Source organism: Aythya marila, assembly GCF_965140915.1.
Source record: "Aythya marila genome assembly, chromosome: 2".
In the NCBI taxonomy this organism is placed as follows: domain Eukaryota; kingdom Metazoa; phylum Chordata; class Aves; order Anseriformes; family Anatidae; genus Aythya; species Aythya marila.
In genome coordinates, this window is record NC_139043.1 from 7889292 (window position 1) to 8746242 (window position 856951).

The window sequence follows — 856951 nt, forward strand, 5'->3', positions numbered from 1 at the left end:
TTCTTTCTTTCTTTTTTTTTTTTTTTTCTTTAGACATAAAATATGTAGAGAACAAAAATAGGTGTATCAAATCATTTTTCCTAGTGATACACAACATTTTTTTGAAGCTGACTGGACACAAAGTAGTCAAATACTTACACCTTTGGCTTCTTTAGAGGGCATATGGGCAAATAAAAATCCCATTCAAAGACTTGTCTATAATTTCAAGTTTACCATTATCTTACAAAGATCTTATTGATTTCCCAATTCAGAAAGTAACTATTACAGCAGAATGCCCAGGCCAGGTCCTCACTCCAACAACCTGATGACTGAATCACTCTTTTCTTATGAAAAACCAACAGGATTTAAATTTGATTCAAGAAATAATACTCTGTTTTACTGACAGTTCCAGCAGCCTTGTAATATGTTAATCCACCTTTAATTTAACCTCAGTGGTCTTCAGACTTGACCATACTTAGTTGGGGAGCAGGTGGAGCAATGATACAGGGCAAGAAATGCAATGGTTTACTCTCCAGAGGTGGGCTATGAAAAAAGCTCCTCGAAAATACCTCTAACAAAATTTACAGCTGGAGACAGCAGTGCTACCTGAAGAGCAGGCTGTCCTTGTAAAATTATAAACACCTTTCTTAGCCTGGTATGTGCAGCATTTGCAAGTTCATTGAGCAGTTGTTAAATAATATATTCAGTATCTAATTATTCTCTGAGACGGGAACAGTCAACAGGTTGTCCAGCTCTGCTTTGGTTATGAGCATTGATATTTGCTTAGCAGGTAAACCAGCTGGATGCTTCATTTTCCTTGTTTTGTTTGCAATGAGCATGAACCTGGAAGATCTTATGATCCTTCTGCAAACTGTCAGCTTCTCTGCATCCCAACTAGTTTCTGGAGAGAGCAGAGAGGACTGAGAGAGCACCTTACAAGGCCAGATCTGCACATGAGTGGAATACTTTAGCATGAAAAATGTAGTTGCAGTCAGCAAAATATTTCCCTCTAGGTTTAGCAAATGTAACAGGAAAGCAAAGGAAGTTAATGTTTGCCAGAAGGGAAATGAGTAAGCTCCCCAGTATGGTTCTCAACCGCGCAATCAATCTTGAATATGGAGCCCAGCATGCCCAGAGGCAAACACCCTACTCCTTCTCCCCAGCAGGAATTTATTAGCTTGAGACACTTTCCACAGCTTTCTCTCTGTACTCTGTTTTCATAGTATAGAAATGCTCCTTGGGGGACAGACACTCTGCAAGTGTTATTCAAGTAATTGTTGCATTGCCCTTTGAGAAAAAAAAAAAAAAAAAAAAAAAAAAAAAAAAAAAAAAAAAAAGGGGAGCAGCCACACACATTCCCTTCTTTGACCAGGATGGCTGATGCACCAGAGCATGTATTTTCAATTACAGACAGATGTGGCAGTTGAGATACTTTTGGTGGGGCTGTCACACACAGCCCTGAGGCTGGTTTCCCCTGCAGGACTTTATCCTGGGGCATTGCTGAGTGCAGTGGGGGGCTTTCCACCTACAGCCATGATGAGTTTTAAGCAGCACTGCTGGCTGAGTGCAGATTTTGAGACTAATTCTCCCTTGTTCCCATTCAGAACCATCTGAGAAAATATCTTATGGCCATTCAGAAAATATCTTAATCTTCCTGGACAGCATGGCAGAGATAGCAATGGTATTTAACTGTAATCATTACTTTCTTTAGGAACTGCTGCAGTGGTGATCAAGGGAACTGACAGTCTCTGTCTCTGACGTGCTGGGGTCATGACCAGTAAGACTTGCAGTCATCTCGGTGAATCCCTTGAGCTGGCATCTGCCTTGGGATCATCTTGCTTGTCTTGGGGTGTCTGCAGGGTAAAAGTTACCATCTGAGCCAGTCATGCTTACTGGCAATAGATAGGCACAGTCAGGTTGTCACTCACTGAATCTGTCAGACCTCTCTTCTGGATAATTCTCCCTTTAAAATTCACACTTGTTTCACCAGTGACTGTAATGGATATCACTGCCTCTACTGCTTCAGACATCTGCATTTGGTCAGAGCCAACCCCTTCTCTGGACTTTTGCTACCTGTGAAATGTCTCTGGCACAAAGACTTCTGTCTGAGAATGTAAGGAACCGTATTCTGTACCAAGACCAACAGGTTTGAGAAAAAACCTATTCTGAAGGTTCAGTGATTAATATGCTGCTGCTATCAACTTGCATTTAATAATTAACGTGCTGTTGGTGTCGACTTGTTTTTAGCTTCTTTTCTGAAGAGGGATTCCCAAGGCAGTAATAAACTGACCAGGGGTCAGATCAGAGGCATCATCAACCTTTGTTTGCTGGTGCCACTACTAAATCTTAAACACCCATTACAAAGAGACCATGGCATTGTTTCAAACAGTCACTACCTAGTTTGAATAATGCTGTTATTTTTAAACCTCTGTTAGTAATGAATGCTCTCAGTCTGAGAAATCTTTATTTTGTGGACTTGGTTAAAGATTTTGAAGAACATTTTTCAGAAGGGGATTGCTTTGATGATACACTTTAACCATAATAATTGAACAATCCCTATCTGAAAGCTGTGTTGTTGAGATATCATTTTACTTCTGGTGGAAGGTTGGAAATGCTGATGGTTTGTCTATAAGATGCATGAGCAGAGGAGGCAAATTAAAAAACAGGGTCTAGATGAATAATTATTTTGCACACTTACCAGATGAAATTGATTATCAGACAGTCCTCATCAATTCATTTTCCCTGCATCTGTTTTTTTTACAAGAATGAACATATTTCACTCTATTAAAATTTCATGATCTAAGGGAGCTTTTAACACTATTAACCAATAATGCCAATAAACTTTTAGAGCAAAGAGTTGAGCCTCATAGAGATGTGCAAAATCTTCACATGTGGAATGAAGTAAAGAAGGTAGAAAAAAGAGAGGAAAGAGGAAGAACTAAATGAAAAGAAAGAAAGATTTAATAAGTGGTAACTTATCTTTTGTCTCTTCCTCCTTGTGTTACTTCCTGATTAGAGTTTTCCTATTATATTTCTATCTGAAATTGTCTCCTTGCTCTATAAAGCATAGTGAACACATCAGGTGAAGAAAAATTGTTTATCACAATGATTTTTGAGACTGTTTTTTGCAAAATTCATGACATCTACTCAACACTGTTACCAAACATCCATGCTTTGAAATTTGTAAGCTCAGCCCAATACAAGAACATGTCCTTAGCCCATATTTATGTTGAGGGCCTTTGCAGTTACCTGATGCAGGGTATGCATGCCTTGGGGTATTCAGTGTGAGAATCCTGAATTCTGCTTTTGATAGGGATACTGTGGTTTTTCCTGTCTGGAGTAGTTACATGGCTGCATGAAACTTCAGAATTGATATTTGATATAACGTTTTACTTTCTTCCTGGCACTTCTTGCTATCTTGTCAGCCGTGAAAAGGCACATAGAGTCTCTGCATGGACTACCTGCCTTTGTATTTGCCAGCATACAAGAAACAGCCACAAATGTGACCCTGGGAATACCTTTTGCTCCTGTTTAGAAACTCCCAGGGGTGTGAGAGGATTTTCTGTGTAATTATTTAATGGTTGTGGTTGTTTTATGGTGTAACTGAATGTTGAGCAGCCAGCATTTCTGCTTTGATTTTATTTTTTAATATTTGTTATTATTTTTTACAGGGTATGTTTTAGTTCAAATGTGTTACTGCCCAGCATGGGAATGGGCTGTCAGGGAGTTGGCAGAGTTTGGAATTTGGCAGGGTATGTTTCCATGATGTACCTGACCACCTGTGACTACTGTGTGTCTGCTTCTGCAGGAGTTGCTGTGTTAATTTGGGACTGACCATTCATAGGTGATGAAAGAACTGAAACTTGGATTTACTCAACCTAGCCTTAGTATCTACTCAGAAGACTGGAGAAAAGCTGGAGAAAGCCTACTAGCTAGTCATTGGAAAGAGATAGCACTGCCAAGCAGTGGCTTGGATTATAGTTGGATTATTTTGGCTTGTCTGCTAGAGAGAAGGCCTGGGAATACACATTTGGGTGAGAGCTATGGAATTCAGTTCATCCTGCAGTAATAGCTGAGGTGCAGTGGGGAATCAAGGCTGTACCTGTGTGCACACCGTGCACTTAATGTTCCCGGCTGCACAGATGACTCAATGGCCAAAGTTCAAGAAATAGACCAGTTTGAGATGAGGGGACTGACTGAACTCCTTGCCACCACATTTCACACAATGCATTTCACTACTCAGTGTAGGAGCTCACCAGCTGGCAATTTTGGACTGTCCCAAAGACTTCCTGAGGCAGTTCCTGCTGTGTCTAGAGCAATTTTTGTGTTTCAAAACAATTTATACATTTTGACATGTTGATTAATACCCTGGGTGGAGAATCTGGACTCCCTGAGGTAGTTCCCTCTGCAAGATTGATCAAATTGTTCATAGATAAGATATGCATAAATGTACAGTAGAAACATCTCTTGTAGATGCAGAAAGAGTTGCAAAGGACAGGCTTTTGTTCTTCTGTACTGTTGTACATTTCTACTAAGACAAGAGAAGTTTGTCTGTAGTTTAAGAACACCAATATATACATGTATGTATTGTTCACTTGCTGTTGTGGTCCTGTAGGACCAGGAACCACCTGAGTATAAGAACTGTTCATTGGGGGTTCTCACATGATCCAGATAGAGATGTTCTTGCAAGGGTGTTTGTAACTCAGACTCCTGTCACCAACCAGGCAGTGACCAGCCACTGTTCAAAAGATTTAATTCACCATATGAGCGTCACCTTTGGCAAAAATTCCAATAAATCGTTTTTTATCAAACACTATGTGTTGACTGAGTTTCTGTGCAACATGTAGCTGCTGAAAGGTGAGATTCGTGCCTATCTGAACCCATAAAATCAATTTCTACTATAGCAAATTGTCTAATCAAGGAGCGAGGTATGTCATACAGTGTTTAAGAAAATTTGTCATGAGTCTGCAAATGGCTCTTTGCTATTGCACATTCTCCTCTATCAGCTCAGAGTTCTGTTTATAATATTGTGTCCTCCTCCAGAAAATAATTTCTGCATCAATCTCAAAAATAGGAAAGTTTTCTTAATCAGCTGCATCCCAGTTGGGAAAGAGGGAATAGCAGCAAGGACAAAAGTGATGTCCTTGAATCCTTCTTACAAATAATTTAGATTCAATCTGTTTACAGAGGTTAGATACCAGTATGTAATTCAAATCCCATTGGACTGTAACATCAAGGGTGAAGTGGTATTTAGATAGATCATGCAAACACAAATCTTCATTTTCTTAATGAAGTTAACTAACACATTTCACCTTACAGTGCAGAGTAAGCTGTTTCTAAAGAAACAGCAAGGAAACATAAAACAAATTCTGAGTTTCTTGATTAATCTTACAAGCAGCATTGCTGTTTGCATGGTTACAAAGTTATTAATAGGTCAAGACACATCTGTATTTCCAGGCTAAAACCACAACATTAAAATAAAAGGAAATATTTCCACCATGCATTATGAAGGAAAGAAGGACAATCAAAAACTTAATTTAAGGGCTTCGGTTCATTGTGATATTGGCTCACTGTGGAATTAATATAACAGAATTTAGATGCATAAAATATAGACTTCTGCATAGGAATTTGTAATCTCCTTGAGCTTCCTGTGTCATTATTGGAAACTCAGCTAGAGAATTTTCATGGACTTTGAGATGCAGCTGATCTCAAAGTTGACTTTAAAATGTTTATTCCTCTCTGTGAACAGAAGAAGCAGCCTTGGTAGGTTCATTCATTTGTAGATTGCAAAGGTGCAATGTTAGCTTAGCTAAGCCTACACTACTTTCTATAGCAGAGAATCCACAGAAGCACTTGAACATTTTAGCTGAATATAAGAGTATGTAACTGGATGCTTTTATTGTTCTGAAGAGAGAAGACACACCACAGGTCCATGAAACCTCCAAAGAAACCCCTGGGAATGAAATCAGGAACAAGTTCTTGTCTCAGACACATCTTATAAAAAGTTGGTCTTGCTTCACAGAGTAGGACCATAGGGATGGGAACTGTCATGCTCATTTTCAGGATGCTAGAAACAGCAAAACTGTAGAAATTATAGGAGAAAATTGAAAGGCACTGAATCTATGCTCCTTACAACCAGTGTATCAAAACTTCCCTGTCTCTGCACAAGCACTGCTGCTGCCAAGAGAAGGATATTTTGCACTAAACTCAAAATCTCAACTTGCTGCAGCAGCTAGACTCACTTAAAAACGGATGGCTCAGCCAATGACCACTCTACTAATTTGCTGAAGAGATTATTTCTGCCAAAATGCAGAAAGAAAACAAAGATCATCTGGGCTTTTTCATCACTGCTAACACAAAAGTGAAAGTGATGAGACAAACTGTGTGTACAGAAAATTGAACCTCTGTGACAAAAAAAGCTAGTTAGCTAAAAGGGGAGCCAAACAACCAGGAGACAGTGACACTGCAAATATAAAACATCCCCATCTTTGGCTACCAGGTTCTTAATAAATTCTGCTTTTGCTTCAATGTTTTGCTCACCACCTAATGGCTCTATATTTCCTTGCCCTGGAATAAAGGTTCTCACTTCATTTCTGCTTATCAGTTTTGAATTACATCTTTCGCAGAGATATTCCACATTGGGATGTGCTGTCTGTTGAACACAGAAGCATAGAATCATTTAGGTTGGAGAAAACTTCTAAGATCATTTAGTCCAACCTTTAACCTAGTACTGACGTCCACCACTGAACCATTCTAATAAGTTCTAAATCTGCACGTTTCTTGAAGACCTCCAGGGATGGTGACTCAACCACTTCCCTGGGCAGCCTGTTCCAATGTCACACAACTCTTTCACTAAAGAAATTTCTCCTAATATCCAACCTACATACACCTACATACAACCTATATACACCCCCCATCCCCCTGCCCCCCCCGGCACAACTTGAGGCCATTTCCCTTCATCTTATCACTTGGGTGCCAAAGTTTTCAGGTAACTAATAAAGAAATTTACAAATGACAACAGCTTCTTTTTCTAGGAGTTTTCCCAGCACTCAGCACAAGGTGTTTTGGTCCACGACTGAGCTCCTAGGCTTTTCTGTATACAGTTCATGTCTGTTCTCACTGCCAGCTTAAATCATTACAGGATCTTGACTGTAACAGAGCAGTGACTTACAAATATTGATAGCTTACATTAAAAATGTAGAAACAAACTCTTATTGAAAAGGAAAGCCATCTTAATCACAAGAACAGTGTTCGTTTAGACTTGTTGGTACATTTGCCCTTCTTCCTTGAAGACTACCTTCAGAAAGAGGAAGGAGAGCCCTTAAAGCTTCTTTTCATAAAGTGTGTCTTAACACTGACAGGTATGGTCTGAGATGTGAGAAACAATTCCAAAGCAGCAGTCTGTCATCATGACTTCTAAGAAATCCTGTATTACACAATGTGCACATATGTAATTATGGATAAAAACCTTCCAGAATAACTACATGTTGGCCAAACCTCATCTTCTGAGCATTCTGCTAGACTGCCACAAGATTCTATTTCTAAAAAAAAAACAAATATTCACAAGTAGTTTGAAGACTGGTTGCTTCTGGGTGCTTAAAATCTCCTAGCTTTGCTATAATTATTTTTAATTATAGAGCTTGTCATGGTGAAGTGTTTATGCGATTCCCAGCTTTTGTTGACTGTCAAAGGGAAGTGGAGAGCTTACTCCCTTCATACTATTGGAAAAAAACTAGCACTGTATAAACCTGTTGAGTGGAAATGAGAAATTTAAAATGTGTTTTGCTAGGGCTTTGGTGACAGCTGTCTTCTCCCCTTTCATCGCCATGCTAACAGGTGATAGATGAACAAGAAAGGCAACTATCTCCCTTCTTGCCTTTGTCTCCCTTCAAAAGGAGAAAAAAATGAATCACTTCAGAATAAACATAATTCCTCACCCATGAAGGGCAATTAAACTTATTTTACTAGTGAAAAGGGAAGCTTAATAAAGTTATGAGTGTTTTAAAACTCGTAAAAGAAATTTTTACATTCCCCCTTCACGGATGAGCTCACACAAGTCACAAGCTTGTGAGCACGTTATCAGCTGCATTCAGAGAATAGCAGGCTGTTAAAAGTACTTTGTTAACTCTCTCTGTTTCCAACCTTTTTCCCATTAATTCAAGAATCCTTTTTTTTTTTTTTTTTCTTTTTCCCCCCATCCAAAGGATTCAAGCCCAATAACAAATATGATCAAAACAAGACAAGTAATATATTCAGAATTTCATCTCCTCTTTTTATGCCATGTCAGTAAGTCATCAGCGAAAGAAGTGGTAGATTTTCTTTCTTTCTTTCTTTCTTACTTTTTTTTTGTTGTTGTTGTTGTTTCCTCCGTTTCCTCCAAAATAGCTATTGAAAACTGAACAGGTTAAAATATGTGACTTAGGCCCCAAACACATGACCAGAGAAGCAAAGCTCAAAGCAGTGTGATGGAGCAAATCCTGAAAGGCAGCAGTAATGTGCAAGTAAATAGGTTAAAGATAGGCATTTGAAAGCCTAAGAGGTTTAACTCTGGTTCATCCATGAACAGAATTGGCTCTCTCTGAGCACATGCATATTGCTTTGGATGTTTGCATCATGTCTGGTGTTTTCTGCATTATTTGGTCTTTTCTTCCCCAAGTCTGGATAATATGACTTGCCGCAAGCTGACTTATTTTAGTGGTTCTGGCCTCAAATTGATTTGTATTTGCAGACAGAAATTGTCTTTCTTTTTAGTGCTTATACAATCATACATACAACAAGGGAGTGGAGTGAGAAGGGAAGAGAGGTCTTGATCTGTTTCTGGTTTCCAGGAGCTCACGTACAATAGAAAGCAACTTAATTTGTGACCTGCTGCACTGAAGATTCCTGTATATGCCAGTGCTACAGGAATTTAATGTAATTTCTGTGATAAAAGTTACTGAGAATTGTATACTAAAAACAAAACAAAACAAAACAAAATAAAATAAAATAAAATAAAATAAAATAAAATAAACTTGTCTTTTGAGAACATCTTGTATCTAGCAACATAGTATGAATATTGGGCTGAAATGCAGTGTTTTGGTCACACCTCCCATTTCTGGGGTGAGCCTCACAGAAGGTAACATTTAAGATAAAATTTCAGACACCTAAAACAAGTGCACAATAAAGATGCACCCCAGGTGGCATTTCCAAAGCGGTCAGTATAAAAACAGTTGAAAAAGATTGCTAAAAAGCTGGGTGTCACTGGTGTCACTCAAACCCTCCATAAGTGGTTGCCTCTTAAAAGTGATCTGTTCTGTTCCTCTTTTCTTGTAGAAAGACCATGCTGCTCTTTCTGCTCTTTTATTTACTCCCCCTCCTCAAAAGAACAGGGATAGAAATTATGTTAAAAAGAGCTCATTGGTTAAGGACATGAAAATCATTCACCTGTCAAGGGCAGAACACACTCAGCTCAGGAATAGGTTTCATTGCCCTTTTTCCTTCCCATGGGAAATAAACTCCTGGCCTCTGGAAATAGGGACACCTAGGTGAGATAAGATGTCACCTGTGGGTGGCTCATGATACAGGCCCTTCAATGGGCCTGAACGTGGAGTGAGCACTAGAGAAGCAATTCTGGTATGACCAACTCAAAGTACAGTCAAGGAAGGAAAGTCAAGTGACATGATACTGCGGGCCCCCAGAACAAAGCACCCACAATCTGCATTTTGAAACAGGCAGAAAAGAGCTGTGGGAAAGTTCTAAACATGAAATATTTTGTCCAAATCTAAAGAAAAGTGCTAATTAGTATTACAGTGTCAGTAAAGCTTGCCAATGAAGCAATCATATATTTTTCTTTCCTTTCTGCATCCTGTATTTGCTACCCTTGCTTTTGAGAGCCTGTTGCTCTTTGTGTGGTACCTGAAGCATCCTGCACAGCTTTCAGATGCCTTAATTGTGAGGCTGGTGAAAAAAATCAGACAGTGTCAGACAAGAGCAGCAAAAAATATTTTCCAGTGGTTGTCACAGAGAGCAGGGAGAACAAGAAACGCAAGGAAAGCTGCAGATAGACATACCTTGATGATTCATTTCTGATTCTGTTGATGCCTGAAAATTGACAGGACTCCCCTCTCAAGAGTAAGCAGGGGAAAAGGAGACAGAGATAAAATCAGGTGGAGAAAGCTCACTTGCTATTCATTGCAATAATTTTCATCTCCTAGCATTAAGCTTTTGTATCTGTTCTTCTAGTGACAATTGATGAAGATGTAAGAGCATGGAAACCTAAGCTTTATCATCCCATATCTTCCTAATAATACTCAGGCAAAAGAGTAACATCCTTTATCAGGCAGAATGACAATGTATAAAGCTGGGATAAGCGATTTCCTAGGACACCATAGTGGTGGTTTCACTCTGCTGGGCAGCTGAACTCCACTACAACCATTTTCTCATTCCCCCTCCTTGAAGGGAAAGAGGGGGAAAATACAATGAAAAAGGCTCAGAGTTTGAGATAAGGACAGGGAAATCACTCACCAATTATTTTCATGGGCAAAACAGACCCAGCATAGAGAGATTAATCTATTTATTACCCATTACTAAGAAGCTAGATTGGTAAGAAACTAAAAACAAACATCTTCCCCTCATCTACCCTCTTCCACCTCCTCCCATTAAGAGGCACAGGGGAATGGGGAATGGGGGCTGCGGTCAGTCCCTGAGGCTTCGTCCGTGTCACTCCTTCACAGTCCCTCTCTGTCCCTGCTCCACGCAGGGTCCCTCCCATGGATGCCATCCTTCCTGAACTGAGCCCGCGGGGGCTTCCCACAGGCAGCAGGTCTTCAAGTGCTGCTCCCACACCACTCTGTACCACGGGGTCCATCCCCCAGGAGCAAACTGCTCCAGCACTGGTCCCCCATGGGTGGCAGCTCCCCCCAGACCCTCTGCTCCTGTGTGCTCTTAGCTTTACTGCAACAATATAATTACATCTACGCCTACCAACACCAACATCTTCTGCAACTTCCAGTAACATACACAGGCCAAAGTAGAATCACGTCTCAATATTCAACCCTTGACATGGTCATTGCAGAGTGATGGATCAGCATCACTTACAGCATAGAAGTCAGAAAGGTTACAATAACACCAACTGTATGTTAGCACAACAGCTTCTGAAAATAATACACATTTTTCCCACTTACAATGGTGATACATTTAACAAATGTCCCCTTCAGACACAAATTCAATAAGCCTTTGGTATTCTGTGTGGGGCCCAAATATAATATCGTTATGTGATACACACCATTTTACTGCTTTCTAATATAACAACTCTCCAGTGTGAAATATGGTTTACGATCAGCATAAAATACCGATCACTTTAGTACAGTAGTAAATCAAAATTTATTTTGTACCTGGGCTGCCATGAGGGTATGATTAACTTTTATAAAATGGGCAGGATTTTGGGAGCCATTTGATTGGTCAATATTAGCTCTAAACCACAGGTATAAATCTTTATGACTAAACAGGTCGAAATTCATTAGCCCTGTGCCCCTCCCTCCTATCACGTTGCCGTAAAATGGTAAAAAAAGAGTTCCAGTGGAAAAAAAATAATCCTTGTATTCATTCCTTTTTTCATCCCAGAGAATACAAATATACTGCAGGATTTGGGTTTGCACTTACTGAATGATGATCACTGAAGGTCTGACAGCCATGGGCTGGCTGTGTTTGCAAGGTTGCACAGCATGGAGGATTTCACAGGAGCCAACATCCTGCAAAAGGTGCTCACCCTTCTCAGCCAAGGCCTGAAGCCATCAGTGCTCCTTTTCCACATCCCAGGCCAAGCCTGAGAAACGAAGCCACCTGGTGCTGCTTGGAGAGCCAAGATGAGGAAGAAAACTTGGCACAGACTGACCAGAAGTCTCCAATGTTATTGAGTCCCAGTCATTGCTTCCTCTATGTCTTGGGGCAATCCTCTGGCCACATGATCATCTCCATCTCCTCTCAAAATCAAAGGCGCCTAATTTTGTGCATTTTTTCATTTTGGTATTTTGTCCTTGCTTCCCAGTGCACGAATGTCCATGGGAGATGGGGGATTCCTCCAAGCCCATGCAGCAGGTGAGTCCGTAGAGTTCATGTGCATGATGGAGACAGTTGTTTTTCTTTTTTAAATTCTACATGAAGAAACAAGATGGCAAATGGTTTGGCACCTTGTGTTTCTAACCAGATTTTTTCAACATTTACCCTCTTTCAGTGTTAGCCAAGGGTCCTGCATTTTCACCTCCTGTAGGCCCCTAGTTAGGTGGGGTTTTTGTGTGAAACTCATGAAATGCCATACTGCCATGGTGTTGACACCTCCATGGTTTTAACCCCACTGATGACCTGCTTTGCAGCCAACAAACTGTCCATCAGCTATCTAACCAGCAAAGGGACATTGGCTGGAACAGCAACCATGGGCCACGGGAACACGTTCCCAAGGGACTAACACCTCAGCACCCCTATGGAGTTCACCTTCAATTGATGGTGACAAGGACACATGGAGAGGCTGTGTCACAGCAGGAGTCTGGCCAGGACCTTTGTCTCTCCTCTGTGCCACCTCTCTGGCAATAAAGCTGTAATAATTGTCTCCAGACAGTTTATGATGTGTTCATGTACCAGAGTTTCTAACACCATATAAATGATTCGTAACATCCTTTAAACATCTTCCTTCATCCATATTAGATTGCTGTTCCCATGAGATCTATAAATGGATATTATTCATCAGAGAACAATGTTATTGAAGAAATCAAAACGGAATCTATTGCTTTATGCTTGGGAATTAGGTGGCTTTATTATGGAAACTCAGGGTATAACTAATGTAAAGTTAGGATTAGGATAATAATAAATCACCTATTGGATGGGAAATAGCTTTCTTTGCTCAAACGAAGCCTAAGGAAATTTCCCCCATCTGAACAACAAATTTAGTAGAAAGTTCAGTTAAAACTGGAAGGAGTATGCATACAGAACTTGTTAAGCAAAGAGGACTCATTTCTCATCTGAGTGGCCAGAGATTAATCCTGTGAAGGAAGTATCCTCTGCAACAGATTTTAGCATCTTTCTGACCCAGTGGCCAAAAAGCACAGCCGAGCAGGTGAAATCTTGCTCATCACTTCCCGAACACTCACTGCTTATTGTTTAAATAAGAAATGAGTCATCAGCAATTTTAACTAGAGGCATTGCTGGCTTCATTGAGCAGATTTTTTTGACTTCAGAGAGCACATCCCTGCCTCAAACCATTCCTTTACAGGGAGGATTCACTGCTTTTTGTCTGGAGCAGTGTCAAGCATGGCACAGCACTGATGCATCTGGGGTTCTTCAGAGTGATTTGCTCCTGTTTGATTTGATTTCTTTTAAAGGAAAACAAACAGACTAATAGCTATGCTGAAATAGAAGATGCATCCCTTATGGACTACTATTTCTGGAACTGGAGAGCCTCTTCTTTCTGAGCAGCACGGGATGGGATATGTTTAGATTCTCAGGCAGAAGGAGAAGCCCCACTTAAATGTGGCTCATATAATTACACTCTTCTCCATTAACATGGAGTTTAGGCTGGGCAGACCTTTAAATGTTCTTGTTTGACTTGTGCCCTCCACATCCAGGGTTGATTCGCAATCTTTAATGCCTTTGCATGGCCATCTGGTCACCTGGCCTTCTGCCTGGGGACAGCCTGCTCCTACCCTTGCCCTTGGACATACGGCTGTAGTGATGAGAGAAGGGGAGTCTCCACCACAGGGCAAGAGATAGCGAGGGCATGGAACTGGGAAATTCAGCGGAATTCTCCTCTGTGCTCCCCTCTGCTCTCAGTCTCTGCTCTGGCAAGGAAGGGGAAAAGACCAGGATGAAAAAATACAGAGAGTGAGCCTGGCATCTGCAAGGTCCCTGATTGCTCACACTGATCCCATGGGACTTGTAGACAGGCAGAGGGGATCCAAGGCAGGTGACCCCCTTTGAGCAGTTTACCCTGAGGTCCCCTGATGGTCTGCAGAGCAATTTGAGTTATCAGCCGTCTAACTTCAGACTGTCTCCTGCTGAACACACCCAGCTCTATAGAGAGCTGGAGAGAGCTGATTCCCATCAGACATCCTGCCTGCAGACATCTACCCGTGGGCAGGTAAAGCCCTCATTTCCCACCGGCTTCACCCAGTATCAGTTCCCTGTGGGAGCACAGCCCCAGGACACCCACCTTGTAAAGCTGGATTTGCATTTTGCACAGATGGGTGGGTGTCATTTTAAGGTCTGGGTATGAGAGCATCAATACCATGAGTGCAGTTCTCAAGGGTGAAGCCCACGGAAAGCTGATGTTCCCCCCTCCTTTTAACAGCAATTGCTAAAAAGCATTCCCCTAGGAGTTTCATTTGTGTACAGTCTGGCAGAAAGCAGCAGGTCTAAAATATACCTGGACAGAGATAATGAGCTCCAGACTTTCATGCTCAGGAATGATTAGAGCAATAGAGTTGTTTGAAGGGAGGAGATATCTCCAGGGGCTAGCAGGCAGCAGGTCCAAACCCAGAGGGAATTAAGTCAGTACTTATTACAGAAGATAGTTGATTTACCAAGATTTGTCACATATGTATAATTCAAAAATTAGTGTGCAGGTCTTTTCCTTCAACGGTGTATTCTAACAGGTTTTGGAAGGATTTATTTACAAAGGCTTCTTGCAATATTTTGTCCATTTCATTTTCACTTTTTATTACAGGTAACAGAAGCTGGGAAAATACTTTGAAGAATTGCTTCCTGTTACTATACTCATAAACTGCCCTTGATTAGACAATGAAGTACTGGCTATTTTACAGAAAAGTGAAATGAAATTCTTGCTTCATGGTTCACCACATTTTTGGAAGATTTTTACACCAAAACCACTCTTTACAGCTGCAAAGTTGGAAAAAAAAAATCTCAAAATGAAGTGCCAGCAGAGGAGATTTAGGAGTAAATTAATAGAATAAAAAGACATAAATTGCTAGAGCTAGATGATACTAATCCAAGTGCTCAAATAGTACTCAAATATGAAATTGAGGAATCATTAAGAATTGGTTAACTGAGCCTTCCTATCTGAGAAATACAGGACAATGAATACAATTTCAATGGCAAACATGACATTTAAAAATGTTTTAGGCATAGTGTAAGGATCCTGAGATTAGTGATCTTCTCTTTTGCATCAGACAAAATGTATAAGCCCTAATAAAGAAAAGGATTATAAAGCAATGATATGAAAAAATGATATATTGTGAAAAATTAATGGGATATTTGTCAAAAAGAAATTACATCTTACATATCACTTTTAGGATTATTTGCAAAGAGCCCATGAACATGAAGATAAGTAAGGTTTTGTTGGTGCAGAGGACCTGGAGTTTAAAAAACCTTAAATGTCTCACCAAAGACTTGTAAGGATGCTAAGTTCTTATAGGTTAAGAAGGAAAGTCCTACTTCAGGTTAATTATTGAAAGCAATTAAACTAGCAATTGCTTAATTAATTAAGCAGTTAGGTAGAAATAAACAGTTTGTTTTTACACTGAAGAGTAAGAAGATGTGGGGTTCTACATTAAGGATCTCCATTAAGTTCTGTGCTGTGTGTGCTTTCACAAAAGACGGTGGAAAAAGGGAATATACTTAACCAAAGCTACACCTGACTGATGAACTGTGAAAGAGTCTTGTGATATTCAGCAACTTGGAGATAAAAAGGCATGTATCATTCATTCTGGACCCCTTGTTGAGGTCTCACCAGCAGATATATTACATGGGTGTGGCTTATCTGTTCTATCATCTGCACACAGGATGCCTGATGGTATCTTTAATGGAGTGCTACATGATGTGTGGATGCTTTCTGAAGCCATACAAGATATTTCGTTGGAAAATTCCATCCTTCAACACAAGACCTCTGGCCAGTGCACGATGTGCTTGTGGTTTTCTTACATGCTCAGAGCCAGACTAGTGACAGAGACAGCAGACACACCTGGAAAACATCAGGCTGTGGAGAGAGGTGCCCACACCCCCCAAAGAAGCCAAAGGATCATGAGCTTTGTGCACAAGCAGAAACCCAGTACAGATGTTATGAACAACCTTTAAAGGCAATTTGCTGAACTAAAGGCAATTTGCTGAACATCTTGCAATGCTCACTTAACTCTACATATAAAAGCAAACTGATAAACAGGCAGACAACACATCACTATTTAAATAAGTCAAACTGGAAAGAAATGTTGAAGCAATGTCACTGTGGCAAAAGTAAAGTCCAATAAAAAAAAGATATGAGTGATATGAATGTATAGGAAAGAATATTTATGAACATAGATACTGTAAATCCTTTTAAGTCTATCCCTGTTCTTGAAAAAATGGAGAGCTTTCCTTTCTGTGGCTCACTGTCCTGGTGTGGCACATAAATCCTCCCAGGCAAAAAAAAAAAAAAAAAAAAAGCTTTTTTTTTTTTTTTTTTACCTTTGCTCCTAAACAAAAGTGTCTCCCCATGGTCAATCTGTAAGCAGTCAGTGTTTAAATTTTGAGCTGAAAATTGCATCACTGAAGAGCACACACCACATTATGCCCAAACAGAAGAACTTTCATCTCAAAAGAAGAGGGGGAGGAAGGAGACATCTTCTGTACAGTCCTTCACCACCCCATGTCCATTCAATTTTCCCTCAGTGCTGAACTAGTTTCTTTTTCTAATATTTCCTGTATTTCCTTTATGTAGGTTGAATCAGGCCCATCCAGTATTTATGGCAGCCCTTATTTCATATTGATTACTTTTAGCTCTTAGTATTCAGCAGCAGCAGAATTCTCTATTGAAGTTCAATGTGAAATCTAACTAGAACAGCACTCTTGTGATAATTATTTTATGAATTAATTACAGGTAAGTGGCTGTGCATAAGGGCAATTGTAATTATCTGTATCATACAGTGAACTCCTGTAAATTGTCATGCACTTGGGCCTATATATTCTTTCCCTGCCTCTTGAAAACCAGCATATTGAAGCTGACAGAACTGCTTGCACCAGAATTTGGCTCAGTGTTGACTGAATGCAATCCTTCTGTTCTGGGCTTTTTTTTTTTTTTTTTTTTTTTTCCCCAAAAGATCCTGTTAGTGGCTTTTTCCTCTCTTCCATACTGTTACTCAGTTGCTATGTGAAACAAGTTTCAAGGTCAGGCAATAACTCTGTTAACCTTCCTGATAACACCCCTTCTTTGGGCAAAAAATCAAAGTGAATCAGGAATGAGTATGGAAGCATCTTCTAATAATGCCTGCTTGTCTTGGGGATCTGGTTGAGCCCTGCTTAGTTACGTGATATCCCATCTCTGCTGCTTCACTCCTACTTTTGATTTTTTTCTAAAGAGAGTATTAAGCCTGAAGCCAAACAATCATGAAATAGTACAGACCATAAATTCAAGGCTTATGCACATCTCCCCTCACACATGCTGAATTGCAGCTTCATGTCTGAGAAACCCTTACAGTCTGTAGCGGCCAGGAGCAGCTGACCTGGATGTCACTGGCGCATCCTGATGGAGAAAGTTTATTTCTCCATATCTCCATAGCACCAGTGCCAGAACCTGACCAGAGTACCCCCACAGGAGCTTCTCCAGTGAGGGCTGAGCTGGGGGTACCTGCTCTACCTGTGGCCTCACACTAAAACTGGAATTTTTTTGTAACTATTTCTCATTGTCACAAGTGTTCCCCACATCCCGTGTCCTTCTTTAGCCAGTATTCTTCTGGGTGGGTCTGTAGACACACAAAGGTGTTTGGGCACCTAATTCCAGTGTGGAATGGAGAGATTTAGGCACCACTGCAGATCTGAGTTAAGGAAATACATCTAAGCTAGTTCAGTGTACACTGGGGCAGAAACTGCAAAGGCTGGCCAGGGTTTAATGAAGCTTTTGTAGGTATTCAGAAACTATAAATATCTGGCACAAATAGCATGGAATGTGTGTAGGGGTACATCAAAATTTCTGCTGATCAGGTAGGCACGTCCAGAACACTTAGGAGATGGGAAAAATCATATCTCAGTCCTGATCTGAGGGTTTAAGGGTCCCTTTGCTCCCCCTGTCTCCCATGGGGATGTCTGCACACATTCTGTGTAGCTCCCTAAGATGAGCTCCAAAAGGAAAACTAGTGTTTGAAATCAGAGAAGATGATTTGTGTGGGAAGAAGAAAAGATCAAAGACTAATTAACCTAGATCTTAGGAAATGAACTACAGATCAAGCAAGAAAGAAATGAGGAAAATGAGAGAAAGATTTCTCAGGCTGCAGAATTTGGATCTGGAGAGTTGAAGTACTCTGCAAGTCTGCAGTGAGACCAAGGGGCTCCGTAGCCATGCAGTAACAAAGCTGAGAGAGGATAGAAGTAGAAACACTTTTCTCCAAAACTGTTTACAAAACACTCAAGGAATGCTAGAGAAATGTATAACCTGTGCTGTGTGTAGACTGAAATGTATCATTTTTTGCAAATGTCAAAATCAATATTATAAAGAATAGGAGTCATTTCCCCAAAATGTAGACTTGGAGAACATTTTCATTACAGTGATAGAAGGCACTGCATATTAATTGCTCTTCAACATTTATTCAAGAAGCTCTGAGGATTTAAACCACTGGTGGAAGTTAGGAGAACTGCAGCTTCTAAACAACTCCGAAAATCAGTCATTTAATATTTTCCTCTTTGGGTTGTTGTGAGGCATTTTGATTTTCTGACCATCCACAAGGTGGAAGCTAGTGGCCTTCTCTTTACAGAGGACAACCTGCTTGTTGGACTTTCACTTGGCCCTGAGCAGTGCTAAATAAGAGAACCTAGATGAGTAAAATGTGTGGGATAGGGTTAAAACAGAGCAAAGGGCAAAACCTGCCCCTTTTGAAACCTATCTAAAAATCCCATTGACGTGCAAGAGGGCAGAACATCACGTCTGCTTTGGAGAGGATGACTTTAATTATATAATATGGTACTCAGCAAAGATATAATTCTCACAGCGTCTTCTGCCCTTACTGTAGACTCAAAAGAGCTACTGAGCCCAGAAAGGAGGCAGTTCTGTCCTCACACTCCACACTGCTCTGATGAATGGTGGTCTCCTGAAGATGCTCAGATGGAAGCTGAGGGCCTTGTCACTTCCCAGTGCTATCAGAAAATCTTGCAATTGTCAGGGAATAGAATGTAGCTGCACTCACTCTTCTATGTTTCTTTCTTGTGGCTGCCCATGACATCATTTTTTCTACCATCCAAAATAAGTGGCAGGACATAGCCTCCAGAAATATATTTCAGGCTGCGTGCATGATAAATCACCTTTCACTGCAAAAGGTGAAGAACTGACAGCCCTGTGTCTATGCTTCTTAGCCATGTCCTTTAGAAAGAAAATTGCCTCCATCTGTTTTGAAATGTTTGTTTAAGTTCTGGAAATAAGAAAGATCTATTTACATGGAAGTATTTTTTTTTTTTATTTTTTTTTCCCTGGAGGCATCCATAATCTTGTCTTCTACAGTGGTTGAAGCAAAGTTCAAGAGATGTGTGGCCAGAGACAGGTTTATGATTATTTCTTTAGAATTGCCTATTTATTTATGAGCTAGGTTAGCCTGGCTTAAGTAATGTATTCAGCAGTCTCAGTTCTTTTGTCAGGAATATAAAATACCTTGAGTGTTTGAGAAGTTGATTTTTATTAATTCTCAGCCCTTTCAAAATTCAGTTTTACTGCTGTCCTTTCAAGTGTTCCTGTCTAAGACCAAGTGCTGACTACAGCAGCTCATCTTGGGAAGTTACTGAAACCTCTGAAATAGAATAGTCAGGCTGGGAGAGAGTCGGGCTGGAAGAAAGCACAGCTCACAGCCAGGCTGGCTCATCTGCTTAGATGTAGGCAAAGAGACACCTGTGTCTTCCAACTTCTTGGGTTTCTGTGGCTCCCATATCTCACCTTAGATCCTTCTTTTCTTCAGGGCACAAATGTGGGCTTCTGCTTGGTGGCCTGATATGACCTATGGGAAGACAACTAGCCATTTATGTCTATAAAGTAGTGTAAAACTGAATTCTGCAATATGAGCTAGGGGATCAAGAGACGCAGAGTAAGTCTCCAACATGAGATTTTACTTTGCCCTTTCAAGATTTTACACTCTCCGGTTAAGTAAAATATTTTATACTCTAAATATTTTAGACTTTAAAATATTTTAGACACCAGGCTTTCTTTACAGAGTTGCAAACTAATGTTTCTCCAAGTTGCCTGTTCCCATTCTGTTATTTCACCTTCCCCTCCACACAGGTGAGCCCTGGGGGCTGAAGAATCAATTCTCATCTTCAAAGATGTTAAAGCAGCTAATAAGATTGATAGGGTTACCTTCATCTCCAGATAAAGCTGGCCAGCTTTTACTTGCTGCTCTGTATATCAAAAATTTCTACCCCTCCTTTAGAAAAAGAAAAATAAAGGTTAATATTCATTCTTGATTGATATCTGATAAACATTTGCAGGCACAAAGTACAGTGGGATATAACTGGTGATGGAACAGAATTTTTCATTTTTGTTTTTAGATGTTTTATGAAAAGGACATCACAAGTTGTAACTGTTTAGGGATTTAAAGTTCCTACATGCGTCTCAGTTACAGTAAGTGTTTATAGCAATGTGAAATCCCTGTTGTCAATCTGCATCTTCTAACGTGACTGCTTTGTAGTCTCTGTTAAGAACTGCTAATGAAAGTTTTGTTTAGCATGAAGTCTTCTCTATCTTTTAAAAGTCTGAAAAGAATCTCCTCCCCTACACAGAAAAAAATAACCCAACATACAGCCTCGTACAGATTAGTCTACCCAACGCAATGGAGTAACAGCATGGTCCATGGTCCTGGGCACTTGGACTGACAAAGGAGAACAGTGGTACTTCACTGTTCCCAGTGCAGACTGGCACTGAAAGAAGACAGGACACATAGCTAGCCAGAAGATTTCACACCTTTTTCTTGGCATAAATTCTGATGAAGGTCTGAATCTCTTTCTCATCCATGGTGGTCAAAAGTTTTTATGCACGCCTTGTATCACTAATGCACTATGTTTGTCTCCCTCCCCTTCTCTCCAGCTTGGTCACAGTCTTAGTCTCCTTTCCTTGGCTCCTCTTCTACTTCCTAGTGCTAATCAATTTGTCCAGACACTGTTTCTATCTTAATCTCTGCCTAATTTATAGGCAGAGATCTACATATCTCAAGATCTCAGAAGTGTCTACTGATCTAGTAAAAAGGGTAAAGTCCAAAAACTTCAGCCTGAATGATAATATATGATTTGCACAATTATTTTAGGCGTAAAGGTAACTCTTCTTTCATATTTTCAAATGGTGGAAGTGGTACTAAATCTGCTAAGAAATGTTTCAAGGGTTGCATGGCATGAGTAGCGGAGCATATTTTTCTCTGTCCTCTCCTCAAAACAGTTGTGGTTCCTCTTGTGAGGGTTTCTGGTTAAGTTCAGCCTGTGGTAGATATATGATGATGAGTTTTATTTGTATAACTGATGTTTGGCAAAGTCATAAGCAACTCAAAGCAGGTTGTTAGATGAGGACCTTAGTAATCATGCCCCACTGCCATGTGCATGCAGTTTTGTGCCCTTGTGCATGTGTGGTTCTGTGCATCAGGCAAGAAACATAAAAGAGGTTGTTTTCCACCAAGTAAGTAGTTGTAATACTTTGGCAGAGCCCTCAAATCAAAAGGTCACGGAAAAGTCAAAGCACACAAAATCCACCTTGCTCCACAGGTCTCAAAGTCAGCTGAATAAGAATTGCTTCAAGGATTAGGATTAATTCAGGACAGAACTGTGCTCCTGTCTTGGTATGTATGCCCTCACGGATAGGATTCGGGAAAGAGAGAATGAAAAACAGTGGAAACAAAGTCTCATCTTGAAAATGTTTGTGCAGAAAAGCAGTTCCAGTGAGCAGCCATGCTAATAAAAAAAAAGAGAAGGCAATTTCAGCTATTGCCAGGACTTTCATGCTCTGCTTAGGCTGCACCTTTGATCCTGTATGAAATCCCCAAAGCTTCGTGCCACCTGACAACGATGTCCCATCTCCTGTGAATTGGTTTAAAGGACGAATCTGTTTCTAAAGGACAGAAAATGCATGATACAGGCTCTACTTAGGAAAACCCATGTGATTTCATAAAAACAGGGTTATGCTTCACTGGCTTGTTAGAACATGTTGAGTTTTACTGTCAGTGTAAAGGCTTCCGTAATGAAACAGCACTACACTGGATAGGATATTCATAAAGCTTTTAAGCCAATTCCTTGGTTTCCAATTAAAATAACATCTAAAAGGCAGAGTTATAGAGCCATGAGATATTAGTGCAGTGCTTAAAATTAGGCTAATTCTAGAAACCATCTCTTAAAAAAAAATTTAAAAAAATTAATGACCATGAGAGACTGCAGAAGCCAGCTGTGGGACATGAGCTTTGTTACTGTTTATATTAACGAGTATAATGACACTGAAATCAAGGTTTTCTGGTTTGTAAATTACGCTAAATACCAACAAATGATATGGGCTTTGAAATTGGACTCTGAAGCAATATCAAATAGTGAATGTGATTAAATATAGATAAACAGAGAACAATCAGTCATGGAACTAGAAACCAAAAAAGCAATTACAAAAAATGGAAATTTGCTGCTATAAACTGACAAGAAAAGAAATTTGTCAAAGAAAGAGAAAATGTATCAGAAGATGTCCTGAATTCAGACAGCAGTTTCAATAATGAATGCAAAAAGGACATTGTCTGCAATGCTGGGGAATATAATCATCTGAAAATCAAAGGGAGAGGTAGAGCAGTGTTTCTGTACAACGTATTAGTTAAAGACCTTCTATAGTAATTGTCATTATGCTTTTGAAAAAAAACACCACACACACACACACAAAAATAATAATTTATCTTAATGGGACAAAATAGAGATGAAGTCTATTATTATGCATTTCAAAGATTTGAATGATAGAGAAATTGTATAAAAGAGACTTGTTCCTCATTGTCTGGGGAAGAAGGCCATACATGTAAACATTCTTACAATGAACCATCAACATTGCTCCTGAGGAAAAAGTACACATAGGTAGGAATAACAGAAAAGAAATATATTCCCCCCTGGTAATTCTTACCCAAATGCCCTGGTGCCTTCTCCTCTCCCTACAAGGTGAGGACAGCACTGTTAAGAGGGGTAAATGGCAATGAAATATTAAGGAGGCATGTGCTGGGAAGAGTACTTCACATGAGGTGTCTTTGGTGCAGTAATGGACATGCAAGAGATGTCCTGAAGAACCAACAGCTATTGTTACACACCATTTATGAAGAGATGTGTTCTGCTCTTTAGAGCTTTCAATGCAGATGAGCAAAAGCAACCAGGGAGAGCAAGACATTTGCAGTGCAGTGACTTAGATGGGGAGTGGAACCACAGTTTTGTAGTGTTAGAAGTACAACACTATTTCTGAGGTGTAGAACATATGTATAGCGAAGATTAATTCTGTTCATAGCTTTCCCATGGGCTTTTTCGGCAGCTGCAGTTCTCTTCATTTCTGACCCTCAATTTCCAGATCTGCTGTGTGCCCCTTTCCTTTATTGCTGCTGCAGTAGAGCTAAGCTCTCTAACACATTTAATACATTTATCCTGTACAGCACAAGCTGTTCAGCATGAATGTATTGCTCTTTGCTCATCCCTCTTGTGTTCCCATGGCACTATTGTTGACAGGTTTTGAACACATCACAGACAGAGAGGAGGAGAAGAAGAAATGAATCAAGCTAAAATCACAGGCAATGAAATTTCTTTCTTCTGAAACCTCTTTTTGCTTTATGTTTCATCAGAAAGTTCATTTATTACCCTGTTTTTAAGTGAGTTGCCTATTCTACCTTCAGGATCCTAATTGCTTTTCAGATTGTGTATATCATTAATACGCTATATCTTCATTTTCTAGCCTAGGTAGTAATCAAGCGCTCAGTCATTGTTATACTCACCATTCTGCCAACATTTATTAAAATGAGGCAATTAACTATTGTCTTAAATGGAGTTTAGAGGTAAGGCTCATTAGTTTTAGACTCATTACAATTAAGTGGGATGATAAATGTAAAATTATTTCACTGCAGCTTTGTACAGAAAACTTGTTTGATTATGTACTGTCAGTGTTCACTTTGTGTTGCGATTTTGCAGTTCTTCTGGGCCCATTTTATGAAAATCCAAGCCATTACATAGGCACTGTTATAAATGGTAAATTGCATTCCATTCACAGTCCCTGTGTTTGACATTGGAGTTATCCTGCCTCTCATCTTCTGTAAGGCAAAGCTGCCCCATGAGAACTAGATCTGCTGTCTTCTGAAAGTAGTTACACCGTTCAGTCCTAGGGGCCATTTTATTCTTAATCTTGGTCCCTTGGCATCTGATTTTCTATCTAAATACTTATGAATAAAGTATTTCTAAAAGATCCATGCAATAGCATGAGGAGGCTATTATTCCTCCATTGCCTCTGTAAGTGTCTCCATGTTACTGTAAATGGTGCTGTAAGTGCTGTAAGTTAGCTGGTTGTGATGTACAAAGTCCTATTATGAGGTCCACAAAATCTTCAAGGTACAGCCCTCAAAGCGCATTGAGAGAAATTGTTCAGCATGAGCACTCAGGAACACTCTCAGGGCAGAAAGTGCCACCCTTCTAGCTGAGACCTCCAAATTTGACCATCTAACCTTAAGATCTATCACACAGAGTGACCTGGTTTCAGAGGCTGATTCCCCCTACTAAGCTCAACTCCCCTACTTGGAGCTTTCAAATGAAGTCCTTTTCTAATTAGGGTCTTTGAACAGAAAAAGGTCATCAGGATCTAAACATACCCAGCCAGGCTTGCAGGTGCTGTCATTGGTCTCCTCAGAGGGAAGCCTCTGATGTGTGGGACATACCATGCCACCACTCAAACCTGACACTTGCTTCACTTTTTGGAAGTTTAAACATCCTTTAACTTCCAGGCTGGTATTTAACCAAGTTGCCCAGTTTGGCTTGTTCATTGTCTAGAGACACAAGAGTGAGGAATATTATTAATATCTAAAATAAGAGAGACTGAGGGAAAAGGTAAATAATAATCTTGGTCACTAAATGATCCCTTAGGGCATAACTATGCAGTACCACATTTCTGTGCCTTTGAACTAGCAGCTGAACAGGGCACTGTGAAAATGTTTCCAGAGGTGGGGTATGTGTTCTCAGAGATGGGGTATTCTTATGCAGAGACCCAAACATACTCTCCCTTGTAGGACATATTGCAGCTTTCATATCACTGGAGATGTAAATTGCATCGACACTTTGCCTATACTCATTTTAGAAAATTAAGGAAATCCATCAAAGTAAGGAGTAACCTAGATCTGCCCAGCTCCACACCTCAGTAGCTTCCTCACGCATCTCCACGATGAGATAAAAGGGACAGAGCTGGTTAATGGCTCTTTGAAATCTGCCAGGCTTTCCTCTCGGTTTGTGACAGCTTTGAGAATCCCTGGGCTGGCTGCAAAAATGCTGCTGCTGTAGTCCTTGCTCCAAGCTGTTCTTGTCTTTGAAACCAGACCAGTCGGGGGGAATCTGGCCTCTATCTGCAGGGAGGTCATGATCAAATGCCTAAGAAAATTGCGCTGAGTCACAAATGGTCTTGCTCATCAGAGAGATACCACTGGCAGATAAAGAGGACTCTGTTCAGTCACAAATGTGTCAGTGAGTCCCCAAGTACAGGGGAGCTGTGTCAGGTCCTCAGCATATGCCAGGGTTGGACATATTTGCACTGGGGTGTCACATTAGTCATGTCATCTCCTTGAGAAAAAAAAAAAAAAAAAAAAAAGTAAGCTTGAAGAATTCAGTCTCTTTTTGGAGTCTCTTCTGGATGCTCACTAACATAACTGTGCAAAAGACCTGTTTTTTCACTTCATTAGCCAAAAAGAAAAATGGGACAGGGAGCAGTGGGAAAGAGGAAAGGATTTCTCTCAGTTGAAAGCCAAAGCCTTTGCGAACAGGAAACTAACAAATAATTCATGTCACATTGAATAAAACCTTGTACTTGATCCAAAACAAAATGCTTATATGAGGAGTCTCTTTTATGTTTGAAAGTTTAATAAAAGCAGTCAAACTAAATTAAATCAAACCTGACTTTGAGTGAAGGCCTCTTCTTTTAAAAAATGTCAGAGCAACAGGTGACAAGACAAGCAAGAAACCTGTGAAGTGCAAACAGAATGATAGAATAATTTAGCCTGGAAGGGACCTCTGGATCTGCTTGCTAAAGGCAGTGTTCAGCTGAGTTTGAGCATCTCCTGGTTTGTAGATTTCACTTTCCCTCTTGGAAACTTTTAAACAGGATGGCCATGGAGCACCACTAGATGGGCTTCTGCAGGAGGGGAAATCATCAATGCAGAGTCATGGTGCCTCAGCTATCTGCTACTCCTCAGCAGCAAGGCAGCAGTCACTCTGCCCAGCATCCACCCAACTTAATGTCATCTGAACAGCTCTGTAGATGAGGGATATAAACAGCTTTTTTTTTTTTTTTTTTTTTTTTTTTTTTTAACTTCATTTTTATTATTGTTATTGTTGTTATTGTTGTTATTGTTGTTGTTGTTGTTATTATTATTCAGAGACTCTGAGATCAGGTTTCTAACCCAGAAAAATATCACACTGAGTTAGTGACTAAGGTTGACCCTGAAGTGTACACAGATCACATCACTCTAACACCTGGGCATCATAGTGGTGTTAGCTCAGCCTTCCTCTTAACAGCCTGTGGGGAAAGATATGTTACTGTCTTCTTTCCATGGGATGGGGAATAACGCATGGAGAGACTGTGGCTTGAATCTTCAAAGGCACCTAGTATGCATGGATGACATGGAAGAGGAGCAGTGTCTAATTCCTTTTAAATAATGACTCCCTATGAAATTTCACAGAATCACAGAATTTCTAGGTTGGAAGAGACCTCAAGGTCATCGAGTCCAACCTTCAACCTAACGCTAACAGCCCTCCACTAAACCATATCCCTAAGCTCTACATCTAAACGTCTTTTGAAGACTTCCAGGGATGGTGACTCCACCACTTCCCTGGGCAGCCTGTTCCAGTGCCTCACAACCCTTTCAGTGAAGAAGTTCTTCCTAACATCTAGCCTAAAACTCCCCTGGCTCAACTTAAACCCATTCCCCCTCGTCCTGTCACCAGGCACGTGGGAGAACAGGCCAACCCCCACCTCGCTACAGCCTCCCTTGAGGTACCTAAAAAGAGCGATAAGGTCGCCCCTGAGCCTCCTCTTCTCCAGGCTGAACAAGCCCAGCTCCCTCAGCCGCTCCTCGTAGGACTTGTTCTCCAGGCCCCTCACCAGCTTCGTCGCCCTTCTCTGGACCCGCTCAAGCACCTCGATGTCCTTCTTGTAGCGAGGGGCCCAAAACTGAACACAGTACTCGAGGTGCGGCCTCACCAGAGCTGAGTACAGGGGGACGATCACCTCCCTAGCCCTGCTGGTCACGCTGTTCCTGATACAAGCCAGGATGCCGTTGGCCTTCTTGGCCACCTGAGCACACTGCTGGCTCATATTCAGCCGACTGTCCACCATCACTCCCAGGTCCTTCTCTGCCTGGCAGCTTTCCAACCATTCCTCTCCCAGCCTGTAGCTCTGCTTGGGGTTATTGCGCCCCAGGTGCAGGACCCGGCACTTGGCCTTGTTGAACTTCATGCAGTTGACCTCAGCCCATCGGTGCAGCCTATCCAGATCCTCCTGCAGAGCTTTCCTACCCTCAAGCAGATCGACACACGCACCTAACTTGGTGTCATCTGCAAACTTACTGAGGGTGCACTCGATGCCCTCGTCCAGATCATCGATGAAGATATTAAAGAGGACCGGCCCCAGCACCGAGCCCTGGGGGACGCCACTAGTGACTGGCCTCCAACTGGACTTGGCTCCATTCACCACGACTCTTTGGGCCCGGCTATCCAGCCAGTTTCTAACCCAACGAAGCGTGCGCCAGTCCAAGCCAAGAGCAGCCAGTTTCTTGAGGAGAATGCTGTGGGAGACGGTGTCAAAAGCCTTGCAGAAGTCAAGGTAGACCACATCCACAGCCTTTCCCTCATCCACCCAGCGCGTCACTCTGTCATAGAAGGAGATCAGGTTCGTCAGGCATGACCTGCCTTTCATAAAGCCATGCTGACTGGGCCTGATCGCCTGCTTGCCCTGCAAGTGCTGCATGATGACTCTCAGGAGGATCTGCTCCATGAGCTTCCCTGGCACTGAGGTCAAACTGACAGGCCTGTAGTTTCCCGGGTCTGCCCTCCGGCCCTTCTTGTAGATGGGCGTCACGTTTGCTAGCCGCCAGTCGATTGGGACCTCCCCCGATAGCCAGGACTGTTGATAAATGATGGACAGTGGCTTGGCCAGCTCCTCTGCGAGTTCCCTCAGTACCCTTGGGTGGATCCCATCCGGCCCCATCGACTTGTGCACATCTAAGTGCCGTAGCAGGTCACCAACCAGTTCTTCATGGATAATGAGGGCCACTTCCTGCTCCTCATCCCCTTCCACCAGCTCAGGGTACTGAGTATCCAGAGAACAACCAGTATTGCCGCTAAAGACTGAGGCAAAGAAGGCATTGAGCACCTCCGCCTTTTCCTCATCTCTTGTAACTAAGTTTCCCCCCGCATCCAGTAAAGGATGGAGATTCTCCTTAGTCCTCCTTTTTGTGTTGATGTATTTATAGAAACGTTTTTTGTTATCTTTAACAGCAGTAGCCAGATTGAGCTCCAGATGAGCTTTGGCCTTCCTAATTTTGTCCCTGCACAGCCTCGCTACTTCTTTAAAGTCCTCCTTAGTGGCATGCCCACTTTTCCAAAGCTTATAAACCCTCTTTTTCCTCCTAAGATCAAGCCACAATTCTCTGTTGAGCCAGGCCGGTCTTCTTCCCCGCCAGCTCGTCTTTGGGCACGTGGGAACAGACCGTTCCTGCGCCATTAAGACTTCCCTCTTGAAGAGCGCCCAGCCTTCCTGGACCCCTCTGCCCTTCAGAACCGCCTCCCAAGGGACTCCACCAACCAGTGTCCTGAGCATTTGTTCAATGCTTTCCAACCAGGCTGCAGTAGAGCAAAAACCGAACCTTTTCTCCATGGTCTGAGCACCTTGAGTGCTGGAGCAGGCTCTCATTAATGGTGGCTGTTCTCAACAAATGAGTTTTTTTGTGAAATGTTGCCTATAGAAACCTGCAGAAGGATTCGTGATTCTTACATTTGATCTGCAGATAGAGCTTTTAAATTGTCAAATGTGGCCCCAGGTGAGGCCAAAAATGCTGTTTTGGAGCTGGCTAGCAACACACTTGAGAATCAAGTATTCTGCCATGATATGATACTTATATTATCACTCTGGTTTGTAAAAAAAATAAAAATAATTCCTTACGAATCCATCATCCTAACCAGTTTGCAGTGACAACTTTCTTTATGCGCATAGAAGAATCTTTCCCATAACTTCAGACACTTCACTTTGATTGGTTCCTTGGCTTTTAAACTGTAATGTGTAATATAACATACAATATAAAATAACAAAATGAAAACAAGTAATTTGTGATTAATCAAAATGACTTGACCTTTTTCAGAAAAAAAAATAAATCAGTTCAGACTAGTACATTATTTCAAACTGTTCTGTGTTAAAGGGAGAATAAAACAAACCAAACAACAAAACAAAACAAGCAAACAAAACAGTAAGCTTGTGTTTTCAACGTGGTACCAGATTAAATTTCATATCTGACAATACTTCTTGGGTCAGAAATTTTGTTTTTCAGCTTGTTCTCATTACGGATTTCCTGGGAGAGCTCAAGAGGTAACAAAACATAATACAGAGAGGCTACAGAAAGCCTAAAACCCTGTAACAAATATTTCAGGGAATGTACTTTGTGCTTTCAGTTGTGCAGTATTGCATCCATGTAACCAAGAAAAGAATTTGTGCCTTTCTGAGGAACCTACACAGAATCAGGCACTGCCATTTTTCTGCATCAAATCCTCAGGAGCCTGTATATTCATACTTCCAGCAAATAAATAAGATCAACACTGAATTATTGGTTTCAACAGTAAAATTCCAGGCAGCAAGCCTCATTACACTTGTTTGGGAAGGGAATTTAAATGAACGAAATTCAAAGTGTCTGACTTACAGTGTCACACTGCAAACGGCCTATCACTCCTGTAAATCACTCTCAACTGCCTCAACACCAGTTTACCAGAGAGTTTCTGCTCACAATACACTACCTCTAATTTAAGAAAACCTGCTAGCAGCAAGGGTAGGAAGCCCAGGTGCCTTTACTCACACATCGTGTGTTTGCCCAGAGAAGAAGGGGAGTGGATGGACTGATTTGCCAGATTAGATGTGACCCCACTTCCTATCTCGCTCAGAACAGAGTGCCTGTGATTAGTAGCTATCTGTGAAATCTTCAAAGTGAATTGAGACTTAGTGGTCTCATCTGACTCCCTAATGGTATGTAATCCCTGCGCACAGGGGTTGAGATGAGTTGATGTGACGTAATTTGTAATTAGGCTGCTTGAAAAGCTGAGGGCTGTCAGCTAGCTGGGTAAATCCTGCTTTCTCCAGGGAGTGTATTTTACAGTGTAAGATAAAAAAGCAGCAAAGCAACCACACAGCTTTCAACAGAGCTGAGAAACACCACTCACGCTGTTCATAGCCCCTCACTTTTCTCTCTCCTTGCCTCCTGCAAATAGCTTCTTCTTTCCTGGGATGTTCCCTATTCTTGGTAATGTGGCTTACTTCCAGAAACTGGGGTTGCTTCCTGTATCACTGATGTGAATATCCTAGCTGTGGCTCTAAAGAAAAGGAAAGTAAATACTACATTCATTCAGATCCTCACTTCATGCCTATTTAGATCACCGCTGACTTCAGTAACCCTGAAATAATTCTATTTCTGTTTGTAGGAGATTTAATGGCCGGTTGTCACTCTATTTTAAACATCAATATCACATTGTGTTTCTCTAAATGGATGATCCAGGTGTTTTCTCAGGATTAATAAGGCCTATTTCTTGTCCTTCTCTTATTTCCTGTTCTAATTCAGAAGGAGCTGGTTCCTATGGCATCTTACTTAAATCCTTGTTAGAGTACAGGGGGCTGTGTGAGGGACCCTGGGGATCTCAGTGTTTCTCTGCAAGGGACTGCTTCATATTGAAAGTTCATTTTATGTCACTCCACTGCATTTTCATTGTTCATCCTCCAATCCAAGATTATCTTTGCCCATCTGTCATTTATCCTACCAGTTACATGACCTGTGAATCACCCAGCTTTTCTTTTAAAATCTCTCTCTTTTTTTTTTTTTTTTTTTTTCTGTGTTCATTCATTACTGGAAGTTTGTTTGTCAAAAAAGAATTACCAGCATATAGTTTAACCTGAAATAGCAGCAAGCTCCACAATGTGCAGCAGAACTATTCGTGCATGCATCTGTAGCTATGTGTGCTACTGCAGCCTCAGCCCCTGCCCTGAATATGTGATCCCCCATATAACACAGGGGCAGCAGAAGTCTGGAGAACCACATGTGTACATGTTGCAGCCCTCGAGGAAGTCCAGATGGCCATAATGTCAGATTTTGCATTTGTGATGTTTCTTGAACAAATGCAGACCTGGTAGTATACACTAAAAAATTGATATTGGAATTTGTCACTTTTTTTTTTTTTTCTTTTTTTTTTTCCCACTCACTGTTGTAGTTTGCACTCACACTCCCCTAATATTGCCCTTGCAAAAGTGCTCTTTGGCAACTGGTTTATGTAGGAAGTAGGTCTGTCATCATTCCTAACTTGCTGGTCTTCTGCCTTTCTGGATCGCAGAAGGGTTTTGCTTATGCTCCTCCTTGCTAACCCATGCAGTAGCCATATGTGGGTCTTAGCACAAAGAGGCAACCTTTGACCGAAAGAAAATCTGTGCCCCCAGAATAGCTGTGGTCCAACCAAAGCTATTGCACCTGAAACAAATTAATACAAAGCTATCTGCTGGACTTATGCTATACAGAGATCTAATAAGATGTTCACGTAGAGTCCCTTCTGGCTTTAAAGCCATTCTTCCTGTCTTTTTTCTTACTGAGTAATTACTCAAGAGGGAGACTGAAAATGTGATATTGCTGCTACTGATATGCACTTTGCATTATATGGCATCTTTAAAGCTTCATTTGGGGCTGTGTCCCATTATGCTGGGAGCCATAAAGGCAGAGGGGAAGTCACTGTTGACCTCAGGGAAATCAGCATTTAATTTAATAGCATAAAACAGGTGGCTGTGAAACTTGGAGGTTGGCAAGGCCTGGGAGTGTGGACAAATGGAGGGAAAAGGCTAATGGGAGCAGTTCAGACAGGAGGAGAATATATGGCAAGTTAAACTGACATTTTCCATTCTAACTCCTCTCCACTGCAATTCTGTGTTTAGGCTGCTGTAAAAGCAGAATAAGTCCCAGCTGTTTTGTCTCAGTTCCCACGTACAATATCATAATTTTTTACTAGATTTTAAATGTTTTAAATTCTTTGTCCTTGCAAAATTGTTGCTGTTACCTGGTGCTATAACCACCTTGCTGGTGGTAAAAGAACAGTGTCTTAATGTTTGCAGAGGGCTGCTGTAACCAGAACTTGGAGCAGTCTCCTACACCCAAACAGCATAGCACACTCTCCTGTACCTCCCTCTTGCTTCCCCTTTAGTACATGGACAAGCTTTTGCTACCTCAATGACAAGTAAATGGTAGCCCAGGGGAAAACACAGAGGTGCTGGACAACAGCTGCATCCTTCAGCGTTGAAGGATTGGTTGATAGGGGTAGAAAACCTAGAAAATAGTGTTAGGCAATATTATTTATGTTCCAGGTGGGCTCTAACCACTGAGCTCAAGGGCACATATTTCTCTCTTGCACATGATACTGAGCTTCTTCTATGGTCAGGAAGGAAGCAGGGGGCAAGACAAGCTGCTGGCTTCAGGATCCAGGCTTAGTTCCCTCCATGTCTCTAGTCTTTGCAAAATCTGTGGATTTTCATGGGAATTGCATTAGATTAGATTGCATGCCAAACATCTGTTCTCATCTCCCTGCTCATGGAGGTGCTGGAGAAGTCAAAAGAACATTTCTCCCCCACCTCTGTTAGGTACCTACAATTGAAAATACCATCCTAAATGGCTAAAAACAGGTACGATTTTAATGGGCCACCCATTGAAAAGAAAGTGCCGCTGACCCTGCCTGGTACATGGTACAAAAAGAACAAAGGCACTTTCCTGTTGTCAGAAACCTCAGTTTACCAGTGACAGGAAGAAAGGAGCCATGACTTCAGCCTCATAGCTGCAGGACGATCTAGAGCAGGCAACTGTCCTCCTGCTACCTAAATCCTCAGAGATCTGAATCCAAATGCTGTCTGTTGCTCATGGAAAGGAAAGGGAGCTCCCACATCCCCTTCCCTTGGTATTGCTTGTGTCTGTGCAGAGGCAGATGGGTTCTAGCAGCCGTGTGTTAAGACATGTCTGTGTGGAAGAAAAATGTCTTTTCCACAATACCAAACTTAGGCAACATTTCTTTTTTTTTTTTTTCTTTTTTTTTTTTTTTTTTTTTTTTTTGAAGTAGAATTTACAAGCCATTACCCGTCACATCCAGAGTATTACTGGAGCTGTCAAGAGAAAGGAATCAGTGTAGAAACCTCATTCCACTGAGAAATGTAAAATGGCAACAAGTTGGTCCCTCTACAGTATGTCCAATGCTTAATATAAAATGATGTACAACTAACCTGCAATGAGTTCTGTGCATGAACTCTCTTCTGGGATGCTTTTTTGTGATATCCTTTCTTGTTCAGAAAAATAGCTCCTTTTTAAAACATTCTTCTTCTTTTTTTTTTTTTTTTTTCCTTCATTTTTATTTATTTATTTTTTTTCCAGCACAAATTAATGAAGAAGCTGAGTGATTCAGCTGCTAATGTGATCATAGGAGGGACATGTTTTATCATTTATGATTCTATGGTGATTATAACTCCCTCTCAGTTACTTTCCATGCCACACACTCTGCATTAGTAACAAGTGGCTTCAGGCACATTCCTTCTCTGTAGGACAAAGTGCTGGCTCAGTGACCAAGTCTTCTCCTTGCTCATCTGCAATCTGTACTCGTTGCTTAGTGCCCTTCTCTCTTCCATTTACTTCCTTCCAAAACTTAATTTTACATTCCAACTTCAATTAACCTCTACTGATACATTGTTTCTTCTGGCAAGGGCTCAAGGACCTTGGAGGAATCCCCTGCAAACATCTTCCCCATGCTCTTTCAGGTCTGATTTCAGCTCCTGGATTGAATCTCACACTGGCAAATGGTGGCAAAGTGGCTAAGAGCTCCAACCTCCTCCGTCTTTTCCTCTTCATCATTTTTTTGTCTTTTTCCCATCCACTCTCCCTTGTTTTTTTCATAGCTTCCTTTTCAGACACAGTCCCATGGTCCTCTCCTTCAGTATTCAAATACTTCAGAGGAAAAAAACAAAACAAAACAACAACAACAACAAAAAAAGTGTCTGTACCACTCCACTAAAAATATTTGATTTTTTCTCAGCAAATTGTACAAGCCATTACCCATCACACCCAGCACATTGTTGGGGCTGTACTCACCTGCTTCCCTAATAAACTTCCCACCTCCTTGGTTTCCTTCTCCTTTCAACTCTCTAAAAATGCTGATGACAACAATGAATTCAAGTTTATATTATGCCAGCCATTTTTTTCAGGCTTACTCTTCACCCAGTTTTATGGACGATCTGAGTACTCTCTGACAACTCTTTTTTACTGGCTGTTTAGATCTTTGTTCCCTCCCTGTCCTCCTTGACACTTCGGCTGTTTCTGATGTTGTTTCTGTCTTTTTCAACACTTTGTGGCTTGTGGTGTCCTACAGCAAAAACTCTCTTCTAAGAGTTCTTTTCTCCCTGATTTTTTTTTTCTTTTCTACTTTTTTTTTTTTTTTTTTTTTTTTTTTTCTGGTCACTTCTGTAAGTAATGTCAACTCCATTTCTCCCTTCGTGGTCCTGGTAATCACTCGTGTTTTGCCCTGAAATCATCTTTCTCTGCCACCTCTCCTTCTTGTGTCTAAGCATCCCAGATGCCTAATGGTCACCTTGATTCTCCATACAGACAAACCAAACAGGATGGTGGCTGAGGGAACACTTTCCAGGAGAGTTTTGGTGTTGAGCAGGTTTCTGTACATTTGACACTTCTGTGCAAATTCAGATGAGGTAGTTGTAGATAAATACTGCACAAAAGGCATATTATGGGTGACCCAAGCAGTTGTAAAAGTTAGGACATAGGCAAGCATATCTTCACAGTATAATAGTAGTTTTACAACAGGAATTTTCCAGGGCCTGCTAGATATTATGTCCTATTAAGATGATCTGTTGCAACCACTGTTCCTTCCCTAGGATGCAATAAAGAGCCATTCCTTATATATTATTTACACTTTGCTCTGGACTAGGTAAATATATATGGTAATGCTGAGTGGGTCATTTTACACCTCGCTGTGCTCTCTCTATTTTATTTGCTGTGTTAATACACTTGTTTGCAGTGGTCATTTCATCAGAGTATCCTTCAGAGTAGCAAGTACCATTTCTCAGGTTATGGTGCATACATTTTCTGAGGGATATGGAGAAAATTGAAATAGAAGAGATTATTTTTTAAACCCCAAGATGTTTGTCACTCATACAGTAAATCAACTGTGCATTACACAGCTACATTACTGCTTTTTAAAGTGTTTGTATTTGAAAACCAACTATGGAGGAAGCTGCAAATTCCCTCTGGACTTCATGCCATTAGACTACTTTAATCATGCAACAACTTCACGCTCTTATTGAATAGAAAGGGCCTGATTTTCATTTTTGTTAAAGGCAGTTTCTACCGAGAGCAGAGGTGCATTACCAAGAGCAGCTCTCACCTCTTAAGGCTGACAGGGCTCATATTTGGTGCCACCAAGCTGCCAAGGTTTCAAGTAGCTGAAGATGAAGAGATGGCTCCTGTGACAGGACACCATCAAGCAATGACAGACCAGATAGATACCAAGCCACTGCAGTGTTGCAGATGGAAGTGGTGGCTGGGATCTCCTGGGAGCACAACCCTTTGGAGGAGTTCAGGATCCCTACGGATAGAAGCAGACTGTGGTGACAGCATCACTGAGTGAACATCACAGGGCTTGGTGAGTATGATAGGCTGTGGAGTGGCTTCTCCAACAGGAGGAGGTGTCACAGGGCTGAGCCTCTGCTCTGGTTTTGCTGAGGTGTGCAAGCTGTCTTTTCTATAGAGCTTTCTTGGAAAAAAACTGTCTCTCTGAGCTACGCTATATCTGTAAAACCTTTCTTCTTTTCCAGTGGTGTGAAGAACAAGTTGTCCCTCATCTTTTTGCCTCTCCAAGCTATAGAGAAAAAAATACTATTTGCCATTCTTGAGCACACTCACACAAGTAGGTAGAAGAGTGTGAGCAATGCGAGTGTCCTGCTGTGCTCTTGCAGCCTCCCACCATGCTTAGGACTGGGGTGGCACTTTTCTGTGCAACAGCACTTTGTAGGGTTTTTCCCCCTGAACTTATGTGAATGTTTCTTTAAGTGTATGAAAACAATTAGCATTTACAAATCCATCTGTCAAAACTTCCACAGCTTAAAAATTTATTGGGCAAAAAGAACTCACTCTATTGAATGTTTGTTTGCTTGTTTTTTAAACTTGCCATTTTACAACATCTTATGATGACCTCTAATTATTGTATTTTGTGTGCTATGTGCAATTATCACCTTGTCAACTCCATTGTGATGTTCACATCTTGTACCTTTGCTTAGTGGTTCTACTCAGACTAGTCACTTCTTGTATGGAAATAATTTCACACCTCTACTTACCCTTGTGACTTCCTCTGAGCATTCTCCAATTGTCTAAACCCTTTTGGAGAAGAGCTATTAAAATCACAAGCATTACTTCAGATTTGGGATCATTTAATGGATATAAGTAATGGCATAATGATGTTTTCTATTCTGATAGTGTTATGAAAGAAACTTTAGTAACTAACTAACAGGTTATGCATATGGTTTAGTAGAATGTCAACTAAAATGAAAGATCTCTGAGATAGATTGTTCAGCTGTCAACTGATATTGTTGAGAGGTTCACTCTTCTGCCATTTCAATGTATAATCAAGTCTCTGCAGAAGTAGGTAAGAAATATCACTCTGTGATCTCAAAACAGTCACCCGTTCTCTGGACCATTTAGTAACTTTGCAATGCAAAATCCATGTTAGAAATGAAAAGCTTGTATAGCTCGACACTGCTGAACCACAAAATTACTGACTGTCCCAAAATAGTTATGCCCTGCTAAGATAAGACAGTTAAGTGCTTCACCACAAGTAAATTATCATCTAGAAAGTATAACCTTTGCTTAGTAAATCTCCAGAAGAAGTGGAATCTCTGTAGATAATAGCTCAGATAAACTAATGAATGACAGTCAGGAAAACTTTACTGTATAATCTTGTACATACATGGGCTGCTTAGCAGGTGTTATGGAATGAACTCTTATTATCTAGTACAAAGTCTTTAAAATAAGGCTACATCTAAAGGTCTCCACTGGTGCAGGGCCACACTGAGCTCAGGACTTTGAATATAAAACCGGTGTAATAATGGAGCACCGGGAATTAGTAAGTATTATAAAATCAGTTATGCAGTTACTTAGCTTAAGCCTTCTTTGAAGTGAGAAGGATTTTTAATGCAGTGATGCCTTGAGTTTAAATTCACTCATTTCAGGGCTTACTACTCACTTCTAAGAGTTTCTATAGACTATTGGATCAGGTAGCTTTATTTCTTACTTATCAAAGACAAAAGGCTTTCATTGAGCTGTTCACATGGAGTCCACACAGGGAGTCTAAATGCTGGATAAGCTTTAAGCATCTGTGCAGGGTGCCTCTCCTCCAGTGCTGATGGTGAATGTCTTCTGTGTAAGAGAGTTGTAGGCCGTAAACTTGCAGCATCAAGTTTCAGTCTCCTCCTTTTAATCTTAATTCAGCAACACTCTTTCTTTTGTGATGATGACAATTTTGTGACTATACTTTGAATTTCCAGAAAACTAGGATTGAAGACAATTAGTTTAATTTCTTTCCAGTAGCAAGAATGACTTACTTAATTAATCTGCACTACAAAGGGATGAGCCATATTGATTCATGAGCTACCATAGCATCCATGTACAGAGTGCAGACACCTATGTGCTTGCTATATTGCAGAGGACTGAGATGGTCCCAGTCTAAGTGGAGAAGGAGGAGTTTCATCTTCAACTGAAGGAAAGGAAGGGAGGAAGGGAGGAAGGGAGGAAGGGAGGAAGGGAGGAAGGGAGGAAGGGAGGAAGGAAGGAAGGAAGGAAGGAAGGAAGGAAGGAAGGAAGGAAGGAAGGAAGGAAGGAAGGAAGGAAGGAAGGAAGGAAGGAAGAAAAAGAATTTGAAAACAGCAATGTTTCATATTAGTGTGGTGATATAACTGCTGAGGGAAAAAAAAATCCCAAAGGAAATTATGGACAGCTTTCTTGAATAAACGTTTTAGTCAAACACAAATTTCTGGGCTAAACAAGAGTATGTGTAAACTGAAATGATGAGGGACACCACAGAGGTCAAAACAAGGGATCTAATGATCCATTCAGTATTTAAAGTTGTCTGAGTTCATGAAGCTTATCTTGTACCTGGCTTCATTAGGGCTGTAGGGATGCATGGGTTACCCCAGCTGTGTGACCAGGCCTTATTATTTATTCACAATTAGAGAGATTGTCATTGTCACTTCATATGATGCTCTGTAGCCTATTGCATTTTTAGGAAACAGGGCATTACCAATATGTTCTCAGTGGAGTTGCATTTGACCAGGTAGGGACACCACCATAAAAAGGGAGTTCAGTTTAAGCTTCCTCAAATCTCAGAAGAAAAGGGTATTGATGAAGAATTTCATTTCCAGTTTGAACTGAGATTGAGTCCACTTCTGATATGTTTTCTTTCTTTTCCTAAAGAACATAACATCCTCTAACTTTAAGGCATTCTTAAACATTAAAGCATCCTCTAACATACTCTGCATTGAGTCAGTGATACCATTAATGCAACTTTACCTGGACATTTTCTTCACTTCATCTATATTTACTTTAACAAGATGCAATAAGATGTATCTTGGTGTTGCAGGATTTTACTATCTAACCCTTTGAATATTGTCCATTCCTCAAATGCATGTCCTGATTTTCTGAAAGAAAAAAGTGTATCTCCTGGGAATCATACAACTTCAGAGACAGTAATGAGCACCATTGACATTTATTTGCATTTTTAGTCCTACTAGAAAATCAAAGCAGGATTTTTGTGAGCAGTTCTCAGATCTTCTAATATGTTTATTAAGAAAAATATTGTCTTGCTCTTTTCCTCTGGGTTGTTAGAGAAAAAAAATAATCTGCTATTGAGAGAGAAACTTGGCCCTAACTCAACACTAGCTAAACAACTGCTTATGGTGCACTCTCTGAACAATTAAGTATGTTCTTAAATGTGTAGTTGAATCAGGACTTTTCTCAGTCCCAAGATAGATTATTGTGGTCAGCCTTCTCTTCTCAAGCACCACCAGAGTCTGAAACAAGAGGATGTTTAGGCTTATTTTTACCCCCTCCCTCCATTTGAAATAATTAACCAAGGCTCCTAAGTACATTTTTTTATTTTTATTTTTTTATTATTATTTTTTTTTTCTCTAAAACTGGTGAAAATACCTTACTCCTCTTGACATGGGCAACAAAAGGCTATAAATCTCTGGAGCCTGCCCCACACCACTGTCTTCAAGCTCCTTCGTAGCATCACCGCATGTTTTCCAGCACTAGAAAAAGGAGGTATGAACCATACTGGGGTCAGCTTCCTGAGCACCAGCAAGACCACACATCCGTGGAGACCAGCAAATGCATACAGGGCCATTGGACCCCAAGGGAGGGTGGAAAGAGCTGGTGCTCTTCCTAGCACTCTCTTTGCCAAGATGCAGTGCAAAGTGTGCCTACACTCAAAGATGATTGTATTGGGTTTATGTAGCAAGGTATTGGTAGCAGGGGGGCTGCAGGGGTGGACTCTGTGAGAAGAGCCCAGCAGCTGCTCCATGTCAGTTCAGAGCCAGCTCCAGTTGGCTCCAAAAAGACACGCCACTGACCAGACCCAATAGCAATAAACAATGTTGTTTGTGTTTCTGTGAGAGCAGATTTAAGAAAAGGAAGAAAAAAACTGCTGCGTAACAGCATCTGGGTGAGAGGATTGAGAAGCAGCCGTGCAGCCCCCAAGGTGAGTGCAGTAGAAGGGTAGGAGGTGCTCCAGGCATGCAGCAGCAGTTCCCCTGCAGCATGTGGAGAAGCCTTTGGTGGAGCAGCCTGTCCCCCTGCAGCCCATGGGTCCCACATGGAGCAGATCTCCACGCTGCAGCCCGTGGAGGAGCCCCTGGTGGAGCAGGTGGATGTGGCCTGGAGGAGGCTACAGCCCATGGAGAGCCGCCGCAGGAGCAGGCCCTGGGACGGAGCTGCAGCCTGTGGAGAGGAGCCCACGCAGGAGCAGGGGGGCTGGGGGAAGCTGCCGCCCGTGGAGGACCTGTGCTGGAGCAGTTTGCTCCTGGGGGATGGACCCCATGGGACGGAGCCGTGTGGGAGTAGTTCAGCCCCGCATGCTCAGTTTGGGAAGGACAGCATCCTGTGGGAGGGACCCCGCATGGAGCAGGGACAGAGAGGGACTGTGAGGGAGTGGCGGGGATGAAGTGTCAGGGACTGACCACAGCCCCCAGTCCCAAAAGGAGGTCAAAGAGGGTGGATGGGTGGAAGGTGTTTTTAGTTTCTTACTGGTCTAGCTTGTTAGGTAAAAAAATAGATTAATCTCTCTATGCTGGGTCTGTTTTGCCCATGAAAATAATTGGTGAGTGATTTCCCTGTCCTTATCTCAAACTCTGAGCCCTTTTTCATCGCATTTTCTCCCCCTTTCCCTTCAAGGAGGGGGAATGAGAAAATGGTTGTAATGGAGTTCAGCTGCCCAGCAGAGTGAAATCACCACTATGGTGTCCTAGGAAATCGCTTATCCCAGCTTTATACATTGTCATTCTGCCTGATAAAGGATGTTACTCTTTTGCCTGAGTATTATTAGGAAGATATGGGATGATAAAGCTTAGGTTTCCATGCTCTTACATCTTCATCAATTGTCACTAGAAGAACAGATACAAAAGCTTAATGCTAGGAGATGAAAATTATTGCAATGAATAGCAAGTGAGCTTTCTCCACCTGATTTTATCTCTGTCTCCTTTTCCCCTGCTTACTCTTGAGAGGGGAGTCCTGTCAATTTTCAGGCATCAACAGAATCAGAAATGAATCATCAAGGTATGTCTATCTGCAGCTTTCCTTGCGTTTCTTGTTCTCCCTGCTCTCTGTGACAACCACTGGAAAATATTTTTTGCTGCTCTTGTCTGACACTGTCTGATTTTTTTTTTTCACCAGCCTCACAATTAAGGCATCTGAAAGCTGTGCAGGATGCTTCAGGTACCATACAAAGAGCAACAGGCTCTCAGAAGCAAGGGTAGCAAATACAGGATGCAGAAAAGAAAGAAAAATATATGATTGCTTCATTGGCAAGCTTTACTGACACTGTAATACTAATTAGCACTTTTCTTTAGCTTTGGACAAAATATTTCATGTTTAGATCTTTCCCACAGCTCTTTTCTGCATGCTTCAAAATGCAGATTATGGGTGTTTTGTTCTGGGGGCCTACAGTGTCATGTCACTTGACTTCCTTTCCTTGACTGTACTTTGAGTTGGTCACACCAGAATTGCTTCTCTAGTGCTCACTCCACGTTCAGGCCCAGTGAAGGGCCTGTATCATGAGTATCATGAGCCACCCACAGGCGACATCTTATCTCACTTAGGTGTCCCTACTTCCAGAGGCCAGGAGTCTATTTCCCATGGGAAGGAAAAAGGGCAATGAAACCTATTCCTTTTCCCCTTCCAGCATCATCAAGGAGGAGACAGGATGGTCTCATTTATCCTTTCATCACACCCCCGTGAAGGATACTTTATCTGTTCTGGGAAGTGCTGCTTTCTGCCTTGGCACAGAACCCAATGGCAGGCCAGGCAGTGGTGATGCCCAGTTAGACAGCATCTGTGTCTCTGTAGGAAGGAAACAGCACACAAATTCCCCTGCCAGCTGCTACAGGGGTGAGCAAGGAGTGTTGTGCCCCATCTGCACCTGGGTCTGAATTTATCGTATTTAATTTGGGCGTTCAGAGGTGCTGGGAGACCAACCATTTCTGCAGTCAGTGCAGGAATCGTTAGATCTTACTGCTCTACTAACCACAGCAGGATCATTGGCTTAGTTTTACAGCTTAGGGTACTTCAGGTAAGTGCCTATAATTTGGGGAGAGGGAAAAAAGAGGACTCTGGCCCTTCATTCCTGAAGAGGAGGACATATATTTATTTTTTTTAAGTAAAGTAGGCTATGTAACTTTAAGGTTATATATCCCATAAGTGAGGGAAATTGCCAAAGAAATACTCCTTTAACTTTTTCCTCTAACCTGTATATGATAAAGGGAGTAAGATGTGAATACAGACCATACTCCAGGTAAGAGTATAAAGTAAATCAATTTGTTCTAAGTAAGAAGGCCTGAGAGTGGATACGTATCAAAGAAGCTTGGCTAATGTTGCCGCTGTAACATGTAGGAGGGGATGGGTCATAAATCAACTTCATTGGAGCTGTAGGAAAACTGCCTGGAAAAACAGATTCTAATGCAGCTTCATGATGGCAAAATTGCATGAGAAACCTCAAGCAGCTCAGCTGTAACTTCGTAAGAAAATTAGATGTCTGTTTTCCCTAGACCTTGCTTGTTCTCCAAAACAAAATTCACTCTACTTAAATTATTTCCTTCAACATATATTCCATGCATAAAGTGGATACATCAGTTTTGACATGGACTGAACAAGGCCATCTTACTTCAGTGCTGCTGGTGTGTGGTTAAAGATCTGTTACTGAAGATATTATTAATTGAAAATTAATTAGTACATTGTACTTTCAGTGACCTCTACTCTGTGGTGTACTCCACTGTACTTAGAAAAATGCAGTAAGTAAAAAGAACATTGCAATTTTATTTTTAGAGACTTTTAAATGAACTCATTTTCCTAATCGTCTTAATTTAGAAGATGAAGAGAATACAACGGGTGGTATACTTGTTGGAAAAAAACAAATTCCTAATCCTTTGTCTGATACATACAGTATATTCTAGTAATACCTCTTGCACGAATTGTTGAGTGTCTGGTTGAAGAAGAATTTACATATTACTTAGCCCATGCTTATTGTTAACGGTGGAGTTTTTTTGTGGTTATAACTGTTACTTCTCATTAACCTCTGTGTGACTACAGCACTGTAGTCACCTCTCCATCATCTGGGGTCTTGGTAAGTTGGAATACTCTGAATAACAGCAAAACCCTGGTAGCACTAATGTACTGGAATGGATGGAGTAACAGTAAAAACATTCAGCCTTATGAGGCTTATGAGTTTTGCTCCGTGCTAACCCCAGGCCAAAGCAGGCTGCTGTGGATTCAGTGGGATGTCATTGCACTGCACTCTTCAGTGTTCTGTGCTTCTGGAGGACTACAAAGTGCAAATGTATGGCAATAATTCAAATCTGGCCTCATAACTGAGCTAACAAAGCAGAACCTGTTCGGATTCAGAAGGACTTTTCTGATCCAAACCCAACAATGTGGGACCCAGGCGCACTGCTGTAAAGATGCTCAGGTTACACTGGTACCAAGGGATTCATGAATACTTTCCCCGTCTCTGTCCCACATCCTGACTGCATGCTGGGGCACCACCTGGCACAAAACATCCTTCTCTCCTCCCTTGTTCCCCATGATCTTAGGAATCAGTGCACTCAGGCCAGTGTCCAGATGACAGTCTGGTTATCCTGAGACATGTCTTCATCTCAGTGCCCTGTAGTTACTTTGAAGGTAATTCTGGCAGAGGATCTGTTATCTTGGTTGCGACTCCTAGCAGGAGTTAGGAATGTGCTTTTTTGTCTTGCTCCATCAAGGCTGGAGCTAATGAGCCCAGCATAATCCAAGCTGATTGAACATGGAACCACCACAGTGTGGGGGTTCAGACCTTGGTCTAAGAAATACACTAGAGAGGTACCTGTGGCAGTCTAGATAGAGCCACAGAGCCACTTTTATTCCCACTTTTATTTATTTATTATTTTATTTATTTATTATTTTATTTTACTTTTACTTCAAGTTGGCACAGCCCAAAAGTGAGTGGACTTACCTCTGGCTCTAGAAATAATACGGCCATATCTCTACGTGTTTCCTCAAACATCACAGTCAGAGGTGAGACAGTTCTGAAGCTCTGGCATGGATAACTGACGGCCAAGGTAATGAAAGTCAACTACACTCGGTACCCAGAGTGCATTAGCTTAGGCATGCATTTTTCAGAAGGAAGGGAATTCAGTTAAGTGTTGGCATTGCAGACTTCAGTATTTAAAAACTCCTTAGTTTTAGAAGAGCTTTGATGTCAGCTAAGTAGCTAACCAAATGATATCCTTTGGGAGAGCAGATGATGTAGTTAAAAGAAACGAAGACATCATGTGAAACCCAGAGCAATAATCTTTGCGTTAGTAATACAGATATTTAACAGGTACAGCTTTTCATCTCTCCACCTGTACAACTCCCCCTGATATCACCGACAGGATGTTTGTGCAAGGGTGGTGGGATCATACCTGCAGTGATCTGAGAATCAGTAGATGGGAGTTGATGGCTTTTTTGAAGGGAAGAGGGTAATGCACAAGTCACCAGCTGTAATTTAAAATGTTCAGCCTTACAGAATACCAAGAGAAAGAAAAAAAAAAAAAAAAAGTCTTTTCATTAGAAAAGGGCTAGTCAATACCAGCTCCCCAGTCTAGGAATGTTGACTCTTAAAGAGAAGGGGTAGATTATATTCCTTTGTTTGTAAAAGACAATACCCTAATGGCCAAAGCTCCTTTGCAGACAGGGCAGAAATCAAGGGAGAAAAGTAAAGTGACTGAAAGAGGAATAAGGGTCAGCAATGTCCCAGGTTTTGAGCTAATCTGAGGTTGCTGTATCGAATTTTTCAGTGTAAGACCTCATCTTTTATTCCAACTCTGAACAAAACCTTCAAAACCTCTCTTTGTGTGTGTACATTGTTTTGTTTTTCCGGCCAGGCCAGGCTGTCAGTTCCTTTGAGGAGCGGAAAGAGGGAACCCACACAGCATATGGTAATACTTGGCTGCATTGCTGTTCCCAGACAAAGCTGTTTGGCTCTCCTGAAATACAGACAGCCAAAGCATGTAAGGAAAAGTACTGCGGGTTAGCACTCATACGCTGTGTTATCTCAGACACAACAGTGTTTTTTTTGTTTTTTTTTTTTCTTTCCCTCTGAATACAGCATAAATAGGACAAGTAACTTATACTATGTATGTTATATAGTAAATAGTTAGTATTTTGGAGTAAATCACTGAAATTACTCAGTCCAGTAACCTACCAGATTTGGTTTATACCAGTACACTGAAATTAAAGTCTAACTATGGCCTCTCAGGGTTCACAGAAATTGATAAATAGTCCACATAATTGGTGTCAGCAATGGACCTCTGATTTTCCACTGTAGTTTGTCATTAGCTGGCTCCTTGGCTTTACTCTGGGCCTCCTTAACTGTCACTCTCTGACACAAAATTTAGCACAATTCTAGCACCGTGCTCTTCAGGGACAGTGCCTTAGAGGCTGCATGGGCAAGGCTGTTTGCTCTCTTCTCCACAAAGCATTTTCCAATAATCCCAGAGCCAGGTCCTACACAGTGTGGATGTGGTCAGTCTTCTCCAGGAGAAGCAAGACCCCAGGAGGGTGCACATAGTCCAGTCTGTGCCATGTGGACTAGGGTACAGGGCTTGGTGACTGACCTGTCTTTATTATATGTTCTAAATAGTACATTTATAGTACATATGGTAGTTCACAGCCTTGGGGTGCATGCTAAACCTGCATCATAGCCCTCAGCCTGAGTCCTACTCTGGTTACTGTTCATGAACCACCTTGAATAGTGGCTCACCTAGCCTCTAAAGCCTATTGCCTCCTTAGGATCATTGTAAGGAGAAGAGATCTTACATCAGATTTATCTGTAGTGTAAATGTACTTGAACAGGCTTGCTTCAGGCAATCTCTTTCAGATATGCGCCTTTAAAAGTTGGGCTGAACTGTGTTGGTTACAAATGTTCCCTGTCAAGTATATTTACCAGCAGCACTTGTTCCCAGCTTTGCTGCTGGTCAAATGTCTGTTGAAACATCAAGAAAACAAGGGCTCTGGAGTTTTAATTCAAATACTTGTATATCACTGACAATTATCAGCAGCCTTCCTATTGTATAACCTCCCTAGGTTATCAAAAACCCTTGGGAGTAAATACTTTAGTGAAAGACTGAAAAAGCTATCTAAAAGACTTTCCCCCCTTCCCTTTTTCTTCATCATGACTAGCCTGGTGACCACCGACTCTCTGATTTCAGTGTGCAAGTTGTTAACCTAGCAATTAATTGGAGAGCTTGGATCAGGGCAGGGACTTTGCCTAACAGCATGGATAAAGTACTTGTGGCTTTTGCTAATCATTTAAGTGGATTTACTATGTGCCTGGTTTTCTTAGTTCTCAGGCAACCTGAACTGCAAGAGCAGCTTTAGATAAGTTGAAGGGAAATACACGCTTTTAAAGATGAATCATCCAATATATTTTGAGTGCCTATTCTGCAATGAGATGATCATGTCATAGAGTCCATTGAATAATAGATGAGATCTGCATTGACTAGAAATCCTTAGTGTAACTCAGAGGTACTCCACTGTAACTCCACTCCACTGTAGCTACCTACTGCTAGGCAGATGAGTCCCATACTAAATGCCTGTCTAGCAAATTCAGTCAGTTTGAACCCCAGGTTTTTTAACTCAAGGCACATGTAAAAGGTGAATGTACATGAAATTGACAGTTTAGGATCCCTCTCTTTACACGTCTATAATATCACTGTCTATAGAAGAATGGCTATTTCATTTCACTCTGGTGTAGCTGCTGTGCAGATCTTATTTGGGGGATAAAAACAGCTGGGTATCCCAGCAATATAAATCAGTTTAATCACACTACTTATCTGGGTGTATGGTGTGGCTACAACAGTGAAATCAGCTGACTTTCTTCAGCTGTTGGCTGCTCTGGAGCAATGGAGAGATTTCTATCCTTTAGAAAGGACTCTACAACTACTGAATATCTAAAGTAATTCAGGGACCTGTCACAGGCTTTCCCTGTGACAGCAGTGAGTGAAGTTTCACCACAGAGGGAAAGGAAGAGAAACTGAGAAACTACTTTGCTCTTTTAGTATGGATGTAATCAGCATCATTACCCAAGGGAATTAAGCTGTAAATCTAATGTCAACTTCAAGGTTAGTATCATCCCAAGCACGTCCCAGGAAGGTCTGGGTTCACTGCAGTGAAGTACTTTGACTTACTGTTGTTATGGTACTCTTGATTATGTAGTCCTGTGACTACATGAGCTGTTACCTTGGAGGCCATTTCCTACCTGTGTCCCTTGTGAAGGTGATTTTGAGGGCTAGGACACTGGGAATTGAAAATCCACAAAAAGTAAGAGGAACAGTTCAAGTGTGGTGTTTGGGGCTGAAGTGTTCAACTGCAATGTTCCCTACCCATCACAATCCCAAATCCAAAGAAGAGGGTGGGTTTTGTGAATCAGCAGTTTTGGGATGAATTTCAGTCCCAAACCCTTCTTCCTTTGCAATACCAACTTCCATCCTCCTGCACACTGTGCTGTGGGCCTTTCTGCATAGACAAGGGGTCTTTCTTTCACACATGTCCATGACGAGATTTAACCAGTAACATCCAGAGCTGTGACCAATGCCAGAGTAATCTGAGCCATGGAATTCCTTCATTCCATCTCCTTTGCTCTGCCAACTCTTCTGGGGAATGACCTTCTCCTTTTAGAGCTCCTTAGTTTTTTTTAATTTATTTATTTTTTTTTTTTTTCTGGGGAGTCTGAGATCACAGAAATGCCTTTCTTTCTCTTCTTTACATGTCTGTCTGTGAATGCATCTCTGTCTTTTCATCTACCTGTTCTTTTCTCTTCCTGCAGTTCTTCAGGGAAAGTTGTGGTCCCATCTTAGCTACCCCAGCCTGTCCACACCACCATGGAAAAGCAAGCTGTTCCAGAAGAACCTCATGATTACTGAAGTAATGCAAACTCACATTGGCAGACTATAGGTTTTGCAAGCTCATTTATTCTGCTACCACATCTCCATCCCAAACTGGCAAAAAGGCTCCAAACATTCTTGCCCCTTTCTGTCACCTTCAACATCCATGTTCCCTTCTCTTTTTTTTTTTTTTCCCCCTGTTTGATTAACTTTAAAGTGAATACTCATGCCTAAACACCTGTGACTGAATCTTCTTCTGTCCTAATTTGAATGAATCAGTTCATTATTTTATGAACTCCCTTCAAATCTGAATACCCACTAATGTTACATGATCATTACAAAATCCCCCAGCGGAATTTGACTGCACTTTCCAAATTCTCAGAACAAATTGGCCATCAATTCCTTCTAATATGACTGCAATGGTAGCAATGACACCAGGAAGATAGGACAAATTTTCCTCTTGTTTTATCCCCCTGAAAACCCCCAGGCAAATTTTCAGTCAAAATACTTTAAAGCAACATCTGAGTAACAAAAGTTTTCAATTTTGCAGAGCTCAGTAAGACCTTGCAGGATCAAATTTCTCTAACTGAAGCCTGGCCCTAATGCATATTTATGAACACGGAGGCTCACTATGCAGCCAAATCCTGTAAACTATTATTTGTATATGATAAGATTTACACATGAAAGGGCAATTGTTGTTCTTGTAAATAAATAGCTTGTAAAGGCATTTGCAATTATGCAGGCCTCTTTTCAGGACTGCTGGCTTTTGCTACCAAATTTGGGTGAGAAATAGACTTCAGCAAGGTTTTTTTATAACTCTTTTTATTATAACTGCATGACTTCTTCCACTGTATTCAGCTGAGACACCAACTGTGCACCTCAAGATCTTGGAATATTAGTTCTGCTCTCTTTAAAGGAGGCTTAAAGTTCCTTCAGTTAGGCTGTAAAATGGATAGTCTGCTATGTAAGGAAAGCTAATAAACCTAGATTATTTATTTATTTATTTATTTATTTATTTATTTATTTTTAGGAAGCCAGATAATAGCTTTTCCCTAGATTGCTTCTTGCCATAATGAATTTGTTTGGTGACATCTCATCACAAGACTGATGAGGTGCAATGCCTCTTTGCAAATGGATAACAAAGCACTGCAAAGAAGCCTTGCCGTTGTTTAATTATGAATAACATATATTAGATGCTAACTCATAACATGCAGAGCAGGAACAAGATTTGCAATGTAACATTTCCTGCTTTCCCTGCTGTTACTTTTAGCATACCAACTAATAACCTGTAACATATAATTATAATCCTTGTATATAATGGACATGAATACCACTTTAACCAAGAAGAGCTGCACTGTGAAGGAAAGAAGACAACAAAGTGGTGATACTAACTTTCATGACAAATGTAGTTATAGAAGTCATCATGCACATATGTTTGTGTGAGTCCTAAGGAAGGATTAAGATCATATATTACTGGAGTCAGCTCTGTGTCAGGTTCTGTATGTTTAAACTAATTATTGACGATATAGTGCTAAACAAATATGGCCCTGTGTTGATGGATATGTCAAAATCACTGTCTTAGGACAATGTCTATTAACTCCTACATTGATTCCTTTTGATGGAAGAAATGGTCTAGTGGTGGAGAGAGCAGACCCAGGTCCAATTTCTTGTTTTACCAAGAATGTCTTGAGAAGTGGGAGCAGCCTTTTATCCTCCTTGGGCCACTAGGCCCATGAAGGGTTTGAATATTTGACTATTGGACTTCTTTCTAATGGGACATCAACTTGTCGTCCCATGCAATGCCTGGAGAAAAGGAATGTTTCAAAAGGATTTTCACAACCAGACAAGGAAAGTGTATGTACTGTCAGAGGAGATGCAGCAGACAGATGTGTTTCTTAAATCCTGCTCTCTCCACAGTTCAAGCACTTAATGCATCACCACCTTCTATTTGGGATTGAGTTCTGAGCTCTATTCTTTCCTTGAGAAATACAGCAGAGATCAATACTGTCTTATGAAGGATATACTGCTGTAGTGGCAAAGCTTATGTATCACACGTACTCTGTGTCGGATCATTCAGTAGTCACAAGGCACCAGCATTGCCTCTGAGCACATTAAAAACTTTACTACCCACCAAGCAAGAAAGCTAATGGCCTCTTCTTCTGCAAGCAAGTGCCTAAACCAACAGGCTCAAAAAGGCCATGATATTTGTCTGGAGGATCTTTATTCAAAATGCAATAGAGAAGCTGCAACAAGAGCAAATGAGAATGACTTCCTTGCTATCCAGGCCTTGCTGCTGCCCCTCAGAAAACCTGTGCACACCCCAGGTTGACCTCTAGCATTGGGATAGGGGATGTGCCCATAATCATCTGTGGTAAAAGAGAACCAAACTCAGGTCCACCAGGTCCCGGTGGGGTGCTTTAAGAAGCTGGTTATTTCTGAAACATGGAAACCACACTCCCAGCTCAAGCTGATGTTGAAGGAACCAGCTTCTGATGCATGTTTTTTTTTTGCAAGCCAGCCTCAGCAAGATGCCCATCAGCCCAGAGGGTGAGGTGGATGGACAAAACAACTTTTTCCATATTCCCCAGGCAGTTCTCTTGATTGCCCACAGAGAACTTGAGGTACCTCGGGATTTTTAACATTCAGAGATAGCCTGCCTTTCACTAACTCCAGAGTTGGGTGAGAGGACAACAGTGAGTGTTGCAGCTTTCTTTGGATCAAGTCCTCAGTGTCTCCATTACCCCTCTCTAACAGGGGAAAATAGCATATTTGAGGGTAAATACACAGACAATTGCAAGGAGAGAGGTTAGGTGCAGTGGTGATTGAAGTGTTCTCTTAGCTGGGCAGAATCAGATGTCAGGCAAATCTATCTGCCAGAGAAAATCAATCTTCAGGTAAAACCAGATCAAAACCATGAGGAAAACAGAATTAGAGGGGAGAAAATTCTAGTCTGCCACTTCCCAGACCTTATAAAAAACAAGTCAATTCAACACTCCACTAAAGCCTTCTTATCAATCAGACTGAAAAAAAAAAAAAAAAAAAGTGTAAAGCCAGTGTTTTTATACATACATACTGCAATTGTACCTACATCTTTTTAAGAAAAGGGTGCTAATCCAGCAAGAAAAATCTGTTGAATTTCAATCTACACCTGACACAAATATAAGAAGTGACTGAAGCCTCTCTTCATTCTTTTTATTTTTCTATTCATAGACCCTTTAAAATCCTATTTTCTGACTACATGATTTGACCCCAAGTCAGATTGCTCTGTAAGTTTAACCTTCTTTTTCTGTACCCTAATAAACCTTTACATTATGAACATCTTTCTGTTCAGTTGCCACCTTTTGCCTCATTCAGTTTACTGTGTTCACAGAAATGCCAGACATTGCACTTGATCAGCAACAGCTAAAAACTGCTTAATTTTAATGCCTGAATAATAATCCTTTTTTTTTTTTTTTTTTTGTAATGAAACTCAAGAAGAATCAGAGGATGAACTGCAGTTTACATTTCTTCCACTCCACAACTCCAATTGTAAGACTGAGTAAGAATACAGGCTTTGATTGTCCACTAGATATCAAATTGGGTTGGACTTCATCATATGTATAAAAAACTTATAAAGTATAAGAAACTATTGTATTACGAGGCTGGAATTAAAATCACCTACTGAAACTCACAATAAATCTGTATCATTGTTCATCAGGAATTAACATCTTGAGAATAAATGAGATAGTTACCAGCAGACACATGGCTGATCCTTCAACTCAGTTGTATATATTTATAAACGTCCATACTGTGCACGTCTCTGCTTTTACATATGCATTGATCTGTTCCTCCCTAAAACCTTTTCAATGGACTGGCCATTTTAAACCCAATTAGATGGAGAGTTAAGAGTCTCAGAGTTATTACAAGATTCCTGAAAATAGCCTAGAAGAGGAGGGATTGAGACCACAGTAATTCCTCACTGAGGAAAGGGCTGCTGTATGAAGTCAGCCCCTGCTGGAGAACCTAAATGGAGGACAGCTGTTACAAGCATCCCAGCTGGAACAAATGTTTCAGCTGAGCCTTGTCCTGTTTCGAAGACCAGAAAGCTCCATTCTTAAGAACCTAGTCTTTGTTTCTTTTATGTTTGTGAGGCTCTCTCTTGTGATTTCCTTCATGCTTGTCCTTCACTAATTCCCACAATTTTTTTTTATGTTGACTCTGCTGCCTGCTGTGTGAGGAAATATGAAGATCTTTAATTAGACTGGAAGATGTGTATTGTTTTCTTCAAGGACAAAAAATCAACTGTGGGGAGAAAAATGAATGTAGGGGGGTGGGAGAAGGAATCTGGAGAAAGGCTCATGTGGTAGCTTTTGTTTGGTGGGGTTCAGTTTTTTTTTTGTTTGTTTGTTTTGTTTGTTTATTTGTGGTGACTTTTGTGGATGATTTCTAGAATGCAGTTGAAGATCTCTGTTTTTAAGAACTTGGTGTGGCCTACAGCAGTTGCATTACTGCTTACAACATTAAAGAAATATGTGTGCTGAGTCATTTTTGGTAGTCTTTGACCCTAAAACTTAGGTTGTTTGTGCATATGACCTATATTTTTAAGATCTTAACTGCATTGTATACAACATATGTAGAAATTCTGATCTCTTTTTTATTTTACCATTCTATACACTTATTCTTGAGATGGCCTTACCAGAAACTTTTCCTGAATAGGATGTAAGGCTGGCTATGGTGACTTTAAAGCAACAACTTGAATCTAGTTATACAATTAAGTGTGCACTTGCAATGATCGCTAATGCTGGGTGTTGTTTCTGCCTAACTTTTAATGAGGAAAAGGAGTTTTATATTTGTAACAACTTTCTTAATAACATACCTCCCAATCAGTCCTGCACTGATTAATTTTAAATGTAACATGTCAGCAAGTGCACCCCAGTGGCTTAATTTATTTGTCAAATTAAGGATATGTGTGCGTTGCTATAGAACCACCAATGTGTAGGGCTTGACTCTAATGCTGCAGTCAATTGTTTTTATTTTTTCATTTTGAATAATTCATCACTAAAAGAATCAACTTAATTTCCCCCATTCCCTTCCCAGAAGACTGTAATTAACAAAGACCACATTCCTTATGAGGTTTTACAACTTTAAGTACACAAACTACACTTAGTTTTTGGTTTAAAAGACTAGATAACACCCCCTTAATATTAATTAGAATTAGGTGTTGTCTGTATTGCAAGCTTTTTCATCTTATTGTGATGAATTCTTTTGAGTTCCTATAATGTGTTAGAGTACAAATTATTCCTCATTGATCTCTTACATGGAAGTAAGGTGGGGAGAGCCTAGAGTCTATGGTTCAAAGTAGCTGGCTGTTAAGTATTGATCTGTTTAAGTTAACAAGAGCATTCTTGTCAAGTTCTCCCTGTGTTCCTATATGTTTTGCTCTTTTATATAAAAGTCCATATAAAAGAACTTTGTTGTTTTCTGTAGACATTTTGATAAAGACATCAGAAAGCACCCAGGAAAGGGAAAAAAATAAATTAGAAACGCTGCTAACACTTGCACAACAACACAATTAATTCTTCTGGTAACTGATTTAGCAATGTTTGCTTCATTTGCTGCTCTTGATGCAGGGAAAATCTGTTGTTTCAAAGGTTTTCTCTCACTGCTTGTGAACTCACCTGAATGTATGTGCTGTGAGCTACATCGCTTGTCTGCTCAGACAACTAAAAGTTGTTCCCACACAGCAATACCACAGGTAACAACTATACCTGCAGAGATAACATAGCCTGCTTTAAAAACGCACAAACAAATCCACAACACACAAAGCCACTAAACAAGACCAACGATAGACTTGGAGGCTGAAATGCCCTGTTAAATAGGGTACGTTGTAGGTTGTGTTTTTGGTTTTTGCCCTGTAAGCATACATTTAGGTATAACTGCTTTTATTGATGTCTGACAGCCTTAGGCAGCAGGCTGTATAGAAACTACTAACTCTTAGATGGTACTGGGGTTCCTGAAGGTCTTACCTCACTGTATCAGCAGTTATCATAGTATCATAAAGGTTGGAAAATACCTTCGAGATCATCTGGTCCAACCATTACCCTACCACCAATGTCACCCACTAAACCATGTCCCTAAGCACCAGGTCCAGCCTTTCCTTAAACACCCACAGGGATGGTGATGCCACCATCTCCCTGGGCAACCTGTTCCAATTGACCTGAAGCAGAAAGAATCCAAGGACTGATTGCAGCCTCATTTATTTATTTATTTATTTATTTATTTATTTATATTTTGGAAGGCCATAGGCTTGACACAACTAACACACCTGTCCCTGATACTGGTTGGGTTAGATGTTCCATGGTGGGAAGGAGTAGGGTGATTGCAGCTAAAGAGCAGAGGGAGGCAGGGAGCCAGGTGCAGACCCAATCAGGTTAGTCTGAGGGATGGGAGCTGAGGATGAGATGACAGAATATGCTTACAGCTCCATTTTAAACATCAGACGGTGACTTATGAGGAAGAGTAGTGATAGGTCAAGGAGTAATGGCTTTAAACTAAAAGAAGGTAAATTTACATTAGATATAAGGAAGAAATTTTGCACTGTGAGATGGTGAGGCACTGGCACAGGTATCTCAAAGGAGTTGTAGATACCTCATACCTGGAAATGTTCAAAGCCAGGTTAGACAGGGCTTTGGGCAACCTGGGCTGGTGGGAGGTGTCTATGCTCGTGGCAGGGGTTTGATGATCTTTAAGGTCACTCCCAACCCAAACCATTCTGTGACATGGCTAAAGCCAGGCTTCAGTAAGAACATACAGACCCTAAGATACATAGATTGTTACATTCAGTGGATGAACAGCTAAATCTTGCCACAATAAGCTGTGTTTGAACTCTTCTGAGATCATCCCTGAAACTCCAGAGCTCCAGAAAGTCTTATAAGTATTGAACTATATAGCACAAAAAGATCATAACTAGAGAAACTGAGCTCATCTTTGGGTACATTTCAGGGTCTGTCTTAAAGCTCAGATTTGGCACTGCAATATAGAGCATGAGCTGCATCCCGATCGGTGTTAGAGTATCCCCAAATCCATTTTCTTGTACAGCACAGCAGCACATCCAATGCAGGAGGTAAGCAAAACTTTCCCCCAGATGTGTATTCAAGGCCAAATCATGCCCTCTAGTGCACTGTTGCTGAAGGGGGAAGGAAGACCTGACTAAGGTTTGACTTCTGTACAAAATTAATACACCTCATTTACTCCTGATTTTTCTGCCCATTAGGCTGCAGTAGTCATCACTATTTTTCAGCAGATGGACTTGTTTTGCAAAGTAGAACATTGTTCATTGGTGTTAGCAAGGCCTTTAGTGTTTCAGTAATGGTTGCCAATGTGTATCTTGTGTCTGAGTTCTTCCTGTTATTTTGTTTGCATTGTTTTGTTTTGTTTTTCAAGTGCCAGTGGTAAGCAATAACTTTTACTGCTATCTTACTGATGATGTGCATGGGGGCTTCAACAACATCTCGTGTAATAGTAAGGTAAATTATTTGCAAGCCAATGAAATTTATACTGAAAGTGCAAGGTAAAATGCTTAAGAAATGATAGATGGAAGAGAGAGTGGATTCCCAGGCAATCATTGCAAACGTTATGTGGTAGTTTGATAATTTCAGTTCCATATTGTTTCAGGGGGCTCCTACAGTGTTCTCTAGAAATACGTTTTTAGGCTCTTTGTCTTTAGAGCTTATAGTAGCCACAGTGGGGGTAGGACCTTAACTTAAGGCTCTATCACAAGGCTCAGGCCACTGAGCTGGGTTATCTCACAGTATTGAAATGAGGCACAATGGATATTCCACTCTGGCTTACCTCACATTAATCACAGCTGTATCAAACTGACCTGGTAAATCCTTCATCCCTATGGATAATGTGAGATTTACCAGGTTATATGTGTTTCTGTGCACCTGAGTATGGTTTTCAAATACCAGAATTTAAAATACTTGAACTTCTAATTGTTTCCCTCCCCTGCCTTCCTGTAAAATTGCGAGCTTTTAACAGCATGCCTTGGAAGACAATGAGGTGTTCCCAGCCAGATTTTACACAGAGTTAAAGAAGGGGTTCTGCCACTGACTAGCAAATGCACAAATGTTCATGTGGCAATTTTACAGCAAATTGTATGAGTTTTGAGTTGAATCATTTTGAATCATTTAATTTTTGAGCTTTCTCTTCTAAGTCAAGTTAAGGAGGATAAGGGGAAGGGCAAGTCCTTTCTCAACAGATGGGTCTGCCCAGGTGGAGGTATGCTGTCTGCTGGGGGCTGTCGTATAGGCCTCCACAAACTGGAGGTACATGCTGTAAGCTGGTAGGTCTTATCTTGCTCATCATCAACCTTGATTTCCACTGCATGTTGCCCAAATAAACAGTTAAAATGCAATGAATTCAGAAGCAGCTATTCTACAGGAGCCTAATGCAACTTGTCTTAAAAGCACCTGATTTTAGGGAGTGGAAGCTCGTGGCTAGCACTTTGTGAAAATGAGGAAGGTAACTGAAGCATTCAAAGTAACTCATCTGTTTTCAAGAATCTTGGCTTAAAACATTTTTTTTTTTTTGCTATTCTTTTTCCATTTAAGTAAATGCTTTACTTGCCCTGGGGATACTGTGTGTTGCATATCCTTCATGCTAAAAAGTAGTTCACACAGAACAAAAATGAAAACTAAGGCTGCTTCGGAATTTTCCATCAAAACTGACCCGTGATAAATACTGTGTTTTCAACTCAATAAGGGCAAAATGGATATTCTCCCACTCCAGACCACTTTTACTGGGGGGTGAGCAAGACTTATTATTATTATTTTTTTCTGGAAAGTCTTAATGTTCTTAGTTGAAAAGACTGTTAAGTCTTAAAATAAAATAAAATAAAATAAAATAAAATAAAATAAAATAAAATAAAATAAAATAAAATAAAAATCTGGTTTTGTGGATACAAGGGATACAAGTCCCTTTATCCTTCTCTGATGTTCAGGATTCATGGACAGCAGACCTTGGTCTGGGTTGACTGCTTCATTTCCAAAAGAGGACTGATAAACATCACAAGAGATGAAATGAAACTGAGAAGTCCAGCAAAATGGGTTTGAATTACTTCCCCTGTGAAAATCTGAAGAAATCTTTCCAACTGCTTTTCCACTTATTATGACATATTTTGAATTGATGAAGATATTTCCCTGAAAACCTAGATTATTTTTTTCTTCCCTATTTTTTTTTTTTTTTAATGAGGAAAAAATTCCTTTGACTTGCTCTAATGAAAAAATGTCTCCAGAGAATTTTAAAATAGAGCTTTTATTATTTTATTTTATTTTTATGGATTTTGTACATATTAGCTGTCAAAACTGACCTGAAGTTTCAAAATATCTAACTGGTGATTGGTGAAGGGTCAGCAAGGCTCTTTGAACTTGTCACCCAATTTATGCATGGCCAAATGTTGCACCATCTTGTGGAGAGCACGATTATGACATCGTTATAGAATTCTCTCATCCATTTGTAGAAAGTGGTACCAGAGTTTTAGTTAGATACAGATACTCATTTTCAATGCACATATACTACTCTTTTATCTGTTTTAAAGAGCTTGTTTCTTTTGCAAAGGTGAAATTTGAATGTAATTTTCTTATTGATTTATTAAATTAAAAGGCCTCAGGTAGCCTTAATCTAGCCTCAAGAACACTTCATGGCAGGTTTCATTGGATGATTTTTCTTATGTTTATAATTTGTATAAATTATGCAATATTTTTGTAACACCCTGTATTATGATATGATTTAATATCTCATATATATTCTTGAGCCTGAAAGTAATGTGGAGAGATGTCTTTGAAAGACCATTAAGTATAAATAAATTAGAGTGAGAGCTAGAGTAGTACTGATGAATAACATTCCTCAATAAGGAGACCTAGTAGACTAAATTAGATGAGTAAATTATTACTTAATAATGCCATGCTTAAAACATTCCTAATAGTTAGGGCATTCACCTGGGAGCGTTAACTTATCTGGCCAAAGCACTGCTTACCCAGCAGCTATGTAATGTAAAATACAGTGCAGTTCCAGAAGCAGGCACAAATGAAGAAATGCCAAGAAAACGCCCCTAATGGCACTCTGTAGATGCGGGTCACCTTGGGCATGTGCTTTTTAGCCTTATGAAACCTGATTTCTTTGCTGGACAAGTTCATTGGTTTCAAGGAATGTGGGCTGGGTGCTGCAGATGGGGCTTTCTGGCTGTCCCTGGTGCCCACTGAATTTAGGAGCCTGTTGGAGGTACAGAACACCAAAGTGAGACTGGCTGTTTTCTAACTTATTTTGGTTCCACTGAGGTCTTTTATCAAATCTAGCCTGCTGCCCTTCCTCCAAAGTCTTAGAGCCCTGGTACAGCCCAGAACCTAGATGCCATGCAAGTGCTCAAGCATTTGAGCTCCTACTTCCTCCTGAATTACTACAGCAGGCTGAGATAAGTGGGCAGGGAAAGGTGGGGTGATATTTGGGCAAGCTGAGGGGTCCAGCATCTGTGTTATTAATTGCTGCTAGCTTTTTAAGCTCCCTTTTTCCTGCTTGTCTTGGGTGAACAACAAGCAAAAGAAGAGCTGGAAAATGTAACTGAGGAGACAGGAGAGGCTTGGTGACCACATGAGCTGTTTTCAGAATGCTAGGAGAACGACACCAAAAACTTGTGTCTCTCATGCTTCTGAGGTTCTCACAGGATTGACTTCTTTCAGAAACAGATTTACAACCTGTCATCACTGCAGCCTGCAAGGGACTGCAGAGACACTGTGAACTAGCTCTAAATGCCCTCATGTAAGCACTGAAGTCTGAGCTTTGAGGGGGAAGATTTTCAGACCAAGTTGGGCTCTGAGCTGGCAGCATTGGCTTGATGTTTTACCCTAAGTTAGAGTCAGCATGGGTAAGTCCTGGTTGAATCTCTGCTCATGCTCAAACTTTTGGGGAACTTTGGACACCTCTTTCCTTGCCTGTTCATAAAGCCTGGAAGTCCACATAGATAGCTCTGTTCAGGGAAGATTTAAAGCTAATTTTTCCAATCACTACACTAGCTTTGATTAACCCCCACTTCTGGTAGTGTTAAGAAGTGAGTTTGGAGAGCAGCTGTATGCAATTTCACTGCAGAGCCACTGAATGCAGTGTGGACAGAACAGGTCCAAGTGCTGCTCTCCAGCATTTTGCTTAGTCCATGTCAGTGGTCCCAGCAATACAACTGCAGCAGGAGACGCTCAGCCTCATCCACATGCAGAATTTTTCTGTATTTTTTTTTTTAACATGTGTTGCCTTAACAGAGACTAAAGGATGTTGTGAGCCTCCCTGTGTTGCTGTCATGAGAACTGTAATGATCAAGCCAAACTCTGCATTAACTGTGTCCACTTCAGTGGATTCAAAAAGCTCAGTCAGGCTTCTGGCTATGACTAAATCATCTAATTATAGCCTTCCCGTGCTGTGCTTTTTGCATTCGTTCCTGATCCATCATTGCATTGATTTTTAGAATTGTGTTCTTTAGCACTCTGTGGTCTCAGTTTTCACATCCTCCTTGTCTCCTCTGCTCTCAACTTCTCTGTGCTTGCTGCATGTTGACTTCTTATCTTTCTAAGCATTTTCCTTAAACCATGGTTTTAATCACGTTTCTCTCCCTAGGTGACTCTTCACCATTTCTGCAAAGCTTTGACTTTTGTGCGAATTCATATTAGACTCTCTGTAGCTCTGCTTTTTGACCTGTACAAAATAGATGTTCCCTCCTGGTTACATCACAAGTGACGTCAAAAATTGCAGAGTGGTAAAATATTGAGTTTTAGACTACCTTGGGCAGCTTTCTACTGTAAATATCAAAAAAAGGAAAATGAAAGTGTTATGTCTTTGCCATATTATTGCAAAAACTTGGAAGCCCATGGAGTTCATAGAGCAGTGATACTATGCCCTATTCAACTCAAATTTAGATCAAAACAGGCTCCCAGAAATAACTTATAAATGTGGGGGCATATTTCATCTAATTCTGAGCTTGAACTTGAAACTAGTTGAATTTAATGGTTTGTGGTCCTGCTGTTTAATATTGAGATTTGTGATACTGGATGTTTCTCCAAAAGCCTCAAATTGTAGAGACAGAATAAATATGGAAATCTCTTATTTTTATTTTGTTTTAGTTTTACAGAGTTTTTCTGTGAAGTATAAATTTGAAGAACTCATAAAAAAACACTCAACATTTTATTAAAATTCTATGATATAGTTTTAGCTTTTTTTTTTTTTAAAAAAAAAAATCTTATGTCATGATTGTGTGAATTTTCCTGTATCCATTTTGCATAGCTGTAGCTCAGCTCCAAAGACAGATTAGCTGTCTTGCTAAATGTTCCCAAAAAGTATGACTGAGATTCCTTCTTAATACCCTTCTCAGCTGAGCTTATGTATAATCCTTTTCAAAGTGTAAAATGCTGAGGGATGTTTATATGCTGTAGCTTATATGACAGTATATTGTTGTTCCTTCACACTTCACTGAACTGTCTTCGAATACTAATCTATAAATCACTTACAATTCTCATATGCACTTTAAAACTTTGTGCAGCTCGTGGCATTGTATGTTCTTTTCTAGATATATAAGACACTTTAGTGTAAAAAACAACAGACTAATGATTTCACATTTGTTTTTCTGCAGTACTTAGGGGCCTTTGCTGAAACAAGGGACAAATTATGCTGGACCATGTAGGACTGCATGGGTATGTCCTGCTTTAAGCGAGCTGTAAGTGGGTGGGCAGAGGTGGGATCTTCCCATCTCATTCATGGCAGAAGACTTTTTTATTTTTATTTTTTTAATTTATCATTTTATTCTATTTTTGTTTTTATTTTTCCCCTGAGATCATATAGGATTGGACAGAGTTTGCAATTGAATCGATATCTCCTGAATTTCAAAGGCTGCACTTCCACTATTCATTAGTCTTTTTTTTTTTTTTTTTTTTTCAAGGGTTAATAAATATCAACAAGCTAACTCATATTTCTGGAAGCAAGTACCTTCTCCCCACTATACTAATTACAAGCTGTTCTTTCCCATGTATAAATGAGGTCCAATGCTGTAAGGTTTTTATCAGTTTCAGGGGAGAATGGGGATTCCTGCAAGTGGGGCTCTGGGCAAGCATTAAGTGCAGAAAGGAGAGGAAGTAGGAGACTCTTCAGCTCTTCCTTGCCAGGGCAGAAGAAAAACTTTGCCCTGTGGTGAAAATAGGATCCCTGACTGCTCTAGTGGGCTGGCTGTGGATGGAAGAGGAAGTTACACCTCAGAAAGGGTAGTAGAGTGGTGTCTCTCCTATACTGCTTTCCTTCAGGACAAATCTGTGCTGAACAAGCATGGGATGACACCCCCATGATCAGTCTGTGTGATGCAAAGGGTTTATTGTTTAAGGAAGAGAATACGTAGGCAGGAAGTTTTTTTTTTTTTTTTTTTTTTTTTTTCCTGAAGAATTTGGCTTGAGAGGCAGAATAGGAGAACAGATTTTTTTTTCCCCTGTTCCCTGTAGTGGTCAGAAGGGTTTTCCATGCATCTCCTTGGGCAGTTTTGCTTGCCTAGGTCTTCCTATGAAAACTGTTCAGCCTGGATTATTTGCAGTTGTATGAACATGGACATCTGTGTGCTCAGCACAACAAACTCCCGTGAGACTATAATGCCACCAGGGCATATCAAACATGCAACTATCTGCTACAGAGGGAAGTCTGATGTCTGACAACATGCTAAGGCTTTGGGACCTCTCTCCTACATCAGAGCTTAAAGGCTTATGGCTCTAATTAAATTTACCTTTTAACTACACTTCTGCTATCAGCTTTCATAACAGTCTCTCTAAGCCTGTTCTAGCCATGCAGCTAGAAGATTTAGCCAGTTAATCATGTGATGAGATGTGTACTGTTCAGAACTGGCGGAGCTGTGATTCTCCAAAGCAGTGTTGGCTCTGGTGCTCGGTGAGCAAACCGGGCACTTCTGCTTGCCATAAAGCATCATGGCCCACACTTGCTTCCCTGAAGAAAGAAGCAACACTCAGGAAGGATTTTATTTATTTAAAGGTTTCTAACTATGAAGTAGAAATGCACTAAAAATGCCTTCATTAATCTGATTGGATAGCTGAACCACCAGGAAAACAAAACAATTTCATAAGATGCAGCATGCATGCTTTTAGCCTTGGTTAAGCAGATCTTACTCAGAGGTAGGGCGTTTGTTTGTTTATTTATTTAATGCTCTTTTCCCTATTTTGCAAACTAGATTTTACAAGTTTTTGTTGCGAGAACAGAAGGGGCAGCATCTGGCTTCATGGGCTGAACTGGAGGGATGGAACAGGGCTAGCAGAATGTGTCTGGATCATGACTTGTGGTGTAGATTATTTACTTTATTTTTAGTGTTTTTATTTTATTTTATTTTATTTTATTTTATTTTATTTTATTTTATTATTTTATTTTATTTTATTTTTAAACCTAAACACCAAATTTTTATCAGCAAAGCAGAGTTGGCTGTACAGTCCCCACTTCCCCTGAACTCCAACACCTTTGGAAGAAGAATTCTACCAAAAGCAAACAAATAAAGTAAGATGCAAAGTTCATCGCTTATTAGAAAGTAAACATCTCTCCAGCAAAACACAACGCACCTTTTCTTCCACTGCAAACAGCTGGCTTAACCCCCCCTGAGCACCGAAAGGGGGGAGGATAAATAAATAAATAATCTTCAAGCTTAGTGGAAGCCTTGAGGTTTTTAACGCGATTTCTCAGTGTCCATGCTGGGGTAGGGGGGAAGATCGGGATAAACCCGGAGCAGGGGAGCTGTGCGGGGCGAGGGGCGCGGAGCTGAGCGTTCCCCCCCCCCACGCCGCGGCGGCCCCGGAGTGCTGGGGGCGGGCAGAGCCGCGCTCGCCTCGCCTCTGCTTTTGGAGGGCGGGGGAAAGAAGCGGCCGGGTGGGGAAGTGGGGGGGTTGCTTTGGGTTTGGGTTTGGAGCTGGGAAGCCGGGAAGCCAGCTCGCCAAACCCTGCGGCCGGGGGCGAAGTCCCGGTGCGGGGGCAGCCCGCCCTGTCCATCTGCCCGGCGGGGCGCAGAGCCCCCCCAGCCCAACTTTCCCGGCCGGCCCCAGCATGAACCAGACGGCCGGGGTGACCAACAACGTTCGCTGCTCCGGCGGCAAAGGGCCCAAGGTAAGACCGATAAACTGCCCTGTTCTCCCTCGGCTGCTCCCGGGCAGCAGCCCCAACCCTAAACCTGTGGCGTTGGAGCAGCTCTCCCCGCCCCGGGGCAGCATCCCTCCGGTCCTGCACTTCGCCAACTTAAGCATCCATCCTTCTCTGGCTACCCCCAGCTCTGGGCTCACGGCCGGGTTCACGCCCTTTAGGCTGCGGCTCCGGGAGGTGCCGAAGCGGGGTTGTAGGGAGCGAGGATGCTGCGGCCTCGTAGCATCAGTGCTGGACCGGTCCCGGCCGGCGCTCCTGCTTCTAAGGGGTTAAAATGATGTGAAAGTAAAGATTAGTGCCGGTGTGCTGTGTGCGGTCAGGTGCGTCTGTAGCTGCTGCTTTGCTTCTTGCCACGGTGTGTTTGCATAGCCAGCATCTGGAGAAAAAAAAATAATAGCTGGGATAAAACACCTGATTGTGCGCTCTGCTGAATCCAACAGAAATGGAATGGGGTTCTTGCACCTGATTCAGATCAAATTTGCACTAGCCTTTTCTGGTATTAATGAGCATGGCCCTTGCATTTGTCTTTACAACACTGGTACGCTGTAATGTTAAATGAGAGTTGGGTAAATTAATGTGCCTCTTGTAAGCAATTCTGTTGATGCTTCTTCTACAACTCTTCAAAGTGTATTTCAATGTTTGTATTTCTATCGGGAGAAAGGGGGGGGGGGGGGGGGGTGGAGGGGAGGAGGGAAGGGGTTTTTGCTTGATTTTTCTCCCTAAAGATTTCAAATGTCTTTGTAAGGCTAGCATTTTGTAGAGAGACATGTTTCCGTGTTAGTTAATGGGGTGCACCATAAAGAAATGCAAAATTTATGTTTCACCAGAAATGGTGCTGTTAGCTTCTTTTTTATTTCTTATTTTACCTCTTAATACTGGCTTTGCTTTCCGTCTTCTAGACTTGACATAGTGGTGCTGTTTAAAATGCTGGTTCTGCTGCTCACCTGGTTGGCAACGTCCCGTTTAATCAGTACAGCCCTGCTTGTAAGAGTTTGCCAACTCTTAGGCACACTGATGTACCCTGTACCTCTCCTGAAAAATGAATTCTGTTAGTCCTTTTTTTCTCATATGATGTTTTAAGGATTAAACCCACTTGCCCTGCATCTATGTGAGTATTAAAAGACGCTACATGATGAGGGCTGTGGAAGTACACAAACAGATTAGATGAGTCTGCTGAAGTTATTTACTTAGCTCCATGACTAATCATATATTTGAAGTGAAACCCATTCATAAGCAATTTGCATAATTCAAGGGCCTTAAACTGAAGGTCCTCCATGGATCTTGCCTGTAATTTCAAAGTTGGGCCTCCTTTCTTTGGACTTTCTGGTTTTCTGTGAGTTTTGGGTTTAGCAGGTAAGGTTATTGCATGTCAGTAATAATTTTTTTTATCAAGCTGCTGACCTAACGCTTTAGTGCAGAAGGAAGAGACGAGGCTCAAATGTGTATGTTCTTAGCACATGGTAACTGATACCTTTGTATTCGTCTTGAAGGCAACCTCATCTTATTTTCAGACATTGTAATAAATGGATATTTTTTTCCATTGGAAATAAATAAATATATATTTTTTTCAAATCAGAAGATTGACATGATTGATGGTTTCTAGTTTTTAATTAAAACACAGTGAGCTCCATGGATGACTGATTTATTAGCAAGAAAACCTTGCAGAGCTCAGAAATGTGAGCATATAAAATAGAACCAAAAAACAACCATCTGAAAAATGTCTGTGGTGGACTAGACAAGAGGCAAAATAACTAAGTGTTTTGTGACACTGACTTCTGAAGCATGGAAATGCTTGTGAGATGTTTAATGTCTTTTTTTTTTTTTTTTTTTTCTGGGGAAAAAAAAAAAAGACAAAAAAAAAAAGCAAACCAAACTTCTCTAGTTTACCCATCTCCTAACTTTTGAACTCACTGGCTAACTTTAATCAAAATAGACAGAACTATGGAAGTGTTGCAAACATCAACTTTCTACAAGTGGCATGGAAATCAATTGCTTCATAGAGAATTACTAACCTGAACAAGGGAAGAAATAGGGAGAAATCATCCCTTATCTCCACTTGCCCTGTCTCATCAACCCAGTCAGCATGTGGATATAAGTACAACACGGGCTGTCCACAGACCATCCCGGGCTGCGTAGAGGTTGGGACAGAATGGGGGAAAGGAAGAAGTGTTGAATAAACTCCCAAAAGAACCGGATGGTTTTGGTAGGAAAGCAGCAGCAATGTGTGAGAGCTGGGGTATTTGCAAGAGGGGATGGGTTGTGCAAACAGCATGGGGTGGAAATCCATTGCAAATCAAGCACCATTATTTCCACAGCTCATGAAATAAATTGTTCTTTTTCCTTCCCCCAAAATATGTTAGCACATTGTGTCATCTTAAGAGCTGCAATTGCCAAGTCACTGGGGCAAGGTCACTCTTCTTCCTGTCTTCACTTGATTTTTCCTCTTGCTAGACAATAAGCACTCAGGCTCCAACTTTCCTCTGACAGATTTACAGCTATGCACAGTTGTGATGAGCAGTGGAGACAACGTTTTAGAGAGGGATACTGTTAAAGGCCTTAAGTGACTGCTTTTGTTGTAATTTCAAAGTGTAGTAATGCATGCCCACTAAAACATGTAAGGTTTACAGACATTTCCATGTAACACCTTTTACCTGTTTTAACCAAGATCTATCTGTAAGACACGAGTGGTTTCTACTGAAAGGCTGCAATTTGTTTGTTAGAGAGAACTATTTTTGAGAAATTGTTGGTGTACATATGGTTTTTAATGCTCTTTTTTTTTTTTTTTTTTTCCTGCCTATGACTAATCCCATTGCCTTTCTTAAGAGAATTTGTGGGAGGAAGGAGAGTGGATTCACCCCAACACTGCAATGAAAATCTTCATTGTAGGAACATTTCTGACATGTTTGGGTGCTTGGGGTAGTGAGCCCTAAACTGCTGAGAGTCTGCACAAAACCAGCCAGCCCTCTTGTGTGGGCTGAGAGCAGGCTTCAGCTCTAAGGAAGTGAGCATTTTTGGAGAGATGGTTCAATTATTCAGATACTGGCATAAGAATTTGGGGGTCAGTTCCCAGCTGTCTCATTTTGACAGATTTCTTGAACGAATTAACGAGGGCTAGCTCCATATGGGGACTCAGACACTTCAGCACTGCACATTGCAGCTCCTGGCTCTTGGCTTCTGTTAGCAGTCCAGAGCCCTGTGCCAACCAACACAAGGCACAGAAGTTGTCTTAAATCTTGCTTCTTTTCTGAAATTATTACCAAAGTAGATGTTGTGAGAAGTCACTATTTGATATTGACACTCCCAATTTCATCCATCTCAAGGGAGGAAAGTCTACAGAAAAACATTGGGAGTCATTTCTTTCTTTGGAAACAGTTCTGGTTGGGGTCTTCTATCTGTGTACAGAGAGCAAGGAGGTATCGCAGGGATCAGGATTTGTGGATCTGGTGTACTTTTAAGCACTGATGGTGATTCAGAGTCTGACCAGCTCCTGTACTCCAGGGAGTTGCTGTAGCTAAAGGAGGACAGGCTGCTGCACAGCAGGAGCACTCCTGTATTCCCCTCTTGGAGAAGGGCCAGCGCCTGTTCTTTGGAGTGGGGAAGGAGATGGAAAGCCTCAATGTCTCCAGGGGAGAGAGGGATGCACTTTCTCTTTACTTTGTGTGAAAATACATTTAGCCAAACCGTTGGCTCATACACACATCTGGAGGGTATGGTTTGAATCCCACAGTTTTGTACAGCAGCCTCATGTGAAGATTAGTGCATAATGGTTGGCACAACACTCCTGCTGATTCAGTCTCTTCTGATTTCTCTCTGGCCATCTCTTTGAATTAATATATCTGTGGTAGCTCTTTAGTGTGGAGCTCAGTCTTAGACACAGTCAATGTGCATCTTTTGGGTCAGGTTTCCTACCTCTGAGACATGTTGTCCCATCAGATACCGGTACAGCTTTGTTGGTGTACACGAGTACACAATGTATGACCCCAGTAGCACATCAGTGATGAGATCCCAAATAGCCTGCATTTGTTCTGATGGTAATGCTTTTATTTTGATACCTAAATTGCAATGTTTTGTTAGACATTTAAATCTATTTGTTCATCTGGGCTTTAACCTCTTCTTCATTCAGATCCCAATGAGTGGGTTGGAGGTGAGTGTTTTCTTCTCATAGCAGGAGTGATAGGAATCACTCAAGCTTTATGGCAAAAGGAAACAACACAGGGATAAAATTGAGTAAATGGTGTGTGTTCCCATCGTGGTTTTCCTACGTGTGGCTTACAGGACACATTTTAGGCTACAGGAGATACTGAGCAACCACCCTTCCTCTCTTGGCTTTATGTACGTCTGCATATTAAGAAAAGCTCATTGAATCAAACTCTTGAGGTTGGGACATCTGCCTGAATAACTGTAACTTGATTTTTAATCAGCACTAATGAATGCCTGAGGATAGCAGCAAATCATTTGGACAGTCTTCTTCTTCTTCTTCTTCTTTTTTTTTTTTCTTCTCATTTTAAAGAAGAGACAATTGTACTAATTATCAATATCAGTATGCAAGAAAGTGGGTATGAAAACAACTCAGTGGAGTAATTTAAAGTCTTTGTAAAAGTAAAGTACACTGAATTATGATGAACTGGAGATAGAGTTTTGATTGTACCCTTGGTTGCACTGCCATTATTTTGAAAATCACAAAATTAACCTATAAGAGAAATAATTTGTAGTTTTGGGGTGTCCATACAGAACAGAATATTTGCAAGGAGTTCAAGGGGTTGATCTAAATGGGCAGTGCAGTGCTCATGCATCTGTGGTCAACAGCTCAATAATGACCTTTAAACAGGATATGAAAGATTTTTTTTTTTTTTTTGTTAATGTTGCTTTATTCTTTAAACCGTCCTATAATAAAAGATTGTTTCATCTTTACTGGGTGAATCTAATTCTCTTCTTTTCTACATGAACTATTACCCCATGTGAATTTCACTGTTTTCAGTTGAATTACTACTTATTTATGTTGGTTTAATTGCAGACAGATTCAATACCTCTAAATTTATGAAAGCAATAGAGCTGCAGCATTTCTAGCACTCCTGGATGCAGAAAATGAAGATAAAGAAGCTATAGTAGTTCCTGTGTATTATTGCTAAAGTGGAAACAAGTTCAATTTTACTTGCACATTGCATTTTACTGTGTGGGGGAAGCTGCCATGTATGGGCACAACTAAAGAGTATATTTATGAGTTGTCCATTTTTAATACCCTATTGGGAACGGAAGGTTGAATTCTGCACCCTATAAGTATTAAAGTAGGACCTGCTGTGGCTGCTAGGGTTTTAAAGCATGATCAGTTAGCCATCTTCAAAATCCAGCCCTGCTCAATGGGCAGACCCTTAAATCACACTTCCATCTCAAGACATCAACCTTTCAGAATAGTCTAATATAGCACTGCATGAGAGACCCTGCCACGTTTGAGGCCCAGCCCTGCTGGATGCTGTTACTCCTTATAGACAGAAATGGCTTTGCCTCAGAGAGTTTACACTTGAAGTTGACAATAGGGGCAAAAATCTGGGATAATAGGAGAATTGCCTTGTTTATACAGACAGTGAAGTAAGGTGCTGAATATAAACTACCAAACATAACAAACCTAATAATTAACTGAATACTTAACTGAATTTCTCTATCATAGACAAAGAAGGCAAAACTAGCTATTGTCCATTTAAGATCCAGTTGGCACATATGCTCTCAACATCCCACCAACATATCCCTCTCTAAAAAATGTGTTATCTCTTGCCCAGTATAGGTGTCAGCAGGAGAAAGTTGGGGTCAATGAAAAGGAAAACATTTATTGGCTTGGGAAACCTATACACTTCCTTTGTCCTTTAGGAAGCCAGGATTTAGTCTGGCTACTCATGGAGAAACATTTATTTTGTACACGGGGTGGAATTGTGTAGTGTTGATTTAACTCTTTCCCCTATATCAATTTTTACAGATCCTCTATCTACTGTATCCTCTGTGGGGGATTGTTCACAAATCAGCAGAGGAAGGCAAAACCTGCCAAAACTGGGAAAGATGAACTGTAAATCAAGAAAAAATGCTAGGGAACTTCAGGGGAAGTGTTTGAAACTGTTTTTGTCACATTCTCACTCTTTCTTGTAAACTGTAAGTTCTCAGTTGGCAGTATCTGGTGGAAGCGCTGAATTAGTGAGAGATGTTTTGCTTCTGTTGATGTAAATGGAAAGACTTAAGAAATTTCTAAAACCTTAAGCAACCCAGTCTTGAGAATTTTAGGAGTATTGATTGTGTATTATCTCAGACAGTGAAATCTGATTTCTCTGTGGTTCTCCCTGTATACCTGATGGCTTTTGCCAGTTAATTCCAGCCATATTCCCTTGAGTGCTTCCTTGCACCTGTCCTGGTGCCAGCTGTTCTGTAAGGTTTCCATCAACTGAAAATTTTGCAAGGAGCATGATGGCAGGTTCAACACTAGAAATTTTGGTGGAAGATGCAAAGATCCCCTTTGAAGTATGGGAAGACAAAGGGAGATGGCCAGGCTGACTTTATAGATGCCCAATGGATCAAGAACCTCCTGGTAGGTGTCATGCTTTCCCCAGATGGAGAGAATCTAATTGCAAAATGCAACCTGGGGAAGAGCTCCCACAGTGCTTGTTGATGCCACTCTTTTGTGACATAACAAATGTGTTCTGGGCGATGGGGAGTAAAAGGAGTGGGGTTGATTGTAGGGTTGTGCAGGTATGCACCCACAAGGGTGTATTTTGCCTAGAGCAGATGTTATTTCAAGGTTTTTGAGGGAACATAAGAAAGCAGTGACCTCAGGTGAGGGCAGCCCCAAGCCCTGAATCTAAATGAGCTCTGGGGATCTGCAACATCAGAGCCATCCTGCTCTTGGTTTATTTGTGGGTGCTGCTCTCTGCTGCTGTTTTTCATCTTTAATGAGAGCTGAACACACCATAAAATTTTATTGAGTGTTTATGCTAACAAAATTAACTAACAGTTGGTGCTTTAAAAACGCAGCCGGAGCTATGAGTGCTATAACTGGAATCTGCAATGGCTTTTTAACTGGTGTAGGACAGGGCAAATATGTGAGCATCAATGTCATTTAACTGCAAACCTCTTTATATTAACTTGTTATTGACCAGAGTAGTTTAATAGAAATTTCAAAAAAATCTTAGTGTGATATGTGCTGATACATGCTCAACCCTGCCCCCGCCCCTCTCCCCCCCCCCCAAAAAAAAAAAAAAAAAAAAAAAGGCAGCCATAGCTGGAAGCTACATCAAAAATGTTGGGCTAATTTATAATACCAAGACCAGTGGGCTGATAATCAAAATAAATTAGCTTAGCAACTTCAGTACTTAAGTGCTTAAGTCAAATAATAGGAAGAAGATTTATTTTAGCATTTTGACTATTGTGTTTCCCAATAAAATAGATATAATATCATGCTGTGAATGCGGTATGGATCACTTGAGGCCATTGACTTCAGCAAGAGTACAAAGAACCTCTAGGCTATAGAAAAATAAGAAAAGGGATTAACTTCAGATGCAATTTCTTGTTCACTGGAACTCATTTGGGTTATTTCTATATTGGTGCTGTTAAGTAAACAGGAGAGACATTTGCCTTATTTATTTATTTTTCTCATTTGTTTATTTTCATGCATCTTACCTACACCTATTCTGGACAGAATTCAATATTTATGATTCTTATATTATGCTGGGGATTCTTATGCCCATTTTAAACAAAAATAGCTAGATTGTCATGCTGGGACATTTCTTTTGTAGATGAAATGGTTTGGTTATCAGTCAGAATTGAGAAAAATGTATTGACCTAGGTATTGGTAGGGCTAATCTGCATTTCATGGTGTTTCCAGAAATAAAGTTTGGTGTATAGACTTGCATAACGCTAAAGGGGAAGATCTTGATTCACAGACTAAGTCCCATGTTACACTGGGATGTTGGCCAAGTGATTTAGGCTTTATGTTTTTGCATTGTCACTTAAAAATCAGCTGGGATTTATGATAAAGGCCAGACACTGCTGCCAGCAAGAAAAAAATGCCCTAGCCTGCTTTTAGTCTCCCAGTATAGGCATGGTCTTGAGGGTCTACTGTGAAATCACTGCAGTCAGTAGTAATTGTTCCATACTGGGGCAAATATTCTGTCCATGCTTTAGTTTTTTCTGTTGCTAAGAATATGTATGAGCACTTCTTTTGCATGGTCTACCAGCTCTTTCATGAAGGATAACAACTTTGTAACCCACTAAGTGGGGTTTCCCTTCTTACCGTTCATCTTATATTACTGTGTTTAAAATCAGAGATTTTAGGAAATGTTAACATTGTTATGAACATATTCTCCTTTGTGTTCAGGCATAGGACGGACAGCAAGACAGAAGGATGCTTGGTCCCTGTACTGTGAAATGCAAACCTTGCTCTGGAAAATGTCCCCAGGGGAACCTTATGCAAAGGAGCAAGTTGAGCTTGGAAGCAACATGCATGTGGCGAGAGCAGGAACATGTCAAATTTTCAGCTTGTTTGAAGGGGAGATTCTTAATATTAGGAAATGGTGGGGTAGCAAGAAAGAGAGCATGTACACTAATTTCTAGGTGTTGTGCCTTAGAGTAGGAAAAATGAAAGATGCTGTGGCAAACCAAAGGCTTTTCCACATTGAGAGTCCCAGGGAGAGTGTTGGGAGGTGACGGAGGTGGCTGGTGCTGGGCCCCTGCCAGCTAGGCCTGCAAACTGAAAAGGGGCAGAACAGCAATGTTTCGAGGTGAGTTAACTTGCTTATTTGCAGATGGCATCTCAAACTGGAATGCTAGGAAGAGGTTTAAATTATGGCAGACAGATGTGTGCTGCTACTAATTTACTGCTACTCAGGGCAGGAGATACACCATATACTTTTTTTTTTTTTTTTTTTTTTTTTTTTTTGTAATGTTTCTTTATGCATTAGTTTATGCTTCTAGGTTTTTGACTCTTGGACTTCCTCTTAGCATCCCAACACCATTGTGTTTGCAGCTCTTCAGTGCAGTATTTCTTTATCCAAGTAAGATTTTACAGGATAATGACCTCACACAGAGCCTTTGTTGCTGCTTTAACTGTTCTCCGAAGTGGAGGATCAGATAGTTTTTCAAAAGAAACAAGTCCAGGAAAGGTGCAGCAGCAGGGACTCGCTTCAATGTTATTTCTATTGCAGCACTCCCTAGGAACACTGGTTGCATATTGGGATCCAATTGTACAAGAGGCTGTGCAGCCAGAGAGCACAATACTACTTCTTATCAAAGCACAATACTGTTCCATCAAAGAGCTTACATTTTAAATTTGTTCACTGGTTTAGGGATATCCCTCAAACTAAGGACTTTATTCTTCACATTTTATTCTTGCTCTTCAGCACTGATTTCAGTGTGCGATCCCATTGATTGCCATGGGGCTTCTTGTAGGTTGCTTAACGTGAACCAGGTTTATATCTGGGGCCCAATGAAAGCACACAGTGTAATGCATTTTTCTCGACATGATGTGTTGCTGCACTGCCAGTCCTTTTCTGACCACCTGTGGCACAGTTAATCTGCCATCAGAGAGGCTGCCAATGTCTTTCAGTCATTTACGGGGAGTGTAGCCACTTGTTATTGTTATGGATCTCTTTTCCACCAGATCAGGACTAATGTTGGATTTCCCAGGTTATCTTCTGTGCGTTCTCTATCTCCATATTTTCTGATTTGTTCCCACCTCAGTCATTTGAATTATACTGAGTCATTTGAATTATACATTCCTAAACTCCCTAAGGCTGCAGATATGTTACAGAGCATATCTGCATCTGTCCTGTGTCTTTCACTCCTTTATTCTTGGTTCATTCTTGCTTCCTTCCTCTACCTCATATGCTCCTGCTGGTTTTCATGGCAGGGAGGACACTGAATATTCCACTTTAAAAATAAGTTAATTTAGTTCTTGTGAATAAAACCAGATAGTTTTCCTTTAAGTAGTAAGGAAAACTCAAGACCGTTTGTTAACCATTTGTGTGAAAAGTTGCCCATGAAGGATATCTAAAGTGTTAATAGACCCAAATACACTGCCATTGTGATTTAACCAGCTCATGGACTGACTCAGGTTGAAACACAGATATCTTCACGTGAGCTACTGAAAAGTTAATGATGTTTTTTGATTGCTACAACACAGGCTTTTAAGAAGGTTTTTAAAGCTGCTGCTCAGAATCTGCACCTAAAATTTGGAGCCACATGTGATCATTATAGAACTGATGAGATATATAGCCAAGGATGAAGAGAGGAAAGAAACTGTTTTTGGACCCTCAAACTCTGTATGCATAGCAATATTTCAAGTATTTTTTTTCCTTGCCTCTTTCCTTTCCCTCAAAAAACAGTAGAAAACTTCAATTTTTATTACATAATGGAAAGTAATCAATGTTCTGCACCATCATAATATTATGGTAAAAATACTCAGTTACAGTATTTTGCTGTCAAAGATAGATTTAAGTGACTCCAATGGTTAGCCTTCCTCTGGTACTCTCCTTTGCTAGCTTCATTGCATTTTACAGCTTATCTTTTGCATCAGAAAAAAAAAAATGATTTCTATTTGATGTGGACTAACTTAAAGAGCTGAAGATTATTCCGTTTGTTGTTGGTTTTGTTTATTTATTTTTGTAATAAGAAGAAGGAGGTACATGTCTAAATTTCAGTGTTGCCAGAAGAGGCAATATATCTAAATTTCTTGTGTACTACTGGAAGAGTTCCCACTAAAGCTTTTTCAGAGTGTAAAGCATGAAGTTTATTGAAGAACATAGTAATGAAAAACTGTGGCTCCTGGTGCTTAAAAATTTAGTGGTTGTACAAAATGAAGCTTTCGGCACTTCAAATTATAGTTTGTAGAGACATTAGTACAGATGACTTATTCTTTCTGAAAAAGCTCCCCTCTTCTAACTTCCTTGTAAGCATTTATTAGATTTGGGTTTTAATATGGAGATCATCCAGAAGATAAAAATATCAATATTTTAGCTAGAAGCTGTCACTTATATATACTCTTCTACTATAGAAACAGAAATTGAGGAGTTAGGGGAAAGCTAGCAAAGTAAAAAGTGGTCCTACCACCTTTGCCCTCGTCTTAGCAAGTTAACCAAGACTGTAACCCTCTTTGTGTAAGCAATGACTGCGTCCAGCTGAGAAATTTGCAGAGGCTGAAGCAGTCAGATGCACCCAAATACTAAAATAAGATGACAAAATGTAAATGTTGTCAAAACGAAGGCAATAAAATGTCCCTTGTTTTGTACAAAAGGTACTTACTGTCCCATGAGGTGCTTGGAAGCCAGTTTGTATGTGCTTGTCAGTGGTTCCACTGAGTTCAAGTCACAGTGCTTGCCCAAAAAAGGTTTATTTGGTGACTTGGAAGGTTATATTGGTGCATCACTGAAAAGACAGCTTCTTTCTGATGTATAAATGTGAAGGAATTTTCACATTTTGGCTACATGCTTAGCTATGCTGTAACAGCTCTCCTAAGCATCACTATAATAGCATTGCCAAGCATGAAATTTCACTTATTTTCCAAGGTTTCCAATTTCTTTTAATAAAAAAGAAAATCAAATAATGTTCAAGCTTATAGCCAGTATTGCTGCAGAGATGTTCCATTAAAAGGTGAAAAAATACCATCAAGATGATACAAGGATGTTTACTTGAGTCCTCAGGAACTTTCACTCTAACTGGGTAATCAAGGTAAAGTGGTCCTTGAAGGATAGGACTCAATTTAAGGATTACAACACCAATGTTTAGGTGTGTGATTTCATCTCACATGTAATTTAGGGGTAGAGTTTCTCTCCATTATCACTATGTGAGATGTGCCAGGTATCCTTCCAGCTGCTGTACCATGGGAATACAAATTTCCTGCAGCTCTTGTGTTGTGTTTACCATCATCAACAATACATCTTGAAGGTCCTGGGACATCTCAAATGATCCTGGCCACTTTCACTTAGGTAGCTGTATTGGATTGGCCATACCTAAAATCCAGTTATAGTTACTGGGATACATTCAGTGCAATTAAGCTAACTGTAAGGTCCCTGTGGGCCTGCTGATCCCTAACTTTGACTTTTTTTTTGGACTAGATTCTTGTTGATTATAACAGGAGTTTAGACACATGGTATTTTATAAGCACCTAAATTTAGGAATCCTAATCTCAAATTGCAACCCCCTTGCAGTTGCAGCCTTGTACACTGTGTTACTCGCTGTCTGTATGGATGAGAAAAGATGGGAAGAATTTTGGTTTTGAATTCTTGCCTGCCATTTCCCAAGGGCCAGGACATTTCTTTTGGGTCAGGCTGGAGAGCTGAGTACTACAGTGTGATTAGCATACCTCTGATCAGTTTATCTATAATAAGATCTTGGGGAAAAATGACTTTTTATTTTCCTAGAATTTGTGGCTTGGAAAAGAATGGGTTATTCTGATCAGAGTAATTGTGATCAGAGTAATTGTGGCAGGAAACTTAGATTGATGTTTGCACTTCAATCCTGATAAATCTTTGGAGAGAGAACCTCTTGTCTGGAGCAGGAGAGAAATGATTCTTATGTGAATTGTGAAGTAGTGTTTTTTGTTGTTGTTGTTACTGTTTACTTTTTTTTTTTTTTTTTTTTTTTTTGAAAGGTTAGACCAGACAAGCCAATCCTTTTTTTATACAGGGAAATAAGGGTTGCAAAAATGCTGATATCAGTGAACAGGAGACTTATGAATCTCTATGTGGAGATGAAGGCAGATAAAAGAGGCAAGATTAAATCCTGCTTTGCCTGTAATTATGAATGTGATATCAACATTTGCAAGGTCCTTTGGGAGCCCTGCAGGGCACGTTGAAACATTAGCTGGTCAACTACTAGCCAGGCCATGGTTTCTTTGGCACAGCTGCTCTCTCCTCAATTGCTCTAAGAACCAAAGATGGGGTAATTACTGGGTGTTCATAATTAAGACTAGGTCTCATTCTCCACTACATTAACATGGTTTTAATGCCAGCATGGTGACATTTTCTTTAGTCCTATTGCCATGACCTCACTGGACTTAATTCAGCACATGGCTAATGGTAAGGAAGAGCCAGGCTGTGCCAGTATTGCTAACATCTCTTGCTGTATTAATGATATTATTATGGCATCCTACCCTAGTTCATTCGTATTTAGGAAATCAATCCTAAATCATTCTGACATTTGAGATAAGCGAATATTTGGAAGATTTTGTTTGTTTGTTTGTTTGTTTGTTTTTTAAGGGAAATATAGCTGCCTTTATTCTCATTTTCTGTTCGGTAGCTTTGGATTGTTACAATGGAGTTTTCTTCTTCAGTTGTACTTTTTAAAGATATGCTTTCCCATTAAAAATAACTCTACAGCTAAGTGACAATATAATATGTAAAAATCAGTAGGAAAACATCATTTCCTATGGAAATATGGAAGCTCATTGGAAAGTTACTTTCAAAACTCTCCCAGAATTTAGAGACATTATCCTTAGAAGGGAGGGGATTAGGAGTGAAGGAAGAGGAAGTTATCTGCTAGGATATTTCTGTGGACTCCATTGGTGTAGTGTTTCAGCTTCTCAAAATCTCTAATGAGATTTTCTTCAGATCACTACTGATTACTGTTAAATTGGATTGGATTACATTAGATTAACGTTACTCCAGTTTTACAGACAGTGGAACTGAGAAATGATGACAATGGATTTTTGAAGATAGTTTTATATTATATATAAAGATGACATTTTGTGATCTTTGCACAAGCATCTGCCATTACATGGGAGATGGGAACTACTTGCGGGATTTCTCTTTTTTGCTTTTGAGAATCTCAGGGGTGCTTTCCTGAAACTTAGGCCACATAACTCTGAAGCCCTTCTGGGATGCCCTCTGCTGCAATCTGTGGAAGAGCAAAAGAAATGAGTCCAGACTTCAGCATTGTATAATAATAAACCAACCACTCATTTATTTGCCCTCTGGCTGGCAGAAGGAAGGTATTTGCACTCAAGTGGTTTAGTGACATCACTGGACACTACCAGCCTTTGCTGTTTTTATCCAATGCCCAGGCATCTCTGGAAATATAAGTATTCAATTTCCTGGATTTCATTAGGGTTAGGTGTCTAGATACTTCAAGAACTGTTACCCTATAAAACTGCTCCTGAGTAGTTTAGACTTGGGAGTATTCACTGACATCAGAAATAACATGGTTTCAGGTACTTGCTATTGTCCTGATAGTTAATTATTTTCAAATAAATTCAGATAAATGAGTGGCACTTGTAAATATTATTTTTATGTACTGAGTAATATGCTGAAGTGAAATTTTACATGCCAAGTCCACAGGTGCTATCAGCTTCACTGCCTCTGGAAATAATCAAGGTTTGCCATGAATGAGCTGCATGATGTCAGTAATCCTCAGATACTTACAGGAACTAAGTCTGATAGGACTGAGTTACTCAGGGGCCTCTATATGTCCAAGAACAATGGGGATCTGAGAAAAAAAAAAATATTTCCAAGTGTCCATCTAAATCATTGAGGGATTGAAGTGGAGAAGAGGTTAAGATGCCTACAACACAGATGAGATTCAGTTTCTCCTGTTGCAGTCTTTGCAGACATACTTTAAAAGAAAGGCATCTTATAGGGAAGAAGTGAGGCCTGTCTTTAGTGAAGTTCTGAGATCTCTGTGTTCAAGGCCAGGCTTTTTTTTTTACTTGGACTCATACAAGCTGCACTAATCACCAGAATACTCTACTACTCCTTAAGAAATTTGAGAATGAGATTTTGGCATTTTTTCCTCCTTGTAACATCCCTTTTTAAAAATTTCCTTCATTATTTAAAGGAGAAAGGGCAGTACAAGTTTTCAGATGCATGCTTAGTATTTTGTAAGCTGAATTGTATCCTCCTTCCTTCTTGTGGCTTGAAATGAATTTTAGATTTTTTGAACAGTGATGTAAGCCATTAAAGTCTTTCTGTTTAAACAGCCACAGTGCTCCTGTAAAGCTTCCTCTTCCTTCAGACAAAGATCAGAAAGATAGCATACTGAGAAATCCTCAGTGGTTTGGAATAAATATCATGTTTTATTTAACAACCAGAACAAGAGGGTTACAGTGGTATATTGGTGTGCATCATCTTATGCATTGGCTACATTCATGAGTTAATAGCCAGCAAGAGTTTACTGCTATTTATCTGCCTATCCAAACTCAACTCTGGCATGTCATTCCCAGCACAAAGCCATCACTTCTCCTTCCCTCTGGGATGACCTTTGTGTGGGAAGCCAAAGAGAAGTTGCTGTATTTTTGCAGCCAACATGGCTCTTCTCAGCAGGGCCCTACTTATTCACTGGGCAGCTTCCAGACTTTGCAGCCCCTTGCCAAAGCAGCTTATCAAGCAATGCATGCCCATGTTTCCACCTCAGTGAGCTCTCTATGTTCATCACTCTTCATAGAGCACCAGAGATGGAGATCCTGATCTCCAAGGGATCAAGTCAAGAAGTTCTCAGTGCCAATGACAAGTAGAGGCTGATGCCTGAAGTGCAATATCAAGAACTCCACCTACCACTTTTCTTCCTATACTACTTTTAAGGCTCTTTCTCTCCACCTGCAGTGGGCCAAAGGTCTCAAGCCTGGCTGAAAATCAGGACTGTTCTGTCAAATTTTGGTTTTATCTTTTTTTGCATCAGCAAATGGGGTATTTTCTAACAAGACCCAGATGTAATCATAAGCTGCATGCTGAACTCTGTGCCTTCCTTTTCTTCAACCAAGTTGCAGATTTTGTTTTTTCTTCTAAGGAAAATGAACGCTGTTGGTTCCGGCTATCAGAGATCTATTTTTTTTTTTCCTGCTCTGTGGTTTCAGTTCAGTTTGTGCTAGTATGCTTAACATTTTTTTGTGGGAGGTTTGTTTATTTTTGAGATGAGAACCTATGTCAAGCTATCCTGTATTTATTCTGTTTAGCTTGTCAACTCAGATACTTGAGGTCACTCATTGGTAGTTTTAATAGTCAATATTTGCATTCATTAACTTCTGTCTTGGCATCAGAGGGGTTTGCATTCCCAACCTGAGATGCTCCCTGTGAGGGACTTGTTTCCAGAAAAGCTGTAGGAGAAGAATTAGGTCATTTATTTAGCAAAGTTAGGTAGTTGCATATCACTTTTCAAAAATCCTAACTATCTATACATATATTTAATTGTGGAATTCATTTATTTAGATATTAAAGTCTTTGAAATCTCTCTTTCATAAGAGGAAAGCATTTACCATGACATCCATTTCATGCTGCCCCTTTGCATCTGAAAAGGCTCAAGTTGTAACCCGCTTGGTCACAAACTATCAATTACTTCTGTAATTCTCTTTCACAGTGCACTGCAGGAAAAAAAAAAAAAAAAAAGAGGGAAAAAAATAAGAAAAAGAAAAGACAGATTTTATATGCTAAGGAGACTACTTCAGACAGAAGCAATTAACTGGCGTTGTACAGCTTGTACAAGAAAATCGGGAGATGTGAAGTGAGGATTGGTCTTTGAAAATGTAGGTAACAGGCAGGGCTTGAAAGACTCCTGTTGTAGCAGAGTGGGTAGAGGGCATAGCATAGTGATTTAATTCTAGGTCCTGAGCAGCTTCCTTACTGCAAACTGAGATGAAGACCTTGTTTCTCCCTGTAATCACATTCACAGGGATGGGGCAGTTTTGCTCTATGCTGGAGGCAGCCCAGAAGTCTCTAACATAAAGGTAGTGCCCATCTGTATCATCTCTGTTTGTCCAAGAATTATATGTGACCAAATTCTTTGCTGGAATCAGTGTTGCTGGGGTCAGTGGAAATGTGCCTGCTCACACTAGCAGAAATTTTGCACAGCTCCATCATAAGCAGACAGACACCCCCAAACAAGGCTTATGTATGTGCTAAGAGCTGAAACTGATTGACACCAAGAGGGAGCATGTCTGGGGGGGGAAAGGGCTGCTTGGATCTGCCTCAAAGTCCAGTCATTCAACACATGAAATGATACGATGGAGAAAAGCATCTAATGCCTCTGAAGATTAAATTAGTGGAAAGAATCCTACTCAAGGAGTAGCAGGGTATATAGATTGACCTCACTGGGACTCAGGGGCTCAAATTATCTTTGAGCATCTGGGCATCAGTCCAGTAAAAGCCAGATTTGTGTCCTATACAACAGATTTTCCCCGGTTCTTCCTGAAATAATGCATTTCTGAGGCACATTTTGTTCATATGAAATGTTGCTAGGAAAGCCAAGATGGAAAATTCATAGATACCTTTTCAGACTGAAGCAGCTGGGAGATCTCTGTCTACATGTGACTTTGCTAGCATTTTTTTATTATTTTTTTTTTCAGATTCAGAAACCCACACGTAAACAGAAAAGCTCAGGAATGTCATGTAAATTAGTGACACTACCTTACAGAATAGCCAGACCATAAAGCAATAGGTGATTTACTTTTTTTTTTTTTTTTTTTTTTTTTTTTTTACTTCAGCACAATTTTTCACCGTGAAAGGAATTATGTGTGTCCTTTGTTTAATACATAAAGTAATTCAGCATGCTACTGTATACTAGAAACCAAGTATTAGTTCAGGCTGTAAAATTCATTTTTGCATTCCTGTTTTTTCCTGTCTGATTTTATTTTTTTATTTTTTCCCCTGTGTGGCTAGTGGCTAGTGATACCCATGGAGTGGGCAGGGTTCAAGCACTGTCTGGCTCAAAATCTGATGGGCAATTGGAGGACTTCCTTGCCCCAGAGAAGTTTTGGGCTTCTCTGTCATTTGTCCTGTTTTATATCCTCTCTTGAAAATAAATCACTAGTGTTCAAAATACTCTCTTCTTTTCATTTTGTTGAGTTAGTATATTTTTGAAAGTTATTCACAGAGATTTGTGGTGTTTAATTGTGCAGGTTACTTGCTAAGGAGTGGCTGACCTGGAGACATTACTTTATCTGCGGAGTATGAACTCGTTTTGTTGTTGTTTTAATTGCTCCCTCTTAACTTTTAATCTATTCTATATTAAGTGTGGACTGCTGACAGGTTCAGGTTGGGTGATCTCAAGGGCTATTTGTATTAACCAAACCTGTGCTCTTTTTTATTAGAGATGGAGCTTTGCATTTTGGGAGGTAAAGTCTGCAGGCTCTGTGCCATTCTTGTAGGAATTTCTTTAACTTCTGACACCTATTTTATTTGGGGACTTAGGTTTTAGGTAGATGTCATTCAGCAGTTGCCACTCATATGGGAAAATTTCAGCACCTGTTTGAAAAATGATAAATAAAATCAGGCATCGTAGCATTTGAACCCATAATACAGGCTTTCCATGCATTAATACAGCTAACGGAAGAGCAGAGACTTTTCATCTCTCACTAATAATGCTGTGCATTAACCAGTGGTTCAGTGCTGAATAAAATGGCACAGCTTTAGCAAAAATATGTGAAGGCAGTACTCTGCTGACCAGTCTTGAAGTTTTTCTCCAGCACTGCTCTTGCTCTAAGCATGCAGATGTGGATAGAAGTGACCCATACCCCTGCCACACGCATAAATCTAATGCAGTAGTAACGGAGATTTTTCTGCCCTCATAATATGGAGAGAGACCCACTTCAAGTCTCCCAGAAGCAGAGTGCAGGAGTGATGAAAGATGTTGAATCTGGCCCTTTTTTCACAATTTTTACACAAGGAGCCAGAATATGTAAAAAATAAATAAACAAATAAAAAATCTGTAAAGGATGAAGATTCAATTCTGCATTTTGTGTGTGTGTGTGTATAAGTAAATCAGCTGGAGCTGATTAAAACTCAGAATTTATCTTTCCTCCAAAAATTTTGTCAAAATCGATATCATTTTGTAAACAGAGCCGGTTTTCTCAATCTGGCTTTTCCTGACGGAAATCTGTTCCAGTGGAAATCTTCTGCCAGACCTTGTTGAAGAACATATGGATCCTAAAACTGCTGTGACTGAGGAATGAGGCAGTTGTCTGTTTGTGAATTTAAAAAATAAAAATAATAACAATGAAAAAAAAACCAACACAACAATAAGAGGAGCTGCTGATTTGGGACTTATTTCCCTATCCATCTCCAGTTTTGTTTCTTGGTCTGAGCAGAATTCCTGAGCACTGATCTTCATTTCTGAGAAAACAGGTTCAGCATGTATATGACCACATACAAAAAAGGATCACACAAAAACAGGTTCAAAAAACATTAAAATAATAATAATAATAATTAAAAAAATCATTTACTGCTTGTGGTGGAAAGCTGTAAGCTTGTAATGAGGGTATATTTGAACTGAAGATGAAAAGCCTACTGCTATCAGGGAGCTGAGTGTACTGTCAGATAAACAAAAGCAAACAAACAAACAAAAAAGAAACAACCAACCAATCAAAACAATCAAAAAACAAAACAAACAAACAAAAAACCACAACTATATCAGGCAGCATATTTGTAGCAATGGTAAGAGGATATATTCTAGGTAAAAGATAATCATCCTAATACATATGCCTCCAGTGCATGTGCTGAATTAAATAATGGAAGTATACTTTCTTACAGTAAATATATGTATCATCAACAGCAATGTTGAATTTGGCTCACTGGCTCTATTCTGTTCTCTTAATTGTTCATATGAACAGTAGCTCTAACAGTTAATAAAGCAGGTTACAGTTCCTGGGGTTTTGCCAACTTCTCTAGTGTATCTCTCAGCAAAAGCGGTCAGCAAAAAATCCTCTGGGGAAGATAGAGTGTTGGCAGCAAGAAGTAGCAGTTCCCCAGGGGTCTTGGCAGGGGTCTTGAGTTAATATAGAAATGTCACTGCTGCAGTAATAAAGCAAAGATGCTTCTTTCCCAGTACTGGCATCCCAGATGTGGTTCCTACATTATCTAAAATTCATGGAAATTAGATATTTTTAGCACTGTGCTCATTAATTCAAACAGAAATGGAGTCCCAAATAGTAAGCAAATATTTTTCAGCTTTCATGGGCTCAGTTGCATCAGTCTATTCTTAGTTTATTCATTCCTGGTTGTGATCAAACTGGATTAAGATGTGCATTCATACGTGGTGACAAGTTTGACTCAGTGCCTTGAAAGGTAGGAGGATAGTTAACTGATTTCTATAGCTATCAAAGTATTTGATTGTGACTAGCAATCAGAAGCATGAAAGGAATTTGCTGCAGCAGGGCTGAATCTTTAAATACCGCCAGTACATTTCCCAAAGCTCACCAAACTGGCCTCTGTGGTTAAGGCAAACGCAGAGTTAGAGATGAACCAAAGGGGAAGGTGGTATTGGAGACAAAAGGGCAAATATATTTTGAATTCAATCAGAGAATTGCTTTGCATCACAGTGAGTTTTTCATTAGAGGTGTGTGTTAGATGACTTTTAAACTGTTCTGAGAGAACATTCCTGCTGTTTATCATCCCCCAAAATAAACAACAAATAATGTCCAAAACATGGAATCAGAGAGGCACAGTGTTTTGCTCACTATCCCATTGCAGGTCAGGGGCAGAAGGGTGAGAAAGGCTTGTAAATCCCAAATTCTCTTTGCATAGACACTGCAGGCTCTTCTTAGTAGCTGCTGTTTGGCAGAGAGCAGTAGGAGCACCACCTTGCTTTCTTAGGATATTTTCGATCCTGAGAGCTGTTCCTGGTGGGTGGCAGGGATGACCTGGGTGCGTCTGGCTGCTGCTGCTGAACTCAGAAATAGCCTGAAGATGTAGCTTGGAGCAATTAAGCTGTCTGTTTTGCAGGTGTGCACATGTTTGTACCTTGAGCAGAAGCTAGAAATAGGTTGTTAGGGGAGGTCTTGTACAGCTGACTGCTAATCGTGGTAAGAGATTTTTATATGCCTAGTGGGGATTTTCTCCATTCAGTGTGGGAAAAATGTCCAGCTGAGAGTGCAGAACATATTTCAGCTCAGCTCTGGGGAAACGTGAATGCTGGTCTCATCCTTCATACAGCTGATGGCTCTACTTAAAATCTCTAGATAAGAAAGTGGCCATCACCTTAAATGTTCTCTGATCTCTTCTGGACCATGTCCATTAGCTTTCTGTTAACAGAACTAGGGACTGAGGCATCTGGCATGGCCTGAAACCTGGACACCAGGCAGCTGGCTAGAAGTCCTGTGCCAATGCAGTACGACTTGTTTCTTTCTCTAGTGCACTCTTCTTGTCAGAGCACTTCTTAGTTCCCTGTAATCTGCCAGCAAATGCATTTGGATCAAGTGTTAGTGGGGTTGAATTAATTGTCCCTGCTATTCCCAAGTGAGGAAGTACAAGCAATGCCGTGTTTGAGGAAGCACAGCATGCCCTTCTCTATCACTACATCCCTATGTATTCTCTTCTGGTCCTTCTGGAGAGGCAGCAGAATTAGGGTACGTGATGTCCCTGTGCATAATAGCCTGCATACTTCTGTTTCTGTATGCTGCTGGACTGCCTTGACTCCAGTAGATTAAATATGTCTGGGACAGTTCTCAGATGCTAAGGCCATCTGGCATAAATGGCCGTCCTCTATATCCTAACCTCTTGGAGCCTCCCCAAAAGGGTGCAAATTGCTTTTTGTAAAGGGACAGCACCTGTGTTAATTCCCAACCTGCACCAAGGAGTTGCTTGGGAGACTGCTAGCATGCAAAGACCAAAAATCTGCCTGTAACTTTGTTAACAGTTTAATGTCATAAAGCTCTCAGGGCTTGTGTCCATGAATGGTCTTTGAGACCAGTCATTTGTTAGCACGGGGACACAAGCCCCACAGTCCTGGGTGCACAAGGATCAGGAAGGTGCCAATATCTGTGAGGCCTTAGTGAAGAGAACTGTTTTCTTAAAAGCATGCATAGATTTCTCATTTCTCCATATGGCTTTAAGATAGGACTGAAATCCAGAGGTAAAAACTCTCCTGAGGTGTTTCACTTGCTTTCACAAGTCAGTATGTAGTTTGTTGGCATCTTTAGAGAATGGCAGAATGAAAGGATTAAAAAGGAACACAGGCATCCCATAGGCACCATGGCTGGTGTTCTAGGTTGCCATTCTCTTACTTAGATACGGGAGGCACTTGGGCAGAGCTTCTTCCTTAAAGACCCATAGATGGATAGTCTATGTGTCAAGATGCAATTTAAGAATAAAAAAAGCCCATAGTAAAAACATTTCATTCCATAGCTCTTAGTGCCATTAAACCAGTCAGCACAGGATGTAGAAGTAACCCAGGAAAGAAAAAGCATGATAATTTTTAAAAGAACATAGGCTGCTAAATTAGTTTGCAGCTTCCAACCATCTGGGGAGAAAAACAAAGTATGCTCTTCCCTGCTTGAACTGATGAATTAAAAGTGAAGAAGCAACTGGGTTTTGTATTGCTGGTCTGCATGTTAATTCAGAGCCCAGAGCTGGTGGATTCTGCATTGACTGAGCAGAGTTAGCAGAGCATATATGTTGAGAACTTGCCTCTCTGATACCATTTGAATTATTTCATCCAGATAGAAATGGTTGCCTAATGGCACGCACAAATGGCAACATCTCTTGTCTGGTTTCCCTGGGGAAAGGGGGCATTATGTGATCACAGTGTGTGTGAGTGTGCACTCTGCTTCCCAGTAGTTTTTGAATTCAGTGGGCCAACATCAACCAGCTCTGATGAATGGCCCAAAAAGCTTCATGAAAATCAGTGGCTTCATAGAGGAGAGAAACTCTTTTTGTGCCTCCACCATATAAAAGGCTGCAGTACGTGTTTGTTCACTATTCACGGGACACTGGAAGCACTGTATGAAGGAGGATTAATAGGAATAATCAAGGGGTAAGTGTCATCTGGAGATGACACCTGGTTAGACGGCAGAGAACTTAACTGTGAGTTACGGAGCTATGGAAAACCAGGCTTTAGTACCTCTGTTGTACAGGGAAAGCCATGTTGTTTTAAGGGCTCTGGACCACTGAGAAATAAAGAAGACACAGCATCCTGTTTAAGACTTCCAGAATGTAGCCCATCAAAGAAATAACTAGCAAATAACTAGCCTTCTAGATTGTGCTGCCTTTCTGAGGCAACAATACTATGGTGAAAGTACCAGGTCTTTATATCTTCCTTTGAATTTGTGGACATTCCTCTTGTAAGGAATGGTTGGGTCCTTTCTGGATAAAGAACAGCTATTTATGTGAGGATTGTCTGTGCCATGATGAGATTATGGACCTTTTGTAACACAGACTAGGTTCCTTTATCTTTTTGCACACATGAGAAGATAAGAGCTGTGTCCTGGCATCTTTGCATGAAGCTGTGTTTTTTTTCTTTGCAACATCCTTTGCATATTTGGCATCCCATATTCCTGAAACTCATCAGAGTACGCCTGGGTGCAAGGGAGGTAGAATCTGCCAATTAGTCAAATGTCAAACAGAAGTAATGTTTCATTTAAGTTATTGTGTTGTTTAAAGCATTCATCTTCACATTACTCCTGAAAGGTAGGGAAGTCCTCATAGCCCTCTTCTGCAGTTGGAAACGGTGACACAAAGGTCTTTTTTCAAAGTATTTCAAGAGGTCTCTGCAGGAAGGCAGATTAGACTGAGGCTTCTAGGCTTATTTCCAAATCTGTGTAAGATCAGCTTTCACTTGAGGTCTTTACTGATGGGCTGTGACTACCTCCAGAGATGGGTTAATTTGACCAGGGCAGATGTGGGATTTTGAAACAGCTTCTATTGTAACCTTGGAGAGATGATGGATAAAACACGGAGATGGGTAGGAGCTGTTCATGTAGTCCATTGATATTTGAGAAGAGGCACTACTTTAATAAATAACCAAACCTTTGGGCTGACAAACCTCAATAGAATTTTTTTGATGAATAATACCCAACTTTCAGACTTAGGTCTGTCAGCTGTTGTCTTTTGCTGTTTGTGGATTTTTCATCCAAAATCTTTTTGTAGTTAATAATTCAAATTTTGCAGGCTTTATATTCACTTTGTTCTCATCTTCAACGCATTCTTTGAAAAAGCATGGGAGCTTTCCTCGATATGATAACCATGGCTAGGTATAATATACCCGGAGAGGTCTTATCAGTTCCTTCCAGTGTATAGCAATTATAGTAGTGCTTTTGATTTATGTTATATTCTCCTAGCAACCACGCATTCTGTTTGCCACCTTCATTTCAGCTGCATATTGGACTAACAGCTTTAGGGATTTTTTTTTTTTTTATTATTATTATTTATTTTTTCTCACAGTAAAAAACCTTAATCTCTCAAACAGCTCCAAATCACTTTCCTGGTCAATGTGCTAAATCTTCTCATTTTTTTATCACAGTTTTTCTTTTCTTAGTATTATTACCATTTTATTTTTTTCAAGATCTTTTACTTTCTCCATTTTTGCATAAGCTTTAAGCTTAACCACTTCATTTATTTAATACCTGGCTGTATCTTTTTTTAGATTTGAGAGGCCGATAAAGACACAACAGGTTTACTCCCTATTAGTATTGCAGTCTTACTGACCCTATCCAAGTCCTTCATTCAGAGTGAATGGTGACACTCAGAAGTTGCCAAGGAAGCCTTTACTCCATCCACAATACTTCCACTGTTTGTGTTGCTGTTGAATTTCTGCTGTGAATGCCTCAAAGGGAAAATAGCATTTCCCCCCTCTTGCTTTCCAATGGGAGGAAAAGAACCACTCAGAAGAGTGCATTTCTCTTGGGAGGTTGTTAATTTATTATGGTGTTCTAAATTTATGTATAAACAAATGCTAATTTGAGAGCAGGCAGCTTTTATAGTGACAGAGCCATCTGTAGGGGACCGATTCTAATTTAATTTTATTATTTCTCTTTCTATTTCTAGAACACAACTATCACTCACATCTCCAGACCTCTGTGTCATTAAAGAAAAAAAAAAAAAAAAAAGCAAAAACCAACAGCAGACACCAGGCTCATGACTATATCACTGGGGCAGGTCAGGGCTTGTATAGCTAAGCATCCATCATATGGCATACTGGGCAAATGGGGCTTTTGGTGACACAGTCTGAGCCTGGTTTGGGCTTTGACTGGTTTGACTCAAAGGGAAGCTGGATCTGTTTCTGCATCTCTGTTGTCTGTCTCCATCTCTTCAGCATCATACAGCCTTGGGGCCAGATCCTGCACATATGCTTGTGATTGCTTTGGGTACACGTTCACTCCATAGTCAGCATGAAGGCAGGTGGGGCAGGACCGAGCAGGCACCAGGACATACACTGGTGTTAACATGGGAGCATTTTTCTCGTGTGAATGGCTCCAAAGACATTTCTGCCTGTCCTGACCTCTCCATGCCATTGCTCACATCCTCTAAGGTTCACAAACTCTAAGGTTCCATCCTGACAAACATTATCATGGAAGGCAATAGCATTAGGAGAGAAATGTGAGCAAGTTCTAGAGAGTGAGTTAAACCTGAGCTTTGTCCTCTTGTTGCCTTTAATAACCTGACTACATCTTGTGGACAGGCTGGCCCAGGAGCCTCTTGTGAGCTCCTACTGATCATGAACTGGGGGCTCCTCACTCCCATTTAATTCACTGGGAGACAAACTCTTTGAACTTTTTTGAACATTGAAGCAGGTGGCAGCCTTGGTTCAGGTGCAGATCTGAGCATCAGTGGTGCTGAACACAGATGGGTGTGTATGTGTTTTTGTTTGTCTGTTTTGTTTTTGTTTTTTGAAAAGTGGAGACAAGAAAACAAGATTTTCTTTCATGATCTATCCAAAGCAATTATGATGGCTGGTAACCTTCCAGAGATTATGTAAATATAATATCAGCTCCTCTAGAAAATGCATATTAAACATGAAAAGCTACAGAGTGTGTAACAAATGGGAGGAACTGGGTGTTTTAACATAGTTCCCAGTTCAGAAACCTACATCAATCAAGTTAAAGGCTTTGAAAACCTGTCTTACTTCTGGGGAGCTTTCAAGTAATGGGATTTATCACTTTAAAATCCCGTTTGTAGGACCTAGCATACACACACACACACATGTGCACGTGCACACACCCACCGTTTTTTTTTCAAGAATAGTAAATCACATGTAGCATTAGCACAAGATTTTGGAGTGTGTTAACACAGCATATTTCAGTCAGTGGCAATCTTACTTTTCACAAATTCTTTGGGTGGTTATGAATACATGATGTAAGAAAGTACAAGGAAATCTTCAGGTAAATTGTAATGTTATATTAGGAAAATGCTGAGATAAGTTTATGCAATTTTTTAAGAAAACCAATAGTTTCTAAACTGTACCCCCACATGAGTATGTGGCATAATGGCTATATATGAGCTAGGCAGGCTGTTCCCCCTTTCTCCTCTTTGAATGTCTCTGGAAAAAAATATTTTTCTTTTCATACTGCTCATCTGTGTGTATAATTGGTGGCAGCTATGCTATCAGGAACAAGAGCAATTTAGCAATAATTCTGCTGATTTTCAATTAAAATTGAATCTACATTACCCTAAATTCCAAAGATTGACTCTTAGCTTTATTGTTCATGGGGAACACATTTCTTCATGTGACCTATGAACTGCTTGTTTCAAGCAAGATGATTGCTGGTGGGGAATTTTCATTTTCCTTTATTGTTGTATAAATCAGAAACCTCTATAAAAACTTTGGGCAATCTCTGGCGTAATCCTAAATTACTACATGATATCAAATGTATTAGCAGAGAATGTATTTGTGAAAGATGTGCATATGAGATGTTTCACCACAGCTGGAGATGGTACTATGCAGCCCAGCTCAACAATTTATAGAAGAAATCTCAGATGCCTTTGAAATGTATTTGGAAATGTTTCCCATGCTTTTGCCCAGAATAAGCTTTGAAGCCTTTATATAAAAAATTTTGAATCAGGTGCTACAAATTTGAAGTAATCAGCAGTACCAGAGTCTTTAAGAGACATTGCAACAACTGACCAGAGTGAATGGTCTTGAAAATCTCACAGCTGTAATTTGTACATTATTTCTTTGGACAAATACCCTTTCCAGTGGGTGTTTGACTTATTCATGTTATCTGATGACAGACTTCTTTCAGTCTACACCATTTCAGCATTGGTTAGGAGCAAGTCCTAACACCGCTTTAGTATCAGTGGACTCCTAAGTGAACATCTATCCTACCATCGTGGTCATTTCCAATTAACTACTGATCTGGAAATTTCCAGCTCAAATTAGAGAGATTAAAAATTAGGATGAAGAGGAACAAGGGGTATGTGCAAAGGTGTTTTTTGATGTTTTGCCTCATTCCGTCCTACTTGGCCATTTCTCTTGCCCTTTTCTTCACTAAGCAGGAGAAAGGAAAAAAAAAAAAAAAACAAAACAAAAAACCACAACATTTGTAAAACTTTTTGTATTCATCTCCAGGGTAATTGTATCTTTCAATGCCCAGAAGTCCTTAGGGCTTTGTAACTCATGCTGTGTCCTGATACAGTGGAAGGATGATAACTCAAGGTGACGTATTTGAGAGGCGGTGACCGTTAGTTCACTGAAATGAGTTTGCCTTTGGCGAGAACTAGGTCAAGTCAACGTACTTATGAAAATCCCACCCTCCCTCTGTACCAGACATAGCCTTCAGGTGTAGCTGTTGTAGGCAGATAACAAAATCCTAAGTGTTATAGAACACTGATAATTTATAGTAGCATATACTTTTCATTTCCATCTTTATAATCCTTGGAGAAAATCTGGATTTGTCCACATTGACTTTATAAGTTCCCTGAATTCAAGCCAGGAGGCAGACTGGAAGGAGCAGTGATGAATGCACCCTCATACTTCTCTGGAAAGAAGCAGGCTCTTATTCCCAGTTCTGGACCTTCTACTACACTCAGCATAGCTGGTTATGCTGTTTTGCCATCCTACCGAAGGATGGTGGCAGCACTCCAGAAAACTATTTTGTAACGATTGACACTTTTCTTTGAGGACTTCACTAGCAGAGGGCACAGACCCTCCCTGAGTCCTCCCTGGATTTCTACAGTGCTGTAGCCTGTGCTCTAGTGACAGTCTAGACATCCCCTCTGACCTCTGTCCCCTCAGTCTGAGAGCTGGCTGAACCCAAGTACCAGCTCTACATGTAAGTTGTATCTGTGGGAAGCTTCTTGTTTTTCTTGGGAACTCTTCCATGCTGTACTGATGATAAATTACCTGCCTTCCTCTCCATTTCCCATAGGAAAAAACACCTTATAACCCCAACCTCTGCAAAAACTTCCCCTCCTGCTGCACAGATGCAAGCTGCCTTTTCTCTCAGGTTCTCTAACTGATTAAGATATTTTCTTAAATTCTGAACAGCTGTTCTTAGCTTGCGTGTATTTCTGAAGAGTCATGTTTCTGTGTCAGGCCTGGAGGAGGTCATTGTGTGTCCAAAAACTTGTCGTTTTTTCCAACTTTATGAGCTGGTCTACTAAAAAATGTTTTCTCTCTTCACAGACAGAGGTATAAAGGAAAAAAAATCATGGGTTGCGTGGTATGTGTGTTTGTGGTTGTCAGCAAAGTGTAGTCTGTTGGCAGTTTGCTATGGACAGAAGAGTGCAGTTTTGAGTTTTCCATCCTAAATATTACTTTAACTCTGAATGGTGCATAGCAATCTCTGAGACACATTAAAGAAAGAAAAAAGAAAAAAAAGATGACAGTCCTATCTCTGGGGTGCTGTGTGCCATCTTTACCGGAAATAATGCAGGCTTGGTGGCCTGATAGTACATTAAATGCCTTTATTGTTTCTCACCTTTAGTATTGAAGCATTATTTCATCTGACCTTGAAAAGAATTATGTTTTTATGTCCAGAAAAAGAAACAAACCCCCCACAAAACAAATCTAGCTGAGAATGTAACTCTAAGCCTCCTCAGCAACATGGATTACTAAAATCACATCACCTCTGTGCTGTGCTCACTCCACTGACTGCCTATATAGAGCAGCAAAAGGATTATGCAACCATCTAAGAGATTGGCTGTCATAACAAGATCCAAAATCAGGTGAGTCTGATCTAAATTTGGGTTGTTGTGAATGCTTTTCAGATAGCTCTCTGTACACAACTCCAGGTGTCTCAGTCTGAGAAAAGGGTAGATTCATTAGATTCATTAAAACTCAGAGTCAAGCTCTCTCAACTTTTTTTTTTTTTTTTTTTTTTTTTTTTTTTTTTTTTTTAAGTTATAGTACACATAATTACATTTAGGCTTTAAATCCCTAACAATGTCTCTTTGGTAGTTAGTCTTAATTAGCATTGGTCTGTATATGCTGAGCAAAAGCTAAAATTTTAGCTTTGCCTTGTTCCACTCTTCCTTTTACTGGAGTAGTTTAAAGGATCAACTTGTCAGGAAGAATAAAAGACTCTCTCATGTTGAGAGTTCTCATAAAAGGCCCTAAGAGCTTCGATAGAGCCATTACTGTCTATTGTGCACAGCCAGTTTGTAACATACAGACATAAGCCTATATTTAATGCACTGAACTCTGTTAACGTGATTGGGAATCAGCATGTTTTCCTGCTGAATTGGGCACCTTTAGCCCCTGTCTCCAAGAAAGCCCTGCTATTGTGTGCTTTCCATCACTAACTTTATTGCTTTGAAATGGTTGTATCGTGGAGGAAGAAAAAAATGAAAAAATATGGAGGAAGAGAGGAGACGTTGACATTAAAAGTGTGAGCATGCTTTGTGCTGTGACAGTCTATGTATTAAAAAGACAGCTTAAGGAAAATTCATTTCTATTAGGAGTGGGAGAATTGAATGTGTAGAGACCTGAATGAGATGCATAAAATTACAAGAGATGGAGGAAATACTGAGTGTCAAAAAAAAAAATGAATCAGGCTGCAAAACAATGCACTGTAAAGGGTACTAAAACTTTGAAGAAAGATTGATGTAACAACAGCTGCAGTTAAATATTGAAGGAAAAAAGTTCTTTCTATACAGTACCACAAATCTTTAAATCAGTTTTAAATGGGATGAATACATCAAAATGTATAGGGGAAAAAAAAAGACACTGGATTTGTGTAAGGATAATTAAGAGATTTTTTTTTTTTTTTTGACAGTTTTGATCACTGAAAACTTTGTTATAGGAGAAAATTTGGAATTATTTTTGCAACTTTGTGCTTACAGTCTGTGGGACCCAGAATTCCACATGGAAGATATAACAAAGCAGTCTCATACACTGATATCTTGGCAGTTGCGTCAAACAGCTCCCTCAGCATCCCACCTCCATAGCTACCAAAAGGAAAAGGATATTAATGTTATCAGAAAGAAAAATTCTGCATCAAAAAAAAAGAAAATTTCTGCATCAAAAAGACATTTTGTCAGCAAAGATAGAAATGGATAAAAGGCTTCAGAGTCCATTTAGAATTTAGCTATCAGTGACATTTTTTTTTTTAAATTGATGGTCCAGTGCTGTCCAATACTGCATGGAACTAAGGAATGCAAAAATAATGAAGTAGACCTAGTCAAGCTTTAAAGAAGAGTTAGTTTTTTTATGAGATTAACAGATTAACAGAAATATCCATTTTTAATATACTACAAACATTTTTTTAATTTATTTTTATTTATTTTTTTCCCTCCCGATTCCTTTGCTTGTCGGGGGCCCAATTCATTTTTCCTAACTGAGAAATCCAGAAAATCTTCCATTAGAGTTAATTTCTGTTGGTGAACAAGTCACTGAAGGGACTATATTCTGGATGAGAGAGACATCTCTCCAGGGCTTCTCATCACCAGCAGAGACAAAAACTGCTGGAAATGCCTGTTTCTCTCAATTGAGAATATCTGACGCTGATGCCGAGGTAAGGGTGTTGGAGGAAATGAGATAAATACCAACATCAGCCTTCATAATTAATGTTAGCCATCACAGTACAGATTGCAGGCTATAGTTTATGCTCCTTTCTGTGGACTTCATGCAAGTGAGGTTCGTTTTTTACAAGGACACTGGCTAGGTTTGAGTAGCTTAGTGAACCTTGCCATTCATCCCTACAGCTTTTCTAATACCTTTCTGTTTCCTTTTTATGTGCTTGGATGCTATAGTACTGCTGTGCTGGTGGTGGGGAACCTCCTTCCAAAGATGCACTTCATTTATGGGAGGGATATGCCTTGCAGGCAAAGGACATGCTAGCCACCCTGCAGCCAACCTAGCCAAAGAGGAATCCTGGTTTAGAAAAGGTGGAAGTACCAGGCAAATATAGATGCAGGAATCTAGGCACACGCTGACAAGTGTGTCTCCAGTGTCCAGAAGCAAGCATAGAAAAGAATGAGAGATTACAGCATGGTCCTAATGAAAACAAAAGCCTGATTCTTTCACAAAGTTTTTTTTTTTTTTTTTTTTTTCCCTTGCAAAAAAAAGAAGGTTCAGTATTGTCAGCAGGAAAATCCACTTTTGGATTGTATTCCAGGTTATAAGCTTCCAATAATGTTTCAGGAGGAAAAAAATAAATAAATGTGAATAAGCAGATTTACATCAGGGAAATATCTGACTGTCATCCAACAAAACTTCAAAGATTGTCTAAGCAGTTGGATCAAAAAGAAGTTTTAATTTGTTTGGTTTTGACTTCAAAATTTCCATGCTTGCTTTTTGATGTTTTTGCTAGTTCTTTTCTAAATTTCAATCTTCAATATTACTGTCTTTTGTTTCTTGGTGTTGTTGAACTTGTAAATCAGGTGATAACTCCTAGTGTAACAACTCCACTTCATTTATTTTGTGCACCAATCACTGTGTTAGTTGAAAAATAGTTTATGCTTTTTGCATTATCTAAATGAAGCTGTTTCAAGGTGCATTCACCTACAGCATCAAGAATTTATTCCTTACACCTCTTTTGCTAATTATTCAGTGTATATGTGCGTATTTGAAATAGTTGCTGCTCCATTCAGGAAAATTTGTCTCTAGTAATTTTGTGCATCTAAAAGTTGTGTCCTCAGTATAACCTGTCTATCTTACAGTGATAGAGTGGAGCCATATCAGAATTTTTATATTTTATAGCATTTGGTCAGAATCCATGCAGATTCAGGAATTTTACCTATTTGCAGAACCATAACATACAGTGTTACTCTGTTAATTCATTTCTCAGGCAGTAGGATATACAAATATCATATGATTTTTCATAGATAGACTATTGATTATTCTTCTCTGTGGAGTAGTGATAGGACAAGAGGTAATGGCTTTAAACTGAAAGAGGGCAGGTTTAGCCTAGAAATTAGAAAAAAATTCTTCACTCAGAGGGTGGTGAGGCCCTGGCCCAGGCTGCCCAGAGGAGCTGTGGCTGCCCCATCCCTGGCAGTGCCCAAGACCAGGCTGGATGGGGCTGGGGGCAACTTGGGCTGGTGAGAGTGGTTGCTGCCCATGGCAGGGGAGGTGAAACTAGGTCCTTAAGATCCTTTCCAACTCAAACAATTATTTGATTCTATGTTTTGTCAGAGTGCTTTTGTAGTACCAGAAATTGAATTCCTCCATGATTGCTTTTGGATTTTTTTTTGGCATCGCTAATGTCCCAACACTGTAGCCAAACTAATCTAAATTAATTTAGGTGTACTGATTTTATGGGCAATTTGTATTAACTGGTGATCTGTCCTTTATGGTTAACGTTTTTTACATGAGCTTATTTTTACCTGCTGCATTAGCCTGGCATCCAAATTGAAATTTGTCAAACTTTGCCTCATATACACTGGGCATTTGACAAAATAAAAGATTTCAACTCATCATCTTCTCATTTGCCTTGTTAATGCATAAATACAGTCTATTTTAGTATTTTCTAGACCGACTACACCTAAATAATTTTCTCTCCTTTTCAAGTGTTGTCGCTTCTAAGAAAGTGGTGTTATCCCCAAGATCTACAGAGAACTTACCAAAGCCCTCTGCTTATCCTCACCATGTTGAAACCTGTCATGTATTCTTAGTGTTTTATTTTTAACCAGCTTCTAACCCATGACATTTCTTTCTCAGCCTATGAGCCTGGAGATCCTAACACAAATCCACTGAAGCTGGTGTGAATCTCTTTCGATTGTCTTCAAAGGGCTTTGGATTAAAACCGTTTCCCCCATAGTGTCTTCGGAGGGATTCTCCAATAAAATAAGATTGCTGTAATATCATTGTCAATCTTACCCATTCTGTTACCAGAGCGCTGTATGACTACAGAGGTCTCACTTTATCCCTCATAAAAGTCTAATGAATTGAGGGTATCTGTGCTAGGGATCTGAACAGGGGCAGGCCAGAGGCTGATAACTGCATGTGGTTGTCTGTGCTGTTAGGTTGTTAACACAGTTGTTGGCACAATTTTCGTCTGTCACTGTCCTCAGAAGTGTTCAGGCACAGCTCCAGCTGTAGCAGAGGCTAAAGACCTTCCCAGTGGGCTGTCAGCATATGCTCCCTGTTTCAGAGAAGTGAGGGACTTCAGCTGGATGGATGCAACCATGTTGCTTGGCCTCAGGAGGTGAGATCGTCCAGTGGGTTATTTTGTCTGCTTACATAGATATAACCATTCAAACTGGTAATAAACAAAATTTTCCTAAGCTGCATATTTTGCATAGCTTTGTGCACCACTTTGTTTTGATGCAGAAGACAAGGTTGCACTTGATGTGTGAACTGGAAGCCAGGGCATTGAGTGCCTGAGGAGAGATTGACAGGATTGGGACTGGCCTCTAAGAGGCACAGAAGAGGATGGGAATGAGTTTTGATGTTCTGTCCTTCAGTCTTTTCTTCTAGACCACCTTCCTACTTATAGTTTGGTAGGTGCAAAATGTCCTGGTCTGAGATTGTGACGTGGTTGTCCTCCAAATGATCCATGCAGGATGTTCAATGGTGCTTTTAAAACTGTTTTTTTTTTTTTTTTTTTTTTTTTTTTTTTTTTTTTTTTGTTTTGTTTTGTTTTGTTTTGTTTTGTTTTGTTTGTTTGTTTGTTTTTGTTAGTTGGATATTTTGTGTAAGCAGTTGGCTGAGAGAAAGATGATATCCTTCACATGCATACTTTAAGGTAAAAACCTGCTTTTTGCACTTTAACTGGAAACAATGAAGTTCACTGTCAAGTGATCTACATCCTAAATAATCTGTGTAAAAACATTAGAGAACACAATGTTGCAGGGATTTTTCAATTACTTGATTTCATCTTTCAAAGACAAAATGACATACCACAGTGACTCTTGGACAATAGACCATCCTTGCCCCAGATTAACCTTGTGTTTATTGAGTGCAATTGTCTTCTGCTCTTAAATGCCATGATGCCATGTCTGTTGAAATATTTTTTTTTATTATTCCCTTGAAACACACAAAGTGTTTTTTCAAGTCCCTCTAAAAGGGACTTGACTTAAAAACCAAACCAAAACAAAAGACAATACCAACACAATCTGAAACAAGAGACAGACTGTGCCCTTAGGGAAGGACTGTGCTGGGCATTTTTGAGCATGTGAAAGAACAGAGTTTTTCTTTCCAGCATGTGTCAGCAGACCTGCATGACATTTAAAATGCTTTGGGTTGGAAAGCAGACTAGGAAAAGAGACATTTCAGTTCATCAGTCTTATATTTTTTAAAGTAGTATTTCAATTGACCAAAGTATGCTTCTGTTCCTTAAAATAGAAAATGTATAAGAAAATCTATTAACAGGTGGGATAAGAAGTTCATGGAATAGATGTAATACTTTTCTACATTCCTCTCTACAAAGCATCAATGTTCATCAAGGCAGTGCAGCCAGTGGTATGACTGGGCACCAACGGAAGATCCTACCAAAATGCGAAACAGGAGGGGATCTGTCTCCTCAGCTAGCTGTAAGTGATGACCAGCCAGAAATGAGTAATCAAGAACACCTCTTGTCCTCCAAATTGCCACTTATCTCCATCTTCTTCACTAAGAAACTTATGAACCACCTTCCTTCATAAATTTCCATAAATCTTATCCACTCATATCTCAGTGTGTAAAAAATATGAAATAAGAAGGAAATGTAGAGATTAAGAGTGGAAAATGTCATGGTTTTCTTCCCTCAATAAAGGCCGTGTGCTTTCACAGGGATGGTGCTCTTGTCTATGCTTGTCTTTGTCTTTCCCCTCCATTTCATTTACTCTAAGCATCTGAGCACCACACCACTGTCTGCTGATGAGCTTTGTTGTATGTGTCTTAAAATGTAATTTCTCCATACAAAGACTTTTTCCTGGTGTTTGGAAAGTAACATGCATTTCAGTGTCAATGTTTAATGGAATTACTCAGAAGAAAAATTATTCTGGGTTTAAAAATCATCATGATAAACCATTCAATAAGACATCAAATCAACACTTTAAATTACCTAGAAACATGAATCTGTACAGGACATTTGGGTTTGAGGCCATCCCTCTGCCATGGCCAGTCTCTGTCAGATAAATCCTTTCATAAACTAATTAACTGATCCTTCTTAGAATAAATTAGGTTATTTGCTACCATTACTCCCACTGGAAAATTGTTTAAGAGCCTTACTTCTCTATTGCTTTGAAACGTTCTTCTAATTTTCAGCCTCAATTTATTCATGACCAGTTTATCTCCATTTGTTCTTGTGCCAGTGTTGTCCTTTAGTGCTTAAATAGCTCTCCTTCCTCTCTTGTTTGATTCCTTGATGTATTTATAGACAACAGTCATATTCCCTCAGAGCTTTTGTTTTACTAGGCTTAAAAAGCCAAGCTTGTCTCTTCCCATAACACTGGCATCATGTTAGTGTGATTTTCTTCATCCTTCCACTGAGCACCTGGTCTTGTCTGAATTTGTTTCACCTATACTTGCATGGTAACCTACAAATACCTGAAAATAATAGTGGCCAGCTCTATTCAAGGTTCAATAAAGGAGAAATAATGGGAAATGATACTTGAAGTAGATGAAGTGGAAATTTTTCATGTTTGGTAGCATTTATAAAAAGCTGAGCTTATTTCAAACACAAAAGCAAACCCACTTCATGCTGTAAAATGTTTACACTTTGCTTTCCCCCACTGCATCTAGCAGCATGTTAATTTTGCTGTTTGAAGCTGGTGTTTTGTTCTCCCAGGATCTTTTTCAGGCCACTGTTTTCATTTTAGTGTGTCTGGGATAGATACAAAAGGGAGAGTGGGGGAGGCTGTGCATTTGTGAGGTCACACATCTCTTTGGCAGGTTATTTCCCTTTTTTTTACCCCATCTTCATGTGCAATTGTGCCCTGCAGGAGCTGCTGTGTAGGTTTGCAGCACACTGTCTCATTATTACTAACACCACAAGTTTCCTCTAGCTCTAGTTCACACATGGTGGCCTGAGCACTGCCCTTTGCTTGGCAGGGTTGAGAAGCTGGGACATGTGATGTGCCAACAATGGGTCAAGCAGCTCATTGGGGTCACTTTCATACCTTGAGCAAAACCAAGCCTGGAAACTGGTCTAGTTTTCTTTCATGCTTTCCCAGGCTCCCTGAAACATGTTGTGAAAACTTCATTATTTATTGTTGTAGTCATCACATTGTGTTTGTTTTTGGGCAAGAACCAAAGATGTTGGCAGCAGTTTTGAGTAGTATATGAAAACAGTTTCAAGGAGTTTGTATTCTGATGTTTCAGTACTGCATAGATTTAGGCATCTATTTAACTTTTAAACAAAAATATCTTTTAAAAATACATGTAACTTTTAGAAATGTATGTTCATCTGCTTCAGGTTAAGCAACTGTGAAAGCCTTTGAAGAGTTGGAGCCTATAAAGATGCACTCAGCTAAGACAAGATGCTTTGGGAAATGCAGAAGAGGTGTTAACACACTTATTAATTCAGTTTCTCTCTTGTATACACAAACTCTCATGTGCTCTTCTCTTTAGAATAAGAAATGTGACATTTATGGGCCTCAATGGTGGAGTAAGTCTGTAGAAGAGACTTAAAACCTGGTGTTCAGGTGTGTGCTTCATTTTATGTGTCAAAGTCAGTTTAGAAGACATATACAATATTTTTTTTTTCCCCACAAAAATTCCTGAAATCATCTGTTATTCCTTTTTCTCTTCATATTCCTGACACATGCTATCATCAAATGGCCACTTCACATACTTAGCTTCTATTCGCATCTCTGTTTCTCATCTAAAATACTTCCCTTTGGTTTCAACCAATTTCTAGGCTTTAGGAGGGCTCTTAATTAGAGATGATCAAAAACATTTTAAATTTAACAACTATCAGGAAATGCAGCTTAATCAAAGTAGAAACATTTTGAAGGGACAAATTGGTTTCAGTTTTGATACAGTTTTAAATAGAGAATAAATGTAAATGAATCATGTCAGCTGTTTCATTTAAAAGTATGAAATATTTCATTTTTACTTTCCTGGTTTGATTAGTTTTGTTTTACCTGTCATAGTATCAGTCAAAACATTGTTCACATTGCCATTCATTGTGTATATTTTTTGTATTTAATATTTAATTAAAATGCATTGGCATTAGTGGAACTTTTCTGTATTGTGATGGGATTATTTTTTTCCTCCAGAGTTTTGTGTTAGTGAGAAATATGGATTGTTAATTTTGCTTTCTGATTCGGGATTTCCTAATTCCAACAATAAATTTGTGGTGAGCCTCTCCTCCGTATTTTATTTTTTTTTTTATGCTGCATGGGGAGTAATGCTTCCCCAGACTTTCATTTTTTACAAAATGATCCAGATCAGACCCATTAAAACAACCTTTGGCACCAGAGGGTTCACCCAGATGTCTCTGAGTACTGAAGCTGGCTTGGCAGATACAGCTCTAAATTTCTCCAGAAGATGCAGAGAATGGCAGAGGTTTCAGGACAGGTGGTTTGAAGTCTGTCTCTAAGAGTCACACTGGGGGAATGTGTGTTGAAGGAGTTTTCATGAATCATAGGCTCACAGTGCCTTTAATGAACAAACAAATAAATAAGTTATTGTGACACACAAGTTTTGTAGCTGAGACCACAGCATGGAAGGCTGGGAAGGCACTACCCAAGTCTGGGTATTTATAATGTTGATTTAGCTTTCTTTGCCATTCAATGCCCCGTAAGCAGTTTATTTTCTGGAAAGTTTGAGAGCCCTGTATTTCATTGATGGTTATGCATCAAGTGTTTCCTTGGTTCCCAGGCTGTGCTCAGGCATCTTTCCAAATTATGGTAAATATTGATTTAGTGCCCTGCTTAAACATGCATCTCTGGCGCAAACTCTTCAGTGAGTGTGACTGAGTCAAGCAAGAATTAAATTCACAGCCAGAGTTCACTATAATAGCTGTCTTATTCTTGCCTTCTTGCAAAGCATCATGCTGTCATGTGTGGCTCTGAGGTACATAAATGAAATAAATGTATTAAAATGCTAAGATCCTTGACAGTGAAATATCCCCAGACTCTTAATTCTGCAAAAGTCACCTCTGAAGAGTGACTGTAAAAAAGGCGTGTTAAGGCTGTGCCTTGGGCTCCTAAGAGAGCTTCCCATCAACGCTTCCTCCATCTTCAAGTTAAACCTTCCATGGTTGCTACTGTAGCACTTTGAGCTTGAGCAGTTGGTGTTGTTCCACACAACATCAGAAGTAAAAAAAACATCCCTAAGAAAAAATGTATTCTTGGGTTTGTAAGTGAAACTATAGCATCTAGAGGGGATATGGTAAAACGTTTGGATAGTCTTTGGTGCATGGTGCATGATGTGGAGTCCTCTTCCCCATTGATGGGCCAATTTAACATCTGTTGGTAGGTAAGCTTTTCTGACAAGATTTATGTAATTGGCAATCTTCACAGAGAGCTTTCACATGATCCCCTGAGGCGTTCTCTGATATTACTAAATTGGGGTCTTTGCTACCTGAGGCTAATATTAAATGAGTTCCTAACTCCTCAGGATTAGCTCCTTTGACCAGAGTTTTTACAAGAACACCGACTATGTATGTATTTAAAATAATGCAGCAAAATAGAAAATGATTGAAATGGTTGACTTGAATGGTTTGAGGGATGGGGAGGGTTAAGCAAGCTCAACTGAAAGGAAAAAAAAAAAAAATACTAACTTCTGCCTGCTCCATAAGAAGCTATTTTAAACTGTGCAAGTTCCATCTAAGATTTTTTTTTTTTTTGCGCTTATATGAAACCAAAAATATATTCTCTTTGATGTTGTATAAAGCCTAGCCACTAGCACTATTTAATAGCTTGTGTCTCTAAGAATCCACATTTCTAGCAGAATCTAGTTTTCTTCATGAGAAACATACTGTTGGCTGTACTGGATAAAACTGTATTGGATAAGAGGACTTTGACTTCTTACCAGTGTTGCCTCTACTCTTAACTGAAAAGTTTCATCCCCATCCTGCAGGAGTGACACAGCCCTCAGCAGACCTGGGAGGATGTTTGCTTAACAGTGTCCACTGCTTGCACAAGACCTTTTCTTGGTCCTTTCCTTTTCAGATGCCACCTGGGACCTGCATGCACCAGTGGCTTAGTACCTAATGCTGCATTTCTCCTACAGCCACATATTTTGCAATCTGCCTACAAGCAGTGAAACATGAGTGAAGCATTATTTCTTTTTATTTCTACATCTAAAACCTGTAACCTGAAACACAAGTTTTTGAGAGCTCTCTTACACAGAAAACTTACCCATGGTAAAGGGAGGCACTTGGAAAAGGGAGGCAAGGCATTAGAGGCCATAACTGAGCTTTATTATTATTACTACTACTATTATTATTATTAAATATGTTTTATTATTATCTTTTATTATTATTGAGAAAAGGCAGATTTCAGCCTTAACTTGTATATCAACAGAGGCTTCAAGAAGTGGTAAAAAAGGGAAAAATAGACCCAGGTTACCACTATATGTGTGACACATTTCTTTGTGTCTTATTCCCTTGTGGCCTCTTTTCTTTCTTTAATGCCCATACCAGCCATTGTCAGAAGGGAGTGTGTGTTTTGTGGTAGGTATGAGGCAGGGCACTGTGTGCAGGCAGCTGATAATGGCTCTGAGAAAGGAAGAGGACATAACTCTTGGTGGTGTCAGTTTAAGGTGCTGATGGATTGAATGGCAGATTCAGAGAGACAGGTTGGTGTCCCTGACAAGATCAATGATGTGAGAGGTTAATTAATGGCACATGGCTCATTTAGTGTTAGGAGGGGCACCAGCTGGACAGACCATGAGATAGATTTGTTGAAAGAGCATTACAGCTGCAACTAGATGTGTTGGATTTTTTCTCACAGAAATGGGCTCTTCATGTGTACTTTCCTATACCAGCTTGGTTAAAGGTGCCCTAGGGAAATTTGCCCAAATATAAACAGTGTGTTTGTACATGTTTGTATATACGGTACACATATGTTTGTGCATCCCATCTTTGGCTCCCTAAAGGTCTTAAAGAAGCTAAGGGTCTTCTGAGAGAGGAAAGCTTTGATGGTTCTCAAAGAGTCATCATAAAGTTGGGTTCTACTGAGCACACTGACTCCGGCCCAGGCATTTATTTAATAATGTGCTGAACTTCTAGCATGGGAATAGTCCTAGTAGGTCAAAGCATGCACATTAACGCTTTGCTGGGCTGAGTCATGTTGCTCAGCTTTTTGCAAGGTAGAGGCTGTAATAAGCAAGGCTGTTCAGTGTAATTGTGATATTTCACAGTATTCAGACACAATGGTGCTCTTCATTTAAGCACTTTAAAAAGGCCATGGTTTTTGCCTCATTTTAGCAATGGAAAAGGACTTTTGCTCAGGCCAATGGCAGATTTGTAAGCAAAATTCAAATCTCTTGAGACATGGCCCTACTTCTGGAGTAAGTTCAGCTGAGTCTCCCTGAGGATCCACTGTCACACAGGTACGGTGCCTGCTGCAGTGCAGCTCTGGTTCTTTTGGCTCTACCGTCATAGAAAGTCACTGTGTAAGGACTAGTTGTCACTTGGCTTCCATATCTAGGTCTATGGGGTGATGGGCAGAGTGAGCAGGACTCCTTCTTCCTCCAGTCACTGGGAATGACAGTTAGTTCCTGTGAGCATAAGCTTACGTGGTGGGGAAGAGGTGTTGCTCAGCAGTCTCCTTCAGGTTTCCCATAGGAACAAGCAACACTTGGAGCTAATTTTACTAATCATGTGGAAAGAACTGTTTGATCTGAATCCACACGTCTTGCACCTCTACCAGCAGGGCTCCACAGAGCCCTCAGTTCTGTGAGAGGAGCAGAACACATAAGTGAAACATTATTTTAAAAGCAAAAAATTGGCCTATTCAATTCATCTGTCCAGGACCATGTAAGTAATTGCTGGAAAAGTTGTGCCTGCTGTGCATGGCCATTAACAGCAATATGATTTTGTAGAGGCTTTTTTATACTAGATAAAAACATTTTTATACTATTTTATACTAGATTTTCTACTAGGATTTTATACTAGAAGCAAGAGGGTCTTTCAGAAAACAATCTCAAAAAAACCTTTGCATTCCTTAATACATCCCAGAACCCAATGTTTCAAGCAGATGCTTCATTTCTAGACAGCAGCTGAAAAAACACTCCTTGAAGCAGGTGTACTGATGTGTATTTAGTAAGAGTAGGGAGGCATGCTTTTCATTTCTTTGTTATAAAAGCAGCTGATCTCCAGAAAATAGGTGGGTAATTGCTGATTAATCAAGTATTGGAATTAATGGTATAAAACAGTACAGTAATGGAAAATATTCAAAAATGTATATTGTTCTTCACTGGTTTGTTGATTTTGTAATAAATACTGATTCAGCTGAAGACCCACTGAATGATAGGTACAACTGATGCTATTTCATCTTATAAGTTCTGGTGCTGTTGGTTGCTACGGGTTTTTATAGATTATCAAAAGAAAGATAAACATGTCTGAATACCTGCCGTTGACTGTCTTAGGAGCATTTCGAGAAAATACAGACTAAGTTTGCCCTCTACTGGATTGCAAAATTACATCACTGACTTTATGACCAGCTAGAGATATTATGTGCTTGTTATTCCCATGGAAGTTTTCCATTATGTGATATAACACATACATATTTTTACCTCAAGAATGTATAATTTTCTATGTCATCTTTCCAGGCAGCCACCTTTGTGTGAATAGTTCCCTGAATTATTTTATTAATAGCAGTTTCTCTTCAAAATGACTGCATACAGTGCAACCTTTGAATACTGTTTCTTTTTCTGCAGTGGGAATAATTCTGAACATCAGGAATAAACTAACAACTGATTGACAGAAGCCATCTGCTTGAACAGGATCTTCATTTTTCCCTCTGACATCTTGTTTTCAGCTACGGCTGGGGTCTCCAGCAAGCTGTACTTGCAGCCAGGGAATGGGACTAGAGGGGCTGCAGCTCCTGCTCTTTCTCTGCCAGTCCGGCTGCCTGCCATGTATTTACCGCATGCTTTTAGTGTGGATGGAGCCACTTTGCAGTCAAGGCATGAAACTACGCTGCATCCTATTTCTAATTGCGTAGTGGGACTTTGTGTCCCATTTGGCTTTTAGTTTTTAAAAATAGTGGCACACATATATCTGTGATGCACTGTATTTTGACATCAGCTCCAGAAGGATGACCCCAGAGTTATGAGGTCATACCCATGAAAGCTGATTCTGCCTATAATGAATCACAAGGTATATGAGGCCAGATCCTCATCTAATGTAAATCAGCAAAAGTTCTCTGACCTGAATGTAGTTGTGCTGGCCTGTGCTGGCTGAGGATTTTTCTCATTTTTAATATCACTTCTCATTTGTTATTTTCTTATTTTGGATGAGCTTGTAATGAATGTTTTTGGCCTCGTCACACCACTTCAAATTTCTGTCCTTGTTTGCCATTTTTTGGTCTGCTGGGTTCTGTTTTACTACCAAAAATGCTATGTCACACATATATTTGTACCAAAAAGAAAATCAATAACTGACTGGACAGTGCTCAGTAGATCTTTGTTCTGACCTTTTGTCCAGATTTGTTCTAAACTGCTGGTAATGTGTTACAAGCAGTTTGTGACAATTTGTAGGGCTCCTTTCACAGCCCTCCTGTGGTCTGTGGAGCACCCAGCAGGAGTGTGAACCAGAAAGCCATACTGAGAACTGTTGTGCTGGCAAAGCTCTAGTATTTTGGTATAAATTGTGTTTCCACACCCTGGTGAAAGGTTATGGTGAAAAGTCCTGAAACCAAGACCAAGCCAGAGAGCCCAGTGGTTCCCTTGATTTCCCCACAGCTCCCAGAAAGTCAGAACTTTTATTCTCTGTGAGGTAGGAAGACCACAACCTGAAAAGGTGATAAGGCACAGAGTTTGCTCTTCTGAGAGCTCTCTTCCATCCTTATTGATGAACAACAGACTCCAGGGCTCCTGAGTGCAGCTGTGCAAAGCTCAGGGGAATCATACAAATCCATGGCAAATAACTGCAAAGCAACCGTGTTTCCCCTTCACCACTGTACCACACTAAAAGTAGAGCATCTTGGGCTCCCCACAAGTAGGGAAATTCACCTTTTCCAGACACATAAAGTTCCTTCCAGTAACATGATGGTTTTCCAGAGCCAACAGGTTGTGCTTTTTTTTTTTTTCTTTCTTTCTTTTTTTTTTTTTTTTTTTTTTCTCCATTGTAGTGTTGTATATGACTAACCTGAAAGAGGCATGGAGATTGAATATTATCTATGCTGCCCACCAGTCAAGACTAAATTTGGAGGGCAGGAGGAAACCAACATATCTTACAGCATCAGGTAATAGAAGAGGAGATATTTCTGGCTGGCTGATTTATTTGTCTATTTATTTCACCATCAATTTTGGAGCTAAAGTCCCTAGGAAAATGGAGTAAGCAACAAATGATCAGTGGAGAAAGGTGCATGATAAATTAACATGCCCATGGCTTTACAGTTTGTCTCAGAGACAAGCACCTCTGCGGCAGGCAGAAGAGAGTGCAGCTGCTTATGCTTGGGAAGAAATCTTTTAATATTTGAATGCTGGATAGGTGGAAAAGGAGGTCCACTGCAGTAGTGGAGAGACCACTGATTGCTCTGACCAGGGAAGCTTCTCTCAAAGTATGTAGGTGGGCAACATCATCAGCCTTTGGTTTCTGAATTACTTTAGATGTCAAAGCTTGGTATTTGTCCCAGAGGTTCGTGTCTCACAGGTTCCAGACACTCTCTCAGTCCCTGTGGGAACAACTACGTGCTGTGGTTTCTCATGCTGGACAAAGTTTGTTTGCACTGGGGAATGTGATGGCAGAAACCAGCCCAAAAAACTCAAATCAGGAGGTGTAACTTGGCAGAGAATAGCTCTGCTGAGTAAGGAGTTTCTGTGGTTGTGCTTTTTGTTTCGTTTTGTCTTGTTTTGTTTTTAATAGTTCCCAACTAGCCCTTCTGTGCTAAAGTAGCACTGCAAGGAACACAAGCTAAATGTCCTGAATCCCACATTTTCCGAAATGTGACATTCTTTGGGATCTCTGAGATTTGGGGACCGTCTGGGTCAGAGCAAGGAAGGTGATACAGCTCTGTGTTGTGAACAGGGCTGGATATGGAAGCAGCACACAGGGTATTCACCCTCCTGCATGCACCCTGCCCAGTGCCAGAAGGAGCTGTAAGGAGTCTGTTGGCTGCAAGTTTCCTATCATTCCTGTAAATTCTCTCATTCAATGTGATTTATTTTCTCTTTCTCAGTGAGCAATCAAGAACAGAGTATGTCAGTAACAGCTGAACAGTTGCATTTTTGTGGTGCCAATTCATTTCTTGACAATAATGACTTCACTTTTGTCCTGTAACTGATATTATTGGGATAAATCCCAAACACTGGTATGTTTGATTGTGCATGGCTTGAAAGGCAGTGGCTTCATCACTGGGGCAGGGAAAGCAGTCTTCTGAACTTTGTGTGGCTTCAGCATGGGTTTCTGCCCTGAGGCTGGCAGAGTGTGGGCCAGGAGTAGTGCTGATGCTGTGTAGCAGAGAGGAGAGCAGGTCACAGGGGGAGCTTTCAAGCTTTTACGTTAACACCTTTGATTTATATCTTTCCACCTGTGAGCCCAAGCTGTTCTAGCACCATCAGACCAGCTGTCTTTCTAAGGTAGTCAGAAGGTCCCCTGTTATCATGGTGTCATATAAATTTTTATGATATTTTTCTAAGGATAATTCTGTAATAGAACTAATAGTGCCTTATTTTTCCATGGAGTGACATTCAGAGAAGCTAAGATCTGGGTCCTCAAAGTTTTTTGGCCTTATTAGGCTATATTAGGGTTGTCAGTATGCTAATGAGCCTTGATTGCCCTGAACAGCTTCCTCTTGGAACTCTGCCCACACCTTCTGCCCATGGTCCAGGAGCTCCATTTAAGGTTGAGCTCAGAAGTCCAAGGCTCACCTGAGCTACGCCGTAGCTCAGCCCTGAGCCCAGTCCTGTCTCCTGCTGTCCTGGCACTGACTGCACTCCCTGGATATACCCATGGATCTACAGTGTCAGTAGCATATCTCCAGACCTGTCTTCTGCTGGAGCTCTTGGAATGGCCCTGGCCCTGACCCACCATTTCACCTTAGGACTTCACCCATCACCACCCTGGCCCTGCTCAGGTGCCCTATCACCCTTAGCTCCTGACTTATTCTCCCTTGTAGAGCAGCCCTGTTTTTCCTACTCCCTGGCACTCAGCCCTGTTGAAGTCATTGGGCCATTTATAGACGTTTCAAAAACTAGCCTGTGTCTTGCCTGAGGCTGTGGAGTGATAGCACAGACAAGAGAAGTCTTCATTGAACCATTGTTTTTTATGCTGCATTAATCCCCAGTAATTAATAAGATTTACAAACTTACATCCATTACTTAATTGCTTCAGTATTCATAAAAATGTCACAGCGTTTTAGTTCCTTTAGCTTGAGAGGCTGGAACTATGCAATCTGTGGGGCAACATGCAGATGTTGCCTTTGTTATAATGTCCCTTTGTTATAACATTTACTTGGTAGATAAATACATGTAGGTCTTTATTGTTAGCTCTGGCCTGACAGCTGCCTACTAAACATATTTTTGATAGAGAAAACAGAGAAAAGTGATGGAAAAGAATTTTGAAAAATGAAAGAAAATCTAAAGGGTAGCTTGATAATTTTAATTTCTCAAAAGCCATTTTAAACATCTTGGGAGTAGATGGGCAGAGAGAAGAGAAAGGGACCTGGATTGTGAAGACATTACATAGAAATGGTCAGGGGGTTGTGTAGAGCAACTCATTTAGGATATAGAAAGACTCCTTTTCCTGTAATGCACATGAAAGGAGAAGAAACACCTGTGTCCATTTTCCTTGCATTGGAGCCTGGCTCTGAACTCAGTTCTCTAGGTATTACAGAGCTAGTGTGTTACCTCATTTGGTAGTCTTCCATTTTTATTTTCACAAACAATAGCCATGGCATTAGAATGCAGCTGTGGGATTTATAAAGGAAAGGAAATAATTTTTCTTGCGTTCCATCATATCAGCTCACATCTAATTTATTCAATTCATAGATGCATAAATCCACACAGAAGTCAGATTCAGCTGAAAACAAAGTAGATGGAGTATTTATTGTATAGGCAAGAGCAGCCCAGGGGATGCCAGAAAAGGAAAAAAGAACACCAAAGTACATATTCTGATCCCAAACTTAAAAGAACCTCCATCTCATAAACAACTCTGATTTCACATTCTTTACAGAAAGGAAAATAGTATCAGGGCAACTGCTTAAACAGGCTTGATATTACAGCTGACTGGGGAGTAGTTTCATCTCTTGTACCAAAAAGTGCTTATTTTTTATTTAATTAAAGAAAATTGCAATGATTTTAATAGGAAGTATGGCATAACAGCTGTAATTGCCAATCTCATCCAGCATTGGAGTTACATGAAATCATTCTCCTCTGACTTTGGACCAGATTGGTAAGACCTGTTTTTATTTCAGAACTTGTTTTCTCTGCATTTTGTAAAAACAGTGAACACTTGAATTTCAAAGAGGTAGCAAGCATTTGTGTGGAAGTGAATGGGAGACAGAAGAGATAGTGGCTGCCTAAGGTTAGGATTTCAAACCACTTCTAACTGCAGCAACAGATGTAGGAGGATGTATTTTGTGCCTTAGTAAAGTGATGAGAAAATAAGGTAATTTTCTTCCTATCAACTGTTTGCAAGTTCTTCTTCTCCTTGGCTTTTCAGGATATCTGCATGTATCTGGTAGCTCTTGACCACAGAAGACTTTGGGGCCCTGATTTTCTGGGTTGGAAAGGCTAAGGGGAGGACACCTTGCTACAGAGCTGTAGGGTGGTTGCTGGATGGTGGTTTGTAGGGAACCCCAGCACACAGGCAAGCTTTGGAGCACCGTAGCTATGCATGTATGAGAATGAGCATGTATGAATACTCATGTGTGTGTATGAGCCCAGGACAACCTTGCATGTCACAAAACCCAGTGCTGAGGGAGATGAAGATACCACAGCAAGGTGAGGGCTGAGCAGTAATTTTCATGGTTTTGGCTTTAGATTCAAACATGAAGAGAACCATGAACATACTGGAAAAAGTTCATTGTGCGTTCACAAAAAGAGGACTGGAGCCACCTCTTCTATGAGGTGAGGCTCAGAGAGCTGACACTGTTCGGCCTGGAGAAGAGGAGGCTCAGGGGGGACCTTATCAATATCTATGAATACCTGAAGGGGGGATGTAATGTGGACAGAGACAGGCTCTTTTGACGGTGCTCAGTGCCAGGACAGGATGCAGTGAGCACAGCCTGGAGCCCAGGAGATTCCCCTGACCCCCAGGCTGTGCTGGGCAGGTGGTGGAGCCCTGGCCCAGGCTGCCCAGAGGCTGTGGGGTCTCCTCCTTGGAGAGCTCTGAAAGCCACGTGGCCATGGGCCTGGGCACCCTGCTCGGGGTGGCCCTGCTAGGGCAGCAGCTGGGCCTGCAGGACTCTGAGGTGCTGCCAACCCAGCCCAGTCTGTGATTCTGTCTATTCCACTCATGTCCTGCTTTAGGCTTCTAAATCTTCCTCTGGCCTTAATTCCTTTTGCCCCTTGTGTTTCCATTGAAGAATTACTGTGGTAATGCTTCTTCTGTCCATTCTGCCATGTATTTGATCTTTGTGTCCTTTCACAGCATGGATTTATTAAAATGTGCTGTTTACATTTATAATTTGCTGTTAATTCATCCTTGGAACAAGCAATTGCACTTCTATGAGACATTTTGTTTGACTTTGTAAAAGATAATTGAGATAAGTTCACTTTGCATAACATCTTGCAGATAGCTATCACAGGAGTCAAAAGCTTTTCTTACATAAAATATTTCAAAACCAGAGTTTCTGCTTACAGAAAATGTTAGCATAAAATATATTATTATCTGTAGGAGAAAGTATTAATCAGCTCTACTTCAAAATGTTTTCCATAGCAAAACTTCATAGTGTCACTTATACTGTGTGCTGATATTTAATAAATTGCTTTTGTTTTTCAGCCATGACAAGGCAAGATGAATTTTGTGGAAAAGGACTGTCTAATGGAGATGTGCTGTATAATTTGGATGATGAATTACTGGAAAACCAGAGTAGTCTGTGTTGTGGTCTTTTTATTGTTCAGTGCACTAATGGAGTTAAGTTATATTTACATTTTCTAATTATATTGTGTTACGCAAAAAAAAATATACGTAAATATCCTCTTGCCAAACCAACCACTGAGCTCCATTCCTCTCTTAGAGAGAGAGAAAAAAAAAGAGAGAGAGGAAAAAAAAAAAAAAAAAAAAAACCACAAACAACTAAGCCTGAAATAGAAAACAAAATAGATAATGAAAGCCCACTGCAATCACAAAGAGTCTCCACATGGTATGCCAGGCAAGCCTCCTGCTTTTCATCACAGCCATGCCATGGTGTTTGCTTGTCCATCGAGCACACAGTTTGAAGTCTTCTCCTGCCAACAGCCTTGGCCAAGATCCCTTGCTCAACGATGCTTTGGGAAACTGTCTTTACAGCCCTCTTGATTTTAGATTCAGCCAGGGAATGTGCTTGCTAGGGGTTGTAGTGCTCAAAAGGCTGTTTGAAATCATGCTCTCCTGTGCCAGATGCAAAAGAGCTATAAGGGCAAGGGTAGATGATCAGATCCCAGCACTTGCCACTTTTTCCCACCAGAGCCCAGGCACAAAATCTTTTACTCTGAAGGGATGGTTCAAACTTTGGTGCTCCTCTGTGTGGTGTGTTCTGGAAGGCAGGTGAGCTGCATGAGTCATTAGTCCTCTGGGGTAATTACAGAAAGGGAGGGACAAACCATTCAATGAGGCACCTTTTTTTCTCATATCTTTGTCTAGAATGCCAAAGTGAGTTACAGAGTGCATCACTATAGTACAACAAAACATTATCATTTTAAAGCTGGTTATTTCTTTAAACATGCTCTATCTGCCTCAGTCAACTGAGAGAGCCTACAAAACTCCCCCTTACCTCCTCTAAATGTGTTGCTAATAACTGAATTTCCTGAGACTTGTTAGAGTCAGTGGATTTGGTTTATTGCTTCATATCTATGTATCTTTGGAAGAGAAAAATGATATAATACTTATTCTTTTTGATGAGACTTCCAGGGCTTGTTCTTTGCTGCTTTCCAGGCATTAATTTCAATTATCTCTGTTTTCTTACTTAGCTGTTTGCCCATGTTTAAATGCCTGTGTCTAGATTATACGCTACAGGATACATTAGAACGCAAATTGAGAAAATGTATTCATTTATGATGCCCAATAAAATAGAGCTTTGAACCATATCTTTTAATGAGAAAGATGTCCAAGGCAGGTTTAAACTTTGGTGCTACTTCCCCAAAGCTATCAACCTAATCTGATGTCTAGGAAAAAAAAAAAAAAAAAAAAAAAGCAATCAGATCCTTTACTGTCTTTCTAAACAGTTTGGGTATTCAGAGACGACAAACCGATATTATTCTAATGTCATGTTTTATGTTATTGTAAAGAAGTCGCTGTCCTGTTTGCTCCAGCATTTTAGAAACATGATAAAAAGTAGGCCCTACCCAAAACAGTTCACACCTTTATAAACTCAAATAATGCAAGTTAAGTGATTGGCCCAACCGATTAAGTAAATCCTTGACTTTGATGACCTCAGTAACACCAGCCTGGCAACTGGTGCACACCAATACACAATACAGATTACTTGTAGACATGATATCCACTGTTCAAAAGGATTTACATGCCTTATATCAAAGAAATGAGAATTTGAGCCTTGCTCACCACTTACACCTAGAATAAATAGTATGTTACAATGCCTATGTTGCAAGATTTGGTCATCCACTGTACTGAAAATCCATTGAAAGTCCATTGAAAAGTGAAGCAAAAATTATCTGCGGGTGTTGTAGGAACATCATCTGACAGTAAGAAGCATTAACATCGCCTTCAAAGTGAGAACTCAAAGTGAATTGACAGGCTTATATCAACCTCTCATCATATAAAAGGAGTAATGCAATTAAATGTAGTCTTATTTTGTTGAAATATTTTTGTCAGGCACAGGGTGTTCTGAGGTGATACAGATAATTAGCAAAGAAATTTAATCATCCGTATCACAATGAAAGAAAAAAAATTGGCTCCTTAATCAAAACATAGACCCACATGATCTGAAATTAGAATGTTTCAGCATGTCTTCCAGGCTAGAAAGTCTAGCTCAAAATTAATGGGAGTTGGCAAGCATTAAATTATCTACCTAAAAGAACCCATACAGTTTCATGAAAGAAACAGAAATATACTGATACTCACAAAATAAAAGTTATCTGCAGGACTACAATACTGAAATAGTGTCTTTCCTAACATATAGCAGAGACAGAATGCTTTCTGAGCAATATACTGTCACTAGGGCATTTATTAAAAAGAATGTTCATTCTTGGGTAGAGTGGGAACTGTACTATTTTTACCAATAGTGACCTTGACTTACAGTGTTGCACATTGAAGGAAACTTTATGGCTAGACCCTAGCCATAGCTGTGGGATTCAACAACTGGGCTTTTGTTTGTTTCAATGGGATGAGCTTGCTTGGGTCCTAAAGCTCGGCATTTTCCTGGCAATATATGTGAGATTCTACTTGTGGTTTTGATATCTTTCCAATTTGTCTGGAATCACTGTCAGGAGTGAGCACTTGAGTGAAGGGGACTTTGATGCTTTTTGCCTTTTCAAAGTACCTGTCATTAAAAAAAAGTAACTGTCAGAATGGCATTGACTTAAAAATATTTTAGAGAGTGAAATCCAGTGCATAACAAAATTTCAATGTTTAACACAAGTCTGCCAATATTTTCAATTCAGTGTTAATGAAAAAACTTAACGCATATGTTGCTTTTAGCATACCATGTTTTAGTTATTCTTTTATGAATTTAGTATGTGTTTGTTTTTTAAAACTCCGAAGCACCCACTTCAGCTGGAAGAACCAAGTAGCACAAGATACTCTTAATTTAGGAAAGACACTGTGATCTGTTGTTTATGCACTAGATTTGGTGAAGTCCATATGGAAATCCAAAACACGTTCAATAGTGAGAATACTTGCTTAAAGATGTGTGTATGTCATTTCTACTACAGAACATGTAGTTTTTAAAGTTTTAGAAATTTTAGCTGTGTTTAACCAGAAGTGGTACCTACCTGAAAAGCAAGGTCTCAGAATGCTTCATATGCTTCATATTAGTGTTTTTCTGTTGTCACTAGTGCATCTAATGATTTTGACCAGATTTTCCTACCGTTCCCATATATTTACATTTTATAGGCCATTCCATTTTGCAGAAAATGTATTCTGAATGCTTTTCCTCCAACTCTGAATCCCTTGGCAACTTCAACAATCAATTTCATTCATGAAAAAGTAATTATTTGAATTCTGCATATTTTTAGCTTTTATTCATGGGGTTTAGAAGCTGGAAGTGTGAAGAAACAGAAGATTCAAAGGGGAATCAGTAGTTTTTTTGAGCAGTCCTCTGGATCCTACTGTCCTAGCCTGCAGCTGTCTACGTTGCCTCACACTCAGGCTGTGTAATGGAGTGTATACACTGCCTGTCTTAGCAAGTAAACTCACACACTCTATATGGGCACGTACATCCATATGGACTCACCTAAGCCTCTCTTCCTATATGCTGTATGAGTGCTGTAAGTGTACTTCAAGTGTCTGAGGCATTTAGAGGTTAGACAATACCAGAGCATAGCTCTTGGTTCAAAATTTGAAAAACAGCCACAAGTGCTTCTATCTAATAAAGTAGAAATGCAGGACATGTGGGCTGGGAGCTCTATACACCCATTAGTGCTACAGATCTCAATATGAGATCTCTCATCAGATATGCTTTTATGAAGCATACTGTGAGTGTGTAAGCTAGTTGAGGTGGCAGCACAACATGAAGGCAGTGCCCTGTGTGAGCCTGTAAGCTCTGTGGTTTGTCATGGACTACATGAAAACACGCTGTACCAGTGTTATGGTCTATTTGCAGCTGAATAATTCACTTGCAGATAATGGGGAGTTGACTGCATTCCAGGTAGCTGTCTAGAGGTGATGTGTCTCAAGACAAGTCCCTGGTGAATCTAATAAATTACCATGTTTTCTAAGAGCTAGATGTCAAAGCACATACATGTACATGGTCATTTAGTGTCTGAATAGTGTCAGAAGGAATCAGCTGTATTGAGCCCCCCACAGTTTTGCCCAGCATGGAGTAGATACATGACAAATAAACTGTCCAGTTGCACCTTAGGGAACACACGTTCCTATTACTGCAACAGAAACATGCTGGTAAGTCTTTTCTCAAAAGGAACAGTTTTCAGCTATGTGGTTTTGAATTCCGTGGGCATGTAACATCGCTTAGTCTGGTGTCTCACAGAGTGAGGTTGTGCCTATGAAGGAGGATGAGAAATAAATGGCCAGGCTAGCAGAGAAATAAGGTCAAGAATATGAAGAGGGGGGGAATGTCCTTACATGGTGACAATGTTGGCAGTACCCCCACCAAAATGTAGGTGTGGGTTTTAAAAATAAATAAATAAACAAATCATTAATGGCCCAAAGATAAATCATTCTGAAATTCATATCATACTCCTTATCCTCAGCATATCTGAGATAACATTATTTCCCTCCTTTCAGCCACTTCTCTCCTATTTGGGTTAACAAAGACGTCTTAAGTACCCTCATGCAGTAAGAGCTAGCAAATGTTAGCTTTTTAGCAGCAGCCGCACTGTCAGTACTCTAATTTCTTGAAGAATTAGGGATTCTCAGAAGTCAATTTTTAATTTATTTAACAGTTCATTTACTTTATCTGTCCCTACAATGTCTTCTCTTTACTAGAATGAATTATCACTACAGTTGTCTCCATGTTTTTGTTTAAATACATAGGCAAGGTTCCAGCATAGTTTGAGTAAGGGTTTTTCAGAATAGAGATGTATCATGGCTTGACTAACAAAAGTCTCAAAATTGGTCCACTTAGGTTGAAAAAAATTTCTAGTTTGTAACTCTCTCTCTCTCTCTCTTTTTTTTTTTTTTTTTTTTTTTTTTTCCTGTGTTGTACTACTAAATATCATTATGGAATTTATTTACTACTACTAAAGTTCTATTCTTGTCTTCCATTAGGTTTGCACAATGTAACAGTCAACCATTCTATTTGGGATATCATCAATCCCATCTCTCTTGCATGCTATAACTTAATAGCAAAGCAAGTACTACAGGTGATCTTTCCCTTGGTAATTATCTACTTTACTTGGCACTTATTAGACCACATATTAGAATAGATTGCACAGTAAGGCTGTAGAGTCACCATGCCTGAAGGATTTCAAGACGTATCTTGATAAAGCCCCAAGAAACCTGGGCTAATGTCAGAGATGACACTACTTGGGAAGGAGATTAGTGTAGGGATCTCATGAACTCCTTCCAGCCTGAATGATACTCTGATTCTGAGTTTTTGAGTTGGGTTCCTCCTCAGGGTTTCTACAACAAAACACTAGCACACAGGTAGTAAGTCTCAATAGGAGAGGAAATGTTGTATTTTTTTTATTTTTTTTTTTGAGACTCCTGATTTATTTTAGATTTAAGGCTAAGTATTTTCAAGTTCTGCAAGTTATGCTCCCTTGGCAAACTGATGTGTGATAGAAAATGCAAATCAAACCCACCCCAGTGCTCAGTTCAACCCACTGGCCTCATAAAAGGAAGAAGATGTGGGTCTCACCACAACACACTGTGCTGTGGATCTGGGTCTGCCAGGAAGTAAGAGTGTGAGGTGTAGTATGACTTGGTTTTAGAGAGCACAGTCTTGAAATTAGGGTGGAGAGAAGCCTGAGCACAGGCTTGTGGGTTGAGGCTGACAGGAGATGGGATTCTCACAGAAGTGTTTGACTTGGAAAAAAAAAGTTGTTTAATATATTTTGAAATTACACAAATTATTTTACAGGGGAGAATAAAAAGTGACCTTAAATTAAGGAGAGGAAGTAAATTGCTGATACTCTCAGAAGTGACATTTTTTTTTTTTAGTTCAACAGCTGTTGTATTTGTCTGTGGTCTTACATACTTAAAACATTTTTCTTTAAAAATACTGAATAAATGAAAGTCAGTGCTCTGCAGCCAGCTAATACTGCGTGAGATTAATTCTTCCCTTCTGTTCAGAAGGACTGTTCCCAGGCTTGTTTTGGCTAGTGAGAAGGAGAGCTAGCATCAAATGCAGTGAATGGGTTTTATTTGATAAAATAAATTCTCCCACTCTCTTATCATCATAGCTTTAAATAAAGTATTGTGAATAGGATGTAAGCATTGTAGCCTGTGTTCCCTTTCAGATAAAGAAAGTCTGCATCAGAGTACTGAATCCCACAAAGAATAAAATTTCTATAAGGCAGTTTTTTCTTTTTTTCCCCATATATTGCATACTGTGATAGAAGTGAAAAAAACACATTTCTTCAAAATAGCCTATAAAAATAATGGCAGATAAAGATGCCATATTGTTTTTGTCATAATACCTGAGATATAGAGAAAATATCTGGATCAAGTTTAAAAAGCCCAAGTTCCCAGGGTTTTTCTTCAGGTATGTACCTTAGATACAAATGGATGGATATTTATATATAACTATACTATACATATATGTGTTTATAGTTATAAAGAGGTTTCACTTAAAATCATGGTGTTAAGAGTCAACTGAGTCTAGGCTGAACTTTCCCATGTTTAAACAGTCAGTGACTCTGCTGACAAAGGAGGTACATTGGGACTAAAATGACCAATGCAAGAAGTCACGAATTCTAACAATTTTTCTCTAATAAAACACCTGACTTGGTTAACAAACATTTTTATTTTTGAATTGAAGTTTTCTGGACTAGATCTTTAAATTCAGAATAGCCACCAGCAAGCTTTTTAACAGCTTAAATCTTGTTACTGTCTTTGGTTGTAGGGTGATTGGTTATCTTTCCACATCATTCAAAGTCAAAAATGTTCCCTACAGAAATGTGGAATTTCAAGTCATTTCTACATTTCACTTCCTAGGCATGGAAATTTGATCCTTGTTCAGTGAGAATAAGTATTGTTGCATCTCTAGTGAATTTCCACTAAAATTACCTGGAGAAAATCCATGAAGAAGAAAAGCTCAATAGTGAATGCCAGATGAAAAGAAGTCCAATGGGGTTAACATACTTGAGAGATTAATGTGGTAATATCATTTGTAGCTGCCTAAAACTTACCAAACTGCTTCACTGACCATTTTTAGTGCAATCACCTGGCCACAGCTCAAGGTACAAGTCTGGAGCATGACTTAGTTTCACACTTCAACATCCCAGTGCAAGTCCTAGCTGTTTCATCAGCCAAACAGAAGTGATTCAGATAGGGAAAATAGCAGCCAAAGTCATGATAGGCAGAAGCCAAAGTCCTTGTGACCATGAGGGTTGCAGTTTTGGAATCATCTTAGAAAGTGACGCAAGTCCTTTCCTTAAGAGACATTCTGTTTTCTTATATAGATCAAGTATCCTGCTGTCTGGATGGCAACTGAGTACAGCCAGTAACAAAAAATGTCATTCAGTTTGGAGTTTTCTGATCTTATGGGTCACAGGCTAATTTAGGCTTGTCTCTAGCCCAACCTCCAGCTCAGAGCCAGGTTGCTCAGGGCTTTATCCAGTAGGATCTTGGAAACCTCCAAGGGTGGACACTGGCCATAAAGCTTTCAGAGATAAAGTGATTACTGCCTCTTTTCTCAAAGTGTTAAATGGTTCAAAAACCCGAGAACTAAAAGTGGTAAATCAAGAATTTGTCACATAATAGATTTTGGTTTTTCTCCAACATCAGCAGTGTTATCGCCTTGCACTGTGTTGCAGACACTGACTGTTGGTTCCTATTTCTTTTGAAATCTCTGGATTATGAAAATGTGAGTATAATTTGTGGTAGGTGTAGAAGCACACTAATGCACATATGCTGGCCAAATGAGCACTGGTTGGTGTCAAAAAATTTTTAAAAAACTCAAGAACTGGATAATGTCAAAGGTGAAACTAAGCATTTTCCCCTTAGTTCAACTTCAAACAAAGCTGTTTTAATCAAAGCAATTGCTATGGTTATTCCAATTGCATGTAAATTAAAAATTAAATGAAAATAGGCAAGCAAACCCAGTAGCTGCATTATGCCGAAGCTGAGGGAAATATATCCAAAAAAACACTATTTCCAGAGTGCAATATACGGTAAGTAATTCTATTGGTATATAAAGTAAAGCAAGAGGCAAATGGGACTACTAACTGTGAAGTAGATAACAAATATTCTGCATTCATACATAATTAAAACACCTGAGGGTAAAATACTGAGATGCAACAGGAACTGTTTGATAAAATATAAAAATTGAAGTAAAGAAAACAAGAGACAAAAATTCGAGAAACATTATGAAGAACTTCCTGCTCAAGAGGCACCATGTATCAGGTGTATGCGGTTCCCAAACAAAGACAAGGGAGAAGATAACCAAGACCTATAAGCGAAGTTTCAAGTTCTAGTGAGTGGCATTTTTGTAGTATGTCAGCTCACACAGGTGGACCTCATGTACACCAGCATCACCTGCCATCGGTATTTCCCACGAGTGGCTTTGGGTCTCAGCCTGGGCAGAGGTTAGGCAAGAATTAACCATAGCTAAAGCACTTCACAGGTGTTCACTTCCTCATTACCATTGCTTTCTAGACATGTTTAACATTGTAGGTGAGAGATTTTATATTTGAGTATCTTTCAAGTCGTATCATGGCTGAAAGAAAAATAGTGTGAGCACCACTATGGGATTGCACACTTTTTCTCCTGTTTCTAATGAATGGCCATTGCCTATGAGATGAAGATGCTACAAGCTGTGAAGGACTGGAGTTTGAGGTGCTACAGATCAGCACAGCAAAAGGACTTGTGGAAGGGTCTGCAACTCCCCCAGTGTAAAAACAGGGAGCTTCTACTCTAGCCATCACTTCGGTTAAACCTTGGGTGGCAAGAAGAGAGTTTCCACCTATGCCTTTTTCTTCTTGGTTTTCCTTCTCAGCTATTAAGCAAATCACTTCCTTTCTTCTCAGAGTTTCTTCTTTGGAGTGGGCAAGACCATCCCAAATGAAATCAATGGGCATCTAATCCTGGAGATGGCTGTGATTACTCCTGGTGCATCACTGGACAAGTGACACACATGCAATCCAGGAAGAGAGAAAAAGACGCAGCTCTTCTGGAAGGAGTTTTTCACGTGGGCAGGCTGAGGTGTAAGCCTTTGGGATGCGTGGCAGGGCTGTTTCTGGAAATCCACCTACCTGCAAGGGCAGCTGGAGAGGAGCATCTTCCAACGGCCGCTGAAGGAGCGGCTTGGCTGGGGGTAGAGAGGTTCCCCCGGGCTCACAGCGGTTAAAAAACCAACCAAACAAACAAAAAAAACAGAAGTGGGGATGCTGCTGGAAGGGCGCAAAGGGATGCCCGGGGGCTGGCTGTAGGCACAGGGGTTCATTTCCCCACGGTGGGGCCGAGCTCCGGCTGCATGGAGGGAGGCACCCTGCACCCCGTACCCCACACTAGGGGCGCCCCCCAGGACTAAGATGGGCGTTTCCAGGGGGCTCCTGGCGAGCAGGGGGCGGCGGGGGTGGGGTACAGCCATAGAAACGGCGGCGCGCATCCCCCGCTGACCCCCGCCGGTGGGATTCCTCATCCCCACCCTCCCTGCAGCAGCCGTGGCCTGTCAGGGGCCGCGCAGGCTCTAGGCGGTGAACAGTTAACGCCGGGAGAGGCGGCTCCTCTCCCCCCCCTCCCTTTCCTCTGATCCTGTTTGAAGAAAAAAAAAAAAAGAAAAAAAAAAAAAAAGAAAAACGTGTACATCCCCCCCCCGGGAGAGCAACGAGTCGGGCACGGCCAAGGCAAGGGACCATCACCCCACCGCCCTTCTCCATCTCTCTCTTTTATTTGCTATCCAGCCCCCCAATTTGCAAACGGTCTCCTGGGGTGGCCTCGGCTCGCCGGGACCTCCCGGGCCCGGGGCGGTGGCCGAGGATGGCCGGGGCGGGGGAGGGCGGGCGGCTCCCTCCCGCTCCCCCCGGCGGCTCCCCAGGGCAAAAGCTGCAGCTGGGAGGGGACTGAGCCCGGCTGCACCCCTCTTCTGCAAGCTCCTACCTCCCCTCCGGCAGGGCTTGCTTTATTTTGCTTGCTTTATTATTATTATTTTTTTTGGCAAAAGGGAAAATATATCTCGAAAGGGTGGGGAAGAAAAAAAAAAAAAAGAAAAGCAAGCAGGCAGCCTCCTCCTCCGCTGCTCGTAGTCCCCTCCACTCCACACCAAAAAGCCATCGCAAGTGCATGCCAGTTCTTCACTAAAGTGCTCCAGCCGCTGGATTAAGTAACTCCGGGAGAGCAGCACACGCACGCACGCACAGAGCAAAAAACATGAAGGAAAAGGCGATGTTTCAAACCGCTAAAATGCAAGGAAACATGATGGTAAGTGGCTGCGGCTGGCGCCACCAATGCTTGTAAGTAAGTGTCGGGGCTCCCTGTTCGGGTTCGGCGCTGCCCGGAGCCCTGACACCCTCCTCCACGGGCTCCCCTTGGGTGCTGGGGCACCCAGGGAGGATGCTCCTGGTCCCCTCCCGAAGGATGCTTCTGGAGGTGCGGAGGCTGCAGCGCTGCCCCTCACTAGGAGGGGGTCGGGGGCGCAGCGAGGGGTGGGGGGCGCCCGGCTGGGGGTCGGCAGAACCGGGCTCTCTCCGGTCATCGCTCTCTGGTACGGGCAACTTCGTCAAGTTGATGTTGGGGTGCTGGTGGGGGGGATACCTGGCATGCTGTTGAGTATTACTAGTGCAAGCATTTGCCTCGATGCCTTAAAAAAAAAAAAAAAAAATCCTACTCGGGTACTCGGGATGCCTTTCTAATCAGCTCCCCCTCCATTAGGGAAAGAGGAAAAAAAAATAAAGAAAAAGCCAGCTGCTCTCCCGGAAGAAGCGCTGGTTGCCATCTTGTGCTGATGGAAACATATTGGTGTGTTTTGCCCGCTGGTTTGACCCGCTGGGGATGCGTGGTGCCCCGGGGGTTGCTGATGGGATGGAGGGGTGGTGATGGAGCAACGGGATGTCTGTGGGGCACTTCGCTGGGAGAATAACTTCCTGTGCCTGACCTGGAGCTCGCAAAGGGTACCTGTTGGTCTCCTGTCCCCTCCCTGCTCCCCAGCAAAGTGCTCATAGCTGGCTTTTGGCCACCCTTGGGGGGGGGTGGTGGTGATGTTGGGGTGTGGTACAATTAGTACCATGAGTCTCTTTTGTGCCTTATGTCAGCGTGTTCAAGAGGCAGCCAAAGTGTTCTCCATCCTTTAATTAAGTTTTGTAGTAAAAGGCTTTGCTGGCTTTTTAAGGCAATGCCTCCTTCTCCAAGTCTGGCAATGTTGCTTTTTTTTCCAGCAGTAGTTTTTAAGAGGAAGGTGCAATGCTATGTGACCTGTGAATTCAACTAAGGGAACTGAACAGGAACTTCTGCAAACAATTCCCCAGCAGAATTGCACAGCCAGTGTGACTGCATCGTACTCCTTTCATTGTGCCTTTTAAATGCCTGGGAAATATCTGGTGCTGGAACTTTTTTAACATGGGGAAATGTAGATTATTATTTGCTCAAGCTACTGATCCTAGAGGTCGTTATAGTCTGTGATGAGGATGTGCTCTACCACTAAGAAAAAATAATTAACCACCTGAGATGACATTGTTCGATTAAAGTGCAGGATTAACCTAATTTACATAGGCAATGTCACAGAACTAATAAAAGCCTCACACACATTTTCCTTGCTGGTGTATGAAGTCAGGAACTGAGGAATGGGCAGGAATTCCCCCACTGCCGCTCAGCTGAGGGCTGGGGCTTCTGCTGGGATTTTTGGCTGGTACTTCTGAGTGTGGCAAAATGGATCCGCATCTGTACACCTCTGCGAGATGAGCAAAGGCTGGAGTGATCGATCTACACAGAGAGCTTTGTAGCCAGGGCTGTCCACAATTCAAACCCTGCCAGAGACAACAGCAGTTGCCTTTGATTCAAACGGGAGGGGAGCAGGATCCAGTCTCCAGGCTGCTAAGTCACAGTTACCGCTTTCTTACTGTCACTCAGGGGGGGTCCCCCCTGACTTGATGCCAGGTTTCCCTTTGACAGCATCTTGGGAAAGAGTTCTTCAATGAAATTCAGAGACAAGGAAACTGTTCCACTGACACAGCTGATTTCTTTAATTAATGCTTGTGTTTTTATGGGCCACCTAAAACACACAGCTGGTTTCTGTGCTAAGCTGGTCTGTGTTTGCAACTGAATCTGCAGTTCATTTAAGCAAGAATTAAATTTAGGTGAATATTTGAGCTTTAAAATCTTTGGAGGGATTTCCCATTTCTTCAAGTTAATAGCTAGTGGACCTAATCCTGAAATCTCAGCTACACTTTCAGTAGAAGCTCTAGCAAGTTAAGACTAGTAGTTTTGTTACTTTTTTTTTTTTTTTTAATATATTTTTCTTTTTATCTATTTACCACTTTTGTTACAACTAGTATCAGAGTCCTGAACTAATCATGTCAAACCCTCCTGCTCTGAGTATCTTCTCACACACCTGGCAGTCACTGAGATGAGGAGAGGGCTGTGTGTGGAGTTGCAGGGGATTGCATTAAACCCTGCACTACTTTAATTGCCTTAAAGAATTTGAAAAGTCATTGAAAATTCAAAGTCTGCAGTGTTTCCTTGTTTGTTTGTTTTCTAGCACTTTTGCTGTTGCTTAGAATCTGGACAAGCTTCTAACTATATATTGATTTATTTATTTTTTTTCTTAAAAAAATCTTTCTTAAACTGAGCTATTTCATTCTTAAAATGATGTGGCAGCAAGTGATAATACTGGCATGATGGCCATGCAGTGGGCCTTTTTTAAGTATGGTGATAGCTCACAGAGTTACTGCACCTGTGATTTCTTTATTACCTAATTAGACCAGCAAAAACAAAGCCATTCTTGTGACACCAAGATAAATGTTTTTATCCTTGTGATTGTATTTCACCAGGGCTTTCTTTTGGCTTTTTTAAACAACAACATTTACCTGGAAAGGTGCCTATTTTTTATTTTACTGCACTATTTCCCATTCATCATTTGAGCCAGGGGAATGTAACTTTGAGAAATAGTTCATGCTCTTACAATGGGATTTCTCTTAATTCTACATAAATACCGTAGGGAGTGATTAACACACAGTGGTTTCCTCTAGTAACAACTGACATATCCCACGAGTTTTTCACAGTCTCTTTCAAGTTAATATGCAACAATAGGGCTTGGAGATAAATGTGCATCACTTCTGGAGATTAATTTAATGCACCTACGTTTGATCCTAACTGTAGGTGCAGCTATATGGTTTATTTCATTGAAGTATTTATTTATTTTTTTTATTCCCCTACACATTCAGTTGTCAGGTCAAGGACGATAATACCAACTTCAATTGCAGTTGTTTTATTCTGCCCATGCCTTCATTTCCCCCAGGACTGATCTATCAAGCACACACAGGCTTGCTTTTTTCATCTTCCCATCTTCCTTCTTTTTTGTATTTTTTTTTTTTGGATTTGCTTGCAACCACATAGGGGAAAAAAAATGTTTTAAAGAGGACCTTTAGTGCAGTGCCAGGTTCTCATTTTATGTACACCCGTGTATATTTTGAGAACCAAAATGGGTAGGGGTGCAACTGCAATGAAGATAAAGAGGAGCTGCTACCTTTGGAAGTAGACACTTAGGCAAGTGGAGAAAATGGGCTTAGTGAAAGAACATAGGGGTCTGTGAGGCAAAATTCAATCTTCTGTACAAGAGCATGCTTTATTAGGTGTGTTCAGTTGGCAGTGACAGCAGTGAGCACCCTGCTGTAGCCAGCTCTCCCTGTTAGAAGGATGTGTTCTGAGTTAGAACTCTTGTTCTGAGTTCCAGCCTAGCCAGAATCTGCCCTAATGTTTGGAAACTACCAAGAGAAACTCCAATGAATGTGCTGATTTTCTGCTTTATTCTCTTGAAAAAGAATTATGGCTGGGGCAGAAGAGGCTGTCCTGGTTCACTGGGAGGACTTATAGAAGAGTCTGGAGATTTAGATGTTTTCTTTGACAGTCTGAATCTTTACTCTGGTAGCTGCAGCTTGGATGCATATATAAAAACAAATAAAAATAAGCCCAGTGGCAAGTGTTATCCTCAGAAACTCTGTTGGCATCTCTGAGGCCTTGTAGGCCTCAAGGGTACAAGTGGCATGAGGATGAAGCTACCTTGTCAGTCTTGGTGAGCTCTTTCTGTGTCTTCCTAGAGACACACTGGTGCAGCCAAACAGAAAATCTGGCTTTGATCCTGCCCATTTTGTTTTCTAGTGCCTCTCAGGAGCAGTAAATTCATATTAAAACCCATAAATAACAGGCATTGAAGTTCCATTGTAATTTCCCTTATTTGCTGTATTTTATCTACAGGTTTATTGCTTGCAGTGATCAATTACATTACACTGAACGTGGGGTAATGTTCCTCAGCCAAGAATACAGCTGGCCTACCATGGGGTAAAGAAGCTGCGTAGAGATTAATCTTTTCTTGAAACTTCCACACTGGAGTAGGTGGTTGTGTTTCTGTTCCAGCTCAGTCTCCCTGCTACTTTTTCCTTCCCTCTGCCTCAACTCCCACTTAATTTAGAAGCCTAACCCTGTCCATAGTTTGTGTACTACCCATCAGCTGACCACTACCTCGGCTGAAACACAGGGGCTCCAGAGCTACAAGCAGGGGAGCTATGGCAGCAGTTCCCAGGTGAGCTATCATGGCTCCAACTGAAGTTTAAGTCAGGCAGAAATGAAATTGCCAAACAGCAAGAATTGCAGCAGAAGATCTTTGGCTCTACTGCTGCTTATTGAGAGGTGGGTTGTATTCGGAGGACTGTAGCAGTCCAGTATCCTTTCTGGGTCAAACGTAACGGAGAACAAGTTTTTCCTTTTGTCAGGATAACACATGCAGCAGAGGGTACAATCCACAGGAGGTACTGGAATTCCTGTATTTTGCCCAGTGGAAGAGCTGTGAGAGGTGCTGGGCATGTTCTGATATTGTGTTAGTAGTTGATGGGAAATTACGGGTGTTTGCACATTTAAGGTGGGATGGTTGAGAGCTCCACAAGGAAATATCCAGTAGGATCACAATGTTGTCTACTTTGTCTAAAGGGACACCTTTATCCTTATGGTGTAGAGGGGCTGAGTCTACCCACGGCATGTTGGGAAGTGGTAAGGGATCTGCTGGAGCTGCAAATTCCATGAGAAATATATGGGGCCAGGCTGTGTCTCAGAACGGCTTTGGGACTCATGTAGTAGTCTGTGCTGCTGGTCAGTATTTAGCAATAGGAAAGAAAAATTGGGAACTTGTGGTGAACCTAATTTTCATAATTGGGAAGGTTCAACATCTTGAATTTTGATGCAGGAATCACTCCTGCATCACTCTGTCTTGGGTATTAACCAGCAGCTCCTCTTCTTCCTCCTGTTAGCAAGGAGAAAGGAACACTTTAATGTTCTGTTTTCTGTCCCTCCTTTGGGTCTTGACTGTTCACAGTATAGTCTAAGCCCACTCTTTCTGAACCTTTTCTCTGCTTTCCTGAATGGTAGGCGCCCTAACTGAGGCGCCTGTTGTGATTTTACTGCTACCCACTCAGATGTCATTCACTAGCACCCTGAACAGTAACTGAGACTGCAGAGCTGGCTGTGCAGTCAGGACAGCAGCACGATAGTCATCCATATCTGAGGGGTTACTTTTGTTTGGTAATCAAGTGTGGAAGTGCAACTTCTTTCACAACCTAAGATCACAACATAAAGTGAAAGTTTTGGAGAGGTTGATGGCCTGAGATGACGAGGAAAGTTCCCCTCTACATTGTGCAATGTGTCTTTCAACTACTAGAAGATAATTCATAGTATGCTCCTTTGCACCAAGTGTCACTCCTGTGCATCCCACTGGTTGAATTTCTTGGCAGAGCCTTGCGCTCACTTAGTATTCATTTAACTGTCTATATAAAGAGGAAGGCAGTAACAAGTCATGCACAAGTATACCTCTGGTTGGTACAGAACTTCTAATAGGAACAGGATCTTTAATGTAACTGACAAAGGCAGAGCAAGATTCAAAAGCTTGAAGTTGGAACATTTTGGACTAGAAAAATAAGATGCACAGTTTTTACAGAGAAAGTATTTATCTACTGGAATAGTCTCTGAGGGAAGCGTTATAGTTTCTCTGGCTCTTATAGTTCTTCATTAGAACAAGGTAGGAATAGGATTCCTCTGACTAAACATTGGCTTCTTCAATGGAGACATCTATATCTAATACCATCAGCCTTGGCTCTCTTTACAATCATTTTAGTTGATGGAGTCTGGGGCATGATTCATCCCAACTTCATGTAGGTGTACAAAATGGACCAGAGGAACTGCACTCTTAAGTGCCGATTTCCTTTCATTGACTTAAAGAAATAAGGAGTACTGGCTGAGCCATAAACATCTACACTGCAGATATCTATGGCTTGAGTCCGTTGCTTAAACATAGCCATAGACATTCCAGAGTATCTCAGATGACACTAAACACCTCACCAGGTCTTTGCCATTATCAGGACAAGTACTGCTCTGCAGGGCTTGCCAACCATCTTCAGTGGGACTGGGGATACACGAGCTGCATGGTTAGGATTTTACTCTGGCCAGGTCCCAGCATACGCGTGCAGAAGCAGGTTGGGTTTTCCACTGCTGCAGTCTACCTGTAGCAAGAGAGGAGCTGCATCTCAGTTAGATGCCATCTTGCTGAAGAAATTGCTTGGTCCATGGTTTGCGTGTATACAGAGCTGCCCTAGAACATTATAATGCACCTCTAGCTATAAAAGGACTCAATCTAAGTGGTTTTATGTCATCACAAACTCAGTGCATGCATTTATCTTCTAGGTCTGTGTGTTTGCATGTGTGTTGTCTGTGCATTGTTGTACTAAACAGTGACTCACGTGAGGTTAACAAGCAAAACCTATTTATTAGATTGTTTTATGTCCCGTAAATCCTGTGTAATCCACTAATGCATAATTCTGTCACTTAGGAAGCCAGGCATTCTTTCCCAATGGAGCATCGCATTTAGCAGATTCCCATGGTTCATTTTAGAAAGGTTTCAGAAGGGAATATTTTTTTAAAAAATAAAACTAATCTACAGAATAAATACATGTATAAACCATTAGGGTCCAAGTGCTGACAATACATCAGTAATTGGGTCCCAGATGTAGCATGCATATATACATAGATGTTGTAGATTTGCTACCGTCTTAAGGAAATATTATTGTAGAAAGGAAAGCTTGCATTTGTCATGTCCTCGTTGCCCTTGAAGTGGATTATCAAGGTTATGTTAAAACTCTGCTTTTGCAGTGGCTGTCTTTGTGGTGGTATCAGTAAAATCCTGGGATTTTGTGGAGCACCTGCATTGTAATGCTTATTCTGTGCATTGGGAAGAAAAGCATGTCTTGCAGGTAGTTTCCAAGCACAAAACTTTTGCTGTGAGATTGGTATGTCCAATGGTATCTTCTCCATCACTATCAAATTAAAGGCTGGGAACAGCAACAATAGAATCACCAGTGGTATTTTGACCAGAGGAGAGAAATACTATTTGTGCAGCTGAGTCTGAGTTCAACCCTGAATCATACAAAGAAAGGTATGTACAGTCCGTACATACCAATCTGAACAATTACAAAGCACAAGGTAGGAGAATTTTAAACTTACTGAATGGCCAGCAACCAGGCCAGGATTTTGTTTGTAATAGGAGCCTTTCTGATGGTGTGTCTCGATATTTATTGTCTTTATTAAAAAATATGAAGTATTTCCACCATCTCATCCCAAATCTCTCTAGAGATCACCCTGAGATGCACCCAAAAGCCCAGCCAAAAGCCCACATGAGACAACTAACCACTCAAGACAGTGGGATTAGCTGCACTGCTGGCTGTTGCGTGCCCAAGTGAAGCACTGGACAGTGAGCAGGCTGCTGAACCCTGTGAAAAATCACTCTCAAGTTACTGAGAATACTGGCCAGAAGATTTCATCAACTCAGGTGTGTGTGGAGATGGTTAGACTTGGCAGGAATTCCAGTCACACATTAGATGGCCTCATTCTGTAGTCATTATTCAGCACTTACTCAAGCAAAACTTTCGCTGAACTTAATGGGTTTACTACCTCTGCTGAGCTGAATAAGGAATTTGTCTGAGACTCAGGTGCCTTCAGACCTGAATCTCAACACAAAACCCCACCACGTGATGTGTCACAAAGGATTTTCAATTATTATCTTTTTAAGATTGCAAACAGAAATATACTGGAGATAAATAAAAGAAAAACAACAAAGGTAAGGGGCATGATAAAGAAGTAAAGCAGAAAGGGAGAGTAAGGTGGTTATCCGAGAAGATGCTGCAGGTTGAGGGAAGCTCCATAAAGTTTTTACTTTATCCCATTTTGTGTGTTGTCCCCCCATAAAGAACCTCAAACGCTCCATCAGATGCTTCATAGAGCATGCTGTGTGCCTGCACTTTTGTTAGGATATTCTCTGATAATGATGAACTGGGAAACATGCTGGAAATGAAACATTTTTATTTGTTTACAATTTGGGACTGATATTAAAACCATGGAGAAAAATTGGAATGATAGTTTGGCATGTTTTCTGTAAATACTGAGTATTTCTTCTGTAGTATACGATATAACCAAAACAACCTAGAAATAAGCTTGTATTGCTCTTTTCTTGCATCTAATTATGAGGATGTGAAAAATATGTTCATATGAATGCCTTCTCATGCTGCTGTGAGGGGGCTGAAAGTACCTTTTATGAACATCTCGTTTGTAAAGCAAATGATTTTAATGCAGGAATATTATTATTCATGAGCTCTGAGTTTATTGACTCCATTAAAAAACAGATCTATGGTCCACACGAAGGATATGTGAATTGCTGTGAGAAGAGCAGAAATTAATTGTACTTCATATCAGTATGACAGTACCTTTGCTGGTCTTGCTATTTGAGAGTTTGTTGTTATTGTCTTTATTTTTCAGGAAAGGAATGCTTATGCTATGGTCCCTGATGTTTTCATATTATTCTCCATGCATTTTATTTTATTAGCATTAATCATGAACATTTTGATTTGTAATTTGTCAAAAACTTTGTTAAGAAAGGTACTATTAGTTTGGATTTGCACATTCCTGGAGGAATCAAAATCTATTAAAGATTACAGCAAACTTAAAAATAAAAGTTAGTTACTTCTTCTTTTGGTTCCTTGGCTTTTATGGATAGGCTTCCATAATACAAAGAGAGCATCCCCACAACTTACTTATTCATTTTCTAACAGAACTGGGGTCCTACTGGAGAAAGGAGGCTGTTGGTAATATCGAAGGGCAACCAAATAAATTAAAACAGCATGTATGCAATAGAAATGAATGCAAAACTGACATTCTCCAGAGGCATGCTCCTTGTTATGTTCCCTGTTCAGCAGTGTGCTTAAGCACCTGTTTAACATTAATGGTAAACATGCATATGCTTAAATGTTTCTGCTGACTGGGGAGTTATGAGAAGTCTGCCTTGCACACACATAGTTAAACAGCCCGTTTTCCATCTGTGTGCAAGACTAGAGCACGGTGCTAGCTGAGCATTTTCCAGGTTAATTAGATTGGCATAACAAGATCCCCAGTGGACTCTGTGCAGTCATCAGCTCTTCTGCACTCTCCAGTTATCAGGAGGTCTGCTGGAAGTAGCGTATCTTTTGCTAGTAACTGAAACAGAATATTGCACTGTATTTCACCAGCGTGTTCAAATGGAAACAGAATTGAATGGATTGTGAGTACACCATAAATATCAATTTGGCTCCATATTGCTAGCGTGAATATGGTGCATCCTTCAAACGCACAGTGTCTACCAAGGACTATTTATTCTATGGAGCTACCAGTAATGGCTGTGCTTTCATGAATTATGCATGTATTTGTCCCTAAACTTCACCTAACCATGATTTGGAGTGTTTAAATTTGATGCTGGCTGTAAGTACAAATTGCAGACATTTTTCATAAAATGTAATGTCTTTTCAGATTTCTCTGCAGTACTAGTAAGAGTCTGTCATGCCTGCATCAGCAACAAAAGAAAAAAAAAAAAAAAGGAATCAAAACTTTTCTAATTCAGTATAGGGGGAAAAAAAGTATCTTGATGCTACAAAGCCTTGCGAGGCAAGGCAAAATTATGTGAAGTCAAGGGTACTCTGTTCATCTTTTCACTAAAGCTAGTGAAACAGGATGTAATCCCATTGTAGATATAAAGCAGTTATTATTTATCAAATGAAGAAAAGAAAATGATCCCACTATATGCCTAGAAGCAGCTTGCCACAGTGTAACGTTGTAGCAGCGAGAATCATATTAGCCCTTGAGGCCTCTTGATGGGTTAAAATGAGGGAGAAAAAGCACATGCTTTTAGGGAGAGATTAAATACGTGAGAAGGAATGTGACTATTTTAGCTGAATTCAGTGGCACAAAATTTGGCTTTCCAGTATTTTCATGGAGTGACTGCTTTGGTTTCCTCTGAAGAGTCCCTGTTTTCTGTATTTATACAGTTCTATCTGTACATTTGAATATCTGTTTTCTGGAGATTTCTCTAGAATGGGCTTGTTGCTGTTTCTTAACCTATCCTCTTATGTTTTTAAGGAGTTATATCCTCATGAAGCATTGCGTATTAACAGTGACATGATGGAAAACATTGAGACAAAGCGGGCTAATCCACAGAATGGTGACAAATGGCTGTAGCGCTGTCCTGAGCTCTGTTTCCTCCTATATTGAAGAAGACACATCATGAATAGATGCAACTAAAGAAAGGCAGAACAATGAAAAGACCGGAAGGCTTTGGGCAATTTGCATTTGGGTATGGTGAAGCTTTCAATCTTCAGTCACAGTTTGAATCTATCCTAAATTGATAGTTATTGATGCTTGCTAACGTCCATTGCCTGCTTGCTAATCTTGGTGTGCTGTAAGAGGAAGAGAGCCCAAGCTGCATGAGGAATTGCTGTGAACCAGCTTGTGACCACACCACTTGGGTGCTCTCTGAGGTGGCTGATGGAGCCCACGTAGCACATCGTGTAGCAGGAACCCCACTTGTGCCCAAGTGGCCTTGGTAATCTTGTCACAGGAATTAAAATAATTTGTGTGGAATGTTTTATTTTTTTATTTTTTATTTTTTTTTCAGCTCAGAAATACCAGAGGGTAGAATTCACTCCTTCCGAATGATGTTTTTGTTGTTTAACATAGACGTATGTGTGTTGCATGTAGGAGTTGAAAGTACAAGACCAGCTGATATAAGACTGGGGGATGAGATGGGTCCTAAGAGCTCTTCATCTCTGTGGGGCAGGCTCTGGAGTGGACTCTTTGTGCACTGTGCCTTTTGCAGGGAGCTAGCGGCATTGCTTGGAAAGCAGCTTGAAGGTAAATTGCCATGTATGAGACGCAGACGCTCAAGTCGCTGTTCCTGGAGTGAAATAAAGAGCGAGCTAAATTTGTAGTCAGGACACACGCAGTCTCCACTTATGGGCAGAGTCCATATGTCAAAGAATACTGCAGTTGGTGAATTCATGCACGGGCACATCAAGAACTTGCAACACATAGGAAATATTGGAATGGAGGATACTGAGCCTAGTTCCCAGCTATCTGAAGCAATCACAGTGTAGCAGTTTTGTCATCGGTGTATGCAGGAGAATTTTTTGCTTGAGGCTAGTAGAGTCCATCAGATCACAGAAGCTGAGCCCAATAAACGCTTTTATTGTCTGAAAAGTGAATGCAATTATTTCTCTTGTGCCTTGTAAATGTGTCAGACTGGTACACCTACTGTGCTCGTTTCTATCTTGTGCTTTCTCTTTTGGAGATTCTCATAGGAAGACACTTTTCATCTCATGTAACTAAACATACAGAAATTCATAACAGAAATATTAAGATTGGTATTAATGAAATACAAATAATTTTGGCCAGGCTACTTCAACACACAGCTCTTGGTGCACAGGGCAGTGTGATGAATGAGCTCTATGTGAGAATGAGAGTAGAAAGGTGTTTATTAACAAAATCTGAGCATGCTGGCTTTATGATTTTCTTCCATAAGGTCTTGCCCTGGAGCTTGTGACACTAATTTCCTACATATTTAGGAGTTCATAGAACCATAGAAAGGCTTGGGTTGGAAGGGACCTTAAAGACCATCTAGTTCCAACCACCTGCCATGAGATGGGGTGGCAGGGATGCCAAGCACTAGGTCAGGTTGCTCAGGACTTCGTCCGACCTGGTCTTGAACACTTCTGGGCTGGGGCATCCACACCTTCTCTAGGCACCCTGTGCCAGTACCTCATGGCTCTCTGAGTGAAAAATTTCCTCCTAACATCTCATCTAAACCTCCCCTCTTTTTAGTTTAAAACCATTTTCTCTTGTCCTGTCATTGTCTACCCAAGCAAAAAATTGCTCTCAATCTTTTTTGTAAGCCCCCTTTAAGTACTGAAAGGCTGCAATGAGGTTTCCCTAGAGCCTTCTCTTCTTCAGACTGAACATCCCCAGCTCTCTCAGCCTTTCTTCATAGGAAAATGTCTTCATAGGATTTGTTGTCTTTCATTCTCTGCATGTTACCAGCAAGGCTGCACTTGATTTGAGGATGGGGGAAAGTCAAGTGACCTGACCTCCCCAGCTATGTGATGGCAATGAAGCCTGGAAAAGATGGTAGAAGGGGGGCTGGAGAATGTCAGATTCCAGTCATGGGGTGTCTTAAAATAACAAAGCTTCATACATTTCATACATTTGTGGATGTCTAAGTCTATTACACCCACAGCATTACCTTTATCAATCAAATCTAATCTCATCAAGAAATGAAATCAGGTTTATTTGACAAGACCTATTTTCCAGAAACCCATATAGGCTAACCTTAATTATACTCCTGTCCTTTAGTTCTTAATTAATTGACTCCCATGTCATTTTTACTACTTTTCCATTCTTAGAAGGAGTCCCTCTGAAGGGAGACACCAGCAAACTATCGCTTCCATGGGTAAATGGGACATTAGTTTTGAAGAGTCTGGTTGTAAATTCTGTAAGTCATGAGAGTAAAGTCAACAAGGGTGAGGGGGAAATGCAGGGAGCTGCTTTGTGATACAAGGTAAGACAAAGAGCTGTGAGCAAGAACGTCCATTCAGGATCCTATGGCGTCAGTGAAATGATGGAGTGTGTGTGTCCATGAGAGGACAGGAGAGTGTGAGGCAGAGTGAATTGATGTTAGTGAAAGTCCTAAGGTGATGGTATTGTTTGTTATAAATTTTGTTTGCAAGCTGAAGGAGTGTATGCTGAAGGTGTGAGGAGAGGCAAAAATGATATTGATGATTCAGTAGAGAAACAACTTTATGATGAGAAGAAAGTCACTAACAATTCTCAGCTATAACGAGGACAGACTGGGGTGAGAAGCAAAAGAATACTGATGCAGGTCTGTGTATGCTGTGCTGGAGTGGAAGGATGTGTTGCACAATCTAACTGAAAAGCCTACACCACATTGCTATGATGTGGAGCAACTTAAGAAGTTGTTAATGCAAATGTGTCCTGCCATGGGGAGAAAAGCAAGTCTAGAGATTTGACTATAAACGAGAGGAAGGACTAACCTATGGTAATGAAATGCAAAGTGTCTGATCAAAATTCAGCATGTTAATCTGAATAGTAAATCTTTTATATGAATGTGTCACTTGAGCCCCATAGTCTACAAGGTTTTCTTCTTTCAGTATATGTTGCCCTTGATGTCCATTTTGATTGCAGAGTGTGGTAACGTTTCACTGTTGCCACTTCGTTTGCCTGCCAGGGCTGCTTGAAATCAAACAGCTTTAAAGATTTCCAGCTACTGGAGGCTACAGTGCGTGTAAGGCAACTGTGATGTGTTGAAATTGAAAGCATAGGGCCTTTGCCTGTGATTGAGAGAGTGTGATATTTAACCAAAGGGCACTCCATCTGATCTAGTCATATACAAATTAAAATTAAAAGAAAAACTGTATTTAAGTACCAATGAGGGTAATGCTCCCAGGAAACCGTGCTGAGCAGTGGCTGTTGTGTCCTCAGCTTCATGGAGGCTTTGACGTGTCACGCTTTCTGAGAAGAAACAGTGTCCAGCAGTGAAGACACCTGGCTTAGCATGCAGCAAATTTGAATTTGTGGGGAATACAACCCTGATATCTTGTGTGACCTTGGGTAAATCTCTCAGTGTGGCTTTGTCATCGGGGGGCAGCTGTATCACCTCCAATTGAGGTTGCTGCAGCCTACGTGGAGCTTCCCACTGGTCTTTTCCTCTGTTCCCCAGGTGTGAAATAGAGAAATTAATTTCTTCCTTTGCCTTTGTATGTTTTGACTAGTATTTTAAGTTCCTATAATATTCATGTGTATTGTTACAGTACATAAACTGTCTTACTCTTCTAAGTTGGAATATTGTCTATACTTAAGATTATATTAAATGTCATGGATCTACTGAAGGTAAGTTATGCAGTAGGAGGTAATAGGGACATGTAAATCTCTACAGTTGAGCTGCACTTGCAGAGCAGGTTTATTCTAAATTACAAAGAAAACAAGATAGTTTCTTCCATTCTTGTCTTTGTTTTTGTCCGAATCAAGGTTTTATTATGAATCTAAGCAGTATTTGTTACTATAGGTGCTCTGTAATTATTATTTTTTTTCCAATGGTATTCGATGTATTACTAAATAGATGATATTTCAATTGATGAGAAAATTCTGACTGACAGTGGAATCTAGTAAAAGAATTGAGATCAAGTATTTATTTTTAAGCTTCTGGATTTGTGTCATTAATCTTATACAAGAATTGCATGATTTTGATAATACTTTGTTTAGAAAAAGAGGAATTAAAGCACTCTGCCAAAGTCAGATGTATGGAAAAAGAAAAACAAACAAAAACAACTTTAGCATATAATCTTTGATTGTTGTTTGCTTTTATGTAATATAAATATGTAGAAAATTAATTTCAGTTTTAATAAGATGAGGCAATCTGATTGATGGGAACTGAAATTTTGTTTACCGGGAAGTTTCAATGGTCCTTGTTTTCATCCTGCTTAGGAAGAAAAACAAACATTGAATTTTTTTTATTATTTTTTTATGCTAAATTGAGATTTAATTTTCTTTCCTCATCTTAGTTTTACTTTTTAACACATAACTTTTCCAACAGTCTAAAACCTACCAATACCATCAGAAGTATGCTGTAAATTGGGGTGACAGAAGAAAGCATACTCGGACACTAGCTATTAGTGCTTAATTCATCCTTTGCTGTTGTAGCTATCATGTTATGCAAAACCACACTCCTCATACACAACTCCTTTAATACCCAGCATGGTATTTCAAGCATGAATTGACTTAGGTTTGCATAAATAAAGAGTGGTATTGGATCTGGAACTGTCTACAGGATAGAAACATTTTATATTGAAGAGTATTTTGTTTCTCTGTCTTCAGAAAGAAAGACATCTGCTGTCTGAGTATGCAATGGGTATGTGTAGCTTGCTTTGTCTTGATGCCCTGTTGGATGAGAGATAATTCCAGAGGAGTATTTACAGCTTTCCCAGGAATGAAGCAATAGTTCCTTTGCAGCTGTGAATATCCATGTAAAAATGTACTTTCAAAGTCATTCATTATTTAGAGTGCAGTAACAAATACTGAGGGCTTCCTTAAAGTCCTTGGCATACACTATGGGATGGTTTCAAGCTGATTGTTATAGAACTTACATATGGACAAAATTTTAAAACATACCTAGCTGAATGTGGCATCCAAACCCCACACTGGAAATTGAAATTCACTCCAGTTTTGGTGCCACCCATTTAGATCTTGATTCTCCATGCATCTCGTGCAGTTGTGTTGTTCAAGAGGAGTAAAGAGATGAAAACGATGCCCAGGGAGAAACTGCAGCACATATAGACAATATTCATCCTATTTTCCTGTAGTCAGCCACTGACAGTGAATCTGGGTCAGGCAGCTGCTCTGAGTGCCACATTCCCATGACTAGACTAATATCATCCCAAACCTGCTTGTGTGAAAATATCAGAGCTGCTGTCACACTCGACTGCATTTAAACTTGCCCTTGATCACAGTCCCACCTCTGTTCCTTTGTTCTAAGTACAGGGTATTCTGCTCTTGTTAGCTTTGCCAAATTTGCTGAGATTTGTGTGTTGACTTTAGACAAACAGCTCCCAAGGAAATGTTATCACTTAAGGTAATCCTTATTACATAGCAGGTTTACATGGCAAGTGGAGCGTGGGGTGTGTTCTCAGGAGGGTGACTTTGTGGTACGAGGTCCCAGAGTAGCTGGTAGCTATCTACAAGAATGGACCCAACTGACTCAGAAAAGAGCTGTGCTCAGAAGCTGGCCCAGAGGTTTGCTGTTTTTATTTCCCAAAACAGAGACCTCAAAGTTTACACTGTTTTTCATATGAGCTTTTTTAGAAGGTAACAAAAGAAAAAACAAGCTGAAGAATAGAGTTCAATGAGCTCTTTGGAGCTAATTTGCAAAGCACTATTCATTTAAATAGTTGCTCAGTGTTGTATGGACTTGTATGCTCCTTGTATGGACTGCATGCTTCTGTACTGTCTAAAATAACTGTGTGAAAACATCAATAAAAAAGTTAGCTGTGGTCCTAACCTGGTTGATTTTCTTCCTGTATGGAAGATGTAGCTTTCACCTTCTCCTTCCTTCAGGACTTTCCTATGATTGCAAGTGTACTATGGGATAAAAATCATCCGCTCCTCTTGGTTTGTCTCCCTCTACCTTTACAGTGTTGTGGCATATATCTAGGTCATAATGTTACTCTGCTTGATGAACAGGAGAGGCAGGCAGTCTTTTTGCTTTCCCAGTAGAGAACTCAGATGTTACACTGAGGCTTTCCTACTTCTTACTGTGTTTTTTTCAGTCAGCAATGTTGCAAGGAGTGTTTCATTATATATTGTTGTAAAACATAATTTATAAATGTTGAATCCAAGGCACTGAATTTAGCAGTTAGTGAGATGGTTGCATATTTATGTAGACAAAAGCTATCATGGAGTTTGGGCGCCAAATTCTATTCCAAATGATATGTTAAGGCTTTTTTTAAAGCAAAAGCAATATTTCATCTCAAAGCTGCAGTGCATAAGGGCCATGTCATGCTAGCTGTGCTAACTGCAGTCTTTTCTGTTGTAATGGCAAAAATTCAGGGCTATTAGCAAACTGATCCAGACAGAGAGGGATGTTTTTGATGCAAAGGAACTGTTTCCTTTCCACCTCGGCTGCTCCAGTGCTGCACAGCAGAGACTTGTGGAGCTGCAAGTAGGATGGAGTGATCCTATAAATGACCCTGATTATCACTCTCATAAATGACTTTGCATTTTCTAACCAAATGACCAATGAAGCAAGAGACATTGAACAAGATTTTTAATTATAACAAATGGAATCTGTGCTCTCTAATCAGATTGCTGTATAGGTGGCTATTATTTATTGCTAAAAGTTAAAGCAATTAAGCTTCAAGCAGTCATTGGGCAGCTTATACCAAAGAATTACTTCATTTGAGTGTTTTTTTTTTTTTTTTTTTTTTTTGTTTGTTTGTTTCTTTGTTTCTCTGGTACTAATACTGCTGCCAAAATAACAGCTGCAGGTGTTACTGTTACAGACTTGCAAATGTGAACAAACTTAATATTTGGATTACATAGAATATAATGTGGAGTTTTTCTATTTCTTTTCTTCTTCTTAGCATGTCTTTCTTTATCTGCGTTTTCCATCTATCTCTGAGCAGATTCAACAATGTTCTTTCTCCTTTACTTTTCACCTGCATCACAGCTGTCTGCTTGCCTGTCAGCCAAGCATGGTGGGGTATCTGTTTCAGCTGTTTTAGGGCAACACCAAGAGTAGATGTGATGTCTTAGTTCAGAACGCAGTTAGTTGCTGATGCAGCATGATGACGTTTTGAAGAGTAAGGCTCACTCCTCCTTTGTAACATATTTGTACCAGGGATTTGCACTGATACAGCTACTCTGGTGGAAAAAAAAAAAAAAAATCTGTTTCAGAAAACTCTAATTCACCTCATTGTATCTGTGTTCACCTGTTTGTTAAGTGGGCAACTTAACATCTGTCTATCATGTTGGGGTGCTGTAAGGCTTGCTCGAGAGCTGCTTTTAAAGCATTTGGAGATGCTTAGATGATAGACATAATAGAAAACCACTGATTCTGTGCTCTACTTTATTTCTCCCTTTTACCATATTAAGTCCAGCTCAGCAATTACACAAAAATATCAGCACAGTGCTGTTACACAAAAACACGTTTGCTCATTGTTTTTATTGAGAAGTGATGTTTGTATTCCCCATGCATGCACACATAATACCTTTAGAAATTAGAGCAAAGCCACCTAAGTCAAAGTAGATTTAACTCACAGCAGGTCACACTGAGAAGGTCCAAGACAAATGTTGCCAGAGCTCCTCAGACAGCATAAATAGCAGAAACAAGAAATCAAATGAAGTCTGTAGTTGGATTGCTCTTCTCTCACGGCATAGTCATCTGGAAGCAGAGGCAACTGGTTACTTAAGGGAGCTTCGAGCAAGGATCTGAGCATTCCTCTAAGAGGATAAAAGTTGCTGCTTATTCATATGTTTTCCAAAGCTTTCATGGGATTCAAATGCCTGGTTCTTTAGAAATAGAATAATCCTCTGAGTGGCCTGGAGGAGCCCAGCCTGAATGTTACGCTATCAGAAAGGCATGTGTGTTGGTACGCTACTGTTTGGATGTCAATGTGAAGGCAACTTTTTTGACCTCTTCGTGCCACTCAGCACAAAGGGATTCATTTGGAACTACGTAGTGATTGTAACAGAAACCTGTGTGCAAAGTACTGCACGGAGGCTCGCTCCAGAGGTACCAGGAGAATGGTGTCTTCTTAAAATGTGGCCAGGATTAGCCATTCAGGAGCCAGACTGAAAACACATTATTAATACTTGCTGCCTTCCCCCATACTGGTGTGTTACAGAGCAGGCCAGCATTTATACCCACAGCCCCCCACTTATTTCTGTTCGGACACTGTCAGAGCTCATCTGTCTGGGGGTGCTCATAAAGGTCTATCAGAATTAATTAAATAGTTGTCAGTTGGCTATTTACACCACACTGAACTCTCATTCAGAATTAAAGTATCCTTCATTTCCTTTTATTTATTTTACTTGTGAAGTGGATTAAGCTAAATTAAATTAGAGCTATTTTAATTCCATGTGGGACTATCCTCCCAGGAATTTAATGTGGCATAACTCATCCATTTGCAAAGTAAATTTATATATGTCTTCACTGAGAATCTCAATATAAATAGATCCTTAGGCCATATCAAGAAAACTGTTTGCTGTTAGGCAATGCACTTGGGAAGTGTGTAAAGTTATACTGCAAAGTTATACTGCACCAAGTGTACACCTGGGCAATTGTTATGGAACAGTAATGGAGTATATATTAACATCCTGGATTAATTTGTAGTATTCTATCCCCTTTATAGACAAAACAGGTTCTGTTGAGGTCTCTAAGAATTTTCCTGGGAACTTATGACCCTAGATTCTGTTTAGAAACATGATAATCACAGATTCATAAAGCGAAGCTGGAATCTGAGACCTGATTCAGGAAGGAACACCATGAAAATGCTTAGCTTTAAATACAGAAATAGTTTGATTGACTGGTTAAGAATTGTTCTGAATCAGAGCCAAAGTGCTGTGGCTTTTTGTGACATTTATATGGCCTCAGGATATGGATGTTCAGAGAAAACTTCAATGACAGTCTTCCTTAATAATTCAGAAGTCCCGATTTTTCTTCAGAATTAATATCAGTCACGATGATACAATCATTCTGTTCACTTGAGGCCAGACTATATGAGGACCTGTTTGCAGAAAGTAGCTTACTGATTACAGCTTTCTAACAGGCAGCGGGAGCACTGGGCTGTAACCCCTTCTTTTAATTAAAGTTGTTTGTCACTTATTAAGGCTATTTTTAAACTTTTTTTTTTTTCTTAGTTTCTTGGGGAAAACAGTGTCATGCTTTTCATCAACTTTAATTTTTGTTTAAATTTTGTTTAAATTTTAATTAATTAATGCTAGATTTCTATATGTGTGACTCTTGCTACAGGAGGTCTCTCTTCATCATTAGGAGGTGAAAAACATTGATAGCAACACTATTGTGAAGTAACACAGAGCTGTTGATGTACTTTACTGCAGTTAAAGATTAATATTTCCTGAGGAATTAATGATAGAAAAGGGATCAGTAGGGAAACCTGTGGGAAATCATGCAGCACCTTACAATTGCTATGAAATTTACACATTTCTACCATTGTAAGTAAACTCTCTGCAACATATGATGAATGAAATTGGAGATGGGCCACAAAAGCTTTTTTAAAAATTAAATTAAACAAAACATTAAAAAAGAAACGTTTAAATTAAAAAAGATCATCTGTAAAGATGAAAAATTAACAACTGTGAGAATTTACCTAGGGACTTGAAAATTTCTAATCTGAATCTGAAAAAAATCTTTTTTTTTTTTTTTTTCTCCTACAGTCATCTTCAGTATCATTGGAATAGTACAGAAAACACCTGCTTTGTACCACTATCTTTCTTTCAAAATACTGCAAAGCTGAATGAGCAATATTCTTGTAAAGTTTGGTTACCTGAGATATGAATGATCTGTCAGTGGTGCCTTAGGAAACATGAAGAATGTTTCAAGAAAGAACAGTTTTGTTTATTGCAAATCTATTATTCACAGCTGAGTATATGTATTCTTTTTTTTTTTTTTTTTTTTTTTTTTTTTTTTTTTACAAGTGTGTAGACTGATATTACAGATACATTTGAATATGCAGTGAAATCTTAAAAACCTTAAAGTTAATAACCTAAAATAAACTTATTTTAGTATTTCAGTAAGCAGGGGGAAGAAAATTCACAAAATCAAATGTATTCTCCCAAGAGCTTCAAAGGAATAAAATCCCTTTCATTTAAAAAGTCATCTCTTGATTGTAATTGCAAACTTGCAATGGATTTCTTCACAAATGTATAAAGAACATTTTAGAAAGGAGTAAAGCATTGAAAAAAAATCTATTCTGTAAGAAACACTTAAATATGAAATTCAGTTGGGCCCCACCCAGACAATTTTCCTCATCTGAGGCCTAGGCCAAAGCCAAGGCTTTGGATCTGTAAGTGCTCAATTACCTGGGCAACCTGATTCTGGAACCCATGGGAAGATGTAGCATGCATGGTTGAGCATCTGCAGAGCACCAGAGTGGGTCTTACCCAAGCCTGATGCAGTTCACGTGGAGAGCTACACTGGCCTGCCCTCCCTTTTTCACACCTTCAGGAATTGTGGCTCTGACAAAACTGCTTGTTGATAATTCTTGTTGATAAGAGTTGATAAGTCTTATCCCAAAGCTTGTATTGAATAATTTCCAATTGCTTGCAGTCTGGTGAAATAGGAGCTAATGTGAAACTGGGACACAGGCAAATTTGGGAATCACATACATCTGTGCCTCTAAATCTCATTCAAGACCCTGTATTGTGTAAGGTCAACCCTACCCTACAAATTGGTCCCATATTTCATTGCTAAGCAAATTGATGTCACAGTCATGTCCTTCCTATAAAGAAAATTATATCATGGGAACTATTAAAGCTTTCCCTTTAAACTACTTTATTTTGTGTTTTAGTACAGGACCATTTTAAATTAATTATCCTCTAATTTGTAGTTGAGGCACTCAGTGGCTGTAAGTGATAACATCTCCACAGTGCAGTTAATGTTATGCTTCTTTGTGTATATAAATACTTCACAAAAGCATTTTTCTGTGATGTAAATTGAATTCTAATACGTTAGACAGGATCATTTCTGTATAGTGCTTAGCAATGCATTCCAGGTGCTTGAAAGCAATTTTAGAGAGGGTGAAAAATTCTCTACAAATTGTTCAGATCTTAGAATTTCTGTCTGTATTCTACTAGAATAGAGTAGACCTAGTATTCAGTTAATAAGAAACATTTTTTCTGTATGAATTTAGCTACTTGACTGCAAAGAGAGTGAAGTGATTTGGATTTTCAGGATTTTTGAGTTTTTAATGCAGGTTCAGTTGTGAATTTTTGATGAAAAATATATTAAAAGTTAAAAAAAAAATAAATAAATGAGAGAATTCCTTTTATGTTCTGATATACTTCTATACTTTTTTTTTTTTTTTTTTTTTTTTTTTTTTTTTTTTTTAATAGTGAGGTTGAGAGCAGGAATTCCAGCAGTGATTTTTGTAGGAGGCTTTGTTTTTTCCAGTGTTCAAGGTGACATTTTAAAGACTCTTAGAAAAGGATCTCACTGCTTTTGGGAAATAAGGCCCAGTTAGGGATGAGTTGAAGTGAAGGGGAAAAAAAAAAAAAAAAAAGAGCTGTCTTCAAAGTCTTGGTCTATGGATTTAAAATCTTTGATTAAAAAGAAAAAAAAAAAAAAAAAGAAAAAAAAATAGCAAAAGATCTAGCATTCAATTGGGTTTCAAAAAGCTGAGTGATAAATGAATACTAGAGAGTAAACTTTTTATTTGTGCTGTTAATATATTGTTGATCTTATTAACCCATCCACAGGGGAGGGGAAATAGACATGGTTACTAGATGGATTTTTGCTCTTTTAGATAAAGCCCTAAACTTTGAAAGCACTCTCTGAGACATTTTTATGCATGTCTTGATTGTTATCCCTCCGTCATTTATGCTGTAATGCATTACTGGAAGATCTTGAGTAAATTTAATTTCCTTACCAGCTGCAGCCTTTTCCTTTTGGCAAAGAGTGATTATGTTTGGCTGTGTTCAGAATGAGAATAGAAAAAGCTTTTCACAGGGTTTCTCAGATCTGTGGTGCTGTGTGAAGTACTGAAGTAGGAACTGGTAATGGCAGAGACCCTGTGAGATGGGAGATGAGACATTCTGCTACAGCAGCAGAGTCCCTGCTCTCCAGTGGCATTGCAGGAGCTCTGAAGGAAATAACTGCTTTCTGCCAATACTTAGAACACAAAGCATACTAGTACCGCAGACAACATCACAGACTCTCTTAACCGTGAGAACAATCTGGGATACTTTTTTTTTTTTTTTTTCCTTTTTATTAAGTCTCCATCCAGTGTGATGTAGTTAAAAGACACCAAAGAGCTTAATCAGCAGCTCAGCATTACAGACGTGATTTCCAAAGTGCCAGGCTTAGCAGTGCTCTCATTGAAGTCAGTGGGCATTTTCTCAATGACATTATGGCTATGGGGAGCTTACATGTTTTAAAAAAGCAGTTTGTAAATTCATGTCTCATGGGTGCATTTCAAACAGTCTTAATACAAGAGCTTCATCATTTTGCCCTGATCACAAATTCATTTGATTGTACCACATTAACACTGGCTGTTCAGATATGTGGGGTAGATACAATCTAATGTTACTACTAAATCTGTTTTGTTATTAGTAAGTTTTTCTATGAACCCAATAAGGCTGCATTTTCAGGTGTGGCTTTGCACCAGAATGTTTGTTCCCCTGACCTTTATGTACTGTAAAAGAGCAAACAAACAAAAACCTTGGAAGACAGAGGAAAAGAGAAGCACAGCATGATAACAGCAACAACTCAGCAAGCTTCAGTCTTACCTAAATGCAAATCAGCACAAACTTAGACTAATTAAGTTCTGCAGTTAATGACAGACTATACAAGCCTGATTTAGCAGATCCTCTAATGAGACCCTTGGGACTTGGAAAGCAGAAGCACAGTGCCCTCTGAGGTTATTAAGGCATTGCATCCTCACTAAAGATTACAGAACTGCTACTGTGAATGGGAGGCCAGGGCACTCAAGATAGTCAATCCAGGTTTCCTAGAGCAAATAAGAGTCAACGAAAGAGCAGGAAGGAAACATATCACCCTGACATTGCTCTCCTAGTTATTGTTTGTGTACTCAGTATGAGAGAAAGAAGATTCTCCAGGGAACAAAAAGAAGGGTGTTTGGGCCTCTTCCAATATATTATGCAGCAAAAGATCTGTTTATTTAATTATTTGTTTATTTATCTTTTCGTTTGTAATCAGAGGATTAATAACATATATAATTTCATTTGTGTTTTCAAGCTTGCTTTGGATGTTACTTGTGTGCTGCAGAGAGATAGATGCTTTTCATTTGCTTTATTTCACCATCATGGTATTTGCTGTGAATTACCAGAGATCTGCAACTAGTGCCATTTGTTGGCACTGTACTTCAAAGTTTGTCACCAAAGAATGCCAAGGAAGTTAAATGTGGGAAAATAACTTTTAATTAATTAATTAATTTATTTATTTATTTATTTATTTTTGGTATGTGTGTGTTTGTGTTAGAAATGATTCAACACACATGAGCAAAGGCCTTTGAATGATCACTCTGAAGTCAGAGTTCTGACACTAAATATCTCTGGGCTGTGAAATAGATATGAAAAAAAAAAAGCATTCTAAGGATTAACATGCAAATAAGGGCACAAGTCTGGTGGTTTGTTTTCAAATTCCCACATTCAGTACTGCTCCAACAGCCTTTTTAAAGTGGAGCAGTTTGCCCACAGGATAGGTTTATAGGATCACAGTGGAGCCTGTTCACTCTGGTAGGTCTCACCACTCCAATGCACTGATTTGACGTCCATGCTAGGATCCAAATTCTTGTTCAGCACAACTCCAGTTTAACTGCAAAGATATGTCAGAGGTCTGTGGAGTGAGGTGCAAAGTCTGGGCAAAATAAATTTCTGTTTTTCTCAAGGCAACCTGTGTTCACTTAGAAAAACAGCAACAACAACAACAACAAAATCCTCAAACTTAACAATTGGCTGATTTACTTCTCAGAGAAAAAAAAAAAGCTTTTCCGACCACATGGGTACACCTTATGGTAGACTACCATGTCATATGATCCCTTCATGAATCTGCACTGGGAGCCTAAAATAGGCATTTGCTGTGACATTCCATTGCTTGATTTGTGCTAAGTGGCCCCGAAGGCTCAAAGGGAGTATTTGCTCCTATAGACAGTTGTTTGTAGAGCATCTAGCACAGTAGGGCCCAGACCTAAGTAGGGCCCTTGTCACAGCCCAGCTGTGGCTGCCATAACCTTCTTCCTGCTGCCACATCTTCTGAGAGATGCCTGGAAATACACATTCACAGTGGTTCAAAAATACACTTCATTTTCAAAGATAGTTGCAAGCAAAGGAAGAAAACATTGAGGGTGGAAGACAAAGCAGATATTTCAGGGTTGCTCAACATCATACATTTTCACAGAACTATTTAAGTTGAAAACCAGCTTTGCAGGAAAGGAAATTAAATTGGTGAAAATTTATATAGTGGCAGCTTCTCTTGAGTTGCAGATTTTACCAGAAGAAAGGAGTAGAAATAAGGAGAGGCACTCAAAGATGTTTAAGGATAAATATCAGGAAAGAGCTCCTTGTTGATAAAGAATTAACTTGTCTTTGTCTGACTTTTCCCAAGAACTGCATACTATTTCTGTTAAAACAGCAGGAAACATGTCTCTGGTTATTGTCTGGGAAAAGGCATGGGACTGGGTGGTACAAATGCATTTTTCCTCGTTCTCAAGCCCACTTCCATGTAAATCTTAATTCACTTGATGGCTGCCCACTGGAATTCCTTGGGCTGTTTCCTCATCTCTCTCCTCTTTCCCCAGTGCTATGGATAAAGTTCTTGAGTCCAGCTACTTTCTCCAATTTTCTCTGGTGTGTTTTCTTTGTGGGATTTGGTCTTCAACCACAAGTCCTTACTCATATTCCCTGATTGTTCTTGAGGGACTAGCTGCTCTGTTCTCCAGCGTGGTGGTGAAAGATGTGCACCACGACACAGCATGAGATGCCAGAGGCTACAGAGTCCTGGGGAGATACCATGCTCTTGTTTTGAATCCAGTAAAGTTCTCTTAGCTGGTGAGCCTGGCTGAACAGCTAAAGCAAGGATGCTTTAATTCCAAATGACTGTGTATGACTTCAGTGCCTGGGAAGTCTAGGTTACAGACCAGGACTCCCTGTGGCTCTTAAAGCAGAAGAAAACCATGGAAACTGCCCCAAAGAACTCATAACTTAAGATTTACAATCCAACTGGTAGCAAAAATAAGTCTCCAAAATGACTGTGGTGTCAGAAAAAAAGATTCACACAGAAATAGGAAATCATCACTCTAAAGGCAGACGAGAGCTGAACAAAATCAAGTCTAACAGGAAATCTACCAGTTTCGAAGTAGTCACCTTGAGATATATTGTTTTTAAAAGCGTGTTTCATTAATGCAGAGGTTGATTAACTATTTCCTGTGTCTGGTCCTAATTTGTTAAAAGTACTTTTTTTTTTTTTTTTTTTTTCTTTAAAGAAGTTCTTTTCCAAAGTTAAAATTTATCAAAATTTGTGTAAGTTTAAAAAAAAAAAAAGTTGTCATTGTGACCATTATTAAAATTAGTAAGAGTAATTACTTATATCCAGCATGTTAGTATCTAGATCTGCTTTCATAAATGGAAAATATCGAGAATGGCTTTCTCACATATCGATTGCTAAGTGTGAGTATACATATATATTAAAATGTGTGAGCATATATACACATATTTTGAGTCCATTGCAAACATCTCAAAATGAAGCCATTTCAGTATTTCAAAAACATCTTTTCATTTTTCAGCCAACTGACTGATAATAACATCTGATGTACATACAATGCTAAAGAAATACATCATTTCTCTAACACAGCGTCAATGCCTAATTTTCTGCATTTTCAAATGACAGTTGAACATTTTTCAGCATAATCTGTTTTACAAGGTTGGACCTCCTGCTGGGGAGTAAAGTGCTGTATCAGTGAAGGTAGATGTCAAAGCAAAGTGCTTTTTTTTTTTTTCTCGCTTTTTTTTTTTTTTTTCTCCCCACTTCCTTCCTGATAAGGTATAAAGCAGCCTTAAGGGCCTAGCTTCCACTGAAAAATCTAAAAGTGTACCACTTGTTCATCTACAGATGATGAGCTATCAGCTGGCAATAGTGTTTTAATCCACAATCTTGAGTAACCCTGCTGAGAGCAGGTCTAATCGGCACAGCAGTGATGGCCCAGAGGTGATGGAATTTCCCAGGTGTAGTCAAAACTAAAGGTTAAGTGCTGTTCTCTCATTGTTTTTTATTTATTTATATATATATTTTAGGACTATCAGAGCTTTATCTTTTCTTTCTTTGGGCTCAAGGGCTTTGTTTATAGCTTCAGCATTAGCTTTACTCAATGCTGCAATGTTGGTCCTCTAAAAATGCTCACAGCCTTATGTTGTAAAAAGAGGTGGGGGGATGAGGATTGGATTGCTCCAGCTTAATATGTTCAGCAAACCAGCACTGGCTTTGAAGATGCCCCTGCTAACTGGGAAATGTCAGTTGTACTGTTTCCTGGCTTACTGAAATTATAAATTGATGTGGAGTAATTTGCCAAACAGTTTGATGGAAAAGAGACACCTGGAACAAAACAAACAATTCTAAAGCGCTGAATGACAAATTTCTCAGGCCCAGTCCTAGCACACAATAACTGCTTAGGCAATGTTGAGAACTGGTAATGAAGGAGAAAACATGATTCTTATTTATAAACAGAAGTTACTACAGAGTTGCTACAGGATAAATATAAAGCTTACTTGCTGTTCTGCAGTAATGTTGTATGGAGAAAATTCTATTACATAATCAAAATGCCATTGTGTGGCTTTTAGAAATTATTGCTATGGTCCTCTAGAATGAGGAAGAAAGGGTGTTTCAGTGTAGTAATAGAGAGGCTGGGACAGATTTATGTGAACAAATTCATAAGAATGATGTTCAGAGGGCATGTTGGAAGCAGGACAGTCTGCTTCTTCATGCTGCAATTAGTCAAACAAAGAGGAACATTAAAAAAAACAACAACAATGCACTAAACAAAGAGAATAAAGGTGAGTAAGGCTTGGGAATTTTTTACTACTTCCCTTGTTTGCTCTATGCACTTTGTTTCTTTCAGAGGTCTGATTAAAGAATGCTTTGTGCTGACGATGCTGTCCTAGAGTCATTTTAATCAGCTCGCTGTTCAAATATCCCTTGAGTGAAAGAGCTTAGAGATGTCAAATGCACTTCCTCTTGTTGCATTAAGAGTGCTGGAAGATGGAGGAGCAGAGAGAGCTGCTGTATGATCCAAACGTGCTTGAAGCAGGTGGTGCTGCTCAGTGTGGTGTAGAAATCCCAGCCTGTCATCTCAAATATGAATTAGAGAAATATTCCTGGGGTTCTTTGGCACATGTCTCCTGGGGGCATGACACTGTCTTTGTCTAATAAAAGCCTGGCCTCAGCAGGGTGAGTGACAACTTATTTCCATATTTTTATTGAACTAGACTCCTCAAACCTTGTACCAATGTTCATTAAAAGCTGCACAGTTTAGGGAAGAAACATAAATCCGGACTTCCATTTTACATCAGAAGCAACTAAAAGGTCATCAGACTTCCCTTTGTGACTTCAGCAATGTAGATTTCTCTTTGAACTTTGTTCCTTTTTAATATGAGTTACTCAGGTCTTACAGTATGCTGATTACATGTTGGAAACAACTTTGAAATGTGCTGTTGGCAAAAGGTCACCACACTAACAATTTATAAAAATCTTTTAAATCCTTTCTGTGAGGAATTCAGTTTAGATTTTAAGAAATGAATTTCTTTTAACTGATTATAATTAATTTTAGCCCATTTAGTAAAACAGAAAGGACCATTTTTTAAAGGCATTTAACTTCAGTGATATTTCTTGTCCATGGAGATAAAACTGCTTTTAAAATTAGAATAAATAACTTCATCCTGATTATTCTAAAGTCACCAAACAAAGAGGTGACCTGACCATGATATAAATCAAGTATCTGACAAAACCAGTCCCTTAATCCAGGGCCTTAAATCCAGGATGTGCTCTTCTGGATTTAATGTTACAAACCATGATGTATGTTCAGTTTGAAGTCTGTGGATGATCTGAAATGAGTTCACTGGGATTATGAAGCTTGAAGCAAAGCTTATGGGCAAATCTTCTAGCCTATGCAAAGTCAACACAGTCAGTCTCCAGTTAGGAGCAATTTGCTCGAATGGTGATCTGCCAACTAAGGTAGTGTAGAGGGGCTGTAGAGGGTACAAAACAGGCTGTTGGCTGTCAAGGGAGCTGAGGATGGCCAACTTGGAAGTTTACAGTATCTACATTTGATCAGATAAATCCTATCCTTAATAAGTATTTCATTCTCTAGAGTTGTTTGTTGCATTTTCTTAGTTTTCATTTATGGATAGTGAGCGTGTAGCCAAGGACCATTTAAATCTTGTGAGGAGGAAGGCTAGAAATAAAATGAGGTAAACAGATACCTACCAAGTACCTCTTAAGTATCTATTAAGTATATATCTATTAAGTATCTCCAAGTATCTATTGGGGAATGGCTCTTTTGTCTTTCTTTGCAACCCTCCACTTTTCAATGCCCAGAGGAGAAAGTGTGATTTATTACAAGTTATATGCAGAACTGATCACTGTGTGAGCCTCAGGGTGCCTCTTCACCAGGAGGTCTGTACTGAGAATGTTAAACAGTAGCTGGTTTATTGATTATCTTTCTTATATGTCATTACCATTTTTGATACTCTTTTAAAAGGTTCCCACTCCCTGCAGAAGAACCTGACAGCTTTTGTTTCAGACTGCTGCCTGAAGTTTTGATTCAGCGTTTTCCATGACACAGAGAATGGGGACAGGAATGGGGAGGGTGAAAGTGACTGACTCAAGTGATCAGCTGCATTCTTCATTAGTGGCCTGTCTAAGTGTTTTCCCGTCCTTGTTGCATCTTCCATCCTCCATCCCACATGTGGAGTTTCCTACCCACAAGGAGCAGTTTGAATGGCTGCACTCTCTGTGGAGTTTTGCAGTCCAAGTGAGTGTAAAACTATCTCCCATGCTCGCCCTCTTGCTCCCACAGCTGCATGTTGTTTTCCCTTCCTTTGCACATCAGTAGCATTCATGCCCTGTGTGATCTGCTCACTGATGAGCAGAAACCGAATCTTACTTTATTTTGATGGGTTTGGCTGGCTGAATGCGCTGAAGTGATTCACCAAGAGCACGACATCTAAGTCAACAAGGAGCACATGGTAAAGAGGCTGAGAAAGAACCTCTCCATTCAGTGTTGGCATGGTGTTAGATGAGCTTAATCACAGCTTTGGGGGAGGAGAACCTTCTGAGTTAAAAGATAATCAGATTTGGTTTTAACTGGATATATTTAACAGACTACTTATTTTGCTTACAAGGCAAATTTAACACTGGTGATATAAACAGGCCGAACTGGCTCAATTCATGCCGTATATATGGTGAAAAGTGAGTGTGGGAACAGCCTGAAGAGTTGTGTGTGCTACCTGTGCATACATCATAATTTCCTGAGCATATCACAGCTAAAGGGGGATCAGAAGAAGAAGGGAAAAAGCAGGAGCTGCATGATTTGTGAGCAGTAGGGGTACCTTGTAACCAGCCAGGGTGAATGCTGAGATGCATCAATCGTTAATTGGTCACTGTAGCAATACTGTAATAGAGCTACAAGAACTTTGATTTTCTGCAAATGAACAGTGATATAAATATAAAAGTTTAATTATACTTCTGTTGCTATGTGGGTCTCCATTTCAGAATAAATATTTTTTTTTCTGGAATAAAAATGATTTTATTCCAGATTAGAGTGTATGCACTGGGAGGGTATTAACTTATCTATAGCCATATATTTTTTCTGTTTTGTAGCCACATCATCTAATTTCCCCATGTAGCTGAATACAGAACTGGGTGGGTTTTGAAGCCCAAATGCAGTAATAAGTGAGATGTGATACAGTGAGAAAATTGATCTGAATGTCACAGCTTGTAATGTAGAGGACACAGGTACCTGTTAGTACCTGTAATGCCATACTCCTCAGCCTCAGGCATGATGGAGTAATCACTTTGAAAATTACCCAGAGTGGAGGGCCATCTCAAACAATTTGCTGAAAATCAGTTTCTGCGTAGGTGTTCCTGCTAAGCGAGTACCTCATTTAAGCTTCATGCTGATTAAGAAGGTCTTTCTATACACAGGGAGATATTAAAAAGAGGTTGCTCAATTTTTTCCTAGTAGATTTAGCAGATATTTTTTCTCTGGGGAAGAACACAATTATTATCAGTTTCATTTGTTAGCAAGTAATAATGTTGCATTTATTACTGAGTAACCAAGGAGAGAGCCTTGGTTTCTTAGATGCTATAGACAGAGAGAACAAACAGCTCTTACCCCAAAACCACGTGGTCTGTGTGAGATAGATTTGTAGGGAATAGGTCAGGAGTCTACAGTTTATACTTAAGACAGTCTTAATGTTTGTATTATGTGCACAGAGCAGGGCAGTGCACTTTCGTAATAGCTTCTGGGACATTTTACAGTGGTTCTGCTTGTTCAGCTGGGAATTAGCTAAAAGGAAAGCAGTGGAGCAGGTGTGAAGTGAAACCTAGGACAGAAGATGTGAGAGACAGAGTTGGAGAGAGCTGAAGTGCAGAGAATATCAGCACTCAATGGAGGATGCCTGGGCAGCACTGCAAATGTTCCTGCGAACAAAGATTCCTGATGTATTTGCTTCCACAATTGTTTCTGTTTTCTGGGATGTCTGGAAGACTATCTTTTCCTGGTGCCATTTACTGTGGAAGAGACACTGTGAGCACTGTACAGTGGATAAGCCTTCTTCTGATCAATTTTTGGATCAGAGGAAAGAGAAGTTATTCTTAATGGAGTTCACTTTACTGACCCTCTCTTTCTCTGATCCAGATCCTCATTTGATTATAAGAAAACCTCTACTAGGATTGCTACTGGTTTACTTGTAAAACAGTGGTTTGCTTCTTTTTCCCTACAACTTGTATTTCTAACATTTCAGCTTTCATCAGTTCTTGCAGGGATTTTGTGGAAGCTGAAGATATTGGTAATGTTGACAGTGTTAGTTTTGTGTAGTATAAGAGGTAGCATTCTCTTTTTAAGGACAGAAGACAAAAGAAGGACCTGGGAAAATAAACCTGTAGGTGTTAAGTTAATCAAGGCAATCACTGCGGTGTCCCAATCAAAAATGACAGCATTCTTCTTTTTTAATTCAGACCAACACATGACACCTTCTGCAGTCCTGCTGACAACACGTGCCACAGCACGTACAGCAAGATCAGAGCTGATGCTAGACTGACTGAAAAGCAAGAAACTTAGAGCCTGAATCCCAGTTCTGACAGCTACTCCCAGTGACCTGCAGGATAATGTCTGGCCTGCCACGTTTGCCTCATTCTAGGGCAGTGAGTGAATCCCAGCAGCCAAACACTTACATAGAACTTACTGCTGTGAGCTCTAAATAATAAACTCTTGTACTGTAAGGGAGGGGTCATAAAATTGACATTTGGTCATCAGCTCTGGAAAGGTTGGTCCACCCCAATTTAAATTATCCCTTCGGGGAAAAAAAAAAAAAGAAAAAAAAAAGACGATCATTAACCTCTATATCTCTGTTCCCACACAGTGGCAGAGGAATAAAAATGGAGTTTATTACATAAGTCTGTAGCAATAGTATTTATTGCCTCAGGACTTCACATCAATGCAGATAAAATGCATATCGATATTGGCCCACATATAGCTGTGCATGAGAAAACTCTAGTCTGGAAGAAAGCGCAGTTTTTCATTCTTTTCTATAAAACTTCAATGAAATCATCAGCTTGATAAGACCTCATAGGCATAGCAGTGGTAAAAATTATAAATGCTAACAATTATGGCTGTGTTTAATTGGGCATGGATTCTCTTGCAGCTTAAACACAAAGTTGTTTCTTGCCAGTGACTGTCAGCACAAAGGATTAATCTCATTTGGGGATATGGTTTTGAAATGATGTTCCCTTATCAAGAAGAAAAACTACAAGGATCACTTTAAATCTCTGAAACATTGAGGCAAACCTTAGCTGATGCAAGCTTTCATTCCTCCTCATATTGCAATCCAGTCAGCAAGCTGATAATAGTGCTACTTATGTGTCACCTTATTGTTTAAAGCAGCTTCTGATAGGTATGTAGCAGAAGCCCTTTTTATTCTCTAGAGTATATGATATAGAAGAGATGTTCAGTGCTAATCTGTACAGATGATTTTCTGAAATATATTGGTCTGGGGTTGGATTTCAGCATCTCTATGTGAGAAAGAATATCTGAAAAAAGCAGTGGTTATATGTTTAGTCTTTTAATGGAATGGATTTATCAGTGTTAAACCTCTTTGCTATTATGAAGGATATCTTCTAGAAGAGTATATTAAGAAAGAAGCAAACATTTGATTTGCACAATCTTATACCAGCACCTTAAAATCTCTTCTTAAACTATATCATTTCTCTATTCAAATTCAGGGACATTGTACATGTAAATGCATTGTTAATTATGGAAGTTTGGGCTTTGGATAAGCATTAGAATGTAGTCACAAGGGATTGTAACTGAATATGAAAATTACTTTTACAGCTATATTTTACTTCAAGAACATGCTTAAGCAAGGCCTATCCTGAGGAGGCTGCACAAAGAGTAATTTTTCAGTTTTATTGGTGATCTATTATAGTGCAGATTGGCCAAATTATGATTGTCTTAGTTTTACCCCTACAACTATAAAATAATTGTGCCAATAAAAAAGAAGTTGGGACTATTGACTCCATGACTTTTTAGGTAAGCTGAGAAAAGAGGCTATCCACATTCCCCCAAATTAGCACTACTATAAAGATCTATTAATTCATCTGCTTCACTCATTAATCAGCTATAGCTAATAGGGTAAAACTGAGCAAAGGTTTCTGTAACAGAGTGCAGAGCTTATTAGCACACAGATACCCTGGTCCAGCATGCCTGGGGTGTTATAACAAAAACATTCTGAACTTGGTTTACTGAATAGTTGTATGAGATTATCCTATCCTTTGCATTACATGTGCTGAATGGAATAATGAGGTCAGTAATCAAGAGCTAAAACTTTGCTGATGGATAATAATCCACTTTCTGGTAATGGTTGACCCCTGTGAACAGTCAGCATGAGTTGCATTGATTAACAAGATGAGAGACTGCAGCTTGATAGGAACAACCCACTTATTAGTGTAAAACAATAGACTTATTGTAAATTGCACAGACCAACAAATGAGCAGGAATAAATTGATGCTTGGGCATTTTGAGATCTCTTGGTGGAAAATTCCTCTATAGCATGAACATTAAGCTATGCTCCTGCACTTTAAACTGCCCTTAAGAGAAAGTAATACAGACCAGTATGGCAGAGAAAAGGCCATGGATGTTCACAAAGTGGATGTTCATGGTACATGTTGATACCTAATTTATTAATGTACACAAATGATCTATGGTAAAGATCAGGACCATGACACCATATATAAATAATGCACTTGGTAAGCAGTTGACCTGACCTCCTAGAAGCAGAACATCAACAAACTGTACTCAATAAAATCACATATATGCTTAGCTTATGAAAATTACATCCAAGACCTCCTTTGAGTAAGGTCTGAGAAGCTCCATGATAGGCTTTATGCTCCCACTGTTCTCAGGAGTATGCAATGCATGTGTTACTGTGTAATGTAACTACTAGCAAAAAGCATCCAAAAAGCTTGAGAGGGACTCAGCTTTTCCTAGGTAAGAGTGGGATGACATCTCTGTGTAGGTTAAATGCTGGAGGAGACACAACACCTTCATAATCTGTTGCAGAGAGTTCTTTGGTGCGACATGTTGGGTAGGAACCTCATGTTTATAATGATTTTTTGAAAGAAAAAAAAAAAAGAAAAAGATTTGGTCAATTTTTTTTTTCAGGCTCCATTTCTTGACTATCATCATCTAAGGTAAAAAATAATTAAATATTGATTATAGGGGGGAAAAAAAAATACATTACCCCATTACCCAAACATGTTCTGTTGTAATTGGGACAAACCGATTCCAGAAAGGAAAACTGCATTATAAAAGTAAAACAACAGCAGCAATTATAAGTGAAGGCAAATAGGAATTAAAAATTATAGCAGAAAAATCCCTAGCAAAGCAAAATATTTCTAGTTGTGATATTAATTTCCTGCTGACTTCAGGGAAAGAGGGCTAGCAACAAAGGTGCAAAGTTAGACAAAAGATGTTACTTGATCTGTCAAGACAATTCAAACAAAATCTGTTGGCATTGTGCAGATACCTAATCTCACAGGTGATGCCATAAAGTTGAACTAATTTATTCGTGAAGAGTTAATCTTCCAGTGACAAATCTTTAACCTGAAAGCTTATTTACTGATATATGGCCTTAGTGCAAAACACAGAAATTTACTCAGTGAAAATATTCTTAACACAATTTGGCAGGAAATGCCTTCATTCAATCAGATCCCTAAAAATATCCTCTTAGTGCTGTTGTGAATGCTTACTATTTAACAGCAATGCTTCTTCAAAGATATGAAATTCAGGTTCACTGGAGGTGAGCGTTCTTGTTGCTTAACACGTCCTGTGTAAAGTATGTTACTGAAAAGTTCTTGTTACTCTGTGATCCTGTGCACAGTAAGCTGCTGCTGGCACTTAGGGCAACATGAAGGTTGAAGGACTTCTACTCTACATACCGTGCTATTATATATTGTGTTTTAGACAAGATGAAGGCACTCAAGTGGTAAACTTTTGCAACTGTGTATTTTTAGGTCAGCAAAAAGTTTTTCTTAAATTTGGTCTGAATTTGTTGAATCAGATTGAACACCAAAAGGAAAAAGGAAGATTTGTAAGTAAAAATTCTCTGCTTTAGAATTTTCCATTTGAGATATTTTGTCTTTTTCTCTTATAGCAGTGCATTTCTTTATTATTAGACCACATGTACTTTCTCCAAGGGACAAAGATGATGCATGTTTAGTGAAAACAAAATGAATGTTTTGTTTGTTGTTAAATTATTGTTTAATTGGAAGATACCATATCCAACTTTTCACCTAAAACTTTACCCATATTTCCTTTACTTTTCTAATCAGTCACTAACAAAAAATTAGTCATTCAGGTTTTATTTCTCATGACCCCTTCTGTTCCCACTGAAGTTGATGCATAACATTTCAGGACAACAGTAAACCATAATATGATACTGGTTCTGCCTGCCTTCATTTTGTCTGAGCTTCTGGTTCCTTTCAAAACTGACTGGCCTAAACTCAATTTTAAATTAAAATTTACCTTCATAGTAGATGAGGAAAATATAATAGCAACAAACTGTTGCTTTTAATAGGTTTATGAGTTTATGTTAGTGGTTCCTGAAACTTGAAAGACTCACGGATCTCAGTGGGTAGGTTCAAGAGATGAGTTTCATTCAGAACAGGATGCTGAAAACTTGTATCCATTAAAAGACTTTTAGAGATGTAAGTGAGAAGAATTTAAGATGGTGAAGTGGCTAAATGCATTTCCTGAACACTCAGAACGTGATTCTTCTTGTCATTAATGATGTTGCTCACATTGTTTAAACAAAATATCATGGTCCACTTCAAATATTGAGTACAGAACCAAATCTAAACAAAAAAAAAGTAAAATTGCTTCTGCTTTTAAGAAGGTGAAGAAAAAAAAGCAAAAAAACATTTTTAGTATTGGGTCTTTAATTTCTCTGACTTTGGGTGTACTTTTCTTTGTCCACATTCATTTTGTATGTTCTTACCTAATCTATAATGATTTGAAATCTAGCATCGCTCCCTCTTTGACGAGTCTGCAGAGAGTATGTGTATTTTTTAATGCACATTTTTTTTATGTTTTGGGAGATGCATGTTTTTATGCTTTTTTGTTTTTGTTTGCTTGTTTTGGCCTTTAATTTGGATATCACTTTCACCAGCAGTCTATCATTAAAAATACCAGAGTAATATTTCTTTAATCAGAAAATGGGCAGTGTGTTCAGATGACTTTTTTTTTTTTTTTTTTTTTTTTTTCACTTCATGAGCATCTTTTTCTCCTGTTTCTCCAAATTTCTATTCTGGGAGAAAAGCTAAAGACTTTTTCAATTCTCCCTCCCTCCCTATTCTCTGTATAGCATTGATTAGTTGTCTCATTTAAATACAGAGCTCAATAGTGAGGTGTATAAGTGTGACATAAATAAAACAGCACACTCTGCTGAGCCAAAGGGGCTATTTTGCTTGGAACTGGGATAATTTATGGTAGGCTTGGCACCAGCACAAATACATAGTTGGTTTGTTATCACAACCACTTTGGATTTGTGGGAAACAGGTGGTCTTGGACAACGGAGTGGAGAATAGGAAAGCTGAGGGCTGCTGCTGCACTTGTTAGGATGATGCTTTGAGGCAGCTGTGCCTTGGTATGGCTGTGGCTGGACCAGCCCTGACTACTGCCACATGCAGCTGCAGGAGGAAGGATGGTTGCCCTGAATGGGGGAAATAGTGATTTTTATTTAGGTGATTTATTAAACCATGATGAGCGCAATGAGAAGATCCAGGGTGTGGAGGCAAGATTGTTTGGAAACTTGAGCTGGGGAAGGGGTCTGGAGCCTTGAACTGACTGGGAAGGGGGATTTTCCTTCCCTCTGTCACTATTTTTACCATGATGTTGGTGATGATTTTGGCTCAGCAGAATGAGACCTCCTACATCTCAGCCTCCACACCTCTCAGCCTACCCTATGCGTATCCCATCCAGCCATGAGCCTCCTTGGCTGTGCATTCCCCCACTTTGCAGCCCTCCCAGGACAAGAGACTGCTGAGGCTCCCTCCAGTTTGCCCACCCAGGAGAAAACCCTCGCTGTGCTTTTCCTATGGAGAAGCTTTCCCCCCTGTTCCACTGCCTGGGGCAGCCGGAGCTGCTGTGCTGTGTGAGTCGACACCTCAGGTGAGGTGTGGGGATCGGGTGAATGCTGCCAGGTGGTGTCAATTTAAATAAAGCTGCCAAGAGAGTGCATCATAAAAAGGAGGGATAAATGAATCTCCAGGATGCAGCTTCACCATTTCAGCGACCCACAAATTACTATGGAAATTGCACTGCTCGTCACCCCCCCTCCACTTCTCCTCAGGCAGGAAAGCAGAGTCAGCGGAAAGCATCGTCGTCCAGAGCACAGCCCCAGTGCCCATTAAAAGCAGCCTGAGGAAGGACAGGGAGAGTGCAAACAGAGAGGAAAATGCCTGTTGAGCAGGGCTTGGCCTAGGGGAGCTGCCGTGTGTTCACATGTGCTGAGGGAGAGGGGCTTAGGCGGACCTTGTCGTGGCCACAGCGTGGCAGAAAGCAGGCTGTGGGCTGAAGTGTACTGGGGGCCCTCACCTCAATTGTCTGGCAGAGTGTGGGGCTGTGCCTATCTCTGAGGAGAAAAAGGCTTAAATCACTTAGAGCATGCTGCTCTAAGCCTCTAGCGGGAGGGGGAAGGTGGGTTTATTCCCAGACCATGATTTGGAGCTATGCATGGTGCTGAACAGGGTGACGTGAAGTCAGTAGGTCATTTATTTGCTTGATGGATCCTCTGCTTGGATCTTCCTCCCCTTCACCCTTCAGATACTCTCACCAGATACTGGCTTAATGCATTGCAATTAGTGTATGTGCACAGTTTTTTAGTATTAACGGAAGGAATGCTGTGCAGCATTCCTCATATTTCTTGCTGATGCTTTTCTGTGCAAGGTCTGAAGACCACTGAACCAGAAGTCATAAGATTTAATCTATCACCTGCATATCTATAAGATCGATCACCTGAATACCCTTAGGAGAAAGGCAAATCCTTTTCTAGGATTAAGCTGAAAGTAGGGGGAAGCCATTCCCCAGGATAATGTCTCAATAATGCTTCACTCCAGTTAAAATGCTGGTGTTTTTCATCCCTTTAAGCACTTGGCTAATAGAAGGTAATAATTGGGTTGATTATAATGTTTAGTTTTTGTTGTTGGTTTATGCTATTTCCTACTGTGAGGAATATATGTAAGATGGCTTTAAACTATTTCATTCTGTGGCTTGAAATCAAAATTAATCATAAGGCTCTCTTTTCTTTTTAATATAATCAAGTGTTTCAAGTTGTAAGATTCAGCTTGCGCTGTACACCACCTCATACAAACTGCATGCTTCACGGAGTTAAATAACAGAGTCAGGGCTTTTAATCATAAGTAATGGCAAAGGCAGAAACAAATTAAGAGCTGCAGGCAAGAGAAGAATAATATGTCCTGGTGAGCTTTGAGAACTGATGGTTTATGTGATTATTCATACTCCAGGAGCACTGGTGGGCTTTGTCCTGGGAAGAAGGGCTCAGTGCGGTGCACACGAATTGCACAGGAGATTCCTGACTGACAGTGAAAGGCAAAAGGTGAATGAAATACGCAGATGGAGCAGAGGATGATGGAACGGGAACGTGTCCATTTAGGTTTTCAGTAAAGTAGCTGCTGGCACAATAAAGTCCCATGGATGTTATAGACATTTGGCAGCAGTGGGAAAGGGGGAGAGGAAGGGGCCCAGCCATGGCTCTTTGGGGGAATTTGGTTAGTGTGTATAAACACAAAGAGTCAGTGGCGCTCAAAAAAATGGTTTCTGGGCACAAGAACTGCAGAAAAGGCATTTTAACTTGCAACTTCCAGTTGATATGAAGACATGGCAAATAATTTCCAGGGAAGAAAAACTCAGGGTGAATGTGATGTCATACTTGCAGTTGTATATTTTTTAAAGTAACTTTTAATAATTTTGCAGAAAATTCCAGTTCTTGGCTGGAAACCGAGTATACAGTTCTGAAGCCCAGAGAAGAAAGTGTTGCCAACTGAACCTTGCTGGTATTTTCAGATTTCTGGAAAATTCAATGCATGCAACCAGACTGATGGAACTTAAAGTATTAAGAGCTTATGTTAATATTGAATAATGTACATGTCTATCAAAATATGTTCTTTCATTGCAACTGCAGTATGTTAGTATTTAATATGTTCAGCTGATCACTTAACTCGATATAGTTTCCAGCCTGCCTCTCCAATGCCTTGTGCTTGAGGCAGTCATTCACACCCTGGGCAAGGAGGAGTAACCCTCTGCCACAACAGAATGGTTGTGATTTAGTCTCACTTCGCATGAGTGAAAATCATTTTACATGCTGGGAAATAATATGAGAGGAGTTGGGAGTCCTGCAAGCAGCCATAGGTTAAGGGAGTTTTTGTTTATTTTTTTACCTTGATGGAACAATTTCAGCTGATACTCAGTCCATGGACGAACAGACAAAATTTGTGCTGCCCCTCAAGCTTTTCCTACTGCTGCCTGTGCACCACCCTGCAATCCCATGCAGTGACCTGTGCAATTCTTGTGGCTCCCATGGCACCATTTGCTGACTAACTGGGGCTGGTGGTTGCCGGTTTGTAGCATAGTTTTCAGACATGGCAGTTAGAAACAAACCATCTGGATGTTCTGGATGTTCTGTGCCTTGTGCTCTAGTAAATGATGAATAGTAATTTCCTGTTGTTATTGGTGTTGTAGAGAACTTTTTTGCTGTTGTTGTCTGACACTGAAGTGATCCTTAAGCTTGAGTTCTGCCCCTTCAACATGCAATCAGCAGAAAACTCTCTTCTCCTGTCCTGATCACTCTTGGTCCAATTCTCTGGATTTACTCTAAAATTACCTTTCCAACCACATTTCCTTTCTGCCTTCACCCCACACCCTGAATGCAACTGTCTAGTTTGGTGCGTTTTCTACTGCAGCTTAGTTCGTTTCCTCTGTGTGTCTGTTTCAGAGCTGGAAGCAGTCCAAGTCACCTGTTTGCAACGGCTCTTAGGTTCTTGGCTTCTTTGCTTCAATAGGAGGCCACCCTGGTTTGGACTTTTTATCTGTGTGTTTTTGTGGTGTTTTTTGCTTGTTTGTTGTTTGCCTGTTTGGAGTTTTTTGTTTGTTTTTCTTAGTGGTCACTTCTCTGTTAGGCTGCAGTTGTGTATTCTAAAGAAAGCAGAGAGAGTCCTGACTTTCTGTCAGTGGAAGGGATGATTGTTTCTGCCTTCCTCCATAGGTAAACAGGGAAAAACTGGCATCACAACACTTCTGTGTTTCACCACAGTTTGGATGGTATCTTCTTTAGTCCGCGATCTGAACCCAGCACAACAGATGTGCCACCGATGGCAAAATTTCTTTTAGTTTCAACAGTCCATGGTTGAACATCTTCAGATCTCCCACATTAGAGAAACTGCAGCAGAAACCTCTGAGTGGATAGTTCCCCACCCAGTGCTGTAGAAAGGGGATTCAAGTCAAAGAATCAGTGCTCATAATATTTATTTATTTATTACTGTTGCTCATCAGCTCTCTGCTCATTTCAGTGGATGCAGAAAGAAAAGCTCTTAATTTCCACGATCTTTTTCAATGACTCTCATGAATGCTGTGTTTCACTGGCCTCCTGGGCTGTATGGGATGGTCTGTTTCTAGCTCTAGTTTGCCAGTTTTTATTCACTTACCTTGAAATATGTTGTTTGATTGTGATACAATGCTGTATAAAGCCTCTGGTGACCTTCTCCTTCCTCTGTCACCTTAGGATTTCCTGTGATTAATCCATTGCTCATGTTTCCCTGCAGTGGCTGATCCTCTCACATTCCAGCTACTGTGAGCTTTATGTGGTACTTGCTCTTGTTTTTGTGGTCCTCTTATCGACATCCTGCATTTGCCCGCTGGCCTTAAAATGTCTTTGTCTTTCATCAGCTCTTGCTCACAAGTATTATGGTCTGCTGTTACTGCCTCGTCAGTGTTGTAGGGATAGCACTGCAGCTGGCTACTCAGTCCTGCTGGAACAGAATTGGTCATTGACCTAATGGTGTACCTGCCAACATGGTGATTGAATTCTTGGCAGTTTTTTCCTATACTGTGTACACATTGATAGCCCTTGGATTTGCTGAAGTCATGTTGTGGAGCTCTGTTTAATTGGAAATCACTGCATCTTCAATCACTGCATGCATCACTTTCTTTCTTCTGAGAATGGTTGTGGCTTTTAAAATTAAAAGAATGGTGATTTCCAACATGTTACATGCCAAAGACTGCTTGTCTATTTTTCTTTCTACCTTTTTCTTTTTTCCTACCATATATATTCCAGACTCAAATGTCTATGTATGTGTTCTGCTTTATGTTTTCTTTTTACCTTGGCTTTCAGTACTTATTCTCTTTTAACCTTTTCCCTGTCAGATCACTTGCCTTTGCTGTTTGCAACCATTTCTCTAAGATCAGCTGCAATTCAAACATTTCTCCAGTATGACAGAATCAAACATCCCAAACAGTTACTTTCTGATTGGGCATCTCTAATGACTACAGTGTTACATGCTGACTGCAGTAAGGTCCTACCTACTGCGAGACACCGACCTCTCAGCACTGTGTTGTTCAGCAATGGCTGTTCAGCAGCAGCCAACAATTCTGCTCCATTTCTCAGTTCTTGCTACATGAAGAAAGGTATTTCTCTACAAGCTGTTTCTTTTCCTTGAATGTCAATACTTACCAGAAAGTCTTATTAGATGTTATGGGGTTTGAAGCAGTATTATTCCTGACAAGTCTCTCCCAGGAGGATTTCACTTTTTCTACAGTGAGATAGCAAAAGTTCTCATTTTTGTTCCTTGTAGGTGGCTGTTAATACTGATTGCTCTTTCTTTTACTTTTTCCATATTTTCACAAAGGTTTTGTGTAGAAAACTTCTTTCCTCCAGCTGCCAATCAGAAATCTGAATCCCCATCTGTATGCCTTAGTTTCTAGTAAATTGTCTTCTGTTCTGTTTCTCCCTTTAGTATATTTCTGTATTTTTGTATCAATTGTAAGGGCATAAAAATCCCCATTTTAAAAACCAAACTCACCTTTTATTAAGAGAATTATGAAAATGCTGTATGTAATATGGAAGTACAAACATGATGATTGCCTTGTACCTTCAAAAAACTTTTTTCAAGATATGATTTGTTCCCTCCAGGTTTCGTGGTGTTTGCCCAACATTGTGTACAAATGTTTCGGCAATATGCGAGGCAATGGAAAACTTTATTTAATTTCTAGAGTGAAAGCAAATTCATTAAGATTGTTATGCACTATTACACATCTGTGTTTTCTGGGTGTTCATCTTTCTCATCTTCTGTGATAGGCCATTTCAAAAGTTTTCACAATGTCTGTATGTTTTCCTTTTCACACATGGCTCTTGGCTAATAATTGTGTTATACCTGCGTCTCTGGTTCTCCTCAGTCCACATCAGTCCTGCTTTGTGCACAGATTATGGGATAAAGTGTGATACTGACATGTTTATTCTGGATAGTGAGAGCTGAATCCAGAACCAGGATTCAGTTGATTAATGCTGAAACTTACATGCCTAAACTCTTGAAAGTCTAGAATTACAGTCCTGACAACCTTGGCTCAGCTACAGACTAAAATTCTGGATGCCTACATCTAATATCTTGCTTTTTAATCTTACTCTGCCAAATGCCTTGGACAGACTCTCTTTGCATTCTGAGGTTTGTGTCTGTTTTTTCAAGGTGTCACAGTCTCCTGCCTGTGCCTTGTCAGGAGAAAGAGTGTTCAGCTCTCAGCAAGGTTGTTCTAGTAGGTGCTGCCATTGTGTGCTAACCAGGCATCCATCAAGTTTACTGAAAAAATACGTCTGCTGCTTCAGATAAATGGTAGAGGAGTATACAAGAGGGATCCTCAATCTTTTTCTTTTTCCCCATAGGACATTTTGGGGGTTGAGTTTTCACCTACATAAAGCATTAGACTCTTCCTCTGCCTGAAAAGGATTCACACCCATGTGTACTTCCCCAGATGTAGCAAAACCTTTTCCCTTTATCCTTTAAAATGCTAGCGTGCAAGCAATTTGGGATTCATGGGCCAAGGGACACCACATGACCAACTCACCAGCTTATTAAAGTACTTATCTTTGAATGAGAAGTCTTGGGTTCACATTCTTGCTTCTAGGCCTTTTTATGTATTTTGAATTAAATAGTTATTGGTTATAGCTCTGAGTCCTTCAAACTGACATTGGATGGCTTGTTTCATTATATAGAGCCAGGTGATAAACTGTGTCTGTCAGATCAAAAACTAAATAAATATAAATATCCCTTAGGCCAGGGAAATTCTCAGTTTACCTTGCAATTTTTTGTGGTAATGAAAACGCTTGGAAAAATCAGCACCTCAACTTCAAGAGTTTTATACAGGAGAAAAATGAACACAGGAGAAAAGTGCGCAAAAGCAATTTACTCCTTTCAGCAGCTCTCTAAAATCCATCGTCTTTCAGTCCTTATCCACAACATATATTTAAAAAACATTCTCTTCACACCTGATCTCACTAAGAATCCTTAATCAGATCTTTGTCATTTTAACCTGTTGCAAGTAGAAATTGAAGAGAAATCACAAATTCAGCATTTTTTAAACACAGTGAATAACCTCGGGTGAGGAGTCTTGCTTTGTCTGTGCTGCCACTGGTCTCTGGGACCTTGGACAAAAACTGGAAGCTTTGTTTGTCTCTCTCTACTAGTAAAGTAAAAGGAACCTCCTTCGTAAAGGAGGGTAAAGGGTGTTGGGAGGTATGGAGTAACATAATCAAATACTTCACTTTTCTTCAAATTATTATTATTATTATTATTATTATGTAGTCCCATATATTTCTGAAAGGCTATCCAGTACCAAACCTAAGCTAGAAACAGGTGATACATCTGAGAAGCAGCAGATCTGGTCCCTCCTTATGTGTTTTAGGAGCCCCAGGAAGTTCTCATATAGCTGCACCAAACAGCTGACATCCCCTATGCATAGTCATTGTTAACTCTTTTCTATTAGGGATCCTCTGTTTTTACAGTAAAAATCCAATGAATACCTTTTGTAGCCCTTAGGATATGTGTTGGTGATTAGTGGGAATTCCTCCAGGAGTATATATTGGGACTGGTCTGTAATCAGACCTAGGAAGGACATTCACAAGAGCAACTGAATTAAGTCTGGACTTCACCTCAGTTTAGCATCGGAGTGTGGACATGCTTTCTCCCCTGTGCTTGGATAGCAATCCCCTATCCTTATAAATAAAGGAGAAACATCCATTGTTACCAAACATTAAAAAAAAACCTCCAGAGTGCTGCTTATTTGTCTGTTATCTGTACACATGCAGGTACAAGTAGTATCAGCGAGAAGAAATATAATAGGGGGGTCAGAGTCTAACTGCTGAAATGGATGCTCCGTCACTGTATGCTTACTGCCCCAGTCAGTTTGGACATAGAGACTTCAACTGCCTTCCAGCAGACTTCTTATTTAATTAAATTTATTGGGATGTGAGAAGAGTTCTATGCTCTTAGTGATATTTTATATTAATACCTTGCAAAAACACTGGACTAAGCTACTTTTGTGGTTTATGCATAGCTGTCTGGACTGAACTAATATTCACTTAAACACAGATGTATTTTTTAGTTTACACTATGTCTGTTTTGTAATTGCATTATGTTCCTCTCCTGTCTTTGTTGTATTTGGCTACAGTACTCAGATGTTAAGGCAGCAATTTCCTTTGTATTTTACATGCTGGGGAGCCTGTCTGTGCTGCTTAACATTTTATGGTGAACTTTCTCCCATTTTACAGTCACAATCTTGGATTTGTGTTTATCAGAAAATCTTATATTCAGTAACGGTATTCTTAAAGGCAGTTTTTGACCATGGTGCTTATGAAGGAACTTGCAAACAGAAAGTGAAGAGAAAATAAAAGCAGTATAAGTAAATTATTTTAAACTTCATGATTTTTAGGCTAGTTGCAGTATTTGGAGAAGTATAGCACTGGACTTATTCATACCTTTTCAAAACTTGCATTGCTGACTTTTTGGTATATTTTTTATTACGTGTTCAGTGATGCTACTGTGTACTACTTGGAAATAAAATGAATAATAATAACTTAGTAAATTGGACAGAGTAAAGTATAAAGAAAATATAAGCATGCATATATAGAGAGAAGAAAACCTTTTACTTTATAATATTTTCAAAGTTCTTCTCCAGTATGAAAATCCCCATATGAAAACTATATAGAAACATAATAAATCTTCAGTAGAGTTCTAAAATATAATTTCTGCAGATGCTACCAAAAAGACAAAAGATCCTCGAATATCTCCTCAGGAACTCCAGGTTATTATATACCTTACTAGACATAAGGCACAGCATTAGCAGAATTTTAAAAAGTACAATTAGGAAGAAAGTGATATTTTGTCTACCTTTTCCTTTATTTGCAAGGAAATGTTCACTCAGATTAAATAGATATTAATTCAGGTTGAGTAGTACTTAACAGGTCCATTCACAAACCAAAAATGTGACTGTGTCTGGTGCTATATAAACTCTGAAAAAAAATTCTAATGCAGGCACTTAGAAGTATGCATATCAATTTTCTTCTCTGCTAAGATAACCACCTGTAGAGGAGACTCTGTACAATGATTTTATTTATTAATTTATTTATGTTTATCTGGAAACAAGCCTTGGTGGAGATACTGAAAATATTTAACAATATACTTGTATGTCCCATTTTTATCCCCCCCCTCCCTTTTTTCCCCCCATGTCTCCCTGGTAGTCAGGTGCCAATGGATGTTTGACTTTGACCTCTTAAAACCAGTTTTCAACTGCTGTCCATTTAAAAAAACTAACAGTGTGGTAATGAATAGCATTTCAAAAGTATTTCCCAAGTACTTTGTAACGGATGGAGTACTTGGCCCTCTGATCATGTTAGTGAGATGTAGTGTTTCTTCCAATACTCTGCTCGATGTAGGACTAAGGATCAATTTTGGTTTTAGCTAATTGCCAAGGCCCAAATAGTGCACAAATTACATTTTATGTCAATTCAGACATCACAAACCCTTAACACAGAGTAAAGAGCTACAAACACTCCTCTGTTTCCTGCTTGTGAAAGTAATATTGGAAAAATACAATCCTAACAAGTCATGTCAGGTTAAGGACATTTCTATTTCAACACATCGGTCTAAAGTGACTAGTGCATTGCATGTTTTCTGACAATGATCAAGTTATTAAATAGTTTATTATTTGGTATGTTATTTTCAATGTTTTATTTCCTCTCTCAATAAATAAATAAATTAATTAATAAAGAGTGCAGCCGCACAACATTTAGTGCTGTGCATCTTTGACTAAGTAAAAATGCTCCAAATGTTACTGGTAACATTCTGATCTGCATCAGGCTATGGAGAACTTGGTTCAAGTCTATATTTAACCTCAGTGAATTTAAAAAACAAAACAAAACAAAACAAAACAAAAAAAACTGTCTCTGTCTCATGAACTTTCAGAACATCTTGCAGGAGTGAACAAAAGTGTCCCAAGCCAGTCTCACTGGCATCTTGGTAATGGAGAAGTTCTGTTCCTTCCAGAAGAGGCCTGATATTAGACTGCATGTAGCAATATGTGTCTTGCACTAGAATTTAATGTATGCATCACCAAGAAACAATATGATTTTTCAATTTAAAAACTCATTTTTCTTGTGAAGTTTGCATGTGGAAAGAGAGAACTTTTCTTTTTTTTTTTTTGTTTGTTTGTTTGTTTTTTGTTTGTTTGTTTGTTTGTTTGTTTCCTTATTAGAAAATCAGACTCCAAGACTTTTCACAGATAGAACCCTTGCCAGAAACAGTGGTTTCCTGTTTGTACTCTTTTACGCTTTGTAGACCCTCAGCACTTACTGAACTACATAAGAACTCAGCCATTTGAAAGCTGAAATAGAAGGTTGATAATTTCTTCTTTTTCTCTTTTGATTTTTTTTTTGAGTTTCTGTTAGAATTGGTGAATTGCCCAGAATTGCAGAAACACTGTAAACAAATCTATTTTTGCTATTTTGTGCTCTGCTGTGGTCCAGTCTTCCTCATGTCTTCCTCTCTTTGTTGTCCAAGCTTTTCAAACTGTATTAAAGCTTGAGGGTGACACAGCTCTGTGGGAACAGACAGGCCTATCTGTGTTCCCTGGAGAATAAAGAAGCTATTGCTCCAAAATAATTTGTGCTCATCTATGGACAACCAGATCACCCAGCAAGACAAATTGGATCTAATTTGGGTTTTGGCACATGCCCACATTTCTGTCAGCTTCCCTTGCACATATGCAGGCTTTCAGGGCTGCTGTGGAAGACCAACAGGACCTGATCTCACCAATGAAATTGTCCATACTTCTGTACTGAAGTCAGACCAGCTGAATGAGTTGCCATTGGGCCACATTTTGTGTCACTTAGCTAGGAGGTTTTTGTTCTGGTTTTGTAAGCCTTCAAGCCAGATTTACTGTATTACTGAGCAATGGTCTGAGCAAGAAAATGTGAGGTTCTTACCTGTGCTTGTTAACAATTAGAAAGCAAAGACACATTTGTGCAGTGTATTTTAATAAGACAAGGTTTATTTAAAAATTTTTGTGAAAATGGATTTGCATTAAAATATATCTAGTTTATACTCCTTGTAAAATAAGTTACATATAACACAGTTACAGCTTGCTACAGAGGCCAATGGCAAAAAACTCCCCGGAAACAGTCCACTGCCTAATCCCACTTCTGAGGCTGTCAGCAATGTATGAAGATACATGGAAGACTTTAACATGTTTTAATTATTTTTTTTTCCTAGATATTGACCACAAAGACTATTTGCAGAAGTTAAGCAGTTACTTTCTTAAGGCTTTGACATCTGTTGACTTTGTTAAACTTTCACAAAACATTTTATTTGATTGTAATAATTCAAGTCAAGCTTCTTACTAAACTTTCTAAGTGTGTGTATATATATATATATATATATATATATATATATATATATATATGTTTTTTTGGATGACAACTATGAATGATGGTTTGACACTGCTTGTCAGAGTAGCTGAGACTAATATATGCTAAAGACAATGTCCCTCTTCAACTTGACAACTTGACTAGACTTTTGAAGCTGAGTGGTTGAATGAGTAGTAAATATTTTAATTCTGCTGGTCTACGTTTGAGTAATGGATTCATGTAGTAGATGTCGGATTGCTGAGAATCTGCTTTATCATTAGACAAGTTTTAATAATAACAAAACCAAAGAACTAGTGTGTAGTAAAGAAATAAAGAAGCAAGAGATACAATGTCAAAACACATCCCCAGTATTATGCTTAACTATAGGGATTTTGCTTATCTGTTCCAAGTAAGTCAGCTACTTAACTTCTAAAGCCCTTCACAACTGTTGTGTCCTGGAGACTTCTTAAAGTTGCATCTTCTCCTTTCCTTTTGTTTTTTAAAAAAGCAACTTCTTTCTATTTATTTCTTTATTTATTTATCAATGTAAGATAGAATGATCTAGCTTTGATCAGTCGCTCCTTTCCAAGACCTCATTTTGTTACTTGTGATCTACCACCGGAACATCACAGGTATTATGACTGTATTAAATGTGTTTTTCCCCTGTCCTTCCCAAGGTTTATTAATTAACAGTCCTATGACACATAGTGATGGATTATGCACCTGACTTTAGGCTTTAAGTTGCCTTCCTATTTGTAAAATTAGCAATTTTAAAAGATGATGATATAGCTGCTAATATATTAAGAGAAATATCAGCATACAGTCGTTTTGAAATTTGTGTTATATTGCTCACCACATGATTTTCTCAAGAATATGTGAATATATGTATATATGAAGATAAAAATCAGTCTTTTAGTGAATGAGTAAGGATGGAAAATTAAAACTGCTTAGCTCTTCACTTCCTTTCACTAATGCTGTTAGGTTTGAAGGGATTTGGCCAACTTTACATTGCAGAAGTCTAGTTTTGCACTGTGGGCTCTGAAAAGTATTTTAGGAAGCACTGAGACTATTTTCTTACACAATACCCAACTTCAAATGCAATAGCTGTGCATCTGTTGCCTTGTGTTGGCTGTATCCATCATCCAATACCACTTGCTATTGCCCAGAAGAGATACAATTTTTATGAGATACTCCTGGTTTGCCTCCCAGGATGCCTTAGAACTGACATCTCTGTCAGATTGGGTCAAAAAAAAAAAAAAAAAAAAAAAAAGTGTTCTATAGTCCATTAGTGAAAAAAGAAAGCATAAATATACACATCTTAAAAGAACTCTATAAATTTTGGAAGCTGTGCTTGTGGGCTAAAAGAAGACTCCTCATGTTCTCTCTCTCATTTGTTTTCTAGACACCAAAACAACTAATCATACCTTTCTAGGACATTGATTTATCTTATGTGTACATATTTCCAGCAGCTGGGATGGACTTCCAAAGTATAAAAGAAAATACTTAGAAGTACTGATGTGGTGCAGAAAGAAACTGGGTATTTTTGATGTGGCTGTTTCTCATTGTTATTCTTTTCCATGGAAAGTCCCCCCCCCCAAAAAAAACAAACACCTCAAGTTTTGGTTTGACCTGTTTTAAATACAGTATTTTTAAAAATATTTTTGCTGACTTCAGAATTTTGACCTGATTCTGCAATAATCTCACATGTTTTGGTTAAATAGTTTCAGGCAAGATGCTCAGGAGAATGTGTGGAAATTACTTTTTTTTTTTTTTTTTTTTCCCAAAATTATCAAAAGGGATCCAGAAAAACATGTGCTATTTTGTAAACTGAGGTTGGTTTTACTGTCTCCATGACATGGACTCCACTCTCTGAGTGAAGAATTTCATCCTAATCTCTAATCTAAATCTCCCATCTTTTGGTTTTAACCATCCCTTCTTGTTCTGTCATTATCTGACTGAGCAAAAAGTTGCTCTCTATCCTTTTTATAATCCCACTTTAAGTACTGAAAAGTTGCAGTAAGGTCACCCCCGAGTCTTCTCTTTCTCAGACTGAACAGCCCCAGCTCTCTCAGGCTGTCTTCATAGAAAAGGTGCTCCAGCCCTCTGACTGGCTTCGTGGCTTTCTTCTGGACCACCTCTAACAGCTCCACATCCTTCTTGTGCTGGGGAACACAGACCTGGACACAGGACTCCCAAGTGGGGCCTCACAAGGGCAGAGCAGAGGGGCACAATCATCTCCCTCTGCCTTCTGGCCAATCCTCTGTTGATGAAGCCCAGGATGCAGTTGGCCTTCTGGGCTACAAGTGCACACTACAATAGCTTGTGTCAAGCTTTTGATTCACCAGAACCCCCAAGTCCTTCTGTTCAGGGCTGCTCTAAATGAGTTCTTCTCCCAGTCTGGATTCCTGTCTGAGATTTCCCCAACCCAGGTGCAGCACCCTGCACTTGGACTTGTTAAACCTCATTAGGTTCACATGAGCCCACTTGTCAAGCTCATCCAGGTAAACTCTTCCATTTTTCTCTTGTGTATGTTAGCTCTGCACTCAGCAGCTTGTCTCTCCTAACTTTTATTGCTTTCACTAGAAACAACACTATGCAGTGCCTCACCTGTGTTTCACTTTCAAGCCCGGTGTGATGTGGTGAGTCAAATGAGATTATCTGAGCTGTTTGTCCATAGTAAGAATCCTCATATATGAATGTCTACAGTTAGGATCTTCAAACTGAGAACAGAGTTGAATGTTAAAATATACTATTAAATTAACTCATTATGAGTGGAATTAGGAATGTGTCAAGAAAACTGGTGTCTTGCCAACTGCAATTTCTACTTTACATATCATAATGCCAGTCATTTCCAAATGACTTTCTAGTTCTTTGAAAAGTTATTGAAAAATCTACTCCTACACACGAAGAGGTTAAGGAAGGTTGGTCCTGAGGTTTTTCCTTGGATTCATTTATGAAAGCAGTAAGACTTTTAAATGCAACTGTTAGCTAACTTCAATTAGGCCAGAGAAACTCATCAGGAATTCAGCAAAGTCTTGTTGTTTGGTGAAGCAAATAGACTTGATACTTTCTCTCAGTTTTGCAAATACTACAGTCTGTTAGTGATGCAGTAGATACACACACGGACTCTTAGGAATTTGTTTTAATGCTGAGAGTATTGATCGAACAGTAATCTGAGTTTCTGAAATGTCAACATCAGTTTACAAAATTATCTCTGATAATGTGCTGGCTCAGATTATGGAAAGAATTGTAGATTTTGTAGCCTGAAATGGGTAATTTTGATAACCAAATCAGAGCTTTTGTGTAACACAGCTCTGTAGGGGACCAGGTAGAGCTTCTGTGCTAGTTTGGCTAGTGGGCTTTACCTGCAGAGTATATTGTCTCTTACCTTACATAAGACTGGGACACTTTCTGGGAAGAGATCAGTTTTCTGCTATCTGTCCCCATTATCTGACAGATTTTTGGTCCCTACTAATGACTCAAAGAATCTACTGAGGAAGAAGAAATCTGGAAGGAGTCTTTATTTATTTATTTGTTTTTGTATGAGCTTGTTCCTGTTTGTTGGTTATACTGGAAAGTTCTTTTGACCACCTAGAGAAACCAAGTCAATAACCCTTGAGAGCCCTGAGATAAGCAATACAAGCAAGACCTTAAAGTTTTATTCTGGTACTGATTAGACACAACTTCAACCAAAGTCTTGGAGTCAGGACTGAGGTTTCTTAGTCAGGAAATTTTGAACAGGCAATTTGGAAAAGATAGAAAGAACAGTCTTGATGAGGAGGAAAGAGGAAGAAACTTCAGAAAAACAGGTAGAAACTTTGGCTCTTGTAATTGGGGCACATAGAAGAAAACATTAGGTTCATTTAAAACCTCTTGCTAAGAGAGAGTGCATATAATCCTTCTTGTGTGCTAATCTATAGCTCCCTTAGGTAAGTGCTTTGTTTCAGAGAAACTGCCTGGAGTCACCGTGTCTTTCTGTGGATGGGTCTCAAACCTGTCCAGCCCTGAATGAAGTATGGCCTGATGAGGAAGCACAGTTGCTCTCAGAGAAACTCTCACAGTTAGGATTATGTGAGAGCAATACCCTGTTAAAAAGCTGCACAGACTGTAATATTTTGCCTTAAAATGCTAACACACTCTGGGTCTGCTGGTTGGAAAGGTTTGTGCATATCCTGAACCCTGTATTCAGGACACAATTTTATTAATGCTAGTAATTGGTGAACTCCTACATAAAGCAAAGGGTGCAGTGATATTAAGGGGAAGTCTAGTTCCCACACCTAGCCAATGGGAAATTTTAATTAATCAGTTGATTTGTCCATGGTTTTGCTCTCCTAATTTTAATTCTGTACATTTTTTTCCCCCCAGTTTTTCATGCACTGGAAGGCATATGAACTTCTGATCGATGCCACTAAACCTGATTTTTTTTTTTTTTTTTACTTTTATGAATAGCTTCTTGCACCTCTGACTTTGAAATAGTTTCAAAGATGTAGTTTTACTGTACACACAGATCCAGTTATGCTGCTTAAGGCTACATACTGTTCTCGCATACCAAACAGCTTTACCTGATGACCATGTGTCACCAGCATTCTCTTGCTTCAGGTTACTTTGTGTAGGATCCGTCATTCAAAACCAAGTCATTCTAGCTATGTGATCACGTGTATATCTTTAGTCATGCTTGCAGAACACCTCCCCATTAATTAGGTACTTGTTCCTCCAAGGTGATTAACAAACTCATTTATTCTGCTAATTGCCAGAGGATTTGACACCTAACCTCAAGAATTACTGTAGATTTGAGACAGGATAATGCTCAAGATTTCTTCTTTGACTAGCTGATTCAATGTCCTCTCAGTTGTTGACAGCCTGCACAATCAGCAGAACAGTTCTCTTGAAATGGCTTCCCATCAGTGGTGCACTAGGTGAGGAACAGCAGGAGCTCTTTTATAGGGAAGAGAGGCAAAGCATTTCCTTTAGAGTACTTATCTTGATTGATGATCCCCAGAAGTGTCCATGGCATCCTCAGTTAACCTCAGCTCTGGAGCTGAGATTGGTTTCCAATCACTAGGTTTTATAGGTTTACCTTTGTTTTAGGCACTTCCTTTTTACCTCTTATCTAGGAGTCTAGAGTCTTTTGCTTATATCTTGGACAGAAATAACAAATTATTTTTTCAAAAATTTTTTTTAGTTTAATTTTATTTTTTATGGAGAGTCAAAATAATGACTTCTCTTATGAGTAAGGCATTAGAGTTGTAGTTAAGCAGGGAGAGTTCCCTTGCAGTGATTGGAATGAAACTTCTTTCCAATTGAAAAGCATTTCTGCTATATCTATTTGTGCATGCAAGGGAGGATGATGTTAGTGACAATTTGCACTGTGGATTTTATCAGTTTCAATCTTCATGAAAAAATTTAGCAATCAAAAAAAAAAAAAAAAAGACAAGACATAACATGATGTTTCACTGCTCCCTAAAAGCATAAAGTTTGCCAGTGTCAGTCAGTCATTTTCTGTGGCAAAGCAATACTTTTGTAGGGAACCTAAACTAGCTTTTACTTGATTGAGAATTAGACACTTTACCCTTTCTGAGTTCATTCTTTAAAAGACAAATAGGGGAAATAACTTACAAATGCATTTGGAAGAAAACAGTAAAACAAAAATTATCTGCTATGAATTTTCTTGAGCCTTTTGAGGTGAAGCATCCTTTTTGATACGGGACTATTTCACTCTTGGAGGAGTTCCAGGAAAAATATTCTCAGCAATGCTGTCTCTGGCAGTACAATATTCTTGGTATTGAATAGATATGTCCTTGTTTTGGGTGTAGGCTTCTTCAGGGAGTTGTCTGAAATATAGACAGGCCAGTTCTCATTCTTGAATTTTCTGTTCAAATCTTACAAGTCCTGGTTTAACATCTGGGAGAAGCTTTATGTCTGTAAAAAATGAATCCTGGCCACTGGAGATGCCACTTGAGTGATGATGTGACAGTGCTGGAGATTTCTCATATTTTAATACTAAAAGTAATTTTAATAGAATGCAGTTTGGGGGCATTTTCAGTTTAGTTTAATTCGTAGGTTGATTGATGGGGTAATAGTCCTGTGGATATTTCCTCGGATCCAGCCCATCTGTAGAGTACTGAAAGTCATTAAAGCTTTTGTCCAGAGGTGGAATGAGGTCTAGAAAGAGCACCAGACTCTCCAATATTCCTTAGGTTTTTTGCTGCTACATGCATGAGCTCACTAGTGCAACTCACCAGGAGATGTGATCACAGCAACTTACTGCTAAACCTGACCTTTTGAGGGAGCTTGTCTCATTCTGTGAGAGTTTTCTTATGAGTTTAATCTACTCAGTCGTTTCTATTGTTTTTAAGCAGACGGCTGTATTCAGTAGCTTGCTGAAGAGTTTTTCACGTTACTTATATTTGAGAACTTTTGGATTGAGTTACTGGTAAATCTAGCCCCATCTGTAGGGTTCTGCACGGGGGTTCATCTGTCTTTCTGTGCTTGTGCAAGCAAGCAGTCTTAAACAAATACATTCATGCCACTGCCATGAAAGGAAAACCTGGAGGACAGAAGTAAATTGCAAAAAAAAAGCTTCAGAACATTAAGATCTTGTAATCCCACAGCCATTTTACTACTTCAGGGCTGAGTCTATTCTCATTTAACGTAGTGGAAAAATGGGAGGATTAATGCCATTGAAGTCAGCAGGAGTGATGCCTGCTGAAGTGAGAGTAGAATCAGAGTATAATCAAGTGACAAATGGGTAGTGTAATTATGAACATCTTAAAGATACCTGCTATAGTCCATGATGGTGTTAATGATCAGCTTATTATTATGATTATTATTATTATTACAGAACTGTATCATTGTAAATATGCACAGTTCCCATGGAATAGAGAGACTTTTCGGTACATTTCAGCCTTGCAGTTTCCCAAGAGAACTTGGAAGACAGACCATGGACATTCTTTCCTGATCATTCACAAGAAAACCAAACAAAACCAAACCAGAGCTATCTGCTCTGCCCACCACAGACAATACCACAGATACATATACAGTTTTTGCCATGTCCTTTATAACTGGCTGTTAAAAAGTGTTTGGTCATTTTTTTGTTTTGTTCTGTTTTTTAAATCCCTCTCAGTTTAACAGTTATTTTTCTTCTGTATGTTTCTCCTTGTTTTTCTCCACGCTCTCTCCAAAACTATTTACATTTTGTCTCTTCAAATGGGCACAGAATCCCAAACGTAGTCAAGTAAATATCTAACTGGAATTACATTGAAAACTCTTTTCTCCTTCACCAGTCCCAGCATAGTATTTGCACTTCTCAAAAGCATGATGTAGTTTTCTCATACTTGGTTTAAGATTCACTTTAATATCAGATCCTTCCCCGCAGAGCTTCCATTTATGCAAAAATTCTCTAACCCATGTTTGTGTATTTCCTTATTTTCACTGAACTGTAGTTTCTGTTCCTTATTGCATTTTTCTATTTCTCCAGTTTAAGGTCTGTCTGAATTCTAATATACAACAGTGTGTTGGTCAGCGTATTCTAAAATCAGGCATACCTGTGAACTGTAATGAGCCAGAGAGAATGATGTTACAGATGATACCCTCACATTTGTTGACTTTGGAGGAGTGGAGGAGTAAAACTATACTTTTGGCATGACAAAGTAGGTGCTGATGGCATAATGAGCATAGATCTGTCTGGTCTGTGATGTTTACATCACTTTTCTAAGCCAAAACTTAGAGGTGCATTTATATAAACTGCAGAGTAAGACAAGGAATCAGCTCAGCTCCTGACATAGAGATATTCATCTCTTTGCAGAATTATACCCTGTTATATTTTATAAATAATGAGATACTACATTTTCCAAATATCTATTAATATCCAGGAGATACAAGTGCTAGTGATAAAAATCACTGTAGCATTACCAGTTTCTTCAGAGGGAGAATGTTGCTGTCATTCTCAGGCTGAGGGCAAAGCAGAGGAAATGTATTTTTTTTTTTTTCTGTAACACTTTTACCCTCTAAAGAAATCAAGGTGAAATTAAACCCATCATAGCTGTGCTGAAAAATAAAATTTACACGAGGAGAATATGAATGCAGTTTGTGGGCAGACTGTTTTCTGCCTCTAGGAAATACAATGAAAATTCAAACTGGCTGGCTGAGTATTGGTTTGTGAGTGTTTTTGCAAGGTTGTAGACAGGCCTGACGAGTCTCACACACAAAGTATAACATCACACATTTGGCTTCCACCTCACACTCCCTGCTTGGATTCTTGGCTTATGCATCTTGCATTTGAAGTATGCATGGTTTCTCTCCTGCTCAGTGACCCCTTAGGGTGTATGATCTCCCACTGCAGCCTGGTTTCGTGGCTTTCTTTTTTATCAGGGCATGATGTACAGGGACACATCCACATCTGATGGAAGAGAGACTCCACATCTGAATATTTCTGTAAATTTAATCTTGGCTTCTCCTCTCACTTGATTCTGAGTAGAACAGACACTGTCAAACACTGTTTTTTAGTGGCCTACCAGTGGAAGTTTAAGTACGTTGATGTTTGTGTATGCATGGACGTGTTTTAGGCTATGTATGCAGACACTCTTCGTTGCTTTTTCCATATTAGTTTAATCCTCTGTGAAAAAGGATTAAACTAGAAAACAGTACTCTTTCTGTGAAAGAAGTTGATTGTGGTATTATCCTGTCCTCTCCATCACCTTTGTAGCTGGGGACAGCTCTGTTTGCTTTTCCTTCTGCATTCATTGATGAGTGACTTCACACGTACATAAAATCATAGGTATTCTTTCAGGATCCATGCAATTTTCAGAACCCTCAAATCAATAGACATACCATTTTCAAAAGTGAGTTAATGGGAGATGATCAAAGGCATTTATGCTCTCAAGTCAGATATGGGGCTGAGACCAGATATCCTAGGTAACTCAGAGATATGCAGACATTGAAAGTTATTTTTTCACATTTCTTATTGTGTTTTTGGTGCCTTTAGATCTTGTCTCTGTATGAAATAGGTTCTGAAATAGATTGATTGCCTCTTAAACTAAAGGGGTTGTTCATTATACAGGGAGCATATGTAACTAGAGCTTAGCTATAAATACATACATTGTAGGTTCTTAAAGGTATAAAAAAAAAAAAACCTCACCTTCATAAAGTGAGGGCATATCATGGCTAACAGTTCAGGTGATAAGAAAACAGTGAGTTATCTGTGACTGTAGCTGGTTTCTAGAGAAAGTCTGGCATACACTGTTGGCTTGAGATCCCTTTCTGCTATGTTGTTGTGTTGTTTTTTTTTTTTTTTTTTTGTGTGTGTGTGTGTATGACATTGCAGAAATCACTGAGGCTGCAGGTTGAAAATGGGCAACTGTGGTGTATTGGAGCTTTATAACCGTGCATTCATCTAAATATCGCAAAAGAGGAGTCTCATTGTGCAGAAGCAAATCCATAGATAGATAACATACTTTATAATGGCCTATCCATCCTGTTTCCACAGTAGAAGACAATCTGGAAGGGGGAAATCTGTGCTGTTGTATTGAAATACAGGGTTTTTGTGCCTGTCGAATGTTTTATTGCATGTTGTTAGTGAACTTATATGAAGAAGGAAGACTTACCGTGTTGCTATCTGGAAACTCTGAGGCTGGTGCTCAGTATTGATTTAGTCATTGTCCACAAGAACACTGAAAATTATGCCTTCTGTGGTTGTTATGCTTTCATCGTAAAGCCTTTATTGAACAGCCTTGGCCAGTAATACTAATGGATGGAGCACTATTAAGCTCACTCCTCATGTGGGTCAAATGAAGTCTTCTCAAAATTTAGAAGTTCAGCGTGTCCTTTCTTTGTCAGTGATTCTGCTATCAGTTTTCCTGGCCAGGTGGAATGAACATTGCAAAAACTGTATTGTGTGAAAAATTTGATTCCTAAAATAATTTGGCTCCAAAGTCTCTAGACAAATGAGAAACCTGAAGTGTCAGTTACTGAAGACATTAGGGAGCTCTCACATTCCCTGAGACAGACAAGGTTTTGTGTTATTTGACTTCAGTTTTCTACTGTGTCTGCATCAGTCAGCAAGGAAAGATGGACTGATGTCATTTACTTGGACTTCTGTAAGGCTTTTGACACAGTCCCACATGACATCCCAATCTCTGAATTGGAGAGAGATGGATTTGAAGGGTGGACCATCTGGTGGATAAGGAATTGGCTCAATGACCACACCCAGGGAGTGTTGGTCAATGGTTCTTTGTCTTGGTGGAGGTTGGTGATGAGCGGTGTCCCTCAGGGATCTGTCCTGTGACCAGTGCTTTTCAATATCTTCATCAATGACACAGATGATGGGAATGAGTGCACCCTTAGCAAGTTTGCACATGAAACCAAGCTGAGTGGTACAGTTGATACCAAAGAAGTAAGAGATGCCAGGACAGTAGATCCTGGCAATAGATCCAGAGATGCCTGGACAGGCTGGAGAAGTGGGCCTATTTGAGCCTAATGAGGTTCAACAAGTCCAAGTGCAAGGTGCTGCACCTGGGTCAGGGAAATCTCAGACAGGAATCCAGACTGGGAGAAGAACTCATTTAGAGCAGCCCTGAACAGAAGGACTTGGGGGTTCTGGTGAATCAAAAGCTTGACACAAGCTATTGTAGTGTGCACTTGTAGCCCAGAAGGCCATCTGCATCCTGGGCTTCATCAACAGAGGATTGGCCAGAAGGCAGAGGGAGATGATTGTGCCCCTCTGCTCTGCCCTTGTGAGGCCCCACTTGGGAGTCCTGTGTCCAGGTCTGTGTTCCCCAGCACAAGAAGGATGTGGAGCTGTTAGAGGTGGTCCAGAAGAAAGCCACGAAGCCAGTCAGAGGGCTGGAGCACCTTTTCTATGAAGACAGCCTGAGAGAGCTGGGGCTGTTCAGTCTGAGAAAGAGAAGACTCGGGGGTGACCTTACTGCAACTTTTCAGTACTTAAAGGGTACGTGTAACTCGATGTTCTTGCCTCAATGATCTTGAGGTGTCTTCCAACGTAGACAATTCTGTGATTCTGTAATTATAAAAAGGATGGAGAAGGACCCTTTACTTGGGTAGATAATGATAGGAAAAGGGGGAATGGTCTTAAACTGAAAGAGGGGAGATGCCCCAACCCTAGATGTGTTTCAAGGCCAGATTGGACAAGGCCTTGGGACTGATCTAGTTGGTGGCATCCCTTCCCATGGCAGGCGGGTTGGAACTAGAAGGTCTTTAAGATCCCATCCAACCCAAGCCATGCTATGATTCCATGACTCTATTACAGTGTAGATATCTGCAGGTAGAGGTGGGAAGCCTGGGCTCCCTTGATAGTGGAAGGATCAATGTGCTTTTAGGGAGTGATTTATCCAGCCTTTTTAGATCTCTGCTTAGCAGGATATGGTGTTAACATCATTGTGATAACATCCTTGATGTTATTAACTATGTTCAGTTGCTCTCCACTGACTGTGAAGGGACTTTGTTATGACTTGTTCAGATGTACACCTTTATATTTAATCAGATTAATCCCAACTGAAATCTTAACACCTTCTCTATCCTGAGACAAGACCTCTGTTCTAGTCCTTCTTATAATTTTAGTAGGGACTTGAACAGGATTTCTGGTATCAGCACTGTTATCAGCTATGCTCTATTGTAAACACTGTTTTTCATCAAAGTTTTCAGAGTGGTTGTAAACTTGCTAGTGGTTCTAAACTACCGAACTAAAGGACTAGATAATTACACTTGCATGTCTGTTTCATCTGGCATTATTCACCAAAAAAAAAAAAAAAAATTGAGTGTAACATTTCTTGAGGATCTAATGAAAGCTCCACATCAGCAGACCCCACAGTAGTATAGTGGCCGTGACTGTTTACCTTTGTCTTCATTGGACTCAGACCTCAGTTTAGCTAGATACTTAACTCATCTTGAAGATGTCATTGATTTATTATCTCATGAAAGCTTTCTTGTTTTGCATATGTAGTTCTTTGCTTTGTCAAAAGTAAGGAAGATTTGATAAAGAATGCCCTGGAAACAGGACTGGTTTGGGTTGAAAAAAGTATCCATCTGAAAGAGTGGGTAGATAAGTGGAATGTAGAAGGTATTTCTAGTGATGGCATTGTCCATGGGATTGTAGTTAAATCCTAGGAAAGGTATTGGATCCTAACAATTCTTGACCCTTACGTTAGGGTAAGTAGTAGGCTTTTAATGTTAGCAAAACTTTCAATTAGGAATATATTAGAACATATGGGTTCTTAATGTGTTTATCTTTTCTGCTTTAACTTCCAAAGGAAATCTTCCTATTTCACAGCACTTTATTTCTTATTTAGAAAACTGCTCTTGTTATGACTACTTGTGTCAGAGAATTCTAGAGTACGGAATTATATAATTAATTTCTTAAGGACATAGATTACTAGTCTATTGTCAGAAACAACTTGCATAACATTTCAACGCCAATATTACATTCTAGATTTATATAAAGGTCCCCTTGTGAATTTGGTCCTTTGTGACTCTGTTGAGCATGCATTCAGTGTTTATCTGCAAATGTGAGCATGTGTGTGCTGTCTGATATATTCACAAATAATCCTGGGATTATAGCATCAGTATCCATCTTTTAATAAACTAGCTATGGGCTTTTCTTTCACTTAAAATGCTATGTAGACAACCTGAATGCAAGAAGCCCTGCCTTACTCTGTGAGGTTCTTTAATCTTGCCTTGTATTACATGGAGAAATTTACTAAGAACAAGCATCTATTTTGAATAGCATCATTTTTGGTGGTGTGAACTGAGACCCTTGTAATTAGTACAAAGAGAAAAGAAGAAGAAGAAGAAGAAATGAGCTTGATTTTATTCTGCCAAGACTGTATTTTAGGAATGTGCAGAGTTCAAATTTCTGTCAGCCTCACATGTAGGGAATTTTGTTTTCTCAAGAACAACTTCTTGTAATGTAATTAAACATCATATGTGAAGTATTGTAGTGATTAAGAGCCTTTTAAGAGGTTAGCAAAGGGCAGTCTATTGTGATGCTTATAAATCACAAACTAAATATAAATATGTATCTAAGAGCAGGGAGAGGTCTGAGATGGGGAAAAAGAATAAACATTGATGTCTCTATGTTAAGTTTAGTGAATTAAAATTCTCAAGTGAAATTAGTCTCTAACCTTTCACCACCTTTTGATCAGGCTCAAGTGTTTTAGTAGATAATTTAATGGCAAGTGTTCTTTTGTGTCTGTTGTGGGTTTCATCCTGCCTGGGTCTGAGATATGCCACAGAAGCATAACAAAAGCATTTGTCTATTCTTGGAAGTTGATGATGAGCCTTGTAGTCATTCCCATACTTCTTTCAGTGGAGAAGATCACACTCACACAGAGAAATAAATCTCCTTAATGCTTTCATAGTCTTATGGCTTCATACTTCAGGAGATGAGGTGACCTACTTAGGGGAAAAAAAGATGGTTAAAGAGAAGTAAAGGACAAAGGAGCAATGTAGATTCATGAAGAATCATAGCAGAACAAATTGATCATTTTGGTTTCTGGAGAAATGAATCGGCTTGCTTTCTGCTTGAGGCTCCTCTGTTCAGCTTGCAGAGATCCTATGGAAACGGTAACGTGTTCAAAGTATCAGGCTGCTTTGGGTAACAGGCAATATGACCAACTGGACAGGGGACTTTGGTATCTGGAGGGAGAGACTTTTACCTTTGTGACTAATTTTGCTGCGAACATGTTAGTTCTCTCTGTTGCTTTCTCACCTTCTGCCTTGCCTCTGAAAACTGTAAGCTCTTCAGAGAGCTATTTGGCTTACACTGTACATTTATATGTAGGCTGGCACACTGAGCCTGACCACACTGACCATGGCTGGGGTTCCTATGCACTGCTGGAGGAAAACAAACAAACAAAAAAACTCCTTTTTTTCTTTAATTAGTTCTAATTCCACGTATATCTGTTGATATTTCCCTAGTTGTGCTCAGATATTTGAGATTTTTGAGGCATTTCAGGAAATGCCCACAGTCCTTGCTTACCAGTTATCCTACTGCCTGTCCTATCTATTATTCAGACAGAACTCCACTGACTGCAGCTGAGTCTGGGATGAAGCATTGCCGCAAATAAAGTTGAAGGTATGATCCCAAATGGCCTTCCAGTAGTGACAGGTGCAGGAATGGTATTGACTTTTCTGTACATATGGTTCCATTTGTTTTATGTATGTTGAAATGATGTGAAGAACAAATGCTTTGTCCAAATTTATCATCCGTCTTTTGCTGAAACAGTACCCACATCACATGGCATCTTAATATTCTCATATATCCCAGAGGGTGTGTCAGATCTATGCCAAAAAATTCCCACAAAAGCCCTGTGCCTTTGAAATCTTGCCACTTCTCAGGTTTGTGCCAGCTCTGCTTCAATAGTCCAGTTGCTTCTCTCCCTAGAAGTCCTTCAGAAATTGCTTTGCCTCACAGCTCTTGTGGGGCAGGTCATAGAATGTCTCAGACCCAGAGAGCATCAAACCTTTGAAATCATTCTTCAAAAGAAACTTGCTGGTTCCGTGGAAGGGAGTGTTTGGAGGGAAGGGGGAGCACTAGATCCACAGAGCTTTTTCTTTCTGAATGTGTCAATTTAAAGTATATTCAGATCATTTCATTCTAGGTATTCGGTTCAAGTGGATTAGGGAGGAATCTGGGCTTGCTGTAGTCAGTGGAAAGAAGGATGCCCTTCCAGAGTGTCATTTGAGAGTCCATAAGTTTTAAGCATGCTTACTTCCACTGACTGAAAATCCCAACTGTAGGTAGTAAGTATATTTTTTTCTAATGCATTCTCTTGTGTTTGTTGTTGTTGTTTTTCTTCCCAGATTTCCAAAGAAAGTGACACATTTGCAGTCATGCTTGTGTGTCTCTTATTTCCCCTATCAAAGAAATTTTAAAATCAACTGACCTTCACCAGAGCTATCTTAAGGTAGAAGTCCGTATTGCTACAATTTTCTTTAGAAATAGGTAGTCTGATAAGTAAAGACAATTCATAGCCCCTTGAAGGGAGGCTGAAGTGTAATTTTTTGTCTTATCAAGCACTAGAAACAGGAGGAATTGTTATGAGATGCCCCACCTTCAGGACACACTTCAGGTCAGAGCTAATACCTCATTAGACACTACAGAATCTTACTATTAGAAATTTCTCAGTAGAAAAACTGTGCTTTCTGAGTTCTGCTATTCTGCAAAACTGCATGATCTTTCTTCCCTACCTTCCTGCCTTTACTGTCTGGTTTTAGGACAGTAGTTTGTTGTGTGATGCCGTATACAAGTGCCACAGTCTGGGAGCAGCAGTGCAAAATACCCTCTGTATTAGCTGTAAATAACTCTCCTTGCTGTGCACCTGTTAGAGCATCACAAAAGATATTTGTCAAGATGCAGGAGGCTGAACTTCAGCTGAAACTACATTATGCCACATACATGATCCAGTCGATGCCAGTAAGATTGTCTGAAGTTTAAATTAGCACATAGCCTGACCTCTGCTGTTTACTATTAAGCAAAGGGGACAAATCTGTTTCCATTAATCATGGCAATGGTGGATGTAAAAAGCTGTATTAAGTCATAGTGTTAATCTCAGAAATAGGAAGGAAATCTGAAGTAAGGAATTGAGCAAAGTGGGTGGTATTAAAAGTTACTTCTATGCAACTCTTTCTGTGCCACTTTAGTTCTGCATATTGCTCTGCTACAAGGAAACCAGTGTAATTCCAGCTGGAAAAGAAGAATGCCCACCTAATACAAGTTTGTAGTATTGATAATTTATGAATAGGCCACCGACCCTAAGGATCCTTCCGCCCTTTTGGCGTATACAGAAGGCTATTACTTTTCATGTGCATATTTGCTTTTCAAATAGTAGGAAGAAACTTGCCTATTGCAGATGATCAGTTCATTCGGACTCATTTCTCCACTTTTAACATAAGAGGCTTGGGCAGGGAAGCTAAGTAATGAAATAGCTTAGCTGAGCTTCTCCCTTTTGTGGGTCATCAACAGGATGCAGGTTTCTGAAAGATTAAAATGTATTTTGTAGCTGCAATTTGTTGTATATTCTATTGCATTGTGGTACACTAGTGAAATAACTGTTGGTGCTTTGAAATGTACTCATTTGTGCTGGAATCATGAAAGACATGTACAGACAAGAGTGTCAGGTAAAATTCAGAGTGCCTGAGGAGAGTGAAATACAGCCCTATTGTATAAAGAGCAAAGCTTACTGAAATATCAAGACTGCTTATTTAAACATCATGATGTGGCTGTTTGTGTTTGTTTGTTTGTTTGTTTGTTTTTTCTGTACAAATAAACTGGAAATCTGATTTCTCACATATAAATAATGACATAAATGAATGTAGTGTCTCATAAATGTTCTACTCCTCTAGCTAGCACCTATCTGGGGTTAATTTTCCGGTTTAGGGAGTATTCACTTCTTTCACAACCTGGAGGCCTAATACCCTATGAAACTTTCCTTCTTGTGGAAAGACCTCCTTCATCTTTAGCAGATATTGGATCAAGCTTGAGTTCCAGCTTCAGACTGTCACAAATAATAGTTTGGAAGCCTTGTATTTTTGCTGTCTGGATTGAGATTCCAAACTTTGCCATGCCATGTCAGAGTTTTGTGTATGTGTGTGTATGTGTGTGTGTACATGTACATAAACACTGACATACTTGCTGGCATTTTCAAAAGTGAATCTAGAGTGCTGGCAGTCAGTTTCACTCTCCACTCAAGTTTGGATATGGATGCAATTGAGAAGCTGAACTTCATATTTGGCAATACTGAGATCACGAAGGTAGGATAAGGAAACAGATGAATAAGATCGTGCTTTGGGAAGGAGGAAATTACATTTAATCGTGACTTGGAAAGGAGGAAATTGCATTCATTGCCCTTTGGACAATGCCTACGGACATTTCTTTTCAGTTGCCTTTTCCATGCCTCGTCATCTGTGGGCAGATTATTGTCACTTTGTCACAAGGCAGCTAGGGACATGCACAGATTTTCTTTCTGAGGGAAACATTTTGGTTGGCATGGCCAGCTCAGGATCTCTGCTGGCCATTTTTAGGTCACGGGTGGTGCATTAGATGCCAGTTATGATCTATGTGCCTGGGGCTGGTTTAGCACAAGAATCATGCTTGCATCACGGAGCTGAGATCAGAAGGGTGTCTGACCTGTATGCTGATTAAAAGCTAAGTCAATTAGCAGACTGTTCTCCAGGACTCTTGATTGTGTTCCTAATCACAGATCTGAAACAGCGCATATTTCAAGAATTTGAGTATGCTTCAAAAAGCAGTGAGGACTTAAGGTTTTCTTCTTCCACCACTGAAGCAAGTGTTAGCTGTGAAAGTGGCTGGCTGACTGGGTTTCTGTAAAACTGATTACTTTAAAGCTGTTGAAATTTGTTTGAGTGGTTAATGATGTTAGGGCACTGAGAGCCATGGAGAGGCAAATTTGTTAATCATTTTGTATCTAAATAAACAAATAAATTGTCACAACACATGCAGTGTTTCCATTCTCATCTATAAATAACCCTTTCTTCCGCTACTCCCCTTTGCTCAGTGCTGCAGACACAGAGCATCTCATTGATTTGGTTTGATGATTTTAAGAAATGGATGCGAATCATTCCATACTTCCTCAGCTCACCGGTGAACCTAGAAACAGGAAAGTAGCCAGGCACAGAAACACTGCTTCTGTAATGCTGCCTTCCTGAGCTGCCCCTGCCCTTTGGCCATTCCTGTGTGAGGAGGCAGTCTGTATGCAGGAACATGTGGTGCTTCTTGTAGGATGGAAGTGAGGGAGGTATGTAGCATGCCATCAGCTCCACAACCTCCTCATCTGCTGCCTAAAAACACAGGATCCTAGGGGGAAGAAAGGGGAAACCTACCTCTTCTCTGTCCTTGCCCAGGTAAATGGTAAGTCAGAATTGCTGTGTTGGGTGAAACACATATATCATGGGCTTAAAAAGCAAGGAGCCTTGTGTAGTGACAAGCTTGAGAAGAACTGCCTGTGTTCCAGGGAAGAGTAGCATGGAGAACATCCCCACAGAGCATGGAAAGATGCCTTCTAGAGAGAAATGAGGTAGGGCACCTCGCTACCTGAGGCAGCAAGAAAGGAAGGATGAGTTAGTTTCAGCTGCTTTTTCAAGGCATCCTGATTAAAAACCCAGGGCTGCTGATAAGCATTAATTCTCCTTTGCATGTTTCTCACTGCTCTTGAGGAGCAAAAGAAGTTCCTACATGGTGAGAAGCAGTCAAGCATTATCCTTTCTGGAAAGAGGCTGAAAAAGGTGGAAAATGCAAGGGGTGAAAGAGGCAGGACTGTAGCCCTCCACAAAGCAGAGGGTGCTGGCTGGTGATGAAGCCAGCTGGCTGGCTGGTGATGTGAGCATCCAGGCTGTTCTCACCATAGTATAAAATTGAAGTCCTGAAGACTCCTGTGACAACTGAACACTGCAACATTTCTTATGGGTCTTATGGCCTATTTCTTATGGGCCATATGGTCATCACCCATTTATGTGGATGAGCATTTCCAACTGCAGGTGTATCCTGCTGTCATTGAATTCGGCAGAGAATTTTGCAGGGGCTTTGCTGATACAGGACAGATACTTGAATAATGAATATCATGTGAAAACACACATTTGCTTGAAGAAACTGGATAGCTGGCTGCAGGTCTGGAGTGTGTGCCTTCTGACTTTTTGCTTCTCCTCCAGCTGTTAATTATTCTTCTGGTTTAGATCTTAAGGGAGGAATTATTTATCTTTTGCTATTTGTGTTTCAGTGAAACATTAACAATCTCTTACTAATTGCCTCTACTAATTAGCTCAACAGTAGCAGTATTCCTGCTCATCTAGTGAAGCCATGGATGGAGAATATGGAACAGGAAGGAACAGGAATAATGCAATCTCTTTGTTGTCCTTGTTTTTTTTTGTTGTTTGTTTGTTTGTTTGTTTGTTTTTTTATTATTATTATTATTTTTATTTATTTATTTATTTATTTTTATTTTTATTTTTTTATTTTTTTATGAAAACTGCACAGAAGTAGAGAAAAAGCATAGTAAATCCTGTTATGCAGCAAGTGCACTGCTCAGGACATGCCTGTAGGAGTGCAGATGTTTTGAAATGATTCTGTTATCCTATGAAGAAATTTGAGGGTTTGCAGGAGGCTGTAATTCGGTGTTTACACATCTGTCACTCTCTCCTGTGTACATTGACACAAAGCAACCACAGGCTCCTTTAAATGAAATATTTCAGCCCTAAGATCTGAATGTTTAAAAAACATTTGTGCATAGCAAACCACGTTGATTTAATATGTGACAAGCATTCCTCATTTGAAATGAGTGCTTACAGGCATCTGCTATGATACCAGTTATTTACAGAAGGAAAATTAGAAATGTTATCCAGCAAGTTACAGTATAATTAAACTGAATGAAATATAAGGTTGGAGTGTGCAATAAATAACAAACTTATTTATTGAAAAAATTAAGTGCTGCTACCACTTATCTAATACAAAAGATTCTGCAATGGCAGACTTAATAAATATGCCTTTTCTGTGGTGCTATTTTCCACACAACATAAATCCTTCTTACTAAATAAGATGACTGAAAGAAAGCAGAGTTATGGAAATACATGACTGATGAGAAAGTGGTACAAGTTATTCTAACATAAAAAGATGTCTCACACTTCTAATGCTGACCTTTTTCCCAAGGAAAAATATTTACAGTGTTATATGTTACTTAATAATTTCAACTATTCTGGTCTTCCGGTTCTCAACTCTTTATCTTGAATATGTATATTAAAGTAACTGTGACCATTTTCTGGGATTCAAAAGAGCCTGATCATTCTTCATATGTAGACATAACTAGGACAAATGCCTGTCCTTGGCATCCAGGTGCCTTCCTACCATTAATCTTCACAGCCCACCTGGGTAAGTGGAGATTATTCTGCACACATTTTATTCCTGGGGTAAGTTAAACAGAATCAAACAGCTTGCCCAAAATTTAATCTTGGTCTGACTGAAGTTAATAGGAGGTAAATGCATCGTTATGCTGGAGGCATAATTTCACACGTCATGAAGATGCGAGTCAGTAATCAGGAGTTTCTGTCTATGCATCCGACAGCCAAATCACTTCTCTGTGGCCTGTTTGCTGACTCTTCCTATACATGTCGGCCAGGCTGGAGCTCCATATAAAGCAGTGTGAGACTGACTTTTGTTCTAAATGAGGCCAAGATAGTGTTCTACCTTCTTCTGCTTTTTGTCTTTAAAATGTCCCCACAGCAGTTCTCTAACCTGTAAAAATAAAATAAAATAAAATACATATACATTTTCTTTTACTCATTGGAAATGCTCACCTGGTATCTGTGACCTTGGTATAGGCGAGGAGGTAAGCCTTGTACTAATGTTAATTATGTGTAAAGGCATTTATAGAGATATTTAAAAGGTTACCCTTCTCAGAGGAATAATCAGGGCACTGTCTGCAAAATAATGAAAATTTAAAAATAACTAGTTGAACAATGCCTTGTAGAAATGAATAGGCTATACAAAAACCCACATAATGTCAAATTGCCTGCCTATTTCTAACACACTTTTTATAAAGAAGGGGAATATTGACATATTGGCTCTAATTTTAGATGCCCTAGTGAAACAATGTGTTGCTATATAGGTTCACTTACTCCCGTCCCCATAAAGATTATACTGTAGCTTTTGGTCTCTTTTTCTGATGCTGACTATAACAATATAGGGGCCAAATGACTCCAGTCTATTAGAGGACTAAGGCCAACGGAGTGTGTAGCTAAGCATATCATTTGCAGAATGAAATTCTGGCTCTGGCTCTCCTTGACTCACTCACTTGCATCTCATTGCATTTTCTTTGTTTTCCTTTAATATGAAAAGAAATCACAACTATTTTTTGAGCTTTGCACATGCAATGCATAAAGATGTTAACTGGGGTTAAATCATATCTCCATTTTCTTTTAAAATGGAGACAGGTCTATTTCTGTGTGGGTACAGCTTTGGGAGAGGCATGCTGTGGATCAGGGAAGCAGACAGCATTGACTTCAGCAGCAACTTGTTGAATCTAAAGGAAAGGACATGGGAGGCTGAGACGCTCCATCTCTTATTGCACAGGACTATTCCTAGTATTTACCTGTTCACAGACTATCTTCACTCTTGCACCAGGGCAGTGTTACTTCTTTAGTTAACTGCAGTGCTTTAATTTCAAGACCAGGTAATTTTCCCTTTCAACTTAACATGTTCTCTCTGGCACCCAACAAAGAGAATAGAGTTGAACAGAACTCAGGTTTCAAGGGTTCAAAAACTTTGCTGCTCTGTATTGGGATGGGTAATCAGTCAAGGAAATACCTGCTCTGTGGCAAACCAAAGAATAAAATTAGTTGGAGATGATTTATTTATTTTATTTGTTTGTTTGTTTTTCCAATTTAGCCTTTTTGTTTTACTGTTTTTCATTGATATTTCAAAAACACTTAATTTCTGGAAATAAATCATAGTTATTTTCAGTTTGAAATCAGTGCGTGTATATCTTCTATCCCTAAGCAATAAATCCCCCTCCACAACTGTCTTTGAACTGGGCATTTTGTTTTAAACCAACCTTTTTTCTACCAGCAGTTTTAACTTCAATGGATCAGCATTTTTCAAGGGTATCATCAAATACTTCCTGACCAGCTCTCTGGAGTGTCTAATAAGACTCAGATGAAGGAACATGCTTTCCAAACCAGAGCACGTTTCATGTGCAGTCACTATGCTTTCACATATTTCACAAATATAGGGATTCCTTTTAACTTCATTCTAATCTGTTCTTTTTTTTTTTCTTTTTTTTTTTTTCTTTTTTTTTTTTTTCATGTTTATATATCCTTATGAACAAATATTGTCCATTATGATAAAAAGGAAGTGATACAAAATAGGAGAATCCTAAATAGTGTTTGACTCATTCTGCATTTAGGTTGCTGTGGCTTCTTTTGAATCATTATCTATTGTATTTTGGTATTGCTTTGTGTTTTACTGACTATACAATATATTTCCCACAGAGACTAGTTCTATGCATTTCCTGTAGTGAAGACTATTCAAATGGCCCATAATCCTGTAATAGTTTATAACAAAATCAATTTGGTATGCATTGGAAAACATTCTCCACTACTACATTCAAAGGGAATGTGTGCAAAGAGCAGAGAATTCATATTTGTAATGATTTTTTTTTTAAGTTGGAAATACGTGTTCTTGTGTAATTGAGGGTTTTCTTTTGTTCTGTTTTATTTTGCTTTTTCTATTTCTTTTTAAGGAGAATCCCATTTTATCACCTTAGCTGGAAAGGTTTTAGGATTTAAATCTTTATTGCAGACTAAGATCTCCTGTTCAGACCTTGTATTTTGTGTGAATTTAGCTCAAATTTCCTAAGTACCTCCATGGAAATAATTAAGTGAATTATTGTGCGTCGCTTTGTGTACAATACCTGCCTGGCAGCACATCTTTGAGTTAAAAGTTAAGAACTGCTGCAGCACCCTCAAGTGGTGATGCGGATCTGTATTTACAATGTTTTTCAAATGTTTATTTCTAGGGCAATGAATCATTTTAATGTTTTGGGCTGACCTGCTCAGATATTGTCAGATCCTGCACTCCTTCCTCAGGTAAAGCTCCCGCTGAATCCAATTAATCACACTGGAATCTGAGCAAGGGACTCAGGAAAGTTTTTTTTGATTGTCAAATGATTAGAGCATAAAGCATTCACTCTGACTGCAGTAACTTTGGCTTTTCTGCCAGTTGTGCAGGACTAAATAATGTGAGGACCCTACAGAAAGAGAAACCAGCACATTAGGGTTTTTCTCAAGACTATAGTTGCAAGCGTACTAGACCTGTGGCATGAGCAACAGTAGGATTACAAACCCGAATTGCTTGAGTACCCCTTCTTCCCCCCCATTAGTGACATCGCTTGTAATGCCTGAGGAGGAAAGTTTTACTAGCTTTGTCATGAGGGTCTCTGATTACAGTTTTATTATTATTATTTAGTTATTTATTTATTCCTGTTAGCTGCCAATTTTAAGCAGCCAAGTGAGAACTGGAACGGATGAGTGGCCCTGGGTTGGAGCCTGTTGCTTCCAAACTTTGCAATTGGCATCTCTGCTGATGCTCCACCTCCTTTTCATTCTGCTGAGCTCTCTCAATGCTCGCAGAAAAGAAAAAGAGTCATTACACCATCAAATAAATGGTCCTAGCATGATGTCTGTGAACAATTCTGCCCCCCGTACAGAGTTGTGAGAGCAAATCACCTACCTATGCTGGTCCTCATCTGTAAAACACCAATGAGGGGTTTTATTTCAGAAGTTTACTGTAAGTCTTAATGGATGTTGTCTCCACTTTAAGGGCCTTAAGTGAAAATAGATATCAAAACGCCTTCTCTCTTGTCACTTGTAATAGTGTGTGCTGGGCAGAGGGCACAAGCTGATGGGAGTGGAAGAGCTTCCTCCACACTGGCACTGCATTGTGCGGTCACTGCTAATGCTGCAGGTTAGCAGAACAGCACAGCTGCTTGTTTGCCACTGCAACTTCTGCCAGGTCTGACATGTTTTCTGCATCAAACTCAGAACAGGCTTGACAGACTCTGTAAACAAAACAATATTGTTTCTTAAGGTCACAAAGTGATCCAGACTCTTATTTATAAAATTATATTGTGCCCAGTTTGAGCCCAATTATTTATCTTCTGATAATTATTAAGAAAATTTTAATTTAAATGTTAAATATCATTAATTTTTCCCCTTTCTCACAGTTATTCTATATAGGAAATAGAACTTGCTAATATTTTAGCTCTATTCTGTCCTCACTTCATTCTTTTTTTGTCCTCTCTTCCCATGAAAGACTCATCTCATTTAAAATGTACCATCTAGGCTGTCATGTACATAACAGACTGCATTGTGTTCACAAGAGAAACATGTCAGCAGAGGGCAGGGTCTAAGAGTAGTGAGTTTCCAAAGGGATCTGATAAAGAAATAACAGCTATTTCTAATACAAAGTAGATAACAGACAAAAATTATGTGTGATGGAGCATATTTGATATAATATCTCTGCTTTCACCTTAAAGGCCCACTGTCAGCTTAGAAATCACATTGTGAGCATTGTGATCCTTTGTATTTTATTATTTTCTATATAAAGGCACTACCAGTGACACAAAGGAGCATGAGAGAGATTACTTTGTAAACTTGCCTTAGGCTGCTCCTAAAATAAGCAGAAAGGTGCAATCAGACCTCTCCCACCTTGGCTGCAGTACTAAGTTGGGATGTGCTGGCAGCCCGCATTGCAGCTGACCCACAAACCTACTTTGAAACATTTCGGGGCACATGTGGGGCTTGTGAGGTGGAAGGACATGTGGCTCCTGCTGCCTCTTAAACTAGGTAGCCTGGCTAGAGAATAGTCAAAGTGCTTGTGGCAGAGCGGGGAGCTGGAGCTCAGAGCCAGCATCCCAGTTAACTCAGCCACAAGAACAAGGAGCAACTCAGCACTGGATCATAAACCCAAAACACAGGTGCATTAAAAAAAAGAGGAGTGCTTCTCTACAGCTCCCTAGAAAAAGCATGCCAAAGCTGAAATCACAGCCAGTTTGTTTATGTAGAAATAGGTCTTGCTGAGTGTTCTGAAAGAAACACTATTTTGGGCTTAATAGACCAGCAAAATCCAAAGATTTGAGCTCAATGTGACTGTTTTCTTTCATTTTAAATACAAAGAAAGCTCAGAGGGTTTCAAGATGAAGAAAATGCCTTTGATGGGAAAATCCTAGGTCATTTAAATTCTTACAAATTCAATATGACATCCCAAATTCTGGCCAAAATGCAGGTTTACTCCTCTTTGGGGTGACTGTCCCACTTTCTGGTTGTGTTGTCTCTGTTATCCAGCAAATATTTCCACCTCTGACAAGTTGTTGCCCGCATTTGTCATAATGTGCCGCAACTGTCAGGGCCATGTGTGCTTTATGTTGAAGGACCCGTATGTGTGCAGATGACACAAGTAGGCCATGCTAATTGTTGTGAGGTGTCATCCACTTACAAAAATACCAAGCAATACCAATACAAGAATGTGTTCTTTTGGATGAGGATGCTTGCTTCTCAGTAAAAGATATTTTCAAGGAATTTATTATCCCCAGAATCAGTGCTGAATTCTGTTTTACTGAGTTACTAGGTAGGAAAAATATATTTTAAATGGTGAATAATATCTAGAATAAACAATTCACAGAAAAATTGTAAACTTTGCCCAGTCTCATGAAATGGAAGAAGGTTTTAGTGCAGTTATTTATATGATATCATTGAAGATGCAGTGTTGAGAAACAATTTCATCATTATCAAGAACCTTAAATTTCAGATAAACAGTGCTGTCATTTCTGTCTGCTTGTTGCTGGTAGCGGTTCCTGGAGGGGCGGAATCAGCTAGTGTAACAAGTGGAGTTTCAACAGAAATTGTTATGGCCTTAAATCATGGTGCCTTCGTTTTCTCAGCCATTGCTTTCAGTGTTGGTGCATTTACAAAATGCAGCACTGTCTGTGCTGCTGAAGTTTTGTTGATGTCATTGCTGCGGAAACTGTGATGGACTCAATGGTTGTTTCTTGGAGCTCTGTTGTGACATTTTTAGCTGCCTAGTTGCTGCTTGTCTGCTTTGTGGAGAGGAACAAGAGGATCTGAATGCTGCTGGGTGCTTGCATAACTTGGAGGGAGTTAGATTTTTTTCCACTGGAAAAGCAAATTAGACTTCTTTCAGAGTTTTGAAATTACCACTAGCAGTCAAAATTTCACAGGATTGCCTTTGTCACAGTCACATTCAGATCATTATGAAGCAGCTTGTATTTTCGTGATTAGCAGAGTCCTGGGTTGCTTCTGTCTTTGCGGTGAAATTATTGAATATCCTTGAAGTTAGTCTTCATTTGGCGTGAAAACTAACTTTTATTTGGTTCACTTGGCGTACTTTTATGATTCCCTGGCATATGCAAATAAATATACACGTAGATTTACTTCTAAGTCAGGAGGGACTAGACGTGTGTGTGCATTGATTCACAAAGCTTAGGGTTTACCTATTTTTTGAAGATGTTACTTAGCAAGACAATAAGATCTACTTTCACTTAACTGGCAGCCAAAAATCAAATACTCCTAAATGTAGGTACATGCCAAAAATATGCAAAGATACATGGGAATATCCACTGGAATTTTCTGAAGCAGTGGCCCATATTGATTACAACATCATTGATCTGATTTCGATAATTCCAGTGCCTCACATTACTAAACACCTTTGCAAAGCTGACCTCAGTGTCTCTGACATACTCTAAAAGACAGCATTAAAGTAGGAAGGAAGCACATATATTGATGAGTTAAATCAAAGCACATCCTAAGAGGTATTTAAAATGAAAATCTCTCTTTGGGTAGCTTGTCTGTTGATACTAGATAAGTGTGTTCATAAACCTGTGTTAAATCTGTAAGGATGTAATTTATTGATCTCCTAGCAGTATTCCATTCTTGTCCTTGTGTCTCCCACCTCTTGAAAAATGAATACACTGTTTGGACAGCCATTGATAATCCAGTATATTTGCAGTTACACAATGGCAGTTGACTGAAAGCATTAACAAATGTTTAAAATAGCCTCTGAGAGCCTCAGTTGTTTTATACTTTATATTACTTAGACAGATGAATTGGATGAATGGAGTACTTTGTACTTAGAAAACTATTAGTGAACTGGTAAGCTTTTTTTTTTTTTTTTTTTTTTTTTTTTTTTTTAATCAATTTATGAAGACAAATGGGCAGGATATGCTTGAAGACAAATATGGATATGCTTATAAAGACAAATGGGCAGGACAAGCATATGCTTGTTTCTTTGCATATTCATATTTCTATCTAGGTTCTCCTTTTAGCTCTGTGAGTCCAAATCCTAAAATTGTGTCATTACATCCCATGGGTCCTTTATTCAGTCTAGGTTTTAGTTCTTTTCCAACCAAAAAGAAAGCTGTCAGTTTAGTGACAGATAGTCCAAAGAGTCACAAATCTGTTTAAAGGAAATCTCTATGTTGTAAAGAAGAGGTCTTTAAATGAAGAGGTCTTTAAATGAAACCATTTTGTCTTGTCTATTCCCTTAGAAGTCCTTGGCATGCATCTGAAATGCTGACTGATTAAATCCCTTCTGCTTCTCTATGATTTTGCATGCACGAGTTCTCTTTGGCAAGTGGAAATTCAGAATTTCCGCTACCATTTTTATAGTGCTGAATTGGAATGGCATCAGCTCCTCCCAGCATGGGCAATTAAGGATGTGCATATGTGGCTCACAGACATAAGAGGGAGCAGGAACCTTGTGTATCTCCTTCATGTACAGAGCTGAACATAATCTCTGGCCTCGAGACAGAGCCAGTCTGAAGAAGCTGACTGAAGTGTCAATGGATACTTATGCAAAATGGTTACTGTTACTGGCTTTCAACAATTTTTGTTGCCTTTCAGAAGCTAAATTTATTTCCTTTTCTTACTGGTGAACTCCCCTGAGAGACTGTTTTAATCAAACAAACTGATTGTTGTCATTGGCATATCTAACTTAAGCATCAAATAGTAACACATTGCAAAGCAGAGAATAATATGCATAGAGACCAGTTCAGCAACATTAGTTGGGTCTTGCATGGCTGCCAACAGCTCTTGGCATCCAAAGAAAAATTTATCTGTAACTTTAATGCTTAACTTCCTTGCTTGTATTGAAGACATGGCATTGGGATCTCATTCTAGCTTTTCCCAGACAAAGCTTCCAAAGACAGAATATTAATTAAGGCAAGAAAGACAGACTTCAATACAAATTACTATTTGTATGTATTACAGTACTTGGTCCAGTGGTAGACCAGGACCCCATTGTGCTGTGCAGCTTCACAAACACATGTGCATCGGTACCGTCTTTTACTTAGGCTTTGCTGTTACCTTTTCTGGCAGCAAAGTGGTGCAACCGTTGTTCTAGGCACTGCCTTCTATCTTTTTTTTCTGCCTTTTATCTCCCCTGTACCACTTGCAAAATCATAAAAACTAGGGATGGGAAAGACCTTCCCTGTCATGTGGTCTATCCTTTTGCCAGCCGGCAGAATTATTCCTTACAGCACATTTTCTAGTGCCTCATACAGGCTATTTATAAATGTCCTCGGCATTAAGACTTTCACCTATTTCCTTTAGAAACAGTAACGCACATACTACCGGGAAGAGCTTGCTGATACTCAGCAACATGTTCTTAGTTTCATTCAGTGAGACCTAGCTGTGTATCAAGACTTCTGGTAGATAAAATCTCCATTCTACTGAGCACAGAGCAAACAGTTATACATCAGGTATTGGCAGCACCCTATGGAGTGGCTGATCCCTCTATTTGAAAATCCTCTCATTGTATGGCTCCAATTAACTTTGTAGTACTCCAGTGCATCTCCCAGCTCTCCAGAGGTGCCGGTGGTTTCCATCTCTGCCAGCTTTGGTCCATTTCTTCTTTGCTTCTTTGACCCGAGTTGTCCACCTCCTCCCTCTCTCAGCCCTCCTGGTACTTCACTGCATGTTTGCCTATTCTATGTGCTTCCATTTTTCTTTCTTCACTGCTCACCCTGGGTCCATCTCTTCCCTTGAACAGCCTTTTCTTCCAGCCTACTTTGGTTTCTTCCCCCAGACTTGTATCCTGTAAGGCCATCTTCCCTACTCTTCCCAGTATGTGAGTAACATTTTCCCTTGAAAAAGCCTCCATCTAATCATTAAATTATTCTTAATGTGACCAGAAACTATTTTTTTTTTCCAATACTGCTCTGCTATTATTCCACCCTTGCTTATGGAAAGCTTGCTTTTTTTTTTTTTCTTTTTTTTTTTTTTTCTTTTTTTTTGAATTAATTAATTAATTTATATTTGTAAGGCCTGGAGGATTATTTTTTAGAGTAATCTCTGTGATGACAGAAAGAAATGTGCCTTTTTATGTACCAGGTTCCCTCAATGCTGCGTTTCTACAGAATTTGCTTTGAGATGCTACTTGCACAAATAATAGTAAAAGAAAGTGAACGTCGTAAGTCAGGATAGTCACTCCACAGTATATAATGCCCCTCAGTATTATGCAGCCCTACTGTCACCTATCTTGACAAAATTTTATGTTCCCCCCAGCATATGCATTAGATAAGAAAGAGTGATCAATTGTTTCTTCAGGGACTGCTGTATCAGTGCATCTGACATAAGAAAGAGACTTTCTGTTCTCGTTTGGCTTGGTTTTTAGATGACAGCAGACCTATAGATGACATAAGCCTGAGGGCAGTAGAGATTCATGAGTTAGAAGTGTTTATCTTGTCTAACAATAGTAATAGGAGTTAAACTAGTGTATCTTTGCTTTTGTAGTGCCTGGAAAATTGCTATTATAAGAACTCAGAAGGATATTACACTTGTGTTAATAAATACCTGTCAACTGTCAACTAATAAATGCAGTCATTTCAAAACAAATAGTAATCTGGGGTTTTGTGGGATGATATGAAAAGTTAACCAGGATATTCTAAAATTGCCTTAGAAGTTCAGTCAAAAAGGAAAATCTCATATTTTAAATAATAAAAAAGAAAACTGTACATGAACAATTAAAAACATAATTTTTGTTACTATTTTCCCACTAAGCTGCTGCTCATAACAATAATCACATATAAACTAGAAATATGCTTAGCTCCATTTGCAACAATTTCCCTATTATTTAGATGACAAGTTCAAAGTTTAAGCAAACATTAATTGCTTAGTCAAAGCAAAAGAATGTAACATGAATAATTGTTCACAAGGCTTGAATCACCTGTCAGACATAAGTAATATATATTTTTAAAATATATCCAAGAGAAGTATTGTTGGATTGCCTCTTTGCCAGTGTCATTCTGAGAAGTCTTGTCCAAAAATAAGTCTTTTATGTCTGGTTTTAAAGGCAGGAGGGCTTGGGCTTGACCTGCTTTTGAAAGTGTTACATTAACAGTGCTCAAATGTGGGGATGCTGTTTATTTATACAACATGGAAAAACAAAGTGTCATTTTTATCTGTGTGCTTTAAAAATGCCAGTAAAACTTAGTTACTTGGTAGCTGCAGGGAAAATATCTTAAGCTAACACTTTATTTTGATGGAAATGTCACTAGTTGGGAATCAAGCCTCCTTGCAGAACTTTGGATACTGAATTAAATATACAACTAAGAGGCACTTGAGAACACTGTTGGTTTTGAAATGCCTTGATTTGTACCTTGGGGTCCGTTTTTAGGAGTTGAGGGAAGGATTCTTTCTTACATATAAGATGTGTGTTTAAAGATGTTAATCTTATGGTTGCACTTCTGAAATATGTTGCCTCTTTAAATGTGTTGAACTATACAATTTACTTTCTTCTCAAATCTCACCGTAGGCTAAGCAGGTCTTTTGTTGTAAGAAAACCACTGTTAATACACTGATCATTTATTGCCATTTACTGTCTTATCTCAATGCTTCCTGTGCTCTTTTTTTTTTTTTACTCCATCCTATTTGCTATGCCCTGTTGCTGTGCACATTGTATGAGAGAATCTGATCACATAACCAGGACATTGTAAAGGACTCTGGGCTCCAAGTCATGCACAGGTGAACAGCAAATTAACCGTGGAATTTCAAGCAGAGTAGAGGACTTCCAGGCAGAGCTGTAACTCAGGAGTGCTGCGTTGTGTCCCTCCCCAAGAGGCGGACAAGACTCCCATAATGTGTGCTTGTGGGGGACAAGCTACATCCTGAGACGGCTTGCGCACAGGCAGAGTGAAGTGCTCTCCAGAGTCCCTAATGAAATCATCTGGGTCCCCTATGACTCAGAGAAATCTTTCTGCTTTCAGTAATGGCCCTGACAGACTTGATTCTGGTAGAATCCTGTTGCAGGGAGGGGTTATTCAAGAGATTTCTGCCTCCAGCTGCCTGCTCATCCCTTCTGCACAAGGTCACTCACTGCAACAGGGTTACAGAAGTGTGTGGTGCAGTTTCCAGTGGTGCAAATGGTCTTCCTTCACCCACTGCAACACCTGGCTCATGCCAGGACTTTGTTTCTGCTGCCCGTGGTCTGTCATGGAGTAGTGAGCTGGAATCAGGAAGGCCTTTAAATAGCTGTGATTATTTATTTCAGGGCAAATGAATCACAGCCCGAAGCTGCATGATCAGGAGTTTTGGTGGATGAGGACCATTTGGCTGGTTGTTTTTCACTGAGCTTTTAAAGTATTTGACATTGCAATTTTGTGTTCTCTTAATATAATTTTTCCGTGAATTGTGTACACACATACATGCACAATGTGTGCATGCATGACTAGACAAACTTGATTATGTGAAATCTTGATTCTTAAGAATTAAAAGCACAAGCTGAATGTATTTGGAGCTAAATTGATCCTTAGTGGCTCTTTCAGTTTTGAACTGTGCTGTGAGGCAGAATGTTTTTTTTTTTTTTTTTTTTTTTTTTTTTTTCTATTCTTTGTTTGAGACTTTTGAATTCAGACATTTAATCTTTGGTGGTTTTTCTGCTTGGTGGTTTAGTCTTGCCTTTCTGTGGCTTTCTTTGATTATTCCTTTGTGTCCTAGTTTTCTTTAGAAGTAAAAAATGTATTATTGCTTTTAATTTGTTTCTCTTGTTCCTTTTTTTTTTTTTTTTTTTTTTTTTCTCCTCAGTTTTGGCTGTTGCCAGTTCCAAATAGTCATAAAATCACCATTAATGCAGTTCAAGATGAAATTTAGTGGAGCTAACTGTACAGACTTCTGGTAATGTGTAGTCAATTTGTGGCAGAAATATAATTTAAGAGGGGGGCAAGCAGCTTCTGGAGTTACCTCTGGTGAGATATGTGTTGCTATGACTTAGAAGCTAGACCTTCACTTTAGATCTTTGTGCGTTCATCTCATTTTTTAATTAAATGTCAGGATCTTAGTTCTGAAGATCAAAATGATTCCTTCTTTCAAGTTCTATCAGGAAGGAGGCAGAGAGGTTGTTTGTTTTCTCTCTCCATGAGATAAGGTTCCCTTTTCATCTAAATGTTAAGACTTTTCATCCCTGACTTTGAAGACACAAATAAAAAGGAGCGGATGAAACTGTTTAGATGTAAAGAGATTTTTTGATCAGGCAGTTGTTGAAATCATTGGGGGGGGGGAAGGAGAGTGTCAGGGACAGCTGCACGTTAGAGTATTGTATGTATATGATTGACTCAGTTGTGGGTTTTGTTTTGTTTTTAGACTGAGGCAATTGAATCTTTCAAAGATGGTATTTTCTTAACGGCTAAAACTTTAAGTAAGAATAGCGTTTAGAAACATCTCAGCCTTTCAAGTCCACTTACTGAAGTGTAACCAAGTTTGTGAGCTGTCCAGCAGTGAGTCTGTGGCTGGGAATGGCCAAGATCTGGCTCCTGCTCTGTGTGCTTCCCATGAGAGAATGGCAATAGCGCTGGCCAACTTGGAGGTCAAAGAGGCAGCTTTTGCCATGGGAGGAGAAGAGGGGACAGCAACTCTGGCACTTCCCTCTCTCCTTTCAACCTGAGCATCTGTTGCCATGGAAACCCCGGCGCCTGATGCTGGAGCAACAGGACCTGTCACCCCGCGTCCCGGTACGGCCGTGCTGCGAGCGGCTGGACACCCCCGGGCAGGTCCCCCGCTGCCCGCCGGAGCCTCTTTGCTCCTCCGGGAGCCTTCATTCACGGCTGCCGTTATTTCTCCGCGCCGAGCGTGCGGGGACCGGCACCGCCGCGCAAGGATCGCGGCTGCGGGCGGCCCCCGGCCCACACCCGGTCCCGGTCCCGGTCCCATTCCCGGTCTCATTCTAACCCATCCCGGCTGCCCCCGGTGCCGACACCACGCTTGTTTATTCCCTGCCGCTCCTGCCGAGAGCCACTTTGGGTGGATTTCCACTGAGGGGCGCTGAAGCACGTTTTAATGCAGCAAAAAAAAATGAATTAATATAAAAATAGTAAGTGAGGCGATTAACCGGATTTTTTTAAAAAACGACAAACAACAACGTCCAAAAACCCGCAACCTCCTTCTTCCCTTCATCCCCAGCCGGGAAGAGGCGGGGGAACGAGAAGGACGGAACGGAGGGGATGGGGACCGGGCAGTTGCGGGTGCCAAAAACCTCGGGGCGGACCCAGGACTGGGCTGGGTTGGCAGCAGAGAGGCTTCGCCCTCTTTTCCCCTGCCCCTTTCCTGCGAACCGCTCCGGGCACCCCAGCCTCTGGTGCCGGTCCCGCCTCCCTCCTACCTGCCTCGCCTTTCCCCTCCCCATCTCCCCTTCTCCCTCACGAGCAGGTGTCTGTTGTTGCTGTCTCTCTCTCTCTCCTTTTTTTTTTTTTTTTTTTTTTTTAAGTTGTTTCCCCGGAAAAAAAAAAAAAAAAAAAATTGAAGAAGAAAAAGAAGACGCCGAAAAGGAGATGATTGTAGAAAAGCCCTCCCTCCCCAGAAGAGCAACGTGCTTTGAATGAGGCTTCCCAGCCTCTTCCACTCCGTCTCACACACGCTGTCACTCTGCCTCTCGCTTGTGCACACTGTTGGTATGCGACCTCGGAGGCGACTGCTCTGCCACCTCAGCCTGGGGAGTCGCTGACAGCCAGCGATTGAGCCAGCCCCCCTTCTATTCCCCCCCCCCTCTTTTTGCAAACACACACGCACACCCCCAAAGCACATTTAATGCTGATCCACTCAGGCGCCATTATCGGGGGTACGTCTTCGTGGAGTGTTTTGGTTCTTTTTTTTTCTCTCTTTTTTTTTTTTTTTTTTCTTCCCAACACTGGATGGTGCAGCATTCCCGGGGCCTGTGGTGTTTCGGCTCGATTGCGTTCTATTATTTATTTATCTCCTGTCGCCCCATCGCTCCCCCCTCCCTCCTCTCTCGATCCCCCCGCTGCTCTCCGGGTGCCGAGGACCGGGGAGCAGGAGCCCCTTACTCTACCTGCCGCTGATGTGGGACCGAGCCTCCCCAGCGTGTAGCATGCTGTAGCCAAAAAAGAAGAGAGGAGGGGGAAAAGAAGAGACACAGAGGGGGAGAAGAGGATCTTTTTCCCTCCCTCCCCCTCGTTTCCCGCGGATTGACTTCATGGCTTCACTGTACCAGCGGTTCAGCGGGAAGATCAACACCTCCCGCTCTTTCCCCGTCCCTCCCGAAGCCAGTCACCTCCTGGGCGCCCAGTGCAGCGAGGAGGACGGAGCTGCCGGCAAGACCCCGCGTCCATTGCAACAGGAAAGCAGCCGGCCCCGCTTCCAGTACCAGCCGCGAAGTGACTGCGAGGAGGAGGATGTAAGCGCCGGGCTCGCTCGCGTTTGGGTTGGCTCGGTTTCGGGTGCCCCCCAGGGTGTGCGTGTGTGCTCCCCTCCAGGCTTGCGGCGGTGTTACGAGCGGTCGTGGCGGTTTCCCTCTCTCCTGAGTGTGTGTTTGAGCTCCTCTTCTTCCCCCGAAGTGCTGGGGACGGTACGGGACGGAGCCCGAGCCGAGCCGAGCCGGGCTTGACCTCCCCGGTGCTTCCCCGCACCTCTCACCTCGCTCCTTGCGCGGCTCTCCAGTGCCGCGGAACAGGGCTGGGGGGCACGGGGTCAGCACGTTTGGGAACAGCGAGGGCAAGCTCCGAGAATCTCCCTCCGAGCGAGCCGACACAGCTTTTTTTTTTTTTTTGTTTTTTTTTCCCTTCTTCTTTCTTAATTATTCAATTTTTACCTTTTATCACTCTCCCGGGGCACAAGTCTTCACCTTGTTCCTCCCTCCTTCCTTTCCCGTCAGCCTTCCCCAGCCTGACCGAGGAGAAAGTTTTTAACCCCTGCGGAGCCATTGCTGGGGCTCTCTCCCTTTCCTCCCTGCCGCCCCCGGGCGAGCCCCCGCGGGGAAGGGGCTAAATCGGCCGCGCACCTTCCGCTCCCACTCTGCCTCCGGGACTAGCGACTTCAAAGGGTGCATCTGCATATCGCCTTAGTAACGAGTGACTCATCCAGGCCGCTGCTGTGCCTGATGGAGTTAAACTGGCTTGGGTCGATAGCGCTTAGTTCTTTCGGGGGGAGGAAAGTGGGGATTTAGGAAGCGGGGAAGTACTCAGCGGTAGTTCCCCACCGCTGGTGTAGCCTGCGTGGTGTTTGGTTTACAGATAGGTCTGGGGTGTTTTGCTCCTGTGGAAGCACGCATAAGGGGGAGCGAAGGGCTGCAGTTGAGAATGATGTTTGTGTGGGTTAAAAATACTTCTTGCCTGAGTGGGACGCGCTGTTGGCTTTGCGGCAGGGTCCAGCCCTGGCGCTCCTTCCTGGGAAAGGCACGGCTTCAAGCTGAGGTAGCACAACTGGCTCACTCGGAGGAGAGAGTTGTGCTTGCAGGGAAACTTCCACGGTTTGTCCTTTAATTCTCCATCTCTTTCCCCACCCCTTGATTAAAAACTTTTGCAGTCGGTGGAGCAGGTGCACTTTTGCCAGTGAAAAGCCAAATTGGTCTGAACCACCCCGAGGTGTTTTCCATGCTGATAGTGCCAGGAACCTGAATTTACGTTTCCTTGTGAGCCACTGATTAGCGACGATCTTGGCGATGCTGCTCCTTGGTATCACTGCAGGGTATCTATCCCAGTGTCTGGGCCCACGCATCCACCCGTGACCCTTGCCGGGGTGGCTGGGGACACGGGGCCCTCCCGGCGACGAGCTGGGCTCTAGGTGTCGCTGCGAGCCAGCGGAGTGCCGCCGCCGGGGCTGGGCTCAGGCACATTTTCCTCATTATTTGACCGTTTTAATTTCGCTTTCCTGGGCTTGGAGACGACAGATGTCTGGAGCCGCTTCTCTGATCACCAGAAGCGCTGAGCCGAGAAGCAAAGGACGCGGTTTAGCATTTGCGAGTGATTTGTGCTGACAGGCTCTAAAATAATATTAATAACAATAATAATACGCTGCTAAAAGAAGAATTGCTTTTTTTTTTTTTTTTCTGTCTTTGTTTTTTTTTTTTTCCTTGCCCCCTCCTGGTTTGTGTGTTGGTGGGGGCAATGTTGTACAGTGTGATCAATAGAGGGAAAGGTGCCTTCCTAGAGGTCCCCCACGATGAAGTGCAAAAAATCCATAACCAAATACAGAGGGTTGGAGAGGCTTGTAAACACACGTGGGAACCTCGTGTGGACTATTTTTAAAGGGGGCAACATATCTGAGAAAGTTCAATTGACCGGGTCAGGCTGTTCAAAGGTACTCCTGTCCGGCAGAGCCTGGGCTGGCGAGTCGTTCAGGTCGGAAAGGTGCTGAGGCGATGAAGGCGGTGAACATGTCCTTCAGCTGGGCTGCAGGCAGGGGGCTGCCCTCAGCGGGAGAGGAGGCAGGGGCAGGCAAGAGCAGAAGGGTATGGTGCTGGGCCAGCCGGATAGGACCCGGAGGCGCTGTCCGTGGTGCCGAACGCGGGCGGTCCGGGGAAGGAGCTGTCCATGGTGTTGAACAGAGCCCGCCCAGGTCTGGGGAGCTGTCCATGGTGCTGAACGTGTTCGTCCCGTGTCCAGGGAGCTGTCTGTGGTGTTGAACCCTCCTGTCCGTCTCCGAATAGAACCAGTGGCGGGCTCCTGCCCTTGACCCTGGTGAGGTCACGGGGGAGAGAACGAGTTTCTCACCTTCCTCGGCAGCTGCAGGCAGGACGAGCTAATGTGACTCTGAGCATGAAATCCCTGTGGATTTGTGTGAAATCTAAAAGGAAATGTGAGGCAAGCAACAGGGAAGGACAGTGGGAGAAGTGAAAAGAGAGCGGTCTGTTTGTGCAGGGCGCCAGGAGCATGTGCTGTTGTTTATTGTGAGGGAGGGCTTAACAAGACATCATTGGAAACTTCTGATATCAATTTGACACAAAAACTGTAGTGGCACATTCACATCATCTTTCATCCTTCAGGACTGATCTAGTAGAAAAAGACAGAGCTCAAAAATACGGGGGGGGGGGGGGGGGGGGGAAGTTTTGTTTTGTGGCCACACTTGAAAATATCAAAACAAACCCGAGAATTAGACTGTTCTGTTCCTAACTTTGTCATATGACTAATACTCAGAAGAGGCCTGAGATTATTTGATGGGTTACTAATGATGACTTTCCACATTGAAATGTGCACGCTGCATTCAGTATTATGTTTTTAAGCATGGATACAGACTTCAGTGCTGTAAAAAACAGAGGGAAAGACAGGATCATGCCTTTGAAGGTCACGGTATTGTTAGTAAATGTTTTGTCTACTGAAAGTAGTACTGGTTGGAAAATACTAAATGAAACCTATATGTAGTTGAAGAGGAAGCAGGATTTTTATATTAAACAAAAAGAAATATTAAATAAAGACAATCGTGGCAATAGTTGTAGCATAGCATAGTAATAGCATAGCAGCTACTCAATTCACTTTACAGCCACTATTAAGATGGACATGAAAACACAGCTTTTGTAGTATGAAGGTATAGAGAAGCAGAAGTCACAGCATTCTTTAGTTAAATATTGCACTTTTAAAGTGTTAAGTATTAGTCTGATAAGAGATCATTTTTTTTGGGGGGGTGAGAAGGGGATGGGTTGGGGAGTGATGATCCATACAGGCCAGCTATGAATAACCCCAGAAAAAAAACTTCCACCTTGGCTTTGTGGCAGTATTGATACTGAAATTAATTATCACAAGAACTGTAAACAGAATTATGACTTTTTTTTTTTTTTTTTTTTTTTTTTTTTTTTTCTGTAGAATTATGTTTTCACTACATTCATTAAGGTATGAGAAATATCTGTGAAGACAAAGTGAAATCTATTGTGGTGGTATCTTCTTTTTAGATTGATTAGATTAATACTTTTCATACTGTACCATGGAAGGGATTTTATCCTAGATGTTGATTTGAGATTACTTTTTTTTTTTTTTTTCTTTTCTCTGTAAAATAGAGCTTTTTATTTTTTCCAAGCTTATCCTTCTTTGGTATTACAGTGATTAATGAGTTTAATTTTTGCAGGCAACTGCCAGGAGGTGCTGAGTAAGATGTATCATGCTGATTGTGTATAACCCTGCTCCTTTTAATTACTGGGATGATAACAATGCATTAATCAAGAGCATAAGAAATTCAGCACTTTTCTGTAACACAGAATATTGATCTATTTTATAGGGCATCGACTATAAAGTGATGATCACAGAACTCCTTTTTGTATTAAATTCTGTATGATAAGTTATGTGTTAAAAAATATTGAACTCTTCACTAGAAAATTATAAAACTTTTTATATAAAGACCCCTATGCTGCATTCTTGTAGGTTCTGTTACTTGGCCAAAACTCCTACTGGGTTTAATGGGAGACTTAACCATATAAAAACAGCTAAACCCAAAGAATAAAAGATACAATTAATGTGAATACTTTTTCATTTACTGAATTCTTAATAATTCTGTATTTCTTGCATTGCTTAAAACTACATTTGGTCATATATTATACTTTAAATATTTTAAGATTGGTTACTCAGGCTGATTTACATTTTGTGATTTTTTTTTTTTCATTCAGATATAAATAGTAATAAATTTGAAATGCCACAATAAAACTGCATTTCCTTATTGCATAAATTTAGGATTAAGTAATTAAAATATCAGTTGTTAATAGAGAGAGTCTGAGAAAGTAAGTATCAAAGCGTTAGTGTAAAAAAAATTGTAAGTTGTTACATCAGACTTGCTGTTGCATGTAATCGTAAGTGTTAATTTTCAGTTCATTATTTGTCTAATGGAAAGAGGTATTGCTTTCTGAAAATGTATGTCAAGGACAGTGTTTCAGAAAGGTTGAGGGCTGAACTGCAACAGACCTTTCAGAAATGGTGTAGTCTTTTCCCCAAGAGATGAGAGATTTGGTTTGATAGAAGGTATGGCTGGATTGCAGGAATCATAATATTACAGGAAGATTGAGTGGTTTGAATGATAACCAGAAATCTTGTCTGCAGACCTGAGCTACCATGTTTATTTACAGAAACTACTGTTGTTTAATTCTGTAAGAGTCTCTTCTTCTGCCTTTTCTTGGTGGGTTTTTGGATGCTCAACTCAGTTATCCAGCAGCCACTAAGATTTAAAGGGCTGGGACTAGTATTTTCAAGAGAAATAGAGTTAGGCCCTACTAAAATTCTGTAAACCCAGCTTTTTAAATTAATAAAAATTACAGCGTATCTCCCCAGAGGCAAACCATTATTATTATTATTATTACTATTATTATCATCATCATCATCATCATCATGCAGCTTCACCATATATTTTCAGTAATTAATAATGGACACTGGAGGTGATACATTTTTTATACTTTGTATAAAAATTATAAAAGGATTTAATTCTAAAAGAATTAAACCACCTCATGATGTTTGTTGCCAGATCAAAATCAGCTGTTTTTTCTGCAAGCTTTACTAGCCATGGTGATGATGCATGCACTAAAAAAAAGTCTGCCAGATAGAATGTATTTTTAAGTATTCATGAATAACTGTGTGAACAGGCTGAATCATCTCTCTAATAGTAGTGAACAGTGAAATAAGTTGAAATACCTTATTTAGAATCTTTAGCTCACGTTACTTGTCTTGAGTTAGTAGAAACTGGGACAAGTGCAGAATGAAGACACTGAGAGCAGAGTCAGAGAAGTTTGTGTGGTTTTCCAAAGGACTTTCCAAGATATGGGGAAAAAAATGACATGGAACTGTGATTCTTTCCATTTATCTGTATATTTTGGTTTTAGGAAAGGCTAGAAAGATGGTAGTTCTCAGGATGTCCATCCCACCATCGCAACTTTGAAAATGCTCTTTGGGTCAGAATAATTTGTCCCTTAAAAAATAATAATATAATAATAATAATAATAATAAACTCTTGTGAGCTAATAATTTTATGCTTGTGGTGATTCACGTAAATCTTCCTTTAAAATTCAGTAACTTCAAATTGATTTTGCCGGGATTTTTGCCTAATATGCTGGACAATTCCGAGCACGTTGCCGTGATGTACGTGCATTTTCATTCAGTGACCAATGGGTGGCAGTGTCTCTTGCTTACGCTCTGTTACGCTGAGCTCTTGGCATTTCATTGATTTTGTAGTAAAGCACCAACCAACCATTTGTTTACATACCCATTCGTACACGTGAGGGTTATTTTCAGTTCCTTATTGCTTTCTCTAGGCATGATTGACTTGCTGAAAATTTAGTAACTCTCTCTTTCGCCATCAGGGAGCAATGCTTGTTTTCAAAGCTCATCAAAAAATGGTTTAACAACAGTTTTGAATGGTCCCATATTCAAACATGGAGGAAGGAAGGGAAAAACAAATCTTTTTTTTTTTTTTTTCCTAAGGAAATTTTGTCTCTTTTCTCCCAAAGGAAAATAAAATAAATCCTTCTCCAAAACTCTCTTGTGTTCATATTTGCATTTGATACAGTGTAAATTTTCCAAAGTACATACAGATAATATAGGTTAGTAAATCCCATTTCTTTAAAAAAAAGTTCTTGTTGAAATCCAAATATATGTTTTGGAATCTGATTCCTAAGTAGGTGCCTAAATGCTTATTTTGGATCAGGTTCTTACTTATTCACCTTTGAAAATATCATCTATATTTTTTAAATTCTGTGTGTTTCTATTCATGTATTTGGTAATGATAAAATTCAGCAAATATGAATTCTCTGAGTTAAACTATATTTTGAATCTGTGCATAAGATTATATGAAGAGATCTAGTCTCCCGCAGGATTTTCTGTCAATACCTACCTAAAAATGAGAGTAAGAACAGGTCTGACATGGGTACTGTGCACATGCATATTTTGCAGAGCAGAGCAGTGTAGAAGGGAACAGAGGAAGGGTAGAGTGGTACAATCCCATAAGGTGTTTTGAAGGATGAGTGGGTTGTGGTTTTTGCATAGTGGAAACATTTGCTCTTCACAACTTTTCCACCCATAGAGTGTTTAGGAACATTCAACCAATGTTTTAGTTATTTCTCAACTTCTAAGCACTTCAGATTAGAGATCTTTCATACTTTGTTCTGTTAAAATAGCCTTTGAAAGTTTTTCCAAGATTACAGAAAAGATTAACACAGTTTTTAAGCTCCAGGGAATTGGCAATGTGGATCCAGGGAGAGAGGGTAAATATTTGTCCATGTTGCAAGTAGCAAGTTTAACTAAAGCAAATGGAGTGTGTGGGGTAATGTGGAAAAGGCCAGTATTGTGAATCTCTGTTGATGAGATCTTAATAGATTTCTGTAGAGCATATTTTCTAATTGCGTATCACTTGTATAGCGTAAATTATTTTCCTCTAAACAGAGTACTTGACAATAGAGCTGTGGTATTATGTAGACTCTTCTACCAGTTGTTGTCTCTGTGACTTTTAAAACTGGATTTAACATTACTATCTTCACTTTGCAGATGGAAAATCAGAGGCTGAGTTGACACATTGCCTCAGAGACAGGGCGTCTCAGTTCTACAGCAGTGACAGTTTGCTGTGGCTCAGCCCTGTGAGCTGTTGCAGTTTCTGGTTCTGGCCTACAGGGTCTTTAAGACCAAAAATATTTCCAGTTATCACCGAGGATGTTCTTACAGGTGTAACATTAATTGTGAAGTCCGGCACATCTAAGTCTTTGATGTATCTAGCACTCATTAGGGCAACTTTCACATGGCATTTCAGATCTCTGATGTTTTCCTCTGGCTGTTCTAGGTATTGGATCTTTCTTTGGCAGAAGGAGATTTAAAGCATCCAAAAGGAAGGATAGGAGTATCTTAATACTTTCATTATATAATATTTGGGCATGGGGGTGGGGGTGTTCCTTCTGTATTTGTCAAAAGCATCTGCTCCAGAATTTCAAGTAGAATTTCACTCTAGGTAGACCTCAAAAGCAAATGCAAATTTCTTCCCTAGCTTGCTATCTTAGACATACAGAGCCACATGAAATGGAAAAGCTGCAATGGGAAATGCCTGGTAACCTTAGCTCTAGTTATACCACAGTCATTAATTTTAAAGTGTTTATGACAAGCATATGTATGTGTTCCTTCTTTTCCATTAAAATGAGCTCCGACTCTCTATAAAAGAAAATAGCAGTGGTATTTTGGTCAGAGGAGAAATGAAACCCACAGAGACTAAGCAATTGCAGATGTTACAGCAGTCTCCAAGCTGTAGATCTGAAGACACTTGGTGAGTGGAGCCAGCAGTTGCTTTAAACAGGATCCCTGTGCCTGCTGCTTTCCTACCATTCTGGCAGAGGAATAATGATGTCCAGCATCTGGGCAGCAGCAGGAGGCCTGTTACTGCCTGGTTGTCCTTCTCAAGGGTATAAGCAGTGGTCTGCAGAACATTGTCATGTAAAGCTGGTGTCTGTGGAGATGTGCTCAGATGTTCTGCAGTGCCTCTTGCTACTGCAGAGTGAACAAAAAAATGCCTGTGTCTGCAAGGTCAGCTTTGGGAAAAATAAATAGTATGTACTGGTGACAGTAGCAAAACAGACACTGATGTCTGTGCCAGGGTAGAAAAGCAATCTGGTGGTGGCTGCTGCCACTGCTGAAAAGGTAGGATGGTATGAGAGGTGTCTCTAGGATGGATGGCTCTTCCCGCTTGCTTCTGAGCCTCACCAGTGCCTTAACGGCAAAAGAAGTTGCAAGCACAGCTCAGTTTTTCCTCTCTCCTCTTCCCCAATCATCCCTCAGCTCTTCATCGTCACAGGAGCGAAACTCAGTTTTGTTTGCAATGCCAGGAAACTGTGAGTCAGTTCTTCCTCCCTATCTAACAGGTGGCTGCTGACAACCTGTTAGATAGTCTTATCTCTCTCTGCCCTGGCGCCTACAGATGGATCTCCCAGCAAAAACTCAGATGGCTCCTCTCCAGAAGCTTCACAGTGACCTGCCCTCTGGCACTGTAAAATGCAAGTTGTAGCTGCTGCCTGCCTCCCCTGCCTTCCTGCTGGGGCAGGTGGGTCAGGGTATGTCGTATTCCACAGCAACATGAGGGACCTTGAGCAGAGAGGTTATTGGGATCTGCTTTAAATACTGCTTGACCCCTTGCATAAGAGACTGATTGTCCCAAGATAAGTTTATTGCATATACAGCTCTTAGATTTGCACAGATTGCTCCTGGGATTATGTTTCATGTGACTGTAGAATCCTGTCTTTATTTGTCATTTATTGCTAAATCCTTCCTCATGTTTCTGGATAATCTATATAAAATATGGCATGTCTTTGTTTTTGTTTTTCTATTTCCTTTAAAGGCCAGGAAAAGAAAGGTAATACTCAAAAGACCAAATATCTATCACATTGTTGATAGTAATGCTGTAGGAATCAACAATGATGTTGCCATAGAGACATAAATGGTTTATAGTGAACCAAAGATTTCCACTTTTACTGGTCTTGCTGCTGTTAGGCATAGTGAATGCAAGTATTTTATTGACACAAATCACCTACCTGTTTTATATAAACTTTTTTTTTTTTTTTTTTTTTTTTTTTTTAATTTGAGCATTTATAATCCCATATAGAAGAGGAGGCACCTGCAGAAAGCACTGAATGAAGGTATTACAGCGTCTCACAATGGTGTCTCTAATAGTGGGTGCTGTTGAAGCAGCTGCTTCATTGTACTGTGAACTGCACAAACAGCACTTGTCAAAACAGTTACAGTGATTCATTGCAAACAAGAGTAATTAATAAAGACTGACATAACTAAGGTTTAAGATCACAGTAACCCAATCTATTTTACTTGCCTTGTTTATACTCTCTGTGTTTGGGTTCTGTGCACTTGGAAACAGATTGTTTAAGGAATAGATTTCACCAATTTCTGGGCACATTTCTATACCTGCTGTTTGAGGTAGCACAGATCTGTGGTAGCACATTGGAATGGCTATTTGGGAGGTCTTGCTGTTCTTGGGTTTACCAGTGACCTGCTGTATGAACTTCAGCTAGTTATTTATCCCTGTGGGGGAGGATCTGCATCTGCTGGATACCATAAAGGAATCAAGGCTGTGACTTCATTCATGGCTTCACTGCAGAGGTACAGAATTAAACCATTTCTGCTTCTGGTCTAAAGTTTTGGCCTAAACGAAATCCATAGAAACACAAGATTATTAATAATTAGCAGTGTGGTCATTGATTCTGACAGTGGCAACGTTTTGGGGAGCATTGCTAATAACCAAAACAGACCTGATTGTGCTTGTTTATGGTGGGCTAAAGGTCTCTCTCATTACAATGTTTCACAGGCAGTGCCAGGAGCTCATAATCACTATAATGCACATTTTTATTTTAGCTAAGAAAAGCTAATAAGCATCTGTAGTTTTGAAAATGTCAGATTGAGCCAAAGTGCATGCAATTAGATAAGGATAATGTAGCAGATAATAAGAAGATACATGATACTGGATGAACAGTTATCAGACTATTATTCTTTGGCTGCTAAACTGCTATAAGTCATATAAAAGAGAGTGGTTGTTAGTTGAGGGAAAACATGCCACAAGTTGTCAGAGAAGGAAACATGAGCTAATGTGATGAAGTGACAAGGTTACCCCTGGGGGAATATCAACATGCATGTCAGTCTCTTGGAAGCTGGAAGGGTTATCTGGGATAAAAGTCATGTACTTGGGAAGGTGGAAAGGCCACTGAGGATAAAAAAGGAAGCCAATATGGAAAGCAAGGTGGGTAAAATGAAGTTATTTATTGTCATCATCTCTAGGGCTTCATTTTCTCCTGTTGTCAAAGATTCTCTGTCTTACATGGTGATATCTGGGCTATTCTGAGTGCTTTAGGAGGCTAAAACATTACTGAGACATCATCGTCACCAAAAAGTAGATACAGCCATGATATACTGGATATGAATTTTCAAGCAGTGTCCTTAGTCTAATTTGCCACTGGGGGAAACAATGAGGCAGACTCCAAAAGCAAGAGAAAAGAATAAGAAGATGAAAGACAGACAAGGGACAACGGAGGGAAAGAAGAAAAAGGAAAGCTGTGATGCACAGGACTTGATGCTAGCTCTGTGATCCTGGAAGCATCTTGGTGGGAAACAAAGGGATTTTTATTTTATTTTATTTTATTTTATTTTATTTTATTTTATTTTATTTTATTTTATTTTATTTTATTTTATTTTATTTTATTTTATTTTATTTTATTTTATTTTATTTTATTTTTATTATTATTATTTTTTTTTCCAATAGGGCTGCTCTGTATGTAATGGGCTGCTATGGCTGCTATGTAATATTATAGCTGCAATCTCAGAAGAAAAACTTATTTTCATTATGAAGTATTTGCATTGTGGATAACAAACTCAAGGCATATTGTAGCACTTACAAAACACTGCCCCTTACCACTTCCATTCTACATCAGAATATATCCCTTTTTGGTGCAACTACTACCTAAATTAACAGTGTTTGTAGTACAATATTTTGAGAAATGTTAAGTATGTGTTTGATACATACATTTAGGGAATACGTCTCCTTATATCCTCAGGCCTTCACATATGTATGGGAGTTTCCTATGCTATCACCATCCAGTGCAGTCTGCATTCCTACATTGTATGACATGATTGCAGATATGTGGCTTTTCAAACTGAGTTTTCATCTTTCCTGACCATTCACCATTATGCATGGCTGCTTAGCAGTAACTGAAAAACATGTTTTCTATACCCCTTTCATCTTGCATTTATTTTCATAGACTCCATCCAGGTCTAACAGTGTGGGTTTGCAAGAATTGAATTCATGGTGTAAGCTTGGATCAGGTTTCTGGTAAGAAAGTTTACAGAAAGCATCACTAAAACATTCACTGTCTATAAACACTTAAGCTCAGTGTGGGTTGAAATTCTCTTCCTGTGAATATTCAAGGAGGGTCATTCTGTGCATTCTCTGGACACAAAACTCAGTGTAATCGTGTTCAAAAGGACTTTTTTTTTTTTTTTTGGGTGGGGGGAGGGGGTTGTTTTGTTTTAACAGTTCACTTAATAGAAAATTATATGTCTGTCATTAAGCTGTCCCTCTCCAGGTATAGGGGCAAACTTGTTATTCAATAAGGAGGGGAGGGGAGGGGAGGGGAGGGGAGGGGAGGGGAGGGGAGGGGAGGGGAGGGGAGGGGAGGGGAGGGGAGGGGAGGGGAGGGGAGGGGAGGGGAGGGGAGGGGAGGGGAGGGGAGGGGAGGGGAGGGGAGGGGAGGGGAGGGGAGGGGAGGGGAGGGGAGGGGAGGGGAGGGGAGGAAAGCTCTCTTCTCTCATGTTGAGTCGGGAGAGACTACAGTCTTTCACAGATACAAGAATGTTTATAGCAACTCTGCAACTCTGTAGTGGCTCTCCTCTTTGGAGGAGCAAGAAAGAAATTCTTCATGGCACTGGAGAGAGAAGGTGAAGGTTAAGAGCAAGGTTAAACCAGTTTAATCTCACCCTGTAAATCTGCATGTGAAATCCCTTGTGTTACAACCATGTCACTTCACTGTTTCTTTCTGTCTGTGCTAAGCTGAAGCTGTTCTGGATCTGGGCTTTTGGCAGATAGCACAGTGCTAGTGGACTGGAAAGATACATGAGAATGCCATAGTCAGCTTTTTAACTGTGCAATTTAGTATAAAATGCAGGGAGCAGCAGTGTGAATCAGAGGAACAAATTTGCTCTGAAAGTTCCACAAAAGGCACTTCTTTTCCTAAAGACAGATTGTGCCAGTCAAACCCAAAAAAAATGTAATTTAATTTGAAAGTACTGTTCTGCATTCCTTTCACCCGATTTCAATTGTTGATGAGCCATAAAATTTTTCTGTGGTCCACTGGAGTTCAACAGATGAGAATTTCCTAACTTCATAAAATGATTAAAAGCACTCCAAATGTATATTATTAGAAAGGCTTCTGTGAGACAACTCAATCAGCAGGCTTCAGGTGCCTTTATGAAAGGTTTGGTAAGCATTGTTTGAATGGGAGCTTGCTGAGATGTAAAAGAACTGAGCAGGATGCATAATAAAATACAAGACTTTAAATATAAAGTAACTTAAAGAACAAACGGTAACACACGTGTGTGACAGAGGTTTTCCCAGGTTGCCACAATGCCATGGAGATGAATTGTACAAGGATCAATGTCTCTAGCAGTGATAAGTGAGATCTGTGTGACTGATTTTGGCAGCAGCCTGCTCCTGTGTTTTACTTTAACACAATGCCTTGGACATAGCACTAGAAAATAAGTAGATTGGTTTTATGTGTAATGCCTATATCTCTTCTAGGAAACTCATCTCTTCTAGCATGATGTATCATAAACCAAAAACTGAATCCACTTTCATCAAATGTTTGTGAGTGATGAACCGTTACAAGACCATTCTGTTCTGTTCAAGGCATTTCTACAAAAAGAAGAGGAATGATTGATGGACTTACCGCAAAATAAATGTTGAACATTAGGGACTGCCTTTCCTCTTCCCCCTTTCATGCAGGCTGTGACCTTCCAAACAGACATGACAATGTTGCTACTTCTATTTTATTTTTCTGTTGCAGTTGTTTTCATGAATAACCAGCAGAGGCTTATTAAAGTGTAAATAGTCAATAAGACTTCTGAAAACTCAGCTTTTTAACATTGGTTTGGATACCCCAATTTTTTAAGATAGGGTGAAGAAACCTGGCTGCTACTTTTAGCTGAATGAGTTATTCAGGGCTGACAGTTTGGCTATTGACATTGCTGAACCTTCTGATGAAAACTTATAAAGAATATCTACCATAGTTAGTCTTCTCTTGTTCCCAAGGAAATCAGAATGCTTCAGCAAGGTATGGCACCAAGACCTGTTCCTTACAGTAACATAACCTTCAGAGCTCCTAAGTGGAAAAGTTTATGCTTGCTAAGAAGCAAAGAAAGGGATCCTCTTATCAAAGCAGAGTATTACAATTTTCTATGACTTGATCTCTCCCCTTTGCTGCTAATGGTGGAAATGAAGAACCTGTCCATCTTTGGGATATCTATCTAGGAGAAACTTTTATTGTCAGACCCAAACATTCCCAACATTTTTCTTGTTCAGCTTCAATAATCACTGCTTCTCATTTATTCAGGTCAATGGGCCCTTTCCCAGGAGGAGAGTACAGTTTTTTAAGATGAAAGATAGTGTTGGAATAAGAACAGATGGCTGTAATCTGGCCATAAATTGGTTTAGGCTAGAAATTATGAGATTTTTAAGATCTTGAGCATTGAAGTATTGGAAGAGCCTTCCAGTAAGAGTACGCAAAGATAAGTCATATCTGGCTTTAAGATGGATCTCAATAACTCTATTTTTTATGGGATTATATACTTGGCCTTGGAAACAGAGAAACCACAGTGTCCCTGTTTACAACTAAATCCACTAAAGTTTTGCTTGGAATCAGTGAAGAGATCTTTTCCTCCAGCTGGGTGACAGGGACTTCAGTTTTAATTATGCAGGCTAAATGTCTTTTAGAAAAATCTTCTGAAGAGTTAAAGGTTCTTACTATACTAAATATATATGAAAAAAAAAATACAGTAAAATGGGTTAAACAAGGTTGAATCCATCCTTTGAATACATATATAAGGTTACTTGGTCAAGTTTGATCAAGAGTCCCTGGATTGCTTCATTTTAATCAAATTGCATGAGGTGTAACAGGTATATTTGCCTATGGATTTCTAGCTACCTCCCCCATAGGCCAAACAATTTTCCACTTCAAGGGACAATGTGTTTAAAGGTCTGTCACTATAAAGGCAGCATCATCTACATAGCTTTTAGTTGCTGATGATCTGTGTAGGCAAATTAATTCCTCTTATTATTGTAGATTTGTATGTTGTTTTTTTTTGTTTGTTTGTTTTTCACCAAAGTACTTTGCTCTAGCTTTTCTACACAGAGTACTGAAGTCCTTTTCTACATGCAGTAACTTTACCTATCTTAGTAATTAAGACAGGAGCCTCAAAAGGGTTTTCCTCTGTCTTGTCCTTCATGAACAGAGGAGAGACAGCTGAGTTGGAAGGGAAACTGAGGGAAAACAAACATGTTCATGTGGCTCAGTAGGAAGAACTCTCAGATGTAGGGCTCTGCTCCTGATGTAAAAAGTGTCCAAGAAGTGATACCACGTGTCAGGCAATTCCTGTTAGCTTCTTCCCCTAACGTTGTTTTTCCAAGCTCACCATGGGCTCAAAATGTTGGCAATATAGGAATGGCTGTGCCTGACTTGTAAGCAGCTGTGCCATTCATTGAATCTGGCCCTGAGCACTTTTTAAACTTGACCTGTGACATAGACTTGTTTAAAACTAATGCAGCCACTTCTTCAAATAAAGTGATGAGAGGCATACGTGTGAAGATATTTACCGTAGCAAGACTGCTCTAACACAGCAGCTTTCCTGCCAATTATTCCAGCACTGACAGAGGAGAAGAGCTCACTCCCATTCTGGACCATGCAGGAGGAAAATAGCAGAAGCACAGTTTTCTGAAATGGGTGGTGAGGGAGAGGTAGGGATGCTATATAGTTGTGGTTAGAGGCTGGGGATGCTGATGATGGCTTCTTATAGGGTGAAGAAGTGGTTTGGGTATGTAGAACAGTGTGTGTGTTGATGTGGAAATGGGTAAAGTAATCTCCAGTTATCTTATCCCAGCAGCAGAGGGAAAGCATGGTGCATGTGAGCAGTAAGTCAGCAAATACCAGAGCTGTAGCACCTGATCGGGAGTTAGACATCTGGCTTCTATTGCTGTGCCATGTAGTTTTTCAGGAGATTTTAAATCTCTGTGTGGTATTAGACAGATTTTCCAGAAGATTTTGGTTATGCAATAAAAGTCATCTAGTATTGTTTCTACTCTGCTGTGAAGATGAAACATTCTTATTATATCCTGTAATCTCACTTGTACTCTCTATTCTTGATGTTTTTTCTAAGCCCTGGGCTAAAAGGCGTTGTGATAGAAATGATTAAGCCAACAAAACACCCAAACTATGAAGCCCTAAAAACGACTGTCTTTTTTGTACTTTTCAAGACAGTAAAAAAAGATGAAGCAGTGCAGGTTACATTGCTTGAAAGTGCTAATATGGGTTGAACACTCAGGATTTCCATGCTTGTATGAGCTGGAATTTCACATGCCATGAAACACACAGTATATCTAAATCCTGGCCTCCCCAGGGCCATGTGCTCCCAAGAGATGAGCTTGCCTTGCATCAAGGGTACATGTACGTGGCCCAACGAGGTACTTTTGTGGAAGAACTGCGAGCACTATAGTGCAGTGCAGTGCCAGCTTTTATCTGCTATTCATTTGTATTAATCAGAACTCATTTATCTACTGAATACTCACATGGCTGTGAACTTTCAGTCCCTGGTATAGGTGGTTCAGAGCTCCTTTAGATATCTCTGCATGGTATTACAATGGACATTAGAGAAATCATCACCATGTCAGGCACTCGAAAAATGTAGGCAATACCAGCCTTAAAGTTTCCAGTGAATCCCTTCATTCAACCTGTTCTTGTATTCATTACTCTAGTTTTCCTGCTTATGTCTTTAACTAAATGTTAAAGACATGTAATGTAAAGACATGCTTTAAAGCATGTAATTTTTTTTTTTTTTTTTTTGAACAGGACCCCCTCTTCCCATCCATGCTTACAGTTATTTAATGCAAAGCTCTTCAAGATTTCATTTCCCCTCCTCCCCCATTGTTTAATGTATGGCCTAAAGCATTAATCTGTGTGCTTTCTTAAGATGCTGTTTAATTTCCTCATGGGCTCTTCTCTAGCATTTACTGTCACGGTTTTTGAATGTGCCTCATAACCTATTGAATTTGTCTTCACAGGACAGCTGCTGAGTGTGAGGAGGGGTTTATTGCAGTTCTATAGACAGAAAACCGAGGAAGAAATGATAATGAATAGAGAATATCTTGAAGTGGGGACTATTTTAATGGGAGACCATTGCACAAGTCTTTGACCTCAGTGACAATGCTGACTCAGCATTTCTACAAATAGTATCAGAAGTCCCCAAGGTAGCCATTTGTAAAGCAAGAAATACTGTAATGTTTACTTAGCGGAACTCAACTTAAATGTTTTGCCCAGCATCAGAGAATCTGGCTGTATGAGAGACAGGGGAATCACTGTGTCTTCAGGGTGTCAGTCCACTTGCTTAGTCATGAAACTGTCCTTGCTCTTTCTTTCCAGCTCAGTGCTTCATTTACTGCACACTATTTCTTTTGGGTCATATATGTCAGTGTGGGCCCTACAGATGGCTTTCTTCAGCTTTCAAATCCCCTCATGAGGCAAGGTTGGAAGTCTGTGTATGCTTATAGACAAGAAGGCTAGGTTAAGTTTAACTTAGGCCATATGAGTTCTGTATAGATCCCTGATATTTTGCTATACTTGGTTTTAAAGTAAGACTTATGGGGAGAATTGTTGTCTTTTATTACACTAACTAATAGATCCTGTGGGTAGGCAAACTTAAGTGCATGAGTCCTTCAGATTTGAAGCCTTCCCTCTCACATCAGTTAATTTAATGATGCTTGTTCTTACACAACCCATCTCTGTTACGTCCTCAGATCACTGAGTCTACAAAAGCAGCCCCATCTTAAAAAAGTAAGCAGAAAAATGAGAGATGACATTATATGACAGCAAATGAAATCCCCAGATTAGAAATAGGAGAATGTTACCATAGCCCATTGAGTCAATGGGTAAACTGAGAGTAGTTTGGTTTCATCAGACACTGTGGGGAAAGGGGTCTACCTCTTGTCTGTAGTTTCATAGCTGTCAGGGCACCTTGAAAACACAGAGTGACTTGGGAATTCTGAATTCTTCTCTGATAGAAAAGGGCATAGTATTGTAATTTCTACCTGACTCATTAGGAAATTAGGTCAACTGTCTCTGACACATTTCCATTAACTTTTCCCTGTTTGTATGTGTTTGCCTACCTTTGTATTGTGCTTTAACAACAGATTATCTTTGATAGAACCTAATTTTCTGTGGTATTTGTACAGGGCCTGGCACAGAGAGAACATAGTTCTCTCTGTGGGGTAGTTAGGTAAACTTAGCTGATTTATTTTGTTATCTAGCAAACAAACCTTTTTTTTTTTTTTTTTTTTTTTTTTTTTTTTTTAAACAATATAATTATATATATATATTTTTTTTATGAAACTGACAAGGTTGTTCTGACTTTATGGTCAGGTTTGATAACAACAAATAATAATAATAATAAAGTAATCTAGGCTAAATTCAAGAAATGAAAGAAGGAAGTTACAATAATCATTCAGATGGAGTAAATTATCTTTCAGAAAGTTTTCTAATCAATAGGACATGGTATTTTATGTGACTCTGTCTTATAGTGCCTTGTAGAGATAATAAAATATTACCAGTAACAAAGGTTTAAACCCAGATATCCAGTTTCCCAAGGAGTGTATTAAACACCATGGTAGAGTTATGGTAGAGAGGTAGAGAGGCCCTCTAGCCTACATAATATTTTAAGTATTCAATTGAAAGTGGATCAGTTTGTGTAATAAAAAATGTGAGTGTCTTCTCACAGAATATTTGCAAAATCTGCAGCCAGAGATATTCCAGGATGAAATTCCAGGAGGTACAGCAGTAAAACAAAACCAACTGAGCTGAAAAGTAGTGTCCCCAAAAACATAAAGTGCAACTATTTTTTCATCCTTCTTATTCTCATGCATGCTCTGCCAGAATTTTATATTATTTTAGTTATTGCAGAGAGTTTATTTCTACCATAGCATTTTGAGAAATGTTTATCTTTTGTATTTTCAGTGCTTTTATTCCTGAGAAAGACTAATTGAAATCTGTATTCGATTTATCTTGCTGCTCTGTAGGATATCACATTTGAGTTAAGTATAAGCAGAACTTTAGAGCTGATGTAAACTTAGAGGATTTTCTGACTTCTAATAAAACAGAGAATCCTTAGGGTTTTAGAATAGCTCCTGGTGGAGGCAATAGGAAGAAATGTTCATCAGTGCTTAATGGAAAACTGTAGTCCTCCTGCTAAGAGAGAAATGCAGAACCACAGGACTTTTTTATTGGTCTATATGACAAAAGATCTGCTTCCAAGTTCTCAGAGGCAGATGAAACTTCATGTACCTGGAAAGTAGAGATTTTCCTGTGTCTTGAGTGACTCAAAGGACTAGATTTGAAGAGGAAAATTAAAAGAAACAAATGCAGGTTTATGGATGAATGCAGAAGAAATTATCCCTTTGTGTACTCAGAGACATAAATGTCTTCTGGGAAAAATTTTTGAATAGAGATGGCTACAAAGAGGAAAACAAGTTTGAAATGTGGTCTGTTTAGAAGAAAGCTCCCTAAGGGTGATATTCCTGAGGCTGACATGAAGTCTTTCTGGAAAGAAATTTCAATTTCAGTTTTTGGCCTGTAGATATTTAGTAGTTGTCAATCAGGAACAATAAGTTAAAGAATTGAGGTCAAATAGCAAAATTTGGTGCTGTGTTGTTTGCTAAAATGAGTAGTTCTGGGCTACTATAAAGTAGATCTGTTTGTTGATTTCTATAATTACATTCAGTGTATCTGATCCTCTGGTCACAAGACCTTGTTGCATTGAAACTGGGGGTTTGGGTGTGGATTCTGAACCAGCAAAGGACTTGCTCTGAAAGCACCAGACAATGTTCAGCATTCCCCAAACACCCTTAGGTTTGGTGTCAGAGGAACAGGAGTTTGCTGCATTAGCTGAGAAGTGCTGACATATTTAATGTAGACAACAGCAGCTTGAGTGCCTGATGTATCCAATAAGCTTACAACTACCCGGTAAACCATAAATCAGAGTTCTGTCACATGAGCTGCTCACAAGTGGCAGCTTGCAGGCAATAAGTGCCTTCTAAATGCTAAGCTAATCCAAATCGCCTCACTGTTCCCAAGGACTAAGAGCATGCACAAAGAAAGTGACTTCAAATCAGCTGCCAAGTGATAGTTATATTGCCTGCTGTAGCTTGCCTCTTTGTACCTAAGCCTGAAGGAACAATCTATCCTTTTGAGACAGCCTGTTTCTGCCTTGTCCAGTGGAGTCCTGATCTGTGAGTGGCACGGTGACAATACAGTGATGGACTGATCAGTATGGATAAGAGCCACCTGCAGTGCGGCTTCAAATCTCAGATTAAATTTGTGATCTTCACCTGAATTTTTAGTGCATAATGTATTGGTATACCTGTCCTTTCCTATCCATCTCATTCTGTGCTTCCTAACTATTGATGAGGAATTACTTTAATAATCTGTTAATTTGGGAACCGTATTTCTCATTTTTATACAATCAGAATCATAAAATGCTTTGAGTTGGAAAGGGCCTTTACAGATCATCTAGTCCAACCCCTCTGCTATGGGCGGGAACATCTTGAACTAGATTAGGTTTTCTCTGAGATTTGTAGGGATCTCTCATCTCTTCTACCATATAACCAACTCATATTCTTTCCACATTTTCTCAGAAAAAAAAAAAAAAAAAAGAAAAAGTCTGGGTATCCATGTGCAAATTATTTCTGCAAGATTTCTTCTTCACCCCAAACTCATACAGATACTTTTCTGGTGTGGCAATTCATTGAGTCAGTCTAGACTGGACTGTGATAAATTAAGACATGGTGCACTTAAATACAGATGTCTCTGTATAGAGGAAAGTTAAATTTCTTACAATCATCATCTGTTGAGTTCCTTCCGGTGGGTCACATGCCAGATATGTTCCATGGAATGTATCCACCCACCCACCCACCCACCCACCCATCCATCCATCCATCCATTTCTTTTAACCTAACGAAGAGAAGAGGAGATGTTTGCTCACAAAATGCTGCATTTGTTTTGCGTGTGGAAAAAGTGGAGCTGTTGCTACCAGGATGGTGTAACAGGTGGGGAAGGAGCCAGAGCCCTGTCTCATCCTGTCCAGACATAGACCAACAAGGCATGGAGTAGTGGTGTTGGTTTTAGCTAAAGGCAACTCCAACACTGCAATGTTGTACTGAGCTTCCATGAATTGCCACTGCTTTGAGCTGAGTAACAGTTTCAGGTAAATGTAATCCTAGAAGAATATCCAGTCTTGATCAGAGTATGCCCCAGTGACAGAGAATCCATCAAGTTGTTTAAGTCTTGCCATAAGTCAGCAGAGTTAATCACTGTGCTCCTAGATGAATGCCTCATTTTTCACGTGAATTTGTCTGTATTTGTTTGACTTCAGATTTCAAGCATTGATCTCTGCTGGGAGGCTGAAAAGCTTTCTGTCATTCAAAATGTATGGTAGAAGAAACCTGTGCTTGATAAACACAGCTCTGTGCTAATGTCACTTCCATTTTTTCACTCTTTTCCTACCTTTGCCATTTAATGTCACAAAAACAAACAACAACAAAAAAAACTGTCTTACTTCTTCAAAGGTTCATAATGGAATTACTGCAACTCTGAAGGTTGAGTTGCAACTCCTGTAGTCGTAGTCATGTCTAGTAAAGGTTATTGTGACCGGCAATCTATTATGAGTTTAGGCCTGGCAGCACAAACCTCACTGTGGGTTCCTCACGGCTGCACAATAAAGGAAGTTTGTATTTGTATGGCTGAACTTGCTGAACTTGCTGCTGGGACTTCACTGCTCCAGGGACCAGAACTTGCTAGAACAGAGACTGTATGCTGCTGTCTCCTATCACGGGGTATGGAAATACATTGAGGTTTTTAATTTATTTCTCCCTGATCTATATCTCTTGTCATGGAATTCAAATTAATTCTTACCACTTAGGAGTCAGCAAATTGCCTGTTTATTGTCTATGGGAATGATCAGAATGGAAACTCTGTGGAATATTACTGAAGTATGAATAAACAAGCTCCCTGCTGGCAGTGTCTGTCTGTCATAGTTTTAACTGAAAACAAAAGTTTTAGAATGGATTGCTCTTTAAAATCATGATAAAACATGTTACAAATAATAAGAATGTTTTGCTTAAACTGAGTCTGGTTACATGAGAGAGTTTTGATCTGCAGGGCTTTGACAGCCTGCACTTTGGGCACCAAAATAATGAACTCATGGCTTCTGCGTGCAAATCCCAAATGAAATTCAAGGATAAAAGAAAGAAAAAGGGGGAGAAGAATGAGTAAGGAGGGAACAACCTGTTCTCTTGCCCAAAATATACGCTAGGTGTATGATAAAACTTAACAGCCTGATGAGAGAAAAGAAAGGAGAAGCAAAATACAATTCTGGTGGCAGAGGGACTAAGAGAATAGGCTGGGAATATGTGCAGATAAAATGTCACCAGGAGCCACTGCTGAAGCAGATGGAAAAATTAATTTCTTCTTCTGTTTAGAGAATATGAGGGTAGATGAGAATATAGCCTGGATAACTTTGGGTTTAGTTAAACTGAAATTTGTGGATTCTTGACAGTAGCTGCTTGAGAAGCTAATTTGTAGAGAACTGACATTTCACCAGAGATACCTGAAGGTCCTCTGCACTGCAGCTGTATATGGTTTTCTTGGATTGCTTAGATGCTTTTGAAATGGGTGTGCTTAGGTCTTCAACAGGATGGCCTTAAGTTTACTTCCCCAGGCACAATGGTTTACAGCTTAAGTTCTTAACACAGCTGTAGTGCTGAGGAGAGAGATGAGACCAAGGAGGTTATCTCCTAGCCTCTGAGAGCAGGCTTTTTGTCACAACACATTCTTGTATTTGTCCAGCTTGACTTTAAATTATTCAAACAATTTACATCCCTGCATTAGTCCATTTCATAAATAGAATCTCAATGAGCCCCTCTGTTCACAGAACAAATCATGCTGCATGCCTCCAAGAGCTGTGTGCACTGATTTGGGATGGGCTATGGACCATGGAATATGAACCAGTCACACAGGTTGAGCATGACCCTGTGATTAAAACTGTGGATTGGAGCTTAAAACAAACCAGCCAAACGTGTGCATCTCTCTCTGTAGGCATTTTAAAATCCCGTTCTGTGAGGCCACAGGGGAGATTGGTTTCAGTGGAGCCTAGACTGAGGCTGATGTATTTAGACACCATTGATGGCATTAATGCCATTAATGGCATTACACACTATCTGTGTTTTGATGTTATTCTGCTATTCTCAACTGCTGGCTTCCAGACCAATTTACATAGTAGTGAAGTCCTTCCTTTTAAGGAGTTAAGTCAATTAAAATCCCCAAAGAAGGAGTCGAGCATTGATCAGTTGATGGTGGCAGGGCAGCAGGGCTTGTTCTGCAGCTTCACCAGTGCATGTCAGTTTTGTCATCTGGAGAAGTCCTGCACAGCTTTCTTCCCCTCCTGGGAGTGGGCATTAAGCATGGCTGAGCTTTGCCAATACTTCACATTTCTGTTTGTGTGTTGCTGCTGGAGACATGAACAGGATATGGAGGCACTTGGAACAGTCACATCATGATCCCTATGGCATCACAAAGCCAGGCAGTATGTCACATGGCAGGACAAACATGTGCTGTCCTATTGCACGTATCCCAAACACATAGGCTGAAAGGAGGGACCAGAGCAAAGCATAGCCCCTCTCCTCTATTGCTGCTGCCTTCAAATTTCTTCCTGGGCATTGGACAGCTGGAGAAAACATCTTTATGAGTAGAACAGTGCACTACCATGGAGAAATGCAGCAGGTAAACACTGAAATGAAAGATGTACAGCATCAGTACTGATGATGTCCAGCACCTGTAAACTTAAGCCTCTGTAATTTGAGATTTGCTGAAGAAAACCAGGAGACAATTGTCAGTAGTGGTTGCCTAGTGAAGGGATATTAGACTAGAGTAAGCTCACTCTGTAGCTCCCCTGGCGTGTCCTCCTGTCAGCCTGTGGCTTGGATTGTTCCTGTGCACTATGTTGTGTCACCAGGTTTTTCGTATAAACACATATAAACTTCTGGCATACATAACATTCTCAGGCAATGAGCTTCACAGTTTAGCTATCTGCTGCTGGGAAGGGAAAAGAAAGAAAGCAAGACTTTTTGTAAGAAGAGGAGAAAACGATAATTTCCTTACTGTTCCTGCACACCCAAGCTTTTCACTGTCCATCCTGCAATGAAGCCATCAGTCCCGTGTTTCCAGGTATGACTTGGTCTGCCCCTGTCCCCTTCCTTCCTGAGACATCACTAGGGTAATCCTTATTTTTGGGACACAGTGGGGTGATTTCCTTACATGCTATCTCAGAATATCTAGAAACATTGTAATTTAAGTTCTTGCCTAACAAACAGAAAAAAGCTGTGACTGGCAGAGGCTGACCTTGTGTCCAGCCAGAGCAGTGCGCTGGCACAATGCAATAAATTTGCCAAATTATTCTAAACAAGAAGTGTATTATTTTTTTTACCACTGAAATGAAGAGCTCTGTTCTTTTTTCTAATGAGGTTAAGCAGTAAAATCTGGATTTTCTGTAAATCTCTGGATTGTGTTAGTAGCGTGTTTGAAATACATAGCATGGGGAGCAGAGATGGGGAGGGCAGATGATATTGCTGTGAAGTTAGCATGCTGCTTCCTGAGCAGGTGTGTGTGAGCCCAGCTTTGCTGTCTAGCTTTCTCTCATGCTGCGAGTTTGTGCTGGAGTGAGGAGAGAGATCCCCAGTCTCTCTCCTAAGCAGTGTGATGCAGAACAGACTTTGATTTTGGGCTCCCAGGTGAGAATTGTGTAAAATTTGTGTGGATTTCAAACTGATACTGAAGTTCTCCACATTTCTGGGAAAAGAGGGGAAGATGAAAGACATGGAAGACCAACCAAGAAAGAAAGAGTAAAGGACTGCACACAGAAAAAGGGGAAATGAATAGACGTGTGTCATTGCTTTGTATCCGAATGGCTTTGCCACCAGGTTGGCATGCTTATGCATTGTAATGCATTTTTCAAGCTATATGGTGATTTAAAGCCATGACTGGTATCAGAGACTGTAAGGAAAGTAAAAAGCTGCCTGCTTTCTGCCCTGAAATTTCTTCGTTGCCTTGGCTGTATGCCACTAAAGCACAATTAAACTAGCACGAACAGGATGTGTCACTGGATTGAAGATCACAGAGTTCCACCAAACCCTCTGGTTGTGCCCCCCGGAGACCTGCAACAGAAGGTAAACCCTGCGTACTGCTTACATCCCCCGGGCACTGATGTACAGGTAAAAGGCCTCACAAGCACAGCCAGAAATTTATAGCAGAAGCAGATGATGAGACAAAAACAAGAATATAAAACAAGTGACAGAACAGGAGATAAGAGAGTTGCAAGTAAACTCTTAGTTTTTCCTCCTCCTTTCCTGGTACTGTAGAACAAAGAACAAGGCTCTACATTGCCAGCAGTATAGAAACATGCTCTGGGTCTCCAAGCCACTCAGCATGCCTTCAGTAAATCAGCAATTTGTTGATCCTTGTGGCAACAGAAACTCTTCTTCGAGTTGACAGTGCTGTCCTCAATAGCAGATTACATGGACGGATGAGTCCATGCTGCCTCTGATGGTTGCAATCTCAGGGCCTAAGCTTCTGTCCACATTAGTTCTTTTGGCCCTTTTACTGTACATTTTGGGCCCTAAAAGAAGACTGGTGCCACACATGAAATATTTTAGAAAATAATTTTTGAATTGCTTCCTGATGTTTCCTTATTGACAAGGCATTTGACAGTGACAGAGCCCATCTCCTGAGCTAGGCAAGGTGATTTATGCTCTTGCTATGACATCTTTATGTAGAAAACTACACTAAACTCAAATGCCCAAGCTTGTACTAAAGGCTACAATGTGTTCTTGCTGCTCCCACTGCTGCGTATTATTTATAATGCTTACCCCACATTTGCTAATTCTCTGGCACCTGTTACTTGATGACACCTCTTCAGTCCCATAGCAGATCCAAGCACCTTCAGTGTCGCAATGACTTATTTTGAGACCATGGGTGCCCACGTCTACCTCAAACATGTATCCATTGTATCCACAACCCTAGAAAATTAAATGACCCTTGTGTGGTCTTGGTGCTGTTGGAAGGGGCATGGAGGGGCCCTTTGAGCATGTGTGGCCTCCCAGTTTGGGGCAAGAGCTCTGGTCATTCTCCATGGGGCTGTAGTGGGAAAACAACCCTTCATTTCTAGCTCTTCCCACCAAAATATATCCATCTACTGGATGGGAAGCAATTTAATTCCTGCAATTTCTATAATGGCCATTTTTTCCCCAGAGCTGGAGAGAGAGGAAGAAACCAACCAGGTCTAATATAATACCTAAACCTCTGGCATACAGGTCAAAATTACTTTGTTTCTGAGAGCTACTGATAATGGTCCTTATTTGGAGGAGCACCTAAGGGCACAATTAAGCTTTGAGTCTGACATTGCACCCTCTTGGCCCACCAGAAAACCCATGTTCTCACAACATGCTGGTTTAAGCATGTGCTTGGAACAGCACGTGTAAGAGCTTTGCTGAGTCAGGGTAAGTGAGAGCAAACTGCCATACCGTGAATAACAATGAGAGCCAGAAAAGCTTTCTTAAGGACACCATCAGCTTGAAAATCACACACAGCCTGAAAATTGTATCTGTTCTAATTAGCAGTAGCCCCGTGACTGCGAGAAAGTAGCAAGGCATAAAACGTCTCTCCTCTTGGGTTGATAATTATTCTCCTGATTGTGCTTCAAGCTCTGTTGTTCTTGCTGCTTTATTTGTTTTTCGTGCCTGCTTTGCGTTCACCTCGTGCATTAGCACGATGGCCTTGCTCTGGCATGTTGCATGCTCTTTGCCTTAGGCTGTGCAGACGGGCACATCCCCAGAGCAGCAGTAGGAGGGCTCACAATGCTGTGGTGGAAGTGGGTCTCCCCAAGTGTCCCCATTTCTCAGTGAATCCCCTGTGGGCAGAGGAGCAGCCTTGCTGACTTGCATGGTGGAGCTGGGGAGCGAGGAGGCAGCTTTCTGTGCTGAGCAATAGCACCTTTTTCTCCCTAGCCCACATTCTGGGGTAGGGGACTGAGAGTTAAGAGTCCTTCATTTTGGGGGGATGACTCTGTCATGGTGATGAGGGGGAGACAAAATGAAAAGTAAACTTTCAGCCCTAGTGCTGAGCTGGCAGCAGAGGGGATTTGTGGGGCAGGGTAAAATTTGTCTTCCTTTTCCTGGGTGAGTTTTAGTATTGCAGCTGTGTGGCATCGTGTGGCCATGTCAGCATTTGTGCCCATGTCAGAGGAAGGTGATGGCAGGATTTTGGCCATTACACAAGTTTAACACCTTCTCAAGCTATCCTTGTAGTTACACTGTTTGTGCTATGGGACAAATAGGTCCTGCTGAAATAATAAAAATGCATTTAACCTGCTGAAATAATAGAAATGCATTTAACCATTATTCCCAGATGTTTCCAGGCTTTCAGCCACCTCCCCGTCCCAGCTCAGTGCTCTGTGGTCAGCTGGAGCCTGTACTCAGAAATTCTCCACAAGCTGGCAGCCACTGCCTCCTCTACATGTGTGGCTCCCAACCAGTTGCCAGCAGGACATAGCATGGAGAGAAGCTGGGATTTATGTGCCTCTCCTCAACCTTTCTGCTTGTCCATCCAGATATGTCCCAGCATGACAAGCCCTGTGCAAGGCCTTGCTGCTTCATAGCAATCTGCAGGAAAAATAAAATAAAAATAAAATAAAATAAAATAAAATAAAATAAAATAAAATAAAATAAAATAAAATAAAATAAAATAAACAAATAATAACAATAATGATAATAACAGTGAAAATTCTGGCAGCTCCTCAGTTTTCAAAGAAAAATGCAGCACATTCACCAGCTGTTAGCAGCCCAGCAGTAAACTCTGGCCACCTTTCTAAAAAATCCAGTGACCTGCTGATCTCTGCCCCTCAAGTGCTGTTTAGGTTCGGGTGACTGGTCACATGCTGGAATTTCTATTTCTGGTAATCATAAAGGTATATTTGTTGCAACTAGGTACATTTTTACATGATGGGAAGGAGGCATGTATTGTTCATATGGTTCAAAGAGAAACATATTTTTATGCTAACCTGGTGCTTGCTTGGAAAAGTAATTTAGCAAATAGCTTTAAGTATAGCTGTCAAATATGAAGTTTGAAAAAGGGCTTTTGCCAAGTATCATGTACATACCCTAATTTCACAATTTTCCTCTTGTATGGGAATGGCTTAGATTTCTGATTGTACCAACATGCCAAGTTTAAGAGCATGATGATGCCAATCATTTATTGCAGCTTAATTCACTAAGACTTTTGCTCTTTCAGTGGCAGAAGGATGAGGCTGGAAGCTAATTTGGTAGTGTTGTGTGACCTTGTGACCAGTCTGTAAAAAAGTGGTTCTTTGTTTTCATAGAGGAGAAGAGGGGTGAATATGATCTGAATTGTTAAGGTACATAATGCACAGTGCTCCTTAGGGTGGCTAACATGAACATTTCTCTGAAACAGAACTTTAAAAATACATGCTATTGATGGAGCTCTTTAAGAGAGAATTAATAAAATCCATAGTATGCTACTGAATGGATTTTTTTCCCTCACATTTTTCATTGTAATCTACGTACAAACAGAAAAAGAAGAAAAAAGAAAAAGAAAAAGAAAAAAAAGTGCACATACGTGGCAGTACTGACATTTAGTCAGCAGAGGGCAGGGTTTGCTGAGTAGAAATTCTGCTGAGAGGAATAAGGCACAAGAAAGAGTTACAGAACCCAGGAAGGAGAAATTTTGAAGATGATGCACCAATTCCTATTGCCTCCCCTCTGCCCCGTTCAGCTGTTCTCAGTTGCAGCTTAGGTTTTGTTACTTATATCTCTGTTTTTTATTTTTATTTATTTATTTATTAATATTTTAAATAATTATTTATTGGTTTTAACCCATAACATACAACTAATCCTTCAATTTAGTTAAGCTATTTAGGATACATTTATGAGCTCTGCAGGTTCAGGGATCACGTTTTAATTTTCATAAACGTATTTTTTGAAAATTGTTGCTGGCCATATTGTCTCTTTTTGGAAACATTAAAACGGTAGCAGAGTTCAACAAAGTAAAATTGAAAAGCAGAAAGAGTCATGGGGAATTTTTTCTAACCTGAGGTCAGAAAAAGGTGAAAAACTCTTGCAGGAATGAGTTTCATTTACAGAGAACAGGAATAAATTCTGGACTTCTTTGTGCTAACATGGTTAAGTACGAGACCAAAAGGTTGGGGAAATTGTTAAAGTCTGTTGGCTGTCTTACCTGAATGGCTAATAAAGGCATTTGAGGTTTTACACCTTTCAGAGTGTGGCAGCAAACTACTGAACTATTTATGTTTTCTAATATTGATATATAATGCCTGCGATCTGTGTACTAATAGTTTTTTTATTTGTTTGTTTTTTTATACTATAAAAAAAACAACAGCAATGTTTACTCTTCTTTGTTAAAATTAGAGTAAATGGCAGAGTGTATGAGCTCATAGGACATGAATAATAAAAGTGATTCTTTTTAAAATGCCAGAAGGAAAATTCTTTATGTATAGGAAGACTGAGATCTGGATCTGCAAGCTTTAGAAGTGTCCCTATAGCTGCTCTCATCTGTGACTGAATTTAGATCAGGTTTACATGTGATTGTACATATGAAATGTATGCAAAGATATTTAGAGGAAAATGTCACTGTGGGGAAAAAAAAAAAAAAAAAAAAGGATTCACAGTGACAATAAAGAAAATGTTATATTATATTATATATCTGAATAATATAAAATGTTATATTATATTATATATCTGAAATACTTGAGATGATAGTCATTTTTTTGTTAGCCCAATTCCACTTTCATTAAACTGCAAAGAATTCCTGTATGTTATTAGTCCAGTTTCGTCACTGACTTTGTCAAAGCAGTTAAATTCTGCGATAACCTAAGGAGGTGCTATAGATGCTTCAGACATAACTAAAAGAGAAAGGATGAGAGAAGTAGCTATTTCCACTATTTTGTTTTTCCTTATTGTTCTGGCAAGATATGCTCCACTGAGGTGCAACTGCTCTGCTTGGAATAAATAGTGACAAAAGTGAGAATACTTAAATCCTCAAGGGAAAATATGAATATTTTAGAGTAGTCAGATCCTTCAGAGAAATGATTATTTTGGCTGGGAGAGGTTAGTCCTGTTTAGGAGCACAAGCTGATGATTTTAAACTTCAGCAAACAACATTCTTGCACATCAAGTTCATCTAATAATATAGAATTATGAGGGTAGGAAGAGGCTAACTGGTTCATAACTAATAGATAATTTACTTATTTCTTTAAAGAAAAGAAAAAGTGGAGGGACAGTGGATTGTTTAAGCAGAGAAATAGTAAGAAGTGCCACATGGTGACAGTCTGGAGTTCTGGAAATTCCCATAACTTCCACGACCAACTACACTGATGTGGTTCATTACCTTAACACTTGAGAGGATCACTGGTGCCTTTCCTCTGTCAAATACAGTCTGCTTGAGGCGTCTTTTTGTAGGTGGAAAACTGACAGAAGACGAGACCAAGAGTTGGCCAGGGACGCCTGTGGTCCCAGGAGGAATTAACCCCAAATTCCAGTCTTACACTTCTGACTACTGTCCATCCTCTCTTCCTGCAGCTCTTGTCATTAATACAGATAAAAGGTTATTTATTTATTTATTTCTATGTCTGACTCAGTAAGCGGTAAGATTTGTGCAGAGATCTGCTTCTTGTTTCGCTGTTTATATGTACAGTCTTTTAGAGAAATATAAACAAAGAAAAGCAAAGCAATTTTTTTTATATTATTATATATATATTTTTTAGAACCAAACTTTGCTGGAAAGTTGATTTCAGAAGTAAGTTGTGGATTTGTTAGACATGTTCAGATTAATGCACACTGCAGTGCAGTGAATATTAAAGGAACTGTCAAGAAGGAAAGTCTGTGTATGGGATAAATTAGGACTCTCCAGGGATTAAAAAGATGTAGGATTTTTTTTAAGTAGCTAGTCTGCTATTGAAAAATAATGAGTAGTTTCCATAGCAACCTGACTTTCACATGGTGCACACATACCGTAGCAACATAAAAAAGAACAGTATCAAAGAAGGAATAAAATTGAGCTGTGCTATTTAGATTTTTAAAAAAATGTTCCTCCATCATAAACTCTCTGTTTACAATGCAAAGATCAGTAAATCGCAGAGGATTTTTTTTTTTTTTTTCCAGAATAAATAATTATAAGAACTTTCATCCAAATATTTGGAAAAAGGAAGCAAAGTAAGAAGTAATACTGTAAAGAGGACTGGAAAAGGTTATATTTTTTTCCTGTCCACCCTGTAGCTTGAACAAAGCCAAGAGTATTGCAAGTTATTAACATCTTCTCATGGCCTTGTATCTAATAGAGTTCAGTATAATAAAGAGCCTACTGCTATTATTTCCTGAATGTATATTGAGGTGTTTGACACTGTGAGATGCACACAGGTTGGTCATCATTTCACCTGTGCAGAATATTTGTAAGAGAGATGACAGGAAAGTCAAACTCTTCAGACTATAAGTTCTCAAAATTAAGACTAGGTTTCTCTGAAGGTCGGCCACATGTTGCAATTTCTTCAAGCCAGGCTGGAGTTGCTTATTATTTCACAGGGAAATGAAATAGAAAAGATGTAAAGACAAAACAGAAAGACAACCAACAACTTTGACGGAGGTTTGTTGTGGTTGTGGCATGTCAGTTTGAGTACAGAATTCACAACAATGGCTGAAGGCTGTGAACTACAAGGAAGTGAAGCTCAGGAAACTTTCAGACACACTAACTTTGACAAGTTGAACTCTCACTCTGCGTTCTACTCAGGAATATTACTCTCCTGACTCCATAGTCTAGAAAGAAAACTACTATTTTACTTTTCAAACCTGCTTATCTTAGAGAAAAACTGACTGGAGAATTTTAAATGCAAAGAGGGGAAGGGATTATAAATATAAAAATATTAAGTTAGGGTGAGAGGAAGGAGAAAATTATTAATAGTAATCATTATAATAAATTAGAAGATGGAGTTTCTAGATCTTTGGTAAGGAAAGACAAAGATGATGAGATCCTAAAAATCACGTTTCTTCAGACATAACCTTTCTTCCTTCAACAACATTTTTAGTTTGGTAATGGATATAATATCTGAGAGTTGCCTGGCTCTGTACCACAGCCCTAATCACACTCGAGAAACTGCAGGTGGACTTAGTTCAGCATGTGCATCCTTATTAGGCTAACATCTGGCCAATGACTGTATCATGGTATAATTTTAAAAGGAGAATCTGCACAGAGCAAATGTGGTTTTCAGTCCTGCAAGGATTGATTCTTGGTCCTACACCATCTCAATCCATGTGTAAATCACTCATAAGAATTCATGAAGTGATGGCAAAGTTCTGTGATTATGCTGTACTGATCTTTGTGTCAATGTTAAAGATGATGGAACAGCTACAGGACAGATAGGATCTGTTGGTAAGCTGAAAGAACACAAAACCCACCTATTTTGAGAAAGTCAAATCTGCAGCAAAAAATATAGGTCAGAGTTGAAAGGTAAGATGAAGTAATGTACCTGAAAAAAATACTCAGTGTCATTGAGAAATGACAAGTGAAGGACAAGCTCCATGTGCATTAATATGTACAAAATGTTCATGTGTATGTGACCCTTCAGTAAGAATAAGGATGGTGTAGTAGGTCTTTGGACTTGCAGGAATCATTAACAAAACCTACGCAAGGGACTAGTATCCGTGCTTTAAGAAAAACATTTAAAGCAGTGAAGAGGATCCAGATAAAAGCTTTGGTGTTTAATAAGGAAAGGAAAAATATGCCTTGCTGGGAGCTGGGTGAATTTGATGTGTTTAGTTTGCCAAAGAGAAAGTTCGTGGCTCTATCATATCACTCTTATCTACTTGGGGCAGGCAGAGTATGTTGAAGGAAAATGAAGGTAGAAAAAGATTTCAAAATGAGGCAGGAAGATGTAGCCTGCTGGTGGAAAAACTTGTGAAGAGTTATCTGTAAGGAACTGTGTCTTGGGGAATTTTTTAGTAACAACTAATCAGTTGTCTACAAAACACTCTAATTCAAATGGAATTCAAATTTGAGCAAGATCTATAGCCATTGGGATTTCTTAATAAGTAACTATAAATGTTCTTTACAGTCGATGAGTATATTAATTGTTGATTTTTGAGAGCTTTGTCATGATTTATTGCACTACAGGCATTGCTTCAGGACAGCTGCTTTGGGATTATTGTTATACATTTGTCTTACTTCAACATCAGCTCCTCAAGGTAGCTTGTCCCCCTTTCACGGAAGGTGTTGTTCAATCAATCCAAGCTTGATAAATTCAGCTTACCTTACACTTACCACTGAGTGCCAGGTCACAAATGTGGATGTGTGCATAGTCATTGCAGAGAGACTGATATATAGTAATTTCCTGTGCTGAAGTCTTTTAGAAATGCCAGCAAGTGGTGCACTATAAATTCTTCTGTTTTGTTTTGTTTTGTTTTGTTTTGTTTTGTTTTGTTTTCTCTCCCAGCTTTCAAAAATAGAAAGGAATTATTTATTAATTGCAAACAGGTGAAAAAGCCATAACAATCATGTGATTTTGTTTTTTCAGGAAAAAAAAATAATTCACAGATTATAAAATGTGATGATTTTTCCTTTAAAATGAAGAGATTCTGAACCATCAAGGTTCATAAATACCAGAAGGATTGTATCCTTGAAATTAAGAATTTCCTTATGTGATTTTCTCAAATGAGCTATGTATTTACAGGGAAAAGTGCCATTTTCAAGTCAGACTGTTACAAGTAGTTGTTTTTCTTGGTGATATTTTCCATCTGTTTTTCTTATTCCTAGTACAGGACTTTTCATATGGCTTCAGTCTTATTAATATTAACACAAAAATTGACAATAACAAAAATGTTCTGATTTTAACTCTATGAAGGCAAATTAATAAGTAAGACTCACCCTAACCTTTTCATTAGTACCATCCAACACTTGTAGTTAAGCTACTTAGAGCTATGGCAGCTTTTTTTGATATAATACTTCTTAATGCCAAATGCTAATTATTCATGGGAATGTGCTTTCCTGTAGCCCCAGGTTGTTGCAGAAAATGACAGCTTTTAATATTTCTAAAATAAAATAACATATTTTTTTCTCCTGTGGCATTTTAGTGCATATCACATTTAATGAAATGTAGACTTTTAAGGTCATTTCATTAGTAATGAACTCAACAGGATTCTTTCTTTCTTTTTTTTTTTTTTTTTTTTTTTTTTGGTGTCTGATTAAACTGTCATAGTTTTAATAAGAAGTTCCTGAGTAATTTTATTTTTGTAGGGAGTTCACTAGGGTTTCCTAACTTTGAAAGTCTCTTTCCTCTATTATATATATATATATAAATAATCTTATATGATTGCTAAAATGAAAACTGTGTGTGATAAATTGAAAAAGATTCCAACTCTTTTTTTTTTTCTTTTTTTTTTTTTTTTTTTTTCTGTGAAGATCTGAAGTACATTCCCTTTTCTTCAGTTATATGACTCTCCATCCCACCTCACTTACTTTTCAATTAATCTTTTTTTTTTTTTTTTTTTTCCCCAAGTCCTTCTCTTTGGGGAACATAGTTTTATTACTTCAGAAATCCTCTTCTGCTTTCTACAACTATTTAGATTATTTTAAATACTTGCCACGAGAATTATGAAAACCCCTAACAACTACTGCAAGGCCTGATGTGCACCAGAGAGTTATTTTAACCCATGTCTGCAGGCCTGATCCTGACCTGTATGAATCAGCAGAGAATTTTGGACGCCATGGAGTGGAAGATGCATCCCAGCCACATGGCTGCGGCCTGCTGTGTGTTTGCAGATGAAGACAAAGCAGTGCCTGATTCGTTGTCTTATTGGAAATTTGCTGTCTTTGGAGTTACTCAAAAACATGCAGTCTGTGAGAGGCCAGAACTGATAGCACAAGATCATGCTTTGCAGAGCCTGTCCCCATGCAGTGTACCCTAGCAGGATGCCTCTCTCCTGCTTTTCCTATCTCCATTGCTTCACAAGGACATTTACACTCACAAAACTCCTCTAAAGCCCATAGTAGTACTGAAATGGTTAAAAAACGGCACCTTTTTAGGTACCATCACTGCTAGAAAGTGCTTTCTGGGGTCATTTGAGCTTCATGCTGAGGCATGTTGCTAACTGCTGGTGGTGTGTCTTCTTCAAAGGATGGCTTCCATCCTAGCTTGCTCCTCTGCAGAGAGCAAAAAGCCTTTGAAAGTACCTTCTGCCTCATCAGAGTAATGAGTGTTTAGGAAAAAAAAAAAAAAAAAAAAAAAGGAAAGAAAAGAAAAAGAGAGTCAGCTCAGTGGTTCAGAATTTTGCTGGATTCTGTGTAATTAATTAAGATTTTTTTAAACGTTGGTTGCTCTGCCAGTCTGTGTATCTAGGTTGTGCCAGTTTCCAGGATTCCCCTCCACCCCCATCCCCGCCCCTCGCCCCGGTTCCTCGCACAGACGTGAGCAGCTGCAGCAATGGAAGACTTCTTTGTAGAGGAGGCAGCTCCAGTGGAACAGGTAGGCGGGCTGGGGTGGGCGCTCACACCCTGAGTGGGCCACGATAGCCACTAATTTTTAAAGCCAATGGTCCTAGGCTCCAACCAGCTTACAGCCCTTACAAAGGAGCAGGGCTGGCAGTGTCTCTGAAGACACCAGCTGTAGCTCAGAGCAGCCTCTAACGTTGAGTAAAGATGCCCTCATGTCTGCAAGGAGAAGGTTAAAAACTTCCCCAGGTGACCAGAAACCTCCGTGTTTTGCTCGCCAAGCAGGTATTGCCATGAGCAGAGAGCTCTCTCTTCCTGGGAAGATGTAATTCAGCGGGAACGAAGGCAAGAAGGGAAGGTCTAAGGCCTTGTGGGGAGCAGGGAGGAAGCAAGGCGGGCTGGAAGTTGGGCGAGCAGGCCTGGGTGTGATGGATCTTTCACAGCTCCCCACTCGGCTGTTTTTTTTCAGGACTATTTCTTCACTGTCTTTGCTGTTCCACGTGGCAGTGGAGCTGGATAACTGAGGACATTGCTGTAGTGCAGGTTACATCAAGATCAACTTTACGCTTACTCCATATGTTGATAAACAACATTTTCTTCTTATGGGATTTTTGTTTGTTTTTGTTTTGTTTTTCTTATTATTTTTATTTTATTTTATTTTATTTTATTTTATTTTATTTTATTTTATTTTATTTTATTTTATTTTATTTTATTTTGTTGTTGTTGTTGTTGTTTTATTTCATTTTAATTTATTTTATTTTTTATGTTGGTTACTTTGCAGTCATTTACACCTCCTGCCTCAGCCATACCGTAGATAACATATTTCTGGACAAGCAGAGCCCTTGGACGAAAGGTCTTACAGTGATCATTGAGTGTGGAAGAAATTTGAAGCTGATTAATGCCATGGAGTTTGACCAAAAGGATATAAAGCAGGGGGTGACTTGTTAATGTTGCAGGTATTTTAGGCCAAGCCTGGTTTAGGGAACTTTTCCTACATTAGGGCAAATGACAACTACAGAAATTACCTGTTAGATTTCTGTCTTTCCACCATGCTGATGCTGTAGTGTTTGAAGAGAAGTTTTGCATTAGGATTGATTTGGGTTGCCTAAGGTGAAATGCTATACATATTGAAATTTTCAAGGTGGAAAATGATGTGTAAGTGCTAGTTATTCAAACCTGCATTTTGACTAATAGATGAACTCTAAAATGAGCTATTCTCTTTCACCACATCAGGAATGTAGACTGAGTTTTGCTGCTATTTCAAAAACATCAGGTGCATTAGCAGTATCAGAACCTGCTGCACTTTTCCAGTGATCTTAATCCAGAGATAGCATTCAGGAAATAACAGCTGAGAGCTGGGAGGAAATAGATGCCAATAAATAAAGCTGTGGATGCAAGAGAAACCTATACAATGAATGGGAGTTCCTGGGTCTGATGTTGCCGGTGATGCTCCAGGGTGCTGTGGCAATGCGAGGTCTGATCGCTGAAGCAGGATGCTGTGTTCATGTGATGGTTCCCCAAAAATGCATTTATCATCTGGCACCCAGGCAGACCTAAGATGCGTCAGCTCAGGGACTCTCTGTCCTGAGCCATACTGCATGGATGGGCAGGTTTTCATCTATTGGGCTTTTAGTCAATCATTGTGAAAGGACGGGAGATAATAGCTCTTCCTTACTTCCTGGGATAGTGTGTGAATAAATACTTCATGAATCTTCCAGAGACTACAGGACCATAGATATTTTAAAGAGACTTAAAGTTAGTAGATTGTGTGCACTTCATGCCTGATACAGTGTCTCATCCAGTGATGAGATCAGTGTCTCTGGTTAGAGAATCTGAAGACAAATTCGAGCCTGCTCAGTAGCTTTGGAAGAAATGTTCAGGACATTCATCTGATAGCATTTCAAAGTGAAAGATTAACATTTTGCAAAGTCACATCATGTTTCCTGACTCTTCTTTGAAACAAAAGCCTGTTGTTTCTAAACTAACTTTGTTAGTAAATGTATGTTGCAGTTGGTGATTTTTCTTTATGGACAGCTGACAATATCTGTGAGAAGAGTGAGGAGTTACGGTCTTGCGTTAAATAACAAAGTAGGCACATCAGTAATAAGGTACCACTTCTTTAAGCAGATTTATTTGAATGATTGTGATATAAGCTCATAATTCAATCTATGTGGGCAATTCTCTTTTGCTGCAGCCTCATTTCCATCTGCATTGATGCAGATGTTTGGCTACCAAGCAGAACAGGACTCCAGCTTAATGTTGGTGCTAGTCTGGAATTTATGACTTTGAAAGTGCCCTGTTTAATTGCCTGTTTCCCCTGGGAGTGGTGTGCCAGAGTGTAGAGAGCACTGTAGGACTTCTACAAAGGTTTACGTTCAGCTGTTTCTTTCAGAAGTACTCCTGGAAGAAAGTGTTGGAGAAGAGTGCCTTTGAATTGGTCAAATTCTGAACTGAGGAATTTCCTGTTTCTGTTTCTTTTAATAGGAAGGCTTACTTGCAATGATTATATTTTACTATAGATTTCCATGTGCTTGCACTGTTTTTACAAAAGCTGATGTTTTAATGTGAGGAGGAGACAGTATTCTATAGCTACATAATTGTTATACAAGCATTTTGGGTAATGGCAGAAGGAACACAATTAAAGTTCATAAAATTTACAATTGCAAGCACTTAAAGAGGGTAGGCTTAGAATTTCAAATGTCCATGATAAATTTGAGTGATAGTGTGAAATCAATAAAATAAAATTCAATAAAAACAAATACTAAGTATTGTAATTAGGAAGGGAAATCATATGACACCAGGACAAAAAGGGGAGTAATTTGGTAAGCATCTCTCTGCAGAAAATGGGGTTTGTGGCTTATATATATAGTGGATGACAAGTTAAATAAGAATCCAAAATGTGTGTAATTGCGGAAGTGGTAGAGTTCATTCCAGAATATATTGATGAATATGTGGTTTTCAAGTTATGGGAAGTAATTATTCTACCGTATTTGGTTTTGGATCGGTTTGAAATTGAGTACTGGTCCTAACACTTGGAGGAAAATATGAGGAAGCTGGAAAAAGCCCATATGAATTCAGAAGGGATGAGAAATGTTCAGAACTTAGAAAAACTGTGTTCAGTTGGGGAAAAAAAAAAAAAAAAAGAAAAAAAAAAGAAAAAAAAATGAGAAAAATAATTCTAACAGTCAAAAAAGCTTAAAAGCTTGCCTTTTTTGTTGTTGTTGTTTGTTTTTTTTTTTTTTTAATAAGTTTTCTTCTGGGAAATCTTATTTTACAACAGAGAGCTTTTGATTAGATTTTAGGAGAAATTTTATCATAATAGATGACATTACGAAAGATTATAGAATACTTTTTTCTGATGAGAAGGATTCAGAACAGAGTAGACAAACATCTGTCAGGGTACTTGGGAAACTGTACTGGGACGGACTCAGAATTCTGCTGGGATTTCTTCAGCAGCATGTCTCTGTTGATTTTGCTGCTATGCAGAATAAATGCTATGTGTTGGGAGGAAAAAAATAAAACAAAATAGAGAGAATCCTTGTTGTGTGCTTCAGAGTAGTTTTGTGCTGGCACAGAAGAGAGATGCAGAAACAAGACCTATATAAGTGCTACCAAGTCACCATATATAGCATCCTTAGTGGTCATGGCTATTTCTCATAAACAGAAAAGTGCTGCTGTTGCTCTCCTTTGGATTAAGTGCTGAGTGAGTATTCAACATAACTTCTGCAGGTGAACAGCTTACAAACAAAACATAAATTTATAAACGCCCATTTGGAAGAATGCTGGTTCTTTAAATTATACAAGTGATTGATCCTACATTTATCAACACCATCTTTTATCATAAAATCACAAACCATCTCTACCCCAAAATTACCTACTGAAAGATGTGATTGCAGAAATTATAATTATTTTAGAGCTTTCCCATTTTTTGATTAAAATCAGGATATTTCACTGTGTTTGATGTCAAGGTCGGGGAGACAGGAGTAAGGGGATAAGTCAGAAAAAGCTTTGGTGTAACTGTTATGATTCCTTTGCTGGAAAAGGTCCCATTTTACTGCTTGGCTAGCAGAGTAGGAGATAAACAGAAAATGTTTCCTGTGTGGGTTCCAGTAAACAAAATCAAAGATCCAGAGCTGTCATCTGCCCTGCCAATTCTAGGAGGATACCTCTAACTATTGTGTAGCAGGCAAAGGATTTTTCTGGTTAGTCAGTATCTAGCAAAATCCTAAAATAAAAATAAGTAAATGAGGGTGCTGCTGATTTAGAATTCTTGTATTTCTAAGTCTAGTGGCAGTTACCACAGTTATATTGCAAGACATAAACAACTGTTAATGCTTTCTGCTGAAAAGGGAGTTTCTTACAGCTTAAGCGTGATTTAACAGAGCAAACAGACATTTTTAGAAGCACATTGATATATCATGCATATTTGGATCATTTTGGTGGAGTTCTTCTGGGTTACCTATGGTTGTGACAATCCAAAACTGTAGTGTGAAGCATAAAAGGGGTTAAAACCTTTAGAATATAACTAACAAACATTTCTCCTGTAGGGGAAAAAACAAACAGACAACAACAACAACAAAAACAACTACCAACAACTTGTCTGTTGGCTCATCAAGACTGTACATCAGCCTGTTTCAGCCTGTTTCAGTTTCCACAATAAAGTAAGAGGAAATAGCAAATGCTATTTCTATGGTATTGTTAGAACTGGTTCAATGAACAATTCAAGCAAATGTATCCAATTAACTTGGCCCTTTCATGTATCCTCAAACCATTTGCAGATCAGTCTTGTCTGCAGTGTATTAATCTTTGCAGTCAGAGTACAAAACACACTGCAGCACCTAGATCTTCCACAAGCTAAGTCCTCGGTGTATTTTCTGTTCTGCGGCAGAATAATTAAACTTTTTTTAAAAGATATTGGAAACTTAACATAGATCTTATCTTATCTTATCTTATCTTATCTTATCTTATCTTATCTTATCTTATCTTATCTTATCTTATCTTATTTGTCTGGTTTGGCTGTTTAGATAACTAATCACTTTGAAATTTATGAATTTTCAGGATTCAGAAACAGGTATTCCCTAGAACACCTTTGTACCCTCCAGCAATTTCATAAGCCAGAGTTCTCCATGTATTTAGTAGTTCTAAATGAATTTTTCTTCTGTGAATTTGTCTGATACCTTTTGAATCAATGTAACCTTCTAGGCCATCTGCTGATTTTATCTGATATTGTGTAGTTATTATATTGGAAGATAGAGTGAACAAGTACTCCCTGCTGACCTCCTTTCCACTTGTTTTTATATAACCCTATCCTCTTGTCCCTTTTTAGGCTGATGAGTCTGAGATTATATATCTATTCCTCATATGGAAACCACTCTCCATCTTCAGTCTTGTTTGCATGTTTCTGTTTCTATTAAATCATTTTAGGGACAGGGAGCAGCTTGGAGCTGCACACTCTTGAAGGTGAGGATAATCCATGGAGTTATATAGTGGTAATTTTTTATTATTTTTTTTTCCTGTTTTGTTTGTTACTTCTTTTCTAACAATTCTCAGCATTTGGTTTGCATCTTTAACTGCTCCTGAGCACTAAGCTGACATTTTCTTAGGTCTACTTATTATAACCCAAGCTGTCCATCCTGAGTGCTGATTGCTCAAAATCCATTGTTGTCCATGTAAACTTTAGGGCTGGTTTCCTTTTGTGCATCACTTTACATGTACTTAGATTATACTTTTGTTGGCTATTTTTTCATTAAGTCACCCAGGAGGGCCTGGTCTTAAGATACTTGACAGTCACTTGGGCAAATCTCTATGTCACTCCTTTACTATCCCACTCACTGTCCTTAACTTGTTGGCTCTTCTGTCTTTATCTGCTATTAGAGCCAGTATTGGCATTAATCTTAGTTCTACTGATGGATATGTTCACAAGGATGTCATTGGAAGAAATGTGCACTACATGTGCCATGTTAAATTCCCTTTCCACATGGTGTCTACTGTACTGGTTTGATTTGATACTTGCTAGTATTTTTTTATTATTTTTTTTTCCTGGCATTATAATCAGAAATGCAGTCATTCTGTTCAAACTGATAATAATTTTCTTATAAACTGTATAATAAAACATAAAATAAACTCGTGTTTTGGGGTTCTTCTTATGATTCTTCCAGTTTCACCACTAGACCTTGGGCAATTATACTGTCTGAGAAATTTAGTTACTTTATGGAGACAATTTGTCAGTTTGAAAATTGGACATGCTAGATTTATGGCTCTGGCAAACTAATGATCTCTTTCTTTGGTGCTTTGTCAAAGCCTGGAGTGCTGCCCATCAGACAGTCTAAGCTTGGTGTCTTTAGGGGAATGTGTTTTGGTGATTAATAAGGTGTTGTCTTCATCATAAAATTATTGCACTGAATCTTGACAGAATGCTTCTGATTCAAGCACATTTATTAGACAGTATCCATTCATGACATTGATGCCACTGTATTAGTTTCCTGCGTTAGTTTGTAATAAAATTAAAAAAAATGTATATTGAAAAAGCAATGTATATATTTGCATAGATTGCTGAAAAAGATATCAGATAAAATATTGCTATGTTTTTATGTTCTGAGAATGTCTCGAACTGCAGCACTCCACCAGCTGATAAATTCCTAGGATCAGGTATGGTTGAATAAGTTTTTACCTTGGTAAGTCAAAATAAAGATGTGAGAGCAGTTGTTTGGAGAACTCAGAAGGTGAAAGGAATATGAAAGTTAATGGCTCTAGGAAACGCAATGAAGGTGGGAGAGTGCATATGCTTTCAACTGTAACTGACTCACACTTGTTTAGGTTGCATCTATGATGTGATATAAACACGTATTATTTCTTGATAAGAAGAAACCAAGAAAACTTCTATTTTTCAAACACTCAATATCTTACCAGACAGGGAATATCTGTATCCCATTTCCTATGTATTTAATGTGAGTTGCATTAACACTGTCACTCACTAAATTTTGCTGTTAATAGATACTGTAACCCTGCTGAATACCTTACTGTGAGTTAAAAATACTTTATGGGAGATTTTTCAGAAGCACAACAGCCATTCAGGTGTCTAATGCTCTTTGAAAGTCTGCAAAAAGAGTAGTAATTTTTGCCCCATATGAGCCAAACCCAGAAAAAACAACGACAACAACAACAACAACCTTATGGTGCTATGTCTTTTATTGGGGTTGCTCCTTTGTGCTTTGGCAGTAGCACAATGTCACTGTACAGTGACATGTGAAACCAAGTTTCTCCTGACTGCAAAGGAAAGCTTCATTTCCTCCTTTGAGCATTAGTGTCCCATATTGCCTTTGAGCATTAGTGTCCCATATTGTGCTTTATCTGCTAGGACATTGATTCATAAGCACGTGACACTGCTTGTTTCTAAGTTAGTAGGATAGTATTGTAGTGGGTAAGAGCCACAATGAAATAAGGCTACTGAGGAGGAGAGAGTATTTATAATGTCAAGGGGATATTCTTCCCTTCCCTTCCCTTCCCTTCCCTTCCCTTCCCTTCCCTTCCCTTCCCTTCCCTTCCCTTCCCTTCCCTTCCCTTCCCTTCCCTTCCCTTCCCTTCCCTTCCCTTCCCTTCCCTTCCCTTCCCTTCCCTTCCCTTCCCTTCCCTTCCCTTCCCTTCCCTTCCCTTCCCTTCCCTTCCCTTCCCTTCCCTTCCCTTCCCTTCCCTTCCCTTCCCTTCCCTTCCCTTCCATTTCCCTTATTTTCTTCTTGATGTAGACTGGATTTGGAGCTGTTAAATTGCTGATAATTTTCTCCCCAAATGTTTTACAATTGATGTTTCACATAATTACAAAGATTTTTATTTTTTTTTTTTCTGTTATACACTGTACTCTGTCAATTAATGCCAGTAAAATGAGTTTCCAAAGTCTAGTTAACATCTGCACTTCTGTATCATATCCTGATCAGCCTTTTTGCTAGACAGAATTTCTTCTTGTTGTTTGGTGCATCTGATGAATGTGTCATACATGCTTTTGTCCTTTCAGGTCTCCAGTTACTTTCAGACTGCAGGTTTATTTAGCTATTAAATAATGTTATTGTTAATCAGGGTGTGTGATACCTGGCAGCCATTTCCTGAGTCCTTAAAAGCATAGAACAGAGAAGCACAGAGTGTATGAAAGGACATGGTGGTATCTTAGAGCACAATGCTTTTAACAAAGGTCTCCTCAAAGAACCCTCTAGCATAAGACACAGTTTAAAATGCAGCAAAAGCTTTTTTGCCCATGTAGCTAGATGACCTTTTCACTAGCAGAGGATACACCGAGTCCTGACAGAAGGCACATGGACCTGTTGGCACAGGTATGTCTACCTGTGTGGGAGGGCTGAGAAAGTCAGGGCTGGGGGGAAGTCATTAACTCCCTCATCTCACCTTGCTGTGCAATTGACATTTTGCAGTGTACACCTTTGCCTTAGCAAATGATTGCAGTGTGACCTCTGAAGCAGAAGACACAAGAGTGACTGTGCGATTTATGTAAAGCTTTCTTCCAAGCATGTGAAGGATTGTGGGAATGTTTGAGGCACAAAGCAGGTTTCTGCGTGTTGGGAGGCTGCAGAAGCATGAGTTTCATCCAGGGCTGGTACACCTGCTGTAGTCAAATTCAGGCACCTAACATCAGTGCTCCCAGCCGTTTCATGCTGTCCCTCATGTGACACCCCTTCCCTTTCAAGTCTCAGGGTAATCCTAAGAACTGGTGCTCATTAATATTCCTCAAACCAAAGGTTTCCTTTGAAGAGACTTTTCCTTAAAGAGTTTGGAAGACTAATGCAGTCTTCAAACATTTCTCCTACAGTCAGCTCCTTACCAGTGACCTCCCCTGTCTGTTCTTCTCAGGAAAGGCTTTATGTCCTCCCCTGCCTTGCACAGACTGCAGCACATCGCCTGACTGAATCCCGGATCTGCCGCATGGGAGGACTGAGCTGGGTATTGTGTACCTGGAGCAGTGAATACTGAACAATTGGAGAGGCATTTCAGGAGATAACATATACATAACATATACAGGCAGCTTAAAGAGGTGTGATTCATGCAATCAAGATTCATTTGGGAATGAGGTAAATGGGAGTTTTAGGCACACAGCAAATTCTGATCTGATGTGTTTATTCATGGTATGTTTTTGAGCTATTAGATAGCTGTACAACATTTCAAATAATCTCTGGTCCTTATCAAACATCAGAGACCAAGCAAGCCTTTGAGCTGGGTAGGTGTCTCTGTTTCAGTAGGGTTCAGTTTTTCCTGTAGAGAAAGAGTTGTGACTCTAGATATCAAGACAGACTTTGTAGTTTTAAAAGTACAGCTACATTTATTTATTCATTCAGCCTTGCAAAACTGTCATGGAAATTTATCAGTTCAGCCACAAAGACTAATCTTCTAGTTTTAGCAGGATGGAAATACTAATGACATTTTACTCGTCCATCAAAAATAATTACTTGTCCCAGCTGAGTGGGCAAGAGGAATTTGCAAGACTCAATTAAATACCTACATTTAGGAGAGTTTATTTCATGTTCTTGTTGTAAAGCACTTTGATTTTTATCAGGGCTGTATAAATTAACCACTTCAGTGCTTTCCAAGAAACCTCCTATGGGGCAGAACTTAGATTCATTGGTAGTCTTTGTGCTGTTAAATATGGCTTACACTGAGAAGCAGGTAATAGAAAATATCTACAGTAGCAAAGTGATTGCCACCAAATTCACTAGTGGTATATATATAATACTAAATGAGGCATAATAATTAATGAAACAACTCAGGAAAAAAGGACCAAAAAGGACGAGTACTTTCTCAAGATTTTATCTATCTATCTATCTATCTATTTATTTATTTTGAGACTTCAGTGTTTATTTAGCTAATAAGGAGCTAGACATCAAACTGAGACCCACTGAAATGAAGCACAGCACTGTAGATTGGTGTGGAGGCAATCTAGAGATGCTTGAAAAGAGTTTTATTTAATGGAGAAATTGGGCTTCTCACACCTTGCTGCTGTGCCTCAGGTGTGCACATCCTAGTCATCCCTGCCGTCCTCCAGAGGCCAGCCTGGGGAAGATGGTGACAGTCCCTGTGCTTTGTGCATTCATGTTACATATCCCTGAGGATATGTAGCTGATGAGGAGGCACTATGCTGTCCTGAGCACTGCTGCAGTGAGATGCAGCTGGGTTTTGGAGTACCTCTTACCTTCACAACGTGCTCTTATCTTTGTCAGGGCTGTGATAGCAGAAGTGTTTGGGTTCCAAAAAAAAAACACGTTTCCGATGAATAAAGCATGAGGTAATAAGTTTATTCATATGCCATGAGCCTTCCTTATAGCTTCTGTGAGTCAGCTGGTCATGCTTCTGAGAAACAAGACCAGCGATCTTCAAGGACACTACATCAGATTCATTTGTGCCATCCTTTTTTTTTAAAGATTTGTTAAGCTGGTTTCCTACAACCTTCCACATACCTTAGCAGCTAAAAGATGTCTTCCAAATAGTTGGTTTCTGCTGCTACAAAGTCAAGTGTTCTCCTGGTGGGTAGTTCCAGGTCTAATTTCTGAAAAAGAGGGGATTAGTTCAGGATTTATGTAATGAAGTCCTGGATGTAGGATAAATTAAATAGCTCCTTTTATTCTGACATAAATCACAAAGCACCTGCAGTCTGAGTGACTGTCCCTTAAATGTCACAGGGACATGGGTCATTGTGGAAATATTACAGGTTTGAGTCACACACTTAAATAGAAACATGGAAATCGGAAATCAAAGAGAGTTGTCAACCCATCAAGCTCGTCAACTCACTTGTACTCAATATGCCCTAGGAGCCATCCAGAGCAGTTTGTTGGCTGGACTAATACTCCACTGTCAAATCATTTCAGTGTGAATCTTGAATGATACCATCTAAATATAAATGGTAAAAGGCTCTGATGACATAAATGTATTCAAAATCATAATTTTTAGCGTATGCCTAGGCAGGGCTTTGGATGAAATATTTCTGAATAGTTAAAGAAAATAAAATGACCACTAATTAAAAAAGGACCATGACAAGAAGGTTTCAGTGTGTATTGTAACATGTTTTATTGTCACTATGGAGACAGTATTAAAAAAAAAAAGGCAAATAATAAACCATCTTCTTTTGAAAACACTAAAAAGCTTCCATCTATATTAAAACCATTAAAACTATAGACCACCCACCACCTAATTAAACCTATGGCAACATAATGACCATTTAGTGGTATTGAGCACTCAGAATTAGGTAACAAATTTGCTCAGCCAGCCAGTGGCATTAAATAATCATACACACATAACCTCAACAAGTCAATAAATCAACGCTATGCAAAATCATTACTCCTTTGCATGTCTTTTCTTCTCCAAGATTTCTGCTTCCTTCCAATAATTTTGCACATTAAAGGCTTTTCCAGGATGCCTCTTGGAAGGACATCCAGTTGAGATGGACAAGAAGAGGGAACAAATGCCAAGCCTGGAAGGAATGCTCTACTAAGGATTCCGTACTGCAAGAAGGGGCTTACAGCTGCTGAAATGCCTTTCCTTTGTACAGATGAGGAAAGGTACTCCCAAAGGATAGACAACTACTAATGAAATCTTTTATGAGTAGATTAGTTCTTGTGCTCAAATTCTTCTTTTTTTATGATTGTTAGTCAGTACAATATGCTTTGTTTCTTGATGTCTTGCTTTCCATACTGTAAAGAATAAATAATCTTGGTTCCTTCTGTAAGAGGGAGAATAAATATGCTACAAACTGTGAAACAAATAACAGAGAATTAGAGAAAAATAACTGCCTTAAATTATAGGCCATACCAGATCAAGACTTGTTTGTTACAATCTACCCAAAGGCCAGTCCATGGAAAACCTGAGCTCACCTGTCATTCACCATGAAAAGTTCTGCATTTAGTGTGTCACCCATGAGCAGATATGAAGTGAAATTTTCTGGAGAGTGTGTCACATTGAGCTCATCTTAAAGTTGCACATTCTTCTATGTGAAAAAGTCTAGAAGTTGTCTGGTGCTGTCAGAAATTCTATGATTTAAATCTCTTGTTTGAACGCAGTTGTCAGGATGTGCCTAGGTGAGTAATCCCATTAGACTGGGGAGTGAAGTTCCCACCATGGGAGATTAGGTTACTGGTTAGATAGCTACTGGGAGACAAGCCATGGCCTGCAGCATTGCCCATACCATCAGGTTTTTAATTCTTCATAAAGCCAACATTTATTCCTAAGCCCTTTCTTAAGCAGATGTCACCGGAGTTTTATGTCAATATGTGAAGGGCAGGGTGACAGTGAATTAGGATTTTCTCAGGAAAAAATATCTAAGCATTTCCAAATAGCTCTGTTGACACTCTGAAATAAGCTTCTAGAGCTTCATCTGCTTTCTGTGTGACTCTAGGATGCTAAGAAATACAAAGAAATGGGTTTTAAAGGTTACATGTAAAGAATGAAAGCAATAAAGAAATATAGACAGGATTGAAAGGTAGGTAGGAACCAAGTGAATGTGCAAAAGGAAGGATGAAAGCTGAAAAAAAAAAAAAGAAAGAAAGAAAAAAGAAAAAGAAAATTATCTATCTGTAACAGACAGGGAAACTAATATCAAGTGTGGAAATATTTAGAGATAAACTCTTTATGAATATTGATCCATATTATTCATGGTTTCCAAAAAAAAGTGTATGAAAAAAAAAAAAAAGGAGAGAGAGGATATCCTCCTTATGAAACTAACTGTTTAAAGAGAAAAAAATAAGACTGAGAAAAAGTGTTTCTGTAGATACAGTTGCATTTTCTGTATTCTATTAGGGAAAACAAACTCATCTCAAATTATTTCTCCCCCTTACAATTATCCATTTGCAATCATGATGCTGCTTGGTTTAGAGAAAAGTGAGATTTCATGAAGAAGAATCTAAATTCAAAATCAGGCATCTGTACAACCAAACACTCCAGAAAGCCAGAATTCATGATTCCTGTAAAACTTTCTATAGTAGTTCCTGCAAATTAGACAAAATGTAACAGTTCAAGATCAGCAGTGTATCAGGTCAATCAAAAAGTACATCACTCACCCAAGCTCCAGCCAGTGCTATCTGGATTTGAGTCTCTAGCAAATCTATTTAGACAGGAGTGCTATGTGAACAAACCCCCAGCTGATCAGGTTTGCAGCACAAACCCCAAATGAGTTTGTCACTCTTTTAAATTCCCCCATACACTGGTGGAAAATTGCTGGAAAATGAAATGAAGAAATGGCAGAAGCAGTTTAGTTTCCTGTCAGCTACCAGGTGCAGACAACCTTGCATGAATATGATACATCAGCAAGCTCATGTCAGTGTAATCTGGGCTGGCATGTCAGCATGAAAGAGAAGGTGTTCAGATATTAATGGTCTGTGGCTGGACTTCTGTTCCTGGGTCTCTGTGGTTTAATCACAGCTGTGGGCTTCACCGTTGGCCTTCGTACCCTTTGCTTTGTAGAGATGTTGGACAAAAGCTGCTCGTCCTACAGCTGATCTTATATGTATGAAAATCGTGGGAATCTGTGCAGGTTCCTGGCAAGCTATGCGTACAGCTTTCATTGCAAGGCTGGAGCGCCAGCTTTCTCTCTCTGCACCGTAGCTGGTAAGTCTAATTTTGTTTAAATGTGTGGCCCTGCACAATGTGCATGGGCTTTTTCTGGGCCTCAGGACACACTCTAGGCTTTACTTTGTGGCTTAAAAGTAAAAATCAGTAAGTTTTGTGTGTGCAGAGAGAACAACAAAACTAGGGAGGGACTAGAAAACAAGGCAAGAGGAGTGGCTGAGGGAACTGGGGCTGTTTAATCTGGAGAAAAGGAGGCTCAGGGGAGACCTCATTGCTCTCTACAACAACCTGGAAGGAGAGTGCAGCGAGGTATATGTTGGTCTCTTTTCTCAGGTGACAAGTGGTAGGACATGAGTATTACCAGGAGAGGTTTAGGTTGGGTATCAGGAATAATTTTTTTCACGGAAAAGGTGGTTAGGCTCTTGAACAGGCTGCCCAGGGAGGTTATGTAGTCACCATCCCTGGAGGTGTTTAAGAGATGTGTGGACATGATGCTTAGGGATGTGGTTTAGTGTTGGGCTTGGTAGTTATGTGGTTGGTTGGACTTGGTGATCTTAATGATCTTTTCCAACTTTTTTTTCTTTATTTATTTTTCTGCCTATTATAGGGATAAGGAAAGGAATAGGGAAAATAAGTTGATTGACTCTAAAGGTGTTACCTTACTGGGGAAGAGACAGCCATTAAAAGTTCCTATGTCAGTCAATGTGCCCAGACCTTCTTTACTTTCAAAGTGAGAACCTCACATTGAGGCACACTTTGTATGTAATAAGAATGTGTACACAGATTATTTGGAATATCTGATCTTGAATAGCCATTTCTGGAATAATTTCTTTTACTTTATAATTTTCATTTTGCCAAGCCCAAAGCTAGCTCTGTTCTTCTAACCTTCTTCTAGCAGCCAGTTACAACCGGAGATGTTGCGTGGGATGTGGAGTCCAAAGGACTGGCATTACAAATACTTAGTTTTAGGTGAGAAACGATATAATATTAACTTGTGCTCCAGCTGTTCTCTCTCAGCTTCATGCCCAGGTCTTGGGTACTAGAAAGAAATAGGGTAGCAGAAAGAATGTGTTCTGTGTCTGCACAGCAAACGATTTCCCCTCAGAAGTGCTGAATGTTTAAATATTTATTATTTGACTCCAGTAAATGCACTGAGAATTGAAGATGTAGTCTCACCAGTGATCAAGCTCTTAATGAGAACAAGTAGTGGTAACCCCAGTGTAATGTGCAAACTAGAACAGTGCATGGGGTCACGTCTGTCTTACGGCAATGAGTGACTTACATATGGAAACCCCTGTGATTACAAACAGGTGTCACATTATTTTTTCTATTAACCTGATCAAATAGGTTGAAATCCCCAGTGACTTCAATATTGAGGCTTGTGCTGTGGGCTCTGTGGCACAATTGACTGTAATCTCAGGGGTGGGAGAGCCTTGCATGGGATATGAACTCTGGTGGGCTGAATTTTCTTTAATAATTACCTCAAAGTTTATTCCCTTTAGCTAGGACTGTTTAGTTTGAAAAATCAAACTCATCTATTGTTTCTCATCTATAAATACTGATCTATATATATTGATTCTCATCTATAAACTCATCTATTGTATCAGGGATTTATCATTGGGCTGAGTAAAATCCTGTGAAGGAAAAGCAGTCTTGAAAGTATAGAGATATGTGAACTGGCTGAGCAAGCCAAAAAGTGCTGTTGTTTCGTGCTATGTTACTGAGGAATGTGATTAACCAATTTTTGGTGTCCACAGTTATTACAAACTCTTCCTTTGAACCATTCAATTGAATAGGGCAATTTTTATTTTTATTTTATTTTTTCAAACAAAGCGATTTATTTCACAGTGGTGAGTTGTCTGACAGTGAGTTTGTCCTGTGTCCAGAGGACATTTGCAACCCTTGGGAGCTCTCTTTCACCAATTCGTGCTGCTCTCCCAGACTTCTCAATTAATAGGATTCCATCTCTCTTCTTGTAAGTGAAGGTCCAGAGTATGTGGTTATTTCTTATTATTCTTCAAACCCTAGTGGAACCCTAATCCATTTTAAAGGGAGAAGATACCCTCCCCCCTGTAAGATGCTAGTGCCCTTGACCACATTGGGTTGTTCAAGAGCCCAGATAAAAAGGAAATACCTACCCTGAACATGACCCTAGGCAACAGCTTACATTATGTGGTGGGTAGTAAATTCACTGATTCATGGACTTCTTGGTGCCCTCATAACAAAGTGAGTGAAATAAGGCAGGGCACAAGCACAGACTTCTTCCTTGCAATCAAATACTTTCTGATTTCTGATTCTGGCTCTGATGAGTATCTGCAGGTGCACTGAAGCACACAGGTGCATGGGAGTGGGGAGGAAGAAGGGGAGCTTAGAATTTAAATTTCTGTTCCAGGCTGTTTTCTGTGGTTGCAGTGTATAATAAAGTTGGTGCGATACCATAAAAACCACGAACAGGTTGAGAGGTTGGAATGATTTCTTCACATCTGAAATGGCTGCATTCATCCTTTTGTGTCAGTTGACATCCCCAATCCCAGCTCCCTTGTAATTAAGCTGTTCAACCTCAGCCATAAATACCACATCGAAATATGGTATTTTTTAGCACTGCAGCCAAGCGACTGCAGTCCTTCTGCAGGTGTGCTGCAGTAAGCCATGAAATGCAGCTGCCACAAAAGTGTCTGGGAGAGCAGGGCCCAAATTACTCCAGCTGCATAGCAATCAGGCTAAATTGCTGTTAGTTTGATCAAAAGGACAAATAGGTTGACAATAATACATGACCGTATTGACAGACAGCCTTTCACAACAGCTATAGAAGCTGAATAGAAAAGAGGTAGGACAAGACTTCAGTGACTTCAGCCTAACAATTAGATTGCCTGTTTCTGTTTTATTTCTCCACTAAATGCTATTATACTTGACATTTATGTGTGTTCACTGCTATAATTTTAAATTGTATTATTGAAATAAAGAATGGTATTTGAAAACCACAAATGATAGCTCATTTAGTGCTTTCCTTGTGGCTTTTGCTCATCATGCTTTGGACATGCAAAGGATTTGGCAGTTGCACAAGTGGGCACATGCAGTATCTCCATTGGGAAAAAAATGCATGTTTTGGACCAGATTTATAGATGAGTTGAATCTTTTTTGCTGTGTTTGTGTGGTCTGGTAGGGCAGACACATGGGGCATTTCTGTGGTCATGGTTTCATGTGTAGCCAAGCAGATGGCTACCAACATACTGGGAGGGAAACCACGTGAGATGATGATTTTCTGATATTTTCAAGTGTGGGCAGCAAGTTACATATGTTTCAGCTCTCAGAGTTTGGGCCATTTCAGAAAGCAACTTAGAAAGGTATTAAATAATAGCAGAAGGATTTCATAAAAGAGGAAATTGAGTGGAAGCACAGTTTAACTTGCAAGAGGTAAGAGTCCTAAAAGACAACAAGAAAGGTACTATAAATTTATTAAGAACATGTGGAAGGCAAAAGAAAGTGAAAACCAATTACTTAATGTGGAAAGAAAACAAATGCAAGATGACTCAGAAAAGGCTGAAAATTTTAATGCCCTCTGCTCCATTCTTCTAAAAGAAATTTACTTGTGACTCTATATTTAAAGTGATTAGTCTTAACAAGGAGATGGGTGACAAGGTGAAACAAGAGAGGAGAAAAGGCTGCAAAATATGCAGATAAGGCAAATGCATTTAGTCCAGTAGCACCTGATTAAAATTGCCAGTGAATACTTGGGGAATGAACCACAGGGAGGGAAAAAAGAAGTCTGAGAGAATGATAGACCAGTCAACTTGACTCTGATAGCCCAAAGGAAAAAGGACCTGTCCATTAATAAACCTGTAGAGGATAATAAGGTGATAAAAATAGACCATGTGGATTTGTCAAGTATAAATTGTGTCATTCCTGTAACAGGGTAAGAACTGCCAAGTGGATAAAAAGTGGTAGATGTGATATATTGTGAATTTGGTAAGGCTTTTGACACCTCCCCAAACGGCATTTCCCAAGCAGTCTAGAAGGAGATTCTTTATAGTAAAATCATCTTGAAATGGGTGTAGATCTGCTTGAAAATGAATACATATTAATGGTTTGCTATTGAGCTGGGAGAGCATGTTACTGGAATTTACCCAGGAATTTAGCCCTGGGTCTTCTAATGGATATTTTCAGTGATTTGGATGCTGGAAGGTAGTCTACTCTTCTACAATTTCCTATTGATGTCAGGCTGAGATGGGTTACAGACACTTCAAAGTACAGGATTAGAATCCAGAATGACTTGGATACACAGAAGGAGCCCTGAATATGTTTTTCAAATAGTTTAAAAACAGTAAAAGTTAAATTAAAAAAGTAATAATTACAAGACTAAAGGAAGAGAAAGCAAATGCAGAGATGCAAAATGCAGAATATTTGGCAACAGCAGTGCACATAGCTACCTGCTATTAGAGTAGATCATAAGCTAGATAGGCATTGTTGATATTGTTGTAAAGATATAAGGGAATGTCATATAGGCTTGCATTAACTGGTATAATATGAGCAGGATGTGGGAAATATTTACTCCTCTATATAGACTTTTTTGTGCTTTTAGACAAGCTTTAAGAATGATATACACAAATCTGAGGAAGTCCAAGAGAAAGCAACAATATTTGAAAAAATCAAATAGTTTCTGTTGGAAGGCTGAGTTTATTTGAATTTAAATGGGAGGATTTTGAGGCATCTCCAGTGCAGAAGAGCATCTCAGAAAAGGGACAGCAGTGAGTGAGAAACAGTAAGAGTGAATGGACTCAATTTTCAGTAAGAAATATTTAGGTTTGTTAGCAGGAAAATATTTGTGATTCTAACAATAATTAAGCATTGGAACAAGCCTGAAATGGTTGATGAAAGAACTAGGAAATATGACCTTGTCTGATTAAGGATATTATGCCCAAACTGGTGACACTTTTCAACAGCACTGGAGAAACAGTAATTGCTTTTACTATCTACCACTCAGGAATCCTTGCAGTCATCAGGGCTGTGATATAAGGGCAAGTCATTGTCCAAGGTAGCTTCCAGTTTCTGTGAGTCACTTTTTGCCAGCCTCAAATCTAGAAAACTGAAAGATTGCAATTATTCAGGTGCACCCTTGCAAAGAAGTCAGGTTTTTCCTCACTCTTTGGTGCTTCCCATAAGTCTCATCCAGCAAACTTTCAGTTCTTGATTTCTGATGCTCAGTGATAGTTTGCTGACAGATTACTAAAAACAAACAAAAATTAATTGTAATGCAACCATATATACTATATTGCATATAGTATACATATATACTATTATAGTTTAGTGCAAAATATTACACCCAACAATAAAATTGACTTGAAAATATTTAATGATGACAGTTTGTAGTGTAGATTTTCAGATGATAATTTGCTATCTATTCAGTGCCATTTACCTGTGAGCATCAGAATATATACATGAATGGAATTGTGCAGTGCCAGAGATGATGAATGAAAACCTGGTCCTACTGAAAACAGTGATAATACTTCTGGTAACTTTAATGAAGTGAGGATTACACGAAAAAGAATAGAAAAAATAAAGGAAATGTAGCTAGTCTGAAACTTAGAAATAACAGTAAGTCACAAAAACTATATTTGAAAATCCCAAGATAGATGCTCAGATCTGAGCACCCATGATTGTCAAGTCTGGATGCAGCGATGTATCGTGTTTTTTTTTTTTTTTTTTTTTTTTTAAGTAATTTATTTATTTTCATATTTTACTCATTATGACAGAGGTTAACTGTCCTTCAAAGTAGGACTTGTGAAGGGTGTTGGAGAATGATCAGCACTTGCAGTTCTTACCTGCTGAAAAGTGTATAGGTCACAAACAATATTTCAGTGAAGCTAGAGCTCTAGTCTCATGGTCCCAGCAGAGACAGAAGACTTTATTTCTCCCTAAATATATAACAAAGGCATGGGGATAAATCTAAAGAACTTTATAGTATATTTTTGCTCTTTGTAGATAACATACTATTAATAATTATCTGGGACAAATATCATTGACAAACTATTGATAAAACATCTTACAGATATATTGTAGAGACAAGTTTTCTAGAAAAGGTGAATCACTGTTCAATGTTGAGTCTAGTGTACAGTGAAAAAACAAATTGTTCTTAATTTTTAAAAAAATGTTTTGGATCAAAAATATTTCATTTGGTCAGTAAATAAGACCAAATTAAAAAAAAATAAAAAAAAAAAAAAAAAAAAAAAAAAAGCAAACAAAACATATACACACACAAAAAGAAAAAAACAGTTCTGTCCTTCTTTTGGTCCAAGCTGCAGGCTACTCTATAGACTAAAATTTGAGAAAGTGGGCCTTTTTTTTAATTTATTTTATTATTTTTTTTAATATTTCAGAGAAAAAAAAACTAATTCGATTTGTGGAATGTCCATTTTTAACATTCCTGTTTATATTAAAAAAAAAAAAATAATGCATAATGCAACATGTATGGTGAAAATTCTGTTTCAAATGGAAATACATTCCGTTTCAGGAATTGTATTTTGTTCTACAAAGTTAACTATGAACTCGAAAATGCGGAAATAAATTAGGTCCTTTTGTTCCCTCACTAGTAAACTTTAACAAATAAAATTTAATATCCTTGAAGGACAAATGATTCAGAGCACTGAAAACAGAAAGTCTCTATGGATTTGGGTCATGCACTCAATCATTTCTTCTGAACTTAAACATAGCTATGAGAAACAACCTTAGTTCTTTATACATTAAAGCTAGGGTCTTAACTTGATACTTTTGTCACAATTTGATTTTGAGATATAAATCATTAAACCAAAATCTCTATAAAACCTCATTATACAAGGGGCTTCTGTTAGTATCATTGATTGATTTGCTGATTTGCTGTGTGCTCATCATTGATCAGGTGAGGTTTTCAGCTTGCTAAATATGTTCCATATGCATCAAGTGAAGTTGGTATGAAAACAAATACACTGAAACTCTGACACTTGTGCCTTTCCCAAGCCTAGTTTGAGCTTGGTACATCACAGAATTGCAACACACCTTTGTAACCATAAGCCCAGTTAAGGAAATTACTTATTTCTGAAAATGGGCTCTCATCCCATTGAAATCTACAGAATTTAAGCTGATGCTTTATTCTGTTAATTTTGCACTTTAATTTTGCTGAATTCTAGCCATGATTTGGTATTTGTATTTTGGTATCTAAACAAAAGATGCTTGGCTGTGTTCAGCACACACAGCTTTTTAATTCCTTTAAATTCCTGTATCTGAAAACAAACAAACCAACTGAAACATACCAAACCAACCGACAAACAAACCCAAACAAGCAACCAAAAGGTGTTTTTCATTTTGATTTTTTTTTTAATGCAGCTTTTGAGCCTGATAGATATTTAAAGACAAAGTCTTCATGACCTATTAGTGATTATGTAGGCTGAAGTGTCCAAAATGGCCTCTGAGACACAGAGATCACAATCCCCTTTGGTTGAACAAGTAATAAAGAACATTATTTGATGGCTTTTTCAAAGAAGGAAGCATTTCCTCTTTTATTACATTTTCTTTGTTCAAGGGCATGCTCAGATTAAAGAGGGTGTTAATAAGGTATCTAAAGGTTATTGATCAAAATAAATGCAGGCAGTGGCATTTTTTCCCAATCTGCAACTAGTCAGAAAAATGATCCCATCAAACTGGAGACACTTTGCTCACAGTGACATATTTATTTCTGCTCATACTGCCATACCTCACATCTTCCAGAAAAAAAAAAAAAAAAGGAGAAATTTTAAACTTAAGGTAGAGGGGGAAAAATGTTCCTTTGTTCACACTTACAAGTTCTTAGTTCCAACAGAAATTTATTGTGGTTTAGACAAGTTGAGTAGTTTGTGTCTCCTCTAAAATAGGGAAAGTGATTTATTTATCTTTATCCTGTTTGTAATCTCTTTGATTACTTAAGACTGCAACAACAAACCACATCAGATACCATTTCAAAGAATCTGGCATTTGGAAAAAAACTTTTAAAACTCATACAACAGATATTTCTATGGGTAAAAATGTGATAGAACACTGTGTGGTAGGCTCATCTTCATGCACTACACACCTATCAGCTCAGTTAGCCTCCCTCTGTCTGATGAAATAATTAAATTGAGAGCATGATGATGCACTGTTTTAATTCTGCCATTGCTGATGGCTTATTATTTTTTCTACTTCAACTTTAAAAGGTGCAAAGAATGTGAAACCAGGATGCACAAACCTCCAGGCCCACCAGCAGAAAGTATGATTTACCAGATTTCCTCTAACTGGAATATCTGAAGAGGAAGAACGAGCATGTCCTGGAGGCAAAAAACAAACACCTAGCACCCTGTGCAGACAGCTCGTTTGAAGCACAGAGTACTTTTTTAATTGTGTGTACCAGAAGAACCTGGGTTGTCCCTGGGCAGCTGCTCAGAGGAGGATTTGACCCCTCCTGCTCTGTACCCACTCTTCTGACAAATTTGCTGAATGCTGGACCTTTGAACATTTGTATCTGCTTTTCCTAGGCTGCTCCACTGTCCTGCAGCATGACAAGCAGAGCTCTACAATACAACTTTTGAGCTGCCTGAGCAAAGGTCAAGCATCTTAAATTGACTTATCTAACAGACTGGATTTATTCCATTTGAATTCGTCTGGCCCCTTCTGTTAGACTTGTTTGTCCATAAACCTGTAAATGCATTTCTAAAAGTAAATTTCATGAGACTATTTAGTATCTTTCAACATAATTGTGCTGTCTATTACGGGAACAGTGGTAAGACAAATTCACCCTGGTTAAATTGCTGGTCAATAATATTTTCCACTTCATGAATTCCAAAGTTCTGAAGGTGCTTGATCATATTCAAAACCTCATAAAAATTGTCCATTTAACAGCAAAAAGATGAATTCTTCCTTATTTGGAAATGTTAATTTTATTTGAACTCTAAGATAGTACATATCATTGTACTTTTATGTCTTTGAATATTCTGGTCAGGTTCTACTACTGTGGGTGGAGTATAAGACAAACTTTACAGCATTTCTTACAGTTATAAGCTATAGAAGAGCAATGTCTCAAATTCAGATTGGGACAGTGGGAGTTTTTTTCTTTCTTCTCTCCTCTTCTAATGATGAACATATCCCTCATAGCACAGTGCACAAGTGGGTAATGCCTGTTTGAACTGTACTGAGAAAGGTCTTAACGTTAGTGGAGGGGATGTTTAAGAACCAAAAGCCTCAGTCCCAGTTCTGTGTAAATGCTCTGAGTGAGCTCATCAAAGCAGCTGGCAGTTAGGTAAAGGTATCTTAAGCTATACAACCTTTTAGGTATTTCTTTTCTGTTGTTCACACATCAGGTCTTGTCTCTTTGATGATTTTCTTCTAGTTCCCTACATCTCAAGTAGTAATCACTGACAAGTATGAAATCTGTAATTTATTCCTAGGTAAGCAACAAAATTAGGGAGTGGATGTTTAATTAGAATTAGAAAATAAAATAGCATGAATTTGCTTGGTTATTCTTTAGAGCATTAAAACCCTAGGAAATATCATGTCCTTTAGTTAAATGCAGATGTTGCCAGAACACAAAAACCTTGGCTGCCAGAACTGTTAGTGCATGGACATGCTAACTTAATGACATTCCCAAAATACATTTTCTACGTTTCCTTCAAACAAAATGTCAATGTTATTTTTATTTTATTTATGTATTTATTTTTTACATAGAGCTCATCAGGCTTGGTTCTGTACAAGCACAGAGCAGACAGCTGGTACCAGCCTGAGAGAGTTGGACTCTGAGACCTTGTATTTCTCCTGGCAACTTTCTATGTTTTTGCAAATTTGGACATAAACACTGGCAGGCCAGAACACCTTGATAGGTCCTCCTTTCCCCAACTTCTTTTATATGCATGCTGCATTCAGCAGTGATTTGCACTTTTGATTTATTTTTCTGTTCTTTCACAACCAAGCGCTACTTTATAAACTCAGAGTCTGGATGCCGAGTCACTGCAATCCTTCCTTATTATTCCATCCCCTAAAAGCTCTATCAATCTGGTAATTGTCTGCTGTGTTACTCCTCATCAGCAAGCAGACTGGCCTTCTGGATGGAGGTAGAAACATTCAATACCTTATCCACTATGAAAAATTACTCTTTGATGTCAAGTAAATTGTAAGAATTACAGTCAAACTGCTTCACATTAGTAAAATACAAATGTAATATTAGCAGAGTACTAATCTTTTGTTAATAAAATAATCTATATTTTTGCCTCTAAAGATAAAGATAGTTAATAGAGGATGAAAACATATAAATGAAGAAACTTGCATTTTGTTGGAATTTTTCTTTCCTTCCCTTTCCCAATATTTTTGCTTGATTTTCCATGAAGTATTATGGCTTTTCAAAACTTACCACAAATTTTTTTGTTCCACTCTTCTGATCTTTCCTTCCTGCCTGCCCTCACCTCTCCAGAGGTAAGAAAAGAAGAGTGCTTTGGTGTCTTTTTCCTTTCTTTCAGATTTACTAGGAAAGAGGAAAGAAACTAGGAGAAGCAGGGAGGATAGAAGGGAAGAGAGTAGGAAAGAAGACTTTTTAGTTGTCACTATGTATAAACTATAAAATATTAAAACATAAACTAGTAGTTTATATGTTTCTGTCCAGCAAACACCACCGAAAGTCCTAGTTCCCTACACGTTCCTGTTAGGCCGTAGAGCACCAAACTACAGAAGGTACTTTCTATACTGATTTCCAACGTGCTTGTGTCTGAATCAAACACCGACTGTAGTTTCATTTGGATAAGGACTGCATCATCTGCTTTAGATGCTTGTGCTGCACTCAAGCCAGTGCAATTTGTTAAAGCCAAGATTGTTAAAGCCTTCAGATTTTTATTTATTTATTTAATGTCATCTTGTTGCTCTTAACTTCCAGATCTCTATCTTTCTCTAGTTTCTCCCTGTTTCTCCAACACTGCTGAGTTTACTATGTGCTGTCTTCCTCTGTATCTGCTGCTCTCCTCCACTCTTCTTGTGTCTGTTACCTCCTTTGGTTCAACTGTCCCCAGAAACCAAGTTCCTTCCCTGATTCACCTTCACATCACATCTCTCCCTTCAGATTCTCCAAGTCACAGATTTCCCTTTCTCCATTTGCAGCTTTGCCGGGAGCTGCATGACACATGGCCATGGTGTTCAAGTCATCAGCACTTGTACACACTGATAATTAAAGGGTTATTAAAATAGTGCAGTGTGAGTCTAAAGGATGTCAGATTAAAGGTTATGCAATGAATTCAATTAAATTGACAGTAGAGAGCTGGGGAGGCAGGGGTTCAATTTCTTATCCCAATTGGTGGTTATTTTACTTCCCTAGCACTCATTAAAGAGAAAAAAAAAAAAAAAGTTAAGCCCTAGAGACATCTCTGACTGCCAGTGCAAACATTCTCATGAAAATACCGTAAAATCCTTAGCTCATAGATAGGATTTATACCTTCTAAGCAATGCGCTTGACAGTCCTTAATCCTGTTGACTTTAAGAATTCTCTGAATATTCTTTATACATTTCTATAAGAATGTCTGAAAAGTGGGACAGGAGATTTTCCATCAAAAATGGTATGTAAGCATCAAATCCATTTCACAGCTTGTGGATGTAGATTGTCCTTGAAGTAAACAGAGGTTTCTTTCAAAGATAAGAAGAAACACCTTAGATTCAATTACAAATAAGTAACCTCAAAGTCAACCCGTTTTGTAAGTCCCAAGCAGTATGGCAACTTTTGGCTTCCTCGTACTGGAGCTGAATGTCATGACATAAGGACATTGATAGGCCTTAAGGTCAAAAAGGACTATCCCATCTGAATTTCTGTATGCAAAAATCTTTACAACTTTCCCCAGCATAATGGTACTCACCTAGATATCTTCCAATAAGTTGCAATGAAGACAGGGATTTAAAAACATACTTGTGAGAGCAAAACCAAGGAAGAAAAATACAGACACAGGACAGGTCCTTTGCAGTGGTCTAAGTGTTAATAATATTTTAGAAAAATAAACTCTAAGTAGATATTTCTGTTTTGTATTTGGACTAAACGTGACTGTGTATCATTTCAATGTGACGATATGTATGGAGCAAAAGATATACTGTCTTTTATTGTCTTTTACCGTCATTTTATACAGAGGTACAGAGGTACTTTAGACACACTTCCTTTTTTTATTATTTAATTATTTTTTATTTATTTTTTCCTTCCTGCAGAATTTTAACAGGAATTGGGAAATAAGGTAGAAATAACATAATTGTCTGGTCATTACAGCCTTCCTGGCTCAGCCTGCTCTGAACAACCAATGTATAGTATGTATACATTAGCTTGTTGGTGGTGTAAAAAGCACTTAAAGTAACTACTGAAATTCACAGAATAGGACCTAAATATTACTACCTGCATGACTGTCTAAAGTCCCATTACAGCCTGTGCAGATCTAGCCAATACAGTCAATCATGGCCAGAGACCTAAATGTTTTTTCAAGCTAATACAGATCCTTAATTGTAGGTACTTTAATTTACAAGTTGAATCCCATCCACAGTGTCCCGCTGCTCATCTGGTTACAGTCCCTAATAACCAGACACATATTTCCTGGAGGAGCTGTGGGATTTTTGGCCTTGTCTGCACCATTGTGTACCCACCTGTGGGTCTGGGCATTTTTCCCTGTCTGTGACACCAGATGGGAGGTACAGAGAAACTATGGCTCTGGGAACAGCTTCCCAATCACATAGGGTTAAAGGAGGTGTGGAGAGCAAGTCTCCCTTTGCTTCTTTGTCAGCTGCTGATTTGTTTCTGATATTGCAGATCATCAATTATCTCTGTCTTAACCCATGAATCTGACACACTGGACACTTCGTTCTAGCCTGTTCCTGTTTAGAAGTGTACTAAAATCAAATTAACTGTACGCCCCACCCCAGAGGAGTAGAACAAGTGAGACATTGCCATGAGATCAGGGACAGTGCCCTCTTAGTAACACAATAACTCCCTGTTCATGCAGTAGAAGAAAGGAAACAAAGAAACATGTTGTCCTTGCAGCAGTATCACCATTGTTTTACAGCTCCCCAGGGTGTGCAAGACGTTTTCCAGATGTGAAGGACTCATTCTTCACTTTCAACAGCTGCACACATGCTTCTAACTAAACATCACTGCAGCACATATTTTGGCAGGTTGGAGAACATTTCCTTGTGATTGAAGACCAGGGAATCAGAAAGTCCTTGTTGTGTCACAGCCTCTGGTCCTCAGCCTGGTCCTCAGCCTGCCTGCCTGCCCACAATAAACTTGAAGACCAAAAAAGAATTTTAAAATTGCTGTTCATCAGTGCTCACACCAGAGGGAAGTAGCTCTTCAGTTGCCCACTCTAAGGAGTTGTCAACTCAGTCAAACCCATAGGGAAAAAAAATATCCTACTAAGGCTTATATTTGGACATAATATATTTTAATTCATCTGTTTTTAGGCTAGTAGACTTGGCTTTATTCTTTTCTCATGTGAATTGAGTTTTCTTTATAGAAAAATCACCAATGTTACTAATTACTTTATTTTAAAAGTATTTTACATATCTGAGAGTTGGCTTTTTTTTTTTTTTTTTTTTTTTTTAATATAAAAGCCAATATATTTCACATACTATCTGGAACTAGACAGCTACTTTTTTTCAATTATGTTAAGCATATGATTAATCTGGATGGAAATAATAGTTTTATAAAATACAGTATTTTATAAAGTTAACAGTTAAAGTTTACAGTTCTGGCACTTTACTAAGCATAAAAAATCTTGTAGAAAGTGGAAGTTATTTGCCATACTTTTGACTGCTTTCAGGCGATGCAATCCTTAATATAAATACTAAGTTAGGAGATGCCACCATCTTCCATATTCCTGTCCTGGTTTTGGCTGGCATAACGTCAGTTTTCTGCATAGTGGCTGCTATGGTGCTGTGTTTAGAAAGCAGCAGAATAATGCAAAACACATTGAAGTTAATGTGAACCCTACCAGTTACTAGTGGCTTGAGTTTGCTGCCTGCTTCCACCCGCGTAGTAACTTCTCATCCTGGAAGTCCCACGGAAGAAATAAGACACTGCTCAGAAGAAGAAAATAATGTAGAGTCAGCAGCCACTGACAGCAGGACTGTAAACAGAAATCAACCTGTTTGCTGGGAAATTTACTTTTTCTTTCTCTTTTTGTCAAGTGTTCACTTTTTCTTCCTGTATTACTAGAAAGAGGTAGATATGCCTTTCTATTCATCAATGTACTTGATCTCAAAAAGCTTGATTAAGCCAACAAATGAAGGTATGGAGTCTCCTGTTCTATGGCAAGATAAGAACAAATGGCTTTTAAAATAAGGTTTGATTTTGAGGCTCAATGGGAAATAGTGAAGATCAGCTTTTCAGAAGTAACAAACTCCATTGAAGCAATGGGGTAACCAATTAAAAATGCTCATTTTTCTAAAACATGGTAACTGACTATGCTGTTTCTTCTAGGAGTTTTTAATGGCTGCATATATTATTGTAAAGAATATGCGTCAGGACACTGGAGTTTATGTGACTCATGTATCATTGCAAATGATGTAGTGACATGTCTTAGGCATATCTCCAGACAAAGCAGAGAGACAAAGCAGCAATGTCATTTCAACCAGATATAATGTGTTTGATCTACAGATGTTTCAAGAACAGATTCTGACCAAAACATTACCTAAAGTTAAAATAACAGAACAGTTAAAATAAGAGAACAGAGAATAATCTCACTATTCTGTGGGCAGAAACTTTTCCTCATAGTGTTTCAGTAGGACTTGCCTGTCTTTATCTCTGCAAAATCAGTGACCTTTTATTGTTCAGATTCTCCTTGACCATTGAGGTTACTGTATTGCCTAATTCTGATGTAGACCAGTATTTATAGATACCCACATCTTTAAGAAAGCTTAGTTCTTTTCCTCAGTTGCTGGAAAAAAGTAGTAATGACTTTTGATGAGTTTGCTTTTCTGTAAGGATTTAAAAAGCGAAAGAGTTTCCAAAGCTAAAGATCACTGACAAAATATACCCCTCTGACAGATCCCTATCAACAAACAGTAATCTGACAGATTCACAGATTTTACTGTGAACCAGGTAGCATTGCTTGGCAGAAGACTTACATGCTTCAAGTGAGAGTTTGAAAGTCACTTACAAAACACTTTATATAATAAATAGTAATTCTGTAACTTGGATAAATAAAACAACAGAGATGATACCCAAAATATGAACAGTTCAATGCAGTATAAAAATACAAAACCAGTGCAACACAAAATAGCACTATTGCATGCCTTGCTTGTACCTTGGTTAGTAAATCCTGCCTTTGACCTCTGGAATCAGTCTCACAGCTAGCTAGACTGAAAATTTCAGGCAGAAGTTTTGGTTTTACTCTACTGGGTGAAGAACATTTGTCCACAGCTCCAAGAGCACTATTCTATTCTATTACAAATAATAATAATAACAAACAAAGAAGTTTTATACTAACACCAGGAATGTCATGGGATATTTAAAGAATATCAGTGAAAAAGAAAAGGACCACCTGCAGGAAAAACAAGGCCTTCAGAAGAGACGTCTGGAGCCCTGCTGGTACCTTATGGTTTTTTTTTGGATGGCACCATTACCTGTGTTGTGGCAACTGAAACAGACCCTAGGATGGTATCTAAACTATAGGTATCTCAATATGAGCCAGCCAGCTGAGCTCCTGTGATAGTCAGTAGAGGCAGTCAGTAGAGGGAGTCAATTAAATTAATGGAGTCAGAAGAGTTCAGATCATACTGAGACAGAAACCTATGTCTCATCAATAGAACTGTGCCCGAAACTCCATTAGCTGCATTGACTGAATCTCCATGGTCTGCAGTAGGACCTCAGAGATGTGGTTCACGTGGCCACACTCAGGCATCAGTCTGAAAGCCCAACCCCACCTTAAACGTTATGTAATGATCTCTACCTTTTTAATTTTTAGTATTGAATGAGAATCTGCATTCAGAGTTCTTTATAGCCTTGTGGAGGTTGTCATGATGGAATCTGTGACTTTTTAACAGAAAATAAACAGAACTTTTGGTAATAATAATAATAATAATAATAATAATAATAATAATAATAAAGCCTGGGAGGGATTTGGGTACTAAGTGATTATCATGCTTGCTGCTTTCATGTAAAAATAATCAAAAGGGAAACAGTTAATGAGTGATTGTCCCAGCTCAGGGTTTATTTAAAGTTCATGGCAGAAAAGCTGTTGAGACTAGAAGAAATGTGGCTCTTCCCCTTGCTCCTCTCCTGTTTCAGTCATCTATACATTGAGGAGGAATTCAGTGCTTTTGCTTAGCTTGCACATTTCATGTTTTCTTCATAGCTCTTGCAGCAAGAAACATCACTTCCAAATGAAAGATGGAATGGCATTTCATGTTAATGAAATGAATGTGATGGCAACCTGAAAGCATTGGTAATCACAACTCTGTCTGTGGATATGAGACAGGAAAGCATTTTTCCTGCCCTGTTAGAGTATTAAATACTGATTAGACTCCAGTGAAAGTAACAGGTGTAAGAGTGTAAATAAGCTATCCATGTTTCAAACAGTGCTTTGTTTTGTCACAGTGGGTATTTTAACCTGTTTAGAATTTATTTTTTTTGGCTATAAAAATGTCTTCAGATGATTCAGAATTACTGACACCACAGCACAACTCAGCCTTTGCTCCTTGCTAGATCTCATAGTTTCCATCACTCACATGTCTGCTTCTCCTCAGTAACCTGTTTCTTCTTCTTTTTTTCCTCCTTTTATGCCAAGCATTGCCATCCCACTGCTCAGTGCACAGCAGTGCTACGGCTGTCTCAGCTTTGCCTCTGTAAGGCCTGGTTGGCTCTTGGGGAGGGGGCAATTTCTGTTCATCCTTAAGTTGCCCTGGGAAGTGGCAGCTGGTTTTCTGCATTGTCCTACACTGTCCACCACCTTTCTGGCAAGCGCAGCTCAGCCTGAAGAGTAAATGAATGAGGAACTCAAAGGTGCAAGGAAATAAGTTTTTCAAGCCATGGTTAATTAAAAAATGAAGAAAAACAGGGAAGAATGAACCTTCCTGTCTTTCTCAGACCCTTTCTAATAGCTCTGATAAAATTTAAGTTGAACCTCTTTGAAACACATTCCCCTCTCTCATTTTTACTGACACTTTTAGCAATCCATTCAGACTACAATGAGTGGCAATTAAAGAAAGTTCAGTAGGAACAGAGTGGGCTCTGGGCTCACCAAGCAGTTGTCAAGAATGATATTAGAGTGAAAGAAATGCTGAAAATCCTGTCTTTTTTTTTCCTCCCCTTTTTCTTGTTTCCTAAGAAAGGGTACAAGGAACTTGATGAAGTTTGAGCTGCAGGAGGCTGTCCTCCGCAGCTACCCTTGGGAAGTCAATGAATTATTCCCCCTTTAGTTTTCTTGTAGTCCTCTGTATGGATTTTATTTATTTATTTATTTGGAATGGTAAAACTTAATGGCAAGGAGTACCTCCTGTTAGATGTTTATGACAGTTAGTCCACGGACTCTAATTTCAGAAAGAGCTGTGACCAAAATTGTAAGGATCATTAATTATTCCTTCTGTAAGTAATTGCATTTCTTTGGATGAGTAGCTTTTCTGCAGAACTATATAATAATATCTTTGCCTATTAAAAATAAAAGAAACAAGAAATGACTCTGTCCTGGAACATCTGAAGAATACAGGAGATAATGAAAGATCCTAATAATTCTGTATTACTAATTCTACCTTTTTTGGCACTGTTGACTTGAGTGAAAACACAATAACATATCTTGAACTCAGCTCAGTTCAAAACCTGTGGCTTTTTCAATGATACTCATGAAGATACTGAACACCCACACCCCAAATTAATTGCAAATTTGCACTGATGTAGTCACTGAATCTAGCAGGCTGTAAGGATATCAGATACTCTGAGCTGATCCTGAATACTTTTTAACATTTCCCACTCAGGGAACCTGAAATCTTATTGCCAAAATGCTCAAGTGAATTTAAGCATTAATATATGTATCAAAGACTTCTGAGTCACATGTGACTATTATGAAAAAAAAAGTTTGATTTTACAATTTCTAGGTTCTTTATTGTTCATCAGTTTGGTCTGCTTTCAGGTCTGTGATTGTTCTCTTCAGCCTTTGAGTGTGGAGGTCAGTGAGTGACCAAGCTGTTTCTAGTTGTCCTTGAAATGCAGGCAAGAGGAGCCAACATGATGCCACATTGGCATGCTTATTCCTCTGGCATTTTTTTGTTTCTTTTGAAAGGGTACTTGAAGCAAAAAGTCCAGTTTAAATACAACATTTAAACCTGAGGGATTGTTTTCATTGAATCTGAGGTAGGCCAGTGAATTTCTAAAGCCTCTGAGGTAGTTTTGAATGCAGGAAACAAATGTAAGTGGCTTTATGTCATGCTACCATCTAGCATTTCACTAAATGGCTGCTTGAACTGCTAGGTGCTGGGAATTCTAGAAATGGATTTCTGACGTACAGAAGTTATTTTTATACATTGCTAAGTAATTCCTGCATACAGGGATGCCTTCTTTGATTTAAGCAGAGGATTGCTGTGGGATCCTGATAGAGGAGGTATATTGGGGAACAACCAGAGTGGGGCTCCTTGGAGAGGGAAGGCCAGCCAGGAGGGTGTCACTGAGCAGGGAGCAGTCCCACAGTGCCTGAGCAAGGTGAGCTGAGCTGGTTCAGAAATGTCAGCCAGTGTCAAACAACAGGTCAGGTTTCCGGTCACCTCTGTAGGATAAGATATGTTCACAGACAAGCCAGAAAGTCGAATCAGCAGGTCAGGACCTGCAGACACATGGCCAGGCCCAGCAGCCAGACCCAGGGGGGGAAATAAGATTTTGCAAAGCCTGCATAGAGTCTGGACCCACTGGCACCTGACATTGACTGTTCCAGCTCCCAAGAGGACTGGGGATGGGGACTTGGCTTTCCTTGCTGCATTTACCCCCACACATCCCACATCTGACTGAGTGGTGGCCCCACTGCACAATGCTAGATTTTACAGCCACTCTTGAGGGACATGCTGTGAGTACCCCTCGCAGTGACCCTTCCCAGCTAAGGCATCCAGGTGTCGCATTAAACTCTTGTCTTGGCCCCTCTGAATACATCCCACAGACAGATAAATAATGGTAGAGATGGGCCCTACTCTGTTCTCACCTGCTTTCAGTGTGAAGAATTTAAGCAAAGAGAAACAAATCACTCCCCTACTTTTTATGCAGAAGGTAATCTTTTCAATATCTTCATCCTGCTGCTGTAATGGATGAGTCAGAGATGATAATGTGACCTCCTCTGTGGCCAAGCCATCCTCTTGAGCTTGCTGAATAATTCTCTTATGTGGAGAGCATTCATTAACTCAAGCAAATTTTTCAGGTCTGGGATTTTACAGGTCAGTCTCCAGTGTCAGCCCAAATGGCCTTTGCTTTCTTCTATGTATGTGCTGAAGTCCATTTGACTAAAAGTCAGACTGGTCTTTGTGCTGTGCTAGTCTGGAAATGCAACCTTTTGTTCCAAATGCAGACACTTAGTAAGAGAAAAAATAACCATGAAGAAATAAGATATAAATTATGCTCCTTATTTTTATTAGCCACTACACAATATTATTTTTATGTCTCAGAAAATATTTAGGTGAACTCTGTTTTACATCCAACTTCTGCAAAACCACTGTGCAGTTATGAAGAACAGGTGAAAATATACCACAGCAGTTTCTTTGAATGCTTTGTTACATCTTCACGAGACACTCAGAGAAATATCTAGCAGAACAGATGGTACAAAACACCATATAACATCCTTATTCTGATGTAACAGCAGAGTAGATCTTCTCTCTCTCTCCAGGGCTGCTCTAGTATCTCTTGAGAGCCAAACGGATGGGCTCACAGCAGGACATGGAAGCGTTGCGAATGGCACTGCTGTGATTCTAGAGATATTCTGGAGAGTCTGGCTGCACCATCTAATATTACTTGATGTTCTCTGGCAAACAAAATTTAATTGCTTTCCATTTACATAAGAACACACAAATTTCAGTAACTCCATCTCATTGTTTTGAGTATTGAGAGCAAGCTATTGAAAGCAGGCTGCTTTACGGTATAGAAAATTCCAGGGTTCAAAGCGGCTAAATGCTCATGTGTTTGGGGATGGAAAGAAAAGTGGAGTTTTTTTGTTTGTTTGTTTGTTTGTTTGTTTGTTTTTTCATAAATCCAGGCTTATTTTCTGATCATTCTATTATAAAAAACTATTTTTTTCACCATAAATTGAAAACCTTTTCTTCTTTGACTGAAGTTGAAATATAAGCCTCTTTTTTGAAATGTTTTTGAATTCACAAAGACTCTGTGATGACCATTTTTATTCAAAACAGAACTTTGTATCTGTGGAGCAGAGAAAAGTAAATGGAAATGGTTAAACACTCTAGGAAAGTTAGGCTTCTAAGTAAACTGCTGAAAACTATAGCAAATAGTAGCAGAAAGTTCCTTTCTTGTAAATGTTTTTGTTATAAGAAAGAGGAGAAACTTTGTGTCACTTTATTTGCATATGAAGCTGACAGGAAAATGTTACCTGTTAGGGAGGCAGAGCTTGCACAAGGGAAAGACAAGCAAGGCAGTGTGCAGATTCTGCAATAGGCTGTGAATGGAATCACAAGAATCTAGAGGTCAGTGAACTGTTATTAAGAAATGAAGAGACCATGCTGTGCTATAATGACAGAACAATTCTAATCCACTACTTTGCCCAATAATTTTTAAAATTTAAATTTGGGTTTGGATAGTTTGGTATGGATATAGTAAGTAGTCTAATAAGCCAGGTACTACAGAAGGTAAGCTATCTGGCTGGAAGGTCTAAGGTTTATGACCAAAGGTTGGAAGTCTTGTCACTGTGTCTGCAACATGTCACCTTGGAAAAGCCACAATAATATTGTAAACTTAATTTTAAAAATCATCAAGAGTGTTTTATTTCTAGGTTATTTGCGTTTCACTGGTTGTGTTTATTTCATATGCATAGTGTTTTTCAAGTACCTATTTTTTGGTATCATTTAAATTCACAAAAGACTGTGGGGCCATGCAATCTTTTTTTAAATTTCACTCCAACTCTGCAATTTGTGCAATTTGTCATCCAGGAAGACATCTTGTCTTATCTAGAGATATAAACACTGGAAAATCTTCTCATTCTCTCATTTTCACACCTGGCTGGAAAAATCAGTATCTCTGTTATCTCTAATTTGACATGCAAGACATTTTGTTTGGCTGAAAGAAAATATTTCACTGTCCTCAAGCCAGTTTTGGTTCAGATTGCTTTAGTGAATTATAATGGCTGCATTGATTTCTTTCAAATGTGTTAGTGAAGATACTGTTCAGAGACCCTAAATGTTTCATTCTTTGCCTGGGCCCTTCCTTGGTGTATAGAGGCTATGTGACTCTAGAGGAGTGTTATGAACATATCAACCATAGCCAAGACCATGACACCTGAGAACCAGGTCTGTAACAAAAATGGGGACTACCAGGCATCAGATGGATGATAACATGAGTTTCCCAGCCACTTGAGATGGGCACATACCAGGGTATAGTTAATCCGGATGAAAATGTTTTTCATTTTGGCAAACCAAAATTTAGTCTTTCAGTAGTGCAGATACTAAAAACTGAAATATGTCACCAGAAATCTACCATAGAAAATGCAGATTTTTTTCTGGAAATAGTTTCTCCTATTGCAAAGAAAAAGTTATTTGAATGGTATATTCCCAGCCCACTCTAACACAGTCTGTCTAAATCTTAGTATTGCCATCTGGCACCCAGTTGGAGATCCGCAACAGCATATGTCTCTTTTACATTACTATTTGATATTTATGAGTAAGACAACTTGACAATATATTTAGCTAATTACTTTTTTTTTTTTTTTTTTTTTTTTTTTTTTTTTTTAATTTAATGTCCAGAAAATTCATGGCAAATTTGGTCCAAAACTTTGTTTTGCTCCAGTGAAGAGCAAACAGCTTTCAGCCTGAAAAAAAAAATAATAAATAAATAAAAAAATAAGGAAAGCTAAAGCAAATATGTTACACACAGAGAATAAAAGAAAAATTGCTACAACATGATGGGTTGGTCACACAAAGCTTCAGTTCCACATGGAAAGTAAAAAGCAATCAGGTAGTTAAAATCCTCATCCCCCCCAAATAAGAAAATTTTATGATCATGTTTTAGTTGAAAATTATTACTTTTAAATGGAATTGGTATTGCTATCCTTGGGTTGGCCAGCCCTTCTCCATGGCCCTGAAATATATATCTGCTTTTTAAAGGACATTGAAATACATAACTCTGAAAACCAGTCATAATCATTTTGTTTTAGAAAAGGTACCATTGTGTTCCATCAAATTCAGGTGACTCATTTCCTGCAAGGAGTGTGGCTCCTTGGAAGATGGCAGCTAAGGCTAATCAACACGTAGTACAGCTCAGTAGAACCAGAGCAGTAGGGCAAAGCAGTTGGTTTAGAGGGTCCTCCCATGCCCTTTTCAGAGTTACTTCAGTTTGGATTAGTTTGATGAGGCTAACAATACGTGATGTCTAAGCCTGTCTGGAGAAAAGCTGTCCTACTAATTGTTGCTTCTGTCCTTCTTTTGCCTCTCAACCTATCATAGTCAGGAGCAGCACACTATCATGTTTCATACAGTATATATAGTATTGCACTGCCCTGCCCCCTCGCCCATATGAAACTTTATTTCTGTTGCTGTCCATATCCCTGTCTTCATTCTGTTTCTGCTTCTTTACGGATGGCACTATGGCACCGTGGAACCTTATCCCAGCTCAGTGCTTGGTCACAACAAAACAAAGGCCCATTATGGGGAAAAGTGGTGTGCTTGGTCTTGCAGAGCAAAACATTGATTTTCGGAGGACATCCTGGACACACTGAAAAGCCACCCTCCTAGACATTCCTTTGTCTGAGGCCCCTGGGAACATCAGTGCTGCAGCTGTTTTTCCTCTAGTGGACTGGAGGTTTGGATCTGGCAGAGAAGCTCAGGGTGATGGGACAACATTACACTTAGGAAATAAGATGACAAGAAGTAGGTACAAAATATTTTGAATCTGAAAGTGCACAGTAAAGAACCTTTTATGTGAGTTGCTGGTAATGTTTCTTCACTGGATGAAGTTCTGGGAACCTCTTTTGTATTCATGTATCATGTAACATCTGCCTCCTTCCAACTGAAGGCTGAAAAGTTTGGGGTGACATAGTTCTTTTGGGGTTAAAAAAAAAAAAAAAAAAAAAAGTGAGTTGTTCAAGGCAAATCCTCCAAACTCTCTATTCTTGATAAGGTATTTGTGATACACTGATAAAACTATCTGGGCATCTATTCTGCATGGGTTCAAAAACTGTGTAGGACATATTGAAGGGATGTATATTGCCAACTCAGTCCATGTTGGCCATGATATAAACAGTTGTTTTCAACTGTAACGTGGGTCATGGTGGTCCGTGGCAGCTGATCTATGGACTTCTCAGAAAGATTTTTCTAGGAGGACCCAAGAGATCCACATTTCTCACAATTCGTCTCATATTCAAAATGGATGTTGGCACCTTTCCACTCAAAGATTGTGTCATCCATGGTCTTTGTGTCCCTACCTTGTTGGCAGAGCAGCTGTATTCTCCCCATACAAATAAGTCTTAAGCCTGGATAATGATGGAGCTTGTGTCACATTCAATCATGTCCTCACCATACACCACAGACCACCTTGACTCAATCCCTGTGTCATCTGCTTAACCCCACATAAACACAAAGGCAAACACATGCTCACCCTCCCTGGTAGCACTCAGTTTTTCATCCCTTTCATGCAAACATGGTTACCCCAAATACATCTCCCTGTGACTGTTTTGGCATTCCCTGTGCCTTGGGGTGGGCCTGCAACTGATGTTTCAACACCCCTCAGGAAATCATGCAGACCAAAGCCTGAGTTGTTTACAAAAGAAAAATGCATCTGACAAGCAACAGCTTCAGGACTGGGGGCAAGAGGCATTTGGTGCAAAGAGGCTTTGCTTGGAAATGGCAGGGAGGGGAGAACATGGGGCAGGGAAAAATGACCACCAGATAATCCAGCTTGGGTGAATAACAGTTGCAGAAGTGTGGGGAGACAGAGCCAGCTGATCCCTACACTCTGTGGGACAGTGGGGCATGTTCTTCACAGTGCAGCCTCACTTCCCTGCCTCCCACCCCAGCAAGGTGTGAGCTTTTGTCTTGGTTCTGTCTCCTCCAGTCTTTCAAGAAAATGATTAGTAAATGGTCCATCTCTCCTATCAGTAACTGAAACACTTAGTCAGGACATCATCAGGTTGTCTGGGTTTGTGATGGGCATGCTGAGCCCCATGAAGCCTGGTGGCTGACTAATTTTGAAGTAGAGGGAGGCATTCAGTCCTTTAATTTGTACAAGAGGCTCTTCTGGGTGTTGCTTGAGTTCATAGTGTTTTAACCCCATGATACTGGGGCATGAGTGTTCAATACATGCTGGAGGACTTCACAGTCTAATTCTTTGAACATCTGTGCTGTCATTAAGTGTTGTAACACATTACATGTGTATCTGGAAAGGATATGCCAATTTGGTTTCAACTAAAAAGGATCAATCCATTATGCCAGATGCACTTCCTAGTCCACACAAAGACATGCTGAGTACTCATGGGACAAGGATCCACATAATCCAGTACAAGGGATCCACCTGAGAAGTGCCCTACTACTTCACCTTGAGTGCTGATGTCAGCCAGCATCATGCCCTCTCCTCTTGAGGAGCCAAGGCCATGCGAACTTGTTGTTGCTGTATGTATGGGATAACCCAGAACATGTATGTCATGAGATAATGCAGAACATCTGGGATGGGAGGCAACTGAATAGCAAATCTGCACTGGCTACTTGGTAGTATTGCCAAATACAGTAGTTCAACAAAAATGATGGATTTTTACATTTTTGCCATACAAAGTTGACATTCTTTTGAAATATTTACCAAAACAAAAGTAGTCACTTGAAAATTGGTTCTGAACATATATAATTTATTTATTTATTTTAAAAATAATAATATATTCTGACTAAGAAAATACACAGTGGAGTAATGAGAGCTGTGGAGGGCATTACTACATGGAAACTTCAGCTGAGTTCACTGGGTTATTACTGGAATCCTGCAATAAGTTATTATTAATTAAAGACAGTTTTATTTATTTTTTTTCCTTTTTTACTATGGGCAACAAACAAATGAAATATCAAAATCTCATTCTTTAGATGAAATCCATAGGTATTAAAGAAAGGACAGTCATCTACCTTACTTGAAGTTGGCTTGGATTTTTAGAGACTGCATGAAGCTATATATTACTTTAATAGAGCCACATTTCATAATGCAGCATAATTTAACACATTTAAATTGCACAACAAAGAATGTCCTATTTTCTAAGAGCAGTATAAAAACTAAAGCTACCTTTGGATGAATGTGTGCAGAGCAAATGAGAACAGAACAGATGGGAAAGCATTTACATAGGAGATGGCAGGCAATTTCATTTTTTCTATTGGCATGCTAATTAATGATCTTTCCAAAGAAGGAATGCTGCATAAATCTCCTAAAGGAAGGATAATAGCAAGGTCAGATATATCTGCTAAACTATGCAGGAATTTGAATGCACAAGTATTGCAAAATGGTGTGTCAGATTAATAACCTGTTTCAAAGAGAAACTTGAAGCACTTGGTAAATACAATTTGAAATGCAGATATGAGATAGAAGAGCAATGCACTGGAATTTCAAGTTGCAAAACTTAAACTCTTGAGTTGTCCTGGATCCTGGAGCAGTGATTTGTTAGTGCTATTGCACCGAGTGAATGCTGAAAAGTGGGCTGGGGTGAGGGAACATGGCTTTGTCATTTTCTTCCCTTTCCTGACTTCATGGACATCCATGAAGGTCTGCATAGTTTAGCTGAGAAACAGTGATTCAGAAACTTCAAAGCGTTTAGTTTAGTTGAGATAAAATTTGAAGAGAGGTTTTTCTACAGCTTAGAGCAATAGCTAAAACAGTTACAATGCTTGATGTAAAGAAAACCCAGGTGATGCTGCTAGCTCTGCATCAGTCATTCAGTCTGGTCCAGATGGGGTACAGCTCACAGCTGTAGTCTGAACCGCAGTGGCTGGGGGTCTTCTCAGCTGAGGAGTGTCAAAAATCCTTGCATAACAAGACCATGGCAGTGTATTTCTGTCTTTTTGTAAAGTAAATGATGAAATTGCCTCAGGTCATCCTGATGGGCTATGCCACAGAACAGTAACCTGGGACTCTCCATTCTCAGCTTTGTCTGCCTGCAAAGCTGCACTGCCTGAGAGTGTCTACAGGCTCTCCAGCCTCAGCTCTCTCCTTCTCTCATACTCTCTCTTTTATTTGGTCCCTCTTTCTCTATCCTCTCTGCTGACTTTCTGTCCCTGCAGCCAGCTCCCTGAGAATTCAGGGTTTTGGCATCACTGGGTGTGCTGAATTTCATTTTTTAATGCATGGAGATTATAAACTGAAAATATACTGTCAGCTGGAAACCACTTGGAAAACATTTTGAATAGGAAGATTGCAAGGAGAGGAAGTATTAAAAGATGTGTTTCAGGGAAAGACCACAGGACCACACTGTGAGTAACAGGTTGGCTCAGGACTGAAATTCTGGGAAGAGTTTGATCTGTAATGTCTGTAGGAAATCTCTGTGCTCACTCAGCACCAAAATTGCTGACTGTTCAAGTGGGGAAGGAACTGGTTGTTCAGAGCAGGTATTTGATCCTCACTTTGGATCAGTTCCATTTGTGAATAGCTCCAAGCTATATTCATAAGGAAGACTCAGAAAAGTTCTAGAGTCGAAAATGTAAAGTGTCATAACCTCCAGCTAATGGAGGAGCAGCCATCTGAGAAGGTCCTCTCAGGCCCCACTGTTGGGTTTGAGCACAGCAAGAGGAGCCTTGGATAAAGGGAGCTATGTGGCTTATGTATCTCACTCATGGGCTCTATCTAGTCTTAAGGACCCAGTTGTCTACCATTCAAAACTAGGGATGTTGCTGTTGCCTTCCTTTCCTCCCTTCTTTCCTCCCTAGCTTTTGTAACCACTTTTTGTCTAACCTTAGGGGACATGATACACTGGGATCTTAATCCCCTTTCTTCTTTGATCAGAGCACAGATGTGAATGAAGTCACATCTTAATACTTGCTCTTACTGTCTTATCATCTACGGGTTAAGATACCTGGGAGGTGAGTGAAGCAGATCCCAGTCCCTGCTCTGGTCAGCATGTTAAATACGTGCCTCAGATGGAACAGCTTGAGTAGAGAAGACATGATATATCCCTGTTACCAGTGCAGGCAGGGAGGGAACAGGTAATAGTTTTCCTCTTCAGATGAAGAAATTAACTTTGTGCACCTAGCTATATGTGCCACTGTAAGCCCAATGTCTAGGCTCCTGTATAGGGCTTATATTCTGTGGAGATCTAGCCAAGAATGTGGGGATTAGAAGCAATGTTGTTGAGTGCTGTAAACTCCTACTTCAGGGTAAATTAATTTATTTTGCAGTTTACACTCCCCCTCTTGTTATTTTCCATAGTAGCTAAAGCTTTTCTGCATAGAGAAGGCATTTTTTGTGACTTTTCATCAGCCTTTAGTGGAAAGCTACGGGCTTGAATTCATATCTAGAAACTACCTTTGCAGCACTAGGGCAAAGCTCCATGTGTGTCTGGAAGTAAAACTTAAGGGAAAAAAAAAAAAAATAACGAGAGAGAAAAAATAAGAGGTACAGGGATGGCAATCAAAAGCCTGAACACCAGTAGGAAGAAAGGAAGAAGCAGTTGACAGGCTATTGCAGTAAAGCCTACTAACGGTTACTCATACTTCATCAAATGAGAAACTGTCTCAATCCCAACATTAAAAAAAAAAAAGAAAAAAAAAAAAAGAAAAAAAAAAAACAACAAAGAAAATAAATTTAGGTGGAAAAAAAATAACGTGATGATTTTATCTATATTTTCAGTAATATATGAGATTCGTTAACAAAATTTAGATTTAGATTTAGAGGACTTGATAAGCAAGTAGGATTCAGAAATGTAAATATACACTGAAAGAAATGAATAAATATAACTAGAAATATAAAGAAAGACTTAAAAATTACTTTTAACCTTGAATGTGCAAAAAATTTTGTGCGTGTACTGTAATATGTATGTGAAAAGGTTCAAATTCTAAGGATTCCATGAACAAAAGAGGATAATATAGCCAACAACAAAGTTTCTAAAGGATTATTATATATATATTTTTTAATACAGAGGTATGGATGGCTGTTAACATGGCTGGCTTAACATCTAATTTAATAGAAAATGAGACAGTGGCAATAAAATAAATAATGTTGTTTAATTACAGTTGTGACCTTTAGTAATTGCTACATTATTACTTGGTATTGTAAGAGATTTATTGAATTTACTGAAATAATTGTTTTTTCCTCTGGCAAAACCATCAAGCACTGGAATTGGAAAATATCTATTGGATGATCTGGTTTGTATATCCTCTGCTGCACAATGTCTTGTCCAGTTCTGCTGTAAATATCTTCAAGTGTTGTTTTGTGCAAAACTCACTGGAAGGTTATTCTACAACTTCACTGAAATTACCCTGGAAACATTTCTGCTTCTGTTCAGATGACATATAGGGTTACTTCCATCTCATTTCTGCTAGTTGGATATTATTATTATTACTGTGCTTCTTTTCATATACCGCGTTCTTATCAATCTATATGCTTCACTGATTTCACCCTTTTCCAAGAGTTAAACCCTTATCAAAAGGGGATGGTTTTCATTGGTTTATATAAGTGCTTCTCCGATTTTGAAGAAAATGTGAGAATTTGTATTATTGCATCAAGAGCATACAACTTTGTGCAATTATTAAAGAAAAAAAAAGGCAAATAATGACTACCAAATAAGGTACCCACTGTGAAGTTTGCATTTTAGAAACTACAAACTCAGATTCCCTGCTGCCCCTAATTCCATAGTATCCTAAAAACAAAGGAAAAATTCCTAGGGCAAAAGATATTAGTTTAAAAACAAAAAAGCAGTCAAATTAAAAACAGACCTCTTATCTTCTTTTACATGACCAGGCATAGCAAGTAGCATTGGAAATGCCTTATATTAATCACACTACATGGGAGGAAAATAAACTCAAAGAATTAGAGCTAATATTTAAGATGCATAGCCAGAAAATGATGGTTTGGCAGGTGTAATGAGCATTCAAATTATTTTCATAGGTTAACATTTAAAGAAATATCAGAAATCTGTAAAGATCTGTCATTGTGTCACCAGTTCAAAATAGTTAACTTTATTGGGTGGTTGGGTGAAATATGTAAGTAACTGACAGGATGGGGCTACAAGGTGTAGCTGGGTAAAGAGCAGTGAGCTGGCTGACATGGGTTAACACCTCCCAAAAGTAAATGTAAAAGTCATTTAATGTATATCGAACTCATACATCAGTTATACACTTGGATCATTTCTATGGGATCTCTCTAATTTTCTCTAATGGAGAACCTCAAGAAACAAAAAAAAAAAAAAAAAAAAAAAAAAAAAAGAAAGAATAAATCCACAAATTTAGGAAAAATAATAGCTGGTTTTAGATTAAATGTGTCCTCAAAGTGTCCATGCTGAAATGACATGAATTGGTTATGCTGCATCCTCTGCTGTCACAATTTCTCTGTAGTCTTCTGTGCCTCAGTTTCCCTTGATCCCCCCTTCTCACTGGGGTCTTTCTGAGGCAGCTGTAAATGAGTGAAGACAAGAGACACTTCCATGGAAGAAGGCAAATCCCAGACTTGCTGGAAGCTGAACATCATAAATGGACTTGAAATTAAGTAATTTACCCATATGAATAAAACATAGAGTGCTATTTTTAGCAGCTTGACTGTTCTGACAAACCCAGTAATTTTTCAGCTAATCTCACAGCTGGTCCTCCTGAGCCACGGGCTATCCCCTGTTCTCCAGAATTTGGAAAGTAACATCATTAATGATAATAGTATGATTTTGATGGAATTTTCTACCTTTTAACCAAGCCCAATCCACTGAGGCCTGGAGGCTCATTTCAGAGGCAACCTCCCTCAGATAAGCTACCTCAGCCAACTTTCAGAAACTCATTCAGATTATTAAATTGAACCTCTCACTCTCACAAGAAGATATTGCTTATACTCAAAGACTTAATAAGTCTCCTGGTCTAGATAGCTCCCTCTCTGATCATTACAAGAGGCAGGGCCATTAATATCAGCTTATCAAGCTTTGCCGCCCTGTCATATTTTCCCTTCTTTTAATTTTACTGAAAGTGTTACATTAGCACAGTGCTTCTGAAGAAATATGGAGATTTTTTTTGGTCTGATTTTCCTCCTGACTGTCCTTATTTTCAAGAGGCAGGTTGTTTGTCAAGCTATTGTTGTGGCAAGCCTTTTATTTTCTTCTCAACAGAAAAGAAACACAGTTTTGATAGCTGCTACAGGGCTTCCTCATCAGGGATTGATGGATGCAGCCAGCCATAGAAAGTCTTCCTGGATCTCCATTTCCCAAATCTAGGGCTGGCCATGACTCCTGCCACTGTACTGGGCTGAGCTTTGGAAATTTCAGCTCCCCATCTCCAGGCTTCATAAAGCCACACTGCAACAAGAGAAATGGCTACAACTCAGCCATCCACAAATCTCTGGTGTTGGGCCCTTCTACATAGGGAGTCACCCTGCTTATCAGTCTCACACTGCTATCTGACCTTACCTCCAGGCATCAGGGGCTGAGTGGGAAGGATTTTCTGCAGGTACGAAAGCTCTTTGGAGAAGTTTATGCTTGCTTTCTCCTACCAAGCTCCAGAAATTACCTCATTGAGTCCAACCTTAGCACATATTTTCTTGTTCAGACATTCATATGCAGGATAAATATGTGTTTAAACAGAGCATCTGTGCCCTGTGTCATCATGAGCTATTCCCAGAGCTCATCACTTAGGGGCAGAGCAGTGTGGGCTGTAGTTTCCAATGACAAACTGATCTCTTTTAGTGCACTCTTTCTCATGGATGGTTGCCTGGATTGTTGATAATGCTTCAACCTTATAATGTGATAGACACACAAGAGGCTCCCAAAATGTTGTACTAGCTCACTAAATGACAGTGGCAATAGAATAGTGTCAAATTCAGAAAAAAACTGGTCAAGACATCCAATAAAAAAACCTTTTTTAATCATCCCACTTATATAACAAATAGATTGCATCCATCTCTTGACATTTGCAAAAATCAACAAAAGTGGGAAAAGTTGGCCGCTAACAGTTATTATCTTATAAGAAAAAAAAGAAATCTATACCTTTTCAGACAGTTCATCAGGACATTGTCTTTTCTTTGTTCCCCTTATTGTTCATCATATTCAAGATGGAATTAACTATTTTCTCAAAGGTTTATTCCTTTCAGAAATTAATTCAGAAAAATCACCTGTCTTGGTAAATCAGACAGAATTCTTCCCAAACAGACCTTTCAAACTAATGGATTGTTCCTTGAACTCAGATGACCTTCACATGCACTTCAACTCAGAGGACACAGCTCTCATCCCATGGAAAGCCTGGCCCCAATGTGTGGGTGATAGCAATCTTATAAATGTGCGTTGTCCCTCACACAAATTATGAGGTTTTTTTGTTTGTTTGTTTGTTTGTTTTTTTTTCTGTGTGAATACTAGCATAGTCTTTAATTTGTTTAATCTGACTTCAAACAGTTGAAAGTTTTGATGGAGGCAGCTGGGGGAGGGGTGATGTGGAAGGAAAAATTGTGGAAGTTTTTAAAAGATAGCTATAGATAGGAATTACCATTTCCTACTCTAAATAGGGAGAAGATTATGTTCTATTTTTGGAGCTACTCTGTCCCAGATAACAACATTTCTTCTGTCTGTCCTCACTTTGTCAGGACTAGGTATCTTTCCTCTTGGCAACTCTCTTTGCCTTTCAGCAGCCTCCCCCTCCCACAACCCCCATTTATTCATATCCTTCTCACCAGGCTGCTTTATCACTGTTTCCTTGAGATTCACTCTTTCTTTCTTCTCTGGCCTTCAATCTCCTCAGATGTGCTCTAAGAGGATCTTTCTTATCCCATATCTTTCAGCTCCAGGCTTGCCTTCGTATGCCTCCTTATAAATTTCTCCTCTCTCAGCCTCCTCTTCTAGGACTGAGCCTCCCATAGCTCTCCACTTGATTTTTTTTAATTTTTATTTTTTCCAAATACAGGCTCTGTGTGTGTGCACTGTCTGTCCCCTCCCTTGAAATGGGTGCAGACACTTTCACTGATAGAATCACTGATTTGGGGGCTTGTTATGGAGACTCTGAACCTGCTGCATGAGACTGTATTGATCTAGGCATATATCTCCTGCTACTTTAATTCTTTGTGTGAAAAATGCAGTCAAAATATTCAATTAAGTACAAATTAGACACTTTGCTATTCAGGTAACACCAAAAAAATTCTACAAGTGACATTTGTGAGATAAACAGTCTCTTGGATGCCATTCCCTTGCTCAGGACTGCCTGCACAGATGCACTCTCACAAGACTGTGTTCAGGCCAAACAGTTTCTATTGTAAGGCAGAAAAACAAGTCTGGAAAATGCCTCTTCCAGAAGAGAGGCCACACAGATGTGCAGGATGAGCTGAAAAAGAGCTCTTTCAGCAGGATGGTATGTTCTGCCTGAGCTCTCTGAGCTATGAACTCCTCTTTCTTAAGGTGTACAGAGGTGTCAGGAGTCTTTTGCCCATAAAGCTTAGCTTCTCTGGGCTGCTTGTGTCAGATGTGAGGCTGGCATTGGCCTTGGGTTGCTCCAAAGTGCTCTGCTGTTCTGCGACCTCCAATGGGAGGGATGGCTTCGTGTCTGATATCACTGATATCAAAGCATCTTGGTGTCCTCTCCACTCAGTGCATTGCCTCACTGGTCCAAACCCACCCCTGAGAATGTCCATGCAGGAAATGCCATCAGTGGCAAGTATGTCCCCACTGGTGGAACCCTATGAAACTCATAGGCACAGTCACCACTTTGATATTCCATCACTGCAACTTAAGGGAACAGAAACAGCCCAAAGAAAAAAAAATAAATATATATATATATATATATAAATATATATATATGTTTTCCTATCCACCTCTGAGCGCCATCATTGTATATATTTTAAAAGGCCATACAAGAACAAGGAATCCTGCAGTAATTTAACTGACAAAACAGCAAATATATGTCTATTGGATGTTTTCTGGCTTTATTCAGTTTATAACAATTAACAGGGGAAAATTATCTACTTTCCTATGTTATTTAAAAAAAAAAAAATCATTCAATTTATCAAATTGTACCAGCCTGTTCTAACAGAAACTGAGGCAGTTTGCCAGAGACTAATGATTCAGTTTTATATGATTATGTTCTTTAGCCAGATCCAGATATTTAGAGGAACTAATAATTAGTTATACTGCTAATCTCTAAAATGCCTGCAAGGACTCACATCTAAGTACTGTACTTCAGTCACGACATATTTGTGTTTCATGTCATTTAGTATCAGTATGTTAATGTAAGAACTGAACAATGAAAAGATTATATGACCCGTACAATTTTACACAGCTTGGCATCATAAGGATGTATAAGCAAAAACCAGCATAACACCTAAATAGAAGCTGGAGGTTTAATTAGAGAAAATGATGTGGCTATAAAATTTTCTGCCTGGTATTGTATATAGCTGACCTTGATATTCAATCAAACTGTCCTTCAGTGGGGGCAAAGCCTAACCTTCTGGCTATGTTCTGCAGTTCAGAGCAGACTGGGACTGCAGAGTGACGTTTCAGTGACGCCTGATAGTTTAGGATGTCTTTATTCATAAGGTCAACATGGAAAGAAGCCTGATCTTCAGAAACATAGCAAAAATTGGTTCCCTCTATGATCATTTGTATTGGACCTTGGGAATTTTTTCTATGCTTAGAATTACCAATTGTTTCAAAAAATAAAATAAAATAAAAATGTAGCTTTATTGCTTGTTATATTATAGTCTTCTTTTTTTCTGTATCCCTCTGTGTACCAGCCAGTGCAACTGGGATTCATCAGGGAACCTTCAGGCATCTGTACGACGTTGACTGTAATACTACTAAACACTGCATTTACTGTTACATAACATTCAGTACTTAAGTTCATAAAGAGTTTAAAAGACATCTGCCAAATCTGCAGATAACAACCCTGGAAAATATTCCCCTTTTCACTGTGTCTCTGAAGGAGCAGTGGGTGCCAGCTCTTCACTCATGAAATGTGCAATGCTCCTTCTTTCTTTCCAGGTACCGTGTTCTGAAAATCTCCCTTTATTAAAAACAAAAACAAAAACTTTCCCAGTCATAAGGGAAGGGGGAGATGGGTGTCCATTTCCTACAATAGAAGAGGCTCAGTTTGGGCTCTGTGACCAATGCCCATCTAAACTGTCATAAAAATTAACATCGGAATTACCAGATCCAAATGTCATAGAATAATGTTCCATCTGGTCCAGAGCTCTGTTTCCAGAAGTGACTTACACCAGATGCTTCAAGGGAGGAATGAAATATTAAACATTTAGAGAGTACCACTAATGCCCTTACCAACTACCAACTTGGTCATTGGGCAGCTGCTAAGAAGTCTAGTGACAGAGGGAGCCTGCCAGCATCTCTGCTTTTCTAGCAAACAGAGCAAGGAAAAGCACTTCCCAGGGGAATATCAGTATCTGTTATATCCATCCATGTGCACATTTATCATTTCTCCTGAGCTCACATGCACACGTGAATCCAGATGCACACACAACTCCTGTTTTCTTAAGTGCAAAAAATATGCGATGCTTGCAACACATCAAATTTATGAGAGGTGAAAAATTGCTCAGGAGACCCTTGAAGGTAGAATTAGTTTTAATCAGGCTAAGACAGATGAAAACCTAATTTAGTCACCCTAGGCTTTATTTATAATCAAAAGAGCAATACCATCACTTGTTCGTCATGAATCTTGACTGGCACAGGTCATGACTCTTCTGACTGGGTTTAGATGTCTGGTTTAGGATATAGTCCACTAACTTGCTCTCTATCAACTGCAAAAGGAGTTCAGGGCGACTAGCTCAGATGGAGATCTCTAGAGGGCAGATGTCTGTGTTTTGCTAAATGAGTCCAATCTTTGGTGGCAAAGCTAATATTTTTAGAATGATAAGAGGGTTTAAAGAATTAAGATCTAAAATAGTTAAGGCACTTGGGGCCATATTTCAGTCTGCCCCTCTCTTTAGTCTGCCTTATGACCTGGGCAGAAATTACTTCTAACAGAGTCTAGATGATTATGGGAGTGGGATAAGGAGCTTTTTACTTCTAACTAGCAGCTCAGAATGATCCATCTTCATAATGATCAAAATGTGTTAGCAGTAGTTGGCCATGAAATGGGTTGATTGCATCACTAATGGTGGATCACACAAAATGCCCTCTGGATTGACATTAATTTGTCGCGTTGGTGGAGACTTCAGATAAAAACTCTGAACAGAGACAGTGACTGGGCTGCTATTTCCCTTGTAGAGTTTGTTCTTTAAGCAAGAGGGGATGGTTGTACAACTTCTGGCTGTACCTAATGTTTCCTGCCTTCAAGTCTAGTGTCTCCCAAAGTCACTACATCTATGTTTGTCCTAATTGCTTTATATTTCTGTATTTTTTTTTAATTTATTTTTGTCATTATTTAAACCACAGGTTATTTTATTAGAGGTAGGAACTAGATAGTTTTACACATGTATTTACACATGTATTTTCTTTAAGTTTATTTTGTTGATTATCTTTCATTTTATAAATCTTTGTCTCTTGTGGTCAGGGACGAATTGACGTCAGGTGTTTCAGCAAATCTGATAGAAGTAAAACCAGAACTGGAAGACCATTACTGTTCCTAACATTCCAAGTCTACACTGGGTGTATAAACAAAAGCTGAAAGCTGCAAGGCACAATGTTGTATCACTAATCAATGTCAGACAACAACATAAAGTAGAAAGACAAAATACACTCCCACAAAGAGCAGCATACCATACACATTTCTACATACTATGTAGAAAGCTTTACCCGATAAGGGAAAGAAATTGAAACTGCCTTTATAAGAACATATGATTAGTTCTGAGAATTAGTTTTCCACCATGGATGGAAAACTAATTGATGAAGTGTAAAAACAGGTATTGTTTAATTCCTTTCCCTCAGAAGGACACAGTGGCAGTTTTTATTTATCAAAAGAGTAATTGCAAAGAGGAAAAAAACTATCTCTAGTCTTGAGTAGGTATGGCACAGAGTAACAAGATTGAAAAATTAGCTTTCTAGCTGTAAAGCCTAGACTAGATTGCCTAGGACAGTTATCAGGTCTCCATCAGTGGAGTTCTCTAAAGTAGAGTTGACAAATATCCAACAGGAATAGTTACTCTCTCTACTCCTACTTGGTAAGATTTTATTTTATTTTTAATTTGAGAGAGCCAGAACTTTCTTATAACAAGATGGAAGGTAATACATTGTATTTTGTTATATGTCGAACTATTTTGGTACATATAACTTTTGTTATATAATTTCTTTTTTATATATAACTTATATAACTATATAGTTATATATAACATATATAAGTTATATATAATATAATAAAATAATATAATATATAACTTATATAAGTTATATATTATATTATTTTAAATAAGTTATATATTATATTATTATGTTATATATTATATTATTATGTTATATATAATATATATAAGTTATATATAACTATATAGTTATAAAAGTTATATAACGTGGTGTTGTTGTTGTTGTTACATATAACTTTTGTCACATGTAGAACAGGTATACAGTGTCCTGATTCCCGCTCTTAACTGAGCAATGAACACTCAGTGAAGCACAGCCCTGGAACTCCTTGTTTTGGAAACTACTGCTCACCTGGGCAGTCCCAAATGGTGGGTACCTGGAAATATGAGATGCCCAGAGAGCTCTGTTAACTCAGACAACAAATGCATCTCCCCCTAGGCCCCAGGTTTGTTGCTTATACATATTTGATAATACGTACTCAATTTGGTGTCTTGATGTAGTTTCAGGGTAGTTGAGGCTTGCCCTCCTTTGTGTTTCTGTCCATCCACTTGTCTCTCCTGCTCAGTTTCCTAGATCTCTTGCTCCCAAGCAAGAAGAATTTAGCCATCTGTCTCTCAAAGCAGGAGGTAGGGCCCAGAGTCCTCATTCTCTGTAGCTCCTCCTGGTCCTTTCTGCAGTCCAGAAGTTCAAGACATTGGGGTACTGAATGGAACAGTGTCACATAGCACTTCTGCTGCTGATGCTGGTGATAGAGCTGGGACTAACTCTTCAGTGAACCCAGTGGCACAAATCAGGAGTAGCTATTGCTGTAAAATGATCACAAGGAAGATGTTGGAAGTTTTCAGGTGGTTCATTTAGAAAACAAAGACAAAAACCTAATTAGTGACTAATTACCTTAAATATGAACTTTTGATGCTTGGGACTAAATCTCATAAAGGCAGTGGGTATATTGGATATTGTGGTCTAAGTGCACTGGTGGAGTTGTGAGAATATTGCTTTTTCCTCTCAAACCTGTTGAGTTCAAGAGCTTTTAGATAAGCTGAAATGCAGAACATATGTAATGCAGGGAAGGAGACCTTATTAAATGCCTCATACTGGAGAAAATCTTTGTAGCTGAGTTTAATTAAGGCACAGTTTGCAAAAAAAAATAAATTCTGTAAGAAATAGGCTATTTCACAACAGATATCAGTGATGCCAGGCTGCCATGGAATACTTTGTTCCACCTGTGCTGCTTTCAAGGCTTCTCTTCCACATCTCCTGCATACTGGAAATCATCCACTGAGTGCAGCTTTGAATAACTAAGCCATATGTGCTACTTTTTGCAACGGCTCTTTGCCTGCCTCTCTGCACATTTATACACGAGGAAGGACTTTTTTTTTCCCTTTCATATTTCTCTAGCACAATGAACAGTTGTGGCTGAAGCACTCATTTCAGTTAATATATATGCAAATAGTAGTGACCATTAAATATGTATTGTCTCCTCCCAGTAATGATTTCAGTACATTCACGTTGTTGCAGTGTGGCTTCTCCTGAGTGCTTTTTTGCTGCAAAGCACTGATTCTCACTCAGTGATGGTTGGTGTTTTCAGGGAGCAGGGGGCAGGTTCAGGGGTTGGCCATGGCTCCCAGCATGAAGGGCTGGAGGGTATTGCCAGTGAAGGGGGCTGCTTGTCCTCAGCCTGCCAACATAACCATGCTCTGAACCAGATCAATGTGCTGAGAAGCAAACTGAGCTGCCTCGAAAATAACCTGGTAAAAAACAAGAATTTTCAGAGCCATGTCACACCATGACCCCATAAGGAATTGTGTTGACACAACCAGGGAGGCACCATGTTGCAGCATGCTTCATGTATGAAGTAGTAACATTAATAAAAGTGTCTTCTGGTTTTGTCTCTTAAGCAAAGTGAACATGAGTTCAGCCATCTTTGTAGTTCATGTGGCACCATCCCACTTGGAAAAAGCAAGTATAAGACGGGTAGGCAATGGGCATGTTGTTCTTCTCACTGCTGCAAAGAAGTGTATGTTGCCATGCAAAGTCCTGTTTCATGTAATGAAATCAGCATGTAATAAAACCAGAGCTGTCGGTGACAAACAGGACAATCTGTCCTGGTAAGAGGGGAAGGATAGAGCAAATCAGTTTTCTGTGTTTGGACCAAAAGCTCTTGTCTTTGGGGACAACATTGAGCTTCTCAAGCTGGAGGGATAAAGGAGGATGTCCAGGTGGGAAAAAAAAATCTCTCCAGACTTCTGTCCATGAGCCACAACTCTTTCTGGGCAGAGCTGAGTCCAGCATTTTCTTGTCACTGTAGCATTGTGTCTGCACCCTTTTTCATCACAGTGTTGAGCTATAATAAGACACTTCCAAGTCTCATCCTTTACAGGTCCTTCATGAAATAAAATGAACCGTTGGGTGTTTTGTTTCCTCCTTTCACCTCTGGAAGATGCTCCTCTTGTTGCAACGATTCATTATTTTTAAATTATTATTATTGTTGTTATTGTTATTGTTATTGTTATTATTATTATTATTATTTCTTTTTCTCCACAGTTTCAGCTTCTCACTTCTCTGCTCTCTGGTTTGGGCTGTGGCTCTAGTTAACGTGCTCATTTCCAGAGTCAGTTCATGTTCTGAGTGGTGTTAGTGTGTGATTCTGCTCTTTGAACCCATGCAAATTTCATGAGAAAACAGGACTGCAGGTTTCCATCCTTTCCTCTCTGAGGCCTTTTTAAGTTTTTTAATGGTTACTTTACTTTGCTTGTCAGAATATTCTTCATCTCCTACTGTTGGTGTCATCATGGTCTTGTGCAGATATTGATTCTGTCAGCTGACAGAGAAATAATGTTGTTCCCCCAAATCCTCTTGTTAATAATGATGGGATATTTTCAAAAACCATGGAATCCATGAAAAGATTTAAAGGCTGATAGAGAGCCTTAAAATGAAAGTGTAGTTATTATTATAACCCCTCAGATAGGAAAGGTATATTTCAGCTTGATAATGGACAAGCTTTGTGTGTTGCCACATCTGTGAACTAAGAGTGCCTTGAGCTTTGGAGCCAACTAGCTGAAAAGTGAGCTGAGTTAACTTTGAAGGCAAAGTTCAAACTCAGACGTATGTTGCAGTTTAAATGCTTTGTGGACATCTAGTATACTTGTGAGGAAATGTCTAATTTTGGAGGAAGGTAAGGTTTCAGCAGTGTTGTCCTTTAGTACAGCCCTGAAATAGGGCAGCTCTGAACTTGCACTTGGCTGCTCTGGTTGATGCCCAGAGTAGGCATATGGTCAGATCGTGACCTGATGAGCAGGTAACACTCTGGTGCCATGAGGACCCATGGGCTTCCATAGGTAGGTAACAAATGTTAGAGCAGGCCTGAAGCCACTTCACAGGGCAGTGTAAGCTTGTCAGAGAAGCAGAGGGTCATAGCTCATGCTCACAGCACAGCTGAGCATCAGCTCCAGCTTGTAAAGAGATGTGCTCACATCTCCTAGAGAGCCCTGTGGCCAGGGTATCTCTCTGTCAGGTGAGAGTGTAAAGTGGGAGATCATGAGCTTTTTAGAAATAAGACTTTTGTGGATCTTTTGCTTGTGCTGTGATAGTCTGCTAGTACTTTGCCATACACTTTGCCACCAGCATTTCTTTCGAGAAATTTCCCCAGTGGTAGAAATAAACTATCCTGAACCAGCTGCCACAACTTCATATTTGTCAGCTACTTAGAGGAGTAGGAAATTATTAGCAGCATTTCTAGGTAGTTTGTTCCCCTCGTATTGCAGGCACTCTGTTGTCCAGTCCCACTGATAAGCTACCCAACAATGGTCTTAGAATCATGTAACATTTTTCCTTTCTATTCTGATTAGGAAGGTACTCTAGAGTTAGTTAGTTAAAAACCATCTTATGAATTTTAGCTTACATTTGTTCTTTCTTGTTTATATGCATCTGTCCTGAATTGGTGTTGACCTTGGGTTTAAATAGCTCTTCTTCCCCATTCCTGCTTCCTTCCCCAGTGTATTTATAGATGGCAGTCATATCCCTTCTTAGCCTTACATTAATTATCCTCCTCTAGTTATTCTCATATTACAGGTTATCCATTCTTTCAGTCATCCTCCAGCCATTATTTTCATCTGTTATGATTTTGTTTTCTCTTGAATACAAGTGACCAAAATTGTACCCCTTATCCTAAATGAGGTGTCAGCAGTGCTTTGCAGTTTCCTACTAATACTTCTCAGTCTTTACTAGAAAGTAAAGACTTTCCCAATAACTCCTTGCATTTCAGATTTCTTTTTTGACTGCCTTCCACAGTGGTGGTTCATAATCCTGTGATTGATTGGTACAATCAAACCTTTTTCCTCTTCTGTTAATTTGAGATCTGTTGTAGGAACCTGATTATACTTACAGGAACACCCATGCAGTGCTATATCTCTCAGTAAATGCACCTGAGGTGAGAATTTGAGGTTGCAGTAAATATTCTGGGATGATTTTACTCCATTATGTTTAACTAAATTACTGGATAAAAGCTCAGCATCTTTCCTTACTGGAAGCAAAGCAGCAAAACCCAAAGAAGCAATTATTCCTAAATAGCACAAAGAGTATATTAATGTGTAACCCACCAAGGTAGTCAAATAGAGAAAATTAATACTGAAGAAAGATCTGTGAGAATTTGAGAAGAATTTATAGTGAGGCACAGTTTTCATATCAGAAGTATTCTATTGTCTTTTTACAAAAGGTCAATATGACTTTTTGGTTACCCATAGTCTCTGTCTTCTGTCTGTCCTTTTCTTCATCTGACTGCTTTTTACAAAGTGACAGTCAGGCAGGAAAAGTTCTCTACTTGAATGAAGAGACGACAGTGATTAGATTGATGCTTTATACTTGCTCTAAGGAGGCTTATTTTGAAGTCAGAGTTTATGCAAAGGAGAGGGGAGACTGAGAGTGATGTGGTAAGCAAGATCTGGGCTCTATTCTGACCTCTTCCACTTCACTTACCTTTGTGGAGATACCTTGAAAATGTCAGTGATTTGATATTTGTGGGTTTCAGGCTTTTTAGATCTAGGGAAAAGATGTGAGCGTAAAGAGTGTAGAGAGTGAAATACTCTAGTTTATTTATGATTTAGGATTTTATCCTGAAATCGTGGTAAGAATGTGCTGAAAGCCACTTTTCAGCAAATTACAATGTGAGAAGACCATAAATTGGTGAAAGCGTTTTGAATGATTCTGAAATGGATTTAATTTAGAAATAATTATTTTCCTGTCTTCCAACCATAACATTAAACCACAAGGTAGAGTCACATTTAGCTTGATCCTGGCCTGGACATACAATGTTATTTATATGCCCTGAGCACACCAAGCATGCCTGAACAATTTCACTCATTAGAGTGTGTAAAAACCAGAAGTTTCTGTCAGTCTTTTGAGGACAAAGAAATATGAGGCCAAATCTCCTAGATCTTAGAGGAATCAGTTAAAGGAATAATTCAATTTATTTGAGGTATATATTATTTTGATATCATGCTAGAGTCTAATATGATACTTCTGCTCCAGGTGTCTAGTGGTACAGAAGCAAGACAGGGAAGAAGAGAAAGGCACTGATACTGACCCAGCTCTTACTGTGCATCCACATGTTAGCTAGCATTGAGCTGCCAGTCGATTTGTTCAGAGACATAGATACAAGCAGAAGTCATACAACTGCACCTTAACTTCACCTACAATTACTATGTTGTTTTGTTGTTGTTGTTGTTGTTTTTTTCCTATATCATCACTTGTCTTCATTTAGCTTAACTGAAAGTGCTGTTGCCTCAGTGCTTATACCACACAAGATCAAGAAGAGTTTCTAGTTGTTTTCTTAGGTCTAACTAATCATAAACAAATTTAACTAATAATAAACATTAAGGGATTTGGAGTATTCTTACCTCTATTTTCAATAATAGGCAGATTAAGAGGCCTGTCAGAATGCCTGAAAATTAGTTCTGAAAACTTAAAATTTAGAATAATGTTAAATAATTAAAAAAAAATCAAATTACTAAGGGGGAATGAGGTGCTTATAGAAAATCTAAGGAGGTGTAATTAGTTCTTTTCTATAAAAAAGACTAGGCTCACTTTTATTCTTTATTAAACAGGTCAGATTCTACCTCCATTAAAATCAGTGAGAATGCTCCTTATGAAAAAATGTTAGGACTTTGACATCAAATATGAGAACAAAATGATCAAATAGATACCTTGGGCCAGTTTGTCACCTCTGAAAATTGCATGGAACTGCTCTTGGTTTGCTCTCACGACCACTAGAAAGCAAGTCAAGTCTTGAATTTGCTGGTCAATGCGCATCTCCATAAGGATTCTATGATTTTCCTCTACAACGTAAGTAATCAGACATTGCACAAGTAAAAGCTTGTAGCTTCAGACCTGCAGCACTTCTGTCTATATCTTTTCTTGTAGAGAAAGAAAGGGCAAGTTTCATAAGGGCTGCATCAATACTGACCGGTAATATCAAACGTGGCCTTCTATGAAGTGTAATTTGATCAAGAGCACATCACAAGATGGGAAGATAAGATTTCAGCAATGCTAGCACGATAAAGATCTACAAATCAAGATAAGAATCTAGGGAAGCATAATGTGATAAGAAAAGTAACAAAAATCACATGGGAAAGTGGTGGTGACCCCTTTACTCATGTGGAGAAAGCCACCGTGTATTCTGACTCTCAGAAACAAAATCCTTTTACAGTATCTATATTGTATGACTTCCTTCCAGACACCTGGCTTCCAGACACTACCTGGCTTTCCATTAGAGGGGACACATAATGTGTCCTCTGCATAGTCACATCTGGAAAGATGTCTCATTGCTCACCACAGCAATGAGCCGGTGGGGAAGTCAGCTCTGAAGCAGTAACCACCCATAGGAAATCATAGTTTGTCTAACAATGTTATTTTCTCATTCCACAAATGGACTTAAAATATATATTTATTTTTTTTCTGTTTTACCGGAGATATATTTCACACACTTTCTGCTTTCTTTTCCCTTTTCTAATATTATAAAAGGGAATGAAAGAAGACTATACGTATGAACAATAAAACCAAATGGCTCCTTTCAGCAGCCTGTGGGGTGGATAACATGAACTGTGATTAATTTTTTCCATAGTTAGGACTTGCTGTGGATTCTCTCACAGCTTCCTTTCCCTTAAGAGATAGTACAATCTCCTGAATCATCCATTGATTTTCAATAAATTTGAAAATAATAAGTATATAGCATCCTTGTACCTCCTATCATACATAGTTGGTGTTTTGTTGTGTTTTGTTTGTTTGTTTGTTTTATTTTGTTTTGAAAAAGGAATAAATAGTTAAAAATAATTTGTGAAGAATGACAAATATGCACTTTCACATCATTATATAAATTTCATATCCTTAGGAAACCACAAAAATAAAGTAGAAAACACTACATGAGACATTTCTCATCACCATTACCTTGCAGCATATTGCAGACAACTTTGTAATATCATGTGATTTCCATATATTTTAAATAGCTTTTTTTTTTTTTTTTTTTTTTTTTTTTTTTTTTTTTAATAGGATTAAAACAATCCCTTTGTAAAGACTCATCATAACAGTTCTTTAAAGTGTCATGGCTGTCAGCTCACAAGTCTTCTTAAAGTCAGAAGGCTGACATAATAATTTTATTTTTTTTATTTTTTTTCACTGACCCAAATCAAGTATTGGATGGATCAAACCTTCTTGCTCTATGATCTCAAAGGAGTTTTTTTTTTTTTTTTTTTTTTTTTTTTTTTTTTTTTTATGTCGTGTTCAGCTATTGGTTACTTTATGCTGAGCTGTGAACTGTGTGGTTATTGGAAGCAGCATTAAAAGCCAGGAAGTGACTCTGTTTTCAAGAATATCTATCACTCTACTGTTTTAGGCACCCGACTGGTTGTAGAAATATTTACAGCCACATAGGATAAATATTTGACCTGCAGGCATCAGAGATGAACAAATCCAAATTGTCCAGAGTGAAGAGATTAAAAAAATTATGGAGGGTGAGTGAACAATGCATTAGTCTATTAGAAAGATTACAATACTAAAACATAAATTGCAAGCAGATAATTTTGGTGTTTGCGGAAAAAATGTCCTGCTGCATGCATGTTATTTGATCAGACTTGTCATTGCAGCTTTTGATTGTGTGTCTATTATTTTGCAGATAAGGTGCATCTTTGCAAATTTTTTTCATTAAGCATTCAGCATTCAGGCTAATTTGATATTTGAGAAAAATTTCAGAGAATTTGAAACAACACATGCAATAAAAACCCTTGAGGAAGCTAAGTTAAACTGATTTCCTCAATGGCCTTTAAAAATGTCATTTAAAGGTGGATGAATATATATATATATATAAAAGTAGAAGAAAAAACAAATAAATAAATAAATAAAAATAATTTAAAAAATATATATTTTCCCCTGAGGCTTTATTTTAGAGCTGAGATAAATTGCAGAGCTGATATATGTGGAATGTGCTTAAAAAACATGTTACATCAGAGTCTAGCATGATGGTCAAATGAATTAAATAATAATAGATAGGTATATTTACTTGTTATTGCATATGTTATAAGTTAGAAATCAGACCACAGAGAAATTGAACAGATTGTTCTTTACCAAACATGAAATTAATCTGGTGCAACAAGTGAAATGAGCATCTCTCTGGTGTTTCATGAACTGTTCTTTGAAGATTTCCTTGAGAAGTTTGGGGTTTGTTCTTTTCACAGGAAAGAGTAGTCACTTTAAGAGCCTTAAATAAATTTGTTTGGATGCTTTCAGGATATGGGACTCTGATATCAGTTAATGGAGTTACATAAATTGTCTTGCATATAGTCATTAAATAGTGTGTATTTCTCTGTTGAATTGCTTCCTGGTAATATCGATTTGAGTATTTAAAAGTAGATTATATGATATTGCATTAATGATGAAAAACAGATGATTTCCATGATATAGAGCAATTTGTCATCAAGACATAGAGTAGTAGAGGTTTTCCGCACTTTAAAGACTGTCTTGAAATAGAAGCAATATCTCTATTTATGGTTTTGTGTATTGAAAAGTATTATTGCCTGAGTGAAAATTATATTTTAATCATCAAATAAGTCACATTTGTGCAAACAGGCAGTTTTCTTAGAAATTAAAGCATATCTATTAAGCATAAGTAGATATTATATCATATTAAGTGACACAAGATAATTACTACAAAGCATGGTACTTAAATGGGCTCAGGGAGGAATTTAGTTTTAAGAGGCAAAATGTCCTTCTTGGATAGAAATATTTTATTTGCATATGGCTGTGTATAGCTGTGTAAAGTGTGCAGCTGAACACTTTGTCTTTTACCTCGTATTTGGTAAAGTTATTAAAGTGCAGGCTATTAAACTTCTTTTAATTGACGGATTTTCTGCTCCTCTCCCTAAAGCATTTGTCCTAGTCCATCATTTTGGTACCTGATATTTCAGGGTAATACAGTTCAAAATTAAATTTCTGCAGAGGCAAATGTCAGTTTTAAATATTACTATTTCTTCTTTCTTACTTCAAACTATTCAACGTAGAAATATTTCAAAATCTTGAAGAGGGCTTTTATGGTTGGGATTAAAATAAAAGGGTAGACCTTTTTATTTTTATTGTGCGGCATGTACATTTTTAATAAGCCATAATATATTTATGCAGGAGATTATATGCCTATGATATGATGCACGCTCTCTTCTTCCACTTAACTCTTGGCATTAACTTGCTCAATATTTATGGATATATCAAAATTATGATTTACACTGTACTTATCATTAACATCCCTTGCAATAGCTTTCCATAGTTCTTGCCATCCTTCAGAATACAGTCATAAAATGAAGAGATTAACAGATAATTAAATTAAATCCTTAATTATTTGGGGATGATGAATTCACTCTGTGATTCCAGAAAGGTATAGAGAGCCTTTTTCACAGGCAGTATAAATTGAAACCAATGGAGATATGAAGATTTATGCCTGCTTGAAGATCTGACTCATGCTGTTAATTATCTACGCCCCTTTTAAAAACATATTAATAAAAATTGGATGTAGGTACAGTTTATTATAATATGAAGCTTTCAAGGTATTTTTTGAAATATTATATACATTCAAAGACAGCATTGCTTGAAAAGTATCAGTCATTTTTCACACAACGTAGAATGTTCTTCAGCTAGAAGCAGAAAAATGTTGCTGTTTCTCCAGAAATTTTTGACATCCGTGAGAAAACTCTCCTTGTTTTCAGTTAATTCTTGATCTGGCCTATGTTTCACATGGATCTCCAAAGCCCTGACATACATCACTGACAGTTAAATCTTCTGAAGTTTTCATCAACTAGCCACTCCTGCTGGTGAAGTAGCTGGGAGCAAAACACTTCTGATAGTACAGTCAACTCATCTAATTAAGGACAGAAAGCCAAATGTATTAGAAAAATGAGAAAAAATAATTATAGGGTCAAAACCAGCAGAAAAAATAAATAGTCTTTCTGTATTCAAGATTGAGTTCATTTGCTTAAAAAAAATATATATTCTCCCCACAGTCATTATAGAAAAGATTACATATTACAACATTTAATGGTCATTCTAGGCTATCATGAGGATTGGAGATTATAATATTTAACTTACATGCTGAGCAGTCTTGAGAGCTCATTAGTGGTGGTAGATAATGATAGAAATATTTGGTTAATACTTGTGCCATATTTCAGGGGATCACTGTTCAAGTTTTTTTTAGTAATAAAAAACTAAAATAATTGTCATGGAAACATGAAAATTAATATGAAAGCATACACTAGCTACTTCAAAGCCACTGAGCCTTTTGCAGAAACCCTTATTTAGAAAATGTTTAGACTACACATTATTTACTCAATAGTACACCTCATTGTGATCCATCTTACCTGTAAGTATTTAAGCTCAATTTTGTAAACTTTTTTTGACCCAGTAGACTGTGACGGTTATAAAAACCTATTACGATCTTTCATCCCAAGTGTTTGAAGAGCATGTTTGGAGAAAATATGCCTTTGAAAAATCCCTGTAATTTGCTCTGAAAAGTACTTATGGTGGTGGGCTGATACTATTCGTAATCTTCAGGAACAGTTCCTGGAACTAACTGATTCCATCAGGAAGCTGTACTTCCTTGCTTCTTAATTTATTTTAGGCTGCAAAATGGTATAAAAAGCATTGATTTTATAGTAATTTATCTGTCTCACTGCTTCTTAAAAACATATATTGATAAATATTATTTAGGTGGTTTGCATTAGTATGCGTAGAGGCTGGATTATAAAAAGAAAACAGTATCTAAGAGGTTTTAAAATACATTAACATTTTTTTCAAGAATTACAGCCTGACCACCCCCAGCCCCAAAAAACAATAAGATTGACATGCTTAAGCCTATTAACAGAATACCTGTCCAGTCTCATAATCCTGACTTTTCGATAAATATGTTTTCCCCTTTGTTGAATTGGCAGTGACCTGCAGGTTCATTGCTGAGGAATAGGGTCTGAGTGCAAGTTCCAGCTAATGTGGCCTCAAATATTCTGTTTGTTCTCCATAATGTGTTCATTAGTGAGCAGTATAGTCAGCTTTAAACCTTATTGGAGACTGACGTTGCCTCCTTGCCATTCCTTCCTGATACTTCTGGGTTGTGTTTTGTCAGAGCAATCTACAGGGGCTCTGCCTGTTGTGTCCCAGAAGACACATGCAAATAGTAAAAGCTGATGGAACAAGAACTGAGTGAGCAAAGATGGATTTAAGAAGGGAACACACTACTCAGGAAATTTCTTGATGTCTCCTTCTCTACCTCTCCCTAAAGCAGCTTTTAGACGGAGACTAATGGGTGTGCAAGTCCATCAATTAGCCCCCACCTCCTCCAATGTCAAGGGTATATCCCTCATCCTCCACTCCTTCAGCAAGCGCTAATGCGAGAAGAACAACTGGGAGAAGAGTGGGAAAGAGTGAGGAGGCATCTGAATGTCTTCAGTTGACCCTCGGTGTGGGTGGGGAGCGAGCCTTTGGGTTTCTGCCCAGGCACAGCCAGAGCAGCCCTCCGGCACCATGAGCAACGGGGACCTGCCTGATGCTGACCTGGTTAGTGCTGGCAGGTAGGAATGGGGGGCCAAGAAGCTCAAGGATGACAGAGACCCCCCAGAAATTCAAGATATAGTGGTGGGAGGTGGGTTAGGGGAACTGTTTACCGTCTTGTCACAAGGCAGCAGAAGGGTCAAGATTTCTGGTTTTGTGTTTTTGTGGTCCTCCCTTTTCTTTCTCCTCTCCTCCCTTTTAAAGTCTTTGTGGTTAGTCAAGAGAGGAAAGGAAGAGAAAGGAGTCATTTGGATGCAGCAGGTCCCATCTTTACTGTTTCTGCTGGGGCCAATTCCCATCACTGGGAGTCCTTCATCCTTGGGTAAATAACCACCCAGGAGGAGCAACAGCAATTTATGTGGCTCCTAGTCCTTTTGCTTGGGGACAGATTTTGCAAAGGATCCACTCCATGTCCCCTTCTAGTTAACTACTTTCAAAGACTTGCCATGGCTGTGTCAGGAAGCTCCACCACCACCACTCCAGACCAGTGGATCTATTACAAAGATCTGCTTGGAAAGAGTTTAGAGGAGTGAACCAGGAAAACAGTTAAATGTCAAAAAAATGCACATAAATGTGAATCAATCATTTTTATTTTCTGTTTATGAGGCTGAAAATGTCCAATCATTCTTTTTAGGGGGACCATTGGCACGGCTGCTTGGTGTGTAATGTGTTTCGCTGATGAGGGTGATTACAAAGTGCATTGATTTAAAATAGTAATGGATCATTTTTATTTTTTTTGTAAGGATATTCTTACGCATGGCAATTAGCACTGTGGAGGTGTTCCTTGCAAAGATAGGTGTTGCAGTCCTTTAACAGGTCTTAGTTATTTGAAATCTGATCTTTGTGTTGCAAAAACAGTGAAACAAACTATAAATCATTAGAAATATAGATTACTGCACACAGTATTACTGTGTATTGCTCCTTTCATAATTCTTATAGTGTTACCTATTACACTTAACTATTAATATCTGGTGTTTGTTTCAAAATGGAAACTATTAAATTCACTGTATATGTAATTGATTTATCTTTGCTTGTTCCCCAGGGTCAGCAGAGAACTCCCAAGTATAGTAGAGCTAAGTGTAAACTAGATTATAGAATTTACCCATTCTTACAAGTCTCAGTGACCAGGATTTAAATTAATTGATTTAATTTTTTTAACGGACTTTGTAAAGCACTCTGCAAATATATCCCATCACAACTTTATATGAAAAGGCAGAATGAGTGAACTTGCAAATGTTATTTATGAAGCTACTTCTGCTTTTCCATTTGGATTTTGCAAACCTCTATGGCTAAAAAAAAAAACACCACCACCACCATCAAAAAACACAATATTGAAACAACAGGTTAATCCCACAAAGTCTTATCCCTCTAAGTGATTTTATTCACTACAGCAGTTATTTATTTTCTGTGGGTTCTGCCCATAAAATTAAACACACCTATAAAAGTTTATTACATCATCAGACAAAATTAGTGAAAACTTTTTCACTTACATGAAAGTGTTGCATTGTTCAAAAATTAATATAGTCAGATATTCACTGGTGTAATTGTGAGGTTTTTTTTTTTTTTTATAGAGAGAGAGAGAGACAGCTGATTGAGATGTAAGTTGTGGATACACAGATTTGGAACCTAAATGTCATGTGGTGGGATTTATATCCACCTCATTCACCTTTGGGATGTAGGACCCCATGAAAGACCTGCCAAGGAAATGTCCTCAGTTGAACAGGGCAGCTCAGAAAGTTTCAACTGTCTTTGCAAGTTCAGACATTTGGAGGTTGCCTGAAGATATAGGAGAGGTTACTTATTTGTTAACTTTCTGTTTCAGCTTGAGTTACATTCCTACCAGGGATGACATCAGAACTTCTTTTAGCACAGGGTCAGCATTTTAAAAGAAAACTTACAGAAGAAATAATTCTCTCAAAATATCACACTGCAGCTCAAGCACTTTAGCAATGTAAAATTGAAAAGCCAGAAAGCTAATGAAAATATGTATTTAAAACTTTTTTAGAAGTCTTCATTTTTTTAATTTATTTTTTTTATTATTTTTTTGAAATCACTTTCTATCTGTGATTCTTATTTCACAGCAAAACATTATAAGATGTTAATAACTGCATATCTATTTGGAAGTCAGTCTTGCTGATGCTGTGCTAATGGCCATTTCTAATCACTGTTAGCAGCAACAGCATGCTGTAGAAAATTTACGTTAGCATTTCCAGTCAGCATTTTCATTATGAATTACGAGATCCAAGGTTTCTAAAGTGAAATCCTGGTCTGCTTGAAGTCGTTGGCAAACTTCCATCAGCTTTGGTAGGTCAAGAATTAGATGCTGAGGGTCTTCTGGGTGAATGCATCTAATTTAACAAGCCATGTGGCACAGGGTCTTTGCTAAATTGCTTGCACAATTAGGTAGTTTCAAATGTTCTGCTTATTTAAATGAGATGAAACATTCTTAATTGGCTTAATTTATTTTTAAATTATGAAGAGAAAGAAAGGAGGAAGGACAGCACCGGAATTCATCTCTCCTCTTCAGGACAGCACCAGAATTCAGCTCTCCTCTTCAGCTTCTTTGATCTGGCATTATTTACAAGCACATCTCCATCTCCTGTTGCTCTTTCTGAAAGTACCCATACCCATACAGGCTGCATCAGCACGTGTTTAGCTACTATGGACTGAGCTTCTCGGCACTAGCAAAACAACGATGGGGAGCCAGTACTTGGCCTTTAATTCATTTTAAGTAACAATTATGACCTTGGTAGAGTACTGGGATTTGTTAAGTTTAAGTTATGGTTTATTAGACAGCCTGTTCACTTTTGCAGCCAGTGATATCTCTCTATCAAGAAACACTTAGATAAGTGTATATGCACAGAGGCATTCTTACTCAACTCAGTTACAAATTGCCTTCTCCAAGTGGAGGGCAAACATTTATTACCCAACGGTTCATGCGTCTTTGATAGAAGTATTTTACATAATCAAAGGAACATGTGAGCCTGCTTCAAGCTGGCACCTGAGGAATACCACTGCTGGTTAGTTTTGCATACACTCTGTGCTAAATTAAATATTTAATCTGAAAGTTTCATACGTTATACAAAATAATGCATAGAACGTAATGGCAAATAACACAGTCAATGAGAGCCTGACTATAAATGTTGAGCTTGTCCCAGGAACTCCTCTCGGGTCTGTCTCTTTACAGGGTAATGGTGACTTCTCCTTCTTTGCCCAGCAACAGCACTGGAGGATGGAAAGGTGAAAGCATCCTTTAAGAAGTGTGGTGCAGAATATCTGCTTGGTATATAATTACTACATTTAGAGAGGATATACAGTTCCCTGGTGACAAAAAAAAAAAAAAAAAAAAAAAAATTGCACATATTAGAAAAATGGTGTTAATAGCTCAAAATGTCTCTGCAAATGCAGAAGTTTGCGTAATTACACAAATTTGGAGAGTGTAAAAGCCATATAAAAGTAACCATTTCTGATGGTAAATGAAATTGACAACTTCTTCAGTTCTTAAGGAATTCATTTATGCAAACGCTAGACTTTACTGAACTTTAAGGACTTGCTTTTAAGTGTTTTGTTAATTGCTCTGGGATAAGATCATTTTTTGTCTGAACTTGTTGGTTCATGTCTTTAGGCAGGATGACAACCTCCTGCCCACCCCTCACACCATACGATGAATATCAAAGTGGCCTCCAGCCTAGACTGAGGACCTCATTAAGAGGGAAGGCTTCTCAGGAAGCCTTTATTTTGGACAGTTTCACCACATGCTGATAAACAGAGAAGAATGTAACTTTTCATCTCACTAACAGCAACTTCTGCATCCATTTGTCCTTGCCTCAGACATGCTATGGTCCTATTTTTGGCAATTCTTCTCTGTTACATTTTCTTTTATTACTATTGGCTTCCAAATAAATCATGTGAGATTTCTGTTCTGCTCTAATACCTACAAGGGGGAAGAAGAGGGTCTCTTGTACCCTTCTGAGGTCAATATTAATTTTGGCACTCTTTTTTATTGCTGAAAAGGAAATTCCCTTCCTGTTTTCTGTATAAAGGAAAGGACAACAGCTGTATCTGAGGGATGACAGCAGTGATTCTACTTGTGTGGTAAAAAGCCCAAGAGGGCATTTTGGTAAGCAGAAGAATTGATGGAGACCTGAAAGGACACCTTTGGGAGTATGTAGCTTAAATCAGTCAGCCTCAGAGACTGAAAAGAGGAGAAAAAAGGTCTTTCTTAATATGTTGACTCTTAGTCTCATCCATCTGGGAAAGCTGTTTTTGTAATCAAAAGTTCTCTGTCGTTCAAAGTATCCATTTCTGAATGTCTCTATTGAGTGAATGTATTAGAATAGCTGAGTTGTGGTAAGTACAGTAAAGCTGCATCCTGTAGATACCAGCTCTCAGGGAATAACGAGGGCAGTGAGTCATAGGGGGATTTATCCCAAGGTTGTATTGACATCTAGACTTGGCCTTGTGCAAAGCTGAGCCCTCTCAAGCGAGGAAGCCTAGAGCTGACTTGGTTGGCCCTTTGGAAATATGGCCAGACTCCTATCAGGAAGGACATCAGTCTGACAGAATTGATGATCATCTTATTTAAAACTGGGATCTGGTCTGTACAAAAAAAAAAAAAAAAACAAACAACAACAACAACAACAACAAAAACAACCAACCAACCAACCAAACAAACAACAACAACAAAAGTGAGGTGCATTTCTTGCATTTCCTTCTCTTATCCAGTTGTTTTTTTCCCCTTAACACGTGGAGAAACACTAGCTAGATCACCTGAATGAAACAGCTTTGTGGCTGCTTACCGCATTTCACTGCTTTTACAGCTTCTACAGAACTTTTCTTGAGAACTAAGAATTTCTCAAGTAATAGCTTGATTGACAACAAGTATATAGTTTATTACTTTTCTCAACATTTTCTGTAGTTTCAGGCTATGTATAGACAGTGGATAGGACAAAAAGTCCTCTCGCAGAAGGACACATATCTCACTGTCTTTCTTCATTTGCAGAAGAGCAGACCCTCTTGGATCTGTAAGGAGGCTGGTAGATGACTGTGACTAAGAGCCACACTAGAGTGCAATGAATTTTTTTGGCACTTTGTTCTTAACAGCAGTGCTGCAAAGAGATGTGACACAGAGAGTTCCAATGTTCACTTCAGTCATGTTCCCTGTCAGCTCTGCTAGAATCACTTGTTTGCTCAGAAAATGCAGCAGTAACAGCACATACTACTTTAAATAAATTCAGCTTATTTTTAAAGCAATAAAATAATAAAATGAAGCTGAGATAGTTTTTGAAAGACACATGGATGTCTTCCTTCATATCATGGGATTTGTGGTGACTCATAAATTCTTTATGGATCCTTCTTCAACAACTTTGTGCCTGTAAAATATCAACTAGCTTTTGTGGATTTATAACTAATTGGTACAGTCATCTTGGTATTGCACAATCTGTTATATGAAAAACATAGATACTAAGTATGATGAAGGCTTTTGCTTTCCCAGTCCATCCCTCTCAGGTTTCATGATTGCCTCAGAATGTGCTTTTTAGGTATATATACACATTAATTTTGACCTTTGCAGATTATGGACTTGGTTTTGCAATAGGCTTGCACATGAGGAATCCACTTAGCACATCCATGATTTCCTGTATGTTCAAAGCCTGTGTGGTCTGCTCTAGCTCTTCTACACATAGCACTGCTCTGGGCAATGAACTACATGTAAATTAGACCTTGGTATCTGAGTACTAGGTACAACTCTGGCAGAAGCCATTCCCTGCTGACAACTACCCCGCAAAAAAAAGAGGGCATCGAGCTGTTTTGACAAACTCAGCCTCTTGCTTTGGGTGCATTAAGATCAGCCCTTAGCTTCTGTGGTAAACCTTCCTCCTGTGTTTGTTTTTCTCCGCTATTTCTATTGTGTCTCTGTGTAAACCTTTCTACCTGTGAGAGTCTGTGGGGCTGTGGGGGTCTCCTCCTTGGAGAGCTCCAAAAGCTGCCTGGTCATGGGCCTGGGCACCCTGCTCTAGGTGGCTCTGCTGGAGCAGATGTTGAGACTGATATCTTCCACAGGTGCCTTCCAACCTCAGCCATTCTGTTATCTGTGATTTTGTAGAGTGATACTATTTATATTATTTCTTCTGGTAAGCAGTCTAAAACCACTGCTCTGTTCTGATGTCTAGCTTGGGGACTGTGTCTGAGTAGCCAGACAGAGCTCCTGGGGTGTTTGCACAGAGAAAGGAACTCTATGCAGTTCATTATGCTCTCAAGCTCTCCCATTCATGATTGGTACTGTTCCTGGCACTGTTTGCTCCCACTTCCCCATCATTGAGCATTCAGGGACCCACAGAGATACCCCAAGTTTCTAGCTCCTTGCCATGGATGCTGCTGGGGTGGGTGCAGCCAGTAGGTATGTATCCTCTAATATGTGCAAACAGTGCCCATATTCCTTCATCAGCAGCTCTGCACATAATTTCTTATCAGCTCCTTTTACACCAGGACAAGGTGAAAAGGACTCTGCCTTCCTGGTCTCTGATAAAATGCTTCTAAGAGTATCTTGAAGAGAACCCCTTTGCTTTTTTTTTTTTTTTTCCTACATTATCAAATTCAGAAATCATATTTTCCTTACCCCATCTGTCTTGCTTTCTGCTCAACATGCATTTGTCTCCTTCAGCATTCTTTCAGAGGATTACATGTGGAGTAAGAGGAAATGATCAAAGGATTGGAACAATTAGTGTTTGAAAGCACATTCAAATATGTATAAAATGCTTTGATTTAATGATGAGTAATGTGGAGACAGGTTGATGGCAGTCTACATATTTATGAAAGATGTAAACATGAGGAAAAAGAGAAAATATTTGTCATAACAAGACAGGGTTTAATTTACATTTAAGGAATTAAATTTTAAATGGAAAAATGCATGCTGAATACAAAGCAAAGCTTCCTGCTTGTAAAATCTCTTCAGCTATGGAATAGTTCCCAAGGGATGTAGCTAAATCCCTTTAACATTATATGAAAATTTTCTACTGACCTAGAGGAAACACTGAAGTATTGATTTAGGAGAACCGTCTTGCATCAGTAAAGATGTGGTCTGAATGATCTAATTGTTTGGGGTTATTTTCCATCACTAACTCCCAGGATCCAGCAGTCTTTGAATTTCTCAGGATTTGCGGAGGGTAAACAATCTCAGACAAGCAGTTTCTAGTTTTAGTGCTATGTAGTGAGGATGAACAGCAACTGCTGCAACGAGTGTTAGCCTTCATAAGGCTATGATTCTATCTCATCTAATTGCTCTGCAGGCTGAATTATATTTTGGCTTGGTGGAAAAAAAAAAACAAACACACACACACACAAGCACACAAAACAAACCAAAAAGCCAAAAAACAACTCGTCTCCTGTTTGCACCAGCAGTGCTTTAACAGACAAGTGCTAAAAATTTACTAGCAGGAGGAGCAGTGTTTGTGTAGTGCAGCTGATATGAGTCCAGAGAAGGCAATCGTGTTCAGACTGCCTATAGCAAAGTTTATTGCTCAGATATATAGAAATTTCATAGGACAGCATAAACAGAAATTAATTCTCAAACAGCCCTCAGAGGCAGGCAAGCATCAGTATCCTCGTTTTATGGGCTCAGCTCCTTGGAAAGACTTCAAAACTTTGCCAGTATTGGAGGCATGGCATGAGCATCAGCTGTCTTGCTTGCTGGAGTTGCTCAGCACCTTTCAAAGCCAGCTTACTTGTGAGCATCTACAAATGGGCTTAGATGGCCAGCATTAGTCTCCTAGATTAGAAAAAATATGTCTTTACACATTAGCCAAAAGGAACTGATGCCAAAGTTGGAGTTGGAATGTAAGGTACTAGATTTTCCTCTATAGCAAGCTTTATGTCTGTCTGCTCTTAGACAGGCATTCCCCATTCTATTCTAGCAGTTTCTTTAAAGCTTTTTCAACAGCACCTGCCTGTCTCAAAGCCTGGGTGATGCTTGATGATATCTTTTCCAAGCTCGCTTAAGTCAAAACACCACTGTGCCCACCAGTGCAGAGCTCCCCCAACCTATCACGCAGGGGGAGCTGGCACAGCAGCTCCCTAAAGCTCAGGTGCATCTCTCCCCAGAGGTCTGGCACTGAGAGCAATCTGGGGCAGCACTGCACCTCCTGGAGAGATGTACCACAGTGGAAGCAATGAGATGCAATGCCTGTGCAAGAGCTTTCAGCAACTACTACTATTCTGCACTATTAAAGCGCTTCTAGCATTCAACGTAACAAAGTCGTGTTCAGTGTGCTGTGTTGACTCCAGACATGAGCTGGGAATAAAGAGATTCAAAGTAAGAGTTCTTCCCAAAGAAACTGAGCTTTGCAGTGCTAAATACAAACAATTTTACTTTGAGTTTTCTGTACCTGATTAAAGAAAATACAGAAATGAAGTGGCAAATTTGTGTGTTACAGTTACACAGAATATATGTGTGTAGTTATGTGGATAAAAAGAGATAAAGAAAGTAAGTGTAAGTGTAAGACAATAAGAGAATTTATTAAAATCCAAACAAAAAGATTACTTCAGAGATCAGTAACTGGTAGCTAACCTAACTGGGGAGAAAACCTTACCTGGCTTATGTTAGATCAGAGGTGTATGTTATTGTTCATGAGAGGTTTCAGTCCTCCTGCTAATGTAAAGCAGGTTCAAGTGCCAAGGAACACCATCTTGATACAGAACCAATCCATTTTTTATTATCCAATAACTTACAAAGAATTTTCTTAATTTCTCTAAGGCAACTCAATAAGGTATTTTTAAATTTTCTTAATACAGCCGTGGTAAACAAATATCCATACTGCTGCTCTGAAGTGATTTTGTTCCCTATAAGGTAATCAATACATTTATTCTCTGATTTAGAACTAGGCTGGCTTTCTGACTTCTGCCCATAGAAAGCTCCAGGCCACTTCTGCTGAATCTCTTTACTTCCAATATTTTCTGGAAATCTTTATTTCCTATTAGCATAACTAAACAGCACAGAGAAGCCTACACTTATTACTTGTCTATGCTAAGCTCCTTCATGTATTGTTACATGATTCTGGATATCTCATTTTTGTTTCTTGCATTATCTTTCCCTAAGTAATACATATAGGACTACAGAAAGACTTAAGATTACACGATAGAACTGCATTTAGCTCAGTCTTTCTGCCATTCATCAGCATTACTTAGGATTTAGGTCAGTCATCTAAGGATTCATCTCCTAACTAGCAGATAGGTTTTCTTTGAATTGTTAAGTCTCACAGGTCTCTTCTTCCCACATCTCTGAAGTGGTTTATGAGAGGCTTTTTCATTTATAAGCTCCTGGCATGCTCAGATAACTTTCTTACATGGCTCGACACAGTATCAAAGTCCGTTATTTGCTTACCAACTGTAATCCCTCCTCTGGCCTCCCTGCAGAGGAAGACAGCTGAAGTACCAGCCTGCTTGGGACTCAGCCGAGCCCTGGCTGAGGGAGGCTTCATGCAGAAGAGCTTTTCATAAATGTCAAAATCCCTTCATTTGTGAGCCCAGTGCTGGTGATAAGAATTAAATATGGGAGAAGAAATAGGAGGAAAGGCAAAGGAATTGCATACTCAAAAGCAAAATAGCAGTTTTTACACATAAATACAGAGTTCTTGGTATCTAGTGTAATTCAAAAGAATTCAGAAACAGATTCCCCACATCTTGGTATTCTGTGTTTTTATATATATGTATTTAAATATACACAGACAGACACACTCCATGTATGCCACAGCCACAGCATGCATGGCTCTGTGTCGGATGTACACGTACAATAGTCATTCTCAGGGAGAAGAGCGATATTGCTTCAGAAAGAGGTGTTTGGAGAGAACTTTGAACACTGTTGAGGTAAAGCCATTCCGGCAGTACAAACTTGGGGAATATGAACCTCTCTTAACTTAAATGAACTCTATGTAGGTTGAAAAACCTTTCTTTAATACTACTGAATCTTTGAAGTGGAAATCTGCACGTTGTGAGGGAATGACTGAAGTATGGAAGCCACCTGCCCACGAGAAGCCTGTAAAGGATACTCACCTGCACTGAGCAGTGCAACTGTGTAACAGGAGCTATTGCTCTATGCAGCTCTCTCTTTACACTGCCTATTTCCCAGCCCCAATATCAACACACAGACAGTGCACTGTAACAGTATGGAATGACCTATCAAATCCGATGTCACATAACCATCCCAGAAATGTACAGGGCCCCAGGACGGAGACCTGGGACAGACAGCATTGACAGTGGGCTGTCAATGGTAATGGTAGGTAAGAGGACATAAAGTTTCTTAACTCAGGGACACAAAGAGAAACCTTGCAATAAACAGAGACCCGATCTCAAACAGTGTTGTTTGGGTTTCATGCGCACAGCAGAATTCGTGGGGAACTTTACGGGGAAGATAATTTGATTCAGGTGAAGGTCTTCTCTGTTTCTCACTTACAGGAGAGAAATCCTCTTGTTCTGGTTATGCAAAACTCCTCTCAGAAGAGCTGGGCCCTTGCACTCCCTCTGTTCAAGGATCAGCACCTTCCTGCTCCTGTCTCATAGGCACAAGGTGCTTACAAAACTCCCACTCTAAAGCACCAAGACTGTATTTGCATTTACCAGGGATCTGCTAGCCCAGTCTTATGACTAGGGTCAAAAAAATACCAGCTTTTCTCCATCATGGTCACAAGCCAAGTTCAAGGGAAATCTAATCAAGATGAAAAAATAACAGGAAGCTGCTTGGTTTCCAAGATGCCTGAGCAGAAAAAAAATAAATAATAATAACACTTGGGTAAAGGTGCGATTAAGCACTTCTGGTAGATATACATTTCTCCTGCAGGGAGAAAATAACTCATTATTATTATTATTACTACTTTTACAGTACCCTCATGCCTCAGCTGTTTCCATAAAACAACTGCTGTGTATATGTAAAATGGAAGGCACACTGTGATGGCTGTTCAGAGAGTTTGACAATGAGATTGGCTGAATGTCCTATAACTTGTGAATTGTGAACATCCTATAAATATTTTAAAACTTCTGCTTCAGTTACAGCCTCACAGAAATCCATATTGAGGCCTCATTTTTCTGACAGCTGCCTTCAGAGTTGCAATTCTGACTGGTTTTGCTGCTGTGAAACTTAATCAAGAAAAACAGGTCATTGCCAGTTTGAGCCTACCCTCAACATATTTGGTTTAGGCTTGTATTACAGTAATCACCACTTGCTTGCATAGGTTTATAATCTCAGACTGTTTCCCAGACCAATGGCCTCTAGGTCCCTTTACAAACACCTGTACAGTATTGTCAGGGATTAGTTCCACCAAGCATTTATTCTGTGGCTGTAGGGCTACGTGGAGTTTGCAGCCCTCTGATATGAAAGATGACTATTCCACCCGCAGGGATATTTTGTGTACAGTGTCCTGCATGCCTCAAACTTAAGGCTTTGTGGGAAGTGGGTGAGAAAGACAGTCCCCTGGACAAGATGCAACTGGAGAACCAGGTCCAGCTCCGTCCTTTGTCACTGGTGCTCTGAGAAGGGTTTGGTTTAACTTGAAAACTGATTTTCTCTCTCTCTCTCTCTCTTTATTTTTTCCTTCATATACATACATATATATATATATATATATATATATATATATATATAATGGTTACAATAACATTTTCACACCTCACAAACATTCTGGGCAGATGATACCTACTGTGGAGGGAGAAGTATTCAGACACCGCAGTAATTAGGATTGGGTTCGTGCATATATCAATGACAGTGAAACACCCTTGAATAATCTCTGCCTCAAAGCAAAATTTGACTTGCTTAATGATCTCATTTTGTCTTGTTGGGTGACTAAAAGGTTACAATAATCTCAGGAGATCCTGTAAATCCTCTGTTGAATCATTATGTGCAGTGGGGCTACTTTTTCTATAAAAACTTGAAGGAAATCAGCATTTCAGGATCTGTGGCGAGAGGAATTTCCATTACAACTTAGATATGAAAGGAATAGGCCTTCTGCTTTGCAGTCATTTTGCACTAGTATCACTGATAGAGAGGTGTAAGTTAACCCCAGAAAGTGTATAGTAATCCAGTAAGAGCAGGGATAACAAAAAGAAAAGAAGTACAGCTTTAAAAACAAAACAAAACAAAACAAAACAAAACAAACAAACAAACAAACAAACAAACAAAAAAACACATACCCTCCATGACTGAACATAATTTTCTGACTTGCTTTCATATCATATTTATTCCTACCAATACTATCAAATATCCATAAATACTATCTGGGAAACTCCTAGCCTAACCAATGATTTGAAAATTTGTTTTCCTGTTAACAGATATCCTGCAGGAAGTACACTGCTTTCATTTCTGCAGATCTAGAGTCATCCACCATCTTCCAAGTCCTGCACTTTCCAAAAACAAACAAACAAACAAACAAACCAAAAAAAAAAAAGCATTCAGCTAACCATCTCACTGAAATATATTAGAGAGTTACTCCAGTCGTGTCTTGTTTTCTGCACTCTATAATAAGTACCAAGCAATTACTCTGTGGTTATGCAATTTGTAAAATTGATCTGCTAACTAAAAGTCTGATTCACTGACAAAGAAAAAGAAAAAGCAAAGGCAAATGAAATGTCTTCTGTAAAGGTTAAGTGCATATTTTATTTGTAACAGAGTATTATGAATCTCCCCAGTGCAGTTTTGTGTATTTGAGCAGCAGTGTGCAGATGAAGTTTCTTAAAAGTTGCAGTTTTGTAGTTAGTGAAATTTCTGAATCCTGACTGCTGTGGATGGTCTCTGGGGCAGATTCTCCAGTGCCAACTAACATGACTGTGCTCATCTTTGATCATTTCCTTCTGTATGGATGTTAGTTCTTGTCTGTCTTCCCTACCAGACTGACCATTTCCACAGAGATTGTGTGATCTCTAATGTATTTGTTAAATTTTACTTCTTTGTCAACTTTTGTTAAGAGCAACCACAAACTCCTGTCAGGGCAGACATATGTACAGCATAGTCAGATCTGTTTTGTTTCGTTAGAAAACCAGATTTTAGAATCAGATTGAAAATAAGTGCCTAGTGAGGAGTTCTGAGTCTTATTTCCTATGTTTTTGAGAACGTGATGGTATTCTGACAGGTCCACAGTCAGAAGCAAAAACAGTAATAGTAGGTTTTTGGTAATAATTCATAAATTGTTTGGGATCCTCAGCAGCAGATTCTGTGCCAGAAGAGTGGGAGATATGTTACAGAAAAATGTAGAGAAAAACCTGTTGTCTGTACAGAGAGACTGTAATATGGGGTAAAGCTGGAGACAGCACAAAGTCTTCACCCCTTCATTCTGGGACTTCGATTTTCTGAAGGTTACATCCAGACAGTGAAAGAAGCTCTTCCTTCAGCCTTTGCCACTAACAGAATTTGTCACATCATGAATTCTGAGGACAGGTGGGGCAGAATCAATTTGTACCCTGTTTCATCCAATAAATTACAGCAAAAATAAAAAAACAGATTTGACTGTTGCACATAGCAAATCTTGCTCAAATATTTAGTGTGGAAATCATTTTTGTAGCTTCTTTTGTAGCCTTTACCTGTCTTCGATGTGCAATTTGTTACACCTTTTCAGTAGATGTGCAGTTTCTCATACCCTTGCAGTAGAACAAATACCACTCCCAAAAGACCGCAGATTGGAAGAGGAGGCATAGATTTCCAATCTTTGCAGTCTAAAGAAATGTGCTTCATATCAAGTGAGACTTGGCTAAACAGAGAGATATGGATCCAGTTTTTAGCAGCTTTCAATCTGTGAGCCAACCTGTGAGCCAATGTCACTAAATTAAGCAGAACAGAACCTTTTCTGGAGCAAGAAGAAATGATGTTTGAGCACCCTGCCAGTTCATCGGTGATTAGCATATGCCTTTGCTCATTACTTCATCAAGAAACTTGCTCCCAGTCAAATGACAAGAAATGAGAAATGCTTTAACTAATCCAAAATTATTTTGCTGTAATTAGTGCAATCTTGAGGAAGAGAAGTTGAGGTTACTGGCAATATTTCCTAAAGAACTATTTGTACCAACAGTGATTACCTAGAAGTACTGTAGTATTTTGCAGTCCTGTATACCTGTGGGGGGATGTGTTCCATACTGTGGTCCCTGGCTTTTGCTGTATGCTGCCTGAGTGATCATCAGCTAAGCACAAATGCCAAAATTCTGTCCCCATGCAGGTCTTCGATCAAGCTATCTACTTCTCCAAGAGCTAATAACTATATAAACATAACTAGGGACAGTTTATACATATTTTTAGGGTATGTGTGACCTCCAGTGTAAGGTTAAAACCATATAACCATAGTTGTCCACCCCATTGCACTTCATTTACATTGATGGCTTGATATGTCTGTCATTACTCAGCTGTTAACTGTTACAGCACAGCTGCAACAAGCTCTTGCTTCAAAGTTTCTTGGCAAAATTCAAAACCCACAGAAACAATTCTATGAATTGTGGCCACCGCATCTTAGTTTATCTAGTGGTAATGCAATAACAGGTTTCACTGTGGAAGTGAAAGCCACCTCTAAAATTGAATAATTGAATGCATACAGCCGATTCTGTGAATGCATGAAACTTTTTGGTTTTGCATACTTGAAAACTTGTACTTGTAGTTTAATATTATTTCATTAATAATAATGGAACAAAATATAGGTTAAGTCATGAATCAGTGCATTATTTAGAATCGGCATATTCTATAATTTCCTTGATAACTTTTAGATTTCTGAATGTGAAATATAAAAAATCTGCTCTAGTGATAATTGTAAAATAATCCCAAACGTTCTGCATTACGTTAATCCAACAAATGTGTGTTTAGGTTGTCTAGTACTAAATACTCTGTCAGTCAAAAATATACATTTTTTTTTCCTGAGTACAGTTACCAATAAAATAGCGTCTATTCTGGACAAGTAATTGAAAAGCTGGCACTGTTCCTGTGAATGAGTACAAAAAGTACCACAAAAGGTAGCCCAGTAGCTTTTCTTCTATAGTTGTAATTTGCACAATGCATCCTTTTTTTTCCTTTTTTTTTTTTTCTTTTTTTTTTTTTCCTTCTGTCTATATAAGGCAGCTGTACAACAATTACTGTCAGCATAAAATGAGCAAGCTTGCAAATTGTCTTCAAAGTCATCCAAGAAAGCAACTTTATCCTTCAAAGTTACTAAAATATTATATTGATATTATATACAAGTATTCAGATAATTTATACGTTTTCTTTGGGATAAGTTAAGTGCACTTTACGTGTTTTATCTGGATGACTCCTAATGCATGGAAATGTGAATTATTCATAAGTTGCCTCTTGGTTCTAGGAGTCTTTATAAAGCTTTTGTTTGCTAATGCATTTGATAGGCTATTTTGTGCACTAACACATTATATAGATAATTCTAGCAATAAAATAAATGCTAAATTATGCATTCTGTAGTTCTGCATTAAGAGCTAGTACAGTGTGCTTCATCATTTTTCCTCTGTTCTACTTCACAAATCTAAAGATAATTGATACTGTGAAACTATCATCTAAATCATTGAAAATACACTGCTGTTGAACTATTGCTGTACATGTTGATGTAAAATTGGTGTTGTTGACAAATTTATTAAAGCAATGAAAGCCTAAATACCTAACCTGGATGCTTCAATATATTACCCAGATTACATTTTCAGCTTCTTAAATTTGTAATAGGAACAAACAGAATTTATAGTCATTATCCAAGCAAAACAACAGATAATAATCTTGAGTGCTTGTGTGTGAATGATGGGCTTTAGTTAAACTGATGACCTAACACCCCCTCCCACCAAAAAAAAAAAAAGAAAAAGACAGAACAACCTCTCCAATTTTCCACCCAAAAAGATATAGGATCTAAGGGGCTACAAACAACCACTTCTTCTTTTTGAATCACAAGAGGTTATGGATGAAAGTATTGCTGAAGAAACATCCATGAAGTTTTCTCATTGCAAAATAGTGAATCCTACTGGGGAAGGGAGGACTCTGCACACATGAAGAGCCCTGATGGATGTGAAGGTGATGTGATGACTGGCTCCAACTACCTCCTGACAGATCCTCTGTGACAGCAGCTCCTCTCACATTTCCCCAGTCAAGAATAGTTGTGATAATAGTTAACTAACAACATTAATAAAATACGGAGTTTCAAGTGCTTATCACTAGTTAGTAACTGAGTTAATTCTTTACTTATGCTCTGGGGTATCTTTCACCATTGGATGTCCTCAGAGACATCAGCATCAATGCTGTCAGGCAGGGCAAAGCCCTTTGCTTCTGGTTGGTCATGCTGTCCTTGGAGACAATTGCCAATGAGTTAGCATGCTTATGGTCATATTTCATGATCAGGGTCTTAATAGTTTTCTGCAATCTCTCAAACTCTTTATTAAGATTATTATCTGCTATCTACTGGCCATTTTGATACAGGATCTCTCTACAGCTATGACTTGCACTGCTAGATTGGTCATATCTTTCCCCACATATGTTAGCATTCAAAGAAACTTTTGTATTCCATCCATGCCCATGAGACATGGCTTTGGATTATGACTTAAACCTTGATGTGGTCTTCCTGTATGCTTGCCAGTGCTAACTCAGCCGCAGGCATATACAGTGGACTCTTGCGAGTTTGAATACGTTGGCACCACAGCATCCTTTTGCTTAGTAAAAGTTCTTATTATCAGCATGTGTATACTGTGGTAAATACATATCCCTCAGGTACACTGATAAGCTTTTTTCACTGGAAAATGGTATTTCAGCAAAAGTATCAAAAGAAACAGTAACCCTAGAAACAAGTACAAAGCACAAAAAACACCTGAGGCAAAAACAGAGGCAGAAACAAAACTGCCTTCTGATTTAATGAGATTACCTTTTATGAGGAATTTGTAATTATGAATTTAGCTTAGTGTCTTGAATGCTGTTTGGCCCCTTAGGTCTTGCTCTTCTTCAACCAGATCCTGAATTTTATATAAGCTACCTGAGCACCTTCTAGTGCTAGGACTGTATACCACTTTTACACCATCACTGATAAGTACTGAAGGGATTAGATGTCCTGTTGCTTATGTAGAAATTGAACTATAGGGGAAAACAATCCGCCATGGAATTTTGTACTGAGCCTAGCACCAAATCCATGCTCTGGAGAACAGACTGAGCCCTGCTCAGTGTCTGGCTTGCTAGGTCCTGTCAGGAAGCTGTTTGTCTATTAGGTTCGTATCTTGCCTCTGGCAATGAGTAATATGTAATGTTTTAAAAAAGGGGGGAAAAAAGAAACCCAAAACATAGTGCACTTAACCAGTGCTATTAATTCATTCTCAATGCCCTACAGGCATCTTTGTACATTCTCCAACCTGATCTCCTATAAGTCTTGCCTCAGGTTGTATAAATTAAAAATAATTGCTGCCAATTAAAATTTTTAAAATCTGGATTCAAACTAAACTATCTTAATTAACTTAGAGCTGCTTTTCCTTAGTTTTTGAAAAAGGAGCAGTCTTAAATACAACACCTAACAGAGAAAGAGGGTTGCACTGCACATTTTTCCAAATGCAGACCACCAGAATTCTACCAGAATTCTTATTTCATTTACATGGTTCAGGTGGATTTATTAAACATTTCCCATTCCTTTTTTTTTTTTTTTTTTTTTTTCTTGAGTCATATACCTCCCACTTTGCTATAACACCAAAGGATACTTTTAATAGCATTACACTATTCTTAAGAATCACTGGTTACCCCATCTATGAATTTAGCTTTTAAGTGGTTGAAAAGCACAGCACATGTGTAAATGTTTCATGAGTTAGATTTACATTTACTACTGGAAAAAAAAATCTGCCATAGTATTTTTTTTTATTTATTTATTTTGCTAATGTTTTCTTAGAGACATGCTGAAAATATTCTCTTTTCCTGCTGCATTATCTTTCCTTTCTTTCTGTATTTTTATTGCTTCTGGTAATTTGGTTGATAATCACTTGAGTGTATGAGTTATGGGAAGGCATACTTACCAGAACGAATTACAATATTTTTATTTTTTTTAATTTTGAAAAAGTTATAAAAATCGTGATTATATATTTATTTATTTTAAGATTGTTTCATCTTTGTCTTGGAACTTCAGAGCTTTTCTGAATTTCCAGGGCATCCATTGGTTAAAAGTCATCAGAGTGTAGTTATTCATCATTCTTGAATTTAGCGTGTGGATGGATGAACAAATTTGGAGGGAGTCCAGATCTTCATAAACTTTGTGAATTAGGATACAGGCACTTAATAAAACATATAATGATTTAATTGATCCTTAATATAATGGGAAACATTTATATATTACTTGATCTTTATGCTTATTAGTTTACAAAATATTTGTTTGCAAGTGCAGCAGATTATTCAAATAAGGATCTCTGTTTTAATTTAAGCGTTCTTTTCACACTAGGGAAAATTTAGCATGACGTACTCCTGAACTAGAATTCTCCATTCTCATCACTTGCAGTCTGATGTTACCCTGTACTTTTCTCATGGAAATGTAGTTATAGGGCAAGAGCTTCAGGCTCTTGTGTTGCACTGCTACCTGGGATTGAAAAGAGTGGAGGATCTATAGTAGATAATGTGATTGAGTACCACAGTCATGTAGAATGTAACCATGGCACAATTCCTAACAAAAATTTAACGTGTTCCTAACAGAGAGGGGTCAGTATAGTGTCTCATGGAAGAGCTTTGCTTCTTCTGTTCCCTTTTGGTCCTGTTACAGTATGCTATGGATGTTGGTGTATCAACAGAAAAGGAGAAGGGAGCTGTCTAAGCTAGTCTGGAAGCATGAGGACCCAGGTCTGCTTACAAAGGCACAAGTTGGATATAAGATTTTTATTTACCTGGTTGCATTCTGGATTTCAGCTGCCATCATCTTATGGAAATGACTGATGTGGACTTGTCCTAATCACATAATAGGTTTGAAAAGTCATTTTTCATGGGACAGGGTATGGAATAAAATGTTGGACACTTCAGAGATCTACTGTTTTACATATTACTTGGCTTGATCTATTACTAAGACTGATTTGAAATAAGATAATTTGCAGAATCAATTGCAACAGTCCATCCACTTTTTAAAGTAAAACTTCAGGTATGTCAACTGTGGAATGACTATAGAAGGACCAATGATGGAGAGGGCTCTGCAGCTCTGGAAAGTCAAGACCAGTGAGGAAAGTGTGGTTAGCAAAGCATTTTCCTAAGCATTCCTATTGCTTAAAGAAGTAAGGGAACTGTGTGCTTCCCCATTTAATAACTTAACAGAGGTTACAGTCTTTTTTTCTTGTCCCTCACACTTTCCATATTGAAGCCAAAATTGGTTTTGTTTTGTTTTGTTTTGTTTTATTTTATTTTATTTTATTATTTTATTTTATTTTATTTTAATTTTCCATTTTCTGTTTCTTTCTTTTCTGCTTTCTTTCTTGGGGAAAAAAAACAACAATACAGAGAAGAATTGTGGACTTCAACTATCCAATTTATTTTTAAGCATGAGACAGTGCTTTCAAAGAGAACAAATCTAATCTCTTCAGAAATGCTCTCCTGTCAAGATTTAAATTGCAGAATCTCCCAAGTATAACATGTAGAGTCATTGTTAAGGAGATTAGGCCAATTTGTACAATTGGTTCTAGAATCGCAAAATTAACATGAAGTTAGTGTGGTCATCCTGAGAAGTGAGAATATTAATGAGACAATCATAAGATTTGATCTTCAAAAATAATTTGATTTTTTTTTTTTTTTAGTAGTAGTATTTTAACAGGGTAATTAGGAAAAAAACAATTCACATTTTACTGATTTAATTTCCCATAGTCCATATAAGGACATAAAAGTATTAATAAAAGTCTATGTGGAAGGCTAATTTATCATATCTTCTTACATGCTCTACTTAAATTTTGTGTTCGTCGTTATTCTTTGTGCATTGCCATACTTTACAGCTGAGATTTCTGAGATACATACTTCCTAGTGACATTAATGGGAATGGTACATCAAAATCCACTAGGTGGCTTTGAAATTCTCTGATATATTTTCAGTGTACTGTGGAAATACTACTGAATTTATCCTTACACCACCCCTCAGAGACAGGTAAATATCCTTTAAATATATTTTATTGAAGATGAACTCTGCAGAACAGAAACATGAGAGACATAATGGGTCTAATTCTATTGACTTAATCTGGCATTGGAAGCATAATTTTGAGCCAAAACCATTAAGCATTCATCAGCAAAACTACTCTGATAACATATTTGCCTAATACTATTAAAAAATAAGAGATAGAAAAAATATTTTATTTCTTTTTTTTTTGGTGTGTGAAGTAGGAGAGTATATTTTCATATATTCAGAAGTGAAAACCAAAATATGTATTTATAATTAGCGCTATAATACCTCATGGGAGAAGTAGCTCTTGAGCTCCATATTATCTTGTCTTCCTTGGCAGAACTACATGATGCTGTATTGTATTCTCACTTGGACGCAACAGCACCTCTGGTTACAAAACAAACTGCCAGTGTATTGTGCGTAGTCTGATATCATTGATAGATAAAGTAACCAATTTGCCATTAGGCAAACTAGATTTTTATTATTAATATAATCATATGATATTAAAATTCATATTTCCTGAAGGAAAAAAAAAAAAAAAAAAGGCAGGGGGGTGAAAGAAAGAAAGAAAGAAAGAAATCTGGATATCTGTCAAGAACATTTTCATTGTGTTGAAAACACAGTTTCTCATCAAAACAATGTTGACCAGCTAATTATTTATCTAACAGACTCAGTTAACAAGGATGGACAGTTGTTGTTTTTTTTTGCTTGTTTGGTTGGTTTTTGTTTGTTTGTTTGTTTTTTCCCCATAGCCTTTAATTTCTGTGTAATTCTTCTACACTTTATAAGTGGCCTTTCCTCTCTGTTCACCACTTGTAAGACCTCATGTGAAGTACTGCATCTGGTTTGGGGACCCTTCTAAAAGCTTCTTTAATGTGTGATTGAAATCAGATATTAGGAAATAATTATAAAGTTAAGCAAATGGGATAACGTTATCTTTCAGCATGGTGGAAATCCTGTTATTGGAAGTGTATCAGGATATCCTGGACAAACACCTTTCAGAAATGGCCTGGGGCAGTTATTTCTTCTGGAAGGATAGTCAGATGAAACCACCCCTTGCAGGTTCTTCCACACTGGATTTCTATGATTTTTCAGTAATACATAAGATAAAGTGCAGGGTCGGTGCCTTGGCTCAGCTGCAGTCTTCTTGTGTGACCTTGGGTACATCAGTTAATTTGAGCCGTGTTTCAACTCTTCATCTCCAAAATGGAGATTATTATTAGTGTTTAGTATTAAAGGTGCAGTTAAGGTATAGTCCTTTAATGCTTTTAAAGCTCTGGCATATTACATTAATGATAAAGATAAAGAAATGTCCTCGCCCTGCAGAATTTATAATCTAAAAAGGTCAAACGAAGAATGTGAGAGGAAGCATCAATATCTTTGTCTTACAGACGAACAACAGAGCCAAATAGAGAAGTGATTTGTTAAATGTGTTAAAGCAGAACTGAAACAAACCCCCCAGATTCGTGGTGTATTCCTTTCTCTCTTATCATAAACACCACAAATGTTGTGATTTTCTTTCTTGAAGCTCCTCCTTCAGAGTTTCTGTATGGGAGTCATTTTTCCTGGCAGCTTTAGTAGGAGCAGTACAACCTGCAGACGTTCAAGTTTATTTCTAGACTGCAGCAAGTATTTCCAAATCAACAGGGCTAACCCTCTGGCTTAGTGCATCTTCCCTTCTTCTGCCCAGCCACAACATGTTCACACTGATGTCTATTTCAAAGGGTGACTTTTTTTATTTTTATTTTTTTTTGTCCATTGGACGGGCATTTCTATTAATAATGCATGTTTACTTTCTTTCATGGCTTCCTGGCATTGCTTTGTGCTTTTTGACTTCAAGATCATTGGACCAGAAACCCCAGCAGCTGCCAGTCAGCTTGATCCAACACTCCCTCACGTTCAAAGCTTGTTTCCTTCAGCCAGCTGTGAGTGCTGCAGCACTCCTCCTATTTTTGCATAAGTAAAAATGATCTCTACAGCTTTGCTGTGCTTTGTAGAATTTACCGAGGCCTGAGGCAAACCCCACTAAATAACTTATTTATTTTTAAAAATACATTCATCTGAGAAAACACATGAAAGGGCTGGAATTACTATGGGAAGCACTTCACCTTGGGGTGGGAGCTGCTTCCTCCGTGTCCAGCGATGGTACACGCAGCACAACCGGTGACTCACCAGATTACTGCTCGGGTGGAACAGGCTGTCACGGGCTGATGCGTGATGCCACCGGCAGGACATCGTCTCCTAGCAACTACTGAGAGTTGCTGTCTTCACATTTAACCCTTCCAAATTTTCCCCATGTGCCAGGACGCCACCAGGATGTGTTTGCACAGCAGCTTCTGCTGCAGTTTAATCAATACTTCTCTTTGAACAACGTGGGGCAGGCCAGAGGGCTCCAGCAAATTGACTTGCCTGAATCAAATGGATCAATCCGTGATGCTGATGTGATGGCATGAAACTTTTTTCCCTTCTCTCACCTTCCCATTTCTTTTCCCCATGCCTTTTAGAAGGCAAAATTGTTTCTGCTTTGCTTTCATTGAAGTCTACCTTAAAACACGCTATTCTGCAAAGCCCTTATTTCGGGATATCCAAAAGGAATATTTTAAAATATTCAACTAGTTTAAATATGGTGCAGGAAGATTAATTAGCAGTGTGACCTCTGAACTTTATTATATATCACTTTATTATATATCAATAGATAGATGATGCATCAGCATGACCCAGCAGTTCCCCTCCAGTTCCTGCTTCCCACCACATGCAATACATCTTCAATGTGACAGCAGAAAAGAAGTTTCTGTATGAAGAAGAAAATTAATTAAAATAACAAAACAAAAACTGTTTGTAAGGTCTTTCACTACACTTAAAAAAAAAAAAAAAGATAAAAAAAAAAAAAGAAAAAAAGAAAAAAATATAGAGGTGGATTTTATGGAACAAATTCAATCTCAGCAACCTAAGTACAAGAAATCATGGTGTCATTGATTTAGAGGTACATAAGCATTAAAGTGGCAACAGCAGGTGCTTATCAGTTCTGGGCTGGTAAGGGATGGCTCATGCCCAAGTCACTGTCTTTAGTAAACTGTCTTTTGTCTCCAGTCATCACAGAAATGAACTTGGGTCTTTGTTTAACCCTTTTCATATATCTGTGCATTTGAGTCCAAGTGCACTTATCTGAATGGAAAAAAAAAAAATCATTTCATGCTTTTCTTTAAGTATCATTAAAAGCATTTGATGATGGAAGTATGTTGTGCACACTAGGCGGGCAGGCGTATGAACCAAAAGTTTTATCCCTGTGCTTTGGCCTGAAGTGCTAGCCTGCTTGTTGGCTGTCCCATCTGGATATGAGCCAGCAGTGTGCCCCGGTAGCCAAGAAAGCTGACAGCATCCAGGCCCGCATCAGCAATAGTGTGGCCAGCAGGACTAGGGAAATGATTGTCCCCTTGTACACAACACTGGTGAGACCACACCTTAAATATTGTGTTCAGTTTTTGGCCCCTCACCCCAGGAAGGACAATGAGCTGCTCAAGCATGTGCAGAGAAGAGCAATGAAGCTGAAGGGACTGGAGAACGAGCTATGAGGAGCAGCTGAAGGAACTGGTGTGGTTTGTTTGAGAGAAGAGGAGGCTGAGGACCTTGTTGCTCTCTACAACTACCTGGAAGGAGGTTGCAGCAAAGTGCATGTTGGTCTCATTTCTTGGGTGACAAGCAATAGGACTCGGGTAACAAATGACAGGACGGGAGGAAATGGTCTCAAGCCCACTGGGCGATGTTTAGGTTGGACATTGGGAAGAATTTCTTCATGGAGAGGGTGCTCAGGCATGGGAAGGGGCTGCCCAGGGAAGTGGTGTATTCCCCACCCCTGGAGGTATTTAAGAGATGTGTGGATGTGGTAGTGAGGGGCAAGGTTTACTGATAGGACTTGGTAGGTCAGGTTGATGGTTGGACTTGATGATTCAGAAGTTTTTTTCCAACCTAGATGATTCTAATTGAAAATGGCTCCTGAGAGCATACAAATGTTTCATTCGTACCCCACATCACTGGGAGCTGAGCAGCTGGCACTTGCTGTGCATGAGCAATTTAGAAAACTGTTATTTGAAAATGAAGACCAAGAAGAGTTCCTCCTGATGTTTCACCATTTTTAGTTTGAACTGTGAATGACCAAGAGGGTGGTAAATATGCAGAAACAGGTTGCTGACACTGCATTCCCAACATACCTTGCAGAGGTTCCACAGTCAAAGGTCTTTTTTTTTACCACACATTACGAGAACTAAAATCTCTATTGCAAATCAGTAGTAGCCGTCATCCATTATTTTTTTTGACTCATCTCATTGCAACAGCTCCACTACTGAGCAGTGCTTTGCTATAGTGCAATCTGTGTTCATTTAAAAAAAAAAAAAAAAAAAAAAGGTTTCAGATTCTGCACAGGTTTGTGTAATATTGCAAATCTTTCAATATCTATTAGAGCTGAAACTTAATGGTACTGAAATTTAACACTGTGATGATCCGATGAAGCTGCCTAAGGAGGTTTTTGTAAACCTTTTGTACAATATCTCTGCTTCTTTGCCAGTGAAAATTAACCTCTGCTTGCACAAAAATGAAACTTCACCTAATTCATTTAGAGATAGCAGGGAAAAGAGAAAATCAATTCCTAATGAACAATATCACATTAAAAAGATCTAATTAGGAATGGCTTTTTTTTTCTTTTTTTTTTTTTTATTGCACTGATAATGGTAAGCTTTAAGAATGACATCATGACAAAATCCAATAGCTTACAACTGAGTGAATTTTTTAAGAAGGTGTTTTAACTACCGGATCAATAACTTCATACAGCACATAATTAAATTGTACAGAAATTCTCAATAAGCAGTAATGTCAGAAAAGTGGTGCTCTATTTTGAAATAAATTATAGGTAATTTTGTGCTGTATGTACTTCTAAAAGTTTTGTGAATGTTTCTGAGAAGTGGGAATTTTTCTGTACACATCACACTGAGGACAAAGACTTCTCTATTTTGTCTTACTCATGATCAGCTGGAATTGGGTGGAAGAGTTTTCTGAATTTATGTAACAAACTTTCCCTGGAAATGTTGTTTGGATTTCCATGCATCTTTCTTTTAAGGCTGGAACTTGTAGAAATATTAGAGACATACAAAACCATTCAATGTAGCTCCCATTATTTTCTTTTCAAATTATTATTATTATTATTATTATTATTATTATTATTATTATTATTATTATTATTATTACTACTACTACTACTACTACTACCGTTACTTTATTATTTCAGAGAGAAGCAACTAAGAACAATTCTACTAACCAGAGATAGGCTTAATTTTAACTTTTCATCCAGGGTTAACACAGTCTTCAAATCAACTTCAGTTTTACAGAAATGAAACACTCTCTAATGGGTTTTATTCAGCTACTGCATGGTTTAATACTTAGGATAATCCATCAAGGCTTGGATATAGCTCAGATACAATAATGTGCTGCATATCCATTACATCCAATGGCCCAAAGTATAATTTGCCAGTGGCAAAATTATTTTTTCTAAATGCGCACAGCTAATCTGCACTCACATATTTTGCCCACTGAGGGAACAGCATATCTAATGTGTAATCTTTTTGTAATGAGCCTATTACTCTGGTTTCTAGGTAGAGCTCCACCAGGCATATCTGTGGGCAGTTTTGTTCATACTCTCATTAAAAATTGTCTTAGTAAGATTAGCTGCTGTTTGGCAATTTGCATGGCTAGATATATTTGTTTATAACAAGAGCAGGAGATAATTAATACACTTTATACCGCAAGTTTCAGCCATGGAACTAAAGAGGCACTAGATAAAATCATTTCTGTTTTTTTCTTTAACCAGTGAAGTGTAGCAAGAGTTTCAAAAAATGTAGGAAAAGAATTCAAGGTTACACAACAAAAGAATTTCTGTAGCACGGAACTTAGAGATAAGAAACAATGTGCTGCACATAATACTTCTGAGATTTGAATTAAAACTGCCAGGGATATTGGCAGTGGAGATGAGCACTGTAAGGCAGTGTTCTGCAAAAAGAGTTCATCACTGGTAACAGAATTTGAATTATGCTTTACTAGATTTCCTGCATATGTCAAAAATAAGTAATTGCCAATTATCCTGCTCAAAAGAGCTGGTGGGATACAATCATTTCACTTAAGCATAAGTGCAGAGCTGCAGAGCTGAGGAAAGAGCTCTGCAGAGGGAAAACTTCAAGAAATAGTTTCTGATAAATCAAGATAACTTCAAGTAAAGCAAAGACTAATTTTAGCTTGGTTCTGACATTTAGTTGTTCAACAGTACTTAATAATCTTCAGCAATATACCAGCTATAGGAATGGGTTAATTCAACAATACATATGCTGAACAAGGCAGTACCATTAACTTTATAGTTTGGGAAAGAAACTGAGCCACAGAGGCTGTGGCTCTCTCGGACTAATTATGGAAAACCAAGAATGAATCTGGGTACTGTAAGCTTATCCACTGGAGTCTTCTTTCTCTGGATGGGCAGAAGAGAACTAATTAGAAAATACAATTCCTTATGTTCTGTGCTTATTTTTCCCTCCTGTCTGCATGAAAAAAAAAAAAATGTTGAAACTGTACGGAAGCCGTTATATTTAGTTAGTTAGTTTAGTTAGTGTTCAGAACCAAAGCTCCAAATTTTTATTCCAGGTTCTGTTGTTACTTCATCCTAGGCATGTCACTTATTAGCTTGTCCAGTGACTAAAATGGAAATAATTAAACGGAGCAGTGGTGTTATGAGATGTACTTGTTTTAGATTGCTTTAGTATCTTTACAAGACTTATAAAGAAAGGCCAAATATTGTAGCACTGCAGTCTTTTCAATGTACAAAAAGGTATGCCTAGGAACTGCATAGAAAACTTAAGAAAAAAAAAAAATAAAGAACAAAAAAATGACATAACCATATCATAATTGTATAGGCTTGCATATAAATACACTCACCTTATTCAATACTTAGTATGACTAAACCCCCACTGGCACTGGTAGAACTGAGAACCGAGTTTGGCTCTAAATGTCAAGCAATTGTAGGTTTTTCAAATTTCTGGTTTTGTGTATATGTTTGTGTGATAAATATTTGGTTAGGAAGAGGTTTTGTAAACAGACTTCTGTCAGTTCAGACTTGATTGCAGATTAGAGGTGTCAACAGTTCTCTGAAACACCCACTCCCCCGATCCTAAGTGCCTACACACAAATTCCCAAAACTTGAGAACTGCAAATGGGGCCCATAATAAGTGCACGTGGGACAGCCAGAGAATTTCCCCAGGCACAAAGGAAGTCCAATAGTCTCCTGCATTAGCAGAGGGAGCACGCTCAGCTGCACTGAATAGGGAAGTTATCATCTAAGCCTCCTCAATCACAGCCTGCTGTGGTATAATAGAGCTTGTGCTAAATACTGTAACTTCTACACCTGTGTAGGGGATTGTGTAGGTCTGTCCTGATCTGTCCCTGCTGTCCCAGGATGTCTGTTCCCTGAGTGCAGAACAGCTGCCAGCAAGTTATGAGGGTGCCTCCAGGCACACAAGATACTGAAGTGGGATCTGGAAGATGGTTCCTGCATCCTCTGGGATTTGATCAGCAAAGGGTTTTTGGGGACTGTAAGTGGAAGACTAAGAACACAGAGAGGATGAGGGATGCTTTTGCTCCATTGCAGTATTCATGTTGCATATCCTGGAGTCCCAGCTGAGCTCTTGATCTCAGTGACCTAATCTAGGGTTCCAAAATGGAGGGACTGAGATTTCTGAAAGCAGCACAGCAAGTGGTGAATTTGACTCTGGAAGTTAAATAGGACTTGGATTACCATTTAAATTAATCTAAGTTTTGGCTTGACCCCTTCAAGCTATTTAGCTGATCTGATAAATTTGTCAGGAAGCACCCAAACGAATGCAAGTATTGTTTGCTTAGAAATTTAGGAGAAATGCTATGGGAGGTGATTGTCTCTCAAATTCTCATTGCATTCTTGGTTTGGCTGAATCCCAAATGTGGAGAAGGAGAGTTGAGGAGGAAGAGACTGATAAATTTAGATATCTATGAAAATCCAACAAGATCTGAGATAGTTGCTGTGATTGTGCTCTCTGCTTTGGGGCTTGACAGTGGAACACATGGCTTGGATTCTGCAGGTTGAACCTGTCCCTGGGGTTTCCTCTGTCAACTAAAATAGCCTCATTACATACCATGAGGTCACCGTATCATCTATTGTGTTGTGAGGATTATGTCTATCTAAGAAAACAGTGTCAAAAAAAAATGATTTTTCAGAGGAAAGCAAGAATAAATCAAGTAAAATCCTATTTATTTTTGTTTATATATATATATATTTACTTTAAATAAATAACATGCTTGTAGGGTGTTGATCAATTTGCTTGGAAGCTTGATAATTCATGAGTGAGGCTGTTCTCTGAAAGAGAAACCAATCCCTTCCCCCTGCATGGGAGCCTCAGCAGGATTCAGCTGTGGAGTGAAAAGCCAGCCGTGCTCACAGCACTGCCTTCTATGGGGAAACAGCAGCTGAATTTTAATTTCTGACTGGAGAGAAATGTAGGTTAGAAGGTTCTGCTTCCCTACCTTCCTCCCCTAGAGTTTCATATCCCTGGCTGAGAGGATTATAGCTCTCTAGGAAAGCACTTCAGTGGTCTGGCATTTTTGGTCCTTCTTCCCTGAAAAGCCTGCTTGCTGCTCTTCCGTAAGGGGCTGGGGGGAGGTGGGTAAACTTCTGCAATTAGCTGATCCTGCACTGATGAGCTTGGTAACACTTTGTTCTCATCTTGGGTATGGGGTGCCTTTACAGAACTGGTCCATAATCATCACTTGACATCCCTCAATACTAGGGAGCGGCCAGCCAGCTGCAGGCTGGACCCTGGTGTGCTGCCAATCTGGTCTGCAAGGTCAGCATTGTCTGAATGGGTTCAATACATAGTTGAAGAGGAAAAACAAATAAGTGCCTTAAAAGCAATTGTGTCAGTCTGTGTGGGATTTCCCTCTCTGAAGCATAAATGCCAGCAAAATTCCTGTCTGTGCGTAAATTTGAGCTAGTCGCTCCAGGCTCTCTTTGTAGTCCTAGAGGAGAAAATGGCACTTTAGTGGTGTGATTGCTGACCTGGGTTACCCCAGGCTTCCCACTGACTGTTTTGGCAGATAGCTGGTCAGCAGAAAGGCATCAGTCTCTCAGGGAGCTCAGGTGTTGATATCTCCAGCCAGGTGAGCCCTACACCCAGCACCCCTCTTTTTGGGGCTCATTTCCATCATCCTGCAGTGTGCCAAGAAAAAATCCCCATCTAACATTGTGGTTTCTATTCTAGGCTGTGACAGAAGCCTAATCCTCCTCCACCCCTGGGTTATTACCCAAATATCATCTTGAGGACAGTGTGCTTGGAAGGGCCTTTTGGAAGCCTGCAATTGCTTCTTCAGCTTTTTTGTTACATCTGTTCAGAGACAGAGTAACATGCTTAGTGGCTTGACCCCAGCTTCCCCTTCTCATCTTATTTGGCTCAGTTGCTCTGGAAAATACTACAGTGGTTTGTGGGTTTGGCCGTATCTACCTCTCTCTTGTAATAAGGACTGAATTGCTTTTTACTATCCTTTTCTCTCATTCAGTGTCCTCTCTGTCCTTCCCTGTTGTTGGGGCAAGACTGTATAACATGTAATTCATCCCTCTCTCACCCTACAGCATCCTTTTTAATAAACAGACCTTGCTTTGGCCATGCCCTGCCACTCTGAAGCTATGATTCAAATGCTTTAATACTAAAGTATACAATTACATAGGTCTCTCACCTTCATTTCTTCTACGCTCTTGGAGTGATACCAACCAGCCTGAGTGATTTATTGCATTTTAATATATTGAACTGTTCTTTCACATCTCTTCTCCATTCACCCTCCTCTGCGAGCGCCTTGGCTTCATTGCCTGTAAAGTGTCACCTTGGGATGGATATTTCCCCTTCACCTTCTGAAGGGAAAGAAAAATGAAAAGAAATCTGTTTAGCTACTCTGCTCTCTGAGTGAGCCGTTTAGCTTCTCATTCTCTTTGATTGCTCCTCTTGCACCATGGTAGTGTTGTTAACTAACTTTCCTCTGGGCTTCCTGCTGCCGACGCACCAGGACCTGGGTTATTGCTCACCTTTGTAGTTCTGGTTAATTCATCCTCACCTCTCCACCAGCCCTTCTTCAGCAGTATCTTTGCAGTAGAACTGGAAATTACAGGTATGCATACATGTGAGTGACTTCTTTATTCACTTTGTTTTGCCCGAATGTTTTTTCTGTCCTGATCTCATACATTCTGATGGTAGGGGAAAGGAGAGGAGCTGTATGGTAGCTTTGCTCATTTGATTGTGTGAGCTTTCCCACTGCGCACAGAAATAAATATTAATTTATTTATTTTAAGAGTTGTCTTGGGGGAGAAAAAGATTTAAAATTTATTTACTGTGAGTTTTCTTGTTATTCAGAAACTTTCTGAAAGGAAAATTTAAGAGAATAACAAAGAGTATCTTGGATCAGCATGACAGTAGGTAAAGAATACCTTTCTAAAGTCCCTGGAGGGCTGGCGAATCAGTAAACAAAATACAACAAGATATTGAATGCATCCAGAGGAGGGCAACAAAGCTGGTAAAGGGATTGGAAGGTGTGAGTTGTGAGGAGAAGCTGAGGGCACTTGAGTTGTCCAGTCTAGAGAAAAGGAGGCTGAGAGGCGACCTCATTGCTCTCTACAACTTCCTGAGCAGGGAAAACAGGAAAGAAAGGGCTGGTCTCTTCTCCTGGTAACTGATGACAGGATGCATGGAAACTGCACACAGCTGCACCAGGGGAGGCTCAGATGGGATATCAGGAAAAATTTATTTGCTCTGAGGGTTGTCAGACACTAGAAGAGACTTCCTAGAGAGGTGGTTGATTAGCCTCACTAGTATGTTTTGTCTCTTGGTTAGCCCTGAAGTACTCAGGTATCTCAGCTGGACTAGATGATCTTTGTAGGCCCTTTCCAACTGCTGGATGGTAGGCTTTGATGTTCCTCACCCATCTCTGGGACTGCTTTTTTACCCTCTTACTTACCTAAACACAAGTAAGGATTATGTCGAGAGTACTATTTCTGCTGCTTCTAGCAGAATCTGACTTCAAGGTTAATCTGTTTAAAATGTGGCTGCTCTGACTTGTTGACACAGTCACCTCTAATTACAGAGTCAGAGCTTGTATAATACTAAGGTTTATGTAATTCTTTCCTCACTTTTCCTTTGCTATTTTTGTTCATTCTCATTCTACAGTTTATTCTTGGCATTGAAATCCCTGTTTTGTTTTTGTGGTTTTTTTTTTTTTTTTTTTTTAATTTAACAATAAAGGGAATTTATAGACAAAAGGCAGATTCTGATCTCAGTTAGACATCTAATTTGCTCTGAGATTTGGACAACAAGATTGACTACATTGTATAAAACAACACTGAGGTTAAGTTCTCCTATCAGATCTCTTGGATTTTTTCTTGTTAGCCTCTCCTTGCTTAGCCTTACTTGTCAACATCTAAATCACCATTATTTGATTCCTATAAAGACATCTTCTCCTTGTAGAATTAATCATTTGACATGATTCTTACAAAGCACCTTTTGTTTTTCTTTCCCCTGTTTTCCAAATTTCTTTTGCTGGATGCTCAGATAGGTAGCATAGTAAAGAAAATAAATACTTTTCTTTCTGTCTGTCTGTCTTTCTTCTCCCTCTCAGGTAAATTAAAACATCTTAATAAGCATATATAAAATTTCTCACTGGTGAAGTTAGCCACACAAGGAGAGAATGCAATCCAGTAGGCATCTGAATGAGTGGACTAACTGTGGGAAGAGACCTACAGTAGCTGGCAGATGTCGTATATATAGCAAATTAAATTGATGGGGCTTACAAGATTTGGCAGTGTGAATTTTGTCAAGTTGCCTTGTGTTTGTCCTCCTGGAGGCTAACAGTTAGTATGGATGCTCACCTTCCCTTCAATGTACAGGCATTTGGCATGGGAATTGTGCTTGTATAATTTCTGTGACCAATTTGAAACTTACTATCAAGACTGTGGCCTTGTCTGAATACATAAGTTGTTTCATTTTACCCTTAGGAGCACAGCTAATGCAGCACTCCTACTGTGGAGGCAGTGTTCTTAACATAAAGATACCTTAAAATAGTACATGCTATACATTATAATAAATACCTTATAACATTTTAGTTGTTTCTCTGTAGGAAGCAGTGCATCTATGGGATGCCTCTATGTTGATAGAACTGCATCTGCACTAGGTGTTATGCCAGAATATTTATTTTAGTAGCATGACATCCCATCCTTACCTACCACATCTTTACCTACCACAACTACATCAGTATAAACCCTGCACTTAGGTCATGCCAAAAATATTATATGCTTCTTGGAGAGCTGTCTTGACCTGGGGTGAGAAAATGAACATCACAAGACTGGTAAAACACACCACTGTGTTTGAAGAAAATTTCTCTGGAGTTACTGTGTGTATTCAGGTGCAGGTGTACATAACCATGGGGTGGCTTACCTCCAGCAGCAAGAAAAATGCTCAGCTCAACATAAGCACATGGGGGATCTAATCCCTGCAACAGAACAAGGCTACAAGGTGGAGGCTGTTGCATCTGGAAACCAGATGCAGGCAGGAAAGAATGCTTTTACTCGGTGATGATAATTTTCAAAGCTTTGTATTGGTTTTGCCTTGCTTTGCTTTGTTTCAGAGGCTTGTTTAGAAGACTCCTGCAGAAGATAAAAAGTTTTCAATAAAAATATTCCTGCTTTTCTCCCATTGTCTTCCTTCTCCAACTGATTCTCATTAAGAAAAAATATAGATACATATATACTCCTGAATCATCTACCTGTCCCAGATTTCTTGGATGTAAATGGAGCATAATGAACAGAACTTGCTTCCAAAAAGTTACCGTTTTGTAAAGAGTGTGAGAAAGGAAATGTCAAGTCTAGGTTTACATAGAAGTTCTTCTGCAAAGCTGTGATTAATACAAACATTTCCTGAGTCATTCTCTAATGCCTCCTCTTTTTCTAAGTACTGTAATCTAAATGAGAAAGTAAACAGATAGAACAAGGCCAATTGTTGCAACTCCCAGAAATTCACAATGGAGAATTAAACCCTAGTGGTGGGGTTGAAGGGAGGTAATTAAAACAGTTTGGAAATCTTAATAGATAGAAGGAAAAATGGGGGCTTTTCTGTCAATAGATAATCTCAATTGCCAAAGTACTTGCAGATGGCTTTCAGCCTAGATATTTTCAGCTGGGAGGATCTTCAGCAGCACAATGAGCTCTGTGAATGCTGACCCTTAGTAAGTATCTAAACTAATCTTCATTTAAAATATCTGGGGAATCAGGAAACAACTGACTCTTACCCGAGCTTTTCTCAGATGCGTTTTGCAAAAGGCTCCCAGCAGACAGAGTAGAGCTGCTCACAAAGACGTCAGTAATCTTTCCAACCTCATCTGTTCTTGTACAGATTTGTATTAAAAATGAAAGAGCCCTGGTGAAATTAATGCAAAATACAGTTGGGAAGATAATGAAAACTCTTTTCTGACAGACTTTAGACTGCTGCAAGCATCCCTCACTTCCCTATTCCAAAAAGAGTATAACAGTACTTTTTAGTGTTTTGTTATATTTGAAGGAGAAACACACACATTTTCTACTTTTTTTTTTTTTTTTTTTTTTTCCCTCCATTTTTTAGTAAACTAAAATGCAAATTGGATGAGGACAACATATAATGTCCTCGCTTATGATTTTTTTTTTCTTCTGCAGAAAAGATGTGTTCCGTATTTTAATAGCACCATCTGTCACAGTAGCAAGTGCCAAGCTGCAATATTGATCTTGTCACTTTGGGGAATAGTATGATATTTAGGATTATAAATAACATTTTTCTTTGCTCTGTTCATGTGTTTAGTTTTTATGTAGAACCCAAACTCAAGAAACTACTCTTATCACCTAATAAGTACTTTCTTAGAATCCATAACAGAGGTCTCATTAGAACCTGAAGAGCGGTATTTGTGTTGTTAGCTGTCATGCCTTAGTAATGTGAATAATTTAATCGGTCTATGCAATTTATGTAGTGACAACTATAGCCACAACTACGCAAATTTAATAGTTTCTAGTGCCCATAAGTCATCACTGGGCACGAGTTTTCTCTCTTTAAAAGAGAGGTGATTATGCTGATGAGATTTTAAATGAAGAGCACTCAAACTGAAGTTACAAAGAAAGCAAGTGCTGCATTTCTTGCTATTTTCCATGTTAAACAGCAGCTCCCTGGGTGTTTAAAGGCTCTGTCCCCTTTGTATAAACTGGATATTGTGTTAAGTCTTTATTTAGGCTGCCTTGGAAAAGAGAAGATGCAGTGTGTGACTCATTTGTGTTCCAGGCTCTCTGGAGAGACCAGAGTGTTAAGATCAGGTAGAAGTTATCATGAACTTGGAAAGGTTTCAGTGTGTTGCACTGCTATATTCAGAGACTTCTGCCAGCACATTGCTGCTGAGGAGGAGACAGTTATCCCAATAATGTAAAAAAATTTGTGTCTTTCTTTCCGTTTGCATTTCTTCACCTAGATGTATTTTTCAGCACAATGGGCAAAACTGATGCTCTTAGGTGGTTGATGGCAAAGCTGCTGGACAGGTGAAAGAAGTAATGAAATTTTTTAAGTGACAATGATATTTTACAAGATTTTCAGGGTTGAATACTTCTCTGTTGGACGTGATTGGCATTTTAGTGACATGGCAGCATATTATTTTTTTTTTCTTCTTCTACTCCACAGTCTCCTTTGGTTTGGATATTACTTAAATTTTATGCCTGTTAAAGTAAGTTTTTGCCTGGGATTTGTTGCATTAAAGTGTTAGAATAGAAATACTTTAATACTGTTTCTTCTGTTAAGAGTTCTGCTGAGCTCTGTATATTTATCCTCTGCATGTAATTTCACTCACAACTTCAAGGCAGCACATGGAGCTCATAAGTACTGCATTTTACAGATTTTCAGCAGTTGTCATTAAACGTCTCTCTTGAAAAAAAATAAAGCTCTTACACAAAACATCAAAAGCATGTACTAAAATAATCCATTATAATCCTATTCTTCATTTCTGAAAGGCTGTGCAAATTGATTTCATCTAAGATATTGCTGAACTATATTCAAGGTTGGGGTTGGTTCTTTTATTTGTTTCATTTCCTTTAACTTACAGAGATTTACAAAGTGAAGTATTTTTACTGTGGAAAAATGAAATCTAGTAAGTAGGTTTCTGGATGCTGAATGATGGAGTTTGGATAATCCTTTCTCTAACTCACTGTTTTTGCTGCCTGCTTGCTCAGACCATTGATCGCCAGCATTTCATTAAAGTAGCACCTGGTGAGAGGAGAGCCAGGTATGTAGCCATGTAGAAATACATAGAGATGGCACACTTTCCTTCTTAGAGAGATTGTTGTATATAGATTTACAAGCAGTCTGTAATAGGAATCAGCCAACTACTTCAGAAAATTTTACATATAAGTCACACTTACACACATAGGTTACACATACATATAAGTTGGGATAAGTTCAGCTACCAAAGTGCTAGCATTGCCTTTGGATACCAAATGTGATTCTTATGCAGCTGGACTCTGACAGGGGCTGATTTTCAGCTTTGATATCCATGGGCATCTAGGTCAAACAGTGTCCAGCCTGGGTTTTGTGGGACCTGGCCCCTGCTCTCCTTGGACCTCAGCATTGTGGTGGATGGGCAGGGCTGCTCAGTCCTTGTATCTCCAGAGGGGACCAAGGAGAGTCAGAATAGGAACAGGCATTATTTTATATACTGTTAGGTGTAGAAAAAGAAGCAATTACCTCTTTTTCTATTTTTTTATGTTTTAATATTTATTTATTTGTTTGATTGATTATTTTTACCAGCAAAAGGAAACATCCACCTCTCCTTCCTGCTCTCTGGCAAAACTGGCACTAAGTACTCTTGCAGAGATGTAATGAATACAGATATAGAATGCTGTTGTTTTCTTATATGTCAATCACTTTGTGCAATTGCAAATCCAGTCTTCTTTGCTGATGGTCTCAGAGCCAGTAATGCCCTGTTTCAAGTGGGAAAGAAGACAGCAAGAGACATTGCTCTGTGTGACAGTTATTGCATATATATATATAGAGAGAGATATAGATATATATACATATATATATATATATATTCCACTCATCTGACTTTTGGTGGTGGCAGGGAGCTATGCCATCATTAGCAGCCAAAAGGATGTGGCAGGGGATGTATTTGTACAGTGAGCTCAAGCCCCCTGGTGCCTTTCCAGGGGAAGAAAGTGGAGGAAGCACTGGGCTATCTCAGTGGCCAGGAGTCGGGCTGCTGGGGAGGAAAGTGAACTGGAAATGACACCAGAGAGCAAGGGCAGGAGAGCTGTGAGGAGCTAAAAGGCTGATGCAGGGAGCGGGAGGATGGGGAGAGAGCATGATTTGTAGGTAAATGAGCAGGTGGGAAAAGATTACATGAAACTCTGTGATCAAAGACAAGATTCTGTGTGCTTTTTTCACCAAGAGCTTCATCTCTTCCTTTGGCTGAATAACAAGATTTGTCTCGAGCAGAGATCTCTAAAGCAAACATGGATATTTCCTCCCTTTGGATGATCAAACAGAAGAGCTGCATGAAGTTACTGGAAGTGCCTGATTAAAACCAAATCCCCCCAAATGACTATGGTGACAGTTGTTTCCAAATGCAAGAAGTTCAGTATAGCTGCAAGCAGGCCACTCAGACAAGGCTATACCTCAGAAAAAGGAGTGATGAACATCCTTGGGGAAGCAGAGAAAGAAGTAAAGGGTGTAACAAAGATCACAAAACAGAGTAGAAACATTGCTCCAATGAAAGTAGAGATTTGTGCTGAGTGTAAATTAATTAAGCAGCAGATTTAATCTGAGGTTTATGGGCATTACTGGGAAAGAAAACATGTCAGACCTATTATAGCTAAAGTATTTGTATCTGTAAATAGACTGTGCAAATTCATAAATCCAAGAGAACATAAAAAGCAGCTGTTTTGGAGATAAGAATAGATGTAGCATGGTAGATATTTGGTCTTCAGTGTACCAGGAGTGTTGCTAGGAAGGGTGTGTGGAGACTAGAGCCCAGTGTGATAGCAGAGCAGGGTGAGTGGAGAACGATGCATGGCTTTGTGAAGGAAAAAAATAATAATTAGGGAAAATATTTGTCTCTAAATATTAGCAGAAACAGAGGATAGAAACAAGTGCTTTGAGGTGAATGACTTCAGGCAGTAAATTGTGCCAAGAATGGTGCTTTCTCCATTAGAAAGGCCAAAGGAATGGCTGCCGATAGCATTTTTTACATGAGGAACATCCTGTTTCATCGCTGGGCAGGCAGAGCTGGGCAGAAGATAGGGCTGCCAGCAGCTCCCCTCTCCTCAGTGGGTCACCCAGATCTGCACTTCCAGACATTATTTCCAGAAGTTTCTCCCTTCCTTGATGTGGGTGTCCCAGCTGAGCATCCCAACCAGAGGGGCTCTCTGGTGCCCATGATGTGGACTTTTATCTGTGAACCAGGCGTCCCGGGGTGCAGGTATTTCAGCTCTTGCCTTTGTTATGACACTTGCTGAAGTTCTTACCCTTGAAATGCAGGTTGGGAAAGGAGTGAGCATCCTCTGCCTGGACAAGAGGATTTGAGGGGACAAGCATGGATGCATTTTGGGGCAGAAACACAAAGCTTAGGACTTCAGGGTTTTTGCCTGTAATGGCAGCTGTCTATAAGAGTCATTTGGACAGGCGACCTATGCAATCAAAACATCAGAGAAAATAGGAATGAAAAAGATCTCCGAAGGTCATCTAGCTCACCCTTTTGTCCAAAAGCAAGTTTAATTATACCCATGCCATTCCCAAGAGATATTACATCTTCTCTGCCTCTGTAAATTAAACGATCCAAGTTCTTTCAGGTTTTTCTTCAGATACAATGTATTTTTAGAAACCTGTGATCCTCTCCTGGACTCTTTCCAACTGATTCACATCCTCCAATCACCCAGGGCTGGTACCCTACACATAACCTCCCCAATTCTGAAGAGAGCTGAGAATCACTAATGCCCTTGTGGACTTTGTAGAAGTTTTGAGATTTTTCTATCAATTTGGAGGGAGCATATGGAGATAACAGTTTAATATCTTAAAGAACTCTTTGGTTTATGGTATGGGACCCTTTTACTAACTTTTGTCAGGATGAAATAATGAGCTAAATTTGAAAACTTGTAGAAAATGCATCAATGTAAACACTTTGGAGAAGACTGAAAATTACAACAAAGTTTTTGATAAATGGAAAAGATTCTTTTTACAAGGAATTGCTTATTGCAGCTGTCCATGTTAGGTCAGGTCTCATTTAGCATCTTCATTTAATGATCCTGAAGAGGGAGTAAACAGCCTGTTAATGAATCTGTGTGTGATGCTATATAGGGAGTAACTGTGAGTAATAGGCAGGAAAGGAAAGACTACAAAGGGACATAGAGACGATAAACACAGATAATGGAGTTAATTTCATCTCTGCATAATACAAATTAATGCATTTGAGTAAAGTGGAAGAAGGGAATATGCTTAAAAAAAAAAAAAACTGGGGAAAACAGGCATAGTCAAAAGCCTGTTACAGGAAAAGCAGACTTAGGTTTGCAATGTGATATTGCAAACCTGAAAAGCTGAGCAGCACTTTGGATTGTTCAGGAAAAGGTTGCACACGTGTAGGATGTGGGAATGTCTCCTCTCTGTTGGCTTGCTTCTGTCATGTGTGCTTCCTATTTGAATACAGACCCCCCCCAAAACAAACAAACAAACAAACAAACAAAATAACACTTAAGTTGAAGGGGGAATGCTTAATGAGACAAGATTCAAAGAGTTTGGATTTGCTGGTCAACCCAAGGGATAAAACAACATATGGATATAGGTTTCAACTAGTAAAAATAAATAAATAAATAAATAAATAAAAGAAAATAAAAAGGTTAGAATTATGAAGAAATACTGTTAAGAATAGGGAAACTGGCACTAGCCATAGGGCATTTAAGCTGATCACTTGTGATCTAGCCTGGGGCTTAGAAAATTCTACATAGTGCATGGGAAATACTTGGACTCAAAGGGTTATAGTAAATGGGGTTACATCAAGCTGGAGGCCCATCACTAGTGTGGTTCCATTTCAGGGCCAATTCTCTTTTTCATAAATGACTTGGATGCAGGACTTTGAGGTATGCTGTTTATAGATGACACTACACTGTGAGGAGCTGTTGACTCCATTTTGGGCAGAGAGACCTTGCAGAGAGATCACAAATTAGAGGGCTAGGCAATCACCAACAATATGATTATTAAGAGCAAATGCCAGATTCTGCACCTGGGAACAGGCAACTCTGGTTATAATGTATAGACTGAAGGAAGAGAGGCTGGGGAGCAGCCCCATGGAAAGGGATGTGGGGGTTCTGGCTGATGAATATGAGCTAACAGTGTGCCCTGGCAGCCAGAAAGGGTGGCTGTACCCTGGGGTTCATCAGGCACAGCATAGCTAGCTGGTGGAGAGGAGGGATTGTCCTGTTCTGCTCTGTGCTGGTACAGTCTCACCTCAAGTACTGTGTGCAGTTTTACATGCCACAATATAAAAAGGACATAAAACTATTAAAGAGTGTCCAAAGGAGGGCTACAATTGTGAAAGGTCTGGAGGGGAAGATGTATGAGTGTCTGAGGCCAATTGGTTTGTTCAGCCTGGACAAGAGGAGACTGAGGGGAGAAAAGTTCTGACCCAGAGGTGGTCGGGCACTGAAACAGGCTCCTCAGGGCAGTTGTCATGGCACTGAACCAGCTGGGGTTCAACAAGTGTTTGGACAATGCTCTCAGACATAGGGTCTGATTTTGGGGTGGTCATTTGTGGAGCAGGGAGCTGTACTTGATGATCCTTGTGGGTCCCTTCAAAGTCAGGTTATTCTATGATTCCATGAAACATATAGCAGGGAAAAGCTGATTTGTGGGAAGATGGCATAGAAGATAAGGGATGTCATCCTCATCTTTATTGCCATTTATTTTAGTTCTCCCTCACATCACTCTGACAAGAGTAGCACAGGAGGAAGCTTAAAGTAAATGACAACCTGGCCCTAAGAGTTGCTGTTGAGAGCAGGTTCCCTCCAGTGTTTCAGCCCTTCAGTCTCTTCTGCAAACAGACAAATATAGTGATAGTTATATCAGAAACTCAAAGATTTGGATGTAAAAACTCATGGGTTTTTACTTCAAATGATTTCATCTCTTCCCTCTGTGAGCATTCTGATGTGCTGGAGGCTTGAATAAATAAAATTACCTATGTAAACTGCAACACTTCCAAAAACAGTTCCCTAAATGCATGTGTGCATGCAGTTATATAAAGAGAATGAGGGAATCTGTAATTATTGCTTTTGTTTAAAAAAAAAAAAAAAAAAAAAAAGAAAAGAAAAGAAAAAGGCAGCTTAGTCCTTTTGTCCAATACAGCGGTCAGTCTTGTCATTGTTGTGAGTAAAATAAATAAATGATCTGCAAAGAGAAAAGAAAAAAGACATCCAAAAATTAAGCTGGGATACTTATATAGTCATGGGAACATGAATAAAGACCTGCAATGTCCTAAAATATCACAGAAACAAGGTAGCAATGCAGAGGTGAACAAGGTTTTTAAGAGACATGAGTAGGGCATGACAGATGAGGTTGTCATTGCAAATAGCTGCCGCAAAGTGTTTGCCATTGGTATTAAGAGAAAAAGCTGAAGGTCATATCAGAGACTAGAATACTTATTCCTCGGACACTACAAAATGCTAAAAAGTTTTATGATTATGCCGGAGAACATAGTTAGGCAATCAGAAGTGTTGGAAGTTGACAAGGCACCAGGTCCAGATGAGTTACATTCCAGCACTGAGATGGAAACAGCATGTGGAATTGCAAACTTTTACAGGTATTTTTTTGGTCCATCTCCTAGGATAGGGTTGTTCAAGAGGACTGGAGAAAGAGGAGCTAACACAGTCCTTGTTCACAAGTGATGCTCAAGAAAAAATCCAGTGTTTATGCCATTCATTGATATGAGTATAACTGATAAGGGAAAAATATGTTTTGCTTCTGCAAGCACATGATAGAAGATTGTTTACTTGGACTCAGGAAAAGGGAGTTCTGGCTTATAAATTTGCTTGCACTTCTGAGACACATTATTGCACCAGGAGACAAATGTCAAGCAAAGTCTATAATTTATCTGACTTTCCTGAAAGCATAGCATGCAAAATATTGATCTACTTAATAAACACACATTATCTCCTGAAAATGATTAAAAAATAGCTCAGTAAGAATAAATACTATCAGTAACAATGCAGAGAGATAAGACAGCTGAGAGCAAATGTATTAAATAGAATCTAGTAGCATTAGGGTGGGATCTTACAGATTCTTATGCTACATATGCATTGTTTTGAGTCTTAGACTTAAAATATTGTGGAGGAAAAGTGAAAATCTCATACTTTGTGTGCCTTGTGTTACAGGTCAGATTCAGCAAGGGGCAGGACAGTGACAAGCCATTCAAGGCCATGTGTTGTAATCTTTAATCTGTGCAAAATCTTATGTCTGATGTTGGCAGAAGTTGTCCTTGAGGGACGATTCCATATTTGAAGGAGCTCAGCTCTGTCTGGGGTGATGATTGGCCTCATACCTATTAATGATGGCAAACCAGATTGTTTAAAGCAGTGCTGAATTTGATGTCACAAAATACTTAACAGAAGATGAAGAATGGGGTGTGATGGTTTCAACCTTTCTCTGTGCTGAGTTCCTTCCCAAGGAAGGGCTCCCATACTGGTTTGGAGATGAGAGTACCTAGAAGCAAAGGGTAGCTGCCCATCTCTGTCCTGGGTGTGATGTTTTTCATGTCTGCTAATTGTTCAAGCTTTTAGAGGTGTTGCATCAACCCTGCCATGTCCCAAGGCAGCAGACATTAACAGGAGGGATTTCCTCTTTATTTTGCTGCTCTTTGGCTATGAGCCAAATTCCTCAGGCATTTTCTCATCTTTTGCAGAAAGATAAAGCTGTAATATGTTTCTTGCTGATGAAGTTTTCAGTCAAAGTATTGGTCAGACAATGGCACTGTAGGATCTGTCCCACAGTTTAGAGGCAGCATACTTTCCATGCATGCCTCCATTGCAGTTCTGTGCGTTGTTACTCTATCATGCCAGAACAGCCCTCTTGCACTCACTCTGCAGGAATGCAAATAGGAATTGCAAGAGCTCAGCACCTTCAGGGATCTGGTTATGATAATCTCCTTCTCTAGCATAATCTTCATAGCTGAACTGCTGCTAATGTGTTTGCAATTCTCTATTTTAGCATTTAAATAGTAATTATTAGTGGCATGTTCTTTTGGGTGATCAGCCCAAAGCTGCAGTGGAAGTGTGACCTTGAGTTTTTCTATAGACAATGGAAATTAGTTGATAATGGACAACAGTAATTGCTTGGATGACAGTGCACCTCTGGAGCTACATCACCACAATACATCACTGAGGCCAGGAGCTTAGCAGGATTCAGAAAAAAATGAATTAACAGAATGCAAACAAGATGTTAAAAAGAATAAAAAATGGGATAGAGGATAATACAGAGGGTAATTATAATGTAATTATATAAATATAATTATATAAGTAAGCACACTAGCTTCATTGGGAATACTGCATGCAGGGCTGTGCTCAGAGATGCCTAGTGAGGATGTTTTGAGGCTTGAACACTTCTAAAACAGAGAAATTGATTAAATACTTGTGTTATTTACTTTTGGAAGGGAGTCCACAAAGAGTATATCAAACTGCCACATAGGACTCTTCAGGTGTCAGCCTGTGGGCCAGATCTAGCTCATGGAAACCAAGTGTCCTGCCAAGAATCAGTAACTCCATCTTTATCCTAGATCTGCTTCCCTGGGGAGGCACGAGGCAGTGGAGTGTCCTGCTGGGATTTGTCTGGCAGAACAGGAGACAGGATGCTCTGCTCTCCGCTGCTTCAGTGCTGGTGGGAAATCTCAGCAGCAAGGAGGTGTGCCAGAGGGGATAGGATGATGGGGGATTTGGGTGAGCGGTTGGGAGGTGCTGAGATCTGAGGGAGTTGGGCAGAGATGAAGGGTATCCCGTGGGAGGTGATGAAAAGTTGTTGTACAAATAAAACTAAACAGTCATGCAGCAGCCAGAAGGCAAGATGTGTGTTTCTGATGGGGATGTGCAAAATAACCATAGGGTAAGAGAAGAAAGGGATGTGTAGGGCATATACACATGTATGTAGGGTGCAGGGTAAAGGAACCTGAGAGTTTGGAGCCCTTTTCTCTCATGGCAGGGGAAGGCAAAGGAAGGGGATGGGACTAACCAGATCATTGGGATGTCTTTTCCTCTTCTTCACACACAGACAGACAAATGGCCATGGTCATTGTTGAACAGATACACAATAATCTGCAAGGAGAAAAGAACCATGATAGAAGAAAGCAGAGCAATGAAATTTCCCACCCAGGCTCCTATTAAATAGGTTTCCTTTTCACCCATTTCCCAGTAGCAGTTCAAGTTCTGCTGCAAGGCATGATCACAAGAAGAGAAACCAAAAGCAGGTGGAAGGTGGAAAACCTCATGTTTACAATGTTTGAGTTCAAATCAAATACCAGAATGTTGTTATCATACATGAAGCTCACTGTCATGGATTGGTCTGAGAGAAGAGTTCTTCCACTTTTGGGAAGAATATGGGCACTTGTATCAAACTAAGAATACCACTGTTGCTCTCATTATCAATAACATGCTTAAGGAGAGATAGTCAGACTCCATGATTTAAGTCAAATTTTATTTTATTTTTTTTTTTAATGAAGATAAAAGCTAAGCTGGAAGCACAGCATCATTCCTGTGTCTTATATTTTCTGAAATTCATTATACTGTCTACCCAATTAATCTGACCACTTGTACTTTCTAGTCAGTTCTCTTCTGCACTACTGTGTTTGCAGGAACAAAAAGCATTCACGATTATAAGGACAAATTTTATAAGCACATTAAATAATAATAATAATAAAAAAAAAGGCATTTGGAAAAAAAAATGTAATGTTTCTTAACAGCAGAAAATGTATGCCTTGAAGCAAATTTGTGAACCTTTACTCTGTGGCTGATTCTGGCTGTCATTACTGTGAGCTGTGCTCTGCTGATCATCAGTCTGATCCAATGTAATGCGTCCTCTGTTTTTATCTTGCCTTCTGGTACAAAGATATCCTTCTTTCAGAAATGGTTTCGCTGGTAAAGTGGCTGCACTTACAGGCTTCTTATTAGGCAATTTTATTATAATGTTTGACAGATTGACGCACTCATACAATTTAGTATTATTGTATCACAGATAACAATAGCAAAACTAACTATGAAAATAGGAAAAAAAAATCTTTAAATATTACATGGTGAAGAGTAGCTTAATTTCATTTTTGGCCAGGGGGCCTTCTTCAAGCTGAGGGAAAAAATATATAATTCCATTATCCTGTGTTAAATTGCTATCTTATTTTTTTCTTTAGAGTTTCTCCAGTGAAAGCAGCATGACCAAAATCTTGCTCGCTTTTGATATACATATATATATATATATATATATATATTTTAATGAAATTTGAAAATGGGTAATATATCTATGATTTTTCCATTCTGTGGTTTTATTGCTGGGACAATATTGTCTCTGTTATGGCTTGTGAGCAGTGCTTTGTATGTGTTCTTAAATAGATCTGATGCATGAAATGATGATGTTCCTGTGCTTTCTCAGGCTTTGAAGTCATTAGAGATAAGTATTACCAAGTTTGCTAAATGTTTGGGTGGACAAGCTGCTGTACTGTCAGACCTGAATGTTCAAGAAGTAATAATCCGTACTAAAGAGAAAAGAAAAAGAGTATCAGCATTTTTAAAATGAATGTGTTTTCAGGCCTTTTTATCTCTCTTCTGGGTTTTGTGTCTTGTGTTAATGAAGTCAAGCTTTTTCTTTCTTCAAGAAGAGCAGAAATTATTTTTTTTTTTCCTTTTTAATGAAATTTGGGTTTTTCACGTGGCTCACTGAGTGAGGAGGCTCAGGGAAGCTCTGTACATCTTTATTTCCTCAAGATTCAGTTACTAAGGTCAATGCAAGGGAAGCTGGGCTGTGTGGTGACTGTAGGATGAGTGCTTGCATGGGGCCCTTGTGTGGGGTTGGAGCTCTCCCAGATATATGGAGTCTCCATTGCCTCATGGGTTACCTTGGATTTTGATGGAGATTTTCTTAAAGGTTTGGGATCTTTCTCCTCTCCTTAGCACTGACTCTGCTGTCTCTATATGAGGATGGAGCCATAGCTCTGCTTCTGTCTGTCCATCCTTCCTTTCTCCTGCTTGGAGGGAGTTGCACCTTGTAACAACCTCTCCAAACATGTGTGCACACTAACTTTTTTTTTTTTTTTATTGTATTTTATTAATATTTTCACTCTTAAATTTGCTTAGGTTTGCATTCTTAGGAAATAATAAAATATTATTTCTTAATGTTTTGAATATTTTGAACTTGAGTAAAAAGTCAATGGCTCAAGAAAATCCTGGGGAGGGGGGGGGGGGGGGAAGCTGGTTGGTGCTATTCCTTAGTTGCTGGCTCTTTTGTCATTAGGGGTTGCTGTGATTTTTGAAGAGCTGCCATGCGTCAGCACAGCACTGACTGTGTTTCCGTAGTGAATAAAGCAATTATTGCTGATATGCCTTGAAAATGGGGAAAGGCATCTGTTGTTCCTCTGAGGTGAATGGTGAAATGGAAATCGATGCTAATAATAAACATAATTATAAAGATGGCTGCTGGAAAGACTCCTGGTCTGTAAGGGAAAAGTGATGCTTTAAGAGCTGTGCTGTGGATCTAATGAGAATTGGTATTGCATTTTAAACCATTGTACTGAGGCTGGAATGACAGGTCTGATCAAGTCACACCTATTATGTCACATTACTTTGCAAAAAATTCTCTTTTTATCAAAAATACATGATGGCACAAAGAATTAGCTTGGAATTTCTATCTCCACATATCTCATTTTCAAAACTATTTTTCTGAGCTTTTTTTTTTTTTTTTTTTTTTTTTTTTTTTGTGTGTGTGTGTGTGTAAGGATTGTGGGTTGGAGTTATTTTGTTTGCTTTCTAATACAGAAGGGACAGAATTCAAACAGATTTCCTGAGTTCAGTAAAGCTTAAACTGGCCAATTACAGGCCATCATCAGAGGAGTGTAGGGCTGCAAAATGCAAAGAAATGTGAAAGTCTGTGTTTGGTGCAAGCCTTCAGCTTGCAACCACTAATGTCATAATGTCCAGTCATTGGACATTATAATCATAATGTCCAGTCTTTGCAACCACTAATGTCAAAGAGGTAGATGATGAGAACATGTATTATTTTGGAAGATTCATGCTGCCTGGTAGTTTATGTGCCAGGTGTCTAGATCTGGGTCACAAAATATCAGCCTTTAAATTAGAGATGGCTTTGTGCAAATGTCAATGGCAAAGGAGTTGAGTTGAAAATATCTTTAAATAATTGCTGTGAAATTAAGGAACAATTTTGAAGTTGTAATTGAGTTTGATGCATCATGATTATGTTATTGGTAGCAGTCCCTGGCTCATCCAGTGTTATTATTGCAGAATCAATGTTTTTCATTTAATATTTTCTGAATCATTGTAATCTTCAGTGGTACTTAATTGAATAAAACATAAGATTCACTTGAAATAGCCGCAGATACAAAGTACTGCATTTCTCAGAGGAAGAATGTTTTCACTTTGTTTAACCCAAAGCATCAGTTTATTTGCAAACATAATTGATACTGGCTTGCAGAGTATTCCTAGAGTACATTAAATGCAATAGCCATCAAAACAATATTAGATTTAAGGCAGATGAGTGTAAATAGTACAATATTAACTGAAATGGATCTTGGACTGTAAATACACCGTCACGTCCCACTGTGGATGGATCAGGAGTCTCATTCATGAATAACTCTACAGATAAGTGGTGTTCAAAAGGAGAAAACAAAAACAAAAACAAAAACAAACAAACAAACAAAAAAGCCTTGGGTTTTGAATTACTTCCCGATACTTTACAAGAAAAACAGCTGTGGATTTCCAGAATGCTGAGCTGCAGGGTCACACACAGGCAAGGGGAAAACCCAGCTCCTGGACCCAGCAAGGCTGTTAATGCCCAGCACCACAGGTAGAAACACATCCCTGGGTTCAGTGGAGGGTGAATCAAACCCCGGCTAGCAATGATGGGCTGGCAGAGGCTGGAAACCTGCATGAGGAACTGTACCTTTCAAATCCTTGCTCAACCCAAATGGAAAGGTAACAGAAACAAAAGTTACTGAATGATGATGTCAATCTTTCAAGCCTTTTGGAAAAGGTACTTTGAAATAGTCTATGAAAGGAGGGGAGAAGTGTGATGCTGCACACACTGAAAGAGTTTTAGTACAGGGTGCCTCAGAAGTGAGTACCAGAGAAAGAAATGTCAGTTCTTCGTGGGCTTAGTCAGAAAAACTTTGTAACAGCAAAAAAATGGTCACTTTAGGAATAGACAGCCATGTTCTGGGCAGGTGTCAGGCAAAATATTCTTCTTGGGACTGTAAATTATTTTCAGCAGAGTCTGTTCTGTTGGAAACCTCTTGAGCCCAAAGCACAGGAAAACCCTGGGCAGTTCAGCTCCTGGGTACTGACATAATACAAATACAAGAAAATAAATAAATAAATAAGCAAGAGATTATTTTTCTTTTAGCCTCCTTTCAATCGCTTTCCAATATGTTGACTATATTGGTTGCACGCACCTGTGTCACAGGATTATTTTATGAATAGATGCTTTTCAGTTGTGACTTCAGCTCACAAAAATGGATTTTCATTTATACTGTGTCTGCATTGCACTTCTCTGACTGTGTAAGGAGGCTTTAAAATTGATGTGTGTTGCACTTAGAGCCACTTATAGCCACTTTACAGAGCCAGAGTAATGTCAAGGAGCTTTAGTGCCTGGGAGAAGAAGATGCACAGGCCTGTGCCAAGATGGAAGCTCTACCAGCCTTTTAAAGCAATCAAGTATCTTTGATTATAGAAATTTAAACTTCATTTACAGTGCAAAATCTGTTGAAGATACTTAAGTTTCTGTTTCCCGAAAAAAAATTCCTCCCCGATAAATTAACTACCGCTTCTTCCTCATGGAAAGAAAGACAAAGTGAAGAAGAGTTCTGGCACCATGCTCTGCAGTGCAGTGTGGGCTCCACTATTTCAGCAAAGGTCTTTGTGTATCGGAAGGGTTTGTTTTACTATCTCTTTTTGTCTTAACATTGGTTAAGTTTAACAAGGCAAATTCATATTAGGGAGAAAATAAAATATTTTTTGAAAAGGTTTCTTTAACAGAACTGCTTGGAATCCTCTAACAGTGTTGCTAAAGATTGTATCTTTACTATAGAAAATTATATTGCAGATTTTATTTAGCAAAGAGATATGAAAAAGTTTTTTTTTATTATTATTATAAACAGAGTCATCCTAATGGTTCAGTTGATTAAAAAAAAAAAAAATGTAATGCTGGATGGACTATGAATGAATACATTATTTTCTTGCTAACACTACCACAAGAGTAAACCAGCAATCTCAGACTACTGTCTAGCAGGTAACATTAACTATTAAATAATGACCATGCCATTCTGCTGTCAATACAATCTGAATTGAAATCAGCTTCAAGAAAATACCAAATTAAAACATCCTTTCAAGACCACTATTGAGTATAGTGCTATTTGTGTAATTTTGAATCACTTGCAGCCTGTTCCTGGCAAATATAAAGAGAATAAAGTCTGTTGAAAATAGATTAATCTGTTCTGGAAAGCTTGTCTCTTGACTTCATTTCTGTAGTTAATTAAAAGCTTGATATGTTGCTTAGTATTTTCCCATTTACCCTGATTTTCTTTGACCACTGGAAGGGACAGAATGATCAGGTGAAGTGCTGCTGAGGAATCCTGTTCGTTAAAGCTTTGTACAACAGTCTTCTTTTCATGCTGAGCTCAGATTTACTGGCAAGCATGAACGTGTGTCCTTTTCCCATCAATCTATTATGCTTTCTTCTCATATCACTCCTTTCAGAGAAGCTGTTGCTTGATCTGATATCACCAAACTACAGCACAAGGTGAAAAGTATTTAACCAACTATTCCCGCTCTGGTTTGCTTTATAAGGCAGATGGAATTGATTTTTTTTTTTTTTTTTCCTGCTGGTCAGCTTCTATTTCCACTATTCTAGGCTCTTGAAGTTTAAACCTCTAAATGTCCCATTCAGCAGCCATTTCCCACACCAGCAGATGTCTTGATCTGTGGAGGAGAACAAGAGAAATTGAAAGGCTGCTGATTAAATGAGTAAATATATGACCTATGCCTATTATCCCTGGAAAATATGTCCAAAAGGTTGTCTTTGGGTAATATTTGCAATAAAAGGCTAGTAGTTTTCTCAGGTGTGATAAAATCTGACCCTTCTTGCTTTAAAAGGTCTGATCTGCCCTACAGAGCGTGCAGGGATGGGTGTTGCAATTTCTTTCTTCCAGTGTGAGTTCATGTATGAAGGTGAGACTTCATAAGCTCTCCTAAAGCAATTGCAATTGTGGATATTTTACTGGCAGAGCTAAATGGAGACCCAAGTGTTTTCCAGAACGTATCGTTTACAGCAAAGCCTGATCTCAGCACATGCTATTGATTCGCTTTTGTTTCCTACTGCTGGCATTTAGCCAACAGGTTTTAATTCCTTCTGCACCTCTTCCTGCAACTAATCCATAGTTGGGATAGTGAAAAACTTGGGTGGTGACTGAAAGTTGGAGTGGTCTCAGCTTTTGTGTCTTTTTGGACACTGTTGTACTAGAGAATATTTAGGTAATCGCTTGTGCCAATGCGATGTACACATGGTCTGATTTTTATATACATATATGTGACGGGTATGCGTAATTGCAGAGATCTGTGAGGTCTGGGAATGAGACATGCATTACTTATATGTGACAGGTACATGGTTCTGTCTGTGACACAGCACTGTCAAGCTCAAATTTCATACTTGCATGGTTTGTTAAGGGATATATCTTCAGGGGAAAAAATACACATTCTTCCATAGCCTTTTTTTTCTAGCTCCTAGGTTTTGCAAGAGCTGTGTAGCAATGTTAGGGAACTTTCTATCAGTCTCCAGATATCACAAATTCCCATCCTTGTGCTATTTTCTCAACTGAAGGAAATCAGAGAAATATATATATATTTCATGGAATAATTCAGAGATGTGTTCAATTATTCAGCTGTAGGTTACTTTGAAATGCTTGTGCCATTATTTCTTGTTATTTTCGTACAGCATTATGTGTTATAATGAGAGTGCTATAGAAAGGATGTATTTGTTGATTTGGATTATGTGGAGGAAAGTACAATTAAGTGTACCTTTCTGGTAAAACTGCTGTGTATTTTATTCATATTCACAAAAAGTAACAGTGGAACAAACTGTAACAGAACAATCTCAAAGTCATATTGAATCACCACAGTGTTAAGCAGAGGTCCTCAGGTCCCTTAAAGAATGCTGCTTACCTGTCCTGGGGCCCTACCGCAGCACTTGGACATCCAGAGCAATTACCTGTGCCCAAATCACTGCTGCTTACTCTCACTACTTCACCCTTCACCTGCCTGGCTCTTAGACCTCAAAGAAACAAGCATGTGGGCTGGGGAGACACAGAGTATATTTGAGCCCCAGGAAAGGACTTTTTATGCCCCCTGTACATTTTGGGCATCCAACCTCAGCTTTCTCTTCTCTTCTGTCAATGGCAGTCATAGGGACACTGTAACCATGAGCATGAGAAGGACAAAAAGAATGCACTTGCATTTTAAAGCCTTATTCTACTTCCAGTAGGGACAGGTGGGGTAAAATGTGAGGCAGTCTGTCATTTCAAGTAGAGATGGGAAGGATTTAACAACACTGTTTTCAGCCTGCCCAGTGTTGCGCTCACTGCCCTCTCTCCAGCTCTGCCTGAGCACCCAAGGGGCTGTTGCTGAATTCCTGCTCTAATTAATGAACGTTATCAATGATAAATAAAGGATGTCTTATCTCCTTTTAGAGGTCTTATGCAGTGCTCTGAGCTCAGCTGTTCTGAAGACCCCAGTAAGATGAATGGGACATAGAGATCTATGCATCCTTTGTGTACCCATTCTCTTGTGTTACTTGCAGATCAAATAAATGGATGGGAACAGGATGTTGCCACTACATTACTTGATTTACTTACACTATTCAAGGTTGTGTTCAGGCAGTGGTGTATGTGTGAATTGTACATCATGCAGTAAGTTTTCTACTTTACTGCATCATCCGGTTTTGTGTGAGCTGGGAGCCAGGTTTGGTGCAGCTTTCTCAGTACCAAAGAGTACCACTCCCCACTGAGGCAGTTAAAGCAGAGGGACAGTGCTACCCAATTTCAAAAACCAACTCTCACTCACTGAAAGCTAAACCTCTCAAAGGTGCTCCAAGTGGCACATCAAAACTGCTGGTCAATTTTTAAAAAGGAGAGCATGGATTGATCTGGTTTCTGTTTGCTTTATCACATGGAAAGTGGACTACTGAGGCTGTACCAGTATTAAGTCAACGCTGCTCATCCTATTCCTTCTCTTTTTTTTCTTCTTTTTTTTTTTTTCTCACTTTTTTTTTCTTATTATTATTATTTTCCCCAGCCTTGGAAAAAAAGACAAACCTTACCTCTGTGTTGAGGATTCTGGGTAGGCATTTCCAGCTGGCCTGTTTTCCATAAATATCATTTTTACTTGCACTACATTTTTACTTCAATATACTGGTAATAGGTTTTATCCATCCTTTGCTTTAGCCCACACACCTTGTGAGACATGCAGTGCAGAAAGGTGAATGCAGGGTGGGTATTGAGGCACAGCAAGGGAAAGCAAGTGAAGAAACATAAATCTGCACACAGTTTATTTCATCCACCTGCTGAAGCAGAGCGATGCCCAAGTGTTGTTTTCTGCCTCTTCCTTACACCTCTGAAGGTTTACAATTCTTGTGTAGAAGAATTGGAAAATATTTTAGGGTTTTGCCTTCTAAGTAAATAAATAAAAATTAGACAGATTGTGTGTTGGATTCCTGTATGCTTCTTTTAGAGAACACAAGTGTCTGGAGTGTTTTTATTGTTCAGGCTCTTGAAAAGGCTATTTTGGGCTGGTGGAAAAGCTTATCTAGCACAGAGCCAGAAGGAATACAGCAACATATGTTTACCACAACAAGTTTCATCCCAAGAGATCTAGAAACAGTTGAAGAATGATCACACCAGTATACAAATCCTTGCAGCCATCCAAGCTCCCACCACTAACTGGGGCACCACCAGTCCCCCAGCTCCAGGGAGCATTCCAAAGAGGCAGTCAACACCCAAGTGCAAATAGTGGTGTAGGTGCCAGAGCTGATGCTTTTGCCCCTCTTGGTGCTGTTTGGGAACATTTGGGAGAAGTTACCATGAGGGTCCCCTGCATGCTCAATGGGTCATCACCAACCCTGGAGGTGTTGAAGGTCAGGCTGGATGGGCCCTTGGCCAACCTGATCTAGTGGGTGGTATCCTTGACTATGGCAGAGGGGTTTTATTTAGATGATCTTTAAGGTCCCTCCCAACCTGAGCCATTTTATGATTCTATGATGATTCTACAATTGCTCATCAGGGTCTGGTGGCAGTCCCCAGGTGTCTTCCCTCTTCAAAAAGCCAGGCTCAGCCCTCCCAGCCTAGGGGGTCTGATGCAGCCAGCCATCGGGCTGCCCCTGCAGAAACTGAGGGCACTTGGTCCTTACACCTGTGTCACTTGCAGGACTTCATCTGTTGTGGTGGTATAACTTCTGATTAAATACAACACCTTTAAATGGATGGATGTTATAAAAATCCTTCTATGTAACAGCATCAGTATTTTGCACAACCCTGCTATTGAATGGAGTATGTTGTAAGTTCAAGTTTATTTTTTTCTTTCTTTTTTTTTTTTTTTTTTTTTTTGTTTAAAGCTGATATAAAAGTAAATGAAAAATAACAACCATTGCAGTGAAAAGTGTGCTTCATAAAACAAATGTTTAAAAAGCCACTTGCTCCAGCTGTGGCTTTTATGTACGAGGATCTCTCAGGCAATTGTATGTGCTTACATAAGATGTCTTTCACAACATTTACATTTAAACCAGTCATCATCTCATATGCAGATCATTTATTCATCCTATAAATCACTGTTGTAGCTAAAAATGAAGATGGGGCTCTCCCTTTACCAAGCAGTAGGCTTCTAAATAGCCTAATATGTTTGCAGCTGTTTTAGAGATGTGGATTCTCTGTTTGAGGGTAATCTGGGGAGGTTGTTTTGCTTTCTCTTTGCTTTCTCTATTTTCTCATCCCTGGTGGCCTCTTTTACATTTTCTCACTTAGATATTTGAGCTATGAAAAAGGTATTACTCTATTCTATACAGCTTTTTTATATATATATAAAGCAAATAAATATATATATATTATAAAGGAACAAAGAATTAAATCCTTTCACTCCCAAATTAACCATCAAAGAGCGCCCATGCTGAAGCAATGAGGAAGGGACTCAGCTGCTCCCTAGAAATAACCAGAGAGGGGAAAAAATGTCAGGGAAAATTGGTCCCTATGATCATGGGGAGCAGAAAGACTATGCCAGACTGCAAGGAGGCAAACTTTGAAAAACTAATTTGCAGACAATTCACAGCTGGCACTGGAGCTGGGGCCTCAGAAGTCTCTCTCGCACAGATAAACATGTGAGGAAGAGGCATCTGTTGCATTTCAGCTGCCAAGGTCACACCAGCAGGAACAGACAGAGGGGAAGGGAAAAGCCAGTGGTACGGTCCGTATTCCTCGCAGCAACAACACAATGCCAAACGACTATGGCACTGCTAATCATGTGCCTTTGGAGCTGTAATGAGGTATTAAAATACATGTGCTGGCTCAAAAAAATAACCCTATTGTGGATCAAAAGTAATATTTTGGAGAAGTTTAGTCCACTTAAGTAGGGAAGTTTGACTATCTGTACACATTTGATTTTTAGGGTAAGCAAATCAGAGAGGATACATAAACCCAGGCTAGGTTGGGCTTGATGATCTTAGAGGTCTTTTCTAAACAAAAAGATTCTATGGTTCTATGATTCTATAACCCAAAAGTGAGTAGGGTTGAGATATCTATCATGTTCCCCAGAGTCATGCTCCAATTTGAGTAGGAAAGCGTTATGTGAAATAGCTCCAAGTTGCACACAAGTAAGCAGAGTTCACAGCTTGCATCCCAGCGTTGTCTCATTTGTTTACCTTGAACTGTGGGATCCTGCAACTAGGAGCAGCAATGAGAAACAGAAAACAGCTGAAAAGTGTTTCAAGTAAACCTATTATAATCACTTTAAACCTCATTCCCATGATCAAGTTAAAAATAGATGCACCTTAGCAAATCTTCTTGTGATGCACAAATAGTAATAACACCATAAGACTGGGACATCGACCGAGAAGTTTTTCTTGCCATGTCTGTTGTCTTTGTGTCTCCACTGCTTGTAGAGGAATATTGTCTCAAATAGTAAGAGTTTTCAAGCTTGTAGAAACATTTTTGTGTACCCCTTTAAGGAACTGATATTCACTGAAGTACATAATTAATAGCATTGACTAAATAAACTGGTTTTGATCTGTTAAACGAAAATACCACACTAAATTATGTTCTTAATGATCTTGGTCATGGGTAATAGAAATATGATGTATTTTTATCTGTAACTACATTCATAATTATTATTGCCTCTAGCACGTTCAGAGAACATTTGAAATCCTGAAAATCATCCAAGTGGATCCCCAAATCACAGAGATCCTCAGTGGAGACTCTAAAAGTTCACCTGGGCACAGAGGTGACAGCTCCTGTGAGGATGGAGCCTCATGACTAACACTTGGCAGACCCAACATGCTGTAGACCCTAGGGGAGAGGTGGCATTAGCAGGGCTGGTACAAGATAAAGCTAATTAATACATATATTTTTAAGCCAAAACTTTTTTTTTCCCTTCTATAAAAATATCTTTTGGAATATGGTCCTTGAGAAGAGATAGGTTTTGCTGAAAGATAGGGACTGCTTTGGAACCAGATGAAATATTTGTATAGTCTTCTACTAGAAACAAGGTTGAGAAGCAGCTCTGGGAATGGTGTGTATACAACAGAGATGCTCTGCCTTTGAAGAAATAGCTGATCTACCATCTCAGTGTTTCCAGTTCCCAATCCCAGCTGGGACCATTGCTGTTCAATAATGTGATATTACTGTTGTCACATTTCTGGAGAGGGGCAGGGCACAAACTGTTTTCAAAACTACAAAATTAAATTTTCCCTCTTCAAAGCTTATTCAGACAAGCACATAGCAGAGACCTCCAGAGCAAACAGACAGTATGCCTTGCTGCTTCGGTTGCCTATAAAAGCATAAACTCCTGCACAGGGAGTTTCTAACCATGAAACTCTTATGGTTTTACTGTGATCTGTGATAGGATCTGTAGTGGTGGAGCTACTTGGGGCTCTGACCACAGAGACCAGAATGAAGGGGGACTATGTGGATTTATTATGGATGAGACATTGGCATTGGGGCTGCAGAGAGTGAATTGGTCACCAGCACAGCTTGGCACATCTGCAGTACCATAATGATGCTGTGGACAGCCTGTTTTGTACAAACCTTTCCCTCTAATTACCTACTCTTTGAAATCCTCTAGGAAAGCTGAAATGGTGGGGGAATAAGGCAGCTGGAAATGTATTAAATCAGACTTGGAGATTAATTGGATTTCCCATTCCATGTTAGAAGAGCAGGGGCCAGGTGGACCTTCCTCTCCAGATAGTTACTGCAGGAGCTGCCAGGAGCTTGTGTCCCCTTCCTGCTGTCTCCCCCTGGGAAAGCAGCACAGATACCTACTGAGCACCTCTCACCTTGTGCTCTGTGGATCTGTTATGACAGATTCAGCAGTCACCTTTTAAATGCTAAAATCCATGGCTAAAACACTTTCACAAACTCCTCTCATAGTAGGTGTCTGTGCTGGCAGTCTGTCTCTCTTACAGAGTTGCCTTACTAACATCTCCTTCCTCTATAACACTGTATCCTAAAAACTGTAGTTTTAGCACTTTTCCTTTGTAACCTACTTATAAGTAGGTTTTTATATTGCCACGGATTGCCAGAGTATGCGTGTTCCTGGGCCACGTGTCCTCCCAGAAATTAAAGTAAACCAGGCAAACCAATGGGACCTGGTATGTTATGGTGTGAAGCTCAGAGAGACTGTCTGTACAAAACCAGACTATGTGCTGTGCTCTGCTGCAGGTAGCACGTTGCAGCACCTCAGGCACTGATGGTTTAGTTCCACAAAGAATTTCAAATATGTAGCTCTCCACAGGATATGATTTTCATCTGGGGGGGGGGGGGGGGGGGAGAGAGGAACATTAGCAGGCTGTACAAAAATTTAGCTAATCGAGTAGGAGTAATTTCTACTCATTTTGTCCACTGTTTTCAAATTCCTTGATGTGGTGATGAGGGGGGGATAAATAGCCCAGTGTGGTATAGCCAGAAGCCCAGGTTTCAAAAGAGCAGAAGGACTCTGCATCCACTAACTGTACCTGCTGCAGCTGCAGGCTTGCTCCTGTCCTTGCCTAGTCCCTTCTACAGATGTGTGTAGTTGGGGAGCTCCCTGTAAGCACAGACTGCTGTTGGATCTGGCCTCTGTAACATGCAGGGGATGGCAGAGCTCTGCACTGACTCCTGAGAGCTTCCATAATGGGACTGCTCCACCTTCATGGGCAGCAGAGACCTGCACCTACATGGGGGGCAGGGTCAAAGATAGCCTCAGTAAGCTGATCTGCCCTAAATTTGGGGGAGCAATAACAAACTGCTGTTTCTTCATGGTAATATGTGTGGTCATACACAATTGTTATTGTGTTTTAGCTAAAAATACTGCATAGGTATACTTTTCTTACAGAACCATTGCAGCATTATTTCCCATTTGCACCATAGAAAGCTTGCAGCAGTCTTTGAGCATGGGGGAGTGTGGTGGTGGAGGTGAAGATGCTCTCCAAGAACCCCTGGGAGCATTTTGAGACTGATCCCAGAGCACAATTCTGTTCCTGCCAGTCTCAGGGGAACAAGGCATTTCCCTTCCAGCAGGAAAGATTCTCTGACACACGTGACTAACTTGGTACAGGGTAATTGCAAGTTGTCTGCCTTACTGCAGCACTGTGAGATTTTTTTAAAACAAGCACTCTGGGTGAAGACGAGTTGAGAAGCTGGGGGCAGGTCCTGTCACCTGTCACTGGATCCTCTTCAGGTGGGATGGAAATGACTGTCCTGCTGCCGTGCTGAATGAGCCAATTGATGTTGAGTGGGGATGTCATTTGGGTGAATGTAGCTGGCACCTTGGTTAACTGAGAGCTGCCTGTGCTCACAGTGACGCTCCTGAGCTGTCCCAATGGTGGCACCGTGTGGGAAATGCAGATTCAATGAGGCTGTTCAGGGTTGGCAGGGCATGAGAAGGGCTTCCTGCAGCACACTAAATGGTCTCTGTGTAAATCCTGTCCGCATGGCTGCTGGGGTAGGCAAATCCTAATTCTTGTCCTGTGATAGGGAAGGATTAATCTGGCATACATGATGATGAAGACAAGCAGTAAAGTTGGTTGGTACCCTAGCACAACACAGAGGTCAGGATGGATGTCCTTGGTCCTGATAATGTGTGAGCAGATTATTCTGTGCCTGTAACGACTGAGTAGCAGTGTTCACTGCTTCCTCTTCTAGCATTGCCCCAGGAGGCATTTGGCAACCTCTGGTCCCTTCTGATCAAAGAAGGTTGGTGGCAGAGAGCTAGAGGACATAGCTGTCCTCTTCCTCCACATCCAGCAGCAACTGATGGCCATCTGGGGGTGTGAAACCCCCTGCACAGGCAGTGGACACGGAGAAGTACCACCAGACAGAGACCAGGGAATTTCAGTAACACTGGGATAAGGGTACCAAAACACTGGGATGTGCTGGGGGAACACTTGGAGTCATAACACACCTACGTAACGAGGCTAAGACGTATGAGTTTGCATAGCTAACTGCTGGACTAATTAGCACAATTAACTTCCTATGTGTCTAACAATAAGCTTATTGGAAAGAAACCTACAATGTAAGGAAGAGTGGACATTTCCAAAGCTAAAGAAAACTGCGTGTCTCAAATTGCTAACTGCAAAGGAATACACATTGGAAGGGCATGCAAGGGTTAATAGAGAGGAACAAATATATTTATTTCCAATAAAAGTGCCATTAAGTTCAGTGACTGACAGGACTGAGGGGTCAGGGACACTGTGGATGGTCTATGCAGTGAGAGGATCCATTTTGCAGAAATTTCTAGGACACACTGTGAGGAAGTGTAAAACCAAAACAGTTTTGTTTAGTTTGAATTCCTTCTGGGAAGAAAAATAGCAAAAGTGTGGAGTAAAGCAAGACTTCATTACTACATACAACAGGTGGGGAAATAGACCAAGCCGATTGGAAAATTCAAACCGATCCACTTGTACAAGCCCTTGAAAGTAATTCTGTTCTGATGGCTGGGGAAAAATGTCTGAGTGAGAATAACCTCACTATAAACATCTAGAAAATATTGTGACTTAAACTATTGGGACTAAAGAGATGAAATTGCAGTGTAAGCTGGGACTGTGTCATAGAATAACCCAGCAAGAGGTTGACACAGGCTATTAGATTTAAATGTAAATTATTGCTTCTTGTTAGAGAGGTGCTATTCACTTCTTTAATGAGCTGTTCTTAGCTTCTGGAGGCTGGGACCAGGCAAGGTTGTCCAGTTTCCTACCAGCACAATTACACGTTGCAAATTTTTTATGTTGTAGTTTCCATGAGCTGATGTGCTCTGTAATGGTGGAAATGCAGAAATACCTTCTGGTGCTGAGGGGCTAACCTCCAGGAAAGCTTGGCTTGCTGTTGGTGTGACCCTGAGCTGAGAATTAAATTCATCCCGGAGGGAAGGAGTGATTGCCTCCAGCAGAGCCATGTTCCTGGTGAACGCCACCTCGTATCCTAAACCCATGATGTAAAACTGAGGGACAAATGGGGCACAATCGCTTGCCAGGTAAATGCCCTGCTATTCCCTTTCCTTAGCAAGTGATCTGCTGGCTCAGCAGAGATCACAGCATTGTGACAGAGGATATTTAGCTTCACACAATGCTACAGCACGGAGCCAGGCTCTGGGCTGGATGCAGCCCAGCACAGTGGGTATGCTGGGCAGGAGGCGAGGAGGTGGAAAACAGAAACATATCAATTTTAGTAATCACCTAAAGTGAAGGTGTGCAATCCCAAATTGTGCTAGTCCTGAGCCCATTTAGAGCAGCCTTTGTGTTATGTCCAAGGACATGGGATCCCCTGGGGGCTAGCAGTACATGGTTTATGCTTCAGACTCAGCACACCCCACTTCTCCTTACCCCATACTGACAGCCACGTGGGCAAGTGGGCTAGGAAGGCTTATTTGTAGGAGAGATCTCTGCTGTGGCATGGAGTCTGCAGGGAAAGGGGTTGGGCAGTGTGGAGCAGGGCAGGCAGGGCAGTTCCTGTGTCACCCTGCATGAGATCGGCAGGGGCAGGAGGAAACAATATAGGGGACTTACAAAGTGCACCCATCACAATAGGGATTTGCAGAGGGCCAGAGGAGTTCCTTTTACCCTAATAAGCACGCCAGCCTCCCCGGGATGCATTTGCACTCTCAGCACCCCACCGGTGGGAACCTGCACCCACAGTGCATCATCCTCCAAGCCTGCCTCGTGGCACCGCTTTCCTTCTGCGAGAAACATTAAATCCTCAGTGATGGGAGGTGAGGGGAGTGCATCCTCCTCCTCCACCACCATCACCATCACGACCTCTACCACCACCACCACCACCATGACCATGACCATCACCATCATCACTACCATCACCATCACCACCACCACCACCACCACCACCCACTCCCCCTCCACCACCACAGCCCTGGGACTCCCAGCGTGGCCACAGTGGGGTTCCAGTAGCCTAGGGCTGAGCAGAGGGCGAGCGGGCGGCACAGGGCGAGGGGGCGGCCGGGGCATGCGCAGCGCGGGGGCTGCCGCCGCGGAGGTGGGGAGCGAGGACCACGGCGCTGCCTCCCAGCTCCCGGCTGCCAGTTGCTGGTTGCCAAGCAGTTATCATTGTTTCTGTGACGATTGCAGAGGCTGTTGCTAATTGAAGAAGCCCCCACAGCATCCTTTTCTCTCTCTGCTCCTGCTTCTGCTTTTATTTTAGAGGCTCAAGGGGGAAGCCAGCTAGACTAGTGATTTTTTTTTTCCTTTTTGACGTGGCGTTTTTATTTATTTCTTTTCGTGGGGGTGGGAAATTTCTCAGCTGGTGATTAAGTGATGGACTAGTTACTCATCCCTTTAGTCTTTGTGTGTGTGTGCGTGCGTGTATGTCTGAACACACACAGACAAGCTTACACACACACAGAGTAAAATCCTGTTTGCCACTGCAGTGGGCACAAATAGGTGAGCATGACTACAGCCAAGGAACAAAATGCATCAGGGAAACAAGCCCAACAACAAGAACAGGTAATGCTTATTTTCCTCGATTTAAAACAGACATAGATTTGCATTGTATAGCTGTGTTTCTTGTATGATTTATGATTTCTTGTGTGTGTGTGTGTCTTTTTGGTGTGCATTCCTAAAATTGCCAACTGAGTCACCAGTCAGTGGCAGGAGGAAAGTACTGTGTAGCTGGGCTCAAGGTCTGCTCTCTCGGTGTGCCTGGAAGCTGGGGGGGGGGGGGAGAGGCTGAAACTGTGCTATTTTTAACAGACTGCACCTCTCCCTCCAGGCTCAGGGGTTTGCTCTGTAACTTGTTCCCTACATGCATGTGTGGGGCAGCTTGCTGGGACAGAGGCCCCCTTTTGCTGCAGGTGGGCAGCAAGGCTCAGTGACAGCCACCCTACAGATGGACATAAAATTGCAGAAGTGGGTTTTGTCCTCTTACTTTGTCTGTCACTTTCAGGGTTGTTTTTTATTTTTTATTTTTTGGCTGATATTTCCTTGGAGGGATACCTCAGGGTACAGCTTGTGCTCAGCTGCACAGGTGCCATCAGTGTCATGGGGAGCAAAAGCTGCCATAAGGAGGGAGTTGGGGGAAATCGCAGTGCTTACACCTTATCTGAACTTGATTAATTTTTCTGTCTCTTGGTAGGCTCTTTATGTATTTCTGTAGAGGTAGAAAGTTAAAGACTTCATTCTCTGCCATGCCTCTTGGTTTTTAAGAAAGCATTCCTATTTGACTGCACTTACCCGGACAGGATGAGGTAGAAACTTTCCCTTTAAAAAAAAAAAAATCAGCGGGTGGCTTTAAAAAAAAAAAAAAAAAAAAAAAAAAAAAAAAAAAAAGAAAGAAAAGAAAAAAAAAGAGAAGGGGAGGAGGTGGGGGACATCCTCAGCTGTAAATGACAGGCACTACTAAAGGTGGTGACACTGGGGACAGCCTGGTGGCGATCCCCCAGCACAGGCGCAGCGGCTGCAGCCCGCCCGGCCCCGGGCGCATCCCGGCCGCTCCAGTTCCTCCCCTTCATCCCTCCTTAAACGCCGCAAGTTCTCTGCTTTAATCCTCCGTCAGGACAGCACGGGAGGATAATTTAAACAGAGCTCTCAGGGCACAAATTAATCCTTAAAATAGTTCTCCTCGGCTTGATAGGTTCTCGGCTGAGAACCTTGCACGGTTTTTTTTTATGTATTTGTTTTGTGAGTTGGTGCTTTTTTAACAAGATAAGGAAGGGAGAAGCATGGGGAGATGCTGGGCACCCTCACACCACAAATAGCACCATAAATTCTGCATTTCCAGGGTGACATTTTACTAGTGGCTAAAACGGGCTGAAGAGACCAGTTAAAACAAAAGAAAACAACTTTGATGCTGAGGGTAAAGAAACTGTGCCTCCATCTAATCTTACCTCTGTCATGCTTCTCTGTTTCTCTCCATTGCTTTTGGAATACGTATTTTTGTCACTGCTTGCTGCAGCCTAGCATCACCAGGCTGTGTTTCTGGGAGGAAGGGGTGCACACTGGCCTTCTCTAAACACAGAGGGCTGCGGGGCTGCCCCTTGCCTTCTTAGAGCTGTGTGAAAACATCGGGTGGGTAACTTGAGGAGTACAAGTCGGTTGCCCTTTATAAAGGAGCGCTGCTTTTATTTCAAGTGGTTTCACCTGTCAAATACCATTTAGCTACTGACTTGCCATGTCTTTGCTACTTCTCTCTTTCCCAGTGAAGTACAAAATGTTCAGAATAGGTCTTTAGTATTATGCAGAAACTTGTCTGAATACGTTCTATAACTGATTGAGTTGCATTTATATCCATATGGTACACTTAAATATTTTAAAGGTACACACTGTTTGAGCTCTGCCCCAGTGTAAGCATGAAATAAAAATATCAGGAATATATAAATATCAATGATATTGATGAATATTAATGTTTGAGTCTGCAAACAACTTTGCTCACTCCCATAATTTTTTTTGTTGTTTCCATAATACGATATTAGTCAAATGGCATTAGTGGGGATTTGAAGCTAGCCTGTGTCCTTTGATTACTGTGCACTTTTATCTTTTAACACCAGACACAGATCTAAACCTTCATTTTATTTAAAATAGTTCAAACAGAAAAAAGACTCCATACAAATTCTATTTCCAGCTGAAAATTGGCTTGTGTATTTCAAGAATTGCTGAGGTTCTTTTCTTGCATAAAAATAATCAAGAAACTGAAAATTGTAGCTGGGATAAAATTGAAAGTAAAGTGCTAGTCTGTGGAGGACTGAATCTTCTTCTAAAGCAGCTGCTGCTGTCGTAAAGAGGTTGTGACTCCCTTTTCTGTATTCATCGCTGTGACATCCCTGGGATCCAGAGGCAGGCAAGTGACACAGTTGGCTGTGTCCTACCCTCCTAACCCAAACAGAAACTGGGCACTAAAAGACATTGCAGGAACAGGGTGGGGAAAGCCTGCAGAAGCTTTGTGGGCATAAGTTAAAAATCTAATTTAGACCCACGTGTTTATACAGAAATCAAGGCAAGTTCTGCCTTGAGAGTTGCAAAAATTGTAATAGTTAGCAAATGATTAAGATACGGAGTTAAACAATGCACTATCTAACCTGCTTGAAGCCATGGAATAAACATCCCTTTCTTCCCTTTGTTAATTAAAAATGTTTCTATAGTTTCCTCTTGATAAGCAACATCGCTCACCTGCAAACTGGTTAAACTATTCAGAATTTTAATCATTTATCTCCTTGCTGATCTATTTAATGGGGCTGAACTTTAAGTCTTTTGGGCATCATGAACAGAAAACATCCTGTAAGTGGTATGTAACAATTTCTCCTACAGTCAAGTTGTGATTGCTTGATGAAGATGTAAGTCAGAAGTAGTTGCCTCTGTATGCTTTGAAGGTTCTGCCACAAATATATATATATATATATTTGTTTTTTAAATGGTTGTAGGTAGATACAGTGTACATGTATTGTGCAATTATTACAGTCATGTTTCTGCTATCTCTAGTGCTCAGAAGTCCATAGAAAGCCCTGCAGACACTAATAGGCTTTGGATCTGGCAGAAGAGAACTAGTGAATCTAGGTCTCTTTCTTGGAGATTGTTAGCTGGATATGAATATTCTATTAAAACCACTTTTCCATTAAAAAGAAAAAGAAGAAAAAGAGAGACAGAAAGGAAAAGAGAAAGAAGAAAATAGCAACAGCGGGTCAATTAAAGGGTAAATGTGCTGTGGTAGTTTATGCCTGCTGAAGCTGTTTGTATTTTAACATGACTCTGAAAATTTGTTAGGGTCTAATATATTTCATATCTGAGTTTAGCCTAATTCTTGTTACTTTTAATGGCCTTTGGGAATGCAAGTATCTCTACAGTCATACATAAAAATAAGGAGGCTGGTGGCTTGTTATTGTTGTTCTTTTTATGAAAGAGGCAAAATGAGGTAAAAGGCATAATGCTACTATGAGACTTTAAGTATTTTGAAAAATGAGTCAGCATACTAAAGATAACAGGATCACAGATTATCAAAGAACAACTTTTATAAAATGTATTCAAAGGTGTGATTGGTTAATTTCATACTTGAACACTCAGGATAAATGATTGTTCTTATTTTTTTCCTGCATAAAGAAGAACTGTCATAGACCTGCAGGGATTGAGATCCTGCTCCAAAATGTGCACATGTCCTAGAAGAGGTAGTTAATGATTGCTTACATGCAGCTCCATGTACAAGGCCAAAAATTAAGTGGGGAAGCAAAATAACTCGAGGGCTGCCTCTTATTGAAGTAAACTCTATGAAGGAGTGGCATTAGATCAATAAAACAGTTCTGCTTATTAACTGCCATTAAGATAATAAATTTTGAATTTTACAGAACAGATGAAATTCCAAATGATAGGTGTATTCAAATGGAGAGAGAGCACATTTACCTTGGAAAACCTAGGCTAGGCTCGGGAATAAGAGGATGAAAGATGAATATTTCATGTTCCTAATGTTCCCCTGCCACTCTGTACTTCACAGAAATAGCCTGCAGTGTGTTGCAAAGTGAGTACAGTTGGAGTATCTAATATACTATGCTAAAATGTGACTCTGTTTGAGTAAATTTGTCTAAAGAGGTGGAGGGAAGTATGTTATGCAGACTTCTTCCCTACACGTTTATAATTCAGGTCACTCTGGAATTTCTGTAGCAAGGGGAGTCAATCCCTGTGTGTTTTGTTGTCTTCCTTCAAGGTCATAAATAACCTTATTAAGATCTGAGTCCAGTGCTGACACTTAATTCTCAGAGTAGATTTAACTAAAAAATATGGCTGACCTTACATTAGGAAGTTGTGTGGACCCTTGAGGGTGAGAGGGATGGTATTGGTGTCCCAAATTATTATACACATATTATACACATTTTAAAGAGGCGGGTTATTTCAAGCTAGTTCTAGACTGGTGTGAATGTACATTAATGGATGAACAGCATCTGCTCATTTAGTTTCAACCACAGGGAAGCCAGTTTATATGCTCTGAGGCCACTCAGAAATGTGAGTTAAAGCTTGGTAATTGTGTACAATTGTGAGATTTGTTTCAGTAGTGCTCCTCTGATCTGAACAAAAATATTAGATGCATTCCACATCTTCAGCAGGGTTGGGGGGGATGTAGTTAAATAAATGTAAATTCATGTGATCTATGTTCCTGGGTCTGAAGATAATCTTAAGTGTTCATTTTTTTTTAATCTGAGGTGTGAATTAAAATCTTTCCAGATCTGCTCTGTTCACTTCAGGTCTGCCCAGCAAAAAGTTGTACCTGGGTGCCAAGTATCTTGGTTAATTGAAGCTTCATCTGAAAGACTACTAGTGTAGAGCAGTTTAAGGCATATATTATAAGTTGTGAATTTTATCTGTTGAAGTAGGGAATGGACTTTGCCCTTCTATTTGTAAATAGCATTCCAAGTGTATGTTAGACCAAGAAGAGCCACTAGTGAATCCTCTGTGCTTGGGGGGTTGAAATAAAACATTGTAATTTTGTGTTTGGAAGCAGACAAAAGTTGACTGGATCACAAGAAGGCTCTGATTTACAGTGCCATTAGCTTACATAGTCAGACTCCCCACTGCAGCACCCCAGTGGCATAAAATCCATTGAGAGTAATTGAGGAGCACTGTGACATACCTCTGCACTACCCAGATTCGACAGTGGGCTGGAAAGAGCTTGGCCTGGGGCTGTTGAACAGGTGGGAGTGAGTCTCCCAGGAGATGAGCTAATTTAGCATATTATCTCAGTGACTTGTGATAGCAAAGCTCCTACATTCTTGGCTGGAATTGAAAATTGTCATATCCCAAAGGTGAGTCCCTGCTTGTGAGAATCCCTCATTCTCACTGATTCGCTGCAGCATTCTGTCTCTAATTATTACAACTGTGTAGAAATCAGGGAGCAGTGTCTGCTTGTGGAAAGTGTCTGGCAAACAGAAGAAAGTAGAGAATTATGAACTTGTATAGAAAACAAAGTTGTTGGTTCTTGTATGTTTGTTTTAATGAAAGGGTTTAATATTAGGTGTTTAAGTGCCTAATTTATTTTAAAATATATATATTTTTTGATATGAGACAATACCATTCCTTGTTGATAACAACCCTGTAAATTACATACCTTATTGTAGACCCAACACAGGCTTTCTCCAGGAAGTCACAGAGAACATTTGTGTTTCATTCTGTTAGTGGTATCTGATCTTTTTCTCAAGAGATTAAATTTCCTTAATTGTGCTCCTGAGAACACTGTATTCAAGAACATGAAATTGCATCAAACTGGCAGTCTTTTCAAGCTGTTAATTTGCTGTGAGGAATGCAGGCAGCTGAGCAATGAGGAGGGGGAGACAGAGATGGAAAGGAACATGTTTGGCATAACACTGACATCTCAAAGGGAGAAGGCTGTAGAAGAGCTTTTCTGGTGTTCAGTATGGAAATGCAAGTGCTTCTGGAAGGCCTCAGGTGTGCCAACACTGTAGATCTAAGTGCACAACTTCTAAGGGGTTGTGTAATTGCATAGGATGACATTAGAGATTGTGTAAACTTTAGACTGTGCCTATAGCTTGACAGGTCAAGTGGTGATTACTCATGGTATGTGTTCTACCTCTGGTCCTTGGGACAGTATTGGTTGAGTGCTACTCTCTTCATGCCTGACATAGATACCTTATACTTCAGTCCTTCTCATTAAATCTTTCTTTTGTTGATAGGTCAGAATAATTTTTCAGTAACTTGTCCCTGAAGTTAACCAGTTACCTAGGTCTTGGGATAATTGGTTTGAACTCAGTAAGAAAAAAATATATATATTTAAAATTTTTATTTTATTTTATTTTATTACCTCTTAACAAAGAACATTCAATTCTTCACTCCAGTTGTGGTCCATTAGCAGTGCTATGCATTGCTACAGTCATTTCATGAACAATGTTTTTAGCTGCTTTCAGTTCTTATGCCTTTAATGATGCTTCTTTGTGATCTTTATAAAGCATTACATTGCCATGAATCGTGATCGCTTTGGACGATGTGAGAAAAGGTATTACTTTTAAATGATGTCGAGTACAATATTATTTATTATTTATGTATTTTTTTGTTTTGCATTAAAGACTTTTTTTTTCCTCCTTTCCTTCTTCCTGTCTTTTGTCCTTCCATCCTTCCTTCTCTAATTCTGAAGTGTGGTTTAAGTAGGTGAAATAGATTCAGAGAAGAGAGAGTACTGGCAGCAGCAGAACAACAAAGCTGAGCTTACCCCTTCTCCAAAGGGCAGCTGTGATTGTGGAGTAACACTGACTGCAGAAGTGAGAGGATGGAGTGGAGTGGGTTGAGCAAGCTTTCAAAACAATTCCTGAACATAAATTTGAAGAGAGAATTATATTTGAAATCAGTGAAGGTGTTCAAGAATAGAAGGATGAGTTAATATTATTTTCTGATCAAAGAGCAAAGTCTGAGTGGGATTTCAGGGATGGTCCAGTGGTTTGAGTATGGGATTTAGTGCTTCCTGTGTCACAGACTTCCCTTGTGGCTTTAAGCAACTATGTTAGACATAGTTCCCTGGCTGCAGTCAGCTTCTTGTAAGTATCACCTTATGTTGATTAAAAAAAAAAAAAAAAAAAAAAAAAAAAAAAAAAAACAAGAACAATGAGATCTCCTGAGGATAAGTACATGAAATATTATGAGCTTCTGAGATACTGTAGGAACTCAGGCTGTATGAGTAAGTACTCAAGATATTAGAGCGATGTACTCCTTGACATTTAGAGAATGTATGGCAAGAGTCATAGGAGAAAGTCTGAAAGTTAACACTCATTCTGAAGCATTAGATATGAATAAGAACTTCACTAGAAAATGATCAAGATAACGTTAAATTCTGGGAGGATTTTGGATAGTTATAAGCTGACTTGCAAATGAGAGAGAGAAAAATAAATATATAAATAAATCAAATTTGGGGACTGGATCAGATTCTAAGATTCTGGGAACCTGAAGCAATTTTAAACTTTGAGGTAAGATACAGATACATCTTTCAGCACTCTCTTGCATAGTGCAGAAAGACCTTTTCCGAGAAGGAGTAATTCAATTTTTATTTTTTGTTATATTTTTTTCAGTAGGAATACTGTGGTGTAATTAGAAGCCCACACAGATTAAATGGGAAAGTAGATAAAGGGATGATGAGCCAAGGATATGTGCAGTCAAGGGTAAAAACAAAACCTTTCAGAAGTGGAAGCCAGATGGGCAAGAGAAGCAGGCTGAAGTTCAGGGTCCAGGAGGCTGATGGAGAAGAGTTTCCTGAAAGTCAGGATGAGGTTATGAGCCAATGCTGAAGACCACAAGCCAAGTGTGAAGATCAGAGCCCGCTGCTTGCAGACAAAAATCCATTTACAAAAGCTGTGGATGTTGTGGAGGGAGCTATTAAGCATAATGGAAATGAAAATGGCTACCTCCCACCTCCTTGCCCAAACTATGCAGGGCAGGAAAATCCTCCATAGATCAAGCAAAATGAGAGAAGAGATGAGTGAGCTAAAGAATAACTGCTGTCTGGAGGAGTTATGGGAGCTACAGCAGAAGCACAGCAGGATTTGGTGTTTAAAGAGGCTTATGGAAGAAGAGGAAGCTTCCTGTAGGCAGTTGGTCTGTAAGGAATTAGTGAGCACATGGCAGCACCCTTTTGTATCCCACATGGAGATGATGGCAGAAGCAGGGAGGTAAATTATCTGTGATCATGTTGCATAGGGTTAGGGTGATGGCCCTGCTCTACGGAGCAGCAATGACACACACCATTCCCAGGAACACAGTCATTGAAGGGTCTCAGCAGGCTTTGCAACCTTCCCAAGGGCTCACAGTGAAGAAAAGAAGCTGCTGTCCATGTGGGTGATGTGATGGCACCAACAGAGGAAGGGGTTTCAAGGTGAGAACTAGCCACAGGCTTTGTATGATAAAGGGAGTTCAGAGCATTGCTTCTTCTCTTGCCTTTACTGGGCAATCTTGATGTATCCTTGAGCAGTGCCTTGTCTCAGTTTCTCCATCCTGTAACACACTGCTAACTGCTTATTTACTTGCTTTGAGGGAATCAGGGAAGACAGCTATATTTTACCACCTCTCAGACTCCCTCTGTCTCCTCATAAATACCCTGCCTTCAAAATAAATACTTAATAATGCATTAAATGAAGTCTCTGCCTTATATTCTGTCATATGGGAGGGCATGGTGGGAAAAAAAGCAGCAACTGGCTTTGCCAGTTGAGATGATCCCTGGAAGAACAGGAGGGGGAAAAAAAAAGTTAAGCTTCTCTTCTTGCACAGGGAAACAGTTCTGCTTTTCTCCTTCTCCCTCATATAACTCATCCCTGGGTTATATGATTACCTGTGCCCTTACTGTTGCTGGAGTAAAACCTTCTTTTGAGAGAGAATGTGTGCTAGATGCATGATGTATGATGCATGGTGTATGATGGTAACTGGCTAGAAATGTATGGCTACTAATATTATGAGATATGATTTTGTGATCAAAACTGCAGGTGGCAACATCAGATGGACTATTTCTCAGAGTGGGATTTTACCTACCCTGCTGGACAACATCTGGTCACAGATGAACAACAGGGACTCTTTTGGGATCTTCTCTTGTTAAATAGCCCCATAGTGCCAGCATCATGACCAGTAGCCTTTGTGAGAGAGGCTGGAGATAGGACAGGGAAATCTCTACGGTCCTTGTGGAAGGAGGGGTGACCTGGGGAGAGATTTCCCCATCTCCATGACCACCTTGAAAAAGTCAAGTTGTAAATGAACATGTGCAGGAGGACAGGCTAATTTTATTAAATTGGCATGTGCTGGGATGGAGAGAGTTAGTCAACAGGGTTTCGCAGTGAGTCACTGAGAGAGCACAAGCATCTAGACATCATCCTAGACATCATGTGTTGCTGCCTGAAACTTCACATGTCCTTTGCAGCTCTTCAGTGGTCATAGGAAGAGACAACCTCTTTGTGTGGGAAAGCCTCGTGCCCTTGTTGCATCTGTTCTCATGGATGGGAGTACATGGGAGTACACAAGTCCTGGCTGGGTAGGGAATCAAACCCTGAGTGTGTCTCTTGGTGAAGGAGGATGAGACAGGAAGAAGTACTTAAGAAGATTTAAATTGAGCTTACACATGAAAAGTTTATGAAGAAAAAAAAAATAGAAAGGAGAAGGGCGAGAGTTTCTGTGAAACTATAAAAACAGGCAAGTCTCAAGGCTGCACTGTTGTTGGGTTATTGTTGGTTGTTTTTAACCCTTCAATTACATCCTTTGTCAGTCTGAAAATAAATAGCTGTTGTTTTTATTGTTTATAAAAACTAACCAAGATACAAATAAGTGGGAATTTTATATAAGGGTTCATAATGCCAAAGTAGTTTATATTACTGCTTAACTGCTGCTGAGCTTGAAATTGGGAAGATAATAAGCCTTCAACTGAAGCAATTAGTCTGCAGTTTTTGACTCCATTACCTTTGCTTATGTTTGTAGCCAAATAGTTACATGCAGATATTTAAAGCTTAGTTGTAGTATAGTATTGTCAGAACTGAATTCACAACTTAGACATTAATTTATTGTTAATTTAGCTTGTCAGAAATATAATAATAAATATGTAATTGATTGGAGGTAAACACATACAGTGATATATTATGTAGAATGTATTTCAGGTCTTTAATTTACCTTAATTATATGATGTGACCAACCTCTTAACTTTTTTTTTTTTTTTTTGTGTGCGTGCAGGGCTTTAAGGGATGTGATATTTAATCTTCATATGGCTGTAGTATTTAAAGAATGTTACATTAAGTTGTAACCAGCCTTGAGTACACTGACAACCTCACACTTTTATCTTTCCATTTTCATGGACAGGAGCAAACAGGTTATTTTTAAATGCTTGTGCAACATTTTGTGACTCTTAGTAGAGAGGAACACAAGGATGTACAGGGAAAACATGTGGCAACACAACCCATATTAAAATGAGAGAGGAAAGATACACAGTCATTGTTTACTAGTTGTACAAAACCATCTACTGCAAAGTAGATGATATAGCTTGAGGGAGGTAATTACCAAAAACTTCATGCTCTTTATGTTTTTGAGGCACTGTGGTAATAGATAAAGGAATTGCTCAAGGTAGGAGGAATTTTTTAATTTTTTCCTAAAGTTATGTTGCTGTAGATGTCACTGTGCTGAGTGTAGCAAGTAATGACTGTTCCTTGTGACGTGGGAAATTTGGTCCCAGACTTGTATCTAAATTGCATTTCTACTTCGTAAGCAATCTTGACACTTCACAGTTTAGTAGAATCTAACAATACTAGTAGTCTTCTTTTTTATATTTTTAATGCCCCAGTATGTCTGCTGTAAAAGTTAATTTACAAACATTGCTGAGAATGCTGATCCATTGAATCTAATGAGTATTTGAACTAATCTTGGTGAACTTAATCAGTGGAGGCTTCAGTTGCATTAAATTGAATTCTTTGTGGTCTTTTCCTTGTAAGGTGTAATACATATTTTTACATGAATTATATTGATGCTTGGCATTGCTGTTGCAAGTCATGATATAATTAGAAGTCCTATTCTCACACTGCAAGCTAAACCAAACAGGTAAAACAAAGAACAGTTTGTGAATGTAAGGGACGGGAAAATCCAAGGAGAAATTGATTGAAATAGCCCTGGAAATTATTTAGCTCATAAGGCTGATCCATTTGTAAAATTTCTAGTGATCAGTGAACCTTTTGACTTTCCTTGCTGGAGGCTTTTCATTTTTTTCTTGTTTATTTGAATAGATATCTCTTGGTAGGACTAGCCAACTTCAGTTACTATTCATGTACTTGATGAATGTTACCTTCCTACTCATTACATATGTAAGGTTTATAGTAAGTAAATAGATGATGTCATCTTTTCTCTTTGTTCTCTCTCTCTCTTTTTTTTTTTTTTCTCTTACTTTTTTTTCTCTCTTTTTTTTTGTTTGTTTGTTTGTTTGTTTGTTTGTCTGTTTGTTTTTCTTTGGGGGGCCTGTTAATATTTTTACCCCTTGTCCCCTTGTATATACTGGGCTTGTTAGTTTCCTTCTGTTCTCAGCTCCTAGCTGTGGTGACGCAATGAGCCTGAGTGTGCCCTTCTTACTCAGTCTGTGTTTCTCCCTCCACCTGACATACTTGGCAAGAGAAGGAGGCTGACCAGAAAAGGAATAACATATATTAAGCAGATGGTCTCCAGTCCAAGTACAACTCTGTTGTCTTGGCCCTGGCATTTCATGCAGAGAAGGCTGTGTGAAGGGATGTTAAAAGTATTAAGACTGGACATAACCCTAAGTACTTTGCCCAGTTGCCTGTAGAAAACTGAGACTTTAAACCTGCAAAACCAAAAAAGTTGTAATTGCCAGTTTTATTCCAGCTAACATATTCTATTTTCATCTGTATTTTATGATAGAAAGAGCTGAATATTTTAAGTGGCTCTTCTTTGTACTAGTCTGTCAGAAATGGGAGAAAAGTTAATCTGAGAAGTTAAACTTCTCTTCGGTCATCTGCTTTGTGAAGTCTGATGGAGCTCTGGCATGAAATGGACTTCAGACTTAGGACCACTACAAAAATCAAGCCAAGTTTACATTCTGGAACAAGTTTGCAGGCCTGGTCTCCTGATCAGTTTTTTTTGTTGTTGTTGTTGTTTTGTTTTGTTTGTTTTTTTTTTTTTTCAGAAGATTTATTGGGTAAACCATTAGCTAACATCCTCTAGTATCTGGGAAAACATTGTTCACACAGATCTCCTCCTGATCTGGAGTTGGGGAATGACTAGAATGCACATGGGGACCAAAACTCTGTCTCCACTGCCTCTACAATGTCTGGTATTCTTCCAAGAAATTCCTATAGGTTCCTAGAAATGCCTGGAGGGTCCTATAAACTTCACAACTTCTTTGTCCACTTATAATGCTCTTAGCATCTGTGTGGGTCAGTAGATAACTTGTCATCCTGTACTTCATGCCAGGAAAAAAAATATATTTTTTTAAAATCTTTATTTATTTATTTATTTATTTGGCTTTTAAGCAGCCTGAGGTGAATTACAGAAAGCCTACAGGGATCAATGAGCACAAGGCCACTGTCACAGGCGGCTGAGCCAAGATTTTAAGTCTTCAGTGTTTACCTTGCTGTAAATTAGAGATACTTGAAATTATGTTTGTTTGTTTGTTTGTTTGCTTGTTTTTTCTCTCCATAGAATGCAGTTCATCCATGCAGGGCTGCTTCCACTAAATCTCCTAACTCAAAATATTTTGGGAGACCTTTCAAATCTCCACATTGAACACATTTGGATCACAATCCTAATTTCATTTAAGAATATAAATATATCTACACTAAAGTGGACGATCAGAAAGTTTTACATTGAGATTTGAGAGGATGGGGCATTACCAAACCCAAGAAAATGGGTTCTGAAAACTGTTTTCTGCAGCCTAAAAGAAGTTAGAAGTTTATGGTTTTGTTCGTGTGGGTTTTAAATACCTAATAACTCAAACTTTAAAAGAAACTGAAAAAATAGATGTGCCAGAGGTTTGGGGAAACAGTTAATGAGAGATCACAATGAAGCAACATGTGTCTGTTCTTTCTCTGTTTTTTCTGTGTGTAGGGGACAATGATACACATTCTTCAAACTATGTTCCATATCATGTTTCTCCTGTTCTATCCAGGTTCTTATATTTTTAGTTGCAAATACCTATGGGTTGCCATAAACATGAGCTCTAATATCCACTGAATGTCTTTTTTGTTTGTTTGTTGTGTTTTTGTTTTTGTTTTTTTTTTTTTCCATTTTTTTTTCTTGGCCCATTTCTTGACCAAATGCTTTATGTCAGCCAAGGAGAAACTGTTTTTGTGAGGGAAAAAAAGAATTAATTTGTTTCAAGCCATTCACCAAATACTCTTTGTTCTTTTACATGTGGTTTGCTGCTCATCAGGTGTAATGCATAACTTGTATTTATTTTCATTGTTGAAACTGCTGATAAAACAAGAGATGACAATTCCTCTAAGGAGATGGAATTTAGGTGACATTCAGATATTTATACTTCATTACTTTTCATTGACTTGACAGTTTCCATAAAGTTTCCTTCCATCATATAAACCTTCAATTACCAAATGAAGATTAGTCCATGGCCCCAAGCCAACAGACTGTTGAACGACATTTTTATATTCTTTATCAGCATGGATAATATGACTAACTCAAGAATAGATCAAAGTCAGTTCAGAGTTTCTTCAGGATGGATTGTGCTGGTAGTGCATATAAGTGAAGACCTAAGTTTGTCTGAAAAAGGTGTAGCATTCACATGCACATTTGCTCCAATTGTCTTTGCAAATATTAACCATTGTTACATTCCATTGTCTTTCATATCCTGGGAGGGAGGAGAGAATACACGAAAATGCATGTTAAGCCGTACTATTAGCTTAAGCAAACAAACCTATAAAATCATTTATGTTTGTTTTGAAAAATCGGAATGACCAAGAGAAGGCTATGAGCTTTCTTTAAACAAGAAAATTCACTTGTGACTCTTGCTTGCAGGAATTATGGCTTTTAGGAAAGAAAGATTTTTGCAGAAGTAGCTGCTGCTATGGCTAGCTCTCTGAACTCCCTCCTTTCCACCTGGAAGGGGGCTTGTAGAGGCATCAGGTGACCAAAAACATTTGCTTCCCACTGCTTAGCTTCAGTGTGTACCATCAGTGTCTCTGTTGCAGTGCTCACTGACACCACAGAAGGGGCACATGGCTGAGGATGGCACTGAAGACTCCTGTCCATTTTTAGCAGCAGATTTCGGTGCCTGCAAGCCATTTACTCCTATTGTTTCATTTTTATTTTATTTGTTGTTGTTGTTCAGTTCAATAATACTTAAGCTTCGGCCACACTTGAAAAAAGCTGAGGTAGTTCCTAATTTTTTTATTTTTTTTTTTTAAGAACATTTGTGACAAATATCCTCCTGTATTTTATCTTGGTAATACTACTGAAATATACAATCCTGTTTGTTGTGAAGTGAAGGCACTCTGTATGGATGAAACACAGTTATAACCACTGAGCAAGCTGCAGAGTCTTATTTAGATAGCTGGGATCTGGCAGGAGATGACCAGTTAAGACAAAAAGCCAGAAAAAAAATCAAATAGCTGTAGGAGATGTTGAAAGTAACAGATGAGAAGAAGTTGCTTGCAGAATTTTGATTCTACACAATAAATTATTGTTGGCAAATTGAACTGCTGCCTACTTTTCAGTGATATTACAGAGCTGGAAATAATGCATATTTTGGCCAGACAGTCATCTAATGTCTTTTATTGACAGGCAAATAAAACCTGAATGAAGAAAAAGACTAATTAATCATTACTTCATGTAACCTTTACCAGCATGATACAGTCTTGACATTTGAATCTTAGCGTGCAGTATTCATTTAAATTAGGCCTGTTTCTTGCAGTAAGATCCAGAGGAGAAAAAAAAAAAAAAAGACATGGAAATACTTCGGGAGGTTTCAGGGGAGCCTAATAGAGTTAGGTGTTCGAGTCCAACCAAAAATGACAGTTTCAAATGTTTTAGCTTTCTGTTTACCACATAGTTGTAAATAATGCCCAGGGGGGAAATTGTTGAGTTGTGATAAATTGTTGAGCATCCAAAAGCTATTGCTGGTCTCACTGGGGACTGCTGCAAGCTCAGTGCTCTTGAAAATCCAGCCAATTATGTAGGTGCTTATGCATGAGCTTTGAAGGCTCACTTTTCTTGTGTATTAAAAAACATGTTTTTAAAAAGCTTTCCACTGTTACTAGCCATTTATTTTTCCCTATGTTTTCTTCTGAAAACAACTAAAAAGGTAACACACTTGAAACAAACACATTTGAAGTGCCGTGTAGTCAAATGATGGCATTTAATTTTAGGAAACCAAGGGAGGTCTGCTGGTTAGTATTAAGAATGCAAAGGTAACAGTTTCTCAGACTTTAGGGCACTATACAATCCTGTTGTGTTTTGTCCTTTTCTTTGCACCTAAGACATAAAAGTAAAACTGCATTGTCATTTCAGAGAATATATATATATATTATATATTTATTTATTTATTTATTTTTTAAATTGAAATATGACAGGCAATGAAAGGCCTCAGGACATAAGATGCTCTAAAATAACTATTTATTATTAACAATCATTATATTATATTATTATATTACCAGTAACTATTAACAATAAAGAAATATAATTATAGGCTTACAATGTTTAAATATAGCCTCCTTAAAGAAAGGTGTATGTTGCTGAATTAGCTCTTTCAACATATAAGGAGTTGCATAACAACGCTTTATGCTTTCTTTGTGCTTTATATCTTCAAATTACTTTTAAAAACATTTTTCCTGACATCTCGGTGATGTAGGTAATCTGTATTACCCACACTTGGTGGAAAGGGAAATTTTATATGCTCATGAAGTGACTTGCCAAGGGCTAAATGCCTCTTGTGTTTCAGCCTCCAATCCCATGCAGTACAATGTTGTTCTGTGCAGTGGGGAATATTGGTTTGTGTCAGTGCTGGCTCCAGGTAGTTTGTTGCAAGATGCAGATATGTACTCCATTGTGTAAGCATTTTGAAAAAGTTAACAACGATTTCTTCCTCTGTTCCTCCCTTCCTCAGGTTTCTGCTCTTTTAAATAAAATCAGACACTCTTGGGTTTTTCAATTTTTGTGGGCACCTCTTGAGATTTGACAACCATTTCAAGTAAGCTCTCCTGCATGCTAACACTCCATCAATAACACTTGTGCACACAATGGTTATAAAAGTTCATGTGTACATACAACACCACCATGAAAATCATCAAACAAATCCATGTGCATGTCAGCACCCATTGAACTCAGGGCCTGAGAGCAAGAAATCACTGCCTTAAGGCCAAGATGTTTCCAGAAAGGTTCTGGACAGAATCTCTCTTATTTGAGACCCAGCATTTTCCAATTTCCACTGGATTTCTACTGGCCTAAGTAATAATTGAATTTTGAAAGGAAAAGCAGAGTTGTACAGCACTCTTGAACAATGGCTTATCTCTAGAGTAGTGAATGTAGTGCTTCCACTGCAGATGGTTTTAACTTTGAAGTGTTTTGTTATTTGTTCCTGAAAGAAGAAGTAATTCATGACATGTGCTGATTTGTGTCAAAAAAAATAAAATAAATAAATAAAAATAAAAAAAATAAAAAGTAAGTGCCATGGGTGAATGCTTTGCAGTGACAGGAGAAAATGGGCCCTGGTACTGCCTATTGGATGCACTAACATAACCTTTTCTGGTATCTGAGTGCCTGATGATTCCTAACAAATTTATTGCCACTGGTAGGGATGCTGCTGTAGATTATGAAGCCTGAACAGAATATTTTGGTTATATGCTTAGCCTTAACTATGTCAGGCTGCATGCTTACCTTTAAGTTGTGCTCCTCCTTCTCACAGAGAGAGGACAGAGGCACCAATATTTTACCCATTTTATCTCACACCTGTCTCCCAGGACTTCAGTACTTTCAATGCCAAATTGGCCTTTTGCCTAGAAAATTCTGTATCTCCTGTCCTTACCTGACGGTGACTGCAGTATTTTATAACCTGCAAACGTGCGGGCTTCCCTTAAGGGGCAAAATATATATAATTTAGTGGGCAAATAGGATTGGCATGTGAGAAGTGTTAATAGTGTTGTTTTTAGCTCTCCTACTGGACAGCTATGCAGCCATGGGTCACTGAGATGGAATGAAGAAACATGATGAGGCTTTCAGGAAGATCCCAGTTTTTGTGTTTCTGGTTTTCATAGCAATTTCTTTTTCAGTAATCCACAACTAATGAGAACAAGAAGGGTCTAGAGAATGTGTGGAGGCTAGAGGAAAAGGAGCCGTACCTTGAAAACATTAAATATAACACGATAAAAATCTGTGTGGGGAAGAGGAAAAATGTTAATAAAATATATAATTATTACCCTCTGTTTTGTTGAGTTCTTTCTGGCAATTCTGCAGCTACAACTAAACACAGTTTCTTTCCTGAAGTACTTTAGGTGGGCTTTCCCCTTCCTCATGGCTATTTCAGAGTAAGTGTTGCAGAGCTGTCTGGACACTCCTGCATTTTCCAAAAGACAAGGATTCTGGCATTTGGTTGACTGTAATTATGGGTGTTTTCAAGGTAGCCCTTTGTCTCTAATAATTCTAAATGACTTTCCTTTCTTGGTTTAACAGTTCAGTTCTAAATGTATTTATAATACCTACACTCTTGGTTGTTTGATTAATTTAAAATCCTCTGTAAAGGTACACAATATGGAACGATAATCACAATATTCCTTTATTTTTCATTCAATCCATGTAATATCAAGCAATGCGTACAGACATGCACATGTAAATGGGTATACTAACCCACCCAAAAGAAATTTCTCCTATCCAAGGAAACAACCAAATAAGACTTGAGCCAAATAGTAGGAAACCTGAAAAAAAAAAAAAGCCCAAATATATAATTTAACAGTTTTCAAGTAAAGATGTCATTACTGGTGAATTATTTATTTATTTATTATTATGGGTAAATTATTTGTAAGCATAATTTGGGAATGATGAGTTTACTATCTTGCTATTCGGGGCTCTAGCTGTTAAAGGAATCAGAAGGTATGTAGAGACTGAAAGAGAAAGACAGATGGAGGTTGAGGAGATTAAAATGTTACCATAGAGTCACAGACTCCCTTGTGCTCTCACTGGTCCTTGTGTTTCTTTGTGATGGTGGTGGATGATTTGTGATATTTTTGATTTGTGATATTATGTGATTTGTGGATGATCCACAAATTTTTTACAAGTTATATAGTTCACTTTTTTTTTTTTTCCCCTGAATTTCAGAAGTGCTAACATTTCTAGCTGAAATTGAACTAGATAAGAGTTGTACTTAACTATATGAACTTTTGAAAATTAGTCTGAAAAAAAAAAAAATCAAATCTCAGGCATCTGAAATTGGACACCCTAAATTAGCAAAACATTTGTCCTTGATCTTTGTCTGACTCATCTCCCCATCTGTGCAATGGGATAATATCCTCTCTTCACCGCATAGAGGTGCTGTGGAAAAGAAGTGATGAATATCTAAACCACTCACATATTGTACTAATGAGCTCCACAGAAAGTGCTGTGAGAATATTGGTAACATTGCTTTTAAAGCAAGTTGGAATTGCATGCTGCAAATAAGGCCATGCACACAATGGTGAGGATCAAGTGAAATATTGAAGAGACCTCGTTATGTGTGAGCACCAGGCACTTGGTGCAATGAGTGAGGCAGTTGAAAGCATGTAGGATGCATAATTATACACTAGCACAACACAGGTGAACAAGAGGATAAATTGTTGCTTGTGAACCTTGAAGCTTAAATCTGACATTTCCCAACTTAATGCTTGCATGTGAACTTTAACCATCTTTTAGGGTAGATGTTGTCTGTTATTGTTGAACAAGGGTGAGATTGTCAAAAGCACTTGGCTCTCTCCTGCCTCTGCTGCCAGCAAAGATAACAGGACTTTATGGATTGCTTTAGTGGGAGCAGAGTTAGGCCAGTTCTGAGTGTTTTTCGAGTCACAAACTATGATTTATGTAGCAAACTGTCTCAAAAAATACACTCAGAAAAATGCAGTACTTAATGCTTGAACTCTGTGAAGCTCTTGTCATTTGTAAGGGCTGTTAGCTTTGTCTATTAAGAACATCCTTGTACGTGATATGCTAAAATTAGGAATTGGCAGTGTTTATTGTTGTTTGCTAGTGCATAACATGAGTATGCACATTTTCTCTTATTAACCTTGAATGCAGAATTTCATTGACCTGATTCTAAACATCAGAAACCAGGAACCTTGAGGTAACCTACAAAGGTTTTTATCTGACATGCTCCAAATTGTATTTAAATGACCCAGAGCCAAGTTTTAGTATTATTTATACTACCGCAAGTGTCAGAGATCAAAACCTTATTGTGTTAGTTTCTTATCAGACACTGCCATGAAGATTTGGTAGTTTAAATTGAAAAATAGTAAACATCAGGTTTCTTATACTTGTTTTACACACAGAGAAGGCAAAATGCGGCCAGCAGGAAGATGAGTTTGTTTTTCATTTGCTTACGATGAGAAGAGATTTCCTCAAAGTCAGACATGAAATCTTTAGCAGAATCACAAACAGAATCCAGAGCTGTTAAACCAGAACTATAACTTTAGCAGTGTTAATTCATTTCTATTCTCCTTTGCAGAGGTACTCTTCTAGTCTGTATGGTGAGGTTTTGCTTTATTATTTTTTTTTTATTATTATTATTTTTGCCATCCTTTTAAGATTTCGTACGTCCTTTCCACATTTGAGATCTATTGTTATTGGCAAATAATTATTTTCCTCTGCAAAAGAGATTTTTTTTTCATTGTTGTTTTCCTCACACCACATGCCATGTTTCTTCTAGACTTTGGAAACAGAAGTGTTCTGAATGCAGTGCTACAGGATATTCCTCCCAGCCCCAGCATAATTTTGTAGCATACCCTTGGCATAGACTCCCTGATTCTGCATATTTTCGTAACAGTAAAGAAAAAATATCTTAACTGCTACAGTTTATTGGGCCTTGTGAGGAAAATATTTATTCCATAGAAATTAAAGAAGCAAATATTCCTCAAGTTGAGAACCTGAAGCAAGCTAGCAACTGAATAGAAATAGCTGTCTTAATTCCAGGAAGCTGTCCACTTTCACTAACTAAAGTGCTTTGGAAAACTTCTGTCAACTCTCTGTCATGGAAGCATGTTTGTCTAGCATACTATCTTTTTTCCATTGCTTCATGGGTTCCATCCTACCATGGTGAGTTGTGCAATTATAATTATCTTTTAGTAGCACAGATATAGCCAGGTACAAACTGAGATATCTTTTAGTAGCACAGATATAGCCAGGTACAAACTGAGATATACATCATAGAAATGTCTGTTTGCCATACTAGAGAGGGTTTATCATGCTGAATTCTCTTTCTGAGACTACCACATCTAGAGATAGGTAGAGAGATGAAGATACTATCTTTTCTAGGAAATCATTGTCTACATCTAATTTAATTGACTTTCCAACATCCTTTACTCTCTTTTAGCCATCAACTTTAACTCGTAGTTTTAACTTATCATATATGTATTCATATTACAATAATATCTGGTAGTTCTGACCATGTGTGTAAAGCCATTATGACAGTCACTGTTTCCAAAGAAAAGATCTATGTATAAAACAAAAGAGTATGCATAAAAATAAAAAACAAAGAAATAGGAAGACAATAGAAAGGTCTTTTTTTTTTTTTTTTTTTTTTTTTTTTTTTTTTTTTCCCTAGGATTTGTTAAGGATACTAAAATACAGGGTTATATATCAAGCATATTATAATATCTAGGATCCTCATTCAACAGAAATGAATGATGAACTCATCTAAAAACTGTGCGACTTTTTAAAAATCTGTATTTTCTTCAGTGAGACTGAAAGGGAAGGAACATACATTTTCAAGCAGAATCTTTTCTCCCATTTTTGTATTCAGGAGGTTTAAGTTCTACGTGCAGTTCAACAAGCCTGGCTGGATGGTGGCACAAAAGACTCTGCATTGCTTGTTGCCTGCAGTGGTTCTGGCACCACAATTCAAAGGGGAAATTGAACAAAGTGATTTAATTATTTCTTCTCTCCCAGTATCTCTTCCCTCTGTGCTTTATGAGTACTGAACTCTCTATTTTAAATTTGTTTTAAATCACATTTCTGTATTGTTTCATTTTTTATTGTGGTTATTATCCCTCCCCCAAAATATCTAACAACACCAATGAGATCGTAGGAATCCTTATGATGAGATTTTAAATGTTAGATATAAATTAGTCTTAGGAATAAAAATGATTCATTCCCATGCACAAAAGGAGTATATCAATAAATCTCTAATATTATGTGTTAAATGTGTTCTTAAGTGCATTTGGAATTTCACATGGTGTGCACTTATATAAGCCCATCTCAAAGAGATTAGCAAAATTCCAGATGTCTCTGTGATTTGGTAGTTTGAAACCTTACTCCTTTATCTACCACACTTCAAGATTTATTCCTAAAAGGAACAAAATTTCTATTGCTGAAAGACTGGGAGTAAATCCCATGTACTGGTGCACACCTGTTGGTTTTGTGGGCATCTGTGAGATTGCTGTTTGTTCTTTGGAAAAAATAAAAATCAGCCACTTATCCCAAGTTAGCTGATTTAGAAAGGGAGAAAGTAAATACTTTCATCTTGGTACATTTTTATAAGATAAAGAAAATTTATGAAAATGAGATTTCACCAGAAATTGAATTATTGCATGCACTACAAAAGTCCATTTATTAGTGAAGTTAATGACTAATGTATTTCCATATTCCATTTCCTTTGAGATTACAGCTTTTTTTCTAGGGCTGAATGGAGAAACTATTCTTCTGCTGAATAGGAACAGCATTCGTCATGATTGTGGTAGGACGACTCTTGGGAGAACTTTATAGAAAATAACTTCAGGCAGCAGTTAGAAACATCCAAGTTTTTTACCTCTTCAGTGATAAAATTTGTGCAGTTTGGCCCACTGAAGGACCCAGACCATCCTGCTCTTTGTGAATTACCCATTCATCTGCACAAACCATTGTTCCCCTGTACAAGTGACTAAAGCTTAAACATGGTTCCATTATTATATTATGTTTTGTTAATGTGAGTAAGATATGGGTTGCTGTAACTATATGTTCCTGTTGTAACCTTCTCAAAATTATAGCAGAAAACACTTAAAACCAAACTATAAAAATATATATTATTTTAATTCTGTGAATTAAGTTTATTATTTATTAATAGGAAGTTAATATATTGTAATTAGTAACTGCACATCAGGTTACCTGAAACGCTAGAGTTATTCAAAAAGTACATAGAAGGAAAGCGCTATTTGGAGCTACTAAATCCTACTACCTGAAACACCATTATCCTTTTAGTTAAAATGATTTCCTTTGTTACTCTTGGTTTCTTTGCTAGAAACTTACAATACTTGCTAAAAGCTCATGTTATTTATCTTCCATGAACTCTTGTAGATCCATGATATTTTAGCAAATTCAGATATTTAATAGCAATATACTCTAGATTACTTTTTTTTCTTCCCAGAATTTAGCCACAGGTTAGGTTGTTTTTCATCCAGCATCCAAATTATTCAAAGATATATATCTGAGAAATACAGTGAAGATAAATATTAAAAAGTGAGGATTATGGAATCTGAGGACGCAAAAATAGTCAAAACCAAGATCTCTGTGAACCGTAATTCAGCACAAATCTGATCTGAATGTCACTCCATGCTTTCATCCCTCCTTGCTACATTCTTCAGTACAGAATGTCAGTTGTATCTGTATGGAAAAACGTTTGCAATTTACTTACAAATGTCTACTAGAATGCAATTCTGAGCTCAGTTTTGACTGAACTATGACTGAATTATAGGAAATATTCAAAAAATCTTAAGTTACATGTCTACTATTACTACATACACTACTGTCTGTCCTGTTTGTAGCTGCATTGCCTTCATCTGTTGTGCTCCTCAAATGCCTGTCTGAGAATGAATTTAGGAGGCATTCTGTGTCCACAGGGTAATGTCTGCTCCTGAGAATAAGATAAATTCTTGGTTTCTGCAAATTTCCATGTCTGCATTTATTGTATATATATCCCTATTGGCAAATGTTCAGGAATGAGGGCCTTGGAAGCATTTTCTCTTGTGTACACAGTGAGTCTTTCTCTATGTAGTTCTAAGGAAATACTTCTTAGCATCCCACTTTTAGCTTAGATACATCAAAGACATTATTGATGTCTCTTGATAAGCAGACTTCTGGTTATGCTTAGTGACTGCCTTTTATTATAATGATATTTCACAATTTTTTGTGTGTATGATTTATGAATAGTTCAGTGCCTTTTAATGAACTAATTATGTCTGTTTGGTTTTATTACTAATACTAGAAAATATCTGCTATTTAATATTTTTATTTGATACCTGTAAACAGAAAAATGGTTCTTGGGCTCTTGGGTGATAGATATGTTTGGCTATCATCAAAGCCATTGTTACACAAAGCTTAGATTTGCTTGAATTAATAACAGGAAGTTGGAAGATCCTATAGGAATAGTCTCACAGTGAATTCTACAAGTTCTTTGAAGTGCTGTGCTAGGAAAAATGCTGTATTTCAAAAAAAGCAGCAATAGTATTCTATTTGAAATGGTATGAAAGAATCATTACTCACTTCAGTCCCTTTGGCCAATGAACTTGACAATATCCTCATGCATTAAACTTGCATTCGTCTTAACAGCTCAACCATACCAAGCGAAGCATAATGTGAGAAGTTTCATTGTTGGTTATAAGCAGGGCTATCATTAGTCATCAGAGCCCTTATTAAATTATATGATTTGTTTAATGGACCTACTGTATATTTAAATTGCAGAAAAATCAATTACATATTTTTTTCCTAGGGAGTTAGAAGAGAGGACCTGCAAACATACATAAATATAAATTTATGTGAGAATGTTCTAATAGGAACTAGACTGGAGATAGAATTGCTGTGATAATTAATAATTCTATGAAGTCTTTCTTATTTATAAGAGCTGGAACTTAGTCACATTGAAAGATAGCGTTTATGTTAGACATGTTTATACTTTGACCTTATGTCAAAGCTTGAAGTGAGACCAAAATGACATTTCATATAAGCAGTCATTACCTCAAGTTATTCATTGTCACTGCAAATTTCAGATATGATTCTTTTTCTCCAGCATTAGAAATGATATTTAATTATTTAAACCTAACTACCTCGAGCTATTTTCCTGCCCTTCATTGTCCAAGACACTTGCAGAGGATTGACATCTGCCATATACAGAGAACTTAAGATCTGCATCTTTCCAGAGTGGCAGAGAGAATCCAGTAGAATGCTCTATGGCATCTAACATAATCTGTGATGTGGGAATAGAATCCTATTGATATATTCATAGAATCATTTTAGTTATATTCATTATTTAGTGGACTTCCATTTCTTTCTAGTTTCTTGTAATGCTCTCCAACAACTGATGTTATTGCCTTCTAAGCAATCCCTCATATCCACAACACTTCAGATATGTTTACTTTCTTAGCAGACTGTTCCATCTAATACTTTTAAGATTTTGCATAGCTTCTTTCCTATATTTCCTGTGGTCTCTTCTGCACCCCTCTACAGTGCTGTTTCATACCAACTTCTGTACACCTTATCTTTTCTAACAATTCTATACATTTATGAATGACTTAAAATTTAAAGGTAACAAGAATCTTGGCATAATATTTGCAGACATTATTGCAGCTTCCGGGGTGGTGGGTGGTGGCAGGTGATGGAGTGAAGGCTGCTTGGTATTTACAGATTTTTTTTTTTTTTTTTTGTGTACTTGAAAGAATTACAGCTAAGATTGCCTCCTATATTCAAGTTTCTAGCATGCAAAAGTGATTTTTATCTTCTGTATTTGTCATGAAGTAAACATCGTATGTATGAACTGATTATCTGAGATGTATTGGTTCAAGAGAATGTAGGCAGAAAAGACTAAATGATTATGAACTAAGTTAAGAGCTATGTGCTATTTATGCAGTGCTCTGGAAAGCAGAATTTTCACATTTTGTAAGAATGATAGGAGAAATTATTTTGTATGGCTCAGCAAAGGAGAGCGATAATTTCCAAAAGATTATGTACCTGTTTGCTGTAATTTATATAGAAGAGATTTTTCAATTGCTCACATTGAAACTAGATGTAAGACAGTTTGCAACTAGAAAGTATCATAAAAATAATTCTAGTGTAATTTCAAAGACCCAAATTCCAGAACTACTTTTAATTCAAAAATACACCAGGAAATACAAAAAAAAACAGTGCAGTAGTTGCTGAAGAATGAGAAAACATATGCCAGAGTCATTTGAATAGACAGCTTGGAATATGACAAAAAATGAAATAAAGCTATTTGCAAGATTAGTTCATTCTTAAGATTATGCATTATGTCAGGACAAAGTATTTGCATATTGATACAAATAACTCTAAAGTTAAATGAAAAAAAAGAAAAAAAAAAAAACACTTCTAGACTTGATTTCAAAGGATAGTTAGAGTCTTGCTTTTTGTCCATGCTTCCACCTTTTCATACACCTCTGCTGGTAACTGTGGAGTCTGGTACGTGGTTTCAGCCAAATGTGATAGTGTGGGCAGTGATTTCAGTAGTATTGAGTTCCAATATGGTAGGAAAAAAGGCATAGGAAAAAAGAAGCTCAAATTAGTGTCTTCTCAAGGGGAAAGGACAGAGAATTAACTTGGCAGTTGTGTGGTCTGGTTGGCCTGCCAGCTGACTAGGCAGCACATGGGGTAGTTTCCTTTTCCCTTGCCAATTTTCTTAGGTTGTGGCTCTGCCCAGTCCAGAAGTTGTAAAGTTTTCTCACAATTTTCATTTGCATTGGAAGAGATTTGTTGATCCCTTTTCAGCAAAAGTAACTTTCAGATCAACCAGAATCTATGAACTGTACAGTCAGACATAGAGGAATAGCAGTTAATGTATAAGTGTCTAGAAGATTAAGTTTGAAGTTCTGAGCAAAAAAAGGTGGAAGTTGTTGAGTTTGGCCAGTCCTAATCAATCCTGTGGGAATACTTCTAGCACTCGCCACCCAAGTTTTCTTCAACCAAAGAAATACAGATTTCATTGTACTCAGTGACAGGAATATCGCAAGTAGGCTCTCAATCCTGGGTGCCTGCAGTAATTCCCGGGAGAATAGCATCTGTTGGCACAAATGGACTGTGAAGCTGATTGCTTTTCTGTCTCAGATACATCAGAGAGAAGACTCATGTAGTGAGGCCTCGACAGCTTTGTAAATCTGAACCTGAAAAAATGCAATTTGCTTGCAGGACTCCAGGCAGGCTAATGCCTTCCAGCTGGAATTTCGTGTATGTGTGTTTGGTAATGTTGTATTAGCATAAGTAATGGCTTTATTTCCTGTGAAGGTCTAAACAAGGAAACAGCTTTAAAGACTGACAAATCAAGAGTCCCCAAACAGATAATAGCCACTTGAGCTTCACAGGGGTAACATTTAGCTTTCTTTCATTTCCGTAATTTTCTTTGTTTCTTGCTCATCAATCTACTCACTTCTCCATATTCTTGTAGCAGCCATTTGTTTTGTTTTCTTGCTTTAAAGGCTTGTTGTTTGGGTTTATTTATTTATTTATTTATTGTCATAAACTCCTGATTACTTTTTAGTTGTCTTTTTTTTTTTTTTTAATAGAAAAAAGTATTGTTTATATAATGAATCTTTGGTTTAGTGCCTTTTCCTTTTCCTTTTCCTTTTCCTTTTCCTTTTATTTTATCTTTTAATAAATTACAGGCTTTTGTTTCTCTTAATACGTAGTTTGGGTTAGATATCATATTTGGTTATATCACTCATGTGATGGTTACAACTTGTGGCCAAGGTTTGCAGCCAAAATGAGAGAAACTTTCACCTTCAAATGAGTGTGCAGAAGTCAGTGTGTCATTCTCTCTGTTTCTGAAGATTCAGGAGTTCCCTGAAGCCCAGAGTCAGCAGCTGATTGATAGTCTCCCATCAGGAGAGTTCGCTGTCCCAGACCTTTTTCCTGTAGCTTGCTGCTGTCAGACTGGATGTTTGTGCTCACGAAGCACTGCATGGTCTTCAGTTGGACTCTGCATGGAAGAAAACATGTCTCTGAGCAAAGACTATTGCAAATGTCACTAATCCTCTTCTATGATTCATGTATACCCACAGGATATACCCACGGAGACATGGATGCCATACTGTAATTCAAAGTCATATGCGGTTCAGAAGAGGATCTGTATTTCTATTGGTTTCTATAAAACACCCATCCTACACATATGTTTTATTCTTGCCTATTAATATGCATACCACCCAAAGGCCAGAAACAATTTGAGCTGTATTGTGTTCTGCATGGATAAAAGTAATAGCAAACAACAATCCTGATTCCTAAGAGGACTGTTGTGTGAAAGACAACATGGACCTGTGGTTGAGATGGGCAGAAGCAGCAGGTACTGAGGGGAAAGTGGAGCAAGACTAATGAGATAAACACAAGCACAATAAAAACTAATATCATAGAATCATAGAATAGCTCAGGTTGGAAGGGACTTTAAAGACCATCTATTTCCATCCCCCTGCCATGTGCAAGGACACCAAGCACTAGATCAGGTTTACCAGGGCCCCATCCAACACCTTCAAGGATGGGGCAACCACATCTTCTCTGGGCAACCCATGCCTGAGCCTCACCACACTCATTGGGAAGAATTTTCAGCTAACATCTCAACTAAATCTCCCCTATTTTAGTTTAAAACCATTCTCCCTTTTCCTATCATTATTTGCCTGAGCAAAAAGTTGCTCTCCATCTTTTTATAAGCCCCCTTTAAGTGTTGAAAAAAAAAATACAATAAAGTCACCCCAGAGCCTTCACCTCTTCAGGCTGAATATCAGCTCTCTCAACCTTTCTTCACAGAAGAATATCAGGTGTGGAATAATTCCAATTAAAGACAGAATTTACTTCAACAGCAAATATGGTTATCATGATGAATTGCTATCTCTAAGAAGACAAGCTTTTGGAATGAGGATATGCATTTTAATACACATTACTATGGTTCTGTATGCATGTCAATACTTCTGATTTCTGTCAAATTGAGCTGAGACAAAGAACTTACAGCTACTTCAGACTCAGATAAAAGTGTCACCAGGAAGTTTAATTTTTCAAGATGTGTAAAAAATATACAAAATTTAAGCAGTAGACCAATACATTTACTAAATACAAAGCTCCTCTTTGTCCCCCTCTTCACACATATCTTTTGGACTTCTTTCCATTTCTAGTTACATAAACATACTAATTATGTATATGTAATGAATAAAGTGTAAGTTGCTACTGCTCTTACTACTTCCTCAAGCCTTTATGTTACAGGTTGTGTCAAATTTATGGACAAATCCTGCACACTTGACTCATGCAAGTAGATCTGTTAAGTTTAAAGAAGATATCTCTTAATTAAGAATTGCTCATGTAATAATGACACATAAGACAATGACATATAGCTGGGTATTCGTCTGTCAATGCTATAAGTACTCATGAAAATATATTTTGTTTTCTCTGACTCTCCTCCCTGTGTGAAGTGTTGATGAGAGAACCATAAAATTCTCATCAGCAAAGCTTTAAAATCACACTTTTCTTTTGGGATATCAGGATCTGTATTCTTACATACAAGATTTCCCTGTTGTCTGCAACCCAAAGGAAACAATTCACTGCAGGAAAAGCAAACAGTATTTTAAATGGTCACATAAACTCAGCATAAAAGACTATTTATTTTATGCATAAGTACATTGATAATGGCGTTTTCTGCATTATTTTAATATTTGAACACTAAGAATTCCAGGTTTTGATTTCTCAGTTTGGAGGGCTGCAGGAAGTCTATTTTGCTGTCCCTTATTGCAGTTACAGAGGGTTCAGGCTATATTCAAATCTTCATTTACTGAAAATTGTAGTTAATCATTGAAAGGCATTATAATAATAAATAATGTAGCTATATAAAGCATAATCTTTTCATGGATTGTCTATTCAGCATAACTACCATGCAACAGAAGGATAAGAGTATAAGAAAGGGTAATGGAAAAGGAAGCAACCATTTTCAGCCTTTATTTTTCAGAAGGAAGTATAAAAGAAGTGAGGAAGTAAAAATAAAAAAATGTGTGAAAAGGTCCAGCATTGTTTGTGTGTGTCTGGGGATGGGGTGGCATTGATATACATACTTTATTTTTATTTTTATTTTTCTACATGGAACAGTATAGAAATATTACATATAATTTCATGTTGCTTATCTATTACACACAAGATTTTATTTTTTTTTTATGCATAGAGAATTTTCAGTCTTAGTAATGTAGTTTTTTACTTAAAGTTCTCAGTACCTTGATATATCTTTCACATCTTTTGGACATCTATTTTAAATATTCTACTGCTTATTTATTCCATTTTTAATAGGTTTGTCCAGGTGTAAAGCCCCTTTACTAGCTGTACTTTGATTCAAGAGGGAAGCTCTTACTATGGTAGGATGGGTTTCTTTCACTGATGCAGCAGGTGTTGGCCTCAGGGCACTCATTGAGCTGGCAGTAGCAAACCGGCTGTGATTACGTGCATGTGAGAATGATACTTTGCATCTCTGTGTGCAGAATTTAGTTGAAGATTATTTCTTTCCCCCCCAGCACATTTTAGATAAGAGACTTTTTTTTTTCTTTTTTTTTTTTTTTTTTTTCACCCCATTGGTGATGCTCCTAGTTTTACCTGCTGGCATTTTATTCCCTTCTGCAAAATAAATGACTAGCCTATGTCACCTAAATTTACTTTTCTAAATCTACTAAATCTACTTTTTGTTGCCACTGTCATTTGCTGAATTCTCTCTTGATCAAGCAAATCAGCATTCTGAAGGATCAATTTTTTTCCTCGTTTACTAAGAGCAAACAAGGGACACTTCATAATCTTACTGTTAGCCTTAATATAAGAAGATAAATACGCATAGCCTCCTTTTCCAGAAAGCAGATTAATAAGGACACATCTCTGACCTGATGTTAGTCCTTAGCTTTCATTATAAAATCAGAACCAAAATGTTGGAGATGGTCTAAGAACCTAAATATCATGAAATACTCCTTTGGTGAGCCTGCAGTATCTACTTTTTTGTTGAAGTAAATAATGTAACTAAATTATTTGAAGTATTCACTCAATTTAAAAGATTTGAACTAGCCCACACAGGGCCAGGATTTCTGCTTATCTAACATTGCCTGCACTCTAGGGTATAACTTTTTATACTGAAATGTTCTGTTATCAAAGAGTTCCACTTGTTCTGGGTTTATGGTAGTTGTGTATGGGGCACATATGCATCTCTCTGAGGTTAAAAGTGTTAGTGACACTTGGAAATAGGGTACTCACCCAGCTAGAACATCGTTCTGATCCTCAATATAGAATCTAAGGTTCACTTTGTTGTTTTGTTCAGTTTGATTTTACTTGACTGGAGTTTTAAAGTACTAGGAGAATTTTGTCAGTGTCCTATTTCAAGGAAGTCTTATTAAACACTTTCAGTCATACTGCACAGAGTTTCCTGCTGAGTATTGTTGCTGAGGAAGGAAATTCCAGCTTGATATTTTCAGTAATGATTTCAGAAAGTTGGACTGGCACTACTTCCAAATGTTGAATCGAGAGGGGTTATAAGAAGACTTTTCATAATGTGAACTACATTGTAAGAGAAAAGTTGTACAATGGTCATATTCTGTCTCCATTAAGGATTATACTACATGAAATCAGCAGGGAAAGCAATTACCTTCAGAGAATAGTAACCTTAAGAAAACACTGTAGGTATTTCTAGCTGCCTCTTGATATGTTGGAAACTTGCAAAAATATAGGGAGTCAAGTGTTGGTGATATCCCCCCCCCCCCCCTCTCTCTCTCTCTTTTGTCATAAGTATTTGTTCCACTAAATTCTAAGTTAGAGGATGAGACCCCTCAAAATCTTCCAGAAATGTAGCTCAGAATTAGATTCCTGCAGTTACTAAGGATAGATAGCTTACATTTCTACTCATCTAGTTTACCTGCTGGATCAGGATTTTGCTTTAACTTACAGATAGCTATATGTTTGCAGACTCCTGATTCATTCCTCATCTTGATATATGACATGAGCTGATTGTTCAAATGTATTTCAAATCCCTTTATATTTACATCATATTCTAAGTATAGAGCTTAATGCAGTGTTTTATAGTGATTCAGAATAGGTGACTCAGAATCAGGGAGAAGTGACTAAATTATTTTGACTGCTCCTGAAGGCATTTCTGTCATAAGGAGATACTGGAGAAGAATTTGAATATTGCATCAGGACACAAATTAAGTTGGCAAAAGAAAATGAAATGTGGCTATGGAGAGTATTGACACGCTGGATTGGGAGGAAGATAAGAAGTGTGTAGGACAGATAAAAGCCAGACTTGGTATGCTCCATCATGCAGTTTGGAGAAATAAAAACTTCAGCCTCAGAGATTTTACAGAGCAGTAGTTATGGAGGGATAATGAAATGAAAAAGAACTAAAAGTTCCTCTGTGAAGAAATATATAACTTGCTTGATATGAATTTTACCTCATATTAATGCTTATATAGTATGTGTTAATGAGTAAGTGTTTGATGTAAAGTAGGTGCTGTATCCTTACTTAGCATTTGAAGTACTGCATAACCTGCAACAATACTTTTAAATACTTTATCATATATAAGTACTGAAAGTTGTCTCACTTTTTTTTTATTTCCTCGTGATAAATGATTTGCTTAACTTGTTGAAGCAAGACTGTTTTATTGAATTCTGGTGGAAGCCTCCATGAATGATGTATAAGGTCTCATTTAATTGGTCTTTTGGTCTTTCCATTGTCTCCTGAACTCACTTTGCTTCCCGAGTGAGTTTAATGAACTTGCTGTCTGTGGGGAACATTGATATTAATGGTGCGGTAATGTTCAAAGGCCCTGGGCAGGACTGGTGCAAGGTGCTGTGCAAACCCACTGATTTGATCACAGGCCCTAGTTTCATTTTGCCAATCTTGTTACTTGGTTTCATACATGCAGCAACTTCAGCGAAAAAATAGTTCCTTTGAAGCTACACTGTGGTAGCATAATTGCTGCTCAGCAGCAGCAAGGGCATTGGAATCTGGCCTGTGGAGTACGATTCGAGGGACCGAATAATTGGGGCCATTAAAAACATTATGTCAGGTCTGTCCATGTCCTCAAGGGGAAATCATGCAGGAATAATGGCAATAGGTCCTCCTATATTGGCCCCAGCTGCTCAGCTTTCTTGAGTGGGGTGGTAGGTTTACTTTTTCTGCATCACCTGGTTCAATCCTATATCATTGCGTGGATCAATGTTTTGTGTGATGAAGGGGACGGTAAAACATATTCTCTTAATATTAAAAAGATATTAAGAACTTGCTAGAATTCTTATTCTTCCATTTAATAGAAGAGTAGTTTGGAGCACAGGGGAGCTGGAAAGGAAAAATATTTACTCTATGCACATTTTAATGAGACAAGAGTAATTTTACTCCAAGGTGGACACAGATCTGTTTAGCACTTGTCCTGGAATCACACCATCTGGGCACATCTGACCTAGCCTTGTTGGACCCTGCCTGGTGTGGTAGCACAGTGCTGGGACCACAGACCTCATAGTCAGATGGTTACTGAGTCCTTTAGCGTGGAGTTGGACAATTGTTCTGGCACCCGATGGTGATGGGAATATTCTGTCTTTACTTCTCTGGAAGTGTGATTGGTAAACAAAAAAGCTTGTGGGCTCTAATTAGGAAAATGAAAAGATGAAACACTGTCCAGACAGAATTAATTTTCATTAATTCCAATTAATTTTCCAAATTTAAAATTGATTAATTTTAATAGTTTTTTTCCCAGTTAGGAGATCTGACTGGTAGTCATTGTGATCACCTCTGCAACACAGCTGCAGAGAGAGAATATTCTTCCAAGATTAATGTATGAAAATTGGACTGTCAGATTCCTATTCCTGTTTCCAATTTTATCTCTGACTATTAGTGTAACCCTGCTCAAATCACTTATTGACCCTGGACCTTCATTCAGTTTATTCCTCTGAGAACTCCATCCAGTAGCTTTTAGTTCACAGGGTGCTGCAGATTAAACTTTGCCAAGTATTACAAAGTGTATTGAAATTGCTAGATGAAAACAGTTTATCAGTGAAGGGCACTGTTAAATTATTTCACCCTAAACTGACTCATCCCGAGAAGTTAAAAATAGCCTGCCGATGGGTTTTGTCTTTCAATTGTGTTGTGACTTTGGAATTTCATTATTGCACTTGCATGGCCAGCCCAAAACCCATGTCACCCTACTGGGAGTGACTTGCTAAGCAGCCTCCCTGCTCTGTGGGGCTGCAGGCACTTCAGTTATCTGTATCTGGGGCACATATTTGCAAGAGACTTTCCACTTGAGCAAAGGAGAACTGATATAATGAAAAAGATTTTTCCAGGCTGTCATGATGGAGCCCCTACAATTCCTCAGACTCTGCTTTTTCACTCAGCAAAGCACTTTGTGATTTCTGTAACTGCAGAGAGCACACCTTATGTGTGTTTCTGCTTCCCTGGCTCAAGTGAGTTTGATGAAATACTGCCAGTTATTCACCTCTCTATCAGATTTATTTCCTCATTCAGGCTAAGCTGTTTCCGTGTGCTCCACAGTTAGATGTTTAAAAGTCACGGTAGATTTATGTTCACTTTTTTCATTTTTGGCTGATATACTTCTGGTTGTTTCTTGTTTTGCTTTTGTTGAGGTATGTGAGAAGAGGTTAATGGGAAAAAGAAAGATTTCTCACACTGATTTCTGACACTTTCTTTTTTCTTATTTGAGGTAAGATTAAAACATTTAAGCCTTTTAGGTTTAGGGAGGAATATTAACAGGGAGGTGCATCAAATTTACACAAGTTGCATAAGTCAGGGGAGAGACCAGTTCAGTGTTTCCCTGCCCCTGCCTCCCCTGTCTAACCATCGCATGGTGTCCCCAGTTTAACAGTCTTGGTTCCACCCAAATCCTAAGGCTTTCCACACCTACAAAGGCTTAGGGGCAGCTAAAAAAGAAACTCCTGATCTGAACAAGATCAGGACACCAAGAAACTGAGCCAGTAGTGCTCTATGAGGGATCTGCCCTTTTCAGAAATCTCTTACCAGGGAGCATTGCTCAGGGGCACCCTTTTCATTTACACAGAGGCAGTGTGGCTCTCGTGGGAGCTGTTTATTGATGCTATCTATCTTTCAGCTTCTGTTATGTCTTTTATTTGAGAGACCTTTTCTCAGTTCTGAACGGGTGAGGTAAACCCCAAATACTGTGTTCAGATGTTTCCAGGAGGAGGGAGGCTTAGAATTAAGCCCCAATGCCTTCTGAGGTGCAGAAGCCCATGAGCCTCCCATGAACTTTGTGTTTGACCTTTATGACTCACTTTCTGAACAGATTTTCAGAAGAAGTGATTTTTTTGTACTTTCTTTCTGGTTTCAGTAGCAGTTTTAATTGCTGACTATTCATGATGGGGCCCAAAAACTCTGTTCCTTTACTCTAAATTTTCACATTTCTGGATGATGTCATGTCAGGAGGTCCTTTGGTTCTGTATATAATATCAGTAATGTGATCTCAATTATTTGGTACAGTAGGGCATGAAGTAAGTTCATTCATATGTTACATGAAGTAAATTCATTCATCTCTATAAAATGGGCTTGGAGAGGACAGAAATAGGTGGCTGTATTAATTTGAGTATGTATGAATTTTGGATAAGCAGATTGGCTCAGCCAGGGAGGACTAGGCCTTCATTCAGTGAGTCTCGTGTTTGATAGAGCTACAGAACATGGATTATGACTATAGAGAGAAGGAAAACAGAATGATGGATCCATCTAAGTAGCAAATAAGGTGAGAACATCTCAGCATGGTGCAGCCTTGCTCCCTGATAACAGTTACAGCCTTCTCTAGGTCTTACTTTATTTATTTGCAAAGTAATTACACTTTCAGTTTTCTGTGATTTTCCAAGAGTTACATAAGGCCACGAATCCCCAAGATTTCTTTGTTATTCTTGTTTTTATAAGATCCCCAGACTCCCCTGGAGGCAGCTCCCAGGAACTGCCCCCAGGCTTGCATGTCTTTCAAAATCCTGTTTCTCCATGATGTGAGATGCTTTGGGTGCATGGAGTTGCTTGACTGGAAGGACTGTAATACTAAGCTGTTATTGGAGAGCCCACCAGCTAGCTGGCCTCCTCTGAAAGTGTGGCATATCCTATTCTTGTGATTCAGTCCTGCTCATCAACAGCTGAAGAACTCATCAGTGCTGGGGGAAGAAGTGAAAGAACTGCACAAATCTAGCTACAGGAAAGCATATGTATGAAAACAAAAGTGCGACCTTACACTGAATATACACGATTTAATGGGTCCGATAAATCCTTTTGACTACAACTGAATAATGCAGAAGTCTGTTTGGGCAGAACCTTTTGCAGCTTTATGAGAGTTTTGGATGGCCTTCTGGAGATCTTGTATGACTCTTTGGAGACCCAACAGGTATCTCATGCAAAAACGTGTTTCTAAGACAAAACGTGTTTCTAAGACAAATAAGAGTTGTGTATAAAAAAATGTATTTGCATAACCTTGATGTGTCTGTGTAAGAATTAGCTTTTACATCTGGCAAATAAAATACTGTGTAAACTTTCTGTGACCAAAAGATGACATTAACACAAAATGAATTGTAATTAATCTTAGTTGACTGCTAATTACCTGTAAAATCTGATTAAAGAGAAAACTAAATTTGCCTGCAGTAATTAGTGTTTCGATATGAAGTCTATGTCCGTGTAAATATGTCTAGCTCTCTCTGCTAATTTATCACCAATGATATTTATGAGCTTTTTTTTTTATTTCTTTCTGCAAAGGTTACAGAGAGTGAAGGACAAAATTAGAATAATGATTCTTTGTTTATTAACACAGCAACAGAACAGATATTATATAGATATTTTATAGACACCAACATCTTGATATTGTCAGAGAAACATAGCATTTCAAACATATTAGCATAGAAATAGGTTTGTTTCTTATTACTTCAAATAGTTCTGCTTGCACTGGTTTGTCATTCAGCTGTCAGCAGAAAGGCAACAAACATTCAGTGTGAATTGACCCCCAAGAAAAGTCTGGCGATTCTTCTCTTCATTGACAAATGGATTTTGAAATATTCACATAATGAAATCCCCAGAGCAAATGGACTTTAATAGCTCATAGGGTTTTGTAAAGCAACATAAAACTGCAGCTAGACACCTGGGGTGAATTTTGAGTAGGGATAGCAGGCAAGTATATACGCACTTCCTAGTGTGATTGAAAAGTGTAGGACATGTAATTCTCCATTCTGACAGGTTGTAAGTCCTCTTCCCTGTCTTCTTAGCACAAATTCATTAGCTGTCTTGTCCTCCATCAAAATGTTTTAAGAATATTTCTACACCAGGAAAACTTTGTAGGTATCATGTCCAACACCAAAAGGGCAATCTATAAAGTATTCTGCATGGAAAAATCACAAAACTACACTCAGCACCGGTACCATTCAAAATGCACCCCATCACCATTGTATCTGCACTAAGGAGAGGATGGACATAGCCTATCTCAGCCACCTAAGTACAACCTTCATGCAGCAAGATATTTTTCTATGGAAATAATCACATCTTTGATTAAACCACCTGAATACTACACTTAAACTCATTGCTAGAATATATTTAGGGGCTTTTTGCTATTACTTCCTCTGGGATTCTATACAGAAAATCACTTCATGATTATGTTCTGAATTGGAAAAATAGCATAGCCTGATTCTCTCCTTTCTGTCCTTTAAATGATTCTCCCAAACCTCACCAAACTGCTTGTCTGAAGCTTTATGGAATCAGGTTGTGTAAGCTCAACAAATAATACGAAAACTACCAAAATATCTCCAAAGCCACCTCAAAAAAAAAAAAAATGTTCTTAACGAACAAATAACTGGTGAGCTCTAAACATGAGAGCCTTAGAGTGCAATATACTTTCTCTAATGCACCAAATACACTCCTGCAGTTATGCAAGTGAAAACAAACTGTGACTTTGCATCAAAATACTTCTGTGCTATTAATTGGAAATGAATGGAAAAACCAGTCCTCAGAGAAGAACATTTCTTGCAAAGAACTACTTTATCTCTGACTTGCTGAGCCTAGTTCTCAAGGGAGATGTGCAAAATACCTTTGAGGCAGTTTGGGTTTAAATGCATAATGTTGCTGGATATTAGAAATATAAGAACAGAGTCATTTTTATTTTGTATTACATTTTTTTCTAAGCCTTGCTTCTTGATAAACCCTTTCTGTTCCACCCTCTGTCCAACTGATAAGGAAATGAGCCTTATCACCTCTCTCTTTGGTTACTCTTCGAGATGTTTTTCTCCAAAGTTGTTCAGCTGATTAACATAACTAAACAAAGCTCAGAATATCATGTCCCAGATTGTACTGAGACTGAAGTTTGCTGCTTCCATTTCAGCCAAAACTGTATCAGTTGTTCTATAAAAGATATTCTGATCTTCCAGTCTTATATGATCTTCCAATCTTGCCAGTCTTATATGGATAAAACATGGCATTTAGGTGTTTACAACAGGACTGCTGGTATTTCTCTCCTGAATTCTGTCTCCCATGAGAGCAAGGAGCAAAAGTTGAGGAAGGTTTCATTTTTCAAAGAGGAATTTGAAGGATATCTAGGCAACTTTCTAGATGTGATTCCCTCTCTTTTTCTCCTTGGAGTAAGGATGTGTAGATGTTCTCCTGGTGGATCAGGAGAAATAAGAGAAATACCATCACGCTCTGCTTACCCAAAGTCAAGTAGGAAGACTGCAGAAGCTTTCAGCTAGATCTCCGAAGACACAGAGTTCTGAATTAGGCCCTTAATTCTTCCCTAAGGTATTAAAAGATTATAGTGTTAATGGGTAATTACCAAATAAACAAATAACATTAACTATTACATCATCTGTGTATATCCCTTTGAAATTTTGTATTGTCACATATATCAAGGTGGAGAAGAATTTGTCCCTGTACAGATAAATTAAGAAAACATTTATGTATTTTAAGATTGATTAGATCCTTGATTATTTTTATGTTATTTTTAAGGTCTAACCAATTGTTACTGAAAATGAAATGTATTCCAAAATACCAATAGACCATATATTAAAAAAATAAAATAATAAAAAAAAATCAAAACTAGTTTATTTACTACTTGTACTCTACTTTTTTTTTTTTTTTTTTTTTTTTTTTTTTTTTTACACTATTTACTCTACTTTTTGATATTTTGTCTATATTCCATTGTTATTAGATTAACTGGAAAATCTACAATAACCAGAGTTTTTGTGTTTGAGTACTCGCTTGGGCCAAAGTCCTGAAGAAAAGTTCAAGTGTCTGAAATAACTGTGCTATTTTTCACCTCTGAATAATTTCATCATGTGTCATGATTTTGATTATGAAACCTAAACTTCCTAGTCTTTGAGTGGACATTTCCATGTTCAGAGCTTGGTCAAATTCCCAAATAGATATACAAGAGTGTATTTAACTAAGTTAACATTACTAACTATTAACATTAATTTAGCCAAAGAGAAGCAATACTGGCCTACAAACTATGACTTGACTACTTAATTATGTAATAAAACTGACGTTGAATTTGGAAATGCTCAGGTTCTGTACTTGTGGAACTGTGCTATTCTATTCCCGTTACTTTCATTCTTCTTGCCTTTCTTTCCCATATTCAGTCATTTTATGTAGTTAAAATAAAACTCTACTTTCCTTTAAACCAGGGTTATGCATCAATTGCATTGCCTGAAACAGTGAAGTCAGTTTTGACTAGAACCTTTTGCAGAAGCAATAGTGATGCAATGGAAACCTGTCTAATATGTACAAAACATTGCCATTGCATTGTAGTGGATCCTTAGTGGCAGATTTTCAGGCAGTTTGTTCTCATTTTAGGATGAGAAGGCACCTCTCATTCATTTTATGGTGGAGAGCAGGAGGTGAGCTCAACATCCTTTAAAAAAATGTTTTGATTTTTCCCAGTTGTATTTTTCTTCAGTGTTTTCCTTTGTTACTTGATAATATTTAAAATCCACGATTATGCTTGCATAATTCAAGAACTGTTGGGTCACTTGCTCATATTCAGCAGACAGAAGCGCAAATAGTTTTAGCCATTAGGTATCTAAGAATCTCTTCTGTTTACTCTTCCCTAACACTTACTTGTGTCTTACACAGAAACAGTTATAAAATTGTAGCTTTGCTTTATGCATTGTACAGATAATAGTTGGAGTAATTCTGAATAGCTGAAATATTGATGTTTCCTTTGGCAATTTAGCCCCACGGGAAGTCTACTGAGTCTTTTGACTATTTAGAGGACAGGGAGTGTATCTGTATGTTAGTCCTGCAGTGGAATTCTGTTGCTCTCTAGAACTCTATGAAGAAGAATATCTGAATCAATACTCTCTTGCCAGCTTGACTCTGTGTCAATACTGCTAATGTAACCTTACTTCTGTATATATGGGACTGGAGTTAGCTTTCTACTTAGTTCAACTCCAACTACTAGGAATTTTCACTAATTATTCTTGAAATACAGTGAAATTTCTGTAGCAGATCCAAACTTCTTCCAGTCAAAATTATTTAGAAATCTGAAACTGAGAAAAAGGAAAAAAAAAAATCCATTACTTGCATAACACCTTTTTTTTTTTATTTATTTATTTTTGTTCAAAGCTTTTAATCTTTTTGTCCTCAAATGCTCCAGTCTGCCAGGTGATTTCATCTGGTAGACAACCGCTATATCCTGAAGCAACAAATGCTTATTTTCTTAGAAAAGCATCTTCCAGCAGGCCTGAGTCAATGGGAGTTGTAGGAAGCCCTCTGTCCATTGTGCCATGGTCCTGAGCTGGACCACTGGCTATAATTTGGCCTCAATTCTCCATTGCTTACAGCCAAAGCTTGAGTATTGGCTGTTTCTCCTTAAGGTTTTATGACAATTGTCTGTGTTAAAAATACTTAAAAGACCCCCAGGATGAGAGCAGAACTTAGTGCGTCTTCATGAACACCAATAATTTGCCTTGCCAGGAACAGCTGAGTTTTTCACATCTGGAACAAAGTTCTGCTAACATTATCCCTATCTCTAACATCAACATTTTTGAAACAGTCTGCTTTCACTTCTCTTCTTTTTTTTGAATGCTGTGTGTAACAATGATTTCAGAAACTAGTGAGCCAGGTCTCAGAGAATACATGCCTTCATTAAAAGCTAGCTGTCCCAATGAGTGATGAAGTGATGATGCTTTCTGTCCTAAGCCAGCCTGGCTTCGTGTCCTTACCCATGCCCTGTTGCTGAATTCTGGGGTGTCACGTAGTAGGGTGATACTTGGGAATGTACATGAGGAATATAGGCATGAACCTTTCTCCACTGCAGAATATTGTGCACCAGGCTGATAATGCAAATTGACATTTCTGCTTGTCATTTGGAAGTGAGTAGTGTAATGCTAAAGTAACTGAAATGCAACTGAACTGTCATTTAGAGGTAAAACTTAATATGAGTGAAGAAAAAGGGTAGATTTGAGAGCAAGGTAGAACTGCCATTTTTGGACATTTCCAACAGTTACAAAAGGAAGCTGTTGAAATCAGATGAGAAAAATATCTTTTGTCTCATGGGTGACCTGGACATTAATTTTTTTAGATTGGAAAAGGTACAACATGCAGATTGACAGAAGATGCTAGGTTAATTTTCCTATGATGTTTTAGAAACAATTCAACAGTAAACAAATAGGGGAATAGTATTCCTTTCTTCTGATGATCAGTATCAAAGAGCTAGTAAAATAATGAATCAGACTAGATATTGGTTTGGGTACTGGCTTGGGTGAATTTGGTTATTGAGTACTGGCTACAGGGATTTAACAGTGCTTTCTTTATGCAGCAGGCACGTGATTTTTGGCACCAGGAAGGGAAGGAGAGGGTTGTTTTTGTTATTTTTGTTATTTTTTAATTTTTTTTCTTTCCTCCTAGTGTGGTGACAGCTCTGATTACTGAGGCTGATTCTTCTTTTATGTAAGAGACAAAAGCAGCCAATGATTCAGTCTATTAAAGCTGAACTGTATCAAAATGACTGGTGATTCTGTGCTGGAAATCAGCAACGGGCTATTGCTTGGAATAAAAACCAAGCCTGATAACATCATTGTTTCAAGACTGTCCAGTCTACATCTTTAAAATTCACAAGAAAAACAAAAGAAGACTTAACTGCTGAATTAATCAAAACAGCCTGAATTTCTCTTCAGCAAGCAGATTATCTTCAGAACAAACAAACAAACAAACAAACAAACAAAACACCAAAGAAAAAATGAGCAAGCAGATAAGAAAGATGTATGACAGGACTGTAAAATGGAAGCTACAGAAACCAACAGACCTTGAGCAAGCTTTATACACTTCTGATGCAAAAAGCCAGGTAAGATAAAATCCTTTAGCTTTGCAAGAAAAAGGTAGAACAATCTGCCCCTGGCTGTTGCAACAGAAAAAGGAGGTACAAGGGTCTGAGACATGCTTGCTTATCTTTCAGTGCTCATATCCAAGCGACTTTTTTTGCTCCTAATTCCTCTAGGCTTCTCATTTGCTTGTTCCTTTGACTCAGATTACCTGCAGGATAATCATGTGCTTGAACCACCTGTTAAAAAATAAATGGCACGGCAAGAGAACCCAGCAAGATATGTTGAATGAATGCTAGCAGAAATAATGGTAACACACACAAATCCAAAGGAGATGATAGGTGAAACCTTGCAGCCCTTGCAGCAACAGCACGTTCAGTCGGTGCCAGCTGGTTCTCCTCCACCGCCCACTCCCTGCAGGAGCCAGAGCCCCAAAAGGACTGATGCTGGTTTTCACTGCTGGAGGTTTCTGGAAGTCTGTTCAGCATAAACTGTTCCTCTCAGCTGTTTTACGTCTCTAAAGGAGGTGTGATCAATGACAAGTCACGGTGAATGACAGGTTTCCTAATTCAAATCATGTCTGGTGTTGGGTTTTGTATCACAAGGCAGCTGTATATAAACTTCCTGATCTCTGCCAGGTTTTTCTTTCCTTTGAAATATGCAGATAGTGTTTAAAGTAGAGAAAACATCTGAAAGTAAAAGTTAATAATATTGGGCTAGATTCTCAACTGATGTAAAAGAGCTCATACTTCTGTGGTGATGTTCTGAGTTACCCCAGACAGGAACCAGACGCAGAAAGGCTGGCAGTTTTCTTAGTGTGCTCTTTCAATGTTCTGGGATTATCAAATTGCCTAGGGGCATTAAGCAACTTCATCAATTGTTAATTTCCTTTTGGTGCTTTGAAAATACCATGTGAAATTAGTGATTTTTCTTCCACTGAGGACTATATGCTCTTTTCTTTTCCCTTGATGTCTGTCCATATGCATCTGCAAGGTTTGGGGAAGGACATGGATCTGCTCCTGCTCCTTCCCACTCCCCAGGCAGTGACATCCAGAGAGCTGTGCAAATTATTATTTAATTTCTTCAGCAGTTCTAAAGTAAAAGTGAAAAATGGCTCTACCCTAGGGGCTGGGAAGAAGTTAATATCTTTGAACCAAGTTAAAAATGTTGTTGACTGTATTGGTTTCTGGTTAGTTTACCTCTAAAAAGAGACAAGAGCAGACTTATTTTGGAAACATCATAAGGCAAAAATACATATATATATATACTTCTATTCATCAAATATTTTGTCAGAAGTCCTTTTGTTTTTGCTGTTATTGAAATAGTGTCCTGCCTCTCATTTGGGCTGGCTCTGGGCTCACTTGCTCCTGCCCTTGGGCACTGGACTCCTGGCCAATTCAAGTCAGTACTGAGGCTGCTTTACAGCCTCCAATCTTCACTGGGGCCACGCAGTGTTTTTTCTATGCCTACCCTGTGTAAAAGTACAAGAGGCAAGGAAAGGCTGCCTAATTTGTATTCCCACCACAACTTACAATTTAAAGGTATTTAGGTTGTCCGTCATTAGCAAAGGTTTCCTGCAGTCCTGCATATCATTATTCCGGCTGCAGCTTCATAACCTGATGGTCTAGGTTAGAAAAAGAATGTATTGCAGAGTCTGCTGTCTCAGATTAATGCTAAAATAGTGTTTAAATGCTTCTGTGTGATGTCTTGAATGTGGATCAGTTGAAACACTACATCTACCTATCTGCCTAATCATATAGCTACTGCTTGAATCAATAACATTAAGTAGATGGAGATCTATTTGAAATACAAATCCGGAAAAAAAAAAAAAAAAAAAAGAAAAAAAGAAAAAAAAGTCACTTGTTTTCTTTAATCTTTGGACCAATACTGTTATAGAGGCTGTTTCATTAATATATTATCTCTGAAAGGTAACTGGGCCTGTTGGAGTTGAAATAAGATTAAATGAATCAGCTACTGTAGTTCATCTGTTAAATCGGAGCACTTTGTTCTCAGTTTGTAAAATGATCTTCAGACTAATGATGTAGGGTCAATCACATGCATTTTTGCTGGAACCAAATTGCTGTTAATTGTGTCATAGCTATGGTGAAGTCAGTAAATGTTGTCATTGTATGTTGACTATTGTGATGCCAGAAGATAAGACATTTTTTTCATTACATGGTACAGATTTGGTGTCTGTACAATGTCTAATTTCTTCCGTGTAGAAACTCTCCACATAGCTCACATTTCTTGCAGAAATATCTCTGGCTACTTCATCCAAATACATCCCATTGCTGAAATGGATGACTTAGCAATGGACAACTGGTATTTAGCACTGTGGTAAACCTGGGAATCATTTAACTTCCATAGACCCCTTTGTAAATTCAGAGTATTGAACAACTCCTGAAAACCACATATTATCCCCAGTTATGCTGTTTCAACTAGTGGCTCACTGGTGGAGGAAAATGACAGGAGAAACATTTGTAATAATAATGTATGCAATGTGTTGATTAGGTATTGCAGTGATTTCATCAAGACATGTATTGAGTATTTAATATACTAATGAAAAAATACTGAAAATAAGAAGGAGGGAGGGAGGGAAGACTGTGTTAACTGGTAGTATCACACCTTCTGGTTGATGTTTCAAGGGATATCAGACAATGTAGAGCCATCTGCTTTGATACACACCTCTGACACTCTGCAGAGGAGGTTTAGCCAGGCTGGGAAGACACTGACAAGAATAGTGACCTTGGTCTAGATTTGAAAAAGGCTGGTGAGATGAGGTGAAATGGAGAGGAGAAAAATCTGCCCCATCTAAAAGGGGATGGGGTAGGAGTGACCTACATAAAAGGCTAGGGGAAAACAGACCTCATCACATATCTTTTCTGCATTAAAACTTTTAAATTTAGTCTTTAAGTTTCATTTTGTTAAAATTTAATAATCTTTGACTTGTCACTTATACTAGCCCCAGGTTGCAGTCTTTGGAATGGCAACTGTGCTGGTGCCAAACCCAGCTGGCTCTGTGTGCCCAATGTGGAGCCTACTGTGAGATGTCTTCACTACGGAGGGACCAGATGGGTCTTTTCCTGAAAAGCAGAAATGGGGAGCATCTCACCAACTCAGAGGGACCACAGTGGGACAAAAGTAGCACCACACACTTGATTTGTGGTTATGCAGGGGGAGACACATTTCTGTCTGACAAAAAGTCTTTTTTTTTTTTTTTGTTATATTCTTTTCCTATGAGAGAAAACACAAGCACTGATGAAGTTCCTGGTGAAAAATTACAGCCTAGAAGAGCAAAATGCACAGAAATTAGGTTATTCGCCATTCTCCCACCTCCCCAGGGAATGCACCAACCATTCAGCAGCTAGCTGCTCTGGGCTGGATTTGTCTCAGTCTTTCTTGTTGCAGCTGTATAAACAATTAAATATTAATTGGACTAGAAAAACAGATTGGCCAAGTGGAGAAAAAAAGGGACTCACCTGGGACATGAGCGGCCAAGTTCAGCTCTCAGCTCTGAACCTGCTGAAGTAAATTTTTCTGACCTACTTCGGAGCTAATGGTCTTGGTCAAAGGATTGTATTTTATCTCTATTGCTATTACCCAGGGTCTCTTTCATGTTCAGACCATACTAAACATAAAACAACTTTGTTAATGATTTCATGAAAATTAGCACAATCCCACCAGAAGTGTTGATTTCAGTGACCCTCACCATGATCTTTTCCCTACATGAACATTGAAAGCTGAAACATGAAAATAGATACCTGTTAACTTATTCTGCTTTTTTTTTTTATTATTTTTTATTTTTTTTTCCTGCCAATGAGAGGATGGTCAGTTGCCTTTTGCAAGTTGCTAGCTGCTTTCTTAGCATAAGACATATCATATTCCAGATATATTAAAGTTGCTATTGGGCATCAAATACCTACTTTGTTGCCTCAGCAGAGCTCCCAAACCCTTGCATTTTGTCAGTACCTGTAGTGCAAAAAGACCAAGGAAAGAAATGTGGAGTGATGAAGATATTGTATCTAACTTAGAAAGCAAACAAGAAGGACCAGGTGTCCAAAAATGACCACATGGATATTTGTATGGATGTTCATTCAGGAAGCAATGAAGCTCTGTTTTTTGGATTTTGAGCACAGAATTTTTTCATATACAAAAGCACTATTATGAAATAATTTCTCACTTCTAAAAGCACAATTATGAAATAGTTTCTTACTTATGTTCAGGCTTACCTGTGCTTGACATTCCCAGTTGAGTGGAAACTAAATTAAAAATATGGCTTGGAGAAGACTAATACCCTCATCTTTTACTTGTTTCCAGCTTTTAAGTTGATCCCTTTTAGTCTCAGAAATGTTAATAATCAAATGCGATATCTAAGACTCCCTCTACCCCTAGTTTTCTTCTCACTATTCCCTCAACATTTCTGTATAACTGAGCATAAATCAGCCACTGGACAAAATTTAACAGTGATGCTCTGCATTGAGATGGCATGTTTTGAAAACTGGGCTTATTTGTTTTCTGTTTCCTGTGCATCCTCCTTGAGGTTCGCAGGGCTGGCATGGGAAGAATGGCATTTGCCTACTGCTGTTGCTGCCTGCTGCAGCTCATCTTAAAATTTCAAAGCAGATAAGGCACAAGGGAGATCTTAGCTATGAAAAGGGCATGAGATTCCCAGTAATTCTCGGAGTAGAGCTTGGGTTCTTGTTGTCATCATTTTTAACACTGTCATAACAAGTATGCTCTGTATTTGTCAGTATTGTTGCAACTTAGTGTTCTGTTAAATTCAGCTAGGTTGCAGCAGCATTTGCCAAAAATTATCCTTTGAGGCAAACCAACAGTGGTGGTGTTTTTTTTTGTGTGTTTTTTTTTTTTTTTTTTTTTTGTCATTTTGCCTTTCTTTCTTATTAAATGAAATGATTAAAAGCCAAGTCACATAGACTTTTATTTGAGCTGTTTTAATGAGTAACCTGCAGAAGCAAATGTGTTGCAGGGGCATCTGTTATGGGAGGATGGAAATGATCACAGAGCAGTCTGAGCCATGCAAACAGGAATTTCAGGGGAAGGGGGAATCTGTTGCTTAATGCAGTCCAGTTTCACAACAGCTCCCCAAAGCCAGTCTCACATTTGGCTGTTGTCACTGGAGATATAGCAAAGGACGATGAAGTAAACTGGATTAATCAGGGACCTGTTCAGATTTTGTCACCCCTGCTGGTCTTTTGCATTAGGAGAGTGTGACTTTGCCAGCAGCACAACATTAAGGACAAAGCCTCCAAAATCTGCAAGTCATTCAGATGCACACTTGTTCTCACTTGTCCTCCTTGTGCTTCTGGGCAATGCATTGCCATTTCCAGAGGGCTCCTGAGAAAAACAGCTGCTGGGTCAGTGATTGGAGTGGGGATTGGAGAAATGCCTTCTGGAGAGAGACAGATTTAACCTGGTCCCTTGCACCATGTTTAGCACACCAGCAGCTCTCAGTTGCCCTGCTGCAAACTAATACTGTTGTGTGGGCACTTTTTTTTATTTGTTAAAAGTCTTTTAGGATCCCCAGCTGACAGGGAAGTGCTGTTCCCACTGTGGATGCTTCAGGTACCAATATGTAGCTGCTGTGGGCTGAAGAAATGAAAGAGAAGAGTTTTAATCATTGCAGGGGTGTTGACCTCAGACCTCAGGGTTTCACAGAGTGTGGCTTGAGTTCTGTACAAAGTCAGGATTGTCCTAAAAAAAAATCAGGAAATTTAAACAGTTATGCTGTCTTGAATTACATTAGTTTTTTCTGGATCTCTAAGGACTCATTCAAAACATGTTAACAAAGTTTTCTTTCATGGTGAAAGCATAAAATCTTGCTTTTTTTTTTTTTTTTCCTAAGAAATACTTTTTAATAATCACATGGCTAAAGAAATGGGATCATTAAGGAAATATCAGGAGTTTGCCAATACTGGTGAGTAAATCTGCACACTCACAGCTTTTATTAAACTAAATGAGAGTAGTGGGAATTGCAAGGCTCTGAAAAGGAAGTTTTAAATCATTAAATCCTTCTGATCTCTCCATGGGGGCATACAGTTTCTAACTATTTTATTTACAGCCTCTGGCCTCTTTCTTTATCACTGATCCTCACTTATGTTTTGGCTGGCATCACACCCAACCAAGGGACCAGTGACCTGGCTGAGCGCTGGACCCTGCTGAGCTCTCAGAGGAGAGGTGGGGAGCAACCTTTTCCAGCCTGTCCTGCTTCCCATTTCACAGCAAAGGTCCCGTGGAACAGGAAAACAATTCTGCTAAGAGGGAAACAAACACAAGTGTTTCTTTGGAAAGCATTCTAAAAAACAATGAGCTGTAACATGTTTGGATTGATCATTACAGGGAATTGAAGGTTTGCTGGAGTAGCCCTCTGCTGCAGAAGGAGTTCACTTCTGTAGCAATTAGTCTTGCTGTGATATGGGGTGCATTTGGGAGCTCTCAGCCATGTCTCTTCCCTCTGGTCACACATCTGGTTGACCAGTAATTGGGAAAAGCTATTCAATGTGAGCAAGATTTCTGATGACCCTTCAGCTTTTGGGTCATTAGTGGGCAACAGAGTTACGGGGTTGGAGACTGCCTGTTTTTCTAGCAGGCTTGCTGCCCTTGCTATCGTGTAAAATACTCACTGCATTTAAATCTGAGAAGGTTTTTTCTCCATAAGCATGAGGGAGGTTATGTCTGGTGACAGTGATGCCTGCTGGATATGTGGGTGACCAGTGCTGTGGTACTGGAGAAGGCTGACAGGTGGGACCCTTCTTTCACTGAGGCCAGTGGTAATGTGATGTTTCTCCTGTTAGTCTCTGTACCCTGAGCTTCCTTCAAGCACAGTGAGCACAGGAGTGTTTCAATATCCCACAGGAACAGAAAGAGGACAAGTCCTCATGATTTACCTGAAGCAACGCTTAGCTGCACTAATAAGTTTAAAATCCAGTCAGACACTAGATCAGATGAATCTTTTGAATATATATATGTATGTATGTATGTATGTATGTATTTATTTATTTATTTATTTTATTATTTTTGACATGAATTGCTTCTACAGTGCATTTCTTGAAGCAAGGATCCTTTCTGCTGATCAATCTTACTTAGCAGGAGCAAGCAAAGCTAAAGTCCCAGTGTTTCACACAATCCTACAGGGCTGAAATGATACAAGCTATTTTGTCCTGCCATTTCAAAAGATGGACAAAGTAGGGAATTAATTATAATATTGATTCCAAAGTAACCATGTTAGATTAAATGGTTTGTTCAATACCAGGTGATTTTTAAAATGTATTAAACAGTGCATTATTTATAATCTCCACTGAAACAAGAGGACACGAATATTTCATGTAATTAAAGAAATGGATTCTGAGACCTAACTTTGCAGGCTGAATAAGTAGGTTAGGTGCACTTCTGGGGATTTTTGCTTTACAAAAGGACATGCAAAGGACCTTACGAGGGCAGGCAGAAGCTCCATCTGGTCTAGTGCCTTGTCTTGGACAGTGCTCGGTAGTAGATATCTGCAGAAGAGCATAAAAAAGGGCAAATGCACAGCTGTACTTTCTCAGATCACCCTCCCTGTTTCCAGCTATCTGTGGAGAAGGGCTTGCACTGCCAAGGATACACATCTCCAGATGTAATCACACATAACATCACTGAAATCAGTGCTATTCCAATAGATTTACACTGCTGAAATAAATGTAAGGTCTAGTTTTTAGCTTTCCGTTAAGGCAATGTCACTGAATCCTGTACTGACTCCAGAAGGAATAAACAGGAAAAGGTGATTTTATTGCATTATACCTCAACAAGGCCAGATGGACACCTTTAACAGGAATCGGAATATAATAAAAGCCAGGAGTGCAGTAGTATGTCAGTGATAAAAATCACACATCAGGATTATGAAGATGAATTATACAGCAGTTTGCTGCTTCTTTGAGCCTGAAGATTTCTCTAGAGAATTCAAGGTTTAGATATAAAATGTTTCTGGCTGATAGAGCTGCTCACGTTGTTGCTATGACTTGCTCGTGTTTTCCCCTAAACTGATATAGTTTAGTAACACCTAAGGTTTGTGTCCTGCAGTCCTATTAGCTCCAACACTACTTAAGCTACAGAAAATGGAAGGAGATGGGCATCTCCTTGCTGAAAAGACTGATTTTGACTGCAATATTTCTGGGGGAAGCCAGTGGCTCAAGATTGTCACTGTAACTGTGTTCAGTATGTGGAGATCATGATCTGAAATTCTGTTGTTGATGATGAGGAGTCAAGGGCCTGCTGCATTGCTAGGCTGGGATACGCTCATGAAAATGTTATTTTTTTCAGCCGTGGTGGAAAAACAGTAAAATCTTTTATTCTTACCAGTCCCTGTGTAGCCTTCTTCTCATCAACTCCCTGTTGCTTGTGTTCCTGACCCTTTGCATCCAGATACAGACCACTCACAGCTCCTACAAATACCTTCTCTCTCACTAACAAGGACATTGTATATCCACCAGCATCTCCACAAGCTTCAAGTGGGATCTGGCAAGCAGTTAATCTGTGGCTAACCTGGCCTCCTCCTGAATGGCATAGGTGGAGGAAGGAAGGTTAGCTGTTAGCCACAGTTTTTGCCTCCGTTCTCTCAGTAGTTGGTATTTCTCTTAATGCCAGGAAGCACATGACTATAAGTAGACCTCAAAGCAAGCAAACAAGTGAGAAAAAAGGCCCTGGAGATGAATGTGCTGGGAAGATCAAATCCAGAAAGTTAATGATACATTTTAGGTTTTCCATTTGAAAATATTCATGGCTTTTCAAGTAATCTCATCATTTGGTGTATGTGTGAGTCTGACTCATGATCTTTGATTACGGAGGGACTGGCAATGCTCAGTTATCAAAAAATGTGGAGAATTTTGCTTTTGCTCTGTTTTTGATGTTGTTTTTTTTTGTTGTTGTTGTTTTGTTTTGTTTTGTTTTGGCCATGGTATCCAGACATTTGAGTCTTCTGTGCAGAACAGAGGAGCTCTGTATATGAGATTTACAAGCAAGAGCCTTTGCAACATATTTTCCTTGGGTTTGGGGGAATTGCCTAATGAAAAAAATGTCATAAGAGTGCTTTAGAGAGGGTTTATGTGCAGCAAGGCAGTGAAAACAGCCACAGTCATATGAGGTTGCTCTATTACAAAGGGAAGCTAGAATCCTGGAACACACGGAGCTTCTCCCCTACCTCTATTTTGCTATTTTCTTAGCTGTTTTCTGGATGAAATCCCAGCCAGATCTCTTCTCTGTGGTGGTGAATCAGTGGGAACGCTCTATGCATACTCATTAGACTTCAAAATCCTCATGCATAAAGAAGAGCTCACAGTCAGGACAAGTGATGCTGTTCAACCAACTGCTTTCTTATTGAATTACTTTTATGTCCAGTGCTGAGAAATGTTGCACTTTAAATTGTGTTTTAGTTGTTGAGTTACTTTTTCTTTCTTTCATTTTTTCTTCTTTAACCTCTTAGTTTTCCCACATGGGAAATATTCTGCTCTTTGGTAGATGTTAAACAATTAATAAAATGGCATATTTTGCATCCTTTTGTCTGGACAGAGCAACAGAGCTCTTGTGTGCACAGATACAGGCAGTGACAACAAATTCCCACTCTGCTACTAAAACACATCTGTTCTGTGCTAGAGTTTCGCCGTACTGGTGTTGTAAGATTATTATTTTTTTATGTTATGTATACCAGAATATTTTACGCTGTGTGCTATTTAGAAAGAACATTTTGTTTAATTGTTTTAAACTAGCAGCAAAGGATACATAATTTCTCTTAGCCTTCCTTTCAGTATAAGAAAAATTCTATATGGATTTTTTATATATATATTTGGATTTTCTGGGACACAAGACGTCTGAGAAATTTTCCTTTCCCAGATAAGTCCTGTGCAGAGCAAAACAAAACAAAGCAAATTAAAAATTAAAATAAAATTCTGTAGTCATTAATTTAGGGGCACAGCAGCATCACAGAAGCCTACGAAGGACAGTTGTCGAGTTTGGTGAGTGAGTCTGGGTTGGGAGCCTCCATGCAGTTCTCAGCCGATGGCAGGGCCAGATCCTCTCCTGAAATCTTCTGCCCAGGACTAACAATCAAGGAAACATACGCTGCATTTGATAGTTAAACTGAAATAGCCTTCATTTCCACTGATAAGAGTTGTTGGAATAATGTAATATTTTGCATTTAATTAGAAAAAATGAGTTGAGAGAGTATGTCATTTTCTTTTATATGACAATTAGAAATGTGCCGACCATCGCAGTCTGGAATTTATGTGCAACTATCCTTTGCAATTAGTCATTTTATTTACTGTCAAATAAATGTGTTTTTAGCAGGATTTCTGTGAAACTGCAATTACATCTAGGGAATGGGTAGATTAATCCCATCTGCATATGCTGGATGGATCTTTCCACAGATACCCCGCATCCCAGCCCCACATGCTTTGTTCTTGTGTGCCTTGCTAAATCAAATAAGGCCAGGAGAAGAAAATTCTCTGCTTTCTTCAAATGAAAAACTGAAGCAATATAACTTAACCTTATTTACCAAAGAAATATTACATTTCCCTATGCCACCTACTAACATGGCAATTCTGAGGAGGAGGAATGCGTCATTCCGCATTGAGGAGAATATTGGTTGGAGGTCAGCACCTAATCCTGCAGCCTTTCTTCCCCTTGCTAAAAACTCCATGACTTAGAAGAGAAAGGACTCTGGGATCAGGCCATAACACACAGAACAATTGAATTATTTCATGAGATGAAGGGGATAATAAATCATGCTAGAATTAACTTTTACTTTTTTTTTTTTTTTTTTTTTTTCCCCTCTCTTTTTGAGGCAGTATGTATTTCCAGAAACTCATTTCCTTTGAAATGAGTATAGTACAGATTTCCTGCTTTGAACTCTAATTGTAATTATTTGTTGCAAGAGATGTTAGTTCATAAATTCAGGTAATGCTTGAAGATAGTTAAGAATCATATCTACCTTTGTATACACAACACAAAACCTTAATACATGCATACCTATACATGAGTGAGGTCAATGTTGTTACTGTAAAACAGGAAAATGTGTCTCCCAGTCATGTTCATCTACATCCGTGTTGCAGCACATGCTGTTAAACTGATGTTAAATCAGCTAATTATAGTCATGCTAAAGTCTTTTGTTAAACTACTTTTTGAAACTAAAGAATATCTGTAGGAAATGTAATCTGAAATTTTACCAAAGTATTTCACTAAACCTACCCAATCAGAAGGATTCATTCACATTTGTAAGTTGATATTTCTCCAAATATTGATGTTTTTACATGTCTTAGGAACTAAACTGTAGCCATATGATGATTGCAACTATTTGCTAGACCATCTGTCTTTCAGGACTACCAGAAAGTCTAGATGGATGGAACTAGGTATTTAATTTGAAACTAGGTATTTAATTCCCTTGAATTTACTTATGTCAGACAGAATATAGCTCACTGGTATTTCCAATAATGATAACTAATTGCCTCAGCCAAACTGTGACATCTCAGTAGGAATATGCATTTGTGAGATGCTTACTTGGTCAAGGGGTGATTGAAAAGAGATTGCACATAAATAGCCTATCATATACACCAGTGTAACCAGTATCTTTGAGATGAAGTGTATGGGGAAAGTGCTCCATATCATTTCCTTATAATTTTAAGGGATAAACCTGTCCATGGTGTGGTGGGGAGAAGTCTCTGCACCTCCCTGAGCAGCATAAACTCTGTGGAAACATCACAGAAGAACAGTTACAGAAAAGCTTATGCTGAAGGGACCACTGCAATTTCCTAGCCCAAAACTGCTCCAGGCAGGGCTAGGTCAGTTACATTAGTTTGCTCAGGTCCCTGTCCAGTCCAGCTTTAAAACTCTCCAAAGACAGAGTTTATACAGTCTCTCTAGCTCTTATTTCAATGCTTTACCATTCTTATTGTGAAGATTTTTTTTTTCCTTATGTCTAATCAGAATGTCCTATGTTGAAACGTGATCATTGCACTTGGCCTTTGCTGTACATGAAAGATCTACCAAGAAATCTTCCTCAGGTCACCAAAGGTCTACAGAAGAAGAATCAGGAACGTGAGAGACATTCTCATTCATCACTATTGTTCACTTACAAGACACCTGTAAATGGATCAGTAGAGTCAAGCACCATACAAATACAATGTCTCTCCTGTGTACATGCAGCTATCCTTACATAGTCTTTAATTACACTATCACCCACATTTTTATTTTTATCTTTTGCACTAGACCCTCTATCCTATTCAGTTTCCAGGTTTGATGACTTCAGAGTTTAAGCCAAGACTGTATAAAGAAATGAGTTGCTGTCTTCAATATTTGTTGAAGAACCTGAAAAGGATATAGTGAATTTTACATTAGGCATCCTAAATTAGAAACAAATTTGGACTTTCAGCTGTCTAGGTGTTGTTTCTGAGTTTGTAAAGAGAGGATAGTAATTCTCACTTTCTTAAAAAAAAGTGTTAGTAAGACAAGGTTTTTAAGTGAATAAATCTGTGGGCTTTGAGACTGATGAATACCATAGACTATGTCCATATTGGTAAGTGAAAAGCAGGCTCATGAGTGTGTTAATCACACCCACCTCCACAGCCAATATGTGGCCTGTCAACTTGAACACTAAATAGCTTAAACTGCATGATTCAGAAGAGGTGGTATCCAGAAATCTGGTGCTATCCAGGGATGGGATGCCATTCTCTCTGACACAGCCATGCCGAGTCCATCTAGACAGAAACAAGAGCTTGAAGTGATAATAACATATTAAGCTTTGTCCTGCAGGCTGCATGGTGCATAATATGTGCTGGCAAATAAACCATGTGAACACTGGGAGAGTCGAGACTTCTCCATGTGCTCAAACCTTTGAGGGCTCATGGAAATTTTTCAAGTGAGTTAATAATCTTATAAATATACCAAGATTTGATTATGAGGAAGTAAAAAAGTGTAAGATAAAAAAGGGGTCAAATAAATTATTGGAAGAGATGTACTGAGCATATTTACAGTGTGAAATAAACTTACTGAAATAAATGAGATATGGTCTTAGCAAAACAATCCGGGGGCATGGTTTTGCTTCCAAATGCTTACAGTTTGAAAAGGCATCATAAGTCTTGACTTCTAATTCTTGAGATCTGACTTTGCAACCTCGGTGATTTAGTATAGTTTTTTTTTTGTTGTTTGTTTTTTGTTTGTTGTTGTTGTTGTTGTTGTTGTTTTTAAGCAATTAATATTAGTAGCATCCAAAACTGGGCCAGCAATTTTAGAGGCCAAATACATTAGCACACTCATCTGTAACAAACGTTGCATATTCAGATGATTCATATGGTTCTTTGGAGAATCAGCTGGTAATGGGTATTTTGCTGGACATGTGGAGATTTGTGATTTGTGGTGAAGGACAGACTAGCCATGGATTTGAGCAGATGGTGGTCATTACTTGTGCCAACATGTAACTGTGTTTAATTATAACAGAAGTGTTGAGGCAGATTATTTTTCTGGGCCCTTTACATATATCTTCATCACAAAGTGAGTAAGTATGCAAGGAAGCAATGCATATGAAATATCAGAACTGCAACAAATTCATTATAATCATTGTTGACTGACACAATGTATAATATTTGGAAGTTCATGGTCTCACATATATATTTCCAGGTAGATCTTTCACTTGAGAGCAATAGACTCAGTTTTTCTCAAAGTGTGGAGCCACATAGTGCAATTCAATTTGATGGAAACTACATTTTTCCTTGAATTCATGAAGAAATACAGTAAACTCTGCCTATACATAATAAATATGTCTGCACACCTTCAACTACAAATACAGCTTGCCATTTTAAACCATATTATGTGGAATTATCTGTAATGTAATGTGATTCTATCTTGGGGACCACACTGCTTTATGTTTATATGCTCTCAATGGGTCATATTTTCAATGTTTATGAGCTATTTTGTTATTGTTTTGCTAATGACACTCAAACCTCTTTCTTTCTCTTGTCCTCATAATGCATCTTCAGTGACAGATAGTGTGGTCTCTTGACTGTGGGTTTGTGGCTGTGGAATAGTTTTTAGCAATTAAACACATTATTGATTAAACAGTTCCTTCTGTTCCATGATTCATCCCACTGCACAGTGCCCAGGGAGCAAAAAACAGCTGCAAAGTGGGCAAAATGTAGAGAAGACAAGCTGTGTAAGATTATTCCTCCCCAACCCCACATTTCACAGCTAACTTTCAGCCCCAGCAACATCTTGCAATCAACAGCCCATGACAAAATGCTCCAGTAGAAAGCCACATATCACATGCAGAAGTAGTACATAAACTGAGTGCAGCTGAAAGCAGGGCTGATGTTTCCTACTTGCTTTGAGGAATATACAGCTGAAAGCATTATGACATGTTTGTTTATGAATGTAAAAGCAATGATAATAAACTTCCTTCAGTAGTACATTTTTTTTTTGGCCATATGGCTTGTTTTGCTCCCTACAATTGCTGGACCATCACCTACACCCAGCTCCTACTTGCCTGCTGGGGTTACTGGTGAAACCAATGTTGTAGGTACCATTCTGTGTTTTTCAGCTCTTTGCATGTATCTTTTGATGTGCTTTTGAATTAGCAGATTTAAGCTTGTGTGTATCAACACCTTATTTTTCACCATTTATTTATTATCATTTCTTGTAATAGGAATTTCTGCCTCATCCATTGAATGATGCTAAGGCTTTTTGATGTTGGTTGTTGGTCATCCTCAAGTGGTGCTGTTTCTCTATATTTAGGGAATTTCAGTTTGAGATTTGGGCCTAAGACACTTGTAATGTATCTGGGCCGGACACAGAGTGAAGAACTTTGGTACCCAATAGGTCTCAGTTTGTAGCTAGGTTTAAGAAGCTGGGGAGGAGGAACAGGTCAGGCATGTCTGTATAGGAGTCCTTGGCTCCCTCTGCGTGGAAGAACAGGGTGAGATGTATGGGGCAAGGCTGGGGCTGGCCCAGGGGCAGGGCAAACCATGCTCTCCTGCTGAGAGCACCACAAGAGGCAAAATTTTCCTTTCACTCTTCTTTTAAATACACATTTTGTATAGAACTTTGTCTGAACTGCCACTGAAAAAAACTACTTTGATTTATGAAGTTCTCTGTTGTGTTTTTTTCCTCTCTCTTTTTTTTTTTTTTTTTTTTTTTTTTTTTATTTAAGAGCTCCAAACGTTTTCATTGCAGTGGATTTCAGTGAATAAGTGCTTGAACTGTCAACACATAATCATGCAAGTAAAAAAAAAAAAAAACAACACGGGTACTTGGGGTACTTGGGGCATCTTGTGTTTTTTTCTGTACTGTGTTTTTTTGAGAGATGTGTTTGTTTTAGCTGTAGCTGTGATATACTGCATTCTGTTGGATCTTATCACAGTTTGCAATTTCTTCATTAAACTGAAATAACAAAATTTACTTAGAAATAACAGGAGGCCATTTTGTTCTTTGAAGCTTTGTGTGCAACTGACCTTCACTTAAGCATTTGTACTATATAAATATTTCAAGTGAGCCATGAATCAAGATTAATGCATTAGGTGACTACCAAATCATTAGTAGTGCAGGATGTAATAAAGTTGATGCCAGGGCGTTATTAAAGAGGGCGTGTTAGTCATTAAGATAAAGTAATGGTGTTGTGTAAATGTGAAAGCAGAACCTCATTTCCTCTGGGTGTCTCATCTTAAACAGGTGGCAGTGTTAGGAATGGCAAGTAGCGAAGTAGGAAGTCAGGCATGGTTTAAATCTCTATGGTGACTGAATTCTGATTAACTAATTTACCGCATCTCTTCTCACAAGGAAGATGACGCTTTACCTTATTTTCCATTTGGCCTCAAAACTGTAATCTGGATAGTGTCGAGAGCTGATTTGTCACAGTCAGAAACAAATACTGAAAAGAAGAGAGCAAGGCAAAACTCATAGTTTGCAGCAAGCACACAAATGTCTAATCCTATCCCTTTTTTTCTGGCAATACCTGCAGAGGAATGGGCAATAAGACATTTTTAATCCATTTTCAAGGAAGATATTTTGAGGATAAATAGGAAAAAAAAAATGGAATTCACAAATTCTGCTTACATATAAAAATTCCCTGGTTTTATTGATTGACGTCCATTTATTTTGTTAATTTTGTTTGAGCTGCCACATATTCTGAGTTTTAGCTATGAAAAGATCAGAAAGACACCTTTTTTTTTGGTGGGGAGGGGGGAAGGGAGGGAGGAGGATAATTAAAAAAAAAAAAGTTCACTTTGTCATCATTTTCTTTAGTTACCATCCCAGTGAATCCCCACTGATGAGGACATCAGACAGTTTAATAAATGTGAACAAAAATTTGTAGAATTTTTGCAGCAGAAATTCTGTGCACTTACACCTACTGGGAGGGTTGAGAACTCTTTCCCATCTCCTGTAGGCTGTGGTTAGTCACCCAGAGACAGAGAAGAAAAAATAACCTTCATTGATGCTCACTTGTTATCTGTGGCACCAGCAGCTTCCTTCCCCTTTCATTTGCTGGAACTCAGGCTTTCCATAACTTTTAGGCCATCAGGGTGGATTTCATAACTGAGGAAATGGATTTCATAACTGATGAGCTGTTGATGATTTTTTTTTTTGTCTGTTCCTACTCTTTTTAAATTAATCCCTTAAGATATTGGTGGTGATTGTCCTGCTTTTCTCCATTTTTAGTCTTGTTCTATTTTGATCTCTTCTGTCTCAAGTAACAATTCTACCACTCCTACTCTCATGAGTTCTGGTGAAAATGCTGCTTTTGTCTTCTTTCCATTGCCTTTAGCACCTCATTTATCACTAGCTTTCCTCACCCCCTTATATTAATGTATTTCTGGGACCATCTGAACAATGGATCCAGCTTAACAGCAGCCACACAACCCAGGCTGCAATGATTCTGAAGCCAGGACTGTAGCCTTTCCTGATAATTTATTTTTTCTCTTTCATCTCAAAACAAATTTTGGAGATTGAAGATTTTGCTCTGCTCATTGCTAGTACAGTGGGGTTTCTTCACAGGTTTCCCATCCTCGGCTTCCTTCTTGAAATATCATTTATCTTCAGATTGTTTCCATCTTACCTGTCAGGGCAACTTTACAAGTATATTAGTTACAGGGTAAAATACCAACAGAACATTTCCCAGTGGCCAAGCCCTGCAAACCAGTCATCTGCTATTATATAGTATTTGAAAAAAAAAAGCCCATGGTGGCTTTAGAAACTGATAGGTGGGGAAAAAAAAAAAAAAAAAAAAAGTGTATTACTGAAGAATTTAAACTTTATGTGGATAAGTGTTGTAGTTGATGGCTCTACCTTGTAAACTGCCCTGTCTTTTATAATAAATTTTCCTTAGCTGAAGTAAACGTTTACTTTTTTTTTTTTTTTTTCCAATGTTCATTTTTGTAAGCAGTAACTAACATGTGATGTAAATGATCAATTTATAACTATCTGGGGTTTATACCTTATTTCATGGTGATTTATTTTTGTGTAGAATGTGCTTTTACTACAAGTGACATTTCAATAGCGTATTGCAGTCTCAGGAGTCCTTGAACTATTTCCAAGCAGTGAGCCTTCTGGGGTTTAAGCCAGTTGGAAATCTGTCTGTTGTGTTGATGGATTATGGTCCATGTAGTGAGCACTCAGCCTCCACAAGGTTCATGGCATCTTCACCTTTAAGTATCTAATTTATGTAGAAATGCCAATAAATTATTTAGAAGGGCATGCTTGCTGATATCAGCAGTTCTGGAGCAAGTAAAAATGGTATGACTTTGAAAATCATTGGAAATGTTGGCAGATCTTCAACATTTTTTATAGGTTCTGGCTATTAAATATTTGAGAAGTAAAAAGCTTGCTTTTCTTCTTTTCTCCAAGATTTTATTGTCACTTCCTTAAGAATTTAACAGACAGTTCTTGGAATAAGGTCCATATCAATTCTAGAAAAGCATCTATCCCAGAAACGTGCAAGAGGGCATTGAGCATTCAGTGTGATGTAGATATGAATAGCTTTTGTCTTTCCTCCTGGATCATTAAGAATTTGTTCCTGAGTCTGCAGAAACCTCATCTCTATGCCAATAAACCAGGCACTGCAATGGCCCATTCACTGACTGCAGGGTATGCTCTGAGCACCTACATGCTGCTCAGCTCTTTTTCGCTTCAGATCGGGTGATGCCCATATAATGCTCCTGTATCGAACTCAAAACTTTCCCTTGGGGCTGGTTTGTATTGCTTGTGGAAAAGTCAAAGTTGTGCCAGGGATTTGATATGGGATGGACAGGAGTCCCACTGCCTGGGCCAGGCCACATTTAGTTTCTTACCATAGGTACGTCTTCAGGGGCTAGGCAAATATCCAGGTTAGTACAACATGCAGCACATCTGACGGCATAGGAGCTTGCCCTGGAAGCCTAGGTAATCCTGATGGAGAACTGCAAATGTTGACTCTTCAGGTTAAACACCTAAATCTGCCTGAAGGTGTCTATCTAAATGGCAGTGTTTTTGCAAGTGCTTAACACCTAAGTTCTTTATTAAATCAACAGGAATTTGAAAATGACCTTGTGGGCACAGTGGGATAAAATTAACATATATTAATGTACAGGCTTGCTAGAACTTGCTTTAGAAGAGAGAGCAAAATCCAGCAGTGCTATTTCTACACTTAGGGTTTGCAAGGTACCACCAGGCAAAAGAACCTTTGCAAACACTAACCTCCTTTCCACTCCTTCACCCAGAGCCTCCTCAGATAATAAATAAATTATTCAAAAAAACTTGGATTTTTATTTGATTGCAAGGCAACTTTATCATAGCACTGCTGTGTTAAGATGTCTGCCTTTTCCAGAAAGATTAGGTAGAACTTCAATTAGTGTTTGTGTAAATGAAAGCAAGAGAAAATACTGATATTTGTACTAAAAGACTGGAGACCTAGATTTTTTATTGAATCATCTACTGAACTATTTTGCCTATTTTATTTCAGCTTCTTTAAGTGTCTGGGGTATGCTCAGCCAGTGCATATAACACTGGGCAGAAGTCACTAAGCTCCTACATACAGCACAAGGCTGTTCAGAAATACTGAGCATTAACAGCTCATTTTGTTAGTGCAGGGCTGATCACATAAAAGGCAGAGGCTGCTCCACCCCAGCTGGGCTGTCTCCACCTGGAGCCAGGGATGCTGCCTCTGGAGCTCCACAAATGGTCAGTTCAGTGCTTGGCCACCTGTTGTAAAAAGAAAGTATGGCAGGATAATGTATTTTACTGCTTGATTTAATGTTTATATCATAATATTGGCATTAAAAATTAGAATTAAATTTAAACTTTGTGTAGAAATGAGAAATCAAGTTATATTTCAGATAAAGTTTTGCAGAAATATGACACAGTATATTGATTTCCTTTAATCCTGAAATTCATTGAAGTAGCAGTGGAGCTTTATTCTTATTCTTTATTCTTAACTTATATCTGTTTATCTAATACTTAAAAGCTTATTTTTTGTTGTTTTGGGAAGTGTATTTTAATTTTGCAGACAGGATTAGGTCTTTAGCTAGGATTGATAACAGAAGACCAGGCTACAACAGTTTTCTTCTATTCACAGTGACAGCACATGGCAAGTCACTTTCTAAAGGCGTCGTGTGAAAACAGAAGTTATCTTAGCATGAAGTTGCCATATGACCTCATGAGTTGCCCAGCAATTTGGAAATTGAATAGTTTTTCAACACCAAGAGTAACTTAAGGCCCCAGAGATGGATTTGTGTGTGTGAACACAGACCACTAAGCTGATAAACCACAAGCATCACTTACTACAACAGGCAGAGATTGTGCCACCTGAATGGGCTTTGGTGCTGCACTGGTTGCTCCTAACTTCTGCACCCACATGGTAGCTCATTGTCTGCTTCAAAGTAGATATCCATCGCACCTAAACAACAATCTTGTTTTAGACAGGAACATTATGGTGAGAATAGACTTTTTTTTTTTTTTTTTCACTGTGGTTGGAGTACTGCAATTTTAGGTATGGATCTGCTTCAGGGCATTGTTGTGAGATGGGAATTGGTTGTAGGGACAGCATTTATTGAAATACATCCTAATTCACCTGAATTTGATTCATATAAACAAATTAGTTCTCTGACACTGTGTCAATATATAGAGGTAGAGAGGCTCTGGATGCACTTCCTTATGACAGGGTTGGGAAAAGAGCTTTAACAATGTTAGGGAACATCAGGGTTTTCAGCTGCTGGCTGTCTCAGAGGTACACTAATGATGTTAAAACATTTCAGGTTGTCAACAGTGATTTGCTTAGCAGAGGCTTTAGGGTCAACATTGCTTCTTATAATTAAGCTCTCTTCGTGTAATGTTTGGACAGTCTCTATCACAAGGAGGTCACAGTTTTGATAGGAACTTTTAGCATCCACTGTCAAGACTGCTGACAAATTGAAAATCTAGCTATTAGCACAATGATGGACACTCTTTTATTTGTTGTGGACATACGAGTGCATCAGCGCCCGCAGCTCATCTCTCCCCTCCCCAGCTCAATGACAAACTAAACATGATCTTTAGAAGCTGCAGCATTTCTTCTGGTAATTGCCAATTTATGCAATCATCCCTTTACCTCTCTAGTTGAATTTAGAGGATTCCATAAATGAGCTATTCTTCTGTGAAGGAATGATATCTGAGTGGAGCAAAGTGATGTTTGTATATAGAGGGTTTTTTTTTTAATAGTTAGGTCAATTGTGGTCATTAAATTTTGTTCCTCCATATGTTTATTGGCTGCTGCAAGAATACTTTGTTTTATATTTGTCTCCAAGCATTTAAAAATTATTTGATTTGTCCTGGGCTTTCCTATTTAGTTCTATCTGGGAGCGTTCCTTAGATACAAGGACCTGGCTGGTCATTTCAGGGACTGTTTCTCTGATCAGAGCAGCTATCAGTAAGTAATCACCTCTGTCTTGCAGTAGTTGGAGTTCTCACAGGGTGAAAGACAACTTAGAGCTACAAAACAATATCAAACTAATGGTTGTAAACTGTGATGTGTTACAGCATGGTCCAGAAGAATCTTGTTAGCTGAGCTGCTTGTAGAAATATTTAAACCTCTCAGTGAACTCCTAGTCTGAAAAGTGAAAGCAATACATCGCGTTTTCTTCTCTATATAGGTGTGTGTTTGCGGGCTGCAGGTATGTCAAACTATGTATATGTAAACTATGCATATGGTATAGTTTATGCATATGTATATGCAGGTATGTAAACTACGTATATGGCATAGTTTAGAAAGAAGAAAAGTAGGGTATGAAAAATGTGATGAAAAAAAAGAGTTGGTACGAAGACAGAAGTGTAAGATCCATATTTCAGGTTTAATTTTTAATCACTATCCAAGTCCACTGAGACATGAAAATAGAGTATGATCAATTGATATAAGGAGTGTTTCTTCCAAAAATTTTAATGTCATTATTATGAAGTAACACCTGTTACTGCATAGAAAGTTATTAGACTACATGTGCATGAAGTAATACCCATAGAAGAAGTTAGATGAATAGCCCATAATAAATCATAGACCACAAGGGTATGCAGTTAATATCAAGATTAATTATACACTGATTTGTAAGTCATTATATCACAGATAGCAATGTTGAAGTTTAATTTTTCTCAAAAAAAAAAAAATGGTGAATTCTGATATAACTGCTTAACTATTTATAGGCACCCTTGAGATGCAGGCTAAAGCAAGACAAGAAAACATATTACTATTTCATTGGTTTGCCTTGTATAATGGAGTGGCTAAATCTACAGTATCAATCACACCAAGACTTAATTAGAGATTCTGTTTTCTGACCCAACCTTGTAAACACCTCTGTTTTTTTTTTTTTGTCTTTTGAAGTGTGCAGTAGCAGGCTGTTTTTTTCTTATATGTCACTCCTGATAATCTTCTCTCGTAATGGTTATACAGTGGCATCATTTTTACCTGATTTATTAAAATGACTAAAAGGCAGAAAAACACAAGATATACTCAGCCATGTTGATGAAGTGCTATATTTAACAAAAACAACATATTGAGCATCTCATAATTTATATTCTTGAGCCATCATCATGTGAAGCCCCATAAAATCCTTTCTATCCCTTCTCTGATTAAGGACCAGATCCATTTAGAGACCAAGACACCCATAACGTGGGTTCAGCTCCCTGCACTATGCACAGAGAGGGTAGGATGTTATTGAGAGGTGACACAGCAACTTGTGCACAGGGCAGGCATCCTCCTGGCAGGGAAAGTGCCCATGTTATAAAAGGCTATGCTGTGTCTTGAGCCTTTTCCTGTAGGGCAAGTGCTTGGGAAATCATACATCAAAAGGGCGACGAAGCTGGTGAGGGGCCTGGAGAACAAGTCCTACGAGGAGCGGCTGAGGGAGCTGGGCTTGTTCAGCCTGGAGAAAAGGAGGCTCAGGGGTGACCTTATCGCTCTTTTTAGGTACCTCAAGGGAGGCTGTAGCGAGGTGGGGGTTGGCCTGTTCTCCCACGTGCCTGGTGACAGGACGAGGGGGAATGGGTTTAAGTTGAGCCAGGGGAGTTTTAGGCTAGATGTTAGGAAGAACTTCTTCACTGAAAGGGTTGTGAGGCATTGGAACAGGCTGCCCAGGGAAGTGGTGGAGTCACCATCCTTGGAAGTCTTCAAAAGACGTTTAGATGTAGAGCTTAGGGATATGGTTTAGTGGAGGGCTGTTAGCGTTAGGTTGGAGGTTGGACTCGATGACCTTGAGGTCTCTTCCAACCTAGAAAATTCTGTGATTCTGTGAAATTCTGTGATCTAGGAAGTGCTTGAACTCTGCATCTCACTGAAGTCCATGGGACTTGAGCACAAGTTTAAATTGTTTCCCAAATAGAGAAAGGCATCCCATTAAATGCTTTCCTGAGTTCATCGGCAGCTGAGCAGTCCCCAGGGGCATGAGGGTATGAAGGAAACCATTGCACTTTCCCAGCAATTTTTTCCCCGTGGATAGAGGAGAACATTCTACCTGAAAGGAGGCAGAAAAGCCATAGAGTAGTATTGTGCGTTAACTGGTAGCATCATTTCTTAATTGGTACCAAAAGGATTTAGTGAAGTAATAAATACAGTTACTGATTTGAGGAGCTACACATATTATGCTGTGTGAAAATGATATTTAGATGAAGAAATCAACAATACTCTAAGGTACACTGTGTGGTTACTTAATAAAACAAAGGCAGACAAACAACAAACAATTGTAATAGTCATGTTCTACTTTTTTAGAAGTTACCAATTTTCTCTGTCTTTGCTTAATTGTTCTCATTTCCTTTAAACTATATTAAAAAAATAATACCAGTCCCTGTATGCCCACTAGCATAACACTTGTAGTTATAAAGAGCTGCACATGTCATCCCCACACATTAGCAACATTCTGAACTCATAGCTTAAATGTTGCACATGGGGGTGATGCATGCCATCTGGACTAAGGTAAATGTCATCCCTAATGGACATGGGAAGCATTTTTCCAGAGACTGATTCCAAGCACAGCCCCATTATTGGACAGGTCAAGCATTGCCACCTCTGATCCCTCGTCCACCCGTGGCAGTGATCTGTGCCAAATCAGGCTCAGTGAAAGATGCTCAGGCAGTTTGCCGTGACTGCTGTGATCATCCCATCTGCAGCAGAGGGAAATGGGATTCCTCTTCCCTCCGCAACAAATGTTTTAACAATGGATAATGAAAGTGGTAAGCTAGAACTAAACGTGATATCCACTCATGCACATAACAGGAGCTAATAAAATACACAGAGAATTCATTTTCCAGTGCAGAACAGCAGCAAATGAATAACATGCCTAATGACATTCTTCAAGCCCAGTCAAATGCTCCTGTCCTGACTGGGCAATGAAGAAGTGCTGATTTCTGGCTAAAATACATGGAGCTCCACCGTTTCTTTGTGCCCTGGCCAGCCAACCCTTACATGGCTCTGCTTCGAAGACTACTCCCTCTAAACCTCTCTAAACCTGCCTCTAAACCTCATGGGAGATTATATTTTTCTGGACGTGATCAAGGAACCCATGGAAATATAACTCTTACAGGTTATCTCAAACAGAGAGGTGTTTAGGAAGAGGGACATCAATTCTTAAAGGTGTTTGGGAACCTTGCCTACAGTGAAACTGAGGGCATTTGAGTGTCTAAATGGTCTCTAACAAACTACTCTTGGTATTGTTGTAATAAAGCCCGTCCAGTGCCACCCCCTGCTATGGGCAGGGCCCCTTCACACCAACCCAGGCTGCTCCTAGCCCTGTCCAGCCTGGCCTTGGGCACTGCCAGGGATGGGGCAGAAACAGCTCCTCTGGGCAGCCTGGGACAGGACCTCACTTCAATCTGAGTGAAGGACTAATAGCTAACCTAAATCTGCACTCTTTTAGTTACCTTTGTATAGATCTGCTGTTTTTCCCACAAATCTCTACTACTAGAGTGAATGAGTCAATGCCAAATAGTGGGGTCAGCATCGCTACCAAGTTGAGTTAAAAAATTGTCACTTACTGGATAAAAAACTAGATTGGTAATGAGGGCTCCCACCATGCATGGTTAGTCACTTCTGCCTGGAGGAGAAGCCATGGAGGGGGTGACTGATGGGGAGAGGGAATACTGGAATACTTCAGAATAAGAAAATTGAACTAGTACAAGCATGGAAGAGTCTATATACATAAAGCTTTTTCATCCATTTCTCTCATTTGGGCTTTCCATGTAGGTCTTTTAGCATCAGATGCACCTTCTGTTTTAGGAATTTGAGTTTTTAATATAAGTGAGAAATTATTTAAGATATAATTATGATGTATATAAAGCATGGATGGTATATAATATAGGAGACTCTTGGGAAGTTCATGCTCAGCATGAACCCAAGTGCAGAGGTTTCTTGGACTTGTCTCCAGCGGGCACCTTGGTTCAGATGCTGTGTTGTCAAAGGATCAGGATGTCAAGACATCTTTTATTCCCATGGGGGATAATGACTTCCTGCCTGAATGGCAAATGTTCTCATTCCTCATGAAAAGTTATAGGACAAAGGTTAAGTTGCCTCCTGTAATTTCACAAAGATATTTGACACACGCCTCAAGCTGTCTTTTCTATCTGTGCCAGACATTTTTTATTGTTCTAGAAGCTGACTGAGTAGTGCAGCCTGGTACACCAGGGCTTGTTAAGACCTTGCAAGATTTATTGTTTTCCACTTTATGTCTCCAGCCTGCGAAGGAGATATGTTGTGTGACCATGTAGCTTATGCCGAGAGCACTCCCTCAGGTGGCACTTGCATCTGGACTTCCAGAATCACTGGAATTATGTTACCAGACCCCCAGGGAAGAAGTAGAACTCTGCTTATTCCCTGAAATTTTATATATATGTATTTTAATATATTTGTTATTGAAGCAGGCAGATTCCGGTTCTTTGTCCTATTCCCCAGAAGAGTTTTTCTCCCTCTCAGGTGGGGAAAAAAAATACTGAAATCACAAATAGTGATGAAGCCATTAAGAAAATGGAAATTAAGATGGAAATTAAGGGAGAAGTGGGATATACTTTTTCTGTGAATTCTTACATCTGTCACAAAGTGTTGTGTAGGAGAATGAACAAGATTCTGATTTTTTGTTGTTAAATTAATGCAAAAAAAAAAAATGGAAAAAAAATCCAAGGTTTGTAACGCCCCATTAGTTTGCTGTGACATCTCCTGAAAATAATATGACTTTTCTATTTGACATTATGAGGCTATGATAGCAACATTTTATAAAGGCAAAATATGTAGAGAAAAGCAATGCTTTTTCTTCTCTAATTCTAAGATGGCACAAAAGTGTCAGGCACTAAGGCACAGCCTAAAGATATTTCTTGCTAACAAGGAGAGGTCATAAAACATATAGCTTTTTCCTCCTCCATCCTCCTCCTACTAAAAAGTAAATGAGAGCATGTCTGCTTCGCAGTCACTGCCACGAGCCCTGGCTTTAAATGAGTTCACCTGGGTCCTGAGCCCATGCATCTGGCTGCACCAGCCTGCAGCTTAGCCCAGGCAGCCTGCCTCAGTGTTTGTCCCAGCTTCTCAGGCAGGTTTGCAACACTAGTCTCCACGTTTCAAGAACAACATGTCTTCAGGTGCCCTGTGAGCTACTGGGGATGTGGGGCACATGTATCACAGTGCTAACTGCCAATCTGAAATGCTGTCAGAAGCACACATGGCATCAGGGTGTGCTGTCAGATTTAAGGGTCTCTTTCCACTGTGAGCACAAATTGAGGGAAAAAAAAAAAAAAAAAAAAGGCTTTTACTTCTGCAGTTCCTCTGATGTTTTGCTCTCCAAATCAGACACGTTTTTCATTAATTATTCACTCCAGACGTATTCTCTCACCATATGGGAGGGGGTTAGCTGCAGAGATGAGGTTCCACTGCAGCTCACTGCTGCCTCTGGGGCTGCCCGTGAGGGCTGCAACCATCCACCTGGCAAGGCATTGCTGCAAGGTCCAGCTCCATCCAGCTCACTAAAGGATGGTTTGTTTCTCATTTCCTCGGAAATGAAAACTAATGGACAAAAGACAACTCACTTCTGGTACAGAGCTAAGTAGGAACATCTGTAGGGTGTGAGGGTCTGCTTCCCCATGCCAAGAAATTGAAAGAAAATAAACTACCTACATGTGCATATATATTTCTCTGCTGTACCAACAAAATGTAGTGAATGAATCTGTGGAAGTCTTAATTAATTAATTAATTTATTTATTTATTTTTTTTTGATCCTGCTTCCCTCACTCCCTTAGTTCAAATGAATGACAAAAGTGACTTGAAATATTTTAGTACCTTTGTGTGTGTGTGTGTGTGAAGCAGTGGAATTTGACATTGTATTTTATCTTGACAACCAAAAGACTAGCACTTGACACTCTCTTCTTTAGTAGCTCAGACCAATTGCGAGAGGATAAATGTTATACAGTAGGCTGATCTGACAAAGAGACTGTAGTCATTGTTTTATATGGTAACAGGTGAAGGATTCCTGGAGAGAGGTAGAAAATCCCCTGCCACCATGAAAGGACAGGCAGGGCAGACTGGGACCTGGTCAGCAGTGTGGGTGGCACTGGGGGAGTTAAAAATGCCAGCAGCAGAGCAGCCTTGTCCTCTCTTCCTCGAGGCAGCTTTTGGCAATGGCTGAGTACTCATCCCTCATCATTCAATAACTGAGATCTTTCACATCAGTTATCTGCTGTCTATAGAGGCAGGGAGCGATGGACCAAAGGAACAGCTGTTAAACGCACAAGTGTTTATGTCAATGCAGTAGAAGGAAAATAAGGCAGTGGACTTATCTTGACCAGCTCATACACCTGTCTGTCCCTTCGCGGCGTCACTGCTATTTGTTGGCAGCCAGCATGATGGCTGGCATATAGAGCACAGATCCGTTGTGCCATATCCTTTCTTCTTTGACACAGAGCATTTCACAAAGTCTTACTGTCCTCAGTGCCGCATTTCTGTTCTGAGTTTGGTGACAGCAAATGTTGCTTGAGAAGAGCACAAAGGCTGTGACTGATGGTAGGTTGGGGAGACACTGTTTGGAGCTGTGTAACCTGGAGGACTTGCTCTTACTGTAACTAACTATAAAGGTCACCATATTGCTGGGTATTCTCTACTCTCCAGGGAAAGAGGGCACTGGGTGCATAGCCATCATGAGTGGAAGAGGATTCCACAGTCTGCAAGTGAAAGAATGGAGAATCAAGAGCCCACACATATAATTTCTGGGGCCCCATTTTCCTGAACTACAATTATGGAGGCATTGCCATGAATTTAGGGGTTCTGGTTCAGCCATCTTGAAAAAATTAGGTTTCAACTAAGGTTTTCTGTTCTAAATGTTAGTCAAGATTAGTGTATACCTGAAACTTTTGTTGAGATCTTTTGTGCAGGTACCATGAGTCCAATAGCTTCATTATGATTCTGTGATTCTGTGATTATTTTTGCCCTTTAGTATCTTTCTGTCTGTACCTAGGCCAACATAAGGTTCTGTCAAGTAGGAAGCTTGGAGTTCAGAAGCCAAATCCTGCTTTTTCTGAGTATACAGAAGTGTGTGCAACTGGAGGTAGAGGGGTCATGATCTGGTGAATGTGAAGGGAGATGACAGATGGGATTTCTAACCAAAATGACTTTATATTTTATTACAGAAAACGTTGAGCAGTGCAAGCTGGTAGTATTGAGAGTCCTGCTTCTAATTATGATTCAACATTATATTTCACTGCTAATAACCTTTTTTATAATCACAAAATATAAAAATGAAATGCACGTTGCTGATTTTTGTGTGTGCACCAATGAGTAATACAATCATGATGTAGTTTTAAATTAAATTCTTTTGTTCCTTTTGTTAATTTCAGTTTTATGGTTTTCCCCAGCCAGGGCCTAATTTACAGTAGAGAAAATTCCCTTAAATTGATTTTTTTAAAATACACTCACATACACTACATTAACCTTTTCATTCCCTTATGGTATGTGTCAAAGAAAAATGATCCCTGTAACATCTAGTTACTGGAGAGATGCATATGTAGAGTATATAAATTAGTAGACTTCTCATTCTGCTCTGGACAGATTTTTCACACAGTAAGTAATAACCTGGCTGTGCTAATGTTCATCCCTCTTTAAAAATACCAATGCCTCAGCTCACAGCATTTGCATTCTCCTGCTGCTACATATCTGATCACTTCTGAGCTCAAAAGTAGTGATGGAAGAGTTTTATCTTTGAAGGCAGAGAAGAAGAATGAATGCACCAAGGCTCATGCCCTCAGAAGCACCTCTGTGCCTGACTCCTGGTGAAGCCACAGAGAATTAGGGATCTCAACATCACTGAGGACATTAGTTTATGTGTGGTGCAATGAGGGATTTCACGCAGACAACCCCCTGGCCAGTTCTGGGGGAATGAGGTACTTGGTAAGGAATTCCATACCGGAAGGGGTTTTGCACCATTGTTTGGGTTCAGGATGTCTTTAAGTCTCACAAGGTGAGTATGATGGGCAGAGATATGAAGATATGATGAAGATGAAGACACCTTCTTAGGTGTGTTTAATCTTAAGTTGATCTGAAGATCCTCAGCAATCTAGGGAAATTAGATTGCCCTCTCTCCTTGCTGGGCCTGTTTGGATCTCTGAAGTTTAGAAGCCAAACCCCACTTCTGGAGAGTAAGAGGTCAGTGGGGTGAGGAATGAACCTCCTTGTTTCTTGGTCACTCACCTTCCTCCTTTCCTCTTTCTGAAGCACTTTTTCATGGGATGCAGTGAAACTGCCACATAAATGTCACTGTGTCTACTTGGGAGATTTCTCTCTCTTCAAGCCCTTACAGCATGTTCAAACCAAGGTGATATTCATACACTTAACTTCTGTTTCAAATACAAGGGGAACCTCTTTAACCCACTCTTTCTCACTTTTGACATCACAAGTGAGAATGTAACAAAATGAAAGAGATAAATTTAATTACAGAGGCAACTTTAGAGTTTGAAGCCAGTGGAAAACACACAGGTAAACCATCAGCATGATTTAGGAGAAGAGACACTTTTGTCAGTGCTGTTAAGATGCTAACATTAATTGTGCAGGGAGATTAAAAATCATTGAAGTGATGCAGTGGCTATGCTGCTGGATGGCAGTGACCCTTGTGAAATAGATCTTCGGGGACAAAAAAAATTGAAATAAAAATAAAAATAAATACAGTCTCTGTCCTTCAGATTTTTTGTTGTTGTTTTGTTTTGTTTTTGAGTAGGAAAATGGATGTCTCATTTCTATTATGTATTTCACTTGCCTAGTCTCAGAATTGTATTGAATTAAGGATATTTCTTTCAAATGAAAAATGAGCAAGAAAATAATTCTTTCAATACAAGAAGTCTTGCTCCTGTGGTGTTGTGCCATAGCTAATACAGCACAGTATGGGAAAGAATGTTGGCATTTTGCTTTCCCAAGGAAAAATGACTTGCTGTTTGTTGGTTGTGTTTACTATTGCCCAGAAAGTTTTGAAAATGAAAATAAATGACTTTGTGAAGCTTTCTGTAATGCGCAGTGAGAACCCTGGTAAAAATAGAAATCAATTAAACCAGACCAAGCATAAGACTCGTAAACCTTTGGAGACCTTGGAGTCACTTTGCCTGTCAGCAGCACTCGGTACTGAGCCAGTCTGCTTGCATTTCATGCCGAAAGCCTGAGCCACTCTCAAAGAGCTGTAATTCGTCAAACTGCGGTTTTCCTAAGCTGGGGCTCGACAAGGGCCGGGGGAATTAAGACTTTTTTTAAAAAAAAGTCATGTCCATCAAATCAGGATATGCATGAAGTGGTTTCAGGTTTGAGAAAGATATCTGAAAAAAGCCTGAGAAAATCCATTAGGAAAGCTGAGATGTTACATGGGGCTCATAACTATTTTTGAGGAAGAAGCACAGTGGGGTCTGCTCTGCCTCAGCATCCAAGACAGGCTCATCAAAGTCAGCTAGGAGGGAAAAAATAAAAGGGGGGAGGGGTGGAAGTATAAAATAAAATAATAATAATAATAAAAAAGAATAAAACAGATGTCCTTTGCCTGTTATGTGAACAAAGGAGACAAAATAATCCTGAACAATAAGTATTGCAGAATTAGGCATGAGCTGGGAGCCGTAGCTTAGAATCATAGAATCATAGAATATCCTGAGTTGGAAGGGACCCTTAAGGATCATCAAGTCCAACTCTCGACACCGCACAGGTCTACCCAAAAGTTCAGACCATGTGCCTAAGTTCACAGTCCAATCTCTTCTTAAATTCAGACAGGCTCGGTGCAGTGACCACTTCCCTGGGGAGCCTGTTCCAGTGTGCAACCACCCTCTCTGTGAAGAACCCCCTCCTGACGTCCAGCCTAAATTTCCCCTGCCTCAGCTTAACCCCGTTCCCGCGGGTCCTGTCACTAGTGTTAATGGAGAAAAGGTCTCCTGCCTCTTGACAACCCCTTACGAGGAAGTTGTAGACTGCGATGAGGTCTCCCCTCAGCCTCCTCTTCTCCAGGCTGAACAGGCCCAGTGACCTCAGCCGTTCCTCGTACGTCTTCCCCTCCAGGCCTTTCACCATCTTCGTAGCCCTCCTCTGGACACTTTCCAACAGTTTCATGTCCTTTTTATACTGTGGTGCCCAGAACTGCACACAGTACTCGAGGTGAGGCCGCACCAGCGCAGAGTAGAGCGGGACAATCACCTCCCTTGACCTACTAGCGATGCCGTTCTTGATGCACCCCAGGATACGATTGGCCCTCCTGGCTGCCAGGGCACACTGCTGGCTCATATTCAACTTGCTGTCTACCACGACCCCCAGATCCCTCTCTTCTAGGCTGCTCTCCAGCGTCTCATCGCCCAGTCTGTACATGCAGCCAGGGTTTCCCCGTCCCAGGTGCAGGACCCGGCACTTGCTCTTATTGAACTTCATGCGGTTGGTGATCGCCCAGCTCTCCAACCTGTCCAGATCCCTCTGCAAGGCCTTTACGCCCTCATTTGATTTAGGGTTTGAGATTTAGGTGGAGTATAGGTCTGACTTTATATTATAAGTTAACCTGAAGGGACACAGAGGCCAAACAATCGTCCATAATCATTTATGTGTTTTGTTAGGATGCTCCCAGGCACGTTTATGGCTCACAGCATGTTCCCAGGACTGACACATCAAAGCTGGTGTTTCAGAATGAGCCAGGGACTATGCTGGGAAGGAGGATGTGATGTAGTTATCTTGTACAATGCGTAAAAGGGTTTGGCTTGAAATAAAAATTCTCTAAAAATATAAATATAATCTGTGAATTTTAGCATCCAGAATAACTCCAGAGTTGGCAGTTTACATGCCTCCTACACTATAATTTTAATAGGATGCTCAGACAGTTGAGAAATACAGCATCATAATCTGATTAATTTATGCTATGTAGAAAAGACTGAAGGACTCAAGCATGCTACTAAAAATATTATTATTGACTTCAGTAGGGACAGATTCTGGTTTAAAATGGGAAGAACTTTTTATCTCTTGTGAGAATACTACTGACTTATTTAAGGGAAATATATATATATATATTTCTGCTAAACTTGACTTTTATGCAGAATGCACATCTCACAAATCCTGTGGAGGACAGAAATATGTGATATTTTTACTAAAGTTTGAGAATTTTTTAGTGTGCACCCATCAGATTTTATCATCTCCTGCCTGGACATTTTTCTTTGTTCAGTAAGTAAAAACATTTTACATTGTATCTCACCAGAGAGGCTCAGTTAGTTTTCATTACTTTTGAATTCTCATTATTATGGGTTTTGGTCAAACGTTCTTTCCCCGGAAAAGTTATGAACTGGCACTGCAGTGTCACCCCATGTCATCTTTTATTCTGGGTCTGTCCCTATTGTTCACCTACATGGGACATGGGAGGTTGGTTCTGACTCTGACCTGCTTTGGCCAAATGCTCCCACAGCCACAGGATGTTTGGAAGCCGTCACCTTGCAGCACCCTTGTTGTCCATCCACCATCATCCAGTAGGAAATGGTGAGAAAAAGACATTTTGAGCAAAAAGCAGCTGAATTATCTAAATTTGCACTGACAGACAATGGTTGGTGTAGTGTGGTTGGTTGTATTGAAGGTGCTTCTTCTTTCTGTTTTATTTTCATTTTATTTCAATTACCACAAACATGCATGAATATTTGAGTACTAATAAGAGTTATGCAAGGTTTGACCAAACAGGAATCTACCCTCTTCCAGTCCCTACCTATTTTAATTCACGCATATATTCACATAATAGTCACTGTATCACAGGTTTATTTCCAAGTAACCTGACAAGATAACTTTTATTTTCTTAGCACACAGACCAATTTCTGCATCCTGAGTTTAATGGACACCCAAGGAGAGTGCAAAATGAAATGATAAAACCATTCTCCCTCCCCGCCTCCATCCTTGTACCCACTGGTTTGGTATTTCCCAGCTGTCTCTGCAGCTTGGTGACCTCAAAACTCTGCTGTTTTCATGGCTGTTTCTCACATCGTTCCAAAATAAATTATTTAGGAATTAAACTTTGTTCACTTCATGTTTTACTTCCAGTACCATTCAGAAACAAGTTATTTACAAATTAAATTACTGGAAAAAAAAAAAAAAGAAAAAGCCTAGAAGTTAGTAAAATATAATACTAAACAGAATTTCTAATGCAATGCTGTATTTCTACCCAGGGAGATTAAACACTTCACCACTTCTCTTATCACAAATTCTTCCTTGGTGTTCAGAGTCATAAATTGAATGGCATTTTCTGTTTTTCCTGAAATTTAGTTTCTCTAAAACTGTAATTGCCTTTTTACAAATGTAAGCAGAATAGCATTTGGTTGGAATTGAGGGATGTGACATATGAGCAGAGGTTTCTCCAAGCTCTCAAACCTTGCCAAGAAGCTTCTTTTCCTTTTTCCTGAGACTATAATTCCTAAAGAAGTGGAGAGATGACATTCTAGCATGCCTTGGCAATGTCACCTTTTGCAGTTCATTTCTGCATGGGTATGAACTGTTTCAAGGCTTCTATGTGTGTTGCTGCTTTGTTTGGATGAATCCAGGCTTTCAGTGCATTATAGTGGGAAAACTGGAGCAAAGATTACACTGCAATACACAGGGGTCCTGGGATCAGTGATATTATCTGCAACATTTGGGCTTGCCAAGTCTTTTCAGGGATCTGATGGAAACATAGACTCTTATGGAATAAAATCCTAAACATCAAACCTAGTTTTACTGGTGCCATGGCAGATGTTTCACCCTAGCAGACAGTTTGTTTTAGTTTTAGTGGGCGAATATATGTGCTTATATCAAACACTGAAATAAAATCAAAGAAATGCTATTGATTTTATGGGCTTTGTCCCTATTGGGAATAGATCTTTAATTATTAATTGAATTATAGCTAAGGGCCCCTGAGAGGACTGGTTGTCCCACTGTGCCAAGAACTATAAAAACATCTAGGTTATGGTGGATGAATGAAGCTGAAGGTAGGAAAATGAAGATTAATAAGATATTAAAACAGGACCATCACAAGTCTTTACTAAATGTATCTCAAATCACATACATTCTGCTATACGCATGCACAATTATTACAACCTCCTTTCTCCTAGGCTTGAGATAGAAGATGGCCATGTCCTTGTCTGGAGCCATACTTCGTGCAACCAGCCCAGCTGGTGTTCACAGCTTGAAATTTTATCACCTTGAGAACATGCTCCTGGCAGAATTTCAGACTCCATGTTCCCCATTTGTAACCGACTTTGGAAATGCCTCTTTGTCTCACTGTCCGTAAGCACTAGGCATAACTGGAGAATATTTAAGTAGTAATGTTGCTTATTCATGCGTGGTAAGGTGTTAAGAGAATGTTGCAGCAGGGTTACTATTCCTGGGTACCAAAGTCATGTGAGATGCCAGTTCAAGATACAGAGATGCTAAATTAATCTTCTAGTGCTGTTAGGTTTGGAGGGGTTCCAAAACCATTTCATCACAGCGCTCATAAAAATGATAGGAAGTTGTTAAATATCCATTTCTGCAGTACAAAGCAAATAGGAATTCCAGATATTACTGTATTTAGATCTTTTTACAGATTTTTTTTCTCTCTTAATTTAGAAGTAGCACTGGGTTGCACTTGTAGCTGACACAGGCTGGCTTTGCTCCAGTGGAGCCGATGATCTGCATCAGTCAATGCTAGCTGAGGATCTGGTGCCTTCTGCTTTAAAACTGTGGAAGACCCGTCATCTGTTAGAGCTAACAGTTAGGCGTGATGTGCAGATGGCATTCATTTTCTCCTATTGCCTTTGTAATATAAACATGCAAGACTGAAAGCTCTATCAAAGCATAAAACATGCAGGGTTTATTTTTACAAAGGGCTGAGTGTTACAGACACAGCCTTTTCCTTGCTCACCCTCAAACACTCCATTAGTGCCCAGCCTCAGAGTATTTTCTGACGTGCACTTTGCAGCAAATTGTGAGGAGAAGTAGCTACAGGGCCAAAATGAATGGCTTCAGGTAAAAGAGCCTCACATAAATGCAGGGTGGGATAGCATGTTGCATGGGTATAGGGTAGAAGATTTTTCTCGTGGTGCTGTGGAGTAGAGAGCAACAATGTTAACTGTTACAAAGTCATTGTTCCCTATCAATAAAAACATTTTTTTAGCCAGTTCTTCTGGCTGAAGAAAAACGTAATATAGCTGTCTTTCAACACAGCAACACACAGGATGTTTTTATCCCTCTAAATTGTTCTGTTGGACTTTTCTGTGAAAGTCCAGGTGTATCCCATGCCTTGTTTGTAAAAGCAGGCCAAGTTCTTCCTCTTGTTGAGGTCTTTCAAGTGACAACTTTAGCATTTCAACAACTGAGTTTGCTGTAGCCTCAGGTTCTCTGAGCCTATCTGCAAACCGCTTGCTCTTTGGCATCCAGCTTCAACTGGAGTACAGCTCGGGGTGGTCAACAGCAGAAGCTGAGAAGGCAACTGGAGGGGAGAAGGATAAGAAAGAAAACAAAAGTCCAGTAGAGGTACCTCCGTTTGAATTCAGAGATGAGAAAGATGCGGTTACTTGCTTATTATTGTTTACCTGTCTTATGATACTGCCTAAACACTTTAGTGATTGAGGTCTGCACTCTGCCAGGCAGGATACCAAGAATGAGTCCTGCACACAAACAGCTTCCCTCATAAGTTTAAGACATTTAAAATTTAAGCAGAGGATACAGACAGGTGGAGGGGTGTGAGGAGACATAGGGCAGTATCGATCATCAATAATAACCAGTGGTCTCAGCAAACCTCCTATTGTAAACACTGCTACACTGAGTTTGCTGCTGTTATAATTGCAATTAGTATTTCCTTTATGCAACACAAGGTTAATAATCAGTCAGTATGGGGTACTGGCTACTCATCTCATTTTTAATACTATTTAGCTGTTATAATCTGCAGCAATTTTGTATTATAAAGAACTGATTAACAGCAAGATTATTTTTCTGCTGAAGGTCACGGGGACACCAGTGGTCCTGTACCTTAACTGCTGAGCAATGTGTTTATCCTGAGCCATGGCTGGAAATTGGTGAGCTGACTTGCCAGATATATTACATTCATCATGCTCTGTCATCAGGCACAAGGTTTAATTTAGAATAAAGTAGAACAAGATGAAGTAGAATACATATTCCTCAATTAACTATGTGCTGAAAGTCTTGCTGGAAGATTTTTTTGTTTACTGAGTCTCAGTGTAGCACTTCAGGTCATACCCATGTTATTTAGCTCAAAATTAGAAGAAAATCAAAAATTCAGGAAGCAGAGTTTGCAAGAATGGCAGATATAGAAACCATATAAAGGCACTCCTGTAAACCCCTCTTCTGAAGCCAATCAAAGATCTCACACCTGTTTTTGTTTCATACCATTTGTATTTTATTTATTTATTTTTCTTTCTGATTTACACTGTCATAACTGAGAGGAGAGCTCATTTTCCTGTCTGCATGAGTAGCAATGCCACTGGGAGATTTCCAGCAGATGTAGATTGTTTTATGCATCCTGTATAGTCTGTAAGTGTATAATACCAGATAGGATATACACTCAGTCTCCTTTCTTGAAATGTAGAAGTGACGTCTCTGTGTTGAAAAGGACTAAGAGGTGAACCATGGCCTGCCCACTGTTGGTACTTCAGAAATATTGATCTAAGATATATAACTTTTATTAAATAATACCAATGATTGACGATTGATATGTGTATTGTTTTCCTTCCATTTAACTATGTTGACATAACATTAAAAATAAATAAATGACAAACAAAAAAACAGTTTTGAATGAGCTTTTGTTTCAAAAAACTGTTATATTATTGTAATATGGTCACCATGCAGACAGACTTTTTGGCAGGTTTCAAATAAATATGCCAGAAATAAGGTTGTTGACAGCATCTTGGATTGGAGTGTATCCAGCTTTCATCCATAACATGTCAGTGCAGTGATTCTTTCACAGGCAGGAAAATATGTCACCATAGATCCATATTTTAGAGTCTTAAAATACCATAGATGTCTGGATTTATGGCTTCAAAGTCAACTTCACAGGTGGGTAGCGTTATTTTTCAATCATCAATGAAGATGAAAGCGATAACATTTACAGTTTGTAATATGCAACATCAATGAAGGGTGCTTGTTTTAAAACCTGTGGTAACATCTGTTTTACTTTCCTAATCCAGAAACAATTAAGGTTTTATGTAAGAAAGAGAAGGGGGTTGAAAAAAAAATGCAAAAGGAAAAAGGAGAAAAAGGAGGCTGAAGGTCTTTAGCTCCCTTGCAGATATTGTGCAGGCTTTGCGCTAGCTCTTCATGAGAAGCAGAGGGCTTGTGACTCTCACAAACAACTGACTTAATTTTAATGTTCTCTTCTACACTTTTTTTAGTAGAATCATCTCATCAGAGCAGAAACTGTGCATGCTTAGTTTATTTTCATATGTGAAATATGCTCAGATTTTGGTATTAAAGACAAAATAGTATCTTTAGAATTAACAGCCGTGGTTCACAAGGGGTATCTGCTGTTTGGTTCAAATCTCTGTATTTACATCTGCACACTAGGATCTTTCAGGAATGAGCAAATTATGCCTTTGTACTGCACACTGGAAACAAACTCTTTGAGGTGCCACTTCAAGAGTGTTATTTATGTACTTGAATCCGTATCTGACAAGGGCTTAATTAAACACCTTCCTGACTTCTAGAGCCAGCTTTCCTGAGCAATGTGAACAGGCAGCTGACGTCTGTGTGGAGGAATTTATTTTTAAGGGGTGGGAGCTGGGAGCTTGCTGCCAAGGTTATCAGGGATCAGTGACGAGTCTGTAATCTCCTGGAGATGAAGGCTGGTCATAGTGGTGCAGCAGCATCCCTCCGGAATTAACAGAAATACAGGTAGGAAAGACTTAAGCCATGAGTGCTAGTGTATATGATACTGTGTGCATGTGGATTTCCTGCAAGTGATTTCATCAAAAGAGACTTCAAATGACTGAGAACAAAAAAGCTGCTGTCCAAGCCTGTGCTGAATAAAGATGTTTACCTTTCTTTGAAATGCCATTTATCTCTCCTTGCTTTTTATCAAGGAAAACTTTCTGACAGAATTTTGAAAGCAAAATGAATCTTTCCTTTCTGCTTTCTTGCAATGCATTAAAACCCAAAGTATTGTTTTTAAAACTTTTCCTCCTCTTGACATATTAGAAATCCCCAGTCTTTGTTATTGTGAGTTTGTTCCAGTATTGATTGAATGACTAAAGAATTAATGGGGTTATTATACGATAGCAGATTCAATGGAAATATTGATGCACTGAAAGCTTAAGCACATGTGAGCATGGGAAATCTCGCAGAATACAAGGTTTTATTTTTGAACTGGATCTGAAATTGTTGATTCAATTCAAGCTTATTGAAAACCTCCTGAATTATTTTTGTCAATTTTAAAACTTCTGGTTGCATGGGGGGAAGTTTATTTTCAGGAATATGGGTGTTTCCATGAGCCCTGCAGTGCTGCCTGCATCTTACCTCTGCCTGTTTGTCCTTCAGACACTGTCAAGGTTTGGCAGTGGCTGGGCAGATGTACTGTGGCTTTTCAGCTGCTTCTCCCCATTTCTCCTGTCATCCCGTTAGGTCCCTCTGTGCCCTGCTGTGGAAGGAAACATATTTCTGCCACTTACTAACAAGACCTGGATTCTTTTCCTGGCTTTATTTCTGATTTGCATGTGATTCTGGGAAAGCCACATACTTTCTTTTGAGCCTGATTTGCACCACCTGAAAAATAGGGACTGTAATACTTTCCTAATAAAGGTGTCTAAGACTACATTAATTAATATTTGTAAAAGTGTCTAAGTTGAAGATGCTATAAAAATGCAAGTATTTATATTGTTTTCTTGATGGAAAAATTATATTTCTCAAGGCTCCTGACCTACTTTTCATATTTGTTTATAGATTCATTCCTTCTAATTATTTTGCATTTCAAATACAATGCCAAGTACAACTGTGGGGAAAACAAAGATGATGGGATGCTAACCTCTGCATCTCTTTGCTAGAAAGAATGGGCACCATTGTGCTCATTCCAGAACTATAATTATTAATGAACACAAGTACCACCTCAGATGTCTAATGGTTCAAGCCCAGCTCTCCATTGCAGGTTTATAAACTTTGTAATGGATAGATCCCCAAATGCATAGGAAGAGGATTTCAGCATTATATTTTTTTTTCTGTAAAATGGATTCTTAATATTAAAAAAGTTGGAAAATGTCTTCCTGCATCTTCTGAAATCAAACATATGAGGTTTGCCTGACCTCTGTTCAGGTAATTTTGCCACACTACAGAAAATAATAAATAAATAAACATACATTACAGCGAGTTAAATAGTTTCATTGTAATACAGAAGCACTTCCTCTATTATAAGGCTTTATGTCTTCCTAGTTTGTTTGTTTGTTTTTAAAGAAAAAAGGAACAACAACAACAACAAAAAAAAAAAAAAAACACTTTAAAGAAGTATCAGCAGGTCTGCATTAGACCCGCCATCCCTAATAATTTAGTAAATGAAGCAAACCTCCTAAATCAGTGAGGTTAATGTGGAGGAAAAGCATCGATGGCTGTTCTGGCTGTGAGGTTTGATCTCTGGAGGGACGTCATCCTTCCAGGAAAGTGGAGAGCACGGATAATTCATACAGTTCCTGTGTCTGCTTCAATTCATGCATAAATTCACATTTAGTGTACAGTGATAAGGGAAATCCAGAAAAAAAAAAAAAAAAAAAAAAAACATGAAAGGGATAAAATGCAATAAATATTTAAGATCTTGTGAATGTGAACACAGCACTTCATAAAAATCTCTGTCTCAAGAACAGAAGTGCTGTCTACATCCTAGACAGAACGTATGGTTTAAGCATAGTGAAGTCAAAGCTCGTCAATGAGTAGTGATGGAACTTTTATTGTAAAGATTAAAGGCCATGATTAAATATAATGGATATGCTAGACATTAAATCCATCTTCATGTCCTTAGACTTACCAACATGGGAATGAATGCAAGGTGTATTGAGTGGATATGATGTTTTCTGGGAAGGCAAAAAAGGTCACCATGGGAATATCTTCTCTGATATTTTATCTCTTTATATGCCCCTGTGAATTATTTATCTTCCTGTATTCCTCTCTGGTATCTTATTATAAAAGTATCTTGAAAGTTACTGGAAAGCTCTTTAGTCAAACTTAATGAGGGGAGGTAGGAAATTAGCCTTTAAGTGAGCTAAGTGTTGGTGTGGACAGCCAGTGCCAGTATGCAAGGAGGCAGTGGGAAATGCGGGTTACACTGCTGAGCATCCAAGGGGTGCACTGCATTTATCAGTTAATCTAATTTAGGAGGAATTTAATACCATAATGTATTAGAGTGGCATAACTGTACTTGGCTTACCTGCCTGCCCCAACACGGCTGCATGGTGTGATTCTGTAGGAATACTTTGCTGTTTAGATTCTGTTGTTTTTCTCCTTGTCTCAGTGCCTTTTCTAAATGTACGCTTTCCTTTGATATTTCTAGGAGCTGGTGGGGAGTAATCCTCCACAAAGAAACTGGAAAGGAATTGCGATTGCATTACTTGTTATTCTCGTTATCTGCTCCTTGATTGTCACCTCTGTTATACTCCTGACACCAGGTATTTATAACCTTTAAGTCACTTTCATTCTGTTTTTCTTCTGTAATTTTACACTTCCAAGGATAAAGGAATTGCAAGCTGACTGCAAAGTCAGCATCAAAAGAATCATCCTTCCTGCTCTTTAGCTTGATGAGTTGGAGACCATTCTTAAGCAGACTGCTTTAAAGTGTTACATTTTGATTCAAAGGTCAAGATCACTGAGCTGAAGGTACCAGGGTGAAACTTGGTTTCATAAACATAGATGGCAAGTATAATTTTAGATGGACAGGGTAACTGAGACCTGTCCAACCTGCCCATATGGGGCAGCAATCAGGTCATGGGACTTCCTGAAGTCCATGTCCATGTGGAGCTGCAGCTGTTACCTGTTGGGTAATCCTGGAGCATCTATAGTGGTATTAAATGTCTGTGTTTAGGCAACTAAATACCTTCCCATTCAACTATATTGATTTTTATGTCAGACTGCAGTGGTCCAGCTTTACAAAGCAATTCCAGATCGGTATGTGCTGGATAGCACTTAACTACATCAAATGATTAGTCACTTCCTAATAAGAGATTCTTCCAGATAGTCCTGTTTTCAAGCTTCAGCAAAGTTCTGCACATGTAACTTTTGTAATTTACTTCTCTTACAGTAGCTACTGTAGTTCTAGGCTTGAATTTTTGTGTGAGATTACTGTGATTATTGATTATTACATATTTATACAGCCCTCTAAATTTCCATGACTATTTAAACAGAAGAAATAATCTACTTTTGTGGCTCCAAGAAGCTTGTTATTTGAATATGAAAAGACAAGTGAATGAGAGAAAAGACATAGAATTCAATGTCAGAAAGGGTTAGGAGCTACAAAACAGAGAAGGCAGAAGGTCTCCTGTAGGGATGTAAAGAAGAAAAGGGCTTCATTCTTGGATGAGTACATGGAAGCACAGAGAAGAAGAGGGAAGAGGCAATAAGGGAGAAATAAAACCATAGGAAATGGAAGACCACAAGGTGGTGAAGTAGAAAAATGAGATTAGAGTTGTGGGGCAGAAATTTCTAGGAGCTCATAGCATGTGAACTGACATGTAGTTCAGCAGATTTAGCCCATCTTCCCTGACACAATTCTTATTCAACAGTCCTGCTGTAAAATAGACTGAAGAGAGCGATAAATCAAGAAATACAGGACTTCACAAAGTTAACTGGAAAATAAGTGAAACAATCTCTGTGATGTCCTTTTGGTTATTTAAAGTCATGCCATGTTTGGTTTATTTCATGCTATCCTGAATTTTTCAATGCAAATGCAAGTAGTACATGGTCATGCCAGCGTAATTAAGTAATTAAATTAATTAAGGTTAAACTTAATTAAGGCTCATTCTTTAAATTACTTTTGCTAGGGTTCAGATTAACACCTTTGGACATAGCAGTTCATCTCTGAGACATTTTTGGCCATGGTCTGTGGTCTGTATTCATATTAAGCAACACTTATTTGCAGTGATGAAATTGTCCCTTATCCATGAGACATTGAAATGTTACCTCTTTTTTTTTTGAAGTGTATTTACAGTCTTTTCATAAATGAATGCCGAAGCATGAATTCCTAAGCCCATACTTGTGGGTTTCAATAAGTTAACAATGACTCTTATTGCATAGATAAGACTAGGTGTACAGCTTTCACTGAAGAGCAGGAATAGATAAAGGTGGATACATGGGGTGGAGCATGAACATACCTGTGCAGTACTAAAGACAGTCTGAGTCACAAGTTTTTCCTTTTACAAGACCACCTGTAATAAGGATATCATTGTAAGGTTGGTCAGAATATCTGATGAGGATTTAGCATCTCTGGTTTCAGTTCCAAGCTCTTCTACAGACTTCATTTATGACTTCTCCTGAACCTTACTCTCCTTTCTATGTAAAGACACACAAAATCCACTAATGACTGTTATGACTACAGATACTACAATGCTATTGTACAAGTAAAAGCTGAGCCAGAAAAGGTATACTGAACATTGATTCCTTGTAGATAATGTTCTCTTAGGAAAACACAAGTAAATATGTGTTATTATGACATTCTATGTTATGTAGTACAAAATGGGAATGGGAAATGTATGCATTCAGCATTAAGTAAAATTCATATTTGTATTTGTGTGTTTATTTTATTTGTACGTACATACAAAAAATAACATTCTGTGTTTGTGTATGTATTCATAACACATGTATACACATAAATCATCCAGTTATTAGTAAGATTTTAGCAAGAGCTCCAAATAGCACTTTTGAAAGTGTCTCTGTGTTTCTGTGTTTAAAACTTAGGAAAATGCAAAGTCATTTTCTATGCTCAAATTTTATTATATATATTTTTATTTTTTTTATAAATTATTAAAGTGGAATTTGTTTTGTTTTTCTCCCTTAACGGTGTTTCAGAACTGTCCTCTGCATGTAAATACAAAACCTCTGAGCTCAGTACCGTTTTTTTTTTTGTTGTTGTTGTTGTTGTTGTTTTTTCTTTTGTATATATATATATATATATATTATTATGGATCTAGACTGCTTCATGGTGAGACTCGGCCAAGGGTAAAATCAGATAGCTTAGGTTGCTGCTGTGGCTTGGCAGCAGCTGAGCTCAGTCTTCTCTTGGGCCACTGACCCTGGAGCTTGTTACAAGCACATGCAATGGCACAGGGTAATGGAAGGCTCATTTCACAGGCATTGCCCAGCAGTCAGTGCTGAGTGAGACACTGAGAATGACTTGGCAAACATAACATTTTAAATTGCTAATCCTGAATGGGGATAGCACTTCCCAGAGAGGTAGGAGAGGAGTCTGTCCAAAAGGAGAAGCAGAATGTGAACTTACTTGTCATAAAAGAGCTCACTGGAAGAATAAATATTTATCCTTTGGTAATCAAACTGAGAATACAGTGATGGATATTTGAAGCAAGAGCAAAGGAAGGGATAGGAGGACAGAGAAGGAAAGAGGCAAAGCAGTTTTTTGGATGTTTGTGGGGAGCTTCTGCCAAGTATGAGAGTGGTATTGGAAAAAAAATCCTCTACTGAATCTCTCAAGCAGGATGATGTGGTTTGGCATGGTCAGAGCAGAAAGCTGGAGGCTACTTCACATGTTTGTCTTTCTTCTGATGATAAGACTGGAGTGCAACCTGACACTCATGCTAGCACAAATATATATTTGCATTTCATCTCTGCATTTCTCATTTGTAGTTATCTTGTCCCTCTCCCTGGCTGAGAAACCATTCTTCTTTTGGTATTTTTCCAATGATTTGAAGGACTGTTTTACAATGCAACACTAAGGCATGCAATGAAGAGGTGCTGTAAAACCAATGCTGACCATCATGAAATTACTACAGAGAGCAATTTGGGGAATTCCTGGGATATAGTGCAGTATGCACAGACATGCTCAGACATTAATAATGATGATGATGATGATGATGATGATGATAATAATAATAAATAATTATAATAAAGTGGGTATTAGCTAACTGGATCCATAACGTGAATCATCAGAATGACATTTCCCCCATAAACTGAAACTCGGGACAGTCTTTGGAAAATGCAAGAGTGAGTGGTAGAATGGGGAATGGGAATGGCTTGTTTCACAGACCAGATGCTGATTAAGGTTTTTAATGATAAGGAAAAAAGGATTTATGTACCTCTCCAAGATATTTGCAAATCAGTCCAGAGCTTTAAAGAAGGTTTAAACTCTGAATTCAGCTTGAGAAATGCTGAAATTCTGGCTGGTTTGGGTTTCTGAGAAGCAGGTCACTCACCCTGCTGTAAGAGCAGCTTGTAAATTTGGAACAGCATTTACATTCAGTAAACATTGTACTTCCAATAGCAACGTGTTATTGATAGAAAATGCTTAGGTCTTATTTTATAAAATTCTAATAAAACAATATTACTATGATTTATATATCTCTTGATATTCTAGAAAATAATTCTTAAAAGAAGCTGTAGCTGGTGGAAGCTTGCATTTAATTACACTGTAGTACACTACATGCCCACAATTGCCTACGCTGAAGGAGTCTGTTTGTGTGTGTGTGTGTGTGAGTCCTGCCATTCCACCCACCTTTGAAAAATATGAAGCTATTCACTTAAATGATAAAAGCGTGAGACTGAGACTTTCTTAATTGACAGTTGCTCACTTGTTGCAGCATATGGCATCTATATGGGTCTTGTCTTATCAGAGGTGTGTGTGTATTTTTATAAACATGTGCAAATGTTTGTAGGTTTGCATGTGTGCACACATATACATATCAAAGCTGAAAAGAGGACACAATTCTGCAGAAGTTTTGCGTTAAAAAAAAAAAAAAAAATCCCTCCCAAAATGCCATTAGACAATTTGCTTAGGAAAAAGGTGTTTTCTGGGCCCCTCTATTTGGAAAGTGAGATTAAGAAGGACTTTTTGCATATCTGTTCCTGATGTTTAAAGCTTTGTGAATGTGTACATCAAGTTTGTTCCTTTCAAATATAACCTTTTGGTTAAAAAAATGTACACTCAATCCTATGTAAAAATCTTTACAAATTTCATGCGATTTTTTTTTTGGACAGAGATAGTACTGAAGATAGTCATTGTATAGCATCAATTCACAGCACTCTGTCAGACAGCCAAATACATCACCTTGTATACTTAATATGGCTTTTGCTACTCAGCAAGAGCAAAGAAATATCCACTGACCAGTTGTGCAATGCTGTAATTTGTTTGCTTACAACTGTTACATATGAATGTGCATTATTAGTCAATAAAAAAGTAGGATTTTACAAAAGGGAGAGAGACTGCCTGTTTTTCTTGCCTTGGCCACTTGCCTTTTGGGGATGGGAAGCTCTGCTGAGGTAGAACAGGGCTCAGGTCTTCTCAGTGACTGAGCTGGCATGCCAAGGTGGGATGGGAACTTCTAGTATGTTGGATCAGGCCTGCCAAGAGGTGGATATTTAAAAAATAAAAATAAAAATAAAATAAATAAAAATTAAAATTAAAATTAAAAAATCCATGACTTAGCAGCACACAGTAGCCCAAGAGACATGTGAGAAAAGCATCTGACACTGACCTATAGCTGAGTACCAGGGATACTGGAAAGAAAGATGGGCATCCAAAGGTATCTGAGGCTTCCTGACCTGTCAAGCAGCCTCTGAGCATTACTGGAGTTGAGAAGCTTGAAAGAAAGGATTGGTACCACAGAAACAAAACAGGCAAGGAGGTTGGCCAGTCTATAATGGGGCTAGAGGAATGGAGCAGACATTCTTAATGAATGTTCTGACTTGCCTATGTGTTAGATGAGAGGCAGTAAATCTGAATTTTTCACCAAAATGTTATTTACTGATAGCTTATTAATTAATTATTTTTCTCCTCTGCTCTATGACTGAGATTAGCATTATCCACAGTATACTGGAGGAACTATTGCAGCTAATATTATAATATGGTGTTGGACAGTATAAGGGAATCTTATCAAGACATGTCTTATAGAGGCTGATGTGTGTGCATGCTTTATTCACTCCTTCTCCCTTTTACCCTTTTGTCCCTTTTTCCCTTACGAGGAGTTTGAAGGGCTGTGAAGGTGCAGAGGTCACGCAGCCCCTGGACTGGCCATTTGCATCCTCTTCAGAAAGAGGGAATGAGAAGGGCTTCCTGCCCTGCCCCTTCCCAAAGCTCCAGCACGTTTGTGTGTGCCTTTCCTTATGCCTTCATGACGGGGAACAGTGTGTCCTCATTCCCTGAGGTGGCTTTTGGAAAGCAGTGCCTGAACCAGCTACAATATCCCACTCTGCAGTGCCTGATCTCTGCACATGCCTAGTGCTAAGCCCTTGCTCCATGGTAGGAACTAACTGGAACAGTTTCCTGGAGCTCTTCTGACCTATATTTTCCAGGTTAGTAAATAAAATTATGCAGAAAAACTTGGCATAGTGCTGTCACATAGAAGGATTTGGCAGAGGACTTGTATTAATATGTCTTGGCACTTTGAAAGCCAAACTAAACAGTGTGATTGAAATCAATTAGATTTAAAAACAAAAGAAAACAAAAAATGAAAATTGAAGAATTTCTTTTAATTTGGTTAAAAAAAAAAAAAAAAAACACCTTCTGGTGGAACAAAACATTGTTCAGAATTAATTTTCAGTAGTCTCTGGTAACTCAGGAGTTTCAATTTAGTGTAGTAGAGAAGAACTTTTTCTCTCTAACAAATGGCTTCTAAGAGTCTGTTTCCACTGCTTGCAATCACCAGTGCATTCAGTCAAAGTAACAGCTTTAGTTCTAGCCAAAGGTACCAATGGCTGCGTGATATCAACAGACCCCAGGCATCTGGATACTGTAGCGAGGAACAATATTGCTGTGGAAATACTCAGGATGTGGCCTTATGTTTTACTTTTACAAGCAGATGTGCTTAAGGCTGATTGAAAAGTTTGCATTAAAATACTTTTTTCAGGAAAAAAACTTAAGTGTTGGGAACAAACTACTCAAAGTCATTTTTAAATATCTTTAGAAAATGATTGCTTGTCAAACAACAAAAACAACAAAAATCAACAAGAAAACAACAACAACAAAAACAACTGTTGATGGAAAACAAAAATCGAAAAGAAAATTGTGGATTTCAGGTTTTCTCTAAAAAAAAAAAAAAAAATTTGAGGAAATGAAAATCCATTTTCATACTAGGCATACTAAGCACTTCTATTGTTCCGTAAGCTCAATAATCCATCAATTCAACATAAACACTTCAGTCATAGGCCCAAGTGCCTCTGCATTATTTTTATGAGAACTGTTACACAGTGGAGAGGTGCTGGTGGAAATGAGAAGGCACAATTTTTGTAGAGAAGAAGAGGCTACCTGTGGCAAACTTCTTAAATGTATGTCTTAGTTTTACTCAATTCTACTCATATGTGATCAGTCTTGGTGGCATCCTAGATGAGAAAGATTTCCTTGTGATAAGACAAAAATCTGTTTGCAGTCACTGGCTGAAACTTTAGAAGTGGGGTGAGGGAGCACATTACGCCGTATGCTGTGGGAGTAAAATTTCCAGCAGTGCCTAAGAGCACCACTTCTGTGGTGCTCAGGAAAGCAGGACTTGGTGAATTCCATCACATACTCTATCTCAGATCCCTATTGGATGTTATTTATTTAATTACTTGTTCAAGAAAGTTGTCAACCCATATCCTAATTTCCAGTACTGGAGTGTTGTTTTTTTTTGCAATGACACCACACATTTGGTCTTGAAGTTGACATGGAATTGTTCTCTGCAGGTTGGTAGGGGCTCTTGCTGTAATACACAATACTTTATTTTCCTGTATGAAGGACAGGGGGGGAAGCATACAGCAAGGTTTTCTTTTTTGGAAAATTAAATTTGCTACAAAGTAGATCTAGGAAGAGTGAAATAAACAAACAGTGCTGCTCATTAAAGAGGATCTTCCAGAATCTTCAATTGGCAGTCTGGTTCTTCAATTTAAAAGTTGACCACAGTTCCATGTTACAATTGTGTTTGCAAATGAAACCAAATCCTTTCAGTAAAAATGAAAATCAGTATCATCCAGACATGCACCACCAAAGGATTTAGAGGTATTTCTCATAGATTTTTCAAAAATATCTCTTCAGTTAGGTGTTTTATGAATTCTTAAAAATATTCTGTCTAAATCCTTACAAGGCTAAATACATTTGCAAGTGTTGTTCTGCATGACAGTTTTTAAGGAAACAAAAATATCAGTTTTAAGTAAGTCAATTTACATTTTATTTTATTTTACTAAAAAAAAAAAAAAGAAAAAAAAGAAAAAAAAATGGTTTTGGAATAGTGAATGTTGAAAAGTTTTAATATTCTTGAGAGTAGTCAGAATTCTATAGTGCTCTGATATCTGCGTGTTTGCATGCCTTTTTATATCTTTTTTGATCTGTTTCTGTCAAAAAGGTGTGTTTTGGATCATTGGTCCTTTTGTAGTTGTTGAATCTAGGCATAAATAACCAGGAGGTTTCTCTTTGTGAACTATTAGATGGTCCTTTTCTACTGTTGACAATGTGAAGGAGCTTATGAGTGACAGAAGGCTTAATATGGACCATTCCTGAATGAGATATGATATGGCACTACTCAGAGTTGCTGTAGTTTCAGGTACAGTTCAAAGTAGAAGTAATGGCAATTTGTTTTTGTATGCTTCACAGTTGAAGATAACAGCTTGTCTCAGAAGAAGAAGATAACAGTGGAAGATCTATTTAGTGCTGATTTCAAAATCCATGACCCAGAGGCTAAATGGATAACTGGTAAGTGAGGCATGAATGGGCGTCGGCATCTTTCCTTCAATGGCTCACTCCCGGGATACCTGTTTTTATTTTCTTCTTTATTCCCCCTGTTCTTTTCTTTACTCTTCAAATTACAGAATCATGCAGCGGTTGCGCTTGGAAGGGGCCTCAGGAGATTATCTTGTACCAACCCTTGCTTAAGCGGGAGCAGCTAAAAGAGGTTTCCCAAAAATTAAATCCTCGAATTCCTATTCCAGTTTTCCTCCCGATTAATAAGTATGCAAACACCACTGCTCTGTTATTGCCATTTTTTATTTAAGTACCTCCAGTGAGAGAGATCCCATAGAGATATCCCACAGCTAGGCATAATCAAATCTTCTGGTTTATTTTTGTTCATCAGAACACTTTTTTTTTTTTTTTTTTTTTTTTTTTTTTTTTCCAACAGAGAGGTGAAGTGTTGCTAAGCAACTGGCAAACAGTGGTCCAGCAGCAGCTGGGCTGGTGCTTGCACATACCCCATTTGCTCTTTTTGTCCTACCCTGCCGTGCATTTTCTAGTCAGGGGAAAACCAAATAATACTGGAATTAATGCACGTAGTGTTTGCTGGAGTGGAACTGTTTGGGGGACGTAGATTCTAGCTCCCGCTGGAAATTGCTGCAGTCTGAACAATCTTTGGCGGGAATAAAATGATCCGTGGTATGCCATTCATGTAGGTTCCAGTCCAACTCCGATTATCGCTAAAGTTATTAGTCTTTCTTCTGAATTTAATGGGGAACTGGATCAAATCCTTCCTCTTGTTTGGCTTTCATTGTCTGCTGTGCCCATTGGGAACAATTCTAATACCTGTAATGAAAAGAGAGAGAGCTAAAGGGTTGTGCTGAAAGAACGTGCTCCCCAGCCACCCTCAGCACAGCTGTGTCTGCCTTCTTCCTCCAGCTATGGAATTGCAGGAAAGCAATTGCAGACAATACACCTTCACAAACACACCTGCAGTGGGCAGGAACTCTTTTTCAGGCTGCGTACTCTGGTGGAGCAGTGCTCCCCATAGCCACTCTTTGGGAAGAATGTAAATGGAAATGTTAGGAGTGCTCCAGTTCAGAGTTATTTGTCTACTATTCCTTTTTAGCATTGATATCCCTAATGGTCTTAATGAAAGAAGAGTTGTTTTATTGTGACCTTTGCAGCTACTTTTTTTTTCATTATTATTTGCTAGACTATGAAGGAATGATGATGAATTAAACAAACTTTTACAGGAACGGAGAATGGAGTATTGCCATGGAGCTGTGTATAACCTCTCCTGTCTGAGTATATCTTTTCACAGAAATAAGTTTTTTTTGTTTGTTTTGTGTTTTGTTGTTGTTGTTGTTGTTTGTTTGTTTGTTTGTTTGTTTGTTTGTTCCCACAAAACTACAGTCTTCTGTGCAAAAACAGTATTCCCTGTGCTTTTCTGGTTACAATTACATCCTGGTGCCATATGCACTTTAATTGAGAGTCCAATTCTAGCATGTTTTTAACTTTATTTCCCTCTTCCCATGTGCTTTCACTGACTCCAGTGCAATTTAACATAGATCTTGCCTGATCTAAAATTGCTAAAATATCATTTTATACAAGAGAATTATGAAGTTGTATTGTGCAAACCTGCCTGAATATTTTAGAAGGACTTGTTTTGTCGCTGTGTTTCTAATATTGCTGATATTGATTTTAATACAGCTAGAGGCATTTTTTTAAGCCAATAGATATTCTGTAGATTTACCCAAGTAACTTGAGGGTTGAGAGCAGGTTTGCAATCTGCAATGTCATTCATGCAAGTACCCATAGCCATTTTACATTAATTACCTTTCTGAGTTATAGTTTCTTTTCATAGCTCTCTCTACCTGGCTAAATGGCAAAATCTTGGTCAAGGTCCTTCATAAGCAAGATGAAAGACCAATAGTCTGACATCCAAGCACACATTCCTATTGGTTTCATGTTCTCAGTTTAAGAGCAATGAAAATCTGTCTGAAAACACCCAAGCCAAACTAATAAAACCTAGTACAGCAAGAGTGTCGAAATGGCTTTGCAGAAAAATTGCCTATTTAACAGTCACAAAATGAGTGACTTTAGCATAGTTTAGTGGATAATCTGCACAAAACATAAATACCTGTGGTCTATCCTTGCTTCCTTTCTCATCCTGTTAGTTATGTAGCAAAATACCGCAATCATTCAGAGATCTGCAAAATTCAGTCCTCTCAGCTCTTCAAATCTATATTTCCTTCCTTTCCCTTTCCAAAGCAGATAAGTATTTCTCTCCAGGGTGACAATTTAAAATATTCTGAAAACTCACTGGAATTGACGGGATGAACTGATGTTTAAGCATTTTTTTTGATTCACGGTGGGCAAGTGGAAATAACATATTTCAGATCGATAGCTCTGTCATTCCATTGATTTCAAAGGAGCTAGAAAAGTAAAAAGAGAACCAGTTTCAAAGCTGACATAACTACACATCCAATGCAAAGACCACACGCTTTCCCTCAGCTTCCAATTGCAACTTAAGGCTGATTTGCGGATATGGCTGCATCTTTTTTATTAGAATTTCAATTAAATTTACTGGCATGAAGTGAGAGATATGCCAAAGATGGGACTTTGAAACTCTTAGCATTTTTGTGATGCTGCAGTAATTTTTAATTCCAATTTACATCTCTATCCAATGGTTTATGGAGAGGAAAGAATATTTTGTTTAATCAGCTGCTGCATTCACTGTCGTCCACAGCCCCGGACATTGCTCTTACTGAGTCACAAAAAAAAAATCTATAGGGGACCAACCTAATACATAGACCAGAGTCAACTGCTCAAGAGTATATTTCTAGTTCCACATCTTCCATGGATTATTATTGCTTAGATATGTTTTGTAGCATAAGTTAACACTGGCATCATTGTGAAGGTTTCTCTTTTCACAATAACACTGTACATACAGTACAGTATATGGTATATATGGTATAGTACAGTAGATATATGGTATTATAATATAAGAAGTTTGAGATTGTTCTAGTGACCAAATTGCATTCCCATGCCCAGCAATTTAAGTGCAAAGAATCCAAAAAGCATCTCCCTGCCAGACTCATCCATCCCTTTCCTCCCAGTGTGCTCTGGTTGTTGCTCTCCGCATGGCACCCTGCGCCTTTCCATTCTCTTCCTGTAGTGTAAACTTCCCTTAACTGTACAACTATAATTATGTTGTCCATATGCTAAGCATGCATGCGAGCCCCAATTAGCAGCTCATTTCATACTGCGTATCTTAAACACTGTATTTGGACACTTTCTCGTTTGCATATCCTCCTCCGTACAGTGCCACAAGTGTCCCGTGCAGCCTTTTGTTAGCCCACTTGTGGATGACAGATGGCCTAATCGTTAGGCAAGTCTCTAACTGCTTAGCAGTTCTGCTTTCAAGCTCCACATTACTTTGTAATTAGGTTTCACAATTGCTAGGCTTTTTCTGTATTCCCCTTGACATGGGATTTTAGCTCAGGTTTCTGAGAAGCTTGCTGGGATGCTGCAGTGTTCCTGTAATAGTAGACCAAAACTGGGATAAAGGTATTTCATCATGCAGAACTCCTCAGCCACCTGGACAATAACTGATAGTCATTGCCTGGACCCAGCCTGAGAAACTGGTTGGGTTATGAGTGCTGCCACTGTGGTCCAAGGGTGCTGCAGTGATTCCCACCAGCTGTGAATCTGCCCCTGTGTGTCCCAGGAGCTCTCCTCCCTTCTCACAGGAGGCAGAATCATGCCCAATGCCTAAGAAAACAGTAGAAACAGAAGTGTTACACCACTCATGGAGGCTTATGCTCATCTTTTCTTCTTTGTGTGTAATAACAAATAGATTTTGCACACACTGAAAGTACTTGGCTGCTGCTGCTAGGAAAACATAATAGCAGCCTATAATATACAACCCCTGCTTATTGCGATTGATTGGGTGCGGCCTGCCATCGTTACTTATTTCTTGGAAGATGTTTTTCCAGCCTAGCTGTTGGCATTTTGCAAGACAGAGTGTGTATTGTGGTGGCTGTTGTCAGGATTTGGGGCTGAACATTAATGACTGGAAACTCCAACCTGGAGCACATCTCCTTTGTGCCAGACACGGCGAGACAGTCCTTGCGGAGAGGCTGTAACCAAACAAAAAGAATAGAGGATGAGATGAAAAGTGCAATGTACTCAAGCAGCGAGGAGCACAGGAAACCAAAGAATGCCTTCAGGGTTGGAAGAAGTTGACTAATCCAAAAACCTGAAAATTAAGCCCTGCTGTCCAAGTTCCTTGCCCACTTGCTGCAGTTGAAACACTGTCAAAATATTATTTATTCTTATCCGAAGGGGAATAGTGGGTAACTTAGCAAAAGACTCTGAATGGCATTTTCAGAAATGGCTTCGTTATTTGGAAACCTGCCCCTCAGCAAGAGCCAGAAAGGCTGTGTGCCTAGCTTGTATCTGAGAATGGCAGCTGGGCATTTACATCACAGTCCTGAAAAATGCACTAATAACTAATATCTAAATATAATAGAGCAGTTCTTTTATCTTTAATACTGAGTCACATATGTTTTATCGCATGTTTTACTAATAACATTATAGACTCTCTAGGCTCTTTTTAAGTCTAATATTGAATTTAATGACCTAGAACTAATAAGTTTTATTTCCCATGCTGAAAAAAAATTGTCTTGCAGTAACTGAGGTAATTTATTTCAGTTTACCTTTAATAATAATGCTCAGATCAACAATACTTGGATAGCCCAAATGCCTCCAACTCTATTCTGTGCAGTGTAAATTCATTGCACTGTATTGATAAAAGCACTGATGCATTTCAAATGATGCAGATGCACGTGGAGTGAATGAATTATTTATCATTTGCTTTACATAGATATGGAGAACTTTGTAAGTGCTAATACTTTTCATTGTGAAAAAAGGGTTGTGTTAAGATGCTGCTTTGACAGCCCTGGAGACTAAAATAGCATTGTTAGAGAGCTGTAACATGGCTAGCTGGAGTTCAGGCTTCTCTGGCTAGCTCCTCCATGGGCTTGACCACATCAGAGAGACCAAATGAACTGCATGTGAGAAGGAGCCTTGTTCTTAACAGGGTTAGGCTGCTGGCATGAAAGGATAGCTTGTCTTTGTCTTTCTCATCAGAGGAACAGGTTCTGGTCTTGTGTGTGTTCTGCAGGTGCTACAAGATGAGGGCTACATACCCGCCCCAACTCTCATCCTAAATAAATGCAAACTGCCCACAGATGTTTTTGTTAGTGTAAATTTGGTGAAGGCATAAAGAAAATTGGGTTACTCTATTAGAATTTTTGCTTCATTGCCTGCTGTGTTAAACAGAGATATTAGTAAGTTAATTTTAATGTATTTTAATTTTGTGTTAAAATCACTTGAGAGAATGTGTTTGCTGAACATAGTGGTTCAATGAAAACTTGTCACACTCCCAGTTCTGGTGTGCCAAACCTCATATCCTGCCTCACGGCAGTTTGTTTTTGCAATGTTTTTGTGAGCATTCTGGCTTTCTGGTCACTCTTGAAATATTTTCTGAGATGCATAGCAAGCCACATGGAGCACAACACAGCAGTTTGTGGTAAAGTTTTCAGGGAATTTTGAGCCTCACAGCTCTGAGATACATGAATGGTGATCTATGAACATATGTATGCTAGTTAAGTAAGCACACGGTGAACTTTGAGATAGTGTTGGTGTCAGTGGAAGTGTCCACATGCTTTAGTGATGGTTGATTGCTTTTTTTAATCTAAATGTCCTTACAAAATGCTATCTTATATTGCCAAAGAAGAAGAAATAAAGGCTCACACTCTGTCAAGACTGCTACAAGAAGAGAGGAATGTATTAAACATTTTGGACCATAATTTTGATTTTAAGACTCATCCTGGATTATCATCTCCAGGGATTTCATAGAATAAAATATCTACTCTGAGAGCACTGAAAGGAGTTTGCCTTGCTCCCTGCCTTGCAGCTGCTGTGCACTTGCTTAAGTTCAGCAATGACAGTAACCTATTCACTAAAGACAGGAAACCATGGAATTAATGGCTTTTTAACATACTATAATAGGCTGTGGAGGAGAGCATTTCAGCCATGTAGCTATTTTGTTCATTGCTGCTAGAGAGAGTGAAATGAGAAATCAATTTAGTTCTTTTAAAAATTAATACAGTCTGCAGAAGCAGACTGGGGAGCAGCTTTGTAGCTTGGCTATAGAAGTGTCTCTGAGTTCAGCATCTCTGTAGTGCTGGGGTGGTGGTGGGGCACGTGTGGCTGGTAGTAGGGTGAGAAAATCATCCTTTGGCTTCTGAATCTGGAGGGAGAAATATACTGGAGAAAGTCTTGTTTGTGAAAAATATCCCACACTAGAAAAACAGAAGCAACACTGTAATGGCCTTTATTTATTTATTTATTTATTTATTTATTTATTGAGTAGTTTGATATCTTGAAGTGGTCAAGATTTTCATGTAGCTAACCCTGCATTTAGGAGCCTCCATAGGTAACCTAATTGCCCCAACATCTGCTGAATGCTAACCATTCCCCAGGGTGTCATCAACTGCTTTTGTGCATCAGCACCTCTGAGCCACAAGTCCTCTTGAGGTATCAAAATATGTCTCTAGCTAATGAATACCCAAACACCCACGTGAAAAAGCCATATGTGATCTCAGACATTCAGTGCAGTAGCTTTGTGTTTGTGTCCCTGCATTAAGCCAAGTTGAGTGAAGAGGCCAGCATGGGGCCAGGACTGGTGGTGTGAAGGTCACCTTTGAGAAGTGAGATTAAAGGAGGTGAGTGATGGAGAGGGTTTGGCGGGGTGGTGTAGTGGGGAGCACAGGCTGCAAAGTTAATGGGGGTGAATGCATGAGGGGAGGGTCCTGGGGTTATGCAGAGGAGCAGGGGCTGGAGTTGAGGAAACGATGAAAATGAGCCTGCAAGTCAGTAATGTGATCTTGTGTCTTAGGCCATTAAGGCATTCTCACAAAGAGCTGCAGAAGACACTCAGTTGTTTGGGTAACCTTACAGGGACCAATTAAAGAGTAAAAGATGGCTGGAAGATGCCAGGGAAGTCCCTGGATTTTTCCTTCTTGTTTGAGCTCTGCTAACATCCACTCCAGGTAACTGCCTAATTCTGTTCCTATTGACATTATTTTTAAAAGAGCAGGAAAAACAGATTTCTCCCCCACATACAGCTTGATGGTCACACTCTTGCATGTTAGATGAGCAAACATTTCCTAGACTTCTTACATCCATTCACAAAAAGAGATTCCCCATTTTGCATTCATGCCTGGCTCCACTAAAATTAACGTTTTTCTCTCCAAGTAACTCAGAAGCGAGGTGGTGCCTCCTGCCACGACGATGTCTGCCAGCGAGGAGCATCTGTGGGGAACAATCTGAAACTACAACAGGTGTGAAAGCAAGGAGCACCTGGGCTCTTGTGTGTGTTAAATTTCTCTGCAGATTTGAGGTTAAAATCTGTGGAGATTGGATAGAAGCTGCCATGCTTTGTGCCTCCCTGTCATCATTTTTTGTGCTTCACCGAGGTGCATGGCAGCTTTATATGGCTGGGGGTTGAGACAAAACTGTGAAATTCAGTGCTGGCTTTCTCTACCCCTCTAGGCTTCCTGCAGCTGCACTCAGTTCACAGGGGGTAGGCTTTTGATTAAAAAAAAAAAAAAAAAAAAAAGGAGGGAGAGAGAGAACAGCAGGAATGGAAATGGGGAAGAAACAGCACTCTGCCATGGGGAGCTGCTGCACCTGTGGGGGACTTTAGAAGATGCAGCTCACATCAGCAGTGTTTCTGCTGCTGAAAGAAAAGAAATGCATTCGCCAGCTCTGCCTACGTGTTTAACGGTTTGAATCCTGTTAAAAAGGGACCCGGTTTTTCATCTTGTTTAAAGTGGCTCAAAATCAAAACCCACTGCTTTCAGAGATGAGGGAGATGTGCTGGTTTTACAGGGATTTAACTGGGAGAGGGATTAGGTGTTCTCTTGGTGTGTGTTAGTTAAAGCTCCAGGTGAAGAGCCGCAGGTTCAGTGTGACACTAATAAAATACTCTTCCCCAGCTTTTACACCTGCAAAGCGAGCAACCATGAGCTCCCAGTTGTCCCTAGCCCCTGGGGAAAAGGGAACTGCTGTGATGGAAATTGCATTTGATAATCCTGTAAAAGGATGGTCACAACTGCAGCCGGCATAGTTGAATTTGTACCAAAATAAAATTGTTGTGCTGGATTCTTGTTTGTTCATTTTCCTTTGTCTCATCAGATGTGTATAGCACAGAAGGGAAAGAGGAGGGAGAAGAGAAAAGTAGCATGTACCCAGCTCCCAGGTGATAGTGAGATGCAACGAAGGGTGATGGTCTTCTCCCTTGCCCGGACATCTGGCCACGGGTAGGGTTGCCTTGGGAGGAAGTAAGAAATGTATTTCAGTTAGATCTCTCACTACTGAGAAAACCTGGACAGATGGATAGGGAATTCAATTCTGAACCTCAGTTAAGGAAGATTAAGAATGAAGGTTTGCATGGACCTGCTGAAGATTTTCCTAACAATCAGGTGGGTGTAAGGACAGAATGTTTTGGGAAAGGAAAATCTAGGAGAGGAGAATCTAGGAAGAGGGAAAAAAAAAAAAAAAAAAGGTAGAAATGTGTTGTGTAATTGCAGGATATGCTGAGCAAGAAGTACATGAGAGGGAGGGCTGATGAGAAAGGAGAGCTCTTCAAGGTACTTGGGGTCTCTTGTTAATCAGCCCATACTGATTACAACAACACTGCTGGTACCTTCAATAGTGATTTCCAGAGATCTGGAATCCATCCACACAGTTCATCTTAAAAGCTCTCCATTCTGTAGGATGCAACTTGGTGCCAAGAAAAGGCAATTTTCCATTTTTCACACTGCTGTGCCTGACTTTGCTTAGTGCGAAGCATGTTTTCTTAACTCAGGAGCTTTCCCTGAGCTTGCTCCACTGCTCTTGGACACTTGTTGAACATGGAGTGCTCACCAAAAATAGAGTGGTATGTATTTTTCCACTCACCCCTTTTTAATGAACATTAAATGAATATATACCCTGATACAGTAATATCATAAATCAGAGATTAAACTTTACATCAGATATTTGTAATTGAAATTTTAATAGGCAAAGATTTACTTATCTAAGAAAGAAATCCTCTGGTGAGTTTGGATCTCCTGAGTGTATTAAGCTGATGAACATATAAGAAGCAGTATTTTTTTATTATCATTACAAGAAATAGTACTAGGCTTATATATATAATTCATTAAAAGAAATTTAGAGTAAAATAATTATTGTTGATCAAGGGAATATAATTATACTTTAAAATGTAGATATACAAATCTCACATCAGTGAAAATTCAATTAAGAATGGAAGAGACCAAAGGTTTGCCCATCCCCAAATATTGTTTCCATCAGTGGCAATATGTTCATGTGCAGGGGTAAGAAAATGCAGCAAGCTTCACACACTTTTTAGGTCAGGGGAATACCAGTTCCTCTTGTGGTTTGTTTATTTAGTAACTCTAAGTATATTTCTTGTCCGACTAACTTGCCAACTGTCCTCTAGAGACTTCTGCATCCTTCATGTCCTTCATCAAGGAGTTTCACAAGCCTATGACCTACTGCACATGGAACTGCCTCCTTTTGCTCACTTGGGAATTTGCTCCCGTTTGCTTTGTTTGATGGTCCTTATGCTGGTAGTTTGGATCATCTTCATTGTGTCTTGAATGGTTTCCATCCCTAGAGTGTCATTTTTGAGATAATAGGATCGTCACTACACTGAAATATCAGGGGTTGGCTTCTTAAATATGTTCAAATTATTTTAGTTTCATGACATTTTAAGCCAAGTTCATTGGTGTAGCACAACTTGTTTGACCCCAAAGAAAAGGTGGAAACTTTTGTACTGAACTAGGGATAAACTCTACATGACCCGGTGCTGAATTGTACCATGCTGGATGATCACAGTACTGTAAAACTTGGGATATATGTCCCCAGCATGACTTTCACAGGTTTACATGAAGCCAATGCTGTTCCATACACATACCCCAGGGTTTAAAACTGGTTGCTTTGCTGATATCTCTTTCTACTGCCAGCAATGAGGAATAATCTCTGGTAGAAAATGCAGTGATCCTGTAAGTGATGCTGAGGCAGAAGTTGTGCATGCTGTGAAATAATCTCTGATTATAAGAGTGTACCGCCTCTAAAAAGCCACATCTAATATCATGCTTAGCAGGGAAAGAACTCAAGGTAAGACATCAAAGGTGAAGAAATGAACAAAAGAAAGAAAAGAAAATGCAAGGAAAAGGAGACTGGGGAAAAAACTTCTTACAATATATTTCTTTCATAGAGAGAAAGAGGTGATAATGTAATCAGATTTGTGTATGGCCAGACAGGGAGTTTGACTCATAACCCTGCCAGCTTGGTATGGTGCCAAGCTTTCCTGTTGATACTTCACCTGAAGTCCCTCTTTACCTAAAGCTTCTGGGCAATTACAATAATATTTATTTTAGAAGAATATTTACTGGTCAAACAGAAAATATTTTATTTTATTATATATATATATATATAATAGTTTTCAAATATACTATTACAACTGTGCGTGAATGGCCCTCCAAGGCAAAGAATATTTGGAAAGTAAAGGAAAATAATCCAACATTTAATTTCATTTAAAAAGACTTCTGAAAAATATTGGGTTCTTTTGAAGACCTATAACTGATTTGTCAATGTTTAAGGTTTTCAGTAACTCACAAAATCTAGACAGTAAGCTTTAAAGCTTACTTGGTGTGGATGTTAAAAGGAAATGAAGTCTAGTAAAATGACAGTGGGGAATTTCAAAAGCTCAAATCAAGAAGGGAAAACAGTAGTTTCAGCCCAAAACCAATTTGTCCATAAAGGAAAATATTTTGGATTTACTGCTTAAATGATGCTTATTTTGGCATGCAGTGGACCAGCTAAAAAAACAACTTTATGTTACAAGGGTGTTAATTCTGGCAATTCAGAGAGACTTTGAGCTCACTGCAATTATGCAGAGGCAATCAGTCCAGGTGCTGCTGGAAAGTATTGGCCTTATGCACTTTCTGCAGGAATATCTGAACACCATGGTACCTACCAGTGAGATGAGGAGAAACTTGGGTTTGTCCAAGTTTTATTGACTTGGAAAAAAAAAACAAAAACAAAAGTTTTTTTTTGCACCCAGAAATCCTTCCAGTAGTCACATTTATTATCACCCTAATAAATGCTTATTCTCAGCTTATCAGTCTCATTTTCCTATTTCCTAGTGAAATTCCCCAAACCATTCCCTGAACTGGTGGTTCTCCCTGTGACAGTCCCTGCTGTGATGGCATTCGCGTATGTGAGTAGGGACACAAAAAGCTGCTGCTGCTGATGTTTTTTATTGCTTTGGCTGATGGACTGGCTCATTTTACAAGATGTATTTCTTGGAGGACATGCATAAGCCATGGTCCTTATTAATAATTTGGAAGGTTCTTTTACTTTCTTATTCTCCTTCCCAGTGGAGTATGAACTCTGTGACACTAAAAAAAATAATAATAAAAAAAAAGTTCATGCACTCTCAAAACCACTTTTTTTTGCTTTTTTTTTTTTTTTTTTTTAATATTACAAAGAATATATATGTAAATATATATAATTTATTGAGCATTTTCCTTCTTCCAGGTTTTAATTTCATAGGCAGAATTTGAGAGAGTTTACTATTGCCTTTTGCCTTGAAACATTTAGCTGTGTGGTGGTTTTGCACTGGTGGGTAGCTCAGCTTTACCACCCTCCTCTCTCACTCCCTGTCCTAAAAAGGCAGAGAAGGGGAAGGGGAGAGAGAAGTGAGCAGGCCTATACATTAACAGCCCACTTACATATTATGGATATTTACCTTAATGTTAGTTTTGCTAATGATATTGCCAAAGGTCAGGAGCAGGGGTTACCAGTCACACACTTTTATTTTTTTATTTCTTTTATATTTTTTTAACGTCTTACCTAGTGAGATATTTTTATAAGTAGATTTATATACCTATAATTGTAGTATTTCCGACTTTTTCTTAGTGGGCGCAGAATGGCCAGCATGGCTAAATTATCAATTGAAAATAGATCTGAGTATGAAAAATAGGGGACAGTTTGTTAGAATTCCACATTTGGCATTTATTTTTCTTCTTTCCAGGACAGGAAGCTGAGAACATATAATCAATTTTTTTTGTTGTTGCAATCGTTTTTTAAGGGAAATGATATAGGACTATAGTCAGGAGAAAACAGTACTGAAAATAGCCTTTTTTTTGCCAGTTTGAAGGACCTTAATCAACACAGTGAATTTTGGTAGCTCCATCAAGAAATGATAGATTGTAGTGGGAATAGACATTTTCCACAGTAGGATAAAGACCATGAGAGGCTCATGGATATTCAGGATAAAGAGAAGGATTTCCCTGAGTGACAAAGAAATGATGTATTAATAAGGGAAATAAAGGAAAATATGAAGAAGTAAAGACATATTCATTAAATAAGAACAAACAGCATCCTTTGGTTTTGAAGCTGTTGGCTGAAAGTTTTTAACACATTGAGAAACCATTAAGAAGATACTTTTGGACCAAAGATTTTGTAGGATTCAAGAAAGGACCAATCATTATTTTGGTGTAATCTCATTTACTTCATTGCATTTAAATTGGGTGTTTATATCTGCTCTTCTGCTTTGGTATCTGCATCAGCATGTTTGCTCTCTTAGCAGCAAACCACCACTGATTCAAAACTAATATTGGGCAGGGCAGCAGATGATGCATGATACTGGTACCATGGTGAGAATGGGAATAAGAACAAGATGGAATAAGAAATTCAGTGAATCACTTTTGTGATTCACCTTTGTGATTCACTGTGAGGCTGTCTGTGGGAGCTGGACTGGTCACTGCAGGCAAACAGATTTGAGGTGTTCCAGGAAAACTGTATACTTAGCTAAAATTAATTTTATTTCTTCATTGACAGTTAATTTAAAGCTGATTCATTTGGATGTCTAATTGGAAACTGCTACTCCTGGTAGCTGTTCCCTTGCATTTGGAAGTCCATTCAGCTTCAGGTTGTGCTCCTTGCTAGGTTCTCTGCCAATATCACATCCAGAGGTTCATTAACGGCCCGTCACATCTATTCAAGGTGTTTCCATGGGCTCTGTAACACAGTGCCCTCTTGTGACCAGCCCAAATTCCGTAACCGCACACCGGTAACCGGCGTGGGTAGGATGTTGTATTTAATGTCTTTCGTCGACTTTCAAAGGTCTGGCGTGAGTGTGACAGCTGCAGCTCTGTCGCACTCTTTTTGCTCTTGGACTTCCGCATAGTTATAGCATGCTAGACACGTCTGAAATAAGGTGATGTAAAAGGGATCCTGCAATATTGCACGCAAGGAAAATTAAACATTTATCCAGAAATGTGCGCATAGTAAATTTGCTTGTTAATGCACAAAGATCTCCTTCAGCTGGTACTGAAATTTCAAATTTCAGCACTCTGTCTACAATAAAAACAATAATAATAATAATAATAATAATAATAATAATAATAATAAAAAAGGTGTTCTCTCTCTGTCATGGCCACTAACAAGTGTAATTGGGTTGGGTGCAAAGAGAAGGAGCCAAGGAAACGCATGGAGGAATTAAGAAAGCAAGCTGTGGGGTCACATTTTAATGAAAATATATTCATGAATTCTTTTTTTTTTTTTTTTTTTTTTTCTCAGTGTCAAATGCATTATTACATTTATGTGTAACACTCATGGTTATATGCTCCCCTGTGTGAAGGCGACCTAAATGAAGCAGATAAGAGGTGGTGCTTTTGGCAGAGAAGAGAGGGGGTCACCAAGTGATGCTGCAGCTCCAAGGGGTGCATGGAGAAAGGCTGCCTGCACCCTGCTGGCAAGGTGGGGACAGTGGCTGTCACATCAGCTGGTAGCTATAGTGGCAATAGCTCTTGAGGTTTTATATTCCTGATAAAGTCAGTGCCTCAGCATCCCTCACATCACACAAGCTGGGATGAATTGCTATGTTTTATCCATTATTTGCACTTTGTTTTGCTGTTTAGATGCACAGTGAGATTATGAAAAATAGATAATAGATAAATGTGTTCTGGGACTATTTCCTTGGAAATTAGCTCTTTAGGGTTAAATGGCTTCTGGCCTGTACTGAAAGTGGGAAGTTTCAGGCAGGAAATCGAAGTGATGGGTATAATCTGGAATCTCCAGCTGTCCAGTCTCAGTAACCTGGGGTCATTCTCATTTTTCCTGCTGTAACTCCTAGGGTTTGAAGAGCACTTAGTATGAGCACAACTGAACTGAAACAGAAAATGGCAGAGAATTTTTTAGGAAGATTCCTCTACTTTGGAATAGGCCAAAGCCAGTTCAGGGCACTGCAAAGTCCCCATGCTGTTGCCAGTGAAACAGGGCCAGCAGCAATAAGCTGCATATTTTTGCTGTTGTTGGTTTGTTGGTAGGATTTTATTTATTTATTTAAGAGGAATGATTTGCCCTGAATGGAGTCAAAATGGATTTACTTAGAGGATTTCTCTTTTTTTTTTTTTTTTTTTTTTTTTTTTTTTTTTCCTGATTATAGTCTCTGTCTCCTTTTTCCATGCATGCATTAAAAAAGCAGGTAGAGGATGGGAAGAGGAGCTATTTGAAGTTGAAATACATTCTTTGTTTCTTGTATGGACTTCAGTTTTTCATGCCTGTGCCACTGAGTCATGATCTCTACATACAGAGTTGCCAGATTGGGGCTCTTTGAAGCGAAGTTCAGTCTCGCAAATGAGGCACAGCTGCAGAATTGTACCCAGCTTCAAATTTGGGACTGAGATTTCAAAGGTGTTCACAGACAGGGTTTAGGGCTTAGTTCCTAGCCTTCTTTCAATGAGACTGAATAGACCGAATAAGCTTTTTTTTTTTTTTTCTTTTTTCTTTTTTTTCTTTTCCTCTTTTAGTTAGGGTCTTAAAAGGTTTGAGGTTAGTCAAAAAAAAAAAAAAAAAAAAAAGAGAGAGAAACAGAATGGTGTTATGGATTTTTGTAGTTTTAAGTTTTCCCAGGACTCAGCCTTCTTTGAGCTTTTGACAAGTTAATTTACAAGTCTGCTAGAGATGCACCTTGATATGGGAATATTTCTGAGCTATAACTGTGTTTTATTTTACTGGCACTACTGTAAAAGCAATATATTGGTGCACCAAGTACAACTGCATTGAAGTAATGAGCAATTAAAAACACTTCTTGCATAATAAAGCACATTCTCTCATGTTGCACTTACTTAATGTACCAATGCAGTGTGTTATACAGCATTTAGCTAAATTACAGTAAATCACCTGTTTCAAGTTTCCCTTTCTACTTCTCATGTTTAAAAAAAAAAAAAAAAAAAAAAAAAAGTGCTTGAAACAGTAAAAGGATAATGACCCATAATCCCAGGAAGATAAAAATGGGATTTCAGTTGTCTCCTGGAATTAAAGGCTGTAGCGATGTTGTTAAAGCCAAGCTGTTCTTCATCCCCTGTTGTTCCCTTGCATCAGCATCACAAAGAACAACAGGCTGTTGCTTATTTCTGCACTGTGGAATAACAAGACTGAAGAAAAAGGAGTTGCTGGTGGAGAGCAGGTGGATAGAAGACAAAAAGTAGGGTGATAGGGGCTGTAGCGAGTTACACGTGCCTAGTGACTACAGGGGCCATCCCCAAGGCCCAGGGCTCGCTGAGGGTGGGATGAAGCTGTGGGTATGGAGATGGGGTTTTGTTGCCATTCACCACTCGTGCTCCTTCCCTCCCTTCTCTCTGTTCTTCCAAAGCCAGCTTACTGCAACACCAGGGGACAGGAGATGGGAAGCCACTTCTGAATTTTCTCTCTGGGAAGCAGCTCAGTATCAAAACAAGCTTGGTTTGTGCTTTGGGCAGGGAACTTCAGATCCAGGTGTTATGAGTACATGCGATAAATATCAAATAGGTACACTGCAGCATGTCTTGAAAGAACCACAGATTGTAGTATTAAATGAGTCAGCACAACATTCTCCTTTTCTACCTGAATTTGGGATCGAGTCTGTCTGGACACCTGAATGAGCTGAATCTGCTGAGGATTGTCTGTGCTGTTATTTCCCATTAGATTCTCTGCTGTGAGGTTTTACAGCAGTGAGGGAGCATGCATGGCCCTACCATTTGCTGACTGCTTATTCCTGTGAATTTTTCAAGTGCAGGACCGAGGGTGACTTCGGGGGTCATGCAAGGCTGCTGGACTCCCGTTAGGCAGATCATGCCCCAAGTGAGCCAGTCACCCTGCAGACCCACTAAATAAGTTACCATTTCATGAAAACAAAGGCAAGTAAATGTTTCTCTAAGCCTGGCTGTGCTTGTTGTTCTCCCCACTTATATCATGCTCAAGTCTTTTCCTTGTCTGGTATTTTTTGTTACCATTTGCTGCCTCTTTTTGTTGTTGTTGTTGTTTTCCTGACATTTTTTCTCTCCTCTATTTACCCTTTTCTGTAGTTTTTCTTCTTTGCTTCCATTATTTCCCCGAGCCCAAGGCTCTCTCTCTGAACGTAGGGGACTGCAGCTGGCAGGATTAAGGGTTTTTTTAAAGTCTTGGTGCCACACACAGCAGCCTGCTCACCTCTGCTTGCCCTTTTTCCTTCCCCTTGTCACACAGAAAACATTTTTTTTTCTAGGAAAGTCTAAACCTACCACAATTTACCTGCCAAAACAAGACGCTCACATGAGCAGTTCAGATGTCTCTGCACCAAATATAAGCCTGTTGCTTTGCCTGGCACTTATGGGCTGCTTCATCCCCAGGTTTTGCCTCGTGGGCTGGTTTGTGGGTGGGAATGTGCCAGTCCCAGCAGCAAACACCCACCCCTGCCCAGCATTCGTCTGGGTGCTTGCTTTTGTTGTGATGCTGTTCCCGTGGTGATATAGCAAATTTCAACACAAACCAGCAGCCTCCCCCAAGCCTGCAAACACTGGCATCTCTACAAGCTGGCATTTTTCTTCCTGTGTACTGCAGGTCTGCTGTGGATGGTCTGGATTTGCTTTATGCAGCCAGACCCTCCTCTTTGGCCTTGGCATGTGTGTGCAAGGGGTGAAGGCTGTGGGACGCTCAAGCCCACCCATTCCTTTCCCTATTCTAATTTCCATCCTCAGTGTACTGGGTCTCACTGAGAAACTTTTAGGATGCTAAAAAATCATAACTTTTTCTTTTTCTTTTTCTTTTTCTTTTTCTTTTTCTTTTTCTTTTTCTTTTTCTTTTTCTTTTTCTTTTTCTTTTTCTTTTTCTTTTAATTTCATTACCCCATCCTCATGAGTTTTTCTGAGTGAATGTGGTTAAAACACACAGCATTGCCAGCCTGAAAATACCACCTCAGTCTGAAAAAACAACAATATCACTGCTGCATGCCTCCTTCCTATTATCTTCTGCAGCCTGGTCTCTGCTGGGGTGCTGTGCCTGAACAACACCTGCCTGGAAGGGCTCTGAGAAACCCTTGGCTGGTGCAGGCATTTCAACAAGCACCTGCTGCCAAGCAGTGCCCCAGTGTCCTAAAGACTTCACTGCTCTGGGTCATTAGAAACCCCATGACAGTTTTTTTTTGGAAAAAGGGATGAAAACATTGGGCTCTTCACCTGTTTCCAGCTGAAGTAATTGGCCTCATTGGGTGGAACAGGATGCTCTATTTTCACTCACAAAACTCAGAGGACTCTTCCAGGTTTTCTAACCCCACTGAAAAGGGTGGAAAAATATCTTACTACAGCAGAAGGGGTGAGAAATGACTGAATAGTGCCTGGTCCTGTGGCAGTGACAGCCTTGCACATGGCCCATTGCAATGCCACCTCGTTTTCCACAGAGCATGCTACCCTTTGCCCTCTGGTCACAGAGTAATTCATTTGCCAGCCTCACTGGTCACGCCACCATCCAGAGGCTCATTTATCTGATACAGTTCGGAACAACTTCAGGACTTAGGTTTCTCTTATTCACCAATCTCCCTTAATCTTAGGGATTGAGAACAATAATTCCCCTGATGCTGACTTTCATCAGACTGAGACTCACTCAATTATCTTTCATGTCTGCTGATCTGAAGCCACAGCACTTGAGAAGTTGCCTTTTCCTCTAAGTCTGTAGCTCTAAATGACTGGAGCTCTCCTAACAACCCTGATATTGCCTTCTGTTTTTCAATAACTGTTCCTGCTATTTGCTGCACGTGAATTTTAGCACTTTTTTTTTTCCCCTTATTTTTCTTTCATCAGTTGGTAAACTAATAGAAAATTACAATTTTATTAACAGCATGTTCTAGAGCTGGATTTAACTTCTTATTCCCCCCTACCCCAAGTCTTTTATCACAGAATTCTGCTTTCTGCTTTCCATAATCTCTGGCAAATGATGAAAATTGTCCTCAAAAGCAGACCTGCCTTGCTATTATCTTACAAACCAATCTATCTTCCCTAACAGTGTGTGCTTACAGACTCTCACAGGAGCTGTACAGTCATAAATTCTTGAGCATTGACGCCAATGCAAATCTGTGTTCCTGTAGCTGGGTGTAATTCCTTTGGCTTCCTTGCATCTGCCAGAATTCAAACTTACTCCTTCCAGAGGTAAAGTTGTCCATGAACATATTGTGCTCTGTGATGAGCTATTTAGTGTGATGCCCAGATTGCCTCATAGCAAGTGCTCCTCCAGCTCCTCTAACCATGGCAGTGGCTGATGATCCTGCCCCCTTTTAGATATCCATAATATGGCAGCACTGGATTAGGCATGATAAATAATTAGCCTTCCTATTTCCTTTAATATCCGTCAGTTTATCAATAGAAGAATTTTTGTCAATGAATTATTGTACTCCTTTTTTTTTTTTTTTTTTTTTTTTTTTTTTTAATATCATGGCAAATGATGCCTGATCTCTTGCTCTCTTGCTGGTGATCCAGTGTTTTGTTGGCTGCTTGGGCTGCCTTTGCATGTTGAGCTGATAACTCAGGGTTCCCAGATGGAACCTACCAAGTCCCATCACTAAGCCATGTCCCTCAGTGCCACATCCACATGTCTTTTAAATGCCTTCAGGGATGGGGACTCCACTGCTTCCCTGGGCAGCCCATTCCAATGCCTTACTACCCCCTCCATGAAGAAATTCTTCCCAACACCCAATCTAAGCTTCCCCTGGCACAACCTCAGGAAATTAATGCCAGTGTTTTGTCTGGTTTCACCCCAAAGGAGAGGCTGCACAAGCCCAGAAATAGCAGGGGACAGGAGCTCCTGGCTGCTCAGTTTGTTTTCTCTGCATTCACATTTCCTGCCTGAATTTAAAAAAGATGTTTTCAAGGAAGCAAGGAAACTCTGACACTGCTAATACATCATTGGGCTTGGGTTTCCCAATTTCATTTATTTGCTTTATCTTTAAGAAAAAAAATTGCTGAAGCTCCCATTCCTCCACACTGACTGTACAGCACTGAGGCTGCTCTGTTATTTCTAGTAATCACTGCTTTCTGTAATCAGTCACTTTTGCAAGTGTGACTACGTGCCTGTGCCTACACTCTGGGCACATAATGTGTTCCACCAAGCAGACAATTTCCTGGAAGTTGAGAGAGGGGGAGGAGCTGGCGGGGTGAACTCTGCTGTTGAAGAAATCCATTATATAATAGAATAAATGGCTTTAAGCCTGAAAGTTACATTTTTCAGCATCATTTACACTGAACACCAGCCCCAAAGAAAGGCAGGTATAAAAAATGAGATGCAGTGATGACCTTTATCAGCTGTGGTGACAGCTATAAATCAGGCTGCAAATCCTCATCAGCTTGCTGGACAGAATTCATTACAGACAGAGATTGCTGCACTGCTTTTTGTCTTTGATTGAGGTATGTCCCATTTAAATAAATGCTCCTTCACTGGAACAAATCACACATTTCAAAACAGAAGTCCAAGAATATTATTCATTGATTCATTTGAGGACTAAGACAACTTACAGACCAGCTAAATCTCACAGTGTTTTGCTTGAAGTATAATGCAGATCAATTTGTTCTTTTTTTAAGCAGACCAATTTTCTGTTCATTAATTCAGATGCTGTGTTGATGGCTTGTATTGAATATAACAGCAAGATTTACTGCCCTAACGAATCAGTGCTGCTTCGATTATCTTTCCTTATTCATATCAGAAGTACATGCAGCAGATTAGCACCTGATTTTAAGCTCATTACACTTTATGAAATAATGAAAAATTCTTTCACTGTCTACTTCTGACTATACAGAAACTTTTGTGTCTTGAAGTTCTGTACTTTATCAAAGTGTAATTTTTGCAATACATGCAAGCAGGAGCATAGGGAGCAATAATAGTTTAGTATGAATGTCATTGTGAGCAGTAAAATAACTTTCATCAGTTCAGGTGATGTTCATGAAAGATCCATCAAGTATTAACAGGCCACAGACTCATAGTATTAATATTTTTTTTTTTACCTGAGTGTTGAACTTTGAGTTAAGGGTGAACTTTCATTGTCAGTTTTTCCTGTAATTAGAAAACATTCTGAGAGGCTTGCAATTATGCAGATGCTTTGCTAGCTATGTTTAAAATGAGCTTTTTCTACTTAGAGTTTAGAATGTAATTGGGAAAAACAAAACAAAACAAAAATGCTGACATGGGATGATTATTAAAGCAGTAATCTTTTTCAAAATACCTGATAATTAGGTAGTATTCTGTCTCTTAGTTATTCATGTTTTCTGGAATATATAAGAATAAAAATATAGACTGTATATTTTCCTCATACAACAAATGATGCTTCAGTGTTAATGGCTTAAGGATATGTATAAAAGGGAAATGTGTGTAGGGAGTGTTAAGACCTTTTATCACATCACTGCAAAATTGTTGGCACAAAGGCGTTTCTTCAGGACCTGGCGTAGAGGCTGGAGGTTGGAGCTGTAAATAAATTGTGCTGGACCAGACCCCAGACATCGTCTGTTCTGGTGTCTGTGCATGAACAAATGCTTAGCAAAGATTTAAAAAGTTAGCACATTTCTCAAGATGATAGTTTGGGATATTCTTCTGGTGACCAGCAATTGCTGGTTAAAAGACTTTCTAAAAAGTGTCTCCCCCCACGACCCATATTCTTTTCTGCGTTTTTCTTCCAATTTTATAGTTCTTGTTTGGACACCCACTGTACTCGGGGACTGTGAATTCCACACCTTGCTATGTGTGAAGTAAGCCCTTTTCTTTGTGTTGAACCTGCCATTGGCTGGCATTATTTAATGCCTCCTAATATTTATTTTGGAAGAGGCAGGGAACAAGCACTCATTATTTATCTTTGCTGTGCTGCTTATGACTTTTTGGACTTCTGTCCTAGTTCTGTTCAATCAGTACTTTTCTAGGTTGAAAAAAATCTTTGTTTAATCATAAATCATATGAAGCACTATTTTAAAGTCCTGAATATAATCAAGAATGCTTATGAAAATGCCATGCCCTTGAACAACACCACAGAACTAATGACAAAAATGTAATACTGTCATATCTGAACAAGAGCTCTCTTCATTACTCTGGTCTCAAATGCAAGTCTTAATCTAATTCAGATCCTGCAGTTTTTATTCAGTGCTAAAGATATTGATAAAATTTATGCCATAATTAAAAGGAAGAGATGCTTTAAGAACTTTGCCCATGACTCTGAAGTGCTGCTGAGGTGATTTTAAGTCTCAGAGTTTGTTATTTGGAGAGTATCATCCATATTGCATCAACAATTTAGCCTTGAAGAATCTGCTTCACCTCACTCTCAGAAGTGATTTTTTTTCTTCTTGATTTTAGTTGTAAACCAGTGACATGAAAGAGATGACTGTTTTATTATTAATAATATATACAGTGTAAAAACTTTTCATCTGCACATTTGAAGTATTTTACAAAGATGGTTAACAACTGTGATGAGGATGGTCATCTCCTGTCTGGAAAAAAAAAAAAAAAAAAAAAAAGAGACTGAAACATGGGTAAGGAGGGAACATGCCAAAGTTTTAGAAGAACAGGGTCTGTGGACCCAATGTTGTCCTCAGTGGGTTTCGTCAGGATGAGCAGTGGCCAGCTGCTTGAGGTTACAGCAAGCTGGGTCTGTGCTTGTATGAATCCTGTAGGATTTAGACCCACCTTTGACTCATGCCAGGACAACCCATGGTTTATTTTAATCATTCATGTGTCTGTAACTCTCATGGGATACACCATGACCGTCATTTTCAGGTAGTCACAGTGAGGGTAGTCAATGAAGAATTGTTTCCCTAACTGAAACCAGAAGCAGAAGTTGGGTAGAATCCATCAGTTCTCTAACTTAGTCAGGTTGTAAAAAAACAACAACAACAAAAAAAAAAAACTAGTAAGCCTACTCCTGTGTCAAGAAACAGTGCTGAATCTTTTAATGGCAGTGTGCTTGTGACTTTGGTTTTATCTTTTATCTGGGGGGCAGTGCATGCAAGCACTGATCAGACTCAAACTTCAGTTTATGACATCTGACAAAGTCACAGCCCTCTACTGTTGTAGCTTTTTTTCATCCTGAACCTTTGACCTGCCACCCAACTCTCATTTGGAGTCTCTTTCATGCATCTGTCCCAGCTTTTCTCACAAGTAGGTTTTGAGCTTCGAGTGCTGGAGGCTCTCTCCTGCCTGTGCAACACCTGCTGCAGGGCATTCTTGTCTTTGCCCAGATGTCATGAGTGTTGAGATAACCCAAAATGCAGTGTGGGCAAGGTGATTTGTCTTGTTGCATGTGGAAATTGCAATTTCTACTCATGCATCTCCTTCTGCTATTAGTAAGCAGAACAAATGGCAGAGTTGGAAGATCTGTTCAATATAAGGTATATCTGTTCAACATAACATTTGCTGTGTTAATAGAGGAGTTGCCTTTCACTTTCAGGGACTTCCTAGGGAACTGGCCTAATAAACTTCCACTGAGATTAAGGATCTCAGAAACCCTTAAGTGTTAGGATTTTTTTCTTACCTTGATTTATCTGCACTAACAGTAGAATTGTCTGTGAATTCACGGTTAAAACAGAGCACCCGCTTGCATTCAGCTCTGGGAAAGTGTGGCAGATGAAATAGGTGACAAGCTCTAACCATGTTGTTTGATGACTACCCTGGAAGCCACCTTAATGTTACAGAAATGGCTGCATTAAAAATAAAAATAAATAAAAAATCTGTGTTCTTTACAGGAAGTCTCCCAACAGTTCTTTTGGTTCAACTCCATTGTCAGGTTCTACATAAACAGACAATTTCAGACTTCTTTAATGATCTTTTCTTTTCCTCCTTGCAGATAATGAATTCATTTATAGAAACCAGAATGGCACAGTGATTCTGAGGAATGTTGAAACTAACAATTCAACAGTATTAATAGAAAACAAAAAAATTGTAAGTATTTCCTATAATGAGTAGCAGAATTTCAGTTTTCTTTCAGTTGGATCAATAAAGCAGAAAATGACTTAGGTTTTGACTTCATGTATTGTCAAGGAGAAGCAATACGCTGGTAATGCTATGGGCTAAGCAACAAGAGATAACTTGAAATTCAACTCCAGTTCTCATTATTATTTTGCAATCTCAGTTTCTTTCATACTACTGGGAAGTATCATATAGATATTTGAAGCTAGTCTTGCATATCATATAATTGAAAGATATGTAATCCTTGTCTTTGCATGCCTAATACAAAAGACAATTTATATATTTACTGTCAGTTGGTAGTATTCTCCACATTTCTCTATGCAAACACTTATTTCTTTAACATGTGAGTTTGATAGTTTTTCTTTCCTGATGTTTGAAATATGATTTCAATGTTGCTAAAGAATACTGTTAATGAATTGTAGTGGTTTGTATATGATAAGAACTCCCAGGAATTTACTGGGGAAAGAAAATAGTAAGTTGTTACCAAAATGAATGAAAAGAAAATAAAATCACAACTACTATTACAGGGTATTACTTATAATAATGAAAGTTTTCTGATGCATTGTTTTGTTGTTGTTGTTTTGTTTTTCTTTTTTTTTTCTTTGTAGCCAATTAAACCAGCTTTTTGTAAGAAGAAAAAACATTAAATATAAGAGTGTTTTCAATATTTAATTTAAAAAATGATTTCTGAGATAAAATAAACTTATGGTTGCTCCAACAATGAAATATAAATCTTGTCCTGGTAAAATTGCTGCTAATGCAGTGCCCGCTTAAGGTTTTGGTCAACTTGAGAGTTAGTTTGTTTGTTGTTGTGTGTTGTTGTTTTCTGCTTTTTGTTTGTTTGTTTGTTTGTTAATTTGTTTGTGTTTTTTTTGTAGGGTTTTTGTTGTTGTTGTCATTTTGTTTTGGTTTTTGTTTGTTTGTTTGTTTGTTTCATGCAGTATCTTTACAAAACTCCAAAAGTAGGGAATGGCTAATGTGTTTATAGTAACAACCCAAGAACTGCAGAAAACAGCTTTAGAAACAGTAGACCTGACTTAATTTCAAAAAATAAAAAAAATAAAAAAATAAAATTAATTTCAAAAAATAAAAAATCTCTAAGAAAACTTAAAACAAGATTCCAGGTTGACTTTATTTTGCAGTTAAATTGAGTATGCAACTCTTACAAAACTAGAGTGCAGTATTTGTCTTATATACATATATATATATCTTTTATACATATATCTTTTTTAATGAGACAAGGAATTCCTCACTGAATTATTACTGCAAGACCCAACCTTAAACTTCACATGCTGCCATTTAACTTTCATCCTTTGCTACATCACACAAGCAATCTTTTGGTTTTTGTTTGTATGTTTGTTGGTTTACCAGAGCATAACCTATCTCCTTTCAATTCTACTGTTCTTGTTTTGATTTTTTTTTCTTTGTGACTGTGTCAACCTAAAGAGGCATGACTTGAAGCACCATTAACCTAGGGCCAGTAAGGCCAGTGAAGCTGAGTGTTGAAAAATATATCTTCCCTTCATAGATATATAACGAGTCAGTTTCATGTATATATATAACTAGTCAGTGTTATATATTGGCTTGAACCAATCTTGATCTTGACCTGTGGATCTCTCACTTTCCCTGGTTTCACATAATGATTATTCTTATATCTGTTGTGTATAATATTTTCTCTGAGAAGAGTGTTTTCACCACACTATTGGTAAAGGAACAGTCTGGCATCCATTAATGTCAAGGTCTATCCAAGTCAGGCTAATTCTATTTGTTTATTCCCCTGGTCTTTAATTTTTGCCATTCATAAGAAAAGCACAGTGTTATGAGATGATTCTATATATCCTTGCCGTGACCTCCTTGCTGCCTGATCTACACTTGCTCCTTTGTCATCTGGATAAATAAATCTGCAGAACATCACCTTCATGTTCACCCAAAAAGCCCCAGTACAGGAGCTAGCATTACACCTCATTCAGTCACTTTCCCTTTGTCCTCTTCCTTCCCACTCATGGATCAGCATAACTTCTGCCATCTTGGAATATTTTCCTTTCTTCATGTCGGTAACATATCAGAAAACAAAAACTGCCTTCATGCTGACATCTCTCCATCCTGAACCATGGTGACCTCTCTGTCCCCTCTACCTTTGGGTATTGTCCTACTTCATACCACGTCCAGCCCTGCTGAATATCAGGAGGTCTCTCTTCATGGGATCCTGATCCCTGAAGTCCAAATTCTCCTTCCCATTCTGCAACCAGAGAACCTCTCAGTGACTTGCATCCAGTTTGTTAGGTGAGGGGATAAGGCTTAACAGGCAGTGGATGAGTGGTGTGTCAGTGGCACCTCTCTTTGACATTGGTGACACATATATTGGCACTGTGTATTAACGAAGACTGGAAAGGAAAAGGATGTCTGCACTATACAAATATTAAATACGGCAGAGAAAATGAAATTTCTGACAAGTCTGAGACATTTTGTCATCTTTTCTTGATAGCAAGACTCACAGTACAGTTTTTTGCAGAACCCAGATCAGGGTGCACCAGGAAAGCTGATCACCACAGCATCCCAAAGACTTTCTTGACTGGTAAAAATAGGATAGGATTCCACAGGGTCTTAACTGGTACAGGCAATGGTGTCTCTTTACTAATAATTTGCTCCAGCAGGTATTTACTGTTTGTTACCTCCAGCTCTTTGGCCAGTGACTGCAGGGAATGAGAAAGAATGAATAAGTAGTTATCACAATTTCCCACTACTGCTGCCTACCAAACAGTGTGCAACATATTTGTAAGGAAAATTCTGCCTGAGCTAGCTGCCTGGTCTGGGGCACAGTGCAGTTATACCTTTTCTTATGGGAGCATATATTTGCCCAAATAATATTTCTGGTTTTTTGAAAAGAGATGCAAAATGTTAGTTTTCAAGACACTTAGAATGACAATATTCTTCATCTTTAGAAAGATGGTCATAATAATTAGTTCTAGATGTTATTTTAAATGGTATAAAGTTGAAAATGGATTAAAAAATATTAATTTTAATATCTGATTTATTTTCTAGGTCTCCTTAAAGGCTATTCGATATGAAGTGTCACCTGACCGGGAATATGCACTTTTTGCTTTTAATGTTGAACCAGTAAGTAAATAGATTTGATTTCAAAATACACAACTAGTGGTGGACTCTTTCTTTTTCTTTTTCTTTTTCTTTTTCTTTTTCTTTTTCTTTTTCTTTTTCTTTTTCTTTTTCTTTTTCTTTTTCTTTTTCTTTTTCTTTTTCTTTTTCTTTTTCTTTTTCTTTTTCTTTTTCTTTTTCTTTTTCTTTTTCTTTTTCTTTTTCTTTTTTTTCTTTTTCTTTTTCTTTTTTCCAGTTCTATACCAATAAGATAATATTTTAAATTATTTGCTTCCAATGAAACAAAGAAAGAAAACCCCTCACTTGGATATTCTGAAAGCATGTCACACTGCCATCTAGTAGAGAAGAAAGGTATAAATTACAGCATAGAGGAAACAGTGTCATTGACAGAATTTTATAGGCTTTGGGAGGGGGATGTAAGGACATGTCTTTGCTACAAGGATTTCTATTCCTCTTCTGTGTAATTTTTTTTCCATGGTGCCTTTTTCAGTCACACTATAAATTTCTTCCCAAGAACAAAAAGCAACTGTCAGTGTCTCCCACAACTGAAATAATACATTAATTATGGTGTCACTATTCCCAGTGCTGCAGTTAGGGTTGAGCTATCACTTTCATTATAAATCCTTTTCTTCAGAGGTTTTGGTATAAATCATTTGTAAGAAATCACCATTGGATTACTTCTAAGTTTTAGATTAGGGTGATTTTTTTTACCAAACTTCAAAAGAGAAAAGTGTAACCAGTCATTTTTAAATGGCTAAAGAACCAGACACAAGGGAAGCAGATCTTGGGCATGAATAATATTTACTTTCTTTTAAATTCTGCTGGTATAGGATCTGAAAAATTTGAATGATGGCTATGCTGTACTACTTGGATTAACTATAAACCCCATACATTTTGTTCCATAATTTAGGATTGCACCAATTCCTCAAAATGAAAATAATTAATTTACTAGCAACTGCAAGTCTTTTTCCATACAATAAATCTAGTTTGGGCTGCTAACCAAGAGAAATTTTTGGTCCTTGAGGTAAGAGAGGTTGTGGCTCTGTTGCTCATCTGATTTCTGTACTGTCATCTTTGGAGTTATTCCTGACTCACAGTGTAAAAGTCAGGAGAACCATGCCTGCTGCTAGAAAAAGGTCAGATAAAACTGTGTTGGAAACTTTAGGGATAATTCATAAAGGCATTTGTTTGGGAGATCCTTGCTGGTGCAATTTCACTTCCCCAAAGATTAGCAGATTTCTGGAAAGAGTTGGATGTGGAAATATTAAATTAAGTCTAAATACCTCAACCTTTTTCCACTACTGGGGATTTTGCAGCCCAGACTTCACTCTTAACATACAGAGAAATGCCTGAGGCAGGCAGGGGAGGAGGTGGAGGATGGGAATGGAAAGGGCTGGATGCATTTCTTCCACATGTCCCTCACCACATCTCAGTGCTTTCAAATTCATGTTTATGGGATACAGGGTAAACATGGGGTTTGTAGTGCTGAAGGTTCCAAGGAGGAGGGGAGAGGAGCAGCACACAGCTGCCTGTTGCTACTTTCCCCACACCAACTCTTCCTCCAGAAAGGAAAACCCAAGGTGGCAAGCTGGAAATAGAACCTCTGGGAATATTTCAGGACACGACTAGATGCATATTCAGTGTAAGAGAGCACTGCAGATTGCTCAAAGGTTCATATATAAGATTATGATATCAAGAGTTCCTGAAATGGTTTTCTGAAACAAAACTAAACTTAAAAAAAGTCTTTTTTTTATTATTATTTTTTTCTTTAAGATCCATGTTCATATCAACTTTGTTTTTGAAAAAAAAAAAAAAAAAGTATACTAATAGAGTGATAGTAAGATTCACTCCTGAGTATTGCATCCTTAAGCCATGCTGGGTAGCATTTTGTCTATTAAAGTTGCAATAACTGCTAAATTACATATTAAGCTCTCTTCTCCCTTGATATACAGACTGTGGCTACAAATAATTGAGCATTAGTTAGTTTTTCATATTTTCTATCTTTGAAACTGTATTTTTGGCCAAAATTCAAATTACACTGTTTTCAGCAATGCAAGAAATTGATTAGCAAAGCCTTGGGCAGTTGTCCTTGTATCAAAGTCAAAAGGAAATTTCAGGAAATAAGTTGTCAAAGGATGTTTGAATTAAAGTTTAATTCTACACATACTGTCAAAAAAGAAATTTCTTGAACCTATTGTGTATGTTTTTTTAGAGGTGTCAGAATGCATTGCTTTATTTTTTGCCATTTAAAGGTGTAATGTGCTACCTTTTAAAAGTTTGTGTGTATAAATGTTTTCATTATTTTTCCACAATACATTTGTGCTGCATTTACATATGTGTATGGTATCTTAATATATATCATATAAGGTAATCACTTATCTGAATTATAATGTAAATAGATTCAGTCTCCATTCTTAATACCTGTTAGGAGTAAAAATCAAAATAGAAAAGCATCGTATGTCACTAAAATGAGGGGAATTATTTTTAAGAAAAACACTACAAAAAAAGTAATTTTCTGGAAGTAATGGCTTCCTGGTAACATTTTGCTGTTTATTTGCACAGGAACATCTCTGCTCAGTGTTGGGTCTGGGTGAAGGCATTGATGCACACATTGCAATAATACAGCCCTGAACATGCAGATACGTTCTGCAAAGATATTGAGGCAACTGATGTGTGTTTTCCTGTTGTATCACTTCATCACCTTGGAGAATGATGAATTAAAGTGTGCTCCTTATATATATTTCTCCCATGAAGGCTGGCAGGCAGGTATGGGGCTGCTGTGGGTGCAGCATGGCCAGTCAGGCTGCCAGCTTTCCTTCTAAACTCATTTTTGTAGTGCTTGTATTTCCAGAACTTTAATCTTTCAGCCAGCAATATTCTGTGTAAGCCTTGTGCTAATAGGGAGATTTTCCCACCTTAACCACAGAAGATATGTTGTTTATGTTTTTTGTTTGTTTGTTTGTTTGTTTTTTCCCCTCTGGAAAGGTCATAGGGAAGATGCCAGGCTTCTTTATCTTTAAAATATTTTTTGTAACTTTTCTGTTGTTTGCCTGTTTTTATTTCCTCACACGAAAAAAAAAGCTCCAGCCTGCAAGTGAAACAGGGTGAAGTTCTGGGAAAGAACTGGTGGATAAATGACCCTATAGGGAAACTTCAATTTCATATTGTCCTATTGTCCTTCACTGAAACATGCATATAGACCTCTCACCCTCAGACCTCAATAACCCCAAAACTTAGGCAAATCAGGGTTCAGCCACAGCTGACTTTCTATCACTTGAAGAGTCGAGGGGTTACAATAACAAGGATTAAACAAAACCCCATGGGCTTGGGTAGATTGCTGTGGTAGTCAAATAGAGGAGTTTGTGTAATGGTGATAGAAGAAGCAGAGGAAAGCAAATGAGAAGAAAAGTGATTTTCTTGAGTGACGTGGCTAGATGTTAAATAGAGAATATTTAATTGCCTCTATTATGAATAGCTGTCATTGTAATGGAAGAGAGGACATAAAGTGGTCCAATTCTTCTTAAAGCTTTGTTTCTTCTTTTCCAATTTACCAGTTCATTACTGTGTGTGAGCTAGTTAAGAGCAATTACATACAGGAAATCCTGGCTGATTATTACGGACCAAACTGCTAAGTCTTCTGAACAACAATTAGGGCTTAGAGACTTTTATAGCTGATACAACAGACCCTATTACCTATTTTGTAGTTAAATTAATGAATTTTTATAATGTTGAAAGCTGCAAAGAATTAATCATCATTGTAATTAAAGGAGGTCCAAGTACTTTTTTTTTTTTTTTTAAGTAGTTTCTGTGGTGACTTTAGTACTTCTTTCCATCCTGCCTGTTGCCATAGATGTCACGATGTTTTACAAATGGTTGTTGGTGGTGTGTTTTGGTTAATGTTTCAGACAGAGAGCTTGAAAGTTCATTGTGGCCCTCCTGAGCTAAAGGCACCTCAGTGGCTTCTGAGCTAGAAGCATAAAATCCTAACCAGGTGTTAAGCAACAACTGAGCTTTGTTTCATTAAAAAGGCCTTTTCTTGGTCTATGGAATTTGTATGGGTCTGGAGAGAGAAACTGAGGAGCTGGAGAGGTGGCACCAAGGAAGCCTCGCAATGCCCACTCCAAACATTGTACATTGTATTGAGAGCAAGAATGAACTAGAAATGGGTTATATTTCCAAAGCAGACTATCATTATAGTTGTTGTATTTTTTTTACTGTTTGTCCAAGTCTGGTTGTTATTTAGAATGAACAGGTTTTGTGCTTGTGGCTCCAATTACAACCTCATAACTGCTTTAATTAGGCATGTAAAAATTAAGATAATATAACGCTTGTTATCTCCAAAACACTAATGGGTATAAATATTAATGAATTCTCATAACATCCTTTTGAGCTAGGTGAACACTATTATTATGATAAATATGCCTCTGAAAATTAGACACTGTCATAGTTATTATCAGTAATACTGTTAATATTTTAGCTATGATATTTATTACTTAATTGAAACAGATTTACCAGTGTTAGAAATAGTTTTTTATAAACCTGTTTTCTTTCTGTGGCAATAAATATATTTCAAATTTACTATTTTGTATTCCTACACAACTTCGTTTTCAGGAACAATGATAATTTATAGTGCTTGCACTGAGTACAGTGAGAAAAGTTAGGATATTTGTTCCATAAAATCAAGTTACACATTTAAATGATTTGTTTAATTTTTGGCTCTTGCTGTAAACCAATAGAATATTCAAGAGGAGGACTTGAACCACATAGACTCATCAAATCTATTATGATTTGGTAAATCTTGTGTATATTTCCCTAAAATGACATCTTTGATTGCTTCCTATATAATAAATATTCCTAGTACCTTTGAGCAAATAGTTAATATTTCAGTGCAATTCTCATACCTTCTGAAATTGCACAATTTTTATGAGCATGCCTACAGGAGTTGTTAGCCAGTTGATTCTGGGGAGCCAGGAGTGAATGTGAGGTCCTTCTGTTTTCTGAATCACCTTACATTCTTAGGTCCTGTTTTGAGTCACGTTATTTGAATAGCCAAAAATAGCAGAGTAAATATCCTTGTTTAATAATATACTTTTTATCCTGTTTGTTGTGATACTGATAAGAAGTGCTCCAGCTCCATTTACATAACAAAAGCTAAGGCTTGTGTGTCCAGAAGTATTGTATTAACAAGAAAGTACCAAGAACATAGATGAGGTTAATTTTCTGGGTGATAGTTTACTTTGTATTTGAAGCCGAAGTAGTTGCTATTATTTGAGAAAGTCTAGTGGCAATCATTTAATTTAAAAGGCGAATGTGTTTTGATTTTTTTTTCTTTTTAATTGTGAATCCAGTCTTTCTAAAATAACCTTTGTGACAGACTGCTTATCTTTTCAAATCTAAAACCCACCATGAATAAATTCACTAATCTGGCATTTTGAATGTGGGCTGAATAGCAACAAGATAAAAAAGCAGATTTTCAAAGGCATCAGAGAAGGTTGATTCAGGACCACTTTCATTCACTTTTTGGCTCTATCAGACCTAGGCAACTGCAACCTGGGGCACCTACTCTTCACAGTCACCTTGGATTATATAAACCACAGCTGGTAATAAACCAAATCTGAGCAACTGGGAGATTTTCCTAGGTTTGCATCTCTGTTCAGGCAGAAGTAGCAGTATCTCTGTCAGACATAGCAATGTACTGAGTTCTGCAGTATGTTGGTATCAGTAATTGGTTCAGCCTAATTAATATTTGATATCTACTGTGGCAGAAAGAGACAGGGAAGTTTGCCACACAACTCTGGAGGGATTTATGGGTTTTCAGAACTCTATTAGAGAATTACGCAAACAGTGTCTGCTCAGGTGTCCTCATTTGTGCCTTTGACTGCAGAGCCCTTGCAATCAAGAATCTTTTTTTCTGATACACACACTTCAAAAAATAAAAATTCTCACTATGGGAGGGTGCATAGCCATTTTAATTGAGTAAACATGCTATCAGGTGGTGGGAATATTTGTTCTTACTGCTCACTGGTGATCGCTCTTTCCAATTTCTCATATGTGGTGTGTTTGGAATAAAAATCTTTGGATGCAGGCATAGGACAGTAGAGCACCTATTAGTGGCAGGTTTAACCCTTTAACTAAAACATTTCATTTTAGTAACGTTAGCACTAGTTTAGGACTAACACAGAGAAATAATAGGTCAAACCTATTCCTTTTTTAATACATTTTGGAGGAGCTTCATGTTTTGTTACAAATCCCTGCAAACCTCCAACAGAAAATTGCTCCTTTATGTAGGCTAAATGTATTATTTTTTCTCTTAAAAACAATCCTTCTGCCTTGACATGGCTTAGTTTAATTAAAGAAAAAAATCCAGCTAAAACAAATAGGTAGATTGGGATTGGACATTCATATATTAGCTGCAGGAACATTTTTGTAGTTGACTTCCTTGCACAGTCGGCGTAAGTGTATCCCAGTTTAAATTATGAGACTGTAACTGTGAAAGAAAAAATGGGTGGGTGAAGGATTCCTGTGCTTATTATCTGGGGGGGGGGGAGGGGGGCGATTTTCACCGCTTCAATGTAGGCCTGGGTGCTCACCACAGCATCATCTCTTCAGCAAGTGTTGGAGAAGCAGAATCGTCTAAACATTGAAGGTCTTGGTGGGGACCCTGCAATTACTGTGGGTAGCCATTACAGTTACTTGTGGCCTTGCAGCCCTTTCCTGGAGCACACAACTAAGCTGCATTAGGATCCCAATTTTTTAGCTGTGTTGTTCCCCATTATTGAAGGATATTTTCATCAGAAAAGTGCATATGAAATGATCATCTAAATGCTTTCATAAAACACGATACAAAGTGTTTGCCATAAATTACAGGCAAAGATCTGCCCAACAGGTACAATTCCCAGCCCCCACATTCCAGTTTTGCTAATGCATACTACCTGTATAGCAGGGGTTCAGTAAAAATGAACTAAATCTCATTTTCTTACTGTGTCTCTATTCTAGACACCATTGTTTAATGTGACTATTGGAACAATATACTAACTGCAAGAAATGGAGAGCACTAAAACTTGAGTATGCTGACTTCAGCTACTCTGCCATACCTGTAATTAGAGCTCTAACTTTTTTTCTACTAAAAACAAAGGATTAAACTCTTGCTGCTCTTCTAACAATATCCATAAATTGAGCTAGGACTAAATTTTAAGCCTCATGGTTTGTGATGGGAGACTTCAATACAAATTGTACAGATGTGACTGAGTAGAAAATAATACTTCAAACTAAGCCAGACAGTCTTGGTCATGTAGCAGAGGCCAACAAACTGTGTCCTACATTTATCCACAGACATAGATATACATCAGTGAACAGAAAAGCAAATCCACAGTTCCAGGGAAGAGTAGAGTAATATCGAAAGTCAGAAATAATTAGCCTGTCATGCAAGAGGGCATAGGTATATTATGTATCTGTATCAGCTATCAGCAGTCTTCCTCTGTAAATATTTTCTTTAGCAAATGAGATTTTCATCAAACAGAGAAGAGAAAATAAAAAGACTCGAGGCAAAACACTATGATACAAAAACAACTTGCTTTTTTTTTCTTGGATAATATTACATTTTTCATGCTACTTCCTTTTCTGAAAGTATAGATGATCTAACTTTAACAGACAGACTGGCAGAGATTAACATTCTAACAAAATTCACAAAACACCTTTTAAAACAGTCCTGAAATTTATTTTTGAATAAAACATATGTAAGGTAATTGTGCAAGGTCTCCTAGACAGTCAAAAATCAGGGGAACCTTCCTTGCTTTAACAGGAATTAAATAAATGCTGCTATACAGAAATTACAGGGAAAATAAAATAAAAATAAATTATATATATATTATATATATATAAGAACTTAATAAAAAAAAATAGATTCCCTTCAACCTACAGGAGCTTCAGAATTACATGATAGCTGAGTTCCTATTTTTAGTGTAATTTTGCTGCCTAATTTTTCAGAAACAATGAATATCACATTTTATGTTGCAATATAATAAGTATAGACAGCTGTTTTAAAACGCTAAAGAAGGAAATATGTTAAGAATAGGACGCAATATAGGAATATGGCACTGATTCAAAGAACATTTGAAAAAAAAATCAGAAAAGATTTAATTCTGGTGCCTATGCAGAAACAGAGGAAACAGTCCCTGCCTGCAGGAGTTTATAATCTAATTCTGATTTTGACTCTCTTATTTATTTATTTATTTTAACTCACTAGAATATGAAGAAAATATATTTAGTGCCCTCTTCTGGAAAACCAAATCTTTCTATGCAGAGCACCCCAATGAAGTTCCCATACTCAGAAATGCAAATCTTCTGATTCAAATGTTCTTTTTTAGCTGTTACATGCCTCAATCCAGGGAGTGTGCATCTCTGTGTTTCCCCTGACCAAGTGCCTTTTATCTCTTTAACTGCCTGGAGAACTCTGTTTTTGTTTCAGGACTATGTTAAAACCAATAATTATCCTTGGGCAGCTAACAACCCAGATTTGAAACTGGGATCTTCTATTCAATTTTCTTCTATTCTGTACAGGAAAAAAAAAAAAAAAAAAAAAAAAGGAAAACCACAACCTTACACTTTCTTAGAAAGGGAAATGAATCCTAGGGCGTTATTCAAGTCTTTAAAGTCAAAAGCCTTCAGATTTTTGTGTGTAAGTGTGGAAGAGTATCAGTATTGCTGTGAAGGGATGTGCAGCATGAACGGGATGGGGCATGCTCTGTGTTTCTTCCTGCCTGGTTTGCTTTCCCCTCACTTTTCGAAGAGATGCCCACCATCACCACTGTCCATTGACCCCTCAGACCCTCAGAAGATGTCTGCAGAGGCCCAAGGACGACACACAAAATGCCCTGCTGTTAGAGGTCTCTTTTGTGATTTCGCTTGATAATTTCCTTATCTCAGAAAATAGAAATGTTGCCTCCAATGAATTAAATCCACACATGCATCAAGATACAGCTCAGAGTCTTTTGATATCATGTGGAACTGGAAAAGGAATCTTTCCCTGAACAGAGAACATTTTGGGAGCAAGGTGCTTGGCATATATCTGAAGGCTTTCATTCTACTTTCACATCCAATTCCGTGCTCTTTCACTTCTACTCTCTAGCTCCTTTTGAAGGTCTCATCTTTCCTGTCTTGGATTCCTTTCTTTGAGTATTCTAAGACTGCCCTGAGCCTATGAACATCACAAAAGATTTCAGTGACAGTGCTAGCCTCTTTGTAGTATACACCCTCAGAACTGCTATAGTAAAAAAGCAATTTTGGTATGCTAAGGGTAAATTTTAATAGAAAGAACATATGCTGTAGTTCTATAGCTGATTTCTGCTGCTAAAGTGAATTATTTAAAAATGAATAAATTAATTAGATATACTAAACATTCAGCCCATTTTCACGGCTTGGTTCTCATGTAATTGCTACAAAGCTGCACCATTTGAATTGTAAACACCACAGAAAGGAGGATTTTAGAATCCCCCCACAGTCAGCCTGCCCAGCTCAAGAAATATTTCATTTAAAGAAGACAGTATCTAATGCTTCATTATAAGCATTGATTATTAAGCATTGATTTCTCGTGCTGTCCTTTAGCCCTCTGATTTATACTTTCAAAGTCAACCAAGGTGAGAGTCAATCGAGGGAATATAGATGTGAACAACGCAAACTCCTCATCTGTATTTGCTTCCCTGGGCTGCATTTGTAACCAGGGTTCTCTAAGGTGCGGATCTGAGGCTGAAATGGACACCAAGGGCTGATCAGAGGAATCATACCCCATGCATGCTTTCAAGACCATTGTCTGGGAAAGGGATGTTGCTACATGGTGCTTAGGGACTTGGTTTAGTGGGTGATGTTGGTGGTAGGGGGATGGTTGGACGAGTGATGAAGAGTGATGAAGGTTGGAAGATGATCTTGGTGGTCTTTTCCAACATTAATGATTCTATAATTCTTTTATTTTATGATACATGACATTGTAGATGCAAAAATAGTAAATGTAAAGAATGACTGGAGAAATCAATTGCAGAGACATCCGTCAAGGAAGGCAGGTGTGAAGGCAGCAGCTCCAAGCTGCAAACTGCAAGAGCCTGGGAGTGCTTCGGGGAGGGATGACTATATCTATGCTACCCCTAGTCTTCCTTCTGAATCTGCATTGGGCTACTGTCAGAGACACGATGGTGAGCTGGATGGACTCTGGGTCTGACCCAGTACAGCTACTTTTGTATTCATAGTTATTAGGTAATAATAAAAAGTTATTAGTGTCTGTTTTTTTGTTGTTATTGTTTTTATTGATTTTACCTTTTCCTTGGATATATTGTAGGGTACGTCAGAATCACAACATTAACTTTGTACTCAATAATTTTACCCTCAAGTTTCTCAACGGGACTTCAAAATAGGCAAGTGCAGTGTTTGGAGAATTTGCATCCACTCTTACACTAAGGTTACTGTAGAGCAGGAGGGGAACCTGGGAGCTTATACTATGTGATGTGAATACCAACAGAAGTCTAAAAAATAAAAGATCAGTAACATAATGAGCTCATTATTCAACCCTTACTCATGGTTCTTAATAAATTGATTGCAGATGCTCCCCAGTAACCTGGGACAGAGTAGCAATGAGTGCACAAATGCTGGTGCAAAGAAAAAAAAAAAAAAAAAAAAAAAAAAAAAGCTTCAGAGTGCTTTGTAGCTGCCATTTTATTTACGATTAAAAACCAGAACAGTCGTCCTTTAAGCCAGTGACTGCAAGTGCTTGCTCATGCTGCTGGTGCCAGTGGAGTGCTGTGAGGGACAGGTGGCTCGGGAGCAAAAGGAGGCTTTTGTAATTGCTTGGCAGGGCAGAGCTGTATTAGAGTGCAGCAGCAGTTGGCAGATTGGATTAACGTTCTCCTAGGGGCAAGATCTGGCACATGAGCTGTATGTTAATACCTGTAGCCTAAGTTGATTCTGGAGCTGCATTTGTAACAAAAAGAACATCCGCTTTACCTCCACCATGTCACAAAGGCATAAATCCTAACACTGGCATCAAATTTCTCTTTTGACATCATCAGTAGAATAAGGCTCTCAAACGTGTAATTTGGAAACATATCTTTTAATAAAGAATTATTATCATGAAACAACTGAGATAAATAATCAGTTTGTTGAAAATGAAGTAGCAGCACTACCTTACAGCACTCTAGTCCATCTACTACTGTATCGGATGCAGCCATCACACTTTATTTGTGGTTATCTTACCAACTAGAGGCGACATTATTTGCAAAGGAGTAATTCTTTGGTTTAGCTGGTTCAGAGACCTTTGGAATGGTAACTAGAAAATCAGCTTCTAATGCCCACACACCCCGCGGTATATTTGTGGGAGAGATTTACATATTAACTGAGCTTGTTGCCTTCAGCATATGACCCTATTACAAATAGCTTGAGTTTGTGTTACAAATGTTTCTAAAAAGCAAGACCCTATGGCATGAATATGCCATCCTTTCCCAATGTCACCTTGTTGCGAGATTGATTCTGCTCCAAGGAAGCCTCTCCAGCATGGGTGGCAGGAGGGCTGGCCATTCACAGCACCGCCTGACTGGAGAGCTGCTCTGATCGTGCTCTGCACACCAAGGACGAACTTATAGCCTCAGGCTCCTTCAGGCTCATATTGCAATGATTTAATTTTCATTTCAGAGCAAATGGATTGAATTGTTGAAAGATTTAGAAAACAGAGTCATGTAAAGATTTTTCTTCTGTTCTCCCACTCTCCATCCCTTGTACAGACCATTTCATTCTCTTCTTCCAAAGCAATTGCTAAAATTTCTTCCCAGTTCAGGAGATACTCAATTTCTTGTCCTTGATTTTATATGACATTGGGTAGCAGTGGAGGAGTCCTTTATTCGCACTGATATAACTGAAATGAGTTATATGAGACGCTGACCCATTAGGTCTCCCTGAGACATTGGTTGCTTCATGTTACCTGCATCATTTTGCCCAGGAACAAGTATGGCGAATTCTTTGGCTGATGTGTTGGGATCCTTTCCTTTCCAAAATAAAGGGTTTATTCCCTTCTCTCAGTAAAAACACATGCAATCCCCAGGTATAGATCTTGATTCTTTTGCCTAAATGTTAATTTAAGTTGGTTCCTGTGGAACACAGAGACAATTATAACAAAGGCAACCAGTTGCCAAATGCTCTGCATCTTGATTAATCCCTGAGACCCCTTGTTCTAATTGCCCTTCCTGCCTAAAACTATTTTCCCCATCTCTGCCCTTTCCTGAACTTACCAGACTACCCCAGCATGGCACAGCACTACTAATGCACACTGCCCAAGGCTGCAACCACATTGCTTGTGGGGCTGATCATCTGGCTGTGGTAAGAGCATCCTAAATTGGGTGTTTGGGAACAGCTGGGGGTTGTTTGGCTGCCAGCTGAAACGATGCACAGGGAATACTCAATGATAGCATTTCATTATGGTTTTCCTAATTTATTAGAGGCACAAAGAGAAATGGGCAGTGCTCCTCGGAAGGCTGCAGTAACAAGCTGGTACACGGCATGAGACTGCATTAGAGGTACATTACTTGGGAAGGCATAACGTATAAAAGGATAATACAATGTAGAGACAAAAGAGAGTTTGCTGCCTCAGATGAAAACAAAACAGGTCAGTATCACAATGAATTTGAAAGGTGAGAATGTTGAAAAGACTTCAAATTATATGGCTTTATTGATTTGGTTGGTTCTTACAAACAATCAAGCTTAGGGTACAAAATACTGGTATGGATTTTTTTCTCCTTCCTTTTTTTTTTTTTTTCATTACAGTGATACAAAAGAAATAGATATGGTTTTTCAGAGAGTCTAATTCCAGGTTGGTTACTATGGAGTGCCTATTAAGAATAAATGGTGGTAATACTTTGCTAGAATATGGGGCTGGGGAGAATATATATGGCCAACCTGTCTCCACAAACTGAAAATAAATAAATGGAAGACCATTACCTAATTGCCCACAAAATATGCCTCAAAGAGAGGTATCTGCTTGTGCTCTAAATCACAAATATGTAGGAGAATCAAGAAAAAATGTAATTTCACCTAAACATATGTCTGAAAGATGAGAAGTTGGACAAAACATTACCAAGAAGTTAGTGTTCAGCTACAGGACTGGTTTTTTTCATCCTTTTTGGAGGGTCAGTTCAAACTACTATGGGAAATGAAGGATTTCTTCTCAATTGAACAGAATGGTTCATATGTTTTCAGGTTGTACAGACTCAACAAAACTGATAGCGTCATGAGGAATTTTGATGAAGGCAAATGATGACTCACATTTAGTCTTTGATGTTAACTTTCATCAAAAATACAGAAAATTCTCCAAGCAGGTACAGTGACCTGCTTTGATTCTCCACAGAATACCATAACAAAGTATGGCAATGCAATATTTTTAGTCGGACAATTATCCTTGTCTCTAATGGAAAATTTATATGGATGACATCTATTACCCTGGAAAAACAACACAGTATTTTCTCGTTGATGAAAGACTGATAGAAAAATCAGTGTGACAGTGTAGCTCTGACTGTGGGTTATCCTTTACTGAGCATAGTACGTGCATGTAGTAGAAAGAAATGCAACCTGTAGCTAACCTTTGCTTGTGGTTTTCCTGCTGAACATTTTTTTTTTTGTCCCCTGTTCATGCCATCATTAGAAAATGGGGTACCAAGCACTCATGCTGCTTCCAGCATAGACCTGCAACCCCTGCAACCCTCCCGCATTCTGCCATCACTTTATTCTCTTTTCCCTCTTAATTTGTCACCTTCAGAACATGGTGAAACATCACAGATATTAAGGAATAATTCTTCCTTTACCTGCATATTTTACTTCACAGCATGAATTACAGTTTTATGGGGTGCCAAAACCAATATAAAAGGTGTAGCATGTAATTATGTCACATGTTTGGGATCATTCAATTGGACTTCCATATGTGTATTTGGGGGGTTGTCTGCTCATAGCACAAGTAGGAAAATGGACTACAAAATCTCTGTACAGAAAACATTTTTCTGTACAAAAAGTGGGAAACTCTTTTAATGGATCTGGCAGTTCCTGTTTCACCAGCCACTTGCACTTTATTTTTGCTATCTTACTGTAGTGCATGAAAAGGAATATATTATAAAGATAATTTGGGTCTGTTAAAGAAACCTGAGGGGATTGACTATTTGGAGATATACTTTATTGTTACAGAATAAAAAAATGGTTCCTTTTACCCAGATAACTACTGAGGGCTTTATGATTAATTATATTAAAATACTTTCTTGCTGTTCTCACACATCAGCCAACTACTATACAGGGTTTTTTTGATGACTATTTGGAATGATCATTTTTGTTTGGGGATGCTGGGGTGACTTTTTGGATGTAATATCTGATTACTGAATATGAAGAACACACAAAATAGTAGATATTATGTATTAAGCCATTCAAACTGCTTTATAATGCATCTTACAACTTTAACTTACTCTATGCCTGTTCCTTTTCAAGCTCTACATTTTATGGGATTATTTGTGAGTTTTCTAGGTAATAATTTAATCTAAGTAATAACGCAGCATGAAGGACCAGATGGCTCTATGGAGTCATTCAGAAAATGGACACAAAAGATGTTTTATTCCTGTATTTATCAAGTAAGTAATAATCGGGGAGTCATGGCAGACAGTCCATTTGTGTTTAATCTCAGATCAGCAAACTGTTCAATACACTGAGAGATAAGACACTAAATTAGCTTTTTGATTGAACAGCCTATTGGCTGATGAGAAGATTGAGCTGGGTTGGGGAATTTTCTTCTAAACATCCTAAAATAAAGTTTTTACTGCCTGCATGTGCATTGTTTCCATTGATTCAGCACCTTGTTATACAGACATTAAGGGAAGCCATTTGATGAATGCAGATTACTTCAGTTGCTAGCAGGGTATCAGCCCATGAAGTGTGACAGAAACTGGCACAGAAGATGGAACTGTAAACTAAACTCTCTAAACTCTTCCTTTTCTTTTTTTTTTTTTTTTTTCTCTGATGGTAGTGTTATAACCTCAGCAGATATCATATCATTTTCATCACAGCCATATGATGGAAACTATTTCCAAATTTCCTTCTAAAAAAATTCCTAATTTCCATACAAAACATTTTCCTAATTCTTTTTCAGTTGCACAGGCAGTGCCAAGCTGAAAATAATGATGAAAATTTTATACTTTTAATAAGGAGTTAATGTGGGTGAAGGTTCTGTTGTGTCCAGGTTGTGCCCCTGTGACAAACCCAGTGAGATGTGGGGAGGTCACAAGGAGCCTGCCTGTCTTTTTGGACTTATGTCAAGTACTGCTGCAGTTGTCTGGAGGCATGAACAAGAGCTATGCATTCTAATTTAAAGTATATGAATAATCACAATGAATAAATGAGTCTGAATCCATTCCATTTTTCAATAACATACACTTTCTGTTTAATAAGCCCTGCTGCACTAGGATCTGTGTCTTTGGAGATCATATAAGGGCTTTCAAGGAGAAATTGCACTACCATCCACACCACATTTTGCTCTGATGGGGAACAGAAATTGCTTTTTCCAATTAATATCTGTAGCTTGTAAGAATCAAAATTGACTTGCTGTTTTGGAATTTGGTGGCAAGGAAGGAGACACTGCTTTACTGCAACACATGCTGCAAGGTTTGCAGTCCTGTTGTCATATGGTCAGGTCCAGGTTTCTTTGTTGATTACATAAAACAAGGTCAGTGGCTTCACAGCAAAGTCTTGTCATACATAGTTAGCCCTGTGTTTTTCTGAATTTGAGAGAGAGAATTGCCTTTACAAGACTTGGGCGAAGAGATAGCTATGTATATTTCTGCTCCTTTGTGACTTCAGCAAAGCCAGGCACAGGTTGCAGCAAATAACATAGATTAAAAGTAAGCAAGATCTGTGCTGTGACCTGGGATAAGAGACCCAGTGGGACAGTGCTTCTGGCACAGTGGTTTTAGTATAATGACTTTTACAACACTCATTGATTACAGCTGGCGTGGAAGTTTTTGTGACCTGGTTTTGGTCATACCTAAAACCCTTCAGAACAGTCTTAAATCTGTTCTGACCTATGTTGGCAGGAAGACTTGGCAAGCAAGGTTTTACAGATGAAAACAATGCCAAAAACTGCTACCTTTGAAAGCATCTCTTTTCTGAGAGGAGGTGTGTGCCTCTGATATGCAGCCAAAAATTAGGGTTAAGAACATCAAATCAGTGCAATAAACTCTTACTACACCCCTCGGATAGATAGGAGGAATGCAGAGAGTTAACACTGTTATTTTTGTTGAAGAAAATAAAATCAGAGAGGCTACATGAAATGAATATGAACCTTTAAGAACTGTCCAGTCTCTGACACCTTGGGTGTCAGGAGAATGGTGATCTCTTTTCTACACTTTTCCTTGATGTGCAGTTTTCCTAATGACAGGTAAACAATTGAATATGACTCAGTTTTTCAGCTGATATATTAAGCAGACATAGCCTTTATCTCAAAAATTTAAAATAATTTCATGTTGGTTTTTTTTTTTGTGTGTGTGTGTTGTTTTTTTTTTTTTTTTCCATATCTAAGAGGAAATCAGCCATTTCAGTTCTCAGGAAGGCATTAAATGGTGTTTCTTCTGGGTCCCTATCTGAGTAGGGGGGTTGGTCACAGTTTGTTTTCCAAACATGTTTGAAATAGTGAGGATGAGAAGGATTTTTGATCTGCATGGGGTGTTGTGCTAAAGAACTAAAATAATAATATACATCTGATCCTGAAATCTTTTCTCATACAAGTTATAGTTGTTTACGTGAGCAAACCTACTGACTTTAAATCTTTCCTCTTTTTTAAATCTTTAAAAGAGGAAAGATTGCTCCGGTGAATGAACTCTGCAAGCTACAAGCCTTTGAAGTCTACAACCTACAGGCACAGCTAATGTGAGAAAGTTTAGAGTTTGCCCGTAGACCCAAGACAGTATAACAAGTAATGTTCAGAAAGTTAAGAAGTTCTCTAAAACTCCTACAGATCTATTTTTTTTTTCCCCACACACACTCCTAAACTCTCTCTCCAAATAAATAAATAAATTCATAAATAAATAAATATTTACATCAGTCTCCGTTAGTGGCTCTAAGACAGCTCTGAACTCTCCAGTATGACTACAGGGATTCTGTATCTCAAGTGGGAACACCAGCAGATGTATTTCTCAGGCTGTTCCTTTTCCCTCCAACTTTCCACATTTCTACATCTTGTCCTGAAGCCCTTGATGCTTCTCTCTGTTCATACTTATTCTGGGGGCTGATTGGCTGATATGTGCCTCTGCTAAGAGACTATACAATGAATTGTTACCTTGAAGGCCAATCTTTGTGTAGTTCACATTTTTTATATTTACATCATTTTCTATATCTTAGTGCCAGGATACTTGAAGACAAAAGTTGCTCAGTATTTATTAGCATTTATTAGTATTTATTAAATATTAGGAAACCAGTGAGCACAAAACTGTCTTTCCATACTTATAAAACTACTTCGGGTTTAACAAAACTGCTTGTTAAATACATCAGTATTTCACTATATGGCCATGTATGGTTTTCCAGCTCTGTAGACAAAAGTAGTCCTCTACTACATTCTCTTTAAAGAATTTTAGCAGTTTAGGAACCTCAACAATGCTTGAATAAAAAGTAAGGCCATGGGCTTCAGCAAGGTCTGCATTTTCAGTATTTTAAGCTTCAAGAGCTCTTTGGAGTTTTGGTGTGATTGGGGGTAGATGAGATAACTAATTTATTTGATGTCATCTGTAACAGGTGAAGCTGAAAAGGATTTGTACTAAAATAAATGCTATCTTGAAAAGAATTTGTGCTACTAGACCTTCCCTGGCATAATACACCACAGAGATTGACCTTGTCAGGGGAGATTTATGTACCTGTGTGCCTCAAAAGGGGTATGATTTTGGGGTACAACCTGGTGATATCCTTGTAAGAAGATGAATGAATTGCAGAAAGGAGGGATTTCACATCCATATGCCATTCCCTTTCTGCATTTCATAAGGAGAAAACCATTGTTTTCACCTCTATATTGTAGTTGTAGATTTTTATTTTTTTATTTTTTTCCCCCAGGGAGTTTTTTCAGTAATGTAAAGATTTAGTGTTTGGATTCAAACTGTAACAGAGAAGTTTGTTTTGATATCTACAAGATGATGTACCTCATGTTCTCATGTTTCTTTGTCTCTCTACTAAGCCCCAAAAAGATGGGAGCATCTTAGAAACCACTGTGCAGGCTTGCCCACGAGAGTGACTTGCAGGAAGCCATGCTTACTTGTCTTTGATGCTATCAGTGTGCCTGGGATCTGGGATGGTCTCTGCTGAGGCTCGCAGTGCCATGGAGGACATGGTTTCTAAGCATTTAAAAAAAAAAAAAAAAAAAAAAAAGTACCTAGTGGGGGAAAAAATCATTATCAGACAAACTTGATTTGTGAAGCAAGTATTCAAGAAAATTTTTCCTTTTGTTCTCTGGGACAGAATGCTTTTTGAGAGCTACTGGAGGCAAGGAGAATTAAAATTTGAAACAAGTGTCCAAAGGAATGATTTTCATATACCTCTATATATGTATATTGTAACGGGGCATAATTGCAAAAGTGGGTGCCTGTGTATTTATACAGGCATATATTTATACAAATTTGTTCTTATTTAGACTTTCATGCTACTGTCTAGCTTTTTTGTTGCTCAGCATTTCTTACCTTGGACAACCACAGATCCCTATTAGGGAATGCATTGTCACTAGAGGAAAATTGTCCACTAATTCTTAAATCACTGACCTTGACACCAGTATTATTATTATTTACTACTTAGAAAATGTCATAAAGTCTTCCTACTGAGATGACCTGCCATACAAGCTGACAAGCTCCTCCCCAGGGCCCAAAGACTGCAAATTGATATGAAGATGCAACTTAGCAACTTAACAGGTCAAACAAATGTGAGGTCAGCTTTATGCCTGAAGTCAATCAGGTTTCATTTGCTAGCTGACATGGGTCTTACAACCCACTCTGAGATCACGTAGTGTCACTCCCTTTTTATTTATGCAGGAATAAAGCAGAGAAATATGTGTTATATCCCTGTTGTGTCTAGTTATAATGATGGAGAATGTCTCTAGCTGACCAAGGTGTCCTCATTAATGATTGTTCTATATTTAGCCCGTGTGGACAGCATGTGCCCCCAATTTAATCAAAGACCTGGTAGTCATGGTAACGACACTGAGCATCTGGATGTATACGATTTGGCAAACTGTAATAAAGTGCAAGATGAAAAGCACACACAACAGTGCTAGGTGAATCCATGTATTGTGTTTTTCTTTTTTATTTATTTTTGTGTGTGTGTGTTTTGTTTTTTTTTTTTTTTTTTCTACTACAGATTTTGAAGTACTTATTACAGCTCCCTAGCTATAAATACTAGATTTTACATATTTATTTATTTATTCAGAGAAAGATCCCTATTAATGCAGGTGACAACTACTAATCTTTTTTTTTTCTGTTTTGTTTCTTAATTTCATTTTGCAGGTGTATCAGCATTCATATACGGCATATTATGTCCTCAGCAAAATACCTCATGGGTAAGCAATTATTCAATACTTTAATTTTAAAATTCATTCATTAAGAATTCTGCAAAATAATGTGTATCTTGACAAATGGTTTCCCTGTGACAGCCCTTTGCAATGGTCTGGCAATCAGCTGCAGCAACCACTGTGCTGTGTGTTGTACCAAAGATTACATAGTCTGGAAACAGAAGTACTCAGCTTCCCTGGAGAGCCAGACTATGTGAATTTCATATTCCAGTTTTCAAGTTTTTGGACAGAATGTAGATGTGCTAGTGTCTGGCTGAGAGACAGTTGGCCATTCACCAGAGTGCAGTTGGAGGATCTATCCAAGGGAGTTTAGTTCCTTAAATTTAGTCAGAATTGAGGCATCACCCTTCAGCTTTGGGTCTTTCAGCAGTTTCCCTTGACACAAATGCTTTCTCTAGCATCGCAGATGAAAGCAGATAGAGAAATAGTCTGTTTCCAGGATCCCAATGTTTCTTTGATACACACACTCAAAATTATACTGAAGCTATGAGCCTTTGGGTTTATAATTTATCTTTTCAGAGAGTGTGAGGTAAGTGCAGACAAACAATAATGCCACACAGGCTTTACAAAACATTTTTAAACCTAACGATGGCATATTGCTTTACATAAAGCATATAACATACAAGATTACAAGTCATAATATGTAATAAATCACACAGACTCTTCCTTTAAGCCCCTTATCTCCTTTAAGTACAAAGTGTTTAAAAACAATGGTAAAAAATAACAATACATTGTGCTGAAATTTAATTTCAGTATTTATTGTGCTTATTCACTAGGTTATCATTTCTATACATTATGGTTAAACAAGTAGCAGAAGTTTGAGATCCTTGCAACAGCTCACAAAACCAGAAAAAAAAAAAAAAAAAAAAAAAAATCTACTTGGTTTATGTACAAAGCGATCATAGAATCACCAGAAAATTCAGGTTGGAAAGGACCTCATGATGTCCGAACTCCAGCTAAAAACAGTCTGCTCAGAGCTTTATCCAAGGGTTTTCGAAATCTGCAAGGACATGGACTGCACAGCACTGCTGGGCAGCCTGTCCCACTGCCTGATTGTCATCATGGGGAGAAAGTTTCCCCTTTTGTCCAGGTGATATACTAGGATTTGCCTCAGCACACTTGTTTGCACACGTGCAATAAATAAATAAATAAAAATAAAAGCTGAAATAACTTTATTTGGTTTCCACCAAGCAATCAAGAAAAAAATACTTTTTACAAATAAAGCTGTACTAGGGATACTTATTTTGAAATCTGTGAGTCCTGGAGCTCACAAATTCTGCTTCCATATAGCATATTTTGTGATCGACCCACAATAAAAAATCATGAGCTCAAGGTTAAATTTTTTCCATGTACAGGTAGAACACGTGTATTAGGAGATTTTTCACCATCATCCATGTCAATGCTCTGGCATCCCAGTGTGAAACATTCCAGAATTCTTCATTCTCTTTCCTTCCCTGTCTCTGTCTGATCTTCATTTTTTCTTACTGGATTTATTTTACTTTTTAAAACTTCATCCTTATGGCCAATTATATCTGAAATTAGCTTGTGGGTTGAAAGGATGTCAAGCAACAGGCTGAACACACAGCATGAGCACATAAGCTTTATATCTGCTCCAAACGTGGCTAAAAGCAAAAGCTTTTGAGAGACAGCACAGTTTTATCCCAGAAAAACAGTACAGGTGAAGACAGAAGTATCATACATAGTGTATATTAGAAATGCTAAAAATTAACAATGCAGGGATCCAGGCAGTTTGCTACTACTGCCTGACCTTTCTTCATCCCTGACAATGAGTTCCTTGTCAACCCAGCCTGAATTTTATCACACACTCAGCTGTGTTTTACCTTTCTCTTCATGTTGTTTGAGTCATGGTACAGTCAGCTGAAGGAAAAAATATGTCAGAGGAGACAAATCCACTATGAGGGGAAGATTTGGAAAATTAAACAGTGCTGGAAGACATACAGCTGTATCAGGCATTGGGGTCCCCACAGGACGATACAGTGTTGGATCAGGCAGCATCTGACAGGAGGAGAGTTGGAAGTGTGGCTGTGTTTGTGTTGTGGAAGGTATGATTTACAAAGCAGTTTAGGCTGTAGATATGTATATAGGCATTGCAATCCACTTTTCAAAGTAATGATTGCTTTTATCTTTCAGGTGATCATAGCACATGCTAGTGTTGGAAGTCATGGCTTATAAGCATTTTCATGGAATGTGGGCATTTATCATTCTTCTGGAACAATAAATTTTAGATATTTTTTAGGGTAGTGCAAGAAAAGAAAGGGCAGGTGTGGTGGTTGATGTTGGATATAACAGGTGATGCAATGCATCAACTGACCTGGTAGTAGAGTCTCTATTGGATGAAGGTAGGAAAATCTCTTCACATATTTCATATTTAATACAGGATTACTGCTCTGATGGATGGGCGTGGATGAAGATCGTTGAGGTCAGGACCCAACGTGTTAATACAGCACAAGGTGCAGTTCTGTTTGGTGCCCCAGCTCCATCATTGACAACAAAATTTGCAATCCACAGGCAACATCATTGCCTTCCATGAGCTGATAAAATGAGGGATAGCTCTGCTAGGGCTAACTATTAAGGAAGCCAAATAATCTAACCTGTGGCATCACTTTTTAAATAAAGTGACATTAATGTCAGCATAAATTGTTTTTTAAAGGGAAATTTCTAATTCTTTCTTAAATGTTCCATAGACTTTCCAGATTCAGGCTGTGCCTAAAGTCAAAAGGGACTTGTACAAGCATTTTGCAGGTTTCATTCAGAGCTTTCCATAAGTGCAATGTGCCAATTTGGGAACACCATCAGCTGATATGTTGACAAATGATATTTTATAAAGGGTACAGGACTGTAACATTTTTCTATGAGAGCTGCTGTGAAGATGAACTCCCTGTGGAAGGAGGAGTAGTGCAATTTGGCACTCTACAGGACAATTGGTATATGTCGATGACATGTATACCAATGATCTTATTTAAAAATGAAAATTAGGCCGAGGTAAAAGAGAGGGTAAATAAACCTGCAGGGACTCTGCAGAGATTTAATTTCTTCTTCTTTGTAATTTCAGCCTTCTCACAGCTGCCTCTTAGTACATTCAGGCTAGAAGGCCCTACAGCTTTTGCTACGCTTGCTTTCTGTTTTGTTGTTTTTGTTTTTTTGTTTGTTTTGTCTATTTGATTGATTTGTTTGCTTGCTTGTAGCCCGAGATTTTCATTTTTCAGAGGGGAAGCAAGCAAAGATCTGCAGTTCTCATTTTCCTGGGCTGAGCACTTGGGATGTGTAGGGGAGTTGGGTCAGTTCAGCTTTCCTGTACAACGTCCTTTTTTTTCTCCTCCCTATCACCCAAAAACGTGATCCTGGCGCCGGGTGCCATCTAGTGGAACAAACCTCTTTTCTCACTTCTCTTCCCTGACACAAGCAGCTCTCCGTCGACCCCTTCTCTTTTCTCTGAAAGATGCTGCTGTTCAGATACCTGCTGGTAAATGCTTACAGTTGTCTGCATGACAAATATTTTTGCAAAGCTCCTCTCATAACCCCAATGTTGCACTTGCCGCGTTGTAATTGCCAGCTAATTGTAATTTATAGGTATTGTGATTGCATCCCCAGGCTTAGATGTGCAATAGGTAGTTCTCATGTGAGGTGCTGGGAAGAAATGGAACAACAAAACAAAACAACAAAAAATAACCTACAACTATTTCAGAATTATTTTTTTTTACCTAGCTCTGGAAAACAAACATTTAGCTAATACAATGTAGGCACAAACCAACAATCTGGTTTTTTGTTGTTGTTGTTTGTTTGTTTTTAATTATATTGTGGGTTTTAATAATATTCCTCTAACTAAGTCCAATATGGGTTATTTTAGTCTTTCACATGTTTGGTTGGTTTAGGTAAAAGGCTCAGTTTGCACACAGTTCTCAGTCAGTCCATGGGGAACCTGACTGTTCCCCTCACCCTGCTACAGGGTTTCCCTCACCAGTGTTAACGTCATTTCACAGCAGTGCCTGCTGCTGGGCTACTGGTTTGGTCTAGCACTGCAGGTCCTTAGCAAGAACTAACTTTGGATTGCTATCCCATTGGGTTCCTCTATCCTTAAGTTTTTGCTATGGCCAAAAATAATACTTTTTTTTTTTTTTTTTCTCTAAACTTTCTATGTTGTGTTTACATTTCTTAAAATAAAGCCCATCATAAAGCATGGATTTTCTCAGACCTCCTAGCACTCATCTCTTTCTGCACAACCCATTTCCCTCTGAGCACAGCAAGTGGCAGAGGTTAGCGCTGCCCCCCTCCAGTGAAGTCTCAGCATGGTGTTAGCATATCCATCCGGGGCACATCACGGCAGCTTCCAAATCTGCTTATAGGGATCAGAGAGAAGTTAATAGTTATCCCCACTCCTCACTGACTTTGTATACAAGGAGGAGGAAATTGCAAATGCCTACTGCTATGAAGAATTCACAGTTCTTCCCATATTCATATGGTGTAATCAGAAGAACATGGTAAGTAGATAACAGTAGAAATTGTGGGGTTTAGTTCAGTTCTTCCTCCATACAATGCTTTATAAAATATTGCACTACTTCCCCACACTGAACTCCCATTACGTTCAAGAGAAGTTCCATGGGTGGAGTGAATGCAAAATATGCTTTGGAGATCTACTGAAGTGATAATGGGAGGAGAATCTAAGCCCATTCTTCACTGTGAGTAAATTTTCAAAGTGATGGCTGTAGTTCTCTGCAGTGCTCTCACTGATGTTCCTGTCTAATTCATTTATACAGGTATTGGCAGGGAACAGAACTAAAGAAAGCTTAATTAGACTTTGCATACACCTGACCCTATATGACTTTGAAAGACAAACAGGTTTTCCTTGCACATGCTCTCATTTTCATGTTTATAGTAAAAGGCAAAAAAAAAAAAAAAAAAAAAAAATCCGTCAGAGAACTGGTTGCACTGCTGACATCTTCCAGACCAACCAAGTTTCTTCTGTTTTGTTCTGGACTATTATGCCCTTTCACTGCAGCATTCAAACATTTTTGTACAGCAAGAATCTTCCCGTACTTCAGTGTCTCCATCTGTGAAGCAAGGAGAGAAATATTGCTTACCCCACAGAGGCAATATGTGATAATTACTGTGGAGAGTGCTGCACGATTTCACTCTTTCACATTTATAAACTAGAGCCCACATTTTATTTTAGGAGGAAAAAGCACTGTAATTAATAGAGTCTGTTTTCAGCTAATTAAATTTTACTTATAGGAGCTGAGTATTTTCCCCTAACAATGACATAGGGGTTGAAATAAGCCCATATAAGAGGTATGTAAAAACAAATAGTGATGTGAAATTTGTCACCCAAAAAAATAAAAATGTATTGTGCAGTTTCTAAATAATTGACTACTGTGGCATATTCTCCCTCATCCCTCTTTCCCAGGTATCAGTTCATCATTTGTATCATCTTTCTAAGGTGTGTTATGTAGTTAATTCAGGAACCTCTGCTTTGTAATGTCATGGCTCTTGTGCCAGACTCAGTGCCAGTATGCTCTTGTGAGGACACTCATGGTCAGATATGCTTACTCAGTTGTATTTGACTGCAGAACACTGGCCCTTGGAATACACTTAAATTTGGTAGCTAGATTGTGGAGCCTAACCTTAAATCTTCCAAAATGAATTGGAATCTTTAAGTTGAGTTTACTGGAATTTGTCTTAATCTCTCTTGGAACTGTTGGGCTTCTTGCTTTTATAATCATCTGAATTAAACACTCTAAATCACAGTGCTTGAAGAGCAGTTAAATCACACGTGTGTTTATTGCTTGGGAATACATTTTGTACCTCTTTAATAAGAAAGCTCCAGCATTTATTAAGCAAGGCACTCATTTGAGCATCACTCACTTCCAAGTGGTGGCAGGCTGAAAGCAGCTTAGCCTTGGAAGGCAGTTCCAGGCAGGACTCTCAGCTGTGCTGGTGGGAGGAAAGCCACTTCAGCAGCTCAACACCATATCATTTCCACCAGGGATCTGCCATTTGTTCGCCCATGTTGGTCACTGCATAGCATTTGTAATGTGAAATGTTCCTCTTCTGTGTAGGCAAAGCACTTCTTTACCACACACTTCTCTTTTCCAGAGTTAGTTGTGATGTGGGTGGACACCTTAGAAACCATATATAGCAATAATAATAAAGAATGGGCCCCTGATGGGAGGATTGGATATTAAGAATTAAAGTAATGACTGCTGAGACTGAAAAAAAAAAAAAAAAAAAAAACCTTAGGTAATTAATAGTTAGATGCAGATGTTAGCGGCTTAGCAAAGAAAAGCCCAGCAACCAACTTTCTGATGTTACTGAAAAGGTCAACAGCTTATGGCTCATCAGAAAACTGGGGAGGAAAAAAAAATAAAAATGATTTGAAGCAAAGTCTCCCATAACATTTATATGAGGCAGCATGCCCTGAAAATGGAGGTAGGATTCCTATTAAATTCCATTCTTGAATAAAATGTACAAGGTCGCTGAATACATGCACAGCTGGACCATAGAGCGGCCTTCCAGTACCTAAAGGGGGGCTGTACAGGAAAGCTGGGGAGGGATTCTTTGTCAGGGGGTGCAGTGATAGAACAAGGAGGAATGGCTTTAAACTAAAAAAGGGGAGATTTAGATTGGAAATTAGGAAGAAATTCTTTACTGAGGGTGGTGAGGCCCAGTCCCAGGCTGCCCAAAGGAGCTGTGGCTGCCCCATCCCTGGCAGTGCCCAAGGCCAGGCTGGATGGGGCTGGGGGAAGCCTGGGCTGGTGGGAGGGGGCCCTGCCCATGGCAGGAGGGCGGAACTGGATCATCTTTAGGGTCTCTTCCGACCCAAACCATTCTGTAATTTTGTGATTGCTTAAAAGCGATAATATTGCTGTTGATAAGAAATGGAGATAATGGCTCTAGTAAGTGTTTGTCTTGTTTATTTTATCAGATGAGAACATGATCTATGTGGGTAGAGACTCTTTAAAATACTGTGTTTCAATATTTCTGAAAACATCCACACAACTCTCCAAGATGATTTTTATCCCATTGACGTGTTAGAAAATAAGGTTTGTTCAAAGATTCATAGTTTGCAAAACTATATGGAGAATACTGAGTTGTTCTAGTTTTCTCTGAACCCCAGTAACATGAACTGTTAATTAGAATAGAGCACAAGCCCAATATTCAATCTCTTGACCCAATTAAAGGTGTGATCAAATGTCCATTGAGGTCACACTGTAACGAAGCACTTCTGCTGGTCCAGTAGTGGGGAGATCACAGCTGCATCTTATTTTATGTACTAATAATCCCATATTGCTCTCTGCAGGCACCACTTCCTGGTGCTATATTTTCATTAGATTTTCAAAGTCAGACAAGGTCAGCTGGATAGAAAACACTAAGGTTTCATCACAGACGTACTTTCCTGGAAACTGGCAGAGTTGCTCTGAAGAACCATGTGCTTTTATCCTATGTCCATTATTGTTGAGATCTCAACTAGATTGTTGAGATTGCTTACTAGGTTGGTTGTCTTAATTTTTTATTTTTTTCCCTGTCTTTTGGATAACTGGTCTTCCCAGAGCTATTGTGATGGAAAAGCATCTGCTATAATTCTGTCTAACCTTCTTGATAGCATTCAAATATTTGAATTTTCTCTTTCCCACACCTCTGTTGTAATTAATGAGACTTGAAATCCTGATAAATCCAGTGCCTTACCTCATGCTTTGCCTAGCTCTGAGATCAGAGCTGGCTGAGAAATCTCAACAGAGTCAGAGAAAATTACTTTTAAGTGGTTCTGTTTATCACCTCTCATTTTCTCTTTAGGGGACAAAATAATACTCCAAGGCAAAAAGTGTTTTATTGTTGTGCTTTGTTTTGTTTTATGAAGCAAAAATCCCCTCTATAAGTTATGATTTAGAGGGGTCACATAAAAAACACGATAATCTCATCCTTTTAAAAATACTGTTACCAGTATCTAAAGACCATTTCTACTCTTTGCTTACTCAGGGAGACCTAGGGATTTTGATAACAGTTTGCTGTCTTCCAGCCTGGATTACCGTGAGTCCTAGCCATGCATCTGTGTCTGTTACATTTTTTTAATCAGTTTTTGTAGACCTTCACTAGAAAGAAAAGCCTGTGCCTTCACTTTACATAACTCCCAAAGGAAGTTGATGGCTTCTTTTCTGACAAGTGATTGATTTTAAAGTGGTATTAGTATTTTACAAGCTTTTCCAGGTCTAGTATGAAATATCACGTTGATGGATGCTTTACAAACAGAGGCAAACTATAATCAAACAAACTTCTGAGCTCCTATTCTTTGCTAAATCTGACTGAATTTCCAAACTGGGTACAAAGACATTTTAGATCCCATGTGTTGTATTTTTTTTCTTTTATGCTCTAAATAAATGACATTTTATCTTGAACAAAAAGGTTGGTGAGCTCTGTTGTTTTTAAGAACAGCTGAGATGTTTTTAAGAACAGCTAGATGATCGGATGTCTATCTGTAGTTGAAATTAGTAAGTTCAAATTGCTTTTATTACCTCCTCTTACTGGAACACTGAAAAGCACTGTAGAAGAAGTATGTATATGTGTGTGTTTATGCATTAAATATTTAATAGTGGATAAGCGTACCTGAATGGAAAAATTTTCCCTATCTATTTAATCACTTTTATTTGAATTCCGGTTATGTCTTCTGACAGTCTAATTTCTTGTTTAACTTTCTGGAAAGTCTTTGATTCTCATTTGTATTATATTTTATACCATCTCTCTAATATTCTCTATAGGGCTGTGTGTCTCCTGGGAAGCAATTTTCTTAATGACACCTGTCTCTTCTTCTCCTTGGTGAATACTGAAATAAACAAGTCACTTAATTGTTTAAGAATGCTTTCTTGCTCCTTGAGAAATGGCATTCATGCTTCTTGAAAACCTTCCACTCTTTGTCTAAACTTATCTATGATTCTTTGTTCACTTATGAACAGTTATGTTTTACTTTCTTTTATTTCTTTTTGCAAAGTTCCTCCATTTCACTTTTTTCCTCATCATTCATCAAAGCTTTTTTATTATGAAGTTTCTAATTCTTTATAAACCTTCCACATTTCTCCTTTCCATGGTGTTTGCTTTTTTTTTTTTTTAACATTTTTTAATATCTTTCCTTCCTTCTTCCCAAAGAAGAAGAAATCTATCTAAGTTTCTGCGTGATTTTATGCTATTAGAAGTAGATGTGAAGACACCAAGTTCTAGTTCTGAGACTGATAAGTAGGATAGGCAGATAGGTTTTACAGCTAACCATAAAAATGTCTTAGTGAGCTGACGTGTTTAGGGCTGTTATCTTTCAAGATATTCAGTGCTCAATTGATGAAAATAGCAGAAGCAGGTATTCCTTTCTTCCTCACTTATTTTTTTTGTTTGTTTGACTGTTTTAATTGTCTTTATTTCTTTGAGTTATTTGCATATAATACTGCAACCTTAAAATGTGTTCTGTATTTTCCAAAATTATGTCCCAATTAAACACGGGTATTCAAAGTTTTTCTCAGGAACTAATTCCGGCTCATATATTTAGCTCTGGTTATTCTTTCAGAAAATAGACATGTGGAAGTGGTCTTTAGTGAAAATTGTTATATTTTTATTAACATCGGCCATAGGTGCAAAGAATTTCATACAAATGTTGTTGTTTTATATTGGAAATTAAGTTAAAAAGTTATTAAAACAGACCCAAAGAAGAACAGTCCATACCACACCCCAGACCTTGACTGTTTTTGAGTTTCAGACTTTTTCAATCTGGTATTGTGATATATTTTTCTTAGAATATTCTTGGGGTAAAAGGAAACTCACTCAATTACAGTGGAATTTATTTATTTATTTATTGTTAAGCTTCACTTGAAGTACTTACTATAGAACAGTTTGTCATGTTTCTTCTCAAAGGGAGATTCAGTGCCATAAAGTCTCCAGGGCAAACTTCTATTCTTTAGAATAACAAAAATTGTCTGAAGGAACAAATAAATTGGAAAAAAAAAAAAAATTATGCAATCTCTTTAAAACTAGTCCCTCATTAACAACAGTATTTTTTAAAAATTTAAAACAGGCAACCTAATAGGATTGATTAGATTGTTTTATCCTATGTAGACATTTACTATTACAATAATTACAATTAAAATTTATTTGGTAGATGGTTTGCAAGTTGCACCCAGGAATGTTCCTTATTCAAAAATTTTGAAGGGAGATTTTTTGAGTAATGAGTACTCATGTAAAGAAATGAGTAAATTTCTCTATTTACTGGTTCAATAACCTTTTGTGAACTTTGTGCTGAAATCATCTCTGTGTCTGGAACAGTTTAACTGTCACTGCTCCAGACAATATTGTCTTAATGTGGATGAATTTATACAGCACATGCTGTCTTCTGTTTGGCTTTACAGCACATGCTGTCTTCTGTTTGGCTTAAAACAACATACTTTTTTTTTTTTTTTTTTTTTTTCCCCAGACTTTAAAATCAATCATTTTAAGAGATGAAATAAATATCATCAACCCTTTAATAACCCCCTGCCTTGCCATTTCTTTGGCTGGAAATAAAGGTTATAGTCCCTTTCCATAAGGAAACAGTAAAAGTGTTGTAACAGCACAGTGAAGTTAGTTCTTCATGCAAACCCATAATAGGAGATATACAGGCTGCCTTCAGAACAACCCATTTCCAAGTCAGCACCCTGCACAAATGAGCACACAGGGGAAGGCTCAGATCCAAACAAGGCCTGATGATGAGGGTCTGTGAGGAACACTGGCTCTTTGGAGAGGCTGAGATGACCTATAATGTTGATTGATTCAAGAAAAAATACAAAAGAATTTTAAGCAGGATACTTTGAAGGAAAAAGCAAGAGTGGAGCTATGAGAGGTGATAGCTTCTCAGCAATAACACAGCTCCCAGAAGAAGCTGGTTGATGAGACCAGCATGAGGTCACATGTAACATGCAGTGCTTGGACAATGGGCGAGTGCTCCTGAGTTGTTTTTGTTTGTTTGTTTGTTCGTTTTCCAAAAGTCCCTTGTGGCATTTTTACTGAGGAGAACTGCATGTCCAGAATAGTGTGAAGAAATCTGAGGTGTGTTGGATAACAGCTCTCCAAATGTGTGGTTCAGTTTGTGGGCTGCAAAGAGCTTTCCTGGGAAGAGTAGTAGAGGGTTGTTCCCATTCCACACTGGAGACGCGGTGTAGGCACATACTCCTCCTCCCACTATGAAAGACACACTCAGTTTGTGTGGTGGTTTTACCCTGCTGGGCAGCTGAACTCCACTACAACCACTCTCTCATTCCCCATCCTCAAAGGGAAATGGGGAGAGAAGAAAGTATGCTGGAAAGAAGAAGAAAAAAGGTTCACAGGTTGAAATATCCTTGAGATAAAGATAATTTCATTAAAGAAACAAAACAAAACAAACAGACAAAAAAAAAAAAAAAAAAAAAAAAAAAGCTGTATGGAAGTACACAAGGAAGAAAAGCAATTATTTATTCTCTGCTTTCTCTACTTCCCATCAATGAGTGATGTTTGGCCATGTCCTTGGAAGCCAGGTTTCAACAGCTGCTGTAGGAAAAGCTAAATCCATCCCAGCCAGATCCAGAACAGTCTGTAACTGAGGCTGCCAGGGAGGCAATCCATGTTTATTCTAGCACAGACCATGCACCCAACATTGTCCAAGTAAGTGTCTAGGAATCTGCTCTTTCATGGTAGAGTCTACACGTGAACTTCACTTCCATGCCAGCTTCAGGCATCCTGTCAGTCCAGTCTCACCTGGCCACTGCTAACACAGCCTGCGTGCTGATCCTTGCAGCTTCTCTGAAGGCTGCTATATCATGCTGGTCAAGGAGGGTTGCCTTCTCAGATCCCTTGCAGGTGATGCCAAAGTTCTCCACAGGTGATGGAGTGAATGGTTCTACTCCCAGGAAAAGGATTCTCTTCAGTCTATAAGAGATGAGGATCATGTCCATCTCTCAGGAGCATGTTGGGGGGAAAACTCAGATCTTAGATTTCTTTTATATCCCATGGTGAAAAACAATAATTCAGAGCATGAGGATGGCTGCCTGGTTAACACCTCCCTCCAGTGGTCCACATCATGCTCTGAACATGCTTGCTGTGACACATTTGAATTTAGAGACAGTTTATGGTAACTTGGTTTGTAAATCAGGCACCTTCAGACAATATGCAATTCCATCAGTCAGCCAGCCCTCCTATCTGCATATTTATCAAAATGTTTTGAGGCAAACAAACAAGATTATACTACAAGAAAAATTTCCCAGACATTCTGAACAGCATAAGAACTAATTCAGTAGATGCAATGATATTTTTCCTCAGTGAAAGGGAAGATGACTTTGCTTTTATATATGTGTGTGTGTGTGTGTGTATTTGTTTATTTTCAGCAGCAAAGCTCTTTGCTGGTAGCCTGAATTCAGGGCTTTTACCTTCTTCCTTCTCTTTTACCTTTTCAGCTAGCAAAGCTGTTTGGTGCAGCTTTTCTCATTGCATTAGAGTTGTCCTCTTCTAAAAGATGATGCAGTGAGCAGAACTGACAGGACTTGTCTGGGCTCTGGCCTGAATTATTGAATGTAATTGGTACGTCTGTCCCTTAGCTCCGTCTGGTTTATCTGAAGCATTACAAGTTTGAATTCTTACAATTTGTCTAATCTGTTTACTTGGTGATGGTATTTCCTCCCTCTATTTGTAGCATCTTGTTCCTCTTCTTACTATGGGTAAAAACAAACCAACCAACCAACTGACAACAACTAGATAATTAATTTGTCAAATAGTAAAGTACTTTTTTTCTACCATAAGAGGATTTGATTTGATTCACTAGCTTTCTTTTTTTTTCCTGCACTCAGAGTTTACTCTCTGTTGAGATAATCAAGATAGCTAACCAAAGAGATTGAGTCTTAACAAGGAGAGCTAACTTGAAACTTAAGCGGCTAATGAATCCAAGCTCGAAAAGATACAGAATATGATCTGCTATTAGTAGGAGTTCAGCATGACTGTTACCTGTTCTCTTATCCGTATCTTACAAAAGTGACTCTAGGCTTCCAGCAAAGACCATTAATCATGAGAATAAAAGATGTAGCTATATTCCACCAGCAGCAGTCCAGGATGACATATTGCTGGTAGAGTCATGATGTTGGGGCATCCTGCAATACACTTCTACTTGAAGGGTCAATACCTCAGCAAACTACTCGTGCCCCTCCACATCTGCCTCAAACCTGTTGTTGTGAGTACTTTATCGTTCAGTCAGCTCCACAGACCTCTTCCCAGAAACAGTAGGGGTTTATGATTTATAACTACTGACCCTCACCCTCTAGCAGGGGTGTGGAAGTTGCCATTCAAACCACAAAAGTTACAGAAGGGGAACTGTAGGCATTGGAATCCTGCCTTAGCACACCTCGTTTAAGGTCTGCCCTGATGGCATGTAGCTTTGAACAAAGGTTTGCAGGAAAAACACCTTTTTCACATTTGAAAGACCACACAAAATATATTTTTAAACACTTCTCTTGCTGCTCCCTTTGGATGTGTTGTGACAGCCATGGTGCAGTGGGATGATTCAGCCACAGGAAATCTGTCCCAAATGGGCAGAGCTGGAGAGTAGCCATGGTATAGCACAACTCAAAGACCAAGCAACAGAGGGCATTCAGTTAACATCTAGTTATTGCATTGAGTTTTGTTCTGTTTGGAAAATATTATCTGGAAAACATCACCTTTAACAAAGTAATGAACATTGTAGAGATGCCTTTTGCTTAAGGGCTAGGCAGATATTGTCTCATTTCTCTGGTTTTGGATGGTGTTGGCCTCAAATTGCCTTGTTATTCCTTTCTATAGGCTAGTGATGATAATGCCCTTACTTTTTAAAGCTGTTTGAGATCTTCTAGTGAGACATACTGTATACAGGCCTTTTTAGTGCTCTTTTTCATAGAATATTACTATATACAGAGTTGTAGCAATATGACTTCAGAATATGAAATGTAATTATTTGTGCTGAGTATAAATACCATCAAGGCAATGGAGGGGTTTTACTTTCTGTGCTGTGATAAAATGATATTAAGCTACTCTGACATTTACCAAAAAAAAAAAAAAAAAAAAAAACCTTTTTCTATATTGCATTTCCTGTGTCTCACTGATGTTCTGCTACAGAAATGAAGGTAATGGATGAAAGAACAAGAAAAGCATTTTGATTTTATTTTCTAAAAGATTGAGATATTTGGTATTAATAGGAGCTTTTGCCTTCAAAGCCAAACTGTGTATCAGTTCTTATACAGCTGTTAAGCATTCCTGCCATCATGTTCAAAGGAAAGTTATTAGGCAGAAAAGCCATGAGACAAAGAAGACTTTATATTTTTCTTGTGGCAATATGTTTGAAATATATAATTATTATTTATCTTTTGTGGATATCATCAGTGTTGATATATACAATTGCTTTGTTTGCCATCCCTTGACTAATTCGTAAGGCTTAGGCAAGTTGGTGGTGGAACTAATGTGTTTAACTTCATATTAATAAGAAACAGAATTTGGCAGTTAAAAGCTTGATCTTACCAATGCTTGCTAGAAGTATAGTGCTTACCATACAGTAAAATGTCTGCTAAAATCTGGCACCAAATATTAGGTGATTCTTGCTGAAGAATGTCATGTAGAATCACGGTGGTGCCAAAACAGGGTGTGCACCAGCTTAAATGAGGACATTCCTGAAGGTGAAATTTTATTTTTCTCTTTTTGCAGGGATCCCCAGAATTTGTATCCCCCTGAGGTCAGCAATGCAAAGCTTCAGTATGCTGGTTGGGGTCCAAAAGGGCAACAGCTGGTAAGAGAAAGAACAAACATGTAAATGAATTTAGAGAATATTCTGCTAACTAGATTCTTGAAACCTGTGTGTTAGCAACTAACATCTATTGGGAGTTGTTTTATCATGTAAATTATTTATAAAATTGCTAAATATATACATTTACTGCAAAGTAATTGTGGCTAAAAATGCAGGCAAAAGATTTTATGAAAGCTCTTTGAGAGGATGCACCTGCTTCTCCCAGTATTGGACACAGGACAGATTTATAATAGACAGTATGATTTAGTTAGTATATTATTGCTTCACAAGGGTGTCTCCAGATGTGCAAACTTGGCACTAGAAATATTTTAAATCTAGAACAGACTTGCTTTGAATTTGCCCTGTAGTTGTCTGCAAAATGGACAAAAGTAGAAATGTATTATAGAAAGTTTTCAAAGCATACTTTAAGAAACAACCAACCAAACAAACAAACAAAAACAGCTTGTTCGAGATTCATTGTGTTTCAATGGAGCCTTTCATGCTGCAATGGTTTTGAAAGGTCCCATTATGTCTCCTGGATGCTGCCATCTTGGATTTGCCCATTATTTACAGCACAGATTTCCTGGCTGTGTCCCCTGGCTTCATTTCCTGATGCAAACCCAATGTAAAGATATAACATATGCCAAACAATCTCTATTGTAACAAGAAAATTAAACATGTCAACTTCTTTTTATTGATATGGAATTTTAATACCAAAAAAAAAAAAAAAAAAAAAAGAGATTTAATAGTAGCCAAGGAAATCTAGCATCTCTCTCTCCTGTCCCTACTGCTTTCTTCAGGGTTTTCTTGTTTTGTGTTCTTAACTAAATTGTTTTCAAAGTTTGTTATTTAAGAAACTGCAATAGTCATTGCAAGTCTACAAATCAGGTTAGAAGGAAAGTAACGGCTACAAGAAGGTCTCTCCTCTGCTCCATCAGGAAAATCAGGCTTCAGAAATTCATTGACCTCAAATCTGGTAGGAGTGGAGATGCAGCAGCCTTTGCCTCTATGCAAAATGACTTCAGAGAAGCTCATTTTTCCTCATTTCACCCACATATGTGCCCTGGTTCTGTCCTCTAACATGTTCCATTGCAAATTCCTTAGTCTGCTGCCCAACAGATCCCTGCTGAGCAGTTTGTTCCAAATCACAAGAGATTGAGGTCTGATGCTGACCAAACTTTCTTATATTCGTGAAGACCAATGAGTTCACGTCTTTAAGCTTCTGGTTAGCTGATAATGTACAATCAGCTGAAAACACAGCTAGAGACTGCCTCTAGGATATGGCACAGAAAGCAAAAAGAGAGCAGCATATTTTCTTTGCTGTTTGCTAGTGTTTTCTGTTATAAGTCTGACAAACTGAACTTCACAATATATAACGAAAGGTACATCTGTTAATGGAAAGATAATACTGAGTTGCATTAGCAATTTTCTTCTGTTCACAAGGGCATCTCTTTATCATATTTTTTGCTGTGGACTTACATGCTTCAGCACCCTGAGACTCTGCATGTTATTGACTTGCATTTATGTTAGTTCTACCAAGCTGAATGGATGTATTTAATATCCATCTTAGAGAGAAGATTAACTTCTTTCACACCAAAGATAAGACAACCAATCTACTTCCTCTATTGCCTTCTTTCCCAAAGTAACATAACTATGCAGAAAGAAAACATATTCATATCAAAATAGACAAATTATGTATACAAAAAAGCAATACATACAGCTCAGGAGAAGAAAAGGCTTTCTAACTCCCAGCTTGATCTTTTAATACTGAAATAATTGATACCACTTTCCACTGATTTTATTAAAGTTGAAGTAAAATCTTAATTCCCTAAGACATCAAGTTTGGTACACGTTCTTTCTATGGGATGCATGGAAGATTTTTTAAAGTAATTTCAAATATTCCTATTACAATTGAATTCTATATGTATTTTGGAATCGTCTTGCAACAGTGGATTTGTTCTGGATTTATTTTTTTTTTTTGGCTTCTAAGTATGTAAATCTGTTGGCCTGTAATTCAGTCATGTATTTATTCATAGCTAATGATCAGAAGAGAATTGCCAAAGAGAGAGAAGCTTTTCTGAAAAAAAAAAAAAATATATATATATATAATAAAAAAATCTTCAAGCATTATAAATGAGGTAGAGAATACACCATGCTCAGTCTTCTGTATTTCAAGACTAACTGCGTTACTCAGAATATAATTCCCAGTGAAGTCATTGTCTCCTTCTGTGAGGCCAACATTGAGTGCAAATGCAGAGAAAAATCGAAGTCTTTTCAAATCTGATGGTGTGAATATTTGCTAAATGTAGGCTGGGTTGTGTTGCAAGAGAAAGGAGATGTTATTAAGTGGGATGGAATGAAGTAACATGCTGGAAACTAGGTGTTGGCTCCCTTTATCCTGGGTGGGACAAGCACATGTTAGAGTCCCAGAAAAAAGTGGGAGTGAAGGGTGAGTGGGTTTGGGATTGCATCACCTTGAGGTACCCTGGCTTTCAGGAAACAAAAAGGATTACCATTGAAATCTCCATATTCAAAGGAGAGGTAGGACTGGTGAATAGATGGTTTGGTCCTGCAACTTTTTATTTCCATTGTTTCTCCTTCCAAGGGGAATTTTTAGTCACTGTCTGACCTCTTTCCCTCTTGCATGTCTAATCATTCAAAAAAGAATCAAATCTGATACAGAAGAAACTTGAATGATCTGCTTTCCTTGTGGTTTAGAATAAACGGTGGAACCCTTTGTGGTTTAGAATCAACAGTGGAACTTTCTAGAAGCAATTTTCTGTTTATCTTGTTTTCCTTTGTCCTTACTTATTAAATTACATGGCAACTGTTAGATTATGAACTCCTCAGAGCATGGTTCTTGACTTCTAAGTAGCCAGTAGAACGCCACATATGCCAACAGATCTACATAAATAATGGCAGATACTGGAACTGAGCAAATCTATGTCAGGAGATCAGAATGCAGAAAAACCCTCACTTCTGGTATCTCAGGAAAAAGAGAGAAAAAAAAAAAAAAAAAAAAAAAAAGCTTTAACCTTTCTCAGATTTCATCCAAAGATTTAGCAAGTTAAAAGTCTAACAAAACTGGTGGAAGAGTCAGGCCTTTCTTCTGAGTCAATAGAAAAGGAGCCACCAAAAGTACAAGAGCTAAAACATTCCTCAAATGCGGCAATTAATAATTGGCTCCTTCTTTCATCCTATGATATAAACCATATTTTTGGCCTTTGCAGAAAGTGTGGAAAGCTGTATTAAATTGGAATAGCAGTGTGATACATTCACTTTCAGTGGGTGTACATGACTGTGAAAAGGACTGAAAAAAATCCATCTTTTCCATGATGCATCCAACAGCCCAAAGTCCTTCTTAGTATGCAATGGCATCAGCCCAGTGACCTTCAGCATCTTGCTTGGTGGCTTTCAGTGAATAGGCTGTATTTCCCTCAAACAGTATCAAAGCACGATTCTTTTCAGCAACATAAGGATGTTAGTGGCATGATAGAATTGAAAAAAAAAAAAAAAAAAAAGTATTATGCTCTATCTTTGCCCTATTCTGTGTATGCTTGTCTCGGATTTCCTCTCTTTTTCTGGTCTTGCCATTTGTGACTCAACAAAAACATACTTTCCTCTCAATGGATTATCAATTCTACCACAAAACAAACAAACCAACAAACAAGAGAAAAAAATCTCTTAATTGATTTTACTAAATAAAAAAAAATTTAATAAATTTTTGATTTATTTTAAGAGTCTCATGTTTTATATCTTTAGATTTTTGAAGTGGGTTCTGTACATGGGCATGTATGCGAGTTTTCCATAGTATATTTTCCCCAGTATTGTCTGTGCAAAGATTAGTCATTACTATCACACTGATCTGAATTTTCATAGAACTTATGAGAGTAACAGGCTCAGACCTCTCTATATATCTGTAGCTGAAGTGCCCAAAGAATAAAAAAATAAAAATAAAAAATAAATAAAAAAGTTTTCCAGATGTTTTTGTCTAGGTTACTCCAAAATGAGCACATCTAGGTTTAAAATATTTGCTTCAAGGACACACTAGGGATGTGGTTGAGTCCTGTTGTCATAAGGAAGGCACAAGCTGCAGGACAACTTTAATAACATGCAGTGAGTATTCGCATTGCCAACACTAAAGTACAGTTCACAGGAGTTGTTAAATTCCAGTTGTCAGAAGCAGAATAATTTCTGCCATGCTTCTATTTTCCTTTTTTTTTTTTTTAATCAGAACCTGTAACAGTCCTGACAGATATTAATGATAATGATGACACATCAGACGCTGGGGGATGCAGTTCTGCACAACTTTAGAGGCAGCAGTTATAATTCAAAAATCTCTCTCATAGTATTTATTCTTCAGCAAAGAGAAACATTTTTGTAAGGTTCTCCTGGCCAGTCAGTCGTTTACCGTTTCCACTATTTCCTTAAACTACCAAAGTCATGAAGGAAAAGTTTTATAATTGTATTTTGCTGTTGTTTTGACTGCCCTTATATTTACTGCTTACCCACAGACTGGTCAGAAAGTGTTTCTTCTGCATTCAGAGCCAATAAACCATTTTCAGTGTCAACTCTTTTGGAGCAGGAGCTACCTTTTATTCTTGCAGATTATGCAGCAATCAAGTGTATAATTGGTTCTAAAGTAATAAAAGTTATGTTTCACAGCAGGTGCAATAAGAAATCTCAATTTCAGTGAAATGCAAATACCAGGGGAAATGAGGAACAAGTCTCTCAGTCCTTACCATGTTAGGACTTTTCAGGTGCTCTCAAACCATGAATGCTAATGCTGGTAAACAGCTTGTTGTTATAGGTATTGCTGTCAAAAAAAAAGTGCAATACAATTTAGAGAAATATTGGAGTTAATTCCTATATAAAACATTTGAATGATAGATCCTGCTGCACAGGGCCAGAACCAATCCATTTAATTTGTTATCAAATCATTTCAACACTGTAGCATAATGTCTTGCTAACTACGTTATCTAGATGCAAAATGATGTTTAAGTGATGACACTTGGAACTAAACTGGAGTGACTCCTCTAATTAGCAGTTTTTTTCCTTTCCTGAATTTGTGCCTATCATGCCAGTTTAGTTCCAGGCAGAAGGGCTGCACAGATACCAAGTGAGGAGGACAATTTTCATAGGAGGTACTGAATCATCCGTTGTTCCTAATCCAGCAAATACTTTGAACTGCTGTCTATATTGTGGGTCTCTTTGTTTTTACTATTATTTCATAGATGTTTATATCATCATCTTTAAGCTGCTGTTCTCTCACCTTTTCTTTTCACAATGATCTCTGAATTTGTATTTAGCTGTGGTCTGCTGTATGTAATTATTCTGGCTTGGTTATCTTGTTAGTTGCAAAGAATAAGTGGTTCCCTCCTTTCTAAATCGCATATATGCCCTATTTAGAGTTAGAGGACAGCTTTTTGCATGATTTCTGCATTCTGGTAAAAGCATGAGTTTCATAAACCTTCCCTTCATCCCCTTTCCCAGTGTTAGAATACAGTTTTTAGGAAATCCCCAGTGAAATATATTACACTGAAAAAGTAGTGGTTTGTAGTGGGTTTTTTTTTGGTTGTTTGAGGTGTGTTTGTTTGGTTTTTTTGCTTCCCTTTGATGCTCTGCTCTTTGGTTACAGTGGCCTAGGTGCCCTACTTTTTATTTTTGCACATGCTTGTCACTTTCTCTGACATCAGTAGGTTTTATGTGTACAGTCCTCATTCACAAAAGGGAATATCTGGCATGCTCAATGTTGTGAGCTCTGCTGAAAATGGTTGTGTCCTTTCCCATTTCAGCATTCTTGGTGATGTGTTTTCACCAGTGACAAAAGAGTAAGACTTTTAAGGTAAGTAAAGAGGTTTCAATAAATGTTACTGAAAAATGATACAGGTGATTACTATAAATAACTTGTTGCCCTTTCTGTGGACATGAAGGATTTCAAAGAAAAAATTCAATTAATGATTTGCCATAGAAGTTTAAATAAATCAGAGAAAAGTTCATTTCTCTTACATCTGAATAGGAGACAATAAGTTCATATAGCATTTAGGGCATCACCCCTAGAGGATCACCACTGCTATAGATTCTCTCCAGGTCTTTGTAGATGTTACTTTTTTCTGGTTTAGTTACAGCATGAAGATGGCAATATAACCCTACCTCCCAGTGGATGTAAAGTATTAAAACATTCAAAATTATGGATATGCACACACGGAGTATATCCCTACCAGAAATATGTGTACAGATGGTTTTGCTAGCTCAGACAACTTTCTCTCTTTTTGTCACAGAGCATCTTGTTGCACTACAGGGCAAGTACTGAATTCTCTTCCATTATATGTTACAGCAGCTCATTGTGTGCTTCTGAAGTTGCACAAACATGCAAAATTCCTGACAGTGCAACATACCAGCACACAGCCATTTCCACTGAAAATAATTCCCTCCTTGAGATCTAAAATCTTGATATTGTTTTAAATTCGGTTGTGTTAAGGGGATATTAAGCATGTATCTTCTGGTTAGGAGCATTTTCATTTAAAAAATCTAACATCCAGAAGCATATGCTTGGTTCTGTACATAAGTGTTTCTGGCATCTTTTACAGCTGTGGTTTGTAGACATAGTCCATTAAAATAAGTACTTAGGAAGTTACAAGAAAGCTGCTTTTTTTTTTTTTTTTTTTTTTTTTCATGAAAATAGTTTCCTTTTACTTCATAAAGCATCAGTCATTAGTAACAGTATGTTTAAATACTATGTTTTAGGATAGTGCAAGCAGACTAGTAGCACAACCTAAGAGACTGGAGCACAGCTCACCTTTGTTTGCAGAGGTGGTCTTGTGTTCCTCAGACATGAATCAAAGTTATGAGAAAACTTCAAGAACAATACCATTAGGTCTACTGGTATATCCTGTTCAGCTCCTGGAATAAGTGTTTCTGGTTTCTGTTACTAAACAACATATAAAAGAGGAATATTAACTCTGCAAGGACAGTCGTGTACCTGGAGGAAACCAGTTGCCATTTTTTTATGCTGGCAAGTAATCTATGTGCTCCTCTTAGCTAGATATTCATTCTATAACACAATAAAATAGCTAAAATGAAACACTGTATCATCTCACATTAAATAATCTAATTTATAGTGATGCTCTACATAGACATCAGTGATATTAGGTTACAGAATACAAGATAATCCATCAAGTATAACTTAAAAGCAAAATCAGAGCTCCATACTAAATGGTACATTTACTGATACATACTTTAATACAACAAGGCAGTTATAAATTAAAATAACCCCATTAGAATCCAGGGCAAGAAATTCCAAGCAGACATGGTTCTCTTTGTCGATGTGAAATAAACCTTCTTTTCTTCCTCGAAGAACAGAAAATAGGACAGAAAATTTTTCTTAAAACATACCTATTTTTAAATCTTCCAAGTCATTATAATTGCTTATTTGGCTGGACTCCAGTGGATTCTAGGTGTGATTAGAATCTGTACATGATGTTATGGACTAGTATCTTCACAGAACATAAATAGAAATAGAATGTATTTGTAATGATGAAATGACAAAAATATGAAGAAGAATGTTGAAATCTGAGCAGAATATTAATGCAGTTAAGGACTTAGGCTGGGAGAATGAAGACAAAAATCTCTTCTGTGTCTTTTTTTCCTTTTTTTTCCTTTTTTTTTTTTTTTAAAAAAAAGCGGGGGGAGTGAGAGGAGGAGGGGGAAATGTGTCTCTAGATCATAGAATTCAGCTGTTACTCCTATAGGCTATTATATGGGACTTGAGTACCAGTTTAGATTGTTTCTAAAGACCTTAAGAACCAGAGGATCTTGCAAACTCTTCTGTTTTCCAAAGGGAACCTTAATATTTCTTGAGGAAAAAATCACCAAACTTTACTGAATGCTACAGACATAGATAAAATCACAAATGTGATTTTAGTAAGGTTTATATATAAGATTGTCATTCTTAACTGTTCCTAAGGAGGAATTGCAATATATAGGCTTTATATAAAATTCTTAATATATATATATATATATTATTTATTATTCACAGCAGACTTGTATTTTCCCTAGACTTTCCCTAAGCATTCTTGTTGTCCTTCATGTCACTTACAGAAATCACCTTCAAATAGGCTTTGGTTTTCTGAACTCCATCCATACCCAGACAGTGTCTCTATATTCCTTCCAGCTCATCTGTCCACTTTCTTCTACTTTTTGTATGCTTCCTTTTAATGTTTGAGTTGGGTCAGGAGATCAGTGGTCATCCACACAGACTTCCTGCAACCTTTGCTTGGTTTCCTACAATCAGAATTAATCATTCTTAAGCTTGGAGGAGGGAAAACATGAAAATCCAACAGCTTTCATTTATCCCTCTTCTCTCCAGATCCTTGTCTCATGGAATTCTTCCAGGCAGATCCCTGAACAGGCCAAAGACTGTTCTCCTGAAGTCCAGGGCTGTCATCCAGATCCTGAACTACATGGTGTCTGTGGCCAAGGCCGTCCCCAGCTTTCACATTCTGTGCAGTTCCTGCAGTCAGGTCCACCTCTGATGTTTCAGTCTTCTGCCTTTTTCTCACTGCTCACTGGTGAACACGGTCTCCACCCATGCCTAACTCCTGTAGGCATCTACACCAGCACCAATGATAAGCCCCAGCCATCCCTGTAACCCCAGACCTAGAGAGCCAAACCCTTGAGAGCTTCTTCTGGCTCAAGGTCTTCAATATGTGAGGGTAGTTGCTCCAGTCAGTGCTGGATACCAAACCTGAGGTGGTTACAAGCCACAGACTATCAGAGCTATCTTTACCCGGCAGCCACAGGCACCCTGATGTTCTTCAAGCTTTCCAAAAGCCTCCAGTAACTCAAAAGGTCAAAAAGTGAAGCCTGGAACCTGCTGCACAAATTGCTGCATCTCTGGGGCAGCCAGGGCCTAGTCACTGATAGTAGAAATAGAAAAAAACTTCATTTGAAGACATGAAGGAATGTTTTTCCATTCCCTCTGGCTTCTTAGTCTCTTTGTTGTCCATGGACAATGAAAGCAAAATTAAGGTCTTAACATTTATTTCACAAGGCATACTTTTACATACATTTTACAGGTGATAACTCTTCTGTGCTTCATTTGCTAGATGCTGTCACTGCATGCAACAGAGTTTTCATTTGTATTTTACAGTAACTCTGATGGTTTTCCTTTGCAGAATCAATTGCATTTCCTTTCATTGCATTGATCTCCATGCAGTTAATCTCTTACACTACTAATATCAGATGTGTACAAGCCTTCGATCTCCAATGAGGAGTCATTAATACTATTTTTGAAGTGTTTATGGATCAGCACGGTTCTTATATGCATCAATCTGTACTACTGTATTCTCAGATTTTAGTAGTCCCCTGGGGGCAGTTACAGCTTCTTTATGTTGAAAGCCTTCCCACAGAATCATTTTAATACTGGCATAGTCTTTGCTTTGGTCTATAAACACCACCTTTCCCCATTTCTAGATAAAGGGTAAGTAAAGTAAACCTTAGCCCTGCCTAAAGTAAACTTTGTCTGTGTGCTGCATACCTTCAAAAACTGCTATGCCTTCTAAATCCTTGGCTTTGGAAGAAGTCATCTTCTTTCCTTGATTTAAAGCAAAGCTAAATACTTGTATGAAAAACTGAAACTGTAGCCGTCTCTGTCAACAATTTATCAAGATGTGATTCTCTGCAATGTGTTGATCATGTGGAATACTTTCATTGGTTCATCACTAATCAAAATAATGACATTTTGGTTTTGTAAAGAAAAAGTTAACTTAAAAAAATATTTATTTCTTTCCATTGTTATCTCTTTGTTATCTGTCTCATTCCTAAGCTGCAAAAATGAACTGTGTGGTGGGGGAGAATGCAAATACTTTGAAGATTTTTGACTTATTTCTTTATCCCACCTGCTATCAAGTTATATTTAAATGGCAACTATAAAATCCTAATTAAAATACTAGCTGTTATTATGTATTTTCACTGTTGAGGGCCAGTTTATGATTTTAATACCCTTTTGAATAACTGATGAGTTGGTGTAATCATATCATGTGCATTAAGGACAACACTCATGACAGAATGCAAACTTTGATGTTCAACTAGCTTCCATTAATGCATTTTTTGGTATTCAGAAGATCAGCAAAGTATTCATTAAATTGTGCATAGTCAATGAGCAGCAAGCTTTAGAACTGATTTTGAATTGATCACACATTTCTCTGCTGCAGTTGATGTAAGAATGATCATTGCAAAATGCCAAGACCTTTTTGGTACAATGCTTGTCAAATTTCCTTGATATCCCAAAGTGAAAACACAATTATCATATCTCCTTCAAGATTCTGCATGGACATTGATGGGCATGCTAATTCTGTGTAGTAAGGACAAGTTTTAACTTGGGCAAAACAGCAAGGGAATCTTTCCCTGTGCAGCTTTTCATTTTCACAGTCCTCAGCTTCTAAGTTTCATAGGGTACGGGAAAATCAAAACTAGTTCAAGCGGGGCTGTCTCCAAATTACTTTAATGGAATTAGAGAACACTATAAAATGAGGCATTGAGGCATGTGAGGAAGGAAGAGATGCACATTTTGTATGCACATTTTCAGGAAGAGCTTGTTCAAAACTATTTGTGTTTATGATCTGACATGTCCAATCCCCACTTGCATGCCTTGGCTGTTAGATCCCTCAAAAAGTGTACAAGCAAAGAGGTAATTCTTCTCTTGTTCCTGGACACATCATGAGGCTAAAGATGTCCTTTCTTTTTTTTTCTTTTTTTCTTTTTTTTTTCTTTTTTTTTTTTTTTTCCAAGTATTTCAGACCTATGTGATGTGTAACACCATATAAATATCTTTATATCTAATATACAGTTCACTTCACAACATGAAATTTTACCAGCCTTTACTTGAGGGAGGAAGGGAGGAAGGGAGGAAGGAAGGAAGTTATCTCACACTATGAAGTTTAAAATGTCCTTGATTAGTCTGTGAGATTGTTCACATGCACATTTGATTTAAGAAATAATTGATGGAAATAGAATGATTTGGGGTAGTAGAATCCCCGTTTATATCCCAGGGAGTGTTGCAGGCCTACTTCACTCAAGGACTGATTAACCGTGCAGAAGTCTGGATCTACCTCAAGAGATTACATTCATTTACCCATGTGTATTCTCATTGCGCTTGTTTGGAGAAATGAGTGCCTGCTGCTTAAGAAATTTGGTGTGATTGACCTGTAGGTAGAAAAGACCAAAGACTTTGGCATGTCTAATTTTAACAGCATCAAAGCGATAACCACTGAATATATGCTACAGTCCTTCACTTGGGGTTGTTCCTCCCTGCAGCAGGAGAGGGCTTTCAGAGATGATGAAGGGTGTGCATGAGGAAGCCTAGCACTATGGAAATACTGGCTGGGAGCATGCATGTGCTGCCATTGTCATCACAGAGCTAATGGGCCAGATCTTGAGTGGATGAAGGTACCCAATGTTTTCTGTTGGTTGTCTATATTCAGTGGAAGTGGTAGTTACATAACTTATACGGACTGCATTGATTGACTCTATTTGGACTCAGAAGCACACAGACAGCCATCAAAGCTGCTGGAGAAGGAGAATCCCATGGAGCTAGGCATATTTTATCTTCCTTTAGTTCTTCGCTGGCACCTGCATCCCCCTGCTGAGTGTACTTGGCATCTCAGACAGACTGGATCGTGCCTTTGGAACCACATATTTACAAAAGGTGACAAAAACTCATGTACAAGGTGAGGCAGGATTGATTCCAACCAGTGTGTACTGGCAAATGTACAGAGTAGGATACATACGAGAACCATTTTTCTTTGCTATTTCAGCAAAACAAATGTTACAGTGGCTGCAGTTCTGCCTTTGCAGAAGGAAATATGAGTTCAAGTAAGTATCTTGTTGGAGCTGACCATGACTCTGCAAGTAATTTCATCAGCTGAACATGGAGTTCATAACAGGACAAGTAGCATTTTAGATTGCTTCTCTCTCAAGTATTCACAAGCTTATAATAGTCTACCTGATGTGAAATGATAATAATAGTAAGGATGATCTTATGGTTAATTCATTGGAATAGAGATCAAACTGTCCAGGTTTGACTCATGTTTTTTTCCAGTGTTCCTATGTGACATTGAAAACTGGATTTTCCTTCTTATATATAGGAATAGTATTAAATATATGTGGCCTCTAGATGGTCGTCAGGAGAGCACAGGTTTCCTATGTGTCTTGTCTATCTGCAAGATGATTTAGGTAAATGAAGGGGCTTAAAACAGCTCTGGGTACCTGTGTTTGAGCAATTTATTCTTGTCTTCAGTGTCTCTACTTTTTTTCTTCACTTGTTGAATGGACACAACAGTGCTTATCACTAAGATGATATGCTGTTGGGTAGGGACTGTCTTTTCTGTGCATTTGTTCAGCACCTAGGACAATGAAGTCCACAGATAATTACCTTTACAAAAAAAAAAAAATTACTGATCTGCAAAATAAATATAAGTGTTTCTTAGACAGAATTTTAAAATGAATCTTTTATTTTATTTATTTTGCCAGAATACTCCCTCAGTAAACTGGTTTGACAGTTTATTTGCAAACTTCTGTATAGAGGGAAAAACAAAACAATACAAAACAACAATCTGAAAATAAAAGAAGGTTTTAACATTAAAAATAGTAGACAATGAAAAACACCATGTTGGATGGAGAAAGAGTAGCATGTTGATTTATTGAGACTATTAGGAAACTTGGCCAATTTGTAATTTAAAACAGTTTCAAGAGAAATCTTTGTGCTTGTCTGTATATGAAGACCAGGTCTATTGACAAAACTTTCTATGTGAAATAGAAAAACTTTTCATGTTAACTACTCTCTGTGGTTAAATCTTGTGGACTGGCCTGGCAGTGGAAAAGGTCTTCTGACATGTGGAAAACATTCATGCTTCTACAATGTACCAATAAGCTAATAGGCACTGAGCTACTAAGGAGATGCTAAATTTGAGTGATGTTGCCCATTACGTGACAAGTTATATTATGTTAGAAAATATGAGAGAAAGAGAACACCAACTTATAATTCTACCTGAAAGCTGGAGAATAAGTAGAAGCAGTAAAAATACAGATTAATGTGTATTAGCTTATTTTATCTTGGTCTTGAAGAAATATGAACCTTACTCACCTTTTTGGCTGTAAGGAAGCAGGGCGAAATAACTGGAAGAGAATATGTAATATCCTTCTGCTCAAAATAGTTGGCCACTCTGACCTTTGCAGTGGTCTTAAAGAGATTATTTTCATTAGATTCCAGAAAAAAAAAAAAAAAAAAAAAAAAAATTGTAAGTTAAACTGTTGAAAAATAGCAGTATTCTAATTACTGCATCATAATTACTTACTACCACTCTGGATTGGCTTGGTAGAGAACAATACTTAAGAAACCTTTAAGCAGTCATAAGAAAAAGAAAAAACAGTTTGAAATAAGTCCTCCTTAAATCAGTGTTGTTACAGCTCTTGTATGTTTTACATGGATTAAGTTTATTTTGTGTTATTTTAAACATTTATCTTACTGTATAAATTTATTTTACTGGATAAATACTTAATCTTTGGCTTAAAGTTCTCTTACTGGCTTAGGCTGGTGGTTCAACCAGCCTAGTATTTTTTTCTTCAGTATCAGTTGTGTCACATAAGGAAGTCAAATGGCTTGCAGTAATCAGTTCTAATGTAAGTTGCAAACAGGCAGAGGTTTCTTCCCAGCCCTAGTAAATTAGTGCTGTGTTGATACCTGAGGCTAAGGGGGTTGTAAGTTTATGCTGAAAATTTCAGGTGATATCCTGAGCACCATAAAGCTAAGAGCAAAATCCACATTGAAATTATTACCCTGGGAGTCAATGAATACATTAAAAAAAAAAAAAAAATCTGAGTCCCAGAGGACATTCCAGTTATCTTTGTTAAGACATATTTATATCATTTTATATATATATATATATATATATATATATATATATATATATATATAGCTTAGGGATATGGTTTAGTGAGGACTGTTAGCGTTAGGTCAGAGGTTGGACTCGATGATCTTGAGGTCTCTTCCAACCTAGAAATTCTGTGATTCTGTGATTCTGTGATTTATATAATGCTTTTATAGCATCCAGCAGGAAGAGAAGGAAATTCTTTCTTCTATTACATCCAGTGGCAAGGAGTTCCATACATTAATTCTGCTTTCAGTGGGAGAGAAAATATTTTTATCCATTCTTTAAAAAGCTCTCTTTTAGCTTTCATTGGTTTCTGTGTTGTTTTGGTTAATAATAATAATAAAGGGCAAAAACAACATTCTTTTCTGTCCCATCTTCATTTGCTTGTGGAGCTCATGACTTACTTGTTTATTCTACAGAATTAACTATTTTAGCTTCTTCAGTCTATGTAGGGATGTTTCTGTTCTTCTTACTTCTTTCTGAATATCTAATTTTTCCTCTGCATTGAATGTGTCATAACCAAAATGAGCATGGTACTCAACCTGCAGTTATCTCCTTTGACCCATTCTGTTTTCATTTTATGTTATTACAGGACTGATATGTAAAGGAAGCATAAAACAATGTGAAAATGATGTCCATATATTTTTTAAATTATTTTTCTTTATACAGATTTCTTACTCTCTAATTAGCTCAAAGGATTGACTCTCTGATAGAAAGTACTACTTTAATGTAATAAAATCAAAACAGTGGAAAATATTATAAAGGTATTTCATAAAATCATCTGATATCTTTCTAACCCAGGCTGTGAAGTAATCCAAAGACATTTCTTTTTTGATGAATAACTGAAGTTCAAAAGCTTTTTCTTAATTTATAAGATACATTACACAAAAATCTTCCTTGTGCTGCTTCAGTTATCCTTTATCTTGATTATGCTTGACATTTTTAGGGTACAAGACTCTGTAGTTAGGAGGATAATTTTAAATTCTCTATGAGGTGCTGCAGTTTGGCTCTGAATTACACAGGAGACAGTTTGAAGTCAAAGCACTATATTATTTTCCATTGCAGCTACCAGATACTGCATGCAGACTGATTAGTGCAATGAAGCTTTGAAAGACAAAACAGTGAAGACAGGAAACATTTGCAGCGCTTTACAAAGCAAAGGGCAGGAGCAGGTTGTCATTCCACCTTATTTATTTTTCCTGTAGACTCATTTAAAATTTAAGGCAGTACAAAATACTGCAAAACCTTCCTTTGCTGGGCAAGAAATGGTTCACATCACTTGAATAACTCCACCTGATTGTGTGCCTGTTGCAGGAGAGACCCCCAAACACCCACCACGTGGGTAGACTTGGAGGTTTGGGTTTGTCTTACAATAGCATCCTTAAGGTGCAGTAAGAATTGAGAACAGGTTTATTGAGTCCCAGTCTGACCAGGTTTCCCTCGCAGTTTTACCAGTACGTGCCACCAAGGTGTTAGGAACCATTCAAGATGCCTCCCATGGACACTGAACACGTAAAAACAGAGGAGTGCAGACTTTTGCCTGTGGCAGGAGAAGCTGCAGAGCAGGATGGTGTGATGTGGGCTGTCCAAGCAATGTCCTTGTCCCTGCAGCCATCCTATGCTGCCTGCCCCTCTTCAGCCTCCTAGCTGGACTCCTGCTCTTACTATTGGTGTTGCTGCTACTGATGCTCCTTTGTTTATACTGATTTTTATTTTTGACTATGAAAAGCAACCTAGCATTTTTCTCAAAGTGACTTTTCTGCTCAGCCTTCCTGAATTTTATGTGCATTTAAGTTTCAACAACCCTCCCATGCAGGCTGGTTAACACATTAAATTCTTTACTCAGTGTCCCTTCTCTGGATCCTCTGCGTACTAAACATTAAGGTACTAAAGAGAATGTAGTATCTTCTACAATGTATATTTTACTTTCAAAAAATAAAAAATAATAATAATAAAAAAAAAATGTTGCAACTTTTCTTAGTTTAGAAGCCCTAGTAGGCAAAAAAAAGAAAAACAAGTTACGGTTCCAGTCATCCTTTTTAACCATAGGCAAATCCTCAATAACAGCTGGCAAAATTAAGTTAGGACCTAAATTTTCTTCTAGAATCTTTCCAGCTCATCTTTACGTGAAACATATACTGTAATAGGATGTGAAACAGGAGTTGAAAGTAAATATTTTTCCCAATTCTATCCTTTCATGAGAGTAACATGAGAAATTGCATTCTTGTATTGTGGTACAGACACCTAACATTTGTTCCAATATCTCCAAGGCTATAAATCCCCATCTGTAAATGTCTGCTGAACTCTATTAACAGTTTGTCTTATAGTCTGTCTGTGTTTCCTGATGCCCTCTTCAGTACATCTTTGCAGTATGAATGGAATTTAAAAATATTTTAAAAACAAGACTAGGATGCAGTTCTCTTTGAGTGGAGGAGAGGAGAAGATCTGTTTGTTATGGATGACATTAAAGCATCTAAGCAGATGATGAAGACTGATACAATAGACCAATATTATTTTTATTTATTTATTTATTTTTAATGGCTGGCTAAAGTTTTGCTCACTTTGTTTACTCATCAGCTGTTAAATATCCAAATGAACTGCCTGATTCCAAAAAAAATTATCTAGGAAACCTAATAATGCTCACAAAAAATGGGAGACATTTGGGAGACTGATGTTAGCCCCTTGACAATCTTGGGTTGAAATTTTATAATTGATAAAAATTTTATATTGATACATTCTTGCTCAGTTGATCTGAGCAAGAATGGTGATCTTGGAGGTCTCTTCCAACCCCTGCAGTTCTGTGATTCTGTCATCATCCCCAGGAAGAAGAGCTGGGGACTGTGGCTGGGACAGAGGTCTAGGGCATCCCTTTGTGTCCCGCAGTCCCTGGCCAAAACCCCCATCTTCCCATACTTTGTTCCCCATGTGCTGCAGTCCCATAGGCTGCCCCACTCTGGCAGCACATGCTGTCTTGTTGCAGTTCCATTAAAACTGGACACAAAATTGTGTAAGAGGTTGCTGGTCCTGTTTTAAGGAAACAGGAGCAACTGGAAACAAGGAATACACAGTTTCCAATAACCAGTTTAGTCACCATGTAGCAACAAAATCAACTCTGCAAACTGCTGCTGTGTCTTTGCCCACTTCTTGCAAATCCATAGAGATAGTGTTCCTCGTTTCATGCCCTCATTGCACTGTTCGATTTCTGAAATGAAGACAAGAGTAAGAAAAATAAAGCTTATATTGAAGGACCAAGGCTTCATCTTGTTGTAAATTAGCATCCTTCTATTAGTCGATGGCATTGGAGGCAAGCTGTGGAAAACCTTTTTTGACAAAAGACGCTATAAAATGTGCTATGTGATTTTTATACTGCCAATTATTGTAAAAGGAAAATGCAACATTTTATAACAGAGCCACTGCTTAATGCTGTTCTCTTTTTCTTTTTCCCTTCAAATTAGATATTTATCTTTGAGAATAACATCTATTACTGTGCCCATGTGGGGAAACAAGCCATCCGAGTGGTCTCCACAGGAAAGGAAGGTGTTATTTTCAATGGGCTCAGCGACTGGCTATATGAAGGTAGGACACAACATTTAGGGCAGCAGTTAGTTATGAGCTTAAGTTACACTCTAAATCTACAGAACTGTCTAGAATTGGATGTTCAGTACTATATTTCTGGGGACGGGTGGACCACAAGCTGAAAATTTGCTATTCTAACGGTTGTCTGAAGTGCTGGGCTGGAAATAATGTGAAATGATGTCAGAATTCTGTTTTTCAGGCTGTTTTTCTTTCCTTTAGTCCAAAGGTAATAAATCACAAAGCATTAATGAACAGAGCTGCTTCATTATTTAATGGCACCTGCAATCACTCAGAGACGTGCCAGTTGTCAAATCACAGGAAAGGACAGAAGCAGGGAGGAAGAGTGGTTTTATTTTAAGGAAAGAACCTAGGAAACAATTTTACTTGATTGGTTGTTTGCCACAGCCCTAGGTGGGCTCTGGAAGCTGCCCAGATCTTGACAGCTAAAAAATTTCTTAAAACAGACAGGTCCTCACAGTAATTGCCTTTCTTCCCTTAAAAATAGGCTGGATGGGGCAGAGGGTCATTGCTGGAGCACTACTTTCTTTTGGTCCTTTCGGCTGGCAAATGGCTCTTTAGATGTCTGTGAGCAGCTGCTGCAAAATAATCTTGCCTGCTTACTAGCCTAAGAAAAGATTGCAACCACCTCTGTTCTTTCGGGGAACATAATAGCCTTTTACAATAATGCTCAAGCAGAATTAAAATTAAAATATATAACAGACACATACACACAGCACGCTTCCCTCTCTCTTGCTGGCTGATGCTGCCAGCAGTTTCCCCAAGAATCCTGTTTTGGGGACCTGTCAGTGTGACATGGTTTCTCCCTAAAGTTACAAGTCCCAGAACATCCTCCCTCAGGTCCCAAAACTGCCACTCAGAGAAATCTGTCTTACCTCAACAGACAAGCCTATTAACTGAGCCCTGCTGGTTGCTTCTAGTTTCCTTGAGCTCTAATGGAACAGAATAGGTTGCCAAACAGCATTCACCATCAATTGGTTTTTAAAATATGAAGTCCTCCTCAAATTATCGTATATCATAGCTAAGTCAGGGATGTTGGGCTCGAAATGAGGGAATTAAAATCAACTCTTTCATTTATCATGCCCAAGAGAAACTATCAGCATTCAAACTAATCAAACACATTGGTGGAAATCCCTGATACCCATTTAGATTACTTTTGGTATTTAAACGTATGTTGATGTTGTACCACAGAATATTTGCAAGTTAATGTACTCCTTTCAAAGCACTTTGTAAGCAGGGGAGTGGCTAAGAAGTTGCAAAATGCTAATTTTATTTATTTTTTTTCTATTTCTGAATTTGTTGCTGAAGTTTTGGGCTGGCCTATTTGACTGTACATCAAGTGAGCATATTGGTACCCATCTTTTGCTGATAAACATCATTTGGTACATAAGGTCTTATGGAGTCTTGCATGCAGCAGCATATTGACAGGAGAAGTTTGTCACACCAGTGAACTCCAAGCACGCTGGCCAGCCTGTGATGACACTTGTGTTTTGCTGACACGTGTTTTATTCAATTACTGGATTGTTCAGGCAATTTCTTGGCTGACATTGACTTTCAGGTTTGTCCTTTATAATGAACTTACTTGTTAACTGTATGTTAATGTGCTAGGATAATAAATGAACCAAATACTGTCTGCATATAACAGGCCAGGTTCAGTAACCTCTTTGAGCAGCATGTATGGAATAAGACCACTGAACCTGTCATTCCCTGAGAGTTTTGTGGATGTCATGACATAACATCCCTTTGGAAATGGCACTGAGTTTGAGTATATACATTTTATGTTGAAATGAAAACTTGTCTTACTTCACAAGCAATGTAGAGAGAGACCCACAGGAAATGTGAGACGCGTGATGGGTGCAGAACCTGAACTCTAATCCAGAGCTGGACCATGCAGGCTGAGCTCCCTCTCTTGCATGGCATCACTTGTGCAGTCTTCACAGGGGTAAAGCTGGGACTGGAGTCAGGACTGAGGATTTGTGGCAGATGTGTGAACAAGCTGTGGGGATGCAGGATCGGTTCAGTCCACAGCATCCATGTGTGTGCAGTCTGAATGTATGCATGGATGGATAGAGAAGGATCCCAGAAGAAATTAGGTATTACATGGTGGTAGGTGGCAAGGGCCAATGAGAGATGGATGACATCCCTACTGGAGTCTGGGAATTCAGGTGTCACGGTCAGCAAGGCTGAAACTGGGGTGCTCTGCTGACCAGCACCCTTATTTTGCCAAATTGTCTCAAATATTTTGCAACATTGTCTCAAATATTTTGCAAAATTTGTCTCCATTTCTTGGATCCTTCCTCTTCTGGAGGGATAAACCAAACAAAAATGTAAGTTCAAACTCACCTGACTGGGATTGTTTAAGATCTGAGCAAGGATCAAAATTTACCATCCTGGGCCTATCTTTCATCTTCCCCCATCCCCGCTGATGTTTGGAGGTGTTTCCCTTGGGTCTCCTTCACAAAGCTAGGTGGGATGCTCTGCCCCACATTTGCCTGCACCGCTACCATCTCAGTGCACTCTTGGGATGGGTGCTAAGCATATGCAGAAACCTCATTCCATCTGTGCAGCCACCTCCAGCAGATAGTCAGTGAAGGAGCTGCGAGAAACGCTGAAACAAGATCACAGCAAGTTCAGCGCCTAGCTTTCCCCTCGGGTGCTCTTTTAGCTGCTGAAGTTCACCATCACCTGCAGCAGCAGCAGCCGAGCCTCCCCAGAGCGCCTGGAGCTTGCTGTGACGGTGCATGACCTGCTTCTCGCTTTTCCTAAATGCATTGCCAAAAAAATAAAAAGTGAATAAAAATATTTATGTTTTCTATCTGAGGCAGCCAGTTTTAAACATTTTTAGCCATAATCTTTAAGAGCACATCACCACCAGCCCACCCCTGCCTTTTCCCATGCAACCCTCCTGCTGTACCACATGGCTCACAGCCCCAGTGCCGCCTTTCGGGGTACCTCCTGACAGCCCATATGAATAGTGGGCCCAGGGGAAACACTTCTCTTCATAACGTGATTGCTCATGTCAGGACAGAATAGATGCACTGTACTATTAATCATACATTTTTTCCTAAGTCCAGAAGCAGAGCAGAACTAGAGGAGATTTGACAGGCTTTTTTTTTTTTCTTCTTGCCCTGTAAAAATGCAGGAGTTCATTTCAATTCAAGTTAAGCTCTGCTTTTGTAAATCTGCCAAAGGGGAAAAAAAATTCTTCATGGTATTTATGCTGATCTGTAGACTTTTGATAATATAGTGAAAAACATTTCAAATCAATCAGAGCTTAATCTACTTACTGCATTTAGCTGGAAGGCTATAGATTGATGCATAGATTACTTAAACATGAAAGCATAGATTAAACATGGCTTTTATTACTAAAATAAGCATTCACAATGTTTTCATATACTCTCACTTAACGTTTTCAGAGCTGTGCCTGATAGATGCTTATACTAAAATGTAGTTACACCCTATAAGAGAGCTTTTAAAGTTATGTGGCTGAAACCAGCTAAACATTTAAACAAATAGCACCAGCAAAGAGTTCTTTATATTTCACTGTTTGCTATATGACCAATGTTGGTTTGAGCACATATTTCAGGAACAACGAGGCTTAAAGATAACTTTTAAGCTAGTGGTGGCAAGTACAAAGTATTTTCAAAGTGATAAAATAAAAGGTATTTATATATACTTTATATATGTACTATTTTATTAAAAGAATTATGCATTTTAACAAGTACAGTGCAGCTAAAGCCCATTTCATTTAAATGCTCTGTTACATAAATGAATTTGACAGAAATGAATTCTGCTGTGGTGTAATTAAAGGGTCTCCATTGGCTACCAGACACAGGGGGAGGCTGTTGGATGCTGTGTGACAGGGTGGCAGAGGGGCTGTGCTGCAGGTTGCCTGTGTGATGCTGCTCAGTGACACAGAGAGGATGCAGTGTGCCTGTGCTGCAGTTTGGAAGCTCGTCCAGTTCATTTGTGTAGGGGAGGGACTCCATTTCCCTGATGTTGTATCCTGGGAATTGCTGAATCCTGCCAGAGCCTGTTTCAGGCTCTGGCATGCACATAAAGTGGCTCCGCTGAGCAGTACAGGGACCTTTTCTGGGCTGCACTGCTCTAAAGTCCTGGGGTGACCTCCTTTTAGCAAGCCTGCATTCACAGACACGGCTCTACAGTTATGCTCTGCTGCTTGGAAATCACAGAGGAGCAGGACACCAGGCGGGCTCCATCCCTACACTGATGGGAAGGGAAGGATGGATTTTTACCTACAGATGGGCTAATCCTATCCACAGATTGTGAAACTGATTTCCTTTTGTCTTGCTGTTTGTGCCCTCAGATGTAAAAGTAGTCCCTTACGAGCCGTTATGTGACATGATCTTCTGGGCACATTTTGTTTGAGACTGAGAGACTTCAGTTGGAAAAGGAAAAAATGCACGAGTTACTCATTGCCCCATATCCCCTCAGAGTGATCAGAAAGATTTGTCCTGCCAGTCTCTAAAGATCATCTCAGAGCAAGCATTCCCATTCAGACTTGGTCCTGGCCTGGTGGCTGGGACGTCTCCTCTGGACCTCTTCTCATCCTCAAGACAGAGGAGCATGTCTGAGAGGCTCACATGGCATTCATTTAAAACTCTTATGCAATACGAGTTATACGTATCCAACATTTCAAATGTTCTCTGTTCTGTTGAGCTTAATGCATTGTAGTGTTGCTCTGCTTTATTTTTGGCTGGGGAGCAAGAGGAGCAGTGAAAAGAGACTCCTTCAGCCGTGACTCGTATGTCTTATTAATCTTCATTCTGCCTGCATCTTGCTTCATCACCAATAGATCCTCTTATATGACTTTGCAGTGACACCTGGTGGGAGAGGCCAGGATGTCATCATCATTAAGACAATGAAACTGCAAAATTTTTGCTGCAAGATGTAGTGAAAGACTCCTAATTTCCCCTCCCATAAGTTTCCCTGAAACTCTCCTTGAGCTTGTGGGAACAACATACCCAAAGCTACTGGTTGATTCATGCTAATAGTGTTTCTGTTCCTTTTCTAGACAGTGCAAAGAGAGAAAAGAGAATGCAGTAATAAAGAAAAATCTCCCATAACTTAATCAGCATCTCAGAAAAATCAGAGAATATATTTAGAACGTGTATGGCTGGTCTCAGAGGTGCTGTGCCTGGTAACAGCTGCCAAAATAAATAGCATTTCTTTTGAAAAGTATCTTTTATGCTTATAGTATTTCAAGCAACTGAAGTAGATTTATTTCTTAAACTTGGAAGTATTAGTCCTGGGAAGCTGGAAATGGTCTTAATACTCGTTAAGTGCTAGATAAGTCTGCTGAGATAGTGCCCTGCTTAATTTCCTAAGTTGTCTGTGTGCCCAGTTTGTCATTGTATAATTCGAGAACTCTGAACTTCTGCTTGGAAACAGGAACTTTGGTGATCAAATTGAAAAGGGACATTCATAATTAGACTGAAAGCAAGCAAGTCCCCAGATTCCTGTTCAGTGTCACCAGAGGAGATTAGATATTCTTACATCTGGTAGTATAAGCCTAGCCTTTCCCAGTAAGCAGCTCCAAGGCTTTGGGGGGAGGAAGGAAAGAGGGGGGAGTATAAAGAACTAGTCTGAGACATCACTGAATTTTTTAAGAACCTCTGGATAAATTAATCTCTCATCAAAAAGATTCTCAAGCCAGGGCTCCAGACAGACAGAGAGGCCAGTCCTAACGGGACTACTAATGAAGCAGACGACTCCTTTTGGACAAAAGATGTGAAGAATCACTAGGGCAGTGAATGGTGATTCTCGTTTGTTTTTAAGAACTTTCACATTTTCAGGTAAAAAGAATTTTCAATGGAGGTGGGTAAATGTGCAGTCCTAATTATGTTCCATTAAAGAGTAAAGGAGCAAGGACCACAGAGGGTACTTGGAGATGTCTTTAAATAGTGCCACAAATGCACCCTGAGTCCCAAAATCGTTGGCGTGTCCTCAGGAATGTGCTGGTGCTATTTGGGGCTTTTGAGGAAGCTGCATGGAATTTTTTCCCCTTATTTCTGTGCTTGTTCGGGCAGGGTGGGAAGCCCAGTGTAGTGTTTCAGTGAAATTGTCACTGTATTAAAATAGAAAGCTTTCTTCTGTTTTGCATATTGGGCATCATTCAGCATTGCCCATTAAGTACATGCAGCTGTTGTGTAGCACTTGCAGGCACACAGTTCCCAGTTGGCCATTATTTAGCTGTCTATTGAAAATGTAGGTGACTATTTTTTTTTTTTGGTGCACCTTTATTTTCATGCGGATTTCTACCACACATACATAAAATCTGGCCATTTCTTTTGCAACCACATAAGAATGAGGAGTAGTTCTTAACCTCAGCCATGTGTTTGAAGTGGATGCTTCCACTGTAAATAATTCTGTTGCCAGGAAGATCAATTATATACAGCAATATTTTGCCTTATCCATGTTAAAACAGAAGGAAAATGAAGAGCCTTAAATTTCACCTGCTCGTGTAATGAAAGATTTGGTAGAAGTTCCATTATCTTCTAGTTTTGACTGAGGTTCCCTGTCCTGGGGAAGCTTGCAGTGCGGATTGCATCACTGGTGATGGGCTCCTGGCCCTTCTCAGTTGGCTAGGGTCAGAGAAAATTGAACCGTTTACAATGCACATTGTGAATGCCTGCCTTGAAATCAGCAAGCTCCTGAAAACTTTTAAATGTTCTGTTATCTGGACTGGCTTCAAAACCCAGCACCACGCTGCAGTAAGCCATGCCAGCTCCAGCCCAGGCTTTAACCTTTGCTTTCTGTAGAAGGTTGTTTGGAAGGGGGTTGCCAGCCAAACTCAACACCTGTCATCCTCTAATTTTTGGATTGCCATCATTCAGGCTTCAGGATGACTTTTGGAAGGGAAACAGATTATTTACTGTGGTCAGCACTCTCCTCAGGGTGGTGGAAGGAAGCCAGATGTCCATCCTGATATCGCTAGTCAGCCAGCAGCTGCCAATACTCTAAGTCGAGAGGCTTTTGGGGAGTGAGGATGTTGGTGTTTGCACCAAAGACGTCCTTTCCCAGAAGCCCTGCTTAAAAAGTTGTTTCCTCAGGAAGAACTTTGAGCCTCCAGGCTTCCCTTGGCATCATATTCATATGTTGGACACTTCACTGGAAGGAATTCAGAGCTCCTTAAAAGCTGTGGCTAAGCTGAATGTGGGCTGTTCCCTCAATAGCCCCTCCTTGATGGCCACTGATGGTGACAGCTTGGAGGTATCTCGTTCTTGAGGTATCATGCTTATAGATGTCCTGGACACAGTCAGAGAAGAGATTCTAAATAAATCTGATCTGCTCTTATAGTATTTTAGGGAGATTCTTCCAGTTCCTTTCAGTTCTTCCAGTGTCTTTCAATTAATTATTTCAATTGTTCCAGTGTCTTTCAATTCATTCTTTATTGTTGTTTTTTTTTTTTAATTTTATAATTTTGTTTTGTTTTTGTCTTATCATTGGATGATTTCTATATACATGCAGTATTAACAAAATGAAACTGTCATATATTGCTGTTTTCAGAGCTTTAATCTTCTAAGAAAAGGTAATATTGAGTTGCAATTGGTCTGCTTGGCTGTATGATTAAAGAGATTATGAAATTAATTGAATCTCTTTCTGAAAATAGATTTGCTGTCAATATAGAAAACATGAGAGCACAAATTGTGTTCAGTTAGAGCAGTTTAAATCCAGACTAAGTCTTTTGATCTCTGCAAGTTTAGCTGAGATGTTCAGCTTCCCACAAATTTTTACCCAACTGTTGTGGCAGAATTTCTTCCCTTTCATTGCTATTTTACTGTTGGTACTTTATCAGGCATACAGTTAGCTCATATTTACCTTATGTGAAAAAATGAGACCCAGTTTGCAATCAAATTAAACCTGATTAGTTAGCTACTGTTCTGCTTAAGCAAAAGTATGTGAATAAAAATGAAAAATTGACACATAAAATATGTAGATCAGTATAAAAGTATTAAAATAGCACCTGGTAGGTATTGACAAATAAATACAGCATCACTGAGCCTAATATTTCTTTAAAATGGTGTGATAAAAGTTGTATAACACAGCTATTAGAGATTTCTGATTGCATGTGAGTTCTGGTTCTCTGCTCCAAAGTCATTTACAGTAGCCTCGGGTTAAATACTGTATTTCGGATCTGTGTCCCCATTTTCTGATTATGCTGGCATTTTGAGTAACTAATTAGTAAACTAGCGATTTGAATATCGCAAAATAGATTTTGAAGTACACCATGCTAATTTGAAGTCTGGAATAACTGTGGAAGCTCATAGCGGTGCTCCAGATCTGCATCAGAGTGATGAACACAAGGGTTGTGCTGTAATATTCCTGCTGTGTGTCCACTGCCAGAGTTGCAAAAGAAATATCTTAAATTGACGTTATTCTTGGGGAAAAACAAAAACAAACAATCTCGATTTTGAGAGCGTTGGGAGTTTTTGAGCCACTGATATGACTTTTTCTTCCATCAAGTCATATCAGTGGGTTGATATGATAAAACATGGAGAATGCATTTACGTGTTGAGGTTAACTGTGGACAAATCAAAAATGCATCATTTCTGTGTTGGCAGAATTGAGTTTGGTTGCTGAGACAAATATAGCAGTCTTCCCAGCTCTAGAATCCTGTGGAAGATTAAAAGAATTCATGTTAATTTGCACAAAAACATTTCACATAAATACTGGGGGAAAATATATCTGTTAGGGCATGTCACCCAGGGACACTATAGGAATCTCTGTCCTGGGAGGGTTTAAGAATGCTTTGGACACATTTTTGTCGTAGGTTGTAGAGATAAAAGATCACTATTTCAGTGCTGGGTGGGGATTAGAAGATGTCTTTGGGTTTCTTCCAGACCAACAATTATACCTTTTTATGTGTAGTTTTGATGGATCTTTCTGATTTCTTTGCAGTTACACATGTTGACTCTGAGATTACAGAGTCACTGTAAAAGCTTTTGGAACATCCCTTCAGATGGTACAAAATACCTGCATCTATACAAAGTAAAGTAAACACACATAACCACTGCTTATACAACATATGTGTAGCGAGTGGAGCTCTTTGTCACAGCACATCTACATTTGTCTCATTATTCCCTTGAAAACCCTCTTCTTTCTCTGAGGGCCTCCATGATTTTTCTGTTTAAAAAACATATTTCAAAGGAGAGATCCAAGCTTAGTATTTTTAAAGTGCTGCAATCACAAAGTGATTAAAGCAACAGAAAGAAGAACAGCCAAAATTGAAAGCTGCTGTAGAAATATTGTTATTGAATAATTCCATCAATTTGACCTGTAAAGTAAATTTCTGTATCTTTTTCCTTGTTGCATTGATTCTTCTGTGGTTCAGCCTTGCTTATCAAAATTCAGGGGCCAGTGGAAAACCTACAGGCTGTTTAAGTAGTTATCCTCTTTGTCTCACTGATCTTTGGCCTGAGTAAAGACTGTGTGCCAGGAAAAAAGAAAAAAGAAAAAAAAAAAAAAAAGAGAGAGAGAAAAATTTATTCTGTCCAAATTAGAGCTAGTGAAAGCTACATGAAACGGATGAAAATTCTGCTGAGAAATATGAGTCTTACTAGAGGTCTGACCTATCCAGTGTTGTATAAATGTAGCAAAATCAAAAGAAAGTCAGAAATAATGACAGAAGTCAGCTCATATGTTCATAATTTGCACACATCAGGCTTTCTAATGGGGAAAAAAAATAGGAATGCAATAAAGTGTGTAGAAAAATCCTGCAACTCCAGCTCCTAACATGAGCTGGAAACAGCCAGGGGTGGGAGCAGGTCTGTGAGCAGAAGGGCAGAGGAGGCAATGACCCGTGAATGCAAAGGGTGAGCTCCTGCCAAGGGCAGGCAGGGGCTGAGGAGTGCCCCTGCAGAGCTGAACTCAGCAGCTTCCTCCGGCAGAACAGGCAGGAGGTTAAATCTTTGCATGTGAGAAGCAACCTCCAGCACTGCTATCTGTGTTCAACGTTACATGAGGGACAACAACTGAGATGCTCAAGTTCTGGTTCTGGGAAAACAGGATGGGTTTAAGATGTGTGTCAGGATGCCAGCTCTACACCAGGCAGACCTCAGTCACCTTTTGTACATGAGGATATGGGTATTACAGGTCAAAATACAGTATATTTTTCAGATTGGAGTGAATAAGCTCCACATTGACACCTACCAGCATGTGGAGAAAGCCATACCTGGATTTTTGCTCTGGATCAGGAGAACCAAAGAACAAGGGCAGATCTTTAAAGAGTCAGATTGGCATGCCAGCAGTTGCTGGAAGATAAAGCATCCAGGGGTTATATCACCCTCAACACTCTATTAGTTTATGTCACTATAAGTAACTACCATATGGCCTCGCTCCCACACCAGCTGTTTTCCAGCCTTCAGTGGATACAGGTCTACAGGGCAAACTGTGCCAGAGAGTAACCATAATTGGAAAAGTGGAGGAAATAGCATATCTTAAATATCCTCTTAAAACTTAGATGGGTAAGTAGCAGAATGCAGGTGGCCAGCATTGGCTGCTGTGTGCCAGGCTGGGGACAGCAGCTGCCTGCAGACACCCTGCAGCTCTTGGTGCAGAACCATCAGACCTTTCAGCCAGCTTGTGCTACCATCTTGGCTACTGATTGCATGCCAGATAATTCTGCTTATATTCCTTCATTTTTGGGGGGGAAAATGACTGAAAATTTATGTCCTATTTCCCAGTCATAAGGAGTTTTAAGACCATGAAGTTCTTGCCCATCAATCTATGCCAGAAAATTTTAGTTTACGGTTTAGAGTCACATCAAACAGCACAGCAATGCAAAATGCTAAGAGCTCAATATGTTAATTCATTTATAATTATTTAAAATGCTGCTTATTAAGAAAGTCCTCGGTTGTGGATTTTGAAAGAGTCTTTCTTTTAAATGTTTTTTTTTTAGATTTTAATGAGTGTGGAAGCACTCTGTAGTTCTAAAACTACATCAAGCGCTCAGTGTTTTTATTCATAACATTATTTGTGAAGTAGCCAGGACTCCTTGATGGTTGTGCCATGAAAGATTGCCATATGGATATAAGCTACACTACAGAAATATCTCCTGTTTTGTTTTGTTGTTTGTTTTTTTTTTTTTTTCCCCTGGTATTGATTACACAACAAAGGTCAACCACTGCAGTCTGTTGGGCAGAGTTTTTAAATTCCACCCTATTAAAAGAAAATTATTTCCCTTGATTTATGTAGGGAACAAATGTGTCAGAAAAGTGGATGTAAAATTCACACATTACAGTCTCATCTAGTATGTATAACACTCTGATGTACATTTTAGATTCCTTTAGATCCTTGTCCTTTAAATAAGGAAAATTATATGATTACGCAGAAGTTGATACCTCTAAACACTGTACATGTTCCTTAAACTTCTCAGAGTTTTACTCCAAGACTTTGCTTGTTTTTTTGGTGTTTTTTTTTTTTTTTTTTTTTTATTGTTTCTACTGAATTTCATAGCATTATATTTTTGAATATAGATAATTAAGCTTTAAATCTGTGTTGTTTGGGCTTGGCATCAGAAAAACATACCTTCCTGCTGATACCTTCTAGTAGTTATATTCCAGTCTAAGAAGTATTAACAATTCTCAAAAATGCAGAGTAAAAGGTTTACATCATATTTCAGGTCTAGATGTTCTCTGCATAATAATTTTAAAATGAAGTAGTAACAGATAATTTTTTTTCATTTTCTCAATAGTACAATCATTTAAAAAGAAGCATTACTAGTTTATTTCTCACTGTGATTTACAAAGGTCTTGCCTAGAACATCTGTAAATTTCTCATGCATCACATTTTCTTATGCATCTGTAATTCCCTTCCAGGCTGAATCTTTTACTGTTTTTTTTCCTAACTATATATCTTTTTTGTTGTTGTTGTTTGTTTGTTTATGCTTGAGGTATTATTTTTATGCTGGTTTTAAAACATTTGAGGGGTTTTTGTTTGTTTGTTTTTTCAAATCTGTGTGGTAACACAAGCAACAAAGACTGAAGGAAAGAGGCACTGTCTCAGAAAGAAAGAGTTAATACAGAAGGGATGTGAACATGTGTTGGCAAAAAGAAGTAAGTCCAGAGCCGTCTTCAAAACTTCATTATAGATCAGAGAAACAAGCAAGATTGCATTAGCTAAAAGAAAAACCCTTATATAGCAGGGTTTAATCTCCTTGGAAATGTTGCAGAGTTTATTTGAAAAATAAACCTAACAATACTCTATTAAATTTATAGAGGAAATGGAAAGCAGAAACTCAGAGGCCTGTAATTGCCACCTACAAATATAATCATTAGAGTGAGTAAGAAGTAATGAAGGAGGAAATCAGATGCAACTCACCTTCTTAGCCCTTCTCAGGAAGGTGGAAGTCATATTGCCACCGTGTGGTGAGACTACCAAAAGCTAAGAGCAGCTATCCGAGCAGTCTAGAGTGTTGTAAACAGTCACAAATCTGCATGATTTGCTGGAAAAATAAAGTATGCAAATAGCATCCTGATTAGAAAGGAGAAGCAATGCGAGATGAAATCACATTTTGCTTTTGATTAATGTATGCCTTTGGGTTTTTTTGGTGTTTTTTTTTTTTTTTTTTTTAACTTGAATTTTAATTCAAAACTCTAACTGTTGCATAAAAAAATCAGTGGAAAAGTGTGCAGAGAAAAGAATTTTTAAAAATATTCTCTTTTTAAATGAGGTAATTTATAAGCCTTTATGAGTACAAAAATCCATTGTTATGTTGCATCTCTCCTTGAAAATGTCTCCAAAGCCCCTGCATGCATTTTGATTTTTCTCAAGTTTTTATAATAATGCTGGGATACTTCCCAGTGTTATCACATTTATAAATATGAACCTTTCTGTCTCACAAAGAACTTTTTAGAACATGTTGTATACAATAATATATATATATATATATGTGTGTGTGTGTGTGTGTATTAAATGGGAAGTCTTCCAGTTTTCCTTAAAGCAGGATTTGGGATTCATAAAAGTGTGTCAGCTTGTTCCTTCCCCCTGCCCAACTTTAGATCATAATTCCTCCTGGCACGACAGCTGATTGCAGTAGAAATTATTAGGATTCAAGGGCATGATTTCACAGCCTGAGTCGGATGAGCTTTGCACAATCCCCGCTTGGATCAGATTAGTGCTGGCCCCTGAGCTGACACACAGCTGAGGAGAGCCAGGGAGCCTCTCAAGCATCATCCTCCTGGAGCAGGGGCTGCCAGCCACCTCACTCTCTTTCCATCCACAGATGTCTGTCCCCAAAGGTGCAAAGGTGCTCCATGGCAGGACTCATTTCTTATATTTCAGTGACACACGATGCTTTCTCTCATCTCCAATGTGTTTAACATCACTTGCATGTGGTTGTGCAGGTTTCAGCGTAGCCAAGTTCTTAAGCTTCATTTTAACCAGCAGCTGCCTTTGTAAGAACAGCTCTTTTAGCACCCTCATGCTTATAGCTAAAATACAAGAATAGTATGAAATGACCATCGTGGTTAATGTTCAGCTGTATCTCTTGGTACGTGTCTAATTACGACCTTCGCAAAAGCAATTATTCTCTCCTGATCATAATGCCTTTTACAATCATCAATTAATAAAACCTCCCATTATGTCCTGGTAGAACAGGAGTTATCATCTTTTTAGACACAGGCAAACTGAGTCACAATTATTGACCTGGTTTTAGATGAGCCGAGAGAAATTAGGACACAAAACTGAGGTGAGAGTATCACCTTGGCCCCCTAGATGCCAAAGAAAAGGCACAGCATAACACAGAAACCCAGATCTGGCTGTTTTCTGCATGGTCCTGGGCCATACACCAGCCCAGACTCCTAGCAGGTTGTGTGGCAGGACATGAAGGATGCCCAGATGGGAGAGAGATGTGTCTGTGTGGGTCACCATGCAGAAAGACTGCACTGGTCTAAGTGACTTCAACAAGGACAGGAGCCTTTTCAACCCATAGGGCACCCTACAAGCAGGAGGGAAAATGCCTGGTGTTCAAGCTGCCCCAGTTCTGCTGCACTGTTATTTCTGTTTTGCACAGTGGAAGGGCTGAGAGGCTCTCACCTGACTTGCAAATCCCCCAAAAAATAGGAGCAAATCACTTCATGCCTTCCCTTTCTACTGATATGACTCACAAGCATTTGCCTCCTACATTAGTTTTGCTTTTCCTCAAAGTTGAGTCATTGTCTTGTATTTGATTTAACAACAATAGAAAAAAAAATAAAAAAGAAAAAAAATATTAGTTGCTACTGCATCAGGCTAGATCAAAAGCAATTTTTTACAGGAGGCTTTCAAGATAGGCAGATTAAAGATTTGGGAAAATCGTAAGAAACAGAATGGAAGAAAAACAGCTCCTAAAAGCAAAACATTATGCTTTCATGCTATTGTGCTTTTAAAATTGAAGGCAACAGCCTGAAAACAGACAATGAAATAAATCCTACTCGATGGGAATTATCTGGAGATCGTTGTATTTATTGCATTTGTTTTGATTTTCCAGTCTCTGCCTTAGACTTTGCGCACAGAGATGACTTAAAAGATTCAATACATCCTCAGTGTAAAAATTAAAGTTTGCTTGATTATTGAACTGACCTGTACTACCCTGGAGAATGCTACGTATTATTCTGGAGTATCACAAGCAGGCTTGAGACCTTGAGAACAGGACAGGAGGGAAAAGCTGTGTCCTGAATTGCTTCAGGTGCTCTAACCAAGGCTGTGCTGCCTCGCGGAGGCACAGCACAAAGCTGCAGCAGGGTTTTACTGCAGGCTTTTCAGGTGTCTATAAATCCCCATGATTTAGTGCTTCTTGCCCAGATTGTATTATGAATGATGACACGTTGGAGGAATTATTTTTCAGCCAAATGTAGGTATGTTAGAATCCTTTCCTGTTTCTCTGCTCTTTTATTTACTACTTGGCATCTGGAGCAACTGTGGAGGTCTCTTCAGCTATTGAGGAGGATAAAAAAACAGGTGGGATGGGAGGTTCAGGAGGCTCAAGGAGATGATGGAGTTATTGTCAAGAGGTCAATGCTCTAGGGAATTTCCCTGGGAATTTATATAGGTCTGGCAGTGAGGCTGCGGCTCTGGCTCATGGGCACCACTGGTAAGCACCAGACCTGGAGCAACTGTGGGAGGTGTTGGCATCCTTCTGCTTGCACTTCTTGATTGGCAAAGCGCCGAGACAAACAAGAGGTTTACTTCTGCCCAGTCATAGACTCATGGACTCATGGTTCTTTTAAAAGTTCTTGGGAGTGCTGAACTTAGCTAAAACATTGTGGCCTTTGAGTATGTATGGGATGACTCTTGCTTAAGAGACTACCTCCGAATTTTAGCCACCTGATTTTGACCTTGTTGATTTGCACTGCATGCTTGCCTGGCAAATAGTGAACCAGGGAGGTCTGGCATGTGTCAGAATTACTTTTCAGTTTCAGTGGTTTTGTGAGCTCTAAAATTATGCAAGAAAGAATAATAATCCTGAAAAGGAGAAAAAACAACTTTTATGGGGTTGTTCTGGCTCCCTTAGCAGAGAGCCTGTGGTGCCAGATGAGAGGTGGGAGTCGCAAGACAGAAAGGCAGACATAATAACAACTTTCTTCTAGTGTGAGCTGCCATTTGGAAGTGTTGTAGTACAGGATCTACTCATTACAGAGGCCCGAGATTCTCTTTAATGAGGAGATCATGCAGCACAACACTCCAGAATGGCACCTCAGCTTGAAGGGAAGACACAGGAAGAGTGAAGAGTGGGAGGGATGGAGGTAAACATGCCTCCAGACTCCAACTTAGTGAATGCCCCTGAGTCTGCTGGGCAGCTAGGCAAAAGGGGGGAGGTGGTAAGCAACAAATTGTTAGTGGGGACTCAAGGAGTGCCACCAGGTTGTATTTCAACACGGAGTCTTCAAAAGGGCTGCTGCAGATCCCAGCTGGGCCCCAGCCCTGGCCCAGCTCCTTTCCCTGGCAGAGGACAGTGACAATGTGATTAATGATGCTGCTCAGAGCCCAAGTGCTACCCCTAAGGGGGTAAAAGAGCCAGCCAGCCAGCCAACCAACCAACCAGCCAACCAACAAACTAACCTTTCTATTTCTGTCCCAAAACTGATGAATGAGCTATTTGCTTAGGCAGTATAGAAATTGCAAACACAACTTCACCAAGTGTTTGGTAGTAAACAGCAGATCACAAAGTGTTCAACCTTGGTTCCAGCCAAGAGTAACATCTGTGGGGCATCCAGAGATTGTTCCTGACCACCTCAGTACTTTCTTTGATCTGGACTTCTCCTCTAGAAGAAAGTATGCACTTGAAAGCACAACAGAGGTATGATTTGGAGGAGAAACTAGCCCTCTGCCTACAACACAGCATCTTAAACAAGGAGATCAAGAGTCACTTCTGTTCAACTTCATTTTAAGTTTGTAGTTCACTTAGTGGAATCAGTGTGCTCTTTGCTGACCACTTGAAAAGGGAAAGAAAGTATAAAGGAGTTGTTTGGCTGCACAGTTTTCCTGAGTAAATGTCTATTTTTGGTTTGAAGTGGAAAATAATAAATCATGTAGTGCTTTCACAGGTATAAAGGAAGTGGACTTTGCTCCTTTGAACACATAAATACTTGGTGGAAAAGCATAGCACTTTTACATTTCTTCCTATTACAATGAAAACCAAGAAATGGATCATTAGTATATATTACTGGATACATTATTTATACCACCTATGGACTTAGAATTGCTCTAAGCCAGTTCTCTGAGTACACAAGGCAGAGGGAGATAATTTACAGGCAATTAGTCAACAAGATAGTTGTGTTCATGGCAGTATATCATGGCTCTTTTGCCAGTTAGGGAATGTAGATGTGCAAACAAGAAACAAAACTTCCTCTTAACATTTGTCAATGAAATGCTTTTCAAACTGAAAAATAATAAAGATCCTTCCCATGGAGTAACCATGCTTCACGTATGTTCATACACTGGTGGAGTCCTGCTGAGCCTGATGAAGATGGGACCTCACCACCGATGTGCCCAAAACATAGCTGAAATTTATGGCCACTGACTGGAGCACATGGAGGGAAGGACAGAGAAAGATAACTTTGAAGATGCCTGAAGAGTACATCAATCACAGCACCCTTCTGTGATTGATGTTCCCCAAAGTTGGTCTCTGCCCACACGGGAACAGGGCAGGATACTCACCTTGGGGTACCCTGTAGCTCAGAGCCATCAGGGGGAAAGGGATGTTCAGCCAGCCCCAAGCTGATCTGTCTTCCAGGGAAAAGTTATTGTGAGAAGACGAAAGACATCCAAGGAAGCCTCGGAAAGAAGAGGACAGTATATATGAAAATTGCCATCTGTGAGGGTAACCCACATCCAACTATGCCAGGAATAACATGATTTAGAAAATAACTGATTTGGGGGATAGAAGAACAAGGAGTACAGTTCGGCAGTTTTGGTCCTACTCATCAAGGGCAATTGTATTTTACTTGTAGTTTCTTCGCAATTGGATAACGTTCACCATTCAAACATTTTTGAGGCATTTCAAGGTGGATATTTTATAGGCTGGCAGTGAGAAAGTACCTGATAAGCTGTTACCTTCCTGAGGACCCTGAGGACTTCCTATGGCCTTGCTGAGCATGGTGCTAATCAAACACCCCATGAAAACAGTCCCATCCACGAGTACATGCAGGGAGTAATGAGATACCAGTCAGCCATGATCTCAACACAGCAGCACTGCTAACACTGTGGATGACACAGGAAAAAAATACACCAGCAAAGGTGCTGCTATAATGAGGCTTTTCTATGTGGGAATTGTCTTTGATACTAAACAGCAAGTGTTTAAAGGTAAAGGAGGCTACAAAGGGCCTTTGAAATGAAGATTACTCTACACTAGATATAATGAGCTGTTAGGTAGATAAAAATGGAGCCGTCTACCCTGCCAATAAATGCAACAGATAAAGAGGGAAAAGGGAATGGGCTTCTTGTTGTGGGTTTTTGGTTTTTGTTTTTCCAAAGCCACCCTTAATCAGCAAAAAACAGCAGACAAAATTATCTTTGGTAGATGGGGATTTGTGGGGTATGGGCTGCATTTATTATCTGGTAGGTTATAAGCTTTATTATAATTTCCGGTATTTGCCTGATACATTCAAAGGAACAATATGAGCTGGATCTAATGCATGTCATTTATAAATCTGTGCATGTCATTTATATGGTAATGGGGGAGTTTCCCCTCATCCCAAGTGATTTCTTCAAAATTCTACATGCTGGCTCTCACTGTACTTAGCTTACTCCAGTGTAAATTAAAATGCACATTCATGATCTTTGAACAAAGCGGGCAAGGATAATTAGTAATTTGATACTGTTCTGTACAAAGCAGTTCAAAGTAATACTTATAATTTGCAGCTAATTAATCATTTTTCCTTAAAATTCTTAATTGCCTTTCTATGATATTCATTTTTAATAACTTTTTTTTTCCTATCGGTTTTAGATCCAATTATGCAGGCAATTTCTTTCTGTTGTTGCTGTTCTTATACATGACACTGTCTGTGTTTATATGTATATTTCTCTATGCATTTTGATCTGTTTTTCTCAGAAATTTTACATGCTAGTTTATGGATGGGCTTAGTCACCTGAAAATAAAAAAGTTAAAATGATGATTTCATTGTGTAACTATGAGAAGCAAGATACAACAGGGAATGGAAAAATTCAAATCAATACAACAAAATAAAAAATATCTAAACCTCTGGAATTCCATTGCTAGTATAAATAGTTAACCTCATCTGGTATTTAATTCACTATCCAATTAAAATTCTCATTAGGAGACTCTAATTTTTGTATCTTTAAAGGAAACCAGCAGTCATTAGAGACACAAACTTTGGACTTTCTAAGGAAATTAATTTTTTCATAAATTTAAAAATAAAAATGCTGCTGAATAGTGAAACCTATGTTGGCATAGTACCTATAAGGGAAAATGTGGCAAAGCTCCTTTAAAAACATCATGAATGTGTTAAACCTTACACATAAAAAAAAATCAACTGGATTTTGATTCTTTATCTCCATTGGAAAATTGGAAAAAGGTCATTCAGCCCTTGTCACTGACAGTCCAGCCCAGCAATGAGAGGAGCTGGAGATCTCTGCCCATTGGGCTGTCCCCTATGCTGGAGTTAATAATGGAGTCCTATTTATTTTTTGACTAACTTCTACAAAACTATCTCAAAAGCTTGCTGCAGACTTTGTTCAGCTATGCAGCCATGGTGACTGCACAAAATGGGTGGTTCTTGGTCCACAGAGCTCCTACTCGAAGCTGTGATTTATCAGCCTTTGAAAGCTTTCATAACCTTTGTGCTTGGCAGATGTGAAGGTAAACACAATAACTTTCTTTCCACCTCTTCTACCTCATTAGAAGAGAAAGTGTTTCCCTAACCTGTCTTTCATTGTCGAGGCATGTGCTCCCTGTCTTAATATAAAAAGCTGCCAAGTGGTCATTGCAGGAACGTGCTTTGCTGCAGACTGATTTACGTTCTACCAGAATTTCCCTATCGGGCATTCTGCATACAGAGGACATTGGGTTTTATTTACTATTGACTTACTGAAGTAAGTTTTGGGGCTGAAGATGTTGATGAGGGTGACACAGGCCCAGTGCTCTTTCCCTGGGCTGTACCTGGAGCAGGGTACCATGCCCCTTTCCCTCTTATAGTAGAGCAGCTGGGGACATCACCTGTCCCCAAAGCAGCTATGACTACTTTCTGGGTATTAGTTGGGCTTAATCTTAGGTCTGCTACTCCCTGGAGAGAAAAGGACTAATTCTGAGAAGTCCGAGGAAGGGAACCATGCAAGCTTTTGTTGATAGGGTTACAATAGCTACATGGTAGTCTGCAGCTCAGAAAAAATGGAAAAATAAATAAATAAATAAATTTTTCCTTATAATAGAGATAAAATAGGTTTCAGTGGGTTAACATTATCATGCAGATATATTTGTCTTTTCCATTTGCTTACCTTAATCAATAGTAGAGGTCGCCTAAGACTTTCATGTAAGAGGAAGAAAACATACATGTATAGCAAGAGCATGGAATGATTTTGTTAATGTTTTTTCCTTACTTAGAAGGGGTTAATGCTGTTTCTTACAATGCCTATACCTCCTATTTTCTTTTACTTTTCCTTCAGCATTTTTACTGCTTGTTACATGCACAACACTATCATGCAACAGTGCATCTAAATGATTTCTAATTTTCACAGCATCATGAGAGGCTTGTTGGTGGGACTGGGATGTGCCCAAGAAAGAGACCTTGGAGATAAGGATTTTATGGGCCTGGAGAGCTCATGCTGTCAGGATTCCCTGCATATGTAAATTAGGTTCAGCCATAAACCAACCAATATTGACCCTCATAGAGACTGCATAACCACAGATAGTTTCACTGATTTTAGAACTATTCATCTTTTCTGGACTCCCTACTACATTATTATTGGACATGACTACACATGCTGTTGTTACCAAGGAAGAATAAAAGTAAGCATTTTGTCCTTATATAATTGTGTATCAATTATTTTATATGATTTCATTACTTGTTTTGATACAATTTATGCATAGCAACTGGAAAGGGTTTATTTGCTTCTGGTTCTCACTCTTGAAGAGTATTTTTTAGTGTTTTCTGCTTGCACATACAAATACCACAACTCATAAACATAGTCAAACCACACTGATCCATCAGGTTTATAATGTTATTATATGCCATTGCCTTCATTAATAATAAATGTTTCTGTTATTTAATAAGAGTATGGTGTTTTGCTTTGTTTTGTTTTATTTTCTGAAATAATGCTATAAGCTAATTCTGCTTCTGTTTTTATCCTGCACTCATTTTGATTATTCCTGGGTAATTCTATTGATCTCAGTAGTTCCTCTAATTATACAGCACTGTAAAATCGGATTCATCCTCTAAGTCATTATTCAGCTAAATCTCCCAGTTAGCCAGACCCTGAATCACTGCTCAGGTTGAAACCTCTGGGGATTTTTACCATAGTAGGGCAATATAAATTCTGAGTGGGTTGTTAGTGTCTGTAGCAGTTTACACTGGGTAAGAAGTTTGGAGCCAAACTAAGTTCAGTTAATGTGCTACAGTTCCCATTTTATAATGTAGATCCTTATTTTGTAGTATTAACAGGTTTATTAGCCCTCACGTAGGTGACTAGTAGAGTGAATAAATCATGCAAGTAATTCACGTGAAAGACAGCTTGCACAGGTACTGAAAGAAGTCCATAGGGTTGAGGAATCAAGTTTTTTAATAGCAATGTCAGGCTGTTCAGTCTTCTTATCTCTCCTATTTCTTTATGAAACATTAAAAGAGATTGCTTTGGGGCACTTGTGTTCTTGAACTATTGCAATCCTCTAATGAATTTTTGATAGTCAAATTCAGAGGGTTTTGTGATCACTAACTTTCTTGATATGTCCGTAGCTATTGAAATTGATCCCTTGTGTCAAAGTTGGCTGTCCATCTTCTTGCTGTCATAAAACCCACAGATTAGCTGGGAAGAATCTGTAACTTTTAATTTAAAGGAAAGGTGCAGTGGAAGCTGCTTGAGCAGGTTTGAATAGAGTAATATTCAGCATATAATGAAAGCCTTGATTTGTCTCACTGCATTGCACAGATAAGCAAATTGTATTTTCAGCCATAGCAACCTGTTAAGTGGCAGGGAGAAAAAAAAAAAAAAAAAAGAAAAAGAAAAAAGAAAAAAGAAAAAAAAAAAAAGGACTTGACTATAAGGAGCCCGACTACATCCAGTCAATTGGGCAACAAGAATTCTGTCTTGTTGAGGTCCTTACCACTGAGGACGTAAGAAGAGACCTTGCAACAATCACTTACCCACAGCAATGAGTGCAGTGCAAATTACTCAAGACTTTTGCCAGCTAAAGTTACTATAGATTTAGTGCCTCCAGCACTAACAGGCTTTCATGGAGAGCTGACAACAGGCTGTGGGTCTATGCTTATGGCAGGTAGTGGAAAAATACATTATTATGCATTAGTGACATACTGCAGTCTGCCACTGCGGACGTGTTTTCTAGATGCATTTGTTCTTTGGAGTGAGTGTTAGAAATAGGAATATCTGCCTATGTGATCTCTAAGTAATATTTCTACTTTCATAATTCCATCCCCATTTTCATTATCTCTGGGCATCCTGACAGATTACAGACTTGCCTGTTTGGATGAAATGTCTGCATGCTGGTCTAGCCAGAATGGTTCAAAAAGGTTTTGCTGTGGCTGTGACTGACTCATACCAGGGAAGGAGGAAACCTGCTAATTGTTAAGAGCTATTGTAAGCATTAACTTTGGATCCTTTTGAAAGCAAACAGCAAAGGATTGCTAATGATGGTGGACAGGAGAGAAAAACCCAGAAGCATAAAGAAGGAAAAGTTATGAAAACAAAAGTGGGATGTGGAGACAACTCAGTGTTGTTCTACTTTGGTGTACATCTCCCTTTATGTCTTGCAGTGTTTGCTGCAAAACTGGCTCCAAAATATTAATGTGACCTAAAGATGGTATGGCAGTGTGTATGGAGTGTGGTCACCTTGCCTGCCTAGAGGGTCTGGAGTGGGGAGCAGACCTCCCAAGGCACTTGTGTGCATCTATTTTTTTATATTTTTTTGGTGGTTTCATTTTAATTATTTTTCATTAAATCTATTTCTATGAATGAGGGGAACTTTAAACATTCACAATTTCTTAGTTATTACAGCCTGACCATCTTCATGCACTCTGCTGAATGCAAAGAGCTGCAGAGAAGTACCCGAGGAGAGAATCAAGCCTGTAATAGCTGCTGTCAGTGTTCTGAAGTCCCCAAGCTCTTAGCAGCAAAGAAGGTCTGGCAACTACTTATCAATAACCTTGTAAACATCACCTCAGTGCCCTGACTCACACAGGAACTACAGGATCCTTTGGTGAAAGGAACACAACAAATTAGAGGAATCAATGGACCAGGAAAAACAACAAAACATTAAACCAGCAGTTTTGATGTGGTTGAGATGCCCTCCTGAAGTGGCCACAGTCCTTCTCCTTGTCCTAAAACCTGTCCTCAAGGAAACCATGGTGGGCACTGCAGATATTTGGGACTGTGGAAAAGGAGCCTGGATTTGAGTGGTCAAAAATTGGGCAACATCTGAGCACACGGAGGCAGAAAGCATAGGATGAGCCCTCATCCCCTGCAGGTGGAGATGAGCTGCTCCTTCTTCCCAAGGGCACAGCTGAAGGCTCTGCATGTCCTCTGGCATCCTTCCTGCTTACTCAGACTAGGAAGGATGACGCTGCACACCTTGTTCACAGCACTGTGAGTCCCTGAGACCAGACAACAGCCCAAGTCAGGGTGCTGCATAACTGATTAGTAAGATGGTTGGTTTGAGGGCTAGGATGGCAAACAAACCCCTGCTCTGCCTGTTCCTCCTCAACCAGGAGGAGACCAGGGGAAAAGATAGCATCTCACCAGAGTGTTCTGCAAGGAACACAGGGCTGCAAGGCTGCACGAGCAGAAAACAACATGTGTTCAAGCAATTAAGCTGCATGACTAAGGGGAAATTAATGACACTTGCAGCCCACACCTTCCCCGTGCTTGAGGAGATGCAAATCTCCTGGCTGGGCTCCTTCCCCCAAGATGGGGGGCTCCATGTTCCCGCAGCTGCTGAAGAGATGGGAGCACCTCGACTGTATGATGCTGCTGCCATCGGGTGGTGGCTTTTTGGGATCAAGGATTTTATGTTAAAGTGTGTCCTTTAAAGCATGTCCTCAAATACCACAGGGGAAAGTAATAGTTTATCTTTACATAAGCCCATTGCCTGTCATAGCAGAGGAGGATGTGTGTTTTGAGAAGGAATAAGGGGTCAATGGGATGAACACAGCATTCAGTTTTCCTTAAGGATCTCTTTGATGATGGCACAAACAGCTTGAGAACATTTCTTGCCTGCATACAGGAATCATGGGGTTGGGTTGAGACTGGATTTTGGAGTGTTCTCTCAGCTCCTTTTTTTTTGTTGTATTTTCTTTGTTGTTTTTTTTTTGTTTGTTTGTTTGATTTGTAACCTTCACCTGTTTCCAAAAGGGCATAGAGCTGTTTAGTGATCCTGAAAAATGACTTTTTTTTTTTTTATCTGACTCAATTAGAAAACTCTAAAACAGTATTAATACCACTGAAATCAATAGTGCTGCAGGGCTATTGCTGACATCAGCATAAAATATCGTCAACACAGGAAAATGTAGATTGGATATAAAACAGTAATCTAACAAAAATAATACAAAAAAAAAAAAAGTAATATAAAACAGATTTTTATTCTATTTGAATACACATAACTACTTTTACACCCATTTTATATGCATTAAAGTGACTTAATGGAAGTCATTGTGGAGCTGCACTACAGCAACTGAGAGAAAATTTGGCTTACATATGTGCAGAAGATGGTGTTCTTCTGAAGCCACCCCTGAAAAACAAGTCAGGGAAGGCCAATGTGAACAATGTGCTTTCCCTAACCATGTAAAAATACCTGCTTTTAAACTAGACAATAGTAATCAATTTGGATGTGTGGTTGGTGGTTTGAGATGATCTAGTAATTGATTTTAAAACAAGTGGCAGCTGTCAAATAAGCATCTGTATTTATGTGATGTTTCTCTGACAACCCTTGGGGTTTTGCTATCTCAGAACTCTTTGTTTCCTCCGTTCCTACACCCCCTTTTGGTTCTCTGATCTCTCTTCCTCTTATCTTCTTTTGATGCTTCCTACTGATAAATTCTTTTGAGTTTTCTTTCCTAATGTAAGCCTTGGCCTTTGTACTAGGCTTTAATTTCATTTTGCTTAAGATTCCTTTTTATTAACAGTTTTAATAAAATAGTAAAATGCCTTCAGCACACCAAATCCTAAATGATCTGAGCATCATCTACTATACATTGCACAAACAAAACCACTGTTTCTGCTTCCTGGAATCACTGTGCTTTGCCACATCAGCAATAAATAACATATAAATTAGAAGTTCCCTCTGACAGACTAAATCTTATATAGTTCTTTATGTAAAAGTACTCTGAAATTAATGGGTCTATTAACAGCCCGCTAGATGTACTTAAATGTGTGTGTGTCTGTGTGTACATCTACTCAGAGGAGAATCAAACTGTATTCTGTCTTTGTTGTCTTCTGTGGGCACAACATTAAGAATATTGTTTTGATTTCCTACAGAAGAAAAAAGTTCAATGTCTGGAGCAAGAAAATAATTTTAATTGTATGAAAGAAATTGATTTATTTAATAAGTAAATCCTTCTAAGTGTCTCTACACACTATACCCTTTTTTGACCTTTAGAGATGCAGAAAGCCTCTATTTTCTAGATGCAGTTAAGAAAAGCCTTTCTGCTCAGTCTCCAAGGATGCCTCCTCAATAACTGAAGTTACTTTTCTGAAGTTAATGATACTGCAATTGTAACACAAGGGGCTTTGCCAAAGGTGGACACACCATTCAGATTACAAAGTTCACTTGTTTGTCTGCAGCACTGATCTATGGGAAAGCCATTTTTCTCTTTGAAGAGAAAAGGTTAGTTTCTTTCTATTCACTATAATATTTTTCCCTGGCCATTCTTATTGGAAGACGATAGCAGCCAAAGACTGAAAAGGCCTTAGGACCAGTCCTACACTGACTTGCTCCCTCCTGTAGAAAAGCTTTCTGTGGCACTGTTTGTGGGGATGTACATGCACATTTACTGCCACACTTCCCAGGGGAGCTGGATGTGTGGACCTGTACGTATGGGCACATCCAGAAGATGTCTGTGGAGTGACATGCTTAGGTGAGGTCCTGCCTTACACAAAGCAGAAGCATCTGGACAGCCAAAGAAAAGTGTTTGATCAAAGTGGTGTCTTCAGCTGGTTTTGTCTTGCATGGAAATTGGACTGTTGATGCTTGTATAGTCTCAGTGGCTGAATTATACGGCTAATAAACTCAATCTCTGTTGAGTATGAGAACAGAAAAACAAACAAACAAACAAAACACTTTAGAATGATTCCTTTTTTTTTTTTTTCTCTGTTTTTATTTGGAAGTGACAGAAAGGAGTTGCAACAGCAACTGTCAGAGGACTAAGCTAGCCAATCATTCTTGTCTCCTTGTGCAAGTCTCTGTTTCATTTAACTCACAGTTGGAAATTGCAAGTCATTCATAATGACTTTGTAAGTTGGAAGAAAAGTCTAAGCAGCCAATGGATTTCCCATTCAGCTCCTGGTGGAGGCTTCAGGTTTTCACTGACAGCAAGCCAGAACTTGGTCACCTTCAGCAGAATCACAAGTATGACTCAGGACTGGCAGAGGCTGTGGAAATAGATTTTTAGAAACTTGTGAAGAAATGTGTTTCTCGCCCTCCATGGCCATAATGTTTCTGTGCACTTGTTAACAAGATGGAGCTCAGCTGGTTGAGAACTCTGCATAAGCCTGGGAAGCAGATTTATCACAGGAAAAATGTAGAGATAGCTCAATAGCAGATTAGGTTATATAACATTAAAACCACCTGCACAGATTTCCAGATGTCTTTCACAAAACAGGTTTTACCCAGAATCTTCTGGTTGCTACTGAGGTTGCAGAAGATAAAGCCCTGATGCTCTTGTCTCCTCTTCTTTAAGAAATTGGTTGCCTAAAGTAACTACAAGTCTCCAATTTCATTGCTCTTGCGAGTACCGCTGGCATAAATTCAATCTTGAAAGAAGCAGACAGACACTTCCTTTCCTTTTACATGCATGCTGGGTTAGTTTTGGCTGAGACACCTGCTAGAAATATCCATCCAACTGCTCATCTGCTATGCAGTCCATCCAAGGCTTGCCCATAAGGTACCATTGCTAAGTGCTACATCTGAACCCAATTTCATCACGTCTTGTTACTTGCCAGCCAAGAAGCACAGCAAGGGACTGCTGCTCCCTGTTTCCTGGTGATGAGCAGAGAAGCATCTAGTAGGAAATGTGTTCCTCTGAGGAGATGGCATTCCTGACATGGGCAGCCCGACCCACTCTGGATGCTCTTCAGGTCTCCACACCAAAGACTAGCAGCTACGTAATGCAATCTTTAATCCATTTCTATCAAGATTACTCTCTTCACATCTCTGCTGTTGCCTCCATTTTTTATTATTTTTTTTCATCCTTCTTATGCAATGATATTAGAGTCTTGAAAAGGGATACATACCCACCTCCAGCCCAGGACTTTAAATGCTCCTCCTGAGGTCTGTTATCTCATGAAACCCTTTGTTTCACACAGTTTTGAAATGGTCATTCTGTTCAGTCTTATTCAGCTAGAATAGGTGTTAAAATACACATCCTGTAATGCTCTGTAAGCATAAGCTATTGATGGGATCCCATGTGAAGGCCATTTCTAAAGCAGTTTTGATTTTTACCTGAACCAGTATGTCAGTACATGCATTGCTAGGAGAAAACAAAGGATTGACCTCAGCAGTGTGACTTTATATACAAGGCTTGCCCACTTGGACTGCCACCTTCCTCAGCCACAGCCAGAAATGCCCCACGTCAAGCTGTCTCATGACTTTGTGTTTCACTGGATGACCACCTGGACAATATGTGTCTCCCACCAAGGATTCACGACTTCTAACCAAGGTCATTGTGCTGTTTCAGAATGGTTCAATGTTGAATGGGGTAACATAGAATAAGTATTGACTGTGTTTGAACCTGGACAGACAAAGAGCTGGAAAAAAAGGAGCACAGAGCCACCGGCAGCTGATTGAGGAATCTCCACACCTCACATCCTTCCTACATCATGTAGCACCTAGCAACTGAAAGCTGTAAAGAAGAGAGCAAGAGTTGTGTTCAATATATCCTCTTAGCTAGGAGCTTGTAAGGAGTACATGGAGAGGGACGTTTAATGAGAACCGTGTTTCTTACAGATGTGAAGTGGGATCTGAAGTGACATAGAAAGACCCTGGGGTCTTTCTGATTTTCTGATTGTGCGGTAAATACAAGCACAAAGAATAAAGTGTCCCCAAAAATAAATTGTCTGCAAATTATGTTCTGCTTTCAGCTGAAACTTTCTGACACAATTGTATTTCAGAAGAATGCTCGCTGGTTTGCTAAAGCTAACTGATCTCTCTAATAATGGCAAGGTCCTGGCTTTCTTTCAAAGCAAAGGTTCACACTATTAAATCTCATTAACAGAGGACTACAAAACCTGTGCTAAAACCTTTCTTGGCATGTGACCTTCAGCAGAACTGCTTCATTAAGCCTGAGATCCCGGAGAAAATGTTTGCTGAATAAAGTCATTCTTAATTAATGTTAAAATGTCAAGAATTCATCTGCCACCCATTTTTACCTTTTCCGTTATACTTTTAATTATGACCTTAATAAGGTAGCAACATAAAAGTCAAGAACAGCATATTTTAAATGTATACACAACAGGCAGGACAATGCAGCAAAAGAAATATAACAGAGATGTACTTTCCCATGTGGTATTTGCAACTTCCTAGACATTTTCCTAAACCCTCAAGATGTTGCCATTAAGTACTGATTAATTAATTAATTAATTGTAGAAAGCCTAAATTTTGATGATTTTCCCTTGCACCTTTCCTAATGTTACCTTGAATGCTATCTCAAGCCCAGTGTAAATCTGAAGTAACAAAGATTGCCCCATTTGATCTATGACAAATCTCATTGTGTATCTATTCTCCAAGGAGATTCATCCAAGATTTTATATCAAAAATAAAATAAAATAAAATAAAATAAAATAAAATAAAATAAAATAAAATAAAATAAAATAAAATAAAATAAAATAAAATAAAATAAAAATCTTTGGTGAATTTCTACTCTTCAGCCCAGGTGGGCATTTTGGTTGGACCAAGAGGTCATTAGAGAGTGGTGTGCAAACACGGTGGGTCCAAACTCTGAAAATCCACATTCATTTCTCCAATGACCAGTGATGATAACAAAAGTTGGAGCTGCCCAGACCTGTACAGTTGGACGTCAGTGGTGAAAGCTCAGAAACACTCTGCAGCCTCTTTAATTCTTATTTTCACATTAAAGTAACAGCACCTGTCTTCCTGCCCATCAATCTGTACAGCATATGCAAACCCTTCTGCTCTGGTTTAAATAGGAATGACTCATATGATATTAAGCCTCTTAATGAAAATGGATTACATTATTGCCTTTTGCAAAATAGGAGGTTTAAAAAAGCCAAGTTAGTGTCTTCCAAATGTCAGTAACTGGAGACACTTTGGACAAAGAGTAAATTTTATAGCTTTTCTGAATATCTATAAGCTGGTCATCTTTGCAATGAAGCATATTAAACGATAAGAGAAAGTATTAGAAATTAAAAGTCCTTTGAATTTATACTAAATGTGAATTAGTTTCTGCCAGACTTCAAAATTGTTTCTTATGATTGTAAACTTGTTTTCCACTTATATACTTGAACTCTGACATGCTTGTATTGTCATCTTTCCAAGTACTTTGTCAACAACAACCACACCTCTGACCCTGGCTACTTATGGAATATTGCTTTGCAAAAATGACTTTTAAAATGAAATAGGGATAAAATTCAAGACGGCAACCAGGCCACAGACTCTAAGGAAAAGGGTTACAAAGTTCCAACATTGCATAATTTACAGGAAATTGGTATTTTTGTTTATTTCCAACTGGCAACAGAGATTAGGAAGATTCAAATTTCATCTGAACCACTTGTACCTATAAAGGCTGTATAAAGGCTGGTTGAATCCACTGATAGTGTCTAGTATGACTGTAAAGTATTTATGGAGGAGAATTAAACCTCAGCCACTGCAGTATTTCCATGGGGTATAACAGCCCCAAGGGAGCCTTGCTTTTGTTGTTATCAGGCAGGTAGGAACCCAAAACCTGTATGTTCTTATACCCAAGCACAGGACACATAGTAGGAACAGGCGGGCCCTTTGTTCTTTCATTAATAATTTGATGTTTTTTGAGCAATACAATTATGCTTAGTAACCTATATATTCAGAGTAATTGTTATCAGTTGTGTTCATTTGTGCATATGGCATAATTTAATAAACATTTTAATTGATATTCCTGTGGCATCTTCCCTGTGCTGTGATTAGACTGGGATTTTCATATCTACATTATTTTCATTTATTGCTAACTAGTTATTTACATCTAATAGTCTTTTCTTTTCCTCTCTCTCTCTGTCTGTTTTTTTATTTTTATTTTTATTTTTTTTTTATTAGAGGAGATCTTGAAGACACATATTGCTCATTGGTGGTCTCCTGATGGCACCAGGTTAGCATATGCAACAATTAATGCCTCCAGAGTCCCCACCATGGAGATCCCAGTATACACTGGCAGCCTTTACCCTACTGTTAAAATGTATCATTATCCAAAGGTAAGGGAAAAATACAGATAACAGTCCTGCTGTTCTAGTTTGGAAAATAAATAAATAAATAAATAAATAAATAAATAAATAAATAAATATTTTTTTCCTTGGTAGGCTCAGACAGGAGACTGTATAATAGTACATATTCATAAGCAATGAAAATAAACAGATCTAAAAAAAGATCAGCCATTCATCAGTAAATGGTCTTCATTGTTCTTTAGCTGTATTTGTAGAACTGCCATTTTCTGATTCAAGCATTAGTCATTCCAAATGTAATTAAAATATTTTTTTTTCAGTTCTTGCTTTGTACCTGAACAAAAGCAATTGTGCTTCCATGCTAGATAGGAGTTAACAATGTCTAAGAGTTTGCAAGCAAGCCTTACTACACTTAGGTTCATGCCTTATATGTAGGTTTTTTTGGAAAGTAACTGTGACCCAACAGGTCATGTCCTTTCCTACAATACACAATGAATCCATATTTTACTGTGTTTACCATTATCTTGTTAGACAACCTTTTTAACAAACACATAAAAAAAAATGAAATGTTTATAGTCACCAGGAAACAGTATCTTTTACCAAGAATAGATGAATGTTAATTAAAATTTCCCCTTTATTCTCCCTAACAAACTTTGCACACCTCTGTGCTGCACCACTGCCATTCCAGCTTCCCTGAGAATGGCCTCATACAAAAAGAGTGCATTTTATGATCCTTGGGCTTGTCATAAATCAAAACCAAAATGTGTTTTGTTTTGTTTTGTTTTGTTTATATTATCTTATTTTATCTTACCTTACCTTTACTTTACCTTATTTTATCTTATTGAAATCTAGGCTGGAATGGAAAACCCAACTATCTCTTTGCACGTGATTGGTCTGAATGGCCCTACCCACGACCTGGAAATGACTCCACCAGATGATCAGAGAATGAGGTAGGTTCTTCCTGGTGCTGGGATACCAATTCTGTCAGGGGTTTATATCAGACACTTACTGTTTTTTGAGATCATTTTACATTCACTTTCTTTGCCACTGTTAAAGAGTTTCACTTTGGGTAAATCAGATTAAATTTTTTCATATGTTTTTTCTTCTTACATGTATTTTTCTGGAACACTATTAGCTTTTTACTCAAAATTGCTGTGACCCAATCTAACTTCAGAGTAGAGTTATTTCCAGAGTACTCAGCAAAATGTCCCAAAATCCATAAGAGCACTTTCATTTCACATGTAATCACTGGCATTGTAAAGGGATTATTGTCTGCAGCCTGTACAGAAGACCATGAAGCAGAAACAGGGCAGATCTCTAACCCAGCAAACGTGAGCTCATTGCTTCTTGACTTGAGCATAGGAACGAAACCAGAAGGACATTCTGCCAAATACTTCCTAGTATTCACTAAAAATAAATAAATAAGAAAACTTTTGCTGTTTTTAAGGCAAATATATTTGAGAAGTTTGACTGCAATTCAGCCAACTGCTTTGCCACCCGTTTTTAATCAAGCAAGTGCTTTGTCCTTTTTGCATTCAGCAAGAGCTGAAAAGTTTGGCTTGGACTTTGGCTCGTGGTCAAAGCTGGAGGCACATTTATGGGTCAGCGAACACTTGTAAGGAGCATCATGTTGTTCCAGACTGCTCTCAGGAGAGAAACAGCTTTAGTCAAAGCCTGGCACACCTACCTGCAAAGCTCAAGTGTTGGGTCCAAGTCTGGATTTCAGTAACTTTGATTTACACTTGAAATAGGTTTCCAGCACACTGAGAGAAACCAGACTGCTTCTTCATGTAAATTATCCACAGAGGCCCAACCATACAGCACCATAATGCTTTCCATGCATATCCAACGTAACGCTGCAAGGTTTTCATTCCCAGCACATCACTGGTTCACATGGCAGCATCCAAGCATGCTCACCTTTCTGGACTGCTTGCTAAGTTAGGCTGCTGGATCCCTGATTCCAGTGCCAAGAGAGTTACTGGTACAGCACTGAGCTAATGATACAGGGCAAGGGAGAGTGTTGGGTTGATCTTCCTTAGGCATAATAAGTACATAAGGCCTGTGCCTGATAGCTGTGCACAGGCTGGGTAGTCATCTAACAAGATGCTAAACCAGTGGGATCACTTACTGTGGAAATTACCTTTCTTTGCATTAAAGCTAATGCCAACCCCACAACACAATAAGTCTGAAAGGCTCCAATTCAAACCCAATTATGAAACAAAAGATGTCTGCCCTGTGAACAAGCCAAATGGGTAGAACTGCAGTTGCCTTCAGAAAACCAGCTTCAGGTCTGCATGTGGCAGGCAGCAATGCCAGCTCTTCGTACCCAAACCCCAGGATCAGAACAGCAATTCCTTGACAATATCATTTTCCTGCTCGTACCGCACTCCATAAACATAGACCCAGAAATGCTTTAATTAGAGTAATAACTTGAGGTTGCAGGATCCATGTTGTTAATAAATTTGTGCTATGTGGCTATGGGTGGCTGTAATTTCTTTGGTAGCAATCAATACTGTAAAATGATGCAAAATATATCATAATTAATTAGTCTCTTTATATTTCATCAAAAACATGGCAATTTCCATCCCTGGGGCATGATATAAGTAGAGCTGCTAGAGCAATAGGGGTATTTTCATTATGCATATGTTTTCCAAAATGAGAGGATTAGTGTGATAATGTTTCATTAAATAGACAAGAGAGATGCACCAAAGAGCTAGTTACAGAAAGGAGTACCAAAGGTTCAGGGGAAGCTGAAAATAAGGCTCTGCAAGCAGAGTGGACCTATATGGAGCATTTCAGTGTGCCCAATCTGTTTACACAGAGGATATATGGGCAGAGCAACCAGATATATGATACATGATATATGGACAGAGCTTGGTGCTTCTTTTATCTGCAGCAAAGTGCTTTAGTATAATTGATCATTTTAAGAATAAAGTGGAAATATACCATTTTTTTTTCTTTTCTTTTAGATTTAAAGAAATACAAATTTTCCACAAATTTGGGATAATTATAAAAAAAAAAAAAATGATGATGGGAAGCAAATTTGGGGATAAAAGGGCACCCTTACAAAATTATTTTCATTTTTAAAAATCTGTCATTATATTCATTTTTTCCAAATTTTCTGTAATGTCATTCTTTGCTGTGAGAAAAAGAAAGTGGAGGGAGGGTAAAAAAATGCAGTAAAATAAAATATTCTGACATGTCATGTCTGAGAGGCATTTTTATTTTGATGAAAAACACTGGACTCATAACAATAAATTGCTACGTCAGCAGGTGGTGGGAATTAGACCATGGTCCAACTTATTCTTCACGTCACATTTGCATCTCAGATGGCAAATGAAGGAAAGATGCTATCTCTCTGAGTGCAGAATTCATCCCTGGTCCTTCCGCAGACCATGACCATAAGTAATGGAGGAACTCGGACAACTGTGTGTTCTTTGTCATGCTTAGGTCTTACTTGCTACTATTGCAGTGCAAATATTAATAGTTTAGCTTCATACCTCCAAAAAGCAGCCAAGCAGCATTAGGGCACAAACAAGGGCACTACACAATAACCATGCTCAGGTGTCTGTGAATCCAACCAGTAACGTCTTTACCAGGATGGGCAAATCCCCTGCAAACCTCACAAATTTCCTGGCAGGGCTCAGACAGGCAGTTCCTTTCCCCTGGGAAGGGTAACCACCTCTGATGAAGACGTCTACAAATGAAGCAGTTGGGTATGGTTTAGACTTCACTCTGTGAGAACTAAGTCCTCCTTCAATCAGCTCCCATAAAACCAGGGCTAGGTCAGAGGAGCAATGCTTGGGAAATGCCCTGGCCCCCCACTCCTCTCCGCTGGCTGCTCAGCCTCTCAGAGCTGCAGATGTTTGCAGTTAGCTCAGATGAATCACACCATATTGTCTTGTTTTCCTCTTTTAAATGGGAAGCATAAAACCTGGTTGTCCTACAGAAGAGATGTAAGAAGTAAATTAAAGACTTGGTGCCACTCTGAGGCCAGAATAATAAGTACTGTACAAGTACCTACAGTTACCTCCTGTCTGCGGTGTCCATGGGTTTCACAGCCGAGAGAGGCTTTGGAGAGAAATTGCAATTCTGCACGCATCTCCAGGGTGATAGGGAAGATAATATATAACCTAAAATAATAATTAAAAGTTCTCCAGCAAGAACTGTGGCTCCAGTGTTCAAGCAGTGAGAGGGATGTAAAAATTTAGTACATCTTTCAAACATGAAATTGGATTTATGGAAAAAAAAATGCTCCAAGCCACAAAGTGTACTAAATACACCTTCTTTTTCTTTGGAGACTGAATTTTCTCAATTCATTGTAAAAAAGGAAGGTGAGGTGGTTGTACGGTTTAATTTTGCTACATTGTTTTTTTCCTCTTAGGGAAAAAATTGCTAAGCTCTTGCTGATAAAAAGTAAAATTATAATTTTATTTCAAGCATTGAATTTTCAGACTGCTGTTGTCTCACCTGGAAGTATCCTTCCTCCCAGTGTGGTGGATGCAATTGTTGAGGTCTTTTGTTATTTTTCCTCAGCCAAATCCAGGAACTAAATATTACTGAAAACTACAAAATCAATTTCCAACTTGTTATTTTGCTAGACAAACGAGTCTTTGTTACTTTTGCCCTTTCTCTTCAATATATACAGGAGTGCTTGCCAGAACACGGAGTACTTTCCAGTGACACGGCACATTAATTCCAAGGGTAGCAACAATTCCTTATACATATTTTATAGCAAACAAATGAACTAATAAATTTTTTATAGACTGTATGTTGTGAGGAGTTGTATTATGATTTAAAGGTGTCTTTGGCCCACATAGCCCACTGGTATATTAGACCATCAGTAGCTTTGTCAGCTCAGCAGGAGCTTTATCCTGCAGAAGGGGTGGTGAAGCCCTGAACTGCTGCAGAGGTGGACATCTGTGAGCACCTCCTAAGAGGGTGACCATCAGAGTATTTATTTGTGAGCCTGGATTTTCCAGCCCAGCCCAGCCTAAGCAGTTGCACTGCTCAATATCGCACATTGCTCAATTTTCCTATGCTTCCTAGGGCAAGATATTGCTTACAGGACTGTGCAGCCCACACTGGCATTTTACTCTGGGTGTTATCACAACCTGAATATGTCCAGCAGCAGAGAACAGCACAGGGAGCGTGGGATGGCAATTTTGCCCATGCAAACTGTCACATCTCTGCTGACTTCTTTATGACAACCAGCTGTGACTGTTTTGCAGACACCCTGTGCCTCTCTAAACAATATCCTTCCTGCTCTTTCCCTTCTGATGCAACACTTGGGGATATTTTGGTGTGTAGCAGGGATATTTAGAGACCATTAACTCTTCATAAGCATAAAGAATCTGACCACTGGCAGTGATGGGTTTGAGTCAGCCAGTTAGTCTTCTCAGAATGAAAATTGTTTGCAATTCCTTTTCCACCTGTGCATAAATATGTAGCTCCAGGCATTTCAGTCCTTCGTGGAAGACTGAATAGCTTGAAAGGTTCTTTATCTCTACATGTGGCTTTTCTTTGAAAACGACTTTCAGAAGAGGAAGATAAAACACCTGAACAGCCCTAAAAATGCCATTTTTAGGGGTTGAAATCCACACGTAAGGAAGACTTAGGACGGAAGAAACATCAAGACACAGCATTCACAATTGTCAGAGGTGTCCCTGAGCTGCCTCCAACTGCTCAGCCGATTCCTTGGGATGTCAGTAGCGTGCCATTTTTCCCGTTTCATGTTTTTCTGTGTTTTCAGGGACTATTACATAACCATGGTGAAGTGGGCCACCAGCACCAAGGTGGCAGTGAACTGGCTGAACAGGGCCCAGAATGTCTCCATCCTGACGCTGTGTGACGCCACCACAGGCGTCTGCACGAAGGTAGGCAATGAGCCTGGTGGTTACTGGTGTCCTACATGAGGGGGGATTATTTCAGCCACCTTGCCTGGGGACACATCAGCTGCTGCATATTTGTTTAGGCAGACAGAGAATGTAAAAACTGCTTGCCATATTTGCTGTGTAAGGGTGGTTTTTTGTTTGTTTGTTTGTTTGTTTTGTTTGTTTTTATATCTTGTGAAAAGGCAGGAGAATTATAGTCATGAACATACTGTGTGTGTATGCACATATGCGTACAAGATTGCTTGTCTTGAAATACCTGTGTACAGGCACAGGCACACATACATCAACAAAACATAACCTGAAAATATTTGTGACATTCTACTTCAATGGCATTATGCCCTTGCTTCTCTATCCACACTATAACTTAAGTTAATTAATACCTCCAACAGATATGCTAATGTAAATGCATTTATATTGATATTACCTTTGTAAATATTAGATGATCTTTTAAACTGGCATAGATATTTATGTAGTAGAATAGTGTTCTGATACACCTTTCCCTTGAAAAAAAATGATGCAATGCTGTGCATAGATCACAGTGCAGTCTTTTCTTAACAACCTTGCTTTCAACTTTTATTTATTTTTTACCTACCTTTATTTATTTGGGAAATAATATGCCATGTGGATTTTTTTGTCTGTATGATTAGAATGTTTCATTGAATGAAAAGAATGAAATGAATGAAGCATGCTGATCCATCAGAGCTGAAATACAGGGCAAGCAGTCACTGGATTACACAGTGATCCCAAAGCACAGGCTTGAACAGTTTGGAGGTTTTTTTGTGCTTCTACACAGATTTTCAAATTCACTCCAACTGCTCTCTGCACTGATAAGCAACATGTAATACATGCAAGTTATGTTATTTAACAATCTTCTTTTGTTTTAGAAACATGAAGATGAAAGTGAAGGTTGGCTGCACAGACAGGTAATAGTTATCTTCTCTTTGTGGTCAAATTATTGGTATTTTTTTTCTTTTCTTTCTTTTTATTTTTTCTACCAAGAAGAAAAAAAAAAAAAAAAAAAAAAACTAAAACTAAGAAAGGTAAAGGAGTGTGATTTGTGTTACAGAAAACAGTGATTTAAAACCCCTCAGAGGTTTTTGATTTATGTGATTTTTCTATTCTTTTATCTTTTCTTTTTCAAAGAAGAGTGAGGGTTGTTTTTTTCAACATCTTCCTATATTAAACCTGTAGATTTCCAGCATGTAAATCTCTGAAAGATCATTTATAACACTTCCCCAGCAGTCAGTTTGTAAAGTGATCTCAGATTTGATTAAGCTGTTCTTTATAGAAAAGCTGCTGATACCAATTCAACCACAACATTGAACTGTTTTTCATGGGATATGTGACTGCCAGACAGGGAGGAGCGTATCAGATAAAGTACTTGCACTATATTTTCCCAATTCCAGTTTTAAAGTATTTCACATTTTTGTCACAGCTTGCTCAAAGCATCCAAGAACCTATAGAAACTGCAATACATCAGTTCACAGCAAGAACAATGATCTCCTCTCTTCCAGTGGCTGTCCTACAGCAATGGGCTATGTCTGATCCAGATAAAAATCGATTCTACAGAGGAAATAGATTTTGTGCTCCAAACATTTCAAATAATCTTTTACTCTACTTAGGTATAGAGTAAAAATATTCTGCCAAAGTATTCTTTGCATTTACAACACCAGTGTTGGCTTGAAGAGAGAACAAAAGCTTCCAAAATAAGCCAAGTCAAGAAAAAATTGAATTGTCCATATTTTGTGTCTTACAAAAGGAAAAATAAAAAAAGAAAGAAAAAAAAAAAAAAAAAAAAAAAAAAAAAGTACTTGTCCTGAACAACTAGTAGGTGATCTGCAAGTTTCTAATGGGCTTCCTTCAGGGAAAAAGAGTTTATTTTAGTGCATCTCCAAATATCATATATTTAGTTTGAGTTTGGAGAAGGATGTTATAAACAAATGGGTCAGACATCTTACTGCTTACTAAGGTAAGCTAACACTTGGTATGGACTTTGGAGACATTTATATTACTTTTCAAAACCATCTGTAAGAGTCTGAAGAATTACAGAGCTCTTTTTGCCTGTATTTCTGACAAGAAAAGTACTTAAAATTTTAGTTTTGACTGAATATATGATTACTAGAATAATTACATTTTCTGTATTTACCCTTAATTCTGTGACACATTGATCTAAAAATCTGGAAAGCCATTTTCATGCCATGTGCATCTATCTGCATATGAGAATGATGTGAAAATGTTGAATGTTAGTGCAATTCCTCTAACCTCTTTAAGGAGATGAATCATACATTAGGCGGCCTCTGAAGGAGCACAGGAGTGTGACTCAGTTCTGAAAAAAATTCCTTGGTTGAGACATCTTAATATAGGTGTATGCATATAAGCCAAGGACCCAATTCCCCGCTGTAGTCAGCTGGTACCATCAACAGTGTTGTCAGACAATTAATGGACCTTGAGCATGATTCAGCCCACCCTGCTGAAGACACCAACTGTCTGGTTGGCCATCTTCTGTATGTTCCATTGGCCAGACCTTCTTTTGAGAAGTACATCAAAATTAAATCAATAAGACTAAGAATCTGTATGCCTCAATCTTTAAAATACTGCCTCATAGTACTCCAGACACACGGTTTCACAAGTGTTCAAGAGCTTTACATTTTTCTTGGGTGTTTAAGTACATCTGATCTTCCTGGGGTAGGGGCAAACTTCACAGTAGGCTGGGAATAGGAGACAAGGAGAAAAAAACATCAGTGAAATAGCAGAAGACACTCTAAAGAGACATGAGGGAGTCTCCAAGGATGACAGAGTTCATATTTTTCAGCTGTCTGAAATACTGGGAGTTTTGAGATATGGCATATGGCCCATGAATTTGATTTTGTTGTTGTTGTTGCAGTGGTTTGGTAACACAGTGAGATTTAATAGTCCGTGTATAGAAGGTCATAGTAAATGATCTTGCATTCCTTTCTGGGCTTCAGTTCATGAGTGAATTTTATTCAAGCCTTGCAACTTTGGAGAGCCTCTCTCCAACACAGGCCAAGAGAGAGACTGGTGTCACTGTCTGGATGACTGAAAAATGGGATTAATTACTCAAAGTGTAATGAGAAATATACACAATTTTCTAGAAAGTGCCTGTCACTCTGAGTCAGATGATATGGCCAGGATTTTCAAACCTTTAGCACAAATAAGAATTTGCACGTGTTTACCAAAGCTGCCAAGGAATTTTGGAAGTTTTTGCTGCTTTTATTTACATGCCTTCCCATGCTCTTCTGAGTATAAAAAACAGACTGACCTTCGTTCATACATTTGATTAAATGTACAAATTCTCTGGGAAAAAAAAAAAAAAAAAAAAAAAAAAAAAAAAAAAAAAAGATTATAACTGTAAACAGTTCTGTTTCAGTTTTTGTGAAGCAGCCATTTCCAGATGGTGATGGAGACGGTAGAAAGCGATGAAGTCTTTGTTGGCAACATTTTGGTTCCAAGTAAGAAACAGGTTGCTGGAAATGGAGTTGTAGCTGCTTTTTTACTGATGGTGTTCAGGTTGGTCAGTCCCACCAATTCATTCTCCAGCCACAGGGTCATCCTTTCTTTAATGATTATTACTTCAGCTGGAGGATGATGAGGGCTCTGGGTACTCAGCTCCAAGCACTTTTCTCCTTCCTCCTCACCCCTCACAGCAGCAGCTCTGTGTACATCGGCTCCCTGAGCAAGACCACTAAAGGCAAATGGGATCAGGGAGCTACATGTGGTTAGATGTAAGCTTCAAATTAAACTGCTATGGAATTATGCAAAGGTTACCTTCCTTTTATTTTTACTTTTTTTCCTGTAAACGTGAGTCTGAGAGCTCTGAGTTACTGCTATGTGTTGCTGATATAAGGACAGCTTAGTCCTCCATCTGCACAAAGCAAAGGGTTTCTGGAAACTGCCCTTGACAATTTGGGTAAAATTCATTTGTCTAAATACAGAGATCTAGCTGAGCAAAAAGACCACAAGAGCCACAAGGACTTAAGAAGTGCCCTACTGAGCCAGACCACTGCTTCCCCAGCTCCATCATTCTCTCTTTAAGTCACAGCAGCTGAGGATATTTAAGAATTGGTGTCAGCTGGCTGCTTTCTGCAGTCCAATCCTCTCGTATTTCACCACCACCTACAATAAAAATATTAGAAATGCTTGAAACTCTGTCTGTGCCTATTTCCTTTAGTGTCTGTTGATGAGTCATGAATTTGTTCAATTGTTTTTTGCACCTTCTGATACCAGCTGTTTTCAGAAGCCTCTTGTGGCAAAAACTTTCAGAAATTCCCTATCTGCTGCAGAGCAAAAGTACTAACTTCTACCAGCATTAAATTGATCTCTCATTATTTTCAAGGACTGCTATTCTGTCCTAGTGTTTTGGGATTCAGTGAGTAATAGTCAGACAAAGGCTCAGTTTGTGTCATGCAGAGAAGCAATAAAAAATTAAATAAAAATGAAATGAAATGAAATGAAATGAAATGAAATAAAATAAAATAAAATAAAATAAAATAAAATAAAATAAAATAAAAAATAAAAACGCCATGTACTGCTTGAGGCCTATACACACACACATGTAGGTATGTTCCTGAGGTTTTGGAGTGATTCCAGCATGAAGAGCAGGGGTTTTGTTTGTTTAAATACCACCATTTTAAATGTTGTTAAGCTGCTCGTGTTTATCAGCTGAACCACAGCTCAAGCCAAGTTCACTTCCAGATGCCCAGTGTCACTCTACATTCTAGTTAAAAATACCTGTTCCAAAAGTCTGCATGGTGACACCCCACCTTGCCATCCAGGATAAGTGACCATCTCTGTCACGACCTTAAAAGAGGTTCTGGTTGAATTAATGCATTGTCTTTCCAGCAACAAAAACATGCAAACAGACTGTCTCCTAACATGAGGCAAGTGCTGAAGCTTGTGTCTGTCCTTCGTGCCCTGCACCTCCTTCCCCTGTAGCACTGAGCGAACATCAGACTAATCTGCATAAAGCCTGGCAGAGACGTATTGCTGGAATACATAATGCAGGAGGCACAGATATAGAAAAGTAGGGTGAGCTCACTGCTATTTACCTCTGTAAAGGAAAGCTTGTGGAGCAGCAGTTTTGCTCATGTTATCAGAGTTATTTTTCAAGTTCTCCTGTCATGAATGACATTTGGAAATAATGTAGAGTTTTGTGTTTCGAGTTTCCAAACAATGTCATAAACAAATGAAACCATTATTTCATGCAACTGCAACAACCTGTAAATGGGAATAATTTAAAATATACTGAAAACCTAAACAAGAAAAAAATAAAAGGAAAAACAAATAGTTTGAACACCTAGCTTAGTGTTGATAAAAAACAATAAGGAGTGGAAAAGAATTAATCAGTGAAGAAATGGTAGCAAAGGAAAACACAGTAAGAATAATGTGCTAGTTTATGAGAAATAAAAATGTTTCTCCTTTTGCTGTGTGCATTTGCATTAGCCATAAGTCTCCCTGTGCAGGGAAGTTCTTGCTGGCTCAGTGTGGTACCTGAACCTGTGTCTAGCAGAAAGTGGGGGTGTTGGATAAATATTGAACCAGAGAAGGACCCAGAAGAGATTCAGCTAGTGTCCCTGTTGCCTTCCCTTGGAGAAGAAGGAGACATAAAGCTGGGCCAGGGCACGCAGGGCTCAGCTGGTCCCCAGGAAAGCCTGGTATCAAAGGAACATTCAGCAGAGGTTCACTCGTGTTTTTGTCCCAGCCATTGAACATACAGAGGACATTCAGCTAGCCAGTTCCTTTTACACAGACCTACTGTGTCACACCATATGGACCATCCTTCTGCTTCCCCTTGTAATCTATTGTTCAACCATCTCCTGCAGAGGAGACTTCCCATATGCCTTGGGGGTTCCTGTACAAAAAGAAAAACAAAGACACTTCCATGCAGCAATTGCTTGCCGTATGTGTTGTTTGATTGCCTTGCACTGAGTCCCTTCTATCTCTGATTGAATGTACCAGTAACCAAATAAAGGCCATTCACCGCATTCACCTCGGAGCTCTGAGTCAGAGACGGTTTTGCAAGATATCCTCCTTCTCATAAATAATTTGGTGAAATAAAGGTTTGTAAGAGGGCAGGATAAGACAGCAGTGAGATTCTGAAGGATGTTGCTAGTTGGGTTTCTTTGAGGACAGGAATAGATTGGTTCTTCCAGCAGAGTACACAGGGTTTGTCATGCTCATGCCAACAAGCTTCAAGTCATTTATAAAGGCTCAATTCCAACTGCCCCAAGCAGTCGGCTGTAGGTGTGTGTGCATTTTTTGCTTTACAAATGGGAGGTGACCTTATAGCAAAGGGACCCTCCTTACTGCCTGACTCCTTGACTTCCCCAGATGAAAGGTGTTGGCTTCCCCAGCAGCTCAGAAGCACTATTTATCAAAACTTTCTCCAGTTTTTAGTCGGCTTTTTGCTCACCTCAGGTTGCTGTTAAAGGGCACTCTGTACTTTGTTGTAAATTAATTTCACAGGGTTTTGCAGCACAGATCAATTTTACATACTGTAATTTAATGGGAACGCAATGCTTAATTTTGCTGTTTGCAGAACGAAGAGCCGATTTTCTCCAAGGATGGTCGGAAGTTTTTCTTTGTGCGAGCCATTCCTCAGGGAGGACGTGGAAAGTTCTACCACATCGCTATGTCATCGTCACAGGTAGGGAAGGTGCAAGCATAGAATCTTGTGAATAAAGGAAAGCATTCAGTGGTGGTTTACCAGGCATAAGATAACATGAATTTCTGAATCGGATACTTAGAAGGAAAAAGTCTATCAACTATCTCTTTTCAAACAATATTGTTTCATTGGTTTTTGTTTGTTTGTTTTGTTGTGTTTGTGTGTTTTTTTTAATACCTTCTTAGTTGTACATAAATAAGTAAATCCCTACACTGCCTGAAAGGATTAATCTGAAACTTGTGGACACACTGGATTAGAGAAATGGGTTTGAAGCTGCTCTGTATTGAATTTATCCCATTATCTTCAGTGGAGCTAAGATGATTTTCACTGTGTTATTTCTACACCTGTCTATTCACAGAAATATGAGAGGGAGGTAGAGTGTGGAAATTGCAGGTGCATGGTTTGTTTTGAACAGGTAATGGAGTTTAGAGAGTTCCCTTTCTCAGAACAGAAATACAAAGAGAAGCTTTGCTCAGATGTCTTCTTCTAAGAATAAAGAAATCAAATTCTCTTTTATTTTTGGCAGCCCAACAGCAGCAGTGATAACTTACAGTCTATTACATCTGGTGACTGGGATGTGACAAAGATATTGGCATATGATGAAAAGAGGCATAAAATGTAAGTAAACTTTGGTCTGACAGATCAGTCATCCACTGCTTAGCACTGGGCTATGGGGTTAGTTACAATAATGTTGTGTATGCACCTGACATGTATGAGCTCAAGGAGATGGGGATAAGACAGACACCTCTGTTTCTGCCTCTGTTTTAGTTTAACTTCCTACACCATTCCATATAGCTTGTCTTTGTTTGATTTTCTATATACAATTCAAACCTGCCTTTCTGTGACTATAAATGCAGCATATATTTCTATAGTAAAATGTTTTCTCCTGCAGTGACTTCAGATGTTAAACTCTGAAGGAAAGATGACTATCTTCATTGACTTCCTAGATAGTCAGTTTTATAAAGAATCTTTTATTGACCTTCAAAAATAGCAATGTAATAGAAAAAAAAATGCAAAAAAAGGTCACATTATGTGTGTTTTTTTGTTTGTTTTTGTTTGTTTATTTGTTTGTTTGTTTGTTTAAACAAAAATTAAGCCAGATTTCATGAAAATACATTAAAATGTTTGAAGTTTTTCTGGAATCAAACATCATATAGGGTCCTTTGTATGCAAATACCCATTAGATGCAAGATTGAACTCCCAGTTTCTTAAGGTCGCTGAAATGTCTAAGTCTCTGGAATATGATAAACTTTGAATGATCAGAGCATAATGCTCCTTCAGGGTGCTGAATACCCTCAATTAGCAATAACTTCAATAAGAGCAAAAGGTTATTAGCACTTGGAAGAGATGAGAAGCAAACTAGCACCAAAGCTCTTGCTTGTATTTTCACTTACCAGTCAAACAGAAAATACCATGCACTATTTGTGCAACCCAACCAAAATTTACGTTTAGGTGAATGCAGCTTATTGGAAAGAGGACAGCAGGGCTGAATACCTGTCTGACATGCTATTCACCCCACAGACACTATGTCCACTATGTCTGCTCCTGTGGTCTGTCACTATTCACATGAAATGCATCTGAGGCATCATTCTGGACCCTGAGGTTGTTCACCTCCAGCAGTATCAGGAGGTTCAAGGTCAAGAAAAACTGCCTCACTAATACTGCAGTGTTACTGGGCTTTCACTCTTTAGCTGGGAGAACAGATCACCACAGTCTCAGCATAAAACTTGGGCAATGAAGCATTCTTCATTTATGCTGCCTTCCCTGCAAGTTCAACTCCCTTTTTCAAAGGGGACATTTCCATATGTTTCATGTAAGCCCCCAGTTAGCTAAACATGCAAAGAATTAAAAATGAAGTAAAAATGGTTCTAGAGAAAAAGAAAAGCTGTTAAAAGGTAATTCTGCACCATAGAGCTTGATGTGAAAATGTGAAGGTCGTTATCTTCAAGCACTTGAACTTTTTTGACCCACTGGTATGCATAGTCCAGGACCCAAACTTTTTCACATCTGTTTTAATTGCATCCCACCAAGTACTTGTTTGAGCTGGCACAGTGACATGTTCCTCTGTATGTTTTTCTAATTTCAGTTTAAAATTTCCTTGCTTTTACAAGATCAAGCAAATAGCTACGTGAATTAAGATGTTATTGTATAAGATATTTGTAAGTGTCCTCCTAAGAATTCAATTATCTTTTTTTTTTTTTTTTTTTTTTCTTTCTTAGTTATTTCCACAGCACAGAAGATTTGCCAAGAAGGAGACATTTGTACAGGTCTGTACTTTACTAATGTCAAATGCAGAATTTCTCTTTTCAGTCTTACATGAATCATTACATAAGAGATTGCAGTAAAAACAATTACTTATCTGTTTCTTTTAATGACATTGTAACACCTAGACAGACAAGCATAACACTAGCGAACAAAATGTGGGAGATTTGGAAATGTTTGAAATTAAGCAATTTTTTCATTTTATTGCAAATTTCAAATTAATCCCAAAATTGATAACCTGTTACAAAACTTTCCAACAAAACTACTTAGTGTTTGAAAGAATTCAGAGTTATGTAAACTAAGAGTATAAACTGTTTCTATACTTCCAGACTTTTCTTCAAAGTTCAACAGCACTTCACCTGCTCAGGAGATTGAAAAGAAAAAGCAATATGTTATGTTTACAAATGTGTTTTCTTTCAGTAATTCTAGGTAACTTTAGTATTCTCAGTAACTGTACAATGAATAAAAGGTTAGTTTATAGTAAGCTATTGTAATGTAGCTATCACAAAGTATTGTGGGAATAGATTACAAAAAGGAGGAAAACCAAAGTCTGAAATAACCATTCTGGAATCATTATTTTCTTCTATTTTTCTTCTCAGTGTTTGTAATGAAGGGCAGGGCTGGTGATAGCATCATTTTATAAAAGACTGCCAGTACATTTTCATTCTCTAACATGATTTCATAACTTTTTTCCCTTAGTGGGGAGAAAACTAGAGTGAACTATATTATCTACAATTTAATCATGTTTTTCTTTTTAATTATGTTTTCCTGTTTGCTGCATTACATATTTTTAAGAGTAGTTCAGGTCAGTATTTATTTTCTTGAAGAATAGAAAATGGGGAAGAAAAAAATCAAAGCCATATTGACTATTAATTTTTATCAGCAGATGGGAAAAAAAATAAAAGTCACTTAAAAGCTGAGTCCAGGCACAGTTGCTCAGAAAACCTCACTAACCTCACCTCCCCATACTGATAACAGGGAAAAAGATGCCCAAAATGTGAATGTCCTCAACTTTATGTTGATTACACAGTGACATTGGCCTCATTTGATTTCCTGAATTGGGTAGTCTGAAACATAATCTCAGCCTAAACAAGATCCCAAGGGCTGCTCAGTTGAGTCTTTAGTGGCCCTAAATAGGTTGCTCAGCCTCATCTCTTTTCACCTTGAAATGCTAGCAAAACCACTCATCTACTTCACTGCAATACTTGGAAGATATATTAATTAATATTCTTGAAGTACCATGAAGCTGCAAGATGCCATAGCACTGCAAAATTTCATTTATTAATATGTGTTAATAATCAGTAATTCATTCTTCAATCTACAGTAGGTTCTTACAAAATGCTTCTGAAAATATGGACAAACCATATTATCTTCTTCAAAATAGACCCCTAAACACAATCTTTTCTTTCTATTTGGACATTGTAACATCAATTGTTCAAATTCCTGAAAATACCTTTAGCCTCAGAGACAGCTGTTACCAAATCAAACCAGTGAGACAACCAGTTAGAAACTTAAAGAAAGCAATTCCAGTCCTTTATTGTCTCCTATAATATAAATTGGTATAGAAACACTACTCCTTTATTTCATGCTTTCATTCACTAAATCATAACTTCCTCTTGTGGAATTGCAACTATGATTTTATTTTAAAAACTGTAACTTCCTACATAACCATCTGACCTTGCAAAGAAATATATCAGTATCTGCTTATATATTGTCCATTCAGGAAAAAAAAAAAAAAAAAAAAAAAAAAAAGCCATTACTGCTGTTTAAACTCAACCAAATGGAAATGCTTTGTCTCTTGCTAATGTTGAGCACATTATATTTATGTTCTTGTTCCACAGTGAGGTTCAAATAATGTTGCTTCCAGATAACATTTGCTCAGTGACCTTCATGGACTTGTATTAACTTTTTCAGCGCAAGCACAAATGGGAACTTCAACAGGCAGTGTCTGTCTTGTGATCTGATTGAAAACTGTACATACTTCAGCGCATCATTCAGTCACAACCTGGAATACTTTTTACTGACATGTGAAGGTATGTTGGTTTTGTTTTTGTGACTATTGTGTCTAAGGGTAGGATTTAGGCATGGATGTCTTAGATATCCTACGAACCTGTGGGCAGTTTTGAAAGATAGGCCCTAAATATCTGTGTCACTTCACTTTTAAAGCTTTACTCTTTTTATTTTTTTCTTTTGTGTGTTGTTTTTGGTGGTGGTTGGTTGATTGGCTTGGGTTTTTGAACTATAAAACATGTGTGCAACCTGCTTCTGTGCACATCTTACTACTGAATACAGAGACAAGTTCCTTTAGCCAGTCAAAGCATCCTCAAGTTAAAATAGGAGCAAAACCTAGGGGAGATAAACATCAGTAAATTTATGAGAGAAAAAAACAGCAAGGTGGGATTAACCATGGATGACTGGAACTAAGTTCCAAATGCATTAACTCTGCTGATTTGATTGTAAGGATTTTCTTACACCAGTACTGTGAACTGGGGGATTTCAAAGTTGATAGGTTGCCGTCAAAAGACAGTTTGCCAATAAAACTCAGCTTGCAGAAAAGTATCTAATGGACAATGTGCTTGGTGGGTGAGTACAGAGTATCTGTTGTTTCGCTGCTCATTCATCTTGCATTTCCCTTAGCTTGAAATAATCTACAGGCCCAACAGAGGCTTCCTGATTTGAAAACACCTTACAGGACATTTCTGCAGAAGAGTTTTAAAAGCCAGCTTTCTCCAGCTCTGTTAAGAATCAATGAAGAACTCCGTAACATTTGATCCTATGTGATTTAATTCTGCTTAGTTATCCTAAATTACCCGCACTGTGCATACACACAGAACTGGATTGCAGCTCCCATGCCTGTATGGGTAAGCATTGTTTTTACTGGTTGCCCAATGCCATGAATGAAGTATCTCAAATGGCTGTATACCCCTACAAAAGTCTGGCAAAGCAGCATGCCAGCAAGAAAGGTCTGATTTTCAGCAGCTCAGGAAAAAGTAAGTATGTATATAATATAAAGAACAGTAGCTGTTGTGTATGCTGTTGTAGAGCAGTCAGGTGGTGCATTTGCTATTCACCTGCTTTGAATAGCAAATATTCACTGGTGTCAGCAACTGTGGAGCACACCAATGATAAAGAAGAGGTATATGAGATGGCAACATGGGAAACAACCAGGATAATCATGATAAACAGCCAGACCCCCTGCTCCTGCGTGGGCTTCTCTCCCTGGGCCGCAGCCTCCTCCAGGCCACACCTACCTGCTCCACCGGGGGCTCCTCCACAGGCTGCAGCATGGAGATCTGCTCCATGTGGGACCACGTGCACCATGTGGGTGCACGGGGACAGCCTGCTCCACCAGGGGCCTCTCCACAGGCCGCAGGGGAACTGCTGCTGCCTGCCTGGAGCACCTCCTGCCCTCCTGCTGCTCTCACCTTGGGGGCTGCAGGGCTGGCTCTCTCACTTCTCACTCTTCTCTCTCAGCTGCTGTAGCACAGCAGGTTTTTTTTTTTCTTAAATCTGCTCTCCCAGAGGCCCAACAAGCATCAGTCGTGGCTTGGCTCAGGCCAGATGGAGCTGGCTCTGATCTGCCATGGGGCAGCTGCTGGGCTCTCCTCATACCCTGCAGGCCCCCTGCTACCAGAATCTGGCCACATAAACCCAGTACATACCAACCAAAAAGTCTATACATTTCTTAGAATGTGTTTTGTCCCAAGAAGGAAAGATAGACTGTATTTTTGAAGACATTTATAAGTAGACTAAAAAATACATGGCAATACAATGTAGTGAAGTAACACTGGCAGTACAATGGGTAATTATCTTAATGGACTATCTGCAAATCTATGACCGTATGTGGCAGACATATGCAGAAAGTGTAATTTCCCACTAAGTATTCAGTAATGTAGTGAACGTTACTGTATTTATGACGTTTGTCTCTTGACAAGAAAAGCCCTGTGTATTGTTATTCTTGTACTCATTTCAAGAAAAACTGTCAATAGCTCATAGAAACAGATCTCCATCACACCAAGATAATTGCTTTGCCATAAATTGAAGTATTTGCGAATACCAATATTAAATTTTCTAAAGGATCTTATTGACCATTGGGGATATGTTTGTATTGTATTATATCTCATTTACAAAAAAAAATGAAGTGTTACCTGAAGAGATTAATGAAATTTATTAGAGTGTACATTAATCCAGATACACAAGATAATCATTTTGCATAACAAACTGTGGGCCAGATCCTCAGATGCTGTAAACAATACCTCCATTATCAGGTCATTAGTGTTAGATCTGTTTACATCTGCTGAACATATCTTTGTCTGAATTTTAATTATACAGGACTAAATTGTCAAACTCTACTCTCCACACACTGCAAATAGGTCACAGCTTGAACCTTGAAACTACTGTCAATATCTCCATTCAAATACCTTTGCAAAATGTGTGTGCATGAGAAATACAGAGATCCTGGCAAGATTTCCTTTTTCAATTATTTTATAAAAGTACACTAAATTTGGTAGTTTCCTTTCTTACATAAATGAGAGTTGTACTTTTTAAAGTTCTTTACTTTCAAGAAGTTTGCTGGTATGTTTCTTTTTAGAACATTTTGTGCAGGATCCATTTAACATCAGGTGTCTGTTGTGTTCACATCTACAGCAGAGTCAACTCTCTTTGGCTCCTGTTATAGCCAAAGTGGGTATGGAAAGGGGAATCATTGCTTCTGTGTGAAACGCAGAGTTCTGGACAAAATAATCATTCCCTCAGACTTTGGTGGCTGTGCTGAATATGCAGGGAATGGAGGGTGGATGTCTTAATGTATCATGTGCATCAGGCTCTTGGAGTCGGAGAATTTTGAACACCCTGACATAGGCTGAATTCATATTTAGATGCTTCCCAGGAAGTTTGGCTCATGTTTATAAGATACAAAAACTTATTATACAGATGTTGCAGTTTGATGGAGTCACTTGGATCCACTAACAGGAGGCTTCCTTCTCCATTGCTTCTTAGGCTGCTCACACCTGAAGTCAGTGTTAATATCCAAGCAGTGGCAAACCATACCTAATGCGGTTTGGTGCTTTCTCCTCCATCTAAACTATAAAAAAGCACCCACAGCATGGATCTTGATGTATACATGTACTCTGTAACTGGCTACACAAATGTGTTTTTGTAGCAGTAACCATGCTAGTGTCAGATTTATATGTACCTTTGAACTTAGCTAAACTTAATATTTTTATTTTGACCAACCCTGTAATATTTTGAGAATTCATATTTTCTCAGATGTCCATAGGACAATTTAATGGCCAAATATTTATATGAAGTTTTCAATGGCTTGAAAACCATTTCTGCATTGACTGTTAGAGACTAACCTCCGCCATACCTCAGTTTCTCTCTAACCCTTTTAAGAACTCACTTTGCAATCTTCAGTTGCCAACTTCACTGTGTTTAGAGATGCAGACACAACTGTGGCTCAGAGTAACCTCTCTAAAATGGATGTCAAGCTTTGTAAGGTTTGATTAAGTGAAAGGCACTGGAAAGGGAAAACATATAGCTATTAAGAAAAAGAAAAAAAAAAAAAAAAAGTCTGGCAAGAAGTCTGGCATTGCTCATTTGAACCCAAAGGTAAAGAGCTGGAAGATTTTTACTCACAACTTCAGTACCTTAGAGGCAGGATATAATTGTCTTAAAGGACTTTTTGCTGTCCTTAACAGCAGTGCTATGCAGCACAGGCTGAAATGAGAGAAGTTCGCTATAATAAACGGTAACCTCTCTTTCAAGAGGACAATGTAATGCTTACTGTCAATAGGCAACATTTATTGCAATCACTCAGTCCCAGAAGGCTAGTTACCTTATTTTTCATCTAATTTTATATGCTCATGATTGAATTACTGTGGTAGGATCTAAGGAAGCATGATGCTTTGCAGACTGCTCTTAGATTATCTTGTTGAGACACTGTGGAAAAAGCAATATGTACTGGAGCAAGGTCACTCCTACTGTCACCTTCATCACAAAATATGGGCTTACACTTCTGTCTCCTATCATAAACCAGCATAGGCTCTGCCACTGATTCCCTTTAAGATAAAGAGAATGAAAATCTGGATGGAAGTGTTTTGCTACCTTATACTTAAATTTAATTGAGGATGGATTTTTCTCATCTGGAATACAATGTAAAATTCAATTGTATAGACAAAAAGGTAAGAAATGACAAGTTTTGGCTGTGGAAAGCAACATTTTCCTGTTTATTTAGTGGTGTTCAGATATATAAAGTGCAGAGCTGAAAGACACTGAGACGGTAATGCACTAAAAAACATTTTTAGGTGATTGCTCCTCCTTTGCAAGAATGAAACCTTATCAAGACAATAACTGTAGTCAGTTCTGTAATGTTTTAGTGTTTCCATTTTAAATAGATGTTCTTCATCTTCAGTGACTCCTTCCCTTGCTCCCCAGAGTTACTTACCAACACTATTAAAACCTGAGTGTTAACAAAGTCATTCATGGAGGAAGAAAGGATGGACAACCGCTTTTATTGCAGGCTACCTTGTACTCTGACACTCTGTGTAGCAGGTTTGGTTCCAGTGTCTTTGCTCTCATAAAAAGTGTGTTTGAAGTCATTGAGATGTTGCTTGAACACATGGAATTGACAAAGATTTTCCAGATCCTGGAGTTCAAGTCCCTGCTATTGCAGGCAGCTGCATCATATCTTCCTCTGAGTCAGCTGGTCAGTCGCCATCAACTCACCCTAGCCTTAAGCTAATCTTGGCCAGCTCTATGCCTTTGGGGAGCATACAAAGGGTTCCCCACAAAGGGTTAATGCCTGCTAGCTTTGAGATGAGAGGAATGGTGAGGAAGTCTTCTAACCCATGCATACATTACTGCAATTAATGCCATTTAATATGTGATGAAAATGATAGGGTGTGTGCTGTTCATGGAATGCCTACCAGCCTGCTAATTAAAGTTCTCCATAATCATGCATTATCAGGAAGGGATTAATCATTTTTTTTAAGGATGACACAAAGAAAATTAGTAGTTATGCAGAGGGGAGGGGACTATAATAAGGACTAAGAGGAAACTATTGCCTCATGCTCAGCATGGTTGCTGGTGATACAGAAGTGCCTTTGCCACTGCACTGTGTGTTATCATTTTGTCTATTGACCAATTTGGAAAAAAAAAATAATCTTTCACTTTGAAAAGAGAGGACAGTGTATCTTAGAACAGGGAAAGCTATTTTTTCTTATAGGTCTCAAGTCCTTTCTATTTCTCCAGAAATAGTAAGATTGTTCTGGTTCAAAACAAAATCACTATAGTTTATCCAAGCTCTTTGAAAATTCTTTTTTGTTGGATTCTTTTTGTTTGTAGTTGACTGGTGTGTACAGGTGAAATGTTGTTAAAGCTGTCTGTCTCTTTGGAGAAACGAAAGTAGGCTTTTCTAACAAAAATGTTGAAGTATTATCACCTGATTTCAAAGTCCTCTCTAGTAATGCAGTTATCAGTAGCTCAGCCCAGATGCTGTAGATCAGTAATCACAGGTAGCAGGAACAAAGTCATTTCTGCCTTTTCTATAAGTCAGTTTTGTAGCTGTAGAGAAAAATGATATGTTGTAACTGAGCTGTGTTTGATAATATGCCTAAAGAACCAACGGGAAAGAGATTTATCTGGGTATAAGTCTGCTTTTCCCCAGGTATGTCCTCTGAGCCAGCAGCCACTATGCCAATAGCACTGTAAGTACACTCCTGGTCCTGCAGTGCTGAATGATGCCTGTAGGCTGGGTTAATCATAAAAAATGAGATTTATAGCTCTTTGGTTCTGCCAGATAACATCCTGGTTCAGTCCCATAAACAGAGCAAGGAGTACAAAAGCACTGTATAGGAAAACGTTGTAAAGGATCTCCTTTGAGAGAGTGATTCACACTAATAAAGAAGCAATGCAACCAATTTAATGATAATCTGAGTCAAATTCCTCATATTATTGTACATATAACTTGTCCTGTCATTGTAGCTTCGAATTTTAAAGATGAGTGCTGCAAGTTTATTATTTACAGAGGCAGCACGTAGCTATAAACTTCTCGTCTCCTTAAAATGTTTCTTGAGAACTGAATTATCTTCTTTCTTCCACTTGGAGGGATATGGAAACATCATCTGAACATGTGAGCACTTGGTAGCATTACCTGCTACTTCCACCTATTAAGTTTATCCTGAGCATTAAAATGTGCATTTATTGTTCTTATATTTTCCTAATTATTTTTGTAGTCAAAAAGACTTTCACTACTAAGTTGCATCAAATCATCTAACTCTGCTTTGTGGAAGGCTGTCCTCATATCAGTTTTAATCACATTTTAACCCTGAAGAATCCAGACAATGTTTTAGCAAGGCTTGGCCTTCCAGTATGAAGAGGTCTAAAACCATGTTGTGGAACCATTTTACAAATCCCTTTTTCTGTCTTCTCATGTGGTCACAGCACAAGGTCCTGCCCACATGGATGGCACAAGTCCAAAATGTTATATTTCTGGACAACACCATACACACAGAAACCTTTTTAAGGTAAAAAGGGGCTAAGTTAAAAAAAGACATTCAGTGAAAGCATTAATTTGCAATGAGGGCTGCTTAAAAAGAATTCATCAGCGTAGCTTTTATGTTTGTCAGGGCCAGGATTTGGAAGGGGGTTCACACCCTTGATTTGTACAATCATGTTAAAACTAGTAACTACCACTATCACCTCTCCTGCATTAATAATGTGGCTCTTTACTAAAACCCAGCACTCCCATGGAAAACAACTTTTAAAGGAGGATGGAGGTGGCAAGAAAAGTGGGAAAACTGGATAATGGATGCTGCCTTGTGTGCTGCATAGCCGAGCGCTGTGCAGTGTGAGATAAGCTCAGCCAGCAGCCAGCTGGGTGGGAACATCCTCTGAAATGCCAGCATCCAGCACTCTTACCACTTCTATAGTTCAGTCCAAGGATTTAAAAAACGGGATTTTTTTTAAATGTGAGTAAACATAAAATCCTGTGTGCTGTTTCTAGTATTGTGCCTATTCTTAGATGTCATCTCTGCGTAAACACATTGTCTTTTTTGAGTACATTTATTTTGGAAAATCTTGTAGTATTTTATTTTCTCACGGGATTACCAGCTGATTCAGCCAGGATTGAGTGTGCCCCAAAGAGAAGCTAAATTAAATCGATAAAGCACTTGGATTTATTGATGAATTTCACTCCAACAAAATAACATTTTATTTTCCACATCTTCTTATCAATTCAGCCAGTTTCATCTGTACTTTTTTTAATGTTGAGTTTATAATGCTGAGTTTTGGGAATGTGTTTGCCCTGAAAACTCCATAAAAACCTGGATATATGATGTTTAACTATCAAACATCTTCACAAAATTTGCTAGTTTTGGCATTTCACTCCTGAGAAATTTCCTTCTGTAATATTCATTGCAAAATCATGGGGACTTCTACTGCTAGTGACTTGCTTTCTGAATAAAAGTGTCTGAATTCTTTTTGCTATAGTAAGGAAGCTCATGACCTTTGTCTTTCATAATGAGTGAATCAAATCACATTTTGCTTCAGTTTCTTTATTAATATGAGGGGTTGATGGGATCATCACAGGGACATTTTGGCAGCAATTTGTATAGCTCTGTCATTTTGAACATGGAAAGCTTAATATTTAATGTCTCCAGATAATTCTATATTGAGATTTATCAGGATACAGGGAAGAGGCAATAGAAATTTTATTGTTGGTAAAATAAATACAGTGCTGAGTGTTTAATTTGAGTTATGGAAAGACGCATAAAGCCCTTTGCAACCTTTCCCCAGATGATCATTTTCATGCTTTTACCAGGTGGGGAGCAGAGGTACAGTGAGAATTAGTGACTTGCCTATGGCCACATCTCAAGCCAAGTATCATGACCCCCATTTCCTTCCTCATATTGCAAGACAGCACTCTAAGGAAAAGCACCGTTGGCTACTGGAACAGACCAGAAGTGGGTCTAGCTCCACAGCCTGTCTCCATCAATGGAGGCTGCATAATTACCCTCTTCAGGATTTTTGCAATAATGTACCCATCAGGGACATATCTACCCAGCTCTCGCAATAAGAGGTTGGCTCATGCCTTGAGGCAGGAGAATAATGAACCTCTTTCTACATTTTTCTCAGCTCCTTCATTTAATCAGACCTTTTAACCTGTGCTGTGTGGGCCAGACCCACCATCCCTTCAAATCAATGGAAAACCTGGAAATGGGGATTTTTGTAGTAGCTGTGGACAAGCAGATGACAGGAGAGCCCTAAATCAACATAAGATGTCTACCATTCCACAAAGCAAGTTCACAAATTAATGTCTGGTTTATAAAACCTAGTTATATTGCTAATGCATTGCCTTACATATCACACAGAAATCTGGCATATAAGGGTCTCATCAATAATGTTCCTAGAACCAGACTGATCTTAGTATTCATTATTCTCATGTAAAGAAAAATAAAAATAAAAATATGTGCAATAATAATCAAAGTACATAGCATAGCTCTTCCTTGGATACTTTTGGCTGTTTATGGACTATAAAATAACTGAATATTTAGACAAATATATCTGCAAGTGAAGTAGGTGGATTGCTTTCTCTGTTCCCTAAAAAAGCAATCATTTTAATTGCAGAGTACTGCTGGATTCTTTAAATCCTGTGTTGAATGTGAACACCTATGATTTCTATACTTTGAAACAGGTTTTTATAATATTTGTTTTAATTTGCTGGTCCTTATCTATACCTGGAGAGTTGATAACTGTGGGCTGAAAAGTTAAGCTGCAAAATGCTAGTTAGGAGACACAGGTTTGATTTTCTCCTCTGCCACAAGCTCCTTTCAACTCAAGAAAGTATTGTAATTCAAACTTCCTAGAGATGTTGTGAAAATAAAATCCATTACTAACTGTGGTGCTCAGACGTGCAGTGACAATAAGGGCACAGAGGCTCCTGGAAGGATAAAATACCAGAGTGGTTTTAAAAGATTCAGTGAATCTTCAATCCCTTCACTGCAGAGCAACCTTCGTAGCAGAAACTCAGCTATTAGCATGCAGGAGAGCACTCCCATAACAAAAACAGCATGTAAAATGATTAAATCATACCAGAGTGAAGAGCTAACAAGGCATGGTTGCACACAGTTGCTGTTAGCTCACAGCACCGTGCAACATTTCATCTCAATAGCAATTCAATAACCGGTCTGTAATTACATCACAGCCCTTAATAAGCACAGGCCCAATCCTCCCAGGTGCTGAGTGTTCTGAAATCCCACCAGCCGTGGTGGGAGCTGGAGAAGCCTGGTGCAGTAGAGGAGCCCCTCGGCACGTTGCGGTGTGGGACTCCTGCCAGACCAGCTCCTGTGTCACTACAATGACACTCGGTGCCTTTGGAGACAGGTCTGGCATTCAACGGTCTCTTGAATAAAGGACTGAATTTTGTTTTATAGAAGAAGTAAAGTAGCTACAAAATAAATAAATAAATAAATAAATAACCCAGTATGGGTTTAAAGCACGTAATTTTGTATTATATGTTTTTATAGAGCTCCAAGTGTTAGGAGCTGGAAGACCCAACACAGCCACAAGGAGGGCATGCAGGTGGCAGCAGGAATACCATCCTGTGGCTTATTTTATTTGGAGGGTCCTAGGGTGTGTATGTGTGTGCAGTTTGCTCCTTGTAGTTGGTATGGAAGGAGGGCCAGGAGGGACAACTCTACCCTGGGGTGCATCAGGCATGGTACTGCTAGCTGGGCAAGGGAAGGGATTGTCCCAGTGTGCTCTGTGCTGGTGTGGCCTCACCTCAAATACTGTGTGCAGTTTGGGGTGCTACCGTATAAGAAAGATATAATGCTATTAGAGAGTGTCCAAAGGAGGGCTAGAAAGATGGTGGAGGGTCTGGAGGGGTGTACTCAGCACGAGCAGAGCAGGCTGAGGGGAGGCCTCATGACAGCCTGCAGCTCCCTCACGAGGGGAGCAGAGGGGCAGGCGCTGAGCTCTGCTCTCTGGGGACAGCGACAGGACCCGAGGGGACGGCATGGAGCTGGGACAGGGCAGGGTCAGGCTGGGGGTTAGGGAAAGGTTCTGCACCCAGAGGTGGTCGGGCACTGGGACAGCCTGCCCAGGGCAGTGGGCACAGCACCGAGCTGCAGGAGTTCAAGAGCATTTGGACACCGCTCTCAGACACAGGCCCTATTTGTTTGTTTGTTTTTTTGGGTTGTCCTCTGGGGACCCAGGTGCTGGACTCGATGATCCTTGGGGGTCCCTTCCAACTCAGATATTCAATGAATCTATAAGTCTATGACTGATCTTTTAGGAAGAATGTGAACAGAGAAAAAGTGGATGCCTGTCAAAAATACAGGGGGAGTGCTTAGTTAATGTTGTTTTATGATAAAACACCTTGTTCTTTCTTTTGAAAGAAGAGCCAAAGTTCCTATTTAACCTCCCCAGGTAACCAACATTAAATGCACAGAAGGAAAATGCCTGTATATAATGCCCTCTGAAACTAAGTTATGTTGAAAGCCTGCTGCTTGGCAGTATTTGTGAAGCATGTGGGTTGACTGTCGACTAATAGTATCATAAAACTGCCCATCGTGGTAATGACAAAACATCTCCGAAGCACTTCTTGCTGAAATTCAAGTAAAAGCTTTCTAAGTGCTGAGGTCCTGCTAAGAGGGCCAGCACTTGGCATTTCAGGTGACCTTTGGCGAAGACTGTAATAAATGATGTCGTCGAGGTAGTCTAAAGAGACTTAATTAGATGCTGAAATAACTACTAGTGCTGAGACAGAAGTTTTATTAACTAAGTCAAGAGCCTATGGACAGAGAAGCACAGTAGGCACGTCCCGGTTTAAGCAGATATGGAAGGTTGATACTCAGATTTTACCAATGAGGTAGCACCAGCTGCCAGCACACTTCAGCATAGCCATGCTCTGCAGACCCCAGCCAAGACTGAGAGCCAGTTTTAGATATTTTCCATACTGCAGGTGCAATAAGCAAGAGCTGCCAGGCTCTGGGGAAGGTGGTTTCTACCTGCAGTCCTGACCGATTGTGCCTCTCTGTGCCCCATCTTGCCTTGCTGGGAAGCACAATGCTTTATAAAGCACCCTGTAGTAATTTTCATCTGGACCATTAACACTTAATGTCCACAAAGTCTGGAAGACAAAGTCAGTGCTGCTGCTGAAAGAGGCACCCCATCTTATGTCCACCTTTAGGGCTTTTCCCACTGATCTACCACCAGTGCCTCAATTCAGTATGGGTCCAGGATCCGATCTGAATGTAAATTTAATATTAATTAAATATATGTACCTATACATATTTTTTCTTCTGTGATCAGTTCTCGAAGCTGTTGTGCTCTTTTACTGGATGGTTGAACAAGCGTTTGTGATCATCCAAGGGAGTGGGAAATGCTGGAATGGGACCAAGTATCCAAGGAGGGTGGAAGCAGGCAACATTGGTTTAAATTGTTTATGGAAATACAGAGCAAGGATCTGGGAGTGTTTTGTGGCCATCAGATGAGTGCAGCTTGTTACTGCTGCACCCCAGAGTAGACTGCTATCTATGGTATCTATTATTCATGACCAAAGTATGGTTTTCATCTGCTGGCCCAGAGTTACCTCATTTTCCAGCACACTAAATGTTGTGATATGCATCAACAGAATGCTTTGCTACTTGCTGCCTTACCTGCAGCTCATGGAGGGTCAGATTTTCTGGACCATTTGAGGTGTCCTTGGCCTGATCTGGGGTATACGGTAAGGGGTGCAGAGCCATTGTTAGACACCCTGTGTTATGAAGGGCTGAATGTCGTGGTGTCTTTCTAGGTGGAGCAGGACAGGCAGCCTCCAGGAGTGCGCTATCCCTGTGCTGCTCCACACCCAAGGCTTCCTGGCCAAAATATCTGAAAACTGGAGGTAAATCTGAAGTGTATCTGACCACCATGATGTGACAACAGCCTCCAGGAGCTGCGAAGGACCCAACAGCATGAGTGTGGGTTTTCCACCCCACCAAAGGAGCCCTGCGGCTGTGGCTGATGCTCACAAATTGTGTCACGGGATGACCGTTATCTGCTGTGACCAGAGAGGTTTCCCATACAGGGATGATTGCAATGACGCTTGGCTTTTTGTATACCCAGTAGTGGGAGGCTGTAATTAGTGCTTCGAGGCAAACTGTGACCTCTTGGAACTTTTCCTGAGGGTTATGAAGCTTAAATTAGTTTCTGCTGTTTGAAAGCATGCACAGACTTAATCTGAGGGTCCCATTTATATTATAATTACTATATAATTCACATTTGCATTCACTTGACTTCCTTTCTTACTTAACAGCTAAGGTTGGCTCTCATGTCTCAGTGCCTTTGTGTGTAGTTCAGGGGTCAGAAGTCCCAGGGGTGAAGCACGGCTGGGGATGTTCTCCCTCGCTCGCATGCCTGTACGACTTTCAAAAAGCAGGCTGATAAGAAAAATCCCTTTTGCACAAGCAGAAGCTATCACAAGAGCTTTTTCTCCAGGAAAAGATAGGACGTTATTAGTAGTTTGGAATTTAAAGGAGAACTTATTTTCTGTTGGCTGTTAACAACATAGTTATTAAAGGAGTCTGAGATTAATTAAATAAAATGCTGGCTTTTCTACATGTTCCAGTCACATTGTCTTCCTTTTAGTAGACCATTCATTTATGCTATAATATTTTCTCGTATTATTATGTATCCTTAATGCTGTGTAAAGTATAGAAATACCCATAAATGGTGACATAGAGTAAGTGAAAAGAAATATGCATGAATAATTAACAAAAAAATATATATATATTAACTAAAAACACCTGTAATTTCCAATGCATGAAAAAAAATAAAAGGATTGTGGAATGAAAGTGAAACTCCTATGACCTTTAAAATTATTAAATTATTTTATTCTGCAAAGCATTACTCATTCCTTGCTTTTACCTGCTCTGTTCCTGTTTAGATTTTGACTCTTGCTTGTAAATATGAGCTGTCTGGCATTGCCCAGAAGCAGGTGATCCATCATCTGCTTACAGCCAGGGTTCCTGTCATTTGGTCACTCCATATGTACAAAATTTTATTTGAACTCCACTCGTAGGAGATAAATGACCATGACAACAGGCTTCCTCTCATGCTTCATATAATGAAGCTTCACAAATCAGGCAGTGGCCTCCTGCACGCTGAGACCAGGGTGCATGTGCGTTATTTCCAGCTATATGAGCGACCTTGGTTGAACTCATTATTCTGTAGTGGATAGTACAGATGTTACCATCCCGCAAGATCTAAGGCTTCCTCCAAGGAAAACTGCTTCTTTCACCTTGTTTGCCAGCTGGACCAGCTGTACGGTTTATTGCAGGCTTTTGTTTCCTGTTTGCATGACAGTTATTTAGTGCTTTATTAATGCAGTCAGTACATTAAGGATATATTAAAGCCTGAGAACTCATGAGACGAAAACAGCTTAATAACTAGGCAATGAGAAGCAATGTTATTTGTGTTTTCTTTTAAATAGCCAATATCAAGTGTCAATTATTACTTAACTAGCTAAGATACCATTATTTATTTGCAAGAAAATTTTACTTACAGGAAAGAATAAATTAAGGTTATCTAAATCAAATTATAATATATACAAAATCCACAAATACAAAATCAGCAATGAGGCTTTACTTTGTCAGTGTTCATGGGCTGTAAACAGCACTAAGAAGAGAATATTTTTTCTCGTGCTGTAATTACAAGGAGATATACTGTTCCTTTGAATTTGTCAACAAGAGGTTTATTAGAGGAGCTGGGAGGATCGACAGGGACTGCAAGGTTCTTTCTACCTTTCCACCACTCCACCAGGGATGCAGCTTTGGGTGATCTGGTGAGCACATGGCTGCACAGTCTCTCCATCTTGACAGCACTGCCATTTGTAATATTTTTTAATCACAGAACCACAGGACTATAGGAAAATTCAGATTGGAAGGGACCTTAGGAGGTCTCTAGTCCAACTTCCCGGTCAAAGCAGTGTCAGAAAAGAGGTCAGACCAGGTTGTTCAGGGATTTACCCAGTCTTGTCTTGAAAGTCTCCAAGAAAGTAGAGTGCACAACCTTCCTGGGCATCCTGAGGTATCCAGAGACTTTCCGAGGTAGGCAGGGAGTACAAACAACGGTCCTCTACATGTGATTTTTCTCTCAGGATTAACTTATATTAATCCTATAAGAAAGTTAAGTATATTTAAAACACAGGGTTTTAAAGGTTGAATCTTTGCTTTCATCTCTCTTCAAAGCTTGGAGAAGGCCTGAATTCAAATTGAATAGAAGGTTAAATTAATGAGGGATTCAATTAGAAAGTGCAGGAGGTAGGAAAGAAATTGGGAAAAAAAAAAAAAAAAAAAAAGGAAGAAAATTATGTATGGGGATTTCTCTGGTCAGATCCATTCTCTCAGCTGAAGGTCTGAACCAGCATACTGGAACAAAACACCATCGCCTTTGGGAATGACAGTGATCCCCATGTGAACTGGAGTGGTTGCTTCCTGGTATTTCCATCTTCAGGTAAGCACACTATCAGGTTTAGGAATACTGCAAGCAAATTCTCCTAACATTTTTATAGCTCCTTATTTTTACAGCAAATTCTTCTCTTTTTCACAGCTCATCTGGTCACTACAATGGATGAGTGTACTTGCAATGTTTCTTGAACCATGTAGGTTTTCCAAGTTCCTACTTGGAACCATACACATGTGTTGTTAATTTCTGTCTTTTGAAAAACCTGGCCACAAGGAAGGAAAAACTTTCACTCATCCCCCTGGATGTGATGCCTCATTGGATGATATTAATTAAGAGGGAGAGAATGAGGATTAGCTTGAGAACTGTAAGGGAAGGTTAAGGACTGGCTAAATGAAAAAAGGCAGTAGATTATGATGAAGAGAAACACAAGGCTAATTGGGGATCAGCAGCAGGGTTCATTAGGGGCTGGTCTTGGGAATGACCTTAGATTTTTCCATGACAGCCTGGGAACCCAAAGCTGGACTCAGCTAATGAAATTTGTGAAGGCGACAAAGCTGATAAGTATCGTTAGAAGGCAGAGAGAAACAGTGGAGAAGCCGTCTGTCTTGCAGGCCTAGAATGGGGAAATTAATAGCACAAAGAGCAAGATTAAGCACGCGGTGACAAAGGGCAAGAATTTGTCTTGTATGTTTGAAGCTCCAAAGAGCGGGTGGGTGTCTGGGCCTGCAGTGTTCACCACTGGGTGTCTGCAAACCGCCTACCAGCTGGGGCCACGGAGAAGGAAAATGCGATTTTGGCATGGATCAGGCAAGCAATTTTCCGTAGAATCAGGCAAATGGCCCTTTTGCTGTATAAGGACTAGTTAAGACATCCTCTACAGTGGGGGATAGAGTCCCGGTCATTTGTGTTTAGGAAGGATGAACTGAGAGTGAAACGCTCTTGCAATAAAGGATAAGAGGAAAAGAGAATTTGTCTTACAAAAAGGAGCTAAAACAATCTCGTTTACCTAGCTGGATAAGGGCTCTGGGGAGACATGACTGTTCTGACTGCAGAGGGAACACTCATGGTTAGTAGAAAACAGCTTTTTGGCACAAAACCAAAAAGGTCTAAATTGAAGTGACAGCCAGCAGAGTTTGAATTAAGAGGGCAGCTTCTCTTGGAAGAGTGAGGCACCAGTAGCAATTGCCTTGGGGAAAATATATTTAGAGGGCATTTGTCAATATTTTTATAACACACTATTGCCTGAAGAAGCAAGATTTCTCAGAGCTGGAGGTCTCCCGTCCCTCTGTCTTCCAATGACTACAGGAGAGACACTGGGCTGGAGCTGCTTAGTGTCCTTCCAGCTTCCCACACTGCTATTTGCAGGTGCCTCAAAATCCTAGGGAACAGACCCTGGTCCTGACCACACTTACTCACTCGAGCAATCTTTTGAAGAACTCATCAGAGCTATTTTGTGCAATGTAATTAACCTCTTGCTCACTTGCCCTCTAGACACAGCTAACTGAAGCCATCTCAGCACAAGCAGCTTTATTTCTGCTCTATGCAAAGCAAGCATGAAATCTATTACCAGTAAGAGACGGGGCAGACATGAGCGGTACCATCAAGGCGGCTTGTGCAGTTCTGCGTGTTGCCTGACAACTAGACAGTATTGATTATTTTACAAGACAAGTTACATTCGAGGAAGTAAAGATTAGATTAAAAAATTAAATGCCTTGGGGAGGGTGAATAGCAGCACAAATCTGTTTGATGTTTGTGTCAACAAGGTTGCCAAAGCAAACAGCACGAACATCTGTCTGTAGCGCCAACTGGAAAATATTGTAAATGGGAAAATATTTTAATTATAAGCAGTGGCTCACAGAACTTCCCATGTCTTTATTTATTAGGATGATATTATCACCCCAACATATGAACTTTATGCAGCGCATATAAATAATTCATGGATTAGCAAATAAAGAGATCTGGAATCTGTACACAGAGATGGCTGTTGCCAATTATCTCACTTGTGCAGAGCCAGACCCTCTCAGCTCCCATCGCTTGCAGCTGCTCTTTTAAATCATTCATCAGTGCTTAAGAGATACGCTGGTGGCACTGGCAGAGAGTATTTGAATTTTCATTGTTTACACACTGTGAATTTAGCTTCTGGTTTGAAATTATCTGCCACATTGAAGCCTTTGAGAATATGAATGAAGAGAATAAGACAATTCCTCTTTTTTCCCGTTTTTTAACACATACAGTTTTGATTCCCCTTTTTTTTTTTTTTTTCAGTTTTACGTAATATTCTTTTTATAATGACTGCTTCCTTTGTGAAGTTGTAGCTGATATAATTCACTGTGTTGTTTAACCCATGAAAATATCAGAAATATTTTGGGATACTCTCTTACAAGAGTTACAGAAATAATGTCTTGTGAATATTTTCTATATGACCTTCAGTTTTTATTCTAGAAATCTACGCCTTGCTACCTAAATATCTACAGAGCTGCTTATTTCTAATAATGTTCAAGCAGAACCCTCTTGAAAATAATAGTGAAAACTGTTTAAAAATTGATGCTAAGCTGTGGGCAATGCTTTTTCTTGTAAAATTACAGAAGCACTGGCTTTGTGTGCACTTTGGGAAAGCAGGTAGTACCTCCTTGATGATACATTTGCCCTTGTCACTACAGTTCTATGGCTTAATTTACTTCAAGCATGGATAATGAGAGTAACATTTTTAAAGGCAAAGACTTTATGATAGAGACAAATTTTTAGCTATGCTAGTTGAAAACTGAAAATTCCCATGAGGAGACTTTTACACAGCATTACTGACTCTGCATATGGGGAGGTATAGGTTATGTCTGTTCACACAGAAGCTCTCCCATCGACAGTGTTGGTCCTTTCTCTTAGGGTAAGAATAAAGCAGCAGTGTTAAGGTGGCCATTGAGCTGCTGGAGCAGGTTGGTGCAAAGCTGGAGATGAGGTGGTGGAAACACCCACGTGCCATGGAGAGGGAGGATGGGGACAGAGCCCCTAGAGCACCAAGAAGCAAGGGACAAAGAAAGCACCACCAAGTTCCCAAGGAGAAGTGGGCACAAACACTCATCAGAAGTGCTGGATGAAGGACCAGAAGCAGCAGGATGTGCCAGGGCTCAGGAGTCCCCATCAGGATGGTTTGGAAGGGCTCAGAAGAGAGGAACAGTGGTGCAGGAGGTGGCCTCACACCACTTCTGTCAGCTGCGAGCCTCCCATCGACCAGACAAGGTTCCACTCTCGGATCTGCAAATGAGAGTGGATGGCACTTACCAGATGGCATGTGTAATGGGACTGTCACACCGTTACAGGTTTTAAAAATAAAGTACGGGAGGCAGCTAATGAATATACACTTTCTAATTTCAAGAGTTCTGTGCTTTCCCTGTCAGGTGTTAGGCACTCAACATGCATGTGTTATAAGACTCTTGGTGTTTGTGCATCAAAAGGCACAGTATGGCAAGTAACTAGGATAGTTTAGTTTAAAAATTGGCATTGAAATTAGGAGTTTACATCATTCCAAAAAAAAAATAAAATTCTCGATGACCTTCAACCTCCACACAAGGCTAAACTGACACAAACCTGATGATTACACTCTACATTTGTCTGTATCATTTTTCCTCATTTGTTGAAAAATAAAAACTGAGCAACTCTAAAGTCTACTTTTTCAAGGATATTTATGTATATTTAAAAATATTTTGATTTGATATTTATATTGTTTCAAAATGAATATCTTTGTGTGGAACCTCACTTGAAAATATTAATCTTAGGAGATGACAGTGAGGTAGTGAGAGACTAACTAAACACAATATATAATACATGGAGTTTTCTAAACGGCACACTGGCTTTTTTCTTTATTTATTATTTTCTAACAGCTTTCCCGGTGCTAACAAGAAAAAAAAAGAAATTAGAAAATAAAAGAATTATATCATTATATTTCTCTCTTTATTCCTTTCTTTTTATTAGGCATTCTTGTGTTAATTAAAGGACTGCGGTAGCTCTGATGAAGACATTTGGGAGGTTTCCTTTCATTTTCAGTGATGATTTTATCATGCCCATGATGAATTGTTTATTAGGTTTGTTATATTTCCAGCAGGCTTGTTTCTGGGACTGCAGAGAAAAAGCAGGGCAGATTGATATATAAATATGGTCAACATATCAATGTATATCAGCAGTAGAAAGGTAAATTTAGCTAAATCTTGGCGATTAAAGCACTCAGTGTTTCTCTCTGTGATTTATACTGACTTGGCTGCAGTTGTAAGAAGGTGAGGTAAATACAAGAATCTGATTGTTGCTGAAGAAAATTCACAATGGCTAGAAACCAAAGTCAGGGCTGGAATCCCAATGAGTATCAGGCCCCTTTAAACTGTCTTAATTTTGAAGTATAGAAAAGGCCTTTTCTTTTTGATATTCAGCCCAGTCCAGCTGCAGGGTCCCCAGATCACCAGAATGCCAGAGCCCCAAGAAAGTCAGAACCACCATTTCCAACAACCTTTTCCCCAGGAGCCGTTGTATAGCCAGCTCCAGATTCTGCCCTCCCTCATCACAAAGCCAGACTGACCCCAAAATGCTGACAGGAGGTACAAGAGGAGCCCTACCACTAGGATGCACAGTGGCAGATGTCCCAGGTGTTGGCATCTGCTGGGTGTAGGGATGAGTTTCCCACCATGTGCCAGTCAGTCCCATACAGCTCAGCCTTTGCATCATGTTTTTGGGAGAAGGAAAGGAAAACCAGATAACCACTATCTCTGAGGTTATCATCGTGATCATTGAGGTGTGCCTTCCACCTTCCTGAGCCGTACAAACCTGTTGGAAAAGCTATGAGCAGGCATGATAGTAACCTGAGAGTAGCTGTTCAGGGTCAGACCAAAGCTCCTTTTGGCCCGACGTGCTGTCTTTAAGAGCAACTGGCAGTTGACTGTTGGAAAAATAAATAAATAAATAAATAAATAAATAAAAGCTGAGCAGAGCAGCTACAAAATTAACTTAATCTCAGCTATCATCCCATTTGTCTAACAGTCAGCCACTTGATGACTTTCTGAATTGGAATTTGAATCCAGACTACTGTGCTAAAGACTATAGCATCATACAGCAGTCTGTGCTAAAGACCACAGCATCCTAGAATCTGTCGCATCCCATGACAATGAATTCTGTTGTTCATCCGTGTGCATTGCATAGTAATGATAATCCTCTTTTTATCATACTAACTGATTTCAGTACCCAAATGCTGCATTTTTCAGACAGCATATGTGGTCTTTTTCAGTGTAAGAGCCAAACTGGTGTTTAATTCATTAAAAAAAAAAAAAAAAAAAAAAAGCTTACAAAATGGCAACAGTTATCCGTGGCATATAAAATGTAAATGCTTTGTGCTGTGATGTTTGTGTGTCATTAGAATAATTTAAAAAGCAAGTGATTTAATTGTGTTTGTGCTAATTATAATGTTTACAAATTAGGGAAAGATGCATTTAGTGGTCCGTTGGGAAAGGGCTTTGAAACCTCACATGTCTTCAAGTCTACAGCACTGTCATTTATTCATGGAATCTTTCTAATACCTGGGTGATTTGGTTTTTAGATTACTCTTGCATGGAAAGCAATTCTCGGGAGGCTTCAGCTGCGTGGAATTCAAAACCGGGTTCACGTGGGGATGTGTGCACGTCAGTAGTTATTTAACTGTGCTGTTTTCTTCTTCTTTTCAAGGTCCCCGGGTTCCGATGGTGACTGTTCACAACACAACCGACACACAGAGTAAGAATGGGCTTGTGTCTTGTATTTTTCAGAGAAAGGTAGCCAGGCAGGACACTGAGGCATAGCTGCTCTTTGGTAAATTTGCATCGGGGGGAGCCTGGACTCTGCCTAAATGTAAGTCTTCTGCAAGTCAGAGGCAGCCAGACCCTAGTTTCAAGCTGTGGACTCTCTCAGGCCCCTGGCTGCAATTTAAATTGTCCATTTGGATTCCCGTGGGTATAGGTGTGTGTCTCTGAAAAGCTTCTGTAGAAAAAAAAAGTTGTTCTTAAAATATTAGAACCACAACATCTTGCTGTTATGCATAAAAGGGTGGTGATTTGTGAATGTCATTTGTTATCAGCTTTCTCAAAAAATGTACACTCCAGGTCTCTCTCTTCTTTTTGTCAGTCTCACATTTTTTCTTTCATGTTCTCCCCAAAATAAAGAAATATTTAGTTCAATCTCTGATTTTGAAAAGCCACCCTGATATGAATTACCAGGTTGAGGGAAAGAACGAGCAGGAGTGTGAGCCCCTCAATTTGTAGTACCCCTGCCAGTTTTCCTTTCTGATCATGGGTGTTGTGGCATTTATTTGGACATACTTTTTTTATGCTCGTGATTCTCACCTATACCAGCGTGAAGATGGATTTATTCCAAATACAGGTTTCTACCCCAAAATCTTTGTACGGTCTTTTGCCAGACTTACTGGGACTCCCCGCAAAACCCAGAGAGCCACGAAGGTGCTGGGGCTCCTCCTTCTTGCCTGTACCAATTCAAATTAACCAGAAAGATCTGTTTTTACCCAAAATCAGCATAGCAGGGACATCCAGCTAGTCAGGTCTCTCATGACCCTCAGAGACTTCATAGCAGGAGGTGGGACTGAGTCTCACCTGAAACCACCATTTGTCTGCCCCTCTCATTTTGGTAGGAAACTCTTTCCTGTCATTTTAATGTAGCATTTAGCTCAGCATTAACCTGCAATTAAGGCCTTTGGGCATTGCTGTGATAGAAATAATAAGTAACAGCTTTATTCTAGCTGCTCGGTATGTGGCCGTATCTGTTTATCAGGTATCAGTTTAGCTTAGCTGGATTTACAGCAACACCCTGCTGCTGTATCTGCAAAGGAGCAGAGCAAGCCAGGGAATTTCACCCCCAAACTAAATGTTTTCTGTGAAATGCTGAGCTGATTCATTCCCATTGAAGGTGAAAAGAAAGAATCCTCTGACACCAGGACATGTAGGGAAAAAAAAGCATGAGCTCCACCTGCTTTACACAGTTTCTGTGCATGACATTATTGCTTCTTTTCTCAATTCCTGTTGGCAACATCCATTTCAAGCCCTTACTACACCTAGAAAAGTTTGGCTTGTAAACAGGATATGTAGAGTCCAATCCCAAATTCTAATTGATTTTTTTTTTAATCAATTTTAAAATCAGATTTGCAGCATACTGTATTCTTGCTGTTCAAATAGAAATACTCAATAGTGTTCCATGTAGTGTCAACAGCGTCTGACGCAGTTAAGGAGATGTTTTGCACATTTAACTTTAATTTGTTCAAACTGAAGTGTTCCTTTGCAAAGAATGGCATGCACAAAAATTAGCAGCGTCCTGGAACGAGTCAGGTTAAAGCAGTATCTTGCTGGACCATCCTGTAGGGGAGGCAACAGGTATCTATTCTGCCCAAGCAAAGTAGTGAAGGACCATGGCTTAAGCTATCTGCTGTTACCTTATTTATCGGGTGACAGGGATCTATTTCCTTGTGCCTCAGTTTCCCCTCTGGTCTGCAATTTTAAGGGTCAAAGTGCCTTGACAAAGCTGAGTGTGGTGCCAGGGCTTGTTCGTGTTATTGCTGCTGGTGGGAGTGGGGCAGGGGACAGCTCAGAGTACCCCTGTACCCAGAGCCCACCAGGAAAAAGAACCAGAACAGAGGCAGAGCCAATTGTGGAGGGATTATTATTATTATTATCACAGTTTTGTTCCCTTCTTAAACTACTTCTGCTATAAATAGCAAAAATTGGCATGTACAGTTGTTCTAGTCAACAAAAATACAAAAATTGCTTTTTTAAGTAACACTGAGAGCAAATTGCAAACTCCTAATGTTTTAATCTCTACGCGGGTGGCTGTTCATATCTCAGTCTCTGTACAGGGACGTAGCAGCAGGATTTCTGAGCTCTGTCTTGCAACCACGCAAGCTCCTTGCTAATGACTGACTCACTACCTCTGACGCAACCTTCGTGCCTTGTGGGCCATTCAGAAGTCATTCATCCAATACTGCTTGGCCATCGATAATTTTTTCTTTTTATTTTTTTTTTCTGTCAGAGGATGCAGGCAATTATTTTCAGGATAGGGGGACCTTCCAAGTAAGCTTCTTTATTGTAAAGTAGACTTTCTAGTTTGTTGCTATCTGTACAAACCAAGATCAGTGGGACTGAAAGGCTGACTAATGCCATACCCATCATTCCTGAATCTGGGTTCTTACAGGAGCTAATTCCATCCACACAGGTCCAAAACATGCAGTCCCTAATGCTGCCATGTCTTCCTCCTCTCCACCCATTTTTGTATTTTTTCCCCTTAAACACAACAATTTTACAATAGATGTGGAGATGCCTCACAATAACAGCATGTAGAAGACAGTGCTCTCATGAACTCTGTCACAGGCTTCTGTATAACTTTACAAATGGGTGAAAAAATGATGGATACTGTAAAAAAAAAAAAAAAAAGAGAGAGAATGAAAGACTGGAAAAAGTAACATAAGGCACACTGAGACTAGTTTTATTTTGACAGATATATTTGTGTGGTATTTATTACATAGAGAGCTCAGTCTAGTCATGCACAGAACGCAACCCCTGCTGAAATTCATGATTTTCTGCATATAATTAGCATTTCTCTTGCTTCCTTTTTTTTTTTTTTCACCTCATTCTTTTGCTTTTGAATAAAGGGCAACTGACAGTTGCATGTTACTGGCTTTGCTTATTTAATGTGAGCCCATTACCCTATACAGGGAGTTTGCCTCTGTATTCTGCAATAATCTGATAATAGTGAGTTGCACTGAATATTATAGTGTGCTTACATTTAATTAAGCAATGACCATTTGTACTCCACAGACTCAAGCTCCCTGTGGTCCTCAAGCAGAAAAGAAAGTCCTTTAGGAGATATGCCAATCTTTTATTTCCTCCACAGTCTTCCTGGCTTTCTGAGGATGCAATTATATGAACAAATAAAACGGCTTGACTAAATTCCCTTACGTGGCAGGCCCCTTTCTGCTGATAAAGCTACTTGTGTGTGCCGTAATTAAATGAGAATCTTAATATTTAACTAAACGTAATAGGCTGTTGCTCTGGCACTTTTGTGGGGGTTGTGATTTCAATAGGGATGAGCCAGGCTTTTCAGAAGCAGGGTGAATAGGCAGGGAACCGATTGACTCTTGCTGAAAGACGTGGAAAACGTGCTAATGGGAAGGGCAGTTTTTTGTGGTGTGCCTGCCTTTTTAGCAGAGATGGGCAATGAGAGCATGTTTATCGCATACCCTGGGTATTATTGGAAGAGTTAGGATTACACATCTATTTGTTGGTGTGTTTCTAAGGGGAAGCTAGAATGAAACACGTAATTTGGTGTGAAGCCCTCCTTGGGTTCACACTGCAGAAACAATGCTCTGGACCCCCCTGGTTCAAACCCAGCCCTGCAAGGGGCTCCCAGGACCAGGATCCAAAGCCAGGATCATCCCATGCCTGAATCCATCCCCATGGGGCCCAGAGCCTCATCTTCACCGGGAGATGTTTCCCACCACCTAGGACTTACAGCCTGAAATGTGTCCACAAGGTGGGCCCTTTCCTTGCCAAATGAGAAGGACTTGTTCTATCTGTTCCTGGAGGTGGCTGCTGTTGCTAGAAGATGCTCAGAGGGTATAGCATGTGGCCAAGGTATGGGTGATAAAGGTTAAGTCTTGGGAAGAAGGAAGGAACTCCTTACTTCAGTCCCAGAGAGTCCTTGGATAAGAGACACAAGCAAAACAAACAATTGTTGAAACATAGCCTGAAAACCAAGACTGCTCCCAAACCCAAAGTTGCAATATTTTATGGTCTCTCACCCCTCATCTCTGCCCATCGCTTTCCTTCCCCTGCACTTGCTCATGCATAGCACCACAACCTTGTCCTGAAGCACTCTAAGGTCTCCTCCCTTTACCCATTTATTGTGTCTATCCTGGCCACAGACTTGAGTACCTCTACCTTTGACCTCTAGATTTACATGGCAGGTAGATATCGCTCTGTAACCCTAGCTCAACACAGGTGGTCACATTCTCATCTGCTATAAATCCACTTAATGTCACTGATTTCAAGGAATACAGTTTTTTTCCATTCCATAATCTGGAATAGATTTCAAAGACTTTGCTAAATTAGATGTTTGTGAGGAGGATATAACTAGTAAGAAATTTTCCATTAGGAAAGTTGTGTTACAATTACTAAGGTGGCTATAAAATGCCAGCATGCATTTTCATAAACAATGCTGGAAGTTTTTGTGATCTTGTCCTTCTTCTTTCAGAAATTTTTGAGCTGGAGGTAAATGAAAATGTGCAGCTGACAGTAAATGACAGGCAAATGCCTAAAGTAGAATACATGGAAATCAAGATAGATGATTACAGTAAGTAGCATTTTTCCTCTTCCTTATTTTTTCTTTTTCTTTTTAACTACTATTGCTGTGAAATGATACAGTCATCTTGCCCAGACTGGCAGGAGGAAAAATTACTTTGGCTCTCAATAAACTCACACAGTTTGCAAAGCACTCTCTTAGGAGGTGCTACATAAGGAAGTTATTACTGAGACAGGATTTGATGAGAATGCAGCTGAAGAAAGGCAAAATAATGGGGTTGGGTGGTGGTTTTTTTTTTTTCCTTTTCTTTAAAAGTTTTCTTTATAGAGGAAAATCCACTCTGGGAAATGACACGGTGTGGTGCCCCCATTGTTCAGGGCGTTCGCCTTAGCTGGACTGGTTTATTATTTAAGATGAGTGTGAAGTGGAATTACTGTATGTGCTTGCTGGCTACAGCTGTGACTGCCTTTCAGTATACAATACTGAACTGCAGTGAATGAACATGACTGCCTGTCGAAGTCATTCAGGAGTCTTTGAGAAAGCTATATCATTTGATAGGGTTGAAAAAAAAAAATCAGCTTTACAACAAAAGCCAAGAGAGATTTCATCTGGAGTAGAGAAGGCAGAAACTCGGAGCAGTTTATATCAGCAGCTGGTGCATTGTTTGTTCCATTTGTATAACTATTCCCCATGTATCTGTATGCCAAAGAGGACAAAGGGAAGGAAAACCTACTGGCAAACAGGCAAAGCATAAGCATTTTCTGCCTATAACTGCACCTTAAGCAACCTAAAAACTATCTGCTCTATCTGTAAGCACATACCCTGTGTGGAAAATCCACATAGTCAAGGTTGTGCAAAGGCTCCCCAAAATCCCAGTTTGTGTGTCTGGTGGTAGCTCTAAAAACATACAGCTAAGGAACCTGGGTTCATATTTCCCATGCCAAAAATCAGCACACCTCTCAGACAGGGTGCAATGAAAGGAAGGCAGCGAGGCGTGACTGATGGTCACGATACTAATTTTGACCATTACCAGGTGTTATAAAAGTGTGGAACAAAGGCTGAGAAGCAGTTACCATTTGAAAAAGATAATAATGACTCCAAAAATGTTCTGCTTGCCACACTGGCATTAGGAACACAAACCCAGTGCATAAAATAACGAGAGCAGACGCACTTCCAGGCTTTATGGGCAGAAGGAGGTGGAGGAGCCTGTTGAAAGGTGATGCCTATCCCATCCGTAAGCCAACTCGTACTGATAGTGGCAGCTGATGATGAATGACTCCGACTGATGCTAAATTTCTTACCTGCGGGTATCATTGAAGCTGGATTCTGCTCATTTAACCAAATATGCATGTGTGTATAATAAATAAATACTAGCAGGCTGTAGCAGCATGGCTGCTCTCATGTCCGCCCCGTGTTTTCACAGCCGTGGGCTGATCAGCCTTGGGAACGCTGCCTGTGGCACTTATTTATATTTAAAGTCAAGCGATGGCCTTTTTGGCTGTCCCTGGGCCATTGATCCAATTTGCAGCCCATTAGCATTCAGATGGAATAACTAATTAGTCGGAGTGTCAGACAATGATTGCAAAGCAAACCACTTAAACCACGCGGCTAATCTGTGTATTAATCTATTGAAAATGCTCCTAATACCGATTTAATTGCTGGGCCTTTGCTAATCTGGATTGTAGTTAACATTTTAAAAATAAATGTGCTCTCGTTAATGTGGAAAGCATTCGTAAGGGAGCGTGTTCAGCTGTCAATAAGAGGCCGTCAAAAGCAGTTAAAAGAAGCTTTGGTGAGTGTCACCATGCCACACAGACCTCGGGCGTCTCCCACTATTGTTGGTTGGTTCAGGACCAGCCCAGCTATCCAGGCTCCAGCACCTTTACCTCCTGTTTCATAGCATAGTTCAGCCTCCTAAAAACTAGGATTAAAATACATGTTTCTTTACGTGTCTTCACACCACTACAGAAAATAATAATAATAATAAATATATATATATAAATCCTATTCTCTCCCCCACCCGCCGCACTTAATTGGATCTTAAACTATCATCTTCCTTGCCTATTTCCCCCCTCCTCTGCTGCCCTGAAATATTGATTCCTGGCTGTGTCACTCATCCAGCTGCCAAAAAGGAAAATTATAGCTATTGCCAGATGTTAATTGAATGCTGTAAAAGTGATGCATGACTGAGCAGCACACTCTCTACTCTCGATTTACATTTCTTGTCACCTCGGCTACTATAATATGAGTCTTTTCATTGACAACATCTGTGCTCCGAAGGTGTTATTTACCAGCGCGTCTGATGAAATGCCGTTTTGTTCCTGTTCATAAGCAGCCAAAACACCAGAAATATGTATTATCGTTATGTCAGCTTTCCTACACTTAAAGGCATGCTGTCATTTGTTGTTGTTTTTTTTGTTGTTGTTGTTTTTTTTGCCTAGAATTGCCAATGCAGATCCTAAAGCCAGCAACCTTTTCAGACACAGCGCACTATCCCTTGCTTTTGGTTGTGTAAGTTTTTGCTCTTCTTTTGTTTCTGTTCACATTATTAGGGCAGCGTGGAAGCTTCAAACATGACCAGAGCCCTTTAAGATATGTTTTGTACAGTGAGTGCCAGCCTGTTTAGCACCTTAGTCCATCACATTGGTCCCTACCCAGTGCCTCACGTCAGAGTTGGGCAAAGTTGGACGCAGGATCCTTCTCTCCTGTGTTTGGGCCAAGGGTTTCTGTTCCCTGGAAGGTGCCCTAATCAAATCCTACAGAGCACATTATAGGATTTTGTGCAGCTGATGCACATACACTCACCATTCAACTATTTTGGTGGCAGAAAGGGGAGGGAGGAGGAATAAAAGAATAAAACCATGAACTTTCTGTCCTGGTGCATGGGCACTCAGCTGGTTAGGTGGATGCACCTCCCTCCGGCTGAGCAGCCTGTTAAGTGCAAGGCTGCAGCACCTGCTTCGAGAAGGGTTGGGAGAGCTCGACTGGGGCCAGCAGGAGATCTAGCACCAGGGATCTGATCCAGGAGAAGCTCTGCCCTGATTCTTTCCCTCCATGTTTAATAAAAGGATTTCAGTAAACAGCTCCAGCTTCTTCCCATCCACAGCAGGAGCTAGGTCTCCCAGGACACAAGGAGGAGCATCCTGCTTTCCTCCATGGTGCCTTTGAAGACCTCCACGATTTTAGCATTTATATTAGGCAGGTAGGATTTCCTCCTGGCAGGCATAGCAGATGGGTACCTCTTTATGCAACATTTAGCAATAATACTATGCAGAACTGAGGGTTTTATGGCAATTTGGAAAGAAACCCCAGGTGGCAATTGACTGACCTTGGAGGAACTTCCCTGGCCCGCTGCATCCCACTGCATCTCTCACTCCCTGCCAGGGGACACCCTGCAGCAGAGAAGCCCCATGTAGGAGGGAAAGCATCAGATAAATGCCTGAACAGCACCCTGTGCTTCCCTCGATGAAGGACAAAACCACCGCAATAAGCACGTCGTTACATCACAGAATTACTGCAGAGAAAATGTACTTCATTATACAAGTGCTTGAGGAAGATTGGTACTCATCAAGCTAACAGCACTTGATTAGGCTGCCTCTGAAGCTGGATGCGCGCGGGTCTCGCCTGAATAAATGCAGATTACTGAAGTCACATGAACATTAAAAACCTGCAACAGCTTGTCTGATGTCCCCAAGAACCCCCCAAAAAGGACACGAAGTGTGTGGGAGCGCCAACAGCTCTACAGTAATTGCAGTCCTAAGATATTACTTCTTATCATCATCATCTCTTGTTTTTTCCTGAGCTCTCTGGCTGAAGTGGGGTCAATATCTCTTGAGGCAGTTCCCTTGTGCAGGGACAGGCTCTGAGCAGAAGGGTGAGGAGGGAGTCTTGCCCACATATTCCCCTTACCCACCGATCTGGGGGCAACCTGGGCATTTTTTACCACTTGTAGAAGTGCTCTTACCCTCTGCACTTGCCTCAATAAATGGATATGTGAGTGACAGCCCCATCTACAGCTACTCTTGAGGAACCCACAGGAGAGGGAAGGGCTGAGCTGGGTGAATGGGGTCAGGAAATGAAACCCAAACACTTGCCCATGAAGGAAAGGAGAACTGATGTCTGCAGGCTTCATCCAAGACATTTTGGCAGTGCCCCAAGCCAGGCTGCTCACATCAAACCCCCACCAGAAACACCCCATCATTGGGCACGGTAGAGAAATACCTAAATCAGAGCTGCAAACAGGGAAAACTCCAGAGCATCACTGTCCTGGATCACTCACAGGAGTCTTGCCCAGTTAGTGGTGTACTTATTCAGGGTGTTCGAAGTTCAGAACTCCCCCCCACAGCCTCTACCCCAGCCTCAAGCCCCAGCCCACCCCACCAGCCTCCTGCGCCTCGCCATCGCAGAGGCTGCTCTCCCCTTCCCCAGTCCTGCACTGCCCAACCCCGCGAGCCCACGGGAAGAGCTTTTGCTCCTCAGAGCTCTGCCCCTTTGCTTAATGCCTGTCTGTGTTTCAGGGACGGGACGCCCGGCAGCCAGATCGTGACGGAGAGGTTCGAGGTGACGTGGGAGAGCGTGATGGTCAGCTCGCACAACGCCATCGTGCTCAAGTTCGACGGCCGTGGGAGTGGCTTCCAAGGCACTAAGCTCTTGCACGAGGTTAAGAGGAGGCTGGGCCTTTTGGAAGAGAAGGACCAGCTGGAAGCTGTCCGGTGAATGACGCTGCTCTTGAAGAACTTAATTTGTAGCTAGCAATTAACCCAAGGCTCCCATTAGTCCCACTTCCATCAGTGACCAAGCAGTGGCACATGGGAGAGGGAGCCCATTCCAGCATTGCAGACAGGGGAGAACAACCCTTAAAGAGCTAAATTAGAGCACACTTATCTGCATCACATGCTCGAAGCCCATTTATTTTTAGCTCTGTACAGTCACAAGTAAGCTGGAATATCAACTCATGGATTAATTTTCTGGGCTGGCAGTTGGAAAAAAAAAATAATCTTTAAACCTTCACACTTTTTATAACATTAAAAAAAAAAATACTGCAAAACTCTAAATGGTGAGTCCTGTCATATTTTTAGATATACTCTGAGCATAATCATGTTAAGAACACTACCAGCATAGTGTAACAGCAGCAGTTTTATTATGGCTTTCAGAAGTAGGGCAGGTTATTTGTTGCCATTGCTCGGTCAAATCCAGCACAACAGGTCATAAGATTAAATCGAACTGAGGCTCGCATGGGAGCAGCGTGCAGCAGCAGGAATTTACACTGTCTGCACCATTTTTTTTCTGAGGCCACCCCAAGTTCAAGCCAATAAAAATCTTTAAATCACTACTTTTGCCGTATCTAAGGGAAAACTGTTTTTAACTCGTAGTTTCTCATCTCTTATATTCTAGGACAATGCTGAAGGAGCATTATATTGACAAAATGCGAGTTGGTGTGTTTGGGAAGGTAACATTTTCCTGTTGTTCCTCTACGCTCTTTGGGTTGGCTGATGTGGTTAAGCAGCTGAGCTAAACCCTGATTTATTGAACATGTCAGAAGTGACTTTTTGTTATTATTATTTATTTTTGAGAAAGACTGCTTCTTGCCCAGAGAAGCTGATTATGAAAGCTGTCATTTATGAATACATATCAATGTATTCATCAACTTTTTTGTTGTTTTTGGTTTGTTTGTTTTTTAAATTAACTTATAAGTGCATAAAACTACTGTTTGCCAGAAAAACAGTCAGATAATTAATTATTTTTTTTTCCCCTTGCAAGCTTTCATTTCATTTTCATCTCATCCCTTAAGGCCTCTGGGAGTGTGGGCAGATCTAGATTGTGTTGTACAAATGTACAACAACAATATTGATTTCTGAGGCTGATTCGCGCCCCAGAGTGTGCCCGGCTGGGAAACAGCAATTGCAAAGTACACACGATTTGAAATGAGAATGGGACTGTGAGTAGAAATTGTTTATTGTGGGAGATACAGGCTTGGAGTGGGTGACGAGAGCTGCACATACAGCGGCATCTCTGCAGGGAATTATTAACAGACACCAAAATTGTGATGTCCACTTTAGATAACGAAATGCTGAGAGGACGTTTTGGAGAAGTAATGTATCTGAGCAGACCTACAGTCAGGACGTGGATTGAAAAGAAGCACACAGGCCTCCTGACTTCAGTCTCCTGACTGCTGATGTCCCTGCCCTGTTTGTGTTCCAGGACTACGGCGGCTACCTGAGCACTTACATGCTTCCAGCTGGGGAAGAGAACCAAGTCTTTGCCTGCGGAGCTGCTCTTTCCCCACTGACAGACTTCAAATTATACGGTAAGCACCATCCCAGAGCCCTTCTCCAACCGCTAATGATGTGCCCACCCTACCCTTGCCCAGTTACCTTCTCTTTCTTTCCCAAGATCCTACCTATTTTTTGCACTGTGTGTCTCCTTAGGACTAGCTGTAAAGCTATAAACCCTTTAAACTCTCCAACTGCTGTCACCAACCTCTACCTGTGCCTTGTACAGTCTCCTCCTTGCCTCACCCATCCATTTGTGTGAGCTCCTCCTTGCCATCTATGGGAGCTGCCCACCCACCCTGTGTTCTCTCTACCCATTAATTCCCCATGCACACAGTGCTCCCTTCTCCCAGAGACAATTCCCCCTGCACTTTTAGAAATATGTCCCATGTCATTAAAGCTATGCCATAAATTAAATGCTTTATTAGCATCTGCAGCGTTTGACTCAGGAGCACCAGCATCTTGGTGCACCAGTGACTGACAGGTGTTTTCTTTATTTCTTTTCAAGCTTCAGCATTTTCTGAAAGATACTTGGGCTTGCACGGGATTGATAACAGAGCATATGAGGTAACTGCATGGACAATACATTTCCCTGAGAAAACGTGAACGGGGTTTTAACTCTTCCTCCTGTTCTGTGGAGGGAGCATGGATGCGCACTGGACTCACTAGTAAAACTTCCTTTATTTAAAAGGCAGAGAGGTATCATTAAGCCCGGTTACTGCTTTTGTTGTCTTGCTAGTAATAATGGATACATTTTTTATTGATTAACCTTCATGTCCACCTGTCTCAATTGGGTAAATATAGATATTCCAGTCTTCCTGATTGAAAGAACTGAGCCTGAGTAACTCGGATGTGCCCAAATGGCCACAATGTCACAACCTCCATTCAAGTTCATCCCAATGGTTTTCACAATTTGATTCTTGCTGAAGTGTAATTTTAGACCCATTTTCTTAAGGAGAAGTCATAGAGCCTCCTGCATACCTCACCGGAGGCTTTTTGCTGGTAATCCAGATGCTGAATTCATTGTCTCACACTTTGCACTGGTGATCTTCAGATCATGGTAAATTCTTTTTTGTTCTTTTAGAAATTTGAAGGCAGGTAAGGAGCAGTGAAAGCAAGTGAAAATATTACAGAAATGAGAAATTTGAATTGCCACTTGCTCTTTGTGCATCGAGAAGTTGGCCTTAGCTAATAATGGTATTTTGGGTTGACTTGAGATAACTGCTAGGAACAGCCCCTGAGCACTTCGCAGAACACTGCACTGCCCCAGCCATGGCCCCTAACTGATTCACTTCTGGATGCTGCAGTTGTACCATGAATTGCTTAGGGAGAAAGAACTGTTCCTATCCCATAGACCTGACATGAACTTTATGAAGGCCACATAAGTCCAGACCAAGGGAGCAGAAAGCAAGGAGCCATATGGAGGGAGAACAAAGCACCAGATATGGTCATACACAGTAAAAAAAACTTAAATATCATGCACAGCAATCAGAGGATGAGAGAACCCATTAATTAAGTCTAAGAGAATCAGGAAGACCAGAGTCTGCCCATGAAAAATTTGCAAACTCTTGTTAAGTCCATACAGAGTGCAGTATTTGCAGTCACTCAGATTTGTATTTCCCCTGTACAGTTGAGAGTTGGTTGGGGGCAAAATTGTTCTCAGCAGTGGACACTTGAGTTTAGCATCAGATCCTTCCTTGGTCTGTCTAAGCTCATCAAGGCTAGCTTTCAAACCATACCAAAGTCACTGCAGCTCGCTGACGAACTCTTAGGCACATGCACTTGGGCATCCTTTTTGTCAATGCTTCGTATTCACTGGAAATTCACTTTGACTCTTTCCACGTGTTTTGCAATTCAGGCTTTTGGTGAACATGAAAGCCTCAGAACAGATGAGGGTCTCTGACCTCTTCCTGCTGCTGGTGCTGAGCCTGGAAGGAGCAGTGGGAGTCTATTTTACTTCTAGAACAATTCTTCAAGTGGCTGAGAGAATGTGCTGTGCTGGTGCCTGCTTGTTATCCTTGTGATCAAGTATCAAATGGAATTAAGTGCTTCTATTCCTCCCATATAAATTGCTAATTTCTTGCAAGAGTTTTAATCTTATTGCAACCTTTACCTTCACAGATCACCAAATTAGCACACAGAGTCTCATTACTGAAGGAACAGACATTTTTGATCATTCATGCTACTGCTGATGGTAAGTTAGCCTATCATTTGCACTCATTATATATTTGGGATGGCTTTGATTTTTCTTAATTAAATTTGCCTCTTTAATGATTCTAATCTGTTTTTACAGAAAAAATCCATTTTCAGCATACTGCGGACCTTATCACACACCTAATTAGGGCAAAGGCTAATTACAGCTTGCAGGTACAGTATGTGTTTCCTTTTTTCATATTTGAACAGTTATTTCCCCATCTGAACTCAAACTGCTGTTATGAAGCAAGCTTTGAAAAGCCACTTGCAAATACAGCCTGCCAGTAGAAACAGAATCAGCATGTAATGTGTTCAGATGGATTTGTGTGCTTACTTGATACCACTGTTTTGGTTTGGACAGTTGTTGAACAGTTATTAAATTAGAGTCAATTAGGTTTTGCAAGATGTATCTCTAAGGAATCGATGCCTGTTAACTTTCAGTGGGAACAACTGGCTAAATTCAGGATGAATTACAGATAAAAAGGGATCTAAATTAAATCAACTGGAAAAAGTTAAGGAGAGAAATGTCGCTCAAATCTGACATCCCCAAACAACATATACCAGTCTGGAAAGCCTCTCTTTCTGCAGAATTACAGCTCTGATTTGCTGAACTGCCCACATCCATGCCATTGAAGGCTCAGTTTCCAAAACAAGGCAATCCACAGGCGGTGGGGATGGTCCCTGTGCTCTGCCACCTCCCAAGCCACAGCCAGGAGAGTGCGACCAGCCCAGGCTAGACCATGCCAGGGACCACAGCTCACAGTAGAGATGGTTGCTTTGCAATGACCAAGCCTACTAACACTTGATTTACTGAATACCAGCTCCCTCTGGCTGCACTTCTGCAGAGCTTCATGTATAGTTGTACTCACTCCATCAGGCTCCAAAGGCAGGTAGGATGGAGCACGGACACCAGGGCTCAGGAACAAGCATGGCATGGATTTGGTGGGACCTGAGAGGAGCAAGGTTCCCCTGCACATTTCCCAGTGCAGAAGCATTGGATTGGCACTTTGGAACTTGAAGGCACCGATGGGCTAGGCACCCCTTAAGGGCTAGGTGAGGAGTGAATAGAGGGCCATGAGATCTACATCGTGTATCAGAATCATAGAATGGCTTGGGTTGGAAGGGACCTTAAAGGTCACCTAGTTCCAACCCCTCTGCCATGGGCAGGGATGAAAGGAATCAAGGTACTCAGAGTAGTAAGACACCTCAGTCCTACCTGCAAGGATCCAGTCCAAGAAAAGCATTTTCCTCCATCCCTTATCCCAATCTAAACGAGTAATGCTGATGACCATCTTTTGCTTTCCTTCAGTGTGTGCACAAGTTACTTGTTTCATTAAAATGGAAAGTTGTGCTTAAGCTATCTCATTTTGAGTTTCCACATTTTTTCTACTTAAACATTTTTCCAGCAAGCTTTGTTTCAATTTTTTACTTAATGACATTTATTTTTAAAACCATCATTTTTGTCAGCAAAGCTGAGCTCCTTGTCTCTCCACAGATTTGCACTGATTTTTTCAAGTCTTCATAAGCACCAGAGCAAACACTGTTACTTTTATTGTAAAGGTGGTTTGATTCAGCTTAGCTTGAACTTGTTCATAATGGAATTGAATGGAAAACCCTCCAAAAAAAAAAAAAAAAAAAAGTTTTTTTTGATGTAAGTGTGCACTCATAGCACTGCAGTGCCTGAATTAACCTGGACCTTGTGCACATCCTTAGGAAGACGTGGTGCCAGGGAGGAGCAGCAGGTTTGCAAGCCAAGTTGAGTTGTAGATACAAGTGATCGTTCCCGAGATTTTAAGCCCCTAACAGTGTTCATTTCCTTGTTCCTTTGCAGATTTACCCCGACGAAAGCCATTACTTCAGTAATGAAGCATTACAGCAGCATTTGTACAACTCCATTGTCAACTTCTTTGTGGCGTGTTTCCAAGTTCAGGACAAACTCCCAATAGCCCCCCTGAAAGAGGAGGAGGACGACGATTAACCACACGTGTCCGTGCTAAGCACAAGGCAGATCTCTCTAACAATATGCAACTGGATCATTTTCCTGAAAAAAAGATGTTATGTTGTTAGCATGTATTTAAAGAAAACTGAAAGCAGCTCATCTGCTTTACTTGACAGCAACTCCTTCCTAAATGGAAGAACATTAAGCATGGTGAACTCAGCAGAAACTGCTGTCTGAAACAAATCCATCACAACCAACATGTTCTTTTTCTTTTTTCTTTTTTTTTTTCTTCCTTTTTTTTTTCCCTCTTTGTTTGCCACAAAGTGACTTTTAGTGTGAAAGTGGCAAGACATTGGACTTGAAGAAACACCCCAAGAAACCGCTTTGAGGACTGGAAGATTTGATGTCCCTTTGCATTCAAGCAATCAAGCAGTAGCAGTGAAATCCATCATCCACATTAGGTTACTATAGTTAGCATCACACTGTGTCAGAATAAAATAAAATAAAATCTAACCTAATACATGGAAAAATTACAGCACAATTATCTTAAGGAATAATGATTCATGCATACTTGCCTGCTCTTTCTCATGTTCAGAAGGTTTGTCATTGCTACAGGGCATACAAATTCAATTGTACAAAGTATCACTATAGTTACGCTGATGTTTACCTTCCTGTAATTATTTCTTAATTTTGTATAACTTTTACTTCTGTTTTCATTAGGTCTCATGCTTACCTTATTAGCTTCTCAGCTTGTTCTGGATGGGGAAAAAACATATTCCAAATTAACCAACTCAGTTTAGACCTTTGGGTTCTAAAGAGGCAATGAGGGTCAGGGTAACCAGCCACTGAAAAAAAAAAAAAAAAAAAAAAAAAAACTATTAGACTAAAGCAAAGAAAAATCTCACCCTTGTGTTCCCAGCACAGCCTTTGCTTGCAAGATTGAGCATTTTCTTTGGCATCCTTGAAGAATATGCACAAAAATAGCCTGAATCAGCTTAACATTGAGACCATTGAGACATTTTTACGATACTACAGAAAAGGTAACAACCTATCTTTATTTTGGCGGGATTTGGAACAATTAATTGGCAGCCTGTTGGGAAAAGTCTACATTAGGCTTTGGTAGGAGGAATTTGTACCAGATACTTAGCAGATCATCTCATAAAGCCATTTAAACAGAACCAACATGCACAGATTTATTGCACATGCTGTCTGTGGCTTAGTTTTATTCCAGGTCGGTGATTATCACATTCCAAACATGTTTGGTTATCTCTTCTGCTCATACGAGATTTGCTAAGCATACAAGATTTAAAAAAATAAAAAATAATAAAAAATTGGAACATTTTCTGTGCAAAGCAAATTTTAAAACTTCTTGTGATAATATTTCAGCTCTCAGAACAAAACCCAACATTCATTCACTTCCACATTCCCACATCATAAGAATTTTGGCTAGCGTCACTCCTTGTAAAATATTCTGACCAAATGTACAGCCAGTATTAATACTGTATATTTCATTTTGTTGTATATAAAGGAATGTAAGTCAGTTATTTGTCAGGTCCCCAATCCAATATTAGTCTTGTGTTCAGCTTGCATGCGATAACACTTCTTTGCTGATCAGGACTCTTTAGAAGTACTAGCTTGGAAATATAACAATTAATGTAATTTCTTTTCTTGTTTTGACAGCTTGAATGTCAATGCCGGTTTCTACTTTTTACATAGTACCGTGGGTAAACTCACATCCTGACAGCAATGATGATGTTTCCATTGTGTTCTTTAGTGTGTCTTTTTTATTACCATTATTTTAAGCTTTGAATGTTGGTTGTACTTTGACCATCATAAAAAAAAATATACTGATAAACCACAGAAATGACCTGGTTTGGTTTTGATTATCTTCTTTAATTTACAGTGCAATGACATTGCGTGAACAAGAACTACGGTATAAATCTGCTTTATCCGGCAAAATGCCAAATAGACAACAAGAATGCTGCGTGTCCAGATTTTGCTACACTAAACAGGCTCAAAAGCCTGAAATGAACTTGACCTGAGAAATGTAAAAATCTGCTCTGTCCACAATCTTTTTGTAGAAAGAACTTTAGAATGTGGCATGGTAGTGTTTGTTCATTCATGGAATAAAACATTATTTTACCACCCTGGTTGCTACTTCTGTTATTCAGCGTTAAGTACTTAAGTAAATGTTGAGGTGCTGGACATGCTATCCCTGGCTGAACTGAACCCAAACTCCAGGATATAGATGAGCTTAATGAAAACAAGCCCTTATGAATAAATACTCAGCACCGTTTACTCTGCCTGTAGCCTGGTCAGTGGTGTCACCATCGTAAGTGCTGGCTGCTTTTAGGAAAACACGTTTGTGGGATGAGCTTTTTTGTATGCCCGTTTTGCTCCACTGGCTGCAGGGACAGCAGTGACTATCACAGAAAGACCTGGGGGACAAGTAAGGGCCCTCCCTTTTGACCCTAAAACACTAAATCACGTTGCAAGGCCGTGCTCTGAAGTAGCCACTCGGAGGCACAAAGGTGAAAAGGATGTTTTCCATCATGCTGACTTGCTGCATCCCTTCGGTGCTGGCCTGCTAGCTGATGCCACCTTGACTGGACCAGATTCACAGGAGGAAAAACATATTGCACAGCAAATATAAGAAACAATTACAGACATTTAATCTTTGTTACCAAAACAACCAGAAAGTAGAAGCATTAGCAGTGGTACAGGGCAGGCAGCTTGCGCTAGTGCAAAATCGCTTTGCTGCTATTTTGCTTAATTACCTAAATGTAACTAATATTTTTTTAATCGTCCAAACAAATCAAGCTCGTACCCTCAGCTAACTGGCATTTCTGGATGCCATAATGTTCAACTGTAGCATCCTGAAGTGGGAGAGAGCTAATGAGCAGTGCCCTACTAATTCAGAAGAAAACCACAGAGGGAAAAATGAGGCATTGCTGGCAGCTAATTAGCAAAGCCAGGCAGCCAGCCACGTTTGTAATTGTCTGTGGGTTCAGGCATGGAGCAAATAAACCCATCCAAGCTCTCTGCCCATGAGTTCATGCCAAGTGAAAGCCTCATCTCTGAAGGTTAGGAAGGAAAAACATGAGTGAAGGAGAAAGGATACATGGGATGCACACTGGAAGACCACTGGAGGGTGGTTAGCAGTGGGGAGAAATGGGTGTTCAGTGGGGGAGACCAAAAGGACAGTGCTTGCCCTGGGTAAATGCCCACTCCCTTTGGTGTTCTTTCTGCTATGGACTTCTTATCTGTTTTCTATTTGCAAAAGAACAGGGAAAGGGAAAAAAAAATAGAGAACATAACAGAAAAAAGCATAGTATCTCAGTTGCTGATTCGCTAATCATTGCCTCTTCCTGAGCCAGCTACTTGCCTATTTGCATTTTCCTCTCCCTACCCAGGCTCTAGATCAGAAGCTCCCAGCCGAGCTCAGGGCACTTGCTAAGACCTGAATCCTCTTCCCACTTCATCTTTTTGTCTTCCTCTTTGGTTTGGTTATGGTCTGAAAGCAAACCCAGCACCCCCTTGGAGACTGGGTAGAAAGAAATATAAAGCAGCTTGGTGAACCCTCCCAGTAAGTCACAGCCCAGCTCAATTCTTCGTTCTAATGGCCAATTCATGCTTGGCCAGCATCCTTTGCTCAGTGCTCAGTCCTTTGCTGGGAAGGAACACTAACAGCCAGGGGACTTGAATCTCTGCTGATGGAAAAATCCCTCGTTTTTTGTAGCCTTGAGTAGGACATCACCACTCACCTACAGCAGGAGCCAGGAGCTTACTCCGTGGGGACACAAGACTCGATGTCCATGTGCTGATGGCCCCGGCAGCAGTTGGAGGGGAAGAGCTGATGGAGGGTGTCTGGAAACAGGGAAGCAGCTTTGGCCTCCCCTGCTTTTTGGCATCTTCCACTTAATTCTGGTTTGTACAGCAGGAAAATTGGGTAAGTGGTGACTGCTCTCTGGAAGCAACGCCCAACATCTTTGCAAAGCATCGTCAGAGGGGGAAAGCTTTGAGCTCGGGGTGACACTGAGCCTGTCCTTAACGCATCCCAGTGCAGGACTTGGGTGTTTATATAAGAACGACAGTTTTCATTCCCCAAACAAGTCCAAAAAGCCAGCTGATGTCAGCAGCTTGTTTCTGCAGTAGTAACATCCTGAGAGCACAGCTGGATTTTCAAGCACAGCTGAAGGAATGGGGGGCCCAGGGACATGGGCGCTCCGTGGGGGCTCAGGCAGGGACTGGCTGCCTCCCCATCCCCAGCCACTACTACACTGATACCCATTCTTATCAAGCCAGTAACACTTTAATTACTAGCTGTAATTACAGCAATGCAATCTCCAGGGATAGAAAATAGCCATTCAGCAGCCGGCGCAGTCTAGAGTCTTTTATTTGTCCACAATAATCAATGGCTTTTGTAAACAACAATTTCTGCTGCCGCAGTTGTGTTGCTGACTGAAGTGAAGGGGAAGAGTCAGAAATCCGTTGTAAGATTGATTTTTCTCCTTTCTTTTTCTTCTTTTCTTTTTAATTGCTTTGAGACATTCATTAAAATCCAGATATTAAATGAAGCCACGTTCTGTCTCCTCGCCGGGACAATAGCTTTAATCAAAATGTCCATTTCCATGACCAGAAGAGAAGAAAAGAAAAGGCAAATACAGGTGTAACCATGCTCCAGGAAAGTACAAAAGTGAACCATGCTCCAGTATTCCTGTGGAATAGCAGGGTTTCCCTCTGTTTTTTTCTTCTTCCTTCCTTCCTTCCTTCCTTCCTTCCTTCCTTCCTTCCTTCCTTCCTTCCTTCCTTCCTTCCTTCCTTCCTTCCTTCCTTCCTTCCTTCCTTCCTTCCTTCCTTCCTTCCTTCCATGTACCTTTTGGGTCATTTTAAAGGGACAAAGGACTCTTTCAATGAGCTGATCATTCATGCCAATGTGTCATTTGTAGCCACCAGTGGTAACCAGCCTGCACCAGTTCCTGAGTACCTGCTCCTCTTCTGGAGCATCTCATGGTGGGATAAGTCCTCCAGATGGAAAATCAAACCTGGCACATGATGCAAAGAGGGCAAATCCTCTGCTCCACCTTCAGCTCTGTGACACAGAGGGAAATGAGGGAAGAGGCTCAGAGCAGGGCAGTCCTCTCCAACAGCTCCCTGTGAATTCACCACCCCCCGACATGCAGAACCCCAATAAAGACCAGCATCTTCATCAGGCTGCCCACCCATTGCTCCAAACCCAAGATTCTTCGTGAGCCTATAGTCCACCATGCCACATCAATGAGATCTGTGCTATTTGTGTGAAGATATTGCCCACGATACACCCAGAACTTTGACATTTATTGCAAAGCATTGAAGAGGAAGGAGGTAGGACAAAGAAGAGCCTAGAGATGAGACCTTCCCTATGATTAGGGCTCTGCCTGGAAAGCCCTTGTTCTCGAAGAGGTATTTTCTAGAAAATGAGAGTCCTGAAAACAGTAAATGAAAGCCCCATTAACTGTCTAGGATTTATCCAGTAGCCTTTTGCTTTTGCTTCTGTGATTTTCATAATTGCATAATTTGCAGGGAAATTGAGATGGGAGGAACTTTTCTCACCTGCCCCAGGGGCAGGTTGCAAACAATTCATCACTCAGCAGAAGAACAGCAGCCAGAACCTCACCCAAACTTCTCAAAATAAACCTGCAACCTCTGGTTCAACAAAAAAGGGGGAAAAGCAGGGCCCAGCCTGCTACGGATACCTGCTTTGGGACCACCAGGCTCTTGCTTTTAGGGCATGAAGATGAGTGGTTGACACGTGAGCATCTCCTTTCACCCAAGCAGATGGGGAAAGCAAACAAAGAAGCATTACAGTTGTCAATTAATGACTTTTAAGAAATTAACTAACCTCTCAGCTTTCAGCCAAATTCCGTACCGCAGCAGTAAGCAGAGCACGCACACTTGGTAGTCTGTATTTATTATGCTTTTACAGAGCCAGGGAAGCTTTTGAAGGGTAGGATGCCATCTGCTGCTTCGAACTATTATTTCCTCAATCCCGTCCCTTCCCAGCGTGCAGCCGGTGCTGATGGGGGGAAATTTGGAATACGTCTGGGTTATTTGCAAACTGAAAACACTTTCAGCCATGAAACAAAATTTGCCTGGATAATAAAAAGCTGAATGAAGAATTTAATTTCACAAGTTATGAAGAAAAGTCTCTGCACCAAATGAGGCATCCTCGAGAAGATGAATGATATTGACACACAGACCCGTTTTCAAGCAAGAATTATTTTATTTTTCTTTCTTTCTTTGCAAATGTACCTTTTGGGTCATTTTAAGGGAAAAATATATATATATATATATATTTTCCATGTTATTTCCAGCTTAAGCATTTTTAGTAATTGTGCCAGTGCCCATCTCCATGTCCAAGGAAACAACCATCACTACATCTGCGAGCCGACGCGACGCCCCGCGACCCTGAAATACAGCCCCAGCGTGTCTTTCTGAAATCTGTGGAGTGAGGAACAAATGAAAACACCTTCAGCTCTTGGGGACTGGAACTTAAACCCATGAGCAAGCTCTATTAAGTCCGGTAATAGACACCAGCCGTACCCAGGCACTCAATGGCAGTAGCCTGGGATGGATGGTGCACCGCCCGCGCCAGCACTCCGGCAGTAATAAGAATCACGCTGGGCTCACTGCACTGCCTAATCCATAATTTATTGGGCTTCATAAATATCAAAACATACCACAGCTGTTAGCACTTCAGTGCAAAACCCGCAAATATTGCTTCAATTATTCAGGAGCTCATTGCAGGAACCAGTCAACTGCTTCCAAGGTGCAATTTCTGAAGGTATCCATTACTTGGGAGCTGCTGGCTGGGCCCCTGGGGCAGGTGGGAGCACTGAAAGCAAGAGGAAAAATCGCCTCTTGTAAAAAAAATAGCCCCAAAACCTGAGCTCTGGGCATGGAGAGGGACAGACAGCTTGGTGGCAGCACACAGAGGGGCCATGTGTGGACCCCTGCACCACTTGGAGGGGGCTCTGCTGCAGCATCTCACTCCCAGGGGCTGCCACAGCCAACTTTAAACCATCAATCCCTAAAATTCCCCTCATTAAATTTACCCTCTGTGCAGGATACAAGTCACATTTGTTGAAATGATGAAGCCCAGCAGTTCGTTTTGACCCTCCAGTGATGAACCACCATTTGAAGTCATCCTGGGCTTCCCCTCCTGAAGATATTTCCATCACCCAAAACTATTTGGGTGCCTGATACAGGACCAGCACGTGCTACCACCTGTTGGGTGGGCTGAGGTCAGGGTTACAAATACCTGGTAGCACAGGGGCTAAACCTGATCGATACACTGCACCCCCTGTTTCTACAACCAGGTTTCCAGGTTGGACTGATTCTAGTCCTGTGGGACATTGCTAGTCCTGTTTTATGGGCCAGTACATTTTTCCACTATGAAAAATATATATGTATATACATATCAGTGTAATACTAACCAGTCTCCCCAGCCATCCTCCTGCGAAGGGGACAGAAGAATAAAATGCTTGAAGCAGCAGATGGCACCTCATCAGTTTTACTCCAAAATGAGGAATTTCAGGGATAATTAGGTAACTGAAAGCTTCAGGAAAACAGGCATCCAGCAGGAGACAGTGGTGAGCTTCGCTGTTGAAAGGAAAGGCTGAGCTGAACTAACAGCAAAGAAGCCACATGGAAAGTTGGATTACAAAACATCATAGAAAAGGGAAGCAGGTCTCACTTGTAGGGCTCTTTGGGGACTTTTCCTGATCATGAGATGAAGCATGAGATGGGGTTCACCCCAAGTGCAAAGCAGCCTGACCTGGCTCTGTCCCCATGTGCACCCCAAAGATGGATGTGGCTTTGGAGAGGGACCCTGAGAAATGAGGACAGGGGACAAACATTTCATCTGAAGGCAGGCTCCAGGGGCAAGGGAGGAAATCCAGTCCCAAAAATGTTGAAATAGATAAAAATCAAGGGAAGGTTTGACACAGGATGCAGGACTGGTCCCCGTTACAAAAATGATGCAGAAAAATATCATTCCTGGTGCAGGGGAACATCTGCTCTTTTTGAAGAAAATTTCTGGGACAACTTTGGATTCTAGCAAGCGAAGGTCCCCTACACCAGGCTGTTCTTCATGGAAGGGTGTGCTTGTGACACATACCCAAACCTGGAGCCTGGCTGGTGGCTGGACTGAAAAAAGATGAGTGGTCTCATGAGGCATCACAGTCACAGGGGTTATTGCCATCACAGTTGTGTAATGACACAAAAAAAAAAAAAAAAAAGCCTTCCTCCTCTTCTCAACATCATCTTTTTTTTCCCCAGAAGTAACCCCAAAGGTTACTTCTCTGTACAGAGTAACCCCAAAGGTTACTTCTCAGTACAGAGGGTGTCCCTTTGGGAAAGCCCTGCCTCCAGCTCGGGACACCACCATGGGACAGTCTCCATCAGCCAGACCCAGCAGCAGGTTGCGGAAGAGTTCAGCTCCATGGGACACATCACTGCAGGCAAAAGAGGGGCCAAGAGCCTCTACCCAGAGGGATTAGAGAAGACCCATATAACGGATCACCTCTGGGAAATCCTGGCAAGGGACTGCCCGGCTCTGGCTGGAGATACTGAGAGCCACCTACATGTTTGTGGTTGGACGTCTCAGTGCAGCTGGAGCCTTGGCTTCTCTGCCATCTGTGGAGATGTGCCCGTGTTCGTATGATGCACTGCACTCACATTTCTGGGGCTGCCAGGGCTTGGAGAGAAGGCCAGTGACTGCAACACCTCGCAGGAAGCAGTCAGGACAACATCAGATAAAATGCAGACCTTCCAGAAATCCCACCCAAGGATTTGAACAAAACTTTGTAAGGAAAACCCAAAATTATTTACACATCCAGACACTAAAGACTCACTACCCGTCTTGGTCTACTCCATTGCTCCAGAACTGAAAAGCTGCTTTCCTGTAGGAGTATTTTTCTATATTTAATGCTCAGAGCAAACTCCTGGTGTTTCAACATGGCCAGGGCCATCTGAAGGCCTCCTAGGTCAACAGAGTCCATCTCCTTGCTTAAATGGATGACAGCTTCCTGGCCCCATGAATTTTGCAGAGCCAAACAAAGCAAAACAAAACAAAAAACCCTTTGCAGGTCGTATTTCTATTAGAGAGTTTTGCGGCACGCGGAAGGGCAGCCCAGCAGGAAAGGGCACCCGCTGCCAGGCAGGGCTCCTGCGAAGGAGCAGCATGAAATTTTCATGCAAATTTCCCACCAGAGCCACTCGAATAAAGCTCCAGATTTCCCTGCCTTTTTTAATGAATAAATTACTCGGCCTCGTTAGCGGAGTCTCCAGCACGAGGGCAGCGAGCATCACCCTTGCTGCTGAGCTGACCGAAGAAATGCCACTACCGGGGATGAACGCTGCCCTTAAACTTGTGCCGGAGAGCACATGAAAAATGCCTTAGCTCCTAATCTCACCCACAGCCACGTAATGGGGGAATAATTGAGATGTAAGTGCTGCTCAGGCACGAAATGCAGAAGGATTTTTTTATTTTTTTTTTTCTCCTTTATTAGGCTAACAAACCATTTCTGAACCAGTGGAGCTCTTTAATGTGCCAGGGATTTTGTGCTCGGTAGAAGCATTCCCCAGGTCTTTGGGGAACAGGCGTTTTCTCCTAGGATGCCACAGGCACCAGGGAGGGGATTTCTGCAAATAAAGGGGCTCTGACAGTGACTTATTGATACAGCTGTGGTAGATCCAACACCATGGGACTATCTGGGCATGCTGCTTGTTGGCCTTTGGCTCCTCATCTCCGTTTTTCAGCTCACCTACCCACAAAGCCAGAGGCCAGAGGAGGCTGCAGGGTGGAAACAAACTCAGTGCTCGCATCTCCAGAGCCAAAACGTTGGTACCAAGGTGCTCAGACCCTTTCTGGAGGTTATCCTCCAAGGGAGGACGCACAGCGTGTACAAGAGAAGGGCAGCATTTTATAAACCTTTCCAGCATGTTCCTTTATAAGGCTATTTCAATGGCTGTGAGCCCCCCAGTACCCTGTATCATCCCCGTGTGCTCCAAAAGCCTTCAGCAATGTATCGCAGCCCTTCCCTCTGAAAAGAGCAGTCTGTGCTCTTTCTTTTCCCCTTTTTCTAGATCATGGGACAGCAAACCCACCCACCCCAGTCTCCCCACTGCTGGCTCACACACCAAGTCCATTTGGTGGCACTCTCTGCCACATAGTTCAGACCCCACAGCTTTAAGCCAGGGCTTCTCAGCACTGTCTTTACTACAAAATCTCAACAAATCCAACGCATACGCATCGAGTCTAGCTGCAATTAAGGAAAACATACATATGGAAAGCCTGCTACTAGAAATGTCCTTCCTAAAATACAGACTAGCGGTTCCCAGGCTTTCAGTCAGTACATGAACATATGGAGGTTGCCTGATTTTCAATTCCATTAACTTTCTCACTCTGCAGAGTGCTACAAACTGCAGCTTTTCTGCGTACGCCCCTGGCAGCTTTAACCACAACCGTATAGAAGGCAGGAGGGAGGAACAGCAAACGCCCCCTCTGCACCCGGCCAAACATCTCCCTGCACACAAGCAGCTGGAGAAGATGAGCACAGCTCTCTAAAAGCACCATGAAAACATCCATCAGTGCTGGACTGGGTTTGGTTAACAGTTCGGTTGCTCGGGGTTATTTGGGGAAGCATTCAGCAGCTCCAGTCCTACTGGGCTGTTGCTGTTTGCTTTGTTAATGCCCTGTTTCCCAACGCAAATGTTTCCTTCAAAATTTGGAGTAAAAGAAGAAAAAAAAAAAATTACACAGATTCAGGCTCTATTTCTGACTTTGGGGAAAAAAAAAAAAAAAAAAAAAAAAAAGGAAGGGAAGGGAAGGGAAGGGAAGGGAAGGGAAGGGAAGGGAAGGGAAGGGAAGGGAAGGGAAGGGAAGGGAAGGGAAGGGAAGGGAAGGGAAGGGAAGGGAAGGGAAGGGAAGGGAAGGGAAGGGAAGGGAAGGGAAGGGAAGGGAAGGGAAGGGAAGGGAAGGGAAGGGAAGGGAAGGGAAGGGAAAAGCAGCTGAAAAAGCAACAGCACATTGCCACGGATGGGACCATGGTACAAGGTTCTGTGGTGTTAATCTGCCTCCTGCCACATCAGCCTCTGGGCTCGCCCCAGATAACCCCCCGTGGCCCAGCAGGCTGCTGGAGGAAGGTCAGGAAGATGCTCTCCAGTTTTCTGCATTCACCAGCCGGGCAAAGGGGCAGCTCTTGCTCCTCTGCCCCCATCTTGCCCCTGCCTGTGTTTTATATTCCACCTTCATTCCCTTGCATTTGCCGCAGCTGAAGCTCACATTTAGCTTTGAGTCCTAAAATTTCCTTAATGTCTTTTTGTGAATGCTCACCAGCATTTCAGGGGCTTAGCATCTTCTCAGTGAATCTGCCTGTCCCGTTCTTTCTGATCCTGCCCAAATCTCACCATATGGCATCAGATGCTTCCCTTTATCTAATATATGTTATTTTTTCTGTTTCCTTTATCCTTTGCTGTCATCGCTATACACAACCACAATAGTTTTTTATGATCACTGCATGCCACAATCAAATTTAATAACGATGTTACACTTTGTTAGGCACCCACTAGCATCCTCCTTTAAGTAGTTGCCACACCTGTGCTGCAACCACTCTTAAGAGTAACTGTATCTCTTGAAATTAAAACTGCATTAAAAAAAAAAAAAAAAAAGATGCAATTTTGCTCATGGGAGGTTTGTCAGAGACATCAGCCAAGCCAGGGTTTCACCCAGAATTTGGAGAAGGGAGCAGAGAAGAGCCAATAATAGAAAGGAGCCAGCTGTGAGAGCTGGGTCTGCAATCTCAGCCCAAACCACACGGATGACAGCAGGGCTCAGCCTCCAGCCGCTGTAAGAACTGCACTCTTATTGTTCTGGCTACGTCTTCTGCAGGTCTGTTCCTGAATGAATGATGTTTGTGATATGAATGAAAGGAAGACAAAACAAACCAAAAAAAAGCACCACAACACACATTATCCTGCCTTATGTGCTCCTGCAATGAGAGCACCATGAAAGCAGGGAGGAATTAAGCGGCGACACCGATGTTCTGCCTCGCTGAGGGTTTGCAGAGCGGTAATTAAGAGGAGCACTTTGTGCATAAGAGAGCTTCTCCTGCTGCAGAGGAAGAAAAAACATCTCTGCTCGTTTTAATAAGGCGCTGATGGATTGCACTAATCGGTTACAATAACATTTCAGCACCTTCCTCGTGCAGATCTAACTGCTGGGTAACCCTGGGGTGTTTGCCTTCAGCCTGGACCAGGACCCAGTGCAGCTTCTGGGGAAAGGGGCAGCAATATAAATGGTGCTGGATGTGACCCTTGTTGGGTCCCGACCCAGCCTGGGTTTATTTATTTAAGCTTTTCCAGCACGGCTTTGAAACCCCTGCTGCTTCCCAGGTATTAAACCCCAACAGCTGTGCAGATGGACGCAGCCCCCATTCCCCCAGGTGAGGCTCCTCAAATCGCTGGAACAACTTTCAGAGCAAACCCACATCACCCAAGATATTGTGGATTAGTAAAACCCACCCCAGGGTGAAGGCACAGCCAGAGACCACAGGCTGGGATACTGGTGATGGAGAGGAGGGCAGGGAGGTGATGTGCCCTCCGTTGGCTGCTATCACTGATGGATGACATAAGCAGGCATATCTGGAGGCCATCTGGTGCAATCCCACAGCCTTCAAAGCACCTCGTGCTTTTGGAAGCAGAGCCCACCACAGGTGTCACCCATACTGGAAGGGGATGGTTGGGTGGCTGTGGGGTTAAAGTTTCCAAGCAGAAATAAAGCAGAGATGCAAGAGTAGGAGAGTAAGAAGGAGACAGTCAAGGGAGCAGGCGCTTTCCCCTGACCTGCAGCTGCCCAGCAAAGCTCAGCTGGTTGGAAGGGAAATGGACCATTGGTGCTGAGCGTGGTGCTGCACGTGCATCCCTCCCAGGAGCGAGGGATGGGGCAGGAAGAGGGACTCACATCCACCAGGTTTTTAGTGGCACACTGCAAAGCGCTCCAGTGCTGTAGAGATTACAACCTTGAAGCACGGGAAGAGCTGAGAATAACCTTTGTGTCTGTGTGTGTAAAATGTTACAAAGATAGAAAAATGAAAAGAAACATGAAAAAAGCAGAAGCAAACAAATCCAAGGTAATGCTGGCCATTACATGTGATTTCAAAGGCTGAATTTCTGACTTGTTTTAAACCAAGGTTGAGTCTCTTTCAGACTTACTGCTTAGATTACAGTCTTGCTCTGAAAGGGAATATATCTACCTCTCCGTGCCAGCGACGAAAAATGTTGCTATTCACATCTCATTGGAGGTGCTAGAAGAAAGTAAGCGCTGCCTGTAAATAAGCTGCCTCAATAATTAATTGCTAGCACAGGCAGCACAATAGAAAAGCTCCAGAAATAAGTTACTGCAAACACAATTTCAGACTAACAGTGCATGAATAGCTTTTGAAAAAGCCTCCAAAAAAAACAGACCTTGAGTTTTGAAGAGAGGTAAAAAACCACCAATCAACCTGTCTCTGCTGATCTCAACAGGAGGCCTCAGCCTAATTGACATCAGGTGGGGCAGCATGCAGCCCAGAAAGGAACCCTCATTGGCCCCCATAAAGGAAATACAAAGGGGAAAAAAAAAAAAAAAAAAAAGACAAAAAAAAAAAAGGCTGAAAGTAGCAGGAGTGTGAGTTGGGGCATGTTGAAAGAGAGTGGAGAAGATGGGGATGGGAATGGGTGGATGGATGGGTGGAGAGATTGGATGGATGGATGGATGGATGGATGGATGGATGGATGGATGGGTGGATGGATAAGGTCTGTGAACTTGGTCAGTGATAAAAACCCAGGTACAGAGATAGCAGATGCATGACAACCACAAGAATCTTCTGCTCAAGGAAGCTTCATCCAGAAGCAATGGGAAGAAGAATGACCAAGGATGGTTAGATCTCTTTGGCCCCTGCCACGAAGCATGGATGTTGGCTGGACCCTCCCCTGGAAAATGTCAAGTATGAGATGTGTAAAGGTCAACACATCTTAATGGGGTTAGGGAGCCACAAACCTGGCCTTGCCAGAGGGACACCTTGATGGTCAATCCCTCAACCCATGCAACCATGGGTTGTATCGCATGCTGTTGGGAGAGCAGACAGGCAAGGGCTGAGGATGCACTTGGCACAGACTTTACCCAGCGTGGTTACATACGTGCCTATGTGCATGCACATGACACAGCAACCAGACTCTTTAAAAAGAGGTAAAAAGAGGGAAGGAGACCTTTTGGGCCAATTCAAGGCTAACTTGAAGATATCATTAGCAAGTAGGAGAGGGATGGCACTGAAAGGAAGCAAGAAGGAGAGATTATAAACAGGAAAGGAAGAGAAAAAATATGCATCCAAGTGAAATTTATAATTCCCATGTAAATGAAAGAAGTAATGATGCACATCAGACTAATGAAATTATCCTGCAGACTGACTACTAGCTAATGAAATTGCTTACTTAGCATACAGTAACTGAGCTGCAACTGGCATTGCACTGCACTCGTGCGAGACAAAACTCTTCCCATCAGTAGCGAGAAAAATGCCACTGGTTAGAGCAAGACAGCTTTGTTTTACCCCAAACTCTTCACACAGTGCAGCCAGGACATGCCAGGCATGGGGTCAGCTGCATGGGAGGGCTCAGCTGGGGGCTGTGTGTTGACAGCTCCACTCATGGGTGCTGGAGCACAGAATTCAAATCCTATTTCTTCTGGTTCGTGGGTGGGCGGCCAGGAGGAATATGTTGTGGCTGGAGCTTCATTAACTAGCAGTTGTGTGGGAGGCAGTGGAGCTGTGTCTGGAGACAGTTCTCCACAACTGTACACTAAGAGCTCCAGGGCAAGACCGACAGCACTCTGCCGGAGCGCCTTTCTTACCCTTACAGCATGATGGGCTCCAGACAAGAAGTCAAAATGCTTCAGATTTTGAACAGTTACAACTGATTTTTCTTTTTATATATATATATTTTTTTTCTTCTTCTTCTTTTTTTCTTTTTCTTTTTCTTTTTTTCCTTTTTTTTTTTTTTTTTTTTTTTTTTTTTCCCCAGGAAACACAGAAATCAGAGCTTTGCATCATCTGCAGGAGACTTCCTGATGTTCTAAGCCTGGAAAGGAGGTGGGTAGGAGTTGGCCATGCTGGAAAGCCCAAGAATGAAGGGGGCAGAAAGACATACCCAAGGTCTCCTGAGACCAGCCCTCCAACTAAAATTACCACTTCTAGGAGAGGATTAGAGGTTAATGGATGAAAAATGCCTGCACAGGAGCTGGCAGCTGCTGCTGTGGCAGGCCATCCTCCTTCACTGCCTTCAGCTCATTCTTAAGGAGCTTTGGGGAGCTTGGTGCTGCCACAACACTGAAGATCAGCCTTAGATACATGCTGAATCACACCAAGTGCTTCACTTGAAAGCAAAGCACCCTCTAGATTTAAGAGACAGAAGGGATTTGATTACTTTAGATTAAATTTTATTTAAATAATAGACTAGAATAACTAGTAGAATAGTTAATAATAGTAGTTACTAAAATATGCAATTCTTATAAATACTTAAAGCTTTAAACTGTGCAAGTTTATCACTGATTTTTGGACTTTTTTTTTTCTTTTCTTTTTTGCTGTCTTTTGCAGCAAAATTGTACACAACCAGAAAATTTGACTGAAGAGCTCTTCATCAGCCATTTTATCCTTCTGCATTAGGATTCAAGATAAAACACTCAGCAAAGTTCAGCTTGGTCTGCAGCCCAGTGAAAAGACATGAGACAAGCGCAGGCTCTCTGGAAATCCCACCACACACCTCCCCAGAAGACAGAAGATAACTTGCAGGGGGGATCATTGCAGGAGGGTGCAGATGCTTCACCTGCAGAGCCATTGCCAAAGGCATGGCATCCCACTTTCCCAGGTAGATCCTTATGTCTGTCTACATGTGCTGCCTAAAAAGCCCTTTTCTAACCCCAAAGCAATCACTTCTGTGTCGCACATTGCAGAATAACCACCCCCATACCCATAGGAACCACTAAAGGGCTCTGGGACAAAAGCCACATCACCAAACTGAAAGGCTTTGCGAAGTGAAGCTTTGCAGAGCCAGAAAAACAGCCTCCTCCTCCCCCAGATCGATGTTCCTTCATCCCACCCCTTCAAGGTCAGCTAAAGTTTTTCAAGAGGCATTTGCCAAGGGTTGGGCAGCATTAGCACACCCCGTTCCTCCAAGGCCCAGCACTTTGTAACCTTCAGCCTGCCTTCATGTCGGATCCCCTGCCCTGATCCTATTATCGCTGCTCACTGGGGAGACCAGCTAGGTTTGACGGAAGCCAAGTCTCACAGCTTGTCAGCTCTGAAATATGTTGCCTGAGGCTGCCCGGGCTCTTGCTATTCCTCTTTCAGTATGTGGGCTCAGGCAGCCTGCAGCTTTCCCCCTCTTTGCTGCATAGATGAATTCCTCTTTTGACCACTGCCATTTAAAATGTGGGAGCTCTGTGCTGTCGGACACGTGCAGCCTTTAGCCTTACAAAACACAGCCTCAGGGGGACACAGAGACCATGCCATTCTGGTCAGAGCTGTGGGTGGTCACTGTGGCTAAATGCAGCCATGCAGCAAAGCAAGGAATTGGGGATGGGCCCGATCCAGGCAATGGTGCCCAAGGCAGCAGCCCTGAGAGTGTTTCTGACCCCCGTATCCAGAGCTCTCCAGAGGGATAACACCCACTGGAGTGCTACACCCACTCCAACTTGGGCACAGGCTCAAGGACAAGACACTTTTGCCCACCAAGCAGTGTTTTCCCACCTTCAACAGTGTTGAACTAAGTGAAATCAAAACCCTCATGCTGCAGTGATAGCTTCTAGCTGGTTGGCAAAAGCTTCCTGTGACCATCATGGTGCTGGGAGACCCAGGGGAGGCGCAGGACTTGCCAGAAGTTGCTTCATTCCAGGTTGATGAAAGAAAGCTGCATTCCCCTGCAGCAAAAACAGAGCTTTGCCTTGCATACCCCAGCTGAGAAACACCCCTTTTATAGAGAATTCTTAGGACAAGAGGAATGGCTTTAAGCTCAATGGCTATGTCCCTCCCCGTTGCTTTAAAACCACATCCAAAGGCGAGGTGTGGCACCATGCTGGCTTTGTGATCACTTGGCCATCAGAGCAGAGTCTGCAGAGCCTGGTGACACCTTTGGGAGTGCACAAGATCCTGCACGAGCAGGGCACCACGGAGGCTGCAGGCCAGCAATCACACAGGTTTTGCATCTTCCTTCTTCTCCTGTGGGGCCAGGGGACGTGTGAAGCTGAAGTCCGGCCACAGATGCTCTGGGTCCACCAGGAGTGAGCTGGCGGAAGCAAAGCAGGAATTGTGATCTTACGGGCCATGTGGCCCTGAAAAACTTCCCAACTCCCCAGGATGGCATTTCTGGCCCAACCTGATGCAAACTATTCCTTGCTTGAGCTCAGGTGAGGATCCGAGCAAAAGTTCTCCCCCTTCTGAGACCATCCAGGGGCTGACTGTTCCCTGCCTCCTCTCCTGGTTTGGAGATGTATCTCCTTACTAAGCTTGGCACTTAATTTGGTAATTCACTTTTTTTTTTTTTTTAATATACATGAAAAACAGAAAAACATAATTAGATCAGAAATAAATTTTTAAGCCCATTAGAAGGAGAAGGAAATTGGGATGTGCTTTTACTGCAAGACTTATGGGAATCATTCCCTGTAAGTGCACCTGGCAGATTTCTTTCTGCCCTCTTCTCTTTGCTAGCCCTGACAAATTCCAGCCCTCTGGGCAGCGTTAGCAGAGAGCTGTCCCAGGGACACCAAGGGACAAGTTGAAAACAGGCACTTGCACAAACTGGGATCTTTAAATGTCCTCAGGGACAGACAAAGCCTGCACAGCACACCTGTGAAGTTACACACAGGAAAGTCCCTGGAAAGCAGGTGTGCCTCATTCTGCTCCAGAAACCCTTTCCTTCTGCCAGAGTGAGCAGAGAGGAGATGAGCTTTCACCTGGGTAAATCCCACCACCCTAGAAACCACTAGTGAGGCACTGATGACACTGAGCCTTGAGTTCAGTTTGGGATTTGGGGTTTAGCTTTGGGTTCAGCTGATGGTGTTCCCTTGAGGAGCCACCAGGAAGGCTGGCAGGGAGGGCGAGAGGTTCCAGCAGGGCATAGACCGGGTATGGGTACGGGCTGGGATCCCCAGGACCTTGCTCCAAACGTGCTTGGGTGCCCCAAAGGCTTGTAGGGCATGGCGACTTCCCTGAATGGTGCCTGGGCAAAATCCTAAATAGAAACATCCTCAGTGGGTGGGTGGAGGCATTATCGGGATTATTTTATTATTTATTAATTATTAAATATTATTTTCATCAATATTATTTAATTTATATTATTGATACAGTTATTTTTAATTTTTGACTTAAATTGGGCTTGTGGTCTTGTGTTCGCTAATGGAGGGCGGCAGGTGGCAGCAGAGGCCGCGAGGAGAGGGGCAGCAGGACGGCATGCTGCTGGCTGTCCCCATAGCTGTCCCTACAGCTGTCCCCACAAATATCCCCACAGTGTCCCTACAAATATCCCCACAAGTGTCCTCACAGCTGTCCCCACAGCTGTCCCTTGGGGACACGCGTGGCTACTGGCCTCCACCCCACACAAGAGGGGTCCCCAGGTCGGCACAAAGCCCCCTCCCTCTCCCCCCCCAAAGGTTTAACACGAAGCACAGAGTGCTTTGGGTTGGCAGGGACCTTAAAAATCATCTAATCCCAACCCTTGCCATGGGCAGGGCCCCCTCCCAGCAGCCCAGGCTGCCCCCAGCCCCATCCAGCCTGGCCTTGGGCACTGCCAGGGATGGGGCAGCCACAGTGCCTCTGGGCAGCCTGGGACAGGGCCTCACCACCTTCATAGTGAAGAATTTCCTCCTAATATCTAATCTAAATCTCGCCTGTTTTTAGTTTAAAGCCATTCCCCCTTGTCCTATCACCACACCCCCTGCCCAAGAGTCCCTCCCCAGCTCTCCTGCAGCCCCCTTTAGGCCCTGGCAGGCCGCTGGGAGGTCTCTCCGGAGCCTTCTCCTCTCCAGGCTGAACAATCCCAACTCCCTCAGCCTGGCTCCACAGCAGAGCTGCTCCTCTCCTTGGTCCAGCCCCAAAAGCACTTCAGGGTGATCATGAACACTGAAGAGTCCACCTAGTCTACAAATAGGAGTACTAATACGGGATAAGATCCTTGGCAGGCGGTGTTTTCCAGTTTGTTTTTCAGGTTGAACTAATACAATGAGCTGTATTAATTTGTTCGTGTAGGAAGGAGCCAGATGGGCTTTAGATTTAAATACCCAGAAGTTTTGAGGAACCCAAACTGGTCCTGAAACCCAAATCAAAGCAAGCAACAGCCATGCCCCTGATGTTGCTGAGCCTCAGAGTTACAGCTGGGGGCTCAGTTAGAGGAAACACACACAGGATGAGTGCACAGCTTTTTGAATACAAAAACACTAACCACCCCCAGCCTCCTGGAAGGGGACCCCACTGTCACTTCAAAGGTGCTCATTCTTCTGGAAGTTTATCTGGTTAGAGTAAACCTTGCTTCTGCTGGAAACAACACATTGCATCTCCCTCTGTCTTTCTTCTCTTCTCTCCCATTTCAGTTTGTAGTTGTATTCTGTTAGGGGACTCTTTCCATGTAGATCTCATCACCCTCACACTTACAAAAGAGCTGTTTAAAGTTATGAAAACATACTTTACAGAAGCCTTAACATGACTTGCAGAACATAAGTCAATGCCTTCCCAAAAGACAGAGAGGGATCCGTCCTGCACTGCTGCACTAGGTTTGAATGGGCAAAATTGCATAAGAATACCTTTTTAATGTTTTTATCATAGCTGCATCATGCTTGTAATTTGTAGGGTATGAACTGCATGACAAGACATAATTAGGAGCACTGCTCATTTTAATTAAGGTATCTTACTCGATATGATATTCCCGATCCCCAGAGGTGCAGCGATCGCTCTCTGAAGGTATCTGTGTAATGCATCCTCCTGCTGTACGGGCAGTCTGCTTCACATGCTGCATCTCCTGCACCAGGTGCTCCCTCAGAGGAAAACAACCCCCTGCAAGTGCTTAGGAAATATTTCTGTGCTGTGAGCAGGAGAAATGGAATTTCAAGAGGGAACCATGCTCAGGGAGTGGATATGTGAGAGAGGAGCATTTTAGCTTCAGGTATCCATACGGATGGTGAATGAGATGTGCCAGCCAGGGATCTGGGGACAGCCCTTGCTGGCTGCAGCTCACCCTGCCCAGAAAAGTGGATTGAGGAAAAGTTTCACACCCCAAACCTATCCAAACACTTCTGTCTGTGTTTTCACCCACTGCCACCCTAGGATGCACAGCACAGTCCTGAGATGCCTGCTGCTGCCCAGGCTGCTCTCTCAGCTCCTGGGTAAAAGGAATTGCCAAGGAGCTGAAGCTCACTGCCCTGGTCCATGCCCACAATCAGCAGCTGTGGAGACACCAACTGGGGTGGCAAGATTTCTCCTGGAATGCCCTAGGATTTTTTTTTATTTATTTATTTTCATGGTATTTCAGAATAGCTTGTCTCTGTAAGCCACTTCAGGAATGTCGTAGTAATTAATCGCTACCTTCTCCATGAGCAGGAAAAAAAAAAAAAAAAAAAAAATGACAGGAACTCTCTCCAGAGAAAGTTTCCATCTCTGAAGACCAGAAAAAAAAAAATGATTCCTGCCTTTTTGCAAGCAAGATCAGAAGGAGAAAAGTGATGAATTTTAATACACTCTTCTGCATATGCTATTAAGCCCAGGCAAGAAGATGGCAGCAGTGCCTGACGCCTTTCTCAACAACCTCCATGGCACATCGGGCACTGCCAACCACTAGAACAGGCTGTTGCTAATTGATAACATTCACTTTGGTGGGAGAGAAGCGGACAGACAAAGACAGCAGTGAAATTTGGGGATGTCCTTGATGGTCCCCCCTTGCTCACAGTGCAAACACCGCAGGGTTAGGGCAGTGATAAGCAGCGCCAGAGCAGGTTGGGTTTGGGGTTGGTTCCTGAGCATCCTTGCTGCTACCCCAAGGGGAACCCCACAACTCTGGGGCTGGGCCCCCTGCAACTCTTGGGGTGACACAACAGCACTCCCCATCTCCATCCCTCCCTCTAATGGGGGGATTCACATCAATCACATTGAAAGAGGAAAGTGAAATTCGTGCAGTCCGTATTAGCGGGCTGCCTATTAAACAGAGGAAAGCCTTCTTCACAGAAACCTACACAGACACACACATCTGCAATTATCTTTTTAAATTCTAAATCAAAGCAAATTAGCAGCCTAGCGCCGAGCAGCAAACATGATTTGATTAGGCATTTCATACCCGGGATACAAGAGGGTTTTTTTGAAGACCTCAATTACAGCTGTGAATCGTGCTTTCTCTGTGCTGTGAGGAGCTCACAGCCCAACACTGGCAGCTCCACACACAAGATCTCATTCCCAAATTCTTTTGTCCAATTCTTTTGATGACCAGATACCACGAGCACAAGGGTCAGGGGCTCAGCAGTGCTCAGATCCTCACCTAAAGCACCAGCCCTCTATGCCACAGGAATTACACAAACTTCTTTAGTTCTTTAGTTAAATGTATGTTTCTAATCCTGCGGCTGATGAGAAAAGCTTGAAAATTTGCTTATTAAAGTTTTTATTAAAAGCCCTTTCAGATGGCCAATTAATATTTTAGATGTTGTAAATCATCCCAAGTCCTTTGGGGCAGCAATACTGAGTGTTGGTGTTCACACCACACAACTGAACCGCGTTGTTTCGGCCAGTCCCTGCACACACAACCCCTTTGCACCATTTTTTTTTGGTTCCCAGGAGCTTCACCAGGACTATGTCCATCACTAAGGGCATGGCTGCGTGCCCAAGAGCTGCAGCACAGGGTCCCAAAACAGCTGAGGCTGGGAGGAGGGCATCACCCCCCCACACAGAAGCAGGGACACCAAGAGCCCATGCCCAGCTCCTCCAGGTGGCTGGTGAGGAACAGCACCAGAGACAAGGATGTATCTTTGGGACATTCAGCATCCGAATTAAACTGGCAGCTCATTAAAAGTACAGCACTCTATCAATATTTAATGCTTGCTAGCTTTAGATACGGATAGCTTGTTAGAAATAAATATGGATAAATGTGTTCTTACAGGAGGGACATAGTGCCTGACAAACATCAGACACCTAAAGCTGTTGGGACAGGGGATATGTAAACACCAAATCTTGGTGAATGAGCCTGTTTGCAGCACCAGCTTTCGATTCCCTCTGAGCACGGAGCAGGAGGCGAGCACCAGGAACACGGCGTCCTGCCAGGCTGCAGAGCCCAACAGCACCAACAAACCAAACAAAGCTGTGTGAGCAGGCTCTGTACAGCCAACTGAGGCTGTCCTAAAGAAAAACCCTCCTCTATCCAATGCTGCCTTTAAAGTTGAGGGTTGTGGCTCTGCAGGAGCACTGAGACACACAGAAAGAGCAGAGCTCCTTCCCTGAATCCCTGGGAGCATTCCTGCCCTTGCATCCCTGCCCTGCATGGCCACGGAGCACAAATGATGCTCTCCTTCCTGTGATGAGGCCCAGGACCCTAAAATTGCAGCCGCTGTCACTGAGAAAGCAACAAGCCAGTGTGTGCAACCTACTCCGTGATGCTCCCGTGCCTCTTTCTGCTGCCACCTCCTGCTTCTGCAAGGGCCTGGCAGCAGCTGTTTGTGTAGGAGGAACAGCACAAGGAGGAGCTGCAAGCAGTAATTGCCGCAAAACCCCTCGGCATGTCTTTTACCTGGTAATTTGTCACTCAGAGAGGCTGACATGGAGGGTGCAGGGTTTAAATTTGGTTTGGTTTAAATTCGGTGCTAATTGCACCAAAGGCCAGCACGACTTCCTCATGCCTTTTGTCAGCCTTGAGCTGCTCTTCCGCAGGGACTGAGGTTACCTGGGCTTTCTTCACTGGGTTCAGCAGCTAAAGGGCAAATCCCGGGGAAAGCAAATCAGTCTTAGCTGCAACTGACGTATTCAATTATTTTTTAATGACACAAAGGAGTGTATTAATTCGTTAAACACCCAGAGAGCCATATTCAGCATGAAATAAAGTAAAACAAACCATCTGCAGAGAGAGGCAAAGCAAAGCAGTGCTGAGTGCAGCCACTCCTGAAAACTCTGGTTTATTGCTTCCAAATCTGATAGCAGCCCAGCCTGGGAGCCATGGGTTTGTACAGAGAAACACAAAACAGTGCAAGTTGGGTTTTGGTAAGGGTCATTTTGGGGGATGAAAGGCAATGAAATCCTTTGGATGCAGAAAAAGTCTGGTTTCTGCCTTTGCAGGTATAAAATGGTGTGCTCCTGCTTTGTTTCCTCAGGTAGTTTCATCCCAAATACTTCATTAGTTGGTAGGTTAATCATTCATTTTGCCTTTCTACTCAAAAAGCCCCATCTAAACTGAAAGTTTCTTGCAAAATGCTTCAATGTAAATGGAACAATTTACTAATTTTCAGCTCCCAGGGGCTCATAACCTCACAAAGCCCCCACCTTCCTTCACCTCCCAGAGGCATGAGCATGAGGTTTCTGCTCTTACTCAGCATCATCCCTGCTGACCTTTGGGGTCAGCATAGGAAAAAGCATGGCAGTCTTGTGCCTGTGCCAGCCTCTCAGCTGCTCCAGGATCTGGAATTAGGTATTTTAAGGTCCCTCCTAACCCAAACCTTTCTGTCTCAGTCCTTCACAGCCACCCAGCCCTGGTAGGTCTGCTGTGTTCACTCGTCCTTGTCTGACCCAGCTATTGAGCTTCATATTTCTTCCAGCCCTAACACATTTCTGGGTTCTCAGGAAGTCCCTGGGTCCTTCATCCGTGTGAAAAGAGGCGTTTTAGTGGCTCTGGATGTGTGAAGCTTGGTTAAATAGCTTATGAAGTGATGCAACCTGCAGAAAGAAGCAGCTCCCTCTCCTTCAGCCTGCAGCAGGGTTTGCTCTCTTGCCGTCATGTGCCTGATGCTCTGGGTATTTAAACAGCCCAGGAAGGTGAGCAGGCTTGTTGGGAGGAATGATGTCTTTCACTAAGTCAGCTGGTTCCACTGGATAAAAGAGGAGCTTTCAATCACCAAGACCTTCCTCCAGATATACGTGTGTCCCGTAGCTTGGCCACCACCCATCTCAGCTACCCCAAGAAGATCCTCACTCTGCTACCAAAGCTTTCCCTTGCACTTCTGGGTCATCACAACAATAACGGGGCTTCCAAGCTTGTTATATCGGCGTTTCACCACAAATCGAAAGGAATGGCTATTTGCAAAACCAAACAGAGCTTGCATTTCATGGGTCTACATTTTGGGTATTTTTCCACCTTAGAGCAAAACCAACCAGAGCAGTTAAAAAGTTACACTGCTTTCTTCTACTTATCTTCTGCCTCCAAGATTGAGAGAGATACTTTTTTTAATAACAGGACTTTATTATATTGTCTGTTGCAGGGAAGTGGAGATGGAGTTTGCAATAAAATCCTCTTGGCACAGCAGGCCAGGAAATGAAGCCGCATCGGTCTCTGCTGACCGCGACAGAGGAGCCGTGAACAAGAGGCACAGGGGGACATTCATGGCAAGGTGTTTCTCCAGCCTGCACATGCACACCAGAGGGCTTGCTCGGGGCCAAACCACTTAATTTCCTTCCCAAAACCATGCTGTGCCCCCACGCTCACATGAGGCCAGGAGGAAGAGCGCAGGCAGAAATGAGAGCTGCTCTTCGTGCTGCAAGCAGCATCCCGCAGGTATTAGGGACTGATCAGAGGCAGCGGAACAAATACATTACTTTTTTTTGAAAGTACAATTTATTTAATTATTATTATTTTTTTGCTTCAAATGGCATTTACCTCTCAAGCAGAACACAGATGGTTCTGAGTAGGTTTGAAGTGCTCACATGTTTCTTCAGAGAAGAAGCTAACTGCCCTCACCCGCTCTCCTGGCTGGCATCACTCTGAGCACCTCGTCCTTCTGCTCCAGGCTGGAAGGCTGCTGGCTTTACTGAGCTGAAATGCATAGCTTTGCTGACAAAGCCATTTCTCTCTGTCTTCCTCTCAAAGTCTCAAAGTCTTCTCTCTCAAAGCCTCTTTGCATGGAAGACAAGGATCGTAGGTCATAGCCATAAAGCTCTGTTTTATCTCCATCCTCTTTGATGGAGCTGCTTCATTCAAAAGTGCCGTATTTGACATGCTTATAAAATTTGGCCTTTTCAGCTTAAAAGGTAGCTCACTATGAGGAGAAGTCCTAGGCAGACACATCCAAAGTTGTGTCTGATCTGGGGTGTCCCCAGATCACCGTGCTTTCTCCCAGGTGGACACAGCTGGGCATCCTTCTGACAAAACACTGCTTGAGGACTTTACTGACAAGGGTGGGAGCATCTTTCCAAGCTTCACTCACTCTCCACAACTGTCTGGCTACGTACTCTGTTGGCTAAAATTCCCTTGGCAGAGCTCCGAACATCTCCTGAGGGCTCAGACAGCCTCTCTCCACTTGGCTTCCTCCAGGGAGAGTGCCTCTATCCCGCTGAGGAGCTCCTCAAGCGTGCCCTTCCCTTGAGATGAGCCTGCTGCATTTCAGAGAAAACTTTTTCCCAAAATCCTGGCTAGGCAGTCAGGTAACGCTGTTGGCATCATGTTGGGGAGAGCCTCGCTTGGTCTTACAGCCCCGCAGGTAGAGACAAACACCTGCAATGTTCTTATTAACATTGTTATATTCAGTACCACTATTCCATAGCAATTTTAAGAAAACACACTTAAAATTAAATTCTTGAGTAGTTTGTACACATTAGTGCTGTGTACAGTGAGCCTCATCTTTTCGTGTGCTCTCTGTTTCTTCTGTAGCCATGCCTCGGCTCTGCTGCTTGGCTACTTCTTTCCTTTCCTCTTCCTGCAGGCACCACAGAAAGGCAGAAGAAAGGAGAAAGGGAATGAGTTTTGACTGACTGTCAAGATGTGAACTTTGAATTTAGCTAACCTGTACTTCATCCTCTGCCTCACTGCTCCCAGGGCTAACTTCTCTCTGAACCTCAATTCCCCTCCATAAAAAGGGTAACTCCTACACGTATCAGCCCAACCTCCTGTTAAGTCAATGTGCTTTTCGAACATAAAATATATAAGCATCAACAGAGCTGTCTTCTTGTCTTCTTGCCCCGAGGAGGGATAAACCAACTAAACTGTGCTTAGAAAACGCCTGATGAATTTTTTAACAGTGCAGCTGCATAAAGAGTAAACTTCCACAACCTTCCCAAGCACATCCGCCGCGGTGCTCGTCTGCTCCCCTCGACTGTTTTACACGTCTTGAGCTGTGCAGTTAATTTTTATTCAGGAGTAGCTCAGCCTGAGTTGAAACCAGTAGGAGATGTGAAGGGCAGCATGAAAGGCTTCTGTAAAAGCATCAGTGGTAAAAAGGGAAAGGAGAAAGAAGAAAGTCTGCTGTTTGATGCGGCAAGGTGTTGAAAATACATGAAAAAGACTGAGGTGCCCAGTACCTTTTTACTCATTTCACAGATTATGAGTTCACCTGAGACCTCCTGGGCTCTTGGGACTACCAGCAGAGTGCTTGGGGACACTGCACTACCCACAGAAGAAGCCAACTTAAGCTAGTTGGTCCTACATACATTTATAGGACACATCCAAAGGTGTCAGCTGCTGTCTCTGTAAGGCCCCTTTTGATGATCTTTGACAGGTCACAGTGATTGGGGTAGCATGTGGTAGACTTCTACAGTGGGGTTACAGCAGTGGTGGATAGGGGAAGAGCAACCAACATCATCTACCTGAGGTTGTGCAAAGCATTTGACAGCGTCCCCTATGATATCCTCATCTCTAAATGGGAGTGACGTGGATGTGATGGATGGAGCACAGGATGGGTGAGGAACTGGCTGATGACACCAAGTTGCGTGGTGTGGTCAACATACTGGAGGGAAGAGACGGATGCAAAGGGACCTGGACAGGCCTGAGGTGGACCTGGGCAAACTTCATGAGGTTCAACAAGGCCAAGTGTAAAGTCCTGCACCTGGGCTGGGGCAATCCCAAACCCAAATCCAGGCTGGGCAGGGAATGGATTGGGAGCAGCCCTGAGGAGAAGGACCTGGGGGTGCTGGTGGATGAGAAGCTCGACATGAGCCTGCAATGTGTGCCTGCAGCCCAGAAAGCCAACCATGTCCTCGAGTCTGACCTCGGACCTGGAGCCTGAGCTCAGCTCTGGGGCCCCCAACAGAAGGACAGGGAGCTGTTGGGGTGAGTCCAGAGGAGGCCACGAGGATGCTCAGAGCCTGGAGCACCTTGGCTGTGGAGCCAGGCTGAGGGAGTTGGGGTTGTTCAGCCTGGAGAGGAGAAGGCTCCGGGGAGACCTCCCAGTGGCCTGACAGGGCCTAAAGGGGGCTGCAGGAGAGCTGGGGAGGGACTCTTGGGCAGGGGGAGTGGTGATAGGACAAGGAAGAATGGCTTTAAACTAAAAAAGGTGAGATTTAGATTAGATGTTATTAGATGTTAGGGTGGTGAGGCCCTGTCCCAGGCTGCCCAGAGGAGCTGTGGCTGCCCCATCCCTGGCAGTGCCCAAGGCCAGGCTGGATGGGGCTGGGGGCAGCCTGGGCTGCTGGGAGGGGTCTGCTCAGCCTTGAAGAACAGACTGGCTTACTGCTGTCCACAACTACAGGGTGGAAAGAAGACAGACTCTTCAAAATGCACAGGCACGGAATGAGAGGGACTCATGGAACACTGGACAGACGGATTAGGTATGAGGATGGTTTTATTTATTACCTTGGCGGTAGCAAAAGACAGAAATTGGATGCCCACGGAGGTTGTGGAATCTCCATCCTTTGAGATACTGAAACATTGACCGGACCTCCACAGGTCTCTCCCAGCCTGACCTCTACAGTTCTGTTCCACAATTCCACCTCATGACAGATGGCAAGGAAAGCTGCAGGATGGTGAGTGGAGACCAAGTCTTCCTAACGTCCATCTAAACTGGGGGAATGTCTCTGCTATCAAAACCATATTTCACACCTATTTAATTTTAAATAACTGATATATCAACACAGGTTTTCTACAAAAAACAAAAAAGTACTGGAAAAAAAAAAGCTTATGTTGTAGACCTAATGTTTCTGTAAGCAATGTTTCTGCAAGGTTTTTGTTGACATTTTTTGTTTGTTCTTGCTTTTTTTGTTTGTTTGTTTTTTCCTCTAAGATGTAAAGGAGGCAGGAGCAACAAGGACACTTGAGCATTATAATCTTCCACTAAAGGAAAAGCGAGTTCATAACAGCAACCTAGTATCAGAACACTTCATCAAACCCTTCCTCTACCAACTAATCACAGGCACAGTAACATCTGTGCAAGCCAGTTGGCTCTGGACAGCTCCTGTGGTTCTTGAAAGACTTTTTCTTGGCAGGTTCTGTTTTTTACTCTAATTGAAAGGTTAATCAAATCAGTCATACTTGTATGTTGGCTAAATAAACACACTGTCTCCACTGATGATGAAACAGATGCGTTACCACTTATGTTTCCCACAGGGTTCATTTGTTCCATGATTGCATTTGCTTTTCTCCAAGCTTCTCTATGTAATATCTGACAGCATTTTGGATAGTTCTCATAAAAAGGAAATTTACCTTTCAGATGCTATTGCATTCACACATCTCTTAACTGTAGTAGGCTTTGGCAAAGGTGCTATGTATCCTCCACACTCCTTGATTGTGGAAAACGTGCAAGTTAATCCCAAAAAAGGTGAGAACCATTACTGAGAGGTAAGTGCCTAATTGAGTCTAGCAGCTTATGTTGCCCAGGCAGAAACTTCTAACACGTTCAAATCTGGTTTCTCTCTGCCTTTCTTCCCCTCAGTGAAATGTTTCATTCTGCCAAGAGCTGTCTTAGCAGGTCTTGTTAGCTTCTAGAAACCAGTGGTGCAAAGTTGTATGCCTTGTGATCAATCCCACTCACAGTTAAACATCCCTGCCAACTCATTGCATGCATCATATTCAACTCTTTCTCAAACCAGCATTTACATTGGATATGGCAATCCATTGTTTGCAAGATACACAGGAGATATGCTGAATGCTTGACAAGTAAAAAGTGTTTATTCAAGGTAAGAAGTTTTGTGTATCACAACATTTCCAAAGTTCAAAAGCTACAACAGCTGATACCTGTTTTAAAGGAAAAGGCACCAAAAACTTTCTGCACGCTGGTAATCAGTATAATGAAAAAAGTCTCAAGCCATACAGAGATTAACACAGATTTACGTTAATTCAGTGTTACACATTCTGAAATGTATTTGAAGACAAGAAAGTATACCTTTTTCTCCAATAAAATATAGTGTGTATGCACTGCATTGTTGAATTTTTTTTAGGGTACAGTTCATCTCACCTATTTTTAATATTCTTTAAAAGGTGTGGATAACCAAGCTAACTTGCTAAACTGTTAAGAGAAGTGATCTCTGCAGAGGTCTTTAATTAAATTGGGTTTTAGAGGTATGCTCCCCCTCAACTGACAGTAAAGAGAGGGCATAATAGCCAGATCTATGTGTCTGAATGTTTTAAGTTATATACACAGCTCATCAGCTAATAGAACTCCCACTGCATTCCTTTCTTTTTTTTTTTTTTTTTTTTTTTTTTTTTTTTTTAAGTGTAAAAAAATTATCAGCTTCCATCCTCAGGTCTCCACATTTGAGATTTTTCTTAATCTCATAATGAAAAGGAAGCAGTTATGGATAGCTGAACATCACACTGAGGAAAACACATAGCTCTGCAGTTACAAATAAATGGCATTTGGGAAAAAGTACTGTTTCCTCCCACCCTGCACTATACCTTTTTAACCTCCGACGCATCTAAAAACATCTTAAACCAAAGTATGAAAATCTCATTTACTACATTTTGTCACCTTACCAAAGGTCACAGGGATTGAAATTGCTGTTATTATGTAGCCCCTTACTGCTTACAATAGAAATGACGAATATAGGAGTAAATGAGGATAGCTGAGGAAGCCAGAGCCAGCGCTAACAGGCAACAGGCACAGGACTGACCTCTGCGGGACTTCACTCATCTTGAAATTTACACTCACTGTGTTCCTACAGCTTGAATCTGTCATTTGCTTAAGCACCTTGTTGAACTGAGGCATGGGGAAAAAAGGCAACAGAAACAGTGGTCAAATATCAGGTGGATTTACATTTTAAGCCATAACACAAATGAGATTTGAAATTAATAACTTCTCTGTAGAAAGCTTTGCATAAGCTAAAAATAGCTCCTTATCTCAGTTTAATGCGACTGTTTGAAAAATCTTCCCTGCAAAATAGTTCTGCATAGAAATACAAAATGCTAGAAAAAAGTGTGATAAGCTGTTGTTTAAAGTAATTTTTATCCTTCATTTTGAATCGTTCTTTGAATGGTTCACGAGGTGATATGATACACTTGATACTATGCAGACAAGTGAATATCTGCACACACGCACTAGAGTTTAATGGCTTGCTGATCAAAGAAGAAATGTTTTTAGTGTGACTTTTCATCTACTAGAATCTAAACTGGTAGAAACGTAAGGTCAGATTATGAGAACTGTGTGTGTATTATGAAAAACAACTGAATATAGATGGGGGAAACTGATTTTTTAATATTTATTTAGTAAAACTCACTATACAAACAAAACTTATCACAACAGCATAATATGTGAGGTTATAGTTTCTCCTGCCTTCAAGCTATTCCTTTGTTTCAGTAAAAACACACTTACACACTTACAACAACTTCCCTTATAAAGCATTGGGATTTTTATATATTAAAACATACCTGGTAAAATAAGCTTAAAATAATTTTACATTGCTTGGAAAAAGATTTGAGTAATTTACTCTTACCAGAGTGCCATTGTTGCACATTATTCAAAAAGAATGAACCACCACTAAAATATAGAGTAAAACATTTAAAAGTACATTTATTTAAAATGTGGGCAAAATACCAATATAAAAGAAAATAGAGTATAAGAAATAAAAATAAAGTACAAAACATTTTCATCTTCAACATCCATAATTTAATAGACAGCAAGCCCTTTTATTTTTACATCCAAATTACACTTTTGGCTGAAGTACCATCATTTATGCTAAAATGTTTAAAAACTGGCTAATCATGATACCTAAAGTGGGCTCTTTTAAAAGGGTAGTATCATACAAAACATAGTAAATTATGTTTCCTCATAATAAAATTACACATCCTAAAAAAGATGCAGTTGATTTTTGCTTTCCTGCTTTAAACTGCTCTTCATCCTTAGGTAAACAGCTGGAAAACAGCATCCACAGGAAGTTTTAGTTACTTTGTACAATGGCTGAACAGCTAGATTTAATGCTCCAAGGACTCCGAAGCAGTAAGGCATTTTACTATCCATCAAGTAAATTTATATGTATGCTTGTTAAGGAAGAACAACATTAAGAAACTTTTATAAAACACACCCATAAAGACATAGAACCCTTACCGGTCCTACACTGCATTTATCAACCAGTTAAAAGCTGTTTTTGTCATATGCAAATCACATGTGACATTTTCCTTCATGACAGTTTTTTTCCCCCCATTGCTTAATATTCTTCTCCCGGTACTTTCTGGTGACCCTGAATCCCACCTCCACTGAACTATTATTTATTTTTCAAATCAAAAAGTAATTCTGCCTTGAAATTAAACTAGGTTTCTGGGTTTCAGCTACTTTCTTATCAAGTAAACATTATACATACCAAAAAACAGTAAGTAGTTAGCTCCTAATTCAGGAAACCTTGCAGTAAATCACACTTCCTTAGGCAGCTGATAGCCTTTACAAAAAAAAGGATATGATTCATAATCCAGTGTTTGAGTAAGTACTCCGGTCAGGACAAACTCGGCATTGTGGACATCTGGAAATATTGAAAACATACATAGTTTACACCATACAAAGACATTCTTCCTTCTGCAGATGCATTAAGAGGTGCCATTCAATACCTTTCTGCTCTTCATGCAAGACATAAGGAAATATGGTCCTAGCACTACCACTGCCCTGCTGTTAGCCATCCCACACTTCATGCCACATATCAGGCTTCCCAGTGTACCCTTTTGTTAGTGAACACAGTATGTTTGTGGACTCTACAATGAAGTAAAAGCAATTGAAGTGGAAAACAAAAATAAAATAAAAAAACAGATCTTTAACTAAGCTGACGAATAACGAGAATTAATCTTGCATCATCCAGTGCCAAAACCCCAAGCTCAAGCCCACCACCAGAGATTTGTGCTGACCTGGCTAGAAAATACCCCTATTACAAACACCTAGGAAAATGCTGCCTCAGATTTCTCCATGCAGGATCAACCACATACCCCTCTACTAGTACCTGGAAACGTTCAACAGGCATCTGAACTTGTAAAATAATAGAAAAATAATCAATACTGTTCAAATGACATCAATTCCTTATACATACCTATGCCTCTAGCAAAATACTCTCGACATAAGTGAAGGTCATTTTCACAGGAAATCAAGATTATCTCTGGCAAACTCTAAATGAAAGAAAGTAATTGTAAGCTCAGAGTAATATAGCAAGATATTACCAGTAAGTTTCAGAAAGCAACACTGTACGTACTTTATTCTGCTTATGCTCCATGAGTTTTCGAAAAGAAGGCTGTTTAGATAACACTTTTCCTCCTGCACATTCCACAATAGCTTTCATGGTGGAAAGACTGGGACAAATACCAGGTGTAATGTAGAAGAATTTTCCCTAAAAAGAGAAACAAAAGAATAAGAAAGCCTTATTTTCTTAACTGATTTCAGTAGTACATTTAATTTTTGCATGACTCATGCAATCATGGAAACAATTTATAGTGGCCTATAGCAAGAAGTCCAACAGTTGATGAGCTGTCTGTAATTACCACTGATCTGCTTTCCCTGGAGGGATAAATCTGCAGTTTTGATAAATTTGACTAATTTGGGTATGCCTATTTCATAACCCTTAAAATAACAACCACGAAACCATCAAATGACCACTGGTTAAACTACAATTAAAATATATATATACACATATATATTAACTGCAACTTGGCAAGACATGCAAGAACAATAATGCTTCTTCAAGTACAGGGATGCCTAGAGGGCTGCAAAAAAAGCTTTTAGTTCTTTTAATTAAAGCTTTCATTTTTAAAATTAACATCATAATACATTAATTACATACATTACCTCGTGACTAAAAAGAATGCTACTTGATTGAGACTGATATAGGTGAACAGATCACAAAGTAGATTATCTCTGTGTTTAGCAGCTAGGTATAAAAAAGTTCTTGCTAAACTGCAAGACTTGCTAGACTGTAAAACTGAGTGAAATGTAACACTTAGATTTAATAAAACACAAAGATGCCTATTCATTACAGGCTGTGAAAATACATTTTTAGGTGGTTTGCCTCAAGAAAGACTCCAATTCAATTAGGCTGACGAATCTCTAGCAACTTATATTTTCACATACCTCTCCGCAAAGTGGCGTAAATTCAGTCGGAGGCATGAAAACCACCATGCATAATCCTAGCAAACTGTCTGGTGCTAAGTGCATTATTCAAGGAAAATCAGAGTTAAACTTCCTGAGGTTGAAATGCACACTCTCAGCTCCCATTTTTTGAGGCAAGTGCTTTAAACACCAGGAAATTCAGGGGAAAAAAAAAAAAAAAAAAGTGCTCTCTGTAATTGGCATTTTGTAAAAGAACAAATACTGGTTTTATACACTGAGCACATTTTATTCCCATGTACAGGATCCAGTCACTCAGACGCATCCCAAAAATGCTTATGTAGGAAATCTGCATTAAGACAAAACCAAAATTTCTAATAAATAGTATGTGTTATATGCTAGACTGTTTTATTGTCCTGAGCTACAAAAGCTGCTGCTGTCCCAGTGCTGAAAAAAGTAGGTTGAAAAGCTTCAAGCATTTAAATGCCTTTCTTAAACTGCGTACCTTGAACAGGGGAGCCACTTGTGCTCTCTTTAGGGACTCTTCTAAACTAAAGCAGAAAAGCACCTCAGCTTCAGCATCCCGCAGCACGAAGTTCTGCTCGTCTGAAAAAGACAAGAAATGTTAAGACAAGAAAGACAAAAACAGCAGCATAATATAGCAGCTAATCTGATTAGAAGACACTGGTGGCAGATTGAGTCTAAATGGTGAACACAGGTTTTACATAATGATAGTACCCCTTCTGTTAGGCTCCTTGTGAGGATGATCCACCATTACTTGGAGAATAAAGTTGTGTTTTACAATTGCATATCCAGCAACAGCCACTGTCCCATAAAGTCTGCTTTTCTAACTTACTGGTGCAACTTACCCAGAAACTGTCACCAAGACCCCATGCAGCATTAACAGAGCAAACTTTCAACCTATTTCCCTTTTTCCTGTTACTCAGCTGACTTTACTTTTAATTCGGGATGGGATTTTGGCCTTAGCTTTGCTGTTTCACAAAAAGGCAGGTTAAAAATCTTTCCAAATTAGATTTAGCTCAAAGCATCTAAGTTTAAGGAGAAAAAAAAATATTGTACGGAGAACTCGTCTTCCCAAACACAATTTTGACAACTTACAGGAGATGGTATTTGTACTTTTCTATAAAAAATAGATTGTCAATGGGACGATTTTTCCAAACAATTGCTGTGTTTTCCGTCGTTGCACCATGTATAAAAGTGAAGGCAGCCTATTAACTACAAATCTACTAAATTTCAGTAGACAAGTGAAGTATTTCAAGTACTAGATCAAAACAGTCGTTCTTATAAATCCCCAGGCTTTATTTATCTGCTAATAGCTTTCAAATGGATTGATTTTTCAGTTCACTGATGCTGAACCAAGCACGTTGCCGTCTCCAGATTAATAAAAATGTTTGCTAATTTATTGGTTAATTATCCACTGATTTAAATCTTTGTGATGGTTAGGCAGCAATTTAGTTTGCTCCTTTCAAACAAATTACATAAAAAGCATAAAACAATCATAAAACAAGTAATCAGCCTTTAAAAAGATTTTCTTCAGACCCAGCTTCCTTGTCAAATCAACCTAAACCATCTCTTTTGTTATTTTCAGCTGTCAACAGAGAAGTGCAAAAATAAAGTTGATATATTCCAACACAGTTGCAGAACTAAATTAATTTGTTTTATTATTTAAATGAATTCTTGTATGCATTTCCAACAGTGGCTTAGTTCTTTACAATTTGTATTTTAGAAGAATTACTGAAAGCAAAAACATTTGGGGCTTAAAAAGTAATCACAGATAAGATCTATAAATGGCTACATCAGAGAGACAGACTGCTTAACAACATCCAACTATTTATTAACCACTCTAAAGCAGTATCTTTTTTTTTTTTTATTATTATTATTATTATTATTTTTTTACTTTCCTTAATGGAAAGAAACTGGATTAAATCAAATGAAAATTATGTGCAACATAATGTTATAGAGGAACAAGAACTTAGTGAAAATGTATACATCATTTCTTCTTGTAACAGCTTTATTTAACCATGCCAACATAGCCTTCTACCACAAATGAAATACAAACTATCTGCTAGAGTAATTGTTTAAACTTTATACTTAATTCTCCATGGGTTATGAACTATAGAGGTCAGACTTGCTGCAGACTTTAAAATCTGTGTTTTGTAAAACTGAACTCTTTAGAAAACTGGCAAGAGACATGAAAATTGAAGTCAAAGCAATACTTAGGCTATATTCACACACCTAAATCAACCAGCCTTAAGTTTATTGTAGGTACCAGTTCAACTTACCAACAAACTTCTGGCATTTGAAGCACTCTTCTAACCACTCCGGAGTGACTATGTGCTTGACTACAGAAATTGCTGTCAGGAACTTGACAGTGCGGGTCACTTTACTGGCAACGAGGTGGGTGCATTTCTGGGCTGATTCTGCTACTTCGCCTCCCAGGATATACAGTTTCTGAAAGTTATGCAAAATACAGATCAGAATGAAACAGTCCTTTATAAATTGTAAGAAAAAAAAAAAAAAAGTGGAATGATAACAGTTTAAAATTAAGCTCCTAATGAAACAGCAAACATAGGAGAGTTTCATATTACAGTAATTCCTTTATTAAAACTGATTAAAGGGCAGAATTTACTGCCATGGAAAACCCAGGTATTTCCAGACACACCTCATCTGGCTAGAGTGAGAGCTACATTCTGAGTCTGCAGCTTTATTTTATTTAAATAATAAAATAACCTTAAGATACAAATTTTTTTTTTTTTTTGAACTGAAACATGCTATCGAGCCTGAATAGGAAGAAAATTTAATAATTTTGCTCTTTTCCTCTATGGAAGGTATAATATACACTGTAGCTACAGTAAACTTGATTTTGCTACTCTTTTTTTCACGATAATATTTTTTCTTTGAAGAACATATATTCTTTAAATACATTAGATCTCTATGCATTGTTACCTATGCATTTTAGATGGTGTTAACTATCATTTTTTCCTAGGTTTAAACTACCCTACCCAAACTGTCTCATCACAGTTGGCAGCTTGTCAACTAAGATATAAATCATTATCTGACAGGATTAATAACACAATTGATCAACTGGTAAGGCATATCAAATTATAGAAGGAATTAGAGTGCTTCCTCTGACAAAAAAATTTAGCAATGAAAACATCCAAAAGTACTTGGACAGCTTCACTATTTATGCGCTACATATTACTGATTTTTATAAATATTTTGTTTGAATAAATTAAAAATCAGAAAGAACTATTTTAAAGCATAAATATTTAACACACTGTGGTGTTTTTAGTACAGCAATCATCTGGAGTCACCAAAACAAGAGGCCTACTGCATGTATTAGAAGCCCAGGAAGATCTCTGGCTTCCCTCTGTACGCCACTGCTGTGGGAACAACAAAGAAGTAGGATACACAGGGACAACGTTTTCAATTCTTTCTTACTGTGCTGACTAAGTGCTGGTTTGCATCAAGGTGATACACAAAAGCACTATTCCGTGACACTGAACCTCTTCACTCTTTATCTCCTGAAGGGTATGCATAAACACATTGTGAATACTAAACTTGTACACCTACAAAAGGCAAAAGCTGTTATTTTCATCCTTAACACATGTTCACCTCAAACACTGTGTTGCTAAGAGCACAGATCTTGTAAGATTTCTTCTCTAATGCTTAAGGAGCCCTTTGGGTATACAGAAGAGACTACCCCTCCAGCTCAAGAAAATGGGAAGTATCCAGCCCCAGGAAGGTATTCAAACTCTGAAAAATCTTAATGGTATCATCACAGCTAAGTTTGGTCCAAATTCACAAGACTTGAGGCTGAAATTTATTTATGTGCTTGTGAGCCATAGCTGTAACAAAATCAGATCCTTTGATTCTTTGTATAATAAACCTGGTACCAACGTGACAAAATAAGGAGCTGTCACTGGAACTTTACTGAGATATACAGAAAAATAATTTACATTTCAAAATATTAAAAATCAAGCTTGAAATGCAAACATTTTAAGGGAAAAAGACTACGGATTCCAACTACTTTAAAAACAACCCTCGGTATAATAAAGAAATTAGGTTATTTGGAGAATGTCTAAGCGATGCATGTTCCTAAGAAGCATAGTAGACCCAAACTAGTCCTCCTTTACTTTCGATTAACTGGAGTAGGCACAAGTGGCAGGATCTTTCATGTCCTACTGAAGTCAGCAGTTAAAAAAAAAAAAAAAACAAACAGTAACACTGTGCCACAAACCTCAGCCAATATGTGACAAATAAATGAAAATTTCTTCTTTTTGACCAAATGTTTAGCTCTTATTAAGGTTCAAGGAATGACTGGATTTTTATATCATTAAAAGAATGTTATAAATTATTTAGAGGTAAGTTCTGGGAGAGATTTATTAGGGAACATAACAAAATCTCCCTGGGAACACATTATCTCATGCCTGCCATAAGCTTTGTCATCAACTTCCTTCAAAACATTTGGCATCACAGATAACAACAGATAATAACACTTGAAGCAGCTTGAATTTTACCCAGCACAACAATCACTACTTTCCTCACCTAAATTTGGACATGAAGTTCACTTATTAAAAAAAAAAAAAAAAAAAAAAAAAAGTGTAAGGGGCGGGCCTCTTTGCCTTTTAAAACCATCTTATGGAACAAAGAACAGTAGCAGAGAAGCAGGAAGTACACTACAGCAGAACAGTTATCAAATAAAACTCAGTCCACATAAATGACTGATCTCAGCCCCAGTAAGTGTAGGTTTTTATCCATCCTATTAGATACAGGCTAATCAAGTCTTACTTTGTAAGAACTCAATGTCCATGAAAAAATAAAATAAAAAATAAAAAAAAATCCATGTAGTTCACATGAAGTTAAGTGGGAAAAAAAAGTCACCTTGATGTACTGTTGAACTTGCATAGGCTCAAATCCTGTGAAGAGTACCATCGGTGTCAACTCTGGGGTGAGCTTTTTAGTAGGTGGTGGTAGGTCTTCAATCCTACAAGATACATGAAATACAGCAGAATGTGAAGTTTGGGCCTGAAGTCATTTTTTAAAAAGCAGATAAACTCACTCTCTGCAACTTTTAGCAATAAAAATGCTCAGATGAATGAGAATTAGGCAGGATCAGTGTTCCGGATGAAGAACTGTTATGCTGAGAACAGAACATTTTCTCCCAACTCTGTTGTCTCCGTGTTCTCTTACTACTCCATGTTCATTCTTCTATTCCTGCCACTTGAGTAGCTGGCAATATGCAAAAAATCTTGCTAGTTATTGCAATTAGCAGGGTACAGGATCAAACCAGGCTGATGGGCAAACGACTGTTCTGTGGAAAGGTAAATTAAGGACTGTTGGCACTGATTGTTCTTACCGTGCTCTTTTGGAAGATGGCTGAAGACTGGGTTCATTTTGCTTTGGTTTCAAAGGCAACCTCACACCCTGAAATTAGAGCATCTACGTGTTTACATCTGATTTGAGCATAGAACCCTATTTTGACTTTAAAGCAGGACAACTGTGCACCAATGTTCTAAGACTATGCTTTAAAAAATACACAAATGAGAAGGATGTACTGCCAAATGTGTACTGGTGCAGTGACTGCTTACACAGCTGACTCAATAGCAAAGCTGAGCACTAACCAAAGCTTCTCCACAAAGTTATACAACCATTTAATTGAATGCCAAACATTTTTCCCCCTTTTAAATAAAGCTGATTACCATTACTTGAAAAAACAAATAAATAAATGAGAATGAAAACCCTGTGCATTTGTTAAATACATGAAGGCTACAGTAGTCTTCCAGGAACTTATATATCAACAGAAATATTTTCTATCAACAGAAAATAGCAGCACCTGTATTTTAAAACCTCAAGTTCCCTATTTACAGAAACAGAAGCTCCAGTGGATGCTCGGGTATTCGCTGCATAGACACTCCTTTTTCCTCTGTACTAGCTCAGTCCCCCATGGGGGTTTGCTCCCCACTCTCAGAAACCTGTAGTCTTATGCTAGACAATCACTAGTAAAAGCAGCTGGGAAGAAAAGCTCAAGCACTTTCTTCTTGACAGATGTTCCAACTACACTATGAAAATGCAAAAAGTAAATTGCATCAACACCATCTGACAGGCAGATGTCCTCACATGAGGACCCCAAACTTTAAATCTCAAGATGGAAAGAACTGTCTGCTGTAGAAGGCAGTGAAGTACCTCATCTGACCCTTTCACATGCCCAGTGTTTTCTGTTACCAAATCACCTTGTTCGTATGTAGGTGTCCCAAAGGAAGCTGGACAATATTAACTTCAGAGGTCTCTTCCGATCTAAATTACAAAATTCTAAATACACATGGAAAATAAATGTTCCTATATAGTAAATATTGAAAGGGACGTACTTAAATTAAGCTTTTTGACCCCTTAGTTCTCTGCGTTTGCTGTGTAAGCAAAAAAAAAAAACAGACCATCACTGGTCCGACTGGACCACAGTAAAAATGCAGATGCCCAATTTTAAGATGAGCTCAAACACTGAAAGCTCAAGGGCTGGAGGTAACAAATCCAAAAATGAGCTAGTGAAAAAGCTATTTTAAATACTACTAATAATAGTACATACAAAATCTCTTCAAGTATTTGTGAACCACTAACAGAATGCATCCTTCTTCAAGGAAATATGACTCTCACAAAACTTGTTGTTGTTTTGTTTTAAAAAAGCTACCTAAGAGAGTATGACAATTTCACAGGGGTCTATAAAAAGAAGACTGTTTTGAACTTCAGGTTCAAAAATTGTACTAATTAAATTGTACTAATACTTTTATATTGGATCTGAACATTCAATTATGAGAGTTATTAAGCTTCTGTTTTCTGAAGAGTATACAAATGGACTGAGGTGAAGTACAAAGTACTCTCAACCCTTAAGTTGTGTTACCTATTCTATTTAAAATTGTAGCCAAGATTCTAACAAACTTATTTCTGATTTTGAGTGCTTTATACCTTAAAAACATTATATGGCCTGTTTCTTTAAAATCAAAGAGTGATACACAATCCCAAGAAAAGGAACTTGATTTTATATAATATCATGCAGTTTATTAGTTCTGTAAAAGATTATTTCTCAGATTTATAGAACACTAGCCTGAAGCACATGGATGGTTTGTGTGTATCCCCTCTGGCATGTTGTGCACACCATATAGCACATGTGCTCAACCATTAGAAACACTAAGCAGTAATCTGACAAAAACAGCTGTACAGAACTCAACATACCATTAGAAGTTCTGGTGATACCTTCAGTGGAACTCTCCAAGAATCTAGGAAGTGAAGAATACAACAGAAGTGAAACCACGGCAGAATTATTTACGACAGAACACACAACGCTTCTATTGATTAAACAGGTACATATGTAAGTGCTACAGAACACAGGATTTAGGGACTGGAATTCTTACCCAGAAGGTTGAGAACAAGATGTTGACTTGGAGAAAGTGGATCTTGAAGACTGAATACTGTATAGCGGCTGTGCTGTATCTGCCGTAAAGCTTCAAAGTTTCCTAGCAGGATGTCACAGAGCCATTGTGCATTTACACAGGGTATTCTCCACTCTTTGGCTTTCTCATACTTCAAGCCACTGGGTCTTAATATTCAGAGATGAGGAAAAAAAATATTTGATAAAATAGGTAAAACATCATTTATACTAATAAACTTTAAACACCATTATTTCTGTGTTAGTCTATATGTTGTTAACTGTGATAGAGAAACAAAATACTCAGGAAAAAAAAAACAAAAACTTTTGCTCTGTGCGCTAGCACAAGCGAAGTCAATTCAGGGAAAATTTGCGTCCAAATGGAATCAGATTAGACCTGGATTTAATTCAATTTTCCCTCCCCCAACATTTTAGAACAATTATTCCTTCCCCACCCCAATAGATTTTACAGATGATGCAGCAGTCAGCATCACTTACAAAATAATCTCGAAGAGTGAAACAAGCAATGACTTCTCTTTTGCCTGTCTTCAGTAGGCCAAATTTAAGACGTAAGTGTGCAGTAATTTAGCTCAATAAACAACATCATAAAGTTTAATGCTATCAAATCGCAAAAATGATTAAACATTCTTAATGAGATGTAACGAGCACTCCACATTGAGAAACACACTAAGTGGCAACAGGCAGCTGAGAACGTGAGCACCGTGGAGATAAACCACTTACTCTTTGCAGATGAGAACTGTGTTGCTGCGGCACAGATAGCCCGTGTACTTAGCACCTGCTAGGTAGGCCATTAGTTTGAGGTCATCTCTGTCACTATCAACAAATCCTGTCACAGAGATTATCTACAGAAAGAAAGACGTAGGTATAACTGAAAGTAGATAGCATTTACTAAGCGCTTCTGTTGAAAACAATTTTCTCTTACAACCTTTTTTTACATTACTATGAAACATAGAGCATCTTAGCTACGGTACACAGGCACTGTAGGATACATAACATGGCTTGTAAGATATATAAACTACAATCAAAGGCTGGCTTGTTTATACATAAAATGACATGTTTCTGGCACTGATTCTTCCCAAGTCAGAACTATTTTTATTCTGCTGGTCAACTTTTTGCTATTTATGAAGTCTTACTATAAAAAAGCTCCCATCTAGTTTTCTTCCCATACATCTTCCACCTTTCTTCTTCTGCTGCTGTTTATATTGTTGCAAATATTTACACTTACTTCCCCTACTCTCCTTTTAAAAATTTCTAAGTGCTCTGCTTTAACCTGCCATGAAGCTGAATAAACTGTCCCAGCTGATCACAGGTAGCAAAATGGTAATTCTATATCTTCCTTTCTTATCCTCAGTCTCACAAAGTTTTCATTTTCACTGTACTTTCCTTTTATTTAAAAAGCGACAACTGTGATTTTGTTGTTAATAATAAACTATGTTAACCACTGTGTTCACATGCACACTGTTATAGTCTATTTTCACCAACCCTGTTTCTTTTCATGTCTTTAAGAAAAGGCTGATACTAAGGCTGTCATCTGTTATGCCTGCACTCAAGACAAAGATCCAGTGCCAAGACATAGTTTGGCATCTTGTTTTATGTTGCATTGTATTTCAGTCAAGAAACGTCTCATTCAGCTTCAAGTTTATTTTTTCACCCCACAGCTTTCCACTTTCCCAGCTCTCCTCATTACATGCCAAAACACAGACTACTGGAACTGTGACCTCCTTTTTTCTGACTAACAGAACAAGGTTCCTTCTCTGGTATTTCATAGAATCATTTCGGTTGGAAAAGACCTCTAAGATCATCTGGTCCAAACTTTGGTAGGTATTGACTGAGAAAAATAAAAAAAATACTCAAAAAAACTCTAGATATTGTGTTAGTGTCAAGAAGTATAAAATATTAGATGTACTTTTAAGAACTAAAAGGCTTGGATTCCCGTCATATTGTTATGGATAACTCATGTCTTGAGTACTCATTTTTACCTCGGTTTCTTTAAGAGAATAATAACCAAACTCACGTTTTAATATTTAGCTTTCAGAATTCAGCAAGACTTGCAAAGCACTCTGAATTGCCTGGTAGTATGCCCCATACCAACACAGGGCTTTAAGATTAAGAGAAGCTCTTCTTCAGTTGACAAAATAAATATGCATTTTGCTTTGGGTACGTACTTTCCAGCTATGTTTTAATATCGCTCATGTAATGAAACAAACATTCTTTAGAAATAAGTTTTTTCCTTACATGTTGAGAGCATGGCTTTCCTCCTGGTGGAAATGCCACTGGGAAGTGAAGGGCTCGATGAGGTGGTACCATTTTCTTCTTCTTCAAGATTGAGTTCAGCCAATGTGCTGTTATGCACCTCTTCCTTTCTCTTAAAGCCTATGAAGACATGCACAGATTTTTAAAACTGAAACACATCTTTATTTTATTTTAGACTTTCTAAAATACAGAGCTTCTGTTTTAATGACTGTTTGCTCCTCCTCAACATTGTCATGATCCTGTTTCTGACAGCATCTTCCTTAGTGTTCTCTGGGATAAACCTACTACATGAATTATGAAACATGTATTATGAAAGTCTGTTGTACTGTAAACTACAAATGATTTTAAAAGCACATAGTGGAAAAAAAAATATAATCAAAGCATGGAGTATTGCAGAAAAAAAAACGTTACCTTTCCAGTAAGGCAATGAAAGCATGCATGAATACGGTACTGGTTTGCTTACCTGAGCATACATGTTACTGACTTGGCTTTCACAGAGAAGATGTGTGCATCTGCTTGTAAGTGTAGGGTCCACTGTCCCACCATGTGCTTGAATGATCTGGTAAGAGAACCAAATTAAAGCTTGTAATATATATAACAATTATAAAATTACCCTAAGAAACAAACAGTCTGAAATCAACGTCTACTGTTTAGAAGACTGTACCATTTCACTGAAGAGTTACCCCCCCCAAAAAAAAGGTTTGTTATGTAGCTTAAGAATTTTTGGGGAAAAAAAAAAAAAAAAAGAAAACAAAATTAAGTATGCACCTTTTCATTGAACCACAAAAAGTGTAACTTTTTAAGATGCAAGAAAAAAAAATAAAATAAAGATATATAAACAAAAATAACTTTGTTTTTTATTTTTGCAGAATAACTATTAAACAATTTCTCATAAACCATTCAATTCTATCTCAGCAATAAACACAAGTGCTGTTAAAAATGTCAACAGCTTACTTGATTATGCAAAATTGTTGGGAAAATTCAACTATAAAATCCATCAGAAGTTTCTGAAGAACATCAAAGTCCTCTCATTTAGGAAAGGATACAATCAGATTTTTCTGAAAAATAGAAGTTGGCAAAAAATAGAAACACTCTATTCCTTCATCTTATTCACTCAGGTGGATACCTCACAGCCTACTAAACGCCAAAATTCTATGCAAAAAACAGTCTTTTAATACAATTAAGTTAAAGATAGAAAGCAATGCTGTATTACATTTGCTGTACTACTGTTGCCTGATTAAAAGCATAAATAGTTGGGAAACACTTAACGTTACAGCTTTTTTAGTTAATGTTCTGGCTAAAGACCTAATTCAACCTGGCTGCATGTCTGAAGCATTTACTACTTTTTCTAGTCAGCCTTAGTTGAGTAACGTTTCTTTTTTACCCTAGTCATAATATAAACATTAAACAAAATGATACCTAAAGAAAAGTGAACAATACTTCCAATCGTTCCTTTTAGGATTTAGTTACTGTGAGAGTAAGGTTATCATCTTTTTTTGGAAATACAGCAGAATCTTACCCGTTTCCAGGTTGCTAGCAGCTGTTTATCAGACATCTGTTCTGGGTAATCAGCAATTGCAAAGACACAGCCCAGCAGGAAATATTCTTCTGGAACTGGAATAGTTTGGCACATAAAGGAGAAGAAAAATAAAAACTTAAAGCTCTGAAAGTTTCATTTCAAAACATACTCACTACACTCATCTTTGCTATTACCAAATTATAAAGCACATTTAATTTTGAAGCTAGCTTTTTCTTGGAGAAAACAGGATCCAAAATCTCAAAGCCGACAGTGATGTCTAACGGCACAGTTTGGCCCACTATTTGTGGGGAACCTGGGGTCTTTTTCTGTTGTTTGCTTTTGTTTTGCTGGAGGAAGAGCTGGGTAAAGGGGTAGGAGAAAGGGACACCAAAGGAAATCACAGGACACACACTCCTTTACACAGATCATCTAGGAATAGTCAAAATAGTCAAAAAGCTTTCAGTTCTACTAGAATGGGCAGAATTCAAAGCCAACTATGACAATCGCTATCTGATACTGAACCCTCCTCATTAATTTACTACTATTTCCAGAATTTAACCTACCTTTACAGTTGTTATCCCCTCTTAAAGCCTACCAGCCTACCCTTTTCTTTCTTTCAAAGAGGAAAAAAAAAAAAAACAAACATAAAACTATGCCATGAAGAGACTAACATTTCCACAGCACAATTTATATGCTAGTAGCATAAAGCATACATTTGAAAAGAAAAAGTTTTCAGTGCTCTCGTGCTTTTCAGATTTCTGGACAGCTTATTTATAGCTTACACCTGTCAGCATAAAACTTAGTAAAACAGGTCCTGAGCTATGAATGGAGTTTTGAAGTCCTCCAATAACATACTGTAAACACAGCACTACTTTTTGATGTTCTAGCCCAAATCCTGCCATGTCATTAGAGATTTTCTCCAGGATCAGAAGCAGTATTACTAACTTTCTACTGCAGGATCATGCCCAAAGAGCGGCTGCTGTTGCAGTTGTGTCTGTTGCTGCTGGTGGTGTTGCTGCTGCTGGGTTGCGACCTGGTGCTGTAGTGCTTGAGATGTCTGAGTTAAGTGTTGTGCTGCCTGGTTCTGCATTTGCTGTTGCTGATGCTGTTGGTGTAACCTCTGTAGGTGCTGCTGCTGCAATTGCTGCTGCTGCATTTGCTGCTGCTGATGCTGCAGCTGTTGTTGCTGGAGGTTCTGTTGCTGTAGCTGCTGCAACTGTTGCTGCTGGAGCTGCTGCTGCTGCAGCTGATGAAGCTGCTGTTGCAAAGCATGCTGCTGTTGGAACTGGAGCTGCTGCTGAGGACGGTGGAGCTGCTGCTGGGCATGCAACTGCTGCTGCGGAAACTGAAGCTGCTGCTGTGCGAACTGATGCTGCTGATGAACCTGCTGCTGCTGCTGCGGAAACTGGTGAGTCTGTTGCTGCTGGAAGGACTGCTGGGAGATCTGGGATTGCTGCTGCTGCTGCTGCTGTTGTAGCTGCATAAGTTGCTGAGGTTGAAGATGTAAAAGAGGATGGTGCTGTTGCTGCTGTGCTTGATGTGTCTGCTGTAACAAATGTGTCTCTGGTGTTAGTTTCACTTGGCTAAACAGCACCGCGTTTGGATGTCCCTGTTGGCTATGATTTACTTGTTGTTCTAAACTTTTTGTAGGTGCTGAAAGTGATTGTAATATCTAGAAAACAAAGATTAGTTTTGTAATCTTTTTGCTGTCATTCAGTTTTAAAAATATTTAAACAACTACTGGGAAAATATCTCTCTTAAAAGAAAAGAAACTTATGCTTAAATATTTGCTGAGCTCAATGCAAATCCTCAGGTGCTAATAGCTTTTTCAAAGTGAAAAGACAGGACGTGCACACAGAAAAGCATTGAGCTACATGTCTAATTAAATGCAATACACATTTTAACAAATTTAAGACTGAAACCCATCCCTGTATTCTTGGTAATTCATTCAAATAGCATCATGACTGTTAACACTGCATCAGTAATTGTATCAATCAACTGCCATACCCATTTTACATCCCTGCTGGCACACTAACTTCAAAGTTTAGTTCCGCAGCCTTGTTTTCTTTCACTTAAATATTGCTAATAATGCCTCCATTAATTAGTACTGTTTGAAATATGGGAGTTGAATTCAACTTTTCATTCTCTTGACCTAATCCAGGGATATTCAGCCACATTTTTAGAACTGAATCCCAACATACAGCTCAGCACGAAGTTTTTGAGAAGAATAATAGATCTTGTTTATGCTCAGTGCTTAAGTAACCTGGAATTCCATTTCATTTTTTGGTGTATAATTCACTGAGTGGACACTAAGACCCAAGGCTAACTATCTGTATCCTCCCCACACCAGATGTCCCTCAGATCTTCATCGGAGGTGACTCAAGTTCTTACAGTGCACTTCCAAACATCTCAGATTGCATTTATGCAACTCTGATGTTGTTGGTACAGCATATGTTACAGCCATGATTACCAACGCTCCACCCATCAGTGATCTTAAGTATAAACAGAGTATCAACATTCAATAACGAAAAATTAACAGACACAAAGAATGTCCCTGTGGCTAAGTATTAGGAGAGATGATGTTACTCAATATTAGGAGAGATTGTTGTTGTGCGTCCTAAAAGTCAAAATTACAGGAATTTCAGGACAGGTATTTCAAAACAATGGGATAAAATTTTCAGAAGTATCCTAGGGCTATATTCACAAAGTATGTCTGCAGCTGCAAACGCCTTATTACTGCAGACTTTGCCATTCACTAGAGATCTCTGGTTCAACTTTCAAAGACTGGGCACTAAGACACAGAACCCACCCAGGCACGGTACCCAAGCAGGATCCAAAATACAGCTTAACCCAGCCAGAGAGAAGTTAAAAGAAAAAAACTGCGGAAGTAGTGTTTCTCCCTCAAGGAGGTACATCCACAGATGTATCCACAGATGTGAGATGCAAAGCTCCAAATGCTGGAGCTAGCACTGCAACTCACACAGCAGCTGGACAGGGTGCTTGAAAGCAGTCCTTGTACACCACTGTCAGTCCCTTCTCTAACTCTGAGTCCAGAGAACCAAGCCTAACCAAAGCACCTGCATCAACTGCCTTGCACCTCTATAAAAAGTACTTATGCAAAAATACTTCCATACAAGGCCACTAAAGAGGATTTTATAGTGCAACAACTAGGTTGTGGGTGATGTGACGTTTAGGCATGAAAGCACTGGTCAGCCAACCAGGGTTTTGGCTATTCTGCTCATTCCTTACCCCAAAGTTTCAGTCTTTCAACAGTTCAAGGCACTGAGAAGAGGAACCTAAGACTCAGTTTCAAAAGGAAGCCAGCATTTCCTTTTGATATAGGAAACAAAGAACCAAGAAATCCAACTGACTCTGCTTTTTGTGTTTCTTTACAGTACTTGCTGTAAGCTTGTACTCAGGCACCTTTGAAGGTCTTACCTTCAGGTGAACATCCAAATAAATGCCCCAGTGTAATTATCTAAGTAAAAGTTGTGTCTAACATTTACCAGCACCTACTTCTCTCACACACACTCCCTTCCCATAAACCTCTTAGGATTTTAATGCTGCAAGTTATGTCAGTGCACACTCTTGATTTTTAGTCTCTGCTAAAAATAAATTCAATATAAAAGCTACAATTATTTCAACTATGACTGGCATAAAAAGTTGCAAGTTCAGACTTGTGCATCACAGCCCTGACTATGCTGTACCACAACTTAACGATGCCCAGCTGAACAGAACAGGATAGAACTGGGAGCACAATCCATTTTACAGTTAAGTGTGTTTATACCACTAATAATTCCTTGCACTGAGTATAAAGCTTGAAGGCTATGCAATCAGGTTTTCTGCACTAGCCAAATTACTTTAAATTAATTGTTTTTCCCCCTCTTATAAAGAAATCAATACTGAAATACCATGAAACTCTAAACCAAGCTACAGTGAAACATGGCTTTACTCTTAACATTTTTTCCACATGCATTACTTCTGTGAACCTGCTAGGAATGAAGTCACTTATTATTAGGAGGCTACCAATTTGGCTACATCTAAGTAATGCAGAAAACTTTTAATCCTTTGCACATTCAGAGGACAATAAAAGGAAACTTAAATTCTCACATTAGTTCCTAATAAAAAGTCCAATATTATAAATGAAAAATCCAACACTTACATGTGCTACATTTGACGGTCTATTAATCTGCTGAATATCAGCACTATTAGTAATATTCCTTAACGTCCGCACCGCCGGGCTCCACGCAGCCATCATTTCTTGTCGATCAGAACTTTGGGCACCTTGGACCGAAGCCATCAAATTGCCTCTCATATCCGGAGGCAAGATATTCCCTGGCACTGGCGGGACATTGGCACATAAATTAATTAACCCGGAGTCTTTCCCTTGAGGCAACCGACGCTTTGCTGTGGATGCCTGGGGAACTTCAGCTGGCGTCCAATTCAAATTCCTCTCTTGCTTCTCCGGAGAAGAATCTGAAGAATCATCAAACATCAGTTCCCCTTTTGCCTTATCAGCAGTAGTAGATTTTGGTGAGAAAACCTGATCACCCAAAGGCGACCCTTCTCGAGAAGATGCTGGGCTGGATAATTTTTCATCAGTACTGGCTTCATTTTGAGAATCTTGCTCTTCATTTTCTGCTTCTTCCTCCTCTTCCTCCTCCTCCTCTTCTTCCTCCTCGTATATAATTAAGCGAGGATGATACGGAGTCTCTTCTTTTCGAGACTTATCAGCTACAGAATCCAGTACCCAGTCAGGTGTCACAATTTTAATGACATCATGTTTACAAGCACATTCGTATTTCTCCTGGGGGAAAGAAAAAAGATGAAAACATTCAATTTAAAGACAAAAACAAAGAACAAACAAAAAACACAGCACTCTAGCTTTTGGAGGGGCTTGACTAGAGCATGGACAAACAGATCACAAAAGACTGTTCAATGACAAATTGCTCTCTTCCAGAACCAGCAGGACAGACCACGCTACTGGCACCACAGGTTCAAACTGATTTAAACAAAAAAGATCCACATTTACCACACACTGGACTCAGAAGACACAAATGCAGAAGACAAAGTCTTCAATTCCAAAACACCATTACTCAAATTCTTCTAAAACTTAGGATTCGAAAAGATATTTGGTCCTGAGAAAGTTTTCAGAACACCAGCAGGAGTGTCACAGTAAATTCTCAGATGCAGCTGCTCTCAAAGTAGACATTAAGGTGAGCCTAAATACACTCATGTTTGCTCCACTGAAGTATAAAACATTATGAAAAAGCATTCAGGGAAAATGAGAATTTCACAATAAAGCAGAGATGAATATTTAAGAGATGATCGCTGAAAGAATGAATTTCAGCAGGAATATACAGCAGAAAACAGCAGGGTACTTCCCATACACCTTCCCAGAAGTTGCAAACCCTAATGTTGCCCTCAACATGAAAGTTACATTTCATATTAGCTAAATCCATTTCACTGAGAGGTTATGATATTGACAAGGTAGAAAATTTTATCCCTTCCTTCCCCATTATCATTTCACCGTTTAATGATGTGTAGAAATAGGGGAACTTCACTATTTCTTTTCCTAACTGAGCAGAAGTACACACAGGTTGAATGTTTCATTTATTCTAATGTCTTCTTTGATACAAACTCCTCACAAATATCAAAACAGTGAAAAAACTTTCAGCATAAGATTTGAAACTAATTTCAGGATCCAATATTTGAGAGCGATTGAGCTGGGATTTTCTTTGTATGTCAGACAATATAAATTAACAACCAGAGCATTCAGAGGAAATTAATTTCATTTAATGATTCTCTGGAGTTATTTCCTACAATGAAACTGTCATTCATACACAATAAAGAGATTACAGACGAAACCAAGTTTATTTGCAGATATGAATTTTCATTCTTTTTTTTGTGGCGAGAATTATTAAGAATCTTGTTTTATCATCTTGTGTTTAGTCAAAGCAATCATTTCAGTTTTCACTAGTGTCAAAACTCTTCTCATTACAAACTGCTGCAGGTTCCTTTGTAGTATTATGTCAGAACAGCAGGCGCAGATGCATTTTAAGTAATCATCCTATAAATCTGTCCCTGTTCAATGATTATGGAAATTAAACAAGATATTTATTTCGTCCTAAAGATACGAAATGCTAGTGTGTTTTCTTCCATTCAAGTGGCAAACTTAAGACAGTACCCTTTGTTCTAAAAAGCTTACATTGAAGAAGTGTTGCCTTAAATCATACTATTGCCTATTAAAATTGCATTTTAGCAAAGCTCTTCAATCAAGCATTACATTTTGTTGTGGCAGACAACTAGGATGGTTCAGTACATCCCTTTAGCTTCTACAGACAAAAAATCACGGAGTTAAAAATAAATAAGTTCTTATTTAAAGTTTTAAATGAAACAAGCAATGAAAAGCATGCCTTCACTGTACAAGCAACTTTCTCTCCTCCCAATACCAGCCCAAGATTTATTCTAAAGCACTTTCCTACATATTCCACACACGAGTTTAATGACATCCCACTAGCCATATGTTTTTCTCTATCTTAATATTAGATGGTTTACATTAGCTTAGAAATACTAGAAGGGTTGTTGGCGAAACAGTAACACATTAAGTTTGCATGAAATAATATTGGAAACTTGACAAAGTTTTACATGTTAATCTAAGGAGGCATTATGTAGATCTTAGAGCTAGTCGGTCAAACAATTGAAAATGCTCTCATGCTATTAAAGGAGAAAAAAGAAAACACAAAGTAAAACCAAAAACTCGCTGCATCCACTGCATTAACCAGAAAAAATCCAAGCAAATTTTTGTTAAGTGAGCTTAAATTTAAGTGGTATAAACAGACTAATCCAATTGCAAATGTATTTCTTCTTCAGGAAGATGACTACCTGAACACACCAGGAAGTTTCAGTAGTATTATAACCAGAGCCACTGCAGTACAGAAGCTTGTTCTTAGAGGCTCAGTGCTGCCTTCAGCCAGCTACCTCAGCTTTCTGATTCAGTTTCTCTGTTTGTAGAAAGACAGCAACATTTGATTTCCTAAAAGCGAGTGTTTTGAAGCATGACTACTTTATCAATCAGAACTTGTGCAAGAATGCTGTGCACGTTTATCCTACCATCTCTCTTTAAGAGGGAAGTGTTGAGGGACTTGCAAGTTATCTTTAATTCCCTTCCCCATGTAACATCTAAGGCATTTCACTCAATTTTTAAATTATGTTGCTTTCATTTTTCTTCCCTGATTCTAGCTACAGATAAACAAACCACAATCATTCATGATTATATGTCAAATTAGTTTAGGACAAACAGAATAAAGAACACGCTTTATTCAACCAGACATACAAATAACAACCTGAAATTGGACATATTTTGAATTAATGAGGCTTAAAGCCATGCAGAAAATAAATACCAACTGATTAGCTGCAATGCATAATTGTGGTGAATTTAACTGTTCAAGTCTAACAAACAAGCTTAAGGATCTTAACTTCACAGAGAAGGAACATTTTTGATTATTCAAAGGAAAATGAGGGCTACACCAGGAAGAACTGTATACATAATAAACTCTTACCCCCTTTGGCTCAGGCACAATCAAATGAGTACACTTCTTATTTAGGTTCAGCTGGCAATTCCCTCCATAAAAAGTAATCAAAGCCCACAGCGTGTTTCGGTCTTCAGATGAAACCTAAGAGGAAAGTAAATAGGTCTCTTACTTCTGTGAACAAGCTGCCTCCACTCCAAGAATTTTAGTACAATTCCTGACATTGCACTTGGAAATCTGGCTAATAAATTACCCAGCACTTCCAAGTACCAAATTAACGTGAAAGTTACAGGAAAAAAGGGTGACAAAGACAACAAAAAGACATTGAACAATCATTTTAACCTGCATAGAGGCAAATGTCCTTCACTTCTGTAAAACTCAACACTAGGACATCACCTTTCACAAGAAGTAGAAGTTAATGATCAAGCAAACAAGATTTATTCATTACCTTAGGCAACCTGTTTAGATTCATTCAATAGAATTTTAACAAGCAGACCAAATTAATAGCCTACGTAAACACATCAAGTGTTGTTATTTCTAACAACTCGTGTTCAGCCCTGCCAAGAAAGCCAAGTGTGTTTAAGCCATTAACGTTCAAATTTAATGACAGCATTACAGAATAATTTAAGAGGTAAAAAGCACACGTACACACCACTGGCACCTAGGTCCTGATCCTGTCCATCTGCACACACACACACACACACAGATCAGACTACTCCCAGATCTACAGAAACAGACACAAACCACTGAAGCCATTTCCACTTATATTTACTCACTGACACCCCTGTTAAGGTTTCAGTGTGTAAGCAGGTACAGCACATTCACTGAATATTGTTAACACAGAAACTAAAAACAAGGAGCAAAGATTTTATACTCTACTGTACTCTTCATCTTAGAATCACCATGCTGCTGGTGATAAATAAATTCAAGATATATTGTTGATTCAAATTTCAATTGAGTTTGAGTCTTCATTTTCAGTGAAAAAAAAAAAAAAAAAAAAAAAAACTATTTTCCAGTGAAAAGCTGTTTTAGGTGATAATTCACCTAACACACAAGGAAAAAAAAGTCACAACAGAAAAACTGTCCTCAGAAAACCAAAGCATCACACAGTTCATACTCCGGGGTAGACTGAAATATGGTTCACTTCTTACCTGAGAGAGACAGGCAGTGACTCCAAAAAAGACCTGACATGATTCCGGAGAGAAGCCATTTACGCTGAAAAGCAGGTGTCAAGGATGCAAAATAAGCTAAAGAGAAGTTTCCTGACGGATACTGGAAGAAAATTAACTGTTGTGCACAGTACATCTCTGGTATTATCAAGTACTTGCCCATTCAAAAACTTTTACTTTTAAAAGCATGTGTTTTATTTACAATTCAAGTTCTACGTACCAGGAAAAAAAAATTTAAAAAAAGTATAAAGTAGATCAGGACACCTAAGCCATTATGACCAATTTTGGTTAACATTACAAGCTTTTCTCTTCCTAGAATATCTTCACCTATCCCAGGATGCTAAACACAGAAAGTAGGTTGGGGAGGTTTAGGTGGGATAATAGGAAAAATTTCGTTACTGAAAGGTCTGTGAAGTATTGGAACAGGCTGCCCAGGGAAGTGGTTGAGTCACCATCCCTGGGGGGCTTCAAAATACCTGTAGATGTAGAGCTTGGGGACATGGTAGTATAGGTTAAAGGTTGGACCAGATGATCTTAGAGGTCTTTCCTAACCTGAATGATTCTCTGATTCTAAGTAAAGTTTAGGAGTCAATCCTTTATCAATAGCTTCCTTCCATTATCAGTCAGTGCTTATCTTCCACACCTAGAAGTACAGGAGAATACAGGAGAAATACAGGAGAATCCAGGGAATAAAGTCATAGTCAGCAACAGACAAAATAGAATGAACATGGTACACAAGAAATTCCAGAAAACAACTGTAAAATTTAAAGTTGAACACCTGTTAAGTTTTAGAGAGATTATCTGAGAACACTAGCAGGCAGGTCACTAGAAGAAAATATCAAATCTGCAGCTAATTTTTTTCCTACCAAGGTATAACACTGGATAGAAAGTTGGCCAAGCAACAGATTCAAAGGGGAAAAAAAAAAATCTAGGAGCTACTGTGAATCACAAACTGAAAAAAAAAATAAATCACACTGGGATGTAAAAGCAGAAACACAGCCTGAAATTAATGTGAAGTTTTCCACCATACTTTCAACACTCAACAAGATCTCTGACAGCAATGCATGTTTGTTTTCAGATGCTTGAAAGAGATGTACAAATGAAGCAGTATGTGAAAAGAGCAATGAGAATATTTTTTCTACAGACCTAGTAAACATGACTTATGAGAGGAAACTGACAGAACCAGAATTGATGGGCTTAAGTAGTTAAGACAACATCTCCAAGTCCATAAAAGGCTACCGAATGTAAAGAGAATTCTCTGGTGTCTCAAATAAAGCAAAACAGGGTTAGACAGCAGCAAGGTATTGAGGCTAAACTCTAGGAATACAGCAGCGAGGCACTGGAAGGTGAATGGGGAAGAATATGAAATAAGTTTCTGTTACGGGGGCCTTGTGAAATAGAAGAAAGAGTGGTTTGACAGAAGTGACATGGAAAAGACAGATGGACCAGCTGACTTCTGTGACCTTTCTGCTTCTTCCACACTTCCATGTTGTTTTGTGTTTAAAAAAAAACCCTAATTCCTCAGAAAAAAAAACAACTACAGAAACAGACATGTATCGTGTTACGATGCAACTGCATACTGAGACTAGGCAAACAAGATTACCCTCCCCATGCTGTTGACAGGTGCACCAGCAACAGTTAAACTGAGATCTACGCAGAAAGCTGACAACAAAGCCCAGAACACATCAACAGATTACTGCGATTATCCAGAATACCCCAAGAAGTCCACAGAACACCCTGAGGCTCACCATGTGGCTCAGTATTTCGTCTCAGGCAGTTTCAGCACTGCAGCTTTCAGCAGTGCACGGTTGCCCACCCCTTGCCTTAGCACCTGCTGCTAGCACTTAGAGCAGCAACAACTCAGTACCTAACTTGTAAGAGGTCCATTAAAAGCAGGGAATAAATGGACCATCCATCTTAGAACAGTCAGAAGCAGCAAAACTATGTTCTGAGTTGATCTGGAAAACAAAACAGAGTGAATGCAACAAAGCTCACTTCATTTTTTCCCTCAGTAACAGCCAGAAATGCTCTGATCGCCCTCCTCCTTTCATCTGTAAAGACCAGGGAAGAAAAAGCCTTCCTCACTTGTGCTTTTGCTGCCCTCTTTATGGTATTATGACTGAAGTTTTCACATACAAGACTGCAATTTCTTCTCCTCCAGTAAGTCTGTTTCTAGATTCGTTTTTCTGTTACTTCCCTTCAACAGCAGTTTAGCCAGATTTTGCTGACAGCACTTCACAGTGAACAGAGCACTCTGCTTTCTCAAGTCCCCCCTGGTGAAAATAACTTTTAGGGTGGAATGTTAAAATGTATTTATATGGAACAGACAAAATTACTGGGCTTTTATCCTATATTAACTTTTTCTACATAGACAAATGCCAAGGAAGTAAGTACTGAAATTGGTATGCAAACAAAGTCTTTGCTATTGCTGCATCCATGTACTTAATTGACAGAAGATATTTCTAGGACTTGCTTCTTCAGTAAATTCACTGTTTTGAGTATTACTCCAAATTAAAACTTAAACAGAAGACTAAAGTGCAGAACCTCAAAGCTCTGCCAAAACAGAGCCCAAAAGCCATCAACCAGAAAAAAGCTAACAAAAATAACTACTCCATTTTTTTCCATTATTGCAGTACCTAAAACCCTAATGAAAGGCCGGATGCCACTGCGCTAGAAGCCATAAAGAGACTGAAACAGAACAATGTTAAGACTTAACAGCCCATTTTACTGAGCACTATAAGGCTCTGAATATAATCCCAAACCACCAGGTTCTAAGGACATGAAGGGCCAGAAATAAAGGCAAACGTGCAAGTACGCATTTACTGCTGACAGGTGTGCATACCCCTCTCCTTCCACGCACCCCAAGAACATGATACAGCTGAGACGTGGGCTTTTCCTTTGGCCATTCATATATAACCACAATAAAACTCCCTAAGCAACAGCCATTCAGGGCCACATTCCCACATTTACTGCTACAATTTGGTTATGGACTGCATCGCTCCGTAGTTTTTATCTGTTCCTTTCTCTTCTGAGTACATAACAACATCAGCACTTTTAAAAACACTCTTTTACGGACACCTGGTTCCAAATGGAAGACTTATTTCCTAATAGTGCAACTTCTCTATGGGAAAGAAGAACAACACAACACGAGATTACACAAGTGTGAAAAAGTAGCTAATTCCAAGCTTTTTTTTTTTTTTTTTTCTCTCCCCAAAACAGCCTTAAGGAACAGGGAGAAGAGAGCTTACAGAAATGTGACATAAACAACTGTACATTCCTATCCTGATAAGGGTAGGCTGATAAACACATTTATTATCTCTAAATGCAAAGCACAAAAAATCACCAGCCTGTATCACATCACAACAATCCCTTTATTTCAAATGTAATAGTTCTGCTACTTGGGGTTTTGACATGTAATGTTTGGTGTATCTTTTCCATTCGGAAGCCAAGTCATTTACGAAAAAGTTTCTTCTCCTTGGGTCAGCTTATTGCCCACAACTATGGCAAGTGTTTCGTGCTAACTGGTGAAACCTATTTGACATGTTGATCAATCAGAACACCTGTAAAGACCTCAATATATATTTCTTTCTGATTCAATGCTTTCCTTTCCTACAGCTCACTCTTTGAGGTTAATTCTCTTGGGGATGCAGAGAATATACAGGGTATCTTCAAAACAGACAAGACACAGTGAGATACAAAGGCATATACATGTACCTTGAAATACTAAGCATAAAACTCCAATCATAAATGACTGAGACACATTAAGACCTGAATCCCTAATACGAGCACCTGGATTCTTGGTTATACCACCTCGTTTTCCATTACGGACACCACCACCCACTACCCTTCCGAAATGAGATCTCCTGCCTGAGAGCATTCCTCCCTAGGCTTGGCACTGTTCAGTGCAATCATCTGGTGGTATCTGTACTGGAACGTACTGCTCTGCTCCAGCTTCTCCATCTCCACAGTCCTTATCATAATGGTCTGAGGGAAAAGATGCACGAGTTTCTTTCTATAACAACAGCCAATCATCATTCCTGTGATCCAAAGAAAAACTGAAACTAAGATGAAACCATAATAAATGGTAAAATGAACTACACCATCCATATGCTCCAAACAAGTTAAGCATAAATCTAACCAAAATGAACAACAAGCGTCTGCCAAAGGCATGGACAGACTACTCCAGTAACAGAAATACTCCCCCTATTTGTTAACAAAGTGTCATTTATAATACAGAGTATGGATATGAGTTACTGTGTGCTTCTTCTCTGTTTTGTTTCTCAAAAAGGCAGTAAATGGACCATTCTACTCAGAACCACCATTTGCCCCCTTACTGCATTCCAGCATTTTTTCCGGATTCTCACAGTTAATTATCAACTTCCAGCTAAAATGGTTGAGTCCATTTGATGACAATTTTCTTGCAAGTTCCTTTTAAGAAGATAAAATAGCCCAAGGGAGAAGAAAAGCAAAGTAAAACAAAGAAGCTCTAAGCATGCTACGATCCTTGCAGGCAACACCCATCCTATCATTTTAAAAATGTAAGATGCACATACATGTACATACATACGTCTTTAATGACTGGATGCTCCCTATTTTAACACACTTGCTACAAAACTTCATCAAATTTGAACTTAAAGGATACGGTAGAAGAGCTCCACAGCGAACAGACAAGGTCACCCAGGAAGGCTGAAAAATAAGAAATGTAAAATGTTAAAAAAAAACTCTGCCTGCATGAATGAAATATAAGGTCATGTCTAAGTTTGTACTACACCTAGTTTGAATTTACATTGCATCTCTCAGCTTTAGAGTCTAAGTGTTTTACAGAGAGTTTACTAAGGCCTAACAAAAGAACCATTCTGATTGATTTGTAAAAGTTAAGAAAGACTTCTCAAAGATCATGCAGTAATATGGGAACAGTTTTCTTGTCCTTCTATAATTCCTTGAACACTGTTTACAGTATTTATTCATATGCTCTCCTTTTTAAGTTCTCCCTGCTCTGAAAAACAAAACAATAACAAAAAAAAACAAACAGCCAACATCCCCTGCCTTACACTCATGACCAAGGAGTGAGGAACTATAATCTTACACAGAAAGGGGTCTCATACAGTTTAGAAGTGAAAAGGGGGAAAGAATGACATCACATTCAATATGACATAATTTTTCCTCCAAAAAACAAATATATACATATAAACATATATACACACACGCATATATTGTGGTAACCATGTTTATGGTGCCCCAATTCCGGCTATTCTCTCTCCCTTAAAAAAATGTATTAAAAATAATAATTCAATATTTGACTTCATTAAAAAAAAAAAGAAAGTGAGATTTTTCTCCCTTAAATTTTTCTCTTCCTTACTCTCCATCCCTTTTCTCTCCGTAGCAAGCTACCTTCGCCTCTAACTCCCACTCCCTCGATATTAAGTCTAATCTTCTTGGTTATAGATCATGCTGTGATGTTTTCAGGTCCAACTAAGTGACATCACTGAAAGACCTGCTGTCTTTTTTTTGGCAAACGAAAGAAAATTTAGTTAGAAGTGCTCCAAAAGAAAATTAAATTGTTTAAGTAAAAGGAATTTGACAGCAGAAGGCATTGCTAGGACACTGATGCCCTCCCTTCCCACGAGAGTGGCTGCAGTCTTCTTGTTTATAAGACTGAAAATATGCCACAAAACCCCTTTTATTAAGGGGTAGATATTAAAAATAGGAGCTCAGCTTAAAATTAATCAGCACACCCACTATAACCATAAGGTCTCAAGCTAAGCACCCTTAATTTTGGGGAATTTGTTAATTCATACTTCTACACTGCCAGATGAACTCTCATGCTACAAGCCATCAGAATTCACTACTGTCACCTGCAACCATATGGACACAATAACCCAAAACCATGTACTGGCAGAGAAATAATAATGATTTTTTTTTTTAATCATTTGTGACTTGCAGAACAACAAGCTCACATTTTCAAATATGAAGCCTGTAAACTCACTGGAAAAACAAAATACCAACAATTTTCAGAAAAATATAAAACGAAGAGGGGAAGAAGTTTTTTTTCTAAGCACTTCTATTGTTTAAAATTAACACCATACACATAAGCAGAACCCAGTAAACCATTCTGCACGTTCCCAATTATGTGTTAAAAAAAAAAAAAAAAAACAGACATAAAAAAATATTATTTATATTTACATATTTTTTTTGCATTGCCAGAAACTTATAAACTTTCCGATCAGAAACATCTCTAAAATCAACCTGAACAGGACACGATGTCACAGAAGACTGAAGGAGGAATTGCCAGGCAGGAGAAAAGAACAGGGAATGGACCACACACACAACAGTAAAACAAACAAAACATGGAGAGATAACAGATACAGAGTAATGAGAGAGAGAAAGGAGAGGACCCACTTGTAACAGATGTCTACAACTCAGGATAAAAGTTCATGAAACAAGAATAAAAAATGTTAAAGATACATTTCCTTTGGACATTATCTGCAGAGGAATACTTTGTGTTACAACGAAGTGTCTGTGTCAGTACTTAACCAAGGTTCTGGCTGAGCCACTCACCTTTACCACTGGGAGATCGAAAACTTCACGAGACTCTCCAACTTCTGGATTGTCCCCGTCTTCCGAAATAATATGAGAAGCAAGTGCATTGTAAGACACCTCCTTGGCTTTCCCAGCCTTCAGAAGCTGAATAACCTAAACCCAAAAGAGAACAAGGAGAAGCAAATGATTATTATCCCCTTTATTTGAGAAAAACAATAAAGAGAGAAGACTTTTTAGTGGTCTAGAGGAACGAGTACAGCTTTCTCGTTCTGTACAAGCAGAGAGCACTCTTTTTGCGGTAGGCAAATGCATCCCTTTTAAATCTTGATTTCCAACAGTTTGTAACTCTGCTGCATTTTAATGACTGAAGCTGGAGGTTTACTTTCCAAAGTAATTTAGGCTTGCATAGGAATTGGGATGTTCTACATTTTTCCAAAACATATATTCCTTCAAAATCTAGTTTTTCTCAGGCAGACTAAAAAATCCCCTCTCCTTTGCCTTTGATTTTCCAGTTGTTAGCTTCAGAAGTCTCTGAATATACGTTGAGCAAAGTACAGAAAGGAAAAGTAACCAAGTCAGTAGCTATGGAAGCAACATGTGAAAAAAAAAGCAAAGGCAAACACAGATTAAAAAAAATGGATATTAGAAGGATTTGCAATTAAAAAAAAAAAAAAAAAAAAAAAAAAAAGACACTGTCCTGAGAAGGGGCAACTTCTAACAAAGGGCTGCTGCATTGGGAAAAGAATTGATAGAGGATTAAGAGTATTTCAATATCAGAAAATGCAAAACCTCTTACCACTTACAAAACACATCTTGTTCCTGTTTTTAAAAGGCCAATACAGAAAGTGTTGGTTTAAATGTTATCATTCTCCCAGCTCAATTGTAGAGGTCTGTGCGATGAGTCCAGTCCAGCCCATACTAAACGGGACTCAATTGTATGACAATAAAAGTAGCACAGAAGGCTGGGAGGGTGAAGAGGGGGGAAAACGATCAAAAAAAGTCTGGAGTTCAAAGCTGAAAATTTCAATTCAGATTATTCTTTTCTTTTATTATTGAGAAATTAGTAGTTTTACTACTGGTAAAACTTTATTACTGGTGCTGCAACTCCAATGGAAAACATTAAATCAAAATAAAGTGCTTGAAAATAGTAGAAATTTAAAAACATTCCCAAGGAGGAGGACACAAGCTCATTGTCCTGCACAGCTCTCCCCAAATCCCCTTTGCCTGTCTATATTTATGTGGACACTAAAAAGAGGAGACTGGAATGAAAGCTGTGCATCCCAACCTGACAGCATGAGGAAGAAGTTGCAACTAATGAAGCAGAAATAGGATTTTTTAATATCAAAACAATGCTGCAAAGAGTTGCTCATGCAAAAAGTTCTGCTATCATCAGGTTTAAGTCTAAACACCGTAACTGTGATGAATGATAGTGCCCCATGATTAAAGTGGTTCAGAAAAGACATTTAATAACGTGGCTTATGTCAGCTTCAAAACTCTTCCCAGAGCATGTGACTTCTTCAGCTGAAGTAGTGGCAAAACTGTGAAGTTGTACTGAAAGATCTTCCCTGTGTAAGTGCTTGCATGCCTGCAGCTGTAACCAGGCAATAAAACACTGGCAAGCCTCAATATGGTCCTGCACTTCAGACGCCAGCTTAAACCCATTCAGAGAATCTCCATTTTTGGGGCATATAAATTCCCTCTTCCTTATCTCCCACTAAATCTTGAGTTAGAAGAAACAGGAAGAGTTTGAATCTTTGAAGTCAGGCAATGGGCATAAAATAATAATAATAAAATGAGATAACCAGAAGCCAAATACCCTGCTCAAAGTCCTCATGCTACAAGGCGTTATTTTCTCTTTCTTTGATATTGATTTTAATCAGTCCAACCAAAGCTCAACGGTTTGGCTTCACATCTTTTAGGAAAGCAGGAAAAGCTTTTATTAAAAGAAATAATCCTAATAGCTGACATCTAGTTATCGCCTCCGTCAGGTGAGGACAGCCAAGTGCATATCCCAGAGGAATGGGCTCAGACGAGTGCCAGCAGCCCAGTTCTCCCTCATTTGCCAAAGAACATCCAGGCACGATTCCAGACTTTTGTTTCCCTTCTAGTTTATGCTGTATACATTTTAACAGGTAGTGGGTATGCTGTTATTCACCTGAATATACTATGATTTGGGTTTTTTTCTTTCTTACTCTTGGATTTGTTTTGATCAGAGTGCTCGCTTGTGCTAGGCCTGTTCCAGTATTTAAGATAACTGATGTTCGGAGAAAACATTTAGAAATAAGCTGCTCAAAGAGCGCTCATCCCCAAAAGATGAAGGAGGAGATCTCTTTTCAAACTCATCCTAACATCCATTGGTATAAAAAGGAAGTAAAAACTTCAAATATACTTGCAACTTTTATAAAAACTACCAAGGCTACAGTCAACCTGCAACCCAGAAAAGCCACCCGCAAATGGGTGAGAATTTCGTGTGCGTGATCAGAGCGAGCTGGAGCCTCGTGGCAGTGACATTAAGTGCTATGAGGAATGAAACAGGAATGAAACTTCACATGTGAAAACTTGCTGAAAGGAAAGCCTGGTTACTCGCTCCGTGGCAGTGCTGCTGACTGCCTCGCTGTGTCAACACAAACCGAACGAGGTGCCTTTTGGGACGCTATTCATGTAAAAACTGATCTACCAGAGCCCCGTTGTTACTTGCAGTCATCTTTATACACATGATAATGTTGCTGCTATAGCTTTAGATAGTTGTTATTCAGACACATTTACAAATATTTTATGTCTGAGGACTTCAGGTTGGTGTTTTTTTCCTGTTTAAGTGCAGAGCGGGGCTGTTTTTGAGGTATAATCCTGTTGTTTTGGGGACAAAAAACAACTCAACAGGCAGGACCCGGGTGCCCAGCACCGACTGAAGCACAGCACCCAGGGCAGAAACCCCTTTTAACTTCCCCGTGGAACCCCTTCCCACCCCGCCGCCGTCCCAAAGCACCACGAGCGGCCAAAACACGGAAACTTTTTTATTTATTTCCCACACAACCCGACCCCACAAGGCCGAGGGGAGCCGGGAGCCTCGCACCACAGGGCGGGAGAGGTGTGAGGGGGGGGAACAGGCGGGCGGGGCGCTGACGGGAGGCGGCCGGGCGGGCGGTGCGGAGCGCCCCGGGGGGGGGTCCCCGCCGCTCCCCCCGCCGCCCCGGCCCCGTCTCCCGCAGGAAATCCCTCTGCCCGCCCCTCCTCCCCTCACAGGGCTGCTACGGGGCCTGCGCCGCCGGCCCGAGGCTCCCATGGCGGTGGCGGCGGCGGGAACGGCCGTTAACGGTCGCCCCCCACCCCCCTCAACGGTCCCTGAGGGGAGGCGGGAGCGCGCTCCCCCCCCCCCTCCCCTCAGGGTGCGGCGCGCGAGCCCCGAGCCCGCGCAAAGGGAAAGGGGGGGCGGGGGGCTGGAAGGTTCCATTCTGCCCCCCCCTCATAAAACGGGGGGGGGGGGTGACAGGAAAGGGGGGGGGAGCCGGTACCTTCGGGTCGATGTCCCCCACGGTGAAGAACTTGACGTCTTTGAACATATCCTCCGGGACTTTCAGCTCGTCCTCGTCCGCCGACATGGTGCCGGCCGTCGGGACCGCCGAGGTGGCGGCGGCGCCACCCCCCCGACCCCCCCCCGGTGCGCCGTCCCCGTGAGGAGCCCTGCGGGGCCCGGGTCTCCCTCACGGCGCGTCCCCTCCCCCCGCCGCCGAACCGCGCGAGCAAGGCGCGCGCTGCGGGACGCACCATCCCCCGCCGGGACGTAGGGGGGGCGAAGGGGGGAGGGGAGAGCCGGTTCGTCTGCGCGGCTCCCCAATCCCGAGCTGCCGTCCCTTCTGCAGCAGGGCGCCGGCCGCCGCCGTTCCGCCGCCGCTACCTCCGCTGCTCCTCCCGTCTCCGAACCGTCCCGGGATGTGGTATCCGGGCCGGGCTGTCCCCCCCCACGTTACGGAAGGCGATGGACTCGCCCGCGACGACAGAGGCGGGCAGCGGGGATACCCGGACCCGCCCATCAGCGAGCAGGCGACGGGAGGGGGAGGGGGGTGAAGGGAGCGCGCCGCCATCTGGCCACGCCCCCGGGTGCGCCGAGGCCACGCCCCCTCCTCCCAAGCCACGCCCCCCGCGGGAGGACCGTTACGGGCCCCTCAGGGAGGCTGAGGGGAGGGAGCCGCGGGCTCCCCGCGCTGAGGGCGCAGTTCCCTCCCTGACGGGGTTCAGTGCAAATACAGTCTCCGCACCATGTATTCTAACATCCAACTCATTAATAAACTTTCTGAATGCTACCTAAACAGAGTTTTTCCCTCCAAAGCCTTCTCAGAGAACCTGTGTTGATACTAAACCACTCAAACTTAGAGGGGGATGCATGTTAACTAACATTAACTGGTCAGAAAATTGAAATTAGCACCCTTTATAGTCATCAGAGCGCTTTCAGAGCCTCTCATCTGGCATATTTTACACATCCGTGCGTTAATGTGCATAATCCGTGCATTAACGTCCGTAAACCTCACTTCCCCCACCCCTCATATGCTTTCCAAAGAAGTTTTGGACACCTCATATTATGTTCCTATAGACATTTCCCTCCCATACCGAAGAGCAATGCTGTGAGATGGCATCAAAAGGCTTGCTGAGATAAAAGCACTGCACATCTATTGTTGGGGTCCTATCTACAATGCCTTTCCCAGGAGAAAATTAGATGTATTTAACCTGATCTATTCTTGAAACATACCTGGTAAAAACTAGTAATCTGTTTGCAAATAATGTATTATTTATCCATTATTTTTCTAGGAGTTTAAGTGAAATTTATAGTATACAAGTTCCTGGCTTCCTTTTTATTCTTTTTCAAGGAATTAATTTTATTTGCCTTTCTTCTGTTTCCTTGGATCTTCACATGACATTTACCCCTTTCTACTCCAGATAAGTTAGCAACAAATTATCAAAGTTTGCTCTGACCATTTCTTTTCCTATTTCAGAAAGTGATCTTTTCCTTTGGTTGTATGTTTTGCTTTATTAGCTCCCTGATTACCATTTACTTTTTTTACTGAAAACTGAGGTAAAAAAGCCATTAAACTTCTATATGATACACCTTTTTCATAGTACAGGAAAAAGTATGAATAACCATCTGCTTATCTCAGCCTATCCTCTTTATCTACTAATTCATATCCTCATCTCACTTTCTATCTTTCCTAATAACTGACTCTTGTTTAGGCTCATTTTCTTCTGCCCCAAGTATTTTCTGGACTGTTTTTGAAAAACACTTCCCTGAGTGTGTAAGAACATGGTGACCTGATAATTATAATCGTGTTGTTTGGAACAGCTCATCCTTAAGCATGTGATGCATGAGTGTAGGTTGCCGAGGATGTATGCAAAGTAAAGAGGAAGACAAATGTGGAACTAACCAAGCTTTTGGGACAATGTTGGCGGAAATGTTGCACAGCTGATGAAACTTTGCGGCTTGGCTCATGCCCGTGACCTTTGCAGTTGGACAGGTTGGCCAAGGGACAAAAGAAGAAGATGATGGAGGATGAAGTAGTGACTCCTGTGGGGCCGGAGCAGCCCCCAACTCAAATGGTGCGCATGTGCATTTGTAGATATGCTTACACAACACCTAGGAGATGCTTATACAACACCTGGCAGCCCTTAGGACATGTTTTGGCCCCATGTGTCAGAATAGCTGCCAGGTAGGAGGGGATAAAATCAGAACTCTCCAGAAGGAGATGCAGATGTGCTACTGAGGCCAACATTGCCTCAATGCGGAGACCCATTCAAGCAGTGGGTCTGCCAACTCCTTGCCCTAGAAAGGCAATGACTGGGGAATGCACCGCACTCATCTGTACCTCTGTCATCGCACTGGGGTTGGTATATATGTAAATAGCTCGCAATAAAACTTGCTTAGCACATGTGTGTGTATATATATATATATATATATATACACACCTATAGCTTGTCTGATCTTTGTTGAGCTGAAACAACCAGCTTCAGCCCCCAGAATCCAACTGAAACACCTAAGTTTTGCTTTCCTTTACATAAGGACACCATCCAGCACCCCACAAGTCCAGCCCTTGCTTTCTTTGTTACGTAGTTTCCTCTCTTTCTAACTCCCTTTTTGATCCATTTTAACTCTAAGAACTACTTTGAACTTCATTCTTCTAGAGAAAAATATTTTTTTTTCCTTTCATTTTCTTTCCTTTTCATTAACACTATTGCTTCTGGAAGTTTCTTTCCTTTTGGGTTTCAGTGCCTCTGTAATCATCTTCATCTTCCAGCATGGGTAATTCTCACCTCTTTACTTTCATAAATATCTCTGTCTTTCAGGTTTCTGTTTCACATTTTTCTCTGAATTCTTTTCTCTTCATGATGTCGTTCATTACTTGGCTTCATCTTCTTTCCTAGTGTGATTGCTAAATTGCCCCATCTCATACGAGTACTTTCTTTACATCTAATCTCATATGCCATTGCATATTCCCATTCCACAGAAAGAAAGCCACAATGATTTATCCTCTTGATTTCTCTCCTCGGCCTACTTTCTTTGTCACTATAATGAGTTCCCCTGGTCTTCCTATCCTTTGGGTTCACCATATCCACAGTATTTTTAGTTCTTCATACAACTCAAAGATTGCAAATATTTAAATTATTTCAAATCAGGCACTGTGCTTATACTGACAAAGAAGTGTAATGCAAACAACCAGTGCTTTGAACATGATTTTTAATAACAATTCCCTTTCCCAAAGCTTTAGCTCAAACTGTGCCATTGATTGGGCCACTTTGGATCTTCAGCTAATCGAATCAAAAGAATATGAGAGAAATGTGGTATTTTGAATCCTATCAATTTGAAAACCCTCTACAACATACCAGATATTAGTGATACAAGGTCAGCATACTGCAAAATGCTGAAATTCATTGAAGAAGCAGCTTTCTGGAAAAAGTTATCCATTAATCTAGGTATATAGTAATATCCTTAACCAGAATTGTTCTTTTTGAACAATTATGAAAAGAAAAGAAAAGAAAAGAAAAGAAAAGAAAAGAAAAGAAAAGAAAAGAAAAGAAAAGAAAAGAAAAGAAAAGAAAAGAAAAGAAAAGAAAAGAAAAGAAAAGAAAAGAAAAGAAAAGAAAAGAAAAGAAAAGAAAAGAAAAGGGAAGGGAAGGGAAGGGAAGGGAAGGGAAGGGAAGGGAAGGGAAGGGAAGGGAAGGGAAGGGAAGGGAAGGGAAGGGAAGGGAAGGGAAGGGAAGGGAAGGGAAGGGAAGGGAAGGGAAGGGAAGGGAAGGGAAGGGAAGGGAAGGGAAGGGAAAATTAAGTTTAATACCATCTATAGGAATAGAGGTTAAGAATTGGTTAAAACAGCTTTACCAAAATTAATCTGTTTTATAAATTCAATTGTAGAAAGCAAAGGTAAAGTTGAAGCCCTGACCTTGGATGAGGGAGAGGGACATTCAGGTCTCTCTTACTGTTCCTGAACAGCATAAAAGAAATTTCTTCCCTCTTCTCCTACTTCACAGGTGGATATGGACACTGGATGCATACGTTCTCTGTATGGTCTCTATGGTTGCAGTCTAGACACCTAGAAGTGTCCTAGTTCCCCCTGTACTCAGCTTTGGTGAGGCCACACCTCGAGTGCTGTGTTCAGCTTTAGGCCCCTCACTACAAGAAGGACATCGAGGCCCTGGAGTGTGTCCAGAGAAGGGCTACGAAGGTGGTGAAGGGCCTGGAGCACAAGTCCTGTGAGGAGCGGCTGAGGGAGCTGGGGGTGTTTGGGCTGGAGAAGAGGAGGCTCAGGGGAGACCTCATTGCTCTCTGCAACTGCCTGAAAGGAAGGGGTGGGGAGCTGGGGGTCAGCCTCTTCTCACAGGTAACTGGTGATGGGACCAAAGGGAATGGCCTCAAGTTGTGCCAGGGGAGGTTCAGGTTGGAAATGAGGAGACATTTCTGCTCGGAAAGAGCAGTCAGGCATTGGGACGGGTTGCCCAGGGAGGTGGTGGCGTCCCCGTCCCTGGGGGTGTTCAAGGAGAGGTTGGACGTGGTGCTTGGGGACACGGCTTAGTGGTGACACTGGTGGTAGGGGGGTGGTAATTCTTCCCTTTAATTATCATCTAAAAATTGTAGTCACAGAGTCAGAATGGTTTGGGTTGGCAAAGGACCAACCCGTGCCACCCCCTGCCATGGTCAGGGACCCCGCCACAAGCCCAGGCTGCCCCCAGCCCCATCCAGCCTGGCCTTGGGCACTGCCAGGGATGGGGCAGCCACAGCTCCTCTGGGCAGCCTGGGACAGGGCTTCACTGCCCTCATTGTGAGGGATTTCTTCCTAACGTCTAATTTAAATCTCATCTTGTTTACCTTAAAGCTGTTACCCCTTGTCGCTACATATCCTGACAAAGAGTCCCTCCCCGCCTTTCTTTTAGGACCCCTTTAAGTAGTGGAAGGCTGCTCTAAGGTCTCCCTGGAGAATAAAATTAATGAACATATTTTTTTTACTTCTTTATGTATTTAGTGAGTCATCTGCCAACAAGTTATTTAATTTCTACTAATTACACTACTTCTAACAAAAATGAGTAACTCAATTTTCTGCATCATGTATGCAATCTAGTTTTACAATCCATAAGAACAGAAAAGTATCTTGACAAAGTATGCTACTGAACATGGCAAATATCCCCTGTATTTGCCAAAAAAAATACATTTTGGATTCTGCTTAAAGGTCAGCATGCAGAATTAAGTCAAATCAGTGGGCTGGTCTGCTTGGTTGTAGCAAGCTGTAGAACAAAGTGCTCACCTACATCTGCACAAGGATGAGGAGCACAGGGGCACCGGGGCAGGTGGGAGCCCAAAGCAAGGAACCAGCGCCTTGCCCAGGGCTGTCCCAGCACAGCCCCGTTGTACAGGCATGACACCCATCACCACAAATCGTGGGGAACAGCTCCCCACATCATTGTTTGGACTGAGGTAAGTGGCTGCTTTGGGGTGGGATACATGATGGGGTGCAGGGGAAAAGGAGGTTTGGGATTGCACAGCATTTATTATAGGATACTTAGGGGAGGGAAGCAAAGGGAGGGGTTTAGGTTCTTTAGGGAGAAGCAAGAGTGGGATTTTTTATATTTTAAAGAGGGATGAGGGGTTAAAAATGGCTGGGCACATACAAATAGCGGCTGCGCATCAGCACAGGCTGTCCTGCCGTCCTGTAAAATTCCTTCCTAACGCTAATCTGTGTGTGCAGTGTGTGTGGAGTGCAGCAGCTGGGGTCAGGCCATGGGCTGGAGAAGCCGTGTATCCCTAGTGACTGAAGCATGGGAGTGCAAGTGTGGGGCCACGAGCAGAGATCAGGCAGGACCAGCCCATAAATAGGTAAAGTGGCCTGGGAGCAAGGGGGTGAGTGGGTCTCTAGGGGCCAGCTGTGGCTTTGAGGGCACCCCTGTACTTCTTAGGGGTGAGAGCACAAGCAGGGTTACTTATGGGACCTGGGAACTCAGGGGCTTGTATGTCTAGATGCCAGCAACTGGGGAAACTGGGATAAAGTGGCCAGTTACTGGGCAGACTGAGTGTTTGAGACCAGCTGCTGGTGGGGGCCACCTTATACATATATATATACACTTATTGTTTATTTATTTATTTGTTTGTTATATTATTTATATTATTTATGTATATTATATATAAAAATATATATATAATTATTATTTTTTCTCACTAGTGGACTTGTTGGTGTGAGTGCTCTGCGCGTGTCTGTGACTCACTATGTGTATACATACACATACAGTACATCCATGCTTCTCTGCCTGTGCCTGCTGGAAATACATCTTCAGCCTGACTACTGCTTGGACCTAGGGACACAGAGCAGCAGCTGCCGTGTCTCTCTTGGATCCATAATGATGTATTTTCCTCTAATTATTCGTTCTCCCCATTCATCTCATCTCCTTTCAGAAGGGTTTGCAGGCTTTCCCTGTCACATCGCTGGACTTGTGCCCGTCACATAACGGGATGCTCAGTCACGTGGCGGTGTGCTCCTGTGCCAAGCCAAGCACCTGCTGAATAAATGTAGGTCTGATCACAGTGCAGAGGGATGAGACCAGTTCAAAGCAACTTAACCTTTTCAGAGGTGCTTAGCACGTGGCAAAAACTTAATCTACCCAAGAAACACCCAAGATTGGACTCTTTATTTTAAGTGCAGTCTTTGCTCTGATGCAGCCACGGCACTGTAATTCCATGGGAGCGAGCACTCAGAGAGATCAATTATGCCTTAATACGAGCTCATTTCTGGGCTTAGTTACTCTAGTGGATAGACTGAACAGAGACTGCACATTGCTGTAGTCCACAATGATCTCAGCAGCACATTATCTGTTCTATAAAAACACCAAGCACAGTAATATGTCTTAACTCTGAGAGGTCTGCACATAGAAGTTTATGGATCATGTTTTCAGAAAAAGCTGTAAAATGACGTGTCCTTTGCAACTGGCATTGCTTGCACATAGTGAAAGCCCACTGAATTGACAAGATTTGTGCAGACAATTAGTCTTTGTTTACATAAATGCCTTATTTGTGTGCCCAAATGATTCTATGAAAAATTCATATGCACCTACAGTATCATATTTAGGCATAATTGCTTGTGAAAAAAAAAAAAAAAACTTTTTTTTTTTTTTTTCTTGCAGTTAATTAAATTTGGGGCTTAGATTAAATTGTATATTTGTTTTACTCCAGTGAGCAGAAGCTTTTCCCAGGCCTGAGTTAATAATACATACTTATGTGGCAGCAGCTGGCTCTCTAGATGTTACTTCTCCAATAAAATATATCTTCACAAATTACACTTATTTATTTTTTTTTTTTTTACAGAAAGCTGGTGTTAGCTTCAACATGTCTAGAAAATTTTTGAGAAGTCACGGACGGCAAGCTTCCTGCCTTATCACCCTACCAATTCCTTAACATGAATAAGAATCAGGTTTTATAACCTGAACCAAAATATGCAAAAGAGATAAATAGAGGGTCCTACCTCAGCTTGAAATGTGCAGATTGCCTCTTTCCTTCAGTGGAACTGCTTGCAAAGGCAAACAGGGTTTATAATTAAAAGCTTTCTTTTTATCTGTGCTGCAACGCTGAATCCTAAAAGGTTGATTTGGAGCTGATCGTTTCATTCTTGATTCTCTTCTAGCTCCAGAGTAACACTGCGAATGCCGTGTCACTTGGTTGACAGTTTTCTTTTTTAATATAATAGTTACAAGATGTTTTGCAAATGCCAAGTAATAAGGCGTACTTTTACTACAAGTGTGCATAAAAGGGTAGGGGAGGAGAGCGCTCTTGTTAACACATCTAACATAAGGGCATTTTTTAATCAGAGGTGAGGCTTAAAATTAAAGGAGGAGATACACTTCTTTCTATTGCCTGGCATATTAGTCCACAGGGAAAGGAGAACGAGGATGGAGTGTGTCACATTGCAACGACAGAAAAATAGCCCTGAGCTGCAGCAAGGTATGCCTTTATCAGAGTACAGCAACGCATGCAGTGTAATTGTAAGAGTTACACTTGTCTCAAGTTACCCCTGCTCTCAGATCAAAACTAGCCGTGGGAATTTTTGTCTCTCCTGCAAATGTAGCATCACACTACCATGGGGTGTGCTGTAAGCCAGTCTTCTGGGAGGGCTGCATAGCAGTTTTTAGGTAATAAAGGAATAAAATATATGGACTCTTCAAAACTGCAATATATCCAAACACAAAGCTGAGAGGAACTGCCAGCATTGGTGGGGGGGGAGCAGGAGAAACCCTTGGTTAACCCCTCTTCTTTACAACCTACAATGATAACATCTGCACAGCCTTTCTGCTACTTTGTTCTAGTTTGTCAAATTTCCTTATGGCTAGAAAGGGTTCCCCAATATCTAATCTGAATCTTCCATCAATGAGGCTGATTCTTTATGTCTTTCCTTCACGCTACCAATAACCTTCTCTATATAAAATCTCTATACACATACTTAGTTTTATATATATATATGCATAAAATATATATGTAGCATTATGTTATAATACTTTCTTAAAGAGTTCTGCACCTGACTGTAAAATACCGAGAAAGAATAGTGTAGTAAGAACAGGTGAATTGCTAATCTGACCGACGTGGAGCCAAAATGACTGAAAACGAATCTGCTGGTTTAATTTCTTGAGCCAGTTCAGCCTGGGTTTATGAAACAGTACAAAGTGGCCCGTGCTGCTGAGATGAGAGGGGAAACTGTCCACTGCTAACTTCTGCTGGCTCTTACTTGCAATACCACTTAAACTGACTTAAACCACCACAAAACATCCCCAGTCCTGGTTGCACATTTCTACCTCTGTGCTTTTTTCTGCATTATGCTCACACAAATGTGTCGGTGCCCCAGGGATGACCCATGCTGATTTTGCTGAGAACAGCAAGAGAACAGAGAAAAGGCTGTTTGTTTTCTTCTGTAGGTCATTTTCCTGACTCAGTTACTGTCCCGGTGCTGGCACGGCACAGGCGGTGACTCAGGGTTCGTGGAGTGGGAGACAGAGGGCAGCAGCTACACGAGCCTGTCTGGCTGCCTGTGGTGCCAGAGAAATCCGCACGTAGCCATGGGGTCCACGCTAAAACCAATGAAAAACATTTCTGCCATGGAGACTTTCCCCGGCTGATGTAAATTCAGAGCAACTCCACCATCTTCAGAACAGGTCCTGAAACTTACAGCGTGGAAGGCCAGGAGGTCACTTAGATTAACCTCCCCGAGTAGCACAGGGACCAGAATTGATCACTCCGTTGTTTTCCTCTAAAAACAGAGCCGATCTGGTGGCACATTTCTGCTTCGTGGCATTCCTGAATTTAAAGCAGCGTTTTCTGGGTGGCAGAAAGGCGTGCCTGCACGTGCTTACACACAGCCACAGCAGTTTATGTACTTATCTGCCCACGATAGCTGCAAACAGAGAAGCTGCTTGCGTTTGTCATTCATGTGTGGTTGCAGCTCTGGGAGCTCCCAGAATGTACACGTGGATGTGACCGCAGTACACAGACAAGTAGCTGCTGCTGCCTGGTCGGACTGTCACTTTTTTTTCTGGGGAAGGAACCTGGCTTTCATTTCTTATATATTTTCAAGTGAAATGAACTTCAATTTTATCCAAAATTGTCTTTTTCTGAGCTGAGTGTCTTGAGTGACTGGGTAGCTGAAGTGGAACTTTCAGAAAGAGATTGGACCTTCGTATGAAGACACCAGGAGATGACGAATCCACTGCTGCTCTTAGATGATCAATGATTTTAACATGACCTCAGAGCCAGCTTAATTAATTAGAGATTGATATGTGGAACTCTCTGCCTTTTTAGTATGCCAAGCAGAAAACATTAAGAAGTAACACAATTACTACTTAGGTCCTTAATTATCTGCCACACTTCAATGCAAAAAATAAATTAGAATTATTGACTGGGTATCTAGAGTAAGTCTGTTTTAATGATCTCAATTACTAACTGGGCACTGGGATCCAAGGAAACAGGTCTCACCATCAAGCCCTCCCTCACTAGAGCCAAGTTCAGCACAAACACAGCCACGCTGCTTCTACTCTTGGCTCTGACTCTCTTTTTTTGCTTCCTGGAGGCTTTCTGGACAACAAAGGTTCAATAAATCCCCAAATGTTCTGGCTACTTGAAGTACATGCTGTGTGACAAGCTGAAGCCCCCTCGGTATGAACAAAAAGCTCTCTGAACCAAGAAAGCCTACAATCGATTTATGTCTCAAGGTCTGGTTCCTCCGTGACCTGGCAAGGATTAAGTTCACGGGATGGCTCCTTCGGTGGCTTATAAGGTCTTTCACTTCTACAATATCCCTGATGTCCCTACAGCCGAGTCAGATATAGCTGAAAATGCCCAGAAATTGGGGAAAAATAGACAACTGCTGTACCATACCCAAGAAAATGTGATCATGTTGAACCTCTCCAGGACGCCAGCCTGAGAAGAATTTGCTGCTCCTGATTTTGGCATACTCCAGCCTGAACTTGTTAGCCCTCAAAAGTGCTTAAAGGACCACCCTGCTCCTCCATCGCTGAGGTTTCTGACACACTCTTCTCCACGTTGGTCACTTTTAACCTCCGACACCCCACCTGACACTTGCAGCTACAGGTTTAACGTTTAAAGAAGCGGCTGAAAACCTCTCTGAGTTTATTTAGAGCTCGCTGAGTTCCCTGGATAAATCAGAGCAGCCTCGGGGGCCCAGGACTTGCCAAGTCTGAATTCTCAGTGTTGCGAATGGAAGAAAGTGTGGCGTGAGGCAGAAGGCACCAAAGCTGTAATGATCTTTCTCCGGGGTGTCAATTACCCTCGCTGTTTGCCTTACAGCACACGTAGGTGATTACAGTGTGAGGGCCAGGATACATTTGTTTAATGTCTCCTTGAACTCCATTACATTTTCCACTCATCTTGCTGGAGCCTTATCTTCAATTACACTCCTTTCCATATGCCCCAAGCTGTTATTTGTTACAAGACCAACCTGACCCTGTTGTATCCAAAATGTCAGGGAATTAAATCAAATTTTTATACTTTTCAACCCGAACAGTTATCTCCTGATGCACATAACAAACAGATAATGAGATCTGCATTTTATTAGACACACTGGTACTTCCCGATGTTTAACTATTAGGCAGAGCCCTTTTGCTGCTCACGGTTACGATTACATCCCTTTTCTCTGTGGCTGGATAGCTGTCAATTGATTTAACTTATTCAAAACATGTAGCACAGTCTTTTCCTCGGCATTACTTGCACTCGTGCTTAGGGAATTGGATATGTTTCTATTCTTTTTTCCTAGAAGGGAAGGGATATTTCCATAGTTACATTTCTCTACAGTGTAAGCTTTTTTGCTTTCTGTATTTCGTGACAATTTTCCTAAGCTTTGTTTCAGAGTTAGATTCAAAAATCACTTCTTAGCTTTAAGGGTATCCTTAAATTCTACTCTTTATCCTTCAATTCTACTCTTTCTTCATAGGATTAAACCACATATCTGAAATTAAACACAATCTTAAATGAGAATGTGTTCCTGAAATAAGTACATGTAAGAAGTGCCCCGCTGGACACATCCCAATGGCTGACATACACCATCTAGTTGTAGCACTCAGCACTTTTCACACTTTATATGTACGTACTTATAATTTTTGTTTCATACAGTGTTCACGACAATCAAATGACAAAATCACCAATTTGGGATTTAATCAATGCAAATATTTAGATACATCACGGGGCACAGAAAGATCTGCCCTCCCCAAAAGAGTCTAGGTGGCACATGGCTCTCCTACCTGCTGGAAAGTGAGCCGCACACCCATACACATCATACACATTGCAGTCAGTAAATACCAAAAGTCTATTAATTAATTAGAGATTGATATCTCTAATTGATATCTCTGGTTATCTCTCTTGATCTCTCTGGTTTTATGGGCATACTCTTGTTCAATGAAAAAAAAAAAAAAAAAAACGAAGAACGCAGGGAAGTGAATCAAACTCACTTTACCCTAAGCTGACAAGAACAGTATCGCATAGGTCGTTGTTTGCTGCATCTCAATTTACAGAGGGTAATTTCTCCTAATAGGCTAACCTGATTGCTTGCTGAACATACCTCAGAGACTGTTTGTCCTTCTTTTGTACAGCAAAAGCCCACCCACGTCTCTCTTGATTCTGAAAGGGTAAAAGCTACGATAGGAATATTATTTTTCGGATTAAAAACCAAAAAGTACAGATAGGGTTGTCTCTTTGACATTTCCTAAGTATTCCAGAGGAGTTAGAGATGTGTGATTTATACATTTAGCTTTATTTAAATAAAAAATAAAAATAAAAAAGGAAAAAAAAAAACTTACTGCATTTTAAATTATAATCCTCCCTGAAATCAATGGGAAAGATGCAGTCAGATCCATGGATTGCTTCAGGAAATCTATTTTGCTGATGCCCACAGAAAACAGCTGCCATAAATTTTTCGAATCCGTGCTAGACGTCTCGATGGCTAACTCTGTTTACACAACCCAAACCTCCGCACTAACCCTCACCTGTCCTGCTGGATATTTATCAGCCATTGTTTGCACGAAGCATCTTAATGAACTCCTCGTGGTTCTCCACAACTCATGATGCTCTTTTGCAACAGCTGCCATCAATCTGACGCTCTAAGGCAGTGCTTAATAGGGCATGCCTCTCGCCAGGCAGGAGGGATTATCCAGGGCAAGGACACCGGGATTTATGGTTCCTTAGAATCACCGCTGCTGTAAAACCAGAAAAACTGCAAGAAATCCTCACAGACATGGAGAAGGAGCACTGTAGCTGAGAGCATTTGTCTTTGTGCCTCTCTCACATGATGTGTTGAGCCCCAGACTCCACTTCTAGGCTCCCGCTGAGGTGCAGAAGGGACGATGGAAGGGAAGGACAGAGTCACCAACCCAAACAGGAGAGGGCATGTGCATGGGGGCAGCTCTACAAGACTGAGACCAGCACCAGGAGTCAAAGCTGAAGGACAGGAGGTCTCCTTCCTATGTGTGAATGGTGGATGAAGGGCTTTAAAACATCAAAATGTTAAGTGGTTCCTCTTTTTTTTTTCCCCAATTTTTCTATAAAATTGTTGCTTGCGATTACAAAATGGCACTTGTAACCCTACTGACGAGTCAGTTGCCAGTGGTGATGTTTCAAAGCCAGTGCTAACTATTCCAGTGCTCAACAAGGAGCAGAACAAAGGAGAGGCCTCAGCACACAGCGAAGGGAAGACAGAGAAGTGTGTGGAGGAGGAAAGGCACCGTCGGTCTCTCCAGAAAGCTCTGAACATGCACCAGGTCAGATGAAGAGTCCTTTTAAAAAATCCAGTGAGATGCATTTGTTTTCAAAACGAGGCTCATCTTTCAAAGTGATCCGTGAGGCATCTTCTGTGCAGACGGATAATACTTTAATGAAGACACCCCGTGAAGCTTGATCACATGAAACCCTGAAAGAACTTAATGACATCAAAATGGAAGATTTGGACTACATTTACTTGAAATTCTGTAGGGAATTTGTCTGCGGGACCAGACAAAGGTGGGGACACAGCTGTACCCCAGGGTAACAGAGAGGAGCAGGCCTCAGCAGGCCTCAGCCATTCTTGCTGCAGTGCTTTTCCCTCCACCAGCTCTTGCACGAGGTTTTTGCCACTGCCACACGATGTGTCCCCAGAGCTGAAGCTGAACATGAACCTTTGGTGAGCTGCTGCAGCTCTCAGATGGCTGGTTCACCACCCCTGAGTTACAGGTTACCAACCTTGACCCTCAGACCAGCAGACAGAAGAAAATAAATCACCTATTTTGTAATAAAATGCATTGCTAGACAATTAAGGAAGGTCTGGCAGCATTTTGCTGTCAAAGCAATGAATACTGGCTGTCAAAAATAATCATGCTTCTAATAAAAATTCTTACAAAAATACTTTTATACAACTGTTTTCATCCCACAGGGTCAGAGTTTTACAGCTGTAACAAGAAGATGCAGCTTGATCAGGTGCCTGCTGAAGTGAAAGGAACCAAAATAAAATATTTTTTAGCACGATGCTGCCAAAATCTATGAGAGAAGGGATATTTGGGGTCCTATAAAAATGACTGTCTGTTCAGGTAGCCAGAAAGGTTTGCTTCAAGAAGCAAGGATTTTGTCAGCCTGCAGGAGATGTCTGCAAATACTTTTCTTGCATGGGCATGCATATCTACCTTTTTTTTTTTCTGACTTCTAAATAATTCCTCTCATTTGTATGAACCTCTCACTCTCTGAAGAAGCAACGTGGATATGAAATATGAATAACATTCTGCAGCTTTCCTGTATTCTCTAATGAGCTTTACACCGGTGGAAGGCCTGCCACGTTGATGGCACTGAGAACTTACTGAAATCACCAGCAGTGCTCTGATCTGCGTGACCTGGGCAGGCAGGAGGAGGGAAACATATAGGTATGCCGAATAATCAGGGGGAGGAAAGTACTCCACACGTGGAAGGAAACAGCGTGTGAATACTAATCTGAGAAGCTCATCAGCAAAACCCAAGCTGGGAAAGCTGTACAACTGTGCCAATGCTCTCACTGGCTGGTAGATGGTAGAGATGTGGCTGCGGATGCTCAGAAATCTCCAGAGAAGAAGGCAGCAACCAAAGGTGTATAAATAAATCAGGCTACTGGTGGAAGACGAGAAAAGAATCTCCCACTGAAGACATCATTTGATGGCTGGCATTGGTGGTTTCATTTTTGTACATGCTGTCGATTTGTTATGGTAACAAAACCAGTCTTGAATGCTAAAGACAGTGGTGGGTGGAGATAAGGAACTCAAATCAAGGAAGACCTTGCTGCATGGAACATGCTGCCAAGGAACCAAAGGGGGAAGGAAGGAGGTATTAGGAAAATAATAAATAAAAATAAAGGTGCTGGCCTGGAAAACTATTTGAAGTGTTTTCCGTCCTTATCATGGTAAATGGATCTTAAAATATTTTGTCTCTGGAGTTCTGATAGATGATTTCCAGACTATGGTTGGATTTATCTAAATAAATGTTCAGAAATCTACCACCTGCAAGGAGGCAGAAAGGTAACCTGGAAGACGACACACACCAGGAAAAGCCATGTTCAGCCTCGTGCTATCACAGCCATTCCTATAGCTTCACACCTATGCAAATTATCTGCCAAAATGCGTAAAGCTCAAGATAAACAAATCTCTTCCACAACTTGGCATAAGAAGAATAGGCCTGAGCTGAAATGATAATTGAGTTTTAGAGACCCATCCATTTCCTGTCATTGTGCCATCTGTCTGCCTGGCAGAGTCCTGACAGTTTGCACTGGCAGCTTCGATTGCCAGAGCTCATGTATTAAGTTAGAGGTACCCGGTCGTCACACACGGCTTCTTAGGATTTTCCTACAGGCCTGGGATTCAAGAAGATTGACAGAACCACAGGATACTCTAGACTCCCAAAAGCATAATGTACTTTGACATTTTTAAACTTTGTTTTTAGTTTTTAATCAGAAATACGGATTCACAAGCAACCTGCAGAGACTAACTCCATCAGGGACAGGAGACAGCCATACATCTCGGGACTGACCACGGACAGATTACAGATGCAGGTATATATACGTGTTAAGTATTTGCTATCAGCAGAGAAATAAATGAAAACTGCAGATGCCTTGCGAGGGCAATACCCCCTGAGGCAGGCTCCAAGTTATTGCATTACTGTCATAACTACTCGCTGCGGAGTACCTGTGACTAAAAGCCAATATGACACCTAGCAACTCGGCCGATTCCCCTGAAATTACACAGATGATTAATGCTGTCCCTTAAGGTATGAAAGAAGGGATAAGGTTATTTATGTTTCATTTATTTACACAGAACGCAACTTCAGCTGTGGCACTGGATGATGCAGGCGTTGTCTGTGAGACTTCATGAAGTTACGCCGGTCCTCCGACGATGAACGTGGCTTTTTGCTAAGCAAAAACTAAGGGGTAGTTCCAGCAGGAGTTAATTCACATCAGGCAGAAGATAGGTAAACGCTCCTAATGGACCATTTACTGGGAAATATATGGTGTTTCATGGTACTGGAGTCCATCCTCCCTTTAGGCTGCCTGTGTAATAGATTGTGGACAAATTCAAGAGACACAACTGTGAGGAAAGGCACTCAGCAGGGAGGCTGCATAGGAGGGGACTTTGCTCTAGGCAAAGAGGCTGCTCTGTTAAACAGCTTTTATTCTTGTTCTGCTTTGTTCTTCCAGCAGAAATTAAAGTTTAGACCTGTCACTGAATTCATACAAATGGTGATAATTCCTAAAGGAAGGCTGGCATCCCTAGGCTGAATTAGACCTGCCATTAGAGGCTGAGTGAGGAACAGATTTCAAGCAACACAAGAGACCCAGCCGGACAAACAGCTCAGTCCCTGGAATGCTCCGGGGATGCAGGGTGCTCAGGTCCTCCTTGCCCCTCCTTGGGATGCTTTTAACCTTTGAACCATTCCTATGTACCAAGGACATGCTCTAACTCATGGACCACTGCAGGTGGAAGGCGTTTCGCAGTGTTCTTCCCAACTAGAGCTACTGCTCTGGAGCTGAGAAAGGTTGGATGAAATGAATTAGACAAAGAGATAAAAGAGATGAAAAAGGTGAAAGTTTCATTAAAACTGGTGCGTGTCCATGAAAAGCTCCAGTTCAGCATCCCTCCTCTCCACTCCCCAAACTACATTCCTACCACCACAGGACACTGAAATCCAAACCAAGCCAGAAGTGGGGCACCGTAAGAGTCTATCGTGATGCACATTGCCCATCACATTGCCCATCTCTGAAGATCTTGGTTTTAGCAAGACTAGTGTGAGACTCAGAAGTGTGGATGGCTGTAAGGGTGTGAGAACAGCCTCACAGTTTGCCTGGTTTACGTGTGTTTGTATTTGAGAGTTTTGCTGCTGCAAGAAAGGAGTGGGTGGTGTGCAAGCGTGTTCAGAAAGCATGTCTGGATGTAAAACGCCTGAGCTCGAGTTGATGAATGTTAAGCAAAATTGAGTTGGTGACTACCTGTGTTTCAGAAATTGCACTGACAGGATACACACTTACTGAGCAGTCTGGCTGGCAGCTGAGCAGAGCTCTGAGAGATGCTGTCTATATCCAGTGAGTATGCAAGTGCCTTTAATGCTGGTCTAACCCAGCAGCTCCACCTGCCCTGTAGATCGAAGTTCTCATTTGTTCAGTGAAAACACTTCCTGGGCCATTTCCTTTCACTTTTCTGCCAGTTTTACATACAGAGGTTCAGAAGATCTGTATACAGATTGACAGTAAAAGTGTACTGACCCTGTCCCTAAGAGCAGGCACTACTTGGACATGTATGCAGGAAGGGACACCGCAGTGACCATGTCTGGAATTCCCTCCCGCCCTCCAACTATCAGCTACTATGGGATAGTTTGAACTGGAATGTACCTCCATTAAATGGTATTTTGTTACAAGTAGCATTTAATGGTTTCTAGTGGAAGGAAACTGCTAAATCTGGGAAAGCAGCATAACTATTAACTCCTCTGGCACCATCAACGGCACCATCAGTGAGATAATCCTGACTTTGTAGTCTAGATGCTTGTCTCAGTTTCATAGGTGAGATCATTCCACAAACATAACTAAATTGCCACAGACCCCAAGCTTTCACTCACTTTATAAATATCAGTGGTTCTGAGGAAATCAATGGGCTTACTAATGTGTGCAATGTAAACAGCATTTGGTCTTTAAAAATGACAGTCACTTCCAGAATCCAGTGTATCAAGCCACCTTGCTTAAAGATTACAGAATCAGAATGTGGAATGATCTAGGGGGAGAAGGAATTCTGGAGATCACCTAATCCAACCCTCATTAAAGCAGGGCCAACTGGTGGTCTTCTATGATGGCGTGACTGCATCAGTTGGCAAGGGAAGACCAACTGATGTCATCTACTCGGACTTCTGTAAGGCCTTTGACACAGTCCCACGTGACATCCTGATCTCCAAATTGGACAGAGATGGACTTGATGGATGGACCATTCAGAGAATAAGGAGTTGGCTTGAAGGTCACACCCAGAGAGTGGTGGTCAATGGTTCTATGTGCAGGTGGAGGTCGGTGACAAGTGGTGTCCCTCAGGGGTCTGTCCTGGGACCCACGTGAACCTCGTGAGGTTCAGCAAGGCCAAGTGCAAGGTGCTGCACCTGGGCTGGGGCAATCCTGGACATGAGCACAGACTGGGAGAAGAACTCATTGACAGCAGCCCTGCAGAGAATGACCTGGGGGTTCTGGTGGACAAAAAGCTCAACATGAGCCAGCAGAGTGTGCTTGCAGCCCAGAAGGCCAACTGCATCCTAGGCTGCATCAGCAGAGGGGTGGCCAGCAGGGGAGGGAGGGGATTGTGTCCCTCTGCTCTGCTCTTGTGAGGCCCCACCTGGAGTTCTGTGTCCAGGTTTGGGACTCCCAGCACAAGAAGGATGTGGGGCTCTTAGAGAGGGTCCAGAGGAGGGCCACAAAGTTGGTCAGAGGGCTGGAGCACCTTTCCTATGAAGAAAGGCTGAGGGAGTTGGGACTGTTCAGCCTGGAGAGAAGGCTCTGGGGTGACCTCGTTGCAGCTTTTCAGTACTTGAAGGAGGCTTATAAAAAAAATGGAGAGTGACTTTTTACTCAGTCAGTTAATGACAGGATGGGGGGAATTGTTTTAAGCTAAGAGAGGGTAGATTTAGATTAGACATTAGGAGGAAATTCTTCACTCAGATTGCGGTGAGGCACTGGCACAGGTTGACCAGAGAGGTGGATGCCCCATCCCTGGAGGTGTTCAAGGCCAGGTTGGATGAGGCCCTGGGAAACCTGATCTAGTGGGTGGCATCCCTGCCTATGTCAGTGGGGTTGGAACTGGATGGGCTTTAAGGTCCCTTCCAATCCAAGCCATTCCATGATTCTATGATCTTGCTACCTGCATCCAATGCCCCATCTCCATACACCCCTAAGAAGAGTCTGCTTCCACCTTCTCTGCACCCTCATATGGGGTAGCTGGAAACAGCGGAATGATTCTCCCCTAAAACTTCTCTTTTTAGGGCTGAAAAACACAGCTCTCCTTCTCCTTCTAGCAATTGTCTCCTTCTCCTTCTGGTTAGTCCCCAGCCAGTACGGTTGTACAGGGTTCTTCCTTCCCAGGTGAAGAACTTTGCATTTCCACATATATTCTATATATATATGTGTTTGTGTGTATTTACCCACAATTTCTATTTCCAATTAGTACTCAGCTGACCCATCCAACTCCAGAATCTGCTAATATATATTTTTTAAAGTCTGGTAAGTAAGATAATGAAAATATAAATATTTTTTTTTCATTAGGACATAATCTAGTTTTACTTCTTCAGATTTAATACATTTTATTTCCATTTCCCTTTAAATGTAATTTTTGTGTATTTTTTCCTGAAGCAAAGAATTATAGTATCTTTTCAGGAGCACATATTCCATAATTTGTGGCTAATTCTGTTAATTCTGGGCTTCATAGGATTCTCTGGAAAGGGCCCACGCAACAAAAACCTCTCGGTGCTAGCAGTTGCTAAGTGTTTTGATCAGTTGAATGATAGTCAAGGACGTTTGGCACCTTGCAAACCAGGAATTTTAAATCAGGAGGCTTTTATGAAAGCATGCAAACCTCAGTTGCCCTTTGCATTGCAAGTAAAAAACCTAACCATTCAAAAATTGCCAATATTCACGTGCACAAAAGATAAAATAACAATCTCTTCCCCCAAAAAGATGGCACTATGCTCCCCAAATTATGTTACAGCCTCTAAGGCTACATCTGTTCTAGGAGCTAAAGCAGACCAGGTCCTGTTCTCTGGCCCTAGGACAAATGTCACAGCCCAGCATGAGTCCGTACGGGTAAATTCACATCCCCCAAAAAACAAGGTGGCCGTCAGGCTGCCCCACACATGCCCCACATGGGGGAGAGCAGAGCCTGTGCCCCCGCTGTGCTGTGCCCTGCCACGCACACAGCCAACACAGGACAGCATGGGGCCAAATCCCACACACCCACCTGATGCAAATCCCCGAACCTGTTTTGGATGTGCTGCCTTGTGTTTCCCTTGGCAGCATGGAGAAAGGAGGAGCAGTGCTAGGAAACATCTCATTTGATTCCCCCGTTATTGTTACTTTGCTGGTTTTCATTAAAAAGTCTGGAGAGGTTCAGAGGACACAGCGGAAAGCCCCCATTTGGGTTTGCCCCTGAACACCATGAACACACGGGTGCTCCCCAGAACATCAGCTTCTTTTAGCTTTTCTCCCCCAGCTCTCTAAAAGTCCCACAAGTGTCATTGCCACCGTTTCGTCATACCAATGCAGCCCCTGCCGATGCAGGCTGTGAGCCCCTGCCTGCTTGTCCCTGCCACGTGCCTGCTCCCGGGGACAGCCAGCTCCTGCCCCAAACCTCTCCAGACCCCTTACCCTGGGACCTTCCAGAGAAGGAGGAGGCACAGCCCTACCTGAATGCAGCCCCAGTCTGGCAGGCAGGAGCTGGCTGGCATCCCTGCATGGAGCTAGAGCGCTGGGAAAGCTGCTCGGTGGACTTAAATCCTGCCTTCCACTACGAGGCCCTGAATCCCTCTCTTCTCATCAAAGGCAGCACGAGAAAAAAAAAAAAAAAAAAAAAAAAAAAAAAAAAAAAAAAGGTGAAATGCTCAAACGGCACTTCCTAACAATATCGAAAAGAGAGATTGTTGCTAATGAAGGGCCTGCCGATCGCTCACAAGTTGGGAAATGTCAGAGCAGAAGTTCTCCGAGAAATAATCCCCCTCCACGTTCCCCCCACCCCAAATAAAGCAGGGTCGCCAGCCGGCTCGCTAGCTGCAAGCCCAGGCGAGCCGCCACATCCTCCTACCCCCCCGAGAAGCCCCCAGGTCCAATTCTGCACGGATGCTAACTTTGTGCCCTTCTTCCACCCTACGGGGGGCCAATCCCACCCCCGGCATCCCCAGCGGGGACAAAGCCGGGCACGGCGCATCTCCCCTCTCCTCTCCTGTTCCAAGCGGGATATAAATTAAAAAAAAAAAAAAAATCAAAAAACCTTTTTCCCCGAAATGACTAAGCACCAAAACGCTCCGCACCCGCGCAAGGAGGCGAGAGGGGGGGGGGACTCACCTGCCCCGGCCCCTCGGTAGGGGCAGCAGCTCCTCCGCACGGGCTCCGCCGCCGCCGCCCCTTGGCTGCCTCCAGCGCCGCCCCGCTCCGCTCCGCGCCGCCCCGCCGGAGCGCCGGGGGGAGCCGCGCAGCTCCCCGCACCCGCGGAGCCTCCTCCCGCCGCCGCCGAGGACGGAGAGGGCCGGGGGATATCGCCGGTGCTTGGTCGCCGCCGCCGGGTTCTTCCTCCCCGGGGATGAAGACTCCGGTGGGGAGCCCCGCGGAGCGGGCGGTCCCCGGGGATCCGCGCCCGCGGTAGTAACAAGGATCCCAGCGCCGGGACCGCTATGGAGAGGGTGCTCAACGCCAGTTGTTTCGCTGCTGCCGCCGCGATGCACGATGCTGGCAACCGGAGTGCATCGCCCGCCGGTGCGGATGGCGGCAGGACGCAGCTCTCCGTCTTCAGCGTGTTGGTCCTCACCCTCCTGGCCATGCTGGTGGTGGCCACTTTCCTCTGGAACGGGTTGGTGCTGGCCACCATCCTGCGGGTGCGCACGTTTCACCGGGTGCCCCACAACCTGGTGGCCTCCATGGCCATCTCCGACGTGATGGTGGCGGCCCTCGTCATGCCCCTCAGCCTGGTGCACGAGTTGTCCGGGCGGCGGTGGCGGCTGGGCCGCTCCTTGTGTCAGGTGTGGATCTCCTTCGATGTCCTGTGCTGCACCGCCAGCATCTGGAACGTCACGGCCATCGCCCTGGACCGCTACTGGTCCATCACTCGCCACCTGGAGTACACGCTGCGCACCCGGCGCCGCATCTCCAACATCATGATTGCCCTCACCTGGGTGCTCTCCGCCTTCATCTCCTTGGCCCCGCTGCTCTTCGGCTGGGGAGAGACTTATTCGGAGGACAGCGAGGAGTGCCAGGTCAGCCAGGAGCCCTCCTACACCATCTTCTCCACATTTGGCGCCTTCTACCTGCCCCTGTGCGTGGTGCTTTTTGTGTACTGGAAGATCTACAAGGCAGCCAAGTTTCGCATCGGGTCCAGGAAGAACAACTCCATCACCCCCGTTACACCCGGAGCCCTAGAGGTAGGTCACCGTGCTTGCTCTTTGCTTTGGGGAACTTCTGGGAGCAGCTGAGCTGCCGAGACCCTGCAGCAGTGGGGAAAACTTACACCTCAAGTTGGCAAGCAAATAGAATCTCACCAAAGCCCAGTGAAGCCTGAAGGCTTTCAAGGGAAAGTTGACTTCAGAGCTTGCAAGCCCAGGCTTCTGACTCCCGCATTCCCAGCTGGGAGCATGCAAGGAGTGGCCAAAGCAACTTTGGGCCAGATGGAGAGCCTTGGCTGCACATGGGTGCGCGGCGACCCACAGAGGTCCCCCCACAAAATGAGGGATTGGTGCTCATGAGCGGGAGCAAGGGGTCACCGTTCTCCCCTTGGTGAGGTGTGCAGGGATGTGAGTGCAGCTGTAGGGTTGGGGAGGTTGTGAATCTACCCACAAAGAAGACACACACAAAGCACCCTTGCAAATCCTGCCTGGGTTGTGCCAGTTCATCCCAAGCACGGTCACTGTGCACTGTGAAGATTTCTTGGGGGAAAGAAGGAAATCTGTTTTAATTGTCTTGCCTCTCCTGTTAAGGACTCTTAAACTCAATGCATTCAGAGTAAGAAAGGGACTTGCGTGCGTGGTGTGTGGGTGTGCGCCTGTTTTACTGATCTGATCCTAAAGGGGAGAGAAATCTTTGTGTGATGTTGCACGTATTTCACCTGGGGCTTTGGTTTTGGGTCTGTGCTGCCCAGAAGAGGGTCACACCATGACGTAGATGGCCCGCGTTGCCCCGGGAGTGCTGGCCGTCGCTTGCACAGTCTGGTTGCCTACCCGCTGTGTGGGATCGGCTGCCCGAGGCACATATGGCTCAACTTGTGTTTGTGTTTGGCAGGTGAAGGAAGCCGCCCAGCAGCCACAGATGGTCTTCACTGTCCGGCATGCCACTGTTACGTTCCAGACGGACGGAGACACATGGAGAGAGCAGAAGGAAAGGAAAGCTGCCCTCATGGTGGGCATCCTTATCGGGGTCTTCGTGCTCTGCTGGATCCCCTTCTTCATCACGGAGCTCATCAACCCGCTCTGCTCCTGCGACATCCCGCCCATTTGGAAGAGTATTTTTCTATGGCTAGGCTATTCGAATTCCTTTTTTAATCCACTCATCTACACTGCTTTCAACAAAAACTACAACAATGCCTTCAGGAACCTGTTCTTTAGACAGCACTGAGCGAGAGAAAGCTTTCCCGCTGCCCCAGGGGGCCGTTCTCAGCTCTCGGTGAAACCAACCAAACTCCAGGGATTTGAAAGCCACAGATACTGAGGTGATGCTAAAGATGCATCCCCATGGGTCGTATGTCCCTGTTCCTACGCAGACTCTATCCCAGCTTCTAAGGCAGTTGCTATTTTTCTTGAAACAGCATGTGAGGGTTTCTCCGGCCAGCAGCGAAGCATTCTTCCTCTGGTGCCCCACTGCTCCCTTGCCTTCGCAGGGATGTTTTTGGGACTGTGTGATGGCAGTAATAATGCACAGCAGCCTTCTGGCAAAAGGTCACATCTGAAACTCTGGTTTCAGCTCCTGCCTGGTCCCTCGGAGCATTAATCAGCTTTGTCCCACGTGCATAGCTGGGACCGCTTAATGTTAGGAGGTTTCGGGATTATGTGTGAAGCTTGATGTTTATGGCTCGGTCGGACAGACTGTTTGTCTTGTCTTTCACTGGTGGAGATTGTTACGTGTCTGTATTTGAGGAATAAAGGTCCTCAGCAAGGGTTAAAAGCAGACTCCCAACTACTTTCTCACATGCTTTATCAACAACAGATTGTGCTATTTGCTATTGGATTCCAAGTAGCAAAGCTTTTTTTTGTTGTTGTTTCTTTCTTTCTTTCTTTCTTTCTTTCTTTGTTTTTGCTTTGTTTTGTTTTGTTAATATATTTATTGTGAAGGCTTAATGCATGGTATACACTTGAATGAGAAAGAATGCCTGGGAAATCCACCCCTCATTCTCTGACTGCTACTTGTGAGCATCTGTCTCAGACCTTTACTTTCCAAAACACCATGTGTTCCTGGCCTATAAATGTTAAACTTTGTGTCTGTGTTTGCCATTCTAAACCACAGATGTATTTTGAGCAGCTGTGGGGCAGGTTTCCTGTCGTTGCAGGGGATGTAAGGAGCGTGTTTCAGATTTTGTGTCAATACAGATCTTCATTTGGCTACTTATGGGTATGATTCAGGTCTTCCTGAAGTCAGAGCAAAGACCCCACTTAATTTCCTCGAGCACTGGACTGCAGAAAAGGGGCAATTAATGATGGGCAGTGTTTCGTTCTGGAAGGAAAACTAATCCATGGATGTGCTCCGCCACGAGGACCACACTTAAGCAGTTCTTCTTTACCCCATCCCTCCTCTTCCTCCCCCATAAAGCTTCAGTCCTGCCTGGTGGCTATTGCTCTGTGTCCTCCCTGCCTTTCCGTGTTGCCAACATAATTACAGTTGTTGACATTTCACTCCTAGAAATATGCACTTTATACAGTGCCAGGGGAAGGCTGACAGGCCTCCAGATAAAGAAAAGCATTAGTTTTAACTATCACCTCTTAGGGGGCAGCCTCTGAAATCAGATTGGAACTGAAATGGTGAAGGAAAAGACAAGATGGGAATCAGAATGACATGATTTCATGTCAGATACCTCAAGAAGAAGAGATAAAAGGGAAACATGTCTATAAATCATGGAAAAGCTCCCTTGTGGCAGATAGGATTAGTTCCTATCCTTAGTGGATCATGAGACATCAGAAGTTGAAATTGTCACTGGTCCTTTAAATCAGTCAAATATGTGGTAGAGTTGGTTAGAAAAGACCTTTCTCTTTTGTAATCTTGAGACAGGTGAAAATGAGAGCTCAAGGTGCTCTCAGGCCTTGCAGTTCTTTCAGGACCAGTTAGACAAACATCCATCAGGACTGACACAGACGTAGCTGATCCTGCCTCCAGGCAAGAGGAGAGACAAGAAGGCCCCTGAGATCTTTTTCAACACTATTTTATAAAAGTCTGTTAGAAATATTAGGTAAAATCCTACCCTCACTGAAGGCAGTGGACAAATTCTCAGGGACTTCAAGTAAATCATCCAACAAGCTTTGTTGTGTAAAAGGATAGTTTTAATGTTAATTAATTCACGAAGATGGGTGGGATGGGAACGATCTTCTAATTCCCCTGAAACAGAGTCTCTGATCTGCACTAACCGTGCACTCCCTACAGCTGGCAAAGAGTATTTAATTTCTTCATTACATTAAGTATTACCTCTGACATATCAAAAATTGTGATAAACTCTTGAGCAAATTCCTTTTAGTGGGGATATAAAGGTTGCATTGCTTTCTTTGGACAGCTCATCACCAACACAAAGTCGTACTTTTGGGGAACTTGACTGCTGTTGTTGTGTGAAGTGTTGTTCAGCCAAAAGTGAGTTGGAAAAAAAGGTTCCCTCTCCAGCCAGACCCTCAGCTCAGCTCTGTAGTAGGAGCTACATGACAGTTTTCAGCTAGTCCTGAAAGCAGAAAATGGACTATTTATTTCATCTGAACTACATGGCTCTGAAATACAACCCATGCACTTTTAAAAACTATCATGCTTTTAAGCATGCAAGACTTTCTTGAGGTCTGAAACAGAAGAAATAACTTTTGAGCTAGAGTTGGGTAAAAATTTATCCCAATGTATTACGCTAAATGATCAGACAACTCTCCATCTATGCCATTGGTATTTTCCTTTTTTAATTGTTAGGCACCACGGCAAAAATTTCAACACAGAAGCATGGATTAATCATGACACTGGACTTTGGCCCACTGTTTAACACACAATGCTATGTCTATACAACCCCATTTCAGGCTGGGCTGTGTCCCTTTCCATTTCTATTTGCTGTTGGATGAGTACTGCAGATTCTCGATGGTTCCTGCAGTTCTATGTCATGCAGGATCCTTGAAGAGGATGTAGAATAAACAGTATCTTAACTTAATATCCTGTGTAAGTAGACAAAACTCAAACTGAAACCAATGGGAAAGATGCCTGCTGTTGCTGTGGCTTGCTGTCTGGGTTGAAGCTCCCTCTCATTACAACCTGTGTTTATTCGTGCTATGCCTTAAGCAGTGACAGGGAGACGGGAGAGTATTATAAAATGACACTAAATATTTCTAATTTGTCTATAGTCATGGATAGTCCAATATCCTGGCGCAAATTACATCCACGTCTATTTGACAACCCACATCCCATACAATCCATACTGATCTGCAAATAACAGCTTCCAGCTGGTCATAAGTTTTGTTCCTTTGATTCTGCACATAATTAGCAGCTCCATTACGGGCTGATTCCTACAGCTCTTGCTTGAGGCTTAAGACCAGTGGCTTTTCTTCTAAATACCACTCCTGCAATGTAATGTGATCACACAGGAAAAATATCAGTATTCCGGAGATTGTGCTGAAGATTTGCATCGAAACGTGCAGCTATGATCAGAGCATATGAAGGGGCATAAAGAAACCTTGACTTCTGATCCTGGCTCTGAGGCTTTTTACAAAGCTCTGCCTATTCAAACACATATGCCGAGTGGGCTCCCAGAGACCCAGATCATGTTTGAAGACATGCAGCCCCTGCTTCAAAGGATGTCTCTTGTACCTTCTTGTTCCCATTTATAAAACGGAGTCAGTGGTGTGAAGAGATCTACCTCACTGAGGCTTTGTGAGGCTTAATTAGTAAATGTTTATCGTGTACGGGGAAGGTGGAACACTCTGGTTTGAATGCTGAGACGCATTATAAATTGGGCTCCTATTTAATTTCTCAGAAGAACGTTATTACCCATTATTATTGAATTTCCTATGCAATTTAATGGCTATATATAATACTTCCAGAAAAGATTTAACTAACCTTCTTCCACTTACAATTAATTTATTTTCCTCTCAACGCTCTGACAGTTCAATGAACATCTGTATGGGAGCACGAAAGCTGGAGCAACCGTGGCGCACACTGCCTGCTGAATGTCTCCTCGCAACACTGAATGCATTTGGTCAAGGTTCAAGGAGCAGCAGCTCTCAAGGCGGCCTGCTACCCTCTTTCCTGTATTTTTTTAGGGAGAGGAAAAGGTCACAAAAAGCATGCCCTTGGATTAAATGACAGGCAGGCTGAACACCTTCCCCCTCCACCCCGTACTGCTGACCTTTCTTCTCGATGCAGGCAGGTCAAATGGTGACTCCAGGCCAGCCAGAGGTGGGCCACGTATGCCTTCACCTTCCCTTAATTTACCCAGCTTTTTCCTAAAAATTTCCACTGATGTGGCCTTTAAGCTGTCAGTGGCAGCTGCAAGAGGTGGTTTCATGGAGGTAAAGTTGTGGGCAATTAAGGAAATTTCATCTGACACAGGTAATTAATGGCTATTAGTTCCAGCGATCGCTGCGGTGAGGTACAACTGACGAAGTGTCAAGGTGATTTCTGTAAAGGAATGAATGATTTTAGCTGCTTTGTCCAGGAGGGGCACAGCACCCTCATCCACTTGGATCCCTCCCTGCACCCACACACCGGGACAGCAGCAGACAAAGGGAACACGGTGAGGGTGTCATTAGTGCCCCATGGGGGAGCAGTGGGGTAAAATGCCTCTATCAAAATCTGCATCCCTGGCTGAATGGCACCAAGCTGCCAGCTGCTTTGGCTTTAAAAGAGGTGGGCAAAAAGCTCTTTAATCACCATTATTTTCCGTATCACCTGAGATGAGTTGCAGAAGGCTGGATGACAGCTGAAGTTGTGCTATTTTGAAAGGGCAAACTGAGGGAACTGAGTACCCATAAGGCTGATGCTGTTACTGATTTACAGCTTGAAACCGATCCTTGGCAAAAATGTGGAACAGCTGATAAAGGACTCAATGAATAAAAAACTACAGGAAATAAATATAATTAAAATAAATCTTGTTGATGTCTGCCTTTGATTGCAGCACACGGTTCATTGCGGATGGTGGTACAAAGCATTCATTTCTCAGTAACGAATCTGGCTCAATGGCACGACACTGCTATGAAAAAGTGAAGGAGAAATCAATGTGGGGTTCAAACTGCCCGATATTTGCTAATGATTCTTGGACTGGAAAAGGTGTAAATGCAGCCGGTGGAGTCACTCACATGGAGAAATGAGGGTGCAAGCCAGTGAGGGGCACTTTAGCACAGCGTGATGGAAGGGGTGGCACTGTCCCTTTGGATGGGGCCGTGGCAGGTTTGCATCAGGAGCTGGGCACATGGGACAATTCGGCATGGTGGCAACAAACAGGAGCTTATTGCCTGTGCAGGGGCTGTGTCCAAGCATGGAATTTAAGCTGGTCACTGGAGGAGAGGCTGCAGTTCGGATTCGTTGCGTTTTGTTCTTTCTCCTCCTCCGTGCACGCAGCCGAGCAGCGAGCCTGAGCCTTGCAGCTCTCTCCGCAGTGTAATTTCTCATGCTGGGCAAGTCAAATACTTTCCCTAATCAGCCGGAAAAGCAAGACAGGTGGGGCCTTTCTCCAGACCCCCTGGGCACTGCTGATGTTCCTCAGCCTAACCAGCATCTTCATTAGTGGGAGCAACACCTCCTGCAATGCCGAGCGCCCGCTGGAGCTGGCACCACGCAGGGCTGGGTGCAATTCCCAGGGCTTTGCACCCTGGAGCAGGCTCCATCCCATCACTGCAACAAAAATGGGAAGGGGGGAAATGAGAGATATTCCCTCACCGTGGGCTTCTGCTGAGCCATTTCTGACAAACTGGTCCCAAATCCTGCATCCAACAGCGCTCCCTGGGAAAGCAAACCTGGCCAGGTTGCTGCTGTGGTGGGGTTCCTCATCTGTGTGGGAATGCAAAAGGAAGGAGAAAAAAAATCTTCCCTGCTCTCCACAACCCTAATTTGCAGGAAGAAAAATCCCCAACCCCAACACTCTGTTGGAGATGAAACGTTTGCTGCATTACTGGGGCATCCACCCTGCCCAGTTCCATCCCCTTCCCATGCTGCTGGCTGCGGAAGGTGGAAATCCCTGAGTGATTCAAGGCTGTCTGCTGCTGGCCACATCCCCAGCTTTGTGCAAGCACTGGCCTGCAATGCTGCATTTTTCATCATTCCAGCAGCAACCTGAGGTCAGCGCGTCTTCCTTGGGCCTTGAATCGTGGTTATGCCTCAGGCTGCTGGCACAGAAGAGGGCACTGTCTAAAAACCAGCATCTCCCCTTGCCAGACTGCCCCTGCTCTCTGGGATCGGGGTGCCAAACCGGCAGCTGGGGTGCACGAAACCAGAAGCATCTGCTTGCCTGAGCCACTGGGACCCAGTGCCTGAACCAGCCGGCTGCTGCCAGGCAGCATGTGTCCCCGCTGAGGTTGGCGTGCAGGGAAAGAGGGAAAAAGATGTCACAGGAGGACAGGGGCTGCAGATGATGTATCGGCTGTGCAGCAACAGGAGTCATGTGAAAACGGCATGTTTTTAAACCTCTCGTGTCCCAAAATAATTGTGAATGTAGGGAAGGGAAGGGAAGGGAAGGGAAGGGAAGGGAAGGGAAGGGAAGGGAAGGGAAGGGAAGGGAAGGGAAGGGAAGGGAAGGGAAGGGAAGGGAAGGGAAGGGAAGGGAAGGGAAGGGAAGGGAAGGGACGCTGACGGTCCCTGAGTTTTGCAGCCTAATCAAAAACCTGCCTTCGAGGGTGGGGAGAACAATTCTGATGCAGAGCCAAGCCCAAATCTTCCAGCAAGCACCAGAGCATATGGAGCCTCTCAGACAGCGCTGGGGAGGTGCAGGCCCGTGATGTTTCTCTCTCCTCAGCTGCTCGCCCAGTGCCAAGGTTTGCAGGTGCGTTAAGGCAGGATGCCCCCGCCGCGCGTCTCGGACCTTCCAGGCACACATCACGGTGCCAGGGTGAATATTAAACAGACAGGGGGAGAGCAGCAGATGCGAAGTGCAAGGCAGCGCTGGCACCAGGGGTTACTCAATACCTGGAATTTGAACGCAAAAAAAAAAAAAAAAAAAAAAACCTGCAAGTCTGCAGTATAAAATAATTAAGCTTTTCTGAAGGTTTTTACAAGGAGGCAGGTGGATGCCAATGCAGCACGCAGTTTTGCAGCACAACCTCAGCCTTACGGGGATTTCAGAGCACATTACCCTGGCTAAAGCTACTTTATGTGATGCTAATAGCTGCCAACCAAATGAAAGTTAGGGCTGTTTTGTAGTAAAATAAGCGTTTAAGGCACCCAGACAAGACTATAAGCAGCATAAACCCTTTAAATTCCTTCAGAGATCCCAGCAGCTGTCAGTATTTGAATGCAGAACACGGCAAATAACTCCTGAACAAAATCTGTTTGACAGCAGATCCACTGCTGCTCCTCAGATAGGCTCCTGCACGTTGTGGCTGTCACTTTTATTTCCACCTGTCTCCAAGACAGCAGTTACCCACCTGTAGTGAGCGCGCTTTTTTTCCAGGAAAAGAGTGAAATGTCTCAGCCCTGTCCAACACTGCTGTGGCAGTTGGATCCTCCCAGGACACCCGTCCTCACAGAGGGGCTCACACCCAGCTGTGTGACTGTTTTGGGTTTATGTGGCAAGGGTTTGGTAGCAGGGAGCTGCAGGGGTGGCCTCTGTGAGCAGAGCCCAGCAGCTGCCACATGGCAGATCAGAGCCAGCTCCAGACAGCTCCAAAGGGACCCGCTGCTGGTCAGAGCTGAGCCATGAGTAACGCTGGTTGGGCCTCTGGGAGAGCAGATTTAAGGGACAAAAATGTTGTACTACAGCAGCTGGGGGAGAGGAGTGAGAAGTGTGAGAGAGCCAGCCCTGCAGCCCCCAACATGAATGCAGCAGGAGGGCAGGAGGTGCTCCAGGCATGCAGCACAAGTTCCCCTGCAGCCTGTGGAGAGGCCCCTGGTGGAGCAGGCTGTCCCCCTGCACCCATGGGTCCCACATGGAGCAGATCTCCACGCTGCAGCCCATGGAGGAGCCCCCGGTGGAGCAGGTGGATGTGGCCTAGAGGAGGCTGTGGCCCATGGAGAGCCCCCCCAGGAGCAGGCCCTGGGCCGGAGCTGCAGCCCATGGACAGGAGCCCACGCGGGAGCAGGGGGTCTGGGGGGAGCTGCTGCCTGTGGGGGACCCGTGCTGGAGCAGTTTGCTCCTGGGGGATGGACCCCGTGGGATGGAGCCGTGTGGGAGCAGTGCTTGAAGAGCTGCTGCCCATGGAGAGGAGCCCCCATGGGCTCAGTTTGCGAAGGACGGCATCCATGGGAGGGACCCCGCGTGGAGCAGGGGCAGAGAGGGGCCGTGCGGGAGAAGCAGGACAAAGCCTCAGGGACTGACCACAGCCCCGGGTCCCCATTCCCCTGTGCTGCTCTGGAGGAGGTGGGAGAAGAGGATGAATGGGGTGAAGGTGCTTTTAGTTTGTTTTTAATTTCTCATTGCTCTAGACTGTTACCAATAGGCAGTAAATTATATTAATCTCCCTATGCTGAGTCTGTTTTGCCCGTGAGGATAACCGGTGAGTGATCTCCCTGTCCTTATCTCAACCCACAAGCTTTTTTTCATCCTATTTTCTCCCCCTTTTAGTGTCGAGGAGAGGGAGCGAGAGAGCAGCGTGCTGGAGCTGAGCCACCCACCAGCATGAAGCCACCACAGCACCGCCGTCCCCAGCCTGCTGCAAGGCAGCACAGAGAGCAAATCTGCCCCAGCACCACAGGCTCCCAAGCAGAAAGGGAGGCACAGACACCATCTGCCCTCTCTGCAGCGAGATAAGAGTCTGTTTGGCACGTCTCTTCGGCGAGACGTGAGGTCAAAGGCTGACAGCGCTCGTATCTGCTGGAGGATGGCAGCCCAGGGCAGGGAGAGACTGATTAGTTTTCATTTCCTTCCATCAGCTGCCATGCAGGGGGAAAAAAGGAGCAATATCCCTTTTATTGTTCCCAGATGTGGTTCTGGGAGATACTTAGATGTATTTATTTTTTTAACTGAATGGTCATGAAACACCCCAGTAACCTGGATGACCCAAACCTCAGTGCAGAGGATGGAAGGAAAGCGTACTGTGCTGCTCAGCTATGGACCAGCTATGCACGATGCCCAGATACTGCGGGAAATGAATGGTACGGATGTTGTGTTTAGCACTTGGATGCTTTGCTTTGTGTGGTCCTTTGTAAATAGTTAGCATCTTTCTTTCTTTCTTTCCCTCAACAACTCTTATAGTACCCCTCTGAACCAGATCAAATCCACTGCCCTCCTCCACCTTCCCCTTTGACTGCTCTGAACGTTGGGATGCTTCAGAGCAGGATTCGTGCTGTGCTTCCAGCCTCCTTTATCCAGCTGTATGCCTGCTAACATGGCTTGGCCAGGCAAAGGCAGAGTGCCCAGCACGGCTCCTGCCTGCTGGAGCCCCACATGGCCCCAGGAAAATGAGTCCTTCTTGGGCACAACGATCAGCCCACATGCACTGGAAAATGTCAACAGAGATGTGTAATTTTCCTATAAAACAAACACAAACACTATTTCTTTTTTTTTTTTCTGCTGACTGGGAATACTCTTTGTGCAAACATACGAAGGACAAAAATCTGTCTCAGCAAAAACTTAATTACTAAAGCTTCTCTCTAATCAAAGATAAAAGGAAAGGCAAGCCAAAAGTAAACTGAATTTTCACCCAGGAAGGTTCTGTTAGCTTGTTGCATTTTTCTAATGTGAGAGTTATATGTGACTGAAGGAGGTAAAACATCTCATGAACTCTTTCTGGAGGAGATTAGCAAAAAGTTTTGGCAACCACAGTGATCACTCAGGACTGAGTGCTATTTTATTCATCATTATGTACGAAGGGCTGATGCTATAGCCAGAGGCTGCCGTAGTCAGGTGAGAAATGGGACCAGGAGGTAAAGACCACAGCCATCACTGAGCGGTATTTTTGTGAGCATCTTGTTGCCTGATTTCCCATTCAAAAGAAGTGAGGTATTGTTAAAAATAGATGTTTTTCCACTACGTGGGCAAGAAGCCTACAGAGACTCGCTCACATTTAAACATTAAATTTGCAGACTTTTACAGATAGGTGAGGTGAATTTCACCTGGGGTAAAAATTAATTTTAAACCCGGAGAAGTACAGAATGTTCATTTACATTTTTTTCCTCTTTGATGAATGGATAAATCTAGGAACCTGGCAGATTTTTTCCCTCTTCCCTCTTTTGGTTCACTTCTCACAGATTAAAAAAAGAGAGATGCTGAGGGTCAGTTTCAGCCTGTGGGCCTAGGGCATCTGGACTGTGAAAAACAATTTTTCCCACTCTACCATGCTTGCTGCCCATGTGCCATGCTTTCTTTGCTTTCTCTGAGGCCTCTCAGACTCCAGCTGGCCTAAAGGAACTCATCATCTTCAAATTGTGCCACCTCTCCAAATCATTGCAGCTGGCAAATTATTATTAGAAACATGTTGTGGAAACAAGAGCATGGCAGTCACTACAGAAGCTCATCGTGCCCAGGGTTACCCTTTACCACTGCAGATATCCATCATTTAACCATTTTTGCTTCATGATTCGTGTTGGCAGGGGGCTCAAAACCCATACAGTGCCACCCCCTGCTATGGGCAGGGCCCCCTCCCAGCAGCCCAGGCTGCCCCCAGCCCCATCCAGCCTGGCCTTGGGCACTGCCAGGGATGGGGCAGCCACAGCTCCTCTGGGCAGCCTGGGACAGGGCCTCACTGCCCTCACAGTGAAGGATTTCTTCCTTATCCCCAGGTGCTCCTTTGGCCTCAACACAGCAGTTGCAGGGAAGGAGGGCTGGATCCTCCCCTGAGAGATGCACGGTCACAGAGCCAGCAAGAAGGAACACATCTGGGGGTTCAGAGCCCTGAAGAACTGACATTGATTTTGTAAGGTTTCTTCAGACTATGATTTATTGTGTAAAAAATGTGAGCATTCCCATTCGGGAGTTATTACGCCTCATATTGAAGTTAGCTATGCACTTTCCAGGTCCAAGAGGACTACTGGCACTTAACGTGACCAAATGGCAAACCTGGGATTTTCCCACCACCACCTCCCTTGGCTCCTTCATGGTGCTCTTGTTTAACCAACCTGCTAACAACCAAAGCATCTTCGGTGTTTCATATTCTATTCTGAGCTTAGAAACCTATCTGACCAAAACATGGCATTTGCAAACCTGTTCTCTAACTTGGGGAACCCATTCTTATTTCCAGTGTCTCATCAATTCAGAGCTAGTGTCGGATGGGTTTAGTCTAATCCTACTGAAAAGACCTGAGTGAAGGTTTTGTTTGTGGTAGGTTTTGTTTTGTTGTGTTTGTTTCTTAAAGGCTTTAGTCTTAGACTAACACGACAGAAAATCTTGCAGGGACTAGCATGTCGTTTTGACTGCAGTATGACAGATAACTTCATTTATTCACATTCGTACCCTCCACTACAATTCAGTCTATTGTTCCAAAGTCTGATTGCATGTGGGAACCAGGGATATACCTTGTACTCTGACTGACAGTATTCTAGGAATTAATTACAACTATTTTTTTTATTATATTTTTTTAATACAGGAAAAATGTTTATTGTCTATTTTTTGTTATTGCCTTCAGCGATCATCTGGAGAATTCTTGTAGCTACATGTCTCACATGTATTTAAAGTAAAAAATAATAATAAAAAAAAAAGATACAATGGCCTCTTTTTTTTTTTCCTTCTTTTTCTTCCTTTAGAAAGAGTTGCGTGGAAGCTGTTTGGCAGTGCGTGGGTGCATTGTGTGTATGTCAAACTCACCACGGGGAAGCTAATGAGGGGAGAAGAGTTTTACCTACAACTTAAACACCTCTTCCAGCCATTCATTTGACTGGCATTTCAGGGAAAAGCCAAACCTTAGAGGAAGAAAGAAAATCCTGAAGTGTGTAGGTGACAGACAGCAATGTTCAGCTGCAGTTGATGTCACAGCATGGCTCTGCAGTTTCTGCTCTGAGGCTGAGCTGCCCTGGGAGATGGCAAGCTGCCCTCCTGCTGTTGCCTTGCTCCAAGTGTTGAGTCTTCGTGCTGGACTTGGCTTGTGGCTCTCTTGAGATGCTCAGCTGCCCCCATGCCCCACCACGGAGGCTGTCCTGTAGCTCCCACGTGCCCAGGAGCTTTGTGATCCCTTTCCTCACTCCCCTGGGTGGGAACACAGCAGGTCTTTCTCATTTAGTTCAAAACCCTGGTAGTCAAATGCCTCCTTGGAGTGAGTTTGCAAAATCCCTGTAGAGCAGGAGATTTACTAGAACAATATCACTGGACAAGGGGAAAACAAATGGATTTTAGCATGTGACACACAGCTTCTTTGGCTACCTGCCATTCTTTGTAAATGTCTAAAGGCAGAAATGGTGATGCTTTTTCAAGTGATGGCTCTTGTGGTCTCGACAGGAAATCCCTCTTTCGCAGAGGAGTCTTACAGCAAATACAGGGAACTTTACTGCTGGCAACCGCAGGTGTTACAGGTATTTTTGAGCCTGGAGACAAATCAACAGGCTGAACTGCCAACAAGAACCCACAGCTTCCTGTCAAAAGTGCTCATCCTAAAAATACACAAGAGCTTACTCCTCTTTGCCCTTTGCAGGCAGTGCAATCATTCCTGCAAAAGGGCTCTGATCCCAGCTGGGCCTTCTTGGTGCTCCGACGCTGCAGGTACCAAGAGGATTTACAGGAGGTGCAAGCTGAATTTTCTTCTTTTGACCCGTTTATATATGTTTTAAGACTTTTTGAATGTGTGAGGCATACTGCTGAGCTGCATGGTAGGTGCTGCTTGATTTAAAACCATTAAAAAACAGAGAACAGCTGGTTTCTGGTTGCCCCACGGACTGTTCTGGGGCCATTACTCTACATCTTGTTCTGTATATTCTTTTTGAAACCATCTATCTGAAATGCCTTTACAAATGAAAAAAGAAAACAGGTGTAGGCAGGAATAGAAAGGGAGGAGACAAAGAAAAAATGTAGTCAGAGCTGCCTGAATGGTCCACTGCTTTCTGAGGCTACATCAGTCGAAAGAAAAATGTAAGCAGTGGTAACAGGAACACAAGCAAATTGCCCTAAGCCCCGTTATTTGACTTCCAAAAAGCAACAAAGGGTGAGGCAGCAAATACAGAATTTGGATGTCTTTGAACAATTATGCTTGTATTTTCAAAGCATCCTAAAAAGGGAACGCCTAGCTGAATTTCTTGAATTTCTCCAAAAGAAAAAATATTAAAATAAAACAAAACAAAACAAAACAAAACAAAACAAAACATAAAAAATAAAATAAAATAAAATAAAATAAAATAAAATAAAATAAAATAAAATAAAATAAAATAAAATAAAATAAAATAAAATAAAATAAAATAAAATAAAATAATAAAAAGACTTTGTATTACAGACTTTCTTTGTCATGGAGAGTCTGACAACAGGGACCCTCCCCAGAAGGGAAGGAAATGAAGAGGCACCACATCAGAAAAGGACAAGCTTTGCCAGGTGGTTAATTGTGGGAAGAGCTAACCAAGCACTTCACTCTTACTTGAGAGCAAACATCTGTTGTGTTTTTTTTTAAGATTCAGACCAAGACAGGCAGAAGGGCTGAGGGCGGTGATGGAAAGTCAAGGTTGAATCCTATAAAAATTACAATAAAAAGTGAGCCTTATGAGATGATCTCAGTAGTCACTTAGAGATCTAGGGTTGTTTCTCCAGCTTCAGCTTGGATTTGAGTTCCCTTAAACACCACTGGCTTTGATGTTCACTTTTCCTCATGTTTAAAAATTACAGCCCTGAAGACTAAATCTGAGAGACGTTCACATTAACATTAATGCAGCCTTGGACACTTGGCCTGCTAATCAAAATAAAGCCATGATAAACCACTTGATGATAAGCAGTAAGAGTGCTGCAGTGGGAGATTTGGGGTGCTGAAGACCTGCAGATGCCAGGGTCTCACCTGCTTCGGGGCCCAGAACACACCCTCAGTGACCCATGAACTTTTCATCACCCTAGTGTGAAAGCTGCGGAGGTGATCCTAACCTAAAGCCCCGATGTCAGCGTTCAGACTGCTGCTGTGATTTAGCTCCAGTTAAGAAAACCGCTTTTTTTTTTTCCCCTTTAATAACTTCCTGGTACCTGGTGCTGACCCTCACCTTCCCAGCTTGGTCATGGAGCTGCTGGTCACTGGGGACATGCCTAGAGACCTGTCTGGTGGCTGTTATCTTATCTGCAGGGGACATCTAGATACTTGGTTTAGATGCCCAGAAGTTGTTGCCCCAGTCAGAAAAGGGATAAAGATGATAAATGTCTCCCATTCATCAGCATTTTAGATAAATTACACGTGCTGTAAAAGAACCAGAAGCTGAGCTTAGAGTTTTATGTGAGAACAAGGGAGTAGCTCGATCTGAAATAATTAGCTTCGTTTGAAGGAGAAATAAAATCAAGATGGATGTGTGCTGTGTTCCCAATCCTCCCCTGAAGAAGCATGAACTTCACAGATGTATGGGCCTGTCTGGGAGCATTCAGCAGCATTCACTTAGGTCATTATCACACAAGAGCTGGTCCAGGTACAGACTTCCAATTACCTTTAAAAATAATAAAGTGCCTAGAAGATACTTTCATTGCAATTTCTGTTGCATTTTTCCCTTTATTGTGGACATAAAATGATTACCGTAGCTCTCGGCTGGCACCTAAGAAGCACCAATGTAAACAGAGATACCAAGTATCAAAAAAATCTCTTCTTTTTACATTATCACTGAAGAAGAATTGCTCCTTTCAGCTAAGCAGTGAGTTGCTGTTTTAATTTTCTCCTCTCCTGCTCCAGCAAGTGCGGGGCTTCCCCTGCTGGAGGGCTGCTGCCTGCACCGTCCCTCTGGGGGCAGCAGCAGGCACAGGGTGCTGTGTCCCCAAATCAATGCATTTGTTTATGGGAACACTTTCTGATTTCTACACCCATTTCATAAATATATATATATATATTTATGAATATATATATATTATATATAATATATATTTATATATATAAAAATATATTTAATTAAAATATATATTTAATTAAATATATATAAATATATTTAATTAAATTTAAATATATTTATATATAATATAATATATATAATATAATATATATATATATATATAATGTATATATAGGTACCTATAGATAATATAGGTATCCTGCAGTATATTTTTGTTGGACTTTTCCTTAAAAACTGTTTCTTCTTTCTTGTATGGCATCATCTAAAATTTACATCTAAAATTAATATAAGGTGTACAATGTTTCTAACTGCCATGAAATTAAAAGAACAAGTCGTTTAATTACCTACTCATGCAGGTGACCTTAGGTAGGCTGTCAGCCTGGGTCACCCCAAGGCAGTTAGCAGGGCTGACACCAGCTACAGACCTGCTCCTGAGCATGCAGCGAGGCTCTGCAGCAGTTGTCAACAATATTGGAGTTAAGAAACATTTCAAAACCTCACCTTTTTTTTTTTTTTTTTTTTTTTTTTTTTCATTCTGATCTTTCTGACTCCCACTGAAATGCTTTAGATAAACGGCAATGCCCTGTGAAGAAGCCAGCAACCTGCAGCTATGCACGTACATGAAATAGGGCTGGCTGTCCTCGGAGGGGAAGGTCTGCAAGAGGATGGAGAGGAGCAAGGGGCAGAGAGCAGAGGCAGGGGACGGGACTTTGGTTCCTAACTTACCTTTGCTGTGGGTACCAAGTGCAGGTCATTGAAAGAATTCATGTTCCTCTGCTCATCCATGGACCTTGGGACCATCTTTGGGACTGGCACAGTCGCTGAGAAAGGAACAGGACAAATCTCAGGTAATTGCTCTGGGTCTCCTCCTGCGTCCACCTCCTCCTGGTTTCTCTCTGCATCCCCTGGACCACTTTGTCCTCTTTGCCCATGGCCTTGCCTGTGGCTGCTGGGTGGGATGTGGCAAAACACAGCACGTGCCCATTATCCCCATCACATGCCAGAAATTCCAGGACCATAATATTTACTGAGATTTTAAGGTACTTATGTAGAATAAATAAATAAATAGGAAAATCCATAAACAAGTCAGTTTTAACACAAATGTGTCCAACCAGTCCAAACCAGAGCAGAGTGCTTGCCAGTGCTGGGGTCTCCAGGCCAAATCCCAGTGCTGGAGGAGGCAGGGAGGGCCCTTCAGATAAATCTGTTGCCCTTCATGTTGTCTGATGTTTCTCAGCTGCACTCTGCTTTTACAAAACAGGCTTTTTCACATCGGCAATCAAATTTGTCGTCTGAGGAGGGAGAGAAGCAATTCCCACTTCCCATTCTCCTAAACACTCATCTGTTTTTAAACAGGTTTATTATGTCTCCATTCACGGTGAGAAATGTGCAGAGCAGCAGCAGTACGAAGAAATTCGTGGTGGCTGAGCTCTTTTCCCAGAGCAAGGCACCAGCATCTCCCCCCAGCTCCCTCCCAGCAGGGACACCAGGCTGGGATGGAGGAGATTTGGGCAGCCGGGGCTGGTGGGAGGGGTCCCTGCCCATGGCAGTGGGTTGGATTTGGATGGGCTTTAAGGTCCCTTCCAACCCAAACCATTCCGTGATCCTATAGCACACGCCGCCTCTTAAGAACAAGCCCTCAAACAAGTGCCATCAGCTTTCACAAACTATTTTGGAGAAGCTGGGTAAATATCACAAAGTGAGATCACTCTACACGTTTCACTCAGCTTCTCCCCAAACCCCACTGCTTGCTCAAGGGCTGTAATTCCTTGTCCAGCCCTGCTCCCAGCAGCAGCTGTCTTTTGACAGAAAGGGTTTGAAATCCTCTCTAGTAAGGAGTGTGTGGGTTTCCACATGCTGTATCCACTTTGTTCACAGTTTGCAGTCAATTTGAAATAAGCTATTGAAGACACCAAGGCAGGCTCTGCCTATTGTGAAAAGCTTTTATAAAAAAATACAAACCTTTGGATCAAGTTTGCTGAGGGGTGTTTCATAGTACTGAATATCCATAATTTTAACCAAGCACATTTTAAATAATACTTTTTAAGCCTGTCATACAAAGTACTGCCTCAGAATAATCCCACCAGTTTGGAAACCCGTCTCTTCTAAATTGCTCTTTTAACACGTACTTATTCCCCAAATCCTTTTTTAACAGGAGGGCTGCCTTGATAGCCATGGAAAGTACATAAGCCTCACAACGAGATATGCAGTAATGCCCATTACCACTCTGTACAGCGATGTCCAGCTGAAGCAGGAGCTCTTCACGGCAAATAGAAAGCACTCCCGTGCTATGGATGTGTATAAATAACATAAAACAGCCCTATGTATGCTTCTCTGGTGATGTGCAGACGGATGTTTGTCTGAAGCCTGGGATCCTGAATTCAGCTGTTTTCAGAAAAGTGAGAAAGAATTAAAAAAAAAAAAAAAAAAAAAAAAAAAAGGAGCAGAATTGGAAAGCAAGCCAAACTTCATGCCTGTAGCCCACAAAGAGCTGCAGGACGCTTTCAGCTGTGAATGTTTCCCCGTGCCCAGTTGCAAGAAATGAGCCCAAGTGAGGAGAGCAGGTACACACGGATTTTCAAGATCTGGGGTCAGAATACACGAATTGAAAAGGATGGAAAATGTTCATTACAGCTGAAATCAGTGAAGGGGGTAAGAGTCTTGTTTGTCAAACCAAGCAGATGGTGTTTGTTTGTTGTGGTTTTTTTTTTTTTTTTTTTTTTTTTTTTTCTCAAAACTCCACTTTTTGAAATGCTTTTGGCTTTTACCCACCACACTGTGACTCTCCTGGTGTCACCGTTATCTCTCTATCAAAATTTCTGTTTTCATTGCCTCTCAGCTTATTCAGCCAGGTATGTCTGTGCTGCTTTTGTGTGTTGCAACACACTCAACCCCCTCCGAAGCATTCAAATCCTACACATCAAGGCGCCAAGCAGGCAAACACGATTACTTCCAAGCAGCATTTATATCACCAGAACTCGTAGCGGGTTCAATATGCAGAAGAGGTCGACAATATTTTCAATGAATAAATTGAGAGGGATCTAGGTGCTTTGTACATGTTAGAAATTCAGCTGGCGTGCCGTGTAGTGCTTGAGCTTCCAGGAGCAAAGCACAGCCTGAAAGCCCTCATCCCAAACAGCCACAGGCAGATCTCCCCCTGTCCCCGGACTCACTTCTATTTACAATAAGTCTTAATACGGAAACCCAAAAACCTGCTGCAGTCTCCAGGGAGCTATACGTCTATGTTAGTGGATGGGAATCTTAAAAGTGACTTGATTTCATTTGCTGCCATCTGTTTCTCCTCACTACCTCCTTCTTTTTTTTTTCTTTTTGTTTTCTTTTTTTTTTTTTTCTTTTTTTTTCTTTTTTTGGCTGAACTGTTGTGGTACACCTTGTGCTGACCAGAGCAGTGACAGTGCTGGGGCAGGAGATCATCTCCTGACCAAAACACCTCTTGGACCACCTACAGAGTATCCCTGATCCACCGAAGTAGAAGTGGCCCAGACAAACCTGGGGGGCATCTCACAGACCACCCCAAATCTCCACCTGAGCAAAATCCCCCCTAATCTTGCTCAAATCTTCAGCAGAGCCAGGCTCCTTGTTTGGGTTGTCACAGCCCCATTCCCACCTTGTTTCTGGTGATGGTCCCTGTCCCCTCAACACACCCAGGGACACGCGGAGGGGGCTGCACATTGGGCCCATTCACTGATCTCCACAGTGTGGTCAACCTCCAAAAAATAGGGAAAAAATATAGCCAGTAACAAAAGGAAGATTTTCCTGCCAAATTCCCATTAAGCTGCCCAGATGGAAACCAGACGCGGAGAGGTGATGTTTTTACCTCCAACATTATCTTCTTCAGTTTATTGCCCATATTTCTCAGAATGAAGGACTAATTTTAATTTTAAACTAATTTATCCTTGGTAGTTTTATATTTACAGTAGCTTTTGTGTGTGTGTGTGTGTCAATTTTTCCACTGTGCCTGCAGTTAACTGAAATGCTTCCCTTATTTTTTTTTTTTCCCATAATCACTAATTTCCCCGATACTGCAGACTGAATTTATGACTTTTTCTAAGCACTCCATAATGTCATGAGCCAGCTGAGGATCACTGTTGTCCTCATGCATATTAAGCCCATCTGTACAGGGAGCTCCTGCCTTACCAACCACTTGCTTTCGAAAATGAGAAAATGGCAAGAAGCTCCTCTTGCTGTATTTCTGCCAAAACCCTGCGTTGTCCAAAGGAGAACAGGGAGAGGTTGTAGGAAACCTGACCTAACTTCTGGGTGCCAGAGGTCCTTCCCTCCTGACCTGCAGGCGTCTCCATGTCCTCAGAGCTGCTGGAAATGTCACCCCCGTGCCAGGTCCACCAGCTGGCCCAAGCGCGTTGCCAAGCCTCTGGTTCACACCGAGCCCTTTCTGGTAAGGAATTTTCACCTTTTGTGCTGCCTCTCACATCTGTCAGCACTCTCCAGGTCTGCCAATATCTCTCCGCTTTCCCCATTTCATGGGAAAAGTTCTACAGCAGGCTGTGGGTTTTTCCTTCAGGACAGTTCACTCTTCCAAAAACAGGGATTTGCAGATGGGCCCCAACACGTGCAGAAGTGCAGCAGTGGCTGTGCACAAGGAGATGCTGTCTGACTGCTCAGTGTTTGCAGGAAAACCAACACCTCTTGACGGAGATCTCGTTTTATCTCTTTTGACGCAGTTTCTGGGCTTTACATCCTTTTGCAACGTCCAGATCTGTGACCCCTTTTGTTTCATGCTCTGCTTTGGCTAGCTGACAATAGTCCTTAAAAAAAGCTGTCTTGTCCATCACCTCTTGGTATTTTAGTTTTTATTTTTTTGATGCATAGAGGGTCCTGCAAGGTAATGCAGTTACACAGCAAATGGAGAGGCACCGCCAGCCATCCCTGATATCATTGTGGTCATGCACAAGGATATCCAGAGCATCGAAGCAAACCAGCAGCCACAGAGAATTTCATTGCTCCCATCCAGCCAGCACTTGGCTCCAGACCCCAATCTCAAAGGCCGGTCGGGCTGCAGGGCACGTTAAAGCTTTCTTTGCTACCTGCATTGCCTCTCGCCACCCGCCCATGCTCCTTCCCATATCACGCTCTGCAAATCTCCTCCCTAACCTCTGGCACTCCTGAATGCTTTCACATTTGCTTTTATGAGTACGAGCTCCTGCTTAATTGCCTGTAGCATTGCCTCGTACTAAAGCCACTGATTAAACCGCTCACTCCCAATAAAGTTTATTCCATCTTGGAAGAAATCACGCTGAGCAGGTGGGGTATCAGCACCACAGCCACAGACCTCAATGCTCCTCCACCGAGAAGCCAAGCTCCAGCCACCCCTACAGCAGCCTTTCTGGGTTTATTCCTTTACTCGGCAGCCCTCCTGCACTTCACCCCTTCACCTGCTTTGTCAAAGAGGGAAAAAATAGCAATTGTGTGAGCAGAAATGGGAAAGGGGACAGATTTAGGGTGAAGATACATTATTTTGAGGGGTAACGTGTATAATAGTTGGAGCAACACTAATTTCTTAGAGTAATTCTTTTGGTGTTAGACAATGATGCAAGGCAATATCTGAGAAAAATAATAATAATAAAACATACTTAAACTAGTTCTGATTGCTCTCTTTCTGAGAAAAAAATCATAACTGTGCAAGCAAAGCTCCCAACCCAACCTGCAGTGATCCTTCTCAACATATGCCTACAGCAAAAGAGGGAAATGTTTGCCATGCTCTGCTGTCTTTACACAGCTCTCAGGTTTTCAAAGTTTGATTTCACGTCCACCTACAATCCATTTATCAGAAAATGGGTCACTCATTCACTGTGTTTCCTTTCCTATAACCTCCCTGCCCTGGCCTAGGCTGTTGCACTATTGCAACACAAAGTGTGATGCTGCCTTTTGCCATTGTTACTCATCGAGTCTCACTTCACTGGCAGAAAACCCCAAAACTGGGAGCCCAAAGAACAAAATCTCTATTTCCCACCCTTCACAGAGCAGCCTTTCCTGCTTAAAGCTGTGGAAAGTGTTGATGGGGTTGAACTGGTTGGTCTTCGTTTTCCCCAGCTGGTCTGCGCATTAACATCAGCTCCTGCAGAAAATGTTGACCTCCCACAGAGCTGTGGTGAAGAAGAGCCCTTCCACTTCTGCTGGCAGGCACTGTACAGCTCACGTTGGCTGTCCCCAAGACGTGTTTTCTGTGCACGGGCTGTTTTTCAAGGCTTTTCTTCCTCTCTGTTTTAGGTTGGAAAGCATCCCCACCCACACAGACTGCAGCATGGAGGGATACGGGGTCTGGCAGCCAATGGAGAAAAAAAAAATCTGGAGGAAAGAGCTGAAGGATTTGATTGCCCTTTTTTATGCAGTGCAACCCCATACATACCCTGAACCATAAATATTCCTTACAAGGCACTGTGTGGTGCCAGCAGGCTGCTCATTAAATTGCCATCACCACTACAGCGGGCACCCAGACAAGCTTCCTGCTCCTCACAGAGAAGCTGGCTTTTATACGTGGTGGGGTGAAGGGGAAGGTCAGAAATTTGAAGGATTTCTTCTCCAGGTGGCCACACGGAGGTTTCCAGCCCATGTGTGAAGAGCTGTGCGTGCTGCAGCCTGGTCTGAGACATCGTGGCAGGGGGTGGCGAAGCTCCGTGCACAGTGGGTGCAGCTGGATAGGGAACTGCCTGGGAAAACCCCTGATTTTTTTTTAAATTTAATTATTTATTTTTAATGAATGAGCCCAAATGCTTAGTTTTGCCATGTTCAAAATGTCACCTTTCTATTTTTCAGTTTTAAATGGCATTTTTATATCTTACTTCACCTTCTCTACAGAAACCTGAAGAAATCCTGGAAATTATTATTTCTTTCCTATCTCCAGGCATTTTCCAGCGTTTATATTCATCTTTAAATGATTTTTCATTTGAGTCCTTGGTACGTCTAATGAACTAGAGGACAAATGCATGCACAGAGCTGCTCACTGTCTGTGCTCTGGGCTGTTTTCATGGCAGAGCCCAGCAGGAGATCGCAGCGTGCCATGCTGGGGGCTTGCAGGTGTCAGCAGCAGCTCTGGTGTGGGTTGTTGGTGCCCTTCCACCATGCAGACATGTACATGTTTTGGGGGATGCAGCATGAAGGATCTGTGTCAGCACCGCTGGGTTCCACTGAACATATAAGTATCTCCATTCATAACTACCTCGAGTAGTCAAAAATCACAGCACTGAGTTAAAAATAATGAGATTTAAAAACAAAAACAGCACACAAACTCCTTGAATCTAGGACCATTGTTTTATTTGGCACGTGGCTCATGATGGGCCCAGTGTTGCACTGCACACATGTACCGCAGCTTATAAAACTGCATTATGCATATACCAAGTCACTTTTATCAACTTTGATTGCAGATGGTTCCTCCTTTTTAATTTTAGTCTGCATTTAGGTCTGAGAAGCTTTCCTTTACATCTACTAACTTTTTTTTTTTTTTTTTTTTTTTTTTTTTTTTTTTCCCATACAGGAGACAGAAGTCATTCATACACTCCCACTGCTCCAAGCTCTGGGGCATTAGAAACTCTGAGTGTTACAGGAATTGCAGAAGAAAAAAAAAAAAAAAAAAAAAAAGGCAGATCTGGATGTTGGCTGTGGTCTCCTCAAACAAACAGCAAATGTTACATCTTAGAGAGGTGTTGACTAAGAGCCAAACATTTTGCAGCTCCGTCAGAAAGTACACAGTGTGTTCAGTTGTGCAGGAAACTCATTCGGCTGAAATCTAGGCAGCTATTAGTACAAATTTCATCAAGACGGATTTTTTTTTAACCATCAAAATTCCTTCTGATATGCTTTAGTAAACTGAAAAATATACCGCAATAATAAGCTATCAGCAGGGAGATAATGCCTTGGAGAAACCACCACCACTAATGCCTCAAATATCTAGGCACTGCAAGAGAGCCCCACTGCCACAGGTGCTGAGCAAGCCAAGAGGAGACACGAGGAATTTGAGATCTGAGAAGTGCCCTGGAAGAGCTTAAATCTGCATGGGGGGACATCCACTTCTTCTGTCTGGAGTAGGAAATTATCAGCTTCCAAATGAACAGACCATCTAAAGCCATAAAAATACAACCAAGCATGAAAGTAGGTGCCCAAGGTAGACCTGATGGACATGCGCATCTCGCTGTGCCCTGCAAACCTCTGATCTTGCTGCCCTTGTTTCCATGCGATGTAAGGGAGATGTTGTGCAGATCTTCATGCACCTTTATAGCCCCAGCAAAGGGCACTGCACAGCACCATCAGGGTCCTGAGGGCACCTTCTGCTCTGGTCCCTCAGCCCCCTGCACAGCACTGAGTCTCTTCCTCTGACTCAAACATCTGGCAAAAGGCTACTGTAGTAACAGAAGACATAAGAAAAAAAAAGAGCTTTCCAGACTATGAAGTTTCTTTCTTCATTAGGAAAAACAAGTGAGAGACCATAAAATTTTTATGACTTAATTCCAGGGCATGAGATGTAAAATAATATTAGGAACATGGTTCTATCGACTGTACCAGTGTGACTGAATACGAAGCCAAGCTTGCATTGATGTAACCAACTGGCCAAGGCTGGCCATCTGTGTTGTTAGCAGTGTGTCCGAAGGGCAGGTCGTACATCTATCACGGAGCCCTGCTCAGGACTATGGACTCCCAGACAGCAGTAGCAGACATGCCCCGACCAGGACAGACTTTTCCTCTGGAGGTGCAGCTTCTTAGTGCAGCTTCTTGCCAGGCAATGCATCGGACATCATGGGGGGCTGAGCTGACGGTTGTGTTTAGACTCCTGCTAGCTCTGCACAAGGAAAACACCATGAAAAAGATTGGTAGCTCTAGACTGGAAGAAATGAGGAATCTCATCATAGGGTAAATCCTCAGAATTTAACTACTTAATGATGCAGATGGTGCCAGATCTATTCCCATGACACAGGTCCTAAAGGAAACAAAAGGAGAAGAAAAAAGCCCCAATCACCTGCCCATCATTCTGCTAATCCCAGCCCACATGTTGTTCCAGATATGGAAGGGTAGAAAGTCTTTGCTGAGAAAACCAGCCCCTGTTACTAAATTTGCACTGGCATCTGAGGGCTGCCGTAAATGAGTATAGCTGGGAGTACCCACCTGGCTTCAGATGCAGGGTTAGGATTTGCATTACAATTATTTTTTTCTGGTCATTCCAAAGACCGGTTCATTCATCAACTGATGCTTTTGCCTGATAATTAGTGCCTAGCAGCACCTTGGAAACAGTGATCCTATTTTGTGGGTGACTTAACGCAGAAACCTCTCTGCCTGAAGAAAAGAGAAGAGGCGTCGTGTTTACGAGCGTGCAGGGAAGCTGTGCAGCAAGTGCTTCTGCAGACAATGCCCGCACTCGCTCTGCAGGAATGTATAACTAATGCCCTTCTGGAAACGGCCTCATGAAGCAGAAACCATGAAGCCAAGAACAGATGGGAAACAACCTTTCACTCACTGCTGCATTTTGAAATTGGAAATAATTTCTAACTAAGAACATAAATGAACAAAGCGACTGCAGAAGCAGAAATACTTCTGATATGGCACTTCCACCCTTTTCATGGGAACACTCAAGTCTTCCCAGAAATTCATTTACTTTAAGTAATTATCTGCTTTTTCTTTATTTTTTTCTCTCTTCTTTTTTCCCTCTTTTTTTTTTTTTTTTTTTTTTTTTTTTCCTCAAGTGTTTAATTGTGAGAAAATAATTACAGAGGAGTAACGTGATGGGCTCAGTGAATGTATGTGTGTGTTATTAAATATCTTCAAGGAAATCCTGCATAAATTTCAAGCTGGGGTATGTAAAGCATGCCACAGCAGACAGCCCAAGCACCGTGAGGAGGAAGAGTTTACCACTAGGAAGCAGAGGATGTATTCCCTGTCCTGCTTCTTATTGGGCTCAATCTAAAAAGACAAAGATGAAAGGAAATTCGTCACAGGCAGGACAGGAGGATTAAAGGTGGGTGGAAGGGCTGACGAGCGAATAGAGAAGTGATTCTGGAGAAACCATGAATGAGAAATAAACATGTCAAGAGAACCGAGGGAAACAGTTGTGATATTTATGAATTCGTAGAAAGCAGGTAGGCATGTTTTATGTTTTATTGTGCAATTTTTCCTTCAAGGGAAACAGCTTTGCGGTCAGGTTATTTCTTCTCCCACACTGTGGCTTTGCTGTTTGTAGAACAAGAAGCAAAATAAAAGAGAAGAGATTCATGGCTTAAATTCACCCCTGCAAACATGCAATGAGCAACCCAGTGGCTCTCACAGGTGATGCCCAACCACAAATTCCAGGGTTGGAGATTGTCTTTATGTCAGTCCCTCTGCAAATACCACTTGAGCAGCCTGAAAATGCCCTGGGGATAAAGCCCACGGCCATAGGGCTGGAGCTGGGTGGACAGGGGCAGTTTTGCAGTTCCTGAGGTGGGAGTGAGCCCCAAGGAGCTGCTGGGACCCCAGCATGGTCCACACCATCAGTCACTGCAACTTTTGCACTGATAGAGATGAGCTGCTGCTAAAACCATGAGGAAAAGTGGGAGAAGGAATGCTGGAGACCATCACACTGGTGGAAAATCACCACCTGAGCAAGCAGGAGCCCGCTGCTCACGTAAACCTGGAGATGAAAAGGCCATTTCAGTGTGCCTCATATGCACTACAGAGCACTACAGCTGCTCAGGCTGCAAGAAGGGATTAGGGCTCATCTTCTTCCTTGTCACTGAATCATTTTTAGACTAATAGGGGCAAATAACAGTAAATGAATCAAAGAGAATGTGAGTTAAGCAATCAGGTAACACATCTAATGGAGATAAAAATGATGGAGACTGAAAGGGCTGTGTTTTTCCATTTGCTCTTTATTAAAAATACGAAGATGAAAGGCATGCAATACCTCTGAGAAATACGCGTGGCTGAATTGCAAGAGTGACACAAATTACCCAGCATTTACCCCTGGAAGAACAGAGATTTCTGCACGGAGCAGCGTCCACACTTCACCTTCCCAAGTCCTCGCAGCTCTTGTGAACAGCCCTGCTGGAGACACCGAAGGTGCTCCCTGGCACAGGGCTCCTGCCTGCTGTTGGCCCTTTCAAGGTCAGTAAGAAGAGCAAGGTGCTGGGCCACAGGTCTCTGCCTTTAGGTCTTCACCCCCAACACCCAAGTCTTTCAGCCTCCAACATCAGATATATGTTAAAGAGGCCCCAGGGATGTAAGGTGTTGCAGTGTGAATTACGTGCCATCACTTCTCTTTCTGGTCAGAAGTAGAAACTACAAAGACTCTTCTGATTAAACAAATAAATAAACTGAACGAAATCCATCCACTGGGGAAGCCAACTGGCTTAAACCAGAGATTCAGAGGGTCTACATCCTCAGGGTACAGATCTCAGGGGGGCTATTTTATCTAGTCCAAAGCCTGTGTCCCTTCATGGAACTGGTGGAGCTGTGCACCACGGGCACAGCTGGACGAGCTCCGAGTTGAAAGCTGGTTTCAGACACCAAACAAGCAGTGGTGCATCTGTAGATGTTACGCTGCACAGCAGCTCATCGATTTAAATCTCATAACCCCTCAAATCTTTGCATCTCGTGGGAGTGCTGGCTGCTCTCCTGGCACCCAGACCTGCCATTTAGCCTGTAATGCACAGCGCGAATTGCAGCAGTGGCACCGAGCCTTCAGACACAGGCAGTGGCTCATTCCTCTTGGTGAAATGGGGCCTTTTTGGTGCCAGGCAGGCAGCAGGGAGCCATCTTTCACTTAAAAGTTTCACTTTACGAAAGGAGTTGGGCTAGCCAGGGAACACGGAGAGGTAGCTCAGAGTTACTCCCCTATGACATGCTGATGGGCCAGACTGAAAGGAAAAAACACAACTGTGTTTGTCATGACCAGAGACAAAAGTGGCCATGAAGAAGGATGCTCAGAAAGGACCACACTGAGCCACCAAATGAACCTGCTAGAGGCAGTGTCTAAATCCCAGTTGACCTCAGCAGATGGTTTATCAGGACCCAAAGCTACAGGTCATTTCTGCATGTCTCCAAATAAAACACGCCCCAGATGCAGGATGTTTTCCCCCACTATTTTCACTTTATATTCTGTCTCCCTTTTCTTCCACCCAGTTTCCAGACAGGGGTAAACTGTTCACATAAAAGCTGATTTCTTTTAGGGATGTTGGAGAGCAATAAAGGGAGGTGGTGGCTTTCTTCGTGCTTCTGGGAGCACATCATGTACCAAAGGATGGCTTTTTTCCATATTTACTGCAGAGCATCGCATGCTGTTTTGCCAACTTTTTTGGCATGCAAAGCAACAGGAAAATAGCAAGTTCGAGATAACTTGTAAGGTTTTAAATTATGATTTTCAGGAACACCTTGAAATTCTGTGTTTGAAAATATAAAAATTTAATATGTTTTTGGCTGTGAGCAGCAAGTCACGAACACCCGAGGGTGCTTAGCAGCAGGGAGAAAACTTGCCTTTGATATGGGATGGTACCCACAGCAGGAGGAGAGGCAAAATGCAACCTGTTACTTGAACACATGGATTTGATTGCTTTCTGCTTTGCATTGATTTTGTACGCCATGAATTCACCGACTTTAATATAGTAGCTATTGATTTGTACTACTGAAAGAGACGGGAGAAGCTAGCCCCCTCTGTGACAAGCAAGTTTGTTTGGTTTTATGACAAAGATTTCGCTTCCATGCAATTACAAATGAAATGACTGCTTCGAACTGAAATACAGATTTTCCCAGGTTACACGTGCAGGGCTTGGCAGGGCTTGCCCAGCCTCAGAGCAGTGGTCCTTTAGGATGAAGGGAAGGCAGGGACATACACCCAGCCAGGAGAAACCTGCACCCTGCTCTGCTGGACCACCACAAGCAAATAACATCACACCTCCTCTGTCTAATCCCAGCTGAACTGCACTGCCCTGACTCACCACCAGTCCATCAGTAATTTATTTATTTTTTTGACAGTCATAAAGGCAGAAATGCACATCTCTGTGCTCCAGCCACCACATCTAATCACTCCTTCCACTGGGCTGCTTTTATTTTTGGCTTGGTTTTGTGCGATTTGGGTTTGGTAGAACATCCCCTGGATAATAAGACCTGGTAGTGTTAGCATTAAAACCCAGTCAGGACCACCCAGCCTGCCAGGGCTGAGTCATTTGGAGGTCTGAGGCTGCGGGTGACCCAGCCTCTGTGTCCTCCTTTGATGTCACTTTGTGAGCTCCTCAATGAGCACCAGGCCCACAGCCATGCTCAGGAGAGCCCATTAGCTTTCCATGATTTTTGATTCACTCAAAAATGAGTCAGACATGAGGAGCCTGGGCATGATCAGGCCATCTCTGAGGATCTCCAGCAAGAGTTGCGTTCTCCTAAGCAGCTGCAATACCCAGACTCGCTCCCAGGTAAAGAGCAAGATCACAGCATGCCTCTGGGCTCGGCAGAGATGGGGCTGAGCAAGCAGCAGCTGCCTCTAGACCTGTGCTGGAGGCACTGACGCTGCCAGGTATAACACCAAAATAAACCCTGGCCGTGAATTCATGCCAGTCCCTGATGGCAGCTGTGCCAGCCCACAGTCGCACCTCTCTGTAATCCCACCAGCCAGCAACATATGGAAGCGAACGCAGCACTCTGGCCAGACTGGGCTCCCAGGGACGTGGCTTCATTCCCCGGTGAAGGAAGGTTTTCCTAAGCCTGCATAAAATAGCCCTGTCAAAATGTTTTGTCCGCAGTAAATGTACTTTGCAGTTACAGCACTCCATGAGCCCAGCCTAAGGGGGGTGTGGGGAGCGGGCACAGCCTCGGCGCTAAGCAGCAGGAGGGATGGTTTAGGTAATTCATCATATTAGAAGTGCCACATGAGATGGAGCAAATTAGACGGCTTGTTCAGCTGCTAATGAAAAGAAGAAAACATTTCCAACCAGAGCACTGTGAGCTCCTCTGGTCTCCTGCAAACTCCAGGAAGTTCACGGAGGGACACGAGTAGCGCTGTACATGATGAGGTGGTGCAGGGCTGCTGTGAGGGGAAGAATACAGACTTCTTGCACAACAAGGTCTCAGGGTGACCTTGAACAGAGTGGCTATGCACTGGGAATGATTTGGAGGCTCGCAGGGAGGTGGGAATGATGGACCCCTCCTCTCACCTGTGTCCTCAGCTGAATGGTGCAAAACAACTCAACTATGCTGCAGAACAGGTGATTGTACATCTGTCAACAGGTGCTGATGTGTTAGAGAGATGTAACAGCATAATTAAATAAATAAGAAAGAAGAATATGGGCTTATCCTCAATGTAGGATGGCTGAAATGTAGCCCTCTTGCCACATGCATGCTGATCAGCTCCATGGGACACAGCCTGGAGAGCTCAAGCCTAGAGCCAGTCCCCATCCAGTGCCCTCCTGCCCCATCTCACGGGCAGTGGAGAACCTTCCTCCTCCCCCTCATCCCTGAGTGGCAGTGAAGCCAGTCTAGTCGTGGCCAAGTAGCAACTGGGTTTCCCATGGAAATTGTTACACTTACTCGTTTAAGCCAACTATTTCCAAATATTTTCCTGTTTATTCCAAAAAGCTCTGTGCCCATGAACATTCCTGTGAGCTAAGTCACTGCCTATATTTCAAGCACCAATAATATCCATGGAAAGCTAACAACAAAAAGGCAATAGCATCGCCCTCTCTATAACCATGCACATATGCTCATGTTATTGCCTCTGCGGCATTTTGCTAGCTTTGGAATTACCATGACAAGGGAATGAGCCAGATGAAAATGGGAAAAGAAAACCCACCTCCAAATTCAGGATGTTCTCTGACTTCTGGGCACTCAGGAAAAAAAGAGCTGTTCCTTTGTTCCTTTGCAAAAAGACAAAAAAGCAAAATAGATGTGTTTTTATTTAATGTCTCTTTGGCCTTTCTACCTTAAATGGACTGTGATTTTTAAATTATGTGATGCATATTGAGTAAGTGTACCATCTTTTGTGTACCATCTCTTAGAGATTATATATATTTTCAATATCCAATTACAGCGAAATAAAGGTCAGGGTCCTATCAATGCCCTGTTCCAGAGGACACAGCAAAACCTTCAGCTCATCGGTGTTTTTCCTTGCATTTGTGTACTTAATGTTATATCCTGTTATTCTAATGGGGAAGATTATCCACTTTTAAAACAAATTTTCTGTATTGATGACACTGCAAGCACAGCTTTGTTGAGCTGGTTTCTGCCTGGGAATGTTCAGTGCCCTTTTTAAGAATTAGCTTGATGGATATTTTTTCTCCTTTGCCTTGTCAGCCTTGAATCACAGGGGAATCACAAAGGTGGAAGGCAAAACTTCAAGATAATACAGAACTTTTCAGCAACTTTTTTTGTGACCAAAGACATTCTGGCCACAAAGGATTCATTCTGAAATTCAAAGCATCTGGGTTTGCTGAGTAGCAACATGAGAAATATGCTTATCTATGAGGATCATCTTCACTGAAGGTTGCAATGGGAAAAAAACACAGAAGGCAGGATGGGATTTAGTATCCAAAATCACCTGGGTTCTTTTAAAAGTCATAGTTAGACTCTCGCACTAGCTTTCCTACAGAATTTCTCAGGGTGAGACTGAAATTTGGCTGGTAAGACCACATGAAGGCTAAAATATAATCCTATGCTACTTTGGGGGAAAAAATCTTGACTTGAGTATAGAGATGAAAGGGATGAAAGCCCACCCAAACCCTGGTGCGTGCTAGCAAATAAAATAAGGTCCAAGTATGTCATTTTTCCACTTGCCATGAGCCAGGGACTGAGGTGCTGCTAAAATCTTCCTGAAATCCAGATACTGACTCTTATCCATCTTGCCCTTAGCCCTGTGCTCCTTCACTCTTTTCAGAGAACTCAACCAGATTTCTCTAAAAATATGAAGTGAGTGTTCCCAAGAATCTAAGCACTAATCAATCCTTCAGTAGGACAGATGTGTTTTCTAGTAATAATAGTAATTATTTCTGAAAGCCCTTGGAAATTTGACTGCTGTTTACCAGCAGTAAGTAGGAACAGAAGAGGAACTATTTCGGGTCATAAAGCCAGGCTGCTGCTGTGCTCAAAGAACCAGTTCTCTTCTGCAAAGTTCTTTTAATGATGAAAGTTTCCAACAAGATTACTTTATTAAGGGCATTTCTACAAGACACAGGTGTAGACATAAACCAGCCTTAGAAAAATGGGGCAATTGGTAATAAATAACCACTAAGTAGCTCATGGCTATTTAGATTTTGTTACTTGAATGGAGAAATGTAAACACAGTGACATTCCTGATGTTTTCAGGAAATATATGACTGATGACCCCATAAATTACCCCTGGATCAAGTTAACCACCAGCATATGTCCCATCCTCACTTGGACACACATGCACATGAATGCAGTCCTGCAAATCCACCCTGTCATCAAACAGCCTGTGAAAGATAAATACAGCAAATAGGGGCTCCAACGGACAGTGGAAAACCAATCTAAAACCTAATACTCGTGAAAAAAGATATGGACAAAGCTTTCACCACTTCAAATAAAGTAAAGGAGTCTTCGTCAAAGGTGTAGATATGACAGGACAAATCTTTCCATATGGCTAGTCAGAACAGAATCTCAGCTCCAGTCAGAATTTGTAGCCAAAAAGGTTTTTAAAACTTCAGGCTCACAAAAATATGCATTGAAGAAAGCCAGCCTTTGTTGTTGTTTTTTTCTTTGCTTTGTTTTGTTCTTCTGATTCTCCCTCAATTCCACTTCATTAGGATTCTAAGAGTGAGACAAGCCTGTAGCACTGTGGTCCCACAAGGTATCGTGCACAGAAGGTGCTCACCATGAAACCAAGCCCTGATCCTACACAGAGGAGGCAGCCTGGCTACCGAGCTGCCCATCACACTGCATGAGGAGCATCCCCAAACCTTAACCCCCAAACCCAGCCTCCTTGGACTTTGCTTTCACCCTTATATGACCCACTTTTCAACCCCTGTAGTCCCTCCAAACAGCATTATTATCTCTCCCAGGAAACATCAGACCAAGTGCTTTATACACACAGAGAAGATTGAAATAAATAAATGTTGTTTTGAATTAAATAAATAAATAACAGAAGCAGTTACCAAGAACAACAAAGATATATTTTCCACTGACTAGACATTCTCAAACCTTGTAGTTTAAAAAATTATATTCCAACTCTGCTCACTTGATAATCAGTTGATTTTTTTTTTTTTATTTTTTTTTTTTAATCCCTAAACATTGGACCAAACTCATGTTTTTTGGCTTAGTTCCGCTGCCCTGAAGACAATGGTAAACTTTTCGCTAAGCTCTGGTGTGAGCTGAGTTGGGTTGTAGAGACTGCTGTAAATTCCTCTCATAGATGCTAAAAAATGGAGCTAAAACCTCGTTGTGTGAGTCTTATGGATGTCTGGAAAATATAATCAGTGTTTACAGTTTCCTACAATTGGTGGCAGAATGAAAATAAATACAAGCCTGAGTAACGATGTGCTCCTTTACTGCTCTACTTGGTTTAATTCTGGTCTCAAAAAGAAGGGGAGAAAACAGAAAAGAAAAAGAGGGCTCTAGACTGGAGCCCTGCAGCGCCTACAGCTCACTCCTGCTTGAAAATTTGCCTCAGTTTGTTTAGTGAAATTTCCTCCTACTCTCCAATTATTTCTCATTTTGTTCACAGCTGCACACTACTTCAATAATTCCTTCTGTGAGGAGACAAACCAAAGACACAGGTTTTAAAAATGCAGCCCTGGTGCCTTGACTTTTTGACCAAATTTATCTGAATTAATTGTCCTTTGGCGCCTCTTCTGCTAGAGCCAGGCTTCGTTTAGGAGACCTAGTGCTGCCAGAAGAGCGGATATTAAGGGGGGATCTGCCCGTTCCTGTGAATTTGCACATTTCTCAGCTGGCAGGCACCTCTCAGACACCTTCAGATGGCTGCGAGGAGGAATTTTTCCAACATGAAGGTGTTGGCCTCTCTGGGAGGCAGAGAGCAGTTAACACTGGAGCTAATTACGGTGAGGCTGACAGAGGCTGACACATCTATTGTTTGATGAAGGGGCCACCGGGATTTCTGCCGGGCGAGAGGGAGGGATGCCTTTCTCCATCTCCCCACAGGCCCTTGACATCGGGGAGTGAGAAGACAAGGATGCCAGACCTTCTAATTATACACCAGCAACCTGCGAAAACAGAGCTTTGGAAGTGTTGGTTAAAAATAATGCCCCCAGGCTCGGAAGCCAAGCGGTATAACAAGAAAGAGCAAAAGGGTGGGAGTGGGGAGGTGGGAGAGGTCTTCTGCTCAGCCCCTCGTGGATGGGGCCAGCAGAGCTCCTGGGCCCTGATTCACAAAGCACATGTACAGGTTTGTATCACCTAAAGCTTTGGCTGTATTTTTATTTTATTTCCCAGATAAGTTTTACACTCAGTTTAAAGGCACCTTTATCAAAAATAGTCCTGATATCATCTATCGAGCCAGTTGTCCTCCAGCCCTTAGGACAACTGCTCTCCTATTTTCCTGTAAAGAGAAGTATGGGCATCTACTGCTATGCCCCAGGCCTTGAAGACCCGTGCCCAGCTCTGCAGCAGACAGACCAAGTTAAGGCAAGCAGGGAATCTCTGCAGCTGGCATTTATTGAGGATAAACCTGAGATCTGCACAGGGAGGAACTTCTGTGCATTGAGCTTTTGTCTGAAAATCATCTGCTGCATCATTAAAACCACATTGGAGGAGTGTTGTCTGAAAACCTACCTGCATCTTCACTAAGGATGGGGATCCCACAGAGGGGGATACAGATAGAGCAATGGGTTTCCTATGTCCTAGTGTCCCTAAGGTCTCCGGTGAAAGGACCTTCCTCATCCTCTCTGGTTTGTGAACTAGGGCCTCCAGGTATCTTCACTGGGCAATACTGGAAAATATGACTCAAATATAGAACAACTTGGCACTAAGGTAACTTTTCCGAGGAATGATTATCCATCCTGCCCCTTCCATTAACCCACCCGGCTGTGAATGCAGCAGAGAGTTAATCAGATGAGTTTCTTATCATCTAAGGATGACGACGTTAATATTCCCTCCTCAGCTTTTTCAGAACAGTTGCTCTGCCCACGCCTTTCAGCCCAGCAGCTGCAGCACTCCGTGGATTCTCAGACCCTTTAATTAAATAAAAGGAAGAAAAGCCCCATAGTCACAGAGGTGGATCCAGCCCACATCCCCATTACTTTCCACGTAGTGTGGCTGACCCCCTTGCAAACCGGTGGTGTCACAGAGCCTAAAACTTGCCAGCCTGCCCCTCTGGAAAGACAGTTTTATTGGGCAGTACATCCCAAAATGAGAAAGGATTGCCGTCATATATCTGGCTCCTGGTTTTATCAGTGTCCGCAGCTCCAAGCCAAAGTGAAGTATTAGGAGGTAAATCACCTCCATAGGTTTCTCACGGGCACTTAGGAAGAGAAAGCAATTTTAGGCAGGACCACAAGGAATTCCTCTTCCTTGGTAAGGAAATTCTATTATCTCACCTCGTGCTCCATTGTTGCCTGTCAATATTAAACTAAATAAATAAGAGATGGGGAGAGAAAACCAGAGGGAAGCGATGCTCTGTCAGGGCTCTCGAATGGCAGAGGAGCACAGCTCACTGCCCTGGCTCTGCAGTTCATGATGTCTTTTTTTAATCTCTGTCACAGTGTTGTTGATGCCCCCACTGAGACAACAGCACAACCCATCTTCTCTGCTGGCTGTTAGACTTTCCGATGTGAATCTGCCACTGTTGAGCATCTTCCACAGGTACATGCACAGCCCAAGGTGCACAAACACGCCAGCCTCTTACTCCCTGAAGGAATGTACAGACAGTGGTGATGCTCTCATCCTCTGTTTTTTGGGTTGTTACACAACGCCTGGCATTCCCCCAGCAGCCTACCCACAGTCACCACTGGAAGGTTCACAGAATTTGCCCATTTCTCCTATGAGTTTCCAAAGACAGCTTTGAAAGTGCATGAAAGCCCCTGGCAAGCTGGGATGAAAGGAGAGGAAAGAAAAAAATTATTTATTTACTTATTTATTTGAGGCTGAGGCCCTGAACCATGCAGGACAGGCAGCAGCTTGCAGAGCAGAAGCTTGTGGAATATGAAAATGGTGAGTACCAAGTGCTGTCTTCAGTATTTCCATGCCAGAAAGTGATCTGAAATACCTTGATTATGGGAAAACAATGCACTGAGCACAACTGCCAGTGCCCATCACTTTCTGGAGAGGCACTGGTAGAACATGAGCTGGAAAACTGTACAAAACTGTCCAAAAACCATACAACTGTGAATAAAAAACGGCAAAAATTGTCAACAGCAACCTGAAATGCCAAGAGGGATAACAATATCAGCTCGACGTGTCTCTGGCAGAGCAAGTAAGAGGCAAAGACAGTGCTGCAGGGTGATGCATGCCCAAAGGCAGCACAGCCTCTGTCCTTGGAGGGCTTTAGGGACAGCTCTTATGTGTGTTATGCCTCAAATATCTCCATGTCTGTGCTCTTTTCAGTGAGGAATCACCCTGCATTCCTCACCTCTGCAGAGGGCTTTGAGGACTCAGAATCAAGACCATTTTCAAAGGACTCAGCCACCACTTTGCTGAGAAGTATTGATAGTGCTGCATGGGTTACAGTCCAGATCCACACCTCCTGGGTTGTTTCTGCCTGTTATAGGGGATTACATGCACTCTAGAGGTGTTGCCCAAGCTCTGCCTACACCCTATGTCCATACAAAGTCATGATAAACCACCAGGACGTGCCAGACTTCAGGAAAATGAGATATAGCCTGCTCCGACCATGCAGGAGAGTGGAGCTGTCCTGGGGATCTCCGAGCCATCAGATGAATCCCTGGGGCACACAGGGTGAAAGAGAGCCTCATAATAACACTGCCTACATCCATGGAACAACAGTGGGTGAGAAATTAAAATACCAATTGTCTATTCAAATAAGGAAAAGGATGAATGGCTGTGAGCACAGGAAAGCATTTCAAAGGAAGTAGAGTCATGTCTTGCAGAAATTGCACGAGGCTGCTGTTTGTTTGGAGGTAGCAGAAGCTAAGACCTGACAGTTTCATCAGAGAAATTGTTTAGGAAATGACCAAGGAAACATACTTCATTGTTCAAATATCAAGCTGCTCATATCTGGAGAGGAGAGCGTGTATTTGTCAGCAGCAGTAATACACCCCACAAAGAAGAATAGCAGGGAGGCTGAAAATTTTATCATAGATCTGCTGTGACTCAGATATCCCTGGTGCTCAGGCTGAATACACAACACCGGAGAGGAAGACTCATATTGCATTTCCTAGAATGAGAAGCGATGGGCAAACACCAAGCATGATATAAGTCCTGACAGAAAAGAAAACAGAGATTTTCCCAACAATTAAGTGGGGGGAAAAAATAAAAATAAAGGCTGTGAATGATCTCAGTGCAGCAATAATCAAGAGAGATGCATCTGGAGTAACCGACAGCTATTGAATTGGGGAAGCCATGATTAGACAGGAGGATTCAATATAAGAGGTCAGGGGAGTACTGCAATAGTTTACAGTGTGCGCAGCGATAGATTAAGACAGATTTGCAAGAAAGAAAAATCTACTGAAAGCAATTTTCCTTAAAAATCCTTTTTTTTTTTTTTTTTTTTTTTTTTTTAAGGTAGAAAACAAACACATTTTAGGGAACAGAAGGAAGATGTGTGCCCTTTCAAGAATAAAAAAGTGTGCTGCAATATATCTAGAGAAAAGAAAAAAAAAGAGCAGTTTAAGTACATTGCTTTTATTTGACCATGAGAGCACCCAGTTCTGGTTAGGTGACCTTGGGAAAATCACCTACCCAGACTGACCAAGCCGGTTGCTTCACTAGGAAAAAATATAAAATAAAATGGGGGAGGGTGACCATGTCTTGGATTTGGCTTATTTCTATTGAAGAATTTCCAGTTTAGACATGTTCTCTTCAGAGGCCACGTGAACAGAAAGTTGCAGCTGTTTCCTGTTGTGTTTACTTGTAGATTCATGGCAGGAGCTCATTTTGATATGCGTACCACAACGGCAATTCCCAGTCTGCAGTAGGGAGAGCAGCCCACAGTTCAAAGTCAAGCTGGAAGGCAACTGCAGGGCTATTAATGAAGCTCATCGTCATTCCTGTCCAGTGACCTGACCTGGAGACTGTTATTCCTCTTACAAGTGGGCTTTGAGGTAGCTCCAGCAATGAACTAAGTCAGGAAAGAAAAAGGAGGGCCAAGGCTGTGGCTGCATTCCCCATATGCCATGTTTTTTTACTCTGATGGAGGTGAAGTTGCACACAAGGTTTGTTGGAAAAAAATCAGCATAAGAAAAGATTTATCACTTCTGTTCAAGCCTGAATTCTTGTTCTTTTATGTTATTCTCTAAGAGCCACATCAGAGCCGTATTGATCACAGATAGCTCGTTCCCATCACGAGATAGTGAAGCTTAAGCACAAAGCTGGGGAGTCAGAGGTGAGGTACAGGTCTTCGAGGCTCAGGTTTTTTATTTTGCCTTTGGGTCAGAATAAGTGATGAATGGGCGTTTCTACATTCTGCTTTCTCAGACCTGCCACATACAGACTAAACTGTTTTGGGTATGGGAGAATAAAATATCAGAAAGGCAATCTAGGTCAATAATTAGGATTACAAATTCAGGACAGTAGATGTGTGTTAACAGCAAAGAATTGCAAAAGCACTTTGTGCCACTAGATGTCCGAGCAATAAAATGACATGAAATTATGTGTAGATGTATGTAAAGTGATGCAAATAGAAAAATAATTCTAATTTTGCTTGCATAATGATGGACTGTGGTATATTACCAATCAAGATCAAGTCTTCTGTTTAAAATAGATGATTATATGAAAACGTCAGCTTGCTGCAAACACAGCATTGGGAATGCTTAGAAAAGTAACAGAGAAGACAAAGGAAACATTATTATACTATGCTAGCATCTTGAACACAAACCTGATACACTTATCGATTTAGCTTCTTGTACACATTTTGGATGCTGAGACCACAAATCCAGCTATTCATACCTCACCCAACCTAGCACAGCATTACTACTTATCCCCTAAACTCTCCTGCAGAAACCACGCATGCTTCTCTCCCTCCCATCAGTTAGAGGCAACTGTCTGACACGGCCCTCAGAAGCTCTCCTTTTTAATGTTGTTTCCAGGTGGAAGTCATCACCCTGGGTGTCCTTACGTTAACCAACTGCAGCAAATGCATCTGCCACAGCACACTGCAAGCCACCTGTCTCCTTGTTCCTTCTCCTATGTCACCACTCAACCTTCTTGAGAAGGTCCCTCCACACTGGGAAACACTGACAAAGCCCAGCCAATTCTGTAAGATATACAGATATACACACCTATATGTACCTCGGTACAGGATAACCGGCTGCACCTGCACAGCTCAGCACTGTGGTCTTGTTTGACCCAAAGACTATAATAATATGAGTTGTTCTGCTTGGAGATGGCAGCTTTTTATTTGCATCCTGAAAACCAAATCACACGAAGAACTCGAGTTTATAATTCAGCCTGCTATGAAAAGGCAACTAACCTCTCTCTGTTATTTTCAGAAGCTACCTGCGTATTCTACACACTGCTCTGATTACTTATTGGCCTTTTTTACATGAATGCAGATATCCAGTCATCTTAAAACAACTTAAAACAGGCTCTTAAAACTTCTAGGACATGAGAAAAATGTCAATGAGTCAACAAATGAATTATAATTTTGTACCCCACAGATGAAGAATAGAGGAATACAACAGGTCCTGAACAGGAATGAAGATTCAGAAAGGAAAATGACAGCAATGCTCTCGAGATGTATACAGCTTTGTATTTATGGTGTTCAAAGATGCAATCAGTTGAGCAATTTCTGAACAGGACTGTAACAGCTGGTGAAAATGGCTCCCTGCAGTTACTGGTAGGCTGGTAATTCGGTAACCTGATTTGGGTTAGAAAGTCTATCGTGCATAAATCCCAAACAGTCACCTCAGCTGCCCGCACACAGGCACTGCTTGGGATGCCTTCAGTGTCCTGCCTGCCCTCACCTCTGGAAGGGCACAGGATTCCCACAGGACCTGTGCTAGATCTGCCACACCATGGAGCCACCAGTCTTCATGGGAGAGGTTGAGATGACCAAGGCATTTCAACCCAGATGTGTCTAGGCTGCTAATTCAAGCCATAGGCTTCATGTTTCCCTTTAAAACAGGCATGAGCTGCAAACATCAGTTTTTTAAATAAACTAGGCTCAGAGTGAGTTATCATCAAGGCTTACGTGGCAAGAGAAAGGTGAGGCTAGGAAGAGCTCTCAGCCTTGCCATCATGCCTGTGCCCTTCCCTGAGCACCAGCACCATCCTGCACCATGTATGGCAATACTCTGAGTACCCAGCAGCTGTGGCAAGGACACTTCATCAGCTCATAAGGACTATAAATCCATATCTTTAGGTTCAAAGCAAATTTAATTAGCATCTTGTTTATTTGAAATAGGGCTATGTGCCTGAATGTTCTTCTTCCCTTCAACTGTGAATAACAAAGAATTATTTAAAAAGTTCTCAAGAACTCAAGACAGCAATTAAAAAAAGATGAGCAATCTCCACAAAGTACAGCATGGCTGCTTTCCAAATTAACATTGGAAAGTTCCTCGGCTGGGATGTTACTGTGATTGTAAGTTATCCTCTCTGAGGCCAGAGATGTAGCAGGATCCCCACGCATCCCTCTTGTACAGTTGTACCTCACTGTGCACAGGGCACACAGCTGCTACGTGGCAGAAATTGTGCTTGGAATTGTGTATCTGGATACGGAGTGAAAAAGGACCTGTCAGGCCATCCGTGGTGGGAATGGAGTGACTTGCACAAGCCCTTCCAGCAGACCCCAATGGTCAAATGCAAAATCCCAGTAACAAAATTCCAATCCCAAAACAAAAATAACATTTTCCTGACAGGGAAAATACTTGTGGGGAGCAGCCAGATACCTGCAGTTCCACAAAACTGTGCATTAGGAACAGCCAAGTTAACAAGGAAGGCCGTTTTTAAAACACCAAAAAACTCCTCTGCTTCTTCTTGAATGGAACTTGACATGTCCTTAGTCCGTCAGTGCAAGCTAATCCCTCGGCTCATTTGTAAGGAAAATAGTGATATAAATGGATAAAGCTCTCAAGGTAGCTGCTAACAATCATGTTCCAAGCCAATTTTCTGCTTCACTAATACTCTGAAGCTAATCAGCATTTTTCTAAATGATCTCCATATAATACTAAATTTTTATGTCCCCAAAATACCCTCTTGGAAATATTTATGCTGGTCACACACCCAGCCGCTTATTTATCCTTACCAATTAAAATACATTTTGCAGACGTATTTCTGCTAGCTGCAGCCCCCGAAACCGAGTGACCTTCTCCTGGCTCGGAGTTTCCCTGGCAGCCAATGTGGAAAGTGAGGTGAAGGACAGCAGGATGAAGGATGGTGCCAGGGCGGATGCCATCACAGCACGGAGCAGAGGGGCAGCAGACGGCGGCTTCCCAGAGCCCCTGATACTGCAGAGCATTGAGAGAGCTGAGCATTTTGTGCCTGGAAGCGAGGCTGGGCACTGCGGGTGGCACCGAAGGAGACACGCGGGTGACGTACTTGCCCTTCAGGGCACGTCCGGTATGGGATTAACAAAAACTGATTTGCATTCAGATTCACCATACAAATTTAAACTTGCTGCTGCATTGCCTTCCACAGCAAGCTTTGTAACAACGGTATTCAATTAACCAGCTCTCAGTTTTCTGATAATGGGATATATTTAAGGGCGAGACTACTCTGTTAGCGACTATTCGACTTCTTCCTCCTTGGCATCCCACCAAGGTCCTGGTTAGATATTATCTTGTCCTGAGTGTTTGTCACTGCTCATTTTCTAGATTTCTTCCATTAACTCTTCTAACCTTCAGCTCAGGTTAAGATGCAGACCCTGCTGAGACCCATGTAAAGGAGCTCTCCAAGATGTTTGAAGATGAACATAGATGAAAAATTTAGTTCAGTTTTTCTGCAGTAGCCTTGTCTGAGTGCGCCTTCCATACCTCATTCTTTGGTGGGCTTTACCACTCTGATAGGCCTCCTCTCCTAGGGCTTGAAAATGATTTATTGTTAATTTTGATGCCTTTCACAAGCTGCTCCTCACTTGCTTTTTATCCGGTCTTGTTTCATTTTAAAACTAGTACATTTTTATAGCCCTTTTATATCTTTTCCCACTCCAATTTGAGCTGTTGCATGATGCCTCCTTGCTTCCAGTAGAATCAGCCAGAACATCCACACTGGGCTTTCACAAATGAGTCTTTTTACAGGTTTTGCCTTTCCTGGTTCCCACCCAACCCCAAGGAGGGTCCATGACACCTGCTGCCACACAGAGGATGCTGGGCAAGGTCTTTGTGGGAAGCCTGACATAGGTTATTTCTGAAAATACACCCACTATAATTTCCAGAGGGGTCTTAGGTCTGAAGAAGAGCTAGACTGAACCACAAAGACTACAGAAATTAGAGGTGCTTCCTGGAAAGAAAAAGGAAAAATAAAAATAAAAAAATAAAAAAAAAAAAAGGGAGAAAGATGGAGATGCAGGGCCTCTGCTTTTTTCCAAGATGCTGATAACTTTTAGCTGAGCGTGGGTTTCCTCAAACACAGAAACTGATCACCTTCATTTTTACTCAGTATCTCCATATCAAAAGGATTTAAACCATTTCTACACTGACTGCAGGATTATTTCTCCATTAAACAGCACCTTTTTCTACTCAATTTTAATGAAATACCAGATGCATAGTACTACAAAAGAGTAAGGGAAAATATTGCCAGCTACCTCTTCAGAACTCTGCAAGGAGAAAAAGCTAATAATAGTTAAAACTTCTTGCAGCTGCAAGTTACTCAGTGTTGTGATGACATGGGCTGTAATAAGTAGCACGGGAGGCAGGCAGGAATGGGTTCACAAAGCTTTATAATGAGCACGATGTGAAAAGAAGATTTAAATTTTCAGTTAAATCCACCTAAGAACTACCTTAGCAAAGACAACTGAAACATTTGCTATTTATATCTTTATATTAGCAGTAAAATTCATAATTTCCAAGAATCAGTTCTACAACAAAATTCCACTTTTTTCAGGTTTAATTCCATTCTCATCTGAATGGAATATACTTTCAGTCAGTGAAATCAAAGAGAACTTTGATAATCCCTTGCAAATGACATCCTTCAATAAGTCTTTTCTATTACATTTACTCCATGCAAGTTCTTCTCCAGGCTTGCTGAGGCACCATGGAAGATTCACAAGTTACAGAATTTCTAGGTTGGAAGAGACCTCAAGATCATCGAGTCCAACCTCTGACCTAACACTAACAAGTCCTCCACTAAACCATATCACTAAGTTCAACATCTAAACATCTTTTAAAGACCTTCAGGGATGGTGACTCCACCACTTCCCTGGGCAGCCTGTTCCAATGCCTCACAATCCTCTCAGTAAAGAAGTTCTTCCTAACATTCAACCTAAAACACCCCTGGTGCAACTTTATCCCATTCCCCCTCATCCTGTCACCAGGCATGTGGGAGAACAGACCAACCCCCACCTCGCTACAGCCTCCTTTAAGGTATCTGTAGAGAGCAATAAGGTCACCCCTGAGCCTCCTTTTCTCCAGGCTGAACAAGCCCAGCTCCCTCAGCCGCTCCTCGTAGGACTTGTTCTCCAGGCCCCTCACCAGCTTCATCGCCCTTCTCTGGACTCTCTCGAGCACCTCGATGCCCTTCTTGTAGCGAGGAGCCCAAAACTGAAAACAGTACTCGAAGTGCAGCCTCACCAGAGCCAAGTACAGGGGGACAATCCCTTCCCTAGTTCTGTGAGCAGAAAAAGGAACTGATCCTAATTTATACATTTTTAATATATAGCTGTATGTTTTAGTCACTAGAGCAGAGAAGTATCAATTAGATACATAGGAACAAGTCAAAGTACTGCTTTGTCAGCAAGTTACACTCAGTGCAGAGAAAGAACTGCAATACCACAATCTTTCTTAATTTGTGGTTACGGCTAAAATGAATTAAATGTTAGAAGAATTTCTGTTCCATAGAACTGCTGTCACTTCAGTTTGGTTTTTTGTTTGTTTGCTTGATTGATTGATAAAGCATGTAAGTTCTAAAGATTTCTATCCAAGGAGACACGACTTAAAATTAATTAAAAAAAAAAAAAAAAAAAGGAATGCTAAACCATTTTTGCCATCCTGGAACAAAAGGGGGACAATTTTGACCCAAATTACCCTGTAAAGCACAGAGCCTAGCAAGCCCGTGTATCCCACTTTGCAGAGACGACGTTTCAGAGGCTTCCCACAACGTGAAGCTCCTGCCCTCAGTATCATAGCAACCTTATTTTCCGATCATTTTAATAAACTAATTACCTCAAATGTATTTGGCACTGGTCCTGCGGGAATGTTGTGGGAACATTACGGCTGCGATGATTAGAAGCTTCCTATTCATTTCCAGGTTAAATGCATTTGTGGTCATTTTATACCCATTTGTTCTCCTGCCAACATCGCCTGCAACCATGAACTAGAAGTCCTGAGAGCTGCAGGACACCTGGGGGTAGCACCGCTGCTGCATCCTCACCTTCATTTCAGCCAAAGCACATCAACATCAACATGTGCCACCAGAAACTTCACAATTAGCCCTGGCTACAACCAGCTGCTGGTCCACCCATAATGCAAACCAAGGAGCTTCACATCTGAGAGTTTTGAGGGGGATTCAGCTGAACAAATGTACAGAAGGATTTCAGCTGCCTAAGCACGAGCAGCTGGTGCCATTTCAGGCTTCTGTGAGGTTTGGATGGTGCAGATGGACATGGCACAGGACCTGAAAGGGACTCACTGCTCAGACAGGGTGTGTTAAGGTTCCCCCAAAACCCTGTCTCCATTAGGAACCTGAATCCCACCTGGAAGTTCACCATAGCACATGCTGAATAGCTTTCAAGGGTTTGCTCTCTCAGTCTCCACTGATTATGATGGGTGTTTAGCCATGGTGCTTGCAAAGTGCCAGTACATAGGCAACTGAATATAGGTGCCCTAATTAGGGACCCAAATCCCACCTCATCTTGCAATATTAATGGGGAAAAAAAAAAGAAAAAAGACTATATTTCTGGACAAACAGCCTCCACATCAGTGTAATCTGCTGCCTCTGTAACCCCCTCTACAAAAGAAAATGACACCAATGGAATGATCCTGCATTAGATTTGGATTAAGGAATAATTAAGGAAAAACTAGTGGCAGCTTTGGATAGCCATTGCTAATTACCAAAAAATGACGTTTGCATGGGCAATGGGATCCACCCTCTTATCAAAGGGGTATCACATATTCAGAACAACATTCCAAAAATTCAACATCTTAAAAAGAGAAGGGAGCTAAACAAAATGTAAAGCATAAACAACTCTTTTCTTCCTGCTTTCCTCCAAGTAAAGGGTTACAGAAACACAGGAGTATCCTTAAATTTACTGTGGACATAATGTTTTTTTTCAGCCTTTATTTCCAATATCAGACTTTGACAAATAACTTTTTATAGTTGGATCTTATGCTCTCCCAAGGTGAAAGCATAAAAATTAAAAGAAATGTATTAGAAAATCTGGACTGACCTAGTTTCAGTTATCCTTACAAGGCATTAGTTAGAAAAGATAAGACGTTGTAAGAAAGATTTTATCTTCTAGAAGTGAGATTTCTTATGGTGTTTGGTTTGTCTTACCTGAGGCCATCACGGTGGAGTCAGAAGGTCCCTCAAATGCAGCAGAAAAGTAGGGGAGAGCATTGTAATGGAGAAGAGAAGGAAGAATACAGCTGGTATTGATAACATAGAAACTTTAATGTGTTGGACACCTTTAAATGTAGGTCAATAAAATTAAATGGAAGGATAAACCAAGAGAAGATTACAAATGAATTTCTTTATTCCAACAATACATCATCAATGTATGTTAGAAGTGGAAAGAGTACCTGGAAGGACTTGGATATGAAAGGCTTAGGTTGTCCTTGCCTGATAGGGCAGGAAAAATGACAATCTGTCCCACCAGCCAAGAGAAATACCAACATAAAAGATTTTCAGTCACCTCAAAAATATTGATGAAAATGAGCAGAGAGACAGCAAGGACTGACATAAAAGGCTTGCCAGTGGGGTGGTGGTGGTGAAAGATGGATCTTTGAAATCCAGAGCTGTATTAGTTAAAGCAAAACTTGCCAGTCATGCGAGGCAATGAGAGGTTTGGAAGCAAAACTCTTGCCTCCAGCCCTGTTGTCAGTAGGGTAATGCTGATGCTGCTCGAGGACCAGAAGGAGGAGGATGGAAACAAGAACAGGAGCATGGTAGAGTCAGGCTGACCCTGACCTTGAGTAATTTCATATCCAGAAGCTGGAAGGACCCATTGCCCTTCCTCAGTCCCATATGGGACACTTGGGCAGCAACAAATATTTTAAGCTACTCTATCCAGCCAGGAACAGCATAATGTAATGGGAGAATAGCAAATTTAAAAGGGAGAGAAAAAATGAAAGGAGTAAAATGACAGTCTCTTATGTCTGACCTTAAGAACAGGTAAGATTTCAGAACAGACTTGGAAGAAAAGCATAATGGCAGTAAATGATATAACAAGCAGTATGGACTTATCAAAGTAAGATCAGGAACATAATTGGCTTTATAGATGCAGAGAGTGCAGTAGAGCTCATCCATGCTGGCTTGGAGAAAGCATTTGATTAAATACCATCTGGGAGATTAGCTCAGATGGGGAGGGTGGAAGCTAGATTGACTGCAAAGTGGGTGTGCTGCTGGCTGAAGGGGAGATGAAAACACATACTGCTGCAAAGGTGAGGATCAAGCTGGAGGGGAATTATTAATGGATTTCCTCAACAATCAGTCTCAAGACCAATATTTTTATTAATTACTTGGGCTTGGAAAATGCCTGACAAAATCTGCTAATGACAAAATTTAGAGGCGGTGTCAATATGGAGGTGGAATGAGATAGCTGAAGCAGCACATGATCCTGAGGACTGAGGTAAGAACAGTGAGGAAAAACTGATTGGTACAAAATGCAAGGTAATTTAACTGGGAACCAAATAAACAAGCAGCTTTCTGACATAATTGTGTATCTCGTCAGCTGTGGAGCACCAGCTGATCAGAGTGACCAGTGGGAAACAGCAGCTGGGAAAATGGAAAATCTGCTCTTAGTGCCAAGATGGGCTGGGTCCTAAATCCCTCTGAGGAACTAGGAAAGGTCTCTGTGGTAGAGGTAGGAAACACAATTGTCCTGGTAAAGAGTATTGGTGCCCCTCATCTGTGAACTGTCTGTGGTCAAGTGAGAAGTGGGTTCAGCCAGAAGGGGGTAGATGAGGGTTGTTAAGATAACTAGAGAAACTGGGAGGCATTTGTACCAAAATAGATAAAAAGAGTTTGGTTTGATCAAGCCTGGGAAAACAGCTACCTACAAACACACGAGTGGTAAATAGATAGGAAGGAGGAAATGTGTGCAACTGGCATAATAATGTTGGCAGAAGAATGAACTGGCACAAGTTATCATGAATAATAACACATTGCAGCACGGAAGAAAGTTTCTGGCTATTTATTAAGAGAATTAGTGCGGAGAAGCAATCTCCTTTTAAGAGGGAGTTCACCCAGCTTGTGGAAAGCACAGTGTGCTTGTCCTCATGACCAAGGTAAGCAAACTCCAGGACATTAACAGGTCTTTTCTGGATCTTTGCTACTGAACGGGAATTCCAGAAGTAAACAGGGGAACAGCCTGGTGCCATGAACAGGAATTTGCAATCCTGTCATCTCTGTTCTTAGAGAGGCAAAGGGAGACCTGCTGGGTATCTGGACATGGGCCAGCCTGGGGTAGCTGGGCACATTCTGCCATTACAGTGGGACACGGTGTTTCATTTTAAATCCTGCTCTAAAAACTGTTGCACAGAATGATGCTGAATAGCTAGTGTGCTAATAAATTATAACTTAACTTGGTGACTTTTTATTTAACCACCTCCAAAAGTAGAGGCCCCTATGACAGCCCTGAACCAGGGATTGTCCCCTGCAGTTCAGTGCAGAATGGCAATGCAGGGACACTCACAGCTGTCCCCAGCCCTCCTGCATGGGCAATTCAGTATTCACCATGAACAGCCATCTCCTATGTTGGCCTTCCTGAGAGTGCTTGGATTTTGGCAACTGCAATACTGGGAATTTTATAGAAGAGCCTGGCGGGTCTGTGGTGAAGGTGAGACAGCAGTGGACCTGAGGGGAGAAGGGAAGAGGACTAGAAAGGGGAGAGGAACAAAATCAGAGAATGGAGGAGAGAAAGAAAAGGAAAAGGACCCTGGGGGCTGCTGTCTTATTTATTAGGCCACGGTAGCTCACCTGGGAGCGTGGAGGCTCCCCTGGCATGCTGAGATAAGCAGCTGCTGCCTCCTTCCCAGAGGGAACATTGAAGTAATGGGGTGTTCAGGGGATGTGCTGCTGTGCCAGAGGCAAGCAAAAGGAACGGTGTCATTATTGTGCCTACAGAGGCTGATGGGTCTCCAAGAGACAGTGACAGTAATGGTGTTTTAAAGTAACTCAATAACTATTCATGCCAGGAGGATGAGTTATTCTGAGTGGCCTTATTTGCTAAGTTACTAGACAATAAAAATAAGAGGATTTTCACAGCTGGTGCAGAGAGGATACTTCCTCCATCTTTCTTTTAATATAGGGGAATAATCAAAAGTTGGTGTAAATGGACACTTTCCAGTCCCAGGAAGGTGGATGTAGTGCTTTGCAGAGCATGCACAGCTGGGGCTCAGTGTGCCTGGGTTGGGGAGAAACAGTAGCAAGGGCTGAGCATGGAGAGCAACCACAGAAAATGCAGCAATCTGCAAGAAATTCCCCCATCAGTGTATTCCCTCATGGAGCTCTGTGTGGGAATGTGTCTGGTTCTGGCCCTCCCTGTACAAGAGAAACTTGTACAGACCAGGAAGAGTCCAGCGGAGGGCCACCAAGATGACTGAGGGACTGGAGAACCTCTCCTAGAGAAGAGGCTTGGGTGGGAGGACCTTATCAATGCCTACAAATTTCTGAAGGGAGGGTGCTAGAAGGACAGATCCAGGCTCCGGGGGAGACGACAAAGATGGGGAAGGGTCTGGAGGGGAAGACTGCTGAGGAGCAGCTGAGGCCCCTTGGTTTGTTCAGCCCCAAGCAGAGCAGGCTGAGGGGAGACCTCATGGCTGCCTGAAGCTCCCTCATGAGGGGAGCGGAGGGGCAGGCGCTGAGCTCTGCTCTCTGGGGACAGCGACAGGACCCGAGGGAACGGCATGGAGCTGGGACAGGGGAGGGTCAGGCTGGGGGTTAGGGAAAGGGTCTGCACCCAGAGGTGGTCGGGCACTGGGACAGGCTCCCAAGGCAGTGGTCCTGGCACTGAGCTGCAGGAGTTCAAGGAGCATTTGGACAATGCTCTCAGACACGGGGTCTGTTTTTGGGGTGGTTCTGTGTGAAGCCAGCAGTTGGACTCAGTGATCCTGGTGGGTCCCTCCCTACTCAGGATATTCTCTGATTCTCTTTTCAGTTGTGCCCAGTGCCAGGACAGGACCTGGTGTCAATATGCACAGGGTGTGTGGTTCCCTCTACCAGAATGAGGTCCCAAAATGCCCACTTGACAGGCTGTTCTGGGGGGCACCCATCAAGAACAAAGTGTGCAGAGCAGGGACAGTGTCCCAAGTGCCACCTGATGCCCCGGAGCTGGGTGACATGGCAAGAAGATCCCATGTCTTGGTCCTGCCTGGAGCTCCATCCCCAGTGAGCCTGCCCTGCAGTGCCCCACCTTCTCCAGCTCTTGCTGCTGGACAAGCCATGAGGTGCTCAAAAGAGCCCAAGTCTGCATTATTGTTTTTCCTTTCAACTGGAGAGAACTGCTCCTCGTCTGGGCAATGAGGTCTTAGTAGAGTGCAATCTCCTCCATCTACATAGCTGTTGTGGAGAAGGTAGGAGCCAAACCTAGCTCTCAAGAGAAGTACACAAACACTTCTCCTGTCAGACTCCTTCCCTGGGAAAAACAAGACCAAAAACACTCATACAAAAATTACACTCACAATCATTTATTATCCAAACTTGCTGAAAGACACTGAAATTAATCAAAACATAAACTGGGCAGGGATACGTTAAGCAAGTGAAAAATAGACACAGTTTGGATGTGCTGGCACATACCTGTCAGATATAATTAAGGCTCCCATTCTTTGTTTTTCCTACCAATAGTTCTATATATTAAGTTCCATTCTATTTTAATTACCCTTGTTGTAGCATTGCTTCATTCAAAATGAGTAGCTCTTAGGAATGGTGCTTTCAGGGAAACACATTGGGTATTTTTTCCTTCATTTTTATTTTTTCCGGGAGAGGGCATTTGTAGTTGGCATTTTCAGTAAGTGTGGGGAAATCCCTGTTTCCAGTGCCTTGGGAAAGATAATGAAGTTTACACAGTTCTGAAAAACTAGAAGGGAATTGAAGGCTTAAAATTACTTTTATAAAAGAAAACTGGAAGCTTAATTTTAGTGTTCATTCCAGGCAGCAAGTAGGAGTCTCACAGGTGAGATAAAGCTTTGTAAAGTAATTAATTCCCCACGTTAATTTTATTTAGGTGCCACTCAGCAGTATCCAAAGGTCCAAGCCTGTGACCACCTTCTTGTAGTACTAGCCAGGCAGATTACAATAAATCCTCCATGCCACCCAAAGTCCCCAACAAGACCTAGCTGAAAATTTCCCTCAGGCTCAATTTTTCTGGTAGAAATCGAAATGCCTGCAAAATCATCTGTTTTAACCCAGCTTTGATTATTTCAGGTGGTAGAAATGAGTCCTGGCAGCTTATGTCCTGCACCCAGGTCCCTGTGGATACTTGCCCTACAGCAGCTGGGGAACACTCTCTGCTTTGGGTTTATGGGTCCCTTGCATCTTCCTGGAAATCTCAAATGTGTTTTCTGTGCAAGGATATGCACTGGGAGTCTGATGCCTCTAGGGCATGTTGGATCCACTGCAGCAAACTAGGAATCTGTCCATGTGCATGCTAAAACTCCCACACTCAGAGCTCCTGGGTACGCAGGTGAGTGTCCTTGCACAGAAAACACCAGGAGCAATTAACTCATGGTGACAGAGATGACAAAACCAAGAAACTTCATCTACATGAAAGGTCAGCCTTGCTCTTTTTTTTTTTTTTTTCTTGTACAAGAAGAAAAATTGTTGCAGATTCTGTATATACCATTAAATTTTGATATAAGGAGGTACATGGATAAGCAAACTGGAACAAAAATGACTAAAGACAATGTTCTCAAGAGACTCAAGCCCAAGCACTTTTTGTTCTCAATCCTCAAATTTAAAGCCATGAATTATTTGGGATGTTTCCTTTTTAGACAGCCACACAGCCTATTTTTCAGAAAATTGATGCTTGCCACTTCCCTTCAAAAAACTTTTTCCAAGTTTTTATCTTAGGTGCCAAAACATAAGGCGTGCAGGTCTTCGGTTGCTTTTGGAAACCAAGTCCTTATGTATTTAAAGAATAAAAACATCCCATAAAGTCTACCCTCTCCTTCCCACCTCTTTTTTTTTCAAAAGCAGGCGTGGTGGATGCTCTCTTGGTACAACTTTTTCAGTGTTTAGTGTTTTGTGTTAACCAAGTAAGCTGGAGAAGAGAGCTGATGGCACAGCCCCTTGTGTGTGCACCATGTGGGCTAAGATTAGCCTACACAAACACTTTCTGCATGGGATTACACAGGACCAGAGCTGAGATCCCCAGTTCAGCTGCTTTCACCCACTGAAATAACTGCAGAGAGCAGTGATCCATCAGGGAGCAGCAGGAAGTCATTCCCAGCCCTGTGCACTGCTCAGACCCTCAGGTTAGTATCACCCAGCTTCATCAGCGCACTGCTAAGCTGTTTTGCTGGCATTTGGAGTACAGTAGCATGATGAGTTATTGATATTTCCTTGAATATTACACAACTGCTTGACAAGGTAATCCATCATGAGAGTGAAAGCAGATAATTTCCCGGGAGCACACTGAATTCCGGCATTCAGTTCCCTCTCTGGTTAAGCCCACTTGCTGGTCCCATTGTGTTGCTGCCTGTTCTTTGAATTGCCATTTATAAATTGCTCTGTGTACAACCAACTCTGGCGTAAAAGGCTTTAACAATTGCAACATACAGTCAAATGCAAATAATTGCTTTGACAAAAGGAATAGAAATCACATCAAGGCACATAAACCCCATTCCCTGGGTACTGCAGTTTAAAATAGATTGTGCCCTATGGCTGATAATGTACTCCTGTTGTAATCAGTAAGAGTCTACTAAATAAGTCAATTATTGTTCTAACAAGGCATTCATTAGTAATCTGGACAGAGATCATATGGATGGTATATAACAGCTGGAAGTGGCAGAGAGAAGCAGAGAGATGGCAGGATGAAGGCACAGGTATAATAGGAGGAGCTGCAGCCCTTTTCAGAGACCCTGCTTTAATTAGGAAGAACTGCAAACTGCCACCTGTGAAGCAGAAGCTATCTCACTCGGTTTCTGGTGAGCGCTGTGCTTTGCCAAGCCCTGAAGGCAGGAGGAAGGCAAACAGCACAGATCCAGAGCAGATCCTGCTGCCAGCAGCGTGACCCTGCTGCCTCCAGTCCAGGCACGCCGGTGTCAATGGTGCGTGTGCAAGCATGGCATGAAGGCTTCTCATCCTGCCAGGAAATTCACACTACACACATATAGGACAAGCCATCTGAGACTCATCTGAGCTAAGCAGCACTGCCATTTGTGCCTGGCGCACAAGGCTGAGGTACAAACTTCTAGAGCTTGAAGCAATACTTGAATGACAGATGAGTCACAGCCACCACGTGCTTCACCTGATGAAATGATGGACTCCAGCTGCTAAGGGAGTTCAAGCTGATCCTACAAACACTGGGTCTGTAAGGCATTCTGACCTGCAAACTGCCCTATGGGTCGGGGTGCCACCACCATCGAGCACCACCGTGAGCCCAGGTGAAGGTGGCAGTGAGTTTGGTGGCATGTGCCCTCTGCAGCACAAGCACATCCAGGGAGCTTGATGGAAGCACATCTCTAATGAGGGCTTTTTGCAAGCAGATGTTCCTCTTAAATCATCCTCATGTTTCCACAGAAATCACCATCTGCACTGGCATGTAGGTGAGGGTGTGATGCCCTGAAGTTGTGTGCAAATTGCTGCCCATCCCAAGGAGAAGGCTGACAGAGTGCCTGGTGGTTCATCTCTCTGTAGGTCTCCTTTGTGCGCTCTTCACCAGGTTAATCCTGCCCTCTTTTCTACCAGCAAATTTGCAGGCGGTCACAGGGATGGGCACAGCTGTGAGTAACCCCTGTTGCATGCAAACCCTGCTTCGTTTTTTTCTGCTTTCTCAGCAAAAGCTTTGTAGGGCATGAAGATGAAGTTAGAGGGTGGGTGTGCAGAGATGCGGTGCAGGAGCTGGGAGCAGGTATGGTCCTGCCCCTCCCGTGCCTCAGTTTTCCCACGGAGGTGACACAAAGCTCAGCATCCCCCTTGCTTGCAGGCCAGTTTTGGTATTTGCAGCATTACCCAAGAGAGGAGAGGAAGCGTTCCACGTCAGTGCAGAGTAAATCATTAGTAAATGAGAGCTAATGAATGATCACATGAATCCCAAACCGGAGGGCATCCTCCCTGCTGCTCCAGCTGCCTCTAGGTGGTTGATTTCTAAATTACTCTTTCCTCATCGCTTCAAGACATCGCCTTGGGAGCTAATCGTGCTGCTTCTTCCAGCGTGTCCCACGCTCATCTACACCCGAGAGCCGTGCTCCTGCTCCAGCTCAGGTGGGGCTGACCCCAGCCTGGATGCAATCTATTCCTGCTGGAAAAGCTGATTTGCTTGAAGGGAGAATAAGTGCTGGGTGGTTATAAAGCACCTTTACACACACACCTGCATGAGGAGCTGCATACAGGGCTGGTTTACAACTTGTCAGGGTGCATGGGCAACCACTGGCTTTGTCTATGCAGGGAACTCTGCTCCATTTCTTGTAGCAGAGCCCACACCAAAGCAAAAGCATGGGTCGCCACCAAGATTTCTGCAGTTGCCACAGCACTGTGCAGGGACGTCTGGCCAGGGAGTTGTTATTAGCTCTGGGTGCAGGAAAACTGAGACAGAAAAGGCAAGGGAGGCCCTAGACTCCCTCAAAAAGCAGCAGCAGGGATGCTGGAGTTATGCCATGAGCTGGGCTCACATCTACCAGCACTGACTTCTTCAAAATACTAACAAAGAGGAGGCAAAAAGTCTGTCTTGTCAAAAGTTTGGCTTGAAAAAGTCACAGTCTTCCAAAAAGAGTGTTTTGAATCCTAGCTGTTGGAAAATTTCAGCAGGTTTCTGCTCCACGGCCATGGATGCGGCATTTCTGCCCCCAGACAAGCACAGACCCAAGGACTGAGGATTGCTTTGCTGCAAGGTCTGGCACCCTCCTGAAGGCTAGTCTCACAAATGTCTTTATGGCTCCTGTAATTATTTCCCTCCCCAGTTAATAACACCCTTGGGCTCCTCGTGAGGCAGGTAAGCCACGTGCAGAGCCTGGGGCACAGGGAGCCCTGATGTCCCCACCACTGCCAGCCACAGCAACCAGCCCACCTACACCTGTTTGTCCTGATTAACTGCACCTCCTTAAGCACTTAATTTTATTTTTTTCCAGACCACAAAGTACTGTGCCAGCATCCACAGCCAGCCCCAACATTTTCTCTTTAGTTTACGTCTGGTTCAACTGAGCATGTCCAGCTCTGTAGTGCAGACACACAAAGAAACAAACACATTGCTATAGAGACAGCTATGATTTGCATCTTAATTAAGCAATGAGAGATGCCCTGCTGATAAAGGCAATCTTTAGCTATGGATCCCCATTGGTTTTTAGGTTACAGCATCCCCGATTATAAGTAGGTGCTTCTGAAAACAGCATTTCAGCAGGTGATTGGCAGAGCGTCACGTCTTAATGTTTTTGCTGTGCTGATGCTCTGATGTGAATACATATTTCTCGTTGGTGAGACACTCAAATACTCTGGGCTCAAAGCAGAGAGAGACTGGGGAAATTCCAGCTGGTTCTGCATGGCATAGTGCTCAGGGTGGGGGGACCTGGGGCACGTGAAAGGGCTGCAGGAACCAGCAAAGCAAAGGCAAGTGCTTGTGCCACAGGCTGAATGCATGGGGACAACCACAGCATTCAGCCTCAGGGAAGTGCTTTGCTGTGTGCAGTCCTGAAGAAAAATGATCAGCCAAGGAATGGCCTCAGACCTGGGCACGGTGCTGACAGTGCAGCGCTAAGCAACCCCGAAGAGCTCCAGAGGCTGGAGAGCTGAGCACTTGCAGGACAGGAGATGACCACGATGGATTTTCATCCCTGGCAACACTTGACCAGTCATTGAACACCAAAACCTCATTTCACCTCTTCTGCACTAAAGGGACTTTGCAGAAATAATGCTTTCCTGCTGGTCTGAGCACGTGGCAGCAAGCAGGATGGAAGGAGTCAGCTGCAAGCAAGGAGGAGACAGGGTGCAAGGAGACATGAAACTGTGCACCCCTGCTCCCCATATAAACCACCCCCATGCTTAGGAATGTGACTGCAGCCCTCTCGTCTGTGTTATCTTTGCAACCATTTCAGATTAAGATCTTTCTGAAATTTGGCCAAAGGCTCAGGAGGAATGGGTAAAGTGAGACAGGCAGGCAGCAGACTGACACCTGTGCATGGTATAGGAAACCAGTATCAGTTGCAACAAATCCTTTATGGGATTTCAGTCCAAATGGTTATGTCTCTGCAGGCACATTCTGGTAATATTGGATGCCAGGCTCTATCCTACATCAGACGGTGACTCCTACACCAGAGGCGTGGATTAGGCCAAGCAGACAACAGGACTTGGAAGAGATGCAGCTGCAGCAGATCACAGAACCCCCCCGCTAGGCCACAGAGCCATTCCACTGAGGCACCTCCCCATCTTTCTGGCAGAAAGTAGAGGATGTGTGTTTGTTCTGCCAAGTGAAACCGGAGTTAGCAGTCAGGTCAGGTGCCTCCCGGGGGGATCATTCAGCCCTCGCGCCCCTTCCAGCTCTGTGGCATGCTGAGCAGCTCCCGCGCTTGAAGGGCAGGAGGCCCATGCCTGAGCACACCAAAAAGTTAATTGGAAGGAGCGGCAGTGGAAAAGGCCTGACCTTTTCCTGAATTGCAGCCCAATGCTGAGCAGCAGAGGTCATCCAATTAGTGGGGAAAGTGATGCTGGAAGAGAACTTTCTGCCCTGACAATGTGATTGTGAGGGGCCCCATCGCAGCACACGCAGTTTCAGGGTGAGCTGTTCCTCACAAGGAGAAAGTGGACGCTTCTCCCTCGGACATGGATGGTCACCACCAGCACCGAGATGGCTCCTGGAGCTCCGTAGGCATTGCCAGAGATTGGTTACGGTCCCCACAGCCTGCTGAAATGATGCCCTGATTCCTGGCTTTTCTTGCTGGCAAAGCTGAGTTATTCCAAGGGAAACAGCCAGGTAGGATGAAGTGTTTAGACCGAGCAATCTCCTGTGCTAATAGCTAAGAGAGACCATTTCTGTATCTCTGACTTTTACTGTATCCAAGCCCTAACAGGTTTTCTGCTCTCCACGGGCACTCAATTTAAAAAGAAACTCCTCCATCAACACTTCTTCAAATATCCCCAGGGCTACTCTCCAGGCTCCAGCAGGACTGAGTCAACAGGAGTCCTCCGGGCTGGTTCAATGGGCTGTGTCTTAACGCATATCCACTGGGATGTTTCTCATTTCACAGGCTAACAACGATTTTCCTCATCTATTTTCTGATGAAAGAAAGCAAACAATTACTGCTCGGGATATCAGCTAGCAGCGTATCTGGCTTACGCAGATAAACTCAATTCCTTTGTGCTGCAAAACACTCAGAGATCATGTTAATCTTCAACAAGGTGCTGCGAGTATTTTACAAGGTGTATATTAAAAGCAGTTGTACTGGGATATTGATCTTTCCTCCACATTCAGATTATTCTCCACGCTGTACGCTCCTTTGTAGTCTTAGAAAGCCATGAGAAGTGCAAGGAGGAACAGTGATTCACTTTCTTCATCTTCTGCTATACCGTACAATTGGCAGAGTTAAAGTTAATACCCCGAATCATTCAGAATGGATCTAATTATATTCTATCTGAATCAGAACAGCCTTTTACTTGGTCAGAGGTTCAAAAGAAAGCAGATGGAAAATGCATAAAGTCAAAAAAGTGAACGGAGCAGCTAACTTGAAGGGGATTTCACCACCAGCCATCCCCATATGGCAAACAAGGAGCTGTGGAAGAGCCCTCATGACATGTAGGGGCTGACTGATGGCACTCGAGGAGCACCAGAATAAGGAGAAAGGAAGAAGAAGAGAAACATTGGATGCTCTAGGAGATGGAAAAAAAATGCTGAGAAGTAAATGTATGGCTGTTCAGAGGATGACAAAAAACAAACAGCTGGAATCTTGTATCACAGCCGGCTTTTAAAGAGCAGAAATGTAATTCGGGTAATAGTTATTAGAGCGCTTCCTCCAGAGAGGCCTGTTTGTTAGTCTCACACCAGTTTTGTTTATTGTGGTCATAAAGAGAGCCACCAATATATGTAGAAATAAAAAGCAAACGGGGATTACCAGAGCAGTATGTGAGACAAATCTCAGATTTTCTAGAGCATGTATTTAGCAAGCTTGAAATCTCTTTTAAAATAAATCTGATTTTCTAATTTTTTAAATGTCGTTGATTACAGTTATTTGGTTGGAGAAGGAACATAAGCAGGTGTTACTAAGAGATCTACCCTCATTAGGAAGATTTATACTCATTTCTTTAACAGAAACCTATGATCCCCATGTGATGAGCGAGGTCCGGCTCCCAGTTAAAAGCAGGAGAGATACATGTAAATAAACGCTGTAATTAGAACTGACACTTTCTGCTCAGCTGCTAACAGTGACCACGGGGATGAAAAACGACATTAGTTCCACCCTGGGCAGAGCCACTGCATGCTGTAAGAGATTCGAGGAGAGCATTAAGCAGCAATGAACTGGCTTACAGGCTCTGGCCAGGGATGCTGGGCGGCTTGTTCAATCCGCAGCGCCAGTTCCAGCAGGATGACTGGCACCAGCACTGACAGAGAGCTGCCAGCTTTCATTGTAGCTGCTGTCTGCAAATGTTGTCCATGTACGGGGAGACAAATCTGTCTTTGGTGATGGTGTGGTGCAAAAACCTTCGGCCAGTCCTTCAGGTTCCCAAAGCTGAGGAGGTGACGTGGTGTTGAAGACCATGGAAGATGGAAAGCCCTGGAAATGTGAGAACTTCAAAGACTGGCACCAAGAAATGATGGATGCTCCAGGTACCTGGAATATTCCCATGGAGTTTTCTATCCCTCAATCTATTCTACCAAGAGGAGTCCTTCTAGGACAAAAGGGGCAAGACTCCGACCAACCTTGTTAGCCTACACAGCCATAGCACTCGGTAGCAGCTCCTGGTGTCCCAGCAGAAACCCCGAGGCACAATCCTTGGCAGCTACGTTGGGTGCTCATTTGCAGGGGAATTAAAAAAGGATGTAGCAATTTCACGATGCCGTGGCATCAATCAGAATTCATAAGCAGCTTCCTGAAATTATCACATATGGTAACTACACGGCATCTGGCTGGTAATTAGATGTCAATATTTAAGGAAGCGCGGCTGATGCACTGTCTCTGGCTTTGTGCTTTCTTTTTCACTCCTGTTGCCTCTTGAAGAGGAAGCTTAGCTATTTGTTTCTGGTCAATACGACAGCACAAGAATTTGGGATGGGTTTTGCTTTTGTGCCTGAAAGAAGGCTGGCATGGCCCCAGCCCAGCCCCATATTGAGCAACCAGGTCAGCAGTAACACCTTTTCTCTAACCTCTGCATGAAGTCTGTGGGTGCTAGCTGTATATCTTTATTTGCTTTTCCTTCACATGAAATTAAACAGTTTAAATTTTTTTTACATGTGGTCAGCTCCATGACTTGCGCCCAAGAAACCAGTGTGGGCAACCCCAGGAGGAACAAAACAGCACAAATGCAGTCAGCACCATCCCGTGCCTTGTAAAAAACACATTTTATAACCTTTAAAATATGATAGGAGTGTTTTAAAATAACAGCTCAACAGAAGATTGATCAAAACAACTTTAATTAGAGACATGAGGCTATTTACATTGGCTTTTGCCTTTCTAATTTAACTTTAATTTTCATGCTTGAGGGTAACCAAGGAAGCCAAAACTCAAGTGGCTTAGTGGAAATGTGTGCTTTTAATGAAAGCATCTCTCACCCTCTGTAGCAAAACAGCAGAGATGACCAGGAAACAGCAAGCAGGAGCCGACACGTTTGGAAATGCCCCAGGTTTGTTGATGTGATGTGTCCCTTATTCTGTGAAGCAATGTCTGATCATTGCTCCAGGATGGTGACCTCGTGTCCAGGTATGACCCCTTCCTGGAGACCCTCAGAGCTTCTGCATTGTCTGTAGCTGGAACCTGATTTATTTTACCCTTATGGGCAATGAGGTTGATGCTGCAAAGCGTGAGGGAGATCAATTGTTACCTTTAGCTGTCAGGGATGCAGGGATGGCAGGGATTGATCCCATCAGTGGCAGGTGTTATGCAGAGGATTCATTACTCAGGCATTTATATTTTGGATGCTGTCTTTGCCACCCCAGTGTTGCCTGTTTGCAGTCACCCAGCTGTAACTCTTCCTGGCTTGGCAGCAGTTTGGTGATGGAGAGCAGCTGGAGGTGAGGTGAGAGGCACAGGGCTCACTGCTGATCTCCTCGGGAACAGGAATGGGGCAGATTTCATCCCTCCAAACCCAACACCTCCCAAACTAACACCCTAACCCTGTGTTAGTAGGTTCCACTGTCATTTGGGAAGGACAAACAGTAGGAACATGCCATTTGGCTGAAACCTCTTTTGGCAGTATGAACGTGTCCAGAAAGATTTTAACGTTCTAGGAAGATGTAAAATTCTAAAAATGTTTAAAACATTACAGGTCAGTTTGATACAATCAGCCCACGGTGGATGCTCCAGTTACCAGGAGCACACATGCCCACGGAATGTACCACTGCTGTCATTGCCCGTGCAGCAGCAGGATGGTGTTTCTGATGACTGCAGCCACACAGAGAGGTTTTAATCAGAAACTATTTCTCGAATGGCTTTTCTTACAGGGGAGTGGCTTCAGGTTGCATCAGGTCTTTAGTGAGAGAGTTGTGTGGCATTGGAATAGGCTGCCCAGGGAAGTGGTTGAGTCACCTTCCATGAAGGTTTTCAAGGAACGTGTAGATTTGGAACTTAGTGGCGTGTTTTGTGGTGGACTTCAGTACCAGGTTAAAGGTTGGACCAGAGGATCTTAGAGGTCATCTCCAACCTGAACAATTCTGTGATTCTGTGATCCTTTTCAGACATCTCATGCTTTCTTAAGCTTTCTTGAGCTGCTCGCCCTGTTGGCTGCCTGCTCTTGGTGGCACTCTCTGCCAAGAGGACTGTATAGCTAGATAGATGCAGTGAGAGCCAAGTGAGCTGCTGAGACTTCAGATTAAGTGATGTGTGGAGATTTGCTCTTCCTACCTGAATGCTGAGTAGCATCAGAAAATCAGGCAATGGCAACACCAGCCAACTTGACTTTCTGTAGTTAGATGGCATTAATGTTAGATGGCATAAATAAAATTAAATCTTTTTCTCCAGTCACCTCTCACAGGAGAGGACAGGTCAGACCTCCCTTTGCTGGGGAACAGTGCTTGATGCAGTAGTGATGGCCTCCAGATTACCATCTCTGACCCTCCTGAGGAGCCTCAGCCTCCTCCTCTAGGTCTTCTCAGAAATTCCTGCCCCACCATGGAAGAAGCAGCCGTGAGTCCACAAGAGATGAACAGAGATGGGGTCATCCCACAAGGATGTTCCCACATGGACAGGGTGAGAACCCAGCCTGGAAGCCCCAGCTGTCCCTTTTCCCTTCTCCAGCTGTTTCTTCATCCCATTCCTTCAAGTGCTTGCAAATTTTAATCTGTCCATACTGTGAGTTTGGGGAGAAAACACCCAGCAGGCAAACATTTATTCTTTTTTTTTTTTTTTTCATATTCTTCTCCCAGATCAGTTACTAATGACACCTACAGGGCAAAATTAACAGCATGGCAGAAGCTAGCTGTGACTGCAATCTAAAGCAGAAGCAGTGATAAGAACCAGGTAAGAATAAGTAAATAAAGCTTGAATTGATCAAACACCCACAAGCGATGCACACACTTCCCGAGCACAGCTCCTGCAAAGTCTGGGTGAAGGATGGCATCCCTGCCTGCCACAGCCCCTGTGTGCACGAGCTAAGCCTCTTACTTCAAGTGATAAAGCTTGATTAATAAATCATTTCAGGCCAAATGGCTGGTAAGCACTTCAACATTACTGTATTTATCAGATGGGCTGCAGAAGAGATGGAATTAGAAGAAGCTTATAGAGCAAGTTTGGTGAAAATGGTTCCCTCCCCTCAACTCAGATGCTCCATGCATAGGGATGGGGAGAAGGGCTTCCAGTGCATTAGTATGGCTAGCGTGCAAAGTGAAAGGCTCATAAAGATCTGAAGGAGACCAGAAAGCACACTGGCCTCTCAGAAACCTACAGCTGGCATAAATATCACTGCTGAAACCCCGTAATACCTGGTCTGAGTGATGACCGGTGTGAAAGAGGAGGTACAGCACTGCGGTGAGCTTGACTTTGGGTAGAGGGAAAATGGGAAACACAAATCATTGCAAAGGAGCTGCTTCATGTCTCAGCAACAGCAGCTGGGCATTAGTGGTGAATGAAAGCCAGGAAAAAAAAAACACAGCCCAGACGTGATCCATCACCTGCCCAAAGGGCAGGCACTCTCCGGGGACTGGTGGCAGGGAGGTGACATTCCCACCAGCTCATAAACCTTTCCATAGCCATCTCTGGAGAAGTCTTGGCATCAAGCTCAAAAGGACACAAGCATCTGGCTCTGAGGAAAGACCAAGAGGACAAATAATCTTGTAGCAAGTCCCAAGCCAAAAAAGCTCCTATTTTCCTACTGCAAGAAAGAGGAGGTTTATTGCTTTGATCTCACTAATGCTTTGAACCCGCAGGGCAAACTGAAAAACCTATGTCTACAGTACGCCATAAAGATGATTGAGAGAATTTCAGGCTGATATCAAGCAGGAAGGGCAGGCAGAAATACAATGCTACGTCAGCATGAACATGGCACAAATGTGCAGAGAGGGACCAATAAACTGGGGACTGGAAAACAAACCATTATTAGGGATGTAACCTGGAGCCAGAAAAAGGTCTTTGCCAATGAAATAAAGAGGACTCACTTCTTGCTTCAAGCCTTACCCAGAGCAGGCTGCATCTATATTGGCCAAAGCTCTGTTATGTTATCAAGTCTACACATTCATTTCTTTTTCATTTTCCCCCATGTTTCACAGTTCTCTTGTTTCTAAGAATGAAAAATATACCTAATCAACTTCCGAATTTCTCTCGCCTTTTAATAAAGTTGGACTTCATCACAAATTTCAAATAAAGCAGGAAAAAAATGTTCTGGAAGCATTTTTATAAAACATTCTTCTCTTCGGGGTCTAATAATTACACAGACTTGTTGCACTCAAACCACTGAAGTTATCAGGAGTGTTTGCAAAGACCTGACTTATGGCATGTCATAAAAGAATAATGCAAAAGTCCCGGTAGTTCACCACAAACACTCCCAGCCTTCCAGGGCAGGTAGCCACCCCTCTTGGTCCAACACCTGATCCATGGCTGGGCACCCTGATGGCCATGCTAAAGGGACCCAAAGGATTTCCCAAGATTTTCTTTTGACTGAAAGTGCACGACAGGGCTGGGACTGGAGCAAGGGATGAAGCTTGGGGTCACTGCAGAAGTCCCAGGGGAAGGCGATGTGTTCTGAGGGGTCTGGATGAATGCTCCTGCGGTCTCCTCTTCCCATAACATCTCTGCATTTCTGAGCCTGGATATTTCCAGTTTCTTCTTTAGATCTGTGCCTGGATGTGGCAGGTTTGAGCCTGGGCAGGTTGTTCATGCACAGTTTGATGCTGAAGTGCAACAAGCCTTCATGCTTTTTGGGGCTCTGCTGTGACACCCTGTTGAGCATCCACATCCAACAGTCCCCCCAAATTCTTTTGCAAATGCCTCCTACTCACTTCCCTTATCTCTTTAGTGGTCTCACAGTTATTTAATCTAGCTCCTTGGAGTTTCATTTTCATTTTAATTTCCCCAAGGTTCTCTTACATTTTTTTTTTTTTTTTTACTGCCTCTATTTCAACTTCTGCAATCAGCCCTAATTGAAGTTTTTTCTGGGCTGAGCCATCAGATGTGCAGCTGATGAGCACTGGTCTAAATCATCCCTCTGCTTTCTTAATTCTGCAGTTGAATACATTGTATTATTAGGAGAGGGGAGGGCAGGAATTCCTGTTGCTTGAGCGCTCTGCTTAGACCAGGAGGATTCTTGATGGCAGAGGTTAAAGCCCGAACACACTTGTGTTGTGTAGCACTGACCACAAGTTCACAAGGGGCCACACCTGTCTGTGTACCAATTTCTGCTCATTTTTACATGATCACAGCTTCCACCTCTGGCTGATTTTGCTGAAAGAGCAAAGGGTTATGACCCAAAATGTGTGGTGCATGGCTCAGACCAGAAGCATCTCCTGGGGGCCAAAGGACAAGTTCCAGAAAGCTTAGTAGGTCTGAGACATTTTCTCTGTGGAGATGATTAAGCCCCAAGGAACCAAGATAATTCAAAAGCAAAATACGATCCGTTACCTTTGAAGTGTTGTTTCTAATTTAATTTTAATGATGCTTATGAGAAATGTGACAGCTGTGTGTCTGATTTTTAATTGCGGCATCTTCTATCTGTGAGGCTCCAATGTCGTGCTATGGAGGCTCTGCTGATTTCTGGTTGTATCTATTGCAATAAATATACTAGAAATTAGATCTTATATCCTAACTTCCCTCCTCAGAGCAGGGTTACGTAGCAAAACCTAGTTTATTAGCTTTGTCGTTAAAGGCAGCAGCTTTGTCTGCTGTAGCTGAGGCTGAATTATGGATCTGAAAGTAGAGTCTGTTGTGGAGGTCTATAAGGAAGTATTGTACCAAGGTACTGACAGAATTGGAAAAGTGGAGCTCTTGAGATGTTCTGGCTTTGGCACATTCACTGTCCCAACAGTCATATTATTTGTATTTAATTTGAGATTGATGGATTAATTTGCTTTTTTTTCTTACTTTTTTTTTTGTTTGTTTGTTTTGTGTTGTGTTTTTTTTTTTTTTAAATTAGTGGGTTGGCAGTCAATCTGGGATCTCCCCACTCCTCCTGCTTCATTCTGTCTTTCTCTGTCAAGAAAACCCTTTAGGATTGAGCCATACATTTCAAGAGATTATTTATTATTTTGTTCTATTCTAATAGCATTTTTCTTTGGACACAGAACACACTGGTTTCATTTCTCACCTTTCCATCTCCCAGGGACACACCAAGAAGGGTGAATTCTGTTACAATAGACTTTTCAATCATCAGAAGTGTTGCCTAAAAACCTTTCTGGATGTCTTTGGAGGAAGTTTTGCATGCCCAATTTCAATCACTCTTCTCACCTTAATTGCTGATTCCTCTCCTTACTTGTGCATAGTATTAAAGGTACCGAAGAACCAAAGCAACACGTAAGAAGTCTGGATTCAAGCTCAGAGCTGAGCCTCTTGTTAGTTGGGTGTTCACCTAGAAATAAAACAGGAACAGATTTTCTTTATCACCCACAACATTCACCCTTCACTTATCTCCCTAGTATTCCTCCATGCCAAACCTTGGTGTCAGAGGGCTGGAAAGCAGCTGTGCAGAATGAGATGAACACCAGGCTGAATGGGAGTCAGCAGTGCTCCCTCATAGCAAAGAGGGCACCTTGCACACCATGCTGCAGTAACAGGGGGAGGCAGGCAGGTCAAGGCAGTGATTTCTCCATTGCATTGAGTTATGGCTCTTGGGATGCTTGGGGCCCAATCAGAAAAGATGATAGAACACCATCTAACATGTGAGAAATCCTCATTAGATACAAGGGAAAAAAAAAAATCCCAATGAATGAAAGGTCACAGAGATACCAGGGAATCTCCATCCTTGGACATAACCCAGGTTTGACTCTACAAGGCCAGCCACCTGGTCTAGGCGTGTCCTGATGCTGGATGACCTCCAGAGGCCCTTTCCAGCTGGAATCTCCCCATGAGCTGGTGATCCCCTGCCTTTCCTGTCTTCCTCAGCCAACCAAACCAGAGAAGCCAACGTGGTCGAGTGACAAAATCCAAAGCAACTGTTGTGAAGTCCATAGAGTTATACTACTATAAGAGAAATCTAGCATCTCTGTGTACTGGAAGTAAATTCATAAGCAGCCGTACACCCATCAAACACCAGAAAAAGCCCTCACTGACTGCATTTCTCACTGCTTGTTTCACACCAACATTTTAAGCTATTAGCACTGAAATGCATAAATAATGCTTTCTTATTTAGCAGCCTTATTAAACCCTGGAGACTGACTTAAGCTCCTAGTTTGTTACATTATTAAGCTTGTCACTCATTATTAGATCAGTTTGGGTTTATCGTAGCTCTGAGCTAAAGACTATTAAAAGCAAAAATTGGCATTTACATAACATTAAGACAGCGCAGGCCAATGGGAAGTTGGAGGAGTCAAAGTTTAAGCTGATGCTTCATGATTAATGTCCACAAGGGAAGAAGGAGACCGCTAGCAAGAAATAAAGTGATGGGATCTGGTTTTCCATGGCCTTCCACACGTGGGAGGAGGTGATGGCTGTGGAGCAGCTGGGCTGTCTGGAGGGGAGCTGCAGCATTTTTGGTCCTCTTGGCAGAAGCAGATACAGCCTGTTTTTCACTGGGAGTTCCCCGTCTGGCCCCTGTTTAAATGCTGTTTCAGATTCCAGCCTTGCAATAAGAAGAAAATTACAGCAACCAAGCCAAATTCCGTTTTTAAGGAGAAACTTCACCAGTCCTTCGATCTGACCAGGGTATCTTCTGAAGAAGGGACGGGAGGTGTCCACACCGACAGCCAGCTTTCATTTTGTACTCTGCAGGCTCTGGCACGTTGATGTGGTTGGCACCAAGGCCCCTTTGCCCACACACCAGCAGCGAGCAGAACTGCAGGGCTGCGCATCTCCAGGCTTAGTGCCCGTGGTCCAGCCCCAGCTTGGAAGCCAGAGTGGCTCTCAATGTATGTGTCTGCAAGGGCTGGCCATGCCCAGATGTGCAAAGTCTTCACAATTCTTTTATTTTCTTCAATAGGAATGAATACAATGAGCTTCTGGGACAAGTTCAGATCAGCCACAGTGCTCAGCCCGCTCCCCACGGAACCCCCATCCCTCAGCAGGAGATGCTTGGAAGATGCTTAGAAGGAGAGGCCCTAAACTGCCTCTCTGCTGATGGGCTTTACTCTATTTCTTACTGGTTGCTTGATTTGCAGGCAAAGAAAAGTTTGGTATTTGAATTTTTGTGATATAGCTTCAAGCGACTATAAAAGAAAACACAATTTTCTGAACATCTCTTGAAATACCACCATTCCAGGGTGCACCTTCTTGCATTCTTATTTTCAAATCCGCATTCTGTCCCCGCCTAAATTCTGGACTCTCTGATGTGTTTCTCAAAGGGATCCTGCAAATAATGAAATCCCCACTTTTGCAAAAGTGAAGATACATGTAACTCAGTATTTTTTCCTACAGAATATGCCTTTGATCTTTGTCATCTCCATTTCATTTCTTTGCCATTGCAGTGGTCTCATATTTCATGTTAATGGGGGATATTCACCCATTCTTTTCTTAAACTGTTTTTCTTTACTTTTTTGTGAGGATCAAAGAGCAAACATCATAGCTTCTGATCAAACACGGACTGATTTTGTATCTCTCATCTTTCCCATTAATTATCTGACCATTAATGAAATATGTCTAATATGCTCCTGATGGGGTTATCAGCTGCTTTATCCTCCCGTTTGGTCCTTCTGGTCATGTTATCATCTTTCTCTTTAATTCCTCTAATGAACTGAGAAAGAGAAAAAGTATGTGAATAAATTAATGTGTGAGGGAAGGCTTCACATGCTGTTGGGGAAGCAAAAGAAGCTCAAAAGTTTGCTGAGTATACGTGGCAGTGAATTAGTGTCTGGATGAGCACAAAAGCATCAAAAGCAGCTTTCATTCAGCTGCTCATCCACAGCCACGCCAGCTTGTCCTCGCAGAAGGTCCCAACAGCATCGTGCTGGCTGCCAATGGCACCTAAAAGGTCAAGTTCTTGCTCATGAGCACCACTTGTTTCATGGCTCAGGGGAGGAGACCTGGGTCTTCCTTCACCCTACACCTCCATACTGTGGTACCGACAGTGATGAAGGACAGGGCAGTCACACATTCCTTACTGTTATTTTACCAGTAGTTGTTTTTTATTCAGCACCTCTTTCATCAGCCCTTGTGCTCTGAGCCATAAGGTTAGCACCTAATCAACCCCCAGGGTTCTTCTCAATTTTTGGTTTTGGGTTCTTCTCAATTTTTACATGTATTCCCAGATTGGTCTGATGATCAAGAAGGCTGTACCAGATGAGGGCATGAGCCTGGGTCCCCTTTGCTTGGTCACAGAGATTTGGGCAGAGAACAAATCAACATAAAGTTGAGATATTTTCGAGGACAGTGACTTTAACTATAAAACCAAAGCTGGGCATGTGTGGAGCTTTGCAAAACCAAAGCTATGCATGGAGAAATACTCCCTGTTTCAGCAAGACAGCTGTTAAATTAATTTATCAGGTTTAAAATCACATCCCAAGGACACCAGGCATTTTTCTAACACCCAAATGACCTGTGTTCAAATCCATCACGCGTCTCAATGTGTACAGCCACGGTGTTGCTGTAGCTGTGGCCTTTGAAGATTGCTGGATTATATCTGTATACCTGAGGGCATTTTTGTTCTTCACCATCTTTTCACTTGGTCTAACCTTAACGTGCCTCATCATGAAGTGCTTTGCCTTGGTTTCATTGTGACACAGAACTGCTTGACCCTGTTGTGAAACCTAATACTTCTTTTCCTGCTTTCTCTGTCAAGGCCAGGAGCAGTGAAAAGCACCCTTGAGCAGTTTGTTGGCGTAACTGCAGCTAAGGCAGCCTACTGGTAATGAAGGCACCATCCTCTGTCTGACAGCACGCTTTCCTCCTTCGGTATTTCAGCCCACTGGAAACCACCTGGATGAGTAACTCTGGGTACGGAATACCCCTCTGAGCTGCTTCTCTTCAGAAGAAATTAAATGTGGAAGAAACATGGAAGGCCATCAGAAAAAGATGTGTCCAGCAATATGAGCTCCTTAAATATGTCTTGAGTGCTGTCCTTACTTGGTCTAATTGTAATTTTGTTAATGTGGAGTTTAACCCTGAGCGTTTATGAATTTGTGCAATTAGTGCCTTTAGCAACTCCTACAACTAGAGCTGATTTAAAAATAGAGCATTTTTAGAGCTACAACAAAGGCTTGAACATATCAAAATCTCAGTATACAAAAATTAGTAGAAGTAAAAAATTGCTAATTTTCAAATGCCCTCTCTGCTTGGCAGTCTCGCTGCAAGAAAAGACAATAAAGAAAAATCAGTGTTATTGCCATGGTAAGTCAGTGATGTGGCAGGGACACAGCAGGCATAGCCCATAAAACTGTCATCGTTTATTTTCTGAATTTTCCAAATAGTAAAATCCCTTTCAATTTTACAGCATTCTCCCTGCGTTCGTGACTTGAAGTTGTTTAGGTGCAAGATCATACCCATGTCAGCTCTAATTTCAAAGTGGGTATCCAGTTGTTTCTACCAACTTTACTTTTCTATTAGGGAATTCCTTAGACGAAAGCATTAAAAATTAAAAGATATACAGAGAAAAGAAAAAAGGCTGAAAATATGTCTCAGGCAATTAAATAACATTACTCATTTATTTTCCAACTCATCTCTCCAGGCAGTGTTGATGTATTTCTCAGGGCATCTTCCCCTTGCCCGTTCCTCTCAAGAGCGTGACTTTCAGAAAGTTCCTAATTTTAATCACGTCCTTCAATGAAGCTCCGAATAGAAAATTAGAAGCAGTACAAGAGACAATGTCACTGAAGAGTGACAACCTTGAAAGACTTTGCTCTATATTTCATGAGATGTTAGGGCTGACGTCTCTGAACCTGTGTAGCCCTTGTACATCGAGCTCATGGTTACCAAAGAAACTAGCCTTCAACACATAGCCCAAAAAGTCTTCTTGTGCATCCTTATGGACTTCACAAGGTAGACATGCACTGAGCTACTTCATTATCCAATGCCAGTGTTCCTCTGAGGTCCCTGAGCCTCCTGGACTGCCCCATGTCAGCTCTGTCTGCATGGACTCCTGCCTCAGGAGGCTCCAGAGCAGCTGCTGTAGGATCTTCAAGTCCTCCATCAGTAGGACCTTCAGGTCCTCCATGGTCAACAGCAGAGGTGGGTGCTCCTGGAGAGGATGAATACTGGTAGTGTGGATGTACCCCCTTGTTTCTCTGAAATACCACACATCTCTGCAGATGTTGTGGTTATGTCTGTCTTTCCTTGATGCGTTAAGTGCCATGAGGCTGCAGTGATGGGCTTCTTCCTTGACATCTCTCCAGGAATGAAAGGCAGAAACCCATGTCTCCTGCTCCTGCATGGTGCAGCAGTCAGCAAGGACCAGAGCCATCCTTGGCCACCACATCATGAAGCAGGGGATGGAAGCAGAGGACAGAGGTGTGAGGCTGGAGCTGGGTTGGTTGTTGCTGTTGGTAGGCCCATCACTAGAGGGAGACCAAGATCTACCCTATGGCTGGTGGGTGCTCACCTCTGGTTGGAAAACAGGAACGATAAGCAGTAACATAGCATTTTCCTCTTTATTTGCCAAAAAATATTTGTGGTCCAGATCAGGGAGACTGTTTGATGTGATTACTACATCATGCGGTATAGCCTGTGTGGATGCTGCATCACGTCCTCAGGATCTCCTCGATCTCCTCCCAGTTTAACACCGTGGCCCTGGTTCAAGTTCTTAGCAAGCAATACCACTTGTCTGCTTTATTACATGACTGAGAGAGGATTTGGTCGATCTCTGTGGAGAAATGTCTACATCTGAATCACATCCATTAGGCTTCAGATACCAGCTGGGGCTTTGCCACTCGGAAAACTATTGTTGCTGTGCTTTTATGCTTTGAACCAAACGAAAATCAGAATTGATATATTAGGCTTGGAGCTGCCCTCTGCTCCTCATGATGGCCAAAATGGGATTTGCTCTGAAGGTTAATCTTGCTTTTGTCCCTGTGTGTGCCAGGAGAGGAGACTCTACCAAAATCTGCTCAGTTTGGACCAGAGTTGGGGTGGCTCTGCCACTGCGGGTGCCTTGAGGTTGGTCCAGGAGGACAGCAGAGGTGTCCGTGCCAGGTTCTTCCCGCACCATAAACCTTGCTGTCACACCCAAATGAGACATAGCCATGCAAAGACTAATTGCAGTGTGAGTCCAGTGTGTCATAGCAGGATAACCACACCTGTGCAACAGGTGACACGAGCTCCACGTTTCAGGAACAACAAGCACGTAGGGAAGGAGCTCAGACAAAATCTTCTAGCAGATAGTCAGTTTCCTTCCTGAAACGAAGTACTATTTTTGGAAGAGAAAAGGTAGATACATTGGCTAGTAAAACCTCTACATCTATTCTAACTTGCACGACACTCTGGTGGTTGAAGTTTCTTACCAAAGCCTTCAAGCTTCTTTGTCTAATTCATGGTGCACTTGTAATTTCTGGCCCCTTCTTGGAGCATGCATGTGAACTGATTTATTTTTTTTTGCGGCTGGTGTTTGCTGGGTGCTCGTGGCCCCTCCGCCTCATCACTCCTCGGGGAGCAGCAGCTGCAGAAATATTTGCAGTGCAACCTGATGAGGCTCATAAAACACTGCGAGTGCAAACACGATCAGATTTACAGAGCCGCATGTGTCCCACAGCCACCGGGGGCTGCTGTCGATGGAGACGGTGACAGCCACCATTTGTCACTTGGTAAAAGGGCACAGCTCGCCTCGCAGACCAGCCCTTGCTCTTATGCAGCCCTGGGTATTCGTCCTGTGGGGATGCAGCCAGGCTGAGCCTGCTGGAGAGGTGCCACCAAGCTTTGCTGCCCTTGGTCTGGGCAGGGAAACAGCAGAGGAGGGTGTGGGGTTAGGAGGGTTTGTGCCAGAGGTGGAGACAGTTAGAGATGTATTAGCTTTTGCATCAGATTTCAGCATTGCAGCTGGCCTCTGCTTTCCCAAACGCAGCCCCTGCTGCCTCCCAGACCTGACTTTCTGATTTTAAAAGTCTGCTGCTTGTGCCATGCGTGTGCCACACTCGCAGCTCCATCCCTCTGTAAGATCTCCTTCCATGCAAGGCCAGAGGGGGGCTTCTTGCTTGCAGCCAGCCACCACGAATTCTTGCTTTGTGTGTGCAAGTGAGCTCAGTCAGAGAGCTGCTGGATACTTGTGCCCGTCACTTTTTCACATTTTGGCCATTTTTTTTTATTATTATTATTTTTTCCCTACTGCACCTGGCCATGCCTGACAGATAGAAGACACCCAGAAGCCTTCTGCACGCACCCTGCACAGGTGCAGATGTCTTCCGCACATTGAGGGAACCATCCCAATGCCACCCTTCATGCGCATGAAAATAAAAGTGTTGGCCTGCTAATCAATTTGCTGTGCAGAGTAATTAGGGCAGGGTTCAAAGCAAAGAATAGAGAATGAGGGGTTAGAATAGAATGGAAGGGTGAGAACAGAGAATTAATTCCTTGCACCGTGTTTTTAAAATGCTTGCTACAAATCACGCTCTTTCCAGGCCCCAACAAAACCTAATCAGCAGTTAATCTTCTCGCAAGATAACTTCATCAGCCAAAGCAACTTGTGATAGATTTATTTAACCATGGTATTAGTTCATCAACTCACAGCCTCATTATAGGCTAATCTCCTCTCTAGCCCCGGAAGGAGTCCCGGACGTGACAAGCCATCTCCTTCCAGCCCCAATGCCATAGCTGTGTCTGTGGATCGGGAAGAAGCACAAGGTTTTGCTTGGTCTCAGCCTGAGTCTCGTGTGCTGGATCTGGGAGAGGTTTCCACAATCTGGGAAAGATCCAAAGCACTGGACATTGAATCAGGGAGGCATGAGAATGCAGTCCTGATACAAGACTTTTAAACAAATCAAAGGGATTATGAAATGTATTAATGAAGAAAAAACACAAGGAGCAATTCATGAGTCCATGGTCAGCTTGGCTGCTGTAGCCCTGTCACAGCTCACCACAAAAAGCTTGTTTTTTGTCTCCATCTGCTGCCACATCTGGCTTTTCTGGCTCTTTAAAGAAGTCCAGGAAGTGTCAGGTCACTTGTTTTGGAGGCACCCTTGCTAGCTCAGCATCAATCTAGAGCCACACTGCTGGCATAAATGGACAACACTTTTCTTGGAAATGTAAGGTATTGCTTAAAATAAATGGCAGGCTGATAATAGCAGGGTCCTCCACAGATCTCACTAAGCAATAATTCCCAGAGATTTCCAGCTCTGGCAGGTTTCAGCTGGGAACAGCCCTTTCAATTTAAGCCGTCACGTTGTTAACCTCAGCAAAATTGCACAAGCAGCTGATGGAGCAGTTCCGCAGTGCTGTCAGCCAAAGCCAGAGCTCTGAACATGCCTAGTTTGTAACAATAAAAAATAAAATAAATAAATAATAAAATAAAATAAAATAAAATAAAATAAAATAAAATAAAATAAAATAAAATAAAATAATAATAAAAGAAAAAAAACTGTGTTGAAGCCACCTAAATACTGCAGTGGTCTGCCAACAGAATAGTCCACAAGGATAAAACTTCTTGGCTGCTTTAAAATAAAAATATACTCCACCAGTGTGGTTCACCGCATTTTGAAGACTACAAGAGCACTGTTGCTTTGTGTAGCAGGGAGATGAGGATGAGGAGCTGTGGCTGAAGCAGCCCGGGAGTGGTGCTGTTTGTCTGCCTCCCATTGCAGGCCTGGCAAGAAGCTGGTGACTGCAGCCAGCTGTCCTTGAATATCGTTCCAGAGAAAGGGATGTCCTTAAACACCAGAAAGCCATTCTGCAAGGTCTCCTTGGGTATATCTGCTCATATTTAGGGTCTGCTTCAAGTTCATCTTCAGCCTTGTCAACCACACGTGCCATCCTTGCCCTGCTGCCCCACCATGGTGCTCCCAGCAAAATCATGCATCCTTTACAGCCAGGCTAAGGTGAGATGCTCTGAGAATCCCCCTCTGGCCTGACTACATCTCTCTGTGGGCATCAAGAAGAAACAAGAAGCTTTACAGAACTGGGGTAGGCTCAGACTCCAAGTGAAGAAGCCCAAGTTTACGTGCCCGTACTGCCTCGAGTCAGTGGTCTCTGGAGAGCCTTTCAGTCCCCCACAAAGCAAGCAAACACCTACACTGCTCTGCTGACGTGTTCCATTGATGGGAACTGCAGCCCAGACTCCCACGTCACGTGGAGATGCCTACGTGGTGACACCTCATTGTGGGTGTTTCCTTTGGGATGCCGAGTCCCTCCCTGGAGGGCAAAGAAGGATTTATGGGGTTGCAGTCACCCCGCAGGAGATCTGACCTTGGAGCCACACACAGACTGTGGTTATCGTGGAGGGCAGACACTGAGCACTGACATTTTCAGGACTAGGGTCTATTGAGTTTGGGCTTGAAGAGGGCATTAAGACCAACCCAAAATGCAGCTGGGGAAAAAAAAAAAAAAAAAAAAAAAAGGGTTTTGCTGTAAGTGACTGCCACTATTTGTCACTTTCCATAGGAAGATTCGATATTTCTGGCTCTGCAGCTCCAAATCCTTGCCTAATACCAAGTTATAACCTCAAATCAAAGGCAGCAGGGTCCGAAGACAAAATTTAATGATGAGGCAGCTTGGCGAGGGAGGACAGCTGATCGAGATGAACATTGTGGAGGTCAGCAGCTCATCATCAGAGCCAACCCTACAGCAAACAGACCACAAGCCCCAGGTTGTCAAGAAAGTTTGTGCCTTGAGACCAAGTTGGTATTGAGATAGTAGGTGATGTGTGTGGAGAGAACATGAGGATTTGCAGTTTTGCTTGGAAGAAGCAGAGGAATGGGAAAGCAGCAGGGAAATGGAAATGACTGCAGAGGAACCTGGTGCTTTGCCCTACCCGTCGGGGAAGGTCTTAGCACTGCAGGTGGGAGATGTGGCCATCGCAGCATGCTGTGGGATGGGAGGCAGAAGGCAGCACAGCATCCTCCCGGGTGCCTCAGGTTTGTGGGCTGGGCAGGATTCACCCCAGCACGGTGAGCCGCGGGCTCCCCTGGGCGACAACACCGCATTTCTTCTGTAGCACAGCTGCGGATATTGCATGTCAGAGCTGTCATCGCCTTGTCCTCACCGATGGCGCTTTGAGCAAGGCTCGTGCTGGGTTAGAGCATTGTTACTTAGCAACTTCAGCCCGCTCTGTAAATGAAGTGGCGTGGAGGGCTCTTCTGCAAGGGGAGGAGAGCAGTATTTGAGGTAGCTCTGCCCTTCTGCTCTTACCTAGGCATTTGGTAAAGCTGTTTCTTTGTACTTTTTCATCTGCACGTCACTTTTTCCTAATCTTAGACCACAAGCTTTTGGCAAATTCTGCCACCTCTACACACAGCAAGAACTACAAAGTCTGTGTGTTAGACAGAGGCTCCAATGTACTTTGATAATGATGTGAGTGAATAACAATAAAGTTGTTAATTAAGCCCCGTGCATTTTGTGTGTGAATACACAGATATCTGTAAAACTACAGTTATGGGCTCAAAAGAACAAAAATTGTGAAATTCATGTCTTGTTGGAGTCTGTTAACTACGGTGTCAGTAGGGCCAGGCAGGTCCTGGAGTTGTGGGGTTAAGAAAATGAATGGCCCTTGATGATATTTTGTACTCTACCACAATTCGTCGTAAATTCAAATGGAAAAATTAACCTAGAGTGTATAAGAGTTGCTCAGACAAAGACTCCACTTCCATCTTGGTCCAGGGTAAGGAGCTGCTCTCTGTTCCTTTTCCTGGCAGATGGGAGCCTCTGCAGCAAGCAGAGCTGTGAGGGGATGGGGGCAGCCCTCTTGCGGACTCAGGTCTGAACATGGGACAGCAGAAATTGTGAGTGTGGCACCACTGGGGAGCAAACAGCCTGTCTTCATGGGACAGGAGGAGCTGCAGCCCCACTCATGAGGTCTGGTGGAACTGAGACCTCATGAAGCCATTCCTGCAATGCTGAGGTGCATCAGGCCAGCGATCCACAACCTAAAGGTGATCTGAAGCACTGCATGCACAAAAGGTACTTAAACCTGTCCGTACAGAGGGCAGTCCCCTGCCCTGGCCTCCAGCACCTCACACAAGGCCCACAGGACCCACCTCAAGGCCCACAACCCCAAGCATCACCCTGAAGGTGGGCGTTGGGCCCTCTGAAGAGCCAAGCAGGTTGTTCCTTCTTGGAAAACACAGCAGGACCCAGCAAGGCAACGCCCCTGGTGATAAAAATGCTTGGAGCACTTTGTCAAAGGGCTGGGATGACAAATAAACTAGGCTGAACCGTATTCTGGAGGTTGTTGTTTATGGCCACAGCATGTGGTGGGTACCAGAAGTTCCCAAGGCATGAGCACGCCCGATTTACCTGAGGAGGGCAGTCACTATCACAGTCTGGGACTTGGGCACCTCATTTCTTCTTGTGTCTCACCTGAAACACTTATTTTACCTACTGATTCACTAACGGCTTCATTAATTCTCTTCAGTTTTTGGGAATTCACCTTTTCCAGGATCCAGTCCATTGCCTTGTCACAAGGGTGTACACTCTTTAATACTAAAATTACGAATCTACATTTGCTGCCTTTTCATTATGATCAAGCCACTGGGTAATTAAGGTCATGCTATATGAATGATATGTCTGGGCTATCACCATGCCAACAATCACTGTGTCATCTGGATGTTTTTCACCCATCATTTATATTTTCTCCTCAATTTTTGATTGCTCTATGATAAATATATTGGTAAGTCTTGGGCAAAGGTATAAACCCTGAAAGGAAAAAATAGCTGATAATTCCTAATTAAAAAGATTAAGTTACTTTCTGAGAGTAGCCAGATAGTTTTTAATCTATTTAATGTGATGTATCATTTTTAATGTGCTGTACCATTTTTCATGCTCTGTACTATTTTTTTTAATGCCAAGTTTTAGTAAAGTTTGAGCATACTATGTGATGATGGCAGACACTTAAAAAAGCATAAGTACAATGCATGCAGTTGACCTCCATCAGCTAAACCTGTTAGCTCACCAAGGAACGCTATCAACCTAATTTAAGAAAGAACTATTCTCTATAAAAGTATCTTGATTGTTACCAGTGTTTTCCAGCTTGTAAATTCAGATGAGCATCACATTTTCTTGAGAAACATGACGGGTGGATGCTGCTGGAGAAATCAGAGAGGAACACAACAGCAGCAGCTCTTGCTATAGCATACAGAGTTGTCAGGATTTCTTGGCAAGCTGTATCTACTCATATCAAACCTAGTTATATAAATAAAATATATATAAAAGTAAATACAGAAGTGCTGGAACAGAGCTATCAGAATCTAAAGAATAAGTAGCTGTGTCATGTAAATCTGCAACTCAGAATTTATAACTTATAATGAATAAATAGCTCAACGTTATATTTCTTTAAACATAAAATGTAGGGAAAAAAGGCTCATGAGAAGAATGATAGAAAAAAAATCATTCAAATAAAAATATGATAGCAGAGAGGTACTTTTATCCTTATATGTATACCATTGATGAGACTGGGTAGGAAAACTGAACTACTGAATGCCTTTTTCACTGGCAACAATTTTGAAATGATGTTTAATGACAGGAGAGGATTTAGTGGGAAAAAAATTCACACACACACAGAAAGATCTGAAAAGTGAATAAGATACCTAAATAGCACAAGAACTGAGAAGCTCCATCTGCTTGGCGTCATCAAAAATAAGATCAAAAATTGGTCTGATCCCCAAGCATAAATATCTTTAAAGGAAGGAAACCTTGAGAACAAAGGGGATGTGAAATCACAACCAATGTCTGGAGGTTAAAGCCAGACCATTACCAGTGAGGTACACAACACAACATTTTAATGGGGAAGGTAATTAGCTACCAGTGCAAACTAACTAAGGACAGGATCGTCTTTAGGTGGTTTTCTGAGGAGTGAGAAGCAATGCCACCCCCTGCTGCAGTCGCTATGATAACCAGCAAGTGGTTTCCAGCCTGGAGACTGCTTTCTTCTGCCCTTTATCTGCTGTGAAGTTCAGACCCATCTGTGCTTCCTCTCTAGAAAGTGACGGAGGAGTGACATATTGCCCTTCTAGCCATAGCTGACCCTGCTAAAACAAAACTGTCTCTTCTGGTGTTCTCATATGAAGGTGCTGGAGTTTGCAGCATTTGCATGTATAGCGATACCAGTGCTGGGTTGCTACAGACAGAGCTGCAGAAGCCCTGCAAGTGGGCTCAGCACCACATGAAGTTGTGGGAGATGCTTCCCAAGAATCCAGGCAGGATCCTGTCTGCAGCCTGCACTGGGGGTATGTAAACACTTCTCCAAAAAATAAGCAAAACACTTGAGACTCAATAAAATAGCACTGCATTTTACATTATTTTGAATATTGCCAAGCAGCCCTAGTGAGCAGCACAGGTGATGACGGGTCACTGGTCCCATACAGAACATGAGAAATAAGCGATGTACCTTGAAGGGAGAGGCATGGATGATAGTTTTTGTTAGTTCCACTGAGCTGTAATCCCCCACCACGCTCCTTTGCTTGTACCTAGGAATTCCCATCTCATCATGCCTTTTTTCCATAACAAATCCTATTATTATTTGGTGTACAAAGCAAAAACTGTATCATGCTTTTGGAGATGCCTACACTACATCCTCGCAGCTGTCAAATCCACTATCTGCAAAGCAGGTTTTATTTTTACCACATGCACTCAAGGAAACAGCTTACCCTAGTTATGGTTTTCAAGAACACAGCCATAATATTTCAGATATGTGTACCATCATCGTGACAAGTCTGTCAGTCAGTCTGTCTTGGGAGCAGCTTTATTTTTCCTGCATTAGCTGTGCTGTGATCAGACCTCAGAGCCCCAACATGGCAGATGCCACATGAGAAAGCAGTGAAAACCCAGTCCCTGACAAGGCTCACTCCTTTCACTGCAGTACGAGAGCCTTCAAAAAGGCTGCTGGAGAAGAGGAGCTTCATCTGGTGAAGCCATCTACGCCGTGCAAAGAAAATACAAGAGGGTCCTGAGTGAACGTGCTAGGGCTTTACAGCTGTTTATTCATTTGACAACTCAAAGCCTGACACGGGGGAGATCAGGGCCCATTTCCCAGAGGATTGGGGCCTGGGAGCCTGCAGGGGAGCCTACAGCAGGCAGGGCACTTGACCCCCTGAGGTGATGGCAGGGGGAGCCCCTCCTGGGTGAAAACCGATGGAAAAGGAGTGAGGAAGGCTTTGGCTTCCTTCCAACCTACCCCCAGCAATCAGGGTCCCAAACCGTACAGCAGGAAGGAAAAACTAGCAGGGATTAATGGATTTTATTTTCTACACGGGCACTTTTAATGAGAGGTGATTCTCTCATGAACCCTAAAATAGTTTAACCTAAACCTAACCTAAATATAGGTTATCATTTGCTTCAGGTTCTGGGAGGTTGGTACAGCCATGAGTGATGGCGTTAGAGCAGTGATGGTGCAGTGAGGACCCACACGGTGGATCAAAGTGGGATCCCAAAGCCTAATGCAGCACAAAGACAGCCCCCCAACTTGCCTTTTTGTCCCTGAAACACATAACCCAGCCAGAGGCATGGGGGACAAACACCACCCGGTTTGGGTCACACCAGGCCTAACTCCTCCTGTTCATTTCTTTGGAATCCAAGGAGAAAGGCACAAAAATCAGGTGCAAATGCCACCATCACCCCACACTAACTTTTTTATCTACACAGGAACAAAACGGGGTTGGCACCTGAGTGCCCCGTTCTCTTGAGGACACGCATGCCCTCATATCACACACACGTGAACCAGGGCCCAGCGAGGCCCTGTTCCCAGGCAGAGCTCTGACCCCATCCCCTGAGCACCCTGAGCTCTGTGCTTCATGCTTGGGCCTTCGCTCTCCTGCACTGCCTGGTGACATTGCCAGGCGTCCCCCAAGGGGTTGGGGTGACATTGCCAGGTGTCCCCTATGGGCTAGGGTGGCCCTGCTCATGCCTCAGCCCTGGCTGGGGGTGAGGGGTGAGGGCCATTCCTCTTACGCTGTAGACACAGCCTCAAGGGAAAACAGCAAACTGGGATACATGCGTGGCATAGCCTACATGAGCAAAGGTCCAGAGATACAAGAATAAAAAATGAATGTATGATCTTTTTCTTTCCTTAGCCCTAATGCTCTCTCTTCTTTGTTCAGTATCATCTAATTCACAACAGCCTTTTTAGAAGGAGATGCTTACATTCCTAGAATCATAGCATCACAGAACAGTTTGGGTTGGTAGGGACCTTAAAGATCATCTAATACCAGCCCCCTGCCATGGGCAGGGCCCCCTCCCAGCAGCCCAGGCTGCCCCCAGCCCCATCCAGCCTGGCCTTGGGCACTGCCAGGGATAGGGCAGCCACAGCTCCTCCAGGCAGCCTGGGGCAGGGTCTCACCTCCCTCCTCACGTCCCCGGCACTTCTTGTCTGTCACCTTTAGTTCCCTTCCTCCCTGTTTTTTCATGTTGCTGCACCTCCTTCCAGGTTAAAAAACCTCAGTCCCGAGGTAGGTGGCCACCACCACCTCATTAGTCCCCTGAAGTCACCGCTCTCCTTCCCCACTTGTTGCCCCGGTCTCACTGGCTGGTGGCTGCATTGCACAACTGGGTGTTTTGACACTAAGCAAGTGTGGAAAACGGAGACGGAATCCAAAATATGACCCTAGACTGAAAACATGCATACAATTCGGGACAAAGACTATCGAGCAGAACATGACAGTGCAACATCTGAAAAACCAAAGTGCTGTGGCACCCGTGTAAATGAGACACTGCAAGGAAGGAGGGAGGAGGTTGCTAAAAGTAATAATATGTTCTTTTTCTTTCCACAGAGAGCCCCATTTGTCACGTAATGATACAGTCAATAGCTTTATCTACCTTTTGCAGCTGGCAGGCAGAGTATGTGTAGCAACATTACCCCCTACAGTTCAGCAGTATGTTCCCACTTTCTTTAAGCTTTGGATATGGCTCTGGGTTTTGCTTATCTTAAGCCTACAAATGAACTTCTTATTTTATCTTGAATCTATTAAACCCGTGCATGCATGGAAAACACTTGAAGGAGGCATGAGGAATGGGTAAGTCAGCAGCCTGCAAAGACTAACTACTGCAAATAAAATCTTGCAAAAATGCAACACGTTCAATTAGCCTGAGCAACTTTATGTTTGCACTTTCTCCTAATTTACAGCTTTTTGTTAACAAGTTTTTGTTTGACCAATAAAAATGATGATTTTTTCCCCTTCCATGAAGTTTTTATCTACTACTTGAGAAGGATGTAAAAATGTCTCACAGGATGGAAAATTTAATTGAAATTGCAGATTTGGCAACTTTATTGTAAACAGCACACTTTCAGAAAGAAAAAGTTGTCCTATGCATTTTTTTACTTTTTATTTTTTGAGGCAAAATATGTAAAATATACATGACGTTTACCACAGTGTGGTTGCCTGCCCGGGGGTGCCCTGTGGTCTGCCTGGCAGGAGGGCTCCTGGGAGGGTGTATTTGGGGAATTTGAGTCTGACCCCACAGCTGCTCCCCTTGTCATGTGTTCTTCATTCCTTAAACACAAAATGAAAAAAAAAGAAATGCAATAAAGCTTTCTTTAAAATAGAAATCCAAGGAGCAATATGCTCAATGCAAGATAAGCTTAATGCCAAAAAGCAATACCAACTGGACTTGAATTTGAGATTGGAAGCTGTATGGATTCCCATAGTCCGGGTGGGCTGTGTGATCATCGAACAGGAGCCAGGGTTGCATTTTTCAGCATACCATGCAAACTCCAGCTCACACAAATAGCAGGCAAGCGATTTCCTCAGCCAGGTGTGACAACTTCATACAAGCCCAGCGTAAAACAGCAGCATGGAAAATTCTTACAACAGAAGCAATCCCAAATGTGAATGGATTCAGGGGGAAGGGCAATCATTTTTCCACTGATCAGCCTGAGGCTGTGTCTTTACCACCCTTAAAAGTGCTTTTAAGAATCCCGGAGAATTAAGTTTCCATCACTGTTGCGTGTCCTGCCCCATTTACACACCCTGATGTTATCAGTGCAGACTGGGTGACACACACCAGTGTTTCCTTGCTGGCAGAGGAGAGCTACAGGCAAAGCTTTGCAGACACAGCTTTAATGGATCTTGTTAGATCACTGGGGCTCCCTGACTTTGGGGTTGAACGTACCTCACCTTGACTTCACAGAGACGAATCGATCCTGACCACGGGGTGCTTTTGCAAGTAGCGGTAGCCCTACAGCAAATTCAGGGAGTAGATCACAAGAATTTGTTCCAGCTCACATTTTCTCTTCCTTTCAAGAGTCTGTGATAGCAGTGCACAGTGGCAATTAATAAGAACAAACATATGGTTGCAAGGAATCCCTCAGTTCTCCATCATGCTTTAACTTCCTTGGAGAGCAGAGCCTGAAGGAGAAGTGCAGAGCGAAGACCTCCACAGGCACATCTGTGCACTCAGAGATTAATCCTTTAAGAAAAGCTCAGGGCTGAGGGAGCCAGGCGCTGTGTCAGAAACCAGGATTTCCAGCCCAGCACCTGCTCTGCAGCTCTCCCCATGTGACTTGTGACAAGCGTCAAGAAACTCAGATCCTAGGAATATCAAAAAGAAACCTGTGAATACTTACACGTTGGGTTTTCCCTGGGTTTGTTGTTATTACAGTCATGTTTGTTTGTTTGTTTGTTTGTTTTCTGGGATTTTTGCCATGACGAAATGAAGGTTGAAATGCCAGCACCCCCAGGGCAGACACCGAGCTTCCCAAACAGCCTTGCAATACCTGCACTGGGTGCTCCTGGCATAGCACTGGGACACATTTGGGTTTCACCCGTGGCTCCCTGCAGGTTCATTCCCTGCCAGCAGCACAGTGGGAGCAAGGTCCCAAGGCAGCAAGGACGATGAGAAGTTCGTCTTGCTACAAACACTCACCAAAGGAATTTGAAGCTCCACATCCTAAAGAAAGCGACACCTCCAATCTCTTAACTCCCGTGCAGCTTCCCAACGAGACCTGTGCAAAAAGAACAATCAGAGCTCTCATCAAAACCAATTTGATATGCTAAGGCGATGCCAAGTAATTATTGTAGGACACCACGGTACAGCTGTCTCAAGCTCCTGTGCGCTCAGCACATTTTGAGATGACTTTGGCAGTGCCTTTGCTGGGTTTTGCAGTCACATGGGAGCCCTTCAGGCTGCCAATGTGCTCCTGGGACACCACAGCACGGCCACCTTCTTCTCAAGGTGGGATCTTTGGGTCCAACCCTTCTCTTGGATGTGCTGGGGTGGGCACTGGAGCCCAAGGGGCTGCCCACCTGCAGGGCTGCAGTTGTGGATCGGCCCCATCCCATCACCAGCGCTGGCGGAGCTGCTCAGACATCCAGAGCGTCAGGCTGTCCCCTTTGTCAGGCCCCAGGATATCCAGGACATTTTCCTAGAGATTTTTCATGAGACCCTGTAGGAGACCTTCAGCTTCTTGAAAGCCAGGCAAGATACCCTAGGGCCTCTCCAATGGCACTGAATATCCACGTTTGTGCTATCCTATCTGGACTCCAGAAGGTCATGTCTGTCACATAGGTTATCCATGGATATATCAGATATCATAAGATCTATCATATGGCAACAGATGTCTGCATGTGGACAACCAAATTGGGCCCTGGATCCCCATTACCTGTGATTACAGCTCAACATTTTCCTCATAGCCCTACAGGTTGACCAGAAGACCTCCAGAGGTCCCTTCCCACCTAAACTACTCCATGATACCCACCCACATGTAGACACCAAAGTACTTGTGTCCTAACCTGTGGGCCGATGTGTGTCCCACCTGCAGCTTCCTTCTTGTCCTGTACATCACAAGAAATATGCCTTTGCTGCCCGATCCACTTACAGGCTGGATCCCAGCCTGGTGGAGCTTTCACATGGGTGTTAATGGGATCAGGAGCACGGCCCACGCAAAGATCAGATGTAAGCCTCTTACATCAGCACCCAGAGGCATTAGGCTCTTCATACATTCAGATCAATTCTGTAAAAAACAATAGGAAAAGAGAGAGCTTTGTTGCCTGTTGTTCTGAATTAAAGGAGACATTGAACAGATCACCAGAAAATATTAACAATTAACGGTGTCTAAAACATGTGCTTTGAATTTTTTCAGAATCTACCTAAACACAAAAACAAAAGGATTTTCCTCCTTGAAACAAACGTGAAATGCTATCTAGTGTTGGCTCTTTGCTACTGCAGTCTCACGTAGGTGTTTCTGAAAGAGACAAAATGGGCAGCGAAGCATTAATGTGCCCTGGACAGTCTGCAGCAGCTCTGTGCACAGGGTGTAGGGGAGCCTTGTCTGATTCTTAAGTCTGGTCTGAATCCCAAAGGCCATACAGAGCTCACACTTGCTGGATTCACCTCCCACAGAGGAGAAACAGAGCAGGGGAAAAAAAAAAATCAAGAAGAGAGGATGGGAAATGAGAAGTTGCAACCAGCTGCAAAGCCACACACCAGCAGCGGGATGGCTGCACTTTCCCATCTAGTTTAACACAGCACAGGAGTCTCTCTAGCTGGAAAATATAATTTATTTTTAATTTATTTTAACTATGTCCACTGTAACATTGAATTATGTAAAATTCTAGTATTAACTATATATACATATATTTATTTATTTTTAATTCATAACTGGATTTAAAGCTCATAGGACAGAAAGACAATGAGCTGAAGGCCCCCTGGGTTTCAAATCAATCCCTAGTATTTGTCCTACATGTAAAAAAATTGAACTTCTGCTTGTAAACATTTGTGGTTTCCATTCTGCTGGCTGAGTTAATTACAGATCAGGTTCTGCCTCCAAAGCCACACTTGCAGGAGAATTCCCGCACGAGGCCGTGTTTTCACTGGCAGTTTTTCTGTCCATCAGCCAGCTGCTGTGACATCTCAGCACGTCCAAAAACATCTTCTTTAAATTGCCATCAGCCTTGCCTACGACAGATCAAAACATTTTGACTTCCCCTGCGTGACGTGCCTCAGAAATGTCACTTTTGCCCGCAGCAGGTGACGCACCAGCTAACAGTTTTCTTGTCCTTGCAGGAGGAGGAAGCAGAGGGAGGGGATGGGAAGGAGGCAGTGGCAGCAGATTTGGATTTTCCCCTGCTGAATTTTCCCCTGCTGCCTCTACAAGCTGCATCACTCACCTCTGCTTGGGGCACATGTGGCTGGCACCACTGCGTGCAGGGCTCGTGAGGAGCTCACAGAGAGCTCCCAGGGTACTCCTGAAACCCACACACAGCTTTCTTCCTAAAATAAAGGCTGGATGCTTCTCGCACACCAGGCATCAGTCATGTTGCTGCTGTTAGACTGGCAAATGATGAGGCACAGTTGTGTTTCCTCTGTCTGATCCCAAACCTGAAAACCAATTCACAAACTAGCAGGAAAAGATGGGAAAAGATCCCCAAGGAATGGGAAAGAATGAAATGAATGTCTCACCCAAACTGGGTGAGACAACCAGCTGATGGCAGCAGGGGAAATGGCCCTTTCTGTGGCTGCAGGGCAGAAATCCTTTATGTTTCCTGAGCGTTTCCCCTTGAGGATTTCCTCTTGTTCACCTCAGCCTGCAAAGGTGAGTCCTGTGACATTTTAACCACAGGGGCTGGCGCCACAAGGCAAAAACCCCAGGGGAGCTGGAGCAGGGGCCCAGAAGGATGCGACAGGGCCTCATGCTGGGAGCCCGCTGTGCTGCTCCAGCACCCGATAAGATGACAAGTGGCACCAATTTGCTGTTATCTAATAAAAATACACAGGAGACGTGCCCCCAGTGGAAGAAACAGCCAGGTGTAGCAGCACTTCAAAGGCACGCTCGGGGCTCTTGGCAGTCAAAAAAGAGAATCTTTTTTTTTCTTTTTTCTTTTTTTTTAATGGTAGGGAAACACATTGCTGGAAAAGTCTTTCTGAGGTGCAGGCTTGCACATCTAAAGGCAGCAAGGCAGTGAAAACGACCATCGGTGCTGATCAGCAGGGTCTTTTAGACTCTTCCACAAAAAGCACCGTGAGGCTCCCCCAGCTCCTTCTCCCAGTCTCACCAGCATAGTCCCAGTTTCTGGTGGCTCAATTCTGCTTCCTCAGGACAGAGGGAAAACCCACTAGGGTCAGGCTCAGCATGGGCACAAGTAAGGTATTTTTCTTCCACCAAGGCCTGATCTTAAGAGCAAATCCTCCATCAATAACAAGGTGAAAACCCCAACCCCAAAACACCTGAGGCTGGTTTATGCTACTTGGGACTGTCACAAACCCTTTGCTCTCTGGGATTAAGGTCATGAGCACCTCACCCACAAAGGAAAAAGAGAAGAGAGAACGTACCAGGTCTGAAAAAGCAAGTTCTCAACCTGCCACAGTGTCCTGACACCTCGGTTTCACAAGTCACTTGTTTTCTGCTCATTTCAGAACATTTTAGCACCCTGAACTAGTAGGAAATCGTTTCTTCTGGCTGTTTTTTGGCTACACAATTCTTTTTTTAAGCTTGTTACTGATACCCGGAGGTGAGGCAGCCGTGCAGACCGAGCTGTGTTGGGAAGGATGTGCTACATGGGTACGGCCACATGCATTTTAACTCCTTACTGATACCCTGCCTGGAACGATCCGGAGGCAGGATCTGGCCCTGCTGCTCACAGCCCTCACCCTGCTGTTCTTTGGGTGCTGTTTTTGCATGGAAAAAAAAAAAAAAATCTCACAAATAACAAAGCCTCGGGAAGGCAGCTATTTACCAGAACAGAGTGAGTCACCGTGTTTACTCTGCACGCTGGGATCTGAAAGACAAGAAGCCACAGAAGGTCACGGAGGAGCTGTCTCCTTGCCACTTATTTTGTCTGCTCCTCCAACAAAGGCGAAGCCATCTGCGGTACAAGCGACGAAGCAGTGATGACCAAAAGATTTCAAAGGGGCATGCAAGGAGTGCCAAACGCTCTCGCTAAAGCCAGAGCAAACAAGAGGAGTTGTACAGCTCTTTGTGTAACCTTTACTCTCCCGTTACGTGCACCAGTTTAGAGTAATTACGGCAAAGCCGCTGATTGTATTAGAAATGTAATGACATTAGCAGGACTGTCGCCGCGTTTGTAGCAACAGTTGTGAAATTAATTTTTTTCTTCATTAAGGAGATCCTTATTTGCATGATTAAAATGTCAGCCCAGATAAATGCGCGTGCCAGAGAATGAATCACTGAGCAAAAATGCCACCTGCCAAGCCCGGAGAATAGGACAAACAGGCAGGCGGCACGGGGCAGCTCGGAGCTGGCTCCAGCTCCCGGCGGGAGCTGCTCCTGGGGAGCTGCGATGGCCACGATGTGCTGGGGCAGGATGCTGAGTACCAAAAGGATGCTGAGAACAAAGAGGTAGCCCTGTAAAAGAGGGAGAAATATGTGCAGTCCAAACTTTCCCCTCTGTTTCTATTTGGAGGTGAAAAAGCCCATCCATGAGCATGCATCTCCCGTGTCCTGTTCTTGCCTTCCATGCACACTGCTAATGCGTGATGCTATTGTTCCAAAACGGCACCACCTCCCCTCAAAATGGACCGAAGCTCCTACCCAGAATCACATTTCCTATTTGCTTTCAAGCCCCGGGCCCTGAGGCAGGCTTAGAGCTGTCCCCAAAAGGGCTGCGTCCCAAACAGCAGCTCTGAGGAATGAAGGAGTGGGGAGCACCAAATCGTCTTCCTGTTTGGGGTCAAGAGGGGAAGCTGAAAAGATAGTGTGGTCTTAAGGATAGTGGATGTTATCTAAATCAGACAGATCCTCATCCTTCAAGAGCATTTTCATTAATAATGAAAGCAATAAAAAAATAGGATAGAAAAAAATATGGTATTTTAAACTGAGATACTCCTTTTAGAATACACCGGGGTTCTCCTCATCTGTATTTTCATGGCAAATTTTAAGATTTGGACTTCTTTCCATTTCAGGAAATGTAATGAAGCAATTCTGATGTCTCCAAGGAAAATGTTTGTTATTCAAAACATTGGATTTTGATGGCATGAAACATCCCGATTTGATCTGATGGCTTGCTTTAAAGTAAAGTGCTAAGAGCCGGAAGGCGGAGCCAGCCGGGAAAACCAAACACTTCACTCTGCAAGAGGCAGAAACAAACCTCTTGAGCCACTGCAAGGCTGTGACCTGGAGGAGTCCAATATAAAACTTCCCCAAATCATTGCATTTCAGTGAAATTGTGCTGGGTAAGCAGCACTTTCTATTGCACTGCTCCGTGACGCCTCGTGCGCCCAGGCAGGCAGGGCAGGCAGCTCCAAGCCCAAGCCGAGCTGCCAGTTTATCACAGCTGAAGCAATGAGGCAAAAATAAGCTGGAAAACTGCAGCGTGCCCCCCCCCCCCAGCCTCATCATCTTCCTGAGCAGATCACCACTGCTGGCATAAAATCTTTCTCCTGACCTTCGTCTGAGCAAAGCAGCCACATCAATACCAGTCTGTGATATGTTTGCTTCGAAAGAGAATATGCTACTGAGGTATTTCGGGTCAGACGTTTTTTTTCCACAACCCCTGTTAATCAAGTCTCTGTAGGCAAGGAAATTGCTGCAGATATTTCTAACAGAGCTGAACTCAGCCCAGTACGAACAGAGCCAGACGAGTCAGCTGAGACAGATGTTTCTTACGATTTCAAAATTGCCCTGGCTATTTTTGTAAAAGTTAGGAAAGAATCAGTAATAGTTCCCGAGTGCTAATTTGCATGGATGGATTTGTTTAGGAAATGGTGTGCTCCAGGCCACAAAGATGAAGCACCACTGGTGGGAAGGGGGGAAACTAAGGCAGAAGGCTCCAACCAGGGGATGCAGATCACAGAGATAACTCAGGGCTTCATGCAAGGGTTAGGGTTAGGACTGGGTTTAGGGTTAGGGTTAGGGTTAGGGTTAGGGTTAGGGTTAGGGTTAGGGTTAGGGTTAGGGTTAGGGTTAGGGTTAGGGTTAGGGTTAAGGTTAGGGTTAGGATTGGGGTTAGGGTTAGGATTAGGGTTAGGGTTAGGGTTAGAGTTAGGGTTAGCCCACAGGAAGGAAGAGGAGGTGGGGTGGAAGGTGCCTGACCACATCACACCTCCCGATGGACTCAGCACATCACCGCAGAGCCCAGAAAACCTCTTTGACCCAAGAGTTTGGTACAGGGGCAAAGCAAAGAGGCTCTTGCTCTGGTTCAGCTCCTTACACGTAGGCAAGATCTCAGCTGCACAGCCTCTTCCACAAAGCCTCCAGGGACTGGGGCAGCTGTTGACTCTCCAGGAACAAGAACAAGTACTCACTGAGTCCTTGCTGGGGTTTCAATTCGGACCTGCAGTGATGCAGTGAGAAATAGACTGCAGCCTGCCTTGCCATGTGCCCTGCACAGCATTGGGCTTGAGGTGATTTGACATCCCTGGGCCTCTAGAAGAGCTGCCCCATGACCTACCAAGGTCTCTGCTCAGAGCAGAGAGGTTCAGTGCGGGGTTCTCGATGCTATCTTCTGCTGCTGTCACACCGAAAGCCAGGCAAGCCCACAAATCATTATTACTTATTGGTTTTCAGCTCCGTTTGAATCAATTTGTATTACAGTTTGGTGGACATCTATTTAATTCTTGCATCCTTCCTGACAGCAGGGAAATGGTTTTATTTTTATTATTATTACTGTGGCTTTTTGCATTTATGCTGGAAAGTCCCACAGCAATTGTGCAAAGGAAAGAAGAATTAGGTAGGGTGAGATGCATGAAGTTAGATGACATAACAGAAACTAGCAATGAAAAATCAGAACTCCTAACCCCTGGATGAACTGAAGAACGGCATTAACTAAAACACTCCTAATTAACTAAAACACTCCTAAAACTCCTAAGGTTTTGTCACTGCCAGCCCTTGGTCTTTGGGAGGATGGGAAGCCCTATTTTTATCAACACCCCCTATTTCTCTGGGCTCCCAGTAAATGCTTATCCTTTATCTTAGGCTGTGAACTTTGCACTCGCAGACTTCTTCCTCCACTGTTGCCACAATAAAAGGCACGTGAGCATGTTCTCTAAAATTAGCTATGTTAGGAAAAAAAAAAAAAAAAAAAAAAAAAAAAGCAATATCATAAAAGCCCTCCTTGACCTTGTTGCAGAGTTGGATCAACACCTAATTGTTAAATGTTGCACGTCTCCCTAAAGACAAAACAAACACGAAGAAAAGCTCCTGGATTCTGGAGACTGGCAAAGCTATCTGCCATCTGCAGAAATTCAGCTGGGCCTTCAGCAGATAATAATGGCAGACAATACCTTTATTTTCCTCATTTTCTCTCCTTTTACACAACTGAATATCTTCCCCTTTTGGAACAGGCGTCCCCATTAGCCTGGCAGAGGAAATGTTTTCCTGGGACCCTGCTATTGTGAAACACTCCAGCTAATCTTTTCAGTGTGTCGGTGGTCAAAGTCAACAGCATCTTGAAATTGCAGCCTGGAACAATTGCCTGCGGTCCCACCATTGATGCTCCTGTTACCTCCACTAGAAAAAGCACTTGCAGTGCTCGAGCTGCAAGCACGCTCTGTTGTAGAGGTCAGGCAGAGGCTGGCTGTCTATTTTATTATATTTTTTTTCAAAATTCCCTGATTCTGGACTCTTTAAATGCATTGACAAGAGGGTGCAGTGCGAGGCCAGCTGTCTCCTGCCCAGCGTGCAATGGTTTCACATGAGGAAGGGCATCTTTGAAGGCAGGACTCTTCAGTTTTGCATTTTAAGAGCAAGTTGGGAGAGCTTTCCTTGCCCTGTGCTGGGACTGATTCAGGCAGTTCTGCTCTGGGAGGAAAAGGCACGGCCAGCAGCACGGCCTTGGCCCCAGACCCCAGTGGGGATTCAGCAGCACATCACCCTGCTGTCCCCCTCCGTTCCCCTCCCTCCTATTTTTTTTGTTTTTATTTTTGACTGTGAATTTCAGAGATTTTAGGCTTCTTGGAGCATTCTGCTTAGGCACAAAGGAAAAACTCCAACAAAATCTTACACTGGCCAAAGTGCTGTATTCTGATGCAGCACGCAGCATCCCCAGCCACGGAGCAGAGCTCGCTGATTTTCGCTGGATTACACCAGGGGTAGCTACTTTCTAAGTGACTTGCTTTTCTTTTTTAATTTATGCCTCTAATTTGCTATCTAAATGAAAGTTTCTCCCCAGAGTGTTTCTTTTCTGCAGTCAAAGGCCAATATTTGGGGGCAATTGTTTCCAAGCCAAGTGGCTAAAGTCAGGTTGATAGTGTTATAATTACATGAGCTTGCATTATGCATACTTGATTCCCTCTGTGTCTTTCTCTAGTCTGTGGCAGCTGATGGTAATGGAGAAAATGCTGCTGTATTACATCCTAAAATTTCAGTTTCCTGTTTTGGAAACTTGCAAGTCTCGTGTAATCCCTTCTGGTACAGGCATGTGCTCTGGGGAACTGCTCCCTTGCCCATGTGCTAATGAGTACTTCCTATCATTAGACCCAGGAATCATTACTGTGTAATCATAACTGGTTATAAAGCAATTAACAGGGAAAAAAAAAAAAAAAAAAAAAAGCTCTTAAGAAGAGCTGATGGTGTTTGGGAGCGGGTCCTGCCTTCCAGCTGCCTCCTGGCAGGGGACGTGTAGGACAGCGTGCCAGGAGCCTGGCCTGGACCTGCTCCTGCTGTGCCCCCAGACTGGGCAGGGCACGGACACGGGGCTGTCTTTGGGCTGTCTTCTTCTGTAGGGACGACTGCTGGAGAGCTGTGACAAAGCAGCTGCACATCCTTTTTGGTGTATGAAAATCTCTGTGGGACTTGCCCAGCAAAGGGCAGTCAGAGGCAGGCACCTGGAGTCCCTAAAAAACTGACACATTTCTCACCACTGGCTGAAGAGGGAGCCTAAGGTGGATTCTCAGCTCTAGATCCCTTTTGACAGATATTAGCTGGGATTTTACCCTAACATTTGGGTGACTTGCTCTAGGTCAGAACAAAGAAATTGCAACAATTCTGGGGCTAAAACCTAGGTAGCTCTGTTCTGCAGGAACACCTGCACCGTGCAACCTTCTTTCTTCTCCCTTGAGAAGAGAGAATACATAAACCCAACTATGGGACCCAAGCTCCCCTGCATTTCAAGCAAGAAATTCTTTATTATGAGGGCAGTGAGGCCCTGGCCCAGGCTGCCCAGAGGAGCTGTGGCTGCCCCATCCCTGGCAGTGCCCAAGGCCAGGCTGGATGGGGCTGGGGGCAGCCTGGGCTCGTAGAAGGGGTCCCTGCCCATGGCAGGGGTTGGGATTAGATGATCTTTAAGGTCTCTTCCAACCCAAACCACTCTGTGCTTCTGTTCACTCTGTAAAGCCACGAACTTGGCTGGAGAGCATCTCCATGAGCCCCAGCTCCAAGCAATCTCCCTAGGAAACTGCAAGAGCCTCCATACAAGGAGCAATGTTTTGCATATGTATGGGCCATGTGGCATGATTCACCCTTGCTCACTGACCTACACAGTCATTTATGCCAGTGCAGGATGGAAACAAAGCACTGCGGGTCCTACTTTGGCAGCACCACGCCAAAAGCAAGGTGAGATGCAGGCGGGCATCCCCACATCTGTTGTTCCAGCCTGTGGTAGAATTGTCCCCAGGCTGGAAGACAAAATGCTAGTGTCTTATAAAGAAAAGCAAAGGAGCAGCGTAAGTCATAAATACGTCTGTGAAGAGGATTTGCTGAGATCTCACCACCCTCACTGGAAGCTCCACCAGTACAAACAGGGCTGGTCCTTTACCACTAAGCCTGCTTGTGTAAGGTTATACAGAACCGTGGCAAAAACCCCACTCGTAGCAACATTCATGCTGCCATGAGGCTATGGTGAACAGAGGATCCAAGGTTGGTGGAAAGACACTGTGTATTTTAGGAGATGTTTTGTTTTTAATAGATATTCCTGGAAAAAAAAGCAGAGAGGGGTAGAAGCTGTAGGAGACAAAAATGTTGGCAATTAAACTATTAGACTGATGAGTCCAAGCTTAGCCTCTACACAAACAGGATGAAGTGATGAGCACTGCTCTGTCTGCTCTAGGAAGCTGAAAAGAAGAAAAATCCTTTGGGAAGAGGTAAGAGAAGGTGAGAACTTTGTTGAAGCAAGTATCCACCATGCCAAACAGAGGCAGTGTGGGGTGACGTTACGAATGGAGAAGCTGCTCCCGCAATGTACTGAACATCCCTCAAGTCCTACCCTAATTAGCTGAGCCTGGCATCTCGCAGTCAGGCCATGAGAAAATAGTGGAAAGCTTCCTGATTTATCGATACCCGGGGAGAAAGGGCACGGAGCTGACTGATTGAAAGCAACCAGCCCTGCAGCCAGTGCCAGGCTGCTCAATCACAGCAGGAATCCAAAGCGGGGGGATCCGCGGGGAGGAGATTTATCACTGCCTACAGCTGGCAGCACCATTTATTGATCCGGGAGCACAAGATGCTGCCGTGTTGTATAGGTGAAACACTGATGGAGCAACACGAAGCTCGGCAGTCCCATGGGGCTGGCTCAGGGAGCCCTGCTAAGCCTGATCTTGCTCCTTGTGCAGCATCATGTTGGTTCCCAGCAGCAGCAGGGCAGTGTGATGGCTTCAGGGCTGGAACATCACTCCCACCAAAGGCTGAACAGCAGCAAAGGGCCACCAGGCCACTGGGTTGATTGTAAGGTGGCAGCTTAACTTATTCCGTCCCTTTTTAACTGTTTCCTGCTGGCTGTTCTTAAATTTACACGCTAAGAAAACGCACCCCATTCTGCCTTCAGCTGTTCCCTGAATTAAACAAGTGCTCCCTAAAATCCTTGCTCTGAGAATGCTTTAGGAGTGACAAGGACGTGGGAAATGGTGAATTGGTGGCCCTGTGCTTCTGCAGGGTGGCAGAGGGCTCAGGTGGTGTGAGATCAGCAGCGCTGGGGTACGGCCACCAGGCCACCCCAAGGAGAATCACAGAGGGTTTCTCCAGCAAATGTTAGGCCAAGGAACCTGCCACTGGAGCTCCTACTCTTCCTGATATCCCAGTCCCTCCTCTCTACATCTGAGACCCTCTGCCCGACATATTTTCCATCCAGGTTGAAGAGAGCTGGCACCTCCCGCTGGGTGAGCAGCACCCTGCCTCTTGGCACAAACCACTTCCACCCACACCTATGTCAGCAGGAGGAGGCTTGGTGCCACTTGGCCGAAATCCTCACATTTCCCTTCAGAAGTTCCACTTCCTCAGTAATTTTCACTTCTCATCAGCTTCTGCATAACTCTTCTTTTCTAAAGCCGGCACAGGAATTTTCCCTGCATTTTAACTCTTTTCACCTCCTCCCCAGATGTACAGGCTAAAGGTTTGTAATCTAGCATCACTCCAAATGCAAGTGCTCTTTTCTTATGTTGACAACTGAGCTAATTCTAATGGACTACCTGGGATCCTTCTTCTAATGGCTTTCTATATTCTTAAAAAGAGATTAAAAAAAAAAATACTTTAAAAGAATTAAATCAGCAGCTAATAATGGGAACTATACCAGTTCTTACTATGCATACGCAAAACAGAGCATGCAGGCAGCAGCACCTTTTGCCCAAAAGAAGCTGGGTCACTGACTTCAGGATTTTGCACATTGAAATGCCCATGATATACAGAGTCAACATGCCAAGGAAAATGAGAATGCCAGTGCAAGGAGCTGTGATGAACTTTGTGAAGAATTTGGAAGAGAGGCATGTCTGCAGTCTTCTGACTGCTTTGCAAAAGCTTTAGCAATGCAGACAGCAGAGACCTTCAGTACCCATAACATTTCTGAAAGCTTGTCAAAGCATTTTCTTAGTTTTTAATTAGCTTCTGCAAGAGGTCACGGCTTACAGCTTGGAAGAGAGAGCCGGGAGTAAAGACACCCAGGGTCTATTCCTAGCTCAGGAAGTGACAGGCCAGGTGGCTCCTGGCCACCCGCCGCAGCCCCTCTGCCCAACTTCCAGACCTGTAAAATGGGCAAAATAACCCTTGCTGCTCAGGGATGATGCGAGACCTAATTAGATGTTTGCAAGGAGCACGCTGACCCTCGGATGAGTTGGGCAAGGGAAATGAATGGTATTATCATATGGTTAATGAGCTCTCGCAAGACAGGAACTCCTTTGTTCGACGAGACAGGCTCTTCCAGCAGCAGCCAGGTTACAGCCCAAGTTTATTAGAGGAAAGTGAGTGTTGCTCCTCTCTGTGTAACTGAGAATATATTGCTTTATATTAGGAGGATTTATCTGCAATGTATTGCATTCCTCAGAGCCTTTACCTTTAGGGAAAGCCCTAGGAATAACTCCTTAATGCCTAGTTTTGTTATGAAAATGAACTTTAGCTATCTTATGAATTGTTTATCTTAAGGCTGCACAATCACTTTGATTATAAGAGTCTAGTGTTATTCAAAAGACTGAAGAATCTCAAGTGAGTAGATGAATATTGAAAAGATATGAGGGACATTCTGCTTTTCAGATTCTCTTCCACTCGTATGCCCATTCCTTATATGAAGAAGAACAAGAGTGTAATTGTATTGCAAGCTAGTATTGTGATACTGAAGAAGCAATTATTATATGTGTACAAAAGGATCATTAAATATTTCCGTCGGTAACCACAGATCGCACCAGGAGTGTATCACAGTCATGCCATATTTTCATTACATTCCCCACAAGAAACTTAGTGAACAATTAATTCCAGCACGAGCAGGAGGAAATTGAAGAGGAAGATCTTTTTTCATCCACCCTTAAAAACAGGCTGAAATGAGAAACAGCGACAAAAAGTGACTGAAAACTTTGCCAGGGGGTGGTTGGTGGGATAACACAGGAAGCTGTGAGTAACCCTCGGGCTTGCTTTGTTTCTCAGTGCTGAGAAGGGATAAATACAGGTGCCTCTTCTCCCACCTGCACCTTGCTATGGCTGAGCTCCAGCAGCACAGCTTCTTGTGCTGCTGCCTGCAAAAGGCAGTGAAATCTCCCAGGCACAGGTCCCAGCCCTTTGGCGAGCTCTGCTGAGGCCCAGGGGAGAGGCAGAGGAGGAGAAGTGCTGAGGAAGCGTAAAGGAGAAGATGCTATTCTTATCAGTGGGCATTTATACTTCTGGCACCCTGTGACAGCGCCTGATTAAGAGGCGAGGTGCGAGGCATATGTCTGTGCCACTGTCATAGCACAGAACGGGAAAAAGCTGAGCTCTTCCTCCTTTGAAATGTTAAGTAAGAGAAGAAGAGCTCTGTAACTACTAACAGCCAGGTTACTGAAGGAGGAACTGAAGGCTGTTATGAAATTGGTATAAACAACTCCAAGGCTCCAGAGGTTCCACATCTTTAATCAAAGATAAGTCAGACCTGCGATAACACCGGAGCTATCGAGTTAGCTTCACGTTAATTGAAGTGTTCAGACATCACAGCTAAATGCTTTTCTTTCCATTGTTTATTGCTGGCTGTTTTGCAATTACAGCCCTAAGTACAAAGCATACGGCCTTTCTCAATTCTTCCAAGCTATGTAATTACTCCAGCAAAAAGATTAACAGAAGGCCGGTTCCACATCAGCCTTTTCACAGAGTTCAGCAGTCATCCTCCTTAGTTTTTTTGTAGGTATGTGACTAAATTCAGCACCTGCAGTGACTGCAGTCCTTCAGCCACAAAGCACGCACACCAGAGGGAAAGTTTCTTGGATTGCTTCCTCGATCTTTTTCTGGAAGGAATCACCACCTGGAAGGAGAGGGAAGTCAGCTTGATGCCGCCGTGACAGTAAAAGCAGACACTTCGATGTGGATAACACTTATAGCTGACACATCAATGGGAAATGATTCTTGGTGAATTTTGTAATTTGGAGGTGAAAAGTTGTGAATCCTGCTCTGACTTTCACATCTTCATCTGCTGGAAAGTGTTCTAATTCCCATATAATCTATTTTTAACACCCCTGTAATTAATTGCTGTACTTTTCTCCACCTCGTCTGAACTCTTTTATTAGTAGTTGTGGCCCACTTTGTCTGCTGAACGGAGCAAATCCATTTAGTATAGCAAAGAACAGAGATCTGCAGTACCTCCAACACCTACACTGCAGGTAAACTTCTTTGAAACGAGTCATGTAATAGGATCTACTCCAGATTAGCAGAGGTATAAAAGTGGATCTGGATCTTAAGCTTAAGGCCTCGAGGTCTTTCTTTCTGGATCCCTATAACTATTCCAGCTGTTCTCAAACTGGTAGATGGGATGAGAGCAGCCTACGCAGCCAAAAGAGGTGTTTCCCTTCACCAGCACTTACTGCCAACACTTAAGCAGGCAAACATTGGGTAATCCCTATGACTGTTGTCCTGGCATATCTCTTGTTGCTTAGAAAACAAACATGTCAGTGGCTAGGCAGAATGATTTCTGCTGTAACAAAAAACCCAGCTTATTTGCAAAGCACTTCTGATAACAGATGCTGTAAGGAGAAGGTTAGTAGGTCAGCAGATGAAAATGTGGGAGCAGTTTTTACAGCATTTTCCAGCCTCCTACTCAGTCTGCTTTTAAAACTAAATGGCATTCAACCCCCGGGAATATCCTCACTACATTTTAGATCTTACGAAATATGGATTCTATTACTAATCATTTTTGCCTTTGAATTTCCACCTTCTTTTCTCCTTTCTGTAGTTCATATCCTCAAATAATATTTACCTGACAATTTTTTCACTAAATATCTTTGTTTGACTACGGGACAGCCTGGGACACCCATTGTCTATTCTAATGGGATGCAACTACTTGTGGTGTTTACAGAAGATGGCCAACGTGAGGAGTGCAGAAGATAGCCATCCTAGATGAAATCAAAGGTCCAGTTAGCCCAGTATCTGAGAGTGGCCAGCGTGTTAAGAACAGGACAATCTTGCATGGTTGGCCAGCCCGGACATTTTCCCAGCTTCCAGCTACTTGGAGTTTAGCAACTTCATAAGCAGAAATGTTGTCTTCATATTCAGTAGATTTCCTTCCATTATTTTGTTCTATTTTTCTGTGTCTTCGCAAACAACATACTTTTGTAGGTTGCACATTTCAGATTCTGTGGGAGAAAACTAAAATCATTCTTTTTGCCGTTATGAAAGTGGAGACTCATCATCTGTGGTTATTTCATCCCTAACAAGAACAAGACTGTGCTTAATAATATTCAGATTTAAAACAAAACAAAACAAAACAAAACAACGACACTTAGGATCTGCAGGTTTGGATGTTAGTGATTCAGTGCACAGCTTCTTTCCCTGTGAGTTATTAAAATCACTGCTGCAGTGTGTGGATATTCCTGGATGTGTGTGGATATTGCTGGATATTGAAGAAATGCACAAAGTTCTCAGCACTTTGAGACTTTAAAAAATGACTAAAATAACTAATCCAGCTTGAGTACAGCTAGTTCTGCTTTCCTCAGCTTGCATGGCTGAAACAATTTTATTGATAGTCACTGAAATGCCCACTTATGGGCATGACGATCTTATTGATGGTCACTTAAATGCCCTCTTTTTGTCCTCAGCTGCCACAAATGGTTACTGTGCTGTCTGGTGACTGTCCTGTTCCATCCAAGAGGAAGCCGTACAAAGATGCACGAGGAGGCAAACTATGATGTTCATTAAGACCTCACCCCAAACTCGATTTTGTGACTTCGGCGCTGGCTTTAATTACTGAGTGGATTGAACAAGCTAAGCAGTCTAGCAACCTATTATTAACTTTACCTGGAAACACAGCTGAGTCTAGCTATTAGAGGTGCTTCCAACTTTGTTTTGGAAAAAAAAAAAAAAAAAATCTAAATGAGGGCAACTCCTCCCCTGCCATCCAGTTTCACCTGACCTCTGCTGTGTCACACCCTTACAACTTTTAGCTGAGTAAGATGAAACTACAAGGAAAACTGTCTTGTTGTGATTCAGTACCTGGTAAGTACAAAAGGAGTGCGTCCTTGTTCCTGCACCAGAACACTCTGCACAGCAACTTCTTTCTTCTACCCCTGCACTGGCCAGGCTTGCTATTTAACCTTGGGGTCAGTTCTGCTGATAGAAACACAGCTATATGACACCAGCCTCTTGAGTACACACTGCTAGTAAGTAGGAACTTACTTACAGGAGTGTCTGCACAGATGGCAGGAAAGGCGTTTGCTCAGCCAGGGCTTGCACTGTCACTGGCTGCGAGCACTCTCGCTACAGTGGTGTCAGCACACCAAAGCAGCACGAACCAATACAAACCTCCTCCTGTCGTAAGCATTTCATTCCTGAAGAAACAGGTCATCTAAGAATACAGATTGCCAAAAGCACACATGGACAAATAAACAGCTTTTGGACGTGCAACGGCAGAATGGGGAAATGTCCTAAAAACCAGGAGCAGCAATTCAGTGGGAGAAATAATTCTGTTATCTCAGGATTCAGATTGCCACATCGAGGTCCTTGTGAACATAGCCAGTGACTTAATGTGTACACAGACACGTGGGACTTAGTTCTGTGAAGCATCAAGCACTCCCATATGGTGCAGAGAACTTCCTACAGAAGCTCAGGAGTTTTGAAGACTCTGAAATTTAAAACAAAAAAAAAAAAAAATAGAAAAACAAACAAACAACAAAAAACCTGCTAGTGCAGATACTTCCTGCAAATGGAATAGATGCCAAAACATGAATGCAATACATGAGTTAATTACTGCTCATCTGCTTTCAACAGAAAAATAAATTATTGCCTTGATTGATTACAAGACTGCAAAAGTACAGTTAAAGGTTAGATAGCAAGTTTATTCACAGTGTCTTTGAAATAATAAAAGACAAAATTATTAAAATAGGGTAAATATAAACCTATGGTGTTTTTTTTCAATTAAACAAAACAAACTAGATCCTTCTTTTTTCACATCATTTTCATATAGAGGTGATTTTTTAAATACCTGAACATTTAAAAGTCATCCGGTCCAAGCATCCCCTACCACCAGTGTCACCACTAAGCCATGTCCCCAAGCACCATGTCCAACCTCTCCTTGAACACCCCCAGGGATGGTGACTCCACCACCTCCCTGGGCAACCCGTCCCAGTGCCTGACTGCTCTTTCTGAGCAGAAATGTCTTCTCATTTCCAACCTGAACCTCCCCTGGCACAACTTGAGGCCATTCCCTCTAGTCCTATCACTGGTTGGCCATGTTGAACCTCATCCCATTGGCCTCTGCCCATCAGTCCAACCTGTCCAGGTCCCTCTGCAGGGCCTTCCTACCCTCTGGCAGACTGACACTTCCCCCCAGATTGGTGTCATCTGCAAACACACTGAGGGTGCACTCAATTCCCTCATCCAAATCATCAATAAAGATATTAAAGATGGGCCTCAACACCGACCCCTGGGGAACATCACAGTGACTGGTCACCAGCTGGATTTCACTCCGTTCACCACCACTCTCTGGGCCCAGCTGTCCAGCCAGTTTTTAACCCAGAAAAGCATGTACCTGTCCATGCCATGGGCTGCCAGCTTCTCCATGAAAATACTGTGGGAGACCATGTCAAAGGCCTTGCTGAAGTCTAGGCAGACTATATCAGCAGCCTTTCCCTCATCCACCAGGCGGGTCACCCAGTCGTAGAAGGAGATGAAGTTGGTCAGGCAGGACCTGCCTTTCATGAACCCATGCTGGCTGGGCCTGATCCCCTGGTTGTCTTGCATATGTTGTGTGATTGCATTGAAGATGATCTATTGCACAACCTTCCCCGGCACCGAGGTCAGGCTGACAAGCCTGTAGTCCCCCAGATCCACCTTTCAGCCCTTCTTACAGATGGATGCCACATTAGTGAGTCTCCAGACACCTGGGACCTCTATGATGACCATGACTGCTGATAGATGATGGAAAAAAGCTCAGCCCCATGGACTTGTGACAGTCCAGGTGGAGCAGCAGGCCCCTAACTGTTTCCACATGAACTGTAGGGGGGTTCTTCTGCTCCTTGTCCCAGACTTCTGGGTCAGGAGGCCAAGTACCCCAAGGATACCTGGTCTGATCCAGATCCCAAAGCATAAATTAGCCCAGCCTGACTCCTGGCAGCACTGCAAAGGAGCCTTCATGTCTCTGCCCTGCTCTCTCCAGTGCTCTTTTGGGAGCACGATCCTGAGGCTGACGCTGCACATCTCTGCTGGAACCTGCAGGGCCTGCTGGCAAGGCCTTCACACAGCTGTGACGCAGGTAATCTGCTGCTGGGCTGGAGGGAGCCATGGATCTGACAGATGTTCACGTAACTCTCCGCTTCAATCAATAGGGCCTGCTGGTCCGAAGTCAACTTTCCACGTAGTAAATAAACTGAGGTCACCGCATCCCCGGCCTGGTTAATCCACAACCCAGACAAGCCGTGCGTAGATAACAGAGAATTGATTTCCACAGCGCAATTGTAGACAAATGACTACAAACTGCCCATTCAATTTATGAGCTACAAGGAAACATGAATGTTCTTATGATTATCTGTGATCACCAAAGTTTCTTAAGAAACAGAACAAAAAGATCCAAAACAAAAGATAATGAAGCAGCTTATTTATGGCACGACTTCTTGTTTGCTGATTTAAAAAGCAAAGCAATGCTACCATGGCAGATAGAGAAGTCTGAGCTGGCTCTCAGAACAGCATATCCAGTATCACTTGACACGGATTAAGGGCAAGCAGAGGGAAGTGAATTTCAACCAGCTTTGGATCCTCCCCCTTTCGGTCTTCTCAGGAGACAAAATAATATCTGGTGGCATTAGCAGATGGACTAAATGGGGAAAGAAAATGGGAAGTCGGTTTGAAACAGCTATGGCTCAGGCAGTTTGGGGAAAAAATATAACAATTTTGCTTAACAGCAGAAAAAAGACACTAGCAACACTGCTATAGTAGCTAATCTGAGCATAAGTATTAAGGTTTGCTGCATTTTTTCTTGTTCTGTAGTTATGTGTTGACACCTAGTATACAGGACTGTGGGCCTAAAAAGAAGTGTTATGTGTGCTAGATTTGAGTAGCTGAGAACTGAATTTTGCTTTTTGTCCTTTTGACTGGTTGAATCAAAGGATCTGTTCCAAATGTCTGTCTAGGGTAGGATAAAGCATTGTTAGCCTTCTCGATGCTGCCTATGCAATAAACTGCAAAGAAAACTGAAGGAGACAAGTCAAACAGGATTGCTGCTCATGGGAACAAAACTTTGTAAAAGGCTTGAACTAAAAATTTCATACCTCAGTAGAAATTCAAGCTTTCCCAAAAGGTAGGATTGATCAACTTCGCAGCTGTGGGTTAGTTGATAACAGGCTCCAAGGCTGCTGGCAGTTCAATATCACTTGAGCAGTAAAGAAGCCTTTGCAGCAGTTTTGATAAACATCATTACCTCAAGTCTAGGTCCAAATTATTTTTTTAATGCTTGGTTTAAGCAGTACATCTCACCAAGCCATTTCTCCAGGGCAAAAGTCCAATTGTACTTCCACCAGTCAGAAATATTCTCTGTTCTCCTTGCCCTTCTGTCAGTGTTTTTTTTTTTTTTTTTTTTTTAAGCTGAACAGCAGCCTTTTGAAACGACTAAGTTGTTTGACGGGCAGTATTACATAAAATTATGTTTTTAATAGTGTTTTCAGCTGTTTTGTATCTGTTCCTGAAGAAAGGTTTATTGCAAAAGCAATGACACGCTCCACTGCTTGGGAAGAGCTAAAGACAAGCTACTCTGCAAGCTGGCTCCTCGCGAGGACTGTATTTGCAGAACAACCTTCTCCCAGCCCTCGTTTTTTCTGTTCCCACGGGAAATATAGTGATGGACATATTTCATCTCAAACATGAAACAGTAGCAGGCATTATTTCTACAGAGAATCCCCAAATATTATGCAGACAGGAACATTAAAGATATGCCAGCAATTCTTACAGTGTTTATGACCCTGTTATCTCAAAGATCGGAGAAATTAATTGCTATTTGTAAAATATATGGTCAGTCTAATCTGAAACACTCACAGCAGACGTATTGTCTTTTAAAATATTGTAAAATTCCTTTTCATTCATCTCAGCTTTTCATGAATGAATCTTTTGGAACAAATCAATTTTTTTCCCCCATTGAAATGGATCGGTACAGGGTATTTCCCAACACAAAGTTAAACCTTAATGACCTCCCTCAGCAAATTAGGCTGTGTACTTTAAACGTGTGCTTAAAATTTTCCAGTGTAAATTTAACTTTTGCTCATGAAGAAAGTCATTGGGCAGTTAGACATTTCTGACTGACTGCCAATTCAAACATTAGGTATTTGTGTCAAAATTTCTCTGGAGAATGGGCAAGACGCAGCTTTAGCAGATCCACGGAGGTGAGTAGAAGCAGAAAGGGACACTTTCCTTTCTCAGCCTCATGAAAGCCTCTCTGATACATAAATGAGCCTCGGTAATATCCCAAGACCAAACAAGAGGACAAATTCTGCTTGCACAATTCAGATGAGATATCACAGTAGTGTCAACAAAGCGCGCACAGAATACAAGTCAGAAAGATTTGGCCAAATCTTTCAGCAGAACCAGACAGAAGCATTCAGAAGTGATGATGGATAAAGGTTTGATGGAGGGTGAGAAACGTCATGGGCTACTCACACACACATCACCACCGTGATTCAATGCAGCACCCAGAGAAAAGGCGAGACCTGAAGGAGGAGTATGTTTCCATGGGTGGCTGCCACGAGATAGGGATTAGATGCCGTCGCACTATTACTACAGTCTGTTTACATATAAGAAGCAGGAAAATCACTGCAGAGAAATAGGATTAGTACTAATCTCAAAATCACAAGGACGACTGTTTATATGGATTTAGTAAGTTAACAAGTATCGAGTGGGGCAAGGGAAGTGGTACCATTTTTAGCCTCCCTTTGTAATGAAAAAAAAAAGATTTATTTGGCCTTGCTGCCTCCTCTGGTATTTGCTTTCCTACTTATCCTGTAACTTTAAAACCACTGACCAATCTTAACCTGGTTTTACAATTGCAAAAAGGTCAACGAATGAGTAAATTATAGATGTTTTCAGAATGAAGGCAGCAGTGAAACAGGCAGCAACATATGTGCTTTTTGATAAATTCCAGTTACGCTGGACTCAGGGAAATAACACCACGTACTTGCAAGAATCTATGAAGGAGCTTACAGCTCCAGAAACAAGAAAAGTTAGTCGGTTTGCCACCAGTTGAAAGGAACGTGCTCACAAAAAATGATTTGGTACAACACGTGTGGAATGGCTTGGTGGTTAACTGCATTGAGACACGCTGTACAAACAGAGAAGACAAAACATCTTGTGGGGCTGGTGGGGCTGTGAGGAGAGCTTCTCTGCAGCTGCTTATTCCCAACCAGGCAATCAGTATGTATGGATAAGTAAATTAGATCAGAGAAGGCTGAAAAGAGCAAACCAGTTGGTTTTATCTGGCTGCCGTCCCCATTCTGCTTCACAGAATGATTGCACAGAGAGATCTGTGAGCACAGGGTAGGGGCTGGCAACAGGAACAATCATGCAGGAGTAGAGATAGGGCTGACTAGCCAGTCGATAAATGCTTGCATAATCTGGGGTTCAATCCATATGTTGGAAAGTCAGACAAAAATCTAGAACCTGCAGGAAAGGATGAGGGAGAATGGAGAAGTGGATGTGATAATAAAAGGCCTAAAACAGACTGGGAGGTTTTACTTTGCACCAGAATAATTATCACTGAACCCAGTATGGTACCAGCCAGTGTGAGAGCATCATGCCTTGGCTCTGTGGAGTTGAAACTCTAAATTATTCCTATTTATTTCTTAAGGACAAGAATAAATAGCTGAACCTTGAAGAAAATACCGAGCGAGAATTTCAAACAAGAAAAAGAATATTTAATATAATGAAACCCTCACATGTTAAAGTTTTTTCTTAGACCTAAAGAAAGGCACTAAGCGCATTCTGTGTTGTCCCCATAAGGCATGTATGAAGCAATGGCTCTTGGAGCCTATGCAATTCTTTCAAGACGAGGCAAGATAAATCAGTTCACAGTAAGCTCCAGGCTTTCACAGCTGCAGCCATGTAGAAGCTGAGCGAGGATCAGGTTTATACAACACCTGAGTCGTGGAGCTCATTTTCACTTTTCCTTATTTCACAACCATTTTTATTAACCTTCGTACGAAGAAAGGCTCAATTATCTGCTAACAGTCCCTTCGGTCATGAGTGTTCATTATGATGTGTTCATGTATGTGTGGGTCTTTACAGTGTACGTTGTCGCTTTGCTGATGATAACACATGCAAGAGTCACCTGGCGAGGTTTAATCAACATATTTATCATACATGGAAATACGCCTTCCATGGGCATGAGGAACTTGCAGTTTTCAAAATAGCCTCGGGCATTTGGACCCATTTATCTGGCCTTCATGTTCACGCAGGAAATTTCTACATCTGTGGAAAACTCCCCCTTGGTGTCTGAAGGCAGACTGGTAAATAAGTGACTTGTTTCTCAACACTCGGTGGAAACTGAGCGCTTCTGAACATCGAAGTCAGCAAATGAGGCAGCTTCCCCCTTCGTGGCAGTAACCACAAGGCCTCCCGGCTGGAAAAGAGTAGCCCGTCTGTAATTTGAGAGAAATATGGGCAGCACAGTTATTTATGCTGAATCCACTTTATATGGTGTGACCGTATGTTGTGGCCTCGTAGTTATCATTTTTATGTCAGGCTTTGCATTGCCAGGAGGGTGTAAAAGGCCAGGGGTGTCAATAGGAATCAGGCCCTCTTTGTCTTCTGTGCATGCAAGCATAACATTGCAAATATTTACCCAATTAGACAGTTAGCTCCACCCGACTATGAGCAAACAAAAACAACTGCTCATAGCATTCCAGAGAAACAACACAGCGCGAGAACAAAGATTTCCACACACAAACATGGGCAGCCATCTAACCACAAAGCAGCAAAACCAGCAGATTTGTTGATGGTAAAAAAAAATATAGGGGGAAGTTCTCTTCGATATCCACACATCTTTGTGCTGATGATTCAGAAGCAGGAGCTGCTGCTTGATTTTTCCAGCTGAGTTTCCCTCGGTGAATATGGGGAAAATAAATGCGTACCCAGTCCAGCAGATGCCAAAGCTGGCTGATGAGAAGACTGATAGCTTCTAACCATGGGGCACAATGCCCTTTTAGCTTCTAAGATATGATACAGAGCTATTATAGCTTCTAAAATTGGATACAGAACCATCTTATCTTGGGCCATTTTGTACTTGTGTCTTCTCTTTTCTCTTATAGTTTGTTGTTCCTTGTGCTGTTTCTCACTTGCCAGACGTGGGACACAAGAAACCAGTAACACCCAAGAGGTTCGTGCCTCCTGGCCATGAGGTCTTTTTGCAATCGCAATTTCTGAGCTTCTGCAATAGATGTGAAGGCACCGATCTCACCTTCACCAATGGCACCAGCCCCTGGCTTTGTGAGGCAATGCACAAACAAACCTTACCACCGAGTTAAAGCTGGATGAGCTCTGGGCATACCAAGCACCCTGCATGCTAGCGGGGTAGGAACACATGGCAGCCCTCTGACCTCAGAGCTCGAATCTATCCTTCATTTACTGCTGAATACAGAAAGCAAAAGCTTTCTCTGCAGTCGGAGGAACCAAGCACCTCCCAAAGCCAGTCCAGACAAAGTCGGATCTCAGCAGCCCTGTGCAGGTACGATTTCCCTCAGCTGCCTGCAAAGGCAACCGCAAGGAACTGGGCTCGAACGGAGGCACCACCATCAGGTGCGTTAATCCCAGCAGGCTGAGTGTGCATGGTGCATGTTCCTACACCAATGCACGCTGCTCTCCTGTGCTTTGAAATCAATCCAGTAAGCCTGAAAAATACTGGGAAGCTGGCAGCTTGCCACTCGGATCATTAGCAAGATGAAATTTGCAGAATCCTAAGCTAGTTTTTGATTTACGATGACTCTTTTAGCAATATCTGTAAAAACAAAAGTAAAATTTCCTATGGCATACAACCGAAGCAGTCCTATAAGGACCAACCTTACCTTACAACAATAGCAGGAGTTACATTAGCATATAATTATGTCCTTGAGTTTACATGCAAGTGGCCTGATCTCATTATTACAAGTAAAGCGTGTCCTTTTATGAGTAAAAGCCGAAGGGTTTGGCTCTAAGTAAATGCATTTTTCAGCACATCCTGGCCTCAGCAGTTTCTAAACTATCGCCCCAGGCAAAGTGGTAGGCTCCCTGCGTGCTGCACTTTTTAAACCTAAAGTTCAGTTCTGCAGCCTGAAAATATACCTGACAGCAATTCTCACCACCCAGGTGGAGTGCACTGCATTTCAGATTACTGCTGATGTCATCACCGAAATAGGAACCTTGACATTTTGTCTGAAAAGCGGCAAAACAGTAGCACTGTTTGGTCTGGAAAGTGTCTGAACGGTAGCACTAACCGTGATACAGCAGGGAAGCCACATGTTCCTATCACACCATGCGGTAATTTGCACCCAAGATCTCTCTCCAATGTTGTCTTTCCTCTGCATTGGTCTTCCTGGCTGTATCCTGAGCTTTACATGGCCAAGCTTTTCCCAGCGCCCTGTTCAGAGGTAGGAGTGCTCTCTGAATACGTGAGTCTACACTACAATGGGAGAAAAAATCAAACTTAACCACTCGTACTTCAAGGTGAGCTTAACTCTACATATTCACACAAGGAAGAGGCACTGGCAGTATTCAGGCATCTCCTTGGGCTGCTTTCAGGCAATTTATAGTGAGCTCTAGATGAGCTATATGTGTCTTTAATATACATATTTATAAATAAAATAAATAAATAAATGAACACGGTGAGAATCGGGCAGCACAATCCTATATGTAAAGCTCTGGAAGAAAGTGTTTCCCATACTCTAGCAGCAGCTCTAAAACTCTCAACCTTTGTGGCCCAGAGCTGAAGGGCCAGGAGGATGTAGATACATAACCATGGTGTGTGACACTGAGTCTCTGCTCAGAAGCTACAGCTCTGCTATTTACAGTTAATACTATAGTAAGGCCAGACAAGGAAGTGGCAGAGCAGAGGAGAGCTCATCTGATTCAGATCTTTCCTGTCTCATCAGGCACCAAGGCTACAGCCAGACCTCCTCGCTGGAAACAGTCTCTCTACCCGTTTTAGTGACAAAAATGGGAAGGTTTCCATCATTCCATCAAAAAGTGCTGGAATTGTGTACCACAAGAAGAGAGAACTGTAAGGGGAACTTATTGCACATTGCAGTAATGTGCAATAATTTCCTCAAGGAAATTCTGTTTGCATTGTAGCAGGGAATGACCAAGCCGCAGGTCACTACAGAAGTGAAGAACATTTTGAGGTCACAACTAGCCACGGGCAGGCTTGCACTTACACCTTGGAAGAAGCCCTTTTACAAAACCTGACGTTTTATAAGGATCAGTGATAGAAATGTACTCTTCTGCGTTCTCTGGGCAAAAAATGTTCCCATCAAGAAATAACCTATATAAAAGGCAATGTTCCTTCTGTTAAGTTTGGTTTATTGTTGTTTGTTTTTGTTTGTTTGTTTTGTGCTTTTTTTTTTTTAACATGGTACATCTGTTGTTTATTCCACCTTTGCTTTAGACTATCGTGACTTGGACTACTCATAAAAAACTGGCTGTTCCCTCATGTGATGGTTGACTAGCTGCTCATTTACGAGGGCATTATAGCCAATAATTTTGTTTTTAAGGAAACACAGTCCTTGTAGTGCCCTGCTTTTATGCCACAGCTAATGTGGAAAAAAAAAAAAAAAAAAAAAAAAAAAAAAAACCACAGAATTCCAGCAATTTTTAACCACGCCTGGACAGAAGTGTTTGCAATGGTGAGTAACACCGCTCACACCAACCTCATAAACCTGCTAATGTCATCAGAGAACCAATTTTTTGTACAGCATAACCAACAAATAGTGTTGTTGTTTTTTTCCTAATGAAGCTCAGACCAAACCACCGTGTTGACTATCCAGCCTGCAGTCACTGAACTAGCTGCTCCATAAATACGCAGGAGGACAGTGATGAATGAAGTTGAAACAAAGGCGCTGTCTTTGTGTCAGGACAGAGGTTCATTGACAGTGAGTCAGTGCCCACAGCTGCATGTGGGATGTTGATTAGCTAATTATATGATAGTTGTTACACGAATTTATAGACACTTGAAGGCTGCAGCCTACATATAATTGTTCTTTCTGTTTTGTTCTGGGAGAAACGCAGCTAGAGAAACGTCTGCAACTAAACAAAAAAACTTCTATTAACATTTGTCATATGCCCGATACGATATTATTAACTGCACAAAGAAATGGCTTCGTTAGGATATCTTAGGGTTTAATTTCCATGTTAAGACTCCAACTTGAGTTTGTCACCCTCAGATTATACACAAGCAGCCGAGTTTTCAAGTTCTGCTCACTGGGGATGACTCACGTTATTATATACTAACCACCAACACACTTTGCTTTACCCCTTTGTTTTACACGCCTGAAGTGTTCTGGCTGGGGTTCCTCTTGTCACCAGTCCATACTTTTTTGCATACTGCTTATTGTACCATGTAATCTCTCCCTGTACTTCTCCTTTTAGCTTTTAATGAGATCCTGCGCTGGGACTTGGGCAATTCCACAAACCCATGCTGCACAATCCTGCAGGCACCGTGTCACTGCGGTCCTGGGATCTCCAAGGAGGCATCGTGCAACCCGCAGGCTTCAGTGGAGATTCCTGACAATTCACCCAACTACGGCTGAAGACAGCCAACAAAGCAAAGAGCTCAGTCTGATAAACTGCAGCCCGTGTCAAAAGATTTTTGGAACTATTGAGCATAAAGTTGGCATCAGGGACCGAACAATGCATGTCACTAAATCCCTTTATGGAGACACGGGAGATTAAGGTTTAGGTTATGACCGGGCAAGTTCCTTTTCTCTGTATCAATCGGAGAAAGCCTGAAAGGTGAATAAAAATCCAGAAAGTCACCAGCGAAGCAGAGGGCGAGCAGTGCTGGGGATAATACATCTCGTTCAGCAGCAGAGGAAACGAGTTGTTTCTGTGATTCTCTACCGCTGCCTTCTGAGATTGTATCAGCAGCCAGCTCAGATTTTGGTCTGTTCTGAACAGGGAGGAAAACAAAATGCCCCAGTATTCGCTAGTAACCTATCCGAAGTTTCCTGCTTGAGAGGCCCACGACACAGTCTTTGTGAAACACGCAGGTTGTCAGATTTCAGAAATGTCACAGTTTAATGCAGAAAGCAGGGAAGAGCAGGTGAAATCATTTCTGTCATTTACGTAATGATGCTGAGTGCTTCCAGAGTCTGCTGTCTTTGCTTAGGAAAGAGATAAAAATAGCTGTCATTAATCTCACAGACACCTGAGCACTTCTTTCCAGAAATAACCATCAAGCATAACGTTTCGGGCATTAATCAAAGCTTGCAGAGGTCTAACACTTTTTAGGAAAAGGAAATCCAAGGCATTATGGCTATAAAGCAATGTAAATGTAAAGGGGCATTTAACCTTCATTCTAAGCAGGTAACTTTGTGAAAAATATGCTTGGGGGTAGTTTCTCAACTAGTGTACATTCGTATTGCTTCCACTGGTTTTAGCAAAGCTGCAGCAAGTTTTACCATCTCAGAAGTTGGTCTCGGCTGTCTGAAAGAAGCCTGGAAGAAAAAAATTTGTAAAAAGTTGGAAAAAGATACTGCAGAAAGCAGCAAAGGAGACATACCCAGGAGGAAAGGAAAACATGGGATAAAAAATGCTTAAAAGGTTCTTGCAGGAAAGATAACTAGCAAATGTCTGCAGCACAAGGGAACGTGAACTCTGCCCAGATGGGTAGGACTTAGGGAAAAAAAAATAATACAGAAAGATATCTTTTTGATTAAAGCAGAGATGTAGCACAAGCAAGGATGAATTAGTATTTGTTTCCCTCAGGTCAACTCCAAAAGAAATTTCTTACAAAGACGGGTCATTTTATCTCAGATCTGCAGTCCTGTTGATAAATCTTGAAGTGATTTAAGAAGAAAATTTCGCAGGGAATGAGCTCTAGCCCTCATTTAGAGTTGCTGAAGGTATTGCTTAGTGTTCCAGGAATATACATAAATCGCTTGTGTCAATTCAAAATGTGTACACGGTTGCCATGAAGAGAAGTGTTAAGTCTGCATGTGATTTCCTGGAACAAATCAAATGTTTCTGTGGAGGAACTCATAAGTGCTGACAATATAGTAAGGCTGTCTTCTCTGAAAATAGTTAACTTGAACATACAGTGCAGGTCCACTGGGTCAGAAAAAAAAGTGAAGGAAAGGAAATGGATGGTGTAACGCAAACCACAGTTCTGCTCTGCCATGTGGGCAATTCATGAGGCTAAAAAACAAGCAAAACTCCAGCTGCACTAACACGAGAACACTTGGTGAAGCAGGAAGAAGGAAAAGGGATATTCTGACAGGATGAAAACCAGCGGCTCTGAATTAACTGGCACAACCACATTTTGCTGGTGTGTGTGGCAGAACGCTGGTGTGCTCCATTTCACGATGACAAAACCAAACTGGCAGCGTGTGTGCGAAAGGCAGCTCCTCAGTCACCTCTTAATCAACATTATAGCCACTTCAGAAACGATGAATGGAAAAGGTGTGAGGTTTCTGGAATGAAAGAAATTTTCTATTTATTGACATTTCAACTTACTTGAAGTTAGAGGAAGAACGCCAGAAGTAAACCTATACTGTAAAACAAACTGAATATAGTTATGCATACTCAAAATGCAAATTAATGGGGGCTTCTGAAATAGCTAAAAAAAAACGTTACCAATCCTACTTGTTGATCATCTTTCAAAATCTGACAGAAGAATCGAGATAATTTTAGCATATGAGAGTAAAACCAAAACTGCTTCAGTGCACTGTGGTGAAACTGAACATGAAGACGTACAGTGCCATGCACAGAGTCCACCTATGCGGCAGCCCAGCAGTAAGGACTACAAGGCAGAACTGGTCTGATCCCACACTAGTCAGTATTCAGATAATAATATTTGTCTTCTCTATGACTTCCAGCAGTGGCACTATGAATTCATCCACCTCAAAGACAGTACAGAACCTACTCCAAAGGCACATTACACAGCAGGCTCTGCCATCATAGGGCTTTGAATGCCAGCTGGGACAGATGGAAGATCAGAAGGGATAGCCACACACTAGATGAATTTTTCACTTTATCATACAGAAAGGATGTCCTTCTTTTCGTATGATTTATTGACAATTGTTACATTGAACACATCAATGAAACACAACTGGGTTGAACTGGGACCAAGGGCTACGAAGTTGGTGAAGGGCCTGGAGCACAAGTCCTGTGAGGAGCAGCTGAGGGAGCTGGGGGTGTTTGGGATGAGGAAGAGGGGGCTTGGGAAACCTCATTGCTCTCTACAGCTGCCTGAAAGGAAGGGGTGGGGAGCTGGGGGTCAGCCTCTGCTCACAGATAACTGGTGACAGGACCAGAGGGAATGGCCTCAAGTTGCGCCAGGGGAGGTTCAGGCTGGAACTGAGGAGACATTTCGTCTCAGCAAGAGCAGTCAGCCACTGGGACGGGTTGCCCAGGGAGGTGGTGGCGTCCCCGTCCCTGGGGGTGTTCAAGGAGAGGTTGGACGTGGTGCTTGGGGACATGGCTTAGTGGTGACACTGGTGGTAGGGGATGCTTGGACCGGATGATCTTGGAGGGCTTTTCCGACCTTAATGATTCTGTGATTCTGTATGTCATTTATTTTATCATTCTGTAACAATCCTGTGATTTCTGTCATTCTGCATTTCCTTTATTTTACCATTCTGAACCCATCCCGTGACTCCACGTTCACTGCGCCCCTCGGCGCTGAAGTAACGCTCCCTACTTCCCCCCCCCCACCCCCCCGCCATGAGGTAACCCCTGACGCGCGCGCTCCCGCGGCGGGGCGGGGCGGGGCCGCTGACGGAGGGAGGAGCGGCGGGGCCGCGCGCGCGCGCGGGGCGGGTGGTGTGTCCCTACGTCATATCAGCCGCCCGCCCGCCATTGGCTGCGCCCGCCTCACCCGACGCCGCCGGGCTGAGCGCGCGACTCCCGCGCTCGGCGAGCTCGCGCCGCGGACACGCCCCCCACCCCCTTTTTAGCCACGCCCCCTCGGCCCCTTTGGCCACTCCCCTCCGCCGCGGGGGCGGGCGAGGGGCGGCTGCGGCGGGGCCCGGCGCTGCCCCCGGCCGCCGGTAGGTCGGCGGCGCCTGACGTGACCGCGGCGGCCGGCGGTTATAAACCCCAGCGCCGGCAGCGGGACGGCGGCGGGGTGGGTGCTGGATTCGTCCCGTCCCTCGCGGGTTGAGCGGCGGCGGGGGGCCTGAGGTGAGGCGGAGAGCGGCGGTGGGTCGGGGCCTGACAGGAATTGGGGTGGTTCTGACAGGAACTGGGGGGTCCCGGGGCCGGTTGTGACAGGAATAAGGGGGTTCTGGGGTCGATTGTGACAGGAATGAGGGGGTTCTGGGGTCGATTGTGACAGGAATGAGGGGGTCGGAGGCTCGGAGATGCGGGTTCTGACAGGAATGGGAGCCCCCAGCCCCAATAGGAGCCCCCCCGGCCAGATCCTGACGGGAATGGGAGCCCCCGGCCCTGACAGGACCCCTCCGGGCCCCATCCTGACGGGAATAGGAGCCCACAGCCCCAGTGGGAGCCCCCTGGGTTCAACCCTGACAAGAATGGGACCTCCCTACTCCCCCCCGGCCTGATCCTGACAGGAATGGGAGCCCCCCAGTCCTGATGGGAGCACCCAGACTAGACTCTGACAGGAAGGGGAGCCCCCAGCCCCAGTAGGAGCACCCTGGGCCAGATCCTGACAGGAATGGGAGCCCCCTGTGCCCTGACAGGAGTGGGAGCCTGCCAGGCCTCATCCTGGGTCCTGACAGGAGCCCCCTGGCCCTAACTGGACCCCCCCCAGCTCCCATCCTGACAGGAACAGGAGCCCCCAGCCCACTGGAGTCGGCGTTTTCATCCTCCTGCTGGTCCCCTCCTGCTGCATCTCCTCATGTCTCGCCCTCAGGCTTGCTATAACCAGTTGTTTTTCCCGCTCGCGTTGCAGGGCTGCCGGTGAGGCCGATGCCCCGGCTGGAGAGCTGCACCTGGAGCTGTTCGTGCGCTGCCAGGGGGAGGCACAAAACGCAGCCGGGCGACGCGGCCACCAAAGCGGGCGAGATGCTGAGCTCTGGAAGCCCCTCGCAGGTGTCAGCAGGACACGGGGCGCGGAGCCCCGGCGGTGCGGGCAGCACCCTGAACTGGAGCCGGCACCTGGTGCAGCGGAGCGTGGTCCTCTTCGTGGTGGGCGCTTTCATGGCGCTGGTGCTGAACTTGCTGCAGGTGCAGAGGAACGTCACACTGTTCCCCGAGGAGGTCATCGCCACGCTCTTCTCCTCCGCCTGGTGGGTGCCCCCGTGCTGCGGGACGGCGGCAGGTGAGCGGCGGGCAGCGGGGCTGACCTCGTTTTGTGTGTTTTTACCTGGATTTTAACTGTTTGGGGGTTATTTTGGGGGGGTGTGCGCCTCCTTTACACCAATGGGGAAGGAAGGCAGCGCAGCTCACTGTGCCCCAACCTCGCGGGCGCTCCCCACACCACGAAACCGCCTTGATTTGGGTATTTTGGGGTTTATTTCCCCACACACACACCCCGGAGCGCGCCGCGAGCGGCAGCAGGCGCGGTGCAGCCCCGCGGCGCGTTCCCGCGGCGGCGACAGCGGCGCGCGCGCTCCCGCTCGGCCCCGCCCCCCTCGGGCCGCCATTGGCCGCCGCCGAACTGGTGAGTGGCGGGCGGCGCTCGCCATTGGCTGAGGGCGCGAACAGGCCAGGGGCGGGGCCCAAAACAAGGAAGTCACGTGCGGAGGGGGAGCCGCGGCCCCGGGACGGGCAGCGCGGAGCCGCCCCGGGGCGCCGGGCACGGAGCGGGCCGGCGGCGTTGTTGTGCCCGGCCGCCTGCTGGCACTGCGGGTAAACCCAAACCCCGCCGTGATGATGCCCTCCTAGGGGTTGGAGGGCTGGCAGGTCGGGTCAAGGGGAGCAACGCCGTTGTGAGCGCGATTTGTGTTGAAAGTGCTTTCACAGCGCTTTTTCTGCCTGTTTTTAAAAACAGAGGTGCTGGCTTGTGGCGCTGAGCAAGAGGGTCTGATTAATGGAACTCACGTGAGTGATAAGCTCCATGCTAAGTGCTACGAGATAGCCTCATTACGGCCTTCTGATAGTCCTGGCATGCTTGGATTAATCTCTGGCATGTAGCTGTTATCTTAAGGTAAAAGTCCTGCTAGCTGGCGCCAAGAAGTGAGGCTTTCAGCACTAGATCCATTGACTTACAGCAGTAGCTCCTGTAACCCTCTTCACATAGAAGTGACTTCTCTTAGGAGTTTAAGGAGGGAAAAAAAAAATAAAGTAGGGAAGAAAACAAACATCCCAAACAGTTAAAGCTCACTGTCTAATCAGCATTTGTTATAATACATGGAATTGCAAGCCTTAAAAGAATTAAACAAGTACCCAGAAACTGAGCACAGACAAACAATTTCCCTTCTGCAACCATTTCTCATAAGGCTGAGAGAAGGCAATATGCAAGCAAAGCTCTGCCTGAATAACAGTGTGAGTAGATACTTTTCACTGACACATGACTGATGGCAGCTGTTTCCTTAAGCTCTGCCCTGCTTCTATTTGATATCCAAATTCATTTAATTTGGATGGGAGCATAGGCTGCCATACAGTCCAGAAGAAGGAGGGAAATCAGCTCTGCCAAGGAACTTTTTAGTCCAAGCAAATAGTAATTCAGGGCCTGATTCACAAGCAATAAATCAGGTTTGTAAAAGGAGCTGTCCTGCATATGAGCAATAAAGGTATGCTCCACTCCTCACTATAATTAAGCTTTTTGTTATTTACTGGTACAAAGCAAGCATCTACTCAGGCTGGGAAATGATACTTCCTCATGGGGGTTAAAAAGGAGCTTGGAGTCGGATGTATGTCTGCTATAAAGGTCCAAACAGAACGTTGCTTGAAAAAGTCTGGTGGTTATTTTTCATTTCTAAAGTTTGGGGAGGTTGGGCGGGAATGCTAACAACCGTTTTCTTCATCAGGCCTGCAGCAGCATGGTAGGCACATCAGTACTAGAAGGTTTTATCAAGCACTTAATTGCTAAACTAATATTTAATAGTAATGAAATAATCGTGATGTAATGGTTAGTATAAGTGGTCTTGCTTCTCTTGCAGCTGTTGTTGGCCTGCTGTACCCCTGCATTGACAGCCACCTGGGGGAACCACACAAGTTCAAAAGAGAGTGGGCCAGCGTCATGCGATGCATAGCAGTTTTCGTTGGCATTAATCATGCGAGTGCTGTATCCTTCAACTGGTTGATGTTGTTGCTTGCTGTACTTAGTGTATTGCCATGAAACAGGCTCTTCCACTCATGCCTGGGAGAATCACAAAGGTAATGATAATGCCATTGGCAGAGGCAGACTTCTGAGACCTGCAGTACAGTGCAGTATCTGCTTTAAGACAGATGACGTAGTTAACTTAATAGTTATGGGGTTCTGGGATGGAGAAGGGCCGGACGTATGGCTGGTGTAGCTGAGTGTAACAGGGTAACATGTTGGTTTAACCTGTATGTGTTTGTTATGTAATAGTTAACACAATTAACTACTGAGATCCACTAAACTCTTCAGTAAGAGCATTGTTTGTGTTGAATGGTGATGGCTTGGGCAGAAAACTTCAAGTCAGCAAGAGCTGTAATTGCTCAGCAGGTCTGAAAGGCAGATCCCTACCATTTTGTCACTAGAAATACGAAATCATGCTTGCTTTCAGTTTGAGTAGGATGTGTGAAGATTTGAAAGGATTGTCCTTAACATCTTTTTTTCCAGAAATTAGACTTTGCAAACAATGTCCAGCTGTCCCTGACTCTAGCAGCCTTATCGCTGGGTCTCTGGTGGACATTTGATCGTTCAAGAAGTGGTCTCGGACTTGGAATTACGATAGCCTTTGTAGCAACTCTGATAACCCAGTTCCTTGTATATAATGGTGTTTATCAGTAAGTTACGCTTTTAAATGGTATTTCAACTCTCTTGTCTTAATTAAAGCAGGGGGTGCAAGGGTATTGCAAACTACTTATTAACATATTTGGTGTGTCCTTGTAAGGCATCTTATATGTCTAAGGCAGCTAATTGTGCTGTTCTAAATGATGGCATGGAGGGGAGGGGGGCAGACAGAGCTGTTGTCATCTCACCATATACCCCAACAAACCAACCTTCTCCTGACTTGGTGTATCACCAACTGGCGCTCAGGAGAGGAGAATTCCTAAACCTTGCTGGCAAGGACATTGGCTAGTTAAAGTTTATAAGTTAAGAGACTTAATTTGGTCTTCCTATTTTTGCTCCTGTGTTTCTGTGTTGGTTGGGTCTGGTGAAAAACCTAGAGCATCTTGTTAACAGTACATAAAGTGATGATAACATGATAATACCTTGTCTCTGATTTATTTCCTTTTGTTTATTAGGTATACATCCCCAGATTTTCTTTACATCCGTTCTTGGCTTCCGTGTATATTTTTCTCAGGAGGTGTGACTGTAGGAAACATAGGACGCCAGCTGGCTATGGTAACTACTGTATAATTAGCATTTCCTTTTAGCAGTCCAAATAACTTCTGTCTTTGTTACTCCAAGAACAAACTATGCCTTTAAGGGTATGACTCACAGATCAGGAGATTAATACCTATCTTCCCAAGAGCTGAAATGTAAACATGCAACCTGTGTTACCAGTGGAGTGGGAATTGTCTTAGCAAGTGTTTGAGTATGTTCTGTGTGAAACTTTTTCCAGCAAGAGCCTAAATGAGACTTGAATCAGTATATCAGTATACCAGATCCAGTCAATTTAACTTTTCCTACATAACTCCTTTATCCTGGAAAGCATTCAACTATTCTACTTCAAGTAGTTGAGGTGTCTTCCCTTTTCTCTGAAGGAAGGGCCTTGATAGGCGTAGGAGCTCCTGAAATAATAAGTCTCCAAAGCTCCTTAGGAAAGGGAAAAGCTGTTTTTAGGGACTGAACTACAAATGAGCAAAAAGGCCAGTCAGCAGCTAGCTGTCTTGCCTCGAACAGGCTTTCTGTCCCTTCTGCCTAACCTTTCTAACCCAGGGCATAGACACTAATGTGCTTCCGATGTGGATGGTCAGAACTTGATACAGCAGATGGACCGGCTCCCAGCCAAGCTGGGGGGAAAAAGCCACATTGCTTGACCACCACTGATTAATTTCTGTAGTACTGATTCTCAGTTTCACTACATTAACAGTAACCCCTAGTAGAAAAGACGGGGGGGTGGGGGGAAGGCATTGGCAAGTCTGCCTGGTTTAAATAGTTTTCTTCTAAAAAATTATTTCCTGATATAACTTGGTATCAAGCCAGATCTCCCAGGACCTTAGTCAGTGTCTTAACTTCATTTTTATTTTTTTTTTCCCCTGATGTTCTTTAAAGTATAAGTTCATTACTTCCACTTCAAATCCCAGCAGTACTTGCAATCTGCATGTGCTTTTTTTTCCCTTAGGACTAAGTGTATGGGGGCAGAGAAAGGTAGATTTTTTTTTTAAATAAAATATATCAGTAACTTTTTCCCTCTCAGCTTGATGAAACCCAACATTTCATAGTTTGATTTCTGAAGAGAAGGTGAAGGTGCTGCTGCAGCTCTTGCTGCATGTTGATACCTAAAGCTGCTCCTTCATTACTCATCAGTTGGATTAGATGGAGAGCAATACATTATCTTGAGTTGTAACCATCATTCTCAGCATCTGGCAAACTAGGGTTATCTTAAGGACACCCACCTCACAAATATTTGTTTGCTACTGCTTGGGGGCTGCAGAACTGAGCATGTTCAATACTTGGACATCTGTATTTTCTCAAGAGAATGAAGGAGAACTTACTACAAGCTCTATTTTAAATAAGTTGTTTAAATGCCTTCTTACATTGATGTACGAGGGTTTCACACTAGAAAAGGAGCTTAGGAGGAAATGAGCAAGTCTATCTGATACTAGGCTTTGCAGGGAAAATCCAGTAACTTTTGCTTGAAGTCAGCTCGAAAATTAAACATTAAAAATGAAACAAATGTCCATTAAGTGAGTGCTGTGCATTGCCTGCAAATAAATATCCTGAGATAGGAAGGCTGTAAAAGTCTTTATCTGTCTACCAAGCCCAATTCTTTTCATCAAATGAACAAATTGAGGCAGCACAAAACTATGGTGACAATTCTGTCCACAGTTCAGGAGTACATCCTTGCTGGGATTTTACAAGAAGCTGTGTCTGCTAGGTCACTGTCAGTTTGACTAAATAGTCAACTAACTTTCGTTATTGGAAATATTGCATAACATAGTAACTTCTTACGTGGTACTAAAATATACTTTCTGTTGTTCTTTTAATCCATAGGGTATTCCAGAGAAACCACACAATGACTAAATCCTTGGAGGAGAGAGCATGGTGCCAGCGTGAAAGCAACATTGAGAAGATGTGTTCCTGTTTTAAATTGAAGATTATTTAGAGAAAATAATCTCTCTATGGGCTCACTGCACAAATGACTTGTGGAAAAAAAATTAATCCACTCTTAGAATAGCCAAGTGAAATTAACTGCTTATCTTGAAATCTTACCCTGATTTACTGCATAAGCATTTGCATATGGCTGTTCTCTCAAAGAGTTTAACACCAAGTTGAATACAAGCATTCAGGCTAAGTGGCAGTTTTCCAAGTATTAGATTCCAGTGTAAGTTATTGAAGCAGCTGCCACATTTTAAAGCCTTGAAACAGAAATTTAATTACAAGCGCCTGTATCAGTGCCCAAAGGAAGTAGATCGATGGTGCTTAACAATGATGAAGTATGGTTTAATAGGAATAGTATTTATCCAAATCTTTTAAAAAAAATATATATAGGGTTATTTAAAAATAAGAGTGATCAAAACAGATTAAAGGCATTGCACTAACGCTTTTAGGAGTCTTATGAAGGAATCATGCCCTTACCAGTAATGCTGCATTAAGTTTGACTTTAGCAGTGGAGGGGGTTTGAGGGACAAAAGGCTTGAAGTCACCTGGCTGGGAAACTTCTAAATTACTTCAGTACAGTAGGTGAATGCTGGAGACAATCTTGTTCCAACATGAACTTTATCAAGAAACTCTAGCTTGAGCAAATCTCGTTCTGGCCCAATTCAGTAGGAAAGTGTTTGTAAGTGTTCCTGCTTAGAAGTATGCATGTGCTTCAGTGTCTCACCAAAGCTGCCTTCAGGTGTCTTAAATGTGTGGTGTCACTGAAGATACCTGCATTGCAGGTGCTTGTGGTTAGTGAGGATGTGGCCCCAACTCCTCGGAAGATCTGCAGTTTCCTCCTTACAGCTGTTTTTGATCTTGCATCTGTTTGAGTGAGGGTTTTGACTAAAAACATTGGAAACAGAAGCAAGCCTAAAATGTGACTTAAACTGCATGTGAAGAATTTTGAACAGCTTGTTTTCTTAATTCAGTTTATGAAAGAGATCACTACTTGTTTTTCTCACAACCCTATAGAACTTGCAATCTGTGATTGCCATGTGTAAAAAAAGAAAGAAAAAAGTGCTTATGTCACTACATTAAACGTTTGGTGTTTCTTAATACATAGTTCTGTGAGCACAATGTATTCGTTTGATAGCTTAGACCACAGTAGACCTAAATAGCAAGTATTAGGTCTTAAAATTGAAGTGCAATGTACAGTAAAAATCTGAGCCTTGTATTCTCTTACATAGCGATCATTTCTTATGACAGATTAAAGAGAAGAAGGTTCTGAGTTCATTTCAATGCTGCATGGAGTCAAATGGAGCAATAATTTATTTAACTAGTAATAGTAAAGCTAGTTTTGTTGTATCTTTCATCAAGCCCAGATTTTTAGAAATACTCCAATTTTGTGGTTATGGTGTACTTGTAAACTTTTATGCATTTGCCTTTTTGTATTCTACATTTTTTGTGTGTGTTTGTTTCCACTCTTACATGGCTTCTGATGTAATTAGAGGCATATGTTAAAGACTGACCTGTCAAAAAAAGATGTTGAGGCAAGGTAGCAGCATCCTGGCTGTTTTCACTCTTCTACGGGAATGCTCTAACTGCTGCTTGTGCTTCTGTTCTGGAGGAAGAGATTAGCACAGAGACGGTATTACAAAACAGCCCCCAATTCTAATCTTGCTTTGGTGTGAATTGAGTAATTTCACTGGCATAAGATCCTTTTCTCAAATGCTTAAAACCTAAAAATATAATCACATAAGTCTTCAGATCAGGACTGGATCAGCTCAGATACTTTAAGTGTGCTACCTGCTGGAGAGACAGTTTTGCAACCATCTTAAAACTATTTCCAAAACTTCATAAAACTGGACATAAGATGACTGATTTCTACATATATTTGATTGATAAAGAAGTATTTAAGACTTATTTGTAAAGCCTGAAGCTAGATCTGTATGTGTTAAAAAATAATGCAGCCAAAAAATGTAAGTCAAAAGTTCATTTTTTGCCAATACTTAGAGGTACCTGAACCAAAGTGATTTAAGTTTGGAAGAGGTGGGAGGGGAGTGAAGAAAATTTGCACTATGCTGAATTTGAACACTTAAATTCTCATTCTTACTGATAAGTTTTCATTGGTGTGTTTGGTTTTACACTTTTTTTACTATTAAAGTTCTACGATCAAGTCACGTTTGCCATGGGTTCTCTGTATTCACATTATGCAGGAATCTTTCTTGAAAAGGACAGTTGTTATGGTTGCATAACTAACAGTCAGTCATGCATACTCAGTGGTATTAAAAAAAAAAAAAATAAAAAAAAAAATAATAATCCTAAACAGAATTTATAAGATTGAACTTTTAGAAGGTTTTCCAGCATGAATTACAGGGTTTAAGAGAAACAGTCTTGCTATTTTGCCAAGTGACATAAGCGTGTGTTACTGCCAGGTGAATTAGGCTACAGAATGCTATTACCATTGTCTTCCAAGATACTCAAGTTCATAATCCGAAATAGAATACAGAGGGTTGCAGGGTAAACATGCTATGTCTTGCAGCTTGGTTGTCTGCAGAGAGGTATCACTAGATGCCAAAGCATCTTAGAGGGCACACAGCAAGGAGGAGTAAGCACAGCTGGTAAGGCTAAGTGCTGCTGAGGCTTGCACCATCTGATTTAGGAAAGATAACATCTTGATAATTTAAACAAAAAGATTTTGATTTTACTTTACCCAAGTGCTTGTTTGGGGCTTCCGTGTTTGTAGGGGAAGCAGTAGAATGGTTTTACGATCAATCTTCGTCCACTTCACTGCAGTCTGTTGGCTTAGCTTGAGCAGCCTTCATGATGTGGTTCCTAACTGCTTTGGCATAGCCAGCCTGCCTTCTGTTCAGCGTAACTCTGCTGCACAGCAGCTGAAGCAGTAGCCAACATCTCCGGTCTGAGGATGGCCTGGATCCTCCAGGTGCGTGGCTTCCCCTCAAACTGCTTGAGCTTTGTCAGAAGGAATTAAAAAACATGCACAAAAAGATTTGGGATGTAGCTTGGTGCCAAAGAGAAGTAGGACATCTGACTGAGGGTCTCTCTTTGGGACAGGGAAGTGTGCCCAAAGTTTCTACGTGGAGAAAAATATATATATATATCAGTCTTGCCAGAAAGTGTGATGATTTGGCCTGTGTTTAGTTCCTGCACGCTCATTCTGTGGGTTATTCAGCCTTTGGTTTTAAGCGTGGGGATTTGCAGGTGCTAAATTAGCCACAGGAGGGCCCATAGACTGTTCGCTGAATGCAGCAGGAACATATTGAGGTGAATAATGAAATTAAGTCTCAGTAGCCTTGCTGCACAGCAGAGGAGCTCCAAAATTCATGAGAACAAAGCATTACATGCAGGACTAATTGGACAAAGCATACTTCTATAGGAAAGATCATTAAGGGTTCTGCCTCGGAAGCTTTTGAGGGGTGTCTGTCTCAAGGGGACACAGCCGGAGAGGTCCCTCCAGCGAAGGGGCCAGGACAGTGTCCTAAAAATAATGGTGATTTCCTTGGGTAACGAAGCACCACGTGAGTTGCCCCGCCTCGTGTTGTAGTCCTTTCCCTGCCTTTAAATCCTGTTGTGCAATGACATTTTTCTGTCTTCGCAGGCTACAAACGCTGGTTGTGATGACAGCTTAATAACAGCGGGGTGAGGAGAGCAGTTTTATTGCACAGCTGCGTGATAAGGAAGGCGGGAGGTTGTAATCGTGCTGCTGGTTAACCCTCAAAGACAGAATTCAAAGGACGTGTGATAATTTCTGTAAATAAAGCATCACTGCTCAAGGAGTCCTAAAGGGTCAGAGCTTATGAGTTCAGCTCAGTGAAGGTTCCCCCAGCTGTAAATGATGTTTTCTCTCCTATGGTACGTCATGTCTAGGTGGTTTCAGAGCCCGGTTATATTGTATTAAATAGCAGGCAAGTGCTGCAAAAATTCCACCAACTTGTTAGGTTTCCTGTGGTAATGAAAGCAGATCAGCATTTTTACATGGAAATCAAACACGGCTGCCCTGCTTCTCCTGGGCTTGGTGCTGGGAAGGGGAGCTCCAAGCTCCCTGTCTCCTACAGCACATGGTCCAGAGGGTTCTTTGCGCCGGCGTTGTTTTCTGATTCATCAAAAGCAGCTGAGCAGCTCATAGCTTCAGAGTAGCTCATAAGTGACTTCACAGGGGTCAGATTCATTAGTCCTGAGTGGTTTTAGCCTTGGGTTCTTCAGGACAAGAGCACTGGCATTTTGAATTGCATTTTGAATTGGAAAAAATATATTTTTTCCAGAAAAATATATATCTTTTTTCCTTTCCTTTATGGAGCTGTGCTCATGGAGGTGGCAGCAGCCTTAGGGGGAGAGCAGGGAGGTCAGGGCTAAAGGGCTGGATGTCCCCTCCTGGCGGCCTCGGTCATGTTTAAAGCCACTGAGCAATCGTCCTACCAAAGCTCCCGTAGGTCACCTTCAAACATCTTGCTGAAGGCTGTGTCAGAACGGGTTGAGAAAGAGTGAATAAAAACGTCAGGAAAAGAGCTCAGATTTTTACCAGATTTCTTCTTCTTATGTGCAGAAAGCCCTTGCTATCAACAGGACAGATCCTAGGGTCTTTGCTTAGTTTTTACTTTGTCTTTACTCAAACCCCCTGCAGAGCTGCTGGGGTGAAAGTCTTACCACGGTACAAATTAGTTCTTACTCAATACGTACTTAAAGAAACAACCTGGAGACTAATAATTCTCTCGTCGGGCCCCGGTTGTGAAACACAGGCATCTGCCAAGAGTTTTGACGCCCTAGGTTATGGAAGGCAAACCCACAGGGCTGAGAGGTTTGGCACAGGAGGCCCACAGCCTCCGAGAGCGGCAGCTGAAGGCCACGCAGAGGACGTGGGATATTTTGGGTGGCACAAGTCTTCAGCTCTGAATCCCAGCATCACTATCCACTGATGCACAAGCCGAAGATGTCGATGAGCACTTAAGAAGAGAAATACCAGCGCTTCAGGATCGTGCCCAACAATTAAATGTTGGAAGTGGACCCCGAAGCCAACAGCACGCAGATATCCCAGCGTCATCACCCCCACCACCAGCAGTCGTGGGAAGGAGTCAGGAGAGGGGAGTCTAAATGCAAAGTTATGAGGTTGCTAGAACAACCAGCCCCACGCAGGGGCCGGCGAGTGAATCCCATCGTATCGGCAGTGGGATTTGGGGAGAGAACAGCTGCATTTGCCTGCCTGCTCCTTGGGCATGTTCCACCTGCTTAATTGAGGGCAGGTCCAAATGAGCCATCTGTTGACCTGGTTGAGGAATCAGAGTTTGCCGTTAATTTGAAGATATTTTTACAAAGTTATTAAAGACCTAGAAGGAATGGAGAGACGAGTAAAAAATGAAGGTAAGAAGCTTTGCCTTGGAGGCACAGGTAATATCTGTAACAGATGCTACACCCTATGCCTAAGCTAATTGTTAAATGAGTCACCCTGGCAAAAGAAGCATTAATAAAGGGAAGCGAAGACTGAACATCTGGAAAATAATATGAAAGGAAAGAATTTTCATATTTTGGAACTCCTTGCTGGGTGGGAACTGCTTGGGGAGATGGCTCTAATTGCTTGTCTGAGAGAATGAGAAGTGAGGCTATTCCCAGCCTGCCGTCAGCACAGTCGCTGCCTGCTCCTCCCTGCTCCCTCGCCCCAGTGCTGCAGTAACAATGCAGGGCCCCGACCTGCAGGGGCTGAGACGTGCTCTTCATCTTCTGCACCTCTCCTGGACAGCGATGTGGGCCTGCAAAATGTGCACCAGCCTCCCCAGGACTCGGTCCAGGCTGAGGAGAAGCTGGTCTGAGCAGCCAAGTGCTAGAGCTGCAATCGAAACAAGGTGGTTCGGTGGCACCCGGGTCTTGGTGCTGATGAGTGTCGGCCAGGATTCATTTTGCTGCCCCCTCTGTTTGCCTGGGGCCATCTTGGCCATGGCCATGTGGTGGGCTTGGAGAACATCAGCCCTTCTGCTGCCTGCTTTGTGCATTTTTGCTGGGTACGGGGAGCTGAAGACATGGGCAGGTTTCTCCCAACGCACAGCACGTTTCCCTGCTCACATCTCTGGGGAATGATTCTCCCACCTTTCCTCCATTTGGACTTCTTGCTCTTTGGTTATCTTGCCCTTTTGTTCAGTCTTTCCTTCTTCCTCGCTGGAGAAGTCCTTTCACCAAACACCCTCAGGTAGCCCTGGGCAGCTCCTGGGCAGGAGCTCTGGAGCATCACCCCGAGAGGACACCGTGGGTTGGCAGCTGGAAAATGGAGAAAGAAGAAACACTGAGCAAGGGCTCGGCACCAAGACAGGAGACCTGCATCTCTCATTTCAAAGAGACCATTGTTTTGCTGCACAAGCCCTGCTGTCTGATACAGGAATATAAAATACAAGCAGTTTGATCTACTTTTATAAATAGAGAATAAAACCCACTCAACCACCCTCCAAACACGATGCTGCTCCCAGCCCTGGCGTGGAGGCACCACCAGTGGCACGTCAAGCCCTCTGGAGCTTTTCTTTCCAACCCCAAAAAGGGAATGGAAGAGTTTTTCAGTATTTCGTGTTTGTGTTTTTCTAGATAAAGGTGCAGAGCCGAGCAGGGGTTGGATACCAGTGTGCCCCAGCTCTCACCACGCTCTGGTTCCACCAGAGGGAGGACAGCGTTGGGTGTGTATTTCTCCTTAGTTGAACGCAAAACCATCACTAACCAGTGACTCCAATCTACTTTTTCCCAATTCTCTTCCAGAATACGCATGCAAGAGAATCAGTTTTGCAGGAAGGGTGATTGGAGGGGTTGAACAGGACAAGTTGGCACAGGGACATGGCACCAGCCCAGGGGCAGGGCGTTTGCCGCGATGCCGTGGCGCAGTGCTCAGGAAAGACATTGGGGTTAGGACTGGGACAAGCAAGGACGCAAAGAAGGGTCCCTAGGGCCATGGTGTGGGTATGGGGAATGGAGCTGGTGGTGAAGGGCACCTGGACACCAGCCCCGACCCCTTCCTGAGCAGCACGGGCAGGCAGAGGCTGCGGCACACGAGGGTGCGCCGGGGGGCTGCGGCCGGGCACGCGCGCTCCCGAAGTCGCGCGCAAGGATCCTAAAACATAATTATGAAATTTTAAAAAACAACTTGACGTTATAATTATAACGGTTCCTGGAGGAGCCGCGTAATTGAATTCTAGGGTGTCTCGCTCTCATTGCAGGCGCTAACAAGAGAGCGGCTCAGCTTCCCTCGCAGCCTTCCCGGAGCCCGGCAAAGCTCGGGAGACACCCAACAATTCAATTATTGTTTCCCCCTGGAAAGCAGATCATTTTAGACACGCGGCCAGCTCTAATTACAAAGGAGAGGGGGGAAATTTCTCGTGTCCAAAATTATTTGACTCATTAAAAGGGTTTATTTTCCACGAGGCCTAAAGCAGGGATGGAGGGATGGGGCGAAGGCAGGGCAGAGCCTCAGCATCATCCCTGGGGCCTGTGCTGGAGGCTGAGCCCCCCACAGCCCTCTTGTTCCCCCAGGTGAGGCCACTTTCAAGGCAGAAGGAAAAGCAGAGCCACATGTGGAGGTGCCCACAGGATCCACTTCCACAGCAGAGCAGGAGGATTCACCCGGGCAGCAGGCGAGCAGAGCTGCTGCCCTTGGTGGGGACGTGGCACAAGGACATCCCTGCTCCCTGCCACCCTCAGCAGTAAAAGCACAAGGCCTTTTTTTTTTTTATTATTTCCCCCAGATTATTTTTAAACGTTCTATTGTGAGGAAAGACTATCTCATGTAGGGGAGGTCCCTTTTCCAATTACCATTAATTAACTCATCTCTAATAGATTTTTTAGAGCCCTCCGTTTCCCGTGGTCGTGCCAGGGCGGCGGGTGGGAAGCTGAGCTGCTGCTCTGCCCCAGGATGGATCGGGCTGCCCCGAACCTCCCCGAGACAACACTTTAAAACATCTCCATACATATTTTCTTTGACTTTTAATGTAATTTATAATTTGTAATTATTTCTTTATAAGCCCTACTGGGTGATGCTTCTACCTTGTGTGTCCGTCTCATGCAAGGGGGAAGCGATGCTGGGTGCTGGCTCCCACCCACCCTCCCGGGACCACCCTGTCCCCCCACCCCAAATCCTCCTCTTCCCTCATTTCCAGAGTGGAGAAATTAATTCTGATGTGATGTTTATGGTTAATTTGAAGTCTAGCACTTGTTAAATAATCCTGTTAGTAGCTTGCGAAAACAAGGGACCCCTTGTATAATCAGTAATTATAACAGGCGTTTTATGTTAAATTATATCTAATAGGCAGGACAAAAAGGAAAATGTGTTTTCAGCTTGAGCCTTGTCGGTCCAGAAGGAAGAGGAGCCTGCGCTGTGCAGAGAACTTGGTGAAAAATGTACATCTTGGGGCGGGGAATAAAAGAAAAGATTTGGGGATTTCCGCAGCAGGATATTGGGGAGCTGGATCAGTGTGACTGCCCTTGCACCATCGAGGGGAAGGGGAAGTAGAGGTTAGAGGCAGAGGCAGAAGTTAGAAGTAGAGGTTGGAGGTAGAGATTAGAGGTAGAGGTTAGAGGTAGAGGAAGAAATGAAAGGAAAAGGGAAATAGAAAGGGAAAGGGAAAAGAAAGGGGAAGGGAAAGGAGAAGGGGAAGAAAAAAAGGAAATAAAGAAAAAGGGGAGGAAAAAAGGGAAAGGGGTAAAGGAATAGCACCTGGGCAGCCCGGCTTCATGCTGATGGGGCGAGTGCAAGCCCTGCAGCCCCTTTGCACCTCACCACCAGGGAAGGAGAAGAAAACGTGGAGGGGGGAGGCAAACGCAAAGCCTCCATAAAGCCTTGAAATAGGATAGAATAAAATGGAAGAGAATGAAATCATATGAAATAATAAAATAAAATAAAATAAAATAAAATAAAATAAAATAAAATAAAATAAAATAAAATAAAATAAATCCCCCCAGCCTCCCTCCGTCCCGCGCACCTTCCGCGCATCCCCCGCCCGTGTCCGCGCTGTGCCCGGGGGGTGCTGTGGCCACAAAGCCGCTTTTCGCCCGGCCGCAGGGTTTGCAGGTCGGCAGGGCTGGCTGAAAATAAAGCAAACCGCTGAAAATCGCGGCGTGGAGCTCTCAAAACGAGCTGCCATGAAAGGCAACGAAAGCCCGAAGCCGGGCGGGCTGGAGCCCGAGGTTCTCGGCAACTTTTTTTCAGCCTGAAATTTCGGCTTTCCTTAAAGCCCCCCCCCCCCAAGCCGTGGCGCTGTTTACCCACCCGAGTTATTGTAAATACGTTTAGCCAAAGAGGCCCTGGAAGAAATCTCGCTCCACCACCGCGCAACCCGGTCCCTCGGACGTGTGCGGGGGCAGAAAATCTAATTAAAAGCTAATAGGAGCGGCACGGGGGGTTAATTCGGCGGGGGGCGAGGAGCAAATGTTTGAGCAGGGGAGCGCTAACACCCAGCCCCCGTGTGCAAGCAGAGCGGGGCGGCGGGAGCCACCTCCCCTTAGTTCCAATTTTTGAGGCAGAAAATTAAAAACAAATATTTAAAGTCGGCTCTTCGGAAGTTTTAGCGTGCTCGGTGAAGTGAAGGAGCTCGGCCGGGCGGCCCGGGGGGGAGAAAGGCTCCCGGGGGGCTGTGGGGAACTGGGGGGAGTCCATGGGGACACGAGGGGAGATGGGGGGCGAGATTATAGGGAGATGAGGGGGAGATGAGGGGGAGACGTTTCCTTGGCTCAGCTTCGGGGGCTGCGCAGCCCCGCAGAGACCTGGGGGGGTCCGGGCTGGGGGCCAAGAGAAGGGATAGGGAGGTGAGGGGGAAGGGAAAAGGGGAAATGGGAGGAAGGGGAAGAAATAGGGGAAGAAGGGGAAAGGAAAGGGGAAAGGGAAACGGAAATGGAAAGAAAAAAAAAAAGGAAAGAAAAGAAAAAGGAAAAAAATAGGGAAAGAGAAAGAAAAAAAAATGGGAAGAGGGAAAGAAAAAAGGAAATGAAAAAGGAAAAGAAAAAAGGAAAGGGAAAGAAAAATGGAAAGGGAAAGAAATGTAAAAGAAAATAAAAAGGGAAGGGGAAGGGAAGGGAAGGGAAGGAAAGGAAAGGAAAGGAAAGGAAAGGAAAGGAAAGGAAAGGAAAGGAAAGGAAAGGAAAGGAAAGGAAAGGAAAGGAAAGGAAAGGAAAGGAAAGGAAAGGAAAGGAAAGGAAAAAGGAAAGGAAAAAGGAAAAGGGAAATGAAATTGGAAGGGAAAAGGAAAGAAAAATTTTAAAATAAGGAAAAAAAGGAAAAATGAAAAGAGAAAATAAAAAATGAAAAGGGAAAAGAAAAAAGGAAGAAGGAAGAAAAAAAAAAAGAAAAAAGAAAAGAGAAAAGAGAGAAAAAAAAAAAGAGGAAAAAAAAAAGGAAGGAAAAAAAAAAAAAAAAAAGAGGGGAAAAATAAGAAAAAAAGAGAAGGAAGCAAAAGCAAGCCGCGGAGCAGGACGTGCAGCGGGGCGGCGCAGGCGGCGGCCGCGGGGCAGAGCCGGGGGGCTCGGGGCGGGCCCGCTCCGGGCGGGGCGGCGGCACCCCCGGTCACCGCCGTGCCCGTCACCGCCCCGCCGTGTCCTTCTTCTCCTCCTTTTCTTTCTCTTTCCTTTTTTTTTTTTTTTTCCTTTTTTCCCTTTTTCCCTCCCCTTTTTATTTTATTATTTTCCCCCTTTTTCCCCCTTTTTCCCAATTTTTACTTTTTTTTCCCTCTTTTTCATTTTTCCCCCCATTTTTTTTTTCATTTTTTCTTTTCTTTTCCCACCGCGAATTCATCACCCGAGCCCCATTTTCTCCGCAAAAAGCATTATAACGAGCCCGGCACGCAGCGAGCTCCCCAGCCTTGCCGCGGCTTGTTGCGGGGCCGTCTCCCACCTCCCCATTTCGGGAATTTTTGGGGGGATGCTCAGCACCGTGTCCCACCAGCCGCCCTCCTCTCGGCTCGCTGGGGAAGTTTGTGCAAGTTATTTTTGTTGCTCTCCTCCAGACAAAATAACGTCTGCATTATTTTGGCGGGGGCAGTTTCCGTGTGGCACAGCCTGCCTCTCCTCCGAAAATAAAGGAGAAAAAAAAAATCAAAAGGAAAAATAAAAAACAAAACCAAAATAATAATAATAAAAAAGTCTTGGCGTTTATCCTCAGCTCCCGCCGCTGCTCGGTAAGGTTTAATTGCAAAAGTGAGCCGAGATGCCAGCCGGGATCGGTCATTAGGAACCTTTCTTAAAATCTTGTCAGCCTGCAATGAGACCCAGATTTAATGGAGGCGACCACATACCTCCTGGGCTGCCAGCTGAAACTGAGACCATGCAAAGGAGGATAGAAATGCCAAATAAGCCACCACCTTCCCTTCCTAGCAACCAACTCTTTAAATTTATCGCTTTTTTTCTTTTCTTTTCCCTTTTTTTTTTTTTTCCTCCCTTTGAGGAGCTGGGCAGGATCTTTATTTTTCAAAGGTGCTTTGAGGAAGGAGGGGGGGGGGAGAGAAACAAGTTTGGCCCCGGGGGTTTCGCTTGGGTCGGTTTTTGGCTTTGTGGGTCGGCTCCGGGGGGGGAAGAGGCGGTGAGAGATGGAGGCGGCCGAAAAAGCCCCTCGGCTCCCCGGCCCCCTCCCCGGCCCCCCCGGCCCGGCTGTCCTTGCAGCGAGGGGACGCCAGGGGGCAAGAGGCGTTCACAAAGCCGGCCTCCCTCTGCCCGTCCCTTCCCTGCCCTCCAGCCAGCCCTCCAGCCCTCCCGACGGGGTTTCAGCACCGCGCCACGGCAAAAAGTGGCTTTTTTTTTAAGAGAAAAAGGGAAGAGGATGAGAAATGAGAAAAGGGAGCGAGGCGGAAAGAAAGGAGGGAGGGAGATAGAGAGGGAAAGAGGGAGAGAAGGAGAGAAAGGAGAAAGAGAAGAAAGGAAAGAGAAGGAGAAAGAAAAAAAAGAAAGAGAAAGAGAAAGAGAGAAAGCGAGATAAAGAAAAAGAAAGAAAGAAAGAGAAAGAAAGAAAGAAAGAAAGAAAGAAAGAAAGAAAGAAAGAAAGAAAGAAAGAAAGAAAGAAAGAAAGAAAGAAAGAAAGAAAGAAAGAAAGAAAGAAAGAAAGAGAGAGAGAGAGAAAGAGAGAAGGAGAGAAGGAAGGAAGGAAGGAAGGAAGGAAGGAAGGAAGGAAGGAAGGAAGGAAGGAAGGAAGGAAGGAAGGAAGGAAGGGAGGGAGGGAGGGAGGGAGGAGAGAAAGAGAAGCAAAGAGAGAAAGAGAGAGAGAGAGAGAAAGAGAAAGAAAAGAAGAAAGAAAGAAAGAAAGAAAGAAAGAAAGAAAGAAAGAAAGAAAGAAAGAAAGAAAGAAAGAAAGAAAGAAAGAAAGAAAGAAAGAAAGAAAGAAAGAAAGAAAGAAAGAGAAAAAGAAGGAAAGAAGGAAGGAAGGAAGGAAGGAAGGAAGGAAGGAAGGAAGGAAGGAAGGAAGGAAGGAAGGAAGGAAGGAGGAAAGGAGGAAAGGAGAAAGAAAGAAAGAAAGAAAGAAAGAAAGAAAGAAAGAAAGAAAGAAAGAAAGAAAGAAAGAAAGAAAGAAAGAAAGAAAGGAAGGAAGGAAGGAAGGAAGGAAGGAAGGAAGAAAGGAGGAAAGGAGGAAAGAAGGAAAGAAAGAAGGAAAGAAAGCCACAAGGCAGCACACATTTTCAGTCCCCCACCTTACCCACCCCTTGGGCACAGCCGTGCTGGCACGCAGCACACCCAGCCGCAGAGGACACTGAGCAGCGCTGCTGCAACCCGTATTTACAGCACCCGTATTTAGGGGAGGCAGCCAGGGCCCCACTCACCTCACCGCTGCCTGGCCCTGGTCCCGTCCCCCCATGCACCCTAAGGACGGTGCCGTGGGCCCCTCGGCTGGGGCAGCTCCCTCCCGTCCATCCCACGGGGCTCGCAGCCTCCAAAGGAAATCACTCAAGGGAAACTTCACCGGAGACAAAACCAAAGGCAATTTCCTGACTACTGCTTTCCTCCCCGGGTTATTTATTTTGGCAATCGCGCGCTCAATAAATGAAATATTCAATCAACTGACCTCCTCGCCAGCTCCTACGATTCTTTCAGGATCCCCTTTATTTTATTATTAGGATCTTGTTGTTTAAATAAACTACGGGGAGGGTTCCCGGTTCCCAGCTTTGCTTGGCAACTGGTGCATTACGCTGCTTATGAATTTTGCAGACAATGAACCCCAGTGTGGATGAAGCGGACCGTACACATGTACATGCCATTTCCCGGGCACATCAGACATTAAAGCAAAGTATTGCTTATTCGCTCATCTTTTCACACCTTCTCCTTTCCCAGACTTTGCCCCAAATGCCCGAGAGTTGGGGTGTGCGGCTAATGCCAGAGATTTCGCTGAGGAGACAGAAACCTCTTAAAATAATCAGATGGCAAAATACCAGGCTCACCCCCGAGAGCAGCATTTGTAATGCTCCTGCCTGGCATTTTATTCCCTGCTTTATCTCCCCGTATCACACAAATCCATACGCTGTGTATCATTCCTCTTTGAAATGCCATGAACTTGGTGTTTAAAATCAAACCAGCCTTTCTTTTTTTTTTTTTCATTTCTTCCTATTTTTTTTATTATTATTTTTTTTTTAGCTGCAAAACAATGGAGATTGTCAAAGGGCCTCGGGTTGAGCTTTTCTGCGTGTTCACAAAGCGTTAAAGCTTTATCGAACAAACCGGCTCTGTCTGACCCCTGCCAGACAAAAGGCAACTTCCATTTCCCTCGGTGGCGGAGGAGAGGGCAGCGGGGATGGAGGGGACATGCAGTGGGGACAGAGGGGACATGTAGCGCACCCAGGGACCCTGCGGTGCCCAGCGGTGCTGCTGGGGTGCCCCATGCCTGGCAGAAACCCCGGTGCCACTGGCATCAACCACTTTGGAGGTGCTGCTGATGTACGTGGTGGGGGACACGGTGCCGAAGCACCCAGGGGAGCGGCAGCCCCACGTGCCAGCACCTGTTGGTGGCTCGGCTGCAGCTTTTGGGTGGTGCTGGGCTGTGCCCCCCCGAGCAGTGCTGTGAATAAACAAAATAGTAAATTTGTTTGCCATGGTTCACCCTGATGAGCTATTGATAGATACCAGCTGGTATCCAGTGGTAGAGAAGCACAGAACAGTTTGGGTTGGAAGGGACATTAAAGATCATCTAATACCAGCCCCCTGCCACGGGCAGGGACCCCTGCCACCAGCCCAGGCTGCCCCCAGCCCCATCCAGCCTGGCCTTGGGCACTGCCAGGGATCGGGCAGCCACAGCTCCTCTGGGCAGCCTGGGACAGGCCTCACATCCCTCATCATGAGGGATTTCTTCCTTATATCCAATCTAAATCTCACATTTTTTTAGTTTAAAGCCATTCCCCCTTGTCCTATCCCTACACCCCCTAACCAAGAGTCCCTCCCCAGCTCTCCTGCTTTAGGCCCTGGCAGGCTGCTGTGAGGTCTCCCCGGAGCCTTCTCCTCTCCAGGCTGAACAACCCCAACTCCCTCAGCCTGGCTCCATGGCAGAGGGGCTCCAGCCTCTGAGCATCCTCGTGGCCTCCTCTGGACTCACCCCAAAAGTCCCTGTCCTTGTGGTGCTGGGACCCAGAGCTCCAGGTGGGGTCTCACAGGGGCAGAGCAGAGGGGGACAATCCCCTCCCTCCCCTGCTGCCCACGCTGCTTTTGGTGTGGCCCAGGACATGTCTGGCTTTCTGGGCTGTCGAGATGTTCCTTAGGGAGCCCCATTTGACCTCCAGCTGCTGGCCCAGAAGAGCGACGGCCATTTTAGCTCCTCAGTGGCATCTTGTGTCACCACATGGGTGTCCCCCATACCTCAGGACACCTCCAGGCATTTTGGGGGCTCCTGTGACAAGCCCCAGGGCTCTCTCTTGTACATTTTGCTCACATGTAGACACTGAGACACCAGCATTTACAGGCCAAATCCTGCCCAGTACATCCATGGCCTTAACAAGCTCTGAGCAATGTTTCCTCCATCTCCAGTGTCAGCCTGGAGCCTGCCGTGTACCATCCAAATCCGCCTCCTCCCTGTAGGTATATTTATTGTGCTGTCACCTATTGATTTTCAGTCCTGCTCCTGAAATGTTCATCTCCAGGGTGAAGGTGGCAGGAGGCTTTGGGCTGGTGGAGCCTTGGGTGGGGGCACAGCCGGCTCCCCCCCCACACTCCATCTTGTGTCACTTGCTGAGGGAAGCTGGCACAGGGCTTTGCTGTCGGTGGAGGCTTGCCAGCCAGGTTATATTCCTAAATATACGTTTGGAAATCAGAATGCACTCCTTGAGGTCAGTGGAGTTGCTCTGATCTAAAACCTCAAGTCAGGAGGTGGTGGGGAAAGCCGCCTTGTCCCCCCTGCCACCACAGGCAGCTCATTGTGTACCTGGGCACCACCGCCCAGGGGGAGAATCTGAATAACACCCCCAAAGCACCTTTGTTATGAAATCCTACATTATCCCCAACACATTTCTGTTGGGATTTTAAGTATGTAAACGATGAACCAAGCTACAGGTGTGTGCCTGAGTGGACAGGCAGTGTCCTGGCACCTCCTGCAGGCTATTTGAAATGTTTTGGGGCACAATGATAAGTTGTGCTAACATTCTGGACTCAGAATGCTCCGGATATTCTCCCTGACATATACTTGGGTCAAGACTGAACAGCAGCAGCGAAGGGCCTGCAGGAGAGGTTCAGTTTGCATCTCGTCCATCCCAATCACTGTGAAAGCAAATCTCTCTGCACAGGGGTTGCAGTTTCATTCCCTGAACTAAATGGTTCCCAAGAGCATGCTGCTTACTTTAGGACTTCCCTGGAGCCAGCCGAATTCACCCTGTGTAAAAGATCTGTAGGGAAGAGACAGTGCAGACCACTGAGGCTTAAAGCAGTGGCTTCATGCGGGAGGTGGCAAAGCCCAGGACACAAGCGGGTCCCTTGGCTGCCCTGTGTTGGCAGCAGTGAGAGATGAACACCATAAACATTTCCTACGCAGGGTCCCGACTAAGGGACCCTCTGCATTCATTGCCTCCAAACACGCCAACAGCCAAAGCCTGACCACAAAAACACTTGGAAGAAAATAAATTTGGATTGCTCCTTTGCAGGTATTCACAGCAGGGGGAAGCTGGACCCTGCGGTGGGTGGGAAATCCCAGACACATTGCTGGAGCACATTGCTGCTCCCGGCTGCCACCAGCAGAAGGGATGGGGGAATCAGGCTGGGTTTGTGGAACTGGGACAAAAGAAAATTATATTTAAATTCTGCACCCCACCACTGAATCGTGCAGCAGCCTACTTTTTCTACGGATAACGCCTTGGGCAAGGCTTGCATGGCCCAGAAAAGCAAAAAGTTTGAATTTCTTCTATGCTGCTTCTTTAAAATCTCCTCCTGTGCTGTTGGTTAATGCTAGGAGATGAGGCTGGTGCCAGCTGTGGTGAGGGAACGTGTGCCCAGCCGGGGAGCAGGGCTGGGGAAAGGGGAAGCAATCGCGCAGGTGAGCGGGGGAAAAAAAAAAAAAAAAAAAAAAAAAAAAAAAAAAAAAAAAAAAAAAGGAAAGAAATTAATTGAGCAACCTCAAATTACAAATCAATTTGAGGAAATCCCAATCTAGCTGCAGACACTGCGAGCAGTTAAAGCTAAACTCGTTGAGCAGAGGGTTCTAATTAGCACATGATGCCAGCTCACTCCGACGAGCTCTGTGCTGCTTTCTGCATGCCGGGTGTGCTTGGTCCTGCTCCGCGATGCTCACCAGCTTGACCCAAAATACATCAAAGCTGGAGTGTCAGCCATGCTGTGATTAGGGGCTGGAGGAAGTCAAATTCCAAATTTCTCTCTGAGGTACCTCTGCGCCGCTTGCCACAGGCTGGTTTCTGACCTCATTCATGCCAGTGCAAGTCTGCAATAGCTTCACGTTAGCCACAGGCTTTATTACAAATTGTCCTTGTGCAAAGAGACCAAAATCTGGTTTAGAAAGCTGGCTTCGTCTCCCTCGCTGCCACGCAAGAAGCCCTGCTGTAGCCAGAGTCAGTGGGACAGGTGTCACCTGCTCACATAAGGAGAGCCGGTCCCAACTCACACCGATGAGAGCAGGAGGCGAAGCAATTTCCTCCGTAATAGCGGCGTTGCTTTGGTGGCGCGGGATGCAGCCCATCAGGCTGAGTTGGGGTTGAACTGGTTTTGCACGAGACCAGCCACAGAGAAAGGCTGAGGTCCCAGCCAAGGTGCCTGGAGTTGCTGGAAGAGGTGGATGAAATGCAGCACCAAAAAAAAAGAAAAAAAAAGAAAAAAAAAAAAAAAAAGCCATCTCATTAAGCTTTTTTGGAAGGTATGACCTCATTCTTTTCTGGGCTGCTGAATTGTGGAGATGTGTGGTGTTTTCCTTGCAGAGAAGTCTGGGTTTCCTTTGGGAAAGGCTGAAAGATGATCTGGGTAGAGCACTGATTTTGAAACCCTTTGCTCTCCCTCACCCCTCGGGGAAGGAGGCTGCAATGTTCCTACAACCCTGCGACCCAAGCAATGTTCGATCAAACATGTGGCACCAGATGCTCAGCCAGCGAAAATATGGGGCTACGTAAAGCTGTGCTGGTTTACACCTGGAGAAAACCTGATTTTTTCCTCTGTCATGAATTTCATTTTTCTTACACCCTATCCTTCCTCAAGTCATGTATCCTTTTTTAATCTGATGCCTTCCACCAGGAGACGTTTGCTGATCACTGCATTGCCTTCTCTTGCCGATAACTGGTGCACAAATCACATTTAGCTCTGTTTGTGCAGCTTGTGGCAATGTCCTGGGAAAACGGGCGATGTCGCAGTCTCATACTTCTTGGCTGTGCTGCTGTAAGATGAGCTCGAAATCTTCTCAGTGTCTTGGAAGCCTCATTGCAATGGCAGTGGTTATTGCTATTTTTTATTGAAGCATGTAAACAAGGCAATGTTAGTGGGAAGAAATAGCAGCTCCATTAGATTAGCAGCTCCATTAGATTAGTAACTGAAGACAGCCTTTGGGGTCTGAAGCTTTCAAATCTGAAGTCAAGTGTGGGAGCCCCCCAGCTGTAATGTAACCTCACCTGCCTTTTCAGGGGCATAAATGGCATTCCCCTGGCCCTAAATGCTGCCTCTGGGAGCTCCCCTCCTCCCCACCTGTGCCTGGGCATCTTCTGTGGCTCGGTTGTGAGCACAGGGCTGGGACGCGTTGCCCAAGCTTGGCCATGTGCATGGCAAGTGTCTGCACCTGGGCTGATCCCTTAGGTGCCCCATAAAATCATGGGAAGCAATGGGTTAATTCCAATTAATTCCAGCCCAAGAGTTTACCTTCCTATGCTGGGTGTTTCACTCCCCTATAATTTTGGGAGTGAGAGTTACAAAGCCAAACTAAGCAAGTGCACTTAAACCATGGAAACAACTGGACAGGAGACCCTAAACACAGGCTGTCCGTGCCCTCCCCATCCCTGGCTGTACCCCACCAGCCCCTCTGAGCTGAATTTCGGAGGAATGTTCCCAGCTTTCATTTCCTGAAGGCCATGTATTGGGGAGCAAATGTGAAAATAAATTATGGCTTTTAAATGTAAACAGGCAGGAATCAGCCTGGGACATGGGAGTTTGGCACGGTATGCACTTTGCTACATTAACCTCGTGTTTGAAATGTGCTCAGCCATGGGGCATGTTTTGAAAATAGGACAGAATGAAGGCGGATGTTATTCCTCTTGGAAAAGAGGGCGATGGGGAGAGGATTTTACCTGTTTAGAAAGAAGAAGACTCTGACATTTCTGTATATATTGCAATGTCTTTTCAAAGAAGTTGTGTTACTGGGTGGTCTGACTTGCGTTCCCCTTATTGGCATGCACCACATTTGGCTCTGACAGCAGCGGTGGAATTGTTGGGGGATGGGTCTCTTTTTAAGATAATTTTCCCTTTTTCAAATATTTTTGAAGTGCAGCTTGTATTAAACCAGGTAATAATTAGATAGTGAAAGTGCTCCTATCTAATGCTTAGATTATTACAAGTGCCTCAGGCAATTCTTGGAGGTTTATAACAGACATAGAAATCAATGTTTAATGTCAAAAGTGATCCTGGAAGGTGTTTATTGAGAGTTATTTTTTAATATAAAGTGTAAAGATTAGAAAAAATATTTTTATTCTTGGTTTTACTTCTAGTGGTGACTTGGGGAAAGATACCATCAGGGAGAAGTATTATCATAAAAGTCAGTGTCAGAAATTGTTTTAAGATTCTTGATCCAAACCACGAGTTAGAACCAAAAGCAGCCAGGATATTTAAAGTCAATATTCCCCCGGTTACTGATATGTTGTGCTGATTTCTTACAGCTACTGTAAACCAGCACCAATGCTTACATCGGTGAAGCTTTGTTACTGAGCCCTGTGAGAATCTGGCCTTTCAAATGAAATTTTCTCCACATTTGAGCCTACAGCATTATTTCACATCCATTATAAAATGTTTTTGTACAGCAGCGTGGCATGAAGACTGCTTCCCTGTTCCTAGACAGATGCTCTGGGAGCAGGCAGGGGCAGCAAAGCTTCTGCAGGTTCCTCTTCCACCCCTCACCCTCTTCTTCCATACTTCACTTTCTTCTTCCACCCATTGACCTACTCTTCCATCCTTTGCCTTCCTCTTCCACCTAACTAACTACAGGGGCTGATGGACATTAGTAAGAGTCATATAAAATATGAAACCTATATTTAAAAAATATATCAGGCCAAGCCTTGAAACTCACTGTGTTTCAGCAGGATTGGTCTGAATTGCATCAAGGTGGAGAGAACAGAACATGGTTTGGACTGTTCCTCTACCTCCCACCATGTTTCAGAGCAAAATCCCAAATGATAATCTCTTTTTGCAGTTGGTTTTTAAGCTCACTGTGAAAATATATATGTATCTTTTTCTGATCTTCAAGGATTATTGATTTTCAATTATACACACATTTTTCAGGTATAAAATACTGAAATGAAGAAAGTCTGGACACTAGACCTAATGTGATGATGACTTATTGCAGAAAGAAAAATGTATTTTTCCCCTAAATTATGCCAAAGTACTGAAACTAGTTTGTCTCTCGTGGTACTTTTGTCACAAATCCAACAAGCAATTAGAGCATTTTAAATTTTGCCTGGAGTAAATTCTTGATTTACAGATTTTCCTGCACAGCTCTAGATGGCTGAATGGGGTTTAAAATTATCCAGGGAGACTGTCAGAAAGCTCACTTTTGTCACATATGCCAATGTCCTTTTGTGATCCCGTCCAGGGTTTGGATGCTCAGTATCTTTGAAACTCAGGCCACTCATCATAGCCTTGGGTCTGGAGCTGGATGTCTCGTCTCCCTGCAGGCACTGAGGTGTCAGGGAACTGCTGCACTCCTTTACTGCTCGGCCAGACTCATCTGCTATGGGTGTTTGTGGAGGCAAAGACTGAGAAACAGCTTCATATTTTGGCCACTTTTTACCCAATCTCATGCTCTGTTCCCGTGTATATCACTTTTCCCTGTACATTACTGAGTTTGCAGCACTTCCCTCGGGCAGCTTGTCCTCACTGCTGAGGGGTGAGATCCAGCAGCTGGTGAGGTGCTGTATGCTGGAGTCAGCAGAGGTTAAAGTCTGGTCTGGAGTAGAACACAGACTTTATTTTTTATTCCCCTGATGTAATCCCTTAGTATCAGCTGGATGATGAACACATTTTTCATAACTCCTGTGTATGCACCATACCTGTGATTTCACATATAGATTAGCTAGGCAATTCATCCTATTCCATTAGGGAACAAAGCTTCATGCTACGATAACCCATGTGCATCTTAAAAAAGCAAGATGGGAGGTTTGGGCTATCCAGCATAGACTCTGAGCCTTCTCAGCTTACAGTTTCCCAGCTCCAGCTTCTTCCCCGTTCTTGAATCCATTCTCACCATTTTTCCCATTGCATGACATGAGTAGTCACAGATGTGTAGCACTGAAACAGCATCAGCTTCGGAGTGAGCATTTCAAATTTCTGTGAGTGCATAGAAAAGCCTTGGGACCTGGAACAGTGGAACATGCACTGGAAAACACTTTTCACTGGAGCGTAGAAATTCAGCCAGGGCACGGACATCATGGGCCGTGCGATGTGCAGCAGGATGGGTCCATGTCTGCCGGCTGCCCCTGCCCACGTGAGGCCGCACACCTCAGCACAGCGGCGCTTTTTGAAGGTGGCAGCAAACTGGCGGATCAAAAGTTTAGCCCGGGGGCTGCTGTCAGGTTGCTGAAGCAAATAACTTCATACGGTTTTCAGAGACGGGTGGGATCACCGCAGCAGGAGGGAAACATAAATAAACGGGGAGCTTTTTCTGTAAAGAAGGGCTGGCGCCTGTCCCCAACCTCCGAGCCTCCTCTCTGGGTGTGGATGGGGAAAGGGAAGGGCTGGGGGGCTGGGAGGGATGGGGAAGTGATGGGGTGGCTGCAAACCCTGTGCCCTTCTCCTGGGTACCCTCCTTGTTGGGAAGAGAAGGTCACACATGGTGTAGTATGGCCACCAAAGCCACTAGCAAACCTCAGTGGTCACAGAGCCCTTGGACTCACAGACACGGTGGCAGCCTGGAAATGTGCAAACTGTGGAGGTTTTCCTACACTCCAGCAGCTGGCACCAACACGAGTCTCTGGGCTGTGACACTCACACCAGTGTCAGGCATTCTCCTGCAGGGCCTTCCAGCAGCACCACCTCTGGCAAGGAGCAAGTTTCAGCCCTGTGTTGGTTAGGACACTATTGCCTGAGGAATGTGGGCCAGCTTTCTGGCTGTGTGCATGTCTCCATTTGGACCAAGGCAGTGGCTGTCCCTCACCAGCTCTGTCCCACACGTGGGCCGCAGGAAGGCTTGAGGCCCACATGGGCCCTCTGGGGCTGGGGCCAGGGAATGGGACCGAGACCTCACATTTTAATACATGTTTGCACATAGCACATGGATAGTGGCATACATACACAAACACCTTATTTTCTGCTCTGCCTCACAGCCCCATGAAGCAGACAAGGCAGTCACTGTGTTAGGAAAGCCTGCCCAGAGCCCTGGGTGCCCACTGAGGTGACCAGTGCATTGGAATGGCACCTTGACACAGGATATTTTGGGTGCTTCATCCAACAATACACTAAACCAAGGTGAAGAGTTTTAAACCAAGTGTTTCAAAGTGAAGTGTGTTGTAATTCAGACAGGCACCTTCCCTCCGCCAGGCCATGGGTTTAATAAACACGCCAGGCTTATGCCTGAGCTCCACGAGGATATCCTCTAAGCACTTTATGACAATTTGCCACTTTTTTTTTTTTTCTTTTTTTTTGAGACAGAGCAGAAATCCTGATTGCTGGAGCCAACATCAAAGCTTCTCTCCTTTAGGGCTTTATTTGTAACTTCACAGCTCCTGGCCTTGGGAGCCAGGGCAGGGTAGGACAGACGGGGAGAGGACAGCTGAAAGGTGGTTCTCCTATGGGAGCCACTTTTTTTTTTTTTTTTTTTTTTTTTTTTTCTATTGATGATCTTTTTATGTGATGCTTCAGAGTAAAGAGAAACTCAACATTCTCTCCATCCCCCCCCCCTTTAAAAAAAAATAAAAGCAGTTTTGTATTGTGTGGATTTGGCTTAGTTTTGTTTCTCCCCATCTAACAAGAGCCAAGTGCTGGTCAGGACCAAGTGGCACACTTCTGACACAAAACAAGTTGCCCCATAAGCAAATGCTTTAAGCCTGCTCACTGACATGTTGAGCTGACAGTGATGGGAGTTTGTTTTCTCTGGTAGACCTGTACTGGGGACATTTTTGCCATTTTCTGGCTTCTGGGGGTGGCAGTGTTATACCCATGCCAGGTAGCAGACACCACAGCAGGCACAAAGCACAGGTGTGAGGGAACATCTCACTGATGGATGATCCAAGGGGCACCAGGCTTCAGTCACCATGAGAGCCAAAGCACGAGGCAAAGCCTCTCACCCTGGTCACTTCCATGAAGGGATGTGGTCCGTGGGGGGTCAGCAGTGTCCTTTGGCTGGGCAGAGTGCAGGGGACATCTGGGCTTGTGTGTCTGAGACACAGGGGTGGGCCTGCAAAGAAGCTGGCACATCGCTCTGGAAACTCAGGCATGGCTTTTCCAGTTCTGACAGGCAGAGGCTTATCTTGCATTTTGGGGATGAGAAGGAAGCAGAAGGCACTGAGCCTCTCTCATCCTCCTGAGAAAACAGTCTCTGGGACCCAGGAGGCCAATGAGGGGCTTGCAGGAGGAAGCACTGGAAAAGCAAAGCTCCTATTTCCACTTCTTCTGGACTGGATCTGGAGTCACAGCTTCACAATTTCCACCCAAAACCCACCCTGGTTTTAATTCTGTCTTCCTTCCGTGTACTCTGGTGAAGGGGAGAGGGCGTTCCTCAGCTCAGGTGATACCCTTGAGCTCAGTGCTGGGCTCCGGTGCCCAACATGGGGCAGGAACTGGGGGGAGACGGGACAGGGAGCTCTGGCTCCCAGTGTGATCTGGGGACCTGGCGTCCTCAGCTCAGCTGCAGGTTTGACCTGCAAGGACAAAGGCGCCACACGCCTGGCAGCGACCGTGCTCTTCCTCTGTGCCAGGCTGCTGGCAGGGGCTTGTTCCTTCATGCTCAGGGTTTTATTTTTAGGTAGAGAGCAGAGATGCTCGTGAGCCACTGCGGCATACCGTACAGGGAGGTGAAGGCAGGGCACTCACCTGTCCATTCCTGTGGAGCAGGAATGACATTTCAGTTCGTGATTTCACAATAATTTGTCCTGCATTTCTGTTCTTCTAATCAGTTGGACACTTGAAAATTTGAATCTCCCATCCCTTGAACCTGCTGGCTTGTACTTCCCATGCCCAGAGCAGGGATGTCCATGGAGGATGGACATCTCGAGGACAATCTCATTGAGCAGCACCTCACAGATCCCTGCCTGGGACACGTATCACTTTCTTCTGGGACCAGATGTTGAGGAAGTTATAAGCAAGTTTCCCTTTCAGTGAAACTGATGGGTGGCCAACACCACACAAGTCACCCCACCAGGGCTCAGGAAGGCACCACAGATGTCACCTGAATACCTCAGGCCTCCTCCTGCACAACAAATACCTGCTGTGAGAGTGCGTCCCTCTTTTGGGACAAGGAAAACAGCTGAGCTGAGAACTTAATTCCTACAGATTGCTGTTCACCACCCTTACAGGGAGCTTTATGAGCATTAGGGCCACAAAAGTGTGACTGAAGAAAGTCCCCACACCCCTGCCAGTGGTTTCTGAAACGTGTTTGATACAGAGTAGTGGCTGCTTTCTTAGGCCTGCTCCCCAGTGGTGAACACAGTAAAGTCCTGTTGAACTGGTGCTAACATAACTTCACCATTACGTTTAGGTTGTTGAAGCCCTTCAGAATTATTACATAGGTTTTATGTAATTATTTTAACCAAATGACCGCAGATGTTTGTCATTCAGGCCCAGTCAGGCCCAAATCAACTTTGTCTGGTGCCCAAATGTGAGACTGGGATGGGGCTGAGGAGGGTGCTGGTGAGTGCTGGTGGGTGCTGGTGAGTGCTGGTGGATGCTGTTGGGAACTGGTGGGTGCTGGTGGATACTGCTGGGTACTGGCGGGTGCTGGTGGGACCTCCCAGCAACTCCAGAGTTGACCCCTCCAACCCCGCTTCACAGCAGCTCCCAAAAACATCAGCTTCCCTTTTTGCTGAGCGTTAATCTCCTGTATGAAATTTGACATTGAAACACCTCCCTTATAAAACAGATTACCGCTGTAATTAGCTACAGGATAAATAAGGCTATAGTGGATATTACACTAGACTTCTCCTTTCTTCTGTCAGTGAAGCATTTTTTTTCCCCTATTGCTTCTCCCAAATCGTCATGAGACCTTTGTAAAGACAATATTTGCACAAAAAGCTGTGGGCAATTGCTCTTGAAAAGATACTTGCAGTTATTTAATACTGTGAAAGGGCAAAATGAAATGCTATTTAGATGTATTTTCATGCTAAATTAAAATGATGAAACTACCTCTTAATGCCCTGACAATGAAATTGGGGACAGCTTGTTTTATCCAGGTAGGCTCTCCAGATTTCTGGTTGATAATGAGGCAGACCCTGGCTCTTGGTGGACAAGGAGGCTGGTTATAAGCTTGGGGACACCAATACGAGGAGCATTGTCCTGGAGATGGACCTTGTCCAGTAACAAGAAGTGACTTTCTTTGAACATCATCAAGCAGGCAGGCGACAGCTTTGGCATTCAAAGAGAGAAAGGAAGGGGAAAATATAACTTGTACTATTGCCTTCATCTGTATGACAGCGACCAGACTTACAATACTGAAGAATGAAACCATCAATATATTGATGATGAGGTCTGCACATGTTTGGCAGCCACAGCACCACCCAAGGCTGCTGTCGTGCTGTGCCCAAGCCCCAGATCAGGATGAACATCCCCAAAAGAAAAGCACCTTGAAGTCCGCGAGGGATGAGGGTACCAAGTCCTGGCCGCATCGATGTTTCCTGACAGATGATGGTCCGACAGACATTGGTATCATGCTCATTCAGAGATGAGACTGGGGGCAGTGTGAAGTTTGTCACCTCCCAAAGCCCAGGGGGTGTTTTTGCTGCCCAGCAGTGAGTGTGTGCCTGCTGCAGCATCCCTGACACCTAGCAATTCCCTGGTCTCTTCCTGGCTACTGGAGCTGCTGCCGCCTGGCCCACAGTGTCCCATAGCAGCCGTCCTGCCACCCCAGCTCCCAAAATCACCTAAAACCCCAAGCCTTTTGCTGTGAGCAGCTGCATAAATTGGCTCATCCCATTCTAGAGCTGACTCAATTTTCTTCTCATGTGTGACAAGGTTTTAAAGAAACCCTTTCTGCAGAAAAAAAAAAAAAAAAAAAACAAACAAACAAACAAAAAAAAACATTAGTTAAGGTAACACTGCAGTTCTGGATAGAAAGCCCCAGAGCCAGCCAGAGCTCAGAGCTGATATTTTCTCTGTGGTTTGTGCCCTTGTGCTGCCGGATTTCACGGGGCCCAAGCAGCGTGTGGCCGGGCTCACCATATGTGCTGCGGTACCCGTGGATGGGAGCAGAGCTGGAGCATCGCTTCAGCTTGTGCCTCGTTGCTCATTAACCATCAGCGTGCTGAAGTGAGACCTTAATTCCTTCCCCTTGACCCTGCCAACATGCAAGGGGCTCAAGGATACCTCTGCAGGGAGAGAGATGCCCAGGTTGGTGGGATTTCGTCTTCTGGGATTTGTTCCTTAAACTTCCTTAGCCTGTCCTGTAGAAATGAGCTGACAGAGGAGAAATAGGTAGGGGTAGAAAGCCCAAATGTGCAAAGGAGAAGCTGGGAGGGAATGTTAGGGGTAAATCCAAATAACCACAGCAAGGGATGTGTGAGAGCAGCCCCAGGGCAGGCTCTCCCCTAGCTGCTCATTATATAGATAGATAAATGGATAAATAGATAAATGGATAAATAAATAAATAAATAGATAAATTGTTTAAATGCTATCCCCTTCAGTGAGTGTGCATGTCTATATCTGTGTGTATATGTGTATAAAACCCAGCATCACGAACCAAGAGCCTGCATTATATGACAGCGCCTCTTGCCCGGCTCGGTAATAAGCAACCAACCTGATGATTATTTCATGTTCCAGAACGCCTAAACTCACATCAAATGTATATTTTCCTGTCGTACAGCTCACCTGAGGCTATGTAAGCCGCAGCGAGCTGCCTCTGCCTGTCTCGTGCTGGGATGTAACTTAATGATTTGCTCCTCACCCGGGCCAGCGTGTCAGCCCGGCGAACGCGCCCCTCCTGTTCACACGGCGTGCTTAACCCCTTGGGAATAGGAGATACCCTGACACCTGATGTGTCACATAATCTATCAGGACGCCAGAGAGAGATCTGGCCGCCCCATCTCCATAAGCCCTTGATCTCCATAGCAGGGCTGTCACTTCTCCCCGCAGAGAGCGTAATTTAGGGTTTGCTTTCAGCCGGCTGCGGCGCACCTCGGGTTTGATATCTCAATCTGAAGGGGGAGGCTGAGCACCAGCCCCTCCGCTGTGACTCCTCACGGGGTGGAGGTGCTCAGCTGAAGGCTTCAAAGCCCTGCCAGATGTTTGTTAGCCTGGTAGCAGTGGATTGAAGTCGTTCACAGACCCATGCCCTGCCCCAGCCCTCCAGAGACTCTTCCTTGCAACCCAACTGCCAGCTCTGAAGCAGCAAAGCCACCACGAGGAACAACATTAAAGCCTCTGGGGGCAGTAAACAGCAATGTTGACCCACCATGGGACATCAGGTCATGTCCCACCACCTTCTCCCACCACCATGGCTCCTGCCACTCCCTCAGCACCTGGGACAACCCCGCTTTCCAAGCTGGGAAATGCCACCAAGTGCGAGAACTTTTTCCCCCCTCTTTTTTTTTTTCACCCATCCAGCTTCGGTTCCCATGGAAACGCGGCCAGAAAATCAGCTGGCCAGAGGCAGCCGGGGAGTGGGAAACCCCTGGGGAGGCTTCGAGATCTGAAAACTACAAGTGGTAATTTGCAAAACATGGGCTTTTTGTTGCTTTGGGGCTCCCGAGTCTCTCAAAATATTTAAATGCATATAAAAGATGAATATATCTTTCCTATACATGATAATAAGCATGCGGTTTAACCACCAGAAGCTCGCACCTGCGGCTGGATGATGTTTTGGAGAGCCCCTGTTGCAGCCTGTGGTGCTGAGGATGCTCAACCCCTGGGCCAGGAGGCAGAAGTTGGGCTTCTGGGGCAAAAGTTGCATTGGGTTGGTCTCCATGCCTTGCTCTGAAGCTCTGTGTTCGGGGCAAAGCCTCTGGGGCAGGTTAGTGCTGGTATTTCTGGACAAGGGGACACTACCTTGGTCCCCCAGAGCTGGAGGACAGTGGCTGCCCTGCTGCGGGACCCAGCTCCATCCTTGAAGGGATGTGAAGGGTCCCTGTGTCTCCTGATCCCATGTCACACAGCCCAGCCTTGAGCTACCAGCAGGAGGAGGTTATCCCAAGGAGCCACAGAGGCATGTGCCTTGTGCCACCTAGATATAGAGAGACATACAGCAAAAGTAGAAGTCTCCAAGCATTAACATAAACAACAAAGTGGATTATAGCTTGAAATGGTACAAATTTTAAAAAATATGATTTTTTAAGGACTGGAAGCAGAGCACTGGAAAGTGCAGCTGTTGGCCACCCCTTGGGACCACAAGCCACATCCTTCAGCCCCCGACAAATGAACCACTCTATGCCATGGCACTGCAAGAAAATCATTCCTAACACCACACAAGTGGAAGCAACGCCATCATTTTGGCCCAGCAGCAAAGATATTCCCAAAGCACGTTCGCCCCGGGGTACATCAGCCAGCACAGTCCCACCTTGGACCCGCAGGCAGTCGAGACAGAAAGCCTGCCTCAGCCCCTGCACAGATGCCATTGCCAGCCTTCCTGCTGGCTGTGTTTAATTCAGGAATCCAATTATATCACTTTTAAATCCCCAAATCTTGTGCTCTTTCTCCTGTGCACATCTCCTCGCCAGTCCCAATCGATATCTCCAAGCCTCTTACTTGGGAGCAAACTGCAGCCGGGCTGCAGGATTTGCTCTCGCACCAGAGAGGCAAAGCTCTTCCCTGCCGCTGCGATCGCTCGGGGCTTGCTGTGCCAATCAGGAAACATCACTGGAGGGGGGAGGAAGGGGCCAGGCTACCTCGCTGTTGCTAGAAAATTAAAATTAAAAGTCACATCTAGGTAAAAAACACAGTGCCTGGCAGGCAGCGGCGTGTGCTCCCTCTGCCGTCGCTGCCGCAGCAGTGACAGGTCCGGGCAGGGGCTGCACAGCCGGGTCCTGCCACGCATTTTCCTCTTCCCCTTGTTATTGTTAAAAACCTTAAACCTTCACTTCAGAGCAGTATTTTGGGGACTCAAAGAATGGACATTTGGAAGAGAGCAGGATCAGAAGGTGCCCGCACAGGGGAGTTTTATTTTATCAGCGCCGCTGCTTAACGCTAGGTTGTGCACCTGTTGGCTGGAGGAAGTTTGGCACAGCCAGGGAGAAAACTTTCCCTGGTTTCGCCTTTCCCATCGCCAGGCTCCTCTGTGTGCTCCAAACTACATCTTATTCAGCTACAAGCCAAAGTCTTTGGGCTCCCCAAAGTTGCTGCTAGTAAATTTGTAAGTTGACTGATGTCAAAGGTGTTGGTGCATGGATAGACAACCAGAGGAGGTAGAAAGTACCCAAATTGCTCACCCACACCTTGCTCTGTGCCTGTTCAGGCTTCCTTTCCCCCACGGGAGGAGCTCCAGCCACGCAGCCCTGTGGCACGAGGCAGCAGTAAGTCTGTCTGGCAGCCCGATGCGGAGGGAGGCGAGGAGACAGCCAAGCCCAGAGACCTTGTGAAGACGCCGAATCCAGTCCCAAGTGCTGGATGGCAAAATAAATGAATTAGTGAGAGTGAGATGCCTGTACCCACGAGGTTATGTTGTTCATTCCAAATTCCTCCAAGCTGTGGCTGTGCCTTGCACCCAGAAACAAATGTGAGCTGTCACCTCCTCTGCCTCCCAGCCAGGCTGCAGGGGACATCGCTCCTCCTGCACCCAGGGACGGGCAGGGGAAAAGTCCCACCAGCAAGCACCCAGAGGGCATAGCTGGGGATGGGCCCGCGTGTTTTCTCCGAGTGTCAAGGATGTTAAACCTGGAAATGGGCCAGCGGCAAGTATTTGTAAACACGTTGTAAATGATCCAATTTTCCCGAGCATCTGTTCACGGAGCACTTGCCAACATCGCCGATCGGGTGCGGGCTGCTCGAACGGCGGAGGCCGGGGGCCGCAGCCTGGCTGCGGCTTAGATCCCGCCGCTGACAGCAATTAATTCTCATCAGCTCAGGTCTGGCAACGCAGGCTCCTTGAAAATACTAAAATCTGTCAGCACGGAAGCACCCCTATTACTATTGCTCTGCTTTTTGAGTCACGAACACCATCAGCTGTTCCAGAGTCAACATCCATCATCCTGCAGAAAGGACCCCGCCAGCGCTGGGCCAGGCTGATCCTCAGCCGTGCATGCTCAGGAGCTGCAGAATTTGCAGCCTAAACCCCTGTGCAGGGCTAGAAGGGGCTGTGTCCTCTGTTTTCCCCCAGGAACACAGCCTGCCCATCACGGGACAGCCGCTCCCTCTGCGGGAGAGATGCCTGCAGCACTTCAGCTTCGTGCATGTGCCTTGCTGGAGCTAATGCTAAAACCTCCGTCAGTCAACAAGCCAACAGCAGTGGAAACAAGTGTTTTTTCATAGAGGGTTAAACATTGCAATGATGCTGGCACCGTTTCTAGGTCTTTGGATAAAGATAGAGCTCAGGAACTGGCTGCAGCCTGTCAAGACAAAATGACCTCGTGTGATCTCTGGTTTCTGTGTCCTGCTCTGTCCTTTCCCGTCTGAAGTTAATAACTCCTCCAAAAAGTGCAGTGATGAGCTTCTCCTCGCTAGGAGGCCTGGAAGGAAAGCACAGAGGCATCGATCCCCCAGGCTTGAGCAAGCAGCGATGAACCAGAAGAACATCATTGGTGCTATGGTCCCAGCTGCATCTTCACCTGTGTTATTTGTTCCTTCCTCAGTTGGGCAGGAGTGCAAAGTGGGCACATCCTGGTACAGGAGCAAGCAGGCAGGAGACCCTCCTGGCACTCTCAGGGAAAAGCTTCCCAATGAGGCAATCTGTGAAGCCATTCATCACCTGCTTTTCCCAGGCACTGAGACACCTATTGGCTCCCGGGGATGTCAGTGCTCCTGTAAATCAGACCTTTGCTTTGTCTTTGTGTCCATGTTAGAAGGAAGGAGCCACAGGAGCGAGCATTTCCAGCACCTGTTGAGAATCAGCAAGTTGGGCACTGCAGGTAACACAATTGAGCCTGCATCTGGAGGGCAACCAGGAGCTGCAGAAGGGATCCTACCCTGAACCTGGGCATTTCACCTGGCTAATTCCCCCTTACAGGGACACACGGGGACTCCAGGGGTGCCTTTAATCCCCCTTTAGGGCTCAGGCATTGCTCCAGGCTTGGCAGCATCACACGTCTGGCAGCCTTTGGCCAGGCACTTCGATCACTGCTCACCCCACTGCACTGTCACGCCTTGGCCTGGCAGATTCAGGTCTGATATATTATTATTTTTATTATTTTTTTTTTCAGGAGGAACTGACCCCATTCGTGGCTCCTCATCTGTTTGTCCTCGTGCTAGTAATTAGAGCAGCGAGAGGCCGGGGAGCACGCCTGGCAAGCCCACGTCCTGGGGAAGCAAAACTCTCCTGCCTCCTGACAAAATGTCTCTCAAAATAAGGTGGTTTAGAGGTTTCGATGCTACTCTCCTGCCCCAGCACCCTCAGGAGTCATTTACCATGATGATGTGGGTACAGAACTGGTTGAACTGAGAGGGGAAACCCATTCCTGCTCCCAACCAAATTGCTTAGGAAAGCCCATGGGTTTCTCCATGCAGGCTCCTCTGTAAATGAATTTTGGGGTTAAAATCTCCACCCAGCCTTTATGCTACCCTTGCACAAGTCACTTCTTGGTTTCAGAGTTTCCTTTTGCCATACACAAGGCAATTCCTTAGGCCATTGCTGCCTTCTCACCTTTGCTAGCAGTGGAAGGAAGAGCCCTGCCCAAGCCAGGGGTGGGCTTGCAGGAGAGAGGATGCTCAGCTCCTCGGAGCACCATGGGCAGCCCCCAGGTGCTCGCTGCTGGTGGAACAACCACTGGAAAGGACAAAAAAAAAGGATTTCTGGTCGCTCGCATTTTTGTATCTCATAGCTGTGTTAGTCAATGAGCCAAGAGAAGCAATTTCCAAGGAGCCCTAAGGGTGTTGAGTGAGCAGAAGCCACAGCTTGCCTTTACCAGGAGGAACATCCTCACCCACTCCTACATGAACCGTGCCACCAGAGCCACTGCATCTCGCTGTGACTGCGCTGGAAATATCCCCTTTCCTCACAAGATTCAGCACAAATCTCTTTAGCAGCATCATTGCAACGGGTTATTTTTCTTTGGTGAGGCACAACAACGTGTCCTTGAGGTTCCCCACAGCTTTGGCTGCTCAGGGCACGTCTACGCCCCTCCAGCTACAGCAATTCGCATGAAAGATTTGAGGCTTTTCTGCCTTGGAAGATGCCTGTGTAATTTTTTTTGTGTGTGTCACGGGTAAGAAAGAAAACAATCTTATTTGTGTTGCATATTTTAGGCACTGGGAAGCTTTTGCCTGAGAGTTTGCATTGCTGAAATTTGGGAAAAAAAAATAAATCAGAAAGTGAGCCTTGTGGTTAATGTACTTTGGGGCCTTTTGGGCTCCTCAGTGCATTTTTTTCTTCTAGTTGTCATTAGCCTGCCTGTAGTTGGTTTGTGATCTTGATTTGAAACCAGTGAAGTCTCAAGTGGAAAGCCTGGGTTAATTTCCTTGGGAGCCCATAGACTCATTCGGGCACTGTGAATTAACTGGCGTGCTTTCCTTGTACCCGACCAAGCAAAAGTGTGCTCCCAACTTAACGTGTGATAAAAGCAGGAAGGTACCTACGGGATAAAAGGCAACACACACCTTGAACCAGCACGGTGAATTTGTCTGTAAGTGCTGTGATTGAAAGGAAATGATTCATATGCCTTCAATAGAATAAATAAATCAATAAATACAAATAAAAAAGCAGTTCTGGTGTTCGCTTATGGACACAGAGGTAGGAGGAGCCGAGGTGCCCAGGAGAATGGCCTTGAGGCCTGTCTCAGAGAAGGGGAAATTTGCCTTAATTCCAGGGTGATTCTGCTGGTTGTGTGGTCCCTCTTCTGGGCAGAAAGGTAGAGGAGAGAGAAGTGGCCCAGGGATTTTTAATCCCTTGATAAAATCACTACAGGAGATGCTGGCTGTGGGCAGCAGCACTGGGGCACCAGGGTGTAGAGTGGGGCCAGGCTGTGTGGGCATGGCAGGGGCACTCCTTCCTTCCATCCTTCCCTCCATCCCTCCGTCCTTCCCTTCATTTCTCCCTCCATCCATCCCTCCATCCTCCCATCCTTTACTCCTTCCTCCCGTCCTTCCCTTCATCCCACCCTTCCCTCCCTCCATCCTGCCTCCAGTCCTCCCGGGCCTTTTCAAACCATCTCCCCCATTCAGAGGGTATTTCTCCACACCAGGCTGATCAGGGGGATTAAAGAGCAGTCAAACCTGATAAATTATCTGCCTCAACCATTCTTTCAAAGCGGCCACCGTGCTGGAGCCAAGTCCCTGTCACCTCATTTCCCTCGTGGACCCACAGACCCCTGCATCCACCGGGTGCACACTGAGCAGGGGACCCCATGGTGGCACCACGCTCCCCTTCCCACACCCCACATCGCACAAAACCCATCCTCTCCTCCTCTTTTGGCAGGGATTTTGCCGTTCAGAAGCGTGAAGGATGTCTCCCAGGCTGAGGCAAGCGAAGCAGCGCGGGGAGCAGCCTGCCTCCTTTAAGGCTAAACAAACAGCCTTCCCCGCAAAGCTCCCAGAAATGTTTGTCCTAATTTCTCTCCGATTCAATGTTCTGCAGTGGCTTTTGTGGCAGCTCCAGCTGCCTTTTGCCTCAAACCCTTCCCAGCTTCCGCTCTGTGCTTGAAGGCAGCAGACGGAGCGAAGGGCTTTAATAGCAATAATTTGGGCTATAATAGCAATAATTTGGGTTGTTGCTTGCTTAAATAGAGACCAAGCCTAGGCTGGCCTGCAAGGATGCTCCAAAACATGCTGTGGGTTATAGCTGGATCACCGGGGTGCTTTGAGGGCCCAGGAAATTCCAGATTTTCCATCCCAATTAACTGCTCCATGCAGTTAATTGACCAACACGCACCCGCAGCGATGACAGTCCTCCATCCCCTATGGTCACCCAGGTTTATTGGTGGCAGGGGGTAAGCCTGGCAGAACTACTCCAAATTTGGGCTGCTTTCCTGCATCTTGCGAGGTCGGGAGGAAATCCATCCGTACCAAAGGAGGAAATTGGAAGGAAAAGGGGTAAATCCAGGGTTTAGGCTGCCTCCAAGCACTGATGCATTCTGGCAGTGCAACTGCTTGGATAAAACACCCTAAAGCCACTCTTTTTTGCCCTTCAAAAAGTAGTAAAATGGGCATCATGAGATGCACAGACAGACTCAGTCCAGTTGTTTTTCTCCACGTGGGACAATCATTAACATCAACAGGGAGGCTTGCACACACTATGACCCCATGACCACCTTTGCACTTTGCTATTTTTCTTTCCAATACCTTTCAGTCCCTTAGGTAGAATAGGAAAAGATGCCCCCAAAAAATTAAAAAATCACCTGGCTATGCATAAATGCCTCGTATAAGTGGATGCCAATATGCCATGTTAATGCAATACAGCATGGTTAGGTCAGTCCACCCAAAATTTTATGAAACCAGCAGTGCTCTGTGCAGCAGCACCAACCTTCGGGAAGCTGGGGAGCAGGGACAGAAATAGTTTTTTGTAGTCTAGTTAATTGAAAATAACTGCGAGGTTAAGTTCCAGGCTGCTAGAATATGCTTTTAAAGATGCTAAATGTGGTGTTTTGTGGTTTTTTGTTTTGTTTTGTTTTAGGTTTTTTGCAGTGCTACACAGCTCTGCCCAGATTAGAGGTGTGAGAAGCAGGCACACAACTGCTGGGGTCCTCAGAGCCAGGCACGGCACTTGGGGTCACATTGTGCATCCCCCCTTGACCGACACTGAGCAGTCATCACTGCCGTCATCATCATCGTCATCATCATCATCGTCATCATCATCATCGTCATCATCATCGTCGTCATCATTACCGTGATCATTAACGTCGTCACCACCGCCTTCCCCAAGGCACAAGTGGCCTAAATAAATGAACTGGCTTCGGCGGTGCAGTCGCAGAGATATTTAGTGCTGGTTTTCAGGACAGTAATATTATTTTACCAAACTCGGGCACCCAGTCCCCTCTGTTTGCTCCAGCTGGCTTTGCTGGGTGGTGCAGGAGGGGTCCCTGCCCTACAGCAGGCACCGGGGACGTGCTGGGAGGAGAGCCCCGGGACGTGCACCTCTCTCTGGGGGTCCTGGTGTGGAAGCCCAGCTCCCACCTCTCAGACCCAGGTATTCATAAAGCAGTCTGGCCAAAAATTGGGTCACTCGGTGCTTCAGATAACACAGTCACTGCATCCTCCAGCCCTCCTGCTCTACCATCAGCCTTCGTGTGGAGTTCGATGGGTCAAAATACTCCTGAGCCTATGAACATAGAGGTGGCACACTGTTTGAGCTGACAGGCAGCTCAAAACCACCCAGAAATGCTCACTTAAAGGAAAAATACTACTTACATTGGACATGTTCGTGCCTTTTCTGCCTCTGCTTGCCTCAGGTGGCCCAACGTTAATTACCTGGTTGGGGTAAGCCTGCAGAGAGAAAGCTGTAAGCAAACATCTCCCAAAATGTCAACTGCTTCTGGCAGTGCCACCCATCCACTCGGGGCAGTCCAGCACTAACACGACCCACGCCTAAATCAGTATGGGTCAAAATTGTGGAAGAGTGAACTGCTCTGGAATAGCCCACGTGCTGAGAACAGGTTTGGGAATATATCCCCAATTTCCCCCACCCCCTGCGCTGTGTCTCTGCATAAAGATGCCCTGAGGCACTCCTCGTCCTAAGGTCCCTGCAAGGTTCACAAGCAAGGATGTAAAAGTTGCCGGTCTTTTGCATCAGCAGCAGTTTTACTCAAGTGGAAAGAAGGACAACTTTGGGCCGACTTTGTCCGTATTTACAAAAGGCCTTTGATCATCAGCTGCGGAAGCTGGTGAAGCAGAGGCTGCTCTGTGCTCACAGCACAGCTCGGCAAAGATGCTCCAGAAGGGCAATGCCTGGTCAGGGGAGAGCACTCTGCTGGAGATAATGTGAAGAGAAGGATCAGGGGGTCACCTAAAGACATCAGGAAGCCTGTTGCAGAGCAGAGATTTCACCCCAGAAACCTGTTTCTTCACGGAGCTTCCCTTATCCAGGAGGAAAATGAGAGACAGCCACGTCCCGGGAGGCTTTGCAGCACTGGTAGGTACCCTTGGCTGAGGGCACACGGGTATTTAGGGGCTGAAATCACTCAAAAACAAGGTTTCAGCCCAGGGTTATTTAACACCCAGGGTATAAAGCATCAGTTCCCACTTAAACCCACCTGCTCCGGCTCATCCCGCTCTCTCCAAAAAGTCTTCCATCACTTTTAACACCCCATACCACCCAGTAAAACACAGCTATTTCCTTCTCGCTTCTCTCACCTGCACCCACATTTCTCCTCTGGCGGTTCTTCATCCTCATCTTCATCTTCTTCATCATTTTAACCCCTCGGGAAGGGCGCAGGAGGGCTGCACGCGAGGCAGGAGCTCCTGCTTTGGGTCTCGGCGCTGCCGCTGTGATCGCTGCTCCTGGTTCATTAAATTGATTTAATGATGAAACGTTCTCCCTGCTCACAGCTCGCTCCATAGCAGCTCGGTGTGCCCGGTGTTACTCACATTTGTGTTGCCCTCGCTGCTACTGTGTCTCCATAAATATTGATGGCAGCGGCGTGTATCTACCACCCCCGGTCAATCCTCGGCGAGCGGTGTGTGTGCTGGGCTCTATGGCCTTCTGCCTGGTTTTATGGAGAGGCAGCGATGCAGAAAGGGAAGGAAGGAAGGACAAGCTCCAGCCCACGGCAGCCTGGGGCTGGGGGCTCGGTGGGGCGTGGGGTGTGTGGGCACAGAGCCCTTGGTCACCCTGTGCGCTGCGGGGTGTGCAGAACGGGTAACATAAAGAGATAAAACACAAACGGGGTGTTTGGTGGCCTGCTGTGTGAGCTGGGAGTGTGGATGGACATGAGAGATGCTCTCCAGGCATAGGAGATGCCCCGGCACGGGCTGGTGAAGGAAGGAAGGGATTTATTTACAGCCACTTGGGTGCTGAGTGGCACCTCCAGCGGGCACGGCCGGGCATTCGTCACCCGGCTGGCGGGGAGACATTTGCTGAATGACACTAATAGAACCCAAAAACAAAGCGGCCGAATGTCAGCAATTCCCTCGGACGATTTAAATGCACATATTTTAGGAGCAGCCTCCTCCACGCATCCTTCCTCGCCCGCTCCCCTCTCTCCAAATATCGAGGCCGAGGTGACGGCAGCGCTAGGGAGGAGAGGGAGCAGCAGTGCCAAGCAGGGGCCGCAGCGTGCCAGCTCCGTGCGATGTGACACAAATGTCACTCAGCCCCCGGGGATGCCGAGGGCTCCGAGGGGCTGTGTTTGATGTGACTGGGAAAGCTCTCGTGTGCCGAGCTGGGGGCGAGTGTGGCAGGCTTGGGATGGCTCCAGCTACGGTGTTGCTGTGATGCCCGGGGCTAGCAGAGGGTCTGGCCAAATGTCCTCCCTGGGGACAGCCCTTGGGGCTGTGGGGAAATGTCACAGCCACTTACCCGTGCTGTGGTGAGGATTTCTTACAGCCAGGGACCTTGGTGAGTGTAGGAGAAGGATGGTGCCCCCTGAGCACTCCAGTTGTCCTGGGATCTCCCACTGGTACATCCCACCAGGACCCAAATCCACAGCATGGAGGGGTGTAAGCATCTTTCCTATCAATTAAAAATTAATTCCCTTGAGACTGGGCGATTGCTGCGTCATCCTCTGCCCCCTCTTCTCTCCCCCTTGCTGCAGAAACAACCCCGGGGGGCTTGCAGGATCAGTCCCTGGTGCAGGAATGGGAAAGGGGTCAGGCAGAGGAGGAGGTGGGGGGATGCAGCTGCTTTTGTCAGCCGTGCCCCCATCTCCATGGCTGCTGGCAGTGCCGGGGAACAGGCAGGGTGGAAGGGGCAAAATCTGGGACAGGGGGGACAGGGATAATCTCCTGCCTGGGTTCTGTCCCCCACGGGGAAGCAGCCTTGGGAGGGGGCACGGAGCACCCCACGTCCCTCTGTGGGTGTCCCCGAGCCTGAGCATCCCAATGGGGATCCATCCTCCTGTACGGAGCCGGGGTGACATTTTGGGGTGGAAGCAGGAGATTTCACCACTTTCCATCCGTTCCCTTCATGGACAGCTGGAAGGTGCCGGGATGGGATCGGGGGTGGCCTGGAGCCCCCCGGATGGCATCCCGGAGCCCCCCGCATCGTCCCCTCGCCCGCCCCCCTCCTGGCGCGGGGCAGCTCGGCGCTGCTCTCCCTGCGAGGTGGAAAGATCGCTCCTTTAATCTCGCCCCTAACCCCGTGACCTTCCTCCCTTAAGGAGCTTTTCCCCTTCATGTCCCTGCTTTTTAAAGCCTCCTTTACAAATAAAAGCAATTTCCTTTTGGAACTGTAACTATGACATGGGGAGATGCGCTTTTTTGGGGGGGACAATGAGGGGGGAAGAATAGGGGGCCGGCTCCCTTTTGGTGTCTGTGTTGGGCCGGCTCTGTTTGTTTGGATACTTTTCATAAGACAGTAAACACCGGGCGAGTTAAAGGCTTTAATTAAAAAAGGTGGGGAGCTGGGGGGGTGGGGGGGGGCTAGGAGGGGGGGCCAAGCCTTTCAATTTACACAGCGACTTAGCGAAGCGGGCCCCAGACGGACAAGATAAATACATCCCGGGCGTCCCGAAAAACCCAGAGGACAAAGATAACCAAGACGGCGACCCCTTACCCACGGGGAGCAGCAGCTCTGTGATGTGTCCTGAGGATGCTCCGGGCTCTTGGGGGGGGTCAGGGCCGGTTGTGCCCCCCCAAAACCGCCTCCCCGTTCCGGCTGGCCTCCGTCCCTGCCTCCCTCCCCTTGTTGCCCACCACGCAGAGCTGCCCCGGGAGAGCTCGGCCCTTTCAGTGCAGCCCCACAACCTGGCTTTGAAGTTGCTGATTTTTTTTTTGGAGAGAGGGGGGGTATTTTCTTTTTTTCGGGGTCGAGTGCGGAACGGAGCTCAGGGGGCCCCGCATTGTCTGGGGGCTGCCCCAAGCCCCGGGAGCCTGCGGAGCTGGGGGAGGCTGGGGATGTGTCAGGGAGAAGGAGGGGAAAGGAGAAGGAGGAAAGGGGAAAGGGGAACTGGAAAGGGAAAAGGGAGAAGAAGGGAAAAGAAGGGAGAAGAAGGGAAAGGAAGGGAGAAGAGGGGAAAGGAAAGGAAAAGAAGAGAAAAGAAGGGAAAAGAAGAAGAGGAAAAAGAAAGTGGAAAAAGGAAAGGAGAAAAAGGAAAGGGGAAGGGGAAGGGGAAGGGGAAGGGGAAGGGGAAGGGGAAGGGAAGGGGAAGGGGAAGGGAAGGGGAAGGGGAAGGGGAAGGGGAAGGGGAAGGGGAAGGGGAAGGGGAAGGGGAAGGGAAAGGGGAAGGGGAAGGGGAAGGGAAAGGGGAAGGGGAAGGGGAAGGGGAAGGGGAAAGGGGAAGGGAAGAGATGAAAGAGAAAATGGAAGGAGGGAAGGGAAGGGAAGGGAAGGGAAGGGAAGGGAAGGGAAGGGAAGGAAGGGAAGGGAAGGGAAGGGAAGGGAAGGGAAGGGAAGGGAAAGGGAAGGGAAGGGAAGGAAGGGAAGGGAAGGGAAGGGAAGGGAAGGGAAGGGAAGGGAAGGGAAGGGAAGGGAAGGGAAGGGAAGGGAAGGGAAGGGAAGTGAAGGGAAGGGAAGGGAAGGGAAGGGGAAAGAGGGAAAGAAAGGAGCCCTCCCCGACCCCTCTCCCAGAGGCTGCCCCCTCCCCGCAGCCAGCCCCGGGGGGCACAAGGAGGGCACCGGACCCGCGGCCCCCCCGCAGGGGGTGGGTTAGGGCCCGGCTGCAGGGCGGGATGGAGCTCCGGGGCTGCTTTTCCTTCCCGAGAAACTTTTCCACGGAGCAAAAAGAGGATACGGAGGAGAGGAGAGCATCCCCCTTATCTCCTCCACATCCAGCTTGAATCCTGGCTTCCAACTCTGTCGTTTTTCTTTTCGGGGAAGGCCCCGCCGAAAACAGTTTTTTTTTTTTCTTTTTTCTTTTTTTCTTTTTTTAATCTTTTTTCTTGCAAACTCCGAGGAGTAGCTCCGTGTGTGTGCGTGTGTGGGGCCGGCTTTCCTCGCTCCTGCGGGCATCGCCCCATCCCCGGCCTTCCAGGCGGTCCGGTGGGGGGACACCCTTGGGAAAAGCTCATCTTTAGGGGGGGCAGCAGCCCCGAACGGCCCCAGCCTTATCACAACCCTTCCCATCCTTTCCCGGACCCCAGGGGGGATCCGTCCCCGCTTCGCCCCCCCACGCCAGAGCCCCACGGGGGGACCGGGAAACCTTGGGGC

At 40.9% G+C, this 856951-nt stretch overlaps 4 protein-coding genes across 6 annotated transcripts; 3 read left to right on the forward strand and 1 right to left on the reverse strand.

Annotated features, from left to right (window-relative positions):
- Positions 1–63090: 63090 nt before the first annotated feature.
- Positions 63091–614808, forward strand: DPP6 (dipeptidyl peptidase like 6; the record flags this gene model as incomplete). Of its 2 annotated transcripts, none has more annotated exons than XM_082752737.1 (26): positions 63091–63241; positions 443732–443846; positions 451961–452059; positions 475290–475384; positions 478454–478528; positions 498061–498113; positions 512844–512925; positions 530309–530429; positions 560593–560747; positions 561567–561664; positions 566467–566590; positions 567493–567531; positions 573165–573272; positions 573817–573908; positions 575510–575557; positions 577467–577585; positions 597699–597746; positions 602262–602360; positions 604751–604820; positions 606827–607021; positions 607704–607758; positions 608511–608616; positions 609090–609148; positions 610703–610775; positions 610875–610948; positions 612606–614808. In XM_082752737.1, 26 exons carry the CDS (start codon positions 63182–63184, stop codon positions 612750–612752), a joined length of 2409 nt encoding a protein of 802 aa, XP_082608863.1. In that variant the 3' UTR covers positions 612753–614808. The 2 variants fall into 2 exon arrangements, with proteins under 2 accessions (XP_082608863.1, XP_082608862.1); XM_082752736.1 differs by lacking the exon at positions 63091–63241 and adding an exon at positions 203923–204123.
- Positions 614809–641943: 27135 nt separating this feature from the next.
- On the reverse strand, positions 641944–676331 carry PAXIP1 (PAX interacting protein 1). Of its 2 annotated transcripts, none has more exons than XM_082752838.1 (21): positions 676158–676331; positions 672664–672798; positions 670748–670791; positions 666088–666151; positions 664967–665080; positions 661567–662211; positions 658350–658950; positions 657405–657499; positions 656349–656444; positions 655868–656005; positions 654353–654474; positions 653598–653782; positions 653419–653462; positions 651551–651618; positions 651076–651178; positions 648474–648642; positions 646676–646776; positions 645323–645457; positions 645164–645239; positions 644544–644608; positions 641944–644123 (listed from the first exon to the last, which is right to left on the reverse strand). In XM_082752838.1, exons 1-21 carry the CDS (start codon positions 676242–676244, stop codon positions 644112–644114), a joined length of 3099 nt encoding a protein of 1032 aa, XP_082608964.1. In that variant the 5' UTR covers positions 676245–676331; the 3' UTR covers positions 641944–644111. The 2 variants fall into 2 exon arrangements, with proteins under 2 accessions (XP_082608964.1, XP_082608963.1); XM_082752837.1 differs by having other exon boundaries at positions 658350–659076.
- Positions 676332–697549: 21218 nt separating this feature from the next.
- HTR5A (5-hydroxytryptamine receptor 5A) lies at positions 697550–699479 on the forward strand (the record flags this gene model as incomplete). Its single annotated transcript, XM_082754361.1, has 2 exons — positions 697550–698293; positions 699147–699479. 2 exons carry the CDS (start codon positions 697550–697552, stop codon positions 699477–699479), a joined length of 1077 nt encoding a protein of 358 aa, XP_082610487.1.
- A 111003-nt stretch (positions 699480–810482) lies between these two features.
- On the forward strand, positions 810483–818981 carry INSIG1 (insulin induced gene 1). The gene is made up of 6 exons (XM_082752498.1): positions 810483–810641; positions 811372–811740; positions 813524–813648; positions 814171–814337; positions 814800–814899; positions 816715–818981. Exons 2-6 carry the CDS (start codon positions 811389–811391, stop codon positions 816742–816744), a joined length of 774 nt encoding a protein of 257 aa, XP_082608624.1. The 5' UTR covers positions 810483–810641; positions 811372–811388; the 3' UTR covers positions 816745–818981.
- Positions 818982–856951: the final 37970 nt, after the last annotated feature.

Bases quoted from the DNA above. Each gene is read 5' to 3' on its own strand.
- INSIG1 (XM_082752498.1), top strand. From the start codon at position 811,389: ATGCCCCGGCTGGAGAGCTGCACCTGGAGCTGTTCGTGCGCTGCCAGG. The intron at 811,741-813,523 runs GTGAGCGGCGGG...CTTCTCTTGCAG, and splicing joins GTGCTGCGGGACGGCGGCAG to CTGTTGTTGGCCTGCTGTAC. The intron at 814,338-814,799 runs GTAAGTTACGCT...TTTGTTTATTAG, and splicing joins GTATATAATGGTGTTTATCA to GTATACATCCCCAGATTTTC.
- PAXIP1 (XM_082752837.1), bottom strand. From the start codon at position 676,244: ATGTCGGCGGACGAGGACGAGCTGAAAGTCCCGGAGGATATGTTCAAA. The intron at 662,212-664,966 runs GTAAGAGTTTAT...TCTTTCCCCCAG, and splicing joins TTGTGCCTGAGCCAAAGGGG to GAGAAATACGAATGTGCTTG. The intron at 646,777-648,473 runs GTAAGTTGAACT...TGTCTTTTTCAG, and splicing joins CAAATGCCAGAAGTTTGTTG to ACGAGCAGAACTTCGTGCTG.